Below are 1,067,552 nucleotides of genomic sequence, written 5' to 3'. Positions count from 1 at the left end.
GCTTCTTTAAATTCAGTGTTAAAGTAAAGACTGTACACTGTTAGGGAAACTCTATGTGACATGAACATGACAATAACTCTGATTTTGATGAATAGATTTGGCTTCATGGCTTCATGGATTTGGCCTGCAGCTGCTGGATGACTGACATCCTGCTATTCCCCAGAAACTCCAAAAGTCTAGTTCATCTCTACCGCTGCAGGGCATCAGTTTGAGGTTTGTGCTGTTTGTAAAATGGATGCAAGTTTATCATCATAACAGGAAGTGGATTTTATTTCAACTGTGCACAGTTTTACAAGGTCCCTGTCTGTTGTCTCCCTCACCCCACAGCCCCACTGCTTTACTCTTAATCCTCTGCCTCTGCTCCATCTTACAGACTTCTCTCTGTGCCACATTCCTTCTTCTAGCAGGGTTGGCTGTGGCACAGAGAACGGCGGCATATTTGTCAACCTGTGATGTTCATCACTACACCCGTCTGCTGCAGCCTTCTCTTTTCTTGGTTTGCTGTGTTTCCTCTTTGACACAGCTCCCTGTATTGGTTCATCTCCAGCTACATTCATGCGACACTGTAAATCCTGTTCACCCATTTTACCTCATAAATCCCAGTGTCTACTATGTATGTCATGCATGTTGATCCTGTTCAGAGCAGTTGTTTAATATCCAGTGGGTTAACTCCCTTTTCATACATGACTGGCTACAACCACACAGTGTTGTGCGTTGTTTGTTTACTGTGAGACAGTTATTTTGAGGGCACTGACAAGTGGGGAAATTAATGTTAATTTCTCCACTTGTCATAAAGAGAAAATGCTTTCTCTAAAATGTGTACATGATAAAATTGTTGATCTCTTTTGACCCATATGGGACAATGCAGGAAATCAATCCAGCTGGGACATGTGCCTAATTGCAGGGACAAGTGCAAACAAAAGAAAGGTAATTGATAAGTGCTCTGTAAAAAGCTGCAGTGAGGTTTTGTTTGTTGTTTTTCTTCATGGTTACACATTCAAAGAGCTTCTATCTATACCTCTGCTTATAATAAAGGTTAATTACTATAGGAATGTGGTGTGTGTTGGACCATGGTGACCCCACCTGAAATCTGTGTTACAGCACGTGTCACAGAGCAAATTGTGTAAGTTTTTCAGATACTCTGTGTACTGCACATGTATAACAAGCTGGTCATAAAAGAGTTGTGTCTCCCTTTGTCTATACTGGCAAGCTTTAGATTTCTTGCTGATGTAAAGATCTTGGTGTTACAGAGGAGCAGAGAGCTAGTGGAGTCTATAAGAAATCAAAATAATCATTTATTATGAAAATAATTTAGTAGTTCTATTGCTTTTCTTTGCTTGAGCTTTTTAACTGAACTGTTGACCCCATCAACTTTGTCAATAATATTTTAAAAACATAAAATAAATAAAGTTTGGAATAATATAGAAACAGAAGCCTGTTTGCATCCAGCTGGAAGTATTATATTTACTTTTACTGTTAAGATTATTTACTTTGGCCCTCTACAGTGTAAATTGGGAATAATTCATATTAAAATTTGCTTTTACTAATAAAAACTCTACAAATTTCTATAACCCTTGTGCATTTTAAACCTGAGTTTTGTGACACCTGTTAACTGAGACAAACCTTTCCCTCTGTGAGTCTTGAAGTCACCACATGCTGGAGTGTTTCTGCTAAGCTAATCATTAAGGATAATAAAAAGGAAGGTTATATCACCCAGAGTCACTTAAATTACAGCCAACCTTTCCATGGAGTTTGGGTCGACAGTGGTGACACGGGGAGCAGCCATGGAGCAGCAGCTCAGCAGACCAACATGGAGCAGGCAGATAGAGTTCACTCTGGCTGGCATTGGCTGTGCCGTGGGTCTGGGCAACGTATGGAGGTTCCCTTATCTCTGCTACAGGAGTGGAGGAGGTGAGTAACTAAAAACCAGATAATTCATCCTCAAACAGAATTATGAAACCAGATCACCTGATGTGCTGTTACTCAGCCATACTTCAAGCACTGTCTTTGTAATGCTGATTGTGTTTAAAAATATTCAAATTGTAATATTTTGATCACATATTCTGACATTTACTTTAAGAATACTTGCTGCCATTTACTAAGGTCCTGCATGTACAGCACACTGGTTTACACTAAAACATGTAAAATTATGACTAATGACAAGATAAGGAAGGAAATGCAGATGCAGTATAACTTTCACAGAAGTTAAAGACAAGATGACACCATAAAAGTAGCACAGCCATAATGTGTCAGTCTGTGTTGACTCGCCATCACTTCCTGCCAGGTGCCTTTCTGGTGCCATACCTGATCATGCTGGTGGTGTTGGGGATCCCCCTGCTGCACATGGAGCTGACTGTGGGTCAGTACACAAGGAGAGGGCCTGTCCATGCTTTGACTAGTGTCTGCCCGCTGTTAAAAGGTACCATGAGACATGAATGACTATTTCCACTAACTGATAGGTGTCACAACTGAAACATGTCTGACTGTGGAAAACATTATTTTGACATTATTTTTGTCTGTCCTCAGGAGTGGGCATGGCATCAGTGGCAATCTCCTTCATCATGTGCACCTACTACAATGTTGTCATCACCTGGGCTCTTTATTATCTCTTCAGCTCCTTCCAGGCACCGCTACCCTGGCAGAGCTGCAACAACACCTGGAACACCCCAAACTGTACCAGTCATGCCACCAACAGCAGCTACTCCTCCACTGCTAGCCAGGAGTTCTTCAGGTATGTTTCACTGTGTGGGAGAAAGCAGAGTGACAAAAGCAGACTAGATAATGATTACACTGCAGCAGGTTACAGAGTCACTGTAGTTTGACAACAGGCTAAACTGCTTATACACCACAAACTCTGTTGATTATATCAAAGTGGGGGAAAAGCTAATATACAACTTAATATGCAACATAAATTTGAACTGAAACCTCATCTTATCACAGTCATGTGAGGGATATCAGTTAAAGTGAAGGTTAGTGATAAGACTTGGCAAACAGATAGAGGAAGAGTGGGAAATGCTTAGTCACTTTTAACCTTTTAACGATTTTAAGAATCTATATTTTCACTGTGAATAGCTTACTGTTTAGACAGTGGCACATCACGTTTTCAAATTGGTTCACTCATTAACTTCTTTAACCACAGTTGGTGGATAAATGTAGGAGTGGAATGAAAGTTTAGTTTAAACTTGGAAGAAAATCTATATGAACATGCAGAATCATTTTGATGTATAGCATCACCAGCAACTGCTGATCTGCCGTGTCAGTCAATTATTTTTGTGTGACAACAGTTCCAATTAAGAGTCTAAATCCACACTGGTGGGTCCATCAGGGTGTAGAAAAAAAAATTTGTTAAATAGATAAAAGTTCAAGTCCAAGCTGGCCAAGTATTACGTAGTTTATTCATTTGAAGATAAGCAAAGAGGTCAACATGATATGCCACCTGTGACATATTATGATATATTATGAGGGTAGAGGAAAATGTTGCCTCTGTACAACAAAAACATCATGAGTGTTTTTATCAATGTGAAAGACAGTTCAGGTTGATGGAGATGTCATTAATTTTGAATGTGTGGGACAAATCATTGATGGCACTAGATGAACAGTCAGGGATCACAAAAAAATTCACAAAGACCAAGAATATCTGCACCATCTTGCATAGTTATCCATTCAGCAACTATCAATTTTACTCTGATCCAGAGATATGAACCTGCTGTTGGCACTAGGGGAAAGAAGTTCACCACTGACCTTTCACCACCACCAAGACTCGTGCCCTTCCCTCTAGTGACTCTAGTCAGGGGATCACCAAAGGATTCATCTTCTGGGTACCATGCATGTCCGAACCACACTCACTGGTGATCCGTCCATGCAATAGTTGTGTAGACATTTCACTGAAAAGCCAATATATTAGAAGAAAAGTCTGGGATTTATCAAACTAATTGGCATCAATGAATGCCTATACACAATTTCATAGTGATTTCATAGGTTAGAAATGAGAACTTCCTACTTAAGGTCACAATAACTTAGCATCTAATCATATCACCATTTTTCATCTGCTGAGGGCAGATAGATTGCTGGGCACCAAATGTAAAAGAGGCATATTCTGGAAAATAAACACTGACAGGGGACAAAGATATTATTTGGTTGATAAAAGGTCGGCGATCAAGGGTGGTCAAATTGTGACGAGACAGAAACCACAATGGATCAGAAAAATTAAAAGGCCCAAGATGGATCCCTGTGGTTCACCACATGTTAATGCTTCTCTGCCCAATGTCCATCTGACAATGAATAATTTATCAGAACAGGAAACAATATTTGACTCATAAGTTGGTTAATGCCTACAGGTCATCTTCCTAAGGAGTTAGAAAACCTCTACTTTGTTGCTCTCTCTTTTTTTTTGGCCTCTATAAAGATATAAGATGCTGGAGCAGTCAAGTGGAGTGGCGGAGGCAGGAGCGATGCGGTGGGAACTTTTCCTTATCCTCCTCCTGGCTTGGATCCTCATTTACCTCTGCATCTTTAAAGGGGTAAAGTCAACAGGCAAGGTGAGGGAATAATAAGAGAGACTGAGACTGAGACAAGGAGAGAGACTTGACTGACAGACAGAGAATAATATACCTTGTTTGTCTGTCTGTGTAGGTGGTGTATTTCACAGCTCTGTTCCCGTACATCATCCTGATTGCCTTGCTCATCAATAATGTGCAGCTTCCTGGAGCATTAGATGGAATAACCTTCTTTATTGTGCCACAATGGGACAAGCTGCTCTCAGTGGAGGTAAGATACTGGTTCTGTCTGACCTGAGAGCAGTTAGCTCAAGATTTATATTGTTAGTATTGGCATATCAGCCCTGTTGATTGGTACTGGCAGTGATTAGCAGTGATCAGTAGCTTTGGATGGACATCCCTCTGTGTTGCAGGTATGGGTGAATGCTGCAGCTCAGATCTTCAACTCCATTGGGATTGGTTTTGGCTCCCTCTTGGCCATGTCCAGCTACAACTCCTTCAACAACAACATTCTGAAGTAATAAGGCAGAAAATCTCACCCACTCGTTTCCTCCCTACAGCAGTGACAAAATGATCTTTGGGCAGTAAGAAAGTGATATAAAGAACAACTCCTCTCCCTGCAGGGACACCCTGACAATATCCATCATCAACTCCCTCACCAGTATCTTGGCAGGTTTCGTCATTTTCTCTGCCTTTGGGTACATGTCTCATCTGCAGGGCATTCCTGTCAACGATCTGGCTGTGGATGGTAAGGAAACAAAACTAGTGATAAAAATAATCTCTCCTAATATCTTCAGCTCCAGGATGATTTTTTTTTACTTCAGATTATATTGACTTCATTTTGGTTTGGAGAGTGTCACCCCTTCTCCTGTAATAGAATACTTACTCTGTTTTTGATCATTTAAATGAATTCTCAGTAAAGACAGGATATTTTACCTGTGTGAGTGTTTGGTTATGATGGTAATAAATCAGTGTACTTGTAAGACAGTGCTCCTGTTCTTGGTACATTTGTTACAGGTAATTTTTTTTATGAATGTATTTGATAATTATGATGTCTGTGTCTGGTTTTTGAAGAGAAGGATTGAATCGAGACCCACCGCTTAGTCATTAAAGAAGGCTCTTGGATGAGATGTGAAATGTCTTTAAGTATCTCATGTACAACCAAATCTAGTTGTCCTTGAATCAACCCTTCTCTGTTAATAATTTTGACTATAGAAAAGTCAAGTGAACAAGCTACAATCCAGTGAAATGTGAGTCATAATCGCTAGCTGAAAGCTGAATAGTAGCTAGAGCATTTTTGCTGTCAAGGTATCACTAAGTTGATCTAGCTGGAGTCCACACATACTTCGTCTTCAAGTGCATATTTCTTTTCTTCATCACAGAGCACAGAGGAGGGAACAATAGTATTACTGGAGCTGTTGATAAATTCTCCACATAATGCTCTTTTCCATCACAGGTTTCATGATTTCATGCCACAGTTAGTCATGATTTACTTTTTAGTCAGCAGTGCTACATTGACATCTTGAGTATCTACTGCAGGTCCAGGACTGGTTTATATTGTTTACCCACAAGCCTTTGCCAACATGCCAGTGGCTCAGCTCTGGGCTGTGATGTTCTTCTTCATGCTGCTTTGCCTCGGACTGGACAGTGAGGTAGTTCATTGATAAATCAGGGGAACAACATTGCAACTCTGGTGATTATTTACACTTATCCTAAAGAGCTACAGCGTAACTCAGGATTGTTTTTTTCTTTTTTGCCAGTTTGCAATGGTTGAAGTGATGGTGACCACTCTCATGGATGAATTCTATCAGCAGCTGATAACATTTTTCAAGCGGAAGGAGCTGTTTGTTCTCGCTGTTTGTGGTACAGCCTGCCTTTTAGGGATTCCTTGTGTCATGCAGGTACAAACTTTGACTCTAATTTCATGGATGACCTCTAACCAAATTATAACCAAACTGTAAGCACTTCAGTCTCATATCTGCCATCCTTAAGAGTGTTTCTTTCTCTGTCCAGGTGGGAATCTATGTTTTCCAGCTGATGGACCATTACACTGCCATAGTGTCCATCATGTTTCTTGCATTCTTTGAGGTTGCAGCCATCTGTTGGAGTTATGGTAAGAAAAACATTTGATGATACACAGTAACTTGCTACGAAAATAGACCCATCTTATCAATTTTAAGGCTGTATGTAGAATCAGGCTTTACATTTCATAGCCACAGTGAGGTAAAAGTCTGTCAACATACATTAAAATATGCACAGCTGTTTGCTGACCAATGAGGATTTGTCTGAATTGACTTTCCACTTGCAGGTGCGACTCGACTTTCAGACAACCTAGAAGAGATGACTGGAAAAAGAGCAAATATCTTCTTCAGACTGTGTTGGATGATAGTTGCTCCTGTGCTGATCGCTGTAAGTTAGCATTAAAGTTTTTTATGTTTGAATTTAAGTTTTTCACTCTAAAACAAAACTGAGATCCACCTAAAAGTGACAGTACGTAACTTTCAGTGTTTCCTCCTGCAGGTTATCCTCATTTTCTCCGTCATTCAGTTCAAACCAGCCCGCTATGAGGACTATGTCTTCCCTCCCTGGGCTCAGGGGGTTGGGTGGGTCATTGCCATGGCCTCCATCATCTGGATTCCTTTGGGTGCAATTCACACATTGTGGGTGCTGCCTGGCTCACTGATGCAGGTGACCTACATTTACCATTTGCTTTGCATATAATACTCATGTGCATGTGTTACCATGTCATGTTCATGCAAAATCAAGCTGTGTGTTAATATTATTGGTGCATTTCTCCAACAGAAACTGAAGCTGTCAATCACACCATACGGCCTGAATGAAATGTCAAAGATGCCGTATTATGAGAGGGGAGGAGGAGACAGAGGTCCAGTCATAGCTGCCATCAGCTTCGACATCAGTCTACCTGAAAAACCTCCCAGTCAGACAAACCTCTGATACCTCTGTGCTTTGCACAACCATAATGTTTGCCTTGCCACCATTAGTGGCAGACTTTTTTATTTGAACAAACTTCTGGTGAAAAAAAGAAAAAAAAAGAAACAGAAGTATGCTACAAAAATTATTTACATGATTGTGAAAATGTGTTGCTGCATGTCTTTTTTGTAAGCCTTTAATTTGTGAGATTTTGTTGAACCTCTGCTGTTTTGTTCATGTTTAATGCGAAAAGATTTTGTGGACGGATGCGTGTTTAGAATCTGTTATTGTGTGCATCCTCAACATCTGGCCAACATTTCCTCTGTGATGAGAGCTTCAAAGGATGAAGGAGTGGCACTCACAACTAAAACTTCACTGTTTTCATTTGTTAATGGTGCCATCTTTTGGCTGTGTATGTTGATGCAGTTTTGAGTGTTGATAAAATCCGTGACCAGGTACTGTACTTAGATTTAGTGCTAACATTTTAGCAAATAAAGTGCCACAATTTAACATTCACAGCTCATACAGCTGAACTTTTCTTTGAACCACTTCCCTTAAAACATAAAGCACTTTGTACCAATTCATTGTGGCTGACTCATTTATTAGGTCAAATGCACAGGGAACGGCTGATAAAAAATTATATATGCTGGTGGTTAACAGATGAGTACATGTGTCATGCAGCTCTTATGTCAGGTCATGTAAGATGTAATAAAAACATGTCACAAAGTCCACTTTGTCTCATCTTTCTGCAAAGACAAGTTGACACTAACAGTCTGTCTGGTGAACACAACACAGAACATAACTTACTTATGGGGCAATAGTTTTTATTTATTCACTTAATGAGAAATTTCCACTGAAAGGTACACATTTCTAGGGCATACATGTGCACTGAGTTAGTTTCCTCTCCTACATAAGTTGCCAGTGTTTCCTTCTTCTAACTCCCCACAAATGAATCAAAAGTGCAGAAGAACTGAAATTACACAGGCAAAAAGGTGGATTATAGAAACCCATTAGCTTTACAGACAATGGAATCTCTCCTTTATACTTTTTTTTTTTTGGATAGCTCCAAACAAGGATGACTGAATGTGTCTGTGAAAACATGTGGCGAGTACAGGTGGCAGGATGGACAGACTGTTGATGTTTAGTTACAGTGAGTATGAGATAGTATTGTCTATGGTTAGTGAGTATGAAACCACAGCTATCTGATCAAAAGTTAAAATATTCATAAAAAAATTATAAACAGCAATTACTCTTTCCATTTAATTTCAAAAAGATATGTCATATGACCTACAAAAACAAAACAAAACAAAAAAAAACATGTGCAATCAATGGCATACTCTTCCCTCTAAAGTGATGGTCATGCAGATGACCACATAGCACAGCAGCAACTCTCTCCTTTCTTATTTGTTCCTACTGTAGTTCTGTAGCCCGGTTCAGGATTGGGCTCAGCAATTCACAAATACCGGGTTGCTGCATTCAGTAGTATTTTTGTAGTGGTTTACAAAGTCCACGCCCTTCATTTCCTCGCACAGCCTCCTTAAGGCTCCAGCCCTCCTTGACCACATCCCTGCAGATCCATAACAGCTGTAGTTGATTTGTTTTATCCCCCTCCCCCCTCCCTTGCCCAGCAGAGGTCGCTAAGGAGTCACCATGGCTGCCATCTGTCTTGCTCCTCCTGCAGGGTCCTGTGTAACTGCTATGACACCTGCTCTACTGGCCTCATCTGCACATCTCCAATCTGAAGACAAGAACAAAGGAGATTAATACAGAAACCAAACAGTGCACCTGGTGGTATTTAAGCAAGAGGGAGAAAGAAAGAGATACCTGGACATGAGGAGGGGCACTGAGAACAAATGTGACTGCACTGGCTATATCTTCTGCTTTCAAACACTATAAAGTGGAGACAGGAATTATTCTTGATGCAGCTGTACTCTGGTTATTTTCACTGTGAGAAACACATCTGTTGACTCTTACTTTCATACTCTCATACACTGCAGCTGCTTTCTCTGGATCACTGTTGTGGTGCCGGAAGGCAAACTCAGTCTCCACTATTCCAGGAGATATACACTGCAGAGGAGGGAAAATGCATGAGAAATATACTGCCAATGACAAAAACACACTGTCTGTTGTTAAAGTAAAGACATACTGTATAATTTATGTGATCCAGTATATTACCAATAGCACAAGCCAAGGACCTGCGTATTCTGGTGGTAACAACTAACTTACTGTGGCTCTGATGTGAGTATTTGCTTCTCGAAGCTCTTGCCGTATCCCCTCAGTCAGAGCAGTCACAGCATATTTAGTGGCGCAGTAGAAATGCTCATCAGCACTTGGCACCACTCGGTGCCCACCCATACTGCAGGAGAAGATACAAGAAGAGACAGAGATGGAAACTACATTTTGTAGCTTAAGCTTGACTCAAGTCCAAATTAAAGTAATAAATTCCCAATCCCTACAGTCTCTGATTTACTTGTCATGTTCTAACAAGTCAAGTTTATTTGTATGTTTGAATATCACATACAGTGTCTTAGTGGACTTTAAAGGCTCATAAAAAATAGACAGTTGAGTAAATTAATTAATACACAAATGTTTAATAAAGCCAACATTACTATAATGCTAATGAAAGAAGTCAACATTAGCTCTTCACAATGTTGCATGTCCAGCAGGGGCCAGGTGGGGATCACACTTGGCTTTACTTAATACCTGCTGGATTAAAATCACCTTGAACAAACTGGCTGAAGTATTTTCAGATTAATCTTTATATTTGCTCTAAGGTTTGAAGGTTGTCCGCATAGCTCACCTGTTAATATTGATGATGTGGCCGTCATCCACATTCCTCTCCTTCATTGATTTGTATGCCTCACGTGTGCAGATAGACAAGGCTAAAACATTCACCTGCAGGGGAGGTGAGCACAGCAACTTCATTTAACCATTTATGTGTCAGTCAGTGTATGAATCTGTCATTTGCAGAACTTAATTGTGTTTAATTGTTAAATCACTTTTAAGAATGCCATGTTATAACACTATCAGATCAGCTAACTGATGTTCACTGGGTCAGTGTGTTAGACCTTCTAAACCTGCTCTTCCTGTCCAGGTTGTGGCCTCTAATCTGCTCCTGTAGTGATACCCATAGACAGCAGGTTAAGGCCAACATGGTGGCAAGATAGGGAGGTGACCAAACAAGGTCAGCGTACAGATTAAACACGGGCTAAAAATATACTGCTGTACACATTCATGTGGGCTGTCATGACAACAGATGGACAAGCATTACAAATGCAGAACGCTGGAGACAGAGACTTTAGAGCAGGGGGTCTTCAGTGGTCAAGAGCTCAATGAATCAGAATGTAAAGTCCCAACAAGAGAAATAGTGCTGGCTTTCATTAGTGGGCCTCTGCCGTGCCAAAGCTTCTCCCCAGAGCCACTGAGGCAGCCTCTGTGAGGGGAGGGGATCACAATCTGTGTGTGTGTGTGTGTGTGTAGACCCATGTATTCACACAATTCTCCTTAACTCCTACTCTACAAACACAAAACTTCCACTCACACTAGACAACCATTTTAGCTCCTCCCTCTGCTTCTCTATATGAGCACAGCAACCATAAAATCAATACAACATACTGTACATGTGAGGGGATAAATTCCACCCATCCCAATTAAAAATCCCAGGTTTATTTCCAGCTTTTTCTGCCTAATTGTTAACATTTGTGTGTCTGTGATCCACCCACGTCGATCATGTTCCTCCAGCCCTCTGTCTTTCCGCTGAGCAGGGGCTCATTGTGGGCCAGTCCAGCGTTGTTGATACATACGTCCACGCCCTTGTGCAGCGTCTTGATGGCTGAAAACATGGACAGGATCTCTTCCTCGTTGGACAGGTCACACTTGTAAGGGATCAGTGTACCACTGTAGCCGGCACTCTGACATTCTGCTGCCAGCTTCTGAAAAACACAAATAAGGCCCATTGTGACAACATACATAAATGTTAAAAGGATGATTAACATCACCTCGTGAACGCTATAAGTTGCCATACATGTGGCCATAAATTGATTATCAGGGCTGAGAAACTGTTAGGCAAGAGCTAGAAATGATTAACCTGCAGCACTGTAATTAAGACAGAGTCCCACCCTACACCCTACCGACTGAGACACTGAGGAAGCAGTTACAACGGGCAACCATAAAATCAAAACCACATCAGTGGAGGGCCAGAGTTGGCACCAGTGTAGCCAAAACAACTCCACTCTGATTATGTTTTTCCCCTGATAATACAAAATACATATAAATTGAAATTCCACTTTCTACCAAAAATCCAAATCATGACCTTAGATGAGAAGAAGTAAGCTCTGCACCAATGGGATGCCGGGATACAGCCGGGCTGAGCTTGCAGGGCTACACTCCAAACAGGTCAGCTGGCTGTCCACCGCTGTGTGGTTTGATACAAACTGACACAGATTCCCCCCCACCCCCCACCCCTCCCCGTGCTAGGCACAGCTGCACCAGTCACCTGATGTCTCATTCTGGGTGCCAGTCAGACAGGGGGGGGGTGTGGGTGAGAAGGGCGGGGCTGCTGGCAGACAGAGATGATGCACTGCATTGCTAACACTGTGCCTGGGCAGTCGAGAGGATTAAATGTTTAGGAAGTCTAAGAAAAAACTGACCCTCGAAACCTTTAGCATCTTACAAAAGCTACTGTGCCCGGCAATAATGAGTACATTTTGTGTTCTAACTATTAGAAATTTGAATCCATTATTTTCAGCCATCAATTCTAGCTGTTTATTCAATACTTTTAGCAAATGATTTCACATACCACTTGACAGTGTGTGATGATAACAAACCAGATCTCAGAGCAGCCACATGACATGTTGAGGGTGTGACCATGAGTGTTTAAACACACTAATACTTGAGCCAGCTACATATAAAAAGTCAGGATTTATATGCATCTTTGTATGAAAACAACAAGTTCAGACCAAAAAAGCATTGTGAGTAATGTGGGAAATTACAAACTGAAATCATGATTCACATCAGAACTCATGATACCTCTCTGGGCAAGACTATCTGAGAGGGTTGGACTGGTCCTTCCTGTACTATCCAGTCACACAGTTAGTAGATTTACACACTTCTTTAAGATCCACAACACAATTAAACCATAAACTCATCATCACACTTTGGTTTTTGCAAAACTTCTTCAGCTGAGTGCTGAACCCTGCTTTGTAGGCAGAATGTAGCACATTTTAAAGATAGTAAGTACATATTCACAGCTTAATGTTGAGCTCCTTCTGGCATAAAACTAATACTAGAGAAGAGGCAGTGTGATCTGATACTTGAAATTTCCCAACATCTTACATCCAGAATATACATTAAGAAAGCAGCAGCACAAAGTTAGAGATCACCATATGTGGTAGTGTGGATGAATGTAAGTATGTTGTGGGATTATCTGTTACATGTCTGACACCTACTACTACACTATATCTGCTGATTGCAGCAGCTCCTTAAGGAAAGTAAGTATACTTGTGAAACCTGCTTTTTATATTCACGATGAAATTGGATAGAAGGATCACTTTGCTTTCTTTCTAATAAAACATGTAATAGAGTAAATGCACCCTATCTCACACTTGGAGTGTGCAGATTTCCCTGCTCTTCCTCTAAGCTGTTTAACTCGGATTATCCAGAGGGAAGGCATTACCCGAATATAGCTGTCAAAATGCTAAAACACTGAAAACACTCGTCTCATCTGTAAAGACTAAAACTACCTCTTTTGACCACTTTGTAGAAAGGTGAAGTTCTCCCTTTTGTCCATTCCCTTACTGTGAAGTTGTGATCACAGTTCTGTTCAGCTGCTGTAACACCTTTAAAGTCAAGTATCTGAGCTGCCCTTAGACCACGGCTCTTAGATTCACACTTGCCTGAATCCCTGGAGAGAAAATGCTTTCAGGCAGGGAGGAGAAGGCAGGCGGACGAGTGGAAAGGCTCTTCTTTATTCAGAACGGTGGTTAATGTAAAGGGGATGTCGGGTCTGTCTTTTGTTAGAGGGAGAGAATTAGTTGTGCTACTAAGACTTAAGTGGGGGCAGCAGAGCAAGCGGGCTGTGATCTTTGTCCAACTACAGGAAGTCTCAGGCTGTGAATGTGTGTGAGAGAGTTCTGGCACCGGCTTTACTGCTGAGGTCAGTACCAGCCCTCATACTGGCCGTGCCCACAGAAACGGCACTACGGCACGCTACCCTGCAGATAAGCAACTGAGCACAATCAGCAAATGCAGGCTACACACAATTCATTCATAATAATCCAAACAGAAACCGGATATCTTCAGGTTTTGGTGTGTTCAGCATCACACCTTTAAAGGGCTTACATATAATGAGAGTGAGACAACCGCAAACTATTTTTCAATGACAGACTCACACAGCAGTGCTGAAAAAGGAGCCTCGGAGGAGTGCAAGATAAAAATGAAGCTAGGTATGTATGAGGACAAGGTGTGCTGGAGGTGCACAGGACAAATGCAACATCAGAATCCAATAATAATAATCCAATTCAAAACATTTTACAAGTACAAACCTATTTTCATATCACCTCTACTCACTCATATGATTTAGTCTAGTGTGGTTGTAAAATCACTGTTTGCAGACCAACACTGACAGATTAAAAACTCTTACAATTCAAAAGACAAATCATGTCATAAAGGTCATGAAGCCTTTACATGTTACAGTAATGGGTGTATACACCCACGCACTCTCAGGCATATGTGCACATGCTCACATTGTTACATTCACGGCCCGTAACCCCTGCGGGTGGCTGTTATATAAGGTCTACAATGCAAGGGACATCACTGTCCCACACCATGTCTTTCACCCACTCAAGTGGAACTGGTGTAAATGGACCAGCAAAACAACTCGTTGGAGAAGGCGTAAGAGATAAAAATAATGATGCCAAAGTGCTGAAGGCAGAGAAACTTTAAGAGGTGAGCCAGATCAATAGCACAAGGCAGCAGCCATGAGCAGAGACAGCTGAGAAATTAGATTTGTCTCAGGTTGACTTGAGAGTTCTCCAAGACAAAAGAGGGCTTGTGTTATAGGGCGCTGTGCCTCCTGTTACTCTCTGAAGAGACTGGTAGGGGGTTAGGAAAAAAAAAAATCAAAAGATGTAATGCAGCCATAATTCAGCCAGTAACCCCTCCCCTCTCCATCCTTCCTGTCCTGACTCTTAAGTACCTGTGACACACAAAACAATTTTGCCTGTCATAATGCATTTTCATCCTCATTACAGAGACTGTTGTCCAGTGATCACAGAAAGTGTGCAGAAGGAGGGAGGAAGAGAGGGAGGGAGTGTTGGCAGCCAGAAAGTGAAACAGAAGGAGAGGGAGAGAGTGAACAAAACCTGAGGCATACTGCATTAAAACTGATCAAACTGCATTCAGATTTCAGTCGGATTTGCTCAGGCACAGGTACAGCTTCATGGAAACATCCACCCTAAAGATGAGCTCATATGTGACTATTTTAGTGCAATTACCTTTACAATTACTATCACTGAAATGAAAGAAACCAAACCTCCTAAAGCAACAAACCAGAGAGGCAAAATGGTGTTTGGAGCCACTCTCCAAAAAAAGATGGTTAATTACATCCTTTAATTAACTTTTTTTTCCTGAAGACAAACTAACAAGGTCTCAGAGGAACACATCCAGTTGTAGTGCTTTATTTTGCCAAATTCTCTCACTCATTATCCAGCTGAACTGTTGTGTGACATAAACATAAACTCTTTCAAGTTTCGTCTGAGCACAATCATATCGGGTGTGGGGTCAAAGGTGACAGTTGGCCGTATAATAGGATTGCAGCAGGGTAGAAGGAATGGTTGTGTGATTATCTCTTCTTCACACACTGAGACCGCCACCTGGCCCAAAAGGTCTAAAGGTTGAAAAGGGCGGTTTTACAGCACTTTCCTAGGATAGTCTAATCAAGACGGGGAGATAAGAAAAATAATTACACTCTTTGTTAGTAACTACACTCATTGACAGACTTTGACTTTTCTGGTCTAAGCTGGTCTAAGAGTTCCAGGCATTGAATAACCAGGGGACAATATAGGAAGCCTAGCAGCATTTTGAAATAAGTCCTAGGCATAAATTCATAAATCCAAATATAGTGCTGGATGATGAGTCAAGTGAAAACTGTTGATGATTACAAGTACATGACAACTGATGTTTGGTATGAGTATCTGGCTGAAATGAAAAGGCTTTTATAACCATGACAGACTACAGACAGAGCAGGCAGCCAGGTGTTGTGTAACAGACTGGTGGAACCAGTGCGGTTGGATGTTCTTTTCTTAAACAACGTGATAAAAAGCAGGAGGGGGCAGAAGCAGATATTCCCTCTGAATAAGAAAGAAAACAGTGCGAGGATGACATTTCTGCAGCACTTCAACATTAGATTAACTACAGAGAGCAGCCTTTATTCATAAATTTACATGGGCGTCAGATGATAAAAGACGGTTCTCCGTTTCTGTTTGCAGTTGAAACATGCTGAGGGGTGAAGCTTCCTTCTTGTGAATCGGCTCGAATCACGTGCCTCCTCTATCTCATGTGATGAGTTTTTTCTACACCTGATGCTGGTCATCGGTACAACAAGTTTGCTCTCACCGCAGGCCTGATGCTGGATAAGAGCCACATTATAATGCATTGCTAAGGTTATGGTAACTTGAGCCCTTTGCACAGAGAGAGAGAGAGAAAACAGGCATAGGAGAGTCTCATGGAGACAGTGTCGATCTGAATGAAAACCTTTCAAACTGGGCCAGCCTGAGTTGGGTCTATTCAGCATGTGAGCTCAGAGTAGCCATAAAATGTTTCCAATATCAAACAAACAGCCAGCAACAAATCCAATTTGGCAGCTGTTGAAGCCAAAAACAAGCTAATTTGCATTCTTTCTTGTCAGCCCCCAACCCTAAATGGAAATATTGAACTTGGTGAACTCAAGTTGTCTTTGTGTTTGTGTTGTACATTCATATAACCCTTTCACCACAAAGTGCTCTTATGAGTAGAGTAAGTTTTCTCTGCAACAAAAATACACCCACTGAGCACTTTATTAGGAACACTGAACTAATACTGAGTAGGGCCTCCCTTTGCTCTCAGACAGCCATAACTCTTCATGGTATGGATTAAACAAGATTCTGATGTTTGATGTGAGCATTAACTGAAGCTCCTGGCCTGTATCTGTAGGGTTTCATACAGCCACATGATTGGCTGACTGGTTAATTGCATGAATAAAGTGCTCGGTGAGTGTGTATTCAGTTACAAGTGCTGGCTTGCTTCTGCATTTGCACTCAGCAGTTACGTGACATTTTCCCCCTTTGCACATCAGGCCTCCTGATTCAAATACACACACACACTATATCACATACAATACACCAAGAGAAGAGCTTTCCTGTAAGTCTTCGACAGGACAGGACAGGAAGCACCCTACCTATCATAGCAGGAGGCCCGGGGAGGGAATGTCAGTGCCAGTAAACCTTACACCTTAAAAGATAAGCGCAGAGAGACAGCACAGTGGTGGTACAGGGGGAATGGCTCACAGGGGTCACTGAGCTGTCTAGACAAATCAGACTGTTAACTGTATAAGGTGATCTAATTAAAAACACTACTGACCTGACGTTTTAAGTAATTTATAGAGAGCACTGAGAATGTAACTGATTTAAGTTCTTTTTTTAATTTATATGCAGCATTATATTATTGAAAAAATCTCTTTGCTAATGACTTACTGAGAATATATCTCACTAGATTTTGAGTGAGATGACAAACAGAATGAATGAAATCTGAAAAGTAGAATAAACTTGTTTCTCATCTGCATCACCTACTTCTATTTCATAAATCTGTTGCTGTGTTAGTATGGCCAATATGGCCAAATATACAGAAAAATATAAGGAAATGTATTCAACATGTTTGTTAGACCTGAAGTTAACCATAACATAGCTTTTTAGGATGGTACCTTTTCACATGGTTGAAAACATTTGTTGTATTTCCTGTGTTCATTAGTACAGGTCACCTACATATCTGCATATGTTTTACTGTTCTCACCAATATTCTTATTTTTAAGGCTATGTAAGCCTGTTGCTGTGGCTTAATTAAGTTATTTTGCAATTCATCAACAGTCTATCATTTTTATTGTGTGATTTTTTTTTGTGATAATCAAGATTATTTTATCTCCCAGCTCTGTCTACATACCCATATGTCACTGATATCCTCACAACAGTCTGGACTGCAGCTTTGGGAGGATTCATACATGAGGAAATGCTGTTATTTGTTGCGCTGGTGAAAATGTTGCTTCTCTTGGGGCCAGAATCCACGGACACGTGATAGGTTATTAGTTAGGTATAAGTCTTGGTCAGCTCCCAGCTCTAGTGGAAAACATGCAGTCAGTGGAAAAGCTTTCTGCACAGGTAAGAAAAAAACTTGTGAGGCGAAGAAGCCATGAGGTAACTCAGTGAGTTCAGCAGAAAATTGACAAGGGACATAGAACAGCAACCGTGCAGGTGAAGACAGCAGTGGTGTGATTTCTTGTATAGCTGATGAAACATGATAAACCAAAAAGCACAATCTGAAAATATAGAGATTGGCCTGTTCATACATACTATACAGTATTTGAGGCAGATAAGTTAAATGGGGTTTTGCAATACTTTTAACAACCATCCAACTGTACATTTCCACATTACATAAGACATGAAAAACAAGATAGAAAAGTATATAAAGAAGAATGAGGACACAAACCAAAAAAGAGACAAAAACACAAAGTGAGGCAGCGGGTGTGAGATAAGAGAGTAAAGCTGTCTGACCTGACCCACTTCAATTCCTTTCTGGAGTGAAATCTATTCACTGTGAATAGACGGGCTGTCCAGACACAACCTACGGGAGGCGGCTGAGACAGCTTCAGATTTGCAGACAGAGAGACACTGATTGACTTTTGTTGTGTCACCTCAGCTTTTGAAGCATGACTGAGCATCTTTTAGCTCCCTCAGAATGGGCACTGAGTCAAAGCTGGTCAGCCAAGGTCTGAAATGAACCTTCTGGCTCACCTGCCAAGGGCTTTGAGTTTTAATTTAGGATTTACTCACTCAAATAAAAGATGCTTAGACTAGTTTTTTTTTTTTTTTAAAGAGTGTAGAGGCCTCTACTGTGAAGCCTCTACACTTTTCTCCCAGCTGTATTTATTGGCGACCAATTGGGAGCCTGTTAGATTCAAGTCCACCAGTCTTAAAACAGGCAGAAACTGAGTTCAAATGCTGTTATCTCAGAGAAATTGCCAGCTAGAATGATGGGTTGGCCATACTGATTTAGCATTTGATGGGTACAATTTCAAAAACTGTGGACAGCTTTAAACATCTCTGCTGAATCTGATCCAAAGGCCATCAGTACTCAAAGTACAGAAAAAAAGATCTGCCTGTTACTTATGCTCCTTGTATTCTCAGTATTCTTATCACAGACTGCTTTTCTTTAATGCTGAGTGCAATAATTTGACAAAGATTATCTCCTTTGGGCATCTTTTATTTAGAATCTCTTCTAAATCTTTTTCTAACACAAGGTCTCTGTATGCCAACCCCAAATATGTTTAGCACTAAAAAAACACAAATTATGTTTGCTAAATTTATCTGATCCAAAATTGCAGCTGCCAAAGCTTTGAATTTTGACAGATGTCTCTATTGTGTGTAGCCTCAAAGCACCCGGGGAATGTCAGTTTCACTTTATCAGTTTGAAATGGACTTACAATACAAGATGTTCTTTCTGCATTTAGCCTGGGTTAAAACAAATGTGACTACTTTTTAAAACACTGAATCATTAAGTAAAGAGTCATCCTCTGCCAACTGAGATTGTGGTCCTTCCTTCGAGCCCCAATAGAAAGCCATGTCTATTACTTTATGGTGAATTATTTTAAACAGCATGATGAATCTGATGTGATACCTCCGCATACACAGCGTCACAAATTATACTTTCTAGATGCATAGACGACCACTGCATCTGACTGATTATGTGACAGACCTCACCCAAACCTCTGCCTCTCCTGTCCTCAAAGGAAAAACAGTGCTGGCACTAATCTGTTCTACACCAGCCCTGACCTGCAGGTAATGCAAAAATAAAGAAATGAAACTTGCACTTATCTCATATTTACAGGGTATGGGCATGTTAAATAAAACTCATATTAACAGCCTGGTAATGGGAGAGTCAGACAGCAAATACATTTCATTGCAGCTCACCAAGTTTCATTTGTGAAATCAAGTTTAGCAAATAAATATAAAATCACTTTGATTTGTATGTAACTCCATGTTAAGCACAATACCAGCATGGAATTTCCTAGTCAAATGTGGGAAAAGAAAACAAACGGCAGTCTTAAATCTAATATTTTTGTTTCCAAATCAAGGATTATTTGAGTTGTGGTGATCAGCAACAGGAGTTCATACTCCCATAACTGTGTATTTACTACTGCATCATATTGTGCTAGGTAAGCAGATACCTCAGACCCATAGATATGGGCTATGTGGGCCAGAGTGCTTCAGAGGTATCAGGAAAAAAGCCCTGTTCAGTCAGTAACAAGATGTTCTTCTCTTCTTTCTCTGAGTGAGATGTGAGCTCAGACTTAAAACCCCTCTAATATGGCAGCAATCTCACAAACAACATACAGGTTTTTCTACATGCTCCCAGTGTTTGATGGCATCCCACCTCACGACTTGACTCAGATTCTGCAGTGTTCAGTTGTACTGAACATGTGCAACATAAGACTCTCAGTGGCACACTTTTTGACTGCACTGTCCTACGCTTTGTGTGTATCCTCACAGAATACACTGTGTGCAGTGTAAAGACACTTCTCTTCCAGTTAAATAAAATCTTCCACCCCTGGTGTTGGCTGGGTTTCACAAGAGTTAATGAGAAGCTGTGTTGCTGCTACTTGGATGCGGCCCTGTCGTCTCCATTCCTGCACAGAGACCATGGTGACCACACGTCTCCCTCCAGCTTGCTGCTCCCCCACTGCCTACTACACAATCTCACAGACAACAAAACAATACTGCTGCCACAACTCTCCACTCCCCTCTCTCCATGTTTTGCTTACAGAGAAAAACAGAATCCTTATAACATTTGAATACATTTCTCCCTTTCATCATTGTTTTATCTGGCGAGAATATTGGTGTTGGAAAAACCTGACCATGAAAGCTTTATTTCCTCAAGTAAAGAGATAAACACCAAAAGGAAGTCAAGAACAATTACTTAGTGATGGACACTTGCATCCCCCCACTAGCAGCATGCCAGGTTTGGCACAACTACAGCAAGAGCCCAGTTTACATAGCAGAGGGTACAATACTGGCTTTGTCCCTCAACTCACACAGACATCTCTCTAAGGTCTTGTACAAGTGATACAATTGAACAGAAGAGATGGAAACCTGTCAGTATATACAACCTGATGTCTATTTATAGTTAAGCCAGATATTTAGTCAACTGAACCTAAACCTTGGTTTCACATATTGTAACCCATAATAAAAAATAGCTAAGATTACTATTTCTGTGATGTAGTCAAATCTTTAATGCTGACTGACATTTGTATTATGTAAAAGCACTATAAGGATTTTAAATGCTGTGACCTTGTTTTAGTCTTGCACAAGTCACAGACAAGGGCTGAAACAAGCTGTGGTAGTTAACTATTGACAGGAAAGACCATGTGACTAGAGTATGAATGGAGTAAGGCTATCTGTTGTGCAATTCACACTCACTCCATGCATGTATGGGCATGGATGGGTGTGTGTGTCTGTGTGTGTGTGTGTGTGGGTGGGGGTGTCAAGGTGGAGAAAATGCCTGCATGTCAAAAACAAGACCTAACTAAAATATGGAAAAATTATTTTTCCACGAAACTAAATTTAGAATTAACATTCACACCTGTTTGCTTTCATAATATCATCATAAGCAGAGTTCCTGAAACTGACACTGCTCAGATACTCTTGTTAGGTTTCGCCATTTTATTGTTATTGGAAACAGTGCTGCAGTAGAAGTGGGTATAACAGCCATAGTGCTGTGTGGAGTTGAAATGATTAGTTGATTAGTTTCTGTGGAAAACGCTGTCTCCGGATGCTAGAGTGGCAAACACAATCAGTATTTTTAAAAGCAAACTAAAGACCTATTTTTAATCTGGCTTTTAATTTGAAGTAATGTTAAAGCTCTGGTCTTTATGTTTTAACCACTGGTCTTCATATTCATTTTTATCCCTTGGGTTTATATTACTTTTTACATTTTTCACTTTTATTTATTAGGTTTTAACACACAACATGTTTTGTGCTGTATGTTTGTATAGAATATGGTATATAAATAAAAAAAAGTCATCCAAATGATTGATAGCCAATAATTACATTTTTTAAAAATCTGAAACTATTTTGACAATTGAGTAATTATTTCAGTCCTATTTTGAACGCAAACAGTCAAAAAATACTATACATTATCTAACGTCAAGTTCTCCAGTATGAAGACTGCTTGTCTTTGTCATTAACAATTGTAAACTGAAAACCTTTTAGTTTTTGACTGGACCAAACAAAACATTTGAAGACATACCTGACCTTTGGGAATTTGTAATGGGCATTTTACACGATTATTTGACATTTTACAGACTAAACAAATAATCAAAAATGTACCTTTAAGATTAGTCGACAATTAAAATAATAATTAGCTGCAACCTGGGTACTGAATAGCATGCTAAAGGGAAAATAGGTTGACATGAAATGAGGAACTTTTCTAACTAAACCCCATCCCTTGCTTGTGTCTTTTGGAAACAGCTTGATACTGGTATATTGCAGGTCATTAAGTTCAATAAAACATACCTTGGTTATAGTTAGTTGAAACTAGTTAAAATTCACTTCCTATTGATTTAATAAGTTGGCCTGGTGCATAAAAGCATAGAAATTAATCTGCTTACTGAGAATGGCTAACTACATTAGCAGGAAACAGAGTGCATTAAAAAAGAAATCACTGATATGACTGCTACCATAAAATGTTAGTGTGTTGAATTGTTCACAGCACTGAATCACATACACACATGAACCTATTTAGGTGATTATGTTCTACAATACATTGCAAATATTCAAATATGACAGTGTTAATAACCTCAGGCACACAAAGCTCCACTACTCTAAGAAAACCACATTCGTTGCCTAAAAGGTGGCTAAAGTTGTAGCAGGTGTTCAGCAGCCCAGTGCCAAAAGCTAGGACAGCTCTGGAATGAGGAGAGTGATTGACATGAAAAGCAAGGTGCAGTGCTTTATGGCTAATGGTTAGACAAGAGATAGTGGGGTGGGGCCACTAACTCCTGCCATAGAGGAGGCTTCTGCCTTCGAGCCATACACCACCAGAGTCTTTGAATGTGTGTCACACAAGTTCAACTGCATTTAATTTGAAAATGTGCCTCACATGCTCACCTTCATGATTAATTTATGTTTTAGTTACAATCAGAGATTTACAGGTTCAACACACACACACACAACTTGTGTGCAGTTGAAACATAATCACCACACCTATTAGTTTGAATCACGAAGAGCAGGACTTAAATAATGTCTGGATTTGTCTTTTCTTATCATTGCGGGTGTCATTTAAGCTCTCTGACATACAGCTAACTAAGCATTGACCTCAGGAATATGATATGTAGATCAGATCATTTTTATACCAAGCCTAGTCAGAAATGAATACTGCTGCACAAAGCCTACGTGGGAAAAAATAAATAAGGGAGTACATACAGTTACATAAGGTAAAAATAGGCTTAGGTCATTTCTCAGGATATCTCTGTTGTTAAGCCTGTTGGTTGAGAGACAGAAAGGCTAAAACCTATAATGAGGATTCTTGTACAGACATCAACAACAACAATTTATCTACGTGTCCTACGAGACTTGGGAACACCCTGTCTCCCCTGAAAGACTGATGGGCATCCACTGACACCTCCTATTTGAAATCTGTGGCGAGGTAACTAGACTCTATCCGAACAGGTTTATTACTAATACTGGCAGTGGGTGGATTAGGGGTTGACAGGATGACCTACTATTTACTGGCCCACAGTTGTTAGCAGGTATCTCCCTAGCTCAAATGTAATTTAACACACACGCTGGATCCCTGACAGCACTGTAAATGCTGGTCCGCTGCTGACCCTGAACTTTGACCTCACTAGAGTAGGTCAACCAAAAGAAAGTGTTTTTTTCCCCAGCAAGGATTAATAATGGAGATTATTACAGATTAAGGGTGTGTGGAATATGCAGTGATAGGAGCTGGTAGAGGAGCATCAGTACTACCTTATTTAATGGGAAGTACTGTTTGCCATCCCATATCTTCTCAGTGTTGAGTAGAAGGTGCAATAGCATCCCTGCAATATTCATGTGGGAAGTTGGTAACATTAGCTTGTCCTTATTTAGCCATGCTATCCAACTCTCATGATGCCACTCTTTATGTATTCTATTGTTATTTTGAATATAATATCAATAAAACATGGCATACAATATATAAAACTATTAAGATTAATGAGACATTTCTTTTTTTAATGAAATTGTTACCCTCTGATTACACCATGCTTGCCTTGTCAATTTCAACAAACAAAGCAATAAAGGCTGCGTTACCCACAGTTCATAAATAACGCTAAACAACGTCCATCGTTGGAGCTTAAGGATTCTAGCTGAAGTTGTGAAGCTAATGTTAGCTTGCGGTTAACGTTAGTTAGCTAGTTTGTTGTTGCTTTGACACAGCTAGCTTCTCCTATGTGTGTCGGACCGACTGAACTCACAGCTGCTAATAACATTAAATTAAACTGCCCACCTCTATTTTGTCGACATTCCTGGCACAGCCGACAACCCTCATGCCTTGTTGGACCAGTGCCCGGGCTATAGCCGCTCCAATCCCCACCGAGGCTCCGGTCACCAGGGCCACTCTGCCTTTCCACCGCTCCATCTCCTCCGTACTGTCTACACCGGCGGCACTGTACAAGAAACAACGACTCCTGTGCTCTGCGTCTGTCTGCTTACTTCAAACGGTCTGTGTTGCAGCGGCCAGTATTATGAGCGATATATTTAAATGAAGGGATGCAGCGGCTACAGCCTCCGGTCTCAGTCTGTGCAGCATCCAGGACAGCGGCGGCCGGTGTACGTAAGCCCGGATCCATGCGCTTCTCTGGATGAAATATGAAGAGCTCCGGAGTGTGTAAATGTTTGGTTCACATCACCTCCCACTTTCTTTTTCAGCCCTGGAGAACAAAGTGTTCTCCGTGTGTGGTGATCTACCTCCACCTACTGGAAAGAAAATAAAATAACACGACAAATGTTTCACAGGTTGCCCTCAAGCAGCCCCAGTATTCCAAGCCTTGAATCGGGAAATGTAACAGAGGAACACCAGTAAACCAAGTAACGCTGGTTTTAACAACTATCTTGTTATTTCTAGAAGTCTTAATGAGGTATTATGTACTAAACTGGCGCTGCAAACAAAGGATTTCTTCAACAAATATACTGTATGTGCAACTAAAACTAGGGATTAAAACACACAATGATGACATTAACACATGGTGTAAAATCAGCATTTTTAAGGCAGTATATCAAAGATACCATTGTATCAGTGAAGTTATGCGTGTGGAGGTTGTATTTAATTCCTTTCTGGCTGAAGTTTAACAACGAACATTGACATTTCTGAAAGAAATTAAAGACAAATGTCTCTACACACTTACTGAACTTCATTCCAGGCACTGTGAGGAGGAAATTTGAGAATTTGACCCATGGTCAACTTACATTTACAGTAAATTACACATATAAAACTGGTACATGTCAGACAATAAATGACCAAGGGTAAATATGGCATAGTTCCTCACATAATTATCAGTTTGATAAGCAAGCCTATCAGTATTTGATTGAAGGACTGAAACTAGTCCTAGACTGTGATAAATGTCAATGGAGATGTTTATTGAATACTGTTCTGTAAAATCAGGACCAGGCTTATCACAGGCTTGCTTGTCTAGTAACTTGGTCCTGTGTTTATAGTTTTCAACTGGTACAGTCCAGGACTTGCAGAATAAGAACTGTAGTATTTATCAATCTTCTAAGATCAGCAAATCTATAAATGAACTCTGATAATGTCAACAAAAAACAACAAATGTATAATGCATACTAATAAATATTCTTTATTTAGTAAATTTTGCACATTGCGCTCTTAACATCACACCCAAGTCCTTATTACAAATGGATGTTTATTCTCTGTAAAATCTTTATATTTAGAATTTCTGTACACATTTAATGGTACAACCTTTACCACTACACTGAAGTGTCACCAAAGAGAAATGAAATAGAAACAAACAAACAAAAAATAGAATAATAGAAAAACAAAACATAAAATAAGACTCCTAAAATTTATCCCTAATGTCACAGCTTGCAAAGCTTTATTACGGATTCCACTGTGCTCTTACCCAACAACCCTACAGAAGACCAACAACAAATAGCTAGGCTTGGTCAAAGAGAACAATTACAGGTGAGAACGTGGCCAAGAAATGAGATGGAAAAGTGTGTTGGTGTACAAGTGCAAAACAGATAGAGAGAGAGATGATCAACAGAAAGTAAGAATTACATTTACTTTAAAGGAGAAATGACTGAACAAGACACCAAGTGTAAGTCAGAATTTTATCTTTTCTAAACATGTTGCAGCAGTGGTCGAGTGTTTTTCCCAGGGGGAGATGTCATTAGTGCAGTTAGTTGACACTGGTGGTGGCAAACCACTTTCCACAGACTGGCTTCCTCCGCTCAGTGGCGCGGCAGTAGTCGGTGAATTTCTCTTTCAGGAGCTGTCGGTACTGGTTGCGGTTGTTGTAGAAGGATTGGTTTCTTTCTAGAAATGCCTGGATTTCATCCTGTGTCAGACAGTTCTCTTCGTCAGAGCTCACCTCTGAATCATCCTGTATCAAAAACACAACAGGAGAGCAGGGGATTACGAAGTGCCAGAATTAAACAGGATTGTATGTTGTGACAAAAGTTTATTTTTAATCATTTTAAAAGACATTTCTCACTGACCAGAAGTTCCACAAGACTTATGTTTGCCTCTGGAGGCCTTGTGTGAAAGCTGAGGTTCTTCTGATGTACTGTCCATGGTAACCGTAGTGCAATGCTGGCAAATGTATTGCCACATAAGGAGGAGAAGATTTCTTTGGTTCGGCAAGTGTGCATTGATGATGGACTGTGGCCTGTTGTGTTCCCATCCGACATAGAACCTTCACATTTCTGACCCTGTAGTAACATGCATACTTTAATTGGTAAACAGCTCAGTATATTCTGTACATACCATGCCAGTTCTCAAGCTTGTCCCCTCACCTGATCATTGCATAAACCCTTGCCCTTCCTTTTCTTTTTTTTACTCTTGCATTGGGTGTTTTCCTCAGAGTGTTGCCAGCAGTCCACACAACTGTCTATTCCATCCTCCTCCTTATCTTCAGCGCAGTGATGGACATTTGGGTCTTCTCCTTCAGAGGGTAAACAAAAACAGACCGTGAGAAAACTGATTAAACTACACTGTATGCTAAAAAGACCCTGAAATGATTTCAGAGTTCAGAGTCCTAAGCATCTTAGAGCTACTGAAGCCTGACCTGCTTCGTCATGGTTGCAGATTCCCTCAGAGCAGGCGATGTCAGAGCCTTCTCGTGATCCCGTCTCACTGCCCTCCATGCTTGAAGAGTAGCCACAGTCACTGCCATTGCTATGGGGGGACATATCTGGAGGAAGATGGAAAAACACAATTTGTTTTCAGGATCATTATTTATCTTTACTATAATCCTGTCTTGTCAATGCAGTAACCCCCATGGATATACAGGTTTAATAGCTTGTGGTGATGTTGGTGTGCGTCTTTACCTTGTTTGGGGTTGTCTGGGCAGCTACAGGAAGTGCTTCCATTGGTGGCGATTCCCTCCTCACAGCCGGCCTCCTCCTCTTCATCGTGGCCACCACAGGCCTTGCAACTGCCCTCCACAGACTCAAGCGAACCCTGCAACACACCAGACGGGTCAGACTGAAATACAGGCAGACAGACGTATCTGCAGAAGAACGCAGACGTAATAATAATGTGCAAGTGGAGATTTGTGTCCCAGACTCTCAGTGTTAGTGGAGGATTACCTCATCCAGGTTTTTGTCCTTGTCCTCTGCCTCCTGTTCAGTTGCGTCAAAGCCACACTTGTTTTTGCGCCGATTTTTTCGCTTTTGCCTTTTTTTCTCCTGCTTCAGCTCTTTGGCCCTCTCCTCCTCAGACAACTCCTCGACAAACTGTTCTAGACGACTGATCCCCTGCATCTTCTCCACTGCCATCTAGAGGCATGATAATAAACACAATATCACGCAGCCATAACACATTCAGTATTTCATAGATCAGTTTGATATTATATCATACACACACTGGCTTAGAAGTTGTGTACCTCAAAACTTTTGCGTAGTGCATCTATTCCCAAATGGAACAATATCTGCCAGGTCTGCTCCTCTGCTCGTAGTTTCTGCCAGATCCTGTGCAGCCGCTCATAGAGGTGAATACCCAGACACGTGAGGACCTCCTCTTGTGCAATGTCAATGGTCTTGGCATGTCTCTCTCTGCGTCTGAAATATAATATCATCAGCTGAATGTATACATACAAGGAATAAAAGGATTATGGTGTGACAGAGACCATCTCAAATGGTGAATGTGAGCTGTTGCAGCAGTCACTATATAAACCTTTACTTACTCATAGCCTCCTGCGAACTCAGGCTCTGCCCGTCCAAGCAGGTGTGCGATGAAGTCTGTTTCACAGCACACATGGATGTGGCGCTCGTGGGGGCAACAGCATAGTCCCTCATATAAGGTGGCACAGTACCCCTTCTCTTTACTGTCATCCAACTCCCCCACCAGGATGTTGTATGCCCTCAGCACTTTATTCTTACAGTCGGTGCAAAACCTGCGGACAACAAAATAATTCTGAGTTAATCCAGTTCTTTTAAAACTTCTATCAAACATTTAAGAGAGTGAAAACAGCATTTTGTAAATAAAAGCTATGACAGTCACGCATTACCTGTGTTTACGCAAGTATGTCTCCAGCGTCTCTAGGAGACAGGCACTATCGATGAGGACCACCTCATCCCTGCACTCCTGAGACATTAGCTCCCATACATCCATCCAGCTTCCCCTGTAAGCAAACAGCGATCCCATTACTGCACAATTATGCACAACACCGAAATACTTCCTAAGCTGATATGATGAAACTGATACTTACACATTTAGCGGGCACAGAACAACATTAGCATTCATTAGAGACTGTGTTTCTTGGCAAATCTAAATTCAATATTTACTCTTCCTTTAGCTCTGTTTTGGTCTTTGGCAACTCTCAGGGAAATATCTGGTTCTTTAGCAGCTAAATACTCCACTATGTTCACTACACTTAAGTAACGCCAGCATGTCTGACTGAGGCCATCTATTCCCAATGTCTGCTGCTGTATGTCCCCATGCACTGCATTAGGATTTCTAACAGAAAGACATATCCAAATAATAAAGCAAATGTGCCAAGTGATGGATATGTGGTAATGCCTTATCAGATGTAGAGGGATTAACATGACACTCTGTTCTGTTTTCCAAACTTGAATCCAAACTAAACAATCATCTACTGAAAGGTCTTAAATATTTACATGAAACAACACAAGATAAGAATGATACAAAACATTAGTGTAAGTGAGGACTTTACTTGTTTTAATAGAAAACACTGACAGTAATATCTGTAGATAAATCAATTTAACTGCAGGACTGTTTTCATTATGCTACCTTCTGATTTAAAAAAAAAAAAAAAAAGACACTGGTGAAATACCACTAAATGTGTTCGCATTCATAATGCTGTTACGGGCACATAGAGTCTTTGTGTAGTTATACAACTTGGCTACATGCTAAAGTTTTTAAAAAGGTTTCTTTGATCATCATTGGCCAGAGGTATCCAAGTTTCTATATCTTAAAGTTACAAACTGTTGCACAATTCTTGGTAAAAACAGCAGCCCTGGTTTAAAGCTGTAAAGTAAAAAAGCTGACCAACATTTGAAGATTGTGTTTGAGTATATCATCAACTGTCCAGGAAAAAACAAACAGAAAAACAAATAGTACAAAGTGATGACTTGCATAAAACAGAAGCACTCTGAAGGCTGGAGAAAGAGCTAGACTGTCTTTTCTAATGTGTGCCTACCTCCTGGGGGACACAAGCTGTTCAAAGGAAAATAACATGCTACATATGCTGTCCTTTGTAAAACCAACAATTCTCTCAGTCCACCCTTCACTATGGTTTGATATAAAACTTAAACACACTGATCCTACCTGCTGGGAAGAATTACTATTCCATTTCTGAAATGCAGTCTCTAAACAATACATTTGTAACATTATGAAAATAACAACTAATAAAACAGTTTAATGAGGAAAACAAATGTATTACTCACCCCAAAGGTTTAGGTTTGTGTGTATCTAAGGAGTGTAACTGGCACCTCTTGTTCTTTTTACTTTTTGGAATGGCATCAATCATGTCATTTAACTTTGACCTGTAAAAATAAAAATCCAATATTGTTCTCAAGAGTTAACAGAAATACACCATAACTACTTTTGTGCATAGTCTGAGGTTTATTTAATTAAACACATCTATGTCTAAATGAAATAAATCCATTTTGTAGTGAAAATGAAAGAACACATTTCTCTATATCTCACCCATGGACGTAGAAGAGGGTGTAAAGCTTCTTTACATCTGCTAAACAGGCCTTGGTGACAGAGAGCATGCCTGTGGGTTTCACTGTGAGGGGCTCCAGGGCCGGGTTCCCTGATTCCACCAAATGTGAGAAGAGGCGCTCCACGCTTCGTCGGCAGCCCACACATGGCACAAGTTGAAATAATGCACTGTACACCTCTCTGGACGTCACCATCAGAGCGATATTTAAGTCCTGTTGCTTCAACTTGGAGTGATACTAAAGGCCAAGGAATCATAAATCTGTCACCAGTTTGCTGACAAGTCACATAAAGAAAAACTACACACTTATTATCTCAGTTTACATATACATATTATAGGCTGGGAGCAAACAAACAAACAGTCAATCAATCAAATGCTCCCATACATTTTAGGAGGAGTGACTACACGCAAAATTAAAACTACTCACCTCAGAAAACTGTTTCCAATGAGAAGTGTTTATTTCATGGCTGTCAACATCCATGACACTATCAGAAAATTCCATCACCATCTGTCAACATAAGACAATACACAACAGTTAGTGTGCATCAGCGTGCATCACCGTTTGCATTACTAATGTATCACTATTTAGGCCTATAAGTAGAATGTGCCAATACTCAGAGTACTCTTAGTTGGTAAAGTTTGTACAATTGCCATTAAAAATTCTTGACACTTTTATATTATGATATTAAAGAAACACTGTCACTTGTCGTTATCAATATTGCATCTGTACCACCCCAACATGTTGAGAAAGACGAGCTGTTTGAATACTTTTTGACAGATCATACTAAGTTTGTCATCTCTCAATCCTACACTGGCAGAGAACTTTCTTTATTTGGTTTGGTTGACTGGATATCACTGATACAATGTTTATTCCTCAAATAGGCTGGGAACTCATACCTCCCGGGCAATAGGATTGCCAAAAGAAATGATTATAAGACACTAAAAATAAGCATTAGATTAGATATTTATTTGTTGTCTTTTGCAGTACCTGAGAGAATCTTAAAGTATTTGTCATATGCATACCTTATATTTATGTTACTGTATTTTTTGCACTACCTCAGACAACTTACATAGTGTTGTCATTGTTGTAGCTGTTTGTATTTTTCTAGTCTTTAGTAACAATTCTTTCTGGCTGTTAATTTGTTTGTCATTTTTGTTCCTACGGTGTCAAAAATGGTATTGAGTATCAAGTATTTTCCTTGGTATCAGTATCAAGTTTTAAATTTTAGCATCATGACAACCCTACTGGGCAATAGCCAAGCCTTTGCTTCTGGACGTCAAATGTTAAAGAGCTGACAATGAGTGCTAACACCTGACTCAAAGAGGGTCATGGCCGAGTTAGCCACTTCACACCTTGTGATCATCATATGGTAAAGCTTCCTTACCGTGAGAGTATCATCAATATACAAGGGAATCTGTCTGGCGAGAAATGGGTAGTCCTCTTCCCCTTCCCTGCACACTGCTACAAGACGCGCCATGACTTCTCGTTTCGGCTGTGGTGCAGCTCGCCTGCAGGTGACACACAAGAGTCTGACTGACCAGATCTGACATCAGCACTGGCTATACCGAGCTAACGCTAGTCGCTTGCAGGTCATTGCGAGGCTAGCTACAACATCACTACACTAAAGCCAATCTTTCAGACTACCTGCCACTAAGACATGTTACAAAATGTCAACCATTTGTTTAAGTTGACAGCATCTGATTTAACGTTACTAACACTGCTGCAGTACATACAGATTTGCCTTGACCCAGATTTAACCAGCTAAGTTAGCAGGACAACCTGGTACACGGTGGCGCCTAATGAGAACTATATTTTTGTTGTAAAAACTGTTCGCAGATATTTTGTCTAAAAGCGTTTAAGTTATGAGAACAGGTTTAATGACGCTAATGCTCTGTTGGGTAGGACAAGACAGTAACAGGCGGGTAGCCAGTTCAGGTTAGCCTGCTAGCTAGTTTCATTTGTCAGTGCGATGTAAGAAATTGAGGAAGCCGGTCAGTGTATTCTATGGGCAATATTCTCAAGCGATTAACATACACTGAAGTTTCTAACACATAAAGAAATAATCCATATGCTGCAGTGATAATATAGTTTGTCTACCCCCTGTCGATTCCAGCAAACTTGGCTAACTTACTAGTTAGCATAGCTACCCCACAAAGCTAACGTTAGCAAGCTTGGATACGGCTAATATAAAGTTAAAGTAGGTGACTGGCCACTTAGCGACTTTCATTAGCTTCTCAAACTAACGTTCGGAGGGTTGACCGTTTGCTGTCACCGTGACAACATAAACGGACATCTGACCAAAATCAAATTATTGTTCACACTTACCCGCTTCTAAAACTTCCCCCTACAAAAAATAAACAAGTGCGACAGTGAGAGAAGCTGCTACGGTGGCGGAATCTTTATGACTGATGTGACCCTTGCCCTCCGACGTAGTAGCTGACGTTGTAATGAGCGTAGCCTCCAGGGGGCGCACTGTGGATCTAATGAGATGAAGAAAACGTTCACTCATTTATGAAAGCAAAGCTCTTAGAAATCCAGTTTATATTAAATGATTACGTGAGCCTTAATGATTCATACTTATTATTTCTATATATTATATATCATTTAATATGTTAAGTACTTGTGTTCGATTTTAATCCTAGCTCTTGTTTTTAGCTGAGGATTTGGTGCAAAGATGGTAATGATACATAGATTTTTGCAAGCGTTGTAGTCAATGAGAATTGAGTTGAATGTGAAATTGAGAAACTAAACTCTCCCAAAAACAGCCCTGCGCTATGTAATGAAATATCAGAGAAGTGATGAGGAAGAAATAGAGGGATAGGACAGTAACTATATATAGTAAATATATAGATGGATAATAGATCCAATATCAGTGGAATGCATAAATTAGAAGCATTTACTGTGCTTTTTTTGAACATAAACAAATGTTAACCTTTTTTTAAAATTTCAGATTTTATAAAAACATGTATTTATTTACATAAATAAACACATCAGGCACAGTAGTATTTTCAACATGACAGATCACATCTTTCTGTAACATTAAAATATACAAACGAACCACATAGTTTAACAAATGTGATTTTACCAGAATTTCACTGTAATTCCACAGAGATGTAAAACATATATTACAAAGCAATTTGTGAACATGTACAACAACAAAACACAGACTGAAAATGAACTACTACAGCTGAGTGTGTCCACTACTGAGTTGGTCAGTCCTGTCATGACATTTGCAAGCAAGAAAAATAACAACTGATTCCTGCTAACAGCTTGAACAAGGCAGAATCTTTCTATTTCATCAGTCTTTTTGTCAGAGACTGAGTCTGACTGTTTTTTATGAAAATTCCACGATGAGGGTACACACTGGCAGCCTGATGTTCTTTTGGAAAACAGTAAAACCATATCAGCTATACCGAGGCAGGAAATAAAAAACAAAGACTGAGCAACACTCCAAAGGCAGAAAGGTAAATTAGATAAGCGGCGAGACACGGGCTCCACCAGCGCCTGACATATGTACAAAACAGCGTACAGCACAAAACTACCAAACAAGAGGTTTAGAAGTGCTCTGAGCCACTCTTTAACTTGGGATCTTGGCTGCATCACATAAAGTCCAACTTGAACCCCTGCCATGTAGATGGCTACATAGCCCACTACAGAGAATATGCCCTCCTTGTTAGCATGCAGAAAGTTCTTTCCTCTGTCATTGTTGTGGATGATGAACTCCTTCAGCCCTGATGTCTCCAGAGTGAACTGATAAAGCCCGCCGATCAGAAGGGAAATGACCCATGACTGACTGGCTGGTAAAACAGCCAAAAGCATAGAAGCCACAACTCTGACAATGGCTAGTGTGAAAAAGAAATTCCAGTGGACGCCGTATTCTGTCACATGCTCATGGTAGTCTGCCATTTTGACGCTCACTAGCCTTCCTATACCAAGAGCAACAAGGGGCCAAACAGACAGGAGCTGCTTTGTGATATGATTCATCCTGGACCCTGAGATGGTCTTCCTCCGTGCCTCTGGACACACAAGGGCATTTGCAAAGACATATGCTCCAACGCCGAAGTCCATAACCCCTGTTCCATAGGTTTCTGTTTTAGCATATCTCCTTGGGAAGACACTAAAGTCCACAGCCAGAATGCTGATGGCTGTTTTCACATTTACAAACACTCTAAAGATAGTCACAAAGGGAACCTGGTTGAACTGAACATGGCTCTGAAGGAAGGTGCTGATGGTGGTCTTTGAGTGCCGAGTAGAAGGGTGACTGTTGGTGCGATTAATATAGCAAAATACACAAGTTGAAATAAAGGTTAAGCTCATGATGACCTGAAGAAGAATGCTGCTCAGGACGGTGCATGACACGACCAGGGGAAGAATAAGCACAGAGAAGTCTAGAAGCAGGTGAGATATCAGTGGAAATGGCAGTGGAAGAGTCCCTTTAGCCTGATGGTAGAGGATCAATATCAGTCCCCTGTTGATGAGGCATACTGGCGAGAGGAATGAGCCCAGTGCTACCTCCTGCAGGCTGGTCCCATTGAGATTACTGACAAACGCTTCCTTCAGTCCCCTCTGCGACATGGCCTGCAAACAATAAAGTACATTATTTACTCTATGAGAGACTACAACAATGAATGGGCTGTTTAGGACAGCACCAGTGTTAAATACAGAGAGATAGTGCTACATTTTCTAATCCAAACCTATAAAAATTGTTACCTGATTATAGGTAGAGTCTCCAAAGTTCTCCATTCTACACTACGATGTTTTATAGGGCAGCTGTGTGTCTACTTATCAGCGCTTACCACGGGTTTGTCGCTCAGGCGTGGGAAGTGCAGATTCAAAAATACTTGTTTTACAGCATTGCTATTTACAGTTGTTTGCAGCCCTAAACCTACTGATTCCTACATGAGAGCTGCGTCGTTTATTTCCGCATTCAGCCCCATGACGCATTCATGTAAGCTCGGATTTTCGGCATATTCCGACCTCACCGGTATAAGAGTTTCTAGCGTGTTAAAAATATTATGAAAAAGTAGTATTAGTATTATAACTAGCATTAAATCACTAAGAGCTCTGGTATAGCAGCTATTTCACTCAGCTGATAAATGCGTGACCGCTGTGTGTGAGTTACAACTTTTAGATACAAAAAAGAAAACTTGACATAAATTGACAAATGCAAAGTAATTTTCAACCTAATTGCGTAGCAAAAACAGCGTAAGTCCTAATTCAACAAGGTTGTAAAGTAATAGTACTGTAAATCTGGGCAGTGGTGGTGGACAGCTGAGCCCATGGAGCATTTGGAGGAGGGCGGGAATTAGAGTGTGGTTTGGGAGGCAGTCAGAGACACAGAAGGCAGTCGGGAAGTAGTTGTCCTTGAGGAATTTCTGTTAGTAATGGAAAATGTTGAGGCTCAGGATTGTAGAGTAGAATAACCACGGCTCGTCTTGATTAAAATTTAGGTATAGTTCTCTCAAGGTTTTTCGGTACAGTTTTGAGACAGACACGAGGGTAACGGTAAAATCCATGAATTCAGCGGACGACCGACGAAACGTTAGAGCAGGACACAGAAATGGAGGGGGAACGGTAAGTTAGGACACGGGATGACCCGTCTACAATTTCGCAACTGATGGTTTACACATTTTCTATTTCGGTTTGTAAAACCTAAAAATTAATGCCGAGTGTGATGTTACCTGTAATACTTCTGTACCGCTTCTTCATTTTGATTGGTTGGCTCGTTTTCGCTTTGTAAAATGTCTTATGAATTCATACTTCTGACCGAATAACACCCGATGTTCACTGCGCCAGATAAATAGTCCCTGCAATGCATGGGGAGAATGAAGCCAAACTTAATACAGACAACAGTTGGCAACGTTTTCTACCTTTTGCTAACGCACACTTAGTGTGGACTCAAATTGTTGTGGCCAACTTTCAGTCGCAGTCACAGTAACTATATCAGCAAACATGGTTCACACATGCTACTGCAACGTCTTGTGTCTCAATATTTAGTTAATAGCTCTTATTGGGGTAGTTTTCAGTTTGCCATTGTAGATGACAACACACACACAATTGCTAGATTTTTGGCTGTAGTTTGGCAGAAGAAGAGCAGCAGAGGAATGAAGGCTGCGTAACAAAACTTAAAAAATCACTCTAGCTCGTTCTTTATCTACCTTTAAATGATAGATGTATTGGCAGTATTTATTCTTAAGCCACCTACTGCTTTCAAAATGATAATATAACATACTGCTATAACATGACTCTTCCTGGTGATAATTGTTTGTCATGGTGTGTTGTGTATTCAGGATAGCATTCGTGCACGGTTGGATATTAAATTAATGTCATTACGATCATTAAACGCCTTACAGATTAATTGGATGTAGGCGACCTGCGATTGGATTAAATCTGTCTGCACAAATTTAGTACCTGAGCCTGATGACAGTCCTCCTCTGGGTGCATGTCCCGGCCATGTGATCCTGGCAGGACAGGATGGACTTCTATTTGTCAGTATTAAGTGACTGTGACTAAATGAATAACAGGTCACACTGACCAAGATATACCTCTGTAAAAATAAATGTAAATTACCTTTGCAAGACTATGACTTCTATAATTAACCACTTTGTAGCCTAAATGAAAATTTGATGTGAGAAATGTGGATTGAGAAATCACACTTGATTTACATATGTGATCTGTATTATGATGTTTGACGGATCTAAAAGCCAAAAGTAAATACTTGAACATTTAGTTGCATTGAGGTGAAACGTTTTAGAGGCTTCATGACCCAGATTCATGTCATTAGATTTTATGGATTCACTGAAAGTTTGACATTTTGATGCAAAAATAAAACTTGTTTTACTATAATGCTATGAGTCTGGAGCAAGAAATGTGTCCTTTTTTTGAAAATCCTGCCTTTGCCAAGAATCTCAGCTTGCTGCAGACTGGCAGGTTTGGACTTGATGTCATGAGGACATTAGCTGTCCTGTTTCTTCTGGAAAGCTGTGTGTCTTTATGTGTTTAATATTTGCAGGAATAGCAAATACAATATACATAACACATAGTTCCTCCTCTTCCTGGCTTTTGTTTAATCATGTTGCTTTTTTTCCCCAAAATGTTTGGTTTTGTTTTGTGTCCACTCATATTGTAAGCACAGTACCCTCTCTCTGTGTGTGTTTGCCTCACACCGGGCCTCTTACACACAGGTGACAGGATTTGTCCACAAAGGCCATTCTCCTCATCCGTCCCTAGATGATTCACTGGAGGGAGAGATTCGGGCTTTCCTCACCGATGAAGACCAACTCCATACTTATGACGACCTCACGAAAGTCAACCCTGTGACCCCTACAACAGGTAACTAGTGAACATGGAGGGTATTAGTCTCTTGTTCTCTTCAGTACTTTGAAGACGTGATATGTCACTGGGACTCCTTCCACTTAAAATGATGATCTTGAAATCTCTACCACCGTATAGTGTGTGCTCAGTGTTTGATATGTTGCATATACACTTTGTATTTATTTACAAATACACAGCCAGTGTGACACAGTGTTTTCCAGCTCGTGTGACCTTGGACTGCAGCAATTACTGTTGTACTGTTTACCCACATCAAGATAAAATCTGTAGAGATGATAAAAAAATGAATGCTCGAATGATTGCTGTGTGGCCAAAATGCTGCAATATACACAATGACTAGTTTCACGCAAGTGACAGAACCAAGGGAATGATTTACACACCTCCCAAAAAACTATAATTCTTGTTTCCCATACATATTTGTAATATGACAGGGACACAGGTAAATGTGAAGCACTATAACTTAAAGTGTCTCTGTGTGTTTTTCGCAGTGTCATTATGATTTAAGAAAAAAATCAACATTTTCCATTGATACTGCAAAGATTTAGTTTATATTTCAAGGTGCTTTTCATTTCAGCCCAAGAGAGAAAAACTACACTACAGTTTATTAACAGCAGAGGTCAGGATATTGCTATAAGATATTTTTCTTTTAAAGCTCTTGTACTTCATTACGCTGCTCCTGTTATATCGATCATGTTCATCATCATCACCACTGAGCTCTTTCTTCATCTTGGGGAATAGATCATGTGAATAGGGTGTGGATGTTGGACAAGTTCAAAACAACATTCAGCGAACGACTGCCCAAAGGCTGATTTCCACTTCCTCACACGGTGCTGCCTTGAAATTACAATTACCTGAAACAGACATACCACAAAAGTCATTAACTTTTGCATAATCAGTCAAAGAGTTCAACTGTACTTGTACTTGCAAACAAGAGTTGTTTAACTCACCTCTTTCATCCTTAGGTCATGACCATATAAAATAACATGATCCATATAACACATGCTGCATAATCATGTAAACCATTTTAATGCAGCTGTTTCTCCTAGAGTTCTCTTGTCTTTGCCTCTGGTGGCTGTCATCTGTGAAATATTGGTTGACCTGTTTCGTTCCTGTTAATATCTAAAGATATTTATTGTTTTTCTCTGGCAGTGCTGAAATGCCTGCAGGCCAGGTACCGCGTGAAGGTGTTTTACACCCATGCTGGCTGCACCTTGGTGGCTCTCAACCCCTTCCAGCCAATCCCAGACCTCTACTCTCTGGATGTGATGAAGGAGTATCACTGTGCTTCTCAGCCCCAGGTATTTACAACATCATAGCAGTCTGTCACTGTAATTCAGTTAACTAATGTATATTTCTCAATTGGATGTTTGGGTAAGTGAGGAGGGTGGGGGAGGAGTGGGTGCATTGTAAGAGTACGTCTTTTCCAAAGGGCTGTGTCCTGGACTTCAGAATGAAATCATGCACTAATGCAGACCATCAAACCTTCAACTGGTACCATGAGTGTGTTGATGGTAATCAGTACTTCATCAGTATGTTTGGTGTTTAACATTTTTGCAGAGTTTTAAAATGTAAAAAAACTGCGTCCTGTTTTATGGTCACTTCAGCCACCACTTCAAACATAAACTCTGCAGTTACTTGTCAGTTTCCTTTTTGTCAAGAACAGCTTCAAAGTCAAACTCATTAAACTCAGTAAAGCTCTCCCTGTGGTCATGACTGAGCAGCATCTTAACAAGTCCTGTACATTCTAATCAACAGGAGTTCAAACCACACATCTTTATTGTGGCAGAGGAGGCCTACAGGAATGTTCAGGGTCAGCTGGAGCCAGTGAACCAGTCCTTGGTGGTCAGCGGTGAGAGTGGAGCAGGAAAGGTAAAACACCACATTTTGTGATAAAACAGAACATACTGCACCAGTCAGGGGTTTAGAAAGTCAGTTTATTAACTTTTGCTGATTTCCAGTGTATAGACTAAGCTGATTAGAGTCTTGTAAGCTGGCTTGTTTTAAGAATTTGAAGTCTTTGTGTGATTCATGACCTGTAAATTATTACTGCACACTTGCAACAAGCAAAATAGTGTTTATTATTCTTATATAACTTACTCTTATTGTTCTTCATTCAGTTCAAGATCTTATAGGCAGTGTGGATGTTTGTATGTGTTGCCACTGGAACGATTGATGTAAAAGCAACTCAGCATATTAGATCTAGGTACCCCAAAAATCCTCAAACCCACAAGAAGTGAGTGATGTGTCTCTTTAAGTGGTTTGTTTTAAATGAACAGAACCTTTGGTGCTTTCAGCTTCTGACATATGAGAATGTTTTGCTTTTCTCTTATGTCTGTGTTTTTTAATAACCTAACTGGTTGGGGGGGGGTTGTGTTGGTCAGACCAGATTCGTCGGTTAGCAGAAAAAAAACAAGTAATCAGTGAGGAAGATAGGTGGCATGAAGAGCATTAGCCACAATACCACATAATTTCAAAACTTCATCTGAAATTCCAAAGAAAAGATGTTGCCACACAGTTTGATTGATAGTTGATTGATTGATTACTGGATCAACAGAAAAGTCATTTTCCACAGGTTTGAAAATCAGTTAATCACATGAGCTGTTTATCAATGTCTTTGCATAATGTGAGGATTTGATGCTTAGGGTTAGGACTATTAAATATCTCTTGAATATGTGAGTGCTGGTCAGACAAAGCAAACAAAGACGCCCCCCCTAGGTCTGGGAAGTTGTGATGGGAATTTCTTTTCACTATTTTCTCCCATTTTTTTTACACAACTCTAGACTTCAATTAGGCATAAAAATAGTTGAGAGATGAACTGATAAGGAAAATCAGTGTTTCCCCCTAGAATGACTGTCATGGGGGGGTGGGTTGTCCATCCTGTCTCCTCTGGGGCTCTTCGCTCCTGTGTGCAGACGCATGTGCAGAGTGAGAGAGTGAGACGCAAATGTAAATTATGCTTTTTTTGGGAGGGCGGGGGTCAATGGTAGGGGAAACACTGAAAATAATTGTTAGCTGCTGCCCTACACATGCATGATCTCTTTAAATTATGTTCCCATATATTACTGGAAAGAATCTATAGTTGACTAATGATTCGTTTTGTCAGGTTGAGGTCAAACTCTTGGTTGTCTTTGAATGACTTGTTTCTTTACAGACATGGACATCTCGTTGCCTGATGAAATACTATGCCACTGTGGCGGCCTCCTCCTCAGTGTTGAAGAGTCAGGACACAGTGGAGAGGATAGAGAGGAGGGTGCTGGACTCCAACCCCATCATGGAAGCTTTTGGTGAGACAACAGACCACTGGTGTCTTGTTATTGTGTAAATTCCTTCTGTAGACAACACTCACTCATCAACAATGTACTCTTCATTAGGAAATGCCTGCACGCTGCGGAACAACAACAGCAGCCGCTTTGGAAAGTACATCCAGCTCCAACTAGACAGGTACCTGCTGTACTTCCTTCATCATCACATGAGACAACATCAGCCACAGGTTGTTCAGTCTCTTCAACGTGTTATTTTTTTTACATGAAGGTGTCAGTTGTTAGTTGGAGCTTCTGTGCAAACATATTTACTGGAGAAGACCAGGGTGGCCTGCCAGCCAGCGAACGAGAGGAACTTCCACATTTTTTACCAGGTGAGTTAACAGACCCAGACTGAGGCTCATATGCTGATATAGTATTTTAGTTTAATATTACCACATTTGCACAGATGTCAATGCTGTGAGTGTATTGTTTTTCAGATGATGAAAGGAGCCACAGACGAACAGAGGAAGGAGTGGAAGATGTCACATGACCAACGTTTTGTTTGGCTGCCAAAAGCTGAAAAAACCATTGAGGGTTGGTCTTAAATTTTCATGCGCACTTACATGTTTTTGTGGGGGGGGGGTCATTTATAGATTGTGATTTTTACAAGTAGCTGCTGTTCATTTGATGTTTTACAGAGGATTGTTTTCACGACACCGTCGAGGCAATGGTTCATCTGGGCATTAATGCAGAAAAGCAGAGACAAATATTCAAGGTTTGATACTGATCCCCAACAGTCAGTGTAGCTTTATGTGCATTTTTTGATTATCTTTATTTCTCTGTGAATACAGGCTTTTATTCCTCTCTTTATTGTCTCCTTTACAGATACTAGCAGGGATTCTGCAGCTGGGGAATGTGAATTTCTCCTCTTCAACAGATGAGTCACAACCTTGTAACCTACAAGAACAGTCTAAAGGTAATGGATATGATTTTGTTTAAGACAGTTAATCAACTCTTGCATAAAATACCTATTATTTAGACATTACAGTAAGATGTAATACAAGTACTTTAATGTGTCATGCTCCTTCTCCCTGACATTAACTATCATAAAACATGTTGTTATCAAACATGTAGTTAACAGTCTTTCCCATCATGCCTGTGTTTTAGACTTCTTGCAGAGGGCCGCTGAGCTGCTGTGTGTCCCTGCTGAGGAGCTTCAGCTGTGTTTAAGAGTGAGGACTCTGAAGGCGGGAAAGCAGAGCGTTCTCAAGCCCTGTTCCCAGGCAGAGTGCAGCATGAGGAGAGACTGCCTGGCAAAGGTCATCTACGCCCAGTAAGAAGAATGAGGAATTTGATCATCAAATAACACAGCAAATTTGTCAGACGTGATGTGATGTTATGTGATAATGGCTGATCCCTGCAGGAGCTGCTTTTTGTCCTGTAACTAAGACCCTGTTGACGTCAAACACTCTTTTCCGTCAAATATGAAACCATCATGCCTTTTTGTTTACAATAAACAGTGAGGAAGATGTCTGATAAATCATATTCACTTTTTATTGTCACAGGTATAAATGTGTCACTTCCTTCCAATAGGTTATTTGAATGGTTGGTGACATTCATCAACAACAGCATATGTGCAGACAAATCAACATGGTGCAACTTCATAGGTAAGAGCATTATTATTTTTTGCTGACTACGCTGAATACAAACCTCCAGTTTCTTTTCATGAGCTCACACAGTGCTCTCCTGTCTGTGATCTGCAGGAGTCCTAGATGTGTATGGGTTTGAGTGTTTCCAGATCAATAACCTGGAGCAGCTGTGCATCAACTACGCCAATGAGAAACTGCAGCAGCACTTTGTGGCCCATTATCTCAGAGCTCAACAGGTACTGGTGGTGTCTATCTCAGCAGAGCCGTAGATTTTCAGATGGTCATCTACTCACTGTGCTGATGTCCAGGCCTCAGAAAATCAGGAGGCTTCTTCAGTCAGGAGGCTTGAAAACTGCAACTTGTCACACCTCACGTGTAATGTGAAAAATGGGCATTTATGTTTTTATCTGTTCTCCCAGGAGGAGTATGTGTCAGAGGGGTTGCAGTGGTCCTTTGTGAAATACCAAGACAACCAGAGCTGTCTGGATCTTATAGAGGGGAGCCCAGTCAGTGTGTTCTCTCTTCTTAATGAGGTAACCTGCTCGTTTTATTTATTTATATGATTTTTTTGATTTTATATTTTCATTGTTAAAAATTATGAGAAAAATAATATACAACTAGTTTTTCAAAAATAAATTACACATTTATGAACATGTCTTTTTTCCATTGAACCCACTTTTAATTTTTTAGAAAGGGAAGACAGATGTAATTTTCCTGCTGCCCTTTTAACCCTTTGTTTTTATGTGCATTTATTTTCTTGGTTAATGCGTACAGTGATTTATTATTAAACATACAGTATGTAGCTATAGTAAGTGGATGTCATTCAACTTTTTACATACCTGTTCTGTAGGAGAGTCGTCTTAATCGAGCCTCAGATGCCAAGACGTTTAAGGTTCGTTTGGAGAAGGAGCTCTGTGATAATGTCAACATCAGCTGGGACAAGTTCAGCAAGGTGCCACACTTCACTGTGGCCCATTACGCTGGCAAAGTCAACTACCAGATACAGGGCATGGTAGAGAAAAACAAGGTAAAAAAAAAAGCTTGTTAAACTGCTGTCAGAGAAGTTGACCACACACAAATCCATCCACTCATCTTCTACTGGAAATTTGTGTTTTAGGACCCAGTGCCACCAGAGCTCATCAGCCTGCTTCAGAAGTCTGAGAACGCCCTGCTTCACCAGATATTCACTGACAGGGAAGCTGAGAACATGACTAGCAAGGGGCTCAGCAAAGTCACTGTGGTCTCCAAGTTCAAGGTGGATGACAGCTAAAGCTTTTATCAGCAGGGTTATGTTGGCTATGCACTGGCACTGATGATGTTAATGTCTGACTGTAGAACTCTCTGGAGAGCCTGATGAAGATCCTCCACACCACTACTCCTCATTACACTCGCTGCATCAAACCAAACCCTGACTGCAAGCCACTGACCTTCAAAAAGGAGGAGGTAGACTTTCTACATGTTCTGTTTTTCAGCAGTAGGACAATGAGAGGCAGTGCTCTCTATATTAACAAAAAGGAAAGGTTTTCATGGATATTTTCCACCTGCTGTCAGGTTATCATGCAGCTGGAGGCCTGTGGGATTGTAGAGACCATACACATTAGTGCTGCTGGCTTCCCAATAAGGTGAAGTTTTTTCCCTTTAATCTTAATTATGGCTTTGTTTCTCTTGGATTTTGGTTGACTTGTCGTTTCTGTTGTGCAGAATTCCTTTCAAGAGCTTCATGGAACGTTATGGACTGATTGCAAAATACTCAGGGTCCAAGTCAGAGAGTCATTGTGTTGGTGAGTGCGGTTTGTTGCTGTGTCCATTTATGGTCAGTTTTGGCATGCTGTCTGTGGATAAAGACTGATTTTATTTCCTCTCTTTAGGTCTGCTGGTTTATTCTCCTTTTCCTTCGCTAGTCCTTTTAGTACATTTGACCCTCTACTCTTCTTGGGACTTTTCAATTTGGTCTAAAAAATGGGACTTATTAACAAAATGTACTACTCCTTATGAACTTTGAAGGTAAATGCATGTACCTCTGTCTGTTAGATCTTCTTCTGCATGGTGTTCATTGCTGTCTAATGTGTTTCATCTCTGTAATCACACTTGATTGAATTTATTTGTCTTAACCCCCTGTTCAGCTGCTTTTTGTGTCAGTATCCAAAGAACCTGCTCACTAACTCTGAATGCTGCCAAACATTTAGTTAACTCTTCACCTCTCTCTGTCTTCATATGCACTTGCATCTTAACAGGTTTGAAATATATATTGAATCCACAGTAATAACATCAGGAGTCTGTGGAGGCTGTGCTGTTGCTGCTGGTGGATTTCTCTGTGCTTTCAAGCTTTATCCACTCAACAGTTTTTACCTCACTGACTGACATACTGTCAAACAAATGCTGTGTGTGAAAACTTAAATCTCCTAGACGGTTTGAGTGCTATTCAGCCATTAGTTGAATCACATCTCTCCTGCTTTACTCGGTCTAATTCACGTTTGCCTCTGTCTCAGATTTGGAGGCTCTCAGCGATGACATGCGAGAGGTGGAGAAGCTCGTCAGAGTGGTGTTACAGCACCAGGGTTTAGACCCATCACGCTGCCTTGATGGTGAAAAACACAATTCGTGGGTGCACTGTGGAAGGACTAAAGTTTTTCTCACCCAGTCAATGGTCAGACATTTATTTACAAGTGTGTTTATAAAGTGTAAAATGCATGGGAAACAGTTTTCAGATTTACTTCTGGTCAGATAGTCCTGAGTGGGTGTTTTAATGTTGAACCGTTAATCAGGGCTGTAAAGCAAGTTAGCGCTCTGGTCTTTTTTTGGGAGCACTGACCTGTCTGACCCTTGTCTCACAGCTAGATTTGCTGGAGGATCAGAGGAAGAGGATCCTGTCTCAGTGCGCCTTCTCCATTCAGTGCTGCTGGCTGCGGTACCAGCGCCGTAGACGCCAGGCCCGCCGGCAGTCTGCTACTCTGATCCAAGCAGGTAAACTCTTAATACCCCAGCCAGGTAACTGCTGATTAGAATCAGCAAAGGTCTGTGGCCCTGCTCGCGCTGTGTGAGTCTGCTGGCTTTGACCTGACTGATTGGGCGGCAGGAAGCAGCTGGCAGAGTCTGTTTACAGTGTTTACAGGCTGGCACTGTTTATCCTTTTAGAATCAACAGAGGCTGCCTCTGATCTGTTTAACGGTTAATGACAGATGTTCTTTTTATACGTCCTTCTGAATGGAAGTACATTTCTTTCCACAGTGAGACAAACTGTGTGCAGATTAAACTTGCAGAATGAATGGCTGTTAGATGTTTGCATGTGTGTTACACTGCCTGCAGTGGTGCGGTCCTGGCTGGTCAGGAGGCAGGTCCAGAGATGGAACAGAGCAGCTGCAGTCATCCAGAACACCTGGAGGAAGTGGAGGGTGAGATTTTGAAAACATATAACATCATATCATTCTTCAAGTGTAGTTGTGAATGTTTGGTAAATGACTGTTTCTTGTGGTTCTTGTGGCAGGCTCTGTTGAAATCCTTGGCTGAGGCAGAACTTGACGATGCAAAGGACCTTGTGAAAGAAGACGTGCCAGTGTTGAACCCTGTTGTCAGGGAACGGGGCTCGGTGCAGCTTTCCACCATCCAGGAGCCCGTCACAGTGCGAGGGTGGCCCATGGGTCTGGCTCTGGCCTCGGCCCCGTCCATCACCATGTCTCTGACAGCCACTGGCTTCCAGAAGATGATGTCTGTGATGGCCTCACTCAACCTGCCCTCCAGGAGTGGGGAGTACAAGGTGGAGACTAACCAGTACACACAGGGGGTCGCCTCCATCCGGGCTCAACCCAAGGTCAGTACACATCCATGCAAGTTCTGTTACATCTTCTATAAAGTTTTTGTCTGGGTGATTTTTATGAGATTAATTTGACTTTTCTACACAGGGGTCTGTAAAGCTGCACTACCAGCGATCTCCACTTCTCTATGCTGACAGGCAACCAGACCTGAAGAGTGACGTGACAGGGTTCAATGAGATCCTGCTTGAGAAAACTTTGTAGGAGTTCCTCTTTTTCAGAATACTAAAGGCTGAATTTCATGGATCATGGAGGGAACAAACCTGCTATTTTATGCTGCCATTTCCCATGTTTGTGCATCGAACTTAAAACGGTAACTGACTTTTTTAAGAATGCCAGGGTTTATCTCGCTCAATGTTATCCAAGGGTGTTAAGACTTTGCATAAGAATTATTTTTAACCTAACAGGAGGTCATTGAAGATATTGCAGTGCACTACAAACTTGACCTTAGTATCAGAAATCATCAGCAGCAGTGGCTTTAAAACTCAAAAATCATCTTAAATTTAAATCTCAGTCAGTGGACAGTTTAGAAACACTGCCGTCTGCTACATTTGAGATAAGACTGGTGAATTTTTTTCAACCTTTTGTGTCCCACAAATAGAAAACAATGAATGGGGTATGAGTTATGATTATGATAATGCCATTGCAAGACAAGAAAAGTTGACTGTTGGACAAAGTATTGGGCCTTTGACAAGTGCCTTTAAAGAAAAACTACTATTGACAAATGGGCTTGTTAGTATATGTATTTATGTAAAGGTGATTATTTATGTGTGATTTTATATTTGTATTTTTGGGTGTAAAAACACAGTAGTGATTCAGCTGCACATATGATTGCAGATGTTGACATCCTGCATTTATTTTGACAGTAGTTGGTGTTGGGAAAATGGTGATTAAGCAAGTATTGCACATGTAAAGCACATATTGCACATTAAAACCAAACACCTGCTCACATACTGCAACAGATGGACAAATAATCAGTAACAAGCCAACTCATCACTGATGTGACACAGGGAAATGATGAACCCAGGTTTATTCATATTGCTGCTTTGTTTGATAAAGGATTATTATGATATGCACATCAGCCAAATGTCTGAATAAATAACTTTATATGTTGATTTTTATCAGCTGCAGTCCAAAGCTAATACTGTATAACATACCAAAGTACACTAGTTTTATGTGGGAGAAGAAACTTGATTGTTTTTGATTATTAATATCAAGTTTTATGATATTCACCATTTTAACATTCAAATCATTTTTCTTTTTGCCATGAAATATTTTATTAAAAATAATTCATGTAACTCAACACTGATGTTTATCCTCATCACCCACAGATTTGGCCCTTTTGATTCCAAGTGTATCTTCATTAGCTCGCTGAATAATTTCCTCTTTCTCTCTCTTAAACATGTTTTGTTTAATCTGCTTTTTTGTCAGGGGTACTAAGAGATCCATGTACAAGAACTTGAATTTTGTTAATATTTAAATGACTGTTTTGCTGAAATAAATGTCAGTATTATAAAGTATTATTACAAATTTTTCTTTCCACTTAACATTTGTCTGCATGTCATCATCCATTTCACTGTAATCATTTAGTGTTGACTCAGGAATGTCTTTTTAACAGTTTAAACATTTATTTGAAAGCTATATACCGCACATAATGTAATGTGACAGTGCACAAGATAGCAGCCCTACAACATACATGGCACAACGTGGCCTATTCTAAGACATTTCATATAAAAAAATAAACTTTCTTCAAAGATATCAAAAAGTGATCTGATAAACAAAATAATTCAGGCATAACTTTACAAATCGTCATCTTTATTCGATGTTAATGATTTTGCTTCATCTTCTACAATTTTCAAACACTGATCTGAAAATTCAACAAACAGAGGCTCCTGCATCGCAGCCTTCATGGCATCGTCTTTGCTGTCTGCACTGTCAACAGAGCGCAACAACTGCCTCAGATGGGGGTTGCAAAGAAGATCTCTGAGCTCCTTTGACTGACCTGTAGAAGTAATCAGAAAACATGAATTACATACATGACATTTTTGAAAACTGTAGCTCTAGATGTTGGCTGAAGTAGTGTGTGACATGTGATGCTTCTGCCAGCAGTGTTCAGACAATTGGAGGGGTTAAGAGCACATGAAAGATAATATTAAATCAATACCTAACAGCTGGAGCCTCTGCAGAGGCACTTTGTCAATGATGTCATCTTCATGCAGAAGATCCTCCACAGTCCAAGGCTCTGCAAAGACAAAAAGGTGCTTTTCACACAGCAGGTTCAACTCTGTTTGTACTTCAATCACTTTATCTCATAACGCAAGATAATCTATTACAGGGACGATTAAATAAACAGATTTTTTTGAAAGTAATACAGTGTTTGAAATGTAGACAGAGTTTGGCGACAAGCTAACATCACATATTACAGATTACCACTGCAGCATACTGTTTATTATTGAAAATTCACATGAACTAATATGATACATTTCACTGAAATGAAACATGGGACAATAAGACAATAAGATCTCAGGAACATGTATTTCAATCATTAGGCTGTTGATTTACTTTAATAGTAAAATCACTTCATTCTGTTTACATGAATGTGATTTAATGTATGTTTTTCATTGCACTTAATTTTGTCAATTTTGCCCAGCCCTGTCCATGAGTAATTTGATCATTTGTGCTCTTGCTGGCTGATTTGGACACAGCAGACAATGAGACAGAATCACAGGCTTGATGGGTGAAATAGCACCATACCGGTGTTGAAAGCCTCCTTCACTTCAGGAACAGTGGGTGTAGGCTGTTCAAAAGGGAGGCAAGTGTCTATGGAGAGGGAGAATCAGATGAATGATGAGAAGTCTAATATTTCCCTTGAGTATGTCCACAACTAAATATCATAAACAATCACAACAACGAATACAAAACTGACATCACGCTCTGTTACCTTTATGTCGCTTGTAGCAGCCAAGTGAACAGCTGCAGGAAGAAAAACAGAATAATCTTTCAAAATAATGATGCGTATGATAATGAATCAAGGTCACATGTCACCCAAATTAAAAGTCATGATTAATTATTAATTAAGAAATTCAAAGTCAAGTCAAAGTTGAAGGGATGTTGTTTCATAGTAATGATGTCCACTTCGTTCATTCCACAGTGAGATAAGTGGCCTGTGACATCAAATCGCAATCCGTTTTGACCCACATGGCTTGCCGTCACATGTGGTGGTGATGTACAACATTGTTTTCATATGGCACTTTAAGGACATTGCCTTAAATAAGCCAACAGCGTGGCCTATTAATATGTTCATATTTAGTTACAGATGTCCGGGTGTATTTACTTTCTAGGAACCAGCGCCATATTTAACAAATGTACATTTAATGTACTCGTAATTTAGCTTTAACTCGTGGAGATAAGGCTGATATATTTGATATTCTTTTAAGTTACGTCCTGTTAACTTACTCATCTAAAGACCAAAACAACAGATAATTCTCTGCCATGTACTGACGGTTGTTCTCAAGTGATTGGTTTAATCTTTGACTAGCATCGTAGAAAACCTAGCCAAACAAATCGGAAGCTAACTGAGGCTTGGTAAACTAGCTTGCAGACAGAGGGATAAAGTTACTTACTATCGTATTTTGCAGGCTGGACATCTGTATTTTGGTGTCTGTTCGCTGCACACATTACATATCTGCATCCTGACGGGTAGAAAAAATAAACAACCAACTAATTTCTCAACTTGATGGTGCTAGCTGATGATCAAATGTACGTGAAGAACAGGAAATAAATGATGTCGCTTCCAGTTTGGTAATTCTTCTTTCAAAATAAAAGCTGGTAAATTCACATGTGTTTCCTCTAACAGTCACTCGTAACACTGGTCTTACTGAGGTACACTTAATCTTTTCAGTTATCATTTATTCATAACTTTATAATTACTGTATTTAACTTTCTATAACCTCCAGCTGCATATATTTTGAATTGTCACTGCTGCTTTCCTCATCATCCAAATATAGACACTATTTTAGATTTGCAGTTAATTTCTACAATTAAGTGGAGATAAAACCTAAGTGTTTCATATGAATACAACTCTTTAAACTGTTTAAAAATACAAGTAATGCACACACACACACACACACACACACACACACACACACACACACACACACACACAAAAACACTCTTTCTAGGCTACATGCCATATCCTTGGGCATTTTTAAAAGAACTATCCCCTGGTCTGGTGTCTAGAACTGCATGCAAGTAAAGTGAAAATGAGAGGGATAGATTCTGCTTTAAGAGAAAGTAAAACACAAAACAAACATACTTGACAGAACTAAACCAGATGTATTAAGTTACTTTTTTCTTTCTTTCTACATATTTCCTACCTATATTTTCGTCATACTACATTGCGAGTTTTGCACATCCGTTCTCAGATTAAAAATATTGCACAAAACTATATTTATTCACCTTTGAGATGGTTACTGTGAATTGTAAATTTGCAACTTAAATTATTTTCCTCTATATATCTTTAAGATCCTTCTTAGTATTTTTCATTTTGCTGTTGTTGCCTGTTGTTGCTGTCTCTGCTGCTGTAACAGAAGAATTTCCCTCATGGGATTAATAAAGTACATTTATCTATTATTATCTAAGTGTTCTCATTCAACTATGAGCAACAGAAATCAAACAACTCAAGCCAGTTAACATTATTTTTATTGAATTAAAATACATAATATCCTCTGTACCCACAGAAATGACTACATCTATCCATATATATTTATATTTATCAAGCACACACCACTGACCTATATAGCTTAATACAAACTATTCTTGCACAGCTGTAACTTGAGAGTTGCAGGTCTTGTTACAGGGTAGAGTGTGGAATGGAGAGCTGCCTCATGACTGATTACTGGGTATGTTCCCGTTGTCACAGCGCTCCATTCACTGGGACAGGAAAGGCAGAGACACTTGGTCATGGTCAACATCAGAAATCCAACTTGTGTCCAGATCTGTGTGGAAATAAGAATTAGATGGTCATCACAAAGCACATCCTGCAGCTACATGTTATTTTCAGTATCAGTTCATCTGCAGATTATCTTCTCAGTTAGTCATCTGGTCTATAAAATGTTAGGAAATAGTGAAATATGTCACTATTTCCCTAAAACCCACTTGCTTGTTTTGTCTGACCAACAGTCCACAAGCCAAAGATATTCTATTTTCAGTACACAACAAGAAAAACAGGTGCTCTCTTGAAAAACTGGGTCATGTTTTAGCATGTCTGAGCAAAGGAAACTTCAAGCATATGATCATAACAACAAAAAGCTTTTATGCTTGACTAATCTGCAGGATCTCGATTATGTAAATATCCAAGCAGCTGTTTTTTTCTATCAAGGGCCTATAGTTGAAGAAAATCAAGGATTTTCAACTACGAATAAACACTATTCTCAGACTACAAAGGCTCATTAATACCTGTAAAGATCGAGGAAACACATCAAGACGACGAGCTCTTGGTTCTCCTGCGCTTCATTTGGCTGTTGTGATATTTCTCTGCTATCTTCCTCTCGTGTCCGGCGGGGCAATGGCGGTTTGTGTTCAGCTCGATTTCTCTCTTGGATCTCCCTTTGCCACAAGCATGGCACGAGTATTCAAGCAGATTATAATAGTCATACTGATCGTAATATGCCTCCTCGAAAGAGACAAATCTTTCCATGTCTGTCGCCATTTGGAAACGAGGTGCAGCTTTTTCAGCAAACGAGTCTCGAGGAGAGTAAACGACGGAGTAAACAGATGATGTCACCCTGTGTTTATATACATGTAGTCACGTGACCACTTGGCCGTTAACATTAAAGAAAATGGATATATGGATTTTATGCTTTAATAAATGTGCTGTGTTAGTTAGTAGGAAATATTGTCATTCATAGTTTGTTACATGTTCCAAACCAATATTGGAAAGTAAATTAGTGTAATAACAATGTTGTTAATGTGCCATTACTTTGAATTTAAAGTACGTTTAAGGACATTTAGTGGCTAAAATGTATCAGGGTTATGGAAATATAAATATCGAGGGAATTATGGAAATGGTTTATATTGCACACAGTGAGGCTACTGGCATGTTATACTGAGATTAATACAAACTGCAGATAATATTACACCTAGTATACCAGTTAAAAGAATATTTTAACACAATGCGTTGTTAGAAAGATAAATATGATCTGAAAATTGTGCATTTGTTTGCATATCATACGATGAAAATGTTTCCGCATATGGAGCTGTGTTCAGTATTGATGTCCTGTGTTGCTCCTCGGCTCAGCGGCCCGCCCCTCACGGTGTGGCACGTTCTGACGCTTTTCCACGTCGCTGCTATGTCTCACAGGCGAACTCGCTGCGTATGTATGCGTGTCTCCAGCTAGGCCAGAGAGTGATGGCGGCGCCCGTCCTGAGAGTGTCCACCCCTCGGTGGGAAAGAATAGCTAGGCTCCTTGTTTGCCTGTTGGGCATACTCTTGTCTCTATATGCTTTTCACGTCGAGAGGGAAAAGGCTCGGGATCCGAGTTATACGGCTATGTGCGATGTCAGCAGCTCCATCAGCTGTTCAAAAGTGTTCAGCTCAAGGTAATTTGAATTCAGCAAAGAGCGCCTACAGTGGCGCTCAATGAAGCTGGCTGCTATTGTGGTGGCAATCTGGGAAGGGCTTCGCGGTATAAACTGTCAAATGCACTCAGCTAACATCTGCCTGCCTACTGTTGAAGCTAACTACAATCCATAACTGCTGGCATGTTGCGAGCTCAATATTAGTTAAATGTTCCGTCTGAAATAAGTTAACTGTTGGCTTATCATTTAATAAGTACATCATTTGCTATCTAGTTAGCCCGGCGAAGCTAACTTTGCTAACCGCTAGCTAACAAACCCATTTTATACTTCTTAGCCAGTTAGCTATCAACAGAGAGCCGCCAGCATCGTTAAATTATAAATTGATGAGCTACTGACTGCTAATGTGAACTGGTCGTTTGGCTGCTCTTTGTGCATGTAAAGATAACACATCTGTATCACCAACTTAAGCACAAAAGTTGACAATAGCTTGTTCAGACTAACGTTATTGCCGTGTGTGTATGTTACTGATGGATGAAGCCATTCATTCCGCCGACCAAAACAAGGTTTTCTGGAGGTTATCTGGCTTTATGTTGATAGTTTTGGGCAACATACGTTTTTAAACTGCTAGCTAGCACCCACAGTAGCTGTCATGCCGCTGTCATTAGCTGTCGCGCCAGGCAGCCATCAGTCAGTCCAAGGGGTTAAACCCTGCAGCCTGGCCACCTAAAGGGACAGTGCACATACTGTGCCTGCTTCAGAGGTCAGTGGAGGGAACTGTAACATTGTTGGCTACCTGAAAGTTTCAGTGCTGCTCACCATCACACATTGTTACCAGTCAGATAAATACTCCCAGTTCTACATACACAGCTGCTGCTAGAGAATTACTTTGATTTATTTTATATGGGCAAACAGCTTGTGTTGGCTTACACACAGTTTGCAGTCACATCCCTTTACATTTTTAAGACACTGTTCTTGTATAAAAGCAACTGTGTGAAGTTGCCATACCAGCTTTACTGTGGGCATGCAACTGTTGATGAATTAAGTGAAGCACACCTTTAATCTCACTGAATGAGAGTCTTTGCAGGCTTTTGAACACATACAGACTGCCAACATGGAATGCAACTTGTCTAGGACTTATTACATATTTGTTCAATGAGTGAGTAAATTCTGTGTGTGGGTATTAGGGACAGTCTAGCCAGTTGTCTAAAATAAGCTGTAAACCTTCTGTTATGAATATTGTTGTATAACTTTGTCATAATTTTTCTCCACAAAATGAAAAATCATAGGGGTTGACTTTATTCAAAACAGTCTTTCAGTTTAATCTGTTGATAAAGTGAATACCCTTTGATTAGTAAAGCAGTTTATTGTATGTTTGTTTATATTCAGTTGCCTGTTTTTGCACATCTCCTCAAATGGTTATCTTTATCTCAAGGATTGAAACCCATTGAACCACAAAGTGGTTAATGAAATGAGTTTCACACATCATTTTATCACACATCATTTTGAAATGGTAACATACTTGCATGCAGGCCTTTTAACTTCAATCGCCCATAACTCTTACTGCCACTCTTCCCAAAGATTTGATAGAAAGCCACGTAGATGTCAACTTTGTTTCTTAAGGCAGTTACTCTGAGGCACAGTTGGGCTTATTGTTGTGGTAAATGAGAAGAAATAAAACAAAGGATTGAGTTATTGAACCAACCTCTTTTCTCCATATCTGTACAGCCTAGAATGAGACATGAAACACTTAAAAACATTCATACTGAATTCATTCCAATTTTCACTAAAACACAATATGATAAGCAGTAATTAGTTTATAGTGATACATCTGTGCAGTTGCACATGAACAAGCGTGTAAGTAGATCAAAGTATACTCAGGTATTTTCAAATCGTCTACTAGTTGTCTATGTTGGAACTGTGGAATTTGCTCATTGATTAATTGATCTTTTTAAAAATTGAAGTGACATGAAATGCTAACTCCAAATGTTTGTAGCACTACAGAACAGAGAGAGTGGTTCAGACTATGTGAACATTAAAGAGTATTTTGTTTATTGAAACATTCTGATATTCCCAGAGACAGGGTGAAACTCATACTTACTTACCACATACTACGTACTGCCTCACCTCGCCTAAGCAAAATAAACACACATCTGTCCTATCTCGCAGTGTGCTGGCTGTTGTGGTTTTTGTTAAAAGAAATCTATCAGCACATTAAAAATTATATTGAAAGCTTCAGTTGTACTTGGGGAAGAAAGTGGAATATTAACTCATGTTTTACATGGGTTTAAAGCTTTTGGTGAACAGGAGACTGGTATTAACAGGTGGAGACGAGAGAATATGTAAGTATATGTGAGTTGATGTCATCCTCTTAAGACTGTACTTTGAGTTCTTAAATAAGAAAGATAAAGGGGTTATGATTACTCAAGTGATATCAGTGTGATTGTCCACTGCAGTCACAGCAATGGTAAAGTTTGTTTGTTTTGTAGCATTTGTTCTCTCATCCTAAAAGGTCCAGATGGGGTTCAGTTTGGTGCATGTCATGATATTTTCATGACTGGTCAATCCATCCAACAGAATGTTCACCATAGAGCTGCAATAATTAATCAGTTAATCAATTGAACCACAGAAAGTTAATCATCAACCATTTTGATGGATTTTCAAGCAAGATAAGAGAAGCCATATGTTCTCCTGTTGCAGCTTCTCCAATGTGATCATTTGCCACTTTTTATTGTTTAACATCGTTGTAAACCTATTATCTTTGGGTTTGGGGCTGATGGTCAGGCAAAACAAGATGTTGCTTCAGACTCTGAGCAACTATCTTGGGCATACTTTAACTTCTTTGTGCCATTTTTAGATAAAACAATTAACTAAGAAAATAATCCCCAGATTAATCAGCAATGAAAATGATTATTCCTTGCAACTCAGGTTCACTAAACACTAAAATATCTGTCTGTAAATAACGATTTTCCTATCCAAAGTAAAAAGCAAACCTCGCCCTGCTGGTTTTTCAGGTTCAGGAAAATTAGGAAGTGTTTCAGGGAAATATTTTATCACTTGATAAGCAGTTTTCTTCTGCATTCCTGAAATGAAATTTTAACTGTCTTTTTCTTTGCTGATGTTTTTTGTGGTGTAGGTGGGGCAGAGGATTTGGACTCTTGGGCTCAATCTTTGGAAATGACAGTGCACTGAACCAACCAAACAGTGTCTATGGGATTGTCTTTTATGCCTTTCAGCTCCTACTAGGTAAGATGTCATTTTATTTTGAGTAATCTGTTTGTATTGCAAATTCAAGTGACAAATCTCCCGAGCTATTGCACTAGCATCTAGTGCTGACTCTGTACTTTGCCTTCCTCTGACATGGCTATATTTGACTAAACCTGACTCACATGATACTGGAATCATATGAAGTGGCCATTTATAAATATAATTATATAGTTAGGTGAGAGGCTGATACTTTTTGAAGCTCACCCTACTGAACTGGAAACAATATTTTGTGTTTTTGGACTTAAATCTAATTCATTTTTACTAAGACTGCAGTGGAAACAGTAACAATAAGTGAGGAGATCAAAAGGCCTTGATTACTTTAGTGGCTTTGTACTTCTAAATTCTGCTCCTAATAGTGCAGTGCAGTCTAATTTTAATATGTTTAATATATGTTTCTCTTTATGTGTGATGTGTTATAACCTGAAGGTTCTTCATCTTTTGGTTACATTCATAGTCACTCCTTCCCTCAGTACAGTGATGATGCTGCTGACTCAGTCATGCTGGTTTGACATGTTTCTCTGAGTGGCCTGTAGGCTCGCCTGGCCACCTGGTGCTGGCACAGAACAAGAGGTCCTTTTAGCCACAGTATTTGCCACTCATTTGACTAACACAATAGCACCCCAGTTAAACCAAACTGCTACAGCGGGTCAAGATTTCCATATTAAAGTCAAGACCACTCAGTTTCAGAGCTTGGATTATTCTCACAGCCTTGGCCCGGACAATATTTGTGAGTAGGCATGACTCCAAAATCTGCATAACCAAGGCTGCACAATGTCTTTGTACAGCTTGGGACTATTGTTGAAAAGGATTTTATTATAGACCCAAATTTCACATTTACATAACATTAATGTTAGTTAGTTGGGCCTTTTCCCCAACACATTCTGTGCTGCTCCTTTTAACCAGTGATGTTTGTTTTATGACAATCCAGCAAATTAAATACCTGTCAAATATAAGTGTTTCATCACATTGATGGAAATATAGAAATCAAAGTACAACCTGTCCACAAGGTGGCCCAGCTCGTTGATGTGTAACATTACCCACAATGGTGTAATACATTCAAAGATATTAGTAGCTACAGGGCATAAACATCTGTCACAATGGACAAACTTATATTGCCTTGTGGAATATATTGTCATATTACCCACCCCTAGAAGAGAACACAATGTCAGAATGTGTTCTGGGTATTTCACAAGTTAAAAGGCCACAGCTTTAGAAATGTCTGGTAGTAATTGATGTTACCATTGGTGGGATCCCCAGTGGTTGAAAAAGTAGAAATACTGTTAAAACTAAAACTAAAAGTACAGATATATTATCATCAGAGTATACTTAAACTTACTTATACTTAAATGTTGGAATATAATTATTGATGCATTAATGTATGTAGTAAGAGAAACCAGTGCCCTACTATTTCAGCTAAGGTATAGAGCAGCTAATGGCTCTGGAATAATGGATAAGTTAGTGCATTTTGGTTTCATATCACACACTGAGTAAGTCAGGAAGAGAGGGCCTATTGGTATTGGTAGCAAAAGACAATCCTCAACAGTTGTTTAGCAGTGATTGTTACGAGCCTATTGAAACCTCACAAACACTGAAGAAACTCAGCCTTAGAACTATGACTGCACCTCATGTGACAACAGAATAGTATGACCAGTCTGTTCAGCGTTTGAGCTGAATGTAATCACGAGGAGGCTGATCATATAAATAGAGAACTGTCTGAGGCAGAAAGCTGTGTGACAGACTCAGCAGACTCATCAGGTTGCCTGTGTGTTGTAAGGTTGTCTTTTTTTGTCCACGGTCACTTGCCTAAGCCTTAGTTTGTGTTTCTTGCCGTAGGAATGACTGTCAGTGCAATGGCTGCCCTTATTCTCATGACGACATCCATCTTGTCGGTGGTGGGTTCACTCTACCTGGGCTACATCCTCTACTTTGTCCTAAAGGACTTCTGCATCATCTGCATCACCACATATGCGCTGAACTTCATTCTCTTTATTCTCAACTACAAGCGACTGGTTTACTTGAATGAGGCCTGGAAGCAGCAGCTCCAGGCTAAGCAGGACTAAGCTGTCGAGAACGGCAAGAAAAGTACGACAAACAACAACAACAACAAAAAAAAGAAATGTGACCTCTGAACATTTGACTTGCCACCAGGAGACCTTGCTTCCAAACAATGTTTATTCTGCTGTGTGTTCAAAAAAATGAAGAAATTTAACTTAAATGTTGGGCCTGACATCTCAATGTTGATTGCAAACACGGAAGGATTTTTAAGTGAAAGATGATATTTTCTTTTAATTTCTTTTACCTTGTTTAACATTGTACTCACTTAAGGAGGGGGGCTGGCTATGTGTGTGCGCGCACGCGTTTGTGTGTGTGAGTGTGTGTGAGTGTATGTGGTGGGAAACACAACAACCCGAGCAAGCAGAGGCAGAGGGCCACAGTACAGAACAGGCCGATGGAGGACAGCTCTCTTTTGAACAAAAAGGAACGCAGAATGGAAGAAAAAACAGGACATTAAAGAGGGTTTACTTGAAATGGTTAGAAAGGTCCTATTACTGCACAGCAGATCTGCACTAATACTTGGAACAGAATAATGGGTCCTGAAATTAGAAAAAACACTCATTAAGGTTATCATACAGTTTGCAGATAAGGTTCTATGGCAGGGTGGGTTAAACAATTAACATTTATACAGAATAGATTTTTTTTCATGTTTACACTTTGTAGTATGTTTCTTTTTGAAGAGGACCACTAAAAATAAACTTGGGACAATGTGAGATATTATGTGTAGATCAGTCAGATTGTTTGTTTTGCAATTCTGTAAATAGCTGCTGAGCAATATTCCAGGCTAGATTGTGATTTAGTGTTGACACAAACCTGTAAGGAAAAAAAGCAACCAAAAAAACAGGAGAAAACATCAGTAAATCTGGAGTAAGAAGTGATCAAGGTCACAGTTAAGGAGGTGGATGAGTCTGAAGATGTGTTCAGGACATCCTCTGTCCTGTAATCCTGGTCAGGCATGCTGTTCAGAGTCGTGTGGATTTCTTTGTTGTAAGTGGTTATTGTTTCATCAGAAGCCACCAATACAAGTCTTTTAAACAGAACCATAGGTTCTTTTCACCAAGTTTGCATAAAGGCACCCTCACCCCTTTTTTTTTGGTTTTCTTATTGTGTGAGAAGCATTCCTGACCACCACACAAGTGGGATCCATAAAGACTTATGTGCCTAAAGGAGTGTTAAGGTGATTTTTTTTTTTTTACGTTTCGGGTGGGTGGGAGGGCTGATGTCATGTTAACACCATTTTTGCTCGTTTTATTGTCACAGATCCAAGGCTTTAATTTTTCTGATCACATTTCTTTTGTAAATTAAAATACCAGTGAAGTGTTTCTCCCTCCCTAATAGAGTCTCATGAGGTAGCAAAGGCTGCTACACTGTGATTGTCTTCTCAAGAGTAGAGTAGCCTGGTGGCAGAAGCATCTCTAATCTTTCTGTTTGGGTTTGCTTTAATGTTCATCTGGCTTTTGTTCACTGTCCAGGCCTGTATACATTTGATGTCTGTTGAACTGTAACGGTGATCTTGCAAAGCTGAGTTACAGTTCATTTGCAGGACTTGAGCAAAACTTGGAAAATGTTAATACTTTCTTGATATGAACGGCAGAGGTGCAACAAGGCAGAAGATTCTTTAAGAAAACAAAACAGTATGTTAAGCCATATGTGGAGTTGGTGGGATTTTTTGCTCGAGCAGGAAAGACATCCAGGCTGCTGATGGGTTTTCTGTCACACTGAAGCTTTGCATCAAGTGGTTGATCTAATACAGTGCAGTTTGTACAGAGATGGATCACAGTATGACAGAAGCAAACACAGCTTGTAGTGGCTTTGCTAGAAATCCAGTGTTGTCATGTCAGAGTAGGACCATTGTCTCTTCCACTGATTAAAGTATCCCACTTGTCAGCTGCATGGTACACGATCTCCTGGCTTTAAATATATGTTGGCCATTGGACAATCTTACACACACTGTCAAAGATCTATAAAAGTCGTAGTAATAACTGTAATAATGTGATTCATCTGTGGTGTTAAACCAGCTTGTTAATAGTTTCCATCACTGCTAGTCGTCATGCCCCTTCATGTTTTAATATAAGTTCTCCCGTACAGTTGTTTTATAGGGTGAAGGTTGTTAACGTGTTGATGATCGCAACAGTCAGGAAAGCAATTTCAGTGACACACTTCCTGTGTGAACAATTAAGTCATCAGTTGTATATGAAAATGGAAATTGAGGTGATACTTTTTTTTCAGATATTGTCAAAGTGAAATTGTTTCTATTCTTGCATGTTGTGACTCATTTACTCCTGATCATGTCCAACATCACTGTTGACTGTTTTCCAAAGCAATGCAGTGTTAAATTTTTCATAACTTAAAACTTCCATCCCTTAGTCCTTTACAGTTAAGATCATTTATATGGTTTGTCAGGTAAATATAGAGTCACCCCTGGCCTTAGTAAAAAAAAAAAAAAAAAAAAAAAAAAAGGTATATCTGATAAAGGTAAATGTAATGCAGGCAAATCTCAATTTCAGTGTCAGCTCACTTCTGTCTGACTCCACACCCCCAGATTCATTTCATTTTCAAGTTTGTAGTCATTATAGGACATTTCAGGTTTTGTGCAACTCCTTCTGGAACCACAAAAGGCTTTATATAACTTTTTAAATATATGCAGTAGTACTCCCCAAGGCCTTAAATAGAATTGATGTGTAAAATCAGTGGAGTTCCCCTTTAGGCAAATGTCAACTTGATTTTCTTACAATACAGAAAAGAATGTGAACTAGTAGCTGCCTGGAAGAGAAACTTACTGAAACACTATTATTTGCTTTGGACATTGGTGACCAGTTGTATTAAGCTGACATGATTGGTAGTAAAGTGGCAAAAACATGCAAAAACATTAGGGTCCTTCAACAAAAGCTATGGTCCTCCATATAATGACTTAAATGTTTCCATCATTCCTTGGTGAGTCATCTTTAAGATCTTTCTTACACAGTATTGCCTGGTTGGGCTTACATCACGTTCTTTTTCATCTAAACTCAGAATGAGATTTCACAGCCACAACACTGTTCTGTCTTTGTCCTTTTTCTGGGAAAGCCTGTGCACTCACATAAAAGACAAGTCTCCTATGGATTCACTTGCATAAGTCAAAGTTTTTTATGTAGAGAAGTCAAACTGACATTACCTGCTAGTTTTTTTTTTGGCAACAGCTATTGGTCCTGTGAGTATTGACCATAGAACTGACAAGCTTACATTAGGTAGCCTATCATTATGTTAATGGTTCTGGTCATATGCAAGCCTATTACACTAGTTGTGTGCAGTTACTTTAAAGAAATGTGTAAAGGAATTTGGATGTTAAATGTTTGAAATCTTTTGCTGGTAAAAGGGTCACCATGTTGTGTGATGACATAATGTCAAAAAAAAAGGTCAAAGCGATTGATACTACATTCTCATGAATATTCATTTAGGCCCTGAGGTATAACTGCCATGTTAGTTGCATCACCAATGCCAACAAAAGTGCCTTCTGTTTGATCACTAGGCCTTGAGCCAAAGACGAGCAACAGTAATAGCCTTGTAAAACGAAGAATGGTAACTGTAACAGGCACTTCTGCTTGCCTTCCTTAAGATGTAATCTGATTAATTGGTTAATTCCCAAAGATTTAATATCCAGTGTCCGTGCAAAAATCCATTCAGAAATTGCCAGACAAAATGCCCTGTCAAATCAATGGCCGTTCCTTTTTTCCTTCCTGAACTCCACTATATGATCGTCTTTACTTTGTCTAGCTAGGACACGTTTGTTAGCTAGGAATACACTCTGTTAAACTACATGATTGTAATGTTCTTTTTTCATCATGAATTAATTATGCCCTTTAGCTGTATAGACTGTTAACATTCTGGGTTATTTTAGTAAATTAAAAAAAAGTTGAGGGGTTGGAGGGCTAGGAATCCATGTGTCAGCATCAAATGTTTATTAAATTTCTTTGTGGAGGAAAACTTACTGGGTTTGCTTCTGTATTGCCAAATATGTTTTAAAATGCTGTATTTTCTTACATGGAAAAGTGTTACATGAATGGTAGGAGGGTGCAGAAAAAGTAAACTGTTTCAATCCAGCTTATGTTAAGGGAAAACCGTGGAAAAGGTTGACATGAGTACATTTTTAATTGTGTCATTGTCATGTGGAAATGATCTACCATTAAAACATTCCCTCTGAAACTACCTGTCATTTTAAGTTATTTTAATTAAGTGGAGAATTTGTTAAGAGTAATTCTGACTTAAGTGAGGAGGGATTACTGCTGAATTTAATAATTTTACCATTTTACCATTAAAGAATAAGTTCACAATTTTTAAGTCTACTGAACCCCAAGCTCATATGAGGACATTAAAAGTGCACAGTATCTCTTTTAGCTAACCACGTGTCTAAACCTTGATGTCAATGTGACTAAGATAAAGCATTTAATGTGGATCAGTCATGTCTGGCTGATCAGTGTCAGTAGTGATACAGATTCTGATTGTTGGATTAGTTTCAGTGTTTCAAGGAAGTTGTTGAAAGAACAGTGTGTTTAATGACACAATTATTGTGTAAACAGCATGTACAGCTAGACCAAATCCATCCATCCAAATCCAAGGAAAAAAGGCTGTTTTATTGCTTTTCACATTTTGTTTTGACAAATTAAAGCCCTTAATAGAACGTCTTTAAGTAAGGACACGCCCAGTTGCTGTTTGAACAAAAATTGAAGCCGTAGTCTTAATATTCAGTATTTGTCCAGCTGTAACACAAAGGTCAATCATGTAATGAGGGCACAAGCAGAGTCACTGATAGTGACAGATCTGATTACAGTCACGCCACCATCAACAATCAACACGTCACTTAACCCTCTAGGTTACATATTATATAGAGTTTTTGAAAACATTCAGTCACTATGATTTGAGAAGACAGACTGTAAAGATATACGTGTGTATATACATCTTCTACAAAACTGCTCCATTAGGAATGTTGAAAATGTTAGATATGGTTTTAAAACCTCAAAAATACATTTCCATATAGATCACATTTGGTTTTTAATACCTCAATTCATATCAAAAGTGATTTTTTTTCTTCAGCTGATTTGCACATATGAAAATAAAGCACTTTTCTGATTATATTCAGCATTGTAGTTCACATCAATATCACATGTATTAAGTAGTTTTATCCTCAAAACAACCTAAAACACACAGTCAAAGCACAGGAATGACAGAGGTTCACATTTTTGAAAACAACTTCCAATCCAGGTTTTATGTCAAACTCCTGAAACATTAACAGATTTTGTTGTGATGGAAAATGTTCCCTTAAACAGACAAAGGAACTAGTGTGGTGACTTGTTTCCTTTACAGTGTCTTTATAATGTTATGTCCTGTGTCAGCCGGCTGTACTCATATCATCTGGCTGGAGGAAAGTTCAGAACTAATCACTGATGCAGCAAGATTCTGATTGGTTTTTGACCTGACCTTTTTATGGCATCAACTGAAACACACCACCTCCCATATCTGTAGATCCTGTAACAACTAAACAAATCCCCCCAGTCTTAACTCAGGTGTATCCTTATTATGATTTTACCACTATTGATGAAGAACTAGTGGCTGATGTTTATCAGCATCAAAAAATGTTTATATGTTCAGAAAAATGTTCCAAATTGCTAGAAAAACCCTGAACATAGTGTTGGTCATAGTGCAGACCACAGGAATAACATAGCTAACTTGTGTTCTGTGGTGGTTTGGCCTTAGATACACACTCAAAGGAATAATGTATGTGCATAAGTAAATGTCCTCTGACTGAATTTTACCAGCATTTTTCCATAAGGCATAGTGCTTACATGGGACTGAGCCTGTCCTGAACTGGGTGGCCCAACAGTGGTGTGTGTCAGAGCGAGCAGGGGTATTTGGTCCAAGGGGGTAGTATTCCCGTTTCATTTGCCAGTCTCCAGTACCTCTCCTTCAGGATGAATGCTGCAGCTTTGGGCTGTCTTTGCCTGGTGAAAACACCCTTTTTGTTCCCCACCACACGGGTGATCCCTGCAGACACAAGATGGAGCAATGAGAACCTTGTCATGCACAGGACGCAAAAACAAAGGGGCCTTTTGTCAGGTCAATATGCAGATCAATTCATGTGCGAGGAAATTCTTTTTTGAGTGAACTGTGCTTCCCGAATGCCAGAGTCCAGGGGGACAAGCCTAGAAATTTTGGCAAGAAATCAATGCTGGAGTTCACACACCTCCAGAATGCCACAGTGACACCTCCTGTAAGGCATCCTCAACCCATGTTGGGCTTTAACAATACAAAACAGGCCAAACATCATCTCCTTGTGTAGATTCACCATTTCTACAGCCAGATCCAGTTCTAGTGCTCTTGAAAGTACATCCACAGGTGCCTCTGAGGGACTGATCTTTTAATTATAATAAATAATATTTTGATATTTCATTATTTTAAATGCAACTCTATTCAACTTCACTCGACTTCTGGTCTACATTGTGTTGTCAAATATCATGACAATTAGAAATTTTATATGCACAATAACCTCTGTTATTACTTACCCTGGTTTTCATCTGGGAAATGTTACGGAAGATACAGTAAATAAAACATGGTTATTAATATCCCTGTATTATTCTAACATCAGGTTTCTGTTCATTTGTGTAGGAGTGTTTTCTGACTCCTCCTCATTCCACACAGGCTCATATGTGTTCTGAGCTGTAGGTACGATTAGTATGAGGCTTTCACTCGCAGATCTTCTGACCAGGCTTTATGATAGTATTTATTTTAGCTCTATTTTGACCACTTTTTTCTTTATTGCACAGCTGGCAGTGCACATTTTATACCTGCATTAAAATGACTAAATTGATCTAAGCGAATTAAGAAAATATAACCTGCTGAATTTCTATAATATTCTATATAGTGTATTTTGGTATTGTGTACATATCTTTCTCAATATTACAGTTTTCCTGGCAGAGGTGTGGACCATTTTATGATGTGTCCAGGGAGCATGGATGCATAGGCTGCATGATTCCTACAAAGCAATGTAAGTACATTAACTGCCCCAGACAGGAGGTTGATGATATGACATTAAGTATCTGTCCCTCTACAGAATAGTCTCCCTGTCAGCATCAGGTGTTACGTGCAGGGCATGCAATGTTTATTTTGTCATACTGTATGTGCACTGTATAAACTGGGAGGACTGATGGCAGTTCTGGTTCTACAGGTTGTCGTGATCTGCAGCTGTAGTACCTTGTGCAGTCATGAAATCAGCAAAGTTCCAGATGAGTTCACCAATAACATACTGCTTCCTCTTCTGGTCAAACACGTCGTGGTATTTCTGCAGGACTACGTTCTGGTACTCCTCAGTAAACATCATGGGTGGATCCTGGAGAGGGAAAAGAAAGCTGCCTTATGAGCCATAAAAAAATCCAGTATAAATGTATTTGCTGGTTGTGTAATTGAGTAAGTATGTTTGTGAATCCTCACACTGTGAAGCCCCGGCACTGCATCTGCTCCATATTCACTCTGAATGATGGGTTTGTGGTACTTTCCATACCAGTTCTCAAACTGAGTGTTGAGCTGGATGGGGATGACCTCCAGGTGGCCTGGATCATGGTACCAGGAGAAGTAACTGTTTACACAGATTACATCCACATAGGGAGCCTAGAGACAGGATATAAGATAATACATGACCTTCATGTTGTTAAACACAATTTGATCTGGTTGATATGAACTGAAATAACTTCAACTCTATAGATTCATTTATTCTTTTATATACATGCGAGCAACTGGAACTGGAACTTCAAAGTGCTGGTACTTATCTGTTATGAGCCAAAATATGTAGCATTATTCCCCTGACACTATGTGTTCACCTTCTACAGCTTTGCAAATGGAACTATGTAGTGGCAGTCTTCACTCTGCTTTTAGGTCAAGAAAGGGTGTAGCAGCAGTAACTGCTCATAAATTCAGAGTTGATTGCCCTTAGGTAAATGAACAGCATTTGAATGATGAATTTAGAGACACTTTATCCACCCAGCCAGAGGCCTTTACAAATTAGTGGCCACAGCAGTCACCAGCTGCAAACTAATCAGTACCTGTGAGCTACAAACATCACCCTGAAAGATAGTCGTCACAGTACAGGAATGTGAAAAAGGCATGCCAACAACTTAGTCAACAAGAGCTTCAGAACTTTGCACTTTATCTGATTCCCTGGAGACTATTATGTTAATATGTGGGAACATTCAGTCAGGTGTCATGATCTGACTTGCAGCACTGAGGAGCACAAATGTACATTTTGCCCTTTTTTTTCTGCAAATGTTTTCCATGTGTGTAGTTTTTCTCATAGATGGTGTAGTGCTCTTTCACAATATTTCTGAATAATGTGTCTCATAGCATCATCACTACCTGTCCTTCATCACAGCAAAGGTAAACATAACTTGAAAGCATATTTTCTTCTAACTATGACTGATGTGGTCCAACATGAATACACTATTTTCTGCCAAAGCTTAAAAGGTTTTGGTTATTTTACATGAGAGATGTCTGTCTGTGGTAGATTATTTCATTTTAAGTTAATAAATGTATGTTTCTCTTAAAGTCAAACTTTGATATCAACTTATTTGGTCATGAATATTTAATAAATTTGATTGATCATGAGTGAAATGTGAAAGATTTCAATATCTGACCTTAAAAGGTGCTATATGTACGTTTTTGCTATCGCTACATAGCTAACGTTAGACAAGAGGTTAAAATATGCCCTCTGAACAGAGCTTTGTCTTCATCCTTTCATGTTGTATGAGGGCAGACTGGATGGTAGAAAGTGGTAATATAAGATGGGACTGGCTGGGGTTAGCTGGTTAGCATGCTAACTTCAGTAGAAAAAAAAGAATTGGTAGAAATAGAAGCAAAACAAGAGTTTAGACTGACATCGGTTTCCATCACTCTTCCACAGGAAATAGTTTGATGATTTTTATTTTAAATGTTTCTTCTCAACTGGTAAGTAAATAGCTGTTGATGCAGTCTGTAAAGCAGTATTAAAGTATTAAATCAGCATTTTGCTGCTCTCTCTTGAAAGTTGAAAGTCGGTTCCACTTCTGACCACAACTAGCATTACTGATGGATGCAGTAGTGGCCAGAAGTATATTCTGTTATTACCTGTAACTGGACCCAACAGTGATGTCAGCGTGCACTGACACACCCTGGGGTACACATCTACACTGCAGCAATAAGTTAGAAAAACAAGAACTCAGGAGGTGTTGAGTTACTCTTCAACTAAAGGAAAAAAACTTTCAGCACTCTGACTGCAAGTAAAAATGGTTAGGTTATTGACAACACTTGCATTAATAAAAAAAAATACTACGGGTCAAATAATAAACATGACAATCAATGTGCTGTGCAGGTTTTCTCTGCAGGCTCACCCCTTTGTCCCTGGCATAGTTACTGTCTGTGATGTAAGTAACGGGCCGAGTAGGATCCAGACCTTTGGTATGTTTTATCAACGTCCTGTAAGAAAAACAAAGGTGAATAAATTGCAAATGTGGAGTGGAGGCTGTTATTCCAGGAATCAGGTACATTACAATAATATGATAATAAATAATCACAGCAGCATCACAAAATGCTAACAGGTGATTCAAACTGTCATATTATACTTGTGTGATTCAAAAAACTGCTCTGGAAATACATGTACACTTTGTTCTTCACACACATACCATGCTGCTTTATTCATGCTCTACTGTCTGTCAGTTTGTCTCCCTGAAGCCTCAGGCTGTTACTGAGCTCCAGCTGCTAGTGTTCAGGGCGGCTTCATGACTACTCTTACTGCATTCCACTCCTTTAGAGTAAAGGAAAAGGCTGTGACTGACAAACAAACCAGTACCTGTCCCTCAGACAGTTTACAAATGCTTTACATTTTTTAAAAGTTTGGCGCTTTCAGAGGCGTCCGGGTGGCTACACTATCAACTATCAAAAAAAGAGGAAAAAATATCAAACCACAGACAAGCCAACAGTAACTATGTGGGAATAATTATTCAATGGGTGGAACCATTCAGTGCAGTGCTTCACAACTAAAATGTTACCAATACTCACTTGAAATAATATTCAGCAGGGGGCATCTCTGCAGCGGGCTCATTAGCTACTGACCACATGACCACAGAGGGATGATTCTTGTCCCGGCGTACAAGCTCATCCATGACAGCCAGGTGATGGGTGAGGGAGGCGTTTCCAAAACTACGACTAGGTTGGCAAAGGACAAAAGACATAGCACACTCTGAGTTGTAAGACAAACATACCAGATTCATTCGTCATCTCAGTTTACACATTAGCCCATAAGACAAAATGTGCATTCATCAACATTTGTACGTAAGAGCAGTGAGGACTCGCCTGAAAACTCTGCTGGTCAGTGACTGATTAAAAGAAAAAGCTGTCTTATGATTCAGTTTGTTTGTATGTATTCTTATCCCTTTGAATTCCTGATACTGAGCCTAAAAGGATTTTTCATGACTAACAGTAAGAGGTTTATGCCATTGACCACTCTGAACTGTCAAACACACCCAAAGGTCACAGAGGCACTCACATGTCTTTGATGCCCACCCCCGGGCACTCATCTATCACTACGATACCATGGCGATCACACATCTGAAGGATCTCCTCAGCATAGGGGTAGTGGCTGGTACGGAATGAGTTGGCCCCCAACCACTTCATTAAGTTAAAGTCCTTGACAATCAGGGGCCAGTCCAAGCCTTTACCTCGAATCTAACAAACAAGAGATAAACAGAAGATGGGAGGATTAGATTACTGCACTGGATGTAGCAATTTATTTTTAATTTTCTCAGAAAATCTCTGGAGGTGATAGCAAGGTAAATGTTATAACAGGCATGATGCTGAGTCTTTTGGTAAAGCTTTTGCTTCCCTCTAGTGGTACTCACATCAGAGTCCTCGTGTTTATTGACTCCATGGAAATAAAAGGGCTTGTTGTTGATGAGGAACTGGGTGCTGGTAACATTAACAGTGCGGATGCCAACTGGTAGAGTATACACATCTTGTGTTGATCTCTCATCAGCTGCCATTAAGCGAACCTGGATGTTAGAACAAATGCCAGTTTCAGGAATGTTTATTTCTTGACATCTCTGCCAAATGCATTTCTTCAGTCAGACCTTGTATAGAAAAGTTTAGGATAATTACCCAGCAACTACAGCTAGTTAGGAAGCTCATTCACAACTTATACAAAAAAACCCTCAACTGTGTGAGATAAACTGGAGGAGAGGTGATGAAAAACAACCAAACTATATGCACAGTAGATGGTAGGGTAAAGTTATAGGCAAAACATTACTAGTAAGTGTACAAAAATCTTTGGTACTGTTGGTTACAATATCTGTTTCTAGGAGATTAATTTAGGGCAACTTCAAACACCACTAAAAGGAACAGTGAATGTCTCTAGCTGAGAACTGTTGCACAATGGATAAAAATTTATCACACATCAATGGTGACATATGCTTAGCAATGCATAACTAATGGATGCATTAATACAGGATGTATCATGCATTCATGTTGCTTGCCATTAGATCAAGTCACAATGAGTTTACGTGATTAATGAAGCTGTTCTGATCAAACTGGTCGTCAGATTTAAGCAGAGAATGCACCAAGACTAAAAACAATTAACAGGTTCAGTGGAGGACGGGCAGGAAAGTTTGAGCTTAAACTCAACAGTTTACACTGTAATGAAGTGAGAAAGAAAAAAAAACAAGTGTCTGGAATAGATTAACTGCTGGGTCATGCAGCAACATGTTTGCCTCTGACTACAAGTCAAAACCAGCTTGTTTCTGTGACAACAGGTTAGACAGTCAGATCAAATGAATAGGTCTGAAACGTCATTTTCTTTGGAACTGGACTCCACCTTGTTTGGTTGCATATAAATTAATGTGTGAAGTGAGTTAACATTTATTTATTTATGATCCATTATGTGTTAACTAATCATATAAACTCACAGTGACTTGATAATTTATAAATGGTGAACAACAGAAATTCATGATATATCCTAAATTAACTGCATTCAATAATCATAGTTATGGATATACAACATGTCTTTTGTAGTTCTACATCACTATCTAATTATGTACATTAACTTCTTGTGATGATCTTCCTGGTGATAAATATTCTGTTGAGTGCATGAAATGCTGTTTACCCACACTGACGAACAATAACTAACAAAAGATGATTCAGATTACTCTCAAAAGTCCAGTAGCAAAGCTCATGTGATCTGAATCTGAAACTTAAGGCTGAAAGTCAGTTGTATGTAAATACACTGTCTTACCTCCAAAGAGTAAAGATAGCCTGGATTCTCATGCATCAAGTACGGCCACCACAGCTTGACATCTACCACTTTGAGCACTCCTGACTGGTCGCTGGAAGAGGCTACACAGTGTCTGTCTTTGTCCATCAAAGTGACCTTCAGGGTGGCTGTGGTAGCACCTTGGACTGATACTGTGTATTTAACTAGACCTAAAGCACAGGAGGAAACAGCAAAGTATAATAAACACATATGAAACTATAAGAGAGTTGCTGTTATGGGTGATGTGGACGATATTAATTCACTTCATAATTTTTTGTACATTGCCAGTTTACAAAATTGAAACTGAATAAATTAGTTATTTCATTGTATTGAGTTGCATATGTTTACCTGTGTTATCCAAGAAGTCCGTCACCACAGTGATGTCATCCACATACGCCTTAGGAGTAGTATACAGCAACACAGGACGATGTATCCCAGCATAGTTGAAGAAATCAAAGTAGATGTTTTGCACAAAAAACCCATCAGGATACCTGTTGAACAATTACACTTTATTTATTATCTGAATACTCAGTGACAGGTGACTGTACACATTTTAATCTCACCCAAATGCTATATTAACTATAAAAGGGTAGAATCTCTGAATAAAAAACATCAGTTAACAATGCTGGAGGTGTATCAGAGTGACAGTAACAGTTTAAGTTGACAGTTTAAGTGCTGACAGGAGCTGAAGTGTCAGAGTGTAAGCAAAGAAAGGAGTTAAAGTGTAAGTAGTGAAAGGAGACAAAGTAACTGAAAGAGGAAGATGAAATATCACTTAAGTTACAGTGTAAATGCTGAAAGCAGCTGAAATGTCATTTGAAGTATCACTGGGTCATCTCTATTGTAAACATTAAAAAGAGCAGAAGAGTAAGCATGACTGCAGCTGAACTGTCAGTACTGTACAGTATGTGCTGAGAGCAGCTGAATTCTCAGTTTTTGAATGGATATACAGTAAAGCTAAAGTCACAGTCTAGCTGATGAGAGCAGCTGCAGAGCCACTTAACATGGAAGGTGTGAAAACAGTTGAAATGTACGCATAAAAAACAGTTGAAGGGTTTGTTTAAGGACAAGTTTTGTTTGTGATGGAACCACTCTAAACCAATGCAATGCAAAAGAGGGTTGATGTCAAACGACTGCTCAATCAGTTTAGACAATGGACAGAAAATGCCAAACATTCACCTGAAATGGCCCTGAAATGTGAGAAGTTAATGTGATTCATCACGAAAATAGTTAGCTGATAAATTGATGATGGAGGTAATTGTTAGTTGTTCAATTCTGTAAATGTCTGAGAAAAAGAAACTTCAATTTTTCAAAAAACTTTAGACATGAAAAAAGCTGAGAAGATATTTAAAAGTAAAAGGGCCATGGCCTGTTTAAAGTCTGTATTCCAGGTTAAACTTGAAAAAAGGGCTGCCACCACAAATGGCATCAAAGCATTCATCACCTAAATGCTAAAAATGCCAAAGACCATTGAAGCAAGCACACTAATGAAGCTAACTTTACATATCAAGGCAGTGTTTTCATTAAATTCAAAAGGATGATGTTACTTGGTGCGGTCGCTCATGTACTGGATGGTTCCTGGAGGGAGAGTCTTCAGAGTCAGGGTGTTGTTGACAGCAATGGTGATCCTGCACGGCGTAGTTGGGTCCTTGCGGATTAAACTGCCTATCTCAGCCTCAAAAGGAAGATGGCCACCTTCATGCTCGGTCACTTTCACCCCGTTCACCCACTGCAAAAGTAAAGAGAGATTTTAAAGAAGCCTGATCACATGAATTTTTACATTAACTTTTATTTTTCAACTCTAACTGGAGCTGACTGGGAGGATACACGTGATACTCACCACTATTGAGTAATAGTGAGCACTTCCCACTCTGAGAACCACTCTTGTTCCTTCATCTGCGACCCAGCGGGCAGGGACTACTACCTCGCGCTCATACCATACCCAACCAGTAAAATCTCTTAGAGAGGGATCCTGGGTGATATCATTGTAGCTGGCAGGAACTGGCATGTCGATCACTGGGCCAGTCTGGGGAAAATTAAACAATCACTATCAATAAAAAAAAACACTATTTTACTCCTAGGAGTGGAACTGCTGCACTCAGTAGTGAGACAATAATGACAATAATCAACACTAATCATAACACTGTGGTAATAAAGGGGAGTTAACAATGACTATATTTACCTCATGTCCAGTCTGAGGGTCATATATTTCTGATACACACAATTATGCATATTTTTCAAGAGATGACTCTACTGCTCCCAGCAAATGTCCACAACCTGTCTTTCCAGCACTGTTGTCAGTCTTAAGGGAAATAATGGGACTAAATAGTGCAAGTGTGTTTGTAGAGAGTGGTTTGCTATGTTCTTAATGTGGTATGTGGAAATGAGAGTTAGAGTAACCCACTTGCAAGAACGGTTCAGGACTTTGTGACCTAATTTCTGCACAGTTTTAAAACCTTAAACCACGCCATTACCAATATGTTTTCAGAGGCTATATAAACTTGAGAGTATCTGTTGAAGTGATCTCCTATGGTATGACAGAGGCCAGATTGTGGTATGTCTCATCTCCAGTGGTATCACTGTAATATTCCTGTACTATGTGGTTTGCGTGATACTGAGTTTCTACAGGGCTTTGCGCCACTAAGTACTTTAAAGTGGTTCTCTGTTGTGCTATGTAGATCTACTATTATGTGTTTTGGCATATTCACTGCTGTTAAATGCTGTGATTTACACTGTCGGTCTAAAATGTTCCCCATTGCAGATGACTGAAAGTGCATGTAAAGAACTGTTTCAACTTTTTAAACTGTCCAACAAACAGAGCTGCTTTTATTTGTCCTGCTCACCTCTGCCAGTCGACTTTTGTACCATGCCCTCTCGAAGCCCTGGTTCCTGTTTGGGGACTTGTCAGCCCTGAAGTCCCACAGTCCGTTCAGCTCCTTCACCTCTCTGGAGGAGGACTCCTGGGGGAAGAGCATGCCGCTGTCCACCGTGTTAAACACGGCACACAAGCACAAAGCACCGAGCACCCCAGGCCCTCCAGGTAGAAACATCCTGAGCTGTGTTTTAATGCCCACTCAGAAACACACTCCGCGGTTTTCCTTACTGATTCAGTCACATGATTTATCCTGTAGTCACGTGACCGTAGTGCGGCTCCTCTCGCGTTGCCTGGTTGCTTTCCGTAACACTCGGAAATTTCCCGTTTACAGGTAGAGTCACTGGACTACCCCTAAAATATGTAATGAAACACTTTATAAAATACTTTATTTTGCCCGACTCAGTGGTAAAAACATTATTTAGTATTTGTGTCATCATTTCTTGTTGTTATAATTAATGCTTTTGAAAATGGTACTTAACATGAAACAAGTCCTAGCCTTTCAAATGTCGTAGTCGTCAAAAGAAAAGACACAAAGAGAACACACAATGCATAACATCATGAAACTTTCCAAAATCACATTATTTTCTTGCAACTGGTTTTATTTCGTCATTCGGTGCTGCACCAGTTAATAAAAGACACTAGATGGCGCCAGACATGCGTACATAAACGTCAATGGCAAAGCACAGAAGCGTCAGTTCACTGATTTTGTCAGAGAGTATAATAAACCCTCCACAGCCCCAAATGTCCTTCCAGCTCAAAATGGACTGATTAACATGTTGGATGGCCCGGGGCTAATGTTTTCTCTTCGACCCCTGTTTGTGGTTATTTTGTGATGACAACACAAGTTTGTCTAAGTAGAAAACACAGATAAAATGCAGTTCCCTTTATGGTGCTTATCATTTGATGTATATTCCCAAACAAATTAGCAATTAATCAAATTATCACAAACCAACTGACACAGACAGAATGAGGGGTCCCTGAGGGCCTGGGTTTGGTAATCCAGCCCTGTCTGTGGATTCAAAAGTGAGTTATTACTCTCTACTACTTACTTCTTACTCTATAACTATCTAAATCATCCACTACCTTACAATGCTAACAAAAATAACAATAATACAATTAACAGTAATAATATTAATGACTGTAACTCACAGTTTATATTGACCACCTCATGAGCTGCAGAGTTCAGGGCTGCTGGCTGGAGACCCTTGTCTCTTGTCATCTGTCTCTCCTCTCATGTGCTGCTATCTGTCAATCATCAGATTGCTAATAAAGGTAGATTTCTGTCTTTCCAGTGCTGCTGTCAGTTGTTTGGTGGTCCAGTCTGGCTGTATCTTTAGGGAAATACTGGGACTGTATACTGTGTTTGGAGAGAGTGGTTTCCTATGTTTTTGATGTGGTATGTGGAGAATGAGGGTTATATTAACCCACTTGCAAGAAAGGTTCAGGACTTTGTGACCTAATTTCTGCAGAGTTTTGAAAACAGTTTTAAAACCCTAAAACATGACAGTCTCACCCAGGACTGTCAGTTTAAAATTGAAATACAACTTGTGACATGTAGGAAACTTTGTAAATGCATCTTTGCCAAAGGGACTATTTGTTAAAAGTTTTTTGTAGTTTTGTAGGTTGTGTTCCCCACAGCACAGGTAAAGTCCTGTTGACCTGTCCTGAACAGAATAATTTGGAGTAATATGGATGTGTTCAAAATGTTTTTAATCATTGGTTTTTGACTATCTTTGACCATGAACTGGATGTGTTGAGTTAAAGATTTGCACTCTCACTGAATGGACTTCTCTTCTCTTGTCTCAGTCCACTTTGGTTTGTAATGCATGTGACATAGGCTCATTGTCTATCCAGGTATGTTTCCCATCCCTGATCATCAGTAATTGATATGCTTTCTTTTCCCACATAACTAATTAATCCTACAGGGAGTGACTCCCTTTTTGGAGGAAACCCCACAGTTCTTTGTTCTGATTCAGTTCTTGTTGAGCATGCTTTCTCATTAAATCAAACCATTTCACATCCCAACCAAGTGAAATACAGTAGTTGGAACACCATTCCCAAGACACAGAGATAATCAAATCAACTGAATTTAATGGTGGAAAAAACATTTTTGTTAACATTATTCTGTCTGGAACAAGAAGAGTCAAATTTACTGTGCGTCTAAAGTACAGACAAGACAGATTAGTAATTAAGTGCTTCAGAGAGTGACTCCAAGCTATCCATAGCTCTGCCATCTGCCTGAAATTAATGTAAGGTTAATGGTGAGTTCAGTGTTAATTTCCTGTCCCAAGTCATTTTCCCACCAATTCATTTTGGGGTGTTTCAAAATAACTGTACTTTTGATCTATTTTTGGAGCTACCAACCATCCTTTGGTTCCCACCCCATGTCAGTGATGTCTTATTCAACATACCTATTCTTAGATGACTAAATTCAGTAGTAATAATCGAATGCAGTCAGGCCAGGAAGGTTTTCAAAAGACACAAGTTTAATACCACAGTCCAGAGTGAGACGTCTTGTTCTTCGCTGTTAAAGATGAAAAAATCTTTTATGACACAGTCTTTACTATCATGACTCACAATTATCTTTCACCATATCCTGAGGTTTCAACTTCTGCATCACTACTCAGTTCATCCAGACATCCATGCAGACTGTTGTGAAGCTCTAATGACACAGGTTGGTGCAAACATGGTTCACAGAACAACAAATGACTTGACTCTCAGTATCCATCCACAACCTGTTCTGATTGCTCTCGTTCCACAAGCTGTTTCCTTTTATCTGCAGAGTCATGCTCATTTTCTGTTTTTCCACATTGCCTTTACTCTGTTCGACTCAGAAGTTGACAGATGTTAGAGAACCACAGCTTCAGAATTTTATGAAAACAGATCTCTACTTCAAACTTCATCGACTGAAAGCCCTTTAAGAGAAGGAAAAATCAGGTGCTGAGCAGTTCAGTGGTGTATCTTGGATTTGAACTCAGACATTTGTTTTTGTTTTTCCATGTACCTACTGTCCTTGTACGCCTTCTATGCAGCTAAAACACACACACACACATACACTGCTCAGAGGAGCTGTGGGTTACAAAAGCAGTCATAACCTTGACTTAGAAAAAAAAAGCTGGCAGGGGTCATGGCCACGTTAGACCACAATGGGGCAACAAGGGATTCGCTTCTGGCAAAATGTCCATCTCTCTCTTTGTCGTCACTCTCTTTCATTCTGTGATTGTGGGATTAATATTAACAAATAACAATGTAGATTTCTGGTTGCTTTTGTTGTAAGTGGCATTAAATAAATTACCACAGGATCATAACAAAATGGCATGTAGGTACTTCTACATTATCTAGAATGAGGTATCAAATCAGCTCCACAAGTCCTGATTACAATTTTTGGTTCTGCCACACAGATGACGCATGAGTGTTGTTTCCTTCATCCCTTCTCACTCTACTGTATCTTTCTGTCATTTTTAAGCCAAAGGTATTTTTGTGGTTGACCTGCTTTTAAATTTGTTCTCACGTTTTGTTTGTTTTTAGCTTCTATTTTTTAAATAAATTTGTTAGTTGGCAAAAAATAAAAAGCTGTCTGCAGTCAAAACAGTTTTAAAAACAGGGTGTTCATTCATGCATTATTGATAAGTAAGCAGGGGAGGGGGTGAGAAATATAGAGAGCGAGATAGAGAAAACAAAGGGGGACACTTTTTCCCAAAGCCAGAATTTTTGCTGATATGCTTTTCACAGTCCTGCTGCGCCCACGTTACCACTACATCAGAGGTGAAAGAAAACACTGACATGTTCAGCTGTGAGGAGCAGCAACAGCCTCAGCTCTGACTCGCTCACATTGCTAAGTAAGATGCGTTATGTTTTACCAAAAGCATATGTGACTTCAAACATACAGAGCAAAGATGCAACAAGATTAGTTGCTGGCTTAAGTATAAAGTTTAAAGCTGTAAAGCAAGTTAAAAGTGCAGAGTACAGGAGTCTGCCCTCAGTGCAAAATGCAACCAATGCTGTACACTCTGTGTTAGTGATATTATGATATTCTAAACTTCTTATCTCAGTCTGCAGACGCAGTTAATAATAATCCGACATTTTATATCCTCTGATAACATCCACAAGGTGATTAGATATCAGTTCGGTTTCCTCATCGGTGGCTTGCATTCAGTTTTGTGAATGAACTGAAACATGATTACATGCTGTGAAAGTCATTTATCTGGTGCAGGATCTTTAGACCAACACAAAGTTTAGGCATTTAGCAAAACAATGTGTCACTCCTCTGAGAAAACTTGAACACAATATAATGTCATATACTATGAGGAGCACTCATATGGTGTAAGTTGGTGTAACTTTGCGTATGTGTATGAAGCAGGTCTAATAATAGTAATCCAGGTATTAACAGAAGCAGACTGCTGCTATTAACTGGTTGCATTGTAGTGGTGATGTACTCGTGTGTTTCCTATAGTGTTCACTGCATCCTGTCTCTTTTCTTTGTCAGGAGTGTCCACTCTGCCTGGATAAATATTTACTGCTTAGATGGCACATCAGATAAGGACCCTGAAGAGTCTGAACCAACATACTTCACACCAGCTTGTTAATGAATCTACTGACAGACAGGGTAATTTTAAATTTATTTGTGTGGGTTTTGTGACTTCAGGACATAAAATGCAAATGACAATGGAAAGTTGGGACTTTTCTGCACTGTGCCTTTATGTCTTACTCACCAATGTCAGTCAGAGCAGAAGGAGGGAGAGTTTCTTTGGCTCTCTGCTCATAGTACTAAGTTGTGCCCAGAGAACATGTGTTACAAGGTGAACCCGGTCATTGAGATAGTTCACTGCGTGCCTTCTTCCTCACTCTACATCCTCTGTCCAGGCCGCACAGTCCTTAGTTCAACGCGGACATGTTGTGTTGAAACACTTTTCGACAACTCCTAATTGCTGTGACAAGAACATCTAATGCAATAAAAACATAATACAACCTAATGAGAGAATAAAGTTCTCAACATGTGGTAAAATACTGAGCACATATTAACGCCATAACTCTTTGGCAGACAGTCTAATGAGGCATTGCGTCTAATATTAGTCACTAATAGATGATGAAGTGAGTTGAACATTATAAATGGGTGTGTAAATGTGCTGCTAAAAGAGGTTAAGCTGCAGGAAGCAGTTGGAATTTAGTCAGGTGTGATATGGTCTTTTAGCTGACCTTCTTGCAGTTACAAGTGTCAGAAGGTTCACAGAAGAGACTTTTATAATATTACAGATTGTAGTTGTTTTATTATTCGCTGAAATCGTGCTTCTCATTATTTTCCTAGTGTATTTTTTTGGGCCAATAATAAATTGCCTTGTGCTGCCTTGGCACATTATTGGTCTTTTATTGTGTTCATTTTTTAAACTTAGATGAAGTGCTACTGTCTCCCTCCAGAGATATGAATGTGTGGCAGAGAGAAGAAGCCCAAATAAGGGTGTAGCTGCACTGAGGGTCCAGAGAGGCTCCGTCAGATAGAACTAGTGGCAGATTGGCTGAGTGGGCGCACGCATGACAGAGTAGGAAGTCATCTCTTAAGCCCTGCTGCGCCTCCCTCTGTGCCAAGGTTTCACACTGCCAAAGCCCCGGCTGTGATCAGGAACCTGCAGAACCCACCACCACCACCACCACCACCTCAGTTGAGATCTGCTCTTTCCTCCACGCTTTATTAATGGCTACTTTCCTGCAGTAATGCTGAGTTTCAGCAGGTGACACGCTGGTTATTTCTGGTTGCAGCTGAAGAATGATTACACTTCTCGGACCACAAGGAGCAAAACAGGTTTTCAGCTTACAGAGAGGACTGCCATCTGACAAAGCGTGTGTCAGATCTTGTACTTTTATAGGAACCCAAGATTTATGTGTTGTAATTGCTCTGTTATGAATAAATGAATTTTTTTGACATAGCAGCAGACTGGTGCATGCTGCTCCCAGTGGACACAGTAACGCAGATGTGTGACAGCAGCTCTTGACACCACAATGTTCAAGATGAAGGCAGCTCAGCTGCACAAGGCAACACAGACCGGGCCGATCGATTTTAATTCCAATTCACAATTCTCTCCCTGTCCAAACAGGGTGAGGAAGATATACTGTGTGATAGCTGTATTGCATCTGACCCTGAGAGAACAGGGTCATTTTTACAGAAAACAGTTATGGGTTGCAGTATTTCCAACATCTCAGCAAAACTGCAAGCAAACTGCATCAATATCCTGTTCATTCACACTCTTGTTGTCACAGCTACCTGTACTGGTGAGGGACAAAACCAGCTAAAGATTAACTGTGTCACTACAACCTGTTAATGGCCATCATAGGTCATGTGGCTGGAGCTGTGGAGGGGAAACATAATGGCTTTCATGGGAGCAGGGCAGAGCAGAGGTCAGCAACCTTTTCAGTAGATTTGGATGCCTCATCATTTTTAGTGACAGGAAGCAGCTGTGTGGCTATTTGCTGCTCACATTTTTGTGCCACACTTGATTAATAATTAATCAAATGAATACAGAAGGAATTGTTAGAAGCAAAGCAGTGCAGATACTTAAAAGAGTCATATCACATGTGCCGTGAGCATGAGCAAAACTGCTTTCTTGTAAAATAAAAAATAATATTCTGCCTTGAAATTCATTCAATTTTTTCCCTCTCATGAGCGGAGTTAGTGGAAACATGGTTTGTTTTGAAGCAATAATGATGGATTTTGGCAGCCGCGTGTTATTACATTCAAACACCTTGAGGGTAGAACATGCACAATGTTCGGAGGCGGGTGATTTCTCCCCACGTTTGTCCTCGTTGTGCCAGAGTGACAATGGTGCATGAGAGAGGGAGACTGAGCTGGAGGGAAGAGGGAAGAGGAGGAGGTGGAGGAGAAGGAGGAAGACTAAAGAAAGACAGAGAACAGGCATTCCTCGTGTCTTCTCTCACTATTCTCATGTGGAAATATGAGTGTTGAATAATTCATAGCCTGTGGGAGGTGAATAATGAATATGTGCCAGTGATTAAAGGATACATGCTGATGAGCTAGAATGAGAGACAGAGGAGGGCTTCCCCCGCTGAGTGATCTCTCACCTGCTTCAAAAAAAGGAACGCTCCAGTCGAGGAGCTAAAATAGCACACAGACATTTCATTGAGTACAAAGTGTTCAATCTGCACTTGCTAACACAACATAACATATATCCACGTGCTCTGCTTGATGCATTTGTTTGCTCTGAGGCTCTCTGAATTCCATTAAACTGTGTAAAAGGAGTGAAAAGGAGAATCCATGTTTAAACATGGTGAATAAAACATTGCTGCAGCATCACGCAGAGCTGTGTCTGTATGCTGGGGTTTCCTATACAGGGAGGGGTGGGAGGAGAGCCGGTGCATCTGGGGTTTAACTCCCTCTCCCTGACACACACTCTTGTTTTGGTGTGTGTTTGCATGTGCATATAAATGAGTCCCAGTGAAACTGTGCGTGTGTCAGTGATGGCGCATCTGAGCCCATGCATGTGTGGTTGTTTTTGCCGAACATGGGTCATTGGCTCCAGTGTTAAAAGTAACTCCTCACATCCACCCACGCAACACCCACTGTTATGCACAACTATTCTAAATATACACCTCACATGTATGTGGAGAAGCAACACACCCCCAGGCAAGACAAAAGAGCACGCTGCATTTTTACTTATTAAAGCGATGTAGGGGGGATGAGCATGTGTGGTGGAGGTTATAACCTGACAGTTTCATTGAAGCTGTGGCAAAACACCCGGGAGCAGCTCAGCATGTGAAGTGCAGAAGCTGGTGTGTGATGTGTGCCATTAAGTCAGTATTTTCTTGTAGGTGAACATGTTCAACAGCATGTGTTATGATAAAATGAAAAGTGTGTGTGGCAACACACTGGGCAATGGAGTGAATCTGTGCTTATTTAAGGCAGAGCTGAGGATTTCCCATTTTAATGACACCAAGCAGCCTGGTGCCTATTCAGCAGGGGCTACAGGAATAAGTCATACGGCAACAAACATATGATGAAGAAATACGTAGGTGTAAAGGCTTTCTGATATACACTAAAGGTTACGTACGGTGTGGTTAAAGCTGCTATGACTCAGGATGAAAATAGCGGTCATGCTGAAGAAATGAAAATAACTGCCGTTAATGTGACAGGGCTTTTTGAGGACGTTCTCACCATACCATATATTGAGTAACTACAAACACCACCACCTATATTCTGAGCACAGGCTGTCTGGTTCAAACACTGACTGGAAAAATATCAGTGAATTTTTATTTTTTGTAAGATGAGCAGGCTCTGATGAATGACTAGTGTATGGAGAGGTCTCACTGTAGAAAAACTAAATCTCACGTCTTTAGCAGCATTGTTTTTTGGTCATTTACAGTCAAAAATCCACAACAGGGTGAACATCACACACACATATTGACATATTATGACCTTATAAAGACGTGATGGCCATCATGTTAGCAAATAATTGCCTATATATCAACCTGTGGATGAGGAGCAACATTAGTATTCATTTAAAGTTGAGTTTCTGGCCACATGATGATGGTAAATTGAAAAGTCACTCTCCTTTCACTCTGAGGAAATAATCTAAGCCTTTAGCTGTGAAATGCTTCCCTCTGTTTAGGAGCTATTCACTAATGTTGTCTGTCTGTCATTTGGTGTTAGGCAGATGGCGTGAAGTGGCAGAAAACAGCTGCCTGCTGCTGGATAGGACTTTGATGAGAGTGATGAGACTGAACCAAAGTTGTGGGCCATAAAGGTAGAAAGCAATAAGATTAAAGATGCTAACTGAGGGGAGTTAAGTCATTTGACCCATTGTTCATGTGGAAATATTGAGTACAGCTTTAGGGCCATGGCTAAAACCTGCAGTATCTCAGTTGTTTTCTATTGTTTGTAGCCTTCTCTGATTGGTTCAGTCTAAACAGAGCAGAGGTTCATGCTCCTGGTGTGGGTCAGTGTTCTCCAGAGTGGACCAGCATCCTGGGGTCTTCAGCTGAGAAAATAAATCAGTATTTTGAATTGTTAAAACTGGCCTACATAGCTCCCTGGTCACATTCCTTAACATGACCTGCAGAAAAGAGTACAACTGCAAAATAAGTGACTTCACAGGACAAATCTTAATGGATAGAATAGACATGCAGATGAATAAGCACCATTATAGACAAAGCTCTGCGTCATGAGCACGTCTTTGCGCACCGATCATTGTTGTGCCATTTGTCACATATTTCTACACTAATGACATAATTTGTTATTAGAGGAGCGGTAATCCTGGAGAAGGTCTGATCAGTGTTTGGTTCCTACACACAATCAAACACTCAGTTTCCTCTTCCTGCTTATGAGGAGACTGAATAAGAGACAGGCGCTGTAGGAGAGCCTTCGCAGAGAGACAGACGCAGAGGATGTCTGGGGGGGCTTTTCTCATGAAACCACGTACATACACACACACACACACACACACACACACACACACACACACACACACACACACACACACACACACACATTCCTTTGCTTGAAGAAAGTGTGTGCCATAGACTTGAGGTCTCAAGTATTCAGGAGCTTGAGTGGCAGCAGGTGTTGACTCAGAGCTGCATCTATCAGCTAAGTGAGTGAGTCTTCTCTTAGATACAAGGATACGTCTATCAGCACATCTAGATGATAGGAATGAGACAGTAATCTTACTGGCTTTTTAAGGGGAGCCCGTGTCCCCATGTTTAGTTTTCTGAATTAGTATCTAGGTAGTTTGTCGGTGAAAGCTGACACTACTTGACAAAAACAAGCACTCTCAATAAACTGACATTAAAGGAGGCATGAAACAGTTAAATATAAAAGTTAAGTATCAGATATTTTAAAGGACCAGTTTGAAATTTAGGGAAATTATGCTTCCTGCACCCAGCTGCTGTTCACAAAGAATTAGTCACAGCTTTGATGCCGGTGGCAAGGATCTATGGGGAACGCAATATGGGTCAGTTGGTCAGTCCACCAATTTGGTCCAGAACGCAATAGTTCTATGTAACAGATTACCGTGAAATTTTGTACAACATTGATGGTCCTCTGAGGATCCATTGATGTTTCCTTCAGCACCACCCTGAGGTTGCCATTTGTGGTTTTGAGTGAAATGTCATGAGAACAATTGGATGGATGAGTTGTTTGTAATCACTTTGGTGATAGCACCACCACCACCATCAAGTCAAAACAGTGTCTGAACCTGCTAAAAATCAGTATGCTGGCTTAAGCATTAAGCTCAAAGCACTGCTTTGCCAAATTTACAGCTTCTCAAGATTGCTAGCATGACTGTAGCCTGTTTTTCTGTTTGTGTGTGGATCAAACACATGAGAAATACTGAGCTTTAGAGGTATTGGTAGCTAGATCTTTGAACTTTGGATAAAGCCAAGCTAGCCTGGTATCAATGGTATCAATGAGGTATCAATGCTCTCATCTAATTCTCAGAAAAATCTCAAATTCCTTTAAGATGGTCTGAACTAAATAAATACTACTTGTAGGAATGCCTATTATTATTATTAGTGTAGTTTAACAGTTTCCTTCTTTTGAGAAAATTAATATACTAGCTTCGCGATAAAACTTTTCTTGGTGTCATACGTGTCACTTTTCAGTAAAAATACCCTTGGGACACATTCCCACATATACCTCCACAGAGGTTGGCTTCCTGTATCGCAGCCCATTTATTGTTCCTGGCATCAATGCAACACACCGTTTCCCAGCTCTTTTCTTGTGCTTGCAAGAACAACACAGAGGGGCTGCGCCTCAGAAGTCGATGCCAGCACACTGCAGGGTCACCAGTCAGCTCCAGCATGTAGCCAAGAGGAGCAAAAATCATGAGGTGCAACAAGTCACAGATGAACTCACTGGCTACCTGTCTGGCTTGACTCAGCAGCCTCATAGTCCCTCCCTGTTGTATCCTGGTGTACTAAGAATGGTTCTGTGCCATGACGTGTTTTGTTTCCCATTGTCCCAGAGTGGACAAGGTGTCTGTACTTTTTCCTCTTGGGGACTTTGTGAGATTGTGTCACACAAACTGTGCCTCTGCACTTTCCTGTGCTTTTCAAGCAGGCAGCCTGCAGTCCTCACATCAGGTCTGCTGATGGAACATAGAACACGTAGCCACAGATTCACCACAACATGTTCACCACGTCGCCTAAAAAACTATGGGAAAGTAAGGCGGAGACGTTCTCATTATGCCTAGATTTAGTGAAGTGACCCCACCACCACAGGAATGTGTGGCGATGCATTCCCTGTCCAGTTTTCCAACTCATTGACACACCCTGACAGATATTAAAAGAGACGTTAAAGTGATGTTTTCAGAAAATGCTTCTGTGCCAAGTCAGCACCTCAGAAGAAGTCTGCTCCATTAAAAAGTTTGGTCAGAGTTTGCAGAGGTTATACAAGCCTACAGGAAGATGTGCATGCAAAAAATACATCTGAAACACTGGAGAGAAATGAAAGCAGTTGGATAATAAATAAAAATTATTGACTTGTAGAGAAGATTTTTCAGCTAAACAGAAATCACAGCTGTAAAATGACCCCTAAGAAACAACAAGCAGGTTGTATGTTTTATCACCAGTATGCAGGGAACAGTATGAAAGATTTGACTACAGATAATGCACAGTATGTGTTTCTCAAACAATCAACCATGTCTTTATCTGACAAGACAACATGCTGGTCACCACTTCTTCTCCTTGAAAGCATCCAAAGTAATGTATGCAGCAAATTAGGTCACTGTATGTATAGAGAAGAACAGATTTTTGGAGCGCAAACTCATCCTTGATCCCTGCTCATCAGCTTTATGTATAGTCACTGTGGATATATGATGTGGACAGGCCAACATGGGGTTTAAGGTTGGAGGTCTAGGGAAGCTTGAGACTGAATGTGCAGTGGCAATGAAGGGGAGAGGACAATAACCATGAGAGAGCTGTGGCCTTGTGCACCACCACCACCACAATAAATAAACCATGTGAAACATCTGGAAATGCATATAATGTCAACAAGGTTTTAGGCTACAAGTACAACAGTCCTGTGAAATATCTTATTAGATTAGTCCTTTAATAAAATACCTTTACCCAGATGTAAAAAAAAAACAAACAACAAAAAAACATACCATAGTTTTAATTATACAACGCTGCCTGTCAGTTGTCAATTTCCCATACATGCAATAACTTAACTGAAGAATATGAAATCAGCAGATGATGTATTGTTTTCCTTATCTCCAGTTCTCTAACTCATTCATTTCCCCCCAACTGAAAACAAACAAGATTCAGGGCGTCTATCTCACATCCTCCCTCTGTGGTGGGTGTGTGTATGATGTCACTGTCCCTCACGCTGCGCCCCTATAGAGACTCGTCACCTATGTCATCCTGTGTCAGTTCAGGTCATGACCCTGTCCCATCTCACACGGTGTGTCTGAGACCTGTGGGTGAGGGTCAACAGTTCAGGTCTGTGCTATACATCTGCAACAAAACAAACCAGACAATGGAATTGACAATGTTTGGGCGGGTGTGAAAATGGAAAATATCACTATGGTGTCAAGTAAGCCAGTAATGTTCCTCTATAATGGTGACATGTGTTCAGGTCATGCTCAGTCAGAGGCCCACAACGATGGAAGATTTTCTCAGCCACTGCATCAGGCATTAGTAACTAGTAGGGTGTTAATCTTTCCATTATTACTGACTAATATAAGGGTTATAAAATAACTATAACTAATAACTAAAATAACCCTAACTGTAACGGCTTAGTTCAACAATAAACCTTTCTGGGTTTCCAAGCATTAATAATAACAAAAAAAAAAAAAAAAAATAAAATAAAATAAAAAATAAATTTAATTATGTTTAAGTTTAACTCCTTAATAATCACAAACATGTCATTTGAGCCCATGCAGAACACAGGTTTGCAGCTGCAGGTTTTATAAGGTGTAATTGCAGTGAGAAACCCATAACTCTTCACTGATGATTTACTGACATTTATAACTGCAGACATAATGACTAATTAGAAAGTCATTAAGTCATTCATAAAAGGTCACATCTCTCTTTATGCACTAGTCCTGGAGTTTTACAGTGATTCATACTACATCATTCATAAAAGGGGTATTCTACTACAGTAATCCATTGTATCTGAGGTGTGAAGGTTAAAATGTTTTAGTCAGGATGCCATGTCCTCTCAGGGGCCTCTCTATTAACTAAAGAGCTAAAAAAAAAAGAAAAAAAAGGGCAAAGCAAGTTACACTGGAGGTGGATATGCAGCAACTTTTTCACAACCTGTTGACTCAAATGTTGAGCAGCTAGCATAGAGGTCACCCTGCACTTAGTCACAGTAGTACTTTCAGCTAAATGTTAATGCCAGAATGGCAACATTACTTAAAATTTTGACCTGATGATGGCACTAGATGAAAACTTAAGGGATGATTACAATTCATGGCAATCCATCCCAATGTTGTTAAGACATTTGAAGCTCCAAATGTAAACCTGCTGGTGGCGCTAGAGGGAAACTCAATCAGACTCATCCTCTCGGTGCCACAAATATCTGCACCAAATTTCATGGGAAGCCATCCAATAGCTGTTTAGATATCTCAGTCTGGGCAGAGGTGGTGGACCAGCCAACAGCCGTTTTGCTAGTGTGGCTAAAAATGTCATATTGCTTTATATAACTAAATGATTCATTACCCATTGAAAAATTCAATTGCACAACCTCACACTATGGTCCTCTAATTCAATCAGTGCCTCTGTGTAGCATCTGGTCATGCTGTGTCCCCCAGCTATATACTGTATATAAACAATGATGAAGTGTCCACCTCAACCCTCTACACCATCTTCTTATTTAATTTGATTCTTTATTCTTACATCTTATATCCCTTCTTCTTGAGTCCCTCATTTTATTTTATTGTATTGCTCTTCATGTTATATATAGCTACCATTTGTATATTATTTCTACATTCATGTAGCATTATACAGTACCAGTGTAAAATTCAGCTGTGGTGAGATGACAATAAAGGTCCTTGCATCCTTGTAATGAAGCTGTTAATTACAACTCATAAAAATATATTTAAAAATGCCCTCCATTAGAAAGTGGTAGAGACCTGTTTTTTTTTTATGTTTCATAAACTGAGTGGACTCAAGTGCTCTCAGTTATTGTTCATCACTGTTCAAGCCAGCACTACAGTTTCTCTGTGGAGGTGTTACTTCTCAGTGAAGTGCAATCTGAAAAAAAAAAGAAAGAAAAAAAATATGATTAAATTCTAAAAAGCTGGTGGCTGTTGTAATTGGATCACAGGGAAATTAAGTGGGGGACCAGAAGCTGCGAGACAGGTTGGCAGCCTTCCTGCTATTGGAAAAGATCTCAACAAGAATACTGGGTAAACACAAATGTTCCCTGTCTCACAGGCAATTAAACTCATCTAATTCTTCTATAGCGAAAGTGAAATTTAATGAGCTGCTTGAGATGCCTCAGATCTGTTTGTGTGACCTGTTGGAAATGGCTGTCAGCAAAGTTATTTCATCGGAAAACCGTTGCACGATTTGATGCCCCACCAAATGACATTGAGCCTATACGACTGATGACATCATCATCTGAGTTGAAGGTCAGGGCCAGGGTGGGTGAGGCACCCCCTCCCTAGTGGCGCCCCTGTTTTTATAAATAAACAACAACTCATTTTTTCAGCTAGTGACAAAATCTCATCCCATTCTGGAGAATAATTCACGGCAGGATGTGTGAATGATAAATATTAATAATCCAGGGGCCCGATGTTTTGAGAGCTGCGCATCTGGGACAGAACTCAGGATCAGAAAAACCCAAACATGCTTCAACAAATACTGACATAACTGTGGGAAAATATTTAGATATGACAGATTCAGGAAAAATGATAAGTTTTGTGTGGGTGAACACCAAATGTTTTTAGTTGGTTACAACTTAATCTGGTTGCTACATGATCACTTTTAATAACTGTGGTTGATTGTTGACATATGTTGGTGTATATACTGTTTAAAATGTGTGTGCATAAAATGACAATCAACAGTAAAGATCTACCAGCTTTGTCCCTCCTAAGAAATTTCATAGAATTTGAATCAGTGATGGTATCTATATTCAGTGGAATATAGCAGTTATTAGATGCTTCAGAATAATCCTTATACAGATTTTGTGTGTGTTTCAGTGCTGTCTTTTCCATTATGTATGAAGTTCAAAGTTCATTCTTGCCTTTGGAAACAGTAGTTGACAAAATAATCTCAATATAAGGTACATTTAGTGTGTGTTCTGGAGCCTTTGATTGTGTGAAGTATCAGAAAAAGGGGTATTTCAACCTCCACACATGCTGTGACAAATGGACTCCTCCATCTGCCGAGGAGAATTGTGTGATCCACAGCTTCAAAAAGGACTGTGAGGAAAGATTATTTAGTTAAATATTGTCTCCAAGGTGTTAAAATGAGAGGTAACGACTGGATTAAAGCAGGAGGCTCGAGGCAGAGATGAGGTGCAGACAAACAAAGGTGTCACCCACAATGAACATGCAGTAAAACATGACAAACAAACAAAACACTGTGGACCTCAGCTTGCATGAGGTCCTAACAACAGCAACATCTAAAATGTTAACCGACACCTTTTATAGCCTGACTAAACCCTGCTGTTGATCCTGATCCTCATCTCACCATCAGAAACACACAAACAGATTAGATAGACATTATTTCCATTAACACATTTTAATGTAATTGATAACATTATTTAAATCTAATTCACACATTATGTTGTTAAGTCTGTTACCTTGAGTTTAAATGTGAATAGACTCTTCACCTCCTCCCTAATCAAACACTTGATGTCCTCCAGAACCTGCAAATGGTTTTCAGGCTCCCTGGGGACTCTTCTTCAACACCCTGGAGAGGAGACACAACAGCAGAGGTAAGACACTGCACAGTCCTGCATCTAAACAGACACCTTTCACTCAATCACTATAGCAGAGACTACACAATTAAAATGTTATGTCCTGTAGGAATAACCAAAGCTGAGCCAAACTAAAGAGTGTTTCTTTCACAGGACAGGCGTTAATCAGTGCCAGCTGAGGGGCAGCTATCAACAGAGCACACAGTAATAGAAAAATGGCCAACAGTAAATAAAATACTGTTTGTACAATTATTTCTTACCCACAATATTCATAAAAAGTACAAATCTATGTGATGCATTTCAGTTGGTCATGTAAATAGGAGTCATGAAGAGGACCTGCATTACACAAGGTTAAAAATAAACCTCAGCTTTTAAGCCAACATGGATGGAGTTCTCTAAGTCAACAGAAAAACACAAAACACACACATACTCATATAAATATAGTTCTTTACCTGGCTAAAGGGTGAATGACGGTTATTTATGAATTTTACATGTGAGTTTTCCTCTGTTTGTCCTGGTCTGGCCCTGTGTGTGCACGTTTCTCTGTGCATCCACCCGTGATTATACAGTATGTACAGTACACAGAATACTGGAGGACAAAGCTCCACCTCTGGGTGGATGCAGCACGATGCCCCTTTAGAAATGTTAACCCATGATCTACATGAGTCATTAGAAAATTCATATTTATCCTTTCTGTGTGCTTTTTGCCGTGTAAACTATGTGAGAAACTGCAAACTGATCCTGGTTCCTCAGGCTGGAACAGAGATGTCAAGCAGAGCTGCTCTCTGTTCTGAGAGTGTGTAAAGTAATTGCTTTTAAGTCTTCCAGGGGGAACGTTTCCTTCCTCCCCCAGTGCAGACATACTGTATATCCCACTGTCACTGTTTTACACCAGTTACTTATGCTCAAGGCTTTGGTGTCTTATTGGGTTTGTGTGATCTGAGAAATCCCCCGATCAACAGCCCCGCAGTGATCTGATGCTGACAAAAGTTGTCATCTGCGCAACATCATTCAGGGCAGAATGAGGACACCCACTTGCAGCTGATCACGCAGGCAAACAAACAAATGCAGCTTGGGGTGTATGTGGAAGGGGTTGGGGGGGTGGGGTGGTGGTGGATAAAATGAAACAGAGAGGGGAGCTTCACTCTGTGGGGTGCCTGCAGACTCCTTTGAAAAGTTCCCTACTTCTCATTCCAAATCAGCACAAAGTCAGTCAGCAGAAACAAGGGAAAGAGAAGCCCCTTGTCCCCTTCAGGGCGACAGGAAAATGGCTGAATGAACTTAAAGCAGATATCTGAGAGGCTCTCAGTGTCCCAAACTACACAGCAGAGGAATGAACTGCCAAGAGCCTGCTGGACAGACAGCAGGACTGTGTGTGTGTGATTGATATGTGGTGATAAAGTCATCTGATCTGTTACAATAACAGCATCATGTGTGCCTTATTAATAACACATAATGAGTGTCAGTTTCATATTTCAGCCCCACAGTATGCAGTCTGTTATTTTTATAACTGTGTCGCATCCCCATTAGTTTCTTGTGTGCATACATGCAGTGCACTTGTGTGTGTGTGTGTGTCTGATTAACTTGGCCACAGACACATTCAGTAATGCTACCCTCCAAATCCTGCCGATGCATTCCCTTTGAAACCGGAGTGTTTGTCTAATTCAGCGTAAAATTGAAGAAGTCGAATATGATCTGCACCTCTGGGCCGCAGCACACAGAAGCCCCTGAACCTCATTCACCTGATGAGGAAGCTGTCACATGATTTGATGGGTCGCCACAGCACTAACGATGACCTGTTGAAAGGCAGCTAACGGGAAGAATGAGAAAGGGAAGTCTTTGATATTTCCTCTTTCCTTCCTCTGTTGTAAAGGCGACAGAGGCGAGGGCTTACTCAGTCTGTCCAGTGTGCAGTTTTGGCAGCCACTGAACCACTAATCCAGCTATGGCTCTCTTGGGAAAGGTGGTGAGGTGGTGTAACAATATATGGAGGATATTTCATCAGCTTCTAGAAAGGTCAGAGCGATTTGCCACAGAGGTGACACAACTGTCCCGCTGACCTGCAGCAGGCTTTTCACTGCGGCCTGCTTCAAAATGTCTGAGGTTAGTGTGGAAGACTGAGAAAAGAAAGACATTTGCAAACAAAAGAAGTGTGTACACTGATGATAATGTCATCTCCTGCTTTGACTCTATATCTAATTTATAGTATGTCAGGATTCTGAGCGCTGGGACCCTAAACCACTCTGTATAGTTTAGTAGTTTTGAGTGGTGGACTGCGCTTTTCCCATTCTGGATTCAAATGACCCCCCACAGGCATTCACAGGACATAGTGTAGAATATAATCCAGTGTTACTGTTATCAGCCTCACAGTTCACTCATCACTCTGACCATATCTAGTTACTAATGCAAACCTAACATTTCCTACTTCTGATTGTTCACGTGGAAAGCAAAACACAGGTTGGCTTTTATTGTTAAACACTTACAGGAAACGAAATGACTTTGTCAAAGAGGTCACCGCTGACAGCAGGTTGTCGCCAGATTGACCCGGGCCATATTCCTCAAATGTGGTTTGACTAATTCTACTGATTTGTTAATCCTGGCATGAAGTTATCTGGAATAATAGCACGCTTTTATTTTGAAATAAAATCACACAAAAAGCAGCAAAAAACAAAACAAAACAAAAAAAAAAAAAACAAAACAAAAGAAAAAAACAAAACAAAATAATGAAAAAAATTATATAGTTAAGTTTAATACTTTTTAAAACAGTATAGATCTAGAACAACTGCCCTTAATGATTGTTTTACGTTGTTTTCTAGGTGGAGCCAATGTCAAGGAAAATCCTTTGTTACGCTTCTTAAATCACAGTTGAGACAAGACAATACTGAAAAAAAAAAGAAATTGAAAAAGCACAAAAACAGGAAGTTATGAGTTCCTCTTTGATAAATTGAGCCTGATTAATTAATTTCTTAGCAAACCTCTAGAGGACTTGTGTATCTAAAATGACTCAGACCTCATTTAATGGCAAACATCCCTGTGACGCAGGTTTACTGAATGCCCTTTCATCCTGTGTTTGACCCATTTTAGACACTGTCAAAGCTTCATCTGTGGCTCTAAACTTTTCATGTGCTTCACTACTGAACCAGAGAATTACAAAACAACTATTATTAATGATAATAACAATAATAATAATGTTAAAATAATGATCATGTTTAATCTGCATCACTGTATCAATCTAAGTGTAATATTTCTATTTACCATGTTTAAGTGTGTATCTCAGATTACACTTACAAGCAATACCTGTGAGGCTGCAGAAATGAGTTTAAAAAACATACTAGCTGATATACAGTAATATACATAGAAATATTCACATCGAGTGTGTGAGCAGATTGATTGTACATGTGTAGAGAACCATACAGTGTGGGAACAGAGAAAACAAGCACAGAGTAATTTACAGTGTGAGACAGTGTAGGAGTGTAGGCTGAAGCACCATTTATTTATTTCAGATAATTTCAACATACTAATGTCTTACTGCTGGTATTATATTATTATTATATTATGCTTATCCATCCATGCATCAGTGGATGGCTCATGGCTCTGTGTAAGTTACACCATATGCAGGATTGTTAACCGATGCTAATTCATTTTTGTTCTTCAGAGGACTGTTAGCTAAACGTTAAGGGCCTTGTGTTCAGTAAATATTTAGAAATAAATACACCATCATCTGATAAGTCACATATTAGAGTTACAGGCACCAAAGGCGACTTAAAACAGTCTAAATTATAAAACAAAAACCATTAAATTGCACCGAGGGACATTAGAGTCACTCACCATCATGTGGTGATAATGTCAGTATCACTGCAAAATGAGCTGAACAATGAAAAAGCATTAAAAGAAATAAACCCTGTGTTGTCCATCTATGTCTACATGCTTTATAACAGCATATATACAAGTCGTATGCATACTGACAGTAATGAATAACCAAAGTTCTGTACATTCACATCAGACCAACTCAACAGCTCTGCACAGCAGCAAAGTCCAAGGACATTTCCGTCTCCTGTCTCTTGTCCTCTCATCCTGCTGTTGTCCTTCTGTCTGTGGTGGCTGTGTCTCCTTCCTTCAGAAATATAAATATTATCTACTGAAAAGTACAACATGTATTTTATTTTTGTATTTTTTTGCCTTGGCGTCAAACATTTGTTTGATGGTGGACTAAAACATGGCCCTTTTTAGCCTTTTTTTTCTGCAGTGTGCTTTATTTGCATTTAAAAGGCGGCAGGGCTCCATGATTGGGGCAGGACTGGGGGGAGGGTGGAGGGTAAGTGGCAGAGTGCCACGAGTGGATGATGGGTAGGAGGCGGGTGGGAGGGGGGCATTGTGACGTACCAGCAGGCAGCAGCCTTCCCGCTGTCATTGTGACTGGTCAGAATGACTCATGAAATTCAATTTCTCAAATGGAAAAATGAAAATTCCTCACACTTCCTTAAGGCGCCTGGGTGAACAGGGTGTTCCACCAGCCAGAACAAAAATCATTGCACTGGTAGAAGGGTGGATTCATTGTATTTAAGGTCATAGATAGGTGCATAATACAACATGTGCCTTATCATATCCTCATGTGTGGATTTAGGAATTTGATTCAAATATCCTGGAGACAAGATATAAGAGCACACACTTTGTCCTGCTGATGGTGGGTCACCATTTCTTTTAGTCAAAGTTGAAGAGAATATAAATGTGGTCAAATAAAAACGAAAAAATAATGTAATGAACTTTGGTCATTGGCACATGATCACAATTCTGACCTTCAGCAGTTTTTCAGGAAAACCTGCCGTAAATCTAGTTCAGCGGGGAATGTAGGGTCAACCTAAAACTTCACACCAATTTTCACTTTTTACAAGACCCATCACCCCGTGCACTGGCCTGTGCCCCGAGAACAATGCAGCCAAATAACATTGTTGTCCAAAATAGAACTTCACCATGTTTTCCTCCGGCCCTTTGTGAGCACTGTTACTTATGATACCTTTGTTTCTGTTAGAGAGGGACCGTCTGTCACCCCAGCCTGAGCCTTCTTCCTGTTGATTGAAACCACCTCAGTCCAAGTCTGCACTCAGGTCACAATGAGCGTCACTTTCACAACAAAACTGCCGTGATATCAGTTTCCTCACAACTAGCTTTGCGCATTTATTTTGATTTCTTTCCTTGCAATTTCCCAAAGCACAGATATTCAACAGTTTGTCCCGCTGAGAGCAAATTTGCTCAGACAGGGTTTGCTCCAGGTCAGTTTATCATATCTTTCCTCACACAATGCCAGCGCCTATCTCATCTTATCTCTCACTTGTCTATGGGCATCTTGCAACCTAAGTAAAACTTGCTCCTTTTCAGAGCTGCACACAGTCAGACTTTAAGGCTCCAAGGACGACACACACAGTAGTACCATCTTATCAATATGTACACAGAAACAGCTATCCTGACACAAGAGACCACGAGAGGACTGGAGGTTACATTGCCCTGTCACTGTCATCACTGTAAGATATAAAATATGTCAGCAGTGAACAGAAGAATATGCTTTTTCATAGACAGCATTTGTTACTTCTTTTTTTTCTTTCTTTTTCTAGTTTATTTCCTTTGCAGCTGATCCAGATTGATGAATTTGTGGAGAGCATTCCCCCTAAGTTTTAGTCAACCTAATGGATAAATACACATTTTTTCAAGACACTGGAATGCGAAGATGTGAATGTTTTACTATATGATAGACTCGAAAAATGTAAACCCACACCTCTGACTTTGTTTTGGCTGAAATCCCCCTGACTTTAGAGGTGACTTTTTTTAATTGAGTGATTTTCTTCTATTAGTGTTGCAGAGCTTTCTTCCATTTCTGTGTCCACCTCACTTCTTTCCATGAACTGCTGTCTACAGTGGGCCAGACTAATCCAGATCACTTTCCCAAAGCTGCTACTCCTAAAAGGGATTACGGTGGTTAACCTATCACTTTAGCTGACTGTGTCAGAGCAACCTCAGAGCCAGGCCACGTCTGCTTTACTGACTCCACTTTCATGGGCCTGACACCGGGAGCACTGAGCCGCATTGGCAGCAGCTAATCTCATCGCCTGTTAAACAGATACCGTGGTGCTCCTCAAACACCTAAGACAACACTATCTCCTGGAACTGCAACAGAAAATGTTTTGTAGGAAAGGTAACTGCAACCAGATTATATTTTCTATTAACATAATGAAGAAGTGTTGAAAACAAATTTCTTTTCCTCCAAAACATCCCATCTTTCAGGACAATATCCACACTGACTGCAGCATTATTAAGCCGTTTCATGGTTATGTGTAAACACTCTTGGCTAGTGCTTGGTTAGTCCACTGACTACAGACACAATGTGTTTATTGTCTTTCCCAACCTCAACCAAAGTGCTTTTTGTCTCCTAAACCTAACCACAGACAGGACTGTGGATTGGGACCTAGGTGTAATAAGCACCCCTGTTGTGAAAAGCAACCCCCCCCCCCCCCAAAAAAAAGAAAAAAAAAGTTAGGTTTAGGCATGAAGAGTAACGATTGGCTAAGGTTAGGGTTAGAGTTAAAATAACGCCAAATGTACAGGGGAGGTGCTTTTCACAGCAGGGGTGTTTATTATGGCACAACACCTGTCTCTGGTGTGACAGTCGTGTGCCAGTCGTTTGATGACCTCTGACCTCCCCTGCAACCAAAGCTCGAGTGTCACAGAAAGGCGGCCTGAAAGTTTTTGAAAAGGCTATCTAACCCCAGTGATTTACTCACTGTCCTGCTCTGTGAGATCAAAAGACTAAAAGGCTGTAAAAGTGTCTGTGCTGTGATAAGTAGGCTCCTAAAAAGATATTAGCAGCTAACAGTCGCTTGCTGTATTTATGTGACTTTCCTTGAATAAAAGCCATTGTGTGTTAAACTTTGAATTACAAATGAACATATACCATCTCCTCTGACTTTAATTTAGGAGGGAATGAATGTTTGGCCCTTTTTAATTGCTTCCTCCAGATCATTATCCCTCCAAAAACAAGAGCAGCGAGGGCTGTTGTTACTGACTAGCTGCTGCAATGTTCTGTGGCGAGACAGAGGTTATTTTCCGCCATTGGCAAACATCTCATCATGGCCACCAGAGCTGGCAGACACCTCTGAGAGTTATATCACTGACAACACAATAACTAGGTTAGCAGGTGTATCAATTAGATTAGAGGAGAGCTGATTCGATCACAGATATCTCTTGATGTCAGCTTGGAGTTGAGACTCGTCGCAGCATTGATCAGCGGGCTGCGTGGAATTTATTTCAAGCTTGAGAAGCAGGAAGTGAGGGCATCGTACAAAGAGGCAGTAAAGGTGACACTGTTTGTTTTTCTCTTGCCCACATGGACAAAGAGTGGCCCAGTGACCTTTAACTGCAGCTTGCTATCTGATGGGCTGCACTGTGTGTTTCAGGGAGGGTCACATTCAATATGAGGATGCCTCTGGTTTCTCCTAGAGAGAATGGTGCCCTTTGTCCCAGAGACCCCAGGGACAGGGGGGGTCTGAGGGGAGATTTAGGAGTTAGTGAGGTTGTATGGGCGCTGTCTATCGGCTAGAGGGACCAAGGTACCACTGCCAGATATTAAGCATCCATCCCTTGATCTCCCCCAGTCCCCCCTGATGCTTAACTGATGAAGCAATAGTAGCCCAAGAAAGGAGGATGAACGAGAGGCTTTCATTCAAGCTTTTGTGTGTAGTCTCTGTCCCTCTCCATGCATGTCTCTGTGAGAGGCTGCTGTCTTCTAAGCCTGTCCATCACAATAAGCCTTTTGATTCCTTAATGACGAGGGGGTGAGGGCTCAGAGGGGTGCAAAAGACGGGGGCAGGGGCATGTAAAATAACTTGCGAGGGGAAGACGTTTGAAAAAGCACCTGCAATCTGTTTCAGAGGCTGGGTTGTCTCATACATTTTTGTGTGTTTGTGTTACTTCTCTGGTAGCTTTGATAGTGAGCTGTGTATGAGACAACATTCTCCTCTTCGGTTATGTGTGCGCGTGTGTGTGTGTTAGTGAACTCTGGCCAAAGAACAACCTCTATAACATCAAGAAGAAGTCAATTAGAAAAGGATTAAAGGACTGAGATCCCTGAGCTTTGTCTCGGCTCTCCTGACAGACTGAAGGAGAATCGGACAGGAAAGTGAGAAGCTCATCTGTGTGCATGAGCTAGCAGACAAGCAACAGAGCCAACAGAGTGTATTCTAATATCACTTTTCACAGCGTAGAACGAGGGGGGCATGACTGATACTGGGGCTAAACACTGTTTTGATCACTGGTTCAAATAGCCTGAGTTGTGCCTGTGGGAGCAGAGGAGACATGTCATTAAAAAGGCATGGAAGTAGTTTATTGTTCAGTTGGAACACATTCTCCATATTATTTATGACATTTTCAAACATTACAACAATCTGACAATCTCATACACTTGAACATCATAAGTAACATAAGTAAACTTGATTGGTCATGAACAACTTGATGCTTCATATATGCATTCAGTACTATATAAACTTTGCAATACATAAATAACAATAACTGTGCGTTTCATATCAATATACACATTCAGTACATAAATACATGTGTACAATGACACAGCATAGAAATATAACTTGATGCCTTATGAAACAATGGAAAATATACAGTTTCCTTGCTCGATCATCACAATAAATCTTGCTGGAAAATTGCACAGATCTCTCACTAGAATACATGACGAGTTCTCCTGAATAAATGAGTGAGAACTCAGTGGGGTGTAATTCACAGTCGATAACATTCAGTGCATCCGAGACCCTGTAATACAAGCCATGAACACAGTCACATGTTCTCAAGATAAGCTCACTGAACTTTGCGGGTCAACAATGGGAAATGGAGTGACTGAGGTGTGTGTATGAATTTGGCAAGCACGGTTTAGTGTGTGCAGCTTCACTCCAGCAGCTGTGTGTACATGTAGCTCATAATAAACTGGAACATCAAGACATGCGGATTCATGCGAGCGCTTGTGAGATGCATGAAAATAATGCTGCTGGGTTTGAAAAGAGAAGTGACACTTTTCTAACGCTGGTTGGTTTACAGAAGTATTGCTGTCTCCTCACGCTGCAGATGCTCCCTCTTCCCTGAGCTGTCACCCACTTTGTGATCCTCTGTTAGCATTAGCATTAGGATCTTTGAAGCTTTATCTTTGTGTCTCAGGTGTCAGTCTCTGGCTCTGGGAGGAGAGAGACTGCAGCTCTGCACTCAGAACAGCACACAGTTGTTCATCATGGAATTTCCTGACACTGGATTCCCGCAGAGAAAGGTAAGACCTCCCTACTCCTCCCACCCCCGCCTCTTCCAAACCAACTGCTGACTAAGTGGCTGTGAGGGGTTCACCTGATGGCCGCGCTGCGAGCTCCTGGACTTTGAAAGAAAAGCCAAACTGCTGACTCCTTTGACCGCTGGCTTTGAAATGGAGCTTGTTATTATGACTCAGTTCTGCTATTAATAGCTCCATGCCGTTCACATGCCCCTTTGAGAACAACACACCACATGCCAGGTCATGGGGCTGGCAATGGCGCTCAGAGCACAGGCCATCAGCAACTCACAATGACATTAGCAGAGACTAAATTTACCTGACATTGGACAAGGTGGATGAGGCCTAAAGTGTACGAGGACGTGTGATGTGTGTGTGTGTGCGCACTGGTGTTTATAAAATGATGCTGTGAAAAATTAGGGCATGACTAAAGGGTCTGGTGTTGAATTGAGCTGTCACTGCTTGGTAACCTGCTTTATGGCACATTCATAATGTTGAAATAAGACTTACTTCTTCTCTATGCATGCATGAATGCTCATCAAACCCTTACAGCACCTTTCGTAAAGCATCTCTTGAACGCCTTTGTCATTTGTGTCATAAGGGAAGAACACCACGCCTGCACTGCGATGTGGTCGATCATCTTAGCAACCATGCAATGATGAAGTTAACAAACCGGGGTTCAGCTGAAGAGTGATACAGAACTTATTGTGTTCATGGGCGTTGCAGTGCAGCACAGGATACCTCGCTTTTTAGTTGGGTTGGGACAGTCCCAAGGCCGTGGCAATGGTGGCGATGAGGAGGGCGGAGCTGGCCAGGATGACCGCGCTTCCTGATCGGAACACCTGCCGGCCGTTAAGGGGCTGGACCGGCCTGAAAGTCTCCACCATTGGATTTCCATCGTGGAACTTGAGCTCAGAGAACACCCGCAGCTGGGGGAAGACAAGATAACACAAATATCAGGCTCCGGTTTCTGGAAAGAGATCATCGAGGTTTGACATTTCACTGAGTCTGTGAATGTAATGTTTTTGTGAACGCTTGTACATTCAAGAACAGTAGTGGAATGTAACTCAGTACATTTGATCATGTACGGTTGTTAATTATAATATAAGTAGTAAGTAAGTAAGTAAGTATAAGTACTTGTACATTTTGTACTCTACAACATTAATATGGCATAATTAGTGCTTATTTTACAGATGAAGTTTTCAATTTTGAATGCAGGGCTTTTGTAATGGAGTAATTTTAGTTGTACTGGTTATTTTATCTAATTACACAATCTGAGTACTCCATCCACTCTTTTAAGGAAAATTGGTTTGATGGTTATGGTTTTAAGTTTTTGAGACTGTGCCTTTGCAACCAAAAGAAGCCACACAATTCACTTGGATTCCTTTACATTTTCTGTTCTTTCATCCTCACCTGATCCATGCTCAGAGGGATGGGATTCTCAAACAAAGTCCAAATCACAGCCTCAGTGCACCCAGGGGTGGTCAGAGAGCCCTTGTAGCGGTAGTAGGCGGTCAGATTCTGCTCAGATGGGATCAGCTGTGTCAGGGAGATGCTAAGCAGAGAAGTGTTGGTATCTGAAAACAGAGAAGTCACAGATGAAACTTTAGCAACAATGCTGTGCAGCCATGTTTTTAGTTGGTTATATTAAACTACCTACTTGTAGCTTTGATGCTTCGCAGAGAATTGATGATGGGGTCGTACTTTCGGTTTGCACTGTTGGATTTCTGAAAATGGAGAGAAATACATTTCAGTGTTCAACCTGAGGTCTGTTGTGTAATAGTGCTGTTAGTTTGATTTCAGCAATACAGGATTAAAAATGGTTACCTCGTAGAAAAACCCAAGGACCGCAACTCCCTCTTGGTCGGCTAGTGCTGTTGTCAAATCATTGTATTGGCTCTTCATGTGAACAATGTGCAGCTGTAGATGATATTTTAGCCATGTTATAAGGTTTCAAGTTATTTCTTTTTTTTAACAAAATGTGTATAAAATGTTTAAGTTAAGCACGTCTTTATCAAAACATGTCTTGGAGCCTTGAATGATAACAAATGATGCTTAAACAGTCCAACAGTCAACAAATTCAATGAAAAGACCTAAACCATCAATACACAAGCATTGTCTGAGAATCCAAAACCTGATACAGCTTGTCTGTGCAATAGGGCTTCATTGTTGCCCAAAAACACATCAATGAGCCACTATGTTGCACAAGTTGACATGTTCTTTCATTATAGTGAACATGTTTGTTTTGAGTCAGTCCTTCTGCCATAAATACTCACTAATGTGTCAAATCCGCTGCTGAAAATTGTCCCCAACAAATACACTACTTACAAATGTTCAGGTAACATTTCCTAAACCTACAGTGCTCAGCTGTTTTGTTGATATTGTTTTTAAATATTCATGTCCTCAGTGGGAACAAGTTGTTACTGAAAGAAGTCAGAAAGTTTTGAGAGATGAGACCAACATGCTGGTTTTGGTCTTTTCGTGTGTGCTTTGTAAGTTTAAGATACCTCCATGGGATACTGCTCCCCATCGATGGTGTGTTCGGAGCCAGGCCCTCCATTCTTGCCCCAGTGAAGGTGGAACTGTACAGCCTTGTAGGTGGATGGCAGGCCTCCACCTGAGATGGTGCTGAGATGAGGAACTCCAACCACAACTGGAGGACACACACATCAGACACAGAGTTCAAACAACAGCTTCAGAGCACCAGTGGTGATTCAATGTTTCAGGGAGAATATACTCACCTGTGTGGCCGTTGTTCTTGATTGTGCCTCTGAAGATCTGCTGGTAGTTGTTGAACTGGAAAGGAGTCAGACGCTCATCTGTCAATGTCTTTCTGGTAACGATGTTGATGGGCGACTGGTATTTTCCTCCACAGTTGCTGTTGGCGTGGTTCCACTTGTCTGGTCCTAAAACAAACAAACACACCAGTACTGAACAAGAAACAGCCTCTTCAACAAATTTCAGTCTGGTTTTAGGCTGAAACTTATCTTACTTCTAGGTTTTACTTTGCTACTAAGCCAATACGTTTGCTAAATCTGACCACAGAACAGTAATCACCCAATCCTGACCTAAGTCAGACAGCAGCTTGATGTTTATTGAATGTCCTAAGTACTGGGTAAGTAAACTGCTTATATTGCTGTCACTCTGAGAGAGACTACAGGGGACTGTAAATTCTTGGAGTACCACAGGGGTCAGTCCTCGGTCTTTTACAGTTCTTCATGCAAACATTACATTTTGGTCAAATATTTCAAAAGCGTCAGATCAGGTTATATTTTCATGCAGATGATTCTCAGGTCAACATGTTCTTTGATCCCAGCAACATGATCCAACTGAGCAAACTACAGGTCAGTTGTACAGAGATTCAAAGCTGGGTTTCTTACACCTTCCTTTAGTTATTCTGCAGTAAATCAAAAGCTATTATCACAGGTTCAGACTCCTCAGTTGGTTTTCCAAATTTCCTCACACTCAGGGTCATTCTCCTCAAACATTAACCTCAATATTAACTTTGCTGTCCAAAACCATCAATTTTACATCTTCAGAACATTTACAAAATAACCTGCCTGAGGAGATCAGGTAAGATATCTCTTTATTATTTAAATTAAATCTCCTCCTTAAAACACATTATTTTAGAGTTCTATTTTCTATTTTTTAAATTCTGTTCTTTTTTTTTTTAAACTTTGTTCTTTTTTTCTTTTAATTTCATCTTGTAAATTGCTCCTTATATTAATCTTAATTACATGTGTTAGTACACTTAAAATCTTATGTCTTTTGTGAAGCACTTTGTTGTTTGCCTTCAAAAAAAAAAAAAAAAAAAGTCATCCCCCTGTATATAAATAAGCTTACCATTGCACTGATGATCACAGGTGAACTGGGACTGATAACACCAGTCTGAAACACAGAAAAGAAAATTGATTTTGTCAAGACAGTGTTTCCATACAAACAAGGTACTCACAGGCTTACAAATAATGAAAAGAACATAAACACACACACTTGATTGTGTGACTGGCAACTGTCCAGCTATATTTTATGTACATTTACAAATGTGCCATTTTATTAATAGTTTCCTTTTTTCCGTACTGCAAACAGTTAATTGTTCTCCTAATGTTTTAAGTCAACTGTTATTCCTAACCGTACAAAAACCCCCTTAATACACAGGAACTGTCTTCCTTTTCACAAAAAGTTGGCGTTTGTGCTTTATCTTTCCGTGCTATCAGAATAAACAGAGAGCCAATCTTTTGCATCAGTGAGGCCCCGTTCTCACATGTTTGTCTGAGGGTTTATTAATATTTCACAATTGGTTTGCATGTTTCCACCCCGTACTCAGAGACAAATATCTGCAGCTATCTCTCAAATCAAATATTTATGAAAAATACACATACCATTGAAAAAATATGGGGAGGGTCTCCCACTCTGTTATTAGAATTGTATGAGGGCTTCTCCTGGTGTTTGTGAAGGAAGTCACTGCTTGGTTTCTTTGCCATGTGGTAAGCCTTTTCCTCCTGCTCTGGAATGATAATGGGTACTGAAAATAAACGAAGCAGGGGGGCAAACATTTGGGCGGGGTTCAGATTGTATTCACTGGTGCCATCATACTGCTCCCAGTAAATAAAGCCACAATTTTTTTGTTTGTATTTATTTACTAACAAAGCTTTTGTTGCATGTGTGTGACTGGAATGTGAACAAGCAGAATAATAATGATAAAAAAGAATGAATAGAAAATCTAATTACTCTGTCGCTGAAGTCTGACGCTGAGGGTATGAAAGGATTAGGATTCATTTCAAACCTTTGCTCACTTCTGCTTGGAAGGTCTTACAGCTTGGATGGTAAGTGTGTCACTGTCCTAAGAAATCTGCATGGAGGCCACAGCTAAAATCAGCCTGATCAAATGAACATCCAGGACCACAGCTGTGTGAGTCCTCCAAAAACAAGATGTATCACTTACATCTGTGATAATGAAGCTTGTCACTCATTAGTCACAACCTTGACATGAGATATACTTGTAGTAGTCACTTACCAAAATCCCTCAAATTAAAGATTTAATGTTACACAATTAATGTTTGTTCATGTTTTGTCTATAAGTGATGGAAAGTAACTAAATACAATTACTTGAGTACCGTACTCACCATAAGTACATATTTAAAGTACTTGTACTTTACTTAAGTGTTTCCATTTTATGCCACTTAAAAATCTAGAGAGAAAACATTGTGCTTTTCACTCTGCATTTGTTTGCTAGCTATAGATTTTTTTCCATACAAATCATGTGATGAGCTTAAACTGTTACAGATTCAACCAGTGTAATTAAAAGTAACTTCCAACTACAACAGTATCAACAGAAATTATAATATGTTAATATATATAAAAGTGTAACAATAACAGGAGCCATTGTTCTACACTTTTACTTTGGATACTTTAAGCACACTTGGCTAATAATACTTCATTTTTTGAATAATACCACAGTAATATTTTCAGTGCCAGAAGTTTATTTGTGAAGGAGTATATTTATAGTGTGGTAACGTCAGTTTTACTTGAGTGAATAACCAAAGCCTCCCCCATAACTGTTTGTGTGTAGGAATATATATTTTTATGGCTCACAGTCGCTTGTACTCATCTCAGCCAATCAGATTTCTGTCCGCACAGTTCTTGACCAATCGACTCTCGGCTTTGATCTTTGTTGCGGCGCGCAGCAAAATGAACAATATGAATGGGTTTCAATGGATCTGAGAGCTCTTCCAGAGAGCGAACTGAGGAAACTGTCGAGGATTAAAACAAAAGGCAGCGAAAGCGCGTGCGCTGCAGACCCCGCGTTTCACACACACACGCACACACACGAAACACGGATCAGAGGGCAGATCGGGACTGTGCCATGCTTTGCCAGCAGCTGCACCTCGGTTATGTGCCGAAACAGTCCAACTCTGAGACTGGGCGTTGAGAGACAGATTCAGGACCCACAACAAAACCAGGATTAGTTTCATTAGTTTCGGGCCATTGCAATAACAACATACAGAATAGAAGATTTGACCACCAGGCTGCTGTTCCTCAACGTTTTCTCTCATGCACACTGCTGCTAGAAAACTTCTATCCAGCTGTGTCCAGCTGCGGCTCCTTAGCAAGAAATATGCTGACAACTACTCAGACAGCGCGCTGCAACTGCTCCACACAGGCTGCAGGCGCCTCCTCCTCCTCCTCCTCCTGCTCAGCGCTGATTGTAACGGCGCATCCAACACAATAAAGAGCCACCTGAGCGTCTCTTACAGTTTATGGAGTCTCTGTGTGATTGGTGCTTTATCTCAGAGAGGAAAAATTAGACAGTAACTTACTCCTGAATGCCACATACACATTATACTTGAGTGACGGTACTGGTACATTTTAGAGCTTTTCACTACATTAGGAGAGTTCAGTTGCATCGTCCCTCCGAACAGATGGGCTACGATCAAACTATTTTAACCTTCATTTGTTCTGCTCTGTTCTTTCTAGATGAACGTATTTGTCTCTTTAAGAGCTTAATTGGACTTCACAACAATCCTGCTGCCATAAAGAAACTAATCACAAAGCCAAACACTGCATGATCACATTAGAGACAAACAGAAAAGATTCCAATGGAATTTATGCGAAACACAATTCAGAGGAGCTTTGGTGAAATTTCCTCTCAATGCGCATTCGTTAACCTCTGACTAACAACTGACCGCACGGATCAAATTAGCCTTGTTATTTACTCAGCTGCAGCTAATTTACTCCATTAGAGTCTTGGTGCCAAACCTCGGAGCTCTTTCTGTGAAATTAACGCCTCAGTATCAGCGCTGTGAATTTGGAGACATTGGCGCTGCGCAGCTTGACGCGCCTCTCTGCGGCAACTAGCACGCAGACGTCCGTCATTGGCTGAGCGTGGATCTGAGCAGGTGCACGAGAGGGGGAGGGACGGAGAGAGAGAGAGAGAGAGAGAGAGAGAGAGAGAGAGAGAGAGAGTCCGAAACACAGAGGCTCGGAGTGAATCTCAGCTCGGTGTGATCTGCCTGCTTCAGTCCTGTTTGGCTCAGATGATACAGGATCTGTGCATCCCGCTCGTGCCCTTCAGCGGGGAGCTCGGTGGTGTGAGCGCAAGGTACAGATCGGACACACAACACACATCACATCACATCAGTGTGGTGGTGGACGGGGCAGGTATGTTTTGGCGCTGTTTTGGTGGCGGGGAGAGCCTCGTTTTCATCCGTGGCTCTTTAATGACTCAGTTTTTCTCTCTTTCCCCCTCTATGCTGGGATTTGTGTCCTTTTAGATTCTCGGGATATCAACTTTCTAATCGAATAAAGTGACCGGGACGGTTGGAAAAAACAGCTAAGAAACTAAAAGAAACTTCACCCTGCTGGTCTCACTGAGAAGCCCTCTGATGTATTCATTTATTCCATATTTACTGTTTAGTGTTGAAATGAATCTAATATCTTACATGAATGATTAATACAGATATTAATAATGTATCAATTGCACGCTTCTATGTAAAATAACCTCACAAATTCTGATCAGAAATATTTAATAAACATAAAAAAAAAACATATTCTGCCAAAATCTTGCAGAATAAAAAAACAAAAAAACAAAACAAATTCCAGATAGAAAACAAATATCTCTTTACTCTATTAATTATTATCCCGTTTCTTTCACATTATTTGTGTATTTGGGATTTGTACGTAGGCAAGAGAAAATAAAGCAAATGTTAATAGATCATTTTTGAAACATTCAGTTATGAATGAAAAGACACTCACCTCCAGCTCTTGTGCAGACAGTCCAGAGAGATGCCAGGAGAACGGGCAGGATGAGCGGCTGCATCTTAGAGCGTCTCTGCTTCGACCGAGTGAAGACAACACAAGGACTTGTTTTTTACCGATCTGATCGCATTCTTGCAGGGGGTCTTATACTTATCTATCAGCATACCCCGACAGGAAAGAAAGAGTGGCCCCTCCCCCTTCGGGCATCGCCTCCAATAAAACTCTCCACTGATAAGAGCTCCAATCAGGGGAGGTGGGGGCCTGTATCAATGGGCTCCTGGTGTGCAGGAGCCAAATCTAATGCAATCATTACTGTCATGGTGTCGATAGGCAAACATTTCCTGATGATTTGAGAGGTAGCTGTGGCGATGGGGGGAAATCAGAGGCGGTTAATCATCAATGCGAGCAGCTGATTGCTCCATAGGTAATCCAAGGTGGCCCTCAGGATTAACTGTGAAGACAGAGAAATATTATTGTTAGACTCAGAGCATCAGTGCCCCTGTTCCTTTAAATATAAGGTCAGAAAAATCACTGCATTTCACATACAGTTTGTATCAGCTTGTTCCAGAAATATTCAAATCCAAAGCTCAATGTTTTTTTTTTTTTTTTTTTTTTTTTTTTGTAATGGCTGCGCCTTTTAATCAGATGGAGCTCTAAATGTCTGGTACATGGTTTTGTCAGTGGTGGAAAAGGCATGCAAATTATTTGAGTAAAAGTAGCACAATATAAGCTCAGTTACAATTAATACTCCTGTATTCAAAATAGTACACACAGAGGTACTAGTCTTAGATAGTTCAACTTGTCAGTCATCTGTAAATCATTTTGAATTACACTAACCTGTGCTAAAGGTGCTATACAAATAAAGTTTGATTCATTGAAGTGTCATAATGTGCTGAAAATATCAAAATGAAAAGTGTTCATCATGCTGACTGGTCTCTGTCAGTGATATATTAGAATTTTATTGGGTCATTAGCACTGATTTATAAGAGGCGCTTTAATGTCATTGTTGGTGCATGTGGAGCTGATTGTAACTAATTGGTTTGGTTTGTTTGGTAATTTAATCTATAATAATACATCATGTTACAAGAAATATTCCAGTGATGACCACTGAAGTTTAGAGCAGAGAGGGCGAAAAGATTGACTCTGCTGATTTAGGTAAAACTGATCATTTTCAGTGAAAAATTTAAAACGTGTGTGCAGACACTGATTCAGCTCAGCGTGTCACAGTAACGTAAACCACCAAATGTTTCACTGGAAGGATACAGGAAATATTACAGGAATATTACAGGGGTGTGTGTCACAGTAACTGTCAGAATCATAAACCACTTAATATTTGACTGGATATCAGTGAATGATGGACATTTGATTAATGAGAATCTGCATTATTGACCAAGTCTTGTGACACTGGAACTTTAAGTTGCAGTTCACAGCACAGTTTTCTAACTAAAGGACAGCTGGATGCCAGAGGGAACTGGACTCTCATTTCATGAAATTTGTGTATGAAAAATAACTGAATGTAAAGAAAAAGTGAAGAAATAAGTTGAAAAGAATAGAAAAGTACTGAAGTACTTGAGTAAATTTACTTAGTGACTTTCCACCTGCATTTTATACATATTTTCCCAAAATGTAGTCCGACGTTTTGGCGTCTTGTAGGAAAATGTGGGGTCTGCACAAAAATTCAAAATAAAGTTTTGTGGGTTTTAACAGCATGAGAACCCCACCCACCACCACCACCACCACACACACACACACACTACCACCTGAGAGCTTCATCTAAAAGAAGACATCAGGTAAAATCTTTAAAAAGGTTTATTTTCCGGCCCAATTCACATTGTTCAGAAAACCTGTCCAGTCAGTGCAAAGCTTTGCAAAAAAAATCTCAACATCTCCCGTCAAGTTTTCCACAGAAAAGTTCAAGCTGTCACCTTTATTTTCATTCAGTGGTTGGAAACCTAGAATACCCTCAGTCTGAATTATTGATCAGGCTGAGTGAGTAAAGTCAAAGACACTGGGAGGAGTTTTTCCTAAAAAAACATGAATTAGCTTGAGTTGCTCTTCTTGAGGACTCTTGCCAGCATGAAACTCTGCAGCGGGACATGACGGTATATTCAAGTCTTGTCTTCATATGGACTTTGTGAGTGGGTTTGTGTGTGTGTGGTAGGGGTGAGGGGGGAACTAGGGGAAAACATAAAACATGATGTATAACACAACATAGCACACGTGGGGTTTCACTTCCACCCACACGTATCTTCCTAAATCAATGTCACCTTTAACACCATTCCCTAAAGGAAATGACTGTTGATTCATGTTAGGGAGGAAATACTCACTCTTTACCATAGAACAGGGGAAATTGAGTAACTCATCAATGAAATGATGCAACAACCTCTAGGTTTGATTGGCTGAATGCGCTGGTCTTGTTGCATCCTGCCATGTGCTTCTCTTGATGGAAAAGCGCCATCTAGTGGACAAATGGAAGAAATTCATGTTTCTCAGCTGGAGGATGTGTTCAGATCCTTTATTTAAAGATTCTCATTATACGTTTTAAACCCAATTTCAACCTGTAACAGGTGCAGTAAAAGTATTTCTTATGTAGTGGACTAAAAGCATAAAGTAGCATAAAACTGAAATACTTAAATAAAGCAGAAATACATGAGTAAATTATATAAACTGTAATTTTGCATTACTTGAGTAAATGTATATTTTACTTTCCTTCTCTGATGTGCAGGCTGCTCATCCAAATAGTTCACAACCTAAAATCATCATGACATAATAAAAAGATATGAGAGACAAAACCATGGTTTATAATCGTCTTCATCTCACCACTGGTCCATCTTGTATTTGTCTGTGGTGACATTCATCATCTTTTTGTACATGCAGAGTATCCAAAGACACAGTGCTGAAGTGTTTGAAGTGTGGCAGATTTTGTCATTTTAGGGTGTTTACATGCACATCAAATGAACAGTCTTTGTAGACATGTTCACCTCTTCTGGTACTTCAGCACTGTACAGTTTGTTACTCTTTGTTCTCGTCTCGATGGAGGTTCTTGATCTGTTGGGCAGTTCAAGGTTTTTTCTCTTTCTTTCATCCACTTCACCTTCTATCATTCACCACATCATTTACAGTGTGACCAAGCCTTTTATCAGTGTATCAGCTGATTTCTACACGTTGTCTGACAAAGTCTCAACGTCTCCGTCTTCTCACAGTGAACACTTGGATCCTTGTGATGAGACAAAATAATTCACATGCGTTAACTACTTTTCTGTAGTTACAAGTAATTAAACAGGCTGAGAAACAGATCCATGATATAATCTTTTATTTTAACCCATGGGATTTAACTTTTACAGTGCATTTCTTTACAACAATTATTCATTAAGTGACAGGTTTTAGCCACCACTACGGATCAGATAACTATGTATGTTACATTTCTGAGCTCCTCTTAAAGATTCTGACTTCATGAACACCTTGTGATAAAATCCCAAATATTAGATGATGGATAACCACACAGGTTAACTAATTCAGTGACACCCGATCATCTGTTGAAATTGTTAGCCTCATTATCAAACTGGACCATTTGTTAATCTTTAGTTGCCTCAGTGTTATTAAGCAGCTAACTATCTGTACCATTAAAACATACAGAGAGGTGGCCAATTAGAAACCTGCTGCCATCCATAAGAAAAGAAAAAGGCTTTAAAAATAGACAAAACAAAATATGGCACTATTGTCTCAAGGAACAACCAGTAGACACAAACACATTTTTAAAGGGGACTGTGGCCAAACCCCCCCTAAACAGAACAAGAAACTCCAAGCACTTTGTTCAGTCTTTTCCCGAGCAGTCTTTACTGCCAGTTAGCAAGCTGAGGAGTCGTCGTCAGTCAGATGGACATCAAGCTTTATGTGGACATTAAGCCATTCATTCTCAAGCATCTCAGCAGAAAAACCTTGAGGAAATTCCCTCTGTCACATCATAGAATACCAACAGTACCTTCAAATGACTTTTTCCTCTCATCACAAGAAGACATTACAGAAATCTGCAGTCTACCAGCATCATTATGTTCCTCTTCCTCTTGACATATCAAGCACACGTCCCACAAAAACACACAGCATTGCAGCATCAGTCTGTCCATACGCATCCCCCCAGAACGTCTAATGTTGCAACATGGTTATACTGGAGAAAAGCATTGATAAAGACAGAACCACATTGACTGTGCATATACATAATTTTGAAAACACATTGCAGCAATGAACACATATACAACCCACCAAATGCACAAGAACATAAACTCGATCCAGTTACCCATTACATATTACATTCAGGCTCTAAGAAAAAAGATGCGATGGCAAAGTAAACAGCAGATTTCTCCCTTTTGCTCAAGTTTGGTCTCAAATTCCCTCAAATACACAACAGCTAGTAGTGCACAAAATAAGAATACAAAATTAGACTTTTAAATACTGTAGCAGCAATTCCTTTCTTTTGAAGTTGAAAGCCTCCAATATTACAGGTAAAGGCTTTAGAGTCCCCGACACATGGAAGGGTGAGCGATTGTCCTCTTAAGTGCGAGACAGTGTCTGTAAGGAGGGTGCAGGTGTTTGGTACTAAAGGTGGGTGGGCTCTGCTGGGGGTGTACAGGTTGGAGATGTGTCTCAGACAGGGCACCGCTAGAGGACCGAGCTGTGCGGAGGCAGCAGGACGCTGCAGCGCTCCAGGCTGAAAATGTCTTTGAACAGAAGGGGTTTGTTCTGTAGGAAAACCTCCCCTGCTGACACACCTCCATCTCAGACCTTTGTTTCCCTCTTCACTGCCTCTCAGACAGTCTCACAGTGCAAACTGAGCCTCCCAAAGAGTAACAATTCCTCCTCATATCCACCCCCCTCTCCTGCAGCCAAAACCACAGCAGGTTGGGGTTACAACGGGGCGCTCGGCTCGTCGGTCCAAAACGAGCAGGACAGAGCCGAGGCAGACCAGGCTACACGACGCGTCTCTCAGCTGGAGGCTGTGGCGATGGCCTTCTTGAGCTGCTGGCTGCGGATCTCGCGCGTGCGGGACTCCAGGAGCAGGTCGTGGCAGGTGTTGCAGACCAGCACGGGGTCATACAGCTGCTGGTCTGGGATGGGCAGCTTCAGATGACAGCAGTCTTTACAGAACACATTGCCACAGTTCCTAAGCACAGAGAGCACACAGAGAGTTCACATAATATCAGATAGATGGATAGAATACTTTATTAATCCCAGAGGGAAACTGTAGCGTTTCAGCCGCCACTTCACATAAATCACAAACACAAATGAGGTAGGTGAGAGACAAGTGCAAGTAAAAGGTCAAGTTATCTGCAACATCTAAAATAGATTAAATTAAATATAAATCTATCAATAAAATAAAATAGGAATCTAATATGTATGGTATACTGTATAATTATGGTAATATATTGCAGTATAAAATGTATATTAGTGCTAGCCAAGCAGACAGACGTTATTAAATCAGTTAGAGCAGAAAGGCCAGCAGTACCACTCAAACAGGTATAAACAGCCTCTGAAGTGAAAATGGTATAAAATGATTTATGTGCTTTAACAGTTGTATGGCTTTATCTGTTACTCCTGTTTTATGACAGTTCTTGGCACAACAGCTTTACTGTCATCCTGGTGCAGAACATACTGTATATCCTTAATCTCAGTATCAGTGTAGTTGTGCATTCCAGCTCTCAGCTGAGATTTCTGGCATGTGACAGTGATGTCGTCATCCCTGACAGAGACTGTTGGCACAATTGTTTCCAGGCAGTGGCTGCTGAGGTCACTGTTTAAATACAGTTAACAGCCAGTTACTATTATAACCTGATACTATTTGATATTTTAATTTAACTTTACATCTGCTGTGTGTTTCAAATGGTTAGGTATATAGTAGTATCTACTACTCATTATGTTTTGTCCATCCCTTGTACTTTCAGAGTGCTGCTCTGTCTGGATATTCATTCCTTTTTCTAATTTGGGAAAACTGTCTCAGTTTCTCAGTGGAGCATATAAATAATTCTCTTGTTAACCAAGAGCCTTTGATGTTGAAAGCATGGGCAGAAACCAAAGCCTGGTTTATTGCCTTGATAATACAAAGCTAAGTGTCTCTGAAACACAGGCTGGCACTTTGGCAAAATTGTGCTGATGACAAGCAAATGGTATTTTAACAACTAAGTGACTCACCATGCCTCAGCTATTCTCAGTGTGTAAGGGACTGTCCTGCATCCTTACTAGTCAGCCATGAATCACAAGGAAGATTTGTGCTTAACAATTTAGTTAAGCTAAAGCTAAGTTGGGACATTTTCCTCCTTAAGACAAACGTACAAAAAATATGCTGCTTGAGAGGTCTCCAATGGTGCATATTAGCTCCACAGTCACTGTGTTTGTGACTGAACCAAAATAAATTCTTTGATATTTAACACCCACACCGTTTCTCCAGTACCTTTATCATTTGTGAGGACGTGACATTTTAAGTGTCATTGTGTTCTGTGTTTATTAATGTAAGAAAACCATAGTGAACCCCACCTGCAGTGGTGACGTCTCTTGGCTATCCAGAACTCACAGTCACAGTTGAAACAATGGGAGGCCATGTGGTCAGGCACCCACCTCGTGACCTACACACACACACACACACACACACACACACACACAGACACAGACACAGACATCTCTCTCAGAACAGTGTGTGGTAATAAGGGGTGCTCCCAACTATACAGGTGAGGGGGAGATAAGAGGGTGAGGGAATGGAGACAGAGTCTATATTGGAGTGTCATTAAGGCTCTAATGGATGCTGACCTCTGTGTCCTTGCGCTCCACTCGATCCCAGCTGCCCTCTGACAGACGGTCCTCACTGTGGGTGGACAGAGAATCCTCTTCATTGCTGTTGTCTGACTCCCGCAGACACGTCTGAAACGGAGAGGAGAGGGTGAGATCAGAGGACAGACAGGAGTAAGAGGAGAGAGGACACTTCTGGAGATAAAAGTAAATATTTATACACTAAAAACAGAAAAAGGCTTCTGGCACTGGCTGTCTGGCATTAATATAATCACTGATAAAAGTACTCACAATGTCATCCTCGTAGTCAATGTCTGGCTCTGAGGGAGGGGTGCTGTACTGTTTACTCTCAAGCCTCATCTGCAGCTGTCGCACCTGCTGCCGCAGCACCTCCACCTCCTGCTTGTAACCTGCCTCAATCTGCCGCAGTCTCTGCTGCACGGCGTCCATGGGCACCGGCAGCCCGTCATCATCGAGGTAAGCTGGGGCCTGGGGTGGGGGAGGGGAGCTTGAAGCAGAGGGTGAGGAGTAGGACACTGGCAGGAGCTGATGGCCTGCCAGGGAGTAGCTGTTGAGGGCAGCGGCGGCAGCAGCAGGGCCACACAGGCCGATGTAGCCTGCACTCCTGGCAGCAGCCAGCCAGCCAGGCTGCAGGGGGCTGCTGGGACAACACAGAGCCTCCCTCCGGCAGCACTGGGACCCATTGGCGATGGCGAAGCCCTGGGAGCGGAGCAGCTTACTGGCAAGCCGGCGGCTCTGGTAAGTGTTGGGCTGCAAGGCCCGGCTGATGCCAGAGTGACTGGCGCTGCTGCAGGCAGACTGGACCAGACCCTGGACGCTCTCCCAGTGGGAGCCGAGCAGAGACAGGTCTGAGAGCTGGCTCTGGGAGATCAGATGGCGAGCAGCTACCTGGGTGGAGTCTACAGGAGCTGCTGCAACTGTTAGCACACGCTCTCTTCCTTTCACTGCATCTGTCCTTGTGTCCTCTTTCTCCCTCTGAGGTTGAACCTGGGGCTGTGGCTCAGCCTGCTCCTCGCTGTTCAGATCCTGGGTAAGATCCTGGCTCACTGTGGGAGGCAGGGCAAGAGGAAGCTCTCCCTCATCAGTGAGAGTCTCCGTGGAGTCCTCCATAGGAAGGAGTGGTGTTAGCTGCTTCAGAGCCAGCAGGCCTGCAGATTCTGGAAGGCCGTTTGCTTGGCTGTCAATGTGACCGTTAAGCAGTGAGATGGGTGTGGTGGCTGCAAGTTGGGTGCCTTTGCAGGGGAGAGGTAAGCACGGCTCTGATTTATGAGAGGGTGATGTGGTGCTCTCAGCAGTCCTATCGGGGCTCTTGGCCTCCAGTGGCGGTGGTGGGAGTGGAGGGTTTGTGATCTGAGGCAAAGCCTGTTGGAGTACAGGAGTGGGGAACGGAGTGTGAGCGAGTGCGACATCCTTCCTGAGAGGGACAGGAGGAAGGGGCAGAGAGGGCAGGGGCTGTGTGGTGAGGCAGGGCTTCTCCAGTGTGTCTTCACAGCTCTCTGCACCTGGGACATCCTCTGGGGTCTTGGCAGGACTCTGATCTAGAGGTTCCCCCTCAGCGCTGTCTGGTCCAGTGTCAGGTATGACCTCGTCAGAGCTGTCTGCAGAGGTTTCTTCCATGGCAGGTGAGGGTTCCAGGGCAGAGCGACCCTCCTGGCAGTGCTTGTTGAGATTGGGGTCGCTGGATGTACGTGTCAGGGGCACCCCGTTCTCAAAAGCTGTCAGCAGGTTGTCCATGGAGCGGGTCTTGGGAAGTCTGGAAATCAGAAATACAAAAGGATTTATTTTTTCCATGTGCAGCACACACACAATTCTCTGCTTGGGACTGTAGAGGGCAGTCTGATCCAGTCTGATCTATCACGTGATTTTTTAATTAAAATAAATCTCTGCTCAGGGACTGCCAAGAACAGTAAGTACAGACACTGATTAACAGATCAGACGCACGTAAAACAACAACGTACCTGTCCAGGGAACGGGAGGTGAGTTCGTCTCCGGTGACGCTTGGGGGGAGGTAGAGCTCCATAGAATCATCCACAGCGGTGCAGGGGGAGGAGGTGGGCAGGTACACAGCTGTCCACAGCTGTAATGCCCGAGTGTGGCAGACTGGCTGCAGCACCTGGCAGACAAACAAGTGATGAGGACTATCTTAGAAGGTCAGTAATGATGGTGCCTAGTGCTCAATCACTGCTGTGGGTGGTGCATTACGCTCACATGTATGCTTTTCTTAGACAGTGTGGACCAGACAGGGTGGCAAAGAAAGTGGGACAAATTTAATATTATGCTTTAAATCTTTGATCTAAAACACAGTTTGGAAATTAAAGTTTAAATTGGAGTCACACTATGAATCATTAATCAAGCCACTTATGATCAGGATCAAATGAGACTAGAGACCTGCTTATTTATGCTATAGTCTTAAAACACCACTATTCCCTTGGCAGCTCTACTACAAAGGCATGAATAATACTGTAAAAGCTGGTAGGTACCATATCATGACTGGGGATGTAGAGGAAGTTCTGGAAGTTCTTGTTTCCTGTGCGAAGCAGGGACCAGACAGAGCAGGTACGTTTGTAGATGTTCCTTGCCTCCCTCTCGCGAGCGTTGTTACACAGAAATGTGCCGTAAAGACACGAGTACGTATGCTGCACCAACTTGACCTGGTCACGAGGAAGACGGAACATGAAGTCAGGTCTTTTATAACAACAATTTACATTCTTTGTGATCTGATTATCACTAACTGAAAATTTTAGCTTTGGATCTCAGCTCTGTTTGGCAGCTAAAGGACTAAATGGTATGAAAAAAACTTATTTATGATATAAAAGTTAACTTTTTCATGGTTTCCTGTTATGCCTCGCAAAATGTCTCCCACTTTTGAGGTTTATTGGTGAAATAGTCACAAGAAAATGTATATAATAATTATCAGAAAGACAGAGAGAAGTAAAAAGTATGACCACCCACCAGGAAGGCCTCGTTGAACTCAAACAGGCAGGGGAACTGTTTGAGCAGCTGGTGAACACAGTCCAGCCACTGCAGGAAGACGGGACACTGCTCGCTCACATCGTCAGCATTCTCCTGGTGGCCACAGCGGTCCCCAAACTTATGGCCATAGTCCAACCACTCAGTCTCTACAAGCACCTGGAAACCCTGTGGATGATACACTAGTCAGCACTGAATGTAATAATATTACAGTGCAACGAACACTAGGCTTAATACTACATTTAAAACAATGTGTCTACATGCAGTTGAGACCAAAAATACTTAAACCCCTATATACAAAAACCCAAACTGTGCAGACTCTTACTTCTAATGTTCTGTAGTAGGGGTCCAGTAGGATCTTGGCAAGGGCTATGATCTGGGGTGTGCGGTCCCACCCGTCTGAACAGTGCACCAGGACAGGACGGCCTTCCCTCTCCACTGCTGAACACACCAGGGTGGCGGCCTTCAACATGACAGACAGGTGCTGCAGCCAACGGGTGCTCTCCAGCGCTGAAAGCCAGCTGGAAGCACAAGAGGGGGTTGATTACACAGGTATCTATATAGTACATGGAGCCTAGATACTGTATACATACATCAGCTTGGGTTACTCAGGGTTAAGTCATCCTGGGCTATCAGGCTTGTAGGGTTTACCCTGACCTCCATCTCTGGAGGCCTCCCTGCATCATTACACATGTCAGAGTAACAACAAACCACAAAATAGCATGTGGTGATGTCACAGCAGCCGAGTTGACATATATACTGTACATTTAGCAGTCACACAGTCACAGATGTAAACACCGGAACCAACGGAAACACATGACACACACGTATCCACTGTCAGTGTGTACAGACAGCTGGCCAGCCCAGCAGGAGCGGGACGGAACTGTGGCGGTGTTCCCATCTCTGTGTGGTGTTACCTTACAGTGGGGGTGAAGCCATTATAAATGGCGCTGGAAAAAAAGGGGGGGGGGGGGCTGCAAACGAGGGCAGAGCTGCTCGGAGAGAGAAAGGTCAAACAGATCGACTTACTTTCCTGGATCTGGGATCTGACTGCAGACGGCCCTCAGAGCCTGGAAGCTGTTCCGAATGGCATGGATGTTGGCCATTCCCATGAACATCACCTCACAGTTGGGGTAGTACTCTAAACACAAACAAACATAAACAACTCAGATGAAGGTCATCAGACATAAACAACGCTTAGCTTCTAAGACACAAATGCATCAATTGTGTTTGTGTAGATGCAAAAATCATAGTCTTAATAATCATTTACATTTTCATAGGTATACCTTAGCAGTCAGCAGCCAACTGTGTACAGTCACAAGTGGCAGTAATCATTTCTCTTTTCTTTACTGAATATCATGTCAAATTAGACATTCACATTAAATACATTAATCACTACAATCTAACATCTCTCCTTTGAGCTTTGCTTTGGTCTCCACCAATGCCGTGCATGCAGTGGGTTTATCGCTGTGTTTTTTTTCTCCCTCCTGCTGTGGTTTACAAAATGTATTATTAATGCTGTGAAAAATGAAAGGGTGGTAAAAAAATCTAAATGTAGATTGGCTGAATTGTTGAGGACTTTCAAAATGTTTGCCCACACTAACCTTCACATTCACAGCCTCCGCCCTTGGCACGGTTAGCCACTGCAGCAGTATATGAGCGAGCATCCAGAATCAGTAGCTTCTGTGGCACAGTGTTGTCATCGCAGCCAGAGCCGCCTGTCAGAGAGGAGTCTGGAGGACACAGGTGGGAGGACAGAGAGGAGATTTTATTGTTATGAGAGGACGGTGTTGTGTGAATCGAACTGTGGAAGAGAAACAAAGTGTGAAAGGAGAGGGAGGAACCAGAAGTGCCAGGAACATGATTAACAGAAACTGACTACTGAAAATCAATAACTCCTCTTGATGACACAACCACATTGTTGCTATTGGTAACGATCACAAGTGAACAGCTTACAACAGCTACCACGGAGAAAGACAGGTAATTACTCTGAGGCTGCAAATGAACTACTTCTCTTGGCACTCGGGGTGCTGGGCTGCCACTCACTTTGCAGCCTGCTGTTGTGCACCCAGTAATGGTGTTAAAGCCCCTTTGAGACATGTGCTTCACTCGGTAAATGTTCTTTGTAATTTGACATGTGGCATCATGTTTTAAAAATAGAAAAATTTAAAAAAAAACAAACAAAAAGAAAACAGAGTTTGAAAAAGATGCAAAGATGTTTTCTGTTTTTTCCTGGCAGATGCCCTACTTACAATCTACTAACATTTCTTCAGCTGTATGAGTCTGAATATAATGAATTCACATAAATGGAAACTGCATGTATTTCCTCTTAAATTGGAGCATGTAAACAACTCAGGAGGTAGAAGCATAGTTTAATGCTAGTTAATCTACTGCTGTGTAAATTGTTGACAATGCATTTTCTGAACTCCAATGTATGCAGGATTATTGAAAAAGTTGTATTGCTTGGCGCTTATGTTTAGCATCATATCATATCTGGTGGTAATGAAATTGTAAATAATGGATATTATTTTCTTCCCACTGAGTTATAGTGACATTTTGACAAATAACGAGCACAACAGCTTTACCAAAATCACTGTCCGAGGAGTCGGGAGCTTCCCCGCGTTGTCTGCAGGCTGGTGTTCCACAGGTGCCCTTGGCTCCAGCGTCCATTTGACATGCCTTGGCAATGGATGTCACCAGGTACTCATCGTCTGTGTTCCTCCAGCCCCACCAGCTGATCTCAGGCTGGCTGCAGCGGGCAATCACTGCCCCGTTCTTCTGGTGTCTGGAATTAGATAATTACTGGTTGTAGCGTCAACAGGCGAGTACAGATTTAAATATCAAAAACTAAAATGTTCTTGAGAAAGCAGGAGAAAATATGTGTATATTACTTGTGTGCCAGTGAACCTACCTATAGACCACCACAGGGATCCTCTTCCAGGATCTGAAGGAAGCCACACTCTCCAGCTCCTTGTCTGTGATCCATATTGGAACCAGGAGCTTCTGCGGGTAACTGGAGCACAGCCTGTGGACAGGAAGGACGACAGACATGATGCTACTGGAGGAGGATTAAATGCAGTTCATAATGCTGCATTATACAGTCACATAACTGTTGCAAGCGACAAGAGTATTTTAATGAGAAAAACTAGACAGAACAGCACTTTGATGTGCAGCAAACACATTCTCAGATCTGAGACAAACGTTCTGGTTTTCAGGGTCACTGCTGCATCACTAACTCTCAGCTCCAGCAGACAACAAATGACAATGTGCTACTGCCCATCTCCATCTGTCTCTGGTCTCTCATGATACTTTCTTCAATTGCTATTCACCTGCTGACAGTCTAAGGAGGGAGGGGAGACAGAGACTGCATGAGTGTGTGTAGGTTTGTGTGTGTGTGTGTTTGTGTGTGTGTAAGAGAGTAGGAAAGTGAAATACTGTGCTGAGTCATGGGCCTCAGCAGGCTGCGGCTTGTTTAATTAGCCAGTTGTCCGGTGTGTCTGTCTCCCTCAGCAGGATGCGCTCTCTTGGGCCCTCCGAGTAGACTGACCTTTTTTTGTAGCATTTATTTACCCAGACAGCAAAGGAGACGCAAAAGTCTGATACACAGGTATGTGAATACACGAACAGGGTACATTGCATTATTTCCACTTGAGTGAGTACTACAACATTATTTGTGTGTGTGTTTTGGACTGGGCTTGGTGAGATTGTTGCCGGCCTAAAAGGTCAGATGAGGCAGAAGTGGAAGTGGTTTGAGAAGTTTTTGTGGGTGTTCTGACACATCTTGATGCATTGTAGCTGTGACTGTAGGTAACCACTGGAATCTACCCTCACTACTGTGAATCTATGCCAGGGGTTTAGAATTGACTAACTGAGTCAACTGCACTGTCTTCCTGGCTCCGTTTAATCATGCTCTATGTTTTGGAACTACAACTCCAAGAGCCCTGTTTTGGTAGGGAATATTTGCTCACATTTTGGCAAAGTAGCACCATGCCAGTATGCTGAGTTAGCTATCAACAGTTCCTATTTGCAGTTTACCCACGGATGTACTGGTAACTATCACTGGATTAATCCAATACTACAAAAGACTTAAAAACCTGATGATTCTTTGGCAAGCTCTTGAGTTACAAGGTTTTATCTGTGATTTCTATGTGGATATATGGACTTGTGACAGACATCAGAGATAGTAATACTGCAGTAATTTTGCCTCACATTTCTCCCTTTGTGCCCCTACTTTAACTCTCCTTTGTCCCCCTGGAAAAGCACACCTCACAGTTTGAAAAACTCTAAACTGAATACAGTTTCTGTCCCCTGTGAACAAAACACAAACATTTCAGAGTCAACTCTTGTATCCCCCCAAAAGTAACTGTAATTCAGCACAAATTCAGAAGTCCCACTTCTCAACAGAGTTCTGACAAAAAGTGCAGAGATGTGCCAACACAAACACAAACACAAACACAGACACACACACACACACACACACACACACACACACACAGACACAGACACACAAGCTGTTTCTCTCACAATCTGTTCACTTTGGCAACACTGTGGATACATTCCTGCCTGATCCTGGGCCTACTCTCTGTCACAGCTTTCAAAAAGCTCTTTGAAACACCGTCACTCACCATTCACCTTCTAAACATCTATCATGACTCCTTACAGTTGGGGCATTGTGTAGCTATCTGCTAAGACAGAAGTGTCATGCTATTTATAGGTATATGTAACATACTTGTAGTTGCAGTTTATGTCTGACACTCTCCAGATGTTCTGTGTATCGAAGCCCATCCTCTTGACCTCCATTTCCATTCTCTGACGCACGTGATCACCTGCTCACACACAGAGTGTGGAAGGAGGAAATTATTTTAGGAACAACAATACAAAGTACACAATCCTAGAGGCGCATTTATGTCTTCTGTGTCATGTTGAGTCTTGATTGTTGTGTGTGTGTGGACCTGGGCGACAGAGATGAACGTGTTGGTCCTCATCGTCAGCACTGCCTCCCAGACACCACGCATGGTACGCCAGGGCGAACAGGTCCTCCAGCCGGGACGGGTGAGCTATGGCCCGGTTGAGACGCTTGACCCACTCCTGGCACAGCTTAAATGTTGCAAAGTGGCATCTGTGGTGGAGCCAGTGTGAAAATGAGAAAGGTTAGTGAGAACAAAACATCTCCTTACAACTTCACGCAGAACTACTTTCTTCAGCTGTTCAGTGTTTTTCCAGCCTTTAAACAGGGGTAATGATATGGCTATTTAATGATGAGGAACCAACATGCTGCTGGCACTACTGCTGCTGAGAGTAGTTTTGAACTTTACAGATGTCTGCAAAGAGATGAGAATTTCAGTCTGTTTTGAAATAAAAGCAGACATTTGTCTGTTTTTCTAGAAACTGTTTTTAAAGCTGAACAACACAGGAAATCTGTTCATTTTAACACCTTAAAATATTTTTTAGAATTAAGTGTGGCATTGTGTAATATAAAATGACTTTTTAAGACCAGACCAAATTGAACTTTTAGTCATTTGAATGAGAGCCAAAGCACTGCACTATATTTACTCTGGATTAACGATGGCTTCAACCTGTCTAAAGGGTTAATATGATGTGTGAGAGTGACTTGCTCTCCTTACCTGACAACTTTGGAGTCTTTGCAGATGATGTGCAGCTGGAACATATCTCTGCTCTCCACACTCTCTATCAGCCTGAGAGGCACCTGTAGGGGGAGACGGAGAGCATGTGTGATGGCCCACTATCAGAGCCGACAGCACATCTGCAAAGAGGTTACCACCCTCTGGTCTAGTACAGACTGAGTCCAGGCTAGATACACATAGAGTTAAGCTCACTGTAGAGGAGAGGAAGGCCTCTGCAGTATTTTAATTTTGTGTCTAGACGTCTGTTATTATACCAAACAACAGCTATAAACCTGCTTTTGTTCACAGGAATGTCGGTTCTGCTTTCTAAGCTTTTAAGCGATACAGCGTGAACTGAGGTGTTAATGAAGGCACTGCCAAGATTTGCAAAATCCCCCATGCAACTTCACTTTTGGAAAAAACTTTAAACAACAAGGTACTGATGTGCACTGTGTATGAATGGGAAAATAACAACTATTTCAAGTCATATGGCAGAAAACAGTGCCAGTATTTTAAGTCTCAAGGTCAGCCAACACATTGCACCACAATCCTTTAGCAGGGTGCTTTCACAGAAAATTATTATAATAAATCCAGTGTTACCACTCAGTTGAATGTAAATTGCAATTTGTCCTCAGAGCACTGTAATCGTGTAGAGTGAAAAAGAGCTGAATGACTAAGCTGTCTAGACTGTGGCAGAGGGCGGTGTTTTATCTTATGGTACTCACAGATATCTCATTGTCCACACCTGGGAAGGTCTAAAACACAGTGACACCATGGAGCACAGAGAGAGAGAGAAGGAGGGAGGGAAGACAAAAGACAGGAGGAAATGGAAAAGACTATTAAACCAAAAAAATTCAGGAGACAAAGGGAAATGAAGAGTTAAAAGGAAAGAAAAACATCAAAGAGGATGAAAGATAACTGAGTGGATCACGCAGTGTGCTACTTGCAGCACATGACCGAGCCAAATGGAAATCATGGAGAGAAAGACAAACATGGACGGGAGCAAAGGGCAAGAAAACAGCTTAGAAGAAGGGGTGGTGAGTTGTGAAGGGGGGGTTGTGGGTGAGAGGTTGTGGCCTGTTGGCATTCAGACAGAGTTCATTCTGTGCTGCTGAGGTCAAAACAGGACTCTGCCCAGCAGAAAACCTGTTCGATAGGGACTTGTTAGCTTGTGACATTTGAACTCAGCGCATCAATCCGACTCCCCTCTGATAAAGTAACAGTTAAGAGAAGTCCTGAATATCCCAGTGATCTGCCCTCTCCTCCTCCTCTATTTCAAATCCCTGTCATCTTTTCCACAGGGATTCAGCTTCTGGAAAAGATGACAAGGGATTTGGGAAGAAGGAGGAATTTCACTGCCAGTGAATGCAAACAATTGGCCTGTTTGTGTTTGAGCAAGGCCTGACGTCAGCAGGAGCGAGCTGGTGGACACCAGTGCCAGTGGGGGCCGGGCCTTTGGAGCCTAGATGTCACATTAAACCTCTCCTGCCTGAAGATCAGAGGGCCCGCCACTCCTGCGGTACAATCCTGGTACAAACAACTGCATACCAACTACACTGGGATATAACTAAAACCACTTTACGGGTAGCTCATGTAAAATACTTGTAGGTTTATTTGCCTTGTTAGCACAATTATGTGTTTGTAAAATTTATATGGGGGAAAGGGAAAAAGTCTATGTGCGCCCAAACTAAACATTATAACCTCCTCTCTCCTGCTATTGGCTTCTGTAGTGGCGTGGCATGGCAGAAGTAGTGACACCCTTGCCATCTGGACTGAAGTGAAAATTCTGTGGTTCTTCTGTTTGTTTATTGTCGTGCACTCACGTTGATGACAGAGTCCTTGAACTTGATGTGGAGCCTGTAGTTAGAAATGGCAATGATGGCTTCATCAGCACGGCCAAGATATTCCACCCCTTCCCCCTGAAGAACTGGGAATGGCACCTGTAGGGACACAAAACAACAAAACTGTTTTAGTCTGTGCTGCAAAAACATTACGCCAACCTGTTTGTTGTCAGACTGTATTATGTCACTGAGAGGATAATCACAACATCAGCTGTGCTCTCAGTGTTGTCCAAGCTAGTTCTAGTTATTTAAGATATCTACACAAAACTCAGTTAACACAACTGAGTATGTGATCATGTTGGCAGCTCTGTCAGGCTGTACTTTGAGCTAAATGCTGTGTCAGTATGCTAACATGCTTACAGTGACAATGCTAATATGCTGATGTTTAGCAGGTATAATCATTGGACATTAATTTCTAAACCAAATTTCATGACAATCCACCCAAACAGCTGTTGAGACATTTCACTCAAATCCAGTGTAAATCTCATCACAGTGGTGGATCAAAAGTCAGGGATCACCAAAGTCACTAAGGTTCATCATCTGGGAGCCATGAATATCTGCACAAAATCTTGTCTTTGCAAAAACCTTGACCTGATAGTAGCACTAGATGAGAAGTCAAGAATGTTTTTACAAACTTAATATCAAATAGTTGTTGAAATATATCTGTCTGAACCAAAAGGGTGGAACAGCTGACCACTGCACCCACCTTTGGACCTCCTCACACACTGATATTGCTGGAGGCTTCAGTCACACTGCTAGCATAGCTAAAAACCAGTTTAACTAGTCAACAGCTTAGCAGGGAATTGCTTGGTAAGACTCTTGGTCTTGTTTACTTTGATTAGATGTTTTCTGATTTTAAAATCATAACATTGCAAAATTAACACTACATTTTATTCAGGGAAAGATCAGGACAGCTGCTTTGTAGCGAAAGAGAATTAAACATGGATTCATCTTTGCACTTTCTTTTTTACAGAAAAAAAGTCCTGTAGAACCATTCTGGCGTCATTATTGAAACTTAAATATCATACTTGCAACAACATTTTAAACAATACCCAGAGCTAGACATAGCTAACCGTACTACCTACAAGAGTGAGAGCGTTGTGTCATTACAGAGATGAGAAAACTGTGTGCATGTGTTGCTGTCCAATTAGTACATAGTAGTTTTACAGAAGGACCTTTGTGAGGGCAGAGGGCTTGTTGGTGAGCCTGAATGAAGTGAACAGTACAGTGAGCGATCCCAAACTGTCCATTAACATTCTTACTTGTACTCATTTTATTACAGACACAGCCAAGCTCGGGCTTTGGCTACAACGGGACCCCTACATTAAGATAATTGGTTCCCAACAGAGGTTAAAAGAACACAATTTTCAATTCATTCTGAGGCAGGGCATTAGCTTTTAAAGCTGACAGCGTGGAAGAGGAACACAGCTACAGTTGCCAGCTTCTGAACGATTTGATTTAAAAACAGAGGCGTCCAAATGATTTCAGAGCGGTCGATTTCACACTAACCACTCTGGTAGAAGTTATTGTACTGTTTACTCTAGCGGCTTTTTCAAGAGACTTAAAACGATGAACTCAGTGTTCTGTTAGACCTATCAGGAAGATTTAAACTTTAACAATATGTACCGAGATTAAATCTTTTTCAATCACCTCGCATAAAACATTTCTTCTGGCTGATGTGAAACAGTAGAGTCTGCTGGGAGGTATTTTATCACTCAGACATCACTCTCTCTCATCTGACAAAATAAGGATTATGTTATGCCCACTCGCTCCTCTCTTAGGTGACCTCTTCACACTTAAAAGTCATCGCTGCATGTGTTGCTGTTACCCCTGGCTGCTGCTTAAACATTATCATAATCATTGGGGACTATGAATTGTGACCCAGCTCTCCTTGTTTAGTTGCTGGTAGTGAGGACAACAGTGTTGCTTAGAGACAACATTACCTCATCCTGCATTAGCATGCACTGCTGAGTCACGCAGAGGAGGACCCACTGGTGCATGTTAAAAGAGGACATGCAACCAGGCAGATGGGGGATTATGGTGAGATGTCAGCAAATCAGGCTCACTTGAAACATTAGCCACCATGGTTAAAAGCACAACCTTTGTTAATGCACAGAGCACATAAACTGTATGTGACGGACAGACTCATATATATAACTCAACTCTTCTCAGCTTATTTTTTACTACTTATGACAAAGATGAAACATCACATATAATACATAAAAAACAAGAATAGTTTTATTTAATTTTATAAGGAATATTGTCAATTGGCAAGAGGTTGAGAGATGTCAGCACATCGGACTGTTGATGACTCGTGATCAAGAGGGCTTAGAGAGAAACCCCTGACATTTATCACTGCACCTGCTGCTGCTCATCTCTGACTGAAAATGCGTGCGTGAGACCGGACAGGAGGCATGATGAGGAAAGAGTACAGCTTAAGCTGGGAAATGGAGCACGTAGTATCTGCACTCAGACACCATCAGAGCCAAATATAGGCAGCAGCCCCCTGGCACCCTGCACAAGGACTTTTAAAATGCAGAATATTCAAAATGCGACAGCTGTAACTCAGAGTGACAGGTACAGAAACAAAGCTGAAAACTCTGAAACTGCTGATTGTGACAGAAAACGCTATAGATACAGTTTTACACACACAAAAAAAGAGAAGAAAAGGAATTGCCTAATCAAAAACATTTTTGTATTTGTCATGGGTCAGGGAATGTAGCCAGTTTGCAGCAGCAGAAATGGCTGTAATGAGAACGTGAAACTACGTGTCTACGTGTCTATGTGCTGCGTTGCTGTGGAACAGACCTAACACGTCCTGCTGAGAGTGCCATAGTTAACATGCTGTACAGACTGGGAGCTGCATTAAACAAGCTGTGCTCCAAAAGTAGGTGCATGAGTCACCAGCAGCCAGCAAGTGCAGCAGAAGATACTGTGTCACGTTTCCTCTATGAAGCCTTCAGCAGCAGAATTATAAAAAGGGGGGAGGGGGGAGAGAAAGAGAGCGCACTGAAAGACCCATGAATAACACTCTACGACTTGTGAGTCGTGACTTCCGGCTCAAGCACCCTGTCTGTGAAGACATGCACATGTGCAAATGCACACACAACTGCAAGCATGCAGCAGGGCTTGCACAAACTCAAGAGGAATGGCAGCAGGGTATTAAATATGGTGGGGAATGACTGTAATTTGCCTGCAGGAAAGCTGTGGTAAGGGACATCAGCTGTCAGTGAAACTATCATGGGAGTGCCCACACACAAAGAAAAACACAAACGCAGTGACACAATGTGTGACTGCATGTGTGGAGGGGGAGGGGACATACAAGAGTGCAGAAACAGATAATGTTGCAAGGTCAATAAAATTAGAGCAATTGCAAAATATTTAGTACAAAAAAAGCTATGCCCTCTGGCTCCTCAGATTAAGATGCAATCTTATAAACTTTGTTTGACACCATGTTACTGATCCCCTCCGATCTTCATGCACTGCCTCTAAGGAAATAAAAAACTCTACCACGACCTTTGACACACAAAGGCTTTTGAAACACAGCCCTGTAATACTACTACTACTAATAATGATAATAAAACACCTTTAAACAGGCACATCATAGCAACCCAAGTGGAAACATGCTTCCACTGAAAACCAGTAAAAAGAAACAACAGATACTGAACCCCGGCTGGGCAACTCCCTCCTCCCCCTACCTTTCTCCTTTGTCCAGTTCTCCAGATACATGATGCTCAGCTCCATTAACCACCAGACAGTGAGAGAGCACAAACTCAACACCATGGTGGGCACAGCACAAGTTGCCCATCACAATTTTGCTACTGGCATCTTCACTGCGAAATAGACTTACAAAATCTTCGCACTTCACTGACCAAAATGCTTTTTAACTGCACTATTCTTTATCTGCTGCAGTGACTTCTGCTTGTTTTGTGAAATGTGAGATAGTTTATTCCTCCTCTCTTTATTCCTCCTCTCTTTTTTCCTCTTTAGACTACATTTAAAAAAAAATGCTGTAGTTGGTCTTTAGGGCACTGACAAATTGTGTCACTCTTGACATCTGTAACATGTAAATAATGACATAATATTCATAAAACAATTCATTCACGTAGCATGTGGCTTTTCATTTTTCTGTCAAGTGTCATAACCACACATAAAAAAACTGTGAATCACATCATGTGGCACATACAAAAGCTTTGTAAGCATTTTCAACTTCCTGTTTTCAAAACTTTCCCTCTGGTCTTGTTAAGTCCTTGCATAAATATGTGTCTTATCTCAATGTAATGTTGTCTAAATAAATACTGAAGAAAATAAGTTTCTTTTAAAAGTATGATGCTTTATCTGTATAGAGTGTGGACAGTGGCTTCATTCAAATGCAAAGATTTTCTTATCCACCAAATTGCCTGATTAATTGTTTTCCTGTGTTGAAAACTGATGAAGAATGGCAAACAAAAATCTGTTCATCATCTCTCCTTCAGCATCAGGCCTCAAGCCTGTAGAGTTGGGACTCTTGCAGTAATATCTTGGCAGTCACAAGACTACCCAGCTCCATCAGGGTGTTTCAGAGAAAGGTGCTGATGCCACACCAGGGGCCAGGTTTGAACTTGAGGTGGTAATCTGGAAGTTGTCTGCTCCACAGTCATGTAGCTGGGTGTCAGAGCAGATGGAAATGTGCTCTAGAGCTGCAGCTGTCAAGGGCTGATGAAGACCGTTCATCTCACCTGAAGGCTGTCATCCTCCTTCACCAGCTCCTTCTGGGGGAACAGGTCCTTGGCCTTAATGTACTCCAGACTGGGAGGCCCCTCTTCACCCTGTCAGACACAAACACAGTGCAGAGGCGGTCAGATAAATACGTTTCTCATTATTTAGTTTGTCACACATACAGCTACATTGAGAAAGTAAGACATGCATGCACACACCCCTGAGCTAACATAGCTTAATGATATCTATGTCAGACCACAATGGGGAACTAAGAGAAGACCTTAGCAAAAAATCTGTGAAATCAAACACAAAGTCCATATTCTGTGTTCTTGTGTATTGAGCGTTAATCAGGATACATGCCAGGTGGAATTTCACAATGCCCACCAGCTAACTCACAGACATCACGTACCAGATTAAATATTGACTACTGGAGATCCAAAATTCCCTTCCAATAGAGGGCACACAACCTTGTGTTAGGCCAAAGAGGCATGCTATTTTAAAATGTTCACCACTTGGCACTCACACCCAGCATTTTACCTTGATTGATGACTAATGCTAAAAGGACGAATTCAACGTATACATAGTTACATTCAGTTTGCCTTGGCACTGTGCAGTTATTGTTATTGCATATCCAATTGGCAGCAGATACCAAAAACCTGTAGACTTTGTGACTGGGTGTTACAGTCTTGGCCAATCAAAGATACTAGGGCAACCTTTTTTCATGAGGTACTGACATTGATGTCTTAGGTTTAAATAATCCCTGGCTTGAAGCACTGTTGATACCCAAATATAAACTAATTTAAGGTCACATTTCTACGGTTGCTGATAAATTAAACATTCAAATGCAGTCTTATCAAATGCACACCTGTTATAATGGAAGGTTGCTAAAATTAGACTGCAACACTTCAAGAAGCAGCAGAGGCGAGAATGAGAGAGGAACAAAGAGGGCAGTCAACCCTGTCCTTGCAGCTTAGGGTGCCAGTGCCCTCTCTGACTGAGCAAACACTTTCATCAGGTCACACTTCAATCACTGGAGGGACGGGGTAAAAAGTAATCAAATGATGAAATTGAAGGACATGCCCCTTATTCACCTTTATCTGTATCTGCAAAAATCCCCCACATTTACATGTTTACTACAATCTTGGTTTTGAGTCTTGTTTTGATTATATTTGAGATGTGATTTATATATGGAACAGAGATAAATGCTGCTTCCTGTATATACAGTATGTAACTAACATTATGCAAGTGTCAGATTTTCTGCTATGACATGTGCAGGCAGGTCTTTCACTCCCCCACATCCACAGCCTGTTTGTCATTTCTGCTGCAACTGTTACCTCAGTGGTTGGGGATGAGCCCAGTTTGGTTTCTGGCTGCCTGAACACCGCTACCTTTACTACTCTGCTGGATTTGGCTTTTCCATCTGAGTATGACCGTATGTTGACACTGTTTCTTAATGAAAACAGATATGGAGCCCTGAAGGGGGACCAGGAGGAGGAAGAATGCAGTCATCTGTGTTTTATTTCAGTGGACCAAATCCATGGAGTTGCTTACTTCTTGTGTCCAAGGACAAAGGACATATATTACAGTAGGAAACTCCCTGGTGTGTGACCACACAGACCTCCCACCATGTTTACAATCATTACGTCTGTCATCCAAGGGTCCAAGCCGGTGATTAAACCATAATAAACAAACCACCCATTGGGCTGACGAGTAACAGATGGAGATAGTGTCCCTACAGTGACAACTCCTCCCCTACAAATCTCCAACATGTCACTATCTGGTTTCAAAGGCATGGGGATCACAGGAGAGTGATGGCCAAAGCATCATTTATCAGCTTCTGTGACATAGGTTTTGACAGAGGCTCCATCAACAGTCCACATCTATAGGCTCGGCAATAAAGACATACACACCTTTGAATGTGAAGGACGGGTACTGTTAGTTATTCAGAAATGTGTAATCAACTACTACAATAATTTATTGAAAATATACCAATTTTAAAATAATACATTTTCAAGTAATAGCATTTTTAAAGCAAATACAATATCAATTTTCAAGTAAAAATGACAAATACTGTTGGTTCAAACTTTTAAAATGTGACGTATGTAAGACAGTCAGCATCTCTGGGTATTTTGAAGGGATGGTTGAACAAAACAAGAACAAACAAGATGCTGCTTAAGGCTCTGGCAAAATATAAAGGCCATTTTATAGCCAAAACAATTAATAATTAAAATAATCAGCAGCTTAATATATAATAAAAAAATAATAATTACTTGTTATTACTTGAGATCTTAGGGTCAGTTGGCTGTGGATTCATTTGCTGCTGCTGTCGTTGTATTGGTGGCTTATTATGGGTATGGGGAAGTCTCAGCGTACGAGATCATAGTAAATCACAACACAAAGCCAGTCTACTAGCTACTTCTCCACCATAAATTGTAATAAATGGTGGTGCAGATGGCAGTCATGGAGGTGGCGGTCAAGGCTGTGCCAAACTGAGATGTTAAGTGCTGTCTGGTAATACTGTGGACTCCATTTCCTCCAAATGATGCAGTTATATTTGTTCTAATGCTGCATTTCCACCACCACGTAAAACACACTCAAGGTGAAGGTGAGATGGAAGCTACTCACTAGCATAATGAAAATAAAGTGTTCCACCAAAACTCACTGTAAAATACTGCATTTACAACTCAAATAATGGTGCATGTCTGAGGCACTTTCAGACACAATTTCAGACTACAAAACTTGTCTGAACTCCTCCAAATCCCTCTGCAATGCAATGCCCCTAATCTCTTGACCTTTGACCTATGTGAGCCTCCAGCATCAGACTGGTGAGGCAGCTGTGCATCATCAATTTTACTTATTCTCACCAGGAATGGGTGGACCATGACAGTGGTCAGAGGTATCCTGCGAGGGTTGGGTCATTATAGGTTGATCTCACACACTGTTGCCAGGCAGTCTAAAACACCAGCCTGCCATCCAGGCACACACTCGTTTGCTTTCTTTAATGGAATGAAGTTGAATGTGGTGTGCCAGACAGCAGCCATAAATTACTTGAGAATCTATCGTTATCGGGTCTCCCACTCAGAAGTCCGATGCCAATAAGTAGGGAGAAGCATGCATTCACTGTTTACACACAAACACACTTGTACTTCTGTGAGGACACTCATTGACATAATGCATTCCCTAGCCCCTTACTCTACCCTCAGCCATCACAACTATATGCATAACCCAAACCTTCACCCTATCCCTAAACCTTATTCTAACCTGAACCCTAAAACCAAGTCCTGACCCTCAAACAGCTCTTTAAAGTTGTGAGGACTGGCCAAAGTGTCGTCAGTCTCGGGGTCTAAAACTCAAACTGGTCCTCACAAAGACAGAAGAACAAGTACATGTACATACACACACACGCGCGCGTCAATAACCCATCCACTCCCTTGGTTCCAATAGATCTTCTGCTGCACTACCTGGTAGATACTTGGCACCATTTACTCAGTTCTCTTATGGAGCAGTCCTGACATTGCACTCTTGAGAGGCCTGGCAGAACACTGTGTACTCTGAAAGTAAAAAAATCGCTGACTAAAAGCTGTATGAATGTTGTTCTGCTCCATAAATGCAAGACAAAGACTATATACACAGATTGGCGTATATGGCCATGTTGTTGGTGTTAAACATCAGAAATAAGATGCTCCCAGTTGTTTACCTGACAGGTTTTTATGGCAGTATAAGTAGACAACAGAAAGCTCTCCTACAGACCACCTTGATATTTCAGCTTCGCAAGTCCCTTCACGTGGCACTTCTCATTTAAACATGACAGGGCTTAAAAGTCTGCCTTTACATTTGCAAACACATACAAGCAGTGAGGCACTTCTGTTTTTTGATTTTTGGTCCATTGCATGTTCACAACCAGACAATCAGCTTACAGAAGATTAAAGGAAAAGAGAAACGCTCTCACTTCCAACTGACTCATAAAGATGGAGCACAGCTTGTCCTGTGCCCAACACGTTTTTGCTTTGTCACTGCTGTGAGCCTGCGCACCCTCCCCCACCTTTGTCCAACCAGCAATCAAAAAGCTGGAGCTGACAGGCATGTGTGCATACACACATACGCCTTCATGCATCTATCAAATATAAATGTCAGAGCTGATAGCACATGTAATGTCTTGATAACATGTATTGCCACAACAGTAATAGTATCAGCTTGCAGCTGAGTAGACAGATCTAACATAGCTGATTAATAGTGTGTATGAAGAGGTAAAAACACGCAGGGCTCATATTCACTACATTAAAATAAAGTTTAAATTGTTTGGGGAAAGCATGTGTGAATAACCATTTTCCATGGATTTCTGCATGTGTGTGAATGGAGAAATGAACAGAGCAGGCAGCAGGACAACACAAAGGTAGAATAGGTAGGGAGATTGAAAAAGACACTGGCACAGTCTTCATGAATAAGTGTCTGGTTGCCATGGATACAACAACCTCTTTTTAGAGTCAGAGTCCCTTTCTCTCCAAAGCTTTGGGAAACAATTTGCTGTCCTTACTCACCAGATTATTTACTTAATCTGACTGGGGCTTTGTCCTAGAGTTGTGCAGATTAGAGAATCACTACATGTTGCAGAGGTGACCTCCTAAATATGTGGGCTCCATGCACTTATGTCTGCTTTTACATGTCCAGTTATTCTCAGTTTCCAAAAATATTTAACGAGGCAGACACTGCTTGGCATATTTTTTTTAAATTGTGAAGAACGACCCAAACAGAGGTGACACAGAGAAAGTCAAGGACTAGGGTGGATGGAAACAGAGAAGGCAAGGACAGGACAAAATGAAAGTCACCAAATATGATATGAAAAACAACCAAGGCAAAGATATTCTCCTCTGAGGGTTGAGTTAGGCAGTGCACTCTCAGTAATCGGTCAAGATCAAAGATGGCAGAGCAGGACGAATCTTTTTAAATGCATTTCTTTCTCTCTGCCCTCACTCTGACTTAATATTTCATAGACCACTGGGTTCTAAATGATCAGTCCCATTTTAGGCCTATAACTGGGCTGTACTCTCCAAGAGCTGAGGAAACTAGGCAGGGCCAGGGTTTTCTGTAAGTAAGCAGATTTCATTGCTTACACACACATAAAGCTGGAGTAACACTCTGTAGCACAGTAAGAACACATCTTTCTATGTAGATATATTTTAAAGTACTGGTTCCATTAAGAAAAATTCTTATATGAACATTAAACAATATAATGAACTGGTGATAGTGGTGGTCCTCTCACTGGATGCCGTGGTCATGATAGTTTCCATAGTGTCTTAACACGCAGACTGTGTCACCTGCTGTGTACTTCTTATGGGCGTTACTGCCTTGGTGTCCTGCAGAGTGGAAAGGCCCAATACCAGGTACCAAAGAGGATGCAATAAGGTAAACAGCCTGAAGCACATCCCCAAAAAGCTTTTGGCTGTAGTTACACTCCTGATTCATTTAGCTGTTGGGTATAATAGAATCTGAGTCATGGAAAAATCTTAACCAATTCAATTAGGCTTTTTATGGTTCCATTTAGCGCAGACAACATATCACAGAGGGAGATAAACATGATATATGGAACAGTAACAGAAGATGTTTGTTCCGCAGCTGGATCACAACAATAGAGACGATGATGAAACACAATGCTGAAGCTCTGTTTCACATGAGGAAAAATGACAGAGCTGTGATCCACTTAAGTAACAGAGCATCCAGATACTAAATTATACAGACACTGACGCAGAAGAAGAACTGCTGACTCAGCTGCACTACAGACATATAAAAGAGAGATCATAAAGAGCTGGCCACATCTAATCACAGAGGAAGAAGAAGAGGAACCAGCTGCTGCACTCTTCCTGGTCCACCAAATAACTTTACAATATGTTCTCTGGAAGAACTAGGATGGAAATTAAAGTAAAGCCTTTCCAATATGAATAACATTTACTGTTGTTGAAAATGTTAGCATAACACACAAACAATCTCTCAGTAAATGCTGTCTACACATAGCAGGTGTGCCCTGAATCTGTATCGTGCTTGTTGTACAAAACACCGACACTTTATAGTTTTGCTAACGTTGATTATTTGAACTGATTTCTGTTTAGCAACACTACTGCCTATTGCCATTGTCTCATTTTAGTTATGTTAGCAAAGTGGCTCTGTGGATAGCAATCTCACAAAACGTGTCAGTCTGTCCAACACTGGTTCAAACTGAAATATCTCAACAACTACTAACACCTCGTTTCCACACAGTTTTGTTTTTTGAATCCATAATTTTGTATAATATATGGAGTACACCCCCTAGTGTTGAAAACAATCGCCATCCAGTCTTATGGAACTGCCAGGTGTGGAGCCAGTTTTGTTAAAAGACGTATAAGAACCACAGCGCATGCATTGTGTATGTTACACAGCTAGGATGTTAGCAATGTTAGCTAAATATGCTGTCGAACAGTTAGCCGATTTGTTTTTTATGCCAACTTCTTATGGAACACAGTGTACATGGTCTGTCTGCAATCTCCTCCAAAATGTATTTTTCAGCATACTAGAGGCAAATTCCCCTTTGAAATAAAAAACACAATGAGGGGTTTTGCAAACACATCACAGAGGTTCCTACAGGAATGAATGGCCCTCAGTTTGACTTGCATACATACATGGAGCTAGGTGGAAACAAAGTGTTAATGTAGGCCAAATGCCCTGAATCCTATTCATTTTGATGATCACCTGTCTTTGCATCTAATGAGGTCTAAATTCAAGTTTGTCCAATACTTTGGTTTATGAATAAATACCCGCAAAATTAATGACATTTCAATCAGCCTCATCTGTACTTGTTAACAGAATAACCAATTAAATGCTAACAGAATAAGCTTAGAGAACGAAAATGACAAACATTATACCAGCTAAACATTTGCTAAACAACAGCATGTTAGCATTGTCACTGTGAGCATATTGGACAGTCGTATTTTGCACAAAATTCAACAAAAAGCAAAACAACCAGAGTCTCTAGCAAGGCTGTAGACTCTCAGTCTTGTTATAAATATATATAACTAATGTATTTTATAAGTATATATTATATCTACTTTTACTAAGTGTAAATCATTTTGTAACCAGTGAGGATTTCATTCCAACCTAATGAAATATGATTTGGATGGGTATTTTGTTCCACAAAAAACCCTGACCTAGTTTTTAGATATTAGTTTTGTCTGCTTAAAAAAACATTACTTCAAGATTAGCTACCCCAGGGAGAGAAAAACCTGTGGTGTTTTTACAGTATGGCCTAGCAGACAGATGAACGTGGAAGAATTCAATGTTTTGTTGAAAAATACACAAACAATTATTAGGGTCAGACAGTGGACTGTGGACATCACTGAAAGGTCAGATGTTAACTTGTGAATCATCAGGTAATTTAGACCAACCTGTCTTATTCCTAAACCGTCAACCTTTTCAGAATTTGAGACGCAAACTAAGAGGAGCACCTGTTTTAGATCAGTCATTCTTTTATATACCTTTCAGTTTACTGTACAATCCAGTACCATAACTACATGTCAGTGCAGGTTCTCCACTGCAGTGAAGACACTTCAATGCTCTGAGGCTGCACAGCAAGTGCACAATGTACTCACTCTCAGCAGCACACGTTTTACATGCCTTACTCCTGACAGGCCACTTCTCTCCTCCCTGCCAATCAACATAGTGGCAGCTCAGAGCCCTCCATACAACACAGCTGAGTAATGACAGCAATAAAGTAGCTTTCACCACACACATGAGAAGACTCTGAGGTAATTCAATTATTTGTATGTGGAATCAGCCTTGGTTACTTAATAACTGCAGCGCTCACGTGTGTTGACCACCCTTCTTCGCCCCCCATCCCCCACTGATTGCCAGGGAGACACACACAAGGCGAGGTAGGGAGGGGTGGGCTTTAATCCACACCCATCGCAAACCAGAGTGACAAATAAAAATGAACACCAAAATAAGAGCCTGTTGACTTACAAAGCAGTTGAGCATGGAGCAGGACACCCTTCCTGCGAGGCTCATGTCGAGGAGAGGCAGGGCTGTGCCAGAATGACACGCAGCCTATGGAGCAGCAGCACGACCAGAGCACGAGGAGCCGGCATAACCATTCTTCTCCCAGCCGGAGCCTCTCCACCCCTTGTCCACTCCGAACCCCTCTGCCTGCCACCCCACTCCACTCCCTCCCCCCCACCTTTTGCACGTTCCCCCTTCTCAAGAGCTGCTATGGGACAACATACCAGTCCCAACTCTCATTCAGGAACCCACCCCAACCCACCCCCCCACAGCTCCCGAGAGGAGAGAGCACGCTGGTGTCTGAAGACAGTCCCTGTTACGCCGTTGTGAGAAGGATAGTCCAAGTGCAAACCAGAGCAGCAGTCCACCCGATCAGCTGAGTTAGAACTAATGGGAAAGTGAAAGGGATGAAATGACTGCAGATGTGCCTTCTCAACTGTAGCGAATGGATGAAGGGAAACTGCAAGAGGAGAAAGCAGGAGAGAAAGCAGGATAGAGGGAACTGCCTGATGCTAAGCTCCACCCTCTGCATGCGCATCTACCTCCCTCTCTCACATTCACATGCTCACATTTCTCCCCCGTCTCCCTCTCATCCCTTACTCCTCCCCCACTCCTCCTCCTTGTTCACCCTTCACCGACATCTCCTCATAAATATGCCTCTTCCTCAGAAATGAGGCGGTAAAGCCCATAGTGTACCACCAGCAACCAGAGGATGCTCCGATTGCCATGCACACGCACCATCTGACATCAACCGCAGCACACGCTGTCTGCTTGTAGCTGTGTGTACAGGCTATGTTGAACACAAAAACACAACCTGAAGCAAACTCATACACACATACAGAGAGCAGAGAGACACTCCATCCAGCGGCTGGACAGTATCCCATCACAAAACCATTGCATTGGCAGCAACTGATCTAGTGCAGGAGGAAAATACGTGGCAGAGGACGGAGGAGGGAGGGTGCTGAGGAGAGTGAGTCTATGCGGAGATCTCTGGTGACACAGCATTCTACAGGAAAACTCTTCCTCTACCCTGCCTCTGTGTCCTCTTGGCACTGTCCAACACAAGTGCAGTACATCTTTGCACTTCACACTGCTTAGTCGCAGCACCTTCCTGCATGTGAAATTCAGGAAGGTCACGGGATGTATGGTTTGTAGTACACAGAGACGTACACCCCCCCCCCAGTAGAGTCGTGACAGCTGCTGGCCTTCAACTGTATGACCCCACATTACGTAACACGTATAATGTAGTAAACACAGCATAGACTGGCTGCAGAATGCAGCACTATTACAGTGGGATTCGTTTTGCCTGGGGAGGTCGTGTAATTTCAATATGGAAGAGCCTCATTTGTTCATGGAGGAGTGGGGTAATTGTAATTATTTATCATATTTAAGTATAATCCAGGCACAGTAACCATCCAATACAGTATATTTTTCCATTTTTCAAATCAAATCAACATCCAGAAAACATCCATCAGCAAGATGTGAAAGCTCCACCATCTCTTACAGTATGTGCAGTGCAACATAAATGACTGGATTTAGAGACAATTCACATTTCTGATGGATTAAAAAAATACAGATAACATAGTAAGAATGCACAGCAAAACAGTTATCCAGTGTGGATACATTTTACAAAACACAAGGGTGCAGTTGTACAACAGCAAGACATCACAGCATTCATCACGGCAGTCATTCAACCTGCCATTAACCTGTTTCAGCATATTCAGAGTATCTAGTGTGGGTCTTCAATTACTGTACAGGAAAAGTGACACTACTTGTAACTACATTTGTTTTTAATGAGAAAAATATTTGGCAGCTTAGTTTTCAAGTTAGATGTACTAATTAAGTTTGAGGGGAGAAAATGTTGTTGTTTTTGCTTTGTATTTTTCTTCAGTTTGAGAATGCATTGGTTCAGCCTCAAGAAAAACATGTATATAACTGTCCTTTAATGGTTAATGGTTAACTAATTTCTAGGTTATTCTATAACCTAGAAATTCTATACAGCCCACTTAAATTGGCTTCTGAACAGAGAAATAATTCCCTTGTCATGCAGACTGAATTAATTGAGGATTCTGTAATGCCTAGTGTCATACTCTTACATACTCTATGTCTATGTCTATAGAGTTCCTTATGCTGAAGGACGGTTGACGCATTACTTTGATCTCATCAGATAAATGGACTCCTACAGCTGCTGCTATAAACTGCACTTCCACAAATCAAGCAGAACCTTCCTGAGAATTCACATGATAAATCTGTGACTTATGACATTTATTTTCCTCAAGAGAAATGAAGAAGTGAAATAGAGTATCAAGTATTAGAGCTAAGCCCACACACACCAGCAGTGAAAAATCAGCCATATTAATATATGTTTTAATGTTTGTCAGTGCAGAAATGCTTTGGTGAACTATCATGGTGAGATGGTACTCTGAAGAAGTGACACCAACTTGCTGTGTTGGGTGACAGAAAACCACTCAGAGCCTGTGTTATTTTTTTTTTAATTAATTTAAAATCCCAGTGACTAGGACTTCTCATATCCTTCATCAAGTCGTTGGGATGTGGAGAGCTTCCTCATTATATGTTGACCCCATTATTCAGACTTTTCGTAAAACCTCAGCAGATATACCGTCCAAAGTGATTTTCAGATGGAACATAATGTGTGAATAAAATTGTCAGACACACCTGCTTTGACATTTTATATCAGTGTAAAGCTGTATATGCAGTTTGGACTTCTATTTTCTCAAACAATGAACCTTTGAATTGTATAAGTGTATAACTCAGGCTTTCAAATCATTTTCCAGTTTATCCGTATTTATCCATAAATTACAAAAGCTGCATGGACATTTTAGGAATTTCTGAATATTTCAGCCTAATCTATGGTGAGTGGGTCCACAGTCCAAACATTGGGCTTTAAATTCCCCCTCTCAGCCTGCCCAGCCCCGCCCGGCCCAGCCACAAATGTGAGCGCCAGATTTGGCCTCCTGTGTCTCACATTTTATTTTAGGAAAGGAGGGCAGCGAGTAACCAACGCAGAGTGTCAGCCTTCACGTTAACACACAGCCATAGAAGTAAGATATGAATAAGACATGAGGCATCAAGAAGGGTGTCTATGCAGAGCTAAAATCTAATGAAACTCCAGAAAATATTTGTATATTTTAATATTTTTAAGTGTCTGTAAATGCATATAGTTATGTTTGCATGCGTTTTACAACGTGAAATCACACAAACCATAACCTGTAACTATTCTGCATGTGTTTTCCCGGTCAATTACAATTATTTTGTATGATTGCAATGTACAGGCCATATAAGTAAAATGTGTTTTGGTGGCAACTCTGACATATTAGCCTGAAGCAGGATTTAGCTTAACATTATGCATTAAAAGTATTAAAATGAAGGCTGTCCAATATATTGACTCCAAGTGCTCAACCATGTAACTTTTTTTTGGATTAGCTGCCAGGCATCCATTAAAATTTGTATATCAGAAACATCTCAGACAAACAGTAATTCTGGTCACCAGGCACTGATTAAAAGATGCACAGTACACTGAACAAAACAAGTTACCATTATCAGATTAGAATGAAAAAGGAGGAACAGGGAACCAGACGCTAACAGCCAGACGTCAGGAACCACAGCAAGGTTAAACAGTGGTAAAAGCAAAATTCCTGTCAAGGAGAGTTACAGTCAAGTCATTAACAACAACCTGGAATGAACCCTCTGGCTTTAAGTACATCTTCACTGATGGCTTCTAGTGTCTAGTGCATTTAAAAAGAAAAGAAAAATCCCACACATATCCAGGTGACTTAATCCTTACGTAAGCAGGTGACATCACATGGGGCAGTGACACAGAAACACCCATCTTTGCATGGTGTTGGCACACTAACTTCTCTTGCTGGTTCCTGCACAACCCCTCTAAGGTAGCATTACAGTGCATTATGGGCACTGAGGACATGGTAAAACAACCCCATTGTCCTTGTTTCCACGCTTGCATTATTCTGCTAACAATGTGGCAGCATGAGTGGACAACAGCATGAACTCAATACTTCCCGTTTTGTTTCAGCTGAAAAAAAAGCTGGAGTCTGGGAAACAATTAAACACTGCTTCACAAGACAGGATTAAAAGGATCATATTACCTGTGGAACAAACTGCTAGAACAGAAGTCTCACAGGTGAGGACAGGTAGAAATGTCATTTGCTGTGGCCACAGAGATTACAAAGCAACTTAATGTTGTTGTATATTATACCTGAAAAAATGACAGCTGAAAATCCAAGTTGCACAAATTATACCAAGTGAGTCTGTCTGGGGTGGCTCAAGTACTCTATAATGTGTTCAGTGCACCTAATGTCAGTGTTAGAATGTGGTTACATGTGCAACAGAGCAAGCTTCTGACCACACCCAACCACACCCAAAGGGCAACTAAACAAGGACAGGGGTCAGTGAAAACATACTTCTCAGAAAACTGAACTTTAACATCTATGCTCTCATTTTACCTGCCTCCGTGGGCACATTATCTGTTCATCCTCTCTGCCATCAATTAAGCCCAGAGCTCGACCGTGTGTCCCACAGAGTGAGAGTTGGGCATGCCGCCACGGGGGCATTCTGTGGACCTAGCTGACCAGAACCTCGGGACACACATCCTCCTGTTACACTTCCTATTTCTGTCCCATAAAAGCCGGGCCCATTAGTTTCAAGCGGAATTTGTCAGTCATCTGGTCACTGCTTCCCGTCTCTCATGGCTGAAATACATTTACTGTGAGTTCACAGAGAAAGAACACGCGAACAAAACGTATTTAGGGTATTATATGAAAAAACTCACAAGATTAAGAAACTCACATTTCTTAATCTTTGAAATGGAGCACTTCAATGAAATCTACTTTATATACTGCTCAGGCCACTGTCAGCTTATACTCAATAATTACTGTAAAAAAAGATGCAGTGCTTGCATGGCTTGGGTCAAATGCCAGTAGAGTTGTGAAATACAAATAGTCTTGCATCTTGCACATGATATTTGTTATACTCTGATATAATTATAAGCCTCAGGCCCAGGACAGCAGCATGACTCGACAAACCACATGCTTGTCTCACGTACAGCAAAATCTGAGACTCTGCATTCCCGTGAAAACACTCAGATTCTAACAAAAGTGCATGTAGCAACTTGAAGCAGCACCATTCTTTTATTATCCTTTTGCACAAATTACTTCCATGGTAAAGTTACATAATACAATAACCATTTGGTCTTAGTTTTGCCTCAGAACTGAACAGCCCGTAGCATCCACTAGAGGGCAATCAGGACAGATCTCCATCTAATATCAATAGTAAGAGACATGTCTTGTGGTCCATCACCTTCACCACTCAACTACAGCACTACATCACAACAACTGCTACACAGTATTTTCACTGAAGCAGCAGCACTGAAACTGTAACCCTGCTGAGAAAACTACTTAAGGAGTGCAGAGGGATGCTGCCTGGGGACGATCTACTTTCACTCACTCAAACTGGTATTCCACAAATTCCTGTTCAGAACTGCCTATGGCTAAACTGTTATATCCAGGTATTTATTTGTAAATTTGTCAAACACACATGATCCCTCACTGGCTTGTTAGTATGCATGAGCAGCCTGGAGGTACTATCTCAAAGAACTGAACCCCATGTTTCTGAGATGAAAAAAAAAACTGTTTTTAAAGCCTTGTTGGCCACAAATCAAAATTAGTTTTGCTTATCACGATTTAACAAACCATTGTTTTTATTGCACCTGTATTTAATAAACAAGAGCATAGACTCGTGACTGAAGTGGAAGTTCTGAGTAAAATTCAATGATTCTGTACTTCTGATAGATAAATACTGCAAATAAAAATAACATTTAGAAAGTTGGTAAAAAGATACATTGTTTAAATTAACGTGTAGAGTTAACTGTGCAGCCCTAAACCTCATGTTAAAGCAGTGACAAAAGATCAGCATTCTGTTGTTGAACATGTTGCAATACCCTGCACTGTGTTATAGTCTGTATTGTGTCATTTCCTGTGTGAGAGTGAAGAAGTACTAACTTGTCATTTCACCTCCAGAAAACACATAGGAAGTTCAGAGCTCCACCTAGTTAAAAGGCAGCAGAGTATCTAGAAACATATACAATTCCCTCCCCAACAGTGTGATTGGCTCACCATGCTGCCAGCCAGGGCTGTAGACAGTAGGTCTGGGTGCTCCTCTTCAGATCCCTCCCTCTCCTCCTGTCTACTGGGCTCTGCTGTGCCAGCGACGGCTCCTGCCAACATAAAAACACACTACCTTCAGACATGGGACCTGTGTGTGTGTGTGTGTGTGGGTGGGGGTATGTGATTGCATAAAATGGCAAGATTTCAAACCTTCTTGGTCTAAAGTACAGCATGCAGAATGAATGCTGGTACTAAAATCATATCATGGCTTAATTCTTGAAGGTGTTGAGTATGAATTTGTTTTCATTTTATACAACTGGCCACATCCCCACAGTGCAGCTCTCAGAGAAATCTGGTGGTATACAGAGTGATGGTTAAATTGGCTGCCTGGGACAAGAAGTGCTCTCTACAAATCAGGTCAGGTCAATGTAAACACACTCCACACATGCGGCACGGCAGATAGACATGCAGACACAAGCATGAAGTCTGTTGCCATAATGGAAACCTTGGAGCAGACTACCTGACCTGACCCAATGGGAGAGACTATGATTTACAGGAAATGCAAACTCAACATTCCTCATCAGATTATCAGCAGCCAAATTGATAGCTGCAGGAGAGGTGTACATGGGCAAACTCCACAACTCTTCTCCACACCCAGAACACTAACAAGTGCTGGGGTGGATATCTTAATCATTTTACAACATGACCAAGATGTTCTGAAATTCATTTAAAAACAGTCATGCATTGCTACAGTGGCTGCATACATAATAAAGCAACAAGTTTAAACACTCAAAATAAAAGAAGACAGTCAAACACTGAGCAGTCTGATACCAAAGACTTGATTTATTAATTGTATGAAAAGCTAGACTCTGATAGACTCTTCCTGTACATATGCAAGCTCAGTCAGGAGGGAGTGGAGGCTACTCATTGTAAGTTTACTACAAAGACAGTACACACACACTCATGCAGACCAGACTAAACATAGGCATGGTGTTCCCTTCCTTGTGTTTAGAACAGACTTTACTACAATACACCGATTATAAGGACTTAGAACTGGATCGAAGTTCTCACTGTGTAGTGCTGTAATCTCACTTCCCCCCACTTTTTTTTCAGACACACCCCCTTTTGCACACAGCTCCACAAAAAGAAAAAAAATACTACTCTCAACTCACAAACTACTATTCTCAATGTAACCTTCTCTTACCTGTACAAAGTGCTGAACCAAATTTTTTGCTGGAACTTCTGTCTACCTTTTAAGCTTGAATGAAAGTTCAATGCCTTGCAAAGTAGCAGTAGTCTCCGTCTCCCAAACACATACTGGTTGTAATCCAGTGCATGACATACCTCCCTCCCTCCCTCCCTCTAGCTCGGTCTCTATTGCTTACTCTTTTTTCCCTCCCACTCTCTTAGTGCCAGGCTTCTCAAAGTGAAAGAGGCCATACTACAGGGCATGGACTCTCTACATTTCACCCACCTACGGTACACTCATGACTCATTTTATCAAAAGCAATGGCTTTCATCATTAATCAGCTATGAATATAGAAATCAACACATGTAGGCAAACGTTCATAATTGCTTTCAAAAAGGTACAATATAACAATCAAAGCAATATGAATCACCTAATGACTCAATAAAAATAGTGTCAGATGGTTTAACTATACAAAATGTGTACTGAAAAATTTAATGTAATGAGGTGTAAGGTAACAAAATTTCAATTTTGATTTCAATAATCTTTTATCAACAAAGTTAAACACATATTTAGCAGGGAAACAATCACGGTAACTGTAAGGAAACCAGACATTTAAAGCTGGATTAACTGGTGATTTGGCCTTTAGGGGGCAGTACAACTCAACAGCCATCTGACATATTACTGCCTTATAAAGTTGTGATGGCTTACGTGTTAGCTAACAAGTGTTAGCTGTTGTTGTGTCACTGGCCACCTAATTGCGAGTCTGATATTCGATGTCCTTTTAGCTCAGATTCTGACTCAACCAACCCTTAAGAAAAATATCTAGACCTTTAACATAGTGTTCACATGCTAGTGGCTCACTCTGTTTGCAGTTCAGTGCTGGGCAGGTATTGTGCAGTGTGTTTATTAAAGCTTGTTTGCAGAAAACAGCTGCCTGCTGCAGTTAGAGACTGGGCTGATGAGAGATGTGACAGTGAACCATCCAGTGCATCTATGCTCTGTGAAACCAAAACAATGAACCAAAAGAGGCATAATTTTTTTTCCATCAAGGCAAGCAGACAACTGAGTCAATTAACTTGTGCCACAGATCACTTTGACTTAAGTGTAATCTGACATTTGATGCTCAGCAGCAGTCTCTACCTCATCATCATCATCTCCAGTGTTTGCCCATCTGAAAAAACTACCTTAGGTTGTTTTACCTTTCGTCTTTAACATTATCCCCAAACATCATAAATTAAAAGGAATTCCCTGTGTACCTGTTACCTAGCTAGTTAAGGTTGCTAGGTAACATCAGCTTGTGACAGCTGGAGGTTGTCAAGTGCTGAACATCACATCACATCTCCATGCACAATGAGAGTGAAGAACACTGATCTCAGACCTGTTGCGTCCTATTGTGCGTTCACGTTTTAACCAACAAATGATACTGGTGAGCTTTCCAGCCATTATATCTTTGTTTTAAGCAGAACCTGCTCATGGTAGCTGTAATTTAAAAACTACAAAATATATTTAGGAAAAATAAAAAAAATCCCAAATGCGTAAGCCGGATGGGCTGGAAATCCCTGATATGAAAACATGACAATGATGCACAGATAGTGACATCCCATTCACAATGTACAAAGGTTCTGGGGAACTTTTATCTCACAAAAGAAAACAGATTGTAATTCAAAACACTGATCCATCTGTCCCATGACTTCTCCCTCCTTAAACCAACACCAGTTTATAGGAAATAGTTGTTAAAATAAATAATACAACAGAGATTGAAGCTTGGGTGTTGTCATACTTACAGTGATATATTTTTAAACCCCATCAAATGTCTTGTCAGGACATCAAAACTAAGATTCCACATACAGTAGGGTGTGCACTTGTGTATAAAAGGGCGAGGACAGAAATGTTACTATTTCCAGGTGCCTACCACACCCTCTTCAGTTTCATGCATGCTCAATCATGTAAAATCCTGTCCTCAGATACATTATAATTGTGGCTGCTGTTCTGCACATGACACTGGTTCCTTTAACAATAAACTACTCTCAACTTTAAGCCCTTAATTAAAATTATTATAACTATCTTCCTGCTTAATGAAGGAATCACAAAAGGCAAGGGCTTGGTATAATCTGAAATGTCTCTATGACAGTGCTGATACAATACCTGGGTCTGGGAAGTTGGTACCGATGCAATATTGTTTTTTGATACCTTACTGTGAGGACTATAAACATGCTTCTCTGCAAGACGGTTTCCTTTTTTTTTTTTCTTTTACATTTAACAAAAGAATGCAAACATCTCAGACGCACTATAAATACATTTCCTAAATAAATTATGGTCTAAAATTAGCAAAATTGGATAAATTAATTAAAGTCAGTAACTGTCTGAAAAAAGAAGAAACAAAGAGCAGTAAGAGGCTAGGCGAGCATTCAGTACTAGCTTTTGTTACTTTCAATACTTGATGCTATGGACAGTACCCATCCTGATCAAATACTGGAGTATATTGCTCAGCCAGTCTTGCAGGTTCACTGGTGCTGGAAACAGGGTTAGTGAATAGCAGAAAGCAGCATGGAGGCCACTATGTTACAGCAGTTAGTTTTTAGTCTTTTACTTCAGTCTCTTCAAATTCAATGTCTGCTGTTCCAATAGTCTGTAAAAAACAATACATATTCCTGGCTATTTACAACATCCAGAACTTTGATGCACGTCATAACATTGTGCCAGAAAATGAGAGAAAATTGTTTCCATCACTGACAACTGGAGCTGGGACCAATAAATACCTGTGACTACTTCAGAGTCATTTGACCCAGGAATGAATGCTGAATGTCCTTTTTCCCACTGAAGACCAAAGCCAGATGTTAGTGGGATTTTTTTCCCATTGTGGAAGAGGCTTCGTCATCTCATACGACAGACAGGTGTTTCTTATATCTAGCCAGTGCCCACTCATTTGCCATTTTATTAGGTATACCAAGCAAAAACTAAAGCAGGCTAATACAGAAGCACTGCAATGATCCAACCTTCAAGAAAGTTATAATGTTCAGAGTATGTTGCCACAGTTTTAAAGAACTGCTGATTCAACCAAATGATCATTTTGGAGGCTGCTGACATATACCAAATGGGATAGTGTAATGCACAAAGGAAGGATTTACTGAAGAGCCATTGTAATACTGGGCTGATCTTGAAATAATTATACATATAAACTGGCAGAGGGTCCATAAAAATAAAAATATACAATTAAAACATTATAGACAGTATTCATTCTTCTTTCGTTTAGTTAATACTGCTTCTGTTATGTCTAACGTATAGCTCCAGCTGCTTTCCATGTGCAGACATTTGCTAACTATACTAAACAAACAGGGAGCTTTAAAAAATTGTGTTGGGTTTTTTTCCCCACTATTTTTCACTAGCAGATGATTAACTAGGAAATGAATCAGAAAGTAACAGATTATTTGCAAACATAAATCTGGAGTAACATTAGATGCAGGTAGCTTTAGTGTTTAAAAAACTGGTAATGCCTACATTATGTGCACAGTGAATTGTTACATAATAAGGATAAATACTTAAAGCAAGAATCAGTGAAGCCTTAACAGTGAAAATAACAGTGATCAGATGACTTTTGCAAAACCAGTTACTTTCGAGTATGAAATAAATTCCCCGTCTAGTCGGGGATTCCAGGGTGCTTTCATCTAGAAATTTCCAGCATTCCCGGTGAGACTGTTAGCTTCCCCTGAGCCGAATAACAGGTGACTCCTGTTTGACAACACAACAGGTGTGAAACCAGTAACCACAGGAATTAAGTTTAAAGACATGTATGGTGAAAGTGAAAGTGGACGACAGCCTCACTACAGACTGGTCCTGTGCTAGGAGGCGACTGGTTGACAAACCGAAAGTATATGTGACTGTGACTGTGTGAGTGTGTGTGTATGTGTGAGTGTGTCTGAGCACTGTTTGCACGTTAGCATCGTGCTAGCTACCGGATAGCCCCACTACTAGGCGCTGGTGTGTGAAATTCGCTCAGTTTCAAACAGAAAACGACAAAACGGCTCAGGGTTCACACGTCCAACACAAGTCTGACAGCCCGGGAACATGTCACACACAATACAATATTTACAAGTTAGCTAATTTTAAAAATTAAATCGAGTTACTCACTCAGAAAGAATCAGCTGACACAACGGTGACTCAGTAGACTACACAACTTCCGCATTCTTACGCGATGACTACAACGCCAGCCAATTGTCAGGAAGGAAACTGAACCTTCTAGACCAATGGCGCTAAGGAATTTGTACCGGCCAATGAGCGTTAACAACAGTCAAGCGAGTGCGTTGCACACACCCACAGTAGAGCCAATCAAGTACCATCAAACTCCCGAAGCGCACCAATAGAAAATCACAGCGCGGCACAAACTGGGAACACACATACGTGCGGCACAGGCAGCCACACGTAGTTATATTAGAGGCCAGCAGGGTGTAAAAATACTCTGAACAATTAAAAAAAAAGAGAGAGAAAAAAAAAGAGTTTCACTTTTTATTTCAAAACTAAATGAAGAACTTTGAAAACTGAACTATGAATGTGAGTGATTTGTTTTCTTTTTTCTTTTCTTTTCTTTTTTTTTTTTTTTTTAAACCCTAATATAAACAGCCTGGAAACAAAACTAAAACAGAGAAGCATGAGAGGGAAGTGAAAATAACTTTTAAAAGGTTACAGGAAAAAGGACAGTGTGTTTTATGAGCTGATTTGTCTGATAAAGCCAGCTCTCCCTTCTCTGCCTAGAGAACACTGACCTAAAGCTGAAGCTGTTTGTCAATTAACTGATTGAACAAGTGGCAGAAATGTCATGCACAACAATTTTGATAGCTGATTGATTGTCACAAGGCAACTAATGAGCAAAAATATAAAATGTTTTCTCGTTCCAGCTTCTCCAGCGTGATGATTTCCTTTCTTTGTTTCATATATGTTTTATATCATTGTAAATAAAATATGATCTGGTTTGGACTGTTGGTTGGACAAAGATATCTAGGACCTCACACTGGGCTCTAGGAACTAGTTTTCTTACATGTGAGGGCCAAATTATTAATCAATTAATAAAATAATAATAATAATAATAAAGATGGATCAACCAATAATGTAAATAATCCTTAGTTGCAACCCCAATCTGATCACTTATTTTGACTTTACAGTTTAATTTTTCATGCAAACTTCAGAATACTTATCTGCAGGGGTGTTGTTCTCAAGGAGCTCCCTGACACAGGCAGTGAAATGTGTGTGTACATACATCTGACATGCCCGTGCAGTTTACAGCACTGTAGCTAGGGCCAGACACTATTTTAGTTTATCCCCCTTTTCTGTAACAGCCTGGGCCTGACCTCATATGCTTTCCAATACCAGTCAACAGCCACGCAATGGCTCACCTCACCCCCTGTGTTTGCTCCAGTCCTGTGGCATTTTTCCCTGCACAGCTGGGCAAACAATAACTCCCCTAATGTGAAAGTTTTTATAACCTGAAATCAGATTATCAGGCTTTAATACAGAGTCATAATGAAAACAGGTCATTTGCAGAAATAACTCAATCAGTGCATATTCAGCTGGAAAGTTGAGGCTGTCTAGTACATACTGATCTTTTATGGATGCTCATCTGTTTATGGTGTTTGTATCAGATTGCTCCCTCTGGTGGTGGAAAACAGAAACCAGAGCGGGAGATGTTCTGGTTTAGTATAGGACAGGATTATCTCTCTCTTATTTTGTATCCTCAACAATTTTGGCTCAGTGCAGCACTTTTAGTTCAATTCTTCATAGTCTGGATGCACCATGTTTATTTCCTACTTTAATGAGTCACTGTTTGTTAAATAAAACATTATCCACCTGAGCCTCATCACATGTTCACATGAAAGGTATATCAAGTGCCTCAGGCAAAACATCCCAAACTAGCTTGAGTGTAGTGTCTGTATTTAATCATTTTCCCTAAACTGAGGTTAATGTGTCTATGGTCCTATGACAATGGAGGCTCAGAGGACTGATTAGACCCTGGACCCAAGAGAGGGGAAGAGAATACAACATGGGCCATTGCTGCTGTGCAACAGGAAGTCAGGAGGTGGAAAGGTGGGTGGGTGAGCCAAAAGGGCCAATCACAGTTGATCATCAGGTTAGTACTTATCTGCATGCTGTCTGACCAGACACTGATTTTGATCTGTCTTTTGTCTGGACTGTGGCCCTTCTATAATCTCACCATGGTAAGAGACTTCAGCATTATCTCAGTCAGTTATGATGGCAGATGCTCTCAGATGTGAGATGTTTCACAGCTCAGTAACTGAAGAGATAATTGGCTCTTCAGTCGATAAGAACCAATTAAATCCCATCAGAAAAATAAGATTTATTGACTGCAGGTTAGTCTGAGCACTTGTTGATGAAGAAGAAAAGAAGAAAATGTCAGGAAGGAAACTGAAAATGATTTCTATCTTTTCTTTCTTTTTAGACAAGCTACACAGATAAAGGTGAAAAGGTAAGATTAATACTCAGGGGAAGAAGTCTGATATGTGATGACTGCTCTGCAGAAGGAAACCTGAATCATGCATGAGTGCCTGAAAGTTGCGAGAACAGATAATTCACTGTAAACATTCAGTTAATATGCAAATTTCTCTAAAACAGAAAACCTCACTCAGCTGTGACGTTATTGTTTCTCAACAGCATGATTCTTTTAAAATGTTTCATACTATGTTTTATTTGATTTGATTTGATTTTACTATTCATCCATATAATCCATTCTTATTGTCTGTTACATTTTTACCTTTCAGCCTGAGAGAGGGAAATTTGTCAAGTTTCATCATGTCACCTTCTGGGTCGGCAATGCCAAACAGGTCAGTCTGCAAACACTTACATAAGATTAATAGTTTACTGTTTGTCATCTGTGTCATTTTGACACATAAGCTCAGCACCAGTCCAAGCACATGTAATTAACCACATTATTTGGATTTGGATTAACCTTTGAGAATAAAATTTCAATATTTTCAGAAACATCCACAGGCTTTGTTAACTAGATAATAACTGTACTTATATTGTCATTTATACAGTTTAAATAACCACAAACTGTTTAATCTCTTGCTTCTGAAACGTTCAGTCTCTGTTTTTTTGATCCAGAACAGTTTGATATCTCTGAATAACAAATACAGTCTGCATTTTAAAGCTAAAACAATTACAATTCATTTAGAAGTCGATCAACAGAAAAATGATCTGCAACTATATTTATAATCAATCAAGAGTGTCAGCGTCATTTCTCATGCAAAAATTCCAAACGTATCATAACTTTTCTCTGTCATTTCAAGGTAAAAGTATCAAAGTATCTTTGTCTTTGGGTTTTGAAGTGTTGGTTGTTCAGAAAATAAGTAGATAAGAGGTAATGTGAGACTTCAACTCTGGTAAAATATAATAAGTCTTTATGACATTATGCAAAAGAGAAGAGAGAGAAAATAATCAATTGATAATGAAAATAATTCTTAGCTCAGCCCCACTAGATTTATGCATTTAAACTTAATATTGATGATGTGGACATTTCCAGAGAAGGAAACTTATTTTCATTGAAGAAATCCACCTGCTTGTCTGACTCAGTTCTTTTAATCATTCTGGCACACGGGCCGGACAACACACAGCCGAGACTGATCAATTCACAGTCAATAGATTTGACAGAATATCTCACTTTGGTAAAGTTCATCAGGAATTCTCTTCACATTAAAGACAGTCTGATCACTCTGCAGGCAGCCTCCTTCTACTGTGATAAGATGGGCTTCGAACCTCTGGCCTATAAGGGTCTGGAGACTGGCAGCCGAGAGGTGGTGTCTCATGTCATCAGACAGGATAAGGTATGCAGCAGAACATCCTGAGCTGATGGAATCAATAAACACTCACCGGTTTGATTTTACAGTTTATCCACCATCTACCATCCTCCCTCTCTCTCCACAGATAATATTTGTGTTTCAGTCTCCACTAAATCCTGGAAATGAAGGCAAGTTTTCTAATCAGCAAACATAAAACTATATGAACACAACACACAGCATACACATTGCATTTCAGCATGGTTCTATCTTTTCTCAGAGATGGGAGAACACTTGATTAAACATGGAGACGGAGTCAAAGACATCGCTTTCCAGGTGGAGGACTGTGACTTCTTAATCAAGGTAACACTGATGCAGAGGACCTGTGTCTGATGTTGATGTGCTGATGGATTTTGTTGCATTTGCCTCTAACTGACCACACTCTGCACAATGTATAGTTTCATTGTTTCATATTATTCAGTCAGTCAGGTCCACTGTGATTTTTGGAAAATGATATACCTTATGATCCTTACCATTTCACACAGTTATTACATGGTGAAAGAAGTATTAAGATATACCACAGTGTACAAATACTCCATTACAAATAAAAGTCCTACATTCAGATTATTATGTAAGTTTAAGTTCAGAAGGATTAGAGTCTAATAAAACAGAAAAGTAATTGTTCATCTTACCTTATCTTATATACAAAGATAAGTACCTAAAGTAATAAAAATAAATGTAGTGGAGTGAAAAGTACTGTAGTGGAGTAGAAGTATAAAGCAGCAGAACATGGAATACTCAATTCAAGTACAAGTACTGTGCCTCAAAATTACTGTGAGTTCAATACTTAAGACATGCAATACACATCATACACACTTATACTTAATACTCTGTTTCCTCAAAACTGTTTTTAAATCTCAATTTTAACCTCAAGTAATGAATTGACTGTGATCAATTAACTCAGATGGGGTAAAATGTGTATGGTGCACTCAGTGTGTGATGAAATAGGGGTAAACATGCTGGTGTTGTGACAGGCTCTGCTAAAGTGCAACCTTGATGTCTAGCGGTTCATTTGAACTCTTTAGTTCAGTCAAGGTCAGGCTGGGTAAACTCTGTCTGTTGACCTTCAGGTGGCTACAGAGAGACACAGTTACCACTGACTGCACGCAGAGATAAACAGCAGCATCATCTAGGAAACATAAAGTTGTAGATCACAGGCTGTTCTGTGTAGGAAGATGTTCTGTATTCAGCCACTGGAGGGCTTCCAGGAGCTGTCTGCAGACAGAAACACAGTGTTGTATGCTCCTGTATTTCTGGACTGATCCCCACACCCCTTCACTGACAGACAGCGAGAGAGCGAGGAGCGGTAATCGTCAAAGAGCCCTGGGTGGAGCAGGACAGCCACGGGAGGGTCAAGTATGCTGTGGTTCAAACGGTACGTAAAGAGTGACGCACATTTGAAAGCCTCATGTAAATACACATGTGAAACTGGAAATGAGTGATCGTTGTGTCAATGTTTTGTCCTCAGTATGGGGATACAACACACACACTCATTGAATACCTCGGACCCTACAAAGGCCTGTTCCTGCCCAGCTACAAAGAGCCTCTGTTTAGGGATCCTCTGTTAGCCAAACTGTGAGTCTCTTACATAACAACATTTTACTGTGCTACCAAATGTCACCAAAAGACATGGGGCGGCTTTGTGGTAAGCAATTATATATTTATAACAAACTGTTTCTCATTTCACAACATAGCTCATCTTTCATACCTCCTCTTTTACTCTGAAGTTATAATGAGGCTGTATTTTCTTCAGTGGTGGAGGAAGAACTGTTTACTGAGTAGAAGTAGCAATACTACAGAGTAAAATACTTCATCACAAGTGTATTTTAAAGTCCTGCATTCAAAGTGTTACCTCACTAAAAGTGCAGAAGTATTAGCAGTAAAATGTACTTGAAGTATCTTAAGTAAATGTATTACACACTAGTACTGATGGAATACCAAATTAACATTACGCAGCATGCATTGGCAGAAAACCATTGGATAACCAGTCAAACTCAAGACAAGTTTTCTTGATCCATTGTTAGTTATCATTATTATTTATTTTATATTATACCATATTATATATTTAATAAAAAATAATAATTTATTGAATATAACGTTATTTACCCAAACTAAGATATGGTTAGCACAGTAGTATGGTAGTTGAGTAAATGTATTTAGTTACTATCTATCACTGGTACTGGTATCTCTTTACCGGTCGATTTGGTCTTGTATGCTAGGAAGTGTGTGACAGAGTTGTTTAATAATTAATATAAATAGGATTTTATGCTTTATATTGAAGTTTGTGTCAGCAGTAGAGGTTTCATTGACACATTTTATTTCAGTTTCTTGAGTATGCATTATGTATTTGGTCAGTGAAAATCAGGAATGTTTCTTTAAAAATGTACAAAAAATGAGGGAGGATGAGCGTGTTACCTGTGTGCACTCAATGTTTATGGAAAAGTACCCATGCAGTAATTTTGTCTTCTTTTCTTTGTAGTCCACCAGCAGGCTTGAACTTCATCGATCACATTGTGGGAAATCAGCCAGATGACCAGATGGTGCCAATTTCAGACTGGTAAGACTGCTGTCTGAGCGCACGTACGCACACGACGGGCACAGCAGACACCAGGGGCAAAAGGACAAGTACACACTCGGCAAACAGTCGCTTCACCTCTGCTGCAGGGTGAAACATTAGTGCAGATGTTAAAAAGCTGACCCCAGCACAACATCACTGCTCTATAAAACTTCAAGGGCAAATTTGTATTTTTAAAAAGTCACCAAGAGGAAAGGAGGCATGTACAGTTCCAAATAAGGTTTGACTTGTTCACGTAGCTTATCATCAGATTTCTTGTTTGTGTTCTCCAAATTCCAGGTATCAGAAGTGTTTGATGTTCCACCGGTTCTGGTCAATAGACGACAAGCAGATCCACACGCAGTACAGTGCCCTGAGGTCCATAGTGGTGACAAACTATGAAGAGACCATCAAGATGCCAATCAATGAACCTGCCATAGGGAAGAAGAAGTCACAAATCCAGGTGTGACTTTTATTAATACAACGCTCTGAGTCATTTCCTTTGGCACTTGGGTTTGTTCTGTAAACTGTCCCTCAGGGGTCCACATGAGGGTCCCCAGCAGACTGAGGAACAATTTACTATTAGTGCTTCAGTCCACATATGTGGATTTGTGGGTCCAAATTACAGCTAAGTGTGGTTTGTGACATTATAATGTGTGACATCTGCACAGGAATATGTGGACTATAACGGGGGACCAGGTGTTCAGCACATCGCCCTCAACACGTCAAACATCATCCAAGCTGTGAGTCTCCCACGCTTCATTATCATCAAAATTCCAAGTCAATCCACAGACTTCAGCTTCATCTAAATCTACAAGTAAAGGCAAGTTTTAGATCCTGCTTTTTTCTTTTTTCCTCACGGTTTTGTCTTGAAACAGATAGTGAACCTGCGAGCCCGAGGGATGGAGTTCCTCGCTGCGCCTGACACGTACTACGACACCCTGCGGGCGAAACTCAAAACTGCCAAGATCAAGGTGAAGGAGGACCTCAATCGTTTACAGGTGAGAAGACATATTATTTCAGCAAGTGTTAAAAATTATTCTCAGCCATTTCCTTGTGCGCTAAAATATAAACTATCTGTGTTTCCGTTTAAGGAACTAAAGATCTTAGTTGACTTTGACGACAAGGGCTATCTCCTCCAAATCTTTACCAAGCCTGTGCAGGACAGACCGACTCTTTTCTTGGAGGTCATTCAGCGGAACAACCACTTTGTAAGTGACCAGTTAAGCAGTCTACTGGTTTAACTGGTAAGCTGAGGGAAATCTTGTTCAACCCCACACTGGTGGGATTTGCAGGCCTGTGGTCTTGCTTAAGAGGCTGAGACGGAGCTGCCTGAACACCTGTTTACTGCTCCCACCCAGTGTGAACAGTATAACAGTAGCCCACTTGTAAAAGCTCGGTAAATCTATCACAGGTACAGATTAAAAGGCTCAGTGCTTCACAGCGAGGGGGATCTTTGGATTGGGTTGCACCCTGTGGCACTTAATTTATAACACCCAGCACCCATTCTGCTTGTCAGGACAGGCACATCTCTTGTCACTCTCTAGCATTTCACCTACAGTCTACAGATGTGGATACAATGCATGAAAGTGTGAAACTGAGCCTGAACCGCAGCAAAGAATCTCTCAGAGCAACCACCAACACTTGATCTTTTGATTAGCTATGAAAATATTTACATGATTAATTTGCGAGCTGCTGGCGAGCGAGGCTCCCTGTCAGAGCGGGAGTGGATGTTTGAACCTGATGAGAATATTTATCTGCCGTTTGTGATCCAACATCAAAGTGCAGAACACCCCGAACGGTGTCTGAGGGAAGATCCCCAGAGCCATAACAAACGACACAGAAGAAGAGGGCAGGTCTTGGGGTAATTAGCCATCTGCGTGTGTCTGTTCTCTCTCCAGGGCTTTGGGGCAGGAAACTTTAAGTCTCTCTTTGAGGCCATCGAGAAGGACCAAGACGCCCGGGGCAACCTCACTGTGCTGACACCCGAGGGGCAGGCCAAAACCTTCTACTGATCCTCACAGCACCACCACACTTAGACTGTTATATATGGCTGTACATTTCAGAGGCAATCAACAACACCCACCACACAGTATATCAAACATGTGACAGGGTGCACTGCTATCAGATATGCTTTGAGCTGTCAGTAGATTGCATGCTGTATGGCTAAATAAAGTAACTCATGCTCATGCGGGCTGGCATGTCTGTTTGGGAAACAAGGGTACAGATATTAAAGGAATAGTTTCACATTCTGGGGGAAAAACACTTTTTTGATATCTTGCTGAGAGTTAGTTGAGGAAATTGATATGACTTTCATGTCTACATCGTGCGTCACACATTACCATACAATATATACAATAATTCAAAAAGAGCAACATTTAAGAGAGAGATAGAAGAAAAAAACAAAAATAATAACAATAAAACAACTGATTAGACAACACTACAACAGGACAGTAAAGGCATGATCCCCCTTTGTTTTAAGCCTAGACTTCAACATTTGAATCTCTGATCTCTGGAGTCTAGGTGCAGAATTTGTCTTTGTGCTAAGCTAACCAGCTGTATGTTGGCTGTAGCTTCACATTTAGTGCACATGAGAGAGATATCAATCTGAACATCTAACTCTTGCTAAGAAAGTGAATAAATGTTTTTCTCAAAATGTCAAACTATTTCTTAAACACTATTTGTTTTTTTGCAGGAATCTTTATTGCATCTTTATTGCTTTATCGCTACTAACATGTGTAAAGTAATATTTCAACTCAACAAGATTTTATCATTATCTACTCTGCTCCATGTCAGTCCAGTCACCAGTGAAATTTGCTGAGCCATATAAAACACATCAATGTCACTTTTCAACCTTCCCATTCACTATTGCGATTAATAGGTCACAACCATCAAAGTTTCTCTTGAAGTGAGTGTGTAGCACATCACACTCAGTCCTGTATAGGGGCTTCTATTTTTCTTGTTGTTTTAAGATATATAAAAAAAAAAAACATAAATGTGTGGGAAAATATAATACACCATCTTATAGAATATGTTAATTTCAGCTCAAGTATGAAATGATTTTTTGTGGTTTACAAGTAGTAAATATCTGCTACTGAGTTTCAGGTTTATTAGTTTATGTGGAAAGCAGGACACACACACATTAGAGGAATATGAGGAAGAATCTAAGACAAACTTATCAACTTTTCTTTGGTCCAATATATTTCTGTCATCTGTACTGTCATCTGTCTACCCTACATTTTCGTTTGTGGCAATGCTCTCAATGAAATATAAGCACCATTTTGCATTAGCATATTAGTTTAAACTCCTTATTCCAATCCCCATACAAATTTTGCAATGTTTAGATTGATTGTAATCCATTTTTTGCTGTAGGTATCTGATTTGTAAATTAATTTGTTCTGAACCTCTGTGAAGGACTGAATCCCATAATGCATAATTATATCTATGGAGTCCAATAGATGTTTCCTGAATTCTTCTAAGGTCCAATAAAATGGTCTAAAGGTCTCACTGGATTCTCCTGCAGAAAGATGTACTCTACACAGAGATTTTATTTCAAAATAATTTATTTGCATATACTTGGAATGAAGACAGGTTGATACATCTGTGATGGCACTGGTCAGTTTCCATATAGGAACATTCAGTCTATACAGAAACCACTCTTTCAAACCTGGACAAAATGGATAAATATATTAGTAAATAAATATATTAGTGACATGTCACTATATTGAAATGTTCTATTATATATAAAATACAACACTATTTCATTTCTGTTTTTGTTGTTCTCTTTTTGTACACAAAGTATCCAAAATATACTGACATATCCCTTAAAGTTCTGGAGGGATTTTTACTCTATTAGAAAAGGCAGTTTCAGCTCATTATTTTTGCAAAACATTACAAAAAAACAAAACAAAAACAAAACAAAACAAACAAACAAAAAAAAAAAAACACATAACGCAAAGAGAAAGATCTTGAACAGGATGAAATCACATCAGATATTCTGCGGCATCACCAAATGTTATTTTTCATGTGCTGATGGTTTTGGGGTTGTTTTAAATGAATACTATGAGATTTGTGTTGTTTTTCTATTCATATAAAATCTACTTGAGCCAAAGTGCTGCTTATAATTCAGTCATTTCCATCTCAGAGACTGTTTGGGCATGAAAAATAACAGACAAGGAAACTCTGATAACTTTAGCTAGAGGACGCTGTGTCGACTCATTCAAAGTGAGGTATTGGTATGAGCAACTGCAGGTGAAAAGTTCTGCATGATTGTCCAAGAATATTGAGTCCAAAATGATTTTCACTTCAGTTCTAGCATGTTCCCTCTTGTCAGTGAAAGCACATTTAATTCTGAGAGTTAAGGGCAGGGATGGAGCAGGGGAAAAAGGCACAACACATATTATGTTAGAAGTTCACTGTGTTCAAGATTTTGTGTCTTTGGTTAGACAGGTAAGAGCTTAGTGTGTTGGGAGGTTCCTGATTTAGGATTATGAACAGTTGAAACAATAAGGCACATGTGAGGCTTTAGTAAGTGCTACTGGTTACATTGCAATACCCATGAGCTCTTTGTCTGCTGTTTGTGCTAAGCTAAACTGTATCTGCAGTCTGACTGTTAAGAAAAATCCTTTCACATTTTCACTGAGCCTTTAAGGGAAAATCCATGCTAAACCAGAATTCCTCTTCCTCCGATCTCAGTCACGTCTGTGGTTAAGCCAAATATTAAGGTCTTTGATGGCATGATGAGGTTAACTTGTACCTACACAGTGTAGGTGTACAGAGTCATTTTCTTGGAACATAAGCAGATTTTCTGTCAGTCTGTCAGAGAGGCTGAATGGGAACAGAGCGAACACTAGTACAAAGATTTAAGGATCGATCCTGTCATTTCTAGTTTTGAGAGATGGTTAAACATGAGAATGTAAAAAGTCTTTACTCAGTATTATATTTCTGATTTAAAATGGATTTTCCTTCAAGGGACTGACAATGCACATTTACTGCGACAGAGGATTTTTCACTCATCTGGGTATCGTTTTTGTGACTAAGACGAATTCTTCCCGTCTTTCCAGTGTTTGATTGTTCCTGAGACTTTTCTCAGACTCTACCCATTATAGTTTGAAATAATGGGGAATGCACACCAAGCTTTCATTTAACTGGTGCTACATATGCAAATAGACTCAGCTGATGCTTGGGACTGCAAGGTCCACCTAGCATGGCTTTACTCCAGTTATATTCTTATCATCTGTCTTTTCTGTGGCTACAACGTAGAAGATTTTTCTACAGCTTTAGTCGCTGGAAGACAGTGGGAGGGTATATCCTTTCTGACAATAGGACAGTTTGATGAATTGGGCATTAAAAGAGCAGAGGATATGGTTGCCATCCTTCTGATGAGGCCTGTTCACTCTGCACACATCAGGGAGTTTAACAGCACAGAGGTCAACATGTGAAGTAACCACTGGCAAGAGAAATGACAAGAATGAGACAATAGCTTGTAATGACGACAACATAATTCAGTCAAACCAGTTCATTTTGAAAGGTGAAAAAAATTACAGACTACAAAAAAAAACAACAAAAAAAAACCAAAACAAAAAAACTGAAAATGATCCAAAAACACAAAAATGTTAAAAACAGCTGCCATTATTGAAATAATGAAAACAAGGCCCATGCACGGCTCAGCAACCTCAGTGAATGCTCATTGTTTGAGGGGCTGAGCATCAACCTTTCTCTCCATTTGGACAGGTCAGACTGCCATGAGGATAACTTTTAGTTGAGTTTATGGGAGCTACATGGTTGTGACATAAAATAAAAAATCAGAAATCACTACAGCAGTACCTTTAAAGACCCCCTGTGTGAGGCATGTTAAGAAATCTGAGCTGAGGTAGGCTGGAGAGAAAAGCTTCTCTCAGCTGAGACTGGACTCAGCGAAGGAAGACCAAGATCATACAAGAGTAAGTTAAGTACCTCTAAGATAAAAATCAAGTTCTTTTGTAATAGAGTGAGCGATGCAGAGATGGAGTCTCAATTCATGAGGGCTCAACACCCTAAGCAAGGATCATTCGTTAGTTGTCACTAAGGAGCATGGAACTTGTGATATCATGTCACTGATGAATATTCTTCCTATAACTGATGAGGAAAAACACAGATAAACACTTTTTCTCCTTTGTGGTTTATGAGTTGTTTCACCAGCAACTTCCCGTCTCTAAACATTTAAATCATTCCATGTGTTTTGATGGAAAACATCTTTAGCGTAATCTAATCACAATAATCTGACTTTTAATAACAACCCAACTAACTCAGCTGAAAGCGTGTGAGCTTTGAATCCTGGTGGAAGCTGGGGAATCGTCTGAGCAGAGGCATTGCTGGTGGAATTATGTGGAAGACATGAGAGCGATTAGCCAATGAGAGGCTTGTCCGTTCTGGCTCCTGTGTAGCAGCGTGATAATGGGGATGCAACAAGTTCTCACACACCAGACTCCTCTTCTGATCCTGTGGGCACAAAAACAGCTCAAGTCAGCTTCAGTATAATAAAAAAATTCACACCAGCAGACAGGTTTTTTTAAAAATAAACCCCCAGGTTAGGAAAACTTCTCTGGAAGAGAAAAGAAAGTGAGCGTACAGTTTTGTTTTGCAGTGAAGGATTATTATTACCAAAGCAAACCCTGCATGCCACTTCAGGCGCTAAACTCCAAACCACTGCTAAACTCACATGACTTACACTTTCCACTGTAACTCATATCCAACACACACATTGCATCATGCACCTTGTCAATTCTCTACTCACTCTTTTGCAGTCATACTTGCTTGCTGCTACACCACTCAACTGAAATCTATGCTGCTGCTGTTCACACAGCATTTCAAAAGCCCCACCTCTACTCCGGCATCCAGTACTGTACATATTCTACTGTACGTTTACTTCAGGATAAGATCATTTGCTAAAAGTTGAGCTTGTTATAATGAAGTCACTGTGTTCCCAGATCTCAGCAGAGATTGACCGCAGTGTTATCATACTCAATATAAATTATGCTCAAGTAGTAATAAACCAGAATTATCCTTCCACACCAAACACGTGGTTATGTTATTAAAGATAAAATAGTGAGACACCCACCCTGATTGTGGTGTAATGTTTGGCAGTATAAACAAATGTCTGTGTTGCAGTCAGCAGCAGGCCCATGGTGGAACCTGCAGGGTGGCCTGTCCATAGAAGTCCCAGGCCCCAGGAGCTGAGGCTCTGACCGAGCCTGCTGAACCCGTTTTTGCCACACGACATGGGCCCCGGCGCAGCAAGGCCAATCCTCCATCCCTCCAGAGTCCAGAATGAGGGGCACAGGGAGCAAAGCAGGGTGCAGCTCAGGAGGAGAGCAGCAGAAGCCCGGGCCCTGGCCGTAGTGAATGTGGATGCTACGGTCATCCTGCAGATCCAGGCTCTGGTGGAAGCGAACAGAGGGGCCATCAAGCACACAGCCACTCACTCGCCCAAGAGGGGCGGGAGGGTGTCCGTGTCCCTGGTGGCAGCAGTGAGGTTGGAGCTGTAAGGGGATTGGGGACATCAGGACAGGAGGTCCCGTGGGGCTGCTGGGGTCATGGTCCTGACGCTCTGTCTGTCCCGGGCTGGGCCGATCTGTGGGGTCTGGCTTTGGGCACTGGCAGGGGCTGTGCTTAGGAGGGCACATGGGTGAGTCTTTGTCCAGGACAAGAGAAGCAGGTGCAGCAGCGGCAGCGGCGGCAGCGGCCCCCTGCTCCTCATCTGAACCTCTGCTCGGGCCCTGGCTGTGCTCCCCCTCCTCATAGTGGTGGTGTCTGTGGCGGTGGTAGTGGATGTGGCTGAACACAGTCTGTGGCTGTTCTTCAGGGCAGCCTGCTTTGTTCACCACAGAATCCAGAGACCTGGGCCGGGCCTGGGCACTAGCCTCCAAGCTGTTTCTCCGGGGACCGTGCCCAGGACCTGGCCCGTAATACACAAATGGATCATAGTCACTACTCAGAGAGCTACGGAAGGTGGACCAGCTGCCATAAACTCCCTGCAGGGATATGTCAGTACAGTTAAGAACTGAATCACTGGAGGAGCCATGGCAGGGACCTGAGCTGGAGTCACTCGCCGGCCCGTCCGCCAAGTATCCACTGCGTTCTGTGTGGTAGCTGCCACCTGAGCAACTGCCCTCGTCCTGCCGGCTGTGGGCAGGTGCTCCACGGGTCTGTGGTGTAACAGAGGTGGCGTGGTGCAGTCTTGAGCAGGATGCACTGCGCTGGGTCGGACAAGATGAACGATAGTTGTGGCACGGCCGACGAGGGGTGTAGTGGTGAGTGGACGTCCTGCAGTTCCCTCCAATCCTGTGGGGCCTTCCAGGACCCTCTACTGGAAGGCGGTATCCACAGCTGGGGCCAAGTGGCCTGCTGGTGAGGAAACGTACCGTCTGAGTGTCCATGGGAGAGGAGCCACTGTAGTTTCCCAGAGAGGGATATGGTCCTGAGGGTCCACGAGGATAGTGAGGCCTCATAGAGAAGGGAATAGCATGCTGAGGGAAGGGGTGGTTGTGTGGGCTGCTGTAAGGCTGAGGGTGCAGGAAGCCCTGGCTTTGCTCTGGACTCTGCTGGAGTCTGTTCCTCTGAGGCTGCCGCTCTGTTCCTGTGGAACAGCAACAATTAGAATATACAGAGGACTGCAGGGTTGTCACACCAAATTTCAGTTTTTAAACTGACAAAAACTTCTCTGTATTACTCTGCAGCATGCCAAAGTATGAACAACAGAGAGCCACAGATGCCTGTTTCCAAAAGGTTAAAAACAAAGAGTTGTGGAAAACTAAACCACTAAATTAATCTTAACATGTTAATGCTGGTCAGTGAAAACAGAAAGATTCCTGCAGTCTATGGGTTGAAGGATCTTCTTTAACAAAACTTAACTGGAAATGTGCTTGTCCTCACCCATGATGTTATGCATGCAGAGGGGACAGGTGCGATGCTGCAGCAGCCAGGGGTCAACACAGTCTCTATGGAACTCATGAGCGCAGGAGATGATCCTCAAATGCTGGGCAGAAAATGAAAGACAGAGGTAGATAACAGATAAATGACAAATGGACACATTTCAGTATCTAACTAAACACAGATACTTTCCTCCCTCTCTCTTCTTACCTGCCCGTCCTGAAACTCCTCCAGGCAAATGGCACAGACTGGGCTGGAGTTTGAGCTGCTGGCTGACCCCCAGGCCCCTCGGTGGCGCTGTGAGCCTGAGCAGCCCTGAGAGCTGTAGGTTTTGGTCTCCAATCGACTGATGGCCCGCATGGTCTGCTGGTGGACAGAGTCCTGCATGTACAGGAAGGGGAGAGTTAGAAAAACCATTGAAAAATCTCTAACTGAGTGGTGGATTCAGATCAGTGACATTTCATTGACACATTTGCCTCTGAAAACTTCTGCCAGTGGTTTTGCTGTCACTCACCCAGGTTCTGTTGGACTTGCACTTGTAGCGGAAAGCAAAGATTAAGACGATGGTAAGAATTGCCAGGACGATGGTGAGCAGGATACCCACATCATAATGTGGCTGAGAAGGGAAAAGAAGATGGAAAAAAAGCAAATATTTATGATAAATTACAGTCACTACTTGACCATATATTAAAGCTTAGTATAAAGTTCTTAAATTAACAAGAAAATCCTCTAAGAAATCCACATGAAAGTCTAAACACAGCAGCATTACCACATAGCAAGAATGACTTGCTTTTTAAGATCTCATAAATCTACTGAATGTCCTTTGTTGTTTATGCCCATGGGCCCATGGATATCAAAGTCCACGCCTGTCTCACACGCTCTCCTCTCTACGCTTGATGGTCCATTTGTGTCCTTACACTCAGTCCACAATAAAGTCTGATGCACGATATTTCACACCAAAACAACATTAAACCTAGAGCCTCGAGTGGCCTCTCACCTAATACGATGTGAAATTTCCCCAGTTTTCACACAACTTTCTCTCTGTTCTGCTGTTTCCCAGAGGGGTTTCTTTTTCTTCTTCCAGCCAGTGAGTGAGTGAAAGTTGCAGCTCATGATAGATGTGATTCGGTGCTTACCCATTTTGATGGCTCCATCATGATCTCAATACGAACTTTGGCCTCCTCGTTCTTGTTGACCAAGCCCATCAGCTCCTCAGCGTCCTCCGCCTCCACCAGCACGACCGGGCGGGGAAGGGAGTCTGTTTCTCGCAGCTGTGTGCGTGTGTGTGGCATGGTAACCAAAGCAGGAGGAGAAAGACACAGCAATAAGATGTGAAACTGATCATCTTCTGTTTGCTCACTGATTGATAGTTAATCGATAAAGGTGTAGCTGTGTCTTTAGCCGTGCCTGCACACTCACCTCAGCAGCAGCATTGGCATCATCACTGACATCAAAGATAACAGCCTGAGCTCCTTTATCCAGTGCCATGCGAGCCTGAAGGACAGAACACAGGAGAGGGGTCAGGGACAGAAACAACTTGTCACCCAAACAACAGAAAACATCTGTCCTTCAGAGAGGTCATTTGTGCAGTGGACAGCTAATCAAAACGAGTGTCCATGTCTTAAACCATCACTAGGTGGCAGTCATGCCATGAACCTTAGGCCTTACAACACCGACCCAAAGTATTCCTCCTGTCACTTTTCCACCTGACTCTGGAAGCCAGACACACTGAGTGAAGAGTGTGTCAGTGGGAAGGCCAAAACACAAATATACTGCCTTTTTTTAATGTTGGACAGAATGGCTAAATAAAACAGTGGAGTATTTGACTGAGCAAAAGAAAATGGGTGTCTCATCAGTCTACCATGCAAACCAGGCTCTGAAAACGTTCAGCAGCTCTCCCCCTCAATGTGCTTCTTTATTTTATTATGTCATTTAACAGAGTGTAATTTTAAAGCTAAAATATTCAGTGAGATATTCTTAACAGGCATGATGGTACATGAGTGAACGATCAGCTACTGATCAGACCTCAGTGGAGATATAGGCTTTAACCTATATATAGTCAGGCAACAGCTGAATAGGGACTGCAGAAAACAATTTACTTACTATTATATCATCAACTTTTATTAACTTACATGCATACTCCACAAATGTGTTACAATCAGTTGCCTATATACACATCCAGCTGATGCAAAGCAACATTGACATTCATTTGGATGTTTCTGGCAATCTGAGCTCAGGTTTTAGTCTCCATCAACTTCTCAAGGAAAAAGCTTGACTGCTAAATGCTCCACTTTGTTTACCAGCTTGTAGTGATGGCTTCATCATCGCATCATCATCATGACCTATCCCTTTTACATACAAGTTGTCATGTGGTCTATGAAAAGTATTGATTATAGCCACTTTAAAGTGATCAATATAACTTAAGCAAAAGTGGCAGTTACAGGGTAATGGTAACCGGCAAAACATAACACAAGTAGAGAACATTATCGAATCAGTGGCTCAGTAGGCAGAGAACTAAATGAATAACAGTTAACATAGAAACATAGTAATATTTATCAAAAGTTTGCTAACATTTGTCACCATAAACTACTGGTCATACCAGACCAAGTAAGGCTGTAGCAGCAAAACCACTGAGTGTATTGATCAAGGGTGAATTTTATTGCACATAAATTCAACTTTTTATTTGTAAAAGACAGAATTTGCTATTTCTTTTTTTTTCAGGGGTTACATAGAGTCACTTTAAAATCCCAAAAATGGAATAGTAACTAACTGTCATTTACTATATATTTACTACTGAAAGCTGCTAACTGCACATTTTAAAAGGTAGAGATGCTGTGGAAACAGTGCTCCTAAGTTAAGGACTAAGTTATGCCATTATGAGCATTTTGGTGTGTGTTGGCTGGCTGATGGTTTTATCCATCCATTCATCCATCCATTATCTATACATCTTATCCTTAAGGGTCATGGGGGGGCTGGAGCCAATCCCAGCTGACACTGGGTGAGAGGCAGGATACACCCTGGGCAGATCCCCAGTCTGATGGTTTTAAAGTGTGAATAATATTCATTAGCTGTGCTGTAGAGAACTTAGTGTGTGTCTGAGTTGCTAAAATCTAGAGGAACATAGAGATATTGTCATTTCTACAAGCTGTAGTTCCTTTGTGCTTTGTTTCATGAGTGTGTGTACTGTATGTTCTGTCATTGCTATTGACCAGCTGCTCCCTGACCTGGCTTTGTTTATTCGCCAGCTCTGAATGTTGTTTGTGTTATCAGCATGTTCTACAAAAGCCCAGAAATGCTTTCCCCAGCATCACCAGAAGACGACGAGAAAACAAATAGCAGCCTTTTCATCAATATCTCATCACATGCTCTTAAGCGTCTGGCATCTGCCAAGGCTTAATGAGGAGAAGACACAAGTTTAAACACCTAATCATCCGGGTCAAACACAACACTAAACAGTGAGCCTACTGCTCGCAGCCCAGGGCAGGAAGGTGTGCGTGCACTCACAGACACTTACAAAAGAAATTCAGGTTGAAGCATCACTCAGTTGAGCCATTAATCAAGTTTAATGAGAAACTTCTTTTGTGGAGTGGTGGCACTGAAAGTCAGTGCATGACAAGGAAGAAACAGACGTTTCCTTTGTGTACATCAAATGTCAAAAGCTTACAGCTGTTTCATTTATTTCCTCAAAGCAATGCGTACACTAAATTGCCATCTGTGAATGTGCATACAGTATGTGTGTGTGCTTCTGTGTGATTCTGAGTTTGCAGAATTGTTCCACAGAACCACAGGTGGTATTCAAAGGCTTTAGTATCGGTGGTCAGGGAGAGGTCAAATAAAAAAATGAGCATATCTCCTCTGATCTGGCTTTCAGCTCCTGTGCAGGAGCCTTTTTCTCTGTTTCATCAGAACAATAATTGTAGTACATGCATAGGCCTAAATGGGGTGTGGTCACATGAGAGAAAAAAACTGGATCTTTGACATGTGGGAATTTGTTTTACCTGGGGTTCAAAAGTTCTCTACGCAGCAGTGTGCCCATACGTCCTCTAATCGCGGTATTAAATGCAGGAAAGTCTGCTCTTGTGGTCTGACACACACATACACACACACACTGAACCAGTGGAGAAGTTTCAAATAGCCTCCTACAGTTCAGACTAACAACGACCAGTTCAAGAATATATCGTACTATATTTCTCGAATGACTGCTGCTGTGGTCTTATTATATCACAGTATTAGTAGTAGTGGCACCACAGTGTGGTTGCCAAGACTTCGTCTCGACTGAGCCACAGACCCGGAAGAGGCCCTGAGAGATCTCATTACATGATTAATAGGAGATATATTTAACCTTTAATGCTGCAGTGAAAAGCGCAGGTCTGACGCTAACAAGACAGTTCAAAGGACTGCCGGCTAAAGTGTTTCAACATCCAGGTTTGTTCTAGTCGGAACTGAAACAGACAGGCCTGTGGTTAGGTAAACACCCGTCCCCATCAAGTGCAATTTGACATGTGATTAAACAATATTAGGCATTTCAGTAAAAACAATTGCAGCATCGGAAATGACTGTGGTTTACAGAGTTATACAGTGAAGACGTCATCACTGGAAAAACTAACAAACAACACACATACCACAACAGCCTGCTGCTACATTTAACACTGAAGGGCTTTTGAAAGAGGGTGTGGGCAAACGTGGGCGACTTTCTGCTGTGTTCTGTGAAGCAGACATTATTTCAGATGTTGAGGAGTAGTAGCAGGCTGTGTAGAGCTTTCTGCAAAAGCAAGCGGTCACAAACATAAACACACCTGAGGGCTTGGGGCCTGGAGGAGCTGTGAGGTCACGCACACACAAGCAGGTATGCATTCACAATCTAAAGAGTTACTATTTAACCTTATTTTTTTACTATGTAATATATATGTACTTAATTTTGTTTCTTTTACAGTCTGAGCACACTGCATACTCAACACCTGCTACACTAAAACTAAACTAAACTCCATTCACTGATGAAAGCCATGAGTACAGATGAAAGCTCTGTAAAAACCAAGCAAGTGGTTCTTGTTTTACTAGTGTTTGTTTTTTTACTAGATCAGTGTCTTTGCCTCCTTCTCTGTAAATATGAGCTGAGAAGACTGAGATTAGTTGGCTGAAAACATTGCATATTCTTCACCAGTTTTCATTTGCCACCAGAATAATTTCAAAGATGCTACAATCACATAAAAATCTCTCAATCACATAGTGTCCATAAATTGTAACACCTACTGCACAGGTGAAAGTTATTCAGACAAACAGACCAATCAGGAATCTATGTATAGTCCACCTTACTCCAAGCAGCACATCTACAGTATCAGCCCCAGCTCATCTTGCATTAACTCCTGTGACTCCAGCCAGTGGGTGGCCTGCTTGGGGCCCGCCAGCGCTGTTTGTTTACATCCCTGGTGAAGTGCGGTGTGTGAGCCAGGGCCTGGCATCACAGTGTGTTCCCAACTGGGTAGAAACAAACTACGCTGCTGTGATGTCTTTATTACAAGGGGATGGGCCAAGCTTTTTCCGTCGCCTGACAAAATCGCTTTGCCTGTTCACGTCTTGGTGTTTGTCATGGGTTTAATGTGGTGCGGATGGCACAGTCGGGCCAGCGGGCCAACTCCCTTCATCTGCAGCCATGTTCCAACGTAACGGAGAGAACAAGGACAGGGCAACGATGAGAATATTACACACACACATACACACATTCAATCTTGCCATGGAGAAACATCTGCTATAGTAGTTAAACATCTATCATTACAGAACTATATTCAGAGTGACCCAGTAGCTTCATAACCTTTGACTTTTGACAGCAGATTTTGAACTAAAAGTGGTGGTGAGCCACAACACAAAAATTCAATTATTCATTCTAATATTGTGGCGTAAGTGTTTTTCATATATCAAAAAAATAATCCAACGGAGTGAGATCATTTCACTTGTTCCAGAAGCTTTCAGTATAAAACCAGACAGAACAAGAAAAGTTACAAGAAAATTACTGAAAAAGTTGTTTTGAAATGGAACTAGATAAAATAAATTTCACCCAGTTTTTCCAATGACAAGATTTTTTTGTTTTACTCTAATGACTAAGTGACTATGTTACAACAGAGATTTTTGCAGTGCAACCAGAAAGTAAGACATTTCAAGCTGAGCTAATTAGTGAGCATGGTTGGCTTTATTTTGATTTTTTTTTTTTTTTTTTTTTTAAACAGTTAATTACATGCCAGCACACACACTGACAGAAACCTTTTCCTTGGGCTCTGATAACCCTTTAACACTCTCAAAGCATGGCACTGGACTCTATTTAACTCAATCTAACTTTGTAGTACTTGTGGGGACCTGGTTGGTCTATTTTCCCAGCGTGACTCTCCACATCATTCAGTGCACGAGTAAATTATAGCATGGAATAATATGTGTGGGAATAAGGAGTGAGAGTGAAAGGGGTAGAGAAAAAAAAGAGAGGGGCAGAGAGGGAGGGAGAGGAGGGAGGCGAGCACGCTGTGGTGCTGCTGCATTAAAGCGTCTAATGACAGAGTACAGAGCTCTGGGCCTACAGGTCTGAGGCCGAGACTCTGCTCTGTCATTTCTCCTGACCGGCCTGGCACACTGGAATCATTACTGAGGCACTGGGACATGCCGCATGCCTAAATGAGAAGCAGACAGAGGTGGGGGCTGGTGACGAAGATTTTAGTGGGGGGCACACAATAGTACATCACTTTACCCAGTGGTCAGCTGGCTCACTTTGTGTAAACTCATTATTATTCATTGTTAAATAGTATTTACTTCAAAGTGACAATACATGGGAGCAGTTTTAAAGCTAATTATTAAACAAGACTGAAGACTATCACCACTGTGGTGACTACAGTGCTTTGAGCTAAATGAGCTAAAACATGCTCACAAGGACAATGATAACACACTGAGTGTTCAGCCACTAAGTTCACTACATTAGCACCCTAACATTAACTAACGCTAAAGACAAAGTGCAGCTGAGGCTGATGGGAATGGAAATATCAGGATCAGGTATTAGGATCCATTTAACCTACCAGTACCTGATATGGAATTTATAACAACAGAGACCTGATTTGAGAGGGAACCAATCTAAAATGCAGCTGATTCAAACAGCCCCTAAAAGACAAAAATCTAACTTCTTAATAAGAAGTCTTGTTTTCACCTTCCACATCATAAAACATCCCAGCTAACCTGGTGCTAGGCAGCAGATCATCTTAAAATAATTTAATATCAAACATATTTTTCTTCTCTGGCTGATACGTTCAGGTCCATTCAGATCTAATACTTGATTATTCCAATCACTCAGGTATTAAACATACTGAACATACAGACTCATAGTAGTAAGCTCACTGAACATAGTACGTATTAAATTGACAGCTAGAACAGAAGACTGTGGTCACATGGATGATTTTGGTGATGAAAATCCTGCTGGCACCAAAATATTGTCCTCTAATGCCTTCATAAACTTGTAGACTGGAAACACAACTTTTTTTTTTTTGGTCAAATGTAGATTCCTAATATCTTTCACCTTAGTGATGACCAAAAAAGGTACTCACTAACTTAACAGTAATATTATCTCCAGATGATGAATGGTGTGAAGAAATACTAGTTTATTGTCATAATTAATATTTAGTCTGTAGACAATTAATTGGCAAAGAGCATACTGAGCAACATTAAATGGGAGTCAGTAAAGTTTAAATGTGGCTACATTCCTTCTAAATCTTTTTCTATCTGAATATGCTTATGTAAATGTTGAAATAGTTTGGTAAATTACATCAAGTATAACCAAAACTATGCGGCCTTGCTTTAAATATTGTTTCCCTATCTTTTAAGCTGTATATTTAAGTCTAATTGTGTGTGAATAATTGCTGTATGTGTGTGTGCTGTGTGATTGCCGGGTGCTTGCCACTGGCTGAGCGGCAGTTAAGTTGGTTGGAAGAGGGAAGGGTGTGGCCCTGCTGGGTATCCATTACTCACAGGGGTACTTTGATGTGGGGACGCTGGAGGTGGGGTGGGGGGTGGGGGGTGGGGGGGCAAGTACTGAATGAAGAGGAGGGGAGGCGGGGGTAGGTGGGGTGGGGGGCAAGCGAGTCAGGGCAGGTGAGGAGATTTTACGCTCTCAGGAAAAGTATTGAGCCTGAGGGGGTGGGCCTGAATCACACACTCCTCCTCCCGCTACCTTCCATTCATCCTGGCACACACACACACACACACACACACACACACACACACACACACACACACACGCACAAACACTAAATCCAGAACCTGGGCTTGGCCACCTTTCTCATGCAGAGGAGAGAGACATACTGGAAAAAATTATGAACCTGATCTGTCTGTCTGGAGGTAAGAGAGGTCACTTAGAGAACTCACAGTATTGAAGTTCACCCCTCCCCTCTTTCTCTCTCTCTCTCTCTCTCTCTCTCTCTCTCTGTCTCTGCACTTCCCTTGTCTCTTGCCACCTCTCGTTAGCAGGAGCTGGCTGGACTGTGACACACATTTGAAATGCAAAGCACGAGTTAACAGAGAAAGACCAATGCCATCTGATACACTATCGTTTGCTAAACACATCCTCGAAACATCAAACGGCTGGGCAGCGAGCGGCTGCAGCCTGCGGGCAGATGAGACTGATGTGACCGCCAGTGACAGCTGTGATGATGGAGCTGAGAGACCCGACTCCATCACGCACACACGCCAACATATGACCTTACAAATCACTCTTTAAACTCAGCGGCCTGGGCACCGATAGTGTCGGCAGCCAGTAAACATGTCAAGAAGGAAACTTGACTTTGAGTTTTAAAGCCTCATGAGCTGCGACTTTCAGCTGTACAGCTCCTTAAAGGAATAGTTCAACATTTTAGAAAATATATTTATTCACTTTCTCAATGAAGATCAATACCTTTCTTATGTCTATGTGCCAAGACATGGTTCGCTTAGCTTAGCATAAAGACTAAAAGCAGCTAGCCTGGATCTGTTGAAAGGTGAAAGAAAAGACATCTGTCGACCAGCACCTTTAGCTCACTAATTAACATCTTGTTTGTTTAATCTGTACAAGAAACAAAGAGTAAAGTTAAAGCCCTCATAAAACCACAGCTGTTTTGTTCTGGTTTTCTTGTGATCCAGGCTAAAAAAATATGCACTACAGACATACACATACATGTGGGCTAGAAATTTTTAACACAATTCTAACCATAGTGGGTTTAATCTAAGAGGTGAACTACTACTATTACAGTGAATGATAATATATTTTGACATTGTCAGTCCAACAGTGCTTTACTAACACTGACTGCTGCTACACTGAACCATCACTATAATTAACTAAAGCTGTGTAAGCATATGAAATAGTTCTAAAATTAATTACAGTGGTAACTATCATGATATACTTTAATCATAGCAGTACTTGACTTTAATAAGTATAATTAAGTAAACCACCTGGGTAAGATGGCAGGGAGAGAAATGTAAAGAGGGGGGAGTTTGATCCCTGGATGTACGGACTCTTCTGATCTCGCAGGGAACACAAACATACCAAACCCCACCTCTAACATTTTCTTCCCACTTCTCCAAACATCTACAGGGCCTTTTTTAAAACCTCGGCTGTGAAAGTTGCCACATGAGAAACTGTCCGATCCCACAGAGGAGCCACTATCTCTTTATTGTTTGTATTGCACTCAATCAAGAGATTCAGGTAGGAATAATCCTCCTTTGGGTGGAAAAAGAAACCCTTTTTGTAGGCTTGGTATCGCTATGTTGATACATTCCTATAGTGCTGATGAGAGTATAACTAGAGGAGGGAGAGAAAGTGTGCTGAATAATTTCTCTCAGTTTGTAGCCGGCTGAGGATTTTTTCTCTCACCGACGGCCGGCAACACAGAGACTCAGGGGAAGCCAATTAGAGGGCCTTTCCCGGCCTTTTAAGAGGCAGATAATGTTCTTGTTTTCATAAAGCATCCTGTTATTTAATCAGGCCTGTAAGTGAGAGCCTGACACCCCTCCTATAGAGTACAGCAGCCTCCCTCCTCTCCCTCCCTCCCACCCATCATTCCTGCCCTGAGCCCTCCATCTCATTCAACAGCTCTTGTAAGCCTCCAGGAATTCATTCTTGGAACAGGCCATGCAGTAAGCCGTGTCTTTCTGCAGAGCAAAAACACACACACAGACACAGACACACACACACACACACACACACACACACACACACACACACACACACAGTGACAACTGAAGACACACTCTGTCTGTACATGAGGGAAACTTAGACACAGATAAAATTTAAAAGACTTGTCTGATTTCAAATTACAAGAATACCATACACTACCTCCCGTGGCACTGGACATTTCTACCATTGCATAACTACTATAAATCGTTGCAAATCACATTTCACAAGTCAGTAGGACCTGTTTATGAAAATAAGACCAGTTTAATAAAATGAACTTTTAAATGAAAAACCTGCAAACTGGTTAAAAACTATAGCAGTCAAACAAAGGTTGTGGTGTAAAGTATAAACGAGTGACAAACCAAAATTGTGTCTTAGAAAGGTGTTGAGTCACCACATGCAGCCTCAGTGCTCCCTGGCATTGGTTTTACAAGTCTCTGGACTCTACTGGAGGGATGGAGCACCATTCCTCCAAAGGATATTCCCTCATTTGGTGTTTTGATGATGGTGGCGAAGAATACTGTCCAACACGTCCAGAGCAGGCCACAGCATAGCATCCTCACAGCCTATGGCTGGGGGCACTGTTACCCTGTTTCTCTTTTTTCATGTTTCTATCTATCTATCTATCTATCTATCTATCTATCTATCTATCTATCTATCTATCTATACATATGCATGTATGTTCGTGTGTACTGGCATCACAGGGGTGCCTGTGCTAAATATTAACACCAGTGTAACACAGTGTTGTTAGTTTTGCAGGGTTTTGGTCATAAACCAAAATCAGGAATAACTAACGTTAATCCAGTTTTTCCTATGGGGAACATGAATATCTGGATAAAATGTCTTGGCCATCCAGCCAGTTGTTGACATTTTTCACTCAAAACCACAAATGTGATCCTCAGGGTGGCGCTACAGTAACAGTCGGAGGATCACCAAAGGTCAACAGCATTCCTCCCAAGAGGAGCATGAGTTCCCGGACAAAATTTCAAGGCAATTCATCAGATGGTTGTTGAAATATTTCAGACTGGACCAAAGTGGTGGATCAACTGATCAACTGGCCATAATTGGCTCCTGCCAATTCTCAAAATGTAGTTCATCACCTTCATCAACATCATTCACAACAACAACATGAGGATTTAAACACTGTTCTCTCTGCATGCTGTCTGACTCTAAAACACTGTTCTTATAAAATGTGGGTCAATATAGAGAAATAGAAAAATCACAACATTTCAAACTAACCATGCTTGATAACGACTGGACATGCTTTAGATTTGCATGGGGTAAATGGCGAAGCAAGTCTAAATAGTCTCATTGTATCCTAGTGAATTACATACTGTAGAGGCACACTGTCTGCCCTGTGAATCTGTTTTGTCAAACCCCTGTTAAAAGCCAGAGAGGGGGCACTTGGCACTAACCCACCTGAGTCAGAGTTAAACAGGTTCATTCTGCAGAGGAGAAACAAGAACTCACTCCCTCCGCCTGCAGTGTCGGACTCACAGGACCTGTTTGCTGGTTTGCTTTAAACTCTGGGAGATGCTTAGTGCTCACTTGCTTGCCTGGGGAAGTAGTTATTGGTAACACAAACCTGTCTACTTTCCACTTCACTTTCAGCAGCGTGCCCTTGCCCAAGCCTGAGGCGAGTCAAAAAAAAAAAGAGAGAAAGTAAAAGAGACAGAGACAAAGACAGAATGAGAGACACGAGTAAGACAGAGAGAAAGTGAGACAGTGGTGGGTGAAGGGACAGGGGGAAAATGTCTTTCTTTTATGGGAATGTTTCACTTAATCTCATAAAGGCAGCGTGAAAACCTCCATCTGTTTGCCGAGCAGTTCAAAAGAGACTCCACATGCCTCCGCTTGCTGCTATATAAAAACAACATTCTAATGCAGATCTTAAAGAGGGCCAGCGGCTCAGCCTGCACAATGAGAACGGGGACGTGCCAGACAAACCAATGGAGGATGGGAGGGTGGAAAGAGAATTAGGTAGGTAAACAGAGGGGAATGTGAGCACCAGAGAGGGACTAGCGACGACAAAAAGGGAGGAGAAAGACGTGAAAGGGTTAAATCAAAGCAACAAATTTTCCCGTTAACAGTCCTGTTTCTGACCTGCCAGACCTGACCTTGAAGACAGACAGGGCTGGTGCAGGTCGCCCTCTGGCCTCACCTGCCACTCCTCTGAATCAACCCATTCACCTCTCCACCTCTCTAACTCTCTCCTACCTTCTGTTCCCTTCTCCTCTCCCTCTTCATGTTTCATCATGAGGTTTACCATTCGCCTTTGTCATTAATAGAGGAATGTCCTGGCGCGAATGACATCTTGTGTTTTATTGTGGCTCCTGAGCAGGGATTCAGGGGCAGCACCTTCACATTCAGGGTCTATGAAGATAAAACTCTCCTTCTCCCTCTACAGGAGGTTCAAGAATCATGACTGTCCTGGCTGAGGAAATGAACAAAATCCAAAATATGAGTTGCAAATATATCATAATAAATTACTTCTTTGATCCATTCAAACATTAGGAACCAAGGGTCCATTAGACTGCACTGTGATGCCTCTGTAGTCAGGTTTTCCTGCACGCTGGTGCCTCTGCACACCTCTGGGCCTCCTCTCCCCACAGCCAGGGCAAGACCAGGCCCGATCCCATCTGCAAAGCTATTCTGACGAGCCATCCCTCTTAAAATCTCCAGGGTTCAAACTCCTGGAAGATCAAAGGACTAATGCTGCAGTAATAATAAGTTACTGCCCTATGAACGCCTCATTCATCAGGGAGAGGCAGTGATATAGAACAGTTGTAACTGCAGGGCCATTAAGCACTCATCATATGATCCTATTTGCCATCCCTGTGCAGAAAAACATCTTCAGCTCTGCAGGCAGAGTGAGCACGAGGGATGAACTCTTACCAGTAATGAAAAAAAAAAAAACTCAATTGTGACGAAATCTCCAACACCTGTCCCGACTCTTTGTGCATCCTTCTCCCGCTCCACTTCATCGACGTGGCTGCAGCCACACCATAACACCCTCACACCCCCACCCACACCCCACTGCAGCCAGCTCAAGGTGTCTCCCAATCTGTTGGCACGGAGGTATTTTAATAACAGCAATTTGGCATAGAATCACATCATCTGGGCTCTGTCTGTCTTTATGAGCATGACACGGCGTTCTATTTTTAGGTCAGCATTTTTCTCCAATCATCTGTGCCGAACACTGACACAGTCTGATGAAACCCTGACCTCCATGCACTCCCTTTGAAGTGACAAGTGAGAGATGTGCCGCCCTAATATGAATGCCTTGCAATGCGTTCTTGAATACCAGGAGCAGCTCTGCAAGAGGGTGGTGTGCTCACCCTCAGGGAGCAGATAAGCAGCCTAGTGTGCATAAATGCTCACATGGGCAACAAGTTCAACAAGTGAATCAACAACTGTTCAGTAACAGTGATAAATGTTACTGTCAGATTTGTTTTCCATTTCCTCAGTTTTAGAGTCAATGTGTGTGTAAAATCTGATACCAGTCTTTGTCATGGTTAGCACTGCTTTCCTTATTATGAAAATAAACAACCATAACTTATCTTAAAAAGACAGGTGCATACACGTGTTCTAAAGACAACAGGAAGTTAGTTGTATTTTGACCTGCTGATTTACCAACACACAGTAAACAGGTGGAGCTGCAGCTCAGGGAGGCAGTTAAGATAGTTGAAAAGCCTTTGCACCTCATTGCAGTGATTTGCCTCAAAATACATACTCCCTATCCTTCTCAATCTTAATGCACATATATGTTTGGTATTTTTACATTCAGCATGACTTTCACTTTATGTAAATATCATTATCTCTGATAGACCAGTCCATATATCTATTTAGAGATCATAGAAAAAAAAGATGCTCATTATAATCACCAGAGGTGTCTGACAAACATCATGTTTTGAAGTTTTCTTCAGCATCAAAGAAAACCAGCTGTCCATACAACCATGAGCTCACTGCTCATTCAGCATATGTGCTAGTTGTAAAATGTAAATAAACAAGGCTAAAATACAAGTTGTAGCCCCTAGTGTAACTCAATACCAAAACTTAGAGCAAGATTATCCCATTTAATAATGGGAAATTTTTTGGGGAATATTTTTTAAATAAATAAATATAGCATTAAATGAACCTACAGCAGTAAAATATTAAGACTTAAATATTTTGCAATCTGCAAAAATATACAACCAAGTGATGTTCTAGCAGAGGTACTACACTGTAGACATCCCACTGTTTGTGTATTAAAATTTTGTGGTAATGCTGCCAACAAACTCAGATTGGACTGCAAAAAGTGTTCATTCACCATGCTTACAGTAACTATGCAGAGCCAGTACACAGCCCATGTGTCATTTCAGTGAGAAAAAAGGAAGAACAGAAAAGTGAGAAAGGGGGAGCAACAAGCTGCTAATCGCTAGTCGCTGGGAAAAGACAGCAAGCATCTGAAAACATCACCTCCTCTCAAAGCAAACAACACATCTTCCAGATTTTATGTACGTGCGGGGAGGACAGTTCTCTGTGCCATCAGCTCAGAGTCAATGTTTAGCTTAGCAACGCTGGCATCAGGCAAGAAACCGACGAGACATGCGGATGAGAACTGCAGCCACAGCTGGGGTGTGTTATGCTGAAAATATCCTCAAGGAGTAACACACGCACCTTTAGGCCAGAGAATTTTCCACCTATTTAAGGTGACAGGATGAGTGGAGATTGTGCAGCGGAGAGCAGACCCTCTGCAAATCACTCGCACCTCATTGGTGGGAGTGATGACAGTGCTGAACTGAGCTGAACGACAACAATGCTGCAGGTCAAAGTGACATCTGTTTGGCTGTGACCTGTAGGCCTTTCTATCCTCTGAGTTTCAGGTCTCCCTGTGTCACGATCCTCTCAACTCACAGACCTGCAGTTAAAATACTTCTTGTCACCTGCAGGTGGAAATGTGTATGATGGATTATGAGTAAACTAACAGATAAACTTGCTCTCTTCCACTTGTTTGCAGCTGCCTTGGGCCAGCAAGTGTTGTTCTGAAAATGTGGGAATGCAGCGGTGAGATGCACCTTTCCACCAAAGCCTAATCAGTGGTAAATTTGGATTGTGACAGATTTCAATAGGCATTTAGTTGATATAACCTCTAATTCCTGTTCCATACATCTTGGTGTAGACTCACCTCATTGCTTCAAAGGTCAAAAATATCTCAGCAAGCGGCCCAACCCACTTTCCTACCCCCCAGTGAGATAATAGGGCCTAATTCCTTCTTTCCCCTGAGATTTCTATATTAACTCTGTGCTTTTGTATCCCACCTGCTCGCCTGATCCTTTAAATTAAATTAAATGTTTGTTTTACCTCACACAGGTCACCAAAACCACTGTTCAAAAAAACCACACAACTGCAACGTGCAAAGCCCACCACTTGTTTTTTGAAGTGGTGACAAAAAGAGGAATGCACTTTCTCATTAAGGAGTGACCTGAAGAATTCCTGTAATAGCTGAATGGTCTTTCACAGAGCTTGCGTTATAAGTATACCATTGTACAGTACAGTTACTGCCCCACCCCATTTTACAGATCCATGTATGTGAACTTGAATCATAACCAGGTGGTGACCTCTGCAGGAAGCAGGTTTTCTATAGATAACAAGGTAATCAGGAGGTAGAGAGCAGCATGAATTCAGCAACAATCTGTATCTAATGAGCAAAGAACCTTCCTGAAATTGAGCAGAAGCCTTCCCACACAATCTGAGGTGAACAAACAGAAATACAAGGTGTATCTTGGTGGCTGCAATATGAATAACATCCCTGTTTCTCAAGACCCCTCCTTGTCCAAAATATTCTTTCCATGGGAATGCACTCACTGTTTGTGTGACAACAACAGAGGACTTATCACCATGTTTTCCTGTCCTTGGACTTCAAACTTGGCAGATGCTTCATGAACCTCCATGACAACTGGCTGCTGATTTTCACTCTAAAAGTTTGTTCAATTTGCCCAATTTGTAGGCAGACAGTTGCTCATCACGACATTTTACACACTACACGAGTACATGTCTGCACTTCCCTTGAGGTATTCTTGATGAATTCCACAAGAGGGGTGACAGACCATAATATATCATACAAATGGACTCAAACTTTAACCTTTTTATTTCTGCCTTTTATTTATGTTGTGATGGCCCCCTCCTCACCCTCACCCTTTATTTATTTTTACAATGAAGAACAAAGATGATAATTCAAAAGGAAATAAGTGTCCTGCCATGCTAGCAGCTCCGTAATGCTTTGAGCTAAATGCTAATATTATCCTGCTAATGTACTCACAATGGCAACACTAACATGCTGATGTTTAGCAAGTATAATGTTTACGATGTTCCTTAGTTAAGTGTATCAGTGAACTAACATCAAAGTGCAGCTGACATATTCTGACAAAACAAAGCTTGACTGACCTTTGGTGCTTAGCAGGGAGTTATTTCAGACACAGGAAGCAGTCATGGCACTGTCACAGATTCAGAAGCGTTTTGTAAATTCATGTAAAATTGTGTGTGTGTGGATTTAGCAAAGATAATTAATTTGAAAGGTTTTCATCTTTCTATTGTTCCTGAAAGGGTTGCTGATATACATATTTATATCAGACTAGATATACTGTATCATTATTTAAAACATGGATGAATAATGTAGAACACTTCCGTCCATAGATGAAAAATAATTGCTCCTTGCTGTGCTCTCTCTACCTGTCCTGAGCTAACTCCCCTGACTGTATAACAAGTTAGCATGTCAGTGTCTACTGTACCATTTAAAAACACTGTGAAAACTGTTGTGGTTGCTGTGTTCAGTTAGCTGTCCAGAGGCTAATGTTCATGCCAAACTAAAATCTTCAACAGAACTTAATAACAGCATTATTTCCTATGTTTAATATTTTGAAATTAACTTTTGGACTATTTCAATTAAGTCATTATTTTATTAATTCATCTTAATTATGCTCATTAAAAAGTCAGTGATTATAGACCACAGCAGTAGCATAAAAAATAGCTTTCGCTCTATGGAAGAACTTGCACTTTGAGTGTTTTATGTCATTTTTAAAGATTATTATTGATTGTTAACAAGTTGAATAATCAATATAGTCATCTACTACCACACATGTACATATATTCAGTAAACAACACGTGTGTGGATACATGTTCAAAACAATGCAGCACCAAGTCTGTCACAACACCACAGGATGAAAGCAGACTGCAGCTGATGTTATTGCCATTTGCCGGGTGGGTTATGATTCTGCTTGTGTAGGCTCGTGGATAAGGGAAGGGCCTGACAAAGGTGCCCATTGTTTGGCTTCATTAAAAGCCCTGTGAGTGTGGCTTCCCTTTTGATATCTGCATCATCATGAAAGGAACAAGAGAGAGAGGACTTTGGCTCAGGAAAATGCCTCCACAGTCAGAACGCCATCTATCTCAAAGTCAAAATAAATAAGGCAGTCCTCAGAGACAGACTAATCAAACTACAAATTACATCATGGGTACAGTAAGAGCCATAATGAGTGCACTGACTGAAAAGAAGGCAGTCATTAGGCTGCTGGACTCAAAGCTCAGTACTTCCTACTGAGTTATCTCCACGATGATATGGTGAGCTAAGACAGCGCCTAACTTTAGCAACAGAGGAAATGGGAGGGAAAAGACCGTGTCGTCAGGGTCAAGCAGGCACAAACAGAGGAACGTGGTTAGTTAGACTTGTCTTTTCTAAAGAGAGAGGTGGTGACGCAGTGCTATAGTGAGGAAATGTCTGAAAGACACAGCTAAATAGTCTCTAAGCAGCTAAAAGCAGGAAAAATATTTGGGACACTTGTCAGTGCTTGATGGAAAGGGAGGCTTGAAAAATTTAAGCCCAGAGCTACTTCTACATCACTTTTGAAGCAGTTGCATTCACGATGAAATGATCAAAGCAGTGTAAACCTATCTGACAAAGAGCATAAGGAATATGACCCTGAGGATAACAGGAAGAAAGGGCTTGTACTTTTCGCTTAGAGGACTGAAAAAACAGATTTTGAAATGTCCCCACGTGGTTTTCAGACTTTTTATACAGTGATTTATGCTTTATCTCATATTGGAAATTGTAAAAATGCAGTGGCGTGTGTGTTCTTTGTATGCTTCAGAGATTAAAAACAATAATCTAAGGTGCATGCAATGGTTTAAGAGGTGGTCCTTGCCGGTCGATTAGCAAAAGCATGGCCAAGGTTGCAAAAATTCGAGTCCAGCTTTGACTAACAGAAGAAAGAAACAGAAAGTCATAGTTTATCCCTTTGAAGACAACCATGCAACTGTCTGGCACAGACAAGCAAATAATGAATTTTCTTGGGAGAGAAATCAAAGCGAACCTAGAAGTCTGCTAACACTGACGCATTTCATACCGGCCAAAATGTCCATTGTGTACCTGCTGCTTTTTACATTTACTCTCAAAAGCTGAAATATCCCCCTTTTTCCAGATGTTCCCCTGTGTTCCTCCTCCTCGACTTGTCTCCGATGAACTGGAGATGTTGGACTCGGCTGCTGAAGGAAAAGAAGCCAAGGCAGCTGCCATTGCATTTCCAGCCCCTGTCTTTGCTAAAAAAACAGCAGGCAGGAATAGCCTGAGGTCAGTGTCACCCCCTACAGACAATCAGACACGACAAGACAAAAACATTGTCATGAGGGCCATGATTTATTCCTCCCTAAACGGGCTTCCCTTGTTTTCAAACACTTCCTGTCCCTGGGACTACTCTTCCTGGCTTGAAAGTTTAGGCCACAGCGGAGGACAGATTTGACTACAATTGGACTAGTTTTCATAACAAAGTATATATATTGTTACTTGTTCTTTAATTACTCATTTTACAGCAACATGCTGACATTTATTCCGCAGGAGAAAACAAAACTCCAATGGCCATTTGGAATCAGAAGACTCACAGATATAACCAAATTCATCAATTAATAATGCAGCTAATTAGATAATTAAAATTATGTTTGAATAGACTGAAGCTTTTTTACTTTTTCTTTACGTAGGCAGTTTATGAAAAAGGGAAGATTTTTTATTTCTTAATTTTTCTTACCACCAATATACCAAACTTTTTTCTATTTATCTTTCACCAGCTCATTCTATTTTTAACTCATAAGCTTTTGGTCAGTTTCAGGGCCCAGGTCAGTTTAACTATCTCCAAACTGCTTAGCTTGGTAGTTCAAGGTGATCAAAAGAAATTTAAAGCTGCAGGATGTTTGGAACAATAATAACAACTTGAACTTACTGTATAATACATTTAGCATTAGATGGATGATGAATGCTACCAATCATCTTGTTTTAGAGCAGTTATACTTAAACATCATATTCAATTTGACCTTATATTGTACTGACATTACAAATACTAGACATGCACCGTGTTGTTTAATCCCTGTGACCGACAAGCCAAGCCTTCCTCCTCACAAAGTGGCCACCTCTTTAATAACTGGAGGAAGATTAGGGACATTTGAGGTAATGTGATCCAATAACACACACACACACACACACACACACACACACACACACACACAGGCATGTACACATGAAAACCCTTGTTAAAGAAAACAGGATTACTGCACAATTAGGCCAAAAACCCTTTTTATCTGAGAGGAGCAGAATCAATAAGCGAGGCTTTCTATGAGAGTCAACAAGTTCAGACACGGGCCAAAACCTCAATGACTGTAGGAGATGTTTTCATAAAACCATAGATTCTTATTGACTGAGCTGCAGTGTGAGTGGCAGATAGTCAGCTCAGTGTCTCAAACAGCACAGATTATTTACTCATAAGTAAGTTAGCCTCGTGTGGAGTTTAGAGTAGCCCTCCTGGCACCGCTGTGATGCCTTTTCTGGTTGAGTCATGTACTGCTCACTGACTTAGCTTGAGAACCTTGAAACGGATTACTTCTACTGTAGCACAACATGCTGGCAGAGAAAACTCGTGGCCTCTGCTTGTGTTGTGTTGTGTAATGATGCAAAACCACTGGAGCGGTGGAGGGTTTTGATTCAGGCATTTGCATTGAGAGGAAATACTGTAAGTGTATGACGGGAGGATTTGGATCTTTCTCATTTTTGATTTTTCTGAGTAACTTTTTAAACTAAATTAAGTAAAGCACCATCAATATCTTTTTTGTCTGGCTCCACTGTTTATATGAGCCTGGTGTTGCCAAGCTCAACTTTAATGAACTCCATGCAAAACTCATAAATATTTAAAGATGTTATATGGGTTTAGATGAACAAAATTAAACGAGTGATGCATAGCTATTTGCAGTTTTTTTTGCCCTTGGTGTTGCCTCTTGGGTTACTACCAGGCAACCGTGCATTGGGTTGTTGGGCCTGAGGCAGACACCTGCAGAAAATAAAGAAATAAACAAATCCCCATTTCGTTTAGTTAATTTTCTCCTAAAAAAGATGCAGATTGCCTTTTGTGATAAAAATGCAAATACAGTACTATCAATGACACAGTATCAGGTAAGTGAAACTAAAAATGTATGTAGTTAGGGTTAAGGTAGGCCCCCCACACACTTCTGAAACCAAACCTATCCCCTGATAATGTTTTTTTGTTTAATATCCTCCTAAAATTCAATTCAACTGAGGAGTTTCACTGAGCAGAACTTCTATTTGAGAGAACTGCTCATTTCATCAGACCTGTGATAGACTGGCGATCTGTCCAGGATGTATCCTGCCTCTCACCTGGGATTGGCTCTAGCCAAAAAAGGATAAGCAGTATACATAATGGATGGATGCTTATTTCGTACAAATGTGTGAATGTGGGAGAGAGGTGGTCAGAAGTGCAGAATGTACCAGGAGGAGGCGATGGTTAAATTTGAGGGTATTTGTGTGCATGTTTTCCTCCTAATCTGAAGATGTCCTGTACTGTCAAGACAATCTTTAGAAGTGATTTCTTAAGGCATTGACTTCAACTTTAACTTTCCAAGCTATTCAGAGATGCTGTGAGACCCATCCAGTAAAACAAAGAGCATTAGAGAGAGAGACAGGCCAAATCACTGTAAATCAGTGGAGGAATCTCCCTGCGATGCTGGGGGTAGGAACCTCTGAAAACCAAAATAAAAACAAAGGACAACAAAGAAACCTTATCCTTCAAGGTTTTCAGCTTTGCTTTGTTTAGTTTACAGTCTATTCTGAGTGTATGTGGTGCAACACGAACCCTCTGTGGCCGTCAGAGTATCTATAGATCAGCGACGCGGGCTACAGTCAGACTAAACTGTAAACAAGTCACATTCAGAGAGCACGGCTGACCCAGCACCGCACATCCCAAGCCATCTGATTCATCCTCTTCAAAAGGCCAAAAGCAAACTCCTCAACAGCTGCATGATGAATCCCCAATAAATCCACCACGACCAAAAGCTTTGAATCTCGCAAAGGAAGCAAGGATGCAGGTGGCTGGAGTGGCGTTTATTGCAACACATACTTTCCAGACGACCAAAACAACAAGAGGGACCCCCCCTCTCCCTCCCTCCTTCACTTCTCCTGATTTCAAAGGCGATGTGCAGGGAGGGAGAAAGCACTCGGAAGCAACAGCCTTTTGTTCACGGGTACTTGCATGAGGGAGAGACCGTGTTTTGTTTATGGGACAACACAGTGTTGCCATTAAGGCTTTAATCAAAACTGTTTTCTAGAGTCAGCCTTGAGTGACACCCCTCTTCCCCCGTTTGGTTCCCACTGAAGGAGCAACAGGAGGAGGAGGAGGAGGAGGAAAGGAGCGGGGAAGTGTGGGAATGTCTCTACATCGTCGCCACGGCGGGCAGCTCCTAAACATGGCTTTAAATTAGGGGAAAAGAAAACACAGGCTAAAAAAAGGCAGTCGCCTAACTATACTCCTGCCTGCTAATTTGTCACCACTTGAAAAACAGGGAAAAAATAGCAACAGTTTTAAATCACACTACTTTAAAGTTAGGATATGCCAGCCAATGTGTATGGTAGAGTACTTAAACATAAGGGAAATTTAGGTCAACTCCATTGCAGTTACACATACATCTAAACCATTGTGGGTGGAATCTATGGAGCTCTGGCTGCGTTCATATTAGAGGGAAGCAGAAATGGAGAACACCAAGTGTCTGGTTCTGGCTGGCTGGCTGGCTGGCTGGGATCGGACCAGTGACAGCTGGGGCTTGAAAGCCTCACATCCAAAGCCAGGGCTCACTGCCACTTGCTACATAGCAGCGCTGAGCTAAGCCCATCCCCTCCTGTCCAAGCCCTCACTCTGAAAGATCACTGTCCTGAACAAAACATTAAGCTCCTGCCAAATAATTCCCTCTAAAACCATCTTCTCTTTAAAGTCTAAATCCAAGAGCGGAAGGGGTACTGGAGAGGAGACAAGATGGCAAGATGGTTTATCTGTCTGCTGCCATGTCTGTGAGGGGGAAGGGGGTCACAGAGAGGGGAGTTTCTCAGAGAGTTTAACTCAGAGAAATGCATGACGCACTCAAAGCCACATCTGTGCGTACCTTATCGAGCAGCGGCAAACAGCGGGGTACCCTGTGCTCCAGTTTGACAATGGTGATGAAGTCGCTCTCCTGTCGTTCATCTTCGCTTGTGTTGCACAGAGACAAAGGGTGATACTGCAAAGAGAGAGAGAGAGAGAGAGAGAGAGAGAGAGAGAGAGAGAAGGTTACAAAAGGAAAATAACAGAAATTTAAAACAACACAGATGTTTCTGGCGGGATAATTTTTCTGGCTGGTAGATTGAGAGGAACACATTTTTTGCAATGCCCACTGCACCACATTTTTTTGTTTTAGGGGTGCAGCCGTCATGAGAAGTGCAAGAAGCATGAGTGCCAATGTACACAAACAGAATATCTCCAGCTTCTTCCAGCATCACTTTCTTTTTTTTAATTTTTTTGAAATTGTGAACTGGTCTGAAAATGCTGTCAGAAAAAAACAAATAATTAAACATGTAGAGATCATTTTTAAAATAGTAATTGTACAAAGGAATAAAGATATTTGTCCTACAGCTGCAAACCAATGGGATGTAAGAGGCAGATAGCACTAACACCTAGTACCTCTCAGTACGTTTTTTGTAAATCACACAGTATATGTACCAAAAAAAAGGTCACAGTAGGTGACCTTAAAGATTTCAAAGACTGGACCGAAACCAACAATAAAAACGAGACAATGTTTTAAAAGACAGTCTAGACAGAGAATCTAATGCTGGTTTTCACACCATTAGAGAACAACAGTTGCACTTGATAGAAGCTTTTATGTGTTAAATTAAGGCGTTTCCTTCCCAGTTAAAATCAGGAGGAAAAACTTTGGCACCCTACAAAATCAATTACATGGATGGCGATGTTCACTCCCACTCAAAGCCTTGAGGACTGAAAGAATGAGAGATAGTCTTTGGTAGGAACATTTGATCCCCTCTGAAAGGGAGGAAATTCATAGCTGCTGAAAGGCAGCATTTAAGAGCTCAAGGGATAGCAGCAGTGTTTGCAAGTCACAGGCAGGCTGTCACGGGTGCAAGGGGTTGCACGGCACTCAAGGAGGGAGCAAACCACTCCTAAAACACCCCGGTGCATCCCTAATTTGCTCACATGACATCAGTGAGAGCGCCCACCATCAATACAGTGCCCCAGAGATCAGTTCTTGTTACAGCTCACAGATTGCCCTGCAGCGCCCAGTCTCTGCGCTCACCCACAGTGGAGCGGTCCCACCCTGCCCTGCCCTGCCCTGCCCTGCCCTGTATAGGCCCGTCCTGGCCTGGTTCTGCCCCGGTGGGCCTCTTCATGTGGCTGTGGGCTGAGTTCATGGGGCTCCCCCTCATCTCACCCAGCGGAAATCCCTAAATTAAAAAGACCCAAGGGTGACATCAACAGCTGGCATCCCGGTCCTGGGGAATTGACGTAATGTGCTGCAAAGGGCTGGTGCATGTCTGTCAGACGGAGAGAGAGAGGAGAAGAGAAAGAAGACTTGGGGGGACCATGGCGTGGCTGGGAAATAAAAGCAAGTGAGAGATGCGGGGTCAGGAGGAATGAAGCACCTTGTGTAGAGCGAGTGCAGGCAATTCACATACCACAAGTCATTAATGTGACAAGTAAAAACAAAACTAATGATGAAACTCACTGGGAAATGCCTCCTGCAAAAACATCAATGAGAAATGTAGTAGTGAGCTACAGACCAGTCATTTTCAACCAGGGGTAGTTGTACTCTGGGGGGTAGTTCTACAGTTTATTCAGCTCACTTACGTTAGCAGCTACACTGACAGTGCAGTACATACCTCCCACCAGCCTCAGTCAGGGGTCATATGCACTCAGGGACTAAAACAACTTGGAAACAAATCCAAAACAGATGACCTCTCACTAGCTAAAGATGAAGGTGAAATAGAAAACACTTGATTGAGGATTGTGCCCTGAATAATGATTTTAGACTCTTGCATGTCTGCTGCTGAATGGCAGCCCCTGTTGAGGAAGGAAGGCAGGCTGCATGAACCCCTGGCCTGGGCTGCATGCTGCTCTGCCAGCTGCTTCTACCAGTCTGCATTTACTAGGCCTAAATTAGAGGCCTACAGTTGAACTTGGCCCTTAACAAAGAAAAAGAAAGAAAGAAAAAAAATCCTTTAATGACACTATTTCACTGATGCTGTGACCTCTGCTCTTTTTTGCTATAGGTTTGTGGGAAATGTTGGGGAAAAGCAACATTCAGTCAGAAGAATCAGGTTTTACTGTGAAATTACGACGCTCATTAGAGTCTTTAGGCTTACCTGGTTGTGTTTGGATCTTGCTATGATATTAAACATGTTGATGCATGGGGCTGTGCAATCATACCTAATAAAGCGGATAATAATCCCAAAGCGGAGCCAAACAGGCTCAGGAGGAGTGGCTGCTTTTAGTTTTCTCTGGCTCTCTGAGGCTCTGAGGGCAACCACCTCAGTGGTCACAGTGTCTATGTTTTGCACCGTTGACAAGACTAAGCATTATCTTCTATTTTAGATATGCCACCACCACTTACAATCAGATGGCTGTGAACACTCTCCATGTGCCACCATCAGTGCCATCTACCACTTAGGAACACGCTGCCGCTGGACTATAAATGGCAACTAGGACAGACTGAAACGTCTTCATTTGGTTTTTGTATGGCCCTGAGAAAAAGGGGCCTGGGAAACCAAATCACTGAGTCTCTATTTCACAGGGACTAGAAACCACAGGGCACGCAAACAGTTCCCCACAGACTGTTAACAATGCTCACTCCTCCGTTCCGCCTCCTCCTCCTCATCTGTCTAGATCTGTTGCAAAACTGACGGGGACATGTCCCTCGGTTTCTTTGTAGCCACGATTAAAGGCATTCCTTTCCAGCTCAATCAAAGACTACCCCAAAAATATTCCGAGGCAAGAATCTAACAGCCTCAAAAACAAATACATGGACAGAAAAAGGGGAAAATAAATAGTAGCTGCGGTGAGAAGTCAATAATATTTTTTTTCCCTTCACTTAGCCCTGCAGATCTTCTTTTTTCATCTGCCAATAATCAGCAAGAGAGTTTTCTAGTTCATCTGCTGCCAGCAGGGAACCAGGCCCAGGCAGTTATGTCAGTGTGTGTTGGGGGGGGCAAAAAGAGCTTGCACCTCTCATCAAGCTCCACCACTCAATTACCAGCCGCTCAGGTCAGAAGGCTTTTTAAGAACTATTGGCTGAAATGCTACATGCAACATTATCAAAATGAGGCAGATTGGTTGAGTGGGAGATGAGAGAAATATATCAGTATGTGATTATTCTATCATACAGTATAAATCAAGACAGAGTGACGAGGGCAAAAGGATTCTTTAATGGATCTCTGCCCCGAGGCCTGGAGAGACTGCCAGGTTAGTGCATATCAAGGAAGAACTGAATCAACCCTGCCACATGCAAGCTTTCACACACACACACACACACACACACACACACACACACACACATACACACATACACACACACACACACACACACACACACACACACACACACACACACACACAAACGCACATACTATCTGTTGCCTGAGTTCTGATCTGCTTCTTCAGTGAGTGAGTCAGCCTCCCATGTCTGGACTCTAAATCTAATGAAATCTCTTTGTCTCTTTCATTCTCTTCAAACTGCACTATTAAAGACGCACCTGTTCAGTGCGCACACACACACACACACACACACACACACACACACACACACACACACACACACACACACACACACACACAGGGTGAGAAAAGTCAGCCATGTGCTGTAAATGGTGATCAGATTGGTAACTTAAGTTAGCTGCCAAAGTGAATGGCTCCTATCCTTCCTTACATAATTGCCCAAGGTGAAATTCAGTATTTACATAAGTCTAGTTGTACTGTATAATTAGACTCCTTTATTCAGTAATGTAAAATCTTGATTCTCTCCTACAGATGTGTAGAAACACATACTGTAGGTTCAGAAAATGATTTAGCCTAACTTGTGCAACAACATAAATTTTGTCTGTATCTGTGTCTCTCTTGCTTTTATTCAACTTGGCAAAAGATTCTACAATAAGGGTAATTTTTTTATAAGCAGAGGAGAAGTGGTTGCCAAAAGGAGCACCAAGACCGCATGTAATAGTTGAAAGAGATTGGAATCTGGTTGCCGTGGTTACTGGGAAACACTGAGGATCCCTGCTGAAGATTTGGCTCGTGCGTATGTATTTGTTATTGGATGAGGGAGCCTGAGGTGACAGGGCGCGTTGAGATACTGACCCTTTGCACACATCAGGTAGCCGGTCTGCCTCACTAACGTCAGTGTGTAAGAGTTTGTGTAAGAACGTGGGTTAATGAGTGAGAGCACAGCTATGTATTGTTGCTAGAGGCACTTGAGCATGTGCTTGCATGTGAACATATGTGTGCATGAGCATGCGCCTACTGATCTAGTGCTGCAAAAAGTTCCTCTGTGGTCCTGCAGAGTACAGGAGTGTGTCTCTCAATCTCTGCGGTTACTTTAGGGGGGGCGCTGAAAGCCAAGGCACTGGGCCTTTTCTCAAATATCATATCCGTCCTTGGACCAGTATTCAAGCAATGCTGGCTTCTACACATACACTGTGGTCCAGCTCTCAGTGCCACAGATGACACAGATACACACTCCTCATACCACACTCCTCAATCAAACAGGCTTGTATCTCATGACCCTAAACTAAGTAGATTTACATGAAAGGCTGCTATAGTGACGCCGGATTGCCCGGTGCCAAGGGAGTGGGGCGGCGGGTCTTTCACTTTTGGAGCATCTGGAAAAGTGGGCTCTGAGGCCCTCGCCTCTTCACTCTTTGCAAATGCAAACGAACAGGACGCATTACTGCTTTGGTCCTGTCAAAACAAAAGGCGTGTCATCTTTCCCCCCGCTTTATTGACAGTGTCAGCCCCATATCCAGTAACGGTTACCACAGAGAATGACTTGGGGAAACGTGATCCCATAATGAGGCCCAAATAATTACCACCAGCCCCAAATTTGCCCGGGCGCTTTCTTTAAGTAGCAGTGCTTCCCCCCAACTCCAGGCCCGACGGACTGTCTCTCTGTTCTATAAAAGGGATTAGACAGAGAAGAAAGAACCTGGAGAGGGAAGAGGAGTTGGTCTTAAAGAAATGGAGATGAGGAGTGAGCTGAGTACTTGTATTGGTGGAATACCAGATGAGGAAAGAAATGTTGAATTTTAGATTTAATTTATATTTCTGCAGATTACATCTTTGATACATGCAGCATAAAAGATCAATTGGTAGAAATTCTGGGGACCAATGCACCAAGCTGGATACAGCCACACCTGTGCTTTTATCAGTGCAACGGATACTGGGTCATTGTCAGTACTGGATTTTAGAGCTCACGTGGGGGAGTTATGATGCCCTATGTGAAAACAGCTTTACATATATATAAATTACACATTAACCCCTGACACTTTCATTTTTATGATTGGTATGGATACTACAGTAAATCCTGGCAGAATTACTTCTTTCCCTGTGTCTGGTGACGAAGCATTCACAGCCTCAACAAACTGTACTAGCTGAGTTTAAGATGGAAACCTGTGGCCTTTCCACATACACAGGTTCTGTGGTCTTACTAACACAAACGCACATGCTTGCATACACACACGCCTAAACATACACATAATCAACAACTAGGGCCACTCCATCAGCCTCAGGCCAGTGCTATGCTATACATTTCAAAGCTCTGAGTTAAACATAAACACAGCACTTCCCTGTCATAACAAGTCAGTGGCTTGGTAACCCTGCAGTTTGTTAGTATTGCAGTGATCCTTCTTCCCTGTAGACATGGGGGCCACATCCACACGTCCTCCAGGCTTCCTCCGGCCTTTCCCTGGCCTGCAGGACAACTCTCAAATTCTCTCAGGTTCCACAACATCAGTCAGAGAGAACACCAACACTTTCCTACATGTCAGTCACTTAAGGTTGGGAACTGGAGGTCAGCTATGTGGAAAGAGATTAACCAGGGGAATGAGGAGGGGTGTTCACAGAAGGCAACTCAAAATTGCGTATGTGCTGCACTGTACATTGTGAGTTTCTTAATGACTTTTTCAGCACTCTTTTGAAGCCACCAGTACCACTGTGCTTGGCTACATTTTAAATTGCATCTACAGTTTTTCAGAGAATCTGAGTGCATATTTTGCAGGTAAACTGTATATCGGTAATTTAACACTAAATTAAGTTAAAGGAGAGTTGGCATTAGCCAAAGGCTGTGAATCCACGAGCTGTGTTCTGTAAGTGGTTTGTTTATGGCTGGTTGTTTACCTCGCAAGAGAAACATAATTTAGTGCTATCATATCATAGTAGTGATATATTTCATTGGATGTAAAAGATTATATCTCTACTGTTATCAACTTTATTTAAGCACATTTTCCTTCAGTAAGAATATCTCAGTAGGAATAAGCAGTGAGGCAGTACCTGTACTTCAGTGGGTCGCTACAGCAGTTAACAAAAAACAGGCTTGTGTCAAAATGGCAAATTCTGTAACCACGGGCACAACTGGAACAGGAACAAGCCGCAGATGCTTAGTAGGTCTTTTTTTTTTTTTTTACCATTGTCACCATCTTAGTCTTGGGTAACATTTGCTAATCAGCACACATGGAAATGTCATTAGTTTTGTTTTGTGAGTGTATCATCATAAACCAAAGTATTAGGCGAAGTGTTGGATTGACCTGATGGTGGTGCTAGAGGAAAAGTTGGGATCGTCAAAGTCGTCAAGATTTATCGCCTGGGAACCATGGATATGTGTATAAAATTTTTATTGTAATCCATCCTATAGTTGCTGCAACATTTCAGTCCAGACCAAAGTGGTGGACTAACAGACCATCCCTAGAACCACACCGCTACCAAGGCTAAAAACATTTGTGACCTACCCCAATGAGCCAAGGCTTATTTAAACATACAGTATGTAAACTGATGCTGTAGCTGTTCAAAATAAAACTACTGCATAACACGGAAAAGTCACACTCTACACAGACGGTGAGGGACACCAGCGGAGAGTTTCAGTGTGGTTCTCTTTCACGAGAGACAGGTGGCTTTTATACATGCAAATAAAATAAAACAGTAGGCTGCTGGGGGTGTTTTTAACACCCCTCTTTCATTTGGAAATGCAATCCCATGTTCTCCCCCCTGAACCCACCAACCAACATGTGTCTTTTGTAGCTTTTGTAGTTCTTAAAAAGGGGTCAGACTTTATTATGACATATGAGAGGGAGCCATTTTTCTCTTTTCCCTCTTCCTCTTAGTGCTGCGGTTTTCCACTCATATTCATAAAGCTGCAGCTCATGGGTGGAACATGAATGCCACCATACTGTGACATGTCCAGCTACTGAGCTTTTCTTTGTTCATGAAGCCCTGTGTGAGAACAGGAAGAGCCTGAAACCCCTAATGTGGAAGTTTAACTATACAGCTTTTACCATCAATAAATGAATAAAGAGCATAAATGAAGATGTGTTTTAAGAATGTAACCTTCCTGCATTTATCATCATATTTTGATACATTTTCCTATTCTTAAATTATTGAGGACTAAGTGTTATCAGTGTTGAAAGTGATTTATTAATAGCCACATGTATAAATATTTTGATTATATTTGAGATATAAATTGTGGCATGCAGCTCAGTTTAATATATCATATTGTTTTTCATCTCATCCACAAGTTGGCAGCAGTTGTGGTTCGCCTGTTCGCTGCTGAACACAATTCACATGAAATAACTATAAACGGCTGCAGAGAAACTGTAAACCTCGGTTATTGAATCAAGGTTAATGTTTACGCCATAAATCATTTTTCTGAAATGCCCTCCGAGGCATCTCCATCCTCCCATCTGCACAGAGCAAATGACAGACAAAAATGACTTAACCCACTGACTTCCTCTTTCTTCACACTTGATTCATTTAACATCTGTCCCCAAGTATGTATACTTGCTATACACTGCAAAGGACTTCGATGCTAACAGGTCATGGAGTCGCATGTTGAGCCTTAAATCTTGTTTTCCTGGAAAGCAGATTAGAGCATAAACACCCAGTGTCGCCCATAAATTTTAAAACTATTTGGTGGAATAGGGGATTTTAGAGTTCCAAACTAGATGAAAACACTCCTTCAGATGGGTATTTTTGCTGTGCAGTTGTCAGTACCTACTATACTGTCATGGAAGATCTCTAATTTAATCCAGAGGAGGATCCCATGGAAAGGAAAGAATAGAAACACTGTGACATATTTCTCCACAGATGTCACTGTCTGCCACTGTCCCTCCTCTGCATCCCACGGGGAATCCCATAATCACCTGTGGCAGATGTCGGAGAAATGCAGTCATAAAGGCAAAGAGCAAGTAAACACAACAGCTAAATTAAGGGCTTTTCTGTGTTATTTTTACAAATGTTTGTGACCGTATCGCTCAGGCACATACACATGCTGCATCCTTAGCAACCCCACCAGTAAATAGTCCCAAAAACATCGGCAGAGAATTCCTCTGATGTGGCCGCTGACTGCTTGCAACACACCTTGTAATTGGCAGCATAATTGTTTTCGTTGCTATATTTCACTGTGGCTCTGAGGCAGGCAATGAAGCAGCCTGATTTATAGTCAGGGAATGCTCTGAGAGCTTTTCAAGACAAACCAGCGCATATGTTTCTGTCTGACATTGGTGAGACGCGGACTGACATCTGTGTGTCTGGATATCTACCTGAGTCCATCAGTGGGTGGGTGGGGGGATGGGGTAGGGGGTAAGGAAGGTTGGGAGGCAGAATCTCCTGCCCCTGCAGTGCTAGGGTGCTAGGATCCTTCCCCTAACCTCCTCCTTTTCCTTTTGCCCTGCTGGGTTCTGCATGCTCCGGTCCCAGCTGGGTCCTGTCTTGTTTTAATGGGCCAATGGAGTGTACAGTTGTGTGTGCAGAAGTACGTATGTACTGTATGGGTCAGGGTGGAGGGAGGGGTAGTGGGGTAAACGCTGGTGGGCACAAAGCCAGGAGCATGGAGCTCCTCGTGGAATGCCATGGAAAAATGAGACAGAGGAATGCAGACTCCACTGAGCAGTGTAAACAGGCTGGGCTGAGAGTATGCTGCCATACTGCTTTGAAGTCGCTTCATCTCCCTATCACTCACTCACACACACACACACACACACACACACACACACACACACATTGCACTGCTTTGTGATTAAACAAGAAAGCATGATTTTAAGCAGTGAACAGTAAGTCCTGCTTTGTCCGGGTGGTGATATGAATGTGACCTCAAAACATAGCATGTACAGTATGTGTGCATTTTCGGCCCAGCTACACGTCTGCCAGGCCGGAACACACTATTTATTACTCAAACACAGATGCACTCACTTCAACACATGAGCACACACATGCACCCACACACATGCCTGTGCAGTCACATATGGCACGTCCACACACACACACACACACACACACACACACACACACACACACACACACACACACACACACACATTCTGTATAAAGGAGCTCACACCTGCTCTCCCTCTGCAAGCATGACACTTCAAGGTTTCCGGCCCCACTGACGACAGTGAATTTTATGAGGCAAGTCCACCTAGCCTCTCAAACTCTCTCCCTCCCTCTTCTGTCCCATCCATTCCTAGTCCTGCTTCAATATGGCCTTTCAACATCTTTGTTGAGCGTGCGGCAGTGATATCAGGCTAAGAATGCCTCCAGTGTAGACAGTAGACACACAGGCACCGGAGCCTCTACCTCAGCGTCTGAGCCAGCCGGCTGAGGAATCCACTCAAGCAGGCAGGTAAACACTGCTGCCCTTTGGACCACCACTCTCTCTCGCTACCAGTGTGAGTGTGAGTGTGTGTGAAACAGAGAGTGAGACTGTGGCAGTGAACAAGCTTCATATCAAAACTTATCTCTACTAGGAGTGTGATCAAATATAAAATTGAGGGTTAAAAACAAACAGTTTGGGGGTCATCATGGTTGAGTATGCTTTCTGTACAGTGGGTGGGAAAAAAGTTTATTTATTAGTATTGGTCCAATTTTATTGTATAAATTAAATTTTAGTCACACCATTTACAATATTATTTACTAAAGGCAAATGAGTAAACATATTCACTTTGAGCTTATGCATATAGAGTGCTGTCACATATGTACAGTGACAGGTGATAGGTGATGAAACATGTTCTTGGGTTTTACTATCCATGTTCAATATAAATGAGGGTATACCTCAACCCTTGATTTTAAGAAAGGTCAGTATCAGATAATTTGTTATAATGTTGCATAATGTTTTTTTTTTTCACCTAAAAAAAAACTTTATTTATCCAGGGGATGCTTTGCTGAGACTACAGCTTCCACGAGCAGGTGGGGGTTAATGCCCTCACTCAAAGGCCCCTCAGTGACGGTAATGATGCACAGATTGTTTATAATTTGCATTCATGTGATTTTTTTCTCTCTGGAACAGGACCCACAGTTATACTTTTATATACTAATAGTGTACTATACTAAACTTTAAGTTGTTTCTTGATAATTCACTCTCTACTCTGTTTTATATAAAAAGGATTCTAGCTAAACGAGCTGGACTGACCTGACTAATAATCCACATTTAGCCAACAGCCACAAATCATTCTTTCTTTCCCAGTTTACTGTATGTTTCTCACTTGTCAAACTGTACACTGCAATTAAACTTTATTATGTTCTAAGGACTATTATTATTTGGTGCACTTAACCAAAACAAATACCAATATGAACATCCTGCACCAAGCGATTTAGGATAGTGTCAACACATGTACAGTTACACCCTGACGCTCCATGCAAATCTGACTGAACTGAAGGCAGGACTGTTGGAGGATCTGAGGATCCGACATATCACTGTGAATATTAGTGGTTTCATTTTTTCAAAAAGTCAATTTTGAACAAATTTCAACTGGGACATATTTTGTTCGAACAAATCTGAACACATGGCCTTGCTCGCTAGTGTTCTCCATTTTTATCTGTTAGCTTGGTTTACTGACAACCAACAGGACATGCAATAGCTCAAGCTGGTAGTGAATTTTAAGAATGCCCTCTGCTGGACCATAAGGTAAGCTACTTCAAACTTACAAATTATAAATTGTAAATTTTGAATCAAAGAGATATTATTACAGCTCAAATTGTTTTTTCTTTCACATTTGAACAAATGTTTGAATTTTGAATAAAAAGTGACAAATATATGACAAACAGTGCTTATCTTCAGAGATGGCTCCAACAGCAACACACACTGAACAACGCTACCGCGAAACACTCAGCACATCCATATATACAGTCATAAAAGTCTCCATTGTGTATATACATATAAATCACTTGTTCTACTTGGAAACAGTATGTATACTGTATACACACAGACACTAACAAAGCAAAGTTGACCAGAGGCTGCTGCTGCTGTCTGCTATTGGCAGGCTTTCATTTTCATAGAGCTTCACCACCTCAGTAGGAAGAGTCTGAGTGTCTTTAAACATCAGTACACAGTCCTGAGGTCGATTAATAAACTCTGCAGCATTCACCTACTGTAGTTCTGCCTGGGCGTCGGCGGAAATAAACTATTTAGATCGAGCAGCATCCAAAACATCCTCAAAAGGCTCAAGAGAACAAAATGGCTTTGCACAAATGACATTTATTTAGACATCACTCCTCATTAAAATATATTTGGTGCATAATTACAGAAGGGGAAGTATATGTTGAGTGTTTTCAGCCAGACTCAAATCTGCCTCAGACAAAAGGCGTCCTTCTACCGCAGCTGCAACATTATGGTGCAGTTCTTCCTACTTTAAAGTGCAGTCTTCCGCTCTCCCTCTGTATTCTGTGGGATGAAAGGTAGGGGAGCCCGGAACAGAGCGCGGCCTGTCATCACCACTGTGCTGTCATATCATAGGGAAGTTTTTAAATTGGTACTTCTGCTGCCTGGCAGGGTAGGTCTGCTGGTGTTTTCTGGTAGCCACTAGATAAATCTCTTCAACAGGGACAGTCTGTCTGTGATTCAGGGGCAGCCAATACCACAAGTAGGCACCGCTCCACTACTGAGAGACCTTGGTCAGTAGGCTAAGGTACATAAAACCCCAGCAGCAATTAATCTACCTCAGCCATCCTTTGTACTCTCCTCCTCCTAACCTGGAAGCTCTGGGAGCCTGCAGACAAAACATTCCTGTTTTTCTGCAGATTCTTGGCAGCAACAGAGAAGGCCTCTCAATTCAATCAGAGGCGAACCCAGACTGTACTGGAGTTTTGCATGCATTTTTTTTTTCTTTTTACTATCATTGGCTGGAATTTGTCGTAAACAGAGATTCTGAATCCTAAGTGCTGTGTCCTTCGTAGAAAAGAGAAGGTACTGTATGTCCCTCACAGAAAGTAAGCCTTCCTTACTTTAGCTTCTGGCAAATGACTAAACCAGTCTGGGGTCAGATCCAGGGAGCTCCTTAAGTCATTTCCTGCTGGAATATATATTTCACTCTCTTCACTTAATTTACCTAGAAACCATTATGGATATTGAGGCATGAAAACAAACACATATTGCAGGAAAGCTGAATGATTAGATGGTGACAGGCTGCTTCATCTGTGGTGTGTGAGGGAAAGATATGATAGGTCCTTTCTTCCTGCTGCTGTCAGACTTAAGAGTCAACACTGCTCCCAAATGTACATTATACTGTGCAATGTCAATATTCCTGCTGTATGTGCAATACTGTGACTGCAACCGTCAAGTCCATTTACTCATTTATTCTACTTTTTACTTTCTACTTTACTATTTTGTATTTATTTTACTTATTTTGTTAATCACTTTACTGATGCTCTTGCTATTGTACTAATCCTTTCCCTTTTCCATTTCCCTGCTGTGGGACTAATAAAGTATTATCTTAACTTTACATCAGAATCTCCCTGCTCTCTTCAAATCAGTTTCAGTTCCATTCTAAAACATTCTGGAGTGATCTTGGCAGCCTTTTTTCAATTAATGTGCAACATACAACCATGAAAGAAAAATACAATGTCATGATTTATTTTGTCCGGTATCTTTTTTCAAGTCAAATATTCATGAATGGCATTCCTCTGTAATACAAAGGAATTCAAATTTCCACTGAGGCATTCAGTGGTTAGTGCCTACGGGTAGGTCCGAGGGTCTACGACACAAACAGGACGCTGCTGACAGAGACAAGGCCCATTCACTGAGACTGATCAACTCATCTTTACAATGCAGACCTGGCTGGCCCCGCAACCTGATCTAGTATCCTTCCAGAGTCACTCAGCAGCCTCACATTAGACCTTTACACTTCCTCTGCTGGGTCTCCTTCCTCTGGCCCTGAGGGTGTGAGGACCATGGGTATCTGTGAGTCTCTGTGACGGTGTGTGTGTTTGTGTGTATGTTGGACACAAAAGAAGATGACCTCATATGACATGAAAGGAGACTTGAGAATCCTGTCTCAACTGGAGTCAACTGGAGGGTCCACAATGCTGACACCCCTGCAGTTGCCTATTAACTGTCACCAGAGTCAAGTTCATCTGCTGAACTGCCTACAGCACAGAGAAAAAAAAGTTTTTTCCTGCATTCTGTACAACTGGTCAAATCATTAAAATTTAGTGCTAATTGAGGACTACTGGAGAGAAATTTTCTACTAAGCAGCAGGAAAGTGACAACAACAATGTGGCAATAACTTTTCATCACCTTTTCCTGCAGCTGTGGATGGGTCTAGGGGTTGGTTTGTGGCTTTTATTGCCATGTGAAGGGAGGGACTCAGTGTAAAGTGGAACCAGAATTTCCTGATCCATTTTTGTGCTGGAACCTTTGTAGACAAGCCAACACATCTCCTCGGTCGAGTGCACACACACCTGCACCCGGCGGAAAGGAGGAGGAGGGGAGAGAGAGAGAGAGAGAGAGAAAAAAAAAGCAATGGAACTCGACTGCAGACCGCAGTAAATAACCGCATAAAATTAAACTCCTGGCAGGGAAATGATAAAGACTGAGGGGAAAGCACAGCATTCCCTCACATAGGTCCATTCAAGCTGTGCTGCTATGTGGGTGGGCTGCAAATCAGAACCAGCTTTTACAGGCCTGTCCCTTAGAGGAAGCAGGGCTGTGTGGCAAAGGCCAGCTGCCACTCTGCCAAACTGCTTCGCACTCCAGCTCTCTCCCAGTTAACCACATCACAGCCAAACCAACAGCGACCCTGACCTCCCAGATCACTCATCACCTCTCCATTGTCACATCCCTCCCATTCCCATTCACACCTGCTTATCATTGCAGGATAATTGCAAAATAACAGAGCTGCAGATAGAGGGGCAGTGCATCAGCATTAAGCTCTTCAGTTAAACAGTTCAAAACAACCTCCTGTGGATATTATCCTGAAGTTAATGCTAGTGCTAATGTTCATCATCTGTCTATGTGCTGAAAGGTAACAAAAGGAAAAGAAAATACACTCATTCAAATGATATTCATCATGGATTCTGTGGCCTTGTTTGTTTATATATATATATACACACACACACACACACACACACGTGTGTGTATATATATATATATATATATATATATATATATATATATATATATATGTATATATATGTTTTTTGTTTGTTTGTTTTTTTAAGGCTGATGTAAGTTAGGAGCAGGAAAAAGCCAGTAACTAATTAACTGGATACACTGATTCAGATCTGTGCTTACTTATGTTGATTTTTCGAGTATGATTGCTGTAGGTTTGTCTAAATACCATCCTCTACTTTATTGCATCTATAATTGCAACTAGTCTTTAAATTAACAAGTTCTTAACTACACTTTGAATGGACTATGCTGAATAATAGTCAACAGACAGAGTAGGAAGTCACATGTTTGTCCTACCATACAGTCACGTCCTGCCTCTGAGAAGGTGTTCCAAATGCTGATTTTACCACATGCTGTATGCAAAAACACATAAATATAATAAAAAGCACTCTTACTTTTCAGTATAGAATTCCTCTAATGTAATGAAAAGTCTCACGCTCACAATCTGAACATACATGCTCTACCCTCTATTTAGTTTAATTGATTTCATCTGACTCTGCAAAGGTGTGACTCATGGGATTTAGTAAGCTCTGTAATTGCAGAGGAATTAATTCTGTCTAATGCTCATATAGCATTAGGTAAGCCGTAGGTGTGTCTATGTATTTCAGTATTCAGACCAGTCCTGTAGTCTAAAATGAAGTGCTAAATCAATACCAGCAGGCGTGTGTGATTCAAGCAGATTTTTAGTCATCCTGACACTCTGCCAGCCTATTATCACTGCAAGTCTGACATGAGTCATCCTGATAGCACAGACTGTTGTACTGTTCAGGCTTAGGCAGACTTACAATGAACTTAAGTGGTTATCTCTACTCTCTCTGTGATTCTTGGCGCACAAACACACTTTAGACACGCTTTTCACCAAGGTGCCAGGTAAACACGTCACTCAGGTTAACAAAACAGTCAAATATCATTACTCCTACTGTCCTACTCCTAATACCCCAGTGCATTCAAAAACAACACCAAAATGCATTTTCTGTCAACAGCTATTTGTTTGATGTTTACTGATAAAAATACTATGGAAATAGAGCCGACACTAAGACAAAACAAGCTTAAACTTAGCACTTGGTAGGTTTTTCTATTTTTCTTGTTCAGCATTTCCTGTTTAAATTCAAAACATGTTAGAAAATTTATGTAGACACCAAAGAAGAGTGGGATGAAAAGAAATGGAGAGTTTCTTGTCAAAGACCAGAAGACCAGAACTCTAAAAGAGGCTCTCGTGTTGTGCTTAGCTCCGGGGTGTCTTTCATGTGATGACTGTTTTATTGGGAGTTCTCAACTCCTCAAAGCAGGGCACTGAAGAGTTACTAGGCACTGATTTACTATGCTAGAGGTCGGTCTCAACCCAGCCTTTAATTCCCTCTCATTTTACAGTAATGAATTATTAATTCATTATTACTTAATTTAGATTTTTTTCTAAGGGTAAGGGCAAAACATCAGCCCAACTATCTAGACCTCCCACACAGGAAAAGATTTATCACTTCCCTTAGGGTATCCCACTAAAACCCCAGCTGCTCAACCTGTACACAGTAGCTGATTATTAAAAACCATATTTGTTGGTAGGTGCCGACTCCAACAAAGCAACTTTCATAACGAGCAAAAAGTTGACATCTGAGTGGGCTGGATTCTTCCAATTGGGCATGATCTTCAATGACTATAATGACATTTTAGGAAGCATGCTTATTTGTTTTTTTTTGCCACAAGTCAGTTGAAAGGAGCAATAGCACTGTCTGTATATTTAATATGAAGCTGGCTGATTAGCTTAGCTTAGCATACAGTCTGGCACCAGAGGGAGACATAGCCTGGCTCTGTTAGAGTGCTTATAGGCTAGCTGTTTCCCCCAGTTTTTAGTGTTTGTGCTAAGCTAAGCTAACCAGCTCATTGACAGATAACACAGTGGTATCGATCCTCTCATTAACTCTCAGCAATAAGGTAATATTTACCAAAAAAACAAGAATCAGTGTTTGGCAGTGACATATTACATGATAAGCTAAAGGTGTTCCGATAATGTGATTACTTTTTCAGTGAACAGTAAAAAAAATAAATAAAAAAATTAAAAAAAAATCAGTGATTACATTTCAGTTAATAATCCCTACACTGTTATGATGCAGTAAGATAAAGAACCATCCACAAGTCAGTGCTGAGATATGAGTAAACATTTGTGTCTCTCTATTGATGGTTTACTTTAGACATTCTTCTGACATACACACTACACACACATTTACAGGCACAAGAGCATGAGAGAGTCTGCATTGTTTTGAAGTGGTGAAGTGATGTTGGGAGTGTTTTATGGTGAGTGTGTGTTTGTCTTATTATGTGGACCCCACAGGCCAGACAGTTCTAGTAAAGGACATGGGACTGTCGCCTGAGGAGAGATGGATGGGCTGAGAGATCAGCGCAAGGGGTGTGAAGGGAAGGCAGTAAGGGAAGGAGGGGAGGAGGGAGGGGTGTGTCTCAACACGCAGCCCCTCTGGGTAGACGGGCAGCGACATCCAAAGCACTTCCTCCCTTATGCTCCCTCCAAAGGAACATCTTGTTAAGGTAGGGAGACAGACTGAGAATCTCAGACATTCATCACAAGGGAGCGCCATATCAGTGGCCCTGAGGAAAATATGCCGGCGTGATTGTTGTTTATCAGGCCCCACCTACTTCACTCTCACTGAGTTGTTGATGCATCATTTTATCAAACACTTTCCAGTTTTACCTCAGGTGCAAATTAAGTCATTTCCTTTAAAGCACCAACCTTGAGGTTGGGCGTGACGGTCTTGTTGTGAGGAGCGTGTTCAGGAGCAAACCACAAAAACAAAACAAAACAAAACAAAAAAAACCCCATAACAATCTAATCTAATGCCAAGATGTGTTTTTGGCTGATTTGATTCAGAAAGAGCAGAACAAAATGTAATCCCTATATTCTCCTTTGAAAAAAACAGCGATGGGGAAATATTTAACATAGCTGAAGTTGAATTCAGTGGAATAAACTACAAATCTCGAGGGGATTATAAAAACCAACTGGCATGTGAAACCCCTATCGTCTGAGGAGGAAGTAGAGCCGGCCCAGGGTGTTTTCCACATTACATGCAGCCCTAATATCAAAGGAGATAACAATTCCAGCTGCGTCGCTGTTGCTGCTACACACATGATCATCTGGAGGAGTCATCCCCTACCAGTGGCTACAACCCCCATCCACCACTACCACCACAAAACACAATGCAAAAGCACAATCAGATCCGCACACTCATACTTCTTCATTCACAAATGTGACAACAACAAAACATTTTTAGTATTAAGTCTATAAATCACACACAAAGCTGCAGAGGTTAAAAATAGAGTCTAAATGGAAGGCACCTTTCATTTAGTTTCCTGCCTTCCTCGCAGCTGGGGTGTGGAACACGAAGGGGGGAAAAGAGGAAACAGTTGTACATTGAGTTATATCTCTTTTCTTAATAAAGGCTGTCGCTCCCTTCAGAAGCTTAATTAGAGGCTGAAGTTGTTGCACGCGATGGATCTGGCCCTCGGCATAGACCTGCGACAGCTGAACTGCTGCGCTCTTTAGGTGTGGATCCGCTCAGAAGCATGCCATCTTTCTGGCCCTCCAGGCCAATCAGGCAGAATGTGGGAGAGGAGTAGGCAGGCAGATCAGGTATGAATCAAAAACATGCCTGTCAAGGTGAGAGACCCCCAAGGAGAACGTGACTGATGGTAGAGGCATCCTGTGTTCTCCTCATGCATTTGTGGTTCAGTGTACAGTGAATGGCACTGCTTGAAGGAATGGTTTGACATTCTTGAAAACACACTTGCTCTTTTTTTCAAAAGTCAGATGAGGAGATCAATACCACTCATGTCTGCATACTAAATATGAAGCTATGGCCAGGAGATGGTTAGCTTTGCATTGCAAGACTTGTGAAACAGACACCCTGGTTCTGTCAACATGTAACAAAATTTGCCTTCCAGTACCTCCAAAACTCATCAATTAACACATCATATCTCCTAGTTTAATCAAAAACTACAAGTTGTGGTTTCACAGGAAGCTATGGACTGGACTGGGTACAGTGACTTCCTGCAGTCTTGTCTACTGACTATGAAGCTGCAGACCCCATATACTACATAATGTTTTCAAAAACTGACTCCTACACGTGAAGTCAAAAAGAGATTATCTTGAGCCAGTGCGTGATCTATGCCTTTAAGAGGCAGTAAATCTGACTGATAATGTCATAAGAGACGTGATTGATGCCATTTCAGTGTTGACCTTGTTATCAGACAGTCCAGAAACCATACCGGAAATCATTTGTAATCATCAGGGTAAAAAATAGTGCATCAAAAGTCCACAGCATGAAAGGAGGCTAAACTGTGTCACAGTGTTACCAGGTCAAAATCAGAACAGCATTTTTTATTTGGACTGAGATGGAAACCAATCCAATTTTACACAAAGACACAAAACTCAACTATCACTGCACTTATTAAAAACAGACTGAAATAAACTGTCTGGATGGCTCTCTGATTTGAAAGTTGAGTAGAATGTTAACTATATATTACTTCTTATATGTATGTATTATATTTGACAGTGTGATGCAGAGCAAGTTGGCCACCTGTAAACATGGAGAACAACTGGTCTACAGAGAGAGGGCACCAGAGATCACTCACACACTGTTGTAGTCAATACAGCCAAACCCAGTGTAGAGTACAAGTGGCTTTTGGCCAATAAATCCCTCTGGATTGTAGACTCACTGCACTACTGACTGAATTCATATTTAGAGAGACAAACATTATGACTGTTACAGAGTTTGTGAATCACCCATCCTGCACTTTCTTTTTCAGAATTATCAGTGATGCTTTTCTTTAGATGCTGCTGATGCTTAAAAGCCACATTTGAACTTAAAGGGGAACTCCACAGATTTTACACATCAAAGTGTGTACAGGTGTTGGGGAGTATTACTGGGTATGTGAAAAAAGATGTATAAAGCCTTCTGTGGCTCCAGAGGGAACTATATAAAGTCTATTAAATTGCCTCAAATGATGTCACTTGAGGTAGGGTTGGTAGGGCTGAGGGGCTGAACTTGCTCCTTATGTCTTGAGACTAGCGGCTCGAGGCTACATTATCTGCTACTAGCATAAAATACCTGAATCTTCAACTCAGCTGATGTGACAGTTTTCCTCTCTGTCCACTATATTTGTACCTCCTCACATTACTGTCCTCACTGTGTGTCCCCTGTTTCAAACTGTCTCATCTCCCAGTGCGGAGAGAAACATCACCAGCCTTGGAGCAGGACCTTGCTATGAAGGACTTTATTGTGAGGAACTGTGGAAAAATAAAAGCATGCCCACAACAGACAAGGGGAAAAAACTTGCGCTTAAAAGGAGAGTGATAAGCAAGGTAGATTGGTGATAAGACACAAAGACTGTACATGCAGAAACGCGCCAAGACCAGGGAGATGAGGGCCGACGATAAAACACACCAAGCCAAAGGTGGCGAAACACAAGCATCTGAAACAGAGACAGGAAGGGAAAAAGACTGAGATATAGTGGGCAGGAGAGAGAGAGAGATTAAGGGTGAAGATGGAAGTGTATGTGTGTATGTCTCACAGTTGCACCTGTGAGTAATCTTGAGTTTGTCAGTGTGCTTCGACAGGCATCTCTGTAGGCTTCGCTTCCTCTAAATGGGCCAGATGAATATGTAATCTGTGCTCTTTCATCCTGATCCTTTATTTCCACCCCTGGCCACTTACAGTAGCCCGCTCTGCTGCTGATCAGAGCGGCATAAAAACTTCACAGGCACGATATGCTGTATGAAAGCCACACAAAAGACACGTCACAGGGTCAGATCTCCTCCTGGAGCCAAACCACTGAGCATGACAACAATCTAAAGACTCACTGGCCTTTATGACGCCCATCCCTGTATATACCCTAATGCACAGTATGTGACTGTATAGAAGAAAAGCACTGCCACTGAGCACTAAACAACAAATTCACTTCAATTCTGATAAATACCAATGACGCAACAATTACTTGCGATTTTTTGGCTTTTAAAAACAACTTATTATCCAACCTGCACTCTGCTATTGGAATTTCAAGAGTGTACAAAAGTGTATTCAGCAAGATTCTCCTCAATCCTTCTCCTACTCCATGTGTAGGCCATTTATTTTAGAGGACAGTGTCACACAATATTTTAGTAACAAAGGTTAACAAAAAAATGTTTGCTTCTAGTGCTGGCCAACCAAGTATCAGGTTGGGAGAATGGTTGCCGTGTTTTCATCAGTTAACCGGTGCTGTAAATTAAAACACTCATCACAAATTTCAGTCAAACGTAAAAGGGAATGGTTGAGTGTTTCAACAGGCCTGATAATGGTATACTTAAGATCTGGTTTTGCAGTTTTGTCACCTTGAAGCTGTTTTGGTCAGTTGCTGTCACATAAGTGATCTCCTTTTGAAAATATGACTGTATTAGATTCAATTCTAGAGTGTAACTCAAGAGGGGTGGAGGTTGTGCCTGGGCTTTCACAGTGTTACTTAGAGAGCCCAGTGGAGTTCAACAAAAGACTCTGTAGATGACTTCACACATTACGTATTATCTGATTTGGGTGATATGTAATATGGGAGTTCCAAGACATCACCTACCGTACATCCGACTAAGCCTCAGATTTACCTCGGAAACACTATGGGACCCTCAGCTGATGTCAGAGATGAAGTATTAAGTTCCAAAAATCCTAGGGGGGCCTAAACTATCCCCATTGGCCCAAACAAAGAAATGCAACAGGGGCATTAAATGATAAGAGATCTTGGTGTTTTGACTGTCAGCAGCATCTGCTGGGCCATGATAATGACTGAGGGGACAGTGGAGCCCACAGGTAAGGGTAGAGTTTATACTGCAGCTTGATGTTGTCACAAACTCCAGCATGAAAACTGTCCAAACAGATTATATGGGCTATGAAAACAACTAGTCATCACAGATGAAATATGGAAGAGCCGCTGATATCAAATGAATTGTTGGAATATTTCAACAGAGGTTTACTTTCACTTCCAGTCCTGTAAGTCAGTCTCTCATCTACTGTAACTCCCTGTCCTTCTCCACAAGCATTTGGTTTCCATGGATTCCCATCTAAGTAGATTAGGAGAGCGCTCTTGTTTTCGTGGAGACACGGCAAGCTGTCTGCTGTCCATCAGTCCACATCAAGCACATCCAATGTGTTGGCCTCTGCCTCCTCCTCCTCCTGTTAGAAACTGAGGCCAAAGACGGGCACCATGCCAAATACACCAGATAGTTTTATCCACAGCTGCAAGCAGGCGGCCAGCCCAAATAACAATGGAGTCCAGTCATTAAAGCTAGCCCGACTGTGACAAAGACACGCAGAGAGAGGGTAGGAGTGAGGAAAACTGTATCAAGAAAATGAAGAGCAAACAGGAAAAAAATCTGATATAAAAGAACGATATTAAAGCTTTTTCATTCAGAAAGTATTAGACAGATGACCACTGAGACTCAAAGAGTGAGACTGTTTCTGCAAGAGGGAGAGACAGTAATGCAGCCTGTGATGTAAGAGACTTAAGAACTGATATGAACTGATATCAGATGGAAACGATATCTAGTTTTGTATCCTTGGGCTATGCAGAGCATGCCTCCCACGTGCAAAATGAAACCAGTCTCTCCACTCATAAACACCAACTCTACTATCTGAAACAACAGTGTGGTATCAGTCTACAAAATGCTATTTTCTTCCCATGCATGATGTAATTAAAGCAAATACATACAGCAAAACAGAGAGCTATCTTGTGTTATCTTGTCTTAGCTATAGTCTCCTAGACAGGTAATTCAACATTTAAACAAGTTGCTGGCAACTTTTTTCCAAAGCTGGAAACAAACAAGTCAAAATTCTTGTTTTAAAGCCCACAAATTCAACATGCATGTGTAGTGTGAGGTCAATGATTATAAAATGATTATAATATTGCTGCAATATTTTGGTGTAAAAACATTTATGACACGACTTTTGTAGATTTTTCTAATATTATGAACAATAATAACAATCATAATAGGACAGCCAATAAACCACCAACATAAATGCAGTGTAAATTTCACATTAAATATGTGATTAGATAATTTGCACAATTTTCATTCATTTGGAAATTATTTTTTTATATCCAAATCTAATAACTACTAGATTTTACATGTTTAACTAATTAACTATGTGATTTTTACTTTCAGACTCATTACAACAGTCTACTGTCATGCTAGCGACTTGACTAGTCTGTTTAACATTGGGTAATTAGCATTAAACACAAAAACAGTTGAGATCATGGATATGCCATTAGTTTTTTAAGTATTTACCCATACTGTGAGCATAGCAAAAAACAGAATAGTTAAATGCATGACTACTGTTTCAGTATGATTGTGGTTGAAGCTGTCAATGACTGAAAATGAGAGTGAACAACATGGTTAACATAAGCTGTAATTGTATTTCATTTTCTATAGGCTGTTATTCTCCCCAGTAACATTCCTCCAAACTGTGTTTGATTAGCCACAACTTCAAAACAGTCTCTTCTCTTACAGTAACATATGAGCTGGCCACATAAGCCTTTATTTATTCCAAGGGGTCCCACCAGCAGCCTGTGTTTTCTCCAGGAGACTCTAACATTATAGACTGCTGCACTCTATTTCTGTCATATGGTTAAGTTTTACAGAATTGTGCTCTGACAGCCATTGGCCTCGGGAACTGAGTGTATGTGTATGAAGGAGAGCGTGCAGGCAACAGTGCCATGCTGGGAGTGCAGTTAGCATGTAGCATATAAGTTTCTCACCACATCCTTCGTTAGCAGTGGGGACATAGTTTGGTGCTGTGCCGACGTAACCTGAAGCCTGCTGGTAAAGGCATTTCATGCTTTCACACGAGCCTGGGCTGTCTGTGTGTGTGTTTGTGAGAGGCTGTGTAAGTGTGGGTGGGGGGGTGGTAGAGGTGGGACATCGATGGCGAGCATCTAACGGAGGCCTGGGCAAGACGGCAGAGGGCGGGGAACAGCTGGCCTTTCATTGACAGGCTTTGAGTGCTGGCAGTTAAGATTTCACTCCAAAGAGGGGGGCAGTGGTCGTAGGGGGTTGTTGACATCGTTCCAACAGGAGCATACTCTGCTTAGAAAAATATAAATATATGCTAAGGAACAGAGTGGCCTGGATTCTATTGTCTTGCAGGGGGGAGATGATGCTGACTAACGCTATTACTACAATGACAGTGCATGATATTTCTGTAGAAAAGCAAAGGCTAATCATTATTTGTAAGCAATGCTAACTGTGCCAAAGCAGCAAATCACAGAACCAAGACTCTAATCTGTAATGTTATGCCAACATTGCACTGCCCAACCCACAATAGAGGCAGGACTTTGTAGACTATGGTCATGTTAGCAAAGCTAATGGAAACTTCAGAAGTGGCCCAGGAAGCAATGACAGGGAGTGCATGTTGTTAAAAACAAGTGCATGCACCATTAAAGAAATGTTGAATGATTAATAGACAAAAAAAGTTTTGAATGATGATAAAGATGTGTATCAAATCAAATGTATCATGCTTTTGTTTTTCAGACCTTTGCCCCCCTTTTTCCCCTCACAGTTTAACTTCCATATCCATATGCCCTACATTGTCACTGCTAATTCTACTCCTGACCTGCAGATACACATGTGCTCCTTCAGTGGCAAATGGTCTTTTCTCCTGCTTCACCGGGATAGTGTAACATGCAGGAGGTCCCCACCATGTTTACATCATATTGTTGAGACAGTACGAGTTGCCAAGTGTTTTTACATTTTCTGCATTCCCATTTCAATTCTTGATTTATTTTCTTTAATCCATTTCAATATTTAAATGTTCTAACTACAGTCAATCTTGGAGCAATGTTTTAAAACTTACATTACATGCATCAGATGCCCCCCCTACTGTGTGAGTGTCCCAACCAACCAGGAGAAACTGGATGAGGATGAGAGCCCTCACCACCTTCTCACCTGCAAGTACACAGCCACACTGGAGATACCACTAACAGGAACCAAACCCCAGGTCTCAATGTCTTTGTCAAGGTGAGTTTAAATTTAAAGCAAATTTGTCCATTAAGCTATGCCTATGGACAAATGTGCTACATGTTGTTGGATTCAGTATCGAGTGGAGTACATATTTTGACACCCCATGGAATGATTCCATCTTGTTATTTTTAGCAGCGAGCACAGCTCATCCATCATCCAGCAGGATGGTGCTGTGTGTCCCTGTCCATAGCCCTGAGACCCAGCAACCTGCTCTGTCCTGCCGCTCCCATAGAACTAGGCCACCCAGTGAAGACATCAACATGCTGATTGTTGGGCTCCAGAACATTTACCTCATCTTTAATCCCCACCCCCATCCTCTGTGCACTGGCCAGTTGGTTCCCACACTCTCCTTCTGTAGCAGGCATCACTGCTCCCCAACCTTACCCCCACAAAAGAGCCAATGAGCAGTGACATCACCATGTAAAGGCCCAGCACTCATGCATGACTTCACACACACGTGTTGTCACACACATCCACATTTTGGCACACATAAACACACATCCACACACCTAATCCATCGATGCCACCATGCCCCAATCCCACAGTGGCACTGTCATTTATGTCATATCTCTTGTTTCAATCAGTAACAAGATGGCTCGGCCACTCTGAGCTTTGAAAATCCAAACACCAAAATGTGAACTGTATTAGAAGTATATATACATATATACATACATACATATAATGGTATAATTTCCAAAGGCAAGGGGCATAACATAAGCTAATTACATTAGTTAGTGGGGTTACAGGTTAGAAAAATGTTTGTCGGACTGGATCATCCTCTCTGTGGGAGCCAAGATGCTACTATATCAGAGTTTAGAGTAGCTGCACTTTATTTGGTTTGGAGAGGTTTACATTCCAGCAACTCCACCCAAACTTGGATTAGCCTGCATTATATTTGCCAAACACATCAGTTATTCCTCATCCTTAAAATTCTTTCCTCTTGTAAAAGTTGAAGCATTCTGTTTGAAAAATGAAGACATAAAAGCACCAATAACACCATAATTACATTTATTATTTATAATAACCTACAAGTAATAAACTACTACTTTCCCAATACTAGATCTGGCAGCTGTTTCCTGGAATATATGAACAATCCTGTTTCTTTAATTCAGTGTCTTGGACTTGGTGGGGATGTTGACTTTTTGTCTGGTACATATAGTTTTAGCCTCTGTCTTTTAGCACAGTATCATGTATGTAGCCATCATGTGCATATCTAAAACTCTTTCACAGAATTCTCATTTTATGACAAATCAGCTCAGGATTTTTCAACCAACTCACAGCTTAAGCATGCTAGTGTTAAGACAATGCAGAAAATTTCCAGTGTAAAATGCATATGTACCATGCTAGAAGGTAGCAACTAAGGGGGCAGAGCTTGACAAATGTTCAATTGTGAGACCTGATACTCATTTTCTTTCCCCACACCCCACATCTGTCAAGTTGGACCATTATCAGTCTGAACCAGACATTATAGAAACTTCCAGGTCAATTCAGTAAAAACTCTGAAATTGTCAGCTTCTCTTCTCACTCCTCACATTCAGGCTCACCACTGCTCTTCTGGCTGCCTCATTGTCACTCCAGCCCCCCTCCTGGCTTCTCAAGCTTCTTGGCAGAATAAAAGGCCTCTCTGATCAAAGGACTCAGAAACAGGTTCCAACTGAAAAACCTGCAGCTATCAAAACGGTTTGTTTATTATGCATTGCCATGACAATATAAGATAAGAGATCTAAAAATATAAGAGGCTAAAGAAGCGGGTAGACAATGACAGAGCAAAGCATGCAGGTTACAATGAATCTGAGACTGTAGCAGAGGAAACAGAGGGAGATAAAACGGGGAAATGCCTGTTTCCATTGCTACTGGATACAAACAGTGGCAACAACAACACAGGTCTGGGGTCAGCTTCTCAGTTAACTTTGCTATGGATTAAAGTCTGTGCACGTGATTATTCTTCTGTGAACTGACACTGTATAACTCCAATTTATAATAGAATGTCATGTACAAATCCCTAAATACTATTATGCTATGCATCTTTTATTAAAGTAATACATCTTAAAGACAGTATAGCTGACTATTTCCATTGCTGGAAAAACAAACTCAGATTGTGGTTTTAAAATAGCTGACTGATATAAAGAACCTTTCATCTATTTACATTAGATAAGCCACATGAGTAACAGTAAAACATCGAACAATGCAAAGTTTCCAAGCCGTATCTCAAGTACAGTCAACAAAGGGTTGTGATATTCTCAATAATGTAAATTGATTCATTTGATTTTGTTACCCTGTATAGATTTCAAGTCTATGGCCTTAACAGCCTGTACAGTAGGATAGATTCACTTTCATTCAGAGCTACTGCTGAATTCCTCCTTTCTAGCATTCAGTGCATTTAAATGTATGTTTCACAAGCAGACACAAACAGAGAAACAGGCACAGAAGAAAAGCAGGTCACTGTGTTTCCACCATACCAGGGCACAAAGTGTCCAAGAGTTAACTGAAGCAATAGGTGGGGCTGAGAGGGAGAGCTTACAGTGGGCTGTCTGGTGGAACACACCCCTGCCCTGGGTGGCCAATGATCACCAAGGAAAATGTCACCCTGAAAAATGATTGACAAGCCACAGCTTTGACTGTTGGTGAATGCTAAGGAGGGAACAAGTATTGCATACCCATGCAGCTAGGGGAACATAACTCACAGCTAGGGTTGCCTCCCATGTCTCCAATGCCTTCCATTCAAACCACAGCCGTGCAATACTATACCTGCTAACAAGGCAGCCTGACATTCTGCCTCCACTATTTACTTTCCACTGTATTTATGATCTCGTCTATTCTGGAGCCAACCCTTCTTGTATTCCCTTTTGATTTCCCGACACATTTCCTTTCATTAAAATGGTGCTGCTTTACTGTGTCAATGATTGCCTGGCCCTGAATCTGAACTTTGAACCTATGGAGCGAAGGCACTCTCTCTTATACGCCGCAGGGAGGTGAGGCATGGAGAGAGGGCTCTGGGTTGGGGGTTAACTCATTTACGATTCGCACCATAAAGCTTCCTGAAAGGTTGAGCAGGCTGAATAAGCAAGGATATGTTAACCTTTCACCTTCCTGCACACCAACTTTGCAGAGTCACAGGTTACATGAGGGTGTGTGTTCTTGTGAAACTGTGTTTGTATGACACAGGGTACGAAAAGGCACCTAGACGTGTCTTTCTCCTCCTAAAGAGCAGGTGTTTGTGCAAGCTGTCCCAGGAGAGGCTCTGTGGCTACAGTGTTGTGAGATCGCTCCCACCTGTGAAGATCAAATATGAGACATTTATTATACAAGGGGGACTTATCTAACGTTCCCTATCAGATGGGCTATGTAATGGAGAAGCCCTGGACAGATCCACTTTCACTGCCCTGAAAGGCACGAGAGGTGACCCAAAAGAAAATCATTATGCTAGAAAACAAAGGCGTCGTAGGCGTGGAGGAGAAACCCTCTGAAGGGTACTGCCCTCTCTCCTCCCTGCTCGCCATGCAGACTGGAACCACTGGATCGCTGCAGGGCATATTATGTCTGTGTGTTTGTGTATTGGAAGTGTGTGGGTGGTGTGTTTGAGATTTCACTAGTCACCAATTTTCAACTTGTGCCTAATTAGACCATTTAAAGCAGTGACTGTGTTCAGGAGGTGGTGAGTAACTGTATGTTTTACACATAATTGCGCATAGGCAACAGCAGACGTTTAAACTGGGGAGCTGTAATTTAACCATATTGTGGCCTGTGCATCACTCTGCATATTCTATTATGAAGTCTTTAGTAATACCCAGCTGTAAAGTGCTGCCACTGTTTGTCCTCTGGGCACCAACCAGACACCGGTTAAATGATGCCGGCCTTCAGTCAAAGCTGGCTCTCCACTTACCAGCCCTTCAGCAGAGGTCTCATGCAACCAACACTTGCCACAGTGCTGTGTGCAAACTGTTATATAACAAACTACAAAGAGCTCTGCAACATGGCCAGACTGAAATCAAACAAGATTGCTGCCCATAGGCACACACAGCGTAAAACAGGTAATTGTAGTCAACGCCTGTAAAATCTGTACCTGTTTTGTAACTTTCAGCTTTCACACAAAGCACATGACACAGCAAGCTGGCGTGTTTATGCACATTCACACACATATCAAAGTCTAATAAAGATTTGAGCATTCCTGTTCTGTAGCCATGCGAGCAGTGTGGCTCTATGGATGGCTGGCTCTGTCTGCCACTTGGGTCCAGACTGAAATATAACAACAATTACTGGATGGGATGCTATGAAATGTTGGTCCCTGTGGTCCCCAGAGGATGAATCCTGACTCTGCTGATCCTCTGAATTTTCTTCCAGTACCACCAGCTGGTCAAAACTGAATTATCTCGACATCTTTTGAATAGATAAGCAAAAAAAATTGTACATTCAGGATTCCCACAGGATGAACCTTTCTAAATTTGGAGATTGCATGACTCTTTTGAGTGAACTGCACGCTGCTCCATCAAACCTGGAGAGATGTGGAGGCGCCCCTATAGCCGAATGGTTGGGGTGCGTACCACATGGGCCTTAGTGCCCTGAGCAGCTGGTCCCTGGATTGACTCCTGGTCCAGCCTGACCTTTACTGCATGTCATTCCCCTACTCTCTATCCACTGTCCTGTCAAAATAAAGGCGAAAAAGCCCCCCCAAATAATAATAATTAAAAAAAAAAAACCCTTGAGAGATGCTAGAGAACTGCAGGTGTTCTATTGTGTAGCTGAAATAACTTAATCAAGTCAAGGATAAAAACGACACAGTAGGTGCTGCTATTGTGTGTCTGATCACTTCCCCCCTGAGATCAAAGACAGGGATGAGAGAGTAGAGAATAAACAACTCAGAGTTAATTAAAAATTGCAGAGGTGAGGCTCAGATGAGAAGCTACTGTCTCCACTGCTTTGTCAGAGTGAAAAAGGCCAGGACTTCCTGCTGGGGAGAGGAAGTGAGTTTGGGAGAAGGAAGGGGGCGGGGGCCGTTATCTCTCCACATTAGCAAGCTCCACTAAACCAACAGAGAAGCATATGGCCTGAGGATATCTGACATCACACTTTCAGATACAATCTGTGTCCCACACACACACACACACACACACACACACACACACACACACACACACACACACACTTCAAAGCGCTTTGTATTTACATATCAATTATAAAGAATCAGATTCTAAGTGCCACACTTCAAAGTATGATCTGTTTACATGCCACCAAAAGTGCCATGTGTGCAGACAGAGTCAGCCGAATATCGGTGAGCACCTGGTTCAAGTATGACGAGACTGCCACCTGATCAAATAAGCAACATAATACACTATAAAAAACACACACAGACACACATTCATAGTATTCATCTAGCTGCTGTCAGCTCCTCTTACCTACATTTGTTTAAAAAACTGCAGTATACATCACCAATAAGATCAGTGTACTTTCATACACACATGGTCTCTATGCAGTCCATAATGAGATGAACAATATGGCAGCCACATATCAGTATCAACCAACAGGGGGCATAACAAATACATTACATTGTGAACTCTGAATCTGGTTGATGATATTTGGTTCACATGTGCCCAATATTATTCAGTGTTAAGAACTGAAATGAATCACTTGTGACAAGATGGCACAGAAATCAAAGAGACAAAATTTACTTGATAAAACTTGACATACACTGAACAGTATGTCAAGATGTTTATCTGAAGAATGCACACTACATTATATAAAAACTTAAAATCAGAAAACACTGCTTGATTTGTAATAATCTAAGACAGGTTGAAACTCCGTGTGTAACTGTCCCACTATAAAAAAAATACAAACAAGAGCAGATTATTAACAGTTTAGTTTCATATTAATATTATTGTTAAGTAGTTATGGACAATTAAATTGGTTTCTCCTAATTATTTCATCCACTTACGATGAAACCACATCTTCAAGCACATCTTCTTATCTTGAGATAATTGTTTGGGATTTCCTGGTACAATTATGTAATCACCTCCAAATTAAATTGTTTTCTTGTGATCATGACCAACATATCTCACTATCTTGTGAAAGCAAATTTAGGGCTTTGCCAGTGTCCAATTGGACTGATGTAGACAGAGATTTTGTCCAAGTCAGCTTTCTCATTATTTAGTCATTTGACTTTCAAGTCAATAAATTAAATGATGTAAAATCTGATTAGCTGTCAGTGGTGCTCTGTTCTGTCTGTCTACTTCTGACTCTGTCAGAATCAATTGGGCAATCAGACTGGATCTTGCCAGACCGTGAATTTGTCATCTCAGGATAATGAGTTAATAAAGTCATGATCATAAGATATTAATGTTTGATATCTCAAGATAGGGACATAATTGATTCCTTATCTCAGAATAATGGGCTAACAAAATTGGCTAAATATGCACAAAATTGTAATTTGTTATCAGGATTTATTAAATAATAAAGTCTTGATAACAATTTGATGATAGTGATAGCAGGTTCCAGTCTTTGCTTTGCTTTTAGGAAGTGAGGCAGAGCTTTTGTTTACATTTGGATCACAGATGGTGCCATTTATTATGTGATAGAAGATAACTGGGAAAAAAGAGCAACTACATCCACCTTCAGCATGTGTATACAGCACCAACTTTAACAGTATTATTAGAAAGATGGTAGTATCTGTTCATTTTACACTATCTATGCTTCCAGTTGACCTTTTGTTTTCCAGTGAGGTTTGAAATCAGTTCTGCCACTGCCACTTTTTCAATTATCGAATCAATAATCAGTTAATTATCAAGTGTCATAAGTGTAATAGTTCTAGCTTTTCAAATGAAGATTTTGTGTTTTTTTCCATTTGTGTGTTTTCAGTGATATGGCTCCTTGACTCTGGTACTACCTGCCATGGGAACTCAGGCAAGCTCTTTATACTCATTTATTTTAGATTATTTTTCTGCATTTTGTCTTTGATACTTATCTGTTAAATTGCTGTGTATTTTGCTCTACTTTATTACACTACACAACTGCTGGTTTTATGTCTTTTGAAGGACTTTGTAACTTTGTGTAAAGAAAGTTATCAGTTGTATCATAGTAAACTGTTGGTCAGACAAAAGAAGCAATTCATGAGCATGTGCTCTGTGAAACTGTAGTATTATCTGATATTTTACAGATAAATCTGAATTGATTAAGCATAAAATAATGGACAGATAAATCAATAATAACAATTATTATTAGTTGCAGCCATATTTGGTACTACAGCCAAAAACTTCTTCTGTATGAAATGTAGATTATTCATTTCAGGAACAAGAAGATGATAATCAATACATACTCTCATGTTGCTTTTATAACTCTTTTAAGTAAAATACACTGTGCATCTACATTATGAACCAACAGGTATTTGTAATAGTACAAAACTAAAGCAGATCATTTACAACATAAAAAGACAGTAATTTTATGGGTTGAGGTGAAACCCTCATGTTTTTACTCTTCCAGTGTTTTTTACTGTAACCACACCAAAGAAAATGAATGCAAACATAAAAGGGATTATAAAAAGATGTGTGAGTGGGTGAGGTACCTGCCAAGGACAGTTTAACCAACATGTGCATGTTCGAGCAAGGGGATTAGGAGAGAGAGAGAATGCAAGGAGAAGCGAGAGACAGAGAGAGAGAAAGAGAGAGAGAGAGAGAGAGAGAGAGAGATGGGGAGACAAAGCAGGAGGGAGTGCTCAGATAGTGCTGCAGAGCTGGGATAGGTCTTGAAGCAGAAACTGTGGCGGTGGCCTTTTTGGAAGGACTCCAGGGCTTGTAGTGCAGGTCTCCTTTGATAATGGGCCACAGTATGTGTAAGAGTGTTGGGCTGCAGCCAAGGTACACAGCCTTTTGGTAATAGTTAACAGAGTGGGCAAACAGTGGAAGTCAGCGGCATGGAGGTAGGTCAGGGAACAGCAGTAGACACACTGTGTATACCCCACCACCCCCACCAGTCCCTCTCTCTCTCTCTCTCTCTCTGATCTTGGCTTAGCTCCTAGCTCTTAGGTTTGGACTAGAGCTTCATAAACACGCTGTTGACTCATATAGAACAAAATGTTGTAATGAGCACTCAACAGGACTTTCTTCATAAAATACAGCAGGATGTAAACACTCCTCTAACAGGGTCACAAGACCTAAGAACATGATCTAACTGCTTTGAAAACCAGTTTGATTATAAATTCAAGTGATGCAAATACATTTCTGGTGTTCAGAAAATAATCATAACATTGTGATGTAGAGGCACTAACATTTCTGTTGTGATGGAGGCTAGTGGATCAGATTTGGAATAAGATTTATAAAACTGTGAGACAACTAAAATGCTTTCATTTCCAGAGAGCTTTGAATACACAGATACAGAGCATACTAAATACACTCTGTAGCACAGTCCAAGCATTTACAAACACGTGTAAAATGGAAAGAATGCACAAAGGGATTGAATTGAAGCTGCAGACAATACTTCAAATAAATGCATTCCTCTATTATAATACTCTTTACACACCAGCTTTATTTCCATACTGTTATATACATTCACAAAGACTTAAGTCTCTAGAAAATAAGATTTTAATTCAGTGACACACGTGGAACATTATGTGTCATCTGCGTGTCTATGACTATTAGTGGCTGACCATGTCACATCTCATTTGGCAGAGATCATAAATGTTGTTTCTGTTACCACAATGTTAGCCTGTCTTGGTGACTCTTTGTGGTCAGATTTACTCTGGTGGTGGAAGACATGCTATGCTTATGTGTGTAGGTGTGTGTGTGCGTCTTGCTTTCAAGTAGCCCTGCAGTCCCAGACAGTCCAAGGACTCAAGAGTGGTAGACATGTCATTACCCAATCCTCTGCCAACCTGCTGCTCTAATCTCAGAGTGAGCAGACCAAACACCAAACCACACACAGCTCTGCTTTAGTCTTTAGAGTTGGCTTTCAGAACTGCTCTGGTGTAATGCTGTGCTAACCCTAACCTAGGGCCCAGAACAAAGAGCAACACCATGCCCCACACCACTTCCCCACAGCAATCTGGGGGTTTAAATAACAGGCTGTGAGGGAGTGAGGCTTGGCAGTTCAAGTCACCAACAGACCATCTCAAAGTAGAAAAGGAGTCCGTATGACTCCATACAGTCCTAAAAACATGCTTTGTTAGCTGTCAAGTACTACTTGCTGTTTTGGAGCAGCTCCCACACAGGAGGTTATCAGGTGAACGGCCCTGATGAGACATCATGGCCCTGTTCTCTCAAACACAGACTGCCTTTTGATCCACCCACCTGATTCCAGTCAACCGCTGCACACCAAGGGCAGCTGACATTGAAACAGCAAGGATCTGTTTTTTTACTTGGAGGCTGCAGGAAGCATAAAGTTGGACTAAATGTAAACACACAGGTTATGTAACCCAGATGTAGATGATATTCCGCTGCTCTATCACTTCCCCACAAAGTCCCAGTTTGTGGTCAAGGCTATTTGAAGAGAATAATCTGAAAGTGGAAAACCAACACAGCATGCTGGCATGAAAGCACCAAGATAGTAATGCATAGTTTGAGTGAGTTCAACAATGACATCACTTGTGTTTCCGTTGCTGACTAGCGTGAGCTGTTAGTGTTGGCTGTACCACACTCCAGAGGGTTAAACGTGAGGGGAGTCAGTGACTGTCCAAGCCTCTCTCAGAGCACCCTAAACAGCAGTCTGTCAGCATTCCTTCTGGGTGCCAAGGTATTTACTTTGGACAAGAGAGGGAGGCACTGTGAGGGACTGCTTCTAATTAGGAGCAGCCAGTCAGGAGGTCATGGCCAATTGGAACGGGTCTCCTAGATACACAGTCCTCTCCTGAGGGTTGCTGGTCAGTACAGCAAGCACAGTCTAGCTTGGGTTTAGTTGTTTTTGGAGTGTGCAACAAGGTCAGCGCATGGCTGTGCTGAACCAGTTATTCCACCTGGGGTAGAACTAATAAATGGCTGGTGGCAGCATTGTTGTCACATGTTTAAAGGAAGCGTCCCACTGTTTGAAGTCAACAGAATATAAAGCTCTAAAATGGCCATAGAGTGGCTTTGGAGCATTTGAAAACATTGTTGTGAAAAGCATGCAGTGCCTCAGAAGTTTTCTGGAGGCTCTGATCCAATCCCTATCATTGTTGCCATTGTCCATCTCACATCTGATAAATGAGAGTTTGGCAGCCTACACACTTTCTTACAGTAGCTAAAGCACTGATTCCCTGAGCCATACCTGCTCAAGCCTGCATTCCAAGGGAAAAGTCTCTGTGATTGGCTCCTCACAGCAGAATTTAAACCAAGTAAACAAAGTGGACTGCCTCTCAGTCATCTTTTTTTTAAGATTTGTTCTCTTCTGTGCTCATTTAAGGATGCTCATTGGAGTTCCTCACACTTCCATGTGGCCTGAGGATATATTACAATTATTTTTAAACCGAGAGATGTCCTATGAATGAATTAAGTTAAGTAATTTTCTCCAAAGACTCATATACAGAAAAGGCTCCTGTACCAGCAGTAAAATATTTGACAGGAGATAATAATTTTCCAACCAATTTAATATTTGTGAATAAAATTTGGACCCCGGCTCACTTAGGTCCTGGTCTGGGTCTAGGTTCCAATAAAGATCCCTACTGCTCATATCCACAAAGTGCCTGAACACCCACCTTAGATAAGACCTATTTAGCAAGTTGGATTTGTGGGACTTGGATCTGGATCACTGTGCTGTAGTGTAGCATTTATTCAAATAAACAAGTAGAGGCAGGCTGAGAAGTGGTACTGATGGCAGGGGAAAAGAAAAATGTGTGAAATGTATTTGTGAGAACATGCATACGTGCATATACAGTGGCCATGTGACACCAGCTCAAATTCTCTCAGCATGTCACATGGGACTTTTACTCTACAGCCCTGAGTGTGCATTTTCAACATAAACTCCCCAAAGGGGAAGCGGAAAACTCCCAGCAGGTTAACAGAGACGAACACATTAGTTAAACACACTTGTCTGGCAGATATACTAACCCTTTGTCTAATTCAAAAGCATGCACTTTTTATTTAATCCAACTGAGAGAACAGCCATCTATCATGCTGGCAGGCATGTGACTGGATGTATGATGATCAGTCATGTTCACTGAGAACAATCATTCACCTCCTGCTCACACAGTAGTCATTAGGAACAGGCAAGCAGCTACAAAGGGCGAAAACACAGTCTTTGTTCAAGCAAAAAAAGAAGTATTTTTCCATTTACAGTGTTTTACTTTGCTGACCACCTGTTCTGTAGAGAACAATACAATATGCTCTAAAAAGTGTATTGAATCTTTCCCAGACAGATGTGATGCTACCTCTGTTTCTGCTTAGCTACCTCTGTTTGGAAGTTACAGCTCATTGTTTGCATCAGGCTTAAATTAGGAAGACAGAAAGAGGTGTTAGTGATAACTGACATGTTACTCCTGTAACAAGTTTCCAATCAAGTGTTTCTACTCATGAAATAAGTGAATTCCTAGGATAGAAACCTTCTCATTAATTAATGGTTAATTTTTGAGACTTAAGTCTCAGTGGCATTGTAAATTTTCTAACTATGCAAGCTAAACAACTAGCAAAGGGCACAGATCCAGTCACAGAGAATAAGTCCTTAAAGTAACAAGACATGAAATCAAACCCCTTTTTACATCACTATTTTTTTCAGTGGCTGAGTCCACCATTACTGGGCAAAGTGCCTACTTACACACAAAGGATTCACAGAAAATGATGCAAGCATGTAATCCAGTATTATTGTTTGTAATTTTATCTCATTGATAGCTTCACTGTTCATTCTCCAAACACCGCTGCTAGTTCACATTTAAAACATTCAACTGGCAAAAAAACGGGTTGTCTTTAATTGTGAGGTGGTAACAGGAAACACAATTTGTCACAGAGGCTGGCACTGCATGCTCTTCATAAATAAACACATGCACCAGCACATGCTCTTTAGTTGTGTTGCTAACAAGTTAGCTGCTTAACAAGTGTTACAAATTGCTAAAAAATCAGCAAATACATGTGGACAGGAACATTAAAAAATGGAGATAATTTCATACATTGATCTCTGTTGGACAGCCTGGTTTCCTTGTTAGCAACCACATATGTGATGTAGTAAAAGGTATACACATCTGCCTGGCTTCAGTAATGCACCAACACTAATACAACCATAGCATGTGGCCTTCATTAGAGTAAAGGCGTGTGTTACAGTACTGCAAGGCCATAGCATAAAGGTATCACAACCAATATTATAACATGTCTCAAACAACTTGTTTCATCTTTGGTGATGAGACAGAATCAGACTTTGTTGTTGTCAGAGTGTATACAGTAAAATCAGAGTTTGTGTTAAGCTTTTCTAATTGAATTGAAGTGAATCAAACTCTGCATGAAGCAGGGAAGTACAACCATTAGGACCATTATTGCAACTAACACTGAAGCCTTTCTAAGAAGAAGGCAAAAAAAAAGGTCAAAAAGGAGACATGCTGTTTGTTGTTTGGAAGTGACCATGTGACTTTTGGAGACATAAAGAATTTTTTGTCAGCAGTGTTATCTCCCTGGATCTGGGGTTACAATATGGCTTTTGTAGTCATGGAGCACTGAAAGATCTAAGTCACTTTGATCCCGCTTAATAGAGTTTGGTAAATGATCTCAGTATGGGAGCTCCACCTCCAGTGCACACACACACACACACACACACACACACACACACACACACACAGTGGACACACTCACAAAGGCTCACTCATGCTTGTACACACATACATAAAGAACCAGACCGTCACACAGGTGAAAGCTCTTCTTCTTGCGGATCGTTGAGCCAAGCGTTCAAGCAGAAAAGTAGAAAATTTACTTCCAGTCTGAAGACTGCTATGTACTCACTGCTAATTCTGCTTTTGAACAATATCACTGGGCAGCTCTGACACAAATATGTCATAAACATGTAGTACAAAAACTTTTCAGCTTGTCACACAGGGGCCAAACAACTTATGGCCATTTATAACTGATGAACTTACATTGCTGGGAGGTCCTATTGCTACTTTTGTCCAAGTGGCAAACACAAAGCCATACAAAAAAAATGTCTGAGAGAGTGACTGAAGGAGCCACAGGGAGCCGGAGAGAGGGAGGGAGTTTGTCAGAGAGCATTTATCTGTGGTATGGTGATGACTCTTTTCCTCCAACCTCTCAGCAAACTAAGCGCTTCCTGCCTTTTGAGTACATGTAGCCATTTTTGTCCTTGAAACTAAAGCACATGCAATGAATTACAACCATTTTAAAGAGCTATCAAGAAACAAGAGAGGGCTGGTTAGAGGAGAAGAGGTGAGGAGGAGGAATTTGAGGCTGAGCTAATGGGAGAAAGAGGAGTGAGACAAGCAGAGATATGAGAAACTGCAGAGAAGCATCTGAGCCTTTGATGTCAGAGGGAGTAGTAAAGGCTGCTCTGGCCACTACAGGGTGGGTAGAAGTCAATAGTGACCGACTGCATGATAAAGTCAACACATACACTATCTATTAATACACTGGCCGAAATGTATTAAGTGTGTAATGATAAGACAGCAAGCACAAATTAGGTCCCAAATGATTACAAGCAGTGGGGAGTTCAATTCAACTCCACATCTCAAATTATTTATAAACAAAACTGTTTGTGGTATAATGTTAACTCCATTATAGGTAAGCTTTTATTCAGCTTTTTAAGAATAGTTTGAAAATAATTTGTCAAAACTAAAATTAGATACATGCTTATTAAACAGAAGTTTAACCATTAATCATGCCTATCTAAAAGCTAAAGATCTTTAGTAGCACTGTCAAGAACTGGCCTCTGGCCAATGAGGTTGGCAGGTTTAAGGAAAACAGATTGTGTGAGTGGGTCCCATTCTCTTTTGTAATGTACTTGGTATGATTGTTTAAGAATCTAAAATTTCCATGTAATTTTAAGAGAAAACACAAAACAATCTGGTCTAGTTTGATCAATAAGACCAAGAGTCTCCAGCCATGCTAACAGTTCTGTGAGGCTGTACTTACAAAGTACAGCTAAGGCTGATGATAATGTCATTAGTATTACAAGTACTGAATACAGATTTTGAAGTGATGATGGTGCTAGATGAAAAAGGTATCATCAATGTTACTATAGTTCATCCTGAGGGGGACATGAGCATTTGTACCAAATTTCTTGGCAATCCATCCAGTAGTTGTCGAGATGCAACCAAAAATGTCAACTTCATTGTGGCGTTATATGTCAGAGGACCACCAAACTTACTGGGATTCATCCTCTGGGCCCCATGAATATCTGTGACTGTTGACATATGTCAGTCTGGACCAAAGTGGTGTTTTGCCATTATGAGGACCAAGCTGCAAGCTTGAGCTAACTTTATCTAAAAAGCCTGAGAAATAAGGCAAAATTAATTATTTAATCAAGTCACTATTCAGATTTCTCCAGCATTATATAGTGCATGATTTTTAATATAGACACTGTGAGTTTAAAAATGTCATTTTTTTTTCTCCTGCTATAGGGTGCAATTGTCCTCTATTGCAACATGGTTCTCTGTAATTCTCTATAAATGTGGCCTTGATCCCCAGGGAAGGGATATTTTGGCCTTCACATCCGTTATGGATCAGCAGGCTTTCCTATGTACTCCCAGTGGATCGGTTTCAACTGGAAAGAGACAGGTGCTTCACTTGACCTGCGCTGTCAGGATAAATTCAGAAAAGGTCGCACAAGATACCCATCTCCCTGTGAATGCAAAAATGCCAAAGTACTCTCGACTATCACCGGACATTTTACATAATTGAATTCCACTGACCCTGAACGCACCCTGGCCCCGACTGGCCCCATGTCAGGTACGGTGCAATCAAAGGAAAATGTAGGTATGTGTGTGTGTACGTGTGAGTGTTTGCATGTGCTCTTTTATGGTCAGCGATGAATCATTTCTGTAACGGATGTGTGGCAATGTAATGGCATAACTTAAAAGAGCTGCATACACTGTTACTCCTTCAGTGCTCTGGTGGTTTCTCAGACAATAAAAGGGTTCAAAAAGAAGAGCGAGACAAAGCCTGTATCATTAACATTTCATTTTAGTGTGTTTATGTGTGTATGCAAGTTTTTCCACCACTCTGTCTGAGACCAATGAAGTGTGTGAATGTGAAAGAACACACACGCACACACACACACACACACACACACACACGCAGACATACACAATCAGTGGTATAGGTGGACAAGCCCTCACTTTAATGTTTAGTTTCATTATGCTGTTTGTCTCTGTTCTGATGCTCTCTTCTTCCTCCTCTGTTCTCCCCAACTCACCCTGTCTGTGGGCTGGTTCAAGGATAAGTCTAGTGGTAATGCCTTTACCATACTGCATAGTGTGCATGTGTGTACTTAGCATGTGTGCGTTTGCAAGTTCTACATGGGTATGTTGCAAAGAATGTGGAATTAATTATGTGCACAAATGAGGTAGTGAGTGGGTGAGTGAAAGAGTAATAGTGTCACAGTGTGTACTGAAGTAACAGAAACCTGCCCTGGTTATGTGCATGAGGAGAGCTATGAAAAGTAGACAAGAATGTGTTGTATAACATTCAAGAATTCCAGACCTGGTCTAATGACTTAAAAAGAAGGGGGCCGGCAGGATTAAGAGACTTGCCATGTTTCCCTTACCTGCCTCTCCCCTCTTCAGTGCTGTTGGGATGTTAAGAAACATCTCAGCAGCCATCACTTGTGGAAGAGGGTGGGCAGGACAGAACTGGCCCCTGATTCCTGTGCTGCAGGCTGCAGCTTTGTTAGATCCCTGCCCAATAGAGACCATTAGTCCAGAGCTTGTCTGATAGCTTGGACACACGTGGGGTCTGTTCAAGTCAAGAGCCAGAGGCAACACAGAATTTAAGTCTCACATCACTCAAAGGTGGAGATGATAGAAAAGCAATAGCAGGCAGGCTGAGCTGATGACCATATGGAAATACAAAAGACAAACACATCTTGACAACAACAAATCTGTGTGAGTTGGCTACAAAAAGGAATATGAATAATCTTTGAATTAACAGCACTGAGCATGTTTCTCATGTTATATACTGGGTTTAAAGTTGATGATTGACCCTAAATGCCTCCCTTTCTATACAAGAAAGAACTTAATCATAGAAAAGTCTATCTTCTTTCTAACAGGCACTGTGGCAAAGCAGGCGGAAATTGTGAGCTTCTAGCGATTTCATTCATTCCTTTATGTAACTGCCAGTGTCACCACAAGCCAGATAGGATGGACTGGGGACGTGATTCTACTGCTGTGTATCTTGAGGTCTCATATGGTGTCCATACTAGTGGACATGGTAGAGCTTTGCATGCCAGACATGATCACTGTGAATGTGAACTGAGGATTGCAGCAGAATTCAGAGCAGGCCCCTTCCAGTCTGCTGCTACTCTCACTGTTATTATATTATAAGGGGAGTGAGTGAATCTGTTTGCCAAATGTTGGAATTTATTACCTAAAACCGTGCTCCAGATTCATTAACGAGTAAATGACTGAAGTAAATAAAAGTGACAGCAAAACATAAAGTTTAATGTGAAAATTTAGCACTTGTCATTAACACTAATCCGATTTTCAGCCATTTTACTGACAAGATGATCCTTTTAACATTGCAATTCATCCACACTCTCATTGCTACATATAACAAATCCACCAAAAGCATCATGGATTTTCAAAGGACATAAAGTAACTCCAAGCAACCCAGAAATGTGCAGATTTTCATTATTTCATTATTTTTAAGTCTGAATTTTCACCTGTCTAATCAAGCTCTCACACAATTAAGAATTCAGAGAGTTAATATCAAAGAAAAAAAAACTCCAGGCTCCTGCTCACACTTCAAAATATACATGTCACATATGCAAACTATGCACGGCAGCGACCCCAGCAATGTAAAGCAGTGAGGAGCCCCGAGGAGCCCTGGACAGGATGTTATCTCATCCAGAGATAGGAAGCATGGACAAGAAATCTAGAGGGAGGGGGAGGAGAGGGCCCATATGGGAAGTGCAGTGTAAACAGTCTCGGTTTTTAATCATCCCAGCTCACGTTCGGAACTGGACTCTCTTTGATGTTCTCCCTCAGCGCCCCCCTCCGCCCTCCCATCCCTCGCTCCCAAACGGCCGTGCTGAGGGCCAGCCGGGGGAAATGTGCAGATAGTGTCCTCGGACGGCTGAGGGAGGCATTCAGTACCTTGTGGGACACGGAGAAGGGAGACGAAAGAATGTGAAGTGCAGAGTTAACTGGTATTCAGTCAATTGCCTGGCCTGCCTTAATTATAGCTGATGTATTTAAGGGAGCTCTCAAAGGTCAATTCAACATTTCAAAGCACAAAGACCCAAAAATACAGCGTGAGGAAGAAAAGAAAGTCAAGGCGGCTTTAAGCAAAAATAGGTGGAGCTTTTACGATGTCCTTTAATTGGGCACAATGCCCATTGGAGGATAAACTCCAACTCCTTCTCTAAACAGAGGCCAGAGGACAGTTGACAATCCTTTCAAGTTTAAAGTTATCCCATAAGCCTTTGCACTTCTCCTCTGGTCACTATGCAAGATTCATTCTGGAGGGGGGAGAGAGAGTCAAAATTCCTCTGTATTTGTATTTGTCCAAATAGTGCTGGCCAGACCCCAGCCAGTGTTCCAATGAACGTGTTCATTCAGAGGACAGGGCATACTTCCAGGAAGATCACAGTTTAATAGATCAGAGGGATTCGTACCAAAGCAAAGTCTCATGACTTGAATACACTGATGAAGACTGGTAACTTTTTCTATACCCTCTACTCTGAGCTTACATGCATTAACAAACATGATCTCGTGGTATATAACAGAAATAGCTCCTGCTCCACTTTAACAAAATCCAGTATTACCAAAAGGCTACAAAATGTACATCTGTACTGTTTTATCAGCACAGTAAAGATGAATCTTTTTCAGTGTCACATTACCAGTACAAAACTCCTATGGTCTTCTAATGCTGGATGTTGGTTTCCTATATGCCAACCTTGAAAATTTTAAAAAAGCAATAACAGCATGGCAACATTTTAATGAAGATCAGCATGTGGTCAAAATAACAAGTGATAACTGCAGCTTATGAAAACTGGCTGTGATGCTTCAGCGAGGTCCAGAGCAAAATATGGGGTAACTTCTGAAACTCCTACAGTAATAACAGAAATAACAGGAATTTAGCCTCATAGAAGACATCTTCCAATTTGGTTTTATGATTATGAGAATATATTAATAGGCCGGAATGGGTTATCAGAGGAGAGATCATGATCTGTGACAGAAAGAGGACAAAGACGTTGTGAGGCAGAGAATCAATCTATGGAACGCAACCTCCTTTCCAGCCTTCATCCCCCTCGTCCACAGGAAGACAAGAACATAAAGCGGGAACAGTAAAGCAGCCTGCAGAGGCAATGAGGACCTGTTGGAACAGGCCTAAGCTGCAACAAAGAGCATCCTGCAGCACAACACCACCTCCGTGCACTGTGGGAACAGCCTGGGAAGAGAGTCTGACAAAACTATACCTTCCTAACCTTGGACAGAACCACAATCAATAGTCTGACACGGGGAAACAAAAAAACAAAGGCACGAACAAAACCAACTCTACTGACTCTTTAGCCCGCAAAAAGAAAAAACAGGGATCTTATCAGCAGAGGATTAGGCTGTCGCCATTCTGACTGTGGCAGAGATAAAAGTATTAGATGACTATGGCACTGGTGCACTTTCCTTCACACCTTTAGGGAAATATAGCCAGTTATCACTTCTACAATCTCAATCAAGCCCCATCACCCATGTGCCAGTGTAATATGCACTATAGCTTAGAATGTACAGTGTGTTGCTGAAACTCTATTGAGACCCGGTGACAGGGGGTTAACAACTTTTAACCTGCAGATCTGTACAAAAAACTGTGCAAGATTTTATAGGGAAAAAATTAAAGATGGAAATCCCAGAAAGGTGGAAGTGTCTTTGATCTCAGCTACACTGTGTTTTGCCTCCACGAGATGTTGCCAACATCCCACACAGACACATTAAAGTCAGATTGTTTTAACTAGAGAGGAAAACAGCAATGGCTTTTCACCATCCCTAACACTGGGCTTTCTCCATGGAGAAGCCATGTAAATCCTTATCAATTATGGCAAACTGCAGCATCTGGCTCACCATTCACAAAACCTCCCACACCTGGTGAGTGAGGAGAGACAAGATCCTACAGTACCTCATATCTGTCGTCCTGTTTCTTTGGAAACGGCAAATAAATTGACGCAGCAAAGCTTTATGGCCTGGGAACCTTAATCCACTCCTGAATCCTAAATATGCACACTGAATAGACTGCATACTTTGCATTTGCAGGGTAATGACATGCTGTTTTCTAAATGGTAAAAAAACACTTTTGCTTAAATAATAAGTTTGCATGGGTCTACACATGATTTGCTGTGTTGTTTAGCAGTCTCCAACCACACCTTCATATTAAAAAAGTTGGAAGATCATTAGATGCCATAAATAGTTACTGCAAAACAAAGCAGTCACCTTAGAAAAGATACACCTACAAAAGTTGGCAACCTTAACCAAACCCATGTTTTTAAGGGAAGTAAAAATAGACTGAAAACAAACTAACCTCAATAACACCTGTATGTCATCACTATTGTTAAAGGAATTTAGATATTCTGTCATCACATGCTGAGTGCTGAGTGGAAAGGGTAGTATTGTGAGCAGCTCTTGGAAAGATACAGTGTGCTGTAACCCATGGTCACTCCAGTATTTTGATGGCGTATAGCAACAAGTACAGGTGTTAACATCATTTGGTTTATCAGACAGTGGATGCTGTGTAAACTGTTTTTTAGGTTAGGGAAACATGCAGGGCCAGCAGTCACTCCACAGAGGGATTGATGCACTGACAGACAGGACAGTGTGTTCTGAAAACTAATTGTCAAATTAATGCTTTTTACATGGAGCCCTTCTAATCTATGAGCTTTTAATGCTTAATTATTTCTTTCCAGTTGGTAACAGTAATGGTACAGATTAGTCCAGTGGATCTGTAGAGAGGTTCCTGGAGCGTAACACCATTTAACTTCATCCGCATTTTTGATTTAAATACTCTATAGGAGAACACTTAAGTAATCCTGATCTAAGCCGCATTTCCTCTGCTACAATGAAATTGTCAATGGGAGGGTTGCCTTGGACAATATGATTATCAGAGCAAGAGGTCAAAGTAAATGTATATCAAGGCACAAGGGATGGCAAGTAGTAAGGCAGTTTATTAAATACTATACATGAAGAAGAAGACCAAACATTCCCACACTGCTGTCAAGTGCAAGTCTTGACTGCAAGTCTTTTTGACCAAGGCATTGTTTCCTTAACAACTTTATAAGCTCAATTCGCTCTACAGGGGAGCCTGTAACAACGTTTGGCCCCGTGAGACAGCTGAACAACAACTCTGACAACAGGTGCCCACCAGCACCCTGCAACCCTGTCCACTGAAAACCTGAGAGAATTCCTCCTTTTAGTTGTTTGGACGTAACTGGGTGATAATGGGAAGCCCTGGTGTGATCTTAGAATGTGGATACTCTTTTATTACACCTTACCTGCATTAGTTTTCCCTCCGCGTGGCCGGCACTTCCACCCACGAACACCCCTTCCAGAGTGATGGGCTTCCCTGTAGGCTCGTTCTTCAGCAGTGTCACCTTGATGACCGCTCGGAGGGCCGGCCGCTCGGACTCCAGGCCCGGCTGGCCCAGCACCACCTGCAGGGCCGCCATGAGCAGCCACGGCCAGAGCCCGGCCAGGCGCCGCTGGGGGACGGTCATGGCCTCGGCTGTAGCGGCGGTGCCCGGCCGCACATGGTGGACTTCAAAGCAGGCAAGCACCACGGATAAACAAGAAAATATGTATATACGTCCCACTTCTTCTTTCTGCCTCGGCGACTACTGCGAAATAGATACAATCCAAAATTTTAAAGCTGGAGGACTGCCAGCATAACTCACACTCATAACTCAAACTACCATTCAGCACCAGAGTTAATATTCAAACTCTACACGTTATAGAAAAGCGTATCACCCAATGCCCACATGGAGCCAGCCCCTTCGTTACAGAAAACTGATATCTTCCGAGATAAAAACAAGCTATAGTGATAACTTTTATCCAGTGTCATTAATATGGGTGGCGAAACATTGCATGTACAAATGCACCATGAAGACACGTTGAGTTGTGTTAGAGCTTGAAGAGGGCATTGGTTTCCAACAGCCTGGTCTTCATGAGACACACAACAAATGTCCTCATTTGGAACGTGTTTGCCTTATAGTTGAACTGTTGTATCCTCTCCCAGAAGGGCAGGTCCTGGCAACAGTGTATCGATCTTCATCCGTATCCGAACTACTACTAATATTATTATCACAGTGTACACCAGTCACTGTACCTTATAATCACATTTTGTGACCGAACACGAGTTGACAAACAGCGTCAAAAGGCAGCACGTCCTGTGGGCGCCACATTTTCTGGATAAATCCACCGAAAACGCTGAAGAGCGACGACTTGAACTTCAAAGGCTGGGTTACAGGTTGCCGCCGGAAACTTAAAAGGCATGGTGACAGATAATGTGGTGCCAAAAAAGTTGGGTAATATTTTTTACAATCACGGAGTTGCGAAAAATAATCCTCGACCGTTCTACCTTATTATTAACCAAAGCAAATGGGCCGTTGCGTTTCTTCATTTATAACGTGATAATTATACTGGGTCCGAAACCAAAGCGACTTCTGTAACAGACCCATTCACTTATTTTCTACAGTCGGCACTCATTTAAAACTATTCGCCGTTTCCAAAAAAAAGGAAAGAAAAGAGAAAAAAAGGCATTCCCGAGTTCAGTGCCTCCGCTGCACTGTGAGAAATTAGATACGATCCTCCTGAGAACACCGAGCGAAAATGAATCGTTTATCAAAATCATCAACGACAACGGAGAAAAAAACACTACAAAAGTACGGAATAAAAGTGCTCCAAACTCCTCGGGGTTCCCACTTAAAGTTGATAAAAATGGAGAGACACAGTGTACTGCTATGCCACCGTCCCAAAAGTCTACCTCCCGGACTCTGTCTCGCTCCCCTGGGATCTCATTGACAGTCTCTACCTGCTCACTGTCCTGCTGCCTTCGCGTGCTGTCGGAGATTGGGCTTTCATATAACTCCGCACCCGAGCCACCAGAAAAGTACCGATGTGTTGGGGAAACGAGATTTTTGCCACCTGTCTTGTTTAAAAGAAAGGCCATGTGCCCTACTTGTGTTTAAGGTATTGTATGTTCTTATAATACTGCTCCTGACAAAAATGCAAGGTAAGAGTTCACAGCTTGTATTCTCTATTTTCAGTAAAATGTACTTTTAACAGGTTTCGCTTTGTACATCGAAATGCATTTAAATCTAAGAGTAAGTAAATAAAAAAAAAGTTCAAGAAATAAAGTAAAAGGAGTTTCTGAGTGGTACCTGAAGGCAGCATTAGATGCTGAGGGAGGAGCAGCCGCACGGCAGCAGCGCTGCAAAAACGAGTGAGTGGCTCCCTCTAGTGTACAAAATCCTACACAACCTGCAGACGCCTGCTGTACCCAGCCGCAGTGCCAGGAAGACACAATGAAATATACACTGACAATCGAAACTATTATCGACACTATATTAATTTTAATAACACGTGTCTTTGAAAGTTACATGTTTAAAAACACTGCACCTTTTAAGAGATGCAATGCAAAATAAAAAGGTGGGGAAAATACCACCACCATCTCTACCACAAAGCAGTTACTAGTAGATACATTTTAATATTTTCCTAAAATAATTTATATTCTCCCCCATTTACTGTAACTTACTATGACAAGCAAGTTATATAATTAAAATGTAAGTCAAAATGTGCATCTCAAAATGGAGAGAGGCTGAGTTTAGGTAGGTTTCCTGCTGCAAATATGTGTAATCATACTATAAATCACAATTCTTTAAAAACATCACAAGTTGGAAAAACATGTTATAAAATAAGGTGTAAAAATCTAGGTAAATGTAGATCTTTCTTTACATTTTTTTAAGTGCACTGTGGTACAAGTAATTCTAATTCTTAATAAAAATGTACATTTTGCAAAATGTTTAAAATAAGATTTAAATTAAAACATACCAACACAACAATCATTAAAGTGCATAATGAAGCCTGGTGAAAACTTCACTATTACACATCACATCCTCAAGACTCCCTGTCACATGCCAATCAAATCAACATGTTGAGATCTAAAATGAAAAATATAACCAACAGTTAGTAAAGCTGTTGCAGTTATGACTAGCAAGCATACGTTCATTTGAATTACTTTCATCCCAGTAGTTGCACTCTAAATGTGCTGCATAAATGTTCAGTAATGTCTTACCTAAAGATTTGGTGTCCTGCTGTTGCTGTTAAACCTGACTGGGATCAGTCACTCTCGCTAACCTTGACACCTTCAACCTCAGTGTTTCCATCATCACTGGTAACCTTGCCATGGCACAGCGGAGACCACAGAAAATAATGTACAATTCTTCTGCTAAGCTGTTAAATATTCTCTAATAAAAGTACATACGCTATAAAATATAAGAGTAAACATAATTGATGAATATTCTATTTGCAAACAGTTGGACAGACCTCAGTCTTTCCGAGCAAAGTTTCTTGCCTTTGAAAAAGATAAAACTACACGTCTTCCAGAAATCTACAATGTATAGGCTTACCTCAAATATGGCGTCTTCAGGCATTTGCTCGGGTACTAAGACCACAGATTCCTCCTGCTCTCCACATGTGACTAGTTCAACATTGCCTGCCACAGCCATTATAATGGGTCCAGCACACAAAGGGTCACCTTTGACAGTGCTGGCAGGATTGTCACACAGCGTGGTGTTACAGGTGTTGGAGGACAGCTCTAACACAGGGCCTGCCTTCTCTGGGGTCACAACTTTAACAAAGCTGTTACTGGGTGGAGTTTGCATCACTTCATCAGCAATCTGGAAAATTGTGTCTAAATTAATGTCACATTTTTTCATCTCCTGGTTTTCCTTATTCTGTGAGTCCTGGCTTTGGTCCCCATGATACAACATATGCACAGGGTATCCTGCCTAAAATGGTGACATATGTTTAAGACACAGTACATGTTAAATATACTCATCTTTCTTGATCACATTTTTGTTGTGACCAGTCACAGATTGCATGACGTAGCAAATACATTCCAATTCACCTACCTGGTAATAACCAAGAGGAGAGAACAGCCCTGTCTGAAGCCCACTACCAGTCATAGGTGATGCCACAAGGTTTGTATGGTAGCAATGGCAAACTTCAAGAAGGAGAACAAAGGATAATATTATAAAATCACGAAATCAAAATGTACAGTTTAGGTTTAAGCTACTACTTGAGTTGCAATCTGTATTTATTTGTATTCATAATTACAAAATAATAGCTATTCAGCATACAGAACATTGCATTATGAGTACATTTTAGCTTTGGTATTTCTTTCTATGCATGTGCAATTTCACTAAAGAGATGTGAAAAAAGTGTGGTTTATAACTTGCCTCCTAACAAATTAACTGGTGTCATGCTCACCTGGGGAATAGAGGCCAGGCGGATACTGTGGATTACGAGGATTAAAAGTGGTGAAATTTGCATTTCCATGGTTTGTGTGGGCAAGTAAACCCTGCTGAATATGGCCAGCATTGGAGCTTGAGGCTACACCAGTGTAATGATGGCTTAAAGATACTGGCATCCCTTTGTCTGCAGTGAAGACAGAAGGAGAAAGAGCTGCACCGTGACCCCTTATCAGGTATCGAGGCGGGGCTGGGGTTCCACTGTGTGATGTCACTTCCAGAGCTTTATGTGGATAGTAAGGATGAGTTGACTGATGTGTGGGGCTGAGCACTGAAGTGCCTGCAGAAACTGGAAAAAACCAAAGCATGACAGCAACCTTTAAGACAGTGAAATTTAAAACATTTAATTGTGGAATTAAAATAAGTTACATAATACGTTCAAGTGAAAAGTGATACAGGATAAGGATTTTTTGTGGAGTCTGGTTGTCCCTTTCAGTCCTTGACAGGCTTAAGATAAGAGTCCAGCTTTACAGTATTATTCATTACACCACTTCCTCCCCAAAGCCATGAGAAGTCATGCAGTGGTACTTGCCTCTTTTCACAGGTTTGTCTTTGCCATCATCACCCCCACCATATCTCTGGTATCGACTTGGAGGCCGACAGTTCACGTTCAGACCGGCTTGTAGCTTGGCCTTATTGTCGACAGTGAGTCTCCTTAGACTCGCAACAAGTTCAGGGTGGTTTCTCCTGAAGTTTGGGTTGTAAAAATGATGGAACGTCCCACTGTCTCTTTTAGTTTGCTGGCCGTCTTTAGTAGCTGACTCGGCTTTCCTGAAGCCGTACAAGTTGAGCTGGCGGACAAAGCTCGAGAAGTTCGCTGTTTTAAAAGCGTCAGCGTTATCTGAGGTGGTGGTGGGACACAGGATCTGTTTCTCAAAGAGCTGTTGATCAATGATGATGACCTCTCCGAAGCTGTCCCAGCAGATGGCTTTACTGGCCGGGTTGTTCACCAAACGCCACAGTTTGGCAGGGAAATTATTAGGATTGATGCTTTCTGGGAGTGAATATTCACCAACATCCATGCTTTTGTCTGTAGAGCTGGAAACAGAGGTAATGCTGGTGAACGTAGTCTTGACATCATCTAAATATCACGCTAGCATTCAGCAATTAGCTAGTTGGCTAGCTAATAATCCATCACAACACATTTACTAACCGTTATACAATTAACTATTAAGTAGGCTACCTAGCTAAGATGGAACACTCTCATTGCGTTAACTGGCAATTGCTGACCTTAACAAATTCAAACCAGTTTATGACAAACTTAAAACCGCCGCTAAGTTAACCCTACAACATTCTTAAAACGTCTAACGTTAATGACAAAGTTAACTAAAAATTAAAATGCCGTAAATAATATTCTAGTGGTACTCAAAGTCAAGAAACTTTAAAATGCTAACTTTTAAAGTTAGCGTTAGCATTAGCTAGCACGAAGCGAACGTTAGCTCACCAACAACCAGTTCTGTAATTGCAGTTATTTTTAGCACAGTAACGTTATTTAAGGTTGCAGAAAATTCTTTCGACGTTACCTTACATATTTTTGAATTATGTTACACAAACTTACAAAGGAATATCATGATGACTATACCTGGATCGCCACAGATGACCCTCTCCTGTTCTCTCTGAGCCGTTGGAAATTCCCAAACCGTTTAAGTTGTTGGGAGTCCAAACGTTTCACCTGAGCTTAACGCTGGGGCCAACCGTCACCAGACTACAGTGCCTTTTATCTATGAACTGTGTGAGCAGCTTTATGTGTCAGTGTGGTTTAGAAAGATGCGTGATGGAAAAAAAATATTCAAGTTCAACTATGCTACAATTTAAAAATACTCCATGGCAAGTTAAAGGCCTGTATTAAAAATTATTACCTCAAATATTAGCAGCAAAGTAAAAACCATACAAAGTAAAAGTGTTCCTTACTGTCACATGTTTAGAGTATTGTTGATAAATATAATATCATCGTCAAATATAACATTACATGTTTTATTTGAAATGTTTAATTTGTAAATAGCTCTCCAACAAATAAGCCTATAATAAAAGTAGTACAATATTTGTAATGTAGTGGTTGTTAAAATATAAAATAACATACATTTCTCATTCAGCTACTTTCCTTGGAAAAATGATAGATAGATAGATAGATAGATAGATAGATAGATAGATAGATAGATAGATAGATAGATAGATAGATTGCACCTGTGCATTTTCTACTCTGATATATCACAATGTCTACTGTAAAAATATGCATTAAAAGAGTGACAGAGGGTGCTGTAGTTAAAATGTACTTTAGTAAAAGTAAACTGAACATCGTTTAATTTTAATGTATTTGGGTAACATTCCTGAATTGTATAAAACACAGTATTGTAACAAATGGCTAAATAAATAAAACTGTGTCATGTAAATAAATGATTTAATTAGATTAGTAGTAAAAGTAAATTTGAAATTATGTGAATGTGTTTCTAATAATAATAATGATGATCAAATAGTAGTGGGGTAGTAATAGATAAAATTCAATTTTAGTTAAAAAGTAAGGGTATATAAGGAATGTCTGATTTTCTTACTTTGCACAGAAATCTGCATCTTGGCTTTTATATTTGACTATTTAGTATATTAATATTATTGGAAAGTTTTGGCAGAGATGTTTGAAATACGTGAATAAAATCGCTGTCCGCATATTCAAGTCAAGTTCTCCGAACGAAGTGGAACAAATATACAATTTCTAACAATACAAAACAACTTAAGCGTAATTACTGTAATTGAGCTCACAAGGTTACATGATGGAGATTGAGATTTTTATACAGGCACTACACCGACACCTCGGTGCTGGTCCCTTGTAGGTCCTCATCGGTGACGTAATTCCTCAGCGACAGAAATACATTCAAAACACTGATCTGTTAAGTTTGATATTTCTACAGTATTTTACCCCAGGAATTTAACACAATGGCGTTGGAAACTGTCCCCAAAGACCTACGCCATCTGCGAGCGTGTCTTCTTTGTTCGCTGGTGAAGGTAAATTGTGAACTCCGGGACAGAAACGATCGAGCTAGCTTCTCTGCTAATGCGTCTTTGCGCAGCGTTTTTCTTCTCTTGTATCAAACGCACGAAGCTAAGGTTTAAAATGATGATTTCATGGCGACATTTGTTTACTGAATACCACCGAAAGACTGACGGAACCCTTCATGTGATATGATGGTTGATCATAGTGTGTTCGTCTTGCAACAAGCTAAGTCATTGTAGCTAAATTCAAACACGCACCACGCTTGTACTTTGCATTGTTTGTTTTTTGTCTTTTGTCCTGGGTTCTTGTAACATATTACCCATTCACTCATCTCCTCTTTGTCCTCTTTAGACCATTGACCAGTTTGAATATGACGGCTGTGACAACTGTGAGTCTTACCTCCAGATGAAGGGGAACAGAGAGATGGTTTATGAATGCACAAGTTCATCATTTGATGGGTAAACATCGACGTAGCACTGATCATCCAAAAATTTCACATATATTGGTTATGTTTACCATTACTGTCTTTGTGTTCACAGTGTGATAGCCATGATGAGTCCTGAAGACAGCTGGGTAGCTAAATGGCAGAGGATAGGTAAGGGTGTGTGCGTGTACTTAAAGGTGCAGTAATACATGTCTGACAAGTTGGAAGCAGAAGAACTCCAAAATCAAGGGCTCACACTCATACACACTCATACTGTTACAGGTAGCCAGAGTAATAATTGCAGACTCACACATCCAGTAGACCTAAAGCAACATTATCATCCTGTTGGAGTCAAGTTTCTGACCACCTGGCGAATGAAGCTCAGTATTCACTGAAATTATAATCCTGGTTTGGCCTCCACTGCCCAGTTCTGAAGTTGCTACATATTCCACTTTTTCACCAGCCTGTCCCTAGTTGTATTTGTCTGCTGTCTGGTTCTAGGCAGGTAGCATAGAGTGGGTCTATTATATGTTGTTTTCTTAAAACAGCTGCCGGCTGTTACTGGGACGACAGGAAATGTGGGTCCTTAAAGCTAAAAGTGTGAGCTGAAAGAGGCAAAAAAAAGTTGAAATTCTGTGTGGGTGTATAACTCAACATGTTGTCAGTCAGGACACGATTTTCTTTACATGTGAATTGAATTGCTATGTGAATGATAACACTTGTGTATATTTTGTGCTTCAACCCACAGGCAACTTCAAGCCCGGTGTATATGCTGTGTCAGTGACAGGCAGACTACCTCCAGGTTTCTAACTCTACTGCCTCAATATTATAACAAATTACACACTGTTTTCCTGATTGGAGTTTCTTCCTAGTTTATGTTGCTAATTTTTTTCTCCTTTTCTGAAGGTGTCGTGAGAGAGCTGAAAAGCAGAGGAGTGATATACAAATCCAGAGATACAGCAGTGAAGACTTAAAACCAACTGTTTCCAGTTTACATCATCTGATTATACAGTGTACAATACTGCAGCACCAACTCCAGGAAGAAGTTACAATAGTGGGACTCTTCAATTCTTGTTTTTTGTTGTGATTATATATATTTGCATGGGTGATCCAGGGGAGAAAAAGCAGATATTTCTTATTTCTTTGAATAATCGAAAAAAAAAAATAAAGGTCTGTTTTATAAGAAGAATGAGTAATTGTCGTAATATTCCTGTTTATTTTGATTTAAACAATGAGATTATGGGAATGTGTCATTATCTTTTAAGGGAACACTCCAGTAAGTCTCAAAGCAGACTGTTATTCAGTACAAGTCAGTGACTCATCTGCTCAAAATGCTGCATTGAGAGAGGTAACTCCCCTCTTTGACTGGGAGAATAACAGACTCAGCACAGTGAGGCAGACTGCAGGATGACACAGCATTTACTGTCCCTACAACTGACTGACCTCACCACGCTTAATCTCAAAAGGCAAAATGGTGGAGTCATGTAAGAGTACAGACATATCTTCATTCACAAATGGTCAGTCTAGACTGAAATACCACAATATATTTGTACAAACTTTATTCAGTGTCCCAGTGAGTCACTGTCAAATAACTGCACTCGCAAAATACTGAACAAATGACTGATTTGAAACACAAGAGACAATGGACTAGACTGAAATCATTTTTGGTTTGAACAAATACTAATGAAACATTCCTGTACTCATCCATTTGGACCACAAGATGGTGCCTTTCACTGAATTACATGCAGCACCACTCATAGCCAGTAGAGGGAACTACAAGTTAAACTATTAGTAGAGAACTGCCTGTCAGAAGTAGTGTCTCCTGTTAGATTTTAAAGTTCTTTTCAGTTCCAGTAACTGCCGTGGCTACTGTTTCATTGTATAATAGTCTGTACAGAACAACAGGTTTATAAGTTGTCATCCTGTGCTGCTGTGTGTATTGGGTGTAGCATCCTACTGTTGGCTTATATTACTGTTTAGGAAGAACATTATTATTGCCAGAGGGTCAGGGCATTGTCTAATTTCACTGCTATCTGATGGAGTGGGGTCATACATACTGAGGACTTTTTAAATCTCTGTAAGTGAGCACAGTATGCTCTTGCTGTTGTCTTATTAGATGTTATTAGCTGGTGTTTCGTTACACAGGCACCTGGTGCAAAGGCATGGTTAGTGAAACCACACTGTGATATAAAAAAAGGCTGAGCTTATGTTTTAGTAGAGTGAAGCAGATGACTTTATCTCAGGATCTTCTATCACACTACCAGATTACAACTCACTGGGCACCCATGATAAAAATAAAAAGAAGAAAAGAAAGTAACATGTACTGCTGGCAAAAATAAATGCCAAATACTGAGGTGAAAAGAGCCTAAGAAGGTAAATGTATCTGTGATATGATATACAGGGAAGCTGTCCCAGTTTCATGCATGCAGGAACTTTTCTCACTTTACATCTGTGAACAAACCACAATGGGTCCACAGAGGGAGAGATGTTGAACGATGTGCATCATATTGCACTGATTCCACACAATTATTACTTGTTTTTTACTGTCATGGACAAGGAAGCAACATCTATGTTGAATAATTTGAATGCATCAGGAGTTCCTTTGATCTATTCTCAAATGCACTCTAACTAGGTCATATGTCAAACTGCAACTCAAGAGAAACACAAGGCTGAGCGCTGCATCCTCTGCCTGCACTACAGGAAGTGTACGAGTACTGCATGTACATCAGTCTTGGCCCCTTTGCAGGCAATGACACTGTAACTTGATTTCCATTAGAAGCAGGTTACAACAATGTGTGAGAACTCTCTATTACCACAGAGACAGTTAGTCTGCTTCTGTCCCTTCATCTTTTTCAGGTTGTGCTTAACAGTGAAATAGTTTCCTGTACTAAAAGACAGTAGTTTATGAAAGTATCAAAAATAAAAGATTATGGCAGAGATACTTCTGTACAAGTACATGTCCTGTATTTAAAATCATACCTAGATAAAAGAATAGAAGTATAGGCAGAAAAATCTATTTCAGGTATGAAAGGTAAAAATGAATAATTAATCAGCACAATGATGTGCGTCTGTTATATTACGATGTATCTATCAATCCATCTAACTGTACAAAACCATCACACTACAGATGATGAATTTAGGAAACTAGCTCTGATTAAAAAACTAAGTTCTAAATCTAAATGTGATAAGGTTCTGAAATAGTTACACATCTCCGTCACTGCCATTTCATTATTACACACAGAGTCAGTAATTTATCAGTTTATCAAAATCACTAATTTCACTGTATAGGAAGATTAGCAGTAACTGTTAATGACAGTAAAGCAATGAGGATTTTTTTTCCTTCTGCTGCCACAATGAGGACAAAGGTCAAAGACTCCATTATAGCCTTAAAGCCTTTATTAGCCCGTGTTTTGACTGCTCTTTTTATATTTCATTTTCAGCATTCATTTGTCTGCTATTTTATTTTTTACACCATTCTTCCACTCATCCCATTTTCTACTATTGTGTGTGTGTGTGTGTGTGTGTGTGTGTGTGTGTGTGTGTGTGTGTGTGTGTTTGTGGTGATGCTAGAAATGTCTTTGTAAAACTTACAGTTTTGACCAAAGTGATGGTTTGACAAATTTGTCTTATTCCCAACTATGTTTAGACACCAATGTGTATAAATACTGCACCTTCACAGTAATACTCACCCAGCTTTTTGGCACATTTCACATTTGATTTGTTCTCAGTGCACATGACCAACACATAAAAACTAATCACACTTTGCCCATGTAAAGCACCTCATAAGTTTGTTAACTGTATAAATAGTTTTAGTTTTATTACTGACATTATGAATGTTGTTTTATGTGATGGACCAATGTGCGTGTTCTGAACCTGTGTGACATGTAGCCATATAAACTTCATTTTACTGACATTCACAGTGAGTTTTTACTATAAAGAAAAGGCAACCAGTCATTATTTAAACTGACAGTCACTGTGTGCGTGTAGGTTGTACCTTTGTTAATAAAAACAAGTTGTCGTTGAAATAGCTCTTAAATACAGAGACCTAGTAACTCATTCATTTTATAAGGACCAATGCTTCCTCTTATTTTGGAATTATGAAATATACTTAAGCACAGTTAGCCTGAACCCCAAAACTAAGACATGCAAATCAATTATCACTGTTATTCAGATGCACAGAGTGATAAATATTTCTCATTTGTTCCATCACAAGTGGAACAGAGACTTTATGAACAGAGAATCTATAGTGGTTGGAGACAGTTGTTAATCAAATGAGGATCAAACCACAAGTGTCTACGCCTCCATGTGGGGTTTTAACCCAGTATAGAACTGAGTGCACCTAAAGACGAGTGCTACATCCTTTAATTGTCCAGTTTTACTCCTTTTCTTCTATGTTTCACAAACAATTCCACACTAAAGAGCATTTTACATCACTTTTTTTCCATGTGATTTGAACCTGTTCTCTTTGGAAGAAGTTGAAGTCATTTCACGAGAGTTGCAAACTAAAAACAAAACCAGCTCGCTGCTGCAAGACCTTCACCACCACCGCAGGCTTTGTCAGGAAGGCTCTCAGCTCCGCCCATGCGCTCTCCTCTACACATCAAGCGTTGTAGCAGCATCTGAGCAAAGTGAAGCACACCCTTCATTTTCACACACTCAGGGACACACACAAGGCCCCGTCTGTCACGGCCTCATTGGTGCTTGCAACTTCACTGTGGCTTTTGCCCTTATTTGGATATGTCAGGGCTTTGAGCTAAAGGGAAAGTATTAGATCAGACTGAAGGTTTGCTCTGTCTAGGCAGCTCAGTGACCTCTGTTTAAAAAAAGAAGAAGCAAAAAGCAAGTGAAGGTTTCTTCACCTCAGTCTTGAAATGTGCTCTGTCTGACAGGGATAAAGTGGAGATGGGGAAGTAAGAGGATATATTTCACATGGGAGATGGACATCAGGCTACACACACTCTGACACAAACTGATGTGTGTGAGAGTGTTTCATAAGGCTGACAACACTTCCTCTCTTCTGCAGACAACAGAGCAGCTACAGAACTGAGAGCAGCTTGTCACAGTGAAGGATTTCAATTCCTTTTACACAGGGGGGCATCTACTACAGTGTTGGCATATAGAAACATACAGAATGTACGTCACATCTGACACTCTGTAACTGTGTAAGAAATACTCCATTACAAATGAAAGTGCTGCATTCAAAAAATTGTAAGTATAGAATTTTCAGCAAAACTACTTCAAGTATCAAAAAGTATTTATTCCACAATCAAATGTCTCCTGGGACTGATATATTATTCTCTACTGTTAGATGTTCAATACTGATGCGTCAGTGTATAAGCAGCATGTTACTGTCAGAGCTGCCTGAGTTGGAGCTGTGTTTCACTATAGTATCTTGTGACCTCTCCAGAGGGTCACAGGAGAAATCTGAGTGGTCGTGTGATGATTTAATGAGAGAGGAAGGAAGAAAACATTAAATTCTTCAAATCATTTGATCATTTTGTGAACTGGAAATAATGAGTAATTTGGTCTCTTTTGGGCCTCTTGCAGTTATTTAATGTGAGTGAGCCTATTCAGCAATGTCTGCACTGAGCATAGTTTATTTATAGCAACGTAACTTTATTTATATGTCATGTAGAGACAGGCTGAGGTTGAAAAAATAGTTGAAAGTGTTGACGTGGCTTTGTCTGTGTAGACTGTGACAAATAATTCAGAATGAAAATTTAAAAGTGTGAATTATTCCTATTTTCAGAGATTTCCAGGCAGAAATATATAAACATTCACTGAAAAAGCCAAGTTCGAATAAAATCGCTCTGCATGTCAACAGACTGTATGGTTTTATTTCCTACATTTCTTCTGGTGTATTTGTGCGTATAAGTAGTAAGACAGTATTTTATTTTAGAACATTGAGCTTTTGCGTTTTTATTACTCAAGTTTTGTACATTATTATAGCAGTCTGTGTCATTATTCCTGTATTTTGGTTTCCTGTCAGCTTCATACTTTGTTAAATTGACAAATGATGAATCAGACTCACATAGTTGAGTTTAGTCTGAGAAGGGGGAATACCATACATGTGGGATGAGAGCAGTTTAAAACGGTGCTAACCAAAAAGGAAAAAAAAAAAAAAAAAGTTAACAAAAAGTGGGCCTGGACTCCAGAAGGTTAAATGGCAGCATGTGAGAGCTTTAGAGGGGAAATGGTTCTTTGGTGGAACTGCTAACAGCTCATACACATCTGAACCAGGTCAAGGGGCCCTAACCCTATACTTACAGGTTTTTGTGAGTGGGTTACAAGCTGAAAAGGCTGGAAACCAGTGCTTTAATCTGTAATTATGTGTTGTGTCTTAGAAGCCTATTAATGTAAAACATTCATTTGTAAAGCTGAAATGAATAGAAGGAGTAGAAGTAGTCTCGTGACTGAAGCACAGTTCTTATAGTAAATCTGCTTTCTGCTGGTGCTCTGCAGAAGCCAGTTTAGAGCAGCTCAGGCCTGGAGCTCGCAGGTCTGGGAGGGATATAAGCCTCTGGGTGGCTCAGTGGTTTCGACACCCGGCTGTGGCCTAGGAGGAGCTTGGAGAGCGCAGGCAGCAGGGAGGGGAAATGGCTGCCGGCCCAGATAAGGTCTATCACGAGGGGCAGTGCGGGCTCTGGAAGGCCCCAGCTTCAGTGTGCTCTTCACACAGGGAGTTAGGATCACTTCCTCACTGGCACATGCACAGAGGACTGAAAGCTTGTGGTGGGATGAAGGCCGGTGGATTCTCCCATCAGCAGAGGCTGGTGACTCAATTAGCTGCAGAGGGCAGGGATTAGCACAGTGCAGGGCAGGGGTCAGGAGATTGGAAGGTTGAAGGCTGAAGAAATGTGTGGCGTTTAAAGACACTGTGTTATGTATGTAACTGGAGCATTATAAGTGACACTCACATCTATCTGGTTCACCAGCTGACATCACCTCCCTTCATCTTTTTGTATGAATTCTGTATCATAACTGTGTCATCTGGAATACCTTTGTTGTGTGCTGAACTAACACACACACACACACACACACACACACACACACACACACACACACACATTTACCTACGGTATGTGTAGGGATATGTTTCACACATCCACTACCTTCAAAGGTATCGATGTCACAATGACGTCCGCTCCTTTTCTCCTGCAGGAGCAGATGTCATGGGAATTATAGTTATTGACTATGTAGTAGCTATATATGTGACCACGTCACATCTCTCCACACACACATGCCCATGCTGTTTATACTTCTCAGTGGGAAAGTGTGTGTGAACGTATCTGAGTCACCACATACAGAACTTTAATTCAGCTGTGGAAAATAACTGAGTACATTTATTCAAGTGCAGTTCTGAGGCACTTTAACCCTCTGCTCTGAGAGGGAAATATTCTACAATATTCTACTTCACTACATGAATGTGACAGCTACAGTTACTAAATACTTCTTAAATAATTTAAAAAGTGTGTAGTTGTCACATGTCAGACATGAGTTGTTGGCAGTTTCACCAAAACTGTTGGAAGATCAAAATCCCACATTTCATAAAACAAATCAAAAAAATCATTTCAAAGCCAAAAAATTAAGATAAAGTTATAGAACTTTTTTCTTCTTTCTTCTTCCATTAATCATCTCACGACACCTCAGATTTGTCTTGTGAGCCTTTGGAGGCCCCTGACCCTGTTTGGAAACCACTGCACTAAACGACATATATTAACTGTATCCAAAGTAGATAAAACCAGCTCGAACTCAGGCAGTTACAAAGGTAAAATGCTGCTTACACACGAATGCATTTGTATAAAAAAATCAAATAATCTCATATCTAGTCATAAAATCAGTCACAGGGACAAAATAAATATTTTTCCTTTGATACATTTTATAGGAAGAATTACACAGATATGACAGTTAGTGTGAGTACTAAAACACAAAGGGAGAGAAAAATATTCATATATCACCTCAGGTCCCCCATACTGCAGTTATAAGCAGTGAGAAACATTTAATAAATAGTTTATACCACATTATAATGTTGCTATAAACAGATCATATATGAACATGAATAAGTGTTAATTAATGTACAGTGTCTGTTAACAATTCTAACTTCTCTATGAAGACACATTTTATATTATCACAACTGTGTTTCACTATATTGTCTGTTTACATGTGTTATAGTACAGTACAGTATATTGACATTAATAAACACTATCATCTTCTCATTATAATGTATTATAAACTATTTATTTAGTATCTACTTGTGTTTGTGTTGTTCATAAATACTAACTGGTGAGACTCAGAGTAAGGTGTTTGCCTTATTGCCATGAGTTCAGTCGTCTCTGCTTGTATCTGAGCAGCCTGCAGCTTATAGAATAAACTGAACTAAACTTTATTAGTGTGTTACATTTCTTTACCACAAAAGGAAACCAAATTCTCATCACTCTGTCACAGTGCACACAGGGCTGCTCACAGCTGCTAAGTAGCACTCTGAGTGACCTACAGCAGACTGTAAAACTACCAGAGGAGCAAAAAGAAAAAAAAGAAGAAGTATTCATTGTTTCTGACAGAGAGAAGCTGGTTATCTGTTAGTCAAGGTTGTAAAAGTCTGAGTGTTTATTCTCGGTGGCGGAGGAAGTGTTCAATAATCAGATTAAGTAAAAGTATCATTAACACACTATAAAAATATTCTGCAAGTCTTTTAAAAACAGTGTTGCTCAAGTAGGACGATGGCAGTATACTCATGCAGAGCAATTAGCTGTATGTTATACTATGTAATACACTGTAGGATTTTGTGAGGAGTATTTTAACATTGTACTGTGATGTTAATATTGGGTTGATAACACTATCAACATATTTTGTATGTAAAATATGAATTTGTAAAGTGGTAACTATAGCTGTCACGTAAATGTAGCGCACAACATCTCCCTTTGAAATATGGTGGAGCAGAAATATAAAGTAGCAGACAGTGAAGTGGACATAGTCAAGTTAAATACTTCCAAATTCTATAGAAGTACAACCCTTGAGTAAATGTAATTAGCTACTGCCCACCACTACTACATATAGTGCGCTCTGATAGACATTTCGGGGCTCTCCTAGTGAAACTCACATGATGTTTCCATATTACTAAATGTCATCAGTGCAGCTTTATTCCATCATTCACAGTCTGTTGACCTGATGTCTGCGTGGGGACTTGCCCTCCAGGTTAGCTCGAGTTGTTATGAGAAACCACACACTTACAGTTGGACATTTACATTTACGGGGAATTGAAACCCGTGGCCTTTCACTTTTGAAAACCAGCAGAGAGGTTATGGTAGTCATAGTGACGCTCAACATGCAAACAAGTCACCTTTTGAACAAGAGATAGAAAAAGTTCACGTCTGTCTTTGATACTCACATGCCCACGTTGACAGAGTTGTTCTATTCATTAAAATTGTTTGTCCCATTCACACTGGCCACTGAGGGATCCTCTCTGAACTCTGTGCTTGTTCTGTGTAAAAATGAGTTGTAAAGTGAAGACTGTGGATTCACCCACCACTTACACTGAACCTGCTTTCAGTCAATATGGACAGGAGTGACCAGTAACTCTCTCACTGCACATGTGAACATTGGAGTGTTGCATGGGAACACAAAAGTGCATTTTGGTGTTTTCCAGCCGATTTCAGTTGAAATGGTTTCATTCTGAACTGACACCTGCTTCACACTGTCTGAGGTGGTGGGCTTTGCTTCAGTCAAAAGTAACCAACACTTAGATTCATGTTTAACTCATCTAACAGTAATTACACTTGTAGCACTGCTATTTCAAGTAAAAGTTTATCTGTGAAACCACCTTCACACAGGAAACGTTGCTCTGTGCTCATCAGGTTCCAGACGTAGTTAACCAAACCTTCTCGCACCTCTCTGTCGCCTCAGCACTAATTCATTGTGGACTGGTGAAGAGGCGTGCTCTGAGAACGTCAAGATGATCTCAGGATGTGCACTTCATATATGTATTACACACACAAGTCATGAAACTGTTAATAAACTGAACATAATGTGGAGTATAAAAGTAAAACACACTGTAAATAGTTCAAATTCACAGATACAGATAAGATCACATCGTGTGTTGTAATCTCTCTCCACTTCATTCTGGGCTCATTAGCCAACTCCACACTGCACTGTGTTCTGGATAAAACTGCATGAAACTACAAGAGTATCAGCATCATGGTGGTTAAGCCTTAAAAGAATTAGATTTGAAATTGATTAAGGAAAAATGAAATGATGGAAAGAAATGTCAGGGACTTTGTAGCGTTTGTAGTCGACACACAAAAAACCTCAAACGTTGACGTTTGTTTCCCAGGTAGTTTGTGTCACATCATAATGTAGACTCTTCTGGAGGAAGATCATCTAAGTTGCTGTCGGCATTTTTAAAAAAGCGCTTGCAGAAAGCAGAGAGTAGAGACGGAAGAAGAGAAAGAGAGCGGCTGTGACTGTTAGACCTCTTCCTGTGGTTACATCACGTGGTTGAGGAGGGTTCAAAAGGAGACAGCTCCTTCTTCTTCTTCTTCATCCACTCCTTGGACAGAGAGAAGACACCTGTGAGGCTGCCGGACAATCGTCGACTTAAAACTGAGAAAAAAAACTGAAGGTTGAGGTAAAGTATGATGGAGGGATTGGTCTACTTAATGCTCAAATGGTTTGCGACGACATGGTAAAAACGACTGGATGCATTTTGTGTCAGATAGTGACAGATAATTCACTGTTAGAACTTTTCTTTAATTAACTGTATTTTTGTTTTTAAAATGTAACTTTTGGTCAAGTGACTTCTGTTCAGAAGTTCATTTGGAATTTCAATGAAAAAACATCGTACTTAAAACTAAAAACTCAAAGTTTTGCTGATATAATATTGTTATCATTTAAGCCTTAAATATGTCTTCTGGATCTTTGCATTTGTTCCAATTTAATTCTGAACTGTTAATACATGTCTGCTGTTATTCTTGGACTTATTTTACATGACTTTTGTAAGTACCAAGTTACTGCTCCGACAGAAAAGCTTACTCATGCCTGCCAAAATGGCTTCCTCAAGATAGCGCTTCCTCTGGCGACTTAGTTCTGACTTTTGCCTCAAAAACTGCAATGAGGGACAGTTTGAGACAGATTTTAGTCTCGAACAAAGATTGTTAATGGGCCTCACTCAAATTTGAACAGGTTGTGTGGAGAACTATGCATGCAAATGTTTCAAGATAAATCAGGAAGTGTGCATTTTCTGGTTTGACAAAAGCGAGGGCTGTTTTGAGCGCTGGGTGTGCATTGGGCTGTGAGGTTTCAGTTTGGTGTGCAAGTGTGTGTCTGGGTGGGGGGTTGGTGTTTGTGTGTGTGTGTGTGTGCAGCTGCAGACGCCGGCGCAGGTGCAGAAGAAGAGAGAAGTGGAAAAACGACAGAAGACGGAAGAAGAGCGGTGGATGTACAGTGCAGTCATCCATAAAGTAGAAAGCACTACTAAACTCCTTGCCACAGTGTAGTGTTTCCTACTTTATGGATGAGTGTACTGTTGGCTTCAGGGAGAGGAGAGGCCCGGCATGGCGCCCGCAACAGGAAGTCAGAAAAAGAGGAAGCTGCTTTGTCTCGCAAGGCTACGCATTACCCAGAGTGTTGCCCCAATCATTTCACATGGGCGGTGTGTGGCGCGGAGCAAAGCTCGCAACTCTTTCCTCCTTTTTATATTTTATCTGTTTTAATTTGAACATAAGATTTAATCATGTACATGTGATGTATAATCTGTATGACGTGAAATAAAGATGAAAATGAAAAAGTATCTTGTTTTAGGCTCAGTGTTTTCTGTGAAAATATACATACTTTATTCCTGTAAAAAGATCCATATTGAAAGAAACCATCACAATTTCAAGTCAACAAGTCCTCTGTGTACTACATCTTCAGTTAATGTTCCTCCATCGACACTGCCTGGACATGCAAAAGAAAAAGAAAACAACTGAAAAACAATATTAACAAAAATATTTACAGATGAACTTCCAAAAGGATAATAAAAACAGTAATATATAAAAAGGTCAATCTTCCACTGGTTTCAAACAATGAATGCAGGAAAGAAAAAAAAAAGTTCCCCGTGCTGTATGAAAATATACCACAAGTCCCAACACTGCTCATTATATACAGAAAGCTCCTACAGCTTCTTTCCCACTGCATCGACAATCTACAACTCACATATGTAGACACTGTCAGCCTAGAAAACAGAAATATGACAGTAACATAAATAAGGCCGAACATGGGTATAACATTGGTATGCATGCAGTCAATAAACGTCCTGTAAACAACATATTAAGACTAAACAAGGTCTTCTTGTAAGGCTAAATATGATCAGCTGAGCTAAATCACTACCTATGTGGGTCTAGGTCCTAACAGTGGAGCCGCCTACTCACTACACAGCAGGTAGAAGAATACTTGTGCATTTAAAGGCCGTCAAAGACAAGATCAGTACAAATATTCGCTGTACATTTCGGCAACTTTTTGAGCATCCACTCCCCCCTCCTCCCCTTAAAAGAAAATAAGAAAAATATAAATAAAACAGAATGTTACAGTACAGCCTCAGTCTTGCCTCTATCCCGGCTATATCACATCTAAAGTGTCTTTCGTCAATCTGCCCTCCCTTATCTTCTTGGCATCATCATGCTCCCTTTATTTAACACTGACAAACAATTAAAACATTCATGATATTAAAGAAAAAAAAAAAAACTGCCTCCAACTTTTGTAACTCCGTCTACCTGTGCGGGGTCAAGTCTGATCCACGCTTCAACCCCCACCCTGACACATCCCTCCAGCTTGGTCTTGCGTAGCTATGGTAACAGGCAAAGCACCTAAGAGTTTGGCATTTTCTGCAGTTTTTGACAGCCAGAGTCAACAGCGTGGCTCAGCGTGAATAAGAAACGACAAGTAAAAACCTGAGAAGTTACCTAACAGCCCTGTGCCACACACACACACACACACACACACACACATAAAGGATCCAATCAGTCTGAGCCAACAATCACTGCATGTATTGTGACTGAATACTAAGGCCTGGTCCACACATTCACATTAAAACTAAATACTTGTACTACATCTTCATTTAAGTAAAGCCGTCGCAAAGCATTAAAAGATAATCTGCTTTTGTTCTAGTACTGCAGTGCACAATTTGCTATATTGCTAAACTGGTATTATTTAGCTTTAAACAGTCCACAATGTTAGGATGCTAATGTGTGGAAACAAAAAAACAAAAAAAACAAATCACCACTATCTACACTGCATGGGCTGATAAAGATGTTAGAACACTGTTTAGCCTGTCTGACCCAATATTCACACACCACAAGTCATTATACTCCTAACATGGAGGCAAAAGAAAAGATACACAAACACCTTATTGCAGAGTCTATCACAGTACAGCAGCGCCACAAACCACCAGTGCCATGACTGAAAACTGCTCCGTTTCAATGTGTTTCTACCAAGTGTTGTTTGTGTTAGTTGGTAATAAATGCAGAGATAATGTTGCTACGTTCAAACCATGAATAATCCCACAGGTTGACTGACTGTATGTTTAGCATCACGCTGCTAACTGCTCTAATCTGAATATTCAGTCACGCTAGAATCTTTTCAGTATTGTGATTTCTGAGTATAAATTTGTCAGAGCTGCAACGATTGGTCGATTAATCAATTAGTCTGTGAGGGGTGCCTCCCCAGGGGGTGTGTGGGAAACAAATACAGGTTAAAAGAATGTTGTGGCAAGTGACAAGGGCTTGATGAGGGCATGCTCCCATCCAGTTATGGAAACTGAAGGCTCCATAACCCCCAAACAGATGTAAGACAAAGACTAGTAACAGGGGTGACAATCATATGACATTAATATTGCTCAATATTATTTTTTGCTTTGACAATTTTTTTTTGTTCAGACAAAAAAAATACTATTTTGGGGCAGGGTCGGGGTGTTAGTGGGGCCCAGTTGTCAGCTGTAGCACACAATGAACAGGGAAATGAACAGGGAGACAACAGGGGACACTAATGTTGATGACTGGGCAGTCAGAGTTGTATGTAATTGATCAAGAAAAAATTAAATGGTAGAAACTTTGATAAGAAAATGAATTATTTAAGGACTCAGTGTTTTGTGTTTTCAAATATTTGATGGATTTTACGTTCAAATGTGATGTTCAAGTTCATCTTCACTGTTTTTTTTTTAGACTGAAAGATTAATCGATTAGTAGCAGCCCTTTAATCGAACAGAGCAGCCTACTTATCACCTGATACTACATCATTCTGCAAACACAACAGGTCTCTCTCTCTCTCTTTCTCTCTCTCTCTCTCTCTCTCTCTCTCACACACACACACACACACACAGAAAAAAAGTGGTATGCAACATTTAGGCCAGTTGTAACTGTGGTCACAAACATTATGAATTCCCGTGTAAATGTCTGAGAAAGGCATCTGTTTTCAGTCTCACCAGTGGACTGGGCAGCTTCATCTATACACACACACACACACCCTCTGCATTCTTTCCATTTAACACTATGTTCCACTTCAACAAACAGTCATGACCCCCAAATGAATTAGATCTAAACTACACATATCAAAGTGGATCGTCACTGTCTCTGACAGCTGTGTATGACTAACCTCCTGCCCTGGTGTCACGTCATGCAATGTGGTGATGACTGGGGCAAGAGTCTGATACAAATAAATAACTTATTCTGTACAAAGCACTGTATAAATACTCATAAAGACAAGAAACACATGTGAGGGACTAGCAGACATATTTAAAATACATCCATTCAGGATGGGTAGTGCATTCTTTATAGTCACACAGAAGAGATAGACTGCAGCTTCTATTCGTTTGCTTCAAATAAATAAAGTGGCACCAGTACACGAGCTATAAAGCTAATATCTAATTAGCTGTGTCTGAGTTGGACTGAAGTCTGGAGCTGCTGTTCAACATCATTTTGTATCAGACTCATTGTTTTATATCAAGCATTAAAGCCTCTAATGAGTGGAAAATCTGCAAATGCTGAGATATTCAGGAAGAATCTAGAGAATATATTTGTGAGTCTGCACACTTCAACATGCACCTCTACATGCTCCTTTGACACTGTAAGCTGTATGTTGATGTTTGAGAGTACTCTATATTTAACAGCTGCTCTAGCAGTGCTCTAAGGCAAATGTATAATTACTAATGGTTAAATCATCAGTTATTAGATCTGATAGCCACTGACCACACCAACTACCAACTGAGACTAACAGTGAAGAAAGAAAAAGTGCTTTCAATGTGACGCAACTATCCTGAGTCAGATGTCCTGACTCATTCTTTCTTGCTGGATCCCAGCTTTTTGAACAGCTTCTTGCCTTTGGAGAAAAAGCCTTTCTTCTTCTTGCCTTGTGCAGAGCAGTCTGTCTGTGTCAGGCTGTCTGCTGGAAGAGGGGCTGGAGGGGAGAAGCAGGCCTCCGCTGCAGCTAGAGCAACAGCTGGACCTGGAGCAGGGTCCGGGTCTGAGGTGGGGCTTGCAGTGGGTGCCGGTTCGGGTGATAGGTCTGTGTGCTCTGTTAGGTCAGGGACAGGAGGTTCTGTTTGGGCGTGCAAAGATTCTTCTGGTGTTGAGTGTCCTGGATCTGGTTGCTCTGCAGAGGACGGCCCAGTATCCTTCAGGAGGTAAATTAACATTTTAGAATGAGCATGCCAAATATACAGCACTCTGTTTTTTATTAAATAATATCTAAAGCTTGGTTATGTTTAAAATTGTCATACAAATGGGAAACACTAAGATAGGACACACACAAAGGAGGAGGCTCTCAAACATTTTGACCTGTGTTTCAGTGAACTATGTCCAGAGGGAGGAGTGGGATCCTGTACGGAGGAGCAGCGTGGAACTACAGTTAAAGGTGAGAGGAGGTGGACATAAACATGGAGAGAACAGGGGACTCTAGTACTGATCACTGAGCGGCTATAGTTGTGTCTGAAAACACTTACGATCACGTCTCAAAGTGTACAGTTCGTTTCTGCTTCTGCACAAGGCCATGCAGGAAACAGTGGGGCAGAAGAAATGCCACAGGACAGAATTAAAGAAACAGAACAGAAACTGACTGAATGCAGACTGAAAAAAACAAACTTTTTGATGTATGTGATTTGTGAACATGACACATAATGTATGTGACTGCAGGTCAGGAGGTCGTCCACAGTTCCTCATACAGCAGTGTATGCTGAACAGACAGAAAAAGCAGAGCTACCTGTGATTCTTTCTTGGGTTCTGGTGCAGGCTGAGCAGAGACTAACTCTGCTGGAGCATCGTCTGGTAAGGCCTGCAGGAAGTTGGAGGGGACTAAGCCTCTGTGTCCATTCAAATCTCCCTGGATGATAAATCAGATACAAAGATGAGGCTGTAATTCAATGATTTATATACTGTATAACAAACAACTCAAAGACAAGCCATACTGAGTTGCTGAGACCTTTCACAGCTGCTGTTCTGAACACATATTACTTAATATTATTTCTACCACTATATGGAGTAATAATATTATATAACTACTTTATTGATTTGGTTGAGTATCTATATTACATTCATACATAGTATTGTATTATTACTGTCTCTTTAATATAGTATCATGTATATTGAATGTGTTGTTCATGCTAATACCTATATGCCCATACTGATATTAGAAGGATTTACACAATTCACTTAGAGAATGTAGTTATTGTATATCATTGTCATCTCTCTAATTTACTTCATTTTGTATGTTGTTTGTATTTAATTCATTCAGATGTTTCTTTTGTCTTTTCCTGTTGGTCTCTTGTGTTGATGTAATGTAGGAATCAGTAAAGTCTGATCTTAACGTGTTGATTTGTTTTGCTCTTGCACAAAGGAACTTATACATTTCATTTTCTCCGCAGTTTTAACAAGGATTACAGAATAAATACAAGATTTACTGGTTTTTATCAAGGAGGTGATGCACAGAAAACGTATTACAGCTGCTTAAAGATAAATAAACAGGCACTTACGTAGAAGAAACCATCTTCATCCATGTCACCAAACACATGTATGATGTCTCCTGCACTGAAGGTCAGCTCAGCCTGAACAGAGCCGTAACAAACAGGGCACATAATGAGCAAACACTACTTCTACACATAGAATATACCATGTTCTCTTGAATATATGTCTTTGTTATTATTATGCATGTTAAAGCCTGACCTCTATGTCAGTGTTGGGGGAGCTTTCTCGTGGGTCATAATCAAAGATGGCGACCATCCTGCGAGCTCCGGGGGCCGGGTTCCCCACAGCTGCTGCAGCAGCAGTCTGGCTGGGATCTGTCAGTCAAACAGAAAACAGCAAACAATTCACAGGTCTGACATATGTACAATTAGAGGAGCGAGACATCTCTGCAATCCCAGCTCATCAGCATGCAGCTCGTGGTGTCTGCATGTCTGACTCACTCAGCGTCATGCTAAGCTGAGGAAAAGTCACACCACCGCAGTCAAACACATCAAAATAAAGACAACAGGAGATTAACAGAGAGAGCTGGCTCTTTTATTTCACTTGTAGCTGCTTGAGCTGTACTGCTGTTTTGAAACCAAACAGAGAAAACATTTGTCATGGGATGAAGAGTGTACTCTTCCCAACACTGTTAGTGAAAATGAAGACAAATGAAATTATTTGATGATTAAATGATGCCACTTGAACTGTGGAATGAAAAGAGGAGTTAGCAGAAGGGACCGCTTGATATTTATAACTGGGGGTTAATGACAAGCTTAAGAACATAAGACATTAAAAGTTGAATTTATGATACTCTCAGCAATAATATTCTATTGTTTCTCTCTTATTTTAATCATTCCCACCCCAACAAAGGTGCGTCTTTCATTCTCTCCTTTATTGAGGATCTTTAAAAATTCAGTAAACCCCAAAATAATCAAACAGTCCCTAATGAAGATGGGTGACGGTGAGTCCTGATGTTGTCAGCAGCTAGAATACAGTCCTCATGTTTATAACCATTAAAAAAGAGATCACAAAATGCATAAAATATCAAGTAAACACATGCTGGCCTCCAGTGGACACTGGAATGGTCTTTTGATCATGCAGGTGCAAACAGAGAGGCAGGAGGTCAAAGGGCCGACTACAAACCTTGGCTGGAGGAGTCTACGCTCTCCTCCCAGAGTGCTGCAGACTCCACTGGAAGAGACGGGCGAGGGACAAGAGCATGAACACAATCGCAGAATGACAGGAGATGCAAATTACACCTCAAAAGCCAAAGTCTGAACTATAGTACGTCTCAGGCATCACACTGGAGTATGTAAAGTCACAGATGGAGATCAGAGGGGATGGATGCTTCAACAAGTGATTTTTTAGGTTTAGGTGATCATGTAATGCATTTGGGACAGAGCAGCAGAATACTGGCAAAATGACTCTCATTCTCATTTACAGAACAGAACATAGGACTTGCTGGAATTAGTTAGTTTGTTTGTGTTACTCTATGGTAATTTTAGTCACATTAAGGATCGGAATTCTTCTTCCGCCACTGAAAGTCACACAGTAACACAAACAAGCTAACAGATAGAGGCAGCGGTATTCCAGCTGATCACGTTTATTGCTCTGTAAAATTGCCATTTTTGATAATGGAGTTTGGTAGTGGTATTTAGCAATCTGTGCCTGTCAGTGGCAAAAACAAGCACTTATGTGGACTTACTTTAACATGGACCACTGTCCAGTGTATTACACTGCAGCAGCAGTTGCCAGGCTCATTGTTCTTCCTAAACACTGCACAGATTCCAAAGATGTTTGTCCCTATGAATCACTTACACCCAAGAACATGGAGAAATAAGGCCCAGGTTCATAAATCTCACAGGTATCCTTTAGAAAGTATACTGACAAACTGCCACATTCTGCTGCTATGCCTGCAGTGTATTACATTAATATCCAATGAAAGCTGACCAGAGTGACTCAGTACTCATGTATGTGCATTTTAATAGTTGTGAAGCTGTTGCACAGGTGTTATTAACAAAATCAAAATCATAAAACGTTAACCCATGGAAAGATGAAGTTACACTGACTATTAACACTAAGACAGAAAGTGCAACCCTAGGCTCCAATTATAGAATGTGAAAATACTGTAAAGGAGACCTACTCATAGTGGTAATATTTGTCCATAATGCAAAGAATCTAGTTTCATTACTACAGGAGCTGGCCTAAAAATCCCCCTCCCTGGTCGCTGAGTGAGAAGCAGCAACTGAAAGAGCAAAAGCTCAAGTGAAAGAGACAAAAAGAGAAGCAAACCAGAAAACCAGAGAGGAGAAGAAAGGAGGGAGGTGGGAAGCCGCAATCTGCAGCAAGACACACCTTTCTTGGATCGTCTCGGTTTCGGCGGTGGAACAGGGCGACGTGGAAGCTGTGCGTGTGTGCGAGTGCCTTTATGGAGTTTTAGAAAGGAAAATCAAAAGAAATAAAAAAAAAAAAACAAAAACAACAACAACAAAATGAAACCAAAGAAACACAGAGATGCAATTCTTGAGAGAAGCAGACCAGACAAAGTAGACAATGAAAAGCCAAGTGAAAAGCGATTTAAACATGACAACCAGCGAGCAGCAGACACAGCAGTGAGAACAAGTGGAAGTGAAAAGGTTAAACCATCTGCAAATACTGCTCCGGGTGGAGAGCAGGAAACAGAAGCAAAGTGTCTGCTTGATTTTACTGGGTGGTTCGTTACCAGTCACCACAGGCAAACACTTTGACTTTCCTATATTCTTTACACCTGCATGAAAACACACACAGTGACTGAGAATACGTAGATGGTTATGACTTTCCTAATAGCAACACAGTGAACAAGAGCAAAAATATGCAGCTGGATAATCTGTAAAATAAATCCACAATTCACAGCAGTAGATTCTGCTACACTTGTGCTGCTATTTTCACTTCCCACTTAAACATGAACAGCGGTGATATTATGAGTAAAACATTCAAATTAGCCTCAACAGTATGGTACAGAATGTCCAGATATACTCTTTTTCAGGTGTAACAGAACACATTTCATAGCAAACAACATAATGAGGCAGTATCTGGTCAAAACATCATCATGTGGTTGCCACATCTTTGACTGACAGTGTCACATACCTATCTTCTCCATTGAGGCCGCTGTGGACAAGAAGCCCTGCTGCAGTAGCTGCTGCCGGGTCTCCTCATCCTCCACCTGGATCTCAGACACCATGTTACATGGCACGTAGCCCAAACGACCACACGACTCCCCTTGGTAGAACCCATCTGCGTCTTTATCTCCGTAAACCTGAAAAGAGGAGTGTAAAAATGTACCAACCAAAACAGAATGAGGTAAAGCTTCTTTCAGACACTATTCTAACATGCCTGGCTTTGTGTTATTATTGAATTCATTCAAACATTGGTCAAAACTACATAAAAGTTCCATTAGAAGACCATCACATACACTTAATCTCTCTCTCTCAGTATGTACCTTGTGCATGTTGTGGTCTTTAATGTGAGATTATCATGGTTGCTACGAATGGAAAACCTGCATGATTGTTACTCCATGTTACTGCAGTAGTATCTGAGCAGTGAAGGACATACTTTGATGATCTGTCCTTCACTGAAGGGCAGCTCCTCCTCAGCAGCATCAGGATTGGGTGACATGGTGGCGGGATCATAAGGGAAGAGGGCCACAAAGATGCGTATATCACTTTCTCCTTTGATTTTTGGTGAATCAACACCACCTGCAGACACACACACACACACACACACACACACACACACACACACACACACACAAGATTGAGATAATTAAAAGATGCCTACAGCTGACTTAGATCAGAGCATTCAGAGTAATGATTATTAATCAACAGCAAATCAGCAACTATTCTAATAATCAAATAATCAATTTTGCTAAACAATAAATGTCAAATATTTGCTGGTTCCAGTTTCTAAAATGTGATGATTTCTGAATATTTCTGCATTTTGGACACTCACACAAAACAAGACGTTTAAATACGATGTTACACTGCTGTTGGAAAACAGGTATTTTTCACAACAGTTACATTTTATACACAAAAAACTGATTAATCAATAAAATAATGGGCAGATTCAAGGATAATGAAGAGTCATGAGCTGCAGCCCTAATTCATTCATTATTTACATCGATTTTTGTTTTCATGGAAATCATTTTATCTTCTTGCTGGCTGTTTTTATGCTTTGCTATGTGCTTTGTACACTTAGTTTTTTTATATTTTAAAAGCAATTCAGTATTACTACTATTTCAGTTTTTTCAATACAACAGTACCTTTGCAAAGAAGCCATGCATGGCTTGTAGTGAGTTCTGCAAAAAGTACAGCCAGCAGGCCCCTCCCCCACCGCCCACCAACTGTAGTGCTGCTATGAACAGTGTTTGCCCAGCACAGCCATGTCCTTAAAAGAGGTAATCAAGCTAAACCACTGATCCTAAGCTGTGTGAGCCGTTTGACAAACGTGCACTCGTTCATGATCTGCAGCAACCGAGCAACAGGGGAAACAGTGTTTGACCCACTCTCTCATTTAAATCTGAGAATGTTTCCCGACAACACAAACTGACATAAAAAAGAAAACTAGTATTATTACTAATATTATCAAAGGTGTTTTTAATACATTCTATGTCACAGATCATGCAAAGCAACCTTTACATTTGGCTTGTAGCACTGTCTACGGGAGAGCAGGCATGAGGCATTGACACCAGTGTGACTAATGACATTACAACTGTAGCCTGTTTGACAGCTAGAGACAAATTTGAAGAGCTGTAAGGAGACTTTAAGCTGCACTGAAGAGAAGTGTTCTCTATCTCATTATGGAGAATCAGCCCATCTGTGGCAAGAGTCATGGGCAGACAACTTGCACACTTTCACATCCTCACTGATTTTCTAGTAGATAGGACAGAAACTTCTCCCTGCTCCCTTCCTCTATCTGCATGCACGTGTACACTTAGGCACTTGTGTGTGTAATCAACTGTGCACCCACACACACGCCACAAAGGTTCATTAAATGAGTGTGCAGTCTGTGTCATAAGGACAAATGAGAAGAGAGGCGGTGAGTGAGGGAAGGTGTGGAGGGTGGAAGGGAAAGAGAGGGGCTTGTATAGGACTGCACACTGCAGTCTGGTTCTTTGCTTGCTAATTGAGGTTACTATTTTAATGTCTGTCACTTCCTCCTGTCATGACAAGCCACTTTGGGTTAAGCCGGTTCTCAGCTTAGCAGGCTCTCTCCCACTTCTCCACTGCAGCTACAGCACCTCCCTCCTCTCTGACCCCCCCACCCTTCCTACACAAGGTGCTAATCTGACTACCATCATGTGAGAGAGGGGGAGGCTTGCCAACAGAAAGCACAGGTGTATCAGCACTGCCTCATATGTTTCCACTGCATATCTTACTTAAGGGAGGGAAAGACACAAACGACAGAGGAAACAGGAAGATAAAAGAGGAAAGAGTCTGACCTTTGAGTTGCCTGGCCTGCAAGCACACTGGTTTAGAAGAGGGCTCAGCCTGCCCTCCCCACGATGAACCTGCTTCAGCTGGAGGGATTTGACCAGGCTCCTGCTCAACATAGAGAAAGGAAACAAGACAATAAGAAAAATATCTAACACAAGAGCACAATGACTACTGAGACAGCTCAGGGGACACAGAAAAAATGAACACCAACTGTAGCTTCCATACAATATTTCATAATTACTGCAGTAGAGGTCAAAACCACATCAAATACAGAAAACCCCAGGGTTTCAAATATTCTACTGTTTCAACATAAACATGTTCCTTTTTCCACTGTGGTAGTCTTAGCAGACAGAGACACCCACTGAAGCACATCCACTGTAAGCTAATGCAGGACAAGGCAACACTGACTAATTTGAGACAAGAACTGAGTAGTTTCCAAGGTGCAGGAGAAGGTGACAGCAGCAGGAATTAGTGCAGTCAGACAGAGGGAGAACAGATTCTGTTATGCTTCGGCCATGGCTAAGTTATGCAGATTAGAAGTTTGAAGCCAGGTGTAATGATGAACTGGTATAAATGTTGAACAGACACTGTCTAGCTGTGTCTTGGCAGCTCAAGTAACATGCTATTACTGAATAATGTACTGTAGGGTGCATGATTTGCAAAGCAAGGCTACCTGACCTCCCTCTGTCCACTGCAGTGATGGTGATGGTAAAGTAAGTTGTTGTCTACTGAGGTGTGGAGTTATGTGATCTCCACTAAAGGTTAGAGCCACACTGCTACAGGGCAGAGGGGCAGGCTGGGACAACACACCCATCGCAGCTGGCCTACAACAACATTTACCAGTGGATCAACCCTCATCCCTCGGCGGTGAAGAGGCCCACAGTGCTCCATCTGAGCCCCCTCCACCCACCACTCAGAGCTCATCTGCTCCACCACCAACTCCCCAGGGCCATAACCCACGTGCTCCTCATTATCATCGGTGCCGTACTCCACGTCGATCTCTACCCCACGACCAACAGGTGACCTCAGAGTCCGTACTGTTTTGCTGACTGGGTAGGGTCTTGGCGGGGTAGGGCCATGGCTGAGGTTGGCTGCTGTGGTGACAGCCATCTGACTCCTCAGCATGGCCTCCCTCCTAAGGCGGTCCCCTAGCCCTCTGAGCAGTACTCTCTCTCTGCTGTTGGGGGTCGAATGGGGAGGACAGCGGGCTGAGACCCGCCTGCTGATGGGACCCTCATATAAATTCACATCTTCCTCTTCAGGATAACTGATGGTGTCCACTGTGTCTGCGTAGTGCACCCTATGCTGTGTCTTAGGCTTGACCTGCAGGGGTCCATGTCTGGGTAAAGGCTCTTTGGTTAGGGATCTGGGATCCCTGTTGAAGTGGTGATGGTGAGGGGGAACGTGTAAGTGTGGGTTGGGGTGATGTTGGTGATGCTGGGGGAGATGATGGAGGCGTTCTGAGTCCCTGGGGTGAAGGTGGCTGGGCCTGGTCCGAGAGTGGCTGTGGTGGGTTAAAGGCTCTTCTTGACCGCTGTCCTCCTCCTCTGTGACCTCAGGAATACTGAACAGCTGCTTGCTGTGGTAGACCTGAGGGGGCAACTTAAGGATCCTCTCAAGAACCTCCTCATCACTGTCTGGAGGCTCCAACTTGCATGACTACAAGGGGCCACAGGTCAAAGCAAGCAAGAGTGGGTTGGTGAGGAAGGGATGGAATATTATATTGTTCAGTAAAAATAAGGGCAGAGCAGACAGAACACAGGACAACCCGGCCATGCAAAGGAAAGAGAAAAGAAAAAAACAAAAAAACAATCACAATCAAACACGATCAGCAATATGACAGCAGAAACAAGGTCACAAAATGAGAACTTAAGTTCGCAAGACAAAGTGAAATAAGCTTATTTCATTAAAAAAGCAGAACATGTAGTGCACTCATTCTTTTACCCTGTTAGCTCCGACTGTGTATCCCCTGGCCTGTGGTTCTCCAAGGTGGTCTGAGTAGAGGTCCTCCTCTTCCTCCTCCAGGATGTCAGACAAGTCTGATCGGCTGTTGTCTGCATGGTAGTCACTCTGGGGCTCCACAAGCCCTCTGCCATAACTCTGTGAAAAGATACATAGACACTCTGAATCAAACCATCCAGCATGAGTTTATTTTGATCTTAGTTTTAAATTCTTAATTGTCATTGCCTTTGTTTAATGAGTATATCACTACACAATCTATACTAAAACTCAGCTTTACCTACAATACATACTACATTTATTTTTTAGTGAAGAGTCAACCATTTCAAAGAGTAGGGGAGTGTCAGTTCTGACCTGCTGCCTCCTGCTGTACGCTGGCTCTTGGTCCTGTCTCAAGAACTCTTCGATGGACACCAGGCGGGTGTTCTCTTGTTCATCCTCCACCTCCGACTCCAGAGGTGAAGTGCTGGGGGGTCGGAGGAGGTTAATGTCCTGAGGGTTAAGGAGGTCCGCGATTGGGGCTTTCGGTGGGGTGGGGATGCGCTCAGGGGTTCCGAGCTTGGCACTGGGGTCCTCGATGAACTCTGTGATGGACGGGAAAGGACGTATCGTTCCGGGGCTGTCGGTGTCTCTGCGCTGCTCCAACACTGCTGTTGCTGCCGATACTGGTGCCTGTGCAGATGCTGGTGCTGCTATTGGAGATGGCTGAGGTGCTGAAGTGGTGGGGGAGGTCACATTAACCTAAAGATGAGAAAGAGTCAATTAAGTTTATTCTTCTAAATAAATTTAAAAAGTTGTGGAGGATGGCAGAGTGAGGATTACCACTGGATTGATGGCAGGGGGTTCTGGTAATGAGGCCCCACACACAGCCAAGGCAGCAGCGGATGAGGGGTTGGCCCATGCCTTCACATATGAGGCAGATAAGAGAAGATCTTCTGAGAGGAGAACATGAGGAGGGTTGGCAGCAGGCTCCACTGTGAGGCCAGTGTTGTGTGCGTCTGATGGCAAAGTGCTGGGCAGCATGGAGACTTTGGCAGCAGAGTTCATGTAAGATGGCGGTGAGGGCAGGCTACTGGGACCTACTGGGGCGCAGGGGAGGGGGGGTGGCACAACTGGGGCGGTGATAGCCGGGCCTGCCATGATGGCAGCCAGCTTGGAGGGCACATTGACTGGCAAAGAGTCACAGGACTCCCCGTGAGCTGACATGGTGCGGACAGTGAGCTCCTGAGCTGCCTGCAGGGACTGGATCTGAGAGGGGCCCAGCAGGGCACTGCCAGCTGTTGGGGAAGACACCTCCAGCACCTTGGATAGGAGAAGGACAGGTACATGTGTAAAATCCGATGTCACATTGACGTTATAAAACTCAACAACTTGCCAGCTTAGAAAAAACACACACACACACACACATACACACACAGACAGACAGACAGATATATCCTGAATTCTACAGTGCAGTGCTTGGTTGAAACTAATTTTAAACAAAAAATATTGGAAGTTTGTACCTTTTTCTTGTCAGCATATATCGTGTATCCAGTCACACGGACTCCGTTGGAGGTCCCGGCAGCATCTATAGTGACTGGCAGCCAGCTGATGAGGGCAATCCCTGGAGAGGGGCCGTGCTCCAGCTGTACATCCAGAGGAGCATCAGGGGGACCTGCAGGAATTGTAAGTATCACATCACAGCCAGCTGCATGATTTTATGTTAATATAGGAAGAAGTGAATTGTTCATACTGAAAATACAGTACTTGGGATGAGAGATGGTTATCACAAAGGGCACATGATTTTACTAAGACAGTTGCTCTCTAACACTCTACAGGGACAGTAAGAAATTTAGAAACCATATACCTGCATTCCCAGAGTGTGGGCATGAAACTTAAGCAAATGTGAATGATCATTTAGAGAAATACAACTTATATCTAATACATCTATGACACTGATCATTAATATGCATCTTACAAGCCTAAGGTTCAGTCATGAAAAACAAAATATTGTTGACTGGGAGAAGTAGAACAGCAATATGACGTCAAATGATGTTCAGGATTAAAAACTCAACAAAACAAACTAAAACTTCACACTGAGCTTCCTCATTTACTCTGAATTCCAATTCTTTGAGCCTCTCCCTGTACAGTCCTTCAATATCAGGAAAATATCAGCTAGCCTTGATACTTCTCTCTAATTTACGTCATCAGTAGGTGTAGTAGAGGATAGCATCTGACATGACAAATCAAGTCACCTATTTCCTTCTCTTTACAAGCAATGCATTCAGTGCCAAGGTCCTTTGATTATTTAATAAAGGAAATGCAATTGAGAGGCTCACAAAAGCAGCTCTCATGAATAAACTGATGTCCTTGTGTAGGAGGTAGAGAATCACCACTACTACACCATTAGACTAAACTTAATTTGCACTGCAAGATACAACACATTCAGTTACCATGCAGCTCTGATAAGTGGGCTGCTCTAATCCAAGGACTGTTGCCCAGAAGATATTATGTGAGGAGCTGGACAGAAGCAGCTGCGGACAGTAGGCGATGTCTGGCTATGGGAGGGGTCAAGACAAGTCCCTGACATCAATCGAGGATGTAACTTCCTCAACAATCCCTAATGTGTGTCACATACTAACAGGACTGCTGTCTATAAAATGTCTGTCACCAACATGACAGGCACTAGAGCGTAAGTATATTGTTCATCATATTATCTACACAAAGGTTTGGTAAGCTTCTGATCCATATCTTGGGCCTCTTTCTTACACACACACACACACACACACACAAACATCAGAGATTATAGACAAGAATGACTTAAATGCAGTAGTTAATGTAATGATGTTAATGATGAATGCTGAAAACACACATGCATTTAATCAATAGTTTTTTAGGCCATTCTATTCTTTTTCTCTGTAGTAAATATGTTTGAATCACAAAGTCCTATAGTGTTAATGTACTTCCAGATTACAACACTGATGTGTTGTGAGGGCAAAATATGTGTATCTGAATTACCTAAGGGTGTCAGCCATTTGCACAGAGCCACAGTATCACACTGCAATTATCATTTAGTAAAGGTGTTCAAAATCTTTGACCAGGATCAAACACCGAAGCCAGACTGAGCCTTGCATACTAATCCAACTTAAATGTTTCATTTAATTTTGAATGGGGATAAATAGCCTGATTGATTCATGATCCATAGACTGTGTAAGTGTAGTTCTTCAGAGAACATCTGATATTAGAGAAAATACAAAATCCTGACCTGCCATCAGTGTGGTGAAGGTGATTGTAGTGCTTCGGTGTTCACGTCGCTCCACAGGTAACTCCCATGGTGTGCGGTGCGGCCGTGCCTCCACTTTGACTGTGTACTGCAGGCTGGGCAAGAGGTTATTGAGGCACAGCGAGTAGCAGCCAGCCTTCACCAGCTCACACTCCTCCTCATTCAAGGACACAATGTGCACATAGTTACTGTTGCTGGGCAGCCAGGTCAGGTTGGCAGAGGTGGCGGTGATCCTCTCCACACGCAGCTGCGTGGGTGCCACACAAACATCCCGACCGACCAGCATGCTGCAGCGCAGCTGGTCTGAGAGGCCCTTCTCTGTCAGGCTCTGCACTGAAACACGGTAGGCCTTGAGGTTTATGTCTAGCCGCTCCAGCACCGCTTTGGTCTGGGCACCGAAGGGCACATTCAACCGTAGCTCCTGGTCCACGTACACATTATAGCTCCACACATTGCCCCACCCAGCCGGCACCAGCGGAGGATCCCAGCCAATGATGATGCTCTTGGCAAGCTGCTTGATGAGGGTGAGCTTACGTGGGTAAGGCACAATGTCCACTCCCACCTCCTCCAAATCCAAGTCCAGGCCGTTGGTGAGGGGGGCTGGGACAGCCAAGGCCGATGCTGAATCTGAAGGGGCTGAGGCAGGGCCAGAGGCAGCAGAGGCCTCTGTCCTTTCTGAGGCGCTGACGCCCATGTGGAGGTGATGCTGGTGGCTGGCACTGTGCAGGCTGCTGTCTAGTAGGGAGTTATGGGACATGTCCCCTGTCTCTGGATGGTGAGTGCTCATGACGTCATCGTCCGATACACGTTCCACAAAGTTTGAGGGGACCAGCCCTCTCCGTCCGTCCATCAGCTCACCTGAAAGGAACCACAGTAAAATACTGAATACCATGCACACACAGGAACATGAAAATACAGATAAAAGAAACTGTGCTTAGGACTTACCTTCATAGAAGCCATCATCATCCATATCTCCATACACATAGATATATTCTCCAGCAGTGAGTGGAAGCTCCACTTCAGGGTTGTCGTTTGGACCATCATAAGGATTATAGCTGTTGAAGTATTTTTGCCAAGAAGTTAGTTTCATCACATACGAACAAATTGTTGATGTAGTAAGCTGTCTTCTGCATTAGTATAATAATTACCTATATCTTGCAATGAAAACCTGAAGCTTTGCTGCTCCTCTGCTGGCTGTGTAAGGTGCCGGGGCCACGTCAATGTCTAACTCCTCTACTTCACTGGCGGTATCCACCTGTGGACACCACAAACAGATAGTGAATCACTGGGACATTTAGTCAATTCAAAAACTGCCTGCATTAATGTCAGAAAAAATACATAAAAATGGGGAAAAAGGAAATAAAATTAATCATATAAATTATAATTCTCAACACTGAAACCTGCCTCTACTAGTACTATCAAAGTTGTTATTAGATGACTGTACATTTTATACATATGAAAACTGTTATCTTGAAAGGCCATGAGGTAAAGGCCATGACTGTTTGGAAATGACTGTAGAGGAAATCATTATGTTTGACTGTAAATTATTTTCTTCATTTTTTATTTGAGCACAAGCAGGAAGAAAAATCTGATTTAAGTATAGATAGTATTTATCATTTTCTGGTAAATCTATTCACTGTAAATACATGACTGTTAACATGAAAATACAATATTATTATTATTTGGTCACTGTTGCTGGCAGTATCACCATGATACCATACTTTAATTTCCATTCATCACACACAATACAATAGGCAAGATTGCATATTTATAGCTCCCTGGGAAAACCTTTTTAAGGATAATCACTTACAACTACTACTGTAACCTTCATAATCCACAGTGGCCACTGGATTATCTCACTAGATATGAGCTTTATTGAACTGTGCGCAGATGAGTAACAAGATGAAAAGACCACCAAGCTGGTGGTGTCTGGCCTGCAAGACCAGACATTGACTCTCTGGGGACATGGCCCAAGAAAAATACTAAATCGTGGCAGCAGATCCAAATTATTTCTCTTATGTATGAGCTGAGGGAGCTCAAGAGTATTTAGCTACAGTCTGTACTCGCGTGAGATGACAGAGGTTAAGGAGGGCTTTTTAATCCATTAAATCCACACAATGAATGTGCTCGTGTATAGCTGTCTTGGTAATCTTGATGAGCGATCTGCCTGTCTATGGAGAGACAAAGAAAGCAGAAATGTTGCAAGAGGAGCCCTACACAGTGACATAACCTGGATGAGCATCAAGAAACTAAAGGAGCATTTTCAAAAACGTGCAACCAACCACAGTGACAACACTCATCAACCCATCAAATGTAGGTCAGGAGAAAACCATGTTGGCTAACAGATATTAAGGGGTTCTGGCAACTGTCAAATGTAGTAGCACTATTAGTTTGGGTTTTAAAAAGTTAATTTGAAGTCATGCTTACAAACTGTATCAGCTGGTGAGAGGTGACCTCTGTTTTTGCCCAGAATAACCAGCACTGCTTCACTACTGTCCATGTAAAGTGTACACTGACTAATAACTGCATTCAATGTAAGTAATTTCAACCAAAAGCAGTAGAAGTAACCACATTTAATAATCACAATCAGTGAAGTACAAACATTATTACTGCATTGTAATAAAGTATAATAATATAATATAATATAATATAATTTTCCAGCAGGAAATAACCACTTGGATTTCTGTATGAGCAATACTACTGAACCAGTTTCTGCTTTAAGGGAGCTCACAGTTCTGGTTAAAAACTAAAACTGTCATTTGTGTGTTTTACTGTGGGTTTATCTGCTTTCTGTATAATGTATATATCATCATATAACATCATCATGCTCAGTGACTGCAACTTAAAGTCTTTTGGCTAAATCCGACTACAAATGTCAGATAATGTGTGTTGCCACTCATAAACAATAACACCCCCCGGGAATTCTGACATGAATAACAGGAGATGCAGTGTATATTCTCAGAGTTGTACCTCATGTGTTGGGCTTGATTTGTGTGGACTGAGGTGGGTGTCAGACTTTGGGGTGAGGTGTGTGGTCTCTGACTTGCTGGAAGAAGAGCCTGACTTGCTGACGCTGATGGTGGGCAGCTCTCGGTGCTTGGTGACAGGCGAGCGCTCCACCCTGGATAACCCTGCAGCATGGGGGGTGGCCCCCATTCGCAGTGCAGCGGCCACATCTAGCAGGAGAGCAAGAGGAAGAGGATAATACATAATCCATGACTTTAATAGACACCTCCAGCCCTCTCACTGGTTAACCTGGTTGAATCCGTGAGCAACTAGGTGGGTGAGGTCACTGGTTTTACATGCAGGAGGCTCAAGGTTGAACCTGGCTGATTAAACAGTGGAGGAAAAAATCCTGTCTCCATCTGGCTGAGGTCGGAGGTCACACTACCTTGTGGTGTGTCACACCAACGCTGTTAAGGGGCTTAACTGGTTCCACAGTCCACAGACATTTCTCTGACTCTCATGTGATGGTGAGAATCACAGACAAACTCTGTTACAGTGTTGTACTGTGACGGTGTAGGTGAGATGACAGGTTAGAACATGCCGTGCTTTTGTGACGGTGCCCAACACATATCATGAGTAACGGAGACAGAGAGCGTACCGAGTGGATCATTACCCTCAGGGCAGGAGAGAGTGTCACCTCCCTCGAGACTCCAGAAGGCTATTTCACCCAGGGACACCATATCCCATGAGCCACCTGTGCAGTCTAAAACACATGAACAGTGTAGGAGAAAGAGGTTGGATACATTTGTGGGATACATACAGTAGGAAAGATTTGGACTAGGTTTGCACTGTTGTTGGGTTTAAGGCAGCTGTGGATGGGATTGAACTGAAGTGGATATTCTAAAATTCTATTCTAATATTCTATCTGCCTTCTAATTCACAGCCTTAAGAAGCTGAGATGCAACACATACACAGCCACAGAAATAACAGAAATATAAGTTATTATGCTCAATCTGTTTTGCTGATAGAAAGAGAAAATACACCAGCCAGCATTAAGATAATTTCAGGCATCATTTCATGTGTCACTACTGTTTAAAAGGAAGCTACAAGGTCAATAATAAAAAAACCCTATGAACAACACAGAAATACTAAAACCTGAAAAGATGCATCCCTGATGGGGCGTTTTAAAAAAGGATTTGGATGGCATTTTGTTCATGAGTGGACTGATGCTGCTGGGCTGTGTTTCAGCCTGTCTTTCTAAAGCCATGCTTTTTGTTAGGACTCCATTCCTCTTTTAGTGACAAGATTTCCATTAGAACTAAAAGCATCCAAGAACATTAACAAATATTATATACTAGGTAAGTTGAATTATGGTTATACAATGATTTCACTAAAGGTTTATCTTGAAACAAAATGGAGTAGGGCAGACAGCTTCAATCAAAGTGACACTCACTGCTTTTGTTCTGAGAGACACCAGCCAGGTGAGAAGCTGAGTATTTTCCATGTATCAAACTCTTTTAAGTATCCCTAGCATTTTGCTAATATACAGTGCTGATATTATATTATTATTAACTAACCAAAGCAATCTATTCCTTTCATCTGGTTTTAACCAGGTTGTACCTTTCTATCACGAGAAAACCATTAAGAATCCTATGAAGTACATCTAATTACAGTAAGGAATCTATCATGGCCTAAGGCACTAAGCAACTACTATTCTCTCACTGGTATACGTTGTGTTTTTGGGTGTGAATACATGTCTGTGTCTGTGGTGAGGTAGCTCACCTCGCTCTGTAGTCAGGCCCACCCCATTGGTCAGAACAGAGAGGCTGGGGTTGTTGAGGAGGCTAGAGCCGGCCAGGTCCACCTTGGAGGCCTGCAGTCGAAACTTCTCCAACTCTTGGGACAGCAAGCCGAACTGCTCGCTCTGGCTGCGACATTTCTCCTCCAGCTCTCGCACCTTTGACTATACATGAGGTGCAACAAACATGAGGACATATGCACAGTCAGGACACAACAGAGCAGTATGAGTTTAAAAGGGGAAATTCACCATATTACATAGATGGCAACAGAAATACAATGGGTTTACTGCAACATATCAGTCATGCAGAAACCATATAGCCATTTTCTTGGTAACTATGGAAAGCCTTTTTTATCATTAATGTACACACGTTTGACACATCAAATTTTACATCTGATCTGACACAGTTATGATTATTTTGGTGGGTAGACAAATGTAACAGCACAACATGGCAAACATACGGTAAACACACTGCTGCTTACAAAAGGTGTAAACTATGTATTATAAAAATAAAGTGTTACAATCTGAGGTTAGGTTTCTGCGAGACAGACAATATAAACTGTCAATGAAACATATATTAAGGCTGCAAACACAAATGACAAGCAATTACAGGCTCAGAAGGAAGAAGAATGGGAGGGAAATAAAGGCAGGTAGTTTGCTGGTAAGGTGAGGAACAGTAGTACAAACCAGAGATGGAAGGTAACATAGGTTATGAGAAGTTACATACTGTGCTTCTGTTTTACACTGCAATCACTTTAACAAAGTCATAGACAGCAGTGTTATTTGCCAGAGCACTACAGAGGTTGGCCTCAGCCCTTCTGAGTTTCTATATGTGGCTGATTTCACTTCCGGTTGCGGTGGGAGTTTCCTGGCAGGCTGATCTGACAAAAGCCTCTGCACGAAACTGTCTGAACAACATTTCCTGTTAGCTCTCACCTACGCAAACCCGAGTCTGCAGTCAACTGTTATCTAGCTTCACTGAGCTGAAGAGGTAATGAGTACTAAAACACTCAGAAATCACTTATAAACCTCAAGTGAATTTTATGTTACAAATGGTTATCTGACTCAGTGATGTGTTGGATTTATGCAAAGGGAAATTCTACTTCAGTGTAATAAGATCAAATACCAAGCCAGCATGACGAGCATGATAAGTATGTTCAACACAGCTGGGAGCGATAACTGTGCCACAGTATCTGGCCCTGTGAGAATGACCTGATTTAGACACACACCCTAAAAAACATCAGCATTAAATTACCCTCTATGGCCACATGAAACATTTGTGAAAGGCTGTTTTATAGTAATTACTGCAGGGCTGTTCCAATTTGACTATATCTATAAAACACAAATGGTGTAGGTTCTGTCAACTATTCTATCTAAAGGGGCAAGGGAAGGTTTTGTGGCAGTAGGATACATAATTTGGTCCAGGTCAAGCAGGATAAAGGTTAATAGTACCTGCATGCAGTCCAGTGTGCTCTGGTTAGCAAAAAGATAACACAAAGGACAAAAAGGGTGGAAAAAGTAAATACATGCTTGAGGAAAAATGAAAGACAAAATATATTAATAAAGTAGAAAAACAGCAGTCTGAGTCCAGGTCGATGAGAAAATCCCTGTCAGGAGCCAGTATCACTAGAATGTCTCTTGGCCTTCAGCAGCCAACACCTGCCTTTTGCATGAGCCCACATATTCCTTATAATGTCATAAGGCTGTGTGTCGTCTTGGCAACAAAGCGCAAGCTCTTGTGAGGGAAAGAGACTTTCTCCTGTGATGCTTTGGGTTTAAATAGAGAGGCAGAAAGTGAGAGAAACAAAGCAAGAGGAAGGAAACGAGCAGTTTTTAAAACAGGAGCAACTATACTCTACCAGCTCCCTCTGCAACACAAGCTGGGTCAAATCCTAAAATAAGATACACACTTCTTTTAGGAACAAACTCTTGTAACAAAATGCACAGTTTGAAATAAGGAGCATATACAGCAGTCATCAACTGTGGATGATGAAATTTTTTTTTTTTTTTTTTTAAGTTTTGCGGTGGGCTCTTATGTCTTTTTGATCTTTTTTTTTTTTTTCATCATTCAAAAATCAGCAGCCAGTGAGACAGATGGAGACTTCAACTGTCATCGACTGTCAGGGCTTGTTTTAAATTCAAAGTGTGTTACACTCATACTGGGAGCATACATGAATGTCACACAAGAGCAGAGAAGCCATCTGTTCAAACGGTTTTCCAGGCCCAGGAGTGCTACAAAAATACAAGTACTTTCTGCAACAGCTTCTCTGCCAGGTGTTTAGATAAGAATAAAGAGCCTATTGTACTGTGGGTCCATGCCGCTTCAGTGGCAATGGGATGTCTTTTGTCTACTCTGAAAAGGTAGAGAACTGAATGAATAATCTTTTTGCTTAGTGTAAAGGAAATAAGAAACACCTACAATGATGAATTACATTTTATTTCAGCTGAAAAACACTCCACACACACTACTTTCTAATGTTGGGAGTGAGTCCCACTCTTTTGTGTGGCTTTACTAAACACTGTAAGCTGGAAGATTTTTATTTTGGTAGCAACTCAGGGATTTACTATATAGCAATAAAAGCACTGCATGGTCTAAAAATCATTTATTTGATTCTTTTTTTTGATGAGTAGTCACAGTGGGGTAATCCAAACTCACCTCCAGCATCTGAACCACTCCCTCATGCTCCCTCTTGGCGAATAACTGAGCCTGATGATTAAAAAGATATTAGAGTCAGTGTTATGTTGGTTATTTACTCACAAAATTCCAATTCAGAGCACAGCAAGCTCTTTTGACAAACTCAGTGCTTTATAGGTGCCCAAAGGTTGCCTCCTGCTGGACAAGACCCCCCATTTCCCTTAAACGCAAGGAGTCATAAGAGCTTGATTGTCTGGTTCTTACCCGCTGTAACCGCTTGATTTCATCCTGTTTGAACTTAAGGATAGCCAGTGCCTGCTCATGTTCCAATTCCAGCTGCTGCCTTCGCTCGGCGACCTCACGCATATGCTGTTCAGAAAAAGAATATCAGATGACAGTTTTTGCATGGTAAGGAGTGGCACTGAAAATAATGAGTATCTGGCCATGACTGTACCTTTAGGACCTGCTCTAGGTTCTCCAGTTTGGCACGGAGTCTCTGGTTCTCCTCGAGAACTGAATTGTGTTGAGCGGTCACTTCAGAGAGATCTTCCCTCAGCTCCTCATTCTCAGCCCGAGTCTTGAAAAATAAATGCAGGTTAACTGACAGGATCAGTATAAAGGAAACTTTTATCTTTGTAACCATGATTCCTATCAGTCATTTTACTCCTAAACTAAACTAAACTAAACTGATAAGTTGTTTTTACAGTCTCTTTGATTATAGGAACATTTGTGGTGCTTGACCTACTGGGCTCTGTTTTTACTCCAGATCTTAGCTTCATTAGATATTTAATAGATATGATCCAGGTTATTAAAACAACAACAACAAAACGTAGGAAGGAGCTCATCAGGGCAGGGAGACACCGACCTGGTCGAGCAGCTGTGCCTTCCTCCTGAGGAGATCTGCCTCCTCCTTTAGTTGCTCATTTTTGCATCGCTCATCCTCAAGCTGGCTCTCCTGTTACAAAACCACAGGTTCAGAAAAAAAGGAAATCCACATCTCCCAAGTTGTCACTGTGTCCACTACAGTAATGCTTACAGCAGACTGGAGGGCAGCCAGAGAGCACGTGAGAGGGACACATTGGAGCAAGAAGATTGCTTACCAAATCCAGACATCTCTTCTGTCGCTTCTTTACTTCATGCTCAAGGTTTTCACATTCTTTTCTCTTCTTGCTCAGCTCACTTTCCTGAACAATAATAATAAAGCAAAGACAGTTACACTAAATCCTTATTTTGAAATCTGAAAGTGAAACTAGATCTAGTATTTTAAATGGTTTTAAATGTATTCTGTATAAGAGCAAAATGCATGATTTACATTTTGCAATGCAGAATACATTGGCTTTGGGCTCCATTGTGACCTCTGACATGACAGCAATGAGGTATTACAAAGCTTAGCATCCTTTAATTATTCTAAATGCAGCTTACATGCAGGACCAGCATAGGAGAAATCAGCTTATTTCAGCATGGCCACAGGACCTCAATCAAGTATTACCTCTCTGACTGTGTGGGGGGAAAGCTACAGAATGGACAAGCTAATTGCAGACCACCAGCAGCTGACTGGAGGAGATGCTGTACTCTGACCAGTGATGACAGAGCAAGACAATAATGATAATTAAACTGCAATCTGTGGTGTGATTTGCTCCACTGTGTATCTGTCACAGCTGTAAAGGCCTGAATAATATGTAACAAGTGAGGATGTTCTGTTGCATTGGCTGTGGCTCCAACTTTGTCTCCTCTCTAACCCTGCAGCCTAAACAATGCAAAAAGCTAGTTCAATGGGACTTTCACAGGGCCCAAGTTAAAATAGTGCTATGAGTATGCAGGTGATATTTTGAGTTTGCTTGAATTCAGGGAAGTAAACTGGACAAAGAGGTCAACAGCCATGCTAGCAAATCTCTGAGGCTGTTCTAGGCACTGTGGTTTGAGTGCTTTAAGCGAAGTGCTAATATTGGCATGTTATCATGCTCTCAATGACAATGCTAACATGTTGATGTTTAGCATGAATTAGGTGTTTAGGTATGAATGTTTGCCATGTTGACAATCTTAGTTTATCAGGATAGCATGCCAATGCTAATTAGTACTAAACACAAAGTCTCTGTTCATAAACCAAAGTATTGGACAAATTAAACATTTGACTTAATGGTGCTAGATGAAAAATGAAGGGATCATGGAAGTCATCCACTGGGAACTATAAATGTTTGTGGAAAATTCCATGGAAATCCATCTAATAGCTGTTGAGATATTTCAGACTGGACTAAGGTGGTGGAACTACCAACATCTCTAGTGGCTAAAAATATAACCTGCATGCGCTCTGGGCTAAATTAGCTTATAGGGGAGCTCAGTGTTTACTCAGCTGTTGGCTTTGTCCTACATCTGTAACTCATTTAAATCATCTTAGAAATCCTACTCTCTAAGGTTTTTCCTATGACTCAGTCTAAAATAGTTGATTAGTCTGTGATCTAAGTTTAGGATCCTTTCAATAAATCTAATAACAGTCAAGCTACATTTAAACTGTCCTTTAAAAAAACTAAAAAAGACAAAGCACAAATAAATGAAGGTACTCCTTGTTCAGCCAGGCTGTGTTTTAGTGATGCACAGCAAAAAGCTCACTGATTTAAATGACATCACCAGCTATCAGCTCATTCTCTGACTCCCTTCATAATTCTGCAGCTTTAATTAGGACAGAAATTATGCATCTGAGCAAACTATGCATTTTGGAGTACAGAATTTTAAAGCAGGACATTACTTCCAGTAGTATTTAAAAAATCAGTGGTATATCAGCATATAAATTATGATGTTTTCCTCACTACCAGAAAACCGCACTATCAGCTTTTCCAAATGTGACTGACTCATGTGTAAGGGCAGTGAGGGTAGTGCAGAAATGATACTAATGGACACAAATCACAGTCATGAAATAATGACTGATCCCCAAATTACTGTGAATTAAGCTTTCTGTGTCATTTTGAATGATGACACACAAGCCTGTTATTGCACAAACTCTAACAATAAACAAAACAACCAGGCTGTGGAGTTTCAACTAATGTCTAGAAACTCCACTTTCCACCCTGACAAACAAAGTCAATATGGAGCTGAGAAGGACTGTGGTCTATTTAAGCCATGAGACCCACTTGTAGAATCAGCAAAGCCAATGTGCTACTCTTCTGTTTCCAAGGGACAAGATCAAAATAATCCCAACATTACATAACAAATCTGACCCTAGTTTTTCCTTCAGTGGCAGTCAGCTCAGTCGCAGCACTGAAATTCAAGCCTCAGTTTCACATGGAAATGCACAGTGGATAGCAGCACGCTATCCCTGCAATTAGGCATAACATGCAGTTGTTGCGGCAGAGAGATGTATATGACTCTAATGAATGACTGTTTGGAGGAAAAGATTGATTTGAAAGCCATGCTGGCAATAATTAGTGAACCTCTGCATTACTAAGCCCCTTATTTCAGGAAAACAAACAGGTCACAAGCACAGCTCTAATTAGTACACTGAATTTGATAATGTTGATAATGTTTGATAACAGAAAACACTGCATGGTTGTGATTTGACGATTCCCCTACATGTCAGGCTTAATTTGAAGTATCAGCAAGATGTTCTCACCAGAAACTGTAGGCGCTGCTCCTCTGTGTGTTCCTCCTGATGGGAGGGGGTCAGGCTGAGGCCCGGTGGGGGCGTCACTCGCAGCCCTGACTCCTCCTCCTCTCCGGGAGTCTTCTCACACCTGGATGGAGCTTCATCTAATGCCACACACGGGGTCTCTCCTACAACCTGATAAGGACAGGAAGAATCATTCAGCCAGTCACTTTACATAAACAGAGGTCTTGTTGAAAATCCAAGATCCAAGGTGTTGTACTTAAAAGCTTCTGTTCTGACTCTAAAAACATGACTGACCAGTGAGAAGGAAGCAAATGTGTGACTGTTATACTGTATAGTAACACTTAACATTACACCCCCTGCTGTGAGTGAGGGATTAGCAGAAAGCCTCCTTCTGAGTGGTCCAACTACAATCAATGAATAATCCAGGGGGAATCCCTGTATCTTGCAACATGACTGGAATTCATTAGCTAGCAAGAGGCCTGTCCGTTCTAATTAGGTTGCATTTAATGACTTGAATGTTTCACAGCAGGTTACTTTTTAAAACTAACTACAGCCACACATTCATCTTTATGACTTGTATGATTTGTCAAACTGGGATGCGGGTGGGGGACAGGCTGACATTGGTTAGGGGTTAAGAGTCGGGAATCAGTATCTAATTTTAGAGCAAACCTACTTATGCTCAGAGTAGAACTGTGCTAGTGTAGCCAAGGCCATGACCCAATAACAGGATCAAAGGCGCTCTGCCACGTGCTGCAAAAGGGATCTCTCCTTTCCTTTACATTGTTAGTCACTAAAAGCTATATCTCTCTGGACCTCAGGCACAGTTTCAGAAAGAGATTGTCAGAACATGGCATGGAGAGATTCATAAACTGTACTGTAGACATTTTCTATGTAGGGGAAAATTAAACCAGCCAAAGACCCCAGAAAACCCATTTATAAATAATCAACTGTTTGCAAAAAGATGATGAAACAAATCATGTCTCACTATGATCTGGTAGCAATAAAATCAATATGAGAAAAGCATGAGACATTCTGGGACCACTTGCTTTTTTTTTTTTTTTTTTTTTAAGTTTTTTTTGTTTGTTTGTTTTATATTTCCCTAATCATATAACATGAGTTTGGTTCCTTCACCCACTAGATGCATATGATATCAAGCATTCATTCATGCACTGATATTTTTAGTAATATTTACTGAAGTTGTCACTTAAAGCAACCTGGCAATAACGAGACAGAATGGCTTCAATGGAAGACAACAATTCATTTAAAGCATCTGGTTTTCATTTGGATTATTTAGTGGATATAACATGATATCCATTTCCCTGCAAACTTTAATTTCATCCTCTTACTTCCACGTTAAGGTTAAGGTTTTCCAGCACCAGACAGTTTAATGTTAATTACCTGTCAAATGTGCAGGTTAGGGTTAGGGGGTTAGGTGCTTAATGTAAGCTTGTCTTCCTTTCACACAGGTAGCAGCTTACATCAGGCAGACTGCAGGTTTGATGCTTCAAGTAGCACGTTCAAGCGTCATAGCGGATACAAACGACATAAATCATGACTGTTCAGCACCAATTCGGTGGCATGTCTGTGAACAGAGGCTATCCCTGGTTTATCTTTTGGATAGGGGACCAGATGGTGTTAGTAGTGGTGACGAAAGTCCAGCAGGAGGCACTAATTCCATTGGCCCCTGTACAAAAACAGTGCACAGGAATGAGGGCCTCAAACAAGTGCTCTGCTGATTTCTCTGCTCTCGATTCCTTTTGGTCGGTCATTAAAGATCCTATCACATCCACTTCAAGTGCAGACATGCCGGATGATCCCTGTATCCTGGCAAAATTCCCATCTTAGTATATGATTAGTCCAGGTTACACCAGTCCGTCTCCCTCTGGTTCTTAATTAGCTTGTAGCTCTTCTTACCTATCCACTGGGCTGGCTTAGGTGTGTGGAGTTTGTTGCTACAATCTAGCAGCCATGCTGCACAGTGGCAGTGATACATTAGTAGGGTAAGATCCCAGCCCTGTCATTTTTAATCATAATTTCATAATTTGCTTTTGTGGGTTAACTCCTAACTTGTCAAAACCATTTCTCAGATTTAATAATCAAATATGCCATCTTACAAAAAAGTCATTGTTTTTCCTTTCTTCTAACTAGTTGAGATATTTTAACTTACTACACAGTGATGACATATTAGAATCAGTATGTCATGCATTGCTATCAGTCTGTAGATCAAATCCCTTAAAAGAGCAATGCTTTTTGTAAAGGGAATGTGAGAGCTCACAATGATGAGTTCAAAGCAAATATAATCAGGGTTCAAGCGACGTGTGATATAATTCTGACATGGTTTTGACGAATGGGCACAGAGGGGGAATATTACATAATGCCTCATTTATACAATGTTATGAGGAATAAAGGGACTGTCATAGAGAGCATTAGACCAAGGCTTAGGCTATTATGAATCATTTCAAAAGGTTTATGTGCCAACACACTAACCTAACAAAACTTAGTGTGGCCTAACAAGCTGTGCAGTTTGTGAGATTTCACTTGGTCATAGTGCAGATTGTTTAATTCTCTATTCTCATATGGACGATTAAGAGAAAATATCATTGAAGTTGAAAATTAGTGCTCCAACCAATTCAAACACGTCTTACATTTTTGAGCAAAAAATAGTCATGTTTACATTCTGTATGCTCCATATACAGTAGAAAAGTTCTTATATATTTAGAAACATCAAGATAAGAAAGTACTTGTTACGTTATGTTACTACTTAACTACTAGTAACATTTTTATTTAATGTTACTGCAAGGTCTAAAATACATATGTTGAAAGCCCATGTGGTATTGTTGTGCCCATCTTGCTGTGTCAAAATTCAGGTCATGTCATATCAGTGAAAGCTGGCATAGCACAGGTGTTCATATGGATTTATTATGAATGATGGTGAATTCTGTCAGAGCATGAAAGGGAGTGTAAATATTTCCTCAAAGGACCACTCAGCTTCAGGAGTTAATAATTTTGTTCATATAAAATGTGTATTTAAATGAGACAATAAGTTGGAAAGATAAATCATGCAGCACAGTGGAAAGAATTATGTGCTTGGATTGGACTAAATTGGTAATAAACAGTCAATCAGCGTATTAAGTCTCTGTCATTTTCAGGGATAATCTCAACACCACATGAGCAATTATAATTAACATGTCCTCCTTAAGAGAACATGGTTTAAGGATTGGATATAGACAGCAGTTACTTCCCAGGGGTCAATCAGGGTTGTGTTTACATTTTATATGTGTATGTATATATATATATATATATATATATATATATATATATATATATATATATACACATATGCACACACTGAAAGATTAGAGCAAATATCATACCAGAATGATTTCTTTATTGTTGATGTACTGTTATTATTCACTTCTTACTGGTTTATTTATTATTGTAGTATTATTGATTCTATTTCTGCTTAGTCAGCAGCAGCCCAGGGCATTCAACACTTACAGTGTGGACAAAAACACTGAAGCCACTGTTGTCAAATTAAATCATCAATGAAAATTAAGCATCAATATTCTATAGATTCATGCAAATGAATCTATTGCTCTATTAGGTATGAAATTTGTACACACAATTTATACCTCTTTACTATGCAATCAGGCACTGAGTTTAAAGTCTGGCCTAAACACTAATTATTCAAAGACATTTGGCCTTGAAGAGCAGTTCCAGTTTTATTAAATGTTTTGCTTACTCCTTACATTTCCTTGCTGTTTTATTTTCAGTGCAGATTTTCAGTTAAATTTCACAGACAATATCTGATGGGGGCATCTTGCTTCGGTATGTCCTCTGGCTTGACTGGGTTATGACAGACAGAATGATAGGTCATAATGTGAAAACAGGGAACAGGAGCACTTGTTTTAGCTTTGAAAACACAGAAATCAGAAGTTAAACACCTTATCTTGTCTTATCTCTACTAACATGCTCTCTTTGGCCTGAAAGTCCTTTAAAATCAAAGTGTTCATTGCAAGATCTTTGCAAAAATTTGCAAAATGTGATTGTTGGCTTCCCAGTGACAAATACTTAAGTTGTGTATTAAAAAAGTGAATGAGACTGAGGGGGCATGACAGAACTGATCTAAAATTACTTAACTATGCATGCATAAAAACAGAATGATTAAAGTAGTACTGTAAACCTGGATTAAATAATCAAATCACGCTGGATGTATAATGACATGCAGACATAAAGTCATCATTATTATCATTATCAATCATTATAAATAAATAGCCTGGTGAAGAATGCAGCCATGTCTAAAGTCTATCGTCATGCAGAGGCCACAGCCGGTGCCACTGCATGTGTTTCTGTGAGACGATGTCCTCACTTAGAAGCTCACCTCTACTTGCACTCTGCTTCACACAGCGAGGTGCCATTGTGGACACTTCACACTGATGTGGTCCATGTATACTAAAGGATCAACTACACCCTGGGCCCATGCGTACTAAAGCAGGGTCAGATCCCATTCAGCAGGCCCCGAATGCCATAAGCACATTGATGTAATCCCTGCAGACTACTGAAACGGGTAACTGGATCACTTCTTTTAAAAGCACCTTAATGGATTGGCCTGGCCGTTGATTTTCTTTTTAATACAGAGCATATCGATGTCCACCAATCAAACGCTCTACCACCCTATCACTAAGTCGGTCTGTCTAAATTCTACATCTGGAAGCTCCAAAATATGACTGTTACAAAACCGTGTTTCTGACAGGCTGTCCTTGACTAGGCCTCATGCATGTCCCATCTTTCTAATTTAGAAGAAAGTGGCAGTGTCATCACAGACAAGGGTGGGATTTACCACAGAATTTACTAGAATGAATATTAAAAACCAGCAGCTAGGAGACCTAAAAGAAGAATCCTTTCAGCTGCGAGTCATATTGTGGTACTAACATGAGGCATGTAACATAGTAATAATCTTTCAGAATAAGCTGGTAGTTTTAATATCTAACACAAATGTAACACCCGCTGCCTTGAGCCAATTCTCCCACACCCCAGATTTGTCATGACACTGATTACTTTTCAGTGTTAAGTCCCAACTTTGAGTTCTGCACGGCTTCAGTCCCTCATCCAGGCAGACGTGTATGTGGTTAGCCAAGGAGAGCTGCAAAGGACCACTGAGACCTACACACAGAGACAAGAAAACTCAGAAGACAACCTACCCCTTTCGTGTGATCTGTGGCAACGTCAAGGCTTCCCTTGGCCCGCTAGTTATCCAGAGCAGGGCGAGATAGAAAAGTCTTTAGTGCGGCTGGAGTCTTACCTACCACCCAAAACCCTCTCACCGCTGCCACAGCAACAGAGAGCGGATTACTGGACTGTACCATTCTGTTGTTAGAGGGGATTAGAGTTCACACAACATGGCCCCTTTCTGGGTGTGCGCGTGCCACTGGGAGTGCGTGTGTGCGTCCCACAAATGAGAGATTACCACGATCGGCATTCTCATTTGAGCTCCACAGGCAGATAATTTTACTCTACTTCACAGGCAGCAGAGAATTTTACCAAAAACATAAAAAAATAAAAAAATGAAACGAGATTTCTGCCTTTAAAGTGATATAAACAGATTAATACACTGAAATTGTAACTTTAAAATGTATCCCCCCGTTACAGATGTTTACTGTTGTGCCTAAATAAAATGTTAAAATTAAATACCCATACTGCATTACGTAACATATTAATATATTCATAATACTGTATATGTGCAATTTAAATGTTTTGGCCAATGACTGATATCTCTTCACTTTACCAGTGAAGAACTGTTTCTAAGAACTGAATACAGAGGAGATCAGTATTAAATGCAGAGAGGATCAGAGGGTGTGACTTTGGTATCTTTGATCAGGCCCAAGTTCAAGGGAGGGAATCATCTCATTATGGCTTGTGGCAGATTAATATCGGGTCCAACAACAAGCCATTATATAATGCTGCAAAACAGCATCCATGCCAACATAAACATACACTAGGTTTCAGAAAAAATCTACATTACCAAACAAAGTATAATCCCATCTGAACTGTAATACCAATGCATCAGTTCTCCTGGGTGTAAACACACAATCTAGCCTGTGCTGATCTGTAATCAGTATCATCACACCAGCTTTTCTGAAAGTCCTACAGTTTCTACACTTCTGACTTAGGTTACAATGTATGGATAATTTTGGTCTTGCTATTTTAAAAAAAGAAAGATCCTCACTACAAAGCAACTATGATGGAATTTGCTTAGCCACTGCTATTCTGATCTCAGGTCTACGTTATATTTGATGTCATCAGTTTTAGTGGCCATAGACAAGGTTCACTTATCAAAATCACTTAAGACCAACAGGGGTCAGTATAGAGCTGTGTTGTGCTGTGATATGATGGGGTGCCTTTACCTTCTCTTCCCCCTCCTCCTTCTCATTTCCCCCCAACTTCGGAGGGCCACTGGGGTCGGGACTGTGGTTGTGCTGTTGTGTGGATGATGTGACAGACAGCTGCCTCTGGAGCCGCAGCACCTCCCTCTGAGACTCCCTGAGAAGCTTCTCAAATTCCACTCTGCCAGATGGAGGAGGGGAGCCCTACACAGACATATACACATGCATTAAAGACAGCCACATAATGTTGTCATCAGTTTAGTAATTATTAATTAATTTAGTATTATTGTTATTTTAATCTTAGGTAGAAAATACTTTGCATCCCAAGTTACTGAAATGATTCAAAGAATAATCATCTCAATCAATTGCTCTGTAATCATCTGAATTGAGATGTAATCCTATTTTTCTTGCAATTTAGAACAGACTTCAAAACTAGCCTTCTAAAATAGTGTTTAACATGTCCCTATGAATATAACAGTCTAAGAACACAATCAGAAGGAACACTGTGTACATCTGTGAATGTGTTTAGGTTGAATAAGAAATCCAGCTCAGACATTCACAGGCAAGATCAATGCACAGCTCATCCTTAAAGACCTTTCATTATTAAACACAACAGATGTTCACATTCAGGAGTATCAGCTGCTAAGTCACTGGACAAGTAATTAAAAACAGGCACTTAGAAAGGCAGCCTATTCCTGCACTGTCATCTAGACATCAGCAGTGACGCAGCCTTTGTAATACAGGCTTAGGAGGGAGTTAGGATGAGTAGTAGCCCATGCTGTCCAGCAGAGAGCGAGCGTGTGGCATTATGAGCCTGTGGCACGGAGGGTTGGTAGGTTGGTAGGGGGGTAGGGATAGCTTTAGGTGGCACAGTGGAGCAACTAGAATTACCACCTCGCAGTTGTATGGCTCCAATAACCAGCCAAGTTGCAGTTTAGATACTTGTCTGTCCACACTCATATAATATATGTGTAGTGGGGGAATTTAATAAAAGGTATTAAGTGAATCTATTAATCTCACTAGGGCCAATTTGTTTGGAACAGCTTGTTGCACATAAAACATAGTAACATACAAACAAACAAATGCATGGGGGAGTAAATGTGGAACCCAATCCTTAAATAATATTGATTAACATAATAAACACAATGAAGAGAAGATAAGAAATCACATAAAACATTCACCATGTTTCTTCCATTTTGCTATCCAGGATCTAAGGATATCATTTACTGTACAGATTGTGAAGTGCCCTGAAATGTATGATATAGCGATGTATAATTAAAATTAGTTTGACTTGACTCTACTGCAGTAGTGAATAGGTTCATTAAGAGAACCAAAAAAAGAATTCCTTCTATGTGTTCACATGCTTGGCCAATAAAGCTGATTCTGAGAGGACAGAGGTTGTAGCCATGACAGCACACAAGACTTCAAATATGGATGCTGCTGCAATGAAGCTGCAATTCTAAAACATGAATGCTTCACACACAATGATGGATGGACAACCCAAAAACATAATGCCTCTGCACAGACGACAGCTATGGCCAGAGGCATTATGTTCACAGATGGTCAGAGATATGTTAAGAAGAAAAGTGGTCTAAACTTGATCCATCTTTCAGTCAAGAATGAGCTCAAGTCCAAATTCATGAACACAGGTCAATGTTGGCTGAGTAAAAAAGTTACTGAGGAACAGTGTCATGAATACCTTGGTGGAGCCCAGCCTTGCCTCCAGCTCTCTGCACTCCTGCTGTAGGGCAGCGATCTCTTTGTCCTTAGACAACAGTGCATCAGCGTGCTGGGCGAGGTCACGAGCTCGCTGACGGGCAAACGCCCTCTTGTACTGTTCCACTGACCCGGGTCTCATCAGTGACGGGGAATTCACCTGTGCAAGAGCAAGAAGGAAACATGCACTAATCAACAGAGATGATTTCAGAGGCAAACTCTCTCTCTGGCTACAAGCAATACCAAGCAGTGAAGCAAACTAACTCACTTTCTAAAAAAATCAATCATTAGACTCAGTCCATTAGATCGGGCCCAAACCAGTAGTTAAATAAATGCTGCTTTTGTTGGTGCAGTTTTAACAGAGCAACATTATACTGTCCTTCAGAGAGCAGCAGGAGGTGAGGGGGGGAACAGGTGCAGCCAGTGACCGTAACAGCCAGGACAGATCGGGGGGGGGTCTTTGAATTGTTTGCTGGACAACCGTAGCACTTCAGGCAGATTAAGAGGCTGGGGGCTCTTTTCCTTTCAAGGTCCCTTCTCTGTTACGTCAAAAGCATGCTTCAAATACTACTTCAGACTTCAAAGAGAAATACTGTGCATCGTGCAGCTTTTCATTACACTAGAACTGTTCTGGGTTAGATGCCATCATGGTGTTAATGTCATTTTTAAGAGATACTTATCAACCTAATGAATAAGTGAATCACATCTAAGATACTTTTTTAAAGTTGTGTTTTCATTACACTTTGGTCTTCTGGGGATAATTGGTATGTTATCAATAAAAAATATGCCCTGAACTACTGCATACCCATTTCTACCTCCTACATTCAAACGAAGTCAAGGATTAAAGACACACATTTTTTTGCAGCTACTGTATATTTTAGTGTTTTTATGCCATCAGTGTAGCAAATAGCACCCTCTTTTTTAACTGCCTGTCTTCCTCTGTTTTTTAGTTACTAACCAGCACATTACCAAATCTGTGACCTATACTGATTCCATTATTCAGCCACTGAGGTCTATGTAAAGGAACAGATGATACTTAGCTGGTATGCCATGTTGTAAAATAAGACCACAGAACAAGACAATGCCTATCTGGCAGTATAGCCATCATTATGACGTTTTAAAATACTGAATTCAAAAAGTGTTTCATGAGGATTGTAAATGTTTTTAAGTGCTTTATGTAATCTTTGTTCCTTTCTTTGCTTCATCTCTTTTGTTGGACTTCCAACTGAAAACGGAGTTCTTGCAGCTATTCTAGTGATGCACTAAATTATTCAATAGGGTGCTGGTATTTTTCAACAAGGCTCCCATTCATCACATGCTCAACCATTCCATTCAACTCATTACCGGACATTATGGTGATGTGGTGATTTGGATGGTGGTGCTTGATAATGAGTCACTCTCAGCATTTGGGTCAGAGTACGGGCAAATAGGCTCGGCAGTTCGCTGTGAAAATGTTAGAGGTTTTTTATTTGTGTGGTATACCACTTTGAGGTTGGCCTCCTGCAGCTTTCGAGCTCTCTCTTCCAGCCTCTTAGCAAGAACAGCCAGCTCTGTGTTCTTTCTCCTCAGCCGCCTGACCTTCTCCTCCGTCTCTGGGGCACTGCTCTTCCGCTAAACACACGGGAAACAAACATCATCATCAGACAATGCCTGCAGCGAATGCTAACACGGCAATGCCAAACAAGAAAGTCACACAATCAGTTATTCAGGAGGGCTTATTAATGGTTTGAGGAGGGAGTCAGAGACACACTTCCTGGTGCTTTTCTATAATCTGCCTGTTATACCAGTGGAAATTCAGAAGATACATGAGGAGAGACCAACACATTGACAGTCTAGTTATCTATTTATAAACTGAATAAATGACACTGAAAAAAGAAACAGAGGAATTTATGGCACCTAACTGGAACAATACACACAAAGAGGTTCTATTGGACATGTCTGTGCACCTGGCCTACTTTCTAGGAAGCCTTCAGTCAAGACAAACTTATTTTTAGTCTTACCAGCAGGCCATTTTCTTCCCTCAGTGTGGTACAAGTCTTCTCCAGCTCATCGAGGGCTCGCAAGAGTTCAGAGTTCTGCCGTACCAGGAACCCATAGTCAGTACCATTCTGAAAAACAAGTACAACAAAAACAAATGCAGAGTTTACTGACTACTGTTTTTTTGTTCTTCTGTTTTTATAAAACCCCAAGACACACAAGAGTATCGGATCGATTCTCATTTCTACAGTATTGCTTAAATCATGTCCCATCTGTCAGTTACAGAAAAGCCTTCCTCTACCATCAGCCAGTGTTTATATAGCACTATCTAATGGTGGCTGACAGATGACAGCCCTGCTGAAAAGGCTTTTCATTAGACCAACTCAATCAGTCTACTACTGGCTCTGAACACCTATTATTACCATACTAACTCAGCATAAAGGGAAGGACAGTCCTGCTCTCACATCCCACTATTGAGACACGAGGAGAGACACAGCTGTATTCGTACCCATTACTTTTTGACTCATTTTGTTGTGCTATACACAAAATTATACATTATTTTAGGCCCTTTTTTCAGTTCTTCTTGAATGCTCTCAGGTTCTGCATACTGGAGAATAATACTAGTAAACTGTGATTTCAAGTCTGTTCTGATTTCAAAATTTTTGGTTGTGGTCAAATCAAACATTCACCTTCCTTCACTCCAACTTTACTGATGCTTTGATGATGATATCATGGCTGAAACATTAGCATGTTAACAGGGTGGTCACACACAGCTAACTGGTGAAACTGAGCATTTGTCTCAGGCTTCAGGTCTTTTGTGTGCAACCTATATTTTAGAGTAATGGACGGCGAAAAAAAAAAGCTGTTTGAACTGAGAAAAAGCATCCACCTAATTCCCAAAGATACTCTCCAAACCTGGTGTATGTATCTAACGACTGTAGTCATTTGTCATGTGTTGAAATAAATACACATGATGAGGTTTTATGGTAGTTTTACACAGTGCAATAGTCCTGGGTGATCCACTAATAAGCTTGTTATCCTTTTCATGAGGGGACAGCTGAACAAAGCAGCAGTCGATGTGGCAGATAGTCAATGTGGTGATCAAGACTGTCATGGCTGCTTATCGTCCATGTGGAGGAAACCTGGAAGTGGTGATGCCCCTGTGCCTCAGTGTCTCTGTGTCAGCGATGGTCTAAATGAGCCCTGAGGCACAGAGGGAAGGGCAGAGAGAGTAGACCTGGCACACATGAATGTAATGGCTGCAGTGAGAGCAGATGGACAGACAGGGCGAACAGATAAGCTGTAGGTGAAGGGAGGGTTTGTCCTCAGAGTAAAACACATTCAACAAAACAGTCACCTAGACTGACTTTGGCTTGTTACGTATGATGAGAGAGCAATTATTGTTGAGGAAGGTGATACTTCTGGATGATACCTGTGTTCATTTTGAACAGTGTGAAACAGTCAGAATGTCCCAACCTGCAGCCACACACTGCAGTGCTTCAGTATGACACAGATGGCTCCACATGTGAAACACCAGTAAACCTGCTCAGATGTGGTCCATTACTGTATGTCTCCATAATACTCTTGGGACCTCATTACTAACCTGAAAACACCCTCTGCCACAGGAACATGTTTGTAACTGCACAAAGACTAATGTTATATTAAACATCCTGATGACAAAAACCATCATCTTGTGAGATTGTGTTGTCTTGGTAACTGCAGATGATGGGCGATCTGGTGGCTCCCTGGAGGGTTTTTAATGCTACTATACCTGTTATTCAAGTCAGTACTAATGACCAGCTGTTTACTAAACCAGCAGCTGAGGCTCCTGTGTGTTCATCTTCCAGTACTATTGTGATGGTAACATTGGACATCCTGTCTGAATATCTAGTTTGTGCTTTACAAACTAGTGCCAGAAAAACCATATGGTTTCGGGGTAACACGATGAGCAGACACAGTATTTGAAATCATTAACTTGTAAATAATTTACAAAATAAATTAAAATTGGTCAAGTGGTAGCATGGAAAAATAAAGGATGTGCAACAATACACGTGCACAAAATTCTGCAGGGTTGCAGAATTTTAAGATAGTCAAGGGAAAACAGTTAAAAATGCAATAACACTTCAACTGCAGTTTCCCAAAATAAGTGCATGTTTTAGTAAATTCCCAATACTGTCTAAATTAGTTGTAAAAAGCTTACAAAGATGTGATTACGATTTGTCACTGTAGGCAAAAAAGATGCTTCATAGACGACATTTATAATCAATACAGGTCCTGAGTCAGCAAGTATAGTCTCCTTAAACTTGAATGCTCTCTTAGAGCACATCTTGGCACCAGCAACACTGTGAGACAAAATTTTATCTCATTATTGTGATTAAAGCATGACTGTGCCTCAAATATGTGACAAGGAAACTAAAGAAGTTATTACACCATCTGACATTAAGTTATATCACATATTCATGAAATTAAACTCTATTTTTGAAATTATCTATGGTCTCCAGTCTGCCATCCCTGCTCTGAATTCAGGCTGCCTACTTTAATGCACAGGATTAAAAGTACAACAATACATACATATATTTTTTTCATCAGTTGTTTCCTTTCTTTATTATAAAGTAATGATAAATTATTAGAACATAAAGTAGGAGTGCTGCCAGAGGTAAAATGAGGACAAGTGTCAAAACTTTTTACTATGAGTCATTTGGTTTGTTCTTGGTTCTTGATGCTGTAGAAACTAATGTCCCTGACTGATGGTCAGACTCTTTCAAGACATCTTTTAGTTTTGCAACATGAACAAGTAACTATTGTAAAACATCAATTCATGCTCTGAACGCTCTTCTTTCTAGTCAGGGTCACAGATGGGATTGGAACCTAAATGCCAGAATTGACTGTGGCCAAGTTATGAATTTAACAAACAGCTCACAAATCACACACAAACCCACACTAACCCCACAATAAAGTGTGTGAGAGCCTCTCTTCTCATCCTCTATAGATGATATATTAGGGCACACAGAGAAACTGCAACCATAAATGTATAGCTTGACATAAAAACCTATGAACAGCACTTCATGACCAAACTAGTTGCTTTTTTTGATGATAGATGAATTTTTCAGGGACACAGGGTCACTGCTTATTCGACTGTCCTGGCTTGATTTATTTCTTGCACTGTAATGTTATGGGTAGAGGAGTGCTATAGGTAAAAATATCAGGTATATACATAAAATCTAGTCAAATGAAATGATACCTGCATTGTGCTGTGTTGTAAGCACAGGGAATTGCACAGGAAAGGTGCTTTACTACATCACAGGAATTGTACAGTTAAATGCATGGCTTGCCAAGAGATATTGCCCACACCTCTTCATCTACCCAGTTCACTGTGGCTGTTTTTCTACCCTTACTCCCTTGAAACAATTTAGACTGATCTGCTGAAAATATCCACATATTGATATGAACCAAGTTTGAGTCAGTCAAGGAGAGAGAAGTCAGTTGATAAGTCAGTTGCTAATCAGTGGTTTCATCAATAATTCTTGTAGCTCCTTGACAGTAAAAGCGTGTTAGTGGTTTACTAGTTAAGTGCTGTTTGGCTCAGTTTTTATTGCCCATGTGAGCTCTGGGTCTCAGCATGGCAAAAACAGACCTGTCATAAAAAGTAACACACAACAGCAGTAAAAAGTAAAACAAATGAAACTGTTCAGAAAAAAAATCAAATGGAAGTGATGGTTTCAATACCAGTGAAAAGCATTTAACATGAACCAGCAGTATGAAGTGTTCACTTTGAATTACCAGTTGTTAGAATATCAACAGATTTAATGGTGGTACAACAAATTAGAGTGGATTAGAAAATAGTAAGGCTGGTATTTCTTAGACAGAGGTAGGTATGGCAATGTAGAACTGAAACAAATCTCCAAACTATAGCAACTCCCTATGTTACAGAAGAGGAAGAAAAGTCCTAAAAACTCAAAGAGTAAAAAAGTATTTTAAAATGCCACTCTCTCTAAAGATGACTTCAATACACAGGAGAGTATTTTACTCTGCCCCCAAGTAGGGCAACAGCAATGTTAGAAGTGAAAGTGGCACACCAGAGGATGGCATTATAAAAGTAACCCAATGGCAAAAGGAGGCACCATTTACACTTAATAACACCACCCAGTGTCATTAAAGCGATGCTCACACTGCGACTACCCAGAGCAGAAATTGTTGCAACCCAAGATAGATTCTCAGATTTGCTGAGGAGATGTTATTGGAAAAAACATAACGCCATGCTTTGTTGCCTTTCCTAAACATAAAAGGGCAGGGTACCAGCAAACGTTCTTTAAAGGATTCAGAGAGAGGTACTGGACCTCAGCTCTCAGATGAGTCTTTGTGTCCTTGTGAGTTATTTTGCCGTCAACCAGAGGAGTCAGTCGGTCGCAGTGTCCCAGTCTTCCTCTCAGGACAGTGATGCTAAAACCCAATCAATCACCTTAGAGGAAGGCCAGCCAGAGTGAACTCAGCCTCCGCCTGCCTCCATTCTGATTCTAATAATCTTGGAGTCCGTCCATGTCTTGTAATTGTTCCCTGGGAATCATACTAAAACACACCGTAGGCTTTTCTTTAAGCATGAGGTAAGCTGGCTCCTAACACACTAAAACCCACCCTGCTTTTGCTTCACTTGCTGCCACAGAAAAGGGTTGCAGGTGGTGAGGTCTACCCAAGGCCAGTGTATTAACATTCAGCCAGATCCCCTCTCTCACAGCAGTGCTGTTTTCACATGGGTCTGGCTCAGTAAGCAAGGCAGATGTAACTCAGTAGCAAGAGGGCAGGGGTCTCTACACAAACGTCTGTCAGGAGAGCCTCAGCCTTGGGCAGGGCAGATGGGCCTAATGGAGCTATCTCCCTATACCCTGTTTGAATCTGTCTTGACTCAACAGATTATTAAAACACACTCACACCGTACACACTACACTGACAGAGCTTACCATAATGGTACTGTTTACAGCCTGCAGGGTCCAGAAAACATAGGTACCATAGATGAGAACTTTTTTTTAGCATTTTAAGTGTATCATTGTGGCTGTCAACATGGAAAAGTTGATTATTCCATTTTGTTTGTGAAGGTGGGAAATAGTTTTTTGCATTTATAACTTCATTAAGAATTCATCTGAAATTCTAAGTAAGACGTGATGGCCAAGATGAACAACATAGCTGGCCAAAGTAACCCACTCATTGTCCTCTTTGAGTGATTTTTCTGCAGGAGCTCTTGTGAGACTGCAGCTGATAAAAGCCGGGCGGATGAGCCCATGTTGATCGGTGGTGTGTGATTTTGCGCTGTGAAAAGCTGCCGTGGCATCTAGGCCAACTTTTCATTATGACACTCTCTGGTGCTTTTTCTACCTGAGAGAAGGAGTTGAGGACTATAAAACAGCTTGTGAAACAGAAGCCTGTTTCAAACTAACAGTTTCACCCAGAGTGTCATTGAATTTTCTATATAGGAGACTTGTAGGTGTTCCACTTGTGAAAGGGGCTATGCTCATACTTAAAACTCAAAGTACGCCCACAGAAGGACAAACTCTACCATCACATGGCTGTCACAGTTTGGCAACACAGCAGGTGGTTCCAGCACCAGCATATGTTACTGACCTTGACAGGACAAACAACCTCAGCAAAGTTTTCATAGACAAGCAAAATGACCTGAGTCAAGAACCAACACTGAAGATCATCAAAGAGAAATTTCACAAGTGACTTGTTACAAATGATCCAAATCCATTACTTTCATTGCCAGTAACAAGCTAACACTGACAAGCTCTGTACAGTGAGCACCTGATTATCTGGGTCAGTTGCTGTTTTATATGCCTCTGAGAGCCTCAATCAAAATGGTTTACTCGGATACATCCTCTTTGTGGGCATCTTATTGGCAGCCGAACTAACATAGATGCAAAAAAATAGAAACAGACAAAGTGTCATATAAAACTGGGCAGTTTGTGTCTTATTTGGAAATTTAGCAGCTCATGCAGGAAAAAACAATATGGGGGTTAGAAGTTCAGAGAAGATGAGGCCAACAGTTTTACTGAATCAAATAAGAAAGTATTTGTAATTGCTCTATTGGTGCTATAAAAACATGCACTAAGAAAGGGACAGAATACACAAACAGGGCTGATGTGGAAGCTGCAGAAAGACTGCTTTATCTGTTATCACAGTGCTTGTTTGTTAGAACTGCTAGTAAATTAAACTTCAGTGTTTTATATCGTAGTCATCCCCAAAATCTCCTGTTTAATTCTTCCTGACCTACAATCTATTTCCACTTTTTAAGTCATTCACCAAATCACCAGGGGAAGGCTGTTAAAATGAACGGTGAGCTTCTTTCTGTTTGTAGAAACACTGCGTTCACCACTGCAGAGTTAAGCATACATACACAAATGCAAGAACTGAACACTACAAACAGCTTCAGAGAAAGAAAAAAGAGCAGATGGTTTTTTTGTTTTTTTTTGGGTTAAGTTTCTGCCGTAAGATGACTTTAGTTATGGTACCTATCAACAAAGATATAAGTAGATCATTAAATGTTCGGAGGCTTAATCTTACATATTCATGAGGCCACACAAGCAAATTATCCTTTTGTCTGGGATCCACAGCACGCTTTTGTAAGGCGTATGGAAATGTCTACAGTCTGGTTTCACAGAAACACCAACATCAGCGTTTTCAGCTGACAGCTAGAAATCCCCCACTACAAGCCTCTGAGGAGACAGCAAGACAAAGGCACAGACATGCACACAGGAGCACACAAACACACACGCTGCCATTGTTAACTCTTTTGGACATGATAACTGAAGTAGCAGTCAGTATAAAAGCTTGAATCTGCTACTGGTGTACAACATCAACCAAACACAGGGTTTGCTGCTAAAGCAATATATCAACACACCACTAATTGTGGAAATACCATTTGTGGTTTGGGACTTAAAAATATGAAAGCCATTATTTACACTGGTTTAGCTGTTTGCCAGTGCTCTTCTGCCATTCCTACAGACATAGCACAAAGCTTACTGCTGCTGACGCTTGGATGGAAAAAAGGATAACACAGAGTAGCGACTGAGAAACTGACAGTTACATAAACTCTTGAAATTCAGTAGGTCGGCTGCCTGCATAGTTAAAGAAAGCAGGCCCAGCATTGACACAGTATTTACAAAAGAATAGCCATTGTTTTTATTATGATGCATCTCAGTAATGTTCCAATTCTGCTGGAGGTAGCTTCAGATTAATTGTTATAAAAGCATTTAAAAAATGCACAAAATGAAAGCACTTGCTGCTGAGTTTCATTCAGTGGTGCTGCTCAGAGGACTGGTATGAGGGAAGCATTCTGCTGATTCTGGAAATGTGTCTTAATTAATCCAGGCCTCGTCTGCTCTCTGCAATAATGGAAGGGGAAAGGCTTCCTCCTATTGACCCAGTCCTCAAACACCACATGGTCAGAGAAATGACTCCTGAACACAGTTTTAATTACCAGTAGAGGCGAGAAAACAGGAAAACAATATCCAGCAAAGACTGAGAATGGCTGCCCATCCACTGAAGTGGATACTAATGGACTTGACAATATCGGTGAAGTGTTACAATTTAGAGCTAAATCAATGATGCTCTCTATCTCTGTCTTCTTCATCAGTGATTTTCTAATGACCCTTCCTGAAGTGCTCCACTGTCAAACATCCTCAGAAGACATGAAAAACTTAGAGGATGAAATAATCTGTTTTGATCTCCTACACCTTGTCTTCCACAGTAGACCATACTTTGTTGTCTTTTCTGTTGTACTCAGTTACCACCTACATCTCGTGGTTTCACACTGCAGTGCTCCTTGGCTCTACAGCAAAAAATCTTATGCTATTTGCAAACATTCTTTGTTTTGTTCTAATTACTGTGATTAAGGAAACAATCTCCACATTATTTAAGGGATAAAAAAGGAAGGCTATGGCAATACTTTCATACTTGCTTATGGTGAAGATACATGGAGGCTGTTATCTACAACTTTTGAACAAAGCAGAGAAATAGCTCTGTAAAAAACTACATTATAAAAAGAAACAAGAATTTGTTTGTGGCCTGAGGTGTTTTGTTAGCAGCATCTCTCTCTCCCTATACTCATATATAAGTCATGAAGAAGCTCTCTTAAGTGTCCTCTCAAATCCCCTCCTGTATTTATCACGACTCATCTCCCCAGGGTGCCTGACGGTGACAGATTAGTGGGTCTCTCATACAGCACTACAGAACAAAGAGCCAACACGAGACACCCCTTTACTCCCCCGCAAGCGTCCAGCAATCTACCTCCACCACACCCCATGTGAACGTCCTCTGGGTGAGGTTGTGCAAAAATAAATTGCACTGTCTGGAAATGCTTGTTAGTGCCTTTTCCCTTGCATGGCTTAGAATATAAGATGTGCATAAATTTTGCCACATAACCTTTATGTGGTGTGAACTGTCTAGTTTAAATCCAGTGATGAGATGTAAAGTAGCCAGTCCATGCTATCTAGTGACTCTCAAAGCCATGCTGAAGCCTCATGTCATGATGTATTCTCATGAAGCGATGGGCTAATTCATCTGTTATGCCAGGAGTAATGTTATGCCTAATCTAAGTGAAGAAATCAACATGGAGAACATGGAGGACATAGTCACTGTGTTTAAGCATCATCCCTTCAGCTTTCAGATCTTGTATATATTATGGCTTGGAGCTGTCTCAGGCATCTCCCTTACAAAGCCATTATAACATCATCCTCCCAACACAGTAATTAAAATCCATACTAGCATGGCTGCCTCATCATCTCATAGTCCACAAATAAAAATGTCACAATCTCCCAAGCCTCGGAGGGCTTAATAAGGTGTCAGACATGCAGGGAACATCTGGCTTTTTAAAAGTCAAAAGGCAAACACAAGGAGGGGTCACCAAATCATTCCTTTTAGTGCAGTGTCAGCAGTAGAGGGATGGAGACAGACAGAATGTAGTGCAGATGATTTGTTTCTCCCCCGACCCTCCACAGGCTCAACCCTGAGAGCTTCCAAAGAATATAACCCTTAATCTTGTCAAAGAAAATTGTATATACACACAAGCCACTCGACCCCCTGCCATCATAACAGCAACAACTTGATTTGTGGTTTAGCATAACAGACACACTTAGCAATGATTTTACTGAACAGACTTTAACATTTAAAACCACATCAGTCAATAGGGCAAAGTGTACGGAGGACATATTCAAGGGCTTGCACATTGCTCTCACATCCTCCTATACACAACTGTGCTTGGCTTTGACACTATAATGTAATATTATATTCCATATTGACTCACATATTGAACATTGTATTTCTCCTAAAACATTAATTTTGCAGTCTTTGTTAGTTCCTTTGCTACTTTGTCAACACAGTACCATGTGTATAGTTGAAAAGTGATATTAAAGCAACACTACACAGCATCTAGATACTGTGGCAGCTGTTGAGTGGATTAAAAAGAATGTGACCAGGTTAAACTGCCTTTGTTAACTGGAGCTTTGTTAAAAACAGTCAAAGTGAGCAAATGACAAATATAGGCAATACCATTTAGCCAATTTCATTCTAGAAACTGGGCTGACCTCCCCCAAGTCACCGTGCACTCACCCAGAAATGGAAGTGCCTAAAATTAATTGAAAAATGCATCAAACCTGCCCCACTAGGAACACTGTCGCCTCTCTGGGTGTTGCTAAAAATCACCCCTCCTACGCTGTCACTGAAGCCAGCATCTCACCACACAGAGCTCAACTGATAAAAGGCTGAAATATTCCTCCAAATGTTTCCAATGTAGAGACAAATTGTTAGGGAACGCTGGGAATTCTCTTGACCTGTATCACCAGTCCTGAGCCAACAGCTTATTGATGGGTTAGAGCATTTGTCTGTGATGTTAGAAAATATTGATTGGACTGTCCTTGACACAAGGAGTTAACGCCACCTTTTAACTATATTATCCTTCAATACATTAATTAGTTTAAAGGCAACAGAATAAAAAAAACAGGCTGGGGGTCTAGATGTCAGTGTCAGTCTATATGTCTCAGACTATAATGATGTACTATTCAAATAACTAAACACTATTTCAGTGTTCCACACCAAACCTTCACAAGTCAGGTTCAATAAATGTACAACAGATAGAAGCATTTCAGTAATAAAAGGCCAGAGTGACCTTTCTTGACATTCAGTGACTCTCCCTTTTCTCCTCCAGGCAAAAGGTATTTCCCATTGTGAGAGGGAATGCAGGTAATCATGGGTTTAATCTCGCTAGCAGTTTGGGACCTGGACCAAATGACGCAGAAATGTCACAGACAGAGGAGGGCTGTGGGAGAAGTCCATATATGTATCTATGGGGGTGCAGGGCAGTGAATGTAAACAACATTTTCAGGAGTGCTTTATAAGAGCTTTATTCACATTTCAGTCTTCATCACCAAAGCAACAGTGAGCAACACTTAGGAGTAAATGCCTAAGGATCTGCTCTATAGTATACAGTGCGTACATCCCACATGCAGTATAGGGTTTGGGAGTGATGCCCCAAGTTAATGACTTCACACTGTAAATGAATGTGACAGTGAACACAATGTCTGACCCTTGTTCCACAGAGAGAGTCTGCACCTCGCTGCAGCCAGACAGCAGACAGACACACACTGATGTTTGAGCCAATACTCCAGAGAGTCCCCTCTCACTGCTCTATCAATTATTCACACAGTCATAACATAGCTGGCCAATAAAACACACACAGACAAAAACAAAACCTTGTGGCTAAAAGGAGTCATACAGAGTCAGCTACAGGAATATATCTTACATAGGTGTTATTTTATTCACATTGTTACATTAAATTGTCCAAAAAAATCTAATCCTGTGGCCTTTTAACTGGAGCTTTAACAATTATTAGATTAATAGATCTGTTGTTTGACAGAAAATTTAGTAGCTATTTTGATACCTTTATTGTTTTGAGGCAATTTTTAAGAAAAAATGTCTAAATCCTCTGGTTTCGGCTTCTCCACTGTGAGCAATTACAGCTTCTCTCTGTTCTGCATCATTGTAAACTGAATATCTTTTGGTTTTTGGGCTGTTGCTCAGACAAAACAAGACAAGACATTTTCTAATGTTTAATAGACTACACAATGAATTGCTTGGTCAAAATAAACCACAGGTGACTCAGTGAAAGTAAGTGTTAGCTCCAGTCCTACTTTTAACTATGATGTACATCTGTGCAATTTCTTGTTCACCAAACATGATCTGCAAAATACTAGAGAGAGATGTGTGTGAGAATAAGGTTATTTTGCAAATACATCACAACTCAATCTCTCATCATCACTACTAATAAAATACACAACACAATTTACCACAACTTACCAGCGTTAAGCTTTGTCACTATATTCATGTGACTAAAGGCAAAAAATAAAATTAAAAATTAATTGTTTTATTCAGCCCATTAATCACCCTTATACATGCCTGTCTAACACAGTGGATGCTAGGTTTCATCACATGACAACAGAACAATGAGGCTGAATACATCCTCTGTGAGATTTGTGATTAGTTTCAGGAACTCGCAAGTTGTGGTAAAATCTGAAAAGGCTTCCATATAGACACACCGCTCTACTTTCTGTTCTCCCATTGGTACAAACTGGGTCAGTGGTGACCTGTGGGGCTGGCGACAGTGCGTCAAACACCCAACACTCTGCATTTAGCAACAGATAAGTACCAAACTCTTTAAAAGTTTTTTTTCTTTTCATGTAACTATTTTATCTACCCTGCCAAGTGCATATACAAATACAATGATCTACACAACCATCCATTTATGTAACAAGCAACAGAACACATAGCCTCTGCTGTCATTCCTGCAGGCAATACTGAGTCTTCAGTTCACCTGTGAAGCACTTCTTCAATTTGTGGGAGGAAACTTCCACAGACACAGACAGAACTTGATAACTCCAAACACATTTTCCTTACATAGACACTGTATTCTGATAATAACCTCAACTAATTTCCACCGGTGAGAGCAACTATGGCACTGACCAAAGAACTTGAAAAGCTGGCCTTTAATACTGCTTTTTAGTGGGAGAAATATGACTGCACTTGTTATAGAGCTGCTTTGAGTAGTGTGAAATAGCTCCCCACATTTTTTGCTGAACATCAGATATGCCATTATATCTACAGCAGAGAAAAAAATGACATGCTGACAAGGTAACAAAGCCTATATTTACAGCCTAAAGAACCACAGCTGACAATAGATTGAGTAACACATACTCTTATGTTTGGGTTATTTTAGAAGGCAGGAAATGCCCCTGCTAACTGGATCGACTGAGATAAAATTATTCCTTATGTGAACAGCCGCAGCATTTATAGAGAGTAAACAAAGAGTGGCTTCGGTGTCACATCAGAGCTGAAACATACTTGCATACCCTTGCACATTCTCCAAAGTTAAACAGCTTGACCAGATACTCCTAAGGTCTCCAAGTGAATTGTTTTAATTGCCAGATTTGGCAGTGGCTGGAATTAATGTGTGTGATATAAAGATTCCTGGCCACTGATACCTGGCACCAATGTATTATCACAGTTACTGTAAATTAAAACTATACTTTTAACAAAAAATGACGAAGCTAAACCTGGGTCTGACATGTTATACTCGTACAACAGAAAAACACTGAAAAAAATGATCACTTTCAAGGGATTTCTGACTGTGCCAACCTGGCCTTAGCTCCATACTGTCCTATAGACTGTAACTGAGCAATCAAGGCTGTGTGTAATAGGGTCATCAGGTTAAATAACTGCCTTCAGTGGAGTGATTGTATTCATTTTCTTGTACAGTGGCTCCATTTGGAACTCACATTGTGAGAACACAACAATCACTAGACAGGCAGCCATATGGTATCCAGACAGGTGTTAAAGAGTGTGGATCACAGAGGACCACACAGTCAACAAGCTCATTAGCCTTTAGAGGAATCATCTTTGTTTCATGACTGACATTAACAGCTGCTTTACAGATTTGTGCTCAAAGTCAAATACAGTATATTTTCCATAACGGTTCTAAATGACAGATGAAACAGTAGCCACTGAAACAAAGATCCCAAACAACAGTGACAAATGTGTACATTACTGTACATACCGTCATCATCTTGACTTACTAGGTTACTGAAATCAGATAATTTAAGATTCTTATTCACTGTTCACTGTCTTAAGCCTACAGCAGAAAGGAGTTTACTTAATGAATGAGAGTAAGGATAAGAGAAAATATGAATAAAATAAACATTTTTATACTGTATTTTTCATATCACTAACATGTCAGTTGATGCATATTCCTACCACTGCAGCAAAACGTGGCAGGGCGGTTACATTCAAGTCAGAAATAAACACTCCACTGCCCTTGTGTTTTAGGTCACTAACAGAGGTTGTGCATCTACTCACAGTATGTCTGCTAACAAACACGATGTTTGATTTTGGCACACAAATCAGTTCTGAAGCTATGAGCCTTTGTTTGTTTGTTAATTAATTGTTCATAAGGAATATATCTTCCGTTTCTCCAACAAACTTTTAGTCAAACAAGAAACATGTAATACAATACATGTGATAACTTTCTGCTCTGTGGGCTTAGTCACCCTGGATCTGATGATTAACATCACCTACACAGTTAAACCAGCCTCTCTCCATATACTCCATTTATAACCCAGCCAATTCATTTGGGGGTTTGCTGAACATAAATGCAATCTTCCAGCTACAGTTTCACCCACTTTCTTTCTGCTGTACAATACCTGCTCAGCCTCTTACAACTGTGTTTTACCCTTATTACAGAGGACTACAGACATTCATTATATTCTTATACGAATGCATCCCTGACACACAGACACACACACACCCAGCCACACACACCCCCTAGCAAACGCACAATCATCACTTATCACTAGTGATAACAAAACAAAAGAACAGTTGTGGTACCCCCCACTGCAAATAATGGTGTAATTATAAACAATAATCTAAAGAGTGACAGCCCCCACTGGTCTGAAACGGACAAATAATCATTTCTAATGCATCATTTAATGACTCCCTCTCAGTTTCTGAGGCCACAGATCGTCTCCAAGGTTGTGTGTTGACAGTTCATTAGGGGTTTTTACTACACTGCGATTGCGGAGATTGGGTAATGAAGAGGTGGGGGTGGGAAAGACAGCAGGCAATGTTGCACACAGATTACCACCTTGACATCCTGTTTCATCATGGATACATTCAAACCATCAAACAAAGGAAAAGGGACTGAGGTTTTAACCCATAAGAACCCAGACCCATTTCTTCTTTTAGAAAAACGATCAATTATCAATTATGGGGGATGTAAAACAGACTAAATGGATGAGACGTAAACGTTTAATTTTTTAAATAATTTTTTTATTTTCTTGGGGACTTCATGAGTTAAAAGTCAATTATTATAACAACATTTAAAGAGTTGGTGGCACCTGTGTCACTGTGGGCTCTTATGGGTTAAGAAAGAAATGGTTAAACATGCTGTAGTGAGAACTACTAGTTGGCATTCCTTTCTTAGCAGTGTACCATATGATCTAAATAAACTAATTAGCTATGCCCAAATTAATCTAAGAATGAACATAATCTTATACTTAAATGGAAATAAGAGTGTAAAGACTTGACTTAAACTTTGCTCAAAAGGAAAACACTGTGCCAGGTTAGTGAGTGACAGCTCAACATGACCCTGGTTGATTCAGCTGACTTCACGTGTTGTTCTTCAGTCTAGGATGAAAACACTGCACTGTCTGTTTGGTCTACAGCACCAAGGCAATATCTATTAACTATTAACAAAGCAGTATCTATCAACTGTGTTTAGAAGTATTAAACCACGCATAATCAATAATTCCAGATGTTTTCAAATAAAGGTGTTGTTTTACCAAAGACCATATTTCAGTAAATTACAAAGACGTCTTTTATCAGTTGGACTGAATAATCTCAGAAAGTTTCTTCCATTGATGTTTCTTATTGTACAAGCTACATGATATATATATCAGTTACATGAAACCCTCATGGGTTCCGTACTACTTTTCAATTGGCTACCATTAAGTGGATATTTTGTCTTAACATGATATGGGGGTGAAATTGGGTTATTACAGTTATTCAGCATATACCTGTCAACCCCCTGATTCTACAACAGCACTGTCCCAGATAACATGCTCCATACACAAGTTCAGTGTTATCCAATACAAATGATAGTGCAACTACCTGTTTTAAAATGAACACTGTAAAATGTACACTGCACAATCCTTAGTTTGCAATGGGAAAAGGATCATAAACCCACAAATACAAGTAATGGGTCGAAAATATCCCATCGAAATGTTTTACTGAGAAGACTCATGATCCTGTGACACACTATCCAATTTCTGTTACTCTAATAATTAGTGTGACTACCAGATGCCTCTCGTATGCCCAAACCAGGCCCAAACATCAACCATCTTGAATGATTCTGGAAGACAACTAAAGTTCCACACTTACCTTATGTATCCCTTCCACTTCAAACCCATTGAGGTTTGCATATAGTGAGTGGTGCCTCTTTCCTAACAATGATGTTGAAGTGACAGTAGCCGTGGCTGGGACTGCCTTGTCCGAGAGCTCATGCTGCGTATTAACCTGCTCTTCCAACCTCCTAAACTCCTGCTGTTGTCGTCCATTAGTGTCCACCTCGTCACGGCTCTCCATCCTTGCGTGTGCCGGTGCAGGCTCGGGCTGCTCAGGCCGAGTGCACAGGTCATACATCACTCTCTGTCAAAGTCAAACAGCACAAATGGGATCAATATGACCAAATGAGGTGCCCAGCCAAGACCGAGCCATCATGGGCTTTTCATTTGCTGGAGGAGAACGACACGGATCAGCTGTGGTAGGCTGACTTCAAGATGATAAAGATGTCACTCTTCTCCCTTTCTCCAACAGTGTATAAGCAGTTTTTCAGAGCTAAGGTGAGGTGTCTGAAACCAAGCAAAGGACTGGTTTTGCCATGGTGAATCTTGTACAGTGGAAGATTAAAACGACAAAAATGGCACTGGTGGACGTCTTGCTTAAAATCTGCTACAGTAAGAGTCAGTGTGCCATATCCAAGACGAAACCAGTTCCATATAAACCAGTAGTTGTAAAGTGCCTCCTACCTCTAAGCACTGTGACGTTTCCCAAAATGAGGACAATCAGCTCTAAAGCGATATTACATTTTTTCAGCCTCGACTTCTCACTGCAATTCAATGAATGTCGTCGTCCTGGTAGCATTCTTCAGCATATTGTTTTTAGTATTTATCACATGTAGCATTGAGTCCTGCTCACTACACTGACATAGCCTGTTCCTTCATGCCTTACCGATCTGTTGTCTGAGGGGATTTTCATAGGTACTTGCCCAGAAATTGAGATACTGCTCCAATTCTTATCCTACATAATGCTGAAACAGTACATGTAGGCCCAACTAAAACAGCAAACAAGACGAGACGTGCGACGGAGAAAAAAGAACACAAAAACGATTTAACTAACAGGTCTCCACTCCAGTTCCCATTCTCTCAGTAAGGCTGAGGTGTGAGTGGCATGTTGACTCTTCAGCTGGGAGCCTGTCCTCATTGATGCTGCTGTGTCAAAAATCAGTTCATCCAGATGCTATAAGACTCGACGGGGCTGCCTAATCCCATCTTGGTTACAGCGCCATAAAGGTGAAGAAAGAGGACGAAGGGAAAAATGTGTGTGTGTGTAAGACGGCGAGTGTCGCTGAGAGGAGGGGGTAGGGAGGACTGCTTCAATCGTCCTATCACAAAAAGGCAGGCTTTGAGACGGGGCCCAATCATTACCGCGACTAGAGCTCGTTTCCATGGAGATGACGCTGGAATGATGTTGGCTGCCTATTGATTGTTCAAGAGGCAGTACACACTGCAACACAGGGAGGCTGCAGGAGGCAGGCAGGGGAACAAGTGTGTCCAGTCCAGACTAATTCTAATGTTTTACTGCAGTTGTGAGCTATAAAAACTCATTAGGTCTGACAAAGTGATGAATGCTACTCACGTTTTACACAAAGGCATTAAAAAAAACATGTAAAGCAGCAGGCCTGATGCTGCCAAATATAAAATCCGTGTCACAACTTAATGCAAGATAATTTATCCTTACTGCCCTCCTCTTTTCTATAGGAGGCACTAACAAGTGCCTGCTAATTGTCTATGAAATGAGCAAGACAGCCAAATAAATCCCCTTAACGAGTAGCAGCCTGAATACAAGCAGGAGAAGGGTTTGTCAAGTTATTATAAATGGCATATAGCTAAATCCTCACTCAACTTTGACAAACTATACATTGTTTAAGAGCACAAAGCCTCACAATTTTATCTGAGTAAGAGGTGCATATACAAAACAGCATTTTAAAAAATCGATTCAATAAAAGACAGTAAAAAACAAAAACAAGTAAAGTAATTTTACCATGTTTGAGCATCTGTAAATTGGGCTCATAATCACGTAGAATAATTCTGGGTTACTTTTCAGAGGCAATCAAGGTCATGATCATCTATAATCAGAGGGGATCAAGAGAGGGAGGGGATGCTATTTTCAGGCTTGTACACACAGCCGGGGGCATTTGTTAAATGATCATACAAAAACCTTTAAGGTGCTTTCAGACAGTTACCATTACATCTGCCACTGAAGGGACACTGGTATTCTGTATTTTGAATGGACAACACCATAGGTTACTGGCTATCTCTGATCCTGCTAACAACCTGTACCATACATCATAGTCTGCTGTTATCCACCTACCCTACTTCCACCATTACGTAGCTTAATTGGGCATATATATAATGTTTATATCATAAACATTGTTTCTTGGTCCAGACCAGATAATCAAACTTTGAAGCTGAGGTGTATTATTCAGGGAACTCAAATACCAGGTAATTTAGTTCCTGTATCATTTTCCTTGATGTGGCTTCTGTGGTTGCCATGGTCACACAGTAGGCCACAGCAGGCAAGCTGGGATGCACCTATCAAACTTTTCTACCACTATTAATTCTGACACCTCAACTTTGAGTATCTGCTGATTCTCAGCACCGACCTCTCTTCTTTCTGCACCTAAAATCTGTGTACCTCACAATGTGGAACTCGGGTGGAATCATTTTTATGTAAGGAAACATGAGGTAGCATGAGGTAGGATTTCTGTAGCACTAAACTGAGCTTGGGGCCTGCTGTGACTGAATAAATGCAAGTGACAGCAGAAATGCTGAGTTTCACACTGACATTGACAAAGAGGCTGTTTATAATGTGGACTGGTCATGTCATGGCCTAAACTCAGTCCACTTAATCAGGTTGGTATTAGCTCAGATAAGGATCTGACATATCAGATCAAGTCATCCCCAGTGGTAAGCTGAAAAAGTTAAAAAGGAAAAAGGAAAGTTAAAGAGAGACATTGTAGCTCAGTTTTGTCAGCTTGTCAGTGCATTCCACAGTAAAACTGTCACATTTACAATGGCTCAATCTAAAAATGAAAGTGATATTCATTTCCTTTAACTGTCTATCATCCCCATTAGAGTGTGCTACACTCAGAAAACGGGTTGATTTGATGGACAGAAAGCCTATAAAAAAAGAGGAGCCCTGACCAGACAGATCAAGCTCATGCATATTAACTGTTTCTCGCAGACATGAGCTACTTATTTTGCACAAATGCTGCATTTCAGCCCTCTCCATTATTAATTCCAGTGTGCTCACAAGACCGTGGCTTTAGTAGCATAAAGACTGAAACCAACCCTGGCGTGAACTCCACTGAACAGTATTTCTCTTCTGCTTCAGCTCCTTTGATAACACAAATTTATTCCCTGATTGGGAACAGAGGTGCTGACAGCAACACAGCCATAGTAATGTGAGATTACTGAAGCATGCATGACCACAGTCACCAGTATGTGTCATCAAATGTTGCACACAGCACACATGCTGTAAATATAAAAACATCTCACTGAGTATAAAACATAACAACAAAAAAGAATCCAGTCGGCATAAGGTAATGCATGTCAAACAGCATAGCTATCTGTCCATTTAGCCAGGTCCATCATGGCTCACTGGTATTGACATCCTATCGCACTGACATATTTTGACAGAGCCTCCCCGTCTGCCTGCCATGTGACTGATGAGCAGGCTGCTGGTCAAATATATCTGACATGAAATTGTATCCATTAAATTAGGACAGAAAAGAAAATGAGCATCTCTAAAACATCATTTGGATTTTAGCAAAAACCTCAGCAGCAAGCTTTCAATAGCTGCTGACTGTGTTGTCAAAGCATCACCACACCTTTCAGATACTGACAGTAATAAGCTGTTAATTTGCAAATGCCAAAAATACATATGCATAGTATCAGATTTAACTTGGAAAATCAGACATTTTATGGCACAAACAGAGGTTATTTAGACAAAAAGGTGTCAGTGGAATTAAAAATGTGGAATGTTTGTGTTATGTATATACAACAGCTCACTTAAACAGTCCCTTCTTGCATACTTGATAGACAATTGACATGATTGAGCATGAACAGTCATGAGCTAGACCATACTTGATTTAAGAGGGATTCCCATTTGAACACCCTTAAAAAACTGAGTTCACCTCATTATCAGCTGCCGAAATAACAACAGCCTTTCCAGTGCTTTGCAAGAAATATGAAACAACAATGACGCTGGGCAAGTGGGCATTGCTGTTTATACACTGTTCAAGCTTTAATTCATTATTTATTTTCCTCTCTATGACAACTTGATCCAAAATTTAAGAGTCAGAAGCATACTGACCCACTTCTGCCACTCCAAAACGGAAAGGATCCACCAAACACATGCCAACCCCCCGTCTCTGCTCACATATCACAGAAAGCTTCTGCTCTGACAACCATAGAAATTCACAAAATTATTTTACATCACATACCACATCAGTCACGTTTTTTCAAATATAATGTATCATAATGGCAATAAATGAGGCTGCACCATTAATGTTTGGTTCTCCTATGTATAGCACTGCAAGCATTGGACTGTCTGGGAAAAAAAAACAAAAAAAAAAACTCCTCATGGAAATGTTACCAGTCTCTAGTTTGTTCTCCATGTTAGTGCTGCTGGCTATGCACCACTGCTTTCTTTTTACATATTGTGTTGCCTGAGAACAGCACCTCACACAGAGTTACATAGTTTCTTCACTTGAGACCACAGTTGTATAAAGATATATTGATAGAAACTGGCCATTCATATCAATTTACAATGATTATGGCTTAAATTGTCCAGATTATGTGATGCTAAATCAATATTAATATAGTGCTTTTGATTTGATGATCATTCTGCTAATTAGCAGCTCAGTTTCTGTGATGTTGTCTTTTTGTTTGATTACTGTGGTGATGAGAGTAAGTTATATAAGCTTAAGTTATTACAGGCAATGCTTGTCAGCTTGTAATTTACAGTTTGAAGATAAACCAAACTACATTACAATATAAATTGTATTTTAGTTAAAGGTTTCCTGTGGAGTCTTTGACCTCTAGTACTGCTATGGAGCTGTTTTTCTATGAGTAGGTCCCTCTTTTGTTTATCTCATGCACAAGCATGGGGACGCATGTGCATTATGCAGGTGGTGTGGTACATACTCCTGTCAGTGGTTTCACATTATTTTACTAGTCTAGTGGCAGGAACACGTCAGGAAATACTGCAAAGAAGAAGAATACTTGCATGGACATAAACAATACTTTTCTTTTAAATCGGTTTTGTAAATGTTTTATGAGGAAAGAAATGCATTCAACACATTTGTTAGACCTTGAGGATACACACAATGCATTTTGGTGAGTAACATTGAATGTAAATGTCACGTGTTTGTATACACCCAAACTCCACTGGGCACCTTTAAGCAAACACAGGAGAGCAGAAAGTACCTTTCAATCGCAGGGCAAAGATGACAGATTTGTTTCCAGGGCCATCATGTTCTTGTTCCTCTTTCCCAAACACTAGCTACTATATTTGCAGCATTTACCTGAGATTAATTGTATGAATATAATGTCTGACAATCCAGCCTGTTGATTTAAATTCAAGAAATGAAATGCACTGGTTATGATGTGATTTGCCATCTTGATTAGGCCAAAAATCATTTTCCTCTAAAACAAATGTGCAGCATACTGTAGATTATAAAAATACAACATAAAACATCTTTTTGTTACAAACCATTCAGTGTTTCATGGGAGTGAGTGTGAAGACAGACCACCAAAGAAAGGTGTAATATATTTATACATCTATACGCCAAACCTACAACCAATATACTGTATATATTGAGTTCACAGTGATGCAATTTCTGACTTAACCAGTGAAAATGTATATGAATAGTTTGGAAATGTGAAACAGCTTACCTCCATGTTTCTGTCCATGCATTTGGAGGGCGATGGCTCATCTGACCCAGAGGACTCAGTGCAGCTGGGGGGCTGGTTGTCCCAGCCTGCATGGGGAGTGTTGTGAGGGTGACAAATATTCAGAGAGCTGCTCCAACAGGTGTCCACGACTGCAGTGGTGGTGCAGGGGTCAGCTGCACGCAAGTCCCTGCCTGAAGACTGCTTTTGCTGATCTTGTTTGGTTTTCTTCTTGGATGAGTGGGAGGCACTCTGAGATTTCTGAAGTGTCTGACAGGAGTTATCACTGACTTCCTGAGCTGGCTTTCTTGAGAGACTTTTCAAAATGAAGCCGTGGCGTCCTCCTCTCTGCTTCTCCTGCAACAGTCTTCTATGGGCCTCTAGCAGGTGGCAGAGGAAGATGGCCTTTTCTAGCTCAAATTCCTGCCTGTGATGCAATTTATAGAATGCCTGCTCACCATTTATTTTCTCATACAGCGTCAGCAGTAACTGCTCCAGCTTTTTATACGTTTCTCCACTACACAAACAAAAAGCTTCTTTCCCTGCGGACTCAACCTTACTGCGTCGTCCAGCGTCTTTAATGTTCACCTCGTTAGCCAGCAGTTGCCCATGCCTGTCCTTTTGGTACCCACGCCTTGCCCTCAGCTCCCTCACAGCCCTCTGCTGTTCCCTCTCCGCTTCTTCTCGCAGGCGCCTTAGCTCCACACAGAGTTCACCGTGGGCCTGCTGTGTTCGGTCCTTCTCCGCTTCCAAATCAGCACGCAGCCTCTCGAGCTCTCGTCCATAGTCAGTCCGGCTCTGGCACGGTTTCTTGGATGACAGTGCCAGAGGGTTATCCCTGTCTTTCCTCATGATGCCTCATTCACAGCACAACATGCAAGGAGAGGCAAGACACATTCGCTTCTAAGGAAGAGCCATGCATCAGAACTGAGAGGAAGCGCAGGTGGGTGATGGGATGGATATCAGACATGCAGCATGCAATTATCACACCAGGTCACAGGTCACTGGGAAGATGAGACAGTAGAGGATGTGAGAAAAATGGAAAAAGTGTCATGTATGAATGTTTTAGATGAATGCACTAACAAAAAATGCTGTGTTGCTATGGTGAAACCACAAGTGATGATTAAAGTATCCCCTCTCACTGTTAGTAGAAGGATTCAGGGGGAAAAAAAGCTTGAAATAGCTTTAGGAAAGGAAGCACACACACAAAACAAATCTCATGATATTTTGCTATGAATGGAGAAAGGAAGCCTCAAGAAATTATCTCTTTGCAGCGAGAAGCAAAGAAATTTATGGTGATAGCTGCCTGTGTAGAGTCCAACCAATAAACAATGTGACTGGATACATGAAGTGGTATTTTACAGATACCTTACCATGGCTATGTTTATACCTAATATATACATTTTATTTGTTTTATTTAAACCTTGCTTAATGAACAGATTTGGGCATCATGCAGATATCTGGCAGAACTAACAACCTAAAAAAGAAACAGTCACTTCTCAGTTAACTTATGCTTGGGAGCAGGAGTCTGACCTCCAGCTGAGGATGCAACAGGTGAAAAGCTGAACTTCCAGTCAAGCAGCACTGCACCGTTAGCTATCGTTACTGAAGCCAGTTTTAACCACGACTAGCTCAATTTAGCGGTGCCCATATGGGTGCTGGGACACGGTTCATATTACAGGGAGGATGGGGGCTTGGCTAATGGCTAATTAACTAGCTTACATACTAGCAAACCGTTATATGGTCAAGTGGGTGATGCTAAAATAGGCAACTCTATCTGATAACATGAATAACAGTGCTGTACAATAATGGAGCTGCAACAAGTCCTGACTAGCTAACTGCGTCTTATTAGCCACTGTTAGCTTACCGTTAAGTTTTCTAGCCACAACTTGTATCAAACTCACCTCTCAGCGAACTCAAAAAATACTTTTAACTTTCATCAATGAAGTCATCCTCTTTCAAGCAAGATACTTTTGTCGACATTAAAAGTAGCTGTCCAGCAACAGTGAGACAGCTAACGTTGGTTGTTAAAGGTCCATAAAGCCATGCAAGCAGAGTTTGTTTATCTGTCAGGCAGCAGTGTGACACTCATACAGGCTGTGTCCAGCGTCACCGTGCTGGCCCGTCCAGGAGCAGTGCTGCCTTCACTTGCACTTCGCCAAACAATCGCTTATCCTCTATTTAAATTTATTTCATTATGAAGACCAAAATAAAGATTTCATGTTAATTTTGAAACTCAGACGCTATAGACCTGCATCGTTCTGCAAACAACGGGTGGGTAGTGTGTATTGACTTTCAATCAAAGTTCTCAGTCGTGTATCTCTCAACTGTTGTTATATGCATCTTTACCGGTCCTTTTATCTACACTTTTACTCGGCTCCTAACATTTTAAGGGCCGTTCTTTCTAGTTTCATTCGGCTTACAGATTTATTTCAGTTGTTCGTCTCAATGACTCACTATCTATCGTTCCTCTGCATTTAAACAAAAATGGCAACATTACCCACAGTCCATGAAGGCAACATAATCATTGAGTCCAACCAACTTGTGTGAGATGGATGACCACTAGTGGTTACAGGCTGCTAGTGCTGAATTTGTCTGGTGTTTGTAGCTTTATAAATAACTTTTGATACACTAATTATCTTTTATCTTGAAAAATAGTTGTTTTAATTATTCTTAAATGTGATACATTCTCCTAATGCTCCTTAACCAATGACTGATGTTCATGCTCAGTGTTAATAGACCAGTATATTCTTTTGTCCTCTGAAGAAGAAGCCCATTTTATGAAGCCAGTGATTGTGTACTCTGAGAGGAAGAATTTAATTTGATCAGACTTCTACAACACATGTGCTGGAAACGTATTGTGTTATGACTACTCTTATCGGTTGTAAATCCAGCAGCTTTGTCTGTAAACAATTTTTACTTATTAGGATAAGAATTCTAATTAGCTGCTTTGGCTCTACATTGCTGGTTATGCTCATGATGGCTTAGTCACACTCATGCCTTATTGGAAAATTGCATAGAATACAGCCATTTTTAATGTTAAACCTATTCTGTGGTTCCAACCTTTCTATGAACTGCAATATTAACAATGAACTTTCTCTCAGAAATGATCATTTGTCATCTCTTATCTTTACATTTACTTTCTCTGTGCAATGTCAAATGTCAGCACAGTGTTTAATAAGAGAGGATCACCTGTGTTGTGTACAAGTGTGTCGTAACGTTGACACAGTTTCATGTGGCAAACAGGAAAGAGGAAAGAGCAGACAAAGGATAGAGAAGATTAGGCTGAAGATAAATTTACTCAATCAAAGTTCAAAGTCAAGCTCACTGAGACTACTGGCAGGCCTATGTGATGCAAAAAAGTAGTAATAAGATAGAAAACAGGGTTTAGGAATGGTCAAAGAAGTAAGAGATATGATTTTACATGTATTTCACATAATCCACGGACAGTTTCAGAGAAAACAAAGAAAGTGTGATTGCTTCTCTTACTGTTATCAAAAATGTTGCAATCAACCCAGTGTTACATCTAACTTAAAAAAAAAAAAACAGGAATACAGTATTTCATATGATTCCTGTGACCTTGAAAAAATCCTTCATGAGATTTCATAATTTGGCAAAGGCCATGATATTGAAATGTATAAATCCTCAAAGGTATGTACCCTTTCAATATCACGTTGCCAAAATCCATCAAAGAGGCAGAGTAGACCATGTCTGACCACTGGGTGGCGTTTGTATTAGCAGAGAATTGGACAGTTCCTCAATATTTTTGTGGTATACTCCTTAAGAGCATTGCTCAAAATGTCTGCTTTTCCCTCTGAATTTCTGTCCATAAATTCAGCATCAGTGGAGATTATCTCTAATGGCTTGTGTTCACTGTGAGGGTGAAAGAGACAGAGATAGACAGAGAGACAGATTCAGCATACCACTCTGTGTTATCAGGGTGTCCTTGGGCCGCTCCCTCTCTCATTTCCATCTCTATCTGCTCACGTGTGGCAGACTGTTGGAAAGAGGCAGGGAGAGAGAGAGAGAGAGAGAGAGAGCAAATGCACAGCAAAATCCCAATTCTTGCTGCTGCATCTGCTTAATCATTTAACACATTTTCCTGCAAACAGTGTATTTTTACCTCTGCAGTAAAGACACTCTTAAAGACATCAGTGCAAATAAATAACAGTCTTGTTGCCTCATTGTACATCTACCTTGATTGTGATCTGTACATGCAGTATTTACCTACAGTATATATCTTTATGTGTCCCGACTTATATCTGCATATCAATGTAAATTTTATAATGTAACAGGCACTATTGCACTTACTGACATTTTGAGTGTGTATTTATCCTATCTACATTTCTTATAATGTAGAAAAGTGTATAATGTATATCTCCTAATTCTTTTCTTATTCCCTGTAGTTTCAGCTGATAGATTCTGATCTACAAAGTGTCATTAGTGGCCTCTTTTTTTGTTTTTGACAGCAGCTTTGAATCTACATGATGTATTAATTTCTGTAAATTCTCCTAAAATAGCATTTCAAGTAAAATTCATTCACACAGGCCAAATGACCAGAGGCAGGTATAATGTTTTCTTACAGTCTTTTATCTCCAAGACAATCGAGGCTCCTTTTTTTTATTGTAACTTACTGTGCTTCCTGTTGTGTATTAGCACTATGCTATAAGAGACGAAAAACTTTTAATGATAATCCTGTCAACACTGGTATTTTCTTACCTTTTTAAAGAAATATAATACCCTGAAGGTTATGTAATATATCAGCAGCAACTTTGTTACCAAATCTTTAAAACATGTCAAATCTATTTTTATCTGGAGGGCATATATAAAGCTCGCTGCTTCCATTTATTTCTAATCAAGGAATTTCATAGTTGTGTAGTATTAGAAGAATTAATTTGAAGTCTTGTTATGTGGATATTAATGGTGTTAACTGTTTGACAGTTTCAGCACCTGATATAGAATACTGCCTGCCTTCATGACCCACTTAACGTAATTGTCCAGGACAAAGGTGTCAGGATGTCATGTTGTAGTATGTGTGTCAAACTCAAGTTCAAAGTCAAGACCCTCGTATCTAGGGAACAAAAGCATTTAGATAACCCATGTCCTTTTGAGACCAGGACACTATGACATCTATGATCATCTAGGTGATCCATGAATTCACTTCCTCTTACATGAGTCTACACCATTATTTAATAGTTATGTGAAATAGACTCCAACAATAGCTGACCTCACCAAATCACCAACTCTCTAACAAGGCATGTATTCCAGAAACTTCATTATTCCCTACTGAGAATGGCCCATTTGCTCACATTGTATGCGTCTCTGCTCGGAAAGTCAACTGGGAAATGAGGAAACTGGACTTTCTAGAGCCTTTTCTTCCCTCTGGCCTTTTGTTTAAACAAGTTACCGAACCACAGGAAAAGCTTTACTTACTGTCACCGTGTCTGTCCATGACACTAACACAAGCCGATCCCACAAAATTCAGCCTCCAACATTGAACTGACAAAGAGAATCTTTACAAAGCACTTGAAAAGACAGGGGCTTTTTAACTCCCAGTCAAAGCCATAAATGAGGTTGGTCAGGTAATCATTTCTGACCATCTCCCCATTTTTGTATGTCTTAGCACAGCTGGGAATCCTTGTAATATGTGTTCAGAAGTGTCCAGTAACACATGAACCGTCCAACACATACTGAAACAAATCAGTATGTTTATAGTAACAATGAATTATGTCAGCTCTAGGGAGCATTTTAGCCTTTTTCAACTGATTGTTTTATTTTACAGCAAAATCATCCACTCTCACCTAAAAGGCGTAGCCAGAAAATCTGGGCCCCATGGATATGCACTTGTCTTTCTGTTACATCCTCAGTAAAATGATTAGTAAAGTAGCCTAATTATAATCTGTCAGCAAGGTAACTATCATGTTGTCAGCCAGCTAAGTCCAATCTATTTACCATTATTAAACCACTGTGTAACAGGTGAATCATCCATCAAACCTTTTAGTCAGCCACCAATAACAATTAACTTACAAGGCTACTAATGTAACGTTTAAAAATCGTACAATAAAATAAACATTTAATTGTAGGCTTCATGAGCATCCTCCCCATGTTGTGGCCACCACTCATCACTATTTTAGCCCTTGGCATGGTTTTCAGCAGGCAGCTGTTTTCAGTGGAGAAGCTCTGATAAAACCCTTCTTACCTGGCATCAAATGGCAGACAAATAAAGTTAGCAACTAGCTAGTGAACAACATAGAGCTTTAAAGAGCCAAATATTTCCAGGAGTTGGTAGAGACCAAGACCAGAGCTAAAAGGTGATTGAATAGTGGACTAATATTCATCAGGTGACTGGGAATATGGTTCCAAATGAATGATATGTTGTTTTGTGGTAGGCAGCAGTTTGCTTACAAGTTAGCTAGTAATTAGTAAAGTAGCCTAATTAGCTAATGTTGATGCTCACAAACTAAGTAATACTAACCACTAAAGCCATGATATAGCAGTTGTTTTCAGTGCTACATACTGTTCAGCTGTTTCAATATTTGAGCTATATTTCATATTCAGATTTTTCAACTTCCCACCTTGAAACTAAACTAAATTACTGTTGACTAGTGAGATGCTTCAGTTCTTTGGCAAAGGAAATGATACAAACACAAAAAGCAAAACATTTTAAATATGAGGCAGTTGGATGCATTGCCTTGCTGTGAAGTGTTGTGTCTTCTCAATCCTATCCTGGAGGTTCAGAAAATGAGCTTAGTGTAACAGAATCCCCATATTTTTACTCCACCACCAATTTGGATAACACCGCAGAAGGGAACCCTGAATTGGTCCTTGAAAACCTTGACAATGGCCACAGACAGCCTGCACGTTTCTCCACAGCTCAGGAAGGATTAGTGTTTGGAAGCAATTGCTAGTAGTCGGCCACACAATTCAGAGAGGCCCCAGGCTTTTCCTTGTTAGGAGATTGTAATTGTAAGAACTATAGAATATGTTGTATGTCTGAAATGTAACCACAATGACACCCATTAAGCTTCATTCTAGCTCAAAGAGAGACTTTATACAAACTTTAAAACAAATATACAAGATAGAGCGCATGAATTAGTAGAATGAGGAGTCAGTGTTTGATATTAGGGAATAATATTTCTTTCAAGAGATGAATTGCACATGCTGAGGGTGAGATGTTGGTAACACATGAACATTATGATCCAAAATCAGCTGATGGCAGATTTTGGAGGTGCTGTGGACACTTTTAAAGGTCAAAAGCTCCATACTGACCCCATGCTGAGGATAACTGTCTGTCCTTGCGCAAAAATCTGTTTAAAGCTGCATTGCAAAGCACTCAAGCCGAGTTGTTCGTGTTCAAATTGTCTTGTGTCTTCATACTTCAGAGCTCGACCCAGTATTATTTGTCAGTCATCAGTATTTTTAAATGAGAAATAGAGGATTTTTAAAACATTCAAAACTCTCTGAGATCTACTGTGTACAACTTTCTGATTCATTACTTTCATTGCTTGCACAATCATTTGCTTTAGGATTCTTTGGTGTGGGAGAGTCCTATGCACGCACACACACACACACACACACATACTCACACACAGATGCACACTACCTAAGCCACAGCCTTGACTCCCTCTGCAAGTGTGTGCAGAGATGAGCAGGACCGCACCTTCTCTGAGCGCTACCTGAAACTGGAGATGCAGGGGTACCACTGAAGGGTTAGCTTTCATTGTCTTTGTCTCTTTTTTTTTTTTTTTTTTTTTTTTGACCCCTCCTGCTTCTTTTAAGCACAGACAGGTACAGGGCGTTAGAATATTACCATACAATGCTCTGGTATTTAATGTTTTACGTAATCCCTGTCACTGAAGCCAGGTACTTATAGTCAGGGAGGGTAAGGAGATGAAAGACCTAAACGTAGCGCTGGATGCTCTGAATTTCCTGCCTCGCTTTCTGTGTGATTTGTGGAATTAAGCTCTTAAAGTCTCTTATTCAAGCTCTGAGGACATTTTTTAGTACTTTGGTTGGGGGAAGGAAACTATTTTATTTTTATGTATTTTTCAATTGTGGCCAAAGATAAATACTTTCACAACAGGTACGTATTTTTTATTTTTTATATTAAGTTCATTTTACTCATTTGTTTGCTTTGTTCAACAATTATGGTACTTTTAACATGGACTAATTTTGATATTTTCTCTGTTACTGAAGTTGTTTTAACTGTTTTTTATCACAATGTGAAAAAGTTGATCCTCTGTGACAGAGGTTAAGTAAGATATTTATTATATGCATGAATTCTTCCTTCAGATTATAGATTTCAATATTATGAACCAAGAACAGTTCCCCATATTTTGTCAAATAAAATAATATTACCCATACAAGGCTATAGTCAGACATACATGCTGACAAATGCATTGATTCTCTCTTTAAATGGCTAGAAATTCTCTCCATTAAAGGGACTGACAGTGTTATTCTCTGGTTTATCTCAGACATTAAGGGGTATTTTTGTGGGGCCGAGATCTTTCAGCTATTTCTCAGCACGGGGAAGTGAGAAGGGAGGGGAAGCAGGGCCGACACAAAAGGCAACATTATTCCCCAGCGGATCTGCGCTACATCCTACTATGAATGGAGTATTGAAAAACATAACATTGGGGACTAGATTATTTTTCATCCCTCATAACTGAGCCATTTGTCCCAGAGTTTCGAGTGGTTTGTTGGTACAGTCTGCAAATGAGACAGCCTTGGTTCTTGAGTGCTGTGCTGGTGTTAAAATCCCCACCTCCCAATTTGATGTACACTGACTTCTCTGTGGACCAGTGCCTTGTACTCTGCACCTATAGATACAATGCAACAGTCCAGTGAAAATGGACTGGACCTGGACAAAAACTTAACTGTCCAGAGTTACTGCATTGGCTGCTGTTTAGTGTCGTCAGGGCACTAATGTCTCAAAATTTTCCACAAAGGCTGAGTGACAGTGTGTTAAATCTACCTTCACAAGCTGAAGATAATTGTATGTATACTCTACAGTGGCTCAAGATTTTAACACCCCACCACCCCCCACACCCCTCGCTCCTCCTGCCTCCCGCTCTCCAAGGAGACGAGAGGCGCCCCTGCAGTGTCATCAGGTGCCTAAGCGTTTTGGAGGGTTCTAGTGACAGATTGCAGGAAGCAGCGTTTATGCCTGACGATGGGGACCACAGAAAGCAGAAATGTCTTTTTGTGCCCCCTGGGCCCGGAATGTCCACTATCTCGAGGGGCCAATATCAAATTCTCCTCTCATCATCCCCTAATACACATTCCTGTGTAAGGTCAGGGGGAATTCTGCATGAGCGAAGAGATAAACAACCCCAAGGCTGAACCACACACTGTGGTTTTTTAATGACAATGTGCTTAATAACACTCCTCAGTTAATTTCTAGTACATTCACACAAAAAGAATATGTAAGAGGATTCATTCCAATTTTCCTATGGAAATGTAAATATTTAGATGTAATTCATTCCAGTTTCTCAGAGGAATGTAGGGTATTCAGTGTCTGCCACATTACTATCTAACACTGATTATTGAGTGATTGGCTCTGAATCCCAATATTCTCTGTCTGAAGGAAAATCCCCTTGAAACCAACAAAACAGGTGCCTGCCTCTGTCTGTAACACAAGCCTTCCTCAGCTGTTGATGATGCTGGTAAGGTTAGACATTAACCTTCTTCAGCTCCAAGCCTCAGTGTTAATAGACCTCACCCTGATTCTCTTGTTGCAGCCTCCGTTATCTGCTGCCAAGTTGGTGCATGGCAGCCATTTTGTGCTTACCAAACATCAATGCAACTTGACTCCCCCGTTCCCAGAGTTTTATTGGCAAAACTTTAACAGCAGCATTAGTTGGTGGCACATGCCCATGTCTGGGAAACGGGGGCAACTTCATGTTTATTATGTGTTCCTGGTTTGCTCTAAGAAATGGTTGCATGCCACTAGGACTTCCTTACAGCTCTCTTATGTCCATCAGGAGTGGTGCACATCACATGATCTGTGGAAACAATTACTTTTTGAGCTGTACGTTTCCCAAAGCCTCACCCCAGACCACCATCAATACCTACTACAGCACAATCACAATAGCTGCAGGCTCCATCAGAGAAAACAATCCAATACTATAATTAGGCTACAGGACAAAAATAGCGATTACTTTGTAGTAGCAGAAAAGTGTCTACTACACTCTGGTCTACTACATTTAGAAGAGTGTTCACATACAGCTAAGGACTTTGAGAAGCCTGACAAGAGACTGAAAGTGTGTGAATGTGTGTGTTGCAGGCGGATGGTCAGTCAGGCAGCCATGCGAGGCCAGCGTGTGGCGGAGAGCGAATGTAGGTGCTGGAACCCGGTCGTCTGGCTCCTGGTGTCCCTGCTGGGATCGCTAGTCTTGGTGGCCGTCAGTGTGCTGCTGCGACTTGGTGAGTGTGAACAGTTGGGGGTCGGGGAGGTTTGGGGCCGTGGCGTGCCACGTTGGATGTGCTCAAATTCTACAGCAGGTCAAGCCCATTCCCTCTAAAGTGCCTGACTATAGGATATGTATAGTTATGCTCAGTGGGGGCGCTTCCTTACAGAATACTATGTATGTGTGTGATTGGGAAAGAGGTCATTTTTAAAAAATGTATTCAGTCCATCTTGTGGTTCAGTATCATTGTTAAGGGGAACAATGTGAAATATCCTATGGGAAGTAATAAGCCTTACAAATTTGGTACACTTGTCTCAAGTCTCGGGCAGAGCAGTTTATTTCAGTATATAATTTCTTAAAGGGGTAATTTTTCATACATTGGCTCAGGACCAGAGGATGGTTTTATGAAGATTGAAACTGATTCTCAAGCTTTATCAAAAGCTTTTATCTGCTACTGTGTCATTGAACAAACTCCTATGTCCTTGTTTTTTAAACTCTTAAATCGGTGGTTCTTCAGGACCATCAACATTTTGTTGGTCTACTCAGTCTATGGCCTAAAGTCACTTAAGCAGCATATCATCAGAAAGTTGGTTTGAAGGGAAAATGTTACTACTGCCATAAACTGAGACAGAATGTGACACATGAGATGATTTCTTGTGTGTCAGTACTTAACCACATTAAGGCTTGAGAACCGGGTGTACCTGCAAGTGAACTCCCTGTAGATGAGTGCTTTTGTGTCCACAGACACTGTCTGCCCTGTGATAGCTGGCTAAAAGCCCTGCAGTTATTTTGAAGGCAGCCAGGATCAATTCCATTCACTGGACATAATGGATGAACAAATTTATTTATTCAAATGTGCTGACACCAGCTTATTGGTTTTGTGTCCTCACAGTGCCAGCAACTATCCAAATATGTGCTTTACTAACATTTTTTGTGCTCTTATTTCAGGAGATGTGAAAATAATCAGACGGGCTGTGACCAGTAAGTAATATTTAATATTTATTTACTGATCCTCCTTAGAATAGAGTAGAACTTCCCCCCAGGAATGTAAACCAATCGTAACCTGCTTCTAACAATGTAAACAGGTGTATTACCAGGCCCTGAAGCTAAAATAGGTAATAGTATGTATATATTGTACATGTTTCAATGACACAAACAATTGGGAAAAGCCTGTGAATTGACCCATATTGGATGTGATGGTTGGAAAAATTCCTTTGGTGTCTTTGTGAGTAGTTGAAACCCGAGATATTAGTCTTCAGGTATCAGAATATCTTCTGTACAGGCCCAGAGACATTTCTAGTGTCACTCCTGGGAAAATATGTGTTGTGTTGAAACACATCTCAGAAATGTATATGATACTGATACTGTAGGTGACAGCACACATGTACACGGATCCTTGCATAAAAATATCTATTGTTTTGAATGAAAAGAATACCTTTGGATTGGGAATGTCATGCAGGTATTTGGTCATAAACCAAAGTATTGGACAAAGTGAAATTTAGGCCTGATGGTGGAGCAACAGTAAAAGTCAGGGAATCACTGAAGTTACAATTTATCTTGTTGGGATCATGAATGTTAGTGCCAGTTTTCATTTCAATCCATCCAATAATTGTTGAGAAATTTCACTCAAATCACAAATCAGCTTCACGGTGGTGCTAGATGAAAAGTCAGTGGATCACCAAACTGACATTAGGATTCATTCTCTGAGGACCATTAATGTTTCAATATGAAATTGACTGGAAATCCATCCAATACTTGTTGATTTTCCCTCCTTTTCCACTATGCTAGTATGGCTAAAAACCCAAATTAAAGACATATTTCTGTTGTAGCTGGTGCAGTACATGGTCTGAACAGGCCTCCTGTTGTGGTTTCAGTCTGTGTCTAGTGTTACAGGAAAATAGATATAGTAGATATAGAGTACAGTAACTATGGAAGGCCAAGAACCTCCTTTCAACAAATAATTTGGCCATACCCTCTCTCTCTCCTATATCCCCTCCTCCCTCCTGTTTCAGCCAATGGCGTGCAAACCTCTGAGAGGACGCATTATCAAGGTAAGAATGAGCCACATAACAGCCTCCACCTGCCCACACACTCATATTCAGTTAAAAACATGTATGCTTGTCACATCATGGAGAGCTATCAGTGACTGGCTGTGTGTCAGTGAAAGAGAATACAGGGGGTAGATCAGCGCCAGAGGCTTTTTAAACAAGGTCACTTTCCCAGCTCTCCATTTCCCTAATCCCCACTTATTTGCTATGTAACCTCCCACTCTCCTGCATCCACCTCACTCACCTCCAAGGAGTCATGTGGCTTATTGTGTGTCTTAACTTGGTAGGATTACACTATTATTATTCCAGAAGGATTTTTTTCCTTACAATTAACTATCATTACTTTAGAGCATGCAAGTCTTCCTGCGCATCTCATCTCCTCTTCTTTCAGTTAGAAGCATGTGTTGTTAAAATATGCCACAGACATTGGAGATTTTATGAGCCTCTGATTTCTTCAGTAAGGTGTGACAATCAAACCTGAAACTCATCACCCCACTCAAAGACAGAGAATGCAGTTGTGTGGAGTGAAATGAATCTGACAGTGAAGCCCTGACAGATACTTAGTGTCTGCTTATCTCTCCAAAGTACAACTGGTAAATGGACATAACAGGTGTGAGGGCAGAGTGGAGGTGCGCTACAACGATTCATGGGGCACAGTGTGTGACGACGACTGGGACATGGTGGATGCCAACGTGGTGTGTCGACAGCTGGGCTGTGGAGTGGCTGTGGCAATGGGCAGCAGCTCTCAGTTTGGACAGGGCACGGGGCCCATACTGCTGGATAATGTGGACTGCAGAGGAAGTGAAGCAGACCTCAGCCAGTGCAAAAGTCTGGGCTGGGGCGTCCACAACTGTTACCACTATGAGGATGTGGGTGTTACCTGCAGAGGTAAGGGATTGATAGAATTTAAAGTTGGCCTCAAGTCGTTATGAATTCCTCTTCATTTGATTTCAATCCCTGTTTCCTTTTTATTTTGCTGCCAGAGCCAGCAGTGGTGGGGGGAAAAGGTTTTGAGGTGCTCCCCACGCCACCACGGGAGATCTCTGGTTTACGTAAGTTCCTCCTGCTTTTATCTAAATGAGACTGGTCATCTGCCAACTTCAGATATCAGAGGGATGAATGTGACTTTTTTTAAAAAGCATACAGGCAAATGGTCAAAATCCAGATGCAAATATGATATTTTTGAGACAATAAAACTGGGGACTATGTGAAGAATGAATACTTATGCAATACGCATATGTACCATTACAACCCCAGGTAGTGAAACAGCAATATAATTTGGAAATGACTATGACTGTGGACTATTGATCTTTGAAACTTTCTCGATGTCTAAATTTCAAGCAGTGCTAATCAGTATTTTTAACAATAGATCACATAACTACATGTATGTGAGACTTGTTGCTTGTACAGTAGTGATAAATCTACAGAGAAATTCCACCTGAAACTACACTTTCCTTCAGCTCTGTAGGGCTTTATACTGTCTTTAAGGTCTTTATTTGGTTTTACTGCCAGTAATGCCATTGTTTTGTTTCACTGCTCCCAAATTGGCATTTCCAGTCGCAGGGAGCTGTTTTCAGCACCAAATGGCAGACAAAATTAGCAACAAGCTGTTGAGCATGATGTTAAAGATCCAGATGTTTCCCTCATGAGTTATCAGAGGCCGAATCAGAACAAAATCCAATGTGAATATTGGACGTCATTTATCAGACGGCTGAAACACACCAGATGCTGACAGGCAACCGTTTGCATAACACCTTAACTTAAAAGGTGATAATATGTCAATTTTTTATATTTTGTTTTCACTGCTCCCAAGTGGCCAAGCAAATCTGTTACCGCAGGTCTAAGCCTTTGACCCAGCGTCAAATATGCACTTTGCAAACCACAAACCATACCTGTATGTGGCATTAATCTTCAGGAGTGACAGTGATAAAATGTGGTCCAGCTCTAAAAAATTCAATCATGCCATCAGGCTGATTTGCATAAAGGTATAAGGACAGATGGTCCATTGTCCTTCTGCTGAATAAGTAGATCAGAGTGTAATTCATGTCACATCTCATTCCAAAGCAAAAAAAAAAAAAAAAAAAAAAAAAAAAAAAAAAACCCTGTAGAGGCTGTAAGACTGTAGAGGAAAAGATGTTGTATATTCAGGAGAATCAAACTTCGGGCCCAGCTCTTCTGTGCTTGATTAGATGGCTTTTTATGCTCCAGGGTCAAAATCAAAATCACACACACACAAATCTAGCTCACAGGTGGCATGCCAGATGTTACTACAAAATGAAAGGGCAGATTTCATTAAATAATGAATAGTGGCTTATTTTGTAATTGTGTTCAAAATGCAGGAATCCTCATGGAATGAATACACACAGCCAGGTTTATTTTTAAAAAAATGGGTTTATTTTAAAAACATAAATTGAATTTGAGGGTAAACCTAATTTTACACAACATCAAAGACTTTTCAGTTCAGTAGAAAATGTCTTTGGGACATCTTCAGGGAAAGTGTATAATACACCTCGGAGGTGTCTTGAATTCCAGGCCAACCTTATTGTTTGCTTTGCTTGCCTTTTTTGTAGTTGCAGTGGTGTTTTTTTCCCCCTTAAATCCTTAGAGGATTATGAGAGACTAGAGTGGAATCAAATTTAGTTAACAAGTGACGTATCTAGTTAATTCTTCATTGGCCTTCGTGAAATCCTCTGGGAATGTGGTGTGGTCTCCCAGATTCATGGCTGCCTTAAATGATGGACACATGAGAATGTCTATTGTCTCTATTAAAGGTGTGTTTTTGTCTGGGCTGAGGACTAAGGTAACAACATCTGTGTTTAGTGTAATATTAGATGTTCACCTTAACTCTCCACACTATGTATTGTATAGGGCTACACCCTACTCCATTCCTTGTATCAGTGTCTCTTAGTCATTTCCACTGTCTTCCACTCACACAGAAATCCTAGCTGCTGCCATTCCTCTGATATCTCCACACCAGCACATATTAAATTGGACATTAATATACTGTAAATTCTAATAAAAACCTACAAAATATGTTGTAGAGAAAAATGTGTTTAACACCACTCTCTATAAATTCTCTCTCCTCTCTCTCTCTTGGTGTAGGAGATGGCACCATCCGTCTGGTTAATGGACAGAATGCCTGCCAGGGCCGGGTAGAGATCTACCACCAGGGACACTGGGGGACAGTCTGTGATGATGACTGGGTTCTCAACAATGCCCGGGTGGTGTGCCAACAGTTAGGCTGTGGTTCTGCCGTCTATGCACACACCAACTCCTACTTTGGCTATGGCACCGGCCTAATTCTCCTGGACAACGTCAACTGCTATGGCACTGAGCAGGACCTGAGTAAATGCAAAAGCCTGGGCTGGGGCAAACACAACTGTGGCCATCATGAGGATGCTGGAGTCACTTGCACTGGTACGCTGCTATCAGTCACAGAAGGTGATGAATGTAAACTAGGACTTATTATTATTATCTAAGCAGTAATTAAACAAGACTAAGAGTCTATAAATAGTCTAAATAGTAATGGTAGAAGTTGTACGTTACATGTATAAACTACTTAATTTCCTTTTCTACCCACATCAGGATCCACCACTGAACCTCCCCTGGCAACACAAAACCAGAGAGGATTCTGGGGAACATATAACACTGAAGGTACACAATCATTTTGTACAGCTGATGTTTATCTCTGAGCAAGTAAGCACACTCTGATGATTACCCCTTAGCATGCGTTTATTTTGCTGGATTTTTTCTCCCCTGTATAAATGAAATGTGCAGTTTTGCCAAATGACCAACAGGGAGAGCCATTTCTCCCCCACTGTCTTCAAATGTATTGCACCACACTGCCGCAAAACATGGTGGTGAAAGTGTGCAACACACAAACCCCACCATAATCATTATTATAAACTGGTATTCTGGTGTACTGAGCCATCATGTAATGTTGTCACATATTACATCTTTCCTCCAGCAACAGAAAGAATTCCAGTTACCAATTCAACAACAACAAGGACAACTGTCACAACAACTGCCCAGACAAAAGGTAAGAGTGTTAAACAGATGTCTGCTTTGTAAACTCACTACCTTTTATGCAATTACAGCCTTCTATGCAATTATCAGCTGTATAGATTTCATTAGAGGTGCTCTACCAATCTGTTTATTCCTGTAGACAAACCAGCCATTCGTGTGGTGAATGGTAACAGTAGCTGCCAGGGGCGTGTCGAAGTCCGCTACAAAACTATTTGGGGGACAGTGTGTGATGATGACTGGGATATGCGTGATGCAACCGTGGTGTGTAGGCAACTTGGCTGTGGCCCGCCTATAGCAGCCAAGACCAAGGCCTACTTCGGCTATGGTTCTGGTTCGATCCTGCTTGACAATGTGGAATGTGAAGGCTCTGAACTGGAGCTGTCTCAGTGCTTCAACCTGGGCTGGGGTCAGCACAACTGTGGTCATCATGAAGACGCTGGAGTCATCTGTGAATGTAAGACTTGACTAGACTTCTGTGGGGTCAATGCAGGCTCTGTTAAGCACACCTTCGTAACATGCATGCAGAGTACAATACTTAACATAGAGAATGTCTGTATCTATAATAACACAAAAAATCTATCTTTAGTCATCAATTCCACTGAAAGCTGATACTTCCTATTCATCCCATAATTTGTGCCCGCCCTGCTGAGCTGTCCAGTTGCAATGCATGACTATAGTACTCTGAGGAGGAGACAGCCCAGAAAGCATAAAAAATACAGTGGATGAGTCAAGGCACATCAACGTCACTGCATGCCCACAGGCCAAATTTCATTTCTTGGAGGCTAAATCAAAAGCACATACAGACACCCTTTTACTTATTGCAGATAGCACATCTGTGGTTTCAGGTTGATAGAAACATACAGTTATTTTCTAAATGCAGCAGATTTAATCAGTACTCTTCAGTAATTCTGCCTTTAGCAGGTAATTAGAATTTACAAAAAGGACATAATCTGTGTGTGACAATGAGGCAATAAGCATCAAAAACATTAAAAAACATATTATCACAAGCAGCTGTTTTTTGTAAAACAATGTCTCTGCAAAGTGTGTCTCTGTATTATCACCTTAAAGGAAGCAAGCAAGAGGCTTCCTATATTGATCAGTAGAGTAATTAAACAAGCCTTGCTAATGCTTCTGTGACCTGATATTTCCTGAGTATGCCCAGGACACATGGATCAATCTGTTTTCTCTGCTTTCCTCTTCTTCCCCTAGCGTTTGATTACTACAACGCAATAGGACGTGATTTCAGAGTAACAGGACAGATACCTGCCACCACCACCGCACAGCTCACTGAAGGTACGTCAAATATAACTTCTGCTGGCTCAAAATCAGCCCATTTCCCCCAAAGAGTTAAGACTCTTAATTTATGTGTTTCTTCTTCTTCATTTGTTGAAGGAATGATGAGACTAGTGGGTGGTGAGCACCGGTGTGAGGGTCGGGTGGAGATGTACTTAAATTCTGGATGGGGAACAGTGTGTGATGATGCCTGGGACCTCCCTGATGCTCAGGTTGTGTGTCGTCAGCTGGGCTGTGGAGAGGCCACAGCAGCTCGGGTAGAGGCTTTCTTTGGGCCTGGAACAGGAACAATCCTGCTGGACAATCTGAAGTGCAGAGGTTCAGAGGCCTCCCTGCAGCAGTGCTCCCATATATCCTGGAATGTGCACAACTGTGACCACACTGAAGACGCTGGCGTCACCTGCTCGCTGTCGTGATTTCAGCTGAACCACACCACACTCCCACCTCCACCATGGGCAGGAGGTTGACATACCAACCTAGGACTTGTATAAATAATGTAAATAACAGCTTTCACATTGCTGAAGGAATCCTCCGCCACCACCACCACCACCACCACCAACATACAAAATAACTAATATAACAATATATGATTACATATTATGACTATCTATGCCTATTAAGCACTTTATAAATAAATATATGATATAAAATACAATGTACACCGTTTTTTATTTGATAAACAAAGGAAAAACAAATATTTTAACTGTCCGTCTCTGTTTTTTTGGCCCAAAAATGTTAAAATATTTACTGCACATGTATACTTTGACGATTAGGTAAAGAATATACCAGAGAAAATGCATCCATTATTAAAAAGAGACATTTTTCTAATTCAAATCCACAATTCACACACACACACACACACACGCACACATATATATATACATACATACTACACACCTCTAGAGTGCAAAAGAAACATCCACAAATAAATGTGTTATAGCTTGAGAACATACAATATCTATCAACAGATAAATAATGTGTTACTAGTGTTCTGTAAACCATCATACAAATAAATGTAACTAATAATCATTTCCATGTGACAAAATAAATGTTCTTATTTTTAGTATATTTTTGGTGTAAAAACAGATTTAAATCAGTATCTGCATTTGTCATTGTTCTAAAACCTGAGCATCTCTTGGATTTTCTTATTCTTTTTTTAATTGCACATGCTAATTTGGTGACTCCTGCTATCTGAATTGTTTTTCACAGGCGAGAGTCTCTCCATAATTACTCATTTAGCATTTGTAGCTAACACAAACAAACTAACTGTTGAGTGATGTTAGCAGAGTTGACGTGATGAAGAAAAAGTACAACATAGCTAACAGCATTCTAACATTAGTAGATATGTAATCCTCAAGCCAACTGCAGTATAGAATAAAAAATATAAGGGAATTAAGTGAACTGACTGCACCCAAACAAGATAAGAGAATACTGACACTACGTAGCTAACAGTGGTCACTGTAGCCATGATAATTCCATGATAACACTAAATGCTAAAATCTGGTAGCAAAAGGAGAAAATAAAGTCAGAAAACTGATTCAGTAATTGTAGTCACACAGCATTATTAACCTCAAGTTTGCTAATATTAGCTGACATTAGCTACTATAAGCTTATGGTGATACTTGACTAAGAAAGACTTTAGCAGCAAAGCAAGTCTTAGAAAACATTAAATAGCCAAAACTGGTGAAAATTCCTGTTTAAAACACCCAATACCTCTTTGTAGATTATGTAAATGGTCATAACATCAGTTTAAATAAATACTGAAAATAAATATTTTCATATATTATTGTAAAAATAAATGTAGTTTGAGATTTCAAAAAATAATGATTTTAATTCCTAAAATCAGCAGGAATTAAGGATATTCTATAATCAGAGTTATGCTATTCAAAGAGTCAAACCTGAACTTTGTTAGTCAGATCATACTTAGAGATTCATTTGGGGTCTTAAATGGGCATTTTGATAAGTGAAACACAGATACAATATTTGTTTGACTCCTAAATGAATCACAGATATCTCTACACCAAGCATGAATATGGTAAGCAGAAAAAAAGAAGCTATAATGGCTCTGTATAGTCTGGCAGGCTCAAAGCAAAGTAAGAGCTGATTGATCAATTTCATAAATGTCCAGTGTCTACAGAAGCAGAAAAACAGAGTGGCCTGCATAAGAGGGCGTGTTTGGTGACTCATGATAAAATGACTCAGCATATCAGTATTATGAGCCTGTTTCATACCTATGATCACTACAATCAACAGACGTATGAGGAAATGGCTTATCCATGGTTACAAAGGTGGTTTCAAAACAATTCATACTTGTATGACAACAAACAGATTTGTAGTCATACATTCAAAAAGTTATGCTATATGAATATGAAAAAAGTGTCATTCTTCAGTAAAAACTGGAAACATCATGATAAAGATAAATGTTTAAATGATAATAGGCTTACTGTTATCATCCTGTGCCATGTGACATTGTTGCAATAATGTCAAACAATGGCACAGGTGTCTTTCTTTATCAGCTACTCAGGCTTTGTCTGTGACTCAGCCAATCAGAACAGAGGAAAGGGAATCTATTTCATCAAATAAAATCACCATTACAAAAATCCTATGTAAAGCATCTAATCTTGTTTACCTGTTACAGATATTGTACATTGAACATTAGGTGTCTATAGTTTGTAAACCAGCGTATCATTTCTATTTTTACTCTGCAACACCAACATGAAGGACCTCTGCTGGTTCACTGCACAAAAAGTGTTGTGTATTACTTTGGAGTGAGATTTTATATACTCCAAACAACATATAATCTTGGTTTCTTGTCAAAGCAATATACTATATATTGTAAGAGCATTATCTTGCACCATACTAGGCCTATATGTTGTTGTTTGTTTGTTTTGTTTTTTTGTTTTTTTTTGGTATGTCCTGGCCATACCTTGAAAAACTTGGTGGTAGGCCCCTGGACAGGTCTAAGCTGGGCCCCATCAAACCCCCTGTTCATCCCTCTCTCTTTGCATTGAGTCATACACCAGGATGCTACATGACAAGGTTTGCTGTGTGGTGATCTGATTATACATGAATAAATGATGTAAGCATAAAATACTAATAACAGGGATCTTAAAGTGAAATTTTGATACAGAGCACCTCTTTGAGGCTGGGACTCAAGGTCCAATCAGGCCTTCATCATGTCACTTGGCACTTTGCTTCAGTAGTGCACATTACCATATTCCCAAAGTCTACATCAGGCCTTTTGGTGGGGCCTGTAGGGATCTGGGGCCCAAGACAGTTGACATTTGCCTGGTTGGTAGTCAAACTTTGGCTCTGGCCTGTGAGTGCAGTACTTGAAAAGTGTGTTAGAAATGTTCATAACCATGTACCACTTCATAACATATCACCACTATATAAAAAATAGCCTTAGCCTTGGATGTTTGAGGTGTAAACCCCATATTGCCTGACTGTAGGGCAATGAGGCTGTGCTGTCATTTTCTCTGGGCTGCCAGGGTCGTTACATCACTCTGTGAAGACACGCCTTTTTGGGTGGTGACACAACCAAAGGGAAAGTGCTCGGAGGGGGAGGGGTGTCCCGTCGGCAGGCACACAGACAGCAGGCAGCAGCTGCAGCGAGAGGACCCGGTACCGCTACTCTGCATTAAAACATTCATATTACGACTTTTAGCTCCCGAAACAGATAGGACAGCAACACACACACGACATCTAAAATGGTAGATCGCGAGCAACTGGTGCAGAAAGCCAGGCTGGCTGAACAGGCAGAGAGGTATGATGATATGGCTGCTGCCATGAAATCGGTAAGTAGGCTTCCTCTGTAATGACCTTTCTCTTTTGAACCTTTTTTTAAATTTACATGTGTGCGTGTTTATGAGGAAATGTGTAAAAGCTAGTTTACCTAGCATTAGGTCAGTAATACGCAGACAGGGGGAGTGTGCCTCTGTGTCAGAGCACATTTTGGCTTAAGCGGATAAGCCACACAAAATTGGTGTATGAAAGTTCTGATTAAAGACGACATTTATGAGAAAGACATCACTGTGAGCATGATAAAGGAAAGCTATAGTGGGATTTGGGCAGCATCATTTGGAACTGGACTGCGAGGCCCGTAAAGCCTATGTTCACATTTCACCAGGCATTTCAGACGTATTAGTTACATGGTTTGGACTTATTGAGGTCCAGTTGAAATGATTAATTCGCAGTAAATGTACCGGTTCTGTCGGCGGCGTGTTGCGCTGGATTGTGGTTGTCTGAAATGCGGACTGTTTGATCTTGGGGCGGTGCCTTTCGCCCAGGCTCCTGTATAAACGGCCGGGCTGCTCGGCTGCAAAAGGAACCAAGAGGAGGAAATAAGGCGCAAAAATGACGCCAAGACGTGATTTAATCGTCTGTCAGCAAATGAGGGCTCATCAGTGAAAGAGTATGAAAAGAATCACGTCGAAAGATGCGCATACTGGCGGAGCAGAGGACGGGCTAGGTGGTACCATGATGATGAGAGTGACATCGTTGGGCTGTGCTGGTGATGGTCGTGTTCCGGTTTACATGATGCTGAGCACCAAATATAACGAGCCATGGTTTTAGTGTGTAACACCACTTTTCTTTAGCTTGGCGTGGAGCAGCCAGACACTGTCCCCTCTTATTGCTAACACTGTTGGCGCATTGGAAAGAGCAATGTTGGCTGAAGGTTGATCGCAATCGATTTGCGCAGAAGCAGGCGCACAAACTACGGAGCGTTTCACCTTCCTCCAGACGTGGGTGTTGGTGGACGGACAGCTTTTCCAGAAAGCTCTGTAGATGTCATATTGCAGCAAATGGCTCGCTTTTTTTTGGTCCGCGAACTGTAGCATGACGGACCTGCCTGTATTAATCGATGCTGTGTAGCAACCGCATCCCTGCGTCCTCGACCTCTTCCAGCAGGTTCCCACACAGAGGCGTGCCGCAGCATCTGCCAAGATGCAGCACAGGCCCACCCGTAGTGCACCATTTCATAGGCAGCCTTTTTATCACAGCTTCACAAAGGCTGCATCTCACTATATCATCACTGTGTGGACAATACCGTCACACAGGAATGGACAGAGTGGCAGGGAAGTGTAGGAATAGTGTGACGTGAGGCAAGGCCCACTCTTCTTTATCTCACAGATTGGCCTTAATATCCTTGTGAAGGTTCATATCGTCTCTGTGGTCACTGATAGTGACTTCTAAGTGCTAATAAAAGAATTTCTAGTAGTCTATTTTATTTTATATTAAAAAGCCAGTAGTTTTGGTGCCATATTCCCATAATGTTCATATAAAAATGATCATAGATTTACTCTGCTAGTTTTTTTTTAAAGGAGTTGTACCTGTTTGCTTTTGTTAACAAGACTAGTCCTTTCAGCAGCAGCTTCAACAAATGCTCAAGCTTGGTTGTGTTTAAAAGCAGAGAAAGCAAAAATAACTGGAAGGTGCTTTTCCTACATCAGTTTCAACTCCAAGAGTCAACAAGTAAGCTGTCAGTGTGTTTAAAGGCCATAGTGTGCACTGCTCACTAGAACCAGGCTGTGGCGGTAATACCCAGAGGGGGCTGGGCTCCACCCCTCCCAATTTATGCCGAGTCAGGGAGAGAGAGCTGCCCCTCACCCAGCCAGTGTCTCTGCAGCACTGGGCAGCGGGGTGTGTCTGCTGCCTCGCCCATCATTTGAGGGGAATCCCTTGCCACTGCAGACATGGTAACCGGCGCGCCGGTGGCAACAGAACCAAATACCCAGGATCACAGAACACGACGCTGCACCCATCCTTGGGGAGGACTGTAACGCCTCATAGTCAGGAACCAGGCACAACCATGTTGATGGGCTGCTTTATTTTCACCACCGCCCTTGTGAGATTATAGTGAATTATCACAACAGCAAGTTTCGCTGTCAGTCACGTCTACTGCATCAATAACTGAGTCCCTCATTTCTGTAAGGAGAAATCAGGGACAAAGAAATCAGATTTATTGAATGTAAAAGTTATTCTGATTATCTGGGACAGGCTTTTCTATCAGAAAGCAGGGTTTTACTTTTTAATTTCATACCAACAGGAAATGAGACTCATGGTTAGTGCTCGAATGTTATTTGTCATTTTTACATCAAACAAAAATGTTCTTGCAGCAGGTCATTGTCAGGTCTCCCATGTTTTCCCCACATCATTTTTAGGAGCTGTTTGTGACCACAGATTTGAGAGCAGCCTCAAATTCTGCTTGTCCTTTTTCTGTCTGTTGTGGACAGCTATGAGCTAGGAGTGTAAGTAACTATATAACTGATCAGTTACACAGACGCAGTTGCAGATCAGATTAGCCACAGTTGTATCACTGTTGTGCGAGCTGCTTTAATCTACAGAGCATAAAATGTTATGTGTGGGTCTCCAGCCTGCATTATATTTGCAATGAGCGTCTATTACCCTCAAGGGTTATGAAATAGAACTAGGACATTTAGACTTTTGAAAGAATAAGCCAGATGCAAAACTGACACACTCCCCATGTCATCAGAAATACATGACACAAAATGCCATCCATTTCTTCTCTGCAGTGTGTAACTGCATCTTATACTTAGACTGTATATATTAGGAAATATACATGCAGTGAGGATGATGAGGAGGAGTAAGATTGGTTTTAAAGTGTTTTTTAAGGTGTGACTGCAAATATTGAATATTCATGTCAGAAGATCTCAGTACTACAGTATGCATATTTAATGAAACTGACATCATAATACCCACATGGGCACAGTTCCCCAGCCCTTTGATACAGTAATGATTCATTCTTAAGGGCTGGTCTAATAAACCTAAATCAGTGCACTAATTTCAAGAAATACATTTCCAATGTTCTCTTCAAAAGAATCTCTTCAGAGACCACATCAGTGTCTTTGCATGTTGTAGCCCAGGCACTAAAAAACCATGAGCATTTTATTTTCTCTAGGAGAAACAGATTGTGATTTTCGACTTCATAGGCTGCCTGTTCTAGCCATTCATTTTCATTCACCATTCAAATCAACATGTAGAGACAAAAAGGTCACACACAGATGTTCAAAACGACATTAGATGAAATCCCAATCTTGATCATCAAAGCAGGGCAGTGTCCAGTTCAAGTTAGATCCAAGTTAGGATCGAGGTCAAGAAACGATTCTGAATTATGCTCGTTGCCCTTTTCAGACCAATCACAGCTGGTTTGACCCGTTTCATAAAACGATGCAGAAAATCAACATCTGACAGCGACTTAGGAGATCATTTTTGCCTTTGTGTATAGTTTATACTCTGCTGCCCCACCATATGTAACCATATCAAATAACTAACCATTGAAGTAACCCATGATTATTATTCAACACTACTGCCAATGTTCTCTAATAACATTCTCTAATTTGGCCTCAGACCACGTCATACCAGAGCTACAGTAATGGCCAATTAAAGTCATAATTACAGATAAAAACTGGTCTTTTTTGTATGTCATGACCATGGGAATCTTTCCCATCTCTACCATTCTTCCCATATGACGTGAACATGACTCGATCATTTTGAGTCAGCTTTGACACACATCCAGCTGGAGAGCTTACTTCTTTGTCTCAGGAAGTGCATGGCACAGAGAGCCAGGGTGTACATCACACTTAATGAACTGAATGCTTTAATCTTCCATGGAAGTTTGTTCAATGCATTAACAGATACACTGTGCTGCAGCTGCTCCATACGTATGTTTAACGCTGACTATGTCATATAGTATTTTTATCACAGATATAATATAGTCCCAGGCCATATGCTCTGTATCTGTACCAGTAGTAAGTGATTCTGGAGGTCCCACAGGGTCCAACACACAAATGTTGCGGGTGTGGGTGGGATTGAGCGGTCAACATCTTTCACTGCAGGATGACTGCAGAAACGTAATATATAAAAATATGACAGGCTATTACTGTTAGACCTATCTATTTACTGTAAATGCAGCGTATGGAACTGTGCACCACAAAATCCTGAAATAAAGCACCAACCACCGACTATTAGTTTCTCCTGTAGGCGGTTACATTTAAATGTCAATAACATTAATTTGCCAGAAAAACACCATCACTAATACTCTGAAGTCTGACACTCCAGCATCTGATTTGTCTGTTGCTACGGGAAACAACATAAGTTAGAAGAAAAACAAGGACTTGAGCCATAATATTTTTAACCACCTTGAATTCTCTCCACTTAAATCAAAATCCTTGGGCCACCTGTGTCTTATTTTTGCAGCAGGACACATTTTCAATTGAAAGCATTGTGTGCAGGAATAATCAAAATCTCCACAGGAGTGGGTGTGAGTGGGACGGTGCATCTTGTGGGAGATATCTTCAAGATCAAGTGAGATTTATAGTCTCAAAATGTGCCTCTGATGTGAATGGAAGACTGAGGTTTTTTTTTTAAATTTGACACCTATGATGAGCCTCTTTTTAGATACAATCAGTGTGCTAAACTAGGAAATGGGGTTATAGCCCCAGAAAATGTCTGTCTTTTCTCACTCTTCATTTCCTGTTCTAGTTCATCTTCATCATCCTCATCTCACAGTGTTTGTCCGGGGGGCATAGAAAGCATCAAACTTTTATTTCTTTATTTCTGAAGCGTGAACACCCCCTTAAATCTCAGTCCAATTATGAATACAGCCAGTGTCATCTCAGGACATTTCAGGATGTCCCGAAATGTGTTTTGACTCAGTGGTGACTCACAGAGGCACTACGAAAAACACCCACCATAGCCACCTACACACACTATAATCAGGTTCATTTCACAGCATCTAAGAGCCTCACAGAACTGAACTTAGTGATGTTCCTCTCCAAGTTCAACAGTGCCTCATTATCTTGTACCATCATTTAGTTGCTCTCATGTCTGTTTTTCCTTTTGCTTACTCACTTTCAGTAAGTTCAGGGACTTGAATGCAAGCATCATTATAAGGCATCACACTGTTTCTTACCTGTAGTTGTATTATAGTTAAAAAGAAAGAAAGGACAGGTAAGAGAGGAATAACTACAGATCATTTATGCATTCATGTTCAATGTATTTTTTCCTCATAGAACATTTGCATAGACACTTTATTAAATATATATTAAATTGGGCAATCCATACATTCATGTATCCTTGCTAGCAGTCTTTCCTTTCACACTTTGCCCAGTTTCCTTTTGTTTTACTACCACCATTTCTTATGCTGAATACCACTGGATAAAACATTACTCTATAGCACTGCTAGTGGTCAAAAACTCCACAGAGTGCCTTTAAAGGCACCTCTATGTTGTGTGATTTTTGGCTGGCTGAAATGTAAGTTGACTCTCTTGAGAGAAACATGATAAAATCTAGTGGTCCTAGGTCGCACAGTGAGACACATCGACAGTGACAGTTTTGGACCTCTGGTGACCAAAGACAGACCACCAATCAGAATTCAATGTGAAACGATGCAGAATACACCAGCGAATTGTGTAAATGTTGTTTTTGAACGAAAGTTTAGCAAAAAACATACAAAAAAAATAAAACAAACAAACAAAAAAACACATCGCATTTTCCCCTAGCCACAACCAGGTCCACACTCTCCTTATCCTCTTCATTTCTTGTGGTTTTTTAGTGTTTTTCAATCAGATACGTGCAAACTCATTTCAAGGACATTAACCTGTTACACCAACTGGACTGAGAATTTAGGGCAATTTCCCGTCTTAACGCCCACCTCAAAATCAATTTCAACATTCAAACAAGATTCTATTGGATGAGATGTGGCAGCAGTGTCTGCCAATATCCAGTACTCACAGATGTTGAGTAACTGTAAAATTGTCTTATACAGAGACACAGCCGCTCCTTAGTGTCCCATTCCTTCAGTAATACTGTAGTAGTGACAGTGACACAATCACGAGAGCACAGCAATGCTTTCTAGGTAGTGGTGTAGTCAGCAAGGACTCTGGGCCAAACAAGGACACTGTTCTACCATCTTAAGCCTGGGTTTTAATTTTTTTTTTAGAATTTCTACACTATTTTAATTTTTGCTATCATTATCTTCATGCAGTGAAATGTCACTTGACGCTGTGGTTGAAGTTGTTCTATTATTGTTGCATTATTACTTTGGCATCGTGATGAGGGTTATTTGTTATACGGGGATTTCATGCACCTGAATGAGTTTACAGGGTTATTAAGTGGGAAGACGTAGGAAGTATGGAAAGAGTGATTTTGACAAGATCTGGTTTCCTAGAAGATGGCGTGAAACATCATCCTGTGGCCCAGAGACAGCCTGTGACCAAGTATTAGTAATACAATTACCCAATAATCTCAGTACCGTCATTGTCAGTAATACTATTAGTCAATATGAGATGAGACTGTAGTGACAGCAAACTGAGATCTGGAAGTGAAGAATTTACAGAAAACTCAACAATGTCATTTATTTTTATTCACCTAATGTGAGTTTATGGTTGTTACATAATCATTTTATTGTGTACAAATAACAGTATAATTTTATATTCAGTCAGATTTTTCTGTGTTGTCATAGATGTGAATGGGTGTCATAACCCATCTTTGACCTCGGAAAACACATCTGTCTTTGACAGCTAAGCAGGAAAGAATGTGGGCTGAACATGACAGTTTTATATTATAAACCCATTATATTTTTTAATAAGCCTTTACTTACCCACAGTAACATTTGAAACATGCACCAGCATGCAACAGGGCAATTTTTTTATTTTCACTTTTGGTCTTTTTCTTTTTTTTAAGCCACTGCAGAGTACAAACAGAGAGGCCCCAGCTTACATTAACTAGTGTTTGGTCTCCCTCCATACCAGTCCAGTCGCCTAATTAGGTCTACACATCTTTCTCATTCCTTTTGAGTGATCAGCCTTATGTGTGTCTTATTTCTGGATATCAGATGTAATCACAGAAAACCTACTGTTGTTTGTGGTAGCGTAGCAACAAAGAGCTACCTGAAGCTCCCTCTTCACCACCATTACTAAGACATGCACATACCCTGCCTCGCGTCCCTCTTTTCTTAGTACCAGGCTCTTTGTAGCTAAACCAGCAAGTCCTATTCACACTGCCAGTGACGTCAGGTGGTCTACGGTGCCTTTGTGCTCCGCTGCCAGAAAGAGGGTCAGCAGGGGGGTTGTCACATCAGGTTAGGAGATTGGAGAGTGAGAGCAAATGAGCAAGAAAAAGACAGAAGGAAAGCGTTGAAGAAAAATCGAGAGCTGTTGGACTGTGGCAAGCCTTCATTATGTGAATTGTAACCTGTTAAATAGAAATGTTGTCTCTCCCCCCCCCCCCTCCACAAGCTCTTACTGTGTCTCTCCTGTGGATATTAATGGCCATGCAGAGAGCTGTCAAAGAGGAAGTTATTGATTGTCCTGCCTGGCCTTTGTTTGTATTAACACTTGTTTGGAAGTTTGACTGCCTTGTGTAAGGATGAGTCACGAGAGAGCAGGCGCAATTGATGAGCTTTATGGGTAGACAGAGCTCTATTGTCATCCCTGCACCACAGCTTCCGTCAGGGCTTTCTGCTCACCCTGCAGCCTTCTGAAACAAAGGCAGCCATGTTTTTACAGACGAGTTGTTTAGGCCTCATTTTTCTGACCTCTCTGTTGCTCCAACGCTGACCCACTCTTCTGGTTGCATTCGCTGTAGGTCAGATACTGGTTTACACAATTGTAATTTAATGGACTTAAGCACAGAGCAGTATAGAGCTGAGGCTTTGCTTCAGGAATGACTAATGGGGGGCAGGGTGACTTTCTCCTGGGCGAGAGTGGAGAGTGGGATCATTATGCACTGGATGCCATTTAACTGTTTGCCAGTAGAGGTAATGTTAGTTATGACAGCTGTAAATTTTACAACATTTTATGTAGAAACACTCCATAGTGAACAAACATAAACGTCCACCACCCTGCTGGAGGCTGCATTGTTCTTTATAATGCAAAACAAGGATGGAAAAAGACACTGATAATTTGACTGTTAGAGTCTATCTTATGTTAAGTTTAATCCTATTGCATGAAAGTCCACTCTCAATTTCATTGCTGTTTGGATGAAATTGGCCACCTTGGCTCAAAAGTTATCTTTTTGGCCAAGGTGGAAGGTTGGCAACAGAAGAAAATGCTGAGATACACTGGGGTGCCAGAGGTTTTTAAGTTCATGATAATCTGCCTTTTTAGATTGCAAGATTTTGGTGTAATTAAACCAGAAAATAAGCAAGGTTCAACATCTGGTGACCATAATTATCCACACACTAGAATCTACAGTCATATAAGCAACTTTGTGATTCTGTACCTACGCAAAATAGTACTTTGAGCTAAACACTAACATCAGCATGCTAACACCCTTAAAGTCACAGGGCTATAGTACTGATCTTTAGTAGGGAGAATTTACAAAGTTCAGACTTGTACTTTAGGCTGTTAGCATGCTAACATGCTAATTAGCAAATAGCACAAAAATGCAGCTATGGCTGATGGAAAATTTGTTAATTAATCACACAAATTAATCTACTGCCTGATAGGCAGCTCATCCAGTAGATACCAAGATATTCCACTGAATAAGTGAAAACTTATACCTTTCAGGAGAAGTCAGGGACCATGGCCATATCAGTACCAAATCTCATTCCATTTGATTCAGTTGTTGTCAAGATATTTCACGAATGTCAATCTCATGTTCACAAAAGTCTAAATGTGAGGGGATCTCCAAAATCAGTGGGCATTGACCTCTCAGGACCATGAATGTCTGTACAGAATTTAATGGAAATCCGTCCAGTAGTTGCTGAGATATTTCAGTCTGAATGAAAGTGGTGTACTGACTGATGTTGCCATCCAAAATGTCATGGACGTGCACTTATTCATATTCAAAGCTACAGAGCTGACAGTTTGATGGTGGTGAGGAAAACTAATGGATTCTTCCAAATGGAAATGGTTCATCCAGCATGGATGTGTTCAGTAAACAGATGGCTGACAAACCAACTGACTGACATCATCATCCTGCACGCCACAAAGGTTGAAACATGACAGAAGGGAAAAAGTCCTTCCAGGTTTCCCACTGTAGACAAGGTTTAAAGGTGGGATGGGTGGGCTGCATGTGTTCCTTGCTGATCTCGTGTGCCTTGCTGTAGGACTTTAGATATGAAGTGACTTGTTTGCACCTATCCCCACCCAGAGTGCTGCAGCTTTCTCCATACCATCAGCCATATCAGCATCCTTAGTATTAGCAGCTTGTGGCCAGAGTCTCCAGCAGAGATAATATGGTTCTCACAAAGCAGATTTTGCAGTCGCCATGGAAACAGGAGATTGCATCAGAGATTGCTCTTTGCCCTCCACTCCCTCCTTTATTGATGAGGATGGTCAGGTCTGCTGCTTTTGCTTTTATTTCTACTTTATGTATCACTGAGCACATAGAATTAAAGTGAAAGATGGATGTATACGTGCTGTATGTGAAGGTTTATGTATGCTGAGAATTAGTTTATCAGATGAGTACATGATTAGTCACACATTTGTGTCAGAGGAGACTGTACTAACAACTGCAACATGGATTAGCAGCTACTGTGTGCCTCTGGAGTCAAACCAAAGCAGAGTGACACAGCTGCTAGCTCATAGTGACTGCAATGCACCTCAAAGGTCACAGGATTAAGCTTTCCACTGTGTCAGTGTCCTTGAGCAAGACGCTGAGGCTCCGCCATGTGTCGGGGATGCTGCATAAACTCTTATCATGCAGTACAGCCTCTGAGGAGTAATTGTCCTACTGTGTGATTAAAAAGGTTCAAAAGTGACCCTAGTGCCCTTCTAACACTGTGGTAGGAGAGCATGATCTCACCGAAGTGGTTAGGAGAAACAGGATCATAACTGTTACTGTAATGAAGTAAAGTAATCCATCACTGTTGGGTGAGCTGACATGAAAATTTGTGAAGGCATTTATGGTCCCAAGAGGACAGATCCTGTTGACTTTTTCTCTCAGCTCCAGAAAGTGGTTGACTTGTGAGTCAAGTATCTCAAACTGTTGGGTGGATTGACATTCCCATCAACCTCAGCTGTACTGTGTGATTAGACCTAATTATCAAATGTTAGCATGTTAAGAAGCTAAACTAAGTGAACATAGTATACCTGTTAAACATGACCATGCATTATTTTTGTGAACAGGTTAGCGTGCACATAGTTTTTATTATTTTATAGTTTTGAATGAAGGTACAGCAACAGTATCATCAATACTGACAAAAGGATCAGGCCTCTGTATATACATTTATATATACAGAATTTATAGGGAACAAAGGAACAGTCACATCTGTGTTAAACCCACAGTATAGTTTCATGTTGACCAATATGGTGTTCAATAAAGGCATTGTGAAGAGCAGTTCCACGTGATTGGTTGGGGCCCTCTGCTTTGGTATGCTCATGGAACTGAATTCTGTGCTGAAAAAGAAAGTAACAACAGGCTTTATACTCAGAAAAGGCCTGTAAAGATGCATCTACTGCACAGTCCCAGTGGGGTATAAAGGATTAAATCCTCTAGCCAGACACAGGCCTGTCAAAACAAAACAAAACCAGCTTTCAGACCTGCAGACAGCCAATCAGGAGTCACCTCAGGGGATGATGTCAGTGTGTGGAGGTGTGGTTTACTCTGCTGGATGCAGTGACTGTTGTCTTGGGTGTTGTAGAATTTGTCCGGAGCCATCTGTGACAGTTTCTGGAGTTGTAGCTTTGTATTGCCTTACTTTTTTTTTTCGTCATGTACCTCGTGGTCACTGTAGCTGGACATGTGCACAGAGGCTTTAATAGTTTTTGGAGTGTGTGTGAGTGCGTGGAGTTATATTTTATTGAACATTTTACAAGTTATAATGGTCCTGTTGTCATATTTCAGACATATTCTCACATATTTGACATAAATAAGACAAATGAAGTAACAAAAACACATGCTAATGCCTGCATATTCTTTCTTTCTTCTTTTTTTTTTTTTAGGTCACAGAGCTGAATGAAGCACTATCCAATGAGGAGAGGAACCTGCTCTCTGTGGCCTATAAGAACGTGGTTGGGGCAAGGCGTTCATCCTGGCGTGTCATCTCCAGCATTGAGCAGAAGACGTCGGCCGATGGAAATGAGAAGAAGATCGAGATGGTGCGAGCCTACCGGGAAAAGATTGAGAAGGAGCTGGAGGCCGTCTGCCAGGACGTTCTCAACCTCCTTGACAACTTCCTGATCAAGAATTGCAACGAAACGCAGCACGAGAGCAAAGTGTTCTACCTGAAGATGAAGGGCGACTACTACCGCTACCTGGCCGAGGTGGCCACGGGGGAGAAGAGAGCCTCGGTGGTGGAGTCCTCCGAGAAGTCTTACAGCGAGGCTCACGAGATCAGCAAGGAGCACATGCAGCCCACCCATCCCATCCGCCTGGGCCTGGCTCTCAACTACTCCGTCTTCTACTACGAGATCCAGAACGCCCCCGAGCAGGCGTGCCACCTGGCCAAGACCGCCTTCGATGACGCCATCGCCGAGCTGGACACCCTCAACGAGGACTCCTACAAAGACTCCACTCTCATCATGCAGCTGCTACGAGACAACTTGACGCTGTGGACGAGCGACCAGCAGGACGACGAGGGAGGAGAGGGCAACAACTAAAGAGTCCAAAACCTCATTCTGCCAAAACAACACAACACGCGCGCTCACAAATGATGACAAAATAATAATAATAGTTAAAAAAGTTCTTAGAAATTAAAAAAAAGGGAGGGTGGGAGGGGGTGGTGGAACATCGGCGGCCAATTTAGCTGATGATACTAACGCGGCTGCTGTTCTTTATTTTTCCACAAATTAAAAGTGAAAAAAAGTAGGAGGAGGGAAGACAATTTTAGTTTGAGAAATAACCTACAATTTAAAAAAAATAAAAATAAAAGAATGAACCCCCTCCTTGATAGCCTCTGCAGCATTTGCCAAAATACCACTTTAGAAGCAAGAGGTATGTCATTCATCACAGTGTGACCATTGGGTAACGATACCTTCACACTGGCAGAGACTGGTCTTATCGCGCAAATGAAGCTGAGCTGTCTTATTGTATTTGGTGAGGGGAGGAGCATTCAGAAATTGAGTTCCGATGCTTGAGCAACAAGAAAATAGAGAGTTACCTTGAATGCTATGGCCTTGCTTAGTGAGAGAGAAAGACAGACCGGGAGAGAGAGAGAGAGAGAGAGAGAGAGTGAGTGAGAGAGCAGATGGGTTACAGAGATGAAGATGGGCTTTTACAGGTGTCGAACTTCATCGTGTGACTTCAAATGTACCCGACATCTTTAGTTGCACCACACTGCGATTGCTGAGTGAGAAGCAGGTTGTTTCTGTTATTGAAGATAACATAAAAAGATGTTTTTGTTTGCTTTGTGTCAGGTGTGTGTCCAGCTCAGTCACACAGTCATACTGTACCTAAAAATACAAATTCATAAAGTAAAGTTAGTGCAGCTTGTCCCTCTCATGTGCTGATGTGCTTTATTGAATAAATTAACTGTTTTTGGACACCTAATTCTTATTGTCAGTATTGTTGTTGCTATGACAACTACTATTGGGTCCTCAATGCTTCTAGGAAACAATTTGATTCACAAAAATCCAGATAGCAAAATAAAATGAATGGACATTTTAAACAAATGTGGTGATTATGAAATTTATAAAACTATAAGTGAGTCCACCCTTATTCTCTAGTTATGCTATCTTCATAACAAACAGTAGGATCTCTGAAATGGCACCTGGAACCACAGACTCGATTCGTGAACTAAGTACAATTTGTGGATAGAGCACATGCAATGTTAAGTGGAAGCTCTAAAAGCAGATTTGAGGTTTGTGGATTTACTTTGTCTTCAGTTTCTTCTTGGTCAAGAAATGCACTTGCCTATTATACTGTTTCTTCAGTGTAAGATGATAACTGCTCCAATATTCTCCATAATACAATATTGTGCATGCTGGTGATGTATTTATACAGTAGCTTCAATTTATTAACTTATACTGTAGATGTTATGTATTCATATGAACATGGAATTAATAGACCTTAATCGGATTATTTTCTATTTATTTCTTTTTATTGCAATTGTTAGCTAGACCTTATTTTAATCTGTGTTTTCTTTACTCCATTTGCTGAAGTACGCTATACCAAAACAGTGATTGTTAACAATAAATTGATCTGTTACGGACATTGCTATGGTGACATGCAGTTCTTGGCAAGGGTGACAGAAAGTGAGGAAAACATATCGGCTTGTGAGTGAGTCAGTGGGAGTCTTCAGATGTTCTCAGATTATTAGTCACACGAGCAAAGCATGATAGTTACAATACTGTGAATAAAGTGACCAGTAAAATGCTGGAAAATTCTTTACACTTGCTGTTCAGTAAACACAACCCAAGTGAAATTCTCTGCCATGAAGGAAAGATCTCATGTATCAGTGAGGACCCATGGTGGAGGAAGGATAGAAGTATATTACATTAGTGGATTATTACTGAAGAATTAACAGTTCAAAGGTCCATCTTCCACCATAGGTATTTTTACTCATTTTTCCTTATTAGGGCAGAGAACACACGGACAGAATGAGCTCAATCAATATCTCTCACTATCCTGTTGGTTATGTTGTCAGACAAGTTAAGTTACTACAACTACTGCTGTTAAATGTATAAATAAATTGTCATGAAATAGAAGTATAACATAGCATAAATTGAAAACATAAGAAGTTCTTCAAAACTGTACTTACATAATCTACTTGAGTAAATATACATACAGTTATTTTCCACAATGTTGGTGGTCAACTTGGTTCCAAATGCACCTGTTAGATACAGCTGTCCCAGAAGTGACAGCATATACGTCCTACATATGTAGGACTGTGTGCAACACTGTGTAAGGAAGTATTTGCAGCTCATTAACCCCACAAGGATGTGTGCATTTTAAGAATCACTGGGATCTGTCTTGTTACAGCAGAGAACAGCTGTTTGGAAGTTCAACAGTTCCTTAAAACAAACTTCGAGTAAATAGAAGCTTCGAGTAGCCATTACGTAACGTGTTAACAATGAAATCACATAATGAGACTTGATGATCAACGTTATAAATGTCTGTTTCCTGCTATGAGCAAAAACACAGCATTGTATGCCACATACAGATACATGTTACCTAAAAAGAAGACGCAGAGGTGGGGTATTCAGTATACTGTAGATCCAAAAATATATATTAGACCATGCGTAATATCCTGTTGTCTTTGGTCTATACATCTCCATGCCTCCATGTTTCTGCATTTCTGGCTCCTGGTTTATCTTACCTGATTATTAACAGTCAGCCTCATCAGGCAGATCCTGTTCACAGAGGTCAGGGGAGGCTGCTCTACTAATCTGCAAATACAGAAATCAGTGCACTGTGATAGAGATGACTGGTTTGTTTGCCTCTGTCCTGCTTACTGATTATTTAGGGATGAATTAATTGCTATTGTGACACTACTTAGCCTAAAGGTCTAGAGCTAAAGCTAACAGGTCCCAGGTTATGACAGTGGTATTGGGTTCCATGTGTGTCTCAAACATATCATTATATCATAAATGGACTAGGCTGGTTACTTCTAATAAAACAAGAATTAGAATAATAACAGTGGATTCTTCCTAACATGGCCTTAACCTGGAGGGCCCTTGGGCAGAAAATTGACAATCTGACAATTGATTGATATTTGTAAGTTATTTTTAAAGCAAAAATACCACAAATTCAGTGGGATTGAGGACTCCATCCATCCATCCATCCATCCATTATCAAGACCACTTGTCCTTGAGGGTCACGGGGGGCTGGAGCCAATCCCAGTTGACATTAGGCGAGAGGATTGAGGACTCATCATAGCTGATATTTCAACTTGTAATGTTCTAATGTCAAGCTGAAACAAATGTTAACCATCTGAGTTAGGAACTTCATTCAAGAAGATAAGGACAGTCTTCTACCATCAAACTGGTCCAAAAAAGGTGTGGGTAGTTATACTGTTCTTAACATTAATAGTCACAAACCTTCAACATAATATTTTCTCATTAAATGTCCATGCAGGTAAGTCACCTGAAAGAGAGAAAACTCTGAGCACAACTTACAGTTTACATTTCATCAAACCAGGAATGACTCCAGCCACAGAGGAAGGCCTAATTACTAGAAGCAGGTAATTGGTTGTAAGTCAGTCAACATCCTCACATATGATTGGACATCTCCTGGTCTAAGGTGCCGTCATCAGCCAATCCTGGTCCGTTGCTAAGGGGAAAAAAGCCCACCAACTGCTCTCATCAGTGCACTGCTCAGAGGTCCCCAACACACTCACTGAGGATATGAGACCTGTAGTATCTAGTTCATCATTTCTCATAAAAAATGATATGTTGACATTTAAGGAGGATGCAGCTTTAAAATTAGCTTTAGACGTTGTCAGATTTGGAACAAAGGTCATTTAAAAGATAGGTAGCATTTAACATGTACTGTAGGGTCACACAGCAGAGTAAGATTTATTTACATCTTCATCCATGTTTTTACATTAACTTGGCCTGCAGTCATCTCAGGTCAGGTCAGAACAGACTGCATGGTAAAGAAAATGTCATGGCAAAAAAATTCTGACTTCTAGTTCTAGTTCTAATCTGTTTGTCCGGACGTCATGAGGCGTCCCAGATGCACAGTCTATGAGACACTACACAGGACTGTCGCGCCCAGTGCACATATTTGTTCACAACACCCTGCATCTGTTGGGTCAGCATGGCTGATATCCTGTAGTCTGAACCTGTCTGAGGATAGATCTGAGTGACACAATGCTTTGGGTGAAGATAAAGCCAACAGTGATCTGCACTGGTTAAAAGATGAAAAGCTAATGAGCATCAGTAAATGGTTAGAGTGATTAGTGTTGTGTTTGTGTTGTAGTCAATTTGTGAGAATCTTTGTGAGAACTACTTGTTGTTGCCGAGCTGTGGAGTGTAACCCGCTCTGTCTCCAGCTGTTACTGTTGTTTCTTTTCTTTCTTTCTTTTTTTTTTTATCACTGTTAGACTTTGGTCTCTGTTCCTACTGTAGAAACAGTATATCAGCAGGCCTTATCAATGAACACAGCGTCTTGAGCCAGATCAGTGGTGGTAATTATTTAAGATGGGAAACTTTGTTGTTTCAGAGGACACACCTCCAGATTTTTACCAGTTAAAATGTGATAGGAAATAAGCTCAGTACATTAGCAATAAATCATAATGTCATTTTTAGTAATAGTGGGGACTATTTGCAGACTGCAGCTCTAATATCTATCATTTGTTAAATATTCCTGATACCTGTCATACTCACTCACTAAGAACATTTTGCTGAACTTCCTCTTCAATGAACTGTGGTGGTGATGACCTAAGAACGTCTCTGGAGGAGCTGGTCCTGTTCCAGCCTGAGTGCAGAGAGGATGTAGAGATCTGAGACGAGTCCAATCAGCAGCCTGCTCGCTAATGGTGCTTCACGTGAGGCAGCTCCCTGGTTTTACGGCCTGGATAGCTCCTGGATTGATGGGGATTGGCATGAATAATTTAGACCTGCATTATACTGGAAGGAAATGGTGACTCATTGAAGAGGAAAAGCTTAAATGCTAAGTGGTTTAGAGACTGCTGCCTCGTCTTAAGGCAGTGTCTGCCTGGCTTCCATGAATGGCAGAGCCTCCACTGAGCTCACTCAGTAGCAAATACAAGCACTGAGTACATATGACACTGCATACACATGCTGTCAATATAGATTGAATATAATGTTCAACTAATTTGCGTCTGTTTTAACAGATGTTTAGAAATCTCACACTATATTTTTTATTTGTTTGTATTACAGTCATGTTATTATCAAGCTAATGACAGCTGATAAGCAGCCTGTTAGTCACTACAGGTCTGGAACCATAGGGGGAAAAAAAAGGACCAGTCCACGTCCACTATCTACCCTGTGTAACTATACAACATGCTGGAGGCTCAGTGCATAGCAGAGCGCTCTATAAATAGATCTCCCCTGCAGCTTTGGAGTCAAGAGTAGAGTTAGTATGTGCATTAGTGGGCTGGCATGCAACATGAATGACTAGAAGTTGACAGGGAGGAAGAAAAAGAAGTGATGAAAACAACTGGCCACTCAGTACGTCACCAGTTGTGTTGCTACATCTTTCATTTCTCCCTGCAGTGACTGGTGATTAACTGGAGGGAGATGAACAGAAATACACGTAGAACTGGTTTCATACATGCAGCTGGACAGAGTATTGATTGTGACAGAGCACCCCAGCTCATATAGTGTGTTGATGTAATCATTTAAATGCTGCCCCTGGCCTAGTTATTCTATTTATATATGTTATTCTACCTAGACATGTCCTTGTAGACGTCCATGCGGTTTGACAATGTGCACAGGATCCATAGAATCCACCATGAAGAACACATTTATTTCCTCCTTGACAACACAAATAACAATGAAATAACATATGAAATAACACATAACACATAATAAGTCCTGTGTTCACATGGGCACACTAATGCAAATCTGTCTCTCAACTGGCTGATAAACTCACATGAATTTTTAATAACAGAAGATATAGGAAATGAATCAGTGCTTATGACATTTTGATTCATCTAACTGTTGTTAAGGCATTATGGCAGTGATGAAAACCAGAGTTCCTGTACAGTGTCAGCAACGCGTCACTGAAAAAACTGCTCATACTGAACATTCATAACTGCACCAGTCATACTATTTTCCTAAAGCCATAAATATAACAAATAGAGCATTTTTAAATGGTTTTCTCACTGTGCAGCAGTTGTATTAAAATATAGAATGTACCATAAACCTCAGTGGTGAACACGTAAATCCTAAATTTTCTGTAGTGTTTATTACTAATATATTGCAAACTGAAGGTTCTAAGTTGATGATAAACATGAATTTCAAGTAATTAATTTGTTGATCGAAAGAAAATAGACAGGACAAATTTGATAATCAATGAACTGTTTGATTTTGTCAAGTAAGAGAAAAATCAACAAACAAATAAACCTGGACTCCAGCCAGCCCATCATGCTTGTTCTTCACTATCTCATCTCATTTTAAAATGATTTACCTTTGGGGCTTAAGACATTTCACTCAGTATTGCATAAGTCAACCTCATGGTGGCATTAGAGGAAAAGTCAGGGGATTGCCAAAGTCAGTAGGATTCATTCCTTAGTTACTTTGAATGTCTGTAGACAATTTCATGGTAATCCATCCAGTAGTTGTTGAGATATTTCAGTCTGGACCAAAGGAGTGGACAGACAGGCTCTTGATCCACAGTGCTAACGTGGCTACAAAGTAGCCAAAGATTCATTAGTAATAAAACATCTATTAGTTGTAACTCCAGTATCATGCACTCACACACCTTTTGGCTCCAGCTGACTCCACAGTATTCTCACTCTCCACCAGCATCCCACTCCTGCTGGAACTGTTTTAAATGACCTTGCTCAGTCAAGAGTAAAGAGCAAGTCTCCATCAGTTATGTATCTATGTGTTCATGAATAATTCATGAGAGACCTTCTGTGTGATGGAGTTATGCAATGTTAGGAGTTATGACATATTTCAGTGCAGATGCACAGTAGAAATGGTCTTATCCCCGTGTACATATGACACCTATCTCATAGATCAACTGCCTTATCAGTTTTTCTCCACGTCATAAAGTACAAACCCACCACAGTGGTCCACTGATCAGGGGTCAGTATCAGGATGAATATCCCTCTTACATTGAGTCCTGTCTGAAGGTCACTTACTTAGGAATCATTTACAAAGACCTAACATTACATATTATTATAATGATGTATATTATCTAATAATAACAATAGAATATTATGATATTTGCTTATTTTAAGTGCTAATCTTCTCTGGTTGGCCTCATGGAGGCGCTGTAATTAAACACACAATGTTTAAGTAATGTTTTAGACGTTGTTGTTGCAGTTTTAATGAATCCATTCTGTGCAGAGATCAGACCGTCCTGACAGGGGCGCTGTTGTTAAATTTGAAAATTACAAGCCTTAAAAGGAAGCAGCAGTGAAGCATCGTGTTGGGCACGGGCTGGCTGCCTCACCCATAGGGGCTGACATGTTTCACTTGCTCTCTTTTGCATGGATGACCACCGCATGTATAATTTAGCAAAACACACTATGTCATTAAGAAGAGTAGCATTTCCGTTTAGTTATTATCTTCCTGTTTCCAGGCTTTTAACAAATACAGCTGTAAGAGGAAAGCCACAATGTCATGTCACCAGCATGCAAATAAACAGCAGAAATGTAACTTTGAAAAAGAAGAGGCTCAATATGTTGTTTGTTCTTTATTCTCTGTTTGCATGATTGAGTAGTTTCCAAAGGCAACTACAGATGAAACCAGTCCAGGGAGACCACAGAGTGATCGCTAGCAGGCACTGCTCTGCACATAGAGTGGTGGTGTGTACGCTCTCCTGGGACCTTGGTTCCTTAATTTATATGATCACTGTTGTTACAGTCTTTAGTGTGTGGAGGCAGCATGACAGGGATTTGCTCAACAGAAATGAGAAAGGTGTGTGAGTGTGTGTGTGTGAAAGTGAGGGAGTGAAAGAAAGAAAGCTATGAGCGGGGATAAGCCGAGATTTCCTACATTCAGTTGAAGAGTGTAATTACAGCAGAAAGAGAAGGCATATGGCACTGGTGCAGATGTGTTTACACAGCGCTCTCAGCTGGGGCTGGCTCATTATCAGAGACAGAGGGGAGACTCTGCTGTGTGAACAAGCCTACTTTAGTGAGAGTGATCAGCTGCCTCCTCACCTTTCTGGAAGTACTTTTTAGAAGTAAAGTGGTTATTTGAATTGAATTGAATGTGTGTGTGTATGCATGTGATGAGGGAGACACTGTGCTGGTTTTCTTCCTACTTCTTCACCACGCCACCTTTGGTGTCCACGGTGACTGGTATTGTGGTCTCTGAGGCCTCAATGGCTGGTCTGATCAAAGGAGCCTCGATGGTGAGCACCCCCTCAGGAGACAGGGAGGAGGTCACCTTTTCAATGTTAGCTGTAGAGGGGAGGCTGGAGGGAGCAATGCAACACAATTAGTTTGAAAGACCCGGGAAAACAATCCAGTTAATTTACAAAGAGCACCTGTCATTGCTTAAACAAAGTGATTAAAATTATCCATGCCTCAAACACCCTTGATGGGGTAAAACCAGATCCAAGACCAGTTCAGTTTGTCCCCTCACTGTGTGTTGTGGCCCCTGGATGGCAGCAGAGCCCTACAAAGCTACAAACTCAGACAGAGAAGGGATGAATGCTAGGAGGTGGAGGCTGCTGCTGCTATTCAGAGCATGAAATTCAGCTATCAGCAGCAGCCAGCCCTCTACAGGCCGGACCAACCCAAAACTAAAGAGAGTCACAGCAGCAGAGCCGTGATAAGAGAATCACAGGAAATCTGAACCTGGCCTGGGAAATGCCTTTCCTCCAGGAACATTCGCTGCAAAGCCACCATCAAAGAGCCACAACAAATAATAAGACATCTGCTCTGAAGTGAACTGTTGACATACTGGAGCTTCCTTTTATCAACAGGAGTATACAATCATAAGTAATGATCAGGAGTACAACTAATCTGGGGTAAACTGAATTCTTTGTTTGTTGATAATTAATGACGTTTAAAGCGTTGAGCTGCTTACGTGTATTTCCTGGTGAAGCATCTGGACACAAAACCGTGCTCGTCCTTCCTCTCCTCGTGTTTGCCTGAGGACATAGACAACATTCTTTTACCTAAATGTGGCACTAATCTGAAAGATACGCTCCCTTTAAGAAGTTATAAATAAAGGGATGTATTATGATGCACCAATGCTGCAAGAGGACATTGTGTATGTATTTGTAAAATGCATATTAAATGGAAAGAAAAGTGAAAAGGGGGAAGGAAGCTGCTTGAGAAACACAGAGGGAATGACTGCATGGTCTGGAACAGATCTGAGCACCTGTTTCAGGCAGAACGCATGTTGACTTTGTAATTTATCATTTTACACCACTTACACTGAAAGGAGGGAGGTATGTGAACTATTATATCTTATAACTATCACTATAGCGTCATGACTCACTTTAAATAAAGTTTGATTGTAGTTTTTAACCATTAAACTTAACTAGATTCAGTATTTTGAGGATCCTCCACACTTCATCAAGGGTCCTATATTTTACACTGTATTTTATTTGACGCTTTGATATCCATAATAAGATATATTTGTGACAACAAAGTTACAGAGATCCTGATGGCTTGTTCAGAGGCACAGTTTCTATATATGAGACGGTGCATTTCTGAGCGTTTTGGCACTTTCACAGTATTCATATAACATCTAGACCTGCCATATCATCAGGTGAGACATGTAACTCTCACTTTCTATGGTACGGAACCTTTAATTATGACTTAATTCAAATATTAAATTCAATTTAATGCCACTAAAAGACAGTGTGTTAGCATAAGGACTGCCAAAGATAACGAAATCTACCAACACCTCTGAAAACCACAAATATGTCTCAGTGTATTTGTTCCAAAACTGCAGTGTGCTACGCGGTGGTGCTGGTAGATTTTATTTAGAGACAGCCAGCCTAGCTGTCTCCCCCTGTTTCCAGTCTTTATGCCATACTAAACCAGTGTAGTGTCATATTTATCATTACTTTATGGTTTACTGTTATACATACAGTGTAGTGCTAGATGAATTAGCATGTCATGACATTTTGGGAAGCACGTTTATTTGCCTTCTTGGTGCAAGTTGGGTGAGAGGATTGATACAAATCTTGTGTCTGTACACTTAATATGATGCTATAAAGCCAGGAGCTGTTAGCTTAGCATAAAGACTGGAGACAGGGGGAACAGCTTTGTGGAGGCCTTTGTGCTGGTATTTTTATCTTGCACAGCTCCTGCCACACCAGCCACAGAAGATCCTCACCAGACTTAATCATGTCCTGTCAGTCTCTCACAGGCCTGGTTCAGATGCCTGGCTGCGATGCTGAAACATTGCCCTTCATTCTGGCTCCGCAGGCACATGTTTGTTATGACAACGGGCTGATAAAGGTTGCTTTCCTCTGGGAGCTGTCCTCCTTTCAACGCTACGACACTGCCAGTGTGAGCGCGTGTCCGGCTGGGACAAGCAGGCACTTTTTCAACATGAAGGGTCATTAGTTGTGAGTGTGCATGAAAACAACTGAGAGGAGGGCTGCAGCATGAAGAGGTTGCACTTTGATGTGTAAACAAAACTCTTAAATGAGGTCTGTGATATCATCTTCAAACACATCCTCGTCCGCTGGTGACATATGACATATGAGGTGGCAAATTCCATTTGGACTCAATCCCTTGCTTTGTTTATCTTTGTTGCTCCTGTCTGTCCAGTCTCTCACCACTGAGATACTGACCATAGTGGAGCTCTGGACCCTGTGCCTGGACTAGATCCAGCACTCCTTTTAAAGTAGCAGACACAGTGGGTGAGTCACGGCTAAATCCCCTACTCTTAAGAGTGTGATTCTTTGTGAAATGGCAGACACAGAGACTGAGACTGACTCAGAGAAAAGAGAGCTCAAGGCTTCAGAGAGCTAAGCTATCATATGATCCATTCCACACCTTCTTCAGGTTTACACATTTTGCTTTGGTCATTCATGATAATGGATGGATAATGAAAACATTTCATGCCAAGAAGTGAAACCAGCTGCAGGTTGTTTTTTTTTTTTTTTTTTTGTGCACTGTGTTCATCTGAGAGCTGCTGGAAGAGTCGACTCCCACATGTTGAATTGTGTGTTGTTTTGCATCTGGCAGGCGTGCATCCAAAAGCCCCCACCCTCAAGTGATCTGGAACTCAGTACATTGTCTCAAGATGTTATGTAACTCTGCAGCAATGCATCTGCCTTGTACTTGACGTAGCAAAGAAGTTTCCTGCCTTTTTATGTTGTGTCTTTTTGTTCTGTACTGTAGCAGTTTCAAACCTTAGTACAGTACAGCAGGTGAGAAAGTTGTGTGTTGTGCCTGACAATACATGTTATTACACTGCTGCTAGACTGAGTAGAACTAGGCCTCAGTTCCTCTGGTTTTTAATCTGTAAGTGTAAAAAAAGCAGCATGCAGTGACAGTGCAGCACAAACAGAGGGTCAGTGACAGAGGAATTAAAGCTCACCAGTGATCTCCACCACATTGTCCTTGGTCTTCACCACCAGCTCCTCAGGCGAGAAGTGGTTGACATCCAGGGACACCTTCCAGCTGTCTTGGGTCTGCTTGATCTCTGACATGCCACTGCTCATCTGGCGGGACAGGGCACGAGCCTGCTGGGCCATCACGGCTCCGGGGTACATCATGGGGGTATGGGGGATCATGCCGGTCATCTCCGGGGTTAGGATGGAGGGCCGCAGGTATCCCGGCCAGTGGGTGCTGGGGAATGTGGTGAAGTCCTCCGGCACGGCGGGCATGCCGAAGGTCTGGTCGAAGATGCGGCTGCTCTGGTGCCAGTCACGGAATGGGTCCCAGCTTGGGGTGCGGAGCAGGGTGAAAGGGATATGTCTCTCAGTCATGGCTGCTGTGTTGTTAGGCGACAGAGGAGTGTTGTTGTGAGGGAGAGCTGCTGGCTGCAGATGAAGAGCCCTTTGGCTTCTTTGAAAATGTTTTCCCAACGTGCTCTCTGCCTCTCAGCTGAGAGCTTTTATACACACACAGACGCCACCCCTGTCAACAGAGTCCTCCCTTCTGACTCAAGTCCCCCCAACTCACACCCCCAATGCATTTCTGGAAAGTACTAGAATATCTATTTGTAGCAGACATTGCACTCGAATGGAATGCCACAGGAAGGTCCTCCCCCTCCGTACTGACAGCTGCCCAGTGCACTGTTATACCTGCCTCTCTCATGTGGTGTGTTACCCCCTCCCCTCTCTAGACGTCCCAAAGAGCCAGAAGAATTTGGGAAGTCAGCTGGGCCTGCTGAGCACATACAAACTCAGACTCAGATAAGACTCATACTATTTCTAACATGGCTGTGTATAGGCTATGATGTGATATAGAGTACAGACAGTGCCATGCTATTATCAGCCGCATATTAAATACACAGCTGAATGCCAGTTTGTGGAATGGATGTAAATGGACAGTGGATACACACACACACACACACTCATACACAAGAACACCATTATAGATGTTATCACATCAGTGTCAGTGATGTTCTCAGCAGCCTTTATATTATTAACGTCATAAACAGGGAATTAATAAGCTGTGGTTTCTCAGAGCTTCTGACAGCTGACAGCTTTATTCTGCCTTACTGTGTCACAGATGTTCCAGCAGCTCACCCACTTACAGTATATGAGTGATCACAGTCTCCACAGACTCCTCAAAGTTGTCAACCAGCTCTGTTTACCTCAGTATCGCTGTCGGCAGGAGAAGGAAACTTCCCAAGAATCAAACAAAAAGAGTATTTTGGAATAAAAGACAGGTTTGTTCACACTTTTTACTGCGGACGCAAACGCGGTTCTATATGGTGAAAAATGAACAACAGTGTTTTTCACTGGAATTTATGTGAGTTTAATAAAAACTGAGTTTACACTGGTATGTACTGCTGCCAGGAAACTGTCATTCAGTATGCCTGCACTCGAAGCAGCTCAGCTCAGAGCGGGGGTGAGTCTAATCTTCAAGTTTGTTGAACTTTGAACCTGAGCTTTGCTGACTGTTGTAAGTTCAAGTGTAATTGAACAACAGCAAAACAAAAACACCTGCATTCCATTTCGGAGTCATAGCTTAGTGGGACACTTGATGGAATTTATTTCACCTGTGCTTCTCCTGAAATGACAAGTCAGAATATCTAATTTGAAAAAGTCTATTGGGCTTCAGACTTTACACAGAGACAGAAAACTCCAGCAGGGGTAAGCCTCTCTCTCTCTCTCTCTCTCTCTCTCGCTCTCTCTACAGAGAGAGGGGAAGAAACTAATAAAACCTGACAGAGAAGAGAAAATGAAAAAAGGAGCAGTAAAAGAGAAATGATCAGTGAGACCACTGCAGTCAAATAACAAAATCCTTTATTGTTGGTTTTGCCTTTAAGGCCATTTTTTTTTTTTTTTTTTTTTTTTTTGGTGAATTCAGGTTATTTTTTATTTAGCCTAGTTTTTGGAGAAACAAATATAATCCCACCAGAGTTAGAGTACATCACACAGTATATGGTGTTATCTACCTGCACAGTCCCTAAAACAGATCTCCACAGGTCTGGTTTGACTGAAAGCTGGAGAACAGTCTAGACCATTTTGTGAGGTTTCAAGTTCTCATGCTTGTTTCTCAGGTACTGGAAGGTTCTCACTAGTGCCATCTGTAGGAAAATATATGCACTGGGCCTGAATGACAACAAACAGTATCACAACATACACTATCACTGCACCTGAAGTTAGAAAGAAGAGGAACACAAGAGTATAATTTTCCCCATTAGTTTCTGTTTATTGTCAGGTATAATAACTTGTACATTACAAAGAATGACTTGTAGAACCAAAGGGGCAATGCTATACTTGAATAAATTAACATGTTTGCAGAGTAGTATAGTTGGGTTAAGTCACACTAGGAATGCAACACTGTGTGAGTGACAAGAGACTGGACGAACGGTAAGGAAGACTTAGGGTGATCCCTGATTGTTTCGCCAGTTAGTTTACCGTACTACTGAAGCTGGAGTCTCTGCTATGCTAAAGTTACATATATCCTCTGTCTGAAGCTGGTAACCAGGGGACGATCAGAAACACGGTGCAACCCAAAAACATTACAGTGGAGAAGAATTAATGGACTGTCCTCTCCACACAGGGAGATGTTTTGGTTCTGCTTCAGGCCGGTCCCTTGCTTCTCAGTACAGGCAGAGCCACAATGGTTTGCATTAAAATGAACCATTACAATAGGCAGGGGATGCCATAGTGGTGATCGTGGGGGTAACTGTGGGCGAAGACTCAGCTCCACTGGCTAAAATCAGAGCGCCTTCAACGCACAGCAGTGAATCTACACACTGCTGGCTAATCTCCGCCACAATGAGAAACTGACGTTTTGTAAAACACAGGGATACATCTGCAGCAATCTCATCTTCAAAGCACGAGCCAACTGCTTTACAGCTCATGGAGGAATGATAAATAAATTAAACAATAAATACCCCAATAAATAAACTAATAAATACAGTAGATTCATAAATAGCTGTGGTCAACACAAATGTGTGTATGGAGACTTTTTGCAGACAGTTTTCCTGTACAGTACCATACAGCAGCCTTAGACGCAGGCTACAGTGGATACACATGAACAACTACCTCACTGGTCATTGCAGAGGAGGTACACACATGCACGCACACACACACACACACACACACTCACACACACTCTCAAACAGGATTAGCAGAATCAACATAATCATTTAAACAGGGAAAAGAGTAAAAGTACATAATACATGTTTTTCCCCATCCCATTCACCTCTGTATGCGGGTGTCTGACATACTGTATAGGTCAGAGGGAGCACAGATGCACCCTGGCATCTCTCATTTCAACAAAGATTCTCTCCTACGAGCAGCAAGTCTCTCCTGATGCATCATGCTAAACAAACCTCCTCAGACTATATGGAATTTACAGTGCATAGTTTACAAAGCCAGAACTTAAAGGAGTTTACGTCTATACAGACAAACCTATACAATACAATTTTCATCATAAAAAAAGTTCCTTTTTTTTTTCTTCCTATTTCATCCACCGACTTTTCTTTTGTTCTCACTTTAGTTGATCTCTGTGCTTCGGTGAAATGGAAGTCTTTGGGGAGATGAGTACATGATGAGGAAAAAAAAGTCTCTGAAATGTACAGTAAGCCAATGATGTTCGTTCTTCTTTTCATCTTCTACTCAGCTCCTATTTTTAGGCTAGCTATATATATATATATATATATATATATATATATATATATATATATATATTTAAATAGTATATAGTTTTTTAATGATTAATTTTTGGTTGTTTTGTGGAAGAAGAGAAAAAAAGTGCTAACATACAGCAAGACTTGTTCTTTGGGCTCTACCAAATCAAATTTTGACAAGTGGTAACCCATTTCCTTGAATACCTTGGATATGTGAAGACATGAACAGTGACACCCAATTTCATAGTAATGTGCTCTATCAAAATACATTTCCCCTCTTTGATCCAGGCTCTGTATTAGAGAGGGATAATGGTCGTGGGTCGAGGTGTTTGAGCCCTGGGCTGTACAGCAGTGTGGGCGTGTTAAAGATACATTGGAACTGAACCGGAGCACAGTCAGTTTAACAGGACTTCTCGTCTGTTTGTTTTTGTTTTCCCCTCCTGTGCTGGTCATTCAGAAGCCCGGGCTGTCGTAGCTGCTGCGGCTGTAGTAGCTGTGGTGACTGCGGGAGCGGCTCCTGCTGCGGCTCCAGCTCCGGCTCTGACTGCGGCTCCGGCTCCAGCTCCGGCTGCGGCTCCGACTCCGGCTGTGGCTCCGGCTGTGGCTTCTGCTGCGGCTGTAGCTGCTGTAACTGCGACTGCGGCTGCGACTGGACCGCGACGGGCTGCTGTCGTAGCTGGAAGAGGAGGGACTGGGCCGGTAGTACGGGATCGGCCGCTTCCGAGCGCTGGGGACAGGAGAGAGAATGGAGTGTTAACAGTTAGATTAGACAACACGTTTGACAGGTTAGTGTCAGCAGGATCTTTGTTAAATATACAGCTGATGCTGATGTAAAACACATGATGTGTTAGGACTTGATTTGATTGCTTGAGAGCAGATCAGTGTACAGGAGGTTGCAGAAGTGGTAGACTTACAGTACAGGATCTGAAAGAGAGCAGCTATATGAGTTTAAAAAAAGCTGTTCAGCCACACACACACACACACACACACACACACACAGAGAGAGAGAAAAGCATGTTGTTAGTTTAAGCTTAAGCTTAGATTGCCTTGTTAATAGCCACTCTGGAAGTGCCTCCTGTAAGGTAATTAGCTGTTAGCTCCCAAAAGAACCTCTTCTTCTCAGTGGAGGCCAACACCCAGAAAAATCAACAGTCAACTGTGCAGGGAGAGATAAACGCTATCAAGGTATCCCTGCTGCTACAAGGTGCGTTCCACCTTGTCATTTCATTGGCGTTGGAGATAACTCCGCCTGAGTTTTTGTCTTCTATATCTGCCATGGAAATCCACAGCCTGTGCAATAGGGGGTTTCCACTTAAATACACCTTGATAGCGTTTTAATCTCTGTATCCCTGTGTTACAACATTAGTGCATAACAGTGGGGTGCAGCATTAGAGTTGGTGTGAGTTTCTCTGTGTAAATTTCAGGGAGGAGATGAAAGAGACAGAGAAAAACAGGAGGAGGCCAGGTTTACTCAGGGGAGCTCTGATGGTTCGGCTGTTCAGTTGAGCTTCAGGAGTCAGACTAGAGGGGGTCCTGCTGCACGGCAACTGTTACCAGGGTAACTAGCCTGCAGCAGCTCAGATCAGCAGCATCCCATTGACTTGGCATCAGGACCTTTAGGACTGGAGTGAAAGACAACAAGGTATACACATTTCACCCACATCTATTTACACTTGGATGAGAAAGTACAGATGTGACACAGAGAGGTCACAGAAACACTCTTCACAGGGATGCAGGAGTTTTCTCTTTATGTTTCTTTAACTAACAACAAACTACCTTTCAAGTGCAACAAGCCTCAAGAAGCTTCTGTTGGAAAAGATAAAATGATCAAATGATAAACAAGCTCACTCTCAAAACATTTTGTAAAATTGTTAACTCAAAACAGAAACAGCCATAATGGCTATTAATCAGTAGAGCACATACCTCCAGTAAGGCCAAACAATTCATCAACATGCAGCTGTGTATGTACATATCTAGAAACTTAGATAGTTGGATTTTAAAACTATTTAGAGAGAATAGATGAATTCACTGTGAAATTTAAAGGAATAGTTCTGCATTTTACATTTAAAAAAAATTTCAAATACATGTGTTTGTTTCTTGTCAAGAATTAGCTACAGGTAGCTTAGCATAAAGGACAAAAACAAAAGTCCATAAGTGACACCATCCAAATCAAAACAAAAAGCCATGTAATCACTGGATTCATTTGCACCTTGCAGTTTTTCATTTTTATTTTTCACACAAAGGATTTAATGGCTCTGAATGTGGTTCTTCAAATTATCTGTTGAGAGTTTCAGCAGGAACGACATTCCTCATTTTATTCCTTTTGCTTGTCATTGTTGTAATTTGGAGCCACAAAAGCACGACTTCTGCCCTGGCATGAGTGCAGTACTGTGTAATTATGGAAAATGTTTTAACTGCAGGGTGTTATATTCAAGTGTGTGATGCTTTTAAGTGCAATTAATTCCAGACATATAAAAAGCTGAAAGTAAAATACAAAGGACAAACTGTCACACTGGTGTTCTGCTGGAGGAAATTCAACACAGTAAGTAAGTTGTGATTAAATGTGTCCAGTGTGTGAATGGGAATCTTTTTGTTTTATAATTCTGGACAGCTGTGTTACCTGGTGATCCTGCGGGCCTCCATGAAGCTGGGTGAATCTCTTCTCCTTTTGCGAATGGGTGAGTAGCTGCGTGAGCGGCGGCGAGCTCGGCTGTCTGTGTCAGAGCGGTTAGGGCTGTCCCTCTCTCTGCACAACACACAGAACAGCCATCAGAACAACACCACCACTGCATGAGAGCAAAATACAACCATACGCTGACAGAAAAGTGTGACAGAGAGAGCGGTTGTTTCACCTGGAGTTGTTCTGTCTGTTGTGTGGGGACTTGGCCTTGCTGGGGCCTCTGTCTCTGGATGCAGAGTGTGAAGATGAACGTCCGCTGCTCCAGGAGCTGCTGCGCTGTCGGAGGTTGGTTTTGCTCCGACACTCCTCTTTCTTCCTGCCCGACGTGTGTGAGTGTCGCCCCGGAGATGCTGACGGGCTCCGATGGTGTGCCTGGCCCCGACTGGAGCGGTGGTGACGCTTGGAAGAGTGGCCACTTTTTGCCCTGGGATAATTGCCAGAATAATACAGAAAATGTCAGATAATTCTCTCTGTGTGGCAAAGCTAAAGTAGAATGTTCCAGCAGTGATATGAGCTTGAAAATAGGCTTCATAAAGGCTCACTTTCTCTGGTGACGAGAGTTCCTCCCTCTGTGAGTGTGGTTGTGCTGGGAGTGGGCTGAGTCGCTGCTGTGAGCAGGGGAGTGGGAGCTCTTATTCTGGCCTCTCTGGCTCCCTCTCCCTCTCCCTGGTGTCTGGATTGCAGAGGTCCCAATGGCCGTGTTCCTGCCGTCCACACTCCCAGCCTCTCCTGCCGCGCACACCGGTCCTGTTTGGCTCCTGCTGGGGAGGCTGTGGAGGTTGTGCTCTCTCAGGAGAGTGGACTGGATTCTTGCAGAGCTAGCGGTCAGCAGACGGAGCTTCTGTAGAGAAATGATGACCAACAAAGGAAAAAAAGAAAAAAAAAAAAGAAAAAGGACAAAAAGAGCATTAGAGTGTTTTCAGGTTGGTGATTGAGTGCTACGGTGTACTTGCCAAAAGAAGGTAAACATCTAAAAGAAAAAGATCTAGGTTTTCTCCATATGGCTTATAGATAGTCCTCTATGGTGCAGCGCATGCAATACTTGGCATGCAAAACCATAATGAGTTGAAGAAATCATAATCGCAAAAACAAACAAAAAAACTAGGAAGAAGAGGAAGAGAGGGAAAAAGTAAAACAAAACTGTGAACCAAATAAGTGTAAGAGCAGAGGCAGAGAGTACAGAGCTACAGATTTTGTAGAGTAGAAAAAGAGGACTTCTTCAGTTATTTTAGTAATGGTTAAAAAAATAAACAAAACAGAAAGAGAAGACAACTTGACAGAACATCACAGAAATGGAAGGAACAAAATAAAGATCACAATTATTGAATCAATCGAATCAGAAAACAAATCCTCTGCTACTCAATTTTCTGTTTCTGGATTTTTTTTTCCTGAAGACAATTGCTGAGATGTGAACAGCGACCCATTTTCTTTGTTTTTTTAATGGTTACTCTTGTTTAACTCCCTTCTGGTTAACATCCACTTACCAATAAAGTGGTATTCCCTCCTTTAGTAGGTAAGGTATGAAGAAAAGGGAAAAGTGGGGCAACATAAGTGCATCATTAGATTCACAAAATGCAAGAGAAAAAGACACAAAACCCTTCCCTGCCAGTGACTCATGAGACAATGCATGGAAATCAATGGAAAAGAACTCAAAAGCAAAGAGGAAAACCACAATGTGCAGGGAGTCCCTCACACAGAGAGTAAATCCTCTGGGCCCAGTCACCTTCCTAAACATCAGAGAGCAACTGGCTGGTGAGAGTTAAAGGTATTTTCTTTACCTTTTTTTCTCTCCGTGTAGGATCTACCACAGGGAAGGTGTTATTTTACTGCCTGAGACGTTTGCAGGATAACTACCTTAGCTTTTACTTGTTACACTCAGTGTTTGTTCTCATGGACTCCTTCATACAAGACACTTACAGTTATCACAATAGCAAAGATTGCCAGTAATGTAGTTCCAGGGAATTGTTGCTATGTAACAACACAGAGTGATAGGTTATCACTGAGACTGACTTGGGTTCAACCACATTTTATGGCAATCAGAGGTTATTTCTTTGGGAACTGAAGAACTTCTACAAAGACTTGGTCAGTGAAAGGTCAGTGACATTGCATTGAATTGAAAAACCAATAAGAATGTGATTGGATCTTTTGGGATTTTGAAGTGAAAATTACTATTTGAATAGACTCAGTTACCTTGAAGCTAGTAGTTTTCAAAAGTACCACTGTATTATAGAATAGGGCTGGTAATGTTGTATGTTTTTCTTATTGTAACTGAATCCCATGAAACACCAAAATCAATGATTGCATTACCATGAACACACACTGCCATTTTGGTTCTTCACTATCAGTTCCCATTAAAAGCACTGTTCATTTCTGTTTGAGTGATGCATGCTAAAACTACAGTGCTATGCTGTTTTAGGACACAGTGTCTTACCTAGAGTAGCTTGTATGACTCTAAGGATGGCAGCACTGGCCTGTCAGTCCACAACTATTAGTCTCAGACTGAAATACCCCATCCAATGTGGATTACCTTTAAATTTTGTACAGATTCATGATTCATGTTTCCCACATGACAAATCTTAATGACTCTGGAAGATAGAGCAGGATATCCCCTGACATCACCTGTTGTGCCACTATGAGGTTGACTTTTTTTTTTTTTTGTGAAGTGTCTCAATAATTATTGAATAGATTACCATGAAACTGAAATTCCATTGGTGGTCCTTTGACTTTTCATTAAGCACCATCATCATCCATCAAAATGAATGGAATTGCTATCAGCTTCTAATGTGTGTTGTGTTTAATGCTAATGTTTAATGATAATTAGCATGGTAACTAAGCTGGTGAACATGGTAAACATTATACCTGCTTACATTAGCATTAACTCATAGTACAACTGCACCTACTATTAGTAGTAGTCTCAAAGTAGTAGTAGTCATCAGTCTCAAAGCTGCTAGTGTGGCTGTAAACTCTTGTCTTGTTTAAAAATGAAACTAGTTTTTTAAAATATTCCATCTGCAGTAGGAACTAATAGAGTTGTGGCTGAGTGCCACAGACAGCAAAGAGAAGCCAGGAAGTATTGACAGACTAACACATTGTTGGTTTAGGTCTTTGCAAGGGATTTGTTAATAGTAAGAAAAACAGAGTAATGCCAGCCTTATCCTTTAAACTGTGTATGCTAGAGGGTGAGTTATAATATATTCAAAACCCCTATTTTAAGCATTCAACAAAAATAGGACTTGGAAAAGTGATTAAGTAGGAGTTTAGGGACTGAGACATGATGCACAGTTATACACTGCTCATTCCAAGCAGGTCAGAAATAAAGAGGGTAAGTCTCCAAAAGGCCTTTTATGTGAAACCAAATACAGCTGGCTTTTCCGCATGCATTATCATGTGCTGTCTGAACTGCTTTGTAATCTATGATAGAACAAAAGCACCGACTGATCCTTGCAGAAAGAAGAGCCGTTCTCCACTAGAGAGAAGACAACTAAGCGATATAATAAGAAAACACACAACCACTGGTGCTTATGACAGTTGTTAGAAACAGTCGTGGAAATCAATATGGTGGAAATCATAAGACGAATGTACTAATTCACCAACAAACAGAGAGATGCTGGACAAACAGGAATGCATTCTACCAAAACAGAAAGAAAACAAAAAATGGAAAGAAATGGACCTGGAAGATAGAGCGGGATATTGGACTTCAGAATGAAGTTAAGGAGGAAAGAGAAAAACCAGAGCTCTACGTAATCCAATCTTTCAAGAGTCAAATCATAATTGATGAAGTCAAATTAATTTGGTTAAAGACCATTGGTAAACAACAGAAAGAGAGAGAGAGAGAGAGAAAGAGAGAGAGAAACATTGACGTCACTCAGGCTAGGGTGCTTGTCACATTCTCATCTGCATAAAGATCACGTGCGTAGGCAAAGCATTACCTACCTTCCATTTCAATCAGTGACACGTATGCAATATCAACAAAAAAAGGAAAGAAAGAAAAAGGAAAAAAGGAGAAAGGAATGTTCTCCGCAGCGAAATGGGAAAAAGACAATGACCTCTTTTAGTATCAAAGCTACATATTTAGTCCAGAGACTAAGGAGAACTAAACAAACCAAAAAGTATAAAGAAAATAGAGGGGAGAAAAAAAATCCACATGGAATTGAAAATCAAAGTAAAATTAGAAACAAAGGATGAATCTAAAAACTAGATGATTTGCTTTGTCTTTTTCGCTTGTACAAATGCAGCCATATTTGTATCAAAACGGGGTGGGTGGAGTGGGGTGGAGGGAGTTGGGGTAGAGGTAAGCGGATAGAGTTAATTGTCATATTAGCGGACATCCATGTAGAGTAGAGTAGCTGAAGGGAGGGAGGAGGGACAGGGTAGGGGAAGGCATGCAGAGCTGGCAGATATGAAAGATATGTGGGAAGAAAAATGTCAGGACAACAAGAGTGAGACGTGAGTCACACAGGACACAGATGAACAGGTAGGAGAGGAGGAGACGGGGGGTAGAAGAGTGTTGGGGGGCGGGGGCAGTCACTGCTAAGATGGACAACTAAGAGAGTAAGCACATTTGAAAGGGACCCCAGTCACATTTTGGGCCTGGGTCTTCTTCAGCAGCAGCACTTCTCTACTCTTTACATTTTGGACATCAGTCCAACTTTTTTCCGAGCAGCCTTTTTTATTTATTTATGAGGATAAACACAGGTACGGTGAGAGTGAGCCTTAAGGAGCTTTGTCATGTCTGCTGTTTAAATTCTTAGAGTGAAGAGGGAGCTTGTATTCAAAATGGCTTGGGTCCCTTTAAAATAACAATCATGTTAATAAATGCGTGAGTTGTCCTAGTTATTTTCAAGAGTCTGTGTACTTGTGTTTCAAGTGTTTGAATGCATCCTTTAATAATGAGCAAGAGGATGACTAGCTCCATTAGGGACTGTCTCAACAACTGCTTAGGAGACAGTCTTAGATGTAGCGTAGACGAGCTTGGGAAAGTGTCTGTGCACTGCTCTTTATCAGAGATGGGGAAGTTAACACACCTGTATTTACCAAACTGGATAGTGCTCATTCTTGAAGCCTTGTGATACGACCTTGGATAGTATGTGTCTTAATTCTTCTGTGAGTCTGTTTCTTTTTTCTTATGCAAACTGTTGGTGGTTCTTCATCCTCAGTTGGTCACCCTGGTGAGACACTGTCCATCCTCCTCCCTGGCTGCAACTGGAATGCTCAGGACTGGAGGAATGTCCATCTCCTGAAACAATTCTCCAACGAGGGACTAAAAATTACACTACTGGCATACAGTAGCACTTATGCAAGTGTAGAAATATATTTTTTAAAGCGGTTATTTGTAAGTTTTCTCTGCTACTGAATGTGGTTTCTTGCTGGGAACCGGTGGTGGTGATTGTTGCTTGCCATGAGCTTCAGCCAAGGCTGCATTTATAATACAAGGGGATAGAATATGCCCTCTGAGCAGTGCTGCTTCTTCAGGGCAGTCTGGACGCCACAGTGAGCAAAAACTAATGATCTAACAACACAAAGGTGAGATTTTTTTGCTTTGCTGGAAGCGTGCCCGTGTCACAGTTTTCCAAGAGAGAGGGCTTCAAGAGGCATGAAGGCACCAGTATACTCCATCAGAACTGCTTGACCGACGGTTGGATTGCCTCGGTTCCCTTCCAACATTAGATAGGGGTGGTTGTGTCTGACAATTTCTGTAACTCTCCAAAACCAACAATCTGACATTCACACCCACTTCATGCCATGATTGGCCAGCTGTGCACAAGTGAGAAAGAAAGAAGGGTTTGAATATACAGACTTTTGATTTCTGGCATGGTTAGACACGTGGCACAAACTACTACTTCTCTAGCATAACCTGGCCCAAACTGATTGGTTAGGCATGTCTGTGTAACTTTCCCACCTCTGATACAGAGCAACGAACAGCTGCTTCCCCAATTTTTTTTTTTATGGGAAGCATCCAAGGCTGTCTTCCCTGCAGTGGATGAGACAGTCACAAACGGGGCTAGGGGACGACTACAAGAACTGAGATGATAGATACAGAACCAGAGCTGCTATACAGAACATTTGCTAAACCACACAACTGCTGCAGTAAAATCAGACTTCAGTTAGATCCAGGATCTGTCACACATAACCATCCTCCTGTGCAAAGATTTCAGTTTGAGGATTATTATGACATATTTTAGCCTTTGGTGAAGATTAACAAGAGTGGGGCAGCATCACCTTATGCTATTAAGATGTTGCTTAAAAAATGGGAGCCAATTACATGATCCTCTTTCACTACATTCCATCTGAGTGGCTAAAAAACATGATCTAACAGACATCCCCTGGCATTCTCCACTGGCCTGAGCAAACAGAGTAGAAACAACAGGGACATAAGAAATACTGCCACCTAGGGGCAACATGCACAACAACATGGTAAAGTAAAGCAGTAGAGAGGAGCATGTGTTTAACCCCTGGTGCTTTGGCAGGAGCTGTTGGATGCCTGGAGGAGAAGAGGATCTATCACTGAGCAGAGCATGTGCTTGAGAAGAAAGACAACTGTATTGACAAAAAGAAACTATTACACGTACCCAGTTAACCTACTTGGTCCAGCTCCAAAGCATTTGAGTGCTTTTTATATAAACAAGACAGAGAGATTTGGGCATTTATTCATGGGTAAATACCACTTAAATTGATATGGAAAAAAAGAAACAGTAATGACAGAGAGAAGGGAGAAAGAGATCAAATGAGACCTCATAGACACATGCAAGCTGGAGTGGAAAATAGGAGACATCAGTTCTCTGGAGGGAGTGTTTACTGGATGTTTGCAGCCCATTTAGATGCTTATTCATCAGAAGAGGATTGTTTCACAAGCTTTCCCTTTGTCTAAGTGATGTCTTTTGTTTTACTCCAACATAATAGCTGTCATCCTACTATAGCTTTAATGTAATGATCCATTTACTGTATGGGAGAGCAAGGTTGTTTTCATAACAGCAGAAAGTAATTTAAAACTCACTCACTCACTTGTTTGTTTGTTTTAGTTTTTTTAGATAATCAGAGACTAGAAGTGACAAACAAGGAGCAGTTCATGTATAATTTATAACTCTTTAGGAGTTGTAAACCATTCAGCACAAAGGGTCAATTCTGTGATAGGGATTTGTGACATGAATGGAATATTATTATGGAAGATTTAAAAGGCCAAAATTAATCATATTAAACAAAAAAATAAAGTGAAATACAACACACTTTGTTTTATTTCCCTTTTATGTATGCATTATCTGTGTTACAGTTGAAATAAACAGAAGTTAAAATATTTAGCTTCCATCCCAATCTTTTCTTTTCCTGTGAAACATAAAAATATTTTTGATGACTAGGTGATGAGGTCAAATGTATCAGATTTACTTTTAAAACTTAAATAACATCTCTCCTACATGGCGCTATATCTCTACAGCTCTGTATCTTGCTGTATTTGCTAAGCCACACCCACTTTTGAGTGATTGAATCACATCTGAAAAATCTGACTTAACTCACTCATACAAGTAAACTTACCCACATATTCTGTTTCATGCAGAACACAAACTGAAGCTGAAGACAAACAATTTACTTTTTTAAGAAGAAAAGAGAAAGAACTATACTTTTAATATATCTTTTCCATTTAATTATGACAGAAAATGCATACATAAAAGGAAATAAACATCACATTGTGTACTTTATTTCACTTTCTTTGCTTGTTAAATAGCTTATCTTTTGGCATTTTGAATCTCCCACACACCCTAGCAGAAATGGCTGATAACTGGAATAGTGAGCTGCACCTTGTTCATGGCTGTATTTTATTACAGTTCATTTTTGGCATACTTGGATCAAGACTTTCCACTAAGTAATTGGATTAGTCAGTTCAAGCATGAATTGCAGATTGCTATCACTTTAAAGCAGCATCAGACATCTGATCGTGACTCCGGCAACATTAGCTAATTAACACTTTATCTACAGAGGTTTTTATTCCTGTTAGACATATTTTCTTTGATATTCATGGATGTGGACCTTTTTTTGGGTGGGTGAGGAGTGGGGGTGGAGGGTGGGGTGGGGGGTGTTTGAAGAAGTCATATCTGTTCCTGGCTCAGCTTTTTTTATCTTACACTGTAGCAGGCACCCATTTGGAAGAAACAACAATCTTTTTGCTCATTCGTTTGGAAACACTGTGTGCCAGTGTGGCTCATATTTCCATCCGAGGTGTGGTATGCTAATGTTGTGCTCTGACTCAGAGGATGTGTGGTGAACAGAAACGCTAGAACCTTGGTTGTCTTTGCTCCCTCCCTCTGTTACCGGGAAACAAGAACAAACAAAAAAACAAGATGGCAGAGGGGTCAAAGAGAGCCAGAAACAAAGCAGCAGGAGCGGCAAGTTTTACACAGGACAGAGGTGTCTTTTGTACGTCAAAAATGATTATATTAATAATAAAAATTGTCCTTGAAATAACTGATAAAAGAACAAAAGAACAAAATCTTTCAGTATGAGAATTCATGTCAACCAACACAAAAGAGCAAGATAAAACTCATTTGTAAACTGTGGTAGATACCGCTGGTGTGGGTGGGGGAGGGTGGGGGTGTGGGAGCAAAATAGAGGAGATTACATACATCGTGCCCTTTCTCGCCCTCGGTGTGGTTGAGTCTGCTGGCCTTGCCGTTGCGGCTTCGCTGGGTGTGGTCCCCATTGTGCCACGCGGTGGGACTGTTGGGGCCTGGGGACAGCGAGGTGCTGGATGCCTTTTGTCCGTCCGTCTTGTGCTTGCAGTCCAGTCTAGAAGAGCAGAGCCACACAGCAACATAAGAGGTAAAGCACAGCTATCCTGCCCTCTGGGGAAAATTTTGGTTTTTATTTTCTTCTTCTTTTCATTCAAAGAGAATAAAAGCTATTTATCAATTTTCTTACGACTTAAAAATTCTCTTTAAATGAAGGGAGCTCCTGAGGTCTTTTAAGCTGACCATCTGAAGCATGTTTCAGACTGACTGTACAAAATACCATTGCTCATGATGGAGAATATGTTTTAGGGTAGTTTTAGCTGACTATTTACAATAGGATGTTACAACATGAATAAATCTGTATTTTCCATCCTTTTCGATGCATCTTTGTTTTCTGCATTTGTCATCCTAAATACTCTGTGTTTTCTCTGATCTGTTGCCATGAATCACTATTTGTATATTATATTTTATCGTATATATGCCCCTTTACCCTTTTACCTTTAAAAAAAAGGTAGAATAAGGCAGTATGTTCAAACTAACATCAGAAAAATGACAACACATCCAGAAACCAGGACATCTCAGCTAACTTGAACATTCAGTGTATTCTGCTTTGTAATAGTAAAATAGGACCTTGCTGTTCCGAGTTACATGAAATGACTAACAGAATAACTAACAATGACTGTTTTTCTCATCAAACTCTATGTAAGTGGAGAGTGAGATATCACATTTGTTTAAGGGGGGTCATTATAAGACATGCTGAGGAGCCCCATTTGTATCCTAATCGATCCCCTGAGGACCAAGACTAAATGAGAAGGAGAGACTGACAGTCACCAAGGCAACTGCTCGACAGTGAGTAGAGCAATATCTGTGTGTGTGACAAAATGAAGCATATGTGTGAATGTGTGTGTCTTGAGGAGTCTACCTGGCAGGGGATTTGGAGGTGCTCCGAGTGGAGGACAGGGAGGCGCTACGGGAGCTACAGCAGCTGCCTTGACGCTGCGAACTCCTACCAGGGGTCTCACCAGGGGACCTGATGGATGACAACAGATGGATGGACACACCACACGCACACACAGACACATGCATACATATACATACACAAAGTAATGTGTATGTATAAATGCATATATCACGGGGAAACACACATGCCACAGTGAGCTCAGCAGTCAACCTACAGATATGTTAAACAGTTCATGAACAACCAAAGATTTTCAATATATATTCTAATTAAGACAGGGCGCAGTGTATGGCATTGAAATTGTGCTGAACTCACACATAATGCTTGGGAGATGCACTCTCTGCTTTCACACTTGTTAACATTCTCTGTAAGTCTGAGCCTGAGATAATGGGTGTAAAATACCAATATAAATTTATGAGACTGAACCTGATTCCAATTGTACCCATTGCTGAGGGCTGAGACGATTGTTCACTATGTTTGTTTTACTGTGTGCAGAGGACAAACTGGGCTTAAATTATCCTTCCACATTGCATACTATATTTGTACGGATCATCAAATTTGACTGATAATGAATATGAAGCTTTGTTTTGCAAGGTACAACATTAACATGTAAATGGTATTAGAAGGATTCTCTGTGTGTCTCACCTCTTTTTCTGTTTATTCTTGTCTTTGTGTTTGTTCTTTGGGCTGCCCGATCTGAAACAGATGTCATATGTAAGATAATAAGGCTGTGTACATTAAAGCAAAGGAAATTCCCTTTGTACAAACAGAACTCACTGCACTGCTCACACATATGGATTGCATTGTCTTTTCTATAAATACTACTCAATAAGCAGAAATGACAATAACACACCTTACATGAGAAAACTCATTAGCAGCATTTTGCTTTGATGCACACAATCATGAACAAGGTTGTTAACAGTGCCGATCATGTGATGCTGTGCTGTTTTCGTCTTTCATACACACCTGTATCTCCTCTTTTTCCTGGAGCCAGATGCAGACCTACAAAAACAAAAACACAGTCATTATAATGATGGTATCATGACAGCTACATCACATAATATTCAACTGAATAATTCATACAGGATGCTGTGCTGTAACTGTGGACCAGGGGCCTGTTCCTAGAAGCAGGTTTGCTAAGTAATCTGGATAACTTTTCCAGGTTTACCCTTTACTCAAAAATTGTACATTTACATCAGTCCATGTTCCAGATATTGAGGTGGTTCTGGGAATTACTCAACCTGCTTCTTGGAATAGATTCTAGGACGTCTAAGGTTGTATTTTGAACAAATGCTGGAGGCTGAGCCTGAAATCTTTTACCATATTTTTATTGTCATATTTTCAAAGTTACTCCAATGAATACTAAGACCACATAAAGCTGCATATGGTTAAGCTTTTCAAGAGGTTAAGCTTCATTTAGCAGCGCTGTATTCAGATAATAGCTCATATTGTGGATGAAGTCACTTGGACTGAAATATGTGTGTATTTGATGACAAATATGTCATATGAATGTAAACAGCACCATAAATATTAACAAACACAGAACCTAACACACAAAGCAGTGTTGAGGCCACAGCTGCAAGTCAAAAAAATTTGATCACATAATGCAACATGTTCAAGATACTGTGACCAGTATAGGGATGATACATTTTCATGTGTCAGCTGATACATGGAATATTTCAGCATGAATTACTGCACCTCTAATCATGTGCATGGGAGCACCCTCCTTGCTGACCAATCTGAATTGCACACGTACATCTATATGTGCAGCTGAGATGTCCCCAAGGGGCTCTCACAGCAGGCTTTTCCAGTTGATATTCTACAGGTGCTGAATGTAATGCTTATTTGCCCTTTTAATTATTTCTGGCTGTAAAAGATGCTGCTCCCTGCAACAGAGCAGGGATAATAAACCCTGAGCTTTTGTGGTGGTTTTCCTTTATAAGCGTATTGAGTATAATGCTAGGGAGGCCAGCCATTCTTCAGTCCTCAGCGACTGACACATCACCTCCATATCACTTTCACCCTCATTGCAGTTTCCATGGTGATTAGTCAGACCAGTCTGTGAGAGTTGTTGCTATTTTCCTGAAGAGCCCTGAATCTCCCCTGCTGTTTTACACACCTACAGCATGCAGCATGGAGTGGGAGGGAGCAGCAGCACAAAGTGTGTTGATTCACTGAAAGGGGAGTAATAAAGCTGTCACAGTAATGTATGTGGCTGATATGTGACTCAGAGCTGTGGCCCCAGTCGCAGCCCATGTTCCCCGATTGGAAGGAATCATCTGGGAACTAGTGTATATGAGGTGATATTTTGGAGAGCTCATTATTCTTCTGTTCTCTCACACACTCTGGTCACAGCTAAATCCCTCACTCCTCCTTCTAATACAAGGACATGGAGGTAGACAAATATGCATCAAATGGGGGAGCCCAACCTGGAGCTATTATGTTAAAGTGAGCTGTGTATTACAATCAAGCAGCTGTATGAATTTAAGCAGGACATGTTTGCAGCACCCCCCCCCCCCCCACCCCCATGAAGTGCACCTTAAAAAGGAGCATCTCTAGGGAGGAACCCTGCTTGCTGTACCCCCCACCCCCACCCCGCCTTATCTATACATTATTCATATATTAACAGTACCTGCAATGCAGATCAGCTCTGGTGTGCGGCTGGTGGGAGGGAGGTGTGGGGATGAGGGGAGAGGATGAGGGGGGACTTGGATGTGCGTGGATGGATGAGAGGTGGGAAACAAGAGCGGGGCAGAGCAGTGATGCTCAGCAATTTGGTGAGAGGCTCATTTTTCTTGTGTTGTGCGCCCCCATACAGGCTGGGTTATTAGAACAACACATTTAGCCCCACTCCCCCCGAGTCACGTGGAGAAGCAGAGAAATTGGAGGAGGAGGCCACTTTACAATTGCTTATTGTTGTTATGATATCCCAAGGCATTGCACAAGTGTCTGCTGATGAGCTCTTGCTCTTTTCCCATCTCTTCTTCCTCCCTTTCTTCTATTCTCTTTCTTCTCTTTAATTTGCTGCCTTTCTTTCCTTTCTTTCATTGTTCTCTTCCTGGAGACCTCTCTTTCTCCCTTTCCTCCTACCCTTCCTGTCTTTGTTTTTCCTGAATTCACTCTTTCATCCTTTCCCTCTTCCTCTTTCCCTTTCTTCCTTTTGGTCTTCTATACCTTGAATTCTATCTTTAGTCCTTCTCTTCCCCTTTCTTCCTGTTTTTCTTCCCTTTTTCCTCCTTTCCTTTCTTCCCTCCACATTTCCTTGTCTTTATTCCTTTCCTTCTACCCTTCTTTTTTTTCCTTATTCCCATCTTTTTTCCTGTCTTCCTGCAGTTCTCTTCATTCTCCCTGTATCTCCTTTACTTTTTACTTATTTCCTGTCTTTCCTGTCTTTTTTCCTTTTCTTCTTCCTGTATTTCTCCCCTACATCTTTTACTCTCCCTTTCTCCCTTTACTTCCCCTCTTCCTTTTTATTCCCTTTGTCTTCCTTTCCTTCATCTCTTCCTTTCCTCCTTTCTTCTTTCCCTCCTGTCTCCACTACTACATGATAATTGACCAAGAGACAAACAAATACATGACAAAAATGGAAGTATGAAATTCCATCCATGATGAAAGAAAACTGTGATATCTTTTTTTTTTACATACCTCAGTGCAATTTTCTACTATCTTTAAGTGACACATCAAATGTGTAACTACATCTCTAAACTTCCATCACTGTGAGGACAGCTGTTGACAAACCCTTGAAAAGTCAAGAGTGTCTTTCTTGTGTTGACATGTCACTGATGATGCTCATGCTGAGTTTGCACACACACACTCACCTGTCTCGCTTGTGTTTCTTCCCACTCTTTTTCTTCTTCTCTCTGCGCGTGGGTGAGGAGCTGCCAAACCTATTGATGGAGAGAGGTGGAAAAGATTTAGCATGCCATGACTGCAAAATCTGCCTCATATTTTCAGCTAAATTCTGTCTTTTCACTTGTCATTGTGTTACATTACATTACAGCTCAGAGGGGATCATTGTTAGCAAAGGTGTCATCCTATAGTGGATCAGCTGTTTTTTCTCACTAAGGCTCTGTGTCCCCAGCTCTGTTCATCCCTCTGCCTTTCTCCTCTTATTCTTTCTTCTCTTTACCATCAATGTACTTACTGCACACACTCTCTTTGACTATCACTCTCCCTCCTTTGTTTACTGACCTTGTCAAAAGAAAATGGAAGATGAGACTGCGCCTTGCTAATCACTACAGATTTTTTTTCTGCTCTCCACAACTGCAGTATCTGATGGCTCGTGCGCAATATTCACACCAAAATAAACAACGGGGCAGAGCAAAAGAAAGAAGGAAAAAAAAAATCGAACGACTTAATCAGAGGAAGCCGTTACCACTCACCGGCTCCTTCTGCGGCCAGATTTCTTCTTCTTCCTTTTCTTTGGACGAGGGGATAGAGAGCTGCTTGATTTCCTCTTCACTCTGAATTGGCCAAAGACAGAACGAGAGGGAGAGATTGAGAGCAAGAAAGGCAGATCGAATTTACAAGTGATTGTTATAATAATAATCATTTTCAGAAGGAATAAATTTCTGATTATAGTTATTTGCTGCTGTGCTGATAACAAGACGATGAGTGTATGTCTTCTCATTTCCCCAGTTCATTCTGCCACAACACACAATATTCATGCAATACATCTTACAATGGAAAAAGGAAATCGCTTCCAGGAAATTACACTTAATCTTGTCTGCAAAGTGACACATGCAGAAAGCACAATCTAAATGACCATCTTGCCAAACATAAATGGCTGTGTATCTCTGTGTGCATGATGTTACTGGGCAATTGCTAGTAGATCTGAAGAGCATTTTTGTCCTGATATCAGTTTTATGTTCATGGATATTATCAAAGCAAACACCCAGAGGCAATGTGAAGGAGATAATACACAGCTGATTTAATTCATCACTTGAGGGGTGAGAGCTGGTCATCACAGTGCATGTGTATTTCAACATGTGCTTTACCTGTTGTCACTGTGGTAATCATGGTCATAGTCTCCATCTTCATAGCCAGCCAATTCAGGGTCCCCCTCATACTCATCAGGCTGATAGTGCAGGTGGTTGACCCTGAAACACAAGAGTTAAGGATCATGACAGTGAAGAGTGTGTGAGTACTGTAAGACAGAGGAATAAAACTTGTTTATAAGTATGGTCGGTTTCCGTATATATTCAGCAGAAACCTCACAGTGACAGTCTAACAAGAACAAGAGTCTACAGCCATGCTAGCAGCTCAGTAAGATTGTTACAATATACTGTATTTATTGTGTACCAACATACATTAAAAATAAGACATTTAACAGTTGAAAAATCGACTTGTCAGTGCTCTCTGGTAGACAAACTGTGTGATGGTGACACTGTTTCTAAGTTACCTCAAATCTAATTTGGCATCTGTATTGCAATTTCTTGTTACTTATCAGCCAACATATACCTTGATCCAATATATCTGCAATAAGCTAATACTGGTCTATATGTCAGCTTGGACGATTTAATGGCTTAGCTGCAATGCTAACATTTGCTAATTAGCACTAACCACAAAGTACAGCTGATGGGAATGTGATTAGTTTTGCAGATATGTGATCATAAACCAAATTACTGAACAAATTAAAATTCTGACCTGATAATGGTGCTAGACAGAATGAAAGGGTTACATTACAGTACTATTTATCATGACAGGAGAACAAATGTACTAGATTTCACCAAGAAAAAAAAAGTGAAAATTTGATGCTCACTGTCAATTGCTGAATCACTGTTAAAATCATCCTTAGCCTTAGATGTTAGATTGTCCACTTAAGAGACTGTAGTGTCTCAGTGACTGAGACATGCTTATTGTAACCTGTTCTCACTGGAATTTGTTATTCAACACAAAGATAACTATGACCTTGGTGGGTGGGGGGTGGGGGGGTAGTTAAGCAGATTCTGTGCTATTTCTGATGTGTGGAATCTACTTCCTGCAAATCCCAGAATATATACATTCATTTAGACTGAGAGAGAGTGTTTCTTTAATCATCATTCACACACTGAAGCTTTTTCATAATCTTCCCTTACCACAGCTGTGAGAAAATCATCATCTCTCAGCTCAGTTTGTGTGATTCACATCTTCCCGCCTCTTCTTCACACATACTGTATTGTATATACAGACAGATGGCAGCAGCCTCCCACCTAATCCTCCTTGCCCCACTGCCCCCTTCCCTCTTATGTAGCTTCCTCTGATCCACCAAGTCTGACCTTGCTGACTTAAAAAATGATTTAAAAAAAACACACCACACTGATTTTGTTATCCTCATGTGGTCCCATCTCTCTGACCTTGTCACATCCCAGTATTGTTATAAACTCTGCAGGTCACGCTCTGGGCTTTCTGGTACTTTTTTACACAGATATGTAGCATATGGAAGTCTCTGTAGAGGTCATTTGGATTAGAGTGATGATGACAGAGTCATAACCTCAGTGACTATCCATGCACATAAAAACAGGCGAGGGTAATGAGATGAAGAGGTTGAAGTGCCACATGAAAACAAGTTAACAAAGCAAAGGATGGTGCGTCTCGAATAAGGAGATAAAACACATATGGGGAACACTATCACAGCGGATTTACATCAGATCAGGATAGAGAGGAGGGGTGATGTAGAAAAAAGACAACATAAGTGGTGTAAAGTATCTGGAAGGACAGTGTGGGGCAGACTTGAACAGGGAACAGTCCTGACGGTTTGTTAGTAGAAGATGAGGCAACAGAGCCTTTAATTGGCTGAGCACCACTGGGCACAGCAGGGATGCCAAGTACCAGCAAAATAACCTCGCTTCACAATGACAGCGCTTTCCGCACACATGCACAGAAAAGCGTTTGAGTGAGCTCAACACACACACATACAAATGCACACTGCGATGCTTGCTCTAATGAATAAACTTGCATTACAAAAATCATGTAAATTTGAACTTCAGCAACAAAAACAACTGTCTCAGAGAACAGAATCATCAGAGGAGAGAGGGAAACGACTGTAGTCAGTGAGGCTGTGACGCAGTTCACATGAAGGTAGGAATTCAGCTTTAACAAGTAAAAACTCTATTAAGTTTGAAACTGCCTGTGAGTGAATGTTGACTGGACAGCATTTCAGATAAAGCATACACTGCAAGCTAATGGCCCTCACTTTATTGCTATAAAAGGGGAGAATATATAACTTTTGAATACTGTGGTGAGAGGAGGGAGACACACACAACACTGCAGTATAAAGTCCTATATGCCCGCCTCTCTACTTTTTTATTCTCTTTATGTAGTATCTCTAATCTTGTATACATGCAGGCCAGCCTGCAGATAATATTCAGGGCTGAAAAATACCTCAACCTCCTCTGCACCTGCTTTGGATTTAAAAAATAAATTAATCTATAATTCTGTACAGTCAATATTCCTCTAAAAACTTGCCAGAACTGAACATCAAATATTAAATATGGCAGAAAGGACAGTTCTCTTTGTAGTGAAGATGCACGGACAATATTTATCTATCATACAGAGTAAGGTCTCTATCAACAAAAGCAAAATGTGATGTGAAGCAGGGTGTATTCATAATGCAGCACTTCACACTGCATTCTAATGTTCTTTTTTATTAGACTACCATTAATTTGAAGTAATAGGACCACTTTCATGATAATATGTTATTTTCTGCATTGTTACAAATGTCAAATGTCAGTGATGGAATTCACATACTTTATTTACTATTTATCTTTGTCCCACATCAATGAGACCTGTGTATTCACAATACTTTTTGGCCTTTTAAAAAGGTTCATTTTTGCTGCTGTTTAGCCTTTTGCCCAAGACTGGTGTCCCTTTAGGGCCGGGAATGAAGCACATTGCCAGAAAGAGCAATCAATAACAATTGAAACTATCTAGGGGTCCCCATGCTTAGTCATTAGTGATAAATCAACTAATTCCCCATCCTGTCTCTAATCTCTTAATTGATGCCGTGCTCCAATATGCCGGAGACATCTGTCCAGCCCGCTCGTGATCACAACAGCATCCCTGTTAGGCAGATGAGTGAGTGTCCCAGTGTTTAATGGTGCCCTGGTGAGGCAAGAGGCACCCTTATTCAGCCACTGTCCCTGGGACCTGGCAGTGATGGACTATGGCCAAGGCCCTCCTCAGGGCTGTGGCACAAAGTAGTGCAGCTCATTCATATCCCCACTCAGACAGCCACTCTGCCACCGAAGAGAGGTGTAGAGAGTTATAGTTTGTTATTCCGGGAGGAGGTAGGTGGAGGTTGGATTGATTACCCCTCAATGAGGGTGGGGGCAAATCTAGTTGCTGCTGAGCTGATCAATTCTGTGATTGTGGAGAAAAACCCTGACATTCTGTATGTACCCAGACCTGTACTACAGTCAAAGAATAGATCCATTTGTATTGAAATTAAATGTATTTCTGTTTCAGAATGAAGAAAGTTGGTCTTTTCACCAGACATTGAACGACTATGTAAAGCCCAGGGTCAGCTTCCCCACTGATCCCACTTTGATCGGACAGCATTGGTGTGTAAGCCTGAATAGCTCTGAGAGGCTTTACACACTGCATTTCTTCTCTCGCTCTGTGTTCGAATCCATTCTGCAGGAAATCAATGTGGGACACTGGTAAACAGAGTTATGAGCTAGCACATCCATGCTTACTGCTGGCTGTTTATTGCTAGTGTGTAAGAGTACTAAGCTACAGCTGAGAGGCCTAGCCTGTCAATAGTACTAGTCCCTGTGGAAAAGATGGCCTCTGAATAAAACCTCCCAGCTGAGCAAACTCAAACACACTGGAAGCAGCTGTGTATTTTAGGACATGGTGGAGTCTCCTATCTTTTAGAAGATCTGTATATCTATGTTACTACATCGACATCTACTGTTTATCTAGCTTTAAGTCAATATACAACTGTTTTTACATGACTAGAAATAAAAGACACACTTGGCAAGGACAAAAGGTGTTTGTCATCCATGTTACACAAATCTAATGCAGGTAAAATTAAAATTACAAAGGGAACAGAGGCCCAGAGACAAACCAGAGCAGAGCCATTCATAAGGAATTACTGGCATGTCCATGTGTAGTGCTGGCTGCTTACCACAGTGACTGAAGCCCTCACAGACCCACATTAATTGTTGTGAGGGTCCCCTGATATATTAATGCAGGGGATTGTTGATCTGCTTATTTTTGATGGCAGTGAGTATCAGGGGAGTCATTTAATTAAGGCTTGCTCGCTATAACTCTCCAGATTTAGGCACTTCACTTGTAAAGTCATAATGTTGAGCAGAGGGACACACTGTAGTTGACTTGAGAAAGGTAGTTCAATGTGTATGTGTGTGTGTGTGTGTGTGTCTGGCCTGGCTGAGTGCAGAGGATGTGGAGGAGTGTGGGGGATAACAACCCTGCAAATTACAACCTTCTCCAATTTTCCACATCAAGGCCTTTCTGCTGAGGGAAAGTTACAGAATTTGAGGCAAGTTGGGAAAATCTTAAATTGACCTGACTCAGAAGTGCTCTTGAGAGTGAGCTCATGTGAAAAGCAAAACAAACAAAGTTTTCTGTATCTTTGTAGTTTGCTTTCTTTGGGCCATAAATTTTTATTATGTTCATTCTACTGTACATAAGTGTCCTCTATTCTTCCTCCTCAATTCAGTGTGGTCTAGTTAAATGTCAGACACCGGCTGAGGTGCAGAGGAGGGAGAATCATTAGTCCTGTCTGTGAGACAGGAAGCATCAGCGTCATTACCAGTCATTAGTTCACAGACAGCAGGTCGCATCGCCACCACCACACTGCCTCTCTCAATCATTCACACATATAGTATGATGGACTGACTCAGGATGGCCACCACGCCCACATCCTGCTGTTGCTGTTTCTCATGTTTTTCAGGGCTGAAGCACCAGCCCTTGAGAGAGTGTGTGTGTGTGTGTGTGTGTTGTGTGTCTGTGTCTCTCTGGTATCTGGACAAAGACTATACACGGATTCATCAGTCCTCTAATTCCATCTGTGTTTGCCTCGTCTGAGATGTTCTCCCTCCCACCTCGTGCTCAAAGCTACACTGTGGCTTAACGCTAAACAAATTGACAATTATCATGCCAATCTTTGCCTCATTGGCTTCCAGCAGAGTTTAGAATAGACTTTCAAATGCTACTGATTATTTTCAAAGCACCAGGGTTCAACCATTCTCTGTGTATTCACAGAGAGGCATTACCAGTCAAAAGCCAAGGATTCAAATTAAAATTTATTGCACCTTTGCAATTATGGTCTATATTCTTTGGAACTGACTGCCTAAGGCCATTATTAGACTGGCAGGCCATTTCTCGCAACTTCCATTAAAATCTATTTCTGTTTGCATCTGTTATTTATTGCTGTCTAGTTTTATTAGATTTGTTTGCTATAAAGCATTTGTAATCATTTTGTAATTAATAGATACAAAACAAAAGTCTTTGGGTTCCTTAATAAATTCACTGAAAAGTGTGAGGTAAGGAGAGGGAGGTGAGGTGAATAATCACGCATGCAGACTAGGGGTGTAAACGGATAGAAATACATTATCTGGATTTGCGCCGACAATGTGCTCTGAACAGATAGGAAATACATCTTCATTTTTTCTTCATAACCTTTAATCAGGTTTCACCATTAGTTGTGCAGTGCAGGATAAAGCTTGACTGATGTTTCTAGAGATGCTATTTTTTACCTCAAGATCCCATATTAAATCCTGGATCTTTGACAGCAGACTGGAAACTGACTAACTTGATTGATTCGGATACATGTCTTTGTTGCTGGCAGCTTAACTTGTATAATTTAACCTGTATTGAATACTAGTGGTGGAAAGTAATTACTCAAAACTGTACATAAACACTTGAATTCTACTTGAGTGTTTCCATTCTCTGCTCTGCTGCTTTATACTTCTACTCCTTCTACCTCTGCTCTGCCACATTTCAGAGGAAAATATTGTACATTTTACTCTATATTTGATCTGTTTGGTTGCTAGTTACTCAGAGATTCAGGTTCATAACACAAAATAAACAATGATGTATTATACCAGGCTAAGATAAGACTTAACTGAAGGGGGAAATTCACAAGCCACCCAGCAGTATATAAAGTAGTTAACTATACTTTGATGCATATACTTCTGTACTTCTGCTACTTCTACCACTGCTGAACACAGCTATAAATTGTGACATAAACAGATACAGACAGTAGCTTTGTGTTACATTCCTAATGCACACATCACAGATATTGAGCTGGATGTACAGTAACTTACACTGGTTGTGTGTTTGAGCCTTCTCTGGTGATGACACCCTCTTTGTCCATCAGCATCTGTCTGAATGTGCTCACTTTCTGTCGAATCTCCTCTTCCGTGTACCTGAGGACGGACACGAAGACATCACAGTTAGTGAAGGAACACAGACACTCATCAGTAATCTGCAGCTTTGACTACTTGGTCCAGTGGAGAGCAGACAAGGGTGAAGAGAATTCTTCTCAGTGTTAACTAAAGACTGCGTGAAGTACCATGAAGATACTGCAAATTGAAGCAGCAGCTTTTAGTAACAGCACTGAATGCAGCAGGGGTGCCAGAGAAGCTAGTTGTCATCCATCATAACTGCCAGATGCTTGTGTAGGAGCCATGTCATCCCCTGCTATCACACAGAGTCTGAACAAATGTCAAAGACTGTCTTCTGATCATGTCCTGACCAAAAATTACACTCAGCCAAATGATGTATATTCTGATGACTCACTGTCAACCTCTCCCAACCCTGGCGGGTTACTTGTTCAGGCCTGGGCTACATGTCATGTTTTATTCTGCAGGTGAGTGCTGTATAATTTGCTGAGTAGAGAGGAACTGAGGGGCAGCGTGAGCAGCTTTCAACAAGCTGACACAGACAGATACTGCGGACCGCTGCAGTGGCACATGAGAGAAATTACTGTCCGTGTCACATTGTAGATTTGTATTCATATTTGTATTCAAAATGGGGAAAATCTGGCTTCTTTTTTATTTCAGGTATATTGTGGCAATCAGTGTGCGCTACAGAAAAGCATCACAATGGTCTTTAATTCATTGTGATCAATGCAAAACATTATAAATGAATCACACACTAAAATTGTTATTATATTGTTATGCATACAGCTTTGGGCTACATCCTCTCAGTTTGTGAATAACACAACAGCCTTTGACCACAGGCCTGCCACTGTAAAAGCAGTGACAGCTCTGCAAGGGACACAGTAATAATTCAACCAGCCTGTCTGAACAAGCACAGCAGAGGGAATGAAGTCGATTCGGTCCTGTTCTATTCCACAGATTCTCAGAGGATAGCTATGCCAAGTTGATGACAGTACATGGCCTTTTCAAGGTATTGTACACCCCAGATGATCTCCCGGTGTATTCACACCATCTTACACTATCTCCACATTCTGCTCTGGCTGTGGTAACGAGCTGTAATGAGCTACAGAGGCAGAGAGCCATGAAGGGAGAAAGAAGGACTGGGGGTGGGTGGGGGCAAGCAGAGAATTAATAAAGCTGTGAAAGTCTGGCCAAGAGCCAGACATCACAGAGTTAGATTGACTGGAAGCCTCTACCATTAATAATATACTGTAGATTTTATATCAAGTTCAACAACAAGAGCTTTAGCTCCATTTGGAGATGAGAGTGGTATCAGTCTTCTCGTCTAACCGCTGGCAAGAAAGTAGATTTCCAAAATGTCAAACTATTCCTGATAAATGCAGCTCACGGCTGAAATATTTATCATCCCACAGGTGCAAACTCAATGAAAACTAGTGAAACAACTTATATTCTGAATTTGTAAAGGAAAACTCTCCTTTCTATGTCACCATGCCTCTTCCATACATCATACATCACATGGGTATGAGGAGCCAATACAGTATAGATTTGTTGAACATCCCATTCCAGTACAACATCAAACTAACAGCCTGTACTCTTCTGGCCTTTCCATGTGTTGGCTCACTTTTCAACACACTCATCAGTTGGAGCTGCAGCAGAGGGTGTGACACATGGAAGCAATTAATGAACTTTAAAACCCTTAGCACCCGACTGCTGCAATTTGCATCAAAATTTGTTCTCCTTCTCAGAGTCATAACTCAATCAAATCTGAAAACACAGACATTAGACACATATTTTTAGATCCAGTGTGACTTACACTTCCTGATGATATCATTATCTCTGTCACCAATATGTTTTCCATTATGTCCATTGTGAGTAAACATCCATAAATCTGTTTTGAGACTTGCCTGAGAAGTATTCTTCAGTATCACAGTAATCCAGTGATAGCTGTCAGTACAGCCTTGGGCACACTCCAAACAGGGGCTGCTAATAGCTAATTCAGCAAATGTTTAATAATGCCAATTTGCAAAAATGTAAACAATTATAGACAAAACAATAGGGCTCAGTAGTCAGCAGTAGCCCACTGCTAATTGCCAAGCTCCATGGTATACATCCAGTTTACATTCCCCTGCAGTTGTCTTAGCTCACATGCTCCACTTGTGATAAGTAAAGGTACAGGGGAACTGTCCATCACTCAGTGCTGAAACATAGACCCCTACATGGCAATAGATTCTCTTTTCCTCTCTTAACTGCAGCTCATGGCAGGGCCAGCTCTATAAACTGGATTGTAAATGAACCAGTGGCTCATTTCAGTGTGAAAATGGCATTAGTCTGAGGAGTGTTTGCTTTTCTCAGATTAAATATAGCAGCTGATACCATGTATTCTGAGCCAGGTGCTATCAGCACATTGACGGTGTGGAGAATGAGATTAGGAGGTGTGATGGAAAGCTGTAATAGCTGGAAGATGGTCCAACAGAGAAGAAGCTGGCCGGTGTGACAGCACCATCAGGTCCCGCTGTACAGCAATCTCTCAGCCCAGCGGCTGTCAACTCAGCACAATGGAGGCCACAAATACACACTTTATATTCAGGGCTCTCCATGCATGGTGCAGGGGCCGTCACCATACGTTAGCTGCCTCCCAACAACTCTACAGCACTCCCTGTGTGCTCTCAGCTGTCTGCTGCAGATTGGAGAAGGGTGTACAATAAGTAAAAGGGTGAGAAGGCTAAGAAAGGATACTGGCTGTGAAAATGAATGTGCTCTGGCCAAACATGTGCCATGGCTGTAGGGCTCTCTCCCTTACATTGTGCTGATAATGGTGAGGATGTTAGCGCCTGCAGCTGACACTCCAGCTAAAGCAAGAAAAGAGAGGTCAGACCATGCAGGGCTAAAGCTTCTGTTGACTCATGGTCACATCGCTCTGCTCCTCCTTTTTCTCCATCTTCCCATCGAACCTGATCGATTCTGAAGTACAGCACAGCTTCACAGCATGAAGCACTGCAAAGTTTGTTTCTTTTTGATTGGTCTAGCTTCCTAACCAAAGTCAGAGAGTGTATACCCAGCAGTAGTGCTGCTTTAACAAAGAGCCTGGGGCTTAGCCATATGGGCCAGAAGAATCCCTCACAGCATCTGAACACCTGCAGGAACCTGGTGAACGACTGGCTGCTTCACCAACAGAGATAGAAATCTATTGACAAAAAGAAGTCTAAAGAAAGAAGACCATGTTTATGTGAGACTGAAAACTCCTTTCATGATGGACCAAACTTTTGAGCTGCATTTAAGATTAGTGAGGGAAAAAAATCTTTAGTGAGTTCTGAATCAATCTGTGTAAATGGCCACATATTGGACATTTGTCAGAAGCTATTAGAGTAAGCACACTGAAACAACACATCTCTCCTGTGCACATTTAATTAGCACCTCTTGCAGCTGTAAAGGTAAGGCTGCTCTCTGCCTAACACACCATCTGTTCTGCCCTGACACCATGCAGAGGAGGGGCTGACTGGAGTGGTCACTCTCAGCAAGGATGGGTAACACTGAATTCCAATTAAAATCCATGTTTATTTGCATAAAGCACTTGTATATATTCATGTGTGCATGTGTATGTGTATAAGGTGGGACAGTTCAGAGGCCAGAGTTAGTAAAGTGGAGCCAAATAAAAGCCATTTAGCCCAGGCCCATTGCCTACAGCATGCAAAGTCCCAGTGATCTGGACGGAAAGAGATGGGGGACATCGATCAGAGCAGGGGGCTCTCTGCTACCCAGGCCATGAAAAATCACCCTGATTAAAGAACTTGATTGGAGTAATTAGACAGCTCCGAGCACCCACAGATTTCCCCCATTAACTCATGATCCTGGAAAATGAATAGCTGTGGCCCAGAGACCATCTTACGCTGATAGTCATCGATTTGATGAGGACATGCCTACGTGTAGGGCATATGGGTGTGTGTTTGTGTGTGTGCTTCTCTTGACTGCCAGTGATGTCTCTGCATTTGGTGTCTGAAGAGCCTTTTTGCACAAGTCGTCCCCAGGCGCTGCTGTACACCTATGAAGCTCTGCAGCCATCAATCCCACTGCACAGAGTACGGAGGCAAAGTGATGCCAATGTAGTTAGTAAGATTGAGTGGAGCTAGAAACATGGGAAGGCAAACCCAAACACCCCCACATTTCTATTTCAGGGGCAGAATTAAAACGTCCTACCGAGTGAAATAGTTTAACTCTTGAGTGGAGAGCATTTTCAATTGATGCTCTCTAGAGTCATAGATATTCTGGTTAGATAACAGGAACTAGATAGAACAGACAAAAAGTAGCAAAGAAAGAGTCCACTATATAAAGCTGCCCTTTTCACCTCCTCCACAGTGTAAGCAGATCAGTGGTTGGAGCACCTCAATCTGCCACTGCCGTGCTTTTTGATTGCCCATCTTCTCTAAGACCTTCTGGAACAACAGCATTTGAAGCTGTTTTGTCTGATGTGGACCTTCTGTATTGGCTTAGGAGCCCCCCCGGTGACGGTGTATAAAATGGGTCACTGTTCCTGAGATGCTTTCCTCTCTAATTTTGAGTCTTATTGGATGCAGGCTTATCGTCTTACCATGCAGGCTTTGGCTTGTAGGAAAACCTCCATCAGAGCAGAGATAGTTATTTGCTCTGGCCTTAGAGGCTCTGACAGCAGCTCTCTTAATAAGATCTCAGCTACTCACATCTCTTGAAATTCAAAGTGTCACAGCAGACATTGCTAAAGCAATACTGTGGCAGGAGCTGCTAAAATGCAGCAATTTAGTTCCCAGGCTATCTCTCCCCTTTCTGACTGAATTTACCATAAACTGTTCTGTCTTGAAATGTATTCACTTGTATTCCCTTATATACATGTAAATGTATATATTCAGTTATACATCCCTGTGTTGTTGAGGTTTTTTTTTTGCGTGTGCCAGGCTACACCTCTATACTCGACTTTAAAACAACAGATATTTAGTTTTCAATACACACTGCATCTAATTTTTCTGCTTGGTGAAGCAGGAACAACAACATCTTCTCTCTTCCCTCTCATTTAAAAAGCTCTTACCACTGGTGGCACACGCTGTTTCATGTATGCATTAGATAGGCCTAGCACACACTCTTTGTTGTTTGTGTGTGCACGCGTTGTGCAGATGTATATACGGGGTTCATGTGTTTAAAGGAAGCCCCATGCAGCCTGCAGTTTAGACTGAGCGAGGCCCTGTGAAGAGAGCTCATTAAAGAACTGGAAAAAGGCTCAGACACCACAGGAGTTTGAATCATGCACAATCATTATGGCTCAATTAGCACCGAAAAATACCACTGAAATAGAATCTGGACAATTGCGTGCAGAGCAGCCCTTGATCTTGAAATCAGTCAGTAAGTTATGTTATCATAAGGTTACCAAAGCCTTTTTTAAGCATTTGGGATGTTTACAGTATGTCAGTTATGTGCCATCTCCTCTAAGAGCTGGTCTAACAGATCATGCCCCATGTTCTTCTAGACAGATGCCATGTATAAATTCCCCGATGTATGTAACCTCTGACCCATCTAATATATATAAAAGGCCAATGTTCCCTGCAGTGGCAGAGCACTCAATGCACCAATGAATGGGGTATGTTGCCAGGTCTTGCACAGCTTAATGAACAGACTCCTTTAATTGCTGAGCCTGTCTAATTAGCTCCCAGGGTGAGGCCACCACTGATGACAGACTATTTATCCTGGTCTTATCTCTAGAGAAGCGCATGACTGGATTGGGGGGGTTATGTGTCAAAGAAAGGAGGGGAGTGTCTGCCATGCTGGCAGGGTTATATTAGAGGAGGAGGCAGGCGTCCAACCTGCCCCCCGGCCTAATCCTTTACTGAGGCCTCAGTCAGGATGGGGGACCCTGCAGGTGACGTAGAGGCTGAGCCCTCTGTCTGAAAGTGAAAACAGACTCCAGCCACCATCTTAATTGTGTCTAATGCCTGGCATTGCTCTCCCTCTCTACCCCAGTGTTTTATACCCCGCTCTATCCCTTAATCCTGCACACATGCACACACACTCTCATTTAAAGAGACACATTAGAAATTGGAGAGGCAGGGTGAGCAGTGCTGAGCCAAGCTGGCAAATGAGATTCTCCCTTTATTATAGCTTAACAAGATGAGTTGAGTCCGTCCAGAGCTTTAACACTCAGCTGAGTGGTCGCCGTCCTTCAAGTGCGACCGTCTGCCAGCCGTGCCCGTGCAGTCTGAGGAGTGAGGTGGACAGTGTGGGCGTCTGGTCTCCTAGTGTTCTGTCATCATTAGCCAAGCTGCTGCCTGCCACTACACTGTTCCACTAGACATCATGGCTCTTTTGCATCATTCACAAACCAAGGGCAAGTATGTCTACTCCAGGCCAAGAGATGAGTGGACCTTGACAGATGGCAACAGTGAACCCCTTCATTTCTGTGTGTGTGTAAACTCCAGCAGTTCCCGTTCAGCTGCATCAGTCTGCTGTAGTTCCACCATTACACTTCAGTCTTAATGAGGCCTTACTGCCTGACAAGCCCAGTCATGCTCAGGGAAGGAGGGAAGGATAAATGAGTGGGTAAAAAAATAAACTTGAATCCATCTCCATCTTCTCAAGAACCCCTAGCAGGTACATTGATTTAATTCATCTCCATACTCAAAATGGTACAATCAGCAGCGATCAGTGGTAGAGAGGCAAACACAGAAAAACCTAGGAAAATATTTGAAAAACACAGATTCCACATTCTGACATTGAAGTTTGCACCAGTCAACACTCATATCTAGCTCTTTATTCCATTAAATTATCCCTCCTTAATCTATCAGGGATTAGCAGGCTTTCTATAATGACAAATGTGATGTGAGTAAAATGCCACCAGGTATCAGTGGGAAAGTGAGTATGAACACAGGATCGCAAAGCATTCCATTAATTACAGTTTCTGTAAACCTGGAGGTTGTCTGCAAGCTGTGGTTATTCAAGCACCAGTGTGTGTGTGTGTGTGTGTGTGTGTGTGTGTGTGTGTGTGTGTGTGTGTGTGTGTGTGTGTGTGTGTGTGTGTGTGCGTGTGTGTGCAGATTGGCCCGGGAGAAGCCCTCAGATTGTGGATTAGGGTCGGCTGCAGTCACTACAATTTCCATAGATACTGCTTTAGAGAGATTTAAGCTCTTCCTAACTTTGCTGGAGGACACACATCATGCTAATGAAACAGACAACACTGGGCTGGCCTGTACTCTTAACTGCCTGTCTCTATGGCAACATCACTAATAACCATTACTTGAGGATAAAGCCATTAATGCAGAGTTCAAGTGCTGCAAATGTTTAACAACATCACAGATGAGTAACATTACATCTGTGACATACACAAGATTGTGGCTGCCACTGATGCATGAAGCTTCATGTATCTCCATGTTCATACCCAAAAAATTGTGCTTGTGTGTGTATGTGTGTGTGTGTGTGTGTGTATGTGGCATTTCATTCATTTTCATTTTCAATGAAATTCATGTCATTACTATAAAGCTACATGGTGCAATGGTGCAATCTTGGTTCAAGGGATTATCAGGATTTGTTGCTCTCACCTGCTTAAACCCCATCATTTCCATATTTTTACGAAGCCACAGACACATGAATTCAAGAGTTTAAATTAAGTTTGATATACAGATGGTTCTTTTTCTACCATGAGACATTTCTGTATTTTTTAATCTTTTCTCAAAATTTAGAAGGTCGAATTCCAAGCACAACGCGGTCCCTGTCATAACTAACTCCCACTGTCAGCTCTGGCACAGTGTAGAAACCCCTGACACACAGAGTCAACACTCTCCTCTTCTTACTCTACAGTGAGGATCCTCACCCCCTCCCTGCCTCTCCACAGGTGCCCAACCATGTCATGTCACTGCTATGAGTCCAGTGAGGAGGACATGATCCTTCACTGGGATGCTAATTGTGAACACTGCCAATTATGTTATCTGGGGCAGCTGGCCAAGCAGGAAGTACCAAGGTCTCTGCCAAAATGGCCCCTGTAGAGTCCTTCACTTAATACTAATCTGTTTCCTGTGCTGGGAAACAGTTATCTTAGGACCAGAGCGACCTCCCACATAAGGACGTGAGTTTAATTCGGGGCAAATGTGTTCCACATTTCTCTTTCCACTACAAAATTATTAGAGCATGACATGAGAATGCACTGCTTTTAAGACTTGATTGGTCATGAGAGATAAAAGCTACTGAAAACATTTCTATATCATGCTGCTAAAAACACCCATATGGCTGAAATATAGCTGTTATGCACCATCTCCTAACACAAACAAAGCACCTTATGTTTACTCTTCTCCTCTGCAGGGGCTTGTTTTTCCTCTTCCCAGTACTGCGATGAAAATGACTTTTGGCATGTAACAGATTTTGAATGTAATGTTTTGGTGCAGCTTGTGAACTCAGCACCCCTACAGGTACATACCTGTCAATGTCAAGTTTTCTACTACACTCATAATGCTTTCATGGCTTGTACTCCAAAAGGCTCCACAGTAAGTGAATTGTAAAGAAAAGATAAACAACCACTGTTTTACTGAAAACAGTAATGTCACTTGACATCAAATACCCAGTGCAACTGGAGTGTTTACTTGCTTGTTGAAACAACATTTATTCAGTGCACCTTAAATGTTTTTGTTCTCAGCCCATACTGGGCTTTATGCAAGGAGGCACTTTTGTATTCTTATGCCATGATTGTGAAGTTTGCTTGTATGAGTCAGACTCACCAAAGTGCAACTTTAAATTTCCACCTATTTACTGCATGAGTAGGAGCGTGTTGGTGAAATTTGATCATTATTTAAATTTGATCATCAGCGTTTTACTGTCCATTCACTGACATGTCACCCAAGATTAAAAAGCAACAAACTTTACCCCCTGCTGTCAGAAATGGATCTGTATGAAGACCCAGGGACAGGTAGGTGAAAATACTTTTTTTTTTATTTTAAGCTGATTTTAGTTTCATATTTAAACTAATTTAAAACGTTTGGATTAAGGCATTATATTCTCTTGAAGTCAAACATTTCCCATCTAAAGGAAGGCAGACCACCTGTACGTGACCTATATGGTGTGTCTTAGCAGGAGGCATTTCAGCTAACTTTTTCAGTCATCCATCTCTTTTCAGCCATCTACTCAGTCCAAATGACAGCACCCTATCCAAGGTGTATTTTTATGAGTGAAACTGTGAACTCTTCTGTTCTCTGCTAGTACCTACAGTGATTGTGAGTTCAGCTCCCAGCGCTGCTAAATTGCAGGTGCTTTTAAATTATGGGTGCTGCTAAAACTAAAGATAGCTTTTCTTCTGAAAACAGGTGCCTGCTACTGCCGAAAATGAGAAAAAATGAAAGCGAACAAAAACAATAAAGTTTTGGGTTCAACAACCCTGATCCATGGCAGCTTTACGTATGTATTGTACAGATGGTTCTTGCATGAGGCCCATTGTGTTATTGTTACTGGTTGCTACTTACCCCTGCTCCTCCATCATCTCCTGGAGCTCCATACATTTGAGCTCTACCCTCCTTTTCCTCTCATGGTCCAGAATCTCTCTGTGTGGCTTCTTCACCAGGACAGGCTCTGCTTTGGGCTCCTCCTCCTCCTCCTCCTCCGTACCTGGCTGTCCCTCCTCAGTTTTAGCTTGTATGACTGTAGTCGGTGTGGGTGCTCCTGATCCTGCAGCTGTTCCCGCTCCTGCTCCAGGGACGACCGGCTGGGCCACCCCATTTGCACCATCTTTAGGAGACGGCACCCTCGCTGCATCGTACATGATTACTGAACTCTGTGAAGACACAGGTGATGGAGAGAAAAAGATCAGCTGAGAAGACAAAAATTGTCAGTCAGTCTCATTTCATGTTAATAATTTAACATCCAATCTTGCCAAGAACACCCATTTGGGAGGATTTAGGTATTCGTTGATTTATTACTGCACTGTTCACGGTATTGAGAGTGAGTAATTGTTATACACATGGCACACATTTAATAAAATAAAAAGTGAATGTAGAATATTCTTCATTTCTGCCATGTTGAGCCCCATGAAGGTCCCTTTATGGTTCCCAAAACTCCATTTGAAAGCCACAGAGCTGTCAGCTGATTGCAAATTTTCCACGTGTACACACCCAAATTTGAACAACACTCTATTCAGATACACAGCAAGCCACAAACATTCAGAGACAGGACAACACACACTGGAAGGTGAGCTGTTTGTGGTAATATCTCTGGACAGGCTGCAATGTTTCTGCCTGAACTGGGCAAACAGTCACACACATCAACATACTGTACACACTGACACACTTTGGTTCTTGAGTACATGTAGACATGTATTACCAGCAACAGCACTAACAGCAACTTCTGCTCCATGAATCAACAACACAGCAGTGCCTAGAGGCAGGTTGGGGGGGTAGGGGGGTATATTCCTCTGTAAAACTCTCTCTGGTCTCCTGGACCCAACTAAGGCTGTAAACCAGGGTCATATATCATATGTACTGTACATCATGACAAGGAAAGGAGGATGGGAGTGGAAGACATATAACAGCTTGAAAATGCAAGAAAGTCTGAAGCAACAAAACAGGTGACAGTGGAAAATGTGGAAAGCATTGATTTGTCTTTGATGAAACTTGACTGATTTTACTGTATCAACCATGAAAGCGTTCTTTGTTCTTGACTTTTTCGACCTTTCTGTTTCTGGCTCATTTACTTGTGAAATAATGAGGTTGTCATTTTGGTGAATAAAAAGTCGTCTGGTACAAGTGTTGCATGGACTGGGCTCTGATTAAGATGGATTGTCCTGTTAAGGCCAGTGTGGAACATGCGGGAAGAGCTAGAAGGCCTTCACATGCCCATGAGCCTCAGCCACCAAGCATCTCAGCTCCTCTCCCTCTACAGCTAATAGCTTCATTTTTCAGTGCGGAGCCAAAGAAGCCCAGCTGAGGCACTTCATCACTGTCACATATGGAGACAGGATGATACTGAGGCAGGATGAGCAAAGCTCCACAACCACATTTACATCTTCTCCCGGCTTATCTCATCTTATCACTGTGAGCGTGTGAGCAGCTTGAGCCATGCGAGCAGGCGGTTCTCTCCATTTGAGCTGGTTCTGAGAGTCTTTGACTGGTTAATGGGGATGTGCTTGTTTTTGAAGTAACTGTGTGCTGGTAAACGAGCCGTGGATCTGTGCGCAGCGACACGGCTCTCGGCTGACAGAACAGGTGGCAGGACAGCAGGAGGTATTATCGCTGAATCTATTATACAGTAAATCAGCACTTGATATTCCATGACAGCGATCTCTCATCTGCACACACTCATCTGTAGGAGATTCTGGGGAGAAAAGCTCCCATTTATCAAAAGGGACTTTAAAATGGCATTCAGGTAAACAGGAGCAACATAAAGGACCTATGTATGAAAGTCTTTTTTCCCATATTTTGCTTTATTAATACCATATGCTTACAAAGTCCAGTGACATTCTGCTCAGCCTTTTTACTTGTGAAGTTGAGACTGAGAAGATTAACAGGGATGTGTAATATACAAATCATCCACTGAACAATAGGAAAGAAAATAAATGAGAAAGTCCAACCAAAGTATAACAATTTGTGAGATCACAGAGTCATCCCTATGCTCCTTTACCACTCATACACCTCAGAGAGCTGACAAACGTATTCCTGAATACAGCCAAACAAGACTCTACTCTGCACCATTTGCATTTATGAATGAACTTTGCCAAAATTAACAAGTTTTTAAATGCACAATGTGTGTCACAAGGTCTCTCATCCAAAAACAAATGATGCAGTTTGGTAACGTCATAAAGATTTAAGAAAAAAAAAAAGCATTGTAATAATAAGTCAAAACTTATCTTTTATTGGTGTTAAGCCTGTGTCTGGCAGACGAGGCTGATGAATGCACAAAGGGGATGTGATGTCACTCATTTTTAGACTTTTTAATGCATGTTACATATTAGACCTTAAATAAGAAATTCAACATTGTTACTATTACTGTTATTGTTACACTCAATCATTTTGAGTAACAATTTAAAAAAAAAAATCCAATCTATTTTATTTTAACTGGACCAGGTGTCCAGCGGCTATGAAAGCTTGAACTGGTCTGCTTAGGTCTGGATCTCTCAGTCAGAGGGGAAGACCGTGGTTAATCCCATTTGTGGTGGACATCCTGTCTTGGACATGGTTTTCATCACATGCAATCAAGCCAACATAAGAAGCTGTTTGAAATTCAGCTGTAACAAGCTTAAATAAAATGAAGATATCAGCTGAAAAATCTGCAAAAAAAGGGACCCTCCCATCATAAATTAGATTCTCCACAACGCCAGATGTGGGGAGTCAGAAGCTGCAGGCCATGTGCCAGTCTGTGTTAAACGACTGCTGTAAATATCCAGCCATCTCATTATACTAATGCATCATTCCACAGTCATTCCTTTTGTTCCCAAGAGGGGGGAGGGGGGCGGCGCACAAAATCTGTTCTCTTTCAAGTTAAAACAACTAAATCATTTAATTGTGTAATGAAAAGAAATCACAGCATAAAGGGAGACTTGTCAGTGAACTGATAAGGAAGCAGAGCACACAGTTAATTGTGTGTGAGTCCTCTACAGGGACTGAAGGTTATCTGCAGCTTCTGTATTAATGGTGGCACCAACCTCTTCTGCTATTATTGTGAGGGCGTATGACTGTCTCATCCCGACAAACACTGCTTCTAATTACTCATTATGCTGAGTGAAGTTGTTTAGTCACATGCACTAACTGTCACTATCAATTATTTCAAATCACAAAGAGATAATGTATCTTGACCATTTGATATTCCATTTTGGAGGAATGACACTGACTGGTGTTACAAACAGAAGAGCCATTAGCTCACGCCCTCTCTCCACCCAGTGAAAGAAGATTGTTCCTGTTGTCTGTTTTTAACCTTTGCCCAAGGTTTCCTGTGCTGTCTGCTTGATGCTGCTGCTGTAGAAGCCTCTGCTGTGATGGCTCTGCAGCTGATCTGCTGCTGACATCACACCTTATAGAAAAAACAAGCCTGTAGTGCAAAATAACAGCCAATCATAGTGGATGCACAATGTGCCCATCCACAGTAGATACTGAAGGGATGTTGTAACTTCCATACAAGTATCATGATCTCTCAATTACACAGTCTCTGGTTGCCCACGCAGGGCTGACTCATCTGGAACATACAGTAGATGGATCACGCACTTAAAACTCAATTAATAAGAATAACATTCTCCATGGCCGCACAGTGAAAAAATCTTAGTCTCATTAGCAATCTAATGTTGCATTAGGCTAATGAGACATAAGAGAGGGGATTGCCTGGACTTGAACCACAGTGTGATTATGGTGGCATGTTTTGTCCATGGGGGATTTTATCTGAATACATCATTATCAAAAAGCAAATTACACCATTTTTATTACACCCTGTGCCCCCTGTGAGCTACATTCTGTTAGGATATTTGATTGTTTTTCCTGTTTGTCTCTTTGGATGGATACTTTACCAGTAAATTGCCTCCTTGACATCTATTGGCTCTATTGCCATTGCATTTGGTATAGACATTATGTGTGTTTCCATCTACCTTTATGCACATAAAAAGTTAACATATTGCAAAAAAGATTTTAGAAGATTTTGCAATAAATTGTAATGTACATGAAGCATGTGACTTAAATGTCATTTGTCAGTGAAGAAATGAAAAATGGCAGCAGATTAAAAAAAAACTCTGATCTGCATGGAGCAATGACAAGAACGTAACTCATCACAATACGTGGAACAAACATGAATGCCACATTCCCACATTTTCTACATGGTTTTCCATCACTGGAAATTTGACTGGCTGCCCTTTTAATGTCATATCATTAAATCCTCTTTTTTATTGTTTAATAGCACTTGGATAAAGAGTTAGTGTCACCAACTGTTTTTCTTGATATGCCCAACTCCGAATATTCACAAAACAAAAGTGGATGAAAATATGCTTTAATTAGTATTTCCTTCAGCTGACTTTCTGGAGCGCCGTCATCAGGTCAAGATAAGATTTTGTCCAATAATTTTCTTTATGTACCTGCAAAACTAACATGACATACCCATCAACCTCAGCTGTACCAAATGTTCGTATGCTAGCACACTAAACCAAGCTGGTTGGTTTCAGTCTTATTTTAATTTGATTGTAGTGAAAATATTATCACAACAAAAAATCACTGGGCATGACATGTAGCATTTCTTGCTATAAATGAACAACTAGATGAACCATTACAACACGTGTATATTTATTACTATCAATGCAATCATGGTCAATTGTATGGATGAGGGAGGACTTCAGTGATGCTACACTATCAATTTTTCATTGCCTGTGTATGTTTGCTGTAGATGTGGATTAGCTCCATCAGACAGTATGTTTTCTCTATCTGACTATATGAACATAGTGCTGTTTTCAACATAGTAAATGCACACAGCAGGGCACTTTCAGTAGAGACCATATGTATGGCCATCTGTGCATTTAGTCTTGATAGACCTTATAATGTAAATACTACAGAGACAGAGCTGTATGTGCTATTGGGAGAGAGAGAGAGAAGAGAGTCTACATATTGAATATGTGAATTTATCATTCTAATAAATGATGACTGAATGATGAGGATGACTACAGTCTTGCTGTAGCACTTGACTGTAAACAGGAAAATTCAGGCAGCATTGATTTGTGTCTCATCCATAACACTGACATAACATCATTATGGAAGGTAAGAATGTGTCTTAAGCACTGCAACAATCCAGCTTCACAATAAATACAGGAATAATTCTAGATCCATTTTGTTGCCTTATCATTTCTGCTGCCTCTTATTTTGATGCCGAATTCAAATCTATTGATAGGTTAATGGCGCTGACTTTGCAATTAGAGTGGAAAAACATACAAAGATTTTAGGCTTGTTTAAGTAGATTCCATTTCACCTGCTACTCTAAAGAAAGAAAAGCAAAGAGGTGGGACTGGTCTCCTTGGGGCCATGTTCCTCACTAAAAGCCAACTCCCTCTCCCTTTCTAACCCTTCGCCCCTCTCTCATAGCATGGGGTCACCCTGTGTTGTGCACAAAGGCTCAGATGATTGGATATCTCAGCAGTGGCTGCACCTCATCCATGATTGCAGGGTTGCAGTAACAGGGGGCCTGACCCTGCCTGCGACTGGCAGAGAGAAACTGAAAAAACATCCTGGGCTTTCTTTCAAACTTTTTTGTCAAAAGAGAAATATTCTGAGTCAGGGTGGGTTTTCTGGATATACTTGGTGCGCACATGTTTTAGTAAGACCTGACTGCACTCCTCTCTCTGTCTTCTTTCTCCAGCTTTCTATCACACCTTTCCTCCAAAATAATCTGCCCCTTCACTGGAAGCTTGTGTTTTGTTTTTAGCACTTTGGCACCCAGAGGATGTGTTTAGCTCTCCCAGGGTCACCAGTCTTCATTCCAGGCACGTTGGATTGCTGTTGGGTGCCGGGAAACAAGCAGCCTCAACTTTTTTCTTCCTTTTTTTTTAATCGTAGTTGGATGGAAGGTGCATACAAAATGAGCAACAGAGGTCTCAGGTATTGTAACAGAAATGAAGGAAGAAACAGTCGTTCACGGTGGCTCTATTTGACATTTAAATGGGGGATCAAAAGTTTTGCTGCATGTAATTTCTCATTCACTGCTGTTTACCAAAGCGCTGCCATTTTTGCTCACGCAATTTATGTTACAATGAGACCAGACTGAATACTACAATAAAGATAGAGTTCAGTTGAGATGTTTGCACATTTTCAACAAACAGTTACTCTGATTTGTTAAATTCATGCCCAGGCACAGTCCACCATTCAGCTGACTTTATTAAAGAGACATGAGGTTAGTCTCAGAATGAGTTTCTTACTTCACTTACTTTTCTGCTGGTGCTCTGGGAGCTGCATCACAGAGTGAAATAGGAGTGTGGCTTTGACTGTAGTTGAGAGAGATTTCTACTCTTTCAGGGAAAAGGGAGAGGGCTAAAGCAGAGGAGGGGAATGACTGCAAGAGCCTGGTTGATGCTTCTATTCTACAGAAAGCATTTAGAAATTTCAAACACTCTCTCTCAGATGCAAAAAATACTTTCACATGTAGAGTTTCTGGTAAGAGACACTCTGTCGTTTGCAGTTAAGCAGATAACACAAACAGGATGATAATGTCTCATATCAATATCCTCTGAACTAATGAGTGGTATGAGAGAGATACAGAGTAAGTTAAAGCGAGAAGGCGCAGAACATTTTTGGCCTTTGGTGGAGAAACATCCTTGGCAACTTCAGAGACAGAGTGTGACAGAAATAAACCACCTCTGTCCCATTTTCAACCCAGACACAATCATGCGCATCACCTCAGAAGAAGACAGCGACGCTGTCTATAAGGTGACATCTGGGCTGATCCTGCCATACAGTTCAGCTGTGGGTTGACAATCTGTAGGAATACACGCTCGACCTCAGAACAGGGCTTTGAATAGTTTGCCCTGCTTTGCCCTTCTGGGATCAAATGGTGCTGTTTTTGAATCTCTCCTTCAGCAAGTTGTGTCTGCTCCAGCTTGCTTGTGGCACAGCTACACTCATGCTGCTCAAACTCATTAACTCTAGTGTGTTGCCATGTGCAGTCTCTCGGGGGAGAAATGATTAGCACAGGACTGCTCCTGATGTGATTAGAGGGGTCAGTGGCAGGGGAGAGATGGGCTCAGGTTTGTGTGCCTGAGTCACTCCCTGCCTGTCAGTACACAGCACACCTCAACACATCTCCTTCACTGCAAAAACTGAGTAGAAGTCTAGTGAAGGGCATATAAAGATTAAACTTGTCATGTGGAATTATTGAGTCCAAATCATCTTTAACCATCTCTCTGATCTCAAAGATATTATTTTATGTAAAACAATTGCAAACAATCTGCAAAATTTTACTATGAAACAAAGCTGGTGCAACAAATCTGCATTAGTGTCCTAAACACAAAGAATTTAGTTTTTTTTAAGCTTGGGATTGTTCTGTATAAAAAGCTTAATGTGCAGTAAACAGTCTACACCTTTCAGCTTGCTGCCCTTCACAATTCATGTTCAGGTTAACAGAGCACTCTGATTGGTTTAGGCTGTTGCTCCAGGCAAATGTTACTCTAAAGCTCATATTAAACCTAAGATGAAACAGCAACAGTTCCTGTAAGTTTCATGAATATGCACATAGTCTAGCGTGAATGTCATTCTGCCATCATTTCATTCATCATCATTAGACCTACTGAATAAAAGTCTGTGGTAAGTGAGTAAAAGGAAAAGCAGAGGATAGGAAACCTTTTCTTATTATTTAAAATAGCACTCATCAGTCATTATTTGACAAAGAACACCTATGTTCCTGATAAAAACAAAGACTTAAAAATGAACAAAAACTATTAAAACAAATAAAAAGAGCATCTTCAGTTATGATGCTTTTGGGAGACAAATAGATTTGTAAGATCATTTTGATCTTCGATCATCTTAACCTTAAGATGTCTTCATCCTCTCAAATAACCATAAGACACTTGTCTCCAGCATACTGTATCTACCCAACAGGCCGAAAAATGTAAAAAAAAAAAAAACACACACAAAAAAAAACATACAAAACATAAAAGGCTAATAATGTAACCATGAAGCAGTGCATCCATGGAATTTTTTGTACTCCATGCATGAGAGCCACACCTGCCCTGCCTTAATGTGTCTGCTCTACAAAAGCTGCACTGCACATGATGTCTCTGTAGCATTTCAAAACAAGTCTTTGGCACAGCCACAAATCTGCCACACAGCCACTTCAATTAGACAATATATAACCCTGCTGTCCCTGGAGTACAATTTACATTAAAGTGAGCAGATCTCATTAAAAGTTCAGTCCGACTTTTCCTCTCAGAGCAACGAGGGGCTGAAGACACAACTTAAATAAGTAACAAAACAAAAAGGTCATGGTTTTCTTTGAGATATAATTTCAGTGCAGTCCATACGGAGTGCATTAATGGATTCAGCCTCTATCATGTGTCCTTGCTTACTCAGCAGATACAACATAAGTTGCATTTCAGGTTTCATCAACTGCTTTGGCCTTTGTTTCACTACCACGAGCCTCAATGTTCTTTTAGCCAGCAAAGCAGTTTTTGTGATACTGCCACAGTGTGCCTTTGAGAGGAAACTGAAAGTCTAGCTGCAACATACAGTAATACAGTATGGTGTTGAAAACCTCTTCCTAAACCCAGTTTGCAGTCTTATTGCATTTTGTGAATGAGAAGCAGAAGTAACTGAGGCAATAAATTACTCCCCTTTTTTAAAAGTGAAACTCAATCCTGGGAGGATAAAAAAGAAAAACGTTAGTCTAACGTCTCCACCTGACCCTCTTACTTAGAGGACAGCAGAACTTGGACAGTGGAATTAACTATTAAAAATCACCTTTTTTTATCCAAGGATAGAGATAAGAAGAATTTCTTCAACTGTGTCGTTCTGTCCCTGTCTCTCCTTCTTGCTGCAAATGTCAGAGAGTCATCTGGAGATTAGCCTGCTCCATGTACTCTCCATCCCACTGTCCATTATAGAATTTATCAAATGTCCAGCAGACATGCCGGGTCTAAATTAGCTCATCACCATACCAGCAAGTGCTTCTGTCAGTGGCTGATGTGTTCCCACAAATCAAACTGATCTCCAAAAATCATTATTAGCAATTTCAAGGATTTTCCTCTTCCTGAACTGAAATTATTCTCCAGTGACAGAACTCATAACTTCACAAAACCCATCAGCTACAATTATTCATCTATAAATATTTCCATGGATTATCACCATCCCGTGTGATAATGATCAAAATTAGCTGCGATGTCTGGTCTTGACAGAATGACAAGTTTCAATATAGGTTTTCTCAAAAGGGCAAGGATGCTGGAGCACTTCTATGGCACAGCCAGCTTCAAAGAGAAAAATCTAATTTAAAAAGTTAGTAGAACCAGAGTGTACTGGGTACTGGATATAGGGAGGCTTAGAAGTGGTAGATGTTCCTCCTCAAAGGGTCACTAGGGAGTCATCTGGGTTACAGTTTGAGCAGTAAAGTTTACAGCTCAGAGCAGAGGTTTTCAAAATGAGGCAAAAATACTGGGAGAGGTGAAAGGAGGCAATTAATATACTTTAACACTTGTTGCGATTTGTTGCAAAAAATTATACTTCTCCTCAGAGTGTTAACTGTGTCCAATTTGAACACACAGATGTGATACACATATATTTAGACTGAGTGTGAATACACTTCCTGGGGATTTTTGTCAGTTGGCCTTTCCACTCTATTATTTAAAAGTGCAGTGAATAATTCTCACAATATTCCACAGCACTCCACCTATTCAATCATGTTTTAACTGTACACTTTGAAGACATCAGAAGACATGGTATTGATATGGATGAAATCTCTCACTTATCCAGCTGCCTCCTGTGTATGGGTGATTGAGCCAGTCAAAGACAGAGTTGGCTGAATAGAGTCAGTGCCTGCAGCAATATGAAGCCAATCTCCAGACTGCTGCAGCAAAGAAATGAGGCTGTCCTCTTTCCCACCTGCCTGTGCTGCTGCTCTTTAATTGACACAGCACTCTGGAGCACAGAGCGATCAGCTTCCTGATATAAAGTGATGCCTGTCAGTTAGCGGCAGACGTTCATTCCCTGACTGCAATCACCCCTGCACTACAGGGACATCCCTCTGAAACTTCTGCACAAAAGCACCTTCACTTCTACCATAGCAGCACCCACTTTCAACCCACATAACAACCACCTTCTACCTGTGATAGCAAAACAAAAACAACAACAAAATCTCTCAAACTTTCAGACAATGCCCCTTTTCATTTCCCAGCAGAATAAAACTTGTCAGGGGTTTATAGAGGTATTGTTTTGCTCGGTGCAGCAAAACAGTTGATTTTAAATACAGGTTTGCTGCCTACACCTTTCCAGGGTCATAATCACCACCAGCCAGCCAGCCTCGACTGCCGTCACCCAGCTTTATACATAGCTAAAAATCATGCAGGCTGATGAGTCATCAGCTCAAACCTCTGCTTAATTACACTGGAGACTCAGGCTCTCTGTCACTTAGCTCCAGGCCAATGAACCAAATGATTTTGTTATTAGTTCTCTACCAGCTACTGTCCAATTTAGTTCTTTTTCTTTAGTTCAAATGTTACAACCCAAATGTTTAGTAAAAACTGCTAACAACAACAAAAAACAATTCATGACATTATTCATTTATTGTGAAAAATGATGACCTGATTTTCCTCTTGAATTAAAAAAAATGATTTAGTAGAATCATGATCAATCAAATTCTTTGCTCACAGCTTAAACAATCTTAGTCTTTACAGTTTTACTTATATAGTGGTAAATGTAATTACACGTGTAGCATGAATGGTTCAAATTACTGAACAACCTTGTAGTTAATTTAGAGAAGAAAAACATGAAACAATCCCCCTCACACTCACACCGATAGAGGAGAGGTAAGGACGGAGAAGGAGAAGAAACCTTGCCATTTACTGGTTTTGCTTCTCTGCTACTTCAAAGAGCACTTATACATCTGAAACTGTAAGAGCGGGGATGTAAACAGACACTCCAAGCTGGTTTGCTGATTCTCAGAACTTCATGTTGTATCATCTCTATTTAGACTGAACACTTTTTACAGAGCACTTTCTTACACTGGGTCAAAATGTACAGTGTATCACTGAGAAGGCAACAGACCAAATAAACAGAACCATTATAAACAGTTTGTGAATATGAGCTGCAATTATAGTTAATTTACTGACATGGTGAAATGCTCAGGCAGCAGCCAGTCCACTTCATCTCCCTGTAATACACTATCGGCGCTTTTGTTCCCTTAACTAACATATCTTTCAGTTTCAGCCGGCTGGCTGAGTACACAAGTGAAGCAATTACTGCAATTTACTGCAATTAAACATCCATAGTAATCAGTCTTAAACAACTACAAGACAAGAGTCTACAGCATTGTACTGCTGCCACCATGATAAAACAATGATCCTTTTTACTTTAGAACAGGATCATCATCATTTTCATTTTCATGTTACTACAACATATTTTCTTGTTATTCTTATTTCACAAGCAACTTTTCTCATTACATATCTCTTTGTTTTGTTGTTTCACACTTGTTGCTAAGTGCTAATGTCAGCACGCTAACATGCTCACAATAACAAAGTTAACATACAGCAGGTAACACCAAAGTCATCTAGATTGATCCTCTGGGAACCATGAATGTTTGCATCAAATATCCTGCCAATTACTGCACTAGTTTCTGAGATATTTCAGTCTGGACCAAAATGGTAGACAGACTGAAGTTGCCACCCACAGAGCCACATCATTAATATGGCTAGTGGTAAAGCCATTCTACGTCTGAGCCACAGATGAAAGCTGAGGGTAAACTATCAATTCATTTCTTAAGGTTTTAAATGGAAGATAGACATTCAGAGTAGTGACTCTGCCTCTCATTTGCTGCTCCCAGTTGACAGCAGACACATCCACATCCATTTCCTCGTAGACTAGTAAGATTGTAATACTCATCTGCTGCTGGAGTATAACATATGACTCCAAATGGAACGGAGCCAACAATGCATTTCAGTCCTTATTAAATCTGGAACGTTGACTGAGACGCTGCATTCTTATTTATAGCTACAGCCTTATGTGCTATGTCCATGTGTCTCCTGAACTGAATAATTAGATGGTTTCTTGGCCCTCTGACATGTTTACAAGCTTTAATAATATCCAGTAAATATGAGGGGTTTTTTTGTCTTATCTAGTACATTGTTAAGTGTACCATCCCAACAGAAAGAAATTCAGGCTCCAGGCTGGTGTATTCAAAACCAACCAACCAAAACCAGCTAGCAATAACTGGAATCATCTAAGCACCAGTGGTGGATTCAAATTCCTTTGTCACTCTAGATACTTTGCCACCATTGCCACATTATTTAATGATTTGTTTGAATAATCCTTAACATGTTTGGATAATGTTAGATTTAAATATAAATAAAGTTTTCACTTTTATCAACAGATGTAACCTTTTACATGGTTTCAGTGTGTTACGGCTACACCTTGAATCTTATTTTACAGCATACATGTCATCTTTAAATTTTGGAAAATTAAGAACACCAAACAAGCTATTAGCAGGTCTGGTTTTTACAACTGGATGCAATGACAACTATCAAGATAAGATGATTCTCAGGCAACTTCTGGAGTAATTTTTCTGAGATGATTTCTGAGTGGTATCATGGACATATATTTACGATGGATATTCAAGTAAGTCACTCTGAATCTAAAAATATGTGTATCATCTCTATGTGATTTGTTGATGTTCTGACACTAATTGTGGCCATCGGGCACTATGAGTTTCAAAATTTCCTACCTTGATGGTTGGCCACTACTGCTGCTGCAACATATTGATAAACATGTCAAACTACAATAATCAACTTATTTTTAGAGCAACCGCATGCACCTGTCCCTTTCACCTCACTCACTATCTTTGCCTCATGTGTCATGTGTGGAATTTAGTCTAAATTTTCTTGAGTGGAGACTGCCCAACCTGAATCAGTTTTTATGTACCCAATTAAACAGCCCAGTTGCCCTGTAAACACACATCTGGCAACACAGATTAGCACATGCCCAAGGTTTTGCCAGTAATCAAAGCAAAACCTAGAGTCGTGATTGTGGTAAAAATCAACCTGCTGTTGTGTTATTAGATAGCTGGAACCTTTTAAAAAGGCATTTGGGCTGCACCAAACTATGAGTCCCTACCCCAAAGCAATCATATCACCCCATTCAGACCATTTTAAAATTAAATTAAATTCACCAATGGTTCTGTCCTAATATGCAGCCCAGTCATGTCACAGGGCTTATGATGGACAACAATGAGTCCTCTAATATGAACAGTGCTCCACAGCAAGAGCTTAAAATAGTCAAGAGGAGGAAGACAGAAAAATTGGTTGTGGATTTCAGGTTAGACAAGGGCACCTACACACCATTTATCAACAGACTGACTGTGAAGTTGTTAAGAAAGTACTTCCCTGGCCACTACTATTGTCAACACTTTAAAAGAGGACAGAGTATCTCCGCAATTGTCAAAAAAAGACAATCAGAGAATCAGGAGCTTTAGAAGACTGAATATAGCACTGACTTGATTTAACAGAGGGAGTGATTAAACACAAACACAATATCCAACGACAGTGTCACTATACACATGTTATTAAAAGTTATAATAATAGCCATAATTATGTTTTGAGCGTGCTGCTACCTATTTATTTCTACAGTGTGGTTTTTCTAATGCTTAGAAATTAAGTTTGTGCACTGGTTGCTATGGTAACAAAATAATGAATTATAAGACATAATGCCTGCAAAGCACAACAGCAGCAAACCAAGTGATTTTCTTTTCAAATATTTTCTCAACTTAGCTTTTGGAGGAAGCTTAAAAAATCTTCAGGTCAATCCCCAGGTAATCAAGATATAGTGTTTGGAAGAAACACACTGAATTGCTTTAAAAACACTGTAGCCACAATGATTTTTTTTTTCTTTTTTAGTTTTAAGCTACATTAATGTAATGATCTTTTCTCTAATCATAACAATGGATCTATCAAGCTTAAATCGACTTTCTCATCAGTCCTCTATGAAGGTGGATTTAATTCCTGCCATCCAGTAATTACTGAAATGCCATTCATTACATTACAGGCACACACGGATCCCCTGATGGCCGCTGCTATCCTGCTCAGTGGTTGAACCAGACTTCATAAGAGGCATGAGCTGTTGGCTTGTGTTGTTGTGAGTCCTGGCATTCACAGCTGTCAGCCAAGGGCTCTTGAGCCACAAGCCTGCACACAAATCAGATGCAGTTTTCTCTTCCCTGGCTCTCATGATGAGACACAAAAGAGCAGAAAGATGCAGATAAAAGCGGGAGGTTAGGGACACGTTGGCTGAGGATCTATAGGCGTACTGGCTACAGATAAAAAGTTGAATTAACTTGACATAATGTATTATGATGGTCTACTAGGCTGCTCAGGATGAAGAAAAGAGAGTATAATGGGGAAGCAGACACCAGTGTGCGCTAAACGAGACCACACATGAGAGAGAAAAATGAAAAGAAAAGAGGTTTTCACTGGTTGCTACAGAAGATGGAACAATTTAATGGGCAAAGGAGAAAAAGACAATGTAAGTGAATGAAAGGGACAATAAGAACATTATTTCGTAATAAAACACCTTCAGAGGACAAGATTCATACTGCTCTTTGCTGTATTGTTGGACTTGTATTGACAGAAGCAGTTTACACAATGCCTTTTAAAATTAGCAAATGGCTGTCAGAGCTGAAACTAACTCATGGAGCTGGTGGTGCTGCCTAGATAGCTCGTTAATTGGTGAGACAGGGCAGTAAGATGGAGACAGCTATGCACAGGATGCTCAGCAAGCCGAGGTAAGTCTGCAACAACAGTGTGACATCTGGAACACCAACAGGTGAGAGACTGGACTGGTGCTTGTATTGAACAAGCTGAACTTGCATTTTCTCTTAATTAGAAGAAAGTGTTTTTTTTTCTTAGCAGAAATGCCAGAGAGAGTGATGTGATAAAGTATAGCAACGAGAAAGAACATAGCAACAGTAAGTTAATTTGCACGAAAGTTATATGATTCATTAAGCAGACCTCCTTGATCAGCACACTGGACAACTGTAGTCCAAATTAATTCCTATACCTTTCTAAAAAAAAAAAGAAAGAAAGAAAGAAAGAAAGAAAGAAAGAAAAAACATTTAGCTCTTTAACTACAAATTAGGAATACTTAACATTTTTGCTGACCTGATTTTCAAACGTATTCTGTAGATATTTTTCTTACCACTGCTTTCCAAGCATTTCAGTTGAAAATCAATCACCAGACCTTTGAAATAATGAGGGGCACTGCACCAAAATGAATTGTACTGTAATTGATTTGACACATGCTATATGGAAATGAATGTAAATCTATGGGTGCTTTCAATGGTAGCAAAATACATGAAAATCTTTCTAAGCTGTAAAACATCACACCTGATTTGTAGTGGATTACTACCACTACTGTGGTATATATTTCATGATAACAATGTGACTAAATAAACATATCTCAAAGTAAAAGAAAAAAACATCCTGTGGTATTAATCATTAAGAATTTAACAGTCACAAATTCAACTAATCTGTTTCAGGACTGGGTGTGTGTGGTTTAAATAGATCTGACTGACAGTGGAGCTCCAACATTCAATCCATTTGTCATTTATTATGGAAAAATATGTGATGATTCTCAAATGTAAGGATTTGCTGCTTTTTCTTCCTTTTCTTTCATTTAAATCACCTTGGCTCTGGGAGATTGTGATGGGCATTTTTTTTGTTGCTGTTTTCACATAATATATCCAAAAATTATTCAGTTAATCAAGAAAATAATCAGCATATAAACATATAATGAAAATAATTGTTGCTATTGCTTCCTAAATCTCACCACAGACAGGTTTGACAGTTGTGGACTTTGAACATGTAGCATCTATCCAAAACACCTCCTGATCACTTCACTGCCCTATAGACACGTAGTGCTTCATTCATTAAAAAATTATGTTGCCTCTGAACATGATCCAAGTGGAGACTACATTTCCTTCAAAACATATTTGCTGTTGCAATTTAGTTGTATAGAAGCAGGAGACAGGATTGGTTGTAAAATACAGCATGAGTTGTAAGTACACATGCAGAGCTTGCCAAATCAATGGCAATGACAAATCCCCAAACTAAACCCACAATGAAATGACTATTTCATTTCCTAAAACGCGGAGGTGGCCATTCCTACGATATCTCAGGTGAGTTACAATAGCAGGCTTCCGCCTCAGCGTGTCTCCAAGGCAACCCTGACATTCCATTTCAAATTAATTTGGACAGTAGTGCTTTTATAAATCGAGCACACAGCGGAGGCTTCATTCCATCTTCAGGGAAAAAAAAAAAAACAGGGCAAAATGTCAGTCCTTTAAAGACTGCTCTGCTCTGTGTGCCTCTCAAAATCATCAGGCGGTTGTTTGAATGTAGCAGCAACCATAATTTATTTGATTGTGGTTGTTTGATGATAGCAGTAAAAATGCCTGTCTAGTACCAGTGTAACGTTTTTTGTTTGTTTTTTTTTTGCAGTGAATAAGTAGGGTTTGCCTTGTGCATTGGTCAAACACTTGTAATAAACACAGGGTGTAACCTGTCCATTGAAATTTTCCGGAGATGACCAACTCGACCTTGTAGCGTAAAGGTTTCAATTTCACAGCCGGCTGCATGTGGACGCAATCATCTATAAGAATAAACAGGGGTATAATTTGCATGCATGCTCCAATTAGAGATGTCGGCTGGTGATATCTAGATTCAGGCCCTGCCACTGGCCCGGCGCCGGCTTCCACAACGATAATAGACCAGACACAGATATGAGAGAGGACAAGTGTCACTGGTGGAGGCTTTTCAGAGGGAGTACACTATGTCGCCTGTCATACATTGCCCTTCTCCTCAACAAGATAAGACCCACACTTACACACACGCACACACACACACACGCACACACACACACACACACACACACACACACAAATATACCTACTTTCTGATCTCCCAGCCCGTGTGCAGTTCATTCACAGCAGAGAGACAGGATTGTGCACTGTGCGCTTCTTCCCTCTCTGCATTCACAGTACATACATACTGTATATTTCTACTCTGTGCTGTATGTGTAGAGATGGAGGATGGCGTGCAATCTCTGGTGCGCTGTCCACTGGGACTGTGCCACAGATTGCTGACAGATCAGGAATGCTGTCTGATGCTGCACCACAGGAGAGTGATTAGGGAAGGTTTTGTCATTTTTCCTGATATTTTTGGACACCAAGTCCCACCCCACCCCCCCACCCCAATCACTGACAGGTCCCCTGCCTGTCATGATAAGGAAGCATTCTCTTCGTAGCGAGGAGACACACAGTGATTAACTTGCGCTAGAGGACAGATAGCTTCCACCGAATCAAGGTCAACCTCCAAAAAACCCTGTTTTGACAGGTTTTCTCAGTAATGGCTCCCACTGAAAAATGCAAGGCTTAAAATTGGACCTGCTTGTGCAGACAAACACTACAGACCAAACAGCAGCTGAAGCCAGGCACAGATATTGAGTAGGAACCAAAGAAGACTGAGAGATTGCAAGACTAAGAGAGGATGTCAGAAGGGAGGGGCTCTGAGAGAGAAATTGACAGATTGATTGATGGGAGGCTGAAACCCCATCATCTCTAATCTTCTGTGACCTCAAGCCCATCCTTACATTATAAGGGGAAAAAAGATCATAGAAAGAAAAACATCAGAGGATGAGAGAGGTGGAGAGGAGGACATGGTGACAGATATGTCACTGACAGTGATGATGACCATCTGTCATCAGCTCCTCACACACCTCACTGCCCTGCAGAGAGGCACGCAGACGGGTGCACACGTGCGTACACACCCGTCGACCCTGCAGCTAGAGAGAGGGGATTTAAAAAAAAAAAAAAAAAAACATTTTAGCAGCTTCCCTCAAACTGTCAAGGTGAGATCGGTCACTCCTCCCTCCTCCTCCGTGCTGCTCCTACCACTGTCTCTGCTTTTATACCTCAATCTGCAGCGCTCCCGGGTCAGCAGCCATGCATAAAGCGCCTGGGTCGTGGCAAAAGGGAGATAACATGAGACAAACTATAATGCCACAATGGACATCCCACCTCTCTGCCTGCTCAGATTTCACATCTCCTCTGGCCATCTGTCAGAAAGGACAACGTGCTAGCGGGCTATGAAGCGGCAGATATTCAAGCATTAACACAGGCTCCATCGCACTGCTCCCAGAGATGATACATGCATACATGTATGAATGCAGTAATGCCTTTGATATCTTATGTGGGCTGTATTTTTGGGGGGTCTCAAGCTATGTTTGTGGGATAAGCAGTGTTGAAATGTGTTTACATGCCGGAGGAAGGAGCTGATATTGAGTACAATCTTCAAAAAGCACGGGCTTCTAATCTGCAAGCCGGGAGCAGGATTAAGGCACCTTTCAGAGGAGGCATCCTGCTATAATCCCCAGCCTCTGTACAAACAACAGTTTGTATATTCATACATAGATTGGGAAATCGAAGCAGTCCTGTGCATGAGCTGAGCTGATCAGTACAAAAAAGTAATCAGTAAAGGACAGTGAAAGCAAATGTCTGTCTCGGAATGAGCTATCTTTTACTACCAGGAGTTACTTCAATGTTATTTGAATAACATTAAAACAATCCTGTAATAGATTTTAAGTGCAGTGAGGTTATCATACTGCATTTTAGTCTGGTCAGTCAGCAAATTTCTGCACTTTTCCATCAAAGAGTTGTTGAATGTTACCACAGCAAGAAGAACATTCATCTAGCAGGATGCATGACTGTTGTTATTACTGTGGATTTTTATTTTATTCTTCCCACCACCTGTAGTGACTCCTGTGACAGGAGCTCACCTTCATTTAAGCCTAGTTTGACATATCAACATTTCAAGTGCAACTACACACGTGTGCACATACAGTACTTTTTACACTACGAGGAGGATGTAAAAGTTACACAGCAAATCAGTTCCTTGCCTATTTGCAGTAAAACTATCTATCTTCACTGTGTGGAAGTCAAGTTGCACTGTCTGCTCTCCGTCGCCATCCTTGTTTGTAAGCCTATACCTAGAGACAGGCTGCAGAGGCCAGCCAGTTCTCTGGGGAGCCGAGGACAGCAGCAGATACAGCTTGTCAGCACTAGACACTGGTGTCTAGAGTAGCCAGCAGACTAAGAGTTAGCTGGAGGGAGGGTTGGGGCAGGGTGAGGGTGTGGGGGGGTGGGTGCTGTGAAAGCACTCATAAAGGTCAGCTGAGCTGGCTGCTGCTCTTCCAGTGGGCTACTGCTTGGCGCCTCAAAGGTTAGACAGACCCTCGGCTGCACCAGAGGTGATGAATACAAGAAATGTCACCCACACCAATAGAGCTCCAGACAAAGTCGATACTGACACAGCAGCAGCTACACAGAATGCTAGAACCTTTGTTAGAAAGCCATTTCAGGCAAGGTGGAGGATAAAGTGTCCTTCTGTGGAGGCCAGGTTAGAGGAATAAACCCAGATGGGGGGTTTCCTCCTTGTTTTTATGCCAGTCATAAGAGTGGCCACCTGTTAAAATTATAAAAATAAGTGATGAACACCTGCAGTCTTCTAAGCATCCTCAGTGGACCAAATCAAAGCCGTCACCTTTGTCTGACTCTCTTTCTTTGCCCTCCATTACTTGACAAAGTGACTGAATTGTAACATCTGGAACAGTAGCATGGTCCCCAAACATTTCAGAGTCAAAGTGGGACAAAACAGCTAACCAGTTACAGTATCACCCCCTCAGTGTCACATCCCTTCTGCAGCTCTCCATATGGGCAGCAGCCACGATGGGTTTATTAATCCCCTGGGAGGCAGGGGACAGAGGATGAGTGTGTCCAGGCTCGCTGTAATATCCTCTGGCCAGGCACCGTGTCTATCTGTGCACCGCCCGCCCCCACTCCCTCCACCAATGCCATCTGTTTCCTGCCCAGCTCTCTAGCTTAAGTCCCTGCTGAGCCTTGGTCTCTCCTGCTCCCCTCAAATAGAAAATATGCCCCAGTCAGTTGTTATGATATCTCAGGCACTAAACAGAGCCTCTAAATGTATGTAAAAGCAGTAAGTGATGGTAGAAACCTTCCTAAATCAGCTACAGTGGTGTGAAAAAGCCTTTTTACACCACTTTCTGTGTAACATTTATCAGTTTGATTTTTAATGAACAAGAGAAAATCAGACATCTGAGTCCTGTTGGTCCAATCATCAGCAGAAGATTTTTGAATCATTTTGACAGGATTTTTGGATTGAAAATTTTAAAACAGAAAAATTTAAAACAAGAGTAGTTTTAGTTTCTGTTCGAACTCCTGCACAGCAATTATGGCTGATGAGACATACTGCTGTCAGTATGTAAGCAGAAAAATATTCAGTTTATTAAAATATATAGAAAAATCATTCCCTCTCGCTTTCCTGGGGCTTCATTTCCAATCCAGCATCACAGGGGGTCTGCTCTGGTCATTTCAGCTCCCTGACTTTGAAGCTAGCACACTATAGATCTTCTCATCTCAATTCAGGACTTTCCTGCTGTACTCGTCTGCAGTGAAGTACACGATTCAATAAGCGACTGCCTACACTCAAGCCCATCTCAGTCATTTTGAGAAAAAAAATGACAAACAAATGGCTGCAAAGGTATTCAAACTTATTTCCAGGATTCAGTGTGACATTTCTGACATATCCTTGTAGACTGACTTGTAGAAGTAATTTAGAACAAAAGAGAAAATGTCTATTCATTTTCTGTGGATAAGATGATTGGTACGACTCTGCATCTGTACAGTAAATACCAGTATATGGCTTCAGCCCACAGTTCATATCTTTTCATAAAGACTAGAAACAGGGGGGAGACAGCTAGCCTGGCTCAATCAATTGGTAGTAAAAACCAATTACCAGCACCTTTAAAGCTCACTAATTAAAATGATGTATTTGAATCCATATTTGCTGTTTTATGGGGGATTATATGACAGACTACCTCTTGGCTGAGAGCTGTAAGTTCTTGGAATCTCCTCTGGTTGCCTGGCAACATATCTCAGCCAAGAAACAGTCTGGCACCCCCACCCCCCACCCCCAATAAAACAGCAAATGGTCATATTTACACTTTTTGGATGGATTACACAAATGAGATAACATGTTAATTAGTGAGCTTTAGAGGTGTTGACAAGTGGATTTTGTTACCTTTGGACAGAGTAGGGATAGCTGCGCTTGTTTCCAGTCTTTGTGGAAAGCTAAGCTGACTGCTGGCCATAGTTTCATATTTATTGTACAGATATGAGAGTTGTATTGATTCTCTCATCCAGCTGTCCACTAAAAAGCCAATAAGCATATTTCCTATTTAAACCTATTTCTTAAATTCACTGACAGGTGTATGTAACCACAGCCTGTAGTGAACAGAAATTCAGTGTCAGATTCTAACACTCTTACCCTGCAGATAACTGGATCACAGATCCATTTCTTTCTTCACTTACTCATTCTAATCCTGTCCATCTCTCACATTTCCCACTCTGTGTTGGTAATCATATTTGTTGCCACTGAATAAAAGCTTAACATCTTCACAACCCTACCCTTTTAACAACTGTGCAGCTGCTAAAGCCAGAAAGCTATGGTTCAATGCCTTAAGTGCTTTGTATATACACTTTGAACTGTATATTCATCAGTGGGCTGCAGATGGGTTGAATACAGAACTTTGAGTTGCTTTCTATCTGTCTCTAGTGAGGTGTACAACCTCACACACTTTCTAATTCATAATGTGAGCTTTAAAAGAGCCTATAGGGTTCATGGTCCACAACTTTTAGATGCATGCCCCCGAGGAGGTAGATTCTCCTGTTTCTCCCTAATGGAAAAAGCATTGGGCATGAAATTTCCCCTGACAGCTGAGTCCTTTAAACCCAGCAAAAGATCTGCTCTACTGTTTGGGGTTAATCGATGGGGATGGAGGGCTGAAGATAGAATACAGATGAGAGTCAGATGCATAGAAGATGAAAAACACATCATCAGGCAAAGACAAACTCTGTCTCTGACAGGGATCTGAAAAATCTAAAGATTCAAATGTGTGAGCTTGTTAAAGCTTTAGGCGTAAAAACAGACTTTAGCTTTTGTGGAATAGAAAAAAACTGCAAAGGTGCTGGCATTCATTCGACCCTGGCCTGGCACCCACAGGCCACTTGCCCTCACTGAGCGAGTAAAGGTCAGACACTTTTCTGGTAGCGCAGCTCTGGAGGTCACTGCCACTTGAAAAACACAAAGCACACTAAAAGATTACAACCACTGCAGAATACTATGTGAAGCATGCCACAGCTGATTGCATTTGTTCTTGAAATGTAGTCTTTTTAAAAACATTTTGGATTTTTAAATTTTTACCTTTGAGAGGAAAAAAGTGCTCTCCAGCATTCAGGCCAGTTGACCCGATTTCATTTACATGAAATTTGAACCAAATCCTTTTTACCAGTTAGACAGATAATTCTTGACATAAAACCAGATCTATCTAACTAGCAAAGTTATAAATAGATTAAAAACTGTGCCTCTGTGAGAGACACATTTATATTTCTTTCTGATCTTCCTCAAGAATCCTTCAACTCTGAGATGAGACTGGCCACACATTCTCCCTGCTACAAAACAATTATCAACCAATAACAGTGCTGCTGAGTAGCAAAGGACTATGAGGTCTACTTTGCTGATGTAAGAAAGCTATAAAGCCTGTAACTTCCTATTGCTAAGAAAGCCGGTATTCACAGTAACACCCACTGAAAATGTGAGTCAACAAAAGCTCTTTTATGGCTATTGGGATCCTCAGAGATAGAAAGACTGTCAGTGTGTCTCTTTTATCAGATTGGTTAATATAAGCAGGTCCCTGCGGTAAATGGCAGCGCTATATTGCCAGCGACAAATGCTCTGACTCAAACACAATAGCAATAGTAAAATGTCCCACTTTATCTCCATCTTCTCACTGAAGCCCCTGCCTGCTATCAGCCTGCGTAACTTAACGAGGGTGAAGCGGCAGCCTCGGAAGAGAGCAAAGCCTCAGCATCCACTCTGCTCTTACCTCTGTCTGCCTCTGACAACATACCTATTTCTAATTCCTCCAGCAAAGGTCCACAGGGAGTCATGAAGCCAAACATTCTCCCAAAAAGAAATTGGCAGCCAGGGTCCATAAATGTTCACTGGCTCTCTGCTGTGTGAATTGCTGCAGCCTGCTGCTGGTGTTTGGCCTTACTGAGCTCCCAGAATGGCTCTGTTTCACTGTACGTGTGTTTTTGTCTTCTTTATTTGAGCTGCAGTCTCTTTGTATTAACGTCTCTAGTTGGCTGGCTCATTATGACTGCTCTTTTCTTTCTGCATTGTACTCTCCTGAGCCTAATGCTAGTATGTACGTAGATAAAGTGTGTTCTACTTTAACAGTACAGAGAGGATTTCTGCTGCAACTGCAGCCACAACTGGAAACTGATTTCATCTACTTTAATCAGTCTTATTAGCATAAGGCTCTGGAAATGGCAGAATTACGACTGAAGTTCAAATTCTACTGATTGCAGAAGTTTAAGTTGGGAAACTTTAATGGTAACATGGAACAAAAATTTCATTATGAAGGAGCTGCTACAGTATGGCTGTGTGAGTGCATATGTCTAAGAACACAGTGTTATACAAGTAGCACAGGTTGGACAGATTAATTAAAGCTAGCTCTGTGATTTTAAATTTAGAAATGTAATAGAAGAATGTATTATGCTATAAGACTTCTGAATCACAACTGGAAAAGTGTAGCACTACTAGTCATCATCCAATTCTGTAATAGTCCAATTACAGAGCTACTCTACCTCCTATTTTAGAAAAAGCACAATTCAACTCAGCGTTTCTAAAAGTCTCTGGAACACTGGAAATCCTGATGAGTCTGCTGGTATAGACAAGATAATAAAGTTATACAATGAACAATACACTATTGAATTCCTACAGGCAAAGCCGCCACCACAGCTCCCTTGACTATGACCAAACACTTTGGCCAGGTGAGAATAGAAAGAAAAATTGATTCAATTACAAAAAGCAATTGTATTATTTTATGATTTCATATGGGCATAATGGCTCCAGAGTAGATGTTTTAGTCTGCAAATATGAGGCTAGCAACTGTTGTTCTTAAAGCTGAATAAACTATTCTGTAAGTACCGAGCTGAAAAGACACAAGTCCTTTGTCTGTGAGTGTGCACACACAGGGAAATAAAAAGAAACAAACAGAATATTCAACTTGGAGCAGCAGCAGCCCAGGTTAAACAAAAGTTTGGGTGCTAATTTCGCATTTCATAGTGTAAAAGACAAATTGAGCTGTTTGTATTGTGAAATACAACAAACACAATTTAAATGCTGAGGAAGAAGAAAGGAAGCAAACAACCTCTCTGCATATTCCAGTATCAAAAATAAATCACAAGAAAGTCCTGATGTTCAACTGTCACCAAGCTGCAATAAAAACAGTACATAATGAATCAATATAGAATGTTTAATTAATTAATTAATTAATTTCCTACCAGTAACTGCATTATATAGGTCAACATTTGCAAGTGGTCAAAGAAATTGGTGAAATATTCTTCAATCGAAATCCTACGAAGAACCAAAATGTACTTAACAATCACAAGTAAAAGAACTTCTTCTGCAGGAAAATGGCACCTGTATATTTATACTGTGTTACAAGAATCGATTTTTAATACTGATGCCTGATTAAGTAGGTAGCACTTTCCTGTTATAGCTGGTTGAGGTGGACCTGGTTTTAAATACTTTGTACTTTGTACTGTTAGTTCAGTCCAGTGGTTCTCAACCTAGGGTCAGGGGCCTCCAAAGGGTCACAAGATAAATCTGAAGGGTCATGAGATTTTTATTTTTTTTTTTTAAGTTTAGCTTGACAAATTAGTTTTTATTTTTAATATCTGTTTTTTGTGAAATATTCGACAACCTGACCTCTGGGGCTCTTACAGTTATTCAAATTAAACTATTTAAGAGGTTTAGTGGGGAAATGGTTCTTTAGTGGAACTGCTAACACCTCACAGGATAATGGGCCTGAACTAAACAGTGGTTCTTGTAAGTGGGTCACAAACTAAAAGGTTGGGAACCACCAGTTTCATCTTTAATATGTGTTGTATTATTCCCTCTAAAATCAAATACAAAAATACAAAATTAAATGAAACATCAAATGGAAATACTCAAGTACAAGTACCTCAAAATTGTACTTAAATACACACAGACCAAATCACATCTATGTACAATATCAACACTGCTAAAATGTACCAAAAGTGATCTTGCCAACAGCAGCAGCAATTTTCCTCTTTGAGCTCTTGATGAACAGGCCTCCCATGCTGCCAGTGCTTTCATTCTGTATATTGGATACAATTAGTCTGAGTAATTGCTTGTGGTTGCTTGATCAAAGCGGTGACAGAGGTTTGGAGACATAAAAGGAGGTGACAGTATGAGATGTTAAGAGGATGTCCTGTATTGACAGCAGTAATGTGTTACTTCACCATGCCTAATGTGCCACTCAGCAGAGAAGATGCTCAAACATGTCTGCAGAACACCCACACCACTTCTGACATCATTAGTTTTAACCAACCAGACTGCACCTGAATACACACAGCTTCGCACACTCTCCATTTAAACATAACCTTCGTGACAGAATGCAGACATTTAAGTCAGTTTTATTCCCAGTGAGATATTCATGCTGCTGAAAGGTTCCTGGAATAAAAGCATTTAACCATAATGTTTATTAAACAGCCTAGAATCTACAGTAATATAATTACTTCTTTACAACATTTAGAATAAAACAGTGCCTGTAACCCTACACCAGTCTGTAGCTTATTCTAAGAAATAGGTTGTTGATTTTCCACTGAGAGGGTCTGTTGAGCAGCAGATAGGGAACCCAGTGGGGGCTGCCACTTTATATCTCTCTGTCCTTGCATATCAGTCCAATATCAGGTTTGAATTCAAAGTCTGGGGCTGTGCCTGGCAGACACTGTCTGATAGAGCTCCTAAATAATTCACATGTCCATTACCTGTAAACTCTCTCTCTGAAGAGGGTAGTTACCATTGAGTCACACAGACTTCTCTGCTGTTGGGGTACAGCCATGTTAGGCTCTCTCAGTGTCTGCCTTTACACACTCAAAGTCTGTGTTATGGATGTGATTTGACAAACAATGGGTTGCTGGAGTTGTCCTGCCTTCTCTTTGTGTCTATTATGAGTGACTTATTTTTCCCAATTTAACTGGTGCCTGCTGCCAAATTGTGTTTGTAATAAAGTTGGTAGTAAAATCATTTGGCATACTATATGAATATCCACACACAGCAGGGTGTCTCATTATTTAAAGGAACTGACTGGCGAGGCTCTTTTGGAAAAGCAACCCAATCAAGCATGAGTGAAGACTTGGGAACTACAGTTGTTTGAACAGTATAATATGGAAACACTGGCTCATTTTAATCTGTTCTTCATCTTTTTAAATACCAACTATAGAGTGACAATACCAGTGTATGGAAAGCTCAGAGAAAGCGTGCATATAAACTGATGCATGGTCCTGTATTTACAAAACCCTTGCTGCTAGAAATCAGGTTTTTATACCACTAATTTGCAACAGCACTAATTTCACTGTATCAGATCTTGCAGTAAAATATCCACTCATAGCAAATTCAACTACAGATACAGAATACTGATATTTGAGGGTTTTAAAAAATCAGATAATGACATATCAGCCAACATTAATTTTCCTTACACAAGTCATAACATAAATAAACATTTTTGATAAGGGTAACTTATTTTGTTCTCTTTGTAATCAAAGCATGTACTGGGCAGGACATTTTACATTTAAAAAATAAATTTGTCACTACTGTCTGGCGGACAAACTATAGACAAACTATGCAAGAGACTAATATGTCTCTTGCATATCCATACTGAAATTTCTTGTCATTTATTGGTTGGCATACACTAATACTGATAATTCTACAGTGAGCTAATAATGGTCTACATGTTTAACTTTTTTATGGTTGTGTTTAAGCACACAGAGCACTTTGTCAGGGGATTCAGTCTACCATGTGCAGTGGTTTGTACGACAACCATCCACCCTGAGGACCTCCCTGTGACTCTGATGGTGTTCATATAGCTTGAGTTGAAAATTAGATTTTGTAAAAGACTGAACAGTGGGGCAGATGTGGGGTAAATCTGTCTTCACTTCATACTTCATTTCATCAATTTTGTGTGTACATATGTGTTTCAATGTGTCTGATCACCTCTTATACCTAAAACCCTCTTTCTGTAAAAAATAATGTCCAGGTGGTGTTAAGTGGCCTATAATCCAAGTTACAAGAGCAATTAAAGGGTAAAGTAAAACTCAAGCTGCTGGAGAAGTAGCTGTAAATAATACACACACTCATACTCAGGTCTTTCTCTTAAACTGATTATTTATTATTTACTGAGTCATTTACTCATAAGTCTGACAATACTGAGCCCTAGAGAGGGAGAGACAGATATTTATCCGCTACCACATGCACACGCACTGACACAGTTTTACATAATCAGAGGGACAGCATGATTGATTCACCCCTCCCCCATAACAGCTGTACGACTTTCAAAGGCTGAAATATCAGTGTAACTGAAAAGCAAGCACAGGTATAGATTTTACACTTAGGTCAATCTACTGGTACGGCAGCTCTGAGCTGACGATAAAGGGAACAAACTGTTATTTTAGGTCTGGCCTGCTCTAAATAGCAGAAGACGGTGCGACGACTGCAGCAGGCAGGGCTGATATGAATTCCCAGTATGCTCGGCAAAAGAAAAGATGGAAAAGGTCAGAGCCAGCATTCATCATCTCAGCACAGTTTTTGCTCGCAGCATCACCTTTTCCTGCTTTTATTCCTCTGCGTCCTTGGCCTTTTTCCCATCTCTCTGGGGTAAATAAGTGGAATTCTGCCACGCAGTGCGGCTCAGCACTGATGACATTTTGTTGTCTGCTGTTTTCACTAACGGTGAACCATTGTCACTCATTTCATGAAACCACTGACAACGCTGTTATCCAGAGCAATTAAAACCATGTTTATTCACAAGACAGTACGTGATCCAAATAAATGTTACTAAGATTCAGCATGATTTAAACAGACCATAAAAACTGCAAACTGAGGCTAGTATGGGATTATATTAGTTTACTCTTGTAAATACTGTTTTTAATGAGTGAGAGTGAGGTTAGTAATTCACCAAACAAGCCATTACTGAGCCTGTGTCTCATTTCCTTGTGTGAGAGCTACTCCCTGAGTCATCATCTTATCTTTGTCCGATCCCCTCTACCACCTCACCCACTCAGGATTATGACAGCTTTGGATGGGCTGCTGAGAGGATCATTTCTCCCACTCATTCTTTTGCTTTATCTACAGCATCTGTCACCACAGTAGGATTTAGCAAGCTTTTCTGAGGAATACTAAGAAACAAAAACAATCATTTCCTGCAAAAAAAAAAAACAAACACCTGCCTTCACTGCATGGCTACAGTATGTGCAATAAAGCATGATCATCAATAAAGCAATTACTGTTTGTGTGTATTGTGTTTAACTCTCTCACAGCAGAGTGGAGGAGCTCAAGTTTGGCTTCGGGGTGCTAATTTATAATTTCCTGGTCATTGTGGTTTTTCGATAAAGCAATCTTCCTAATTAACACATACTTCAGCCATTAATTTCTATGGCTTTCACACATAAGAGGTTAATTGGCTTATATTTCTTTTTCCTTCACAATACTGCAAAATTGCAAGCGCTGTTCTCCTGACCCCATAGAAAAACTAAATTGTGCTGTTATTGCAAAGTATCTGATATCCAGTCATTTCCTTTTTTTTTTTCCCTAGACCTAATTTTATAGAAAAAAATGTACGAAACACTTTTTATTTATATTTTATTTGTGTATTCTCCATTAAAAGATGTATTTGAGTAAAAAAGTGAAGACAAATAGAGAGATGGTGGAGATATGTGGTGTGTGTGTGTTCTCTGGAGTCGGCACGGCAGATGGTTTTGTGTTGAGGGTGTGTTGGGTGCAGCAGCTGCTCTCACTACGCCTCTCTCCATTCTTCTCACCCTCACACCCACCCACACACACACACACAAACACACACACTGCTCCTGAAAAGTACACCAGGATCACCTGATGGAACTAGACACTGATCCCCTCCATTATTCATTAGCTGACCAAGAGCAGCGACATGACCACCCTAATATGCTATAAATTCCTAACACAGTGCTCTCCTGGTGTCAACCTCTCTCTCTCTTTCTCTCTCTCTCTGCGTTCTCCCGTGACTTCGTACTCACCTCAACACACGCAGCTACAGTTTGTCAAACAAAAACCACTATGCAGACTATGACATCATTCTCAAATTATGAGAGGAAAAAAGGCTGAGCGATGAGCGGAGTGAGCATAGGAATAAAAATGAAGCATTTCCACTGTTCTCCCTCCCCCCACCTCCCTTTGTCTCAGTCAGCCCCCCTCCTCTCCCCCTCTCTGTCTCTCTCTTCCCTCCCGTTCACCTCACCTCTCCTGAGGAGGAAATTCAAAGCAGCTCTGAAGTCAGTGGGATAGAGGAAGGGGATCCCTAGGGGACAGTACCACACACACACACACACACACACACACACACACAAACACAGAGTACACACACACACATAGAGCCCAGAGATGGCTAACAAGCAGTCAAACAGTGCCCTTTGAGCAGTAACTGGGTGACAGCTTCAAACGGCCCTGACTCGAGAAGAGTGCGGCTGTTTCTCATGACTGTATTGACTTCTGTAATGCAGTTTCATGTGCCTGCTTTATCACACACATCTTTCTCTCTCTCTCTTACACACACACACACACACACACACACACACACACACACACACATTGACTCCACATCTGATAGGAAACATGTCTGTCTGGTAGAATAGAATGCACTGGTTTTAATGGATAATAAGGCTAATATTAAATTTAGTATTAATAGATCTGAAGAAACTAATGAATAAAACATTCTCTTATCTAACAGTTATCAGTGTGCAAAGTTCATTAGAAACACCCCCAAACTAAAAAAAAAGAAAAGAAAAGTGGGGTTGAATTATTCAGTTCTTAGTGCTTGATCTAAATTTTATCTAATGTTTTTCTGCTTCTTGATGAGGATGAATCTGGGGCTAAGCTCCCTTTGATCAGAAGATGAAGCAGGCGTTTCGCTTGATCCTCCAAGTTGCTTAAATGCTTTCCATGATGGGAGACTGACCACGAACCTCAAGTTACATCACAGACGTACAGATTTCCAATCCAAACTATCGAAAGAAAAACTTAAATCACCTCTGAAATGTAGGGTGTGATTTCAAGAGGACATGGGAGGAGGACAGGCTCTAAAAAGATACACTGAGGCTAATCTTATCATCTTTATCCCCATACAAGAAATTCGCAGTCTGATTTGATTATCAAAATGAGTCATACTCTATAGTTATACCAACCTGCTCTAATATTTGTTGTGGATGTAGCACAAAAGGTACAAAAATAAAACAATCTCCCACAGAGTTGAGTTTTGGAAATTTACAAAACAAAAAAACAAAAATACATGTGCTTCTACTGCAAGGTAGTGAGAAATGGGATGAAACATCAAACGCAAACTCCAAGAAGAAATCAGCCACTGAGAGAGTGTGTGTTCCTGTTTGTCTGTGTATGTACGAGTACTCAAAGGAGGAGGATTAAAAATGGATGCGCTTTAACATGGGAAGAGTGGTGTGCTATTTTGTCAGCCTGAGCGCTGAGACACAAGCCCCCGCTGCAAAGCTGGGGGTTGTAGGGGGGTGGGTGGTGGTGGTGGTGGAGGTTTGCTTACAGGGATAATTCATCTCAGGTAACCTTAGTGGAAGAGAAGAAGGTGCTGCATTCTGCTGTGAGTGGGCTGCTGCAGGTTCTGATGACGGCAACAACACACCGCAAACAACAGCAACAGCACAGAGCTCATAACAGCCTCTCAAGGACCGCAGCCAGTGGAGAGTGTGCTGGGTATCGATCTGTATCAGAGCAGGGTCTTACAGCAGCTGCATCAGGATGAGAGGTGAAACTGTAAATGAAGTCTCAAATAGATCACTGTGATTATTTCAACCTGTCTATATTAATTGTTTTGTTCTGTTTCCGTATCTCCAAAGATATTATTCCCTCTATTTGTACTAAACCCATCAGATAAGCTTTGAAATTCATTTTTACACAGATGTGCGGTATTTTGTCCTCCACAGGAAGACATCTTTTAAAGGCCAGTATGAGCAGAAGGAATGATTACTAATTGTAGATGTAGTTGTAATTGGAATAAATTAAATTATCTCAATATCCTTACACAGTCCTGTCTATAGTTGAGTTTTATTTGATATTCTTTACATTATTTTGTCTTATTTAAATTGATGACAAACACACTGTAACTAAATAATGATGAGAAGAGAAGAGTGCTTCAGAATGGTGTTCAGGGTCAAAAAATGTAAAGGTTTAACTAGCGGTGCAGAAACAGGAATTACCACCTGCTGTGATACCATACAGCCCAGCTACACTATGGTCCTCACCGTGCCAGTTGAAGTGCTGTTTCAAGGAGAATCACAGAGTAATCTTTCGGCCTCATTTTCCTATATCTTGAGATTCTGAGTCTATTTGGCATGGCTTTCTTTGAAGAAGCAGAGACACCCCTGCTGTGCTCTAACATTGCAGCAATTTGTATGTTTTTCTTTTTTTTTAACACACTATCAGACCACATTGTGAGACGGTGTCTGGCTGTTGTGCTTTGACACTTGGTGAATGGTACTCGCCTGAAACACTTGAGCTTGATAAAAAGCCTAACCTTTCCATTCTCAGTGCCACCCCGTTCAACTGACACCCCCCTCTCTATCCCACCCCTGAGGCTTCACCAACAGTGGCTTTGCCCTTCACAAGAGCTGAAGAAGAAAAAAGTAGGACAGGGAGGAGGAGCAGTGTGTGTCTGCCAGCGGGATGAGAGGAGAGCATGCACTGACAGTGGCTGGATGTGGTGAGGAGGGACGGCGAGGAGAACCACTGAGATGCTGCAGAGTGGGGGGGCAGTGGGGGTATCACTGCTCATCTAGGAACAATGTGAATATAGAGCAGGCAAGGGACAGATGCTTTGTGGAGAAAGACAGACGGCAGAGGAAGATAGAGCAAGAGTGACTGACATTTCTCTCACACCTCTATGAGCAGCCACATACTAATACAAGCTAATCCCTCTATCAGCCTCTTACCTCACCTGGGCCTATCTCGCCAACAGCAGCACAGTGGCAAAATGGAAGACTGCTTCCCCAAGATACACTCAGTATTTTAGTTTGGCCAGACAGGCACGGCGGTGCTCAGGTCCCATGCAGCTGAGTATTTGGTCAGCACTGTCACTGTCCTGTCACAGACACAGCTCCTGCTGACGTTTCCTTTTTAGCCGAGCAGCATGTCACGACCTGAGCGCTGATTACTGATTCACGGGGCGTTCATAAGGAGCCAAGCCAAGCAGTCATTTGCTATGTCGGCATGGACTGCAGTAGGCTTTGTGAATCCTGTCACACAGCTGCATATCATAGTGTCATTTGAAGCAGAATAATGGATAGTGAGTTTTTGTCATAAATTATTGCTGCAGCTAAAAGTAATTTTCATTTTCTCAGTTAAAAAGTTAATCATAAATCATCAGAAAGGATCTAAATGTCCTTCACAATCCCCCAAAACCCATGGTGAAATCCTCACATTTGAGAAACATCAAATGTTTGGCATTTTTGCTTTGAAACAATTAATTTATTATCAAAATAGTGACTAATTCATTTTCTGTCAGTCAAATATGGATTAACTGACTACTGCTTTCAGCGCTAGTATCAATATTTTACCTCACAATATAACAATCAGTGTATTAGGAGACAGGTCAAATCTAGTCACAAGCACTATAAACTTTAATACACTTTACTTTCCTTATAGGAATTTTCTACATATTATGAAATCTAATGTATTTTCTCCTTCTGCATCATCATTTATGTAAGATTCAAATACAATGTATTCTGCTAATTTGTTTTAATATTTGTTACATTATACATGTGGATTTTCTGGGAAAGACTGCAGCAGCCATCACTGCAGTGGAATTAAATTAAGCTCAGTCTGAATGTGATCTACATGTTTATGATTTTATCTTTAAGAACCCAAGCAATCGAGGGCTGCAACTAACAGTTATTAGTTTTATGTTCTCAATTCTGTAAAATGTCAGAAAATAGATAGAATAGATAGATAATGTCTTCAAATGACTTGTCTAATAATGATGGATGACTAAAAACAACAAACAACAGCAAAAAATCAAGTCCTTACATTTAAGAGGATGGAGCCAGGAAATTATTATTGATTATCAAATTGCTTCTGATTAATTTTCTGTATAATATATTAATCGATTGACAGTAGTGGCTCTGTTAATCCTTAAGAGAGCTGCTCTGTCAAATTATCCAGAGGCTGGTGAAATCTAACATTTCCTCAGTGCATGGTTTGGTGCATCAGGAAATATTTGTGAACAGTTTACAGTCAGGCTGCTCATGAGAACTGACATATTAGCCTACCAGCACTGAATGAGATGATTCACACAATGTTAATAAAGTGATACTGAGTGAACCAGCTGCCTCAGTAAGGAACAGATTAACTTCCTCAAAAGAAGGCGTTTGGCAATAAAAGGGCGAGTATAATTATAGTGAAATTTTAAAGGATTTACTTGTCATGCGATTTAAAGGTTAAAATAGGATAAAATAATATATCTCACTCACTTAATTGACAAAACAGTGGCTACATGATCACATAACTCTTCAGTCTTTGTCTATTTACAAAATGATAACAATCACTCATAAAGTGTTCAATACAAAGGCAATAACTATCCAGCTTTAAACAAAAGTCCGTGCTAATAGCTGCTTCTTTTAACAAGTCAACTTCATGTAATTCACAGCCACAAATGTTAGACAGTGTCAGGTGTATTATCATATTTACTGCCCTGTACTGAATACGAGCCTTTAAAACGCTCGGTAATTCCGCATATAACCACGGTGTGTAAACTAAGTGGAGGCGGCTTAACCACACAATACGCCCCTCGGTTCACAAATATGGCAACGATGCTGAAACAGTGGCGGTGATATCAAATGTCCCACAGCTAGCACAGTCAGGGCGAAATAAAGGAACGGCAGCTGGCCACGGTGTAGCGGCGGAAACCGACGAGTTATAAAACACCACCATCTGCAAAGCGAGGAGAGGCTGCCCAGCAAAAACACGGTCCCCGCTCAGCTATCTATTACTGAAGTGCTCTTCTTTATCTCTGACAAACGAACCACAGGACGAATATAAGAGGCACAAATAGAGCAAGAAGCAGCTAACGTAAACACCGACTTATAATACGTTCATACAGTATTTATGAACCAGGAAGGGAAGGGGAGCTTGTTCCTCTCCAGTGATGCCCGTTTTTATCCCTGCCTCTACCAACTTGATCCTATTTGAGCTTCTTCGAAAACTCTTACCTTTTCTGCAGTCCTTTGCCTCGTTGGTTTGGGCGTTTCTGGTGGATATCGGTGGGTAGTTTTCAGTATTTGGGGCTCGTGTCGATGCTGGTGCTGATGTTGAGCCGTGTCTTCAGTCGCTCCTCCTCGGGGTTAGCTAGCCCGCTGCCTCTGCTCGGCTTGTGGTGCTGAAGTGGACAGCGCACCGAAAATCTCTGGGAACAAAAAAAAGCCCTCATTGCGCTTCTGCGGCCCGGCCTGCGGCACAGCGCCCTCCGTCGGTCCGGAGGAGCATCTGCAGTACAGAGTGACATGGTCAAGAGCACTGGGAGAGCGTCACCTAGCGTGTTGTTTCTCTGTATTTCTGTGTGTCCTAAAAGCACTGGCCTCTGCTAGCACGCCATAGTGGGGTAGTTCACCTTCTTATTTGGAATTCATATCTTAAAAAAGGCTCCTTTCACAGAAGCCATTTTGGCTTGTCGTAGTAGGGGAGAAGCACAGGTGTAAGTAATGTAATCAGTGATTAATCAGTTTAGCTGCTTGAGTTTCAGGGTCCAGCTGTCACACTGTCATGGTTTACTGGGACACTTAAACAGAAATGATGATGCTTACAGACTGATGCTTCAATATCAGTCATCTAATCATGTCATATTATATATCAGTCACAGGAACCAGACCAGTATACTGGTAGTTTACTAAAGTATACTTTCATTTTCATACTTAAACTACATTTTGCAACTAATATTTATATAATATAATGTAGCATTTTTACATTGGTGTATTGGTACTTTTATTCAAATAAAGGATTTGAATGCTTCCTCCATAACTGACTCTAATCAAAGCAGCTGTTCTTATTCTCACACAGTAAGCTGTAGTCAGTAACCAAACTCAATTATTTTTCATTTGTTATGAACCCTGGTGGTCTCCACCAAACAGCACATGTTAAATGATATGTTGCATCAATTAATATTAAGGGATACATAAAAGCTATTTAATTGTATCATTAACATTGTATTTTGTGCATACCAGCCCAGGTACAGTAAGACTGACAGTAGCTCCTGATTGGCTGAGTCAGGAGAAACTCCTCAAACTAAGTGATGTGTTGATCCTGGCTTTAAGATTCCTCAGTGTTTGGTCTACAACAGTTTAGTCTTTGTAATTCATAAAAACTGAAACAGCTGGTCTAAGGACACCTTCTTCACTGACCCTTAACAATCGGTCAGCTGCTGCAGGTGCTCACATGAGAACAAAAATACACAAGAAGCAGGTGCACCAAACTAAACCACAACAAAACACTAAAAATGCTGTTAAATGTGTTAACAGTGACCATGCTGTGTGTGTTTTATCATCATGGACATATTAGGTGCTGAAGGAGACTGAGACCTTTCTGACAGTCTATAGAAGAAATGGAAAATCATAGCTACATATCATCAAGTACAAGTTAAAACTGGACAACTGATAAAGTCTGTTGGTCTGTTCAAACTCCTCGAGAACGTGCCTTCTCAAATTTGGTTGCAATTTCAAATTCAGATTTGTTGAATTGACATAAGTTTTGCTGAAACAAGTTGTAGAAGGTTTACAGTGCTAGTAATGACCCAGAAAATAAGAAAAAGACTAATGGTTTGTACTTTGCTACATAAAAACATTACTATAAGAAATAAAATTAAGTGCAACCAAATGAAATGAAATGAAAATGAAATGAAATTAAAACTTTAAAAGTAATATTAAATATGAGAAAGATATAAATATAATACAGGACGTCTTTCTGTGTCTTGTTCACGCACACGGACGCGCGTGCGTCACTAAAAGAACCTTCCCGGGGGTATATAAGGACAACACATCATTAGAACTTTCCCTTTGCATCTAAACTTGACTCGAGTTGGTGAGCTGCAAATCAAACCTTTGGAAAGCGATCTCTTGGAAGATTGAACTACTGAAGAAGAAAAAAAACCTACTGGAAAAACCGGATTCTGCTTAAAAGCAAAACGACTGGAGAACTTCACTGCTGAGGAAAACTTGAAGTCTGGACATGGCCTTCAGAAGACCACAGATCCCTGAGGAGGACCCAGGAGTCATCTATGTGTCGGACGACGACGATGCAGGTAGGCCACTTTGACATTTATTCTCTAATATTAATATTTTAATATTTTACTCATGGCTTATTCATTGGTTCAGAGTGCAGTTTTTATTTATTTAAAGTGGACAGTTCATACTATGTCATTAATCCTGTTTGAAAAACAGATTTGGTGAAAACAGACACCTACTCGACGATTTTTTTCTGTGTAAAATAATTATTTAATTCCTTAAATACTGTGTAGAATTTCTGCTAACAACGAGTGTAGTGATTTCAAACATTGTTTTTCTGGTTTTAGGATATCAAATTATCCAAATGTTGCATCAAATTTTTTGGAAAAAATGTAAAATTTCATATAATGCCAAAACACAGATTTTTCTTGTGCACCATGGAGACGATGGAACCTTTAGCTCCGAACGTCAGGACGTCATGACGTACAGGTGTAAACACACCAGGGCCTGTTGTTCTGTGTGAACGGGACCCTGAGCCTGTTTTGATTCTTAAAGCTTGACTTATTATATTATATCCGCAGCTGATACTGAATCATCCTGTACTGTCATGTTCAGAGTTTATCACGTTGAATAAACTAATTCCCAGTTTTTTTTTCCCGAATGTACCAAAAATATCCAATGTGTATTAAATTAATTTATGCTACTTATAACCAACCATTACAAATTTTGTCCACACACAAGTTCTCACTGTGCTATGGCCTTAAAGAAAGGCTTTATAGTGCTTGTACACAACAGCAAGATGGATTATTTCTTGTGCTGTTGGTGGCTTTGTGACACATGTAGAAATGTTGTAGGCAGAATAAAGTTATATCGTATTTTAACTTTCAATTATTTTTTCTAACTTTAGCTTTGATTTGTTGCTTATTTAGTCCTAAATATTCAATGACATGAGAAATACTGGGATTTGAAATGAGGGTTTTCAGGTGCTTTAACCTTTTGCTTTAAGGTGATGTGAACTACATCGTTGAGGATCCAGTAGATGACGTCCCTGAAGTGATCAGGATTTTGGACAGCGACGACGAAGATGTCAATCGCCCAGACCTGTCATCCAGTGAGGAAGGTGAGTCCGAAAGCGACGAGGAGGATGAAGAGGAGTTGTCTGAAGAGGAGTCATCTGAAGAAGAGGTGTCATCTTTTGAAGAGGAATGGTCAGATGATGAGAGCCCTGATTCAGGCTATAGCACCATGACTGACGAGGAAGACTTTGAGAGCTCCAGAGACTCCGACGACCTCCGGCCTGTCCTCCCAGACTGGCTCCAACCCCATCCTGCTGCTCGACAGGCACCTGTTCAGCACCAGAGGCTTCCCGAAGAGCAAGTGGAACAACCTGGAGGAGGTCTGCTCCCCGTTTCTCCAAGGCTGGAGGACCCCGCTCCCTCATCCTCAGGCGTCAGCACCTCCACCTCCACCTCCAAGAGGAGCAGAGAGAGCGACGCAGAGGAGGTAAGTATGAAGAGACAGAGGAGGGATGATGAAGACAACCCTGAGGAGCCCGCTCCTTCCACGTCAGGCCTCAGGTACTTTCCGAACAGGGTCGGTGAAGTGGACAGCAGGGACACAGGTCTTTCATTCCAGCGATTCCTCACCAGCAGGAGTTGGACTGTTACTCCTTTTGGAGTCCCAGGACCCATCTTCATTCCACTGTGTGATGACAGCGACTCCGATTAGGAAAGCTCTTTCCTTTTGGCCCCAGGCCTTTGCATCTAGCAAGGCTGTCAAAGCCCTTGGTAGCGTCTTGCTCCGGGACTTATTTGTAAATCTCTTGTGGCTAGATTGTCTCTTTGTCATCTGGAGGGCTGGGAAAGCTGCATTAGCTTTCCTATGAATCTAGCTTTTTATATTCACTTTTCTTCTTGATAAGAATTCTCTTCAACAGGTAAGACACTTGAATTCATTCACATAACATTTTAATCCAAAGCACTTTAAATGTGCCTTTCATTCACCCATTCACACACACACTCTCACACCATAGCAGCAAGCTACCATGTAAGACACTGGCCTAAACATTGGGAGCAATTTTGGGTCCAGTGTCTTGCCTAAACACACTTCAACATGTGAACAGGAGCAACTAAATCCACCCTGGCTCTATCAGGCAACCTAACCCACAAATCTCTGGACATCTTTGGACTCAGACCCTGCAAAAACCCACACAAAGCAGAGAATGGAAGACAAGGAGCCAAAGATAAAAAAACAACAACAAAAACTAAAACAACAAATAAAAAACCCCAAAGCAAAAACAAAGCAAAACAATCAACAACAACAAAAACTGCAGGTAATGTATGAAATGCTCATGATATGATGTGTCTGAAAAGGTAAGTATGACAACATTTACTACTATAGCTTGTTATATTAAGACATGTATAACTGTGTAAACTAGGTTAGACACAATATACCTGTTTACTATGTAACATCATAGATGCCCATACACAGGTAAGTTTATTATCATTCTTAACAACATTAACAAAGAAAATTTAAATTGTATTTAACAGCTCAGAAATCATTTCTCTTACTCACTCTGTTATACTTGTGTTTTTTCTTTAGAAGGTTTAGATGCTTTACCAGACAAAGGTAAGTCAGTGCTTAATGACATCATGAACAAATGTCTCCTGTAAGTCTTCATATTACTTGTTAATACTTCAGTAGTGTTACTACTATTCTATCATTAGATTGCACCTCTGACAGAACAGAGCTGACGTGTTTGCTCCAGACCAGAAGAGAAGGATGGATGACCACAGGACAAACTGGAGAGCGGTGGAGCCTGTTTTTCACTCAGCTAAGTGAGTAATCCCCTGACTAAGACTACAACAGTACCACTGTTACAGTTAAAGTGATGATGAGCTAAAGTTAACATTACATTCTGTATGTGGATTACATTTATTATGGGAACATGTTTGAATATTGTTTAGAATAAAATGACATTATTAGAGGCCACATTCAACACAATAGTGACCAACAATGCAGAACATCCAAAGTGACTGATTACTTGTTTGACTGTTTGACAGGACTCGTTCTGTGTCTTGAGAACTCCTGGAGTGAGAACGGTGATGACCTCCCTGCCCCTCTGCCCCAACACCACCCTCTTCAGTTACCAGCCAGAAGGATGAGGACCGTCCCGACTCGACCTGCACAGAAGAGGTTTTCATTATGTGCTTCTTCTGTGCTGGTGGGTTTGGGAAGCTCCTCACACACACACACACACAGAGAGGAAGCTTTCACCACCTTTCTGCTCAGAGATCAAGACAGGCAAGAGAGAGACTCAGAGTTCATTCAGTCGAGCATTGCTAAGTGCTACACAGAGACCGTCCTAATCTTTCATGGGACCTGATATTTATTGATCACTGATCAAACCTGCAAAAACATATACAACAAACCAGCTACAAATATGAACACACAGTCAGACTGAGCCTTAACCCAGATGATTTTAACTCCCTTTCCTCTGTGCAAAAACATCCATGTCAAAGGTTAATCATTTTCCATATAACAGAGCTGAACATTTCTGTGTTGTGTTGGCCCTCAGGCTCAGTTCATTTCTTCATTCATGCATCCAAACTTTAAAATGAGTGCTGTGCTTCACAGTTTGAGAGTTCACTATTTTAAAATTCACAGGATTAGAAAAAAAGATGGTGTGCAATAAGCTAAAAGTAGTTTATAAGTCCAGCTGCTGACAGTGACAGCTCACTAGAGGGCACAAAAACACTGTTCCTCAGTGACATTAATGTTAGTTCTCTAGAACTCATGAGTACACACGCACACACTGAATAGCTTAAGGCCTGTGGTAAAAAGTCCTGTCACTTTTGTTTTTCAATGAACATCTGAACATTTCCTGTTGGTGCTCCTTCACATTGAAAGCCACTGTCAAAACACTGGGTGGCTATTATTGTGAAATAAACACAAGATATTTTGTGCTCGTCTTGCATGTGTATCAGTTTTAACAAGGACAAGAAGAAATGTCAGGAGAAGAATCAGACAGTGTCAGGCTGTTTTATAGTTTTATGGAAAACTAATTGTGCTGTGTGTACAACAGTAGATCAGATCTCCCTCCACACAGGTATCCCACAAATATGAAAAGCCAACAGCTATTTTATATCTTACATGGTCAAACCCATCCTTCACTAGAAATAGATCCACAGTTAAAACTATCATCAATAAAGTGTCATTCTCAGCAACAACTGGTGTTTGATCTCCCCTCAGACTATGGCAGTGAGTGAGTTAAACCAACAGAGTGCGGGTGGGGGAGGGGCACTTTTAGTGTGCACTCCAGTGGAGTTAGGCAGTGGAGAAATGGTTCTGCACAAGATAAAAATGGGCATCCCAAAGTATGGTGCTGTGTGGGGAGCATGTAGGGTGGCCATACTCCCCCTGGCCCCACCACTGAACCAATTAAAAATTCATACTCTAGAATAACACTAATAATTTTCTATTTTTTCCTAATAGTTGCAGTGATGTGTGGTACTTGATAAAGCTAAAGATAAATGTTAGCTGTAGTAGGACATATTGCACTGAGTAAACATCAGTAATTGAGGGCAATAACACACCAAGGATAACCTGAGATGCCAAAGGAACTGAGAATAACTGTCAAGTTGTCAACTGATGTTACAAAATTATTCGTAACATCAGTTATTATAGAAAATGAAGCTGTTCATCACAATCACAGTAACTGATGTCTCCTTCCACTCATCTGAATTTCTGCTTTGCAAAAGAAAATAATTTTGAGGCTGAAAAATAATCACATATCACAACTATGTTATACCATACTCAGAATTTAAGCATATATCACAGACACTGTAGCTCCTATGATTTGTGGGTGTACTGGAATACATTCTTTTTGCATCTGGTGAGTTTTATTGGAATATGATTATTAACAGTTCAGGGCTCAGTGTTGAGTCCCTTTTTAATCATTCCAGGCTCCTCTGCTCCCCTGTGCACTGTGGTGGACTCCAGTCAAGTTCCACTGAGTCTGTTCTTCCAGGTCACATGGGGTGTATATTATCCTGAGTGGCGAGCTGTAAGGAGTTGTCCAGGGAAGGAGCTGGCTCGCCCTGGGTGACGGCGAGGGTGGCCTGCTCTGGCAGCAGGCTGGGGTCTGTTAGGATGGCTGTGGTGGTACTCAGGAGGCGGAGTGAACTCAGAACCACTGAGGTGACATGCAAAGACATGACAAACACAAATTACAGTTAATGTGACAGGACAGTCAGTGGGAAACACACGAGGTGACAGCAAGGCTATCACAGCAGTACTGTGGATAAAAATATGGGTTTTACATCTGGATTGAAGAACCAGGTAAATTGGACTCACTGGGCCTCAGGGCAGGCAGGGAACAGTGCTGGTCCAGCCAGGACAGAGTGGATCGACACAGGTCCTCCACGCTGGCAGTGGACACCATTCCATTATAGGACTCAAACAGCGGCTCAATGATGATACTGAACTGACACTGAGTTGAGGAAAGATATCTGGCTCATCAAAAATCATGTGAGTTGATGAATTTTCTTCCACAGAGTGTTTTATAGTGTTTAAAAAATAAAGCTAAAGCTCATATCCCAAAAAAGAATAAAGTCTGTGGATCTCAAGTCAAAACTAACTGGCTCCTACTGCAGACATTAATCAATAACAACAGGTCATAAATACATGGTTTCATTTTGAAAAAGGGTTCCTATGACAGCTGGTCAGGAGGAAAATAGTGAATTAGTTGGAAAGATTTTCAGTTGCGAAATGATACACTTTTGTATTGGAGCATTTACAGCAGAAGAACAGTATGTTCTTGTATGTGATCTACACAAAATAAACTACAGTGCTCATATTCATGGTAATAAAGGAACATATCCAGTGCAACAATGTGGTTCACATGAGTTTCTAAACATTTTGAACAACACTGGAGCTCTATGGCACAGTAGAATATGATCTGTCAGGCTTTGGGTACACACACAGCGCTTGTTAGTGGAATCAGTACATTGTCTGTGTGATTTGTTGACAGTAAGAAAAATAATAAGCAGCATTAAACTAGTGGTCGACAAGAAAAGAGAATCAGTGGACAAATGTCTGGTAAATGCTGCTATCTTGAATGTATGTAAGGAGAAAATATTCTCTTAGAAAACCTCTGCTTTCAATATAGAATACAATGAGAACAGATAAAGATAAAAGTATAGTCTCTAGAGAAGCAAGAAAATACCTAAATATTCATGGAGCAAAGCAGCCTCAAGGTGTTTTTGTGCACAGATATGTGATTTGATAAAATCATTATCTAATCGTTTTACCTTGGCTGCAAGATACAGGCAGCAGTAACAGATAAGGTGATCATTAGGAAAAGAGTTATGTATTACATTTAGAGAATATTTTTTATACAACACACAGACATTTGTTTTATCTGGCTGATTGCACTGACAAGCCTGAGATGAATAATGTGCTTTTTCTGTATTAAAACAGTCTTATACTTATATCTGTAAAAAACCCAGGTTTGGAAATTTACCATATGTACTGGACCAAAGGCTCCAATTGAGAGGATATTTTCCCTGCCATACTTTAATAACACTATCCTTCTCAGTCTCTGTCCAGATTGGCATAATGCTTATTATTAATTTCTGCTCATTCGGATTCAAAGAAAAAGGTTTTGGGAACAAAACATAATTTGAAATTCCTCCAAAGTCTGAAGAAGCCAAATGTTGCTGCAGCCAGCTACTGCATAAGAACCTCACACAGGAATAGACGGGTACACTCAGTACGCTTGATTACACTCTGCTCCTTTTTTCATGCAGAGTAAGTACGTTTTTAAAGTCGTGTTCTGTGGCATTGTGATGTTTTAATTAACCTCTGGCAGACTGACACTCATAAGGATACAATCCAGAACTTCCAGTTTTGCAGAGTTTGTGCCTGGACGTACTCTCTGAACTTCTGCCGCATGTGGTCAAAGCGCTGCCGGGTGATGGGCACGCCAGTGGCTGGTAGCTGCTGCTGGCACACACTGCACGGACAGACACACTGAGTCAACAGTCCCCATACTACAACTGACTGACAGAGACCTTTCAACATGCATATTATAATCCATTTGTAGATACCCTGCAACACTGGTGTACTTAAATACAGCTCTGTCTTCACAAACTGCAATTAGATTAAAAGTCACTCAGATCACAATGAGTCTGTGCTGTAGGGTACTTGTGGTGGACAGTGCAGACGTGAACATGTATTTATCCTGTTCTATTAATGATAAAACATTTCCTCGTCACTGCAGGATATCCAACCAGTCCTTGTGGAAATTAACACACACACACACACACACACTAGTTCTCACTTGATGGCAGAGTTGAGGAGCTGGATTTCCTCTCTGAGTCTCTGAGCCTCCTCGTGCAGCTGAGCTCTCTCCTGCTGCATCTTACTGATGTACTCAGCCGTCTTCTGCAGTGTGGTGGCTTTGCTGATCTGTGCCAGCAGACAGAGGAAATACCACAGGTCAGCCACACACCAGAATTATTCAAAGATACTCTAATGTTACATTCTTAATAATAAGGTGTGTCTTTATCAGCAGTTTCCTAGTTAAACTCTGCATCAGCTCAGCTGCTCTCTGGTGATGCTCTCACTCCACCTTTCAGCACATCTATCTGTAAAACAGCTGCACATCTTTTCACTGTACCTTTATGCTTGGCTGAGAGCTGAGTGTTGTCACAAGGTTATGTAAAGTGTCAAATCCCAGTTTGATGTTGAAACGCCTCTTCTGCTCTGCTGAGATGTGAGTTATCCTCCTGGTCTCTGTTTGCTGCAGATAACACAGCTTAGAAACGTGTACATCACACTGAGAGTGACCTGCTGGGGTCAGCAACCAGCCTCCTCTACTTTTCACTTTTCACATATGCAGCACTCAACAAGGACATAGATTAAAACATAGACCAATTGAGACCGATGTCCTACCTTACTTGATTCTATCTTTCCATGGCCAGAGAAGCCCGAATGAGGCGACTCAGGGTTGGAGCCTTTGTCTAAAGGGTGTGGTGGTGACGTTTGGCCTGGATGTTCTGGAAAATTCACTAAAGCAAACAAAGATAACAACATTTACTTAAAATATTTGCAGCTAGATTAGATGACTTCTACATCCACATGTCTTCATAGACAAATCATTTCTTTATATGGACTATGTACCTAAAAATCTCTTAAGAGAAATAATGTCATTGAATTACTTTACTTTAGCCATATATACTGTGGCTGTGGATGGTGACTCTTACAACAAGCTTTATCTGACCAAAGAAAAAAAATCACCCATGTGTTCAAAGATGCTAACATTTTAATTTACACACCATGCACTGTGATAATTATGGAGCTCAGAAACAGGTGGTAAATCATCAGACAAGTCACAAAGCAATACAAAGCTTTTTAATTTTCTTTGAATCTCCGATCAGTTGGTAAGAAAAGGGAAATTAAGTTGTTTTTTTCATAACTACTCATCAGTTGATGTTTTACTCTTCTGTTTATCTTTTACTGACTCATTTCATTCTTTTACTGCTTCATTTTCCAAATTTGCTTTGGTCTTAGCAATTATTGTGTACTATTATCACAATAACAAGCCAGAGGCATTGTCCAAATTAAGAAGAGTGGCCTATTAGTAATAAAAAGCTGTATTTATTCTCATTCATGTTATGGGTGTAGATGAATGAACTTTAAAAATGAATCATAATGAGATCTGTGCAGCTTGTATAGCAAGATATATTCTTATTTTTTAATAAGAATACATCTCAATTCTTATTTTATACACTTTATCACTCACAGCACAATAAACATCCGTATTTTGCTACTATCTTCTGTCCTCATTAATAGTTGCTTCAAATTCTCATGTATTCACTTTTACCTGATGCCTGCTGAAACGTCACAGAGAGTATGCTAAGGTATTCGTATAGAGCACTAGAGAAACCAATGAGCCAGAGATACATGGATTATTTTGGTGCCTTGGTCCCCATCATTTGGCTGCTTAATATGTCAGCTCCCCAGGAAATGTCCTCATTTCTAGAGAAGATGTAGGAACATTTGGAAAAAGCCAGAAGTGAGGGCCTACCAGTTAAACTGCTTCTGTCGGTACCGTAGAGCTGGACAGGAGACAGTTTCTCAGTCTTGGGGATGAGGAGGGTTGTGCTGGTGTGTGTGGAGCCGTGGGTGAGCAGGGCAGACAAGCCTCTGGAGGTGCTGGCGTGGGTTCCGCTGGGACCCGGGGTGGTGCTCTGGCTGTGCAGAGGTGTCAACACCGTGACCCCTGCTGGCCAGCCAGCTCCATGCTGCAGCTGCGATGAGGCTCCTCCAACGTGTGAGCCGCTGCTCGACTGGTACACAACACACAACCTCAACTTAGAATGTCTTCTCACACAAATGTAAACATCCCTGTTGAGAGGAAGTGAATCTAGCATTTAGCATTTTTGTCAAAAAAAAAGTTTTTGTTCAGTTACTGTAACTCTTTCACCATCGTTAAGATTGATGGTGATGTTTGGCAGGAACCTTCAGGTAGAGTTCACCTGGACACTCACAAATATATGCAGACAACTTCACATACAGTATGATAATGAACCACACTGTATGTCTCCTTAATTTAAGCTAACAAGTTGGTTGAACAGCAGAGCTCACTGGAACAAAAAGAATCAAGTTTTGAGCTACAATTATCTTAAATAATTTAAGCAATGCTTTAAAACCTTTAAAACTGCTCTTTTGTTCAGACTGCCTTTATTCAGTAAAGTAACTTCTGACTGTAGGTTCATATTTAATGTTCAGATTGAGAGTGGTATCGATCTCATCTAACTCTTGATAAGAGAACAAATGAGCATATTTATCAAAAAGTCTAATTATTTGTTGTTGAGATGCTGTGCCAAGCCAGGTACTGTATCAGCACATGTGATACTAAAGGACAGGCTCACCGTGGAGCTGGGAGATGATGACCTTTGACCTTTGGCTGTCACTAGAGCAGGATCAAATCCCAGCGATGGCTTCCCTGAAAAACAAAAAACATTTTTTAAAACTTTCTTTCTGATTAATAATTGATGTTAAAGACAGAAAAGAGAGAGAGAAGTGACTCACGTTCACGGGTGCTGGAGGAGAGCAGTTTAGCTAGGCAGCTAGTGGGTGTGGGAGCAGTGGACTGGGGGCCAGACGGAGCCACAGAGGAACTAACTGCCCTCACTCCCCCTGTCTTTTGCTTATGTTTCCCTCTGACCCCTGTGACAGCCACCTGCTCGGGGACTGAGAAGCAGTGGGCTGCAGTGACAGTGGGCAGCGATGCCTGGACGGGGTCGGACACGACGGTGGGGTAACTGAGGGAGTGGCAGGGAGTCTGGGGGTAGGTGTCCCCTGTGTGTGGGAAGCCGTGAGCCTGGTGCACAGAGCCCTGGGCCCCCATGGTGGAGGCGGTGTGGGTGATGACAGTGGAGGTCACGTTGGTCGTTGTGTAGTAACCAAACTTGTGGCATGGCAGTGGGTACAGGAAGGGGATACTTGCAGAGGCCGGCTGCTCGATGCTGGCAGAGAACGCTATAGAAACAGGTGGATCGGGGTATGACTGATGTCCATACGGCATTGCTCCTGATATGATGCTGGATGTGTGGTATTCACTGCAGTCCTGGCCTGGACCTGGGGTGGTCTGGCTGGGTATTGGATGAGGAGGGCTGAGGCAAATTGTCAGATGAAAGACTGGGCTGGAAAAGAAAGTTTAAGTCACTTTTACCAATTAAAAAATAGCACTATTGGTTGCTAATGACATATTTCTGCAGCAGCACATCTCACGAGCAGGAGGAGCTCTTAACAGCAGCAGTACCTGAGCCAGCTGACTGTCGATAAGTAGCTGAGGTGCTGTTACTACAGGGGAGGGAACTGGAGTGAACGTTGTGCCGGATGAACTCTCAAAATAGCCGCAGTCAGCAAAACCAGTCTGCTCAGTGGGCTGGCCCCTGTAGTTCATAAAGACATCTGAGAAAGCCAACACACATTCTATTAATCAAACTGATGGTTAAAAAAAAAAAAACTCTGAGCACTGACACAGCTGGAGGGATAGGATTATTCAGGCCAGGAAACATGTGACATTGTACCTAACCCAAGATATATTCACATTGTTTGTTTACTAAGGCACAGCAAAGCCCTTCTTTTACCAGGGTCTGTTGAAATCATGTTATCATGCTGTATGCTCTCCAGATGTACCAGTGTGTGAAGTTTGGTCCATATTTTCATACTAACATAAGATATGAAAGGTTTTAATTATAATCATTTAACTAAAACGTCAACTTCAACAAACTCCTGAGTAATATAGGAGGGTGAGGTGAAAAATGTGCATGAATGTTAAAAGAAATACAATAAAATACAACTTTTTTACATTGTCTTCGTGTTTGGACATTGTCTTTGTAAAGCGTCCTTGGGTCTCATAAAAGGCGCGATATAAATTTAAGATATTATTATTATTATTGATTAAACCTCTGAGATGAATATTAGATCCAAAGCCTAACTATGGTTAGTATGATTTTTTAGCCTACACAAACGTTCACCCTTTTGAAGAATTCTGTTGACAAACAAAAGCTGATTACGAAATTTAGTAAATGAACCCTTGCATAAATTTCACTCAGATGCAAATACTGTAATTTCAATATAGCTCAAATTATAACAGTCAGTCACAGTCACAGCTTCATTTTAGAAATTCAAACAAACAAAACAGAAAATAAGAGCACTGAGCCAAAACATCAAAACAAGTTACTGCAATACAATACTGCAGAGCTCTCTGTATGAGATGGTCACTCAAGGTATTTGCTTTGTATCTGCCAGGTCACATATTTTTGGAGCCACGCTGGCAACTGACTGTGGCCAGCTGCCATCTGTGATTAAAAACTCTGTATCTGATCTTTCACAATTCAAACCAAGGTTTGACCAGTTGAGCAGACAAATATTAACTCTCTTGCTTCGATCAAAGAGACACTGATTCCATCTATTTGGAAATGAGCGCCACGTACAGTATTCAGAATCCAGCATGAGACGAGCATTGTAAGCACTGCACAATCTGCAAATACATACCAGTGTGTCTGTGTTTTCATCTCTGCAAGGAGAAACTACTGGCATAACATGCTGCCTCAGACAAGTGATCTGTATTTCCATTTAAGAGGAGCACTGAGAGGAAGACTCTGAATGCATACAATTCATGGCAGTGACAGTGACACACTGACAGACGCTCACCACCTCCCTGGACCTTGTGACCAAAAGAGAGGCAGACAGCTGATCCCTCAGCACACTGCCAATGCTGTGTCCTGAAGCTACACACAAACACAACACACACACATACACACACACACAAACACACAAACACACACACATACACACACACACACACACACATACACACATTTCAACCATGGGCAGCAGGTTGTGGGTTACAAAGGCTGACTTGTAGCCAGAGGGCTGTCAGATTGCTTTACTGAAAAGTAACACACAGGCCGAAAACAACCACAGCCATTGTGCCCCTGAGCAAGGAACTAAACTCCAACCTGCTTCCTCCCTCCTGTATGAAGCTCCTCTGCAGTCTGTGTCCTGCTGCAGGCTAGCTGTTTGCTCTTGAGAGGCAAGCAGCCTGCGGCAAAAAAACGTTCTCTGCCTGTTGCACTCTGAGGGACGCATCAATGAGTATTAAGTTCTAAAAGAATTCAGGAGTCGGTCATTAGAGAATTATGTTGCACCAAAACAACCCATATTCAGATTTGGCCTGAACTGTTGCTCATGGGTTTTCTTTACCAAGACGTTTCCTTAGCCCCACAATGACTGATTCTTTGCCTTGTGGTGGTAAGCTGTAACCCCAATGCTGTTATCAACTATGTTGATGAGTTAGCTGACAGTAACAGTTGACTATTTAGAGATCCAGCAGATACAAAGCAATATTAGTATTAATTTGGATCTGTCCACCTGATGAATGTTAGTCCAATATTCACTCCCTTTTAGCTCTGTTTTTGGTCTCCACCAGCTCCAGAGGGAAATATCTGGCTCTTTAGCTGCTAAATGCTCCACAGCATTCACCAGCTAGTTGCTAGATCTGTCTGTGGTTTGCTGCTGGGCAGGTAGTGTACAGTGGCTTTTTAGAGCTTTTTTGCTGAAAACAGCTGCATGCTGTGGCTATAAATGATACTATGAGAGCAGTGAGAGTGAACCAGAACAGTAAAGACGGAGACCCAAAAAACCAAAGGTCATCTAGAGCTTGTTTGGGAGAAGGAAATTCCACCATCTCCCAGCCCCACGCTTTCCACTGCCTTAAATGTGGTTTCAGAGCCAGGGGCCATGGTTATAAATACAGCCTCTTTCACTTCCCCATTCTCCCAGCTCAACCCTGCCTTTGACCCCCGTTTAACCTGTGAGGGCCACATAATATACTGCAGTGTCTGCAGAATACAAAGGAGCACCAACAATAAATACATAAAAATGCAATAAAAAATCTTCATTAAGTAATTTCATTTTATTTAAGAGCTTAATGCCTGACTAAATTACTTTCTATTTTGACTTTTCTGCAGTGTATCTAAGTGGGAAAAAGTAAATAAGTGCCTAAAATTATGGCTTGCCATGGCAACACTAAGCTCTCAGACAGAAAAATTCAGTCTTTCAGTTCAGACATTTTGCTATTAAATATATTTTTCTGCACTGAATCAAGCACACATGTGTCACACTGTTACTAAATAATTAACCATGCTGGACAAAGATGAGCAGCTGAAACCTGATGGATAAGATAAGAGGCATGATCAATGGGAAATATTGATCTGCTGCCATGACAACATGTGAAGGTCCCAATGGAAGACAAATAGACAGACAGACATAGAGAGTACCTGGTATATCCATGAAATCATCCAAGTTGGGCTGCAGTGGAGTCAGGCCTGGCTGGATTATATCAGCATTGCTAGTATAAGCTGAGGAGGAAAAGAATACAATATTAGACACGAGGGAGAGAAAGAAATGCATATGAGTGCATCTGTCAATGTGCCTTGTTATGGGTGTTTTTTTTAAAGGTCATCTTTCATCATTGTGAATTTCCTTATTTGTAGGGTGGGTTCCTCTGGCTGACCCATGTGACCCATGTGATCATCAGCTGCAGTAGCAGAAAACCTTAAATCCTCTGAAAAAATATTTTTCTATAATATTATAATATATATATATATATATATATATTATATATATATATATATATATAAAGGAATAGTTCAACATTTTGGGAAATGCACTAATTCACTTTAATGCTGAGAGTTGGATGAAAAGATTGCTACCACTCTAATATCTGTCCATTCAATACACAGTGGCAAGAAAAAGTCAGTGAAGCCTTTGGAATTATCTCCATTTCTGTATGAATGTGTCTTAAAACATGGCCAAATCTTCAGCTTTATGACTAGAAACAAACGCAATACACTAATACAATCAACAGCTGGTTATCTTAGCTTAGCATAAAGACAGGAAGTTGAGAGAAACAGCTAGACTGTGTGTGAAGGTAAGAAAGTCCTCCTACCAGAGCTCACAGATTAACACAATAGATCTCATTTAATCAATCCATACAAAAACTGTGGTATTATGGGCAGTTATTTGCAAACTATTTGTTGGCACACTGACATCCTTGAGTCTTGTTGTCACCATGAGGGGTCAACCAATAGCCAAGAAACAGTCTGAGTTTTAGTTGAACTCTGTGCTGGTTGGTGGACATTGTTTCCTTTTGAACAGAGTCACACTAGCTGTTTCCCCCCATTTCCTGTCTTTATGCTAAACTAAGATCACTTCCCCTGGGTGTAATTTTATTTTGAATGGACAAATAAGAGAATGACATCAATTATCTCAGCAAGAAGAGAAGTAATTGCGTTTCCCTAAATGACAAACAAAAATTAACACAACTGTTCAAACTGTTGACAGAAAATGGTTTTCATGTGGCACTACATCAGTTATTGTGAGATGCTTAAATTTGGAAAATTGGTTTTCAAGAGTTTTAAACATGAAGTATGACATATAGCCACAGACTGGATTTACTCATAGTCGGTATGTTAGATGTGATACATACATAGTCAGTCTTTCCTTAAGTTTGTCCTCTGGGCTCCTGCTCATGGCAGACATGGTATGAAGCTAGGTTTATTTATTATATTTTGACAGTTATTTGATAAAGCAGGGAAGCAGGGATTTATTACATCCACATGATAAATACACAATCAAAATGAAGACGTTTTAGTCTCGTCATGAAGTTTACGGGCCACTAATTGTAAAACCTTACAATTAATCACTTCTGATCATTTGACACTGTATTCAAGACAGATCTGAGAGCAGTACAAAGTCACAGCTGAAAGTCAATCTGAAAACTTCAGAGAGTGGATTACTCACTGTTGTGTCGGTCACTGGCCCAGGGACATGGCTTCTGTGTCATGGTGAACAGGGTGTCTGAGATGTCGGACAGAAGGCAGTCCAGGTCAAACATGTGGGCCTCCACCGGTGCAGCCTCAGGCTGCTGGTACATCTGATTGGACCATTTCTCCAGCTTGGCCTGACAGATCTGACCCTGCAGCACATCAGCCAGAAATCCAAACACTTTACAGGACCAACTTCCCACTAGTGACATATCATTATAGTCCCTAAAATATCCATTAGAGGGCTCCCTACAAATAGGATGGAAAGGGTCTGAGTACAAAACAATGCATTGATGGCATTAGGCTCCCCCCACCTGTGTATGTCCAGCATTTGGAGTTCTGCAGATATTGTGAAAAGGTAATAATATCTCCCCTCGCTAAACTCATCAAGATACAAATATCAAAACATTAAGCAAATAAATTACAGCAAGTCAGAAACATGTAATGCCAAAGTTGAAGAAAACCTCACATTAAAAAAACTCACAGAAAATGACGAGCCGGTCTTTTCCCTCTGTCTGAGATGCTTTGCTTCACCCTGATCTTCTTGTCTTTACCTTCCACTTCTAAGCCTGAGGCCACATTTATAGGGAAGCCCAGATTGAGCCGGAAACTGTTTTGATTACGTCTAAGCACACGACATACCCCCTTGTAATTTATTTATTTACTTCTCAATTTGTTTTCTTTGAGGGAGAATATAAGTGAGTACGAGTAGAAATGGGGTAAGATTGTTGTGTGCATATGCATGTATGTGTGTGTGTGTGTGTGTGGGTGCGTGGGTGGGGGACGGGGGGGGTATACAGAGCATGATGAAAAAGCACTTTTGACATATTGTTCAAAAACACTAGCCCCTTACAGGTTATCATTATGTCGGCTTTGTTCATTTCTTTATTTTGATGTCTCACCATTTCAATAAGAGCAGCAGTCTTTTGTCCCTGACCTAATTCTGGCAGTCAAAATCACGTGCAGGCAAACAGGAAGACCTGAGGCCCCTAACTACGCAAATTGCTGTTGCCTCGGTGAAGAAAGAAAATATACATGCATATGAACACCTCCAAATTCCTCACTTCCGAAGGGCATTATTTAAATTTTTTGAGGGCTTTCCTGCAAGTAGGTGATATATCACATTATCTTTAACCCGTACTGATGAGAAGAGAAATTTGTAGACATGGAATAATAGCAATAAGATGAAATTCAATTATACAGGCAGAAATGAGATAAAATTAGATTTTAATGCCTAAAAACACTTTGGCCATCTAGGTTACCACAATGCATTATTTACTGGACTGCCCCAGAAATCTCCAGCTTGTACAAAACACAGCAGCTAGGGTTCTGACAGGAACCAGAAAATATGAGCACATTACCCCACATCACCACCTCCTCACACTGGCTACCGAATTAATTATTTAATTAATTTTAAAATTCTGCTGCTTGTCTTTAATCTGTTAGCCAGCTTTGCCTTGTCCAACGTTGTTGACTGTCTTACCCCTTACACCCCTGCTCCTAGTCTCAGATCTGCCGACCAGCTACTGCCCTCTGTCCCCAGAGTTAGGCCTGAGACAGAAGGTGGTACATGTTTTTGTATTTGTGAAACACTTTGTAAACTTGTTTTTGAAAAGAATAAAGGATATATAAAGGGTTATAGGTGTCATACCTTTGGATACCATACATGTACCAAATTTTGTGCTGATTCATCTTGTTAATACAGAGACACACTCACTGGCTACTTTACTGAGTACATATGCACAATCTATTACAATCCAATACAACTGCCATAAAGTCTACTTTTTTATGATGCCTGTAATGTTCAGTTTTTGTTGGCACTGACATAAAGGTGTTAATTCGATTATGTGTTTTGGCACTGAAGTCACAGTTAGTGATAGTATTGTGCTGGACTTCCTTATATTCAGAGTTGTAATGTAGTGAAATACAATTTTTAACTATGAGCCCAATAATAAACACATAATAGAGCATTTTAGTGACATCTCAGTATCACCAAACACTGAACATAAAGGATTCATTTAAGCCAGAGATTTTGTATTCAATTGCACAGGCCTAGCACTGTCGCCTCACAACAAGAGAGTTGCCTGTTTCACCTGGGTCTTGTCTGTGTGGAGTCTGCATGTTCTCCCTGTGCCTGCATGAGCAATTGTCTGTAGGTGTGAATGGTTGTTTATCTATATGTGTTGGCCCTGCAATGAACTAGCTACCTGTAAAGGGTGTACCCCGCCTCTCGCCCAATGTCAGCTGGGATTGGCTCCAGCCCCAGCCTTAAGGATAAGTGGTATAGATAATGGATGGATGGATGCACAGGCATGCCTGATAAAGTGGCTAATGAGTGTACACTGTATAGGAATAATCACTGACCTGCTGGTGGCACTAGATCTTAGTCAGGGGATCACCAGTGTTCATCCCCTGATGACCATGAATGTGTAAAAAACATCATGACAATCCACCCAATAGTTGTTGAGATATCAAAGTGCTGCACCGACCAATCAACAGGCCAACATTGGTATCCACAGAGTCATGCCTGGCTACAAATCAACAGTAATATTCCATCATTATCAAAGTACAAACTTGTCATTGGTTGTAGAGTCCACTCCCCCTGTTGAAGAACAGTTCCCTGCTACAAGCTTTATTTATGACCTGATTCATTAGCCTGGCAGGACTTTGTTTCACTCTTCAAAATGACTGACTGGCTTTTAATATGAGGACTGACAGTGGAGTATGTTATATGATAGTGTGTCTCTGACATATGATGCCTGGTATGAGTTGATAAAGCTACTTTCCCTGCACAAATCAGATTTTATGAGATTAAGGCTGGGGCTTAAGTTATATTGCCAATTAAATTTCAATTTAGGCTTTGAGAGCTCAAAACTATTATAAAGACATAAACAAGCATTACAATAAAAACTCCCAGGTTTTACTGAGGTGTTTTTTTTCAGCCACTGAATGCAATCCGTTAAGTCAAAGGTGAGATAACACTTTGGGAACATGGAGCATAAAAACCTGGTTTAGTGAGCTTTGACCTGTCAGCTATGTGCTGATATGAGCTCTTTCAAGTGCCGCACAACACATAAACAATCTGAGCTACAGACAGACAGACAGACAGTCAGACACGGTGTTATCATTGCAGTGGTCTTAATTTTGACCACGGTTAGAATGTGGGCCTCCAGTGACAGAAAATCTGAATGAAAACAGATTAATGGTGATGACAAAGGTGAAAGAGGGAATAGTGGGACAGCTGTGACTTTCTGTGAATGCTACAATGAATGAGGTGCTTCCCCAGACTCCCTCCTTCTCTTTGCCTCTCTCCTACCTCTCCTCTTTTCCTCCTGATCTTTTGTTTGTCTCAGCTACCATGACGTCACACTCAATGCCCCTCCACTGCTCAACTTTAACAAAGTGCTGAGCAAAGTAGGTCAGATTTGATTAAATGACATTAAATTTTGCAGCTTTTTCACTTGAATAAAGATAAAGCCTGAGGCGGTGTTGGAGATATTGTCACTGCTGGCAGTCAGTATGTGTAAGCTGCCTACACATGTTGGACCAACCTGTTTCACACATTTCTGTTTTTCTTTTTTTACCGTCTCTGTTCCTCGCTAGTTAACCAGGGGAGGCTAAATCAACGTGCTAAAAATAGCCGCTTTAGAGGGCTTTGATGATTATATGTTGAACTCAGCTGCATTCAAAAGTAAACGATGTTAGCAGGTCAGCGACACTGACACAGACAGTAACTTCAGCCTTCCAGGGTCAAAATCAAGTTTGTCTGCATTAGTGTGTTTCCCATACATATAGAACAGATATTATAGTGATATTACAGCAAGACTTGTCTTTTGTCATACCTCTTGTAGCATTGACAGAATATCATCCTTCTTTTTCTGGAGCTGCAAAGGAAAAGAAGAGAAAATTTGATTGATCCGAGAGTAAACAGGACTAAGCATGTTGCCAGCAGCAGGTAGTGTTGTTCACTATTTCAGTTTAGTTTTCTGACATACTAACATTTGTTGATTAGCACTAAACACAAAGTACAACTGAGACTGGTGATATCTTTAGTTTTTCAGGTATTTGGTCATAAACCAGAGTACTGCGCAAATCAAAACGTTGATCTGATGAAGGCATTGAAAATCACAAAACTGATTTACAGTTTGTCCTGAGCAGAACAGATCTGTACAATCACATGAATGCATCCAATTCACGGGGGATCACCACAAAGTCATTAGGATATATCATCTGGGAACTAAGAATGCCTGTACAAAACGTTGTGCTAATCCATTTGGTAGATGTAGAAAACTTTGATCTGCTGCTGGTGCTGCAAGAAAAGTCAGGGAATCTCCAAAGTCAGCAGGCTTCATCCTCCAGTGACCATGAATGTCTGTACCAATTTTTATGTCAATCCAACCAATAGTTGTGGAGATATTTCAGTCTGGTCCAACCATTAGACCAATGCTGTAATCCACAGAGCTAAGAAGAGACGCTGTAAAAAGTGAGTTCTCACCCTCTTCTTATAGTAAATCCTCCACTTGTGATACTCCTTGATCACCACCTCAATTCTCCGCTTCCAGTAGCTGCCTTCTAATACAATTGCCTGTTGACATGAAGCATGAAGCATGACACTCTTGCCATAGAGTAAATTGACCAGACAGTATATCCAGCCTTATCAACTCACAATACAAATATCTGAACTATGCAATATAAACAATGTTTTATTAAGTGTCAGGTAAATTTGTATGGAGGCCCACTTCCGCCAATATGATAAAAAAAGATCCTCTAAGTCATTATAATGAGAAACTTAATCTAAACAATAAAATGACATTAGTAGTACTAAGTTATTATCTCAAGAAAGTTTCATGTTATAATGACTTCAAGGATCTTTTTTCCATCACTTTGGCAGAAATGGGTGTCCATAAATTTGAAATAATCTGCAGTTAAAAAAGAGCCCAGCATGTACTTCATTTAACCAATTCAATAAAAAATGTATTCTCCACCAACACAAATTACTTACTTCAGGCTTTCTATGTGCATCAGCCTCAGAGCCCTCCAGTGGAGTGACAAACCCACAGACTGAACTCTTCCTCTTCTCCACATCTACACACAGTAAAAAAAAATCAACAGATTTATAGCTGTTTGTAAAGAAAAAGAATGATTAAGAATTGCTATTTTGCCTTCACAGACACAGTCAGATTCCCGTTTTGTTGTTGCATCACTCACTTGTTGCCCCCCCCCCCAATTTTTATTGCGGTAATGCCATCCTTCATTATGAGCAGAGAAATGAGAGTGAGTGATAGTGGAGAGTGGTGGACTCACACTGTATGAACCAAGCTCTCCAGATGGCATTGTTCAGACGGATCTTATCCCTCCACAGCAGCCGCAGACCTTTAAAAGACTTCCACTTTGGGGAGACTATCTTACTACTGCAAAAGAAAAAACAATCTTGATTTTGGAGGTTTTTTGTTAAATTCTAAAAATATGATTTGTTTATGGAAAATGTTCAGTGCACTGTTTTTTTCCCCTTATGTTAAAAACAATTACAGGCATGCAGAAGTGACAAGATGCTCTTCAGAAGAAAAAGGACACAGTGGAAAAAGATCAGTGGCCTCGTTGCCACCTCTGCTGGAAACCTGTCCTGATTTTGACTAATAGTGCCCAATCAGCTTATTCACCAGTACACTGCTGGCCTGTTTGCAGTGTTTTCCAGTGTCTCTCAGGCTGCTGAATGCTAAGGAGAAGCCTCATAATGTGAGGTGCTCGGGGAGTTGCTAGGAAGCCAGTGGGAAGCATTTTCAACTTGCTTTCAATGGCGTGACATCGCTGCATGACAAACACTCAAAAACAGCAGAGGCAGCATATTAGTGAAAAAACCTGTCAGGAGGAGAACTAATTAACACCAGTCTTCCTTCTACCTGCTCCACATTATACTGCACAGTACATGTAAATCACTTAGATTAATTTAAAGAAAGCTCTGCACTTAAATATGTTTTCAGTTTTCAAATGTAAAAGTCCTTAAGATAAATGTCAATTTTGTGGTCTGATTTTACTGGTAACCATCCTTGCCTCGGGGCTTATTGTGCAACTGTCATGAGACCATGAAAAATACAAAACTGGCACAAAGTGACTTGTATAAAAAATATCTTTTTTGGGCTGAAGGTTAATGGCATCTCTTCAGAACAAGTTGGTAAAGCAGAACTTCTTTCTCAAGCACATACATTAAAGAGAGAGCTGTTCCTGCAAGAGCAGGTGCTTTCACAGCAAAGATATCTGTCATTTTGTCTTGTCAAACCTCAAAACAGGAGCTACAAACACGTGTCTGTGTGAGGCCGAATAACAACAGGAGAAGCGCTGCCTACAATAAGCATGCTGTTGAGCTAATTTCATAAAAAATAAACCAGAGGCATCATTTCAGGGTCTTCTCTCCTTTCCCTCAGTTACACTGTAATCTTTCCAGTGCTGCCAACTAGAATCAAAGTCCAGTTTTCAGTGAAGACTTTCCAAGCTGTTGCACAAGAGACTGCAGAATCACTCTTTTCAGCACATCCACTCTTAACCAAAACCTTAACTTCACCTGAACAGTTTTAAAAAGGAAATCTGGTGAAACTGTAAACTTTGTGTGGAGTCCTCAGTGTAAAGTGGCTCTTAAAAACACAGGCAAACTATGTAGTTTGCCAGAGGAGATCACTGCAGGTGGACTGAACATGTTCCTATCAACTACAGGCTATAAGCTAATTTTTCTCATTTGTTGCTGTGGGCTCCAACTAAAGTATAAGACCTATTTACCTATCTTCAAATGAAAAGGACCAACCAAAACTAACTAGTTAGTCAAAGGAGTAAATTTGCAAATTAAAAAGCAGCTACACTGAGCTATGGTATGTTTTGTACTGTCCCTCACAAGACAACAGAGACCCACCTGTAGGCCAGGGACATGCACTCAAACAGGCGGGTCAGAGTGGGGTCGATGCTCAGGCTCCCGGAGCTGAGCGGGCCGTACCGGTAAGTCTGGCACCACGTCCTGTTCACCGTGTCAAAGTCATATCTCAGAGAGCCACCGCTTCTCCTCCTGCGGGGCACGGAGTCGCTGTGGGGCGACGATACCATGAAGTGTCCGCTGTGGATGACCTGGGTGCAGGGAGAGAGAGCCGGCTGACGGTCCGGTACCGGCCACCCGAGGGGGTTCCCCGGCCTCCGGTTCGGAGTCCGACTCTGAGGAGTCCTGGAGCTGGTTCTGTTCGGCGGAACAAACTCTCCCTTTATCCGCCATGGTGCCTTTTCACTCAGTATTGACTTCTCCCCCAACAGTGAACTTTCTCCTCAGATGACTCCCCCTCCTCCTCCTCCTCCTCCTCCTCCTGTTTTCTTCAGATTTTCAGTATTTCTGTCTGTTAACATGTGTCAGCTGAGAGACAACTGTCTCCCTCAGCAGCATACCTCTGAACACAACGTGCAGACTGTTGTGTAAGAGCAGACTATAATTATGTCAACTTCCTGAGGACGCTAATTATTAATAGATCCTACTAGGAAATAAATCATTTAAAAACATAGTAATAATAATACAACATATCGACTAAACAGAAATTAAATATTCTAAAACTACTTAGACTCCATCACCATTCTGTGCTACTTCAAATTTCTGACAGGAATATTGTACTCCACTAATACTACTCATTTCAGAGCTGTACTTGCTCCTCTGACTAAGATTTTACATGTAAAGCAAATGATCAGCTCATAAAATCTTATACATATACATATACAGATTAAACTATTCCACAGTATATATTTCAGTAGTATACAGAATACACTGGTTGTGCAAACATTTTAGGAACTTTAGATGTTTTGCTTTTTATTCCTTCAAGCAATACTAACAGGGAGGCATCTGACTGGTCTCTCGTTCATTCTACAGCATGAGCATACACACGTCCAGTCATGAAAAACTATCGTCAGAGATAAGGACGATGGGTCCTGCAACAGATGGTCTGTCCCCAGAAAGCCCTGATCTCAACTTCATGGAGTCAGGCTGTGGTCACATGAGGAGACAGAAGGCACAGAGAACTGAGGCAAATTCTCCAACATGCTTGGAACAGCTTACTGCTAAGTACTGAAACTGTGTGTGCTGAGAAGAACTGGTGCTGTTTAGAGGCAAAGAGTGGTCACAGCACACACTGATTTGATTTAGTTTTTTCAGTTTACTTCACTTTGTTGGACATTAATTGAAAAAACTAGTAACAGCATTATTTTTGATAGCATCCTCACCTTACTTTTAGCTGCCTAGTACTAGTGTATATGACAAACGTAACACTAACTTGTGCCATGTTGCATGAGTGCTTTCACAGAAAAAAAATTGCTAATTCAACATATTTTCACTCAAGTAAAGTTAGATCTTTTATTTAATTGTTTAGGTAAATAAAAGATCTGAATACATCTTTCCTCCAGTGATCACAGCCACTGTCAAATTTCCACTAGACGTTTCTCATTTTTGAAATAAATGACTGTGGTTGTTCAAGACTGAGCTACACCATCATGCTTTACTCTATAAACAGTTAATAACTTTTCAAATTTCCAACAAAACTGATACAAACCTGAAACATCTAAATAACGTGTATCTAAGTTGTGGCTTAGATGCATAGTTGGCTCTAATTTCTATATTGTAACAAGAATACATGTTTATCTATCCACAGCTCCTGTCACTTTATGTACTTTGTAAAGTGAGGAAAAGTCAAACGGCTAATGAAAGCTCTTTTTTGCAGGTAATTCTTTAGTACTGATTTCATGCCATCAACTATTTTCCAACGTCACAGAGACTTTGACAGTTAAACGATTCAACTTTTCCTTTGAGTTTTATCTAAGACTGACAGAGAAAATGTTGCAAATTGAATACTCAGTTCTTCAATAGGAATGTGAAACTGTTGTCTCAAATTAGGAAAAATTCATAGGTTATGATCTGCTTCAGTGATTTGCTGGATTCTAATGTTACGTGGCCACATTTCACACAGCATCAGTAACACCTGATTCTGATTTTCTTGGCATAAAAATGAAAAAAACATGAAATCCTCCATTTGTATCAAACTGTTTTAATGGACACAGACCTTCCATTCTCTCAACACACACTGATGTTTGCCATTCAAATTTAGTTTTCATGTGTTATGGTCTGACAGAGTTAAATCAGCATCACTCAACATGAACTCCCTTATCATGCCAGCTAGAAGTTAGACTTACAACAGCATTGCCAGAAGCTGTCACATATTTATTGATTTCGTAAACTGTTGGTGTTTTATGTTTTGATTTCACATCTTGACAAATTCGCCCTTTATTGGTTTGAGGGATGATGAACATTCATAAGTACTGATGGGACCCTACTGAACCACTGTGGTTCAGACAGAAACTCTAAAATTGAGAGACATTTCTTACAATGATGGTTTCTGATCGTGACCTCTATTATTTATGGCCTTCATATATTTAATTTAAACTATATTGTTTAAGTTACAGAAAAATAAAGTCACATTTTAACAACAAAAACACATTTGCAGCCAAGTCTTTATGTGACAGTTGCTGGCAACAAAGCTCACTGTCACAGACACGCTCATCAGTCTCTTTAGAGTGCAGAACAAATCAATCATTCAGTGCTGCAACATTTGCTTTACTGTATTATCATATCTCCAATATTGCCAGGATGTGTACTGAAGAAAAGTGAAATTTAGCTTGTATCTAATATTAGTTACATTTGACAAAGTTTTGGAGGTCTTCCAGGAATTTGATGTACTCTTGATGCTCAATGGCGGTGCTCAGCTCCATCAGTTCATCAGCAAAGGTGTTGTCAATCCCGCGGTCGGCCAGGAAGTCCATCAAGTGGTCATACAGGGCCTGAAACAGTTAAAATGACTCATATTAAACACAGCTATCCACAGCCTCGCGAAATCTTATCATGTGAATTAAACTGTCCCAAGTCTTACCCAGTCCAGGGAGTCTGTGTTAAGTGTATAGCTGGTCTCCTTCCACTCTACATCTCCGTCAGGCTGGAAACTGACCTCGCGAATGGCAAAGATGTCACTCTCGTCCTCTCCATCACCATGACCCATCTACAAATGCAAATTCAGCTTTTTAAAAAAAAAAAAAAAAAAAAATCACAGAAACAAGCTGCTGCAATGACAAGATTATGCATCTGACATGTTCATTTAAATGAAGTGAGTCTCTGCTTACTTCATCTTCAGGAAAATGGCAGTCAAACACCAGGGAATGTTTTGCAGCCTGTTTTGTAACTTCAACAACAAAGTTGGGTGTTGACACAATTTCTGGCTGTAAAGAGAAACAGAATTAAAATTATTTAAACACTCTTAATGCAGTACGCACTTAATTACATGTCTGAATTAAATTAAATTTGTTGTGGCTCACCTCTTCTGCTTCTGCTGCCTTCTGCTGTCCTTGATCTACCTCTTCCTCAAAGTTAGGAGGAATGCTGTTGTTGATGTTGAATGTGACAGAGATTCTGTGTAAAAGAAGACACATCATAAGCTCATTTAGTGCACCATTTTATCTACACACATTGGACAGTGGTGATATCACTGACTGCTGCAGCCTTACTTTTCTCCAGAAACAGTTCTTGAGAGTTTAGCCTCTGTGCCATTCATCTCCAGCTCCCATCCCCCAGACATCTTTGGAAGAGTTTTGTTTTTCTGGATCTTCTTCTCTTCTTTGATTTCATCCCACAGGAAATCACCAAATGCTTTGTCACCTATTTCAAATATAAGACAGGTTATATGACTTTGCCATAAGTCACAACCACAGAATACACATAATGCTGCTAAGAGATATGAGATAAGAGAATCCTTTATTAGTCCCACAGTGGAGAAATTTACATTTGCCTAGCTAGGCTTTTGTTTCATTATTTTTTAACTTTCTAGGGCAACGGAGAGAAACTGTATTATGAGTTTGATGTAGGTTTCATGTGCCAACACATATCACACTAAATGAGTACTTTTTTTTTTAACAACTATGATGAATTTTACAGTGACTGCCTCTGACTCTTTCTGCCAAGGTGAATGCTAACTATTTAAAGGGACAAGACGCTATCATTGTTAACCTCACTTATGACGAGCAAACGACCAAATTTAGTCGTGTTTATTGGTTAAACGTCTTTATAAATGGAAAGGGGCTGTGTTTATTTGAGCGGCATTTTGTCGTAATATCTTCTCTGTACAGCTCTACTACTCGTTTCTCTCTTGTCATACAGTACTGTATCATACTAGCTAGCTAGCTAGCTAACTAAGCTTGTCATCAAAATCGTACGTTACCTTCTGTGTGCAGTCCTCCACATCCACACGATACCGAGGGATACAACACTTTTGAACTGAACAACTTTGGCCTGTATCCTGACGAGGCTCCGCTGCTGTTCAGCATCCACAGAGACCGGGTGAAGGGTCGAGCTGTAGCCGAACTCGGAGAGCACAGAGTCGGGCAGCTTAGAGGCAGAGCTCGGGCTGTGGACGTCGTGGCTGAGGAAATGCGGACAGCGGCTCCCACCGCGCGGACAACCGACTTCAGCATGGCTATATAAAAATATTGAGGCTTGTAACGACAGAATAAATTAGACAGAACGTGCCAACCGGCTAGCTCACCCCTACCGCTGCTTCTGGAAGATTACAGCAGCACACGTGTGGAAGGACACATTGACCTATAGTAACTACGACCTCTGCACCGGAAATAATACTTTAAAACCGAAAGAAAATGTATACAATTATAAATAGTATCTTTAAAATTCAAATACCATACAATTTTATTTCTCATATGAATAACTAATATAAATTAATAAAATTAAATCTATTCTTTAAAGGTATGGATAATGGTACGCTCCAACTATTGGTGAATGAATCGACCCACTAGCGCCCCCTGTGGCTTGAATAAAGTTCTCGAGCAGCAAATAGACCTTTGACCTCAGTGACGACTGGAAGGTTATAACAGCATCTGTCCTTGAGACACCATTTCTCCATGATCCCTACATTTAATAAATAAAACACCCTCTGTCCACAAGAGACGAGTGGACAGAGGGTGTTTTAAATTAAGTCAGCATCATCAACCAAGCACACACTATCAGTGTCTAATAATGATACCTAAGGCACAAGATCTGCAGTGCCATCAAATGACATATGACACAAATCAGCTACTGGGCTGTAGTAGACACTGACATCCTGTAGGGACGGCGGAAAACTCAAAGGAAAACTTTGTATATCTCTTTGTAATGAGGTGAATCAGTTGCATCATTTAGACGTGACTGTCCTGCTGCCACAAGATGGAGCTGTTTTCCAGCAAGTAACTTAGGGCTTCACATTTCACAGCAACTACTGGATGGTTGGTAAGTGTCTGAGAACCCTTCAGGTGTTGTTTTATCTCTCCTCACAACACTCAAAAATGTTTTGCTTATTGTAACTTCTGTTGGCTGTTTCACTGTGCAGAATGACGTATGCTGTTAAATATCCTTGGAAAGGATAAAAGGACAGTATTTTAGATCCCCCATCTAAAATGGCATCCTAGACCTCCTCTGTTCATGGACAGTTTGTCTATTTTAACATAGATGGCCCCCTTTACTCCTCTTTCAAACCACCTCTCCTCCCTATTTATACATTGCTGTTATCAAAGGAGTGTTCTTTATCCTTAAGGTGTGGTTAAGTCTTGACCTGAGGAGGCCCTGCTGTGTTGAGCTGTGCATTTGTTTAATGGTTGTTTAGTTCAACTGCACACTGGAACTTGAGAATAGCAAGCTAGCGTGTGTGGTGAGGAATGCATAGACTTGTACATCGGTGATACAAAACAACCATTAAACAAATGTATGGCTCAGCACAACAGGGCCAACTACTTAAGTCAAGACTCAGTTTACCTAGACCTTATGGATACGGGACACTCCTTTGAGGACATCAGTGTACATATTTGGATAGGGAGGACTGGCGGTTTGAAAGAGGAGTGAAGCAGGCCATCTATGTTGAAGTAACCATCCCTCAAAAGAGGTCTATGACACCACATATGCTCCATCTTCAATGCTGTTCTTGATATTCTCTTGCTAGATTTAATAGCCACTCACCAACAAGTTACAGTACAGTACACTTGTCCTCGGGTAACTCAAATGACTCTCATGTTGTTACAACACCCAGGAAGCACTGATGAACCAAGTGACATCATGACCTTGCTAATGACCCCACAGAAGTCAAATACCTGGGTCCCCGCCACCAGTCAGTCAGAACTGAAGAAGGATTGAAAAGCTTCGAGGTACAATATGCTGCAGCAGGTCTTTCTGTGTCAAAACCAAGCAGTGAAAATTCCCAAGTGCCTCTTTGAATCTTTACTCTCCACATGTAGACTTGTGTTCTGAGGCAGTGGGTTTATTTTTTTATTAGAAATTATAATAACTATGGTTATGCAAGACTATAACAAATCATGTTAAATATAGTTATAATAAACTCATAAAAGGCATGCTTTTAATCTTAAAAAGTTTATAACAGTACATGCAGATCTTGTGACTGAAAAAAAAAAAACATCTTATAAACCTTCATTGGCAGCGTGACCTGTAAGAGACGCAACCACTGAACATACAACCTGTATGTAACAGCAAGTCTGATGATTCTCTACAGCAACCCCAGATGCATTTGGTGTTTAATATTTTGTAAAATTAGAAATAGTTTATGTCATTTATTCAGGTTACAGTATATATTCTACAATCCTGAGTCCAGTGTAAAAAAAGACAAGAGGAGGATCCATCCTGTTCCTCAACATGGTGTGATTTACATTCTATAAAGTATGAAAGACCTGAGCGATCAGATCATGAACTATAATCTCCATGCATTGCATACATTTGTTGTCAGCATACATCTGTGGTTAGTCTGTGCAGGGTCTGAATAAGGATCTGTGCAACACACAACATCAAAGAGTAGAACCTGGAGAATAAGGCATGCTGCTTCTCCTGACGTGCATGTATTTGGGACAGTGGTGATAGAGTCGTAGATGTGAGAAAAGGTCATGCACAAGATAACAAGACAAGTGCTGCATGTAGACTAAGTAAAACCATGTCACTGTGCCATGTGAAAACCACATATTATAACCCTAACTTTGGTGTTTTTCACTTTTTGTTGTTATTACATAACTTCATAGATTAAGACAAAGCTGCTGCCCTCACATGTATAAAAACCCTTTAAGACCATTTTGTATAAACCCAGAACTACAGAGTGAGAAACTTTAAGATGAGATTGCTCCTTGGAAAAACTAACACTTTGCAGGCAGAAATCAGACAATTAACTTATCAGCATTATTCAAAACAACACTGAAAAGAACAACTAGCCAGTCTACGTTAACTTTCTGAATTAACTTGATGGGAATATAGCTTAACGATTAAGCACAATATTTTGTGAGATTAATTTGATTTCAAAGACAAAATGAAGATATAAATCATATCAGGCAAGCACATTACTTATTAGAAGAACTGTGCTCCAGTGAGGTTATCTGTGCTGTTTAAAATGCATGCATATGTTGAAAGAACTGAAGCATGACACCTCAAAAGAAAAGAATCTCCTTTTTAGGTGTTAAATGTGGCCAAATGGCGAGATGAAATACTATCAGGCAGAAGAAACACCGTTTATAAAATCTGAGTTACAGTCTGGAGGAGGTTGAAGTTGTGAGGCCTCTGTGTGCAGATTTCTGCTGCAGTGACACATGCCAGATGCTTGTCAACTGGGAGGTAGTGAAATCCAGAGAAGTTTACTGCACAGAAAATTCCTCTTCTGATTTGTGTCTTTAACCAAATTCAGCTTTGTAAAGAACAACAGTTGTTCCAGTATTATTGTCTCTGGGTGATTTGAGGAAGATGTCCTGTTTCTCGGTTGGTTAGCTCTTGGTAAGGTGGAGTTTGCGGCCAAAGTACTCTGGCGCTGCATCCAGCAGCCAGTCGGCATCCACCAAACAGAGGTCTCTCATGTAGCAGCGGGAGGTGTGCAACAGCTCATTGAAGACCACGTACGCTGGCTTGGCCTGAAAAAGGACAGAGGAGGGGTGGATGGCCACAGACTGGTGGGTGTCCAGAGCTAAGTAGCTGCCATCTGGTTGGAGCTCTGCAGCGTTGACGAACATCCCGTGGGCGAGGCAGCGGCGAACGTTCCCTGTGTCTGCTCCACATGACTCCAGCTTCAAATTGAGCTGGTGAGATAAAAAGAATTGAGTTATCAGTAAGCTCAAGTGGGCTGCTGTCCCTACTGCCATGACTTTAGGTCTAAGTACACAACCAGTCAGTCTGCTGTGGGTTCATTTCACAAGTAGGCATTGTTCTACCTGGCAGTTTTCAGCCATGTCATTAACTAAATGTGTCCAGTCTAAACTACAACAGACAGAATGACTTGAATGTTGGAGAAATGGGCAGGTGAAGATGGGAAAGTGCTGGTAAAGAGAAAGATGTCATGTCTGTCATGTGGACACGTTTTGACTCAACATGATACAAAACTAAGCTATGTCTAAGCACTGTTGGGAAACAGCAAAGTAGCCAAAACTTCTTGGGGAGTGCTGGAGCTCCTTAAGAACCAAACTAAGTTCTGAGTTTTGTTTACAATGACTCAGGGATTAAAGGAGTACTCCACTGATTTAGCTTTGCACACCTATAGCATTGTTGGACTCGTAATGGATAGTTTTGAAAACAAAAGTATTATCAGTGCAGGAGCAGAGATATCATCTTTATTATTCTACTCATTCTTTTTCATTGTCAGAACCTGGTTCTTACATTACCCACAGTGCAACTTGACCGCTAACAGTCTAGTCAGTGATTTAGGCATGACATGCCTGTAGAAGTTAAAGTAGCCTCGAGCTGCAAGCCTCAAGCAGAGATGAGGAGAATGTTACAGAGATCTGGTAAGCTCACCTCTTCTCTGCTTTATTTTCATTTTCAAACTTGTAGTTTTCATCCCCAACCAATGCTAGCTTAATTGATTCAAATTACACTTCACTCAGCCCCATCTGGAGCCAAAAAAGCATTTATACAACTTTTCACATATGCAGTAGTACTTCCCCAGGGCCTGCAAGACTTTGATGTATAAAATCAGTGGCGTTCCCCTCCATGCCCTAAAACATTTTCCTGATTCAGATAACAGAAGCTATAGTGTTACTCATATTAATAGACATAATATTATTTCTTTTTAAAGCTGCAATAAGTGTGAAATAGATGAAGAATCTGGTGCACAACTGTATTTAATAGGATATGTTATCATTCACCGTTTCTGGGGAAAATGCTAGAATTAAATTTGATATTAATTTAAGGTATTATCTCTTAGTCATACACAGAACATTCACATTCACACAGTACAGTCAGTGCTCATAGGGATTTACAGATGTGTACCTTAAGGCAGATTTCTTTGAGTTGTGCCTGGACCTCTTTTACCAGACCCATGTTCCTGCTGTTGACAAAGTTCTCCCGACACCATTCCTTAAACAGTAAACATACACTGGATTATAACATGGCTCAGCAACATAATCTGCATCTGGGTTTTGCTTAGTCACACTTAGTCATACATCTCCTCTGCTCATCCACATATACTCACCTTATTACCACTGACTTTCTTGAACGCTCTGTATATGTTGAGGAGCGTCATGTGGTCTCCTTCGCTGGAGGTGAACTTCTTGCGTGCTGCGAGGACCTCTTCCCGCCGGGCTGGAGGGTTATACAGTACAGTGTCCACTGACAGCAGAGACACAATGCTCAAAATCTCCTCGGAGCAGGAGTAATCCGGGGATAGCAGGATGGTCTGTGAGACGGATCGAACAAGGCAGGAAGCATTAAACCAAATTCTGTCTGTGTTGAGAACGTTGTGAACCATGTGAGGCTGTGGGCAACAGGCTGTCACTTTCTGTGATCCTTTACTAAATATACAAAAACATCTGAGCAAAACCCTTGAACACAGTATCAGTTTGTGTGAGGCACTTTTTACCTTGGCGTATCTAGGCTCCAGAGGGAAGCTTGCCATCTTCTTTCCCAGAGCAGTGAGGGAAACCTGCCCCTCCTTCCTCTCCACAGCTCCCAGCAGCTCTAAATGCTCCACAGCCGAACGAACAGCCTCTGGAATAAACACAACAGCTTACTATGACCTGCCAGCCCTCCTGGATGAGCAGAGGAGCGCAGTGATTCATGATCAGCAGCATCTTACCTGGAGAGGGCTTGGACATGAAATCAAAATTTATCACATCTTGAATCCCTAGAGCCATTAACTGCAGCATCACACCGGCTAAGTTACACCTGCAGTAGAAAGACACACACACACACACACACACACACACAGAAAGAGAGGAGAAAAAAAGAACAGAAGAGCGGACCATTCAATCACACTGACCTAAATTAATCAACGCAGAATCAGATTGCTGCAGATCAGCACATACTGCACTGAGATTTATTAACTGTAAGAAAACACAGCCTCCTACCTCTGGATCTCAGGTACAGTCATGGGGATGAGGCTGTTGAATTCCTGTTCAGTGTAGAGACGATAGCAGGAGCCTGAGTCCTCCCTGCCGGCCCGGCCCGCTCGCTGCCATGCCTGCGCTTTGGAAACCCGCTGCACTGCCAGCACCTCCAAACCACTGTCTGAGAGTCACAGAGCACATGTACAATAAAATGACAAGAACAGAACTGAACAAAAATAAAAAACCCAAGATATTGTTTGTGTCACATTTTTGCTGTTATGGCCTGAGGGATGTAACTGATAACTATTAATTACAGCTAGAGGAGAGGTCAATTTTTAAACACTGGATCACAAATAGTTGTCAAATCTTGGGAAGAGTGGAGTAAATTAATAAGAGTAGTTATAACCAAGTAACTGCATAACTTTGAGCAGCTCACCTTTAAAGAATGGCAGTAATTTGTAACACTTTCATCCACCCACTGTCAGTGATGGAAGTGGAAGTGTTCAGAGCTATAAGATAATTGCAGGTTTTATCTACCGTGTGTGTGTCTATATGCGTGTAACTGAGGTGTGGTTCTGCCAGGGTATATTTGCAATTGTGTGCTTAGCTAATGACTATTTAATGTTTTTATTGTAATGTTTGTAATGTCTATTCGACACAGCAGTTCCCTTAGTCCCAGACAGTTTTCCCCCATGGGAAACAATAAAGTAAACGTAACTGTTAATAATTCACTTAGGTAAAAGTACAAATCCAACAATTAAAGTGACTGGTAAAAGTACTTCATTACAAGTAAAAGTCCTGCGTGTTTCTGAGTCTAGGGTCAAAAGATAAATCTGACCAGTCCTGAGATGATAAATGGGTGCAAAATGTCTCTTTGGTGGAACTGCTCACAACTCATTGACATCTGAAATGTGAACAACCATTCATGCTTGTATTCACACCTATGGGCAATTTAGAGTCACCAGTTAACCTGCATGTCTCTGGACTGTGGGAGGAAGCGTAGTGATGTAGCAGGGTAAAAAGACCAGTATTTTCCTTCTGTATTGTAGTGAGGTACAAGACACTAAGGTCAAGTACAAGTACTTCAAAATTACATTTAAATTCAGCTCTTAAGGAAATGTACTTATTACTTTCCACCACTGTTTACTGTGGACCCTCTAAAAGAAATACTGGCCTGTAAGTGAGTTATTATTTAGTGTTTCATGATATGTCAACAGAATGTTGTTATAGTTAATACTGAAATGTGAATGTGTGTGTCTGTGTGTGTGTGTGCAGACTGAATCGTCTCACCAGGATTGAAACGTTTGGCCTTCACCATCCCCGTGTCGATAACATATTTGATCCCAGAGATTGTAACTGACGTCTCAGCGATGTTGGTTGAGAGGATAACCTTCCTACAGCCCTGGACAAACATAAAAGGGACACACATTTCGCATGCATACTAGGGATGTACATAAATAATCGATTAGTCAATCGACACGCTAAACATAGTCGACATCTTTTTTCAAGTATGCTTTGAGTGCTTCTTCTCTGCTGCATCTTGCTCTGTATGGTGCTAGACTGCAACGGACGGTTAGGTTTCCTTCAGTGTTCATCTTTCAGGAGGGTTTTACTGGGAGCTGAATTATCCACAGAGGGCTCACTGAATAAAACAGTTTCATATGTTTAAAAAATCAATGTTTCAGTCAATGTTTCTCTGACACAGGACGTTGAGAGCGGCCGTTTGCACAGCTTGTTTCTCTGATTACTGAAGATCCAGACGTCTGATGACAAAAATTGTTCATCTGGTTTAAGATTAGAGTTATAACATTATAATAAGTAATGGTAATGTGACTTTAAACATTAAGAAAGTAATCAGGTGAAAATATTTTAATGTCCGGCCATTTGGCTGACAGCTGGTGCTAACGGAAAACAGTGTGGATTATAGTGCTGAAACTTTCATGTGACAGCAAACGCCAGGAACAAATAACAAATAGCTTTGGTGACTTAAATAATTTCAGACTTAAATTGGCTTGATTAAAATTAACTTCAAGTAATTAAAATGCCCATCCCTAGTGCATACAAACTAACAGAAAATGCAACAATGATACATATAGCTTTAAAATGACAAGAAAGCAATTCTATATTGTGACTTTTCTCCTTTATAGAAAAAAAAAACAATGCCTTGTCATAACAGAAACACAGTTTTAAACAGCAGTGTACAGATTTCAGACACTCAGTCCGCAACCAGTGTGGCTGTTTTTTCACAAACGTCCATTTGTCCACACTCCACAGAACTCTTGTTTCTCCTGCATGTTTACTGTTGCCTTTACCTTGGGAGCTGGCTGGAAGACCCTGAGTTGCTGCGCTGGGGGCAGCGATGCGTACAAAGGGATAACTACCATGGGACCACAGCCGTCAGGCAGATGCTTGGCGATGTCCCGGCACGTCCTCGCCAGAGCCTCGATTTCCTCCTGACCCGTCATGAAGACTAAGATATCATGGGACGGAGGTGCCTCCTGCACGCACACAACAAAGACAGCGCTCTGTTCCAGTGTCACAAATAATCATTACAGCACATGAACATGCACCCAGGGAGCTGCTTACTCACAGGTTCATGTTCCTTATAATTAAGGAAAGACTTCCTATTGTTATTTTAACTTTGATTTAAAGCGTAACTATAACTGATTACATAATGATTACATTAAAAAATCTGATTTTTCATGGTCCCTTGTATTCAAGTGCAGTGAAGAAAACATTAGTGGATCTAAGATATCACTAATTCAACAATAGTTTCTGTCTAGCTGAAGGCAAATGTTGAAGGCTACCTGATGGATCTGGAAGATAGACACAAGTGCGGCCTGCAGGTAGTCTGACTGGGGCTGCTTGGTGTAGTAGATCTGAATGGGATGCTGCCTCCCCTCCAGGTACAGCACAGGTGACTTGTTGAAGTACTCAGAGAACAAATCTACATCCATCGTAGCTGACATCACTATGACCTGTGTAGGTCAGAAAAATATAAATAAAAAAAGATATTCTTAAACAGATCAACAGAGTAGAAGCATAAAATGAGCTTACAGGAATTAATGTGGAGCAAGCATTTTATCTCACAAAGAGTGAAGGGATTAGCCCAGTGTTTAAAGTAAAATATCTGACTGAAACCCTGGGCAGCTACAACTGTCCTCCTACCTTCAGGGGAATCTTATTAAGTTCTCTGCGCCTGCGTTGAGCGGTCTTAACCACGCCGAACAGCACATCGGTGTGCACGGTGCGCTCGTGAGCTTCATCCAAAACCACCACAGTGTAGCGCAGCAGTAAAGGGTCTCCGATGGCCTCGCGCAGGAGCATGCCATCTGTCATGAACTTCATCTTTGTCTCAGAGGAGGTGACATCTTCGAAGCGCACTGTGTAACCAACCTGAGAAGAGGTGTGACTCATTCACTATCAACAGACACTTAAGACTGATACACAACGCATATACTCATCCTATGTATGAAACATGTTGAGCATGGCAACCAGGAAAACTATTTCTACATATTATTCTGCATGTTGAGCTTGTGCCACCCAACAAGACAAAGTTTATTTCGACAACATGCATCATGCTGTTCATTAAGCATGTGTTTTAAAGTATACACTAAGCAGTCGTGAAGGGAACCCGTGTCCTGTGCATACCAGCTTGCCAAGCTGAGTCCTCTTCTCCTCTGCCACCCTTCCTGCCAGTGAGATGGCAGCAACTCGACGGGGCTGAGTGATGGCAATGATGCCCTGTCGTCCGATGCCGGCCTCATACAGATACTGTGGGATCTGAGTGGTCTTCCCAGAGCCAGTCTCACCTGATGCAGGAGAGAGAATGGGTCAAGTTAAGCAAAGTTTGTGTAAAAGGTGGAGTGGAAAAATTCAGGCATTTGAAGAGGTTTTTCTATTGTGGATCAGAAAAGTATTCAAAATCATCAACTGAAACGGAGGTGTAAAACATTAGAGCTGACAAGATAATCCTGTTTTACAGTGGATTTGCCCTTTAACTTGAGTTGCACAGCTGCGGCTAACGTTGTAGCAGCATTAGCTAACAGTAGCTGTGAGCACTTCACCTATAAGAATAGCATTGTGAAGCTGTCTCAGTTGGTTCAGCAGCTGAGGCTTCGCCTGGTAGATTGGAAGCTGTTTCCTCTGGACGTCTATCGGAGTGGTTGCATTTCCCTTTCTGGGCAGCAGCATTCCAGGTTTATTCTTATCGAGACGGAAAAAAACTGACCCCGGCTTGAATTTTTTAGCCGGAGGAGGGTCGGGGTCGTGGGGCATGGTCTAGAAGAAATGACTCTGGTATCAAAACCTTTGTGGGTTTTTCTTGACGTTCATATAAGATAAAAAAAGAAAGAAAAAAGTTTTCTTCGTGCTCACTGACAGACACGCAAACGTCACTGCGGATGTTTTGCTATCTCTGCAAAAACGTCCCCACGTGGTAAAACTCGGCGCAGATGTTTGACGTCATTCCATCGATGTAAAATTTAACCCGAGTGCAGACTGTCAGGTACATTCAGCCAAACTGCGAATGTACTCTGCATCCATGTCACTGTGTTGTGCCGAGTTCTGGTTTGAAAACGATGCATTATACCTTGTCAGTTGTATTAATGGTGATAATAGTGATAGCGCTGTATGTGTTCTTTCTGTGTAAGGGGTGAATATAGCCGTTTGGTCATAATGTATAAAATTCACACTGTCAAGCTAAAATGGCTAAAATATGTAGACTACTGGCATTTAACTCCTGTAGCGTAACATTGATAGTTGATTTTGAAGCTGCCCCTTGTTGCCAAAACAGACCATCTTCTAGGCTTCCAGAGAGAAAATGTGTAGGGTCAATATTTCAAGGGGGGGGGGGTTGCTTTTCATGGTACCTTGCATTCAGCAGAGTATAATATTTTAGATATTAATTTCAAACTGAATTCCTCGAATCTCATCTCTTCTGACACACACACACACACACACACACACACACACACACACACACAGTGCCAACTTCTAAAGTAATTTCTACTTTTGAGCTTTCATGTTGGTGTACTGATATATCACCACATAAACAAAAATGAACAGAGGCCCTACAGACCATGTTAATTTTGCCTTGTTGTGGATAGCAGGTGTATCTTATACTATGCTAACTGTATTATCGTGGGATAATTAATATCTCACGTCATTAACATGGGAATCCTTCCTTTCTGTACCATACATCCTACATGATGTGAATGTGGCATTATCATCACAGACACGAGCTAATGGCAGCCATATGACAGACAGGCTATATTAAAACACTTTTCCAGTTTGAAGGGCTAGTAGGTTGTTCTACTGGAAGCTGTACAGACACTTGAGGGATCTTCTTAGCAGAATTTTTTGATAAGTGTTGACAGCTAATTAGCCTTAATTATCTTGTGTTAGCTTACAGCAATCAATGAGTTGTTTGATGGAGGTCCTGGAGTATAAACTAATGCTAATAGATTTCCGCAAGGTAGATAGCTAGAGTTAGCTGAAGGGCTGAATATGAGATTAATGGATTAATTTCGTAGCGCATAATGTTGTTACTCCTGATGAAAGCATGAAGTCTACATGGTAATATTCTGAAATGTAACCTTACTAGTTGTCAGAGCAGAAGTGACAGTGACCACTGAATGTCAACGATCATTGTCCTCGTCGTCTGTTGGCATTAGCTTATCCTCCTTAAACCACTCAGCACAAGCTAATGCTAATGCCAGTCTGTGTCTGTTTACAAAGCTTCCTGCAGCACATTCCCTGTGCCATGGAAAATTCAAGTCTTAATGAAAAACAGTTCATTCATTAAAGAGAAAAAGCTGAATAACTGTCCTTTTGACACACCGTTCTATTTTATTTAATCGTGACAATATGTATGCATATATACACATATTAAATTTATATCACAATCTGTGTTGTATTTCATTTTACTTCTTAGTTTGATTATTATTTAGACATTTTAATTATTTCTTTTAGGTGCCGGTAAAATAAATGCCATGACTGTGCTACTTGTTTTCGATGCAGCCACCAGAGGGCAACATAATGACTTTAACTCACAATCATACAAACTGTAAATAAGCATTTAGAGCCAGTTAAAGTTTCTCTGTCTCATTTGGTCTCTTTATTTCTGACTCTGATAAGCCCTTTGAGGTTGGATTTGGCTTACTATCTCTTAACTGATATTTGTAAAATGATAACACATTATGATCATTTAGTCACTACATGATTCCTCCAAAAATCAGTAAACTATGATTTTGCGTTATTGCCCAGCCCTATTTCTAGTTAAACATGTTATAACAACATAGATTAATGCAAAAAAGATTAGATACAAAAATCACAATCAACATTTGTTTTCAGTTATTTTTGGACAAAATAAAAACTAATAACCTCTCAAATATTTTCAGGAAGCCCTTTTTAAAACTGAAAAAACGGCAGTTAATTTGAATAATGTGTTGCTTTTTCAGTTATAAAAAGGGTTTCCTGAAAATATTTGAGAGGTTATTAGTTATATTTTGTTCAAAAATAACTGCACTAGGTAAAACAAAGGCAAGACAATTTACACTGATATTGGAATATTTCATATCTCAAGTGAGAATATTTAAATCGTCAGAAAATGAGAAACTCATACATGATGTCAGATTTAGGTCTTTTAAAGATCCTAACTATATTAGGGCTTTTGAGCTCTACAGGAAAAAAAACTGAATTATTTTGACAGTGAAATGATGTTCTCATGTTCCTCTTTAATAAACTGCTATTAGACGTATTATTGTCACCCTCTCCTGCCCCTGGTCAGTGTGTCAGCAGTTCTGATTTTAAACAACAATGTTTACATCTGAAGGAGGAAGAAAGTGTCCTCAAATAGCTCAGATTAAACTTTCCCTCTACAATGGACCAGGCCGCACACACCTACATTGCATCATACAAACATGATGTTCCTTTTGAGTAAATTGTCTCTTAAAGTGTCTCTTAACCACATTAGTCAAATTTAAGGAAACAGTTGAAGCACCGTCATGCTCTCTGCGGAAGGAGTGGTGAAATACGCTGGAAATTAGGCAACTAATGCTTCATAAGGAACTGTATTGTTGGGTCAAGCCTGATGCATTATAAAATACTTTCATTTTCTCCTTGTAGGGAATGATATTTGTGTTTTTTCTTTGGAACAGTTCATGTCCTAACTGGATTGCTTAAACCCTAAAGCAGATGAACAAAGATGGTGTTCAGTAAACCCAGAATTCTTGATAGCAGCAGATCACAAGCCACTGTAATAACAAACCACTCCTGCAAACCTCCATATTACAAAGTTATTTCCAGACAGTATCTCTCAACTAATGGTGTTTTTGTGTTCTGAACAGGTTTGCTTGTGACAGAATGAAGGCATTCTGCATCCCTGTGGAGAGCTGCATTTTGTAATTATTTGATGTTCCTTTTTTCAGTTCAGCAAAGGCTGCACTTGCCACTGCTAGCCTCAGTAACCTTCAGTTCCTCATCACAGATTACAAATCCTCTTTTTGACATAATCAGTGACAGTCATGGACAACCTGCTAGTCTGATGCTGCATCGCCTAGACAACCTGGGAGTAAATTACGCTAATCTCCAATTTACGTGCTTCATTATTGCGTCTCATGCTCTGACAAGTGGAAGTGCCTTGGCTAAAAGGGATTGTCAGTAGGCCTGTTGGTCCTCCGTGTTAATCAAGACTAAAATATCTCAACATCTTGACGGATTTCCATTTTCATAGTGAAATGTCTCCATAACTAATGGCAAATAATCTAATAACAGACTAATCTAGGATTTGCTAGCATGGCTGTAGACTCCCTGTGTCCAGAATCACTCTCTCGTTCCCTCATGCATTCATCATGGGATTGTTGGCAGAAAGTGTTCATGCCATGAGCCTGTAGCTGTGTCTAGGCATGGACATCTTGTGGCAATTTCTAATGTATATTTATTTAGCCTTTGGAACAGGTTCAACCAGATTTAAATTTGGATTCTAAACATGACTCCAAAATAAGATGTTCCACTCACTAATCTCCGGAGATTAGAAAGCACCGCACACAAGTGAGAAAAACATTTTTGAGATGGAAAACCGTTTATGTAATATTCTTAATATTTCAACTTATTTATACTGAAATGGAATTTCTTTCCCTTTTATTATGGTTGTGTGTTTGCCACTTCCTTTCCTCTAAGAGTGAAGATTAGAAATGCAAAGCACCTCGCAGTATATAAAAGGAGAGAGAATGAAATGTTGAGTAACCCAAACTGGGTGCTCCCACACAAACTGATGATAAGACAATAAGAAGGCTTAATGTCTACAAATGGTGACATGAGAGTAGGCAAACAAGCTGAACTGTGGCATTCGCAATGTGTGTTTGTGTTGAGCTTATGCACTTTCTATCTCTGCCTAGCACACAGGAAGAGAGTGTCAGTGGAGACGATAAGGTTTGATTGTACACAAAGAGGAGGAGGTCCAGCGTCTGTGTGGCAGCTGCTGAGTTATTTAAACTTGCAGCCAAGTCAAGACTGACTTCCTGAAATGACTTTTCACTAATTTAGTGTGTTCTGTATAACAAAAGAGAGGAGAGGTGCAATAAACAGTCAGAGAGCGCGACAATGAGGTGAATGGGAAGATGCACAAATGACTAAGAGTGTATGCAGAGAGAGAGAGAGAGAGAAAGTGAGAGAGATAGAGAGTAAGCAGCGTGGGAGGGAGGAAGTCCAACACTTCAGGACTTTCTCATGAAGCGCTTCAGACGTCACTTATGAGAGGAGGCAGAGGACCCTCACCACTAGTGAGGAACAAGAGGCAGAGGCAACCAGGAGGAGAAGAGCAAGTGGAGCGTGGGTGTTTTATATGCCAGTGGGGTGAATGAGAGAGACCCTCCTCTGTGCGGGTCAGCCGACGAGAGAAGATGAAGAGCCAAATCACCAACGCCCTCTCCGACTTCTTCTTTGAGTATGAGACCCCGCGACAGGTGCTGGTGAGGAACAGGAGGGTGGGAGTGGTGTGTCGTCTCATCCAGCTGGGGGTCCTGGCTTACATCATTGGGTAAGACCCATACATTCACATGTTGTTTTTATGCTGTTCATAAAGGCAACAGGCAGATGTGAGTGCAGAGAGGGTTTGCATTGTTTTACATGTTTCAGCTTGTTGAGAGTGATGCAGCCTGAAGCAAGAATGACCTCTCAGAGAGACCCTGCAAATTCCAGCAACTTTTTTTGTTTTGTTTTGTAACCCTGATATCTGCATTTTACCCTGCATTACAAATAATATTAGAAAAATATTTTGTCCCAGATGCTGACTGGTGCCTCTACGGCATTTTCGGAGTGACGGTGTCCACCTCTAAGGGGAGTTTAATAAACCAATGCAAAGTTACAATCTTCTTTCCCCATCCATTACAAACGGTGTGGCTTCTACAGAAGAAATGAGAAACACAAGATGTCAGTTAGTGAATGCAGATATAAATAATAAAGAATGCAGATAACCCACACAAACTGTAACTTTCCAGGTAAAAGGTGCAAGAGTGTGAAATGACTGGAGAACTCACTGTTATTATCTGCCATTTTCAAGTTGAGACACAAGAGCAGCATGTTTATTAACTTACGCACTCTGAGCCACTCACTACGGCCATACACTTGCTTGGACATGTTGGAGTATTTCACTGGAGAGTCACTCTGAAGGAGGAAGAGCCTGTTCTCATGTTATCTCACTTTACAGCACATCATCTACGTTTCTGATTACTCACAGGCTGTTTCTGCATGTGTATGTGTGTGCGTGCGTGATTTTTATTTTTCCTACTGTGTCTCTGCACCTCTGAGCAGCAGAACCTGAGGAGCTGTGTATGATGAACACGCTGAGGCATATGCTAACACAGATAACAATCAACTGCTGCCCAATTCACTGCCAAACAGCATAGAGATGTGTTACCTTCTGCTGGTGATGTTGATGGTGATCAAAAATGTAACGGAGAAAGACGAATTTGAGAACATCTTCTCTTGCTAATGGCAAGGTTATTTTTTATAATAAAGGAAAGAGCCTGCTGATTTAAACTGATTTGAAATGGCCCACTGTTGGTTTCTCTTTGTGGTTTGTATCTTGTTACGCTGCTTTAATCTTGACGATCTCCAGAGTCAGGAAAAAAGTTCATTATGATCATTTCTTTAATTCAGACCTTGAAAATCTTCTGCAGAGATAAGCTTGTGCTGTGCACTGATAAAAATTAAAAAGGGGAACAGCTGCAGTGTGTTCCAAGTGTTTGCTTTCTTTTTGGTATCAAGGCTCTCTATGCATGACAGATCTGCCTCCCCTTGCCTCCTTCCGGCCCGTCACCTGCCTTTTACAGCCATCAGGCCACATTAAGGTTGGGCAGTGATGGGCAGGAGAGCAGATGTGATTATGAGGCTGTCCAGCTTGTCCTCTTCAGGATTCAAGCAGCATGCAGGCTGACAGGACGGAGCAGCAGTCAGGCCGTGTCTCTCAGGCACTCGCACTGAGCCAGTGAATTACTGGTCGTATTTTCAGGAATTTGACATTCCATAAACTGATTGCAGTTTTTGGTGCTCCCCTTTTATGATTACATTTTCGCTTTCATTCTCTCACCTGACATGTACAACAATGAATCCTTTGTCAGCCACAGTTTGGGAGCATTCATACCAGCTTTGAATAAATCGAGAAGAACAAAATCGCACATGAATGGTTTTGAAAATATTTTACATATCAATTTTAAGTAAATCTCTTAATGAAGTCAAAAAGCAAAGAGTAATTTAACAGAGAACAGCTGCTTCAGCAAACCATAAAGACTGCTCTTTTAATTAATTCCCATCTTGTCACTTGTAAGTTGACAATAACGCCAATCCACTGTTTGCATTTCACAGTGATTAGCTGGAGGTTGAATTTTGTTTCATTCTAATTTGTCCTCACAAAATGAATACAAATGGTGGAAAGAAAAAAGCCCTCTGCACATCAAGGAGCCTCCTCCCTGCCTCCCCGCTCTCCTTCTGTCGGAGCAGATACAGATCTCACTTAGACTGCTGTTTTGGAAGATCCTTCCATTATTTCATGCTCATGGGTTTCTTTATTCCGTTAATGTGCTCTATTTTTTCTCTACTTCCTCTTCACTGTAAGCTCCAACTTACATAATTTGATTTGCCTAACTGATAGAAGTCGCGGCTTTTAGCTCATTGTGCATAGCTTATTTCACTGCAGTTTGAAAGATGTTTCTGTTCCTCTGTTGCTTTAAGGTGCTTTCTTTGCGCACAGACAAATGAATGTTACTGTCCTGCAGGCTTTCTGCCAGGGGATAATTGCTTTTCACACCCTTATATAAAATAGCTCTGCATGTGTCAGTGTGTATGTGTGTACATACAGTATCTGTCCGGCGCACACCAGCTGTTCCCCATGCCTCCTGGCGACACACACAGATTGAGCAACACAATGAGAAGCTTCACTCTGCAGAAATCAAAAAGTACAGCGCCCGAGTGTGAGGCTGGTTTCTGCTTGACAGGAATCCTTTAATGTGATGAAGGATTCAGGCACTTGTTCTTAATTTAGTAAAGTTGACATAACTGCAGTTTTTTTTACCAGAACAAAGCTGGAATATTTAACATTTAGCGTATGAAGCAAAAATGTCTTGAAAGCAGGAGTTCTACAGTCGATCTCAAAACTAGTCAAAGTCCTGCATTCAAAATCCAGGTAAAAAACTGGTAATATTATGTTAATACACTTAAAGTATCCAAAGTACAGAAGTGCATTTATGTGTAAGCTTCATTTTACTTGGTGGATGTAGTTCTAATGACTTTATATACTGTTAGGTAGTTTAGTCCAGTGGTTCCCAACTTAGGGGTTCAGGTGACTCCAAAGGGTCACGAGCTTAATCTGAAGGGTTGTAAGATGATTTAAGGAGTAGGAAGAGAGAAAGACCAGAAAAAATGTATTACATTATTTTGTGAAATATTGGACAATTTGACCTCTTTTGGCCTCAATCACTTATTTAAATGAAACAAAATGGAGACCCAGTGGTTTCATCTTTAGCATTTTTTTTAAATGAAACTACAGCTGTTAAATGAATGCAGTGGAGTAAAAATGACAATATTTCCCTAGAGTAGAAGTATAAAGTACCTTGAAATAGAAGTTATTTAAATTGCACTTCATTACAGCATGAGTGAATAATCTTAATATAATCAATATTCTTAGGGGAAGATAGTTTATATGTGTTCGCACAGATAAACATGCAAGCGGACTCTCAGAATACTATCTGATGGTCTGCACAGTCATCTGGGAAATCAGCAAAGTAGCTCCACTGACCGTAACTGTGATCATGCCTGGTGCTTGCCTAACAGACATTTAATGGTTTATTGCAATCCTCTGATTACTTCTTCTAACATATTTCGAAACTGGCAAGTTGAAAAAATATTAGTAAATGTCGCTTGTAGATTCCTATGTCTGATTTGTCCTTCTGATTTGGCAGCAAAAGACAAATACAACTACCATGACATTACACAACCACAATGACTTTCACATGTGTCCCTGTGGGGTGTGCTGCTGGCATGTGGGGTAACTGTGCAGAGTGTCAGTCTCACCCGTATACATGCCCTTGCCTGTGGGTATAGATGTTCAGTTGTAGTGGAGAGGGAGTCTGAATCTTAATCTGACAGGTTTGACATGACACTTTGTGTGTCCCGCACAGGTGGGTTTTCATCTACGAGAAAGGCTACCAGTCCACAGACACGGCAGTCAGCTCCGTCTTCACCAAAATGAAAGGCGTGGGCTACACCAATGTGGATGGAGATGAGAGAGTCTGGGATGTTGCCGACTATGTCTTCCCTCCACAGGTTGGTGCCTGTTTGGCTGAAGCCTTTCACACATGCAGGAACATTTAATGTGTTATCATCACATTGCTCTTAATTGTCAAGTATTTGCTTTGCACCTGGTACAAGTCACGGACCATAGTTGGGACTATACCAAATGTGGGTCTGAGTCAGAAGCCATGAAGTCAACATGATTCAAACTGTCAGAGTGATTAAACATCAGGCTGAGTCAGACATGCAACATCAAAATGCTCTGCTCCCTGAAGACTGCTACTCACCGGTCAGATTGTGACAAAGTTGAAGGTTTACTCACGCATTTAAAACATCTGTGTTGGCTTTTATCTCAGTATTAGGTCACTAGGACAATGTACACACCGGTTAAAAGTTATTGTAGTTTTGTAAATTTGACACAGATTATAACCTAGCTTTGTCAACATCAAGGTGTCCCTGTGCTTTGCAAACGTCATTGCGTGCCTCCTGTAACAAACTGAGCAAACAACCCTCCAAAAGGGACTCTCTGGTCAAATATTTTTCTTTGTTTACCTACAATGTTGCTAGGTCCTCTTAACTGTAGGAATGAAATGAAGAGGACACAATCAAGGTTGTAATGTTTGCCTTGAGGTGTGGGTGTGGACTTTGTTTAATTCAGAGTTGGTTTAACATTTGGCTTTGGTATGATAAACCCAACCAATAAAATTGAAAGGAAACTTTGATACAATGAATCACACTTTGATCAGGTAGATATCAACGAGCAGCCGGCTTTATTCTGAAATCCAAACCTTTGTCTGTGAGAATTCCTCAGATGGTCGTTGTTGTTTATTTGATTACGGGCCATACTTCATGTCCTGAACATGGTTTCTGTGAAAATTAACATCAAAGTAGCATATTGTTGTATGAGATTCATCTTGTTTCCTGCATATCACGTCACATCAAGAAAATTCTCATGGAGAAAAGCACCTGTAGCTGTGTGTGCTGACACTTTTAGGGGTGGCATGAGTGCATATAAGTGAGTAGAGAGACACAATAGGATGCAAATTTGCCCAGAGCACCATGAAACTGACATAAGACAGAGAAGTCACAGAAGACACAGAAGAGAGAAAGGAAAATGGCAAGAGAGAGAGAGAGAGAGAGAGAGAGAGAGAAGTTTCTGTTGAGTTTGGAGGTTGACAAAGACGCACAGACACACTATAACAGATGGCTGGTGAATCCACTGCTAGCTAGCTTACAGCTAACACCTGTGCACTGGAATCAACACAGACTGCGCCAACAGTCCAGCAATTAAATTTGCATAAATGATGTGAAGCAAAAATGAGCTTCTGTAAGAAAACACCTCTAAAAGCTCACAAATTACCATGTTATATTTTGTTTTGTCCAGGAAGACCAAGTGTTCACAGCCAAGAAATAGTCCAGCACGCAAACCCTTGTAAACCACAACTTCTCCTTTTAATGCTTTGCTTTAGAACAGATTAAACAATATGACATGGAGCAATAGTTCATTACTGTTCACTTTGTTGCATAGTTTGATGAGAGGAATGATACCACTCTCATGTTGGTGCACAAGTATGAAGCTGGAGCCAGCAGCCATTTAGCTTAGCTTAGCACAAAGACTGGAAACAGGGGGAAACAGCTAGCCTGGTTCTGTTTTATGGGGTGTTGTACCTCAAAAAACGCTGCATAAAACACAAAGTGTTGTGTTTGTGTTTAACAGAGGAGATTAAACATAGTAATTAGTGAACTTTTACAGGTGATGGTAGGTGGATTATTTTTCCTTTAACAGAGCCAGGATAACTGTTTCCAGTCTTTGTGCTAAGCTAACAGTCTGGATGTAGTTTAATACTTACCATACAGATATGTGAGTTGCATTGATCATCTTATCTAAAGCTCAACAGGAGAGCAAAAAAAGTACATTTCCCAAAACAAACTATTACTTTATGTTGAATACTTCAGGGATGAAAAAGTTTTTGCTTGAACATGTTCACCAGTGAGAAACAGCTGATTAATGTATGACAGGCTGCATATTGCAGGACAACTGCAGCTTTGTGCCATTTTATGGCATAAATAAATGAGAGTAATGAAACAATGTAACATATTCCTTCTTTTGATCCTACACCTCAGGGTGACTCATCTTTTGTGGTGATGACAAACTATATCATAACTGAGGGTCAGAGCATGGGAAAGTGTCCAGAGGTATGTGTAAATGTTCCCATTTCTTTCATTTTCATGTCTCCCTTTCATGCATGATTGTCTCATCCTGTCTTTCTTCTCTCTCTGACTTACACAATTCCATAAATAGTAAAACAACAAGGAAATTGTGTCTCATTCCTAGACTGTTTGTGTAATTGTGCAATTTCGTCGCTGTCAAATCGCAGGAAACTGTCTTTTTAAACATAATGGCTTCAAGATGGCAGAGAATGTGGTTTCTGTACTCTGCAGAGTATCAAAAATAAAAGCAAAACTTTATGTCCACACTGTCCTGTTGTTTTCATGTTTAAAAATGCTCTGGTTTCTTCGCATCCACATTCCACACATGTTGACCCCAATCTCTTTCTCTTTGTTCATAACAGCTCAAAGGCAAACACAACTGCAGCTCAGATGCTGACTGTGAAGGAGGGAGACTCAAACGTACGGGAAATGGTAAATTCTGACGGCCTGACAGTGTGTGACCTCAGCAGTCCTCACTGAGTAACCGTCTGTCTGCCCGTGGCCAGGCTCAGATCAGTCCAGATCTTTGGCTTTGCTTTATTTTGTTTAGTTTTGCCAGAGACGAAAGCCCTTCTCAGACATCTTAAAGCCAGGGACAGGACTGTGATGTACTGAGGAAGGAGTGTATTTGCAAAATGGGCTGTGGCTCTTGAGATCTACTATATGATGTGCTCACACACACTAGAAACTAAAATACACCAGATCTGACTCATCGCGGTCGCTGCTAAGGTAAACGTTTAGACATAACTCATGCATTGCTTTTGTCTAGCACTGAGAGACAAGACACACTAAAATCAACAACCTACGTCTTAGCAACCAAACACATAGTGGTGTGTGTGTTCATAATATGGTTTGTTGGTCACTGAAGCGTGCAAATGACCCAGCCTTAAGCAAGCAGACACATGTATGCATATATAAACAACGCCACAGATATTACATCAACTCTTGTGAATATGAGCCAACACAAAATATAAGCACACAGAGACATTAAAATCAAACAACCAGACTATCAGACCAGAGCTTTTTTTAATAGGTCCAAACATATACAGCGTTGACGGTGAGTTCAGAGAGCACTTACAGAAATTTATTGTCCTCCATCTGTCCCAGGGTTAAATCCTGAGCCTTTCAAGTCCTCTGCATCCCACATCACCTTCAATAAGACCAATGTTAGCCAAAGCTTTAGATCTGTCCGTTTCAGACGAGTCAAATTCACCTTGAGGTGCCATCGTCCCTTTATAGGCGGCGTGTTGTCTCTATGCTTGTAGACAAGTAAACATGAGGGGGCGCCCCTGTAGCTAAATAGGCTGGTGGGCTCCAGTGAAAGGTCAGAGACTGAGGCTGAGTGACCGGATGCCTGCCGGAGAACTGTCTGTGAACTCATCCAACACATGATGAGAGAAACTGATACCAACAAAACTAATCACATGGAGAGAAATGATATGTTAGGATCAGGGCAAGATAAAGGAAACAGCTATTTCAGCGTTTGCTTTGCTTGACTTTTATATTTTGCTTGCTCCGTGATGCTAATTGAAGATAAGATGAAAATTGGAGGCAGAAAATGTTTAGGATTGCTTTAATGTTAAAGCCTTTTTTTTTTTTTTTTGCTGCTTGAAACAGATTTGCCCCAGTTTTAATTTTGTCTCCATGGTGAACACTTGTATGTTCCTGTTTCAAGGGCAAATGACAGGAGTCTGTAGGAATGAAACAAAGACCTGTGAGGTGCTGGCTTGGTGTCCTGTTGAGGATGATAACATCATACCAGAGTATGTGGAAACACTGAATTATTCACACTGCACACTGACTCGGACATGTCATGCCTGTAATAATTGAATTTATTCCTTGACATTTATAGGATTACATAATTGTCTGTACAGTACAAACATGATTTCTGCTGAACAACCTCAACATACTGTGTTTGATTCTTTTCTTTTTTCCTTTCCAGCCCTCCTCTGTTGATGTCTGCAGAGAACTACACACTGTTCATCAAAAATTCGGTGACTTTCCCCTTATTTGGTGTCACAAGGTGATGAACCTCATTCATGTCAACAATTTGATCAAATCTAAAATCTAAGTACAAATAAGTCTGGTTTTGGCCTTACTATATGTTACTATATGAAACATATCAATATAAAATACAGGGGAATAATGATAAATAAAACACCTTAAAACTGCCATACCAGGAGTTAAAACTCAAACACCTTGTCTTTATATGAGATTGAATGGACATGCAAATTTAGATAAAAACTTATTATCACTATGCTATAGATGAGGGTGAGGGATAAAGGAGGATTTAATACCTTTAAATGCAAAGAAGTGATTCCCAGATAGTGTCAGTCAACAAAATATTTGGAGACAGAGTGGCATCATTTGATTCAGGATAAAGAATCATAAGAAATCACAAGTGCCTACACAGGATAGAGTCCTTTCATTTCTGTAATATGTGGTTACTCTGTTTTCCTGGATTTTGTTCTCTAACATCCAGTTGTGTTTTCAGGAGTAACCTGGTGGAGGGTATTGATGCTGCATATATCAGCAAATGCCTTCACAGTCCTGATAAAGCTCCACTGTGTCCAATATTCAAACTGGGAGATATAGTTAAACTTTCTGGCTTTAATTTTGAAACAATAGCCCGAGTGGTAAGTTTGCTGCATAACATGTTTACTCAACACTGAATAAATAGAAATAATTTCCTGGTGGATAAGTAGATGTCTATTCCATTTAGTCACAGCTGCATATGTATTGTTCTTCTAGTGTTTTGTTTCTGGTGTTTCTCATGTGGTAATGTATTATGTGCATGTGCCCTGACAGGGAGGGGCCATTGGCATTGTGGTGGACTGGACTTGTAACTTTGATGTGGATGTAAAACACTGTAAACCAAAGTATAACTTCCATGGTCTGTATGGAAACCCTGCTGAGACCGACAAAGCCAGAGCATCAGTGGGCTACAACTTCAGGTGTGTAAATACACGTCACTGAATTAACATGGGCTCAGGTGTAACACTGCAGGCAAGACTGTGTCCTTTGTCCTGGCTACTTCAGCAATAGTTTGACATTTGGGGAAATGAACCGTTTTGGTTTCTTGTTGAGTGTGAGAAGCTGGGGTCAGCAGGTGGTTGGATTATCTTAGCATAAATACTGTAAATAGGGAAATAGTTCTCTTTTACAGAATGTTATAACAATGTATAAACCACAAAGTGTTGTTCTTCCTTTCACTTTGTTTTTTGTACAGATTAAACAATACATAACATGTTAATTAATGAGCCATAGAGGGACTGGTAGGAAGATTTTATTACCTTTGAGCAGAGCAGGATAACTGTTTCCCTGTGTCCAATTTTTAGCTGAAGCTAAGCTAACCATCTCCAGCTTCATAGCTTGTAGCTTCATGTTCATGTTAATTCATGTTAGCACCTTAGCTTTGCTTCAGGTCTATTGAGTTTGTACTGAGTGCAGACAGCTTGAGGTTAATGTTTACTCACCCTCAGTCAAACCACTCAACATGGCTGCTGACATCTGTCTCAATCTGTCACTTGTCATTGTTCAGTGCGTCCTGTGGATGGTTTGCTCTCTCTGCACACACAATATTGGAATAGTCATTACCAGGCCATTATTTAAGGCAGTGCTAATTGTCTGGAGGGTTGGTTACTATGATTGCATGAGCAGCCTCCCATACTATGCCATTAGCTTTACCATTTTTCATAAATGTCATAATATGGAATCAACTTAATTAAAATAGGATGATTCAAAAAGAGGCTGTGAAACCTTTAATTGTTTCTGGTTACATTTGGAAGATTTAAAAGCCTTGATGTTTCACAGTAGTTGATTATATGGGAAATATGTGTTATTGTGCAGGTTTCTAAGTAATATATTATCAAATGGATAATGAGGAATATGTGGGAAATGTAAATATTTACCAAAAGCTTTTTCAAAAATATTCTATATAACATATTTCAGGTATGCAAAACATTATTTGGAGGATAAAATTCAGAAAAGGACCCTTCTCAAAGTGTTTGGGATCAGAATTGATATCATCGTGCAATCACTGGTAAGTACTACATTTGAATATTTATATCCATACAAATTTATGACTTGAGAATGAGAGTGAAAAAGGAACTTTGAATAATTTGCACTCTGTCCTTCACAGGCAAGAAAGTTTGATATCATCCCAACTTTGACAGCTATAGGCTCTGGAGTGGGCATTTTTGGAGTGGTATGTTGTAGCCCGTACCTGCAGCTATTTCCTGTCTGTGGAATACTTTGTCTATAATTCAGCTTTTTTCAACCTTTTTTTTTTTTTCAGGCAACTGTCGTATGTGACTTGGTACTACTCTATTTGCTGCCAAAAAGAGAATTTTACAAGAACATGAAATTCAAATATACAGATACACAGGCACAGGTAAGCTCTATTGTTATTGATCATCAAATTTAAATTCTGCTGTAATCATTTTGGACACAAGATGGCAGCAGGGAGGCACTTACAAATATCAGTCCAGACACAGAACAGACATCAGCACAGTACTCAGCAACAGTGAATCTTTATCTGAACATATTTTGGATGCATTTCAGTTGTGAAGGAATGCTACATACTCAAATTAGAAACCCCACTAGCACACAGGAGCAGTAAACTTCAGCAACCACCAGATTAATGCTGTGTTTATTCCCATAACATTCGCGAGCACCACAGAACCATCTATGCTCGGTACGGTACAACCATTTATCTGACCGAAGATGAAATCCTCTCACCTCCCACCCAGACAGCTTCCCTCTTTAACTGAAACAGGCAGAACGTTTTGTATTTACAGCAGGACAGCGAGTCGCTTGGTTTAGACACAAGCGTCTATTACGCCCTTGAAGCAAATGCAAGACAAGTCCAAGGCACTGACCAGTCCAACGTGAGTGTATGTAGAAGTCTAGAGTAGTTTTTAAAATGTTTTCTATGATGTGATGATGGGGAGAATCCTTTAGCACATTACCCGAGAAGTCTAAATGACTCTTGTTGTGTGGCTTTGACTTTTATTTTACAGGAGCCTGATTCAGAGGCAGGTAGCACAGAAACTGAGGTATTCATAGAAAGAGATTTTTAAGATTAAAGAATAAAGCCAGTTTGCTTTGACTTTTGTGATGGTTGATTAATCTATTTATCTGCTGTTCTTATTTAGAAGTGATCTGGGGGCAAACTTTCTCAAGCCAATAGCCGTGCTACTTGAAGGCGTACTGCACTGGAACCCCGCACCAGACCCTGCAAGACAACAGACACAAATCCACACACTGTAAATTGACTCAAAAGGGACTGGGACTGAAAGGGACATAGTCAAATGACATTGCTCGATGCACCCTCCATTTCTTCTTGATCTTCTACCAACATCCTCCCACCTTCAAGCCACCCTGAGAGACTGTGACTGTTGCTATTGATGGCGTAGCATAACTATATGTGTTCTTTTTTGGGGGGGTGTAGCTTGGTTTGCTTTGTTCATACTCTTGGGTGTAGGCTTCACCTTGTAACTGTTACAGATGAGGGAACAATTTCTGACACTTCAGTGTTCTTGTGTGTACACAAATCATCCACAAGTCATCCATTACCTCTGCCATGTCTTTGTCACAGCAAGAAATACACACGTTGTGTGGATGTGCCACTGTCAGAGTGATTCATCACTTGTGTGCACCTTGTGATCAACTGTTGAACTCAATAAAAGATGTACAGTGATATTCCTGCTTTTTTTGGTCTCACAGTGCAAGAAGTCAAACAGGAACACAAGCAAAATATCAAAAGGATGTAAATTTTCTTCTTTTTATTGTCTCTGATTACGTGTAGGTGTACAAAAAGCATGCAAAAAATAGCTTCTTTTTATATATTGGTACATATTTACATTGTAACAACTGCATTCCATAGGGATGTGCCATGCGCCTGTTTTTATATGAGTGACTTATGCAGGCGAGTGAGTACATTCAGAGAAATGCACAAGACAACACAAGACTGACATCCAGAGACACACAGACAGCAGGCACCTTCAACGCACATCAGGACAGTCACATAAAATATACAGCAGTGATTCATCCCTGACTTCATATTATGTACAGACTCACTCTCCCACAGTCCTCCTCCTTTGGATAGAATAATAACCTGAAATCATGAGAAATTAGTCCTGTCACTCATTTCCTGTGCTACAACTGTAGCTGTAACAGCACTAAACTAGAATGTATTTTGAATGTGCAACATCTACCACAGCTTAGTACATTTTAGGTCTGTTTTCTGCACTGGGATCCAGACCTGAGGCAAACAGTGATGGAAAATGTAGAGTTTCAGAGAACACCCAAATGTGTTGGTATTAGGGCTTTCTACAAGAATGAACTGTACAAATCCTGTGGATGACCACTAAGTTATGGTCATTTAAATACAGTGTGTGCTGGAGCACCACTGGCAGGTGAATCATTAAATTCAACAGGATCAATTAGCTGATCACAGAAGCCCCATCTAAAAGTGGTTGCAACTGCATAATACATTAAATAGGTATGACTACTATAGCTATGAAACCCTCACAAAAAACATTTTCTTAAATTTTGTGAATTTTTGTTTTGTTAAAAACATTTCAGGTTCAAGCAAGTATGTTACATACAATTTAATGAGGATTGGTGAAACAAGTTCTAAAGAGAATGGTTCTGTAAAAAATATAAAATTGGTGGGATATCTCTGTAGGTGAAAATGGCCTGTATTTATTGATTGACACACGTTGGGATAAGGAATCCAGGAAAAAACAAAAACAAACAATAAAAACCTTTTTTGCTCATAAATTTGAGGAATTAAGAATAAAACCCCCAAAACACAAAAGGCTTTATAAATGGTGGTGTATTCTGCACCAAAAACTGAAACAGTTCTTCATTAGTTGGTTGTCTAATTTTCCACTAAATGTATGTATCTTTGAGGTAACAATTAATACAAAATAGCTTTTAACTGTTGGGTTGGCTGGGTGCATGAAAAGACTGTCCACGCTGCTGCTGTGCTTTGAACCCGGATCAAAGGATGGGATTTACAGTGATAGATATAAATATGCACAACAAAAACAGCTGTTCAAAGCCAATCTTGTTGTGGCAGCTGTTACAGCATTTTTACACAGACAAGAGAACAAGTTATTGGAAAATGGAAATATATTAGAGGTTCATTGGTAAAAATTCTCAAAAACCAAGTAGCAGTGCTGTGACATGCAGATTGATAGCAAAGAGTGATGCATCAAAAAGCACAGGAGATTGTGAGAACAAATGGATACACAGTAAATATGGTCTTTTACAGATGAACCACAGTTTTTCTCTTGATCATAAACTGTACAATGTGTCATATCTGGCAGGTACCAGTAGTGTTATATGTAATCACAACAATTTTAATATGTATCTGTATGTGGAAAAGTGCAAATATTTTCACATAAGCAATGTTTTAGCTTAACTTTTAACAGAGACAGCTAAAATTCACACGAAAGGACGACTGGCCTGAGTGCTCTGACAGCAGGGGGATGAGCCAATAATGCACTGATAATTAAGACAATAATAATATTGCACCTCAGACACTGACAAAATGTCTGTACAAACACACAAATGTAAAGCTGGATTAAACACTTGGATTAAAAATTGATTCTTCTAAGAATGAGTGTTACATAGTTTTAAATCAAATAAGATAAAACACCATTTCATACTTTTTGGTTCAGTCAGCCCTTCATTGAAGGTTACTCTGCAAACAGACCACAGTATTTACTTTAACTTACATCACCCTCAGCACAGAGAAGGAATCATCAAATGAATGACCTCTTATTTTTAAACTGCACACAAAGAGACATTTTAGACAATCAGACAAAGATATTCATTTATCCTATACAAATAGATCTTTTACCAACCTGAACAATAAGATTTAAAAAAGAAAGACACACATTCTCCAGCAGCCACATGAAAATAGAGTTGACTTTCTAATGATTTTTATGCACCGTGTCCCTGCCTCTGTGCACACGAACCCCTAGACACAGAGGCTCCGTAACATCAGATTCAACCGATCCTTCGCCATCTTTTGCGCTTCAGTTAGTGTCCTTCACTGGAGGATACAGAGGGCAAAATTAATAGAAGAAATGCACAGTGCTGTGCTCCCTGTTTCTAATCAACCACACTGGGCACAGCACTGAAGTGGACGGGAAAGTGTTGTTGGCAGCCTGGGCCTAATCATGACATTGAAATGCTCCTTTTCACTGCGGTTCAAGTGATCAGAGCAGTCTGCCAGCCAAACATGCTTTCTTTCACCGGGGCAATGAACCAGGCCAGCGAAAAAGGAGGGAAGAATCCAAATAGCATTATATAAACATTTATCTGAGGCAGAGCTGCTGCGGAGGCAGCCGAGTTGAGTCGGCGGAGACAAAACCACCCACAGATTTGGCTTTTTTGAAAGTTAGCCAACCATCCTGAATGGCAATGGCATTGGACTCACATCACAAAAAATGTTCATTCATTCTTTTTCATTCACCCATGATCCCAACATCCCGTAGTCCTATAAGCTTGGAGGCTGGTTGGAACTTCAAAAGGTCAGCCAGGCAAACTAATTAAGGATTAGGGACAATACAAAAATTGCTGAGGTGAGGAGAGGGTTACATCTTAAAACTGCACAACCCTCTTCAGCATTAGTACTTTATTTGGACCCTAACCATGACTGAGAAAAAACTGCAACAACCCTTCTACCTAAAAAAAAACATGTATAGTGCAGGGTTGGTACAACCTGTTCAACCATTAATAACTAAAAGAGGCAAAGCATATAAATCATAAACATTAATATCCTCGTAGAATAAAGATACGAAATGCCTACATTTGAACCAACAACCAGCCAGTTTTATATCAAGAATTCACCTCCTTCAGTTTTTTTTTTTCTTAATTTTTGTTGGGAAAAGAAATCCAGAAACAGGATTGTTGTCCTTTGCACATGATAAAGCACAACTTTATGATCCACAACACCAGAGCAATCAAATGTGACTATTTGATCTCCTTACTTATTAATTTGGTATTCAAAATGAATACTAACATATAACTTTGAGGTGTTAAAAGTAAAAAAGACCCTTCCCTACTCTCTTGAAAAAGTCCACCCCCCACCTCCCCCTCCCACCCTAATAATTTGTATACAGTCCCTTTTCCTGGATAACGCTGCACAATATGATTCAATTTCATCTGCAAGAGCGCTCACTGATGTTTAACTTGGACAATGAGATTATTTATGCCTTTAAATCAGTTTTGCATCCATGAATTTTGTATAATAAGTTCTAATTTGGAATAAACTGTCGTATAGGCAGTCTGTTCACACTCGCCATCAAACAGCATGCACTTCGAAAAGCTCCATTTTCTGTCACAATGAATTCACATCAAACTAAATAGTGGGGTATGATATGGAGGGAAAGAGACAGCGAGAACCAAAACCATCACACAAACAACACATAACAGAGTAGGAGAAGAAGCGTGAAATGAGTCCTAGAAAAAAAAAATAATTACACATCAGACTTTGGGGAAAATGTGTCTGAAATATGTTCAAGCGTAGCAAAGCTGCTGCCCTGCCTGTGTGATCACCTTCAGACAGCTGCCTGTCTTTCCCTCCTGTCAGAGAAGTTCAACCAGGACTGTGAATGAACGACTTTTAGCCTTCATAACCTCACTTCAAAATAAAACCTACTGATGGCACATACAGTATACAATAGGGCTGTGAGACAATAACACTGACGATACCTCAAGACATCTATGTACAATATTAAAATGACCGATTACTGATCAGAAATCAAAAGCGCTGTACTTGACTGAAGAGACAATATAGTGTCATTTACATGCTAAAGTCTGTGATGAGTACTGAGGAGGAGTTTCTTTTCTCTTCATCGGGCTGGCTATGACAGGTGGCTGTGGACAGCCTGCTGATGAGGCAGAACTATTCACCATGCATAGGGTAAAAAAAACCAAACGTTTGACTGTTTGTTTTTCCACATTACAGTGTAATGCAAGCTGACAAACATGTTCTCAGCTTTTCCCGCAACAGTAACTTCAACTGTTAATCCAGAGAACTGGCAGTTCCTCTTATCAGTTCACCGATGCCAGTCACAACAGTAAGTGGCTGAGCAGGTAAGATAAGCAACCTTGCAGATCAAACTGTGGCCAGAATCTCCACAGTGGAGCAGGAAATACAGGAGAAACTTGGGTAAGAAAGGATAGACTGGAAGCGAAAATGAAAGTAAGCCTGAGCACACAAGTCTGAATGTCAAAACAAGCAATGTATCAGATTTAAAACCTTGAGAGTTTCCTCAGTGTGCAGAATGAGAAGCCTGTACTGTCTCTGGTTTGAAGGAAATGGAGCGGATGAAAGGGTGAGCGCACAGTGGCCCGAGCAAAGGGATGTAAAGAGGACAAAGTTTAAGACAAAGCTCTGCTGACGGGAGACTCAAGAGGAGGGCTCGTCTTCATGCAGGTCCTCCAGCTCTCCTTCTCTGGGTCCATCTCCCGTGCTGCTCTTTCTGAGAGGAAATCAAAGATAGAAAGACAGAAACAAATCAATATCAACACTTTTTTGATAACCTTCAAGCTGGACGATGACTGTTTAACGCACAAAAAGCTTTATCCATGTAAGACAGTGCTAAATGACAGCAGCAGGGAGATGACAAAACTCTCTGAGGTGACAGCTGGGGAAGGGCTGATCCATCACTTCTTGTGATGGGGATAAGCAACAGTTGAGGAGTCTAGGATGATGACAGGCGCAGCGGCTGGTAGATGTTGGACAGACAGCGTGCCAGACGCACAGTGCAGTGTTACCTGAGAGAGGGGTGTAGTTTTAAAGAGGGCCGGAAAGGCCACGAGTCCCTGCAGCAGAGTGGGAGAAAAGATGGAAAAGTCACAGATGAGAGTGTAAAGGTCACCTTGGAAGGTCGAAAACATGGTTGCTGGTGGAGATGACCTCCCTCCCTACATACTCCCCCAACATGGCAGGCAGGAAAGTAATTTTTTACATTTGAATGTTAGTGCTGGGATTGCCAGTCAATAATGATGATTTTGAATAGCTAATTAAATGCTTAAATCCTTAAGATACTATTTTAAAATGGCTTCACACCAAAGCAAATTAAAAATTTGGGGAATTTGCTCAGATAAAATAAGAGACGTCATTATTTTTTGACAGTCTTTACCTCACAGAGTTGGCTCATGAAAACATTTGTATAATGCACTTTTTACAAAAAGTGTGGATTACAAACCGATGATGGGTACTTCAGGTTTTGATTGATTATGACCTTTTCTAAATAATCTTTATCAGCTGTTTTAATCCGATCAATATAAATAAATCAAACATTGTGGTGTTAGAGAGATGCCCCGCCCTATAAAACATATTCTCCAGATGTAGGGGAACATGCTTGTTTGGTACAGACCCCGGCAAAAATCACATCATCATCATTTTTACTTTTTTTTCTGTGAAAATTAAATTCAAAATATTGTATTAAATTTATTTATTTTTATTTTTTTGTATACCATTCAGCCCTATTCTGAAATCTTTGCATAATTAGTATGAAGATACCATCAGGTTAGGGAGACAGGTAGACTTCATCTCAGTGTGTTTTCCCCAGTTAAAACCACATTACCCATGAGCCCAGTTGCTTCCTCTCAGAACAAGGGTACTACTTGCTACTTCTTGTCCAGTCAAGTCAATTTTATGACTATAATGTCAAACAGAAGTTATCTTTTCATGTAGAGCAGGTCTAGGCTGTACTTGTAAGGTCTTGTGTTTTTATTTTCCAGCAGGGGGCAGTATTGCTTCAACTTCCATACACGTCCTCTGAAAACACCTTTACCATAGACAACAGCTCTTAGCTCTGACTGCCTAGACTGTAACGAGGGAAACCTCGACCTATATAGAAAAGAAATCACCCCCCCCCCCAACGATAGGAGATTAGAGTCCGCTCCATATTCTGCATTACAATAGTTAATCTTCATGACAGAGGCCATCCGCCACATAACACAGATTACTGTCCCAAGGACACCCGTCATACAGCAGGGAACGGCAAGAGATGCTCCAATCTGCCCTTGGCTGTATATATTAAAACTGCACGATGGGATAAGACCATCGCATTCAATCCATGTAGTAGAAAATCCAAGGTCAGCCTGAGGCAGTGGAGGATCTGTATCATTCTCTGTCACTCTGAATCTTTCTACCCTTTAAAGCTGAAAGCAACACACAAAGAAACACTTAGAAAAGCTGTAAGCTCCACTGCATACAATGAAAGAATGAATTATGGTGCTATGGCAACACAAAGCAGCTGCTGCTCCTGCAGGAGTGAGTGCTATTTAACCTGATACAGCAGAAAGAGAAGACAGGTGTGAAGTATCAACCCATGTAAGAATCTCAAGCAATCTCGGAAATGAGATTAGGTCTGTGTGATTTTATTTTTGGTTTTTCTCTCCATGGATAAGATATGCAAGTATTAAGTGTGCAAGGGAGGTGTGGACATGACAGGCTGTTGGACTGTGTGTGCTTACATGAGCAGGCTGCCAGGTGCAGACATGGACCTCTCCTCTCTCCTACTTGGACATTCAAAGGGGTTACTGAAGGAACGCTTCCTCAGCATGGCTTTTACCAAGATCTGAAACATTCACAAACACAGGACGGTCACGAATGGGCAAAAGGTCCCTTTGTTGTTTTGAGTTTGTGGCTGTGCACAAGGCGTATGAGTTAAAAGTTGTTGTTAGCATAAGACATCAGGCATATATCTGGAGTCTGGTATGTTTTGATTGTAAACCCTGGGAACTTCATGTACAGTGTTACTATTATCCAGAATGAGGGGACCTGCTGCGCTCTTAACTCGTGCAGCAGGTAAACAGCAGGGATGCTGTATATGCTAACAGTACTTTTTAAAATGCTAATATTACTTGTGTGAGGTGGACCCATGTGCCTGCCAGTTGACGGTTTACGACACACACTCACAGTTCATCCCTCACTACTTGTAGACCCTAACTGTGTGTCATGTTGGTTGTCTTATGTATTTCTTATGTCATGTACAGGCATTCAGTAAAAAAAAGCTTTGGAAATATGAGCACAAGATATAAATTCATCTCTAAAATGTCATGTTATTGGTTTCCAGCAAGTTTCTTTATTTCTGAATACTTACAATGTCCAAGCTTTTATGACCTTGTTATGATATAGCCTACTACCCCCAGCTTCCTCGACTGGTTAATGTAGAACCTATAGCTAATTCTAATTCTCATCTAGGTGTGTTAATACTGCATGTCGTCTTTAATTTTCTTGATAAGTGTTTTTTTCAATTAAAAAAAAGAAAATACATTTTCATTGTCAGAGGATCAGCAGCATTGATAATTTCTACTGTGCTTTTTTTTTTTAAAGGCACTGCTATACTGTACATGCCTTTGCCACTATGTAAACTTATCTCCAACAGAGCCACATAATACAGAATCTGCATTCAGATTCTTTTCAGTGGCTGTTAAGGTTTATGCGAATAATACCTGAAAATGCAGTAAGGTTTTAACCTTGCTGTTCTGTAAAGATGAATTTAAATTGTGGACAACTGAAGGACATGAACAGGAACACACATGATTCGAACGGACATCGGCATCAAGGTGCTTCTTTCTAGATTTCATTCTTCAGCAATAATACCTTGTCCAACAAGGATGTGTTCTGAAATGAGAAACTACTCCATTTTCTTGTTCTCTGTGTTGCTTATTATTTTGTCACAATTATGCTTTACAGGGGAATGCAGCTGTTAAGGAGCAGCCACTCTGCTCTGCTTTTTTTTGACGCAAAAGTGCTCAGTGAATAACACTTAATGCTTCTTACCACTGCAGAGAGGCTGGGAACAAACTTGACTGAATTCTGGATGTCCTCCTCTGTCACCTCCACCGCAGAGCAGTGCTCCTCCTCCAGAGGCAAAGGATCAGTACCTCCCTGGGTCACCCACTGGTCCATCTACACACATACACATACAGAAATGACGTTATGACAGTGTCTGAACATGATAACCTGTCTAATAAATCTATGACCTGCAGTTAGTTTGTTTTCAACTCAACATCTCTACAGAAGGTTTGGCTCTTAATGTTCTACTCTCTATGGTTTCATCTTTAAATTATTCCAAAGGACAACAGCAGTTTCTAATTAGGATCTAATCTTTGTACTGAACAGCATGCATACTGTATTTTTCACTGCTACTGAGAATTTTCTAAAGCAACTTGTTTAGATTTATAAATGCAAATTTTCTACCAGCCAGGCAGCCCTCTGTTTAGATGAATTACATTATGCTCCAATACTCAAACTGCAAAGACTTAAAAGCTGCTTGAGACAGATAATCCATCAAAGTGACTAAACCAGCCTGAGCTTATTTTCTTAAAAGTTGCATCATTATTGATCATGCTGATTTGAATTCTAAGCCTACTGATATTAAATCCTATGTCTGCCTGTCTGTCTTGTGTGCTGCTTGCACCTCTAGCCCTGTCATTCCTACTGAAAACGTTATAGTACTTTTTTAAAAACAGGTTATGGATATACACTTTTACTTTCAAAAAGGCTATGTAGTTTCCTAAAACAGCAGTGGACTGTATTTTTGGGCACATATTAACCAAACAGAAAATGTTTTTTATTGAGGACTACTTTCTTTCATGGACTTCTTTCATGCTCTTGTAGGTATTTATGGCAGCAGGATGGTGTATTTGGGATTGAAACAAAATACACTACTGCACCCATGTTCATCATAATGAAGGAACATATCACCCAGTGGAAAGGCTCATAGATGTACCTTTTTGTGTGATCATTTCATTGTTGGTTTTTCGATTTCGATTTAATGACAATAGTAAACATAATGAATTTCTCCAGATTTCTCGCCTGCAGCGATTCATAATGTATTCACATGCTGGTTGGGAAGCTCAAACATCCAGAATCCCAAGATGACCAAGTCATCTAAGTTTGTTTTGATAGAATGACTTGAATTCAAACATCAAGACGCATGCTATGCTGTAATAATCTGACAGCAGTAACATTAGAAGATGTAGAGCACTCAGTAAATGTCGTCATCTCTACTGACTGAAGGATTTTTCTTAGTCGCATCTTGCAACTTCTGTCAACTGAATGATACATTTGTGTGTGAATGTGTGTGTGTTTGTGCACAAGGACATACATGATGCCTGACACCCTAATTATCTTTTGTTCCATAAACACAAACAGAGTCTCTGGTGAGAAAATGACTCACAAACACACGATTAGACTGTGTCATGGAAAACACACGGTGGGGAGTGGGGAATGTCATCTGTTCATAGCCAGTCCAGGACCTCCCTAGCCCTCTAATACTGACTGACTCAGCTTCAGCCAAGTCCTCCACAGGGACAAACAGGTTTCGTCATGCCCTGGAGCAACACAGCATGTTTAATGAACCCTGCTGTATGTACCAGGAAGGTCAGAGTCTCACGAGCCAATCGCTGGAAAGAGAAGCTCAGTCCTGTTGTGTCAGAGCACGAATAGTGAAATCCTGCTGTTATGATCATGTTCAAGTTAGCTGCCTGTCTTTCTCAACAATAAGGGACTAACCCCGAGGTCTCATTTCACAACTGCTTTGTTCTCTGTGTTACCTTGATCTCAGGGATGGTGATCCTGGTGTCTGGGTTCTTATCCAGCATCCGCAAAATCAGAGTCCGCAGCTCTTCACTGATCTGTGGTCTGCATGAAACACAAGATAATAATGATACAGGGCAGTTTTTTGAGTGAAGTCTTGAGATAATGGACTCCAAAGTCATCCTTGGTCCTATGTAAACCAGGATGTTTCATGTATTTTGAGTATAGTTGAAATAGTTAAAATGGTTATATATATGTAATAGATAAATGGTTATGGACAGCTAAAATTACAGTTACAGTTGGCTAAAAATAATAGAACTAATGGCAGTGTCAGTGAAGCTGTTCTTAAATTCATTTGACAGGGCTTGTGGGATATGCTGGGAACCACACTGAAACAAAAAAAAGGTATAAATGCATAAATGCATGATAGTAGTAGAGGTGATCAGTATCTCTGTGTGATATGTTTACAGGAGCTCAGCCATTGATCACTGTGGCAGTAGCAACATTAAAAGCACTACACCTACAACATAATCACCCTATCAGAGACAACAAGGTGCTGCTAACAGTCATTGATAGGTACAGCATGGAGATGATTTCATTAGGTGGTGTGCTGCTCAGGAGGAGGGTGGTGTTTAATGAACGAGCTTTCTGCACACTCGAGGAAGACACTTATCATTAATGATATGACACCCTGTGCTGACACATACTCCAGCTGCCACTCATGGTCCCTTCACGTGTGCTGTATTTATGCTTCATCAGTGTGTTCCCTCAGTCTTTCACTACAGCCAGCCTCTTCCCGGCTTTTCATCTTTTGTTCTTGCTGTCTTTTCAGCATTATTCACCCAAGAAGACCTCCATGTTTTTCTTTAACCTTTCAGGAGAAAGGGAGATAGGGGGAAGCACAGCAGCTTGTGTGTGTTCCAGGCTGCCATTGCCCTTGTTTGCTTTTTCTTTTTCAGTGCTTGTTTTGATCACATGCAGGTGACATTTACTGTGTGCTGGCACTGACTGCTGTGCCAAACTATTCATATTTTTGCGGGTGCAATTTGTAACTGGAAATTGGAATAAAGCGGTTTTGCATCTGAGATGCAGATGAGAAGATAGCAGACGGCGAGGATGACTGCAGCTGTGGACCGGAGGTGGCTGGAGCTTCACTGCTGTCTGTTTTAATACAGTCAAGGAGAGAGAAGGATGCAGGAGATGGACTTACATTTCTGGGAATTCCACAGGCTTGGTCCTTATCTTGTTGTGCAAAGCCAATATGTACTCGTCAATAAACGGGCACTGCAGGTGAAGCAGGAGAAAGAGAGTGAAAAACACAAGGAGGGAACATTGAATTACTGCTGTGCCAGAGAAAATCTGAACCCCTGAAGACAACCAAGACAGATAACAGCAGCTTCTAGTATTCATTAAAATGAATGATGCCACAAGACTGGTGCAGTATCAAACATAAAAAATTGGTGATAGATAGTATTCCTACTGAAGTGCCACTGGATGTTGTTAACAAGCATTGGAGTCTGTGAAATGAACACTTTCCCAGCATTTACTGTTACCTTTTGCAGATCAGATTTTCATAAGAGACTGAGGGACAGAAAAGGTGAAGACTTGCCTTCCCAAAGATGAAACAGTAGAGAGTAACTCCCATGGCCCACACGTCCAGAGCCTGTGGGATAGTGGCAGTCGTGATGTTAAATGCAACATAATCCCACACAGACAGCAAAATATACATTTAGAAACACACTGAAACCATCCAGACACCTATTTACATAAACAAACAGTGACCTAAATCAAATACAGACTGCCTGGGGTGATTTATGGGACGTTTTCAGCTTGTTTTCTGGGGACGTCTACCATCAGGTACCTTGGAGATGGATGTGTATGATCAGCATAGGCAGTACAACTATCCATCAGGCTTGCTGTCTTTGTCTCAGCCTCTCTCTCCCTCTATTCAGTATGCTGAACATGTTCTAAAGACCTGATGTACTACTGGGACTGACAACTAAGCATTCAAATGACATATAAACGCCAGATATTAAATTCGCTGCTGACTCACACCAAAAATCACAAATGTTGGTGAATAATGGACACAAAGTTCTCTGGAACATAGTTTGAACAAATCCTAATCAGGAGCAATGTAAGACTAATCAGAGAAAAAGGGGGCCACTAAAACAGCATAAATTTCTTGAAAGCTCGAGGAACAGTGGGCAGAGGCACTTGAACAGCTCTTACATCCTGATGGCTTTTTGTCTGCAATCAAATATTCTATTCTGGCCCCTCTTTTATTGACATGGAACAAATCCTTCAGTCTGTCTTTGGTGATTACCACTGTAGAAAGAAACATGACCTGTACTAAGAATGTTGGAGATGAACAGAATGTCAGGGTTGAGACCTGAGGCTTTGTAGTTAATTGTTAATAAATTGCCAAATATATGGAGGAATTACATCAATCAGGTATTACAGCTGTTTTAAAAAATGTAAGCTTTTTGGTCAACAGGTTTGCAAATAATGTGGATTTATAGTAGAGGAAGGTGGTAATTGATCCCATCATTATGAAAGAGTGGCAGGTGATGTCAAACATGACGGATCATTGCTTGACTGTTAAAATAGAAACAGTACTTTATATTGATGTGAATCATTTCCAAATCAATAACAAGTGTGTTAAACCGAACTTGTTCCACTTCTTTACTCTGGTGATGCCTTTGTTTTCTGGAGCATCGTAGTTTTAATACCAGCTCACACAAAGGGGAAACGACTGACGATGGCAATTTGCTCCACAGATAAGCAGGCCAGCATAGCTCTGGAAACTCATCTTGTTTTATTGGTTCTCATTTTCAGATCAGGATGTTAAAGCTTCTGTCGGCACCTGCAGTTGCTGCACAACCACATCAGTTCAAACACAGGCACACACACCAGACTAACACAGATAAAGCACTTTATGTATTTATGTATGAATGTAGACTCAACTCACTTTTCCGCTGAAGCTCTTGCGCTGATCTGACAGGGTCTCTGGTGCCATAAAGGCAGGAGTGCCAGCTGTGCTGGACAGCAAAGCATCATTACCCTCAAACTGGTTGCTGACTCCAAAGTCTGCTATCTTCACGTGGCCGTCGTCTCCCAGTAACAAGTTAGAAGGCTTGATGTCTCGGTGGACGATCTTCTGGTAGTGCACTGAGGACAAGAAAGGGGAACTAATTTGTCAGACTTGTAGAGCTGCAATAAGAAAACCAGACAAATTAACATCCTGATGATTTTGTTATTCTTTTTCTTGTTATTCTCAGCAGTGAAGCTAAAAATCTAAACTGTGGTGCTGCAGTAAAGAGCTGTAAAGGGATCTTGTAAGAAATCAGTTTGGACCAAACAGACACACCAGCTGAAAAGTGGTGAAAGCAGAAGTCCTGCAGAAGTCCTTCAAAATCCTAAATCGGGTTAAAGTACATAAGTATTAAGATATTGCACTTAAAATATTACAGGAAATATCATCAGAATGCATCATGTCATTAAAGATTAATTGGACGGGCGTGAGTTGATTAATTGGAGAAGATAGAACACAGAACAAGATTTAATTTCACTCTTTGGACTTTGGACTGAATCTTTGCCTTTTTTGAAATAATGGATTATTATTACACAGTAATCTAAATGAAAGTATATGAGAAGTTTAGTGAACAGGACAGAGAACTCCAAACAGACACTTTGATTTTAGAAGCTGTCAAAAAACAAATATTTTATAAGCTTATCATATGATTTTCATTGGAAATCAAAATCTGCAAAGTAAACAGTAACTACAGCATCAGACTGATGTAGTCAAGTAACAAGTATTATATTCTCTGAAATGCAGTGGAGTGTACTTTCATTTGTTACTTTCAACCACTGCAGCTGACCAACCACAATCCTTTATGATAAATACAGTATGAGGACACTAGATGAATGTAATGACACAGCTGTAACATTTAGTTCAATTCGTATCATATCAAAATGAACCATGTGTAAGATAATGCACAGTGGTGTATGTGAGGGTACATTCTTCTCTCATGCTGATGTATAACTAAGATACAGAGAGATCTATCATTTTTCAAAATAATATGTATGAGACAGAAATCATGATTATGGTGGTTGAGAAATTATTGCTTTGACCTCAGTCTGATTGCAGTGTAGGAATGATGTGAACTTAAGGTCATCTAAAGTGAAGGACATCTCCATACTTAAACACTTAACAGCCATCTGGTGTTAAGCCCTGGACACTTCACTGATTGGATAAGTGGTGTTGTCTTGTCTGAAGAGGTCTTATTAAGACATGAGGCACTTGATTTATTAAGAGCCTTGGCAGTTTAACATTGTTAGCTCTAATAATACTCAGATTAAAAACACATAACAGCAATGACCCACATACAGAATGACTACTGAGATTTATAACTCAGAAGACAAACTATATCTTTCACTACATTGGAGTCCATCCAGAGGAATTCATACACTGACTTCTCTGGGTGTTGTTACGAAACCTCTGAATGTTCAATATTAAATAAATATAAAAGAAATAGTGTAAAATGAATGAATGAAACATTCATGTATTCAACACAAGATTGTTTCATTCATTCATTTTACACTATTTATTCATAATCTAAGAAATTTAAAAACATTCAGCTCAGGATGATAAAATGCTGATATATCATTCTTGGTTCATTTTTATTTCATAGTGGAAATTTTATTTTCATGATGGTGATGGTGTAACCCTCTCACCTTTCAGCCAATGACATGGCCCCTGACCCCCTAAAAATGTTCCTCAGAGAGTCTTTCTCTGTGGCCACCTAAACCAACAGTAGCTACATAACAGTCTCTTCACTTAGAAGCCAAAGAGGTTTAGTTATTGGGTCAGTGTGCCGTTTGTTTACAGCAGCAGCTTATATCTGGTTGATTTAGAATAACTTTGACACTGTTGTTTCACAAGCTAACTGCCCTGTTAGTGCCACTTAACCACAACCACAGTAAAAAACAAGTCACACAAAAATGCCAATTATATACTGTACACAATAACTCATTAATTAATATAATGTCTTCAATTATTTCACAAATAGTTGGTTTATTTACACATTTTATGCAGTTAATTTATATAATTATTGCTTTCATAAAGTATTTTTATTCATTTAGTGTTTCAGGTTCTATAGTTTGTAACCAGAGTTTTGATTTGGAAACAACTATATCTACACTGTACTGTGAATATACTCCTCATCCATAGTTGTATTTTGAGGGTCAGCAGTAAAAGCCAAGTGGTGAGAAAACTGCTTTTAAAGTCAGAGGAACATGGTTCATTTGCCCTGCTGAACTATCCTTGAGCATGAAATGTAACTGAGACTTATATGCAACCTGTGTGTATGAGGTGTAACCATTAAAAAAAAAAAAAAAACGTAATGTGGAAAAACCAGTGTACTGTATACTGAGTCTCCAGACCTCCGAGCTCAGAGAGAGGCAGCATTGATCCCTAATCATTAAGCTCATAGCCCAGTGAAATGGATCTAGTGCAGCAAATGAGGACACAGCTTGAGAAAAAAAACATCACTGAACAGAGGCTCGATACTGATGAGGTGGACAGTGGACAACTGCAGGCAGACCCCAGGGGCAGGACAGTACAGGGTCAAGAGCACTTTGTTCCTTTAGAGAAAAAAAGAAAAAACTTTCATATTTTTCTTTTTTTTTACTGAGAGTACTGAGAGAGCTCACTGTAGGGAACACTCAGCAGTCCAAATGTTTCCGTAGTATCATATCATAATGGGTATCATAAAGAAGTATATCTTTAAAAATGGAAGATCTAATGCTTTCCCATACACCACTTTATGATGGCTCTGTGCATAAGATACTTACAGTACTCTATGCCCAGGATGACGTCTCTGAAGTATAACCTTGCCTGCTCCTCTGACAAAGGATTGTCTGCGGGCACCTCCATCACTGGACTACAAATCCACACAGGCAGACAGTCAGGCAGTGGAGAGAAGAAACAGATAACACAAACAGCAAGGCAGACAAATCCACAGATTATATGAATCAGTTGTTTCAGTAGCACTGGAATCTGTCTCCAAATGTGAAGACATTCAAATGGGATACATATCAAAACAGACTTGAAGGAGACTCCTGATCAAACAGCACTGATACTCAAAATCTTACAGTAAAGACCATTTTTGTCTTTGTATGAATCCCAAACCCAGCAGCACCACAAACATGATCATTTTGGAGGCTGCAGTCTGTGGAGCTGTTGAACTGCAATGAAATATCTTGACAGGTGTTTATATGATTTTGTTTGCCCTATTCCAATCAATGAGAATAGACTAAATAATAGACACACCTCTTTGTATAATGCAATACAGATCAACAGTATCACACCCTGCAGCCTCCAACATGATCACGCATTTAAAACAACACCTCTCTGAAACAATTTCAACAGAAACTGATGATTAAAACCTGCATGAAGGAGGTTTTATTGCAGGACTGTTGTGTTAGACTTCATTAGTCTTACCTTGGTGTAACAGAGTGTATAACAAAGTTAAAGGCTGCCAGTTAATGTTTATTCTCACTGTGGTTAATCTCCATTATCTTTCTATCTAACACTTTATTTTAAACCCACAATTTATTCACTTTGACTGTTGTTGTTGTGTGACAATAGAAATATAATCAATAGTTGTTGCAGCACTTTTAGTTTCATATCATGTATTAAGCAGAAAAAAGAGTTATTATTTTTGTAGCAGAAGACAGATGAAAGGCGGCTGTATTAATCAGCTCAGCTGTCTATCATCTTCCTCCCAAGGCCAACAAGAGGGCAATCTCCTCCTCTCATTAAGACAAAGCTAACAAACAGCAAATAGAGCATATCTTCCTATTAAAAAGACAATATGACTTATTTATGCACATATGTGAAATGATATCATCTACTCCCTCCCACCTCCATCCGCTCACAACAAAACGTCTCAGATCATTAGATCATCACAAATGTCTATCGGTGTGGGAAGGAGCAGCTCATGCATCAAGACCTGAAACATTTACAGGGCTGACTGCCACTGGTAATAACTGTGAAAACCTAAGAACGTTATCAATCCCTTTGAAGCCTAGGATGGAACAAACACCCGCACCGTGTCAGTGTGGAGAATGAAGGAGAACATTGGTGAAACTGAGGGCAGGGATGGAGGGATGACGAAATGAGGAGTGGAAGGCAGTGGAACAGAGGCAATGAGCCTTAAATTATTTTTTAAAAAAAAAGGACATGTTCTGTACTCACCCCTTACGCATCAGCTCAAACACTGTCAGAATAAGGGAGGGAGAAGGAAATAGGAACATGTAAGACCACACAATTTATTCATTCATTCATCCTGCTGGGTTTGACCACAGCTGCCACTGAGGCAACAGCCCAGCATCACATTATTCATTGTCAGAAGGATTGCGTTATCGGAATGTGCCTTATTGAGCATACTGTAAAAAGAGTTTGAAGTTTCACACTAACAGACGTCCTAACTGTGACCTGGCACTGCTGATGGAAGTTTTCTGCATAATGTGTGAACCCTGAGGTGGTGGAGGGAAGCAAGAGATGATTTGAATTATGAATAAGTTATACAAACACTTGTTTGGTGGCATATGTGTCAAGTGTCAAAGGCTGCAAGAGGGCAAAAATAGAGCAACAGATTTGGAGAAAGAAAGTATGGTCTGCGTACCCATGTGAAGGTTGTCCTCTGCAGGATCATCCAGCACCTGCAATATTAACATAATCATCATAAACAGAGATGTGACACTTCTTCTCTGGATTATTTCAAAAGCTGACACTATAGTTTCAAGACCAAACACAGAAACACAAAGTGTTTTCTTCCTTAAAAAGGACTGAGCAGAGTTAGAAGACGGAACTGACAGTGCCCTTTATACTTTCAAAACTGTCTGAAAACAACCTTTTGGCCTTGTCTTTGTTCTCATATAAAAGCTGCTTGTAATGCTCAGCAGTCAGGACATCAGTGGGAGCTGTAATTAAAAACAGCAGCTCTACATAATGTGTGTAAATTCACATTTCTGCATTTGACACTTGGCCAGGTTCATGGCCGGATTAACCTGCTGCCAGGCTCCTGGGCAAAAAGTGAGCTGGTAGGCCCCCCTTTAGCCCTTAATCCTCTGGCTCTGTTCAGCATGTACAATTTCCAAATTTTGACTACAGTGATAGAGAACACCACCTGTCCAACAAAAACTAAAGACATTTTATTCAAGCTTTCTTCAGTGACATGTTTGACTCATTTCTGTCATGCATTTTTTAATGTCTCCAAGCATTTTGAAGCCACAGCTTTTGCTATCTTTGTGTACAGTTACCATGGTTACAGGTGTCTATCACAAGGTGTCCATGCCTGTCACTCTAATAGAGACTGACTCACCTCAGTAAATCCAGTTAGCATTTCCAATCTCTCTCTGTTTGAACAGGACCACTCTGTCTAGCACAGTCATTACTCCTAACATAGCATTGCTGTAGCTACCTGTGCAGTTCACTGCAGAGAATGGCGTTTCGTTTGAGAGGAGATGCTATGTCGTTGGATAACTGTGATACACGGTCCTGTGATACATCTACATGTTTGCTGAAGATTTAAATGGACCACCGACATTAATCCTAGAACTCACTCACTGCTTGTGATGGCAACACAAAGGATAGCTGACTAAAAGAAAGTATATAACTGCTACTAGCATAACACAGCAAAACTCCGACTGAACTACTGGCTGTTGGGGTTGAATTGTGGTTAATATAGGTACCAGGTTTTTGACAAGAAACAGGAACTTGTGGAATAACAAAGAAGGGTTTTCTAGTTTTGCTGCATTCATTTTAATTTTCAGGGGTATGCTCTTTTAAATAATAAAAGCAGGATATTAGCATTATATTTTAGTGGTTATATTTTCATACATTTTAAATTGGATTAACACAAACCAGTTGACACAAAGCAAACATGGAGCTTTAGAGGCCCCTGGAGTTCTGGGGCCCTGGGCAGCTGCCTGTTTTTCCTGGTCGATGATCCAGCCTCAGCCAGGTTGGTCAAAACAGGTGTTCCCAAAGGACTACACCTCCCATGCTATGCTTCTGCACAGCTCAAACCACAGGACACACAGTCCACATGGAGCATCTGTCTAAATACAACATCCTGGTGAATTTAAATTACCGCAGTGAAGGCAGCGTCTGCCAAAGGACAGAGAACTGGAAAAACAAGGACAGGGAATCACCTCTAAAGCAACAGGAACACTATTTATTCATGTCAGCCTTAAGCAACAGCAAATACCTTAATGTTTGCTCATACATGTTTGCTTAAATAAATACTGTTCTCTCTGCATTACACATAGTTTTTCCCTCTTTGTTCAAGGGGGACAAAAAGCTAACAGTAAATAAGCTGTTGTGTGCAAAGCGCAGACCATTAGTAGTAGTCTTTTTATTTGTAGATGTTGTGACAGTGACTAAAATGCATTAAAAGGGGATCTTGACTTATGGGGAAATGACATAAATTGAGTTTGGGATTTTAATAAAAGTGCCTGCTCTCATAACAACTGCACGCCTTGGCGAGTATGGGGCCGGTTTTATGGTCTCTTCCCAACCATCTGTGACAAATGACCATATCCCTTTCATCAGTTTTAATCTGTTCCACTTGGAGTGGGCTTTAATGTTTCAAAACGAGTGAAAACGTCTATTCATAATTAGGCGGACTGGACTGCAGTCTCACAGGAATAAGTTGGATACCCGTAATGAATGTGATCCTGATCCAAGCACAGCCCATTTAAATGGATGAACAGAGAGAGATGGAGAGGGGGAGAGCAGGTCTTCCCGTTGCCTACGTATGCCCATTATGTGAGTGAGTGTGAGGGCGGACAAAGCAGGCAGGAAATGAGTGTGCGTGTGTGTTTTCTCTGCTGGAGTGAGCACACAGGAGCAGAAGTACTCAACTTTTACTTAAAAACTCTATATTTCTGGCACACTCTACACCTTAACAAGCCAGACAGCTTTCCTACGGACTGACTCCCCGAGCTTAACTCCCGACCACAGCAGCGGCCCCCCTGCCATCTGGTCAAAATTGAAAAACGCTCTGATAATATCGCAAGGGAATGGCAGGCATCTTGAGTCACAAAATCGGCTATCATATTTCATAAAGAGCCGCCTCTGTAGAAACTGAAATCAATCCATCTTCAAAATTTCCCAACTCAGTTGGAGAGCGTTGGATGTTGTAAACAGAAGAAACCATTTACAGGGTGGAAGCTGTGGTTTTCCAGAGTATGTCACCAAAATATCATAAAGGTCCAGTGATAGAGGTGTGATAGATGTGCTGCAGGGTAAATCCATCTCTTATTTCCCTGATTCCTGGCAGCACAGGGTTTATCCACCTTTTTGGTCTGACATAAACTGATATGACATAAATACAGAGCACAAGTCAGGGTACACGGCAAGAGAGGTTATCTGAAAATACAGTGGTGAAGGATAATCCTGACCACAAAACATCAAGACTGAAAGAGACACAAACCAAACACGGCATTTTACCTCTGGTGACTGTTCCATGTCCTTCTGTGGTCATTTATTGGTTGTTTTGTGTCTTTTTGTGGTCGTTTCATGTCTCTGTGTAGTTACCTTGCATCTGCTTATGGTCCTTTTACATCTCTTGTGGATATTTTGAGTCAGTTTGTGGTTGTTTTGTGTCCCTTTGAAGTCATATTGCATCTCTTTGTGGACATTTTGCTTACATCCTGTTTTTGTGTCTCGTTTTGTATTTCTTAAATAGACGTTCTACCAACGAGAAATGTTAACGCCCACTATACTAACAAGCAACTATCTGTTATCTTCTAAGTCTGGTAGACACAAACACAAACTTTCATGGCAATCCATGTGTGAGAAAGTCTACCTACCTAGTTTGTGAGTGGTGTCAGCACGACAGTCAGTGTCTGCACTCATTGGATGCAGAGCAGAGACACAGCAGAGGAGGAATGTCTGGACACTGCTTAGTGAGTTAATGAACATAATGTAGGTTTTCTTCATGTTTCCTCAGTGTTTTCATCCAGCAATTAGATTTCTTGTTTGCCTGCTGTTAAAAGATGAAGTAATTCTACTGAAATGCTGACTGCAAAGTCGCTATTTATGCTAGTTATTTGAGTGTGCTGTTCTATGTGTGCTGTTAGCCATTAAACATTTATTTTGTGTTTAGAAACAGTAATGTAAAGTCATTCTCAGTAATGTGCCATAATATTTAGTATTTCATGTCAAGCAGTTACACTCTATGCTGGGTATATATGCTTGCTAGTGAATTAAAATGCTACAGTAAAGATGTCATGTCATGTTGTATGTCTTGTTTTTTTCTGTTTTCTACACCAACACACACGAATGCAATATCCTGCTAGTATCATGTATATGTCATATGCTGCTCTTACTAAAATAAATTCACTGACCTTGATCAAGATCTCTTGATCTTGTTCTTATATATACCATCCAGTACTTGTTGAACCAAAGTCCAGTTGAACTAAAGACCAACCAACAGACCTTAGTACTTTGTCACTACTATGGCTAAAAACAGCTGAAAACGCTTTAGTATGAATGGACATTTTCAATATAAAATCCTTATTCAGAGAAACCTCACTGATCTCTCATAGAGTAAAATAAGAAAATGTAAAAACACTACCATATCTCATTCAACCAATCTCTGACAGTAATACAAATGCAAACACAGCAACCATTTACTGTTCAACATCTAAAACACAGAGAAACTCTCACCTCCACCAGCTTGACAATGTTGATATGGTCCAGTTTTTTAAGGATGGCAATCTCTTGGTAGATCCTCTCCAGGGGTCCCAGGATTTTGGGCTGCTCTCCTTGGACTGCCTTTGGTCCTCTTGGGGGTGGTCGACCTGCACAGAACCACACACACACACACACACAACTTTACTATAATATTCAACTGATCATGATCAATCTTGACAAGGAATGAGATACAGATGTTTCTCCTCTGTGTGTGAGGTCCTCCTCCAGCTAAAATATCAACTTATTATTGCATGTTTTTTATTAGGTGTGATTGACATGCTGCTCTAAGAAGATCAAATATTTCCCAGCTTTTCAGTGTCAGGGACATCACAAATATATCTGAAACCAGTTTTAAATGACGCAAAGACTGCACCCATCTTCACCATAATTGTCATTTTCCTACCAGTGAAAACTAATTCTTATTAAAAGGTTCACTCCACATGGAGTTCACTTAAACCATCACAAAAAGAACAACTACTACAGTAATACACTGTTACACTCCATTGTACTATCTGTGCTCTCCGATAGCAAGGTGTAAAATTAAAAACACAACCCCCAAAAAGCAACTACTCAAGTGCTTATGTTTAGGTTATGCAGTAGATGATGTAGGTTTTGGTCTGCCATGAAGCTGTAAGAGCAGAGGAGTTTTATCAAACTGGAATCAAGTGCCTCTTGCCATTACGGATAATATCACTCTGGGAATACTCAAAACAAGATTTAAAAGCTAAGCATTGTAAATGTTAATAGACCAACCGTAATCTGTCAAGTTGAACACAGCGTTGCAACTTTGAGAGGCAAACCAAGTAACACTTAAAAAAAAAGGGATCTTTAATTTAAGTGACAAACACTGCCATTAAAACGCCTGATAATTAGCAGTATTTGTCAGCCCCCTACATTCTCATTATGTCCATCATGGAGAATTTTCTATCTGCTGTTCCTCTTTCTCTGAAATGTGCCTGTTGTTGTTTGTCTTTTGCCATTTGCCATTTGCTGCCACAGTTTTTAAAACCAATCTGCTGCAGATGCAGATCACTCCTTTGGAGCTCTGTTAGTTGTCTCATGCTACCTTGAAAAATCACAAATCACCACGCTGATTGTCAGACCTCTTTTGTAACTGATAATGGCTTTTTAATGACATTCAACCTAATATGACTAATATGACCTTCATAGCACTATATGAAACTGTGATTATGTTATTTCAGAGCCTTGTCTCATTCATGACATGGGGCTTGTCTATCTGTGACTGTTTGAGGAACCAGTAATGCTGTTATCAGACAGCAGACAGGGGTGCTGGTCTAAAGAAAATCCTGGAAGAAGTCCTGTGGCTTTATCTGGAATTAGATGGAACTGGTCAAGGCCTTATTGACAAAATCCCATCTTTCTCTGTGGGTTTCTTCCTTCATCTCCTACCTGCTTTGTTTTCTTTCATTACATTCACTGAATACAACAGAATAGAGTGGGACTTACGTGGAAAACCACACTGTTTCATCAACTTCTTCTTGGACACCACCTTCATGGCCTAGGAAAGTGAGAAATAAGATCATAATGTACAGTGTGATCACATCAGTTAGAGTGAAGAGAGAGGGAAGCCAAAATTAAAAGTTATTAACTGATAATTTACGTGAACTAAAACTAGATCTTCGAGCACATACACCAATAACATCAAATAAAATAAACTTTTGGTTTAGATAAAATGTAAATGGGCCCTTGAGGACATTAAATATAACAAAACATCCTGAAGTCAACTAACTGGAAACTTCACTGCTGGAATAGTGTTGCTGGATGTATTATTATCCTTTGTAAAAAGGTCACAGGGAGTAGTAGAGAGAGAGAGAGAGAGAGCGTATGTGCGGACAAGAGAGAGTGAACAAACTCTAAGTCACTGTATTGTCTCATTATAAGGAACAGGTTATGCAAAGGAACTAGACAGAAGGTAAATAACATTCACTGCATGTAGGACATTTCTCTAAAAATACTACAGCCACTATACTGTCAGAACGTCAGTGTGATTTCCCTGATCACTAAATCACGGTAATGTTGGAACATTTTCCGCTATTTCGCCACAGACAGTTTTGGAGATGCACAGCTCTGTAGTTTCTTTTAAAACTGTGGTCGCCATGGCTATGACTGTGCAGAAACAGAAAGCAGATCCTCCCCTGTACACAGTTTCCATGGTGTGCTGTCTGAGTGAGTGAGTGTGTGTGTGTGTGTGTGTGTGTGTGTGTGTGTGTGTGTGTGTGTGTGTGTGTGCGCGCAAACTTGTGCGAGGGTGGTTAATGTGGGGAAATAAAGCATCTCGCAACCACAGAGTCATCAAACAGTTAAAAATCGTCAAGGAACATTCTGCATTATTGCAGCTTTTGGCTGCAGAGAGAATGACATTAATCATGACCACACTCTGTTCTGAGTTCATTATAGAATCTGGGATTGATGGCTGGCTTCCTTCTCCAAAGCTAAATTCTGACTGTTCGTAGGTGTAGGTGCATCATCACAGTTTTATTCACAGTAAATATATTTGACCAAATGTGCAAATTGGAAATTCCATATTTTACTTCTTACTTCTCCTCTTAGTGTGATATATGTTGGTTACTTTAGTGGTGATTTGATTAAACAAATGTATTTAGAAATATGCAGCATGTATGTGTGATATCAACTGATATAATTATAGATCTTACAGGGTTTTTTTCCATAACACAAAGCCTCCATGTTAGTTAAAGTATTGACAGTATATCAAAGTAAACCATGCTGGAGCCACTTGAAGCCATAATTCTGGTTGATTTGGCAACAGCTGTGGTTACTGGTGGTGACAAAAGGTCCTTTTCCAAGATCTGTTTTTGAGAAAAATATGGAAAATTTTGCGTGAGATCTGATTAATCCAAGAAGATTCTGGATTCAGATCTTATATGAGAAATAAAATGCGGTAAAACAGAAAACTCACATTTGTGCATCAGAATCACATTCTCTCATGTCACACTGTAGAAGTGGTCAGAATCATTTTCTCTCACAGCATTTTTCATACTTCCATCTTTCTGAGCTCATCACCTGTGACAGCTGTAATACTTAGCTGTTTGACAGATTTCCTCCCTGCTTAATTTCTGTAATAAAAACGCCAAGAGAAACTATGTGCTCATTTCATGAATTTATTTCCTCTGTGGCAGCAAAACACATTACACCAGCCTTCAGAAACTCCTGGGCCAATAAAACACTTGTAAGGCTGACTTACTGTGAAAGACTTACTGTAAACACACTGGCAACACTTGTTAGCCTAGCAACATTAAGGCAAACAACCCATAAGTCTACACTCTCTGTAGAAGACTGAGTTACTATTAGCAATACTCTCTCCATTAAGAAAAGGGTGTACGCAAGGCTCTGTGTCTGGCCGGACTTGTCCGTGTAGGGTCCACACTCCATCTGCACACGAATCCTCCAAACAGATTATACAGATTATAGTAAGAACAACTACACATCCGTGGTGTGCACAGATGTCCGTGTGCATGTCCGCAAGGGAGTATAATTGAGGTCTAAGCGGATGTCTGCATAGTGACTTGCGTATACCCTCCAATGATGAAATTTACATCACATGGACCCTCACATACTCATGCGTGTAGAAAGCATAACACTGGCCTGGGACTCATTTTTTCAAAATTATTTTCCATAAAATATATTTTCTGGCCAATACCCGAAAAGTGAAGACACACTTTGAGTGGCTTATTTATCAATTCACAGTGCAGCCAAACAAAGTCACCTTGTTGTGATAAGGATGTTTGCTGGTCCATTGCTCCCTGCAATATTTAAAACTGACTGGTTGTCAAAAAACAAAAAATAGATTAAAAAAACGATTAAAATGACCATGTCTTATTTTGTTGACACATTTTGTTGTGATAAATATACTGCTTCACACCATCTCACCTAAAGATCAATTTTAATGTGAAGTAGCAGCAGAACATGTTGGATTTTGTTGTGTGTGTGTGTGTGTGAGTGTGTGTATGCACTAGGTTTAGGAGTCCCCAGACTTCTCCTGGAAGTGACTTGGAGAGACAAGCATTCACTTTAGCAAACAAAAGAGAGGTAAAGACTCTGCTCCTGATCCTGAGACCAAGTATCTGCTAAAAATTCATTGCTCTTTCAATCTGAAATGAATTGAGCAAATGCTACATGAATTGGGTTTACTTTAGCCCCCTGAGGCTGATAAGTGGCATCATCACAATTGGATGCCTGCCAGTCAAGTTGTGAGCATAGTAATTATATGAAACAGGACGCCGCAACAAACACAAGCATGATTCAAAGACCTTCAGCTTTCTGCTGATCGTTGGGTGATAAAGCCTGGTTTCCAACACTCACTTGGACAAGATTTTTGTGTTAATGCGTAACACTGGGAAGAATTAGTCATCATATTATCATATTTTTATCCTGAGTCAAAATCTGTTCTATTCTATTCTGTTTCTATTCATTCTAAATCTGACCACTGCTGCTTTCAGACACCCCATGCATTTGTGAAATAATGCATTAAGAATCACTCTTAGGTCTTCAAGTGCAATTTCTTTTAGTACAACAAATCCTTAAAAAACCATTAAAAACTTAAAATTGATTGGTTCCATAAAAATACATAAGAAATTTTGAGTATTGGGTCATTTTGGTACCAGTGATCCACTAATGAAGGTTGTGCTTTTTAGTAAAAGACACAATTTTTGTTGCTGTGCTTCGTGTCTATATAAAGCCAGCAAATTTAGCCAAAAATGGCTAAAACATGGAATCTAACACAGGAAACACACCTGAAGATACAGATTCTCAACCAGGAAGGGTACAGATGCCGCCAGATAGCCAGGAAGTGCAGATGCAGACCTTCAGCAGTTGGATACACTCTGCAGAAATAGACGGACCAACAGCTTGGAAGACAAACCAAGATCTGGGCGTCCAAGGGTTTCTTCAGCAAGAAATGATCGCATCCTGATCTGCATGTGCAGGGAAAACCACCCAATGACATCACAGGAGCTTCAGCAGCAGTGGTCAAACCAAACTGGTGTCCAGTGTTCCACCCGCACTGTACGTGGCCCACTTTTAGATCATGGCTTAAGGTCCTACAAGGCTGTCAAGAAGCCCCTGATCAATGAGAGACAGAGGTTAGCCTGGCGTCGTTGGGCCCAAGCACACAAGAACTGGACAGCCAGGAATTGGAAGAAGACTCTGTGGTCAGATGAGTCCAGTTTCCAGCTTTATCCTCATGATAATGTGAGGGTATGCAGAAGGCCAGGCCAAGCATTATCTCCAGCATGTACAGTACCTCCTGTCAAGCATGGTGGAGGCAGTATCATGGTTTGGGGATGCATGAGTGCTGCTGGTGTTGGTCATCTCACTGTCTGTGATGACACATTGAACTCTGCCAAGTATTGTGCCATTCTCGAAAACCCACACGCTCCCTTCTGCATGTGCACTGTTCTGTCAAGGTCAAAGCTGGATGTTTCAACAAGATAATGCCCCTTTGAAAATGTGTGGTGGATTATCAAAAGGTCTGTTTTAAAGCGTAAACCAAAGAATTTAGAGGAATTAAAAGCAGTAATTCAAGAAGAATGGCACAAGATTACCCCTCAACAGTGTGAAAGACTCGTGGGGAACATGCCAGCCAGGATAGAGCTCTACTGCGTGCTAATGCCAGGACTACTAAATATTAATTTGATGATGTGATGGCTTATTTATTTTTTGTTCAGTTTTGAACACATTCTCTGTTATTTGTTGACTTTGATACCGACAATGTTGAGAACTGAAATATTGAGACTGTCAAGAATTTGGTCTTGTTAGTTTCTCTTGTAAACCATAAACAAAAAAAATATCATTTGTATTTGTGTCTGTCTAATGCAGCCACACCTTTTGAAACACAAAAAAGATTAATTAAGATTAAAAAGATTAAAATTTTAAGGGTATCCGAAAACTTTTTTCCAACATTTCCACCATAATTCACCAGTGTTTTCCTTATTATGTCCATGCCAAGGATGAGAACTCAGTTACACAGGTAAATACAGGTGAAGTACAACAGTTTAGATGTGATCTTTCCTGTGGACTGTATCTGTGTGTCCAATCCAACTCAGACTACCAGGAAACAGGTCTACCCTTTCACGTCATCATTACTCATCTCTTTGTCTCCTGATTCCTGTCAGCGTTATTACAGATCACTCTGTTATTTGATCCAGCCTGTAGTAACCCGCAGTTTGTCCCGGAAAGTAACATTTTCTATCAGCATCAACATCAAACATCAAATACGACAACACTTCCTCATAAAACCAGAAACAAAGATGGAAACTAGAAATCTAAATGTAGACACATGCACAGTAAACATGAGAGTGCACTACACTTAAGATGGAACAGACAGGGAAGATTGTAGAGCTAAAAAAAATAACTGCATTGTACTTGATCTGAATTTTTTATTTTCAAGAATCTCAGACTTCAGACTGGGTGATTCTGGGATTTTGCGCTTGGATTCTCTCACACTGCAACACTGTCTCCCACAGAATCCATTTTTTACTGTTGACAGACATAATTCAGGGACATACAGCAGCATGTCTGACCAGCTCTGCAGGCCAGCATTATTTAAAGCTTTATTCTACTCCAGAGGGGAAGTTCACGTAAGCACTCCCTTGTTATATTATTCCACTTATGTTATAGGCCTTGTCGGTGTCCTTACATAAACTGTTGTTTACCGTTCTGCATCAGCGCATTCACAAGCTCCAATTTTAATATCGGGTTGTGTTTAGCTCTGAGCTCCCACTGGCTCCAGATCAAAAGTACATCTTAAAACCCATCCAGAGTTGGCAGCTTAAGTCTACATGACTCATCCTAACGCTTTCATTGTTGTTACTGTACAGGGCAGCTTAGTTATGTTAAAACATAAAACAGCTTACATGTGGAGCGGCTGAGGTTGCTGAGCTTTTATGGGTAACAAATCACCTTGATGGAAACACCCAGAATGACCTCATCTCAGTGAGCCCGCCGGCTCATATCCAGATTCTCCCTCGGGAACTGACCTCAAAGCAGCAACCCGATATACAAAGCAACAGCAGAACTGCTTTGAAGATAGATAATAAAGTCTTGGATGCACCTTAAGTGGCACCAGAAGTCACTCTTATTTGCACATTTCTTCCAAGGCAACTGATGCAATCTCAGCGGACAGAACTCACAGCTAAGCAACAAAAAAAAAAAAAAAAAAAAAAAAAAAAAAAAAAAAAATCAATAGACCTGGTGAGATCCTCTAAAGCTCCTCTGTCTAGACAATAGCCACAGAGAGAGGGGATGAAAACTCAGAGGAGAGCTGTGGCTGTGTGACAGAAGGACAGAAAACTGAGATGTAAAAATGATTACACTGACTTACGTAATGTTTATCATCATCTTCATTATAGGCAAGTTTGACCACACCGTAGGAGCCCTGCAATACAACAACAAAGAGATTCATTTTCAAATATGGACCTACTTGTTCACAACAAAACATGACTCAATGATAATTCAGTTTCAGTTTCTGTGATTCAGCGCAGTTTTTTATGGAACCCCAAAATGTTCAATATTGAATAAATAAAATAAGATATTATGAAATAAGCGTATGAAAAAAACGTGTAAGTGCACCAACAATTTGTCAAATTATTATAATTCAACTTATTACAATGAAATATTATTTCATAATTCATTTTTATTACTTAATTTTAATGGATATAATTTTTATTTCATTACAGATATTACTTATCATGAAATGTGTTATCGGAATAAAATGCCATTATGAAATGAAGGTAGACTTCTCGAAAATGTCTGAAAATGAAGTTCCACAAAACTCTATTATGAAAGTAAGAAGGATGAAATGAATTCTTATAATTATGACTTGAGTTTTAGTCATTTCCTAAATAATTTAACTGATTATTAGTTCACATGCAGTATATGTATCTATATATTTTCCACCATGTACTGACATGATTTTGCAGCTCCATACAGATTGAAACAAAGTAGTTTATCGGCAGAACTGGTGAGGGATTCACATTGAGAACAGACGGCAGCACCATACTGACAGAATGTTTTGAAGGCAGCGCTGTTTCCATTCAAAAACAACATTTTTATTCTTTGACAGCACAGAATGGCTCCTCCCACACACACACACTGCTAAAGGACATGTGCTTACCATCACAGTCCTTTTTATCCTCCTGGTTTCACCTTTCATGTCTTAAAACAGTCAAATTTGCCAGCTGGCTGTTCACAGATGACTCAGGGTTCAATCAAGAACAACATTTCTTCTATCTTATGGACAGGCAGGAGATCTATTTCTAGGCTCTAGTCAGCACATGGTAAGAGTGTCAATTTATCCACCACCTAAAATTCTCTTTGTTTTCTAATACAGATGGTTTGATGTTTTACTCTTTAATATCTAACAACATACCTACTGTTAATGAGCTCTTTCAATGCCTTCGGCTAAAGATGCCTATCTACAAACACCACTGTCTGCATGTGCCTGGCCTTGCTGTGTACAATGGGAGCACTTCACTTTTTTCAATTTGCCAGTTTTTCGAATTTCATCTCTCTTGCTGCCACAATGAATTCCCCAATGTGTTAACCCAAAAAGGATTTATCTTCAAGAGTTTTCTGAAATGCAGAACTTGAGTCAATCTGGTGAGTTGTCAGATTTATTAATAACGAATGTTGCGGCTCAGTATGACTCCTGTAAAGTTTGAAATGATGTAGACTACAACACTAATCCTACCCTTTAAAGCACTGATAATGCACACTTTCGTTGTTCATTTTCTCCTCACTAATCTAATGTTTTTGTCACACTGAGACATTTTTATCTGGGCTGGTGATGTCGATCTGTTGTCTGTCTGTCTGTCTGTCCACCATTGTAAAAACATTCATAGTCCCCAAATGATGAATCCTCTGACTTTACCTATAGCGACACCATGACATTAACATTCCCTTCAGCTTCAGCTGTGCTTTGTGTTTAGTGGTAATTAGCAAATAACTAACATCACTATCATGGGCACTGCAAACATCACCTGCTAAACATCAGCATGTTACCATTGTCACTGAGAGTGTGTTAGCATGCTGACATTAGCATTTAGCTCATAACACTGCTGCATGTAAGAACAGCATCACAGAGCCTCTAAGTGGCTGTAAACTGTGTCTTGGCAGGGTGTTAGTATATTTCTAGAAAAAGAGAACTTGAGCAGCTATAAAAGGTGGCTGTAGCCAACACTTTAGAAAACTGCAGAATGAAATATGAAATGATCCAGTGTCAAGTTTTTAGACAGCAAGGATTACAACTAGAAAGTTAAAAAATGACTTTAGAAGAGATTGTGTGAGAGTGTGAAGTAAATGTTGTAGTGGATGTCGATCTGTCTCTTTTTGTTAAACTGATGAAAGAAATGCTGACTGTCGAGTTACAGAAGTTAGTTGAACAGAGGCTAGTCTGGTCATGAGGTCACGACTTTGGCTCTCTACACAGTGGATGAACAGGTGATGTGCACCTGAATAGGTCCAAAAACAAACCTTCCTGTGTACATCATATGATATCATACCTGTAAAATGTAAGCCATATGAGAGACAACTCACACAATGTGCACATACTGTGAATGATTCTTCTCACTCGACAGGTAAATTGAGCAAAGGGACAATCTTGAAACTACTGCTATTTTCCCAAACCACTTGAAATTGAACAGAGATAAATGTTAGAAATAAGACAAACTCACCTTTCCAATCTCACTCTTCAGCTTATACTGGTTCAACTGGATGCAATCCTGTGAGGGGGAAGAGGAGGTGAAGTGAGGAACTAAATCATCAACATAAACATGTTCAGCAGCAGAGTGAATGCTTTACATCATCTAAAGCAAAGAGAAACAGGACTGTGCAGGAACAAAATGTTCCCACTGTGTGTGTGTGTGTGTGTGTGTGTGTGTGTGTGTGTGTATATATGTGTGTGTTGAAAGTCATTTATTTCTGAGATGTAGGTAACGATGCAGTCTGTAGTTTCTGTTTACTGTCTGCAAATCCATTAGAGTGCTACTGCTTAAATGGCTGATTTGCAGTTCCATAGCAACCACCGCTACAGCCAGAGGCACGGCAGAGGAGAGGAGACCACAGCAGGACAGAGAGGAGGGGGAGAGAAGGAGAGGTGAGAGGAGAGTTTGGTGATGGGGAGAATTTCACAGGGGTAGGCTGAGGAGGTGGAGGGAGGGGGTTGCACAGACAGCAATGTCAATGAGCAGAAAGTGAGCAGTGATTTAAGTGCAAAAGAGAAGGGGATGGAGCTGTGGAGAAAATAAGGGGGGGGCATGGCTTACTGTGAGCCAGACCAGTGCCCGAGGCTCGATACTGGAACATGTTTGAAAGATGAGAGGCGGTATAGGAGAACATAGATGTAACAAAACAGACCAGTGCGGCAGGGCTGGAAGTACCACACCAACTCATGGTGTAGGACAGGGCTTCTCTTGCCACCAGGAAAAAGTATTTTAGAAAATATGACATTATATGGTGGGTTATGTAACCTACTGGTTATGTAGCTTGTACTGAATATTACTGGTGGTGCTGCAGGAGATGTGAGGAGGGTTATGCACTGTGGGGTATGATGGTGTGAAGTACTGTGGGCAGGGATTATGAGATAGAATAGAAGATGGGGGTTTGGGAGGTGAAGCAAGCAGTGCAACTCAGAAAAGAACTGCTTTGATTTGTTAAAGAGAGACAAAGAGAGCACAGAAAATAGGGCGGAGAAGGATAAAGAGAGACGCGAATGAGGAGAATCCGAAGAAAGGAGCAATAGGAGGGATTGTCTGAGAGGACTTCCATTGGGTTCACAGTTTGCTGGCACATGCTCAGTGGGCCCTGCACTGCAGTTAATACTTGGTGTCAGGGCTGATGGATAAAGAGGGCCGGGCAGAAAGCTTTAAATACATCTGCCACATGCACACACACAGAAATTGAACTCAAATGCTCCACTGGGCCAAAATAAATCTTTACAGGGCTCCTTCTGTCATACTGTCACGTCAGACTATTGCTTTACATTAACAACACAGCCCCCACAGTCCTCCCTCAGTATGTAACACACTCATCTGCATCAAACTCTCCCATCTCTCTGTCCATTACTCAACAAGTGATCAATATCAGTACATAACAAATAGATCACTGCCACTGCACCATTCAAAACCAATGAGCATTCTCATGATGAATGATGCGCATAGTGCCTCAGGAAGTATGTAATAAAATGGGAACCTGTGTTTGATCATGAGCCTGTAAGTGTAAAATAACTTCCCCTATCCTGTCATTTTAGTTTTGATAGAATGGTATAATGCCTGTGTCAAAATGAGACCACTGCAGAGGAAGGTGGTTTATTCTGTGTTGTTTAAAATGTTCAAGTGCAAATGGAAATGTGCAGAGCTGACTTGTGGCACAATGAAGGAGCATCAACTAAAACAGGAAACACGACTGCCTTGCTTCACTTTTTCTTTCACCGATGAATTATTAAAGTGACATATACAGATCCTGTAGTGTACGTGTGTCCACTATCAACTACTGCTCTACTCGACAAGCATAGAGATAACCACATCATTTACTGTGCTAATGTGCTGCACTAGATTGTAACATCCATCATTGCTTAAGGGCTTACCAAAGTGACTAATTTTGAAATTTCTTCTGCTGCTAGCTTTAACATAAGAGTTAGTCAGACATAGCAAACACAAAGCATGAGGCTTGGTCGACTTTTCAAAAGAAGCTTCCAAAACAGACAGATCTGTAAATGTGAAAATGGGTAATTATAATAACAAAAAAGCTACACAAGCCTTAATAGCCAACATTCACAGTTATCACAGTCAGGTTTCTGGTATATTAACTTTCACAGTCATCATAGTAATAACTATTTCTTACAAAGAAAACCAAGAAAATAATTCAGGTTAATACATTTTGGTGTAAGAGCCTGAGAAGACGCTGCAGGCTATGCATACAAAGTTGCTGTGAATATGAATACAAACAGAGGGGACAGTCATCTGTATAGAAAACCTATTTTGCAATATGACCCTGAGAATCCTCACAGAGTACTGCAGTATAGTGCAGTACTTACTCTGAACTAACCCTACTCTCTGTACCCATCTGACCACACTGGAGTGATGATTCCTGTCTTGTCAGGGCCCCACAGAGTGCCAGTTGCATGTTCTCCCCATGCCTGCTCGATGTTTACTCCCACATAGGTGTGAATGTCTGTATGTCGTGGGCATATGTGACAGACTGTAACAATATGATAGACTGGTAATGTGTCTCTTGCCCAGTGTCAGCTGCAGCTGGCATCCAGCCCTCCCACAACCTTTCAAAGGACAAGTAGCATAGCTAATGGATGAAGGGATTCTTCTGCACTTAATGTACATACCAGCATGTGTGGACCTATCCTTTAAAAAAGGTTTATTGTAGGATCTTTTCCTTGTTCTTATTACAGGTTAAGGTTGGGTTTGGGAGGAGGAAGGGGGGCAAACACTGACACTGACTGTTTGGGACCTGTGGGACTGTCAGTAAAACAATACTTGCAGTTGTCTTAAGTACTCCTTTCTTGAAAGAAACCAAAAAGAAGTCCAGCTGCCTTCAAACTATAGCACTTAAGACTACCATGACCTGGATGACTGAGAGCCTAAACAGATAATACTTAGTTATATTTATAGAACACTGCACAGATGTTGACATTTCAACTGCACCTTTGTATGTATATAATCCTACCTATACTGGTTATTATATTGTTTTCTATATATATGTATTTATCTAAATTCATTCCTAAATGTAAATTGGTTTGGCTTGAACTATTTTTTATTTTTATCTGCTCTATGATGACTATGATAGTCATGCATCATTTTCATTTACTCTTTCATAATGTGGGTGGTATGAATCCCTGTGAATAATAGCTACATAAATAAACTCAATTTGATATCCTATTTGGACCTAAACATCATGCTCATTTAAATTCTACCATTTATTTTTGGTAGGTTTCTCTGGATTTTCGTAATCCCAAACTTAAACCACAAAACAAAGGAAGTCACTGTGTTATATACTTGATGCCACTGTAAAATTATAGGCACAACATGGACAAAACAGAGTGAAAGACAACACATGTGATGAGAAAGTAAGGAGTAAGAGCCTAAAGGAGTTTCCTGCAGGAGAGAGAAAAAAAAAGGAGAAAGAGGCTTCTGAGCTTTAGTTAACCCATTAAATATTCTGTACACACAGTATTTCCTCATGTGGCTCAGTGCGGGACTTCCCACATTGTCAAGGAAGGACAATTTTCTATATTGAGGATGGGGATGAGAACATGCATCTATAAGTCCAATATTTTCCTATTGCGTTATATTAAGTAACAGTGAAATACACAGAAACATCTGTGTACCTACTCAGACTGCAGAGAGGGACAAACTCAAATTCCATGAAGACAAACAAAAAACACATAAGCTACAACTAAAAAAAAACTGCTGCTCACTGCATGGTATGTACTCCTTATGACATGTCAGTCATTTCTGATGTTTGTGCAAGAAAGAAATGTTGCTCTCTCTGCTGTGTCATACTGTAGAACCAGTGAAAGCAGGGAAATACAAGCAACACAAATTCTTTTTATGGTTCAGTGCAGAGCTGCAACTCCATTTTCAGATAGAAAAGGACACAATGACAGGTCTGCAAGTCTGCGGCAGCAGTCTGTTAAATTCAGAGGGGTTCCACATCCTGGCAGATGTCATGAATTTTTAATGCTCACTCCAACTTCGAAAAAAAGTCAGAGGGAAATGGAAATTCAGGAGTAACCCACTCCCAGATGATACTCCTACTCGTCTTCATGAGTTTGCACAAAAAAACTGATGATGTTTTTTCAAACTGCATGTTTTTTTTAATCTTATATAAATGACATGAAACCCACTGTTACTATAAAGAAATCCACAACTGCTTCTGCAGATACAGTCTTAAATGTAGAGGTCAACATTTAGGGAATTATAATTACTGACTTTTTTTTTGCTGAAAATGAGATAAGGCAGAAAGTGATAGCACTCTGATGCCTGTAAACTATATACAAAGCTACAGCCAGCAGCTGGTTAGCTTAATTTAGCACAGAGGAATCAGAGGGATACAGCTCGCCTGGTACGGATCTACCCATGTAAGCTCCTACTCCTGAGGATGGTCTAGACCCTTTAGGAAAAGCTGAACCACTCTAGTGCAGGGGGGCCTCAGGGGTTGGGGCTCAGCCTCAGTGCAGCCTGGAGACTGGCCCAGACCTGTGCAGCCTGGAGAAAGCACATGCTGCACTGGACCTGGCCAAAGACTTACGACCATGATGGCACGATGTGCCAATTAGTGAACTTCAGGGGTGCAAGACATTGGATGGCTAGCTTTTCCTCCATGTATCTAGTCTTGGTGGTGACCTAACTGTCTCCTAGGTCTGGCTTCATGTTTAGCATAAAGACATAAAAGTAGAATCAAGTGGTATTTCTGTGGTAAGAAAGCAATTAAACTCATCTCCCAAAATGCCAGACTATTCCTTTAAGTTGCCACAGGCATGATTAACTAAATGCAAAAAATTCTTACCTGTGAGAGGATCTAAAAAGCTAATATAAAACAATGATCACAGATGAAGGATCTAGAAACTGTGATTGGATGACCTGTAGAAATGCTTACCAATATAAAGATGCAACACCATACCGTGACTGAATGTGAATATGAAGGCTACTGGCTGCAGATCTGCATCTGGTGTGTGCATCACTGTGGGTTTGTCAGGTACTTTCGGAGGTTTGACGCTGAATTTCTTCTCTAAATGTGCAGTAGAAATGATCAGAAATGCAACAGGCATGTGATGGTTCCAGTATAACAGCCAGCAACAGGAATACCTTTACCAAGCCTGGGGATGAGAGGTGACTGTGTAACAACCTGACCAGACTAAAAGTAAAAGTACGGTGCTTAAAACACAATAGTGCTGACTGTCACCAAAGTTGTATCCTATTCTGTATCATTTACACAGACAGACATACACACACAGAAAAACAAGTAGACATGTTCCACATGATTACCATGGCAAATTCTCAACTGCTCCGCTCAACAGCTATACAGAGGCATGTTTCCATAATGATGTGTCCTAATGGGAGACTAATGTGTACATCTCCTCATGCTTCTCTCTCCCTGTCATGTTCTCCACTGACCTCCTGCTCCTCTTCCTTTGGTGATAATTGAGCTATATGCTGCTTGCATCTAGTATTGACAACTGCTCTCATAAGAACGGTGGAGCTGCAGTTTGGAGTCTCAGTTTGTGTGTCACTGCCTCCTATGGTGCCACCTGTCACATCCAACAGCAGAAATTCATGCCAACAATTCTAAAGAAAAAAGAAAGTTCTATGTGAGAGACTGATTTTTCTTACTCTTTCTGTCTCACTGGAAATGGAAAGTCTGTCATCTCTCATACAGTTATGGTCATTTTAACAATTAAATGATTATCAGTTTTAATAAAGTATGAATAAAAATTACTTCCTCACCTGGGAGTCTGATATAGACACACGTTTAGACTCCACCGTGGGCCTGCGAGCCACACGTGGGGAGATGTGTGTGTAGCCTCCTCCAGAGCCTGACGACAGGTAAGTGCCTCTCTCCTGCAGCGACAACTTCCTTCCAGTCAGGTGAGGACGCAGCGGATGAGTCCTCTTGGCCTGAGCCCCGTCCTGCTGAGCCCCGCCATTCCTCACCCCGTTGGCAGCGGAGCCGTCCAAGTCTTTCGTCGTCATGGCAGCCATGATGTCTGTGAGACTGCTGGTCTGTTTGTCAGAGTCTGGGTCCAGCCTCTCGCAGCCGGGGTCACTGCTCGTAGCCATGGCGGGTGGGGAGATGGGAGCGGTGCAGGAGCAGGTGGCGGGGAGAGTTCTGGCCGTTGCCCACCAGCATCAACGTGGCCTGGGCCAGCCTGTGGTTGCGATGTTCAGGGTCTCACCGGAGCTGGAACAGAGGGGAAGAGGCCATGAGCTCAGTGATCTACATTATAACCACATTTGAATCAAGAGAAAATGATTTTAGCAGTCATCTTTGTTTGCTTGTGAAAGAAACTGGACTGGATTGACAGGTGTAGCTCAGTGAAGCTGTTAGGCTGACATTAGCATGCTAACATGCTCACAGTGGCGATGTTAACATGCTGATGTTGAGCAGCTTTATCATTTCAGTTCAGTGTGTTTGTGTGTTAGACGAAGACCTGTAGACACTACTCTGGGCTCTAAAAACACTGCACACATTTTTTGTAGTCATTATTCTCCTACAGAGACTGAGCATCAGTCAAACATAAGGTAAAGGACAGAAGAAAATATTATATAACAATCATAAATGATCGGAAAACATTGGCTAGTGTATTAATGGCATAAATTATTTCCATGTATTTGCTGCCCATTCCTGAAACTGATCACACAACCTTGGTTATTAGTATCCTGTTTCCCACCAGCACCTAATTTTGAACTGTTTGGAGCATTTCAACCAAAAATAAATTGGTTCAGAACCCAAAAAGCTGGGCCCCAGCTGGAACCAAAAACTAGCTAATAGGTTTTCAGGTGCAAACCATGATGACTTCAGTAGGCATGTCATATTCTACTGGTGGAAAAGAATTACAGGACAGTTCATCTGGGAACCATGTCAGTCCATCTGATAGCTGTCGACATATTTCAGTCTGGACCGAAGCAGTAAACTGACACTGACTGACACGACTATCCCTAAAGCCATACTGTTAGTGTAGGTAACTCTTTCTGCTGTTAGACATTTATTCTTATTAAAATTAGTCACCCTCAGTCTCCACAAATCTAATAGTCTTATTCAAAGTCTCTCATTTTGTGAAGTGGTTTTCTCCCTTTTATTTGCAATAAGAGAATTAGACAGTATAATGGATATTTTGATGTTAGACTTAACGATGAGATAGTGATCAGCATAATTTAACATCCCTAACTTGCTTATCATGTTTTTAATCATCATATCCACATTACAAGAAGTTTTACTTTTCAGAATTACTATCTAAAAGCTGCTTGTCACCCACAGAATATTGTCACTTAAACAAAATGGATACATAATAACAGAAACAGATTTACATGACTGAAAAATCTACCTCTGTCCATACTGGGTCAGGTGGGTCAAGTGAGATGTGATCATAAATGGAAGTAAATCCCCTCCCTGTGCCCACATCAAATGCTTGCGGATGGACTGACACAAAATGTAACACACATAAAAAAGACAGAAGGTACTGTGTACATACAGTATGTGTGTATATATACCCAGATATTTAGCAGGATTTGTTTATTGTGCTTTTTCCCTTTCATCTCTAATGAAAATCAAGTTAGTGGCAGATTGCCACAGACAGAGAATATCAAAGCTCTTTAGTACATCTGGTTCAGGTTTTGTTCTGCAGGTGGAAGAACACAGATATGCAAAGTGTGCGTTGCACAGCCATCTAAGGAGAAAGGCACTTAAATCCCAGAGTCTCAAACAGCATCCATCTATAACAGCAGGAATCAAGAAGAATAAGTGTGGTGGTTGTTTTCCTCCCAAAGGAGCCATCTGGGTCTGTATGTGTGCCATGAAAAGACACAGACTGAAGAAAAACAAAGGAGCCCAATACAAAGTCAGTTCTGTGGTACTGGACGAGAGGTATTCAGTAAATGGGCCATGTTATGCTATTCCTGAAGTGTGTCAGGTAGGTAGAGCTTCATTTTCAAAAATAACAGTGTTCCACTTCGTCCAGGTGGGTCACACTCATTCATGCATTTACACACAGCTCAATACTAACTGTAACATATTACTTCTTTAGCCCTGCACAGCTCTAGGGGAGGCGATGTTGGTCAGTTGGTTCACCACTTTGTTCCAGACTGAAATATTGTAACAAATTTTCATCTCACATCAGATCAAAATTTCTACACATCAGCAAAACTAAGATGACTGCATCTAGTGCTAGTTCCAAATGATAGCATGCTAAAATACTAAAATAAGATGGTAAACATGGTAAACATAAGCATGTTAGCTCAAATACCACTGAATCTAAGTACAGTGTCACAGAGATGCTAGCACAGCTATAGACCTAACAGTGAAAACCCACTGAATGCAGCACGAGGACAATGCAAAGTTTCCCCCGGTCATGGTTTTGCTTTGAATAATCTTTGTTATGGTTATGTTTAGGACCCCTGAGCCACCTTCCACTGCTGTAAAAGAATATAGCACTTTGTTCACTGGAAACATAAACTGAACATAATCCCTGCAGCAATTATGTTTCCATCAAAATGTAACTGGCAAAACAATTAATAGTATGTAGCAGTCGTATATTTGACAGGTGCAGCACTGTTTTTTATTATGTAAACAAGAAACCAATGGCCAGATGCACAAACAATGCATACACTGTTTCCCATACATTAACTGGTATTTATAACGAGACTAAGGATCTAAAGTCCTGCTCACAGAGAGCTGGATACAGCGTCTCCACTCAGCCTTGCTGCCAGTGGCCACTCACAGCAAATTTCCTGCAGTCCAAAAACTATTTTCCTCATACACCACCATTAAAAGCAACGTCTTTAACTGCTGACAGGATACCTGGAACTGCAAAAAAGTTCCATGTATCCTGACAATTTGTGTTCTGTATAGTAGTATAATGGCCTGTCATAAATGTCATATATTGAGCAGGTCAGGAGCCATGGATACCAGTTTTCTCTCTCTCTCTCTCTCTCTCTCTCTCTCTCTCTCTCTCTCTCTCTCACACACACACACACAAAACCCATCATCATTTGCCTACTCCCATTTGCATATTTCAGATGACTGTTATTCAAACTATGTAAATTCAGCTCAGACAGCAGGAAAAACCTTTTAGCTGTCAGCAGTGAGGGGAAACGCATTGTTTGACTCCTGACTCATTTGAGCAAAAACAAAAAGGAACTGTCATATTTTGCTAATTCTTATCACAACTAGTGATTATCGGTCTCTTGAAACGGGTTTCTCTCCACTGTAGCACCATTCAGCCCGCTGCATGTGTGAGCAATATCCTGGTAGAAGTGGGAGGCGGGGGAGCAGCAGTGGACTGGTTATTAATTTCAGCTGCACTGAGACTTTTATTTGTGTACAGAAGCAGGTAACCACACATTTTCATTACGGAAGACAAATTTTATATTAGGGTTAATATTTTCTTTCACATTTAATCTTGTTAGTTTCTACTGTATCCATCCGTCTTTCCACATAAAGATCTGAGATGAAAGTAAACACTTTTTCCTCTCTAGCTTAGTCAGCTACGGTTTACATGCAGTATAACTCTTTAATGTCTTCCTGTAAAAACTGCAATATTATTTAATGTTGTAACACATATTGTTGAATTTTCAGTCTTTTTTTAATGTATGTGTGTGTGTGTGTGTGTGTGTGTGTATACAAACATACATGAATCCATATCCATGATAATAATCTACCTCTGGACACGAATATAACTTCTTAAGAAACACAGACACATGAAGGAACAAGAGGGAAGCTTATTAGCAACTGCTCAGTATTCTGCTGTTTATAGAAGCAATTAGGAAGATTGGTGCTTTCTATCAACAAAATGTGCTGTTGCAGTGACAAATTTCAACATTTCAAGCTCATATAATTGTGCAGCATCTTTCTTTAATTACGTAAACAAACTGTTGAAAAAGAAAATGGATAAGTAGAACCAGTGACAACCTTGAGAACCGTCTCTGAATATGAAGGGTTTTCAATAGCTGACATCTTTCAACTAGTTTAGATGGAAAGAAGCTTCAGCAGAGCCAATTACAGTAAAAGGAGAGAAGGGCTCATAAAGGGTGAACAAATGAATCAATTTGGCTCCATTAGTAAACCACTTTCACCCTTAACCTGGCTTCTGTTTGTCTCTCCCATCATTCTGTTGTGTGCAGACAGGAAACACAGACATCCAAGGCCAAAATCAAAATGAAATCCTTACTACCGGCAAAAAAGGGAGGACAACTCTGGAACAAACCTTACTAATACACCCCCCCAAAAAAATCATTCAAGTGGTTGTTCTTTTATATTAGTCTTGCATATTGTGATGTTTATTTAGATGTTTCTAAACCACCTCTGGGTGTTTGACAAAGTGCAAAGAGCAGGCACAGAATCTACAGTATATATTAAAGACAGGGCTTTTAGTTTGACCTTGCAAGAATTTTTTTTCTGAAAAAATACAGTCTTTATCCACATCACTGCAGTAAACAGGGAGGGCACATACTGACGGACAACATACTGTGGCCACATGCCTACAGTGTTTCTCTGACTGACCTTAGCAGTGATCAGGTATATCTGAAGGTAACCACAGTGCACTGCAGGGAGAATCACGCTGTAATCATCTTGATGTTGTGTAGTGATACAAAATTCCTTCAGCATCATGGGAGAGTTTCAAGACCTGGGTAATGTGGGTAATCTCCTCTAGAGACCAGTGTGGGAATGAACATCATTTTCATGGTTAAGAAAAAACCCTTTCTGACTGCACACCGAGACATGCTTCCTTATCAAGGATCCAGAGAAGACCCAGGTAAGCCTCAAAAACTGAAAGGTCAGATTACAGTTTGTAAAAACATCCAAAAAGAAAGTGGTACAAATATCTCTGAATTAAATAATCAATAATGCTGTCTTAAATTGTGACAATGTACTATATATTAAAAGACAGTAAAATTGTGAACAGTAGTGTTTCTTGCATTAGTGTTTGTCAAATTTATATTGGGTTCACTTCCCTGCCTTGTGTCTATGAGTAATCAAGCTGTCTGTGTGTGTGTGTGTGTGTGTGTGTGTGTGTGTCAATTTTCCGTGAAATGCATGTAGAACATACAGATTGCTGACCTGACATTAAATACCTGGAGAACATATCTAACCACATTAAGTAAATGTCAGCTGATCAAAAGAAAAGTAACAGGCTGTGTCTTATCTCACATTTTAAAGTACAGGCTCAATCTTTGAGCTTTGATCCCTCCTGCACTGCACAGAGAAGGCCAAATTGTAAACATCTACAGTCCTGCTGGTGCTGAGGCACTGTTGGATCTCTGTATGCACTATTGCCTGGGACTCTGCTGGGTGCCATCTGCATCTTACTCCTGATCAAAAGTTGTTATCAAAGCCAGGAGGACCATTATAGAAGACTTCACCATACTGCACTGCAGAGGTTATGCACAGCCTTATCCCCACTGTTCACAGCATTTAAAAAAAACATTCAGAGCTGATTGAAAGACAAATGTCAGGAAGGAATATGTGTCTAACTATGGGGCACTGTAATTAAATAAATTTAATTAGTATAATAAATAGAGAGTTTAAACAGTAGTTTACATGTGCAAAATATTATCTTAATGTGTGACCATTTTAATGTCAAGTGCAAGATAACAAGGATTCAGTGCTCTCTGTCCAGTATTTTCAGTCTTGGCCAGGTGGAAAGTGTTGCAGTTAAACGATAATAAAAATCTCTTCTAATAAAATTCTTTAAGGCAGTGAGCATCCTGTTAAAAGACAATAAAGGAAACACTATTTTACTGCAGAGTTTTATAGACTACAGACACCACTCTCACTGGCTCTCATCCCATATCTAATAAAAGGCCACAATCAGCCCAAACCAATGCAGCCATCCAACACTTCTTACTATCAAATCAGAGATCTTCTCTCTTTCTACAGCTCCACTCTCCCTAGGCCCACAGGTTTATCAGACCTCCTTCTCCTGTTGCCATCTCCTGTCACATTTCATCTTACTCAAACAAAGGATGGGTCACATTAACTGCGGAGGGGGAAAAAATGCAGGGATAGGAAGGGAGGAAAGCCCAGCAGGAACGTTACCCATTCCTGGTGGATGATAGAGCGAGCCTGGGGAACAGCTTGGATTTGCATGGCTTTTGTATGCATGCACACGCACACCTGCCCACACAAACAAACCCACACACACACACACACACACACACACACTTGATTTTGTTTTTTGAAAAAGGATTAAGGGAGACATTTCACCCCACTATACAGACACGCACACATGCACACTAGAATTTGCTTTTCCTCATGTTCCTCCTGTTGTAGCAGACAGTTGGCAGTGATTATGCCTCATCATCTTTGACTGAGTGAGCCTCATTCATATGGAGCAGAGGGTACAGCATCTTCAGGACTTCCGGAAACAGTGAGAGAGCATAGTAATCAGCTATCAACTGTGATCAAGGGAAACTGTCAGTACCACGAATGTTGATGAATATATTTAATGTCAAAGACAACTTATTCTTAGAGGCAATTACAGATGCAGGATGACAAGTCAGTATCTAAAATGCCTGGTCAGAGTCAGCGGTACTCACTGCACCACACCAGCAGTTGCAGTAAGCAGACTACAGCAACAGGGGAAAAAAAATCTGGAAAGCAGCACTTGAGACTGTAAATAAGCTTTGTCTTTGAACAAAGTGAAACGAAAATCCACTATGGTCATTTTGCTTGCTTTTAGAGGTAATCAACATGCTGAAACTACATAAGTGCACTACTGTTACTGTGCTACATTTAGCTCAGTTAAAATAATTATTTTTGCTGTTTAAACATTCATGTTTTAATAAAAATATGTAATTTGAATAAACAGCACTCTACAGCCATGCTGTAAAGTTGTATTTAGGCACCTTTAGGTACCTTGAGCTAAATGCTAACAACAACATGCAAAAAAGGCTCACAATAACAATGCTAATATGACAATGTTAAGCAGATGGTATGTTTACCATATTTACCTTCTTGGTTTTGCATGTTAGTGTGCTAACATTTGTTAATTAGCGCTGAACACCAAGTACAGGTGAAACTGTTGGGGACGTCTGACAATATCCCTTTTACACAGCCTTTTCAAGGCGAGAATATTGTGCCGTTATTCCACCTTGTCCCTCTGTATAAAAAGACTGAGACAGAGTGGGGGGGGGGCTTAGTGCTCCACCTCTAAGCTGGCAGCAGAGGTAGTCACAGAGCTGAATCCACATCTGGATAAAAGGTGAATCATGGTGGAACAGACGCAGACCGACGGCGAGGCTGGTGTTACAGGTCAAGCCTCTGATTCTGCAGTGCTGGCAAAACCACACACTGGGGCAGTATTAGGCTACCTTCATGTGGTTCTGTGTGAACATACAAAGGCTTTGTATTCAGTGGCCTTCTTAACACCAATACTGTGCGATCTGTGTGTGTAAATGGTGCTAATGTTAGTTTCTGCAGGTATCTCATCACCCACCAAAGTATTGGACTGAAATTTTGTCTTGATGATGGTGCTAGATGAAAAGGCAGGGGATCAACAGAGTTGTTACTATCATCCACAGGAGGTATTAATATGTGTAATTAATTTCTGTATGGATGGATGGAAATCCATCCTACAGTTGTTGAGACATTTCATGTGAACCCCATACTGGCACTAAAGGAAAGGTCAGGGTCAGGGAAGGACTTAAGTTGACCAAACAACTATACCACTTTTGCTAACCACTCAGTTTTAGGGCACTTTTTAAGTTAAGGTTCTTATCCATCTCACAATACCATCAGTCCCAAAGTAATTCTGCAGCATAACAATGAGCCCAAACATACATCCAGAATCATGAAGAACTATCTTTAGAAAGAGGACGAACACAGAGTCCTGCAACAGATGGCCTGGCCACCACAGATCCCTGATCTCAACATCATGGACTCAGTCTGTGATTACATGATGAGAAAGAAGACACTGAGACAGCCTGAATCCACAGAAGAACTGTAGCAAGTTCTCCACCAACCTGCCAAGTACATTGAAAAGCAGTGTTGGAGTGTACTGAGGAATTTTAAAGGCAAAGGTTGGTAACAGATAAATTAAAACTATTAATGGCATTGTTTTAGAAAGCATCCTGTCAATCTTTTGCACAGCACTTAAGTACTTAAGAACTTCCCTTGAAACTTCCTGCTATGTAAGAATGTAATATCTTGGGTGAAAACATTCAGTATGTAACTCAACCAGAATATGTAAAGTTTGATGGCTACAGTTTAATACCCAAAGCAAACAGCCCAGGTCCTGGCTCACACAAAGACTCTATTCTTCACATTGCTGATGATAAACAAGTAAAATGGAAAGCATAAAAAAATGGGTGTCTGTCAACAAAACCACCGCCACAAAATCTAGCTTTAACACTGTAATTGTAATTATTTCCTGTGTGTAACTGGTCACAGACTAATCTCTGGAACTCTTTAATTCAATCCACAGGATTAGTAGGCAGCTGTAGGAGACACAACTAGCTGTATCCATAAACCTGTTAAACACATTCTTGTATAGCCAATTAATGTGATGTGATGGCAAAAACAGGCAGCAGCTCTGCTCCCCAGGCTAGATGCTAAACACCGGGTCCACAAGCAGTGATCAATCTGACTGGACAGAAATACACTCTGGGACAATCCTAACCAAATCCGGGGCCACCCTCTCTGCGGCTGGCTGCCTCGGGCAATAATAAGCCCAGGATTACACAGGATATAAGAGTGCAAAGTGGCAAGTTGGATGAGCCAATTATTTCTCCTCTACTCACACTGACAATGATGCTATAGCTTCCAGCATGGCTGACCTTCCTGGAATTCTAGAAATGTCGCCTGACAAGGGTCCCTCTAACAACGACAGACCAGCCCAGAATCGCCCCCACCCCCTCCTCCAGATGACAGGCAGATGAAAACTGATCTGCAGATCTGTGATGTAGAGGATTGATTATAATTCCAGGCTGGGCGGGCCTCGATGGTGGCTCCACCCTCTGTCCTCGTGACACTACTCAGGATGTCTGGGTGCTGGACCTGCTACTAGATCATCTATTTTTAGAAGGAGTTAGTAGCACTGGGCTCAGTTTGGAATTGATAGCAAGAGAGGCTGAAAGAGTTAATATAAAAAGAGGAACATGATGCAGCCCATCCTCCACTGATCCTCAAAATTCCAATTCAATGCTTTCCATATCACGATGCTGGAAATCTGTGATGATGTCAACTGCAGAGGATTAATCTCTTGCTCCTGAAAATGAGAAGCCATCTATCTATCTTTTCCCTTGGGAGTGGTACTCCGTGCCCTCTAAATCCCTCCGAGAGGCAGAATATCCCAGTGATCTCTATCCCTTCTCATCGCTACCAGAAACCCGTGGTCAGGTGGCAGGCGGGCTGCCAGGTCAGTCCTGATGCACCGAGGGTGGGGCTGGCTGCAGTTTACTCTCACCTTACTGACCAATACAGTGTCCACCACCAAGCTGTGAGCTGCTGGCAGAAAACAAGTCCAGCTTTCCCTACTAATTACAGACTGAGCAATAAAGATGCATGCTATATTTATAAGCAGATATGATACATTTTTAATTGAATTTAACACATTGGCTGTGAGAGGCTGCACTGTGCTTAGGAAGTTTTCAGGTTTACTGCTTAAATGCAGTGGCCTGGCAGTATTTCCAGAAGTGGCATCACTGTACACATAAAGTAAATAGCAAAAAATATGGCTGAAAATAATACAAACACATTGACTGTTTTACTGTTCCATTCAATGATGACTTCAGTCAGGAGGTCGTCACTACATGTCTGTGCCAAATATTATGTCAATCCATTCAATAGTTGTTAAGAAATTTCACCAAAGGCAAAAATGTTAACCTCTTCTTAGGTTAGGGGATCACCAAAGTCAGTAGGATTCATCCTCTGGGCACCATGCACGTCTGTAAAAAGTTTCATGACAATTCATCCAGTAGTTGTTGAGATATCTCAGTCTGAACCAACATACCGGTGCCAAAACCAAAAAGCTTCCTGAAAGTTAATACTCAGCTGAAACAAATACAATTGTCAATCACGACATACCTTCCACTGTTGGCGCCTGCTTTACAGATTTCATGATCAACAACAAATATTTTCCCATTAACTAAAAATACATATAAAAGCCTTTCAGTATTCACACACTGAGTGTGTGCTTATGGTCTAACAAGTGTGAGCGTGTGTGTTTGAAGTCGTGTAAGTGCAAATTATAGTCTCAAATGGCAACACTGCTAACAAAATGATGTCCACAGCCCCTGACTGTGGATAATGATCTAATGAACACAATTAGCCACATAATTACAGTTGCTGCGTAACGGCCAGTTTTCCTAAATAGGCAAAGGCTGCAGTCAGTTTAACCTGACTTAATATAGCCATTTCCTATGTGACTTGGTTTGACCCTTGATGTTAGTCACATCTAATCATCTCTACTTTCTGTACCAGCTGAAGAGCGGGCTCCCACCTGAACTGTATTTCATCACTGCAAAGGAGACTGAGCAGCACTTTTCTCAAGCTGATCTGTTTCTCATGGCACTTAATACATCAAAACAAAATGGTAATTGTTTTGAGCTCTTATCTCTTAGGAGCAGGTTCCCGAATTGCTCACAGAAAACAAACCCAAAAACCCTCTCAGAAACAAAAATCACACTTGAGGTTGTGTTCTTTGTTTAAAAAAAGGTCACAAGCGGAGGACTACGGAGACATCACCATGAGCAAGCTGCTGGTATCACAGATGGAGCAAATGTTTAGGCCAACAGCCCTTTGATGATTCATCCTAATAATATTGCTCCCTAAAGACAGTGGATCATTATTTACATATTTTACAGCTCATTTAATTAATGTTCATTTACATTTTTTATTATGAAGCTGAGAATATTTACAGCTTTAAGTGACACTGGCAATTGATTCATTTTTTAAAATATGACAAAAGTTTTCAAGTCAAAGTCAAGTTAAAGACAAAGGTTTTTGATAATTACATCATCAAGAGCTGCAATGCATCAGTTTCTGTTTTGGATATATTTGTGTTTTAGGCTAGTGGTCAACTTTGATTTGGAGAGCTTAAAAAATGAATCAATCTATCAAGAAAACACAAATTCTGATACTGATAATGAGCATAATCATTAGTTACAGCCCTGCTTAATTCAACTAGCTCCTACAAAGACTGCAGAGGACCAAAGAGAACATACAGTGCAGAGGTCTGAATTAGAATCTTTTTCTAGATTACTGAACAATCATTTTGTCCTTTACGTGAGGAACATAAAGCCACTACAATTGAGCAACTGTACATTTTCCCACAGTGAAACATGACTTACAACCTAATACACAACGCTCAATTTCTCCATTTTAGAGGCTGGCTTTTTACTGACAGCAATTTCGGACTTTTCTCAGCCCCCATCTGATGTGCCAGTAATGTTTTTCTGCCTACAGCAGGAGGGCCAGATTATTCTTGAGAAATACAAGAATTTCAGGCCTCTGGGCTGTGAGCCTCTTTCTCCCCTCATCAATAATGTTAGCGGCAGCATTGAAGAGTCTCTTATTCTCCATCCCTGGTGCAAGCTACAAAGAGAAATTTAGATGCAGGAGCCAGGAGAGGGGAGCCGAGGTTTGTCGATTCTCCAGAACTGGCATGGATTTGAGGAATGGTTTGCTCACTAAAATAGGCTGCTTTCTCAAAAGGAGAGTGCTGGTGTCGGCTGGCCCTGGGTCAGGTTCTGCCTCTCACTCCTCCAGGATTTTATCAAAAGACTACCTGCTTCTTTCATTTCCATCATCCACACTGAGTGATATTTCTACCAGCCTATTGCAAGGAGACCTGAGCAGAAATAGTAAAGCATGTCACATAGAGAACAGGGTACTTAGCAGAGGTTTAAGCTCCTTCTCTTTAGCTGAAATCACAAACCTGTCTTTAGAGCCATGAGAGCTCATTCCTCCCCCAGCAATGCTGTCACTGCTCAGCACTAGCAGACAATCTGCCAGAGCCTCCTACACCACCACTGCACACATACTTTATAGAGGTAGAGAAGGAAAGAACTATTTTCTTTAATGTATTAATTAGTGATTTTTATGTCGTCATTGCACAAGGAGTACTGGAAAAACTGTTGTTTCCTCTGGTGGAATACACTGACGCCAAGTCTTGCAACATATTGAGTGCCACTGACGGACAACACACACCAAAGGAAGTGGACCTCACTTGGACCCTGTGGGTCCAACTCGTCTCCTGTGGAGTAGCTGAGCCCAGCATCCTCTTACCTGTCACCAACCATGCAATGATTGCTTACAGCTCAGCACTGGTTCATTGAGGTGAACGTATGAAACCAGACAGAGGTTAAACCCAAACACCTCAGAGATGACATATTATTCATGGTCCATCATGACAGACAGACAGACACTGTCAAACTCCCTAGAAGCAAGTCACTAGCATGACTAAAAATCACCAGAAACAATGTAAAGGCACACTGTAATGTTACAGAATTTAAATACATACAGCATGAGCCATCACCTGTACAGTATACTATATTATTTTATTAGGAAGTCCCTGCTAATACCATTTCTACAAAGTAGATACATTCAGCTACATGTTCATGGAATGTATCCATTTCTTTTTATATAGATAAACATACAAAGAACTACCCAAACAATTGAAAAGTCCACCCACGTATCACCCGAATCACATGTAAACAAAAGAAAATACCATCTGTTAATGCATATCTCATTACTACTGTAAGTAGCAGATCGTTGCAACATGTGGGTTGGGTGGCAAACTACAAAAGCCTCTGTGAGTGTGTGGGCAGCCACACAGATAAGCATTTACTATATTTAACAATGTATTATTTCATCTAAAATCAAAATCAAAATTGTCCATCCCCATCCAGAGAGAAATGAAATACTGTGTGGAGCAGGGACTAACCTGGAGAGGAGGCAGGACTGTGGCTGTCTACCGTATTCCCACAAGGGTCCACTGTGACAAGTGGCCACAGAGGAAAAAGCTGGTGTCAGGGTTTGACGAGGAGTTTTGGACAGCACGCAGACAAGCCTCTAGAGGACAGACACAAACTCAACCAGCCATCAGTTATTTCAGTTAGCTCACCGGCCATATGGAAATAACAGCATAACTCTGGAGACACGCAGCTGAATAACATCTGGAGCTAGAACATTCAGATGTAAGACATTTTAAAGAGGGTAGGATACTTGTCTTTTTCTTGGTACTAGTAAATAATATCTGTCGGTGTTTAAAGAAAATAAAGATAGAACATACTGATTGTTTTACTTATACCTCCTTGGAGCTAAGCCATGCTCTTCCAGTAAGCGTTTTCTGGTGAAAGAAATTAACTGGTGTAGGTTCCCAGTGGGCTTCTCATTCATGTTGGTGTCTCTCACACACAGGCTAACAAAAATGGGAGAGAAGTGAAAGTGGGGTGGAGTGCACGCTAGCACTTGAATGAGGTTAACTAAAAGATGTGAGGACCTCTAGAGTCCTTACTGCTCGTGCTTTGAATAATGAAGGCTAATACGCAGATGTGGTTACTCACCTGGCATAATATGAACTAATGAGGACCTGTAAATATATTCGTGTATCCACTCTCTACAAACAGCCAAAAACATTTTAACTGACTCTCACTTGACTGACTGACAGCAGAATAAACAGTATGATCCATATGATGTAGGATATTTAAACCTGAAACAAGCTCAGCTGCTGCTGACTTGCTCAAACCTGCAAAAACAAATCTTAACATGCTTAACACATATGGCTGATTACCACTTACTGTGTGGTGCTTTATTCAACATTAATGTTGGGTCGTATTTCAGATACTGCCCATGTCCTGTCAGTCTCATCTATCTGTCCTCAGAATCAGCACCTGTCACTACTTTCTCTGCACAGCGTCTGTTGACCTTCCAAAGGTTGATGGTAGATCAGTTGCTGCTCTGTGTGATTTTTTTTTTTTTTTTTAAATAAGAAAAATACATTTACAGGAGACAAGCTGCCAGACAGCTATTGTGTAAATCCTGTACAAATGCACATGGGAATATACAGACAACATGTAGCCTCACTCTCACTGGATGCTGTGTTGCTGTTTTCCATAGATCCTATTTCTGAATTTGTTTTGAATATGTGCTACTTCATGTAATTTTCTATGCCATTAATCTGCCATGGCCAGTTATGTTTAGCAGCTCCTCTACACACTTAGCTGTGGTGAAACAGAGGAGGTGAAGAAATGTATGTTGATGTTGAATTTACTATATTTTTGTACTGAAGCGCAACAGAATAACGCATCCACAAGGACTTACACTGATGATGCAATATCTCTGCATCAGCATTCTTTGACTCTGGCAGTAATGTAAAGATGGCAGAGTGGCTAGGCTATAGCTTCTCTCTCAATCAATGATGTCTGTCTCTAGAGTGTCACCCTGCCGCATGCACACACACCCTGGTCATGCTTAGGGGGCAATGAGAACTGCCACTCTGCTTCATGTTTCCTAGCTGCTCCCTGGCTGCTCTGTCTGAGGGGAATAAGCTCCCTGAGAGTCTCTTTTCCCCTCTTTGCTTAAAGCTTTATCTTTCCCTCTTGTCTGCAGCTGTTCCACCCAAGGGAAAATTACATCTGTGTTGACTGAAAACCTGTTAAGGCACAGTCTTACCATCAAGTACGTGAGCTTTTCCACATCTATCTCAGTCAGGTTCCACATAGATGATCCATGATAGGAGTGTGACTGCAGGTTGTCATTTAGTGCCATGGATTCTAGTTATAGAATACAAATACTCTTTGTGGAAAGTAGTAAATTGACTGCATTTATATGACTCTATATAGCTATTTATACCTCAGATGAAGCAACACTTTGCAGTTTGCCTCTCAGTCACCTACAGTATACATGCTGCTTCATCAGTGTTCTCCTGTGAGGAGATGAATTGTGGTTCTGACACTGTGGATACTGTTACTGTGATTGGTGGAACACTTATGTGGGCAGGCACTAAAACAGGTCACTTTTATTCTAATGGCCACACAGGCAGTTAACCAGCAGGGAACTGACATTATTAGCTGCTGCTCAGTACCATCTGTTTCTGTAACTCTGTATATTACAGCATGTCACAGCCCAAATCATCAGGTAACATACAGAGTGCTGAGGTTAGAAGTTCCTGTGAGCTCTGACAGTCTGCCATCAACACAACTGAACCCACAACAAAGAAACTGCTAACTTTACTTCAGCATCTTAGCAAACTCAGTCAGACACAAAATAAAATTACATGCCAATCCATCCAACAGTTGTTGAAAGATATCATTCAGGGCCAAAGTGGCAGACCAACTGACCAACCAACGGAACAACATCGGCATCCATGGAGCCACACTGCTAGCATGGCTAAAAAAAAGAATGATTGAGATTGATGGAGATTCCCTGGCCTTCCTAGTCTCTACTATAGGTTAAGACCCAAAAACACTGATTACATGAATCTATTTCATTAGTTATATTGGCTTTCTGTTATATTTATCAGCTCCACATCCAAGCAGAGATAAACCTGGTGACATCACCATGACATCTTTAGGGCTGCCTTGTCAGATGATGGAGACCTCCATCCAGAGCCGCAGAAGACATTATACAACTATTTTTCTCATCATGTTGAGTAGTGCTCAACCTAGCCGTTCTGTGTAAACTTTAAAAAAGCTAGAGTCTCCCTGTAACAAGATTTCCAGGCAGATTTTGTTTCTTTAAGTTGTGAGAATTGGATTAAGACAATGAACTGAAGCCAGTAAATAAGAGGGAAAATGGTAAATAAATAAATAACACAGTGCTTTTGCACTGATGTGGTGCATCATGGACTTCTGACAAGCAATTAAGTGCATCAACAGGAATGTTGACTTGCTTTCATCTCAACCCTGAAGGAGATATCACCTGTTAACACTGTTCATAAGGAGCGTTGTCCCACCCTGTAACGCAGTGCAAGCAGACACACACTAGAGAGATTCAATGACAGCAGAACCCCACAAACACACCTCAAGAGCTTCCAGGAACTGGAGCCTGATTCAGAGGAGGTGGTGGTACAAACAGAAACACTACAGTAGGTACTGCTGCTACTCCTCTCTCACAGCTGTAACATGAAAGCCCGTTAGACATCAAATAAAGAGCTCTTCACTGTGGATTCCACAGGGATGAGCGCCTTAACATTGCAGACTGGAAAACACACTTGAGTCTCAAATTTTGAGTTGTCTTACATCTCTGAGGGAAACTATTCTGTGAAAGTATCTACACCGCTCTCCTGCAAATGCTTTTTCAAAATGACTCATTAGGTTGTTGTCCCTGAAAAACAAAAAAATCAATAACACTGAACTTTAATCATCTTTTAGTGCAGCATTTGAAAATTAAATTCTTGTCTTTAATGGATAGTAAGACAAAGCATAAAGCAAGGGTCATACATGGATTTCTATTTTCATCTATTTTGAGTGCCTGTGCATTTGTCTTTGTGGCCAGCCACACACACACACAAAGATGCATTCAAAGGTTGAGCCCACTGATGATGATCACTTAGGGGATACATCAAGCAATTACACATCAAACAAATGTAAGGGTCTTTTGGTTTGACTGTGTTGAAGACAAGCACTTCCTGTAAATTGTGTGCAGCTCTACAGTGAGTACAATCAACTGGTATGATGACTGAAAACAGAAAATTGTTGCAATAGGCAGCAGGGTACAGCAGTGTTCAGCAGACACTCTCCCTGTTCCTTCTGATTCTCAGTCTAGCTGTGCTTGACATAATATGGGTGAATGATGCCCTGGCCTCTGTCTGAAACAGTTTATGACATTTATTAAAGACACTAATATAGTCTTAACAATATACACATAAACCTGCACACATTCATACAAGGACACACGCACATAAACACACACAAATGCTGATTTCTTTCTCCACAAGCCTCATTCAAGTGATTTCCCAGAGGGCCTGAAGGAGCTGGGAGCTGTTGACATGTCCTCTTTTTCAGTAGCTGGGTCGTAGCACTGGTGCGATTACCAAAGCCCATGAGAAGAAGTGTTACGGGGGGTTACAGCAGTCAGCATATTCAGTGACAGAAAGTGGGCAAGAGAAACAGAAGTGATACTGGTGCTGCTAATTTACACCAAGCTAAAGAGTTGTCTTGAACATAAAACATGCAAACGCTAGTCAGAATGACTCAAGACATTACATCAACATAAACTTCTTTTGTTCTTACATGTTACTGATCAACCCATGCCACAAACCACATGATGCTAGGCCAAGATTAGAAAACCTCTCTCTCTTAGTCCTGATACAGCACTGTCACACTACGCTACATATCACAGCCCCATTTCTGGTATTTAATGCTCACAAAGTTGCATACAGAACAAATGATAAGATCCCGTGAGAGAGAAGAGAGTAGAACAACAACACTTACACATACAGAGCACCTCTGGCCAATTCAGCAGAGCCTGTTTTAAATATTACATGTTAATATTCAAATAATCTTACCATCCAAAACTGGAAGTGGTTTTCTTTTCTCTTTGCTAACAAACACTGTGCAGACAAATTCTCTCGGCAGGGTTAAGTACAGAGATGCAGCAGTAATTTGCTGTACGTCATTCAGGTACTTGCAGATTGTTTTTCAAGGTGCAGCACTATGGGAGTCAATTCAATTTTACATCATCCATTAAATAAATTCAAAGAGAGGATTCAGCACTGTGCCTCATGAACGAGGGATTAAACAATCTGTGAACAGGGTAAAATGAGCTCCACTTCAGGCTGAGATGAAGCCCTTGTTGCAAGTTGCTCTGGAGCAACAAAAGCCACAGAGACAAATACTATTTTTTTTGTGGCTTTTAAACAGAGAAAACCAAAGTTACACTGAACTGAACTGGATTATTTAACAAAACGAGACTGTACACTACAGTCATATTGTATTTTTATGTTCTTTTAATCAGAGATCAAGTGAACATCTTTGAATTGTCTTTATTGTCTAACCAATGGTCTAAAAGCCAAAGATATTCAATTTGCAAAGAACCTGCAAAAAGTCTGTGAATCTTAATATCTGAGAAACTGGAAACAGCAAATACATTACTTAAATGATTAATCAATAATCAGATCTATTGTTGCTGGGTAATTTTCTATCCACTGACTAATCAATAAATCTTTAAAACCTGTGATCAAACCAGGCATCCCTGTGTGCAGCTGGACTAATTCCTGAAGAGCACAATAAAAAGAAATCCTCAAATTAGAGGAGGGCCCTTGGATTTTCTTTAAAGGTCCCTGTTTGGACCGCGGGGCCCAGTTTGCAAAGTACTACAGTTAAATCCTCATCAACTGTCTTTTGTCGACAATGAGGCAGCATCAGTTCATGTCAGGTGCATGACACAGAACAGTGGCACATTATTGACGTGCATGCATGCTGCGTTTCAGTGCAGCTTCCAATTTCACGGTGCAAAGTGCCCACCCTTGCACGCGCACGTATGTGTAAAGTGGTGAGGGAAAAAAATCCAGTGCAACAAACAAAGCAGAGGATGCAATGGGAGCAACAATAAAACACGGCGGGGGAAACACGTGCAGTGAGATCTATCTGCACTGCACAGGACAATATTCAGTTGCACTTAACCATATTTACACCACAGCGACCCTTCCCTGTCAGCCACGACTGAACGCGCACTGGAATTGATAGGATCTTAAAAGTTTGACTTACCCAAATGAGTGCTCGGGCGTGTTTGAGCCCCCTTGAAGCGTTCGAGTCAAAGGGGTCGAGAGGGATGTCCCGTTTGGAGGCGCGGTGCCTGATTGATTCACTCAGTTCTCAGACAATTATTCACACAGACTGACAGAAACGCACCCACACGGGCTCCTCTGCTAGATGTGTGGCAAGATCAGCTGCTGACCTGAGATGTGTCCCATGTTTCACACCCTCTCTTCCGGAAAACACGGGCAGACCAGCCCACACTAGCCTCCCTTGTCTACAGTGAAGCCACGGAGCGAAGACACCCAGCGGCTGAACGTATACACAACTCACAGCTGGCTATTGTTGCAGCACTGCAATGTGCAAAGTGCGGCGGAGGGGTCGGCCACACACACTCCCAAACACACTGACTGACTGGTTTAAACGCACGTAGACAGACACGGATAACCCCAACTTTTATTATCCGACAAGGAATGAATCCATGGGTCCTAAGCTCCGCCATGTTCCTGCACCATGACCAATACTCTGTCATCACTGACTCTGAGCTGTACTACAGTAAAACAGTTACTGCTTTATGATTTACAGTGTAGCATTACACACGCACAGTGGATTAGATTAAAGGATTAGATTAAAGATGACACACGAGGCGTCCTCTATATTGCTCCTACATTACATTGAACAGAAAGTGAATTTAAGAAGGGGAAAGTGTAGCTAGCGCCCCTAGCGGCCACATTCCTACTTCATTATCCAATTGACAAAATTCAAATGAGCGTCTCAGTAATTAGTGAAGATAAGCAGGGCGGTCATTTCTCACTGCAGAGGGTAACAATTTAATTACTGACACTCCACTTTAGCCCACTGAACATATTGTAGACAATAAATCCATCATCTGTGATCATCAAAATCAATTTCATTCCCAATAGATTTGTTTAACCTTTATTAGATACGTGCAGTGGTCCTGTACGTCACAGTCAGACTTCGATGCATGTATGGTGCTCATTTCATAGATGCCGTCTAGTGTTTAATATTCCCAGGCAACCAATATATTCAGATGGATTTGTGTGTGTGTGTGTGTGTGTGTGTGTGTGTTTGGGGCCACTATAATGAGCACCAGAGACTATTTTGCTGATTTGCTGGAGTCATGCCAGTAAAACTCAGTGTCTAAGATACCACTGATCTGTTATTCTGAGATGAGAGAGGAGGCAGTGAGTTTAGAACAATATGGTGGAAAACTCTGATTACAACTCCTCAGGTGAAGATGAGGGTGTGTATTCTTCATGGAGGTTTTTTCTCCATAAACAAATAGTATAAAATATAAAGATTACACCTTCCTTTCTCTCAGAAACATGAATTAATGATGAATCATCCATTTATTCATGACTGGTCTGATAAGGTATTTATGAATTAGAGACTAATTATGAGGAGATACTTTGGCCCTGCTGAAAATGACCTGGTCCATACTGTTAGACTTGTATTAACACACACAGACAAATACTCAGCATGGAACAATAATTTGTGTCTGATATGGTTTTCCACAAAAAAGTTCATGTCCTCCACAGGTGTCTGCAACCGAGATTTAAGGTGAGTGCACAGACACTTTCCATTCACCAGATGAAAACAGCCTTCTAGTGTTAGACTCACAGTGCACATACTTTATTGGTCACTTAGGAATATCCTAAGTCAAGATATCAAACTGACTCAGTGATATTTCAGCCTCATGAGAAGTCTCCTATTGCACAGAATCTTTCTGACATATTTTTGGCATTGGAAGTGAAAGTCGAGACAAATATCAAAGGTGAGTCCTCATATCTCCCCCTTATTCATATTTAATTGAAATCTAGGAACACACACAAAAGTGCTCCAGTCCAGGCATTATAGTCTGCCAGAGCGTACAGTCCACACTCACCCACTTAGAAGCAACTGTTTCTGTTAATTCTCTAATAATGAATTAAACAGACAGTACAACACATCCCATTGCTGCTTGTTCATATTTTTACACATTATTGGATCTTGTCTGAGCCGACAGCAGAGATGGATCGCTGAGAGGAAACATATGATAACACACTGCACATTGTGATAACTAAGGACAGACTATAATGTAATACACGGTATACTGCACAGCACATTATATGATTGTGACATGTGCTTAAGACAGTGATGGACTGGATGTCAGTAGACTAACACATGCTGACAGTTCCAGCAGGCCTGTGTCAGCATGAGTCAGCCTGTTAAAATACATTTCATAATTACACAGAGACCACTCTTCCCCTTTTTTCTTTTTTTTTTTTTTTTTAAAAAAAAAGCTATTTTATTTATTCATTTCATGATTGCTTTGTTTTATTATTTTGTATCTTAAAACACAATTGAACATTTTTAGCTATTTTATACATTAATTAACTGATTTATCAGGTGATTGATTGGTGATTGTCGGGAAAAGTTTGAGAAGCTGGAACCATCAAATATTATTATTAGTGTATTTTGCATGAAAAATGATTATCAAAAATATATATTATTATCAAAATAGCTGCCAATTTATTTTCTAATTGGCAGCTGTTTCACCTCTAATTATATAGACTGTTGGGTAGTTTAATCTAGAACATCATATTTTATAAGCTTGATATCTTTTGTATGTAGTGGAGTATAAAGTGGAAAGAAAATACTTGAGTCCAGATAAAGATTAAGAACGGTGCATTGTTACTGTACATTTTCTACTGGCCTTAACCCACATTTCAGTGTAAACACTGCACAGTATATCAGAGCATTAATCAGCAGTAAAACTGCAGTAGGTGGATCAAGTGGTTGTAGTGGGTGCTGTAGCCCCTGAGAGTACCTTCTCTTCCCTGTTGCAGTCGTAGGGGAAGTTCATAGCAAGTTCATTTAGTTTCTTGGCAACAGCTTCAGCCTCACAGCACAACACAGGCTGACACCATGGGATAAGGGGCAGAATGTCCTCCCTCACAGCAAAATCACCCCTCCACCCTCCCTCACAGCAAAATCACCCCTCCACCCCCACTGACCCCCCCTCACCGCCCCACCCCTTCCCAAATTTAAGGTCTTTTCCAGCCTTTTCTGTCTCAAGGCGCTTTTTTAGACATGCGACCTCAGAGAGTCCGCCACACAGCCAGCAGCCTCTGCTTGTTCTCATATGAGTCATAGTGCATATCAGCCACAGCACTGCCTTGTATGTGCATAGTAAGACTGGCCACATCAGGCTTGTCTAATGTAGGCATGGTGCATGACCAGATCATTATCTAAGATCTGTGACCCCTGTTTGTGTTCGAGCTTTATCCTGGTTCATCGGTAATCATGTTTTAATGAAACCTTGAATTAGAGTCTATAATGAAACAGTTTTTTCAGTTCTTTCCTGCTCTTTTCAAAAGTAAACAATTCATAATCAACAGGAGCAGTAGTCAGTTTCAGACAAACAAGGAAATGTGAGTCAGGAAAGAAAAAGAGAACAGCTATTAAAATCCCTCCTCCTTTCTGCAGATGTTTTTGTCGTCCAACTCAATTTATCACACTTGTAATTGACTTAGTTTTGAAATGTGTGTTACAGTAAGCTCCTAAGATTCAGTTTTTTTGTCTTGAGTTTAATCAGTGTTTCATCAAAATATCTAATCAATACATTTTTGATTTGTATCTCTGTATAGATATATAAAAATACTCATTGCCAAATAATGCTTTTCATGCTTTGCTCTTTTGGAGTGCCATTTGTTGCTGTGCAATCAGAGGAAATCTTGCACTGTATTGTTACAGGCAGCATTCCTGCTGATTTTCAACAGAATTTTCAACAGAAAAAGACAGAATCACCTCAAGTAACATTTAGACAAAAAGAACCTGTTCTATTCCAACACCTTTGTCCCTGCTTGTGACATTTCCTCTGGTTCATTATTGCGTCAAGTTTTCCTGTGTGTTTCAGTGGGACAGCTCCCCTGCTGACTTTTCCTATCCTGCATCCCTCTGAGGCTCAGGGTGGAAATAACGGCCTAATGCTAATGAGATACTCTTCTATTCTCCCCACAGCCCTTGGGATCCCACCTTCACTCCAGGAACTTCCTCTGGAGAGGGTGTGTGTTATCCTCACATGTGAGAACTGAGGAAGCATGAACATAACATGAGCAAAAAGTGAGTTGAAGCAGCCAATTAAAAATCTAAAAGCTCAGCACAGGTCCAAAGTGTTGTCTCTTTGTTTCAGTGTGATGGAAAAGCTGCATTTCCTCCACCTGCCTGCGTTACAGAATATAATCAGCTCATACTTCTTGTAATGGATGGCTACACATGTAACATCTTGTCATGGTCAGTCAACTTGTAGCTTCATACATACAGGAAAGGTGGTGTATATCTCCCCCTGCTGGTCTAAAAGGTTCAATGCACACAGTTTTACTCCATAGATTTCATGCACTTAACTTAGATCTAATACTGCAAATTAAGTGACGCAGTGATCACAACTCACTTAACTTTTAATAACTTCTTTGCTAATACATAGAAAGTATGGCTTTCAATACATTTAAATTAAGTGCAGACTCTGAGTTCTCTGTTCACAAGATTCTCAATTTTGCTCAAAATAAGGAGAAATCTATTTCTATTTAGTTGATTCATTCACTATGTACAAATGTATAAAACACTCATATATCTGGCTCAAAAAAGCAGAACTGTTTTGAGAAGAGCCTGTGTTGAATTAACCAAACAAACTGAACCAGGGGAACTCAAATTTTAAGTACACAATAAGCACAGCCCATGTGAATAATCTGACATGAACTGACTCATGCTCAGACTGCAACACAAAAGAGAAACTTTGGAGTGTTTGCAGCATTTGGAGGGAGGTGTCTAATCTTGTGAGTTGACACAGTGATCATAGCCTTCAGTTAAACACTGGAAAACCAGTGAGATGATCATACAGCAGACTCCTTTTGAAATTGTTGCAAAACCAGTTGAACATGTGAAAAGGTTTACATTTTCTGGCACTACAGCCCCTGTGAACCTTAAAATAACATTAACAATATTGAAGTTGGCTCATCAGGTTGAGGCTATGTAACTTGTGAATGATAACCTACAGTACATGTCGTTTTTAGTTTATGCTTGTCTTTGTAATCAATTCTGCATTTGAACCTATTAAATTTATCAGATTTGCAAACCTTTTACACATTATAGCATTTTAATATTTAGTTATCGTTCATATTTATATTGCTTTGTGTATTTATGTGTTCTTTTGTACAGCGGTTTTTATTTATTAGTATGTTGTGTGGAACATTGTCCTGTCTGTCCTATGGCACTATGAGCTCAGTTCACCAAAGCAAATTCCCAACAATGTCTGTGAGGATTTTCAGTCATCCAGGTCATAGTATGTCAAAATGCTATACTAAGGCAACTGTACTTGCTTGAGGTTCTTGAAGACATTTCATCTCTCATTCAAAAGGCTTCTTCTCTTCTGACTGGTGGGGAGTCCCACACATTTAATCTCTTGTGGGGTCACTAACACCCACAAATATTCACATTTGAGACACAGAGAACTTTGATGTGTTTCTTTACTGATCCAGCACTTGTGGAAGTTTTGTGGATGTGAATTCTTTTCACTCTGCCACAAACAAAGAACATAGCACCTTCTGGAGCATTTGTGTTTTTTCAGCAGTAACAGTCTTGGAGTTTGTGTTACTTCTTCTCAAAACTGGATGTTGTGTTTCCTACACTGCATCAATAATAGAGGGAAAACTGTCACTTGCATAACCCCATTTCTATCAAGAAAAAAACATATTTTTTCCCACTAGTGGAGTCTTGCCATGCAGATAACTTTATCTTATGTGCCCAGGTTTTCAATTATCCTGCTTGGAATTTTGTTTTGGGTCCTCAAAGCAACAGAAAATTACATTATAAAAACAATTTGCCAGTTATTCAGTATAATCCACAAAACCTCACTGTCAACAGTTTTCATTTGGACTTCATGATTTCTTTGTAATTCCAAATAAAGATGTTCAAATACAGAAAAAATAATCTCATATTCAATATGGTAGAAAAAAATAACAACCTCTGAATAAATAACAAGATAAATAATCTTTATTTCCACGTCTTTGTCATTTATAAAATTATGTGTCCACAATTAATATTAACAAGGCAATACAGAGAATCCTTTTAATTTCTCAGAGGTGGAACTCAGGCTCTAGAGACAGTTTACTTGTCTATACAGACAAAGAAAAAGGGAACCATTGGTCAAATGTTACTGATACGAAGCTGATCACTCCTTCACTGTTAGTAAGGGAGGTTATTCTCTTATAGATGGTAGAGGACTGTGAGAACCATGCTGGATTGTCATGGGTCTCTAGAGCCTGCATCCACACCAAGCCCTTCAATGTACAGTCATAAAACTTCATAAGCCAGGACTTATCGCTGCTTATCGCTCAGTGTAAACCAGACACAGTTCATTCACAAATTCTTGAACATCCTCACACTGGATAACTATCACTGAAATGATCAGCGTCATCATCATTAATTAGCGTAAGCATGATTCTTGTCTATCTTTAACATGATAACGTCATATTCTTTTTCCCTACAGTAAAAGACACAAAATCCCAGTAACTGTAAAAACCAAACGGGAACAATGAAGGAACAAAACAACCTTTCTATTCTACAAAGAAAAAAAAGGAAAGAAAAAAAAGATGTGCTCAAAAGAAAAATGAAAAATGGTTTTTCGCAAGTCTGTCTGTTGTTGGTAAGTAGATGTCATTGATGTAAGTTATCAAAAATTAAATATTATATACTGTATAGGTTATTATTACAGTAACAATGTTCCATGCGATCATATTCTCCCCTTCTGTACAGAGCTGAGGATTCAGTAGTAAATAACAAGGCTATACAGACCTATAGTGCCCAGTGGCCAGAGTGCCAGCATGTTACAGAGCCATGGAGACCTGGGACAGGGACAGGTGGTCTGCTGGTCTGGACAGAGGTGCCACATTATCACGGTGGTGGAAGAAAAAAAAAAAAATTGACAATGTACTGAGGAAATCACTGAACATAAAGATTGTTTACGTCAAGTATCATCAAAATCCAGCTTCTGGGATAAAATTAAAGGAATAGTCCACCCTTAAATCAGTTTGTGATGTTCAAAACATTTCAGTATCTGGTTATTTGTTTCTGGTGATGTGTTGTTGTTATGAACTTTTTTTAGTGTACTTCCCCTTAATGATTTTCCAACTGTGACCCCACAGAGCACGTGGAACAGGAAATATCTGGACTTGATGATGTCATGCCATCTAAGTTTGGCTAGTTATCCTCTGGGGCAAGAAAGAAAAAAAAACATCACCAAGCAACAAAATAGATGAATACAACAACATAGAGTACTGTAAGCAATAGCAGACTGGAAACCTATGCTGAAGATTTTAAGGATGGATTTGCCTTTAGATTCTACACCATGCTTCTGAGTCGCGCTGCAGAAATCTGTACTGCTCGTAGAAATAAGCTCTGGAAGCAAATAAAGGGAGGAGGAAGAATAAAGATCTGCACACCATGTCAGTTTGAATCATTTAAAAAATCTCCACAGATCTGCATCAGGCAACAGCTGCATTTAAGCAGGGCTGAAACTTTTTTTTCCTCAGTCAGTCAATCATTCTGTCTGTAAAATGCCTGTTACAATATAATTGAGCACAAGGTGACATCTCTAAATGTCTTGCTTGTATCATGCAAGCTGTTAATAGTTGCATTCAAGAACCTAAAACCATCAAATGTCTGGAAATTGTGCTTGAAAAATAATTAATCATTAATCAAAATAGTTGCCAATTATTATTATTTTCGATCAATTAATTGAGACAGTGTGGAGATCCTATTCCCATCTGTGATCCAGCACCTTTGCAAAGTTCTTTTTTGAATGTGCACACACTCCTTTCTCCTATGTGGAGGAAACAAGAGACCAAAAACACCCCCTGACCCAGTCCACAGGGCGCAAGGGCCCAACACAAAACCCATAATTAAGACTTAAAGACACAATCCACACCCCTCATGGGTTCATTCAGTCAAATACATTATTATTTATTCATTATAAAACAATACCCAAGTGAGTCGCTAAAGCATTGAGAGAGCAGGAGGAGCTGAGGGAGCAGCGCACAAAGCACAACAAAAAAGGGAGGTTTCCTATTAAACAACATGCCTTAGACCAGGTGGACATTCAGAGTGTGTAAGACCTCAGGTGATCAGAATCAATATCACTGTTAGGGCTCGTCTGAGTGAGAATGGTGGCGGTGGGTAAAAAAAGGTAATTAAAGGCTATAGCAGAAACACATTCATTTGGACCACATATTCAATGTGGAGGTGCAGTGGGCTGTATAAGGCATGGATAAGGTTAAATGTGCTTACTATATAAAATGATTTATGACCAAGCAAGACAATCAAGCAGTTTACTTGCCAATTCCTTAACTTACTTTGACTACATCTTCTGTGCAATTTGACAACTGAAAAGCCTATCAAGTCAAATTAGACAAATTAATTCAAGTAAGGCTACGTACTGTATTTGCACACACACCTTAGGGTTATAAATAACTGAATAAATTAAAGGTAGATGAACACAATGTTGCTCCAAGATGGTTATTCTGCACAAAAGCATCATCCTCTTGTTCAGATCTACCTTCAATTTAGATATTTGACAGCTAAAACTCAACAGCAGCACAGCAGATGGACATTAAAGTGAGGCTAAACAGGACCAGCTGGGTGGACTGGCTAACATCTACACTACTAATATGCTGGTTTGGTTGCTGTTTGACATTTTTATTTCTTTTCTTTGTTTTTACTTTTGCCAAAGTCTGAGAGCTGACCTCAGCTCCTCGAATTAAGAGCTGAAGGAAGCGGCCAAGCAGCGTAAAGCTATTCACACCTTTTAGGTGGAGAGACACCTCCACACGTCCCGAAAACTCAAGAGCCCGATAACGTCACAACCCCCAGGGCCCCACAGCTGCCTCCTCAACAGAGAGCGAGAAAGAGAGACAGAGAGAAAGAGAGCAAGACGGGCAAAAGGAGAGTAATTCTGCATAAAATATGATCAAGAGGAGTTTGTACGTTGGTGAGAGTGAAGACAAAGAGCAACGAAGGAACAAAGCGACCAGAGATACAATTGTGTTGTGCTGATACGGCCGTGCTCCTGGCTGGAATTCACTGCCAGTAGTGTGGGTGGCAGACGCCTGGGCTGTACCTTGAGATAATGCTTTTGTGGACACACACAGGTACAATGGTTCTCTGCATTGGTCTAATACGCACACGCAGCTCCTCGAGAAACAGCTCTTTTCACCTTCCCACATTCTCACTGATGCTCTTCTTTTGCCAGTGCCTTCACCAGTCTCTTCTCCATGGCAGGCTTCACCTCTCAATCTCTCTTTCGGTCTCTGTGCTGATTTCAAACCCACCCCATCCCACCCACTCCCCTCCCACCCAGTATTATCAACCTCCATTACCCTGTCCTCCCTCTCCTTCCCTCCCCAAAAAGTCCAGTTACTGCACCACTATGTTTGTACTGTACAGTCAAAAAAAAAAAACAAACCAAAAAAAAAAAAAAAAAAACAATGAGCAGAAGTCTTTAAAAAGCAGAGCCCTGGGCAGTTTTATCATTTTTTTTCTGCAGTTGTTTCTCGCTCTCGCAACTATAAAGACAGGCCTGCATTTGCCTAGTCAGTCACACACACACACACACACACACACACACACACACACACACACACACACAGTGTTCATCTACTCACACACTCATACGAAGCCATGCTCGCAGGAACACACAAGCTCTCTTTCTTGCACACTCATTCTCATGCAAGCCCTGCTCATTTCTAGTGGTGGTTTGTTGGACATGCAGGAGTGGGGAATGAGGACAGGGGAGAGAAAAGGTTCCTAGCTCATAAAGGGAAGAGGGTAGGCGTGTGTCTAACTGTGTGAGTGTGTTGAGGGAGAGGTCTTAGTTCAGCTGCCATCTCCTCCGATATTTCTTCTCGTCATCACCTGCCGGGGGGGGGGGAAATAAAAACAATTTAAGGAGGCATGGTAACCGCTGTGATGAGTCTACAGCTACGACTTTCTACTGGAGAGAAGAAGCATGAAGAACTTGGAAGTAGAGTACCTTTTCACAGAAGGTGAGATAAAAAAAAAAATTAGGCTGAACAAGAAATGCAGGAGAGAAAAAAAGAGCAGAAGAGACTCATTAGTAAAATCAGATTTTCAGCATCACACAAACTTTTGTTGATTTTTAATAAGATTTACCAGTTTTAAATATTTCCGACTCATAAAACCAGATTCTTGAGGCGTGTATTCACTGGAAAAGTGGAACAAAGAGTGACTCAACATACCTTCTAGATGGTTCCTGGAGACATATTTCAGTGCCTCATCCAGGAGGATGACTGGGATGGAAATCTTCAAGACCACGATCCACTGTGACCAGCGCAGGGGGGTCACCTGGAAGATCAACTGAAGGACACAGGGAATCAGATATTAGATGTGCACAACATTTAGAAAAAATGCTTAGAAGTGAGAAAACATGAAGACAGAACACAGTGGAAAAGAGTTACAAAATAGAATATGTTTCCAGGGGACACTGAAAAGTGATGAACACACTGCCCATGTTTAGACAACCCTGGAAACGCCTCGTTTTGGCTGAATCCAAATGTCTGCCGAACAGACTTTCAGACTGAGCCATGTGCGTCATGGAGATTAACTGAAATTCCTAATCCCTGTAACTCATATCAAAGTACTTTTCTGGATGGCTCTTAACAGTATTGATATTTGCAATTTATGCATGATATGTGATGAGAACAGATGTGGTCTGAATAGATAGTAAAATGTTCCCTTTTAATGTGTTGCCAAATACAATATTACATTAAACCCTCACACCACTGACGGACAAAAATCAACATTTGCTCATCTGGCTTTGCAGATTATGCTAAATTCAAATTCCCCTCATATTCTGTTTAAGCAATGTCAAAACTTACTACACCAATAATAAATATGGTAAATATTATTGTTTATTTATTTTATATTGTCACATTCATAATTATGGGTAATTTTCCAAGCAAACTGTCGTGCAGTCTGCACCCTAACCAGACTCTGGAAGTCTGAATTGTGGATTTTGACAGCCCTCGGCACTCATGGACTTCTCTGGAACTCACATGTTAAGTCAGTGAGTCTGAGAGTGTGGTAAAATCCATATATTTGGATTCTGCCATTGTAACTCATGTTCTGTGAGACTTTGAGTGTTTTCTATATTTGGCTGTGTTTTCTCATGATGCAGAGTTTTTTTTTCTAAACGCTGGACATGTGTTGTCAAGTTGCAGCACACTGAGCTTTCAGGATCACCATACCTTTTTTGTCTTTAGAAACAACACTTTTCTCACCATTGTCACGAAGAATTCTCCTTGACAAGTCATGAATTTGGATCATGTCATGTATGAGTATTATCATTATGTATTTTTAACAATTCCCCATAGATCTAAATTTGGCTCACTGACGCCCCCACCAACCCAAACAACTGTCCTCAGTACTCACCGGCAAAGGCTCAACGTAGAGGATTAAGAAGTGGAGGGAGAGGGAGAGGATGATGGCCCCCAGCAGCCAGATATTGACCCAGGGAGGCATCCTGACCAGGGACTGGTTCTCAGACAAACTGTTTTAACAGATCAAAACATGTTGATAAATTTAGCTGCTCAACGTGACATTAGGGGCTTAGATGGAAGTTATTCCATCATGTTGGAAAGATCAAACAAAAATATTCTGGCAAGCTCACAGAAGTTTCATTAGTTTCCCATTGGACAATTACACCTGCATCACAATTTAAGAAACAAGCTGACATTTAATTAGAACACCTTTACAATGAATAAAATAACACTAATGCATCATAACAACAAGTCTCCCTGCTGCTAGCAACCGTGTAAACATTTGTCCCCTCTTGGTTTTGGATAACACATGCTTTCATTGGTCAGACAGCCCTTTATTTTAACCTTCCCTTTCTCAGATTCTTTCCTAAATGAGACATTAGCATTTGTTTCTATAGGGAGCTACTGACAGACTTGCTCCATGAGCAATCCTGGCAAAAACACGGGGAGTTTTCCCTTCATACCACTGTTCCTTTTATTTTCTGTCTCCTCAAAAAAAGCATTATTCCATTTCTTAAGATGTGTGGCTGAACCTGGCTCCTTTGCCACATTCACCAAATGCAGGATGTTAAAAATATGGCCATTATAAACAGTAATATGATGTCCTTCAGCAATGAATAAAAGTGATAGTTGTGATGGATGTGTACTCCTGGCATGGAAAGTACGGTACACTGTTATCCATCAGACGGCTGTGTAAATCTTTCTCCCAGGGAGTGGTGTTTTGTTGGATGACAGTGTCTCTTCTTTTTAATCATGATCTGACAGCCGCGACATTTAAGCTGTGTTTACCTCAGCATCATAACATGAGATGACTGACCTGTTGAGTGCGTTGAACATTTCGATAGTGACTAGCACAGACAGGGCCATGGTTGTGGGGTAGCGGGATTCAAACACCTCACAGTCTATTTCCTGGAACATGGGGTTGTCCTCGGTACACTGCATGAAATGTCTCTGTAGAAAGAGGGACAGACAGGAGTTAGTGTGAGTGTGTATGTACATGTGTCTGAGCCTGTGAGTGTCACCAGGACCTCCGTGACCTGGTTTGGATGGAGCTCAGATCTGATGGGGGAACAGCTGCAGAACCTTGGCCTTGTTCCTACCCTGTGTGTAATCCCACCACATGGGTCTTACTTCCCTTTCTATTTCTGTACACTGCAATGATCGCCAAACATCACTGTGTGCGACAGCAGGGAATGTAAAGAAGACACGGTGGGTGGTGCATATCAAAATATTAAGTAATACAAGCCCCATCCTCTGTGGACAAGACTGCACTGCAGCAAACAAAACAAGGCCGACTGAGCCAGAGCAGTGTTTGGCAACTTACCAGCTGATAGAAAGACACTTGCGGGCCTTCTTCATCAAACAGGTACCACCATGTGGCAGCACTCACTGTTCCAAGACCCACATATCCTGCAGGAAAAACAGACAGAGACATATGTATACACCAGATGTCATTTCACATTTGTTACAGATAACTGTCTGAAAAGAAAATTAAGTAAAATATTATTATAACTAAACAGACAGATCTCTATCTGTTTATTGACCTCAGGGGGAAATTTATTTTTATAATGTAATATAGGCGGGTTTCTGGACAAAGTCATTGCGAGATTCACAGTCAGGGGGGAGAAAACAAATCAGAATGACAGGGTGCTTAAGGGAAGATTAATGTAGATGCTTTTTAAACACTTGTGGCTGCCATTTCTCACTGAAAATGTCCATATATAAGCTGCCATGACATTACGGTAATATATTTTCTACCTCCTGCTACTTGCATATCTGCAGTCATAGACTGAAAAACACGTCCTACAACATGACATAGTCACACAGATTAACAGTAGTTAAGTCAGAGCTAATACTACCTCCAATGGCCAGGTATCTGAAGAAGAGCCAGCCAGAGATGAGAGGCTCCTTCGGGTTGCGGGGAGGTTTGTCCATGATGTCCAGGTCTGGGGGGTTAAAGCCCAGGGCAGTGGCTGGCAGGCCATCGGTCACCAGATTAACCCACAGCAGCTGGACTGGAATCAAAGCCTCAGGGAGACCCAGGATGGCTGTCAGGAAGATGCTGAAGATGGACAGAGAGGAGACACATAAACGTCAGCTGAGGAGGTCAGACCAAAGGTGAAGACAGTCCATACGGCGGCTGTGTCTGTTCCTCACCAGACGACTTCTCCCACATTAGAGGAGATGAGGTATCTGATGAACTGCTTCATGTTATTGTAGATCGCTCTGCCCTCCTCCACCGCAGCCACGATGGTGGAAAAGTTATCATCAGACAGCACCATCTCAGATGCTGACTTGGCCACTGCAGTTCCAGAGCCCATAGCAATGCCGATCTCTGCTTTCTTCAGGGCTGGGGCGTCGTTCACACCATCTCCTGTCTGGGACAAGAAGGGATTGCTTAAATCATAAATGCATCAGAAAATGTAACACACAATTTGAAATCTAAAATCCTGATTAGTAAATAATTCTGAACCAAAACGTAACTTATATTGGCGCAATGGCTAAAGACCCATACATTCTTTTAAAATGATTATACAAGAATATTTTGTAGACAAGACTTTCAAAGAGCATCAGAAGGTTTTATAACTCTCTTTAAAGAATAAAGGCTCTAATTATTTCTTAGCTGCTAATAAGCAAGTGTCATGTGATGTTAAATGTGACAGAAATCTTGCTTATTATCTTGCTTTAAATATGAGTTCATCACTCTTTAAAAATTGAGCCCGCATTACATTTTTTGAGAAGATTATTCTTTAAGTCTAACAAGCTGACGATGACTGAAGACAAACTGCTATCTCATTATGCGTGGTCTTATTATCGTCTCAGATCCAGACAGGATTAAGCTAAAGCTGAGCAAGAGAGAGATATTTATCTGTCGTTAGCAGAGCCCTAAAGCTGCTTTATACTGCGGAGAACGGTGAAGTCTGTCTGACAGGCAAATGGTGATATTGTTGTCTCCCTCCCCTCCCATCTTCCCCTCGGATCAACCCCTCTTCGGAGACGTGTGTCAGATAGGAAGCAGTGGAGCGAGCCAGAGATGACAGCTTCAGATAGCAATGTCTAGGAGAGCAGCCTCAGAGAGACCTAAAACATGTCATGCCTCACTGGCCTCTTCTCGTGTATCCTCGACAAGTCATTCACATAACGCACAGCTGAGGGAAGGTGAAAATGCATTTTTGCCTAGCTAGACACATAAAGAAATATGTGACAAAGAAAACAGAGGATGTGTATATTTGTAGGAAGCAGAGCAAAGTGTACGTAAGTTGAAGTATGTGTCAGCGCCAGTAAGAGTCATTAGAGTTCCGAGTTCTGAACGAGTTGCATCATCCACTCTCCTCACCATGGCAGTAATCTCATCGAAAGACTGCAGGTATCCAACGATCTTAGACTTGTGAGCCGGCTCGACCCGGGCGAAGCACCGCGCCCGCTTGACGGCTTCTCTCTGCGCCTCCGGTGGGAGATCATCAAACTCGCGGCCCGTGTAGGCCTTTCCTGTCACGTCCTCCTCCTCCCCGAAGATGCCAATTCGTCTGCAGATGGCCACAGCTGTGCCCTTGTTGTCTCCTGTGATCATGATAACACGGATACCTGCCTCGTTGCACAGTTTCACTGAACCGATCACCTCCTTTCTGGGCGGGTCGAGCATGCCCACACAGCCAACAAATGTTAGACCCAACTGGATGGAGGAAAAAGAAAGAGAAAGGGGGGATTAGTTTGCACAGGATTGTATCTGTAAACAGAATTTCAGTCCAATTCCACTGAGGTGGAATTTACCATGTTCTATTTGTATTCCTGCTGAAAACAAGGAGGGAATTGTGCCAGGGGAGAAGAGCAAAGCTAACTATCTCCTGGCTCTGGTTTCATCTTTAGTGGAAAGACATGAGGGTTGTATTGATCTTCTCATCTATCTCTTGTCAAGAAAACCAATAAGCATATTTCCCAGTATTTTAAACTATTCTTTTAAGGGAAAATGTGAGTCAGGATTCCTAAGCTAAACATCTGATGTCATCAGGGTCCTCTACCTCATACTCCACGAACTTGCTGGAATTCTCCAAGTCCATGTCCTCTTTGCGTGGCGGGGTGTCATGAGTAGCCAGGGCCAGACAGCGCAGGGTGTCCCTGCCTGTCCCCCAGTCCCTGATCTTAGACAACAGTTGGTCACGCAGGGCTGGTGTCAGTGTGACCTTCCCTGTTCCCACTCGTAGGTACTGACACCGCTCAATCACACTCTCTGGAGCACCCTGAGGGGACAGATTGTAAGTGACACGTGAGAAGATATCAAACGGTGGTAAAAATGGAGTCTGAATGGAAGTGATGAAAAGTACATTGTACTGGGTATTTGTGATTGTATTATTCATTCATGCCTTGATGAACATCTTGCTCTGGGAGCCTGGCTTGACTGGGGTGCAGAAGACAGACATGGACTTGCGATCACGAGAGAACTCCAGGGTGAACTCCTTCTTCATCAACTGCCTGATCACCTGATGGATGAGGAGGGAGGAGACAATAAAAATGACAGAGGAGGAAGAAGAGAAAGACGAAGGTGGTTACAAAGAGTCAGAGTTTGAGACAAGCGGCTGTATGCGTGGGCAGCTGTCAGGCCGTCAGTCGGTGGGTGACTGAGAGGTTTGGCTGAACTACTGACAGCTGAAAGGTGACACTTTAAAACACTTAACCACCTTGTCTGGATGTCTGGCTGCCACCAGATGTGTGTGTACAACAGCACTTGATGTTACTGGCTACATGGTTGGCAATAACAACTGGACGTACATCAAAAACAATAGCAAAATGCTAATAAGAGGGTAGACCTGTAGGTTGTTCCTATTGGTCTGTTACTAGAACACAAAGCCTGACATCAGCCCTGTTCCCTCCAAACCGTATTATCTGCATTTAATGTCAAGTCTTGTTCCACCAGTAGGTGTCCCTCTAGCTCAGAGTCTGTGCTGATCCCAGTACACATGAAAGGCTAAGAGGTTAACATTGATAATGCTCTTTGCCGAATCAGGCTGCTGTGATGTACACACACTCCCTGCCAGGGGACTTCTGAGGGAAACATCTGATGCATGTGCTGAAATCTGTCAATGTGACTAATTTGTTCTCTGTCAAACAGAGAAAGCAATGGGAGTTTGTCTTGGCGAGGCATGCCGGGAAATAACCACCCCCCTTTCTTCTTCTTCCCTCTTTTTTCTAGTTTTGTACGCCCACAAGAGATTTGGAAAGTTAAGGTCATCTCATCTAAAATCTGCAGAGGACACATATAATTTTTTAAGACGCATCCATTTATCCACTAAGCAGGCGCACTGGGCCTGTTCAGAGGTTTGAATTAAAACCAGAAAACATTCACTGAGACATCTGTGACTACAAGGCTCATTTCATCTGAGGCTACAAAGTGTTTGTCATTGACAAGCTTTGTCCTTCCTGAAAGTGAGACTAGCGAGGGTTTCTTTGACCTTTATCTACAGTGGAGTGAGAGGACTCTGAACCAGAGGTGACCCACTTCCACTCAGTGGATGACCCCCTGCACTGAAACACCAGCATCGGCTTAATGAGCTCACTGATTCAGACACCACAGTACACTCATGCACAGGTCAGACTCGACACTGGACTCTTCTTAAAAGAGATCAAGTACTTGGCACTGAAGCTAAAATTGATCTAAACTGATAAAACAGGCAGGTTTTCTCTCTTACCAGCTGTTGTAAATTGCATTTTAAATATTCTTACAGCTGACATTTTTAACTCATAACCAAACAGAGTTTCACACCCTGAAGTCAAACATGTGTCTATCAACAGCCTCATGCTCTACTAAACATACCTTGACTAACACATTGAACCCTGACCTGTTGACTCACTGTAAGTCACTCTGGATAAGAGCCACAACAATACTTAAATGCAAAATATCATCTTGTACAAATATGTATAAGAGGGGGCACACTAGGTCATTATGTTGCCCCCTGCTGTGCTGTGCACAATCAGGGCAGTGTACACTATGGTATAATGAGGGGAGTAATTGCAGTCACAGTGGCATATTCATGCTGAGAAATGCAGAGCCTGCGGCACATATGCCAGCTGTTGAAGCAACCAGTGTTTTCACTGTAACTGAATGAATGAATGAACATTAATACTATACTGACTTGTCTTGGTTTAAACCTGTCATACATCATTGACTGGACATTCAAAGAGTTCTCTGGCTTCAACTGTGGGACTGATGATGGACAGTTTAAAAAAAAAAAAATCACAATTGATGATGGAGGTTTTGTCTTTTTTGTTCTACACATTCTTCTTCCCTGTCAAATTCTGGCACATACATTACCCATAATGCAACTTTACCACCAAGGATTTAGTTAGAAATTCGGGTGTGTTATGCTAGTAGCTGCCTATGTAGCCTGGAGCCTCTAGCCTCAAGGAGAGGTGAGGAGTGGGCTACACATATCTGGTAAGGTCTCACTTCTTTCTAACTACACACATCTTTATACGTAACTTACCGAGTTGCAGGCCCCAGCACGTTCCACCTTGCTGAGTCCAGTTAGGTCAGTCTTGAAGACATTCATCTTCTCCACCAAGGTGGTGAGAGCCGTCTCTGTGGCTTCACCCACCTTCTCATAAACACCTTTGGCCTATGAGAGAACAGAAATACATCAAAACATGCTCCTGAGCTGTTTCTTGGGCTTAGACGGGATTCTATAAAAGCCAAGTAATACAGTAAGTCATTACATTCAGACACATTCCTAATGATATAGTTAAGATCAAATCTGAGGAGAAACAGCCTCACACACTCATACAGTCCACTGTAAAATATGAACAATCCTCTTCAAGATGACACAGAGGCAACTCCAGGGGAGACATGCTGTGAGCAGATCTGTAGGTCCTTCACCTCTGCCTCCACAAACTTTGAGTCATACATTTAAAGTGGTTTTAAATGTGTGCCCTCGCCAGCTGAGAAGTGGAGTAGGTGAGATGAAGCAGTAATGGCGTACCACACATCATTTGTTTGTGTGACCAAGCACAGACAGCAATAAAACACCTCGCACCTCTCCAACACTCGGCTGCTCTACCCTCCTCTCTCTCTCTCTCTCTCTCTCTCTCTCTCTCTCTCTCTCTCTCTCTCTCTCTCTATCTCTATCTCTCTCACCTTCTTTCCCTCTCTCTCTCCTGGTTTAGCACTCTTTGATCTCACACTCAGGCTCTTTATTCAAAAAAATGTACAAAATTGGTGGCAAAACGACCACTTATGAGAAGAGAAACAGTTATTCTAGGGAGGATAGATGGAAGCTGAGAAGTGCCTTGTCCCTGGCCTCTCTCCTCAGCGTGGTTACCATGATAACATGGTGATAACAAAGAGGTGAGAAAGCAATCCAAACCAGAGAAAAAGATTGTGCATCAGAGTAAAATTAGCTCCGCAGAAGGAAAGAAGAAGAAAAGGCTTTCTGTAGTGTGTCTGGGGGTATTTCAGTGCTACCTTTCATGGAGTCTTTGCATTTACAGTATGTGTAATTATATACTGTAAATGCATGAGGACATTTGCAAAGAAACCTGGCCTACACAATGTGTTACAGGTTTATTTTGCATAGAAATTTGAAAATGTATATGTCTGTGTGTGTGTGTGTGTGTTAATGACCTCATTGTAGTCCAGTGAAGAGTCGTTGCACATAGAGCACACAGTGGCCAACTCCAAAAGTCCATCATAGTCACCACACTGGATAGGCCTGTCTCCTTTCAGTCTAGAGGGAAATACACAAACAAACACACACACACACACACACACACACACACACACACACACACACACACACAGGAACGTCACTCACAACAGGAACACACAAGGGAGAAGCACTTCACAGTTCACTACACCTCAGACACAGTAACCTCATCAATATTTATGAGCAGGGAAGACATTTAGTTGTTTAGCTTTCCAAAGTTGACTGAAGAAACAGTGGTTGTACAGTAGTAAACCATGTGTGTATGTGTATGTGTGTGTGTGTGTGTGTGTGTGTGTGTGTGTGTGTGTGTGTGTGTGTGTGTGCGTGCGTGCGTGCGTGCGTGCGTGCGTGTGTGTGTGTGCGTGTGTGTGTGTGTTCCTGACAAGCAGTGCTGATTGCATGACAACCATGGATCCCTTCCCAGTAGAGATTGCAACGGTTGCTAGCGAAGCTCCCACACAATAACCCACACTCTGCTGTTATGAAATCGACAGGTTCATGCAGAGTCAGAATGCTGTACTCACCAAACAGTGAAATAAACAACATGCATACACAATGAACTGCAGAAATCCTTCTCCCACATAATGACTAGCCACCTACCTATTACCTCCACAAATGCATATTTACTGATATAAAAAAAGTCCTTCTGACATAGCAGAAATCAAAATAAACCATTTGTTCAGATTATATGCCCAAATTCACTCCACACTAGAACAATTACAACCAAGACAGTGTGTAATTCAATAGGAATACAGAACAGCTGAGGTATGGTTTAGCAAGATAGTTTACACATTACAAACAGCAACAGAAACACATAGGTTCACCGACTATTACCGTGGCAATCACAAAAACTGCCATAGCAACACACTGAGCACTGGCTACAGTTGTGGTGAATCATTAGCAGTGATGTATCACATCTTGGACCACAGACACAATTTGCTTGACTACATCTATTTATATTATATCTTGTTTTAAAGATACTTCAGAGTACTTGAGTTCAGAGTAAAATGCATTGGTAAAATCTGAAATCAGAGACACATTCTTTTATTCAATGAGCTATTAAAGGTATAGACAGACTTTTGCCAATAAAAGAAATACATGTTTAAACTATGATACTCACATTTGTCCCTCAGGGGCATATGTAGAACCAGTTATAGAGAACTCATGAAGGGTGCAGTTTGAATCTTCCACCTTATCTGTGATGAACATCTGGAGAGGAAAAAGGCAAACACAAACAGAGGTGGTATAGTTAGTTAATTAGTCAGAACTGCAGTTGGTTCTTGTTTGCTGTGGCTGCCCAGTGCTCTTAAATAGCAAGAATGTGTCAAATGAAGAAATCTGTGTCAGTCTATCTGGAGTCGTAAAAAAGAACCTTGTTAGTTTGAAATGTGAATGAGAGTTTAAAGTGGACCCACTGACTGTCCTGTGGACGGAGATGTAGCGTTAACCAACATGGGAGTAGGCTGTCACAGTACCGACTACTTTTGACACAAACTATTCTTCCCTTATCATCTACAACCTTACCTGACCCCTTTTCTTTGTTTTCATCACTAAGTCTATTAAAGTGAGCAAGGTGTGTTTTATTGGTAATGAATTCTTATGAAAACTGGTCTGAATGAGCAACTCTGCAGTTGAGGCCTGCCCTTATGTTGTTTGGCTCATACAGGTAATATAATACACCTTCACTGTCACAATAAGCAAATGTGGAATTGTAGTGGTGATGTCAGTACATCTTAAACAGTTGAACCACCAGGTGATTTACTGCTCCTGTAGTAACAGCATCCAATTCACACATAACGATATGGTGTCAAAACATTCTTATAGTTAAATAAAGGCTGCATCTTGAGTAAACACAAGATAGTGCTGCTAAAAACCAGTTATTCTTGCCTTGCTTCTTAATCTGCTCCGGATAAATAAAAGGTTGTGGGTCATTATGAAAATATAATACGCTGTAGACTGGAAAAGTGGTCACTGGAGAGGTACAGTTCAAACTATGAGTGGCAAGAAAACCCCTCAGCTGAAGGCTTTTCCACTCAGTGACAACCAGTTTGTGCAGCTGTCACTGTATTGTATTGTATTGCAGATTCTTTAGTGTCTCTAAACACGCAGGCAACACGGGAGTTGCACTGCTCACATGTCTTGATGTTAAGTTTCATCAGTCACTCACACTACTGTACACGCTCCAGTCAACTGCAGAAAAACAAAGCATAAGTCAGAGAAAGTAGGAGAAAGAGCTAGAGTCCCAGAGCTGTCCAAGGATTTGCTTTGTTGGCTGCTTTGTTGGCAAATCTTCTTCCTGAAATTCCCCCAGGAGGGGCGGTTCACGATGTGCTGGTAATACTAATATATAAACAATAAAAACAAGGAAGGAGTGCTGTGGCTGGTGGTTTATAAGAATGGGCCACGGCACCATTCACAGCGCAAAACCTGTGTCTGCATCTAAACGCCTTATCTGATTGAAATACATATATTCACAACAGGCTAAACAGACTGCTCTCCATCTCTATTCACTTTTTTAGAACTTGACACTTAAGTTCAGCAAACAGTAAACACACACGTACATAGAAGGACAGCATCCTTATAACCTCATTTAACTCTGTTTGAGACTCCATTATGTCCAGCTGATTGAAGAATTAATGAAGCAGTTTGGTTAAATTTAGTTTCCTTCTCAATTCCTCTGCCAATATATGTGTTTGTGTGTGTAACTGACTTAACAGCACCAATCAATTTAAAGAGGAGCATAAAATCTATTGTAGACTTAAGATGTGGGGCAGTTGGGGTCCCTCTTGCATATGAGCCTAAAAGGTATGTGTGAGTCTCTTAACGGAGTAATTATTCCTTAACAACCCTCTGAGGCAACAGGGTTACTACATTTAGTCAACTGCTGTGGTCTTGTCTGGACAAGAAGAAACACAGTTATAAATAACTGTCATACTGATTCATGATTATAGCCTCTGTGAGATTATAGCTTTTGTGAGAACACGCAATTTTGCATTTGTAATTTCTGACATCAACCATGTTGACATTTTCCTTCTTTTACTCTGATGAACAGTGCCAAAATTGGGAGGGAGATATGAAGTTGTAGCTGTATGAGCTTAATTCATCTGTGTAATTGTAACTGTGACTGTCACTGTTATTTTTCCATTGACCAAGACCTTGTTTTTGATATTAGCAATAGTCATGAAATGCATTTACATTCAGTAATAACTTCTATGTATAGTAGTTTTCAGTCTTAGTGGTGGAATCTGCCATTCTGACAGAGGATCTAAATTCCCTTCCATAGCATGAGGGATCCATGGAAAACAATGTATGCATCTAACACAGCATCACTGTTTATCTCATTTAGATCAGCCTCACTGTTTACTGTTCACTATCCCAGCACACTATTAGAGCTGTATTGTTATTGATAATGCAAACCTACATTAAAAGCATTCTACAGGTAAAACAGCACTCACAGGAAATACACTGTATTTGTCTCAGGTTAGCGCTAAAGGTGATGGATTGTGTGGAAGACTACATGATGATGGAATTAGATCAAAGCTGCAATTTGTTGTGCATTAAATAAAGTGAGTTTGTTTGGCTGCGCTGTAAACACACACACCCTCCACTACATTTCTGATGATGCAGGGTGGTTTCCTGTAGTATTCATTCACACTTGTAACATCACTAACCACCTAATTAACCAATCTGAAATATGAATAGCTAAATTCAAAAGTCACATTATCCCATTACTTTTGAAAAATCTTTTGTTCTATGTATTTAGTTTTGGTTTTTTGGTAACTTTCATATGCAGTCTTGATCATTGTGATTTGTGGGTTAATATGTTTGTGTAAAGGTTTAAGCTGTGTGAGCTGGGTGCCTGGGACTGGGTTAACAGGAAAAATTCAACTTGCTAAGGTTATTTATTCTTACTGTTCTATATTTTGTACACAACAAATTAACCTCAAAGAAATAAAAAGCCACATTAGACACAACATGTTAGCTAGACAGATGGTGACATACTTATTATTATTATTTTTTTACTACTTTACTACATCTCTGCCAGCCATATCTCAAAAAAGGGATCCTGGAATTACTATTACATTTTTTATTTTTTATCAAGTGTACTGTCTCTTTAAGGTTCTTTTAAATAGCCTCACCCTTCTGCTCAATTCTTGAGAAATTATTTACGGTCATCAAGCTTGCTACGCTCTTCAACAATTCTGTATCAACAGTGACTACTCAGAGCACACACAAAGTTGGGCCTGAGGAATAAAAAAAGGATTTTCTTCCATCCGTGGTCAGTTTTCCTCACTCTCTGATCTGCTGTGGTCTCCAAGGAAACAAGGCACAGTGTGATCCATGTGCCTCAGTGGTAGTGGCACAAGTTTATATTCTTCTACTCCCTACCTCTGAGCTTGTGTGGGGATGAATGGTGAGTTACCCTTTTTATGTGTACGTGTGTGTGTGTGTGTGAGTCTCTGCATGTGTGTGTGAAGGGAAAAGGGAAGTACAATGTCAGGATACAAAGGGGAATCCCTGGAAATCCTGCCGATACGGGGATACCCCCGAGGCAAGGGAGACACACAGCCCTATCAGGGCCACTGGCTGGACACCAGTCCAAGGATAAGCACAGATGGATAAGCCTGGGCAAACATTCATGTGGGTGTTAAACCTTGACAAAAAAAAAACAAAAAAAAAACAGAACACACAAAGCAGTCCGAACATAGGAGAAACAAGAGGAGAGATGAGTTAAACAGCCACAAAAATGACTATCTCCAGGAAACACCATGACGAAAAAAAAACTGCAAAGAGGAAGTCTGATTTTTTCTTTGCGAGAACATGAGTGTGTATGTGCCCCGTTATCTCCAACCAGGGAGCTGAGAGCAGCAGGCCAGGGAGTATAGGTGGAAGCAGAAGGTCAGTATTTACCAACGTCAGTCTGCCTCACTCTTTTTTTCTTTTTTTTTGCCTGGGAGGGTTTCAGGAGTGTGGTGAGATCACTCCTCTGTGTCCTTCCTACTAGAGGGAACTCCCTGCTGCTACGCATTAATCACACAGACACTCCACGTCATCTCTGAGAGAAAGGGGAGGGAGGGGCATTTCTATGGCAAGATCAAGAGTGTCTGCTGCACAGGAAGTGCATGGTCCTCCTCCAAACTCCATTTTGAAACACAAATTAAGTAATAGAGACTAAGATGATCATATAGTAGTCTATGTATTTTTCTTGACCACAGTAGGTCATGTCCAAACACAAAGGACTATACTCAGTCAGCCTCTACATTAATTACAGCCATTAAATATCAAAACAACATGACTTTGAAAACAACATTTTAGTATTTAGCATGGTTCTGTAATTGTCAATTGTGGCCACAGTTGATGCCGTCCAGCTAAAGTTATACTCTGTAGGTTCTTTTAAGTGGGCTATCACTTAAGATTGACTACGACTAAAAGATTTATGCTTATGAACTGCATTAGTTAGACAATTGTTATCATTATCGTCTGTCCAAATCCAAGCTACAGAGTTTATGAACAGTGTATGTTGGTGAAGGAGGACTTATTATTTCTAGAAATTTGTATTTGAGGCATATAAAGAAATTATTTATGGAATTAGCATCAATGACTTTACATTAATATTATTATAATACTGCTCTCTTTTCTTTAAGTGATAGTAGTGTTGGTATTTTCTCTATTATGGTCACTGCATTTTGGATCCAGTCATGGCAGCTTACAAAAGTAAGGAACCCTCCTTCAGTAATCAATAAACTAACATGAAATCATGGACAGTGCTGCCAACACAGTCCTCTGATACCAGCCCTGTCTGTACATGGATTTAGTGCTGCCCTACTTGTACTGGCCAGTAACTCTGAGGTCATTAGCTGAGGTGAGAGGTGAGATGGAGGATGTAAGGACAAGATGTGCTAAAGGAGCTTAGGTGTGCGTGTGCTTGCGCATGTGTGCGAGTATGTGTGCATGTGTGTGCATAGAACTAGAGCCTTCATCAGGAGCCAAGACAAACAGCAGCGCTGGCATTTACTCTGTGCTTCGAGCAAAGATGGCTAGCAAGCAACGCACACACACTGACAGACACAAAGGAAAGGGTGAGGCTGTGTGCTACAGAGCGCTCATGAATACCTGTGGATAATATCTTTCTGTGTTTGCTCTCTAATGTAATTATATATACACCATTTGTTCATTGAAACCTAAAGACAGTTCAGGATATGGATCACCGTTATTGTGTTTATTCAGGCGATGTGACATTTTGGAAACCCTCAATGTGTGAGCTGATCTGGTGATATACTGTAGTGCCCTGCCAGCCTGTACTACTCCTAATCTCATACCTGCCAAGAAGAGGTAAACATTACGACACCACAAGGATTTTCCATCCTTCTCCACGCTCCACTTGCACAAAAAGAAAAACACACACACATACACACACACACACACACACACACACAGATGGGAAAAAAAACCTCAAAGATGGATGAACTGTGAAGATTGGCATCAATAAATAACAGCAAACACTTGTAGAATTCATCTCCACAACACTTTTTCAGAGGGAGTTCCCAGAAGCTTTCTTAGAAGTGTCAATCAAACAACAGGATGTGGAAATTAAATGATTAGGCTTCAGTTTCTGCTCTGGAACAAATTCAACTGTTTTGAAGGAATGCATACAGTAATACACTGATCTATGCAGTAAACTGTATTATCAACAGTCAAATCCTCAATCAAAAAATGTTTTAGCTTTCTAATTGCCACTTACTCTGCAAACAGACATCTGGTTGGTGGTGAGGGTGCCAGTCTTGTCAGAGCAGATAACAGAGGTACAGCCCAGTGTCTCAACAGAGGGCAGGCTGCGAACAATGGCGTTCTTCTTGGCCATGCGACGCGTGCCGAGGGCCAGGCAGGTGGTGATGACAGCAGGCAGGCCCTCAGGGATGGCGGCCACAGCCAGAGCCACAGCGATCTTAAAGTAGTAAATGGCACCCCTGACCCAGGAGCCACCGTGGACGGGGTCCCCGAAGTGGCCAATGTTGATAACCCACACAGCCACGCAGATCAGGGAGATGACCTTGGAGAGCTGCTGGCCGAACTCATCCAGCTTCTGCTGCAGCGGCGTCTTCTCTTGCTCTGTAGATGCCATCTGATTACGGATCTTACCGATCTCTGTGGCCACGCCGGTAGCGACGACAACACCTATGGCGCGGCCTGCAGCAATGTTGGTGCCCTGAGAAAAATAAAAAATAAATGAGCACAGGGAAGTAAAGCAGAAAAAAAATCAGTCAAATGAACATCAGAACTTGATTTTCATCTGTCTGACAACATCATTGATGAAATCAGTCATACTGCAGAAAAGAGAGTTTCCATCAAACGGAGTGATGAATCATTAACATACATTAAGCTATCTCTAGATCACAAGAGAAGTAATATAAAATCTATTCAAATTTGGTGACTGTGTGAATTCAGTGTTTTATAGGTTTGTGTATATTGACATAAATTTTTGCAATGACAGCAGAAGATAAATGTGACTCAGTGAGCTGCAGGGGCATGTGCTTACAGAAAACAGCATGTTCTTTTTGTCCTGGTTGACAGCTCTGGGGTCAGGAACAGGGTCAGTGTGTTTGATGACAGACACAGACTCCCCTTAAGAAAAGAAATGAGACAATTGAACAGAATTAGATTTTCAAGTGTGACAGGTGATTATTAGACCATAAATGGGATGTTTTTCGACAGTGGCGGAGCCAAACAAAGCCTAAAGGTGTAGAAACTACTATCATAGACAGTAGAATTGTAGAGTGCTTATAACCTTAGTTTATTCAGTAAAGGTACAATAAAGGGAGGATACTCTGAATTATGTGAAAGCCTTTAAGCAGAATTTGATCAGCGTTTTATGAGAGATGAAAAGTACCTGTGAGGATGGACTGGTCCACTCGCAGGGTGGTGGACTTTATAGAGGTCACTCTGATGTCAGCAGGCACCTTGTCACCAACTGACAAAAACACAAACAAAACAAAAAAACACACAACAGGCTGAGGTTACCAAAAATGAATGTTGAAATATTCAAAGAAGGAAAATCTATTTAAGCTGAACAAGGTTAAGAGTCTACAGCCATGCCCCTGAGGCTGTACTTGCACGGTGGTGTTTTGGGCATCAGTACCGTATGCTAACGTGCCTACACTGTGAATGCTAATGTTCTGATTTTAGCAAGTATCTTTAGCTTAGTTTAGCTTGTTAGCATGCTAACTGAGGCTGATGGGAATGTCATTAGTTTTGCAGTTAGTGGGCAAACTGAAATTCTTATTGATGACGGTGAATGATGGAGTCAGGAGATCATCAGCTTATTACAATTTATCCTCTATGGACCTTGTATATAGCAGATTTCACAGCAATACACCCAATAGTTGTTGGGACATTTCACCCAAGGAAAAATCAGAGGATAACCATTGTGATACATCACCTAAGATCAATGTCTGTACAAATGTTTGTCCCAGTCCAGTCCATCAAGCTATTTCACTGAATAAAGTAAAATCCTAGACCTGCTGATGGTGAACAGAGGAAAAGTCAAAGATTACCAGTCATTAGAATTTCAAGAAACCTTGAATATCAGAAATACATTTTGTGGCAATCCATCCAACAGTTCTCAAGATATTTCACTCTGAACCACAAATGTCAACCTGCTTGCTGCAATAAAGGAAAGGTCAGGGTATCACCAAAGTAATTACACTTCATCCTCTGGGGACCATGAATTTCTGTACAAAACGTCACAGTAATCCACTAGTAGTTTTTAAGACATTTCAGTCTAGGTTGAATGACTGACTAACCAACTGACAGACCAACATTGCCATCACAAGAGTCACATTGCTGGCATGGTTGAAAAATGCACATCTACGTGGAGGTAATGCACCAATACAAAGAACATAAAGAAAACAAGACAGTGAAAAGAATAGTGTCCTCCTAATAAGTTTGACCTTCGGCTTGTGTTGAACCCCTCAGAGGACTCCACAAGTGTAGCTGCAGGTGAACACTCAGTTGCACCCTATCGAGTGTCTGTGTTCAAACAATAAATCCTTAAGCAAAGAAACATCGGTAAGTTCAGCCTGGGCTCAGGCTGCAGCCGCAAGTAAACAACGGCTCGATACAGCCTTGATGGAGTCACGTTGCTGTTTTAAAATGATCGATTATTTCACCTCCCGTTTGTTCTCTCTTCACTCTCTGCATTGCTCTCTGTTCCTCTGATACACCACTTCCTCACACGTTAGACATACACTACAGATGAAGCCTACACTAAATCCACAAAATGCATTTCATCTTCTCCGTCATAGTCTTATAGTCTGCTTATTAAGCCCTGCATATTAAACTCGTATATTTTCTTAGCTAGAGCTAAGTATCTAATGCCCCAAAACAAAATGGTTATTGCTTCCTCTTTGTCAGAACCTGACAATGAACATTTAATGAAAATATTTTCATAAAAGCAGGTCAGAGCTGGCTTATGAAAAATGGCTCATTTGATGTAGTCAGTGGCAATCATTTCAAAGCAGAGGAGGGGGAAATGGCTCCAAACACTCCAGACAGATGTAATATCCTTCACTTGTTTCTTTCCAGCACAAGAGACAAGGAAAAAGACTCGATCATTACTTTGTGTAATAAGAGTCTCATTAATGCCAACTCAGAGTCCTCAGCTGTCAGTGCTTCTCAGCGTTAATCACAAGCAAAATAAGGACTCCCAGTGAATCTGCTGTGGCTTTTCAACATGAAAAGCTTGGACATCGTGCTGCTTTTCTACTTTTCCTTGCTCACGCACTGAAAGACTCTCACTCACTCCTGTACGAGCACACTTCACTGTGAAAACTTTTCAAAGTAGCCTCATGCTGATGCGTTTCTGAGTGTTCATTTCATGATCTTTCTCCATTTCTCTCCGAGCTCCATCATCTCCTTTTGGCATTTGCTCAAAGCCCTGAGACTCGAGGGGAACTTTTCACAGTCGTTTTCCTGACGGGACAGAGATGGTGAGAGAGAGAGAGACAGATGAAGAGGCCATACTCCGTACTGAAGCTGAATAGCCTGCACTTCCATTTCTGTATTTCTCTACCTTTCTCTGTCTGACACCCAGGGGGTTGAGAGAACAACAGTAGGAGAGGCGGAGGGGGAGAGAAGTGTGTGGTTTGTTTGTGTGGGAGGTGGCTGGGGGCCACAGGTTCACTGTAGCAGGACTGGCTGAGGGCAGAAAAGAGAGGCTTTTCAAACGCCTACCCACGGACTCCTGCTCCCCTATCAAACCTTCACTTTCTGCCATGGCCTCCCACAGACACTCTCCATCTGCTAGAGGAGAAATTTAAATCCTAATACAGCCATGCTGAGTTCAGATAGGCAGTCTTTAAAATACTAAAAAGATCAGACATTAGTCTGGCTATTATTAATATTAAAAATATTTGAAATTATCATTGTACCTCAGTATTTGTTAATACATTGGAATGTAACACATGCACAAATGATTAAAACAAATGTGGAAGTCAGCTGGTTTAAACAGTGAGAGTTTTCTTTCCATTTGGTAAAACTGGACTCCAAACAAAATCTGAATGTCTTGCATAATATACTGGCAAAGAGGTCTTCATTCACGTGCAGGATAACCGTGACTCGTTACTGGCAATGGCTCGGTCTGGGTTTCAGGTCCTATGCAAACCCTCTAGGAGTTCCTGACAATCTGACCACTGCAGTCACTCCATTCCAAAAAAAAAAAACAAAAAAAAACCTGAGGAAAGTTCCAGTGGAGGCGCAAATCACAACTATGTCATAACCGTGTCTGGCATCAGTGGAGTGTACCTACAAGAAGGCAAGGTGGGCAAGAGCGGAGGAAAATTGAGTAAATATATTTATGTTCTTTTCTCTCCTCAAAAGGTGTTTGTGGTCAACAGTGTCCTTTTCCGAGACCTCCGTACAGTTTATTTTACCCCCCTAACATAAAGTTCCCATGGAACAACCACGGGCTAATCTGAAGTACAGGAAAGCCTGGGAAATCAATGTAGGAAAGGAAAATATTAATTTGTTTTCTTTGTCACAGTATCCCTACATACTGTATTTCAGTCAGAAGGGTGTGCGTGAGGATCACTGACACACATATTTTCTAAGTGAGAAGATTGTGTGGTGCAGTACCTACCTCAGCTGTTTACTCCTGTTTAAAACTGCTTAGCAACAAGATTATGTCAGACGGGACGAAGTGCTGAATATATGACTGTGTATACTTTACAAAAATGCAGCAGTGTGCAACACTATCGTACCTCTGCTTAAAGTAAACTGACAGTAAACACATTCTGTACTTCCCACTGTGTCTAAACTACAGTTCAAGGTCAATTCTTAACTTCTTCTAAATGTGTTTCATTTTATTTTACTAGTTTATTATTCTTTGACCAACAAAAAATAAGTTAGCATTGGAACCAGGCATTTTTCATTCACTGTCCTTGGCCAGTTGTTAAAAAAGCAACAGAAAGATAGAATAAAACAGCACTGAAGATAAGAAAAAATAGCCAGTGTTGTTGTATTGCCCTCTCAAACACTCCCCACAATGGGACAACCAACATGGATACACTAGAAGCTGCTGACAGCCAGCAATAATATCAGCTGGCTTATTCAAACAGCAGCTGGTTCATTTAAAGTCATATCTGTTCTCTGTGCTGTCATCACAGGTGTCGTTAAAACTTCAACCCCTTGTGAACTTCGGCGACACAGAGCACGGAGCGTTGTCATGGTGACACGGCCCGGTGTTGACAGTGACGGTGATGGTAGTGGCAGTAGATGGGAGTTGAGTGGAGTCATTCTGGTGCTTTGCTACCTGTGTGGGCTTGTTTGCTTCTGGCTGTGTGTGAATGCATGTGTGATTGAGGACACCGGCTGTAACAAGCCCAAAATTCCAAGGAAGTGCTATCTGTCACATGAACACACACACACACACGCACAAATATGTCTCTTTCCCATGCAAGTTATGTAAACTAGACTCTGTGTAAATAGCAAGAGAAACAATTTAGTGAATTTAATAAAATTTCAGCAAATGTATAATTCTGACTTGCCTATGGGGGCTGGGCTGAGAACTCCTCAGTGATAGTTACTTGGATGGATGATTTAATTTTCATTTTTGAAACCTTGTGCTGAAATCGAATTGAGCCAAGGCTTCACTGTAACTTAAGCGGCATGTATAATCCCTCTCCTTGCCTCTCCGTGCTGTGCTTATGAATGAACACTGATCTCTCACAAGCGTCCTGAGCTCTGCCTCCCTTCCCCACACGTCGCTGCAAGCCGTTTGAGACAAATCACTAGCCGTGCATTTGCGAAGGTTACACTCCCAAAAACTGGTTACGTTGACGGCAAAGTGATCCCCTCGGTGCTGTGTGTGTGTGTCGCTCACCCATTAACTCTGGCATACACAGATGTTGTGGAACCAGAGTGACAACAAGACTATTTTTAGCCGAGGCTGCCCACACATGGGGTGAGTTTACAGCAGGGGAATTGTGTGTATGTAACATAGGGGAGTGTGAGTGAGGAGCTGACAAACATCCAGCAGTGTCCAGGTGGTGAGACTGAGAGCATGGAAAGCAAAGGGAAGGGGAAGGCTGTGGAAAATTAAACTGGGCCTTAAATACAAGGGGTGACCACAGCCACTTACACAGAACCTCACACACACACACACAAATAGACACAACTGGATAACAGCCCTGGCACCTGCACATTCAGAGAAAAGACTCTTATGTAATCTAGTCTGAGATATTCCAACAGTGTTTCCAAACTCATGAATGGGTGGCAAAGGCTGTGTGAGTGTGTGTCTCTGTGCATGTCAGTGGCAGTGGTAGTATACAGGCACCTAGGTGACAGCAGCGAGGGTCCTCTGGAAGTATACAAAGCATAAATTAGTCTGAGTGACAGGAGGAGTTTCACTGGAGGAACGGCTTACCAGCCACCTCCACTATGTCCCCTGGGACGATGTCTCTGGCTTTGATCCTCTGGACAGCCTTGCGGTTCATGCGATACACCTTTCCCATCTCAGGTTCATACTCTTTCAGAGCTTCGATGGCATTCTCAGCATTGCGCTCCTGTCAAAAGAGATGTACCAGAAAATGGAAGAGGAAGTCATGCCAAGGGCAATTTTTAAAACATTTAAGCAAATTGATGTTTTAATAAATCTAGTTGAATCTCTTGCACTAACATGTTATTCTGCTTATGGTATGGTAAAAAAAATAAATAAATAAATAAGCAGGCCAAGCTCACTAAATGAGAAAGAATTGCTTTTGAAAATGAAATCCTCTCTAAATTTATATATAATTCAGATATATAACACTTACATATAGAGAGAGAGTTTGGTCATTTTTAAAGTGATCCACTTGTTACACTGTGGAGCAAGGATTTACTATGACTTTGTTCCCAAAGTGTTAATAGACGTCCTGTCTCTATTTTTGATGCTTGCATCAAAAATTCCTGCTTCCTCTTCAGCACAAATGAACCAAAAGACATTTTGCATCTCTGTGCTTTGTTTATGTTTTGACTTGACGCACGGACTCAACTGTTCCACTGTCAACAGCCTCATCCCACTGCAATGTGCTACTTGGACATACAGATGTCAACACATAGTGTCAGTTTGATTATATAGTACAAGGATAAAAAGACACTAAAGATTAATCCTACAACAACTGGTGGACTAGTTTTTTTTTGACACTGTCCCCTCAGCCATTGTTAGCCTTTGTAACCATGAGAACACCCGTTGGAAAGAAACATTACACATGTGCATAGACTCTCTACACGGAGACACAGGGTGAAGAGTGTATCTCACCTGCCAGACCCCGATAACAGCGTTGGCGATGAGGATGAGAAGAATAACAACAGGCTCGACAAAGGCGGTGGTTGTCTCCTCTCCCTCCTCAAACAGAGCCAACACCTATGTGAACAAATAGTAGACATGACCTTAGCAGACAGACATATTATACTCCTTATGTCCCATGGTAGCCCAAAAACATTTGGATTGCTTTCTCTGAAACATGTTTGGGAGGAAAAAATGTCTGAATGATGGTGTGGGAAAATGTGGAGAAAGAAAACCAGACTGAAATGGTATTTGGACAGAGGCTGCTCAGTTCCAGTAAGTGTGTGTGTTACTGTGGCCGGGGTTCCCAACCTTCTTTTGTCTGATGTTGCCCCACAACCCCTGTCATTGTCAACCCATTTACACAGTACTGTACCCTATATATATATATATATATATATATGTGTGTGTGTGTGTGTGTGTGTGTGTGTGTGTGTGTGTGTATGTATGTATGTACGTATATAAATCATAGTTGAAATGTTAAAACTACTTCTAGCTTAGTATTTCAGCTGCTTTCTTTTAACATGTTAAAACTGATGTGTAGATGTCATAATTTCTATCTTTCAAATTTTCTGAGCTACTCTACAGTCTGTCTACCCTCTGGCAACTGCAGAACTACCTCTAGTTGGTGGCTATATGGCTGAAGACAGAGGAGATAAAATCATGGCCTGCACTCGCAACAGCAAGGCTGAGAAATGACCAGGAGAGTCCAGGCCTGTCCCCTGCAGTAAATACTGTTAGAGGCTGAAAACATTTCAGGCTGGAAATAACTGCAAGAGCAAGATACTGCAGAGCACAGTGAAAACACAAGAAAAGCTAACATTTCTCACATCCAGCAGGAAAAGCTGTTGCTTTTCTCTTTTTCTTTTCAACAGCTGCTGTGGGCATTCAAAACAATTATAATAAAATAAGGCAATACAGATGAGTCTAATATACATTTCTCTATCCACTTAATAGACGGTGTTATTCATTCTAGTTCACCTTAGTTTGATTTCTGGAAGTTCATTCATACTCAAAAATTTACCAAAATAAATTTGCACATATGAAGTAATGACAAGAACCCTAAAATGTTGGGCTGCCTGGAGCACCAAGACGATGCCTAAAATGACAAGAGCAATAAAAATAAATTAAATCCTGCAGGAAATTAGATCATTGGGGAAATAAAATCATGGTATTACACTGAATGAACTGGACTAATTTAAAACACTGTCATTCTGAGGAAGCCCAGTTTTGCTGGAGCATATTTTGTAACACAGGTTAGAGCCAGTACACAACAGCTCTTTCATGGTAGGAAAATCACACACAAATTAACATTTACATAGGGATTATGAGAGATCTACTTCTTTCTGTGGTACAGTGTCTTTTAGGACGACTGTGTACCTGAGCATGAACCATGAGTGTGTTTGACTGACACAACAGTCAACAGCTAAAATTTTTTATTTTATAAATAAATAAAATTTGACTTAAAATAATGAGAGTGATATGTGTTTTGCTCTTTTATCTGCAAGACAGAGGCAGAATGTCTACAAGTTACTTTTGTTGAATATCCCTGCGGATTTAAAATAAGTTCATAAAAGGACGTTCAACATTAATATGCAGTTAACATCTCTGTCTTCAGATCTGATATGAGATGCAACTGATATCTGATGATGCAAAGTACCTGTGTGGGTCAACATCACTGAGTGCATGTGAGATTCTAAAAGTGTGTACCTCCTAAACTCCTGTCTGACCTTGTACAGGGTTTTTTCAGCATCAGTTGATCCTATGCTTCTAATATGAAGGGAACAGTTTGTTCAAGTCATTTAAAATCAACCCATTTGATTTCTGCAACACAGCTCCCACCTTCTTCTTATTCCTTTTTTATTCTACAACTTAGTTTGTTCAGCTTGATACCCATCCTACTGTTTGTAGACTCAGAACACAGCAATTCCTCTGTTTTTCTCCCCGCAAACATCTAACAAATATATGTGACTCTTTAGCTGCCAAATGCTCCATTACATTTGCTAGCTAGCTGTTAACTAGTTAACAAAAATAATGACCTGAAAGACACTATAAAGCTCAGTAGTACGGAGGGAAACTGCAGAGTCACGTCATAATATATACGTCATATTTGTGAGTTTGTTGCTATGACCGACCCCTTTCAGTCACAAGTAGTCACGTGATCCTCTATTAATAAATAATAATAATAATTATTATAATTGCTTTAAAAACATGCCTCGAAAAGGCTACAAATCGCCGTGGTACATAGGTATCAAGGTGAACTATCGTACACAATGAGCCTATAATAAAAATCTAAATGAATGCTAAACCCATTTTACTTTATTAAATTAAAAGAACTGGCTCAAATAACATCTCCACAGAGACTGCAAATATACTATGGAATCACTTTTATGTTACTCTTCTCTTGCTACTTCTCCATAGCCAGATGTAATATCGCAGCTGAATGCTAATCATTTCTGCAAAAGCTCCCCAATGCAGCACAGAAATGATTTTACGTTTATGTTTCCATTATTTTATCGGGGCAGATATAGAAATTAAAATAACTGCACAAAAAAGCAGCAGCAGAGAGAAAAGAAGAGATAAAGTGGATCTATGTTTCAAAGCTCTGATGGGGCTTATCAAATGATAAAAGAGTATATTCTCTGCAGAGTATTGAGCAGCAGCGTGTAAGTCACAGCAGCCTGAGCCTGGTCGATAGCTCATCATTCCCCATCATTTGGGACGGTAAATCTCCCTTCTGACTGAGCTGAGATTGGAGGGCAACAATGTCAGTCCTCTCAGTCAGGACGCTTCAAAAGACACTTCACACAATCAGTGCACATTCAGGCAGCAGTCTGAATACCTAACTCCTACTTTCATGCTGTTCAAATGGAGAGATGAGTAGGGTTTTTCTTTTGGGTTTGGGAGTCTGGTGGAAATTTGAAACAAAATTGAGCTCAAATTCAGCATTTTGCATGGAAATCAAAGCGTCATCACCAAAATAAATCTCTCCTTTCAGCTTTAAACGCTGCACTCTTCACACCCCACATGCATAACTGAACGCTGAGACACATGCCGACAGATGGCCTATTATATCTGAATGTCTCCAGAGTTTTGGAACATCACACAGTGATCAGGAAAATGGAAAGAAAACACATTTAATTCATATCAAACTGATCATAAGGTCACCTATTGAAAAATGTACTGTAAACAAAGGAGGTTCATCTGACACTTGACTTTTAAAGTCCCTTCCTGTACTCTCTTGAACTCTCCGACATTAATTTAACTTCATGTAGTGGAAAAACAAATAAAAGATCAGCCCTCTCTCTTCCCTAAACTCAAAGCGAAGAAGTGCAATGATTGTTTCAGGTGGCTAGTTTGGCTTTCTATGTTGCTCTGCTCTATTAAACCCTAACAGAGTGAGAGTTGACTATCAGTTGACTGCTTCAGCAACATGAAGATAGTTAAATTACAAAGAGAAATAATAATACAATGATTTGATAAACTGGGCCACAATTAAGTATGTAGCTCACTTTATTGGTTGTGAATTGATTTTGACCTTTTTTTCTGTAAATTTGTTGTCAACATATGTTATAAAGTAGCCTTACTACTGATCTGTTCTGTCAGATAACAAGCTGCACTCCTGTGTCATGCAAATGAGATCTGAGTCTAAAAATCTCAATTTGATGTTCAAGCTAACAGCCAAATGAGTCCCAGGTTAAGGTTTTTCACTCCAGTCCACTCGGCTTTAGCCACTCCCTGATTATACTGGAAACATACAAAACAGTGAGCAAACAGAAAAGTTGAAAGGCTACAGAGGACTATAAGAGTATAATTCATCAACAGACAAGCTCTGACATTTGTGTGATTTAAAAAAACAGCTCTGGAGTATTTAACATATTTTTGATTTCAAGTCAGATCGGGTCACCAGGAACCTTGCTTTAGTTACTGAGCTGAAACCTCTCCAGGCAACGATGACATAGTAAAGCATAAGGGTCTGTGCGGCAGTGGAACCGGGGCAGTGTTCCACTATAAACAACCTTTTTAAAGTAAGGAAAGCCTGATTTACATGAGGAAAAGTGAGCCCACACTCCTCCAAAGTCCTGCAGTTACAGCCCACGCCTGTACTCCAGAGCCTCTCACTAACACGGGGAACAGTTAGAGAAGATACATTGTGTCATATACATTTTTAGAGCAATTTTCCTACTTTCAGAAATAGCAACAGCAATTCCATCCCCGAGACACCCGGGACATGCTGTAATAGATGGAAAAAACTTATTATGCAGTCAGGATTCCCCCAACTCCACCCCTCTTCGACCTTCACCACCCTCGGACGGCAACCAGGGTCACAGTTTGAGGCGCTGCGGCAGAGGGAGTTTTGATTGATAGTTTTGTTTCCAATTCAGCTGAAGTGCTCTGCCTGTTCCCCCTCACTGAAACCATATCAACACTGGATGGAAAAGCCCATAATACACAAGTTTCCACATGAAAAGGGACCGCAAACTAGGTTGAACAGCCTTTAACAGGGGAATAAAGCTGCCTTAAGCTAATGGAGCAGTTTATTAGGTGGCAATTTCCTGGCCAATGTCCAATTTGGGTCTCAAATCCCATAAGGGTACATTTGAGAATCAAGATCGAGAGCAAACACAATGAGAGCCACTGGCATTTTAATTAGCTGGGTCATACTTACAAAGGAAACACAGGCAGCTAGCAGCAGGATCCTGACCAGGAGGTCTTCAAACTGCTCCACCACCAGCTCCCACAGGGATTTGCCTGAAATATGCATAGGCAAATAACCATCACACACCTTTCTGCATCACACTCAATTTTAAAGTTTGAGTTGTCCAGTGTAAAGGACTAAAAGTGTGCCTTTGTACTAAAGGGTGGAAAGGATCTGTACGATGTATCAACATTAGCTCTCTAATGTTCATCTGCAGCTGCAAAGCAAGACAATCCTTGTATTTACAGAAGAGTGGTGGTGTGTGTCCATGGGTGGAAAGCTGCAACACTGTACACTCCCAAAGTTTACCCCTCAGTCTACAGAAAAGAAAAGATCCTGGCTCAAGACACTTTATCAGGTAGTAAAGGGAGGAGGATTGCAGCTCACTGGAAAAATCAATATTTACCTTCTTCAGCCGGGAGCTCTGTGGATGTCACACCACGCCAGTTGTAAAGGAATCGAATTGGTGGGGCCGGAGAGAGTGCAGAGAGAGAGGGAGAGAAGGGGTGGGGGGTTAGAGGAGAAAGTCAAAGAGCAGTTAATACATTTGATTAACTCAGCCTGACTTTGAGATGCACACACACATACAAACTGCGCTGCAGAACCGTCCTGTTTAGCTATGATGATTAAATGCAGCCCGCAACACTGTTGTTTTTTAAGTTGAGAGTTATTGTCTGCAGTCACAATGTTACTGAAATGAATAACTACCAGTCTAAGTCTAAGATATGATACGAGACAAATAATCTTTTATGGAAAATTTAAATTGCACCTTCAGTACATTTATTGTAGCCTCACTGTGACAAACTTCATATCCTAACCAAGGCCACTGATAGAGTATGATTAGTCAACTTCTGCTCTTGTAAAGGTTAACTGAAATTACTGATGGTCTGTCTGCCCACATATGGTTTCAAATCAGTAAAAAAGGACTTTTTGTATCTTTGATGAAGTGGATGGAGTAGGTCTTGTTGGGTCAGTGGGTCAAAACTAGAATTAGTTTTGTCATGTCACTTCATATTTTTTTTGTCAAATAAATTCTATTTTCTGTACACATGCACCCTTTAAGGATTGCCTACTTTTCATATTCAGATTAATAATACAAAATATATTAAACCAATAAATTCTGAAGTTAAGTTATTATAGGTTATAATAAAATAAGATAAAACAGGGATATTTCCAAGCTACCCAGAAGTAAAGTAATTCAAATTAGCCCCATCTTTAGCTGCAACATTAAAGTGATGTACTGCACACATAATTGCATCTAAAATAATTCAATAATACAACATATTAATCTGAACTTGGCCACTCTCCATGATGTGTACTTTTACTTATACTTCTTCAAGTGTATTTTGATGCTTTTTGAATAATTCATTAAACAAAAAAATGCTAATCAGTCATTGGTTCCTGCATGTGAAATCTGAGAATTTGCAGATTTTTTCAGTTTTTTTTTTTTTTTTGCATTTGGGTTTGAACTGGAAACAAGCTATATGAAGACCTTACTTTTGGCTCTGGGAACTTTTGTAACTTTTCAATCAATGTCGCTTCATTTTCAGTTAATTGAAAAAGTAATTGAAAGATGAAACAATGAAAATAATCAGTGGTTGGATCCCTATCTGAAATGACTTTTAGAATAAAGCCAATCTTTGTCAGCTTGCCCAGGCAACACTTTTCCTTAATCAGAACTGCAGTGGTCATTGACATTCATGCTGCAGCCTCAGTCTCTAAACTGCTTGAGTTTATTTCTCAGTCTCAGTGGTCAGCGCAGAGGCTGCTTCCTGAACCCCCCCCACCCCCCACCCCCTTGTTTTGCATCAGTATGTGCGTAAGCTCCCACGAAAACAGACCAAAGAATAAGAAGGCACTGCTCTTTTTGTTTCACATCGTCTTGTTATTTTTCATCAATCATTTATAAAAGAAAAGCTGCAATTTTTTGCATTTCGAGACAAGCCAAGCATCTTAACCACTCTGATTTGATTACCAGAACACAACACCCACCACACATGAGTCACTGGTATGAGTAGAAAACACATCAGTCATATTCTAAAAACATTCCAATTGACAAGTACTGTTGATCAGTGTCACCATGATGAGACACAGGCATGCTTAGTCACTGCATTTGTCAGGTCCTCATCAAGTCCAACGCACAGCTATGACCAAACAGAGGTCCAATGTAACAAACAACATCCATCATATCTGAAGATCTTGACTGAGGGATGATAACAAACTCCACATCTGATTGGCTTATTTTCTGCTCAATTTTGTGCATTTTGTCTGTCAGCAAAGGTTTTGTGTTTTGCCATTCTTTTTATACATCCCGACACTCCAGAATAATGCAGGGGGAAAGCAGCTATATTTAGGAGTCAGCGGGCTGTAACCCTAAATGACAGCAGTGTTCTCCTTTGTGCAGTGGAAACCTAGTGTTTCTCTGCATGTTTTGACCAGACCACGCTACACGAGTATCAAACGTGACCCTGTGGAGAGAGGGGCTGGAAAGAGGAAGGCCCATGACGTGAACCCACAGCCTCCTTCCAAAAACAAAAACCTTGCAGGCACTCACATTACACACGCTGCTGGCAGAAAGAGAAATTATTTCACATCAGGACTGCTGGAGTCAAATGTGTTTTTCAGTGGCCAAAGACAGTGAAGGCAATCTGGATTTATTTTGCCCAAGGAGATGAAAAAGTTTGACAGTTTCAGATGGAAAAACTTTCTTAATTTGGTTTGTTCTAAAACCAGTTGGAGTGAAGCGGATTGTTGCTGTACAAACTAGGAATGCCTCCAGTCAAACCTGAACATGATCTGCTGAACATTATTAGTTTTGCATAGTCTATTAGAAAACAAGCTTCCTGGGAGGATTGACCCTTGTGGACAGGTCATCTCTCAGCTTCATGAATGACCACCCTCAGCCTGTACAATAATAGCTGATGAGTCATTGTGAATAAACTTGCTGTCTGGAGGGTTTTCAGAGTTCAGGTTGGACACAGTTGAACTCACGGGGGACTTTTGGCTGCACTCCGCCAGCAGCAGCAGAAATGTGGAGAAGTGGGTTCTGCTGTTTTCCATGCTCCACCAGTCTGACATAAGCCTGTTTCCCCATTACTGTGCCTCCCTGGTTGTATAATGTTTTTATGGCAGACAAGCTGGCTGCAAGTCGAGGGCAGGAGACAAAGACAGACTGACTGAAAGGACAAGACAGACAAAAAGGGGAAAGAGAGAGAAAGAGAAAAAGCGAAGGAGGGAGGGAAAGGGTTGGAGGTGTTGAACGGGGTTCCCCTGCTTCCCTCTGCCAAGGATTCCCTCACAGTCATCTGGGCTGTGTCAACCCGAGGCTTGCCCAGGCACATTCCTGAATACTGACTTCACCCCTCTCCCGCACTCTCTCTCTCTCTTTCTCTTCTCTCTCCTCCTCTCTCTCTCTCTCTCTTCTCTTTCTCTCCTCCTCTCTCTCTCTCTCTCTCTCTCTCTCTCTCTCTCTCTCCATGTGTCCCCACAGCACCTCCCCCCCCGCCCCCCCTCCACCCTCCCGGCCCAGACAATGAATAAAAGGGCTTGTTTACGCGCAGCAGAAAAGCGAGCAGTGCCGAGCAGAGGGGAGACACTTCCTGGAGACAGTTGCCAACAACAGCAGGGAGCTGGTTTCTCCGTCCAGAGAGTCAGGAAGCAAAGCAGGAAACTGGCCATGTATCTATCTGCGCTGCATACCATGTTCTGATAAAGGAGCTTTCACTGCAAACTCCTCTTCTCTGTCTAGTCTGACTGAGTCCATTAACAAATTACAGCCCAGATTATTAGGACCCCCAGTAAACATCACATCTGAGTGTAGTTAAGCAGTATTAACAAGCTGGAGTTCAAGCTGTCTTGTGTAAACTAAAAACATGAGAAGGGTTCAGCAGTTACCATGACAACTTGGATCATGAAGGCTCCTTGAAAACGAGTGTTTCACGAGGTAATGTGCCAGGGTCTGTCAAAATTTACCAAGAATAACTGTTATGCAATCAGCAGGGCCTTGATACAGCACGTTCTGACTGCAGGCATCAAAAACCCCACACATTCTGATGTGAAAAGGCTTCTGGCCTCCGCAGACTGCAAATACACAGTTACCATGAGTGATAGAATGCAGGCAAGCAGACACACCTCCAAATAAACAGCCAGCAGCCAGCTGGTTAAGTGTGAGCAAGGAGGCATAAGAAGAACCGCTGCATGGAGGTACAGTTGTGCTGCTTCAAGTGGCTCCAGCTCCAAGATCCCGCTCGATCCACTAACCATGAGAATGTAAAGCAGGCTATAAATATCATAATGGTAACCTCTAATGACATAGTCTAGTATAGCTTCCTATATCGGCTCACTCTCCTAATGTATTCTCCCACCGGAAAAGGTCTGAATGCATTAGCCATATCAAATGTGAATTATGAATGTACCCCATTCTCCTCACTAACCTTATAATCTCTGACACACAGAGGGCATCACAGGTAACTGCCTGCAGTCTGACAAAGTCAATGTTTCCTTCATTTGCATAAATGTCAATGGAGGGCTTCCCTTCTCTGAGGAAGTCATACACAACCGTGTCAAGTGGGTGAGTGTCAGCAGCTATCTTTAGGCATCCCAGTGGCCTCTGAGAACTCACCCTGAGGATCAGACCAGGAGCAGAGGAGGAAGAGGTTCCAAGTCACTAATCAGTCCTCTGCAGCATAATGAAACAGGGACATGGAGCCATGACGTGCAGCTACTCTTCAGTCATTGTCATTAGAAGCCTCTCACACTGGATTAAAGCTGCTGTATTCATACACATGGATCAAACAAAACAACAGCCTTGCTGGCAGCTCTGTCAAGTTGTGCTTATATACAGCAGTACTTTGAGCTAAATGCTAATGAAGGCATGCTAACATGCTTACAATGATGATGCTAACATTTTGATGGTACAGTGTTAATCACTAATCACTAGTTTGGTGTGTTACCATACTAGCATTCGCTAAATAGAACAACAAAGTACATCTTAGGCTAATGGGAATATTAATTGTTTAGTACAAAATTTCACAGCAAACAGCGGCTATGTAAATTTCAGCCTGGGCCAAACTAGTGGTTTGGCGGACCGACCAACTAACAAAGAAAAAGACCAGCACTGCCATACCTACAGCCATGCAGCTAATGTGGCTGAAAACAGTTAAAAGAACTTTAAACTATTATAATTATTTCAAAAGCACTCCTGATGAGCTGTTAATGGCGTTTCAAGGTTGATAATAATTGTTTAACTGCTGTGTTCATTTTTTAAGTTTTAGTCATAATTATAGTCAAATTATAATGTGATATATTTGTAGGGAATTCATATTTCATTAAAAGCACTGCACAGTTTATAATGAACTATATTAGTTTATAACTAGCTAAGTTATTAGGAGGAATAATTATAGGACTCACTGAATTATCTGAAAAATGTAACTACATTGTGACAGAAAGTTTGAGGTTTTTCTTCCTAATTTTGTAAAAACCATGTCAAAGTAAAAAAAAAAAAAGAGTGAAAAGGGCTTGAATAGGTTAAAAAGTTTAACAAAAGTAGGTTTTCTAAAATCACTGCGGCAGGACGATCTTCAAGCTGCAGTAACATTTTCCCAACTAACATTAAGCAAATGTTTAAAACCTGCTGACACATCCAGACTCCCAGGCTGAAACAACACTGACTTTTGTTGTGTTCTCTAAACAAAAGGAAAGACATAATGGTTTCATTTTAGTGAAAGGCAAATTATATTATCATTCGCAGGGGGAGAAGGACACAAGTGGAGAGGGATGAGATGTCCTGCTCAATACAGTTAATATTATTCTAGCTGCTATGTTTGATTAGCTGATCACCCCGCAATTCTCTCCATGCTGGAGACACAGAGAGGAAATACCACCGACTGTCAAAGCTGTGCTGGGTTCTTTTGTGAGGCTCATTCCTGGAAGACTATCGTGACAGAAAAGGAGACTTAGTTTCAAAGTGGAGATTTTATCTTTTCTAACCAATTAAGGCAGAAAATGGCATGAGATTCAGCTCAGTGGTTGCTGCAGCTGCCCATTGGTTAGACTGTTTCTGACATCATCGAGCTGTGGTCAGGGAAAAAGAGACTGGATTTTTCCTCGGGATGTTGCACATGATCGAGTATGCTGAAATTAAACTGCAGCATCACCCTGTGTCGTTTAATTGAATATTTTTACTATTTTTATGAATTTTATCAAACTGTATCTCACTGAGAAGCTTGTTATTAACTGTTTCATCTTGAAATCAACACATTTTGGTCGATCTGATTAAGAAGTTTCACTTGCCACAAACATTTGCACACCAAAGATGACATGCCATGATAGAGTGACACTGTTGATGACTTCTGAAGATAAGACATCTGTGTTGAGATGATTGTACATACATCTGGTCTCTAACTGAACACATACTGTATACTGCTTGTTGCACATTAGATTCAGGTTTAAATAAACACTCTGAACCAAACCAAATAAGCACCCTGCTCCACATTTTATGACATAATACTGTATGGTGAGCTCTACTGGTGAGTTACAGAGGAAAAGGAAAAGGGCCTGTCAACTGAGCAGGACATGCATGAGGTGATTAGCACAGAGCTGATATCTCATCTGAGCTCAAGGCTTCCTCTTTAAGGTCACAGCTGTGCGAAGAACCATTTTTGAGAATCTCAACAGGCTAGTGAGGAGGATGGCACCAGGCCACCCAGTAGCCAAATGGAGGAGCTGAATGCTGTGAAAAATAGTCACCAATCCCCTTAACAGCGGACTGAATTATCTGTGTTAACACCATGCTATTTATAGGCTTTATTCTAGGTTTAGAAACCAGAGCGACACTTCTATCCAATCAAATGCCTGCTAGAGTACAACTTTACTGATCTGAGCCCTGAAGCAATGGAGGCCAATCAAACTTGTGAAAATTTCTGAAAATGCTGGAAATATTTTGAAAAGGTTCAGATATGACCATTCCATATAGAGACTGGATGTATAAGAATGGCGTAACTTTAAAAACACGCTTTCAGCATAAAAGAAAATTATATTGCTGTATGATGTGCTAAAATGATACTGAAGAATAAGTCCGGTGATATTCTACATTATTTAAGAAATCCCATGAAAAGACTAAAACCAACAATGACTTGATCCTATTAACAAGTACTGCCTATGTAGCCAGAGCCTGAGCCTAGAGCCTGTGCCAACTAGCTCCATTGTTGTCCAAAAACTATTAAAAACACATCACTGAGCCACACGGTTGCGCTGGGTGTGATGTTCCATTATCGGGACACACCTGGGTACTGTAGTTTATTTTGGTCCCTACATTTAAATATCTTAGATATCTTTAATTTTGCCATCTTTGCCAAAAAACTCTCAAAAAACTCACTCTGTAATTTTACTATAAACTCTCTGAAGGGTAACTTAGAAAGAAATCCTTCAAAAGTTAAAGGCACAACTTGACAGTATTTTAACAGTGTCTTTGCTTGTGAAATATCTCATAAGCAGAGGTTTAACAGGTCATAAGAGTTGAAAGGTACAAAAATTATATTAAGGTGTCAGATTCTAATATTGTTTGAAAGGGATTGCTGAAAATGTGTGAGTGGTCCAGCTTGGTTTGAGCTCATAATACAATCTAATTAGCAAGTACAAGTAAGAGTTTGGGCATAAAAAGTAAAGACAAATGTGAGTATTCATTATGAAATAATGAATTTCCTACCAGGATAAGAAAATAATTTTCATGCTGTTTTGACTCTATTCTTCTCACTGCTACTTGTTTTCTTTCACCTGAACCTGTCCCAATGAAGTGGAACAGGTTTATCCAACTGATCCAAGCACATGACTTTTCTTGTATTTGCTTATTTTTTTCCCAGACGCTAATAAGTTACACAAGTTATTTGACATACAGCTCATTATACTGCACAAACAGCTCATCTCTATCTGAGTGCCTTTAGGTGACCTTGTGTTAACTCCATGGTACACGCTCAAGGCAGACACATACGGTACAGCATATGCTCTGTGTACACACACAACCCACTCCGTCAAACACAAACACCTTTGAGTGCACATCCCCACAGTGGGCCGGACTGTGCTGTAGCAGAGTGTCTGGGGCAGTACACGGCAGTGGCAGCGCACTAGATCCTGGTGACTCAACATCATCTTACCATGAGGGCATGATGGTGACTGACAGATGCAGGGGTGGGAGAGAAGAAGACATGGCAAGTGACAGGCTAGAACAGGATCACAGCTCTTTGCGCTTTGAAGGCAGCCAGGCAGGCACACACAAAGCCCACTAGAACAGGGAAGTGACTCAGATGACTTTTCTACAACTTAACTCTCCTTTCTCAGCCCACATAATGCCAAAACTGTTACCACAATTTAACCCTCAGCTGGACAGTTTTTCAGAACAAGTGACAGTAAAGTGGAAGCCAACAACCCCCTGATTGAGGAGTGTACTGCAATGTGCCATCATGAGCGTGTCGGTGCTAAAGAGGAGGAGCAAGAAACAGCAGAACGGCTCTCATATTTCAAACACAGGAGCAAGTAAATCAGGCCGCTTTTATGTTGAGTTGCAGAACAGGAAGAGAAACAACACTGTGAGTGAGATCCCACTAGAGGAAGTTGTAATTATTTTTCATGGCAGAAACCAGAGTGAGGAAAGCGCAGTAACATTGCATAATTTACCAAGGATGGTATCACTTATTGATCACTCGCAGTGATGTCAGACACCCTTGGGATTGCATCAGTGACATAAAACAAAACTAAAGGTGTCTCTGAAAGGTGGAAAACAAGCTCACACATTTAATAATGGAATCAATGACAAGAATTAAAGTTGCCTCATATCAGTGAAATCAACAGAAGCTCAGTGGGGCTTGTGTGTACTAACAGATGAAACAGCTGACTAGGTTTGTCTTTATTGCTGTCAGCAGATATCAGGAAGACTGTTGTTGACACTGCTTTTCTACCATATTCTGTCTGTAAGTCAACATACGTCTTTAACATTGGACATGTAACATGATGGTGCAATGACATGCAGTTCTAAGCTGTTTAACCTGAATATGTTGCGCAATTGTACTCCTCTCCTGCAGGGAGTGTCAAATGATATTTTTACAATCTACTTATTGAGCATGATGTGATTAATAATGCCTCTTAATTCAATTATACTTTAATAATTTAAAGTCTGAAGAATTTCAGCTTTGATGCAGCACAGCTAAAGCACAAAATTCTCCAAAACATTAGAAAAGGAATCAATAAATTAACACCCCCTTCTCTTTCCTGGACACTCCTTCACCGGAGTGTCAGCTCCTGTAAAATTGCTGTCTGCCCCCCCCCTCCAAAAAAAAAGTTGATTGCTCATAGGGACAATATGGCCTTTTACTGACACTTTCTAAAAATGAACGCACTGTGCCTTTGAAATCGGGGTTGTGAGGGCACAGAATACAATCATCGAGCACCGCAAGCTGTAACAGCACAAACATTCTTTGTGCACCCACACACGCAGAGCATGTGTGTGTGTGTGTGTGTGTGTCTGAGAGAGAGAGAGAGAAAGAGAAAGAGAGAGAGAGAGAGAGAGAGAGAGAGAGAGAAAGAGAGAGGCCTGTGACTTCCTCTACTACATCAGAAACAGCTATTTCACCATGAAAGTGATAAACCGTCTTGTAAATTGCGGTGCTTGTAGTTCTCAACAGTAAATTAGCAAGATTCCTGTAGTGTGTGTGTGTGTAGTGTGAATGAAGTTGCAAATAAAGGAGTTGCTCGTGGGCCATATATGGAAGGTGCGAATAAAAGGTCAGCTGCCACCTTTCTGCAGCGGAGACTTTGTAGAAAACACCGTCCAGATGTGGCAGCTAAGTTAATTTTCCAACATGTCAGAGCACGATCAGAAACTCTGACGCTGGATAGTGGGATTTCTGTCACAGCACATGAAGCCAGGAGGCCAGGACACGACTTGCCTGTCTTTAGTTACAGTGTGGCACTGAAAAACAATATTTTATGTGCTTTCCTATAACATCATAAAAACCAAATTTAACTTCCAAGTTATCTATAGAAGTAATGAGGCACTCTGATCATGTATTAATTGTGGGGTTGAGGGGACGGCTAACAGCTAACAGACAGTTCTCAGATGTTTGTGGAAACCAGCAGTGGTTAAACTCCCTCCTGCACCCCAGAGATCCAGAGGCAAATTGAGTGTGTAAAACCTCTCCGGTCCCATGGAGGAGTGCTATGTCAGAGTCAAACATGTCACATCTTTGTCCCTGCGTGTCACTGCCTCCTCCTTGAAGACACTTGAAGTGGTGCGTTGATGATGAGATGAAAGAAGATCATGTCATTTTCATCTCCTGCTCACCCTCTCATTCAAACCATCATCTCGTCCAAACTGAGACCAACAGTGACACTAAGCTCAGACGCACAGCAGAGATGTTGTTTGTGGACATGTTGATTTAGGTTAATGATCCTTCTGATAATCAGATCCTGCTAACCATTACACTGAATGAAACATGGTGCATGCATGTCAGCGGGAGCGAGGTAATCGTACCACCCGCAAACAGCTTTGAACAGACGCTCCCTGGAACAAAACACCATGTCTCACACAGAGAGTCCTTGCAGTCAACTACAAAGTCTGCGGTTTGTGTGCAGAGGGGAAGGAGCCGTTTAGCAGCTGTACATCACTCTGCAATGACATGTACTAAAATAGTAAACACACCAAAGCCAATTTAATGTTGTTTTTACCCCTTTTTTGGCCTGTGGAGGAGCGGCTAGTGTGGATAACCCCCATGCAGTCAGCCCCTAAAGGGAAAAAGGGTATTCCCTCCCTCCATTTATCTGTAGCGCGTTCACATAAGACAGGAAGTTCACAGCTAAAAGCGAAAGAGATGTTATCTGTAGCAAGACGTTGCTTTTTTCCATGAAGTCATCACAAGCCCCTGGGTAGAGTGGCTGGCTGCAACAAAAGGGCTACTGTTTGACTGGCACAATGTGCCGCTCTACTCCACAGCTTGGCCACACATGCAAATGACAGGCCAGGAGGGAAAGGTGTGGTGATGTCAGGTCCAAGCTCAATGTTAAAACACCCATCAAACACCAGCTGAGTGTAAAAGATGGTGAAGACTTCAGGGGGAGGGCCTCATGTGTGAGAGCTGCTGCATGATCCACACTGACAGAAACTATATTCTCACCTGTAAGACAACTGATAAATAGCAATTTTATTTGCACTGTTACTGTTTTGACAACAGATGCTTGTGTCCTGATCTTTATCACTCTAAAACAGTCTATTTTTAATGACTTCACATATGCACTTCCCTCTGTGATCTTGTAATGTGAACTGGAAAGTATACACCATGTGGAGAACAACTGTTGAAAGTGAAAACAGGTTGTTCAAGATTTTCTGTTTCATTATCTTCACCACCTCATCTTCTTCCTCTCCAGTAGCCTGAGCCTGCCTGCCCTGCACTTCCTGATCCCTGCATGACAGCCAGGGATGTCTTGTCTTCCAACACACACACACGAGACAGCGCATACTGTACCAGTACTCGGCCAGAAAGGGCTGCGTGTTTGCTTTCGATAAGAATAAAGCTTTCTTTCGGAACTCCACTTGACATACTTTCAAACCAGACCTGGTATCAGATGACCTCAGGAGACTAGCTGGATTAAAAAAGTCGCTCTGGATCATTTATTCCAATCGATCAGAGATTATTTGTAGTGATACTTTCCCTACCCAGATGTCTCTCTGTGTCTTACTCTAACCTGTGAGATGTGCGCTGACTGATTTCAACACAGGCATGTACATCAATGAATGTGCCACTTAATTTCCACTGACTGTGCGCCAGAGGGAATATTTTTTTACGCGCACGAACAGACTGAAATATAACAGCGGTAGTTGTTGGATTTCCTGGGAAATGAATCGATATAGGCAGTATCACGCGCCAGCTATGAAGTGAGATGAACATTAGATAATATAGAAAACTACTCACCGTTGGGTCCATATTTCTCCAAATTGACTTTGACTTGTTCCAGAGTCAGCCCAGTGTTTTCGTTCACACCGAAGTTGTCTAAAACTTCAGTCGCCGATTTAGTGTGCGCATTTTCCATCTTGTTGGACTGGGCTTAAATGATCAGATTGTAATGCATGCAGTATCGAAATGCATGTATTGTGGCAATCGGAGGGTGTTCGGGGATGGGGGGGGGGGATTGAAACGGCAGTAATTTCCACCGACGAACGTTCAGGCGGCTGAGGCTCGGTCGGTTTGCTCTGTCACCTGTCCCCCCTGAAGAAAACCTCCGGATCCGGCGCTACAGACGCTGTCGTTTCTCTGTTGATCGACTGCCGCTGCTATTTCATCTCCATCTGAAGGTGTGCTGTGTCTGTGCCGGGGCGGACCGACTCTTCGCTGTTGAGCACTCCCTCCTGCGCTCCCATTGGCTGCGCGTACCTGAGCGGAGGGTTTCAGCTGCCTCATGCAAACACTTCAAACATGTTTCTTTAGAACAGGATTCACTAAGCTCTGACGATCCCCATGTTTGTCATAGAGCAGGGTAATAAAGGTTATAGTCAGCGCTGTCATGTTATGCTGTTATTGCTCTTCATGAGGAAATTGTCTTGTTGTTCACGTCAACACAGTCAGCTGCACATCAGCGCCCCTGGAGCTGAAAGGGGACAAAGTGCCTTGCTCAAGGACACCATAAAACAATGGCTTTCAGACTATGTGGGACCAGTGCAGAATATTACAGTTTGCCTGTAGGGTACTGCACGTTGTCAGTCCTCAAAGCAGCCTTTAGGCCAGTTGCACAGAGTTTATGTTAATCTGGTCAATTAGAGCAGTTTTAGTTCTGCTCTGAAACTAGTCCGCTGCAACTCAGACAAAAATAAGGCTGACTAATTTTAAGCTTAAAAGACAGCAGCTTTACCCTCCAGGCTATTTTCCACTGTGAGGTTGTCCTCGCAACTGACAAAAAAGAAGAAAACATGGCTTGTAATTTGTGGTCTGTTGCAGAGTCAGCAAGGAAATAAAGTTTCTGATGATGACACAGTCACTAAGATATGTGTGTTTTTTTTTTTAATTTATGCATCTGTTTCACACATCACTGAATTTTCTCAATAGTTTGACCTTATGACTGTATGACCAATAGTTTTGTCAGTATGTTTTGGTTTTAAATGCACTGAGGTGTGCCTAGGATTTCTCAAGAATCAGAAAGCTTTGTGCAGCAGTTTAGTGTTTCTTCAAAGTCTATTTGTTAGATCTAAACATTATCAAAGTTTATATCAAAGTTTATATGAAAGCTGCCCTGATATTACAGAAGTTACTGTAAGAATGAGAGCAGATGAGACAATCCAAGCTTGGTGTGTTCTTCTTTCAAAAAATTGGTGTTTTTATGTACTGAATGTTAACTAATTGGAAAGAGGGTAGCCAGTGTTAGTTGTAATGATCACAAAAAGTAAGATGAAAGGTGAGTTTCTGTTCTATTTTGTGGTTGAGAGTTTCCTTGATGTTCACACAGGCTAGAGGCGTCAAACTATGTGTAAATAACATATATGTACTCTAGTGTTGACAGTGTTTTCATTAGATTTGTTTACTGGATACAGCACTTTCACCAATAGAAAAAATAGTTTTAAACAAAAGGCATACATAGGAAATAAAAGCAGCAGAATATACAATGTAAAACAACAGAATAAATGTCATTATTTCATGTGATGGTGGTGTGGTTCTGTCATTGGCGAAATAAGGTGGACTTTTTGAGTTGCACAATTAACAGAATAGAGCATCTCAAAAACCCTGACAGCTGTGTTCCTTGTCCTTGCAATCTTGCCAGACTGTTCTCTCAAGGAGACTTGGCGAGAACATCTTTCTCAACTCCATTCTTGGCTGTCCTGGTATTGAGAAACAGCTTTAGAGTCCTCAGGACCAAGGTTGAATATCACTGCTTTGGATGTTTGCCCACGCAGGGGCTGACCTCAAAAGAGTCCAGTTTGAGGACACTTAATGTTAAATCAAAATGGAATAAAACATGACTTTCAGCACTCTATAAATTCATCATATAAAATATACATTAAAGCCTAAAAAGTAATTGTTAACTAATTTAATTACAGGTATATCCACATACATGCAGTTATGCAGTCATGTGTGACATATGGAAGAAAAAAAACAGTTTTAGTTTTGTAGTTATCATTTATTTTTATAATTTACTTTGACCATTTAGCATTTGCAACAACCATAAAATAACTACTTACTGGAAAGTGAATGCCTCATGGTCTATCAATTAGAAACATTCAATAGTGGAAGAAGCACTTTGATCCCTTACAAAATGGTGCTATCTGTAAGTTTCTGCTATAGCTACACAGCCAGTGTTAGCATTAGCAACTGTTTACTTACCAGTCTAGAGGAAATGTTGAGTTCCTCATCAAACTTCATTCCTTTATTCACCGAGAGCTTTCTCCAGCAGTTTAAAGCAACATCAGTGTTAACTATTGTGTTGCTTCTGTTTCTATAACTTCTTCTCTTCCACTAAAGCTAGCCCTGGTCCTTCTTGTATCGTAATACCACTTTGCGACAGTGAGTAAGTCATTGTAACGTCTGCCCTCAGTCCAACATGAGCAGATGGAGAAGCAACACTGACCAAAGGGCTGTTACTGTTAATATTGGCCATGTGATGATAGCAAAATGAACATTTAACACCTTTAAGTGAAAGTGCTAATTCAACCCCCCCCCAAAAAAAAAACATCCAGCACAATTAAAAGTTCTGAATTCAAAAGTTTACTTAGAGTTAATAAAACTACAGCATTATCAGTACGTAAAGTATCAAAGTAAATATACAAATGTACTCAGAAAGCAGTTACCATACTTTATATAATTTTATTATTAATATTAATGCAATAATGCATAAGAAGCATTTCACTGTTGTACTTTGTAAACAACTCAGTAGTTAATCTAGTGTTTCCCAACCTGGCAGGTTAATTTTGAGGGGTCAAGAGGGGATTAATGGGAAAGGAAAGAGGAAAACACATATTGAGGTAAATCAATTTGTAGTCATTTTAGGAAATTTTCTCTGATCTTTGCTTTTTAGCAGGTCTTGTATATAAATTAAATCATGTGAGAACTTTACAGGGGAAATGTTTCCTTGGTGGAGCATGACAAAGGATCCCACTTAGATGCCCTAGCTGCCTTCAGTGAGCTGTTCTAATAAACAGTCATCACAGTTGAATAATCCTCCTTCCACTCCTCTTGTTAGTCTATAAAAATGCCGAAACCTTTAAAATGACCCCCAAGGCTCAAAATCATTTCACATTTTAACCTCCCCTTGTATATTTTATTTTTTCTAAGACATCACGATTGCATCCTGGTGACTGAAATCACTAGTTTTTATGAATCCATAGTTTATGACAGATCGCTTAGCCACTAAGTCACTTTCCTTGTTTATTGAGGTCTAACACACTCACTCCCATTCCAACAACTTGTTTCAACCAGGAATTCATATAAATGCAGCAGCAGCACATCAAAACACTCTCTAACTGTCACCCCAGTAGCTCACACAAAAGTGATCCATCAGAGCATCAGGAACCAATTGCAAAGCCACTCTCAATGTACACAAAAACATTATTTTGCATATCATTTACTAAGACCCTCCCGGGACTGGAAAAGTGTCACTTCCTGAAAAACAGCAAAGGCGACATATTCAACATGTGTGGTAGGTGTAACCTAAACTTCCAACTAATGAAACCAGAACAGATTTGTGAACAACCTTGTCCTCCTGTGCCTGCTTACAAATTCAATTCCCTTTTCCCCTCTGACTGAAATCCTATTGGTTGAAATTTTTGAATGACACCTCACTTTGTTTTGTCTTGCTTGGCTTTTTCCAAAACGGTATACCCCTGTGGTTACTTGATGTATGGAAGGTCAGCGTACCTCAGTCTATTATAAACCTATATTGTTTATTAACAGAATGTTTCTGTTTACAGCACTTTACAGCTCATGAATGTAAAGCCCCTGTAGAGATGGCATTTATGGGAAAAATCTGGGTTTATTGATGAAGTGGCAGAAGTTTAATGAATTTGCCCATTCATCGTCAACTGGGGAAGAATTAGCCAACTACACTGCAAGTAGGGAAACTGGTGCTCCAGATTTCCCTTCCATCACTTTATCCTGAGTGTCAGGTTACTGCAGCACAATCTCCCCACAGTATGCAGATGCTGAAATGGGTCTACTGTTGGAGATCACAGGCACTGGACTGGGACCTCGTTGGGCACAAAGTATAAAAGGAACAAGGTGCTCCAATTCTGTCCTCGCTCACAGCTGGCCTCCTCTCTCACAGTAAAAAAACGTGTATTTATATCTGGAGCTTACGTAACTTCCAGAGCTGCTGTCTGGAGGATGGTAGCTGGCCACATGAAGTTCTTGGATGCTAAGTGCCTACAAGTGCCCTCTCTCTTGCTTTGGAGGTTCTGTCTTTGCCTCTGCGTCAATATTCAGATCCAAAGATTTCTATTTTAAAAACCAGACCTCACTACAGCTATCCACAGATCCCCAGCAGACACCCGGGCTACAATCACAGGATCTACTTATTCTGCTCACTGCCCACTCACAAGCACAGTCGGTGAGATTATTGTTAGTCATCAGCGCTATCGACTTATGGCTCGAAGTTTTTCTTTAAACTTGTGTGTGAGTGTCTCTCTGCGTGAGCTAGAGCCTTTGCATCAGCCCTCATGGTGACATAAATTTTTGAGAGAACCCCTTCCATGCCAAAGCTCTTATGAAAAGGAAATCCCCACCCCGACCCCCCTCTCTGGCTCGTTCCCTCTTTCCCTTCAGTGGCACACACTGGGGGACTGTGCTAGTCTCAGCGCCAGTCACACAACATTTTCCACACAGCACTGTCAGCCTTCCAATAGCATTTGCCTTCCCATTTCGTTTGCAGCTTTCATTTGCATGAGGGAAATGAGCCATGGCCTCCCAAGCATAAAAAAAGATATTTCCCTCCACCTTGCACGTGATGTATCATAAACCTGCTGTACCTCCATCTAGGACAAGACATGCCATTCTCTGTGCACCTGAACCTGAACCTGAATTCAGGTTTTTATATTTGATATAAAAACATACTTAAATATTTCACTCAGAAAAACAGCCTCATCAGATTTTCTCCCTAGAGCTTAGTACATTTGAGATCTCTCTGCTACCTACACAAAAGACCGGAGCACTAGGGACAAACAGCTGTTGCTGCCATTGACTTTGATTCAAGGAGATGCGATGTGAGTCAAAAAAACAGTCTGGAGCAGCTGTAGTTGACAAGAAGCCCAAGTGGCACGTCAACCCCGCCCAGACGCCTCGCCGTTAATAAACCTCTCCCCTCTTTTCCCCTTTTCTCCTTCGCCTCTTCTCCATTCGGGGGCTCTGCACATCTGTGAGAAAGTCATCATTTCACAGTCTGGTGCAGCAGGATGCCACACAGCCTGTCAGCCCCAGGAAGACGAGGGAAATGTTTTATATCAGGGGAGAACTGTCTGCTTTTATGCTGTCTTAATACCAACTTAATATTTTAATTACACGTCTCAAATAATGTTTGAATTAGCAGCTCACTCCTATTTAGCATGCACAGATAGATGGATATATGGAATATATATACAATCTGTCCTCATAGGAAGCTGGAGAAATAGCACCCAATTGTCTATCTTGTGGGTTAAGGAAATCAAACATGTTTCCTAAAATATGACCTTGTGTCCATCAGTGTGCAATAGAAGGCAGTGGAGGGAGTTTATGCAGCTAAGGAGTTACCTTAATTATCTTAATGTGGCACAGAAGCGACAAATTTCACTGTGAAAGATTTCAGTGTGATTTAACACCTTTAATTAGCCAAAATGAGGCAAGTTGTCTCACTGCTTGCAGTGGCATCATTTTGGAGACTTCAGACATTTGCATAGAAAATAGAGTTAGAGTCTTTTCAGTTTTCTATTTTCCTTAGTGGGTGGTTTTCCAATATTATGGGTTGCCAGTCAATGAGCCTAAAGTTCCACTTTGAGGTTGGTTTCCTGTCAGGTTTGATGCTTCCTGTTTGAACCCAGCTCACTGGTCAGTGGGCTTTGTGTGGAGGATATTACAGCCTTGTTATGCAGCAGAACCATCTCCGGTTCTTTTTTATTCCACACATTTATCTTCCTTGACAAAACTTGGCACTTACAATACCCACAATGCCACTTGACTGCTGACAGTTCGGTAGGAGATTTAAGTGTGTTATGCTAATTGTGGCTAATTTAGCCTCAAATGGCAAGCCTATAGAGGAGATAAAGACCAGGCTACAGGATTCTGGTATGTTCACTTCCTATCTCCACACCCTCAAATTTATTCTCATTTTCGAACTTGTAGTCTTCAGGCCCAACCACTGCTGACTCAAATGATTTCAATCAGCACCTTCTGAAGCCTCACAAAGTTTTATATAACTTTTTCACATACAGTTTATTCAGAAAGTATTCAGACCCCTTCAGTTTTTTCACATTTGGTTGTATGTCATATGTCACATTGCCCTATGTCTGGAGGAAACCAGACATGATGCATAGAATTTGGTTGTCCTTCTGGAAGGTTCTCTCATCTCCACACAGGATCTCTGGAACTCAGCAAGAGTGACCGTCAGGTTCTTGGTTACCTTTCTTACCAGGGCCTTCTCCCCTGATTGCTCAGTTTGGAAGAGTCCTGGTTGTTTCAAACTTCTTCCAGTTAAGAATTATGGAGGCCACTGTGCTCTAGGGAACTTCTTCTGTGCCTCGACACAATCCTGTCTCTGAGCTCTGCAGGCAGCTCCTTTGACCTCATGGTTTTGGCTCTGATATGCATTGTCAGTTGTGAGACCTTATATAGACAGGTGTGTGCCTTTCCACATCATGTCCAATCAGTTTACCACATGTGGACTCCAATCAAGGAGTAGAAATATCTCAAAGACAATCCAGGGAAATGGGAGGAACCTGAACTAACATTGACATTGCTTTCAACTGCTGAAGACAGCTCTTGGGGAGTAAAGAAATGAAGTTTGATTCCTTGCAACATTTCTTTAAAACAACTAAATAAACAGCTGTTAATGCTAATGTTGGTCATGTAGCAATTGCAAAAATGCACATAAAGTACCTTTTAAGTGAGTCCATGCTACTTTTGATGAACTGCAGCCACTATGGCATCAGTGTCCAATAAGAAGACAATAGCAAATGCTAAAATATAATCTAACAGTGGTATAAGCAGGGAGGACTCATTAAGATTAGATTAAGATAGATTAAGAAGTGATTCAGTAACATTAACTAACCTTAGCCACTACCAGACTGAGTAAGCCTGTAGAAGCAAAACTCAAGAGTGTACTGAATAGGACATGGATGCATTTATCTATTTTTTTTTTTTTTTTGGCAGAGCTTTTCATTTGTGACTATTATGACACTGTAGTGTTTACACATATTATTATTACTATTACATAGTCTCACATTAACACTGCAAGGATATTCTGGATAACATACCAGTTGGTGTGTTGAAGGAAACAGGTGTAGTTACAGTACAGAACATTCAAATCAAAGTTTATTATTTCAATAGGACTGTTTAAATGAGTCTTTTTATTAGTCTGTCTGTCATTCTGCCCCCCCCCCCCAACATTGCTCAAATAAACCATTTGAATTAATCAGGGCTATTCTATTGGTCTTGATTAATGTTGATATTTGTTTCTGATGTGATTAAACTGAACAACCTTTGACGGCCCACTCTATACACTTGTCACTATTCATTTTCCAGTCTCCTCAAAACCAACACTTCAATATAGAATAGGCGAGTAATACACCACACACACACACACACACACACACACACACTGTCATCATCACCCCATCCAGGCAGGCAGACTATTTGCTACTCAATCATTTTTGGGCAGGATGAGTCACTGTGCGATGACGGGGCTCATGCTGTCAATCAGTCTGTCTGTAATGGAATCAAATGCTGCATATGAAGCAATTACTCAAGTCACTGATGATGTGTGTTTAATAGGGAGCCCAGTGCAGGCTTGTGCTGAATGCATGGTCCCCACACACACATAAACAGATCAGTTCCTGGTGGGAAAGGACAGAATTGAAACTATGTTTATGACTTATCAGATCATATCATGTCAGACAAAATATATAATAAGAAGACATTACTTAAAACGGCTACAGATAGATAGTTTGATTATCACCCAATTCTCCAGGACAGAGCTTTTTAGTGACTTTAAGATAATTGTGTTGATGTTTTGGTCCACATCTTTGGTACTTTGTTCACTCTTAAATTTCTCCTATAGTTACTGCAGTTATTGTGGGTTTAAGGGGCTCTGGTAACTTGTAATGGATTATTATTTTGACCTTTAAATAACCAACAAATTATTGATTCATTAAAAAGAAATCAAGATGCATATTTGCACATTCTTCTGTCATATACCCAATGAATCACACGTTGCCATTGCAGACTTTTATCTTCTTGTAGACCTTTAAAAGTGTTTCACCATAATACTTTGGCAACATTTTAGGTTCTCTGTCTTAAAGCAAAGGGACTGACATCTACATCACAGTCATAATTCCTGCATCTCTGCCTCAGGGCTCAACCCACAATCCAGTCAGCCCACAATCAAATCACTGGTCTCTGAAGCAAGACCTTAATAGACTGTGTGTGGTGAATCAATATGATGCCACATTCTTTTGAGTTTAAGAAAAAGAGATACATCATTTTAGAGAAAAATATCTCAATCAGGCACAGAGAAAAGGAAACACTATCACTTTTATTGACAGACCAATTATGCTTTTTCCTATTTGTTTTAAAGTATTGATAGTGCAGACACTGCTGATTGACTACTGTCTCATGTTTTTCTTATGAGATCTATCTTGTCTTTGGACTCCCCAGAGCTGTTGCTTATTAAAATCCTCTCACCTTCTTTGAAACCTGAATACTTAAGATGTTACAGAATTGATTAAGTGGGACCAAACTGTTTAATCAATAACTATGAATCTGAGCAACTTCTGCTTTTAGTTAGAAGCCAAACACCCAAGAATCTAATTTTCATATGTCACAAAGACATAGAGCTTTGAACTGATCCATGGTAATGACAAATGGAGAATGACTTTGTGCATACAAAGTACATTAACATTGAAATGCACTTGATTTTGAATCAGTCTGAACTGAAAACATATGTACCCATACTGTATCACTGTGAAATCTCCCAGTCACCTTTTCACCTTACCTTTTATAAACCAAAATTATAGAGCTGTAAATCAACAGCAGCATGGATTAAGAAATGCTGGAGACAGTGGTTCACAAATACCAAATGCTGAACTGTCCTCAGGCAAAGAAAAGACAACACTGAATAATAAATGTCGGTGCCATCCCCCTGTCCGGGTGATGGATTGAATTTTGCATTCAGGATTTGCTCCTCTAGCTTGTCTTAGTCTCCAGCCCATTTATGTTATTAATGGCAGTGATGATCAGCCTCCAAAGGCTCCTCCTATCTGCTCCTGAGCTCCCCAGCATTAGCCAGAGGCTGTGGGTTTGACAGGTCATCCACACCAATTAACTTCAGTATGAAATGCTGTCAACAAGTGCAGAGGTTTCAGAACTTTGGGCTTTGACGTGACATTACAGCTGCTGGTATAAATATCCAGGCAGAGCGGTGATGAACACATTCACAAGTCAGTCTGTGTGTTTCAAAAGATGACATTGTTTTTATATCAGGGATTTGGTTAAGACTGTTGTTGTAAGAGCAAAAAATAAGATTTTTTTTAAAGAAATAATGGTTCGAAGAATTGCAACCTTTCATGTGATAACAATCGTCTTTTGAAAGTCAGCTCTGCAGTGTGGGTCTCCCGCCTCTTCTAATCATTTCTCCACACTGATCATCACCAAGGACAGACTGGGCCATTAAGGAGGCTCAAGTGCCGGGTCGCTCATTCCCCCAAGGGTTTTTATGTAAATTACCAATGAACACGCTTCTCCACATCACAACAGACAGAGCACAACAACAACGATGGCTGTCACTTCCTGTCAGACAGCTCCAATTACCAATCAGTGACCTGGGAAATAGATGGTGTGATGGAAGAGATGGTGTGGTGGGGGGTTCGGGTTTGGGGGGGTAGAAAAGAGCAGATGATGCACAAAGCAATAAGGTAAGATCCAAATGAATGAGGACACTAGGAGCCGCTAATAATATTTCACAACATATTCCTCGAGGGCGGGTAAACAGAGTTTAGGTTGGTTTGCCCTCCATTTTGTCCCTGCATGTGCCGCCCTGCAACCGTTACTCACTGAAGTGAAAAACTGTCAAACTGTCATTTTCAACTGTCATTTCTTCACCTAGGTGGAAAACAAGGGTTTAGAGAAGAGAGAGAGTGTTAACTACTCCTTTTGTTTGGTCAGCTGTTATTTTTAATATTAGCTTCATTGACATTCACATAGGTACTATGCAGCTAAATGCTCCACTATGTTAAGTAGCTTGTCCCTAACTTTGTCTGTTTGTTGACTGGTGTCAGGTGTGTAGTGCAGAGTGAGATTTAAGAGCTTTCTTGAAAACATCAGTCAGAGAGAACCAAAACAGTAAACGAAAGCCAACAAACAGAAAACCAAAAGAATTAATTAGTTAACTAAATTTAGGCTGCTTTGAATGGAAACTTATTTACGCCCCTTTAGTTTCAAACTTTTTCAGCTGTTTGGTGCTGAGCAGGTAGTGTAGGGAGGGTTTGTTTTAGAGATTCTTCACTGATGACGCTATGAAAGTGAACCAAAACACTAAAGTTGCAGACCTGAAAACCAAAACAATAAGCTGAAAGTTGCTGGTAAAAGGCCACTGAGCACAGAACTGCTGAGTCGGGTGATAATTCTCTGTGTGTTCATACAAGTGACACCTTTCACATTACACACATTGATTTGATAAATTTTTATTATGACATATTAGTTACAGGTGCTTTAAAAGAAGACAAAGGTCATTTTACCATTTTACCATATATGGCTGAGTTACCTTCAGCCCCAGAATGTCCAGTAAAAACAGCTGGCATTCACACAGACAGTTGTTTGAATAAAAACCTCAGTCACCCTACAGGTGCTTTAACAAGGTGCACATGAAGTCTGTGCAGGATGCAAATCACACACACTCTGTCCTTTGACACATTTCCTGACATGCACTGTTCAAGCTTCCTAACAAGGAAGCAACTCTTACTAGTTTCTCTGCACTCAAAGTTGCCATGGCAAACAGGGAGTCCGGCATCCCAGGGGAAATATTTCTCACAGTGTGTATGTGTGTGTGTGTGTGTGTGTGTGTGTGTGGCTGTATGTAAGTCTGTCTGAATGAGGACTGCCGTGTCCAGTGGTGACCTGGCTCTCCCCTCCCTCCAATTGTTTTTAATGAGGGACAGATGGCTCCTCACTGTCAGCATCTCTTCCGTTCATCATCTTTTCATCAGTCTTCAGTGTGACAACGCAACACAGAGTGATGACGGCTTGATGACACAAGCGCTGGTGGCAAAGTGCACAGGCCCTTCATATAGGGACTTCCCTCCCCAGTCAAAGTTAAGGGGTGTTGTTTAGTTTGTAATCAGGGATGAGTCAGGATTTTTAGTCTCATGCAACATGGCAAACACTGTCAGATGGAGCAGATGGGCGAGCATAGTAACTCGTCAGTTTGAATATCAACACTTCCCCTTTTAGAATAAATGTGTGACCTTATTCAAATGAGCTGAAAGAGACACACTTCCTCTCTTTGAGTCCTGCCTCCCTGTCACCAGAGTGGGGCTTAAAGAGCCACTGTGGGACAGGGTTCAGTCCAGTAACAGCAGCAAACACCAGGTTTCATGACTGAGTTCCCCTGGATCTGATTACATTTGTGCAACACAGTAAGAACAAGTTTCTCCTGTCAGTTTAACCCATTGACCTCCATGACATACTAGACACAGAGGAGGGAAAGGTAATTATTTCTTTGAAACCTTAGAAATGTGACTACATGGAGTTAACCGACACAATCTGCCAAAACAGTATATAGAAGTGAGAAAATAAGACCAATTTGAGAAACATATATTATTCAGAATTTTTAAGAAATGAACTATTAATAATAGATTAATTTTGCGTTACACATTTACCCTTTCCATACTTGATAGTATTAATATCAGTTTGACTTGAAGATCCTCAGCTTTGAATAATAATTTGTTTCTAAATATGCTTCACCCTAAAAAAAAAAAAAAAAGTCCTATTAAAAATTCGTAGAATTACTGTTCCTTCTCCTAGCTTGAAAAATCCAGACTCTATGAGTATGCAAATATTGTTCATCAACTCCTACAACACTAAAGATGTTTCCTGCTTCAATAAAAAGCCCATTCTTAGTGCATAAACTAGTCACAAAAAGTCTGTTTTATTTACACATTTATAATGAGATTTAAAAGAAGCACAAAGAAAGTTTCCCCATTTAGCAGATGAATGTGAAAACAGCCTTCTTGTTTCAAACCTTGCGGAGCCATTGTTTTGCACAGAGGAGCTCAAACATCAACAAGTAACAAAAAGCAAAGCACATTTTTGTAGTGGATGGGGACTTCATACCTGCAATAACAGATTTTTCCTGGGAGCAAGTTGTAAACACAACATGGATATATTGTCACATGTTACTCTGGTATGGCGAACTTGTTAGCAAACAGTTGCCTATTTATCCAACAGACACTCACCAACATTTGCAGTCATATAGAGTTGTTTCCAGCCCCTTAATGAATCTATGTCCAATATTCAGTCTCCTTTTAGCTCTCTATTTGGTATTCGGCAAGTCCTGGGGGAAATACCTGGTTCTTTTCAGCAGCTAAATGCTCTGCTATGTTCACCAGCGAGTTGCTAACTTAATCTTAAGTTTGGTGCTAATAGTATACAGCTTTAGACCCCAAATGTACAAATACAATAATGGGAACAAATGTAAAAACTACACCTTAGCAGATTAAATGTAAGATGATTGAAAAATAATACACACTGTCCCCATGTATGCCTTCCATTCATATTGAACAGAAGTGGGAATGCTCAAACAGCCCAGTCCCCGAGCTAAACGATCTATATTCCAGGAACTGACAGCTAATAAATACCGACATGCAAAGACAGAGTAGCCTACAGCAGATGTCTTTTCAGCCACCAGATTCACAACAGTCATGTGTTTTAAATTCACTTGTGAGGTTTGTGTGTTGCCAGTCATGGCTAGAGAGTTTTACAATAAAGGAAAGAATAACAGGAAGGGGAGGAGCAGCACTTGAAGGCAGGTGGATCCAAGCTACTATAGTCTCATGGTGTTCAGCTCACGCTATATAGATGGAAATAGCTACTCTGTGGAAAGTACAGAGCAGTCTACCATGATCAGTCTCATTCTTTGCAGTGGTTGGATTCTGAAGAAATGCTGACATGAACTGAAAGGTTTTCTCATAAAAATACCAGCTGGAAGAGAGGGGATCCAAGAACTTTGCTTCAGAGAATGTTCAACCACATTTAGTTCATCTGCTGTTTCACTGTCAACAGCGAACGTTTAGTACTTTTAATCTGTCAGATAACATCTTTTTTAAATGCAACATCTTTTATGTCTCAAGGAACATGGTACAGTGCAGCATGTAAAAATCATCTACAAACAAATCAGTATTTGTAGAGCTGATGGTAGTACCCATCTTGTGGCTCCAAAGCTGCAAGTTAGGCAACCAATAGCAGGTGTTAAATGGAGCCAAATGTAAATGCACTGTTCCTTTAATGCACATAAAACAACCACATACACAAAACTAAGCTTTCCTGGAGAAGCATGCAAATCAAATGACATCAGGCTGCTCTCGTATTAGCATACTGTAACAAACAGGTAACAAGTGAGTGTTCAGCCAGTTTTTGCCAAAACGCTAACACAGCAAAGGGAAGTGATTTTGGCCACAATTTTGTGAAGGAATAAAAGTCCAATTTGAATGTGTATACCAGAGAAATATTATGATGAAATGCAGCAAAAAGCCAGAGAAAACAATGCAACCTTGAGAATGTTTATGGATAAATACAGACCAACAGACTAAATGGCTGTATGCTGGTCAGCTCAACAACTGTTAGCATGCAGACTGGGCAGTTGCTGCCAGTGATATGTTAGTTAGCTTGACAGGTTGTCTGCTGGTTGTTAGCTAGCATGCCGGTGGTAGACGGTCATAAATATTACAAGACAAGAAGATACCATGCTACAGAGGACTGTGTTCAGTGTTTGGTGGAACACACTACTGAGGCCTCTCTGTGTCATGGGCCCAATTTAACCAAACACCAGTTATTGAGAGGATGCCCATGACTGGCCTCTAAACTCACACATAAATTCAGTTAATACCATGGCCTTTTCTTTTGTATGATGGGAAAGCTTTCTCCTACTAGCTAGGTTGCTAACGAGAGGCTATTGGTAAGACTGGTGGAGCCAGATATACATAGACTGGCCACTGAATTCATATGAAGTTGACATTCAAGCCTGTTGGGCCAGCCACTCTAAGCAGATACAATGTACAGTAGATATAAAGCCAGATCAGGCCTCTGAGTATTTGCTCTTTGCTTGGCTTTGAGTGTAGGATTTAAAGACAGCACTTAAGGCAGGGTATGTCAGGACAGGGCTATAGAGAATGGTGCTGCCTCTCAAAGGGCCCAGTAGTAGTAGTTATGGTGGCCCATCACAGAGCCTAATGATAGGTCAAACACCATTTAATATGAATACTGGGCTTCTGTAGGAACATTCACTCAACTTTTGGCACATTTTAGTGCGTTCTGACTACTGTAAGGAACAAAAAAGCTATGAAGTGCAGACAATACAGTGGATTTCTTAAAAAACAAAATTCTTTAATACCATAATGCTCCTGAAAGTGTCATATTTTATCTAAAGCACCCAAATTTCCAATAAACTGTGGGTGGAAAATTAGTTATCTTCTTGTCATAGATACAACCACTCTAAAATCTCCATGGACACCACTGAAGCCATATCAAATGATTGACAGGCAGGAAACCTCACTGCTTTAGGCAAGTGCACGACTGACAGACAAGCCAGCAGTATGCCATTTATGTTGTGAATGATAAAAAGTGCAGAAAATAAATTTAAAGAGTCTGTTTATATTTCAGTAAATATCCAAAGAGAACCACTTCTTCCACTTTCACCACTGCTTCTTGCATTGTTGAAGCAGATAAAGTTAAGTCTCATTTCATCAGCACCATATTGAATGCACTACTCCTACTTCTCTCTAACATTTTTAGAAAGTGTTTTATATTTCTCTCATTCAGATAATTTGTATGTTTGTGCAATTATCTAACATGAATAATAATAATTTGATTCTGCAGATGTTTCTCTTTCGTATTAAGCTGTTTCTCTCTTCATTTCTTCTCTGAAACTCTAGTGCACATAATCTACAACCTCACTTTTACTATCCAAGTTCTTCATTGGAGAGACACTTTTCATCATTTTGTCATGTCCCTGTGTTACTGTTGTATATTACACATTTTTCTCGGTGCACACTGATATAGTACACTCTGGAGCTGTTCCATTCAGAATGACAAGGACATTAACTTCATAAACACTTTGCCAGAGCAATTCAGCTGTAAATCAAAAAGTCATTAATTTACGGTGCTGCCATCCTTTCTAAACCAGAAAATACAGCCTTTTACACATAAAATAGTATCAAGTGCTTTTGCAGTCATTTTTTTTTTGCCTTGTTTTTTACGCAGAGGCACACAGCAAAGTGAAATTACAGCTTGGTGGTGGAAAAACCTTCCCCTGCCTTGCCTTGTGCTGGCTAGAGACACCAGTGCATGCTCAGTCATGAATGTGAGTTTGTACCTGCTTTGCTCCTTGATGGTGCCTGTCTGGTCATGCTCAGCCCCTCATCTCAGGCCTCGCAACGCAGACTGAATTTTAACAGAGAAAGGGGGAATGGGACAGAATATGCAGCCTTGTAATGCCTTAATGAGCTGTCACACCGATCAGATTCAGACAGATAATTAACCTTGATAATTTGTCATGTCATGATATCATTGGAAGGTTCTTCTGTGTGCCTCTCTGTGGACTCACTAGCTGCCACGCTCATGCTCCCTTGCTGATGACATCTGCTTGTCTCCTGGCTGCAGGTACAAGGAGACAGAGGAGAGGGAAAAGAGGCAGAGAGGAGGAGTGCTTGTGATGGAGGTCAGAGATTAGGCAAGCGGATGTTGATACCTCAGGGAGAGCTTGTCCTCTGGGAAATCTCATTCTTTTTATAAACTCACTGGTTAGGCTGGAAAAGCCACTGAGATCCCATACAGTCCACCAACACCTAATTTCTCTCTTTTTTCTCTCTCTCCCTATCTGTCTTTCTTCCTCTAAAGGAAACCTGAGACAATGCTAATGTTTGTATTGAAAGTGTTACGAACTCTGCATGACTTTCCCCAATAATGTCCAGGTTTTTCAAATAAACACTACACATGTACTGACTCTCACTCACTGTTGGACTCCCTGGAGGAGACAGCTTGGGAGAGTCACTGTTTATTTTACCGTTATCAGACATAAATGGCATTCGTGATGCACCACTTGAGATTTATGCAGTGAAGAATATATCAAGAGAAAGTCTACAACACGAGAAACATGTGGTCATTGGTTATGTAAAGAAAATCACAAATGGAATGTGAGAAAAGCAGCAAACATACCCACAAACACCCGTGTGAACTGTGTGTGTGTGTGTGTGTGTGTGTGTGTGTGTGCGCATACTGTACAAACACACACACATACACATACACACACACACACACACACACACGCACACAGGCATAGTGCCACACAAGTTACAAGAAAGATGAGAGGCTGCATCTTGTCTGTGGGTGGGACAAGATGAGCAGACAGTCCAGCTTAACAAGCTGTGAGCTGAGCTGGAGATTTCGAAGCTCTGAGGAGGTGGTGCTGGGGGGCAGCATGGAAACATGGACACGCTCATTCTGTCACTTTACTGGCCACCAAAGGTCACTTGTCATCATCTCATCATAAAAATGGTGGATGATGTTGACACAATGGGCTGGGCAGCAGAATTTTAAAAAGTCTTAAACACATCCTGCTCCCTGTGTTCACAGTGCTGACAGACAAAGTTCATCACGAGGATACTTCCATATGTTTCATACAGACAAAGTTTGCAACCCTTTTTTTTCACAAAGAAAAAAGTTAAGTTAAAAATCTACTCCATCGCTGTCATTGAAAAATCCAGAATGTTTTAATATGATGTTTCAAAAGATGTTTCCTACTTCATTGAAAAGCCTGTTCTCATTGTTTTGGATCACACGCATGTTGGACCATAACTGGCTTCCAAACAGGTTGTGAAGTTGTTTCTTGTACACTTAAGGTGAACACAGAGAAAGCATTTGTTTCTGTATTAATGGAGTTTCTTTTTCTGTGTCCAGTAAGATTAAAATCAAATTACTCTTTTCACTGCAGTCGAGGAGCAAATGTGCAAAACACAGGAACCAGACGGAGGGTTCAGTTTACACAATGTGAGAAAAGATGGCACCTGAGACGCCATGGAAAGAAAAAAAAAAGCTGTGTTTAACAGGCATGCTAATGCATTTCTCATAACTAAAGTCATGATCTGTAGCACAAACAGGCAATTAAAATGAGAAGCATACATTTCTCGGTTTTTCTCTCTTTCTTGTGTATATTGATGATCAAACACTTTTATACCCAGCAGAGGAGCCTTGTACAAGAAAGACTGAGCATCACAAAGTTAAAAAGCTGCAAAAGAGTTTGATTGTTGTAGTTGTTGTTATGGGATCATTATTACACTGGTGATCATCAGCTGGTGCAGACTCTGCCCATGCACAATATGAAACCAAAAAAACAAAGATATTTAATAATTACTGACTATATATGTACTTTTTCAGGCAGTACAGTGACACAGAACATATGGAAAGTACTGTATTTTTGGCATGAAATGAAAACAGATATCACATTTATCACACAGTTAAAAAAACAATGATGCAATGCCCAGAAAAATCCTTTTTCTAATCACCCAGATGAGGTTTGTTGGACACCGTCCTTCAGCTAGCTGGTAAAATCATCTCCACAAAAACTCAGTGCAGACGTAGCGTGGAGAATATCCTGGCAATGCAGGGCCAGCACGTCGCTGATGACAGCGTTAACAAGCAGAACACCAGCAGGTTTATTCCTCCAGATGGGAAGTAGCTCAGGAAGCAGTGGTGTGTCTGATTAGGGGAGAAATTACTCATCAGTGGACCTGACATTCATCTGGTGTCTCAGGCAGGTTCATCCTCCACTTTCTCTCAAATTGCTGAAAAGATGAACCTCTGAAGTATGAATAAGTTTACACTCCATCTTACATATAAAGTTCGGTTAACATAATGCTGTAATTCTATTTGTGCCTGTTTACAAAGGTGTTGTCAAGTAAGTGTAGGCCCTATAGTTGACAACTTATGTAAGAAGACATTAAATATTCCTAGGAACATGTTGTATAATCATAATCATTTTTTCAGCAACTTCCTCTTTCTTTCACGGGTAAACTCTGAAGATAAATCTTATAAGCACTTTTGTGCTTTATAAGCTGCTCCCATTATCACACATTACACTTTAAACCTCTCACATTTTCCACATTCCCTCCTCCTGCTCCCCTGTTTTATACCTGTATGGTCAGCAGCTCTGTGTATGTGTGATGCTGCAAACTATAGACTCTGCACTTCTAACACCTTTACAAACCTGGCACACAGGCACAGAAGCTGTTTGTGTACTGGGTTTATGTCTTTCGTGTACAGTGGCAGGGAAAAGTAAGTGAACCCTTTGGAATTATATCTATGTATGTATACATTTGTTTTTAAAATATGATCAGATCTTCATCTAAGTTAAAATTAGGAAAATTAACTATATAATTAATTAACTAATAACAGCTAACAACACACAAATTGTTTATCTTTTTCTTGTCCATACTGAATACATTATTCAAATGTTCACAGTGTAAACTGCTAAAGTATCAACAAAAGACATCAGCAAAAGCTAACTAAAATTGCTATAGTGCATACCTGCATGGAGCACAGTGTCCTTGGTAGGACACCATGGAGGGAGCCACTATTATTAAAAAAAAAAAAAAACCCAACAACCTCAACCTCAAAGACCTCAAAGCTCCAGTGAGGTCATTCATGTGCCAGAATCAGACTGTATGCCTATGTGGATATTTCTCCTGATTCCTGCTGCCTGTGGACATTGGAGAGACTTGCTGTTGCTGTTTGGTTGCCTGATAGTATTAATAATTATTTTGCATTTTGATTTAAATACTTTTAGCATTTGCCTTTTTATTTCTGCTGCTGTCACGATACAACTAAAGTTAATAAAGTTTTACTTTACTGTAAAAAATGCTCACACAGCATCAACACAACAGGTGGTTCTCAGCTTTACATAACAGCAGCTTAATATTTCAGTAGTATATTGTTTGACCTCCACTTCACACATATCATGTATTTCCTCAATCAGCTTCTTTCACATTTTTGAGACATACTCAAATGTTCAAACCAAACTTTCGGGGGCTTTAAGACTGTCACATGCAAACACACTGTTCACTTTCCAGGCCCCTTAGCAGCCATGTATTAGTACTGAGCCACACTTTTCATCTGCATCCAAGTCCTTCAGCTGGTGTAAGTCTTCAGTTATGGGGCCTGTGGAAGCTGTGTGACTTGTGATGAACTTCTTTGGCTAAACATGCTGTTTCCAAAGATGCAACCTCTTTCCATTATGTAATTATTTTTCCTGGTGAGCTTCCATGACTGTTTGTCCTCTGCGATGTTACAGCTGGTGTGTTAATCCTCATATTGTAATAGTTGTTGTTATTGTCATCCTCGCAGTAGCTGAGCCTCTGTCACCGACGAAACACACAAAGAGTTTGGTGACTGACAGAAGTGTTTTCTCCATAAAGGGTCACACTTACAGAAAAAAAAGCCAGACACGCATGATTAATGAACCTGTCATGTTTTCACAAGCACAACAGTCACTGTGCGTATGACATACACTTGTCCACCCACATGTTTATAGTACTAATGAAACATACAATGTCATTGACCTTGCACACACAAACACATGTGACAAATGGACTTGTATGCAAAAGACAGATGTCCACCCTGTCTTCCTCTTTTGCCTGAAATATCTCTTTCTTGTGCCAGTCTCCATCCCTTCATTATCACTCACCATGCTTCAGAGGAACTGTCACACACTCTGAGGAGAGCTGCTGTCCAGCTCCAGATTGCACCAAATTCAAAGTTGGGGGTGAAAAGGGCTGAGGTGTTAAAAGTTAGTAGGAGGTCTGATCACCTCTATGAGAGCTGCACTGTGATGCATTGAAGCCCCTGAGAATTGCTGCTGCCCACGTTACAGTCTTTAAATAAAACACTGCCCTGAATATACTGCTCTCTTCCCGGCACAGAGCTCAGTTTCAGACACATGCGGCAGAAAGCAGCTTGCCTACATGGCCTAGATGCAAAGCCCTGCTCAGTACAGTAAAGTGCAGTACAACACGACACAGAATGGGGTGGCAAGTACACCCAAACTCAAATAAGAGTGAGAGCGGTCAGATGACAGTGTAGAGATCTTTGTGTTGTCTAAGACACCACCTACACTACAAAAACCTGCCCGAACCGTGAGATGACATTTCCAGTGCAAATCAAAGTTTTTCAAGTTCTTGAATGAAGAGAGTAATCCATTATTTGTTTTAGGTAAATCAGGCAAAGCTGCATTAAAATTAGGTCATCTTGGCAGCTGACCTCTGCAGCTTCACTTTGTCAAGTCGTAGAAAATACTCCCCTAATGATGTCATCACTGTTGTCTCAGCTTCAAATTTTAGCAAAGTGTGACATTTGAAAGATATGATACCTCTCTCAAGCTGCATCCTTGTCTGCACCTGTGTCGTTGTGAAACATCATTAGTCACAGTCCAAGTACTGTTCAAATTCTCATTTTCATCCAATGACCGTTTTATGTCACAAACTTCAGTTTGGTAACTATTTTCATTTTTATGTGTCCTTTTTCTCGCAATAATGTTGATTTCAAGATTTGTTCCAGTGTTTTTGGAGATGTGAGGTTGGGTCATCTTGGCAGCTGGCAGGCTGGACAAACCGGTCAACATTCATTGTCGTCCTGGGGAGAGCAAAGTTGCCTCAGTTAGCCCTTTGGTAAATTACCAGTGGCTCTGATGTCTCCCTACCATTTGGAACATATGAGTTAATTCCTTTTGGAAGATAGATTTCAGTCTCAGTGTTGAAATCTAATATTTGTTGCTGCCAGGCTGATTTGTCTGAAGTTGAGGTTAAGGTTCATGTTTTTATTGGACCGTTTAATGTTCCACTGTGAGACTCCATCTCTCAGTCAATGTGGCTGAGAACACAGAAAAAGCTAATTGAGCTTTTTTTGTGTCTGAAAAAGAGAGATTATTTTTGTTATAGGACAGTTGTATAGAAGTTTAAACACTAGAGTCCAACTGAGCCAGTGATGTCAGTAAGAACGCTGCTGTCCCAGTTGCAAATTAAACATAGTCCCTCTACACATCCCCTGGAGTTTTAACTCCCAAGTTGAGCTTAGTTAGAATTCCCAGATACACATAGTACAAACTTGGTGTACTCAGCTGGAAGGCTGAGGAGGGCTTATAGGCTTTTACCAGGCGGGGAGGCTTTAATGAAAAGAGTTGCAATGTGGAAACATTTTAAATCTTATATATATTACTGAAGAACACTACCCCTTTAAGGCAATGCAACATGTAGCCAAATTTTGAAATGAAGACCAAATCACCTTCAGTGGGAAAGAAGAATATACCTATTTAATGTTGTGGCTGTGTCTGCAGTCTATAGGACATTAGGTGAAGGCTGGTTAACCTGAGGCATGCACAGTATTTGCTTAACAAACGATGGCGAGCAGGGATGGACACAGCATGCAAATTGAGGCTGAGATAATAGAGACTGAGGCTGGTTTCTGTGTGTCACATATACTGTTAGTGTGTGTATTCTGGCTGTTACCTAAGAAGGTAAAGGTAAAAAAAAATCACATAGAATTATCATTTAGAATAAAAACAGATCAGTTATGAGGAGAAGTGAAACCAAAGGGTAATTTTCTTTTTGGAAGACATTAATGATCCTTGTGGGTGACAAGTTTTAGTTTGGCCTTTTAGCCTAATTCTCAGACACTTCCAGAAATGTGTGTTTAAGCTAATTGTTCCTATAATGCAAACTCATAAAAACTTTCCTCTGCTGTTCTGTTATCTCCAAACAGCATGAGGTTGAGATTAAAAGTGTTTTATACAGAAAAGTATGGAGACATATTAGGCTCTAATTTAGCTTTAGAGTTATCAGACTCTAATTTAGATGGTAATGAGCAAGTGCAGTGGTTTCATTATACGATTAGCCCTCAGATGAGGCAAAGCTATTGATGTAAAATTGTCTTAGAAGCTGCGTTCTTGGCACAAGGCCACCTTTGCAATCAGGAATAAATTCTCCATATTAGCGCTTGCTGAAAAACAGGCTGAAGCCCATTTGATGTGATAGTGATACAGTATGTCTAGTGGGAACAGCTAACTTGAAAGATGTTCAGATGTGTTAAAAGGATGTTCACTATAAAGATGTGTTGAAAGGAAGTTCCCTGTCTGCACTTCTTATTCCTGGACTCCATTACAGCATGTGTAATGGAAAATTTTTTTGGTTTATGTGCAGGCTCTCACACAGGTGGCTGAGACACCGACTCTTAAACGCAGTGACAAACCAGCTGCCTCTGACAGATAGCCATAAAGCTGCTTGCTACAGTATGCGTACAATGACTCCATTACTCTCTCTCTATGCCTTCCCTGCTCCCTCAGCAGCAAAAGGTGACAATTTGGAAAAGGGAAATCCCAAAGACATGATCATCCGAGGTTATTTTTCCGTTCACTTTTTTAATGATCTGTTTTCCAGAGTCATTCCTGCTGACATTGAAATTTCCTATAATTTTCAGCCATTATAGTAACAATTATTTAAGACCTTTTCCTTTGGTCATCTGTAAACAAAAAGGTTTCCTTCCCAGCAAAAACCAGATCCTTTTTTTTTAATGATCACATGCACATAACCTAGCACGCAAACTGTGCAGCTCCAAGTTCAAGTAATAATAGAGATGGCCATTAACTATTAACCAGCTCCTGTTCATTTATGCTGAAGCTTCTTTGTCTGTCAAGGTCATTCAGTGAGAAAGGATACCAAGCCAGGTGGACACTATAAAAATAAGGGAATTAAAATATCATCTTTCGCAGCCATGACTCCACTGGACCGTTGACATTCAACCTGAATGAGTTCTAGTACAGTGAACACTTAAGAACATCACATTGTGCAGCAGCGCTCCGAGTTAATGATAGAGTTACAAGTAGACCACTGCAGCACATTGCTGTGCATCAAAGTGTGACCTGAATCCAGGGGAAAGTGGATGTGGAACAAGTGAGGCTCGAGTTGAGGCACACTGTTACATTTTGTCAGGTTTTATGGGTTTATTTGTCATGTGGAGCAGATATAGTGTATATGTGATCTGGATATGTACATTTTGTAGGTAACTGTGCCTGTACATGTACCTGACAACGTGTCTGACCTTTCCATTTAAACCAAGGGCACCTGAGCTAAAATAAGTCGATGCAGGCAGTGAGTGACACACTTCTCATTCTGACACGGGCTTCGACTTGTGCACATGTGGTGTATTTTCTCTATAAAACTCACACTTAACACTTAAACCAAGGTCACTGATGATGTGTACAGCTCATTAATTTAACTAAATTAAAGCCTTGCACTATAACTACACTGTAATAGAACCAAGGTTCTTGTTGTCACATGGCTTGGGTCATACACCTGATTTCTGTTGCTCCCATAGCCGTAACATGCTTCTATGCCCCTGAAAAGAGGAATTAGGCAGCTGAGTGTATGAAAACTTTGCAGTGTTTTATGTATGTGTGTTCATGCACAGGTTTAAATCTCAATAGTGTAACAGCTATGACCTTGCAGAACAGAATCTGGGATTCTCTGCTGCATAATGTCCTCTCTGTTCTTTTTTACCCACCATCCCTACCTCTCCTTGTCTTTCTGTCTCATCTATCACCTTAATAAACCCCAGTCTGTGGTTTTGTGGGGTATGTAGTATCCTGTCAATCCCCTGGGCTAAGCTGAACAAGTTTCATCCCTGCAGGAGGCAGATCTCTAACAGAACATTTACCCAGAAGCATCTGTTTTGGATTCATTAAAGTACATAGAGTGCATGTGTGCAGCTTCTGTGCACATACACTGTAACAGTTGTTATACTTGCAGTGGTGGAAGAAATAGTCAGATCCCTTACTTAAAGGTACTATATGTAAGTTTGTGCTACACTGGAAACTACAGTGACTCACTTTCTTACAGTGGTATTACAAGATGGGCTGGGGCTAGCTGGTTAGCATGCTAACTTCAGTGAAAGAAAAAAGCAATGGAAATAGAATCTAAGTGTAATAAGTGTTCACATTGCTCTCCACCACTGGAGACAGCTCTTGGTGAGTAAAGGACCAGTTTAACAGTTTAATGCTGAACTTACAATATTTCTTCTAGACTGGTAAGTAAACTGCCCTTAATGCTAATGTTGGCCATGCTGTGATAGCAAAATTTTACATGTATCTTTAAGAAAGTTGTAATACTGCAACATAAAAATATTCCATTACAAGTCCTGCATTCAAAATCTACCTACTTATGTAAAAATACAGAAGTATTATAAACAAAATGTAGTTAAAGTATCAACAGTAAAAGAAGCTACTTGTGTCAAATGACTATTTTTATGCTTTATGCATTTTTGTTGTAGCTGGTTGAGTTAGAGCTCATTTTAACTTTATTAAGTGTTGGGCTTTATAATCTATAATAACCATGATCATTTCTGATCAAAGACATTTCTGTTTATAATTGAATCCTAAAATCTTTATTTTTTCAGTCCAGAGAGAACATTTCAACCTATCTTTAATTTAAATATTCTACAAATGAGCATCTGTGTCCTGAAATAGGAGAGGATGAACTAAAAGCTGGATTTAGAGAATTCTTGACACAAGTTGCACTGACAACAGGTTACAATGATCCTAACACACTTGGCACACCTAAAACAAAAATAAAAGGAATAAATTCTAGTCTAAAATTGTCTGAAAAGACTTGTTTTGTATGCAAAATAATTTGCAAAATATCCAAAGCAACTTTGCAAAGTACCTAAAACTGTACTTGAATTGTGATGTCACAGATACCATCCCCTTTCTTTCACATATATATATTACCAGATACATATGTTTTTAGCTTGATAAGATTCTTTAGTCTGTGAATAAGTGGAGACCAATGTTGAAGCTTGGTGTAGTAATAGGACCCAGGCAGGGAAATGTTCTTATTCAATGCAGCAACAAAGCTACAGGATCAATGAATCACGTTTTCACATGACTTACTGTATAAAACCCCAATGTTTGTAGTCAGACTTGTTTGTTACAGATGAACTGGTGAGAATGACAGAATACAGACAAAGGATGAAAAGAAGAGAGGAGGACAAAGGCAGAGAGAAAAGAGAGAGGGTGGCATGACAAAAAAAGGAGGAGAGAGATGAGGGAGAAACACTGCTGTCCTTCAGGTGTACAGGTTGGTGGGTTCACCTGGCGTGGGCAGTCGCCTCTGCAGTGTGGAGACACACAACAGGGACTAATGGACGGTTTATGATTCTCTACCAGCTTTCAGCTGTCTCTCACACCTGACAGCCTCCTACCAGAAATGGCATCATAACAAGCAGGCCTCCTGTGTCACAGATGAGCAGTGAAGAGAGAAGCAGGGAGACTCTGCACAGCTGATGGCGCCGTATCCCGAGGATATTTCTCACTTGATCTTCGCTATGCTTGTTACATGCCTTGAGATGTTTTCCACAAGAAAGGAGGAAGCATAATACACAAACTCAACTCTGACTGACATTTGTTTGGAAAACAAAGGGTGAAGCCAGTGATGGCCCACTTGAGGTTTAAGAGTCACTGATTTCTTCTGGAGCCATGTTTATGCTGTAGCTGGAGAAAGAATCAACACACTGTAGGAGTTTGAAGCTGGTTAAATAACATTTGGCCGTGCTGTTAAGATATGGATTGAAAAAAATAACAACACAAAACACACTGATCTCTCCAACAAGTACTCTAACTAAACGACCATAGAGGTTTGTTTGTTCCTACCCTTGAATACGACCCATGGAAGAGTACCAGTGGCAGGCATGCCAGATGTTTGTTGACATGGTAACGATAATAAATGGGGTGAAAGAACAGACACGGTGAAACTGAAAGTGTAAAAATGACAGCTTTTGGTTTTTATCACAGGTAATGTTCTGAACTCTCTCTTTCCATAATACCATGTATCTATCATAAGAAACTCTACCTGGAGTCTCCGTGGGTCACTGACAATCTCTCAGTGGTAACAAGACTAAGAACGAAATAAGAAATAGTCCCACACATGCTGCTAAAACACCCTTGTTTTTGTACAGATAACACAAATGAGATGTAATGTGTTCAGGATAACTACTTCCCCCAGTTTGGTCTTCATGCCAAGCTAAGCTAATGCTCAGCAAAAACACAAATAAGTGTATCTCCCAAAACATCAAACTTTAGCCCTAATCCTGTCTCCATTAATGACAGAAAGGAGTGAAATTTCAAGTCAAAATTAAGTTTATATTGCTGTTTAGAGGCAGGATTAATAGGTTGTTGTGACATAAACAGACAACAAACAAGCTTCAGCAGCACACATTTTAAGAAATGAAATCACAGCTTGTGTGTGTGTGTACATGTTTGAACTTTTCACTCAAACCAGCTGCTCTGCAGAAGCAATCAAAAATCCTCCTTCAGGGACAAAATGCCAGGAGGATTGGAGGACATTTGTGTAACTCTTTAAAGGCCTTGTCATGTTTACCTGTGATATCCTTCCCCAAAAGACAGAACGTATCCCGACTACTCCTGGTCCACACACAGTTGGCATCATTAGAATAGTGTTCCTCAGTTCTTCTGTCCACAATCATGTTCGTATTCTGCTTAGAAAAAACTGAATGAACTGCATTGTCAGTGACAATGAAGCCTTGAAATGAACTGAACAACATCTTCAGATCAGTAAAGTAAGATGCAATAATTTCCACCTCTTGCCAGTTCAGACAGAGCACTGAGGTTGCCCATGCTTTAGCTAATTGGCATCAGCTGTTATATTCATGCTTAACAATCACTGATTTATGCACAGCTGACTAGTAAATATAACTATATACTAGAAATATATATATATATATATAATGTCCAACTTTTGCGCTAATATGCTCAGGCCAGTGGAACTTGCTGCCCCAGCTCCCTCCATCACCACAAGTTCCTCCTACTCTGATATGAGTATAGTTTTGTTGCTTAAACTAAGATTCAAGGGTACTATATGTAAGTTTTTCCTATCAAATGTTGCAAGTTCAGCCTCAAACTTTATCTCTTTGTTTTGCTTCACTTTGTTTTTTTTATAATCCTTTTTCTTCTACAGAAGTTAGCATGCTAACCTGCCTGCCCCATCATGTAATACCACATTGTGATAGTGAGCAATAGTGTGCCACTGTAGTGTCTGTCCTCAGTCTTCAGACCTACACATGATGATGGCTGAACCTCTCGGTGAGCAAACAGTTGTTAATGTTCATGCTGGCATGTAACGATAACAAAAATGTGCATACAGCACCTTTAATATTCATGCATATTTAATAAAGGGGATTAAATCTCCAAGATTGGATTTTCTTTAAAAAACAGACTTAACTGTATAGTCATTTGCTGTAAATGGTTAATTCAGTGTGAAAGTGGGGGTGGCACAATGATGCAGCGGTTAGCAACAGGGGTTCAAACCCTGGCCCTGTGCCTGCATGGGTTCCCTCTGGGTACACCGGTTTTCTCCCACAGTCTAAAGACATGCAGGTTAGGTTAATTGGTGACTCTAAGTTGAGTGTGAATGGTTGTTTGTCTCCATGTGTGCCTCTTGCCAATGACAGCCCCCCGCACCCTCAGAGAATAAATGTTATAGATAATTGATGGATGACGCAAGTATTTCTGACTTAACTGTAGTGTCTGCCAGCTGACTTACAAGAATGAATGGGTAAAGACGAAGCAGCTACACTCTGTTTTGGAGCTGTTACATCTAAAATAGGGAGATATTTGTTTAAAAATATACCATCTGAAATGTCTCTCTGTAACTCTTACACACTGGCCCTGACCCAGAGTCAGTCAGTCAGCCTGTCCTCAAGCTAATTTGGCTGTTAGTGACCAGTGTGCTTGCCTGGGTCAGAAATAAACATACAGCCTTCCATTTGACACAGGCTCTGGGCACGGCAGGGCAGTCCATCTCCTCTCATCCCCATCACATTAGAGCCACTATCTCCTTTTAGCCATACCCAGCCCTCCTCCTAATGATCCAGATTAGTTAACAGGCTTGGCACCGCGGCTGTCATGTTGGAAGCCCCAGCTATCCATTATAGTCCACCTTCTCTTAGTGCCACAGGTGGCTGTTCCAATAACAGCCCACCTCTAACCCAGATAGGAGACAGGCGAGAAATGAGATCAAAAACAGCAAGCTCCTCCCTCCCAGTGCAATCAGACAATAGCATGTGCAGAACTGCTAAATATGGGTGTAGGCTTTCGGTGCGTCTTATTCTCACTGGATTGTTTAAACTACCCAATTATCCCCGAGCCTCATGAGAGGTGACCCACACTGGCCTCCTGTCCCAGGAGGGTGAGAGGAAGTAGGTCTCATTATGACAAGGTGGAGGTGGAGTTTCCCTCAGTGTGGCAGCGGTTTCATCAGCAGGGCTGCAGGTTCAGGTGGAGTCAAAAGTACACAAGGAATCTACAAGAGAGGGTTGAGAAATGACCGGAGAGGACACATGGCACAAACCTAGAATATGTGAAAAACACTCATGACATCGTCACATGACATAGCAGCAGAAAAAGGGTGTGAGTCTGTGTAGTAAACCTCAACAGACGTATAAAAGACTTTAGATGTATCTCTATAAATACTGTACTCCTAACAAGGTGGACTTGAGCTTTGAAATCTCCCTCTTGTGGAGCTGTTTGTAGTGTTGCTTTGTATTTATGGTGGAGGTTTTGCCCAGATACTGACTCACCAAAACCTGGAGCTTAGAGATACAGGTGTATTTATACTACAGTCAGCTGAAACCCCTTGACTACATACAACTGATCCAACTAATTAATTATTTTATATTTGTAATTAATTTTGGTCACTCTGACACTTGAGGGACTTTTTCTGTTGATCATTGTCAAAAATACCTCTGATTCAGTGTAAAACAATTAAACTTGGAAACTTCCAAGTAGGAGTGAATACTTAGGAACTGTATATTATATTGTCAGTGGGTATATGCACACACACAAATGAATAATTAAATTAAGAAAATAAATAAATAAAGAGAGACAACAAACTCCCAGACAACAGAGGATTGCCAAACAGCAGCGGAGGATTTGCTTTTGCACTGGTTGCAGCCACAGCATCACGACTGACACAATTTGCAATAAAAAAAAAAGTGACCACACAAAAGGGCATCTGATTGTGTGTCTGTGAAAATGCTGCACACACACACACACACACACACACACAATGAGATCCCTCAATGTGGGGGAGGAGGAGGGAGGATCCACAGCAGGAGAGAGAGAGAAGATGCAGCTGATTCAAATGGGCAACTTGTCCCTCGGCTGACCTTGATCACGGGAGCCACACTGTAGTTGCCCAATTTATGTGAATGATCTAACATGAAAATGATGCAAGACAAATGGGGGGTAGCATATAAATTTAGGAGGGTGCTGTGTTATTGCTAAAGGCAACATTTTGGAAAACATTAACAATCTGATTCATTTGATACTCATGGTGGTTTTGTGATTCATAAGTGTAAACAGCTGAAGGAGATGATCATGAAAAGCAAATGAGTTCTGAGGCATAATGTTGCTGTCGTGCTTGGTGCATATGGGCTCATGAAACAAGCTCTGTAAAATGAATCTTAGTTTATCTCACTTCAGTCATGGGGGCTCTGTTAACACTGCAGAATGTGTATGCCACCAAATCTGCTACGGTTTCATCATTCCTTAATTCTCGACATATGGATCACTTTTTTTGATAATTATTTCTTCTGTTGCCTCTATGATTTCATTTAATATAGCGCAGCTATTTGGACCATCTTCTTTCAAAACAGCCAATGTTGCCATGGATTTTCTAAGTGAATCTAATTTGCTCCAGTAGTTCAGTTCTTTCCACTTGTCTATACTGCACTTGTACTTTTGTAATTGTACTTTTCTTTTGCCTTGTTTTAAAGAATTATCCTCACCATTCTAAACATATATTTGTCCTTTTATCCATTATATCAGGAGGCATCACACCTAATAAGATGAACAACATAACAATATAACCTGGACCCAAAGAAATTTTCTCATTCTATTTTCCTTCTCACACCAATCCAATATGACTCTAACACTTCACATGACAAAAATAAGAACAGATTTCTCCACATTTCCTCCAACACTTAGGAGATGAAAATAAATTATATGTGGCATTTATTATTTGTGGTGGATCAGAATTAGAATCTGAATCCTTTATTAATAAAGGACTGCATCTGTATTTTGAGTTGAGTTGCAGTAGAAATGTCCTCCCATGGAAAGCAAATAATGACTTTATGCCTTTATTCTCCGAGTTTTCTAAATGTATCCAATCCTTTTTAAGACCCTACCTGAAAAATTTCATCCTCCTAAAGTCTAATGAACCCCAGAGTGTTCAATATTAAATTTAACACTAACAGATGATAATGGAATAAATCATCAGAAGAACAAACTCTATGAAATATATAAATAGAACACTAATTTGTGAAATAATCTATTCTTATAATGGACATTTATTTCTTTCAAATACTCTTTTTCAAAAGTCAATTACTGCTTCAATGCACTGTGAAGCCTTTGCAAAGCTTACTGATTGGTGGAAGGAAGAGAGTTACAACTCCACATCCATGAACAATCAGGTTATGAAATAAATGTATCATTTGGAATACCACAGGCATTTGAAGTAAAGAAATATAAGTTTTTTTATGAAAATGATGAAATAACAATTCATAATAATAAGTTGACCTTTAATAATTAAGTTAAAAAATGTATTTCTATTTTTCATTTATATATTTTACATAATTTATTAATATGAGTATTAATTTTAATTACTTACAGGATTTATTTATTTAACTTGGGACTTTTGTGGCTCCCTAAATGTTATATTAGTTAATTAAATGTGTGATAAAAACCTGAATAAAATAAATAAATTCTGTGGATATGCTGATCAAACAAGTAGAATTAATTCATTGCTCTGCAATTCACTCTGACAGTACATTCAAGAGAACTGTGCGACTTTATGGAAATACACAGATGATTTTCATGATTTTGCTCTAACCCAAATCACAAATCTCTATTTGAAACATAGCGTAGCCCAGCTTTGCCACAGCATCCCCATACTGTAAAGGAATTATAGTTACTATAAGCCTTCTCTTTTCTCTCTAGCTTCGCTGCTGGTTCTTTTCACCTTGGGTAAATGACAGTGCTGGGATCCTGGGTGAACAATCAAAAAGAAGCAGGAGACAGAGTGGAGAGAAAAGAAGCAGGAGGAGGGAGTTAGGGAGGTAGGAGAGCTGACTCACTCTGCTGTGGGGGCTTTGGTGGCGCAGAGGGGCACTGAATCATCTGGAGCCTTATTGAATATTTCCTCCATTTGATGTCATTATCGCCCCAGTGATCATCACTCCCATCATCAGCGCTGTCCCTGAGACTCCAGATTACAGGCAGGGGAGAGATAGAGGAGGCAGGGAGGCAGACCAGGGACCGAGGGGCCTTTGAGGTAAAACCCAATATGCGAGAAAAGACTGAATAAACAGAAGAGATATCAATGTTCTGCTCGGACAAAAAAGCAGAGGAATGGACTCGATTTTGGATTGCAGTGGGGAGCGATTTGGCTGAATATGTGGGGATGTCTGTAACTAAGTGCAAGAGATGTACTTGGTTTCTTAGAGGTACAAAGGCTAGAAGCAGCATGAAATAGAACTATTGATGCTATTGGATCACTGGGTACAGTATCTGCTGGAAGCGAGTGTGTGGGCTCTAGTCAATGCAGACTGAGTGATCAATACATTATTTGTTGTTGCACAGAAATTCTCTGTTGAAGCCTACACATAAAAAATGACAGCAGGGGTATAAGTAATTTCTATTTTTATTAGAAATGAATCACATTTCAACCCAAGCAGCACTCCTTTTTTTTTTACCTTCAATGTGCCATGCATACAAAATCAGAATCAAAGTGTCCATCTGTTAGTGCCCAATAAAGTTTATATTTGTAAGGGGTAGATATCAAAGTCTTTCTCTTGTGCAATTACTATTCACAGATATGTACATTCAAATTAGTCAACCTCAAATATCAAGCATCCTCGCAAAAAGAAAACCAACATTAAAAGTAAAAAGTTACAAAAAACTTCAAATTAAACAATATATTTCTCTTTTAAAATATAATTAAGTATTCCACTAACATGAGTTAAATTATGATTGCTTCATTTTTTTAACCATAGGCACATCGTAGATAGGCGAGGCGTCGTAGAAGCCAAATGGAGGCCATGTATCTCTTCCTCTCTCCTCACTGCAGCTGATGTTTGTGTAAACAAAACCACCGAGCTATCCTAAGGTCCCTTGTAGGGACCATTTCAAAAATAACAGTAAAAAAATTAAATAAATTAAAAAAAAAAAAAAAGAACATCGTCTAAAGGTTTCCTCTGCTCCAGCTTCTAACAGGGTGGCTATCTGATATGTGATCAACAGAAAAGGAACTCTTTCAGAGATGTTTCATGGCTCACAATGATTGGTTTCTTTGGTATAAAACCACCATGATCTCCTACAGCTAAAAGAATCTCTTCATCAATGAGTACAATAACGATTGGAAAACAAAACCCTCATCTACTAACTCTCTGATGTTTAGATTTACCAACATACAAAACCTTGATGCTTGCTTTAACATGAAAGTACATGTGACTGATGTGGATGTAGCTACAGGTGGATTTCAATTTTATAAAATGTGGAGTTAACATCTAAGGAAGCATCATACCAATGATCTGTGTAATTATAAAAGATGAGGTAATTCATTATTTAAGAATCCAACCTTCCCAGCTTACCCAATATTTGATGTGTTACTCGTGAATAAGTGGGAGTAAGTGTCTATTTTACAGTCACCTTTACGTTTATCAGTGTATCAGCTTCAATTCTTAAATGATGACAGTCAATAAGTGATGTGACTGTGTATCTGTGTATCAGGGGGAATCAGCAGTGTTTGCTCTGTTGTGGGAATTTGTGTTATTCTTGCATTCATTAGAATACACAAGGTAAGGGAACATCATAGTGTGACAGACTATGATTTACTATATGATTCAGATTCGATTTCACTGCTGTGAAAAAGTCAACTCTCAAACTGCTGAAACTGAATTATACATTAGACAAAATAATAACAGTAAATAAATAAATATGTGGATAAAACTATAGGCTTTTAAGAGATTCAGGATTTCCCCATGACTTTTTTGCTGTTATTATTATTTTCCATGAACATCATTTGACATCATAATGGTCTTTCATTCACTTACTTAGTAATGGAGGGAAAATACTTCAACATATTGATAGAAGAATATGGAGGAATGCATTGCAATAGTACATTATCACAGTTTTCCCTCAGTTGTAATGTTAGTTTTCATCCTATGCAAAGACTATGGCTATGTGAGTATCACCTTCATCCCGTTCAGCCCGATCAAACTGTCATCAGTTTGGAAGTGGGACTTAGTGCATGTTACACTGGCAGAAAGTTGCAGATCGGATATATGTTTAGGATATCTATGATGATGTACTGATCCTACTTTTCAACTAAAATACCATCATCTACTTCTGTTGTCTGAAAAGGAAAGGAGGAATGGGAGAAGGACAAAAGGAAATATAGATAGGAAAAGAAAAGGAAAGGAGGGAAGGAAGGAGTGGAATGAGCTAGTAGGTCAGTACTTTCTCCCTGTGGTGACTAATGAGACTCCACTGTCCTGGACAGTATTTTTAGGATGCTCTACATGTCCACTGAGACATGCAAGTCGCCAAGGTGACCTGTTTTCACCATGATCAACTATGTAACCCAGAGTGGCTGCTGTTTAGGACAGGGACAAAAAGGCAAGGAAAAAAAGGAATATGCTTCCCCCTTGAAGGTCGCGTATTTGGCACACTTCATGTCCTTTAGCACGGCATCTTCAAGTAAAAACTTTAAAAAAACAAACAAAAAACAGACCCCACAATTGTTCCTGTTCCAGTGAATGCACATGCTGATATACTGGATTCACCTAAGGCAAAAAGGATTCTGAATAAGTGTGGAAAGTGCTCTTTGAGGCCCCCCCCTGACCCCGTCCCTCCACAGATGATGTCCACAGTACTGCAGAGAGTTACCCATGTGGAGGGAGGGGGGGGGGTCCTGTGAGAAGGTAAGCACTGGGTGGTCGGAGAGGTTTTTCTCCCTCACCTCTCTGCTCCTTGTTCAAAGTGAACTAGCTGAGTCAGGACGTGTCCTCTTCAGGTTGCTCTCCTTCTCCTTTCTCTCTCACTCTGTAGATCTCTCAAGGGGACACATTGAGAAGCTTGGTAGATTTATTGGGGTAATTGATAGCCAGGCTGATGGCAGCGATGTTCTTCAGGGCCTACATAATAATAACAAAAAAAGTGTATCAGTCTGTGAATTCAATACACAAATAGTTTTTCATCTGTGCTTTGCTCTGCATGTTGAGTGATGATAAAGAAGAACATTGAGGGTGACTAAACTGTACAAGGTCTTCTGTGTGGTTTACTTCACCTAATTCAATAACCAAGTGCTGAACAGACCACACTGCCCAGCTGTAGGATGGTGATATCAGTCACTTGGTCGTTGTTTCTCCAGTAGTTTATTACAGAATAGAACAGAACAGAATGGTATTTCCAGAGGAGAATTTTTTATGGTTTTGGTGTCTCCTACTTTGAGATGTTTGACCAGTGCCATTACCAGGTCAACATCCCCCTTTGATCAAGACAAATAACCACATTTCCTTTTTACTGTGGAGTCCCCAGAGAATGAACCCTCACTTTGTTGGTTCTCTGACCTTTCCATTAACATCATCATCAGACCAAAACTACTGCATGTACACAACAAATATCAATATTTTACATGACATGAAACGGAATGATTTACTTCATTATATAACGTATTTAACTCCTTATTTAATTAATTAAATACTGTTGCTATAGCGATATAACATGTCGCTTAATTTGGGCTTTTCAAACTTCCATAATTTGCAGAAAACTTTGTCATTACTGTTATTATGTACAGTGGGTTAATGAGAATTTGCTGCTTGCTGTGGCTAGAAACGAGGCTGATGAGAGCCATGAGAGTCAATCAAAACAGTGGCATTGCAGGCCATCAAACAAAAACAATGAGCTCAATGAGGCTAATTACAGAGTGATTATTTTCTGTGGGTTTGTTACCATGAGTGTCCCCTTTCACATAACATAGTCATTTGATCCACTGTCAATATAAAAATGTATTTCTAAACACTTTATCTCCATAAAAAGACTAAACCCCGCGAAAACTACACCTCGCCCTGTGATTTCCTTGGCACTAAGAGCTCAGATAGAGCTCCACGTAATGCCCTGACACACAGCAGTACTCGCTGATTCAGCTGTTAACTGGCTCAGATGGTTTAGTAGGCAGCACAAATGTCATACCAAAACGCGGGTACCTTACACTGTTATCCATGTTTAATTGAGTGAACAACAGGAAAAATATAAGCCAGGGAGCAGTGGAGTGAACACGATCCCCTCAACACTCAACACAACTTGTGTTGTGGTATAATAAACTCATCAAAAAAATAACAGACTAGAGGAGGTAACGCCTTCACAACAACATGATGAAAATTTAGTCTCTAGTGTGGCAAACTGCTTTGTTTTGGACAGCTTTCCACCATTTACTTCTAGTCTTTTGAACCTCAGTAAATTTACTCTTGGACTGTGCATCATTGTTATCATAATAGTTATGACTACTGCCAAGTCACCTATGGTTTTGTTTTCAACCTGACAGGTATTAGGTAACTGCTCAACAGAACCACCCACAATGTTTTTTTTTCTCTCCACCACCCCACATCCTCTGCTCCTCTTAGCTGCCTTCAGGCTCCTCTGCTGTATTCCGGGGTCCACAGTACAGAGCTGTGGCTCGCACTGCCACAAATGCTAATGGACTGTAATTACCAAATACATTAGTCCTGAGTGTGGCCCACACACATTCAAAACAAGGGGAGGGGGGTGCTGAGGGATCTGCTGGGTGTCAACAGCTTGGTGATTCACTAGCAAAAGAGACTCCAGCCGCGAGCTGACTCACAGCCACTGAAGACCATTCAATCAACGGGACTGCGTGGTTAAGAAAGAAAGTTGCATAATATCATAGCACTTCAGGACAACTTCTTTGAGCTATCATATGTGTCAGGCAGCAATTCACAACTGAAAACATCAAAGATGACCTGAGAGAATATGGCTGGAGGGAGGACTTTGAATTTAAAAAGGCACCAATGATTATTACTGTACATGAAGACAAGAAAGGAGTAAAAGTCTTACCATTGCAGTGTGATTGAGGAGCTGCTCGTCAGTGGTCATGGCTAATAAGTACTCCTGGAGGATGCCCTGTGCCTGGGAAATACATCAAAGGTTGGTAATAAATGCCTCTCCAGCAACATTCTCAAATGCAGCTTGTAAAGAAACACAGATAACCTCACAGGCCAGATAACTGTCATGAATAGAAGCAACTTCCTAGACCCCTAAGAGGTTACATAAGGGATGAATTCAGTTATAAATGAGGCCTGGTTCCCTCACCACTCTTCATCTCCATCTCAGCATCAAATTGAACTGCGGAATGCTGGAAAAGTAATTCAAAATTATAAACAAATTGAAGAAATGCTTCCACTAAAGCCCTATGGGAGAAATGCACTTTGAGTTACATAAGCACAAGGAGTTGGGGAACACAGATAAGACTACATAGAGGCTAAATGGACTGAGACCAGCCAAATGGAGCTTTTACAGAGCTGGAGACACAGTCCAGAGCTCCGGGTCCTCCATCCATCTCGTAGCACCCCGAATGTTTATGCTGGGGAACATCCTAGGACGATTTGTACAGTCAGTGGTGTGTGACATACCATTTTGATATCTAAATATAACTTTCCTTTCCTGGATTAGAGAGTTCACTGAATCTCAGTGGATGTGGCCCATGCTCTCCATGTGATTACTGAGAACAAGAACTGACGCTGTATGTGAACTGCACTTAATCTTTAAAATAAGATGGTTCTAGGCTCAGACTGAATACAACCACAGAAGGATCCGTGATGACATGACTTGCCTGCCGCTTGTGTAACTTTAGAATTACATTCACTGGTTTTACTCAGGTTCAGCTGACAGACACTTTATTTCTTGCAATACTTTAAACCACATCCTGAACCAAGGGCAACATCCAGCCACCACTTATTGTGACCGCTGCCACAAGAGGTAGCAGGTGTGTGTTTTTTTTCAAGCCAACAACGTCACTGCATTTAACTTTTTTCCTGTAAAAATGCTGGCAATGGATGGAAGAAGTGAAAGAGTTGCCTTGTATTTTATGAAGCAGCTGCTGTGTGTGCCCTTGTGCAAACACTATAAAGATTTTCATCCATGTATCTCTCTTCTCTTTTCTACTAATGCCTTCATCTCAGACTATTTCAAATTGTGGATGTGGAGCTAGAGGCTACTAACCACTGCAGCACACACTGCTGAGTACTCCTACTGCCCCCTGGTGTTTGTTGACATGTGCTGCTCCACCTGAGCATCTGATTCTCCCTCACATGCAACAACATTCAGTGGGTACAGATGGGAGCACAGAATCCAACATAAATGACAAGTCAGCTGATATAATTTTATGGTCAGATCAGCAGCTTCAGGCCTTGCCAACCACACCTGAAGAGAACAGGAAAGATAATGCTTTTCTGGATCTGTCCTATCCAATTGCATCTACAGATGGGAAACTCCTGGCTGATGGCATGCTCATATTCCTTGAGACTTCTCTTAATTAATAATTCAAGACAATTGAGAGAGAGAGAGAGAGAGAGAGAGAGAGAGGGAGTGAGGAAGATGGAGAGAGAGCCCATACACATCACAAAATGGATAGCATCTCTTCCTCTTCCAAGCAGTCCAGCAGGGAGCCAGTGTGGCACTGCGCTGTCTGGCAGATGGCAGGGCTGGGCTTTGGCCTTGAGCCCAGCACAGAACAGGTGGGTTGAAGAAAAACATGCTCATCTCACAGAGAGTCAGATATTGACAGAGAGGGAGGGGAAGATAGAGGTAAAGAATAAAATGTTGAGTAATTTTTACTCTCATCATTTCATTAAAATTACCTCATACTGAATATATTATCAAACCAAAGAATAAAGAAGAACAAGGACAGGCTGTCTTAAAGGAGAGCACACTAAAATAGTCTCTACATATTATCTATATCACCTACAAAGTCAATAATACCTGTCATCACAATGGAAACAATCAACACAACTAAACAAATATGTAAAATGTCACTTAGCCACACCTCCAGCTTTAACAGCCTGTTTTTTAACCTGGCCTGCATGTATGTGTATATGTGTATGTGTGTGTGTGTGTGTGTGTGTGTGTGCATCACTCACAATGGCACGGGCTTCTGCGATGAAGAAGAGTTCAGTGAGGGCTCTGTGAAGAGGCAGCAGCACAGTAATACCGGTGGGATCCTGGCTCAGGCTGTTTTCCATAGACATAAAGAGTTGCCACAGAGGTCGCAGCAGCGTCAGCTCACAGGCTCTAGAGCGCAAACAAATCAACAGTTAGACAGACAAACACATGTACACAGGCAGAACAGGGAGAACAGGGAGAAAAGCAAAGCTGTGGCTGAAAATGAAACTTAATTCGTTTATTATTCATTCCTAGTGATAAATCTTGTAACATCCATCAGTCATGAAATGACTAAAGGATGAATGGTAATGTTTTTAATTCATAAATCACTATGCTATCTATCTGTATGGTGAAGTATGATGAACACATATTTACAGCAGTCTGAGATGCTTTTGAGTAATGTGTCCTGGTGGACAATGGCGATTAAAGATCCCATCTAGACATGTTGTAACACTTATAAAATACCATAATACTGTTTCAAAAGTTTAACTACTGGAATTATGTGTCACTGTATAGTCTATTCTCAGCATGTGCACTGGAGGTGTTAAATTTCCATATCACACCTGTGTAAGCTGCATGAATGGCTTCAAAACCACTGTGATCTCAAAAAATCCTGCTTGTATGTTCACATCTCAAACTAAAATATAAGCTGAGCTCAGAAAAAGGTCAACAGATGAATGTGAAAACAGTACGTAACAGCATGTGTTTAACTAACAAACATCATTTTGCACAGTTCAAACCAAGTGAAGTAACCAGAGCAAAACACAAAACTTAAAAGTTTAACGATGTGTTTGCTGTCTGTGTGAGCACTAACTTCTCATAAATGGTGTGATGTTGTCACTGTGAACAGACAGCTGCTGAGTCATTCTGCACATATACAAATTCCTAAACACATCCTTTACCTCATTTCCGTGGTGACTACCACTACCACTGCCACGGAACTACATGAGGGATTTACAAAGGCTTTTATGCAAACCCTGTGTAGAGGTGTAATCCTGCACCTCTAGGGAAAACACACTGCTGAGTTAAAAATGTATACTGGGACCTCTTAGCCAACTTATCATTACTTAGGTCAATGTGGATAGGCCTGATGCCCAAATAAATGTTTTACTTTGGAAGTCTATTCATGACAACGTAACCCTACAATTTCAAAAGAATCTCACTGATGACAGAAAAAGTATGAGAATAATGGGAAAGAGTTAAAAGGAAAGATAGAGATGTATAAGTAAGGCTGAGCTTACGTCTGGGATTGACACTGCAGGAGGCGGAGCAACAAGTGAATGGCTTTGAGTCGCTGGTTCCCAGTCTGGCGACAGGCCACACCCACCTGCCACTCCCATATGTCAGCCAGCGGCAGGTGGCTGAGCACTTGGTCATCAGCTAACATCTGCTTCAGTATCTCAAACCCTGATTAAAGACAAGCAAAAGTGCAGAGAGGATTAAAACCTGACCCACCTGAGGATTCATTTAGAGCTTAATCTGCATTTTACTAGCAGTTTGCAGAGTTACTGAAGCAGCTTTGCACAAATGTAAAAGTGACTATCTGTTGTAATGTTAAGTACCTGTCTGGAATCGTCCTCTGTGGCCTCCTGTTACAGTGAACTTGTAGCCCCACTCTGTGTTGCTCATGTCTGACATAAATCTGTAGTACAGGGTATCACCTGAGAGAGACCCACACAGACATGATTTAGACATTACAATTAAACCATCTGAAATGCACACACACAGGCACATATGTTTAGAACAGAAAAAAAATTGACTTTTTCCTCACCAGGGATTTCAAAATCAGACCATTTCTGAGGAGATCCACTGAAATTGTGGACATCCTGGAGGAAGTCACTGCTGCTCGACATGATGAGCTCATCACAGCCTTCCTCTGTGTAGCAGCGGGAGTCAAATTTTACTGAAAGGTAGATGGCCCCTGGGATGTGAACTTTGTCCTGCAAAGAGAAAAGGCGGATTCAACAAAATCTTCAAATTGATTGAAAAAAGGATATAGGACTTCAGAATACAAAAACATAACAGTCAATGTGACACTAAGCTTAATTTTAATACATTTTAATCTGAACTAATAGCCAACTGTAGTTACACTACACAGGACACTGAAATTCAGAAAAACTTCAGTTATGGCTGCTAATGATAAAAAATGCAATTTACCCACCTCAAAGTTGGTGTTGTTGTCATATGGGTGTTTGGACTCTCTGACCTGCACGGCCATACCTGGCTCCTCCATGAACTGGCATGCAGTGAGGGACAGACTGCACAGCATACTCTGGCTGCAACCCTTCAGCACCCTCTGGAGAATCTGATCATCAACAGAATATGTCAGTCACATTAATCAACCAAAACCTCTAATGTATCACATGTGCCAATCACATTTTGTAGACTTTGCATACGCAACACAAACTCCACATGCTCCTCTCTTTTGCCTACCTTCTCCCAGAGCGGCCTCTCCTCCAGCTGCATTAGCATGTCCAGGATGTAAGCCATGTGTGAGGCACCACTCAGTTCCAGGGCCTCCTCGCTTAATGCGGCCTCTGCAGGCCAGTCAGCCAGCAGTGAGGCCAGCACATGGCGGGCATACAGTGTTGCAATGGCCTGATTGACCTTCACTAGATACTGACGAACTGCCCGATTGCTGCGCACATCCAGTTCCTTGTGTAAAAGAGCTGAGCTTTTGGTCCGTCTCTGTTTGGCGTAGCTGAGTTGTAAGTCACTCTCTGAATTGGTGATGAGCTTCTGGGCCACTACGTTGAGCTCCTCTGTGGCTTTTTCACAGTGACTGGGTTTAGACTGTGGGAGGAGGGCAATGATGGGGATATATAAGAAAAATGAGATATGAAAGACATCACCTCCAAACTTTCTCCCATTTATCTTATCTCCTCTTGTCACAGTTAGTAATGTAAATATTTGTAAAGTTCTAGTAGTATACGACTGAAAACCTTAGCCTAATGTACTTAGCTATTCATAATGTATGCTATTTAAAAGCAGTCTTAAAAAGCTCACCACACAGGACACCACAATCATATCAGTGTCCACTGCCTTGGTGTTCCTCTCCTCAGAGCGAGGCCGCCTGGTTGGCTGCCACTTCTGAGCCAGTGTGCGGATTGTCTCATCTGTTTTTATCTCTTCTCCATCAAATCTGAAAATAACACAAAGGCAGAACGCATAAAATGGAGGTAGGTTTTGATTGGAAAATATGACTTTTACCATGGTGGCTCACACAAAGAAAATAGAGTACATTAAAAAGAAATTCTCTATATGGAAGTTAATGCTGACCTCTTCTGCACCTCCAGGAAAAAAGAGTCAGTTCTCTTCATCTGCAGTTCATACATGGCCCGCAGGATGGGCAGAGGGGCGTTTAAGGCATCGTGGGTGATCTGCATTGAAAAAAAAAAAGGGACTTTAAATTATTAGACGATCATATTACATTTAGCTGTATCATGTATTATGAGTAGCATCCCTCATCACCTGGAAGCAAATCTTTGTCTCCTCATCAAGACCCTCTAAGGGGTCGGGCCTGTTGATGTCAGTCTCGTCAGCGCAGCAACTGGAGTGGTCTGAGTCGTGCTCCTTGTCCTGTTCTCTTTGGTCTCGCTCAGGATCCTGAGCCATGGAGTGGATCTCCCTCTTAGAGGAGTAGAGCATGATGGAGAGAATCTCTAGATCTCGCAGCAGCCACAGTTTGCTGAAGCCTGTTCCCTTGCTGCACTTCCTCACCAGCAGCTGAGTCAGTCCTGACTGCTGGATGGCCTCCTGAGCTTGCTCCACTCCATGCTTCTACACAAGAGAACAACATGTTTTGAGAAAACTACCTCTTCAATCATTTTATATCACCTATGCACATTGTTCCTATGCCAGTTCCAGATATTGATATCCCTAGGTTGAGGCAGGTACCTTGAGTGTGTTGTAGAGGCCTTTAAGGGCCAAGGACAGGACCCAGGAAGCCTCCACAGCATCAGGGGAGCCATTGTCCTGGCTGGTCTGCAGCAGGTGGCTGATGATAGAGGTAAAGTTGCTCAGGTAGCGGCTGAGCAGTGTCTTTGGGGATCCCTGGCCCTCTGCCTGCCCTGGAAGGCTGGCTGTAGTGGAATCCTGAGACTGGATGAGTTGGTAGTCCCTCACTATGAAAGAAGGGAAAGCACACAGTGTTAATTCCATGTTTATTTCTGAACACTAGTGGTGTTAGTAGCGCTACTACTGCACCAACCTGTTTTCCTCTTGCGTGTCTTAACGTCCACCACCGCAGCATGGTTCTTTTCTGTGAAGTGCTTGAGCAAGATCATGTTGTGCTGTTCATTGGCGTTGTCAATAAACACCGTCTGGGTGCCCACGCACAGCACCTGACAGACACACACAGGAGTCGCAGTTGGTTTACGAGGGTTAGAAAAGCAGTGTACAACCCTGTGTGTCAGTATGTATTCTACTTACCTCAGGGAAGCCCACCAGCACCAGCAGGGTGAAGAGGTTGGTGCGTTTGAGGGTTTGTGGCAGCTGCTGTATACAGTGATCAGTGAAGGCGGCAATCACTGTGCTCCACTCAGGACAAGCATTCAGACTGTGTAAAATATCGGCTACTGTGCACGCCCAATCCAGACCGATACGACTGCACAAGAAAGGAAGAGGAAATACTTTGTATAAATGACAAATAAGAGCTAAGCTATATGATGAAGAGTGATTGGTGCCATCTGTTAATACATTATTTAACACATAATGATGTTAATGGCGTTAATATGTAATGTGTAAATGAAACAAACACTGGCTCAACAAAGGAAAGCATGTCTTCAATTCACACAGGAATAATTTGAAAAAAGGGCCCATTTGTATAACATTTTAGTATTATATTATATAAATGTGTATTATATAAATATAATACACATTATTAAAGATGGAACACATGCGCCTTACGATAAAAAACGCATAGTTTTTCAACAATGTTGATAATGATAAAACTATCTGGACCCACCTTGTAAAATAAAAACAAGTATAAACATGTAAGTAATATTACTTTCATTTGTTTTTACTTAAGGTAGGAAAATATCTCACATAGCTGTTCTGGATTGGCTAAAATCCATGTAGGTGCTAACAAGTGCAGACTTGGCCTTGCAGTATCAATATCTGCAGCTGTGTCATCAAGGAAATGAATCTAACCAATGAAAAAAAATCTGATAATCAGATTTTCTTTGTTTTACCTGTCTAAACAGACAGCTCCTAGGCTGAAAAGCAGCTGAGTGGTCCTCCAACCCTCCGTGTCTGAAGTGGCTGCGTCTCCTTGTGTGAGCAACTCATATTTGTCAGCAAGGGCCTCTGTAACAGCAGCATCGGCCTCGATTGGAGGGATTCGGAGCAGCAGCTGACCCAGTAGTCCCAGGGTGAGGTGGTATGTCTCATTGAGAGAGCCAGCATTGGAAATGACCGCTCTGAAAAGCTGGGGCAGGATGGAGCTCAGACTGGGCAGAGACAGGGTGCTGCCCTTCAGATACAAGAAAGACAGTGTAAATGTTATTTGTAGATACATTTTTAAAAAGTCAATATTGGTATATTATACATTCAGGAACAGTGTATATTAGGTCCATAATAATTTAGTGTTTTAACTTTACAAATTCTTGTTAGCTAGAAGTATGATTTGTTGCTGAAAGTTATAGTAGAAGATCAATGCCACTCTCATATTTGTCCATTAAATATGAAGCTACAGTGAGCAGCCAGACAGTTTAGTTGAGCACAAAAGCCAAAAATGACAAAATGCACCTACTAGTACCTCTAAAGCTCACTAATCAACTTGTTATATCTCACTTGTTTCAAAACAAGTGAGTAAATACAGGACTGTATTTCTTAGACAGGAGCAGCGACCTCCTGGAGTCTCTGTTTGGTTGACCCTAAGTGACCCAGAGGTGAAGTTTAAACTCTAGGAAAGTCTGTGTGTCCAGCCAACAAATAAAATGGCACATGACCTCCTGTAAAACCAGAAGTAATTGTTTTAACACTGTGGTTTTTGTACAGATTAAACAAATGAGATAAGGCATGTTAATTAGAGCGCTTTAGAGGTACTGGTAGGCAGATTTTGCTACCTGTAAACAGAGCCTGGCTAGTTGTTTTCCCTCATTTCCAGTTTTTATGCTAAGCTAAGCTAACTGGCTGCTGGCTTCATAGCAGTATTTATCCTCTCATCTAACTCTCAGCCTAAAAGCAAATAAGCATATTTTCTAAAATGTCAAACCATTTCTTTAGAGTCTCACTTCACTCAGAATCTCAACTCTAAAAACTGATCTTTAGTTTGACATACTGGTTTGGCTGGTGGCAGCATGGCTGCTAGTAGTCCCAAGATCCTCTCTCTGGAGCACTCTGAAAACACATGCTCCTGTAGGGGAACCTGGGGCAGCCTCTCATCTGTCTCCTTGACAACGTCCGATGCTGGGGAGCTGACTGTCCCTGGCACAGATTCTGAAGCTGAGCGTGATAAAAAAAACACACACACACACACACAAGGTTGATTCAGTCAGCTAAGGGATAGTGACAACCAGTAAAGGACAAAACCACTCCTGTAATCAGATTGATAGAGGTAATCTTAGTACTTACGCCGGACAATGGGAGAGAGGGGGTCCTCACTGGACACAGATGGTGTCTGGCTGAGACTTGGGGAATCAAGGGTGTCTTGAGTAACCAGCTTCTTTTTCTCTCCCTCTCCGGTGCTTGGGGGGGACAACATCTCTGGGGGAGCAGGGGGAGGAGAGCCCACCTCCCTTAACCTTTTTCTCCTTACCTGATGGTTTACTCTGGTGGTGAACAGATAACAACAATTCAGGAAAATGACAGTCCAACAGTAGTTCTTCAACTGCTAAGATACTATATACTGTTTTGCATTATAGACTTCAGAAGCTTAAAAACAAGCCTTTCTTCAAATGTTAGTATGGTGTTACTGTTTTCATGGACTCAAAAACTGAAATAGAAACACAGACTAAACAGTAATTGTGACAAAAGTTTAGGTATTCCTATACTTGTAAAATGCTGTGACCTTCATTAACTTGTTAGGCTTTAATTGACTCATTAGGACTTATAAATTTCAATAAGAATTGTCACCTGATGACATTTCCAGAGCTTGAGCAATTCTTTGTCTCCTCAAACCTTGTGGTAAAACTCAATTACCATGGGCTCCTTTAAGCAGCTGACTCAAGATCTGAAAATGAAGCTGATGTCTACAAAGCAGGGGAGGCTATAAAAAGATATCAAAGTGCTTCCAATTTGAAATTTCCACTGTCTGAAATATGATCAACAGAGAGCAGTTAAGGGGAACTGTGGAAATCAAGACATGATCTGGAAGACTATAAAAACTTTCCAATAAAGCTACAGGAAGCTGACACAGGAGTGGTGGTGCATTGTTCCACTGTGCAGTGTTCATGCACAAACTGGGTCTACATGGAGGATTCATCAGAAGAAAACCTTACCTGCGACCTAATCAAAAAAGTGAGTGTCTGAAGTATGCAAAGCACATTGCAGAGATGGATTCCACTTAATATCAGCAAATTCTGGATGCAAATGTCCTGCAGTCAAGAGACTGAAACTAAACAGAGACTGGCTTCCACAACAGTACAACGATCCAGAGCAGATCTCAAGATCCATCATGAACTACTTCAAGAAACACAAGCTGAATCTATTGGAAGGACCCTCACAGTCCCATGACTTGAACATGACTAAAAATCAGTGGGCAGTTCTTAATCATGCCGTGAGTGCGAGACAGTCTAAACATATCTCAGAACTTGAGGTGATCTGTAGGAAGAGTGACTGAAAATTCCTAAATCAAGAATAGAAAGAGTCTTAGCTGGTTACAAATAGCATTTGCAAGCTGTGATATCTACCAAAGGGAGGGTACTGTCTTAGTAGGGTGCCCAAAATTTTGTACACACCACAGTCACTGATGGACTATATTTCTTAGAGCATTAATTAAACAGTGCATTAACATTTGAAAAAGGCTCATTTTTATGTTTGCTGCAGAGATTGCATTTGCTTCTTTTCACTTCAAAAAACAAGTATGTATTTTGTCCAGAGGTGCCTAAATGCATACACCTGCAAGTACATGTATGTATCACAAAGTATTTTTGTACATCAGCTAAAATGAGTGAATGTTTTTTGTATGAATCTAATATTGTGACTTGCTGATCCACATTCACCTACATACACATACTCTTGCACTGAACTCAACCCAGCTGCTCTATTTGTTTCTTGTGTGTGTGTGTTCTACTTCCTGTTACAGTAATGATTCACTCCCAAAACAGAGATCATTCAGTCTCCATATTATTTTCTAACATGTCTCCTGTTCCTCACCTTGTCCCTGGGAGATGATGGAGAGCAGATTGCTGCAGTGCTGCCAGGGAGAGAGGAGGTGTCAGTGGCTGTGCTGAGCTCCTGAGAGGACTCTGGAGAGACTGGACACAGCTCACTATCAGAAGCCGATTCATTGGAGGAGAGTAAAGCAAGCAAAGCTGAGGAACGTAGACCTACACGGAGAATGATAAAGAAGGGTTAATAAACAGAAAAAAAAATACAGATTTGAAGAACCTGAGATACAGTGTGACAAATGGATTAACAATGAAGCACCTTATCCTCTCTGAAAGCCAGTGTTTTATCTAAAGGAATAGTTCAACATTTTGGGGAATATACTTGAGTTATATGAGAAGATCAATGCCACTCTTGTCTAGTCGCTGTAAGGTTGCCAGCTGACCAGCGGAGGTCACTGCTCCCAACTAGGAAACAGTCCACCCATGCTTATAGCCTTCATGGAAAGCTAAGCTGACAGTCTGCTCAGTCTAGCGTCATATTTTGTGTCGACACATGAGGGTGGTATCTTCTCATCTAACTCTTGGCAAGAGAGCGAATAAAACAAGCTGAAGTATTCCGTTAAACACAACATTCTGGTCTGGACTTGCCTTTGCCAGTCTGCCCCTTGAGCAAGCAATCGGTGATGAGTTGGGAGCAGTATGTCTGCAGGGCTGAAGCCCGGTTCAAGGTGTCGCTGTCCAACATCTCTCCCTCCATCTGCTTCTCACTGCTCAGTTCTGATGTGTACAGGGCCAAAGCAGCAAACAGCAGCCAAGAGTAATTGTGGATGTAGGGCTGGATCAAGCGGTGACGGTCGCTGATTCGTATGGTCACCATGGGGTATACTGTGATCCGATGGGTGGGCAGATGGCTAGAGATGGGAATATTAATAAATAACTGAGTTAACAACTCTCAGGTAAACCCCTGAAAAAAAAGTGTGTTTTGACAGAATAACATTAAAGTTTAAATGTGTCACCTGTCAGGATACTTCTTGGCATTGTAACAACCAAAGCAAAGGTCAAAGTCTTCGCACACGTTGCAGTTGATCCTGCTGCCTACAATGAGCCCCTGGCAGTGGTCACAGGCATATTCCATGTTCACCATCTCATGGTCGTCCTCGTGGCCTTCAGGCTTGGCACCACCTAGTTAGAAACACACACCTACAGTTAAGTTTGGTTGAAGCCAACTTATGAATGGTGCAATTATTCTATTTGCCTTAACTCTGGGCTAAGAGATACTCCTGTGTGACTGTATGAATAGTGTAGCAGAGTGTGTGAGCTCACTGAGGAAGCAGGTCTTGCAGAGGTCCATATCCATGCACTGGAGACATCGGTAGCGGTGCCAAGGTGCCATCCGTTCACAGCCATCACAGGAAATGACAACATTGAGCAGGTCACAATAGCGTGCAATGAACATGTGCATCTGTGGACAGGACCAGTTACATTATCATCAAACTTTGTAACATAGGCTGAGAAAACCTCTTCATCTACTTTTTTACTTACCTACAACCTATTGAACATCCATATATTCACAAACATCATTTAAGTCAGCAGTATTTTTGCATTTTGGATTGGGTATGCAAAAAAAATTACAGAATCTATCTATTCAGTCAGGTTTAACAGTGAGAGCCATCTGTTTCCTCAGGCAGCTCCGAGTAATGACAATTTTCCTTGTTTTCTAATCATTGCACTATGTCTCTTATGACATACAGCAGCACAGTACAGACGTACAGTACCTTTCTCCTGTCCTCCATGGAGTCCTCCTCCTCGATTTTGTCATACCACTTCTCAAACATCCCGTCCATACACTCATCCATCCACTCCTGGTTCTTCTTGTAGTCAGCAATTTCATCTTCCTCTGTCCATTGACTGAAGATGAATTTAAACCACAGACTGAATCAACCATCTCCACAATTTAACTGGCTGGAACACTATTTAACATCTTGTCTTTAGCTAGACTTTGCAATATTATCAATAGAAAAAGCAATTAATTTCCACTGTGTGGTGCCTTATATTCTGAGGTGAGTCTGATATTACCTGATGGCAATGTCATGAACACTGATGTTTTCCTGAGACATGCTGAGCAGGATGTCAGGAAGCTTGATATTCAGGAAGAGAAGAAGGTCATGTACCTCCCAGCTCATGTCTAGAAGGTGCAACAAGCAGGTCTGCACACATGACAGGGCTGGTAGCAGGGCTCTGGAGAACAGTGATGAGGGTCTGGTTACACCACTGCACACTTGGAATTACTCTCATCACTGCTGCTATCGTTTTTTTTAATTTCAGTGAATCTAGTTATCAGTGCACATGGTTGGTTGCAAAGTAAGAGCTTACTTCTCATTGAGGCTGCTGAAGCCTTGTACTGCTTCCACCAGCATGAGCACCAGGTGATGGTAGGAACGCCTCACCTCCTCCCCTAGCTTCTGCCCACTGTCTGACAACTGGGAGAAATAACTGACAAAGAGAAAGCAAATCTTGGGTGAATTACTATTACACAGTTGTATGTTTTTCATGCAGACTTTTTACACAACATTTATTTCCCTCTCAAAATGTACTTGTTATTCATGTGTCTTTAAATGTCATCATTGTCATCAGTATAGCAGAGGTCAGAGCAATCTACTTTAGGAGAACTATGATCGATTCCTCTCTTTTTAGCATCTCAGAAACCAATCCATACTGTTATTTCATAAAACTAGACTAAAGTATTAACATACACCACATAAAACTGACTGTTGTTTCACTTAAACTGAAAAGCTTTCCAACAGGTGTACCTAGTGAAGTCTTTCTGACATGTTAGCAGCTCCTGTAAGAAGAGAATGCAGGGGGCTTGGAAGAGGTGTGGCTTTCCCAGGGAATGTAAACACTGCTGAACCATTTCCAGGACCTTGCACACACTCAGAGCCTGGGCTCTGTTCAGGGACAGGGTCTGCAGAATACTACAGGAAGAAGAATCTGATTACTTAACCCTGCATGTTACAAATTACATAAATGCAAAATAGAAGACTGACGGTCAGTAACCTTGCTGTTGTCAGAGCCTGGTCCTTTATGAAGTTTAGGATGTGTTTGAGTATCGGGTAGCGATCCTTGACAGAGGGGGTCAAGCGGGGCTCTTCTATAGATCGACAGGACAGAAGGCGTAGCCGTGCCCGACTGAATGGAGGTTTACGGGGGAAGGCAGAGGGTGAGGCTGGCTCCCCTGGCTGGGATGAGAGGCTCTCTGTGGAGCCTCTGTGGCCTCGTCTGCTGTGCCCAGAAGATGAGTTTGGGGCTTGAGCGCCAGGGGACTTGTTCTGTCCTGCCCTAGCATCACTGCCCTCCTCAGCCCCTGCAGGCTGAGGTCCCAGAGAGGAGCTGGCCTGGAAGTCCCCTTCTGAGATTGAACTTGAGCGGAGGAGTAGAGCGCTGCTACCCTCTGCAGCTTTGAATGAGTCACTGTCCTGACATGTTACTCCACAAGGGGCGAATCTGAACAGCAGGAGACTCTTCTCAATACACATATCAGCTAGAAGGAAAGAAGATGACACAAGTAAGCAAAAATAATATTCAGGAGATAACACAGTCAATGAAAAGCTTTACATTTGCTGAAGTCCTAACCTAATGTCTCCATGGTAACCTCATCAGGAACCCCTTCTTTGTCATCAGGAACGTTCATTTTGCCAACTAGGTATCTCTGCTTCATCTCAAGCTGATGGGGAGAAAAAACATCATCAACATAGAAGTCCAGTGACACAATCAGAAATTCAGAAGTAGATAATCAACAGAGACATTAATCCTGTCACTCACCATCCACGTTCTGATGCTGTCTGCTAGTGAATACACCTGCACAAACTCTTCACTTAGACAGGACGTGCAGTCTTGATTAACTAATCATATGAAGACAAAACAGAATGTGAATTGAATTGACCAAGTTAATCAACCATGCAGAATTACCATGTTAACAAACAACAAGAAATAAACAGAACAGCTTTTGCTCTGTGACCACAGATTACAGCCAGGCATTACCGTAGGTCTTCAGGGCATGATTGAAGGCTGGTGTGTGGTACACCATGGCTGCCCAAATGGCATTCACGGCTTGGTCTGTCTTTGACCCGGAGGCTATCTCATTCCTCATTGTTTGTCTTCTGCAGGACTGCATGAGTTTCCTCATCAGCTCTGTTCTACTGTCTGTTGGTTCCTGTGAGGGGTTCCAACGCGCAAAGTCCTCCAGGAAGCTCATTAACTCATCAAGAGACCATGCATTTGTCTGTTCACGCAGAAAAACAACAAGGTAATGGAGCAATATTTATCAGATGAGCTCATTGCAATGGTGTAATCCTACTTCTACAGAACTTGAGTAAGCAGACTTAAACATACCTGTTCTGTGGGTGTTTTAGTCTGATTGGTCTCCCTTGTTTCACACAACCCGTGTCGCAGGATGGGTTTCCATAAAGGAGAAGATTGAACATGGGACATTTTCCCTGCTGGAAGCTCCTTTACCGTGTGTATCTCTGGAATAGACAGCAACCCACAAATGTCAGAGTGACAATCTGTCACTGAGGGCCTGAGAGATGCTTGAGTAAAATATCATTCTGAAGCAGTCTGAAATGAATTCATGTCATATATGTTTAACAATTCCCTAACTTTGCAAGTTCTGTTCCTATAAGCCCCAAATAAACAAGATTAGTAAAGTTCTGACTATGGTCCAATGCATTTATTCCCAAACTTTGCACACAGAAGGCTTTGTTTGATGAAGGTTGTGGGAAACAGTTTTACCATGAGGGGATTTCAATGCCAGAGTCCTAGATGCAAGACGACCCATCAGGCGAGCCACCAGCAGCTGCAAGTCCGACATCCAAGAAATGGTGATGTCTGGCAGACCCAGGGCTGTCACAGTGAACTTGTAACCCCACTCATTATTACTGCTATCAGAGTGGAAGAGGAACTGGAGCTGAGGGCCAGCATCAAATGTCACTTTCTGAAGGAGCAATGAGAAACAGCAGACATGTGTAAAGGAATTAAGCAACAACAGTGTTTTATACAGAGACAATGCAGTGGTTTCCAAAATCCTACCTTTGGCCACTTCTCAGTTCCAACTTTCATATCATAGCGGACCTTGCCACCTCTAGAATCTGTGAATTCTAGGTAGTCATACCTATGAATGTCAAGAGAATAGAGGACGGGTAAGTAAAATCCTTACTAGGAATAAAAAAATTTAAGTAAAAAATTTGAAATTTGACATAGGTCACCTCTTCTCTGTCTCACAGCGTTCATCAAACTCCACCTCAAAGGATGTAGCACCAGGGCAGGCAAAGATGCTGGTCTCATGGCGGCTATTCTCATAGTTGTGAGGGGACTCCATGTTCCAGGTCCTCAGCACGACTGGCTGCTGTGGCTGGTGCCAGCTCTCCTGATCCACCTAACAGTGACATGTCCAGATTAGGTTTGTTAAACTCAGGGGTAGAAAGCAATTAAGAACATTTACTTACATTACTTTACTTAAATTTGTTGAACTTAACTTGAGTGTACCCATGTTGTGCTAATTTATCCTTCTACTCCAGGGGGAAATAGTGTACTTTTTACTGCACTATATTTACCTGAAACAGTTTACCAATTACCAATTAGCGGTTACTTTGTGGATAAAGATTTTACATATAAAACATAAGATAAGTTCATAAATGGAATGATGGAAATATAGTTAACTCAACAGTATACTGAACTCTTCAATTTAGCTCAACCTCTACCAATAACAACAATAAACAGCTACTTAAACATTAATGCATAAGTAATAGTAATAATAGTAGTAGTATATAGTAGTAATAGTAGTAGTAATAGTAGACTGTATAACAGTCACAGAGGCAGTTTCTTTTACTTTTGATCATTTAAGCACATTTTCCTAATTGTACTTAATAATTATTAATAAGAAGTGCCATTATTGCAATATTGCTACTTTTACTTGAGTAAAGTATCTGAGTACTTCTACCACGTTGCTGTACTTCATAACCATTACGCCCTGAATACTGGTCTACTCTTTCACCATTCCCATAATCATACAATGGGATGGGAGGCTGTATAAATTCAGGTGCATTAAGGTCTATGGTCAGAGTGGACTGACCTTAGAAAAGATGTCTCCAGTGTCACTGGACAGGTTTTTGAGTAGCTCGACCAGAGAGGAGAAGCTCTTCAGCAACACACTGTGAGGGATGTCCAAAGAGCACAGCTCCAGGAGGAAGATCATCTGCCAGGATCAGAACAAACATTGTTCAGATTCACTCAGCACAGTCAACTCTGTAACTGCGCGAGAAGGCAATTCAAAATCACAAGATAAGAGTGTATTACCAGTTGTCTGAAGACTGTGGCCAGGATGGAGCTGCCTAGTTTGTCAGTGATTTCAGAACCGGTGTGCCTCTCCAGCAGGGAACCAAGGGTGGTCTTGATGCTTCCCAATACCTGATCCACATCTATTGAGAGAGCAGGTTGAAATAAACCATTTTTTTTTCATTTATTCCAACAAACTTTACTCAAATTCTTTGCTCTGTTGGACAATCACTTAACTTATCATCATCAGGATATGTGATCATGTTATATTGTCCAACTGTAGACACATAATCTAACTCTGATAATAGAGGGTAATTTGATTCAGCAATGCAACACTATCACTGGATCTCACATTTTAGAAGGATGTCTCTTGCCAGCTCCATAGCGACAGCTGTGGAAGCTCCTCCTTTGAGCTGCAGGTAGCACCAGGAGAGCAGACTACCCTGCAGTGCCCAGAACAAGGACAGCAGCACCGCCCTGCTGGCTCCACTACTCCCATCCACCATCATGACTTCACACTAGGAAACAGTTGAAAAGGGTGGACATTAGAAAAGTAGATAGAAACATGTAATTTCACTTCAAGACATGAAGAGATGGAGAGGATGTTGTGTGTGTGACAGAGGTCTCACCTCTCTTGCTGCCACCAGCAGCAGTGTCTCCATGACTGACAGTATGGGGCTGATGTCAAAGTCTGCAGAAGCTCCTTTAGGTGGGAGCAGGAGAAGGCCACTTGGATCCTGGTCACTGCACAGAGACAACACAGCTGTTACTGATCCATTGTGATCTAAGTGTGTGAGAGAATGTGATGATGTGTTTATGTATCTACAATGTGCTTACCTGAAGTAATTACAAAGTGATTCAAATGTCACCTTTACCGACTCTGGCTGATCCTCTTCAGTAACATTTTTCTGTACAAAGGAATATTATTTTATTATTATATCATTATATATTATTATATCATCAACATATATCATTACTATTATTCTCATTATTGTTGTTGTTTTTATAAACTCACCATCATGTGGAAGAGTTTGTCCCGCCTGTCGTGTTTATCAGGGAAGAAAACAGCAGCTCCATTGCGAATGGCCTTTACTGCTTCCCTGTGCAAAGCTTTTTCCACTACTGTCTCACCCTCTGGACCATCCACAACTAAAACACAACCATGGTAAATATCACTGCACATATTTTCACAAACACTTTGAAATTAAACATGAGAAATTGCTACTATCCAATGAGCCTCCACAGAAAAATCTAACCCTGTAACCATAATGGTCTTCTACTCCAAGCTGTATGAAAGTTGACAGGTTCTCACTGTGGTAGAGGTGAGTGGAAAGCTCCCTCACGGCCTTAACAGACTCGTTCACAGGCTCTTCACTGCTGGATGTGGATGGACAAGCTGCTGCGGCTCCTTCACTGGGTGCTCTGCTCTCCTCTGGGCCCTGGGAATCCAGTGGGTTGGGCAGCATGGGGAAACAGTTCTGCATCAGCTGGAGCAGAAGAACTCTGCTCTTCAACACCTCCTCTCCATCACTGAGACAAAGACATATGCGTGATTACAGGTGAGAACTTAATATGTCTAGATTTTTCCTACAGACTGCTGGGTTTGATTATTGCTGTAATGAATGTATGCACCCACAGTATTTATAACTCACATCTCCCTGAGTTTACTGTAGAAGTTCCAGAAGAGGCTGAGGCTGAGACCATTGAAGTCCAGAAGATACTTCTGCTTGAAATGAGAGGCATCCTACACAAACAGATAGACAACTGTTTAAACACAACAACTGATAAACAATAAAACAGGACAGATTCTGAAATAGAAGTTCAGCAGTACTGTAAAGGAGATGTTACAATTTCTGCTAATGGTCACAAGTGAGCAGACTGACTCATCAATGTAGTGAAAGAAAATTAGTAAAGAAAAAACACACAAAGAAGGAAGTTAGTTCAGCAAATGAGATATACTACTATGGTACAACACAAGACCACAGGAGGAAATAATGTCAGAAGATTTTTCTCATTGGCCTTTTGGTCTTGTGCTGTGTGGTGCCATGAAGCAATTCAGTAGACAAATATACTATCAGCTACAGAATTATGGCATTTAATGGTAATCATACTAATGTACTATGTACTGCTAATACTAATGATATTTAAATGTTGTACACACTATACCACCTTCAAGCATTGATCAGTAGTTACCATGTCTCTTGTAAGCTGTTGAATGAAAAATAATGTCTTGTTGAGTAGACAAAGGCCAGTGACAGCATCATGGTTGACGCTCTCTCCCTCTGAACTGAGATCATCTAGGTCTCCCAGCCTCTCTGCCCCGGGGCACAGGTAACCACTGAAGCTGACAGACTGCACACCAAGGCGTTCAGCAGAGTCCTGCCTGGTGCAGAGGAATTTCACCATCAGGAACTGAAAAAAAAACAAGGAAAATTAACTGGGGATATAATTCCTTCAAGGATTTAACAATTTCCTAAAAGAACTGGACAGTGCAGTGTTCAGCAAACATTACTTGAACAGGAAATAGTAGTTCATTTGTTGGGGACTACTTAAACTGCAGATTAATACACATTGGATGAGCTTGTGAGTATTTCAACAACAGAATGATGGTTGTGGGGTTGACTCAAAATAAACTGCAGTGCCCATGTTTATTGTAATGACGTAACATGCCATCTGGTGCAACAGTGTGGCTCACTGATGTGTACTGAACAGTTTTTGGATAAGTATGGAGCTCTATGGCACAGACAGAATAACATATATCATGTTTGGATACACAGAAAATATCTGTTGGTGAGATCAAGTTATTGGTATTTTTTATATTTTTCATTGGATTTGTGGACTAGGGTTAAAAATAAAATATAGTCTTATCAAATATCCTTTAAGAGGAAACTGCTTAAAGGATAAGATACAAAACCCTTAAGTTATACAATAAGGTTCAAATGATTAAAGAAGACTAAGTAAATTCTATCTTAGTCTTAACTGGATGCAGTATGTACCTTTGCAACTCGACACTGCTGCAGCTTGATCTCCACATCGTTCCAGTCCTCCTCGAGCTCAAACCAGCCAATCGGCTCGTCCTCAGACTGTGCTGGAATCTTCACACTGCAGGTCAGGTGACAGCATGGTGTACCATTCACATAAACCACTAAAGCAGACCCCCCACACACAGGAAAACTACTTGTACTCTCTACTGTAAGACTGAATGATTCACTGAAGTGCTCAAAACACAAAAGCACACTAAACTAAAATGTAAGGAATAATTAAACTCAAACTGTTACTGATGGATCCTTACTTGTCTTGTACAAACTCTTTGTAGTCCTTGTAGTCCCACGAGTCATACTTTTTGAACCTCTTGAAATGTTTCTCTGCATCAAATGGGTCTTCCTCCTTGTATGCAAACACCAAACCACATTTTGCTCCAATGGCTCCTTTTCGTACCTTATCACACAAACAAGAGAAGAAGTGTTATGTACAGTAGACCTGTATCACTGTCAGCATTATCACTAATTCTGTGAAATCATGGGGAGCCTCACTTTGATCTTCATCTGAGTGACCTGGAAGTTGCTCTGGTCCTCTGTCGACAGGATAACACTGGCTTTCTTCCTGCCGCTCTCTGTGAGAAAACCTAAGGAGCAGACATTCATATTTGTAACCATACTTGGGAGCATGTTCATCTTAAAGTACTTTAAGTACTTTAAGTACAGTATGAACATGTTGTACTTATGAATTGTTACTGATCTCAGTTGTACCATCTCCAGTGGAAGATTCTGTTAGCATGTTCTCTGGTCCTGATTTCTCCTCTTTACTCTTTACATCACAGGCCTGTAGGTGCAGCTGGAGGGGCTTCCCTGCAATGCAACATAAATCATTATGACAGTTCATTTTCTGTGGCATCACTGTTAATCATTTGATCATCCTCCATACAGGTTATAATTTCATTCCTACACTGAGAGGCTATGATCACCACGCTGCATCTTTGTAATAGAGTAGGCAGTTCTCTCCTGCATAGTCCACTAATGCATCTCCTCCTTGTCTAAGCACTTTCTCTCCTGGCTCTATGGTCTCAAATGTCCTCGTGTGAATGAGAGTAAAGGACGGTTGGTCACATTACCATTGCGATAGAGTAGTCGCAGCCTAACGGAGGCCATGGACACGATGAGGGAGGAGGCCTTGTACTCTGCCTCTAAATGATCGCTGATGCAAGACAAGGCCTGGAGTACTTTTGCCACACTACCTCTGGCCAGAGCGAAGGCCAGGAGGGTCAATTCTGCATCAGGACTCACACAGCAGCTACACAGGAGCACAGAAACAAACACAAGTTAGTTTTGGAGATGCATGTAGTTGTATTATATAAGAATCTATTTCAAACAGCCAAAAGTGTTTTAGCCAGCTAAATAGAAATTCATACATGGCCATGAATATCTATAGAATGATCCATAACCTCCTCCTGTGTCTAGCTTCAGGGGGGAGGTGTGGACTCAAAGTCTGGTTTTAACAGTTTGGATGTTTGAAATTAAACAAACTGAAGATTAAGGTCTGATAAGAAAAATGCTTATTGTGTGACAGTTTTATGTTTCACCATAGTGAATGCCATAGTGTTACATGCATTACTGCAAAATAACATGATAATTTAATTATTAAATTTGATTATTTCAATCATGTTGTTGCTGCTTTTATTGATATAGACCCTGATCACCACTGGAGCATTTACAGTACATTAAATGGAATGCTAATCATGTGTCATCACCCACACAGTCAATACTAAGATTTTAGTCTGTTTTCGTTGTGATGATGTCAGCGTTATGAGCTCAGTGTGGCAGTGATGGATGTGAGTGCGCAGATGTAATCCCTGCAGGTCATTACTCGGCTATCCTGAGCAGAAATCCATCCACCTCCTCCAGGATGTTCAAAGAGAAGAACTTGGGGAACTCTGTGGATGATGGTGTTAGGGACAATGGTGGCATATGCCGTAAGGCTTTTCTAAGGGGGAGAACAACACAAAGAAACCTTAGAAACCAGGCACTGACTGGACAAATCACTATATTTAACTGCAATGCAATAAGAACTGAAACATCATGTTACTTACTTACAAAGATTGTTACACTCTTTTTTTAATCATTCATATGCAAAAGCATGAGTAGTGCATCTTACTGTGTGCTCTGAAGAACAGTCTGAGCCAGTGCAGGGTTAGTCTCCATGGAGGCAGTGACCAAGGAGGTGAGGAGAGACAGGTACCAGATGGCTGAAGCATCTGAAACAGACACCTCTTTACTCTTGGTAATCTGATATCCAAGAGTCTTTAAGCCATGAATCCGTGTGTCACATCCGTCGCTCAGGCACCGTTTAATGTTGATTTGGACATCTGGGGTTTGGTGAGGAGATAATGCGGTTAGCAGACTGATGGAATACATCATGAAAAAATGCCACAGTCAGTTGCTTCATCTTCTGAGAGGGACATAAAATAGATGTTGACTTGGGGAGCCAGGAATAAAACAGATGACTTCTACTAATAATGAATTCTAGTTTGCTTACTGTAATCTAGCAAATCATTTGCAGCATAAAGCACAGACAGGCTGTGACTGATTCAGCCTATAGTTCAAGCTGCAAACCACAGGACAGCTTTTAAAGTAGCACAGCTGAATTTGTCACCATCATTTAAACCTCTGCTAATATTTGTTTTATTCTTGCTCACAGGTGCCTCTGATTCTCACTTGATGATATTCTCAACCATTTATATATCACTGAATAAAAAAAACAAGCTTGTCCATTTTAGACTAGTTTCTGTGTCCCTGCATTGGATCCCTTCAATCCTAGGCTCATGGCAGCTTGTACGTGGATTCAAAAGTGAAGAATTTAACCACTCAACTATCAATGAACCCAGCATGCTCTGCCTTCACTGAAGGGGAGCTAATGAGAAACAAAGTTTCCCAGCAAGCATCAGTGAGGGAACACACAGGCCCAAGATATATTAACACTCAGCTAAACATATAGATTGACAGGTGGTGACTCACAGGGATGTGTGATGTTGGCATTCTCCAAGAGAGCTATGTAGCCCGTGACATTGCTGGGGATACGAATATCTCTGATTTCCTGCAGGGAACGCCGGTTTTTCCCCACAGCAACTGAAACCAGCTGAGGCATGTAGCTGTGGTCATTAGAAGCCACAGCAATGGCTAGCCGTCTCAAAACCACATCTGGTTTCATTTTCAATCTGTGAAGCAGAAAAGAGATGAGTTCTAACCCTAAAATTGATGATATACGTGTGGGCCAAAAGCACCAGAAATCAAGGATCAAGCTTGCATGACAATCAGCTGTGAAGTACTGAGTCACATATTACCTGATCCAGTGTGAGCGTGCACTACCGTCTGACTGCCAGAAAGATGCAGTTTCTCCATTTGTCATCTTGTAAATGTCAGCAACATTGGATGAAGCTTCTATCGTGCTGTAGCACTGTGTGACCACCTTGACCTTGTCCACCTCTGGATCACGGTCCAGCTCTGCTCGGTACTGGATATCTAAATCTGCAAGAAACAAATACAGATTAGGGAAAACTGTCTTGAAGTTGTGTGGAGACGGGACACAACTGCACTGCTTAAGTATATACAGTAACCATATGCTTAAAATATACAGCAGAACTTTTTTTTTCATGCCCATGTCTGGTGTTCACCTTTCTCCTTCTGCAAGAGAAATTCCAAGAAGTCCTGGACCACACTGGACCTCATGGTGCAGATACTGTTGTAGCCTTCTAAGATAGGGAAAGGGATGGCACTGCTGGGAATACGATTCCTGTGTAAGAACTTAAGGATCTTAGAGGCATGTGCCCCTAACCGATCTTTGGTCTTGGAGAATATGTCAACAAAACCTGTGGAAACAATACAAGGAAAGAGGTGATATTGATTTTCAGGGCTAACTCTTCTGCCTTCTAGTGACAATATCTATCCAAATAAGCTTGGGCTTGCACTCCCTAGTAAACAAATCACATCTCATACCTGGGGTTAAGGAGCACGCCTGTAGTTGTCTTATCACATGACTCAGCTCTCCCTGTAGATTAGCTCCATTGGAGTTCTTCAGAGCAATCAGCATGCTCTCTACGTCCACCACCCCATCCCCCTCTGCATCGAACTGTCCAAAAGCCTGAGACAGGGACAGAGACAGTTCACATTGTGACACTTTACATACTGACAAAATCACTTACATTCTTGCACAGATTCACAACAACCTGTAAGGATACAACTCTTTAACACAAATGGGCCAATCAGTTGGTATCCTTTCAATAATTTGAAGGAACCATGTAGCGTGTGGTATTCAAAGCAAAACAGTGGCATTCCATGTCTACCTACACAAAGCCAAAGGCAGACTAAAGTACACATTCATTAGTTAACCCATTCATTTGCAACCTTTGGTTGAACAAATGTCAGCCAACAGACAACAAAGCAGCGTGTTATGCTCAAAGAGGCCAAAGCTGAAATGCCAGTGACAATAAAACTGGCAAGCAAAGGTGACCCAATGACAGCTCATTTGTATGGTTTCATTGCACATCCTTAAGATTACAGGATATCTGCCCCTCTTATGACCTCACCAGGCAGTCATATTTACTAATCACTCATCATAAATGAGCATAACAACAGCTATCAGCCGTTCTACCCTTTACACCTGGGACGCACATTACAAATCATGACATTTCACAACACTTGTGGGAGGCACGCTTTTCTATGTCTGTATACCTCTTCACATTCATCTCTCGGGACATCTCTGCTCTCAAGCATTTCACAAAATTGTTCGACATTGACAGACTCCTCTCCTCGGTTTAACCGGTCCTCTAGCCACCGCACCAGGACACCCTCATTCCCGGCCAGGACAGACTCCTGAATGGCGACTCCTGAGTCGCTAATACGGGCCGCTGCTTCTCTCAGTTTCACTTGCTCTAAGAGGACTCCGGGGCTAGGTGGCCCACCGGTGGGCACGGGCAGGTTATTCGATCCCCTTCCGCTCCTCCCAGAACCGGAGCCACCACCGCCTCCAACACCGCCGCCAGTGGCTGCAGAGGCCGGACTGTCTTCCGCGAAGCCAGGACTCTCCGTTTCTATGTCTTCCTCGTCGCCGCTGCCTCCACCGCAGCCGCTCTCTGCGTTCCCCATGTTTGTTTCACCGACCTAGGGCTCCCCCGAGAATCTCTGCGGCCCACTGGGTGTCAGTTTTGAGACGTTGTGCCGGTCTGTACACAGACCTCTCAAACGTTCACCTACAGCTAGAGCTCTGCCGTTCACTACTACCGCATTGACGTACTGTACGTCAACTTGCCTGTAACGTCCTTTGCGTTAAGAAGTTGCGCACGCGCTGTGGCGTTCCCTTCACGGAAGCACCTGCGGTGTCACTGTTTTTCAATAAAAAGACACGATGTGATGTAAATGGTCGAAATACCAACAGGCTTGTTTGAACAGCATGCTCAGCTATATATTGGGGGCGATTCTATCAGTGTCGGTGGCAGTGTTGTTTATTCCTCGCGAGTGGTCCTTTAAATTTGGACATGAATCAACCCAGAGGCCCCCTGTGCGGCTCCTGAGCAAACATGAATTATCACTGTACGACGGCGAAGAAGGCAGCAAGGGCCTTTACCTGGCCATTTTGGGACAGGTTTTTGATGTGCAAAAAGGACACAAGCACTATGGACCAGGTGGTGCCTATCACTTCATGGCAGGTGGTTCCCGCTTATCCTACAGCATTCCTGTTGTATTAGCTATTAGTAACAAACAGTAGATTTCCACTTTCCATTAATCCTTCATACTTGTAATGTGTGTCTGTATTTTCAGGCAAAGATGCCTCACTGGCCTTCATCACTGGAGACTTCACAAAAAGTGGTCTAACAGATGATGTGTCCAGTCTCTCCCTCTTGCAGGTGGTGGCCCTGTATGACTGGCTGGCTTTCTACCAGAGAGACTATCAGACTGTAGGTATGTGCTGTTTGTTTGTTTGGTTTTGTTTTTTTGTATAACACATTTCCCGCTAAATCAAAATTAGTCAGCAGTAACAGTTACCTGTCAAGCACCTTGTAAGATTGATTCAATTCAGCATTAATAGTGAATTTTAAATGGTTGGCATACTGTATGAAGTTCAACAGTACTACTACTCTTGCATAAAATCCCTCATGATTTTTGGATTTCTAAACAGTACTGCATTAGGGGCCTTAAACCTAATGTTCTGTTTGGGACCATGAAGATCCCAGCCCTTTATATAAGTTTTAAAAGACATTCTTAACATTGTTTTATCATAATGACTTTTCCTAATCTAGGTTTAGTGTTGACAGTAGTTTTTACGCATCAGTTCCTCTCCCTAATCCCAAAGAAGTAAAACTGGGTTTCCATTTTCCAAATTGCACCTGTATTTCCTAATCCAGATAGCCAGAGATATAGCTCCTTTCTATATAAACACTATAGGAAACTATAGGATGTAAAACACAAATATTGACATGTTCATTTGTATGAAATTTAATGTGAAAAAAAAAATTTAAATGTGGGCACAAACAGTAATATGTGACAGTAAAACTGATCATTTTAAATTTTGGTTCATGTTGGACATATACTATTGCGGATTAGAGAAAAAAAGGCACAATTTTGGAAGCAAATTGAAAAGCTTTTTGTTTGTGCAGCAGAAAATTACTTCATTCTCAGTTTTTGGAGAATACCTTCACAACTTTAACCGTTGTTAAACAACAATTTTGCTCTTCTCTTTTTCCCCATATCTGACACAAGCTGGTTTTCTAACGCAAACCTGGACATCTTAAATTTGTGGAACTACAGCATGTGCAGTCTTGCATCAGCCCTTGATGGATGTGTAATGTTTTAAAAAATAACTGCTGGCTTATCTCACACTGCTTTTTCTCCATATCCACAGATATCTATCATCCTCAGTTAAAAAAAAATAAACAGCCTCTCCCATCTTGAATTTCAGGTCTGGTAATAGGCCGGTTCTATAGCAAGACTGGACAGCCTACAGAGGCCTTGTTGCAGGTAGAAGCATCACTATCAGAAGGCCAGCGAATCAAGGCCCAGTCTGAGGCTGAGATGGTGCACTTCCCTGCCTGCAACTCAGAGTGGAATGCTGCCAGGGGAGGGAGAGTCTGGTGCTCCACTAAGAGGTATAGAATAGTTCTGGCCTAATCAAATATTAACAAGCGTACAGGGCACATGATTGCAATGTTGTGATGTACTGCATTCCTGTAATAGTGCATGTCTTAGATTAGCAGGAATAGTTGGTATATGTCAAGATTTACTACACTGATCTGTTTTTCCTCTTCAGTGGTGGAGTGGTAAGAGACTGGACAGGTGTCCCGCGAAAACTCTTCTCTGCAGGATCCAGTGGTGTTCGATGTGTGTGTGTTGAAGACCCATCTGCAGCAGAGGAAGACCCCAAACTACAGAAATATGAAGGCTGCCCTTCACATGCTGAGTCATGCTCCGTTGGAGAATTCTAGTCGCTGGGCCAAGCCCAGAAAAATTGACCTATTCATAGCCTGCTATTTAGCAGCACAAACCTCAAGAAAACACAGGGATTTTTACTAGTAAATCACAGCAATGAAATTATTCATAATAAAGAATAAGAATCAAAAAATGTTTTGTTTTTGATGACCTTTATGTAAAGTTGTCCTCCCTTTCTCTAAAAGGATACACCAGGAAGAGACCGGCTAGATATCTGAGCATACAGATACAATACAATGTGCATAAAAGATTAAACAATGTGCATAAAAGATTAACAGAGGCAAGATTTAGGTTTGTCACAATGACAAGCACAAACTGCATTAAAGTACAAAACAGTTGTAGTGGTCAAAAATATCACACATTTATCTGTACAATTTAACAATACTTAAAGAGGCCCCACTACCTGGCCACCCCTCTGCTCCACATTCTCCCCAATGATCGGAAATGTCATGTGATCTTGATAAAGTGCACCTGTTAGGCTTAGAAATCAAGAAGCGTTAAATGTGATGGGTCAAGAGAACTTGACTTGAGGCAACATTGTGGGGACTATGATCACAACTTCTTACAAGGACCTCCTGGCAGGTCAAAAATGGAATGTAGTATTTGGTGACTGATTTTCAGATATGATTTTCGATAATGACCATGACACATAAAGGCTACAAATTAAAATGACATGCATAGGCATAATAGGCGTTTCTGTAACTGAGGAGGAGGACTGCAGACTGCAGAATTTTGTTTTGGGCACCACATTTATATTCCTCTCATAAGAAAAAAAAGGCTTTCTCAGGTCACAATTTCCAACTTGCCATTTTAAAAACTGAGCATTTCCACTTAATTTGGTGGATTCCCATGATACACACAACACAAAATGTACCAATCATGGTGAAAAACAACCCAATTTCATGGAAAATTTAATCTTTGTCTATTTGTGCCATCTATCATCTCTAACAGTAAATTAACACAATGTCAATGTCATAATTCTGAATGTAACTGAATGCATCTCATTTGGAAACGATGCTCATTGTAAAAATCAGTAGAGTTGCTTTCCCTTTAAATCCTCCATGCCTGTCCCACTTCATCCAGTCAATACAGAGTTAGGGTGACAGAAGAGTGAACAATGACAGATTACAGAGAACATGCTGATAGTTCAGTCCTTGTAGATCTAGTGATCTATGGGCATTTATAATTTTACTCTTCTTGGTTGACAGCAGCCTCAGCTCTTATATGAATGTGAATATTCATTTTGTAGCAGTGAATTTTTGGCTTTGGGCAGGTCACATAGCATGAAGGCTGCTGATGGTGAAATATCTCAACAGAGAAGAGGGAGACCCCCTTCAAAAGTGATTTGATCATTTGCATGTTTATCATTGAACTGAAACGTCTGTGTACTGCAGTTACCTGCTTGTGATAAGAGCTCATCAACACAAACATACGGTATTTATCTCAGGAAATTGATTAACAAACTCAGTCCAGCCGTCACCAAGCCGGAGAGCTGCTTATATCCACTTTAAGATACTTTGATCAAAACAGAAACAAAAAGACAATCTTTTACTTTCTATTTGAAACGTCCCTCTAGAACATTAATAGTTTTTCATAGACTGGAATAGTATAAAGGCGATAGTCCACAACTGTCTGGGAAATCTCTTGTTAGTATGTCCTGCTACTGATGTCCCTTCTCATGGTGTGCCTGAAGAACTGTGCCAAGTTGGACCTGGCATGGCCAGTGTCGGAGGATGAAGGATACCCAGGCCACTGCATTACGATACCCCACCCAGAGTTAGTACATCAAAGCAGATGTCACACACCCTCACCGGCTTGTTCAAGTCGAACTTGATGATGGGTATCTCCTTTATAGAGCACTTGTGGCACAACAGGCGCCCACAGTGGCGGCTGGAGTTAAAGGTCGAGGAGGAGACACAGGATTAATTAAAGTTAAGAAAAAAAAAGTTTATGATTAAGTGAAAAAATGACTGAAATTAAGAACACATTATTAATTGTAAACATATTTTAAAAAATCATGGTACTAACCAGTGATGTTTCCTTGTTGTAACACCGAACTTGGCAGCACATTCATAACAGTTGGACCCATCGCACCAAGGGGGCTCTTTGGACAGCATATCTAAACAAATGGAAATAAATATTAGCCTAGTTATCACCATGGGCATCAAATACACTGACAGCTCACTTAATGTGGAATTGTCCGTTTAATATACTAGTATGGTGAACCCTGAATGCACAGTGAAGAGTAAAAACTTACCTAAAAGGCGGAAGAGCAACTGTTTGGTTGCCACTTGGTAGTTGAAAATGTTGATGCCCTGATTATTATTGATGCCCAGTCGAGCCCCAGCCCTCACGATGGCACGGCACAGGTTTGCATTTCCTTTCATGTAGGCCAGGAGTAGAACTGCAATAAAATACAAAGTTATTTCATCAAAAGTGTACTATTGGTATTATTGCAATATGTTCATACAATTAATGACAAAAATAATTAAGCAAGCTACAGTACCTGTGTTTCCTTCATTATCTGGTTTGTCCAGAGGGTATTCAGGCATACACTCCAGGAACAACTCAAAAATGGCGGCAGCATTCTCTTTCCCATAATGGCCTAGTACATGCATTGGTGACTGACCCCTAGGCCGACAGACATGAAAAGGGAGGAAACAGGCAAGTCGACACTACAGTCTACAGAGAGTTATTCATCACGCTAAAATGTTGCATACATTTTTAAAAAGCTTTCACTGTCTTTCTATGAATTAATTATGTGCCAAACTATCATTAGATGTCTTTTTAATTTGATGATAAGGAAAGGACTGACTAAGAAAGAAACTGAGTGTACCTGAGATTAAAGGCCTCAGCATCAATGTTGGATTCTGTGAGAAGGGTTCTGACATTGTTAAGGCGCCCCTGCATCACAGCCAGATGCAGAGCTGAGGAGACAGCAGGAAGAACAGAGGAAATAAGTAATGTTAATGTTATTCACATGTTAGCGGCTGGGCAACAATGTATAATCAATTACACAACGCTGAATAGAGTAACTCCAACAGAAATTGAAAGAAGGTGAAAGCAATGCCTCCTTTGAACAGTAGCATCTACAAGCTACATGAGTCAAAACTTAAACCATGTTATTTTTTAAATAAAAATCTGAAATAGCCCATTATATTGAGGAACTTTCTAGTGAAATAACATTGATAATCTAGATATCAGTATAGCTGAACACATATTGTGTGAACTAAAATAAAACATCCACAGGACTAGCAACCTCTGGCCACTGTGCACATCAGTGATGGCAGTATAGTAAGCTTTAACACAGTGGTACTACATGTCTTTCAGATTTTTGAATTTGCTGTATACTGACAATAAGTAAATGAGAATTGTAACAATGAAGTCAAATAAATATTCTGCACTGCTTTACTGGTAAAACTGCACTTTGGTATTTGGAAGGCAACCTGCTTTATGACTAAGGACTGAACTGACTCAACTGTTCTGTTTCTCAGTAACAGCAGAGGTGAATGAGAGACTAGCCTCTAAATCAATTAGTAATCTGATCATTGTTTACAATGGAAATTTGTCAATTTGACTATCATATGTTTAGGAGAAGCAACCCAGATCACAAAGATATAAAGATAAAATGATATAAAGTACCATTATTGCCATTCTCATCCTCAGCAGCAAAGTCTACTCCATTCTCCAGCAACACAGAACAAATAGTGGCCAGGTCCTGTTGGGCAGCCAAATGTAGTGCTGTCTGTCTGTGTTTTGTCAGCTCATTTACTTTGGCTCCAGCAAGCAGCTGGAAACAGAAAGAAACAGTATCAACTGCACCACTCTTGCAGTAACACTTAAACTGGCAGGAATAGTAAATGCAGGGGAGCAACAAAAATCTACCAAGTTGCGGACAATGATCTCAGATCCAGCCTGGACAGCCAGGTGGAGAGGGGTGAGTTTGGCTGCATCCTGAACCCTGGAGTTGACATTAGCTTGGACACTGATGAGGAATAGGACACTTTCAATATCAGAATTTTGCACAGCCACATGGAGAAAGTTGCGGCCTTTGTTGTCCACCTAGACAGAAAAAGAAGTTTGAGGTCAGACTGTAACTGCACATATTTTTTTACTGGTGCAACAGTAATCCTGAAGATTTATTTAGATTTATGTCAGTGCTACCTGCTCAGCAGCACCTGGCTCCCTCTTGAGGATAGCCTCTGCTGCCTTATTGTTCTTGTGCGTCATGGCACAGGCAAAGGGGGTCATTCCTTGACGATCACGAATGTTGAGGCGAATGTCTGGATGGGAAATGAGGAGCTGTATGATGACGTTGTGCTGGCTGCTAATGGCAGCATGGATGGGAGCTCTGCCCTCTGCATCCTGATAGATTGACAGACACAGGATTAAACAGTGAGAAAAGAGCATCTTCACAACTCACCATGTAATCTCATTTGGTTTATCCTGCGGAGCCCCTGATGTGACGGGACTAACCTGTGCATTAACATTAGCTCCAAACTCTAGAAGGCACTGCACCACCTCCTCCAGTCCCCAACTGCTTGCCAGGTGGAGGGGCGTTTGTCCATCTCGGGCTTCTTCATCTCCTTCCCCGTTAGGGCCTGGCCGCCTGGGGCTGTTCACGTCACACCCACTGTGGACACAGACAGTAAGTTAACACACCTAGATACATCAATCTCAGTACATCAAACTTGTAAACAGACAGGTTACTAGTTTTATTTTGATTACATTTTTGTGTGTGTCATCATTTTGTTTGACAAACCTCCCTAAAATTTTAGCATTTATTATTTACCCATATCCAAAAAATTTAGTCTATGCAAATATGTACATCTAGGATTTCCCACAGTGTAAGGAGACTTGGCAGACCTGCGGATGAGGAAGCAAGCAGAGACCTCATTATTCTCATCGACAGCTCTGTGCAGGAGGGTCTGCTGGCAGCCAGAGGGCCCTGTGTTCCAACAAGTCGCATCACAGCCATGGCGGACCTAGGTTGGACAAACAGGTGACAAAACACAAGTCAAAAAGCAAGAAATTATGATGTTTCCCAGACAGGAATCTAAAAAACATATGTGCTGCCTATAATAAAGCCAGAGTGCAGATAAAGTGTTCCTGGTGTGAACACAGGTCGGTATGGATTTGTGCAGCTCTTTGACTTCACAACAGCAGTGGTTAATAGTAATTTTGTTTTGGATAATACTGACATCAAATATGGACAACATAATGGATGTTCTATGGACATATAATGCACTATTACTCATGTTTCAATTAATACAAAGGTAAGTATATTATTTTTTCCATTCTGGATAAGGAATCCTATATTTAATCAACCTTTTTTATTTAAATATCATTTCTAACTACCCCCAAGGCATCATCTCAGTAAGATTCTGTTTTAGTTTGGTTAACAACTGACAGCATACCAATGAGGAACTAAAAAAGCACTGTTATCTCTAAATTGGTTGCATATGAATTTGTCTCACCAGCGTGGATGCAATATCTTCTAGGCCATTCTCAAGAGCCAGCCACAGTGGAGGGTCCCCTTTATCATTAACCACAGACATATCAGCTCCTCTTGTGCAAATGGCATCTACCACCAAAGGCAGCTGGTTACTGATGGCCAACTGTAATGCTGTTTGTCCCTCTTGGGTCCTTGTAGTGGAGGAAAAACAAAAAAGACATAAGATGCAGAACTCTTGTAAGAACAATTTAGACCACTTACACCACTTCACTTCACTTCACACCACTCACTTTCCACTGAAAGTGAGTTTACTTAAATAATACCTGAAATGAATTTGTCTCTAATAATGGTACAATCAAAGAATCCTTCCCTGTTACATAATTTTAAATATTTGTGATTTCAACCAACCACAAACGACAAAGATCCCAGTTCACCCCCTTCATTTCCTGTAATATCTCTAATAATCCTAAAAACAGTCTATAACTGCACAAATGCTTTATAAGTGCACTATAACCCACACATTACCTAACGTTGATGTCTGCTTGATGCTCAAGAAGGAAGAGGGCGCTCTTGCTGTCCTGTCTCTGGATGGCCATATGAAGCAGGGTTTGTCCATTGGACATAGTGTCATTGATAGAAGCCCCTGAGCCCAGCAGCTGAGCTGCTATAATGTGCATACCTGACAGGGCCAAATGATACATGTCAGGCATCATACACACAGATCACCAAACCTAGCCAAAAAGGTGCTTTTGATCATGCAGAATTACTAGGTGCAGTGCTGTGTACCTGTCCAGAGGGCCAGGCCCAGCACGGTCTGGTCCACAGAATCCTTGAGACTGAAGTCTGGAATGATCTGGAAGTTGTTGGTGGCATGAAGCGCATTGGCTACAATAGACATAGTAGATTATTTGATAATGTATAGTGAGGTAAACCAGAAATAGCTCAACATACCTCCCATTTCTACAGTTACAGGCATTCAAATGTATCAGACTCCCAAAAGATATGCTGACCTTTTTGCTCAAGGATGACCGAGACCACATCTGGGTGGTTGTGAGCAATGGCCATGTGGAGGGGGGTCTGCAGAGCCACACCAAGAGTGTCGTCAGGCAGAGCCTTCTGGGTCTGCAGGTTGGGGTTGGCCCCCTGCTGGAGCAGCTCTGCCGTCAGGCTTGCCAGGCCAGAGCGACATGCTGTATGAAGCGGGCTCTCACCCTGAAAGAAAGTAAAAGGATTAAAACAGTTTTTATAAGCAATACAAAATAATCCTCACGGTATGATTTGGGTTTAACTTATTAAGTTACTTTTCTGTCCTGAAGGTATGAAAAAATGTAGATTTTACATTTCAACCCAATCTACTGCATGTTACTAATGTATTGATGCCACCCCAGTATTACGTGAAAGAAGAGATCTCTAGAATAAAAAAAATCTGTTATCTTCAATGACATGAGGGGTACAATGTAAATATGTAACTCTACTCTCTGTTTTTCCGATGAAAAGAAAGCCTGTCATTTGTAATTTTCTCGGACTGTCTTTAAAATACATCTGAGTTGACATCTTTGATGCCACAGGCCCAATTTTGATACAAGTCAAAGAGGCTGATGTACTTGACACCCTCCTGTAGCCTTTGAAAGAAATATTACACAGATTGGCTTGGAGGCACTGTAATAAAGGTCATGATTTGTCTGTCTAAAGGACATACTACCTGCACACTACAGGTCTGAAACTATGCAACTGTTTGGCTGTTATGTGGTTAACATTCATACACGCACCCATTTGTTGACATGGTTGACCTTTGCTCCATGAGTAGCTAGGAAAAGAGCAGCTGCCTCATTGCCTGCTCGGGCTGCTCTCTGCATGAGGCAGTTTCCTACAGAGGATAGAGTGAAGGGGGATGAAGATGAAAATGTGTTAAAGGAATAAACAACATTCCACTTAGACAAATATGAATGTAGTGAGATTATTAGAAAGCACCTGCGGTAGTGTCAGGTGCATCAGGGTTGCTTCCTCTCTGGATAAGCTGTGCAGCAAAGCTATTCTCGTCAAATGAGGTGCCATTCACTACTGGTGCATCATCCTCAAATGGGTTTACCGAGGGGTCTGAAGACACTGTGATATACTGCAGGGCCAGCCACAAAGCTGTGCTGCCCTCATGGTCCTTGAGTTCCAGGTCAAGCCTAACAAGATGGACAGATTACACCAGGTTACATGCAGGATTATCATTGGCGGTAAATGATGTGCAGGGTATTATGATATGTACTTGAATATATCAAACAGGGCTGTGTCCATTAGAAATTTTGAAATTAGAATTTTGTGAATTCATTATCTGTCCTGTATACTGTTGTTTTAAAAATGACATAGCCCATAAGAGTAGGTTACATTTGTTGTCTACTGTTCTTATTTGTTAGCATGGCATAGAAAAAGAAAAAAAAACTTTTATAAAAAAAATAAGATGGAATTATTACATTATCCATTTTAGTCTATTAGCTTGTTGTGGTTTTTTCAATTAATTGAACAACAATGTGTGAGGCAGACAATGTGTGTCTCTTCATGTCAGGAAAAAACTCAATAATTCCATATGAAGGCAGAATGTAACTCACTGCTTGCACTGTAGTAGCTGGCTGAACACTGGCTCATTCCCTGATGCCACAGCTTCATGCAATGGAGTTCTAAAAGCAACAACAAACAAAAAAACTGAAGCACAATCGTACTTTCAAGGTAGCTGGCCACTGCCTGCAATCCATTTAAGTTCATAAACCAAGAGCTCTGTGACCTACCTGCCCTTGCTGTTCTGCATGTTGGGGTTGGCCCCGGTCTTGAGCAGAGCCTCTGCAATTCGTGCCATGCCACTCATCACCTCCACAGAGTGTTTCTTGGGGCTGAAAGAACAGACCAGGTGAAGTGGGGTTTCCACAGCCCCCACTGTGGCTGCATTCACCTGAGCTGAGTGGCGAATCAGGAAGATGGAGGCAAATTCATCACCTGGAAAGAGGGGGAGAAAGATTCACAGTTATAAAGAAAGAAATTCTGCTTTCATGTATTAACTCTAATGTTCACACAGCAACAAAGTCCAGAAAAAGCCCTAAAATGGGCAGAGTGATTCCACAAATAAAACGAGTAAAACTGTTTACTTTCATCATTTCATCAAGTGGGTATCTTGGGAGGTTTATTTTTAGATTAGTTTGGAAACCACTTTTACAAGAAACATGTGTGACATTAACTGTTATAATAGTGACTTCACACCTCTTTGGATGGCCTTATGCAGGAGGCTCCAGCCACTCTGGTCCACCATATCCACATCGGCTTTGTTGTTAACCAGAGTGGTGGCAATACTTTCCAATTTACGGGAGAGTGCCAGGTCTAATGCCAGGTCACCATTGTTGTCTAATTCATTTAGTTTGCCGGGTAGCTGAAAACACAAAATAACAACATCAAAAACAGAACATAAAACCTGTCTATAGCATAATGAGGAACATATAAACTACCCCACTGATGTTAGTGAGCAGTTAATCAAGGGCATCTGTTGTGAACTGACCTGTGAGTCCATCTCGATGAGATAGAGAAAGACCACATCTTCTCGCTCAACTTTGATGGCTTTATGGAGAGGGTACTCGGTTTTAGATTTGATCATCTTGTACAGAAGTTGAGCACTCATGGTGCTGAAATCTTCTTTCCTCAGATCATCCTAATAAATGACAGTGAATGAAATACACACAAGGCTTCAGTATCAAAAATCAGAACTGGACCATGATGGAAAATGTCAACAAGTGTCAACCACTACAGCCATAAATCTCAAAATAACTACTATTAAGCCAAAGAATTCCTTGCTGTCATGATTAAAAATAAAAGAGCAAATGAAAACAGAAAAAAGAAGACTGGAGGTGTCCAAAGCTGGTGACAGCTAGTCATTTTTTACACCAAAGTCATTAAGATAACCTTGACGATTGACGAGCTGTGGCCTCCCTGGATTTATTGTATCATGAATGGTGAGAGTAATACACACACAATCTCTGAGCCATCAAAAAGGAGTAAGCATAAGAAGATTAACCCACAGAGAGACACAAGGTCTGGTTAAACTTGGCTGGTGGATTCAGAAGTGGGATACTTACTTTGATGTCTCAGGTCTGAGGACAAGTGTAAAATAAGCAGATTATCATATAATCTACACAGATAGCAAACTACGATTTGGAAATGCATCACTGAAAAAAAAACATAACTGTTAATTCATCCCACACACAATTGCCCAGTTGACCATGTACAAACACTGTCTTAAGGTATTCACCCAGTGACTGGCGATGATCTCCCCACAGTAGTTCATCAGGGTGGTGGCATTTAGCTCCTCAGCTGTCTGGTAGAAGCGAATGCAGTTCCTGACATTCACTGAGGACATCACACCTTTTTCACATCTGTCTCAGTGGAAAAACACATATATTCCAGGACATTAAGCCACATGTGTTGCACTATAAATGTTCTGCAACAGCAGTGCTGCCACTAGCAACAATTAAGGTCTAAGTGAAGCCTGCAAAGAAAAAGGCAGTAGACTTGTGCTGACCTCTCTCTGAGTAGCTGAAGCTGGAAGCGGTTTGCCAGCTTCATCAAGTCAATAAGAAAGGCATCATCCTCACTGAGTTCCAACTCATCAGTGTATGCCCAGCGCAACATTGCCATGGCAACCTCAGGTTTGCAATCTGGGAATCAATTATGGCATAAAGCAAGAGATTACTGAGTGATCACTTTAAAACCTGCTAGAATTCTGACTGATGTATTTCAGTCTGTGCAAACACTGGATTCAACACAGCAATCAGTTAGAGACACAGCAAAACAACATCACATTTATTACTTTATCTTGAAACACTGGGATCAATCTCCATACAAAAATATTTGTTTGAAGATTGACTCACATTTCTAACATTTCTGTGAATCCATCCAGACCATAATGATTTGCTTACTGGAAAAGTAACATGAAGGCCAAAACCCACTCAGAACAAAACTGGGTCCAATACTGGACTTTGACAATCTGCAGAATCCACTCCAAAATAAATATTCAGTCATCATCTATTAACCCAAGCATGTTAACTGAACGAGAGATAAGTAAATAATATGTGAATTTTCATTACAAGCGAAGCTACTCCTATAACACAGTGATGCCACACCAGGGTTGCTTACCAGACAGGTCCAGTTCAGAGGTGGAGGCCAGGTTGGCCAGACTCCAGACATCACTGCGGGCAGCCAATACAAATTTATGGGCACTGAGCTTCTCCCCTGCCACTTTCACTTTCAGATCACTGTAAAATCATAACCCAGAGAAACTAAGTATGCATCACAAATATTCTAGGTCTTCAATACTGTTTGAGGCTATCGAATAAACAAAGATTGGTCAATATGTTCACGTATCAATATGTTACCTAGAACACTAAATAACACTCAAATCATGACCCTCAGTCTAAGGCTTTCATGTTTCATGCCCATCAACTGCTACCATAGCAGAATATGTGGGTTGTATCACATACCACACAATAGACCAGACACACAACTATATAATGTTTGCAGGACTTCTGGATAAAACAAAACCTGTAACCATCCACTCCAGTCATAAGGCTCACCTGTACTGTTCCTGCTGATAGAGGTCGGCCACGATGTCCAGCAGACGGCTGATGAAGGTGTCTGTGGCTGCAGGGCTGGAGGAGCCCTGGCCAGTGGCCTGAGCAGCAAGCACAGCACAACGCCTCTCTGTGTCAGCCAGCTTCTGCTGCATCTTCACATACTCCTGCCTGAGCAGGGCCAGGTGCTTCTGCAGCTTGGCCACCTCCTCTGTCCCACATCAAGGTAAAGGAGACAGACAGAGGACAAAACAAGATGCAGGGATACAAAAGTAGGTTAAACAGACCTATTTCTGAGCACAAGTTACAACTGGGCTTTTTAGTAGCTAGTGTTTGGGATTTGTTTTACACAATTTATTTTCCAAGATATTCCAAGAGATATTACAAAAACATTACTACTGATTAAAGATGACTTTTATAGCAGTGATGACATGGCAGGAAGAAGCATACCATAAAGGTTGTGAGCTGGATTTGCACCTACAGCACTAATGGCTTATTCCTTGTTACAATCACTTTCCCATGTGACCAAAGTTGCACAGAAACAGTTGATTCAGCATTCTCTGTGCAAGAACCAAATTCCTCAGTCTTACAAACTGACTATGGCAAATCCAATGAGACTTAATTTGTCTGGACAAATGTTCCCTGTTCCTCTAACTGACACACACTTTCTACAGAATTTTTTGTTACAATACTGATTCATGTCTCAGCCAAGAGTCCACAGACTTTAAGTGAGGCCCATTTCCTTCCTCTAAACCAGTAAAGTTTTAGTGAAGAAAGAATGCTGAGGCGGCACGTTACTTTGTCCTCCCTCGTAAACCGTTACTGGCATGGCTACTGGTCATGAGGAACAGAAAGGGGGTGTTTCTGAAAACCACCTGATCAGCTCAGCACAGGAAGGGTGGTATCCTGGAGCAGCAGCTTAGGGCCAACGGACCTGCCGCTGGACACATTTTTTGGATATATTATAATCCTCCTTTGTTTTGCAGGCTTATCAGGCATCACTAATGCATCTGCAAAATTAATTATATCTCAAACTTTGAAAAATGCCCCACAAGACAACCACATGTATGACAAACCCTTGACAATAAAACAATGCACCCTAACTCATACAAAATGTTCTCAACTTTGTCAGAACTTGCAAACATGATCTAGTCTGTTCCAGACTTTGAATAACAATAAACTAAAAGTACTACCTGTAATAGTATATACAAAACAATGAAAATACCACCAAACTGTGCTACTGACAACAGGCTACAGGTACAGCAAGAGTCATTTTGAAGGGAAAAAAGCTCCCTCTCTTTATAAAGTAACTGTTTAATTGAGGTGCAGGCTAAAACAATAATTTAACATGTCCAAACAAATATGCCCTCTGCTCAGTAGAAACGTAGCAGTTACACACACAGTAACACCACGGGTTGGAGTGTTTGTTCTCCGGATTCAAGTTGGTAAGCAGATTTCCCTTAAGGAGGAACACACAGCAGACGTTCCCTTATGTCTGGGCCAAATATAGGTGGTGCCCTTGGCCATGGCACTTCTGCCAGGTGGTGCAGATGATACCTGACAGGGAGTGACACCTCCCTTGTCCTGTGAAGATTCCTGTCCCGTATTTACCTTCCATTCAATAGCACTAGCATTAAATTTTGCCTTAAACAGATCTATCTTCATGGACAAAATAGCAACAGCTCAGGGAGCGTTTACTGTTACGAAATTACAGCTAAACAGACAGTTTGATGCCACCCATGACGTTGACATTTAGCTAGACATTAATATCAGCAATATCTGCGAATTCTATGAATTAACATAAGGTTTCTTCTTGCGTAGCAAACCAGCAGTCTTCCTTAACAAAAGCTGTTCCTCGTAGCCCAAACCACCAACATCAGCTCTTGCCCGGTTCGCCAAACTCTTCGCTCTAAAATTCAGCTAGCAACATCAACGAGAGCTAACGGCAGAGCTTGCTCACTGGCAAGATGAGTGTGACAAGGAGGGTGTCGCAGTGCTTCGTATTTTTAACCACAGACAATGCACGGTCCATTAAATTGCCAAGACACTAGTTGATTCAGTCCGACAATTCAACAAGCATACGAGTATAAAAGGGAGTGTGCCTAATAGTCAAAAAAATCAATCTCATACCTTCCGCCATGTTGCTCAGCGTTAGCTCCGTGGCCTGATGGTCTCTATCGCGATATGACGAGGAGACAGATAGTAAGCAATGGTGATGCGTTCAAAAGCACGTTAACCGATTTGTTTATCACATGACCAGTGCAAGATCATAACTGTTCCGCATACACTGAATTTACCATATTATTTCTAATTTTATATACATGCTTCTAATTGAGAAGCGGTTCATAACAGTGCTGAAGCTGATAATTTTCTACCGATACCCAAGAAAACAGAAATTCTGGGTGAAAACTCATAGTCTCTTGTGATTTCATTGTGAGTTTGAGAGTATGGAGGATTGTTGTCACTGACAAGAGTTGTAAGACTCTTGGCTCCACGGTGTGTACTCTACGGTATGTATGCCCAAGCCAGTCAACGGCTGTAAAACTAGTGTTGCCTTCAGGTGCTCCTCGTAAACTCCCGACTCGGAGATGAGAAGTCGTACTAATGTGCCAGGCATATTCATACAATAGGAAGGGGACTCCAAAGTACTCCTTGTATTAAACAAAAACAATAAATGCAAAGTTTGATTCATTTATGGCAAGAGGTACATCTTACTTATCTGACACTGTTTTGAGGTTTGAGGTCATTGTAAAATTAAGCTGCTGAACTGGGTATACTCATGGTCTGTTCTAGTGGGGCCACTTATGGCAGTGTGGCATATGCTTGGTCCCTATAAATAAAACTGTAGGAGTACTGTACATGTATTTTGTGACCATAACAGGTGATCAAGTTAATTTTTTTTTTTTTCAAAAGCTAATCTGAGGATACGGTAGATAAATATGATTTGATGCTGTGCTAATTTTTACATTATAAATATACATATTTGTATAAAAAATATAAAATTATAAACATTTTCATTTGGCAAGAGAAAACCCAAACTATTGACTGGCAGAGTTTATAAAAAAAGATACGAAGCCAAATATTCTTGCACAATCCCCTATATCCACAGTTAACTCTTCACGCAAAGAACATTTTATCAAAATATATCATTTGAAGAGTACTCTGGCTGATGAAACAAATGAAGTTTAGACTCTGGACTACTACTGAACATTTTGCTGAAAAATATTATTTGTGTTCATGAAAGGTTTCTCTTGTCTTTGTTATGGGCAATGTGTAATTCATGTTGTATCCAAAACACATCTGAATTAAATACACAAGTAAATATTGAAAAAAAGTTCATATTTTAGAAGAACTCACTACAGGTAACAGGTTTCATAACATGAAAAATATACATCAGTATTTTGTCTTTGTACATTAGGCAAAACTGCAATAGTTCAGTGAGCAGAATAATTGTGAGATTGTGGATCAGGGCAGAGCATGACAAAACAAAATGGGCACACATACTGTATACACAAACACTCAAACATTCGCAAACAAAATCCCAGAAACATTCAGCAAAAAAACAAAAAAAACAAACCAAAAAAACAAAAGTAAGATAAAGCATGCATAACAATTCCTACCGAGGACAACACAGACAAGGAAAAGAGAGGCTGCTAAAATAATAGGAGGAGAAGAGGACCTCAAATTGTATCAGGATATCAAAAATTAACATGTGTACACTTCATACTAGGGGAGTTATTGCTACACCAAATTGTTACCAATTACCTAATTATACAGATTCCCTGTGTACTGGCTATTAAGTAAATTCATACATAGGTGGTACACAATTTCTCCATCTTTTTTCAATATTTTAAACACTGTTCAATGCAGGGTGAAGTGGCCAAGCATTTTATTAGGAGGCACTTTTGAAAAAAGATAAACAAAATTTAGCATGCACAAAAATTAAGGGGTATGTTGCCTTTCTCAAATCAACTGAGCTGGATGGTAAGATTTATAACAGATGAATGAAAACAAAATTGTTCAGGTACAATGTTGAGTTCTGAGTGTGTTAAAGAACCCAAGAGAACAGCTTTGTTTTCTACTATGGAAAAACCCTTCATCAGCCACGTCATTCATGTCTCACTTGAATCAATCAAGCTCTTCACAGCTGACATTCCCCCAACAGCATCACAATTCTCGTTCTGTTTAAGACATCCTGAAAAAAAAAAAAAAAAAAAAAAAACAATCGGAAGAGAACTATTGCATGCTGGAGTTGAGAGAGGGAAAGTGGACAAAAATAAATCTATCTGAACCAGCACTATCCATTTGGTCTAAATGTCTTGATGGATGGAAAGGGAGCTTATATATTATCCGGTTTAGTCTGTGCTATATACATGTCTTTACAATATCTTCCTGAATGTAGAAGCAGTTCATAGACTTGAAAAATGTTTTATCATCTTCTGGGTTTGTTTGTTGTCATTTTTCTTTTGAGTTGGCACTTGCTTGGCGGTGTTCTGTCAGCCTTGGTAGTCACTGTTATGTTCTATTGCAGCCTACAGTAGCCAGTCTGTTCCTGCCAAAATAAAGGAGGACAAGCCTGGCGGGTGGAAGAGTGCAGGAAACAGTGCCATGTTGATTTTCAATTGGAGACCTGTGGGAGAGCACACAGCAAATAACAGAAAAACTGGAATCAGCAAGACCAATAACACAAGTCATAACATTAACAACAGGCACAAATAGTGAGTCATAAAAAGGGCAGCAAAAGATCTGCAGTATGTTACACCATCTAGATGTATGTGCAATTCAGACTTCAGGTATCAAGTCTTAACTCTTTGTTACTGAAACCAGACGGTCTGACACCTGCTGAGGTGTGCCATAGATGACAGTGTAAGATGACAACTTCAACTAACACAAAGCCTTTCAAATGAGTGGCCAGGTAAATTGTGAGAATTTCCTCTGCCACAATCAACTGAATTCCACTTAACAGAGGAAACAATGGAAATACATTGACAAATCAGAAACCTCAAAGATTGCTATGTTATGCAGTAGTTCTCTTAGAAAAGTCTATTGCACAACAGTGCATTCACACATTTAGAAACTGAATTTTTTTTTTAAAGATTCAAAAACGAATGACAGGCTTCTATTCTTTATGAATGAGACCTTTACTGCCCTGCCTCTGAGCTTGACAAACTCAAAAACAAAAAAACAAAAACTCTACAGGGGGAAAGTTGAGGAAAAACTCATCTTTATGCAAATATCCTCAAATGTGGTGTGAGCAATAAGCAAGAGAGAGCCAATCACAATAATCTTAATTTGACATCTTTCACATGTTTCTTTGACATAAAAAAAGAAGAATGACGTGGAAACAAATCACCAACACTGATGGTGTGTCTTGCTGCTGTGGATGTGTCCGTTAATATCTGATAATATCTGACTACAACACAACACACTCCTACATATTAATGATAATCCAGATATTACCAACTACTTACAGTATCCATATGTGTGAATGCACTATAATGCAGTCTAATATAAGAACTTTGCAATAAATATGACCTTCATAAAGGTCCTAATGTTCCATCTTTGGTTAAACTGTTTTTGAGAGGTGTTGATTACACATCACACTTTATTTTGTCCATCTCATTTATATTAATGAGGGCAGGTTGACCAAAACACCTCTCAATATAATGCTATATGCACCACAAACTGCAGCCTCCAAAATAACCATAAAAGTCAAAAACAATTTCAACAAAACGTGAACATTAGAACCCTCATGAAGGTGCAGGTAGAGTGTAGTGAACCACAATACATTTGTACTTAAATTTACCTGGTGCAATAGGCAGCCATTTCTAATCAGCTTAAGTTATTTGTGATTCACAAAAGGTTTTAAGAGTTTGAGTCAAGAATACTTGCCCTGAAAACATGAAGCTAGATCCTTGCTAAGTATCACTCAAACGCAGTCTCTTGGCTTTTTCGTACACAACGGGCGACTTTCCTTTTAAATGCACCGTGTCTGTCCTCCCTCCACTCTTTCTGCAGGAGAAAAAAGGTAAAGACAATTAATTTGCTTAAGTTTTATATCTTTCTAGGGTATAGCATATGTCCCTTTTTTAATTTCATTATATGTTCTATAACATTTAGCTGTAATTATGATATCTATGGTTTAATTTATACAGAATCAAATTATATTCATAATATGAGTTTTAATTGCATTCATTCGCAAATCATGTATCCATTTTATTCAAATACCATTTCTAAATAACTTTTGTAACAAGTTAACTTACTGCAGCGTCCACATTAGCTGGTGAGTCACCATTTGGGTCTGCCAGCATAGAGATAACACTAATCATGATTGTTTCCACTGTGTGGATAGGCAGCCAGCGCTCCTCTGGTTTCTCATAGCCATACTTGTCCTCCCCAGGCTCGTGCAAAATAGAAATACATACATCTCCATTCTTGTCAACTAGAAAACGAAAACATGTAGAATACAAATTATGGTATAACGGATATTAATGTTTTCTTTTGATTCACATTTACATGTAATATTTAACCAATCAGCCACTAAACAGTAATATTGTTTAAAGACAACCTAACCCTACTCTCATGAGCTCTTTTGAAGAAATGGAACCTCCACTTCCTCAAACAAATACAGGTAAATATCACTGACAGTGTAGTATACATAAACTTACCATTAGGGTGCCAAATATCTGTGATAAATTTCATTTTAGGTGGCCTGAGAGGGTAATCTTTGGGAAATGTCAGATGAGCTTTAAACACACCACCTTCACTGTGAACAGAAAAAATCAGAGAGGAAAATCAATAGGTAAGTACTCTGAAAGCTTGCAGAGCAATAGAGGTAATAAGAGTTGTTTAGAGAACAAAATAACAATAGACCTCTCCTCCTATATCCCATACATAAGACAGTGATAGACTTACTACAGTGTGTCTGGAGGCCCGATGATAAGGACTTCCCATCTGTAGAGATCATTATCCTCAATCAGGCCTGCTGAGAATCCCTCCACTGGGTTTTTGTTCAGCTCTGGATATAAAAACAAATGTCAAACAAAGTCAAATAGCCAATGGCTAATGTCGTAGTTCCTACAGTATGCTAAACAGGCCGATTTTGTGCTTTTCTGAAGACTGCTGAGGAGACAACATAACCCTTGTCTTAAGAGGCCTTGCTAGGGGGGTTAGTAAGAAGCACCATGTTGCTGAAAACACACACTGTAATAGTCCAGGGCCAACTAATGTTCACAGGATCACATTGTATTTCTCAAGATACTGCACTTTACAACTCCTAATTTCACACATAATTCATTTTTGCTTTATTCATTATATAATGATCACATACTCAAATACCTTAACGACCTATATAAGTGGTGTTCATATACGGATTCAGATCAGAAATCTGGAACCCTGTGAAAGAACGGTTTGTGGTGCTTTTCAGCACAATACTTCTGGTGAAATTTGTCTACACATTTCATCCAATATTCAGCAGATTTGCAACCTATTTAGATGACCCCCATTTTAATAATTCTGTGATATGCCCCTGCATTTAGCCAAAAATGACTACAGACCTTGACAATTTAGGATATCATACTTCTTAAACATAACATACAACTGTAAAAAAAAAAAATGTTGATAACATGATGCACATATCAACTCTTGAAAGATATGGAGGGATTTCACTTATGGTTAGCACTTCAGCAACAACTTATACAGCCATCATGTTATGAGTCTGAATCAGTCGGAGATTTTGCACAGTAATACCTTAACTTTAGGAACTCACCAATATTCTGTAACAGTCTACCTCTGTTTATTTCGATGCAGATCTGGCTTAAGGAGATTATAAACCTCTAAATATTTTCTAATGTTTATTTATTGGCCACCCTTGGCAGAGGTACAGTATCTGCTCCCTGACTGATATGTATTATTCTCAGCTGGTTGGCACACTACCTGTTAATCTGACTTTCTGCACATTCATTTAAAATTTTAGATTTAGAGACTTAAGATTCTACTAAGTGTTTATGAACAACACTAAACACGTATTTGTCGATTAAAAAAAAAAAAAAATCTAATTTCATTTTTCAACAACAGGTCCAAGCATGTGTAAGAAGGCAGTGAAATAAGGTGGCATTAGGTTAGCGTTACCTAATTTCAATCAAATGCCCCACTAAAAATATGCAGAGGAATTACTAGTCACTAAGAAGGTATAATAGTAAACTACTAAGGGGCACATTATGTCCCTGACAAGTTGAATATGGAATTTACTATCTTGACCATAACCTGGATTCTAACATTAGTGCTATAAACCTAAAACCTAACACGATATCTATTCGACACAGCTGCGTTTGGAAAGTGGTTAATATTAGAGTTGCTCAATTTAATTTGCAACTGACTCTGCTAAAATAGCGAACAGAGGTAATGCGAGATTAACATTAGCTTGTTAGCTTGGCGTGTTGAAGCTAACAACAGTGACAGCAGCTAATGTTAGCCTACAGATGTAGCGAGTTGGCTAAATATGTTGACAATTCTATGTGGTTAGCGAGGAAAATATTGTCAACTTGTGAGATAGTAATCAGATTTATGCATGGAAGTATAGACTACTATCACGTTAATTGCCTAATTAGTTAACACCGTATGTGAAAAATGCAAAACACCACTTGTTTTTGTCGGTAAAGATATATGTAAACACATCCGAGTCAGTCGAGCCAGCTAGAGGCTAACGTTAGGCTAACTGCTTTAGCTAGCACGACACTAGAAAGTCGTTGGGACCTCTGACAGCGGCTTTCACCTGAAATCAGTATGCAAAGTCGAAACACACGTCTAAGTGAGTTGGTCTCCCAACACACTGAATGTGCCAATTTGTCGAGCGAGGAGTGTGTCTGTCGACATCCACTGCTACAATCCCCACGCAGTTTATTTGTCATGGGACCTTAACGTTAGTGTGGAAGGTTCAAGAAAACAGTTTGCGCCAGCACCATCGTTTGAATCACAGCTAACGGCAGGGTTCAACGTTAGCTCGGCAGCCAGCATCACTTAACACCAAGGTTTAATTACCTGCAAGCTGTCTCCTGAGTAACAGCGCTGACTGAGGCTCTGTCATAGTTTAGCGAATGTAATGCAGCTATGTTAAATGGCAATATTTCGAGGTAAAGGCGTTAATTTAACGTTCACCAAACAGTTCTCCGTCCCTTCTATTTTCCGTTTAGCATTCTCGTCATTCTTCTTCTCCGTCGCCTTCTCCTGCAACTGCTGCTGTTTCTTCTTCGTTCAGCTTTTACAGCAGTAGGTTTCCTCATTGGTGAGTTGCTGCCATCTACTGGGCATAGTTTTAGCTGCAGTCTTCTCCAGATTAATCCATCCATCCATTCATTCATTATCTACTATCTATCAAAACTTAGGGCAATACAATATATCTGAATTTGAGGTTTAAAAAAACAGACAAACTGTATAAAATGTGTAACTTTTGAGTTTCTATGTTGATGTGTAGTTGTGATCTTTGATTCTTTCTTTTAGAAATGATCTAGTTTCCTTCAGCATCTGATGTGAACATGAATAAACACTCACAGCATGTCAATACAAGTTACAACTGAAACTGAATCAAGTTGTTCCTCTGTATTCTGTAATTCTAAATAAATGATACAGTATAGACTTAATTAATACGTTAATATAGTTAGTCAGTACATGTGCCGTTTGACACCCCGTCAGACAGGTTTATTGTTTATCTTTGAGACGCATATTCTAATGTAAAAACATACAACAATGAAAATACATGACAACATGGAAACTAACTTTGCTATTCATCAGCAAAACAGTTGAGTTAGTCATTGTTTTAATGATAGAAAAGGTTTATTGGACACTGAGTGCCAACTGTGTGTAAGATTAGATAGACTTAATCCTGACATGCTGTAAATTATGTTCCTCCCTGTAATGAATCACTCAGCATTTGAAGTGCCATGGTTTGGTTTAGAGTATTCTGCTGCACATCTGCTTTTTCTAGTCTATTTTTGTTTTCAAATGCATAAATAGACCAAGCAGAAGTTGAACAACTGTTAATGGTCAGTGATGAAGGTGTCCTGGGTAACTGCCTCAAACTTATAACAGACCTAAGAGCTGTTTTAGTCTTTGTGAATTACAAAGACTAAATTGCTGAAGACCAAACACTGAGCAAGGACTGACACACAACTTAGTTTGAGGCATTTATCTTGACTCAGAGCTACTGTCAGTCTGAGAATACATAGTGTACCTGGGCTGGTAAATAAAAATGTCTAGGAAATTGTTCTAAGAATGATCCTACATTATGACTTAGTCCAAATATTATTTGTAAAATTGTTGTGAAATAAGAACTACAGTTAAGCCTACCCACGGTGGCCTCCCTCAAGCACTGAATCCACTCCAGAGGAGATGAGTCATAACTGCATCAGTCATCGCAGCTTCATGTACACTTTGAAGTGATTAAGACTACCCATTATGCATTGTATCCAAGATTATGTAATTAAAAAGTCAGATGCTTTCCTGCAATGTGCTGTGCGCTGCTGGTGAAATTACCATTTTAATTTCCATAATCTTGTAATTATTCCCTCTTATTTTCAGTTTCTCCCCCTACATTTCATATTAACTGTATTTTGAACTGAATACTGATGTTTGCCACTCTTTATATATTTTTCTCCACCTGCTACCACCTTACTCTGTCATTGCTCTCTGGTCATGCTTCATCAAACTGGTTTCATACTGGACTGTAATACTCACAGTAGAAACTAGATGGCAGCAACTGACAGGATCCTAACAGCCTCAACAAACTGACATCAAAATTTACAATAACAAAATTTACTTTTTTTACATTACTGTTACCAACACATCATCAACTACTAATAAGAATACCACTGATGGATGATGGGAAAAATACAAAAAAAAAAAAAAAAAACGTCACACGTTTTTCTCCTTCTCTGTTACTGTATGATGTTGACTGCTATATTATCATTTAACACTAATATAACTTTGGTTGGTTACTTCATAAAGGTGAGAATGATCTCACCTCCTGACTTACGGTGTGACCTCACTTGTGTCATGGGTGAAGGAGGAAGTTGATAGGAATTGCAAATTACTGTCAAGCAGTGACCACACATGTGGCTGCGTTGGTGGATGATGACCCAGTACGTGTATGTGTCTGCGTAATTTCACAGTCTGTTGCATCTGATCAAATAAGGCTAGAAAGTCTCTAAACTAGCTGACACAGTTTTGTGAGGTCACTCTGTAAGAATGTAGGCCCACTATAAAATCTTCTCAATCAATATGATTATAATGGTCATCTCTGAACCAAGACTTTAAGGTTGTATGGCAGTAAGCCAGGGTCACCAAAAGAACTCCACTCTTTGTGGGTGAGTCTCCACACTTGCACAAAGTGAGAGATAGAGGCATTTATCTCTCAATATTCTGCACAATGTGTTTTGAAGCTTTGCTATCTCACAGGTAACCAGCTGTTCTAAAGATTATTTTAGAGAACTGAAAGTGGTGAAGTAAATGATGCATATCACTCTTGTCAGGCTCAGTTTATTTTACAAAAGAGGAATGTCTTATATATATATGTCATATATATAAATGAACTTTAAGGAATGATCGTTGGTGTGTGTAAAAATGTGTAGGTGAAAATCTTGCATACAGCAGATTAACGTCACTTCATCATCTGTACTGAATAGTCAAACTTAAACAACTTATTTTCCATAGACAAGAGGGTGATTGAACCTTTTACATTATATTCATATATCAAACAGAGCATTGCCACCAATTGAACAGTTATGGAGGTTTCAGATCACAGTTTTGCTAAGACTTTAGGGAAACAACAATAAAGAAGGAGTTTTCTGCTACTTCCTCATCCTTCGTGCTATTACATCATTCAGATGTATTTTAAGGACTTTGAAAACACACATTTGATGAGCAGCACTGACTTTTAATTATCTGTTCTCCAGTTTGACAAACATTTGGACTGACATGCTGTAATGTATCAGAGGCAAACCACTGATGAAAGTCACAATACATTCATCTATAGTTTACCACCTGACACCCTCATTCACTATTTCAGTCCTTGTGTGAGCTGGCCGTGTAGATAAAGCTATTAAAAGTTATTTATGAATCAAAGCAGTAGCACATGATGCTATCTAATGTTACTGCTTTCCTGCTCATTAAAAGAAAGAAAGAAAAAAAGTAAAGACCGGAGGAAAATGAAAATTATATCTGGCTTGTTTACAGCATTGCATCACAGTAGAGATCTGTGTGAAAGCATATGACCACCCCAGAGTGGGCCGGTCCCTTTGCTAACTCAATATCTTTTGAGGCATGTTAGAGCTGTGGCTTCTGTTATCTCCTTCAGGCCTCAGAGAAACACTGAGACCCATGCCATCCTACGAAAACTGTAAATATGGATTTAATTGAGAAGACTATCTAAACAAGACATCATCAACAAGTATGTGAAGCTGTTTTTTAAATCTTAAGTTGAATTCATGGAGACAGTTTTAGTAGGGTTGAAGGGTTATACCTGTATAATATGTATAAATCAACTGTATCAGTGTCAGTGTGTGTGATAAAGTTTTAATAGTGCAGTTGTGTTACGATAGCTTGTTCAGAGAAAAGATTTTATGCATAATAGTCTCATTGTTGTCAGTAAGTACAATGTTGCTGCCGGCAAGCACAAAAGCAAAACACCACAGTTGAAATGATCTACAAAAATACTTTTATTTTTGCAATATTATGTTGTTTACATTTCTTATTTTGTTACTCTGTGATCAAAGTGTGCTTTTATACAATAGTTTTAAACTTATATTTGTTAGGATTTTACATTATGCACCAATAGCCTTGCCAAATTTCCTTGTATATGCAATAGTCACCAAACCAGTGTCTACTGTTTAACTACAAACCAGATTTGCATTAATGTAAGAACTGTGAAATGAGTGGGAAAAAATCTTCTAAAAACCCTCCTTCTCATTTCTTTGACATTTAGACATAGTTGCAACAGTTTGTTCCTACACAGTTGTGTAATTGCCTTTTGTGTCAAGTCTATTTCTAAAGTGTTTCCACAAACCACATTAACTGGTTTCCACAAAACTTGATTACGTGTGGAGCACAGGATTTCTAAAGCAACACTTAAGAAATGTATAGCACTTCTCACCATGTGCTATTAAGTTGATAAACGCACAGTGGGACAGAAACAGTCACTTATTGTTCTCTGATGTAATTAGACTTTAATTTAAGGATGAAAGCAAGAGGAAAAAATGGATTTCGCCAACTCAGTATACAATATAATTCAGTCCTATCACTGAGCTTTGTTGAGTTTTTTAATAAGACTTGTTTCCAGACTATTGTGTGCACTCTGCAGCATTAGTCTTTCATTAGTCTTTTACTGGACTGCAGAGGGTAAACGATTTCTCTAAGACTAGGTCATCCATTCTTCATTTCCAGGTGAAAAAGAAGTGCCTCACAATGAAGACAGAGGGATCAGTGACATCCTTCCAAGACAGGCCGATACCTCGATGGAGTCTGGGTTCCAGCTCTGGACTGCATTATGGGTCCTTTGTAAACAGCCTGGCATCACTTACACCAGATGCAAAGGAAAAACCAGCCATATCACCCAGACAGGCCCATATAGCTGTAGCTGTGCTTTGCTACATCAACTTGCTCAACTACATGGAACGGTACACAATAGCAGGTTAGATGATTCTTCACAAATCTTGTGAGCGTGGCAACACCAGCTGTCCACAAACACTTTAAACACTGTTTGTAATTTGGTGGGGCTTACATATACATTGTTTTATTGTCATTTAGGTGTCCTCTTCAACATTCAGAAGTTCTTTGACATAAGTGACAGTACAGCTGGACTTCTACAAACAGGTACAGTGATGCAATTCCTTGATACACTCACACACACACACGCAGACACATGCACACACAATTTGTGCAACGTGTGCTGCAAGTGAATTTCCGCACTGTTGGTTATTGCATGACAAAAAATAGTGAGTGAGTGTCTAAATAAGTTGGAGATCTTTCCTTCGGTACCTTTTCTTAGCCTGACCACAGTCTTGCAGGAGTTTCAATTTCATGAGTGATTTTTTTCATTTACTGTAAATCAGTGAGTTAGCTTATCAACTTTTCACATTATAAAGAGGAAATTAACCTTTTTAAATGCACTTACAGTTTTCATCTGCAGTTTCTTACTTTTGGCCCCTCTCTTTGGTTACCTTGGTGACCGCTACAACCGGAAATACATCATGATTGGTGGTTTGAGTGTGTGGCTGGTTACTGCAGCTGCCAGTTCTTTTGTGACTGACTCGGTGAGTGAGAAATAGATGTGTTCACATACACATTACAAGAAATAACGAAGCAAAATTTTCACAACATGACATTTCCTGTTTGTATTAGTGCTACTTCCTCTGTTAATCGCTCATCAAATGGACATGAATGAGGTGCATTTCAGTGCAATGAGTATTAGATGTGATGTTTGTGGTTCAGGATACTTATGAGCATGGATGCTTGAGTAAAAATGACACGAGTCATCAAAATAAATGTCAAACATTTTTATAAATTTGTTTAATGTACAACATGGACCTCAACATGACGTTCAACAGAGAAATTCTATAGCATTCTGCAGTGTCTTTAGGAATTAGATACATATTGTATTCATTGTACTGTTCTTGACTGAACCATGGTGACGTGCATCTATTGCTGCTGTCTTGATCTCTTTAGTCCTTCTGGCTTCTGGTGTTGTTGCGAGGCATGGTTGGGGTAGGAGAGGCCAGCTACTCCACCCTGGCTCCCACCATCATCGGTGACCTCTTTACTGGTGGCAAACGGAGCGTCATGATTTGTGTCTTCTATGTCTTTATCCCCGTTGGAAGGTTAGAAAGAAACTCAATCTAGTTACACCAAAACTTACTAAAAATCATGTGCTGTCATGTTGGGATGCAAGTGAAAACATGAATTGTTCCAACACATGGTTGGTGTGAAACTGTGGCATTTAAGATTTGAGGGTCAGCTGAACAGTGTTACATTTACAAAAAATGCTGTTGGAGAAGCTGAACATAAAGATGAACAACATGCAGTCACATGCATCTGTCTCAAATATCTCAGCTGCCGAGCTTCCGGGTTCAACAAAGCATGACAATATGGGCTATGCAGAGATAAGAGAGCTAAGACAACAAAAAAAAAGTCTCACTCTGCAGGATCATTTTCACAGTGCCCTGAAATAAACTGAAAGCTTTCCCTTGCCACTCTCACTTGTCACGGTCCTTTAAACAAGTAAAATAAGATGCAAAAAGGTTTATCTGTTTTTTTTCCATACAGTACAGTCCTGTTAAGCTCATTTCTGTCATTATGATCACTCAAATCCTTTGCCCACTCTGTGTCTTTTCAGTGGTCTTGGCTACATAGTAGGGGCAGGGTGTGCTACTCTCACAGGGGACTGGCGCTGGGCTCTCAGGGTAAGAAGTAAAGGAAATGTTTATTGATAGAAACAGAGTGATATCTTAACATTTTTTTGTGTTATCAGATCATTCTCAGACTGAAACGGAGCAATAGAAATCTTATTATTTTTCTGTTATCAGATCACTCCCATCTTGGGATTAGTTGGACTTGTCTTGCTGGTTTTGTTATGCCCTAACCCTGCCAGAGGTGCTGCAGAAACCCACGGAGAGGGAGTTACAGAGCAGAGCTCTTACCTGGAGGACATCAAGTATCTTCTGAAAAAGTAAGACATAGAAACTAATGCTGGATCAATACTATTGCCTGGTCAACACTGGATTTTGAGGCCAATACAGATATTGATTGGTTTTCTTTTCGTTTTTTAAAATCAGATTACAGTATATCAGATGATATTATCTTTTTACGTCAACACACAACAAAAACTAGAAGTTCTGACAATAATAATGTACTGAGTAGGACATTTACAGTTGAAAAATAACTTGTCAGTGCTCTCTGGTGGACACACTATGTAATTCACCGACATATTTTTTGGCAATTATACACTCCAAGTGTTAGTGTTAGTACTGTATACCAGCATTGCGTATTTTAAAAAAAAAACAACATCAACAACAACAACAAAACTTTATTTGTAATAAGCTCATATCAGTCAATAAACTGTCCAGCAGATTTGTCAGTTTGTCAGTCAGGCTCTAACTAATACTGCAGTGCTTTGCAAAAATTGAAGTAAAGTTTAGATGATTTTTAATTACAAATCTTGTTTTGCTGCTCTGACCGTAGTAAGAGCTATGTGTTGTCATCATGTGGAGTGACAGCTATGGCCTTCCTCACCGGAGCCCTGGCTTTCTGGATGCCTACTTTTCTGTCCAGAGCTCAGGTCACCCAGGGAATCCGGGAACCTTGCCAAAAAGAGCCCTGTGACCCCACAGACAGGTGAAGCACGATCTTTGACCTGCATCACCCAGAATTTACCTGATTTCCTTCCAAATTGCTACAGAGTTTTAACAATGCTGTTTGCCTCTGCTCCCTGTACAGTTTAATCTTTGGTGCTGTGACGGTGGTGACGGGTATTGCGGGAGGGAGTCTTGGCACCACTTTATCCAGATGGTTTAGGGATAAGGTGCCAAATGCAGACCCACTCATCTGTGCAGTGGGCATGCTGGGATCGGCCCCTTGTCTCTTTATCACCATATTTGTGGCATCAGCAAGCATTCCTGCCACTTATGTAAGAGACCAACTTCTGTCTTTGCGGGTGTCCATCTACGTAATTGATTGTTTTCATGTGAAGTGTGGCTCAACTGCTTTAGTCTAGACTGAGATATGTCAAGGACCACTGAAGGGATTGTCATTAAATTTTATAAAGACATTCATGGCCCCCAGAGGATCGATCCTACCAACTATGGTGACCTGACTGACTTAATCGCTGGCGCCACTATGAGGTTCATATTTTTGTTTTTTTAGTCAAATGTCTTGACAAGTATTGGATGGATTGCCAGGAAATTTTGTACTTCCCCCAAATAAAGAACTCTGGTGACTCATTAACTTTCAATCCAGTGCCATTTTCACCTCAAAAGTTTAAGGTATCCAATAATATCATTTATTACCACATACAGGCAAAAAGTGACAACATCAGCTTCAGCTGCACTTAGTGTTTAGTGCTGATTAAGATAAACTAAGATGGTGGAAATGGGAAATTTTACTTGCTTATGCTTATCAAACTTATTCCAGTTGTTTTAACAAGGATTATGTTATCTGAATGTGTCACAGTTTCTACTGCACAATGATGGCAGTAGAACAAAACTTGTACATGACAGTCAGATCTGCCCCTAACTGTGGTGAAAAAAACACACAGCTGTAGACTTTGTGACTATCTTCCAGAGTTGTCAGAAGGATTTTTCTCAAATCCACTGATTTGAGACTCACTTAATATGTTCAGATGTGCTAGGGGTAACATGATGCACTGCGTAATTGGCTACATGATGCATGAGCTCTAAATTATTTGACATCTAATATGACAGCCATTGCATCTGGCCTGGATATGTCACAGTATAGGCAATACAGCTCTAACAAAATGTCGGCACAAGCTCATACAGAATGTGTAATAATGTCAAAAAAATGTAGAACAAAAGATGGAATTGAATTAAAATGGAAAATCAAAATTAAAAAACTTGTTCAATGATGATTGAATAGATTAAATAGATTAATTTAACAGTTGCTTACTGAGTGTCTTAAATGTCTCATTTCAGGTATTCATTTTCTTAGGTGAATTATTGCTGTCACTGAACTGGGCTGTTCTTGCTGATATCCTGCTGGTGAGTTAAATGGTGCATTTGAGAGTAAAAATGTAAACCAGTGTGATGAAAATTGGCTCATGTGCTAACGGGTTCTTCTGTGTTACTTTTTTATCTCAGTATGTTGTTATACCAACTAAAAGGGCCACAGCTGAGGCTCTTCAGATCACAGTCCTTCATCTCCTGGGTGATGCTGGGAGTCCCTACCTATTAGGAGCGGTGAGAAATTGTTCCACTTTCCCACAGTCAGCTTCCTTATAACTGTATAACTGTACTGATGCATCAATAGTACCTCAGTTTACTCTGCTGGAGTTAATGTATTTCTCTGTGTTTTATTAACCATGAATGCTGTCTCTGTAGATCTCTGATGCTATAAATAAATCTAAACCTGCAACTCCTGGTGCGAGCTTCCGCAGTCTGAAGTACAGCCTCCTGGCCTGCCCGACTGTTGGAATCCTGGGTGGACTGTTTTTCCTCCTGACTTCCCGCTACATCACTGAAGACAGGAATCGAGTTCAGAGATTATTAGAAGGTAGTGGAAAATGATAGTTATGGAACTTTTATTCTCACCTGAACAACTAATGATGGTACGGAAACTAAATGGTTATACAGTATAACCATGGCTCAAACTGAACAATTCATTGCTAATTCTACAGATCCTCTGAGCTTTGGTTACAAACTAAAATCAACGTATTCTGAGAGTGCTTTATTTTATATCTCCAAAGACGATTTTGGTACAAGCACATGACTAAGTCCTGTCCATTGTGCTGGAGCGTTCAGCCCTTCCTGAAGAACAGGAATTCACAGAATTCACTTTACTGCAGGATAGCACTCCTCCTAATGTAGTTAAGGCCAAATTCCCCTTAACTGCACACATGCCCCAATAACACAGTGGCAGTCTAGTTTTCTGGCAGCTCAGAGGCAGAGATGGGCTAAAGCTGATAAAGACAACATTGTCTTCCTCATTTGGATCTGAACTGGGCTGACCTAATTCACTATTCTGTTGGATTGTTAAATGGTACGGTATGTTGGCATCACTGTAGTAGATAAGAGCTGGTTTACTCTCAACATGGTCTGACATACACCTCTCAGATCCTGCACCAACTAGTGTGTTTGTGTACCTGAAGGTGGTCACTTAGTTTCCATTCGAATGAATGTTTCCTTTTGTAATTCAAAATGTTTCAAACACGTTTTGTTTTTGTTTGTTTGTTCGTGTGTGTTATCTGAAGATCCCCCACAAGAGCAGGGTCCTGCACCTGAGCCATCCATGGAAATGAGCAACAAGAGTAATGAGTAAAGCTGGACAAAAGCAACCATGCAGTTAAGTTATTAAATATTTGAAGTTAAGCTTAAAAAATAAAAATAAATACTGGTGTGGAGAGATGAATGTTGGAGCTGACCTAAAAGGGGGTCTTATTAATTCACACTGTAAGATCATTAAATGCCTTTTTGAAAATGTTTAAAAATGTTTGTTGTACAGTTGAAGTCAAATCAGTTTTATTTATGTTGCACTAAATCATAAATTTGATTTAAAGGGTTGTACAATGTGAACAACCAAAAAGTCCAAGCTCGTTTTTCTCATAACAGAGTGTTTTCATAGTGTTAGCAAGGCTACCTGTACTGTTACATTATGACAGTTGTACCTCCCAATCACCATGCAGTACTTGAAAAGTAAATGGTTATGTTTTGCAAATGTTACACAAATGTTTTTTTGTTTTTAACATTTCAATAAATTTACAGGCAAGAATGTTATTGTACATTTATCTATCTATCTATCTATCTATCTATCTATCTATCTATCTATCTATCTATCTTTTGTTAGCTAACTGGCTACCCAGCTATCTTGACATTTAGACATTTTGGAGTAGATGTTTTTGTACTTTTTAGTTTTATTTTCTATTTTATAACTTTGATGTTACTGGCTAATGAAATCAATCAATCAACATGGAAAATAGGCTTGATCTCTTCACGTCAGAGAAATAATAATAATAATTTGAACACTGAAAGCTACTGTTTAGATGTACAGTATTTCTCTGTCTTATATGAATTAAAGGTAAGATGGAGCCTGACCATTAAGGGCTTTGTAGGTGAGGAGGAGGATTTTAAATTCTATTCTGGATTTGACTGGGAGCCAATGTAGAGAGGCTAACACAGGAGAAATATGGTCTCTTTTTCTAGTTCCTGTCAGTAATCGTGCTGCAGCATTTTGGATCAACTGCAGTCTTTAGAGACTTGTCAGGGCAGCCTGATAATAATGAATTACAGTAGTCCAGCCTGGAAGTAACAAATGCATGGACTAGTTTTTCTGCATCCTTTTGAGATAGCTGGTTTCAATTCTGTTTAACCATGATCCACTTGTGTCTCTTTTCTTTATGATTCTCATGAATTTTGCTGACAGTCATCAATCCTCATATGGCTAGTTTGGGCTGCAAACTAAGCAGAATATGCTGAATAAGATTAAGTATCCATATTTGAGGATCATCAGATTAACCTCTTCATCTATGAATGTCCCAGCCAGCATGCAGCTGCTGCCTCCTAATGAGGACCAGAGGGGCCTCAGGCTGGACCACAACATATGCACATGATGGAGTTAAATATACAGGACATCCATTCTCTGCTCTGCATTTACTATGACAGTGACTGGAAATCCATCTCATAATTCTGTGCTCACTTTGTCTCAAAACTCTGGTTGTATGTTATGTCCATAATGCAAGCGTTTCTATTCTGCAAAAAAAGTGTATTCTCCCTACATCTCCATAGTTTTTTTAAGTGTGTCCACAAGATGGCGCAGTGACTGAAGCTTCGATGACAGGAATGTAACACAAGCACAGACTGAAATCCAGCAGTTTTGGACTTTTGCACAAACATGACCCCTATATCACTCATCAACCATCTCTCACAGACATTTGAAAATCACCTCATTAAAATGCCTCTCACAGTTGTCTGTGTGATGTGTTACTTTGTTACACAACCATATGAGTGTCTACCTGTGACACTTGCACTCCGTTTGAGTGTTTACTTTTGATACTCACTGAACCCTGAACTGTGAGTGTGAGTGTGAGTGTGTGACTCCTCTGCTGAGTTCATGGAACATGATAGGCGGTAACATTCATCATCTCAGGCTTGGCTGCTCCCATCAAAGACAAGCACAGACCAGACAAACAGGACATATTTACATACCCCCATATGACAGCTGCTCGTCAATCCATTTCTAAACTGTTCAGACAGCTGTTGCAGATGTGCCTAACATCCACTGGCAAATCCTAACAGCTGCATGTCATTGCATGTCCCTGATGTTTTGTGCTGGAGTAAACCAAGCAGGGAGGTCAAAGGTCATTGCCCTTGTCAGTATCAGGTACAAGGTCATACAATAATTGGGATGCATTGTCATCATATTATTGATTGGTCTCAATAACTGCTGCACAGAGGGACAACTTGACTGAAGTGGATTCTTGTGCCAGAATTAATTTGCTGCTTTATGACATTTGTGACTAAATATTTCCCAAGTGCACAAACAGTTGATGACTGAGCTTGACATTTACAAATAGCTGAAAGCTGTAGTTCAAGGGCGCGAAACCATTGTTAAAGGTTTTATTGCTTTATCGTGGAATTCGCTGGTGTTTCCTCTTGTTTTTTAACATTTCAGTCTTAAGTTGTAATTTTCCAGAAGTGATGTATTACTCAGTATGCTGAGGGAATAGATTGAACAGCAGGACATGTATGTGGAACAACAAGAAAGCACACACGCACACTAAAAGGTATGTGGAAAACATTCTAGAGGTAACAGTTCAACCTGCAATTAAAACACAATAGGTATTGTGCACCATGTTTCTGAGTACTTTATCGGCATACCTCTCCGTTTCCCCTGTCGACCCTGGCTGCACAGGAAACTGTCACAATGGCTAATAAATTGTCCAGGCCGATCAATGAGGGAGCCAGGAGCCAGGGGGGAGAGCGGATACAGTCAGTGTTTACTCAGGGATGGGGAACATTTTAGTCGTGAAAACAGCCGTGCTTTGGACTGAGCTGCATAACACAACATGCAATAGTCCACAATCAGAACACTGCCTTGATATCAATATTAACCAGAAAATGGTTCATGTGCATCACACATATTTACTGTAAGAGAAGAGATGCTTCATCTACTCACCCTTCCACAGATCAGCTGCAGAGTGATGATAAGAGGACTCAGACCACACTTGTGGATGTGAAGTTGCTCTCTTTCGTTATCGCCAGCACACTGCTGCAGTGTCATGACATCATATAGAGGAAGAGCCTTCTCCACCCTCTGTACTGTGCCTTATTTGGCCAATTACATCATATGGGCCTTCATGTCTTCACACCTCAGATAATAAGGACAAATCTACACTCTCTGTTTTACTGTAAAGTGTCATGGCAAAAAGAAGCTCAGCTGAAAGTGTGAACAAAGAAATGAAAAGTATTACTATTTATATGCTGCTATGGGGTATCAGTGTTATTTCTTTAAATGGACAGCTCTATGTGTATTTGATGGGTGATACAAGCAAAAATGAAATGTGTTGATTGGATTGTTGGGGGTGATAATTCACACAGGCAAACACACATGCAAGATTTTATAAGTTGCTAGTGTTAATTAATACAGTGGTTTGGAGAACTGTAAAAGCAATTAAGACAGTTTCACTCACAGAATGAAACATAACTGGAAGAAAAGCAAAGCAGTGAAAAATGTTTGTGAATGATTACGTTTTTGATTTAAAAAAAAAAAAAAAAAGGCTGTATAGCAGACCAATCAACCCTCCTCTCACTGTCATGCAAATGACTTTGTCTGGAGCAGGGAGTACAAATGTGGACTGCAATGGAAATGCAGCCAAATCTGAGGTTTGCCCTATAATCGCATATGCACATTCTGGTCCTATGTATTTAGCATTCCTGTTTCAGAGGCTCCCTGGCCACTGGGCTGGAGAGAACTGATTCACAGACACAGCCATGGCAATGGGGTAATTACAAAGACCCATGCAGCCTATAAATATGAGCTGCAGCACCACGCATATCTGAAAGTCGGTCTCAGCCACATAGTAGCTCAAATTTCTCCAATTAGGCAGAGCTTGATGTGTGTTTTTCAATTGCACAAAGAATGCAGCTGGAGGAAAATTATTCAAACAAAAGAAATCAACATGATGATATCGAGGCAGACAGTGGAGCCGGAGCTGGTTTTACCTCCCAGACAGATCAACTGAGACTGATGACCCAGGACCAAGGAGTCCAGCTTGGATCGAGCTGTCGAATAAATAATTAAATGAGCAGATAAAAGACGCCGTCTCTGCCCCTGAACACTATATTTAGTTGCTGCTCTCTCTCTCTCTCTCTGCCTCCTGCTGCTGAGCTGTACAGTATAGCCCCCTAAGATCTGACTTCCATGGAGCGGCGACATCAGCCCAGATCTATTCAAATCCTCAGCTGCTCTGCCACCAGTGAGGGCATGGCAGGAGGTGGGGGTTGGAGTGCAGTAGCTCTAGCAAGCTACTGTCAGGCACAGACAGTCCACAGGTCAAGAGGTCACAGCGGACGAGAAAAGGTCAGGATGGCAGAGCCCACACCTCAAGATCGACCAAAGCCTAGACGGCTCCGGCTCCAAAAACAAATGTATATGAAGAGAGCAGAATTGGGGTGGTCCAGTGTGTCCAGACATCAGTTAGGACAGCGTGACCTCACTGTGGAAAGCCACAGTTTCAAACATGTGCTGATGGTAACTTTGACATTATGGTATTAGTCCACTGAAGCAGGGCTATGTTACTATTATCAGATCAACTTCTTATGAATGAATGGAATTAAGTCTCTACTACTCTCCAGCCTGTGTGATTTGGGTCCAGTGAGTCAACCTATTCTACCAGATGTATGGTTAATTTTTAATCGTGAAAAGACACAGGCCTCTGTCCAGCCCCCATGGATGACAAGACTTCTTACAGTAATATAAGTGGTGGATTTACTCTCTGTCAGTCACTACATGATGAGTGTAATCAAACTGTGACAAGCACACCACCACAGCCTATTTTTAAGGGAATAAAACATTGTAAATGTGACTTTATACCACCATTTACTGAAATGCAAAGGAGACAGATATTACATATACTCCATACATAGGAATGGTTGGACAACACAAATGTACAGCTGGTTGTTTTTTCCTTACCTTCAGGGTTTTTAACATACACAGTGTTCTCAGGGAAACTGGAACACTTGGTTCTTAGTACAGGAAAAGGAAATGTGTCTATTTATCTGGACGTAAACTTGGCTGATAGAGGAAAACAATGGAAGAATCACAAATTGTTGTGTGATTACTGTATTTGAAAAATTCCATGATTGCTTTAATTGCTGAATGTTCTGTTTGTTTATTTCGGTCTAAATTCACATTATTTCCAGAGCCATAGCTGACAGGTGGAAAAATCTAAAAATTAGAGCATAAAATAGATATTTGCATACATTAAAAATAACAATCAGATCAAAACATCATCATGATAAATTACACACAGTGAAAATGTACAGCACTACAGGAATTAACTGATTTGGGAGGATTACCAAATTATCTTCATTCAGAAATGCCACCCCTTCTCTGACCTGAATAGAGTCAGTGAAAAAATGCCTGAAAAATGTAGCTGTAATCTGCTTGATTACCTTATTATTATCACTTAATTAAAGCAAAAACACAAGGAAACATATTTGCAGGATACACTGTGAGTTCTCATGAATTTCTAACTAAAAGAGGTGGAGACACATGTACCACAAGCACAGCTGATAGACGCTGACACACGTGTCAGTGGGACATTTAAACTTTATTGACAGACATATGTTAGAATGCAGATAGTGTCAGCTTTATCGTCCTGCGGGCACTGGGCCTGGCGATTAGCAGGTTATCTCCCATCCTGCACTGGAGGCTCAGCCCTGAGTTGAGACAGGAAGGAAGGCTGGGGCAGTGACTCAGTGGCTCCAGGCCGCATGCTAGAATAATGCAAGAGATAGGTTCAGGTCCACCAAGGCTCTCTGCAAGATGGAAAAACACACAGGATCCCACAGACATGACCAGCATATCAAACACATCCCAAAGAAAGGGGAGGGGAGCTGGGGGCTCCACAGAAGGAGACAGGAGCAACTGTTTACTGGGGCTCCCTCTCAAGCCCTCCACATGAGACCACTGGCTGGTTTGGCTCTCTTCTCTTTCCCTGCATCCTCTTATCCTGGATGTCAGTCTGCAGCATTACAAAAGCAATTCTTGTCAGTATCACTTGATCATTTTCTGCAGAGCCTGCCAGGCTGCACTGTTTGCATCATACTTTCCAGATTCAAACAGAGGGGATTTTTCAAACATCAAAGTTATTGGGGAGTAAGTGGATAATTGCCTTGAGAGCAGCTCTGCAAAACAAATGCCTCAACAGGCTTTAGATTTTACCAGCAGAACATTCTCATTTCGGTCTAAATAAAACAATACAGGTCAACTAAGTGCATTCAAATGTATTCAGACTTCAGCTGTGATATCCCTGCAATGCCAAACGCCGGGCACAGCAGAGCCAAGCAGGCATCCAGCCCTCTCCCAAACTGATGCCAGAATTCAGCCTCCCTCATCTTCTACATATCTACCTCGCCCCCAGACTTTGTTTAGCCTTCTACTGGTTTAAATACAGGCAAAAAGCTTGATTTCATTAAGCATATGTACGTATGCTTTTGTTTCAGTGAGGTGGAATTAAACTTCACTAGGATGTCTGTTACACAGTCATTAGTAGGCTGCTCAGTTCATCAGGAAAAGAACCTATTGACCAGTGTCCCCTCTAGCTTTCAGGAAAATCAAACAAAACTTGTCAGGAGTGCCCCCTCTGCACGCCCACCTGTCACACATACACTGAACTCTGTACTCACATTAAATCAACAGCATCTCTGCTTGTCTCACTCTGCCTCTCACCTTTCTGTTCAAATTCTGTCGGTATGCTTTGGGTCAGAATGACAACATCCCCTTTCCACTCCACTTTCTGTGAGATACAGAAACAGAATAGTCTAACAATTAGCTGCAGATATTTTAACTCCTTTCTGGCAGAGCACAGATGGCACAGAGACATTCATCAGCATACAGGATTGGATTCAGAAACAGATCATTTCATTTTCATATTCAAGTTTTGTATGGGCCCAGCAAAGAACAAAGTCCCTGATGTCATTTAAGACTTCCTATATCTTCCTGCCATAGACTGTAACGAAGATGGGGACAGTGGTGGCTGCTGAAACTGTCAGAACTCTGCCAGTTGCATTGCATTCATCTTTTCTTAACCAAACCAGATGATTTTTTTTCCCCCTGGGTTTATTCTGTAACCACAGGGAATGCCACAGACAAACATGTCCAACAGTAGGATTCATCCAGCTTCATTCTCTGCTGACCGCTGTGCCCTGAGCTGCTTGTTGCGATGAAGAAAAAAAGTCAGTGTGACTTATAAATGGTCAACTCACAGACAGCAAGTCTTTACTTTTTTCATTTTACATCCAATTCATTTTTCAGTGCGAATAATTTTGAGTCAGAACTGCACAGACAATGTGACACTTAGGTCAGAGAGAAACATCAGTGGTCTGATGGGTCTGCTGTACTGGTGAGTGAAAAATACTGTTGTTGTCTTTTGTGTAAACATCTCCCAAATGTGTACAGTGCAGGAACTGAGACTGATAAGAAGCTCTGGTTTGGACAGGTGGATGACATTTCCCCCGAGATATAGTTAAAGGTAAACTTCTCTTAAATTACCTTTTCCCCAGTGTGAAGTCAGTCTTTGCTGTAGACTCAGTGTCACAGTAGTAATTCCCCAGCAGCTATTGGCCTACTTGTTCAGCAGATCTCCATGGATGCTGCAAACCACAGTTACTGTGTTCTTAAATTACTCAAATGTTGGAATTTCCTCCATTTTCACCACAAAAAAATAATATCAAATATCAACATACAGTTATACAGTATAAAGAATAGTGTATTTGTACAAGGTATTTGCATTATTATTTCTGGATTCTTCTGTTGTGTCACAATAAAATTATTCTTTTTTTTAATTATTTGATGTCACCAGACTATTTTGGTTGTAATTGCAGAGTTTGATTATTCAGGATGATTAAATTCTATATTTGGAGCTGATAATGTCTGATAATGTTTGATGATTACTTCCCCTGCATGACAAGCTCAGTGGGATTTTAGGATGCACAGAAAAAACTCCACTGAAACTCTCATTTCTTCTTTCTGCTTGGTTGAAACATGGGGTGGAATACGTGTGGACATTTACAGATACTTAATAATAAAAGAGATCCTTGATTGCGGTGGGAAACCAGTGGACTTTGTTGAACTGAAATTTAATTTCACATTTAATTCCTGACACAAGTCCCCGCACATGTGACCTGACCAACTAATTCACATGAACAATCTGATCATTTTTTTGGGGTAATTAATTAATGATTAATTAGTTATGTTATTTCCAGATACACATACAAGCACCCAGTCCATATATCTGCCTGTTTCTATAGCTTTGTCTTGTAGTATTCTGCTTCACTCTGTATTGTTGTTATTGTTTTTCATGATACAACATGTTTGTAAGCTCCAGAAAGTGTATGACAGGGTGTAGGGATTATACAAATAATAACAAAAAAGACTATTCATATTTAAGCAGAAAAAATACAGACAAATAGATCCAGAGATATATTTGGGACCCTTTTCTAAAAATAGTAGCACACCAGGGGAGATTGAGCAGCTTCACACTTTATTGACCTACTTCTATTAGCCTATGGTTATTCAGTAGTAATAATAGCAATATTTTCTCAGCCAGCAGTCATGGCTCCTTTGTGATAGATGAGGATAAATAAATAAATAAATAAATAAATAAATAAAGTCACACCCACCCACTCCTTTCCCACCACTGTCACCTCCTTTGAAATAACAGAGAGGTTTTTCCAACCGCACTCCGATTGCAATTCCCCGGCATCTGCAGCAGAGTATCAGGTGCGGCTCCATCATTCGCTGCAGGCTTCAGGGGAGGAGTTTTTACAGCCAGGTCACACCCCCTGCACTACAGCGTTTGGTCCTTAGAAAAAAAAAAAAAAAAAACTAAGGAGCGCACAGCCCGTCCGTCACCGCTCACTGGTAGCAAAATATGTTCCCGAGAAGAGCGGCTCCTGCACTTCAAGACTTGAGACAACAATTTCACTGTGACTAATTTCACTTGAAATCACAGCCCATCGTTCAGACTGGTCCTTGTTGAACTATTTTCCTCTGCATTCTCCCTCTCTTGTTTTTTTCCTCTTCTCTGCGCTGGATCTTTCGTGCCAGAAAATGTGTGTGGAGAGCGATGGATGCGAGATTGAAGGCTGCAGCAGTTCGGATGAGGTGCGCACGCTGTCTGGCAGCATGAGCCCCGGACTGAAATCCAACCCGGACCTTCACCCGTGCAAACCCGGGCAGAAATTCCGTGCCGCGCTGCTCAGATGCCGCTCACCGGCTGCTGCCGCCGGGATCCTCACTTTTGGGAACGTCCTGAATTACATGGATAGATACACTGTAGTCGGTAAGAGACCTGACTTCCTTCTTTACATACACAATCAGAGTATTTTTATTTACCAGAGAGGCCCCAGCTCGGCTTTCTTTATTTGCTGGAGTGGTTGTACATGCACTAATTGCCTGCGAGCTGTGTCAGTCTGTTAGAGCAGCTCACCTCAGCTGAGACGGGCGGAACAATGGGCTTGCCCAAGCGCAGTGGACAATCTGCTAAACCACAAGGCTGTTAGATGTTGTGATGGCTGTAGACTGTGTGTGCTATGATTAAATCAAACAGATAAACGCTCCGTCTTCGCTATCACTCAAGAAAATGCTTGACATGAATGATTTTTACCGGGGGCTGGGAGATAATTGCCGATTGATCAATTAGACCCATCAACTCTCCATCCACGGACCTGACCGCATGCTTTCACACACACTGTGTGTGTGTGTGTGTGTGTGTGTGTGTGTGTGTGTGTGAGAGAGAGAGAGAGAGAGAGAGAGAGAGAGAGATTATCTGTCAGTTTCAGCGACTGTAAAATAAGAGAGTAGAGATGGAGAGAGCGTATCATTGTGAGGAATCAGTCATTAGTTTTTCGCCGTTTCTGGGAGCGATTTAGTCTGACGTCTGAGAGCCTGTACACCGTGCGGCAGCTCGCTGTGTGATGCTACGATGAGGCCATGTGGTGTTAATCCTCCTCCAGTGTCCGCATCTCCTCACTATAGCTGAGAGTCAGAACATATTTTGTTACAGCTGAACACTGTGTCCGGGTTGATATTAAGCCTGTAGTCACTGAGTGTTTTACAGTCTTTATAAGAGCATTTATTTGAGCCTGGTTATGGAACTGGTACATGAAGTGACTGTGGCTACAGACTAATTATACATATTAAAACAAAGGTCAGGGGTAGAGTTCAGCAAAAAATAAAGGGCAGATTTTGAAGAGCAAAATATTATTTTTGTTGTCTGGTATTTCATTGTTAGGTAGAATCAATTTATTAAAACTGTTATTAAACTAGTTCAGTTCAGCATGTTCCTGTGCTGGTATCAAGAAGATCCTTGATCAGATTTTTATTTAATTATAGTTAATTATAATGGATTATTAGTAAAGAAATAATTATTTAACCTCTTGGTACTGTTAACACAAATGAAAAATTGTTAAATTAGACCAGGTTGACATTTTAAACCCATCTTAGCTTTACCAATATGTAGTAAAACTGGATTTTGTATGCGTCAGGGCATGGACAATGGACTGTGGCACTGAATGGGTTAAGAATATTACTGCAGCATGGAGAATGCAGGGAAGTGGGAGAGTACTCTCCTCTGTACAAAGACATGCTTTCCTGGTTAAGTTTCTCTCGATGCACTCACTGACTTACTTACCTGATTTTGTCTTTCTGCTTAGAAACCTTGTGATAGTATCTTTTTACATTTTCACTCATTATTTGTTACATACAATCACTTATAATTATCTGACATGAATATTTCTAAAACTGATAAGTCAGATAAAAAGGATGTAATTTCCCTCTGTGGCCCCTGGCAGAAAGGAGTGGCTGATACAAACAGAACAATGTGTACACTTAAGTAGCCACATGCCTGTGGCTCATCATCCTGAAGGCTTCAGGTCCAGTCTGTCAACTTTCAGGAGTCGAGCCGCAAAGCCTTGGATGATGGAAGCTCTGAATGATCTTTACAGTGGGGAAGGGTTTGGCTACTCAACCTACAGCCACACCAAGAATGTGTTGATGTACAGTGGCATATCTAATCTTAGCCTCATCAAGCACCACTCAGTCAGGCTGATCGCTCAAGAGCCACATCCTCATCCTCAGTCGGGTGAGTCAGTCTCCCTTTAAAGGAGCGATTTGTACTCCAGTCTCCGGACACCTCCCCATGCTTTGATCAGAGGAAACCCCTCATTAAGGGGCTCAGAAACAACTCTATTCTCCTCTGTCTCTCCATCATGATCCTGCCTCTAATCTGCCTCCTCTCTTTACAATGCTTCATGGACAGAAAGGGAGAAAATCCCCAGCAAAGCCGTTAACTTTGCTGGACGCCCGAGCGCATGCAGTGCTGTGACAGGGGAAAGAGAGATGAGGAGAAAGTGGAAATTGGGAAAAGGAAGGGAGTGCAGGATGATGGGGTTGGGGTAGAGAGGGAGGGGGGTGGTCATGATGGTGTAGCAGCCTGGGCTAACCCTCGTGTAGAGAGGCAGCTGCTCAGTGCATGTGATGCAGAGAGGGGTCCCATCCTTTCCCACCCCTGCCACCTGAACGCTGCTCGACTGTTTTGCATTATGTATGGGTCGCATGTGCGTCGGACCGTCACTCAGAATGAGGACCAGCAACCATGCGTATCCAACATAACTAATACATACAGTATGAGCTGATCTGCCATTCTCCCTCCTGCTGCCATCTCCTCCTATCTCTCTTTAAGCCTTTCTCTCCTCTCCTGCTGTGTGAGCTACATTGCAGTAGTAATTAGGTGGTGGAGGCAGCACATCTGCAAGGATAGCACAGTGTGTGCTCTGAGTGTGTGTGTAGGAAGGGGGGGGGGGGTGAGCTGTATGATATATCAGAATAAAATTAATAATGTGCTGTTGCACACACATTTAGCATAAGTGTTGTTGATGCAATTTCTGAGCTTATTCAGATGTTCCAACTGAAATTAAGTATTAAGTCGACTTTCCATTTCCACCTCCCTCCACCTCATGTAACACCAGGACTCCATCTCCTCACAGCTCTGTCTCTTCTTCCTTCTATCCACTCTGCTTTCTGCTTCTCATTCAAACCCCTTCAGTAGCAGGTACTCAAACTCATAGATCTTACTGTCAATTAAGCAAGCATGAGCACACCCCCACAGAAAGCAAACACACGCACACACACACACACACACACACACACACAAACACATATTAGAAAAGACTCTCCCCACCATTTCAAGAGGGGCTGAATGAGAGAGGGGAGTTGTGAGGGGAGGGGCTGCTGCTGCAGTGGCAGGCAGTCAGAGGGAAGTGGCCGCAGAATGCGGGCAGCATTGAGCCTGAGTGATGCCGTTCCCCCCCGACGTCAAAAGGTCTTTGTACCAACAGCCATTACTGTAGTGTGTGTGGATCACTAAAGCATTGTCACAGAGACAGAGGGTGACCACTCCTGACACCGGGGCTATTCTGCTCCACAACAATGATGGGAAAATTGCACCCACCAATGCACGGCAGCAGCGTCAAAGACTTGGATCTTTCAGTTTATCCCTTGTGTCAGAGGTGAAGCCACACGCACACATAAAAAATACAAACTGCAGTTTATGATTCCAGCTCTTGACTTATCCAAGATGATGGTAAGAACCACAAAAGAAGAGAGAAATCACAGTGTCTTTTTTATGGGAGGTTGTTTTGTTCTGGGTTTGATAGATTTACTGCCAGTATGTTTTATCCAAGATATTTAATACCAGCACTTTGTGAAGAGGGACGGCTTCAAAACAAAATAATTATGTGAAACTTCAGCTGCTCATATTGGAGGGCATGTTTTACACACAACAACTTAACAATTTAACACAATATTGGTTAATTTCAATCGCAAAGCAAAAAACGTAAAGCAAATGTGGTAACTCTTCATAGCAATGAGTTACTTTTCAGTCCAAGAATGAAACTGACTGTGCTGTAAGCAAGTTAATACCTGAACTTTTCAACTTTTCCATCCCCTAAACTACTCTCCTTACCCCCCTGAAAATGCATTTTCAAGATCTGTTTCAGTGATGTAATGTGGTGTATTCAACTAGGTATCATCAAAAGGCTACAAGCAGTTCAAGTTTCTCCGATTTCCACATTTCTACGTTGTAGAATTAGCAGACAATGATCTGTTTTTTGTCAGACACACTTATGGGTAAAATCCAAGTGTGAACAGAGGAGACCACTATTAGGTTTCATGGGTGCTGAAGAGAAAGGAGGGTGTGAATAACAGCAGTCAGCTACAAACGCAGTGAACTGGATGTCAGGCTCAGCTGTTGAGACAGTGAGTGCTCCTTCAGAAGCCTCCGCTTGTTTTTATGACTGTCTGTGATGCAGACAGGGCAGAAACAGGGAGTGTCTGGGACGTTTGAGGATGTCCCGATGAGGTCGACCACTCACTTACCACTCGCTGCATTTCAGAACAGCAGCACGTAGGGAGATGAGATGGAGATCTGACCGTGTTAGACTGGTGTGGAGGACGGTGCAGCTGAATGAGTTACGATGCTCTGGCTGGGTCACTTGTGTCTGGCCTTTTGAGGCAGCCATTTAACCCACAGCCACTTATATTCTATTTGCTATTTAGAGTGCATGAGAGCTCTGAGATTTAGAGGACCACTGCATTTAATTTAATTTGAGGTGGCTTTGAAACCTTAAATCCTGGTGTTGGTCTCCCTGTAGTCCCACCGCAGACAGTCCAAGCTCCTCGACAGCTTATCATAAAGAGGGGATTAAGTGTTTTTCAGAGAATATGAGGATATGTGTAGCAGACACTCTGCACTTAAACTTATTTGCCTGGTAAGTAAGTAAACCCTGATCTGCGTTAGCTCTAGCCACCCCCCTGTGTGCTCCCAGAGTCACCCCCCTTCTCAGCCAGCAAGAGGACAATTCATGGGGCACTGACTGCAGCCTAATCTGTTCTGAACAGAAATGTCGGGGGGCTGCAGATTAACCCTTCATCCAGGCACCTTAAGATGAGTTGTCTCAGTCAAGCTGTCATTCCAGGAGTACAGGGTCACATCCCATTGGACAAGTGGGAGACCTTTGCATGTGAACTTTTGGCATTTTGCATATAGACACAGATGACTGTGTGGATAATAATCCTCTTTAGGCAAGCTCTTTGTTACACAGTCAAAAAGATGTAGCAATCTATCCAGTCTGACAGGCTATGCAGATTAATTCATGTTAGCTTTGACCAGTTCCTTTGTGGCTACTCATTATCACTGTCCACAGAAGCCTGGGGCATGCTTCTGCATTAGCATTTCCTCTTAAAGTATTGACTTTGCTTGTTTCCTGTACTTTACGTGTTTTCCTATTTGCTGTCGCAACCTAAAGAGGTCTTTCTGGGTTGGAAGTGTCCAGAATGAGTGAAAGCGCACCACTTTCAGTTCCACAGAGCCAATAAAAGAAGAGGAGTGAAGATAGTGTAGCTTTCTGTTGCTGCGATTTTGAATTAAATCAAATTCTACACAAGTAGATAATGGTTTCCCTAAAACTCACATGGAGAGTGTTTCTGTGACATTTTTTCAGCTGCTGGTAGAAACACATCACAGCAGATCTTCTCAGTAACACAAAGTGCTGTAGCAGAATATGTCAGGGTTAGACATACAGGAAGTGTCTTCTCACTGCTAAACTGTATGAGAGGTGGTGTGGGCCATGCTCAAGTTACTTTTGGGGTTTAGCTATTGGTTGTTTCGCCCCTCGCTCTTCTCCCTATTTCACCCTCTCTTGTTTTATAGCATTCACATTAAAGGTCCCCGAACAACAGCAGAGGCATTAAAAAGATGGAAGGGCCTCCAGTAATTTACTTTATAGGGTTGCTGCCTCTTTCTTGCCGTGCTTTTTCCATCTGATGTCGAGCTGTTTTGAATTAGCCAAATTTGCACTGTACAATATGAATCCACGTCTCTTTGAAAGGCAGCATCATCACTTCTGCACATTCTTTACTGTATTTCAACGTTCTCCAAAAACACTGTTGACAGCAAAATATTAACGCTATTCACCAGATGTTAAAGTGGAGTCCTTTACAATTACATGACATCGTTCCAAGTGGACTTTTCCAGACTGGTTTCCCACAGATATCCCACTAATCTCTTTATGTCTATATCCTAGCGTGCCATTCCCACTGCTGTGAGAAAACAGTCTGTGTGTTCTTTAGGCTCTGATTTAGCCGACGTCTGTAATAGTAACCGATGGAATTAGACAGAGCTTCCTCCTCTGCCAGGGCAGGCCTTTTCATGTGGCTACTCCAGATTTTACCATCAAGTAGACGCACCTCCCTCGCAGCAGCTCTCACCCTGTGACCCTCCAGCTATGAACGCATCGTCTAATGGCTCTGCTGTTGGTCAATCTGGGGTGACTCTTTGACTCTTCCCCTACATACAGCTGTTATTTTGGCATCACCCCAACCTTGCATCCTATATCACTCATCACAGCTATGAGGCCATTACATGTGTTGCATTCTGGAGAGGGTATTTTTACTCAGTGCTGCTGCTCATGTTATAGACCAGAGGTTTTCAAATTGAGACTTGAAGGGGAGGGGTGGAGGGGGAGATGCGCAAAGATGCAGCGAGAGGTGAGAGGAACAGGTACACACCACTGTTCCAAAAACATAAGGAATTTAGTTATTTTGCTTGGCCCATTGATTTGGCCCGCTCACCAGCACAGTCAGCAGTTGGAGCTGCAGCAGTGACACAGCTCGATAACTAAGATACTTTGTGCCCAATCGCTGCACTTTGCGTCCTTCTTGGAGTCATTACTCAGTCAAATCTGAACACAAATACATCACATGCATATTTTTAGATTCAGGATTTATGATCTATGAAGATATCATCATATCTGATGTCCATTATGAATGAATGAATGTTCATAAATCATAGAAAAAAAGATGCTCCTTATAACTCCAGTACTTGCTTGTTAATCATTACATTTTTACAAAGTAATCCACTGATAATGCTCTGTTCATCCATTGGTGCGTTGCAGTGCGGAACTGATAATAGGTAATTCTGCATCCTTTAATGGTGCCAATTTGCCCTAGATGTAAGGCAAATATAAATGCCGTTGTGGCCTACAGCTACCTCAGTGACTCCATGGCAACAGTATGTTTTCTGTTTATAAAACAAGATTTTTAACAAGATTCAATATCAGATGTTTCAACATACAATGCCTTTTCTTGTTTTATTAAAATTCTTAACTCAGTCTTATCTTTTAACTTCTAGTGGCTTTGACGAGTCACCTTGTAAAAGACAACAGTGCTTGCTCAAGCAGCCTGTTGATCTTTGAAGTGACGGTGAGTGGTAGCCTGATAATCACTGACCTCCCCTTTGTCATCAGAGGAGTGTGTGTGGACATAAGGATGGGGCAGTGGTGTTTTGTTTGGTGTAAGGAGTTTGCTCTAGGATCACAGCCCTGAGATAAACACAGAATGTGCTAGGTACAGTCCAGTTAGGATTTTTTTGAGACATGTTTGAGTGACAGCAACATGAGTCATGAGCAAAAGCACAGGGATTCTCCCAGTCTCTCTCCATCCCTTTCCAAATACCCATCCTAAATGTTAAAATTATGCCACTCCCTTCCTGACTCATTATCTAAGAAGATTGGAGTGTTTACCTGAGGACAGAATGAAAATTTATCTCTTCAGGCAGACAGCAAGATTGCAGGAAGGAAGGAAGGAGGTGAGATATGAGATGTTGAGCACTTTGCTGTGTTTGACACACTGTCAAGTAACAGTTCATCTCTGCTTGAAAATATGTGATAGGAAAAAATCTGGTTTCCTTACTCCCTGAATTCCGTATGATTATCACAGCTAAAACAAGGAAACGTTGGAGCTGCAATGTTGCTGAAATAAAAATATGTAGTTCTATGACATTAATGTATAACTGTGTTACAGATAACACTGAGAAAACAATACTCATTTTCAGAGTAGAATAGCCAAAAACAAGCAGACCAGTTTTTTTTCCTTTTGTCAGATGCCTGACCTTTTCACTGCTCAGACTACACTGTAAATTTCCCTTTCCTCCAGACACCCTGTTGCATTCACATCCATTTCAACACACACACACACACACACACACTGAGGGAAATAAGAGAGAACAAAACAAAGAAACACAAATAAGTGAAATTTCTGTGTTGTTTAGGTCATTCATATTCAAATGTTCCCCCAGGCCCAGTGTTTTGGCTGAGACTACTGATACATTGTGATGAAGAAATGGAAATAGAGGAAAATGCAATCTATTTCTTTTCTTTGTGAAACACACACAGACACTGAATATTGATCAGCAGGATAGCAGCTTGGAATTTGTTACAAGTGATGAAACTGCAATGTCCTGAAACACGCTGAAATTGGATTTTTCTCTGACACATTAACAACTTGTTCTTGAGAGGATTGGGATCTAATATTGACCTGCTCGCAGCACAACTTACACCCAGTGGTTGTGAAATCTGCGATGTGGCTGCAGCTAGCAGTAATATTAGCTCTCAGCTCCTGGAAGCTCCCACAGCTGCTAGAATAATATTTATAGTGCTTATTTACAGCAGCCCTATATTTGAAAAGCCTTCCTTCTTTAGGAAAATATAATCTTTTCCCCTATTTACATGTGATAGAGTAAATAGTAGAGCCTGGCAGAGGGCTTATGTAATCTTTTATATCCACCTCCCCAGCCCTGGATAAGATCTTGTGTGTGTTTGTGCGTTCCCTCACATGTTTCATCAGCTCATTTTTCTGATTTCATTTGTGGATATCTATCATGTTGTCAGCACTAGATGAGATTGCAGCTGGATTTTCATTACTGTGTTTGGTGTATGCGTTACTGTGTTTGTGGGAAGAGCAGGGGTTGAATGAGGGTACTGACCTCTGTCAAAGATCTCTCTGTTAATACCCTGGGTCAGAGGTAAACACACGCACACTTAGAGCCCTACAGTGTGCTTTTCTGCTGTAAAGGGTTCACACTTAGGATTGAATTCCTATGCCAGCGTCACTGGTTTTGTCTTTCCAAGACATCAGTGTTGTCACAGGGACAGCACATATGTGAATATATGCTTTTATATACTTACATTGAAATTCTGGCTAATTCCTCACTGCACTTCTTGATCAGCAGGTCTATAGACTTTTGCATTTCTGGTTTTTGTTTCTGTTAGCACTGTGGGAGAATTGGCTTACAAGACAATGACAGGTGCAGTTTAGGTGTTTGTTGTACACCATAGTGGCTGGGAGGATTATTACAGCATTCTTTTGATTCCTCAGAACCATAAATGTTTACTGGCCCATGTTTAAATACATCACTCTGCAGGCAGCCTGTCACCACACCACTTCCAAAAGATTTCATTTTGATCTTATCTCTTTATAACACTAAACACATAGCATTATACAATTTGGCTGAATGCGTTGTTGAATGTGGTAGTTGTGGCATAAACTGCTATGGTACTTTTGTTCAGTGATGTTTCAGACAGGACTACAGCTTACTAGTCCATGTTGCCATTCAAGTTGTTGGTGTAAGTGTCTGGGCAGCACAACAGAGCAAAGCTCATGTGCATATTTCTTAGTATAGTTGAATGACTGATTGATAAATGTGGAAGGCCTGAGGCTTTGTGCTGCCCCATAGGTATGTGGGCTGTTCTTTAATGAAACAGGCCTGGTATGTGGATGAGGCTATGGAGGAACAAAAAAGATGCCTTGGTGTGTTTTCCCACGCCAGGAGGAACTCAAACTCACCTCACAGTCACACCTCATGACCGAGAAATTTGACTGACAAAGATTCTTCACTAGTAAAAAAAAAAAAAAAAACACAATCCCATAGGTTAAGCAGCTTATTATGACTCATGGTTACATGTTATTGTTTGGCAACTGTAGCAAAGGAGGATGTTGCATAACCCTCAGATTGTGTGTTTATTATTGTTACCATGACAGCAAAGGTCCTCTAACATTAAGGAAATACTTGTTTAATGTGCCTGAACCTAACCAAATCAATTCATGTAAAATGTTCAAACACACGGTCAAAGGAATCAGATTGTTTTTATAATAATTTCCCTTTGACATCAACAAAATTCAAAATGGCACCTGAGGTCACTCTTTACAAGTTTGTGCAAAAAGACATGTTTGGGTTTCTCAGAGTGTTTGATGAAATACCAGAGGAAGTTATGAGATGTATATCTAATTCATGAGACAATGAAAGATGGACGGCGGCACGGTCTTAAACTCTGTGACCATAAGTGGGATGATTTCCATAACTGGAAATTAGTAAGTTCCTCTTTAAGTGAAGACACAGTGTGAGAGTGGCACTGGTATGATTGCTTTTGTACATAATGGGCCATGTGTGTACAGCTGTATAGAGGTCACCTTGACAGCACCAGAATAAAAATGCTTTTATATGTCTGATTGGTCTTTCACCGTGGCTGCAGTTTTGATGAGAATTCAGGTTGAAACCTGAAGATAGAAAAAAACATGTTTGAAATTCAAATTTATACATTTATAAACTCCAGGGGGTCATTATAACGCTAAAGTAGCTGTTAGGATATAGACAGTGAAGTAGACACAGTTATACTGAGTGTATAGCCAGTTATACTGGATAAGAGTGGCAGATACTGGACAGATCCAGTTAGCTAGGCCATTGAAGCAGATTATCTGAAAGTATAAATCTTCAATTTATACTTAAATTAGTTTTACTAAAAACCTACTTTTTAAATGACAGACCAATTTGCGCCAACCTCTACTTAAATTGGTTGTTTTTAAAACCTATTTTCATCCAGATATGTGTATTGATGAACCTAAAAAGAGCAGTATATATATATATTAGCCATACAGAACCAGCTGCTGCCCCTGAGTTCCTCATTTTGTGGAGCCTAAGCCATGCGATCATCCAGAGAAGATAGCTGTGCTGTAGATGTTTGCTGCTAAATTGAGCTGAAAATAAAAATCTTTCTCTTCTTTTTTATCATGGCTCGGGGTCATTTTGCACCCTCTCTCTTCACAAAAAAGCACTGAGGTCTAGACAGTCAGCTTGACAGCCTGTGGACTTATCATTATGCACTACAGCTCACACAGTGGTTGAATCAAGGGGAAATCAGGTGAAGTAGATGAGTCAGGTGTCAAGCAGAGAACACAGAAATATGTTCTTTTCTAAAGTAGATAGGAAAGCTATCAAGTATTTAAATAAAAATAACAGCAGCATTTTAGAGGATTCTCTTTTATCTTTCAGTAATTAAAAATGCCTTGTGTAAATAGGTGTCATTAAGTAAACTAATCTAACAAAGCTTGTCTTGACTACACATACAGTGTATGATAATTATGAAGTAAGAAGTTTCAATAACCCCCATAGTGGATTCCCCTCATCCTCATAAAACCACAGAGATGCCTGAAGAGAAACTGAGAGAGGAGAAATCAAATCCCATTAAAAAACACTACATAATGACTTTAATCCTCCACACTGTTATGTAAAAAAGCAGTGGGATTACTGTGTGGTAGCTGTTTATGTGTGTACTCACATATTCACACTCATTTCTGCACACTCACATACGCACCAACATGGTAATATAAGTGAACTGTTATCTGTTAATGTACATTCATAACCCTATTAATGCCATAACCCCTTTCATAATTAAAAGGAGCACAGCATTGTGGGTGCAAGGGTGTTTATTGTGCAGGTGTGTGTTTTTAGCCATTGTAGCTATCCCTAGCTCACTTCAGGGATGGAAATGTTTGGTTCAGACTATTTGATGGATTGTGCACACATTCATGTCCAAATCTGTATCAACTGTAATACGATTCTCCAAATTTTTCTGTAGTGCCATCATCAAGTCAAATCTGTATTTGTATTTAGTGCTAATTAGCAAATATTAGCATGCTACCATGCTAAGATGTTTAACACTGTAAACATTAACATCAGCGTTCCCATTGTGCACAGGTCATCAAGCTGACATTTGCACTGGTGCACTGACTCAGAGCACTATTGTTATTAAGTGTAGCAGCATCATAGTGTTTTAAAGTGACCCTCCGCTCACTAGAAGTTTTTGTGAGATTGCTGGTGTTTGACCTTTTGGTTAATATGCCAACAAAATGTGAGAGCTCATTATTCAATTCTACTTTTAACTGCTGCTTTCAAATGGATATCTCAAGCTGTGTATGTATTAGTGTTGCTGTATAAAAAGCATGATACCATTCTGGATAGTTGTTTTTTATGGATTGAGGATGTTTTCTGGGGTCATGTTTAAATGGTATAAGACTCACCCAAATTGAACATAAACCTCAGCGCTTTTTGTGGCTTTTGGAGGGGCCAACGTCCATATCACTGCTCTATAAAACTGGACACTGAGCCTCTCTCTGAGACTCTGATTTTCTCCGGTTAAGGTGGCTCTTTTTCAAAATTCCACATAAAAAACAATTCTCCAGGTCCACATTCAAGGTTGAGTTCAACTGCTGTTCAGTATTCCTGAGGGATGCTGGTGTGAACGAGTGCAGCTCACACAGTCTCATCTCATCTCAAATACCTTTGCTACGCTTCACTGCATCTCTTTCCAATACATCTAAATGCATTATCTCATACGAACAAGTGGGCTACCACTCGAATGTATTATTGATGAGCTATAGGTTTAGTCTGCTCCCTTGATGCTTCACCGTGCATCCTCTTCACTACCATCAAATATTTAGCACGTACTGGCTGGGACTAATGCACCACAGCCCTTGAGCTGAATTCAAGCTTTTGATTAGCGAAAGAAAATGAGATGGAGAAAAAACCCTTTTAATCAAAGTGGTAATGCTGGCAAACCTACAGGCCTTTTAATTTAATTCATCCCTAGTTTGGTTGTCACAAATTTAGAAGATTAGAGTGAAAGCTGTCTCAAATGTCATCATGGCTGTATCAGTGGAACAACAGCATATTCATCCTCACACACTGGCTGGAGCTCTAATTTGAATTCATTCATCTTGGTAGTGTCATGGTGGTTATTAAACTATTATCTCTAAGTAGTTGTATTGGCTCATTGTGGCCAGAGTCAGCAATATAAATAAAGGGAAACATGAAGTTTTACTTACACTTTGTCTTTGAACCTACTTTTTATAGCTTTTAGAAATGTTTGTCTCATTTTTGATTAGTTGAGTTTCACTAATAGTTTTGATCCCTCCATAGATCCATGAAACTAAAACTCTTAGATTTAGCAGACCATTGATGAGCCTTTCATGCATCACAGTCAGCAAAGTAAAAAAGGGGAAACATGAAGTTTTACTTGCACTTTTTGTTTGAATCTACTTCTTATAGCTCATAGAAAGTTTGTTTCATTTTCGAATAGTTGAGTTTCACTAATAGTTGATTGTGAATGATTGTGTAACAGGGGAAAGTTCTCTGAAATCTGACATATAGAACTACTAAGGTTTAGCAGATCTTTGATAAGGCTCACACACATCAAAGTCAGCAAACTGAAAAAAGAAAAATGAACTAAAACCACAAGTTCTACTCACACTTTTTGTTTGGACTTACTACCAATGATTTATAGTGGCAGTGTCAGCGGCGAAAGGCGGGGTACACCCTGTACGAATTGCGAATTGAGAACATACAAACTCCACAGCTCAAACCCAGAACCTTCTTGCTGTGAGGTGACAGTGCTATGATAATAGTGCTTATTTATCATTATTTATGTGTTCATTTAAGTAATCTATCAGGAATATGTGCTTTTATTCAGGATACAGCTATCATATATTTCAATATAAATTCATTTTCTTTTATTTGTTTTATAATAATAATATAAAATGAACAAAGGACAAAAAAATGATATTAGTGTAATATCCTCAAATGGCAGTTTAACCTTATGTATACCCTCCATATCATACAGACTTAGGTTCAGATGGATTTTCTTTTGTCTCCATCAGTGGTGACAGTAGCTGTACTTCATGGAGCTAGATAGCTACTCCTTTTTACTGCGTTTGTTGGTGCATTACCACCTGTAACTGTTGATCAGTAGAGAAGAAACACACTACCCTCTAGGCTTGTCAGAAGAATAACAGAATATAAGATCCTACTATATTTCTCACACAGTGTATAGTATAAGTGGTTTTGGGTGAGGTTGTGTGTTTGACTTGCTACCAATAATGAAGCAGAGCTTTGCAGCGCACAGTCACACTCCTCGCCTCTTGCTGATTTTATTGGGGAATCCATCTCTTGTGGGAGCTCTGCAGCCCTCCCGTGCAGGCAGCTCTATACACTGTTTCCCAGACATCTGTAGCACGTTTCCTTTCTGTGTGGCAGGGAAAGGAAGTGGAATGGAAAAAGCACTCCCCCGCCCACTGCGGCCACATAGCAAGGGAGGAGAGCAGTCGGTCAGGAGCCCGCCGGCCACAGTCGGGCATATTTGTGGTCACCTTGCTGCAGTCTGAGCCGCTCTGCAGCCCGGCCTGCCTCTGCACTCTGTTGCTCTCCCCCCGCGCTGTTTCTGTGTTGTCTCTCACACACTTGAATCCAAAAATTGGTTACAAGAACAACCAGAAAGACGCACTTTCTCCTCACTCATTATGCCCTCCCCCCCTTCCCTCCTTTCCCTGACTATTTATACTGAAGGGGGTGACACATGAAAAGGAATCACCCCCTTTGCAGGAATGGAGGGGAAGGATCTGGCCACATCAGCAGAGCGGCTCACCGCTGCCTGCCACACTCCGGCCAGAATGAATGACTTCCATCTATTGGCTCCCTCTCACTCTGACACACACACAGTGAAACCAGGGGAAAGGGGAACACACACACACACATTTATACTATATATATAAACAATGGAAACATATGCTTTACAAATCCAATCCAACCCTGACTGACCTGATGTGGCCACCACCTATTTCTTTCCTCCTCATGACTCCTCTGCTCTGTCTCTCTCTGTGTTTCTCACCAACACCCATCACTGTTAAATTGGCCTGCTATTCTCTCCTTCCTCTTAGCCTAGTTTCTCTGAGCAGAAATAGAACCAGAGGGGCCGGAGATCCACAAGTCTCTGTTGGGGATTTGATATGAAATCTGTCCTCTCCAAGCTGATGGAGCTCTGTGTGCATTTCTGTGTATGGTTGTATGGGGTGTGGTGTTGTGTGCGTGTGTTCACTTACAGTGTATTTATGAGTGTATAGTGGTCCCAAGCGAATAATGCTGGCCGTGTGCGTCACTGCACGAACGCTGGACTTGCAAAAACATCATGCTGTATCCTCATTTAAATGTTTGCTCTGGACCATGCTATCATGTTGCTTTAACTGAGGACTTGAACACTTGAATCTCACCTCTAGAAAAATCTGTGTGGTGCTATTTCAAAATTATGGGGGGAAAAAGTGTCAAATCCTTGTCCATACAGTAAATGAACAGTCTTCTGGTGGCCTTATGATGGAAACAGCAAAGACTGAAAGAGAGGACTATTCATATCGGAGAATGATCATTCAGCATTCATTTGCTCTAAATGCAGCATTTGTGGTTTGTTAACATTCACCAATTTGAGTCATTTCTTCTAAAGCTGCGCTGAGAAAAGCGGTCATAAAGGCAGACTTTATGAGAGGGTGGAATAAGTGTCAGCTCCACACTGGCCCCTGACTCTGTGTTTTGACTGCACAAGGCAACTGCAGCCACATACACCAGTGTGCACAGTTCAGCATCACAATAAATCCATGAAAGGGGTCCGTTAGTGTCAAAGAATACATAAATGTGGCTCTGGACTGTTCTACTGTGCTATTACACATCACAAAACAGGTCCATTAGCACATGTTCAAAAGGGCAGTCGCAAACAAATGACAAAACATTACAACATTTTTTAGAAGTTAAACCAAGGGAGTGTACAATATATTGGGGAGGGAGTGGCCTACCAGGTAGCTGTCAGTGTACTTTGCTGTGTGAGTGCTGTTACCTTGAATGAACATACCTGGTGTTATTGTTATGTGCAGTCAGGAAGATCCACATTCCTGCCATGTTTCTTGGTTGGCATCATGCTCGGATACACACAGACCCCCTTGGAGGCCTGAGACTTGAGAAACTCATTACCTTAACCTTGTTGAATTAATGGATTTGCAGGTGTTCTATGTCACAATGGCACTGGTGACCTAAGATGTAGCTATAATGTAAAATATCACTTTTTTCACTGTTGCCATGATGTCAAACTAGGTATTTCTGTCATTGTATAATTGCCTGTGTAATTTAGGACTTCATTAGCAGACTATGCAATGTGAGAAAAGCCTGTTACAGAAATATTGATGTTAAATTAAATAATGAATCAGAAACACTGGATCCAGTCGTAGCGAGGATTAGAAAGAGGCAATTTGGAGATTTGGAAAGCTGAGTTCCTTTGTGGTCTCTTGACCTTTATCTCTTTGAGTGCCCGCACAGCATTGCCATGGCAACTAAACTGGGCGCTGCCAGCTTGGGTGAGGGCTGCAGTGCCTCATCATCAGATACATCACTGAATCTCTCTGTATTTTTTAAGACATGAGCAGTACATTACCCAGAAGTCCAAAGACACGAATCTCAGGCTGACAAAGAAAAAAAAAGAAGAAAAGAGTAAGAAAAGAATAGATACTACCGAAAACCTGAGGAGAGGGGGGATGTAGGGGAGAGAAATCAAAAGGAGTTCAATTGCCAGACATAAAAAGGCCTTGTTGAGAGTAGAGATGATAGTTGTGATACACTGCTACACAAACACAGAGCTGCTGGCTCCCTGTAATCCCTTACAGATTAGCACAATTCATTACACAGCTCATTGCACTTGAATCTGGTTCAATAAACACTGTTGCTTTGAGCTGACTTCCACCACTTATTTAAATGGATACACATTTACAGGTGGCTGCTGGGATAAAGAATGTATGTTATATTAACCTCTCACGTTTTTACTAGATATGATCTTGTTGAACTTGTCACAACAGGACACACATCAGTCTATCTCTCTTTTCCTAATCTTATAGTAAATAGCATTTTTGTCAACTCTACCCTTATTAATTGTCTGCTAATTGTGTGGTAAGTGTAGACGGGTGTGGCTCAGACAAACACAGACTCTGTCCAGGAGGGACGCTCTGCCATCTGGCATAGGAATCCCCCTCCCAGCAGGCTGTGTGTGCACTTCTTCCAGGCCAATTAGAGTACAGCTGCGGTTGTACAGTACACTGTTAAACAGTGTTGTCGCTGTTCGACAGGCCGACCGATGGGTGGCTGGGCGGGGGGTAGTTGCCGTTGCAGCCAACCTGTCTGCTAAGGCCATGTCAGGATGACAAAATGATGTGTTTTGTGATTACAAGTGGTGTCAAGTGTGTGTTTCTGTCAGCATGTGACTGCTGGGTGGCAGATAAGATCGGCAAATGCTTACCTGACTGAAATTTACCTGCACAGAAATATCAGATGAGTCTGACCTGCACTGAGGAAGTTGCCACTGTATTGTATGCCTGCTAATAAGAAATTCAGTCTCCATATGTCGAAGCAGAAGTGATAAAACAAATAGAAGTGTGTTTTTGGAGAACGCTAAACTGGTTTTGATAGGTAGGTAGGTAGGTAGGTGAATGAACTGTGGGTTTCACTGAAACTGCGTGATAACTAAACCATTATGAAAGAGAAAGAAGGCAAAGAGTTGTGAATGTAGAGCTTGAACAAGAATGTTGCCTGTAGTGTGAGAATGCGAGCAGGTGGTTTGACTCAGAAGACAGGAATCTGACCTATGTCTCTGCTCCCAGTCAATCCAACCTGCGCCCGCCTTTGAAACATGCCATGTCTCTGTTGACAAACAGACAAACCATGCCAGCGTCTAGGATAGCAGAATCTGCCTCGTCTGTCATATTGAGCGCAGTTATTTACCTGCTTGGCTGTGATCTTTCTCATCATCCTCCAAGGCAAAATCCTTGAGATGAGAGCGACATTATTCATGAGCTATTTCTGAAAGTTACATCGGTGCACTAGTCTAGAGGTCAGGTTATGCTAGGTTGTGCTGGTCGGCCGGGCTCGGAGGAGAGGAGCAGACAGATCAGAGGCAGCCAGCTTTTTAAAATGTTAGTCATGCTGCTGTTCCATTTTCATGAGCTATGTTGCAATTCCCAAGGACCAGGCTGCCAGTTTCACAGAGAGTGAGAGAGAGTCAGATAGCACTACCAAGCACACCACACTGTATCTGGACTGCAAGGATTTCTAGGATAGAGATGCATTATTCCTTTGACTCTTTTCTTTTGAGTTAGAAAATAAGACTTTGAACCTTTCCAAGCTGGTGGTCTAAAGAGGAGCAGAATTCATTTAATGAGACTTGTTGCTTCTTGTTTACTGATGCTTAAAACTGTATTTTAGCCATAAAGGGATTTACTTTACACCCTCTGATCTTCTTCATCTAGATCCTCTGATGTTTATGAAGCATTAAAAAGTTCATGAGGTTTCTTTTGCATGCTTTACATGCTAGCAACATTGAACACATGGAAGTCATAATGTTGCTATAAGCAGATTTTCAGCTATTCGCATGTGCTCTGTGTCCTACCTTTGGCCAAGCCCCAGGTGCCATGCACTTCATTAAGGCATTAGAGGTATGCACAGTTTGAGAATTACCTCTTGAGTTACAGTAACGGGATTAAGACAACTTCAAAGACTGTGTGGTTTCTAACAGAGGAGTAATGTTATGGTGCTGCTGCATGTCTGTGAGAGAGCCACCAGAAATATTGACCTCACACAGGCGGTTGCAGTGTCATCTGGTTAAACCAAAATCAGCTCCAGTCACTGCGCTGGAGCTGCTCCCCAGAGTTGTTTACATGAGCCAGTGGGAAGCTAATGGTGGAGAAAGTGTGTGTGTGTGTGCTATGAGTGTATTTTTGTGTGTTTAGCAGGAGGTGCGAGTTAACACTAAAAGTTGTTCATATACTGTATAACACCCTGCGGTGGAATCTTTGCAGCCATTTACTAAAGTTTAGCGCTGCATGGCAGCCAAGAGAGCACTTATCAGGGATGTTATATTGCTCTTCAGGGATGTTAAGTGAATGAACCTCTGAGTGCTGTCTATCTATCATATCCAACAATAATCACAAGCCGCAAAAGTCTACCATAAACCCAGAATTAAATTCGTTATAAGTCACAGAAAGCTGACTGTTTCAATACCTGTCATTATGGTTATTATTAAGTCTTGAAGCCACATTTACGAGTATGTTTTCCCCTCTCCTCCTGTTGACAGGTGTTTTGCTCGACATCCAGCGGCATTATGATGTATCAGACAGTAGAATCGGCCTGCTGCAAACAGGTAAGTCCTTCAATCCCATAATTACATGTGTGAAAAATGTTAGCTCAACAGCTAAAAACATTCTCTGTGTGATGAGGGTAATTATTGTGTAGCTTGGATATTTTGGTCTTACGTTACTGAAATGCAAGCTTTCTCTGGTGGAGATGTTGACGGCAAGATTTATAGATAAATATGCTGCACATATACATAATTAACTCACTAATGATTTACTTATACGTCTAATTTTTATCCTTTATATGTGTTATGGTGGTGTAATTGTAGGATTTAAATAGAACCACTTAATGTTTTCTCAGAGGAAAACATAAAAAATGGGCTCTACCTCCCTATCTCTAATTTGTATAAGTCTGCAAACCATAAACAGATTTTAGGTCACTGTCTTTAAAGGATAACTCCACTGATTTTACACATCAAAGGCCATATATTAAATATATTTAAATTGAAGCTGGCTACATTTACTTAACACCAAAGTATCACAGGCTGACCTAAATGAGGGTGTTTTGGGAGCAGCATTTTCTCACATCCAGCAGCAGTAGCAGCAGCAGCAACAGAAGCGCAGGTCAATTGAAAGCAAAACAAAGTCAGGAGCCAGGCAGGCTGTTCTCCCCTGAGAGCCTGCATGCATGTACCGGGAGCGTCTGAGGACTCTGGCTCAGGGCAGGGTTTCCTGCTCCGCTCAGGACCCCAATGAATTCACCTTTTAGGGAGATCGTTGCAAAGCCCTCTCATTGGAGGACAGGACCCAGTCTTGTCTCCATGTGCCCTCAAACTCATTCAAACACCTACAAACATGCACACAAAGTGCCATTGAGGGCAGGCAGGCAGGTTTGAGTTTGAGTGGCTAAAGAATACAGCCCAGTGTTTCCTCCGTCACTTTATGTTCTTAGACTAACTTTGGGTGAGCTGAATGGTGTGTTGAAGACAAAAATATCTACCAGGAAAAAGAAATCAGTGCCATAATTTCTGTTGGCTTTTCAGTGAATAAGCCATTTCATCACTTCCAAATCTCATTTCCACCCAGTATCACTGTGGTATGAAGAATCTATATTTTCTGTCAGCAGCTCTTTTTCCTTTCACTGTATGTTTTTGTTGATTTTGTTGTTTTTCTGGCAGCAGTACTCGAAAAACTTCATATCAACTTTTTCATATGCTGCCTTTACACACTGGTAATGGTTCTGATGTGTGGAATGAAACACAGGAACTTGACTAAGGAAATTTATGAAGGTGAGGAAAGAGTATTATTGGTTTTTCAACCAGCAGGATGCCTGTATTTGTGAAAACACAGCAACATTTCCAGGTGATGTCTGGTTAGAGTGAAATCTTAACAAGAAACAGGAAACTGTGAAAGGCGTTTGACTCTTAATTCTGTTTGCATTGGCCCATTATTTAGGTTATGCACACAGCCGCACTGGCACAGATACTTAAACACATGCAGTATGTTAGTAAAGTGGCAAGTGTAGCTGATTTGCCCTCTGCACCGTCTGCATTTGCAGGTCTCTGAGAAGCACCCAGCCGGCCAGGCTAAATGCAGGGTGCTTTGTGTTTGGTTTGCCTGGCCTGTTCCAGCTTGTCATGGTTCAGACTCCGCTTGGCCCCTGATCCCCAGGTGACCTCTTTCTCACACCGGCCTGAGGAATGCTGGTTGTCCGAGCCCTAGAGCTGTGAGAGCGGGTGGGCGCAGACAGGGAGCCTAGATGTGAAGAAGAGGTTAGGAGGTTGACGTAATCAGGGTGCTGGAGGGAGAGAGTGTCAGTGTGTGTGTGTGTATATGTTTACAGTAGGCACCCCTGCCCCCTGCTTCCATCTCCAGAGGGAACAATTCCTGCCTCTGTGAGCACCTGCAGGCCAGGCCGGCTCTGCCTTCTCTCCTTCCTCGCTCCCTCTGTCCTGGCAGCTTTTGTGCACCTGGGAACGCAAACTGCCCACGTAAGTGTTTTATAGGCAGTGGGCGTTGTGTGTGCTGAGGCTTTTCTCTCGCTCTCCCTGCTGCCAGGTCACCCTCACACTTAAAAAAAAAAACACTGACCACACACTGCAGGATCCAAGTCTTAAAACAAACACAAGTCTGAGTCAGAATCACTTTATGAACTCTGATCTGGTTCAGGTTGAGAAAATGATAGTTTTGACCCTTTTCTTTGGCTCTTGATCAGAACTACTGGAATGAAAAATTTCCCATATCTACACGTTGCTGACAAGTTGTTTGCTTTTGGGAAATACTATCCTGTCTGAGCCAAGAGGAGCCCTTTAGACCTGCATTTTGATTGTTGCACTGCAAAAATGGGTTTCTTTTGTCTGTCTTTTTGTTGTTTTATCTATTTCAGAGAAGTGGCAATAGATAATTTTATGTTTCCAAATAAAAATCAAGTGTAATTTTATTGAGTATGTTCTTTTCCAATATAGCAATGCCCATCTCCCTAGCTGGATTCAGGATTTTAATACCAATTTCTAGAAGAAAAGAGACTAGAACTATATCTCACCCCATTAGCAGAAATATGAGAAACATAGATCTTTACAGATGCTCAGACAGTTGTTTGATAAGATTAATGTTTTTTTTTTCCATTGGATGATGTAAATTGCTGTTTACATGTTAAAGTACAACACATAACCCTGTGGTGAGGTGAGCTGCCGCAGCAGCAGTTATTCCTGTTATTTGGCAACAACTCTTCTAAAAACCAGCTTACACAACACAAATTGACATGAGGTATGTGCACATTTCTATTGTGCATGTGCGTGTGCACATGCATTATTATTGCCTAAGGAGCTGAGGCCTCAGCTGTCTGTGAAAGAGGATGAGATGCTCATAGCTGTCAGTCAGGTTAGGGTAAAGGCATTCTGTTTAAGCCTAGAGCTCTCCGGCTCCGTCCATCAGCAAGTGGAGATGGTCTCACCTGTGCTCAGACAGACCTGTCAGAGCACCAGGACAGCCTGAGATCAGCTCTCCCACTAGAAATGAAAGGCCTCTGTGTTAATGGCCCTTAGGCAGCGGTTATCTGAAGTGAGTGACACTCACCCACAGCTGTGAACAGGACCAGTCCCCCAGGGGTAAGGGGGGCAGGAAAGGTTAATGGAAGAGAGGAAGAGGAGAGGGGGTTCACCTGGATGGTGTTACCTTTGGTTGTGGGGAGTTTTGAGCCCTTTTGTTAACCACACTGAGAAATCTGAGAGAAGGCTTTCTCCTCCTGTTAACATGCTAAGGTTATTGTATTCAAGTGCTTTGAGGCAAATCAGAAAAAAATCTTAATGGGTTGAATTATCTCCCATAATGGAAGCTGGCATAGTAATTATCCTGTGCTGGTTTAGCATGGAGGCACAGTTATTGGGGTCAGTCAGGCTGGATGTACGGCAGCGGCTTAATAAGGAGCCGGTGCTCAAAACAGCTCGCAGACTGTCTGTGCCCCATTCTGTGTGTGGCTGCCCACCTTGTCTGAAACACGACACCAGCGCATGCACACGCACACACACACACATGCACCAACTGACATTGCACCAGTCTTAACATGGTGTCAGTCTGCCATTCAGTCAGTATGTGAGCTGTGAAGAATGAGGCCACAGGTGCTGTGTGAGACTTATGGCTTGAGCTCCACACATCAGACTTATACCGCACAGAAAAAAGCTTCGAGTCTAAACCGCAAGAAGTCAGCATTGTACTTAGGTTTTAGTTTTTGCCACTGAGGGTTTATCCCGTGCTGAACTGTAGCTGTGGCTGTCTGGAACCTGTTATTTACTGGATCTGAGGTGTGGCAGAGTACATAGGTTTATGGTCAGTGTCAATCAAAAATTCCTACTGTTGAGTGGAGGCCTCTCTGATTTCCTTTTACACAGTCTGAAGTTGAGTTATCAGTGCTTGATCAGCTGTTTTGGCCACTCACAGCTGCTCCCATTTTGTCTCTAGCCGTCATTGGTATCCCTTGGTACGTCCACTCTCTCCCTCTCCCTCTCTCTCTCTCTCTCTCTCTCTCTCTCTCTCTTTCTGTCTCTCTCTGTCTCTCCCTCTCTCTCTATCAGCAGTTTGGCAGCTGTTGTTGCCTTGTTGTCACTCCCACTGGCACCTTATGGGAGTTAGAGGCGACAGGGGCATGAAGGGAAATGGAGGGAGAAGAAAGAGCCACCTGTGACTTCCTCTTTCTGGTCATGCATGGCAGCCAGGTTTAATCTTCTCCACTATTGATTCCCAAAGCCAAGTAATTGCATTGCGATGGTGTTCAGCAGCCCCTCTCCTGCTGCGACGAGAATAGAACGATGACCTGATGATGCATCAACATCACAGCACGTATGTGTGTGTATGTGTGTCTCTATCTCAGGCTGTTTTTATAGGGCATGTCATGGAGGAGGGCAGCTGTTGGGCGATGACTGGCACCCTGCTCCTCGTTTCCTTCCCCCTCGCTTCCTGTCGGTGAACCAATAGCACTGCTGTTGAGTGACCACCGATCCAGTCGGGATTTTCTGGCCAATTAAACAAGCATGCTGTCAACCCTTAAACATGTAAATGTCCTGTCAGGTCACTACTTAACTTTAAGCACCACATCCCAAAACAAAGAAGAGGAGGGGTGTTATAATAGAGTCACACAGATTTGAAAACAGGACTTTTTAGTCATCATGGAAGTGACCAAGCATTTATGGCGGCAAGGTTCCTAGAGATATTTCCTCATGCTTGTCTGAAAAAGAGGCTAAACACTGATCGATTGCTGGATGCCTCGGGAGGCTGCTCAACTATTTCTGCTCCTAGTGACATCAACAGATCAATTAGGAACACACATATACTCCACACTCCTCCCAGTCAAACACATGTGCTTGATCCATACATACCTCAGCAAGTCAAGGTCAAAGATAGGACTGCTGCTTGCACATTTGGTCTGTTGCCATTCATCATTGGAAAAAAAGCATGTGTATGTGTGAGTTATGTGCATGTACTAGCCCCAGTTTTCACATCCCATTAGTCCCAAAAACAAGCGTAGTCTACAAGAACACAAACACAGACAAGTAGGGTCCTCTGTCATTTCTGGAGCTTGTCATTAAGTCGGCTCCTTGTGTAGTTACCGCAGGAAAATGGCAGGAAAGAAAAACTCCTTGCCCTGCGTTCAAGTGCTGTGCTGCTGGATCTCAGCTCAGTGCCATGTCACCAGCCACAGAAAGTATCCCAGGGAAAAAATAACTACATGTTTTTATTAATTCTGCAGCCTGGATGGCAGTGTGGAGCCTGCACGTGAATGAATGCACATCTCACTATTGTTGTTTTTAAGTAGAGAAAAAGCAAGCACCTTTCTTTATTCTTACCATATGTGTTTGCTTATAATATGTGCGGGTAATGTGCAAAAGATGATCTTCCAAAGCGCTCCTGCCAGCCAGGCTGGTGTTTGTAGCAGCGTGTAATTCTCCCCAGATGCAGCTCTCACATTGAGCAGGTAGTAGAGAGATCTGCTGCTGCTGCAGTCACAAGATATCAGCTCTCTGAGAAGCTGAAAGATTGAGTAAAATAAAGGGGGATGAAGTTGGCATTAGGCAGCGCTTGACAGAGGCTTCTACAGGAATTAGCTGCTTGACAGAGTTTGACAGAAACATGCAGGAAGAGAGCGCTGCATGGGTATTTCCCAGGCTGCATGTGGCATTTATCAAACTGCAACCAATGCACTGGTAATCCAACACTGGTGAAGTCGAAGCGGAGGGGTTTCTCTGAGAATTAGTGGTGATCAGAAATGCGAGGAATGCAGAAATGTTTGGGGCGCCACATAAAGGGAAATCCAGGAGGCAGAAATGCGATGTATGAGAATGTCTGAGTTTCAGTAAGACACACTGGTTGGCTCTGGTGTCCTACTTAAACAAAAGTTATGTGTCACACCTTCCACAGGCAGTCCCATTAATCATTAGTCAGAAACAAAGCAGCCACTCCCACTGGTGCTTCTCACCTGATAGAATACACAACACAGTATACTGGACACCACTGATTATTGGTTTGGTTTGTGATGATTGAGAAGAAGAAAATAGTCTTAGGTTCTTTAATCCCCTGTGTGTTGTAGTGTCTATCTCCTGTTTTTGTTGACCATTTTCAGTCAGCAGTGGCAAAATCAACATAATAAAAAATATTTAACATCTTATTCAACCTTTGCAGTCATGAATATTGATTTTCTCTTATTTGTATTTAATGTGAATATCATAGCAAACAGGCAGAGCCTAGTGTAAATTACTCTGCTGCATAAGGATACACACCGACCCTTTATGAGGCTCAGAGCTGCAGTAAACAGCATCAGATTCTGTGTTGTGTTAAATATATTACACCAGGGAGAGAGCAAACCTCCAGGCTGCGTTCTATTAAACAAATACATGCTGGTAAGTCTCCACATCCACAATACAGTAGTAAACTTACCATGTCATTTCAGCCTCTGTATCATTTTAATTGCAAATTTGCGAGTTTAATACCATACTGTTACATGAGTAATACTAAATGAAATAATTATGATAATAATCTTGCTAAGAGAAGAGAGTTGCTTCAAAACTCTATGTAATTTCACACCTAATAAAAGATTCCAGCAGTGAAGTTTGTCCTCCCCGTGTTCACACTCTTATTTAACTGTTACATCTCTTCCTTCCCAGAAACATTGAGGATTCATCTACCTGTTAGCTTTCTCAGAAACTCATAAAGCATTTCTTCACATGTCCCAGTGGAAAACCTCAGGTATTTTCCTGTGTGTACATAAAGGTACATGAGCAGCTTAAATCAGGACACCTGTGGTTTCTGTGGAGAAAACAGGCTCAGATACCACAAGTACCAAAAAACCTCTCATCTGCAATTAGAACTGATGTGCTTTTATTGCGAAAGATTCACCCTGTTAAGAAAGAGCTAAAACAGAATGTGGTTTCACTGCAGATTTAGTAGGCTGTGTTGTCAAAGAAGTGTCAGTCAGTAGCTCATGCCAAATACACAGTAGTGACAGTCCATCTTATCATGGACAGATTCATTCATTCTGTGTCTTTGATCATGTGTCTATAACTTTGTTCATGCATCTTGCAAAGGCAAAAAAAACTTTCATGTAATAGACTGTGAGGTATTGCTTTTCTGAGAAGGGTTACTTATGGTCAGAGTGCCTGACATATTCTGTGTGATGACATCTGTGACAGTGGTATGCAGGGTTGGGTTACCTGTTGTTATTTCCACAGCAATGCTAATGCCCTCTGTATAGTGTTTGAACTGGTAACCATAGGGGCAATGAGAAAATGAAATTAAAAGGACAAATGCATCATTGAGCTGAGGTCACCACAACACCATGATGGTACACAGAGATGTCACCTAAAAATCACAGCAGCAAAATCTCACTTAGTTTTGGACTGAATGATTCTGCCCAGTAATGCACTGCATTGACTGTATTTTCTAAAGCTATTTGAAGCCTTTGTTGGGTAATCTTAGCAAAAGCAGCCAATTTCTACACAGTTAAATAAAATGTATTATCTAATCTATATGATAATAGAGACCACTTTAGCCCAGACCTGAGACCTCCTTGGACTGAGCCAATACAAGCATGAGAACAGAGCTACAGAGCCATTTTTACAGACTGACAGACATTACTCATCCATAGCGTACTCTTCATAGAAACGCCTCTGCTTGCAGCAAGCAGATAGCCTTGTAATGACACAGAGTGCAGAGGCACAAAGGTGGAGGAGAGTCAACAGACGCTGCAGACGGAAGTTGTATTTATGGAAGCAGTGTGTTTCCTGTGTGATGAACGCTAACACCTAGACACACACCTTGTCTACAGTGAACAGGTCAAAGTGACACTCGGCTCGGCAGCTGTAAATGGCACTGAATGACAACGCCTAGCCCGCAGACATGTACAGACCTGCAGATAGGATGTGCTTCTCCTGTTCCTCTAATTCTGTCTCTCACAGCTGACGAACATTGGAATTCCTCAAACTGCTGTCCCCTTGGTTAGACTGTATGTCCTGACTGTCAGGTTTCACAGCTGTAAGGATGACAGTGCCTTCAGCTACTGTGGGAAATACCCCAATCACAAACCTAAACAGAAAGTAGGAATTTTCAGAGAACTGAATTGATAAAATCTGACTTTTAGTGGGTAGGGAGTGGTTTTCATCCCATGTAGGTAACAAGAACTGTTGGACTCAGTGACTTTTAATTCCCTGAAAGGGTTTCTCTTCAATTTTACATGTTGCCTCTGTAGCAAAAGTAGTTCAGTGCCACAAAAGTTCTATGTTAAATTAAAAAACTGATTGCTTTTTGTGATTATTTCCATCCAGGAGCACTTGAATCTGTGACAAACCACATTCACTTCACACAAAGTCTGATCTCAGAGGTAGGAGCTTATGGGGAGCACTTGAAAGCAGAAAAATATTTTCTGTGTACATCCGCATTGGTAGGGGATTAAGTCGTACTGAATTTCTGTGCCTCTCAGCACCTTCATTTCCACGTTTTCAATCTGAATTACTGTCTATTCACCATCAAGAGAAATGTGAATTATCCCATATACAGCCATACAGGAGCCTAAATGGTTTTTTTTTGTTGCTGTTTAAAAAAAGGTTCAAATGGGCTGCTGAGCATTTGGTATCCCACAGCCGGAAGCTGAGCCTCACAGGTGCTCTCTTCAGGGGAAACTAGTGTTTCACAGGGAAATGTATCTGTACAGGCTCAGTGAATATCAATCACACACACACACACACACACTCTCACACACATACAAGCACGCAACATATGTGTGCCTGCATCTCCTCCCGATGCTCTATTCACAGTGGTATTGAATCATAGGGGGTGAGTCATCCCAAGGGTATTGTTCTGCTGGCCAATCAAAGCGAGGGCTGGATGTCCGGTGTTTCCAGTCTCCTCTGTGTGGCATGTGAAGGAGAAGAGTGTGTGTGTGTGTGTGTGTGTGTGTGTGTGTGTGTGTGTGTTTGTGGGGGGGGGGGGGGGTTATGGAGGTGCAGCTCACTCAATTGTATTTCATTGAGTTACATTCTGCGTCATTACTTTTTATGTTTCTACCCAACAACAAGCCTCTGAGGGGTTCCATGCTCTCGTATATACTTTTTACTGTTAAATTCCTTATACAGAGAATATGTGGTGGCAAATTTTCCAACATCAGACTATCCAAGTGAACCCTGAAGAAGAGCCTTTATTAGACCAACCAATTAAACCAGCCAACTATTTTTTAGAGTGTCATTTTTTAAAGGCTTTGATGCCAATTCACTATGAGACGTACTTCATGAGGTGTAAAGTGCCACTAATGGCCAAAGATAATAAATGACAATGGTGATGATAATGAATGAAGATAAATGATCAAGTCAGGGCTTAGTGACATTTACCATACGTTTATGACTGTAGAATTAATAGCTCATTGTTAAGTGAAAAAACTTTATTAGTGAAAGGTGAAGAATTTTACAATAAGACAGTTTTAAATATCCAGATTACTGTGGGCCGGAGAGGCCCTTTATATAATACAGCCATCCTGACAAACAATGTACCAGGTCGTCAGCTTACTGATAACACATTTTACTTTGCTCTTTTGGTTTTATCTTGTGGCCTCATTCACATCAGAAAGAGGTTTATCGACAGAGAAATAAAATATAATTCACCTGTATCATCACAATCATGAAATTTTAGTTGACAATTAATTGTCATACAAATAATTGCAATTAATAACTTCTATGACATTTCTGTTAGTTTCATCCAGCTCTTTTTATACAGGTGAATGGAAACAATTATAATGATTATGCAAAATGATTATGGTCAGCTCAAATTACCGCAAACAGGCAATTATGTAATCACTGTGACAGGCCTACTAACAGCACAGTAATGTTACACTTAATACCTAACCTCAGTGTCTCCAGTATACCTGTTACTGTGTCTACTTTTAGTCATTGTCCTCTCATGGAATGTCCTTAGACTATGGTAATTGGTGTAATTTGCTCACTGAGACACTGTGAGAAATATGTACAGCATCTTATTTAGAATTTGAACATCAGAACAGGTTTGACACTCCTACCTGAGGCACATATAAGACTGAAATTGTAATTCATTGTATTGTTTGTGGGAAAATTTTTGAGTTTATTCACTAGACTGTTGTTATCTATTCTTTCAGAAGTACACAAAGTTCAAGAGACACTGAGATGTTTTGATTTATGTCCTCACAACAAAGAGAGAATGAAATAGATAAGAGGGAATAATGATTAACTCTTCTACTCTGTACAGGTTTCAAAATACAAAACCACTTCTACTAGACTGGCCTCAAAGGGGTCCCTGCAATCAGATGAGGCAACGTTAATAAATGGCCTTAATGGTTCAAACAAATCACTAAGGTTACAATGAATTGTCTCCATATTCACCGCATGGCTTTGTGTAACACTGGGAGTATGCACAATAATTTAAAAAACAACATCCTTACCATTAATTATCTGGGGAAACTGGTGTGGAATTGGCAATTATGCAAAGTCTAAAAGGAGAAAAACAATAGATTTAAAAGAAAGGAATCTGTGTGTTGTTTAGCTAATAGAGGGGAATATGTTACATAAGCCTAATGATAAAGGCAGGATGTCAGGCAGAGCTGATACTGCTGGACTTGTTAAAGTGTTTACAGTCTACAGTTGAGTCACTTCCCTCAGACATAGATGGGTATGTAATGTAGTCACTGGCACTGACAGCTATCATAATTACACACAAACAGCAAATACTAGTCTTTTAGCTGAGGTTTTGCATAATCTTTAACACTGAAAAATGATTCTTTTAGTAAAATGATTGTGTTCTGTTCTCTGTAGCCATAAAGGAATCTCAGTTAATGTGTAAGATATTAACAGAAGTGTCAATAGTGAAGGTTAATTTTGTTTCTACACTCTACTGAAAATGTGGCTGGAATCAACCGGCAGGTTGTAACAATTGGTTGATGTCTGACAGATTAGCTGACCATTGTCCTATAAATGAGGTTATGAAAACTTTTCCTCCCCTTTGGCCTGCAGTGTAAACACCCACAGAGGACGTCTGTGGTGCACACCAGTCATCAACTCCTCGCTGTTGGGGCTTTCCTGCTACATATTTGTTACATGTACACTTTATTCATTAGAGATTGCCATCTTTGGTGATTTGCTAGGTCTTATCTCTGATGGCTCTGTGGAGATCACATAATCGTGGTGATCAACTATATAAACAAGAAAAAACAGAGAGACAATGGTGGTCAGTGTAGGAATGTGACCTGTGAGGACCAGCAACATTTTATGCAAATTTCATATTCAAGGCTTGTTTACTGTATGTCAGTCAAACCTTTCCAGCTACCTGTTCAACAGAGCCATTTAAAGTCTGCAAAATTAGACATATTCTCTGCAGAATGAGTCATGAATAATTGAGCTTTTTCTATTAAGACATGCAAATCTCACTGCCTGCACTAAAAGTTTTGACCTAGCATCTGTGAAGACTTATTCTTAGCTGTAGTTTGTTTGTCCTTCCTGCGTTATCTTGAAATAGACTGAACACATTTATTTCCTTGTCAATAAGTGCAGTCTGACTAATCAAGCCAAAGAACTAACAGTTGGTCTGTGTTGCCCAGTTTGTTTGCTGTGCACAGAGAATTCAGTGTCCTGCACTAAACAAACTTGACAGAACAGAATGCCATAAATAACACGTGATGTAGTCTCATGGATTAAGTTTTGGGGATCAGTTTATTTTCAAAGAAAACATACCGGATCTCTCAGTTATACTAGAGGGAGGAAAGCATTATTTCCAAGTATGACAGATGTCTTCATTTGGGCCCTCAGCCCTCAGTCAGGACTGACAGGAGGACAGTGGGATTGTGGGCAGTAGCTGTGTTTGCAGTGATGCGGCACTTCCTGGGAGCAGATGAGCCTCCATAAATTTCACTTGTAATATAAGTGTGGATCTAATCTCAGTGACAACACCATTTATATAAAACTGATTATTCCCATGCCCTACTGTATTTGCACTGTACACAGTTTCACATTGTAACAATGGATTCATTACATCAAAATGAATGTTGATAATCTTGAGGATGTGCACATTACTTCAGCCTCTTGAAAATCTATAAATCAGGTCAAATTTACCTAGATGACCTCCCTAGATCCAAATCTTAAGAGTAGGGCTGTCAGCACTGAGTGATTAGAAAAAAATCTGAAGAGGAAAAAATGCTGCAGTATTGAAAGTAACACACCCTGATTCAGTGGAAAGCTCCCCTGTGTTTTTTGTTAAGTAAAGAAATCATTGCTGTGTAGCTGATGTGTGACTAATTCATCATCTTATTACTCTGTTAGAATGTAAAACAGCTTTTTGAGAAGTGTCACTGTGTACTGGCTCTGTTGGCTCGCTCAGTTGGTTCAAAATAAACTTCTGTGTGTTTACTAAATTAAAACTAAAAATAGTATTAAAGTCATTTGTTTTGTTTTGTTTTTTTTTTTTCTTTCTTCCCAGTACAGTCTCTTCCTCTATGCTTGACACGTAACTCACAAACATGTAAAACCAGATATATACAGGAGGCTCCTTTCCCTTGCTCACAGAGCAGCAAAATTATTAAGCAGTAAGGTTAACACTACATAAGTGTGAACAAGACCTGACTTCATTTCCATGTGCTGACACTGCTAAGAGGTGATAATGAGTCTTAAGAAAATGGCATAGCTTATCAAGAAATCACAAAATTGCTTGGAATGAGATACAGAGAGAGATGGTGGTCATGTGTGGTCCTGCTAATGACTTCAAATGGGCCAGTTAATGTAAGAATATGTATTTTTGACAAAGTGCTAAGCAGTGAGAGTCATGATCTCTGGCCCCCGGTGGACCAGCTGGTGGGGACTGATTGTAGGTCTCTCCTTTATCTTATTCCCCAGTCTGCTCTGCATGTGTGTGTGTGTGTGTGTGTGTGTGTGTGTGTGTGTGTGTGTGTGTGTGTGTGTGTGTGTGTGTGTGCGTGTGTGTGTGTGTGTGCATGCAGACATAGGTTTCTCCAGCAGTACTGTGGCTGCAGGGTGAGTTGGCGAAGCTCTTTAGAGAGTTGGACCTGCACAGACCACTCATCAGAGTCATTTAGCATTACACAATAAACCTGGAGCACTTAGCCACATAAATGCTCGTGATGGAGGCTGCAGAAAGGGAGGCAAGGGGTGAGATGCAGGCAACAAGAGGAAGAATAGAGAGACTAAGAGGTAGAGAGGGAAAACATAAGGACGAGGTGGGAGAGACTTATTATCTGTGACGAACTGATAAAGTAATTCCAGCACCTGTGAAAACCCAAACTGTAATTGGTTCATTCATTAATAATAGTGCAAATTAGATTTAAATTAGATTGTAGATTACTTTTTTCCATCACTTTGGGGAATAGGATTTTTTCTCTTTTTTTCACAAAATGACACAGTGAGGTCACAGCGGAACCCTAACCCATACCTGCATGGGTGTAACTTGTATAAAACAGAAGTTACAGAAGTTAAGCAAATGTCAAGCTTTAGAATTTTGATTTTATTCAGATTAATATAAAATTGTAATATTAATTTACATGTTAAGACATAATTTCTGAATGTTTACTAAAGAATAGCTGTTGGCCACTAACAGTAAGTGTGCTTTTATGTGGAATAATACATTGTTTTTGCCATTTGTGACATAAAACTCTAATTTTATTTTGTCAGGTTAGAAAATGAGCCAGTGGTAATGACACTTTTTATCAAAATTTATTGAAAAACACAATGTGGGAATCACTAGCACCATGACTGCATTATGTTTCTTTGCAACGTGATATACACTGCACAGTTGTTTTCAGCTTTATAAGAATGATTGCTCTTAATTTGAAATTCTCTCAAAACTACATGATACCTTTTTATGTACAAGTTACTGTTGCACAGCATTAGTCAGCTATATGCATAGTCCTAGATAAAATTAGAGCTGAGACAGCTGGTCGGCCTTAACAGAAATAACTATGTGCCCAGAGTTATTTAATTTAAATACCTGCAACAAAGTTACATAAAATGATTATTTTTGCACTATTTTTGGTATCTCTTCCCCAAAATAGGGTTATGAAAGGACTCCAGTTTTTCTTTTGTCATGCCATGATATCACATGTTCAAAACTACAGTTACGCTATAATCTGATTATTGTCCCTTATCCTGTTGGTTGGCCTCAGCAGCTGTGGGACTGTGATGCCTCTCTGTCTTATATAACACACCCCTCCTCTCTTTTCTCTCTCATCTCCTCTCCTCCCTTCCTCCTCTGTAATGTTTATGCTGATGATGTGTCAAAACACTCCAGCCTGCCTCCCTGCCCCCCCCCCCACCACCACTGTCAAGAGTTACATCGCTGCCCTTTCCCCTCTGCAAAGACACAAAACTCAGTTTGAGAGCATTAAAAATTCACGTCTGTTTGGGTTGGTGCACCTCATAAATATTGACTAAAAGCCCTAAGAACGATTCCTAGTTGTCCAGTCAGCAGTGGGGCAATTAGGCACATTTTAAGGCACTTGTGTTCCTTTCACAGGGACATAAGTTCAGTTGTAAGAAAATAAGATGGAGGAATTATTCATGGCCACACAACCACCGCTGCCCTCTCCCTGGAATAGAGTGGGAAAGAATCAGTGCTGGTGTGTGATGTATTGCTATTAATTGCCTCGCTCATGGTCAGTTTAATCATAATTCCAGCAACGCTACATTAAGCCCTGACATGTTTTTTCATTTATGGTTTCACCGCCACCTATTTGATTGATTTTATCCCCACAAACCCACAGTGTATAATCCTATCTCTGTCTTGCCCACTTTGTCTTCCCCCTGTCTCTTTTAAGCTCCACTGTACTGGAAACACTCCAAACTGTACTTAAGCTTTTCTTACAGTCCTCCCCACTGTAAGGCACTACAACTCCTCACCCCCTCTCTCCACAAATTGAATCATGTAGAACCCACATCACTTTTCTCTGTGACATTACCCAGTGCTGTATCGTCTGACATTTAATATTCTTTTGCCAGGGTTCTTGTAGCAAATGCAGGTGAACTATAATGGAATTCTAATTGGTTGGAGTTGAATGGAGGTGTCCTCTGGCAGTCCTTCACTGAGAGTCTCTGGCTGACTGGTATCACAGAGTTGATCTGGACAGGTCTTGACTTAATAAGTGGAGCAGGGAGCTGAAATGCTTGGCTTAGTCCAGCTGGAGTTAAAGGGTTTTTAGAGTAAAATGCAATCAAATAACACACAAGAATGCGACTGACTGTATATGCATCAGTAACAGTCATTTGTCTGTCACTGTATCCAAAGTAACATTTTTGTCTTTTCCTTTTTCCTTCGCAGTCTTCATCTGCAGCTTCATGGTGGCAGCTCCCATCTTCGGTTACCTGGGCGACCGCTTCAACAGAAAGGTCATCCTGAGCTGTGGCATTTTCTTCTGGTCTATTGTTACTCTGTCGAGCTCCTTCATCAGCAAAGAGGTACGGCATTACACACGCTCTGACAGAAACACTACAATTGCCGCACAAGAGCACCAATGTTATTTTATTAGGCTGCTGTGCCTTTGCTACAGTCTTCACTGACAAGCCAATTATTCTGTTATGATGTGGATATGCTTGATGTGAAGTAGTGAAATGAAATGACATGCATGTTAAGTCAGACACCCGCTTAGCCTTTATAGACATTCTTTGTACCGCCCTCCCTTTCTTTTTTTCTCCTCTCTCTCACTCTGGCAACTAGCCAGTCAACTAATGAAGGCCCATGCCTCAGAGATGTCTCAATTACAATGCTTTAGAAGATAAGACTGTAGTTTCACTGCCCCTTGACAAGTGGATTTAGATTTGATATCTCTAAAAGCCTCTGTGCGCTGGGCGGTGTTGGGCACATTAAACAATAACATTATTCTTGGGGCGATGATGTGGGGGAGGAGTATCCTGCTGAGAGTAGCCATCACATTACTGTAAAAGGCTCTGTACATGTGCGGATATATGTGAGCATGGGTGTGTAGACAGACCCCGCTGCACAGTCTTGACGGACAGTCATAATAAAAATTGAACTGACAATTCGAAGTTGCTCGACTGGCAGGGATATGTGGCATTAAAAGCTGCATTAGTTAAATTTATTCAGCTTATGGCATGTCTGCTGAGCAGCAGTATGGAGTCCCACAGTGTCATTTCTTCCCTGAGTAAGCCTGTTCACTGCTGAGGCTCTTCAGCCCTGAGCTGCAGAAGGGAATGACAGCTCTGAGATGTTGATGGACTGAGGAAGGCATCTTTTAACTCAAATCCCCTATAGACTCGTGTGCTAGGAGACAAGATGGCAGCCATTTGCCTAAGTGGGAAATACATTCAGGCTGCTTATGGCTGAAATGAAATTAAGGGCCTCTTCCTCTCTGGCAAATGACATCAAGGCCGCTGACTGCTGATGAGGAGATGGAGAGTGATCCTCAGTGCCCACGTTCCTTTAGTCCCAGACTTTAATTCTGTCCTCAAGACATGTCACTGAGTGTGCCACTCAAATGAGACAAGAGAAGATGGCTCTTATGTAACAGCGCTACGGCACATGAGAGATGAAAGACATGACGTAATGAAATGTTAACGACCACTTACAACTGAGTCCCATCATTATGCATTTAAGACACTCTGGGGCATTTTAGAAGGATTTGCAGCAGATAGGAATTCAGATCTTACATAAGAGAAATTTGCCGCTGTCATAAAGTGAAACTTCATGCTTTTTTTCTACATGACCACAACAGATTATCATCATAAAATGATAACTTGTCAGTCATTTGAAATTTGAAACACATTAGAGGTCGTGTGTGGCTTACCGCTCCTGACTGTGAACCAGAAAGCTGAATATCTTTCAGTGCAGCAACATTCATTTATTTTCTGTTTTATCTTTCATCTCTAGATACTGTGCATTGATAGAGCTTTATTGTCATTGTTCAAAACAACAAAATTACAGTTCATCTCTATTTATAATTTTATCCAGTGGAAAGCATGAGTCATTTCATTCAGTCTTATCTCATGAAGATAAAAAGGGTAAAACAAGGAAAATGACCACAGAACTACTATTGTTGTAATAAGGCCTTGCTGTGAGGACTGATGATCCTTTTGTGTTTCAGTCAGCTGTCGTAATGTTAGGCACAGGTACAGCTCTTCTCCTTCAGATAAGTTGTTATTGGTTTGGTTTCTTGGCATGACGTATTACACTAAAGATAGCATGAGATTTGTCTATTAAGCCATTAACAATAGATATTTTTTTAAAATAATGATAGAGTAGCTGTTACATCCCTCACTGGTGACCTGAGAAATTATTTCTCCTCTATCCACATGCAGGCTGAAAAAAATAGTTTTAGTTAACAGGTCCATATAACAAAGAGGCAGAGTGGATAGTAAATTATAGCACTTCATCACAAAGTGTCTCCTTGAATGCACTGTAGAAACTGGTTATTAACTTTTATTTTAAAAAAATTCTCTAGTCAAAATAGTATAATTTAATGCACAGACTAATTAGTGTCAAGCCTATATGGTCCAGTTAAACAGAGATTATTGTTTTCTCTGCATTAAGGCAGACTGTCTATGTGCTTAAAAAGGCAAAAAGAAAAGTGAAACACACATCAGCATGCTAACGTGCTCACAATGACAATGCCAACATGCTGATGTTATCTCAAAGCACCATTGTGCCTTACAGCCTCATAGAGCTGTTAGCATGGCTGTAAACTCATTTGAAAACAGGCTCAAAACAGTTGAATTTGAAGGAGAATTTTCTAAACCCCCATATTCTCTTTTTATGTCTTTATAGTCTTCAGTCTGTTTTTATAGTTTCTAAACCTCATTTTTGTGGGGCTGTTGTCACTGCTACTAGCTTTTCTGTTCCAAGTGGCGATGATAGTCTGGTGACCACACACAAAAAAAGAGCTAGAATTATGATTCCACTAAACGGCTGGGCCATTAAAAGAAGAAAATAGACTGCCTGTGAATCATTCAAAACAATCTGACAAACACAAAGATATAAAACAGGGAAAGCTTATGTGGGATCCATCACGAAACACAGTAGTTTACATATATTTCAAACCAGAAGCTAAAAAAAACAGGCAACAGTAAACACATATTGAAAATAATATGGGTGAATGCCATAGCAAACATAGACAGTTTTGGGATGCTTCCCTTGAGTGTCATCTTACAGTGAGGTGTGTGTGGTGTAGTTGGGTGTAGTCTGCAGAGGATGGTTGATGGCTGTGTGCATGACCTCATGACTTGATGTCCCATCCACCAGCATGAGGCCTGAAGTGATGGCTGAGCGTTCAGGTCAGCTCTGGGGGTCACCATCTTAGCTCTGCCTCTGCTACCTACAGCACTGTCATTAATCTCTTTTCACAGCTGACAAACCCTACAGAGTGTAACCTTATCACACACCCACACACCACATTATTAGAGCCCACATTGTGCTCGTATATGTCTGTGGTGCAAATACAAAAATAGACTGCCTAACAAGGAAAAAAATTCTTACAGTAAATGTGACCATCAAACAATGTGACTTCACTGCAACATCAGCAAGTTCTACATTCAACTAATTTAACTCATGGGACTAACAGATGGTACACAATTGAGTGGCCAATATTTGCAATTTGCATAATTCCACTGTGTGGGGGAACCGGATTTCTTTACAGCTTTAAAAGCAGACGTGGTAGCCCCGTATCCAGTGAGTTGTGGTTGCCATGGAAACAGTTAACAATCCAGCTGCCTACACCGGTGCCCCTGCCAGTGTGCACGCTCCTGTAAAAGCCTTTTAAGTATTCTTTTTCATTTGTGAGTTTATTACATGCAATGGAAGATAATATGCCATGGTAATTTAAAATAACTAAACAAGACTGAACATATTAAGCTCTTCCATGCTCACATGATGTTATTTCACAGTTCCATGAGCTGAAATTACTGTGGTTGATCAAGATAACTACCACTAACTTTCTGGTTCATGTGTAACAACCTCACAGTGTTTAAAGGCAATGTGACAACTTGTGTATAGTGCGTGCCAGAGCAGCAATATCATGGGAATACATTTGTGAAAGTCACCGCTTCTCATTAATGAAGAACCACACACAATGTTGTACAGCAAATGTGTGTTAAATGTGTGTCATTTTTTAGTTTCAGAAGCATCCAGCTCTGATAGATGTGTCAGAAAAATGTGTCTGCAGCATCTATGTGACTTTTTAAACCCACTCTGGTACATTTTGTTGTTAAAACAGTAGTGATCTTGACCTCAAATTTGCTTTGCAGGCCTGATGAAGACAAGTATTGTGCAGACTAAAAGCAGAGTTGAGCTGTTTTTTGCCCAAAGGAAATTATTCATAATCAAAAGTTGGAGAAGAAAAAGACTCCTGAAGAAGAGAAGTGGCCTTTGGGTTTACACTCTGCTCTCACAGAAAGTTTCCCCGTGGAGCTTGATAATAAAACTCATATTTCTTCGCCACTGTCTCTGTCTCTCTGCAGTACTATTGGCTGTTCGTGCTCTCCAGAGGTCTGGTGGGCATCGGTGAGTCCAGCTACTCCTCCATCTCCCCCACCATCATAGGGGACCTGTTCACTAATAACAGCCGCACGATGATGCTGTCAGTCTTCTACCTGGCCATCCCCCTGGGAAGGTAAGAGCCAGACACATCCTGTATTCTTAGAGCAGGCACCTGAAAACAACAAAGATATATCATCTGTTCTGTGAGATGTTGTATATGTATACAATGTACATGTATGTGTAGTTCTATATGAAAATATATCTTGGTGATGTTAAATCTGTTAATCATTTAATCCTATGTAGCCCGTTCTTCAAATGTTAAACCTAAAGGTGCTCAGGAATCAAGGCATTAACATAGATAATTGAAATTATCCTCACATAGTGAAGGTCAGGCTCACTCCTATCTGGCTCCTTTTTTTTTTTTCAGCAGCAGCCACACAAAGAGTGCAGGTCCTCTGAAAAAAGAAAAGCGGAACTTACAATTGGCTGTGTGAAGCTTAAAGGAGGGTGGGAGGCTTCTTTTTGGAGATGTGTTGTGGGGGGATGTGGGAGTAGGAGGTATTATTAAGCTTAAATCTCCAGCCTTTTCAGTTCATTCAATTAGAAAAAGGGCCACAGGGAGAAAACAAACAAAGCCAAATAATAAAAGATGAATGTACCGGTGGATGCGGCGCGGGAGCCACTTGAGGTTTTATCATCATATACAGCTCTTAACAGCATGTGCCTGAGCAGCCACATGCTGCGCTGTTTTCCAGCTTCTGCACACAGAATCACACATAAAGAGAAGCAAAGGGAAGAGGAAACGTGCCGCCGTCTTTCACTGTAAATGTTAGCATTAGATTGAATGTATGTATTTGTTGTTGCAGAGTACAACAGAGTGATGAATGGTTATATAATGTATGTAATCATATGTGTTTATTTGGACAGAAATTAGCAAAGGAAAGGCTAACTGCCCTCTGAGTGGTTGTGTTATGAGCTGCCAAAATGTTTGGGTCACAGTAAACTGCCCAGCAACACAGACAATAGAAGGTGAAAGAGTGGGCCTCAGTAAAGTGCAGTCAAACATCCTATTCGGCCTCCCACTTGTTTGTCTTTGCTGAGGTTGTTATGACCATTTCCAGGAAATGACCTCAGGAATTAGACCAGATTTGCAGGAAATGGATTCCCTTGCTTCCAAATTTTTTCCCTCCATAATTTTTAAACTTGGCCCCACAGACACTGTGTGACGCCAGTGTTTGATGTGAGCATATTTTTCATGCTCAAGTTTTATTGTTGGTGTTGAACTTTCCAAACACTCTCTGGGTGGACTGATAAGATTAGCTGTTAGTCACTCACTGGAAATATCATATGCTGTCTGAGCCTGTTTATACTGTGGTGTTATTTTTGGAGAACTAATCGTGGAAGCCCAACCAAAGACTGTTTCCCTTTTTGCGCTGAGTGTGGAGATTCTTGAGTATGTTTGTGTAAAACCAGTTAAACGTGTTTTGGCCCTTTAGCAGCCAGTGCTGATAAGAACTCAGTCTAAAGTCCCTCTGGCTTCATTTGATCATCAATCTACTGTTCCAATCTGTGTTTCTAATGGAAATGATATCCTGCACCTCCTGGCCAGAGTCTGTGCACATGCTGACAAACAGGTTCAAAGAGCTCAAAGGTATCAGGAAGTCTGACTTTTATTGACTAATTCTAATGAAGAGGCAAAACAAACTGTTGGAAGGAGCTACGTGTGACAAATGAAAGGCAAAATCAACATAAAGTTTCTTAGTAAGGTGTTGGAGACACCAAGGAAGCTTCAGTGCTACTTGGCATAGATTCTCTGGCATAGACTGGTGTGGAGTGTTAGGATTGTATTCATTTTGTTCTTATTTAGTCAAATGCAAGTTAAACAGTTTCACAAAACTGAAGACTGACTTATATTAAGTCTGCAGTGATTTCTTGGTAACAGTCAGTGGCACCAGATGACAAAACAGAGCCAAACATTGTCTACAACTTGTTGTTTGCCCAGTAACCCATTAGAAATACACAGCAGTAAGGAAAACTTTCGTAACTTTCATTTGCCAAAGGAATCGGCTTTGATCCTGATCGGCGAGATAGACAGCCTACTAGTTAATTTGTTTTTTGTTTTAAATTCAAACACAGAATTCAAGATAAATTTGTCTCACTAATGACAGTCAAGCACTAGACTCTAGAGACCAAGTTTGGCCTTGTGTTTTAATGTTGTTAGTGGAGAGTGCTGTCGCTCAGAATTGCCCATTGCTCAAAAAACAGAAAAATCTTCCATAGTGTTCAGCTGTTGAGATCTTTTAACTAGAATACCAAATAACTGAAATGATTTCTATAGTCATCAAACCATTTGGTTAACTCTTGTGAGGCAGCCTATAAAACAGAACCATTCTGAAGAAATGGCTTTACCAGAGGCCATTCACATCATGGAGATGACTGACAAATATCACTCACTAACCAGCTCTTTATTTACTGGTGCATGATTGCTTTGAAGATAATGTCCACACATGCATCTGTCGCTTAAAGCACATGTGCCGCTCATACCTTCAGTTTACTATTTAAATCCTTTTTGTCCTTTGAATGCTGATACTATCTAGCAGCATAGGGGGCCCTTTATCTGATCAGATCTGATCTAGCAACATTTCCCTCAAAGCATTTCATTGCTATTTCCCTTTGTGACACAAACCCCCCCTGTAACTCAGCTAAAATGCTGTGAAATTCAATTACACTGTGACAACACACAGCCTTCAGCCAGACAGCCGCGTTAGCACTGTGCTCTGTTGGCTCGTGGGCTGTTGCTTTGCACCTGCATTTTGTGACAACATGAACAAATCTAACATCCAGAAATAGACCAGCTATCTAAGACGCTATCATTGCTTTGATCAGTAAGGCTCTCATAAGCTCTTCATGTCAAGTACCCAAATACTCAAACAGGATGTGTGTAGTGTAGGCATGACTTATATACTTTATATATAATGTGGTTCAGACTAATATATATGATGTGTTGTGTTGCTAATACATAGTCTTGTGGTCTCTCTGCAGTGGGTTAGGTTACATCCTGGGCTCTAGCGCCAAGGAGGCTGCAGGAGACTGGCACTGGGCACTGAGGGTAAGGACATCATCATCATCATCATCCTCCAGCACCGCACGTACACACCCAAACATGCACACAAAGACAGATGAAGAGCACTTCCTGCAGGGCTCGGTGGTGAGGCCTGTCATGGATCTGGGGTCGGAGGGGTCAGTGGTGGAAGAAACACCAGGGGACACACATGGCTGAACAGGCGGCCCGGGCCATGACATTGCAGGGAAGTGACAGAGGAGAGAGAGCTAAAGGGTGAACAGCTCACACAGACGCCCACATCAGCATCAGCTCAGCCTCCTGGGGTCTGCAGAAGCCTTTCCAAAAAGTGTTTCTAAAAACTTTAACATCAGATTCACTCAGCATCTTCTGATATGCATTCAAACTAAAAAGCTGTATGCTGTAACATTTCAGTTCTGATCCGATGGCTGCAGCAAGGAGAGTGGATTTCTATTAAACATCAAGGCTGATGCTAGTTTTTTCTCTCTCAGTTGCTGTAAAGACATTTATCTTTCATTACACTTTACCCTCGGAGGCCATCTCTGGTGAAGCAAGATCAATGTCAGCCTCACTGAAATAACAAGGTGTCAGTGCTGGTTTAGTGTCTTTTTCAGTGCAGGAACTTACTAAAACATTTTGTTTTCATTGTTCTCCACACACATTTGGGACAAGTTACAAGAGGGAAATTTTGGCACCGCTCAGGATGGATTATGATTGGTAGAGCAAATGTGTCCGTAATGTTACATCAAAAGGAACTGCAGCAACCACAGAACAATAACCAGCAGCTTACTACAGCAACAGAGGAGAACAGTGGAAATGGAAACGGTGTCATCTAAGCTGCGTCAAGCATCAAGGGAGAAGATGCTATTCAGAAAAAGCAAAAATCACCTCATACTAAAAATCAGTGGGTTAAAATTAACCCAGCACAAATGCATGGGTTCATTTTAGCCACTGCCCATGGGGCTGTTCTGATCCAGTGACTCAAGAGTCAAACAAACCTCTGGTACGAGGTACAGTTTACTCCATATATTGACCCCACACTGGTCAATTTTTAAACTAGTGATTTTTTTTTTAATGAATGAGAAAGTATACTGGAAAAGGCAGTAAGCTTTGTTGTGGGGTAGTAATGGAGAGGGGAGCAGGGTTTTAGTTTGACCTGGCACAAGGACTCGTTTGTTACTATGTACTGGCTTGTAGAATGCCCCAAAGGTGCTCCAAGACATTAAGCTGGGTCTGTTTTAATTAAAGGCTAATTTCAACTCTCAGAGGAAACAAATCTGTAGAAATGTACTGAGATGTCCCGTTCTGTTTTTGCAGAAGCAGACATACTGTATTATTAGGACTAGATGCAGGTGTTAAATCAGGATCATAAATCACTGTTGTCATAGCACTTTTTTTTACTGGGACTCTACGGAGTACTTGAGACAAAACAGTTAGACGTGAACAGGTCTATAAGACATACCAATCGTAATGGAGAGGACCAATTAAAGGTCTAATAGGACTCCCCAGGAACCACAGACTTCAGGGTCAGCTTTTAAAAATCCCTACAAAATATTATGACCTGACTTCTCTTATGAACTGACTGACATTTAAAGGAAGACAATAAATGCTCTTTCAGCCCGTGGTGGTGGAAGAGATTCCTGGACATGACAGCTCGCTGGGTTTGAGGAAACAGGAAGTCCATTTCTTCTTGCCTTGGTGGAACATAAAAAAAAAGAAAGAAACAAAGAGCGGGGCAGTTAGTTCCAAGGCAGCTACAATGACATTCCAATAAAACAATCTCAAAGCTAATTAATCACCGGTGTGGCATGCAGAGGAAAACAAATACCAAGACATGAAACAGTTTCTGTGAGACAGTATCCTGCTTTAAGGAAAAAAACACTGCAGCACTTCCGTTTGTTTTTGCCCTACGTGTTCCAGCTACCTTCCTGAGAATGTGGATGATAAGAAGGGGAGATGCATAGAAACGAGGAGCAGGAGAGGGCAATAGCTAATTTATTTAATTGCAAACCATCCATACAGGAAGTATCTAATGGGCCCTGTGGGAGTCAAGGTCAAAAGTCACAGACTCCTAGTGTCTCATTGATTAATTATGAAGGGACGTAAGAGCAAACCTCTGGCCAAAAAGTTTAAATTTATTTTCTTCTTTGATGAAATGAGCTCTGTCGTCCATCAAGCTACCTCTTTGCAAATGTGCATTACAAGACGACGATGTAGACGTCGAACCAATTAAATTGCTCCACACAAGGAGAAGATTAGAGAGAAGACACAATATAGTGAAAGAAATTATCAGTGTTGGTGCAGTCCTCACACCTTACACCATAACCACTGTGTTGAGCTGCATTATCAGCCACGTTATGAACCACATCAGATTCTGAATTAGTCCTTCAATGAAAAACCTTAGGACACTCTCACACCCACACACATATACACAACCAAGTTTCACAGTACCACAGTATTTATGCATATAAATGAGCTTTTATAAGCTACAAAGTATAATGTGATGAATTTCCCCAGACAGATGAAATTGGCTTTGCTTTTGTGAGCAATTTGTATTACTCAAACAAACCCTCTCCCACACACTCCATCCTGCCTTTTGTCTTTGTCTCCCCCCACACAGACACACACATGCACAAACATGCTACCTCATAACCCATAAAAGAAAAGATGATAGTGAACGTAACAGCTGATGAGGTTTTCACCTTGGTGCAGAGTTCACAAGGCAGCTCTCAAAGCCAAAAAAGCCTTTTAGAGTCTTGTATGCTTACACACATAGACAAGCCCACACACAAACACGCATATACACACACACATACACACACACAGTGCCAACAGAGTAAGCAGGGGGAATGTTGTCAGCTCCAGAGGACTTGTATAGGATGTGAGGCGTGTCGGCAAACACAGTGGCCATACATTCAGATTGTAAACACTCTGTTCTTTGTCCAGCGTTTCACTTCTGTCCCATACAAACCACAACTAAGTCAGACCTGGTATGAATATCCAGTCAGCATAATGTGTCAGCATGACCTGAAGCCTCATAAATCTTTCTTGTCCCCGTAGGTGTCCCCAGTTTTAGGGATCACGGCAGGAACTCTGATCCTGCTCTTCGTCCCTGAGCCCAAGAGAGGCAGCGCTGACCAGATGGCAGGACGCATCAAGACCCGCACCTCCTGGTTCTGTGACATGAAGGCACTCGCTAAGAAGTAAGGCCTGTGCTCAGCTTTAGTCAGGTTTTACAGAGATTGACTTTGTTTTTATCAGTATAGACCCCAAAATCATCAATATTTCCCCAGCAGTTCACCAAGAACAACAAAGACATTTGATCAGTGTGAGGTATAGGAAATTGGAATGGGCATTTTTCAGTTTTTGATGTTTTATCATTGACACAATTAATCAAGAATATAATTGGCAGATTAATAGAAGATGAAAATGATCCCACAGCCCTAGATACAGACACGCACACTTATTCACACACATTCACTCAGTTAGTTTTCCGTGCCTTTAATAGTAGCTATTAAAGGCATGGAAATGTCAACACAAGACACAGTGAACAAGTATCATTCACATATGACCACTCTGCAATACTGCTGAACTGTGAAAAGAGCTTTGCATCCATGACACTGTGGTCCCATGTTATTATAAGACCTGAGTTTCTTTAATAAATGTTATTAACTCTATGTAACTCTGTAGCCATGCAGATTTATTGGAGCTATTTTAAGTGAGCAGCCATGCATTCATCCCTCTCACAGTGTGACTTATACACAATACACAGTCCCCCACATTCACCACCTATGGAGGAATGAAAAGCATTAAACAGTCTGTTATTTTTGTCATTTGTCATTTTAAAACTGTCAGCCATCGCTGCATATCATTCCAGTTCACTTACCATTCATCATCAGAGCTGCTTTAAATTCTCATTTTCTCACCTTTGAGATAATGGTGTCCAACCAGCTACTCTGAGAATCATTTCTTTGTTTGTTGTTTTACAAAGTGAAAGCCTGTGGGAGTGACATGTTTGAGATTTTCGTACAGATAACAGTAGCATGTTTATTTTTTTGTCCTTTATAAACCAGCATAATTGATTTTGTGCATATGTGTGTTTCCTCATTGATAGTCGGAGCTACGTGTTCTCCTCCCTGGCATCAGCGGCTGTGTCCTTCGCCACAGGTGCGTTTGGTATGTGGATCCCTCTGTACCTCGCCAGAGCCCAGGTGGTGCAGAAGACGGCAGAGCCCTGCACAAAAGAAATCTGCAGTAGCACAGACAGGTGAGAGGTTAATGACTAAACAGAGACTTTGAAGTCACTGCTGCTTCTGTTTGACTTGTGCAATCTGAAACCTGTAAGAGAATGATACCAGCATACCTTGCGTACCACTTGGGTTTAGGTGGCTCTATGCTATTATATTCTCTAGCGTTATTTATTTTGGAAGCATTTAGATGTTGCACCATTTATCAAACATACCCTATCTCTAACTCCATCTGCGTGGTAATAAAAAAGTAGCATGATACATATATAAATGAAATAACAGTTATTTCCTGTCTCCTCTCGTCTCCTGTCTAGTCTCATCTTCGGTGCGATCACCTGTGTGACGGGGCTGTTGGGCGTGGTCATCGGGGCTGCCACCACACGCCTGTGTCGCCAGAAGACAGAGCGAGCCGACCCACTCGTATGCGCTGTCAGCATGCTCGGCTCTGCCATCTTCATCTGCCTCATCTTTGTGGTGGCTAAGAAGAGCATCGTAGGAGCTTACGTAAGGCTCATTTCCTTTAACTGCTGTGTATATGTGTATATGTGAGTTGCCTGGAGGGAGTTGTCCAACTTTGCTTTCCTACTTCCAAGAATCAACAGGTCTCCAGTGAAAAAGGTCCCCCTGACAAGAGTATTATTAGTATGTTAATTATGGATTAGCCTCAGGGACTGAGAATTAAAAGGGAAAGTCTGGTAACCAATATAACAAGACAAACCTTTGTAAAGGCACACAAGGGTGGTGTTAATGTTTGTATCAGGATGCCAGCCCCTTTCAGGCCCAGAGGCAGTGTGGGTGTCGCTACTCATAATGAATAGCCTAATTGCAGGTTAGAATGAGATGACCTCAGGAACTGCCGCAGGTAACTTGAGGTTCATTCCTCATTTGGCCAAAAGTTGGGAGTCTCAGGCAAACGCACAGAGAGCGTGTGTGTTTGATTGCCCTATGAAGCAGGAAAGGGTGCAACTTAACAATGACTGCCCTGAAACAATGCACTCTGAGCTGTTGGACTCACCAAGCACAAATTTCTCAGGAATAGGAACTGGCTCTCAACAAGTTGGCCAATGCTGGAAAGATGGAAAATATTTCCCATGCGTGTGAGGGAACATAACAAACAGGCTTCCATATCCTAAATATGTGACCTTGGCTGACATTGGCAAGTTTGGCCTCTTGACTTTTTACTGCTGGATCAGTGCAGGATTTCTTTAACAGTATATGTGAGGTGTGTTTATGAATGTAATGATGTTTGCATGTTCAGGTTAATATACTGTCGTCATTCAACAGCCGCTAAACAAAGTAGTTTGTAAGTGACTAATAATGATTGATTTAAATAATGATTTCAATTTAACAAATATGAATTTAAATAAGCTTCTATGAGGTCAAAGGCACACATTTATCAAGTGTTTGACAGAGGCGTGACTCAGCCAATTACACCTGAGCTGTGGAAGCATCTATATTAATTACATGATCACAGATCTGTCCAACTAAATTTTATACAGTTACTGTGTGGGAGAAATAGGCTTTACCTTTTGCTGATGCAGTCGAGTGACACCTAGTTTCTTTCTCTATGTAGGTAACAAGGGATGAAGATGCAGATGATTGATGGTGTCAAATGTTTTATATCTATATCTATAATGGTCTTTTAACTGTAACTCAACTCAACTCAACTTCAAACAACTTCACTTCTTCTCAGACTACTGTACTGTACAATATTAAATCATTGTACTGTACAGCAGCAGTTGTAAGTGATCAACTCAGGTTTCATGGCAAAGAGCTGACAGATGTGTTATATTATAAGGCGTGACGTGGTTGTAACGGTCGGTGCTGCTATGTCAAGGCCGATTGACCCCTCGCAGCTGTTGTCTCATCAACACACAGCTAATCTGAGGAAAGGCTTGGCTTCTCTCTTCTCAGAGGCATCATGTCGGTCATGGTGTCTGGTTCGCAGCTCTCAGAACAGACCTGTCTACATCTCCACTGTCAGCCTCCTTCTGTAGCTCCTCTGTACTGTACTGTAGGTCTGGCACACTGGCAGGAGGGTTATTCCCCAGCAGGAAACGCACATCAACCGGCCGTGTTAAACTGTGCCAGAAGAAATCAGTCAATACAGATACATGAGAATCCACTACAACCCAAATCCCTCTGGGTCTGTTTTTAAGAAAGAGGCCAAATAGCAACACCAGCTGCTTCCATCCTGTGTACATACAGTAGTCTACATGTACATAAAGTATGTCAAGTCCACTATGTTATTTTAAGTTTACATTTTCTGCCCCACCCATTCAGAAGTAGGACATAATTTCAAATCTTGCTGCCTGCTCTAAATGTGGAAGTGTTAAAATATTTCCACATTGAATATACAGCTTTGACAAGAGTAAACAATCCTTATCATCCTGTGCTGTTTTTCAGCTGTTAGGCTAAATACTCAGCTCAACGCGACCAAAATGAAGGCCTGCACATCCACGTATAATTGGGCCACAGTATAATAACATGTTTTTTAACCACCGCAGCCAAAGCACTTTTATTCAGCAGCGGATTCCCACACACGGGAGCAATATCTGCAACCTCCTCTTTTGGCTTCATGTCTGGTTAGCAGTCCTTTGTGCAGTGGAGATTGGCTGATCTTAATTAGCACCACTAAATGTGCAATTTCTCCTTCTTTATTTAGGTTTGCATCTTTATTGGAGAAACGCTGCTTTTCCTGAACTGGGCAATAACAGCAGACATTTTAATGGTAAGTCCTGAGAACCTATACTTATCCGCTTGGTCACTGGAAATTCCTGCAACAAACAATACCAAATGGCAGCGGTCCAATTAGGAACAGTTCTGAAATATGAAATGTCTGTGGACTCGGGCTAGAGTTTGGGTGGAGCTGATAATTGCCATCTTGACTGAGACTGATTCATACACCGCTCAGGAAAACAAATGGAGGGAGCCCTTTCTCTCGTGTATGTTTTGGTATGTAAGAGTTTAAACAGGAGGTTGAGTCAGGCAAGACTTCCAGTAAGGTGGGTTTTTACCAACCAGCTCCTTAATTTGTAATTAGGCTGGAGACTATGTTGGGTATGTAGAGACAGAGACGGACCATTTCTGCTTTTTTACTTGTGACTGACAGGTCTGCTGAGAGACTCTGTGTACATAATTGACGACTGCAGGAGCTGTTTTAACATGGCTGACTGAATCTTTCTACCTGTGTCTTCACCACCTTACACAGTGTCATGTATTTTTAACACCCGTGTTTCTCTCTGTCCGTGCAGTTTGTTGTTATTCCTACACGGAGAGCAACAGCAGTCGCCTTTCAGAGCTTCACCTCACATCTCCTGGGTGATGCAGGAAGTCCGTACCTGATAGGCCTGGTAAGACTCTCCCTGTATGTGTGGTGATTAGGGTGTGAAGGGGAATACATACTGCTATCTGTGAGCACCACATTCACACACACACACACACAATGCAGTTCAGCTCTTGCTTTAAATGGGCCAGTGCAAAGTGAGGTACAAGAGGAGCTTTTAGCACACGTCCCGGGGGGGGCTGGTGAACAGAGTTGTGATTTCACCACCGCTCTTCAGGCTGTCAGTGGCGTTTTCTAGTAAATCTCAGGGTTCCCAGGAGGGGCTGGTGTTACTGTATTTGATTGGTTAGGAGATGAGAGAGTGGGACGCTAGGCCTCTCAAGGTCACAGTCAGCCCCCTCCACCCTCCAAACTGCACACATACACCCAAAGAATAGCATCCTGGAGGCCAGAATACAAGCGCTGCTTGCTATTCAATGGAGTGTGAAACAGGATTCACCTCAGGCTGTCAAGCTACATTCTAATTGTTCCAAATAGAGTGAACATTTCTGAAGTTAAATAGTAACTCCACAGAGGTACACATTCTGTATGCCATATTTGAGCACACAGGGAGAAGGAAACACTGGGCCTTTTGTAGAGACAACACACAAACATGAGCACCACTAACATAATATCTATACAGTATCACAGTCCACACCTACATACAATGTTTAACTTTTTATCTCAGTATTTATGATGTACCTCTGGTGCCAGTAAATTGCTAAGAGAAAATAGACTGCCTTAGTGTTACGTTGTTTACATTGTGTTTTATTGTCATGCCCCTGGCTCACAGCCTAGGTCATGTTAACAAAGGCAGTGGAAGTCTTTGATTAGTGAATCAAACTGATCCTCGAGATCCTCTGTTGGGGCCTGACAAGCTGGCAACAGACACAGCTGTCTGTTGAGCTTCATTGAAAGTGTCCTGTTTTTTTCACTCCCATAAATGGAAATGTTAAACTGTTGTCAAAGATAGATAAAAGGAGCTGTAAGTTATCTCCAAGTACTGACAGGTTTTTCAAAAGGCTGAACAGAACTGCCAATGAAAAAAATCCAAATTCTGGGAATCAGACTCAAAGGCTGGCACTGTATTATTTCTGCAGATCAAATGTAATCCAGTGTCATCTTATCTTGTACAAACTTCCTATTGACACATTTAGAGACATGGTGTTTTAAAGAACTGTCTGACTCAATCTGAATCACTTTAATTCTGTCAATGTAAATGATTTAATTAGTGCTCAAGCATCTAGACTGTCTACAGAAAATGAACCAACAGTTTTGACTGATTAATTGTTTTAGTTATTTATTAAGCAAAAATGCCACACATTTGCTTTAAATTATCATAGATTTAATATCTTTGGGTTTTAGGCATGTTGGACAAATAAAACAATTTGAAGACATCGCCTTGGGCCCACAGGACTTCTGACACCCATTTTACTATCTTCTGATATTCACCAAAGTAAATTACACAGTAAATCATTCAAAATGACCAGCAGATTCATAAATAAAATACCTGTCAGTTGCAGACCTTATAGCATCTGTGGAAAAGGGAGGCTTCTGTATAATACCATTGCTCTGCTGGTATGTCAGCAAAGTCCAAGCTCCAAATGTCAGAATGATGCAGCCTACCAACAAACAAACACACACAGACACTGCCAACCAGAATTACCCAGACATGGCCCCATAGTTAGCCGGTCACCCCGGTCTTCTCCGTCCAGCCTCGAGGGTCACGACTCTCCTCTGAGTGACATACTGAATGTCCGGGGGTTTCTCACTCCTCCACAAACCCCTGACCGATGATGCACAGAATGCTCCAAGTGCGTCACCACTCACTGCCTCAGTTCCTGAGCTGAGGTTTAGCACGCGAGTGCGATGGACTTGTTGTGACGTACACTGATCGCGGGCAGATATGGACTCACCACTGTGCAGACTGGCACAAATCCTGTGAATGAGCAAAGTAGAGAATCTCAAGAAAAACAGACTGGTGGTTATTGCTAAGCAACCACAGGAGAAAGTGAGTGAACAAGTGAGTCAGTGCTTTTGGTTCGCAATTGGGTTGTGTACTTAACAGATCTGCAGATGATGTGCTCAACTCTACAAACCAATGTGGTGTTTCCGGTACACCATAGATGCTTTTCACGGGAATGCTTGCAGATATCTGTGCCCACATGCCACACAGCTGCCACTCCCTGTCATTAAAAAAAAGTGCTTTAGTACATTTGAAATTCTCCTGAGCTTGAGCCAAGATCCCCCTCTATCAGCACGTAGACAGCGGCAGTTGTCACATAAGAATCCCCTGACAAAAGAATAATGGACTCCTCCTATACTGAATGGGAAGGACATGGCCACAGGCAGAGTGGGTGGCAGGAGAACACCAGGAACAATCTCTCAGCAATCTCTGCAGAAATGCCTTCCAGCTCGATAATTAGACCTGCAGCAGTTTGCTATGTATTTTTAGCTAAGCTGTACTGTGCTTGTTGCAGGCAATTTACTGTACCTGATGAAATAGACTCTGCACTGGCCACACACACAGCTGCTAAACTTACACCAGATTTTGTTACACACAAGTATTTCATTTATTTTCTTCCGCCATCACTCCTTATGATGCATGCATACTCTTGCACCTTGCACATTGCACATATGAAAACATAATGTATGCACACGAACCCTCCCCTTGACATCCTCCTGTCAGCAGTTCTCCAGCTCTAAAGAATCTCATTCTGCTGATGCTAACATATAATCAATGTGCTTCAGCCGGGGTGACCTATGGCCACTCACACTCTTACACACAGTCAAGAAGCCCCCCCCCCACCTCCCTTGTTCCTGCTGTGCATACCTCCACACAATCTGCTAAAAGCTGCCTCCTCTCCGTCACGACTGTCAGTGCTGTGATCTATGCGTATTTGAGGGCTGCCTTATGAGTGATACTGGGAGGCAGAGATGATCACATCACACCCACTATTCTCCAGCTGTTGTTTTCCTCAGCGCCACGCATGAAAGTCTGACCGCCATTGTTACTCTCGCCTTCAACAGCAGTATGAGCTATTAACTGTGAAATCCTACCACGCTTAAAACAAAACAGGGCATCTTACATCATGCTGTGTGTCGGTTTATCTGTTGCCATGATGAAGCATGCAGAACTCACTCTGGTAAAGTGCTTATTGTGAGTGTGTAACCACCGTCATGTTTCAAAGCATGACAGGATATTTTAAGAACTTTTGCTTATGTGTGAATACAATTTCTCTTTTCTCTGTGTTTTTGTGTGTGTGTGTGTGTGTGGTTTTGGTGGGGACGTGAATGTGTGTTTGTCATTGTGTATTTGTGCTGGCGTGCCTGGGTGCAGATCTCCGACGCCCTCCAGCAGAACTACACGACGTCAGCGCTGTGGCGGTTCCTGAGTTTGGGCTATGCCCTCATGCTCTGTCCCTTTATCATCGTCCTGGGGGGCATGTTTTTCCTGGCCACTGCTTTGTTTTTCCTGGATGACAGAGAGGAGGCTGAGAAACAGTAAGTGACTCAGACATTGTTTGAATAACTTGTCATTATTTCATTTATTATTTAGTCATTCATTCTTTAAATATTTAATATTTGCTTGAGTTGTCCTCCACTAACTTTCTGAGTAAGCGTTTCAAAAATCCAGACACACCACCTCTGTGCAAGAAGCTAAAGAAGCAGCAGTAATATTGGTTATATTCTGAGTGCCATGCAGAGACAAAGAGGTTAGAGACTTTTTCTGGACAATATGATGCTCTTTTAGCCCGATGCTGGGGTGTGACGCGTCAGAGACAAGCTGCCCAATGATGCCAACAATGGTGCCAACCCTGCAAGACTCAGAAAGGCCAATAGAAAGTCCCAGTCAGCTAAAAGTGCTCCAGAGCTGACACAAGCTGTTCTAGCCATCAATTTGTTAAAGTGTGCTTGCTTAGACATTTGCCAGCTACCGCCCCTCTTATTCGCGCATTCATATTTTCCTCTTAAACACCAAGACGTGAACACAGAGGGCATGGCAGCTGGTCATGGCCTTAAAAGGCTAAAACAAACTCTCTCATCCTCTTTCAGATGGTGAGACACAACTTCTTGTTTCTTTCAGACTTATTTTTTCCTACTTTTTTATCACATTGGTTTGCTCCCTTGGTGCCAGCGCTCTCAGAAATGACTTCCTTCCTGCTGAAGATGAGGGACATTTTTAGACAGGATGGCAGTCTGATGCCTGACGTCTGTCTGCAGTCACTTTTTCTTCACCCTGTGGAGTTGGTTGCTGGTCGTTCCCACGCCAGGACCCCTCATAAAGAGAGATGAGAGAGATTTCAGAATAGTTTAGCCAGCTTATTTGTAATCATACAAACAAAAGAAATGCCATCAGGCAACGTGGTACTTGTTGAACCCCTTTAGGATTGAATGCAATTTATAATCTGAGGGTCAAGCTACCATCCAAGCTTTTAATATTTCCTCAGTGTAATGTTAACATGAAGACCTAAGGGGCTCTTTGCAAAGGCACACATCCATTGCTGTCACCAGTAAGCCATGTTGTGGTTTCTGTTGTGTCTTTTCTCAGGAAAAAAGGGAAGAACTGCGAAACAATGACTAAAAGAAAAGTCATAGTCTTGCCGTCATGCCAGTAATAGATAGTAGTTTGTGGTCTAATATGTGGTTCAAGCTATTTGACCACATTATTGCACAGTGTGGGCAGATGGCACATGTTCACTCAAACTATATCCAACCACAACCCCCTCGACTTTCACACCACACGCTGTAGGGCAAAGCTAATGGAGCGGCAGATGGAGTTAAACAGTCCAGATATGAAACAGACACACTTGAAGGCACTGGAAGGTCATTCCTGTGTGTCCTTTTTCACAGATATAAGAGAGAGATTATAATAACTACATTTCAAAGCTAATACATCATCTAGTTCCCTTAATAAAATTATTATAAACTGTATCTTACAGCTCTATTAATTGTTCCTAAGTCATATAGTAATGCTCCATAGATACTGAGTTTATAAGCCACCATGTTACTAAGTCATTAATGAGTCTTAATAAGTCATGAACAAATGGAAAGAAACACCAAGTCTGCAGTTATAAATATTAATAATCTGCCATATTACAAAGTGCTACCAAACCTTTTCCCATACGTCATTCGTATATTGATTGTAATGTATGATATTTAAAATGTGTCTGTAAACAGAAGACTTGACCTGCTCACATCCATCATTTCCTGTAGGCCTCACGTGTAAATGGGTTAATCATACACCAACTTACATCTAGGTATATATACACAGCAAATATACTGTTGCATACCTCACATAGTCTACCAAAGGCCTCTACAGAACTGTACAGATTTGTACTAAACATCCCAGTGAAGGAAAAAAAAATCTAACTTAAACATCAGCAGCTCTTATGTAGCAAGCTGCAAACAGCACCTCAGGGACCAAGAAAGATGGCAACATCCACAGCTTTGTACAACTAGGGTTTCTCCATGACTGTGATATGTATAGATTCCATTCGTGCTATAAAGCTCCCAATTTGTAAATTCCCCCCGCCTTTACAGAGCATTGTGCAGCTTTTTTTTCCTCCTTTGAGTGTGTCCTCAGATACTCAGCTCTATTTATAAAAGGCGCAGAGCTGAACGAGTTACTCACTGGAGCGCGCTTTTCTATTTCCAGCTTTAAAGAGTGCATTATTATTTCTAGGTTGTTAGCTTTTTTTGGCTGCAGGGTTGCCATTTATAGCTCGGGTTCAGTGCATGTTGCCTCCCCACGCATTCACCGAGTCCACATTTACACTTAGTGATGTGTGAGAGCAGAACTGTCTCATCTGCCATGCCAGGGCGCCTTGACAGTGCAGATCCAGTGTGGGTCAAGGCAGGCTGAGCACTGCAGCCTAGAGTATCAGTCAAGCAGATAGTGATGAAATGTGATGGAGAGACAGAGAACGTCAGTTAGTGTTTGATGAGTGAAATTAGAGGGAAAAAAGCTGGCCCAGAAAAAGAGATTAAGAAATGCTGCATGTGGTTTTAAAAGAGCTGTCTAAAAGTTTTTGTGCATCATTATTCCTGAAACTATTCTTCTCTTCTCAGGTTGACACGACCACCCTCCTCCGTCAGGGTATGACCAGGTAATTGCCTTTTCCCTTAAAGACATTTTTACACTTAAGTGCTTTTCACATCAGCGGTTCTACGAGCAGTTTAGGTGGTTGATAACAAAGAGGTGGTCCTGGAACATTAACATTTATAAAGCTCTCTCCTCATTACCTAGCTGCCATTATGTAGAGCTCCTTTCATTAGGAGACACACACATCTGAAAACAAGATTTTCTGGACTTAATAGACACTTTGACCAGAGCTTTATGGCGGTGTAAATGGCGGAGAGGATAAACTTGATGATATACAAATGATTGATCAATGATCCTTTTCCCATCCTATTGTACCCATGAAGTGTTTAGGCATTCTTGAGGTGCTGATTATTTGACCAACAATCTGACATCTTATCAAAACCTGAGCAGCCTTCCCTCCTTCCTGTCTTTATCAGACTCACACATGATGCAAAACCTCTGTAATTATTAACTGAAGGGGGAAAAGACACAATAATTGGCAGCACACCAGACAACTCTGTACAGTAAGACAATGCCAAGCTACTGTAGTTGCTGGTAAAGCATGAATAAGATTAAACTCAGACTCTCTAATTAGAAGAACAAGGACACTGTTGGGACTTATTTGTAAAGGTTATCATGTTTAGCCCAAAGGTCAAGGTTTTGCCTCTTGCTAATCATGTCCTTCTAACTTTATCAGGGTTTATTTGTGTACATACAGTATCTTGACATTTGACACTCAGGTGGTGTTGGCAGCAGGTTAAGGAAGGTAGTCTAGGCTAGTCTCTCTCTCCCCAGCAATAATGTGTTCCTCATCCAGTTGAGATATATAATCTCCTCAGCATGTACCTCAGGGTCTCCAGTTGGACATGCCTGGAGCTCCTTATCCTATCTATAAAGGCCTTAATAGGGTGCCCAGCCACCCTATGGTGGAACTCAGTTTCAGCTACCAATAAATGCAGTTTTTATTCTTTACTTCCTACCTGAAACTCGTGACCATAGGTGAGGGTTGGAATGTAGATCAACTGGTTAATCCAAAGCTTTGCCCTCCCCAGTTCAGTTCCTTCTTGACCATAATGGTCGGGTATAGCACCTGCATTACTGTTGATGCCGCATCTACCTGTCAATCTCACTCACCATTTTACCCTCAGTCATGAACAAGACCCTGAGATACTCCCTCACTTGGGACAATCCACTATTTTCAGACAGAGAACCATTGCCTCAGAGTTGGAGGTGCTAAATCTCATACCAGCTGCTTCACACTGTAAACCCCTTTAAGACTTGCCACCTTTTCATCGGCTGATGACAAGCATTGCCCTTAAGGCTTAAAGTCCAGCTTTATTTTCTCATCACAAAGTGCTGTATTTTATTACAGTATGGAGTGCACAGTGAAGTGCAGTTGTCCCAATACAACACATTTTTGGAAATATGTAGAAATAAAAACAAATAACAAAAGAGAGGGAGAGTTTTACTAACCTGTTGGCAATAATTCAGAACGGAGATGATAATTCAGGAGATATATTGCTGGGAATTCTGACTCAGTAGAAATATAAATATACAAATAATAAGCAAACACAGACATGGTGAAATTCATAATGTGATTTTGTTGTTTCTTGCATTATTATTAGATAATACTCATCTGTAGCTGGCCACATTTCAAATCTGCAGTGTCATAGTTTCCTTTAATATGCTAACAATGAGAGCGGTTGGCACTCTGTGCTTGCAGCTGCATCACCACATAAGATGTGAGGGATAAAAAAAAGAAAAGTAATACTATGATGGATTGCCCATCAAAAGCAACTTTGAAAGCTCTGCAAGTTTATTTGCATGGTGCACTGATGAATGTGAAGCAATGGCAGCCTTGAAGGGAGGAAATCAATCTAAAAGGTTGTGGTGTGCTTTGTCTGCTGCAGCATCAAGGCTACTTTGTCGTTAATGGGCTACAATATGCAAAACTGCTAGAATGGTTTTTAACCTGCAGTGTTATTAGGCTACCAATGACAGGGTCACATTAGCATTCACAGCTAATGACAGGTGACATGAAAGGCTCCCACATGGCTGCCACACATATCAGGTTTCAGTGGCAGTTTATGCTCTCAGCCTGAGGGTTTCATCAGTTCTCTGTCACACACGGCAGCTAAAGCATTCTCCCCCTTCTGTCAAAAGGGGCTAATTATAGATGATTACTGCTTCATGAGGTTAGAGTTGACTTTGCCCATGAGCTGATTATTTCTATTCTAACATGAAACTACAGAGGAGCTCTTTGGTGACTGATTTTCAACAAATTTGTTTTGAAGTATAATCCAATCAGTGACAAGCAATATTTCCTCCCTTGGGTCTGACTCACAAATCAATACAGTTCACAGTTCACCCACTCTCTGATGACACATGTCCACCCCTTACATTCACTCTGACCACCGTATTGCTGTGCTGCTGTGAGAAACAATTAAGAGAGGAATAGAGGGAGCTGAATGAATAAACATGGTGCCATTGTCAAAAGCTGTGGTAGTTAAAGGCGAATATTTAAATTGCATAAAAAATGTTTCCTGACAAGGAGTGGAAATGAGGGAGATGAATTTAGAGGAGGAGAGAAAAGACACACGACTGCTGAATAAATGAGAATGAAGAGAAGCAGTAATCGCCTAAGCTGTTATACATCACAAGCTATTAATCTCTGGAGATGCAATCCCAGACAGAGATCAGATATACTGAGATCCAATTAACTTCTTCTGCAGGAGGAGCTAGCCTTCGCTGACCAGATTCACCCCACACACCGCACGATAACTAGAGGACATCCCCAAGCTGGGGGATGTCAAAAGATCAGCGTGAGATGTGGCAGCAAAGCTTCACACTCATTTATTCAGTAACCACAAACCCGTAGTACACGGGGAGGAAATTTATGTCATGTGGCAAAACTCTGATTAAGTCACTACAGTCCACTGTTAAAAGTGTTTATACAGCTGCAGGCACATACTTTCCTTCTTCGCTCTCTTATCATTCAGCAAAAGCTCTGAGTCCTCAGTCAGCAGTGCTCAGTGGGGTCATGGTGCTGGGTAGGGCAGCAACCACAGACCACACACACGTACAGCCAAGCTGTGATGTGACCTATACAGCTTACAATACCTTCTGAAAGCCTGTTGACACTCAGATCTTCTTGTTTCATAATCAGATGAATAAGTGGAATGGAATAAGATGGAATAAGAGGAAGAAACCAAAGCAGTCCTCTGTAAAACACATCTTTAGTCTCATTTTCTACACCATTCACAGCTTTCTCCGTCTGTCCCCGAACGTGAAGCCAGTCAGATCTATAGTAATGTCAGCCTGGCCATGTTCACTCATGATTTGCATCCTCCCAGCCAAAAACCACTACAAGTCAGTTTGATTAGAGTTTGCTTGCTTGCCAGACCAATCAGACCTCCCCTTTGCTTGAAAAGCCAACAGTTTCCAGCACAGTAATAGTGAAACTGTGAGGAGGCAGGCCAATCTCGCACATATCAAAGCATTCACAGCTCTAATTATCTCTATGTCACGCTGTCATTTGAGCAATTTCATTTTAAGTTTGGCTTATAAACAATTCACAGAGTTTATAGCAGCAACTGACACTAATAATTGATGGAAATGGCTCATCCTATTGTTTTCTAAAATCCACTAATCCTCCTGTTTAAGCTAATTACCCTCATTTGTATGAAGCTGTTTTTCTGGAGCATCAGTGTGTCTGCATGCATATAAATGCACAAGTGTTAATGTCTGCGTCTGTGTCTGCAGATGTCTGTGGGTCTATGGGTGTGTATATGTGTGTTAGAAAGTGCGAGGCAGTAGCTCATAACATTGCTCCACTGAGCCCCTGCATTAATCCTATTGTAGCAGCAGTAGTAGCTTGTGTAGCAGAGCATCCAGGGCACTGTGATGACAGGCCACAGCAAACAGCGGGACACATCGCCATCACAAACATGGCACCATGAACACTTAATGGTCTAATCTCTGACTGCAGTATAGTTTTCCCTTTGGCGCCACATTTTCCCCACAGAGCTTTGTTTATGTGTTGGTAAGGAAGAGATCTGAAGAAGTCTGAAAAGTATTCAACCCATGTTCAGATTTTTGCCATTTCGTAAATGACTGCATTGAAATTTTAAATGAGATTAACTCTCTCTGAATCAGTTTTTCCCTTCCATGGGACAGAGAGCATGCAAAGTAATTAACATCATAGAAATGAGGCAAATATGATCATATAGCCAATAGTGTATGAAGCAGATAAATGAGCTCAAACTGACCAACTACAGCATTAAAGTGCTTCTTTGACATTTATGAATCAGCACTAATAATCTAGTAATCAAACATAGAGTATAATAATGACTGACTGCAGCCATACAGCTGCATAACAAGTACTTTTACTTTTGATACTTTAAGTACATTTTGATGATAATACTTATGTGCTTTTACTTTAAGAGTTTGAACTCAGGCTTTGAGCTTGTAATGGAATATTTTCATACTGCTGTTATTCTACTTTTAGAGTAAAATATTAAATATGTTCTTCCACCACTGGCACAGTATACGTATAGCACTTTAGCATCACTCGATTACTTATAGATCATTTAACATTTAACTCTAAGTGAAGTTTTCTAAGTCAGTCAGTCATATAGTCTTTTGAACATTAATGTATGCACTGTATTCTTGTAAAAGCTTAAGAAATATTGTTTTAGGTCAGTGTATGGATACCTAATAACATATCTGATGAGACGCTGAGTCAGAAGCACAGTGAGATCTAAATCAAATGTAAAGGCCCAGTCTGCACATCTGGAGATACATTAGCTGTGTGTTGCTGTGGCTTACAGCTTGTTGTTGTACAGATGAGGGGGTTTGCATTAAACAAACTGTTATGTGTTGGTATGCTGTGTGGAGGAGAATATTTAGGTCACAGGCTGGTCCTAGTGTTCAGGCGTTATCAGTAAGGTCGTAACAGATGGCCCAGGAGCTTTCAACCTCAACATTAATTACATGAGAATGTCCTGTGGTGAGGCCAGACTCTAACCGCTCTGTTTCCTCCCCTCCCTCTCTTTCTCTCTCACTCTCTCAGGTGACAACCAAATGAGGAGCCATCTGAAGGAGCAACCAAACTCACTCAAAAGGGAAGACAAAATGCAGATAAAAAGTGAGGGCAGCTGATCCACCTCTTTAAAAACACACCCAAGTCATCTTCCCTATCATCACCGCTACGATCATTGTCCTCCTCCTCCTGGCTCCCGCTGCTCTCCCTTTTTACGTGCTCATGGAGGCGGCTGAGAGGTGGAACGAGGGAGCGTCTTGCCCCTTCCTGAACTGCCTTTAAATCACAGACCGGTGAGAACGTGCACAGTGGTGCGCTGAAGCCAGCCGACCGACAGCTGGTGTCCTCCCCACCTCTGTCTGTGAGCATCCACTGAACCTTCCAGGGAGGAGGTGGGGTGGCAAAATCCCCCATGATCCCCCTCCGACTCCTGATGCCATACTACTGAATGCTGATCATGAACCTGCCCTGTCTGTCTGCCTGTCTGTCCAACGGTCTGTCTCTGTATGTCTGTCTGTCTGTCTGTCTGTGACATTGGCTGTCAATCAGCACCAAGTGCCATAGCGTCATTACATTCCTTCAGACTTTGCACTGACCACCAACAACCCTCATGACTTCATCACTGTCTATGTTTACATGCACACTATAATTCAGTTTTAAAGCTTCAAAATTTGTTTGATTAAGCTGTTTATATGGATCGTCTGCAGCCATAAAGCTGGTGTCTATGTTGCTCCCAGTTTTCCACAATTTATTCTATTCTCGACACAGACAGTAGCTGTAAAATTAAAGTTATGTGGAGCAAGTGATGCAGCTTGTAAAAATGTGCTGCAGGAATATAATTCTCAAACTGTTGTTTATCTGCTCGAACTGGCATCCCACAGTGTGACTCATATCAGATTACTCTGCACATCTTTATCACAGTATTAACAACATGGACTTAAATGTCAGTACAGTGTTTACACGATGATTATTGATGAGTATTTTCATAACTGATCAAAATATTGCTGTGCATGTAAACATAGCCATCAACCAAGAGCCAAAAAGTGTTACTGTCTAAAGGTCAGTGAATCAGCCTTAAGAATTGGAGCTTTCATATCAACAACTGTTTCCTTTGACCCCCCCACATGTGTTTTCATTTTGACCTTTTAGCACTTAAATCAGTGTAGACAGAGCCAGAGAACATGACAGAGATTTCTGCACATTATTTCTCACAAGGTTACTTGTGATTTGTTTTTCTTCTTCTTTCTGTTTGATGTTGGTTTGAAACTGGAGGTTACTAGGGTTACTACTATGATTGTTTCAGAAGGTTGATGAGGCAATCTGGGCTATTTAAAGCAAACACTGGATTATATCTTTTATCATTTCTAATGTACAGGCTTTTCCCAAAAGTAAATGAAATGCTACTCTTTTGGCTTTTAAGGAACACCTGTGGTTTTGTGTACATGACAAGCATTTTTTTTTCTCTGGCAAACTAGCCATTTTTTTATCCACACTGCCTTATCAGTGAGCTGGATTTCCCTTTAAACAGGTAGCTCTCTGATGGTTGGTTTTGAATTTCTGGACACAACTTCCCACACAGCGACAGAGTCACCTTTAATGATGGATTCCAGTCCAGTCCACGCTGGTTACAATAACAGGCATTGTGAAAAGAGACCTTTCCTTCTTCCAATTGTAGATATCCCATTCCATGAGTAGTAGAAAGAACCTTTGTACAGAGCTAGAGTCACACTCATCAGTTTATAAATGAGTGAAATCAAAATCCAGACAGGAACAGGAAATCCTTCAGCCGCAGGTTAGACTGATGGCTGCCTCTTATCGCTGATAAACGATAAGCAAGGAATCCCCCTTTGAAAGCAGAACAGCATGTCCTCAGATGTCACATATTCCCGCACATAAAGATTTACTTAGAAAACAGAAATACACAAAAGACAGAAAATCTGGATTTACCGTTATCACTCTATGCATTTATTACTGTATCTTACGCATAATTATGCAAATTAAATGCAATCTCTTACAAAGATCTGAGAGGAGGACTACAGCTAGTTTCTTATAAGGACAAAGTGTAAGGTGAAAGTTTCATCAGACACTACCTTGAAAGATCCTTTTTGTAGAACATTACCTGATAGATAATTTTTTTCTGAAACCTTGAAGCCACTATAATACAGTCAAAGTTTTTAAAACATGTGCATAAAGGGGGGAAAAAAGCACTTTTCAAACCTCCAAGAAAACAGAGGAGGAGGTGGAGAAGGATGGATTGACCTTAGCAGAGGAATAAAGAAAGACATTGAGGTGGTTCTTGTAGCATTGATGTGCGAGCATGACTCACTACTGGCTGTGTGTGGGGTGCTGTGTGGGCTGTGTCCTTGTTGCCAGATCATTAGCTTTAGCTTCTCTCCGACTGCGTGGAGCTCTCTGAATGTGATTCTGTCCAACCTGACGTGTTTACACACCTACATCCTCTTAATGAACTAAGCTTCTTACCTTCCTTTTATCGGTTTTCTTTTTGTTTTGTTTTTTTGTTTTTTTAATGTTACCAAATGAGTTTTTCTAATAACTACAATAGAGATATATATAGCTATATCACGCAGCAACTTTAATATATTGTAAATGATGGCTTGGATGCAATGTATTTATTTGTTTGTTACCATAATGAAGAATAATCTATAAAGGGAAGTTTAAGGTTTGAGTATACTACACTTTGTTGTATGTCCTTGGGTTTAGATATATTTAGATATGAAGCAACACAATACCTTTCTACATCACTAAGATTCATCTTGTTTACTGTGATCATGAATTGGACATCTCACACATATTTCTCACAAAAGAAACTGCAATGTGATGGTTGTGAAGACAATACATGGGTGTCATTGTTTAGGGTGCAATACTTTTGCATTCATTTTTGTAGCTCTTGTGTATTTTTTTATTTTTTGGTTTTTTTTTTTAAGAACTGATCATTTTGCACACTTAATGTTCAGGGATTTATTTGAACCATAGCCTAGCATCATCTTCACAGCCTCTGCCACGGAGGTCTGTCACTTCATGCTCACAGTAAGTGCTGACATATTGTCATTTATCATCAGAAGAAATGTTGGCTCTGGTCAGATGGGTCATGAATTGCGTTTCACTTTGCCAAATTTAGTTGATTTAGCACCAATCCTTTAGGAGTATAAGTCCATTATATCAAGTAATTCTATGTTAATAATCACTGAAGTGATGTTTTGAGAATATGCTATTTCTTGTCATACAAGAATTGTATATAAAGGAACCTATTTCTGATGTTGAGCAGAAAACAGAGGTTATTTTTATTTTTAGAGCAAGTCAGTACAAGAGCGGTGTCAAGAGAAATCAAAGGATATTATTCTAGAACTGAACTGTGATGCTCCTCCTGGGGGTTGATAGCAAATGTACATGTCTGTAAATCAAATAAACTTATTTAATCACTTCATACCACCATGTCGTCTCTGTTTCTCTTTATTCTGTCATCAAATAGAAATGAATGAATCAATCAATGATCTTTTACTTATTTACTTTCCCCTATTCATCTATTTTAGGAAACTTTCACAGAGATTTCTTCACTTCAGAGGAAAGATATGTCTGTCCAACTGAGATGAGTCTTAGATTTAGCTATAGGTCATCATGCTGAAATTGATGAAATGACAGCTCCACATGGTATCACTGATGGAAAACAGGCTATTTTAACTGATCACAAATAAAAACTAGAAAACTTATTCTTACAGAAATGCAGTGTGAATGCTGATAGCTAAATGGACTGCTGAAGCAATACTGAAAAATGGCAGAAAAAACAGTTGAAATACATGAGAAGACGCAACGAGAAAAACGTAGAAGTTGAAAGCAAAAAGTAATTGCTGAAGCAATGTTTAAAATGGCAGAAAATAGCAGAAAATCAGCAAATGCAGAAGCAAAACTTGGAAGCTGAAAGTTAAAAACAATAGCTTGAGCATTCATTTGAATAGTAAAATTGCTGAAAGAGTTGAATATTTTGGAAATATACAGCATGTATCACAGTAATTATATGCATACAAGTTACCTGGTTGGCACCTAATGGAACTGGTTTTGGCACATAGATGTAAATATGTGCTCTGAATGTAACAATAAAGGTGTTGTAGGATTATTTTTACTTGACACAAAAAAGGCAAGGATCATGAGGTAATGATGGATTACTTTGTAACTATGATGTATCTCATTACTTTAGGGAGTTTTGCGCCAATCAGCAGTTGATCTAGCTTTCCTTCAACAACAATGTCATGGTGTGTTCTTTTATTAAACAGCATAAGCTTGAACTTATTAAATTAGCAATCATTTTTTTAGAGTCTTGCAACTTGTGTTGTTTATAGAAATTATCCAGTCTGGCTGAAAACCATAATGTTGACATTTATGACTTATTCCTTTGGATAGCATCAAGTAAAACTATCTGAGCCACAGCATCTTTGATGAGTAGTGTTCTCACTGCTGAGGTAATGTTGTAATTAAGAGTTGTTCTTTACTGTGTTGCTGTCTGGGCAGTCTGACAAGTTTTCAATGTGTGTGGAAATTACTGTAGATAATTAGAACCTTTGTCTTGTTTGCTTGTAACAATGTTTACTATAATTACTATAAATTTAAATGAATGATTCAGAGTAATTGACTTGCTCACCACTTAATTCTCAACAATCAGCCAATATTTAGTACAGCTTACTTTAGTGTGTTACTGTTGTCAGAACGGAGCTTATACACTTGTGAAGACATACAAGGATGAGTAAGGTCAGAGGTATCACATCAATAAAAATGATTTATTATTATTATTTTGAATAAACACCAATTTTGAGAATTAAATAGCATTTCTTTTCTGCTCCTCATCTTTGCAGAGGCTCAGAAATTCTTGATTTTTATCACAGTGAGAGAAAGCTGAAGTCAGTGAATGAATTACTGTATTGTTCAGGTTCAGTCAGGCAGACCTCTGTGAGGCTCCCTTTGTAAAGTAATCTCACAGTCTCCACAGTGGTTCACAGACGCAGTGACATATCACAGACACGGCATCCGTGCTGTGGATGCAGTGAAAAAAAAAAACATAATATTTACCTTCACAGGAACTAAGGAAGTTCTCAGCTAAAGGCCCTCTGTGTGCTGACGTTCATTAAAAAAGGTAGAGTTACCTAACATGGCAGCTAATAGCACTAATGGACATGTCTATGACAAGGCAGCACAAACACAGGGAGTAAGTACACACTGCATTTGGACAAAAGAAGACTTGAGATGTTGGCCGTGAGGCCTTTAATTAGGCAGAGCTACATTTTAAGCAGATCCTTCTATCCGACATGTCCTCAGTTTGAAGAGGGGAAGATTATAGAGCAGCCAGAGGAAGCTCAAAGTGGAGAATTAGTGTTTGGTTGGTGGATGACCCAGAGAAACCAACACCCTTTCCCACAGTCTGGCCAATATGTACCCCAAAGTCAGACGCTCCAATCTAAAAGTCAACACACCTAGTCATGCAGCAGGCAGGAAACACTGGGGCGTAGACAGGAAAAGGGGAGCCATTCTAGCAAGCACTGGAATTTCCATTTGCACTATGCCACTTAAACTCACAGAAGACAAACTTTGTACAACATCAGGGTAAATTTAGGTTGAAAAATAGCTGCGGGTGGATGTGAGGCTTCAAAATGTCAGCTTGTCCAGGGTTTAAAGGCAGCATTGTTTAAGCCGTCCATTTTTTAAATGTTACCGTGGACTCTGAACAGTGCCCCGCTGTTTTGGTATTTACTCATGTGTTCATGAAACATAAAGTCAGTTTTCACTTCAAGCAGGAAAATACTTGTTTTTGTAATGTTTTCAGATCACAAGCAACATTTTAACTATACACGTTACACTTGAAAATAACATTATTTCATTGAATGTGCTCATGTGTTTTGTTGAATGGACATGTTGAATTTTCAAAGAGTTTATTAAAATATCATATTAAAATCTGACTCATTCCATTACTGATATGTGGGATGACAATGTGGTTTATTTACGTATTTCTTGCACATGTTTCAAGACTGTAAAAGATTTATTAATGTTCAAGTTTAGATATTTTTATGTCTATAGTATATAACAATTTAGTATGTACAGGGTATCAATAAAACACTTACTGGGTTACCAAGACAAATATTTAAGAACAGGACAAGACAACAGGTTCAGGAATGTGTATAATAGAACTTTGTGTATAAGAAGGGTTTGTGTGGATATTGCAATAAAATTAGCCATGGTGTCATTCTCTGTGGTTTAATCATCACAGCAACTCAGGAGTCAAATGCATACTGTATATACATATACAGAAGTACTTGTTTTACTCAGTGAGTGTTCCATATGTTATTTGGCTCCTTGTAATGATACAGCCTTAATATCTTTATGACCATCACCAGAAGACATCAGACCATCCCTGAAAGGGATATGAGTGTCAACAAGTCAAAAACATGTAAAGCCTTAAATGAAAGACCTAAAATGGTTTCTATCATAAATCAAAACAGAAACCTCATCTCAACAGCATCTCATTATAAAATCAGAACACAATAGGTTTATGTTGTGGCGACAACCACAGTTATATTTAATTTCTCCATCACTTTTCATGGTGAGGATTTAAAACAACAATCTGTCAAGACACATGACTCACACTATTCTTCAGTGAATTTGTATATTCAACAAGCAGTTTGCCACCCTCTTGAGCTGGAATAGGAGATAGGAGGATTCACTGCCACAATCTCTGTCTGCATTTTCACAGTAACCCACAAAAGGCTTTGATGCAGGCAGAGACGTTAATGTAATTAGATGGACCTGATGATCAGTGCAGAGTTACCAGTGCAGCACAAATAGGGGTTGGATTTGGAAAAGGAGGAGATAGCACATAAGATCCCACAGAACAAGAATAAACTGACTGTCTGTAGAGGAACATAGAGACAGAGACGGAAGTATCTGCAGTTTTTCAGTATTGCACCTCCACTGTGAATCTCTCACCTCTCTCTGTTAGCACCAGGCCGACTTTTCCAACCTGCTTCACACCATAGAGACAGTTACCTTCACTAAAGCAAGTGTGGTTGAAGTCTCCGTTTACATCTGGTGAGATGTTTGTCATGTTCCCACGCTCATTTGATGTGAAATACTGTCATCTGTATGTGAATATGAGAGCCAGGATCTATTTTCCACTGGCTGATCTATTCCACCAAGAGTTTTTGATATAATTTTAGGGTGGAATTGATTTTTGTTTTTAGTGTATACAGTTAATAACATGTGATTTTTGTATTCCACAGAAATACAACATGAATAAATGAGCAGAGACTTCAGTACACACTATATCGTGTGAAGACAAGGACGCAAAGTGACAAACTAAGTCCTCCACTGGCCAGTGTAGCACTTATTTCTTACAACTAACATGACTGAACATGAGGGACTAAAAGGAGAATGAAAAACAACAAATGACTCTCCAAGCTATCAGTGCAATTGAGGGGAAAAGGCAAAAATAGCTCTTTGCTCCATTAGAGGTTCACTCAAGGCGGGGTGCTCGTGTTTAAAACCACTGTCATTACAAGAGGACACAATGAAGCAAACCACTGCATGACGTTCACATCAAAGAGAGTAAAACATCACCTCTGAAATATAGGAGACCAGGAAAATGTGAACAACGTAGGGAGAAATTAATACATTTATGCTGTATTTTAATTGCATTCATATATATCAACAATAATAATACACAGATAATACAATAACTGAGGAGTCATTCTGTTGCATGATGAGAACCTTTACTTTTGCCAGAACAATTGATACTGTTTCTGTGCTCAAGCAAGATTTTGAATGCAGGACTTTTGTTTGTAACTCACTGTGTGTAATAAGAATCTGAATATATCTTCCATCTAAACAAAGCAGTGTTTGGATGGAGAACAGAAGTTGTCCAACAATTGATCCTTGAGGTACACAACAAATTATCTTTTTTGACTAAATAAAATAATCAGCAAACAAAAGATGTGACTATCAGCAGATTAAATAGCACTACTAATAGACAGAACATGGTTTCTGTGATTGAATTAAAACATTTTAAAAATATATGTTGTTTTCATACTGTAATATACTATTTATTATAGGACAAGAGACCACAATGAGATAAAACATCTGGCAGAACAACAAGAAACACAGCAAAAACAATGTTGGTGCTGCTTCTGGAGAAAGCAGACTAATAATAAGCATCAACAAATTCACTGTGTAGAAGAGGTCTAGATTTGTTTCCACTGTGAACATCATACTATCCTTCTTTTCCCAGTGTGAAGCATCACTGCTTTCATGTGTCAGTGGAAGTCTGCATTAATGCACAGCTCTGCATGTGTTACTGTATCATTAAAGAAGCCGACACATGTTCCAGAGGAAGCATGAGATGTCCTCTTCCTCTTTGCTGTCTGCCCATGTGGAATGAATAAGAGATGTGCTTCATGGTGCGGTGAGCAATGTCAATGAAGGAACCAATGCAAGCGATTCAAGGAGACGTAAATGGCAAGTAATGGTCAGGCCTGCTGTCACTGGAGCCAAAGTAGCAGAAGACGTCATTACCCTCCCGCTAGTTATAATGATCACTCCTTGTCTCCCATCAGGCCTTGAAGCAGTGGCTTCATTTCAAACTGTACCAGTGAGGTCCCCAATGCGATGAGGGATTAATTTGATTTGCATGCTTACTAACAAGGATGTAATGTAAGTGGACAGTGGAATAATGTTCCCGCATCTGTGCTTGTTATGTGCTGCAGTGGGTTCAGTGTCATGGGTGCAGCAAGTGTGAGTTATGAATACCAGAGTTTTCTGAATTAAACATGAGCTTACGCTTGACTTGGCAAACAGTGAATGATGTTGGTCGGCTTTAGTTGCTGTTTTTAGCTCAAATGATTCCATATTTAGAGCTACTGTTACCACTGCAGCATAGACTGATTCAGAAAAATTTCTAAAGGCTATTTATGCATGTGCCCATGTGTGCACGGTAGCATCTGCATTCATGTATTCCACACGTGAAGCAGAGGCAGGGAGGCAGCTTTGTGAATGACTTGCGTGCATAGTGCGGAAAGCAGTCTGAGGCAGTGAATGGTAAGCACTGTATGAATGGAAACAGAAGAGCAGGTTACATGATATACATACAGCACGTACACACACACACTCATAACAAAGAGTCGTCTCTTTCATGTTATACACAGGTGGGTACAGCCAACAGACCATAAATATGTGATGCACCATAATAGATCAAATAGCACACACCCACAAGAACACACAAGATTTAAGACAAACCCTCTTCTACAAGAGAACAAGAAATCAGGTGAGTTAATTTCAGTATTACTATCATTAAACATGGATAGGTTAGAAAAATGAATCCAGGATATTTCCTTATTTTGTGCCGTGTAATTAAACATGCTTCAATCCAGGAATACATTACACACACAGTTAATATTACACACTCTGGGTAATTAAGTGCTCTCCAACTCGGTTGAATTAGTTATGCTCAAATACTTTGCAGTAGTTTATCTGAATACTTACAATGCACAACAACCCATTTGTCAAACCAGTGAATCATTACAGCAAACCCTCCCAGTGCCAAAACTCTCAGACAAGCATTAGACCCACATGCGCAGAACCACCCTCAGTATTTTCTTAACTATACAGCCATGATGGCTGGCTGTGGGGTTGTCAGTGTGGACTAAAATATCTGAATAGCTTCTGTATTGTTGTCATGAAATTTGGTGCACACATTGGTGTTCCTCAGAAGATGAAGCTAAATTACTTTGGTGTTCCTCTTGCTTTTTTTTTCTAGTACTACCATTAGGCTTACATTTTGGGATTTCAGTTGTCACGTCTCCTTAACTCTTTAAATATTAAATTTTGATCCAGATATTCAAGGTGCTCAGAGGATGAAGCCTGATATTTTTGTCTATCCTGTTAGTCTTCCTCTAGTGCTACCAGCAGGTCAGCGTCTTCACTAATCTAGTAAAATATCTAATAATAACTATTGGATATATTGCCATGAAATCTGGTGCAAACATTCATTTTGCCTTCAAAACTAATGACATCCACATCAGCCTCAGCTGCACTTGCTAATTAGCAAATGTTAGCATGCTAACACACTAAACTAAGATGATGATCATGATAAATGTTATATCTGCTTAATATCAACATACCATGCTGGCATTAGCATTACATTCTGCCTAAGTACAATCTAACAGAGTTGCTACTGTGACAGTAGACTAAATTTAGTTACATGTGGAGTATTGCCTTGTTCCAGAATATTCTTACATCATTAAACTGGCATATGGAAAGTGATTTCCACACATAATTATTATATTATTCCTCACTGACTTGTCATCAGAAAGCAAATAAGTTTCCCACCTGCAAGATCTAATATAACAAGAATGATTGCCTCTGTTTTAAAATGATTCAAACATTGTATTGTTCTTCCATTTTCAGTTCCTCTGTCTGTGTCTCTCAAATAAACATACACTGTTTCTCTGTTTATTTATCTTTATTTATATCAGATATTACCCAGGTATTCCCCTTAACAAACCTTCAGCTGAACTAAGATGATTTTTCTCACTCAGGCTTCTTCTCATGCTCTCCCCTCTCTTTTCTCACCTGCTACTCAACGAGAAGAACAAAAGCAAACAAGAGCTGTTAACCACAAATGAATTAATGTCATTGAAAGAGTGCACAGAAATAAGTGATAAATGGAGATGATTGGTTACTCCCTTAGATTAGAAAAAAAATGTGTTTTTTTATTTGCATTTTTATTAGTGCTGCTTCCAAACAATTACCAATCAGTCTTTTTTTTTTTTAATTAAATGGTTAATTTACTTTGCATTAAACCTGGTGTATCATGATTCTGTATCTTAATCATGTTTTCCAGCATCTAGTAATGTAATGTACACATTCACTACCATATGTGAAAGCACAGTATGATGCACTTCACATGACCTCATTCTCTAATTTTACCACAGGAATTGCATGCGCTTCCTTTTCACATATGGCAGTAAGAGAGAGAGAATGAAGATTTATTTTTTCTTGGAAACCTCAGGAAATGGACTCAAATTCTGTCCATTTATGACCACCACATTCCAAATAATGCTTAAATCCTACAATCCTATTGAAAGAATATGACATTAGAGAAGAAAATGTGGCAAAAGAGACACAATAATAAACAGCATAGGACAGCAACAGAAAAATGCAAAATTGGTGGAAACAGAATAAATATGTATTATTCTTGTGTTAATTATTGTGTTTCTTGGAGTCTGGTCTGGTCCTGACCTCTTTGTTGTATTTTCACATATACAAGTGCACTCAGAATGAGCACATAAATACTAATCAACACTCATCTGAGAGATCAATACAAGAGTCAAGTGTGACCTAGAAGTAAAGACAGATTTTAAAAAACAGTTAAAGCAATCAGCACACGTTCTATTACAAAAAGTTCACAGCCACAGTCAAAGTAATTATAAAGCTAATGTCAGAGGCCTGTATTTGATCACATGCAGTAAACAAACAACGTAAACATTAGACAGTTACACATATAGGACTTGGCATTAGGCTAATGAAATCACCACTTACAGTGCTGTTTCAGTGACTAAGTTGTGTTTTAGATTCAGCATCTTGCTGATATGAGCACAAGCTTCATACTGACAAACATAATGAGATCCTGTAGATACTGAGATTCTTGTATTTTGATGATTGGAATTACAACAGGATTCTTATTTGGTTGTTGTGGTCAAGTCCAGCCTGACAGGTTGAATCTATTTTCTAATCCTTCCTCAGCTGACAATGTCTCAGATCAATTCCATCGATCACTGAGTCGATCATTTCATGACTGATGGAGATGATTCTGATATGGAGGCATTAGGCTAATGACATTCATACTGAAAGCCTCTTTAGATTATAAGAATGTCCAATGAGCTCTGACACGGTCAATAGTGTGAAAAGCTTTCCTGCTGGTCATTGTGACCCAGGTGAAAACCATTAGACTGACTGTGTTTGAATCGCCCTTCACTGGTTTGCGTCTTACCTATAAAATTATATTAGTTGGTGATAACACACTTGTCTATATAGAGATGTAGAGGTAGGATTCTGCGATCAGGACAATTTGCAGAATTTGCAGAATACTAGCATGGCCTGACTGTGGTGGAGAAAAAGGGCATCCAAATCTGTGTAGCAGGCAAAATGCCACAATATGTTAGCATGCTGTGCAGCCTTGTAGCCTGTGGACAGTGGTGTGTAGACAAAGAGTGGGAACCAATCCAAGAAAAGTCACACCCAGAGGGGCTGAGTTGAATGTTATCTGCAAACAATGCTTTGGAGTCACATTAACACTGAAGAAAAAGAAGTGTCTTCAGGTCAAATTTATTCAAATTAATATGAAATACAATGAGACGGGTGTAATTCTCCTCAGTTCTCTGCCTTAAGGTTTCCACATTTGAACACAACATTGAGTAAAATGTGTAATGGGAGAGACAGTCAGAAAAACTGCAGCTGTAAGTGCTAAAAACAAGGTGGGTCCATCCCAAGAGAGAGGTATCTCACACACACCCTGTTTTACATACAAACATCTGAACCCTCATGAAGTTTATCCCAGCTTTAATCCAACCAGTGAATCCATCAGCTGCAGTGGTAGGCAGCAGCCAACAGGAGCCTCGTGGGACTGAGGGGGATTTATGGGATGTAGGCAGCAGGGTAATCCACGCAATACTCTCTCCCACCAGCACCAAACATGAAATATTCATTTCCACGTAGGAGAGAGTCTGCACTGCTCTATTACTCTATGCAGGTAAAACTGATTAATCTAAGCTTCTCTAATTGGTTTAGAAAGAAATGTAGCACTCTGCTAGTGGATTGCAGGGTAATATTCATGTCTGTGAGTATGGCTGTGAGTTTAATAGAAATCCTGCAATAAGTCTCTGGCTTGCATTGACTTATATCTTTGATCTTTGCGGGTAAATTCACTGATGCGTCATATTGCAACATAGCTTTTTATTATTTAATGCTGTTTTTAGAATACATCAGATACAGCAGCCAATGAAAAGATCTACCTGATGAACATCTAACTGTGATGTGACTACTTTTATAATGTGAAAATTATAATTATTTGTATAAGTTGGACAAACATAGCATCATTTTAAAACTACAATGTCATATCTTTTTTATCAGTTATGAACAGGTAACCATAATCAGATGATTTAAACATATCCTAAACCCATAATGGAATAACACCACACAAAAGGATGGAATGATTTGCAGCACACAGCATCTGATTATCTAAAAAATAAATAAATAAAGTTGTGAGGTCTTCCACAGTATGTGTGTGAGAGTGTGTGTGTGTGTGTGTGTGTGTGTGTGTGTGTGTGTGCGTGTGTGTGTGTGTGTGTGTGTGTGTGTGCAGGATAGCACCTGCAGTGTATCAGACTGGGTGTCAGATTGAGGTGTGGACTAGCTGCAGTCATTTACCATACAGGCTCACACTCATCATACAGTAAGACAGCTTTAACAAATCAGATGATGCAACAAGAAGATATTTGTAGGCTGTGAGCAATGCTGTTGACTTCCTTATTAATAAGAATGATGAGTGCTCGCATTTATCTCAGCAGTTTGCATATTGTATTGTTTGCAGAAATTACATCTACAAGAGAGATCTTTGGACTCCACCTTGTGGTCGCAATCATGAATGTCTGTTTGGCTCATTTGTCAAATATCAAATCACCCGTTAAAGAGTTTTGTTTTTTGTTTTTTTGTTGGGTTTTTTTGTTTGTTTTTTTACAGTTGGTTACACACATTTCTCTATACTCAGTTCACATTTTCAAAAATCTTCATACAGTCGACACGACAGCTGTCAGTGTGGGATAAACTGTGGATTATTATTGCTGTGATACAAAATGCATTCAGTGACCACATCTTATAAATTTCATGAATTGTTTTCTCACTCTGCACACATTAATATGCTATTTTGAAATCTGTATTTACATTGAAAAACCAAACACAACACAAAATCACTGTAAATATGTGTATTTCAGGAGAGCATATAAGGTGTGGGAACACAGGGCTGATAGCACTGCTATACAAGGGGGCTTCGTGGAAAAAGTACATAGCTAAAAATCATATGCAGGGATTTTGATCTCAATGCACCTGCACATTCTTGTACTAACATGTCATAACATGTTCTAACATGAACCCTTAAATGCATGTTGCAACACAAAAATAAACATCATAACTTAAATTGTTTTTTCCAACTGTCCTTTTTCCACTAACTTTTTGAAGCCCCCTTGTATATTTATATCTGAAGCCATCCTATACATGTATGTATAGTAAATATAAATTTCAGTTTTGTGCTACAGTACAGGAATTCATTTAGGAACATATAGCATATTCCAGTATTTCAGATTTAGTTTTTGTATCATATACTGTGAGGTAAAGAGGCACCACTGATTTCTCAAGTGTCATATGTCACATTAATTTAGACTACCAGGAAATCTAATGCCAACATTCTGCATGTAACATGGCCTGTGGAGTGTGGTTTGGCTGTATACTGCGTAGCATAGCACGAGAAAATAATAATTTTGTTAACATCTAAAGTTTTTCACGTATTTGTTCTGAGGACTTCAGAAGAGTTTTAGACTTAAATTCCAGGGGTTGTGTATGTGGGTCAGAAGCTTGGACTAATAGGCTGGATCTGAAACATTTACAAGTACCTCAACTGAGTGAGATTGTTAGAACTAGTTTGGCTTTGTGAGACACGGTTCATTCATATCCAATATCTAAAATGAAACCAAACTGGTGGTAGGATTCCAACAAATGATTTCTACCAAATTAAATCTGTTATGTATCAGTCAAGACTGAGTGACAAAGAAGAAAACGAGTGTGCTTACAAAAGCCCATTTAATAATTTTCATAAAAATAAACAATTGCAAAGATAACAAAACAGAAAAACACTGAAGGAATGGATATTCCTGCCACAAGGCCTCGGTGATGAACAGAACTGTCCTAAATTCAGAATTAAGCCAAATTTCAGTAAATAATATTGAATTTAAACAATATTGGAAAAAAGTTGAACAGAGAAGAAAAGTAAGGAATTTAGTACATTCGATTTCTATCTTCAATGTAATTCAGTGCCGATTTCAAATTGAAGTAAAAACCTGTTCTGAATTGACTCCAGGGAACCCAAGGGGACGATTGACAACATAAAAACTTCACAGAGTAAGAAAACAAAGCAGTCATCTTCATTATGAGGTATCCATTGGAGCATTTTCTGAAATGGAAGAACAAATGTTCTTGCTTAGTATTTTACATGGAAAAATAACTCAGCTTCTTTTAAAATGTATCTGCCTTTTGAACTGCATAACCAGGTCAGGTCTTTTGTTTTATTCTTTTATATTGAATAAGATGAAGGGAGAAGTGAGTCTACTTGTGAGCTACGCCAAGTTAGATTTTGTTTGTTTGGTATTTTTTCTTGTACTGTATCTGTTCCTTTCTCTGCTTTGCTGTGAAACTGCAAACCAATCAGCATGATGGAGAGCAGCTGTAGCGAGCATGCAAAACTGAAATCTTCTCTAATGACTGCAGCAGATTACAGCAGGTGCCCCTGGGTTAGAGTCGGTTTCGGCATTTTGATGCATTGTTGGGATTTTAATGCGCTAGGCAGAAAGGATGAACAGCAAACTCACGTGTTTCATTGAAGAGGAAGGAATCCTGGTACTCCTTCATGTATTGAGAGGATCTGGCCTCATCCAGGAACAGAGAATAAACCCTTTTAATGTCCTCCACCTGAACTTCTGTCCCCTGAGGAAGCCAAGACATAATCAGCTATGAAAGCTTGTTTACAGATGTTGATGCCTGACAGATTTTTCAGCTGCAGTAGTAAAATCTGCTTGTTCAGACTGAGCTAACCTTGCGTTTGCGACACACCAGTCCTGCAGTGCTGATCAGCTGAATTGCGTAGCGCAGTGACGTCTCCATGCCGATGCGGGTCAGGACAGTATGAGCCTCCTCGCTCAGCTCCACATCCTCCTCCTCACACCTAAAATAAAAACCATGCCGTTTTTACTTCATTTCTATACTGAGAAGAAAGAAACAAAGTTTGCTGATGGATGATTAGTGCAGACTCTTACCGGATCTTGAGGATCTGCCTCGTCTCTTTTTCGGTGTAAGGCGAGGTGGCGATGATGAGCAGGCGATCCAGCAGGTCGATAGGGATACCATGAGGGCTCTGATAATTTGTACCGCGGATACTGACGAAGAAGATGATGAAGAAATATGAGGATATTTAGTAAGAAATATGTAGCGTTACAAGTGATACCTCAAAACAAATGTTTTTTTAATTGACCACATATGGATATTTATATTTGTTTAACCACATGATCACAAAGTTACATAAAAATATCTGTATGTATATATCAGAGATTTGAAGAACAAATTCTTATTTTGAGAGTTTTTCATCACAAAGTCAATATTTTTATAATAGCTAGATAAACAGGTTATAAGAAATATAAACTGCCCAAAATGGTATTAGACAGATATATTTTTTCTCCAATTTGTGTATTTCCAAATGGGATAACTCAAATGATAAGATGGGAGGTAGATGTAAACAATACCGAGTGATGCCTCTGTTGGTGGCCATAATGAGAACTGGGGACAGGTCACTCTCCAGTGCACGGTTCAGGAAGGAAAAGCACTCCATGTCCAGCATATGGACCTCATCAATAAATAACACCTGAAGCCACAGACATGGAAAAGTCAGTCAAGTACAATGAAGTAGACAAGAAAAATATAAACACATACACAGACATTGTTGAACCTACCCCTGGAATGATCTCTGCCTTGCCCTCTTCCCTCCACTCACACACTTTAGCATTAATCTGCTCGCGGACTTCAGATTTGATTTCTCCGGTGTCTCCAGAGAAGAGAGCCAGGAAGCCTTGTGTACGGCTGTTGATGACGTCGATCTCATGAAGGGACACTGTGTGGACAACCTCTTTCCTCTTCTGCAGCTCTCCCTCTGGACATTGTACAAACTGTGTCTGTAAGGAGAAGAAAATCAAAATAAATTTCAGTTAAAAAATCTGCCCCATTAAATTACCTACTGTTCTGTAAAAACAGTGCTGTTATATTAAACAGTAAATTTCAAACAAGCTTTGGCTAATAGATTTTGTGAATCCACACAACTTGTGGCTGAGAGCAAACAGCAGCTGAGTGAAAGACTTTCCATTTTAAAAACCTAACAATATACTCTGCACATAAAATTGATCTTTTTAAAAAACACAATTCATTGCAAGGGTGTCATTGCAAGTTACAGGATTGGGATTTTAGTGATATGGCAGCGTACCTGAGCTCCCATGGCATCATAGTCTCTGGCTCTGGTGAAGGAGCGGCCCAGCTTGCTGATCTTTCCAGTGGCTTTGTCAATGGTAATAACATCTCTGAAAGACAACAGAGAAAAACAGTTAGGACCACATATGGCTGTCCAAAAGACATGAATGACATGGAACTGTAGAAAACACAAAGATTGTGTAAAGATCCATAAACAAGAGATTAACTCACCCCGCTTGTACCTTCTCTTTACTAAGGCTGTCAATCATCTTGTTGCCCAGGTCATATATTGTCTCCATCTCAGTAGTCTTTAGGGTCAGCTTGCCCACTTTGGCACCCTGAGAAAAGGCTAAATATTTTCAGAAAACTGATAATCCAAGAGGATAGTTTTGAAATAATGCTAAGCAGGGTATTTAAACATCTATTCATTCATTTTCCAAAGCAGGCAACAGCCGACAACAGTGTAAGCAGCCTACCGTTCCGGTGGCCGGTCTATCAATCTGGATTTCCACCACCTCTCCCTCAATAATCTCTGTTTCTTCTCTGTAAAAACAAACACAGTGAACAGCAATTCATTTCAAACAATAAGAATTACAAAACACAATTACTGTGTATGCACACTCACTTGATCCTCACTCCAATAGCTTTTCTAAAAGCTTGGCTGAGTGCCTCGGTTTTGCTCATCTCCAGAGAGAAAATCTCACTACCCGCCAGCGCTGTGAAGGGTGTATCAGGGCCAAGGGACTGGGCAATGCCTGCATGAAAAATAAAGTTTTAAATGAACCTAAGCTCAGACATTCAATCTGGGAGCAGGAACTCTTGCCCTACAAAAAACAAACTTAAGCCAATTACACATTAGTGCAAGGTAACGATATCACTTCCAGGGGAGGATGATGAAATGACATTGTGTTCTGGAAAGCCTTCTGTGTGACTCTTACCCATAGCAATGGCAGTCTTTCCTGTGCCAGGTTGGCCAGCAATCAGTACTGCCCTGCCAGCGATATGGCCATCTTTGATCATCTCCAGAATGACCCCTGCTGCCCGACGGGAGGCCAGCTGGCCAACCATCCCCTGAGAGACCTGCAGGTGAAAAGAAATGGGTAAAATTTAAAAATTAACACATTTTAATGCACATCTGCACATCATTCTGTGTTGTAATCCAGTATAGACTTTGAAGTCACACCATTTCTGCTCATAATCCTACACTGGGCTCGTCTAACAATTACCTGACATACACTAGAATTAAAATGCACAGAATTTCTCTATGGTGTTATACTCTAAATGCAACTGAATACATCTCTTCAGATGTTAAATGCCAATTATAGAGGGAACAAGTCTCACATCTCCATACTATAAAATAAGGTTTTAACTTTACCTGTCTTGGCTCCAAAGCATCATCCAAACCGAGGCCACGGATGTGAGAATGTGCACCTGAACACAAGATGAATTTGAACACATTATTAACCCATTTGGAAGAGGGAGTTAGGACCAGGTACCACTTGCATCAAAATACAACAGGGCTGGTCTATATAAACATACATTAAGCAATGTTTAATTTGGATCTATGGACAGTTGAACAGTCAACATCCAGGTATATTTATGGGTTCTTACCAATTCTCTCAATCCGCATTATGTCACGAACCTCGGGAACCTTGGGAGTCGCCATCTGTAAAAAGAAGACAACATACGTGTTCTGAATATAAAACTAGTGTGGGAATCAACAAATACAACTCTCAGCTTTTCAATAAGCCAACTGCTTGAGAATTAAATTGTAGGGGTACTCCTGGATCAGGGCTATTTTCTTGTGTACTTAGTAGGCCAACGTTACCTCTGTTGATGCTTGAGCTTTTTTCTTTTTAAAACGGCGTCAGATTTCAGCTTTAGTTTAACAGGTAATATCAGCCTGGAGAAGCTAAATAAATCTAACTAATGTTCGAAGACTGTGCCCTGTCCAGTCGGTTGTCATAGTGACAGTCCTAACGCATGTATCAACACAAGAGTGACTCGACGGCTGTTAGCCAAATTGCGGTGGCTTTTTATTTGTAATTCTTGTCGCCTTTATACAAATATCAAGCCATTAAGGTGTTAACAAACTCAGCTTGTGTTAAACGATATGCAGTGGCCACAACTCTAACCTGATATCTTTTCCACTGCGCTAGTTCAGCGAAATATACTGCTAACGCTGGCTAATGTTATGTTAGCAAACTAGCTTGCTCTATTCATAGGTGTCTGTCTTCTGCACGCGCTGTTACAACCTGATGAGGATGTAATGCTGGAGCTAGTAAAAAGGATATAACTTTAACTGCGTGTGCGCCGATATAAATACGTAAGCGATCAAGATGTACAATAATTATTATATTTATCGTATGAAATATACACTCACCTCTGCTGCCACACTTGTGAAAATGTGAGAATGCGGCGCTTCTTTCTGAGGGTGCGCAGGGTAAATGTGTCCGAAGAGAAACAAGTGCTTCCTTTTCTATGTGCAAGCTTTAAGGCTGACTGCCCTCTACAGACATGGTGGTAAGGAATTATCAGGAGACTGAGATGTCATAATCTAAGGCAGATAAATTACTCAGGTGAAGTGACTTTAGGATGTTGTCATGAATTCTGAATGATCTTTTTACATTTATATTACTACCCGTTTGATACTTTTGAGTGGACATCATCCTGTAAACTTTAGGCTGTTTTAAGGTTAGCGATTTGACTGGTTGGTCAAAGTACAGGGACTGGTGGTGTAAATTTGTTCAAGGGGGTGTAGCCTGTGTCATGTTGTCTGAAGTAACCTGAAAGTGGTGTATCTTTGCCCAGGTCTAATCCAGGTAAACTGGACTAATAATGTATAGCCAAAGAAAACTATTGAAACATATACTTATAGCGCTGTTTAGAATTGTTTGTATCTGTGAACAGTGAATCACACAGATGCTTTCCCACGTTTGACGGTGATAGTGACTGATGACAGCCTTGGTAAGCACTGCATTCATTTATCCACTAGAGGTAGCAAGGCTCCCAAGTGATTTTACAGGTGTACATAAGAACTAGGCAGAGCAGCCACTACGTGCCAAAGCTGTAGCAAATATGCACTGTACAAGGGAAAACGTACCGTGGGTTCAAATCTGTCCGTATTCAGCAGTATACAGGCAGTTACCTCTGACTTTTTATATACTTCTTTTCACCAGTTGTTGAGGGTAAAAGTCAAATAATACATAATGACAATTTGTACTCCATTTTGGCAAATACATGTTGATGTGTCCATGTAAAGCAGTGACTAAAATGGGACAGAAAACGTCTCAAATTCATGGAAATTGAGCTCAATTAATTTCTCTCTTTCTATGCACCATATTTACAAAAATGGCACAACACTTTATACCTATAATTGTTATTTCGGTCTGTCCGCTTTGTTACAGGAAATTGCGGAAAATTTAATTTTAGAAAATATATGTCATGGTTACAGTACCGATGAACAATGGCAAAGGATTCTCAAATGAGTTTTTCATATCCTCTCTACAATATCTTAAAAGTTATCCCTTCAGGCTGCAGGCTTGCAGATTCCACATTCTAAACCTGCTTCATTCCACAATCACAGGAGGACAATACTGACAATTACAGACTAATCACAGAATCTTTTGTTTCTCATTGTCACTAGTTGAGATTTTTCTGTGTGGATAATTATTGGCTTGTGTTTAGATTAAAAACATGCTTTGGTAAAAGCCAGCCCTCTAAAATGCCTCTCAGCAGAGATAAAATGGCTTCCAGTTTGACTTGCATACAGTCTTTTCTCCTACAATGGTCAAATGGGACTCAGCCAATTTTACAGCTACTTTGTAAAGAAAAATAGCTCATGTGTTGCATCATTAATACTGCCCAAATCCAAGCTTTTAATGAGTAACTAGATGATAAAGATCTTTACTGTCAGACTGAACCATACCTTAGTTCTGAATACCACAAACAAACTGCTGCTAGATGAGTTTCAACCATGAGTGAAGTCAGGAGCTCTCAGTTACACCTCAGCTATTTCTGTACAATTCCTCTCAAAGCTCTCAGACTTCCAGAAAACCAACACTCCCATTTACACACAAAGCATGAGTCATAACACACTAACATACTGTCTCACTCTCATTCTGTTAATGTGATCTTACAGACCAGGGAACTGGACTATGGTGTATGCATGGCATGATGGCTACGGGGTGATTAACCTGTGCCGTGAGTCTGAGGGGGTTTTTTGGAAATAGTGGCATGAAGTAAAAATACAACATACCACAGTTCATTCTTGTTATATAATGTTTATTGATAAAAATGGTGTGTTTATTGAAAAAAGTGTATCATAAAGTGTATCTACAAATGATCACAACAAATTTCAATCAAGTACAGACTTCATTATTTTAAATAATTTAAATGCTAATTCACTTGTATACCTAAGCTTACAGTCCACACATTTGTTGATTTGCAGAATATTCACAGTCATCAAGAACAGTTCCCCTGATACTCAACAACATATTGTATAGTCTAAAAAAAAGAACATATCCAAACTTGTAAAAAAAATAATAACATGTAATAGTGATAATAGTAGTAATAGCTTTGTTCTCTATATCTGTATATTCTGTATATGCCATAACTCAATCACTGTTGTACATTGATCACTGGAAGAGTGATATTTAATCACTGCTGGATGATTGTGATGGCTGACTCATACCAAACCCAGAAGCCTGGATAGACAGCTTCACTAAAAGAGGCCTTGAAGCGGTGGATGAGGGACATGGTGTCCCCTACAGCGTAGAAAGAGAGGGTGCCCCCAGCATGATCTAGGAAGACTCCTATACGGGAGGAATAGGGTGCATTGATCTCTATCTGGTCCTTGTTGTGGCGGGCTGAGTAGCTGGAGTCAGAGCAGAAGAGGCTCCAAGACTTGCGGTTGTAGCCGATGCGACAGCTGTCTCCATAGCCGGTTCTCTTGATTCCTTTGTAGGTGACACCGATGGCAGCCCCCTCCCCGCTCCAGTCAACCTCCCAGTAGTAGGCGCCTCCAGAGAGGGGCTCTCTACACAGGACTTGGGGCAGGGAGTCAAACCTAGCAGGGCTGTCACCAGTAGGACTGGGGGTCTCTCTTGAGGGCAGCTTTCCTGTTCCCTCGAGATAAGTAGAGCTGTCTGTAGGCTGTGTTCGAGTCCAGAGTGAGCTGACAAGCATCTAGGAAGAGACAGAAGATAAACTTTACATTTACTTCACAAGAGGAAGCATTTAGCTTAAATTGCTTGGGTTAAATGCAAATTAGGAAATCCAAGGTGGGCAAAGTCAATGTCTCACTGCAGTTACAGCACCCCTCACCTTTGCATTACAAGCTGCAAGTTTGCATAGCTTAGCAGGATATGTTTAAGATTTTTAGTTCTGTTAGATGTTTAACCTCTGAAATAACATGATTTGAAGGAAAAGTGGCAGACCCTCTGGCTGTACACACAGAAACCAGAATAAACCCAGGGGTTAGATGTCACCTGCCTGCTGTCTGCAGGTCACAGTTGGTGGGACACCCGGGGACCTCGGCCAGATCTGCCCGGCCTATTATCTGGAATGCCAGAGGTATCAACACTGATTGTGAGTTTGAGCAACTCAAGTAAAAATCACATAGCTTTGCAAGTGCTAGATCATTTTGTAATGGGTCAATCCCAGTCTCTGTCAACACTGTGGGGCAGGCAGTAGTTACTATAATCAGATTTGTGGTCAGCCACAGGGTCTGACAGAGAACCTCATCAGCATCTAATTTGCCTCATGCACTGAAATGAGCAGACAGACCAGTGAACTGTGTCACTGCAGAAAACAGTATCAGAGAAGCAGAGACTCACATCTCAGGAAATCCTCCCTGTACTGAGGTTCCTGGACTGGTACAGACTTGTACATGGCAGCTTCATCACCTGTGGAAGTAAATATGTATATATATCAGTTTTGTGATACTATAGAGAATTACTTTCTGCTACATCATGCTGGTAATGCATATGATTTTAACAAGACTGATAATGAAGGCTTGTATAATGTGGGAAGAGTTGATATTATAATTAAGTATATTAACTCAAGATACTTTGACTGTCACACTATCAGTGAAGCTAATCTGAGCCATCTAAGGCCTATATCAGAGAAATATGTTAATGTAAACTCTGTAAACATTTAACCACTTGGCAGCTGAGTGACCTCAGACTACCCTCTAGTGAATATCATGCTCCACCCATGAACCCATGAACAACAGGATTGTGCAAAGCCTATTCATTACAAAGGAAGCTGTAAATCTATTTGACTTTCCCCTGGTCAAATGATGCAAACACTGAAATTTGGATCCATATAATTTCTACGTGCTTTATGGTTAGAAATTTGTACAAGGCTACTATAAAATAAAAATTCTTTGTACCAATATTACTACCATATTACTTTGTTGTCCTCATAAAATCAGCAATAGGAACACTCACTTCTCACTGATTCTCTTTTTGTTGACTGTTTCTTTTTGGAATCATCCAGTTGACAGAAGGTCATTTTGTTTACTGCAAAAAAAGAGAAATGAATAAGTTAACATGGTCACAGTAGTAATGTGCTCATAATATCTTCATAGTAATACCAGATGATTGAAATAATATTAAATCACCATTTTTTTGTATTTTTGCTATTTAGAACTGCAAGACCACCACACTCACCTGCCTTGGCTACCTTAACCAGTTCATCATTGCTGAATTCATTCAAGTGCTGTTTCATCTCAGACACGGCCTTAGTCACCGGGCCGAAGGTGAAGTAGGGGTTGACACTCACTGTAGGCAGCTCCTCAGCCTCTGTCTGGGCTATCAGCATGTGGTAGCTCTAATAAGGAAAAAAGGAGTTAAATCTAACTGATGAGTTGAAATGTACAGTGAACAAAGGAAAGCTGGGAGATACAAAATGGGACTATATGTTACGTTTAAATGTGATGTTTTGTACATCTGTCTATTTAATAGACTGGTGACCTGTCTAGAGTGAAACCAAAGCATGGTGGAGCAGGCTGTAGCCCCCTGAACAGAATAAGCATTGTGGCCTGGTTCTATATCAAACTGAACATGTCTTAATGTTTCTTTTTAGTTGTCAGTTACCTGGATGAAGTGGATGTGGTCCTCGGTGCGGGACAGCTGAGTGATCTCGTTGTCTCTCCTTTTCAGGTCAGCGATCTCATGGCTCAGACGCTCCATGTGGCCCTCTGCATTGTTGAGTGCTGCTCTCTTGTTGGAGGAGATCAGCTTGGTCATTTCTTGCTGCATCCTCTCAATGGAGCGCATCATGTCGCCAAACATCTTCTCGCATTCCTGCAGCGCTCTATGGGCTGAGTTCTGCACAGGAAACATGGAGGTATGCAATAAATCACCTGTGTGTCACACTGGTTTTACAAGCACACTGGGGAAAGCTGTCATCACCCCTACATGAAGGAATGTTGTCTGTGCTGGTAGTTGATTTAACTTTCCATTCAATCTTTAGTGGTTAGTCTGGTCTCATCTGTGTGATGGATGATGATGGCACAAACCTTGAGTGAGTCAACTGCTTGTTTTAGTTCCTCCATCTGCTTGAGTCGGTCATGAATTTTCTCCTGGATCTCAGCCTGGGTAGCGCCCAGCCGTTGCTATGACAAGAACAACAGACGTTGATACTGATGACACCAATTCACTTAGACTACTGTATGTCATCAACTCAATTTACAAGAGTACTTTTTTTTTACATGCAGGTAGTGTCACTAGGTGAGTCTCATAAAATGCTCTAGGCTTTGCTTTATAGGCTCCTTTCATCTATTGTAAGCTGCTCTTTCATGCATTACCTGCCACTGCTTTGCGTGTGCAGTGAACCATGATATGAACTTGTGTCACCATTGATTTACAAATGAGGAGCTGTTCATGTACATTAAACAGTACTGGTCATATTGAGCAAAGCACATTTTAGCATTCCTTGTACTTGTGTTGTCACTTTAAGTAAAATGTTACCAACCTGCTCCTCAGCCCTCTCCTGCTCAGCAGAAACCATGTCGTGGCCTTTGTGTTCTTTCACAGTACACAACACACAGATACACATCTGGTCAGTGCGACAGAACAGCTCCAGACCCTTCTGATGCTGGGGGCAGATCTGCCTGTCCAGGTGGCCGATTTCATCCACCAGCTTGTGCCTTTTAAAAGTGGCTGACTCGAAATGAGGCTTGAGGTGCTTCTCGCAGTAGGAGGCCAGACACATCAGGCAGGTTTTGACAGCCTTGTGCTTCTTACCAATGCAGATGTCACAACCTACATCCTGGGGTCCTGCGTAGTTGTAGTCAGGGGACGGGGGTGGAGGTGGAAAAGATTCAGAGTTGCGTTGGATGGTGGAGTGCCGGGAGCCTCCGATGCGTCTCGGCGTGGGCCTCTTGTTGTAGGTGACCTTGCATTGTGGGCAGAGGTATGAACCTGTGTGGTCAGCATGATCCCAATATGTTTTCAGGCAAACGGAGCAGAAGACATGGCCACATGGGATGGACACAGGATCCCTGAGGTATTCCTTACACAGGTAGCAGTTGTCCTGGTCGAACGACATGAGGAGAACTTGGTGCTGTTCCCTCTAATACAGTGAAGATGCTGTGAAGACTGTCGGTGCCTTGTGTCAGCACAGTGGCAAAGTGATCCCACAGGTACTACAGGCGCAAGTTATATAGAGTAAACAGAAAGGGAGGCTAAACTGGTTAAGCCGAAACCAGTAAAACAAGGGCGGGGCAAGGAAGGACACAGTGAATGCCTCCATCTGTTACAGAATGTAAAGAGAATGAATGAAATGTGTGATAATAAGATACAAAGTTTGGTCTAACTTTACTTCATCTGTTTTTTTTATTTTAAATTACATATAAACACTAAACTAAAAACAAAACTAATCTAGATAGGCCTTATTCTGCACATTTTTGAGCAGGAAAGAGGTGAAGAGCACGAAGAGTGATATTTACTGACATTCTTCAAATAGGAAAGTAAAAAAAGATTCAAAGATAACAAGGCTTCTATAAAACAATGCAACTCAGAAACCACAAGAAACCACAGGTGTGTCACACTAATGTTGAGTCTGTAATTGCTGAGTGTTACAGATTGCCTGGTGACAGACTGTTCCCTTCGAACATTTGATGATACCCACTTAAGTCATAGTACAAACTGACCTTACTCTAAAGAGATTATTTTCTTCTCTGTGACTAATAATAATACAACTTCTTCTCTGGTGATCAACTGTCTCATGAGTATTGGACTCATCAGTGACAAAGGGTCAACAGATGAAGTGTAGTGTTGCTAAATTACCTGCTGTGTTGGCCTTGGCTAGATTCAGTTGTTTTGGTGTCCTTGAGCCAGGGAGAGTTTGACCTTCATCTCACCTGTAACCAGTTAACTATCAACTCTACTTACTTTTACTTTGCATTTCACTTGCATTTTATTATCACTGATGTCCTTTAAGGTCTGACCTGCAGTTTAGTCAACACACACAATATAGTCTGTGACAGACACTGTGGCTGACCACAAACTCTGAGATTCTCTTTTGTGGTTAAAGATGAACTGTTACACTATCTCAAACATGAAAACTCATTCCACCAAACTCCAACAATTTTAAGAATGTTTCCTCTTCAGTGCTAAAAACTTGCCTCTGTGTATTTCATCTTACAGTGAACACACCCCTCAGCCAAGATGGAGTTTCAGGGCTGCTGAAATGGAGATAGGAATGCAACTACACTTGATAGGCCAGATAACAGGAGGGCTGAGAAAGCCTGCTTAAAAGATTCTATTGTGTTAGAGCCAGCAGGGCCAGAGTAGAGTGCCAGGCATTATAGGGTCTGTTGTCCATCAACAACAGTAACTACAGCTGACATGCGAGACTAAATGTAGCATCTTATTTGACTAAAATTTACACTGACAGGGATCATACTCTTCAAGTGATGCAAAGTTAACTGAGACTTGACGTAATGAGGATAATAAGATGAAACCTTTCAGTGTTAACAACAACATACATTTGAATCTTCTTCAGTTGTAAATTTGTTTTAATGAAAATATCTAAATTATTGATTTGTCCTATTTCAAACAATCAATGTGACCTTCAAAAGACCTTTAACCACTTATCTTAATATTACATTACAAAATTAACATTAATATTACAAATTTGAAAGAACTGAGACTTTTATCTCATCATTTAACATTTTAATATGCATTGCACCTATTTGCATGTGAATACAACAAGTCTGACATTTCTATTGACGGTGACAAGTGCAACAAACAAATATCAGTTAAAAGTGAAAATGTTTGAGTCGTGCTTGTGTAACTGAAACTAAATTGATTTGCTTAGTCATATCAGCAACATTCAAAATGGCATTTGGGCGGGCCTCTAAACCGACACTAAAATTGGCCTTATTTGATTAAGATATTTTATCCAGGTTTTTTCTTACATCTACCAACCTAATTGGCCCTCTAACTGTGTTTTAGTCAGGAGATGGACTTTGCTTCCATAAAACAAAAATCTAGAATTTTTTATGGGGAAGGAGGACCTGTAGGCCTACACTTACCACAGTTAACCTTGATATATATGAGCTACCGGACACACAATGTTTCTCCTCAACTTCTGCACGTACTGAAAATTTTGATTCATTTAGTTGAGTTTATTTGGTTTATTTGTAAGAGACAAAAACAGAGAAACACTTACAGTTGCAAAGTTAGTGTCTGATGTACTGTACATAGCCGATTTTCAACTAATTTCCCACACCACTCCCTTGACGGACATTGATGGGTCAAGCAATTATTACAATGACATGTTGCAGTTTAAAATCAGTGCTTACATGTACATGATTTATCTAAGATCTTTCTCAGATTTTATTTAGAAGTTTTAGTTTGTCTGACTAATTTATTAGCTTATTGTGTATATTGTGCCAGAACCATACTCCACAGATTTTAGGTAAAACACATTTTTTAAAAAGTTATTTGGACCTTCTCCAATTGAATATGTGCTGGTTTTTGCCCATCTACTGGCTGAGGTTGTGGTAACAACAGTAATGCTTATGAGTGGTGTGCAGTCTTCCCACTCACATCTGGCCTGTGAGTGTTTTCAGCTCTCTTAACCTTTGTGTGTCTACCACCATCAAGAAATGTGTCCACTGTTTTCCCATAACGTGTTTGAATATTGTGTCTTCCTGTTTTTATTACTCACACTCAGCATAGTGGGTTCTCATTTCCTTTGATCAAATAGCCATTTGTGTTCTCCTGCTCTCAGCCTGCAGAAAGCACGCTCACTGCACCGTAATGAAGGTTGACCTTTCACCTTGAACTTGAACTCAGCTACAGATGACTGTGGGGCTTCTGTCTGCTTCATCAAAGAACACTCAGACTTGAAACAGACATGCTACTCTTCTGCAGATGTGTGTTATTAAATCTCATTAAAGTGTTTTCCTAAACATTATTATGCTTAGTACTAACTTTCCCAATTGACAGTTTCAAAGAAATGTGCACTGTATAGTTTTCTTTCATTTATTACAAACTCTCATATAAATCAAAGCCTTATTCAAAGTTTTTACCTTTGTCAGTGGCCTTGTCCACTAACAGGTAGTTAATCTGTAAGCACAGAGCGCTCCCTTTACTCTGGAGGAAGGAAGGAAAAACTGGCTTATCTGAAACCTGCCCAAATATGGAGAGGTGAAACTGCCTAGTGTATGAAGTAAGGCAAGATATGAATTGAAGGTGGAGCTAATGTAGTTTTTACAACCTTAAATTATCATTTGTTTTTCTCTTACACAATTCTTGATCAGACAGAGAGAGAAAGTTTTTATTTCAAGAGCTGCTTTATAGCTGGGTTTTTCACAGTACTCCTGAACAACAGACTGATAATAATAATAATAATAATAAAATAGTGTAAATGGGGCAGTAATATTGGTGGAAACCAGTAGACTATAGGCTCAATTGAAATGCTAATGAGAGGCTGTGATGTCAGCAGATACTTCATGTTGCAGAGAGAGTCAGGGTCTCCTCAATTTTCCCATTAGCTGGTTTTAAATGAAACTACATAAGGTGACAGTAAAGGAAAAGAATGAAAAAATGGCACATAACTTGTGATGTAGTATGCACACAAATATGTTAAACACTCACTGTAACAACACACCTTGAACTGAAAGGAATGTTCTGTTTGTGAATGCGTGTGTGTGTGTGTGTGTGTGTGTGTGTGTGTGTGTGTGTGTGTGTGTGTGTGTGTGTGTTTTTTCATTTGGTGTCTCAACCATGACATTTTCTCTCTGTTGCACAAACAGATTCATATCTACTATTACAAATTGACTTGTACAAGTGACCAGACTGGCTTGACTGGTCACTGTGTAAATACTACAACTCTGAACTCTACCTGCTCTTGTACAAACCACCTACGGCAAATTAGATTTTTAAACAAGTTTTTGGTGATAATAGAAGCAAGCAGGGGTGTTTGAAACTACTCAGAAACTCTGCTCGAACTGTGTCTCTGTTTGTTTATTGGGTGGTCCCTTAAATTCCTACAGTACCTTAGGCTGCATTGATGTTTGTCGGACTATAACCGGTTTAAGACAATGGCGATTCTGTCTGACAACAATAGGTGGAAATACAGCTGCCGACAAGTGTGTGCGCAATTCATCCACAGATGAGCCACATGAGAAATTCAAGAAGAAAGGAAACTACAGGGAAAATGGAAGTGCTTTCTTGCACATTTTTTGTCAAGCAAAAGCTTTTCATTCATTCTCCTCTTTCAGTCTGTTTTCTCCCTCTCTCCTCTCCTGTCTGCCCGCCCTCTCTCTCTCTCTCTCCCTCTCTCTCTCTCTCCCTGTCTCTCCCTTTTTTCCCTCTCCCTCCTTGCTAAACCTGCTTATCTAAACTGGGCAGGGCTCAATATACTCACAGCACAGGGGGAGGGCCTTGTCTGCTTTCAATCAATAACCTCTGGAATTCAGAAATACAAGTAGGTCCTGTCTCTGGCAGGCTGTACCACACTCTTGAGGGCGGGCTCCCAGGCACAGTCGACCAAACTCTATCTGCTTCTAGGATTCTCTCTGTCTGTTTCCACAGGTCTGACTCTGTTTTGAGTCCATCACAATGGCTGATCACACTTCGCCAGATTACTTCAGCTGCTCCCTGTGTCAGAACCTTCTGAGGGATCCTGTGGCTATCCCCTGTGGCCACAGTTTCTGTATGGACTGCATCAGTGGCTACTGGAATGAGGCTGACTACACAGGGATTTACATTTGTCCCCAGTGTAAGATCACGTTCACCCAGAGGCCTGTGCTGCGGCCCAATGCCACTCTGAGCATGGTGGCTGAGAAGATCAAGAAGAGCGGTCTGAACCTCAACCTCAACTCATCCCAGGGGAATATCTACGCCGGACCAAGTGATGTCCCCTGTGACTTCTGCACTGGGAAGAAATTAAAGGCTGTGAAGTCCTGTCTGAACTGTTTGGCGTCCTACTGCGAGAAGCACCTGAAGCCTCACTATGAATCAGCCACGTTCAAAAGGCACAAGCTGGTGGATGAACTGGGAAATCTGGACAGGAAGATCTGCCCGCAGCACCAGAAGTCCCTGGAGCTCTTCTGTCGAACAGACCAGATGTGTATCTGTGCCATCTGCACAGTCAGTGAACACAGGGGCCATGACATTGTGTCTGCTGAGGCAGAGAGGGGTGAGAAACAGGTAAGAAATCCTCCTCTCTCTGTTGATGATTTGTTTTAATAGATTAAATACTGAATGGCATGGAACAGTATTAGTCATCTGTTTGAAAAGTCACTTTCAGTCAGCTTCTCAGAGAATGGAAGTATGACCTCAAATTAGAAAAATAAACAGTTGCAGGAGAGAAACCACAAGCTGAAACTGCACCATCAAGTCACAGGACAATTCAACTCTAAAAGGTGTTTCAGAGAGACTCATTTTTAAAACGAGCCACATTTTTGATATATCAGAAATGTATAGTCATTGGAGTAACTTGAGTTAAAGCAAACAGGCTGTTTTGCCCAACTCCTGTCCCTGCACTACGACTGGTGGTTGGACTTTGACCCATTTCACCAATGCTATCAGCTAGCCTGCCAGGCATTCACCGCCAAAACAAATCCAGCTCTCTGATTAGCTGTATAGAGGACGGGGGGAGTGTCTTATAGTTATCTACTCTGAAAGCTGTGTTCCAGAGAATGTGGTGTTCCAGCTGTGGGGTAGATACACAGAAACTGTACACTTCCGTCTGCTTCTTTGCTTTCCACCTGTGGGAGTATGTCTGTAGTGATACTGGAATGTCAGGGAGTCAAGGCCTTCCACACCTCATGATCAACCAGTGTTGTAACCATGGCAATGCACATTCAAATGACACACTAGTCAGGCTGCCTGTAAAACAATGTAGAGTAGATAACAATGTCAACAGACACTGTAGTGTAAATCTTCATTGTTTAGGGTAATTATAGTTGTTATGTATGAGTAATTTAGGAGGAGTGTTTTTATAACTGACTGTAATATGGGCTAAAGGATTTGTAGGGCATGATAAGTTATAATTCATACTACTGTTTTCTTTACAACATGCAGAGTCTGGTTTCTCTCATCCAAAGATTTACAACCTGAATCTCACACATCTCACTTCATCTCCCACTCTCTCCCCTCCCCCCTCTCATTGCCCCCCCACACCCCCCACCCCCCTCCTAGATTCCCCACATTCCTCAAGCTTATCTTGAAGAATGGGTTGGTGGGCTTGAGTAAAAGCTGAATTAGAAGCCCTCTATTCTGCATGTCAGTGCTATGTGCACCTTGAAACATCTCTTTAAAAGTCAGGCAGCGGTAGATTCACATTCCTGACATGGCCAGAATTCCATTACAGATTTCCCCCCCTCTCTCCCTCTGAGATAAAAGCTGGCCGTATTAAGGAGATTCTTTGAGTGGGGTTTATTAGACATGCTGAAGGGCCTCCCCAGATATTCCTTGATGAGAAAGAATGTTTGTACTGAGCCAACAAATATGAGGTTTTATATCTCACACAACAAAACGGCATGGCATTCAACTACATCTCAGGAATCTGATTTAAAGCAGCAATTATGATCAACAATTACAACACTGCATAATAAATCAAAAGAAGCAAGCTCAGTTTTCAGTGTGGGAGTGCTCATTGTAAGAAAAGAGTAAGTAAATGGCTGTGTAATACCCCTTTATTTTGCAGAAACTATTGGGAGTCTCCCAAGCTGAGATAAGACAAAAATGCCAGGAGAGGGTGAAGGAGCTGGAGGAACTGAAGACTGCAGTGGATTCACTGAAGGTAAGGACCAACCAGCTGTCTCTGACTGTAACAGAAAAGAAAGACATTTCTTTAAGATGTCCAGAGTGTACTGACATCCTGTGCGTTCTGTTCAGAATTCAGCCCAGAGAGCCATGGTGGAGAGCCAGAAGATGTTTGAGGACATGATCCGCTCCATTGAGAGGATGAGGTCAGAGGTGACCAAGCTGATCGGTATCAACGAGAAGGCTGCTTTCAACCAGGCCGAGGCTTTGATCGAGCGACTGGAACAGGAGATTGATGAACTGAAGAAAAAGGAGTCGGGGCTCAAGCAGCTGTACAGCACCGAGGACCACATCCACTTTTTGCAGGTAACATACAGTTTTCACACAGACAAAATACATACAATACTGGAGTTCTCACTTATTGGTGCAAAGGTTAACTGGTGGTCTCATATACAACATATAAGGCATTGACACAGTGCATTTTATGTGTTACTGTCACAACTTTGCATTTTCATTCTAATTCAAATATCAGTCAATATTTGAATTATATCTGGGTGGGGCTTTTAAAAAGGTAACTAATTTCTTAACAGGTTATTCATGTTCATGATGACACTATAAAGACCACAGTCCTTTGTGACATACAGTGTCTGAACAAGCTAATGAAGAGGCACCAGAAACACTCCTTGACAGATTATGCTCTAAAAATGTTCATGTGGATTTCAATGTAATACGTGTGTTTGACACTACTTGGTCAACAAATTTCCCTTCTACATAGTGATATATAAAAAGTGTTTTATATATATATATATATATATATATATATATATATATATATAAATGTTGTGATGGCTCAGATGTTGTTATGTATGTTCATCCTAAGCACAACTCTTGTTTTTCTTTTCCCATCAGAACTTCAACTATCTCTGCACTCCCACTGATGACGGCTTCATACCCAGAGTGACAGTAAACCCTGACTTCTCCTTTGGGGCTGTGAGGAAAGCTGTGGCTGAGATCAAGGAACGGCTTGAGGAGTTTGGCAGAGAGGAGCTGCTTAAGATCTCCAAGTCAGGTCTGACCTTAGCAGCAGAAGCATAACACTTGTGCATAATGATCACTGAAAAATCCCAATTTACTAAAAATTAATGTGTTGTGTCTTGCAGTGAATGAGGTCCCAGTTTACACTACAGAAAGTCGAACATTGGACAGAAGGAGCAGAGGTGAGCACTGTCACGTCCTATAGCAATATAAGACTGTAGGAGGTTAATTATTATCTATATTGATAGTGTTGTAGCCATGAAGTGTCAGATTCAAACAACAAACCATTTGCATCATACATTCCTCTGTTAGCAACATTGCAAAAACATGTTAGCAAAAGAATTACAGGCATGTATGTGGGTGTGTGCAGTTGGCATTGATCTAACTCAGTGCTTCCTTGTCTGCAGGCAAAGAAATGACAGTGGACAACACTCCTCCTCCAGAGCCAAGGAGCAGGGCAGATTTTGTGAAGTGTAAGTTACCTGGTGTATTTATGTGACAATTTAAACCCTAATGCAATTCATTTGCCAAATAAATACTATAAAATGCATTGAATCCTCTTCCCCTAGACTTCTGCCAGCTGAAATTAGACCCTAGCACAGCCTACAAGGAGCTGTTCATCTCTGAAAACAGCAGAAAAGTCATCCGCACCAGGGACCTGCAGCCCTATGGAGACAACCCAGAGCGGTTTGACAGCTTTGCTCAGGTGCTGTGCCGAGAGGCCCTATCTGGAGGCCGCTTCTACTGGGAGATCGAGTGGAGTGGGGAGTTCTCCATCGGCGTGGCCTACAAGAGCATCAGCCGAAAGGGCAAAGGCTCACTGTGTCTCCTGGGCTACAACGACAAATCTTGGAGTCTCCTCTGTTCTGACTCAGGTTACTCTGCCTGGCACAACCGGGTGGACAAAGCCATCAGTGGCCCCCACTCACCCAGGATAGGCGTGTACCTGGACCACACTGCAGGTGTGTTGGCATTTTACAGCATAGGTAGCACCATGACCCTCCTTCACAGGTTTGAGACCACATTTACTGAGCCCATCTTTCCAGGCTTTGGAGTTGGAACCTCAGTCAAGATCTGCAATATCAAGTGATCATCAAAATTTGAGGTCTCACTCGCACAAAATCTGAAAATACTTTCCATTTGTTTCTTATATCATACAGCAACGCTTTTGGAATATATATTTTTGCAAAAAAAATTGAAACTGTACCAAACCACATAAATGAAGTTTTAATGCTTATGTTTTTAGAACAATGTTCCTTCCAAATGTGTATATACTTTTTTAACCCCACCTATCACATACTATGTTTTGCATTCTGCTATCAAATCACATTTTCATGATAGTTCTCTAAGACCTCACTGAAATACATAATACATAATCACACAAGTACAATATGATGAAAAGTGTTATCCCTTTTAGCATCTGATACTGAACTGCTGGATAATATTATTTCATGTCAGTATGTAATAAATGCATCTCAATTAGCTAAATCTGTAAACATCAACAATCATTACTTCATTAAGGCTCATTCATTAATACATATTTTGAGTGATGATGTATTTATAATTCATAGTGAATTTACCCTGAGATAGCGTGAGGTAAATTTTCTTACAATAGGTCATTATGCTGTTGGCCAATATTATTAAATAATGAATTTAAAATATGTTGCACTCTCGTATGAACATTACGATAACAGTGATGTTGGTGTATTACCATGTATTATTATGGCTTCAGTACATTCAGAATATTTCATTTCAATTTGTCATGTTTTGATATCATCTACAGTCGTATCAGTTGCTGTGAGTCCTTAGTTGTTTTTTTTTCACTTGAACTAACCCTTATTTAATTTTATGTATGTTTACTTATATAACCAGAGTATAATTGTTATCCAGAAAAGACTTGTTTTGTAACAAAAATATTCATTGATAGTTCAAAATAAAGAGCTAAATGAATGAATAGATTGTTGTTTTCAAGATTATTTATCTGTGTTTACACACTACAGCTGGACCAAATGGTCTGTTTGATGTGGATTTAAATTATGAATTAGCACTACTTGACTGATTTCTTTTACTGTTTGATTTAACAAAGGCAAAGTCTAGAAAGTTTTAAAATATCTGTATAAACAGAGACAGAATTTGAAATTTGAAAACTTGTTTGTGAACCATCCCATTTCTAATCACATGTAACTGTGAATCATCAAATCTGCTTTGAAATACTGTAAATAAGAGTACTAACACTAATTGAACAGTCAATACACAACACTGATGGCTCCCTCTGTTGGTTGATTATGGGAACTAAATGGAAATTTAAAAAATGTACGACTGTAATGTGTATCATTCATCTTCAGTCAAACTGCCAAAATATCAGCAACAGTGCTCTGTTCTGACTGTATCTTTATCGTAAATCAGATATCAGAAAATATGACTTTAAATACATTCAACAAATCTACAGCTCATGCAATAGATGTTATAATTGTCCAAAGAGCAGCTATGAACTATACCAAAAACATCTCATAAATATAACAGATGGAGCCATCGAACGAGAACAGAGTTCCTCATACTTTTATTATGCCTGTTTCTTTAAGCTGTAAACTGCCATGTGTCAAATACCTGCATGTTATATGAAAATGAAAGTCTGTAATAAACCTGCAGGTAGCATATAACCAAACACAACAATACTGTAAGTTTCTTTAACAATAGATATTTGTTTATTAGTTCCCAGGATTCTTGCAGGAAGTTGAGCATATAACGCTCAAGAGAAAAAAAAAGCATGACAGTCCAAGATTCAGACATCATAGCCAATAATGCCTCCTTTGCCAATGCATTCTCCAATGTAGAACCACATCAAGACTTCGGTGGCCACCAGCCCATTCCTTAGAGCATCCTGTGAAAAAAAAAAAAAAAAAAACATAATTTGATTTGCTTCTGGAGAAAGGTATCAAGCAAACTACAGTATTAGCCACTGATGACAATATTACTGTCATGGTTTTCCCTTATAGACTTAATCATCTTTTTTATTTAGTACAACAATGAAAAGAGAATAACACTGATGAATACACCTCATTGTTTTTATTGGCATTTCTGGCATTGCAATCATTCAACAATTACTTTAGATTTACAAATTTATCATTTAGCCCCTAATGTTTTGGTCAATTGGAATTTTAGAACAGCTTGATTTACACAGCGTGACTCTTTATTTGTGTTAATTATGGGTTAATGTGTGCTCTTGTATTGACCTGAAATTTAAATAATAAACAATCAAATCAAACTATTGTTGATATGTGATCAATGCATGTTTCTAATTACAAAACATCTCCTTATTTACTACTATACAAAACCTTTAAACCCATCATACATTATGGTACACTGTGTGCACCCACTTATGTTTTATTACTTAATAAGTATGATCATTCAAAGTAAAGAGAAAAAAAAGTATGTTAAAATTCTTTAAAATCCTTCAAGAAGAGCCAGTATACACTCTCTCTCAGTGCAGATCATTTAAATTGATCTGCCCAGGTTTTGTGAGCTGTACTGCTATGATTTTGGCCTCCATCCCTATCCATTTTTTTTCATTAGACACCATTTTTAAAATCAATTTAAAAAAGAAAACAGTTCTTGGTGAGGTCTCTGAGCGAACAGGACATTCTTTCTGGAAACCTTTTACCAAATACAATTCAGTAATACAATGTTATTTTTCATTGTGGCAAGCACAACAGAAACTCTGCTCATCGACACTGCATTGTGCTGGCAGAACTGGATATCACACAACTTTGGCAAATAAAGCTAAAATTATCTGCACCGGTAGACTATACTTGGAATGAGAAAATGGTTTGTGTCTATATGAACTTTCGCTACAACTTTAAGATGGGTGTTTACAATTAAAAACAGTTTGGGTATGTCAAACCCTGGTGGTGACAGTGTCTGTCCTTTCAATGTACCCTACAAATACTGCAACTCAGCGTTCTGTCAACAAATCTAAAACCTCTTATAAACATGCACTGCAAACCTGAAATTTTCTAGACATAACCCACACAAAGTCTCCTGAGAACCAGGCCTAAAATTAGTATGTGGCACATCAATAAAACCAGTAAACGGTACTGGTACACAAACTAAACATTTAGATGCTTGTATTTGGGATTACAATAATGTGTCAGGTCATTGCCGTTTTTAAACGGAAATATACTTTCAATCACTCATGGTACATAATTATATATATACACAACAATGTCTGTGACAATAACACGCGTACCTTCACTGTGGTTTGACCGAGACGTCCTGTCTGGAAACCCTTGATGAGGTTTGATGCCCCCTCGATAGCCTTGGGGATCTCAGCAGGGGATGGGGGAACAAGTTCAACACGGGCATAGTGCCAGAAGGTTGCTAGCCGAGGTTTGGAGTAGGTGACAGCGGCTAGGGGAGAAGAAAATACAGTGATTACTGCAAGCCTCTGATGTCATTCTGCTTTACTGCAGCTAAAGTTAGCTTTGAGCTGCAGCAGAGCTCCGTACGTGCTAACTGTTAGCATTAGCTACTTAGCTATTTGGCTAAAGTTAAGTGAGTTTAAACAAAACAAATCACCCGTGCCAGCATTCAGATAACGTTAGAGAAAAATAACACGAACTGTCGATGAAGTATTTTCAACTCCTGATAGCATTAGCTAACAATACATTCATTCATCTGATGGCTGGGTCACGGTGCAACTGACAGCGTTATTGCAACCTCGCTACGTCTTGTCAATGAAGATTACATTATCTACGACTCAGCTGCCCATTATTGGATACATTATAGTATATAAAAATTACACAACAGATGGACTTACCGCCAATCAGCGTAGGTACTTTACCGACCAGTTTTTGCACTGCCTGTGCCATGTTGATGTGTTTGTGGATGCTAATTGCTCCCCCTGCTCCTGCTAGCCGACTGAATGTCACCTCCAGTAGAAGGACCCGCGTGTACAGCTGACCATACAACTGCCTGAACAGAAACAGCGTGCTACACTCCTATGGCCACGCTACCACACGGGAAGACCTTCTTGTTCAGTTACGGTTCACGTTAAAAAAAAAAAAAAAAAGTCATGTTTACATGTCGCACAGCATTTCGGCGTTTCCAGAATTCCAGTATAATTTGATTGCAGTTCAGTTACATAATAATAACAATTGGTAGCTGATTAGATTTTCACGGCACAAGTATTTTTGCTACATGGTCACCAGGGGGTGTAGTGGGTTAACCAGACCATAACTGCATGATTCCCTGTTGGTTGGTTGTATCATTAGATAGACTACAGATAATTGATAGGGTCATTAATTAGATAAATGGAGAGATAAAGTGCCTCTTAGTGAGTGTATGAATGGGGACATTTTATAGTAAAATATGTTTCGGTGTAAACGTTGACTTTTCACTGAGAAGATTTAGTCCTGTTGTGGGTCAACCACACTTTTCCAGACACATAACTGGGAATGAATAAAACTAACAACTAGCAGACTAATTATGTAAGTAATTAAGTTGGAGGAGGTGCACGTCACGATCATCAGCGTCAGATCTCAGCCAAGAGCCTAAAATGATGGTCCTGGTCTATTAAACTTAGAATAGATTTAGTCAGATCAGTTGCATGAAAATTTTCAGCTGGTAACATACATCATACATGCATCATTTTTATTATTGTCTAAAAACTTCTATCATGTCATGCTTTCACACATTTTTCACACAGCGCCTTTATGTGTTTTATTTTTATTTATTAGGCTGTGTCATTGTGGAGAGTTTAACATGGCAAAAGGATGATAAATATGATAGAAGCATAGGTAAGATTCTAAATAAAATTAAAAATTAAAATTAAAAACAAGAATTTTTTTTCATCACTACAGTATTTGAATAAACATTTTATTTATTTTTTATTTATTTATATTAATATGTTAAACACTCACGTAACCTTCCACTACAACTCACAACAGTACAATTAACAAAGATTTTCTTTTACATAGTAAAGGACAATACCAGTGTTTTTGCCCACTTATCATCCACATGTTACATTATTGCTGTTCATTTTCTAAAGCATAGTAATTTTTTTTTTTTTTTTTTTTTTTTTTTTTTTAATTTTTAGAAATTTTCTCTGCTTACATGCAACCACTGGTTTCCATTAATCTCAGTGCAATAAGAGATTTATTTTATGGAGATTGTGGTCTTTTAAATTGTGGAGCATTTTATTTATTCTGTAATTTATCTGATTGAGATCACATGTGGCAGATATTGGCTAAGACTAAACATTCAATATCTTTAGATGTGCTATATAATATTGAACTAAAAGGTATTTCTGTATCATACATAAATACACATCACAAAATTTCTTTGTGGTTTGTACAATTGACACTGTTACAGTTTCATTTATCTTATTTTATCTGTTTCATCTTTGGATTCCTTCATGAAACCCTGGGATTAGATTGAGGCAATCTTAGCTAATATGATAATAATATTAGTTTTTCTTGTTCAGCTCAGTTAAAGTCTCCTCAGTAGATGTGGTATGGGAGAATGTCTTCAGAATTATTCATCTTTGTTGCTCACAAAGATGATATTTCATAGTCTTCTTCCTCCTGCTGAGATACAAATACAAAATTATATGGTAACAATAGTGGTCATTGTTAAAGTAAAAACTGTGTTAACAGATTATGTAGTATATAAAATCTTTTTTACCTCACTGTCAGAGATATCTCTGGTTGGTGTGATAGCCTGTTTCATCTTGGTATAGCTGGTCTTATCCATGACTGATAATGAAAGAAAGTGTCCTCCTTCCTTCACAAGCATAATCACATCTTCCAAATATTTCTCCTCCACATTTTGTCCATTGACTTCAATCACCACATCACCCACAAGTAGCCCTGCACTCTGCCCAGAGCCTCCAAAAGCCACCTACAGGAGAGAAAATTCAATCTACCACAACATTTGACCAAAAATACAATAACCTGGACTGCAACCTTCTTGTTCTTTGTTATCAGTAACAATATAATGTTGACTAAGACCAGTATAATATTTCATCACCCACCTGGCTGATGAAGGTCCCAGGACACTGTGGGACACAACCCAGATTAAATCCAAACCCTAGAGGGCCTTTTCGGAGAGAACAAAGTCTGGGCTTGCCCAAGCCATCAATTTCTTTATGTGTTGACTTCTCTGCTTCAGAGGCTGGCACACTGCCCTCCTTTTCTTTCTCAGCTGCATCATCCTCACAGAAGAGAAGAGGTGATAGTCCCAACTGCAGAAACAAAATAAAGAAAAGAAACATTGTTATCTGAAGAATCATGATATGACTTCATATTTAGATATGACTTCCAATTTCAGTCTTTGCTCAATGATATGAATGCAAAATAATTTTTTAATTAGCTCAGACAAAGTTATGGTGAGTGCTATGCGTTAATGGCCTGCTGACATTCACAAATAAGTATCTGGACAGGGAATAATATGGACATCTGCTGTGGTATTCATACTTTTTATTGACTGTTGGTCATTTTGTGTAATTGTCTGAGTTTTATCTTCCTTGAATCCTTGATTCTAGTAATGGCCATTCTGAGTTGTCTCAGTTGTCTGCACAGGCTGCACAGTGCCTGTCTACAGAGATGGGGTTTATTGGTTGATTAGGACATAAGGGCTCAGTGTTGTCATCTGGGAAAACAGTTTTGGAAAAGACACTGATGCCCACCTGGGTGTAAAACTCCAGCCCCTGGGAAGTGATGGTGGTGAGGGAAACTTGTTGTCCACTCTGTCTCACTCTGTCCACAATCTCTTCGTGCTTCAGTGTCTCCACTGACTCTCCATTGATCTCTAGCAGCAGCTCTCCATCACGCATACCTGCCCTTTCTGCTGGACTGCCTCTGTCCATCTCACGCAGGATATGAACTATTGTTCAGAAATATACAGAAATTTATCTAAAAAGACTTAAACGCTTAGAATTCTTGTTTTTAACTTTTGTGTTCTTATTGTCCTCTTACATGTACGTCCTGATGGCGCCTTCTCCAGCCGAAGGAGAAAGCCGTAGCCATCAGGCCCAGAGACTAGGTGGAGTTTTCTGGCCCTGTAAGGCAGCTTATGTGGAACAGCCATGGTGGGTAGGATAGGCATCCTCTGTCGCATGTAGTTCTTCTCACTCTCACGGTCAATCACTAGGATGGTGATGTGGTTGCCACATTTTTTCATCTACAGCAAAGCATTATTTAAAAGTATTATTATTTTAAACTCCAACTCCTTTTTATTTTTTAATTAAGATTTTAAAAAATTACAAAATTATTATAAAAACAGTTTGACTATGTACCATCCTGCTGAGTGCAGAGTGTGTGAGGTCAGACACTGTTGCTCCGTTCATCCACACCAGGCGATCTCCCTTACACACTCCTGCCTTTTCAGCTGCACCACCTGTCACCAGGCTCACAGAGAAGTGACCTTTCTCTCCTACAGAGAAGAAATGGGAGGAATATTCTCAATGACACTGTACAGACTTCAACTTAAGGTTCATGAGACATCTGATCTTGAACCTTGGATTTGCTGTGATTACCAGAAAAAGCGTTACCTTCCACAGGTGTGAAGTTGATGCCTAGACCTGAGACAGGATCCCTGGTGATGTGGCAGAGTCTGGGGGGTTTACAGCCCTTGTCCTTGTGTGCTCTGGCCAGACCTCTTAGGTCTTCGCCTTGTGACACAGCCAGCTCATACGCTTCCCCATCCAGCACTAATAAACATAACTGGTTTCCACTTAGCTTTATCTTCCTGGCCACCTTCATCATAAAAAGGGAAAAACAATAGATGCACTAAGATCCCATGAGTTTCCCAAAGAGGTGTCTGTCCTTTTAATAATATCAGATACTTATCTTACCTCAGGGTGAGGAATATCATCAACATAGCAGCTGTTGACTTCCAGAAGCCTGTCTCCATCTTGAAGGCCACTGCACCCTGCCACTCCCCCTAACACCACATTTCTGATTATGTGACCCTGGCGCCCCCTCTCCACTCGCAGATGAAAGCCATACGACTCCCCTTCCTCTCGTTTAAGAACACACAGACGTGGGCTGGGTGTTGGCACAGAGTCTGAGCAGGAAAGACAGAAAAGTATTATACAGAGAAGAGTTCATCCTCATGTGTTCTCACACACAGAATAGTAAGTCATTTATACAGGATACCTGCGTCGTCTGTGATGACCATGACTGGGTTGTCTATTCCCTCTTTAGGATTAAATGTAAATTTCCTGCAAAAGAGGAGATGGAAGCCCTTTAACCCTTAAGTTACTACTGACTATTTTGGTTTATGACCTTCTAAATTTAAACTTAAAGTTCAAGCAGATAAATTATTCTGTAATAAAAGGTAAAATTAGAAATAAATTACTCGATCAATTGCATCAGTTACAGCTACATTACATTGTTTAGTGCATATTAGTTGCACAATCCCATCATTATCATGATAATAACAACAACAATTATCTGTGTGCAGTGGGTCTTATCTCAGGCCCAAAGTCTTAAAGATTATTATACTCCAAAAGTCAAAATGCCAAGTCAAGTCAAATACAATTTTCAAATTCTTGTACTCAACATTGATCTGATAATGGTTTAGAGAGACACGAATCCCTTTTCTTTCTTTTTTTTAGACTAAATGTCTGACTCTGTTCTGTGCTGTGCCTGATCATCTTAACATAATTTTTTATCAGAAGTTGAGTAAAATGTTCATATTTGACTTTCAAAGAGACATTGAAATAATAAGTCTTTTAAAATGTTTTAACATTGGTGCAAATAATTAGATGAAAATCAGACTTACTCTGTCAACCCTATGACTTCCACCAAACCTTGAAAACAAAAATGAAGTGAATGACTTTAGCAGCATAGTTCCATATCTACACATTTCAATACATATTTACCATATCGATCATAACGTGATACTCTTTCGACTACAGTTTTTAGTCTGCACTGATATCACATAACCCAGATCAAATGACAAACAAACATACATAATCATTAGCTTCAAATCACATTAAAGGTTTATTCATTCAAACTTACAGCTCTGTGAACTTCTGCGTGGTTAAAGTGTGAAGCGGTGTTTGAGGCTTGGATGATATATCTGCTGACTGTGACTATCAGGCACCATAAAACAGGGTTTGACTGTGAGTGATTATCGTTAGTCTTTGGCCTCTCTAAAAGGGGAGGGATTGAAAGAACATTAAAAACCTTAAAATGTCTAATGAAAATGTGACCACACTGGTCTCAGGTTCATCACTGGTAATAATCATAACACTCACTGCTGCATTTAATTAGATACACTGAGTTATAATAATAACAACCATAATAACCACTAGTGTTTATTTATCAAGTTAGTAAGTTGTCATCAGAAATCTCATCCTTGCTGCCCCGGGACCTCAGGCAGGCCACACTTGACCCACACCTGGAGCAGGCTGCTGCAGCAGCCATGAACCAGAACTAATCCAGGAAAACCTGCCTTTGCTGTTAGTGCAGTGGTCCCATGGGAGTAGTGAGCAATGTCACCTTTCTCTGAGCTTGTACTTTGTTTATTTATTTATTCTGCCTGTCCTTGTTATTTTGTTTGTTTTGTTCCACAAAATTGTTAACAGGGCTTTGCCATAAAAGACTATGTACTCTAAGCTCACCTAATCTATAGAAATAATGGTTGAATAAAAATAAAATAAAATGAATATATTATCTACTCATGGTTAATCTGTGTACCCACTGTGGCCATTAAGAGGTATGAAAATGTCTTCAGCTTGTAACACTGCTTATCTGCGTGGTTCATCATATCAGTAACATTCAGTGAGTCCTTGCTTCAATGACACAGTGTGAAATAAAAACAAACTGTTATAAAAATGCAACCCTCAGAATATGTAAAATGGTCAGCAACACACTTAGTAACCGTGTTCCTACATGAAATCCATCTCTCACATCACATCTACGTGGCCAAGCAGCCTCCTCTCCTGAATAGCTTATACCACCGGCACTTCGGTGCAGCTAATGGATCACTGTTTGCTTTTCCCCACCATAAACCTTCTTTGCAATGTTCTAGAACGTAGTGGTCCTCCAGAGACACACAAAGACAAACCGCTGATGCTCAACTGTGTATTTGATGATCACAATTTACATTTAAAAAAACAAAACAAAAAAAAAAAACAACAAAACAATTGGGAGCAGCATCCATTTGATTAAGCCGAATTTGTTCAACATGAGAAGGCACAGAATAAAAGTGTTTGGTTTAAAGTCTATACTTCATTAGTTTAAAGTATGTTAAATATATCTAAATATATAGAGATATAATCAAATATGCTGACCAACATGAATGAGACAAAAGGTTTGAATCCAGTACCTGTACTTGATGTCATGTTGTGTCTCTTTCCCATCAGGTCAGCACTCAACTGCAGAGGGAGATGTAAGAATGGGAGTCCCGTATGTCCAAACATTTATTCTGACCACTGAGAGACTCCTCCCCACGAGGGGAACACCAAGCTTAATGTTTAATCTGTGTGTGAATTTTTGAGCACACATATCTCTGTGTAATGTCGGTGTCGCTTTGTATTGTATGCAAAAAAACATAACGAGCTCATTCCCTGCTGTTGTGTCTCAATAAATGACTTTCATCTAGTTATTCTGGAAAGGTTACAACTATCTGTGCATGTTTGTACACTGTATCTGTGCCTGTTCCCAAGAGAATCACATCCAAAAGTGATTGTTAGTGTCAAGGCCAAAGCTTGGTGACAAAGTTGCACAAGCAGACCAGTATTCTAACAGTAAACATCAGGGTAGTGATTTACAGTTCAGCTGCTGTTGCAGTAGAATGAAAAGTGCTGATTAATAAAGTGAGCATGACAAAGAACTGGAAAGACAGGTGAAGAAAGAATGAATCAAAACATTATTCATTATTCATATCTATCTATCTATTTTACCAGCAAGTTTCCAGAAATCTATACAACATTTTTTTGTCATTTCTCTACCTTCCAACACATATATGTTCATGGCATGACTTCTCACCTACTTGTGTCCCCCCCATGAACTTAAGCAGTAAGAATATATGTGTGTCTGTTTGAACAAGAAGCATTTATGTTGAGAGGTGATAACTATTACTAGTAAATGCAGCCTTTATGGTTTATTTGATAGGTTTCCTCCCAGTCAGTTATTCACCCAGCACTGGATGACTGTGTGTGCATGTATGTGGGTCAATCTATGGTTAGATTTAGGCAGCAAAAGGTTAATGGTTAATGATTTGGTCATAAAGGCACAGAACTACAAACTGGAAGACTGGAAGACTGGAAGACTACCAAATGTCATCCACTGCAAGAACATGGTATTAGAAGCATGTGGCATTGCAGCATGTTCAGGATGCTCTTCTGTCAAAAATATGGCACTGTGCTAGTGTGAATAAACTGCTGCTTTCAGGTGTTAAACATGCTTGCTTTGTGTAAAGCTCATCAAAGATGGGCTCACAATACTCACATGCCAGTACTGAAAGAGGTTTTAGTCATAGCAAGCATTCCCTCTGTACAATTTGGCAGTGAAGAGATTGCTTTTATAACACATTTTCACTCTGAGGGATGAGGATACTCTGTTCTATTCTCCTTCCATTATGGAGAGGAGGCATGATTACAGAATCCAGTAACTCTTTCAGTAACATAAATCTGTGATCATTGCATTAAGGCAGGCTTGAACCCATCTTTGCAGCAAAGACTTTCAACAGACTCAATTCACTTTAGCTAAACTGTATCTAGGTGAAGCAATGCCAAAGCCTCAGTCCACTAGATGGCAACAACATCCACATAACAAATTTCTGCACCAAAAGCACTCTCACCATTTTTATTGAAATGACATGAAATTACCAGTACAAGTGCTGAGGAAAATTGTATTTGTTGTTATTTGATCATATATCTAAAGATGTTTTGACTCTGATGGACTGAAATCATTTGATTGGATTAGTATGTGCAACCACTGACAAACTATTCTTCCTCATGTTTGAAGGAGCAAAGGCCCACACACAGTCAATTAGTAACTTCACCTCAGCTGGTGTTCAAAGGTTAGGCTACAATCTGCTGCATGACACTGAAGAGTATTTGTAAAAATGAAATGAAAATATGATGACTCAGGATGATTTGTCAGAGCATGATTTTATATCTTGCATTTCATTCAGCATCAGGATGAGTAACAGTTTAACTAACAGACAACACACTGTGAAGTTTTAGCAAGTTGTGGCCATTACCATCCTAATGTGACAATGAAGTGGGCTGAAAGAACTTGAACCTGCTAGATGACTTGACAGAAAGAGAAATAACAGAAGGATTATGTGTTTGTGTAATGGCATTCTCCCGACCTCTTCCTTCTCAAAGTGGAGCAGAGAGACTGATAGACAGAGAAAGAGAGAGAGAGAGAGAGTAGAAGAGGCTTCTATGGGACTTTTCAGTCCTGGTTCCGGATCCAAGTGTCAGCCCCTCTCAGTCATCCCTGATGGGATCCTCCCAGCAACAGGGAGACACAGAGCTCCCATCTGTGCCTAAATCCTTGCCAAAGCACTGGAGTGCACTAGCGGTCAAAAATCTGTAAAGTAGACAGTTACCTTTTTGTAAGCTTCATCCCATTTGCTACACATATCTTAAGTTAAAGCATGGCTGCTCTTCTGTGGACTTCACTAAACTCTCCACTGAGCTGCAGGGGATGAGCTATAGTAAAGAGAGATAGGGACATCATGTTGGAGAGTCTATAAGGAGAGACAAGGGCAAAGGATGTAGAACTACCAGCGCTGCCCTTGGTTTTGCATGGAGCCTGAGGCTGATATCAGACTCAGCGGGCCTGTGTGGCATCCTTGCAGAGAGTCCAAGGACCACTCTCATCATGACACACATGGCTTCTCTGTGAGTGTCTGTGTCTTGGGTTTCTTCAGGCTGTGAAGCCATGGCAACAGCAGCGTGAATGGTCCATTCAGGACCACTACACACTCTGCCTCTGAAAATATAGATCAGTAAACAAATTGCATAGTTGGCTTGGTTAAGGTGTATGTCCAGGTGACAAGTAGCTGTGTTATCTTATCAAAACATGTTTATGATGTGTCAATTCTTTTTTGACCGTTTTTGTATTATGCACTCTACCCCTGCACTTCCCCATAACATCTGATTGAGAAATGTCTCAGTCTGTTTTTTTTTTTTGTCCTGCTTTTTCTTTTCTGTTTTTTTAAGCAGCTTTGGCCAACAGTTCCTGCTGGATGAGTCACAGTCCAGATGTTGTCTGGTAGGACTGTGATGTTCTTGGACTGATGCTCTTGAGACAATGCATTATGGCACCACAAAAAATAACAAATGTAGCAACAACAACATAGTGGGGAATTTCAACACAATTTCTGGCCCAATATCCAAACTTTTTGTTTAGGAAACCAACTTGATTTGATGTCTGTTAATGGATCTGCAATGAAATTATTTGGATGTGCATGGGCATTTTTCATTTGGGATAGCAGCTGGTCTGAGGAAGTCCTGTTAAGAAATAATGATATGACATATGATGATTCTCCATTAGCAATTAAAACTGGTGCTACACTCCACACTTGTTTATGCTATATATATCTTCATATATCCATATATCCTTTGAACAACGCAAAAGCATGTCACACTGCTTAGAGTTGATTTTTTTTATTGTGATTTACACAAATTTACTGACTATACAAACTATAGAGATGAACAACAGTGATCTTCTCAGACCATCACTTGGACACAACCTTTATTAGTCCTTCCTGTCATTCCTCAAGCATCAAGATGTGTGATTGACAAATACCATGTAGTAAGTTTCCTGCCACCACACTTTTCTTTCGAAGCTGTAATTGCTGACTCAACAGAATGAGATCTCTGCTAAGAGGTCAGCTCATTTGAGAGTTGCCTTTCCCAACATTCAGTTTTACATTGAGCAATACGGTTACATCCTCTGCCAACAGAAATTGTGGATGTAAAAAGGGGAAGTGATCACTGGAATTCACACTCCACCCAAAACATATTGCACGATGTTGTCCAAAAACATGCAAATACTGCATATAGACTTTGATGAGGATGTCATTATGTTATACCTTGGAGCCTATAATTTATATTTCTCGGATTGGCTTGAGAAAATAAACTGGGCAGGCATTTTGCATTGGAAAATAAATAGTTTTCAGAAAACACAAACAACAATGCATTTGTTATATTCTCTCTTAGAGTGCTGTACAGGAACTGTGTCAGTATGAAGAATCTGTCTACTTTTCTACTTGTGTCGTGAGAAACGTTAAAAAAAATGTATTAAAAAAATGCTACAGTATATATAGTGGAATACTAACACATACACATGCTGCATGCACACATTCATGAACATTCAAATGGTCTGTTACCGGCATTTTGACAGCAGCATGTGTCCATATCATCAACACAAGTGAAAGTTCATCCCTTTAAAATTGGTCATGCTAAATACATAGTATAATTGCCAGAAATGTGCGATAAAAAATAAAAGGTAAATAAATCAAGGATATATGATCATGAGAAAAAAATTACCGTGAACATACAAAACCAACGAAAATAGAATAGATGCTGAATAGAAGACTTGAAGTCCGGAAAAAGTTGAATTTCTGGCTTTTGTACAGAGTGACCTGATTGGCTGAGAGGAACAAGTGTACAACGCGTAGGAATGACGTTAATTTACAAAGACGAATGATGTGGCAAAAATCAAAGGGCGAATAGGAAGAAGTAGTTCCACTTTTACATTTGTTCTTATATACTTTTATGTTAAAATATGGTTTTGCTGTTTGGTATTTCAAAGATAATATTAAACATTGTAAATATGCAAAAGAAATATTAATTATACAGGGCATAATACACTTTTAAAAAAAGTGATTCCGTATCCATCCGCCTTATTGAGTGCACTTCCATTTCCGGGATGTTTTCTCTGCTGACCAACCTCCACCGCCATTGCAGGTCCAGGGAGTCGGTGTAGTGGCAGTCAGTTGTTAGCTAGGGGAAGCCCGCAAGTAAACAGTTAAGGGACGATTTAAAAAGTACCATCACGCCGACAGCACGTTTTAAACAAGACTTAGAATTAATTAGTTTGGACTTTAGACTAGAGGCTCCCTGGCTGTCTGGCTAGGATCTGAGAGAAGAAGCCGTAGTTCGTTAGCATTAAAAGAAACCGGAGGAGAGTGAGAGAGGAACCGCCATGGCTCAGATCCTGCCTATTCGCTTTCAGGAGCACCTGCAGGTATGTTGATGAATGAATGGTTAAATTGTTAGATAAAGTTTGTCTTTCAGTCGTAATTAATATGAGATTCTAAATGGCTTCAGAGACTTTTCAAAGTCTAACAAGCTAAGTTAGCTTTCGCAAGCTATGCTAACTAGCTTGGCAGGGTGGATGACGTTTATCTTCGTTAGCATCTAGCCTTCTTGCTAACAGTTTGACTAGCCACCCTTATTCATGATGGAAATGACAAAAGTCTACAACTCAAAACCAGAAGGTATATACACATTGCTATCAAGTTGTAATCAGAAACGGTGTGTTAACCCAACCCAGCCCAAGTTATATCGACCATGAAAACATTCTCTGTGAAGTATTCGTTTTCTCGGACTACATACTGTTACAATACATATGGTCACTGTCAATGTTGCGATTAGGCTGATTGTTGAAACAATCATAAACTAAAGACTGTCATTATCTTATTACCTGAACTGGCATGAATGAATCTAAATCTGTACACCATCTGCCATGTACTGTACGTCGACAGCTAAATAAAAAATCAAAATATTTCAGGTTTGCCAGTTATTTGTATGGCTTTGACATGCCTTAATATATGCATTGTTCGTTTACTTTGAAAGTGACTATCCGACCTCTGGAGGGTGTCACGTTGGTAGGTTGTAGAAACGGTCATGTGGTGCGTTGGCTTGTCAGATAACTATCCGACTCCCCATGTTGAAAGACTTAGCCAAAGTTGGCCGAGGCTCAAACATTCACTGAGAATGACTTCTGTTTCTGTTTAATTCTGTTTCTCTTGTCTGAGAGGCAGACTCATCCCTTGATTTGGCAGTAATGAAGGTGGTATCACATATTTTTGTCTTACTAGGCAAACCGGTGTTTTCTGTGTTTGAGCTAGTTTCTGCTTACTTCATGGTTTAAATGGCCACACCTTTACTATAACCCCAATAAAACTGATTCAGTCTGGAGAACTGACTTTCAGTATGTAATGAATAAAACATAGTGACTTTTAGTGCTTCAGCCAAGCTTCAAATTAGAAATGTGATCTGTCTGCTTCTCAGCTTGAAGAAAATCATTTGTGTACTCAGTCTTTGTATTTGTTTTCTAGCCTTACCTAAACAAAAAGCTTTGTGCCTCTCAGCATAATGAGACAGATGTCTTTGAAAGTGTGTCTTTGCAGTTCACTTGTGATCTGAGTTGTTCTTGTTATTTCTACAGTTTTCCTTGATTTCTGTGAGGCTTTGTGTCCTCTGAACAGTTAGTAAGAGTAGCAGTGTTTTGACACTGATCCCTGAGGAGAGGTCAGAGGTCAAGGTTAGTACCACTGGAGTTGACTGTGACATTCATTGTATTGCAGAGTGAAAGCTCAGCTTGAATCTGGACTTATCGAAACTATCACCCTATTTACAGATGTTGTTAGATTAGGAGGGTGCAGTACTTTGCTGTTTTTGTTTTAGACAGGTGGATGCTATGCTCAGATTATTATTAGACTTTTGTTTGCGGTTTCATGTATTTGTATTTTTTTTGTTTAAAACAAAAAAAGCACACTGTAGCTCAACACGCTGTATTATTGCCATCTAAGTTTATGTGAAAGAAGCTGATGAGTTAATATGTAGGCCTATCACAAAAGATTGTATGGGGGCTGAACTTCACAAAGTTATGCAAAGGTCTTTTGTGCATGCAGTTACAATGAAATTATTATGGAATGATTTTTGACTTCTTTGTTAAATCATCTTGATTGCAGGAGTGGGAGTGAAAAGAGAGGGCAATACAGAAGTGGTGAATTACAGTATGTAGTGTGCATTACAGTTGGAAAAAAAAATTTCATACGGAACTTCAATTAGCTTCTCATTCATAGTTGTTGATATGCCTCACTTTTATGCACATATTTACATAATAATGCAATAACTTGGATATTATTGGATATTATTTACTTACTTGCTTACTTACTGTACTGCACTGTAGTTCTTACTGTAGTGCCAAGCTGTAACAGAAGTATACTTTCTCTGATTTGTGTCATTTGCATGTCACAAGTTATTTTGTGTGAATAATCAACTCCCAAGGGATCTCCAGCAACTATCACTAATGCATGACCTGCATATGCTGTTTCATGCATGTTTCACAGCATGCATCACTTGAGCAGATCATGCAGAATATTGGAGCTGGATGATATGAACTGAAATATAGACCAGCACAAGCTGTTACATTTACACCAGTGATGCCAAATATGTTTTCCTTTTTGTGTTGACTTATTTGTGAATTTTTCCCTGAGGAGTTTATACATTAATCTTGTATGGCTGCCAGTTTGTTAGGTACTATAAGATGCTGACAGGGCTCCTCACAAGGGCACCCAGGAAACAGGAAGGAATTTAGCTTATTGGTACAATAGAGTCACATGATCCTGCATTGATCCAAACCAATATCAGCAATGGTGCTGTCATGATTTTTCACAGAGTTATGACAATATGCAGGCTCAGCAAAACAGGTTCACATACTACTTTTTCACTGTGCAGTCACTTCATCCCCCTAACTGAACTAATGCGTCATCACTTTGAGTTTTACATCACTCTGACAGTCTTAAAAAGTTTACTGTAACAAATTAATGTGATAAATTCACTGGGACTGGTTTTTAGTTGGTCTCTCATGCTGGGGAGATAAGTTTATTATATGCCCATTTAATCAAATGGTGGTAAAATTGTGATAAAACTCTCATCAAGATATTATAAATGATAGATCATCTTAATGATAAGTTGTGCACAAGTCTATTGCTACATGGCGTTGAGGAGTAGACATGGACAAATATGTTGAAATACATAAGTGCTGATTTTGTTGTATCCCACTCTTTTTTTAAAACTAAGGCTTAGACAGACAATTATCACATTGACATTTTCTGCAGGACTGTAGGACTGCAGGACTGACTGTAGAGAGCTAATGTACAGAACCAGCATAAAAATCAAGCAGCTACCCTGGTCTTCTCTCTCCTTCTCTGACCCTCCCTTTCCCTCAAGCTCTGCAGTTGTGTGTCCTCTGTCATCCGGTCAACTTGCATAGCTTGCATTTTTATATATCATCCATTTATATAGTGTAGTGTAGACTCCAGTTAAAGAACTTTAATTGCTCAAGTGTCAAGTAAAATGCATGTACCTCACATCTTTCTTGTTTTATATGCTTATCCTGGGAGTAGGAATGGCTAACATTAGGATTTTAGCAGTTATGGTATCTATCAACAGCTGTACACATAGTAAAACAGTTTAACATCAGGCGAACTGGAAATATCTATAATGACTTTTGAATGAATGAATGAATGACGTTCACATACTATGAGCAGCACCTAATGCCAAGGGGCTTATTGGTGCTATGGTTCCAAAATCTTAAGCTTATTAAATTGTGTGTTAATTCAACACAGTGTTTCACATATGATTCCATAATTATATGTTGAGAAACTGTTAATTTACTCTCTGTGCGGACATGGATGTTAGTATACACTGTAGCCCTTTATGTTTACTAAACATGTCATCAGTTTAAATATCCCAGCTAAAACAAATACAAAACACCCACCAATAACCCTTTTGTTATATGTGGAACATGTAGTTTACGTTTTGTAGGCAGTCTCCAAATGTGTCTCAAAATTTACACATTTGGCCCAGATTGCAAATATGGGACAAGGGTTAGGAAAAAGTGTGTTTATTGGTTCTCATGTTCATTCCAATAAATGTTGCTGGTTGCTTTAAATTAGATGTTTGTGGTCTGAGAAAGGATTGAGTTCCCTGAGCACTAGAAAATGGCTCAGGGATGGCAGACTAAATCCACATAATTCAGATTTATTTTCAGTGGTGTTTGATAGTAAATTCAGTTTGGCACATACCCTTACATCTCCAGATGGTGGGAAGGGCATTAGTTTATTGTACCATGCTCTCTAAATATCACCTTACGAGGTTTGCATGTTACACTTTGAACTGTCCTAGTCACTGACCAGCTAAGATCTCGTGACAGGGTGGTGAGGATACAGATCTGCTGAACACTTGACATTCTGCAGCTCTGTCTAAATGTAAGATAAAGAGTGCATTTGGGAGAAAAAGGAAACTGCACTCCCAAATCCACCTCAGCAGATCTGGCCTGGAGTGGAGATGGATGGCCCTCAGAAATCCATGCAGTCCTTCCTTCTTTTCCCCCGTCACTTTATCAGTAAAGGCAGCACTCTTGCTCCTCACCCCTGGGCTGGTCACATGTCCCCTGCCACTGTCACATGGTAGTGGAGGAGGCAGCACTGGGAAAGCCTGTTGTTTCAGTCCTAGTAGACAATGGGTCCCTGGTTTCCTGTTGTGGAGCATTGCAATGAAGTGCTGCAAGCCTCAGCACATTACATAGCACATCCTTCCCTGCCCTGCCTTGAACTTTATATGTGCAGGACACACACTGCTTTTTTTGCTGAGCAAGATTCTACTTTGCTTTGAAGGAAGAGCAGTTAAATCAACAGCTGGTATTCCCTTTGGGTCATTATGAGTAGTTCAAATCTGCTGGCTAATTCTTTACCTCTGTAAAATTCATTTGCAACCATCAGCTCAAATGTATGGCTTTTAATGGAGTTAACTCAGTTTGACTTAGTTTCCTTACTAGAGAGCACAGTGTTCTCTGAGCTGAATGACCCATATTAGGAAGAAAACATCCTCACTAGGGCTATATGATGTATCAGTTATTTGTATTGAGCAGGAGTTGCATAAAAATAATGTCATTGATTTTGGGATCCATATCAGATAGATGAGTGATGTATCGCACCAGTTGCAGGGACACTTTTAAGAATCCACGTGGTAAAGAAAAATACAAAGATATTCAAATAAATGAATATTCTCTTAGGGAATTTTTATATTTCTTGATACATACTTACTACTTACTAGTATGTTGTAAAAAAGTGTCAGCCAGGACATTCTTTATCAGAAGTCGTCATATTATCTTATTCTTGCCTCCGGTAGTAGATTGTCATGTTAATTTGATTGATTGGTGTAATTGCAGTAACTCCTCAATAAAGCATCCAATGAGGTAACAAAAGATGGGACTCATTTCCTGACAATGTCTTGATAAAATTCCAGGAAATCTAGTGACCTCTGTTTTTTATTGATTGACATTAACCTGGGAGGTTTCAGTGAGGCTAACATGGCATGACAGTTTTGCTCACTGTCTCTAGTGCAAAATATTGCCTTGCAGGGACACTAATTTGGGACATGCTCTACTATAATGCTATGTCATTGAAAACACAGTTCGGAAAGTGAGTTGAAGTTAATGATAGTAATACATAGTGTAATTGTGAGTCACTGTGTCTCGCACTGTAACATTGGTGATAACATTAGCCTTCTGGTAGTCTTCTAAATTGAGTCTGTTCCAATTTTTTGATTAATAGTTCATCTCTAAACTTCTTAACACACAGTATTTGTTGATTGTCTCAGAGTATACGTGATGCTCTCACTCCTCCCTGAAATATGTCTGTCTCTCTTGTGCTCTCCTCTCACAGACCTGGTATTAATTAGTTGTTCATGAATTTGGAAGGTTTTGGGCTAGCCCATCAAAGCTTGTGCTATCCTCTAGGCTAAACACAGTAGCACCAGGCCAGAGCAGGCCAGCCTAAACGACTAAATGATTTTCCATTTTGGTTGTAGCTCCACTGGTTTGACCTGCTTTCACCCAAATTCCTGCTCATTGATGTCACAGCACCATTAGCCTAGAGCAGTGTTTTACTACACGGTTTCCATAGAAAACCAGTCTGACAAACCAGACTGTGGTGTGGTCCATCTTACAGCCGTGCAACATCTGTCTGTATTTGTTGTAGTTTATTTCAAGAAACAGAGGTAACATATTCATTATGATTAGGCTGTGCCTGTGTTTCCTGTTTTACAAATGCATTTCATTGTGAATGAAAGGACTTCCTGCTGATCCCAGAATAGATGACAGACGGTAGGGAGAGAGAGAGAGTTTTCTAGACACTTAAATCTGTCTAGAAAACTATTGTGTAATAACAGAGGGATAACCCTCCTTTGCCTGCTTAATGAGTGGACATGTCTTTGTCTGGTTTTCTGATATTAGAGAATTGATTTCAAGAAAGTTAATTCACAGTCTTAGATCTCAAAACCACTGCATGGGGTGAAGAGTGATCTTAGTTAAATCCATGTTCAATATGTCTATTTTAGGAGACATGGTAGCTTTTATAGTGTTCTGATAAAGCAAACCACTACTTACTGCTGAGAACAGTTATATTTAAAAATGTGTTCCCTCTGCGGGCCCTTTCCCTTTGTCCAGTGTTTGAATAAATGTTGCCTTAGTAAACAAGGCTTCTGTACTGGACAAAGGCAATGATAAGAGGCATGGAAGCTGCAGCGATCTTACTGTATGATGTCACCCTTTGCAGCAATAAAAAATGTCACTGGGCTGAAAGCTTGCTTCAGATCAGTTTTCAGTTCTTTCCTCAGAGCTAGTAGTAACACTTGTTCTGTAAGGTCACTTACCGCAATGTCATTGAGAGGGGAACTAGGTTACTCACTGGTGAAAGAATGTGGGTGGAGCAGGGCTGTGGGGAGGGTGTGTCCTGTCATTGATAAAAGGTGTTCCCATTTCGTTGAGCAATTCCTGGAACTGTGGTTTGTGTTTGCTGATTAGGAGTCAACTGTGGCAAATTGTGGACAGTTAGGCACCGTTTATCATTAGCAAGCCTTGAAATGAGCACTCACTACCAAACATGGGTCAGCTGTGGCTGTGGCTGGCAAACCTAATAGGCTCCCTGGCAGAGGTCCAACTTGTGTTCATAAAACTACTCTTGACATTTTAAAAAAATAAATTAGGGGGTCACAAATAGTGAATCTGCTAACTTTTACATCTGGTTAAATAACGCTGTCATCAGAGCACAGATCATTAGAATGTGAGTTTAATATTTCCTTGTTGAGCGAATATCAGTAGCTAAATGGCCTTTATTTCTTTATGTAATTTTATCATGATTATTTAGTGATTATCATGAGTAAACCTCTAAGTACCGCTTCCTACCAAAGAGAAATTTTCTCCGATTTGTGCCTCTATATGTATACAGAAATGCATACAGAACTCCTTGTAAAATAAATTAATAATTAAAAATCAAATAACAAAAACAACAACAACAAAAAACAACTTAAAGAGATTTTTGCAGTCTTGAATAAAGACAGTCAACAGACTGATAATGTTTTGCTTCACAATGAATTGTATTTTCATAGACTTATTTCTTTTGTTTGTAAATGTTCAACATTACTCACTTCAGGTCTGTGGCATATGAAAAACAATCTCACAGTCACACAATGCACAGCCATTCAAGTTTGATCAGGAAATTATGTGTTATATGGAATTCGTACAACTGTGGTGTATTACTGACTTGCGACAGTAGAGGAAGTTGCAACAGCAATACGTGGCCTATGGGAAATGTCTCTGGTAGTTTCATTTCCTTCAGGTTTACTTCATAACAGCTTTGCCATTTGCAGTTGGTTAGCAGGAAGACACTGGAGTTGTGAACTGATTTACATTTTGTCATTTTCCATCTCCAGTGTCACTGTTTAGACATTTGATTTGTGGTAGTTTGATACTAGAAATGTAACCACGTGGTTTGCTCTTGTACCAGTCTTGACTGTCCTGCCCAGAGCTGTTCTGAAATAGCCATCTAGTGTGGCTTCCCTCAGTAGTGCTGAGAGTTTGTGTGAGGTAGGCAGGATGCCCTGTTTCCAGTCTTGGCAGTAAGCTGGGCTGCAGAGATTACTGGTGAAATGTGCTGCAGAGCAGTTCACCTCTAGTCTCACTCTTTTAATGCAGGTTAAATCTCTTCATGTCCTGTATCACATTGTTGTGCTGCCTCACCAGCAAGATTTCTTTCTTTGGTTGATTGCTCCCTGCTTTGGATTGGAATTAGCATTTCATGTCATTTAGTTTAAAATCACACATCATAAAGCACAACTGATTGTCAGGACAGGTGTTGGGGCAAAATTTTCTTCATGCAGTGATAGAGGTACATGTAGTCATGACAAACTGCATCTGGACCAAATGCAACAGTTGCAAGAAGTCAGACCAGATTAGTTGCTAGTGGTCTGACTTCAGTGTGACTATATTGTTGTGTAATAGGGTTGTAGTTTTGTCTTTTGCCCATTCTTTGAAAAGTTGGCATTGGATGAGCTCTCCATCCAGCCCATCTCTCTAACTGTTGTGATGAGATCCATGTGTCCAAAGTGCTGGTCAGTGTCAGGCGTGGTGATCTCATTGGCTGGCTTTAATAGTGCAAAGCAGCTGAGCAGAGAGTGAGAACCTTTTTATTGGACACTGTTGTTGTTTGGTCAACACCAGAGATTTTGATTAATTTGACTGTTCATGATTATAATATGCAATGTTAACAAAGCAACTGGAGCTCTAAAGCCTCCTCACTGCAACACTTGAAAGTTACTTCCTGTTGTCTGACAAATATGTTTATTTCTCCCCCCTTTATTTTGCCACATGGTTGCCCTAGCTCCTCTTGGGAAATACTGCACTAGTTTGGAGTGCAATTGAACTGCCTCTTCTCAAATGACTGCCTGAATGGGGGATTGTGGCAAAAAGAATGTGATCTCATTGTTGTTGTCATATATTATCTTTGCAAATGATGTCTTATTTAACTGCAGCTCTTGTTGGCCATTTCTCTTCAGCCTAACTTCCTGTTTTTTTTCCCTTTTCTCATAGCTCCAAAACTTAGGGATCAATCCAGCCAACATAGGCTTCAGCACCCTCACCATGGAATCGGACAAGTTCATCTGTGTCCGGGAGAAGGTGGGCGAGCAGACTCAGGTGGTGATCATTGACCTGGCTGATCCCAATACACCTATCCGCAGGCCCATTTCAGCTGACAGCGCCATAATGAATCCAGCCAGCAAGGTCATTGCACTTAAAGGTACGGTAGTGGATTTGCATTACAGAGAAAGAAAATTCTCTAAATCAGTATTATAGGTATTACCAAGGAAAATGAGAGAGAACTGCATTATCTTAAATCAGTGTTTTATTTCAGCTAACCCCCTGTAAGGGGCCTGCAGAATTCAGCTCTGACATGTTTGGTCAACATAGCAACACTATCCATTTAATAATGAAGAGTATTTAAAAATTATTTTCATCTATTTATGTTCATACACATCCAGCTATTTTAGTTTTTCCACTATGAAGTAGTTTTTAGTGGCCAACATGTATGTTTCCAAACATTTGTCCTGTAAATATTCAAAATAGCATATTTTTATTCTTTTTGTTCAGCATCCATGATTGCTTTGACTTTTTTGTTGTTTTTGTTTTTGTCTTTTCTGTGTTCTTTTTTTTGTTTTGTTTTTTTTTTACTTTACTGCTTTCTTATGTGTTTGCAGACGGTGAGTTGAAATTTAACTACTTCATTGTGGAAGTAAAATCCTGTTTTCAAGACAGTATTTTTGAACTAATTGCACACTTTCAAAATTATCTCATTAGCTATTGCCCTCTGCAGTAAACAGACTACTGTGATAAAAGTTGACAATATCTTCTCTACCACTGTGTGCTACTGTACACTATAAACAAAAGTTTTGGTACAATGCTCTTAAAGCCTATAAGTTAATGGCCTAGTTTTTGAAATTTTCCATATTTTCTAACTGATTTCAAGATAATTGTTTCAAACTTTTTCCACATCCTAGGCCATTGAAAATATTTCTTCGTAAACAGGATTTGGCTTTCACAGCCTTATAGCTTGCTGGCATTCCATCATTTTTATTATATGTACAAGTGATTTAGAACCCATTTGATATGTGGTAATATTATGGGTAAAATGATTTCATTTTAATTCACATTTCTTCAGTTTCCATTTTGAAATCCATGTCTTCTTCCATCTGTGTGCAGTTGTAATTACCCAAACTCACTGTTTCACCTGTTTCCCAGCTGTGTTTTATGTTTATCAATTAATTAATTTCTAATAAACGGTCCTCTATACTAAGGACTGAAGATTAGTTTTTGTTCCTCCTACTAGAGACTTAATGCTTGAGTTGCGTCCTGTGTGGGAGGTCTGATGGCAAAACAATCTGATAGCAGCATTGATTTGATTTTACATATTCCTGATGTTATATCTTTCTATCACAAGTAGTCCCAGATGAGGAGTGAATCGGGTCAGGAAGAGACTTTGAATAACCCATGAAGCTAGCTTGTTGGGGTGTAAAAATTAGAAAAGTAGTTCTAGATATGATCACCATTAAGAGTTAAACAGTACTTGCTTTTCAACAGATCCAAGAGCTCAACACCCTTGTGTGTCCATCTGTCTGTGTTCAGCTCATGGCCTTACTCCTACCCAACTATTAAAATAACATTTTACGAGCCAAACAGCTTGTGTTTAAGGATTTTTGGCTAATCAATCTCCCTGTGGTCACAGTTTGTACATTATGAAATGAATGGATGTCTCAGACCCCCTTGTCCTTGAGGTTTACTTGTAAAATTACTATATTACTTTGATGGTTTATAATGATCCTTAGGGCATTAATATGAGCACATGGTTCATCCCAGTGAATTTTACTTGTGCGACTTTGTAAACCATTTAACTGGGCTTGAATATGTTGATTACAGTTAAATATACCAATTGAACATTAGTAAGTTTCAGTGTGGTCTGAGGTACAATGGTAGAATGTAGTTTTTGTTGGTTTGTTTATGGTAAAAGGAATTGTGATAGGATGTATTTATATGAAACTGGCTCTCATCCTGTTAAATTCAAATGATTAAATTAGTCAACCTTTAACAAACTTTCTTTGCTGATTGTCTTCTGCTGAGGATGTGGTACAGTGTGCAGTTATAAACTGTGTGCTGAACTTTTATAGAGTTTTAGCTCATTGCTGAGAAACATGTGACAGACCGACATGAGCAGAAGTGAACATTATAGTAGTTGCATTTCTACACACTATTTTGCTTGGTTAAATGCCACACAGCAAATACATAAATAAATACACATATTATATTGAAGTAAATGGGGTCTGATTAGGACAGCTCTGAAAATGTCGCACCTGAGTGATGCACATTCCTCATCATTCACAGCAGACATAAACTGATGGTGGATGATGGAACAATTAACAGGCAGCTGTAGAGAGCTTCATATTCATATTGGTTAGAGTTGTAGTACCTGTCTGTTCCTCACTAATAATACAGCGTAGGGTCAGCATAGACCCTTCCTCCCTCTTTCTACCCCGACTGTCTTCCCTGCTCAGTCTACCATAATGATGCCTCTCAGCCGACCTCGTCTTGTGACAGTATCAAGCCTTGACCTTTTCATGTAACCACGTCTGAAGGATAGACACAATGCGCACACACCTCCAGCAACTGATCATTATTCAATTAAAAATCCCTTTGCTTGCTCTTTAAAATTTGGCTGCCGCTGCAAGTGGTCTATTCGCCACACCGCTTATTGTTCTGTGATTCAATGGCTTAGTAATGGCAAATTGATCTTGACGGTTGTGCTAACGCATTGGTCTTTGCTTTTTCTCACTTTGTTGATAAGTATTGAATAATGAACAAACAAGGAAGTCACACTGCTTCATAATAAAGCTTTAGCTCACTAAATTAACCCTAACTAATAAAACAAAAAAAAAAATTGCAGGTGAGTGAACCTTTTTTAAACATTTAGTGTCTGGTCTGTTTAACCAGATATCACAAAACATATTTTAACTTCAATTGTAGATAATCAACCATAATCATTATTGGAAACCTTTTCTGTGACAGTTGTTGAAAAGTACCCTTCCCCCTTAATTGTGCCGCTACGTGTATGTTTATCTGTCGTACTCCACTGTTTGACTATTTGGCCCAGATGCAGATGTGTTGGCCTTTTTTGTGAGTTGTTTGTTTCTTGCTCCTACCCTCTGTCTGCTTTGTTTCTCCCTATGAAGGCTGTTCATTTGATGGGGTGGGCCACGTAGTCGGATATAACAATATATGACACATACCAAGTACATTTATAAAACATCTTTCATGGTCATTTTAGTCAAATATTGTTTATTAATCTGTGTTCCTCAGTTTTGTGTTAAGGAAGAGGTATGCATGTGTTCAGTCATCCACAACCACAGACCACAAAGGGCACGCATCTGGCATTAGGGCAACTCTACAGTTTTGTGTTGGCTTGCCAATTCATAACGTACCAATAGCATTTAGAATAGAAAAATTGACATGCTTGAAGCACCATCAATTGAAATAATGATGTCTTGTGTAGCCTCTAAGTAGGTCTAAATTTAATTCACTTGTATTTTTTCTATGCCCGTCTCACTACACTTCATACAACACAATTTCCGACTACAGCATGTATGGCGTCCCCTATCTCTCAGTCATGGCATCCTTGCCTGATGTTCTCTGTGCCATGACTACCAATATTTCAAATTTGAATCTCCCTTTTCTATTAAAATTTGGTATTTTCTTTTTTTTCTATGAATGTTTGTGTGTGTTTGTAGACATCCTTTCAGAAGCTATAACATTTTCTGGGGCTTGGCTCCTGCCCCATCTCTCCCCCACCTTTAGCTGCCAAAACCCTTCAGATCTTCAACATTGAGATGAAGAGCAAGATGAAGGCACACACCATGACAGACGATGTTACCTTCTGGAAGTGGATCTCCCTTAACACAGTTGCACTTGTGACTGACAATGCCGTCTACCATTGGAGCATGGAGGGTGATTCACAGCCTGTGAAAGTCTTTGACCGCCACTCCAGTCTGGCGGGCTGCCAGATCATCAACTACCGCACTGACGCCAAGCAGAAATGGCTCCTGCTCATTGGTATCTCAGCCCAGGTAATTTGCTGCTCAAGTCTTCTGAGCAGTATATTGAGTTCAGGCAGTAGGTAGCCTGTTTGCATTCATAAGTAAGCACAGATGCAAAGCTTTACCTTTAGGACCGGTTAACCAGTTTTGTTTTTCTACTTATTTATATGTGCTGCTTTTTCAGCAAAATCGGGTGGTAGGAGCTATGCAGCTCTACTCTGTTGATAGAAAAGTTTCTCAGCCCATTGAAGGCCATGCTGCCAGCTTTGCCCAGTTCAAGATGGAGGGAAATGCAGAGGAGTCGACTTTGTTCTGCTTCGCTGTCAGGGGCCAAGCTGGAGGAAAGGTAACTGATATGAATTATATATAGGGGGAAACCGATGTCATTGGCACTATCCTTGGAAAAACTCCCTGAGTCTGTTTTCTCCTTTTGTCACAGTTGCACATCATCGAAGTCGGGACTCCACCAACTGGCAACCAGCCATTTCCAAAGAAAGCAGTGGATGTGTTTTTCCCTCCAGAAGCCCAGAATGATTTCCCTGTGGCCATGCAGGTATGTCCATAATTAAGCACCTGGCTCAGATGAGACAATATCGGTAGACTGATAGATTGCCATAGTAGGTCCACATTAAACTTGTAAATTATTCACATCAACTGTGGTGTCTGTGCAGTATCTTTACAGGAGAAAACAAGTGTGACAATATTATGTTCATGTTCACTGAAGCCTGTAAGGATAAAACTAATTCATCTGTGTTATTCATCCTCTTCACTTGTCTCAATGTCTCTTTGAAGAGCCCTGTTGGGTGCTTCAAGGTGATGTGAAAAATGAAACGCCTTATTTCCAGACAATAACATAGACTTAATTTTCTCATGAGTTTTTTTTTTTAACAATAGTTCGATTAATTGGCACAATGCATACTTATTTTCTCTCATCCTTTCCCAGATAAGCTCCAAGCAAGATGTGGTTTTCCTTATCACCAAATATGGCTACATCCACTTGTATGACTTGGAGACAGGCACCTGCATCTACATGAACCGCATCAGTGGAGAGACCATCTTTGTCACTGCTCCGCATGAGGCCACCTCCGGCATCATTGGCGTCAACAGGAAGGGACAGGTAAAAATGTCAACCAGTGCTTGCCCTGTGCCCTCAGGGAAATGACATTGATCTTTAGCATGGCTGCTCAGTCTTCTTAACGTTAAAGTAAAATTTTGCTGATGAAACTCAATATTCTACCTAACCTCTGTCACACACCCACATCAGGACCACCAAATCTGACACAGGTTAATGAACGTAGACAAGCACAACATCAAACATCTGTAGTTTCATGGGGTAATAACATTGTTGCCTTGTTTGTCTGTCGTCATCAGGCAAGCCCAGACTCTGCCAGAAGGCTTTATAAATAATCCAAAGTGTAGTGTTTCACACAGAGAGAGGGGAGCAGGTTGTGTCTTACTCTTTTTGTAAAGCTGAACCAGAAAGGAGAACTGGATCCAGCCAGCTGATGAATAATGTTCCAGCCAGGCCACACACTGCATGAATTATTGATTGAGGAGAGGAAAGCTGATCTGAAGCAGTGACGGATCTCGCTGTATGCTGTGGCAGTGAAGTGTGTATGTGTATGTGTGTACACACATGCACAGAAACACGTACACAGAGGCAGTGATCTGAGAGATAACGGGCCACTGTTCAGGCCTCTCAGTGCTCCAAGTTGAGTGGGTTGGTTGCCAACAATATTGGTAACTTGATAACCAGAAGTACATTACTACAATGCTTTTACTATACATTTCTATTGATCCACTTCTGTCTTTGGTCAACAAGCAGCATAAGGGCTCGCATAAAGAAAAGCTAACCAGATCACTGGAAGCTCAGAAGTGAATGGTGCTCAGAACAGTTAAGAATGCTCCATAAAGGGCTGCTGAAATAATTCAGAATTACATAAAGGTTGATTGAAATTTTAGAGACGTTGTAGTTGAATATTTGTGCTATTACACTACTTGGATCAAAGTTAATGGTAAGCAAACAGTCTGAACATCAGTCTTCTGAAAAAAATCTCTTTCACTCAGTTGGAACAAAAATCAATTGTGTGGAATCAGTTAGAAGAACTAAATGGTGGTTAACCACAGGAGTGTGCTGTCCTGTCACTGTAGTGAGAAAAATCAATGTAGTCACAACCCCACTCTGTTGCCTTCCTGGTCTCCTGCAAAAACACCGTTAGATGTGTCTGTTACCTCTCCCTCCAGTGTTATTGCTTCGATCCCTGTGGTTGTAACTCAGTTTGTTTTATCAGGAGCTATTGGCATAGCTGTAAATTTTTGTGAGTCTGAGCATCAGGATCTTTGATACCATGACTCAGAATGGGCAGTGTGTATGTGCTAGACCTGGCCTCACAGTGACATCCAACGATGACAGCAGCAGAGGAACTGCTGCCCGCAAACCAGAGAGGGACAGAAGAGGGAAAGAAGTGAAAGAAAACTCAGCAGAGCAAGAAAGGGAAAAAAGGGCCCACCACCTATTAGCACATGATGTGAAGTGGGAGGCACAGCCTGGTGCCCTCAATCCTCTTAGAGCTGGACCTCTCATCCAATCAGATCTCCACCTTATCTTCCACATCATCAGCATGGCAGAGACCTGTGATGTCTGCCCTGCAATTTTACTATTCTGTGTGTGTGTTTGCGTCTGGGCTAGTGTATCACTTGATACTACAGCTCATGTGTCACCTGATGCTGGATGCTCTCTTTGTTCAGAGCAGTTGTGTTGGCAGGTTTGTCTCTTTTTTCCATCAGACTCTGATCATTGTGTTTAAAAGGCATATTACATTAAATAGGGTAAGAAACTGAAGGGATTTGCTAAATATGTTTACAGCATTGTATTTTGTCCCTCAAATACGGACCTGAATGATCAGAAGATTTTTTTAATCACCATTTTAGCAGAAAATAATAGGCAAGGCTTCGGTCATTATCTAGACCGTGTTTGTTTTCGCTCACATTTTTCTGTTAATAATCATCCCTGAATTTGATGTTATCCCTTTAATCTCTTTCAGACGTTGCATCCTTTTCCCTATATCCACCACACCCACACAATGAGTAGAACACAGAATCACTTAGGGATCTATTTTTACTCACTCTTTTCTGTCTGTTTTTATTTCAACTACCTCCAATTAGTCCACCAACATTATAGTAAGTAAGTGACCCTGCTTTGGTGGCAGGAAGAATGAGGTCTATTCACCCGTGTTAAAAGCTGGGGCACTGACCTGCTGGGCTTGTTTGTAGAGGGGCCAACACTGGCAGTCTTTCTCCTTAGCCCCCTCCCCTTTCCTCCATCCTGCTCTTTTCATTTGACTCACTCTCCCCTCTCTCTTTCTCTGTTGCCAGACCGCTCACAAAAGCCATGCGTTACACTGACCCACTAATAAAACATTTGCATTCAGCAGCCACAACCCAAGGCCAGACAGAGTTTAATGGAGTTTAATGCTACTGCCCACAGTTGAATTCATTCATTGAGCGTGCTGACTCTGCTAATTTCTGGCACAGGATGTAAATAAGGAACATGTTGATTTTTGTGAGCATGGTCTAGATGTATCTAAGATGAGTTCAAATTAAGATTAACCATTACTTCTAACCTAGATCACACACTCGTTTGCAGAGCTCCTCCCTCTGTAGCCATTTTTCAATCAAAGTAGCCATTCAGAGCCTTGTTAAATGTTTTGGGATAAGGGGGCATTACATCTGACTTAATCTGGCTTAATGTTTTATATATTACAGAGGATCATGAACGCAGATCTTTGCAAAAATAAGGTGGCTGGTACGGTGATAAAAGTGAGCTGCTCTATACCTTACTGCACTTGGCTTCAAAGCAATATGTTGATGAATCTCAACCTAAAAGACAAAAGTCAGTAGTATATAATACTGAACTGGCTACAAGCAAATACAGAACAGTGTAAATGTGGTACTTTTCATCAGATTCATGCAAAAAAGAGGGTAAAATCTGGCAGCATGACTATACAGTGTTACCCTTATCTCTAATGCACTGTACTGAATTATTCTCTGTATTTCCCTGTAACACAGGTGCTGTCTGTGTGTGTGGAAGAGGAAAACATCATCCCATACATCACCAATGTACTGCAGAATCCAGATCTGGCTCTCCGTTTAGCTGTCCGCAACAACCTTGCTGGCGCTGAAGAGCTCTTCGCACGCAAGTTCAACAACCTGTTTGCTGCTGGCAACTACTCTGAGGCTGCCAAGGTGGCAGCCAATGCACCAAAGGTACTCATCCTGTTTGCGTGGGCTTAAGCAATGGGTTTCAGATGTAGTCTGAACAAAAATGTGATAAAAAATTCACATGGTTAATTTTATTCCTGGACTATTGTGTTGGATTACATCAACTTATTTTGTTTTTTCTCAGTCGTTGAGATCTGTTCTCACCATCAATTTTCCCCTCTCAGGGTATCCTACGAACCCCAGACACCATCCGTCGCTTCCAGAGTGTTCCAACTCAGCCAGGCCAGACCTCCCCCTTGCTGCAGTACTTTGGTATCCTATTGGACCAGGGCCAGCTCAACAAGTTTGAGTCTCTGGAGCTCTGTAGGCCCGTCCTCCAGCAGGGACGAAAGCAGCTTCTGGAGAAGTGGCTGAAGGAAGACAAGGTACTGCATATCTCCATCTCAGCTTTCACTCACAGGAAGAGGCTCTTCCTGAGCTGCCCATTTGTGTACATGATTTTCCTGTTATCTTGGATCATGTGAGATCATTGTTATGTAAGGAGTTTTTGAAATTTCCCCTAGAAACCCTCCATTTAGGTGGCTCACAGCTGCCTTAATGGTAAGCCACAGAATTGTGGATTGGGACTGTGATATCATGCATATTTAAATGTTCACAGATTTAAAATTCAGTATATATTATAGTATATTTGCGTATTATGATCTATATTTTTGTAGTACATACATTTACCATATATGCAATGTATTTTCTTCATTTTAGCATGATCTCCTTTTGTATTTGTTCATGTTTCATTTATTTTTTCTTACATGTGTAAAAAGTAACTTGTACAGTATAAAAAACACAGTATAAATATCAAAATATAAACAGACAAGTTTTCCACAAATTAAAGGAATGTGTTTTAAAATAGTTCTAAATCGGTTCCAGTGCTGACATTACATGTCCTACTTTTCAGTTGGAGTGTTCAGAGGAACTTGGTGACCTGGTGAAGGCAGTGGATCCCACTCTGGCTCTCAGTGTCTACCTGAGGGCCAATGTCCCCAACAAGGTCATTCAGTGCTTTGCAGAGACTGGCCAGTTCCCCAAGATTGTCCTGTACGCCAAGAAGGTATGTCTGTGTGGCTGACATAGTATTTGAGCTTTTTTAGTTTTGATGAATCCCAAATGACAAAGTACACAGAGAAGACACACCATGTGAAAATTAATTTCAGAACAGAAAACCATCACTAACTCCCTGCGTGTGTGTCTGAAGTAGGGATAGACCGATTATCGGTGCCGATATTCGGCATTTTGATGCATATCGGCATCTGCCTTTTATTGTAATCCGACGGCCGATAAGAGATCAATTTAAAACTGGGTTATTTTGGCTCTGATGCAGCCGCGCCTCCCTGTCTGCAGACACTACTCTGTCTCCAGCATTGTCCCACCCACAGCATCATCTGATTGGTTACACGCAGAGCCATGGCACGGGTAACAGCCAATCAGCAGTGAAAGCTGTGCATGCACAGTGCTCTCACACACAGCGGAGAGGAGAAAAAATTTTGCCGGGTGGAGAAGCTCCGGAGAGCAGATATATGTTTCTTTATTTACTGTAGAAAACTTTAGGGAGCTATTTATTTGTTTAAGTTTTCATTTAACTTTATAAGACATGCTGCTGAGCCTGAGAGCTCCCTGCACTTTCTGTTAGAATTTTAAAACAAAAATGTCTATTGTCTAAGATAAAAAAAAAACCTTTAACATGTTGCAGATCTGAAAAGCTGTTTAATAAACATATACTTAAAGGCATTTAAACAAAGTTAAGTGTTGGAATTTGTATTCAAAATTTTGACGTCAATATTTTCGCTCTTACTGCAAATGAATATCGGCTCCAAATATCAGCCTCCTTGACTACTAATAATCGGTATCGGCCCTGAAAAAACCATATTGGTCTATTTCTAGTCTGTGTAATTAGAATGAGAGCATGGATCGCTGGATCCTGTCAATGGACCAGAAACTTAATTAGCAGAAAGTAGATCTATTCTTTCTTTTTACCAGGTCGGCTACACTCCAGACTGGATCTTTCTGCTGAGGAATGTGATGCGAATCAACCCAGAACAAGGCCTGCAGTTTGCCCAGATGCTGGTCCAAGATGAAGAGCCACTGGCTGACATCACACAGGTCAGAGGAATGAAGTAGGGATTTCTAACTGTCCCTTAAAAATCCATGGATATTCATAAAGTTCCTCCAAATTATACACATGTAGAGGCTGGCTGTCTGCTGTTTTAAGAGTGGTTAAGCTCATTCCTAAAGAGCTTGAGATTTATGCTTTACTCTTATTGAAACTGACAAAGATAAGTGAGTTCAAAAATGGTTACCCTGCAGCACTGGGTGGGGTGGGGTGGGTTATATTTTTTGAGACCTGACTATAATTTTCTGCATAAAAATAAGCATTGTGACTTTTGCACATCCCAAGTCTGCAATTAACAAATTGACTTTAAACCTTCTTTGAAGTCAAAGTATTTGACTCACATGACATGCCAACATCTGTGAACCTCCGATATCCTGTAGTATAAAGGAAATGCACCTCTTCCTTTGCTTTCTGTCTGCCACTGCAGACTCTCTGCACTGCAAATGTCAACTGCTGACACAGCTTTCCTTATCACCTAAAGTGCTGTACTGGCAACTAACAAGAATTTTAAGAATACAACACATTGCATCAGAGGCTGTCTGTGATTGCTGTATTCAGCCGACTTTTACTTTACATGAAATCTGGCCTTAATACATGTCTCAAGTTTAACTCTGTCAGTGGTTCAGAATTCTACTGTGCAAGTTTATGTTGGTGGGAGGTGTTATTCACTAATAGCTATGCACGGTAGTACTTTGTTTAATACAGAGACAGGTTTTGACAAGTAATATTCTTGTCAGTGTTGTAGCAGTTGCACAAACATGGTCCCTCCTCTTCTCTCTAGAGGTGTGTGACAATGTGTCTCTGTGTCTCTCCAGATTGTAGATGTGTTCATGGAGTACAACCTGATCCAGCAGTGCACCTCATTCCTCCTGGATGCTTTGAAGAACAACAGACCCTCAGAAGGACCACTGCAGACCCGTCTGCTGGAGATGAACCTCATGCATGCTCCACAGGTGGACACATGTGCACATATTCTACTAAATGGAATTTGATTAATAAACCTCAAAGGCATTTTTTTCTAACTTTTTTATTGCTTTATGTCATTGGTACAGGTTGCTGATGCTATCCTGGGCAACCAGATGTTCACCAACTATGATCGCGCCCACATCGCCCAGCTGTGTGAGAAGGCTGGACTCCTGCAGAGAGCGCTGGAGCACTACACCGACCTGTACGACATCAAGCGTGCTGTGGTGCACACACACCTGCTCAACCCGGAGGTAGGCTTCAGTTACTGCCTGAGGAGAATTCAGCTACATCTATGGGCTATTTTGCAATTTCATTGCTTGCTTGTGAGAATTTATGATCAGGCCGACTGTAAGAAAAAAAAATCTGAATATGTTGAGCAACTGATGACTAAAACTAACATTTCCTCCCAAACTTTCAGTGGCTGGTGAACTTTTTTGGCTCGCTGTCAGTGGAGGACTCTCTGGAGTGCCTCAGGGCCATGTTGTCAGCTAACATTCGCCAGAACCTGCAGATCTGTGTCCAGGTAGCTTCCAAGTACCACGAGCAGCTCACCACACAGGCTCTCACTGAACTCTTTGAGTCCTTCAAGAGCTTTGAAGGTAAGGTTTTTTTTAGTGAAACACATAATTTGCAAATGTCTCTTTGTTTGTTTTTTTGCTTTTTGAAGTTCTCACAGCAGGCTTGGTCAGTCAGAGAGATAAAATATTGAGGCTAGACATTAGATTAACATTTGACTTGTCTCTCAGTTTCAGTTATGCAGCCATTCCCTCTCGCCCATTTACCTAGATAGATGTTCCCTAACTATCAATAAGACAAGTGGGTCAGAGCAGAGGCAGGACAATCAATAGATTGTACAGAATGTCCTGGAGGTGAATTAGTGCAGCTCCTCTACTATTACTGAAATAATGGTGTATAAAGGTTAAGTAAACCAACTGAGGAAGAGAAAAACTGCAGTCATGGAGATACATGTTTAATGTTTTTTCCAGGATGTATTACTGGATCCATAATGCTGTCACTAGATTGGTGGGGCTGTGGACTTCCATGTTGTTTGAAGCTTTATGTAACTGACTGTCTTTGTCTCTCAGGTTTGTTCTACTTCCTGGGCTCTATTGTGAACTTCAGTCAGGACCCCGAAGTTCACTTCAAATACATCCAGGCCGCCTGCAAGACGGGTCAGATCAAAGAGGTGGAGAGGATCTGTAGAGAGAGCAACTGCTACGACCCTGAGCGCGTCAAGAACTTCCTCAAGGTAAAGCTGCAGGGAACAGCTCTAGGAATCAAACACTGACACTTAACAGCTCTTTTCCTCCTTTATCTGGTCATTTTTCTTGTTTCTCTCCATGTCAGTCTGTATCTGTACATTCCTGATCTACTCTTTTGCTGTATTTGTTGTTACATTTTGTCTTGGTCTTATCCTAAACTATGAGAGGTTTACAAAATTTGCCATGTTTGTTTTAAGGCAAAATGTTCTAGAGTTGCACTTTTGGTTTTCCCAAGTTCTGTCCTCATTCGTGTCACATATTCCTTGAAGTTCCTTTTCAGTCTATAAAATGCTAAATGCTGTTAAAAGAAATATCTCAGAGATTAACATTTTTGACCCCTTCCTATAGATTAGAAAATTATTACTATTACCAGCAGATTCCCAGCAAATTGCCTGTATTGGTTAAGAATATTCAACCAACCTTCCTGATGGCAGTCAATTATCTTTTGTGCTTTTCCTCTGTGTCTTTGGAATGGCAGGACATGTATCAGGTAAATTTATCCCTCCTTGCAGTACAGGACCTCTCCTGTTTTTTTTTTTGTTTTTTTGTTTTAGTTGTTTTTTTCTCCCTTTTATCCTTGACCCTTAACTTTAGGCACAGGATTGAAACTGGGATTTGTATGGAGGGGTATACTGTATGCTTATACACCACAATCCATACACCTACTTGGGTGTACCAGTGCTCTTGGAACTTTACATAGTCATTCATTGGATGTTTTGTGTGAGGCTGCAGTTAATGGTGGGTAAGTTAGGGCCCTGTAGTCCATATTTGAGTATGACGACATTCAAGGTGTCTGTGCGTTCAGTGTGTCGTCCTGCAAGAGGAGCCTCTAGACCATGCAGCATGTTCTTGGGTAATATTGACAAGGTGCACAATCCCAGTTTGTTAATCCTGTATGAGTGTGGATGGCAGAAACACAGGAGTGTGTTGTAGTACAGAGGACTCGTCAGTGCTGCCAAATGGTGACCTGACAACTTGCAGCTCTCTGCCTCTTTACGAATAAGAAAGCTACTTTAGGATATTTAGAGCTCTTGTTATATGAGTCTAATGTGAAGTACACAAATTTAGCATCTAACCATCCTTTAGCCTGTAAAAAAAAATGTGGTGTCCATTTGTTGTAGTGGCAAACCTTTTATTTTGTCCCCCCCACCCCCACCTCGGTATTGTATTGTTTACTTTTTTTGAGGGTTGATATAGGTGGAAAATGCTGTCTTAAATTTCATTTTCAGTGATTCTGATAAATGTCTTTTTACCAGCATGCACAAGTGAGTACACCAGCCATCAACAGTATAGTCATAGCTGCAGTAAAATACAGAATTACCCCTGGTGCATCAGGTTTGGTTGTTGTTTTGTAGCTTGTGTAGAGGTGTTGATGTTGGTTACCATATCTTTCTGACTGCATTCTCTCTCCCTCCACTCTCTGTGATGAACAGGAAGCCAAACTCACTGACCAGCTGCCGCTAATCATCGTCTGTGACCGTTTTGATTTTGTCCATGACCTGGTCCTCTACCTGTACCGCAACAACCTGCAGAAGTACATTGAGATCTATGTTCAGAAGGTAAGGAGACATCCAAATTACTATTACACTGCTTCCTTACATCAGATACATAAGCTAATGAGTCTGGTTGTTCATGTTCCAGGTGAATCCAAGCCGTCTGCCTGTTGTGGTTGGCGGTCTCCTAGATGTGGACTGCTCAGAGGATGTCATCAAGAGCCTGATCTTGGTTGTTAGGGGACAGTTTTCCACTGATGAACTGGTCGCTGAGGTGGAAAAGAGGAACAGGTGCTGATCTATTCCATCCAGTCTTTTAGATCTGTACATGTTGTTGGGCAGTATCAAGTGATGGCAGTGTTTTTAGAATAAAATTATTAGGGAATCACATTATTGAAATTCAAAGTATCGAACCTATAACTGATCCAAAAGCAGAGAACCATGTCTGTTTAGTGCCTCAAGCACAGAGGTAAGGTTTGAAAGGTTATGTGACCAGGCAGAGTAAATCTCTTTGTCTTACAGACTGAAGCTGCTGCTGCCCTGGCTGGAGTCTCGTATCCATGAAGGCTGCGAGGAACCCGCCACCCATAATGCCCTGGCCAAGATCTACATCGACAGCAACAACAACCCTGAACGCTTCCTGCGGGAAAACCCGTACTATGACAGCCGTGTGGTGGGAAAGTACTGTGAGAAGAGAGATCCCCACCTTGCCTGTGTGGCCTACGAGAGAGGACAGTGTGACCAGGAGCTGATCAATGTGAGGATTAATTTTTGCACTTGCTTGTGTTGCTTGTATGTACTGCATTTAACTGCCTTTGCTATGGTAACTTTTGTTCTTTTCCCATCAGGTCTGCAATGAGAACTCCTTGTTCAAGAGCCTGTCTCGCTACCTGGTCCGTCGCAAAGACCCTGACTTGTGGGCTAGCGTGCTGCTGGAGAGCAACCCCTACAGACGACCACTGATTGACCAGGTGAAGTATACATGAGAGAAGCTTCATCTCATTCGGTAGTGGTACCTGGTGCTTTTCTCAACTTCTATTCCCTTGTATCTGCTCTCAGGTGGTGCAGACAGCACTGTCAGAAACCCAGGACCCAGAGGAGGTGTCAGTCACAGTCAAGGCCTTCATGACAGCAGATCTGCCCAATGAGCTCATTGAGCTGCTGGAGAAGATTGTATTGGACAACTCTGTCTTCAGTGAACACAGGTGTTTACCAGCAAGATACCTTTTTTTATGTTTATTGTTTCCATGAGTCATTTCAAAACCAGATTTCAATATCCAAGTGTGCTTAGAGTTCTGTGTCTTCTCTTTCCCACAGAAATCTGCAGAATCTGCTGATCCTGACAGCCATAAAAGCTGATCGTACACGTGTGATGGAGTACATCAGCAGGCTAGACAACTATGACGCTCCTGACATTGCTAACATTGCTATCAGCAATGAGCTCTTTGAGGAGGCCTTTGCCATCTTCAGGAAGTTTGACGTCAACACCTCTGCTGTGCAGGTCAGTTACTAGCTCTTGAAGAACTAGACTAATACCTTATTGACTTAAAGACGTTTTGATCATCTGTGTTTTTACTCTGTCTCCCTAGGTGCTGATCGAGCATATTGGCAACCTGGATCGTGCCTATGAGTTTGCAGAGCGTTGCAATGAGCCAGCTGTGTGGAGCCAGCTGGCTAAGGCTCAGCTACAGAAGGGCCTGGTTAAGGAGGCCATTGACTCCTACATCAAAGCTGATGACCCCTCTGCGTACATGGAGGTGGTACAGGCTGCTGATAAGAGTGGTAAGGAGACAGATTGAGCTCAAACAAGAAAAGATGGCAGAGAAAAAAAGCACCAAACTTATCTGAGATTTTATTTTATAGTGTCTCAGGCATGTACGGCCATATACACGCTATTCTGTTTCTCAGTTGCCAACTACAAGGTTCTCTAGAGGGATTTCCAAAACTGTGCCAGTCACGGTGGGAAAGACTATAACGTGTGTTACTGTGACCAGATCGATCACTACAAACAGAGGGCAGAGTTTTAGAGAAAGCTGATAGTTGTTTGGCAGTGCCACTTCGATTGAAATCAATCAATACTGAGCGCATCATCTGTGTTGTGGAGTTTGTTGTTTGAGTTTTGCATTTGCTGACAGTTGCAGCTAGTGCAGCAATTCTTTATTGAAAGTACACTTTATCAGCATAAAGTGCAGTTGAGGCAGTGTTCCACAAAAAAGAAAAGGATTCATCTGAAAAGACACAGGCAACAGCCTGATATTTCTGTCCATGTGTTTCAGGTAACTGGGAGGATTTGGTCAAATTCCTTCAGATGGCTCGTAAGAAGGCCCGTGAGTCCTACGTAGAAACAGAGCTCATCTTTGCCTTGGCCAAAACCAATCGCCTGGCAGAACTGGAAGAGTTCATTAATGGACCTAACAATGCTCACATCCAGCAGGTTAGCCTCAATCTCATACAGCCCTCTGTGACTTAGCCGTCAGATCAACAAAATGAAACAGTGTGTCTTTATTGAATCTGTTCTGTAGGTTGGCGATCGCTGTTATGATGAGAAAATGTATGAGGCCGCTAAGCTGCTGTACAACAACGTCTCCAACTTTGGCCGTCTGGCTTCAACTCTGGTGCACCTTGGGGAGTACCAGGCTGCTGTGGACGGTGCCCGTAAGGCCAACAGCACCCGCACCTGGAAAGAGGTGTGCTTCGCCTGCGTGGATGGAAAGGAGTTCAGACTGGCCCAGATGTGTGGTCTCCACATTGTGGTGCACGCTGATGAGCTGGAAGAGCTGATCAACTACTACCAGGTAAGATAGAAATAAAGAAATTTCTGTCTGCCACTCTAACTTTTGAGTCCACATACATAAATGCGCATTTACCAAATCCCATCCTCTCTCTCCTCTCTCAGGACCGCGGTTACTTTGAGGAGCTGATCACCATGCTGGAGGCTGCTCTGGGCCTGGAGCGCGCTCACATGGGGATGTTCACCGAGCTGGCCATCCTTTACTCCAAGTTCAAGCCCCAGAAGATGAGAGAGCATCTGGAACTCTTCTGGTCCAGAGTTAACATCCCAAAGGTCCTGAGAGCAGCAGAGCAGGCTCACCTGTGGGCAGAGCTTGTCTTCTTGTATGACAAGTACGAGGAGTATGACAACGCCATCATCACCATGATGAACCACCCAACAGACGCCTGGAAAGAGGGACAGTTTAAAGACATCATCACCAAGGTACAGTTTGATTTGATGTTGTTTGAATGTTAATTTTTTTTTTGTGTATTTTTGATATGATGATCTTTTTCTTTTTTACAAGCTATATCACCGTGACTACTCGTGTCCATCTTTGTAATTGAAATTGCACTAATGTAATATCTTGAAGTAGAATCTGTGATCAGGCTTTTATGTCATTATAGTCAGTCACCGTCAAGCAAAATTATAGTCAGCATGTCTCATTGCAGTATATTTATCAATCCAGTGTTTATCCTGTACCTAAGACTTTCTTTCCCTCTGCATCCTGTGTAGGTGGCCAATGTGGAGCTCTACTACAAAGCCATCCAGTTCTATCTGGAGTTTAAGCCCTTGTTACTGAATGATTTGCTCATAGTGCTTTCCCCCAGACTGGACCACTCCCGTGCTGTCAACTTCTTCAGCAAGGTACACTTTAATCTCTTCTAATGATTAAAAAGTGATTGAAATGTCCTTTGTTTGTCAGGATTGAGATGATGATTGTACATGTGTGTTCACAGGTGAAACAGCTGCCCCTGGTCAAACCCTACCTGCGGTCAGTACAGAACCACAACAACAAATCAGTCAATGAAGCACTTAACAACCTCTTCATCACAGAGGAGGACTATCAGGTAAGAGCCTTTGACAGTGCCACGGTATTTTATTAAATCTTTATATTTCAGAAATTGCATTATTTAATTTAATATTCACATCACTCATGTTAGGCACTGAGGACCTCAATAGATGCCTACGACAACTTCGACAACATCTCACTGGCCCAGCGCTTGGAGAAGCATGAGCTGATTGAGTTCAGGAGAATCGCTGCCTACCTCTTCAAGGGCAACAACCGCTGGAAACAGAGTGTGGAACTCTGCAAGAAGGATAAGCTCTATAAGGTGCTGTTCTCATTTGCCAGTAATTATCCAATCACCATTTCTTTCTTTGTGAATATTTCAGTTAAACTCCTTAAACTGACTGAGACCGTTCCTGAATATGACCGTGCTGTGTCTCCCCCTGCAGGATGCCATGCAGTATGCATCTGAGTCTAAGGACACAGAGCTGGCAGAGGAGCTGCTGTCCTGGTTCCTACAGGAGAACAAGAAGGAGTGTTTCGCCGCCTGCCTGTTCACCTGCTATGACCTGCTGCGGCCTGACGTGGTGCTGGAGACCGCCTGGAGGCACAACATCATGGACTTTTCTATGCCATACTTCATTCAGGTCATGAGGGAGTACCTCAGCAAGGTGGGTCAGCTTCATTCTAAATGGGTTTTGATATAAATGCAGGGATATAGCTGTCATCCTGTCAGGATCAATACAAGGATCAGAGTAAATGTGAATGCCCATACACACGTTGACAAATTTCTAGCACTCGTAGTTTGTATAATATGATCATACCATTGTTTTCCTGTGAATGAAGGAACAATCCAAATTGCCAGTATTAAACAGACTCGTAATCTTCTTTGATAGCCTTTTGTTAACCAGCTCAGGTTAGTCTGCCTCCTTTACCAGTTTCCTTACAGGGAAATATTTGTAATTTTCTTCCTCTATGCTGCACCTCTTCTCTTCCAGGTTGATGCAGTTAAGGAACAGGTGAAAGTTTCTGATCTCAGAGTACTTAGCCTGAAAGACTGCGGCCTTGAGTGTGCATGGTTTTAGCTGTACCACACATTACACTCTCACCCCGACACAGTCACTGAGACATCTTTCAGGCTGACACATTATAATTGTAGGGCAATATTGTGGATATGCAGTTCCTAATAAAAGTCTGCTGCAAGAATAGGGGATTAGAGATTGTTTATTCAGTCATTTTATTCATTAGTATTCCTTCCAACTAACTGATTACAATCAGTGACTGTATGTAAAGATGAACAACATGTCAGTGCTTCTTCCTACTGTATAACCCTGTATAAATGAAGCTAAATATCCCAGATAGAAACACTTCCCTCTTGCGCTGGGAACACCAGAGTCTGTGCAGCAGTGATTGGTAGGTAAAGCCATGGTATCAAAGTCCTGCTGGTATACCTGCCTGAGTCAGTCACAGCTGTCAGTCATGTTGTCAGGCCAACTTTTGATAGCATTAGTGATTAACTAATCAAAACATAAAACAGCTGAACATAGATGAGAACTACCTAAAATGACACAAACCATCTACAGAAGCTGTGTACTTTTTAGTTAGCCCATGTCCCCTTCACTAACATGGAGAGGGTGAGGTTTATGACCTATACTGCAGCCAGCCACCAGGGGGTGATCAAGATGTTTTGGCTTCACATATGGAGAGCTGTCATTGTCCATCTTTACACACAGTCATTGATTATTACATCCATCAACCTGCATGAATAAAATACAGATCTCTATCTTTCTATCGTTTTAATATTAATTTAGTTAAGGAACACATGCAAATCAAATTGGCTTTAGAATGGGATAGTAATACATTTGGTAAATGCTTTTGGATGAGGAACGACTCACGCTTGGTGCCAGTTTTAAAGGACGTTACAAAAGCAAATCATATGCAGCAGCTTCTTGGTGAAAAATGATTGTAACCAGGCTAACTCACTTAGCTGTAGAGATGATCCCAACATAAGGTGCATGTTTTACTGGTTAGAAAGAAGCTATAGTTTGCCCCATCCCCTGTTTTAAACAACTATGCCCCTGATGCAGACTGCAACATGTATTAAACCACAAATCCACAAAATACTTTTTCGAGAAAATGCACTTCACACGATAGCTTTAATCATGGTTGTTCTATATTTTGAATTAATGAAAAAAATGAACTATTTTGTTTGCCACTGGTGCTATAAAAGTGGATAAGCTTCAATAAGTATTAGAAATTCTCGGTTACTCCACTTAAAAGTGCATTTCCTCACAGTTGATGACACTGCACTGTATGAAGCTGTATGTGTTTTTGAAAGGTTGGTGTGTTTTGATGTATTAGCTGGTAACTGGAACAAGCATGTGTTAAATGTGTGCTGCTGATGAGTAGCAGCAGGCTGTCGGTCATGCCTGGCTTCCTGTAGAAAGTCTTGAACTGTAGGGAGCACCTGGCCTGACACTCACCTTCATCCCTCCACTCCACCACCACCCCACCCCCCACCCACCCTCATCCTCCCAAACTTCATCTCAGTGCTGCAGCCAGTTATTTGCTGCCAGCATTATAACACATAGAGCATGGAACACTGTGGCTTCAGCTTGTTGAAATCGTGTGCAGAAAAATTAAATACAAAAGCTACTATTCATCTGAAGAGGAATGGAGAAGATGACGGATAAATGCATATTAAGTGCACTGCTGAGTATCTCTTAGTTTTAATTCTAGAAATAATCAGCATCCAAGTGTTGCTGCTTCCCCCTGACAACCTCATGAACATTTTGTGTGCTGCATCTGATTTGCTGCCTGGAGTTCTTTTTCCTTCTTTGTGTTTGAAGGTTACTTTTATTGCTGTCAGCCAGACCACCCAGACACTTATATATATTATATAAGAAATGAAAATGATTAGTTTAACTTTGTTTTTACTTACTACTTATTCTGTCTCATCTTATTTAACATTACTACTTAGACAATACTCAGTAATGTACTATTGCTGCTATTCAGTACAGACTATAGGAATCTCTACATGCTGTGTGTATTAACATTAAAAGGTTTACGCAAATAGTCCTGGTTCAGTCATCTCAAGTTGTCTTTTGTTCCTCTCAGCTGGGTTTAGTTTTTTCCTGTTTCTGAGTGAAATACGCTCAGTTAGGCAGCCCACATGAGTCTTCCAAGTGTCAGGAAAAAGTGGTCATAGAATAGTTAACAAAAATACTATACATGTAGCAAATTGTTACTCATTAAGTGGTGTGGCTTTGTTCTAAATGCAGTTATTTCTTTGTCTTACAGGTAGATAAACTAGAAACCTCAGAGTCCCTAAGGAAAGAGGAGGAGCAGGCAACAGAGACACAACCTATTGTCTATGGTAAGAGTCCTCTAATGACATTGTCTATTTCATTGTGATCAGATACAAAAGGCAGCAGTCGCCTTCCACATATGACACTTTTAGACCCTAAATTATCCAGGTTTCCCCATTGTCAATGAGATTTATAGAACTTTGAATTTAATAAAGAAAACCCCAAAAACTTATTTTGTTACTAACATTAAACCTGCAATAACTGATAATAATTAGCACTGTCACATTGTTTTCACATTGTCATTCGGTTGTATAAAAAATATATGTATAAAAATATAAATTATAAACACTTTAATTGTATTTTTCTATAACATTTCAGCACTTACAAAACCTGCTGTTACAAAAATGGCAGACCGTAATGTAGAAGCATCAACAACTTGATGAGGAAGCACTGTAACCTAATCATTAATGAATAAAACAGACCAGTTACACGTCTGAAACCCCTTCTTTGTGTGTGTGTATGTTGCAGGCACACCCCAGCTGATGCTGACAGCGGGCCCCAGCGTACCTGTGGCCCCACAGCAACCTTATGGCTACGGCTACCAGGCACCTGCAGGATATGGTCAGCCAGCAGCTCAGCCAGGCTTTGGCTACGGCATGTAAAGACCCCACCCCCTTCTCTCCACATGTAGGCTGGAGCTACCATCCATCCATCCATCTCCCACAGTCCTCAGTCCTTCACCAGACCATTTCTGTCTCTCTGCCCTCTGCAGGGAGCTCGGGATAATACCTACAAACCTTTTTTTTTTTTTTTTTTTTTTACTGTTTATTCCCCTTTTTAAACTGTCATGAAGGACTCAGTTTTATTTCTGTTATCAAAGAAAAGATTGAATCACAAAGATTAATTTTCTCACATTCCATATTGACTAGATTAATTTTTCTTTCGTCTATTTTATTTGAATGGGAAATGGTTTATGTACAATGGGGGGGTTGTGGGAAGAGCTAGTCCTCTTCTCAGTTTAAAAAAAGGTCTGTTGTGAAGCATCTGATTTGCACTCTGTAGTGAGAAGAAATTAATGTAGAACCTCTTCCTTTTGATGTGTGTGAGCAGCTTCTTCTGTCCGACTGTAAAATGCATTTAATTATTGTATATTCAGACACAAAAACTGCTATGTTCTTCTATATTTGAACATGAGACTGCCGCTTCCATGACCACAATCCTGAAACACTACGTTGTATCTGTTCAGTCCCCACACCCAACGCTTCAGGGCTATTTCTTGAAGAAAACCAGAGAGAGTATTTTACTTACGATTTTCAGGAAAGTTTGGTTCTTTCCAGCAAAGCCTATGCAGGACTCTCCAAACAAATCTGCAGCCAGATGACTTTGCCATGTGCTTTACATACTGCTCCAACATGGGACCATTCCACTTCAAGAGGGACTGCAGACCTGTTTGTGTTTGACAAACATGCCCCATGCCCCCCTCTTTATGCTGTGGTTTGTATCTGTGGGAATCTCATTTAAGGTCACTGTTATTGAGTGTGCAGGAGGGATTTTTCAAACTTCATTCTCCTCATGTTCCTGTCAAGGGTTGCCTTTAACCTTTTCAGTTCACCCACTCTTCCAATTCAGAAACAGTATCACAGACTTGTGGTAATTTGAAGTTTTTATCAAAGGCTTGCGTGTACACAAGAAATCAATCATTAACTCCTTTGAACTTATATTCTTATCTAAATTACCTTAGATTTAAATTGTGCACTTAAGATATTTGATTGTGCATAATCAGGATCATAATGAATGAAACAGCGGTTTTGTTTTCCACTTAACAATAAAGGCTTCTTGTTTGTCAAGAACTGTCTGATTGTGTCTTACATCCAGTGAATCTATTGCACCCAGCCCCTAGAAAAAGGAAGTGATGTCATTTTTCTGAAAGGAATGATAAATAAATAGTGAGCAGAGCAGTAATAGGCTGTAAAGTGTATCAGAGAGATCCTGTTTGTAGTCCAATGTACAAAACAATGTGATGACATCCTCCTTGCATAATGACTTGTTCATTTTCTAACACAATGTATCCGTTTCTATTGGCTGGAAAAGGTGAACCAGGGAATCTACTGGAGCCAAAAGTCTACAGGAAACACATTATTGATTTTGTATGGCTATCGGTTTAAGTGAATGGGAGATTAAGTGCAATCTGATACTGGTGCTAATATGACCATACCTTAAAACCACTTCTGTGGTTTCACTCCCGCAGAGGTTTTAAAGAGTACTACTACTTTTCTGAACATGTTACCGATTGTACTGTACCTTGAAACCAACAACATAATCCAGTGCAGTTCACATAAAGTTTGTACAGAGAGCTGTTGATTCAGTGTTTTTTGAAGCTGTACTCTACAGTTGGATTAGACTTACTTGTAACATTTTCCCATTACATCATCTACCGCACGTAATGTCTGCTATCTCAATATATTCAGTTCAACAATGAAATAAGACTTAGCAACCTTTGATGGTACAAACCAGAGGGTGCTAGAAGAAAAGCAGACAAGGAAAAAGTCTGGTCTAGTGAGTTACTGCCTGTCATTCACAATACTGCTGTGTTTCATCTCATGTTTCTTTTAGAGGATAAAGGTGGATACATACACATAAATAGTATGAACATAGTAACTGATCAGGCATAGACATTCATTCCTACTTTCAACTGTGTCAACTGCCTCAGAAAGCTGTAAATGTAGTGCAGCATTTAAGACCAAGAAGAATATTTAAGATACTTCACTGTTTTATAACAAAATCCAAATGACATCCAGTCACGTCACAATATTGATATTACATTCATTACATTAAAGCAGCTCGACTGCTGAAATGCAAAGTCATGTTACATCAAACTGTTCATTGTGGTGACCTCCACTGTACTCTCAAGTATTAAATATTTCACAATATAAACAAAGCCTTACCTAATTTCAGCGTTTATTTTGTAGATTATGGTTTTTATCATTAAGAGAGCATAAACTGGGGATCGTTTTGCTGTGCTGTGATTCTGAGACCAACAACAATAATATTGTCTTAGCAAAGTGGTTAGTGTGGAGGACTGTAGCATGGAAAGTTTACAGTGTTTATGCCACTGTCAGAACTATCAGTGAAGAAATACACATTAAGCTGATATTACTGCTATCCAAGAGGCAACTGATTTGTAATATGACATTGAGAGGCATTAAGAGCACACATCACTGCACAATAATTCAAGTAGTTGACATGTAACTAGTCAGTTGTTCTTATATAAAAAATATAAACTCATGGTAGCTCAACTTAGTTTATATTGCAGATAGTTTTAACAATAAATTGTATTTAAGTCCTACAGATGCAACTCTAATAGAGCTTCAAGTCTCCAGTGACACTATCAATCAGATCAGCAGGACCTGGACCGATACCCAGCACAGTGCGGGACCCAGGTGCAATCTGAGTCCTTCCTGCATCCTGGATCAGGCTGACGGGAAGCCCTACTTCTTTGGCATGACTGAGCAGATCAATCAGGGTGTCCTCATCGGGGGCCTTCACCACCACCTTGGGCTGGCCGCAGTACTCCCACTGTTTGAGGAGCTCAGGGTTCCTGCGCTGGACCTGTTTGTAGGCTGATACAGCAGCATGGGAGCACTGGGCAGCGACCTTTCCTTTGCCCATCTTCAGGTCATTTCGGACCACCAGAACCATCTTGAACTCGCCTCCTTCTCCCAATACACTTGCTTCACCGGTGCCGTTCCCCATCGTTGCCATCACGCTTCTGGACGCTGAGCCAAAGCGTCCCCGAAGATGCCAACCGAGGAGAAGCCCACAGCCCACTCCTGCTACTACACCCAAGCCCAAGGGACCATACAGCAAATCCATGTTGAAACCTGCAAAAACGACAGCACGGAATAAGTGAAGTCACAAACAATCATCGATGAGGAAGTCTGAGACAGCACCATCTTCATTTTATTAAAGCTGAGTTCAAATCCATTGATGATCTTGGAAAACAGCAGCTGATGACATGGTCCACTGAGCAACTGTTCTAGAGCTACCGACCATATCACAACTATCTTCCCCAGTTGTCCTGGAAATGTAGCTGTTCAAATGTCCATTTCTCTCTATAATTAAAAGGCGTTTCCTCCGTAATGGCTTTAAACCTAACACTGGAGTTTATTTATGGAAGCTTCAGACCAGCTACTTTACTGTCAGCCTATTTAAAGTTCTTTTCCTTTAACTTTTTATTAGCAGAGCTCACTTCACTCGTGTTTTTCTGCCTAAAATAAACGTCAGAGAAATTAGCATCGAGCTCATAAGACACAGTTATTTTTTGACGAGGAGTAACTTAATGTACCTGCAATAACCTCTTGCTAGAAATCCACACACAGTTCAGTTTGTCCGCGACAACTTCGCGGGCTAACAAGCTAACCAACTTTATATGTCAAACTAGCCTGGCTAACGGTAGCTTCCTGGATAGAAACAGAGCCGCTTACTCTCCAAAAACACCGCTTCAACACAGCAGAAATAACTTTACCAACAAACAGTCTCGTATTGATATATTTCTGGCCGCACTGTGCGAACAAAGTGCAGCAGAATTTGTTATGCTTCGGTTACACTGGTTTCATCTCATACCTGCTGGTCTGAACGACGTGCTGGCGGCATGAATGACGCGCAACATCTCATTCACTTATGGGCCCTTGGTGATGACGTCGCAACACCGCGACTTTTTAAATAAATAAGTAAATAAATAAAGCAAAAATATAATTGCTTCTTTTAAATGTAAGCATGCTTTTTATGTCAAATATATGTCACACTGTCAGTAAAGCTGCAGATAAAGTTGTGAAAAAAAAATCTGACAACAACAATAGCAAAACAAAAAACCAGTGGAAACATGCAATATTTTTTTGTAATACTGTATTTCATATGATATTTTCCTTATAATGTACTGTATAACGTCATGTACTGTAATGTACATAAGTTAAAGCCCTCTGCACTCTTACAAATGTCAGACAGCAGAGGTTTAAACCATTTTTATCACATGGTTAACTGGTATTTTAGTCCATTGGTCAGTGAGCTTGGTGGTACAGCTGTCTGGAGAAAATAGTCCCCTCTAGAGCCACCAGCCTGTGCTTCAAAACACATGCAGTAATATCACAAAAGCATCATGGAACTTGCTTAATTTCTAAATTATAAAACAAATTATAAACAAACCTCATACCAGATATAAAATTACTCATCACCATCTTATCTGATTTATCTTTTATGTATTCGTTTTAGGATTAAGTGAGGGTTGTGTATTCTGCAGGGACAGACAGATTAAGACAGTATTTCAAGTGAGGGGTTGGAATTGCAACTGTAAAACACTAGCACACTCTAGTGGTTCTATGTAGAAGGCAAGGCCTTAAATCAGAAGAAAGTCACAATAACTAATGATGCAATCTGTGTATGCTGCCAATTTCTCTGTGGCTGTATGACAAGAGTGACAATGAATGAAAAGTCAGTTTAATATCAAAGTGAAAACAGATCTCTACAAGGTGATCTATGAATTGCAAATATGAAATAAAAATACAGTGCATGTTTGTACACAGCTATAACTCTGCCTAAGGCAGGCAAACGCTGTGTTCAAATGTTCATATAGTTACTCAGTAGCAATCTTCTAACATTCAGCAAGCACAGCGCATGCAGCAAATAAAAGAGAATTGCAGTTTCTAGCTAACAAAGAAAGCAGATGTTGACTCATCTCCAGATTGAACCTATTATTTACACACCTTTAACCTTACCATAGTAATACAACAAAATGCCAAAAATGACATCTAAAAATGCTTCAAAATATTCTGTCAAGTTATTATGGAGACCCAAAGTGTTCTAATACAAAATTATGAAATAATCCTATAAATACAGACAAACTACATTATGTATCTTCTGCAATTTAAGAATGAGACAACAAAGTAGAAGCTTTAAAATTTATTTATTCTTTTGTTTTAAAAAATTACCAATTGGTTAACTCTACTGCTGGTTTGAGGAGGAAGCTCCTGGGGAGGAATATCTTGCAAGAGGCTCAGGCTGTAGTTTTCAGTGGAGTGGACATCATAGAACCCAGGTCGAACTAGATCTTAATAAACAGGAGGGTGTGTGTAATGGAGCTCGCTGTAGGTATTCAGCAAGTCAAAAACCAGGTCCCAGAGTTTGCAGTTAGGATTCGGACAGCTGCAGCTAGGTGTCATGGAGATCATAATACCGACAGAGAGTAAGGCACAAAGAGTGATGTCTGCTGCTATCTTGACTGCTTTCCACAGGGCTTTGGCACAACCACGCCACCAGCTTAACACACACACATAATACTCACATGAGTAAAGGAGCAAGAGAACTTTTTGGTTTTGGTTTTGATTTTGGTTTTGTTTTTCAGTGTGTTGTGTGAGTGACCAGTACCTTTCGGTCATCAGGGGGCTCTCATCTTTTTGCTTATCATCATCCTACATCAATAACAGAAAGGTTAGGTACATATCATAGAGGTAGGCCGACCACGTATATGACAGACACAACTTAAAGAAATGGTTTGACATTTTGAGAAGTATGCACATTCATTTTCTTGCTGTGAGTTAAATGAAAAGATTGATACCATTCTCAGATCTGCTTCCTACAAATAAAGCAACAGCCAGCAGTCAGTTTGCATAGCTTAGCACAAAGTCTGCAAACAGGGACAAACCCACCAGTTGAAATCTAAAGTAATAAACACATTTTATCTCATTTGTACAAAAACCAAAGTATAAATTCAACACGTTTTGGCTTAACACTGGGTAATGTGCTGGACTATTTCTTAGTCGAGAGTAATGCCATGAAGTCTCCTCGGGTTGTCTGGCAACCTTACAGTGATGACTTGAATTCACAGTGACCAACCAAGAAATAGTCCCACACATATCCCTGAGATGTGACGTGTTAATTAAATAAATAACATAATGTCTGTAAATAACATTTACATAACAGGTACATTGTACATGTCTGTATATTGTGTACTATCTTTATTTTCTATATACTGTCTCTATTGTATATAGCATATATACTATACTTCTAGAGACACACCAATGGCTGGAAACAAATTCCTCATATGTGTCAACATACTTGGCCAATAAAACCCAATTCTGATTCTGATTCTGATTAATGAGCTATAGCGGTGGATTTTGGCCTCTTTGGACAAAATATGATCACTGGCAACCTTTCTTTCTGGTCTTTTGTGCTAAGCTAAGCTAACCAGCTGCTGATTTGAGTATTTATCAAACAGACTTGAAAGTCATATTAATCCTCTCATCTAACTCTCAGCAAGAAAGCTAAAAAGCATATTTCCACAAGTGTGGAACTAGAAGTGCTAGCCATGGCTGGTGGAATTAAGCTGTTTTGTTTTATATGGTTTTGTGAGTGATTATGTTAAATAATTGATTTTATTTTCACCATTGCTGATGAGCCATGTGGCTGCTCACTTAATTGCTTGGACTCCTCATAAGCTCTATAAAACCAAATAATAGACAGATGTGAGAAAACACACAACTCCACACAAATATCTGCTCATTGTAATTCACTGACCTAAGCTGGTCTACACTGACGTCAACCACTGAAATGCCCTGGACTGAGTTATTTTAAGATGCTGGTCGATTATGTACTAGTAGCTAAGACTGTTCTACCAGTATAATCAGCAAAATATAACACAGTAATTACAATATGTGTTCCTGCTGTCTGCTGCTCAGCTCCTCTTGAAGTTCTCTTTGCGTCTGTCTGAGGTCCTGCAGAAGAAATGTGACAGGTCAGAGAGATACAGTGATGGCTGCAGTGAGTATGTGTACACACACACACACACACACACACAGACAGACATTATACTCTATGTTGTGCATACCTTAATGGTGTCGAAATACTCCTTAATTTCATTATATTTTTCAGTCAAGGTCTTGTATTTCTGCAGGACACAAAGACTCAGATTAATATCAACAACTGCGATGTTTAGTGGAGCTTATAGACTCTTAACAAGATATGTTAAAGGTTTCAGTTGTTCATACCTTCTCTATTTCATCATCTTTACTACACAGGACTCCATGAACTTCCTCCAGTTTGTGCTAAAAAACACAAAACAAGTTAACCCTCTACTATGTTACCTTGCTGCTACTATGAATGTGCGATTTGGACAGATAAGCAGTATAGAGGAATATATATTATTACATTACTTTATAATGATAAATGGAGGACAGGATTTTACCTTATATTCCTGTTCAGCTGTACTCAGAGTTTGAATATCTTCCTGATATCTGAGTGATATCTTGGAGAGTGCATCCAGCTGAAATAGAAGCAACTCAGTGAGGAGGATGCTGGGAAATTAAGTCCAGCTAAATGATTTTCTCAGTTTTAACTCTTCTTTGCTACTTTGACATGTATCTGTCCATTAAATTTGTCTTAATTTTTTCAAGGATTAAAATTTGACTGTAAAATGGTGAAATAGAAACACACAGGAGAGGAGCGATAATGATAATAAGCATATGACAGAGACAGATGTCATACTTTCACAGTCAGATCCTCATTTTTCTCCCTCAGCCTCTGATTCACCTTCTCCTGCACAAAACAAAGATAAGCATCAGGACAAGGAATCAACAAAGCAATAGGTGGAGGCTAGTGGCTGGGAGGAGATTTACACAGAAACCTGGTGTCAAACTTTATGCTGTTAAACTTTATGCTGGCACTACTGGTCTAGATGATATAGTCACCACCAGTCCTGAACCTAATGAAGTCTACTTTAATTCTGCTTTTCTACTAACAGTATTTTAGATTCATTTAAGATTCATTTAGAAGGATGTATTTAGAATGTATTGACAATATATTCTGATGTTTTATACCTCCACTTCTCATTTTCTATGTCACTCACCATCTCCCTTATGTAAATCAACTGGTTCTTAATAATGCCTTCATCCTTAGACAGAAGCTCCTGTCGCAGGGCTTCTTCATCCTCACCCTCCCACATTTTTCTTATATTTGCCATCTGCTGTTGATACCTGAATACAAAATCAAACAAGAATATTTAAGCAATCACATCCTTTTAACAATAACATGTGAATGAAGAGTTATTCTGGGAGTAACATTATTTACGAATTTATGTTAATTGTGTGTGATGTGGAAACACTGGTTCTTAGTGTGCATAGATGGTGAATTTTAGAGTTGAGAAGACCAGTGTGTATTCAAGTCACTTTTTGGCCATGATGCCTATGACAGGGGAAATCTGGTTAGCTAGGTATCATACTCTTTCATTTTGCCAGTGAGGTACTTATTCTCAGCTGCTGTCTCATTTATTAGCCTCTGGACTGTCAGTCCATGCTCAGACATGTGGTCATGGAGCTCCCTCTCCTGTCTGTAGCTGGTCTCAGCGCACTGGAGTTTTCTCTTGAGCTCTGCTTTGTCACTACAGACACACAAGAACATAAAGTTTTATATTAAGAGTTGTTTTCATCACTTATTGTCAAGACTGAGGAGAAAATAATCTGTATTTTGTCCTGACATACGCACTTGAAATCTTGCTCCTCTTCTTCACTCTCTTGTAGTTTCTCATTTACTTCAATTGTTTCCTCCAAATTTATGAAGTGTGCTCCCGCCATCTTTTTGTTAGCTTCCTCTGAAGCCCTGTCTAATTTAATGTGTTACACATTAATCTGTGTAAACCAGATATAGGTTTTTATTTTATACCTGGTTTTCCATGTGTATCTGGCTTCCCACTGAGATGAGCCTACTGCATAATGAGACGTTCCACATTCTATATGCCATCACAGCAATGTGGATTCCATGGCAGGGAGCAGTGGAACACTCACTCACACAACACCAACATTAAACAGATTCATTAAAATAAAGCCAACTATATCATTTTATTTTCAGCTGTCTGAAGAGGTCCATAATGCCATATTATATTACATATAATAGTATACATCAGAATATTTATAATATTATTAGTATACTATAATAATAATACTAATAATACAAACTCTCATACTCATACTAAAACTATAATAACCCTTATTTATATTAAAATGATAATATAATAAAAATGATTTAATCAACGACATGCTACACACAGTATGTACTGTGTTTATATACTGGAAAACTGACATAGTATAACCTAAACACAAGGCAGCCAGTATACATACTGGAAAAAAAAGGAAAAAAGTGATTTTTGTACATCACTGTCCCATGGAAGATCTGTGTGTTATAATACTGACACTACTACTGGTTCTACTACTAATAATTATAACAACAACAACAATATTAATAATCATCATCATCATAATTAAATGACTGATAGTATGTTCTCTAGTTGAGGACTGCTGTATTCACACTCACCCAATTTCACACTGTCAGCAACATGTGTGTGTTTTGCATGTGACTGCAGATATACAACAAATACTCAAGTTTCTGGACTTTGGTTTTACCTGCAGACAAAACCTATAGAACTTTATAATTGCCCTTTCTTCAGGAGGCGTGAATAGTTTCAGCCATCCCATTACACTGTTCTTCTCTTACGTGTCAGGCAGGTAGGTCCCATGTAATTTAGTGCAATATACATTGTCAAACATAACATGATCCAGCCTACAAATAATGTGCTGAATATGGGCTGACCTCCAGCTGTAAACTGAGAAGACTGCACGATGTAAGTTGGCTGCCAAGTGAAGAGTTTTTTCTTGTTCACATACATGTGAAGTGTTATGGATGGCTGGGTGCTTCCATACAGTATATTCCCTGTCATTCTGGCAGTGCATGCTAGGACTGCATGCAGCAACCACCATCCCCCTTCTCGGAATCAGTTGGTATGTAGAGATTTGTCTATATATTTATCTAACTGCTTTCAAGGTTGTAAGTTGAAAGTAATTCCCTGTGTATACAAGTTAATTCTTCAGGAAGATTTTGCTGTCCGGGCATGATGAGTTGTGATTACAACATTAGAAAAACATGGATGCGAGATCTACATTTTTTACAAAATTGTAAGCAATTTTTAAAGCCAATATTATTGCAGTGTGTGCAAATTAATTTGAGGTAGACTATAGTGATATAGTGTTACTAGGGCACAGCCAAGATGCTATTGTTCCAGTTACAAAAGCTACAGCACAGAGTGAGTGACTGCTATGTTGTTGTTTCTGTCTGTACCTGAATGAATTTGCCACTCTTCCCTGTTTTCACTCCCATTTTTGTGTCCTGCACCAGTCTCTAATTTGACAATCACTTTCTTTTAAACTTGATGCTTCTCTTACATGAACTAAATGACCTCTCAGCTATTTGAACCCTCAGCAATATTACAGGTCAAGACCTAGTAGGAAGTAACTGATCTGACTTTGGTGCTAACACTCCCGGGCAGCCATCACAGACTGTGCTTGACACAGATATCATCCATGTTTAGCACATCAATGTAGAGTATATACAGCACACTGTCATTTAAGTTCTATGGTGATGATGTAAATGACATAAGAGTCGTCTTGAAACTGATTCCCACTACACCTTCCTTGTACAGCCCCAAGAGACGGTAACTCAAAAACTTTGAATTGTGTTTGTGCCCAATCAGAATCCGCCTCTACCAGTGGGAACAGAGTGACCTGGGTAAGAACAAGCAGCAGAAAGTGCTGTGAAATACTTCTCTCACACTCATAAACAAGGCAATGCTGAAATTTAAACATAGAAATACCGTTGAGATCTTCTGTCTCTAGTTATGACCTGAAAAATGTGATGTCCTGAGGTGATTTTTTTTCCAATTTGGGAATTAGCTGAGCTCTCTTGCCCAAATGCCATTCATTCACTCTCTGTGTGAAACCTACTGAGGAATGAGAAGTGTTAGAAGTGCGCTCCAGGAAAGAGATCCACTTATTTATAGACCCTTAATTAGACTGGCTCTCTGGAGGTTCTACCAGGCAAATGATGAAATCTCTCCTTCTTTCTGTCTTTCTGTGTCTCTCTTCTGTCAGCCTGCTTTCCCCTCCCCCGGCAACCCTGTATCAGTACTCTATCCCTCACTGGCCCCCTCCATCACCACACCCTGCACTCAAGTTATGATGCAGTTCATGGGTAGCGTACTTTTGCCCTACATTACCACTGGGGCTCCACCACAGATTTTATTTGAGCCCAGAGCTCATTGTGGATTAAACATCAGCTGAAAGGTGAGTTTACTCTCCCTGCATAATGTGTTGCTAAAATACTGTTAGATTACATCCCTGCTTTGTTTTGCACTTTGTGAATGTATAGATCTCCCTCCAGGGCAGTGTGTTTGTCTCTGTTTGAAATGTGGAAATTGATTACAGCTTATTAAATTTCTCATCCGGAAGTGTATGTGCTCTGTGTTGAGTTTCTCATTGTCCCTTGCACAAGAGTTACTCAACAGGTCTGGGTTGTTTTGGTAGAGGCGATTGCGCAATCAAGTGCCGGAGCGGTGCTGTACTACTGTGTCTCACACAAGCAGCGGCGTTGTTATGAAACTGTTTACCAGGTATTTTCTGTGAGAAATGCACTGAAATTTAATTAATAATAAAAGTAATAAAATTAATTGTTGTGTAGAATAAAGCACACACTTGTGAACTAACAGCTGAAGGTGCATGTTTTACACAAACTGACCTGTTTGGCAGCAGTTTCTATAATTAGTCTTGCTGACAGGATACTGCACACTGACGCACTTTGTTGAGCCCTTTTGTGGGACAATGCATTGTTCTCCTCAGTGCAAGAGGGGAAATGACGGGGTGTATTAAATACTATTGTGCATGAAGAAATGACACAGTGCTTCTAGTGTGTGCTCAAGGTTTAAGGTCCGTGATGAAAGCCTTTGTTTGTGGTTCCCTGAGAGGACCACGAGTAGCTCTCCAATGCCTTGCAGTCTAATTGTCTGAGAAGATTTTTATTTTTTTCCGTGTGAACCTTCGATTGCACGAATCAGACCACAATGTACTCGCAGCATCATTGTTCAGTGCTTAGAATGTGTGTGTGTGTGTTTGTCCTTCAGGATAACACTGGACACCTTAACATATTGGACCTACATAGTTAGCTGACACCTTTTCAGGTCCTTTGCACTAAAGCAAGATATAAATATTGGAAATGTCACTGGCAGAAACAATCTGAAGCTGATGGGAAAAAAATCAATTTCCAATCAATTAAATTCCTATAAGTTAAATAGACATCTTGGCTCTCTGTAATGTCAGTGCTGTACAGTGTTGGTAAAGCCTGACAGTCAAGCAAGTGTGAATGCATGGAAACAGGAGCCAGAGGCCCAGACCTAGGGCACAGGATAGAGGGATTAAGTCCTGACGGTGTGTGTGTGTGTGTGTGAGAGAGAGAGAGAGACTGACAATTCCACCAGATGGTGAGCTGCATACCTCCGTGTCAGAGTCCCCATCTCACTGCTCACTGACAGATTCCTTAGAGACCCAAGGCTCTGTAGTGAGACACTCTGTGCACATGCTTGAAAGTTTCTCTGTGCACGTTGGGAGGTTTCCCGTGCGCGTGCTTTTAGGCTTGTGTATGAAGGTGTGAGGATCTCCTTTGAGTAAAGAAGCAGCCAAATTTAGTCTTATCCTCCTTTAACCATTATGTATACATATTACTGTTACTTCCACTGTGTAAGTCTTTTGATCACCAGGGGAGGATGACTTCTAATTGAGTGCACACACAGAAACATTTACAGGACTTGCATGTGCTCCCTGTGTCAACACTGAAGCTAATTAAACTGCTCATTAGGTTAGGTACCAGCCTGATTGGGTTACCAGTAATCTGCAGGATGCAGCAGCAGGAAAACACTGACTGGTCAGCTGGGGTTCGGGAGTGTATAAAGACCCGTTTGAGTGTTTGAGAATGTTTGGGGGTGCTGTGCGTTGTTGCGTGTGAGTCTGTATTTGTTTTGGGTTCACGTCAGTTTTAGATTTGGCAAGCAGCGCACTGTATGGAGTGCACAATGCTGTACTGGAGGCCCATCTCTTCTCTCTGCAGGACTCACTCCAGGTGAAACGAGATGGCAGAGTATGGTGCAGAGGGTGAAGTAACTCAGAGGCGTCTTGGTGTCAAGGAACAGCAGAATGGAGAGCTGACAGGTAAGAACAGACATATAGATGAGCAACATATCAAACCAGTGCTTAAATATATGGTTATTATTAGCATATCATTACAAATATATCATTGAAAAGATGTAAATGTTTTTGTTATATGTGCATGCATCCTTGTATGTCTATTTGTGTGTGTGGACACTAGACTCAGAGCTTCCTGTAGATGAGAGAAAGCAGAGGGACAGGGAGGAGCGTGAAGCCCTGGTGTTATGGAAGAAACCTCTTCTCACACTCCACTACTTCACTCTGGAACTGCTCATCACTATTAAAGAGTGGATATGGAGGTGAGGCTAAGGGTAGAATGCAACCTCCCTCCAAAAACACTGCCTTGTTTCTGCAGAACTGCATTCGAGGTGTTTCCTCTGTTTTCCATTTAACTGGCTGCAAATTATGAATACGTGCATTTGGTCAATTAAGTGAGAAGCTAGGTAAATTCAGCCAGCATTTATTGCATGAGTTCAACCTGTGGAAAACATAAAGAGAAACTTAGGGCAGCAATGTGCTGTGTGTTTAGTCATGTATATAAAGTTCAACACCAGAAAGCAGCATATAAATAATGATCTTAGTATATTCATGTGCTGATGCCACTGTGGTGTCAGACAGCAGCCAAACATTGTGTGTGTGGTGTTAGTTTTTATTTATGAAGGTGCTAGTGATGCTTGTTAGAGGAGGATATGATAGTTGTGAAAAATAACATTCATACTTCTTTTCACACTCTCCCCCTCACAGACACACAAAAACGCAAACACGCATATAACACCAGACAGGAGGTGACCTTCTCAGTACTATCAACCCAGAAAGCCTTCTCTGTCATTGTTTAGTCTTCAGACAGAGGCCTAATTAAACCTATAATGCTGCAAAGAAGATACATCACAGGATTTGCTTATCTTTTTCTTCCCTCTAATGACGTTTCATCCTTACTGCTGATAGAGCTGACAAGGTCTTTCCACCTCACTGAATACTGTTACCACAAAGCAACAGCATCAGACTGGATAACGTCAAAGTCTGCTTTGATGACAAATTCCCAGAACCGCACAACATGTATTTTACACACCTAATAATCTTTGTTGACAACCAGAGTCCAAAAGAAGGTCAGAGTGTACTCCCAGGGAGACCACTGTGGTTAAATGTGTGAGGACAACGTGTTTATTTTCTAAACTACAAGAGGATGTGGTGAGCCGCAAGCACCAGGAGCAGTGTTCTGACTGAGAGAAGCTGCTGTTCACCAACACTCACAAACACATGGTGTTGATACATGCAAACACATTACAGCGTAGTCTACGAGTGTACAGAGAGGTTTATCCTGAATCTTGATAGAAGTGGTTTTTAATTTACAGCATGTGTACAGGGAGTCCTCGGGGAAACATACTGTTCAGTGTTGCGGCTTTGCATTTGTTTTTCTTAAGATGTAAATGGGTACAGTGGTTATGAAACAAACAGAGGATTGAGATGGGTGTATGTGCAAAGCCCTGCATATAAATACCATACAGTTCTGTGCAATGTGATGCAGTTAGTGCTTCCCTTGATTCACAAATTATTTTTAGTCCAGTTTAAAGGAAGTTTTTTGTGGACACACTCCTTGTTGCTGATGTTTTTATATCAGAATAACCTAAATATTGTAAAGACAAATATGCTGTCTTTTTACTCCTGCTGTTTGGCTTAGCCTTGACTAAGCCCCCTAATTGTTTTGTACTTGATTTTCAGTCAACATAGAAAAAAATATAAAGGATTTGAAGCAAGGTCTGCCTTCACTACAATATGTATATGAAGTGAAATAACTGACTCCTGACCTAAACAGCATACAGAGGTAACTCATGCCTTCCAAAAAAAAAGACATTAATTTATACGAGACAGGGAGAAATGTCCCTTTCAGTTAACTCAATCAAGAGCCCGCATTTGACTGACTGAAGCTCTTCTTGGGTAGCCGACTCAAGACGGAAATGCTGCGCCTTTACGCCACCTCACTGTTCTGTATAAATGGTACAAACGTGGGTTGGGGAGCATTGTTGTTCCGCATTTTAAACCGGCAGCAGAGGTAACCTTAGGAGGCAAGTAGTGCCCTCTGCAGAGCGGCATCTGTGTAAAAGGGAGTCTGCACGGCGGGACAGACGCCGCTTCCTGTAGACACGGACTCTACTGTGTTACGTTACGGTTACTTTCTCTGGTTCAATGTAAACAAGCAAATAAAGCGTAATCTCTCTATAAAGTGGACTACTGACCGAGTTTTAATAAGGTTGACATTAGGTTCCAAGGCTCGCAGCAGATCGCAAGAAGACTATCTCCCTGTGGATATGAGAGTTTCCCTTTCACCTGAATCTAACCTCAAGCTAATAACTTAACCTTAACCTAACCCTTAACCAGTTAGCGACCTCTGCAAACTTTCAACCCTTGTAGTGTAATGTTGGCGGTTTACTCGGCCTACTCTGAATGTGCGTAGTCTTCACATTGCAGACGTAGGTCGCATGCTCACCACACTGGTAAGTTCAGGGAGGGAAAACATGTCGGCCGTTCAGCCTGAAACCTGTAACCACCGGCAGCTAACGTTTTTTTTTACTGCGCCACACGTACTTGTACTCTATGAAAGGCGTTAGCCGCGGTAAGATAAGGCTAGCTTAACAGCAAACAGTTTCAGAATGCTAACGTTAGCAAACTAACGTTAGCCTAGCTAGTAGAAATACTTAAGTAAAATTTAAATTCTCTTGTAAAAGTACATTAGCTGCATATTATCTGCACATTAAAATGTAACTTTAACTAGTTACAGTACCAAAGAAAAAGTATCCGGTTTGCACGTTGGGGGTGGAAAGTCCAATATAATCTGTCTGAAATGTAATGGAGAAGAAGTGTAAGTGTGTGTGTGAGGTAAGTTAAGTATTAGCTAATTTAATAATAATAATGATCAGGGTAATAAAAACATCTTTAAGTATCAAAGTTTTAGGCTTTAAGCCATTAATTTGTCATAAATCTGAATCCATTATCTCTTAATACCACCATACACAACATAAACCGCACTCTCAACCATCAGTGAATGAGTGTTTTTTTAACCACCCTGCTGTGTAAACAGTTATCATGCTCCTTCTCCAATGCACTGTTTAGGTCAAGTTACCACAGTAAGTACCAAAGGGCTGCATACATGATCACATGTCTGTTATACAACTGAGAACATGCTGCTCCCATTGGTGAAGACTTGTGCTGTGGTGGTTTGATAAGTTTCCAGCAGATGTCTCTCTCCCCCAAAGTAGAGATGAAAATACTGTCCAGTCTCCTCCAAAGTTGAAATGAAAATTGCATCCCCTCCTTTTACTAATTCCTCGCTCATGCTTTTGATGACTCCTTTTTTCATCTGCCCTCATTCTTTCTCCTCCTTACTCACTGTCTCTGAACCTCTGCCCTCTCACACTTGCATCCATCTTTTTTACCTTCATTCTCTTTTCCTTCATCCAGGCTCTGGCAACAAAGACAGACTGTGTTTGGCCTACTGATCCTGCTTATCCTCCTCTCCATTGCCTATCGTATTGAAGGAACACACCAGAAGGTGACTGAATACAGTAAATATTTTTCATAGTATATTACAACCATGAAGTGCTGTTAAGGGTCAGCACCTTAACTCAGTCCGTACACCTTGTTAGGCTGACATAAATTGTGAAAAAGCAGTGAACACTGTGGAACTGATCCATATTGATATGAGAAAATCTGGGTCTTAATTTTATTTTTTTATTTTACAGTACAGTTCATTTATTTTTGTATAGTGGCATGCATAATAAAGTGTGATTATATTGCACTTGTCCCACAAGATTACTGGCACAGACATGAGGAGTCATACTGCAGGACTACAAGAGTGCCTGACAGAGGTTACCTGCATGAACATGACATTTGCTTAATTATTAACTCCCCACAAAGCTTTGTTTTACTTGGTGATCTCTTAAGTATATAGGGCAAACTACTAGAACTATGAGTGTATACCACAGCAGACTGTGATATAGATCTGACTAGTACCCTCCCTGTTTCTTTTTCCCTCCACTCTTTGTGTCTTTCCTGTCATGAGCTGTAGTATTTTGAAACCCACAGCCATAAAATGTTTTTTTCTAATGTTATACGCAGAGACTCAGGAGTTGTGTAATCAGTTCTCAGTAACTGCACGTAACAATCGCCCATGGCTGGCACTGCACTTCCCAGCATTCTGCCAGCAAATAGAGAGGCTGTTTTTGTTTTGCCTGGTTTCCTGGGAAATGGAGTCTTTGGTCAGAGCCCCCCTATTCTCCACTAGTCAATCCCCTTCACCCCTCAGTCTCCTCCCTTCTTCCTGTAATCTACACACTCCATGCTTCCTCCTGAAAACAACCTGCCTTGGCTCAAGGGAGGAAGTGTAAACGGAGTGATAGATTGAGCGATAGTGGTGGATGAACAGGAGGAAGAGGAACGTAGAAGGAGAGATAGAGAGATCTTGGCTTGTCTTACTTTACTAGTTGTGTAAGAGCTGGCTGCCACCAAAAAGAATAATGGTGCTGTTCTTCTGTCAGTGTGCTGAACACTCCTACCCTACGGCTCTGTCCTCTAAACTCAACAACAACCTCTGTCTCTAAAGGTCTCTCTCTCACTCGCTTCCTCTCCCTCTCTTTCTCTACCACTCACTTGCCCTCTCCCACCCTCTAAAGTGCCCAGTGTATTGCACACTTTCACTCTCGTACCTTCTCTCACTCTGTCTCTGTCCCTCCCCTCCTCTCTGTGCCCCCCCCACCCACACTTCTTGTTTTCCTCACACTCTGTGCATGTGTCTCTGCCATGTGGTTGACTGTCCCTCTCTCTGGCCCCTGCAGCATGTGCGTTACATAGAGAAGAAGACGCTGTGGTGCGCCTACTGGGTCGGCCTGGGCATCCTCTCCTCGGTAGGTCTTGGCACTGGCCTGCACACCTTCCTCCTTTACCTGGTAAGTCAACATTTTCTGTGTTGCCCTCCACTTTCACACTGCAGTTATTCACTTGCCTGTGCATGTTTATGACAGAGCTGAAACTCAAACACAGTGGATGATGGTGGTGGTGCAGTGACGCAGGTCTCAAAAGGCTGTGTTGATGCTGTTGTTGGGTTGTTGCTAAGGCTTTAATAAGAGCATTATTAAACGTTTTCGGAGGCTCCTCATGCATTTGCACTTGCATACGTGAGTGTGTTAGTATGGTTTTGTGCGTGCATGCATTTCAGAGTGGGGCGGAGATGAATAGACGCTGTGGTAGCCACACTGTTTTGACAGGCAGTCCAGGAACAATCGCACTCACTGACCCCTCTGACTGAGTGCACATGAGGATAAAAACACTCTCCCTCCCCCTTTCTGGTTCTTTCTCTTTCCTTTCTCCCCACTCTACTGCTCCCCACTGTGTTGCTCACTCTCACTTTCTCTTACAATCCCTCCCCTTACTCGCTCTCCTTTTTATGTCTTTCCCTTGCTTACAGTTCCCCTTTACTCCCCCTTCCTCTCCCTTCCTCCTTCTTTCTGTTTGTGTGTTTCTGTCTGTTTTCAAGTCTCTTCGTCTCTCTGTGTGTTTGCGCAGTTCTGAGTGCAGGGAGGTGTTGGGTCTCTACTGCTGATCAGATCAGGGTCTCAAAGCATCTGCTTGTCTTCACTGCTCTGAGTCCATCTGTCATCAGGGAGTCCACTGTCGCACTCGTGTACCCTTGCCCAGTGGAGCTGAACTGGAAACTTTGAAGTGCGTGTCCTCCATTCTGCTGTTTTTAAAAGCCAAACTCTGGTGCTCCAAAATGTAATTTGAGAGCTTTTTTCTACTCTCACTCAGTGGCCCAGCTCACTTCTCTGGAAGGTTTAAAGAAGGATGTCGCCATCTAGGGAGTTTGGCTGTTACTGCAGGATGTGGTGTCATTGGGTTCATGACAGAACTTAGTGCTCCTTGCTGGAGCTGCTGTCGTGCATTTTTTATAGACTTTGACTGATACTGTTTTCTAAAAACCGATAGTGGTGCTGATATTTTTTGATATAATCTACTGATAGATGATGTTTCTGTACATATGTTTAAATATATATTTTTTTACATTTATCCTTTTTCTCCTGAGGGAAATCACACTTCAAAGCATAGTTTTCCACCAATTTCAGAGATGCCTCTGAAATTGCATTTAAACCATGAGACAAATAACATGTGATATTCGATAAACAGATTGACAAACCTGAACCTGTTGCTAGCAATGTACCCTGTCCATGGTGGAATTAATTCTCTGCTTAGACACCTAGTGTGGTCAGTGAGAATCATTAATTACTTTGAAGATGAATGTCTAAACTTTGCTGGTAAACGTGCAGCATAATATTGGCTAAATTAGTTTTTTGCTTGTTTGTTTTGTCATTTATGCCTTTTTCAACAGTCAGTGCAGAAGTAGACAGGAAAGATGGGGAGAGAGGTTTATGACATACAACAATGGTCTCCCAGCTGGGAGTCAAACTGTGGATGTTGCAGTTATGTGCCTGCGCCTTAACCGTTAGGCTACCAGGGTTCCCCAATATTGGCCTAAGTTATTAGTCTAACCATATTTGTTTATATAAGGAAGTCTGTCTGATCTAGTATCTGTTTCCTCTCTTTAACTGTGAGCCTAAACCACAAGTAAGAAGCACAAAACTGACCTCAGAGAATTATAATTATACATCTTCTTTTCTGTAGAAGCACTGTTTAAAGAAGCCCTTGAGATTCCTAAGTGATTTTGTAGATTTCTGGGTCCTGACAAAATATTTCTGATTTCTGACAGTTACAAAGTTTAAGAATTTCTGTGGTAAGTGAACTCTGGAGAGTGCCAGCAGACATGTTGTCCTGTTTTTAGGAACTAGGACTGGGTCAGTGATTATAACTGGGTCAAACAAGTTCAGAACACTTGCTAAAATGTCCCCACAAACTTAAAACTCCAACACTTGAAACTTGGCCTTTATGGCACCGTTTTTCTTCCTCTCCATAAGGCTTAATAGTATGCTAGAAATGAAAACTTAAGTGGGCCTGGATGTTTACCAGCTCTTGACTTTGATTTACACCCATGTCAACATTTGGAAAGAACACCACCACAATTACTCTTTAAGTGGTATACAAGTGTACCACTAGAGATGTACAGCAGCTCCGGGGAGTATTGCAATGAACTTTTATTGCACAGCTTTTCATCCAGTCTACAGTTTGGTCAAACACTTGAATACATTTCACTTCAGCAAACTGGCTGATTATGAGGAGCTAAGTAGACCTGAGAGAAGAGCTCAAACAATCAGTCAGTTGATCAATTAATGACCAACAGAAATTTAATGGCAGCAGTATATAATCGATTATTTGTTTAAGTAATCTTTTAAGCAAAAAGTGACAGCCTGAAGGAAATTGTGATGGATATTTCTCGATATTTTCTAACCAAAGAATTGAGAAAATAATCAGTGTTTTTTTTCTTTATTGAATTTAACATAGGTACCATAGGTTTTTGAAATGCGAGGATTTGCATTTTTCTTTGTTTTAAATCACTGTGACTTAAATCCTCTTGGGTTTGGCACTGCTAGTTGGACAAGGCATGGAATTAAAAGTCGTCACCATGCGCTCTCTGAACTTGTGGAGGCAAAAAATAGTAATAACTACTAGATTGATTGATAGCAGCTGTTGCATATTATAATCAAATCTACTTTGATTGTTGTCAGTAAATAAGCCAGTCTATTGAATTGAAGAAATTGAATCCACGTTTTTTGTCAATAGCAACCCATTCATAAATTGTCAGTAAGATTGTTGTAACTGACCCAGGTCATTGCTATTAACAGTCAGTAGAGGGTACCAGTGATCTTAAGATGACAATAAACCTTGGAACCAGAACAGAATAATATTGCAATACTTTACAGGCAATGTTGGGTCTGTCTATTGATAGGAAAGTTCGTAGGTGACTGATTTATGGCTTTGCATAACTACTCTTTGACATTCTACTGCATATTTCAGCTTCTTTCTGCAGTCAAAAAAGACAGGAAAATTTGAAAAAACACCACAAGATGTCATATTCTTGAAGAGCAACACATAGTGAATCATATAATTGTAACAAATACATCACACCAACAGTTCTTTGGTTGTTTCAATTCTTTCAGTTCTTTGAATACTAGCAGGTTTAATATCCATTACGGTCCCCTGTAGTGCTATTTTCACATGACGTAACATGTGACTGTGATGTCATATGACTTCCCCCACCTTCCCAGCTGTCATCATGCGTCTGTCCTTTTTCTGACTTTCTTAAAGGATATAACTCCTTGATTGCAGCTAATTGTTTCATTTCTTCCAGTTACAGTAAATGTGTGGTCACAATTTTCTGTGCCAACACAGTGTTGACTTCACTGAATTGGACCCTGATGGATGCATGGTTTCTGCTTAACCTCTATGAAATTGATATGACTTTCACTTTCACTGCTAATACATGTTTTGGTATAAATAAATGACCACACCACATATTAACAGCACACATCCTCAGGGGTCTGTGGGAAGCAATAACTGTTAAATTATGAAAGTACTGCAGAGCTACCAGCAGAGGGGGATGCAGTGCCGGTAACATGCGTACAACATCAGTCAATGAAACTAGAGCAGAAGTGGCAGCCCTCCTGTTCCCTGACATGGGCAATTGCTGCCCTGTGTCTCCTCTCTGTGTTTCTATCCTGCTGAGACTGCGGGAGATCATTGTACATGGACAGGACTGGTTAATGGAGAAAGATAAAACCCTGCAACTCAGGCGTAGAAAAGAAAAAAAGCACACTTCTTGGCACACCATCAAGTGTATTTTATCCAGCTGCTCTGAGGGAGGAGGTAGTGGGTGGGTGCTTACAATACAGACCATGAAAACAATAAAATCACACAGGAACACTGGAGCGATCTCATTTCGTCAGATACTGTGGAGGCAAGGATCAGTACACACATGCACACGTACGCAGGCTAAGAGTCTTGCACCTGCACATGTATCCACCATAATGACGGTGAAGATCACAATTATGAGTGGGACCAGCTTTCATCCCCACTTAAGTTTTTAAGCATTTGTTTTCTAGTGACAACTAGTGTCGCTGCCCTCCATAAATCCTCTTTTAACTGAGAAGGGGTTAGCAATGAGTGTGACTCTTGAAAGCTTGGGAATGCTGTAAATATTTTAGAAGAGAGCTCATCTGAGTCATCCACCATTAAATTACTTTCAGTAATGGCTGTTGCCATTAAGTCATTATGGGCAGCATGAAAATTGTTGTGCTCAACGTTAAATCAACAGCAACAAAGAATTAAAGTCATTATAATTGAAGCCGCGCACGTTGCTGTTTACATAATAGCAACTAGGGTAGTCTTTTTTTCTCTCCCTCTTGGATTTGAGCTGTTTTATGAGTGAGAGGTGTACATGTTGTGTCTTTCTGGGAGCATAAATGTCAGCAGCCACTGGGAAAAAAACAATACCAGTCCTATGGGATAACAAAAAATCTAACCATATTTCTGTCGTGTTTATGACTCACAATTTACAGTCCCTTGTCTTTCAAAAAGTAAACCAGCGGCTCATCTAAATAAAGGAACATTCTGTAGTTTTCTATATTCAGTTTCTTTTAGGATTGCTAAATTATAGGTTGCAGCAGAGGTTTGTGTAGAATATACAGATTTTCCCCAGCAAACCCCCTAAAATTAAGTTTTGGCTGTTGGCAATTACCAGGAGCACAGCTTTAATTAGCACCAACTATTGCTGTAAGGGCTGAGCAGGTCTGAGAGTGTGGCTTTCACATACTGTCCCTGCACTGCTGTTACCATCACACTCACACACACACTGATGCTCAGGTCCATAAAGTTTTGCCGTTATACAGTTAAGTGCAGTCCGCCCACACATTCACAGTTTGACAAGAACATGTGGGTGAGGGAAATTCGGTCACACCATGGCAGGGTATTGGACAAAAGACTGGTGTCTGTGTGTGTGTGTCCATTGTGTCTTTTACAGTGACAGTCCTAGCTACAATCAAGGAAGCAAACAATTGGACACCTTCACATTCATGTAGACAGAAACGTGGTTGCTTTGTTTGAGTTGTGACTCACACTGCCCTCCTGGTCTGTATGACCTGACCTAAATTTTCTCCTACTCATAAGTGTTTTTTGTTTGTTTTGTTTGCTTGTTTGTTTGTTTTGTTTTTGAGCTGGTAAGGCTCAGAATTGGCTCCTCAGAAAGTGAATTGAAGGTGAATTAATTGAATTAAGTCTGATGAGTGTGTATATGAACCTTGCTGTGATACTGATTCAGACTTCACTTGAGCATGCTCTTTGTGTCTGACTCGGCATAGCATAATCATTCTTCTGTTCACCTAAGTGAGAATTGATACCTTGCATACATGTTACCCGGAACATGGGTGACACATCAGGATCAAGTTCAGTACTGCTTTGAAAAGCTGAAAAACTACTCTTGACTCACCACTGGCTTGCAGTAACAGATCTCTTGCTTTAACTTCAGTGTCTCTTAAATTCAATTTGAAGCCATTAATTTTTAACTACATCTAGATAGTGTGTCAGAACTTTATCACTTGGTTTTGATCCTGCCACTACTGAACAGCCAGTATTACTTACATACCATAAAGATACTATATGTTGTTTTAGAATTTTATACTGGTAGGTTATGGAGCTGCAGCTCATTGTGAGGGGAATTGTCTAACGCTGAGTTTAAATGTGAAATACAACAAAAGCGCTTTTACTTCCTTTGGCAAAAAGAAAAAAAAAACAAGCAGCACAATTGCTTTCATTCATGATTTTTAAGTAATTCATTTCATCCCTCCTAAGGTTGGAGACATGGATCTGACTGAATGTCTTGTGACTTATTCATCTTCACCAAACTCCTTCAAAGACAAATACCAGAGAGCTGTGTAAATGGGAGCTTTGTGTGTGTGTTTGCATGTGTGGTGTTTCTAATGGCTTCTCAATCTTAACTGTCACACCTCAGCCATCCAAGGCATGCGTCTGTCTGTGTCTTGGAGGCCCTAGGAGTCCTGTTAATACCAAGTACAATAACCGTTCGTTCAGAAAGACACACACTCTCTCTCTCTCACACACACATGCAGCGAGAGCCCACAGGAAGCAAATCCTGCGCCAAAGTGGGCCTAGTGTGTAGCCAGTCTGGAATGGCACCAACTACCCTGCCAGAACAAGCCAAACCTGACCAGACCAAACCAGAGCACTGCTGGCAGACTGCAGGTGTTTAGGTTTTTTTAAGTATAGTTTTGTTATGAAATTCTTCCATAAAGGTCACCCAGGGCTTTTAAGTTATTCGTCCCACCATCACACACCCTCAGGTGGACCTGGTCTGATCTGCATCCTTTTTTTCCTGATGGACCTTCTGTGGGATCTGACATTTTGTTCATCCTTATTAGTTTTAGCAAAATGAAACATGCTCAAAGAAGGAATATAAACCCATTGTGTTTTGATGTAATTCATCCATAGTATCATTACACTTAAAGAGTGTGTAAGGTGCATCATATTAACTAATTCATGTTTTAGATTTGAATTTATGCATTTATTTATCTGTTTATTTTATTTGTTTATTGTGATTAGGGCTCAAACAACAATTTACGTTTTTGACAATTATTTTTTTTTATAAGATGTGAGAAAAATTGTGAAAAATGCCCATCACAAAGCCCCAAAGTTTAAGGTGATGTTTTCATACGGTTTGCTTTGTCCAACTAGCCACTAGAAATCCAAAGATATTTGATTTACTATCAAAAAAGTCAAAGACAAGCAGGAAATCCCCACAACTGAAAAGCTGCAACCAGAGAATGTTTGGCATTTTCACTATAAAAACACTGAACTTTTTGAGATTATTACAGTTTTTTTTTCAGGTCTGACTGATCATACACAACAAAATTGAAAATAAAGGCAAATCATGGAAATAAAGGGTTCCCATTTGAATCTGTTCGAAAGGTAACAATATTTAACAGACTGAATTACAGTGATTATTAAACTGTAGTGGCTTAGAAGCAAACAAAGCATAGCAGTAAAGACTAAACATGTTTTTTCAGCCATCACTGAAACACATCATTAGATAATAATGATAATCAAATGTCAACATATTTACATTCAGTTTCCCTCTTAGCATGTACATTGAGGTTTTTTGAGGTTATTTGATTTGACACTAAGTCCTGAATTTGTACATTAAATCACAAATAATTTGGATTGAAATGAAAGTGTTATCTTTCCAGTGTATAGCTTATTGCTCAGTGGGGGGTCAGAGTGAGTGTGTCTGTCTGTCTGCTAGTCAGGGAGAGGTTTCTGAACATATGGTCATATGGCAACCACACAGATAAATCACTGGGATCAGCCCCCTCTAACCTCCAACATCTCTCTGTGTGTGTATATATGTGTGTGTGTGTGTGTGTGTATGTACGTACGTGTGTGTGCTTGCCACCCACTTCTACACCCCCCCCCCCCTCTGTCTGTGCTCCATCACTGGCCTCAGTCCAGCGTTCTCTTACCTCCCTCAGAGATCCTGACCAGGGCTTCTTCATAACGAACTAACCTCTAATGTTTATCCTGTTTTGCCTCCAGCAGTCTCCCACTGTAAGAAGTGGTTAACAGGTTATGCTAGCCGGACCGTGTCTAATGTGCTTAAATGGCCCTTGACAACCACAGCGACCTGTTAATGACTGGACCTGTCCTGTGGTCGTGGTCACTGAGAACTGGTCAGTTTATGGTCACCCATTAATGTCTGGCTTGGGGATTTGGAAGCAACTACATATGCCACCATAAACTAACAAGAGGCATCCATGCCACGACTGGTGGCTGGGATGATTATGGGGTGCATCTGTTGGGGTCTCACATCTAAAAAAATAAGCAGGGGATTGTGTAATTTCCCCGTACCACTTTGATTTTTACTAATTTCAACTGTAGCCTAGTGTGCAACATTCAATTTTGGAAGTAATTCAGGGACAAAATTCAGTGTTTTATTTCTTTATTTAATTATAACCAACAGATTGCTGCACTTTGAATCTGACTATGTGTGCGACTGCTTTGTAATGGAAGGTAGTTTTTGACACGTGATTATGTGATGAAATTTCATGAGTGCATTCACTCCACTGTTTCCGCATATAGAATGAACACTTGCACTGTTACATTATGCTATGAGTGTGTGCCCACAGAACTAATACAAATAACACTGTCACTGTGACATACAAGGTCACATACAAAAGAAAGTATTGTCTGTATGTAAAGTGAAAATTCGAGAAAAATTCAAGACTGTTATAAAAATTATAAAAATGATGCTAGATCCTCTGGACCAGAGAAGGAGGTTGACAGTTTGTGTCAGTAGCTCTTCACAGCAGCAGCTACTGGCCTGCCAGCTTTCACATCCTCCTTCAGTGGGCACACTGACGCACACTTTGTTCTCACTGTGGCACTGAGAGGAAGCTCCTTTCCGTTCATGTGCTTCAGCAACCGCCATGCTTGTAGCCGATCCCTGTCACTTGTCCAGGATAGAGGTTAAGGAAAAGTTTACTACATGTCAAAAGTAATTTGTTAACAGTTCAGCCTCATCATGTAAAACTCCTCAGAATTTTGAATGGCCACCATGATCACTAAAAATTTGCAAATGAAACCCCAAACCTGTCCCAAATCTGACTTTTTTATGCTTTCTTAAGGAGCTACAAAATGTGACCCTGTCATCTTTGATATTTTGTAACAGGAATGATAAAGAACTACTGGGGCTAGCTTTAGTGCGTTTAGTGGTCCTATTAGCTTCAGTGGAATTTTTAAAGTGCCCTGTGGTGCTTTCTTATAAACAAGTAAAAACTGGAATTGAAGAATGGCACAGTGGCATGGCAGAATAGCATGAAACCACTGATAAAAATGTATATCACATTTCCTGAGTGCTTGCACACGTACATGTACACAATACAAACAAAATAGGGACACATTCATAAAAAAATGTGTATACAGACTTCCCTGAAGAAGTAGCACTGCTCATTACAATTTTTATAACCCCTTGTTATCTTATTGTAACTTACAGCCCCAAGACAATTTTTATACTGAAGAATAAACAGCTCTTGCCACAGAAAAAAACTCAGACATCTACTTTAAAATACAAATATATAGTTCTTGATGGGATTTAAATTACAGAGGGACCAGCAAATTTGCTGAAAAAAACAATAAGTAATTGCAGCTTTGATTATTACTGGGATGGGGGTGAAAAATTACCCACGTTAGAGCTCTGAATGGGATTAAAATCACTGACCAGGACAGGTAATGTTAAAATCACCCCACTTTCTCTTGAGAAATAAATCCTGCCTTAATGGGGCTTTAGTTGACAGTTTGACTAAGTTTAATTTTATGGATCATTCCTTTAACATCTTACACTGCATGTCTTACTTTGGTTGTTTGACAGTAGTTCTCTGTTCCAACTGTGTGCTCTCACTGGCATGTGCTCTGTTCTGCAGTGATGATATACTATCTGCACACATGGAAACACACATAGAGGCATACTTAATTACTAGATCCAAACCGTGTGTTTCTCCTTAGTCTGTGTGGATGTGCTCATACCCAGGAGTGGGGATCCCACTCATTTTGGAGGCCAAGCGTTGGTTAGTGCAGGTCGCCACAGGAATGCCAACAATGCTGCCTCCATTGTAGATCCCATGGGGTCAGAGAGAGTAACTTTGAGTCAGTGCTGATGTGTATTTAAGCATTAGGCAGATCTCAAAGTAGACACAGTTAGGAGTTGGTATAGTTATTTCAGTACTCAGACATAAACCCTCACCACGACTTTGTTTGTAGTAAACAGTGTATAAGATGGAAAAATGCTCTCACAGAGTTAGAAATACTTCTCCACTGCATGTTTTTTACCTGTCATTAATTATCCACAATGTCTTCATAGGAGATGAGGTGTGTGTGTGTGTGTGTCTGTCTGTCTGTCTGTCTGTCTTTTTATCCGTGTGTGTCATGAAGTCAGTAACAAAATAAGATAGAGAGCAGCTACCTAGATGTTGAGGGCTGAGCTGCAGATTAATGGTGAGTCACCTGGACAACATAAGAGGACTGGGCTTTTGTGTAAGTTGAGAAGCAGTGACACAGCATTAGACACAGGGAGAGTGAGAGAGAGCAGGTACTCCAAGTCACGCAATGCTCTCTGTTGGCAGGCTGTCTGTCTGTGTTTACCAAACACACATTACCTGAGATAGAGCTGGAAAGTGTGAGCAAGAGGAATATAGTCTTTCTTGACCACACTGACATTGTGCTTGAGGAGACTGTCTATGTGCATGAAGTGTGTGTTTGTGTGTGGATTTCAGGGCACTGTGATCTCACTGGAGAGTCAGTGGGGAGGACATGAGGCTGGGGAGTATCCAGTCTGACTGGGTCAGTGCTGGGAGTCTTTTGACTTCTCTCTCTGGAGCACTAAAGATTTTCCTCTTTGTCTTTTGTCTTTATAAGAAAACAAGTGTGTGAGCATCAGGCATTTTTTGTGAGTCCCAGAAGGTTTTTTTTTTTTTAATTATTATTATTTATGTAAATGTTATTATACTTGCTTACTAATACTGTGTGTGTAGAAACAAATGTGTCATCTAAAGGGAGTGCACTGAGAAGGCATTGCTGTTTCCTGTTGCCTCACACGCCACTGTCCTGCCCTCCCACGTTCCATCCTGTCCTGTCCTGCCTTGTCCCATACAACTCCTGGAAGTTCCAGCCCCACCCCAGGATTGCCAGATTGCTTTGGCTCTACATTGCGTAATGCCAAACTGCCCTTGTGCGTCACTGGGAGCACCCTTCCTACACACACATACACATGAGTATAAACACATTGAATAGACAGAGCACACAGGGCTTTTTACATCATCCTGCTCCGGGGACCTGCCTTTATTTACAGGGATCACACTAGCGTAACTGACTTGTTTGATCACATCTGTCATTTCAGATCCATCTGGATTATTGTTCAGTGTGTAACATGCATTCTTAAAGAGGAAATGCAAAATTACATGACCTTTTCTTCCTGGCTGGATCCTGTTCAGTATAAAACTTGATCAAACAGTCTGCTCTCAGGTGATGTTATCAACTTCACTGTCATAATGAGCCAGGGTACAATGACTAGCGGCCATTTGTACAAATAGTTTCCTTGTTCCTCTCAGACAACAACTTTTATAACTGCAGGAATAGCGTCATAATAGCAGTTTTCACCAGAATTGTTGTACTTTTTGTACCCTGCTCTAGTCAGCAATCCAGCACTCACATTTCAGCCTTTACTGTGACCTAAATAGGAAATTAAATTACATATCTTCAAAACAGGTGCGTCATAAGAAATTATCCTTCAAAACAGGTGTGCGAAATGAACTTCAGCCATTTAATGATAAACCCTATTGTGAGGGAGCAATGGAAAGGAAAATTGCTTGTTTAAAATAATAGAGGTGCAATTAGAGAAAGAGGACTTCATATAACCAATTCTGGTACTTTATTTCAAAATGCCAACAGTGTGTTGAAATGGAGATTTCCCCTCTTAATACGTTCATTTTGGTAATTCTGTGTAATTAACTGTGAGTCTGTGTGGCCTTAAGAGTCTCTATACACAGCAGTGTTGTGGATATTGGGATGACTTGTTTGCAGAGTCAAGAACAAAAAGCTGGCAGCTCAGCTAACTCTCAACACACAGCAGAAATCAAACCTGCACCTCTCTTCCTTCCTTTGATTCCTCTCTTCTCTCACTGGAAGCCTAATTGAAATGAGTAAATAAACAAGGGCCAGAAATGTAAACCAAACCAGGCCCTATCAAAGACACCGGGTCCACAAGTATGCTAATGTCTCATTCGTACAGCAGGAACAGTCAAACATTAATAAATTCTGTCTGAAAAGAGTCTGAATTTAGAACCTGCTTCTTTTTCTGCTGCTCTTTTCTTCATTATTATTGCATGGCTCTCTGTGGGGACACACATGCAGCTGTGGGAAAATGGCTACACTTGGTGTGTTTGTATGGGTTGATATGTATGTCACCTGAGAATGGTGGGGGAAATCAGGCTTTTAAACACTGGTGCTAATGGAACACTACATATTTTAACTTACCATTTTTGTTGTTCATTTGTATGAGCATACAAATAGGAGTGTGGGTGTATGTGGTGAGTATGTGTACACCAAATGGCTTCTGTGCCCCGGCTTTAGTTTCCATCTTTGATCGTTTCCACCTGGAGCCCTTCTTTCTCTATCTTTAATTCTCCTACAGGTTTTTAAACATCATGTTATTCCTTTTGCATAACGCTCCAGTTTAATCATAGGTGTGTGATTCTCTGCATTTCCTAATGGCCTATTTAACTTATGCAGCGAGGAAAGCAGATGGTGCATTTCGCTCTTTATGCTAATTTATAGTGGAAAACAGAGAAAGAGTTCCACTGCTGTAGGAACTACAGAAAACATTGTCTAGATACTGGCCCACTTATAACTGTCTTTATGTTATTATTCATATTTGACTCATTGCTCTTATTTTGTCCCTATGCTAATAAAGAAGGGTTCTTCCTCTGACTCAAAACTACTTCCAACAGGTAGACTCACTCCTACTCTATTTTTCACTCCTTTCTCTTTTTCTCTTCATCTTCCCTTTTCTCTTCCTTCCTCTCTCTCTTTCTCTGTCTTTCTCTATTTTTCAGGGACCACACATAGCATCTGTGACCCTGGCAGCATATGAATGTGGCTCGGTGGATTTCCCCGAACCACCCTATCCGGACCAGATAGTCTGTCCCCAGCACGAAACATCAGAACAAGGCTCTAATGCTGAGCAGGTGGGCGTGGAGGCCGCGGGGGTAGGGTCAGCAGCCTTCCAGGGAAGCATCTCTCTCTGGACCATCATCTCTAAAGTCCGCCTGGAAGCTTGTATGTGGGTGAGTGCCTGTTATACACCGGCTGTGCATACTGTAGACCGGAACAGCTAAAGGGGTGGAGAATGCAGGATCTGCACACAGTAAAGCTTTTATAAACATTTCTCATGGCTCAGTTCTGGTCACAGTTTGCCACGACCTTGCACATTCGCCACAGCTTTGACCAGTATTTAGAGTGTGTGCTTTGAAATATTGTTGCTGTCAGGTGAAACCTTCATATCTCCCAAACAGCAGTTTCTTGTTTTCACATTAACCACCATGCATTTTTGAATTTATCCAGTCTGTTTTGAAAGGTGTCATTAGACAGAGGGTGGTAGAAACATGAAAATTACCAAAATTGAAGAGACCTAGTTTTCCAAGGGCAGGGTCAAACTATACATGCCAAGGGCTACAAATTAGATGCACAAATCAGACAAATCATTTTTTTCTTAAGTAACATGCAGTTTATGATGTAGTAAGAGATCAAAGAAAAAGGTGAAAAAATTGGCAATTCCTGTGCATTCTATGCCTGTTAACATTTTAATTCAAGGATTTATATGAGTCTTTAAATCATTGAATCTATACCCCTAAGACCAGGTGAAAGACAGTGTGGTTCCTGCACCTTAATTTTTTCACAAAGGGCTATCAATTGCTTGCTCATTATTTGTGGTACCTCCACCAGTAAAAACTTGCTAAATTTGCATTCACCCTGTGGGTGAAAATGTATTCATTGATAAGTCACTTGCTTGGAAAACCCCAGGTCCTTACCATGAATTTCCCCCTTCAGCGTCAGTGGTTTCACACTTCTAACCAGCCTTGTGGCTACCGAGAAAGATTAAATATTTTTGATCTGTGACCTTTTTTCACAGTTAGAACAGAAATATTTTTACTACTTTGTAGTAGAAATTAAAAAAGTAACATGTTAAGCTTAATAATGTCATAGTTTCTTAGACGAAGAACCGCCATCAAAGAGTCTAGTTACACTTAGAATGGGACTCTGCTGGTTTATCAGTGACTCATACATGTCTCAGAGTTACAATGAGACAACAATGGCTTGTGCTATTGTCATACGCTAATGCACAACACATAGAAACGCAACAGATCACACTCCATTGTAGATGTCTTTGTAAGCACTGTATCTTTTCATGTACACTGTTATTGCCAGTTTACTCTTCTTTCATCGTGAGAAAGGCAGAACTGCTGAACAGTGAGAAAAGAGAACTTGGTCACAGATGCATGATATGAGTTTTATCATGCTTTGTTATCTGTTTCCCTGTTCTGCATAATGTGGAAGGTGCTGAGGCAAGGGGGAAATACAGATCCTCAGCTACTTATTCACTGCCAAGGCTTTACAGGAACAGGCAGGCTTTCCACAAGCTGCTATGTACTGTAATTGGCCTTCAGGCTTCCTTATTGTTTCTAATACATTAACTATACACACATACACACATGTACACATGCTCACTTACAATGGCAAAATTGAAAACATGCACACATTCACATGTAATAAAAACTTTTAAGGTTTTGATTTATTGGATAATCATTTCCTTACACAAATACTTAGTGCAGCAATATTTACCAAGGACCTTTTACTGATTTTCATTCACTATCCTCTGACCCTAATATTATTTTATGTACATGCTAACTAATATTGATGTTAAACTAATATCAAAAAATAAGACTTAAATAAAAGATCTTGTTACCCTAACTTTTCACCCCTTATAATAATGATGTCCATGTTGTTATATAGACACACCCTGTCATATATTCACACCCCATTTAGAGTGCGTGTGCAGGCACACTGATCCTGCATGTAAAAAGGTCTGTATGCTTGATTTACTGGGGTCATATTTCCTCTGAGCTGAGCTGCAGCCCCACCAGCAGCAGCAGCACCGTACTCTGAGGTGTGATATAGGAGTCTGTGTTTGTTAGTGTGTGTGTGTGTGCCACATAATCCCCTTGGACTCAACACCACCCAGTCACCACTACACCCCTGTAACCCCAGCCTGGCATGGCCTCGGCTGTGGCTTGTCAGCTCTACAGTTGGAGACACCTGTTGCACCCACGATTTCAAAGCACCCCTGCCAACATTCCCCCCCTCCTTCTGCCAGCCTCCCACTGATGATGAGACATGACATCCCCCTCCCAACCACCACCACTACCTCTTCTTCTCTGCCTCTCTCCTTTCTCTTTCCTCCTCTCTCTTTGTGCTGTCCTGTTGCCTCTTGAAACCTCTCTGTCCACTACTGCCGCTCCCTGAAGTGCTCCACTTCAAACACCACCACTGTGCAGGTGGACATATTTCACTGCCCCCTACACAAATACACACATACACTCATACACACACAGGCACATGCACATTCACAAACAGAGGCAGAGCTATTGAATGGAGCAGCTGCCAGGGAGATTAAGGCACGTCTCCACTATGAGAAAAAACTGGCAGATTTCATCAAAGACTGCAGTGTTAACAAGAGAAGAGGGTGTCCAGATTAAAGATGCAGTCTGCCAGGTTTTGGGATAGCACCGCCTCCTGAGAATGATTGTTTGGGCTTGTTGTCGCTGCCATGGTTGCTAACTACCCACTAATCATCTTCTGGCTCAGTCATCCAGCTACATGCAAGTAATGTGGCTGTGATTAGTCAGTTATGTTCTTCTGAGAGGGAGATTGAAGCTGTGATTTTGTGTATGTTCCATCTAGACAACTGAATTTCAGTGTTAAAGCTTAAGTTTTGTCATTGGTGTCTGTGGTTGTAGGATGTTAAGGATGTGTTGGGGCTTGAATACATTTATATTATGTTTGTAATTGTAACTTACACTAACTATATCCTCAACATCTTGTCTCATCCCCCTTGGACCCCTACTCTCCCTCTGTGCCTGGAAACATTAAAGTAATGAGCTGTGAGCAACTCCAAAAACACTGCATTTCTTGGCGGCTGTTTTCATTGTGTTAATTAAGTCTGTAGCCCTCACCCCTCACTTCCCCACTCCCCCACTCCCTCTCCGTCCTCATGTTTTGGCAGTATGAACTTGGTGAACCGACCAAGTGGTGAGGATTTATTTCCCTCAAATCACTTCCGCTTTTTTCCTGTTAAGCCCCCCACAATCACACAGGCTCCAGTGCTTTATAGCTACAATCCTTTTGGCTGTTAGATATTGATATCTTAGTTCCTTTAGACCCCCCTGGGCTTGTTAGCACTTCTTAAATTTTCCAGAAACATTGGACTCCACATGTCCAAAGCAGATTAGAACAGAACAGTTAGCAGTGCAGTGTGGTGATATGCTCGGGTTTTTCACCTTCCCCGGGCCTGTGTTTTATGTGTCCATGATCGTTTAATAATCTGTGGGTTTTTCCTTCTCATAAATCCTTTCCGTTTTATTCCCATTAAGCATGCTGATCACACAATCCCAGACAACAGGCAGTGCAAGCTCCTTTGGATAGTGGATATTGATATTTTTGTTCCATTAACCCTCTAAGCGCCTTAGTACCATGCTTGGTATAATAATTAGCATAATATTAAGACAAATATGGCTTTTTTACAATCACTCAATACATTATTAAAAAGATACAATTTAAAGCAATAAAATCAACCACAGCGTCTAAATACAATTTAATAAAGTTTATACAAATAAACAAGCTTCACTGTACATAACAATTAACATGTCCCTCTCTTTCTTAAAATTCTGTTGAGTTCAAATTTATATTGTGAAAATTGGTGCAAATGGTATAGTGTAAATTTATATTTTGTATTACCAAATCAATACACGGAAGCACATCACAACAAGGAGTCCTATAAACGCCAACAGCTAAGCAGCAACAATTAACATTCTCTGTATGTTTGTATGTTTGTGTCTGTGTGAGCAGGGCGCGGGTACTGCTATAGGAGAGCTTCCTCCCTACTTCATGGCCCGGGCTGCACGGCTCTCCGGCGCTGACCCTGATGATGAGGATTACCAGAAGTTTGAGGAGATGCTTGACCAGACCCAATCTGCACAGGTGACACACTTCCCCCTGCAACATCCTCATTCCTCATCCTTCATCCTCATCATCCTCTGTTATCTAACCCCTCTCATTTCCTCCTCCTTCTGACCCTACTATGCACAGCACTCATCTCTCTATTCTTTTGCAGCGTGTTCTTTGCTCTAAATTGACCATTACAAGCATGAAATCTGGCATACCAGATTTACCACCTTGTAGTGTGTGTGTGTTGATGTGTATGTGCTTGTGTTTGTGTGTGTTGACCACTGAGCAAGCCCCACCTCAGTGTTTCAGCAGTACAACAGGAATCAAGTGGTTTCACAACGTTATGACTAAGAGACCAGCAATGATGCACTCGAGTAAAATGTTCCCGCCATTTCCGGCCCTTCATTTTGAAATTCCCTGTGAAAAAAATGTTCTCATATCAAACATCCCTGCAAATGTTTCAACAATGCCTAACAGGTCATTGTAAATATTTATTTTTCCACAGTCTTGTGATTATGAATGGAGGAAGAGAATTGAAGGGAAATATGCGTTTGGTTTTATAAAGGCTTTTCATCAGAACTGTCTGTCCTGACACAGTCTTCATCCTCAGGAATGCTTTTCTCTCTCCAGCAGTGTGGGTCAGACAGTCAGACAGGTCAAGTGCAGTAAAACAACTGCATCCATAAATGGTTTTGAACTTTACAACAGGCTCACTCACTCTTGTATTTGCAAATAAACTATAGCAGACTCTTAGCAAATAAATTCCCTGTTTTTTTATGAGGGTATCCCAGATATCCAAGGATTACTAAGTGATTCAGAGGAATGTTTCTTTTTGTTTACAGTATGAATTTCACTTTTCTGCATGCGTAAAGGATTAGTAACAGTCCAATCATGGTTTCGATGCGAATTGTTCAGTACTGGCATGCTTTCTTTGAGAAGTCAGTTACTCCAAAAGGAAAAAAAACCTGGAAAGAATGCCTCTGGTTATAGCATATAAAATCTACCATATATTAGGCCATGTTGTTTCTTAGTCTTTACTGGATTACTAAATTCATTTTGTGTTTTATTATGTTTATTTTAAAATACCACAGTATTCTCTTTCTGTAAGATAAAACAAATGTATAACTACTAATATTCAATTAACAATATGACTATAGATTTTAAGAAGCAATCCAGCCAGTCTGTTTTCACTTAGGACATAGTCAGACCACTTAAATCATGCTCTTTTTTTGTTACATTATGCCTCAAAATCCTGTTTCATAAAAAAGCATGTCACACAATGGAAACAGTTTTTAAAAACTTGAACAAGTGGAAACATTTGCTGTCAGGATTTCACTTGTTTCCAGTTTTCTTGAGAATCAGAATTAGAATCTTTTTGTTTCATCATCTCTCTTGTCATTGTACAAGTACAACAAAATTTTAGCAGTTTCCCACTCAAGTTGAAACAGGGCACCTCACTCCATTCATATCAATATATTATATATATATATATATATTGAAGCAAGTCAATTTTTTTGAAGAATTTTTTGCCATCAGTGATCTTCAAACAGGGGTCTGTGGACTATCATTGGTACTGCTGCTGGGATACCCAAGGTCACCTAAAAATTCTGAATAGTTTCTATGTATTTCACTTCAATTGATTTTGCTCTGTCTTATCCCAGTTCAAGAATACATAAAAATTACTCAAATGTTTTTAACTTTCAGCACTATCATTTTTAAACATTACACTAGTCAGTGCTTAACCAGTCATTTGTCTCTTTCCCTGTCTTCTCTCCCACTTCAACCTGTAAAGGATCTCCTGGACTAAATATCTTCTTAAAGAATATATCACAAATGAATTACTACATTGATTTCTGGTGGCAGAAAATCCTTATTGCACAACTTTCTTGGGACAAACCATTTCTGGCTGCAGTTCAGTTATGGATGTCAAGGCGGGTATTTTGGCTTTGGCTGGGCCACATACTCACAAAACTGTTCATGTCTCCAAATAGCAAGAGGTGAATAAGTAGTCCATTGTCTCTCTCTCTCTCTCTCTCTCTCTCTCACACACACACACACACACACACAGACACAGACACACACCTTTACCTGTCTCTTTACCTCGCATTTTCTGCATCTCTTAAAATTGAACTGGCTAGACACTGGCTGAAACACCATGTTATGCCTCCCTAAATAAGATTTTAAGTACACAAAGTGTTCTTTGAATAAATAAGTTAAATATTCTTTCATAATAAAATATATGAGTCCCTTGAAGCACTGAATAATCATAAATTATACATTGGGTGCTGTCGATGTGTTATATATGTGTAAATTGAGCGTTGTTCTTCTATGGGGAAATATTGCATCAACCACTTTTTCATTATCTGCATCGTTTAACTGACTTCCAGAAACTTGAGTGACCTTTTTTAGACACTAATACTGAAACAGATTCAAGGAAGTCATAAAAAAAATGTGTCGACAAGACTCGGGTGCTGCTCGGTTTCAAGGGGCAGGGACGCCGTACCTTCTGTAAGGTCCACTGTTAGTAATGCTGTGGACAGCTGGGTAGGTTGGCACCAACAGCAGCCTTGGCGTTCAGACCACATGTGTGAGAGTGGAGCTCTGACATCACCTTTTGATAAAGTGGCGCTTCCCACTGAAACTGTGAGAAACGAGCAGAGACAGTGGAAGAGCAAGACAAACAGGCAGCCTGGGAAAGAGGAGATTTTATCTGAATGATCATCTCAGCATTGAAGAGTTCTTGCGCATCTTTTCCCAAACGAACAGTATTATGCAGGAGGAGCATCGCATGTTTGTCTTGCATCCGTGCGAGAGCAGATTAGAAGTGACGCTGCATGCTGCTGTCTCAGTACACAGCTTCAGTCTCGCTCTCTCTCTGACATTGTTTCTTTTTCTGTCCCTCTCTTCCTATGCTCTTATTCTTTCTCACGCACTCTGTTCGTCTCCCACTGTGCATTGCTCTCTCGCTCTCTCTGATCATATCTGGCAGCCATGTGCATGTATGTAATGTATGCTCATGTGATTGGACAGCATCTGGAGGCAGGTTGCTTGCACCAGCGAGGACCTGCCACATACGGAAACATTTTTTCTCTCGCCAGAGCTTTTACCATTACTCGGATGTTCTCAGGGTGCCATTTTCACTCAAGGAAGATTCCGCAACACCTCTCTGATTTTCACGTCTCCATGTTTTACCCTTTTTACACCTGTTCAGGTGGACATGGAGGCATTCATCCGCTGTGGATTTGTGTCTGAGTTTTTGATTGAAAGCTGAAAATCAATAGTAGACCAAAGTGGAAACAGACTCCACTGGGATTGGATTGGAGAAACTGTGCTATCATTGGATCATTGTGCTTAGACAGGAAGTGGTTAAATTTTGTCGTCAAGGATGTGACCCCCCTTCAACCCCACATGCACATACACACATGAGCGCACACACAGACTCTCTCCCACACACACACACTCTCTCCACCCTGTAGCAACAGAGCTGGATTAAGATGCTGACTACGTCCCCTCCGCTCAAGTCACAGAGGTTTAGAGGTGCCAGCATTTTGACTTAAACCCAGTGGTATTTCTCCCAGCCTGCACATGCCAACTTCCTGCCACAAGTGCACGTGATGCACAGCAGCAGAGCACTCTGGGTTTTTTTTTCTCATTCATTCAACAGAGCTATTCAAGAATAATGAAGTCATGCCTTTTCTAACGGCTCCAGACGCTGATGTCATGAACATCAGCTTTTTTTTCCCCTCTTAAATCTTTAGCTCAGTACGAGAGTACTCTGTGTGCTGGAGAGGAATCCTCAGTATCGACACAGACTGTCTCGAAGCATCGTGAATGGATCAAGTCCATGACTGCTTGTAGCTTGATAATGAAGTTATTTCCTGTCTTCTGTTTTTTTTTCATCCGGCATGGAAAGGGTTAACAGGCTGTGAATTCTTGATTGCCAACTCCCAGGATCGTATCTCCTGTAACTCAAATCAGGGCCATCTGCGCTGGGCGTATGCCTGCCTTCCCCCCTGGCCTACTGCACTCAAAGGCTCTCTGTGCTGTGGTTTGCCCGGCCCCGTCACGTGACTTCTCTGAAAGTGCCCCCTCCCTCCTCCTCCCTCTTTATTTCCAGTAAACTGTTTGAAAGGAGGGGGGTGAGTCAGAGTAAAACCAGCTTCCCTTTAACCACAGCTTGTTAAAGAATTTGTCAACGTGGACTCAGGGGTGCATTTTTTTTGTCTGTGTGTGTGTGTGTGTGTCTGTGTGTGTTTGTGTGTGAGTGTGTGTGTCAGGATAGATTGAATGCGTAGCTCTTCTTTTTTCTTGAAAGAGGACTGTAGCTTTGATTGCGTCAGGACTCCTTAATCACTCCACTTCTTGTGCCAGAGAGAACGGGCGCAGGCGCAGGCTTGTCAGGAGTTAATGAGATGAACTTTAGCCGTCTTCGTGTCGGGGGGCTCGCAGCCGCTCCGGAGATGTGTGTCTTCTGTGTGAAAGACTTTCATTGAGAAAAAAAGAAAACAGAGAGAGGGAGAGAAAAAATGTGCGTGGGTGTTGACTTGTGTATAGGCTATGCATAGATTTTTCCTTGTCTGACACTTTTTTCCACATGGAGCAGGGTGCCTTGTCGCTGCCTGCTTTTTGTCTATGTTCGAACTCTGTACCCTATCAGTACTACCAAAGCCTACTGAAAACAAAGTGTTTTCTTTGCCAAGTTCCTCACAATGAAAACTTCACTTTATGAAGAAACCCTCTGAGCTACTTGCCATGAAATTCAAAATAAACCAATATCACATCATACAATAATGCACGGGCAAGGAAAAAATGTCATCACTTCATTGCACTATCATGGTTATTCAAAAACCTGATACTTGAAACTAATCCTGTTTAAATTTAGTATATCAGCATTTACTAAGAATTACTAATAACAAAATAAAGAAACTGTTTATGCTTTGGTGTTGTTGCAACAAGTTCAAAAAACTGTCTCCTCTCAGGTTTTTCCCTGTGGATTTTTCTAATAACTGTCATCACCTGGCAACTGTAACCACAGATATTCAAACTATCATGTTAACTGTAGAGCTCACTCTGTTCCATCCTCACAAATTTCAGTACAGCAAGTACTCCTGTGCTAGACTAAAAGGCATTTTTTGGCTGTTTACCTAATAGGAATTTAATCTAATTTTCAATTCATTATCCTGTTGACATAATTCCATTAATGCTAATCTTGTTACAAACACCCCGCTATTCCTCATTTATTACATTAACTCAACTGCAGTATATTTATTGTGATTAAATCAAACCAGACGTGGAACATTTCTTATGTTTGTAGTGTTGCACAGATTAAGGTGTAGTTATATTTCAAAAACTCTATTTTCCAAAGAGTTGATTAATTTGGACACAAAAGTATCACATACTCATCATGAAACCCAAAGGGGGAACTTGCTGTAAGGATTAAAAGACAAAACCTGTGGTTTCTGGGGAGCACATGATTTGCTTATTCAACTGTTCATTTTAAATATGTGTCTGTGTTGGGGGGGGGGGTATCCAAACCTATAACAGATCAAACGTGAGTATTATTCCCCACACAGGTTGGCTCCATGTGGGGTGACTGTGCAGACTGCTGAGTAAAGCATCTGTGCCGAGCAGCCAAACCTGGAACCAAAACCTCCATGGTTTTAATGACGCTGCACCCTTGACAAGATCTTACCAAATGTAATTGCTGCTAAGCCCAGCCCTACAGACCAGCGGTGATGGGGGTGGAGGAGGGGTGGGGGGTGGGGAGGCGGCAGGCAGCCCTTGGCAAGTTGCCTGGCAAAGATGGTGATTTTCCATAAGCCGCCAACAACAGAGTCTGGATGTCTGAACCCCAGCCATCCAAGATAGACGCTTCCCTAGTCCAGAAATGCAGACTAGAGAGAGAGTCCAAGTACATAGTTCAACTATAGTAAATCACAGTGTCACAAGTTCACACACACATATACACACACCCTTTTACACCCTCCCCTCACCTCCTCAGGGACCCTTTGTTCACACTGTGGTGATATTTTCATGCTCGGTCTCACTGCATGAGCCAAAAGCTCAACTACAGCACCTAATGTAAACAATGCATGTGTCATGATGTCAGAAAATGAATGGGATTCACAGGCTGTCTCCATGGCACTGATTGGTTCTGCAGGGTCCTGTCTGTGCTACAACACCAGTGGTTGTCAGGTGTCCCTGGTCCAGACACAGTCCTCAGCAGTTCAGCTGTAAACCAGCCATACACATTCCTTCCCTCCCTGTCTCCCACCAGCTGAGCAACTCACACACACACACATACACACACACACACACACACACACACACACACACACACACACACAGAATCACACACACACATACACACTCACGCACACATGGGGACAGGCTAGAATTAAAACTACAGGGTTGTCCAAGGAGAAACCTTCATGATTGGATGTCAGTGGAGGCAGAAATTCAAATCATGAACCAATCAGATTCTGTGTCCCTTCGCTCCCCCCACCACCACCTTATTAGGCGACCTCCCATGTCTCTCAAATTTCCTGTCCGCTGGGTTGCACCCCGTAAAGAATGTCATTAGCCCTGTACTGGTTTTGTTGACCATATTAGGTATGATCATGTATTGCCAGCCCCCTCCTGCACCTCTTTTTTTGAATTAATATGATGTTTTAGAAACAGGCCTTACTTTTTAAAAGAAAACATTTTTTTCTTGTCTTTTCATATGGAACAAATTTTCTTTTCTCTCCAGATTCTTTGTCAGCTGATTTTCTATTGTTTTATGTGAGAAATGGATGCTTTCACATACAGCAAACATTCATAAAGGATATTTAGATTTAAAATAATTAAACACAGTGTACTGACCACTAATGATTTTAGGGTTTCATTCTAAAATGTAATAGATGCATTTGTAAGTATTTTGCCACATGAAAATCATCAGGAAACAGCATAAAAACATCAACAAACAATTTTAGAAATGTCTTGAGGTGAATGTTACCAACATAATTGTCAGCAGTCAGTTTGAAAGAGTGTGTATTTTCTTTAAGTAGAGGTCTCACTTTGGAGAACAGCCTTTGTGTACTTATTATTAAGATGTGCAATTACAGTTATTAATGAATTTACATTTTTTGGACTGAAAATATTCTAGTCACAGATATGAAATGAGTCTAAGAAGTTTAATCTGAAAGGCACAAAAGGATGGTGTTAATTCCACATAGCCAGTGCACACTATAATATGTACATTCATTACATCAGCAGACACATATTTAAATCAAAGCACTGAAATGTTGTATTTGTGAACATAGGCCTGTGTAAGAATATATTAAGTATACATTTAAGGCTTTACTTACAAAATATTTATTAAGATACCAAAGAGACAGAGGTTGCCTGATAAACAGTATAATATAGAGCATAAAAATGGTTTATTATATACATATTAGTTATAGTTAAGTGTAAATATATTGAGAACTTTTGAGAATTAAAAAAAGGCAGTATTACTACAGTAATTTCATTAACAAAGAGTAATCTTAATGTTTTCCACGATAAAAGTGCAACACCTTTAAGAAAGATTCAGACAAATGTAGAAATAATAATAAAAACTGAATGCTACACTGCAGTTTTTGGCAGTTAAGTCTATAATCTCTACTGCCAAAAGATCAATTTATTAACATTTTTAGGCCTAGAAATTGAAAACCCTTGCATTGAATATTTTTGGAGTGCAGTGTGTTCAGTATATTTTCTTGTTATCATTGTAAGAGTTATGGTATCAGCCCAGAAACACATAATTTCTTTGCAAAAAATGATACATTTTAATTTAACAATGGCAAATCTAGAATATGGAAGCAATCATTTTATAATTTACCTAGATATTGTGTCTTCCAAAAATATAAAAGATCCTGGATCAGTGGTTTCCTGCGCATTCCCACTGTGTTCCCAGAACTAGTTTAAGTAAAATCCAAACAGATTAAAGCTCCTCTTCCCAGAAAAGGTATATTGGGGAAAAATCTGTGTCATTGCTGTGAAAAGAGTCTTTTGTGGAGCTGTCAAGAAGGATAGGGCAAGACCAGCAGAAAAAGTAAGAATTTGTGAGTCACTGGAATGACCAAAGTCTGTTGTCTTGTTCTCACATTCCCGGTGACAATGGAATTAATAACTGGCACTAGAGGTAAGATACAGACATGCTAAAACCAGTCTATAATTCTCCTAGAATGAATAAGTGTGTTAAGAGATAAGCCTTGTTTTTTTGTTTTTTTTTTGTTTTTTTTTAAAATATGTGACAGGTGAATCAGTGCATTTCTGCTGTGAACTTGGGGATATTTATGTTGGCAGGATGGTCATGAATTTAGTAGAGGACTTGACTTATCTTGAAGCCCACCTTTCAGACATTTAGATGAGTTAATGTTTTTTATCAAAAATGTAAACAATCAGGCAACATTTGCCCTCAAAGAGTTCTTCATCACACATTCTTTTTCACAATTATTTAGCAAAATGTGAATAAATTAGAATGAATACAGTGCAAATATTCTAAAGAGCATGCTTAAGTATTGGCTTTTAGAGATTTTAAAATCAAGCACCCAAACTTAGGGGGGTTTAGAAATGCAAATTGATTTATTAAAGGAAAACACACAATCCTTTAAAATATATGTATTTTTAAGTTCTAAACAGTTTGCACTGCATATATATCTGGTTTCTGGGGGTCTAATTATTTTGTTTGTCAGTTGCTATCTTATTCAGTAATTGATTCAAACTTTTTGTTGAGGGCACATTTGCAGGAGGTAGAAAATCCTGTTGCTGCTGTTCCTTTGAACTCATTTAGAAACAAGCATAGATTTTTTACAAAACAGGTTATTCCCCAATTTTTCGTTTCATTTAAGCACCAAAATGTTTTTAGATATAAAATGGAAAGAGTTAATGTCAGTACATAGACTTTAATTTGAAAATAAGCTGAAGCTTTAACATTCAGGCACTACTGAGAAATCCTAGAAACAGATCTTTGATTATTCAGTGTTATCCCCAATCAACATCTTAGCCTAAATTATTCATTTGTTTTAATGTGACATTTGAATGGGTTTCTAAGGGTTTCTTAAAATTTCTTTTTTTTAAAAAAAAAAGCACTGCAGCTGGCTTCACACATTTATTTCACACACCTCTGTGATATTCCCTTTTCCACATAAATGCTTGGAAATACACTGAAAAACTCCAATTTGCCTTCAAAACATGTTTGCATACTCCAATTAATTATTTGGATACAAACAATTTTACTTATCAGTCTGAAATTTACCTGACATTTATTGTGAACAATTAATCATATGAAATCATATGATTCAGTGAAATCATCATATGAATCAATATTAATCCTTATAATCAGTTTTATACTGTCAGACATAATCCAGTATTTATAAAGACATCATGGTTTGTATCCAATAGAAACTCTGAAACAATAAATATTTTTTTGTATTATCAAATTATTGGTATTTTGTAATTAACTGTTTCATAAAAATATGCAACATGGATTTGAGATGTGTCCTACAAGCAAACCTTTGTCTACTCTGCATATACAGGATGAATTAAGTATGTGATCAATATCAGCTAAACATCAAACAAGTTTTTATCGAAAATTTATAGACACATTTCTCTCACTTTTGCTTTTTTCCAGGACTTTGCCACCAGAGTCAAAGTAGCAGTGCAGAAACTCATCCAAAAGGTCGGATTCTTTGGGATTTTAGCCTGTGCTTCTGTAAGTAAAATCACTCATAATCTTATTTCTGTGAAATATTCTTCACCCCTACAATGGGATTCATCAGTCTAAATAATCTTGTCCTGTCCACATTCATCTTAGATTGACATTTATACATAATGAAAGGAAATGCCAATTGTGAATTGTTCAGCATTTGAGCAAAAAACAGATATTATGGAATATATATCATATAGATACATATATATATTAAGTATTAGATATTTTCATGGCACTATCAGTGACCTTCTGTAGGTATACCTAGATAGGTAGATAAGTAGAATACAAATTTAAGATAATTGCAGAAGAAAAAACACTACATGGACTACATTTCAACATTGCATTACATTGTCTCATATTACACTTTCTCTATATGATGTGTTTTGTATTTCTTCAAGTGAATTTGCACAATATTAAGCCTCATTATCTGTGTTGTTTTTGACAGATACCAAATCCCTTGTTTGACTTGGCAGGAATAACATGTGGACATTTTCTTGTTCCTTTCTGGACATTTTTTGGTGCAACACTCATTGGGAAAGCAGTCATCAAAATGCACATTCAGGTAAGGTGCAATTATACAATATGACTACATATGTATAATGTCAGGGCTGCTTTCTCCCCTCCCCAAAAACATCCATGAAAATACAATCAGACACTCAGATATGCTTAGGAGTTTGACACCACTTAATATTTAGTACTTGTCTTTTATCTCTTCTGTTTCATACTGCAGAGAAACAGCTACATTTATTTGTGCCCAAGTTTGAGATTTGCATACATTTTTAATGTTGTTCAGAGGGAGAAGTGTGTTAAATAATGAATCACACTCATGCACGGCATCTCTGTACTGTACTTAGTTGGTAGTGAGGAGGCCATTTTGTGCAGCAATAGTAGGGGGAGTCAACCATTTTGTGACTGCAGCTGCAGCAGTCCCAGTGCACTGTACAGTAGACTGGTCAGACTACACCAGATTGAGAACTTATGGGAAAGAATGAAAGATCCATCCTAACCCTTGCATAAGAAACTGCTGTTAAGGGACTTGGCATCACAAACGTTTCTTCTAATCCTGGAAAATCCTCAATTTGCATCCAGGAATTTGCAGTATGTCTGTGATTACCGTCAGGGGCTCAACTTTCTGTTTTCTAAGCAAAAGCTGGAGTTTGCTCATAGTGACATAGAGGAAGGGTTAAAAGCTAAGCATTTTTCCACTCAGTCTCATTCTGTATTAAATGCAAAAAGCATTGTCCTGCACTTCACTAGAAAAAAGGTTGGGGGGGTGGGGGGTGAAACTACTGAGCACAAGCTAAAGCAGATAAACATTGTCTGTGGGAGGTGATGGAGAAAGAGAGAAGGAGAGATGAGTGGAAGTGGGAGGTGGGGGTTGCATGCATGGCAGACACAATCACACACACAGGACCAGATTACACCCAGGGGTCCCAGGGGCCCCCACTGACAGAGGTGTGTCCCTCCCTGTTTCACGGAAAGAAAGACTTCACCCGACTCTCTGGCATGTCTGGGGGCCCCAGTCTCTCCTTAAGCTGCATGGTTTAATTTTCTTCAAGCTCTAGTTTTTCCTCTAATGCAAATTATTCAGTAGTTTACAATGTGTAAGTAGAAAACAAGAAGTATGAGAAGAAAGTGCACTGGAGAGCAGGTGACATTCTCCCTCATGGGCCAAGAGGGAACAAAAGGGGATTTTGAGGCTTGTGGTGTATGTGTGTGTGTGTCTGTGCGTGCGTGTGTGTATGGGCATAAAATACAGAGCAGCCTCAATGCTTCAAAGCGTGTTTTTGATCTGGGTTTGTACCTGTGCTTCAGGTGTGTTCTCACCAGTCCAGTCTCCAAGGAGAGGCTTTTTTATTCTGTGCTGCTTCAGTCTTTTATGCTCATTAAGCTTCATGTGTGAATGTACGCTGTTGAATGGCTAACATCAGCTGCTTTGTGACGCAGCAGGTCACTTGAGGATGATGGGTGATGTCATGGAAATACACATTTCAGGCCCTTGAGACAGGTGATTTTGCTGAGGACAGAGCAGTTGTGAGGTGTGGCAGAGAAAGAAGACTTTCATGTAGCAACATTGGAATAAGAGAATTGTGACTCTACACCCTTTGACACTTGAATGTGAATTTACGCACCGTCAGAGTTGCAAAAACACATTTAAAGCAGGATGTTCTCACACCATTTTACTGATAATTCACTCAATGCAGCTCATGGTTCTTGACAATAAGTGGTCGGTTTCTGTAAACTACTGAGAAATGAATACTACCCCCTTGCTAATGTGTGTGACAAAAAGGTTATGACTGGGATGTGCGTAGCTCCCATCAGAATTATCAGTAAACTGAAATCAGCGAGTCAAGACTATGTCACCATTCGTTTCCGAGCAGACACACATTTAAGGCATCTTAGTCAGCTTTCTTGTATCGGCCATCTTGCTGTCCCTTCCTCCTTTGTGCGGGAGGATAGATCAGTTGTCAGTGTGTGTGACAGAAATGTGAGTGCATCAATATTTAAGTGCATAACTGCAAAACCTATTACTAAAGTTGAGGTTAAAATTTGACATGAGGGGATTTACTTACAATACCGTCTCATGTTAATTTTGTGTGAGGCACAGAAATAGTACAATTGCAAATGTCAATCTTTTTTATCGTTGCAAATGCCAATTTTGATGCCAAAGTTTTGTTATTTTTGTGACATTTTGACTGTGAGTCCTTCATTCATTCAGTTTAACCCTCAGTGTTGCCTTGAGGATTAACACCCACCTAAAATTAAAGGACAACCAAACAACAATACATAGATGACCTAAATGCCTTGTTATATAGCATGTAACAAAGCACTGATCAAAGGACGCTGTGACATGAAATTAAGATTGTCACTGGGGCACCGTGGAGCAGATTTATCTGCATTGTAATCATTTAAGAGTGATGTTCTAGAGGTTGTACTTACACAGCTCACATTTACTTTTGTCCACTTAGAACATAATTTATTGTACCATATGTTTTAACTAACAAACTGACTGTAAATATTATAAATTTCCACAATAAAGACACAATTTTCATCATTTATTTAATCATAAAGTAAGAGCATTTAGTTCAAGGTGAATTTTATTATATAAGCAACCAAATTAAACAGTGGCTAAAATCCTACCAATCAGAGCAGTTTGCAGCTTTTGAAATTTGAAAACCTCAATAGTACAATATATTAATAATATGATAATTCCTACAGTAGCTCGATAAGTCAAGGCATTGTGACTGATCTGCTTATCAGAAAGTAGTATTTCATTTCATTTGATCAGTACCATTTAGCCTTTTGCAAATGCATCCTGAAAAATACTGATGAATCTGGGTCAATATAAAGTTATTTCAACTCAATTTTCTATGAGACCTTGCGGCCAAGGTTAGATAAGATGGTTCCACATTATATACAATATATACTGTATGTGCCCCCAGTGCCTAATTGAAGCTACACATTTATATTGAGTGACATATTCAAATCTAAGATGACATTTTTATGGCTCCATCATTTCATAAAATGGAAAATTCTAGATGTCTTGTGTATCATTTTATACACTTTTCCCTGTAATTCGGCAGTACATATTTAGTATCTTTGGAAACCTTGGGATCTGTACTAGAATTTAAAATAAGGTTCTGTGGGTTTGAACAATCCTTTTCTGCACAACATGAGTTTGTAATGATGGACCCGCCAAAAGCTCTGTTGGGTTAAGCCTTTCTAATGGCATGTTGAAGGCAACCTAGATGTTACTGGATCAAACCACATTTTTAGTGGCCAAAACGCATGTTTGTTTATAAGAATACAGTAACCTACAACAACTCAGAGGGCAAGTAAAGGACCTTGAAAGATCTGGTCAATTAGTGGGTGCGTGTTCCTGTTCCCCTGCAGGAGGACACAGGGCCGATATAAGCCAGAATGGCTGCCCGTCGCCTGTCTGTCCCTTCTGGCCCCGTGACTAAGCAGGAATCAGACCGGACAGGAGCCGGCATCCAAACCTCCTGTATGCAATGACACATCTCCTTTGATTCCTCCACTCCTCTATCCATCCATCCTTTACACACATGAGCACACACACACACACACGCACGCATGATGACAGCCAGTGTGATATGCTGACCTAGTGTACTGTGTTGGTGGTGTGTCATAGAGCCCAGGCCTTTTATTTTTTGCCCTCCATTACAAAAGAGCGTCTTCATCGCTGCTTTTAGACCAAACCGCCTTGGTGGTGCAAGACATGGGCTTTGGGCATGATGGGGCAGGGTGTGTGTGTGTGTGTGTCTGTCTGTGTCTTTGTGTGTGTGAGGGGGAGTTTAGGAATTACTGATCAAACTATGATGCATTGCACATACTGCTTTGTTCTGCACCCTAGCACTGACCTCATGGTTCAGTAACTGACTCGATCTTTCTCTCTCTGTGTATTTCTTTGTCATACAGAAACTGTTTGTGATCATCACCTTCAGTAGGCACATAGTGGAGCAGATGGTCTCCCTCATCGGGTGAGTAAGGCTCAACGGGTGTGTGTGTACTTGTGTGTGTACTCGTGTGTGTACGTGCGTTTGCTCACCAAAAGTACTCTGTGGGGTGTGCAGCTACCACACATGAAAGGGTTAATGACAGTTGAGAGACCTTTGGTTAGTCACAGTACATTCAGGTAATTTATGAACTCTGCCCCCTCTTCTTCCTCCTCTTCATGACTGTGACGAAGGTCACGCAGAGTCAGAGGTGGCTTTGAATTAAACATGGTGATTTAGGAAGATGACTTGTTGCTTTATCCTGTTTGAAATATGTTGTGTAGACCTTGAAACAAAGGTTTTGTCACATTTTGTTCCTCCTTTGGCTTCCTACTCTGCTGTAATCGTCTACATGGTGATTAATGGTTTGGATTTTTCCACTGGATGACTATAGGCATGAACATGTTCTGGCTGCTTCATAGGACGGGATGAACTATCGTCTATCACAGAAACCTCCTCTGTGCTTTATCTCTGATGATGCACGGTCATAATCAGTTATTACCTACTTACCTGATCTCATAGGGAGCACAAGCCAAAAGACAGGGCTGCTTCTCTGTGTCTAGAGATGGATAACTATGATGCAAACTTTTATCTTTTTGCTCGAATAAGGCCTTTCACGTGTCAGGCCTTTCAGGCAGGATGTGCTAGTGTTTATTAGCCCTGGAACCTCCTGGAAAAAAAGAGAAATTGAGTTTCCGGTTGGAGAGATTTCACAATTTATTTGTGTCAGTATTTTTGGAGGCCCAGCTGGAAACCAGTGTACCGTAGGTGTAGTGTCGAATATAACAAATGCATGATGTTATTTTGTAGTCCTGAGAGACTGCTTTTATCATGAGGCCCAAACTGGTTTTGAAAATGTAAAACAAGTAAAACCTTTTCAAGATAAATGCAAAGCAAAATATATTATACACACACACATACACACACACATACACATACTTTTGAAAATAAAGGTTAGATATAATAGAAGTTGAAAGAGCCTTGGTGCTGTGTGTGGGCGCTGATGGGTGCCATGATGGGTGTCCTTGTAGAGATGCCAGGGGCTGCAGCTGGAAATTGTCCTCAACACACCTGCTGGTGGGAGTGCCATTTATCATACATACACACACACGCATTCACAGTCATGCACTCTTGGTCTCTCTCTCACAGAAAGACACACACTTGGTGAAATCAGGCGATGAGATTGCATCAGCTCTCCTCCTTGCCATGTTGTCCTTTGCACATTTGCTTTGTTTCTAAAATGAATTTTGAAAAAGGCTTCAGTCAAATGCCGCTATTTAATAAGCTGCTGTTTCTTTTTTGTCTGTATATGATTTTTTATTGAGATTACATTAATCCTCTTTTAATGCCACAAATTAAAATATGTTCCAAATGTGTGATCAATTAAACTTAGATAGCACAAGCTTTACAAGGAATTTAGATGGTTTTTAGATACCCTGTGTGCGTGTGTGTGTATGTATGCGTGTATATGTGTGTGTGTGTGTGTGTGTGTGTGTGTGTGTGTGCGTGCGTGCATGAGTGTGTGTGTTGGGTTGTGAAAGACCTGTCCCCTCTTGCAGTCACTGTTCATTGAGCTGCAGACTCAAAAGCGACAGATCATTGGTTATTGACACGTTTCAGTCTGACTCACTGCCCGTTTCTTCTCTAAAGGAAGTTTCCCCCATTACAACTTGTCAACCGTCAGCTTCCTTCCTCACTGAGGCCTTTCCACCTTCACCTATGATTTTCTGTGCCTCGCTCACTCTCACTTTCAATCACACATCACCTTATGAATGGGTGACAGCCTTTCAATTTTAACCCTTTAAGCACGGACAGACCACAATGTTAACTATGCAGGTGCTTGAAAATAGATTTGCACCTTTGCACCAGCTAAAATTCAGGCACCTGCAGTTGCCCCCACCCACTGCGTACATGCACAGTTGTATGTGACACACACACACACACACAAACCCTTGGAACGCACACACCCACATATACAAAATCAAACAATTGCCCTCTGGATGCCCTTTTTCTCAAAAGTCAATTATACTCAACCTCCACATAGTCATCATTTGCTTGTTTTGTTTTTTTCACCTCAGCCGCAGGACCTTTCCAAAACTGTACCTCCCACCATCTCATATTTAAAATAAATCTGGAAATTTCAGTGAAGCATTTCAAACCTGGTCATTCTTGGAATATAATGAAAACTGCTTGTTTGACTGTCATTTTGAATTTTTTATTGGATTTGAGATTTCAGTGAAATTCTTTTTTTTTTCCATGTTGCATAAACAGATTCCTGAAGCAACGATTTAGACTCACGTCTACAAAAATTGTTTGATGATTGTTTTTAAAAGGCCTCTTCAGTCTCATCTTTTTATAACATCAGCACTGTCTTTGAGCATTCTTCCTGAAATGTTTTAAGCATGTGCAGCATTTGCTATAATTTTCAGCTGTTTTTGTGTCTATAAATAAATTCACTTTGAACTAAATTCTTTTATTTGATGATTAAATAAAGATACAAATTGTGTCTTTATTGTGGAATTTTAAAATTTAGACTCAGTTTGTTTTTGTCTGCCTGTCTCTGGATTTATCTCTGTAAACTTGAGGGAATAGTATTTGTGTTTGTGGTAGACAGAAGTAACTGTTGGACTTTGGCCATGGTGATTTCACTCTCATGTGACATAATTCAATGCTACACAATTCATTTCCTGCTTTTTGCCCGTCAGGTGAGCTAGTTGGCACGCGCGCACACACACACACACACACACACACACACATGCACGACATAGAAGTCAGTAACAGTAAGAGTGCAATGCCATGCAGAACTTGTTTGCACTGAAGACTATGAAATATCAAATTATCACATTGAAAATTTCCAAAACACTGAACCATTATATTAAGCATGTTGTTTTCTTATTTTTCCTAAAGTTATTTCTCAGTTTTATTTATTCAAGTTGGTAATTATTAAATTAAAATCATGTTTCAGCTTTCTCAGTCCATCACTTGCATCTGCATGCACTTCCATCACATCACAAGATAAGATGCTGTTTATTCTGAACTCACTCATGATATTACCTGGAGAATCCCCTGAATTACGTGTTTTAGTGTGACCTTTAATGTTTAACCCAGACCTTGAGTTTCAATAATAGTAAAAATACATACTTTTGCTGATAACAAAGAGTGTGTGTGTGTGTGTGTGTGTGTGTGTGTGTGTGTGTGTGTGTGTGTGTGTGTCAGTCAGGCATCTAGACCACTGACTAGATGCTGTAGTGTGACTGTCAAGTAAAATCTTCAATGCAGTACAGCAGTATAAGTTTGGTGAATGTTTTAATATTCCTGTAATTATGACGAAGGATTATATTCTTATTCACTGAACAGGGAGTGTCCACAAATTCCTCTAACATTCCATTAAGAAAATATTCTGTTTTGCAACACTGTAGCACTTGAAATATTTATGTGGCAATCAGAGTTGTGTATTATGATATAGTCATATTATGTCTGACTCAGTTAATTTTATTTATTTATTTAATCATCTTATTTCCAAATATGGGCCTATTATAGGAATATTTCCAGAAGTACACTAACATTCATCAACAGCTTAAATCAGGGAAGTACTTTTTCTATGAATGACAAATGGAAAACAGTGTGTTACTGAAATTCAGTTTCACAGTAGAAGTTTGGATCTGAGGCTTAAACGTCATGAGGCACTAAAACTGTCAACAGCCATTTTCATCACCTCTGTTAACAAAAATGACCAACTCCAGAGGGTTTTTTATTAGCTGGAAATAAAATGTAGAGAAGATGCAAAGGACCTCTTTAGAACAACTGGAACTTCAGTGACTTAAATTTCCATTATACATTTATGAGTGTCTGATATTCCTTTTGAGAGCGAGACAAAAAATGGTTCAGTGGAAAAATAAGTTCTGCCCTGACAGTTGTTCAATCAAAAGTGAAGTGTTCTTTCTTTTTCTAATCACTGTATGTTTGGGAGAAATAATTGTGTGTCAGTGTGTTTCAAACTTGATGCATTAGTTTTTCATGTGTGTTGTGGAAACAGATACTCATACAGTATCTCTGGCAGATGGGTTTCACTCTTGTTTTCTTTCTGTGAAACACATTTAAGGTTAAATCTGTAACCTTCTGTCAGCATTAGTAGGATATATTATCCTACTAGGGTAATATACAAAGCAAAACTATCTTTATAAAGTTAAAAGATAGTTTTGCTTTGAACTGCTGCAAAGTCATAATAAACCCCCTCCTTAGATGCCTTTTGGGCTGATAACATCAACTGATAACCAGGTTGGATGGAGCTGTTTGTCTGATCAGACCTGTTAGGTTTATTACATCCTATGACTACTGTACAGATGTCTCCTCTTCAAGACTAACCATGCGTGTATAGTCATTGTTTAAGTCAAAATTCTGCTAACTCGCATGTCAAGAGGTTTCATGCTTTTTTTCTTTTTTTTCTTTAAAATGTTCATTTCTTCCCCTCTTATCATGAAAAAATGTATAGAGGCTTCCTATTGTTTTAACATTTTTATTACATAAAATCCCCCAAATTTGTCAATACACCTTTTCTTGTTGGGCCTCTCACTGAACTCTGAGAAAAACCCTAAAAATTTATTTTGGATTCTTATTCATGATTGATATCCTAACCATTTCCACAGCATGCAGATTTTTTTTCCTTGAATTTCCTGAATTGAATGTCTAAGTGAGGTCAATAACCTGAGAAGCAGTGCAGAGAATGGTCAAGCCACTGCTACTATGCTCCATATAACTGCAAGTCAACAGATTAATCTTTTTCTGTGCCCAATTCTCTATGTCCTCCTTTCTGTTATCTCAACTGTGGCTTTGTCAGCCAGTGAGGTGGTGATATACAGCAAGAAAAGCTCAAAATCACCCAGTGCATGCAGTAATGGAACAGGGAGCTTTCCTGTGTTTGACTTACAGTCTGGGCCTCCAGTCTCCTCGTTTGATCTGTTGTGAGTCGCTGTGTTTAGGCTGAATTGCTAACTCTTGATCTGTGCCACTTTTTCAGCAGCCATTCATATGTGATGATATGTGAACAGGAAAAAATAGCCTTTCTCTAATTATGAGAACAGCTGTAGGGATGAGGCCAGTTTGGTACCATCAAATTTCTGGTGATTCACTGTCTGCAGGAGCCCAGCATGTTTACTTCTTGTCAGTGGTGACTGAGAGGACTGGGTTTAGTTTCTGTGCATCTCTTGGAGAGGACAAAGTATAAAGCAGGTTATAATGCTGGTTATGGTTGTGAGAATATGGAAGAAAGTGAGAGAGACTATTACAGTTTCATCACCTAGTATCATACAGTGGTATTTTAAATGACTGCTCTCAGTAATCCATCATCTTGATTGAGTCAGCCACTCTCCATGTCTTGTATTGACTTTTACAAATCCTTCAGACTTTTGTGTCAGGGGAGGGATTATCACTGTCAGGCTCTCGTGGAGAAAGCAATTGAGATGCAGAGAGGAAGAGTCAAAACTTGAAAAGGTTATCCAGCAGAAACTGGTGCACTGGGGCCATGGGGGGAACCTTGCACATCTCCATGAGAATGCACCCATTTCCATGTGAGTCCATCTCTAAGGTGGGAGTCCATTACCAGTACAATGGTCTTGCAGATGGCTGTTCCTGCCGCACATGGCTGTTAGGAGTAGAGGATCACAGCAGGCTGCCCTGCTCAGAGGGAGGCCAAGGGAGAGTCACAGGTCAGGGCAGGACAGCTGGGGGATGTATGAGATGCTGACTGAGCAGTACTGGAACTTACCATCACAATCAGCATTGGCATGCACTGTAATGATGTAATTATGATGAGCCTGTCATGTTATGACTAAACCAGGTACGACAAAGTTGTTGTTGAAGCCAGCATAAATTAATCAACAGTTGTATTTTTTAATTGTTCTATGCATGTACACAGTTTGATCTGAGTTCTTTCTGTGTTTTGATTCTGTGCATGGTCCAGAAAGATCCCAGAATAAACTGAATGCAAAGCCATGGGTGATAAAAGCTGTGGTGGTTGTGGGGGAAAAATCTGTTTTTTGAGGTAAACAGTAACATAGCTTTGATATCACAAATAATATATGAAGAAATAGAGACTATTTTAATTCATTTAATCTATTTTCTCCTGATCTTCCTGATTCCCTCCAGCCCACAGGTCATGATATGTTTGTGTGGACATTAATTCTAAAGTGACTAAAGTAAACCTGGGTTAGCAGAGACGTGAAATTGCTGAGAACCATGCAAATCAAACGATTCTTGGTATTCAGCAGTGCAGTTATTTCTGTGCGTGTAAAATTACTGAAGTACTGTTACTGCTTGTTTCCACTGAATTCACCCATCTTGAACACACCCTCCTAGCTCATATAGAAACTTGGTTTGTTTCATTCTAAATGTTGGGTTGTCTGGGTTGAAGGTAACTGGTGTAGTAGGAGCTGAAAGTCAACTAACAGGGAGGGATTTTTTTCTGTATCACCACATATGTCTGTGTGAAGCAGATTGCACCAGTTTAAGGCAAATAATTTTCTTAATCAGTCAATATCTTTTTGTGTAAAAAAAATATACAGTATAAATGAAGTGAAGTGCGCACTCTGCTAAAGCTTATTGACTAAAGTTATTTTACTTCTGATGAGGTATTGCACCTTGGCAGACTGTAACTGCTGCCTGTCTTTTTGTTGAAGAATAGTAAACTGATGAAAAATCCTAAATTTCACATCTTTAACCATTTGCACCCTGGTCACATCACTGTTACTATAAATAGCCCTCTTTGAGTTATGTGAGCAAAGTCTTCTCGTTAACCCAATATGCAGAGAGGGAGTATTTTTGATCCTATTAGTCACCGGGTGCTCTGGTCACCTGAGACGCACCCTGACAAAGATGGCATTGATCAGTCCTTCCAAAACCTGCCCTTCTCTCCTCCGGCCCAAACACAGTCAGACATCTCACTTAGGGTGATGGGACCTGAGGCAAACAGGGCAAGACAGCGTGGGTGAGGGATAGTGCGGCAGGTCACAGCCGACTCTCTTTTTATATGGCATCGTTAAGTTTAATGCGTGACTCTGCGGGGCATTTTCTCATCTCCCCCACTTCCATTCTGATTACCTTGGCCCCCAAGCTCTGACAGAAATACAGAGGCTGTAACAGACAGAGAGAGGTTTGACTCTCAGCCAGAAGGTCTTACCACAGCCATTTAGAATAATATTCAGTCGCTCAAGAAGACTTATTGTTCAGATTGTGTACTGTAGGCCTGTTTTTGTGGTTAATATAGCACACTGAGTCCCTCAGTGAAGGGATGCACAAAGATCTGAATGTAATTGTAGCTTTGATGAGTAAGTGTGTATGTGTGTGCGTGTTTGTGTGAGAGAGAGAGAAAGACACAAAGAGAGGGAGAGGTCAGATGTGTGTTCCAGGTCTGGTGTCATATTATGTGCCTCTCAGGCACAGTGTGTATCCCAGGACGTCCTGCTTTATTCATCCCTGATTCATTTGTTTTGGTCCTCAGTCTCACACTCGCTCATCAAGTCATTCCTACACATGCTTAGGCCAAGGCTCTGAAATTGCTAATGTATTTATTCATCAGGATGGCAACCAGCTTGTATGTTGTTTTAGGAAACAGTATGCCATTGATTCATTTTTAGAGCAGCTCATTTATCAGGGGAACACAACGTGACCTTGAGCTCTTAATCAGCATCATCCACTGAAGTGTATTGTTTTGTGAATCCCATGAACATTGTAATATGTGCTGTAATGTCACCAGTTGTCGTAAGTGTGTGTGTCTGTATCTGTGTTCTGTGAGAGGAGTCATCCCAGACAGGCCCTGACTCACAGGCCAGCCGGGCAGCCATCCGGACCACTCTCCCTCCCTGCCCCCACCACACCTCAGTCAAAACAGACACATTGTCCACCATCAGCCCAATTCACAACAGCCACAACTTATGAAGAGGGAGAGATAGTGAGGAGGGTTGTTTGTGATAATTCCTCCTGTAAATATGCTCAGTGTTGTCCGGTTGAGATATCCATGTTATGCCTCATCCTGATAGCAACCATGAATCTTAATTATGAGGAGGTTGTGTTTTATTTTAATTTATCCTAGACACACAAATCATCAGCTTATTATTTTGTTTTGTCAAACTTTAAAAGATTCACTGCTGTGAACATAATTTATTACTAGACTGCAATGGAACTTAAATCACCATCACACGGCATTGCTGCTTTTTCTGTATTTCTTCAGTCTTGTTCCAGCACAATGAGACATACTGTAGCAAACATCAGGAACTTTCACTTGTCTGCATTTGCTGGCTTCTAACCACAACCTCTCAGTATGTAAACACACTTTCAAGCCTATATGTACAACTGATCAGAAAGTAAAGAAGTTAACTATAACTACATTTTATTATTTTTTGACTCTGTCATGGATAAACCTTGTTACAAAACTCAGATATAATTGACCTTACTGCTTGTCCTTATGCTGAGGTCTTCTTTGTTACTTTATTAAATGGTAACTTATACAGCAGCCAGAGTAGAACATGTAGTTTTGCAGCGGAAGATATACAGCATGCTGTGGCTTTTGACAGGAACGTAGTAACCTATGTGGTTATCTGAGCAGCATGTCACATGTATATGAACCACACACTCCATATAGTCCCACAGCGTACTGTATACTGAAAAAGTCTCACACATATACTTTTGTGCTCACTTTCTAACCTGCTGTGTTGGATTAGTGACATACATCGCGTTTATGGGACAGTCGAGCTTCAAAGTTCTCATTTATTCCACGTGCCATAAATTTTCCACCCCATGACCAGGTTCCTGTGGTGTGTTTCTGCCCTACACATTTATTTAAAATGTCGTAATTTGTTCATTTAACCCCTCTTTTATGTTTCAGTTTTCTGACACACTGCAGAGTTTCCCTTTTGGGACTAATAAAATGTAAATTTAAATACAGTAGGTGTGGTTATCACCAGGTCATTAGGTGTTCATTTGAAAAGAGAGCTAGACATTGTCCCATAGGAAACAATGTCACCATAGATCCTGTACAGCGACCATTCCTCCAAACATGACATCACAGGATGGATGGAGACTCTCTGAGCAACCCGCAATGCCCTACACCTCCTCTTCCTCTTCTCTTCCACCACCTCCTCCTCTATTTCCAGCCTGCCTGTTGCTGCCACTCCACAAGTAGAAGTATGACTTGTCTGGATGTGTCTCCATTCATATCTGACTCATTGAACAACCCTTTCTCACCATTGGAAGGGTCCAGGCCTGGTTACCCAGTGACCCAGCAACACCACACACCTCCACACACAGACCAAGAGGGTCTGTGTGGGCATGCTGACCTGAACCTGGGGGGTCGTAGAGGTTGGAGGGCTGTTTTATGTGGCTGTCTGGGAAGTGAGAGGAATAATAGACTGCTATAATTGGTGCCCCCTGATTTCCTGGCAGCACTGCGGGCACCCGAGAGGATAGCATGTGTCCGAGCCTGTGTGTACATGTGTGTGTACTTTTTGTACGTGTGTGTGCTGGCTGACACAGATGGCTGTGGAGCAGGGATGTGATAAACACCCTGGGCAGGGGGATCTCCGTCCAGGAGTGGGCTCCATGCTTTAGTGGTGAAGTCACTGGGAAAAAGCCCAGTTGAACTGGAGGAGGAACAGACACACACGCACAAGCAAACACACACACACACACACACTCAGATTACACTGCAACATTTTGCACGTGAATCAAAATTTTCCTTACAATAAAGTGAAACATGCTCCTCCTCCCACAATTCCATTATTTCATTATTCCAACACTGAATAAAATCAAATTGGAGCAGTAATATTTTATCAAGCTTTTAACTGATTAAAGGAGTCAGGTTGTCAGTGTTTTGCACAGAGACGTGTAGAGGTCAGAGTTTCAGTGCCTCAGGTCAGAGTGCTGCCTAACCACTGTGTGTGTGTGTGCGTCAGTGTCTCTGCTGTTATGTTAGGTGTGAACTGTGGCCCTGTGGAGCATTGGGTAACACTAGCGATTGCCTAAGCCAGTTGTTGTGATGATGTCGTAACCAGTTGGACCTGGCCAGGATTTGGCTGTCATGTGAGCCCTTGTTCTCTATCATCCCCTGCCTGGAACGTCAGGGCACGTGTGAGTGTGCCTGCGTGTGTGATCTTGTGTGCGCGAGCCCTTAGAACTTCATTATCATAAAGAACAAGGAATTGTGAATTTTATGAGTGTGTGTGTGTGTGTGTGTGTTCAAGTGCCATTGGAGGTGGCAGCCGTCAGAAGGGGCAGACAGGTCAAAGGTCGCTCTGACTCACAGGCTGTGGAATTTAGTTTTCACAAAATGAACACAGGACGCCTAAACACGCTCCACACTCCGTGAACAGCAGCAGGAAATGATAGTTTCTTTAAAAAAATGAGGGGCTGAGATGGCGTTCACAAATTAACCCCTCACAGCATTAATCAGGCTGCAGGAAGCTGAGAGATGTGGGGTTTTCCCTCCATATCTTCTTGTTTTGCCAGAACTTATATCCTTATTTTTTCCTCATTTTTAATTAAGTTAGCTCCTTTTCCTGGTTAAGGTGCAGACAGGGAGCAGTTTCAAACACTGACTGTTGCAGTTTTAAGGTGAAAGTTGACAAGAGGAGTATATTGTTGTACTCAAGGCTGGAATGATTTATGTTGCAAAAATGCCAGATGTCGCTACATTTACCACCAGAGGTATGCTTTCATACTGCATGACCAGACATGATATGGAGCATTTGGTTCCTAATTGTATTTTTAAAGTTCCAAATTGAGGCACAGGATGATCTTTGATGGAGGATGATTTTGTTCTTCTAATCTGCAGCCCAGCAATAAGCACTGTACTCTAAAAGAATCAAGAATCATGAATGAAGAATGCAGAAAGATGCAAATATAGAATGTATTACCTTTTCTTTATTTGGAAAATAATGCAAAAGTAGGTTGCTGTGTTCTTAAGAAATATCTGTCACCTGTAAGTGTTGAGATTTCTTTTGTGTACTTCAAATGGAATATTTTTCATACTTGATTCTTTGCAGACAAAGGTGATGAGCCTGTTTGTGTTGATGAGGAAGAAGAGGGGCTATAGAGGTGCCAGGTCTTAAAAATGACCTAAAATAATTTAAACATACAAACATATAAACCAAATTACCAAAATTATTCATTTCTTAAAAATATAAATAAATAAAACATTTAGTACTATATGACAACATGTGTTGTGTGTGTGTGTGTGTGTGTGTGTGTGTGTGTGTGTGTGTGTGTGTGTGTGTGTGTGTGTGTTTTGTGGGTTCAACCCTACAACCCCAGAATAGCTGGGCGCATAATGAAATTAGTGATTCATAGGTTTGATGCACCTTCCTAAAATTGACTTTGATTCTAAAATCCACATATGGGCAGCATTGTTGAATTTCACTTAACACGCTGGTACAAATTGTCAAACACTTTTGTCTCATTCGTATGTTTATGTTACACAGTGTACTGAATGACCACACTGAGGATGATTTGAAAAGATGGAAAAAGTGATCGGTTCGATGGCAATGTAGGACAGGGGTGGTACTGTGATTTCTCTTGTATCTCTGGACGAGAGCTGTTCATCTTCAAAATTATTGATCGAACTCCGTTAGGCCACTTTTAATTTATTCTTGGATGAAATGGTTTTCCCCTTGAACAAAGAAAGTGTGCTGATGTACATGTCAACTTTATGTTTGTTCTCTGTTTCGTTTGAACTCCTCATACATCAGATATATAGGGGTCAAAACAGTTTTCTACCTAGTTCAACAAAAACTAAACTCAGCTGTTTAAACTACTGAGTTCCTCTTCCCACATGTCACATACAGTCAAGTTAGACAACTTTTACACTTTGATTTTCTCTAAATGCCTTTGTTACTCTGTTTTTATCTATATCCCCTTAGCTTCTATTGTTCATTACACCTAATAGATTAAGAAATAAAAGGGTCCTTAATGCATTGAATAAATCATTGAGAGATTTACTTTTAATTGATATATTTCATCCCTTTATTGATTCAGTTTAGTGACCAAATGGAAATCATTTGATGGAGCTACAGTCTTTGCTCTTAATATTTAGAAGTCTACATGCTACCTGTTTGTTCTTAATTAATACATTTCACCCACACTGCTTTGTTTACAAATACCTGCAGTTATATAAAATATACAGTGTGAATAATTAGTCACATACATATACTCAGAGTCATTTTTATAACCCAAGTAAGTGAAGCCCCTTATGCTTTTTGCACAACTTCTGGAAGTAATTTAATCAATTGGAGAACAACTGTTATAAAGTTGTAAAGTAGGATCCACACATGCAGGGTTTTATGGTTGTAAAACCACCTAAATTTTAAGACTTTTCATCATTGTTATTATTATCCTTTTTAACTATCCCATATTTTTTCTCTTTAGAGGAAGAAAGTGACAACAGTCACATTTTATAGATCTGCTCGGAATAACTGCAGTGTTTTTTATGCTTGACAATAGATTTATGGTGTCCATTTATATATTTGGACATGGGCCCACAAAAAAGGAGATCAACATATGAAATACATAACAGAATTCCTAATTTTAATTTACTTGAGGCATTAATTCATGTAAAAATCATAGTTGGTTCCTTTGCTTTGCTGTCACATGAAATGACGAAAAAAACTGAATACAAAAACTAGAAATTGAAAGTTATTTTAGGCACATTTGTGTTATAGCTGTTTCAGCTGATTAAATAAAATTAGAGACATTAATCTATAAGCTTTATTTTCATCATGAGTAGTAGTTGCATTTCATATATTTAAGAAGAACATACATACTGTTCTACGGGACTACTTTAGTGATTTTTACCAAATTATGCTCACCATAAAACGAGGCATGATCAGTTTTTGATATAAGTGAGCCTTTATAGTTTATATAGAAATTTGGCAAGAGCTTTTAGAGTGTAAAAAAAAGCAGACTTTATGCTTTTTTAAAAAGTGCTGTAAATAGTTTTGTTTAGTTCCCTTTTCCACAGTGTCTCAAAGCTTCACTTTGGAAAAAAAATACAAGTGAGTTTTCTTTTACTCTCACTGAAAGCACAGGATTTTAACAAACCAGTTGTTAAAGTTTGTTCAGTAGCTGCTGAGTAAATAGTTCAGGCTTATCTTATGGTTGTTGTAAATTTCGGTTTCTAGCTGTTCTCGTCCTTGCCAGCTCAACTGAGAAATAAATCAAGAAATACTATTATAAATTTGCTTAACTTTGACTGAAACTTGAGGTCAACTTTTAGAGGAGTTTCTGTACAGCCTCACACTATTTATCTCACACATTTAATGCATGCACAGCTTACACACATTTCTCTTTTAATTCCAGCTAAGGGGAAGTAAATGTTTATCTCAGACTAATGAAGATAATCTTTGAACTTCTTTCACACACACACAGAATGATGCTCAGCACAGGTACTCACATGTAAATCATAAACACACTTACATTAGAAATTTTCAAATCCAACAGTTTCACAACATGCTCTGCAGAAAGTGAAAATATATTCCCAAAAAGGACAAAATCATCTGATTTTTAATGGAAAGACCAACAGCCAGTCCTGACTCTGAGGCATTAAAAACGTGTTTTAGACTGCTAGCTTTGAGCCTCTTTGTTGGTGGATTTGCCCAGACTCATGACTCAGTATTGCTCATCGTGTAAGGGATGATTTGCCCGCCATTTCTGAAAACAGTTTTCTCTCACTCTTTGTTCTTGCCTGTTTACCTTTATTTGCTGAACTAGTGTATTTCTCCACTGCTTTCTAATATTTATGTTTCATGTACAAACACATATTAGGCTTGTCATGCAGGTTATGTATTTTTAAATTAGTTTTACATTTCTGAGGCGTGGAGAAGTTAGGAATTTTGTCAAGTGGGGGATGGGAATACTGGAGGCTTTGTTTCCCTCCAAAAAAAAAAAAAAAAATCCTAGCTTGATTTTTGATACCGTGTGTCCTAACTATTTCTATTGTGTAATTTAAAGCGGGATCCATCTGTTAGACTTCCTGTCTGCTTTATGTCCATTCACATGAAAGATATCATTACCTGGTATAAAGTTAATCATTAATGAAAGGCTTCCTTGTTGTAAACTTAATCATTTAACACAATCTGGTTTTTATTCTCACCACACATAGGTGTGTGTACATGTATCTGTGTGTGTGTGTGTGTGTGTGTGACTGTGTGTGTGTGGAGGTGGGGAGGGACGGAAATGACTTGCCTCCTTCAGAGAAAGTTATCAGCTCTAAACTCAACCGTATGTGACATGACTGCCCACGCAAACCTGCCTTAAAATCTCTGATGTGTTTCTGAGCTTTGATGATGCCTCCCCAACATGAACAAAAGACGTAAAAGTGGAGCATAAAGAATGCTTTGAAACAATAGCTCAGGGGATGTAATTGACTGTGTATAGCCACAAAAGAGAATAAGCGAAGGTCTTTAGTATGTATTTGTTTAGTGATTAATCACTAACTCCAGCCCAGGGATGGGCCACTGATTCGCTATTCTAGGGCATTCTCTGCAGTCTCTCGCGTCTTCTTTTTTCTTTAAGTGTGTGTGTGTGTAGGACAGGAGGGGGGGTGGGGGGGTTGTTCAGTAGTGTGCTTGTAGTTGGTGGCTAAATCTTGTAAAGGGTTTCCTAATATGGGCCGTCTTACAGAAGCTCCCTCCCCCTGTGGGCCATCCCCCCCAGGTCTCAGCCAGTGATGACACAGCTTGGGTACGACTGACTTCCTCATTAATTGGCTGAAACCAGTTCTTACAGGAACCGCCTGTGATAAATGTGAGAGTTCTGAGAAGTCATTCATTTCTCCTCGCTGCAGCGGCAGAGGAGGCACTGCAGGGGAGTTGAACGAGTTCACCAATGTGTGTGTGTGAGAGGGAAGAGGAAGCCGAGTATGTGTGTGTGAGAGGAGAGGAGAGCAGAGCAGAGCGGGAGAATGTGGGTGACTACTGATGCCGCGGCTGCTGTATGAGGACCAGCCAACTTTATTTCTTTATTTCTTTCTTTTTTCTTTTTTTTAATTTTTCTTTTTTTACTTTTTTGGTTTGTTTTTGAGAAGCGCTATTTTCCATGGCTTTGGTAGAGTCTGCTTTTTTTCAGTGTGTGTATGTTTATGTGCGTGTGTTTGTGGGGAAAAACAGTGAAGGGATTGCACTCGTTGCTCTCTCCGTCTTTCTCTCTTCTCGGGGAGAGGAAGCAGGGGAGACCGACACAGTACAGGAGATAGGACAGCATGCCTCCCTTTGTTGCTGCCCTTGGGCTGGTGAGTAACAATGATGTGACGTGATTTGTGCCCCCCCCCCCACCCCCACCCCACCCCCATCTCTCTCCTCTTCCTTCCCTCCCGCTTTCCCTCCTTTTCCTCCCCCACCCCCACCCCCACCCCTCCCTCCCTCTGTGTTGGTGGAGGCAGAGCTGTTCCACTGCTGGGTGCGGCACTGCAGAAGCCCTTCAGGGAGTACTTGGAGGCCCAGAAGGCCAAGCTGCACCATCGTGCCGGAGAGGGGATCCCAACTGTAAGTACAGGGGCCTCAGCCCCCAGCTCACAGCCTCTATTCATTCATGTGCGTGCGCCAAGAAAAGAATGTGGCCCCCTTACTTTTGCCTCTTTCACTCCTTCTCCCTCTACTTTTTTTGTGTCCCTTTCTTCTCTTTATCTAAACCCTCCTTTATATCTCTGACCCAGTTTTCTCTCATGAACACAATTAATTCTGTTTTTGCCCTCTTTACCTGTAGCTTTTGCTTTCAATTAGAAATTGAAAGCAAAAATCTGTTTCATAAAATTTTTAAAACCTGATTTAATGTCTATAAGAGAAGTGTTGATGTTGTATATTTTACTCTAACCTGTAGTGATACAGTAGATTACAGGGGCTTGTTTAGGGCCAGAGTGACAGTGTAGGTTAGCACTGCACTGGGCGGGCTGGAGGGGAGGGAGGAGGAGAGGGGCCAGTGTGGGGTCTGGCTCCACTCGCTGTATTGAACTGTACTACTGTAGCGCGGGGCATGCTGACTCATGCTCCATCTTACCAATTGGGAGTGTGTGTGTGAGTGTGGTCACTCCCCTATGTGTCACACACACACACTTGCACTCAGTGCTCCGCCTGAACCCAGCACTGACTGTAGACCAGGGCGGGGGCCCCCCCCCTCCGCCAGTGACAATCCATCAAAACCCCCCTGTCTAGAACAAAAAGAGCCAGTTGTAGCTGTAGCCTATTTCTCTTTCAAAGCTTTTTTCGCTCCTCTCTATTTCTCACTCCCCCTTTCTCTCTCTTGCTCTAAGTGATTCATTGAAAACGATTTTTCTTTTTTTTATGTGCTTACTAGGAGGGAGAAGAAAAAAAGGATAGACTTTGAGTTGCACAAGGACAGATTAAGGCATTTCTAGAACAATGTTCCTTTTTTCTTGTAACTTGAGCCTCCTGCAGTTACAGGAGAGAAGCAAGCCAATTTAACTTGGTGGAGGCAGGCTGCAGGCTGGGGTCAGTGGGGGCGTTAGGAGGGAGGACGGTGGGGGCTGCCGCGTGTTTTATTACCCCTGATCTCTATCTGTCCAGCACATGGAGCTGGATCCCCACCTAGCCTACAGCATCAGGAGCAGAGGGGAGAGCAGGGTGTGGGGTGAAAAGGGGAGGGGGGTGGCCCTCACTTTACTGACCAAGCTCTTCTCCTCTCTCTGTTCTCTCTGTGGTTCCTGGCAGGAGGAGAACTGGCTGTCGTGGCTCTTTGAGAAGGTTGTGGTCATCATGGTATGCTTCTTTGTCTGCTCCATTGTCAACTCCATGGCCCAGAGCTACGCCAAGCGCAAGCAGCAGGGGAAGTACTCGGAGGACAAGACGGAGTGAAGGCCAGCTAGCGATCACGGCAAGCCATCAGCTTCAGAAGCTCCCACCACTCCTCTCCTCATTTCTGCTCTCCCTACTAGCTGATACCCCACCATTATCTCAAGCAAAATATCAGTCCCCATCTGGTTTCTCTCTTGTTATTGTAGCAACATGTTGATGTTGAACTTGGACTTCAATTTACTTGCTTTTTAAGGCTTTACATTTGGTAGTGATTTCTGCGATTGTTCTCTGTAAGGTAGGTGCTTGTTGGGTTACGTATGAGTGTGTGTAAGCTGTTGTGTTGTTAAAGTGTCCCAGTTGGTGCTTTTAGTAGGTCCAGAGCACGTGAGAAGAATCTGCTGGCAATAATTCTCCTCAGTGAGGCCTTAAGCTACACTGTTCGTTCCACTACAACAATATTAAAAGTCTTATATCTTCATAGAGTCACTTGAATTCACTTTATTTGAATAAGCTACGATTGTTAGTGTTGATTATGTGGTGAGACTTCTGTAAAACCAGCATATTATTTGTTTGGTAACTTATTTATGATTTCTATTTGCACATTTATTAATAAGATATTCTGTATTTATTACAGTTAAGAGTTGTTGTGCAGTGTTGGTTGTGGTTAGACAAGACAAGTAAATGGACTGTGAATAATTGTGCCCTCTTCAGATCCACCTCATTTCTACATATTGTAGAGCACTAAGTCAGTTGTAGAGAAGATGTTAATGAATGTTTCCAACTGTTCATGGTGCTTTAGATGACCACTTCTTTTGTGTGTGCAGTAAAGCTCATTTTGGTAGTTTTGGATGAGAAATGATAAATCGTCCATGAATCACCCTGCTGGTCCCTTTGTCTGCCCTTATTGTTCTGCTTCCAGGAAGAGAGCACATGAGTCAGCCTGGGGCTACTTTACCAGATGCAGCCATATATTGAATCAGATCCACGACTGTGTGTGAGAGAGTGTGTGCGTGCCTGTGTGTGAGACAGTGAGCGAGACAGAGATAGTAGGTTGCGTTTGCGTGGCTGCCACATTTGTTGCTCTCTCTCTCTCTTTTATCTTTTATGGATTAGAGCAGATTGTGCTCCACTAATAGACCAGGAGTCTGCCTGGAAGTCTTAGTATGGCAGATTGTTGCTGTTCGCTTTAACTTAGGGACAGACTGTGTCATGGTAAGTGTTCTTTGTCCTCACTTGTCCACGGAGCTTTTTTAAAAATCATTTTTACCTACGATGAGAACAGAAAGCTCGTGTTTGACAATACGTGAACGGCTCATTAAAGAAAACTCGGGATTTCATACGATCAGTGTTCCTTTTTTGCCTTTTTGTGTTCATTGGATAACGTCAGCTGGCTCTCTATATATGCAGTACCTTCTTTTTTCCATAATTGCCAGTGAAATGTGCTATTTTCTTCTCCCTCTCTGTACCGCTGCTGTGCTACGCTGGACTGAGCGCAGTGGGCGCTAGAGCAGGCACCAGCAGGAGGGGGAAAAAAAACCCTCAAGCGCACAGTAAAAAGCGTCTGTGCCGTTACCTTAGCTGAACCTTCGAATGAACTCGTTGCACTGCCCCAGTCACGGAGCCAGGAGACGAATCACTCGAGTAGATTCAAAACAGAGGGGTACTGTTGAGCGGGCTGAACCCTGCGCTCTGCACCAGCTCTAGTCAGAACATTCACATCTCCTCTTTTCTCCTGTCATGGTAAGTAGGATTAGGATTCTTTTTTTTTCCATTGTTGTCGTCTCTGTACATGCGTACGTCTCAGGCATGTCCGTCACTCTCTCGGCCTGTCAGATAGCTTATCAGACTGGTGTTGGCTGTTAAGATTGCAAGGCGACAACAGTCTGTAGGCTGTCTGACATTTCGGGCTCTTTCATCTGACCAGCATCCTGTTTTGTCCTCCTTCTGTTACTGTCATTGTCACAGTTAGCATCAGTTCCCATTTAGAGGTGTGTGCTGCGATGTCACTTCCCTTTATCCCAACCGCTTGTGAAACGTCGGGGACATGGGTCTATTGTTTATTTCCTCCATGCTGACGTCTGTGGGGGTTTTTATGTGGTTTTATGTGGGGAACTGTGTTTTCACATGTTTGCAAATGCAGATGTAGTGATGTCAGTAGTGTAGCTCTGTACATGTGTACGTGTGTGCGTGCGCGCGCGCGCGTGCGTGTGTGTGAGTTGGCTCCGTCCTCTTGAATTTCCAGAGAATCCAGACAGTACACACCTTATTGCAACACATCACATTGTGACACCCAGTCCTAGGTATGGTACACACAGTGCTCACCCAGCTCTCCCCTTCCCTTTTACACTTCCCTCTTCTCTTTTTCTCAGTACTTTCTTCTGTTGCTCAATATGCACTTTTTTTGTAGGAGGCTGCATTTTATTGGAACAACTCTCTTGAGGGGGTGTTTTTCTAAGGGCCACAAATTGGTAATTATACAAAGCTGAAAATCATTGCTTGACCAGTGGATACTTTTGCCGCAAAGCCTCAGTTTTATTTTTGATTCTTCTTTTTTTTCTACAATAGAGCAAAAGTGTAAAACTTTTTCCTGGTCATAAAAGCAAAATCATTGGATAACACTGGAATGGCTCGCTGGCTTAGAGAGTGTTTTTCTTGGCAGTTTCAGGATGTCCTGTTCCATAAGGGAGCCCCCTTTTGGCATGCCTGTCTGAGTGTGTGTGTGTGTGTGTGTGTGCATGTTTGTCTAGAAATTCTGTTTATATTTCTATGTGTAAGTGCCTGTATTTCTTGTCTAATAGATGTCTGTAACTGGGCTATTTTAAAAGTGTATGCACTGTTTTTTTCTGCTTTCACTATAAATAAAGTCTGTTAAAAAGAGGATCGGTGTTCTGTTCATTATGTGATAAGTCTTGACCACACTGGGCCAGTGTTGACCCACAGGCCTCCAAAGAATCTCACATGTCAGCCGAGAAAGGGGACAAGGAGGATACTGAGTCCATCACAACTCCGATTTCTTCGTCTAGTGTTTCACATCCAAATGGTTATCACATTACCGATTTGCTCTCTCCATACTGACATCGGCTCCATTTCAGATTCCACATTAGGCCTTTGCTATGAGTTGTGAATTATAGTTACATTTATGCTCTTGTAGTTAATTGAAGGTGTATTTAAATGTAGCACTCTTTTACCTTAAAATAGTATTTGTGCTAGTGGTAGTGAATCATAATGAAGTGAAACATGATTTGATGAATAATCTGTTGTTTTCTTTTTGCTAAATTATTATAACATTGTGATTGTTATACAACATCTTGTATGTTTGCTATGACCTAAAATAGGGTCACCTGCATTTAAATTATTTTTAAATGTTGGTTTTGTTTCACACATATTTACTAAAATCCATACATGAAAAAATCAGTAAAATTATACATACATAATAGACAGTAGTTCATATTGATCTCGTATGATGCAGGTATTTTTGACCTTGGGTCAGTTCTTTGTGGTTATGAGGTGAAAAAAAAAAAACAGGAACCTGACATCGATGTGAACACAGCGTGATCTTGTGTCCTGAGGTCAGATATGCGACCTGTGCTAGGAGACCCTTGTTGAGAGAAGTCCTGTTCCCAGAGCAGCCACACCCAGAACACCATGAAGATGACTATTTCCACCCGCCCCACCCTGGCTCTACCCCACCCTGCCCCGGGGCTCCGGCTGAAAACCCAACATGCAAATCCTGCCTGTCCAAACAGGCTGGGGGACTGATATTCAGATAATGACACTGCTTTTGTCCTTCCTCTCTCTCTCTCTCTCTCTGATCTCTCCATATGCTGTACATATACTACAATCGAATCCGGTGGCGCTGGTTTAATGTCTGGCACAGTGACCCACCCACTCACTCATGCCCCCCCCCCTCCCACACACACACACACACACACACACACACACCCTCCCTCACTGTCTCTCACTCTGGTTTTTTTCCCCTCCCTGTCAGCAGGCTAACCACCGAGGGATGCTGAAATATCACTGACTTCATCCACCACCCACCCACAAGCCCACTCTGCATTTGGTGATCCACTTAGTTCCTTTCACACTCTGTCTCATTAAATTATGCTGACCATGAGGATTTTTTTCCTTTCCTTTTTTCATTCAAAATCACATTAAGGTTCTTTGTTTTTGTATGTATCAGTCAGGGGGTCATGTCAAACCACAGTGGAGTGAGCAGGCAGACCAAATGTACAGGGATAGGTGGTTACCAAAGGAAAGTTACAATTTATGGGTATGTCACCCAGAATTACCCACTGTTTAATTTGCAGAACGCACCATTTTTAGAATGAGGGACGACACGGACGACACAGTAAATACAGTATCATACTACGCAGTATCAGATTGATTTAAGGGTGGCCATGGTTTGATGTTTAGAAAGAAAATGACTGTTAGCATACAGTCGTTTGTTATAATCAAAATACTGAAATACTAAGCATCAAAGATTTGAATAACCACTGTAAAAAAAATAAATAAATAAAATACATGTTATCTAGTGAAGATATTTTGAAAGTCCCCTCCTTAAATCTGAGCATGGACACAATATACTGGAAACCAGTCATAGTCCAATATAGAACGTAACACAAGTGTGATGTGAAACTTGAACCCAGCACGTTACAGTGAAGTAGGAGACATCTTGTGTCTGGTTGTTTAACTTTTGAGAAAATATTAAAATTTAAATATTCATTGTTTTTTCAGTGACAGAAGGAGTAGATAAGCTTTCAACAATTTTTAACTAGGTAACTGAACTTTTTTTGTGGAAATCATGTTTCACCACCACGTCACATAAATTATTATTCAAATCAGGGTAATTTTATCTGTCTGGTATTATACACATCTAACATAATAATAATAATTTATACTATTTTTTATTTTTCATAGAGAACTTTTCTAAACATAGTTACCAAGTGCTTAACAGTAAAATGAGAATATCAAACAGTAAAAAAAAGATAAAATCATCAGATTACACGAAAGATTTAAAAGTACAAGACAGAAACAAAAAGGAAAAAAAACACTTTACATTTATGTGTGTACTTTTTGAAATATGTACCTTATTGCATCAAATGTGAGTATAGACCTTAATGCAAGTCTCATCTACACTCAGGTCATATTTGTGTGATGTATTCAATAGTGACCAGTGCAGTTGTGTGTGGATCTCTTTCTCTTTCTCTCTCTCTCTCTCTGTCATACACACATGTTTATACTGTATGTGCACACACACATCATAACTGTGGTTACTGCAAAGCCCCAGCTCCAAAAGCCTTTGTTTCCTTTATTGTGGCTTTGGCATGCCAAGATCAAACAAGCTTATCAGTGGCTTCAGACTCTTCATAATTCACTCCATCTGAGAGGAGAGATATTATTGGTCTCATTTGAATTAGATCACTAGGTCAATTCACAATGATTGAGTGTCTAAACTTATCACCAGGCACTTGGCTGGCCTCTGTTGTTGTATGATTTACAATTATTTGAATACATCATTCAAACCACTACAATCTATTGATGTACTGTTTCTCAGATTAAATTGGACACAACAAAACACATCTCCTCGCACTGTGTTAAACTAAATTATGTGTGGGTATTTTAACAGAGCATGGTTAGGCAGGAGCATCTGCTGTTCCTGCCCACACGGTGCCAACATGGCAGACAGCCTAATGGTTGCTGCCAGGTGGCAATGACGGGGCACTGTCCCGAAACACACACATCCGAAGCTCTTCGCCTGCCTTTTACTCAAGGCGTTAACGCTCAGACTCACGTCTGGTTGTGTATTTGTTGCTGTACTTTTAGAGATTTCAAAGTACTTTCAAAACATTTTTGTCAGTTTGTGGGGAAAACACTTTCAGTGGAAAAAACCTGTGACTAAACCTATTGTACACTGTTGTAACAAATACAGTGAGTCACAATTTGGTTCGGTGTTACATATGGTCACAAATTTTTCTAGCTATATGTCATAAGAAGACCTGCATAATCATCATGCCTCTTTTCTTTTCTTCTACCTTTTGTGTCCCAAGAGCTTTGCCAATGAAACTGCGTAATACAGGTGTGTCGTAAATACACAGAGGACATGACTGCTGTAGTAAGATTTTAAAAAACACAATAGCGTAGAGTGGGTGTAAAATTGTAGAAATGTACCAAATAGTCCTACACACACACACACACACACACACAGTTAGAAACAACACACCCCTTTGATATGAGAAGACTCCACTGAGTCAACCTTAGGAATGCCTGAAATCTCTGCAGCAGATTTTCTCCTCAGGCGCTGAGTGCAGCTTAAGCACAGCTTTACATGTCAATACAGGTTTCTATGTCATGACATGATGCCATCTCAGAAATATTACTCAGGAATGTCTCACACTGCCTTCCATGCATACCAATGTATTGTCGGCCCTTTTCCGTTGTAGATGCAAATTAGGCAACACCAGAATGAACCGGAAAAACTGCCAACAGATGCGTACGTGCACAAAGGTTAAAGAATTGTAGGTGTCCTGGCAACATGTGGAATACCTTCATTTATTGGAAAAGTGGGTGAAATACTAATGGAAATAATCACTTTCCAGCTTTAGCTGAACAGAACCACAAATGTCACTACAACAAGAAGGATTGTTCCCCTTGGGACCATGAACATTTGTACAAAATTTCAGGCCACTACCTCAATAATACTAGCTACACAAACTAATAAAAACAAGATTAAAATTTGATAGTCAAGCTAGCAGGCCTGTGAGGTTGTAATGCCTGTTACACACCAGAAATACCCACTCAACTCACTGAGGTCAGTATCAGCACTGACACCGTTCTGTCATATCAGATCTGTGCATCCTCAGTTGCATCAGTTCTTCAGAAACAAAGAAAATGGAGCTTCTTTTTCGAGACTGAGTATTTTGCTCAACAAAATACAGACACGTTGCAATATCCACTGTGTCTGTATACCAGCATCAAAAACATATGGCATTACCATTGCCGCTACCAACTTCAGCTCTCAGCCTTTATGGCGTTGCAATCAGTGCTAATTTTAGTCCTGTCCACATACTCTGCATGAGGCCTGTTTACCGCACGCAGTGTGGTTGTATGCAGCGTGCCCATCAACGAGCCGCAAACAACCACAAAGAGCAAACAAAACCAGACACATTTATGCCAGGCTACACAACAAATACACTGTGCTCCCAGCTCATCTGGACTGGCTTTTCTGCTGTGATATTCCACCAAAAGACTTTAACTGCTTTAACAAGTTCACCTGAACTCCCAAACTGCTCTTGTTATGTTGTATCTTTGATTGATACCAACTGTTGAGCGGCATCAATCAAATCATCACACTGCTACATCCATTGCAGTGGTCCACAGAGCCTCCACCCTTTCACTATGTACTAGTTCCACACACTGACAGTCCTTAATTATCAAGGTACGTCAGTGTTTGATTTTATTTTCTAATCCAAACAGTCTTAAGAGAAATTAAACATTTACTTTGAATCCTTTCTTTGTCTGCTCCCCCAGAAATATATGGAAGCCCACTTCTGCCAGAAAAAGAAAAAAAAAAAAAGATGAAAATTAAATTATGATTCTAAAACAATAAAAATGGTCATGCTAAGTCATAAATTACACTTACTAAGTCATTATTATTGACTTATCATGAGTATGATTGTATGGATTGTAATCTTAACTAATTTTTCCTCTTTCATTTAATTTTTTAAAATTATTTTTTAAAGTTCTAATGCCATACCCTTATTTAAAAATCAATGTCAAAAAGGCCTTTTTGATTTTATATCAAACTATATGAAATTATATATGTAAGTTAGTCTGTGAGCATTAGTGTCCCTTCAGCTGCAAAAGTTCCTCACCTCTTCTCATTTGAGCACAACTTTCAGGAGGCAATGGTGTTGGTTTAGACATTTCAAACATGGTTTAACGTTTAATTTTTCCGACACACATCTGAACCAAAACCCAGAGGACTTAACCTGATGTATACCAGAGACTAGTGTCCCTTTGCACAAAATAAACATAATATGCAGGGGTTACAGGGATTACTTTACCAGATGCTTAGGTATTTGGCTTTCAAAACTCACTGTGCAGCCTGTACTCTCTTTTAGAAAATAAACTCTTATAAATAAACCTCCTCCTGTGTGTTACAGTAAATTTTGTTGTCATCCTCTCATTGGATGTTGCTGTTGGGACTCAGCTCTGATCAGATAGCTGACTCATATTGTGAAAATTTGTGTCAATTACAGGCTCCTGTACAGTTAAAGGAGAACACCTGCCATTTAAACAGTTTAGTAGCATTTACAGGCTAATTGAGCATCATGAAAACAGATATGGTCCTGCTTTCTCACGTTATTGGTATTTATTGTTCACGTAAAAACATTCAGAGATAGAACACTCCACAAGTCTTTGTCTTGCATTAAACACCAGGTGTATGCGATCAAAGAAAGAAAAATGAGGATGCTGACAGCTTTCACCCTTCATTTTAAATGAATGACCTTCCATATTGACATAGCCCAAACATAAGAGCACAGCACAGTCAGTTGATATGCAAAGTGATTTTGAATGAACACAATGCTGACCTCAAGTCAACATTCAGACCCACAACAGAGCTCTGTGACTTTCTACCAGTGTCTCGTCTGTTCTTTTGTAAACATAAACAAAGCTAAACAAAACAGAGAACACACACAGAAAACATATTTTGTTACCCAGTGCAGCTGGTTCTGATCACCGGGCAATCAAAGTAAAACAAACTATCAGATGGGATTGAGGCTGTGCTCAAAGTAACACTGCCCTGCAGGGGGCCTTTTCTGAGCCTCCTGAGAGATTCAGACAAAGATGTGGTAAAGATTGTTCCTCCAGCTCCTAGACAGAGGACTTTTCTGGAAACTTCATCTATAATCATTGTCACTTTTACTTAAATATGGTAGATGTCAAATATGGTTTAATCATTTCTTCAAAAAACAGCTTTCATCAATAGTTGTGTGACAGCTGGGACACCCTGCTGACTGCTTTCATATCTGCTGTAGTGAGGGAAGGCAGCAGGAGGAGATTGCTGAAGATTCAATTTATTTAATATGCACTTCCAACAGGCTTTCCTGTTTACCCCATCATCAGTATGAGTAATCATGCCCTCAGATTCTGAAAACAACCTGTTTGCTGACCTAAACCAAGGAGCAGTTTCCTCCAAATCACTGTAAAAATAAAACGGATGTTGTCTTGTTTCATGATATTTGAGGTTGAATTCTTGCCTGTCACAGCAGATTACATGTTGTTATTTGATATTAGTGTGTCCTATCTGTTCTGAATTAACTTGTTTAAGCCTCCCTCCACACAAAAATGTATTTTGCTTATTGTTCATTTCACTTAGATGTTTCACTGTGCAGAATGATGATGAGTTTGACAGCAGAGGAATGTTTTCACATTTATCTGTTAGAGTTTCTCTAAGTTTCTCTGTGCCCATTTTAAATCTCAGTTTAACACACCAGTATCATCAGCTGGGTTCTACACACAGGATTTTTTTTTATCAGAACATGTCAAGGCCACAGAGCAGCAGCAGACAGTATCTCAGGTGCATGGGGTGAAGGTCTTGTTGGTTGCCTCCCATCTGTCAAGAAGGGGTTGCCAGGTCTTATGAAAAATATATTCTTTGTTGACAAGTGTATATCAAAGTCTTTTGAGGTAAAGCACATTTGAAGGCAGGTCTTTGACCCGTATATGAAAATTAAGGCTTGCGTCTGACTTCCAATTCTGCATGATTAGACATCTGGCCAAAATGATAATGAGAGATGATTAATTCCTCATAACTGTTTAAAGAGGAGAGAGCAGAGATTTGGCTAGAGAAAAGGTTTTTGAGAGGTAATCAAATGTAAGTGACCAGAGGGGTTTCAGTTTTGGACAGGAACAAAGCTGGTGAATGAGTGTACCTATTTCCTGTTTACATTAACAAAGTGGGGACACCCCTGGGAAAATGGCCAAGAGTCTGTGGAGAGGTGTGGTATAATAGATTCTATGCACAACTTTGAATTGAATTAATGAGTGTCTGGCATTAATTGAAATTCAGTGTATACTGTTAAGAATTTCCTGCCATACTTCCAGAGGCACATTCTTCTGGAGTTCCTGTTCCCAGGCTACTCTCAGTTTATCACTACATGTCTCTCAGTGTTTCTGTAGAATATCATGATAGAAAGTAACTGATCCCTTTATACCAGGTTGATTCTTAAGGAACGCATCTAAAATGTAATGCCTGGACATATGGTTCTGCTGGGACTCTACTGGGATAACTCCTTATCTGAGGGTATCTGGGAGGAAATGTGTGGACGCTGCATTACATTTCTGTTGTAGTTGTTGAGAGGAGACCAGATTACGATTGTGATACATGTTTTTTATTGTGTCTATATTCTTCTTTCCAGGAAGTGAAGACTGGATCAGTTAAAGCAGGTGGAAAAGCATGGTGATGACAGATTGGACTGTCTTTATATGTTTTTAGCGAATTAAAAAAAGACTGGACCTCATACCAAACTTTAGAAGAGTTCAGGATCAGGGGGTTACTAATGGGAGTGATAGTCTTAGCTTTTGGCAAAATTATTAAGAGGAGCAGGAAGAAATGTACAGCTGCATGTGGCCATTTCAATCTAAACCCACACAGGCCTAACATCTGAGCCTGCATCTGTAGACCGTCAGTTGTGCCATTATTTTATTAATTTATTTTTATATCTCTAAACATGTCTGGAGGGGATGTTTAAAAATGCTACTCTGCTTGTATTAGATGGAAAATTATCTAAATGTTTTTATATTAAGACTTAGTTAGATTGAGCTCAGCTGATAATGTTTTTATAAATACATTTAAGTGCTTCCGTTAAAATGTGAGAAAAATATTTTCCTGTATGCTTATATTTAAGTATCTTTTCTGATTATAATGTTTTTACTGTGCTCTAAACTCACAGATACATGTGTCAAAATTAACTGCTCACTGCTGTTAATATCTCTCTCTAATTTTACCTCCTTTTTCTCTCCAGAAATTGGCAACAAAGAATATCACAATCATTTTTGTATTTAGCCATGTTGTAAGTGCTAGAGTCAAAGGCAACTGGATTTCTTTTAGGTTCACCTTCACAGAACTGAAGGGACCTGGGTGACTGAGAACCTACACAGACTTACAGCCATGAGAACATGATCCAGCCTGATCTCAGACCCTTTTCCCAACAAAGGACAAAATTCAGAACAGGTTTGGTAAGGAAGAACAAGGAGCTTGTAAATAGAGTGTGAGGAAACAGCAACTAGCTCTAACTCTGCTTCACAAACATCATTACAAAGTGTGGAGACTATCTACAATATAGTGTCAACAGAGTGGTTGCCGTAACAAGTAACAAGTTACAGGTAGATGCAGATCTGTCAGATCAGTTACATGGTAGCAGCGTCAGGCATACTGAATTTCCCTTTGGGGATGAATAAAGTCATCTATCTATCTATCTATCTATCTATCTATCTATCTATCTATCTATCTATCTATCTATCTATCTATCTATCTATCTATCTATCTACCAGATACCTCACCCTATCTTTGAGTAAAGTAAAACAACTAAGATTTACCTTCCTGTACACTAACAACAATAAGCTGCAATTGAAAATTCTAAATCTTCCTTTTTTTCTCTCTCTCTCTCTTCATTGCTGCTTTTGATGCTTTGTCATTCGACTAAGAAAAAAATGGACATCTGTGTGAAGCTCTAAACCACTAGAGGGAGCAACAAGTCTTGACTCTACAATAAAATGCATACAGATCTAAAAATATATTGGCCTTCATTCAGGATCCTGGATTGGACTGAAATGACTGAACACGGTGTAGCTATATACACAGATTTTAAGATGAAATAAAAATGACTTTCACCCCTGAAACAGATTCCCTTTTTCTTGCTGCCACCTACTGGTGAGAAAAGGGGGTTGTAGACATACCCTGCAGTGAATTACAGGGATGTGATCTGATTATAACTGGGTGGAACTCACTACAGCCAGAGATTTAACCTCTTAAAGTGTACATCCTCAAAAAGGCCTTTTTCCCAGCAGACATTTTGACTTGTCATGGTAGGAGAAGTACAGGTGTTTCTAATAACATTAATGACTCTGTTGTGTTCAAGTGTTCCAGTAAGCCATGGCAGTGTGACAGTGAGTCAGCAAGAACAATGCCATGACCCTGAAATGCTGCTAAATTTAGCAATCACCAATTCTACTATTTACACCTGTTTCCTACTGTGACATGTCTACATATATTTCATTCTAACAAATAAACTCCATAATTACAGTACATTGCTACTGTTGTTCTTGTTTTGTATATCAGTGATCACTACTCGGTCATGTCGGACAGTCATGCTCTGTGTCAGACATGTAGGTAGTATCCAGCTGTGTGTGTGTTTTCATTTACAAGGCCATGTTACCCACAGCTGATGATTGTGACACCAGATCACAGCACTGATTACATTTAAAGTTCCTTGTATTGAACTGCAACTAGCCCTGTGACTAATAATTATTGTCAGTGTCAATTAATCTAACAATTCTCTCACTTAAGTGTTTGGTCTATGTAAAATGCCAGAAAATAAAACCCAAGGTGACATCTCCAAATTGCATGTTTGGTCCGACTAGATTTTTGTAGAAGATTAACTAATCAGAAAGAATTGCGATTCATTTTCCGTTAGTTTACTAACAAAAGATTATGTGAATAAATTGAAGTTCCATTATTTGTGCCCATTGCTTGTGTATGTGAAGACTGTTCTGTGTGACTTAATAATTTTGGTTGTGGTGTTAACCAACTTAACCACCACCTTTCTAGGCTGGAGCCGCTGCCCAAGCATGACAGAAAAAAATTAGAACGAGAGATAAAGGGAACAATGAAGGTATGTTTCTCTGTTGATCTGGGGCAGGTTCGTCTCTATTTACATGAGTGGGTCACGACATCAAGACTGAGAAGAAAGTAACCTTTTCATTTTGTGGGAACAGAAATGTAAAGCAAACAAAACGTCTTTTCTACATAAAGTGACCCAAAACAGTACCACTTTGGGCCTCCTAACTCATAACTATAAATAATTCCATTTAAGTTTATCAAATCATGCATGACTTGACAGAATATGGATATGACTATCTATACTGTATGTGGTGGAAACCAGAGGAAGCAGCTAGATAGAGGCATAATTACACATTCTCACATCCTGCTGCCCGTGAGTAAAATGATTAGGATATTACATGATACCTCTGGTTTCTGGGAAGCCTTGGGACTGTGTTAAGAGCTCCACTTTTGTGAATGGAAGGTGTAAGATAAATGACTTCTTGATTCAGTGCTGTTGCAATTTTAAATGGTATAAAGCTCATCTGAAGCTGTGTAGTCTAATGCTGAAACAATTTAAATACTTACCCATACAGTTTTATCTTTTTGACATCACAGAGTAAAGTCAGCTAGCTGTATGATGATGCTATATCCTTTTAAGAATTTAGTTTTTCAAATATATCGTATAACAGTATGTCTATATTGTGCCCAAAACCAGGGGAAACACAAACTTTTCACTCTTAAACATAAATTAGCCCATAGCTGTGTAATTTCTTTTAAATCCACCCACGTTTAGTCTGTCAGCAAAACTGAGTGATTATTCTTATTTAAAACAAAACGTAGTGTAGAGTTTTAATTAATGCTAATTTATTGATTTTTTTGCAAAAAGAAATCATCAGCTTTAAGTTTTACTGGCTCTGAAACAATCTATTCCTTGCGTGGGGAATTTAGTTATTTTTATTTAAGGGGAGCGGACTACATATTAATGCATTCTGTTAAAATTAAAACAACTTGTCGGTTCTCGACTAATATGTTTTATGTTTGTAAGCCAGCCTGTACCCAGTAGTGCCGGTGGCTGACACTAGAGGCTTTTTCTGCTGCTCGGTCCTTATGTTGTTTTGGTTAGCTGGATGTTAGCCCACGCTTTCTGCTTCGCTGTAGCCGGCTGTAACGGTGATGGCTCTCCCATGAGGCGGGGGAGCGGGGCTGTGTTTTGTGGATAAAACAGTGAGTGAAGTGCCGTGGCCATGGCCGGGGTTTTCGACATCGATTTGGATCAACCGGATGAGAATGTCTCTGACGACGAACTTGAGGACGGGGTGAGTTCACGTTAACGTTGAGGCTAATGCCGCCGCTGTTAGCCAGTTAGCTAGCATTTAGCAGCTTCCCGAGGCCTGTGTTGCTAGCATCAGTGGCCAGGGATCCATTATCGGACATGTCCTCGTCCGCCCCTTTCCCGCGGAATTTGGGAGTCCCCCATAAAACAGGTACTGTAGTACATTTAAACAAATCCCAATTTCATTATGGGAATTTTAATTCTAAACCTAGTACAAATTCCGTTTTATTACCTTCACTGGACAATTACATCGGCAGAAACGAAAGTGTTGACTGCGGACAGGTTTTTGTTTCTCCTTAAGTTAACCTGCCCACCGCTCAGGCGCATGTAACATTAACTTTTCTAATACACTGGAGCCAAGTGGCACTATGTCAACACATTAGTTATCGTAATAATAGGAAAACAAAGTCGTGAAACCGTAATAACGAAAGCCAAACGAAAATGGCATACGTTGCCACTACCCCGGGCGTCGCTGTATGTCCGATAATGGAGTCACAGATCAAGCGGTTTCATGCCCTGCATCGGCATTCGTCTGTTGTAGGGATGTACTTTGCCGTACAACTAATTACATGAATGTCAAATGCAGTTATGGTTTGAGACGTATTTTGACATTGTTAGTAAGTGGAATATAAATGAACTCATAGTAAAGCCGGCTAACAACAGCGGCTGCTGGCTGCTAGCTTTCTCTCCACTCACCTAACGTGAAGTTAGTTGCTAAGGTTAGCGTCATGGATTAGATACAACTTCGGTCATTGGATTATTAGCTACTAGTTACAAACACGGGCGTACATGAATATTGTAGCTGATTTGAAATTAAAGAGAGAGAGAGTGTCTATTTAACTAGCTCGAGTTAGCCGTACCTGTTAACTTAAAGCGGACCAGGCAAAATAATTTGGCTAGAAATTAAACAAACACAAATACTAAAACAATTTAACGTCCATAAATTATCTACAAATAAGCTTAGGTTCGCTGGTGAAAAACAATCCCCCCTTCACATTCCTATATGCTGACATTTTCTGTCCTGTTGTCCTCTTGTTTTCAGGGCCAGCTCAATGAATACATGGACCAGTGCAGTAGCTTTGAATTGTGAGTATAAGCAATACTGTAATTGTCTGAGTGCCAGATAGGGAACAGTGTCAAACGGTTTCTATTTGGATGACTGGAAATTATCACTAAGGACTTGTAAATAACGTCTAGTGCTTTTACAGTAGAGTCGAAAGGATTGTTCGGTTAATCAATTAGCTGATCAATATAAAATTGATAAACTGTTTTGATTATCTATTAATCATTGGAGTAAATTAAAAACATAAAATGTAAAAAATTAGCTTGTTCTTGTTTCTCTATTTTAAGGGTTTTTTTCTGATTTATATAATTGGAAACTAAATATTTGTGAGAGGTTTTTTTTATTATTGATGGGACAAAAAAGACATCTTAAGTCTTCACCTTGGGGTCCAGGAGCATGTGATGGGCATTTTTTTGCTATTTTCTGACATCTTATAGACCAACTAAGTTAATTATGACAGATGAATTGATTCATTGCAGCCCCTAACTTAACCAAACCAGGAGAAATCAGAGATGGGTGACATCTTGAAGGGAAAACTAACATAGGGTGTGTTGGACCATGACGAGCCGTCAGAACAGCTTCAGTCCTCTTGGCATAGCATGTAGAGGTCTACTGGGTGGATGAACACCATTCTTTGAGAAGCTATTCCCTCATGTGGTATTTTTATAATTGTGGTGAAGAGCTCTTTTTAACACTGTGATCTCAGGTCACCCATAGGTTTTCAGTTTTGTTGATATCTGGTGACCATTAAGGCCATAGGTTATGATTCACTTAATATCATACTCTGTTCACGCCATTCAGTGACCCCTCGTTCCTTCTACATTTGTTGTTTTTCTCCACTCTTTTATTCAGGTTTGTCTTCTGTCACCCGTCCAGATGCACCCAGTAATAACTGATGTTATCTTGGAACAAGTCTATTGAGGCAGAATATAATTAAATTCAACCTCCTTACTCTAATATGGATCCATTTAGGAACCACTTAAGTGCTCATGTCAGTCAGTTAGCTGTTTATACCCATTGACAAAACTGTTGTACCACTGTCAACCTCAGATCAGCCGTTACTCATGTCTATATTTAGGCCCAAATGCTTGTAACAATCATTGTTAATACTGCTGTTTGTAACTGTAAACACCATGTTGAGTGAATGTTTTGAACATGTTTTTTTCCTTTATTTTCTTTTATTCTTTGTTTTGCCAGTAACATGGATGACTGTGAGAAGTTTGAAATTTCAGAGAACAGCGTGAACAAGGGAACAGAGCAGATCAGGCCTGAATGCTTTGAGCTGCTGAAGGTTTTGGGAAAAGGTGGCTATGGAAAGGTGAGGCATGTGATTCTTGAGCATTGAAATGTGAATGTACATTTTAGTTACCTATGAATTGTCATCCTCCTCTATATTCCTCTTCAAGATGCAACATGACTTGAAATTTGAAGGTTGGAACCATATATGTGCAGACTGGAAACTTAAACAGCTGTGTTGAGCTGTAAAGTTTGGTTTGAAATTTTCAGTGGGCACTGTGCATGACTTTTTCACACAAGTATTTTTTGAAAAGTGTGGGAAATAACAGTTTTCATTTGGTTTCTCCTTTTTTTTCCTTGGGACCTGCCATCACACTGCCAGTATGTGTGGGAGGATATTGTCGTTGTGTTGAAATTCCAATGGGTGGGGAATTTTTGTAGCAAAGTGACTGGAAAATTAGTTTTGCATGCCAGCAATATCAGCATTTTTTGTTCATTGTCTTGGCCGCAATCAATGACCTTTTAAATCCCAGAGATATAATGCATTGTTGGGTTTTTTTTAGCTGTGGCTAAAATACTACTTTAGCTTTATCTGTAAGAACAGCCATCCCAGAACCATCTCCTGCTTTACTCACATCAACATGAAACATAACTGCAATCACCTGCACCCCACTGTATTCAGTACATTAGGAAATCTGTCTTGTTTTATTTTGGTGTTAACATGTTATTTTGTTGTTAACGGCCTGAAGAGCTCTGGAAATTTTCTGACGTTCTTTTTCTAAGCCTAACAATGTAAGTGCACATCACAGCTATTTTGGAAACATTTTTCACTTAACAAGCAGAAGCATGACTTCTTCTCTTGAAGTGGTTTTGTGTATGACTAAGACGTCATTTTCTGCAAGTTGGGAATTTTTCACCATTACAAACTAATTACATTTTGTAAAACACACTGTCATTTGTTTTGATATTTTTGCAAAGTTACAGTACATATTTTTTTGGCACAGGTTTGAAGTTCCTTGGCTTTAAAACTGAGATTAAATAGTCTTTCAACAATTTTGCTGGTATACCGATACTCAAAACACAGACTTTGTCTCACACAAAAAAGTCCAAGGTTGCACTGCAGTCAGAATAACGGAGGAGTAGCAGTTGTTTTTACATATGGAGACAGTGACCTCTGTAAATCCATTGCTTTGTTGAATGAATGCACATTATGCAGACTTCATGTGTTAAGAAAATGACATTTTCATTTGTCCCGAAATAATTTCTCTGAATATCCCTAGCATGACAAAATGTAATTTTTCAAGCTATAGTTAAGATATAGAAAATATCTGTTAGGACATTTTAGGATCTCAGAAGGCCTTCAGAAGTATTGAGCCTGGTTTTCCAAAAAAAAGGAAGAAGAAGAAAGGGAAGAAAAAATGTAAAGTTATCCCAGGCCATGTTGTTCCTATTGGATTTCAATCATACTGTAATTCTTTGACTGGTATGACTTTGACTTATATTCCATATTCCATTCTGTGTGGTATTAAGAAGATCTTTAAAGCCTTTAATTGATCTTGGTGAACGCTGCTGGAAACCTGTGTAAATGTCTCAATTTTTACAGGTATTTCAAGTTCGGAAGGTATCAGGTGCTACCTCTGGAAAGATATTTGCAATGAAAGTTTTGAAGAAGGTGAGTGAATTTACCTTTCTTAGGTTTGCCTGAAAGTTCCAATATTATGTTAATATAGAGTGTAATATAGTTAATATACAGTGAGACTCATTTAAGGTGACCCTAACTGCCCCCTAGTGTACAAACAAAGTAATGCAGTGTCATAGAGGTCTGAATGATGTAATCAACATGTAAGGAAACACAAGCAGCCTATGTCTATGTGGAATTAGCTCCTTAAATACTCAGTTGACCCCCAAGTCTTATGCAGCTTAACTGTGTATAGTGTTACTGTATGTTTCTATGCGTTCATGGTGACATACTGGTGCATTCAGCTCTGAGGCCAGAAGCTGAGTGCAGACCACCCAAAATAATGGCACCAGGCTTTTTCCCATGAAACCTCAGAGCTGCTGCCTCTGTTCAGCTTGGCCTCCTCTCTGCAGCTGACACAGAGCTGATGTCTAACTTTGCTTGAGAAGCCAGCTCATTTTCCCCGAAGCTTGAGGTTTTGGTTAATGACTGTGTTTATTGGCTTAATGAGACTTTACTGTAGCTACCATCCTGGCGTCCTCATTCCTGCTCTGCCTCTGCAGCTGATGTCGAAGGTTTGACACCAGCTAATAGGGTTTAACTCATTGGCTGAATATCTTCACACCCTGGCCTTCTCTGCTTTTCTGTCACCTACCAAGGCCATGATTGTGCGTAATGCAAAGGACACAGCGCACACCAAAGCTGAGAGGAACATTCTGGAGGAGGTGAAGCATCCTTTCATTGTGGACCTCATCTACGCCTTCCAGACAGGGGGAAAGTTGTATCTCATCCTGGAGTATCTGAGCGGTGAGCGTAGTGATACCCAATCAAACACACAGTACAAATCTCAACATACTTCACTGTCATAAATTCACATTTTATGAACATTGGACAGTGTGTGTGCACTGGAATTTTTTTGTGTGTGTTTGTGTTTTCATTACAGTGAAATGTGGGTCTACATTTCAACTACTAATACACTGACAGATTTTGTATGTGGTTGCTGCAGGAGGAGAGCTGTTTATGCAACTGGAAAGAGAGGGCATCTTCATGGAAGACACAGCATGGTAAGTTAGTTTTTGTAAGCATGATAGAGAGGATGGTTTGCTGCCCCTCCTGCTCAAATGTTGAAATGTCCATTAGCAAGACACTGAACCTCAATTGGTTTTGGTCTTTAAATACCATTGGTGTGTACTTGTGATAAAAGCTTTGTATAAATGCAATCCATTCTGTACAGTCTACCTTAAATACCTGGCCAGGGATAACATTTGACATTCTCCTTGGTAGACTAACATTTGTTTACTCTGACTTATTTGCAGTGTTTCTTTTGGATTTTTTCCTGACAAATGAAAACACATTAATTTGACACTCCATATATCTTTGTATATATATTTTCACAATATTAACTTATTTCCAAATAACTACAGAAAGCGAATCTTAACAACCACACAGTGTTGCAAGTTGTCTCTTTAAGGTTATTTTTTTCAGTCGTTAAATCATGATGCACAACATGAGCAGAGATGCCTGATGACGCCTAATTGTCAGTGTGATCTGTCGTCTCTAACATACTAATGCTAACAATTACACAGACACTTCTAAAGAGGCCGACAGCAATTTCTTGGATTCTGATGTCAACACACTGATATATTTTATTATGTATTTTATATAAGGACATAGATTTTCAGTATGGGAATGAGAGCATTCACTTTTGTGAAAACAGATATGTGACACGTGTTTCTCAGGCAGTATGAGGGTAACTTGGAACAGGGACAAACACTTCCAGTACAAGCTCTGTTTTATAAACAGCCTGTGGATGAAAATGGTGATTACATGAACCAAGCTGCTGAAAAAATAAGGGTGTGTAATGTTCCTTGAATAACCTAAGTGACACTGAGAATAACACTGAGCAGACAGGAATGTAGAATATTATTATGGTGGAGAAGTTACTGATGTGTAAAATTAGTCACAGGTTACCGGGAGAAAAACAGATTCACATGATGACCTGCTTGTTTCTCTTGACAGTTTCTACCTTGCTGAGATCTCGATGGCACTGGGTCACCTGCACCAGAAGGGCATCATTTATAGAGACCTGAAGCCTGAGAATATCATGCTCAACAACAATGGTACATAAACTCACAAAATATTCCTCACAAAAGATCATATGTATCCTTTCCACATATGACCTTTTATTCCAAGAATGATTTTTTTCTCTGGGTAATTTGATACTTAATCTGTTGTTTGTTTTGAGTGTACTCTTTCACATGTCCTTGCTTGGGTTCTGTTTTTGTCTAGGTCATGTAAAGCTGACAGACTTCGGTCTATGCAAAGAGTCCATCCATGACGGAACGGTCACCCACACCTTCTGTGGTACCATTGAGTACATGTATGTCCTACAGTCGTTGTGCAGACTTTGTAGATTAATTCAAATTCAGAACATTCTGGCAAGTCACAGTGTAGTGCAACTGCTGTATCAATTTGTCCTTCCCTCTCCTTTCTCAGGGCTCCAGAGATTCTAATGAGGAGCGGACATAACCGGGCAGTGGACTGGTGGAGTCTGGGAGCCCTCATGTATGACATGCTAACAGGCGCAGTAAGTCCACAACACTTAATCCCATAGTACCATTGTTAGTGCTAAGACGTTAGTTGGGCTAGGAACCATTTGCTGAACTACTGTTACTGACATTCTACTCATTCACAGCCCCCATTCACTGGTGAAAACCGAAAGAAGACGATTGACAAAATCTTGAAATGCAAACTCAGCCTTCCACCTTACCTCACACAAGAAGCCAGGGACCTTCTTAAAAAGGTGAGCTGTAAAACCTGTCCTTTTCTCTGCTGAAAGATTTGAAGAGGCAGAAAAATTGAGTCTTCAAACTTTTTCTTTCAGCTGCTGAAACGAAATGCCTCATTGCGACTTGGGGCTGGACCAGGAGATGCTGCTGAGGTCCAGGTAAATACATTCACTGAAAAGTGTATGCATGTGGTGTGTTAACATACTGATCAGGGATTTAAAACATTACACTAGAAAATGAGACTCCTTCTTGGAAAACCTGGTGGTTATTGTGAAGTATTAAGACCTTCCTGTTGTCATTGTCTTGCCCAGGCCCACCCATTTTTCCGCCATATAAATTGGGATGACCTCCTTGCTCGCAAAGTAGAGCCTCCATTCAAACCTTTCCTGGTGAGTTTGTGTTTTTTATGCAGCAGCGTCCTCTGTAACCTGTCCCTGCAAGATGATTAACTGGCCTGCTTCTTTTGGCAGCAATCAGCCGATGATGTCAGCCAGTTTGACTCCAAGTTCACCAGCCAGACTCCAGTGGACAGCCCTGACGACTCCACACTCAGTGAAAGTGCCAATCAAGTCTTCCTGGTGGGTAACTAGTTCTGTACCTCCCAGAAAACAGTGGATTTCACTGCTTCTTCTGCAACTTCTGGCATACAGATTTGGAATATTCCCTGACAAACCACGCCGCCACTCAAATATAATACATGATGCAAAGGACAGATTATTTTGCTTACGGCACGGCCACGTTCTAAAGATTAAAATAGTTAATTTATGCTTTGGACCAGTACTTTTTAAATACATATTTTTTGTTTTTTTAATCTTTGTCAGTCTTGGGAGTAAATGTGACTTCAAAGAGCAGTAAGTAGGAGAAGTCACTGCTAAGTAACAACATAGAGAGTAATATGTATGTGTATTAGGGCTGCATGATATAAGGAAAATGTGATATGCCATATCACTGTTGAATATTGTGATAATGATATGACTTGCGATAAATTAACAAAGTATACATATAGTATACAGTGTTGATATCTTTCTGCTTTGAATTGAATTGAACAGTGAGTAGGCTTTGCTGACACTGAAAAAATGAAATGCATTACAGGGAATGACTTTAAGTTATATCCTTTCAAGACCACTGGCCCCACCATTGTAACCACTGACCTGGGAACATTACTTTTAATTTGGCAACAACAACAGTAAAAAATGTACACTCTTAATGAAGAAAAGGGTTCCTCTGCTGCTTTCTGCCTGTTCACACACAACTTGTGTGAGGCACTGTTCTCATGGGCTATCAAAGCCTGTGCAACACTGCTATCTGACCCTTGAAGAGTGGAGAATTCCAACAATAAACAAATGTATTATGATAATAATTATTAATTAGCAATTTCTGCTGCCTGCCATTGTCAGCAGACAGTATGTTTACTCAGCTTAGCACTGTGATTGAAAGGATAACTTATTTTGGACTTTGTGGACAAGTGCACCTTTTTCGTTGCAGCAGCTATTGACACACACACACACACACACACACACATATACACATAAACATACATATATATATATCTATGTGTGTATATATATATATATATATATATATATATATATCTGTGTGTGTGTTTATTGCAGTCTTTACAATGTGCATAACACACACATTGATATCATGATAATGATACATTTTTTATATATTGTGCAGCTCTAATGTGTATGATAAATAAAGAAAATTGAAGAGGTGATGTTAGCCATGTGAAAGATAACCTATAGCTGATCAGAGTCAAGTATTTTGAATACAAGTACTAACACTGCTATTACTTGTATTTAAAATATATAACTCATTTTGAGTTTTTAAAGCAAGTTAGTAATTTTAATATTGGAGTGAACTCAAGTTGTAGTGCAGCATTGATAGCAATGAGGACGATGAGGGTTTTTGATAGAACACTGTAGCATTTGTTCTTGCCCTTTACAGTTTCTGTGTTGTCTGCAAACAAACATACAAACAGGGGCAAGCTCTGGACATAATGTTTTTATATTTCCTTTTCAACAAGTAGGTCTTACGAGAATCGGTTAATGCATCCCATCTGGTTTAGTCCTGTTGGTTTTCCTGGAAGCTTCACTCACTGTTCCACCACATTGCATGATATGGTTTACTCAGCGTTTCATTGCTCATCATCAGCTGTGGGTTGTTTTCGGAAAGATGGTCTTTGAAGAGGTGGACTCAGATCTCTCTCTGTTTTTGTCCCCACCCCATTCCCCAGGGTTTCACATATGTAGCCCCATCTGTGCTTGAAAACGTCAAAGAGAAGTTTTCTTTCGAACCAAAAGTCCGCTCACCGCGGAAGTTCCCAGGAAGCCCAAGAACACCTGTGAGGTAACAGCAAGTTGTTTTTGTCTCTGGTTCCATTGAATTCCATTGGTCATTTATGAATTTCTCTCACAGTAAGCCTTCCCCACATCCATGACTCATTTGCTGACCATGTAAATGTAGCCTGCTTGGCCTAAATAAATCCATCGTCAGAAGAGTAAATAAAGGCTTCTTTCCAATGCCACAACAGGAATCATCTGAGAACTTGAAAATAATTGATCATCACATTAATCATAGATTAGATTTGAAATAAAAGGATAACACTCGCTTGTCAGGCAGATGAGAAGATTCTTGAGCTTTAGAGTAATTGACCTTTAGTTCCAGTATTTTTCCAGGTATGTTTTTCTCACTGTATAATCATGTCCAGTTATAGTTGCGCAACACACACAACCTTACAAAAACCTTACAGGAAAGAGCTGGTGTGTCATGGACAATAGCTCAGAGGAATAATAATAAAAGTTTCTCACATCCCCCTCTTCCACAGTCCAGTGAAGTTTGCAGGAGGCGACTGTTGGCCTCGGGGACCCACGCTAACAGGCAGCCCATCCCTGCTGTCCACTGGCAACTCTGGAGAGCAGCCCATGGATGTGTCAACAGTGGAGCAAATGGACACAAGCAGCAGTGGCACCTCTGAGGCCTCTGCTCCTCTTCCCATCAGGCACCCTTCAGGCATCAATGCAGGGCCTTACAAAAAGCAGGCCTACCCCATGAACTCCAAGCGGCCCGAACATCTACGAATGAATCTATGACGCTCGGCTTGCCTGCGAACATTAGGACTCTTCAAATTCCTGCTCTCCTTCCCGTCTATCATTTCTTTTCAAAGAGACTTGTAGAAAATTTTAAAAAATTGACTGACACTGTCAACGCTGATCACCAGCTCTTCCAGCAGCGCCTCCCCCCCCCGCCCTCTTGGCCTCCAGAATCCTCCTGACTCAGCCTGGCCTCCTCAGCCTGCCACAGATAATCAGCAGTTAACTACAGTAGATGTGCAGTCAGTCGGAGGAGTGGTGTAAGAGACGTATTTCTCAATTAAAGTTGATTTTCCTGTCGGCTGGATCATGCCTCCTGATGAGTGGGCTAAGGTTGTTTCGGTGTACTCAACTGGCATTATGATATGATTTACTGGTGCTCTTTTATCCTCAAGTCTGGACAATGTTACTTTTAGTGTTTACTCGTTCACAATAAGAGAATTTAGTTACAAGGGGCTTTTATTTCTTCTGCAACATGCCAGGCTTTTATGTTTGTTTGTTTAAAGATCACCTTGTGATAAGAATTTGCAGGTCACACTGTCTTTTGGTATAATTATTGCATAACAATTCCACAATGAACACATATTCCTTTATGTTTGAGGAAAAGAATCACATTGCCTTCGACACAGGAGCATGTGGTCAAGAGAAGGTGGGGCACGACTTACGGAAAAACAGTTATAAAAAGATAGAAGTGAAATTTCAGATGAACGCATCGCTTCCACCACAATCAATTCCAAACGCTGGCACTGCTCTCTTGTCTGGCTGGAAGGCTTTCCTTAGGAGGCCTGTCCAGAAGCACTGTTCAGTTTCTTTGTGTTGAATGTAAACAGACTTTAAATGCCTTTATATGTGTCACTGCAGTCTCCTGCACCTAGTTCCCATGACCCCTGCAGCATTATTTTTACCTCTTCTACTCATGCAGCCTCATTGCCACAGTAACAGTTGGACACCAACAAACACGTCAATCCAAAATTCACTCAGCCAAATTTATATCACTGCCTTTTACTGATTCAGGCTGCATTCATGTCTTTTGTGCTTTTTTGTGCATTAACAGTAATAGGGCTCTCCGTGTTAGAAGAATAAACCCGGACGTATTTGAGTGATCTGTCCATTAAAATGAGTTTTAATTGAGATGTTTGACCTGTGTGTGATGTGAAGCTGTGGTATGAGCCTCTGGAGTCGAGCCATTCCAAAATTCTCATCCTAAAGCTTACCACACCATTAGATACTGATTCCCATGATACGAACTGAAAACTGAATGCATGAAATCGAGCTTATGTTTGAATGACTCCCTGATGTTTCTTGTTATCCAAATACCTGGTGTTTGACAAATTGACCAAAAGCACTGTTTCAATGAACCAAATGATTTTTGCCGGTAAACAAAACCCTGGACAGTGACTGTAGAAGTGTTACTCTGATTTTTGTAAGATCTTACAAGGTTTATGTTTTTCCTTATACATCATTTTAATCATACCTACTTTGTTTTCCATATTGATACTCACAGATACATTTTAAAGTGTTTTTTGTTTGTTTGTTTGTTACTTTACACATTTTTACACAGGTGAAGCTTGTGTAAAAGGTGTAGAGATCATGGTTTTAATATGGATCAGTGTCAGGCTGAAATGATTAATTTTGTTCTTGTACCATTCCTGTTAAACAGCTGTCACTCCACTTTGTAGTTTTATTTATTTAAAGCACCATTGTGGTTCCACTGCATTGTTCACACTATGCAAACTAGCTATTTATTATGTAGTGTTATTTAGATAAAGCAGCAGAATGTGTGATGATTCGATTTGGCATTCTTGTCAGAGACTTATTTTGTCATAATGATAAGACGTCTGTAGAGTATGATTTTATTTCCACAGAACATGTCTTACAGCAACCTCAGATGCAGCTTTTGTTTCTTTTTATTCTTAAATTGAGGACCATGGGGCGCCCCCATAGCCAAATGGTTGGGGCGCGTACCACATGGGCTCATGTGCCCTAAGCAGCTGGTCCCTGGATCGACTCCCGGTTTGACCGGACCTTTACTGCATCTCATTCCCCTGCTCTCTCACCTCTTTCTCGCTCCCTGTTTCCTGTCTTATCTCCACTGTCCTATCCAAATAAAGGTGAAAAAAAAAAATTGAGGACCGTGACCTAAATGTCTTACAGTATTTATTGTGTGGTACAATATTATATTCAAGAGGGTTTTTCAGAAAGCATTTTGATATCTTAGCTGAAAACTTGAACTTCAGTTTCTTTTTGTAAGGGCAGTTATTGTTTTAAAAAAAACATGCAAAAACCAATGGGAATGGCATTGTGCCTTTGCAGACAGAGTATAGTGTGTTTGTACAGTATGCTGTAAAGTGTAAAATGTTTGTGGAAAAGGCTGGGATTGATCCATAAGGTTCACCTTCTGCTAGATTTCCCAAGGATGTGCATTTCTTTGCTTCATCAACATGATCTGATCCAACACAGTCGAGTGTATGAGCAGGGTTGGGGAAAATAAAAATGATCCATATTGCTTCTGTTCAGGTACACTATCAGTCAGAAGTTTTAGAACACCCACATTTTTTATTGAAATAAAAGTTCACATCCAGTGAATAACTACAAATAGTACAAAAGTTTGCAGTAAATTGCCCATGGTTAAGAGAAAAAAAAGGTTTAGGTCGTTAAAGACTGAAAAATCATGTAAATGTAATAGAAAACATTCATTCTTCAGGGATTTGGAGATAGGTTAACTTGGTTAACTTAAAGCTAACAACAGCTTTACTGCAGCAATAGAAGTAAATTAAGCAATGACAGTTTTAATGCAAACAATTCTTACAGGTGTCCCAACTTTAGCTGAGTACTTACAAACCCTCTCTTTATACGAATAGGAGTGTTGGAACAAACTGTGTCACTGACTCAAAAATTTAAATTTAGGATTTAAGATTCCATGATTCCTTTATTTAATCTTTAATATTTATTTGTTCTATGCTTTAATTTCAGAGTAGACATTACACTATGTAAATATCAGCAAGAACTAGAGAAATTGTGGTGTTGTAAAACTTTTGACCACCACTGTACATTTGAGAAGCATATTCACAACCATGTCATGTAGCTTACTTAAAGTGGAAAACACCGTCTTTGATTAGAAGGGGTGTCTTAATCACTGGTGGGCACTGAATAACATTACTTCTGTTAATATGTCACCCTTAGATCTGCCCCCTTAGATGGGAAATGTTAATATGTATCATGTACATAATGAAGTCCAAATAAAAACTTAATGGATCTTGTTTCTGAGCTGTGGCAATGTAACAGGATGGATAGTGCAAAGAAAAGTGGTAAAATCTGAGTTTTAACCGTCTTATCAGGTTATATTAGTGACATTGATTCATTTCAGCTGTTAAGCAGGCTCTACTGTGCTCTCTGTACACTGTAGTTGAAATCTTTACATGTCAGTGACTGTCTAAGGCAGTTACTTCAAGCTGTTCAGTGAATAAATGATTCCCATTGTGCTTTATCACACAAGTCACAAACATCATTCAAATGTAGAACTTTATTCAGATAGTTTATGAATGTAAATGGATAAAAATAACACGGTGAAATGATTTTTCGTACATAATAAAATAGGTGTTTCTCCCAGTCTTTGGTTTTTACAAAAACGAGGCTAAGTCACCTCCATAGAAAAATAATTTATGTGTAAATCAATCTCACAAGCTAAGTTGCATCCTTTTTACCATTTGAGAAAAAAATCGTCAATAAAAGCAAAAGGCAAACTGTACATCCATCACATCAACAGATTCTTTATACTGGTCATCAGTGGACCATGTGATGTTACTGTGTACTTGGCTTTCTAAAAGCCTTTGCAGTGTGCTAGTTGTCAGCCCAGTCTCACATTTACTTTAACCCGCTCAAGCTGAAAAATGCATCTGAAGCAGCAAGCACTCCTGAGCAGAGGCATGCAGCTGCTTACCTCTACACATTTATTGTTAAAAATCATAAAAAACGTGTCCACAAATTTAGAAAACACTGGATCAGAGAAGGTTCACGTGTTGTGTGTTTGTTCAAACATTATGATAAAGGAAAAATCTCTTTAAAATACTTTTTTAATATATTTCTCTGGTGTTCCCATATTTACAAGGAGAAGAAATGGTGGAAGTAAAACTTGCTGCCCCACGAGGAAAGTTTATATTAAAATTAAGGGTAAATAAAAGCCAACACAAGAGGAAACAAAAAAGGAAAATCAAATAACACTTGAGGGCATGAAAATAATCAACTTTCGGTTGTCTGTCAGAGTGACAAGTAGGGATGTGCTGGTAAATAAATCAGACACATGCCTACTGTAGGTGCAAGTTGTGCACCCTTACTGACCTCGGCCCACAGCCGCCACAGCCCTTAGCTGATGAATGAAACAGTGTGTACAACATTACTTGTCAGTGGGGTTTGACAGCCATGTAAAAGTCACATATTACGTCCCACACCCAGAAGCTCCCCACCTGTGCCTTATCCATCAATAAATCTGCAGGTGTGGAGATGTGGCTCCATCCCTCCATTTATAGACTTTCTCTGTGATCACAGTGCGGCAGAGAGGGCAGCTCTTCTCCCGGTTAAACCACAGAGCGATGCATTCGTCACAGAATATGTGCTGCACAACAGAGAGGCAACAGCATGTCAGGATGTCCTGCACTTATTGTATGTGAACAGGGCAAGAACAGTTCATCTGATTCAAGAAAACATGACAAAAACTATGGTAAATGTGAGAAATTATTGAAATTCCTATTTGGGGTTTTATGTCTATAGTACAGCTTTTCCTATGTAATTATGCTTCCACTCAATAAATATCTAATGAGAATAATTTGACAAGTGCTGTAAACTGTGGTGATTTTATAGCACAGAAATGAAGAGATGTGTCTGACAGATGCCTAAAAGATTTCTGTCTGACTCTTGTGATGACCCTGTCAGAGTAATTCTCTCTGAGACTCCTGGGTGAAGTTTGGTCATCAGGCAGATTCAGCTCACCTGGTCTGGCTGCACTATATAAACAGGTAGCATCCAGTCTTTGCCTCTCTCTGCTCTCTGGCTTTCACTCTGTTTAGTTTTGGTTGTATTCTGTTTGTCTTAATATTAGTTTCCTTTTCAATTATGTTAAACAAATGTGTTTTAGTTAGAACTTATGTGTGGTCTTCCCTCCTTTTGTCATGGCTTCTGAGCCGAAGTCGTGACAATCTTAATGCAGATCCAGCACATCAGGGAAAAGTTCTACCAACTACAATGATAACAAAGCCTGAACAATGTTATGGTGTGACAGGACCTGGAATGTGGTTTTACCTGACAGAGCAGAGCCCGAGGCTCCCTGTACTCTCCCTGACAGATGGGGCAGACGTCTCCAGCCACACTGCACTGGCTCCTAGTGGCGGCTGTGCCTGTATGCTGAGGAGCCAAAAAAAAAAAAAAAAAAAAAAACATCTTGTCACAGCTGGTTACTGATTCTGACCACTGACTGTTCAACAAAGAAGCTGTTTAACACTGACCTCGCCCTTCAAAAATATCCTCACAGTTTTCAGTAACGATGTCCATTGTCCATACAATCCTAAAAGCTGAAAGAGAAAGAGGAAAAGAACTAAAGAGTTAATTTTCAACATGAGTACAACAAAGACTTATGACAAAGTTTCAGTGATCACACCTTCAGTATGAGGTAGAGCAAAGCCAGCAGGACCCCGAGTGTGAGTCCAGGGGTGCCATCAGCCTCCTGGTATGTGACCAGGTAGCGGAACCACAGTGAAACAGGAGCCATGGCCTGGTGCACCTGACCCAGCTCCTCAGTCAGCATCAGCCACCTCCCCTGGAGACATAAAGACACCAATGAGAATTACTGAGCCAGCACTGCCAAGACACAGCATTACAGTGATATCAGTCCCAAGAAGAAATCCACCAGTCTTACCTGGGTTCTGTAGGTCACCAGTGAAGATGGCAGCAGCAGAATAAGGCACTTAATCCCCATAAAGAGGAACTTTATTACAAAGTTGGTGATGCCGACTGCCCATAGAACCTCCCAGAAACCCAGCGGCTCAATGGTTGGGCTGAGGAAGATGAGGCTGGAAAGAGGCTGACATTTAGGTTAAGTGGCACAACCCTCTGAAGCACATTTCTCTGCTTTACAGGCTTAGCTAAATAAACTGCAGTACTCATGGGCAGCATATACATACAGTGGTTGATATAACACAGAACATAGTAGATTTTTCTACACTGTTTATACCAGTAAAGAAAGAGCTTTGGTGTTTAAGTTATGAGCTGTATTGGATTAAAGAGTTGTATTCAAGGCCTTATTCAAGGTCACTGGTCACAGGAAACATCCACAGTCTTATTCAAGGTAAGTGATGTGCTATAATGAACTCAGCCTTACCAATGGTAAAGTGTCTCAGTGAGAAACGTGTAGTAAAGCAGAAGGGTAGAAGAGATCAGGAAGAGAAGCAGCCATACACATTGCAGCTTTGAGTGATGATCCTGAGGGTGCACACAGGCAAAAACATGGTTTAGAAATCTAACAGCAAAGATCTGATGTATCATGAATGAATGACTTTCCTGTTCTTGATTTACCTGAAGAAAGACTTGAGTTTGAATGTTTTTATTCACATATAAAAAAGTTGTGAAGAGGCCAACCCCGACTGCTAGACCTGGTGAATGATGAGAAAGATTATGATAAGTTGTCTTGTATTCATTGTTGTCTAAGAATGCTCTTTGCATAACTGATACTCACCAAGAGCATGTTGGATGACCAGTTTAGCACACAGTATGACAAGGAAAGGAAGACTCTTTTGGAGCCAGCGGAAGAGACAGCGAAGCTCAGACAAGGAGGCAGTGGGCTCTCCTGAATCCAGATCAGAGTCAGGCGGGTCAAGCTCAGGCTCTGAACTGGAGTGGTGCTGCGCCCGATTATGTCCATGTGAATGTGAGTGGGAGTGGCTGTGGGAGCCGATTCTGGACCTCCTGGATGACGCCCCTCCACTGGACTCCCCAGGCCCACTTGTCATGGGTACCCGCACCTCATTGCTCTCAGGGTTACCAGCTGCTGCACCAGGGGCCGGTGTCCTGGTGAGAAGCTCTGGTTGCAGTGTTAGGGATAAACCATTTCCTGCCTGAGCGTCCCGCTCACTTGAATTAGGCTGCATCACAGTAGGAGACTCCCTCAGTTTCAGTGCTCTTCTGGAATCACTCCTTTAGCACAAAAGACACAAAACCTTTGTAGCTTCAGGCGCAATGTGTCTAATATCAACTGTGATTACAGCTGTACTGACAGTTTCAATTTTTAGTTAAGTTGTAGAGATTGCACATGTGAAGGCTGTCAGTTATTTAAAGACTACATACCTTTTATTGCAAGACATTGGAGTTACCTTTGACAGAGGGCTCCCAGCAAACAAATCAGTTACTGATGCCATTATTTGATAAAGAGTCATTTTAATAACAATAAGGTCACCCCATGTTGGGCTTTGAAACAGTGACTGTATTAACAGGTTAACTCGCTGACAAATAAGGACGACAGCGTTTCATTGCCTGGTTTCGACAGAGATCATTGTTGACTTGGCTGGAGTTTTGTTTGCTAACTTAAACTGACTAGATTAGCAGGTCAAAAATGAAAGTGTTAAAAAAAACTAACGTTTCTTCGATTCATCCTGATCGTCTCAACCTTTATACAAATGTTTCTGAAAGTGAATGACAGTTAACTAACATAAATCATTTTCAGGCAATAAATTCAAACATAGTGACAGAGACAGAAAACAGACAGCTGACCGTTTCGTACACAGAACTGGACTGCCGTTAGCATTAGCAGCTAACAGATGTTTTCTATCATGTTACACTAACGGCTGTAAAACCTTCAGCTCACCTGTCATTCTGCACCCGGAGTTTCATGGTAAGCTCTTGGTCCCCATCTAACACAATGTCCAAGTCGCTAAACGAAACAAAAGCAAAAGAAAACTAAAAAGAAAACCAAGTTGTTAGCTTTCAGGCTAAGCCATAAGCTGCTCATTCAGACATCTTGACGTTGTTTACGACAGCAGACGTCGCAAACTTCTTCTGTTGGATATTTCACAGTTTATCGGGTGTGAAGTGCGGCAATACCTCCACCTGCTGGAATATTGTTAAATTACACAATTTAAAACATACATGGTCATCCAGTTCAACAAAACCTGTTTATAGTGTTTACTGTCTAAGACTTTGCTCTTGTTTCTGTATTCTACCAATGCACTCCTTAGATATGCTTGCACAACATGTAGCTACAATACAGTAAAATATAACCCAGTGTGTGTGGAAAGCATACAGTACAGTTACAGTACAGTATTATATTCACTGGTCTCATGTCTCATGGTTTTATGCTTTCTACAAAATGTCGATCATTTTCAGATGTGAGAGTGTTTTTGTCATCACTCCTTTTATTCCGTTATACACAAATTATGTTATATTTGCTTTAAAGGGCCTCATAATTTTTTATCTATTCTCCTTTCTTTTCCTCTGACTTTCATCAGGGCACAGGTAATTACTACTACCGCAAACTTAGCTACCATTTGTGATAATCCAGATGAATACACATTCATCAAATATTTCAGTTTCTTCAGAAATAGTTTCTCATAGGCTGTGATGCTCAGTAGTAAGTCTGTCCTTAAACTAGAGTAGGTTCATTTCCTCTCTCTCTTGTCCTTGAACTGACTTCCTGTCAGTTTCAATGCTGTTGCTCTGCTCATTCTGACATACCAGCTGTGACTTTGGCATCTATTCATTGTCCACTTCTGGCTGTCTATATGGCCTTTTCTCTTCCATACATGTCTGATATGACCTGAGCACCTCAACTGCAGGGACAGTCATCTTATGAATAATATTCCAAATAGCATATATTATAGAATATTAAATTAATTAATATTGAGGGCCACATAAAAACTTTTAAATTACATTATCTTAGATACAACGAGTGACTGGTAGTCTCATGACAAGTGACAAGTGAACATGAAGCTGTGATGATGTTATGACTCATTCCTCAGTGTTTGGTCTACAACAGTTTAGTCTTTGTAATTCACAAACCACAACAAAATGCTAAAAATGCTGTTAAATGTGTTAACAGTGACCATGCTGTGTGTGTTTTATCATCATGGACATATTAGGTTCTGAAGGAGACTGAGACCTTTCTGACAGTCTATAGAAGAAATGGAAAATCATAGCTACATATCATCAAGTACAAGTTAAAACTGGACAACTGATAAAGTCTGTTGGTCTGCTTAAACTCTCCTAGACACCCCCCATACACACACACACACACACACACACACACACACTTTGACTTCAATATCAAATCCAGATTTGTTGGATTTTATGTCAGTAAAAGACAAGTAATGTTTGTACTTTGCTACGTAACAACGTTATTATAGAATAAGAAAAGCAGAATAAAACATACGAGATTATGAATTTAATACATGACCTCTAATGTTCTTTCTGTGTCCACGCACACGCACGCACGTACGTCACTAAAAGGAACGTAACGGGGGGGTATATAAGGACAACACATCATTAGAACTTTCCCTTTTGCACCTAAACTTGACTCGAGTTGATCAGTTGCAAATCAAACCTTTGGAAAGCGATCTCTTGGAGAACTAAAGAAAAAACACTATTGGAAAACGGATCCTGCTGAAAAGCAAAACTTCTGGAGAACTTCACTGCTGAGGAAAAAGGAGGAGCTTGAATATGGCCCGTCGTAGACTGCTGATCCTGGAGGAGCACCTGTTGAGGGGAGTCGCCTACGAGTTGGACGACCACCATGCATGTAAGACAGCTTTTACATATTTTCTGTATTGTTAAAATTCATTCGTAGCATTGAAATCCTGAAAAGCTTTATCAGTGTATAAATCTCTGTTACTTTTTTATTTTGAAAGTGGACATTTCACATGAGATTAGGCCTGTTGGAAAAACACAGATTTGGTGAAACCAGACATTTATTCGACAATTTCTGTGGGGGGAAAAAAAGATTATTTGATGGAAATGGATGGAAATTTGTAGAAGTCATTAACCATAAATGTAGTTATTTGAAAACATTGCAATTTTGGTTTGGGGATATCAAATTGTCCAAATGTTTATCGAAATTATTGGAAAAGGATGGCTATTGGGACAAATTTCATATAATGCCAAAACATATATTTTTCTTGTGCACCATGGAGACGATGGAACCTTTAGCTCCGAACGTCAGGACGTCATGACGTACAGGTGTAAACACACCAGGGCCTGTTGTTCTGTGTGAACGGGACCCTGAGCCTGTTTTGATTCTTGAAGCTTGACTTATTATATCCCGAGCTGATACTGAATCATCTTGTACTTTAATGTTTAAAGTTTATTACATTAAATGAACCAATCAACACATATTCTGAAAGATTATTATTATAGGTGCTGTCTTTTCAGGCTTCTTAAGAACTCTAAATGTGTATAACCAGCCTTTTTTATTACATATCGTTTTATTTTATGGCTGGGCTCCCAAGAATAGTGTTGTCAATTTGCTCTGATCTTAAATGTTATTATACAGTGACATAGTTTGTCTGAGATCCAACTCTAGCTAAGTCAATGTTACAGTCTGTGGACCAGAGTAAATAGTACATTCTTATGTGTTCACAAGTGATAATGGTGTAAACTTTCACATAATACTTGACAACCAAATATGTTGTAACCATTTGATTACTGGGAATGTAACTTATTAATATGAAATAACCATTACATGAGTTCCACAAATATCCTATTTATTAGCTATATCAGCTGGATAGTGAAAACAGAGGTCCAAGTTTGAGTGTCTTTTTCTGTCTAGAAATACTCAGCTGTAAATGAGATAGATATTTTTATTAATTTCTGTCACCACATTCAAGATAGTCATCAGAAAACTGAGCTGTTATACCAGCTGCCTTGAATATGATCATGATAACACATGACAACACTGAACAGGCAGGTGATTCTTTTTAGCAGTTTTCACCTCTTAATCCCAATTTAACATTAATATGTAAAAAATGTGATTATTTAACACATTGTCTGCTGGTGGCTTCATGACACATGTAGAACAGTTGTAGTTAGAGTAAGGTTATATCTTATTTGTTCTAACTTGAGCCATGATTTGTTGCTTGTTTAGGCCTGTCTGTCCTGTCAGTCCTGTCTGATGGTGAGGTCTGGTCTGAAGGTGAGGTCTTGTCTGATGATGAGGTCTCATTTGATGACAAGGTCTTGTCTGATGGTGAGGCCTGGTCTGAAGGCGAGGTCTGGTCTGATGGCGAGGTCTCATCTGATGACGAGGTCTTGTCTGATGGTGAGGCCTGGTCTGAAGGCGAGGTCTGGTCTGAAGGCGAGGTCTCATCTGATGACGAGGTCTTGTCTGATGGTGAGGCCTGGTCTGAAGGCGAGGTCTCATCTGATGACGAGGTCTTGTCTGATGGTGAGGCCTGGTCTGAAGGCGAGGTCTGGTCTGATGGCGAGGTCTCATCTGATGGCGAGGTCTGGTCTGAAGGCGAGGTCTGGTCTGAAGGCGAGGTCTCATCTGATGACAAGGTCTTGTCTGATGGTGAGGTCTTGTCTGATGGCGAGTTCTGGTCTGATGGCGAGGTCTCATCTGATGACGAGGTCTTGTCTGATGGTGAGGTCTTGTCTGATGGTGAGTTCTTGTCTGATGGCGAGGTCTGGTCTGAAGGCGAGGTCTGGTCTGAAGGCGAGGTCTGGTCTGATGGCGAGGTCTTGTCTGAAGGCGAGGTCTCATCTGATGACGAGGTCTTGTCTGATGGTGAGGTCTGGTCTGAAGGCAGGATCTGGTCTGATGGCGAGGTCTCATCTGATGACGAGGTCTTGTCTGAAGGCGAGATCTGGTCTGATGGTGAGGTCTTGTCTGAAGGCGGGGTCTTGTCTGATGGTGAGATCTTGCCTGAAGGCGAGGTCTTGTCTGATGGTGAGGTCTTGTCTGATGGTGAGATCTTGCCTGAAGGTGAGGTCTTGTCTGATGGTGAGATCTGGTCTGATGGTGAGGTCGTTGACTGCAGGTAATGTATGAAATGCTCATGACATGATGAGTGAGAAAAGGTAAGTATGACAACATTTACTACTATAGCTTGTTATATTGAGACAAAGAAACTGTGCACAATATACTTGTTTATCAGTTTACTATGTAACATCATAGATGCCCATACAGAGGTAAGTTTATTATTATTAACAACATTAACAAAGTTGTCCTGAAAATTTAAATTGTATTTAACAGCTCAGAAATCATTTCTCTTACTCACTCTGTTATACTTGTGTTTTTTCTTTAGAAGGTTTAGATGCTTTACCAGACAAAGGTAAGTCAGTGCTTAATGACATCATGAACAAATGTCTCCTGTAAGTCTTCATATTACTTGTTAATACTTCAGTAGTGTTACTACTATTCTATCATTAGATTGCACCTCTGACAGAACAGAGCTGACGTGTTTGCTCCAGACCAGAAGAGAAGGATGGATGACCAGCGGTGGAGCCTGTTTTTCACTCAGCTAAGTGAGTAATCCCCTGACTAAGACTACAACAGTACCACTGTTACAGTTAAAGTGATGATGAGCTAAAGTTAACATTACATTCTGTATGTGGATTACATTTATTATGGGAACATGTTTGAATATTGTTTAGAATAAAATGACATTATTAGAGGCCACATTCAACACAATAGTGACCAACAATGCAGAACATCCAAAGTGACTGATTACTTGTTTGACTGTTTGACAGGACTCGTTCTGTGTCTTGAGAACTCCTGGAGTGAGAACGGTGATGACCTCCCTGCCCCTCTGCCCCAACACCACCCTCTTCAGTTACCAGCCAGAAGGATGAGGACCGTCCTGACTCGACCTGCACAGAGGTATTAGGATTTGGCAGTATGCCTCTCTCCCCTCTTGTGGTCAGTGTGTTTCCCTTCCCTGTGTCACCTGTTTGTCTCCCCCTGTCTGTGCTTGTTTTCCAGGGCGTGGCTATCTGGTTATCTCCTCCTACCTGAGTTTCCCTCCACTCAATCAAGCACTCCTGACATCAATCTGGTTCATTACTTCACCTGACTTCTGCTGCATTTATACCCTGGTCCTTCACTTCAGTCTTCGTCAGATCGTCTGTTTGCCAGCATGGTATTTGAGCTCATGACTCCTTAGTTTTTGAAACCCTCTCCATTTGTTGGCTAACTTTGTCTCTCCCCCTAACCCAGATACCGGTTCATTACCCTTGTTCATCTGCCTCGCCCTGGAGATCAGCATTTTAAGTTTTTGACTCACAGCTGAGTCCACCTTTCGTTTGGAAGCCTGCCTGCCTGCTCCTTCATCAAGTGTTTTTGTTTTTTCTCAATAAATCCATCTTTGTTTTTTCCAAGTTCTGCATTTTGGCTCCTTTTCTGTTTGTAAATCCTAAAAAGAGGAGGTTTTCACTATGTGCTTCTTTTGTGCTGGTGAGTTTGGAAAGCGCGCACACACACACACACACACACACACACACACACACACACACACACACACTAATAATAATTCTGAAAAGTATTTAGCTTTGTTACATTTAGTACAGTATGTTACTGTAGATGTATGTATTTATGTTCTTAATTGCACAATATGTATTGTTTTATGTACATTGAGTATTATACAGGACAAAGTAATCATTCTAAAACTATAAACAATGTTCTAATCTTTCATGTATAATTCAGAAATCGGATACAGTTATAACCTCTTACACACTTGTGAAATGAATATTGTAAAAGATATAATCTAATTGGTTTTGATTTTCATTTGACTAGAGGGCATCACTGTACAACATTGTACTGATTGATTTTGGCTCAGTATTATATATAATACACATAATTCTACATGTTAATCTGAAAAAATGCTGTGAAAATATTGAGGACATTAATTTTATTCGTATCACTCTCTCATAATGTTAAGTTGTCAATAGAGTTAATGTTTGACTGCTTTGATGATGAATTCAATAAAAGAACCACATCTGAAATGATCCTGTGTTCTGTGGGATCACCCACACTCAGTGACGTTGGGTTAACAGAAAGCTTCTTAAATACTGAATCACTTTCAGGTGTTCTAATATTTTTAGTGGACTGTTTCAATAATCAGGCCAGGGATGTTTTTTATCCACTGTTTCTACTGATGGTTTGTAAGTCAAAACACACAACACTAGACACATTCTAATGGTGTTATGCATTACATATGTGAGAAGAAGGTAGTCAGGTAATGACTGCAATGTGTCTCATTCTGTTGTTGTCAGTGTTTTGGAAAATTCAACAAAAAAAGAAAAGAACTTTAAAAAAGTAAAAATATTGTTTTGATGATACGGGAGTTAATACTGGTGATGATGGCTGACATTATTACATATATAATGACAGAAAACATATTTGCAAAAATATACCTGAAAATTAAAAAATACAACCAAAAATTTAATTGAAATGCTAAATTGATGGAACACTCTTTTAAGAAAAATCTTAATGCTATATTATTTAGTCATCGCTGACTGAAAGAAATAGTGCTGAACATGGCTCAGTTCCACTGATCACACTGGATCCTGCAGTTCCCATAACTTAACTATTTCATTGAGCCACATCTTTCAAACTTCAAACCTCCAGTGTGTAACACAGGCTTTTGTTCTAAATTTGCAGTCTCTAGCACCAGGTCAATCTAACCCTGATGACATCTTCAGGGTTGTCAGATGGAGTAATATACAACTTGATGTGTAAATTTGGTGTCCCTGGTAGTTTTGGAATGAAACATTCAGCAATTACATATGGGTGTAATATTTAGGCTTCCACATACTTTTGGTGATATAGTGTATACATACAGTATATAGCATATATGCACACATTCTAACTCATCAAGCAGTAGTAAGCATTAATATTTATTATGCACACAGTAAAGCTAATATGTATGGGCCAGTCTTCCACTGAGCTCTCCTTGAATTGCTTAACTAAAGCTTAAGAGTTTGTTTGATTAGTTAGTCTGATTGCATCTGTGAGATGAACTGGAGTTGGGGGAATATGAAATAATGAGGCTATTTGATTCTCCTCCTGCAGTCAAGCAGAGCGAGCCAACAAACTTACATTATGAACATATTATTAGTCTTCCTCTATTGCCTGGTGCTTCGGGGGCCCCTGACCAGCCATTTGTTTTTTCATCCACCAGCCATGCCTGCCTGCCTGCTTATGCTCACCTGCAGCAGGCAGTTGATACGATCTCCCACAGTTTAATAAATTGGGAGAATCAAAGCAGGGGAGGGGGAAACTGCTATTGAACTTCCCATAATCTCCTCTGCAACAGACTGTGTTTGGTGAATTATAGTCCCTTCTTTTCCTCCACTGGAGTTTAAATTGAGGTAACAAAGCTTTTCAATTAGTTTTCAATGAAAAAAATGTACTGAAAGACTTGATGAAATGATACTGTACAAAAACCTCATCCCATCATTTTTAATTGAGCTTGTAAACAAAACTTGGGAATTCAGTCACAGTAACTGACAAAATAAATATTTAGATTTCATATCAATGCAATCTGTATGTCTTAAGAAATTTCAACTTAAAATGTCTTGCAATACCGACAAAGAAACATCACTTATAAATCAAACAATATTACCAGTATGGTTTTGTTCAAATGGGATCTGAGCCTTTTTAAAGGTTTTTAACTACAGTACATTGACCTGTTTCTGTTAAAGAGCTTTTGTTTTCTCCCGTGTCTGTCGTTGCCCAGACACTGTATGAGCAAGTCAGTGATCGTGGTGAAAGGAGGTTAATGTACTACGGCTGTCAGAGCTGTTCTCCAGCTCTAGCTCGTGCCCTGTAATTGTGTTATTGCACTATAGAATTGTCAGTGGAGTTGTACTGCTCCAGTCAGGACATTGGAGCAAAGTCTGTGGAGGGAGGTTAACTTGACATATAAATTGCTATCTGCCAAGATGAATGGAGCTCGCCAGAGAGCAGATGAGGAGAGCAGTGACCTGACATCGCTTCTGACAGACTCCGTATATCCCCTGTCATCTTTCTCCTTTTCTTTCTCTATACACTGTGCCAGCTGCTGCCTCCTCTGATGTCTTACTGGAGCTGCCAAAGACTCAGATGGTAGCACCGTCCTGTCATTTGTATTTGCATTGTGTGTGCATACATGTCCATGCACAGGGACACATCAGAGTAATTCATTGTTTTTAACTGCCTGTTCACTTGTGTTATTATTTAGGGAATTTATAGCATCAAATAACATTTTACAATCTAAGTGCACGTTGAATTGCTTTCTGGGCTGATTTTCCACAATAGGGAAAAGACCCATTAAGTTTCTCAAAATTATATTACTGCGCATTTGATGGTGTAATCTATTATATCATAAGATTTCTAATTACACGAGCAGCTTACCTGTGTTATAAGGAGCTATTTCTTAGGAGAGTTTATGGCTGCAGCTCACTGAATACCTGTTACTTTTATATATCAATGATCCAATAATATGTCAACAGTTGAGATGAAGGATTTGATGACTGACTGTATCTTGTTTGTGTTTTATGCTGCAGTGTGTGCACACATACCTTTACATGCCATCCAGCAGGTCAGTGTTTAGAGTATTTGGAGGATGGGAAGAAGAGGATATGCTGGCCTTTTAGATCATATTCATAGCAACTGAATATGCAACCCTCCAGTTTACTGAGTCAGAATCTGTGGAGAGCCTTTGGTTTTTACTATCTAGAACTGGCAAGGTGCCTCACAGAGAATTATCTGACATTACAAACATTGCAAATCAAATAATAAATAGGTATAAGGTTATAATATGTGTGAAACTGTGATTTGATGTGACACATTTGAAAGAGCAGATGTGAGTTCCACACATGCTTTGAAGACCTGTATCACCCCTCTACAGGCCTGTTCACATTATTTCAATGGGGAAGAACCCCTGTGCCAACAATGAATGTGTGGGAGGCACATTTCTCTCATCTGTGGCACTGATTTATGTCTGTATGTTCCCAGAGGAGTCTGCAGTCTGGCTGGTGTTGGTGTGTGTACCCTGGTCTAGGAAGCAGATGTGTGACACCTGGGTTAGGTAGATTTTTTTTAACCATTAGATTTGTAAGGCTGTTAACATGTTCTTGATCTCTAAGGCAGTTACATTTGCAGCTACTCATTTCTGTTTGGATTGAGTCATGAAATACTAATCTTGGCTCTGCTACAATGTCACCTTATATAGAGTATATGAAATACTATATACAAGCAACATTTTCTACAGTTTGGCTTTAGATTCTATTTCTTCTTCATGACATTTGGCATCTACCACTACACTGCTGCTTATTTGTTTACACTTGAATCATACTGAGTATAGGCCCAGGTGTGATTGTGTGCAGACTTGACTATTTGACAATTTGGTTGTCACCGCTAAATAATGCTTTTTTTCTAACAATTTCTACATCAACCAACCAATGCATATTATTGTTCATTCATTTCATTTTTCTGTTTTGTCCACAGACTTTTTTTTAGAGAAAGTCCGGTCCATAGACGATTCCCTTCTAACACCATGTCATTCTACTGTCCACTAACTTTTTCTTTTTTTTCATGGCTCCTCTAAACATATTACCTTTCAACACATTTAAAACTGGCAACTGTGAATACTGATTGTATAATCCAATCCCCAGAATTACAACCGTAGGTGTTCTACACTGTATTGTGAGCCTACAGAATCACTAAAGGGATTTTTATAGCTTTCTATACGGACATAAAAGGCAGTGTCACTGTGTGCACCAGCACTAAATATTACCTCAGGCCTTCCACTGATAATGTATGCATCATAAAGACAGAACTGCAGAGCATCAAAGACACTGAAGGACAGAATCTCTCTCTGATACTTAACACCAGCTCCTCATTGGTCACTGTTTTCTTTATTTCCAGCAGGTGGTGCTGTGTGATAAGTGATGATGGGAGGTGTAGCCTGCGTACAGTAAACTTACTCTTTCAGCATTCAGTGCATTGCAATACAACTTGACTGCTGCTACAAAATGACAAGTGTAAATAATTTATATCATTTTAAGACTCCTACTTTGAAACTTAACACTAGCCAGACACTAATGTTGGCCTACTGTGATATATTGTTCATATGGGATGCAAACACAGATGTTTCTTCTTATAATTGGCTGCCTTTAATCAGTCATCACAAATTATCAAAATTTACTGGTTTACTGAACAGCTGAAGTGCATGAATCCATTAAATTAGCTCTTAGCTCTAGAGAGAGGTGAAGAGCAGATGAATGTTGTGCTCTTTGCACATCTTCACAGCACACCCAGTGGCCACCAAGGTGAAAAGAATCGTCTCATGGTGACCTCTGCGTGCCAGTGCGTATTCAAAATATGCCCCACCTCCCATGTCTTCTTCCCCCTCTTCAGGCCTGGTAGTCAGTCACACTAGTTTGTTACAGTGCTTCTGGCATGGCTGCATGGTCATTGTCCTTTTCTCTTTCATCTTAATAGACAAGCTTCTTCTCAGCCACCATAGAAAAAACACACAGCTTTATCGGCCACGACACGGCCTCTCAATTGTCAATCTGATCGATGTGTATAGCCTGGATCTAGGCCACTGCATTAGTTGTTGAGGCTCCTAGTTACTCACCATGGATTCACATCACTGCCCACATCTTGTTTCTGGCGTAATTGTTTTGTTATTATGGCTCACACTGGGTGTTACACGGTGTCCATTTAAATGTTCACATTGCACCTGTTGACTCAGTGTCCGTGACCTGATACATTTGTTCGATGTCATCATGACCAGAGACACAGCAGAGTATTCACTGACAAACAATTTACCTTAACTTTATGAAACAGAGTTTGTTCATCTTAAGTGTACATGATACAGAGTAGCTAACATCAATTGTGATAATCTTAAATCGAAGGTCATGTTTATTTTTATTACTTGTGATTCTGCCTCCTTAACTTGAAGCATTTTTCAGTCAGCACCAGAATGAGCTCAAACACAGGCTAAAAAGCTGCTGCTGTCCTTTAAGAGGCACCATGATGTTTTCAATTGATGGCATGTAATATCTCAGCAGAGGTCCTCCTCTTACACAGCTCTCTCCTCCTCTCTCCCCTGCTAGCTGGAGGCCAAAAGCCTGGGCTGCCATGCCAGTCCTAATAAATCCTCAGCTGAGAGTGGCGGCGGCAGCAGCAGGCCTGCATTCTTCAGGAGCCAGCACTTCCCCTAATCTGCCCTGGAGATGGAGCAACAGTTGGCCTGGCTGGTGGGGAGGGGAGAGAGGAGAAGTGGAGGAGGAGGGGGCTCCCTAGTGACAGGAGCATGATGTGTTTGTAAAAACACAGAGAATGTTGGAATTGGATACGCTCGCACTCTCGCTCTCCCTTAAGCAGGCTTGTGTAGAGATGCAGAGGCTGATTTTGGCAGATGTGTTCATTTTCTCTGGTGTCCTGTGCTAAACACAGAGACAAACAGAAAGCATTACCCCTACCTGCCACACTTGGTTTTTTCCATGATGTCTGACACTTTGATCCCCTCTAGTGTGTGTATTTATGTTGGAGAAAGCAAAAGCAAGAAAAGAGAGGAAGAAACTCAGAGAGGCACTGGACTAGTAAATGCCTTGCAGATGTGTGCAGCAATGTAGCCACTTGTGTCAGCCAAGAGATTTTTGTTGGCGCACAGAAGAACATAATTCTACATTGTAAATAGGTTTGATAGGTTTCATATTTAAAATGGAATTTGTGAAATATATTTGCATCTCTTCATTAATGCATGAAATTAGCTGACTGTGAAGGTGATTAACAGGCTGATTGTGTGACAGACCCTGGTCAGTAAGTATGGTTGTGTCTAGTTATAAAGCTGACACAGCCTGTGCGGTCTTTACAGAGGAGATCAGGCCCCCATGAATGAATTCTTCTCTGCTGGTCTCTAGTTTCAATTGATTGCTTTAATTTGGCCCATAATGAGTAGGATGCCTCCTGCCTGCAATTAGTGCATGCGTGTATGTCTGTGTGAGTGTGTATACTTGTGGGCTGTGTTTAATTACTGCAGTGGATGGATGATGCGTGGCCCAGCAGGAGCCTGCAGGAATGGGAGGATCCACAACTGTGCTTGGCATCCACTGACACCTCTACCCACAGTGAATCAGGGCCAGGACTCAACTTAATTCCTTCCTGTCTAAGGGAAGTAGCCAGATTTTTTTTTTTTACCTTAATACCACGAATCCCAGTGTTTGACCTTGTGACCTGAGCTCTGATAAACCAAGATCTGAAGTTTTTGAGAGTAAATGAGGACAAAGTGTGAGTTAGAAGAAAATTCCACATAACTTTACTGAATGGAGCAATTTGCCCCGAGTAGCCAAAGATCTGGAATATGTCTGTTAAAATAAAGGGGAATGACAGGAATTGGGCTGAAAAGCAGGTTTGGCTAAATGGTGGATTATATTTAAGAACATTTACTATTTTGGCAGTAGGTACTTGAACTTTACTTTTGAATTTCCATTTTATGTTATTTTATACTTTATACTCCACTACATGTCAGAGGGCTTGTGCTCCACCACATTTATTTGACAGCTATAGGTTAGATTAAGATTTTACATAAATGGTCTATGACCCCCCCCCCCCAAGTGTCCAGTTTATGCCCATAATCACATGTCAGGTGTCTGGGAGTTGTTAGCAGTTAGCTTTCAAATGTTTCCCACAAAAGCAAACAGTCATTTGTTTTGTGAAGCTCAAGAGGGGACCTGACTCCCATTTTGGGACTCACTACACTGGATACCATGGGCAGTACAACAGTTCTTACTCACTGATACAACTGTATTCACAATCCAAGTGTAATATTTATGTTAGTTGCTGGGCCAATTTTCTACAGAATAGTGATTGTTACCTTTGAATACAGTTACCTAATAATAATATGTGATTTTAATCAAAGGACTTTACTTTTAATGAAGCATTTTACATTGTGATATTGGTTCTCTTTATTAAGTAAAGATCTGAGTGCTTTTTCCACAGGGACATGTCTATCTCCATATTTGTTCTTAAACAAGTAAAAAAATCCCATGCAGGAAAACATATCTGACTGTGGAATGTACATTTGAAGAAAATGCATTTGTTTGAATACATTATTGTCTTGTTTTGTCCATTGGATGTGCACTCAGTTAATATGGTTATTGCCTACAATGGTTTAGATGAAGATACTGTGTCTGTTATTGGGACCATGCAATGTATTCTGCTGAATTCCGAGTGCATGTAAGTACAGGAGGATGGAATTAAAGATACCAACAATAGCGCAAGTGTGAAAACTGTATACAGACATCCAGATGGTACACTACCAAATGAGTTCATGTCCTCAGCATCACAAAAACAAAATTCACCCCCACCCCCCAGACACCCTCCCCCTGTCTCTCATTTGTCTCCATATCTCTCTGTTTTTGTTTAATAAAATCGTGCTTGTTCATCAGCAGAGGAGGACGGGCATCTCCTCTTTCTGGGCGAGAGCAGCAGCAACATCTCCCTTGGGGCACGGTGGTGGTGGGCTTGGTTCGGTCTGTGCCGCCACTGTCGGTCTGTAGTGAATGCAAATGAGGGCTCTGCTCTCTCTCTGAAATACTCTCAGTATGTACCCAGGCACTAAGTCTGTCTCTCACTATCTCGCTCTCTCCCTTACTGTCTCTTGTCCCATCTATCTCAAGGTCCTGAGGGTACACGCGCCATCCTCCACCTTTGTTTAAATCATGATAACATGGTGCACTTAGCACTGAGCTGTCACACACACACAGCTAAAATGGTGGCTTTATTACTCTATAGGCATGCAGATTACATTAAAGCTACCAGATTGTGATCATGAAGATCGTGAATAGTTTTTGACCAGTGCTGCACAAGGTTGTTCCAGGTTGCCGGTTACTACTCAAACCAGACCATAACTAATAACATGCACTACTAATTGATGACAACTCTTCATTGAATTGAAGACAGCAGGACATTTGGTCCTGGGTCCTATTTCATTGGGAAACGTCCACTTAAGATAACGAGAATGGGACTGTTACCTCCACACCGTGCCTCTTTGCTTTCAATTGAGTCCTTGATTGGATTTGAATGTTCGTATTAGCTGAAAGCAAGTAGACCTCTCAAGCATAAATAGCTCATCTTGGTATGCAGAAAATATATTAAACTTTGGATGATTGTTTATGCCTCATTAATAAGCGAGTGTGATTATTTGTTCACAAATCTCCTATCTCCAGTAGGCCTAACCTCAACCTTCGCTTAATTATCTTGGAGCTGTTTCATGCTAATTTGGAGTGTAAAGCAGGCTTCTTAATGACGCTGCGAGTTTGATTGCTCTGAAGCTCCTCTACCAGTAGGATGGATACCATTTGTTTTTCTCAGTCATTAAACAGATAATCTAATGTTGATTGCCAAAAGCTAATTACAGTAGCCACTGCTGGAGTTTTCTGTGCAGTATAGAATAAAAAATCTATATAGGTGGAGCTGAAGAGCTTTCAGCAGAGCGGCCCTTTCTTCTTAATCCTCATAAAAAATTTTGTCTCTGGAAGCTTACCATATAGCTTTGTTTTATTCACTGCTGCTTATCAACACTGCAGACTTGATTGACCTTGCATCCTGGTGTATTTTTATAAGCTGAACCCACAGGACTTCTGTTCTCAGGGGGACTAAAATACATATAAACTATTTATGGCTTTACATAGATTTTGTAATACAACATGACACAAGGAAAACATATGGCAGATGAAAAGTCTTATTTGCCCCCAGCTGCTGGCTTCATAGTGTCATCATTTTGGTACCATTATATTTTACAGTGTGGCTGTTTGTGTTATATTTAACTTAAATGGATACAACAGAATAAAAAAAATCAATCAAGATGTTTAGTAATGTAAATATTTAAAGAGGACATGTTCTTTTATTGCTTAAAACCATGTGATATGAGCCCTCCATTTGAGGCAGAAGATCTTTTATGCTTCAAGAAGTTGTGTCAGCTCTAAAATATGATCCTGTCCTTGTACAGAGCATGTTCCTCCACACCATTCTCACAAGCTTGCAAAAATGGTAATATTAGGAATGACCTCCAGCCATACCTGCAGCGACTCTTTGAGAGACATCGCCTGGGCAAATGAAACTGAGAGAGAGAGAATAAAGGGAGGGGATGATGTAGCTATGTCCAGACTTTATACACTGAAATCAAGTTGTACAATCAGTCATAGAAAATTTCAATAACCAGTGAGTGAAGTACAACTGAGCGGTGCTGAACAAAATCAAAATCTGCTTTATTAAAAAATCTTAGTCCTGAAATCATACAAATCAGAGAATCAGTTCCTCGTTGGTGTCGAGAATCTGTGTCATGCATTAACAGGGCACTTTAGTAAGACCACCATACTAATACTGTAGGGATTGTCTGAACACAGCTTGTCACAGCTTTTCAGTGAAGCTTCAGGATGTTTACACTGAGTGAAATATTTGAATCCAAGAGCTTTTTATTGCTGCTACATCCCATTATATGAAAATATTCTAGATGTTTTGTACATCTTTTTATACAGTTTTGCACAAACTTCAGCCTGACATATTTGGTCTCTGCCATATCTTTGGAAAGTTGGGCACCGTATTTCCACAAAAACTCTCTGAAAAGTGTTGAACAGGGTTTGGAATGCAGGTCAGTGAAATTTATAAAGTTTAGATAACAACAGCTAAAGTTATGTGCTTGAAATATGAATCCAAGTGTCAGACTTAATAAATGAAAGGTCTAATTATTATTTTAGAGGAATTAAAGAGAGATTTGAAATGACTGTCTAGTCAACTTTTTTTCAACTGTATGTACAGTATATTTATGTATTTGTCAGAATAAAATATGTCTCTGGGCCATTTGCTTTAATAGAAATACATCTTATTATACCTAAGGAGGACTCTAAACAAAAATTAAACAAACAAAAAAACACATACAGATGGTGCACTGTAAAGAATATTGCTGTACATTTTCCCAAAAAATGCTAGAGAGTGAGCATTCTATTTAGACACGGTTATTGAATCGCTTCTTTTTTCAGTGTGTAAAAACACCCAGCCGCCAGCATCTGTTTCCTGTGGTCCTCCTTGAGTGTCTGCGGTTATTTCAGGACATCCACTGACAGCCATTTATCTTCGGGGAAGTCTTTCTCAACTGTACACACTAATTTCCAACAATATCCCTTTCTTCTCCATTTTGTTTGTATTTCATCCATTCATTCCCATGCTTCAATCCCTCTCTGCCTATACCGTTTTTTTTTTCTATCAGTTGTTGTTATTGCCTTTGGCCTCAGCTGTTGTGGTAGATATCTCTGAGATAACAGCTTATCCTATCTCTCCTCCTCCATCCTTAGGGACAAACACAGACTGATGCTCCTGGCCCTGGAAGACACTGCTAACAGGACTGTAAGCATTCCTGTTAGTGTAGCTTACCTCTGTTACAGATGAAGACTACTTAGTGTATTTACATTGTAAGATGAATCACACAAACTCCAACAGATTTGAGTGAGGATAACGCTTCCATGCGGTTTAACTGGTTGTGTAAAGGAATGCAGCTGTATACTGTACAGCAGCACTGCACTGCCGTATAAATAGTCAGTGGTTGTGTGTGTTTGCAAATGAGCCCACGCAGCAGAAATTGAGCGAATTAGGTGTGTGCATGTGCACTTATGTGAACTTGCATTTGTCTTCGCACCTGTGTATGCGCAGATGAGTGTGTGTGTGTGTGTGTGTGTGTGTGTGAGTGAGTGTGTGTGAGAGAGAGAGATTGACTTCTCTTGCCTGGCTGTGTTTGTATAACCTGAACGTTGTTGCCTCTGAGACTTGGCCCATCCAATGCCCCCAGCTGTGGGCTTTAATCCAGGATGCTGTGGGCTCTGTGACCCACCACATCCAAAGCACACACACACACACACACACACACACATACATACACACACCTCTAAACACATATCTTAAGCTCTAATTTATGCAATCAACGGTCTCAATTTACATACATTACCATAGATCATACATGTTGAGGCTGCTTGCAAGGTCACCGCTGAAACATTCCCTCTTATTTCAAAGGGAAGATAGCCTGTATGATGGATGCAATAGTGTAGCCTTGATTTATTTCAAGAGCTAGCAGTGAGAATTTTCTGATGCTCCATAGCACTATATGCAACTCTCCCTTCATGTTTGCTGCTACCTGCTATCACTGCTCAAGTAGACATGTGAAATGCATAGACCTCATTGCCACATAATTGCAGGGTGCACCAGCAAAGATATTGCTCTTAGCATAAGAGCCCTAAATGCTAAACAATGGGTCCTCTGTTTCAACTGTGGAGGTATGTAATGACATGTGAGCTGGTGAAAAGGGGAGTGGGCTGGAGCCAGTGATGTCTCTCTTATTCTCCTTTTCCTGTCCCTGCCTCCCTCCCTCCCTCTCAGCTGGTTAATATGCATTTCATCAGACAGCCTGCTGTTGAGGAGCCACGCTCCTTTGGCTCATCTCCTCCACTCACAGCGGAGTGACTCCCTCCAGGGTCGGACATAATGATTCTCCGAGGTGGCAGCAGGTCCAAGCCCACCTTCCACTTTGCATCCAACCACAAGAAAATAAGCTGTGGATAATTCACCTCTCCTCACTCCCCTGTCTCTAAACTGAGATGGATGCAGATGAGCTTTTCTGTACCTCTCATTGTGTGTGTGTGTGTGTGTGTGTGCATGAGTGTGTGTAGGAGGCGGTGTGCCTTAAGCAAGAAATGGATTGGACTGTGTCTTAAGACTGGGCCCGGTGAGGCAGGCGGAGAGTATAATCTGATTTAAAGCATGTCAAGGATTGTGAATAATTTCCTCATTACCCCCACCCCTCCCGTCATTTTCAGGGCATATTTAATTTAACAAGAAGAGGGAGAGGGCTTGTGTGTATATGTGTGTGTGTGTGTGTGTGTGTCTTTGTGTGTATGTCATGTCTATGTTGAGGGCTGCCTCCTATCTTCCCGCTCGAGGAGGAAAGAATTACTCCTTGCATACTCTCTCTTTCCGTCTCTCACTTTGCCTCTCTTTCTCTCTCCGACCCCCTGAGAGCTACAGCTGTCACAGTGTCACTTTTCCCATCCATAATTGAGGAGTGCGCACTGCACAAAGCCCATGAAACCATGTCAACCACTTCCAGTTGCTCCTGTTAAATAATCAGGCAGAACCAACAGTGCCAGGGGGGAATCTGCCTGTGCAGCTGCCTGTATCACTGGCTTGTGCATCAGTCCTCAACTTACCAGCTCTTCTGTCTTCTTCTCCACCAGACCCACTTCACCTCCTCCAAACCCCCTGCATTTGCACACCTCCCCAAACACACACCCAGACACACTCCAGTCCAGTCAGAGCTGGGTCACAGTGTCGTGACAAAGGTGAGCACCAGCTTTGATTGGTTGTCAGGTTACAGGAGTGGACGTGGGAGTGACTAAGAGAAGCAAGGTTGACGTCTGTTACCTTCAAGCCCTTGCCAAGTGAGTTCACACAATGCTGTTTAAGCCTATCAGTGCCAGGTAAATCTCTTTGTATTTTGAAGTATACACCAGGTCTTTAAATCTGTGATCATTGGCGAAGACAAACAAGGATTATCTTTGGTGTGGCTTTTCCTCGTTGGAGAGAGTACTGAAAGAAGTAATTATTTTCACAGTCACGGGGGCAAGACCGCAGAAACTATGAGTGAAATGCTAATATCAGCTTGCTACATACACTGATAATGCTGATGCATGTTGAAGTTTGTCATGTAAAATGTTTACCATCTTAGTTTAGTAACATTTGCTCATTACTAAACACAAAGTATAGTATAAGGCTGATGATTAGTTTGCAGGTGTTTGGTCATGAATCACAATAATGGACAAACAGATATTTTGACCTGATGATGGCATTAGAAGAAAAAATCAGGGAGTTTTTGCAATCATCCTCTGGAGACCATGAATGTCTATACCATATTCCATAGCAATCCCATAATTAATCCAGACATTTCACTCTAACCCAGAAATGTTTATCTGCTGGTCTTGATGCCGTGAATGTCTGTATGAAATGTGGTAGCAATCCAGCAAGTAGATGTTGAGCTATATCTGTGAATAAGTTAAAACTCTGGCCTACTCAAGTCAAAGGATAACCTATTAGAATTCATCTTCTAGGAATGTTGAAATTTTGTAGCAAATCTAAAGGTGATCCATCAAATAGATGTCGAAATATTTCACTCTGAACCACAAATGACAAAGTCATGGCAGTTCTATAAAAAGATCAGGTGATCAGTAAAGTCAGAGGGCTTCATCCTCTGGCAACCATGAATGACCCATCCTAATAGCTGTGAATATATTTCAGTCTGAACCACAGTGGTGGACCAACTGACCATTGCTAAATATAAGCAGGAGATGCTAATTGTGCACAACATCATATGTCTTTCCTATTGCAGCATTGACAAAGATAAGTGCAAGTAGAATTAAGTTCAATATTCAAATGAAATCTGTGATAATTAGATCACTATTAGCACCCTGCTTAGGAAACCACAAGGTGTGAGGAGGTGTTTTTTTCTTTTTTCACCTCTTTTTTATCGCTGTCTGTCTTCACCCTTCCTACCTGCATCTCTCTCACTCTTTCTGTTCCCATTTCCTTCACCAACGCCCCTCTTCTCTCCTGACCCCTCCTCTCTTTTCTCTCCTGATGGCAGATTCTCGCAGGCATCTCACAGTGTCAGGAATCAAAGAAGGCGGACAGCTCCCAAGGAGGCATACGGCGTGCTGGGTAACAGGCGCCAAGCTCTCACCCTCACCCCCACACCCCTTCCTGGGTCTCTGTATAATTAAGCATCACCAAGTTCACCGTGGAACTGCAATGACTCACACTGTTCACAGATACAGCATCCATTACAATAACACTACCTACCCTGATGATTATTAGACACACACTCTCACACTGAGGTTGCGTATAACAGTGTATGTGAAGACAGGAAAGAAAAAGAAGTTGGTTATGGTGCAGTGCAGTTTCAGCGTGACAGAAAAGCAAACCTTCAAAACTGCAGAGAACGGCTTACATTTTAAAAACAAGCAGCACTGCAGAAATGAAATGATACAGTAGCCTACATAAAGAAATTGTTCTATGTGTGTGTCTGTTCTGTGTGATCAAAAGAGCTGTCTGGAAATGTACACCCTCTACAGAAAGGTAGTGTATGGTGAGGCTTAGTAATGAAAGATCTGTAATTACTGTGTAGTGAACAGTAATGGTAACCTCCCACTCTACAGGCCTTTGACAGCCATACTGCTCTCTGGGGAGCATGGATTTCTTTATATAAAATGGCTCTCTAATCCAAGCCCTATAGGAGCTGAGATATATTGTGCCAGGCCCTGTTGTGAATTATCAGCAAATACAAACTGGGAGGGACATTAGAGAATCTGGTGTTGAGATAGCCGCCTCTCCTCTCTTGGTATAAATCCTGTAAGGCATCACACATTCTGCCTCAGAGAGGCAGAGAGACAGTGAGGGTGAGATTTCTGGATTCGACTTCTGGTACAAATTTCAAAAGAGTTTAGAACCACTTATTTTACTTGCCTTACTACTTGCTAAACATAGTTTTTATTAATGGTTATTATATTATTTTGTTAGTATGTTATTGACCAGTAATGACTCATAATGCATGAATATGTGGGTTGCCAGGTTGTAAAAATCCCTGTGGCAGTGTTTATCTTCCTTTAGTATAACTTGCTTTGTCCTCTTAAATAGGTCTGATTCATCACACAGAAGAACCCCTCAAATAAACAGCCCAGCCACTTGAAGAGCTGCACAGTATCCACACTAAATTTGATCCACAGTTATGAACAAATTATTAAAGGATAGGTTCACTTTTTTCAAGTTTGTCTAACTTAATACATATGTACATTGATAGAGTTATTAGTCCCTGTATTCATTCCTTCTGTCTGTGCTGTCTATAAATTTTCCTCCTTATGTGATTCAGCAGTAAGAGGTGGTAGACAAATGCACACTTTTACACTGTTACACTGTCTAATATTAGATTAATATGAGACTTCAGCAATATAAGTCAAATCGAGTCACTCATTCTTCCAGTTAGGTCTGCAGTGATGCATGTTAGTAAGTCATTAATCCTAGCTATTATCACCAGTTAATAAAGCTATCTGTTACGCTTTATAAAACACTTGTAAAGTATGACTACGTAGAAGTATATAGAAAGTAGCTTTTTTTTGAGCTTTTTATGAATGATGTATGAAAAAAGATAATTCAAAGTGAAGTGAAAATTTGATTTGCTTTGTGCCAGTGGCCCACTCAACCTAAATTTGAACATGTAATTAACTTGCATCTCTGATGCAGTGTCAACAAAGATGTAACATCATATTAGTAACTGAGCAGCTCCACTGTGGTATTAGTATTGAGAACCCTGCTCAAATTCACCTAGACATATTTTCTGTGAGAGTGAAGAACATTATTCTTTCACTTCCAAACCACCTTTTCCAGCTGGTCCTCAGAATTGAACCTGCAACCTGTCGGCTGTGAACCTGTTTCTCTCACCCAGAAGCTACTGTCTTTGGTTCTAGCGCTCACTCAGAGACATCTCACTGATCTTTGATGTCACTTCAATAACACCTTTGACTCCACTGTTTTCACATTCCTAACAGTACTGCGAGAGTGCTACTGAGCAATGAATTCCTCTATGATCTGCTCCTGTATGTAACCTGTATGATGATGTCTGGCCCACAGTGCCTCTCTGCCAAGCTACTTCTTTGTTGTTATTTGCAGTGACACATGCAGGGACCGGAAAAGGTCAATGGTTTCTCTCATAGAGAACCTCTAGATCATAACATCTGCATATCTATGAGCCAGGGAGAGTGGCTGTGACTCGCTGCCGTGGATTTATTGACTAGCATATGAGTCTAAATGGGGAATCATAATTGTGTGGAGACGAAGGAATCCAAGCAGACTACATTATGTTAATGTGGCGTCTGCTAGAAGAGAAGAAAGGACTGTGGAGTAGTATTTGTGTTTTCCTGCCACTCAGAGTCTGCATCTCATGAAAAGCAGTCAGCTTCAAGGTTTTTACTCTCTGTGTGTACTAACCAGAGCTATTCATAGCTTTGATTGCTTCTGAGCAGAGCTTTGTCTGTGTGACTGACTTACCAAACTGTGCAAGATGCAATATGTCTGAGAGATGGCTGTGTTTGTGTGATTTTGTTTTGTTTTTTTGTTTTTGTTTTTTTTAACTTGGCATGTGTGAGAGATTTTTAAATAACTCATTCATTTTTAGCAGTTCTTTTTAGGAACTGCGAGTAATATTATTTCAACTCTGTAAGAGAGTGTGTGCCCTACTGACTGGAGTGAATCTGTACAAAGCAGGGCCATGCTGAAGCAGCCAGCACCTCTGAGTTGGCCTCTGACTTGTGAATGCTTCTCTACCTTTCCCACACAGACCTTGGGATTTTTGTTTCTCTTGCAATGACTGGAAGGCAGCTGCTGTCTTCAAGCCTGCCAATCCTCATTACTGGCTGAAATGAAGTAAACTGACTGGAAAGATTTTGTTATTTTCTCAGAATGAAAGAGCTGACTTCTTGGGAACTGATCTCTCAGTCTTTATCTGTTCTGGCCTATACTGTGTAATGGTGTGTACATGTGTGATGAGTGGACAAAATAATAAGACCATATGAGAATATAATTTTAAACAAAAGAGTGAACATCAAGCACTCACATGAAGAGGAACAGAGCAAACTGGGCTGTAGAGTTTGATTAAAATCTTTTTTGGGTTGATGGCACGTTCATGAAGCAATATAAAAAAAAATTAAAATAAAAAATAAAAAACTGTCAGGTTGTCATCAGAGTCCAACTCAGGCCCATAACACACACACTCATCCAGAGAGTGTGTGTGTTATGAGCCAGTGTTTTTTTTTTTTTTTTTTTTTTTGAAGGAAATTGATTTTAGACCAAACAAAATACTCATTCTCATGCACAGTGTGTTTTTCACTTAAGTCATTAACCATTTTTACCTTACCTCTTTTTAATTTTTTGGTTTGTGTGTTCCAGGGAAGTACTTTCTGCGTGGTGCTCATTATCTCCCGCATGTTGTCCCTGTTATCCAGTTAGGATGCACCCCTGAATGACTGCATAAAAAGGTCAGGCTCAGATAGTCTCCTGATTTTAAACCTTAAAACTTGGCCATCAATCTCATAAGTCGCAAAGTCGTTTTCACCTGACACTGACTTCACATGTGCTGATCCACAGGTGTAAAATCTACATCTCCTCTAAAGACAAGGTGTGGTGTGGTCTGCTCAGTAGATTAGGATGAACATCATATTGCACAATTAAGAAAAACAGATTGTGTAATGTGCCACATGCTGAGCAGAACACAAATATATGCACAGTGTACGAACAAATATTCTGCCTTCCTGGTGTCAGGGAAAGCCTCTTTACACGCTGCTTCACAGCCAAGCATTAGGCAAGCTACTTCTGCATGCCTTGTGTGCGATTAGATGTGACATGGCAGTGGATGGAGGGGATGCTGTGTTCCTGCGTTCTGTGTATGATCACTCTGTAGATCAGGAGGCTGTGGAGCTTATATCTAAGTGTTATTTAGAGGTCAAGCAGTATATCATGGGGACTACTGCAGGGGCCTTGCACAACACGATGATAATCTGGCTCAACGGTTTATTCAGACCATGGGGATAATATCTGAATATCACATAACAACGTCCAGTGCCTCCTTTTTTACAGCTTATTCTTTCCTCATGTATTTGTCTCAGGCAAACATTTCTCATCCTAACAAGGCAGTTTAGGGGGATTATTTTGCCCCACACAGGGATGCTTTTGTGCCATTATGTGTGTCAGGATCGTCCTTAATGATTTTCCTGTGTTTTCAATGGCCCACCAGTCAGTGTGTCCTTGACTCTGTCATCTGCTTAGCTGCCTGGAGAACATAAGGAGAATGTGATCCTTCGTATGTGTGTGTGTGTGTGTGTGTGTGTGTGTCTGTGTGTATGTGTGTGGTGTTCTTAAGAGAGAGAGTTATCTATCTATATGGAGTGTGTATGCATGCATTGTATACATGTTAATCTTGTGTGTGTGCAGGCAGTGCAGCAAACCCGTCCTCCACTACAGCACAGGCCCAGGCTCCACTCTTCAGACATCTTGTGCGTCTCTGGTGAGTAATCAGGTAATTGATCATAGAGACAGGTAATTATTCCTGTGCCAAGCTCACTGGCAAATGAAAAGTCCGGCAAAAAGCATCCGTCTCATCCAACACAGCCTGGAGTAAGAGGACAAGAGAAGAGTAAAAATGGGGCTCTGGGAGGATATATGGCCAAACGAACAGGCCTTAAATCATAAGCAAGTTTTTTTGTTTTTTTTTTAAGGCTGTTTAGTCTTGGCGTATTAGAGAGGTGGGTGTTCCAGATGTTTATAACTACAGCTCTAGATGGAGGGACAAACATGATTAAAAGGAAAATTTCTTAAATGATTCAGAGGGGATTCCTGTTCAGGAACTTGAAAATAGATTTCTTTTTCCCACAAATTCCCTTGGTCACACTTTAGAAGTTTGAGTAGAAGCCTGAAATCGTACCGGCAGCAATCCAGTGATTAGAGCGTTTCAGTGGTAATATAGCATGTTTTACTTGGGCCTGCACTCTGTAGGCTGTAAAAGGTGAGCTACTGTTGGCGTGACAAAGTGCTTACAGGCACAATTTTTACCTCCCCCTGCCTACATCTGTGATCTAGATTGCTTGCTTCATTGGTGTCATTTAGGTTTGTTCTGGAGCAGTGAGTAAACCAATCTTCTTACATACACCCCTGTCTGCAGTTTGCCTTGATTTATGAACAGGGAATAACCCAACCGAACTTGAGGCTCATTTGTCACCTGTCATTAAGATGTACTGGTAAGGTGTTTTCCTGTTACAAATAGGCCCCCTCAGCCCCCTCAGTAGTTGTGCTGCTGCTGCTACTTCTGGGGCCTGTGTTGCGAAGAGCAGTGGAGGAAGAAGAAGAGAAGAGAGGAGCCTTGCTGCCTTTCCAGATGTGTGTAGCTCACATAGAGGGAAAGGGTATTACGTGTTGTCCAGTTTGTCTGCCGTAATTGCATTGCCGTCTACACCAGAAGATCTCACAGCGATCACTCATTGTCATTTTTCATCTTTGCGAGTGAGTGTGCAGTGCCTTTTTTCCATTCTTCAGCCCCCTCCTTCTCCTCCTCTCCCCTTCCTCACACACCCCTCCACCGCTCACAGAAGTGGTTGCGCTCTTGTGGGCTGAAACTCCCACTGGAGACAGACACTTATTTGGCTCCAGGATAAAGCTAGATGTGTGCTGAATTGAAATGCTAAGTCTAGCATGAAACTCCGGGGCCATGGGAGACTAATCAGTTGTTGAAAGGCAAATAAATAAATAAAGGCACACTGCAAATCTAATTTAGCCCAGACGTATGCTCCTGCATTTTGTGAGCTTGACTGCTGCTAAAGCCTTGTTGTAAAACACAGGTAAGTGTATGAGTTTTTGTTCCCCTTTGATTATGTGTGGAATTATGGAGAGAGGGATAGAAAGGGACATTAGCCCCATGGGGGTGGGGGGTGGGGGGGGTAACAGTGGCTGAATGGGTGAGGCTGAAAGAGGCACAGTTGCAGATTCGTCATTAAATATGTATTTCCTTCAGCAGAATTCCCTCTAAACACACTCCCTGAACTGACATTCAATTGCTGTCCTCCAAGCTGTATGGAGTGGGTTGGGGGGGTTGAAACAGAGAGACAGGCACACAAAGGGAGAGACATATACAGACAGAGAAGGAGTCTAAGAGAGAATATGTTTGACAGGAATAAGAAAAAAGGCAGGAGAAGTTGTCTGCAGGGAAATACTGAGCTGACAAACCAGTTAATGTAGCTTTAATCAAACGTGCAAGTGATAAATATGCAGAAAGTAAACAACGACAGAGAATCTGGAATACGATTGGGAGCATTGTTAACCAAATGCAGCTTCAGATCTTCTGGATTTTTCTTTCCAGTGACAGCAAAAATTTAAGCTACTGTTCCAGGAGTGAAATAACTGGAGCATGTTTGACAGCTAAGATTACACATAGCTACACAGCTAACACTCATTAATATCTGAGCCTAATTATAGCATTCTGAATTGAACTTGTAAGCTTAATAGTCTGTCTATTTCCAGAGGGGCTCTCAGAGTGTGTTCATTTACCTGTTCACACAGCACAGAGGTGCTACGGTGACAAGTAACAGACACAACTTGATGTGGTCACAGACATGTTTGCTCTTCTTCAACATGCATGTCCTTTCAGGTTTATCATTATACATCAGTATTCAACAGTTATGCACAACTAATCTCCATGAGCAGTTCAGCTCAGAAGGCAGAAAAACTGCAGTTTATGTCTTTTGAACAACAAGCACAACTCTCTTTGGTTTCCTTGATTTGAAATGCACAGTCCCTTCCCACTGTGCTTTTGCTACTGCTCTGCCCACATACATGTAAGACAACAGGTGAAAGCAGCAGGTTGGAGTCCGGTCTTTGGTTTTTGTCAACATGTAGAAAAACACAGGCACCAGTTTAGTACCAAGTTTAATTGTCAAATGTCAATTGCTCCTTAAGCCTGTACTTAGGTACAATGAGCTAAATACTAATGCCAGCATACAAGCTTACAATAGCGGTGTTAACATGCTGATGTTTAGCAGGTTTAGCATAATGTTTACCATTTTCGCCATCATAGTTTACCATGTTAGTATGCTAACCTATGCTAATAAGCATTAAACACAAAGCACAGCTGAGGCTCATGGGAATCAATGTCATTTAGTTTTGCAGGTGTTTGGTCAAAAACCAAGCTCTGGGACAAATTGAAAGTTTGACTCGATGATGAAGCCAGATGAAAAGTTGAGGAATTCATCCTGAGGGAAACATGTCTGAACCAAATATCAAAGCAATCCATCCAATAGTTGTTGAGATGTTTCACTTAAAACTACACACCAACCTCATGGTGGTGCTTGAGGAAAGGTCAAGAGATTGCCAAAGTCATTGTCAGGAAATTGTGGATACATTTCTTGCTAAACTTTGGTCAAATTCATCAGAAGTAAACTCAGGGGATCACCAAAGTCGTTGGGATTCATCCTCTGGGGACCATGAATGTCTGTACAAAAAGTCACATGTATCTACAAAATGGAAAGAAGTTGATCAACCAACTGACAAACTGACACACGTATTCCACTGCAACAGAATTACTGTAACTATTACACAGTTTAATGATAGGGGGTGCTGTTATGACACACAGACAAACTTTATTCCAGGTTCACTCCAAAATTGATTAATTATTAATTTGAGTGCAAGCTGACATCAATTTTATTCCTACAGTGTGCAATGATGCAGCCTGCAGCCCAACTCACAACTCAGTTATCAAAGTAGTTGAATGCAAGATTGTCAGAAAATGTCCACGTGTCCAAAAAAAAATGCTTCACAGAAGTCTAAGAACATTTCTCCCAAATGATTTAGCATTTCCTCTGATGTTTGGTGGTTCCTTCATCTATTTCTGTGAGGAAGTATTTGATTTTGAATATCATCCATTAGGAAAACGACCCAACAACCTTTATGACTTCAGAACTGTAATTTGTAATTTAAGCAGTGCAAATAATTGTCATGCTTGCTCATTTAAAGTTGTAAAATCAATACAGTTCAGACTTAAATTCCTACATCTGTCTTCTACCACCTTTCTGTTTTCTGCCTTAGGATGTTTACCTGCTATTACTTTGAAAATCCTTAAGGAGACGATGCTGGGAATGCTGGGCCATGTTTTAAATTCTCTGTCAGTCAAAGTGATAGGGAGAAGCACTACCACTGTTTCCCTCAGTTCTGGTCTGATTTAACACAAATACTGGGCTTTTCACTGCCAATCCTGTCAAATGGGGTGGGGGTTGGGGGTGGGGGTGGGAGGGTGAAAAGGCCGGTGAGTGCGGGTTTTTAAATTCGGTCTGACAAGGTCGGTCCCTGTTCTGTGAAGGGTTAATTGTGAGCTCTGTGCAGGAATGCCTCTCTGATGCTCAGCAGGAGCTCACCCTGATGAACGCAGGTAGTGGGCGTCCAGTATGCTCCCTGCTGTTCTCCCTGCCCACAAGGTCTGCACTAAAATCCCTTCTGTATAGTCCCAAAGTATAATAACAGTGTCACCTAAAATAGCTGTTTTCGTTGCTTTCATCCTTCTCCAAATGTGGAACACAACACATTTTGATGAGCCCAAAAAGCTTTTCATTAACTTTTTTGATATGTCATATTGTTTCCCCCAAATTATTGTGGGTGAGGCCTATTTTATACATCTGCTCCCATTACTTTTCTACATGCTGTGAAATTACAACCATATATGGATTATGTAAACTATGTCCATCCTGAGTGATCCTGCAAAATTTGATGACATTTCACCTATAGGTGGCGCAGCAGCAACGTGATAAATGTCATGACTCAGTAGGCATGGGTCTGACTAATTTGAAAGGACTTTTTTAAAGTATAAACAAGGTCAGTGGAAAATTATTTCCAAAAAGTGCATGTTACAGGCTATATTTTGCATTAAACTTCAGTCTACAGTGCTTTACATGGAGGGAGGCAGGGGTGCTATGATGTTGTTGTTGTTGGGGTTAAAAGGCCACAGAGTGACAGAGAAGTTAACCAACTCCCACCCCTCATTCATGCTCTATGAGGCCAACTCTGACTCATCAGGTCACAAACTGCCATGAATCAGCGAGAAAAGGCCAGAGTGAGTGGTGTGCGCACTGTGTGCAATGTGTGTGTGAGTGAGTGTATGTGGGCAGTGGATAGAGGTGCCAGGGGTACAATAAAGGGGTTTAATATGTCCTCAAAACCACATCAACTCAGAGCGTCTGTGGCTGATGCTACTGGGCAGATGTTTATCTCTAATCAATATGAACACAAAGCGATAACAGCAAAGTCTTATCATCTGTCATCTATTACAGCATGGCTCCAGTAAATATACTGTTGCTGTCTGCACTACCTGTTGTGGGGAGTAAAACCTCCAGTAGTCATCTCACTGGGCAGCTTTGAGATTCAGTGGCAGTGGTCCAGTCAGAGCTGTGGCCATGATAATGAGGCAAACTCAGTTGGCTGTGCCCTTCCCAGGCTTTGTAAGTGCTATCATGAAAACACTCAAACATGTAAGGGCATATCTGATTTGCTAACCAAATACCCTCAGTCAAAACAGTCTCTTTCAATTGTTGACACTGCAAGTGGAGTATATTAAAGAAGTGTTTGACATTAAATTATATCACTTACAGTATGTATACAGGCTTTTTTGCATCTGCCTCAAGCTGTAGATAAAATGACAGAATGATAAGATAAGAAAAGAAATTTGTCATTCAATCTGCTGTGATCTTAAGATCTGGGTGACAGATGCTTTAAAAGGAGAATGTTGCTGCTGAAAACATGCTGTTATTCCCGTGCTCTGATTTTTCATAAATAAAGTGGAAGTTCACATGATGGAGACTGACAATTTGAAAGCATGCATTCTGTTAAGAATTAACTTGTTTTTTTCAGATACTGGACGCTATGATTGTTAGAATAGTGACATAAGACAGAACATCCAAGTTGACAGTCTGAGCTTATGTCTGATAAATCCCATTCAGAGCATTCAGGAAACAGTGCAGGCTGATCATACACATTATGCCAACAATATTGCCCCTCAGAACGAAACACTCACATTTACACAGTAAATGTAAGACACAGATGCAGACATGCAAAATGCATGAGTGTTGAGCAAGTGTTCACATTGTGATGTGAGTGTGCTATGTTGAGAGTATTTATGGCATATTGTACTGTGAATAGAGAATCTAAACACAAATGTGCACAAACACACACAAATGTGCACTGATGCACACACGTCTGCAGACACACACTGAACAATCTAGTCTGTGCTGGCAGTACAGATGGATGTCTTCTTGGCAGCTTATAACCTGTATCTCACTACCTGCTCTCTTGCACTGAGCAGGTAGTGACACGTATAGACTATTATTGGATGCGTTAATAGAAATGAAAACTCCACTCCTCAGTAGATTGTGTCAGTTTTATTCAGCATTAATAATGAGAAGTCATTGCTGTGCTGGTCTTTACATCCAGATTTACAACAGATTTAGTGTAAGGCATCTATTGATCACAGAGCAGAGGAGGATACTGTATCAGTCAGTATTCTCTGTTAGGGAGAGCTTGTTTACAGAGACCTTGGATGCTGCACTTGGCAAACTTATTGACCAGTAACTAGCATGTTCAAATAAACCGTGCTCATGAATATTGACCGACATCCCATAAAATATTGACAAGTGTGCTGTGCTGGGTCCTTGGTTGTGTGTTTTTATTTGTTTCCTTGTCGATGTATGCAGGAATATAAATCTTTGTAAATGTATTTGCACAAATGTTGCAGTCTTCTGTGAACAATACAAATGACATTTTTTACCTAAACAAAAATATTAAAACTGAAAAATAAATCATCATTCTTTTTAGTTGGCTATGATTTTGATTAGAACCTGGTGGTGTTGTTTCCAAATCTACTGTTTGTGGAAATAGCCTGAGACAACCTGCTCTTAATTTCTTTTCAAATTGTATTCATCATTTAATCGATTAATTTAATGGTTCAGTAGTTTGTTTATTCAAAATTAGACCAAATGAAGTGTCCCTGTAAGTTTCATCTGAGCAAACTACTAAAACAACCTGCACAAATACATTAAATGGAATTAAAGGTCAGTATTTAATCATTAAAACTGGTTATTAAAGTGAGATTATAATTATAAATGTAAATAAATGTATGAATCAAACATCAAAAAACAAAGTGGGAGAAACTGTAGAAATTTCTCTTGGGTCTATTGTAATTGAACCAGTTTATGGAATTTTCTAGATTGTATCACATAGAAGACATAGGAAAGATATAAAATATAAAATACATAAATAAATAAATATAGTTTGTGACAGGAGCACAAGTCACAGACTCTGATCAGATTAGGGCTTTTGGATGTTTTATTATACATACTGTATATATATATATATATATATATATATATATATATATATATGTGTGTGTGTGTGTGTGTGTGTGTGTGTGTGTGTGTGTGTGTGTGTGTGTAGTGACTTGTTTTACAATCTTCTTGTGAGTTGCCTTGACTTAGGGCGTCACACTGGAGCTGAGACCTTGACATTTATGAGCTGGAAATTGAATTGAGAATCGGATCTCACAAGTTAAGTGACTCAAACAAGGGTCACACATCTGTTGTTTGTTTGAAATAGAGGTTGGGGAGATCCATCAATCACAGTACTACTTTAATTTATTAATTTCTGCAAGTGTTGCATTTTTACAGCATGATCAACTAATGTAATGAGTGCAGTGCAGGAAGCTAAGGGGCGAGGTTGGAAGGGGGTGGGGACGCTGATGTGTGTTGGTGGTGCTGCTGATGGGGCAATCAGATCTTATCATGAGGAGTGGAGGCCTACTGGGTGGTACACAGGCCTTTAAATCAATCACCTGAGGAGGAGAGGAGAACACGGGCTCTGGAGCCTCCTTCTTCCCACACATAGCCTCCAATTAAACAATTAGGGGCCGAGGCTGCTCTAATTGGAAACATGGCTGGTCCTGCTGCACAAGGGCCTCTACTACATCAATAGCCATTCAGCCACCATATTCCATGCCCTTGAGTTGAACTCTAACATCCCTATCGCTCTCTGTCTCACTGCCCCCTCCTGCTCCTTCTCTCTCTCTCTCTTTCTCTCCCTCTCTCCCTCCCTATCTGTCTGTATGTCTCTCTGCCCTTCTGCTTCTGTTTCTGATCTAATTGCAGCAGTCCATATGGATGGTGGGAAAACTGCAGTGTCTGCAAACCTGGATGTATTTCCTGTGGCTGCTGTGTCCTTTATTATGGCACAAGCTGCTGTAATGCAAGAGTAAGATTCAGGATTGCACCGCACCAATATCTTTATGTGTATATACACACTCTGCAGGACCCTGGGTTTTTTAATTTAATTCCCCTATTTTCAAAGATTGCAACTATCACAACAAATATTCTTGCATGCTCTCTGAAAATAACTTCACATACAAGCAGACATTGTAGACCTGAATAATTATACCACCCTGAAACACAGCGTGAATGCTGTTTCCTTGGCCGTGGGCCTGTCCTACAGTGTCACAGAGAAGAAAATGACAAAGCACCATGTCACAGAGGAATGCCAGGCATGTTGTAGCCAGTCACCCAGGTCAGACTCCTGACAGCAGGCCAGTTTTATGGTTTTGCTGACTGCTGCTTTTGATAGTGTAATTGTGACAATGATCTCATTCTCTCCCTCTCTCTGCCTGGTCTCAAGGAGCTCTGTGCTCAGCCTTCTTCCCAGCGGCTGGCAGTCAGGAGGGAGAGGTGGGGGTGCACATTTCATTAGCTTTCAATTCATATTGAATTTATTAATCCCATGCTGGTTCTGCAGGGTGGAAGGCTGCTTAAGAAGGGGGAAAATATCTTCGATATAGACACCTTTTCCTCCATCTGCTTGCAATGTGTGAGCAAAAGTGTATGAAAGAGGGGAGGGAGAGGGGAGGGAGTGAGGGAACCAAGAAGGCGGGAAGGGAGAGGGAGAATAACAACAAGGGCTTGTGAAAAGACTGCAGCAGGAAAAAGTGTGTCAGATCATTTACCAGCGGGGATGCACGACTTCGTCTTTTTAAAGGCAGCAGCCCTGCAGAAAGGCTCTTGTCTAGTCAGCACTGCAACAAAGGCACAGCTATGGCTTTATTTGAGTGCCTGGAATGTTCCTGTGTGCACAGGGGCAGCACCCGAACAACTAACCCTCAGCTCCATCAAGGGAGGGAACATGGGGCTAACTTCAGCCAGACCTCACCCCAGATAGAGAAGGAAAGCGGTGTTGCAACAACTGAGCTGACAAGCACTTCACACCATTTAACTACAGAAGTGATTCAACAAAGAGGAGCTCTCTGCCTAACTGCCTCTGAATAACACTGTTTGACGTCGTTCTGAAGAGACTCGTGTTGTAGCACACTGGTCCTGTAACAAAGCAGGTTGTAGAGTTGGAGTTGAGCAGACGTCAGCTAACAAAGAGCTGAAGTTTATCCATTCCTTGTGAAGACAGGGCACAAGCAGACAGCTGTATTTTTATGTGCTATAATACCTTGTTGACCTGCAAAGCTAACAAGAAATTTGTTATTTGGATTGGAGCACTCGTTGTTCACAATCTTCTTTGCATGACCCCCTCACTCAGCGAGCCTTTACATACCCCAGCCCGGCTGCTCAGATGGAGGCTGAGGGCACGGAGCCAGCCTCTCTGCATCCTCAGCACTCTGCAGCCCTCTCAAGCTAATGACAAGGGGGCTGCTCCCACTTTGTCATATGAAGACGTCTCAGTCTGTAAGTGTGTGGGAGGAGCTAGGAGGTTCCCATTCAAGTTTAGACCATGTCAACTCTTTTACACTGGCAGGAGAATGGGGTATAATGTTGGAGTCAAGCAGAACACTTTAGATGGCATTTTCTGCCGACTGAAACCTTTTTATTTAAATTTTAAGTCCTTATAAACCTTATAACTAAGTAAAATAAGGTACATTTTCCATTGTGTGGCTTGTGTGAGTATGTCAATGCTTCATCTGCAGCTTGCTTGTGTTTCTAAGATAAAATAACTTAATAACTGTATCCATGGTGAACACACACTGAGCAATGTAATGCCAAAACTCACTGTAGTGATAGTGCCACAATAACACAGTAATAATTTCACAAATAATCTATGCTCTGTTCTGGATGATGGGGAACTTGGTATCCTCTAAAATCCATAGAATAAAATTTTGAATGTGTCTGAACTGGAGCCAAACAAGGAGTCAGATAAGTGCTGTGCATGTTGTTCTCTGTTTCCTTCAGGTCAGATTTTATTTTCATTGCTTGGCTTACTGGCCACCTGCATCATTATGTTTTATGTTGCAGTACGAGTTAGATTTACCCTGCTCTTTCCAAGATGCAACTTCATCAGCAGGTTGTAGAGCTGGTGCGCCTTTATTTTCATGTTTTACTTTTCAGGCTCCTCCTTTTGAAATGAACTCAGCAGATACAGTGATTACTTTATAAGACAAGCACTGATCAGTATATTCATTTATTTACTTTTAGCTTTTGCTGAGTGTTAATTACAACATGGCTAATCACCATTCAGAAAAAAATAACAAAATACAGTGAGTATTTGAATCTCATGTGCTTTTATATTTCAGATGAGCCCTGTGGCTCTTAAACATTATATTATTGTAATTCATGCACAACCTTGGCTCTCAAGATGCTTTTATTCCACATTTTAATAACTTTGCAGTCAGGGCCAAGTGCCATTATGTGAGTAAATGAATGGAATAAGTGCTTGTTCTCATTATTTTAAGCTCTGCTCAATCCATCTTTCCAGTCAAAGTTTGTGGGTCCTTAGAAAAAAACCTCAATAAGTATGTTTGTTTGTGTGTGTTAGAGAGAGAGAAGGAGGGAAGGAGGGAAAGCAAAGAGTACATCTCTGTGTGCTTAAACATGGGGGGCTGGGAGAACGGCTACTTTATTTGAACATGGCACCCTCGTTGACCTCTTCATAGCTATTCCTACTCTGCAGAGGGCAAGAATGGGATATAACCACTTAGCCTCTGTAAACACAAGTTACCCTGTTGAACTATGGACCTCTGAGTCCTGCTCTTAACTGCTGGATGCCTCAGCTTTGTCTGCCAGTGAAGGAGAAATCTTTTCTGCCTGGGTGGTCAAATTTATTGATTTACAGAAAGCTTTTCAAATATGTCACATGATTCTTGTGATCTTTCAGTAGCAGCACTGTTCGTCCTGTTTCTCATCCTATGTCTAAGGTCACAGGACACATACAGCAACACATGCACACACAAACATATCATAGCCTGAAACCACACATTACTCCACACTGTATTCTCACCTTGAATATTTCATGCCCTACTGTTTGAGCATGATAAATGATAACCGAGTCTAATTTTCTGTCCAACACATTGTTTTTCTGTCTTATCTGACCATGGGCCCTCATTAAATTCAGGCCATGTTCTCTTTCTGGCTGAATCTCAGATTTATTATTCACTTTCTCAGGCAGGATTTAGTCATACAACAGCGAGACAGGGCAAATGCTCCTATAGCAGACTGATAGGGACCACGGAGCATGTCAAATCAAATGTCAAAAGAGCGGTTGGCCAACTCCAAACTATTTTACACTTTTATTTCCCCAATATTTTTGAGTGCTGTTGGGATGGAATATACATGACAGAATGTCTCTGTGGGTTTAGATAAGAGGGAGCTTGAGATAAGTGAAAGAAAACCATCACCAGATATGATAACAATCTGGTATCCACATTAGTTACTCTGCTATGACAACTGTGCTCATCGACTGTGCTATTAGATGTTTTTTTCTGTTAAACAATCTTATACAGATGGTATCATGCCACAGTTGTTTTTCGTATCAAGGAGAGTGATGATAAAGCGTGGGAAGCAGTGAATGTGAGATTATCGTTCATTCCTATGGGAAGATTTAAGGTTGAGAAAGCTGCTCAGTCCTTTAGGATCAGATGGAAGACAAAAAGCTGATTGTGTAGGCCCTAGGAGACTGCACAAAACAAGCACAAAACTCTTGTTGTGCACTATATTGGTACTGAGTTTAAAGGGCTTGCATAATTAACATATCTGTACAAGATCATATCATTTAGATCTAAAATATTTCCTGTGTTCTTCCATGTGAGGGACAAATGCTTCTTTGGCTTGGGAGCAGTCTAAACAGCAAGAAAAACCTTTGGTTCAAACAAGACACAAGCAGGAGCAATGCTGGGACATTTGAGAGGGATGGCTTTTGTCTAGTGTCATGGTGTATGTCTTAGTTATTGTACATATGCAATGGAAGAAATAGTTGAAGAGAATGGTGACTGTTTCAAGTGTTCACACGTTTTTCAGTCCATTATAACTATCATGTTAGTGACACATTCTCCCAGTAAATCATTTGAACAGATTGATCTCCTCACATGTTGATACAGTGTTGTTACTCCTCAGGCTGCCACACCTTCATGACTCTATCAGCGTTTCAGGAGCAGCCAGCTGTTTTCCAGCCTCGGGAGCCGCTGTCATCACCACCTTAAATACTGCAAACAGGAAAAGTTACTTATACTTAAACTGGGCACTTAAGAAAAGAACTGTCACCAATTATTGTACAGTTCTGATTTATGAACACACAACTAGATAGTTACAGTGTACTTATAAAAGCGGCAAGGCATCAATGACTTCATAAAAGTAAGGGTTCAAAATAACAGAGCCGTCTTGTAAAGCTGGGATTACGTGGCAAAAGCAATTTTATTACTAGATCGTGTCAAATAAAAGTTGCACTTTGAAGAAAATAATTAATTATTAGTGAATCACAAAATAACAGAAGAAATTATGGGGTAACTGGCCACACAATTTCTAAAAACAAACTACCATAACTAAAGATAGCTTACAATGTATTATAATTACTAGGCATTGCACAATGATGGAAAATGGACCTAATAAAATCTTATTATTAATATTCCATAAACCTATGGTACTTGCACTTGGATATAGAGGAAGTAATATTCTGGCTGGGAGTGCACCTTGGGGTAAAAAAAAAAAAAAAAAAAAAAAAAATTCCTGAATTAACTGAGGAATTGACTGTACAAAAGAGAAAGTACAAAAGTTTTGTTGCCATTGTTTTGTTGGTAGTGGCTGACAATGTTGCATCACTATATTGTATGTACAGTATAATTTGTAACAATCTTTTATTCACAATATAAAGATTTGATTAATTGCTGAAATGATACAAATGTCAGCTCCAACTGAAAAAAGAACATGGCAGAAAAAAGAAGATTTCGTTTGGCTCATTTCTCTTACATTTTGCAGCTGTAATTGAAGCCCTTTTGTTTTGGCCAAACTCCAGCTTGGACACTGGTTGTATAAGATCAGAGGTGCAGCTCCCAGTTGTGCAATGTTTTGCAATATTTTGGAAAAATTATGTTTATGGTTGTGCTCACTTTAAAAGCAAAAATCTACAACTGTCTGGTTTCAGTAAGGAATTATTTAGAAGGTAATACAAGCCAAAACCTGAAAAAAAAAAAAAGCACGAGAACATAATTCATACTCTGCAAAGTGAAGGCATATCAAGCAATTACACTGGTCCATGCACTCCCATCAGTGCTGCACAAATGCTAACTTGCTGCCTGAATTTAGGAGCCAATATTTACATCATAGCTCAATATATTTGCACTGCTGCATACAGTATATTTATCTAAGTCTCAGATTTCCCCTCTGAACTCTATCAGAGCAACAAGGCAGTGTGACGATCAGAGAGACTGTCACTGAGCAGCCCTGATTCAGTCTTTATAACTACAACCATCCAACCTACTAACATTTTTCCTGCTCTGAGACAGTGGTATGGGGGAAAACTTAATGTAAAGAAAAACAAACATACTGTTATGTCATCAAGCTATTATTATTATTATTGATATTATTGTTATTAATATTAATATTAATATATTTTGTGAAATATGCTGGATTCATTTCTGTTGTTCATTATAGTTGCAGTAACAATATGTGGATATATGAATACGTTGTAACCAGGAAAAAAGTCTGAAGAAAATTACTATATTACTATGATGTTGCTCTGGATTGTTTATTTTTCCCTCACCTGAAACAATCTGTAAACAAGGAGGTGGATAAATGTGTGTGTTTCAGCCTTGCTAAAGCTTTATCACAAAGTAATTGCTAATACTGTGTCAGAGTCCATATAACGCTGTTTGAGCCATGTTTGAGCCAAAAATTTAAATTGGATTAACTAATATTACACTAGTGTCTGTTGTGACACTTGACATTTGAACTTTGCTGTCTCTTAAATTGTGAAGTTGTACAATTCATTCACTTCTGTCTTATATTTTATTTATCTTTGACTGTATTTTGAGCTCCTAAACATGAATCATCCTCATTGCCAGGCTCTGATGCACACTGGTATGTCCACCACTAATCCTAGCTGTATCAGCAAAGACATTCATTTGTTTCTGTTTGTATTCTCAGTATGTCCTCTTGATATGCAGTAATTACTTCATATATTTTCCTCAGAAATATTCATTTATTTTATTCCTAATAAATATTTGATTTTACTGCTTTCTTGATCTCACTTAAGCCACACTGTTAAAATGGGGTGAATCGAGTGAAGTCAACGTATTTGATTGGAATTAAACAAAACAAAGGGCGCATCAGTGCATCTCGGTTACACATTTCAATTGCAAGTGCAACATCACATGCGCTAGGTGGTGCACTGTGTAAGTGAGCAAGTTTATAGGGTTTGATCATTAGTAACAAAATCTGTTGCTCAGTAGCGCCACTTGCGCTTGGCCTAGCGGCAATACCTATCAGTCTTGTGTTATTACAGCCCTCATGACCACGACACTGTCAAGTTAACAGTACTAAAAGATAAACTCTCTTATCAGGACTGTCAAAATAAAACATTTACCGGTAATAGCATGTTGCATGTCGTTTTGTGACATGGAGTACTTAAATAAAATCTAATATATTATTTAGTTATAATATATAAATAACGTGTTTTGTTTTAATGAAGCTGTATTCATAGGATTACTCATAATATCTCTTTTTAAATTATTAAGTACTTTTACTTTGCCGGAAATGTTTCCTGTGGTCTGATGTGTGTCTGTTAGTCTTCGGCTAGCTTGACAAAGCTTTGACCACGAATGAGCCAATAGGCTGTGGAAGGCAGAGTTGTCCCTGTGGCCGCCATTAAAGAAAGGAATCCATGAATTCAAATGGAAACCAACAGGAACCGAGGCTGAGAAAATGATCGAAAATGATCGTTAAAATATAGGCCGATGCCAGATTTCGAGAGGTTTTTACAGGATGTATTTCGTTTTTAGGCTGAATTTTGCGGTGGAGGAGTAAGACAGGACGTTTTTATTTTTTTAAGCAGAGACCGTTTTAGGGCTAAGGGGGAGGGGGAGAGTTGCTTCTTTGCTCTCCTTTTCTTTTTGTTTTATGAACATTTGTCGCTTCCTTCAATTTGTTTTTACTGTGTGCTTTTGAGATGTCGACTTAAAGACCACACAGTCTCTTTTATCCGGTTTTAGCTCCGGCGGGGGAACTGAAATCGGAAGGTTGTTGAATTAACTATCCTCCAGCCAAATGTTACAAAAAATATTTCTCGTTGATTAAGCCTGCACATCTTAGAAAACACAAATCCGCAAATTGTTCTTTATTTCCCGGGAAGTGAAATGATGGAGAGTTGGATCTCACAGTGAAGAAGGATGAGTTCTTGTTTTGTACCAAACGGGGCCAGCTTGGAGGATTGCCATTCCAATCTATTCTGTCTGGTAAGAGATTTAAAACTAAAGGAAAGCAGCCATTTTTAACTAGCTGAACAGGGGCTAAGCTAACGTTAGCCACAGAGGCATCAGTTGATAGTAGCTTAGCTAGGCTTACGGCCCTGTCGAGCTGACATCTTTTCAGGATAAGGTATCCCACTTCGCTAATGTTACCATGTACCCCTCTGATAACACGTTGTCACTTAGTTGTAACGGACTGCCAATTAAAAATCATATTTCTACTGCATTTCCATTTTTCTTTTCGTAAACCAAACATTCGAGATTAACGCCACTTGCTTGTTAAGCTTCACTTATTACATATCACAGGACAGACACAGCAACATATCGCCTGTTAGCACGGAAATAAATGTTGTGCTTTTTACTGCCAAAAGCTCGACTGTGTTTCTCAGTGAGTTAGTTGTTGTAGCACTTTCTCCCCTTCGCCTCAACACCTTGTTTATTATTAACTTGCTATCTCGTTCTCTTTATATTTACACTATGTTTTATCAAGTGGTGACCCGTAAACCAAACACTTCATGCACTTTAGTTTGCAGCCTTAAGTTATATCACTGAGACTGAGAAATCGTGGTGCATTTGGAGCTGACTATTTATTTTTTGTCCTAACACTTGACAACTCCTGGATAAACGAATGCCAATATCCAACTTGCACAGCATGTCTTGCCTAGAAAGCTCTTTTAGCAACAAGCATGTAACAAGATTGTTTTCGGGTAACCGTATTTGTTTGCAAACGTTAATATGTCATCATCTTGTTTGTTAGTGGCTTAATCTCCTTGGACTTCATTTTCTGGTATTCACACCAACTAGGGCACAGGCCCCAGGCTGAATTATATAATCTCTGGCATGCATTCCTGGACATCACAAACATTTAGGTAGCTACGTATCTCAGCTGCACTTTCTGCTACTATAAGCTACAGTATGAATTAGGAGGAAGTGTGTAGCGTGTTCCCCTGTTTGTCTGTCTCTGAATATCTTTTTCATTGTATCATGTTGTCAGCTGTGGGCAGTTGACATTACCCTAAATAGTTGTGGTTGCTGCTTTAAGTTCACAGGTATTTTTTTAAATCCCCTGTGAGATAAATAGTACAGTAAGCATCCAATGTGTAGTCCAGTCCAGGCACTACAGCAAATATAAAGGTGTTGGTTGAGTGTACAGTCCCTCCTCATGCCGGATAATCAAGAACTGGTCTGAATGTGTTTGTTGTTGCAGTTAATTGGCTTGTCAGCAGGCTTAACTACCATTTCACTAGTAGGTTTAGCTAAGGGGTCTAATGCTACCTTCGTGTGCTCATTTTAACATCTTGCTTCCACAGTTGGAAGTTATTGATATGATTTGTCAAGTGCTGAAAGGTAACCCTTAAAAACAGTTGATTTTGTTGATAGATTAAATGACACAGAATCAATATGTGGTGCAGTGGAGGAGGTAAAAGACCACATAGTGTGCAGACTCAAGATTGATTTGTTAATACATCTATGTAAAAAAAGTGAAATGAAGAGTGAGAGTAGAAATGCATCAGTAGTGATATTGACATAGAATCTAGTATAATAACAATACAGTGAAATACTACTCTGGTTTCATCACAAATTGACACAGCTTCCAAGGTGTCCGCCCCCTAAAGGTAACATTTCATTGCAGAAAATCCCCACTCTCTCAATACTACTCTTTTGGGCCGATTGTGTGTGCTGAACTCGTAATTACAATGTTTACGACAGCGCTTGAAGGCAGCGTTGGCTACAGTGGACAGGCGAGGTAGAAGCTGGTAGTTGTGGTACTGAGCCTGTCTGGCTGACATTTTCCTGCACAGTGAGACTAAGCATAACACCACTGCTGTTATGACTCACTCACTGAACAGACTCCACTTTGTGGTTTTATGGTGAAAGAATGTGAACACATTGTGGCACTTTTTCCCCCCTTCATTTTTCAGCGGATAGTCTTCTATGGAGTCAGACACTACTTGTTGCATACCTTTTTTTGTACTTTAAAGTGGACTTGTTGGAATTACCTTGGAGTGTAAATTATCTATTCCTGTATTATCGTGCACCTATGTAGCTGGTGCATGTTGTGAAATTTGTAGTTTAGTGTTGGAGTAGATTCAAACCTCTATAAAAGCACTTGGCAAAAATCTCATGTTTGGAGACAGAGTTGAATTTGGCATGCAGTGAATTAACAAGAACTAAACCAGCTCAAATGAAACTTATTGAATTTGCATTCTTCTCAACCAAAAATGCAAACACACACTTGTTAGTTTCATGTTTGCTCCATGACAGGGTTAACTGAAGGAGAGAGGTGACACACAGGAAAAGAGACAGAGACTTGGTAGTAGAGAAGCATCTGTGACATGATTTGAGCAGCTTCACCTGTTGCTTGTCTCATATCTTGAAAGGCAGGAAGGCAGCTGTTTGAACACAGTGTTCCCTACTGAGACCCAAAACCCTGAGTGGCCAGAGGGAAGGTGAGCAGCTGGCAGAATCAGGGGTCGTAACACCCCCAAGTATGCATCACCTCAGGAAAACTTCTTGCCCATATCCAGTGTCTTTGGCCTTAGATTCCCTCCCACAGCAGCAATGTGATTTTTGGCTTTGGCATATGAAAAATAAAACTTCTCATGACCTACATTGCTCGTCCTGCCAGGGCATTTTATGAGCAGTTACTCACATACCTGAGCATTTACCAAGACATAGAAAGGGGAAACTGTACAGATTCATAGCAGGGCAGGCAGTGTTCGAGACACATTTATGCACACAGCCTGCCTGTGTAATGCAAGTTGGAAGGAAATACAGAGATATCCTTGGCACTCTCTGTTTTTGCACAGACTGCCACTAATTTATTTTGAAGGGACAGACAGAACAACTGCAGAAGGCACATTTATCCTTGATAGAGCAGTCTGTCTCTTGGATATTGTTGATGAGGAGTGGAGTACTGATTTGTCTGGTCTTTGACAGAGGGGCTATTCAGTTCTGCTGCTTCAAGCTCAGAGTATGGACAGAAGTAAATATTGTTGTGTGTAGCAGGGGTGAGACAGTATGGTTTAATGCACAATCACATGTGTTTTGTGCAGAATATGATTAAAGAAAACCATGACAACAAAAATAAAACCAAGGTGCAAACTGCAATTTAAGTAAGATTTCTACATTATAACTTGTAACTAAGTTTGTAATGCTATTGCAAATGCAATTCAACACCAGTTTAATTCTTAAATAACAGCATACTGCACATCTATACAACTAGAGACATTGCTTGTGTAAGGAGTAATCCCTTTAATAGCCTGTAAAGTCATCTTAACAGTTGTACAGCATTCAACTAGATATTAGTGTATTTTAATATTATGATTAAATTGTATGAGATGCATTGTGTTGCTAGTCATCTGTAAGCCTAATCTTTCTTAAAATACTTCCAATCAGTCTTTGTTTTTATGTTTGAGAACCAGAATCTTGCCACTCAGCAGTATTAAAAACCTTTATCATATCATCAGTTTGCAAACACAGGGAGACACTTTTAGTATTTCAACAGGGACATTTGCTTTTTTATATCGTTTGTAGAATCATAGATTACATAAACAAATTTTCAGTCTTGATTAGTTACATCTATTATGAATCAGCAGTGCAAATACTTGGCTCACTTCCTGTGTAAACAAAACAAATTTGCTTAAAGTCTCGCAGGAAGAAGCTGATTTCATTGAAAATGACTTCAGACATTTTGTTTAATTCTCCCAAATAAGCTCAGCAGGTTTAAAACAATCTTGTTCAGTTTAAGAGCTGCTTCAGGTCCTCACTTATCACTTTTCTCACCAGTCCCATGGTTGTGGTGCATATGGGGTAACACCAACGTGCCACAAAAGTCAAGATAGTCACTTAAAAACTTATTGAAATTTCAGTGTGGGTCCAGTTTAAGTCCACCTTGTCACCACATCCGCACAGTATGGAGCTCAGCAGTGGAAGTGTTGCTGTTTAAGTGCTCTCTAACTTCCAAGCAATGCAGAAGAGAAAAGACTACTCTAATGCTTCTTACCTCCAAACTGCAAATGTTCAACATTATGTATTGAATAAATTGTCATTAATCTGTAACAAACTCTTGAGGCCCTCTTCAATATAGTCCAACGACACCTGGAAAACACTTTATATCCATATTCATCACTGCAGCTCTTGTTTATAATATACACGTCTCTGTATAGGATATACAAATGACTTTGTCCATCTTGATTTTGTTGGAGGGCAAATGCTGCTTTCTCCATTGCTAATAAATCTGTGTATTCTCTGAGCCGGTTATCTAAATTGTAACTTAACCATATTGTAATTTTCTATATTTTCCAATTCATTAAGATTATCTGTTTCACTACCATAAATGCAAATGTGATGAGGCACTGTACTTGCTTCTGTTTTACACCTACAAGTTGTTTTCCATGTGTATATTTAACTGGGCAATAAGGAGTCTGTAGATTTGGCAGTACTGACAAGTCATTCATTACATTCAACCAAAATGTCTTTACATCAGGACAAAGCCATAACGTGTGCACAAGCCTCAGCCAGTGATACACCTGTCTGATTAATTTTATTTAATTTTAAAAGAAGAAAGAGTAAAGAAAGCGTTAAAAAAAAGCTCTAGAAAAAGTTTTAAGTTATGTTAGCTAACACGATTTGAGACTTCTGTTGTTGATTTGAAAATATCTTCCCACTGAGCTGTGGTTTTCCCAGTGCATTTTAAGCAAGCTAGTGGCAGTGGAAGGGGTGCATCTTAGCATTTTGTTCAGAGCAGACACAATATTTTGATATTTTGACCAATGATTTTTTTAGAGGGCAATTTAGTACCTTTACCAGATAGAATAGACAAGAAGTTGTATATATTGTAAAAGTTGTGCATCTGTCAACTCACTTCTTTTTTAGTTCATCAAATGTCTGTAAATTTTTGATAAGTATTGTGAGTGATGCATATGCTGTGATCATTTATTACAGAGTAATAAGTGAAAGGTTTGATATTGATGATGAAGGCATCAGATATAGACTTAAAGTATTAAGTGTAATACATTCACTGAGTCATTTATTACTGGAGATAATTGGTTGTTGACAGCAACACACAGCATTTGCTTATACTTTTCCCTGTATACCACAGTTACTGCAGTGAAGGTTTTTTTTGTGCCATATATTCTAAAGGAGAGAATCATAATGTATTCAGTTGCCTTCTTGGCAGAGAAAGTGCACCATAGCTGAAAGCATCCTGATAGTAACAGAAACAGTCGCAAAAAAGGTGATGGATAGAACTGGAATGTAAGATGAAGACTCAAGCCTTCTGCTCTTGTTGGCTGTTTTATTTCATTCATGCCTTAACAGGGCAGCAGCATTCATCAGTATTTCAGCTGTGAGTGCTACAACAGTAGCTGAACTTCAGAAATGAACCAGGTCAAAGTTTCAGTGCCCGCAAGGATGTAGTCAGTTAGTTCACTTTTCCCTACGTGCACAGTTGTGCTGCAGTAGCTATAGATAATAACAAGAAGCATGCCAGTGTCTCTGTGTGCCATTTTAGAAGTCAGCTGATTCCAGGCTGACTGTTAATTAAACTATTTAACCCTCCCCTGACCCCACGACCCCGTGCTGCCTTTTTAAAAATTATCTGTGCCACAAAATACACCAATTTTAGCCCAGGTTTGTCAGGTGTGAAAGTTTGTAACAACTTTATTGACTAATCAATAAATTGAAATTTTATTTTGGTTGGAGCTATTATAGAGAGCAGTTTGCATTTCCCATATTTTCCCTTGTTCTTTTGTGTAACTTAGGTAGATGAAGATATACTAGGAAAAGATAAGGTGTGAAGGCCTTGTAACCCTCTGTATTTGTGTGTGTGTGTGTGTGTGTGTGTGTGTGTGTGTGTGTGTGTGTGTGTGTGTGTGTGTGTGTGTGTATATATATATGTATTGCATGTGTGAAAAGGTTTTTAATATGACTTAGTTTTGATGCAAGTACAAGACAATGCACTCTAACTTGACAGTAACAAAATGTCAGCGAATTATGTTGTAATGGTATACACTTTTGTTCACTGCTGTATTAGATCTGGGCTGTAAGAGCACTGGTTATGTATATCTCTCTTGTATTAAGTGGTCCCTGGTTAGTCTCATAAGACTTGAGTTAACCTAAAACATGAAGTCATAAGCCATATTTCAGAACATGCAAACACATTCAGATAATCTTGGGAAACTGGAAAAAAGTTACCGAAAACACTCATTTGAATAAGAGTTATGTAATTCAGACTGAAGTATCAGTGCCCTGTGACCAGCTTGATGCCTGGCTGTCTGTGTGTAGCACATAATCACATCTAAAAGTGTGAAACTAATATAGGAGGAGAGGCCTATAATAAAATCTGTAGGGCACTTATGAACAAATCCTTTCATACAGTGAAACACACAATACCACAGGGGACAGACCATGGTCAGTTAGATGATGGGGGTGTTTTCTTGCTAATTGCCTATCTGTACTACTTATGATCTGGTTTCACAGTTAACCGTTGTCCCCACCTCCCTTTGCATTGTGTGCACAGATGTTTCCGAGCAAGACGCAGGTGTAATGTAGTGCTTCTCACACTCCAGCAGGAAGGAGAAGCCTCACTGCTGCAGCTCTGTCGTTACACACAGACCTAGCTCTGCTGCTTGCACCTTGGAACTTGTTCTCAGCACGTGTAGCAGCTTTTGAATTCCTTATGAGCCAGATTATTCAGCACTGACCATGATGTTTTGATCATGCATCCTGACAACTTACGTGTTAAGTTATACACTATAATGCATTGTTGAGCTTTAGTGTTAGTGATGGAGAACAAATTAAACACATGGTCTCTGTTTATTGATAGAACATACAGTGTATGCTTAGTTGTAGAATAACAGTCTAGCGTGTATGCTGCTGTGGTGTATTAGCTACACATGTACAGGAGCCATAAATATAGTCAATTTAAATACAGACAATTTTTATACTCAGATTTTTAATGCTTTGTTGACATGTATGATCTCACTTGGTCTTATGGCTTACCAACTTGTTGTGATCCAGCTCTGCTTCAGCTGACGCCACACAATGCTCTGTTTTGACAGTCCCCAACCTACCCTCAACCCTCACCACCACCGTCGCAAATAACACCACAAATCTCTCAGCTTATTCCTAGCCAGGCGAAAGACCACCACTTCGCCACCGCCACGGGTAATCACTTGTTCAGGCTCAGTGCATCTGCACTTGAGTTAAGATATCCCCTGAATTGTAATGGATTAATTGGTTGAATATACAGAGGAACGACTTGCCAACTCAGCCTGAATGGAATAGGACTAAACGGCATGAAAATGAGCAGACCATGTTAGCACAGATAACTTGAAATGTCTACAAGGATAGATAGAGGGCTGAGATTGCCAGCGGAAATGGGGATGTACGCCTTAAGGCAGTGTGTGTGTGTGTGTGTTTTGTAGTTAGTGTTGTATGTTGTTTTGTAGTTAGTGTTGTATGCGCGCATGTGTTTAGGTAGACATGGGTAGTCTGTCAGTGCTTGGCTGATAAGCAGTAGTGGTAGCTAGCAGTGGAGTGTAATGCTCCTGCTTTAACACTTAATAACCCCGCCAGTGATTTACTGCCTGCGAGGCTTTTTCCTGTGTGTTTTGTTCTCTCTATAAAAGCCAGACAGTGTTTATAGAAAGGCAAAGCACCCCCCACCCCCCAGCACTCACCAATAATGAGGATTAAGGTGGTGAGACCACATTTACCAGCATCACTTTTTTCCTATTTGTGTTTCAAACATGTTGTTCATGGTGATATTGAAAGCACCTGAAGCATAAGTACACAGTTCTTTTCAGAAACAAACAGTTGTCCCAGTTTTTTAGGGGCAGAGTGTAAGGCGAGGTTTACTACCTACTCTTTACACTCTGCTCAGCACATGTTTACTCCTGAGGTGCTGAGTGGATCCTGAAGCAGCAACTCCACACACTAACACTCTTTTCCTCTCCCCCTTCCTTGTCTTGCAGGCTGACTTGACAGGGATCAAATGGAAGAGGTTTGTGTGGCAGGGTCCCACCTCTGCACCCATTCTCTTCCCGGTGACGGAGGAGGATCCCATCCTATGCAGCTTCAGCCGCTGCCTGAAGGCCGACGTGCTAAGCGTATGGCGGCGCAGTCAGCGGCAGGGCCGGAGGGAGCTCTGGCTCTTCTGGTGGGGGGACGACCCTAACTTCGCAGATCTCATCCACCACGAGCTTGCAGGTGAGGAACCCTTGGCATACACATAAGGGCATGTCATTTGGAAAGCAAACTATGATTTATAAAGCTGCGCAGATACATCCTCTTTATGCTGCTTCCTCCATACGTGAAGGTCAGAGGTCAGGGTCAGCTACAGAGCAACTTCCAGGGTGCTTGTAGAGAATCAGTGATTGAGTTCAGTGGAACAGGGAAGTGTTCTCTAACACTGCTCGTTCTGCTACTTAAAGCAGTTAATTCACCCCACTGCAGCAAGACAGTTAGGCAAATAGTCAGCCAAGTTTTTCTAGTTGGAAAAATTAAATGATTAGAGAAAAAGAGGTTTGCTTTTCTGTGTCTGAGTCACTATATGGAGAATATGATCGCCACCTCTCGCCCCTTTTGATGGATTCACTCAAGGTTATATAGCAAAAAGACTGATGGCTGTAAAAGATAATGAGAGTGTAGAGGGCTCACAGCTTTTGTAACAGAAGCACTTGAACATAGATCACTTTGTCAAGATATGTTATTGGTTATACAATGAAAAATGATACAGGTTTCAATGCTTGATTGTCAGGCAGGCACAGGGAAGGAACACTGAGAGTGAGAACCTCAGGGAAGTCTTAAAATCTGTGTTATCTGATACCTCTCTAATGCCCCCCATAGCCCTCCTCTGACTGATCAGCTAGCCAGCAAGGCTGGTAGTGCCAACACCTGTGGGGAAACTCCCTCTTCCTGGAGACACAGGGCATCACACTGTCTTATTCTTGGATGTATACCTAAGTGACTGCTGCCTTACAGCAGATGAAGCAGCTCCTTCCTCTTTACTGGTGAAGTAGAACAAGTAGGTTTAAGTCACATGTCACCATTCTGCAGAGGATGAACAAGAAATGAAGAAGAAGGTATAAGAAACTGAGTTCAGTCCTATCATAACTTGAGCAAGAAACACAGCGTGCAGAAGCAGCCATGCAGAAACGAGGCAAATGCATCCACCCCCCACTTTCTTCTTTTCCCTCTCCAGTAACAGTGACATTAGCTGTGGAAGATGGGAAAAGGCCATCTTTATTCATGCTCTCTGCCATGTAGATTGAACTTTGGAGTCTGAGCCAAGCACAGCCCGTCTGTGACCCTCCTTCATTATGGGACATTGTGCCTGAAGGGGACTCAAAATGGGAGCTGAAGGCTACGATGGGCAGCTCATTCAGGCCTAACGGGTCCTGGTAATAACCTGAAGCGTCTGGCTCAAGCCCTCTAATGGAGTGTGCTACATTTCAAGTAGGAGAGGGTGGTATGGAGAATCTATATTTGGAAATTGTTGTAGTCACTGCTGTGTTCTTACACAGGCTTTAGGGAGATTAGACTTGTGTTTTAGGAGATAGAAATTAGATAATTGAATATTGACCAGTAAATCTGTGCCATATTTTCCTCCCAGGTATTCTAACACAAAATGATGAATCATGTTTTTGCAGGACTCTTGGCAGGTCTTGTTTTAGATGTTTTGTCCCCTGAATTTTTAATAAAACACCATGGAGCAGATCATCTCTTCCTCCCTGTCCTTGTGGACTGTCACAGAGACTTGCATCCTGAGCACCTGATGAGATGTTTCACATTCCCCACTCCCCATTTTCCTCATGTGTTTTGCACCCAGACTCAGTTGTGTCTCAGTGTAAATGGTTCCCAGATGGGCGGTGTCATAATCCGTGTTTCCTGTTTTGGAAGCTGCTGCTCCCTTCTCTGGAGTGGAAGACATCTTCTGCTTCTTGAGCTTTTCCCCCTTTTGTAGTTGCTGTGGGGCTCTGCCAGTGAAATGAAGCAGGGCAGCCTCTCTAGATGGATTCTGAAGTCAGCCGGAGGGCTCCTCTCTCTCCCCCTCCTTCCTCCAACCTCTGAACTGCAGCTGCTGATCAGTCTGTTCAGGATAGTGTGTCCTGAGATGTGATAACACTGCTGAGACAGGGATGGAAGAATGTCAGGATCTCTTTCCAGATGGCTTTACCTGTATCTGTGAAGCTGTGTTTCAGGCCTCTCCTAGACACATTTAGTGCAGTGGACTTCTCAGTCCTCCTTTTAAGGCCCCTGATTCCAGCAGCTTTTCACTCTGACAGGTCTAATTGGGAACACGTAGGATGTCAGGTGAATGCTGATTGAATAAAAAAAATGATCAGTTTTCTGGGTCCTGAGCACAAGGATTGAAGATCACCACTCTGGTGGTAAGATTGTGTGTGTATCCCATGAAGCAGGATGATGATTGACAGCTGGTTGCGTTTATGGACTCTCCTGGGTGCTCTGCCTGTGGAGGTGTGAATCGACAAATAGCAGGTAGCGTTTGCAGGGCAGACTGTGGCAGGACCAACCCAACCTGTGCACTCAACTGGAATGTCACAACTGTTGTCGCCTTTTAACCGCCACTCTCTTTTTGCCACCAGTTCAGTGTATTTTTTATTTTTTTTGCCTTCGGTCCTGTCTTGGGATTTCAAAAAGCTTTCTTTTGTTTTGTGTTTTCAGCTTCTTTTTAGTCTTTAGTGCAGTGTTGGCGGTAAACATGAAAATCCCTCTTTTTTCATTTGGGCAGCAGAAATGGCGCTTGCTCACCCCCCCCCCCATCCTCATTAGATTAGCGGCCTGTGAAAGTCTTTTAATTTTGAGCAAGTGCCATTTCTGTATACCAGTGTGCCAGTAATCCCTTCTCTCCAGGGAGATGAGGGGAGAAGGAGTGAGCTAGTGAGATGAGAGTAGTGAAGGGCGGAAAACTTGAGGGATCTTTTAACGTCTGACACTTAATCACCATTGAAGGAATGTAAGGGTAACAAACCACCAAGTCCCTTTTCTGCGCTGTTGGACAACCCGCTTGCTCGTAACACAACGAGAAAACCAATTCTAATCTTCCCCTGGCCATGCACAGAAATTATTCCCAACAAGAGAATGCCATTGCTGAATTAAATGGCTTGCCACCCCCCTCCCAGTGGTTGACTATAGGCATGTATTCTTATGTAAATCCTATACTCTCTTCATCGTCCTCTCCCCTCAAAAGCTGTTGGGAGTCTCCTGACCAGGGGCAACCAAAGCTAAAGATAAATGGCTGCCTTTTCCTCTTCTCACCCACTGATCTTTTTTTTGCATAGAAATTAGGAATGGATGTCTGTATGTGAGGGTAATTGCTCAGTGGTACATTTCTCCTAAGTTCTTACTAGTTTGCCCTGGTCCCCTTCCCCTGCACTGCAAGTCCCACTGGGGCTTTCATTGCACCACGTTCCCCTCGTAAGTCTTCCCTAGCTCACTGTTCCCTTGGTTACATGTGACTCTAGAGGTGGACTACACGTTGCTATGATCCTTTACATTTCTGATGAATATGTTTAATTTTATTATTGCTATCATTTAACATCTCTCTGTGTGTATTCCTGTCTTGAAGTAGCAAGGTTGGGATTATTAGCTGTTAATGGGAAAGTTAAAAGGAAGAGCTGGTCATCTGCTGTCCAGAAAGAGATTATCATTGAGCCATCTCCACCATGGTCCCTGGAGCTCACACATTTATTCTTTACTGGGACTTGGCTCAGATATCTGAGAAAGACAGAGAAAAGGAGGGAAGAGGAAGCAGGCATTTGAAATGTCCGTCTCCACTAGTTGATGATGAACTCGTTGTTTGGGATCCATCTAGTGACTGAGTGAAAGAAAGCTCAATTTAGCAGCATTCTTGTTTTCAATGTGATCCTCTGACAATCGTTTTTGTTTTTGCTGGTATGCAGTGATTCTTGGAATTTTTCTAGCTTTGCCAAGTTCATAGGATTTTTTTGTTCTTGTCTGACCACTCTCCTCTATGCCTGTTTGAATCAAAGGTGGAATAAAAACAACCAGTCTTTGCACCTCAGGGCAGAATATCCAGTTCCAAAGGGCATATTTCAGTAGTCTGTGAATGTTGTGTTGTCTGAAAGTTTCACTTTTTTACAGGTCAGCCTGCCTTTTTTCCTGTGTTCTGTGAAGGAAAATCTCAACTTCAGAATTATTGAATTGCCCTCATATCTGTGAGAGATTCTCTGTTTGAGGCACTACCTGCAGAATACAGGTTCTAATAAGTTTGTTGACAACAAATATCCACAAACAGAGAAGGATGTTATTGATGGTTAGATGGTGAATAAACTGCACCGGCAAAACCAGCTTATTGGCATTTTGGGACTCTTAGACATTTTTGTGGCACAGGCCTGCATTGATCATCAGTGAGCCTGTTGTGAGAAGGGACAGATCTGTTTCCTGCTCTCCATAAACTCATAAGATGCTTCCTGCCTTCTCATATCCGATACGGAAGACAGTTTGTGAATCTAAAATAAAGCTCTCACAGATTAAACTGCTGCAAATGAATTCAATCAGATTCTTTTAGAAATGCAAACAGATCTTCCCCACATGTAACTGGTTTAAAGCACTGCACAGCCATTGACAAGTACCCTTTTAACGTGACTCACTAATATGATTTATTGCTTGTGTGGCATGCTGATGTGGTGCACATGGTAGACTTCAAACTCACTTTTTGGTAATCTGAGTTAGACCGCTGTGATTTTAAAACATCAATTGTATTTCGTTCAATAAATTATGTTTATTTGATTGGTGCTGCTGCCATGCAGCCACTCTTTTCTCTGGTTTCCTGGTGCTTGTTTCCATCAGCCTGAAGCCCATGAGTATATGTGTTTTTCCCAGTTGCCTGTACTAAGCCACAATATTTATTACTTAACACATTCTGGCAAAAAGAAAATGTAGGATTGTATTTGCCTATAACAGAGACATAGTCCTTAAACTTAATGTCAAACCATCCGTTATGTGGATATCTGACTCACACTCTCCTATTTTAAGGATTATAATGGAATATTTGCTCTCTTGGATTGTGACAGGAGCGATGACACACAAAAATGACTGTGATACAAATTCTGTCTCACAATGATGTAAGGCCCATTGTAAGCACTGTAGCCCAGTGGATGCCCCAGGCAAGGATTCAGAAAGGAGAAATGCCACTCACTCTTTAGAATTTCCAAATGTTATTGACTTGGACAGCCTGTGAAAGTCAAACTGAATTTTGAAATCTCCACACTTTAAGCTATAAACATGGACAAAGGGTATCCTGAAGCTTTAAAGTGGAGAATGAATTGTCCTGTACATGAAGTCCTAGCATTGGCTTCAGTGATTAAGGAACTGGAGCATGAAAGTGTATTTTGTCTTTAATCAATCTCAGCCAATGGCATATTCTCATTTTAATGCTATCTGATTACCACCAAACAAACCTGGAATGCCCACTTTTGGTGAAGGTTTGTTGGGAATACGCACTGGATGCACTAGGCTGTGGATGTGCCTCAAAGATAATTAGTCAGCGATACACTTGGTTAAACTTAGCCTTGGATTTGTGGTACTTTCTCTTTTTTCCTTCAAAAATGGTTCTTAACTTTGGTGTGCAACACAGAGAATGATGAATAGATAAACCCAGACCAGCTCTTAGGAGGAAAAAGTAGATGAGGCCGATGGCTTTTGTGCTTGGGGATCAATTTTCCAGGGCTAATCTCCTGCCTGTGAACCACCCTCTGCTTTCCTCTTTTCCTCCTGCTCCATCTCCCTCTCTTGCACTCTCTGATGGATCTCCATTGGCTGGCACAGTGCAGGAACTCGGCCATGCATGCAGCTCTGGCCCATGGGTGCAGTCTCCCTCTCTTCTCTATCTCTCTCTCTTTTCCCTCTCTGTTCAAGAAATATTCATTAATTAGTAATGGAGACTTTACAGAGCACTGCTGGTTCTCTCTCTCCTTCCTTGTAGATAAGGAGGAAGTGGAGGAGAGGAGAAAACCTTCTGGCCAGGCTTGGTAGAATCCCCTTGAGCACAGTTGATCACAAGGCATTAATCCTGCTGTTTAATGACCGACTACTTCTCTAATTGTGTATACGCAGAGGAGCGTGTGTGTGTGTGTGTGGTGTGTGGGGGGGGGTAATGTTTTTCTCAGCTTTTTCAAAATTTCTTGACTTTTTTTTGTCAGTATATATAGACCTCAGAAACACCACCGTGTCATTTTGTGATTTTGATTGTTCAGGTATGTTTTTGGGATTAACAGAAGACTGATCGTGCATGTTGTGGGAGAAGGTGTTTCTGTGTTCATGTATACTGGTGTTTCCTTACTGGAGGTAGTTGTGAGTATTCCTTAATAGAGCTGCTGTGCACCCGCCTAAGAGCTCTTATAAAGGTCAGCTCATCTGGGCCTGCTACACATGAGGCAAAGACATGAAAGTGTCCTAACCATCAGCTGAGCTCATAAATCTTTGTCTAAATGAGGCCACTCATCTTTTGCCCCACGCACTGACCGCCACACATCATGGCCCACCCTCCTAACACATACTGAATACACATGTGCATGCACAGAGTTTTGGATCACAGATGTACGAGAAAATTTATCTTTGGCACATAGTTTTCCAATTATAAATATAAATAAATACTATCTTGACTACCACTCTCTGAGATGTATGATGTCATTATCATCAATATAATGAATAACAATGAAGATTGTACAATAAGATGGTTAAATCAAGGATTGGTGCTTTGTTGAATAGTTCTATTATATATTTTGCCATTTTGTAACTTGACCATGACCCCTGACCTCTCGCTGAGGGAAGAATGACAATCTCTCTACACAGATCAAGTCATTGTTTGAATTGTGATCCACTGATTATTTATATTTGTATCTTTCTCTAATGAAAAGTTATGTGTTTAGAAGAACCTCCTAAGGCGCTGCTATTTTAGATGGCTGATATTTTTTTTGAGTAGGAGTAAGGCTAGAAGGCTAATGGGTTACATTCATTCACTGACTTTTAAAAGTTCAATTTCTTTTGTCCCCCACTGAACCCAGTCCGGAGTTGATACCCTGTAGCAGATTGAGTCCATAGACATTCATCATGGAGATTCCTCCACTAAAAGTTGCAAAGTCAAGTCTCATCTGGCCCAGAGTCACCCTAGTCCTGCTGGTTTTGTTGTGAAAATTTGTTCTAAAATGTTGCATGTGTTTGTCTGTCTGTCTGAAGCGGGGAGTTCTGCAGCATGAATTGCATGATGAACATGGGGTTGTTAGGAACACTTGATGTAAACCAGACGTCTGTTTTAGAGTTGCTTGGCGCTAGCAGGGAGAGACTGAGGAGGAACAGGCGACAGAAAGGAGGAGGTATTGCGCAGATGTGGTCTTGGCAGAGGGAAGCAGATGGGATCGCCATGGTGGCTGATGTAAAAGTAGATGGAGGGAGGTTTCTGTCAGTCTTACCATCATCAGAAGAGGGCTGAAGTAGAACTGCAGCTTTAACTGCAAAATGCCCACTAGTTTGATGTCTCTGTTACATTAGATTTGAGCTTTGCTGCTTTCCTCATATTCCCCTGTCTTTTTATCAGCTACACTCATCTGTCTCTTCAGCATTAGAGTTTGGCCTAAATCCTATTTTGTTTTCTTTTTTTTCTTTTTGCCTTTCTCTTAATGTGCTGTCAGTGCGTCAGTGGGGTGGGTTTCTTCTTGTGTTGACTTTTTGCTCCTTTGCCTGCCATGTCTCTCAGGATGGCCAGACCAGCTGCTAAATCGCTCAAGTAGACTTGGTGAAAAACATACTTTATCCCATGCATACTCTTGTCACATTCACATTATTTAGAACGTTGAATTGCTTTTTACTCGTGATTATTTTTTTTATTCTGCAGTTGCAGTTAATTTTTAATGGGAAATTGCTGTTTTCCTTCCTTTTTCCTGCCTTTGCCCTGTTTTTCTGTGTTCCTGATCTTATCCCTCAAGATATGTGTGCACCTGATGAATTAGTCTGTTGCTCTCAAAATCATCAGGCACGTAGCCCCATTTACTTGGCAGCTAGCCTGAAGTTGTTTTCCTTTGGTTGGATGTAATGTTTTAAAGGCCAGCTGAATTTGGTGCGTCTAGCAGAGCTGTGGCATTTGAAAGTGGATTTGATGGGGTTGGGATACCTTTTTTCCTTTTTAAATTAAAATCGACACTCCTACTTTTATATTTTTCCAGCAGATGTTTATGGTTGTACCCTTGCAACATAGCTGGCTGTTTGCTTAAACTCAGGAAGAGCATTAAAGTTCTCAGCATCTCCTTAAAGAAGCTTTTCAAACCTGCCAGGCTGGCACAGGGCCCATGGTACCTCTCTTGTTCAAGGAAGGAAATCAATGTGATTTCCTATTTTGATAGCCCTAGAATCCTCTAAATTTAAAATATCTTTTCCTACCTTTGCTTTACAAGAGCAAGCCAAGGGTCCACTTAATAATTCAATAAAATTTGATTAACTTGCCTCTGGGCTGGCTTGTGCCTAGCTGGCGCACGTCAAGCTGACACGAGGGGTGGGTCACACTGTATTTATTTCATCTGTTCTCAGGCAGAGACAGCACACTTGGGGAGATGTTTGCTATAGACTTGACTGAAAGGAGCTTAAGTGCTGTAAGATGGGAGCAGTGGCTGTTAATGAGATTAGACCAGCATTCAGGCCAGTGCAGAATATGATTCAGAAAGCAAGACTGATATGGGTGTAACGGTACAAAGTTTCATCCTGAACAGCTTGGTACAGTTTTGTATTTGAGTTGTTTGGTTCAGCACATTATATGAACCAAATAATTGTGGTGCTGTGAGTCTAACAATGTCTAATTACACTCTAACTCTTCACACATGTAGAACTGAAACTCAAAAGTGCAGGTTCTACCTGAGAGTTTTGGCAGTGTGTCAGTTGCTGTCTTTTAGCTAAACCATGCTAGTCTGGTCAGCCCAGCCTATATGACTATGCAAAAGAGAAGCCAGAGAAAACCATCCCAGATTCCTCCCTGTTTGCAGGCAACATGGTTTCCCATTAAATCATAGCATCAGTAGACATTGAGTAGTACATCTGACAGAAATTGAATGTAACCATTAGTCAACCAAAATGAATTAGCGTTGTCTTTGTTTCTGGAAATCGCTACAACGAACATGTCAATCAATCAGATATGAAAAAAGTTATGGTATTCATACACTGTACGCTCAGTGTGTGAGCCACAATGTAATGTTTCTACATGTGCACATTTTTGTTGTATGCCATGTCACTTAACTGACACAGCAAAATGACAAGAAATCAAATCTTGGTTTTCCCCGCTGTACTGAAATCAAAACTGAGGCTGTGAATTAGTGTACCACTGCACTCCTAAACTCTGGTATTAAAACTCAATATGTGCAGGAGCAGAAAGCACCTGAAACCTCCACAGCCTAAAAGCAGCCAACAGCAGGTTTCTACTTAACCTCTCTGTCTGTTACAGTGAGCACACTCTTGTTTGCATTTACAAGTTCTGTTTGCCATCTTTCTGTGATATGATTTTCAGATGTCACTTAAGATTTGACTTACTATTTTGCATTCCAGGAAATGTGAAATTTCTGTATCAGGGTGTTCAGTGTTCAGGTCCTTGAAAATGGCTCGTTGTGCTCATTAGATTGCCACAGAGTAACCTTGTCGCAATTTTCCCTCAGCGATTATGCACAGGATAGGATCTTGTGCTCAGTGAATGCACAAGATCATACTCTGAGCTGCCTGTGTGTTTGAATAGTTGATGTACTTGCTCCAGCAAAATATGTATTTCTTAGAAAGCCTGTCAGACTGGAATTCCAAGGTCATTCATAATGTCATCTATAGGACTGAAATAACCCAGTATGTGTAGTCAGTGCGATTGTCATTGTGAAACTGAATTATCGTTGTAGTATGTGTGTATATAGTGGGGTTATAAAATCTTTTAGTAGCATAAGTTGACAGTATGTTTGGTGTGACAGTTGGTACTCCCACACTTTGTAATTACTGATCAATATCCCTAATCTGTACCATCTGATAAAGTGTGAGGCTGCTTTGTGGTTTTGCCGCTACCAGCCTCAGCAAAAACAAGACCATTCTTGCTGTAATTGTAAATGGAGTTTTTCTGCTGTCAAGACTGACATTGTGTGCCCTGGAGAGTTCTTGCTGGTTTGTAAAAACTGACACGAAAACTCAGAGCTTTCCACTCCACTCACCTTTCTCTGTCTCTGTCCTCTCTTTTTCCAGCTGAGGATGATGGGCTATGGGAGAACGGCCTTTCCTACGAGTGTCGCACGCTGCTGTTCAAAGCCATCCACAACTTGCTGGAGCGCTGCCTCATGAATCGCAGCTTTGTTCGCATCGGCAAGTGGTTTGTCAAACCCTACGAGAAGGATGAGAAGCCCATCAACAAAAGGTACGCTGGCATCACTTGTTCTGTTGATTTCTTGTCCAGGTTGTTTCCTTTATGGCAGTGCTTTGTGCTTGTACCTGTGCTGTGGAAATTGGCATTTTCTTGACTTTTTTCCCTTACTATTTGCCCTTTTACACATGTTATATTTGTTGTTGCTGGTTGTGATGTGGTCTGGTGCAGCTCAGTGGGCTGAGTGCTGCTCCAAAAGACAGTTTTTATATGTTATTCAGTGTGTAGGCTTTTAAACCAGCACTTTCAGAGTTAGGGGTTTTGTACAATTGGGCAACACTTAACGCAAACACACATATTCATATGGCTGCTTCAGATGGAGGTAGACATTTAATGGCATGTATTCACAAGGGATCTCAAGCTCTTTTTTTCCACTGATTCCGCTGGCATCACTGACTGAAGTATTTGATACTGTGTCCAATATAATCTTTATTTTATCACATTTGTTTTTGTTGCTTCCTTAATGTTAAACTGTATAGTGCACTCTTATCTCAGAGCAGTAGTAGACAATGTAATAGACATTATGACATCCTCTGTACCTTTGATAAACAAACAAAGGATTGTAAATGGACCAGGCTTTTTACAACATTATTGCTGTATCAAAAATGTCAGGATTGGCCTCTATCCTGATCTTGTGGATGAGCTGGGGACATCCCTTCATTGTACACTACATTACAGTTGAGATATGAGAGTTTTAAAGAAGACAGGAAGAGGTGCTGTTGTGCCAGAGTGCCAGCACTGTCTGTCTCCTATCTCTCCTCTCGTTCTGAGTGTATTTGTGTATGACTGAGACATCCTCCACCTCCTCTTCTCTATCTGCTGAGCTGGATTTCTTGCAGACAGTGTCTGGGTTTATTGATAAGAGATGGAGACGCGGGTAGTGAGGTGAAAATGACCGTAGCAATTTTTGCCATACATCCCCCTCCAACTCCCTGACTGGTCCTACCTCACCCTGTCTCCACACATCACAGACTGCTAGTGTTTGACAGCTCAAATGGAGGTCTTCTTAACTTTTGGTTTTGTAAATTACAGTTGTAATGTGAGGTGTGACAGATTCAATACTTGTGGGTGTGTAACAACTTCTGGGCAGTGTTAAATGAGACAGCAAACAGCAACCTCTACATTGTAAATAAAGCTCTAGAATCAAAGAGGCTGTTATTTTACTCACTTAACAGCTAGCAAACACCTCGCTCTATTGTGTGTCAGTGTGTTATTGTTTTGACGTTGTTGTCAGATTTCCCAGTCAGGTGACCACGGGGGCCCATGCAGCAACATAATCTTGTGTGTGCACAGACACGTGTGTGTGTGTGTTTGTTTGCAGGCTGGTTGCACTGTCCAGGTTGGAAATGGCCAGCACCCTGCTATCTGCAGTCAGCTTGTCTTTATCATTACCACCATGTGGGGTGGCACATCAGAGTTGCCAGCTTTAATACAGACTCTTTAAGGACAATGCATCTGTCGACAGTGACTTGCGTCTCTCAGGACAAATAAAATAGATGTTCCATTTAACAGACAGAAGAGTAGATAAAAGAATTGACAAAATAGGACCAGCCACTTCTCTTTTAAGCTATATTCATGCCTTGTTTTTAGCTCTATTGCCTCATTATCCAGTATGGTAATCACAGAGGGCCCCAGTCATGGGGAAAAAAACAAACAAAAAAAAAACAATGGTCTTTTCCTCTGCTCTGGAATTCACAGGCCACCCTCTCTCTATGTGTCTGTTTCTCTCTCTCTCCTCTCTTTTCTTTCGCTTTCTCTCCCTCTCTCTCTCCCCTTCCCTCCATCCCCCTCTGCTGTCACAGAGCAGACTGGGCAGGTTATAAATAGTGGTGCAACCACCCTGAATCTCAGTTGTCGTCAAGGATGTTTTTCCTCTCCCTTTGGTGTGTTCCACTGTGCCCCGGCCATGCTGGGATTTTGACAAACAAAGCTCTACAAACCTCTGACGGAAATTCACTGGACCTGTTTGTGTTTTCCTTTTTTTGTGTTGTTACTGCTCCCAGTCCAGCTGGTCTGACAGTTTTTTGTTACTGCTATGGGACTGTGGCATTTGTAATTTATTAAAAGGCTCAAGTAATGTTGGTTTTCATTTGTGCAGGATAAAGTAACGCTGCGTGCAGTGATAGGTCCCACTCTTATGCTTGCGTGTGATCCAGAACTCTTCTACCCTCTTAATGTCTTGTCACCGTGGAGATGCTCAGATTTGTCCTACCTGTACTGCCACAGGGAACTGAGTGTTCACCCCTAGGGAGCCCTCATCCTCATGGGTGGCATGACGATGGCTTTTATGTTAGTGCGGTCATCTTACATCATTCTCACTCTTATTGTCCAGTAAAAAGTGTACTCAACTGTACATTGTTTCATGCCCCTCATCCCTAGATACTTTTCCTTCCCCCCTTAAGTACAGAAACACACAGTAGACTGATTAGTTAACGGTGTTTGCTAACTCCTCTGCTCATCTGCCCTATAACCTTTCATCGATAAGTAGGTCAGGCACTGTTTAGTATTGTCTCTTCTTTTAAATCATAAGTGGATTTGCAACAAGGATAAGCAAAAATGTATTTTAAGCCATGTCTTATTTCCTGTGTGACCATAAAATTCTCATAAGACATATTTGTATAATAAAATTGTTTTCTTTAGAGTGTAATCTGTAGTGTTGTAGTTTAGTTTACTAAGGACTATGTCTTATTCTTACCACCAGGATGAATGATATTCATCAGCAGATCTCTGATAGTCAAAGATAGTGCATCTCTTGAAGATTGAAATTTACTGCAACCAGCCTGGTTTAGGCCAGGGTGGTTGCAGTAACAGGTCCTTCAATATCTGACATGCTGGTTGGAGAGAGTTTGTATAGTATTGCAGACATAAGCCAGTTTCCAGCTTGGGACATTTTTGTCAGTGCAGTTACACGTGGATATAGGTCTATAACTAATGATTGTTTTATTCAACAAACTGACCAAACCCCAAAGATACTCAGTTTACTATATGGCAAAGAAAAACAAAATCCTAACATTTGAGAAGTTGGAAGCAGCAAAATGTTGTAGTAAAAATCCAGACATTCTTATGGTAATGATGCTTAGGTGTAAAACAAATGCTGCTTTTCCTTGTCTTAATATCATAGAAATTGGATATTTTTGAGTTTTGGACTTTTGCTTGGACAAAACAAGACATTTGATGACATTGTGTTGGGATCTACAGTTAGAAAAAAATATGGACGGGGTAATCGATCTTGAAATTAACTGTTGTAGCCCTAAATGGTTGTTGATATATTGAAAAATTGCTGATTAATTTCCTTTTTATTGACTGGTTGATTAATCAAATAATTGTTGCAGCTCTACATGAATGAACAATTGTGGCACTCAGTCATCAGACCAAACTTTCAAATAATAAATACCAGAGGACCTTTTTGGATTGGCTGCTCAAATCAGATCTGCACATGGGAAATACTGGACACCCCTTAGATCATCAGATGACTCCTGTGCAGCATCTAGAGTCTCCAGTTGGTGGAGGCTGTTGCTAGCTGACAGTGTTCATAACCTCAGACCTCAGCCTGTGTTGAAATGCTTACATCATCTTTCCCCCCTCCCTCCTTTCTCATTTTAGCCTGATGTGTGTGGTAAGCAGTAGGCAGCAAACTGAATTTTCAGAATCTTTAATAATGATAACCTCTTTCAGTGCCTCCAGTTACTCGTATTGCCTCCTTTTCATATCAACATATTAGGAAGAATTAACTGTGTTTTTCTCAGAAAATGTAATTTTTATGATTTGACAAGAAAAATAAATATTCCAAGGTTGATGTTAAAATGAAGTATTGAAAACCTGAACTGAAGCTCAACTGTTTTTTAACACGTTTCTTTAAATCAGTTAATGCACAGTGATTGGGCAGAGCCTCTTGTTTTTAACGTGACCTGCAAATGCAGCAGTATGTGTTGATACAGCTGACAGTAATTCTCTTTGTCTGGAGCACAGGCGGCTCCAAGTTGTGCAGCCTGGTTGTTTCTGAGAACCTTTTGCTGCTAGGTAGACTGGCTTCAGGAAACAGAGAGAGGGAGAGAGGGAGAGAAGGGGGGGGGGGCACAAGGGAGGGAGGGATCGAGCAAGGGAGAGCTCCTTTTGGTTGTCATGGCAGCAGGGAAATGCACCCTGGGATGGTGTGTTTCCAAGGTGAAGCGGGATGCTTGTGCTCTATTGGTCAGCTTAAGGCAGACCAACTCGTTGACTTGCCTCTAATTGGCTGCGTTGCTGAAATTCACAGCAACATTAAAATCTTTGATGTTTCAATTTGATCAGGACAAAAGGGATATCATTTCTTTTTATCTGCTTGGTATGCAGTCTGTATTTAAAGCAGCATTTACAAGATCTACAATGTACTCTGACTGCGCTGCAATCAGGAGTGTTAGATTACTACTCCACTGTATTTAAATATGTGTAGTCTGCTGCGTGTTTAGTTGTTGTCTGACTGAAAGCATCATTAACAAATCAAGCTGTTATGAAATGAGGCCAGTGTGCAGCAACTCATATTCCAAGAGTGAATAAAAATGAATGAATGCAAAGCATTGTTATACAATAACACTTATGCCTGCATTAACACATGCGGCTGTCCACACTTTTCTGCATGACTGTGTGTTGTGTGGCTGGGCACATTCTTCCTCTATTGTTTTGGTCCGTCGTTGGGAGGTGAATGTGTGAGCCCTGGTGCGCTGTGGCAGGCGGAAGCAGAGAGCAGCACTCTGTTAAGTAGGACAGTGCAGGATAAAGGGCCACTGCCTCCAGTCTGGGGCTAAAGCGCTAAATTTATCCCCTCCCTGCTCCCAGCACAACACAAACGCACAGGGACATGAGCACACAAACATGATGCTCGTCAACAATCGGCATGCAAGCCAGTCCACACAGAGGGCAGTCAAGAGAGTTGGCACTCTAGCTTTTCATTAGAATTACTGGTGTAAGACACATGAAACACGGTCAGACAGAACTGTACATGTAACATGTAATGTGCATATAGACAAGTTGCTGTGATATAGACATACAGGACAGCTCAGCACCTCTCCTAAATATCCCACTCCCAAGGCTTGACCCCCTACCTTTGGTCTTCCCTGTACTTTAACAGTCTCTCTAGCAACAAGAACTCCAGGGAGACTGGGCTGTGGGACCATGTGACCTGGTGCTCTGGATATATCATGTTGCTGGAGAGATCCTGTCCAGAAGATAAATATGGCTCTTAAAGGAAAATACCAGTGTTTTTCATTGGTATGGGTCACTTCCTTAATTGCTGCACAATTATACATTATTAATAGTCCATTTCCCATTGCATCACTTTAGTGTTGGAATTTAAAGCAAAGTCCTTTGCATCACCGACCTTACAGAGACCCTACAATTTGTAGCTGTCTGCACATATACACATTTTTAACTACATACCCACATTTGAATTGTCGTCCTCATGGCAAGTTGTATTATTCATGTGGCCTGCACTGGTTAAAACAATATTTATCCATTAAGTTATTGCCGGAGGGAAACCGGTAAACCATTTATTTAAATGTGTTAGCACCACTCAGTTTGTAAGAATGGATTATGACTTTCTCTCATGGTGGTGAACAAGGTATAGCATGTCCAACTGAATGAGACAACAGAAGCTAATATGACTTTGATTAACATATCTCATGACACTGTGTGCTCAGTGAACAAAACGCCTAGAATGTCTCAAGCAGTGTGAAGAAACAAGACACCATCAGGAACTCGTAGCACCTTGTTGTAAGATTATTCCACCAATTTCCGCTCCTGAATGCCTTCCTCATTTCCTCTAATGCCAGCTAGAGGCCCTGTGAGAACAAAGAATTCTCTCATTACTAAAGTAACTGGCAGCATCATCTTTTTATGTATTGTAGCGCTGAGGAAACCCATTTTGGTGTCAGTAGTGGAATTCAAGGGTGGTGTCAGGGACATATTTCACCATTCATGGAGGGAATCCTATGTCCTTACATTTCTTCGGCTCCCTCTCAGTCGCCCTGTTCTTGGAACCCTCTCCCACCTCCTCAGCCGCTGTACCCTGCATTCCTCCCATTCCTCCCTTCTTCCCATGTGACCAGAGGCTATGGGGCCAAGTGAAGGTCTGACAAAATCATCATAGTTAATCTGTCAGGCGTCACTTCCCCCCTGTCTCCCTCCCCTCCTCTCTGTCCTTTTCTAAGTAACTGTGATTCCCGTTGTACTGTCTTTAATCCAGAGGTTCAGACAGATGGCCACATTTAAAGCTAATCCCTTATATGGTGTTTGACATTTCACCTCATCGCTGTAGACTACAAGGTGGCCACACTGCACTGTAACCTGAACTAGCCAAAAACGTCAAAAGATTTACAGGAATGTCACCATGGGTTGAGACAAAACTCCAGAGAGACTCTAAAATTTGGTAACTCTAAACAGATCTCTGCAAACCAAGTGTAGGTTTCAGTTTAAATTCACTGTCACAAAATGCAACTAAAAAATTCTTAAAATGCATTTGAGGGTTACTGAATACGTAATCCTTACATAGAGCCCAGGATTAGAGGGCTGTAAGTGATCCTGTCTTTATGTTTCTTTTTTGCTGTATAGACACTCAGCAGCCATCAGCTAAAACAGCTCATAGTTCATCCTCTGTCTTTAAAGCTCAATAGGTTTAACATTTGGTTAATTTCACTGTTGATAAAAACAGATCAAGATTCTATTATCAGAAATACATTTTTGTGTTTCATTTAAAGTAATATCTAATAAAAGAATGTCATGACATTAAAGTGGAGGCACTACAGATTTTTACATCTAGCCTGTTGGAGAAATAACATGCAATACGCAACTTTGTGCATATGTTTTCCAGTTTTGTTAATTGAGCTCTTTTCTGAATATCTATGAAGGCCTGCTAGTTGCTCTGCTGAATGTGTTGTTTGATTATAAATCTTTGGTGTCTCTTCACTACATGCTTGTTTCATGTTTGTGTGATTAGTGTAAGAGATGTTTTCAAAGATCTAAATTCAAATTGATGTTGAAAAGTAGGGGTAGCGGAGTATACATGTGTCCTGTCTCCCCTTAATGTGGCTTAGAAACCAATGTGTGGTGTTAGAATAACACACTTCTAATTTGCGGTAATTTTGTTTTAAATAACAAAGTGTGTAAAGGTTTACATTCAAGCCAACAACCTGTGATTGAAGTCTAATTTCACTGCACTGAGTTACCTGGCATTTGATTTTTATTCTGACACATAACAAGTTGATTAATTTGTTCTGTAAAACAAAGAGATGGTTTTTCCTCATTCCTCTGGATTATAGTAAGGGAAACCCACAAATTTGTCCACGGCATTTAGTAACATTTCTGTGCAGAATTTGTCACTGCCGGTAGACAGCATTTTAAACCACCAAACTAGAACATAATTTTCAACAACCGTTTCTGCTAATATGAAAGAAAAAGGGCAAAAATAGGCCCTGCCTTTGTGGGTTAACTGCAGAAGCCCAGCTTAATCCAGGATGAGGCTGACTAATTGGCCATGGCTCTGGGTAATTAAGCTTTATTATTGCAACTGCACAACTTTTATTACTAATGGAATGATGACCTAATGACTCAGTGTGAGTATGGCTTAAAACAGGCTTAAAATTCCATCCTCATTACATACAACCATAGCATATATAGTTTTTCACTCACAGGTGTATAGGACGTGTTCTACTACACCGTTAAAGAGTGGTATTATTTATAAGTATGCTTTGAATACAGTGCATGTTTTGCTGATTAAATGCATATCACACTGCTGTGATACACCAAGTACCTTTTTCATAAGAGGGAACAGATGTTGCATTACAATCAGGATGCAGTTACAAAGTGATTATGTGAACACGGTAATGAGTATAATTACTGAAAAAAATTTCAGAGGAGCAAAGGTATGTGGCTCAGATTGAGTCGCTTTTTAGCTGACAGCAGGTGTATTAGAGGAACCCTGGTGTGCACGTGTGAGTGTTTGTGTCTGCATTTGTGTGTGATATAGCCTGAACGGGGAGGGAGCTGGAGCCCGACTTGCTGTCAGGGTTATGTCAGTATTATCTTTAGTCGGCTCTGGCTGTATCTGTGTGTGTCTATGACACACTTGGAGAGGATCGGATTTCTCCTCTTTTTATGGACTTGTCGTTCCATCTCTTTCCATTTCCCTCTGCCTTCCAAGTTTAATCTGACATATATAAAGAGGCTCACCCCTCTCTCCATTTGTGGCAGAGGGAAATCAGTTCAAAGTAATAGAGCTCTGAGTGTGTGTAAGTGAATGTGATGGCCTTAAGAGTTTTAGTTTAGTGTTTTCTCCAGCACCTAGTCTCCTGTGTGAACAGTGTGCTAAAGCCGGAGCTGGTGCCTCTCTCTCTCTCTCTCTCTCTCTCTCAGAGCCTCGCCTGTTTGTGTGCTTGTGTTACTTTGGCAGCAGACAGTGCTGTTGTTTCCCAGTGGTCAGGTGGCTAGACAGTAGGGAAGATTATATCACCCTGGAAATGTGTCCTTTGATTCAGTCCAGTCTACCCTCTGTGTTCTTTTTTCTTTCCTCTCTTATTTGTCTTGTCAACTTTCACTGTTGACGAAAAGCCATCTGATTATTTAATGCAAATATGTTTTGTCCTTATGGCTCGGCATGTTTCTTGTCTCATGCCAATTCCTAACGTAGCTTTGATATGAAAGTAAAATTTGCGCTGCCTCTCAAAATTCTGCTGACAGATGATTGTGGTTATTGTGTAAACAATCAAATAAACTCCATAGTACCACTGCTTCTCCCAGGAAAAAAGATTTAATGACTAACCATTTTTGGCAAGTCTGTTTTACGTCACTGCCCATATTCAAAGCAATTTACACTAATTTGTTCATGTGGTGGCTGATTGTTATTGCAAGCTTTTATTCCAGAAACATTGTTTATTAATGTTGTGTGAGAAACTGTGCCGATGCCAGCACGTCCTGTCACTGCAGTGGCACATGACCAGTCAAAACATGTTTACATGCCCCAGATTGTAATAACAAGCTGCTACAAATGGCAGATATCCATGTGCAAGACAGACCAGAGGTGCCCAGAGATGGAAGGGTGTCTCTTCTCAGTGGAAAGCACACTGTTGCTGTTGTTGTTGTTGTATTGAGGAAATGTACATCAGCTAAACGGAAGCTCAGTTCATAGTGCATGGCCAGCCAAGCCCAACAAACATCTGTGGAATGTCACAGCTCTGCAGACTCCTTCCTTTTTCTCCCATCTCCATCTTCACATCTTCCCCTGAACTGTTCTTACCACTTCAGGCTCCATGGCCTCCACTTGACTTTTGTTTCACCCCAAATCAAGTATCATATTACCATATCATATCATATATCATATCATGCACACAGACCCATAGGGACTAGTGTCACAGTGGGATAAAAACTGAGATCCCCATGGGTATGAACTGCTTTTTAAGGGTTAAGACTTGGCTTTAGGTTTGGGTATAGAATTAGGTTTAGGTTAGGGTTGGGTTAGGGTTAAGGATAGGCATTATGGTAGGCATAATGGTCAGTGAATCTTTACACTGTTTATTTGACATTTTCTTTACACAAGCTAAAATTCAGTGAATAAAATAACAAAACAATAGCAATAAAACAATACAAAATATATATTCAGCTGTTTGACCCATATGTGTGTGTGTGTGTGTGTGTGTGTGTATATATATATATATATATGTATATATATATATAACACCTTACTTCAAAGCAAACAAAGAAGACAACCAAAAAAAACATGTTGCACTGGGGCACAGTTTTATTGGGTAACAATATCTACAGAACAGAACCAAATAGTGCAACAAAAACTGATATGGATAGGGAAATAAAACTCAATGAAAATAAGATAAGATATACTTGCCACTAATGCATGAAAATTTGGCAGGAACAACATAGTCTCATGATACAAAAATTACAATGCACATTAATTTATAGGAGCCCGTGCTGTGAATGAATGAATTTGGATGCTATGTCCCTCTAGGTCTACACGGGGGAACTGCTTTTGTTGCCATTTGCTGTAAGAACAAGCCACAAATTCATCTGCTGGCAAGCCTGGATACAGATAACACACAGAAGATAATGAGATGTTGTTGCTCTACGGAGTAATTGTTTTACTGAGAAACAATAATCTTGTTTCATTGTTTTCATTGCAGTTGTCCACAATTTTTTCAGATAGGAAAAAGACAAAGGTTTTAAGGAGATAAGAAATCGTTCTTGTGAGAATGAAAGTTCGAGGAAATACAAGATCATTCTTGAAAGCTTAAAAAATTAAGCTGACTGATTTGTAGTGATTCATTAATTAGTCATTCAGCAGAAAATGAATCAGTAACTGTTTTAATAATTGATTAATTTGTAGTTTTTATGTTATTGTAAAGTAAACATCTTTGGTGTTTGAATCGTCAGCCAGACAAAACAAGCAATTTGAAAACATCATCTTAGGCTGGGAGAAATTGGGACTGACGTTTTTCTGACAATTCTTTGACATTTTATACATAAGATTAGTTGTTAATGAAAGTAGTAATTAGCTACAGCCCTAGAAAACGTGAGGTTTGTGGCAAACAGTGGAAGAATGTAGAATATACTGTTGAGTGCAATTTAGAGATACTTTGAAAACTTGAAAGCAGCCTGAATTTTAATATGGAATGATGCTGTTCTGCTTTGGTGTGTCAGTTGGTACAAGTAAAGTGAATAAGCTCTCAAATAAAGTGAAATGTCAAAAGGTCTGTTCTGTACACTGTCAAGAAACCAGTTGTAACGCACACACATTTTGTACATAAAGGACATATCAAAACTTCAGGGTGGTGATCTGTTTGTGTGCCGCACAGCAGACCATCCATGTGACAGTGATAGAGGCTGTCAGTCCTATTCGGCTCCCTCCCTCAGCCCGCTCTCCCCTTGCCGCTGCTCAGGCCGCCGCTCAGGTCGCCGCTGGCCTTTGGCACCTCATTTCCATGGCATGCCAGCTGAAAGGCAAATGTGCCCACCTGCCCTCCTTTGTATGTGGCCCTGCTCCAAATCCTCACTGGATTATCTTATTGTCTCCTTACTGAGCCAAAGGCCACCGGCCATTTGCATCTGAGAGGTGGAGCAGGGAGTGCCTCTGTGGACAATCATAGTTGCGTGTGAATGAGCATACGCTGTGTGTGACGGCGAGGAAAGGGAAAGGAGAGAGCAGATCAGAGAGCAGCCCAGTCTATTTGCCAGTTAATAGATGAAGAGCAGAGGAGAGGGGAGTGGGAGGAAAGGTGGAGACAGAGAGAGAAAAGATGATTAAAAGATCTTGTGGCTTTTTGTCAGGCTACAGCGGCAGCCCTCCCTCCTTCATACTCTCAACATGACTGAGAGAAAGAGAGGCAGATAAAAACATGGGAAGTGAGATCTCACAAATCTAGTTAATGAACATAATATTCTGACAAGTATCTGCTTGTTGTGAAGGCTGTTTAAGTGTATTTGGATACACTGCAGCCTGCTGAATCACATATTTTCTATCTGATATTAAAATTATGTATTGAATTCCTCTGATAGAGCAAACAAATGAGATGAGAAATATTTAGTCATTTAAAGTGGTATGTCCATTAGCTCGTGCACAGTCTGCTGCTGACAGGTGGTGTTTAAATTGCACACGTGCACAATTTTCTGTGGTTCTTAACATTGGCCTTGGTTTCTGGCCTTTTTTGAAGTGCAAGCAGTATCTCGCTGTGGGAGAGATGATATTCTAAAATCCCTGATCACCTGAGTCTGGAGGCAGGTTTGACATTCTCTAACAAACACAGTGTGTCACAGAGTCCCTCAGGGGCTTCCTAGGGACCCTGAGGCAAAGTAAGAAATAGTTTTTAAATGAAATCATAATTTCATTAAGATTTCACTTAGAGGTAAGTTAGAAGGGGGGTGTTACAGGGATTTCTATGTTCATTTAAAAAATGTTCAGGAAGGCCAAGAAATGGTTCTGCTTTTTTTGTACAAATTAAACAAATGACATTGAACTTGTTAATTAATGTTGTTACTTTTGGGTGGAGCGTGGCTGGCTGTTTTCACCTTTGTTTAGTCTTAATGCCAAGTTTAACTGACTGACTTCTGGTTGTAGCTTCATATGTACTATACAAACAGGAGAGTGGGATTCATTTTCTCATTTTAACTCTTGGCAGAAAAGCATATATCCTAAAATGTACAACTACAACTATTTCTTAAAGTCTTCTGTGTTTCGTTTTCCTTTTTTGGGGTATTTTGCCTTTATTGGACACCTAACAGGCAATGGAGAGAGAGGAAACAAGGGCATGGAGAGGGAAGGGTATGAACCAACAAGGGGACTGAACCATTGACAGCCATTAGGCCACCAGATGCCCCTTAACTCTCCTGTTTCTATCCTGAAAAAGGCATTGTGTAACCATATATAAAATACTTGTTCAATCAGTGTTGTTGCCTTTCCTTGTCTATACATGGCCTGCTCCCCTTGTTCCAGCTACTACACACACACACACACACACATTTTCCCACCATGCTTAACAGCTGATGTTTGCAGGTGTGTGTCAAGCCCACATGCTGAGGTGTGTGCATGTGTGGTTGTGTTTGCTGCACTAGCAGGCCGTGGATGTTTGCAGAAGAGCCAAATTTGGCACGATGCTGTGCTTGTGCTTGTGTTTGTGTGTGTGTGTCTCATGTGTGGACGGGACAATACAGCACACACACACAGAGACAGATCCAATAGGCTTGTGCAGCAGTTTGTCACAGCATAAGCTTCACTAAATCCTGTTCCTTTTGTGTGAGTCAGTGAGAGACGCAGTGGTGAGGAAACGTGTCATGTGCTGTTGTTGATGTTGATGTTTCTGTGCTTGCTTGGCCAAGTGCTAACCCAAGCACCTGTTGAGTTTAGTAAAGCTTGTCTACAGGATCATCTTCAGTGTTCATGTCTGTTGACCTGAAATACTAAAATTACAGAAGTAAAAAGTGAAGTTGCAGAGTTCTTGTGCTGCAACTACAGATTTGTAGAGTTTATTAAAGTAGACAAAAACAAACTAGAGCCACAGTCTAATCACTGTTGGGTCATAATGTGATCATTTAGCATGAGACTGTTTTAACAGTCAACAGCTGGCATGTCAGATAATCGTCTTAACCAGTAGGCTGACACTGACGGAGCAATCTGTACAGTCACGTTTGTGAAGAATTGATTTGACTCTGGTATGGCACCGTGTGTGTGAAACTTGGGTTGTACTTCTGCCTGCTGAGCCACAGATGGCAGCCCTCTACCTCAAGCTTACAAGTGCCCTGCAAACACAGATGTGTGTGTGTGAATGTGTAGTGTCAGGTTTTCTTCTCATGTGAGAAGAGAATGGTACACTGCAGTTCTGTTGATGTCTGCAGAATACAACAACACATGTAGTCTCCCTCTGTTGTAGCTCTCACTCGCTTTTCCTTTCCTTCACTTGTCGCTCTCCAGGCCATTTTTTTCTCTTTTCCTCCATGTACATAAACATGCCATAGTATCAGCAGCATGCACATTCATGTAATGACAACACAGACAATAACATTTACACTGTGTGACAAGCTAATCAGTTCATTCATTTCCCCAAAATGTGATTACTCATTTCAAGAGAGCCTCAAATAACCCCACCACCCCTTGCTAGCCAGACTCTAAGTTTGCCACTGCTTCCACTCTCTGGCTCCATGCTGTGCAAATGAGAAGTGCTCACATCTGCCTGTCATTCTACCCCATCTTTATCTCTTTTCTTGCTGTTTCTCACACACCCTCCAGGCGGGTTGGTGACATGTCCTGCCCCAGGACTGATGTGCACCGCAGTCAAAGAAGCCAAGTGTAATTTACTACTTCAGCACCAGCGCAGTCGTGACACACCTCCCAAACAAAGCCGTCTTTGCTCTCTGTGCCAGCATGTGGCCTAATTCCCTAGTTGTCTATTCACAGCCTCACCTGGCTGCTCACCAGTGTTTTCTTTTTCTGTTTGCATTTATCCCCCCTGCTTCTCCTCCACTGACCGCTGGTAGTAACTGTGTTCATCTTATGTGTACTAGCATTTTATGTTTTATCCTACCTCTCCACTGGGCAGCTTTTTTTTTTCCCTTTTTCCCTTTTCCCTGAGGGAGTCATCCCAAGGGATCAATAAAGTCTAGTCTAAGTCTAAGTCTAAACCTGACACTGTACTGTCATGTCAACTCTATGAATGAGACATTTTGCTTCAGATCACATTGGGATGTTGCAAAAAGCTCAGCAAACTTATAGTACATATTAATGGGCTGTAACATATGGTTTGTTTTTAGTCATTTTTCCCCTCTTAAGTGTTTTGTTATTTATAATAGTAAGAGAAAGAAGTTTAACTTATGATTTAACTTCTCTGGAAAGTTATCACAGCAGTAGCATTTTGTCCTTCATGGCAATGATGTGAACAGTAGAAATATGGTGTTCACATTACAAATTTCCACCAGGAAATGTTTGTTTGCTCTCACTTAATTGTTCAGTGGAACACCTTTCAGGATGAGGTTGTATTGTGTTCAGGCAAACGTTGAATCAGTTGATTCAGTTTTGCTGCTGAATGACACTCCAATTTTTTTTAAGCCTTCTGTGCTGGTACCCCCAAGTATTAACCTGGTGGCCTAGCCATGAGGGAACTGCACGTTATCATGCAGTGCTAATGTCAGCTGGGCCTAGTCTTTCTAGAACACAATTCCCTTTTTACGTTTCCTTTTTGTACTGCTCAGCAAGGAAGCACTGCAGAAACACCCAGAGGGAATTTTGTACTAAAAGATCAGATTTGGAAGATACCCCTACTTAATTTGTCTAGTTCAGACTCCTGAAGACTTACAGTAGCTACAGCCAAACGACAGAAAGCAGGGCTGTTTTCTGTCTGGATGCCCAGTAACTCAGACTGCTGAAGCTTTACATTATCATAGATGAACTTTAGAAGCTGACAGGACTGATGAATTTGTCCCACCATCACTTACATTGTAATTGTTAGTGGTGGCGGCTCCACTGCTACTATTGAGAGGAGGAATGATCACAGTGGCCAATAACTCTGCCAGTGTACATACAGTATGAGCATGTAAGTATAGTATTAGACTTGCCCTTTAATTTGATGGCAATAGCAGTTGGAATACCTAAACACAAAGGTGTGAATATGTTGTTAGAACTGCTAAGGGTGTCTAAGTCCTCTCTCTTGCTTTGACTCACCTTTATTAGCCTACTTGCCTCCAGCTATAGAAAATGAATATCATACATTTATAGCCATTCACTAACGAGCGCCACCTCATCTTTACAGAAAAAAGAAGTCTAAGATTAATGTCAAGCTCTGGGGGGCTTAGGGCATCTCTCCACTATGTAGGTGGTATTATCTTATTGAAGTGCTCTCTCTCTCCATCTCTCTATCTGCCTCGCACTCCCTCTCTGCTCCTTTTCTTTAATCCTCTGCAGAGTAGGTGTGCCAGAGAGAGAGAGAGAGACAGGGAAAGAAGACTGATATATTTGCTTAACCAAATCCTCAGAGGACGCAACCCTCTTTGATCCACTTCCAAATTCACCCCTTCATTTAGTCATCCGTCACTTGTGCTGTCTCCCGCTCTCTCTGCATTTGTGAGTTGTATGTGTGTGAGTGTTTTGCGTGTGTGTATGTCGGATGAGACGAAGCTGAAAGAGAGAGGAAAGCCCACAGACAATGGTCTGCATTTTGCTCTGCCCCTCTCTCCTTCCATCTGCCTTGTCCTTGCTTTCTGTTTCTTCTTCAACTTGTCACTTGTGTTGTGTGCTGTTGAGGTCACACTGGCACAGGCAGGCTTTGTTGTAAGCAGAAGAGCTTGTGTGTGAGTGAGAGAGAGAGAGAGAGAGAGAGAGAGAGAGAGGGTACTGTTGTAGCTAAGTGTGTTAGCTGGAAAGCCAGGGTTACTCTGGGCTTGCCCCTTTGTTTTACACACGGTGCTATCCACACTAGATAGACAGAGGCACAGAAACACTGGCATACACAAACCACCTGTGAGCACTGCCTTTAGAGTCTCTAAACTCATATTTCCCCATCTATATGTTTCATTTATTTTAGGAATTATTTGTGCATTTGATATTACAGTAGAAGCAGGCACTTCATTATCACCTGTGGTGATATTAGAATAAAGAGCTGTGCAGTGCTCAGAACAGTTTGATACAAGCATGTGAGGCACTTCTGTATGGCTAGGGGGTGCACAGATTAGTAGCTTCTTTTGTATCTGTCTCTAGTTTCATCACTCCTAGGGAGTGTGTGTCATGTTGAAGCAGAATATAGCAGAGAGAGAAGAGATTCCATTGTAGCCTTTGACAAAAAAGACACAGGTTTTTATAATCATATTTTCTCCCTTTACCTTTCCTCTTGCTGCAAACTCTTTTCTTTCTCTGTGAACAGGAACATGAACTAGACTATCTGATATGCTTCCTTTTTTCCACAGCAGCCACTTCTCCACCTCACACTCTATTGGAGTTATTCATTGCAAGCTGCACTTCTTTTCAAAGGTGCATATTAAAGTAGTGTGATCCCAAATGACTCATCTCACTCACTCTTTCTTTCTCTCTTCTTCTTCCACACAGTGAGCACCTATCCTGCGCCTTTACCTTCTTCTTGCATGGTGAGAGCAACGTGTGCACCAGTGTGGAGATCAACCAGCACCAACCCGTCTACCATCTGACGGAGGAGCACCTCACTCTTGCTCAGCAAGCGTCCAGTCCCTTCCAAGGTGGGACTCCAAAAACACTTGACATAGTGAATTTTGAGTTAATCACAAAGGCACTATTTTAGGAAACATAAAACCAGCATGTTACACCACACCAGTAAAGTCTGCATCCTTGCAGCACAGCTTGGGCCAGTCAGATATACGTAACCTCGTCCTGTTCAGAGCAGTACTGGTATGCATTAAACCCACATCTCCTAAAAACCTGATCAGTAGCTCAGTAGCTTGATAAACAAATGAACAATGTCGTCCCCTAACACTCACTTTGTGAGTGATTTGACCCTCAAGTGAAGTGCCACACACAGTTATAGTGAGGACACATCATTACCCTCAAGTTTTGTTAAAATCTGATTGGTAATGACAGATGAACAGAGCCCATTAGACTCAGCCTTATTTTGCAGGAAGAAATAAATACTGCTACAGTGTCTTGATTCTTGTTTTCTCATTTCAGTTTTTGCTTCAAGGCATCCTTGGAATTCCTCATTCCTAAACAAAAGGCAATAATCAGCTGACAGAATCCAGTAGAATCAATTTTCCTGCTTTGCATCTTTACCTAAGATGTATATATTCTCATACACTGCAGGCTAGTGGAAGTGCATTTTGTGATTAAGAACAAAATGTCAATATTTATTTCTTGCGACAAAAACGTGCCCTGAAAATGCACCAAACTGTATGGAATAGCAAAGTCTCCCCCAGAATTGTTGGAACAGTCTCAATGGTGGTAGCTTAAAACCTAAAAATCTAATTACAAAGCAAGAGTGCTTTCTTTGGCTTTGCAATCAAAGCTACATTTTTATTTTTGAATTATAAGAATAATGCTGTATTGCTGAGGCTGTGAGGGGTTTTTCAGTCTAGCTCTAAAAAAATAAAAACAACTTATAATAGTTGCCTTAAATAGTTGATCCTTTGAAATGCCTTGTTGAATCATTAAGTAGTCATATCTGCTGTCAAGGGTAGAAAGTAGAAGTTTAAAACATTGTCAGCCAACAACTACACTGTATGTCCCTGAGCTGATGAAAAGAGTGGAAATTTTTTTGGGTTCCATTCACGAGAGCAAAGCAAAAGAAACAACTATACTAATCGGATAATGAAAGATCATTTTCACACCTCTAGCGGATGTGCTGTAGCTGCCACATCTTTCAGGAAGTTCATATAACTATGACTGATGTAATCTAAAAATTCACTATGGCTGAATTCACTAAAATGCAGGTTAATCAAGATTCAGGATTCAAAGATGCCATTTATCTCAGAGTAACTAGGTTGTTGATCAAAGCACGCAGCCTGTTGGTCCAAGGAGATAAGGTGGTGTATACTAGAGTAAATAAAGAAAATGTGCTTTCAAAAGTATATTTTTCATATCTTGTAATATTAAATTCTAAAAGCTCAGTGTAAGTGTAGGGGTGGTATTTTTTTGAATGAAGTATATTAGTAAGCTTTTGTGCTGTGTTGTGTGCTGTTGCCAAGATAATGTGTATACAATCCTTCTGTCAGGCTGTCTTTCATTACAGATTGGCTTGCAGCCAGTTTAAAAGAAAAGCCTCTGTAGTCACTTTAAATTACAGTGTAGTGCAGTTATAAAAATCTGTGGCCCTAATGATATTCCATCATTGGCTCTAAATTCATTACCCCACCCCAAGCCAAACACTGTGTAATCCCAAAACCATTGTTAGCTTGCATCTCCTCTCACACATAGAGGTGTTAATGTAATGACTGTGATATACTTTCTGTTCTGAAAAAATATATTTCTGAATAAAAGTACTAGATTAAAATGATTTCATACAAATATCACAAATATATCCTGTTGGTATTTGTATCAAAAGTGTGGCATGGATAGCTGGACCAAGCATTATCCAGCTGTACAGTGTGTTTTTGCATTCTTTGCTGACCTCCCATGATCATTCCCTTTCTCGTAGATCATCACCTTTTCTTTTACTTAATAACAACATACCACCTGCACCTGACTCAGGGCAGAACACACACTTTCAAGCCTTGTGTTTCTGAATAGAAACAAGTGCTTCTAAGAAAGTGAGACTTACTCTTTCTCTTAAAAAAAATGGAGTGACACATGAGCCCTGAGGATAAGTTTGCCTCCTTTAACCTTCTCATCTATAGTTAGATAGATGTGATTCAACCCTCTCCTCTCCATACGCCCTCTCCAGGGTAATAACAGTGATCACCTCCTCCGTTTACCACAGTAATTCCTGTATAACCAACCCCTTTACTGCTTTACTGTCTCTAGAGTTCTGCTGAAGTGAGGTGATAATATCTGTTTAGTTCAAAACTGGTTCCTTTGATATGAATACAATTATTATTAGAGCTTGGCATATGGATTTCTATAGGGATGTTGATGGGTTTTGCTTATAATTTAGGATGATCTTACTGCTCCCCAGTCACCACATAGTTGTGGCTTATGACTTATTTTATTGGTCTATAAATGCCAGTTATTTTCTGTACTATTTTCTCAATCGTAGTTTAAGACTTTCATGTCCACAGACACACACACCTCCTCGTAGTCTATTATGAGATACGATCACTATAGTTAAATTGCTTGCGTGCTGATTCTTGTGGTTTGTGTTGATACTGAACTACTAAAAATTAAATTAATTTTCAAGTGCTTGGGGAAGCATTGAGTCTCTGTAAATGATACTGTAAAGATCGCGGTCTAGACCTGCTCTATATGAAAAGTGCTCTGAGCTTACTTGATGTGCGTGTTGATGGGGAGCCACTGGAAACTCCATCAAGTGCATCTGGAGGTACCTGCAGCCCATGTTGAGCACACTGGTTCATAAGTAAACAAATGAAGTGAATTTGATTATCAGCATTTAGGTACGGTGTGTGTCTGTGCGCAGGTCTGTGTTTTCACCGTCGCAGCATATCTCTTCCCAGCTAACCCCCTCCTCCCCGTCACCTCTGCCAAGCTTGGTTTACTGTGCGGCAGAGCGCTCCGGCAGGCAGACCTCTCCAGGATGTGACCTCATAAAAGGGCGCAGAGTGAATGTAATGAACTCTCAGCCCATTACACTGATCTGAGCACATTTGACATGTCTTCAGGGAACTAGAGATAGACTCACAGGCAGAGAGAGAGAGAGAGAGGCAGAAGGGATGGAGGGATGGGATGGTACGGTGGGGGGTGGTGATGGGGAAAACGGTAAACCATTTCCATAATTGTGCTGAATTTGATCTCTCTTCTAAACTGGCCTCAGGTATTAAGAGTGTGTGTGCAGAAAGAAATGCAGAAATGAAAGGGAAAAGGAGAAATTTAATTAAGGTTAATATGATCGGCCGTAGTTTGATGTTGTTATGTACTGCAACATAAATAACCTTTTGTTCTTCCCTCTGTTGGGTTGTTTTTGCTGAGGTAGTATGTTCTGTAGGTTAAGGTGAAATGTTATGCTGAGGGGCATTCATGACTCATTGTATCAAGACAACATGTTTCATGCTTTAGCTTTAAAAATGCCTCAGTATTACAGTGTTTTGAATGCCGCCTAGGTTCCTTTGACAGTAAAGAATATTATCTGTCTAGGTGCCAAACTTTGCTCTGACAGTGCTGCTACTTCCCTGTGTACCTACTGCTGTGTACTTATCTCCCACCACCAGCTGCCAGCCACATCCTTAAAAAATCCACAAGTGATGGATCTTTACATTAGATTTTTCTTTCAAACCAGTAATTTCCAAACCTTCCAGTTTAGAGGTGTAATACTTAAGATTCCAATCTTGTTGATTTGGTGACACCAGTTGTCGCCATAGTAACAGCAAGCGCAGTATAATCCCACAGAAAACACTCCTTGAGCAGCTACTTGTCAGAAATACAATAGCAATGCACAGTAAAATTGGTAACCTTCAGAGAAAGTTAAAAAAACATTCACTGATCAAAAAAATGCTTGTTTGGTGCATTTCTGAAGAATGACTGTGGCTAGTGCCGTACACTGTAACATTTCTTGTGTCTGCTTCACAGTAAAAGCCCTTTGACTGTCAAACGCTCAATGTGAAGCAGAAGCAGTGTGTTTATTTGTATTAGCAGTGACTTAATACACCTCTGACACAATGTTAAGACAATAAACAGAGAGGCTGATATCAGTGAGTGAAATTGCACCAGGTTGTTTCCTGTGAATCCCCCGTGCTTAAGTAGGCAATCTGAATCCTGCGTGAGAATGGCACACTGTACAGCTATATGTTGAAGGGCTACTGCAGATAAAATGCAAACCATATCAAAAATTAGATTTCATTAAAATCTTAAGGATTATTACATTAACTGTTGAAAGATTTTGGAAGTGAATCTCACCATCTGCAGGGTGTTTTGTAAGAAAGCTCCCCAGTCCCTGAGCCCTGTCCACTGGAACACTTCTAATGCAGCTCATCTTCCTTTTCCAACTGTTTTCTTTCTGATGTCTCCCCCCATTTTCCCATCCTGGAAGCTGTTCTATGGTCCAGCCCCAGGATCAATACGTGGAGACCGAGGCCATCAAGTCTAGTAATGACATACTAGAAAAGCAGAGCAGAGAGGGACATTAACAAATGCTCGCTCGCACACCCACCCACCCAGCCAGTCTGTTTGTTGAACCATTTCTCTCCCTTCTTCACATTCAAATATATGATAGACGCAGAGAAAGAGAATGGAAGCATAACAAGCTGACAGGCTGTAGGTTTATATATATATCTGTGTGTGTCAAGTCAATACGCATATGGTTTCTGTGCTCATGTGCTCATATGTATGCATTATGCATGTTAGTTTATGGTAGTATTTGCATTCTCTGATGGATGTAGGCCTGTTCTATAAGCAAGCTGATGGGCTCACTGTGCAACTCCCATATGTCTGTGCAGTCAAATGTTTCTGCCGAGGAGTGGCCCTTTTTATAAGCCTCTGTTTATGGGCTCTGAGAGGCCACCGCTTGCCAATAATTGGCATCTGGATTGCTCTGTAAGTATTTGGTGAGCCAGCCGAGACCAGCTGAGTCCAGCGGTGCTATGGAAAGGTCAGATCGCTGCTGATTCGGCCGGAGATTGCAGAATGACAGGGAAAGGAAAGCATATGGGAGAAGAGAGAGAAGAAAGATGATTAGGATGAGAAGAACTATTGTAAAAGAGAAAATAGGAGGGGAAGATAGAGAGCAGAGTAAGGGAATGAAGGAAAGTATGAATTGAAGGATGAAGGCTAGGAAATGTGCATAAGGAAGGACACGAGAGGAGAGGAAAAGGAAGGAAGGAATGGGAAAAGAAAGAATGAAAACTACAGAATCAAAGGTTAAAGAAGTGAGAGAGAATACTAAAGGAGGATGGGAATTCAGTAGAACTATTGCAGTAATGCAAGATGATTTTAAGAAGGAAGTGTAAAGATGTAGCCAACAGAGCATCGTATAACATGGAAGTTATATGGATGTACAGATGGAAGTACAGGCTTGATCTTGTCACTGCTCCTCCATAGGGTAGAGGAAGTGCTTATGCTGACTAACATTATTTTGTTTTTCTCTCCCCTCCACCTTTTCTCTCTCACTAGTGATCCTGAGTCCTTTCGGCCTGAATGGGACACTGACTGGCCAGTCGTTCAAGATGTCAGACCCACCCACTCAGAAGCTAATCGAGGAGTGGAACCAGTTCTATCCCATTGGCCCCAGCGCCAAGGAGGGTGTGTCTGAGGACAAGGTGGAGGACATGGACTGGGAAGATGACTCTCTGGCCTCTGTGGAGGTTCTTGTCGGTCAGTTAAAAAAAAAAGAAAATCTAAATCAAAAAGCTTTATCTCTATGACATTACCTAATTGAAATGTGGAGTTGAATTCATTGGTTTAATCTCTTTGGTTCCTGTACGTCCTGCCTGTGTGTGTACAGGTGGTGTGCGGATGGTGTACCCAGCCTGCCTGGTGCTGGTGCCCCAGTCAGACATCCCTGTTGTGGCCCCTGTGGGGTCCTCCCACTGCACTGCCGTCTACTCGGGTGGCCACCAAGTGCCTGCTTCCCAGCGAGAGCCTGCCATTTCTCTGGTGACCCTCACCCCTCCCACATCACCTGAGGAGGCGCAGACAGGTAGTGATGAACACAGTGTAGATTTATAACACAGGAGAATAAAGACTCCACTGAAGTCTTAAGGCCAGGGCTTGCTCTTGAAACGATCTAATATCATTAAGTTGGTCATTGGTCTGTCAATCATGTTCTCTTCTTCTCCAGTGGACTCTCACTCGGCCCAGAAGTGGGTTAAGATGCCTTCATCATCTGATGTATTCAGCGTGGACAGAACAAGTCACCATGGAGGCAAGATTCCACGCCGGCTAGCCAGTCAGGTGGTGGAACGTGTCTGGCAAGAGTGCAATATCAACCGAGCCCAGAACAAGTAAGTCTGTTATTGTGTCTAGAAAGCAGCACAGATTGATTAACCATGCTGTAAATGAAAATGACCAGAACCCAAAATATTGTCTTTGTGTATTGATTGGGGCAGAGGCAGATTAAAGAAGCTTTGAGAGATCCCTGTGTCCCCTTTATGGGCCTGGGAAAACAGTGAAAGCAACCTATCAGTTATTTATCTTATCATCTATCTATTATTGTCTTCTAAAGCATCAGAGCTGATTGCATCAAAGGTGCTTTAAATCAACAATCACCCTATTCCAGTTTAAGTGGACTCCAATTTGAATAAAATATTTCAGTATTAGGCTGTGTGTTCAGAATTAGAAAATATAATTTCGATTAATATGGTCCCACTAAAGACAAATCTGGATAAATGTAAATTGATAAATCTCACTTTAATACCAGAGGAAAATTCATACCATTAAAGTGGTTGTTTCTCCACAATTTAATTATATCAATATGATGATACCTATAACCATTTCTGAGGGGATCTTTATACAACATGATTGTCTGATTAAGGCAATGATCAGTTTGAAAGAACTGTTTGCCTCAAGAGATAAGGGAGAACTAGCACTCCCAAACATGGTACATAGTATTTGAAATTAATAAATGTCGACGCAAGAATTAAGTTAATCCGTCATAAAATAGTGCATTGTGATAATATTTAACACGCCTAAAATAGTTTAAATTGGGCTCAAAGTGTCACACCACGGTGTTTTCCTTGGTATTGCCTTTTTTGGAAAGAAGTACAAAAAAACTTGATGAATGGATCAAACTACCTCTACCAGAGTCCCCACAGCTGTGTCTGATAGGGAATAAAACTTTCATGCCACCAGGGCTTACTAAAGCAGAGTTTGGCCAAAGCAGTAACAGGTTTTATTGTAGCATTCAGGCTTATTTTATGTAACTGGAAGAGCCCACATGGGCCAGATTGTACAGAGTGGATTAAAGTTATGATGGAGACTGCTTCTTTTGAAAATTTGATTTCCAGGGTAAATAACGTCCATGGTTAAACCACCCAAACCTGGCATCATTTTCTTTCTGACATACATTAAAGGTGCAGCATCTTCGAGTGAATACAGGGTACTTACTGGTTACAGAATATAAACATGGCACAGAATATGGCACGGTTTTGTTTTCATTTTTTGAGACTGCCTTTTTTTATGCTCAAATAATTTCTGACTGAGGAGAGGCTGACTGGATAAGCTGTTTTCTCTATGAACACTCCTCTACTAACATTTTTTCTCCTTGAAAAAAAGAAGTTGCAGGTTTAACAGATAAATGGCTGTGCAGTAGTGTTCAAGTACTTGAGTACTTGAAAAGTTGAGAATTTCATTTTCAGGTTTGAAAAGCACAACTGCAGCTGGCTTAAACTGGCAAGATTCTGTTTTTTTTTTTTTTGTTTTTTTTTAAGAAACTTTGTGTGTGATAACTCGTTTCTGTGTTTTGCATAGGCAGTTAAGTTGGTCAAAACTTAAGGACCCTTCTCTCAGACTGGTGACCTAACAGCATAGTTACCTTTAAAAGTTTTTTTCCCAGCACCCTCTGACTGCACTTCTGTAACATACAGCATATACTACATTTATGCCTTTTCAAACCATTTTTGCATTATGTTTTATTATTCATACATAAACCAGAAAAAATCATTGGAGATAATAACATGGAAATAATGATCTATATCTAATTAAAGCAAGCGTGTGCTTGCAGTATTGTCCCTTGGTCTTTTGTTTTATTCAACATCAGTGAATCTGACACATTGGGAGCACCCCAGGATCTGTTGCCCCTTGACCAAGCACAGAATGTCGGCTGTAGTTAGCTTTTGGCTTGTCAGCCAAAAAATTATTGCTGCAAGCAAGGCTATGAAATCAGCCTCAGCACAAAGCTTTTACCAATCGCCACCGTATACCAAAGAAACATGAGGCAGTACACTTTTGAGGATTTGTTTTTTGAAAAAGGAGGATGGGTCCCTTCACATCAGTGACACTGCATGAAAAAGAGCTGAGGAAGTGGCTAGACTCTAGTCAAAATTCACCCTCAGAAGAATTATATTTAAAAGTGTTGTTTTCTTCCTCAGGCGGAAGTTCTCAGCTGCAACCAATGGTACCTGTGAGGAGGAGCTGACTGAGAAAGTGGGATCCTGGGATTTTGTGGAGCCTTCAGAGAGGTCATACTGCAGCTGTTCAAGGTCAGTCACTTTCCACGTGGTGTACAGTATGTGCAGGTATTGCTCATATGTGTGCACTCAAAGACATTTTAAGGAGGTTATACAGAGTCTATGGAGCTTTGAATACAGGCACAGAGGACCTTAGTCAGCAAAATACCTGCAAGTTATATCCATGTTTATACTTTGACAAGCATATTATTCTTCATATTTTTCAATTTATCACTGTTTTGTGAAAGTGACAGCTCTGCTGGGGCTGAAACCTCTGCTGTGGACCGTGTGTTTCTCCAAGTCAGACATTTTTATTCCTGCACTAATGAGAATAATTTGAGGGAGAAAGAATAGTTTAACCTCTGATAGAGTGCATAAGGGATACTGCAGTGGTAAAAAGCGCATGCTCCCAATGTTGACAAACGAGCTCAAAACACATTGAATAAGTTAATATGTGTGTACTTAAATGTCATTGTCTTTTTATGTCCTGCAAGGACTGTCCATGGTGTGCAGGGCAAAAGTTGTCGTTGTGGCATCTGTGACTCTAGACACATTCTGAACATGATAACTCAAGAACAGCACATGGTAGAAACTTCGTAGGCAACCCAGAGGGAGTAGATGATCTGATTAAATTGCAGCATGCCTTGCTGCATGAATGTGCATATTAATGTGGTAAAACAGATCTTTTCTGAAACTTCTTGATTGCAAACTACTCGTACTGTGAGCATATGTGTTCTTTTGTCATGGAGATCATGGCGGGACATAAGGCAATCCAAGTGCCTCTTGTTTTATCTACTAGGACAGATGGGCACAATTACACTTGATGCATATTGTCAGTAGGGACACATAGACCAGGAGAGGCTACAATGAGCATGAACCCTCTCTGAATTATAATGCAAGCACCCACACAGAATACACTAATACGCTCATCGCATGTCAGCATATCATTTGTTGTCTTACACCGTAATGTTAATAATATTCTTGCTGCATGTGCTTATATGTGCACCACTTGATTATTTCGAGCTTATGGCTTTTTCTAAACTCAGCCTCATGAAAAATTTGATTTCAGTGGTACGTTTATTATCTTGTCTATCACTTTTAAGTTTAATGATGGTCTTTGGAGCCTCTTTCTTTAATTAAACAGCAAATCAGCTGTCAGCTCATCATCTGTCTCGACCACAGCTAGAACCAGCTGCTTTACTCGCGTGTGCTGTTCACAGCAGTCTGCAAAGTCCATCAGTGAGCTGGATGCCTGGATGCTTGACTGGTCCCTACAATCAGAACCTGAACCCATTGAATTGATTCATTGACTGAAAGAAAATTCAGATTCATGGTGTATTTGGTAACGTGACTTTTTTGTGTGTGTTATATGGCAGAATCCATACAAGTTTGGGCATGTCCCGTAAGGGGAATCCTTTGCACCAGGATTTTTTTTCCAACTAGGGAGAGGAGAGCCGATTTGGACCGCAGTCGAGAGTAAAGTGGATTGGGCCAGTCAGCTGGAGCATGTTAATTTGTTGGAAGCCACCCAGCACTTTGGCGACACAGAAATGGGAAGCTCTGTGCATTGCCAGTTTTAATGACCATTAGCTTTGTTCAGTAGATGGAAGCCTTCCATGTGTCTATTTATCTTGACATCTAATAGTCAGGACATAAGTAAGCCCCATCAGTTAAAGAGACACAGGAAATGTATAGGTTTTTGAGAGGATGCATTTTATTTATGTCATGTGTTTGTGTGACTAATCAAGAAAATTATACATGTGTTGCAGTCTTACACACATGTAACTTAATTGTTGCCTGGATTAAGTGTTTCTTGCTTGTTGATTTGAGATGAATTAGCTGCCATGTTGCAGGTGAGAGTAATTGAGGTAATTGATGTTTTCTAGAAGAAGCAGATGTAGGGTGTAGGGGGAGACTTTACATAACCCGCACAAGGTCTTTGCACGTCTCAAAAATAAAAAATCCTCAGTGCGTGTCTTCATGTCTTGACAGGTTACCTCTGTTTCTGCTGCCATTCTTCTGTGTGTCATTGGTCTAACATAGTCTCACCATATTTTCCTGTCTTGTCTTCCTCCCTGCAGATACAAATCAGTGAAGCAGCGAACAGGCAGCACCCCAGGCCAAGCTCAGTCAGCAGGTCAGCCTTCCCAGCCTCCTACCAAGCACAAAGCTGGAGGAGAGAAGCCAGAGAAAGGTGACAAGCAGCAGAAAAGACCCCAGACACCCTTCCATCATCGGAGCCTGACCAGCGATGAGGCCTCGATAGAGACAGAGACCACAGCAGGTCAAAGGTTGGCAATGAGAGGCCAGGATGGAGGAAGATTCCCTAGTATTCGCTCTGCAGATGTGTCCGCCATCCAAAAAGCCCCCCAGCTCCACAGTGGGGGGGTCAGCGCTGGGCCATCAGAACAGGCCAATTCCCCGCAACCCCCGCCTCTTAGCCCCCACCCTTGCGAACGTGGCGAGGAGTCGGGCGAGGGCATGAAGAACCCTTCAACCCCCAACAGCCAACACTTTTACCAGCCACCCCCAGAGCCCTGCCTGGTTGGAGTGAAGGGCGGTGGTGAGGAGCTCGGAGGGCCAGAGGGTCTGAATCAGCACTTCCACTCTCATCACCCCCAACCTCATCCTGGAGTCTCAGTCTACTCAGAGCCTCCTGAGCCCACTGTGTACGTTGGTGCAGCGGTCAACCTGGAGGAGGACAGCTCCCATGCTCCATGGCGGTTATTCAACCTACCCCGCAGGAAAGAAGCCGAGCTGCCCACACCACTACTGCCAGGGGACAAGCTGAGAGACGAGGCCTCTGCGTCACAGGATAACCTGGTGTCGGTTACAGAGTGAGTTACACCTGCTAGTTAATAATCACTGTTTGATACCCTATCTCTCGCTGTCTTAATCTCTGACACATACATACAGATGCACACACATATATACACAGGAATAAAGGCTTTAGCCATTTGTAGACTGACTAAGCCGTTAGGCATCCAAGCCCTCCCACCTTACCCCCCCCCTTACAGTGTGGCCCTGGGCTGCTTTGGAACACTTTCAATAGTCCAGAAAAATTGTTTAGAAAGAGTAATGATGCCAAACCCACCTTCTCCCTGCTTCTCATTCTCTCTCTCTCAGATCCCCCACCTCACTCCACCTCTCTCATCCCTCAGCTTCAGAATGTTCGGTATAGTGCTTAGCTGCACACAGCATGTTAATCTCCTGCTATTTGCCCTTTTGACATCATACATCACCAATGTGCAGGGCCAGCACTACTCATTGATCCTACACACAAACATGCACACACACACACCAGAGCTAGGAGAGAGGAAGAGTAATGGCAGGGTTAGATAAAGATAAACCTCTGCTATTGTAGTAGAGTTGAAGCTGATAGAAATACTGTCTGCTGGCTATCAGTTTGGCAGACACTGGAGAGAGACTTGCATCAAGAGGAAGGTGGTAGCAAGGAGGAGGATCACAGATGGGCAGAGTAAGGGGGCTTGTCCAGTGTGAAGGCAGGCAGGGTGACCAACAGAGGCCGTAGGGTGACTGTAGTGGGAATTATCGGTGAGGTTATGCAATCCCAAGGGGCCAGCCTCTTGTATGGACTATTCTAGTGAGCTGTAATCCTTCCAGCCACAGCTCTGAATGGCGGCTAATCTCTGGCCCAGGCCACTGCACACCATCACCTCACATCAGAGCTGGACAGGCATGACGAGAGGACAGAAGTACAGAGAAATGTAGGAGGCAGTGAAGGGGAGGGATAACACATAAGTTGGGTCAGCCCCTCCTCTTCTGCCATGCAGCCAGTGGTTTCCTTCTTTCCCTCCCTCCCTTCCACCCTACCCGTTCTTTTGCACATGAGGAACAAGTAGGCCACAGTCACAATGACATAAGAGATTTTGATGAGCCATGTCACCGCAACAGGTGATAAATGTGTGTGTCTGTAAGTGTTTGAGCAGTCAGTGCTGCAGTCACCATGTTTCCCTAAATCTGCCAGAGAGGTGATTGTCTGACAACAAACATGATGCATTGGTTCTGTTGCATGACAGCTGTCAGAATTGTTTTCAATTGCTGCCATTTCTGTGACTGCAGATTACTATGCCGACAACACTGATACATGATATCAGGTCAAAACAGAGCAGTTTAGGAAATGTTCCAATAGCTAAAATTTGATACAGAGAATCATTTTAAGTAGTTTGTTTTTGCATTTTTCTATTAATGAACAGCTCATTACCAGGCTGCTTACTTACCAGGCTGGTACTGTATAATGGTCCATAATTAAAGTATAGCTCTCAGAGTTCACATTAGGAATGAATAGGTGATATCTATTGTTTGGGAATTGTAAATCCCTGATGGTCATCTAATGTTGCTCTAGAGTCCCCCCACCTAAACATTTGTCTCTTCCCAGGGTGATGTCCACATCTAAATGGCCACTAAAGGTATCAGAAGAACGCGTTCAGATGTATCGAGCCAGGAGAACCCAGTATTTATCTGCTGCCATAACTGATGGAGATCATGAGCCGGAGGTAGACCCCTACGCCTTCGAGGAAGGTGATGTCAAGTTCACATTCTCCAACAAGAGGGATAAGGCAGGCGGGGAGCGGGAGCCGGGAAAGAAACATAAGGTAAGGCAAGCCGAGTTGAGGAGTGAGGAATGTGTCTTAGCTGGAATATCACTTGTCCAGGCCTTGCTGTACTTAATAGATGTATTGTACCTTGTTAAAATTGTATGAACCTCCTGACGTTTTGCTCATTGCCCAGGACAAGTGCATCAGATAGACCTAGATAAAAAGGAAGGTCATGGTACAACTATTACATTTTGTCTTACATGTGGTTCATCAATGAATGGTTACGTATACAGGAAAATAGAAAACAGGTTGTGCAACATGTTTCCATAATAACAAACAGCAGTACCTATCCTTATTGGTAAACACTGATTTTACTCCTAAACATTTCACTGCATCTTCCACAACCAGTGCTCCACACCAACTATGCTACATGCAACTTATTTTAACATACTGAGATCTTTTATTGCACCCATACACTTTAAATATTTATTCTCTGGTGTGTGGTGTAATTTTTTTAGAGTTAAAATGATTTTTTTTATTTTATTTTATCATTGTCATCATCATTTTGTCATGTATCATTGTGGCTTCTGTCTGTTTTTTCAGAACAAAACTCTGGGACTGCAACTCAAGAATTTATACTTAAGACTATAAATACACCAATTAAGGGTAGATTATCTGACTAGATTTTAAACCCCATGATGCAGTTTAGATGAATCACTGAGTGGTGTATCTCTTATTATGTTAGGATATTTATATAGACTACAAATGGTAAATGAGCTGCACTTACATTGCACTTTTCTAGTTATATTGACCACTATTATGCAGCTCTGGATGTGTGGAGTTTGGAAGAAGTAGGCATTTAAGAGGCAGGAGGGTCTAATGAAAGATAGTATCCAGCTGCATTATGAGAAATGCAGCAACCAGTGTTTTTGGAGTTGTTTCATTGTGATTAGTTGACCTGAAAAACAGCCCATTCTGACATTTTATCAGCTGTTTTCAATCTAGTTTGCAGCCACACCCCATAGAATGTAATACAAAAAAGCAGTGACAGCAAAAAGGCTTAGTGGTTAATGCTTTCTAAAAGGCAGCATAGAGAGTAACCTCTTCAGCCGTGCCCCCCTCTCTAGTTGCCCAGGGTAAAAACGGGACAAGAGGGCTGATTTTAAGATCAGGGAGCAGGCAAGGTAGAAAATAGGCCATCAGCATCCTCAGCAATACTGCACTAAAAATAACAGAGCGACCGCTTTCTGCATACATCCGCTTTCACTGACCAAGTCTCAATGAACAGGAAGCCATCCTTGAATCCCCATTGTTAGTTGAGCCCACAGGAACACCAAATAGTTAGCCTGTCCAATTTCCTTTAGTTGTTATGGTTTTCCTATTTGATCTGCCCTCTCACTCCTTCCCCTTCTCACTGTATTCCTCTGCCTCTGCCTCTGGGGTTGTTGGCCCCAATTCTAGAGAAGGGCCACCTGTTAGCTGTGAGTCGCCCCTAGCATGGAAAGGGAGAGTCGATGTCTGTATGTGTCCTGGTCTGCATGTTTGCAGCAGGCTTCATGGAGTCTGGAGTCTAACCACAGCAACAAACCTGGCTCACTGAGCCATTAAGCTTAAAAAGGGCACTCAAATATTTTCCTTCTCTCCTGTCTGGTGAAGACCCCGCTGTACACCCCCGGTCTGTGTTGGAATGTAAGGGTGAAGGCAGCTCTCACTGGAGTGGAGAGTCCCCAAAGAGCAGTCTGTGCAATGGAGCCCTACCACGGTCTGTCTGCTTTATGTGCAGTGTGCATCAACCACATGCTTGTCAGTGTGTATGCACAGACATAGATTCCCTTTCCTCTCTGATTTGTACTTAAACTAATAATTCCATAGCATTAGAGGATCTTTGTCATTCTCTGAAGCTGAAAGAAACTTAACCTCCTACCTGACTGGTGTGGTATACAAACCTGGAACACCAAGAGAATTTCCTCTTGTCTATCAAGATAAAGGATTAGGATTCCAGTTATTATTCTGAACCACTGCTCCTCTTTTCTGTGAGTGGGTTTTGGAGCTCGTCAAATGGTTACAACATCTTTGTTATTTGTTTCTCATCAGACCACTAAACCACTTACTGGTACCCACTGTAGATCTAATATGAACTGTATGTGAGCGTCTCTAATCATCAGACTGTGGAATCTTCAAACTGGAAATTTATTGACTCTGCTGCTGGCCATATGGCACATGTGCTATGATGGAGTATCATCTGATCACCATACCACTGCACAGAAGTTGTGCACCTATATCGGTGTCTGCTGAATCAAGTATAAGATACATACATGGAAAAAACCTCAGATAAATGCAGGCAGCCTTGGAGTCGGACAAGCTTTTGCAATATGTAAAAACTCCACACATACACACTTTCCCACCCAAGGCCAGGTTATTGATAAGGGGTTAAGGCATCATTACCACCTATAGATTGTGGCCTTGGTGCGGATGCTGTGCTCTGCTGTAGATTGGTCCTTTAAGGGAGACAGATTAAAGCCTGCGTTACTCAGAGAAAAGCCCTGGAGTGTAATGAAATCAATGGCTAAGACATAACATTCCTGTTCCCCAGCAAGAACTGCTCAGCACACAGTGTACACACAACTTGTCATAAGCAGCACGCACAGCACGCACGCACACACACACACACACACACACACACACACACACATATACACACATACACGCACGCACACAGAAGGCCAGCCCTCCCAGATATTGATGTCTGGGTGGGAGCCTAAGAGGCCATTCCTTGGATCATGATTTCACTGTGATCCACACTGGAAATCTCATTTGCCACAGCTGAGGCAAACAGTCCCTTTTCTTGGTTCTTCTGTTTTTGTCCAATTTTCTCTTTTGTTATATTTTGTACTATCACACTAAGTGTTTGATTGCAGATGTTATTTTTGTGTATTTCGGTATTCTCTTTTGTGATTCATCCTAACTCAGGTCCAGTCAAATTTATTTGCACAGTTCTTTATCACAGTTACAAGCTTTAAGAATTTCACCCACCCACATTTTAACACAGTAACGAAACAGACTATCCACTCATGGGCCCTTATTAAGAACTTGGAAAAGCTTCATCCACATGGGAATGTGTTTTTATAAACAATTTGTGTCTGGATTGTACATTCTGAGCACTGTTTAATCAAATATTCACAGTTTGATAGATGTTTCTGGCTGTATGGGTATGTGTGGCTGTTTGTTCCTCCTCCTGACCTTCTCATCTCTCTCTTCCCTCACAGGGTGAAGATGGAGGAACGGGTCCGTCAGATGGTAAGGAGTGCCTTTGCTAACAACCCCCTCAGTTTTTTCTGTGACTTAGCTTCTGTTGCATAAACATACGTAGTTGTACTCCCACCTTCAGAAAACCTAGATAGTGAAGCCAGATGGTATATGTTGCATCTTTGTGGTCATTCAGATCTGAGGAAGAAGCATACTGAATAAAACTCGTCAGTTACACTTTAGTCCAGTCTCTCCAATATGTCAATAAAAACTACATTCATTCACTAAATAAGGAGCATTCCTTCTCAAGTTATTTTTAATTTAAATCTCATAGAACAGAGTCGTCATACCACATGTGTTTCAATAATTGAATTTAGAAGAAAATCTTTTTTTCTGGCTTGATTGAATAGAGAGTGAGTTGAGGCCAATTCGGATAGTCCATTAGCATTAACAATCATAGCATAACCCAAAGCAAGATTTTTGCCTTTCATTGATTTCCCAATCAACCAGAATCTACTTGTAGACATGAACAGTTGGAAGGCTGATATTTTGTATTAACATTAGTTATGTATGTGTGGGTACAGATGCTCAGCGGGCGGCAGCTCACAACCGCATGGCTTCCACCAGCCTGATCCATGAGACAGACCTGGTAGTGTCCATCAACGACCTGGACAACCTCTTCAACTCAGACGAGGATGATCTGGCGGTTAGTAGAGACCTTGGCTCACGCTGCAGTCAGTATTTCATTACACAGGTTGTGGTCTGGCACAGTATATGTGTGGGTGTATGTGTGCGTATGAGTGTGGCATTCATATGCCAGAGCAGCTCCTCCACTATGCCCATCATTAGCTGACAACTCTCAATACCCACTTCACTTACTCTAAGAAGATGTGTTATACTGACGTTCAGGCCCCACAGGTGTGAGAAAAATAACACAAATGGATTTAGAGCAGTATTATTAACTGACACCTTGAGTTACCAAAATGGTCAGGTGTTTACATGCTTTATTTTTTGTCCACAGTCTTGTACCAGGCGACCGGTAAATGGAACCGATGAGAAATTTGGCAACAAGGAACCAAAGCCATCCACTTTGGACCCTGTATCCTGCATCAGTATGTATCTCTACACCTGTCTCTACTGATGTCTGTCTCTCTTTTTCCTGAACACTGATGTGCCATGTCTCTTTAAACTACATGGATGGATTTGTCCTCAATTGCTAATCTAGAGTCAGATTTGTCATACCTGTGAACCCATTGAAAATTAGGAATGTTACACTGGGATTCTGAGAGAAGCCACTTCAGTTTAAAGTATTCCCCCTACTCACAATCTCAGCTAAGTGAAATGCCAATAGAGCCTTTAATCCACTAAATAAAATTAAGACGTTTACTACTCAGGCATCATTGATGCTCACACTTGGCTTTGCCACCTAGTGGTGAAGAATGTGACTGTAATTAACTTCACAGTGTTTGGCTCATTACTGGCAGCATGAACTCATTCTGTAGCTGTTGTCATGTTGTCTCCTTTTCTCCTTTGCTAATACCAGAGAGTTGACTTAAAGTTAACACCCAATTTGTTGTTTTGAACACAGTTAAACTAGGATTTTCTGTGGTATTTATTGTTAAGTTTGAGCCCAGGGACACTAATGTATAACTAAGGAAAATTTAAGGTCACTCTGTATTTTACTGTGAAGTAAATTGGTCTCAGACCAGCAATTTTCCTTTAGGTTTATGAACAGATAATTCACACTCCTAGACTCTTTTAACATGAAATGTATTTGTTAGCCCCCTGGATGCATTTTACATTTCCAGAGTTATAGACCTTAGAGATTCTCTTCATTTTCTCTGGACATCTTTGCATAGAGACTTTACACTAGGAAACTTGTCATTCTAGTGCAGACTTATCATATGTAAATGAGAGCAGTATTAAAGGAAGGCACGCCTTTCAACTTTGCATAAAGAGCTCTGTTGGATTCTGTAAATTTTCAGTAATAGACAGTGGAAAAAAAATGGTCGCAAACATGAAAAGGTAATTGTGACAAACTGTGTAAACATTTCATGAGATGTGAGTGAGATGTCTGTTTGACTTAGAGCATGTTTAATAAGTATTCATCTGTTTTGTATTTGCATGGTAGCTGCCTATAACAACAGCTGCTTGTCATATTTGGTTGCAGAACAAGGAAACATACGTCAGCAAGCATGTTGACAGAAACCGTAGTAACAAACAACAGACTTCCAACAGCTTAAATTTACACATCACACATTGTTGAGTCATCCACATGATGTGCATAGTTGTTATCTTAAGAAATGTCTCAGAGTGCTAGATTTAGGGCAATTAAAATACTGGAAGCAAAATGTAATTAAATGTATCTCATTATCAGCATGTTAAGCAGTGTAAGTCGGAATAGACTGACACTACTTCCACACTCATTCTTCTGCAAACACATTATGATCCTACATATTCTGATAATGCTTTGTTTGTCTCTCCCACCAGGCTCAGCAGACCTGCACCAGATGTTTCCCACACCTCCCTCACTGGAGCAGCACATCATGGGCTACTCACCCATGAACATGTGCAGCAAGGATTATGGCAGCATGGAGCCCCCCCCAGGCATGACCACACTGGATGGCACCTCATCTCTGGGGGGTCACTTTAAGATCGAGGTGGAGGAGAGCTTCTGCAGCCCCAAGCCATCTGAGATCAAGGTGGGTCTAGACTTAGTAAATCTGTCAGGTGTTATTGCAGTGCCGGTTACAACTGGCTAAACCAACTGGTGGAATTTACTGCGAGAGCCAGTGGATGTCATAAGTCAATGTAAATGATTTGTGGTGGATATATTTTATTCTGCATGGTCATTTTCATACAGGCCACATGGTCAAGGACTGTCCTTCAAATTAGCCAGTGATTGTTCCCCATGTCAACAAGCATCTGCCCAGCTGAAGTGCCCATGAGCAATAACTAAATCCCTATCAGTTTTTTCAGTCTTGCAGCAGTAGATCTGATGATAATATGAGGTCTAGGGAAGTTTTTGCCTCGCAGTCAACACATTACTACGCAGTTTTTCAAGAGTTATTCACATATTTTTAGATTCAAAGTGACTTGTACTTTCTGAGGATATCATTATCTCCATTGTCCATCATAAGTAAACCTCTATAAGTCTGCTAAGAAATCACTGAAAAATATGCTCCTTATAAATCCAGAACTTGCCTGAAAATCATAACTTTTTAAGCTTTCTTCAGTTTCAAAGTAATCCAGTGATAGTTGTCACAGAAATTGCTCATACCTAATTCCACATACTTTAAATAGTCTATAAAATCACCAGCACTTGTATTTCATTATCTGCAGCATGTTTAAACTCCAGACCGGAAAAACTCCAGTTTAAACATGGTGTGTTTTTATAGGTAATATTATTAAATTTGTTAAGATGAAGCTGTTACAGATTTTGTGTTCATGGGAACAGAGGCTAACACTTTGCATCTGTTGATTAATCTTTTTTATTAATTTAGATATTTTTCTATTTTTCTACCTCACTATTTCTATTTTCTGTCCATCATGTAGGACTATTCATTTGTATACAAGCCAGAGCTGTGCCAGGCGTTTCTAGGCTGCTCCATGTTTGCTCCTCTGAAGACATTGCCCAGCCAGTGTCTCCCACCTATCAAAATACCAGAGGACTGCATCTACCGACCAAGCTGGACCATGGGCAGAGAGATGACCTTCCTCAACAAGGACAGGTATGACTCTGTTTCTGTCAGATTTTTATCTTTCTGTGTCTGTCTGTGGAACCAATTCAGATTATTTTTCTGCCTGTTTCAAAAATTCCTCATAATTTATCATGATGATCTGGGCAGAAGGTTACTGAGGCATTCTAATTTAGATTTGCAGAAGCCATGCCATGGCTGTGCTGGCTGGTTTGTGCTTTCTGTGCAAGGAAGCATATACTCATACTCTGCTCTCTTTCTGTCCACACACCCTCTGGGCTCTCCCCGGACACCCCCTGAACAGGCAACTCAATTTCCCATGCATGGCTGCCTCAGGCGGTGCAGGGAAATGAGTGTAAAATGCCTTCTTGGTTGAAGATGAGGATTATCACTGGAGTGGTGAGATGGGCCCCCACAGCGGCTCCATGCCACCTCACTGCTCATAGCAGCTTGGAGTCTCTAGTATATCTGGCCCTGTTTCACAGCTACACCTCTGCTACTTGCCGCACACACAGGGATTTCAATTTATCAGAAAAAAATTAACCTGGTCTTGCTTATTGATTTTGTAGTTTTCTGTAATCAGGGCAGTAGACCCTTATTTTATTTGTATGGACTTTTTATTATACCCATGTGTTGTGTTGACCCAGGAACAAGAAATTTGGCAGGCTCACCAGAATTACGGGGTTGGCAAACACCAAAGCATTTCATCATTCATGGCTGTGACTGGAAAATGTTTCTGCTTATAAGAAAGAGACTAGTTGCTTCTGATTAAAGAGTGAACTGTCAGTATCCAGTTTATCCAGCAGGTTTTCACCTGGAAATGTTGACTGACTTTAAAAAAAAAAAAAAAAAAAAAAAAAAAAAAATATATATATATATATATATATATACAAACACACAACACAATATATATATATAGTATAATGTTTATTAAGATTCATTTTAGAACATTTCTCCTTCATTACACTGGAGCATGACAGAAATCAGGGCATTTTTTTTGATCAATTGTAAATACTTTGATAACTGTAATATCAGTAGGATTCCTAATTTTATTTTGTTTGAGCTTGAGTGCAAAGCCTGGTTATGGTAGACTTTGCAGGCAGGGAGAGGTGTCTGTACTTAGCTAGACTTGGTCACTGTCCAAAGATTCCTGGGTAAGGATCTGATAATGTGCTGGTGCTGCCTTCACGTCTGCATCCCATCTTGAACGTGTCCTGGCTGCAGCAGACAGAGTTGCGCTGGGACTTCCTTCTAATGGGTCTGTGCCAGGAGTTGTTCCCCACATACAGCTAGGGACATGATGTGCTCACCCACCCTCCCTCTCTCCCGCTCTCTCATACACTCTCTCCATGCTTCCTCACAGTTGCTTGCCAGCCCAAAAATAAACCTTACCTCAGAGGGACGCTTGTTGAAATGTTTATTGAATGTCTTTCTCCCTCCCTCTGCTTCTATACGCTTCTCATTCTTTCTTTCCTGCATTCTTGTTCTCTCATGTGTAAGCGTGTGCAGCCTAAGCCCACTCTGCATTCCTTTTGTAGTTAAATGTCGTCGTGGCCTACTGCCTTATTACTCAAACTGTCTTCACAAATGCAGTGAGACAGTTGAATAACGATATTGTTATTTTAAGCAATGTGCAGAACGTTGTTGTTGTTGTTTTTTTTTTTACTGTGCTGAACATGGGAAGTTAATATTGTTGACATTGGAACCTGTGATTTGAATCGTTTGTCTTGTTCATTTTCTAACAAGGACCATTTCTAATTGTCCACATGCCTTTGTTGTTTCTACAATTGACCTCATTTCAAAACCCTAAAAGGTGCCACTGTGTTTCCACTCTCCACTCTACTTTTAGTTGTGGTGCCTTTTTTTAATTTATGTCCTTGAATCTTTCCTCCCTCAGTAACATCCCCAGTGTGGGCAGCAACATGGACCAGGACTACAGCCAGACTTACACCCCTCAGACCCACACGCCCTTCATGTCAAACAGTGCTCCACCAAGTAACAGTGGCGCTGGCATCCTGCCCTCACCTGCCACCCCACGTTTCTCTGCCCCCACCCCACGAACGCCGCGCACCCCGCGCACGCCTCGGGGCCCTTCCAGCGTCCAGGGCTCGCTCAAGTACGAGAACTCCGACCTGTACTCACCAGCGTCCACCCCTTCCACCTGCCGACCGCTGAACTCAGTGGAGCCGGCCACAGTACCCTCCATCCCAGAGGCCCACAGCCTCTACGTCACCCTTATCCTCTCCGAGTCAGTCATGAACCTCTTCAAGGACTGCAACTTCGACAGCTGCTGCATCTGCGTGTGCAACATGAACATAAAAGGAGCTGATGTGGGCGTATACCTGAGCGACCCTGTCAGTGAAGCCCAGGATCCTTGCAGTTGCGGCTTCAGTGCTGTGGTCAACCGGCGTTACGGCAACGGCTCAGGCCTCTTCCTTGAGGATGAGCTGGATATCATCGGCCGTGGCTCAGATGTCAGCAGAGAGGCAGAAAAGCGGTTTGAGGAACTGCGGCTCTCCTCACTGGAGAGAACTGGAGTTGGGAGGGGCGACCGTGTCCCAGATGAGCTGATTCTTCTCCTGCAGGACCAGTGTACCAACCCCTTTTCACCCATTTCAATCCTGGAGCATGACATAGTGACACGGGGGCCAAACGGGGCCCCTGTACCACCCTGTGTGAGAGTGGAGGAAAGGGATTACCACAGTGATTGCTACATGGCCCTGGAGCATGGCAGACAGTTCATGGACAACATGTCAGGTGGCAAGGTGGATGAGGCGTTGGTCAAGAGCACGTGCCTGCACCACTGGGGCAAACAAAACGGTGAGAAATAAGAAACTTTGTATGATTTTCATACATGCTGGAAATGGCTCAATAACCCCAGATGACTGTTTTTATTTAACCATAAAAGTAGCTGAAAAAAGCGATCCACAAATAATCATTACTTCATTGTTTTCAAAAGTAATTAATCTCAAAAATAAGATCAAAGCTAATTAAAAATTATTTACTGGTTTTTATCTGGAAATGGTTCTGTTAATTGATTTGAAACATTTTATTTTATTGGCACTGATAGTCTGCCTTGGATCTGTTTTGTTTTTAGGTGTCACTTTTTGAAACCATACTTAAAATGAGTGGAACTGCATTTGTAACTTAAGAAATACCATTAAATGCACTTCTGTAATCAAACAATAATGTTAATACAATGTTTTCTGATATATAGTCGTGAAGCAGAGTTTAGGATTGTTGGAAAGAAAAGTGTCTATGGCTAAATTTAGGTCTAAAAGACTTGTTGAGGAGCAAACGGACATGTCTACTCTATGGTTTTTTTTGTACAGCCAGTGTTGATGTGTTGACAGTGAGTGTTGATTTCTCATGTTGTGATTAATCTCTAGCTTCTCCTTTTCTTGTCTGTTCTCCAGCAGTGGATGTGAGTGCGCTGTGCTCTCAGGACGTGCTGCGGGCGCTAATGTCCCTCCAGCCTGTGCTCCAGGATGCAATCCAAAAGAAGAGGACGGTGCGGTCGTGGGGGGTTCAGGGTCCTCTGACCTGGCAGCAATTCCACAAGATGGCTGGACGTGGCTCTTACGGTAAAGCTACTTAATACACAATTCTAATGCTTTGCACCAATCCATTGTAGTTGACTTAAAATCAGGTATCAGTAAATATGTTTTTTTTTTTTTTTTTTTTTTAATTTACAAAGGCAATTCTGTGAAAAATTCTAAGAAAAACTCACTGTAACTAAAAGCACAAAACCTTTGCCTATTGTTTTGAGCACAAAAATATTTGTTTTCTAAGAGGATTACTGGTCAAATCCATGATATCAAGTGTGATGGTTGGTGTTAGTGTGGCTGACATTTTGGGAAGTGTGTGTCTTGAGGTGGAAAAACCCTGTATGTTGTCAGATCAATAGGCAGTGTGCTCCCTCTGCTGTGGTCCAGATGTCAGCTCTGTTGGGAGGAGCTGTCAGACTGTTTGGTGACCTCACATTCTGATGCACAGTGGAGAGCAGAGAGGGGAGGGAGGGGGGCTGACACCTTACCTGTTAACACCACTTGCTCACTGTTGTTTTCTTTCTTTGTGTTTCTTCCTACCTCCTGCCACACTTTGTTTTCCTTTCTTTCTCCTCCTCCTCCTCTCACCTCTCTCCCACAGGCACAGACGAATCCCCAGAGCCTCTGCCCATCCCCACCTTCCTGGTGGGTTATGAGTATGACTTTGTGGTACTGTCTCCTTTTGGTCTGCCCTACTGGGAGAAACTGTTGCTGGATCCGTTTGGCTCCCAGCGAGACATCGGGTACCTGGTGGTTTGTCCTGACAATGAGGCCCTGCTGAGCGGCGCTAAGAGCTTCTTCCGAGACCTCACAGCTGTCTATGAGGTAAAGACTCTGAAAAAGAGCATAAACCCTCAAGTGTCAGTGCTATATAAATGTAACATTGCTTTACTTTACTTAACCCCAGCCCAGGGTTTCCATATTTTATTACGACCTTGAACTGTTAAGAATAATATTTTGAGTCATTATCACTAAAAATGTGTATATTTTTATAAGTATCTGTGTCATTTTTCTTATGTTTTGGGCAGCTCTATATTTAGACAGAGTTTGTGCTGAAAAAAGGATACCATGCATAAGTGGTAAAGACATTTGAAAGGCAAAAATCCAAAATGAACCTGGACTCCAGAGGGTTAATTACGCAGCTGAATTATTATCTAAAAGTGTCTCCTTTTGATTCATACAATTTTATTGTTGAAATGATGAATAAAAAAAAAAAAACGCTCCAAATACAAGTGCAGTTACAGTCCTCCTCAAGCCTCCAGTCTTTAACCATTAAATTATATATAATCTACCATTTCATAACAATGATTGTCTTCACCACACTGCCTCTGTCTCTGTTTTTCTGCAGTCATGTCGATTAGGCCAGCACCGGCCCATTTCCAAAGGCTACCCTGATGGCATAGTCCTTGTCGGTGGCAGTGGAGCCAAGAACCTCGTGGATCAGCCAGTGAGCGACTGGTTCCTTAAGGCTGCCAGCGGCAACAGTGACGCCTTCACTAAGCTCAAACTCTATGCACAAGTGTGCCGCCACAACCTCGGTATGTGTCATTTACAGTCTGCCAGGTAGCTGCTGCATTTTTTGATCCTGCGTGCTCCCTGGTTCTTGTTTTGCTCAGTGCTTAGTTCAGACAGCTTTTTGTTGCTGATTTTTACTCTTTGACACCACTTGATTTCATTATTATGAAAAGGCTAGCTAGAGTGACTTGACTGCTTGAAAGAGAGCAGGGCTTTAAAATGTGAACTCCTACACTGATCACCAGTGTAGGAGTTCAAGTCGAAATAGAATAAACTGAGTTTCTTTTTATTTTTTCCTTGTGTGTTTCATGTTATTAATAAAAGTCCAATGGTGTGTTTCTCTGTCTCCCTTCAGCTCCATACCTCGCATCACAGCCATTGGATAGTTCCCTCCTCACACAGCCCAGTCCCCCGCCCTTGTCCAGCCAGTCATCTTCCACACAACTGTCTAGCTCCTCCTCCAGCTCAGTGGGCCAGCAGGGCGCAGTCAACACTGCAGGCTCCTCGGTTCCCAACAACAGCAGCAGCAGCAATGGGTCCGGAAATGGCTCTGCATCATCCAACAGCCTGGTGACATCCTCAGGCCAGCCTGGCAGCGGAATGCCGTCTGCCAAGCCCAGCTCTTTTCCCCCCTTTGGGGGCATGGGCAGCCAGGGCCAGGGAGGTGGCCCCCAGAGTGGACAGCTGGGACAGCAGGCTGGTACCCAGAATACTGGCACCTCAGGGGACAGTTCCAGCAGCCAGGCCCAGGGGCCCACAGAGCCTCCTGAAAGGTACTGCAGGACGCATAAATCTGCACACAATCAGCTCAAAGAAAGTGAAATGTATTTAATCAGTTTTGTTACTAAGTGACAGTAAGTCACAAAAGGCTACTTCTACTATGATAGATGATAGATATTACACTAATAATTCTATAATAAAATAAATATTTATCCTGTGCCATGTGAAATATATGAGGGAGCTTCAACATGTTCGAGGAAAAAGGACAGTTGGAAAAAACAGTTTAAGTTCTGATGTTTATTTTTGTGTTGCAACATGCATTTAAGGGTTCATATTAGAAGATGTTATGACACGTTAGTACAAGAATGTGCAGGTGCATTGAGATCAAAATCCCTGCATATGATTTTTAGCTATGTACTTTTTCCACAAACGATTTGAAGCCCTCTTGTATTGTATAGTATACTATAGTATAGTATAGTATAGTATAGTATATATAATATAGGCTAAACCTGCTTTAAACTGTAGCAAAGAGGTTACCAGGTAACACTTCAGTAACAGTCTGAGAGCTTATTTTTGGCCATTGTCATTTAAATAGATAGTTTTAAAGCAATTTTTCAGTAGTTTTGAATGTGACTCAACTGAAGAGAAGCTGTGGACACAAACTAAGAACTAAAGTAAGGACAAGAAAAGTTTTATAATTCTGGTTATGTGATCTTGTGCTTTGCCCAGCACTTTGGAACGAGAGAAGGTAGGCGTGCCCACGGATGGGGAGTCCCATGCCATCACGTATCCACCTGCCATTGTTGTTTACATTGTGGACCCCTTCAGCTACGAAGAGGCCGACGGTAGCCCAGGCCCAGTACCGGCCCACTCCAGTGTGTGGACGCTGGGTTTGCTACGCTGCTACCTTGAGATGCTTCAGCTCCTGCCTGCCCACATCCGCAATTCTATTTCTGTACAGGCAAGTAAAGTTCTTGTGAGAGCCATATTTTTATTGCTGACTATGTTATATTTCATTATCATAACATTACCTCCATGAGCGAAAATACATCATTGTGTAATCAGTGTCAGTATGTCAATTACTCCTTAATGATAAAGAGAATCAACACCTGTCTTACCCAGCAACAATAATCAAAAAATTTGCAATAGTAGTATCTATACATGCAATATACATACAGGGCTCTGTGTCACTCTCCCCTTGTCACATCTGTACATTTCTGTCACAGTTAGTTTTGTAGTTAGGTAATTTTGAGATGTGACATGGTTTGTAGAAGTTCACAGCTGTTATGCTGTTATCCTGCTTTACTCTGTGTAGAATGAGTTTTAACAATTGCAGTGATTTGGCTATCAATATGAGATTTGACTTGGGGGGGGGGGGGGGGCTTCTTGACAAATCATTGGGATCATCAACATTTAAGCGGCAGCCCTAATTTATACAGAGTTGTGTTAGATTGCATTGCAGTGTATGGAGCTGCTTCAGCTTCAGTTGTCACATAGTGTTAATAAAAGTTTTCTATGTATTTTAAGTTAGTGAAAAGTTTAAATAAACATTTTTTCCCAGCTTTTCTCATGCTCACTGTCCACTTTTCTATAAGTAGCAGACATTGCAGTTGTTGAGGCATTGTTGGAGAGTGTGTAGAGTTATTGTGTTTGGTTGGTTTACATCTAACAACCTCTTTCTTTTTTACCCCAGATTGTCCCCTGCCAGTACCTGCTTCAATCAGTAAGAGGCGAAGACCGTCATATCTACGCCCAGCACCTCAAGTCCCTGGCCTTCTCTGTCTTTGCTCAGTGTAGACGGCCACTGCCCACCTCCACCAACGTCAAGTCACTAACAGGCTTTGGCCCCGGCTTGGCCATTGACACCGCACTGAAGATCCCAGAGGTAAATGCAAAAAAAATAGTCATGTAGATGTTGCACTTTAATTACTTTGACATGATAAATATGTAAAAACATAAGCAGTTGTTATGCTAGCATGCAGTAGCAGTTCAGCTCTATAGTTGATTAGTAGCAGCACCCGTTGGCATTGTGTGTTAGCATCAGCATGCTCACGTTGTCCTCTGATCGATAGGCAAGCAAACACAGGCTGACACTGTGGCCCTAACAGCAGCATTTCAGTTGCTTTCAACTCTCCAGCCAGACATGAACCTGACCTGAAATGACCCAGCCTCTTGCCCTGTCTGTGTTCAGTCTGCTGCTGAAAAGAAAGAAGGCAGTGAGATATAGAGTTTTTAGTGCTAACCATCCTTGTAGTTTTCCTTCTGGAACAGGACCAAGGGAACTTGTAACCCTCTGCTACTCCAGAGTTTTCTTTCCATTATCTGCTTGGCTAGCTCCCTGAGACCTCCATAATGGGATCTTGACTCCAGGTTTAGACAAAAGGGCGCTTTAGATCAGGACCTAATTCAGTTGAATTCCTTCCTTGCAGTCAGTGCTACCTTTTCCCTTTAACATACCGTCGAACCTTGTGCTCCCTTGCTGGGCAAACTGGGACATAAATGGGGCAATGGCAGAGACAGAAGGGACAGTCTTGCCTGTACAGATCCTGCAAACTCAGCAGAAATTAGAACTGAAAGAAAGGATTTCCTGTGGCTGTGAAAGTTTAGCAGCCAACCATGTGTGCACAAAATTGGTTAGAGTTTGTCCAGTTGTTTATCCATTTGTTTATAAGGGCTGAGCATTTATCATTAAATCCTTTATTCTGACATATTCACTTCACTTCAATCTGCAGAGGCCGGAGTGTCTGCGTCTGTATACACCTCCATTCATTCTAGCACCGGTAAAGGACAAGCAGACGGAGCTCGGGGAGACATTTGGAGAGGCATCGCAGAAATACAATGTGCTGTTTGTAGGATACTGTCTGTCCCATGACCAGCGCTGGCTCCTGGCTACGTGCACTGACCTGTATGGGGAACTGCTGGAGACCTGCATCATCAACATTGATGTGCCCAACAGGTAGGACCACCATCAGCACTATATTAAAACCCACCAGCTTCAGTTGTTGTTACCATCAAAAGGAAACATTTACAGCTTCTGGTCCTCTAAACTGGTGTTCTGATTCTCTTCGGTTGTGGTATGTTGAGAATTTACCAAGGTCATTAAACTCAATGGACTCCATGTAGAATTAAATCTTTAACACAGAATAATTTATAGTTGTCAAGTATCAAAGTGTGGTTGACAGAAAATGTGTCATGCAGTATTTTTGTTTATAGTGTAGTTATGGTGCATTCAGTTTTGACAATATGGTCCATATGATTTGCCTTAACACTATAGCACTCACCAGTGTAGTAAATGTTTTAGAGCGACTTGGCATCATTCTGGAGTGGTTAATTTTTCTCTGTGAATATCACACATTCAGTCACAGCTGCACAACAAATGTATATGACCTTACAAAAGGTGCCTGGAAGCGTTTGTTAATCCTCAAAATGTGTCGACTGTGCTCGATATCAAAACTGTGATTTCTGCTTCAATTATGTCACGCTAGCTGTCAAATGACATATAAATTAGACTTGAGAGGAAAGGCACATACCTGTCAATCAAGCATGGTCTGCATGGGCCCACACATCCCTCAGAGGAGGTACACCTTTACCAATCTGACGAGCTTGCACTCATAATATATTATATTTGAAACCTTCTCTGATTACTAGCTAAGCACATTGTAGTTGTGAAAAGTGGTTTTGACGTGTGTGTCGTTGAATGTTCTGCAGGGCACGGAGGAAAAAAGGCTCGGTGCGGCGGCTCGGCCTGCAGAAGCTGTGGGATTGGTGCTTAGGACTGGTGCAGATGACATCAGTCCCCTGGAGGGTGGTGATTGGTCGACTGGGAAGGATAGGGCACGGAGAATTAAAAGGTAAGGAGGACTGTCGTGCTACAATACTTTCTCATATCAAAAAGCTAGAGCGTTCAAGACACTCTAGTGTTTTCCATAGCAGTTTGCCACTTGCTCATTCATCCCTGTTGCTCTGCCCCCTTGATGTTCCAGACTGGAGTATTTTGCTGAGCAGGAGAAACCTCCAGTCACTGAGTCGCCGTCTGAAGGAAATGTGTCGAATGTGTGGCATCTCCGCCTCAGATACTCCCAGCATCCTCAGCGTGTGCTTGGTTGCCATGGAACCCCAGGGATCCTTTATCATCATGCCAGGTACAATTTGTTAACACTAGGAGGATTATAAGTACACTTACTATCTTTTTTTAATGTACACTTCTCATCTGAGTCACATTACTCTACCAAGTAAGGCAGCACTGATCTGTGTTCATGTTTGTGTGTATGTGTGTGTGTGTGTGTGTGTGTGTGTGTGTGTGTGTGTGTGTGTGTGTGTGTGTGTGGAGCATGATGGATGGCAGCAGCATATCACAATGCGTGTCCCCTCCTTGTCCAGGGCAGATTGATGGCAGGGGAAGATCATGTACCTTTCGCTCATAAAGCACTACCTCTCAGATACCCATTGATCTCAATGCAGTATGATGGAGAGCCAGATCAATGGGTTTATTTTGGGAAACGAGTGGGGGATTGTCAGTGCATCATAGCAGCATTGTGTTGAGCGATGCTTGGCCGAGGACATCTCCCTCCCTAAAAAGCTCTTCAAGCTGAAAGAGATTAGAAAGGCTGTGTTAGCCTGAGATGTACAAACACGCCAAACTGTGACTAGGAGGGTTTACGTCACTGTAACATAGGACGTAAACTCAGAGATATGTTGGCTCAAGATGCAACAGCTGTCCTGATGTTTTACATTTGGTTCCTTTTATGTTCTTGAATGCAAACCAGTAGACTTTTCAAAACTCGCCATTTTAAATTATTCAATCAATAATGTAAAATGAAGATAACAGTATTTCAGCAGTCTTTTCACAGATTTAGAGTGGTATAGTTGAAAAGGTTGCTGTTTTGATCACAGTTGTAAAGCTGTGACGGTGCTTAGTTGAAGGTGTTACGTGTAAAAGGCTCATAAATTTGACTTTGTTACAGTCAGTGAATAAACGAGATGAAAAAATTGATTGTAATGAAATTGGTGTACCATTACTTTTCAGTGATTTCTTTTGCAGAAATCATCAGTTTCAGTGATACTGGAATACTAGAGTCTGTTCCTTTTGTTGAGTTATTTCCAAACATGGAGAATTTGCTCAGTCAGAGACAAGTTAAAGTATTTTTCCCACAGTAGATAAAATGATTGTGACAAGGATTCCTGTTTTGGTTCAATCTGCTTAGCAGCACTGTTTATTGACCCATCACTCTCTTTTTCCTCTGTGCATCCTGTCAGACTCTGTTTCGACAGGCTCAGTGTTTGGCCGCAGCACTACCCTGAACATGCAGACATCCCAGCTGAGCACCCCACAGGACACCTCCTGCACCCACATCCTGGTCTTCCCCACCTCCGCCTTCGTCCAAGTGGCCAGCTCCAATTACACCAACATCGACCCCAACATCGACATTCTCAACGCCACCACTGGTCAGTAGCGCTCCTTCATCTGTCTTGCAGTCAATCCCTGGGATGCTCATGTGTTTTTAATCCAGTGTGGCTCTTGCTATTTGCTGGACCTTAAACAAACTCACTGATGTTAAAGCAAAATGCAGCAATTACTGAGGTTTTCCCCTCTAATCTGTTCTATTTAATCTGTTCTGTTTGTTTCCAAATCCTTCCTGTTTACCTCTCCAGTCTATTAAAAGTCTGTGTTGTAGCAGTGTGTGCTTACATACTTGGTGCATCTACAGCACCCTCAAGTGTCTTCATCTTATTTTTTTTTTTTTGTGCAAATATATGTGTCATCAGAAAAATGAATCATGGTCACTCACATTACATACTCACTAAACAGCAAGATTAACCACCTGTTCCCCACAGATGGGTCTGATGCTATCGGGATCTTTGACCTGCTGGACCAGGAGAACGAATTGGTGGACCCAGACATCATCAACATCTCGCCCACCACCTCACCAGTACACTCCCCTGGTTCTCATTACCACCATGGAGGTGATGGCAGTAAGGTGAGACACGCATATGTACAAATAAATTACTTTTAAGCACAACATATTAGATGACTTATAGAAACAGGGCTAACCCTGAGTTCCTGCCTTTTCGCAGGGCCAGAGTACAGACCGAATGGAGTCTCACGAAGAGGTCCCCAATCTCCTGCAGCAGCCTTTGGCCCTCGGCTACTTTGTCTCCACGGCTAAAGCCGGCCCGCTACCCGACTGGTTCTGGTCAGCTTGTCCGCAGGCTCAGAACCAGTGTCCACTCTTCCTCAAGGTACCAGGCTTTACCCTACGGCATGATTATTTGATAGGCTTGTTTTAGAGCTGGCTTTTTACACAAGTGCATAGTGATTTTTCTTAACGATGAGTGCTAGTGAGACACATGAGGTTAAAAGAGATGCAACTACAACTGTAACGAGGAAACTTCAGTAAACAAGTTAAGTCTGGGGATACTTTCCTTTGAGCATGAAGAATATATTAGTTTTTCATTAAAACAAAGTTAAGATGAAAATCATGAGCTAGTCCCCACAGGACATTAATCAATAGCAAATCTGTTCTCTAGCATTATTGTTGCTTATGTGACCCTACATCAGTAAGTTGTGTTGCAGTAATTGAAACATTATGTGTAAACAAATGGCACAAACAAGAACTGCTTCACTAGTTTTGATTTGCAGTGATATCCTTTGCTTTTGGAATTAGTTACAGACTCGGCGCTGCTGCCACTCTGCTGTTAACCGAGCAAGAATTATTTAGATGAGGTGTAATAAAAGGTTAATAACTTCATTATGATGCCACTGACACCACCTCTTTCCCTGCGCTCCCCCTCTCAGGCCTCTTTGCACCTACATGTGTCTTCAGTGCAATCAGATGAACTACTGCACAGCAAACACTCCCACCCCCTCGACTCCAATCAGACCTCAGATGTACTCAGGTAAACAACACCAGAACACACTCCACCACAAGTCAAGTGCACAAAATACTATTGCCACCCTGCTGACTGTGTTTTCAGGGTGATTTTTGTATTTTCAGAATTTATTCAGACTGAAATTCTGGATAGATAACAGTAGTGACAGAATACAACAACTTAACATAAATTTTAAATTGTTTTTAGCTTAAAATGCTTTGTGTACACTCAGTGTGTTATGTTTGTTGATTAATATTAGGCATAACTTGTATAATCTTGCAAAATAAAATAATATTTTACTACAAGTCATTCTACAGAACACATATCTGTATATTCAGTATTTTGGTGTTCAGCTAAGTTACAGATTATGTCTTTGTAAAATACTGTCTTTATAACCCTGTGTGTCAAACCACAAATATTTCCAAATTAAAAAATAACTGCTTGTCCTGTGTATGCCTGGACAGATTTGTGCTGGAGCAGTACAACGCCCTCTCCTGGCTGACGTGTGACCCGGCCACGCAGGACCGACGATCATGCCTACCCATTCACTTTGTGGTGCTCAACCAGATGTACAACTTCATCATGAACATGTTGTAACCAACAGCCTGTTACAGGAAATATGTCGGCGAAACATTTCAGAGAAGAGGAAAGCAACAACTCCAAAGGGAGTTTCATCAAGACTGAAGAAAAACTGCAAGAACCAGACCAGAGTATGGAGCTGGATCCTGCACCAAGAGGGGATTAGACGGCTGTTTAAAGCTGCAACGGTCCGGTCCTGTCCCTCGTGGCTGTTACTGGTTGAGACAGTCCTGTCCCTGTGATTAAAAGACATGCACATAGAGACAAGGGAATAAAGAAGAGGGGGAAACCAGAAGTTGAATTGCAATTAATGAACGTGAGAGAATGACAGATTGGTTGTTATGGTATGTAGCATGGCAGCACAGTCACTGGCCAGTCTGTAATGGAGAGACAAGTCTATCTGTAAAGTTATTGGAAGAAAAGGGACATATTTGATCAAGGAAAAAAACTCAAGAATGGATCTTTGGTTTTAAGACCTGAAATTCCTTTTTATTCCTTTGGATGAAATAGTATCCAAATGAAATGCCTGCATCTATCTTATTTATTGTAAGTTTTTAAATGTATAATTTGTCTTATTTCTTAACCTCTTTTATATATAAAATGGAGAAGGTTTATATCACCTTCCTGCTTTAAAGCAATTGGTCTAAGATATATGTAATCGTCTTAATTAAAAAAAACAACCAGGAAAAAAATCCCATAAAAATTAAATAAAGTCCCAGTAGGTTGCTTTTAGAGTATTATTTTTTGTAATGGAGACAGATTATTTGTATTGTCACAATGTACAGAAGAATTAGAGTGGAGAATTATGTTCCATGCCTTTGAGCATGAAGGACTTACAGCAAAGCTGTAGCTACAGAGGACTTGTACAGCAATGAACTTCACTGTGTTCAAATAAAGAGGTACATTGTTGTATATAGTATTTTATACCACACATTTAGACACAAAAACCAAACGGCAATATATATAAATAATTATATATGAATGCCATGCCAGCAGTTGGTGGTGTGGCTTCTGTTTTAGGAATAAAGTGCGTCAACTTATTTTCCTGTGCTTGTGTTTATTGCTTTGGGGAGGGGGACTGTGATGTGCAATTGGACAAGGACACCAATAGTGGAGAGGAAGAACTATTGGCATCTCTTGGAAGTAGCTGACCTCAGGTTTGATCTTTTTTTAGGGGAGAAAGAAAGCAAGAGCAGGAATGTGAGAACAGTTGTCTTAATGGCAGACATGCAGTGTCCTTTTCAGCACATCCCTTTAGTTTACTGTACCTCTCCTTACTCTGATTGGCTGAGGTCTGGCTTTTTTGGCACCACTTCTGATTGGTTATGGATACATTTAGACCAATCCCATTTTACTTCAATGTGAAAGTAAATGTGTGGTGTAAATGAACTTTAACCAGGTATGGATGGCTGCCCATTGGATATGCAGTGTTTGTACACAGAGGAAGATCTACTGTCTGGATTTCTCCTGTTCAGAGGGAAACTGTATTTTGACTATTGAAAATCCATTGGTATTGCTCTTGATATTTGCCAGCATTTGTTGGCTTGAAAAATTTGACCATCAAAATGTATTTGGTCTTTTTGAGTGTAGATAAATACATTCAATATTTAATAAAACCTTGAAAATATATTTTCAGTCCAGTGCCATGTTTTCTTTTTGGGAAATCATGGTTGTTTGCAGTAATCATCTGCTTCTGCTGTACAGTAGGTCTGCAAGCTTGTTACCACACTCTCTGTGGGAAAGGCATTGAAATAACCCCACAAAAAATTATGTCTGATATCTTATTTGTAAATTGCTGAATTGCCCTGGAGTCATGTAGTAGCAGCTGGCAATTCATTCATTTGAGAATTCGCTGCATTTCTAAATGCTGTCAGCAGCCTTTGAATACACAGAGGTCCTGTTCTGTTTAACTTCATCCCTCAGCAACTGCTGTCAGTGTGCCCTTGAAAATGTAGTGAAATTTACTCTTAACATGTCAATGAGTGGGTAGGTACAAGTTTCAACATTTTAGCGAAAGGTGCAAATAGTTACAAATCAAAAGACACTTGTGTTTGTTTGGTTATAGCCTCTCGTAACTATAAAACCAAGTAAGCAAAGCAAACTTAAATCTGCTTATTCTATTTTTTAGACTGCAGCACACATAATGATCTTTGTTTATTGTGCTCTCCAAACATATCAATTTCTGCAGCTTAACCACCTGCCACCAGAGCTTAGATTTTACATTGTCTGTTTTCCATTGGTGGTCTATTATTTATCCAAGGTGTGCTCATCAGGTAATTTTTTTTTTTTTTATCTTTTTCAGCAATTTCCCCATATAGATTTATGGTGATTGTCATTATTTGTCCTGATCAACGAAGGCAAACAATAGAGAAATTGGATGATGAAACCTCTTCTTTGGTCGGCAAATGAAATAAGATTTCCATCATACTTATATGATTTGTCAATATCAGCCCAGTGCATGTTTTATCACAGCGCTGCCTGCAGCCTGGGCAGGACTGGAGTATTGTACTGTCAGTGCTGTCAGCGCTGCCACACGGTGCTGAATAGATCAGTTCCCTCACTTTCACACTGATTTATCTACTCTGTATTTACACCTTAGAGAAAGACAAGCTCTAAGTGGTCATGCGGAAACGATAATTGAAAGGGCGTGAAACATATAACGCTAAAAGACATTTCCATAAACCTACCGGCAAAAGCTAGGACAAGCCTTTTTCTCTGTTATTGACTTAGGACTCCCATATAGAGCTCGGCGGCACACACCCGAGTCCGAGGTCTCGAGGCCTCGATGGTGACATTTCCTTTTAAAAAGACTAATACGTGAGGTAAGACGATTTTTGTGGAATTATTGTACATTAATTAATAGATGTTTCCATGGCAGAGACAGACCAGGGGGCACGTGCGAGTATTATTGTCTGACAAGTTAGCCTGCCTAGCCTAGCCTAGCTTAGCTCAGCCATTAGCTCTGCCTGTAGTTGTTCAGTAAAGGGGATGGCAAAGGAGGGTAAGCTAAGTTACTACAAGCTAGCTAGTAGCTAGCGTTAATACGCTGCATAATTAGAGACAATCTAGCTGTTAAAGCTCTTAACTTGTGTTTTTATATTACATATATTTCCGAGTGCCACCCGCGAATTGAGGTTACTTTTGACTCGGGGCTAATAAGTTCCTCGTCAGTTAAAGATGACGATGTTTAAACTTCCCCGTATTAGCTAGCATTAGCAGTAACATAAACGTTAGTTCTCCGCTATACCCAACCATTTAAGCTAACGGCTAAGTCCGCCTTGTTTTGTTAGGCTTGTTATCAACATAATTTGCACGTTAACATTAACTAAGACAACTTCTAGACAAATTAATTATAAACAAACTACTCAAAGGCCAAAGAGAGCTGTAGTAACAGAGAGCTGGATGCATTGCCACTCTGTGACTACCGTTAAGTCAAGCCTCTCTTAGCTCAACTTTAGCTTAACTTTTAGTTTCTGTAGTTTTTGCTAAATCAGTGCATCGTCTCGTTCCTCACAAGATGCCTGGACTAGAAGACTTGTACTTTATTTGCTTCAGATGGCATCAGGCTCTGCCTTTTAAATTGTCTGTTTTGGTGTTCCCACAGGGTTTAGTTGCAGAGAGATGGCAGACAGTACAGGGCTGCAGTTTGTCAGCGCCTATGCTTTCGAAGCCATGCAAAAGGTTGATGTGGTGCGCCTGGCTGCCCTCAGCGACCCAGAGCTGAGGCTGCTGCTTCCCTGCCTAGTGAGGATGGCTTTATGTGCCCCAGCTGATCAGAGCCAGTCCTGGGCACAGGACAAGAAGCTCATCCTTCGCCTGCTCTCAGGAGTGGAAGCTGTCAACTCCATTGTAGCTCTCTTGTCTGTTGACTTCCATGCCTTGGAGCAGGATGCACGAAAGGAGCAGCAGCTTAGGTATGGAGTCACACATGGTAACATAATTAATGCCACAGTCTGGTCATGGGTAGAGTTAGAAGTTTATTTTAGCCATATTCACAATGTGCTGTCGCTTCTGCTAGGCACAAGGCGGGTGGCTCTAACGGAGAAAGCATCCTGGTGTCACAGCTACAGCATGGCCTGACTCTGGAGTTTGAACACAGTGATCCCCTCAGGAGACTCCGCCTGACCCTCAGTGAACTGTTGGCTATCATGAATAAGGTACAGTCAGAGGTCTACACAAAATTCAGGAAATGATAGGACATTGATAACAATAATGAATGAACCTAGCTGAAAAGGTACTTCCTTTTTTCTTCAGAAATACATAACAAAAACAAGATTCTCCATGACAAGAAAAGAGTGCCATATGATGTGAAATTAAATCGGATTAAAACAAATATCCTTACAAGCAAAATTTATTTTAAAGGTAGTATTGACTTTGCCAACCTAAACTACCCAGATAACTAGCCTTGATGATAGGCTAGTAATAATCATAATAATCTAACCTGCGTCTGAGCTGCTTCCTTTTGAGTAATGTAGAAATGTGAAAGAGATGCCTGATAGGCACATGAATATATAGAGACAATGGTCTGCATATAAAGAAATAAAGGAATGAGTGACTACAATGTCAATTTCCCCATTGTGGGACTAATAAAGGATTATCTTATCTTATCTTGTACAAATGACTGAATACTTAAACTTAAAATCTTACTTATGGAAATAGGTCTTTTGCAAACCTCTCTTTACTTGTTTATCAAAGCTGAAGTTGGCATCAGAAATTACTCCCAAATTTCTGGCAGCTACTCTCACATTGACTGACACATTAAATGTTTCTAAGAGTTGGAATTGCCCTGCAGTATTTTCACTTCATCCTCATTTCACAGGTGGCAGACTCAAATGGAGAGTTTTTCTTAAAGTCGTCTGAACTCTTTGAAAGTCCTGTTTACTTGGAAGAGGTTGCTGATGTCCTCTGCATTTTACAAGCAGGTACCCAACCCCTTTCATCTTTTCAATAGTTTCACAGGTGCTTTGCAAATGGGACTGTGTTCAATACAACAGTGTTGTACATCAGTGCGGTCCTTGCAAGAATGAGAATTCTAGGATTTAGAATGCTATACTGTGGTGTGTGCAAGATTAGCTCATTTATGAATGATAATTAATATCTCTAGAAATTTATGATACTGGTCAGAATGGGCTGTTTCGAAGAGTGCTGTGAAAAGTTTACACAAATGTTAATATTTGACTGTTGAGGCCACAGAACAAAAATTTTTGTTGCCTCTTTTTTTTCGTTTTTTTTTTTTTTTTCAAACATTTGTCATATCATGTGATTGAATCTTTGAATGTAAGATCCACTCTTGCATAGTAAAATCTGTCAAACATCAGCAATGTGTTATATCATAAGTGGACTAATACCTTTCTGTTATGCCTGACACAAAGGAAAGCAGTCTGAGAAAGTACAGCATGCGGCTATGTTATGCTGATAGTGAGGTGAAAATATATACAAGCAAACATTAGCGGTATACTTGGAAAACCTGCTAATATTTTATGTTGTCTGAAATGTTCTTTTCTGTTTCTTAGAGCTGCCTTCCTTGCTGCCCATTGTGGATGTTGCTGAAGCTTTGCTTCATGTTCGAAATGGTGACTGGTTTCTGTGTCTGTTGGTTGCCAATGTCCCTGACAGCTTCAATGAAGGTAATTCATCTGTGTCACAACACTGCACAGTATGTTGGCCGATAATGTGACATAGAGTGGCTGGTTAATTGCCAGTACTAGCTTCATATGTTTACTGAATGTGCCTGCTGTGGCAGAAATAGACCTTTACTTAACGTTGCCTCACCTTTCTGTGATAGTTTCATTATATTTATAGGCAGATTGTTATTGAGTTGCAATTGCATGTTTTTATTTGGAGTTTATCCATTTCCCCCAATAATTCTAGCCATGCTACAGGCCCAAGGGGGTGTGTATTTGTCTTTGATTGATGATGAACATTATTGTCCTGCTCTGGCTCACAGAGAGCAGTGTGTGCTTTGAGAGACTCATAAGAAAATGCTGTCTGTCTCCAGTGCCTCCTTATCACACAGAGGGTCAGAGCTAAGTCAATAGCTTATTTGTGTGTGTTACACAGCAGTCAATGTCAAGGAATTGTTTTTGCTTTGTTACTGGAAAAGACCTTGTTCAATTGAATCGAAAGTGAAATGAATTGATCTAAGGGTGAAGTGCGGCAAATGGCTCTGTGTTCAGTCTGTCACATTGAACACAAGTAACCAGAGCTAACTCTACTGGCTCTTTTATGGCATGTGAAATAATGCAGAAGTGGCAGAGATAGAAGCTAATAGTATTTCAATGCTTGTCATAGTCTCAGCTATCCGTAAACAGTTTGCCTTTTAAACTGCCAGCTGTGGAAAAGCACAGGGAAAACGATATAAAGCCTAATGTCATCTGATGGCTGTTTAATCTTATTTACAGGCAAATAAATGAGTCATGATCCTATGGATTGTATGCATTAATGGAGAAACATGACTTGGCCATGACATTGGAGAAATTATACACTGTTGCTGCCTGTCAGTGATGTACAGGAAGTCAGGAAACCTTTAGGAAAGGATTTCATTATTAAACAAACATGAAATACAACATTAAAATGCATTGACTTTACAGTTTTTGCTTTGCCTTTGGGAAAATCAGAATCAGTAAGCATGTTGCTAATAGAGCACATATCATTTGATTCAATAGATCAAAATATAAAGTTCCAGGAAATTCAGTCATCCAAATGATTTTTGGTGGGTTGTTATATGCTGCTTGTTTACTCAAATGTGTATTTCTGTCTTTGCAGTTTGCAGAGGTTTGATCAAGAATGGAGAACGTCAGGATGAGGAGAGTGTGGGTGGTCGACGCAGGACTGAAGCCCTAAGGCAGCTATGCCTGATGAACCCCTCACAGGCCCTCAACATCAGAGCTATGGTGGTCAGTTACAGTGTTACTATGATCAGACAGACAAGATGAAAATGAATACTTGTTGCTGCAGCTTCTCCTCAGTTTGTGTGATATGCTTTTATGACTTCATGTTTGTTACATGTCTGAAAAAGAAATTTAAGGCAGCATTGCGTCCATGCCTCATTAATCAGTGTGTTCCCTATGTGGCTTTAACATCAACGGTGTTAAAAACCTGATCTTTTAAATGTTAGAATCCATATATATCCATCCATCCATTATCTATACCACTTATCCATAATGGTTACGGAGGGGCTGGAGCCAATTTAATCTGACATTGGTTGAGAGGCGGGATACACCCTAGACATGTTGAGAATCAAAATAAATTCTATACAGTATGTTCCATTCCGTGCCGTACATTACAAGGCTCTGTTAGTTTGAATGATTTGCCAGCAAATAATCTCTTTTTTAATTTTAGAACATTTTTTGACACTTAAAGATCACTGTGCAGTAATTTTTGTTAGCTTCCAATTTAATCGACTAGTCCGCTTCATTCTGTCAGAGACATTTTATACTTTAGTTATTTCACACAAACACCTCATGAAGCTTAGAGGCACAGAAGATTTTTGCCTTGACTGATTTATGTTGTGGTACACTTTGTGATACTATTCCCAAAGGGAGGAATTTGTCTTCTCGCTGCCCCTTTTCTTTCAAGAAGGTTACAGCACAAGGTCAGTTATTGAACGAGGCCCAGGAGGTCGTAGAAATTCATTGCCTTGTCGAAGGATGCTTCAGCAGGACTCATACTTTGCTGTCTGCTCAGACAATAGAGCTTGAAAACTGATGTCATGTTGAGCCGAAATCAGGGAATTTTAGAGACTAGTCTGCTATAGTTGTTGGCATGGGAATGTTCAAAAGAGCGGCTACAGCAGGACAAGTGACACAGGATGCCAAGGAATGATGTTTGTTGAAATGACTGAAACAACATTTATTACAGTGCCTAAGATGCTGAATATACTTAAAGACAACAATGATTAAAAGTGGGTTAGAGAAAGAATACTGTGAAAGACAAAAATTATATGAAAAATAAGGACATCCCCAATGTACTGTCTGTTAATTCTGTTTATTCTGTCTGTCCTTAGGTGGAGGAGTGTCACCTGCCTGGCCTGGGTGTGGCTCTGACTCTGGACTATAAACCAGATACAGCAGATGAGGCAGTTAGTCCTCTAGTCTCTTATGTCAGCGGCCTACTGCTGGGTACTAATAGCAAAGTCCGTACGTGGTTCAGCATGTTCATTCGCAATGGACAACAGGTGAGGGGCCAGGATATGAGGGAAATTTCAAATATGAGCATTTTGTCATTCTGACCAGAGGACACTGAGGCAAAAGGATTCCTTGTGAGGTGACAAGACAATATGTTGTGGTGCATTCATGTGGCATGTTACAATGTCAACATTTTAAGAAAAACACATAGCCACTACATCATAATCTACTGGATGACGCTAAGAAGTTAAACTAGGCCTGCATTCACAACTTATGAATTGCCCAAAATTTAAGCCAATGTTTGAAAAATGATAAAAGATAGAAGGGGAATTGGGTATCTTTTCATATGGGTTTCGGGTTCTTGAATGATTAGTCAGTTAACTGATGCACAGAAAATGAAATGACATTAACCTTGTTAATTGTCCAACTCATTTATTAATGAAAAATGCCAAACATTCACTGGTTGTGGCCTCTGAATTTAACACCTAGATGGGAGCACACAGGTTGACTTGTATCCCTCCCACTCTTTCTCTCTCTACTGCCAGCGAAAGAGAGAAAGCAGCTCAGTGCTTTGGCAGATGCGCAGACAGTTGCTGCTGGAGCTGGTCGCCATCCTGCCACGTTCACGCAGCACCCACGTGCCCAATGATGGTGACCTGGAAGAGGAGAGCAGCTCAGGGTACTCTGGACTCAGAGAGGAGCATGTAGTGAAGGCCAGCGCACTGCTCCGACTGTACTGTGCCCTCATGGGCATTGCGGGTCTCAGGTAATTTAAAGAGGAATTTTGTGTGTGTGTGTGTGTGTGTGTGTGTGTGTGTGTATGTATATATATATATATATATATATATATATATATATATATATATAGTTTCACAACACAGAAGCTTCATTTGGTACAGAACAAAAAAATAAAAAAATGTTCTATATTTAATAAAGTGTTAAAAGTATGGATTTTAGTTTAGTTCATGTCTTTAAAATAAATACTAATTGTGACCCTTCTCCAGACCAACAGATGAAGAGGCAGAGCAGCTGCTACAGCTGATGACTAGCCGGCCTCCAGCCACTCCTGCTGGTGTTCGCTTTGTTTCTCTATCCTTCTGCAAGCTGCTGGCCTTTCCTACTCTGGTCAGGTACACAAAGCTAGTCTTATCGACTCCTAGTTTTAGAAGTCTTTTTTTTTCATTCAACAGACACAAATAGGTTGGCATAACAAACCCTGTTCAACTAACAGGTGGTCTTGAGTTTTGATGTTCTGCCAAGGCAGGCTGCCTGCCAAAGGTCTTGTCTACATCTTTTGGCATCTAATACTATCCCTTTGTTATATGGAGTGTGAACATTATTGTCTGTGTGTGTGTCTGCATCTAGCACTCCAGAGCAGGAGCAGTTGATGGTCATGTGGCTCAGCTGGATGATTAAAGAGGAAGAATACTTTGAGAGGTAACAAAAATCTCTATATTTATGATAATGAGGTATTATTGTATGGATAAGTTCTTGCATATCCCAAAAAAATAGTAAAAATTTTACCAAGATCTGTGAGTCATTTGAGTCTTATCTTGTTTGCATTTTGTTTTTGTCCTCAGCAAATATAATGTCCTTCCTGTTACTTTTTTTTTTATTGCTGAGCAGTAGAATATGGAATGGAATGCATATGAGATTCATTGGCTATGTTGGGAAGCTGGGATGCTTCATGATATTTTTCCTGCAGTCACTGGAATTTAGAATGAAGTGACAAGTCAAATATGGCAAATCCAATGTCTTTATTGAAAATTGAATGTGTGTTTACTTTGTCTGTCACCACTCCACTCAGGCTTTTGATATTCCCTCTGTAAATGTTTGTTGGTCATGGGAATAGCCAGCGATAAATCATCAAATTCTCACAGAGCTTTTGTTTGGTTGTGTGTTAAAATTAAGGCAAAATGGCCCATCTTAACAACAAATTATAAATAATTGCAGATATGTATATGTCTGTGTTTATGACTAGCCCACAAAAAATAAATTGTCTGTCTTAAGTGACTTTAGGGGAGACTAAAGACATATAAGCTGTTAGTAGAAGGTGTGGTGTGTGTGTGTGGGCTGATGCGAGTAACATAATCAGTTTATTAAAATTCTGTCCTGTACGATGCAGGATTAATGACAAGTCTAAGTGTCTCTACTCACTTGCCTCCCTTGCATATGTGTGTCTTCCTCTGTACAGTGCTGCAGGCGTATCTGCTTCTTTTGGAGAGATGCTATTACTGGTTGCCATGTATTTCCATAGCAACCAACTCAGCTCCATTATTGAGTTGGTGTGCTCTACTTTGGGGATGAAGGTAAGGTGGTAGGTGGGAGGGGAAGCATTGATCAATATATCAGTCTGGCTGACCAGCTACTGGCCCACTCCTCCACCACAGCATTGGCGCATATAAAGACTATATCACTGATGAAACACTTGCAGCATACTCATATCTACCAAGACACTCTATACCCTGTGGCCAATTTTCTATTTTATTACCTATTAAGTGCACAATTGTTTCCTGCCTGTGTGCTAAGTAGTTTTCCTGTCTCAGTGTATTTTCCACTAAGATGTGTAATGTAATTGGATTTAGAGCCTGTTTGTTTCCACCCCTAGGGCAATCCTCTCAATTCAATGTTGTGATGTTTTGCCTGCCATGTAGAATTTTTCTTATGAAATATGAAAGGAGGGAATTACAAAATACCAGCACTGTTGCCTGCAGGTTGTTTTCAGTCAGAGTGAACCTATCTCTGTTGATGTTCTCTGTTTTTGCCAATGTTCAACTTTCTACAGATTGCCATCAAGCCAAGCTCTCTAAGCAAGATGAAGACTATTTTCACTCAGGAAATATTCACAGAACAGGTACATACATTATAAGTCTATCCATCGATATGCAGTGATGACATAGCCTTCCTACATTGTACATCATGATTACTGTCAGGCCCTTTATGAATGAATGGCAGCTTAATTTAATAATGTGAAGTTAATTTTTTGTGTTAGGAGATATATGGGGTTGTTAGTGAAGGAGTAAGAGAAATTTAATTGCATTCAAACAAAGTTGTGAGTATTTTCACTACAGTGTGATGTAAAATTGTACAAAATCTTTGCCTATTTTTCATTGTATACTGGTATACTGATAACTTGTTCATTATTTCTGGTGTATAGGTGGTTACAGCCCATGCGGTTAGGGTCGCAGTGACCAATAACTTAAGTGCCAACATCACAGGGTTCCTCCCAATTCACTGTATCTACCAGCTGCTTCGGAGCCGAGCCTTCACCAAGCATAAAGTGTCCATCAAGGTATGACGTGAACTATATTGCTCATAATTGTGATTGAGTGAGTTGACACCAAATATTACATCTGTTTTTAAATTTTTACCCTGTTTTGCATCTTCCAGGATTGGATCTATCGACAGCTCTGTGAGACAACCACCCCCATCCACACCCAACTGATTCCTCTAATTGATGCCTATATCAACTCCATCCTCACTCCAGCATCCAAGGCCAACCCAGAGGCCACCAATCAGCCTATCACTGAGCAGGAGATCCTCAATGTCTTCCAGAGCTCTGCTGGGGTGAGTGAACCGACGTGCTTCACAGGTTCAGTCAAAGCCTAAAACAAGTTTTGAGCAAAAATGTTGCTGTAAACAAATTTTCTAGACAGAAATTTGTTAATAATGGCTTAAGTAATTTTTAAAGTTGGAGTTGGTATAAATTAGGTTGTTGTAATAGAAGTGATCAGCAGTTCATTTGCAACTTCAGTCATCCCAGAATTTTATACTGCTGATGAACTTTTGGAAAGTATCCATCCCCACCTTCACTGATGATACAGGGCTCGATTGTGCTGCCTGTCTCTGGCCTATAGATGTAATTTTTGCTTCTCTCTTTCTATGTTGGCCAGCAAGGGGAGGGCAGTCGAGGGGGACGACAGCGCTACTCCATCACAACCCAGCTCCTTATCCTCTACTACATCCTTTCTTATGAGGAGAACCTGTTGGCTAGCACCAAACAACTTGGTATGTACAAGACTGTAATAGTTTCCTATACAGTGCTGCAGTGTGCCTGGCTTCCCTGTGTGTTGTTGGCTCACTTCCTTTCTATTTCTTATTTTCTTTTTTTGCCTGTCTAAAGTACACCCATTGTCATCTCCTCCACTGAAGAAGGCATTGTATGTGAGATGGAGGGAATTTCTCAGGCAGTGAGAGGAGAAAGGCAGCTTTTGTCCTCTGTTAAGTTGTAGGAGACACTCTCACTCTGGATGTGCAGTCATTCATCCTTTTCTCTCTCGACACTGACTGTTGGCCGCTTCATACAGAATAAATGGTGGGCTGACAAAGAGCCAAGTACAATGGCTGTGGGAGCTAAGCTAACTAGGACAGCTGTAGGTTAGATTGAGCATTAGCAGTTAGCCTAGTCAGTGTTTATTCTCTCCCAGGACGAGCTCTCCTCTTGCCCTTCATTAGGCCAGATTTATGTGAGAGTTTATGCCCATCTCTTTAATTGCTGTGTTTACCCAAGTGCTCCTGCAGCCTTCAAGGAAGGAGTAATGATGCCCATCAGCAGTGGTAATGAACCCACGTCAATGAAAAATCACCTCCGCTCCTCTAACGCAGTGGCACAGTGGCTCTGGCGTCCTTACACAGCCAAATAAAACACTTATGCTCTGTCTTGTCCTTCTCTTGCTTTATGTTCTCATCCTATCTATTTACTGTCCTATAGTTTCTTTGTTTCACTCACCATTTTTTCCCTTTTTTTTCAAGCCCTGATGCAGAGGAAGCCAAAGTCCTACTCAGCAGCCTTGATGGACCAAATCCCCATTAAGTACTTGGTTACTCAGGCCCAGGGACTGCAGCAAGAGCTAGGCGGTGAGACATGAACTTAAGCTTTGGTTACATATCTAATATTCATGTTTCATTTTAACAATATAGTATTATGTTCTTGGAAACACGTGATGTACAATGCCACGATAATAATTGTAACCCTGCATTATGTATCACTTAATAGAAAATTATACTACTCCTGAATAGCTTTTTTGTTTCTCTTTCCCCCAATCATATTTGCTGTTTTGTTTCTGTGCAGTGATAAAGAATCTAAGTCAACAATTGTCCCTTGTTGGAAATAAAAAAGACAAAAACACAAATTTCTTGTGGGTGATAGACAAGAAATAACTTGGTTTCTCTTTCCCTGGTCCCAGGCCTGCACTCTGCCCTGCTGAGGCTGCTGGCTACCAACTACCCCCACCTATGTCTAGTGGAGGACTGGGTGTGTGAGGAGGAGGTGACTGGTACCCTGCCCCTGCTGAGGAGGATGATGCTCCCCAGCAACACCTGCAGATACACTCAGAGCCAGCTCCACCAGGGTGAGCAGGGTTGGAACTAGGGAGATGGGGTTAGCGCATAAAGTCAGGGAAAGTCACTCTGACATTATTTCTGTCAGAATCCCCTGATTTCAAGAAAGAGTGAAAAGAGTAAAAGAAAAACATACATGAAAACATGACAGAGAGAATCCAGAAAAGTCTTATTGGTAAATAACTAGTACCAGTGATGATAATCTTCCATGTGTAGTAATATGCTGTGTTATCAGTCATGGGCGGAAGAAGGAAGTGATACTAATATTATATAATACATTGACAGGTGAAAGCCTCCAACTGAAATCTTATCTCAGTGGTTAATCCTTCAGGGTTTAGAGGATTATGCTGTAATTGCCTTTCATTGATAAAGATTCTTAACAAAAGGCAAAAGTGTAACAGATCATATCTGTTTCACACACCTCTATGCAGGTTAATATACACCTTTTACAAAGTGGTATTTTATGTATTTATGCAACTTTGCACAACTGTTATCATAATGCATCCAGAGTGTGTTTTTAGGCTCCATCTGCAATACAAACCTCCTCTGGTTAATGGTGAAGAGGATAATAATGAATTAATTGATAGGCAAGTATGATAATAATAGAAATATAACTTTCCTGCCAGGGTTTGGTGATAGGAGGTGAACAGGGGTTTCCATGAGTCATAATTATAACTATTAATATGTGGAGCTTGTAGTACTCAGTGATTCTTTAAGTAGATGTACATTTTTTTTATCCAGCTATTTTGACATTCATGACCCTTAATGTGTTCTTAACAGTAGGCTATATGCCATATGAAGGTATTTGTGGATTAAGGTTAAAGGATAATAGTTTTAGTAGGATAATAGTTGAGTAATAGTTTTATATTTTTCTCACCACCATTCAGTCTAAATAAATGTGGTTGCCAGATGTTGCCACAGATTTATCTGATACTCCAGATGTTTTTGTTTTCTATTAATTTCAGTATGTGCATATAGATCATATTAGTTATGGGATCACAACAAGGCTCCACAGCTCTAGAGTCTGAAAACTAATTTAACAGTTTTTTCCCCCTCCAGCCTTCCAGAAGTTGCCATCCAGCAGTCCCAGGTTAATGCGGATCCTGGAGCACTTAACACTGCTTTCACCCGGAGACTTGATCCCTTATGCAGAAGCCCTCACAGCCAGCATGGCTCTGCTGCTGGAGCCTGCTGTGCCTCTGCGCATATTGCAGACCCTCAACAAGCTCTGGATGGCCCTCAACACTGTGATGCCACGCAGGTACATACTCAGTAGCATTTTCTATCAGATGTCCACAACATGTGATAGAAAATGCTACTGTGACAGCCTCAGCTGAGGACACCAGTAAATGTCACATAGGAATGATATTAATAATGAAACTAAAGATTTCATATATGTACCAGATATTTGTTATTCCTTGTGAATGTGGTATATTTTCTGCCTCTGTCAATTTATAATTGTTTGTCCTTTCAGTAAAGGTTAACAGTAGTACTTGACTTAGTGTCATCTCTCCCAAGGCTTTGTAAAGTTGATATGAGACTCAGTAAATGGATTAAAGGAGGACATGTGGAACAAGAGTTGTGGCCTTTAACCCCAGGCCACTTGCTCAGTGATTACTGTGTGAATAGATCTGAGGTATTGAGCCAGGCAACTCTTGTGTGAACTCTCTGGACAGAGGAGGGTGACCCTCACTCTGCCCCAGGGCCCACAGGAGCACAGTTACCAAAGCTCTGAGCAGACATCCTATCGATCCAAAAGGGGTCTCTAACAAGAGGAGCTCATGGCAGGAAAACTGAGGGAGACTCCCCATGAGGGCTTGTTGTCCTCTCCCTCTTCCCTTCCTCACTCCCTGTTGTAGTATTGGATGTTGCAGAGGGCTAGACCAGAGGCTCTGGTGAATCTTGGAGGAGGGCAACAGTGTCAGATTTCAGACAGATCAACTGATTGATGTGAGTGCGCTAGCTGCAGAAAGGCTTGGAGCTCCAAGAGTACCCTGCTGTTTATAGTTTAGCATTGGTCTGATAAGAGAGACTGAGGTTGAAATGCTGCCACAAGGTAATCTCTGAGTAACTGATTCATTGAAGTCATTAAACCCCTACTGAGTGTGTCACATTATATTTTAGTGGCATTTGAATATTTCTCTTCCAAAATACAATATATACAGTACTGTGCACATTTTTAGTTCCAACAGTTTCAAATGTCTCAGCAAACATTAAATATCCCATTTTAAATTGAAATTCTTTAACTTTAATGTTGCAAGTCAGGCACTGTATTAACTGTATTGCTTCCATTGCATAAGACTGTGCAGTAAGAATAAATGTTAAAACTATGTGAAATGTGTTTATTTTGCAGGTTGTGGGTGATGACTGTAAATGCTCTCCAACCTTCAGCTAAGCTGCTCAGGCAGCAGAGGTACACTCAGAATGACCTGATGGTAGATCCCCTCATTGTGCTGCGCTGTGATCAGAGGGTATACAGGTAATTACAGGACTTATGAAAGGTGTGTTTTACACTTGGATCTCTGGACCACTTATTTATTTATCTTAAATTTGGTTGTTGTTTCAGTTGTTTTGTTTTGGCAGATGAAATCAGAGATGAAGTCAACATCTGATTTCCATCATTAATAAAGCTTAAGGGATCTGTGATTTCACTGTGTTGGTACCTTTTGTTGTTCTTGCTTTATTTTCTTTCTAGGTTTTATGGATCCATGCATCCATACTTTTCACATTGCAACAGATAATCTCAAATTGGCATTTCTTACCTAAGTAAACAAACAACAGGTCTGACTTGTTTTCATTTACTTTTTTGTCCCAGGTGTCCTCCTTTGATGGACATTGTCCTTCACATGCTGAATGGCTACCTGTTGGCCTCAAAAGCTTACCTACACTGCCACCTTAAGGAGACGGCTGACTTTGACCGGCAGAGCCAGACAGTCTCAAGCCTGGGGGTGCCTGGACAGCCAGATACACCTGAGGTCACCAGGGAGGAGCTGAAGAACGCCCTTCTAGCTGCTCAGGTATTTTGATTACTAACTGACACATTCACATGCACTTTGTTGCTCTTCCATACTCAGATCTTGTTTTTAAGGAATACACTCAATTTTATTGTCATGTCATGGGAGATTGTGAAAGCATTAATGCATAAGTAATACGGCATGACATTACACATATTACACAAACATATATGTAAATGATGACCTTTCACACCCAGCCATAGTAACCAACTGTTCCTGTCAAACCCCAGGACAGCGCAGCAGTCCAGATTCTCCTTGAGGTGTGTCTTCCAACCTCTGAAGAACAGCAGCTGGGGGCCAACACAGAGAGCCTACTGAGGAGCATCAGGGGCCCTATGCCAGGGAAATTGAAACAGGGAAACCTGGGGCCAAGAGCCAGCGGGGGCATGGAGGATGCTGAGCCAGAGGGAGGCCTGCTCAGTGACTTGAGGGAGGTGCAGTGTCTCATCTGTTGTCTGCTACATCAGATGTTCATTGCTGACCCCAACATTGCCAAGTTGGTTCACTTTCAGGTAATACAATTTGAAAAAGGCTGGCAGGTTTACAGTTACAAACACAGAGGGGAGAATGTTAATACAAGACTTAATCTAAGATAAGCAAGGGTACACGTTGCTCTTGAGCCTGTGCTTTTAGTCACCACTCTTGGGTGCTTTTTAATAACATTCCTGAATAACTAGATTTTCTTGCTTTCCTCCAGATTTAGTAGAGTAATGTTATCATGCAAAAACCCTTAATGTGCTGAAATATTGCTGAAAATACATTCAAGTCAGTTTTTCAAGAAGTTGTCAAGTCATGTTGACCCCATTAGTTGTCTCATTCTGCATGACATTAGTGGTAAGTGACTGCAGCACTCCCAGAAGGAGCAGACGACCATATGGTGGACTTCACCCAACCAGTCCTTCCTCTGTCATATTAATCCACCTTTGTCCACACTGCCAAGTAAAAGCTGCGGTCTGCATTTGTGTATACACACATTTATTTGTTACTTGTGTGCTTAAATGACTACTTGATTACATTTACCGTGTCTTCCTTAGTTCTCCCTTTATAATTCTAGGTTTATGATAAATTTTATATTTCTTGCTCTCTCCCTCTTTGTGGCTCTCTCTTTCTGTCAGGGTTACCCTCAAGCTCTGCTGCCTCTAACTGTGGCAGGCATCCCCTCCATCCATATTTGTTTGGACTTTATCCCAGAGCTGCTGGCCCAGCCCCAGCTGGAAAAGCAGGTGAGGCCTCCCAACCTCCCCTCCCCACTCTCCTCTCCTCTCTTTTTCCTGGCTTTAAATCCTAGAGTTGCCCTGGGCTTGTGCCAGCCTCTCTGACACAGTTGTGTTTTTTTATGAAGTAGCTCTATTGGGTGCATTCTGCTGAGTGTTTGCATATTTACAACATAAATAAGTGGGAAAATATGTAGCAGTTGTAATTGTGTGTGTCCTTACAGATTTTTGCAATCCAGTTGCTGTCGTACTTGTGTACCCAGTACGCCCTACCCAAATCCCTCAGTGTGGCCAGGTTGGCCATCAGTGTCATGGGCACCCTCCTCACAGGTCAATGAACAGCTTTACTTGTCTCATATGCTCATGCTTTTTTGTAACCTTGTTTACTCAACTTACTTCATTTTACCTCTTTTACCTTTTTTTCTACCTCTCCATCATTGAATTTACTCCCGGCAGGCTCACTGTATTCTGTAAATTACAGTGCATATTGTGTAAATCAGCTAATGTCATACAGTATGCCTTAATATTTTTCTCTCTGTACTTGGCTGCCACCATCTGGCCTATGGCTGTTGGTGCAGCATTTTCTCTCCATTACATAAAGTGTATCAACCTGTGCGCCAGTATGCTCAATGTTTACACAGGTCTTGTGCATGCTGTAACTGTATATATGTGTTCTGCTTTTTAGTGCTGACTCGTGCCAAGCGTTTCTCCTTCTTTATGCCCACCCTGCCATGCCTGGTAGCCTTCTGCCAGGCCTTCCCTCCACTCTATGATGAAGTGGCAGCTTTGTTGGTACAAGTGGGCCAGGTTTGTGCCTCTGATGTGGCCACCAAGGCCAGGGACATTGACCCTCTCATTGCCCGTAAGTATATTACACATAATTTGTAACAATTCCTTTCCCAACATGAAAATGCTTAAATATAAACACTGACACAAAAATATCCTGGCCTTTTTTTGTATCAGTAAGTATCTTGGTTGACCTTTTCTAAAATCAGCTGCACACTGTACTTAATTAAGAATCTTTCCAATATGTACATATCATAAAGGTACATATCATACAAATTATAAGTCTAAACAAGTCTGTAGTGTGATATAGACAGATGATAAACGATATCATTGAAAAGATCAGCCAATGTTCAGTAAAATGTCTAAGCACTTAGTTGTTTTCCTATTTCAGGTCTGCAATATCTAAAAGAGAAGCCTCAGGAGGCTCTGGTTCAAGGAGGAGGTTCCTCAAAGCTGACTTTACCTCAGAGGACAGCTGAAGAACTTGGTGGAGCTGACCCTGATGTTCAGCTCTGCTACTGTGTGGAAGCCACCTTCATGGACATCATCAGCTCCACCCTTCATGGACTATAGACCAGACACACACATGCGCACACATTCTGCAGGGACCTGGCTCTAAACACTGTCCCCGGAAGACATACACACTCCCGAGAGGGGCTACTGTCAACTGTCAACTGAGATCACCTTTAAGAAAAAGTTGGGTTGTAGGTTGCTCTCATTCTGTGCACACAATAGGATGTTGACTGTATATCCTCTATGGTATGTTTGGTCAGTCAAGTAATGAAAAATATTTCTTTACCTTTTACATTCTTTACCACCAGGCTCCTTTTTGGCACTCTGTAAATAAATCATTATTCCCAATTTATTTAGAAAATATGTGTTAATGTGTTCTGTCACAGTTTGTAGAAAGTAAAATAATTAAAATGTTAAATGGGTCCATTTTCTTGACCTCAGTAGGCATATTTTTCTAAGCTTTACGTGTTACAACCTTTTTCTTTGCAACAGAAGAAAGTAAAACATTGCCTTGAAATATTATGTAGAGCTTTTGTACTGTATTTGTTTGTAATAAAACAAAGAAAACACTTTGCTAAGGTGTGTTTTGGACAAATGGGAAACATTTTGGTTAATGGGTTGTGTTGTTACAATGATCTGTTCCTTTGGTCAGAAATGAAAGTCATTTTCGTCTGAAAAAGACTAGTCTTGGTCACGTGGCATGCCGTGTCTTATTCATTCTTTTTCCATTACACTGTTAAGGCTGTAGGAGTCCAATGATTGCCAGATTTAATCAACGTGGGCTTTACGCATAGACTGTATGGCTTCACTACAATAATGTCCCAGGCTTTCTCCTGCCCGCCCCCTGGATGTCGCAATTTCTACAAGTGTGCGAATTAGAGAACTCACTTTAGCCGCTAACAGCGCTAGTACGCGTCATCCGACACTAGGCGAAATAACTCAGAAAAGAAGAAATTTGGCGAGCATTGAGCATGCGTGGTTTTAAGACTATTTTTACGTGCTTGCAAAGGTTGTGGAAATGTTTTGCTACTCGAGGAGACCAATGTGACTTATAGAAATACCTGCTTTACAAAGGAGGAGAGACGGTGAGAGCCTCAGGTGCTATGCAGGTAAAAGGAGACCATGGCCTGTATTTATCAAGTTGCAAAAAGTTGTTTTGGACTTAAGTTTGGACTTAACCCAAGTAAACCTTCATTTTACGCATGTTTATCAGCTAGAAAATAAATACCAAATTTATTTCAACGTAATGTTATTAAGTTTGGAGCGCTTACGCTAGCTGCTTGAATACTCGTTTGTAGTACAAAATGGAGAAAGGAAGAGGTCACACCTTAAGGGACATGTTTTAGTATAACTATGACATGACATCGGCTACGATTTAAAAAAACTCCACTGTTTAAAACAGTGTCAAATTTAAAATGAGGTAGTTGTGGCTGTTAGCCAGGAGCTGCTGCCTACTCAAAGCCGTATCGTCCAAAAGCATAAGTCCTTGTATGGTCACGCCATCATGGCTTTCTTTCAATAGACACCATTAATTACTAACACCTGTGCTTTCCTAAAGTTGTCCAGTCTAAATGTCTGTCGTGAAAATATTCCGTTGTACTTGTTTTGGCTACTGGGGCTTGTCTATTAGTGGTAGAATGTCATCCCTGCTGTGGTTTGAAGATGTTTGACTTAATCCTCGTTTATGTATTAAGTATTTTTTGCTAAGTAAATAAACTTCTAAGGCCAATGCTCTTGTTAAATCATTAATGAATAACAAATAAATGAATTAGTTCAGACAGAGCATTTAAGTTAGCTCCTATTGATTGGCTCATTCACAGCAGTGCAGGTAATGCACACAGCGGACATCATAGTTGGACACGTACCACTGTTTCTCTGTAGCGCTGAGAGGTTTGAGTGTTATTTTCCTTTGAGTGTGGACCTCTAAATGTGTTAAGAATTTTGAGTTTATCAGTAGTGAGTGAGCATGTGGAATAATATGCTTCAGTATCCTCCCAAAATATTAGACTGCAAACTACATAAAGCTAATAACTTATGTCAGGAGGTGTTTTTGGTTATCTTACTGTGATTATTGTTTTGTATGTGTGTGTGTGTGTGTGTGTGTGTGTGTGTGTGTATACACACATTGCATTGTAAAAAGATGATTAATTTTATTCACTTCACCTTGTCAGTGGAAATGCAGAGCATCTGTTGGTCTTATGGTTAAAAAAAAACATCTTATTGCACACATCAGTCTATTGCAGTCGGTTTCTCATTATGTGACTTTACACTCCTAAATGTGGCTTCTTCCACAGTGGTAACACTGCATTTTGTGAGTGTTAAATGGCCTGTGAAAGCAAATCCTTTTATACAACACAATGTACAAATTTTCGGACCACATAACACATATATAATATCTATTTGTTAATCATGAAAACCACTCTTTACCTTTTAGTACCATTGTCTTTTTGACTTTATAATTTGATACCCACTACCAGTAATACAGAGGAATGTTATAACTGAAACCATTAACAGACATTTATGGAGTCTAGTTGAAGTGGCTACCTTCATTTCTTTTATACCATTTATTTACTACACATACATCATGTTATGGCAGCTGTATCATTGTATCCTAATAGACGTATCCTGGTAATTCACCAGAGGGCAGTCTTGCCACGCTAAAAACAACAGATCCATCCTATCAGACTAAACCCATTAATTAAACGTTCTAGAGTCAGCAGTGTAGAACCTAAGAATAATTTGCACACATCATGTTCAAATATAAAATTATCCCTATTGCAGAAGTCACGGTGAAAGTGTCCTATGATTCACAATATTTATTAACAATAAAATGTTGTTGGTGGAAATGATTTTACATCCACATACACGTTGATTGAGTACTGTATCAGCAACTGGAATGACTGTGTGTATTGGGAAGAATTGCCAGGGAATCAAATAATGACATCGGAAAACATTTTTATTGACGTTCAAAAAATGTAAAGTTATATGAAATGTATATTTCTAGATAATATACAGTATTTTTTAAATCTTTCACATGAAGAGGTTTTAGTGACTTGCATCTGTAAAGTCAACTTCCTCATATCTCTCTCTCTCTCTCTCTCTCTCTCTCTCTCTCTCTCTCTCTCTCTCTCTCTCTAGAGGAGGCATTTTTAGAACACTCAGTTTGTTGTGCTGTTTCCGTTTGCTGATGCTGTAAGAGATGCCTGAAGCAAGTGAGTGTGAAATCACAGAGCAGTTGTGTTTTCACTGGCATTGCCACTGTGCTTCTAACACCTAGCATCCAAAATACAACCTCCTGCAAACTGCACAAAAAGGGTACTGAGGTGGAAACAGAGGGAACTTGGAGATAAGTATTTACTTTCTGTTCAGTATGAAGACAGGGCAAGGGAAGACTCCAGATGACATTCATGATTTCTACAGTATCCAGTATTTATCCAGTTAAACAAAACATGCTGAACTTGTTATGTCATGACTATGGCAGTAATTCGCTACACTGGTAAGACCCAATGATGACATTCAGTTTGCAATGAAATCCAGGTTCTCATGCTGCAAAGTTCATTAACAAGTTCATGGTATCTGAATATGTTAAACTGACGGAGCTGATAACGTTGTGAATGTGAGACATAACTGCTCCATTCATTTATACAATGTTATAAGCAGATCCATAAATAGATACTCACTTTGCAGTTTATTAGGAACACCTAGATAAAAGTAATAGTGTAATGCAACAGTCTTGCAATAAATTCTCCTTCAAGAAGGTTATAATGTTCAGCTTTCGCTGAAATTGTTTTAGAGAAGTCTTGATTCAATTTTATGATCATTTTGGAGGATATAGTGTGTGGTGCTGTGGAACTGCACTGATTTATACAGAAAGGTGTCTCTATTATTTAGTCTAACCTCAGTGATATACATGAGCTGGACAAAATAATAGAAACTCCTGTTTGTATAATGAAATATGCTTCAGAAGCACCACAAACTGCAGCTTCCAGAATTACCATCCGGTTGAATCAGCACCTCTCTAAAACACTTTCAACACAAACTGAATCATAAAAGTAGGATTTTTGCAGGATCCATTAACAATATGGATAAGAGGATGCTTTAAAGCTCCTGATTGCCATATTAAAATAAGACATCATGTCAACACACTGGCAGAAACTCTTATGTAACATCACTCAAAAGTCCAATTAGAATCTGCCTCTCCTGCTGTAAAATCTCACAGGTTAGATTAATCTCTTTCAAGCAAATGTAAAGGACAAACACATTCATAATCAAAGTGACCTGACTTTTTACTTTACTGTTGTCATTGTTCACAATAGAAAACAGAATTATGTTATTTTAGAGCCAGAGAGGAAACCAGACCTTGGCTTCTTGTTAAGAATTCTGTTTAGATATGATGGTAATTGGGATTCAGTGCAGTTGGGTGCCCAGTCTGTTGACTTTGAGCTGAATCTCTTATTTGTGGTGTGTCTTTATCAGACCTTGCACTTTAGCCAAGGATGTGTAACCACCAACCTTATAGAAAACAATTTCACAACAATGCCTCTGCCTCTTTAGAAATCTACCCCAAGAAGGCCAGAGGGAAGCACTTAAATGGTGTTCTTAATGCACTTAGCCTTCCATACACTACCCCCAGCTTTTTCAATTCACATCACAGGTCTATTTGCCTCTGTTTACTTGCAAGTAATAAAAGGCAAGCCCTTAAGAGGCAGCAGAGAATCCCACTTCAGCTTGTTACAAGAGTCATTGAGGTTAGCAGAGCATTCTTTCTCTGTTGGCCCTGGCGGCTCTATGAGAGAAAGGCACTTCAGGTATAATGCAGTAAAACACCCACATACTGCTGTGACTACTGCTAAGCCATCCACAAGGACATTGTTCATCTCTCTAGTGCTCTTTGAGTATTTGACTTTTAAAACCAGCTGTTTGAATGTGGAAGAAAAGTCCCTCATACAGTACACTATTTTTACAATGGACAAAAGCACTAGGTGTCAGTATCTGTATTTTTCCCAAACCGGAATTCTCTGCTTCTGTCTGTGCCCATGTTGATTTAGTGAACCATCTTTATTACAGATAAATGCCTTTCATGTTTTCTGGTTCTTCTTTATCCAAGCTGTCATTGTGCCTCTATGAGTGGCAGTGTCTGTCGGGAAGTTGGTTGGTACAAACTGAAATATCTCAACATAATGAATCCTACTGACTTTGGTTATCTCCCAACCTTTTCCTCTAAAGCTATGAGGCCATGAGGTTGATGTTTGTGGTTTTTTTTTATGTCTGCCCCTCAGGATTCTCTGACTTTTTATCTGGAGCCATCATCAGGTTAAATATTTAGTTTCTTCAGTGTTTTGGTTTATGACAAAATACTTTGTTTTATGATGCATAGCAAATGTTAGCATGCGAACATTCTAAGGTTTGATGGTGAACTGTAGAGTCTTGTTCCTGCTATCCTTACTCTGCTTCCTGTAGATGGCCAAGGTCTACATCTCAAGAGACAGTAAAAGTCAAACAAAAATCCAAAATATTGGTGTCCACATATGGGTTAAACACACTTACAACACTGTGTGCACAACAGTACTGTGTGTGCCTGTGTATATATGCTGGATACAGAAATGTAGTATATATCCATATACACCATATCCTCATCATGTATCATTGCTTTTGGGGATTAAACTGGCCTTACGGTAGATTGGCCTTACAGTTACCAATGACTGGACTTAATGATTACTGATCTTTTAATTACCAGCAACATCATCATCAACATCAGTAACTGAATATTTGTCCTGCAAAGATAAGGTGGTTTTCTTTTTGTCTACATTTCCTCGATGTGAAAGAAACCTTGTTTTGCCTGATCAAAGAACAAGGAGAGACAAGTGAGATGCTGATTTCTCTCAGATCTTCCCTCCACCCCGTCTTCTCTGGCTGGTAGAAGCTGGGGGAATTGATTACACGGAGCAGGAGCACTTTGTCAGGCCTGAATGCATTTTTCACAATGTGTTGCCAGGAACAAAGGGACACTATTAAAGCTTTCGTAACACCCTCTAAAACTTTTGATTTCCCCCTCGGTTGAGCAGAAAGCGTCAGGAAGACGTCGATTGAAAATTAATTGGCAGTGTGTCAGCGGCGTATTTACATTTTGTTCTTTTAAAGATGCAATTAATTACAAGAGATGAAGAAATCTACAGAGAGATGAGATGTGTTGCGTTGGTTGCCCTCCTCCCTGCAGACCGTCTTCTGCTCTGAGGGAGTGTAGGCAGGCTTGCCAATTAACCACAGACTATAAAAGACCCAAAGCTCCAATGTTTCAGCAGGTAAAAAAGGCCCAAATTTAAATTGCCTGGCAGGAGATATAACAGACAGACAGTAGCATGTGGTTAGCATACTCTGTGCTTCAAGCTACACTAGGAAGATGTAACAAAAATGTTCTCTTTCAAGAGTTTTGTAACTCCAGGAAACTTGCAAATTAGGTGCCAGGAAGCCATAAACTGAAAGTGCTGTGTGCAAGATGTTAAGGGCTCCTATTGCTTTTGCTTTCATTGTCAAATGAGCTTTGTTTCAATGCATAACCAACAGGACTTAACCAGAAAAATGTATCTGTAGTCACCCTCACATAGATTTTTATTTGACATTCATCATCGTCATCATCAAGGGAGCAGTTTCATCAACATCCCACAGTCTTCCCTGTCTAGACTCTTTGACTCTTAATATCAGTGGAATTAGGAATTTGCATTAGATATTCAGTAAAGGAAATGAGACAATGAAGCATCGTCTGGCAAAATCTTCTTGTTGACATGTTTCTCTCAGAGGATGCTTTTTTTTCAGATTTTGATTTAACCCTAGATTCCTAAATTTCAATTACAAATCCTTATTTTTTTCCCTCATCTCTACTTGTGAAGGCTTTGGATTTAAGTGGCTGCTTTAACTATTCTTTCTTTAGGATACCCCTAAATAACCCACACATCCATTCACCCAGCTTCTGGTCTTCCCAGACAGTAGCTGGGTGAATGTAGCAATGCCAATGAGCGACCCATGTCAAAATAAAGCAGGGGTTAGATTTTCTCATTCCTTTAATGCTAAAACACAAAGTGAAGCTGTCAGAAATGCCCTGAGGAAAAATAAGAAGTATTTTTGGTTCTTGCCACCCCTGTGACCACAAATACGGCGACAGCACCCAGGAGTTGCTGTGGAGCTGCTTTAAAAGGAACATATGGTTTTGTACTGGAAATACATTAGTCATAAGGGGAAGGAAAACGGGAAGGGGGGCAATTGAAGTTTAGCAATAACATCTCAAATGCCCCACATTTCTACTCTGGCAGTAAGTACGGAAAAGTTTGAGAAGAAAGAGAAAGTTTGATGTAAGCACATAAAAAGGAATAATGCTAGATACCTCGGGAGCTTGCTCGCTTCGTGCTTTCCTGTGAAGACCAAAGAGGGCCTTTTAAAAAGCTTGTATAATTGATTCCACCCAGAGGTAACCCAAGGCAATCACCTACCTCACCAAATACGAACACTAAAGCCTTGTGTAAAGAGCGCCTGTTTTTGTGCCATGCTATTGCTTTCCAGTCCCTGCCATCTTTTTTATTGGAGCTTTCATCTGCGAGTGTGAATAACTGCGAAGTGAGGCAAAGCTGAATAAACATTGTCTGAATAGGTGATTGATGGATCAATTTAGGTCCCTCATTTCCCAGCGCTGGTGGTGGCATTCACATTGATTATGTTGCCTGTGGTCGCTGGCCAAAATACAGTCCTTGAAGTGACTATGTCTGTTGGAAAACGTCCAGCGCTGCCTCAGCCAAACAGATGGCTCCCAATGCTGCAGTCATATCCATATTAATGGCGTGATTACAATGCATTACAATCGAGAGATCTTGTCATTAACGTTGTGATTTAAAAAGCAATTATGGAGTTTGATTATCCTCTACTGCAGTTATAAGGGGTGTGTGTGTTGCTTTGCTGGTGGGCCCATAGAGATAGCAGATTGATTCCTCAGCTAAGGTGTGTTTAGCCATCTGACTGACTGACTGCATCTAATGAGATGAAATGGCTTCTGCATAACAATAGAAGGGAGCAGGGTCAAAGGGTAACTATTGCATTATTGTTGGTAAGGATGGACATACAGGTGTGTGTGTCTCTGTGTGTGTGTGTGTGTGTGTGTGTGTGTGTGTGCGTGTGCGTGCGTGGGTGTGTGTTCATGTGCTGGACAGACTAAAGTTTCAGTTTAGCATGCTGTGTCCAGGTCTTTTCTCTCCTTAAGCTCATCAGTTGAGGCATTACTAAACTAAGGAAATGGTATTTGTTCACCACACATATAAGAACAGGGATGGCAAGTCTGTCAGTCAGTCCAAAACTTTGGTCCAGACTGAAATATCTTGACAACTATAGTATGGATTGTCATAAAATTTTGTACAGATATCCATGGTTCCACAGAGGATAAACGCTAAGAAGCAGGTAAAAGTTAAATAGTAAAATATCTCAACATGGATGAGATGGATTGGTGCAGACATGGATCCCAGACGATGAATGCCAGTGACTTTGATGATCCCCTGACTTTTATTCTAGCACCACTATAAGGCTGACATTGGTGTTTGTGAGTGGAAATTTGATTAGAGGGAAACTCACATGGAACATGTTTGTTGAAATTTGATTATGACATTCAGGTCCCTGTCAGGATGAATTGTGGTTGTAACATTTGTGATCCCCTTTAGTGAACATTTCATCTAGCCCTATCATCAAGTCACATTTTTATTTGCCCAGTGCATTGATTTATGACCAAATTCCTGCAAAATTAATGACATTACCATCAACTTCAGCTGTACTAGTTTTGTTTACTCCCAATAAGCAGTTGTTCGTATGTTAGTATGTAAACATGCATAACCAAGATGGGTAACAGTCAACGGTAATACACAGAGAAAACCATTGTAGAAGAGGCAGAGAGATGAATTTCTCCATTAACAACAGCATCAGTAAACAATGCAATGTAACTATAAGATGCATTTTAAGTACCACTTCTGTTTTGTGCTCGACTGTAAAACAAAGAGCAGATGAAACCAATTGAGGCTGGTTCACTAGGTGTGAAAGGTTCTGGAAAATGTAGAAAACTACTGAGTAAGTTCCAGGTAGACATGGCAGATTGAAGGAAAGTAAAATTTAAAAAAAGAATTTCTATGATTAAAAAAAAAAAAAGCCATGAAATCGAACAACAAATTGTGAATTCAATTCATTCATTAGACCGTGACATAAAATTACTTGTAAATCCACCCCTTGCACAAAGTAATCTCACCAGATGAATAAGGGCTGCAGGGAGAAAAATGAGAAAAAGTGGAGTTAAGTGAATGTAAGACACTGTGTTGCTCTTATAAAGTACGTGCTAGTTTAAGACCTTGTAAAGGGCAACACCGTCTTCCCTGATGAAGAGAAACAGACGGGTAGCAGTGTAAAAATTTGATCCCATCTTCTACCTCCGCTCTGTTATTACCTCAGGTGTGAAATCCTTCCCCGCTCACGCTGGAGAACCAAGCGGGCGTGCTCAGCTGTGAAATTGCATCTTTTCTGCTCTCTCTGCCCCCTCCCACCAGCTCCCTTCCCCATCCTCCAAAAAGATGGCAAAATGCATTTTTCCTTGTCTTTAAAAAAACGTGGTGCCTCCTGCTGTGAGGTGAAGCTGTTCTGCTCCACAGCTGAATAATCAGATGCCTTCTTCTATGTGGCTCTCTTGCAGCTAATAATGAAAGGCTTAGAAACCCCAGAAACACCTTGACACAGCAGCACAATAATAGCTGTACAATAGCTGTACGTTGCTGTCACAAGTTAAGACGACTGACTTCTCACATTACTGGCTGACTGGGCTAATATCGTCATGTAACAGTACTCAGAGGAAAAGAATTCCACACAGCTCCATCTGGGAATGAGATGTAATGAAAGCACAGTAAAACGGTGCTATCTGTTAACATTACAAGGTATGTTGAGCACAAGTTCACTATGCAGTGTTGAGCTGGTGCAGCCAGGTAGCTAGGGGCCTGCTTGCCTAATCCTACACAGGTCCGGTGTGGCTTCTCCCATGTCTTAACAGTGATGCCCTATTTTCTCTCTGTCTTCCCCTGTGAGAACAGATTGCTCTTCCACACCTCTCAACACTGCCAGGGAGCCGAGAGAGCAGCAGTTTGCCTGGAGCTTTATGCCTCATAGAGTCCTGGCCTGAAGGATGACATGTCACAGTGCTGGAATACATAACCCAGAGGGCTCGTCCTCACACGCCAGAGACTTCATTTACTTTTACTCATTGAGAATACAGTAGCTTTAAATCCCATTTGAGCTAATTGTACTGTAGAAGAATTTGTGATTCAGGCTAAGGTTATAAGATTTCAGTCTTGGTTTATTTGGTGACACTGGTGTTTACCAGCAATAACAGCAGGTGTGTTTTAATACTCCAGGTCCTAAAATTCTTGGAGAAGCAACAGTTGCTCCTCTGTTGTATCTGTTTACAGTAAAGTTATTTTAAGAAAACCTCTGTCAATACTTCCATCATGCTGTTAGTGACCATGATGTGATTTCATGCAGTACACAGTGCAGGTAGTTTTCTACACAATAGCAGAACACAGTAAAAGGATTTTTTACCTTGCTGAGGAGTTGGAGGCATGTAGCCTGCAGCTCTTATACTACACTATGTTAGCAGAGCAGCAGGTAGCTGTGCAGGCACAGGAGGGCACTGTAGTACCGTAGTCTGAGTCACTATGAAACGTAAACATGAAAAATAATATGAATTAATCATAATACATAAAACAAACAACTATGAGTAGCTGTCAGCAAGGCTGTAAACTCACTATGACTGACATGTCCTATTGACCTATGCATAAACTAAATGTTATGTTCTCTGCTACGAAAATGGAGGACACTAGCAACCAAAGCATCCTTAGCTGATAATCACAACACTAAAGATTTTTGGAAAAACAACAGTGCTAGTGGGTAAAACATGAGGCCATTACATGCCCTATGTAGACAGCTGGATTGATTGAAATAGGAATGCACCTGCTATGAGATGGAAGCCTAAAAAACACAGCTGAAAGCCCTCTGTGTTATCTAACAGCTCACTGTGGATGTTTCTTACTGTGCCACATCCCCTTGCAGTATGCAGAAAATTAACTTTCTTTGTAGACACATTTTTGATGAATAATCGTTGTCAGTGCTAGCCTGACAAATACTGTGCGTTTCCTGTGACTGCACTACAATATACTGTATGTTACCCAGCTTTTTGATGGTTCAGTGTTTTTATTTTTGAGTTTGAAAGAGTGGAGTGTTTGGCTTGCATCATTTGTGACTTTATACAGATTTGATATTTCTGTGAGAGTAAACTGAGTCTAATATCAATGAGAATAGTACTGCAGGATTACATGTTGCATCCTGTGAATCGTTTCTGCATGTTAAAAGAAATTTGAATCTTGTGCGGGAATGGCAGAACCTGTCACTCACAGTTCAGAAAAGACAATTACAAAATATACTGAATACACTAAATAATTTATTATCTGGAATGATTTTCTAAATGTGATCTTATCCCATTGGTGTATCTTTCTTAAGTATGCTTTATTTACTCTGCAGCACAAACTGTTGGCAATATATCTCTTCCCTATGAAAACATTTCTGAGGCTCTGTCCTTGAATTGAAAAAATATGTTCTAGCATTTAAAAAAATATGGTAATGACACCAGAGGGGGCATTTTCTCATTAAGTACAGGTTGAGTAGTCCAGGCTGCACCAAGCACCATAATGCTAGTGAAAAGAAAAGGGCTGCACCAATCCGTGATAATGATAATAGAGTGCTGCAGAGATTATGTATTTTTGTAGGCCAACCTGGAAGTTAGCAGCACCCTGGTTCCCTCTACAAAAAAACCAGTGGGATTTTTTAAAATTGTCTTTTGGATTATTGTGATTGCAATTATCTGTGACCAACAAAAGTTTATGATACTTAAACGTTTTGTTAAGCAAGTAATCTTCACTGATGAACACCACTGATTATTGAAGCCTGAATACAATCGCCAGAAGTAAAAACCTAATGCCACACACACTACACCACAGTTGGTTAGTGATTGTTTGCAAGAGTGTAAGTATAAACACAACGAGGCCATAAAGGCAGACTGGTGAGTAGATTGGTTTTTATGTGCAGTTTAATGATGTCGACAACCTCTGTAGTCTCATTTAGCCACTTGTTAGCGACCACCTTTTTTAAGACTCATAAAAGCTGTTAGTGTTAACCTTGTGTTAACCACAGACCTTATTTCAGCCATCTATCCAAAAACCATCTCAAAAAACCCATTGACTTTGGGACGAGGGAACTGGAAGTGCTAAAATGCCAACTTATTTCTGGGTTCAGAACTCATTCCTTCACCATTCTATTGAAAGGTAAAATATTGATACCGCTTGCAAACTGGTAAATATCAACACTTTTGGAATGTATCTCTGACCAAATACATGCCATGGCTTAAACTTCCCATTGGATAAATTCACATTTTTGATCAACTAGCACACCCATGCCAGTGACTATATCTTTGGAAGCCTTTCAACAGGCAACATAAGCTCCATACCCTTTATAATAGAACAGTGTTTCTCTTACTGCAGGCCTCAGTGGAATGAGGCTGACAGTAGGAACGCCTGCAGAATAATTTAACAGGACTGTGGGGAGAGCAGAAAAGACAAAGCCCTCCAATATGATCTCTGAGGACCCTGCAGCAATCCACTGTTCTCCTGTCCATCGCCATTACTGACACTATTGATTATGGCCCTGGAGTGATGATAGCATTCGGCTCTCCCCCTCCAGCGGAAGCCACAATCATGCCGCCATGTTGCCCAAATGACAGACTGTCTCGGAAATGAAAGAGGAGGTGAGGGCTGGAGAAAGAGAGATAAGGGTGATTGAGAGAGATAGGAGAGGGAGGCGATGGGAATGGAGGCTGGGGGGTGGGGGGTGGGGGGCATTAATATGGCTCGGTTAGTTTTTCATAGCAGCTGAGGAATGTAATGTTCCTGTCGGCCGTATTAAAACACGGGGGCACAGTGTCAGAGTTGTGTCGGAGGCAGCAGGGCCTCGGTGGAAACATGAAAATGGCGTAATTGCCTCTTTGCCTGTTTGAATTGCTAACAAGGGAGCCTGACATTTTCAAATGGTCCTGAT

The 1,067,552-nt window shown here is 40.8% G+C and overlaps 45 protein-coding genes and 4 long non-coding RNA genes across 90 annotated transcripts; 19 read left to right on the top strand and 30 right to left on the bottom strand.

Annotated features, from left to right (window-relative positions):
• The first annotated feature begins 1,738 nt into the window (after positions 1-1,738).
• si:ch211-283g2.1 (sodium- and chloride-dependent GABA transporter ine) lies at positions 1,739-8,485 on the top strand. Its single transcript, XM_018692332.2, has 13 exons — positions 1,739-1,911; positions 2,285-2,419; positions 2,527-2,731; positions 4,406-4,538; positions 4,633-4,767; positions 4,910-5,013; positions 5,120-5,244; positions 6,036-6,148; positions 6,257-6,397; positions 6,510-6,609; positions 6,805-6,905; positions 7,017-7,184; positions 7,299-8,485. The coding sequence occupies exons 1-13, from the start codon at positions 1,746-1,748 to the stop codon at positions 7,449-7,451; spliced, it is 1,779 nt and encodes a 592-aa protein (XP_018547848.2). The 5' UTR covers positions 1,739-1,745; the 3' UTR covers positions 7,452-8,485.
• dhrs11a (dehydrogenase/reductase 11a) lies at positions 8,235-24,628 on the bottom strand. Its single transcript, XM_018692333.2, has 7 exons — positions 24,216-24,628; positions 11,150-11,359; positions 10,228-10,322; positions 9,654-9,783; positions 9,402-9,494; positions 9,252-9,317; positions 8,235-9,165 (listed from the first exon to the last, which is right to left on the bottom strand). The coding sequence occupies exons 1-7, from the start codon at positions 24,345-24,347 to the stop codon at positions 9,124-9,126; spliced, it is 768 nt and encodes a 255-aa protein (XP_018547849.1). The 5' UTR covers positions 24,348-24,628; the 3' UTR covers positions 8,235-9,123.
• A 912-nt stretch (positions 24,629-25,540) lies between these two features.
• Positions 25,541-32,585, bottom strand: ggnbp2 (gametogenetin binding protein 2). The gene is made up of 14 exons (XM_018692447.2): positions 32,459-32,585; positions 31,518-31,641; positions 30,560-30,640; positions 30,117-30,370; positions 29,855-29,953; positions 28,456-28,569; positions 28,132-28,341; positions 27,832-28,006; positions 27,536-27,724; positions 27,275-27,407; positions 27,013-27,138; positions 26,741-26,889; positions 26,444-26,656; positions 25,541-26,328 (listed from the first exon to the last, which is right to left on the bottom strand). The coding sequence occupies exons 2-14, from the start codon at positions 31,608-31,610 to the stop codon at positions 26,125-26,127; spliced, it is 2,040 nt and encodes a 679-aa protein (XP_018547963.1). The 5' UTR covers positions 31,611-31,641; positions 32,459-32,585; the 3' UTR covers positions 25,541-26,124.
• A 462-nt stretch (positions 32,586-33,047) lies between these two features.
• pigw (phosphatidylinositol glycan anchor biosynthesis, class W) lies at positions 33,048-36,717 on the bottom strand. Of its 3 annotated transcripts, none has more exons than XM_018691408.2 (2): positions 35,815-36,717; positions 33,048-34,711 (listed from the first exon to the last, which is right to left on the bottom strand). In XM_018691408.2, exon 2 carries the CDS (start codon positions 34,706-34,708, stop codon positions 33,215-33,217), a length of 1,494 nt encoding a protein of 497 aa, XP_018546924.1. In that variant the 5' UTR covers positions 34,709-34,711; positions 35,815-36,717; the 3' UTR covers positions 33,048-33,214. The 3 variants fall into 3 exon arrangements, with proteins under 3 accessions (XP_018546924.1, XP_018546925.1, XP_018546923.1); XM_018691409.2 differs by lacking the exon at positions 35,815-36,717 and adding an exon at positions 34,930-35,177; XM_018691407.2 differs by lacking the exon at positions 35,815-36,717 and adding an exon at positions 34,844-35,088.
• Positions 35,384-46,704, top strand: LOC108893405 (unconventional myosin-XIX). Its single transcript, XM_018691405.2, has 24 exons — positions 35,384-35,707; positions 37,318-37,465; positions 38,615-38,763; positions 39,221-39,334; positions 40,617-40,749; positions 40,837-40,906; positions 40,997-41,099; positions 41,205-41,301; positions 41,406-41,482; positions 41,593-41,683; positions 41,875-42,040; positions 42,301-42,374; positions 42,471-42,592; positions 42,776-42,889; positions 43,207-43,383; positions 43,474-43,611; positions 43,692-43,799; positions 43,908-43,978; positions 44,058-44,137; positions 44,846-45,003; positions 45,191-45,320; positions 45,663-45,748; positions 45,841-46,164; positions 46,256-46,704. The coding sequence occupies exons 1-24, from the start codon at positions 35,648-35,650 to the stop codon at positions 46,367-46,369; spliced, it is 2,904 nt and encodes a 967-aa protein (XP_018546921.1). The 5' UTR covers positions 35,384-35,647; the 3' UTR covers positions 46,370-46,704.
• A 135-nt stretch (positions 46,705-46,839) lies between these two features.
• znhit3 (zinc finger, HIT-type containing 3) lies at positions 46,840-49,966 on the bottom strand. Its single transcript, XM_018691413.2, has 5 exons — positions 49,789-49,966; positions 49,107-49,138; positions 48,920-48,985; positions 48,330-48,407; positions 46,840-48,167 (listed from the first exon to the last, which is right to left on the bottom strand). The coding sequence occupies exons 1-5, from the start codon at positions 49,854-49,856 to the stop codon at positions 47,965-47,967; spliced, it is 447 nt and encodes a 148-aa protein (XP_018546929.1). The 5' UTR covers positions 49,857-49,966; the 3' UTR covers positions 46,840-47,964.
• A 2,530-nt stretch (positions 49,967-52,496) lies between these two features.
• vkorc1l1 (vitamin K epoxide reductase complex, subunit 1-like 1) lies at positions 52,497-62,245 on the top strand. The gene is made up of 3 exons (XM_018691412.2): positions 52,497-52,765; positions 55,878-55,987; positions 57,842-62,245. Exons 1-3 carry the CDS (start codon positions 52,542-52,544, stop codon positions 58,066-58,068), a joined length of 561 nt encoding a protein of 186 aa, XP_018546928.1. The 5' UTR covers positions 52,497-52,541; the 3' UTR covers positions 58,069-62,245.
• A 407-nt stretch (positions 62,246-62,652) lies between these two features.
• Positions 62,653-73,494, bottom strand: gusb (glucuronidase, beta). The gene is made up of 12 exons (XM_018691406.2): positions 73,205-73,494; positions 72,202-72,387; positions 71,909-72,090; positions 70,710-70,852; positions 70,344-70,531; positions 68,959-69,108; positions 68,607-68,785; positions 68,120-68,266; positions 67,453-67,537; positions 65,525-65,701; positions 65,288-65,423; positions 62,653-64,081 (listed from the first exon to the last, which is right to left on the bottom strand). Exons 1-12 carry the CDS (start codon positions 73,409-73,411, stop codon positions 63,930-63,932), a joined length of 1,932 nt encoding a protein of 643 aa, XP_018546922.1. The 5' UTR covers positions 73,412-73,494; the 3' UTR covers positions 62,653-63,929.
• A 23,962-nt stretch (positions 73,495-97,456) lies between these two features.
• Positions 97,457-106,305, bottom strand: ca4a (carbonic anhydrase IV a). Its single transcript, XM_018691410.2, has 8 exons — positions 106,167-106,305; positions 102,258-102,302; positions 101,156-101,320; positions 100,922-101,067; positions 100,242-100,334; positions 100,075-100,141; positions 99,828-99,991; positions 97,457-99,343 (listed from the first exon to the last, which is right to left on the bottom strand). Exons 1-8 carry the CDS (start codon positions 106,228-106,230, stop codon positions 99,164-99,166), a joined length of 924 nt encoding a protein of 307 aa, XP_018546926.1. The 5' UTR covers positions 106,231-106,305; the 3' UTR covers positions 97,457-99,163.
• Positions 105,230-106,324, top strand: LOC108893412 (uncharacterized). Its single transcript, XR_001962658.2, has 3 exons — positions 105,230-105,572; positions 105,686-105,798; positions 106,184-106,324. It is a non-coding gene; the product is annotated as an uncharacterized LOC108893412 (long non-coding RNA).
• Positions 106,325-109,467: 3,143 nt separating this feature from the next.
• Positions 109,468-147,660, bottom strand: mtmr4 (myotubularin related protein 4). Of its 5 annotated transcripts, none has more exons than XM_018691877.2 (20): positions 147,577-147,660; positions 142,269-142,369; positions 128,118-128,207; positions 123,382-123,498; positions 122,284-122,313; positions 121,559-121,641; positions 120,887-121,053; positions 120,664-120,760; positions 118,846-118,959; positions 118,520-118,719; positions 117,539-117,667; positions 116,964-117,075; positions 116,260-116,455; positions 115,917-116,102; positions 115,445-115,615; positions 114,923-115,077; positions 113,235-114,717; positions 112,965-113,075; positions 112,695-112,783; positions 109,468-111,327 (listed from the first exon to the last, which is right to left on the bottom strand). In XM_018691877.2, the coding sequence occupies exons 2-20, from the start codon at positions 142,269-142,271 to the stop codon at positions 111,150-111,152; spliced, it is 3,711 nt and encodes a 1,236-aa protein (XP_018547393.1). In that variant the 5' UTR covers positions 142,272-142,369; positions 147,577-147,660; the 3' UTR covers positions 109,468-111,149. The 5 variants fall into 5 exon arrangements, with proteins under 5 accessions (XP_018547393.1, XP_018547394.1, XP_050934368.1 ...); XM_018691878.2 differs by lacking the exon at positions 147,577-147,660 and adding an exon at positions 143,464-143,614; XM_051078411.1 differs by lacking the exons at positions 122,284-122,313; positions 147,577-147,660 and adding an exon at positions 143,464-143,503.
• Positions 147,661-149,567: 1,907 nt separating this feature from the next.
• Positions 149,568-156,032, top strand: hpda (4-hydroxyphenylpyruvate dioxygenase a). Its single transcript, XM_018691606.2, has 14 exons — positions 149,568-149,654; positions 149,897-149,923; positions 150,216-150,278; positions 151,173-151,277; positions 151,378-151,420; positions 151,510-151,592; positions 152,575-152,664; positions 152,758-152,864; positions 153,769-153,846; positions 154,144-154,306; positions 154,515-154,586; positions 154,722-154,844; positions 154,938-155,054; positions 155,745-156,032. Exons 1-14 carry the CDS (start codon positions 149,583-149,585, stop codon positions 155,856-155,858), a joined length of 1,257 nt encoding a protein of 418 aa, XP_018547122.1. The 5' UTR covers positions 149,568-149,582; the 3' UTR covers positions 155,859-156,032.
• Positions 156,033-156,808: 776 nt separating this feature from the next.
• LOC108893510 (E3 ubiquitin-protein ligase RNF43) lies at positions 156,809-232,378 on the bottom strand. 3 transcript variants are annotated; one of them, XM_018691600.2, is made up of 10 exons: positions 231,356-232,378; positions 230,526-230,867; positions 185,390-185,503; positions 164,173-164,247; positions 163,890-164,024; positions 163,268-163,369; positions 162,964-163,134; positions 162,736-162,859; positions 160,943-162,460; positions 156,809-160,323 (listed from the first exon to the last, which is right to left on the bottom strand). In XM_018691600.2, exons 2-10 carry the CDS (start codon positions 230,745-230,747, stop codon positions 160,298-160,300), a joined length of 2,487 nt encoding a protein of 828 aa, XP_018547116.1. In that variant the 5' UTR covers positions 230,748-230,867; positions 231,356-232,378; the 3' UTR covers positions 156,809-160,297. The 3 variants fall into 3 exon arrangements, with proteins under 3 accessions (XP_018547116.1, XP_050934328.1, XP_018547117.1); XM_051078371.1 differs by having other exon boundaries at positions 230,526-232,378; XM_018691601.2 differs by having other exon boundaries at positions 162,757-162,859; positions 230,526-232,378.
• A 217-nt stretch (positions 232,379-232,595) lies between these two features.
• hsf5 (heat shock transcription factor family member 5) lies at positions 232,596-236,407 on the bottom strand. 4 transcript variants are annotated; one of them, XM_018691604.2, is made up of 7 exons: positions 236,119-236,407; positions 235,093-235,598; positions 234,520-234,849; positions 234,162-234,253; positions 233,658-234,038; positions 233,324-233,427; positions 232,596-233,189 (listed from the first exon to the last, which is right to left on the bottom strand). In XM_018691604.2, exons 2-6 carry the CDS (start codon positions 235,580-235,582, stop codon positions 233,368-233,370), a joined length of 1,353 nt encoding a protein of 450 aa, XP_018547120.1. In that variant the 5' UTR covers positions 235,583-235,598; positions 236,119-236,407; the 3' UTR covers positions 232,596-233,189; positions 233,324-233,367. The 4 variants fall into 4 exon arrangements, with proteins under 4 accessions (XP_018547120.1, XP_018547118.1, XP_018547121.1 ...); XM_018691602.2 differs by having other exon boundaries at positions 236,143-236,405; XM_018691605.2 differs by having other exon boundaries at positions 233,658-233,927; positions 236,143-236,405.
• Positions 236,408-237,371: 964 nt separating this feature from the next.
• Positions 237,372-239,166, top strand: supt4h1 (SPT4 homolog, DSIF elongation factor subunit). The gene is made up of 5 exons (XM_018691599.2): positions 237,372-237,557; positions 237,898-238,004; positions 238,086-238,141; positions 238,719-238,772; positions 238,877-239,166. Exons 1-5 carry the CDS (start codon positions 237,489-237,491, stop codon positions 238,942-238,944), a joined length of 354 nt encoding a protein of 117 aa, XP_018547115.1. The 5' UTR covers positions 237,372-237,488; the 3' UTR covers positions 238,945-239,166.
• Positions 239,167-248,448: 9,282 nt separating this feature from the next.
• LOC108893640 (peripheral-type benzodiazepine receptor-associated protein 1) lies at positions 248,449-310,132 on the bottom strand. Of its 9 annotated transcripts, none has more exons than XM_018691823.2 (34): positions 309,916-310,132; positions 308,015-309,015; positions 302,157-302,423; positions 286,709-286,816; positions 286,191-286,319; positions 284,692-284,868; positions 283,014-283,196; positions 276,613-276,780; positions 274,109-274,192; positions 273,874-273,963; positions 273,463-273,585; positions 273,273-273,377; positions 273,030-273,080; positions 272,233-272,265; positions 270,358-270,538; positions 269,234-269,338; positions 268,600-268,805; positions 266,778-266,884; positions 266,575-266,684; positions 265,612-266,487; positions 263,870-264,021; positions 263,190-263,669; positions 262,722-263,108; positions 262,353-262,508; positions 261,249-262,067; positions 260,414-260,513; positions 258,529-258,671; positions 258,064-258,232; positions 257,293-257,361; positions 256,081-256,128; positions 255,154-255,269; positions 254,964-255,035; positions 254,195-254,314; positions 248,449-253,610 (listed from the first exon to the last, which is right to left on the bottom strand). In XM_018691823.2, the coding sequence occupies exons 2-34, from the start codon at positions 308,861-308,863 to the stop codon at positions 253,272-253,274; spliced, it is 7,122 nt and encodes a 2,373-aa protein (XP_018547339.1). In that variant the 5' UTR covers positions 308,864-309,015; positions 309,916-310,132; the 3' UTR covers positions 248,449-253,271. The 9 variants fall into 9 exon arrangements, with proteins under 9 accessions (XP_018547339.1, XP_018547342.1, XP_018547344.1 ...); XM_018691826.2 differs by lacking the exon at positions 272,233-272,265 and adding an exon at positions 271,826-271,846; XM_018691828.2 differs by lacking the exon at positions 257,293-257,361.
• An 8,171-nt stretch (positions 310,133-318,303) lies between these two features.
• On the top strand, positions 318,304-326,442 carry LOC108893246 (scavenger receptor cysteine-rich domain-containing group B protein). Its single transcript, XM_051078705.1, has 9 exons — positions 318,304-318,436; positions 320,433-320,471; positions 321,033-321,379; positions 321,484-321,520; positions 323,571-323,885; positions 324,054-324,122; positions 324,634-324,948; positions 325,704-325,787; positions 325,887-326,442. Exons 1-9 carry the CDS (start codon positions 318,319-318,321, stop codon positions 326,201-326,203), a joined length of 1,641 nt encoding a protein of 546 aa, XP_050934662.1. The 5' UTR covers positions 318,304-318,318; the 3' UTR covers positions 326,204-326,442.
• A 2,890-nt stretch (positions 326,443-329,332) lies between these two features.
• Positions 329,333-342,908, top strand: ywhag1 (3-monooxygenase/tryptophan 5-monooxygenase activation protein, gamma polypeptide 1). The gene is made up of 2 exons (XM_018692380.2): positions 329,333-329,584; positions 340,700-342,908. Exons 1-2 carry the CDS (start codon positions 329,498-329,500, stop codon positions 341,354-341,356), a joined length of 744 nt encoding a protein of 247 aa, XP_018547896.1. The 5' UTR covers positions 329,333-329,497; the 3' UTR covers positions 341,357-342,908.
• A 6,107-nt stretch (positions 342,909-349,015) lies between these two features.
• hspb1 (heat shock protein, alpha-crystallin-related, 1) lies at positions 349,016-353,365 on the bottom strand. Its single transcript, XM_018692336.2, has 3 exons — positions 352,850-353,365; positions 350,372-350,435; positions 349,016-349,754 (listed from the first exon to the last, which is right to left on the bottom strand). Exons 1-3 carry the CDS (start codon positions 353,238-353,240, stop codon positions 349,598-349,600), a joined length of 612 nt encoding a protein of 203 aa, XP_018547852.1. The 5' UTR covers positions 353,241-353,365; the 3' UTR covers positions 349,016-349,597.
• Positions 353,366-355,113: 1,748 nt separating this feature from the next.
• On the bottom strand, positions 355,114-424,720 carry srrm3 (serine/arginine repetitive matrix 3). Its single transcript, XM_018692260.2, has 14 exons — positions 424,391-424,720; positions 389,734-390,041; positions 380,195-380,296; positions 373,919-374,020; positions 373,304-373,384; positions 372,740-372,808; positions 369,888-369,923; positions 369,567-369,617; positions 368,886-368,993; positions 367,859-368,021; positions 359,789-360,087; positions 359,419-359,670; positions 359,187-359,312; positions 355,114-357,293 (listed from the first exon to the last, which is right to left on the bottom strand). Exons 2-14 carry the CDS (start codon positions 390,027-390,029, stop codon positions 357,020-357,022), a joined length of 1,959 nt encoding a protein of 652 aa, XP_018547776.1. The 5' UTR covers positions 390,030-390,041; positions 424,391-424,720; the 3' UTR covers positions 355,114-357,019.
• Positions 424,721-426,236: 1,516 nt separating this feature from the next.
• LOC108893860 (major centromere autoantigen B) lies at positions 426,237-429,668 on the top strand. Its single transcript, XM_051078611.1, has 4 exons — positions 426,237-426,471; positions 427,401-429,022; positions 429,121-429,231; positions 429,457-429,668. The coding sequence occupies exons 1-2, from the start codon at positions 426,399-426,401 to the stop codon at positions 428,120-428,122; spliced, it is 795 nt and encodes a 264-aa protein (XP_050934568.1). The 5' UTR covers positions 426,237-426,398; the 3' UTR covers positions 428,123-429,022; positions 429,121-429,231; positions 429,457-429,668.
• Positions 429,669-430,426: 758 nt separating this feature from the next.
• On the bottom strand, positions 430,427-449,222 carry LOC108893859 (carbohydrate-responsive element-binding protein). The gene is given in 19 exon segments (XM_018692272.2): positions 430,427-431,588; positions 431,750-431,879; positions 433,286-433,409; positions 433,737-433,864; positions 434,076-434,198; positions 434,351-434,466; positions 435,486-435,747; positions 436,333-436,406; positions 436,493-437,045; positions 437,047-437,106; positions 437,226-437,377; positions 440,254-440,334; positions 441,779-441,953; positions 445,644-445,685; positions 446,297-446,386; positions 446,804-446,886; positions 447,106-447,212; positions 448,703-448,923; positions 448,925-449,222. Coding segments are annotated over 19 exon segments (2,814 nt in total). The 5' UTR covers positions 449,054-449,222; the 3' UTR covers positions 430,427-431,424.
• Positions 449,223-450,844: 1,622 nt separating this feature from the next.
• On the bottom strand, positions 450,845-453,467 carry c1qbp (complement component 1, q subcomponent binding protein). The gene is made up of 6 exons (XM_018692533.2): positions 453,078-453,467; positions 452,368-452,518; positions 452,179-452,272; positions 451,987-452,082; positions 451,740-451,865; positions 450,845-451,650 (listed from the first exon to the last, which is right to left on the bottom strand). The coding sequence occupies exons 1-6, from the start codon at positions 453,328-453,330 to the stop codon at positions 451,501-451,503; spliced, it is 870 nt and encodes a 289-aa protein (XP_018548049.1). The 5' UTR covers positions 453,331-453,467; the 3' UTR covers positions 450,845-451,500.
• Positions 453,468-455,448: 1,981 nt separating this feature from the next.
• On the bottom strand, positions 455,449-464,871 carry dhx33 (DEAH (Asp-Glu-Ala-His) box polypeptide 33). 2 transcript variants are annotated; one of them, XM_051078609.1, is made up of 12 exons: positions 464,804-464,871; positions 462,853-463,013; positions 462,370-462,597; positions 462,009-462,179; positions 461,514-461,699; positions 460,492-460,603; positions 459,223-459,382; positions 458,952-459,040; positions 458,736-458,863; positions 458,349-458,552; positions 458,147-458,233; positions 455,449-456,960 (listed from the first exon to the last, which is right to left on the bottom strand). In XM_051078609.1, the coding sequence occupies exons 3-12, from the start codon at positions 462,547-462,549 to the stop codon at positions 456,652-456,654; spliced, it is 1,626 nt and encodes a 541-aa protein (XP_050934566.1). In that variant the 5' UTR covers positions 462,550-462,597; positions 462,853-463,013; positions 464,804-464,871; the 3' UTR covers positions 455,449-456,651. The 2 variants fall into 2 exon arrangements, with proteins under 2 accessions (XP_050934566.1, XP_018548013.1); XM_018692497.2 differs by lacking the exon at positions 464,804-464,871 and adding an exon at positions 463,269-463,643.
• A 2,834-nt stretch (positions 464,872-467,705) lies between these two features.
• On the top strand, positions 467,706-479,904 carry p2rx1 (purinergic receptor P2X, ligand-gated ion channel, 1). 4 transcript variants are annotated; one of them, XM_018691885.2, is made up of 14 exons: positions 467,706-468,241; positions 471,879-472,023; positions 474,115-474,186; positions 474,564-474,621; positions 475,877-475,964; positions 476,144-476,224; positions 476,696-476,837; positions 477,010-477,155; positions 478,153-478,243; positions 478,343-478,408; positions 478,499-478,594; positions 479,001-479,090; positions 479,223-479,258; positions 479,358-479,904. In XM_018691885.2, the coding sequence occupies exons 1-14, from the start codon at positions 468,105-468,107 to the stop codon at positions 479,361-479,363; spliced, it is 1,254 nt and encodes a 417-aa protein (XP_018547401.1). In that variant the 5' UTR covers positions 467,706-468,104; the 3' UTR covers positions 479,364-479,904. The 4 variants fall into 4 exon arrangements, with proteins under 4 accessions (XP_018547401.1, XP_018547400.1, XP_050934385.1 ...); XM_018691884.2 differs by having other exon boundaries at positions 467,709-468,241; positions 474,564-474,633; XM_018691886.2 differs by lacking the exon at positions 479,001-479,090 and having other exon boundaries at positions 467,713-468,241; positions 474,564-474,633.
• Positions 479,905-479,972: 68 nt separating this feature from the next.
• Positions 479,973-536,538, bottom strand: camkk1a (calcium/calmodulin-dependent protein kinase kinase 1, alpha a). Of its 4 annotated transcripts, XM_051078427.1 has the most exons (18): positions 535,967-536,538; positions 517,046-517,499; positions 516,716-516,886; positions 511,262-511,309; positions 508,912-508,965; positions 503,019-503,070; positions 501,525-501,658; positions 497,473-497,509; positions 497,043-497,064; positions 495,638-495,726; positions 492,753-492,952; positions 491,394-491,447; positions 490,995-491,068; positions 489,802-489,889; positions 488,024-488,152; positions 486,712-486,815; positions 485,002-485,049; positions 479,973-484,706 (listed from the first exon to the last, which is right to left on the bottom strand). In XM_051078427.1, exons 2-18 carry the CDS (start codon positions 517,376-517,378, stop codon positions 484,634-484,636), a joined length of 1,710 nt encoding a protein of 569 aa, XP_050934384.1. In that variant the 5' UTR covers positions 517,379-517,499; positions 535,967-536,538; the 3' UTR covers positions 479,973-484,633. The 4 variants fall into 4 exon arrangements, with proteins under 4 accessions (XP_050934384.1, XP_018547396.1, XP_018547398.1 ...); XM_018691880.2 differs by lacking the exon at positions 485,002-485,049 and having other exon boundaries at positions 535,967-536,536; XM_018691882.2 differs by lacking the exon at positions 516,716-516,886 and having other exon boundaries at positions 535,967-536,532.
• A 5,445-nt stretch (positions 536,539-541,983) lies between these two features.
• Positions 541,984-586,292, bottom strand: atp2a3 (ATPase sarcoplasmic/endoplasmic reticulum Ca2+ transporting 3). The gene is made up of 21 exons (XM_018691843.2): positions 585,733-586,292; positions 574,182-574,199; positions 573,746-573,828; positions 569,050-569,154; positions 568,177-568,315; positions 563,146-563,226; positions 562,795-562,880; positions 562,000-562,464; positions 556,378-556,466; positions 555,176-555,278; positions 554,043-554,174; positions 551,925-552,041; positions 551,583-551,801; positions 550,901-551,236; positions 549,721-549,941; positions 549,423-549,625; positions 548,888-548,973; positions 548,381-548,514; positions 547,457-547,574; positions 546,265-546,382; positions 541,984-545,920 (listed from the first exon to the last, which is right to left on the bottom strand). Exons 1-21 carry the CDS (start codon positions 585,848-585,850, stop codon positions 545,877-545,879), a joined length of 3,015 nt encoding a protein of 1,004 aa, XP_018547359.1. The 5' UTR covers positions 585,851-586,292; the 3' UTR covers positions 541,984-545,876.
• A 31,698-nt stretch (positions 586,293-617,990) lies between these two features.
• On the bottom strand, positions 617,991-647,427 carry zzef1 (zinc finger, ZZ-type with EF hand domain 1). Its single transcript, XM_018691402.2, is given in 55 exon segments — positions 617,991-620,502; positions 622,442-622,513; positions 624,523-624,673; positions 625,786-625,951; positions 626,107-626,205; positions 626,316-626,484; positions 626,706-626,849; positions 626,978-627,337; positions 627,551-627,686; positions 627,824-627,924; positions 628,016-628,324; positions 628,442-628,668; positions 628,755-628,887; positions 628,976-629,150; positions 629,737-630,017; positions 630,828-630,991; positions 631,121-631,283; positions 631,285-631,317; positions 632,864-633,036; positions 633,466-633,728; positions 633,834-633,999; positions 634,141-634,279; positions 634,593-634,725; positions 634,894-635,055; positions 635,191-635,310; positions 635,628-635,792; positions 635,875-636,358; positions 636,451-636,541; positions 636,640-636,719; positions 636,859-637,099; positions 637,210-637,343; positions 637,609-637,810; positions 637,906-637,987; positions 638,082-638,251; positions 638,948-639,070; positions 639,172-639,293; positions 639,503-639,668; positions 639,780-639,894; positions 639,988-640,058; positions 640,166-640,299; positions 640,463-640,680; positions 640,803-640,894; positions 641,344-641,562; positions 642,147-642,252; positions 642,443-642,588; positions 642,684-642,775; positions 642,900-642,998; positions 643,262-643,440; positions 644,014-644,130; positions 644,302-644,512; positions 645,162-645,361; positions 645,488-645,671; positions 645,818-646,012; positions 646,140-646,284; positions 646,875-647,427. Coding segments are annotated over 55 exon segments (9,117 nt in total). The 5' UTR covers positions 647,289-647,427; the 3' UTR covers positions 617,991-620,421.
• Positions 647,428-647,475: 48 nt separating this feature from the next.
• Positions 647,476-649,883, top strand: LOC108893404 (neuferricin). The gene is made up of 4 exons (XM_018691404.2): positions 647,476-647,848; positions 647,961-648,101; positions 649,099-649,285; positions 649,447-649,883. Exons 1-4 carry the CDS (start codon positions 647,593-647,595, stop codon positions 649,619-649,621), a joined length of 759 nt encoding a protein of 252 aa, XP_018546920.1. The 5' UTR covers positions 647,476-647,592; the 3' UTR covers positions 649,622-649,883.
• Positions 649,761-662,908, bottom strand: ankfy1 (ankyrin repeat and FYVE domain containing 1). Its single transcript, XM_018691403.2, has 25 exons — positions 662,808-662,908; positions 660,681-660,888; positions 660,244-660,362; positions 659,630-659,765; positions 659,360-659,483; positions 658,613-658,762; positions 658,321-658,486; positions 657,855-658,059; positions 657,678-657,746; positions 657,052-657,254; positions 656,850-656,947; positions 656,091-656,292; positions 655,867-655,965; positions 655,606-655,759; positions 655,103-655,271; positions 654,492-654,610; positions 654,102-654,258; positions 653,790-653,990; positions 653,511-653,687; positions 653,268-653,415; positions 652,462-652,552; positions 652,132-652,256; positions 651,883-652,029; positions 651,654-651,744; positions 649,761-651,515 (listed from the first exon to the last, which is right to left on the bottom strand). Exons 1-25 carry the CDS (start codon positions 662,815-662,817, stop codon positions 651,383-651,385), a joined length of 3,501 nt encoding a protein of 1,166 aa, XP_018546919.1. The 5' UTR covers positions 662,818-662,908; the 3' UTR covers positions 649,761-651,382.
• A 1,091-nt stretch (positions 662,909-663,999) lies between these two features.
• On the bottom strand, positions 664,000-669,925 carry ube2g1a (ubiquitin-conjugating enzyme E2G 1a (UBC7 homolog, yeast)). The gene is made up of 6 exons (XM_018691401.2): positions 669,717-669,925; positions 667,593-667,695; positions 667,346-667,443; positions 666,941-667,119; positions 666,570-666,689; positions 664,000-665,307 (listed from the first exon to the last, which is right to left on the bottom strand). Exons 1-5 carry the CDS (start codon positions 669,760-669,762, stop codon positions 666,603-666,605), a joined length of 513 nt encoding a protein of 170 aa, XP_018546917.1. The 5' UTR covers positions 669,763-669,925; the 3' UTR covers positions 664,000-665,307; positions 666,570-666,602.
• Positions 669,926-672,953: 3,028 nt separating this feature from the next.
• spns3 (SPNS lysolipid transporter 3, sphingosine-1-phosphate (putative)) lies at positions 672,954-680,162 on the top strand. The gene is made up of 13 exons (XM_018692488.2): positions 672,954-673,119; positions 674,112-674,358; positions 674,475-674,540; positions 674,844-674,980; positions 675,393-675,544; positions 676,060-676,126; positions 676,250-676,392; positions 676,905-677,057; positions 677,160-677,349; positions 678,371-678,436; positions 678,536-678,634; positions 678,776-678,947; positions 679,645-680,162. The coding sequence occupies exons 2-13, from the start codon at positions 674,133-674,135 to the stop codon at positions 679,710-679,712; spliced, it is 1,539 nt and encodes a 512-aa protein (XP_018548004.1). The 5' UTR covers positions 672,954-673,119; positions 674,112-674,132; the 3' UTR covers positions 679,713-680,162.
• A 2,075-nt stretch (positions 680,163-682,237) lies between these two features.
• Positions 682,238-682,648, bottom strand: LOC127143686 (uncharacterized). The gene is made up of 2 exons (XR_007815263.1): positions 682,566-682,648; positions 682,238-682,441 (listed from the first exon to the last, which is right to left on the bottom strand). It is a non-coding gene; the product is annotated as an uncharacterized LOC127143686 (long non-coding RNA).
• Positions 682,649-684,715: 2,067 nt separating this feature from the next.
• Positions 684,716-688,372, bottom strand: LOC108893397 (uncharacterized). 3 transcript variants are annotated; one of them, XR_007815282.1, is made up of 4 exons: positions 688,295-688,371; positions 687,165-687,265; positions 686,300-686,409; positions 684,716-685,429 (listed from the first exon to the last, which is right to left on the bottom strand). It is a non-coding gene; the product is annotated as an uncharacterized LOC108893397 (long non-coding RNA). The 3 variants fall into 3 exon arrangements; XR_007815281.1 differs by having other exon boundaries at positions 684,716-685,387; XR_007815283.1 differs by lacking the exon at positions 687,165-687,265 and having other exon boundaries at positions 688,295-688,372.
• A 136-nt stretch (positions 688,373-688,508) lies between these two features.
• spns2 (SPNS lysolipid transporter 2, sphingosine-1-phosphate) lies at positions 688,509-752,492 on the top strand. 2 transcript variants are annotated; one of them, XM_018691386.2, is made up of 13 exons: positions 688,509-688,956; positions 707,777-707,842; positions 723,096-723,232; positions 727,244-727,395; positions 730,305-730,371; positions 733,405-733,547; positions 734,459-734,611; positions 734,906-735,095; positions 737,257-737,322; positions 737,846-737,944; positions 741,257-741,420; positions 743,989-744,026; positions 749,073-752,492. In XM_018691386.2, exons 1-12 carry the CDS (start codon positions 688,725-688,727, stop codon positions 744,020-744,022), a joined length of 1,503 nt encoding a protein of 500 aa, XP_018546902.1. In that variant the 5' UTR covers positions 688,509-688,724; the 3' UTR covers positions 744,023-744,026; positions 749,073-752,492. The 2 variants fall into 2 exon arrangements, with proteins under 2 accessions (XP_018546902.1, XP_050934645.1); XM_051078688.1 differs by lacking the exons at positions 688,509-688,956; positions 707,777-707,842 and adding an exon at positions 708,969-709,765.
• An 11,435-nt stretch (positions 752,493-763,927) lies between these two features.
• ruvbl2 (RuvB-like AAA ATPase 2) lies at positions 763,928-768,904 on the bottom strand. The gene is made up of 14 exons (XM_018691385.2): positions 768,757-768,904; positions 767,985-768,039; positions 767,749-767,804; positions 767,312-767,453; positions 766,999-767,128; positions 766,850-766,916; positions 766,605-766,711; positions 766,390-766,483; positions 765,866-766,084; positions 765,659-765,777; positions 765,176-765,295; positions 764,955-765,084; positions 764,732-764,846; positions 763,928-764,316 (listed from the first exon to the last, which is right to left on the bottom strand). The coding sequence occupies exons 2-14, from the start codon at positions 768,037-768,039 to the stop codon at positions 764,291-764,293; spliced, it is 1,380 nt and encodes a 459-aa protein (XP_018546901.1). The 5' UTR covers positions 768,757-768,904; the 3' UTR covers positions 763,928-764,290.
• Positions 768,905-770,640: 1,736 nt separating this feature from the next.
• Positions 770,641-775,036, bottom strand: ftr83 (finTRIM family, member 83). The gene is given in 8 exon segments (XM_018691384.2): positions 770,641-771,458; positions 771,460-771,560; positions 772,211-772,279; positions 772,826-772,897; positions 773,048-773,207; positions 773,474-773,707; positions 773,899-773,994; positions 774,354-775,036. Coding segments are annotated over 8 exon segments (1,734 nt in total). The 5' UTR covers positions 774,930-775,036; the 3' UTR covers positions 770,641-771,032.
• Positions 775,037-779,255: 4,219 nt separating this feature from the next.
• On the top strand, positions 779,256-784,597 carry ftr82 (finTRIM family, member 82). Its single transcript, XM_018691382.2, has 7 exons — positions 779,256-780,046; positions 781,548-781,643; positions 781,739-781,972; positions 782,516-782,675; positions 782,767-782,823; positions 783,049-783,114; positions 783,211-784,597. The coding sequence occupies exons 1-7, from the start codon at positions 779,456-779,458 to the stop codon at positions 783,729-783,731; spliced, it is 1,725 nt and encodes a 574-aa protein (XP_018546898.1). The 5' UTR covers positions 779,256-779,455; the 3' UTR covers positions 783,732-784,597.
• A 722-nt stretch (positions 784,598-785,319) lies between these two features.
• On the bottom strand, positions 785,320-787,626 carry atp5l (ATP synthase, H+ transporting, mitochondrial F0 complex, subunit g). Its single transcript, XM_018691383.2, has 3 exons — positions 787,458-787,626; positions 786,888-787,048; positions 785,320-785,522 (listed from the first exon to the last, which is right to left on the bottom strand). The coding sequence occupies exons 1-3, from the start codon at positions 787,507-787,509 to the stop codon at positions 785,424-785,426; spliced, it is 312 nt and encodes a 103-aa protein (XP_018546899.1). The 5' UTR covers positions 787,510-787,626; the 3' UTR covers positions 785,320-785,423.
• An 875-nt stretch (positions 787,627-788,501) lies between these two features.
• nherf4b (NHERF family PDZ scaffold protein 4b) lies at positions 788,502-794,190 on the bottom strand. 3 transcript variants are annotated; one of them, XM_018692579.2, is made up of 12 exons: positions 793,976-794,055; positions 792,664-792,797; positions 792,425-792,452; positions 791,797-791,861; positions 791,493-791,704; positions 791,190-791,394; positions 790,935-791,071; positions 790,615-790,819; positions 790,326-790,522; positions 789,672-789,881; positions 789,323-789,538; positions 788,502-789,225 (listed from the first exon to the last, which is right to left on the bottom strand). In XM_018692579.2, the coding sequence occupies exons 4-12, from the start codon at positions 791,816-791,818 to the stop codon at positions 789,190-789,192; spliced, it is 1,440 nt and encodes a 479-aa protein (XP_018548095.1). In that variant the 5' UTR covers positions 791,819-791,861; positions 792,425-792,452; positions 792,664-792,797; positions 793,976-794,055; the 3' UTR covers positions 788,502-789,189. The 3 variants fall into 3 exon arrangements, with proteins under 3 accessions (XP_018548095.1, XP_018548094.1, XP_018548093.1); XM_018692578.2 differs by lacking the exon at positions 792,664-792,797 and having other exon boundaries at positions 788,502-789,222; positions 793,976-794,190; XM_018692577.2 differs by lacking the exon at positions 792,664-792,797 and having other exon boundaries at positions 793,976-794,182.
• A 4,354-nt stretch (positions 794,191-798,544) lies between these two features.
• cltca (clathrin, heavy chain a (Hc)) lies at positions 798,545-830,647 on the top strand. Of its 2 annotated transcripts, XM_051078820.1 has the most exons (31): positions 798,545-798,858; positions 807,556-807,763; positions 811,366-811,634; positions 811,789-811,950; positions 812,044-812,157; positions 812,548-812,721; positions 815,673-815,870; positions 816,050-816,250; positions 816,778-816,930; positions 817,857-817,979; positions 818,805-818,942; positions 819,042-819,206; positions 819,374-819,554; positions 820,041-820,204; positions 821,651-821,776; positions 821,859-822,001; positions 822,233-822,467; positions 822,559-822,681; positions 822,770-822,915; positions 823,028-823,211; positions 823,300-823,492; positions 823,987-824,144; positions 824,233-824,505; positions 824,607-824,924; positions 825,216-825,347; positions 825,440-825,550; positions 825,644-825,814; positions 825,939-826,160; positions 826,488-826,508; positions 828,790-828,865; positions 829,326-830,647. In XM_051078820.1, exons 1-31 carry the CDS (start codon positions 798,817-798,819, stop codon positions 829,457-829,459), a joined length of 5,058 nt encoding a protein of 1,685 aa, XP_050934777.1. In that variant the 5' UTR covers positions 798,545-798,816; the 3' UTR covers positions 829,460-830,647. The 2 variants fall into 2 exon arrangements, with proteins under 2 accessions (XP_050934777.1, XP_018547138.1); XM_018691622.2 differs by lacking the exon at positions 826,488-826,508 and having other exon boundaries at positions 798,546-798,858.
• A 902-nt stretch (positions 830,648-831,549) lies between these two features.
• On the bottom strand, positions 831,550-833,483 carry ptrh2 (peptidyl-tRNA hydrolase 2). Of its 3 annotated transcripts, none has more exons than XM_018691625.2 (2): positions 833,421-833,483; positions 831,550-832,678 (listed from the first exon to the last, which is right to left on the bottom strand). In XM_018691625.2, the coding sequence occupies exons 1-2, from the start codon at positions 833,464-833,466 to the stop codon at positions 832,155-832,157; spliced, it is 570 nt and encodes a 189-aa protein (XP_018547141.1). In that variant the 5' UTR covers positions 833,467-833,483; the 3' UTR covers positions 831,550-832,154. The 3 variants fall into 3 exon arrangements, with proteins under 3 accessions (XP_018547141.1, XP_018547143.1, XP_018547142.1); XM_018691627.2 differs by lacking the exon at positions 833,421-833,483 and adding an exon at positions 833,282-833,420; XM_018691626.2 differs by lacking the exon at positions 833,421-833,483 and adding an exon at positions 833,143-833,275.
• A 976-nt stretch (positions 833,484-834,459) lies between these two features.
• On the bottom strand, positions 834,460-838,523 carry LOC108893251 (interaptin). The gene is made up of 11 exons (XM_018691135.2): positions 838,329-838,523; positions 838,066-838,224; positions 837,694-837,820; positions 837,333-837,383; positions 837,034-837,111; positions 836,837-836,893; positions 836,677-836,736; positions 836,499-836,563; positions 836,235-836,289; positions 835,218-835,261; positions 834,460-835,109 (listed from the first exon to the last, which is right to left on the bottom strand). Exons 1-11 carry the CDS (start codon positions 838,415-838,417, stop codon positions 834,902-834,904), a joined length of 993 nt encoding a protein of 330 aa, XP_018546651.1. The 5' UTR covers positions 838,418-838,523; the 3' UTR covers positions 834,460-834,901.
• A 2,274-nt stretch (positions 838,524-840,797) lies between these two features.
• LOC108893584 (vacuole membrane protein 1) lies at positions 840,798-898,564 on the top strand. 3 transcript variants are annotated; one of them, XM_018691738.2, is made up of 12 exons: positions 840,798-840,955; positions 842,769-842,869; positions 843,027-843,165; positions 846,323-846,413; positions 847,696-847,806; positions 860,479-860,709; positions 864,548-864,679; positions 874,302-874,382; positions 874,825-874,941; positions 878,820-878,881; positions 894,318-894,420; positions 895,603-898,564. In XM_018691738.2, exons 2-12 carry the CDS (start codon positions 842,791-842,793, stop codon positions 895,744-895,746), a joined length of 1,290 nt encoding a protein of 429 aa, XP_018547254.1. In that variant the 5' UTR covers positions 840,798-840,955; positions 842,769-842,790; the 3' UTR covers positions 895,747-898,564. The 3 variants fall into 3 exon arrangements, with proteins under 3 accessions (XP_018547254.1, XP_050934815.1, XP_050934816.1); XM_051078858.1 differs by lacking the exons at positions 840,798-840,955; positions 842,769-842,869; positions 846,323-846,413 and having other exon boundaries at positions 843,031-843,165; XM_051078859.1 differs by lacking the exons at positions 840,798-840,955; positions 842,769-842,869; positions 843,027-843,165; positions 846,323-846,413 and adding an exon at positions 847,438-847,463.
• LOC127143715 (uncharacterized) lies at positions 854,432-860,448 on the bottom strand. Of its 2 annotated transcripts, XR_007815322.1 has the most exons (4): positions 857,699-860,448; positions 857,396-857,474; positions 857,225-857,306; positions 854,432-856,322 (listed from the first exon to the last, which is right to left on the bottom strand). It is a non-coding gene; the product is annotated as an uncharacterized LOC127143715 (long non-coding RNA). The 2 variants fall into 2 exon arrangements; XR_007815321.1 differs by having other exon boundaries at positions 857,396-860,448.
• Positions 898,565-909,733: 11,169 nt separating the features above from the next.
• On the top strand, positions 909,734-920,016 carry rps6kb1a (ribosomal protein S6 kinase b, polypeptide 1a). Of its 3 annotated transcripts, none has more exons than XM_018692352.2 (15): positions 909,734-909,831; positions 910,891-910,934; positions 912,144-912,229; positions 913,751-913,819; positions 914,485-914,632; positions 914,832-914,889; positions 915,845-915,945; positions 916,115-916,205; positions 916,322-916,412; positions 916,521-916,628; positions 916,710-916,772; positions 916,926-917,003; positions 917,085-917,192; positions 918,854-918,966; positions 919,445-920,016. In XM_018692352.2, the coding sequence occupies exons 4-15, from the start codon at positions 913,802-913,804 to the stop codon at positions 919,707-919,709; spliced, it is 1,242 nt and encodes a 413-aa protein (XP_018547868.1). In that variant the 5' UTR covers positions 909,734-909,831; positions 910,891-910,934; positions 912,144-912,229; positions 913,751-913,801; the 3' UTR covers positions 919,710-920,016. The 3 variants fall into 3 exon arrangements, with proteins under 3 accessions (XP_018547868.1, XP_018547867.1, XP_018547869.1); XM_018692351.2 differs by having other exon boundaries at positions 909,745-909,831; positions 912,109-912,229; XM_018692353.2 differs by lacking the exon at positions 909,734-909,831 and adding an exon at positions 909,856-909,999.
• A 3,201-nt stretch (positions 920,017-923,217) lies between these two features.
• On the bottom strand, positions 923,218-927,747 carry rnft1 (ring finger protein, transmembrane 1). Its single transcript, XM_018692491.2, has 9 exons — positions 927,559-927,747; positions 926,434-926,891; positions 926,274-926,350; positions 926,080-926,180; positions 925,618-925,771; positions 925,360-925,518; positions 925,208-925,273; positions 925,005-925,106; positions 923,218-924,321 (listed from the first exon to the last, which is right to left on the bottom strand). Exons 1-9 carry the CDS (start codon positions 927,582-927,584, stop codon positions 924,187-924,189), a joined length of 1,278 nt encoding a protein of 425 aa, XP_018548007.1. The 5' UTR covers positions 927,585-927,747; the 3' UTR covers positions 923,218-924,186.
• A 38,686-nt stretch (positions 927,748-966,433) lies between these two features.
• On the top strand, positions 966,434-1,036,447 carry med13a (mediator complex subunit 13a). Of its 2 annotated transcripts, none has more exons than XM_051078399.1 (30): positions 966,434-967,051; positions 975,043-975,277; positions 985,310-985,478; positions 1,002,046-1,002,191; positions 1,007,680-1,007,880; positions 1,008,011-1,008,205; positions 1,008,347-1,008,509; positions 1,010,595-1,010,705; positions 1,012,754-1,013,509; positions 1,015,072-1,015,288; positions 1,018,498-1,018,528; positions 1,019,062-1,019,183; positions 1,019,499-1,019,589; positions 1,020,968-1,021,179; positions 1,022,033-1,022,208; positions 1,024,073-1,024,995; positions 1,025,595-1,025,759; positions 1,026,325-1,026,548; positions 1,027,072-1,027,261; positions 1,027,594-1,028,011; positions 1,028,688-1,028,919; positions 1,029,652-1,029,843; positions 1,030,691-1,030,914; positions 1,031,667-1,031,809; positions 1,031,942-1,032,100; positions 1,033,215-1,033,403; positions 1,033,794-1,033,936; positions 1,034,034-1,034,198; positions 1,034,755-1,034,855; positions 1,035,293-1,036,447. In XM_051078399.1, the coding sequence occupies exons 1-30, from the start codon at positions 966,986-966,988 to the stop codon at positions 1,035,423-1,035,425; spliced, it is 6,492 nt and encodes a 2,163-aa protein (XP_050934356.1). In that variant the 5' UTR covers positions 966,434-966,985; the 3' UTR covers positions 1,035,426-1,036,447. The 2 variants fall into 2 exon arrangements, with proteins under 2 accessions (XP_050934356.1, XP_018547358.1); XM_018691842.2 differs by having other exon boundaries at positions 1,025,592-1,025,759.
• Positions 1,036,448-1,037,895: 1,448 nt separating this feature from the next.
• ints2 (integrator complex subunit 2) lies at positions 1,037,896-1,054,974 on the top strand. 2 transcript variants are annotated; one of them, XM_018692390.2, is made up of 25 exons: positions 1,037,896-1,038,229; positions 1,039,012-1,039,321; positions 1,039,426-1,039,564; positions 1,040,227-1,040,329; positions 1,040,921-1,041,034; positions 1,042,173-1,042,303; positions 1,043,413-1,043,583; positions 1,044,079-1,044,299; positions 1,044,538-1,044,663; positions 1,044,899-1,044,970; positions 1,045,728-1,045,842; positions 1,046,319-1,046,387; positions 1,046,691-1,046,825; positions 1,046,924-1,047,100; positions 1,047,427-1,047,541; positions 1,048,286-1,048,390; positions 1,048,720-1,048,884; positions 1,049,933-1,050,134; positions 1,051,227-1,051,352; positions 1,051,689-1,051,890; positions 1,052,118-1,052,399; positions 1,053,003-1,053,110; positions 1,053,326-1,053,431; positions 1,053,787-1,053,963; positions 1,054,279-1,054,974. In XM_018692390.2, the coding sequence occupies exons 2-25, from the start codon at positions 1,039,029-1,039,031 to the stop codon at positions 1,054,458-1,054,460; spliced, it is 3,636 nt and encodes a 1,211-aa protein (XP_018547906.1). In that variant the 5' UTR covers positions 1,037,896-1,038,229; positions 1,039,012-1,039,028; the 3' UTR covers positions 1,054,461-1,054,974. The 2 variants fall into 2 exon arrangements, with proteins under 2 accessions (XP_018547906.1, XP_018547905.1); XM_018692389.2 differs by lacking the exon at positions 1,037,896-1,038,229 and adding an exon at positions 1,038,309-1,038,408.
• The last annotated feature ends 12,578 nt before the right edge of the window (positions 1,054,975-1,067,552 follow it).

Source organism: Lates calcarifer, linkage group LG20, assembly GCF_001640805.2.
Source record: "Lates calcarifer isolate ASB-BC8 linkage group LG20, TLL_Latcal_v3, whole genome shotgun sequence".
NCBI classification, from domain to species: Eukaryota; Metazoa; Chordata; class Actinopteri; family Centropomidae; genus Lates; species Lates calcarifer.
The sequence above is the reverse complement of the archived record's forward strand: the minus strand, read 5'-3'. Positions and strand labels throughout refer to the sequence as shown.

Excerpts from the sequence above, each read along its gene's own strand:
- si:ch211-283g2.1 (XM_018692332.2), top strand. The coding sequence starts at position 1,746 with ATGGAGTTTGGGTCGACAGTGGTGACACGGGGAGCAGCCATGGAGCAG. Across the intron at positions 1,912-2,284 it reads CTGCTACAGGAGTGGAGGAG|GTGCCTTTCTGGTGCCATAC; the intron begins GTGAGTAACTAA and ends ACTTCCTGCCAG. Across the intron at positions 6,610-6,804 it reads AGCCATCTGTTGGAGTTATG|GTGCGACTCGACTTTCAGAC; the intron begins GTAAGAAAAACA and ends TTCCACTTGCAG.
- dhrs11a (XM_018692333.2), bottom strand. The coding sequence starts at position 24,347 with ATGGAGCGGTGGAAAGGCAGAGTGGCCCTGGTGACCGGAGCCTCGGTG. Across the intron at positions 11,360-24,215 it reads GGAATGTCGACAAAATAGAG|AAGCTGGCAGCAGAATGTCA; the intron begins GTGGGCAGTTTA and ends TGTGTTTTTCAG. Across the intron at positions 9,495-9,653 it reads ATACTCACATCAGAGCCACA|TGTATATCTCCTGGAATAGT; the intron begins GTAAGTTAGTTG and ends CCTCCTCTGCAG.
- ggnbp2 (XM_018692447.2), bottom strand. The coding sequence starts at position 31,610 with ATGGCGCGTCTTGTAGCAGTGTGCAGGGAAGGGGAAGAGGACTACCCA. Across the intron at positions 28,342-28,455 it reads ACATACTTGCGTAAACACAG|GTTTTGCACCGACTGTAAGA; the intron begins GTAATGCGTGAC and ends TGTTGTCCGCAG. Across the intron at positions 26,329-26,443 it reads TAAGTCTTGTGGAACTTCTG|GATGATTCAGAGGTGAGCTC; the intron begins GTCAGTGAGAAA and ends TTTTTGATACAG.
- pigw (XM_018691407.2), bottom strand. The coding sequence starts at position 34,876 with ATGGAGAACTTTGGAGACTCTACCTATAATCAG. Across the intron at positions 34,712-34,843 it reads GAGACTCTACCTATAATCAG|GCCATGTCGCAGAGGGGACT; the intron begins GTAACAATTTTT and ends TATTGTTTGCAG.
- LOC108893405 (XM_018691405.2), top strand. The coding sequence starts at position 35,648 with ATGAATTCAGCGGACGACCGACGAAACGTTAGAGCAGGACACAGAAAT. Across the intron at positions 40,750-40,836 it reads CCCCATCATGGAAGCTTTTG|GAAATGCCTGCACGCTGCGG; the intron begins GTGAGACAACAG and ends ACTCTTCATTAG. Across the intron at positions 40,907-40,996 it reads ATCCAGCTCCAACTAGACAG|GTGTCAGTTGTTAGTTGGAG; the intron begins GTACCTGCTGTA and ends TTTTACATGAAG.
- znhit3 (XM_018691413.2), bottom strand. The coding sequence starts at position 49,856 with ATGCAGATATGTAATGTGTGCAGCGAACAGACACCAAAATACAGATGT. Across the intron at positions 49,139-49,788 it reads CCAGCCTGCAAAATACGATA|CTGTTCACTTGGCTGCTACA; the intron begins GTAAGTAACTTT and ends TTCTTCCTGCAG. Across the intron at positions 48,168-48,329 it reads GCAGAGGCTCCAGCTGTTAG|GTCAGTCAAAGGAGCTCAGA; the intron begins GTATTGATTTAA and ends TTACTTCTACAG.
- vkorc1l1 (XM_018691412.2), top strand. The coding sequence starts at position 52,542 with ATGTATGCGTGTCTCCAGCTAGGCCAGAGAGTGATGGCGGCGCCCGTC. Across the intron at positions 52,766-55,877 it reads TCAAAAGTGTTCAGCTCAAG|GTGGGGCAGAGGATTTGGAC; the intron begins GTAATTTGAATT and ends TTTGTGGTGTAG. Across the intron at positions 55,988-57,841 it reads TGCCTTTCAGCTCCTACTAG|GAATGACTGTCAGTGCAATG; the intron begins GTAAGATGTCAT and ends TTCTTGCCGTAG.
- gusb (XM_018691406.2), bottom strand. The coding sequence starts at position 73,411 with ATGTTTCTACCTGGAGGGCCTGGGGTGCTCGGTGCTTTGTGCTTGTGT. Across the intron at positions 72,091-72,201 it reads CTCACTATTACTCAATAGTG|TGGGTGAACGGGGTGAAAGT; the intron begins GTGAGTATCACG and ends TTACTTTTGCAG. Across the intron at positions 70,532-70,709 it reads GGACTTCTTGGATAACACAG|GTCTAGTTAAATACACAGTA; the intron begins GTAAACATATGC and ends CCTGTGCTTTAG.
- ca4a (XM_018691410.2), bottom strand. The coding sequence starts at position 106,230 with ATGCAGCCGCTCATCCTGCCCGTTCTCCTGGCATCTCTCTGGACTGTC. Across the intron at positions 101,068-101,155 it reads CAAGAACAACGGCCACACAG|TTGTGGTTGGAGTTCCTCAT; the intron begins GTGAGTATATTC and ends TGTGTCCTCCAG. Across the intron at positions 100,142-100,241 it reads TCCTTGGGTTTTTCTACGAG|AAATCCAACAGTGCAAACCG; the intron begins GTAACCATTTTT and ends CTCCATTTTCAG.
- mtmr4 (XM_018691875.2), bottom strand. The coding sequence starts at position 136,128 with ATGAGCCTCGCAGGAAGGGTGTCCTGCTCCATGCTCAACTGCTTT. Across the intron at positions 115,616-115,916 it reads AGTTCAACGAGGCCTTCCTG|GTCAAGTTGGTGCAGCATAC; the intron begins GTGGGTGGTCAT and ends CCTCGTGACCAG. Across the intron at positions 111,328-112,694 it reads AAGAGACGTCACCACTGCAG|GAACTGTGGCAATGTGTTCT; the intron begins GTGGGGTTCACT and ends CTCTGTGCTTAG.
- hpda (XM_018691606.2), top strand. The coding sequence starts at position 149,583 with ATGCTGTCTGACCAGACACTGATTTTGATCTGTCTTTTGTCTGGACTG. Across the intron at positions 151,421-151,509 it reads ACTAAATCCTGGAAATGAAG|AGATGGGAGAACACTTGATT; the intron begins GCAAGTTTTCTA and ends ATCTTTTCTCAG. Across the intron at positions 154,587-154,721 it reads CGTCAAACATCATCCAAGCT|ATAGTGAACCTGCGAGCCCG; the intron begins GTGAGTCTCCCA and ends GTCTTGAAACAG.
- LOC108893510 (XM_051078371.1), bottom strand. The coding sequence starts at position 230,747 with ATGACCGTCCCCCAGCGGCGCCTGGCCGGGCTCTGGCCGTGGCTGCTC. Across the intron at positions 163,370-163,889 it reads TGATGGAGCCATCAAAATGG|CCACATTATGATGTGGGTAT; the intron begins GTAAGCACCGAA and ends TTCCCTTCTCAG. Across the intron at positions 163,135-163,267 it reads GCAAGTCCAACAGAACCTGG|GACTCTGTCCACCAGCAGAC; the intron begins GTGAGTGACAGC and ends CTGTACATGCAG.
- hsf5 (XM_018691604.2), bottom strand. The coding sequence starts at position 235,582 with ATGGATGTTGGTGAATATTCACTCCCAGAAAGCATCAATCCTAATAAT. Across the intron at positions 234,850-235,092 it reads AGACAAACCTGTGAAAAGAG|TTTCTGCAGGCACTTCAGTG; the intron begins GCAAGTACCACT and ends GGTTTTTTCCAG. Across the intron at positions 234,039-234,161 it reads CTCCTCTTGGTTATTACCAG|GCAGGATACCCTGTGCATAT; the intron begins GTAGGTGAATTG and ends TCACCATTTTAG.
- supt4h1 (XM_018691599.2), top strand. The coding sequence starts at position 237,489 with ATGGCGTTGGAAACTGTCCCCAAAGACCTACGCCATCTGCGAGCGTGT. Across the intron at positions 238,005-238,085 it reads ACAAGTTCATCATTTGATGG|TGTGATAGCCATGATGAGTC; the intron begins GTAAACATCGAC and ends TTGTGTTCACAG. Across the intron at positions 238,773-238,876 it reads GACAGGCAGACTACCTCCAG|GTGTCGTGAGAGAGCTGAAA; the intron begins GTTTCTAACTCT and ends CCTTTTCTGAAG.
- LOC108893640 (XM_018691823.2), bottom strand. The coding sequence starts at position 308,863 with ATGAGGAAAGACAGGGATAACCCTCTGGCACTGTCATCCAAGAAACCG. Across the intron at positions 274,193-276,612 it reads AGCAGCGCCTACAGTTTCTG|GAAAGTGAGCTGAGCAAGAA; the intron begins GTGAGAACATCT and ends ATTATTGTTCAG. Across the intron at positions 258,672-260,413 it reads GCAGGCCAGGCAACTCAAAG|GTGGTGTTGATTCACCAAAA; the intron begins GTCAGACTCTTT and ends GTGTGTCTGCAG.
- LOC108893246 (XM_051078705.1), top strand. The coding sequence starts at position 318,319 with ATGCGAGGCCAGCGTGTGGCGGAGAGCGAATGTAGGTGCTGGAACCCG. Across the intron at positions 323,886-324,053 it reads TGCTGGAGTCACTTGCACTG|GATCCACCACTGAACCTCCC; the intron begins GTACGCTGCTAT and ends TACCCACATCAG. Across the intron at positions 324,949-325,703 it reads CGCTGGAGTCATCTGTGAAT|CGTTTGATTACTACAACGCA; the intron begins GTAAGACTTGAC and ends TTCTTCCCCTAG.
- ywhag1 (XM_018692380.2), top strand. The coding sequence starts at position 329,498 with ATGGTAGATCGCGAGCAACTGGTGCAGAAAGCCAGGCTGGCTGAACAG. Across the intron at positions 329,585-340,699 it reads TGGCTGCTGCCATGAAATCG|GTCACAGAGCTGAATGAAGC; the intron begins GTAAGTAGGCTT and ends TTTTTTTTTTAG.
- hspb1 (XM_018692336.2), bottom strand. The coding sequence starts at position 353,240 with ATGACTGAGAGACATATCCCTTTCACCCTGCTCCGCACCCCAAGCTGG. Across the intron at positions 350,436-352,849 it reads CAATGTGGTGGAGATCACTG|GCAAACACGAGGAGAGGAAG; the intron begins GTGAGCTTTAAT and ends CTATGTCCTCAG. Across the intron at positions 349,755-350,371 it reads TGCTTCACCAGGAAATACAC|CCTCCCCTCTACAGCTAACA; the intron begins GTAAGCAGCTCA and ends TGCTCCCTCCAG.
- srrm3 (XM_018692260.2), bottom strand. The coding sequence starts at position 390,029 with ATGTACGATGCAGCGAGGGTGCCGTCTCCTAAAGATGGTGCAAATGGG. Across the intron at positions 369,618-369,887 it reads AGGAAAAAGAGGAGATACAG|ATCGGGCAGCCCAAAGAACA; the intron begins GTGTGTATGAAA and ends CATCTGTTTCAG. Across the intron at positions 368,994-369,566 it reads AAGAATAAACAGAAAAAGAG|GTCCCCTGGTGAGACCCCTG; the intron begins GTGAGACACACA and ends GTCATCCATCAG.
- LOC108893860 (XM_051078611.1), top strand. The coding sequence starts at position 426,399 with ATGGCCTTCAGAAGACCACAGATCCCTGAGGAGGACCCAGGAGTCATC. Across the intron at positions 426,472-427,400 it reads GTCGGACGACGACGATGCAG|GTGATGTGAACTACATCGTT; the intron begins GTAGGCCACTTT and ends TTTTGCTTTAAG.
- c1qbp (XM_018692533.2), bottom strand. The coding sequence starts at position 453,330 with ATGCTGAAGTCGGTTGTCCGCGCGGTGGGAGCCGCTGTCCGCATTTCC. Across the intron at positions 452,519-453,077 it reads TGGAGGACTGCACACAGAAG|GTGACAAAGCATTTGGTGAT; the intron begins GTAACGTACGAT and ends TATTTGAAATAG. Across the intron at positions 451,651-451,739 it reads ACACAGACTCCCTGGACTGG|GCCCTGTATGACCACTTGAT; the intron begins GTAAGACTTGGG and ends TAACTGTTTCAG.
- dhx33 (XM_018692497.2), bottom strand. The coding sequence starts at position 463,479 with ATGCCCCACGACCCCGACCCTCCTCCGGCTAAAAAATTCAAGCCGGGG. Across the intron at positions 461,700-462,008 it reads CTATCTTCCAGATCCATCAG|GAGGCACCTCCGTCCCATGA; the intron begins GTAGCCTTCAAC and ends GTGTGCGTGCAG. Across the intron at positions 458,553-458,735 it reads TGGAGCCTAGATACGCCAAG|ACCATCCTGCTATCCCCGGA; the intron begins GTAAAAAGTGCC and ends TCCGTCTCACAG.
- p2rx1 (XM_018691884.2), top strand. The coding sequence starts at position 468,105 with ATGAAGAGCCAAATCACCAACGCCCTCTCCGACTTCTTCTTTGAGTAT. Across the intron at positions 474,634-475,876 it reads ACTCAAACGTACGGGAAATG|GGCAAATGACAGGAGTCTGT; the intron begins GTAAATTCTGAC and ends TCCTGTTTCAAG. Across the intron at positions 476,225-476,695 it reads CCCTTATTTGGTGTCACAAG|GAGTAACCTGGTGGAGGGTA; the intron begins GTGATGAACCTC and ends TTGTGTTTTCAG.
- camkk1a (XM_051078427.1), bottom strand. The coding sequence starts at position 517,378 with ATGGCTACGAGCAGTGACCCCGGCTGCGAGAGGCTGGACCCAGACTCT. Across the intron at positions 511,310-516,715 it reads CAAAGGAAGAGGAGCAGGAG|GATTGCATCCAGTTGAACCA; the intron begins GTCAGTGGAGAA and ends TCCCCCTCACAG. Across the intron at positions 503,071-508,911 it reads AAGATGATGATAAACATTAC|GCCATGAAGGTGGTGTCCAA; the intron begins GTAAGTCAGTGT and ends TCACTTTCCTAG.
- atp2a3 (XM_018691843.2), bottom strand. The coding sequence starts at position 585,850 with ATGGAAAATGCGCACACTAAATCGGCGACTGAAGTTTTAGACAACTTC. Across the intron at positions 562,881-563,145 it reads GGACCAGTCCATCCTCACAG|GGGAGTCTGTGTCTGTCATC; the intron begins GTACTTTTCATC and ends TCTTTTCTTAAG. Across the intron at positions 562,465-562,794 it reads AAAAGAACATGCTGTTTTCT|GGCACCAACATTGCTGCAGG; the intron begins GTAAGCACATGC and ends TATTTTTCTCAG.
- LOC108893404 (XM_018691404.2), top strand. The coding sequence starts at position 647,593 with ATGCTCAGCTATATATTGGGGGCGATTCTATCAGTGTCGGTGGCAGTG. Across the intron at positions 647,849-647,960 it reads TGCCTATCACTTCATGGCAG|GCAAAGATGCCTCACTGGCC; the intron begins GTGGTTCCCGCT and ends CTGTATTTTCAG. Across the intron at positions 648,102-649,098 it reads GAGAGACTATCAGACTGTAG|GTCTGGTAATAGGCCGGTTC; the intron begins GTATGTGCTGTT and ends CTTGAATTTCAG.
- ankfy1 (XM_018691403.2), bottom strand. Across the intron at positions 654,611-655,102 it reads AAGATATTGCATCCACGCTG|GTCCGCCATGGCTGTGATGC; the intron begins GTGAGACAAATT and ends TGTCCAACCTAG. Across the intron at positions 652,030-652,131 it reads AGATAATGAAGGAAACACAG|TTCTACTCCTGGCCTACATG; the intron begins GTACTGTAGCTT and ends ATTTTATTGCAG.
- ube2g1a (XM_018691401.2), bottom strand. The coding sequence starts at position 669,762 with ATGACAGAGCCTCAGTCAGCGCTGTTACTCAGGAGACAGCTTGCAG. Across the intron at positions 667,696-669,716 it reads ACTCAGGAGACAGCTTGCAG|AGCTGAACAAAAACCCAGTG; the intron begins GTAATTAAACCT and ends TTTTATATCCAG. Across the intron at positions 666,690-666,940 it reads CAGCTAATGTGGACGCTGCA|AAAGAGTGGAGGGAGGACAG; the intron begins GTAAGTTAACTT and ends TTTCTCCTGCAG.
- spns3 (XM_018692488.2), top strand. The coding sequence starts at position 674,133 with ATGAAGACAGAGGGATCAGTGACATCCTTCCAAGACAGGCCGATACCT. Across the intron at positions 674,541-674,843 it reads AGCTGGACTTCTACAAACAG|TTTTCATCTGCAGTTTCTTA; the intron begins GTACAGTGATGC and ends ATGCACTTACAG. Across the intron at positions 676,127-676,249 it reads ACTGGCGCTGGGCTCTCAGG|ATCACTCCCATCTTGGGATT; the intron begins GTAAGAAGTAAA and ends TTCTGTTATCAG.
- spns2 (XM_018691386.2), top strand. The coding sequence starts at position 688,725 with ATGTGTGTGGAGAGCGATGGATGCGAGATTGAAGGCTGCAGCAGTTCG. Across the intron at positions 723,233-727,243 it reads GCTCCTTCATCAGCAAAGAG|TACTATTGGCTGTTCGTGCT; the intron begins GTACGGCATTAC and ends GTCTCTCTGCAG. Across the intron at positions 741,421-743,988 it reads AGAGAGGAGGCTGAGAAACA|GTTGACACGACCACCCTCCT; the intron begins GTAAGTGACTCA and ends TTCTCTTCTCAG.
- ruvbl2 (XM_018691385.2), bottom strand. The coding sequence starts at position 768,039 with ATGGCGACTCCCAAGGTTCCCGAGGTTCGTGACATAATGCGGATTGAG. Across the intron at positions 766,484-766,604 it reads AAAGAGAAGGTACAAGCGGG|AGATGTTATTACCATTGACA; the intron begins GTGAGTTAATCT and ends GTTGTCTTTCAG. Across the intron at positions 764,317-764,731 it reads CTTCCTCTTCAATGAAACAC|AAAATGCTCCAATGGATACC; the intron begins GTGAGTTTGCTG and ends CTTCCATTTCAG.
- ftr82 (XM_018691382.2), top strand. The coding sequence starts at position 779,456 with ATGGCTGATCACACTTCGCCAGATTACTTCAGCTGCTCCCTGTGTCAG. Across the intron at positions 780,047-781,547 it reads CAGAGAGGGGTGAGAAACAG|AAACTATTGGGAGTCTCCCA; the intron begins GTAAGAAATCCT and ends TTTATTTTGCAG. Across the intron at positions 782,676-782,766 it reads GCTTAAGATCTCCAAGTCAG|TGAATGAGGTCCCAGTTTAC; the intron begins GTCTGACCTTAG and ends TGTGTCTTGCAG.
- atp5l (XM_018691383.2), bottom strand. The coding sequence starts at position 787,509 with ATGGCACAGGCAGTGCAAAAACTGGTCGGTAAAGTACCTACGCTGATT. Across the intron at positions 787,049-787,457 it reads AGTACCTACGCTGATTGGCG|CCGCTGTCACCTACTCCAAA; the intron begins GTAAGTCCATCT and ends CTTCTCCCCTAG. Across the intron at positions 785,523-786,887 it reads TCGGTCAAACCACAGTGAAG|GATGCTCTAAGGAATGGGCT; the intron begins GTACGCGTGTTA and ends TTTTTTTCACAG.
- nherf4b (XM_018692577.2), bottom strand. The coding sequence starts at position 794,069 with ATGTTTGGACATACGGGACTCCCATTCTTACATCTCCCTCTGCAGTTG. Across the intron at positions 791,862-792,424 it reads GAAGTCATAGGGTTGACAGA|GAAATTTACATTTAATCCTA; the intron begins GTAAGTCTGATT and ends CCTCTTTTGCAG. Across the intron at positions 791,072-791,189 it reads CAACTTCACACCTGTGGAAG|GAGAGAAAGGTCACTTCTCT; the intron begins GTAACGCTTTTT and ends TCTTCTCTGTAG.
- cltca (XM_051078820.1), top strand. The coding sequence starts at position 798,817 with ATGGCTCAGATCCTGCCTATTCGCTTTCAGGAGCACCTGCAG. Across the intron at positions 811,951-812,043 it reads GGGGCCAAGCTGGAGGAAAG|TTGCACATCATCGAAGTCGG; the intron begins GTAACTGATATG and ends CTTTTGTCACAG. Across the intron at positions 812,158-812,547 it reads ATTTCCCTGTGGCCATGCAG|ATAAGCTCCAAGCAAGATGT; the intron begins GTATGTCCATAA and ends ATCCTTTCCCAG.
- ptrh2 (XM_018691625.2), bottom strand. The coding sequence starts at position 833,466 with ATGTTGCGCGTCATTCATGCCGCCAGCACGTCGTTCAGACCAGCAG. Across the intron at positions 832,679-833,420 it reads CACGTCGTTCAGACCAGCAG|GTTTCAACATGGATTTGCTG; the intron begins GTATGAGATGAA and ends TCGTTTTTGCAG.
- LOC108893251 (XM_018691135.2), bottom strand. The coding sequence starts at position 838,417 with ATGGCGGGAGCACACTTCATAAATTTGGAGGAAACAATTGAAGTAAAT. Across the intron at positions 836,894-837,033 it reads CAGCTGAACAGGAATATAAG|CACAAACTGGAGGAAGTTCA; the intron begins GTAAAATCCTGT and ends TGTGTTTTTTAG. Across the intron at positions 836,737-836,836 it reads AAGATGATGAAATAGAGAAG|AAATACAAGACCTTGACTGA; the intron begins GTATGAACAACT and ends TGTGTCCTGCAG.
- LOC108893584 (XM_018691738.2), top strand. The coding sequence starts at position 842,791 with ATGGCAGAGTATGGTGCAGAGGGTGAAGTAACTCAGAGGCGTCTTGGT. Across the intron at positions 874,942-878,819 it reads TCATCAAAATGCACATTCAG|AAACTGTTTGTGATCATCAC; the intron begins GTAAGGTGCAAT and ends TTTGTCATACAG. Across the intron at positions 894,421-895,602 it reads CCGGAGAGGGGATCCCAACT|GAGGAGAACTGGCTGTCGTG; the intron begins GTAAGTACAGGG and ends GGTTCCTGGCAG.
- rps6kb1a (XM_018692351.2), top strand. The coding sequence starts at position 909,760 with ATGGCCGGGGTTTTCGACATCGATTTGGATCAACCGGATGAGAATGTC. Across the intron at positions 909,832-910,890 it reads ACGACGAACTTGAGGACGGG|GGCCAGCTCAATGAATACAT; the intron begins GTGAGTTCACGT and ends TCTTGTTTTCAG. Across the intron at positions 916,629-916,709 it reads CCAGGGACCTTCTTAAAAAG|CTGCTGAAACGAAATGCCTC; the intron begins GTGAGCTGTAAA and ends TTTTTCTTTCAG.
- rnft1 (XM_018692491.2), bottom strand. The coding sequence starts at position 927,584 with ATGAAACTCCGGGTGCAGAATGACAG. Across the intron at positions 925,519-925,617 it reads TGGTGACCTACAGAACCCAG|GGGAGGTGGCTGATGCTGAC; the intron begins GTAAGACTGGTG and ends TTATGTCTCCAG. Across the intron at positions 925,107-925,207 it reads GGATATTTTTGAAGGGCGAG|CATACAGGCACAGCCGCCAC; the intron begins GTCAGTGTTAAA and ends TTGGCTCCTCAG.
- med13a (XM_018691842.2), top strand. The coding sequence starts at position 966,986 with ATGAGTTCTTGTTTTGTACCAAACGGGGCCAGCTTGGAGGATTGCCAT. Across the intron at positions 1,008,510-1,010,594 it reads ATCAACCGAGCCCAGAACAA|GCGGAAGTTCTCAGCTGCAA; the intron begins GTAAGTCTGTTA and ends TTTCTTCCTCAG. Across the intron at positions 1,034,856-1,035,292 it reads CAGACCTCAGATGTACTCAG|ATTTGTGCTGGAGCAGTACA; the intron begins GTAAACAACACC and ends ATGCCTGGACAG.
- ints2 (XM_018692389.2), top strand. Across the intron at positions 1,048,391-1,048,719 it reads ACTGCAGCAAGAGCTAGGCG|GCCTGCACTCTGCCCTGCTG; the intron begins GTGAGACATGAA and ends CCCTGGTCCCAG. Across the intron at positions 1,051,891-1,052,117 it reads ACGCCCTTCTAGCTGCTCAG|GACAGCGCAGCAGTCCAGAT; the intron begins GTATTTTGATTA and ends GTCAAACCCCAG.